Genomic DNA, 1,153,433 nt, shown 5'->3' with positions numbered 1-1,153,433 from the left:
TGGCACGAGTGGCAAGCAACTTTCTTGTACAGTGGTATGAGCAATGCCAGCATTCCTTGTTTCTATATTTCTTCTTTAATGTTTTCCCATGCATGGCAAGTTTTCCGTATGCTCTGCTGGGTGGATTCTTGTTGCCATATGGCAGCATGTAATATGAGAAAAAAATTTAAAATATGCTTCTAATTGTCTAAAGTGATTGCTTCTAAAAAATCATAATGTCATGCTGGATTACAGAACTATTCTTAGTAGGCATAATGTCTAATATAAGAAGTTGGCTGAGGCAGGAGCTGTTAAGGTTTAGATGTCTGAGGACAGTAAATTTCCTATTTTGCTTTAAAAACAAATAGATTAATTCAACACAAAACTGAAACAAAATTGGTCACAATTTGATGCACTTGGAGGGAATAATTTTACTCTTCTCATAGGGAAAAAGTAGAAAAAGGTAAAATGGCTCATTTTGCTAACATATCTTTTATAGAACCATAAAATTGTCTATTCTTAATACAATTCAGCAATCATTTATGAACATCTAAGTATTTAGAAGTATTAAAAGACTAATAATCTTAGGAAACTGTGTGCTTGACAGTGGTCAAGTGTCAGACAAATTATTTTTGTCTGAAGCATAACTAGTGGCTTTGTGTTCTCAGGAAGATCACTTATCCTCTCTGAGTTTCAATATCCTCACCTTTAAAATGGAGATGATAATGCCTTCTTTGCAGAGCTATTGAGAGCATTAGAAATAATGTAAGTAAATATTAAGTAGTTGGATGTCACATTTTAGTAAAAATGGAAGTCACCGCTCTACTGACTTTCAAAGCTATCACCAAGTCTAACAATTTCTTTCAGTGATTGATAGCTCCTACTATATTTTGATTTTATTATTTTATGTATTGAGAAAATACATTTAATGTGAATTTAGAACTTTCTTAGGTGCTGTTTTCATTAAGTTTTAGATCTATGTGATGTTTGTTTACTCACTAATGTTTAGAACAAAACTAAATAGTTTGGAACATGGATATTTTGCAATCATTCAAAATATATTTCTAATCATTACAAATAAAATAATTTTGAAGGATAAGAAACGATTATATACTAGTGAGCAAGCTTTATTTTATTAAAGGCAGAATAAATGAACATCCTACAGGGAGGTATTGACTTGCTTTTAAAAATGAGCGTGGAGATTCTGGAAACAAACCTTAACTCACTAAAATTAAAGATAGACATTCATTGTTGGTAGCACTGGTAGGGAGTTTTATTTATTTTTATTATGTTCTGAAGGCTTTATTTATTTATTTATTCATTTTTAATACTTTTGAAATACATGTTTGCATTACAGAGTTTTTTTCTCACTGAGACAATGCTGACAACAAGAAATCACAAAAATCTCAATATCCTCCCCAAATAAACATTTATTTTTATCATTCATGGGTTCCCAGGTCCACTGCTGCTTGGGTGTTGGCTGATCGTAGGCTGGTCTGCTGGACTTCTAGCTCTTAGTTGGATTCAAGTGTATTTCACATGCACCATTCATGTAGAATAAAAAGTGATACAAGGGCACACTTTTCTCATGGCAGAGGGTGAAAATTCCAAGAGGCCAAGCCAACTATACAATCACCTATACAGCTTTTCATAGCACAAGCTGTGCATTTCTCCAGTTACATTCCACTAACCAAAGCAGGTCAAACAGCTAAGACCAAACTAGTAGCTAGTAGCGTAGAAAGATCATTGGTCAGACTTAGAGTTGGAGGTAAGAAGTTAGAAAGCAAAGGCAGGGGATCAAGTTTAAATAAGATGGATCTTGGAAAGTTAAGAAATGTGGGCCCAAAGTGCACAGATACTATCCATTTAGGACTATAATGAAGGCTGTGGAAATCACAAATATCAGAAAAACTGTCCCTCTTCTTATAGGATCCATGATTCTGGCTCTCAAAGATGAATTGAATCAATACTTTTATGCTCTGTGAAAGTGTTTTAGTTTGCTAAGGCTGCCAGAATGCAATATACCAGAGATAGACTGGCTTTTATAAAGGGAATTTATTTAGTTGCAAATTTACAGTTCCTATCTTTCTTTCATCTGGGTTCGTCTGTCACTTGGGAAGGCACAGGTAGTGTCTGTTGGCCTGCCCTCTTGGCTTCAAGTTTCAAATGGCTTTCCCCAGGGTAATTCCTTTCTACATCACCAAACGTCTGGGTCTGTGCTACTGAGCTCTGAGCTGCTTGTGCTGTGCTGTGCTGAGGTCCTTCGCTCTCTTTTTTAACTCTCTTGGGAACTCTCCTCATTGTCTCACTCATTGAGGAAGGTACTCCCCTTAGCCAACTGCAGATGTAATCAGCCATAGAAGGATTTCACATGCTGATGGTTTAAGTCCACAGCAACAGAACAATAGGGCACCATTACCTGGCCAAGTTGACACCTGAATCCAACTATCACATCAAGCATAAGTTAGAATTGTGCTTAGGGGACTGTGGGAACACAGGAGAGGACATATAGCTAGGGAAAAATGGGTCCCAGTGACAAAGTGATAAGGCAGTAAACTATAATAACATTTCTATCACATGTCCACTTCTTCCCAACTTGGCAACTATACACATCACCTTAAACATTAACCATACTTTATCTCTAAATAGAAAACAACATCTTTTTCACCTAACAATGATCATCTGTCCTGCATGCAATGCACGAAGCACTAAATCTTTCCATATACAAATACATTCATTTCATCACAATGTCACAAAAGCCTTAAATCATTTCAGTAACAATACAAATACAAGACCAACTCAAAAATAGTGCACAGTGTCATCAAAATCAGTTACAGGCATGGTCTGTCTTAAAGCAAAATTCTCTTCTGGGTGTGGACCTAGAGCAAGTTGTCTGCTTCCAATACACAAAGAAGGAACAATCATAGGGTAAATTATTCCATTGCCGTAGAGAGAAATTGGAAGGAAAGCAGGAGTCACTGGATCTAAGTAATTCTGAAAACCTGCAGAGCAAACTCCATTAAATTACAAAGTCTGAGCATCCTTCATCCTTGGGGCTTTAGAAAGTGACTGTCTCACCCTGTTCAAGGGTCTATATAGTAGCCCTGTCTCCTCCAAACCCTGGGGTGAGGGTTGCAATATTGGGGAACATTGGGAAGAACACCTTTTTCTCAGCCCTGCCCTCCTGAAGCATCCAGGCAGCACTCAGATTCTCTGCTATCTCCAGGGCACATGGCTTAACCCCTTCAGAAAAATTGGGTGGCAGCCAGGCTCCCCCCAGTCTCCCGGGAATGTGCTCCACCCTCTCCAATGCTTGGGACACCATAACTTTTACTGAATATTGAGGTGGAATGCCTGCCCTCTGACTCCAGGACAAATACACTCCCTCCACATGCCCTGGTGGATCTGATCTCCTGGAGCGAGCATTCATGGCTTCAGACCTTAGCCTCGATGGTTCTGTCTCTGATGTCATTCTTCCTTCAATCTTTCCCGTTTAGTCCAGACTAACAGTGGTTCTGTTTATACAGGTCACATAAAAATTTTGTTGACTTGACATGCAGCATACAGGGATCAAAGCCATCAGGCAATATGACCTTCCACAAATCCTTTCTGGATAACTCCTTCTCTAATCCTCACTTGTCCTGTAATGACTGATTGGTTCCATGCTTCGTTAAATCCTCACATGGAGTCTGTTCTCTGGGGTCTCACTTTCTGGAAGCCCAGCATTTTCCATACCATCAGTTTCTGGTTTCTTTGTACCCAAAATTCAGTCCCCAGCCTATCCCTTTCTTGTAGCATTTTACTATAAGCTGCAAGGAGAAGCCAGGCTGCATCCACATTTGGACTGGAAATTTCCACAGTTGAATACCCCAAAACATCACATTTAAATTCTACCTTCAATCCAGCACCAAGACTCAATGTTGCCAAACTTTCTGCTACTTCAAACAAGGGTCACCCTCCTTCCAGTCTGCATTGGAAGTATCTTTAGAGTCCATATTTCTACTAATAGTCTCTTCAACGCCATCTAGGCTTTCCCTATCAAGCTCCTCACAATTCTTCCAGAATCCTCTCCTTATCCAATTAAAAAGACATTTCAATATGCTTGGTATTTGCAAATGCTGCAGCACCATATTCCTCTGGTACCACAATCTGTTTTAGTTTGTTAAGGCTGCCAGAATGCACTACATCAGAAATGGACGGTCTTTTTTTTTTTTTTTTTTTTTTGGCATGGGCAGGCACTGGGAATCAAACCGAGTGTCTGGCATGGCAAGTGAGAAATCTGCTACTGAGCCACTAGTGCACCTCCCTGGACTATTTTTTATAAAGGGGATTTTTATTTAGTTACACATTTACAGTTTATAGCTATCTTTTATCTGGGTTCCTCTGTCACTTGGAAAGGTACATGGCAACTTCTCTTGTCCTTCCCTCCTGATTTCAGGGTTCAAACAGCTTTCCCCAGGGTGATTCCTTTCTACATCTCCAAACATCTGAGTCTGAGCTGCTGAACTCTGAGCTGCTTGTGCTAAACTCCTTCTCTCTTCTGACCTCTCTTTTTTAAGCCTCACTCATTGTGGTAGGCACTCCCCTTAGCCGACTGCAGATGTAATCAGTCATAGGTGAATTTCACATGCTGATGGTTTAAGTTCACAGCTACAGAACAATGGGGCACCATCACCTGGCCAAGTTGACACCTGAACCTAACTATCACATCAAGCATAACTTAGAATTGTGCTTAGGGAACTGTGGGAACACAGGACAGGAAATATAGATAGGGGGAAATTAGGTCCCAGTGACAGAGTGATAAGGCAGTGAAGTATAATGACATTTCCAAATACTCAGTGAACCAAGAGATGATTTCTGCAGCATTTAAACGTTAGACAATAAAGGAACTTTTAACTATTAGAGAACTGTTACTTTTTATTTGATAGTATAAATAATTCTTAATTTTCTTATATTACTAATAACTAGATTTTACTGTTTAAAGACACATCAAATTATCAAACAAATTGATTCTCAACCTTTCTATTTATATAGCTTTGAGTGTTTTTTGTACACTTCTAGCACAAATTTATGTTTTTATGTCTCTTCAGAAAGCATAAAAAAAGGAATGAGATCATACTGAGCAGAAAAAAAATTAGCCACAAAACCAAAAATATAAAATGCAGAGAACTATTAATTTAATCATACTGGATTAAGAAAACAACAAATATATATGCTTTGTGTGAAGATACTTGGTTTAATAGCATGTATGCAAATTAGACAAACCAGAAAATACATGTATGTTGGAACTATTCCATCTGTCATCCACTTTTGTTGAGCAAGTAATAAGCTGTGTAAACAGAATGCTCTACTCTTGCATATCTGACCACTGGCCAAAACCTCTTTATTTTTCGTGCATTTAAAAAATCCAGCTTTCCTCTCCATTCCATAGCCACTATCTTTGTCCAGAGAGTAATTTCTGGCACAGTAATTTCTGTCTCCACCACTGAGTGACCTTTCAAAATGCAAATTTTATCATGTCTCCTGCCTGCTTAGCGTCTTTAATTATTTCTCATTGCAATTAGGATAAAGAACCTTTATATAGCCTCAAGAACCTGGCTGCCCTCGCCTTTTTCTCAGGAACTCAAGCTGCTCAGTCCTCAACACAAATCCCCCCTCTACCAGGAATTCTCTTATTCGTTCTCTTCCTTTCCTTTTCCTAGTTGCAAGCAGTAAAACCAAACGCTGACTCTTTTAAGGAGAAAGAATATTAAAAGGTATTAGGGGATTCACAGAATTATTGGGAGGGCTGGAGAACAATGCTTGGGAACATGTAGCCAGGAACGAAACCCCGAATCACTCAAGAACTTGTCCATTGCAGACAACATTGTCCCCAATGTTAACACAATTTCAAGCTCCATATGCTGATACTTGCACTGCTGACCCTGTTGCCCAAAGAATTCATTATTGCTGTAATAGCTGATCCCTCCAAAAAAATCCCTCTCAGTTCCTGTTCATCTTGTCATTAGTTCCCAATCCATTCTTTCATAAGTATGTCTTTATGGCAGAGATTATGTAAACACACACACACATTCTAACTGCAAAGGAATCTGGGAGACGAGTCCTTGGCATTTTTAACTTCTGTTGTCCCCTATCCCCACCCCAAGAAATGAATTAACTGTAAATTTCTCAAGTACAGAAAAGGGATTTAGATGCCATCTGGCCAAAAAACAATATTAGTTAATTCCTACTCATCTTTAAGCATTCAACTGAACTATAACTCAAGGGTGTCTTTAAGCCCACCCAACTCCAGTTCAGATCAGATCTTAGTAATGCACTTTCACAACACTCTTTACTTATCTTTCATAGCATGAACACTATGGTTATGAAATGTTAGTTCTGTATTTAGTTGTTTAATGCTTACTTCTCCCTGCTAACATGTAAGACATTGACCATGACCATATGTGCCAGTTTGAAAGGATTATGCACCCTGGAAAAGCCCTGTTTTAATCCTGATCCATCTGGTGGAGGCAGCCATTTCTTTTAATCCCTATTCAGCACTGTAGGTTGGAAGCTTGATTAGATTATCTCCATGGAGATGTGGCTCCACTATTTGTGGGTATTCACCTTGGATTAGAGGGAGATGTGACTCCATCCATTCCAGGTAGGTCTTGATTAGTTTACTGGAATCTTTTAAAAGAGGAAACATTTTGGAAGAAGTTCAGTGTCACAAGAACCACGAGAGCCCATACAGAGAGAGATCATTGGAGATGATGACGGAAAACACCCCTTGGGGAGCTTTATGAAACAAGAAGCCTGGAGAGAAAGCTAGCAGACATCTCCATGTTCGCCATGTGCCTTTCCAGTTGGGAAAGAAGCCCAGAACTTCATTGGCCTTTCTTGAGTGAAGGTAACCCCTTATTGGTGCCTTAATTTGGACATTTTCTTACAGACTTGCTTTAATTTGGACATTTTCATGATCTTAGAACTGTGAACTTGTAACTTATTAAATTCCCCTTTTAAAAAGCCATTCAAAAACAGAGAAGATTTAAAAAGTAAAAAGGGCGGGCACTGGTGGCGCAGTGGCAGAGTTCTCGCCTGCCAGGCTGGGGACCCAGTTTCGGTTCCCAGTACCTGCCCATGTAAAAATAAATAAATGAAAAAAAAAGCCGTTCCGTTTTTGGTATACCATATTCCTTCAACTAGCAAACTAGAATACCATATTAGTCAAATCATTTTTTCCTATAGATTAGGTATAATGGGTGCCTAATAAATATGATTTCAAAGACTAAATGATGCTTTGAATGTCACACCACTCTTCAGAGTGCTTTCCAGGCTATATTGTACGTATTTAAGGAATCCCCTCCTAGATGGCAATATACAACACACCTGTTTCCTTTGGTGAAGAACTAGAGATGAGAGGAAAATCTGTGCATGTAATAAACAAATATCCACCAGCAATTTAGATTAAGGAAATTCCAGTTGAGAATGTATATGAAAGAACTTAATATTTTAGTTAAGTTAAATTTAATAATTTAGTGTCTCACTTGTACCATTATCACTCTGCTGTTTTCAAGTTTGAACTTATTAGTATAACTTTCTCAACCCATAATTTTAAACTATGTTACCAAAGTCTCATAGTGATCCTTTTCCTGATTATCTCTTTGATTGGGTTTCTAAAGGGGCCTTTGCACTACTTTAGGGCCTCTAATTCTTATCTATAAGTGAGCTATTGATATGCTTCATAGAGAATTCATGGGAACTGTGTTTTAACATAGACTACAGTCATGTAAATCAGAGATCATATTCATCAGAGAGACAGTGTCATAATAGTGAGTTCATTTTTTGATCAAGAGCTATATAATACATAAAATAGGTAAACTCTAACTCATTAACAGCAGCTATAAACTTTTCAAGTAGAGAAGTTATGCTCTAAGCCCTATAAAATAAACTTAATTAAACAGGGACTCAGTATATAGTAAAAAGAGTAAAGGGGCTTATGATTAAAATTTGGTAGATCTAAAACCAATGTACTAGCCATTGAGTTGACAGTTTTACATGTATAAGTGGGTGAATGAATCAGTTTTTCTTGTTCATTCTATTTTCATTGCTGTTGCCTTTCCTTTATACCTCCACTCAACTTATGAGTTATTCTTGGAAAGGGCTCAATTATTCAATAAGTATTGATCCATTCTGTATGAGGTGCTGGAATATAGTGTTGAGCAAAACACACTCTTCATTGTCCCTCATAGGGCTTGCAATCTAAGAAAACTCAGGGATTTTATTAAATGAGTGGAAGATATTAAAGATACTTTCTGGTGTATAATTACTGTCTCCAATTGCATGATTATACAATTACTATCTGCTAAAGACAGATATGGAAGATGATGAGTTCATATAGCAGGGATTCACGATCTAGGCTGGGAGCATCAGGGAAGGCTGCCTTGGGCAATGTTAAAGCACAAAAAAGTGTATATGTATATGTATATGTATATGTATATGTATATGTATATGTATATGTATATGTATATGTATATGTATATGTATATGTATATGTATATGTATATGTATATGTATATGTATATGTATAAGGATGGGATGGGGGCTGTGAATGTGATAAGTTAGAGACATTGGCACTTGAAAATAGTGGCAGGTGCCTGTGAATTGAATGAATAGGGTGTATGTGTGTGTGTGCGCATATTTGTATACTTCCTTTCATGTCATTTCCAAAGCCATCTATCATCCTTCATGTTTCACCCCAGTAGCATAGTACTATGAGGCAGACATTTCCAAATATGTGGTAAAATTGGCACTGAATGGAAGAAAGGAATGGCATAGACCAAGGTGAATAAAAGAAAAAGTGAAATACAAAGTAGCTAATTGTAATGCAGGGCCTTACAGAGTCCCTGCATCTTCTATTTGCCTAGGCATTATTTCTTTTTCTCTTAGCAAGACTGTGTAGCTTTTGGGTGAACTAAATTCTCTTATCGATTAATCCCACATTTGCCTCTGATCCTTCTTTCCCACCATCCTCTCTTTCTGGAATATCCTCCTGTCCTGATTATTAAGCTTTTGCTTTCATATCAAATGACATCTAAAATCTTCCAAATTCAGGTCTTTTGACTTCAAAGCTCATGATTCCTCAACTATAACAAGAGGTTGAAACTCCTGATCACTGCCTTTTGTATTATATGCTCTAAACTGCTGTGCTGCTCCCTTACATAATTTATAGCCACTTACATTTTTATTTAAATTGTGTGATTTCCGCAATTGTCATTCATACTGTAAACTCTTAATGATAAGCTCCCATAATGATTTAATTTGCTTGTTGTGGGTTTGTTTGCCTCCCCAGGCTGCTGCCAATGTATCCAAGAGCATTAGCAATTTGCAGCAATTCCAAACCACCATCATTTACAAGACAAAAACCAAACTGCAGTATGATTTCATAGAAAGTAGAGCAATCAATAGACATAGTACTTCCGTTCATAATACAGTAGGTTATAAATTCATCATCATCTTAGTGCACAACTTTGTATTTGCTATTATTTTTTGTTCAAGATAAATGCACTATTTAAAGGTATGATGAAATAAGAACTGAGTGATGATGAATTTAGTCCTGGTCTTATAAAAGGCCAGCTTTGTGATTTTGAGCAAGACACTTGCCTCCTCGAAATATAGGTTTTCCCATATGAAAAACTGGGATGATCATACCTGTCCTCACAAGGTTATTAGGTGGATGTGAAAATCCTTCAGAAATGCAGAATGTAAAGTGTGGTGATGATATTGAACCCAATAAAATAACGGCAGACTTGCATAGTAGAGTATATTTAAAATGGTATCCATGTTGCATACATTTCGTACAATTGAGTGAAATCATCTTCACAAGAGGGAAAAAACTGAAGCTGGCTGTGTAGTTGGCAGATGTTGCTATGTGATACACGTTGTCCCATTGGGAAAGCCCCAGAAAATTGCATGTTCATTTTAGCTTTAGCTGTGTGAGAGAACCAGGAAAAAAGATTAGCCTTCTGCAAGAAGTATGCTGGACAATACATCTAACCCATTACTGCACTGAATCTATCAGACATAATTAACAAAATGTTTGGTTTGCTGTTGCTAAAATTTACATGATATTATAATAAAAATATGCGTTTAAGGAAATATGTTGTTTGTAGAAATTAGCATTGATTTCATCAAGTTGTATTCATGATTTCCCTATAGAAGTTTTGTTTACCAATGAAGAAATAAAAAAAAGAATAAAAAGATTTTGCCATCATTTGAAAAATGACAACAACTAATTATCAGAGCTGGGAAGGCTGGTTCTTGGCAGAATCTCAAAGAAACTTTTACAAGATTTATTTAATATATATGAATAAATTAATTAATCTTCTAACCATCCTACTGATTAACTCAAAGTAATAAAACATATGATCCCAATTTTCTGCAGTAGGGCACTAAAGGAGAAAGGTTACTACTTGCTGCAGGGCATTCTGAGTATCAAAGTCCCAGCAGGAGAGAAAAAAAGGACTTTAGCATTCTGACTCCTGAGAATAAAACAGTCACTTGGACTTATTTTTTCACTTAGGACTTCTAGTAGTCTAGCTTAAATTTATTTATCTGCATGTATTATTTGTAGTCTCTTCTGTTGACACCACTCACTTTCCTCTCAAATAATATTTAACCTAAGAAAGCCATTTCTCTATGGCGTCATGTACATAGGTTGTTTAATGAATATTATTTGATTGAGTTCCTAATGGTATAAAAGGAGTGAAGAGGCAATTACTTTAATGAAACCAAAATGAAGAAATTGTTAGATTTGCTATTTCTCTGTTCTTGGCCATTGGTAGACTGACTTTCTAAAGGGTACCTGAAGACCATTTCTGTTTTGTTTGGTTAATACTATTTATTAATGTTTAATATATGTTGCTTTTTCATCTGGTTTTAGGTGATGAGGTCTGTGTTTCAGTTCAGTAAGTAGGTGGAACTCGTGTTGCATCTGTCAGATTATCACTTGGTGTGTCTGGTCTTGGAGTTGGCTTTATTTCCAAAAGGCAGTTAGGAGTTGAACACGCAGCTGCTCTACGGGGATAACAGTAGAGGCTGCTGCATTCATTTTATTTCATCTCACTCGGCTTTCTCAGGGATATTATCGTTTTATATGCTGTTGTATGTGTCTATCCGAAAATGTGCCTCAATGAATTGTGTAAATGTATTTGTTATATTTTACATAACACTCGGTTCTTAATTGAATATATTTTATAGTGGTGCTCCTACTCCCAGCACTGGGAATTATTTTTTAATCATTCAAACATTTAATTTTATTAATTGAGCAATAATGCATCACACTGGGTAAATGTTTCCTTCTAGTTTAATTATCTGTAAACGTATGTTATGAGATGGAATGGCTTATTTTGTTAACAGTATTGACACACCAACTAGTCATAGCCAGATTTTTATTGTTACAAGCAAGACTGAAAAAAAAAACATGAAAATAAATGAAAGCTGAAAATAAAAGCTTACTTGTGGTTCAAATGAGGTGAGCAGAAAATTTTTTTATTATGTTTCAGTCCATTAGGTAAACAATCTCTCTATTCGTGTGTGGTGAACAGATTCACGCCATCAAAACAAGCTCTAGAGAGAAATAGATTGATTCATAAAGGAAGGATATGGGAGAATTTTCGAGACCACTCTAACCAGATCATTTAGTTCTTGATAGATGTCAGTTTCATATATAAGAAAGGGATTTAGAAAGACTAAGCAAGAGAAAGAAACCAACTGCTGTAAGACTGAAAATAAAAGTGAAAAAAGAAGACAGTGCAAATGAATATAGACTTGAAAGAGAAACTCAAATATGAATGGGGAATACCTTTGGGTATTTCAAGGTCTGTTTAGGGAGGAATATTGTCCATAGCTGTTTGTGAGCCCTGAATCACCTAAATACATAATGGTAATAAACTTCAGCAGCGATTTTGATCATGTGAAATAATTAAATTTAGCACCCTGCACCTGCACATCTCTTTGGAAAGAATCATTAAGAAGAACTTCATCCTTTGTCTTGGTCAAGTACTGACTATTTTAGTTCTGGAGTGAATTGCTACAATGGCGTGTCATGGGGACACCCTGAAACTTTCAGTAAGTGATCCCTCTGTAACTTTCACAGTATAGGGAATCCAGAAAGAGCAAATAATCTTTTGTCATTTACACAGCATAAAGAGTCCAAAAGAGCATGGGAAGAGGCCCAATCATGTCTGGTCTCCTGGGGTGGCCAAAACAACTCTGGGTCAGTGTTTATAGTTGGCAGCTCTGCATGCCCCACTGTGCATTGGAGGAGACAAATCTATACTGACTGAGTGTGGTTTCTATTTACTTTGGGGGAGGGAGCCCTGCCACGGAAAATTCCTGTTCTGATAAACATCTGGGGATGCTTGTTCCCAGTTTCAAGGTTTAAGGTATCTTCAATTCATCTCCCCCAGGTTGTGTAATGGCACACAATAGAAGAGAAGTGGGGATTGCAGAAGGCTAGAGGATGGCTGCTTAGTGTGTGTTCAAGACTTCCCCAGAGAAGGAGATGAGGACAGGTAAGGTGAAGGCTGCTTAACAGTCACCTGTTAAGTTAGTCACAATTCTCTAACTTTAGTTGCTTAGTTAATGGTGCTTTGTTAAGAAGTTCATGGTGTCATATTTGGCCCCTCAAGTGGACCAGATATACTTATATCATGTGTTCTTTTTAAACATTTTACAAAATTTTATTATGTTTATTATACAAGTTATGTGTATGTAGAAAAATTAGAATAAGGAGAAAAACAAAAAGAAAAATTAATAAACTCTCCATTCAGAGATATTCAATGTTAATAGTTTGCATTACATACTTCCAAATTTTTATCTTTCATATACCTGTACATATTCACACACATACATAAGAACATTAAACCGCATTAAACCTGCTTTCATAGCAATTATTTTCAGTCATTTTAAGCTTCTTCCAGTATCTGAGCATCTTTCTGGTTTGAATACTCATCTTGGGTAATTATTTTACCTTTCTTAAGATTGATTTACTCAACGTCATCCATTATTCATGCAAAACTTACAGAACACCTACTAAGTTCCAGACAATAAATAACAGATAAGTCCCTGCTCTCTTGTAGACAGACAATTAGCAAGTAAAAAATCCAACAGAAAAATAATTAATATTAACTCAGAGAATTGCTAGGAAGAAAATAAAAGGTAATCACGGCATGGAGAGTCACTAGTTGGAGAAAGGAATTGTAACAGCATCTCTCTAGGGCTGCTGTGGGAATTATGTTTGCAAAATGTTTAATGTGATAAATGGTATAGGGGTAGGACTCAGTCAATATAAAAATAACAATAACGAGATGATAGTAAGAGAAATACATAGTGGTTAGTGCCACCATACATTGGAATATTATTCAGTCGTTGTGCTCATTTCTTCAGCTTCCTGCCATTCCTGCCTGCAGTGGTCCATGTTCCAATTGGTGCTTTCCCTTTCCTGATAAGTTCTTACCTTAAGTCTCATCAGTTTGGGTACTTTTTGTTTCTATGTTTAAATTTCTGGAGGGAAATTATCATTTCCTTCTATAGGTTGAGAATATTATCTAGTGTACGAGATTGTTGTGAAGATTAAATAAGAGAATCTTTTTAAAAGCTTTTACCACAGTGCTTCGTCTACGCAAAAACCCAATAATTATTGACTATTACTATGTCTATTAAAGCCTAGGAATGGAGGGGGGGGGGAGCAAGTCTACATTCACCGCAAGATCTGTCACTTAGTGTGTTCACTGCAATTCCAATAGAATAAGGCTAAGAAATTGAAGCTTGGGGATTATGAAGCTATAAAAGTCTCCTCTAGTGTTTATTTAGCAATAAGCAGGGGTTTGGATGAGACAGGATTTTAAGTTGAGTTCTCTAAACATGGGGAACTGCTAACCACTGATGAGGCATCAGCAGGCACCGCTGTAGAAATTTCTGTGGTTTTAAGAGTGACAGGAGACATCACCACGATGCATCGGAGTAGAAAGGGAGAAAAATGTAGCCCCAGGCTTACTGGAACACGGTGCAAGAGGAATGATCCATGGAGTGTAGAAGAGCTATTCCGTGCGGAAATTCAGGGTCTGTTCGGGAGGCATGTTAGCGGTGGTGGTGGTGAGGTGAGGTTATTAGCATTCTTACAGGGTAGGTGTGGGTGTAGCCAAGGAGGCAGTCTGCGTATCTGTGGCTGTTATTGGGATCCTTGTTTTCTTTTTACTCCCAAACTAAGGTGATTAGAGTTATGATGATTATAGTTAAAATGGACTGTTGCCCCATCACAAGTCAGTTTGGAGGAAATGAGTTGAATTTCTTTCTTACTGTCAAATACACCACAATTTCTACAGGATGTTTGAGGTTCTTCTCATCCTTTGGTGTGCACTGCCTTCCTTGCAAGGGTCTCAGTTCCTCACATCTGCATACATGTTGGAAATTAGGAGTTGGATCTTTGGGCTTTGTTATAAGGTCTATACTGAGACTTAAATGTTGAATATTATACATATTTAACCCAGGAATTGGAGAATATTTTTACTTCTGGTGTTCAACAATGTCATGTTGAACATTGACATGTTGAACGAAGACCTACTAGCTTTTGTAGGTCTAAAGACTAGAAGACACTTAATATTTAGCATTCTACTTGTCAGTTGCTTTAAAGCATTATTAATGTTCACAGCTTCTTGGGGTAGGGCTCCTTTACCTCATATGATTTATTATGATTTTACAATCACTTCATGCAGAAAGGTGTAACTTGCCTTATTTTATGTAAGAAGTCCACAACCTACTTCATTTTTGCCCCAGTGGTTGGATGTTCTAAACCTGAACTTGAGGTTATCTTGCCTTCCTGTACTTTGGTCAATCTGAATGTTACTGCTGTCTGATTGATTGGTATCACTCACTACCAATTAGTTATCTAGCACTATGCATTACAGTTTTGCAATAGATTCCATACTATTTTCTGCTACCAGAGTCTTTGCTCTAGTTCAGCCCTTCATTATATATTGGTCTCCCTGCTTCCAGTGTCTCCCAACTTCAGTTTATAACACATAATTGTCAAATTGCATTACTAAGTCATAAATCTCAGCACACTAAAATTAATCAATATTTAATATTTAAGATTTCCTGCAGAATAGAGTCCAGTTACCTCAGAGTAGCATTTAAAACTCTTAACAAGGTGGACCCATTGAACTTTTTAGTGTTATTTTTCACACTGACCTCCAAAAGTTCTCTTTGTCTTTACAAAATTCAGTGAAAATACTTTGCTTCCTTGAGCCACAAAGTCTTTGATGCACATATTAATATCCTGTGCATCTTTCAAGACCTATTTCAAACTATCTGCCATGGAAGAATTGCTCTCTATTGCAGCTTTTTATCTTCTTTTATACAACAAGATGCCTTGTTTTAGATACTGAAATTTGAAGTTGCACAGGCTGGTTTTTCTATCTGTCTCACTGGAAACCAAATCCCTTGAGGACAGGGACAATATCATGCGTATCTGATTTACTGCTTACACAGGTTCTCAGTAAATGCTTCCTGAGTTAAATTAAGTGTATTGCTCTGAGTCACCTTTCTATTTTAAGTTTCCCAAAAGACATAGCACCATTTTTATTTTTATTTTTTTTTTGCATGGGCAGGCACCAGGAAATGAACCCGGGTCTCCGGCATGGCAGGCGAGAATTCTGCCACTGAGCCACTGTTACCCTGACCCGTAGTACCATTTTTAAGTCTATGAGTAATGCAGTCTGTAAAGCTATTCCTTGTCACTCTTGCTTCAGTTTCCACAGATGGAGCTTTACAAGGCAGGATGTGATTCTAAGAGCATGAACGGCTCACTCATCAATTAATTCAGAAATTTTATAATCCAAAATTTGAATTGGCATAGGTTTAATTATGGGACAAACATATACTGAGAGCCTACTATGTATCAGGCACTAGGACAGATGCCAGAGATTGGATAATGAATAATCAAATCCCTTTATTCAATGGCTCATAATCTACTGGAGGAGAGAATTGAGTTTACTCAAATAAAAATGTGTTGAGCACCTACTGTTAGGTAACAAGAAGATAAGAAGGTCTCTGCCCTCAATAAACCTATGACCTGGGAGGAGGGAGACTGATGCACAAAGAAATGTTTACAGTACATATAAAGAGTTACAGTGAAAGAATAGACACAACGAGTCTCTGAAATGCAGAAGATTACTTAACTCGCTTTGAAGTGTTAATGATAGCCTCTTGTATAGATGTGTAAGCTCATGAAAATTTAAATAGCATGATATAACTGCTTTTTAGGCTCAAGTGATGTACCACATGCTTTGCATAGAGTAAGGCAAGGCTTCATAGAAAGTGGAAGTTAAACTGGGACTTAAAAATGAGTGGTGTTTAACTAGAGCAAAGAAATGGCATTCAAGAAGAGGGAACAGAAAGTACAAATGCTTCCAGGTATGAAAGGACATGACTTATTTTAATAGTCTGTGATGTTAGGGTAGGGGAAATGGCAAGACATGGCGGCTGGGAGAATAGAACAGAGTGGATTGAGATTGAGAATGGCCTGCACAATTTAGACTTAATCTTTTGGGAAGCAGGTAGGCAGTGATGGATTTTTTCAAATTTAATTTTTAAGGTCAGATCATATATTTCTCATGAGCTAATCTCATTTTAATCCACATGGCTTTAAAAAATTCTGTTTATAGAAGCATGAATACTCAATGTCAAGAGTTTGGAAAACAAAGAGCATAAAAGAGAAAACAGAAAACGTTTATTAGCCTACCACTCAAACATTTACAGCTCATATTTTGAGATTTTCCTTCTAGTCTCTTTTCTATGTATGTGTGTTAATCTACTTGAGATCATATTGTATCTGAATCTTAATTTGTTTTTGGTAGTCATTCCTTATTTTTTTCACTTAATAAGTATTATTAAATGCCTACTTTATACCAGATACTATGCTAGGCTCTTAGCATATAGAGAAAAAAGAAAAAGATTCAGTCCCTATTCTGAAAAAGCCCACTGTGTAATGACATAATTCTCAACCATGGCTTCACACTAGACTAACCCAGTGAACTAAAAAACAAACACACTCAAAATTATGCCCAAGGCTCACCCCTAGAGATTCTGATTTAATTGGTCCAGAGTGGAATCTGGATATCAGCATTTTTAAAAAGTCCTTGGAATGATTCTACTGTACAGTCAGGGTTGAGAACAGCAGTTCCATTGGGTGAAAGAGATAAGTGAATAACCAAATACAAGAAGAGTTTTCTAAATTAGCCTGTTGAGCTCATTTTTAATAGTCAGCCTGGCTTTCCACATCAAAATGCTTCAAGATTCTACCACTTAGCTACTGAGCACACATTGAATCTCAGCCATAATAGATTCTGGACCAGCCCATTTTTAGAAACTGGGATTTTAATGAGCCCCTGGTTAGAGCATGTTGTTAACTCAGTATCTGCTCGTCATTGTTACTGGCACTATATCCTTCTAGCTGGCCTGGCTGTCAGTGACCAACCAAGCCCCACTCTCCCATGATGCAGTCCCTCACTGAATGCTCCTCACCACTGCTCTGCTTCTCTGCTAAGCACACCTGCAGCCATGCCACCTGCTAGCTGTTGCCCTCCAGATAGCTGCCTTGTCTCCAGTCTGATCAAGCTCGCCTTGCCTCTATCTACACCCAGGTCTGATGCAATCAACCATACATGCTGTTATAAAAATATCAAATATCATGAACAGAAGTGTCCTTTTGTGTACTAACAGATCTATGCTAAATATTTTTAATCTCATTCCTTTGGTAGGCTTTCCTAATTAATAGATTTCATGGTAAAGCTCCACATATCTTGTCTGTTCTCTGGTCCTCATTACCAGCACAATTAGACTTTGTAAAGGTGGCTGGGTGACATCTTGGACCTCAAAATGAGCCCAGTAATCCTACTGGCCAAGTGATTTAGGTTAACTGTTCACTGAAATTCAAATTATATGTGAGATATTTTGTTAGATGTATTTGTGATTTGCTATTACATGATAAGATTCATTTTCCATCTGAAGTTTTAATAGTGCTTTCCAAAGAAGTTGTTGGTCTGAAATAGCAATCCAAATTTCAAGTCTCAAATCTTGAAATTGATCAGATGCAACCCCCTCCCCTTCATTCATTAATCCCTGGGTAAAAATTCAGCAAGATAACTAAATACAGACAACTTTAGATTACAGGTAAGTTTTTTTTATGGGGATTTACTAAACATGTCTACCTTGTAAATTGCAGCCTATTCTGCTATGGGGAATATTTTATGACATCTATCATAGCTCCTACGATGTCATGTGACTCTGGCTTTCCATGAGATTGTCTAAATCCTGCCCACAGTCACCATGGCACTGTTATTTACACTCTACTCTCCGTGCCTACACAGTGCCTGACCTGTAGTAGGTGTTGAAGAAGTACATGCTGTAAGAATGAATGTATGTGTTGCATACAGAACAATTCCAAGTGTTTCTCTGGGGTTTGACCTTTTGTGTGGGGAAATTTTTCATTTGTGCATCCAAGAACTCTTTTTTAGGCTGAGAGAAGTGGTTCCCAAATGGGATAAGGTGCTGTATAGTGTATAGATTGTCTGCAGCATTGCTGAATGGGTTTCAGCCATAACAGGACCAGTGAAGTTGCATGCCTTCCTGACAACTGCTTGGTTTATAGCACAGACATGGAACACATAGTTGACACCCTACTTGAAACCATGCACTTGTAGGCTCATGTTTTTGATGGCTGCCTCATCGAGTCATTGCCATTGGCCATCTTTTGTTCCAGCCTCCACAAAGCATCCAGTCACTGTAGACCACCCAGAGAGGAGAGGAGGCTTCCACTGGAGATCCAGCGGGTCTTCCTGACATCACTATACTTGAGATTCTGGGTGGCCCAGGAACTGACATCTCCTCCTGGGCCACCCAGAATCTCATCGCATCATCATTTACAACTGACAAAAGATGGTAACAATCCAAGTGATGGAAACAACTGATGAATAGATAAACAAAACATGGAATATACATTGGATGGAATATTTTTCAGCTGTAAGAAAGAGTAAAGTACTGATTCAAGTGACAACATGCATGAAACTTGAGGACATTATGTTGAGTGAAATGAGTCAGATACAGAAAGACAAATATTGTATATGAACTAATTTTAACAAGTAAATTTTCTAGAGCATAGGTTACCAGGAGACAGAATGAGGGTAGAGAATGGGGAGCTGATGCTTAATTTCTACAGAATTTTTAATAAGGTTGATTGTAAATGGTTGGAAATAGATAGAGATGAGGGTAGCATATTATTGTGAGTGCAATTAACAGTGCTGAAATATGGGTGTGATTGTGGATGAAAGGGGAAGTTTAATGTCATTAGAAGGGCAGTTAGAGAATAAAACATGGGGCTGTATAACATAATGAGCCCTGTTCAACAAAAATGGATTAAACATCTACTAAATGCCAGGTATTATGCTTGATGCTGAAGATCTATTGGAGAACACTACACAAGGTTGCTGCTTTCAAAGATGTATTCATATGGTAGTAAACACAGGAACTTAAAAGGTAATGCATGGAGAAACCCCTAGTCACAGGACTGTTAAATAGCTATTTTTGAGAGTTGACCATAAGTACTAACATAAATATCATCATTAACACTAATTCTTTAGCAGTCTCTTAGCTGCTTCTTTTTTCTTTATTCACACCAAGATTCTCCTAGATTTCCTGTAGTAAACCCCTGAATCATAGCCTACCTGAATTCTTCAGGTTAATACCTGAGAACCTTTTTACAATTCTTTCCTGTCGCTGAATCTGGGATATTTCCTTCGAGCTGCTGAGAAGGCCATGGTTTAGGCATCTTCCCTTTTGTTCTTTGAATGGTATCTTATATATAGTGCTCTAATTTCACAAAAAAAGATAGCACTTTCTGCTTTATCAGACTTGTAATTGATCTCCTATGGATGTGACTGCTTCCAATACAAGCATGTTACTCCATTACTGTAATGTATACCAATAATAAAAGTGATAGCATTTCACTTTATCTCTAATATTCATGCTTAATCTCTAACTCACTGTGTGTATGTATGGCCTTAGGCCAGGCTATAGCAATGCTACTTCTGTTTTCAATTTTTCAAGGATTCTTCTGATTAGATTTGTGTTTTGTGGATTTGTGCCTAAATGCTTTGACTTGGCAAGTTGGTGAAATTTCGTTTTGTTTTTTTCCCCCCCAGATTCAAAGTATGTATGTTGGTGGTTTGGAGGTGTTATGTATCACAGAAAAGACCATGTTCTTTTAATCCATTCTTGTGGTGCAGCCTATTGTGGGTGGGAACTTTTGGTTAGCTTATTTCAACTGAGAGGTGACTCCCCATTCAAAGTGCGTCTTAGTCCTTTACTGCAGCCCTTTATGAAAGGATAAAAGGCAGAGACATTTTGGAGGGAACTTAGAGAGAGAAACACCCCAGGGATGCTAAGAAAGGACCCACAGGAGCTGATAAAGAAAGGCACTGAAACCAGAGGCTAAACCTGGGCTAGAAAAACCAGCAGGCTCTGACCATGTGCCTTTCCATGTGACAGAGGAATCCCAGATGCCCTCATTCTTTCTTCAGAGAATATATCATCCTGTTGATACCTTAATTGGGACTTTTCATGGCATCAGAAATGTAAATCTGTAAACTAATAAATTCCCATTTTTAAAGCCAATCCATTTCTGGTATATTCATTCTAGCAGCTTTAGCGAACTGAAACAGCATGTAAAATAAAAAAAATTATCAAAGTCAAACTATCTACCTCTACATAGAAAATTAAAATGTCAAATTAGAACCTAATTTTCCATAGTTAACTAAATGGAAAGAAACATACCTTGCCCATTCTTTTACTACTGAAATTAGCTATCCTCTATTTTCCACCAATGGGTTCTCATTTCCTGATATACTTTGATCTCTCACAAAACTGATCTGAAAATAACCCTTTAGGCTGTCTTGCACGTTCTGAAATGTCTAACTATCCAATAATGACCTTTCTAAGGTTTTGCTCTCTGTGGCCTTGACTGTGGACATACTTTGAAGACAAGGAAGAGGAGCTTTGGAAAACCTTGATCTTAGTTATATTCTCTATCTTGGGCATTCACTTATTCATCCCAGACTAAGAACCCACTCTGGGCCCTTTAACATTCTATGAGGTTTCTCTGTTTCAGTACATTTCATTGGTGTGTTATTCTTCTATTCTGCTATAAAAAAAATACCACAAATTTAGCCACTTGAACACCACAAATGTATTAGCTTACAGTTCTATGTAATCTTGTACAATGTGACTCTGGTCAACTGGGATAAAATGAACTTGTCACAGGGCTGCATTCCTTTCTGGAGGCTCTAGGGGAGAATCCATTTTCCTGCCATTTCCAGCTTCTAGAGGTGGCCCACAATTCTCCATCCAGCAATGTTCCATCTCTCCTTTCTTTTCTTCCTCTGAATGACTCTCCCCTTTGCCTCTTGCTTCTATTTTTAAAGACCCTTGTAATTATATTGGGCCCATGTGGACAATCCAGACTACTCTCCCTATTTTAAGGCCAGTTGAATAGCAGCCTTAATCCTATCTGCAAGTTTAATTCCTCTTTGCCATGTGTGCTTGTTTGAAACTGTTATGTACCCCAGAAAAACCATGCTCTTTTAATCCAGTCTTGTGGGAACAGAGTTATTGTGGGTGGGACCTTTTGATTAGATTGTTTCCATGGAGATGTGACCCCCACCCATTCAAGGTGTTTCTTAATTAGTGTACTTGGGTCCTTAAAAGAGCTCATGGAGAAAGAGAGCAAAAGAGGGAGAGAGAGAGAGAACGGGAAAGAAAGGGAGAGAATGAGAGAGCTCGGAGTCAAAACAGGCAGCAGAAGCCTAGATACAGACATTTGAGGATGTAGAAGAAAGATGTCCCAAGGGAAGCCAGAATGACCTGCAGGAGCTGAGAGAGCCATTTGAAACCACAGAAGTTGGGAGAGAAGGACAGCAAATGTCACCATGTGCCTTTCCATATGACAGAGAACCCCCCGGACACCATCAACCTTTCTTCAGAGTCAAGATATATTTTTCTGGATGCCTTAGTTTGGACATTTTTATGGCCTTTGAACTGTACACTTGTTGCTTAATAAATCCCCTTTATAAAAGCCAGACCATTTCTGGTATATTGCATTCCAGCAGCTTTAGCAAACAAAAATACCATGTGACATAAGATACACAAAGGTTCCAGGGATTAGGGCATAGACATCTTTGGGAGCTGTTCTACTTATCACAAAATGTTATTATAATCATATATATATATATATATATATACTTGTCTGTATCTTTAGAAAGAATGCCAAGTCTTAGGAAGCAGGGCCTGGGTTCTAGTCACCATCTCATCTTAGCTTCAGACACAGTACCCAGCATATAGCATCAGTGAATGGCTGCTGAGTAATACTAAGTGCTGTCTATTGAAGAAAAACAGAAGGTGCAAATATGTAAAGGGCAGCATAAAACCTGCCCATGGTGGTGGCAGATATGTGTAATCTTGTAAGGAGTATGACATTATTCTTGTTTTATTTTAATCTTTTTTTTTTAAAGTTTAGAGTTATAAAATAGATGAATATAAATTAAATGTTACAAAATCTGGGATGTATTTAGTAATACATCATTTTAGAAAGAAAATCAATACATGTTTAGCTTATTATAACTACTAAGTAGGTAATCCAACAAAAGCAATTTCCTAGCCTTTTAAGAAGAGAAAAAGTGATAAAGGAAATAGATTTTATATTTAAAAGTTACTTGTTGTGACCTTTAAGAGCCTTCTCCTTTGTCACTTTGTTGAAACTGTACAGTTTCCCCAGTCTTACCCCTGTAGATCTCAAGAAATGGGAAAAGATTTCTGCATGTCTGTAGGAGATTTCAAAATGTATCAGTTAGAGGATATTACAAAGGTGACTACAGCTCACAGTTTAATTAAATCTGGAATATGTCAAATGTACAACTGTATTTTATAAGGCTCAAAGAAATAAAGATGAAAAGGAAACGAACTCCAGGAATATTTAAAACATGAAAAATATTTTGGAGAAGATCAAAATGATTTATAAGACAGAGAAGGAGAGCTGCTGGAGTTGGTCTCAGGAACTTGGGAGTTTCTTCTCAGCATCTAGATCCTTTTAAATATGTTCTAGTTTGGGGGCAGGTTTGCTACATCATAGTTCTGAGTCAGATATGTTCCATCCACATATCTCCCAGGGAGATTTACACCCCTGGGAGTCATGTCCCACAAAGAGGGGAGGGCAGTGAGTTCACCTGCCAAGTTGACTTAGAGAGGTCACATCTGAGCAGCAAAAGAAGTTCTCTGGGAGTGAGTCTTAGGCCTAATTTTAAGTATGCTTAGCCTATCCTTTTCAGGAATAAGTTTCAAAGGGGCAAACCTCAAGATTGTGAACTCAGCCTATTGATTTGGTTGTCCCCATAGCTTGCAAGAGTATCAAAAATTCTCCAAATGGGGAAGTTGAATATTTCCTCCTTTCTCCCCAGTCTCCCAAGGGAACTTTGCAAATACTTTATCCACTGCCCAAATTACTGTACTGTATGTATTCATATACATATTTATATCTACACAATGTATACATAGATACATATAGTAACAGATCCATGTAAGAGTTGACAATTATACAGCATTTTGAGAAGACAGAATAATTGAGTCTGTTCACTTTCAAATAACATTTGAAAAATCCAATTCATAGTGCTCTACCACTCATTGTTTTGTATTTGATAATTTTTAGTTGCAAATTCTTAATGTTTGGTGCCACCTATTCAGTGATGTGCTTAATTTTTTTAGAACCAGCTCTCAAATAAATAAATAAATCCCTGATTGGTAAGCCTTGCCAATTTCTACACTCCCACTATGGGGAATTTCAAGCTGCCAGTATGAAGTCACAGAAGGCTAACCCCGTCATTTCAATGTGAGAAGAGAGACAAGCTAAATATATTGAGCCTATGCCATCATATTTCTCAGATGATCTCATTATTACTGCCAGGCACACAATTTCCTTCAATTTCTGGCAGTTGGGGCAAAAAGAAAAAGAAAGAAACATACTGAGCTATGTCTGATATTAAAGGCATAAAAATTCCTCTGCAGGGACATATTCTTTATTGGAAATAAATTCTATGCGAAATATATCATGGGCCATATAAGGGCCATCCCGCACAGCTGATAATGTCTTCCCTTTTGTTTGTACCAAAGGGATATATAAAAACACTGTTCAAATGGAAAGTTTTTATTTCACCTTTTATAAAGGTGAGGGCAGAGCATTAAATCAGAGAATAAAGAAAATAACCCAGTGAAGGCTTTTCTGTAGAATAATTCATGTGAACCACATTCTAATTTATTACAGAGGTAGAATTTAGACAATCAAGATCAATGGGTACTTATAATCTCATGAAACTGTCATTCTCATATATCAATATTTTGAAGTAGTCTTTAACAGTTGCCCTTGACAAATTTAGCCATCAGATGTGAAAGGGGCAAAGTTGTTATTCTTCAGTAATGCTCAAACCTGAGTCTATACCGCCACCTGAATGAAGGGCCAACTTACTTCATCAAGGACGTGGTCTATAAAGCCAGTATTTTCCTCTATAAAATGACTTTGCATATTCTTACTGAATCTTATAACATGGAAAAAAGAACTTGGACTGGAAAGTTTTTGAAGGGGTATATTATAGACTGGAAATATATCATATTTCCAGGAATTTAAGGGTGATCCCTATAGAACAACCTGATTTTCAAATGAATTGCCTCTGGATTTAAATTTGCCAGCTTCCTACCTGGTATAACGTAACTTTGAGGTGTCTAATGAATGAATTTTTACAGTTATTCATTTAATCCTATACTGGTTAAAATTTCTCTTTACATTTCTATTTTTTTTTGTCTGGAGGTATCTTATCAATAAGATAAATACAGATTCTTTATTAATTCAACTATTCATTCATCAAGTATTTATTGAATAGCCAATATGTAGTGCTAGGGAAACATAATGAACCAAACAGAACAGATACTATACTCATGGAGCTACAATCAAACAGGGAAAATACATGAACAGCAGTGATACTTCCATTTCCAGCAATATGGTAGGTCAGTTGCCTAGAGAAATCCTCTTCATCCAAAAGCTAAAATTTATGAATAAAATTTAAAAACATATATAAACCGGTAGATATACCATGAAGTTAAAGCTTAAGTTTCAGGGCCCCTTCCAAGGCCCTCGCAAATTTTTATCATAATTTTGTAATTTTTTTTCTTGAAGACTCTCTCCAAATTTTATGAGGTTCAAGTCCTGTAAAAGTGATCCTTCTCTGTGTAAATTGATCAATACATTGACAGTTGAGAGAAAGAATAATTAAGAGGAGATCTCAGATAAAATGATAAATTGTGAGACCAGAAAGGTAAAGCATCACTGAAATAGCCTGCAACCTGGCAGCATCTATCCATCTGTGGCAGCCTTGGTGGGGATAGAGACACATGCCAACGTGGCTGGGTTGGGGGAGGGTTAGACAGGAAAATCCCTTATGAAGCGAGGGTCCCCAACTGATATTGTCATTGGGTGAACCAGGAAAAGAAACCAAAACACCCAATAAAAGGTCACACTGAGGATAGTTGCCTATTTTACTTTTGCTCCTAACCACAGACCTGGTCTCAGAAGACTTTGGGGCCAGAATTCATTCTACTTGTTGTAGGCTTCAAAATCCCATGCTTAAAAATTATTTTTAAATGGTGCAATAAATTCTTCTTCATGATCAGTTCTTTTTTAGGCTCATCTCTCTTTCTTTTATCTATCATATGCAGCTAAAAGGATCTAACTGATACTTCCAACCTTTTTATCTGTAAATCTCTTAGCCAGGATCTTTTAAGTGCATTAGACTAATTTTAGATCTTAAAGGTTTCTGTAAATAACATCTTTGCCAGTTGACTCACTACTATGAAATACAGGTCACCATGTTTTCAGCCTCTAGTGTCAGTTTTTTCATGATTCCACCAGCCACCACAGTCTCACTGTTGCCTTTATAGCCTCTGCCCAGTCCCAAAGCTAATGTCATCTGTTTTAAGTTTTGAACCCCACATCCAATACCAAATTCCATATCATTAATCTATTGCTGCAAAACAAATAACTCCAAAATGCTATGGCTTAAAATCAGCACCAAAAAAAGAAAAATCAACACCAATTTACTATATTTCATTATTCTCCAGTTTGGCTGGGCAGCTGTGCAGGTCTCCTATGGGCTAACTCATATAGTTGTGTTAACCTGGAGAGCTGACTGGAATGCGGTCCTCACTCTTACATGCTAAAAGCAGCATGGGAAGCCCCCACACATATGCACTCATTACCCCTCTGCTTTTGCGGTATTTGCTGATATTCCCTTGACCAAAGCAAGCCATGTGGCCAAGTCCAGGGTCCTCATGGGAGGGGATCATGCAAAGTCATGAAGTTTGGAAAGTATGGCTCACTGGGGGTTGTTAGTATAACAATCTACCACAATGAGAAAAAAGCTGAACTGCTGTTTTTATGTAGATGCATAGTCAAATAGTTTCAAGCTCTTAAAATTATTCCTAAACAGAGGGTGTAAATTTAATCAAAATAAATAATTTGGAGAATAGCTGGAGCTATCATACAAGAAAAGTTGTAAATGCTTGGGTAGCAATGAATTTTCTCTGGAGAATTTCATCAATACCAAGTGACTGATAGTCAAAAAATGCAAAAATATTTTACAGTGGCTGACTCCACAAGTTAAAATTTTTGAATTTGAAAATAACATAATTTTATAATGGAACAAATAGATTATTTGGTAACTAGTGGTTATTTGAGATTAATTCCATTTAGTACATTGTAGAACTAGGATGTGAAGCTTTTGTTATTATTTCTCTTGCAGTAGTCATGCTGAAACAGAGTCTCCCCCAAAGGGAGTTCATTTGCCCAACAACAAATCCACAATATCTAATTGTAATATGTTCTGACTTCTAGGAGTGTTTTGGTGCCTTTAGCTGATTTTCATCGTCTCATTCTTCCTTTTTTTCTTGTTATTTACATAATGGAGCATGTATACATACAGGATATACAACATTGTTTATCAGAACAGTAGTTATCATATCGGCCAATTCTGTTGCTTCCTTGCCAAAGAAAAGTCATTAGTGGCTTCAAAATTTCTAGTATTTAGTAGTATGTAAATAAAGGAAAATAGTTCAAAAGATAAAATGCGGAAAGAGTGATCTCAAAGTCCTTTATCATTTTGAACTTTTTCCTACAAACTTCATCACTCAATTTTATCTATGAACGCAATTAGGATGAGTAATGCTGATGACTAATATATTATTAACAAAAGATAAAGGCTGAAATCCTTCATGTCAGCATAAAGATATTAATCTATAAGATGGACGATTATAAAATATAACATTTATTGAGTGTTCTAGGCACTATATTCAGTTATTTCAGTTATTTATATGCATAATTTTATTTGATTCTTAAAATCAGACCTAGGAGTTACCATTTACAGATCTTTTTTTCAAGAATGTGCAAGCAAACTCAGGTTTAAACAAAGGACTGAAAGACACACCTGCTAAGTAATAGTGTCCTAAATAAACCTGGTCTGTCTAAATTTAAGACAAGTGACAACTGCAAAATCAATAGTCTATAATTCTGGCTTCTTTTTAGAGGAAATTCCCTCAGACTTAGCATATTTAACATTATTAAATCGTGGTAGTAAGTTAGTGATTTCTTTCAAAAGGGAAAAAGTTATATGAACAAATATTTCCTAGGTAACCTGTGCCACTATCTCTACCATTCAGTACCTTTTTATCCTTTGAGCAAAGGTGCTAGAAGATATTAGTGAATAAAGTATAGTCTCTACTTCCCACAGTTCATTTTCTAGAGAAAATTACAGAGAAACATACAAGCAAATAACTAATAAATTTACAATTACAGAAATAAAATATATGTTCTAAAGCAAACACTTAGACTTGGGATCTGGTCTCATCAAACTAGGTGATTGATTTGCAGGTGGTCAAGGAACCAACACAGGAAGGTACTGATAGGGAATAAACCAGGAGTTGCCAGATAGGACTATGCAGCCACATCATTTGGCTAGCTTTCAAAAAATGACGATTCTGAGACTTTCTTGTGACCCATTATATAGTCTATACTGGTGAATGATCCATGTACACTCAAAAAGAATGTACATTCTGCATTTGTTGAGTGCACTGTTTATATATATATATATATATATATATATATATATATATATATAGAGAGAGAGAGAGAGAGAGAGAGAGAGAGAGAGAGAGAGACAGATAACACTATATATATATAAAATATATGTATTATATATATATATAAACGCACACACACACATATATATAATCTGCTAGGTTATTTAGTTTAGTGTATCATTCAAGTCCTGTATTTCCTTATTGATCTTATGACTAATATTGTATCCATTATTGAGAGTGGTGTGTTAAATTCTTTCTGTCAGCGCTCCAAACATCTGAGACTATGAGAGGATACTATGAATAACTTCACATCAGAGACTATACGAGGATACTATGAATAACTGCATGCCAATAAATTAGGTAACCTAGATGAAAGGGACAAATTCTTAGAAATACATTTCCTACATTGCATCAAGAAGAAATGGAAGATCTCAACAAACCAATTACCAATAAAGATATTGAATCAATAATCAAAAACCTCCCAACAAAGTAAAGACCAGGACCAGATGGACTGACAGGGGGATTCTACTAAACATTTCAAGAAGACTTAACTTCAACTCTGTTCAGGTTTTCCAAAAAAAGTTGAAGAGGAGGTGTATAGGTTTGTTAAGGCTGTTGGAATGCAATATACCAGAAATGGAATGGCTTTTGAAACAGGGAATTTAATAAGTTGCAAGGTACAATTCTAAGGCTGTGAAAATGTCCAAATTAAGGCACCAACAAGAAGTTACCTTCACTCAAAAAATGCTGATATCATCCAGAACACCTCTATCAGCTAAGAAGGCATGTGGCTGACCTCTGTTGGTCCTTGTTCCTGGTTCTGCTGCTTCCAGCTTCTGATGCCAGTGCTTTCCTCTCTAAGCATTTGTGAGCCTTTATTTAGCTCCTTGAGGATACAACTCTGGGTTCTGGCTTGTTTAAAATTTCATGTGACATCCAGGCTCTGCCCATGTCTAGGCATCTTCTATCTCTGTCAGCACTCCAAACATCTGTGTCTCTGCCAGCTCTGAATCAGCTGTTCTTCAAGCATCTGCATCTGAGATTTCTTCAAAATGTTTCCCCTTTTAAAAGACTCCAGTAAACTAATCCAGATCCACCTTGAATGGTTGATATTACATTTCCATCTAACCAAAAGGCCATGCCCACAATTGGGCATGCCACACCTTTGTGGAAACAATCTAATCTAAAGGTCATGCCCACAACTGGGAGTGTCACATCTCCATGCAGACAATCTAATCAAAAGGTTTTCCACCCTACAATATTGAATCAGGATTAAAGGACATGGCTTTTCTGGGGTAAACAACACTTTCAAACTAGCATAGAAGGATACACTCCTTAGCTCAAAAAAAAAAAAAAAAAAAGAAGAAGATTCTGGAGCTCCAGTCCATTAATCTAAAGCTGCTTGCTCCGGGAATCTGCATCTGCATTACACCAAGTCAGAAAAACAGTGTGATGGCACAGATACTCATAGATAATCTAAGGATAATGTAGGGACTCTTATGTTGCTACTTCTTGTCTTGCATACAGATTTAAAGCACAAAAAGATAAAGAAAATATTTCGAAGAATACATTAAAAATTCACCGAGGGCTAAATATACTTCCAAATAAAGATTTAAATTAGATATAAAATGAAATCGTGAAGATAATCACCTAGAGTATTTTACAGGCTGTAGCTAGATATTTGAGAGATACTGGCAAATGAAAAAATTCAAGAATGGGAATCTATGGAATCCTGAGCCCTAATAAAATATAAGGAATAGAAAAAAAACATGGGTCTAGAGTTTTAAATCTTATTCTCTTCAACACTTGCTTTAAGATTCTGATTTACACCAGGGCAGAAAATCTTCGTGGTTCCTAATATTAATCTTTAAACTTCAGGTGAATTACCTGTTGATTGTTAAATCACTATGTCAGAAATGATGCTACTCACTTTGAATTCACTGACTTTTCTTGGTAACAATTCTTTGGAGAATTTACCGTCACTATCCTCATTTTTCAGAGTAGCCAACTGAAACTTGGAGAGGTCAAATGATTTTCCCAAGGTCATTCAGCTTATAAATGGGAGTGCCATGATTTCCACTTGTCTGATTCTCTGTAAGGACAGGTTTGAAGGTTTGAAGGAATGGCCTTCTTTCATTGATTCTAAGATGTATGCTTTCCACATTTTAATATCTTAAAAATTGGATGATGTCTTAAAATTATAATTGATGGCACTTTTTTTTCTTAGCAGAACATGAGGTGATGTCACCTTTGCAATAGATGGCATCTTCAGTTCTATAAAATGTGGTAGCAAGTAGCCTCATGCAGATATTCTCAGGCTGACAGTGGGATCTGCATCCCTCCATGCTTAGTTTGCTGCTCTTTATTTTCTAGTTACAACCTATTCTCTTCAGTAGATTTAACTTACATTCAGGATATTTCCACAAAAATTTCAATACAAGCTTAATGTTCCCTATTGCAAATTTCTGCTTTGCTGTGAGGGATCCTTGGTTACCATCAGTCTTTCTATATTATTCAAACTGGTTCCACTAATTTAGAAGCCCTATTTTTTAGGAGCCTACTTGAACCTGCTCACATTCCAGATAAAGATACTGAAAGTTAGATATAGTAAAATATTTCCTTTAAGTCATGTAGCTAGTAAATAACTCTTAAACTTTAGTTGACTAACTCCTTGTTCAGAGTACTTTCTAATGCATAATTCCAACTTCTGTTTCAAGATATTCAAATTTACACGCAGATCACACTTTACACTTCTCATCTCCATTCTTTAAGAAAAGTCTTTAAAATTATCACTCTTTGTAGAGAGAGAGAGAGAGAAATGATTATCTTAACATTTGTATGGAAATGCAAAGGAACTAGAATAGGTAAAATAATTTTGAAAGAGAATAAAGTTGTAGTCATCACACTACCTTACTATATAGTTCCAGCAATTAAGACAGTGTAGTTTTGGTGGAAGGATGAAAACATCGAAAAGCCAGAGAGAGAACCACATATATAAGCCCAAACGATTTTTTTCTTGTTTTAAATTTTTTAACATTTTTAATCGTGAAATGTAACATATATACAAAAAAAAGCGATAAATTTCAAAATATATTATAACAACTAGTTATAGAACAGATTTCAGAGTTTGGTATAGGTTACAGTTCCACAATTTTAGGTTTTTCCTTCTAGCTGCTCCAAGACACTGCAGACTAAAAGGAATAATATAAAGATTCAGCAGTCATAACCCTTTGTTAAATCATATCTTCTATGCTAAAACTCCCAGGGACCATCTTAAAGAGGCAGCAGCCAGGGCTCTCCATCTGGAAGGATTGTACAGAAGCTACATTAAGGATAAACAATTCTCAAGGTCAAGAGGGAATCAAAGGTGTGCTCATTGTACTGTTTTTACAACTTCTGTGTAGGTTTGCAATTGTTCAAATTAAAAAGTTGACGATAGGGTTAAGATAGGGAGCAGTTAGAACTGGAAGACTTTGAAAATCTTTGTCCCAAATTAACGTTTAGGCAATGCATTTTTGGTAACACTATCTTAAACATTTTTTAAATTCTGGTGTCATTGCTGTCTTCTCTCTATAACCTATACTTTCTACTTCTTTGTTATAAAAAATACATTCCTTTCATTGTACCATATTTATGAATTAGCCAATGATCATAAAAATAGTATCCAGCTTATTTCTAGCCCCTTTCAATTGGTTGCTGTTCTATCCCACCCTTCCAGCAAATATTTACTGTGTGCCTACATGTGCCAGGCAGATACTGTGTTAGATTCTGGGAGATAAACTAGAAAGTATATTTACTGCCTGTTTGAATACAGAGGGAAATAAATAGTGGGGTACCTGATAATGCAGTCAAGGCACCCAGGTGTTTTGTTTCTACTAATATTTTTTTCATGCTCCAGTCTGTGCAATTTTTGTCTATCTCATGTATCATTGATATTCTCTCTCCTGACCTTTCTGATAAAACATCTCTCTGAATCTTGCCTGCCAAGATTGGTAGGGCAGCATGAGCGCTGGACGAGCTTGGAAGACAGAAACTGGTGGGAGACGATGGCTGGGCAGAGAGCCTTCCTTTTTGATCCAGGTGGAATGAGGATTGTGGAGAAAGGACACAGCAATGCAAATATTCCAAATATGCGACAATAATGCAGAGGAGCAGAAGATAGAAGAGAAAAGGCACAGGAACTCTGCTCGACATTTTCTTCCCGGTCCTGGGTATTGTCCACCCTCTAGTGTCATGTGAAACAGCGGCTCCATCATGTCATCAGCTGCCCGCATCTGCATCTTGTAGATGACCCCGAGAAATACCAGGATTTTCAGACCCTTTGGAAACAAGGCCAGCTCGTACTGAATAGAGAAATGTGGTTTAACAAGACTCAGGTTTGGTATGAGTCACAGTGAGATGAAAGGGAGTGGAGGCGCCTCGGACGCGGGGTCTCCGCGACTGCAGAGGCGGCCCCAACAGGGCCCTTCCGTGGCGGTGGTGCCGGCTCGCTTTCCGCCCTCCTGCTTCTCCTCCTCGGCCGCGCGCCCTGCTGGGTGTTGCTCTCCCACCGCTAGGGGAGGGAGAGCGCCGAGCTGCCCCGGTGACGTTGTGGAAGAAGGAAGGGCGCCGCCGCGGGCTGCACTAGGAGCTCCCGGCCCCTGCTTTCCCGGGTTCCTGCTGCGCTGTTCCAAGTTCCCAGGCAGCGCGATCCGGGCCGTAGCCGCCCCACTCGGCAGAGCCTCCCGGCTCTCCGCCGCAGCCCTGAGCCTCGTGGAGGTTCTTGCCTCTCTACGGGCGACTCCTTGCTTCTCCCCCGAACCTCGACCTCTGAGAGGCTGCAAGCGTACAGGAATCGTCTTGCGGAAATGGAAGCCGCGTTGGCTGTCATGGGGAGGACGAGGCGACGTCCCGTGCAGCTTTCAAGCCCGGGTGCGGGGGGCCGGCGGTGCCCCAGACGAATTTTGACGAAGGAGCAGAAGCAACTCAATGAAAGACGGACAGTGTTTTCAATAAATGCTGGGAAACAATTAGATACCATTAGGGAAAAGATTAACCTCAACAAAAATTAACTCAAAATATGTCACAAATATAAATGTAAAATGTAAAACTATAAAAGTTATAGAAGAGAACAAAGGGAAAAAAATCTTCATGACCTTGGGTTAGGTGCAGAGATCTTAGATATACCGAAAGCATGATCAATAAATGACAAAAACATCAATAATTGAAATTGATAAAAACGAAACCCTTGCTTCATGAAAAGACCTGTTAAGAAAATGAAAATAAATGATAGTCACCGGGGAAAAATATTTGCAAATTGCATATTTCACGAAGGGCTCATCCAAGATATGTAAAAGCATTCTCAAAAAAAAAAAAAAAAAAATCAGCAATCAGAAAATAAATGGTCCTATTTGAAAATAGGCAAAGACTTGAAAAGTCATGTCACCAGAGAACATACATCGATTGCAAATAAGCACATGAAGAGATGTTGAACATCGCTATCTACTAGAAAAAAATCAAATTAAAACACCTATTAGGGCAGTCTGTGATGAAGAAGGCAGAGAGAGAAGCCTCAGGACTTTGTTCTCCCACATAAGTTTTGAACAACCAGCAAAAATGGACAGAAGCATCTTTCTAAAAGCTCCAGAAAACAAAGTATTGCAGTAACAGGATGAGAATCAAATCAAGAATAAAAACAACGCAAAAGTGTTAAGATGTCATGGTGTCCTGGCTGGACCCTCCTCCATCTCCTCGCTGGCTTTCACAGAGCTAACGTGGAATCCCTGGCCCATGGTCTTGGGTCTGGAGGCAGCAAAGTAACCCTGTGCTCACACTGGGAGAATGTGTATCTGGCCCAATTTCTGGTGGTAGCCTTAAGAGATTGAATCTTGTCACAGGCTCACTATCCCAGAGCTTGCCACAGAGCTCCCTACAGAATCCTGTAGAACATCAGTCAAATCATGCTGCCTAGGGCAGGGGATTACAGCTGTAGGACATACAATGCAGTGTCCAGAACCTTAAGGAGACTGTTTTCTAGGGAAGAGGGGACATTTATAGCTGTGTAAATGGGAGAATTCCTAGGGCCACACTGCATGTCCAAGACTAAATAAGACAAGTCGTGCCCAGAAAAGCCCAGGGAGGCCCCTTATGCTTTGGAATGGAGCTATTCTTTCAATTCTTTGAGGAAGAAGTGCTATGAAGGAGAGCACTCACACAGGTCAATCTGCAGAGACTGGGAAAGGTGTTACCTTTTTGTCCTTTTTGGTTGTTGTTGTTGTTAACTCTTGTCAATCAAGAAAATCTCTGTCATCATACCAACTGATTACAAGCTTAACAATGTCTCAGAATCTATATTCCAGTGATAACACACTAAAATGTCAAAATAACCAGGTTCAACAAAAGATTACAAAACATACAAAGAAACAGGCAATAATGGCCCAGGAAAAGAAGAGAGCATTAGAAACCATCAATTAGGAGAATCAGACCTTGTATATCCCAGTTTTAGTTTCCTGGCCACTAAAGCAAATGCCATACGATGAGTTGTCTTCAACAATGGGAATTTATTGGCTCAGTTTGAAACTAAGAGAAGTCCAAAATTGATGTGTCAGTAATATAATGCTTTCTCCCCTAAGATTGTGAATTTTGGGGCTGACTGCTAGTGATATTTGGTCCATGGCTTTCCTGTCATATGGCAATGCGCATGGCAGCGTCTTCTGCTTTCTTTTCTGGGTTCTGTTGATATTCCACTTCTGGCTGCTCCTCCTTGCTTCTCTTTCTGTGTCTAATTTCCTTGGCTTCTAAGGACTTCAGCCATATATAACTAGGGCATCCCCCCCCCCACACGTACCTGACTCAATTTTGGCACACTTTAACAATATCTGCAAAGATCCTATGTATGCATGATACATACAACCTACATTCAAGTGTACAATCTAAGTTCACGCCTGCAAGGCCAGGGTTTGGGACCCGAACATGCCTTTTGTGAGGGACATGATTCAATCCTCAATACCAGACAAAGACTTTAAATAAGTGTTCTTAAATATGTTCAAAGAGCGAGAGGAAGACATGGACAAAGAACTAAGGAAATCAGAAAAATAATAGATGAATACAAAGAGAATAGAGAGATGGGAATTATCAAAAGGAACCAGCATTAAAGATCACAGTAATACAAATTTTAAAAATCCCTAGAGGAGTTCCACAGCAGACTAGAGCTGGCAAAAGAAAAAAGTTAATGAATAATGGGTGTAGTGTTTCTGTTTGCCGAGATGGGAAAATGTCAGTAATGGAAGTTGGTGAGATTACTGCAACAATTATAAATATGAATAATCCTGCTAAATGGTATGCTCGAAATTGTTTGATTTGGAAAAGTTTATGTTTTATAAATATTCCCACAATTAAAAACAAAGAAAAAGCAACTAACAAGTCAATGACAATTATATGGAATATGTGATCCTGTGCCGTCGGAGAGCTCCAGTCAGTCAGGCCGGCTGGCACACCGGGTGGGGTTGGGGAGCGAGCTCGCGGAAATTAACCTGGGTAAGCCGAAGCCGGCGTCTTTCCCCTGCTGGCGGTCGCGAAGAAGTCGTCACTCAGGCCAGATGCGGGTTTTAAGCCTTTATTGTTACACTCCGGGATGGGTCACCCGGGAACCCAAAGAGTGGGACCTTTGGGGTATGAAGACCCCGGGGCTCTATCAACGACCCGGGGCTGGGCGAGCAACAGGCTTAAGTATACTCGGAGGAGGGGTGGAACTAAGGGTCTACACGTCACACTGAGGCAGCCAATCATGCAAGGTAGTAGGCAGTTGCTAGGCAGAAGGGTATGTTTCGGGGATAGGGAAGTATAGAGAATAACAGGAAGGCCTGTTGTTTTGTGGTGGGCTATGGAAATGGGCGGTCTACGACAAGAGGGGGAAGGGGGGAACAGTGAGCTAGGTTACAGATATGGGGGGCAGAGAGTGAACCTAGAGAGGGAGAGAAACATTAAAAAATTTTAAGTTTGGCTAGGCTCCAGTCCCTGAGAAATACGCCACAATTCTTCTCCTTTTTCTTTTAAAAGAGCACACTTGTGTGACAAGTGGTGGGCATGAACCTTTGCTGGGAGGGGTAGGGATGAGATTCCCCTTGCACTTGAGGCTCAGAATTTCAGGGGAAGGGTGTGTGCTGAGCCGACCCTTATGCAAATCTCATGTGCCCCAGAAGAGCCAGAGGAGGCCTGTTAGAGTGGCCCTCTTCTGCGGCTACTTTGTGCCGCACCCAGCGGTACCCATCTGGTAGCCTTTCGGCGGCCCCAGATGCATGCTCTCTGGTGACGTGCAACCCCCGTAGGGGAATGGAGAGAGGCAGGGAGTGGCGCAGGCATAGGCAGGCAAGGTTAGAGCCGCAGCAGCGCAGTGCCGACTGCACAAGATGGCCAGTCTTGAGAGCGACACCAGTACCTCAGGGTGATCAATCCTGAGGGTGAGCAACACTAGCGAGCCATACCTGAGCCTGGCGACGATTTTCGGCGTCTGAGAAGGGGTTTTGGAGCTCTAGAGTTGCGAGAGCTAAGAGCTTTGTTTCTCGTTTATGGCGGGAGATTTTCGAGAAAAGACACTTGAGCAAGAAAAGGATAACAATGAAAATTAGTAGGAGGATGCCGTAGAAGATAAGATTGGAAGGCTGGAAAAGAGAAGAGAATTTATGGAGGAGGTCCGAAAGGAGAGAGCTAGAAAGTTTAGGTACAGATAGGTTTTCTATAGCTAGAATTTGAGTTTGAAGGCTGTGAGTATAGTTCCAGAATGAATCATTGTAAGCAGTAAACATCCAATCGCGCAGGGTGAGGCGAGGACGAGAGGTGTTGACAAGTACAGGGGTGACACAGAGATGAGAGAAAGGGTAGCGCCCATCACAGGTGGCGGTGGCTACTTCATACAGGGCTTCAATATCTAAGGCTAGCAAGTCAATTTGCTGTTGCAAGTTAAACAGGGCTTGGTGGGTTAGGGAATTGAGTCCTGCCTGTAAGGACAGGGCCGAGGCGGTGGAAGTGGTAAGGTTATTTATGACAGAAGCGGAGGTGGAGGTCTGGGTGAGCACTACGGCTGCCATGACAGAAGCTGCAACTGAGGCAATGATGGCTGCAGAGATGGCAGCGGTGATGCCGAAGTCTCGCTTCGCGCGTGAGCTGAACCGAGTGACGGAGCTGTCCATGGGTAGTGCAGGAGCGACCCACCTGGTCACGTTGAGCGGGATCCACAGGAGTCTAGGTTGAAGTACTATGAAAACTACTGAGAAAGAGGCATTAAGGTAGTTAAGTAGGTGACATGTGTCCGGGCGACTATAGTTTGAGCAGGAAAGGAAGTAGAATGGAGGGCTTAAAAAGACCATGGAGGTGAGATTTTCTGTGCCTAGAATATTAAATGCGTAAGAGCCTGTACCAATAACCTTTTTACCCTGAATTTGGGGCTGTCGAGTACTGTGGTAGGTGACCAGGCGCCATTGGGATTGGGTTGTTCCGAGGAGGGGACGTAGGTCTAGGCAACTGAGGTTTCCACAGAGAGAGAGATGTGTGAAGCCGCTGGTACCATAAAGAAAGGGGGGATTATGGGGAACGAAGAAGTCATATTTGGAAGAGTTGAAAGTTCGAGGGGGAGAATGACATGGAAGCCACGGGATTTTTGCGAAGGAGGTTGAGGGTGTAAAGCTGCTAGGCGAGCAGAGGGGAACTGGGGGCCGTACCGGTGGGTGTGGACGAGTTTGGTTATAGCCGGGTGCAGTTCCTCTAGCTGGCCAGGTTCCTGTGAAAAGGAGGGCTTCATTGGGGGCATTATTGGAGTTTTTATGGAGTACTCCGGCGCTTATGGCTCGGGAGTAGATAAGGTGGATACAATTGGGCCATTGAGGAGAACACAGGAGCCCGTTTTCTGCTTGTCCTGAAAGATTAGTGAACGTGAAGTTTAGTAGTTTACTGTTCGACGGAGGGACTTGGGGGATGGCTTGCATTGACTGATTCTGCAAGAAGGTAAGGTTAATTGCTAAGGCTTCGGGAGGGGGAGAGAAGTTAGGGAATAACGAGAGGTTGAGAGGCGCACTAGTGGGGAGAACATTGGGATCACACGGGTGATCCAGTAGACAATTATTGACAAATAGTTGCGGGAATGTGGAGGAGTCGGGGGTGATGAATAGCAGTCCCGGTGGGTATTGGACTGTGGCCCACACCTCGCTTTCAACAGGTTTTCCTAAGGCGGCTGTGAAGGAAAATAGAAGCATTAAAGGGAGGATTTGCTCGGTGAGAACTCCGGAGAGGCGTGCTGGGGAGAGCATTTTGGACTAGGGCAGAGAGCTGCTCGGGCTTAGCTGCAGAGCAATCGCGGAAAGCCTTTAGGCTTATTTCCCTTAACTTAAGAAAAAAGGCATATGGGGCCTATAGATAGACGGATGGGTCGAAGTAGGGACCTGTTCCTAGAAAACACTCGAGAGGGAGGCCCAGTCCTGGAGGACCCTGTTGCGCAGCTGCTTCCTGAGCGGCTTTCTCCGCTTCGGAATTAAAATGAGCTTTCCAGTCTACAAACTGCCCAGGGGTGAGAATGGCTCGGGCTAAAGAGGTCCAATCATGAGGGGTGTTAAGCTCTTGGGCTAGCCCTTCTAGGAGATGGGTAGCGTAGGGACCTGTAAGCCCATCCTCTTTGACTGCTTTGCGCAGTCGCTTTATATCCTCCTCGCTATGAGGAACCCAGGGGAATGGGCGTTGCTGAGATGGAGTGAGGTTAATGGGGAAGAGTGCTGCCTGCGTCGGCGGCAGTGGCCGGACCGAGGGCCAGAGCTGTCCAGGTCCCGGGGAGGGGTTATTGTTAGTGGGATTGTAGCAGGGCGGCCGGGGTGGGCAAGATGGCGGTTGCCCTTGGCACGGCCCTGCGTAAGATGGCGGTGGGGGAACATAAGATGGCGGCTGCGCTTCCGGGAAGAAGGGGTTGGTGCTGTTAAAGGGAGGAGGACAGGCAGCAGGAGGGGGGGGCGGAAGGCATGGGGGGGGTTCGGGGCGCCCCACTTCCTCTCTCTTAGGGAGGGCGGGGTAGAGACCGTGGCTCCCTTCCGGTCTGGGTAGTGGGGAAGAAGGCGGAAGGGTGGAGTTAGTTTTTCCGCCATCAGCCTCTCTGCCATAGTCTTGTAAGGGCGGGTGTCTCTCGAGTCGCTCCTCTAGCTGCTGGAGCAAGGACTCCGTGTCGGAGTCAGACTCGGATCCTGATGCGGAAGCCTCCGCGGCGGCCGCAGTTACGGGCTTGTGTCGCCCGTCCGTGGGTGGTAACGAGCCCTGAAGGCACGAACGGATGGTGATGAGCGTGGGGAGAAGCCCCGGAGGGAAGCGCTTGCCCTCATGCTCCATTTTGTCTGTAACCCTGGCGATAAGCTGGTCATAAGTGGCGGGAGTCCACAAGGGACTCGTCAGCAACTAGGGGTTAAAAGGCAGCAGAAGGTCCCAAAAAACTTGAAGCTGCCGGGCAGAAACTTTACATTTGTGGGTATCCAAGAGTGCAGCTAGGGCGCGCACCTGGGGGACCTGGCTTTTAGAGAGAGATTGACCCATAACAGAATTTAGAGGGGACTACTCACTGCTTGTGGAACCTAGGACTGCGTTTATTTAGCAGGAGAGTCTAGTAGGCTTACCTTGGTTCAGAAGAGAGGTCCTAGGATCTCCGGTGTGCGGTGGGCAAGGAAGGGTCCCTGTTCGGGCGCCACTTGCCATCGGAGAGCTCCAGTCGGTCAGGCCGGCTGGCACACCGGGTGGGGTTGGGGAGCGAGCTCGCGGAAATTAACCTGGGTAAGCCGAAGCCGGCGTCTTTCCCCTGCCGGCGGTCGCGAAGAAGTCGTCACTCAGGCCAGATGCGGGTTTTAAGCCTTTATTGTTACACTCCGGGATGGGTCACCCGGGAACCCAAAGAGTGGGACCTTTGGGGTATGAAGACCCCGGGGCTCTATCAACGACCCGGGGCTGGGCGAGCAACAGGCTTAAGTATACTCGGAGGAGGGGTGGAACTAAGGGTCTACACGTCACACTGAGGCAGCCAATCATGCAAGGTAGTAGGCAGTTGCTAGGCAGAAGGGTATGTTTCGGGGATAGGGAAGTATAGAGAATAACAGGAAGGCCTGTTGTTTTGTGGTGGGCTATGGAAATGGGCGGTCTACGACAAGAGGGGGAAGGGGGGAACAGTGAGCTAGGTTACAGATATGGGGGGCAGAGAGTGAACCTAGAGAGGGAGAGAAACATTAAAAAATTTTAAGTTTGGCTAGGCTCCAGTCCCTGAGAAATACGCCACAATCCTGGACGGGATTACAAGGGAGGAGAAAAGGATCAAAAGAACATTATTGGGTCATAGGAAAAATTGGAATATAGATCATAAGTTTACATCGATATTACATTTCTTGAACTTGGTAACTTCACATAAGGTGGTCACATAAGTGAAAGTACTTATTATAAGGAAGTGTTTATGGCAGTATTAAGTAGTTAAGAAGCATGATACATACAACCTACATTCAAGTGTTCAGAAAATAGATTGACAAATAGATAAATAGATTGATAGATAGAAAAATGGATAGATTGGTAGACAGATAGATAGAATGATATAACAAATGTGGCAAAATGTTAATATTGTTCAATCTGTATATCTGGTGTGTGTGTGGGGGGTAGTATGTTAGACTTCTCTGGGTTTTGTATTGTTTTTGTAGTTTCCCCATAAGTTGAAAATATTTAAAAATGAAAAGTAAAAAAAAACCTATTAGAATGGATAAAATAAAAAATGCTAATGATGCCAAATTCTGACATCAGGATAAGGATGAGGAGAAAATGGATTTCTCATACATTGCTTAAGGGAATGTGAAATGATGTGGTCATTATGGAAATCAGTCTTTAAAAGTTAAACATATTTACCACATCACCACAAAATCATACTCCTTAAACATTGTCTTTTTCACACTCCTAGACATTTATCCTAGAGAAATAAAAGTTTATATTCATTCAAAAACCTACACATAATGTTCATGGCAACTTTACTTGTAATAGCTAGAAACAAAACAGTACAAATATCTTTCAATGGTGAATGGTTAAACAAAATGTGGTCAATCTACACAATGGTATTCTACTCAACAATAAAAAGGAATGTACTATGGATACATGCCAACACCATGGGTGAGTCTTGTGGGAATTATGCTGAGTGAAAAAACTTATTTCAAAGGGGTATATACTATATGACTTTATTTATGTAGCATTCCCCAAATGACAAAGTTATAGAGATGAAGAAATTATCATGGTTTCCAATGGTTAGAAAAGTAGAGGTTGAGAGTATGACTTTAAAGGGATATCACAATGTATTTTCTTTGCAATGATGGTATAGTTCTATATTTGCTTATAAGGGTTGTTATGAACCTTTAAATTTGATACATGTCATAAAACTCTTCAAAAGACATACAAAGAAAACCAGTGCATGCAATATTGATGAAATCCAAGTGAAGTCTGTAGTTTCATTTAATTGTACTGTGCCAATGCTAATTTCCTAATTTTGTTAATGTGCTATAGTTATGTGAGGTTTCCCATTGGGGAAAGCTTGGTGAGAGGAACACAGAACTTCTCTGTACAATTTTGGCAAGTTCTTCTAAGCCTATAATCATTTCAATATAAAGAGTTTAATGAAAGTATCAACATTGGCTGCAGTTACATTGAAGAAAATAACAGCAACTGCAAATTTTGTTCCCCCGTTTTGGCATAATCTTTATAACTAAAAAATGTAGTTAGTAGAATATAAACTTTCAAGAAGGACTTTATTCTGATATATCTTAAAGGAGAAAAATTATCGTGAAAAATTTCACTAGATGTCATCAATATTAAATGCTTTTTCTTATCTTGATAAATTATCAAATGTATATAAAATTATACATGTATAAGTAAATTATAATTCATAGCAGCAACCAACTGTGACCCAGTAGAAGCTTCTAAAGTATAGCCCACAGCAAGGAGAAGGCTGTTTTCTTCCTTTCTCTTTCGGTAGGTTCACTGTGAGACTATAGCTTTGTACTCTAAAATAGAGATTATTTTTAAAAATTCATTAAACACTTATTGAAAGTATCCCATAATCATGTTGCATTATTTTCTCTCTTTGTATGGTGATTTATCACATTCTACCACAGATTGTTAATTATTGGTCAGAAACCAAAGTAATAAATGTTCAAAAACATGATGAACAATAAAATCTGTTCTGTTTCACAGGCTATTCATTTTTATTTCCATTAGATTCCCAGAACAAGCCAAATGAAGAAGTAATCATTCATCTTAGAATATATTATAACATCTAAGTACAGTACAGTTTTTCCAATAGAAAAATTAAGATTTTGTCCTATCATGGTGTGGAAGTTTTTGTACCCAAGAAAAACTTGTTCTTAAAGTTAGTCTCTTCCTATAGAGGTGAACACATTATAAGTAAAACTTTTTGATGAGTGTATTTGGTTAAGGCGTGACCCACCTTAATCAGGATGGGTTTTAGTCCTATTACTGGAGTCCTTTATAAGTGAAATGAAATTCAGACACAGAGAAAAAGCCACAGGAAGCAAGAAGCTGAAATTCAGCTGAACCCAGAACAGAATAGAGAGGCCAGGAGAAGCAGCTGTGTGCTTTGCCATGTGACAAAAGAGCCTAGGACCAAGAAGCACCACCAGCTAGCCCCAGAATGCAGGTCTTTGGGAAGAAAGCATTGCCTGATAACACCATGATTTGGCCTTCCTTATAGCCTCAAAACCTTGAGCTAATAAATTCCTATTGTTAACCCATTGCATGATATTAGACTGAGCAGCCAAAAGAAACTAAAACAAATGGCATATACATTAATTTTTATCCCTCTTACTTACTCTTCATTTAACTGGTCTTGTACTAAGGTTTCACTCAACAAGTGTATTAGTGAATAATTTTGCTGGGCAGGCTAGTAGGATCAGAAAGAAGTGGGTACATGGATGGGATAGAGCAAAAGTTCTGGTTTGATCTAAATCCTGAATCATAGGTAAGATAGAGAGGAAGTTAGCAAGCTACTCTTAAGGGACTGGACTTAGATGGAGTGACCATGGAAACTGTGAATCAGATATGTGACTACCTTCTCTTTTATGAGGAGTTGTGGCATCCCCACTACCCTCCATCTGTTTCAGTTTAATGTTTGGGACAAAAAATCGTATTAATGAGAATAAAATGAACAATAACTACCATGTTTAGTCATTGACATAATAACATCTAATTTCGATTGACCTTTTTTACAAGCTTACAAATGATAATTTATATTTATTTTCTTAGTTTTGTATATCTACATAGGCCATTAATCCTGTACATCATTGGTAGGTTAATTTTCTCAAAATTGCATTTTCATATCATATATCTATTTAATACTGCCAATATTAGTAGTTCCCAAACTACTTGGGCTTCAAAGCAAAATTCTCCCCAAATGGTTTCAAGTTTACAGTCTTAAAATTGTGGGTAAGAGTTTAGGTTCTGAAGTCAGGCCCAGATTTGAAATCTGATAAGACCACAGCCCCAGCCAACACTGGAGTCGCAGACCCTAAAGCAGAGAACCCAAATAGGGTGTTCTCTGATTTGTGACCCACAAATCCGTGAGAATGATAAAAGTTTTAATTTAAACAGCTTACTTTATGGTAATTGCTTAAATAATAGCTTTATTGAGTATAACTCATATACCATGTCATCATTTAAAAAGATTTTGCATCTTTTTAAATATCCCAAATTCAGTAGATTTTGGGATATTCAGATTGTACAACTATCACTAGTATCAAGTTTTAGAAATATTCTAAACACCCCCCAATAAAACACCCCCCAGAAAACCCTGTGACAATTAGCAGTGAATATTTGTCCTTCTTACTCCCCAGCAACCACTAATGTACTTTTTCTCTCTATGCATTTGTCTGTTGTGGACATATAATGCAATTGGAACATCATACAATATGTGACCTTTTCTGACTAGCTTTTTTCATGGTTCAGTTATTTTGTAACATAATCAGTACTTCATTTATTTTAATTGTGGAATAACACTCTATTGTATGGTTATGCAACTTTTTGTTTATCCATTTATCAGTTGATAAACATTAGGTTGTTTCCATTTTTTAATATTATGAGTAATTCTGCTATGAATGTGTATGAATGTTTTTATAAGGATATAAATTTTCATATTTCCTAGGTATATAACTCGGAGTTGAATTGCTGGGTCAAATGTAATTCTATGTTTAACATTTTGAGGAAATGCCAAACTGTTTTCTAAAGTGGCTGCACCATTTTACATTTCTATCAGCAATATAGCATGGTTCCAATTTTTCACATTCTCACCAGCTTGTTACTTTCTATTTATTTTATCCATCCTAGTGGAGGTGAAGTATGGGTTTATCATAGTTTATATGAAAATTCATATACTGATGGGACTTCACATTGATATAGCGTTTCTTTTGTTCTCTTGTTTATTCATAAGTACTACAAACTGTGCTTCAAGAATATTGTTGGGCATGCAGCTTCATATATTGGTGATTTATTTCTAGAGATGGGTTGTCAGGAATAAAATTACCAGGTAGAAGCATTTTCAGTTTTGATAGATTTCCTGATTATTAAAAAGAATGTTAAAAATTCTCAGTTCCACTGGCAAGACATAGAGAATCCTGCATCTCTTCTGCAAGAGATGCTACCACTCTTGCTAACTTTTTTTTTTCTTATCTAATGGCTATAGAGTGGTACCTCATTTTTATGTAAATATAAATTTCCTTTACTACTAGAGAAAGCCAAGAATTGTTTTTTCTAGTTACTGGCCACTGATTTTTCTCTTTTGTGAATTATCTAGTCTAGCAGTTCTCCTCTGGGGACACTTTTGCCCTTTCAGGTGATATTTGGCAATGTCTGGAGACAGTTTGATTGTTATGGCTGGAATGTGGATGCTACTGATTCTACTTGGTAGAGGTCACAAATACTGATAAACTATCACAAATACTGCTTAAAATTTACAAATTAGCCTCTAAGCCGCAAATGCCAATAGGGTCAAATTTTGAGAAACTCAAATCTTATATAATTTCTTGGATTTTTTCTCTTGGATTTTTTAGTACCAAGTTGAAAAGAGCTTATCAAGTGGTCATTCCTATCTCTTTTTTTCTTATCGTCCCTCTGTTTCCTGTCTTAGGTATGTGTCTTTCAGCCACTAGATTTTAAATACAATTTCTTAAATGTCTTTCTGTTATTTTATTCTTTTTATATTTAAGTCTTTACTCCATTTGGACATTCTTTTTTAATCTGTGGTATGGATTTTCAAGGGAAAAAGCCAATTGTGCCAGCACAACTTTTAAAATAGCCTATCTCCTTTCTCACAGAATTAAAACACAATATATATATCGATGTGTTTTGGGATACTTATTTTGTTTCACTGATTTATTTACATATTCCCAGACCAGCAACACGTAATTTTAATGAGGGTCATTTTAACATCTGTTGAGACATTATAATCATTTTAATAACTGACCATGCTAATCATATTTTACTCTTACTATTTTAATTAACTTCTTGCCAAAATCTTAGCATTTATTATTCCATATGATCTTTCAGTTGTTTTTGTTCAATTTATTTAAAAAAATTGTTCATGATTTAGAATTGCATTGAATTAGTATATTAATTTAGGGAAAATGATAGAACTCTTCTGAGAATATGAACTATTGTTTCATTAGTTGCAATCTTATTTTATGTTCTGCAATGAGATTGTACAATCTTTTGTCTTTATGTCTAATCCTTCTTTGCTTAACTTCTTTGGATGTCTTTGTTACTGTGTATACAATTATTGTTTTCATTTTACATTGCTTATTGCAAAAATACTTCAAAAACTTGAGTTCTATAAGTTTATCTGATCTTCAATCCCTTACTATTTCTATCATTTTTTTAAAATTTTGAATTTTTGGATCATTTATGTGGCATCTGTTGGGGTACAGTTATAAGACAGAAACCTTACCAGTTATTCTAATAAAGTTATTTTAATATGAGGGATTGTTAACTAAATATCTGAGAATGAAAAAGGCTAAAGGAAAACACTAGAGTATTACAAAAGTAGAAATTAAAGGAAGTGGCTACCACCGCTAGGGCTGGGGGAAGAACTTGAAAGTTTTAAAACAGAAGCTTGGAGAAGGAGCCCCACAGAGCGGGAATTCAGAGCACTGAGGAGTGGCCTCTACTGACTGTTGCTAATGCTTCAGGATCTTGTGTCTGAAAGGGCATGTTGAGGTTGCTTCTGAGAGTTTCAAAAAAGTGCAAAGTTGAATCAACTCTGCTACAGGAACAGACTACCACTGCATGGAATGGGGTAAAGCGGCATTGGTGGGTCATTATTCACACAAATAAAAAAACATTTGTGAAAGAAAGTGAATTTTCTTTCTCCTCCAGGCTCCTGGATTGTTTCTAGTGCCCCCTACTTGCAGAGCATAGCAGGAATCAGCGGGCAAAAGAGAAATGTTTGCAGAGTCCTGGCCCAGAAAACAAAAGCGGGTTCAAGGGACAGGTTTGAAGCAGAGAAAACATTGCTGAATAACCAGCAAGCATGTGAACAATATCATAGGATATATAATTCATCTCTTCCAGTAATTTATCCACATTCTTTGTTTTACTGAATGAGTAGGATCACCAAAACAATATCCAATAACAATGTTTATATAATGGACATTTTTTTTTTGCTCCTGAATGCAATGGAAATGTTTTTAACATTTCACTATTTAAAATAAGGCTTGATGTTAGTTTTTTTAAATGTTTTTATTATATTTAAACAACTTTTCCAATCATAGGATTTATTTTTGAATAATGATTGGTAATGTTATCAAATACCTTTCTTTTCTTTTTGTATGCTGTATGGCAGGTGTCACATTTCATTCTTTTTCCATGTGAGTATCCCATTATTGCAGCACCATTTGTTGAATTTTTGTTTGTTTGTTTTCTCGTTTGTTTTGTGAAGTGCATGGGCCGGGAATCGAACCTGGGTCTCCTGCATGGCTCAAATACCTTTTAAACATAAGTTGGTTCAAATGTGTGTTTACTCTTACTTTTTTGATGTAATAATAATTTTGTTAATAGAGTTCTTGAAATTGAATTATTCATGATTTCCTACTTTTCATATATTCTGGACTCTTGCTAACAGTTAGACAGGTTAATTAGTTTAACATAAATGATAGGTAATGATTAATACAAAAAATTTACAAAAATATGCTTTCCAAACTTTCCCTGATAACTGTTCAATTAAAGTTTTCTACTTCATCATAGGTATATATATTTTATATATATAAATTTTACGAGAAGATGACCCATTTGAATTGAAATATGCTACCATATATTTACATGTAACATTCTCTCTAATTCATTTTATTTATTATCTAGGAGGAGGTGTCTTTCTTTTTCCTAAACTTTACTGTTTTTGCTCTTCCTCATTTTTCTCAAAACAGATTTTTTATTTGTTTATCTAACTTATAGGCCTTCGGAAAAACAAAAGGGAAAAAATAATCAGTTTCAATTTACTCATCATTTCTGTACTTATAGCTTTCTACTTCATTAGTTTTGGCTTATATCCATCTGTTCTAGTTTTCTAGCTGCCGGAATGCAACACACCAGAGATGGATTGGTTTTTAATAAAAGGGGATTTATTTCTTTAGTTCTTCAGAGGAAAGGCAGCTAACTTTCAACTGAGGTTCTTTCTTATGTAGGAAGGCACAGGGTGGTCTCTGCTGGCCTTCTCTCCAGGCCTCTGGGTTCCAACAACTTTCCCCAGGGTGATTTCTTTCTGCATCTCCAAAGGCCTGGGCTAAGCTGTGAGTGCTGAGATGAGGAATGCCGAGGTGCTTGGGCTGTGCTACCTTGCGCTCTGTCATGTAAGCACCAGCCAATTAAGTCAAACATCATTCACTGCAGCAGGCATGCCTCCTAGCCAACTGCAGATGTAATCAGCAACAGATGAGGTTCACGTACCATTGGCTCATATCCACAGCAACAGAACTAGGTGCCTTCTAGAAACAAGGCTATTGGAACACAGCTCTGGCCAAGTTGACAACTGAACCTAACTACCACATGTCCACCCCTTGTCAATTTGGCAACTACACACATCACCTTAAATAATATTAAGGTGCAAAAAATTCTCTTCTGGCTGTGGACCTGTGAATCTCAAAACAAGCTTTCTGGTGCCAATATGCAAAAGAGGACAGTCAAAGGATCCATAGGGAGAAAATGGAAGGAAAACCTGCAGGGTAAACACCAATGGATTTTAAAATCTGAAAGTCATTTATCCTTCAGCTTTGGAAAGTGGCACTCTCACCCTTTCCAAGGGCCTATGCACCATCTTAATTATCTCTGCTTAATTTATTTTGTTTTACTTTTGATTTCTCAAAATGAGTATTGAGCTTCTTAACTTTAGACTTTCTTTTAATGACAATGCATTTGGCAGAAATTTTCTCCTTGGATATGGTTTTGGCTATGTCCCGTAGATTTTTGTAAGGAGTTCTCTGCATTTCATTGCTCTTTAAAGAGACTGAAATTTGAGTTTTTATTTGCTATTTGATCCAAACACTATCTAGAAGCATGTTCTTAATTTTAAAATTAAGTATTTATGATCATCTTTTTGTAATTTGCTTTTAATTTTAATGGATTATCATAAGAAAACATGATCTTGTTCTCTTTCTACATATGTGTATGAATTTATATAAATGGTAACATTATAAAGTGTAATACTAAAATATGAATATAATAAAATATTAAAATTCTATTCTGGTCAAGTGTATGAGCAAAATTTAAACTTTCTACATAAATATTTCCTTGAAGCATAAAACAGTATAGAAAGATACGCAAATAAAAATTGCACGACTTGATGGATTATCAGAGAATGAACACACCCATATCCTATCACTCAAGACAATAAATGAAAAATTATTATAATCCCAGGAACTCATCTATTTCCCTTTCCTATTAGGTAACTATCTCCCTATCCCAAAATGAAGACACTGTCTTAACTTCTCATGCCATAAATCACTTTTCCCTATTTTTGAAATGTATGTAAACTATAAACATATAGTATTGTATATCATAAAATAAAATACGTATCATCATATAATATTGTATGTATTATTCAATATGTATATGCAATTATATAATATTATAATTGTAATCATATTATAGAATATGTAGCCTATTGTTTTTTACTTATTTCAGAAATTGTTAATGAAATTCACCCATTAGTTTATCTTTATTGCCCTCTAGCATTCCACTAGATAAATTTACAAAAATGTATTTATATGTTCTCTGCTTGATGGGTATTGAACTGTTTCCAATTTTTGGCTCTTATAGATAAGGCTGTTATGAACACACTTACACATTGCACATATGTGCATATTTGTATGAATTTCTTTTTGGTACCTGCGTCATAGGCTATGTCTATATTCAACTTTAGCACTTAATGCTGGACAGTTTTCCAAAGTGGATGTATCAATTTCCCATTCTACCATTAGAGTATGACAGTTCTTATTGCTTTCCATCCTTGCCAATATTGATATTGTCAGTCTTTTCCATTTATCTGTGTTGGTGTTTGGTGTTTGTGCAATTATTTCTCATTTAGGTTTTAATTTACATTTTGCTGATGATTAATTTCATATATATATTTATTGCCTATTAGGTATTTTTTTCAAGTATGTTGCTCATTTTTCTATTTGTATTGTCTTATTTTTTATTCATTTGTAAAAGCCTTCTGTATGTTTGGGATGTGAGACATTTGTCATTTATATGTTACTCATATTGTTTCTGTTGTGGTTAATGTTTCTCCCCCTTTTAAAAACATTTCGCTATCCCTATTTTTCAAAACATCCTCTGATATTTTCTTCTAGAGGAATTATTTTTGAACTTCTACATGTACACTACACCTAGACAATTTTTTTGTACCTGATAGTTAAGGATGAATTAGGTTTTACTTTTTATATGGATAGTCAATTGAACTAGCACCATTCTACCTATTTGATTTCATATATATTTGAAAGTTTTCACAATCACACAGTCACATTGTAAACATTCATACAATCATCTTCTAGAAACAAGGTTATTGGAACATAGCTCTAAGATTTCAGGTATTTCCCTTTAGTCACTCGAATACACCATAAACTGAAAAGAAATATCTATATAATGCATAAGAATAACCTCCAGATTAACCTCTCAATTCTGCTTGATATCTTTCAGCCACTGAGACTTTATTTTATCTCATTTCTATCCTCCCCACTTTGGTCAAGAAGGTTTTCTTAGTCCCTTGATGCTGGGTCCCAGCTTATCCTGGGATTTCTGTCCCACATGGCCAGAGAGATCTATACCCCTGGGAGTCATGTCCCATGTTGGGGGCTAAGGCTGTGAGTTCACTTGCTGTGTTAGCTCAGAATGAGAGGCCACATCTGAGCAACAAAAGAGGTTCTCTGGGGGTGACTCTTGGTCCTATTTTTAACTAGGCTTAGACTATCCTTTGCAGGAATAACTTTCATAGGGGTGAACCCCAAGATCGAAGGCTCAGCCTATTGATTTGGTTGACCCAATGCTTGAGAGAGTATCAGAAATTCTCCAGAAGAGAAGGTTGAATCTTTCCCCCCATTTTTCTAAGGAAAATACTTCTTTATCCACTGTCCAAATCACTGTGGGATTCACTGGGGCATCACACAAACCTGGACAAACCAACAAAATCTCATGTCCTGTTAAAGATTCCATGTACTTATGGTGTTCAACTAAACTGACCACACAAGGTAAATTTGGGAATGTACTACCCAAAATATAAATTTTGCACCAAATAAACATCTCTCCCTTTAGTCTCACACAGAAGTTGAAGTTTTATGATATGGATGATATCATCCTTTATCCAGTCTTCTGATATACCTTAGACCTATCCAGATCACCTTTTTCTTTATATCTCTACTCAATGTCTATCAGTTTTTCAACTTTTAAAACAGTTCCTATTTGGGGTACTGCTGAATTTCATACCTTCAGAGCATTGACTCTCAGGTGTCACATAAATACCCGAAGTTTCTGGGAAAGACCAGGTTATATACAAACAGTTTATTATCTCAGAATTTAGAATTAATAATTACACCTCCTGAATATATGTGACTGCTGTAAGAGCTTACAATCTAGGACCCTTTACCATAAGCCCTAAACTGTTAACCCATGCTCTCAACTTTAGTTCACTGAATTTTTATATTGTAGTTGGTCCATATAATTGAGGCGTGATAATATTTGTCTTTTTGTTCCTGATATTTCATTCAACATACAACTCTTAATGTTCATTCATCTAGTTGCATGCCTCACAACTTCATTCCTTCTTGGGTGGATCAGTAATCCGTTGTATGTATACACCATAGTTCTCCCTTCCATTCCTCAGGTTGTACCCTTAGACCACCTCCATTCATTATGGATCATGATCACTGCCCCCAGAAACACCAGTGTGCAATTGTCCATTCATGTCCCCACACTCAGTTCCTCCAAATATATATTGAGTGACGGGATTTCAGGATTATATGGCAAACCCACCCCAGTATTCTGTGGAACCACCACACTGCCCTCCAAGGGACTGTACCTCTCATTTCCCTGACCACTGTGAATAGGTACATCTCTTTCTCCACATTTTCTCTAGCACTTTTTTCTCTGACCATTTTTAAATAGTTTTATTCATATATCATACAATCCAGCCTAAGTGTATAGACATACTTTTGCCACCATACTCTATTTGAAAACATTTACTTTTCTTCCACAAAGAATCCACACCCCTTTCCTAATGCCCTCAGCTGTTGACATTTAGTTTTGGCATAATGACTTTATTACATTCAGTGGAAGCATATTACAATGTTACTGTTGATTACAAATCCCAGCTTGCATCGATTGTACTTTTTCCCTCATACCATCTATTTTCAACACCCTGCAATACTGACATTCCTTTGTTATTCCTCCTGCACAAACACTTTTTAATTTGTACATTTAATCACCATCATTGTACACTTTAAGCATCCATAAATTATGCCATTTTAGTCTTTATCGTCTATCCTACCTTCTGATTTCATACATGTCCCCCAGCCCTTGTCCTTCAACCATATTCACATTCACTGTACTGACATTATTATACTACATTTAGGCAGTATTGTGCTATCCATATCTGAATTTTTGCAATCAGTCTTGTTGCATAATCTGTATTCCTTCAGCACCAATTGCCCAATCTCTACCCTATTTCTAACTCCTGATAATCTGTGTTCTTAATTTAAATTCTCCAAGTTCACTCATTAATGTTAGTTCATATCAGTGAGACCATACAGTATGTCTTTTTGTCTGTGCCTAATTTCACTCGCGTAATGTCCTCAAGGTCCATTCGTGTTGTTACATGCTTCATGACTTCATACTGTCTTACCACTGCATAATATTCCATAATATGTATATACTGCAGCTTGTTTAGTCACTCATCTGTTGATGACATTTGAGCTGTTTCCATCTTTTGGCAATTGTAAAAAATGCTGCTATAAATATTGGTGTGCAAATATCTATTTATGCCTTGTTCTCATGTCCTCTGAATAGATACCTAGCAATGGGATTGCTGGATCATATGACAATTCTATACATAGCTTCCTGAAGAACTGCCAAACTGCCTTCCACAGCAGTTGTACCATTTTACATTCCCACCAACAGTGGGTAAGTGTACCTCTTTCTCCACATCCTCTCCAGCACTTGTTATTTTCTGTTTTTTTTTTATAATGACCATTCTAGTGGGTATCAGATGATATCTCATTGTGGTTTTGATTTGCATTTCCTTAATAGTCTATGAAGTTGAGCATCTTTTCATATGCCTTTTAGCCATTTGTATTTCCTCTTCTGAGATGTATCAGTTCATGTCTTTTGCCTATTTTTAATTAGGTTGTTTGTATTTGTGTTGTTAAGTTGAAGAATCTTTTTCTATATTCTGTATACTAAATCCTTATCTGACTTGTGGTTTCCAAATATTGTCTCCTGTTGAGTAGGGTGCCTTTTTTACTTTCTTGAAAAAATTATTTGATGTACAAAAGTGTTTAACTTTGAGGACTTCCCATTTATCTATTTCTTTCTTCAATGCTCGTGCCTTGGGTATAAGATGTAGGAAACCACCTCCTATTGCAAGTATTATAAAATATTTTCCTACATTTTCTTCTAAAAGTTCTATGGTCTTAACTCTAATGTTTAGTTCTTTGATCCATTATGAGTTAATTTTTGTATAAGATGTAAAATATGGAGCTTCTTACATTCTTTTGCCTATGGATATCCAATTCTCTAAGCACCTCTTATTGAAGAGGCTGCTCTGTCCCAGGTGAGTTGGCTTGACCACCTTATCGTAAAAGATCAATTGTCCATAGATGAAAGAATCTATATCTGAACATTCTATTCAATTCTGTTGGTGAGTACATGTATCTTTATGCCAATACCAGCTGTTTTGACCACTGTAGCTATGCAATATGTTTTAAAGTCAGGTAGTGTGAGACCTCCCACCTCATTTTTCTTTCTCAAGGTATTTTAGCTATTCAAGGCACTCTGACATCTCAAATAAATTTGGTTATTGGTTTTTCTTTTTCTGCAAAGTAAGTTTTGGGGATTTTAATTGTTATTACATTGAATCTATAAATCAGTTTGGGTAGAATTAACCTCTTAACTATATTTAGTCTTCCAATCCATGAACATGGCATGCCCTTCCACTTATTTAGGTCTTCTATGATTTCCTTTGGTAATTTCTTGTAATTTTCTGTGTATAGGTCTTTGGTATCTGTGGTTAAATTTATTCCTACATATTTGATTCTTTTGGTTGCCATTACAAATGGATTTTTTTTTCTTGATTTCCTTCTCCAATTGCTCATTTCTAGTATATAGAAACACTACTGATTTTTGGATATTGATCTTGTATCCTGCCAGTGTGCTGTACTCTTGTAGTTTTGCTGTGGATTTTTTTTTTTTTTTTGCATTTTGGCATATAATATCATAACATCTGCAAACAATGAGAGTTTTACTTCTTCTTTTCCAATTTGGATACCTTTTATTTCTTTTTCCTGTCTAATTACGCTGGATAGAACTTCCAGCACAATGTTGGAATAACAATGGTGACAGTGAATATTCTTGTCTTGTTCCTGGTCTTAGGCGGAAAGCCTTCAGTCTTTCCCCAAAGAATGATGTTAGCTGTGAGTTTTTCATATATTCTCTTTATCATGCTGAGGATGTTTTCTTCTATTCCTATCTTTTAAAGTGTTTTCATCAAATAATGGATGTTGAATTCTGTCAAATGCATTTTCTGCATCAATCAAAATGATCATGTGGTTTTTCTACTTTGATTTGTTGGTATGGTGTGTTACATTAACTGATTTTCTCATGTTGAACCATCTTTGCATACCTGGAATAAATCCCACTTGGTCATGTATAATTCTTTTAATGTGTTGCTGATTCAATTTGCAAGTATTTTGTTGAAGATTTTTGAAACTATATTCATTAAAGGGATTGGTCTGTAATTTTTTTTTTCTCATAGTATCTGTCTGGCTTTGGTACAAGGGTGATGTTGGCTTCATAGAATGAGTTAGGGAGTTTTTCCTCCTCTTCAACTTTTTTGAAGAGTTTGAGCAGGATTGGTATTCTTTCTAGAATGCTTGGCAGAATTCACATGTGAAGCCATCTGGTCTTGGCCTTTCCTTTCTTGGGAGCATCTTGATGACTGATTCAATCTCTTTAAATGTAATTGGTTTGTTTAAGTCATCTATTTCTTCTTGAGTAAATATTAGTCGTTCATGACTTTCTAGGAAGTTGTCAATTTAATCTATACTGTTTAGTTTATCAGCATATAGTTGCTCATAGTATCCTCTCATAACTCCTGTATTTCTGCAGTGTCAGTTGTTATATCTCTTCTTCCATTTCTGATTTTATTCATTTACATCCTCCCTTTTTCTTTTTGTCAACCTAGCTAAGGGTCCATCAATTTTATTGATTTTCTCAAAAAACCAACTTCTGATTTTGTTGATTTTCTCAATTGTTTTTGTGCTCTAAATTTCATTTATTTATGTTCTAGTCTGTGTTAATTCTTTCCTTTTGTTTGCTTTGGCATTAGTTTGCTGTTCTTTCCTTGATTTTTGCTTTTTCTTATTTTTTAATATAGACATTTAAGGCACTAAAATTCCCTCAGCACTGCCTTTGCTGCATATGATACATTGTGTTTTCGTTTTTATTTGCTTCAAGATATTTACTTTTTCTCTTGTAATTTCTTCCTGAACCCATTGGTTGTTTAACAGTGTGTTGTTTAGTCTCCATATATTTGTGAATTTTCTGGCCCTCTGACTTTTATTGATTTCCAATTTCATTCCTTTATGATCCAAGAAAGTGTTTTCTATGATTTCAGTCTTTTTCAATTAATTGAGACTTGCTTTGTGACCTAGCATATGGTCTATCTTTGAGAATGATCTATGGACACTTGAGAAAAATGTGTATACTGCTGTTGCGGTGTATAGGGTTTTGTAAATGTCTGCTGAGTCTAGTTCATTTATTGTATTGTTAAAATTCTCTGTTCCTTTATTGACCCTTTATCTAGATATTGTATTTATCAATGAGGACAGGGAATTGAAGTCTCCAGCTATTATGGTAGAGATGCCTATTTCTCCCTTCAGTGTTTTCAGCATTTGCCTCATGTATTTTGGATACTCTGGATTGGTGCACAAATATTTATGACTATTATGTTTTCTTATTGAATTGCTCCTTTTATTAACATACAATGTCCTTCTTTGTTTCTTTTAATTGTTTTACATTTGAAGTCTAATTTGTCAGATATTAGTATAGCTGCTCCTGCTCTTTTCTGATTGTTGTTTGCATGAATTATCTTTTCCCAGCCTTTCACTTTCAGCCTATTTTTGTCCTTGGGTCCAAATGAGTCTCCTGTAGACAGCATACAGATGGGTCCTGTCTTTTAATCCTTTTTTTTTTTTTTTACCAGTTTATGTCTTTTGATTGGGAAGTTTAATCCATTAACAATTAGTGTTATTACTATAAAGGCAGTACTTTCTTCTACCATTTTACTTTTTGGATTTTATATGTCATATCTAGTTTTGTTTTGTTTTTTCTCCTTTTACCTTTACTGATAGTCTTCATATCTACACTCTTCTCCAAACCTCTCTCCCCTATGTTTTCCTATCTGCCTGTAATATTACTTTTTTTTTTTTTTTTTAAAGGAAAGACAGAGAGAAGGAAGGAAGGATAGAAGGAAGGAAGGGAGGAAGAAAGGGAAACATCTTTAAACATTTTCTTGTTTTATTGTATTTTGTTTTTTTGTTTTTGTTACATGGGCTGGGGCCGGGAATCGAACCGAGGTCCTCCGGCATAGCAGGCAAGCACTTTGCCCGCTGAGCCACTGCGGCCCGCCCCTGTAATATTACTTTTAATATTTCTTGCAGAGCCAGTCTCTTGGGCATAAATTCTCTCAGTGATTGTCTGAAAATGTGATGGATTGCTTTTCTCTTGCTGCTTTCAAAATTCTCTCTTTCTCTTTGACATCTGACAATCTGATTAGTAAGTGTCTTGGAGTATATCTATTTGGATCTATTCTGTTTGGGGTATTCTGCACTTTTTGGATGTAATTTTATGTCTTACATAAAAGATGGGAAATTTTCAGTGATTATTTCCTACATTAATTTTTCTCCTCTTTTTCCCTCCTCTTTTCCTTCTGTGACACCCACAGCATGTATATTCATGTGCTTCATGATGTCATTCAATTCTCTGAGACCCTGCTCATATTTTTCCATTCTTTTCCCTATTTTCTTTGGAGCATCAGATTTCAGATGTCTAGCCCTCTAGTTCACTAATTCTTTCATCTGTCTCTTCAAATCTATCATTGTAGCTCTCCATTGTTTTTTTCATTTCCTCTGCTGTGCCTTTCATTCCCATAAATTCTGTAATTTGTTTATTCAAACTTTCAATTTCTTATATTTGTTTGCCCAATGCTTTTTTTATATCCTCTCTCAATTCATTTGAATTTTGATGAGATTTTTCCATATCTGTTTGAACATCCTGTATTAGTTTTTCAACTCCTGTATCTCATTTTAATTGTTGGTTTGTTCCTTTGACTGGGCCATATTGATTTTCCTAGTATGATTTGTTATTTTTTGCTGGCATCTAGGTATTTGATTTCCTTAATTAGTTTATTCTGTAGGTTGTTTTCACTCTTTTACCTAGGAATTTCTTGCTGGATGGCTTTTTTCTCTATCTGTTCTTTTACATTCAGTTCAACTTATTCTAGACCTCTAGCATAGGTTCTGTTTAACTGATCAGAATTTTTCAGTTCTTGTTTTTTTGTTTCTTGCCCTGCCTTTATGGAATCTTTATACCTTTAATTCCTTTATTCCTCTAATGTTATAGACCCCAGTCATATTTTCCCAGACTGAACTGGCTTCCTCTCAAAAGGAAACAGTCATGGTATCAACTTTCCCTGAGTTGTGAGACCCAGCAGGTTGGCAGCCTTTCCTATGAATCCTCTAGACTCTATGTTTTTCCTACCCTGCCCAGTATGTGGTGCTTGTTTGCTCACAAGCGGGCTCTCCCTGCTGGGGGCATGGTGGAGACAAAGGTGAGGTTGGAGGTTGGGATTAATTGCATCAATTTTCCAGTGCCCCCAGCCTGAGTTCCTTGAGAGAGGGATTCCACTTGAGCTGGGTCCCACCTTTCTCTTGGAGTACAGCCTTTAGAAATTTTTTTTTTTTTTTTTTTTTTTTAAAGGAAAGACAGAGAGAAGGAAGGAAGGATAGAAGGAAGGAAGGAAGGAAGAAAGGGAAACATTTTTAAACATTTTCTTGTTTTTATTGTATTCTGTTTCTCCGTTTTTGTTACATGGGCTGGGGCCGGGAATCGAACCGAGGTCCTCCGGCATAGCAGGCAAGCACTTTGCCCGCTGAGCCACCGCGGCCCGCCCGGAGTACAGCCTTTAGAAATTTGACTGCTTTCCCTTGACTGGTTACTTTGTTTCAGACAAGCTTAATCTCCACCCTTTCCTGGGACAGTGCTTGAGACTGAGAAGGCTCTCAGTTGTATTTAGTGAGCTGTTATGTAGTAGGAACAAAAAGAAAAAAAACAGGACTCCAACTTCTCTGGTTTTGTCAATCAAGAGCTTAAAAAGTTGGTGCTGTGGCTTTATGTATCTCCAGGCTCTATGTGCTCCCTTATTTTTGGCTCCAGTCCTTTTCAAGTATTTTGTACTGTCTGATTCAAAAAGCCTCTGTTTTGTCTCCCCCCTCCATCAGCTCTGCCCCCTCTCTGCTGAGAAAAAAATGCCTAGTACCTTTTTCTCTTATTCAGGTTTATCTGAGCTGGGGACATATTTTCAGTAGTCAGAATTTGTTAATTAATTCTGCAATTGGAGCTTGACTGAGGTAAGCCTTTGCTGCTGGTAAAGTCTGTTTCCTTTTCCCTTAGGAAACCAGGCAGCTGTGCTGGTGGGGGAAGGGTGCCAGCCTCTGGGCTTGGGGGAGTTATTCTGTGTGGGATCTCAGCCATTCCATCTGGTTCAGACTGGTGTGGGCTGTGTCTGGTCACTGATATGAGCCCAACAGTTGTTTTGCATTGTTTCTGGCTACTTACTAGCTACTCTGGAGGACGAACTAAATTCCATACTTCACTAAGCCACCATCTTGCCCTAGAATCATCCCTATTTGATTTCTTGATGCAAAGTAGAATCGTTTGAATTTTTAGTTTATGATGTTTGATGATAGTACACAGAAATATAACTTTTTTTATTGCTCTTATATTCAGATATCTTGCTAAATTTAATTATACCTTTTAATATTTTCTTCTGTAGTTTCTTGTGGGATTTCTCAAAACACCATCCTGTTATGTACAAATAAGTTCACATTTCTTTTTTTCATTTTTTTTCATTCCTTATACCTTACACTGTCTTTTCTTAACTTATTAAGGTACTAGCCATGTCTGCTAGTACATTGCTGAATGGAAAATCTGATATGTTTTGTTGTCCCAAAAATTCCTTTGTGAGTGAGTTTGAATTGAAGTTTCAAAATATTCTTTTTGTGAGGGGGAGGGTGCTTTTATTCTCTAGCAATTTGATTTTATTAAGAATCGGTTTGTTCTGTTTCTCTGTGGACAAGGACAGTTCCAGTCTCTGAATCTCAGGTATAATCTCTGGAGCTCCTTAAATGCCACTGACACTTATTGTGAGGGGTATAGGGATTGCTGCTTGAATGGGATAATAGTTCACTAGCCAACAATTTGTTCTCTGTCTTTTCCCTGAACTTCTCAAAAATTTGTAGTCTCCCAGCTACAATAACAAAGAGAACTCAACTTGCCCCCATTGGCTTCTCTTCAGTTCTTTGGAGAAGCTAGTTTGTGCTTCATGGAACAAACATTACCATAATGTGGTGAAGCCCCTTCAAACCTGACTGTCTTTGGTTTCAAGAGTTGGTTTTAACTCTAGTTCAGTTCTCTACTGCTCTTACTTTGAGCCTTGTCCATACCATCTCTCTCCTTCAAGATACCATCAGGGCCTTACTTACCTCCTCCAAGTACCTGCTTGGCTAAGAGGGATTATGTAGCCGGTGGATGAGGCCTGTAAGAACTCAAGCGGTCATTTCCCTTATGTTTCCTTTGGAAAGAACAATAATTGTTCCAGTTTCTCTGTGTAAACAGATAGTGAATATTCCTTATTAAGTTGTCTACCTGCTTTTTCCTATTTTCAGATGTTCTAAAAGTAAGACAATTTTTTACATTGTACTAGCAGAGAAAAAGAAAGCCTTATTTTCAAGTAATGTCCTTTACAGAGCATTAGGTTCTACAATTCTTTGAAAGAGGATATTACAAACAACTCATTTGAATGCTGAATGGTGGGTATTAGTGGTTATTATAGTGAAGACAATGTGTAGTGACTTCCTTGAATTCTTTTGGAAGGCAATGTTGGTAGAATTCTTTTTAGGGATATACTTTCAATGAGATTTTAATGCTAGTTCTATTTTTGTCTGGAAAGAAATGAACCTTACAATACTAATTTTCTCATTTAATAGGTTTTTCTCCCTTAAATAAGCCCAGTTCTCTAAACTAAGATGAGTAGCAGCTTACTTTAGCCTGTGGAAAAGCGCACTTACATTACATATGGAAAGAAAAAGGAAGGTAAAATATGTTTTTAACCTGTTTAGGAACTTTAAAAATCTATTTCTGATATTTTTTGATAACTCATTTTGGAGGTTGCCTTTGCGAAATCAAGGCTTTTAAATTAGAAATGAGGCATTTTCTGGCAACTGCTTGTTGGTGGGAGAGAACATAGATTTAAATGCGTGTAGAAACAAAGGATATTTTTTCATTGACTTAATAAGTACTGTGTTGTACACCTACTCTATGCTAGTCATTGGTCTAATCACTAGAAAAACTGATAAACAATACAGATGAAGTTTTGACTTCAGGAAGTTTAAATTTATGTGTGGGGAAAGACAATAAATAGATAAACTAAAACATATGTAATATAATGTCACAATGAAAAGTATTATGAAGGTAAGTTAAGCAGGGAAAGGGAACACAGTAGAGTGCTATTTCTGATAGAGCACTGTCAACTTAGGCAAAGTTATACCTACAACAAATTTCAAATTCAAATGGATCATTTTCTAGCTTTACATAAATGAGGAAATTACCTAATTTAATTTGAAATTTGCTGTCATATATATCATTAATTGTGGATTCCATATTTGCAAATTTGCCTACTTGCTAAAATTTGTTTATTATCCCCAAAGCAATATTCCTGGCACTCTCATAGTCACACAGGCATGTGGAGAGTAGTGAAAATTTTAAGTCACCCAAGGTACATATTCTCAGCTGAGATTGAGCAAGGCAACCATTTCTTTCAGCTCTCACAGTATAAATTGTTCTTTTCGTGGTATACTTAGTGCCATGTGTTCACATATTTGAGTTTTTTTGCTTGTAACTATGTTATTTAAAATGACCCAAGCATGGTGCTAAGGTGTTCTTTAGTGTTCCTAAACACAGAAAGGCTGCAATGTGTCTTTGAGAGAAAATACATGTGTTAGACAAGCTTTATTCAGGCATGTTATAGGGTAGTTGGTTGTGAGTGAGTTCAAAGTTAACAAATCAACAATGTACATTAAATAAGGTGTCTTTAAACAGAAACACAATAAAACAAGGTTATATGTTGATCAGTTGATGAAAATATTGTGACCAGAGGTTCACAAGAGACCAGCCCTGTATTTCTCCTAGGAGCAATAGGACAGTATTTGCTAATTCAGTGTACAAGGCAACTTGACAGAAATAATTACTAATAATGAGAATCAAATGTTATTATGTGCAGTGTTCACTTATATTTCATTAACCTTTTCTTTAACTGGGATCATATGATCGTATATCTCCTTTTTTTAATGCTTTATTTGCCTATTTTTGCTCTTTCATTTCATTTTTTAACATTGGATTGATTCACCTATTTTATTGAACAAAACAAAAATAAGAAACCTTTAATTTTAATCTTTTTATCATTTCTATGTTTTGTTTTCCATCTCATTAATTTCAGCTTTTATCTTTATTATCCTTACTCTTTCTGTTACTCTCTTTTAATGTCATTCTAATTTTTCAAAATGAGGATTGAGTTTTTGTTCTAGATTTGATTCTTAATAATCAATGCATTGATGCCTATACATTTTTCTTTGAGTACTTAGATGCTGTAGTATATTGAATAGTAGCCCCCCAAAGCTATGTGCAGGTCCTAATCACTCGTATTTGTGAATGTGTTTTTTGTTGATGTAATTAAGTGAAGGCTCTTGAAATGAGATATACTGGATTAACTGGTAGGCCTAAATCTAATGACAAGTGTCCTTATAAAGAGAAGAGATGGGATGGGAGAAGGTGACGTGAAGACAGAAGGAGAGATTAGAGTGATGTTTCTACAAGCCAAAAAATGCCAATAAATGCCTGGAGCCATGAGAAGCAGGAGAGAGTCATGGGATAGACTCTCCCTCAGAACTTCCAGAAGAAACCAAACCTGTCAACAACTTTGATTTGGAGTTCTGACCTCCAGAACTGTGAGGGAATACATTTCTGTTGTTTTAAGATACCAAGTTTGTGGTACTTTCTTATGGTAACCCCGGGAAACTAATACAGATGGATATACTCTCCTAAGTCCATTTCAGAGGTGGCCCTAGAAGACAATGTGCAAGGAAAAAATCCACTGGATGCAAAGCAAAAGGGCAAGGAGAAAAATGATAAAAATATTTTTCTTAGAGAAATAGAACCCAGGGATGGTGGATGAGTTATGTAAGGAATTACTCCATGGCTAGATGTAGTGCCTGGATTGATGAGCAGGATTTGATTTCTGCTGTGGTCTAGTAGCTATTGGTAGTTTCCATGCTGCACTTTCCAAATGGGATTTTTCTTTATTGTTTTCTTATAATAACTCCACCACATTTTTTGTTTATAATTGTCTGAGTGAAAGAGGTAAGTAGATAATTTTAAAAATATTCATTGGATGAGGGAAAGTTTTCTCCAAGACATGAAGAGAACTGAGCATAAACCAGAGATCATGAACTTTGAGATGAATGCACTAAATGCATTGGACTCGGGACTTACCTTGCTTGGAATGAGACAAATCTCTCTAAGGATGAGAAGGATCATGTGGAAATTTAGGTTACCAATGGAATGGACTGTGGAAGAGACTATTAATTGGGCCCTAGTATTCTCTTTCTACCTAACTGCACAGCAGTAGAATTTTTACCTAGACAATTGTCTCTTTACCCATTTGAAATTATTTCTCAGCCTCTTTGTACAAACATATCCTGTGTCACAAGGCTGGTGGGTAGAATGTGAATGGAGAGACAGAGAAACAATTGAAGTCTTGCTTCTCACTAGATATAATCTCATTATTTTCATAGTTATCTTTTAAAGCACAAAGCTGACCCATCTTTCCTCTGCTTTTAGAAACTTTGATAACTCTCCATGTATGAAGACTTTTTAATCTTGTTGCAATTTACCTCACTGGCCTGATATTCTGATGTTCTCTCCTGTCATACCATGGGCTTATGGAGATATTCAGCCAGTAATTATTGAGTATATGCCATCTACTGCTATAAGGTAAGTTCCAAAATATGCCTGGTAACAAGAAAGAAGCAGGACATCCTCTCATGGAGCTCTGGACTTTGTAGGGAAGAAACACTGGACAGATATATCTTGAAAATATAAACACTATAAGGGTAGTAGAATGGTACCAGGAATTCAATAGTTACTCAGGAAATATTTGTTGAATGAGTTTAACGAGTCTTTTCAAAGGATGATAACAAGGCATAATGGAGTACTGAGTAGTAATAATTAGCTTAGTCTAAAGCTGTGCTGTTTAGTATAGTAGCTATCTATTTAAATTTTAATTAGTTAAAACTAAATAAAGTGAAAAAATTCAGTTCCTCAGTCATACTGGCCATATTTCAAGTGCTCAAGAGCTACATGTGGCTAGTAGCTACTATAATTGGGCAACACAGGCACAGAACGTTGTTGAAGAATGTTCCAATGGGCACAGAATCACGGCAGAGGATTGTGAATGACTTTCTGGAAAAAGTAGTAAGACCTAAAAATGGTGTCATTTCAAGAGTAGGATGGTTTAGTAGTAGTGGTTTACTCGGGTGGAGAAAGTATTATTTATGTTGTTTATAATTGTCAGGACATGGTTATAATAAAAAGCATATCAACTTGTAGTCAGTTTTGTTACTTTAAAATTCTCTTTAGACAGTGAAGCCCTTATTGCCTGTACCTGGAGTAGATTGTTCCCCATACCACATACTTTGGTAAACCCACCTAAAAGACATGTAGGATTAGCTAAATACAGGATGTGGTGGTAATGGATGGGTGGAGGAAAATTGTTCAAAGCAGAAGGGACGGTATGTGTGAAAATACTGAGGTAGAAGACAGCCTGGACTTTTCAAAGACTTGAAAAAAATCGAATATTGTTAAAATGTAGAGAACAAAGGGTTCATGTTTGAGGACGCTGAGAAGCTACACAGAAGAGGCAGATACTGTAGATCCTTGTAGTTCATTTTAAGAATTTTAATCTTTGAATGAAGCATAATGGGAAATCATTGAAGGCCTCTAAGGGGCGTGGCATTCCCATATGGGCACTTTAAAGAGATCCTTTGGTCTGCTGTATGGATAATTGATTGAAAGGCAGAGAGGATGTTAGAAAAATGTGATTAAATTGGATCATCTGTAAGCTTATTAAAATAATCTGGGTGAGAGGTAGTTTGGACCATGATGGCAGGGAAATAGAGGTGTGTTTTGTAATGCATGGCTTATCCAGTGAGGATAAAAAAGGGACAGCGATGACTCTCCATTTTTGGCTTTTAGTTAGGTGCTGTTTACTGAGTTCATGGTCGAGAAGATGATGAGCCTAATTTTGACCAGCTAACTTTGATTTGCCTCTAGGACATTTCCATTATTAGTGGCCGTTTGCCACTGTCTGTAGTTTCTTCTCTGTGAAAGAGTCTTCCCTCCCCAGGACTAATGTTTTCAATATAGCTTAGCAGAGAGCCCAAGGAAAATTAATTATTCACTTATATATGATTCAATAACAAGTCATATACAATTAATCATATTTAATAGACATGTTTGTCTTCCCCAGTCGATGCTAATCTTCCCAAGGGCAGTGACTGTATCTTACCTATTTCACCTCCAATATAGTATAATGTTTATCACACAGAGTAGAAGAAAGTTTTCAAGAATACCATTAAACATAAGCTTATATTTAGAATGCTGCCACACAAGAACTACTCCAAAAAGTTTCTTTATTTTGGGGAAGAAAGAATATCTACAGCAGTCAACCAAAGTTCTGCTAGCATTCAGAGCAGTTTGAGGCTAGGTTAAGAGAAGGCTATGGTGAAAACTTTTCAGTCCTTTAGGATCTCTCAAAGTTATAAATGTTAAATTATTTTTTTGAATGAAAAAATAAAAAAGAATTCATATATTCCTCTTTCCCTAGAACTAAACATTTCTCCAGAGCTGGAGGAAATTTTCTTATGTTAGGTAAAGTAATACTAGCCACTATACCAAAAATCCCTGACATCTCCTTGTCTTACACACTAAACACTTTTTTTTCTCATTCAGGTCCCAGGCCATCATTAGCATTTCTAGGTAGGTAACCATTCCTGTGGTCATTCAGAGCACATTTGCTTAAAACTTAAGGCTTCAGTTCCCTCTCTGTCCTCAGATTCCTCTCTAGTTAGCCTTTGGATTGGGAAAGAAAAAGGTGATTATGTCACCTTTTATATATTAAATCACCTAATATATAAGAGGTGAACTGTTTTATTTTCCTAAACCTGGGAGAGAAGTTTATCACTTCTGTCCACATTCTATTCAGTCGACCTCAGTCATATGGTTGCACTCATGCAGAGGAGTCCCGGACGTGTAGCATAGCTGAGTGTCTAGGAAGACGAGGATATGGTGAGCACACAGCAACTCTGCCACAGTTTCATTAACCTGTTCGTTCCATAAATAAATGACTGAGTGAATGAATGGCTCACACTTTTGAATTTAGTAGGAAAAAGAAAAGCCTAAGAACATTACACTTTCCTCTTATGAGAGTTAATGTCTTTGTATAGCGTTTTCTTTGATGGAGTTTTGGGATGTTTAGGTATTTGAGATATTTAAATTAGATAAAGAATGGAGAAAGTGCAATGGGAATTACTCATTGATAGCAGATATAAAGACTATAAACATTTTTGTGTTGTCCCTTTCATCTTGTCTATAATGTAATCCATGCAAATTAAAGTGCTAAGTACCCCTGCCCCATACACAAACGTGGATGTGGGTTCAATTACTTATTGTATAACGTTCCTTGTAGTCAAATAAAAGCTGAATTGTCATAAACTGAATGAATAAAGTGGCATATGACCCTTTTTGTGAATACATTTATGTCATTTAAATGCTCACAAATCATTTAAATTAATCTTCCAGTAGAAGGATATGTGATTTCCAAATTCATTCTCTGAATATAATGAATTTGTATTAATACATTAATGTTTTTATTTTTTAAAGTTTGCCATAAATTAATCTGTGGGGAGAGTTATATCAAATAAATTGTATGTGAAAATGGAGTTTCTTTTATACATCTCTAACAAATGCCATTGCCCACATAATAATTAACTTAAAAACTTTTTTCTCATTTGAAAGCAGGTTATTTCTAAATAACCAGGAAAACATTTCATTTTTTTTCTGGAAAGATTACACATATCTTCCCTTCCTGATAATGTGCTATTTCAGAAAATAAAATCATGTTTTTGACCTCCTCATCTATGCAAGTGTCACTTAGTCATTGAGTTGCAATATAAGTAGGATTTTTTCCACACCAGGTAATGAAACACCCCCACATATCCTTAAAATAAATTTGTCATTGTTATTCATGCTTCATTGATTTTGTACTGTTGCAATGCAAATTTGCCAAAGTCCAAGTATATAATTTGAGAATAGAAACGTTCATATTCTTAATAAAAATAAAAGATTCTGAGAACTAATGAGCACATAAGAAACCACTTCACTGAAAAGTTCATTTGTTTCATATGTCTATTGCACTTAAAAATCTGCTTTTTGTCAATTACCAATGAATAGCTTAAAATTATTTTTGAGTGCTTCTTTAGGAAATAGCATGTTATAAGGAAATACAATGTGGGATTATACTCATAAATTATCTTTGCATAACCTGAACAGTATTCCAGATTATTCTCTTATTTGAGGTAAACCTGCCACGTCTGTATGTAAAAAGCATTGGGCACCTCAGGGTGCTTATAAAAAAACTCAGTTCTTTAGGTCAGCAAGTCTTCATTATAAGAACACAGCATACTTTTAAAAATTAACAATGCAAATGGAAAACTACTTTAAAATGTAGTTAATCTGTTATACTTTATCCAACATGGTGACTTCCCTTAAAAATCCTTAGAAAATATGCCAGCTTATTGTTCAGATTTTGCAAAGGTAATTTTACTACCTAGATATTTCAGTGGTGCACTCTCACTTCGAATTCTGTGAGAATAAAGGTGATAGATGAAAAAAAAAGTAGTTGTCACCAATATAGTCAAAAGGCTTGAAAGAGCAAAATGGCCATGCTTACCCTTACACTATTTTTCCAGGCACCCCCACCCATTCTGAACTGATTATAATTTTCCAAATAATCATGGTTTGGTATATGCCTTTCCATCTAGATTTCCATCTATATTTTCCATTTATTAATGCAAGAGATTAGATTGGTGTTCAGGAAATAATCATTTATGCTCCTATATGGAAGGTGTCTACTTCCCTACTCCTGTGATCTCTGGTGTGGCCATGTGACTTGCTTTGGCCAATGGCATGTTAGCAAATAACTAGGCAATGAAAAAGTATCTTGAACTACATAGTAATGAAGATATAACATGTCAAAACTTATGGGATACAGTTAAGCATTGCTAGGAAGGAACTTTATAGACATATAAAGACAGATTTTTTTTATAGATGCAAAAAGAAGAAAGGTCGAGAACCAATGTAATTTACAAAGCTAGAGAAAGAGTCATTCAAATTTCCTATTCCAGAGTCCATGTTCTTCCTCAGTATATACAATTCCATCAAAGCCCACCCCAAATTATTTGTGGTTGCCCTATATGGGTAATACTCATGTGCTCACAATTCAGTCTTTCTTGTTCTCTTAACTCACACTATTTCTTTTTACTTTACTTATATAGGTAATTGTAGAGTATTTACTATTGCAATTGTCATGGTATTTTTCTATGGGTACTTGACGAAATGGGCCCTTGGATTGGTACCCCCCTTTTTTCATAACAGATTCAGTGAGGTATAATATACATACCATAAAAATTCACTCATTGTGTACAATTCATAATCATTGTGTACAATTCAATGATTTTAGGTATATTTACAGAGCTGTGCGACAATCACCACAATCTAATTTAGAACATATCTATTTTATGTTTGCGCCAATTTACATTTGCACGCCCCCCCCCATTCCTATCCGTAGGTCTAGTAAGCCACTATTTTGCCTCTACTGAACATTTCATATAAATGGATATCTGCAATATTCTTTTTTGTATCTGTCTTCTTTCTCTGAGCATAATGTTTTTGAAGTTCATGTGTGCTGGTTTTAATCTGTGGTGGACCCCAGAAAACCTATGTCCTTTAATTCTCATTCATTGTTGCTAGGTGGGAGCTTTTTTATTGTTCCTATGGAGATATGACCCACCCAATTGTGGGTGGAAACTTTTATAGATGGGTTCCATGGAGATATGTTTCCATCCATTCAAGGTGGGGTTGCTTACTGGAACTCTTAAGAGGCAACAATTTTGGAAAAAAACTTTAGAGCCATGAGAGCCCACACAGCTGAGATCTTTGGAGATGGAGAAGGAAAATGCCCCTGGGGGAGCCTCATGAACAAGAAGTCTGGAGAGAAAGCTAGCAGGTGTCACTATGTTCACCATGTGCCTCTCCAGTTGAGAGAGAAACCCTGAACGTCATTGTCTTCTTGAACCAAGGTATCTTTCCCTGGATACCTTAGACTGGACATTCCTAAAGCTTTGCTTTAATGTGGACATTTTCACAGTCTTAGAACCGCAAACCTGCAACTTAATAAATTCCCCTTTTTAAAAACCATTCTGTTTCTGGTATATCGCATTCTGGCAGCTTGCAAACTAGAATATCATCCATGCTATATCAGCAATCATCATTTCATTTCTTTTTACTACCAAAAAGATTGGTTTTGAAACCCTATATAGGGAACATTTAGACAAAGAAAGTGGAGGAATTAATTTCCTGAGATAATTTGTGGGACTTTGGGTATATGTAGTGCTGCTTTGTAGCTCACATGTAAAGTACATCAACAAGTTAAGGAGGGAGTCATTTCCCCTATTTCTGCATGGAACACAGTACCACATTGACCCTTTAAGAATTGACAGAATTCAAACCATTAGACAGTAAGTGTGGATGTTGATATTCTCATATTGAATATCAGACAATTTACTTGCAAATCATGGATTCCAACTCAAGCCATCTGGACACAGAGCCTGGAATTCTTACCTCTAGCAATACTGCCACTTATGGGAGATGAGGTACAGCCATAGCCCAGTGACAGGAGCATCTCCTCTGATTGATACCCTGGCCATTTTGGCCATGGGCAATCACCTTGACTTAGTCTTTTTCAGAATTCTCTAAAATAACAGGAACGTTTTGATGTAATGCAACCTAAAATGATTACAAAACCTTATATTTTAATAGAACACATTGAAATGGTAGCTTGAAATTATAAATATTATCCTTAGTACTTTCTTGTGCAAAGTATGCCTGAATGAGTTATTTGCTTCCAAAATTAATAATAATGCTTTATGGCTTAAAAAGATTTTAATGTACAACCAAATTTTATTCTCATTAAAGTCAGTGAAGAAATAAGGCAACTAGAATTGAATATTTTCTATGTGTCAGTCATTATTCTGAATGCTTTATACATATTACTCATATTTAATACTCATAGGAATTTTTGCAGCAGTATTATTATTTTCCTCATTTCATAAATGGGGAAAATGAGTCTCAAAAAGGGAAATGACTCACCTTAGGTCTCTTGACCAGTAGGTGGCCCATCTGGATTGAAATCCAGTGTTTTGGGGAGGCAGGGCAAAATAGTAGCATAAGGAGGTGTGAAATTTAGTTAACCCTCCAGGGCAGCTAGTAAATGGTCAGGAACTGTCTGGAACAACTGTTTGGAGGATTTGCATTACCAGATACACATCATACACCAGTCTGGAATGGATGGAATGGAAGGGCTGAGATCACAGTTCAGAACCCTAAGTAAGGTTTCCCAAACCAAACCATGGAGACTGGTGCCTCTTCTCCACTGCCATAGCAAGCTGATTTGGAGGCTCTCTCTGGTGGTAAACATAAGCCTTCTCTACTAGGGACAAGGGAAAGAGAGCTCAAGCAAGCTCCAATTGTGGATTCAATTAACAAATACAGACTGCTGAATACAAGCTCTGAGCACAGATAAATCCAAGAGCAAGCTCAAAAGTAACCTGGAGATCTCTATCGGCAGAACAGAGGCAGAGCTGACAGAATAAAAAGAGAGCAGATGCTTTTGAAGTTGGCCAAGCTCAGATTACTGGAAAAGGCCTGTGCCCCAAGAAAAGGGGCACATAGAGTTCATTACCAATTCCAGATCTTGTTTGGCAAACCCAGGGGGTATAGGGTCCAGCTCTGAAAAGGAATTTTTTCCTTTCCTTTTCTTTTTTAAAAAACTTTTTAGCATTCCATTAAAGAAAACCTCAGGCATTTTCAACTGTCAGCACTGCCTGAGGCCAGGGCAGAGTTAAGGGATGCCTGAGAGATAAAGTAGCTAATTAGATTAAGGAAATAATTCTCTAAAGGGCATATCTTTTCCAAGAAAAGGTAGGGGCTAGGGTCCAGTACAAGTGGCAGCTCTTATTCAGAGAATTTAGGCCCTAGTGGCTGGAAAACAGAAGCAGCTTAAGCCTGCCTTCTGCCTCAGCCTCTGTCTCAAACACATCCCTGGCAGGGACAGGATTTGCTGAGAATTAAAGGCAACATATTGCTTTATGCTAGTGGGAAGCTTCAGGCTGACAAGTGCCCCTTGCTGAGAGGATGGGAAAAGAACAGAGTCAAGAGGCTTCTCAGGAAGGACTGGCTACCTGCTGGGTCTCATCCTCAAGGAATCTTGATACTGATTACACCCTCCTCCTGAGTCATGGGCCTGTCTTGTCTGGGAAAATTTTATTGGGTCAATCATATCTGGGGAAATCCTCCTCAGAAGGATACCATATAGGTGGAGCAAGAACCAAAAAAAACAAGAGGTGTAAAATTAGACAAAGATATACTAGAGGTCTAGATAAGTTGACCTGAATATCGAAGAACAGATAGAGAAAAAAAAAGCAAATCAAGAAGAAAACCCTAGGTATAATAGAGAAAATGACATTCAGAATAAACCACTCAAGAAAATTAGATGGCTAGACATCAACAAAAAATCATAAGTCATGCAAGGAACCATGATACTATGCCCAGTCAAAAGACAAACTAACACTTCAAATGAGATAAAGGAGTTGAAACAACTAATCAAAGATATTCAAACAGATCTTCTAAATCAAATCAATAAATTGAAGGAAGACATGGCAGAAGAGATGAAGGATATAATGACCATAAATGGGAACTCAAAAATCTGAAAAAACAAATGACAGAATTTATGGGAATGAAAGGTACAATAAAGGAAACGAAAAACACAATGGAGTCTTAAACAATATATTTGAAGAGAGAAAAGAAAGTATTAGTGAACTAGAGGACAGAACATCTGAAATCCTACCCCCAAAAGAACAGATAAGGAAAAGAATAGGAAATATCAGCAGGGTGTCAGGGAATTGAATAACAACATGAAGTATGTGAATATATGTGTTATGGGTGTTGCAGAAGGAGAAGAAAAGGTAAAAGGGGCAGAAAGAATAATATAGGAAATAATCACTGAAAATTCCCCAACTCTTATGAAAGACATAAAATTACAGATCCAAGAAATGAAGGATACCCTAAACAGAATAGATCATATAGGCCAACTCCAAGACATTTACTAATCAGATTGTCAAATCAAATGTCAAAGACAAAGAGAATTCTGAAAGCAGCGAGAGAAAAGTGATACACCACATACAAGGGAAGCTTGAGAAGACTAAGTGTGGACTTCTTCAGAAGAAACTATGGAGGGAGAAGGCAGTGGTATGATATATTTAAGATACTAAAACAGGAAATACTGCCGACCAAGTATTCTATATCCAGCAAAACTGTCCTTCAAAAATGAGGAAAAGTTTAAAATATTTCCAGACAAACATACTGAGAGAGTTTTTGAACAACAGACCTGCTCTAGAGGAAACACTAAAGGGAACACTGCAGTCAGATAGGAAAAGAAAGTCGAGAGAGGCTTGGAAAAGAGTGTAGAAAAGGAGGAGGGGCCAAGATGGCAGCTTAGCAATGTGCGCGTTTTAGTTTGTCCTCCAGAACAACTACTAAATAACCAGAAACAGTACAGAACAGCTCCTGGAGCCATGATAGTGACTGGGCACACAGCACACCCCAGTCTGGACCAGTTGGACCGACTGCATCTCCAGAACTGTGAGTTCCCCAAGCTGCGGCAGTTGGCACCCGGCGCCCCTCCCCCATAGGCAGCTTCCCGGAGGGAAAGGAAAGGGACTCTAACAGTAGCAGGGACTGAGTCCAACCAAACACCAATTGTGGCATTAATAAACAAATTCTGACTACTAAAAATAGGCCCCCAGCTCACGTGAAACTGGTCAAGGCGGAGGTCGCTTATTGGGCTAACTGAAAAAGAGGAAAGGGAATGAAACAGAGGTTTTCGTGGCTGTTTCTATGGAGGCTTGGCTGCCTCTGGATTCAGTGGTGGAACTACTTGGGCTGCAACTGCCACAGGCATAGGCAGAAACAGACTGCTTTCAGAGCTATCTCCCACCTGTGCCTTCCCCAGGGGAGGGTGAAGCCCAACTCAGGTGGAATCCCTCTCTCAAGGAATTCAGACCCCAGGCCTTGGCAATTCAAAGCCATTAAAACCAGCCTACAACCTCTCCTCTGTCTCAACCATGCCCCAGCAGGGAGAGCCTTCCAAAGTTAAAGGAGCCACAACATCTTTTGCTGGTGGGACCTGCAGACAGACAAGCGCCACATACTGGGCAGGATAAGAAAAATAAAGCCCAGAGACTTCACAGGAAAGTCTTTCAACCTGCTGGGTATCACCCTCAGGGAAAACTGATGCAGGAGACTCCTTCCCCCTGATAGGAGGCCAGTTTAGTCTGGGAAAACCTGGTTGGAGCCTGTAATACCTATGTAGACCCTCCTAAAGGTGGGGAGGGAAAAGGCACCTTACAAGCAGGACAAGAAACAAGAAAGCAAGAACTGAAAAATTACCCTTTGTTAAACAAAACTTAAGCAAGAGGCCCAGAAAAAGCTGAACTGAAGATCAAAGAACAGATAGACAACAAACTCATCTAGCAAGAAAACCCTAGGTAAGATAAGTAAAAGCGATCTCCAGAATAAACTAATTAAGGTAATTAAATGTCTAGATGCCAACAAAAAATAACAAATAACACCAGGAAAATTGAAGATATGGCCCAGTCAAAGGAACAAACCAATAGTTCAGATGGGATACAAGAGCTGAAACAACTAATTCAGAATATACGAACAGAAATGGAAAACCTCATAAAAAACCAAATCAATGAATTAAGAGAGGACATGAAGAAGGCAAGGAATGAGCAAAAAGAAGAAATGGAAAGTCTGAAAAAACAAATCACAACTTATGGGAATGAAAATACAGTAGAAGAGATGAAAAAAACAATGGAAACTTACAATGGTAGGTTTCAAGAGACAGAGGTTAGGATTAGTGAACTGGAGGATGGAACATCTGAAATCCAGAAAGAAAAAGAAACTATAGGGAAAAGAATGGAAAAATATGAGCAGGGACTCAGGAAATTGAAGGATAATATGAAGCGCACAAATATACGTGTTGTGGGTGTCCCAGAAGGAGAAGAGAAGGGAAAAGGAGGAGAAAAACTAATGGAAGGAATTATCACTGAAAATTTCCCAACTCTTATGAAAGACCTAAAATTACAGATCCAAGAAGTGCAGTGCACCCCAAAGAGAATAGATCCAAATAGATGTTCTCCAAGACACTTATTACTCAGAATGTCAGAGGTCAAAGAGAAAGAGAGGATCTTGAAAGCAGCAAGAGAAAAGCAATCCATCAGATACAAGGGAAAGCTAATAAGACTATATGTAGATTTCTCAGCAGAAACCATGGAAGCGAGAAGACAGTGGGATGATATATTTAAATTACTAAAAGAGAAAAACTGCCAAATAAGAATTCTATACCAAGCAAAATTGTCCTTCAAAAATGAGGGAGAAATTAAAACATTTTCAGACAAAAAGTCACTGAGAGAATTTGTGACCAAGAGACCAGCTCTGCAAGAAATACTAAAGGAAGCACTAGAGACTGATATGAAAAGACAGAAGAGAGGGGTGTGGAAAAGAGTGTAGAAAGAAGGAAAATTAGATATGACATATAAAATACAAAAGGCAAAATGATAGAGGAAAGTACTACCCAAACAGTAATAACACTAAATGTTAATGGATTGAACTCCCCATTCAAAAGACATAGACTGGCAGAATGGATTAAAAAACAAGATCCTTCTATATGCTGTCTACAGGAAACACATCTTAGACCCGAAGATAAACATAGGTTGAAAGTGAAAGGTTAGGAAAAGATATTTCATGCAAATAACAACCAGAAAAGAGCAGGAGTAGCTATACTAATATTCAACAAATTAGACTTCAAATGTGAATCAGTTAAAAGAGACAAAGAAGGATACTATATACTAATAAAAGGAACAATTCAACAAGAAGACATAACAATCATAAATATTTATGCACTTAACCAGAATGCCCCAAAATATGTGAGGCAAATGCTGCAAACACTGAAAAGGGAAATAGACACATCTACCATAATAGTTGGAGACTTCAATTCCCCACTCTTATCAATGGACAGAACATCTAGAGAGAGGATCAATAAAGAAACAGAGAATTTGAATATTACAATAAATGAGCTAGATTTAACAGACATTTATAGGACATTACACCCCACAACAGCAGGATAAATCTTTTTCTCAAGTGCTCATGGACCATTCTCAAAGATAGACCATATGCTGGGTCACAAAGCAAGTCTCAACAAATTTAAAAAGATTGAAATCATACACAACACTTTCTCAGATCATAAAGGAATGAAGTTGGAAATCAATAATAGGCAGAGTGCCAGAAAATTCACAAATATGTGGAGGCTCAACAACACACTCTTAAACAACGAGTGGGTCAAGGAAGAAATTACAAGAGAAATCAGTAAATATCTCGAGGCGAATGAAAATGAAAACACAACATATCAAAACTTATGGGATGCAGCAAAGGCATTGCTAAGAGGGAAATTTATTGCCCTAAATGCCTATATCAAAAAAGAAGAAAGGGCAAAAAATTGGGAATTAACTGTCTGCTTGGAAGAACTGGAGAAAGAAGAGCAAACTAACCCCAAAGCAAGCAAAAGGAAAGAAATAACAAAGATTAGAGCAGAAATAAATGAAATTGAAAACATGAAAACAATAGAGAAAATCAATAAAACCAGAAGTTGGTTCTGTGAGAAAATCAGCAAGACTGATGAGCCCTTAGCAAGATTGACAAAAAGAAGAAGAGAGAGGATGCAAATAAATAAGATCAGAAATGGAAGAAGAGACGTAACCACTGATCTCACAGAAATAAAGGAGGTAATAACAAGATCCTACGAATAACTTTATGCTAATAAATACAACAATTTAGATGAAATGGACAAGTTCCTAGAAAGGCATGAAAACCAACTTTGACTCAAGAAGATAGATGACCTCAGCAAACAAATCACAAGTAAAGAAATTGAATCAGTTATTCCAAAGCTTCCCAAAAAGAAAAGTCCAGTACCAGATGGCTTCACATGTGAATTCTACCAAACATTCCAGAAAGAATTAGTACCAACCCTGCTTAAACTCTTCAAAAAATTGAAGCAGAGAGAAAGCTACCTAATTATTCTATGAAGCCAACATCACCCTCATACCAAAACCAGGCAAAGATATTACAAAAAAAGAAAACTACAGACCAATCTCTCTAATGAATATAAATGCAAAAATCCTCAACAAAATTCTAGCAAATCGAATCCAGCAACACATTAAAAGAATTATACAACATGACCAAGTCGGATTCATCCCAGGTATGCAAGGATGGTGCAACATAAGAAAATCAATTAATGTAATACACCATATCAACAAATCAAAGCAGAAAAATCACATGATCATCTCAATTGATGCAGAGAAGGCATTTGACAAAATTCAACATCCTTTCCTGTTGAAAACACTTCAAAGGATAGGAATACATGGGAACTTCCTTAAAATGATAAAGGGAATATATGAAACACCCACAGCTAATATCATCCTCAATGGGGAAAAACTGAAAACTTTCCCCCTAAGATCAGGAACAAGACAAGGATGTCCACTATCACCACTGTTATTCAACCTGTGTTGGAAGTTCTAGCCAGAGGAATTAGACAAGAAAAAGAAATACAAGGCATCACAATTGGAAAGGAAGAAGTAAAACTATCACTGTTTGCAGATGATATGATACTATACGTCAAAAACCCTGAAAAATCCACAGCAAAACTGCTAGAGCTAATAAACGAGTACAGCAAAGTGGCAGGTTACAAGATCAACATTCAAAAATCTGTAGTGTTTCTATACACTAGTAATGAACAAGCTGAGAGGGAAATCAAGAAACAAATTCCATTTACAATTGCAACTAAAAGAATAAAATACTTAGGAATAAATTTAACTAAAGAAACAAAAGACCTATACAAAGAAAACTACAAGAAACTGGTAAAAGAAATCACAGAAGACCTAAATAGATGGAAGGACATACCGTGTTCATGGATTGGAAGACTAAATATAGTTAAGATCTCAATTCTACCTAAATTGATTTACAGATTCAATGCAATACCAATCAAAATCCCAACAACTTACTTTTCAGAAATAGAAAAACCATTAAGCAAATTTATATGGAAGGGTAGGGTGCCCCGAATTGCTAAAAGTATCTTGAGGAAAAAAAATGAAGCTGGAGGTCTCACGCTGCCTGACATTAAGGCATATTATGAATCCACAGTGGTCAAAACAGCATGGTACTGGCATAACGATAGATATATCGACCAATGGAATAGAATAGAGTGCTCAGATATAGACCCTCTCATCTATGGACATTTGATCTTTGATAAGGCAGTAAAGCCAACTCATTTGGACAGAACAGTCTCTTCAATAAATGGTGCCTAGAGAACTGGATATCCATATGCAAAAGAATGAAAGAGGACCCGTATCTCACACCCTATACAAAAGTTAACTCAAAATGGATCAAAGATCTAAACATTAGGTCTAAGACCATAAAAAAGTTAGAGGAAAGTGTAGGGAGATATCTTATAAATCTTATAATTGGAGGCAGTTTTATGGACCTTACACCTAAAGCAAGAGCACTGAAGAAAGAAATAAATGGGAGTTTCTCAAAATTAAACACTTTTGTGCATCAAAGAACTTCATCAAGAAGTAAAAAGACAGCCTACACAATGGGAGACAATATTTGGAAATGACATATCAGATAAAGGTCTAGTATCCAGAATTTATAGAGATTGTTCAACTCAACAACAAAAAGACAGCCAATCCAATTACAAAATGGGAAAAATCTTGAACAGACACTTCTCAGAAGAGGAAATACAAATGGCCAAAAGGCACATGAAGAGATGCTCAGTGTCCCTGGCCATTAGAGAAATGCAAATCAAAACCACAATGACATATCATCTCACACCCACCAGAATGGCCATTATCAACAAAACAGAAAATGACAAGTGCTGGAGAAGATGTGGAGATAGAGGCACATTTATTCACTGTTGGTGGGAATGTCAAATGTTACAAACACTGTGGAAGGCAGTTTGGTGGTTCCTCAAAAAGCTGAATATAGAATTGCCATATGACCCAGCAATACCATTGCTAGGTATCTACTCAGAGGACTTAAGGGTAAAGACACAAACGGACATTTGCACACCAATGTTTATAGCAGCATTATTTACAATTGCAAGGAGATGGAAACAGCCAAAATGTCCATCAACAGACGAGTGGCTAAACAAACTGTGGTATATACACACGATGGAATATTATGCAGCTTTAAGACAGAATAAACTTATGAAGTATGTAACAACATGGATGAAACTTGAGAACATTATGCTGAGTGAGACTAGCCAAAAACTTAAGGACAAATATTGTATCGTCTCACTGATATGAACTGACATTTGTGAATAAACTCGGAATGTGTCATTGGTAACAGAGAACATCAGGAGATAGAAACAGGGTAAGATACTGGGTAATTGGAGCTGAAGGGATACAGACTGTGCAACAGGACTGGATACAAAAACTCAGAAATGGACAGCACAGTACTACCTAACTGTAATGTAATTATGTTAAAACACTGAATGAAGCTGCATGTGAGAATGATAGAGGGAGGAGGGCTGGGGACATAAATGAAATCAGAAAGAAACATAGATGTTAAGGATCAAGATGGTATAATCTAGGAATGCCTAGAGTGTATAATAATAGTGAAGTGTACAATGTACAAACTTTAAAAATGTTTTTGCATGAGGAAGAACAAGGGAATGTCATTATTGCAGGGTGCTGAAAATAGATGATAATTAATACTTTAAAATGTCACCTTATGTGTGAGACTAAAGCAAAAAATGTTTATTTGTTGCAAATTTATATTTTGACTAGAGCATTTCCTGATATAACTCATGTAGATAGTTTGATTGAATGTCATAAGTACTTGGAATTTCAGGTAGGACATGAGATTTTGTTGGTTTGTCCAGAGTGATGCCCCAATGAATCCCAGAATGATTTGATCAGTGACTGGAAAAGTATTTGCAAGACCCCTTTGGGGAATGGTGAGAGCAGGGAGAAATTCAACTTCCCGAAGTTGAATTCTTGATATTCTTACAAGCAGTGTGGACAACCAAAGCTATAGGCAGAGCCCCCAGTCTTGGGGTATGTTCATATGAAACTTAACCCCACAAAGGATAAGTCAAGTCTACTTAAAATTTAGGCCTAAGAGTCACCCCCAAGAGAGCCTCTTTTGTTGCTCAGATGTGGCCTCTCTCTCCAGCCAACACAACGAGAAGTCTCACCACCCTACCCCTCTCTATGTGGGACATGACTCCCAGGGGTGTGTACCTTCCTGGCAACATGGGACAGAGATCCTGGAATGAGCTGAGACTCAGCATCAAAGATCTGAGAAAAACCCTATAATGAGCTGAGAATTAACTTCAAGGAATTGAGAGAACCTTCTCTACCAAAGGGGGAAGAGTGTAATGAGACTAAGTGTCAATGGCTGAGAGATTCTAAACAGAGTCAAGAGGTTATCCTGGAGGTTATTATTATGCATTAAGTAGATATCACCTTGTTGTTCAAGATGTAGTGGGGAGACTGGAGGGAACTGTCTGAAAATGTAGAGCTGTGTTCCAGTAGCCATGTTTCTTGATGATGATTGAACAATGATATAGCTTTCACAATGAGACTCTGTGAATGTGAAAACCTTATGTCTGATGCTCCTTTTAGCTACTGTATCAACAGAAGAGTAGAACATATGTAATAAAAATAAATAATAGGGGGAACAAATGTTAAAATAAGTTCAGTTTGAAATGCTAGTGGTAAATGAAAGCCAGGGGTAAGGGGTATGGTATGTATAATCTTTTTTTTCTCTATTATCATTTTATTTCTTTTTCTGTTGTCTTTTTATTTCTTTTTATAATCAATGCAAATGTACTAAGAAATGATGAATATGCAACTATGTGATGATATTAAGAAATACTGATTGTATATGTAGAATGGAATGATATCTTAATGTCTTGTTTGTTAATTTTTTTAATTAATAAAAAAATATGTCATACTAAAAAAAAAGAGTGTAGAAATGAAGATTATCAGTACAGGAGATAGAAAGAAGGTACAGATTGGGGACTTAATGCTGAAGGAGAGCAGAATGTTCAACAGGATTGATTGTAAAATTACAAACTTAGATACACAATACTATCTGATGGTAGCGCCATATTGTAAGTATAATAAACAAAGCTAAGTGTGATTATGGTTGAAAGAGGAAGGCTAGGGGTATGTATGATGCCAGAAGATAAGATAAAATATAAAAACTGGGACCATATAACTTAGCAAAACTAGTGTGGACAGTAATGGTGATTAAATGTACAAATATAAGAACAGTTTTATACGAGGGAGAACAACTGAATGTAAAAACTGCAAGTGTTGAAAATGGGATGGCAAATGGAAAAAAATATGATCAATGCAAACTAGGGTCTATAGTTAACAGTAACATTGTAATATGCTTCTGTTAATTATAACAAAGGCAATATACCAAAATTTATCCAAAGCTAAATGTCAGTAAGAGGAAGACATAAGGGTAGGGTATGAGATTCTTTATGTTGGTGTGGGTGTTTCTTCTTTTAAATTTTTTATTCTTCATTTTCTTCCTCTTCTTTCTTTGCAGAAGAAATGAACATGCTCTCATATAGATTGTTGTTGTGAGTGCATGGCTATGTGACTATACCGGGAGTCACTGATTGTTCACTTAGGATTGATTGGATGGTGTGTGAATATAACTGTTTCACAATAAATAGAAAGATACAAATGCTGCAGAAAATTTGGAGAGAGAGAGGCACCTATTCACTGTTGGTGGGGAAATAGAACATGCAGGCCCCTGGAGAGTAGTGTGGTATTTCCATGGAAGCTAAACATACAGTTTCCATATGATCCTGCAACTTTATTATTAGGTCTATACTTGGAAGAACTGAAAGGAGGGACACATATAGACATTTGCACACTGGTTCTTATGGCAGCATTATTCACTGTGTTCCATGGATGTAGATGGCCTAAGGTGCATCAATGGATGAATGGAAGGGGGAACTGTGGTGTACACATACAATGGAATATTGAGTCACTGCAAGAAGGAATGAAGTTGTGAGGCACACAACCAGTGGAATGCAACTTCAGGACATTATATTGAGTGAAACAAGTCATTAATGAATGGACAAATATTGTAAGGACTCTCTAACATAAACTTACCCTAATGAGTATATGCTGAGAATTGAATTTGAGAACACAGGATAGAATGTGGGCAGAGATCAGGCAATCATGATTAAGGAGTACAGAGTGTTCAATAAGGCTTATTATAAAGATTCCTAGATTGTAAACTCTTGCAGAAGTCACATCTGTTCCTGAGTTTTAATTGTTATTTCTTAACTCTCATATGCTGAGCCCTTTGTGCATAATCTGGTGCTTCCTTGGAATGTTGGGTATCTGTGTGACATCTGAGACTCAGGGTTAGAATTCTGCAGTTCACTTCTGTTTTGAGTTTCTGACAGAAGTAGATGTTCCAGTTTGCTTGCTGCTGGAATGCAACCTACCATAAATGGATTGGCTTTTAATAAAAGGGGATTTATTTTGTTAGTTCTTCAGAGGAAAGGCTTTCAGTTGAGGTTCTTTCTTACGTGGGAAGGCACAGGATGGTCTCTGCTGGCCATCTCTCCAGGCCTCTGGGTTCCAACAACTTTCCCCAGGGTGATTTCTTTCTGCATCTCCAAAGGCCTGGGCTGAGCTGCGAGTGCTGAGATGAGGTATGCTGAGTTGCTTGGGTTGTGCTACATTGAGCTCTCTCATTTAAGTACCAGCCAATTAAGTCAAGCATCATTCATTGCATCAGGCATGCCTCCTAGCCAATTGCAGCTATAATGAGCAACAGATGAGGTTCACATACCATTGACTCATGTCCACAGCAATAGAACTAGGTGCCTTCACCTGGCCAAGTTGACAACTGAATCTAACTACCACAGTAGACAAAATTAATCATAGCATGTGATGTATAATAATAAAATAAGATTAAAAAACTGTCAATTTTCAGTTCTCTGCTATCTATTTTAGAATTTCAAAATATATTTTATGGTACAATGTCTATTTATATCAACTTTTTCTGCTTTTAAAATCATTATTAGTTAACCTGGAACTTATGTATTATCTATCTTGTGTGAGTTCAAATCTGGTTTCTCTTCATATAGTGTAAATTTTTTTGCCTTTCAAATCCAGGATCAGCTATGTGAATATGAGTATTTACTTACTATATAATATTTGTAATAATAATAATTGACTCATAAAATTGATGTAAAAAATAAATGAAATTATTCTTGTAAATAGCTAAAAGGAGCGCTTGGAGCTTTTGGTAAGCATTCAATAAATGTATACCATTGTAACCATTATTATATATTCATGTTCATATTTATATCTGTCAATTACATTTATTTAATGAAGTGATTCATATGCATATAACATAAATATTTCTTATATAAACATATATATAAATATTTCATATTTATGTAATGAAAACTGTATTTAGAACCATATTTTGTGTGTTTATTTGCAATGATTATGTGATTTTTTTTTTTTTTTTTTTTGCCTAGGCAGGCACCTGGAAACAAACCCAGGTCTCCGACATGGCAGGCGAAAATTCTGCCTCTGAGCCACCATCACATCAATCTATGTGAATTTTTAAAATGATGGCCACAAAAAATTCTATTGACATGTCTGCAGTGCAAGACTAGATAACTCGTATAGATTGTAGAGACCCACAATTTAAATTTTTTTTCCTTTTCTTCTTTTCCCGACTACTTTTTTTGAAGCCCCATTAGATTGCTCTGAGTGACAACACATTGGTGAAGAATTGCTATTCTACTTGCTGCTAATTTTTCCATATAAAATCCACATGTCCACATACTGCTATCTTCAAAGGTAATCTCAAAAAGTAACTGTTTGGTTGGGCCACAGTGGCTCAGCAGGCAGAGTTCTTGCCTGCCATGCTGGAGAGCCGGGTTCAATTCCCAGTATGTAACTATGCAATTAAAAAAAAAAAATAGCTGAGCATTCTGTCTAATGAGGAAGAAGAAAATAAAAAAGGAGTTTGTGAAGGAGATGAAAAGCAAGTTATCACCCAGTATATGGATTTCAGGTCAAATGAAGCGATTTGTTTCAGATGACTTAAAAAAAAAAGTCACCAACACTTTCTGCTTCACATCTGATGGGAATCCAAAGGATTGCTAGTATGGTCTGACTGAGCTGCTCAATATGGTTAAAATATCTTTGGACATGGAGGCTGCTAATCCAACAGTGAATTATTAAAAAAATCAATTTCCATTTTGAAAATTATTTTCATAAAATGTTTTTATTCTCTGGAGCTTTGTGTGGTTTTCCCCCTTGTAGGTTTTATGGTTCAAATCAGGAAAGAAGTGTCAAGTATTTTCTCCTATGGACATATAGGAATATTATGGATCTATTGTATGCTATAACTTAGAAGAAATATGTATGGCAATAATAGGAGCTGTAAGAACCAAAGTTTTAGTTTTTTAGAAAACTTACCATTTTTGGACAAAGTAAAAGACTGAGTAAAATCCGTATTTTTGTCTGTCTACCATGTTTGATAAATGACAATGTTTTAAGGTCAAATTACCTAAATTGTGTCTTGACTTTCCACCTCATTGTTCCATCACTTTCTCTGCCTTTTGTCCATTTATTCCCTAACCTATAAAAGAGGAAGAATATTTGTACTTATGTGTCAGGCTTGTTTGTGTTAATCTTTTAGATTATTCCAAGAAATGTGCCTAGCATTAAGTTTTAACACTGAGTGATGTTAAATATTTTTATTATCTTCTTAGCTACCTTTTCTTCACACAAAATCTGGTAACAGAGTTGGGTCTGTGACGGAGACCTGGCTAATCAGAGTATCCCATCCTTCCTGTTGTAGAAATAGGATCATTTGGATATGTGATCCAAGGTGGAACTCTCATAGTCCCCTCCATACTTATTTCTGGGCTTTATTTTTCATAAATTGGTATTCAAGCTACAATGATTTAAAAACACATTAGGTTACCAGTGTCCATTTTGCAAGTAGAGCCAAGACAGTTAGAAATAGGGATGGGAGAAAGAAGGAAGAGATAAAGGAAAGATGGAGAAAGAGATAGACAGAGAGGGACAGAGAGGAAAGAGAGAAAGAGAGAGAAAGAGATGAAAAAAATGTTAGGATAATAACTCTAATGTAGATTTAAGAGATTTGAATGTAGGCTGATGCCATGCAGATGCCACACTGGATAATGAGGTGACTGTTCCCATGTTTCTTATGAAGCAGTAGCATAATATTTATATTTAACCTTAGTATAAATTATTGATAGGTCAAAAATCACTCTAAAATTTTGTGCTTATATGCCACACAATTTTTCTTGCTTCTTCAATGTATCTTTAATATTATGAAGGAATACCTTATGTAATAAGCATTTAGTTAATGATTCACTTTTTTTCTTCATTTATTTAATTGTTTTAAATACCAAAAAACATAAAGCAAATGCAAACATTCCTATTTTGATCATTCCGTTCTACATATATAATCAGTAATTCACAATATCATCACATAGTTACATATTCATCATCATAATTATTTCTTGGAACATTTGTATCTTGTCAGAAAAAGATATAAAGTGAAAACAGAAAAAATATATATACATACCACACCCCTTACCTCTCCCTTTCATTGATCACTAGCATTTCCAACTAAATTTCCTTTAACATTTGTTCCCCCTATTATTAATTTTTATTCTAAATGTTCTACTCATCTGTTGACAACATAGAGCATCAGACACAAGGTTTTCACAATCACACAGTCACATTGTGAAAGCTATATCATTATTCAATCATCATCAAGAAACACGGCTACTGGAACACAGCTCCACATTTTCAGGCAGTTCCCTCCAGCCTCTACATTACATCTTTTTTTTTTTTTTCTTTCGTTGAACTTTAAGTTCTGAGCTGTTTATTTATTTATTTTTTTTTATTAATTAACAGAAAAAAAGAAAAAAAAAGAAATTAACCCAACATTTAGAAATCATACCATTCTACATATTAATCAGTAATTCTTAACATCATCACATAGATGCATGATCATCGTTTCTTAGTACATTTGCATTGGTTTAGAAGAACTCGCAACACAACAGAAAAAGATATAGAATGTTAATATAGAGAAAAATAAAATAAAAGTAATAACAGTAGTAAAAAAAAAAAGACAAACAAACAACCAGACAGACAAAAAAAACAAAAACAACAAACAAACAAACAAACAAACAACAACAACAACAAAAAACCTATAGCTCAGATGCAGCTTCATTCAGTGTTTTAACATGATTACTTTACAATTAGGTATTATTGTGCTGTCCATTTTTGAGTTTTTGTATCTAGTCCTGTTGCACAGTCTGTATCCCTTCAGCTCCAATTACCCATTATCTTACCCTGTTTCTAACTCCAGCTGGTCTCTGTTACCAATGACATATTCCAAGTTTATTCTCGAATGTCAGTTCACATCAGTGGGACCATACAGTATTTGTCCTTTAGTTTTTGGCTAGACTCACTCAGCATAATGTTCTCTAGGTCCATCCATGTTATTACATGCTTCATAAGTTTATTCTGTCTTAAAGCTGCATAATATTCCATCGTATGTATATACCACAGTTTGTTTAGCCACTCTTCTGTTGATGCACATTTTGGCTGTTTCCATCTCTTTGCAATTGTAAATAACGCTGCTATAAACATTGGTGTGCAAATGTCCGTTTGTGTCTTTGCCCTTAAGTCCTTTGAGTAGATACCTAGCAATGGTATTGCTGGGTCGTATGGCAATTCTATATTCAGCTTTTTGAGGAACCGCCAAACTGCCTTCCACAGTGGTTGCACCATTTGACGTTCACACCAACAGTGGATAAGTGTGCCTCTTTCTCCGCATCCTCTCCAGCACTTGTCATTTTCTGTTTTGTTGATAATGGCCATTCTGGTGGGTGTGAGATGATATCTCATTGTGGTTTTGATTTGCATTTCTCTAATGGCCAGGGACATTGAGCATCTATTCATGTGCCTTTTGGCCATTTGTATTTCCTCTTCTGATAGGTGTCTGTTCAAGTCTTTTTCCCATTTTGTAATTGGGTTGGCTGTCTTTTTGTTGTTGAGTTGAACAATCTCTTTATAAATTCTGGATACTAGACCTTTATCTGATATGTCATTTCCAAATATTGTCTCCCATTGTGTAGGCTGTCTTTCTACTTTCTTAATGAAGTTCTTTGATGCACAAAAGTGTTTAATTTTGAGGAGCTCCCATTTATTTATTTCCTTCTTCAGTGCTCTTGCTTTAGGTTTAAGGTCCATAAAACCGCCTCCAATTGTAAGTTTCATAAGAATCTCCCTACACTTTCCTCTAACTGTTTTATGGTCTTAGACCTAATGTTTAGATCTTTGATCAATTTTGAGTTAACTTTTGTATAGGGTGTGAGATATGGGTCTTCTTTCATTCTTTTGCATATGGATATCCAGTTCTCTAGGCACCATTTACTGAAGAGATGTTCTGCCCCAGGTGAGTTGGCTTGACTGCCTTATCAAAGATCAAATGTCCATAGATGAGAGGGTCTATATCTGAGCACTCTATTCGATTCCATTGGTCGATATATCTATCTTTATGCCAATACCATGCTGTTTTGACCACTGTGGCTTCATAATATGCCTTAAAGTCAGGCAGCGTGAGAACTCCAGCTTCGTATTTTTCCTCAAGAGGTTTTTAGCAATTCGGCACACCCTGCCCTTCCAGATAAATTTGCTTATTGGTTTTTCTATTTCTGAAAAATAAGTTGTTGGGATTTTGATTGGTATTGCATTGAATCTGTAAATCAATTTAGGTAGAATTGAGATCTTAACTATATTTAGTCTTCCAATCCATGAACATGGTATGCCCTTCCATCTATTTAGGTCTTCTGTGATTTCTTTTAACAGTTTTTTGTAGTTTTCTTTACATAAGTTTTTTTTGTCTCTTTAGTTAAATTTATTCCTAGGTATTTTATTCTTTTAGTTGCCATTGTAAATGGGATTCGTTTCTTGATTTCCCCCTCAGCTTGTTCATTACTAGTGTATAGAAATGCTACAGATTTTTGAATGTTGATCTTGTAACCTGCTACTTTGCTGTACTCATTTATTAGCTCTAGTAGTTTTCTTTGGATTTTTCTGGGTTTTCAACATATAGTATTATATCGTCTGCAAACAGTGATAGTTTTACTTCTTCCTTTCCAATTTTGATGCCTTGTATTTCTTTTCCTTGTCTAATTGCTCTGGCTAAAACCTCCAACACAATGTTGAATAACAGTGGTGATAGTGGACATCCTTGTCTTGTTCCTGATCTTAGGGGGAAAGTTTTCAATTTTTCCCCATTGACGATGATATTAGCTTTGGGTTTTTCATATATTCCCTCTATCATTTTAAGGAAGTTCCCTTGTATTCCTATCTTTTGAAGTGTTTTCAACAGGAAAGGATGTTGAATCTTGTCAAATGCCTTCTCTGCATCAATTGAGATGATCATGTGATTTTTCTGCTTTGATTTGTTGATATGGTGTATTACATTAATTTATTTTCTTATGTTGAATCATCCTTGCATACCTGGGAAGAATCCTACTTGGTCATGATGTATGATTCTTTTAATGTGTTGTTAGATACGATTTGCTAGAATTTTATTGAGGATTTTTGCATCCATATACATTAGAGAGATTGGTCTATAGTTTTCTTTTTTTGTAATATCTTTGCCTGGTTTTGGTATGAGGGTGATGTTGGCTTCATAGAATGAATTAGGTAGTTTTCCCTCCACTTCGATTTTTTTGAAGAGTTTGAGGAGAGTTGGTACTAATTCTTTCTGGAATGTTTGGTAGAATTCACATGTGAAGCCGTCTGGTCCTGGACTTTTCTTTTTAGGAAGCTTTTGAATGACTGATTCAATTTCTTTACTTGTGATTGGTTTGTTGAGGTCATCTATTTCTTCTTGAGTCAAATTTGGTTTTTCATGTCTTTCCAGGAACCCGTCCATTTCCTCTAAATTGTTGTATTTATTAACGTAAAGTTGTTCATAGTATCCTGTTCATACCTCCTTTATTTCTGTGAGGTCAGTAGTTATGTCTCCTCTTCCATTTCTGATCTTATTTATTTGCATCCTCTCTCTTCTTCTTTTTGTCAATCTTGCTAAGGGCCCATCAATCTTATTGATTTTCTCATAGAACCAACTTCTGGTCTTATTGATTTTCTCTATTGTTTCCATGTTTTCAATTTCATTTATTTCTGCTCTAATCTTTGTTATTTCTTTCCTTTTGCTTGCTTTGGGATTAGTTTGCTGTTCTTTCTCCAGTTCTTCCAAGTGAACAGTTAATTCCTGCATTTTTGCCTTTTCTTCTTTTCTGACATAGGCATTTAGGGCAATAGATTTCCCTCTTAGCACTGCCTTTGCTGCATCCCATAGGTTTTGATATGTTGTGTTTTCATTTTCATTCGCCTCAAGGTATTTACTAATTTCTCTTGCAATTTCTTCTTTGACCCAGTCGTTGTTTAGGAGTGTGTTGTTGAGCCTCCACGTATTTGTGAATTTTCTGGCACTCCACCTATTATTGATTTCCAACTTCATTCCTTTATGATCCGAGAAAGCGTTGTGTATGATTTCAATGTTTTTAAATTTGTTAAGACTTGCTTTGTGACCCAGCATATGCTCTATCTTTGAGAATGATCCATGAGCACTTGAGAAGAAGGTGTATCCTGCTGTTGTGGGATGTAATGTCCTATAAATGTCTGTTAAGTCTAGCTCATTTATAGTAATATTCAGATTCTCTATTTCTTCATTGATCCTCTGTCTAGATGTTCTGTCCCTTGATGAGAGTGGGGAATTGAAGTCTCCAACTATTATGGTATATGTGTCTGTTTCCCTTTTCAGTGTTTGCAGTGTATTCCTCATGTATTTTGGAGCATTCTGGTTCAGTGCGTAAATATTTATGATTGTTATGTCTTCTTGTTTAATTGTTCCTTTTATTAGTATATAGTGTCCTTCTTTGTCTCTTTTAACTGTTTTACATTTGAAGTCTAACTTGTTGGATATTAGTATAGCCACTCCTGCTCTTTTCTGGTTGTTATTTGCATGAAATATCTTTTCCCAACCTTTCACTTTCAACCTATGTTTATCTTTGGGTCTAAGTTGTGTTTCCTGTAGACAGCATATAGAAGGATCCTGTTTTTTAATCCATTCTTCCAGTCTATGTCTTTTGATTGGGGAATTCAGTCCATTAACATTTAGTGTTATTACTGTTTGGATAATATTTTCCTCTACCATTTTGCCTTTTGTATTATATATATCATATCTGATTTTCCTTCTTTCTACACTCTTCTCCATACCCCTCTCTTCTGTCTTTTCATATCTGACTCTAGTGCTCCCTTTAGTATTTCTTGCAGAGCTGGTCTCTTGGTCACAAATTCTCTCAGTGACTTTTTGTCTGAGAATGTTTTAATTTCTCCCTCATTTTTGAAGGACAATTTTGCTGGATATAGGAGTCTTGGTTGGCAGTTTTTCTCTTTTAGTAATTTAAATATATCATCCCACTGTCTTCTAGCCTCCATGGTTTCTGCTGAGAAATCTACACATAGTCTTATCGGGTTTCCCTTGTATGTGATGGATTGTTTTTCTCTTGCTGCTTTCAAGATCCTCTCTTTCTCTTTGACCTCTGACATTCTAACTAGTAAGTGTCTTGGAGAACGCCTATTTGGTTCTAATCTCTTTGGGGTGCACTGCACTTCTTGGATCTGTAATTTTAGGTCTTTCATAAGAGTTGGGAAATTTTCAGTGATAATTTCTTCCATTAGTTTTTCTCCTCCTTTTCCCTTCTCTTCTCCTTCTGGGACAACCACAACATGTATATTTGTGCCGTTCATATTGTCCTTGAGTTCCCTGATACCCTGTTCAAATTTTTCCATTGTTTTCCTGATAGTTTCTGTTTCTTTTTGGAATTCAGATGTTCCATCCTCCAAATCACTAATTCTATCTTCTGTCTCTTCAAATCTGTCAATGTAGGTATCCATTGTTTTTTCCATCTTTTCTCTTTTGTCCTTCACTTCCATAAGTTCTGTGATTTGTTTTTTCAGTTTTTCTATTTCTTCTTTTTGTTCAGCCCATGTATTCTTCATGTCCTCCCTCAATTTATCAATTTCGTTTTTGAAGAGGTTTTCCATTTCTTTTCATATATTCAGCATTAGTTGTCTCAGCTCCTGTATCTCATTTGAACTATTGGTTTATTCCTTTGACTGGGCCATATTTTCAATTTTTTGAGCGTGATCCATTATCTTCTGCTGGCGTCTGGGCATTTAGACAGATTTCCCTGGGTGTTGGATCCAACAGTTTGGAAAATTTTTCTGTGAAATCTCTGGGTTCTGTTTTTTCTTATCCTGCCCAGTAGGTGGTGCTCATGGCACACGTTTGTCTGTGGGTCCCACCAGTAAAAGGTGCTGTGAGTCCTTTATCTTTGGAAAACTCTCGCCGTCGGGGAGGTTTGCCAGCCGAAGTGGCTTGGAAGAGTGCCAGCCGGCCCGGAGTCCCAACGCGGGGAGGGTCGCCGGTCGCCGTAGCCCAGGAGAGCGCCCGTCCGAATTTCCTAGTCGGCCTGGGGCGCCAATTGTGGTGGGAGGGCGCCAGCTGCTGCGGCCCTGGAGAGTGCACTGTTCCCGGGGTGTCATGTGTTTGGAAGGGCCCGCCCCCCCGTCACCGTTCTCCTCGGCCTGGGGATTTCTGATCCAATTCTCTCAGTTGGTCCAGGGGGCCGCGCGTGGTGTGGGCACCAGCCGCCGCAGTTTGAGGGGACCTCCTGTCCAATTCTCCCAGCCAGCCCGGGAAGGGGGAAGGGGGGACTCCAGCCGCTTGCCACCCCACCTGGTGAAGCCCACGCCCCTCGGCGATCTCACCAGAGCGGGTTCTGTCAGCCAGTCAGCCATTCCAGGATGGGGTACGCTGTCTTTTTGATCTCTGTCGTGGCTTTGGGAGCTGTTCTGTATCGTTTCTACTCCCCTAGTAGCTGTTCTGGAGGAGGAACTAAGATATGCGCGTCTTACTAAGCCGCCATCTTCCCCGGAAGTTCATGATTCACTTTTTATAATTCAAATTTTGGAGTTTAATGTCATTAACTGAATTTCAGCAATTTATGCCTTCTTGTTTAGAAGAGAATCAATCATTACAGAAAAAAGAATTCACCATTTTTTTTTTTCTCTGTAAAAATCAGCTTAGTTCATTTCCAGGTGCCTGCCCATGCAATATATATATTTATCTATTTTACTATATATATATATCAGCTTAAAGTTTACAAGGATTAATGAATGCCAAGTTTGGAAACTCTTAGGCTTTCACTTATGATTTAAAATGCTTGGCATACTTATAGGCTCTCAAGCAACCAAATATAGTAAGACAATTATCTGATAACAGTTTTCAGAGAAGAAATCTTGGCATTTGCCAAGTTTCATGGGAAAAAAATCAAGATGATTACTGCCATGACAGCAAGTTCAGAACCATGACATTCAAAGTAACTGACAAATGTCAGATTTCTTTGTGTACTTCCAAGAAAATGTACTTAGTGGAAGAAGTAATGCAATGGATCAGAATGAGCATCTAGAATATTATTAGCAAATAATGTGATATGGGATCTCACTGAAGGCCTCGTCACTGTCACATTGTGCCATGAAATGCCTATATTTGCAATGGATTTGCTACATATTCAACATAACTTTACTAAGCCATTGTGAAAACTAATGATTTTACATAACAATGAAGCAAGAAAATTTACATTTGAGGCCTTAAATTTTAGGACTCTCACAATTTCTGGATTAATTCATCACATTTCTGTGGTGGATTGAATTATGGGCCCCAATTTAGACATGGCTTCGATCTTAATTTGCATTCCTGTGGTAGGGAACACAACATAAATAGGATGTCTTGAAGACGTTATTTTAGTTAAGGTGCTGCCCAGTTGATTGGGGTGAACTTTAATCTGGATTGCAGGAGTTCTTGATTAGCAGAAGAAATGCAGACATAGTCAGAGAAAGCCATGGGAAAGAGCAGGAAGCCAGAAGTCAGTAGGGAACCTGGAAGAGAAAGGGGAGGACACCATGTGACATGAGTTAGGGATATAAGCCAAGGAACCAAGGATTGCTGTGCTGCTCAGACAATAGGCTATTGACCCTGGGATGAAATGAGCCTTCTAGTTGATATGTTATTTGTGCTTCTGGTCTCTGAAACCTTGAGCCAATGAATTCCTGTTATTTTGGTCACCCATTATATGATATTTGTCATAGCAGTCTGACAATGCTGTTTCTCTTTTGTTTTCATTCATTAAGAAGATATAGTTTCATAAAGGTTATTTGCTGATTATATTTAGAAGAATCCAGACTTAAAGCATGTTCATAACTCTATTTCCAAATTTTAAATCTTATCTTTCAAATCCCAGGTTAAATCTTACCTTCTTCACAAATTTTTATCTTACTCACAGTAGCCATTCTTTTATTGAGATCCTGAATTGTTTCTACCAATCATTTAATACTTATCTTGGGCGTACCTGGAGGGTACAATAAAAATCTCATTCTTTTTCCATGTCATTATCCCCTTATTGCAGCATCATTTTGTTGAATTTTTATTTGTTTGCTTGTGTTTTTTTTTGTTTGTTTGTTTGCTTTGGGAAGTACATGGGCTGGGAATCGAACCCTTGTCTCCAGCATGGCAGGTAAAAATTCTACCAATGAACTACCCTTGCACACACTTACCCCCCATTTCTTTTTTATTCAAGGATGCAGACTGAAGAATCTTTGTTATTTGGAATATGCTGTTCTCATAGCAGAGTGGAAAGAGCAAGAGATCTAGTAAAAACAAGCAATGACTGTTAAAGTTTTTACTTGGACAGGATGAACATCCAATCTGTTCAATCCTGTCTGCTTAAAGCAAGTGACTTTTGACCAAACCTAATAGCAACAGGAAAGCTGTGTATACTCCTCCATTGGAGGCACTGTAGGTTTACTGCAGTGATGGAATACACAATTCCTTTACAGGAAAAGGGAGTGGGATACTTGGGAACAGTAATACAAGCTATTACTACTTCCTCCTTGCAAAGTTTAGAATTGACAAAGTAGCTGTACAATCACCTGGTTTTCCTCACTAATTATTCTCAAAATATATTAATGTCCATTTCTTCTTTGAGTCCCATACAACAAAATCCTCGGTAGTCAAATAAAATGTACACTTGATCGAGTGTGATAGCATCAAAAATCTTTTGTGAGAAGATCTTGGAAAGATATTCAGTTCCTCTTTTATGGATTTACGTAGGTCCCAAAAAAATCTTATCTCCTAAGAAAGATATTACTCTCATGAGGAATTAACCTTTTCTATGTGTGGATTGGCAATAAAACCTCTGACAAGTGACATAAAATCTGTACTTAAACCCCTTATATGTCCAAGCTGCTATTGGTCTAGCATGAAAAAATGTAATTCAGGGCACTTGATAAAGTGCTCCCAATATAGTTATAGCACTAAAATTTTAAATTTGGAATTTCACTGGAGACATGTAGTACCTATAAAATTCATCTGTTTGTAGTTTAAAGGCCCATAGTCTGCCCTTTTTTCTTAGTGGGAATGTACTTAACTATAATTAAATTTATTTCATTATTCTACAATGATGTGGTCATTTTTTAATTTTTTGAATGAGTTTTGGCAGTAATATTTTCTATAAAATTGTCTATTTTTCATTTAGGTTATCAACTGTACTGGAATTTAGCTCTTTATAGTAGTATTTTTATACTCTTTCTTTTTTCCTAATGTAATTGTATCCCTTTTTTATTCTTAATGCTTTTCATACGTTCTCATTCCCTTTTTCTCATAATGAGCACCACATATGTTTTTTCAGGGAACTAATTTTGGCCTTGGTGATCATCTCCTATATTTTTATTTCTATTTTCATAAATTTTGGCTTTTACTACACTATTTGTGTTTTTTCTGCTGTTCTTTTCATTGGAATGATAAATTTAATGAAATTCATTACCTTAATTTAAAAATTAGCATATTTTTCCAATACATGATTTAAATCTATACATTTTTGCTTATCTTAATATATTGTATTTTTATAATGTCACAGTTCTTAAGCTCTTTAAATTCTATTATAATTTCTTCATTGACTCATGGTTTTGAAAAGTGTGTTTTTAATATTCCAAATGAATCTTCTTGACATTAATTTCAACTTAATTGCACTATTGTCAGAAAAATGTATAATGAAGTTAGTGATTTTTGAAATTTATTGAGAGCAATTTTGTGGTTTGGTATGTGGTAGATTGTGTAAGTAAACTATACATACTTGAGAAGAATATGCACTTTATTTAGGGGGCACAGAGCTCTATATGAGTCCATAAAGAAAAGATTAACTGTGATTTTCAAATTTACCATACCCTTATTAACTTTTTTTTTAACCTGACTCATCAGCCTTTGAGACAGGCATGTTGAAATACTGCATTATAACTTTTTTTTTAACCTGACTCATCAGCCTTTGAGACAGGCATGTTGAAATACTGCATTATAACTGTCAATTAGCCATGTTCATCTTACAATTCTATACTTGCCTTATATATGGTGAAGCTATTTTATTATGGATTCTCAGTTTTATAATTGCTTTAACTTTCAGTTCAATTAAATTTTATCATGATAATGTAACCATCATCACAATATTGTGACAGAGATTGCTGTTCTCAATTTTAATCTCCCTTCTTTCTTTTAATAATAGTGCTTCTTGAGTTTTACATGACACATGCCTTCCCAGCTACAGACTTCATTCTGTGGCCTCTTTTACAACCAGTTTTAGTCATGTGACTAAGTTCTGACTCAAAGATGTGAGATAAAGTGAAAGAAAAACTTATGATCACATCTATAAGAAGGAAGTTGGTTGCCCTCTCCCACCTTTGACCCTTTTTAATGGCTGAGACATCGTGACCCAGGTTTAACTGGGTGTAAATAAGAGTAATGTTCCAGGTGGTGGAATGTCAACAAGGTTTGAGGGGTATGCCTCTTAATGACCTTGTGGTCCATTGCTGCTACCTGCTTGGAAATGCTTGATATCTTATCTCTGGATTGTTATGTGAGAGAGTAGCTGTAGTTGTGGTCTCACTTGTTATATACAACATAGGTCATACCCTAACCAAGCTCATTGACTTAACATCAATGTGGTCTGATCATAATAGAATTACCCCAGCTTTTGTTTTATTAGTAGTTATCTGGTATATCTTTTATAATGTCTTTTAATAAAACTTTGCATTTCATGATATTTCAAGTGTACCTCAGAAGTAGTATTAAGTAAGTTTCTTCACTCCATTAAGAAAATCTGGCAAGTTTAGTTCACTTAGTTCCACACCTCCCCCCCACAACACACACCCATTAGAGAAACCTACAACCTCCAGACCAGATAAGTCCTGAAACCTAGAGGGCCCAGCCTCTCCAGAACATCAGATAGTTCCATTTCCCTACCCCATATTAGTTACATACCCTTCTAACATGAAAAATTAGTATGGCCATAGCCCAAACACCCCTAAAGAGAGGGATAGAAAGATCAAAGGTGATGGTGGAGTTATACAGAGAAGATAGGATTTAACAAACTAATATGACTGCTGAACCATTAATATCTCTTTTAGTCTCCAGTATCTTAGAGAAGCTAAAAATAAAAGCCTAAAATTGTGGAATTGTAACCAGGTCAAACTCAGAAATATGTTCTACAACTAATTGTGGTGCTGTGCTTTGTGATTTATTGCTTTGTTGTACATATATTTTTTTTTCACAGAAAAGAAAGAAAAAAAGTTGATTGTGGTGGATATTTAAGCCTTCTAGCCTCCTATATTCTGGAACAACTAGAAAGAAAAATCTGAGAGGATCATATGGTAGCCCAGGACAAACTCAGGGATCTGTACTGTAACTACTTGTTGTAGAGTACTTTGAATACTATTGCTTTTTTACTTCTTTGCTTTGTATATATGTTATACTACGCAATAAAAAAGTTAAAAAAATAAGATATCTGACAAAATGATTTAAATAAAAATAGATTAATCAAATACATAAATATTTCACTGCTACTATTACATCAGCTAATATCTTAAATTCCTAGATTATACAAGAAAGTGGAGAAATATAACTCATAAATATTTCCCCCAGACATCCTTTTCATCTTCATATCTGAATGGCATGTAATTAAAAGAAGGAGGAAAAACAAGCACATGCAGTTTTGGGAACTTATTTTTCTCACTTCTCAAAATATTTTTTGAAGGACATCTCATAATATCAGAATAGCTCAATCACTTTAAACCGAAAACAGCAATTTCACATTGTACTATAAACATTCTCCAAGGGGAGGGGAAAAAACACAAAGAATTTTAAGGATTCTTAGAAAAATGCATGGAAAGATGGATTGATTGAAATGTTAAAGCACTAAGGTTTATACATCTGGGTGATCATTTCTCCAGATCACTCTAATATTTGCCTTGATTCATCACTATTCTCCCATTAGGACCTCATAATTCTCATCCTCATTTGCCTTTAATTCATTTTAGAGCACTAAAGTTGGATGCTGAAGCTGTGCATCACAAATATCAACCACAAAAGTAGAAGGCTATTTGCAGCACCTTGCACTACGTATATGAAAAAAATCACATGAACTAAGTAAAAAAAAAAAACCTTCTCTGCTACAAATAGGCAACTACAGTAACTTTCTTTGAAACATTTTACCTAGACGATTTTATTCTTAAGACTAAATGTTGGTCTTTGCTATTATTGCATGTGCCGGTTCCCCTAGAAAAGCCATGTTTTGATCAAAATCCCATTTCATAAAGGTAGAATAATCCCTATTCAATACTGTATGTTTGAAACTGTAATCAGATCATTTCCCTGGATGATGTGATTCAGTCAAGAGTGGTTGTTAACTGGATTAGGTGACAACATGTCTCCACACATTTGGGTGGGTCTTGATTGGTTTACTGGAGTCCTATAAAAGAGGAAACATTTTTGGAGAATGGGAGAATCAGAGAGAGCAGCACCATGAAGCAAAGAGTCCACCAGCCAGCGACCTTTGAAGATGAAGAAGGAAAATACCTCTTGGGGAGCTTCATGAAACCGGAAGCCAGGAGTAAAGCTAGCAGATGATGCCATGTTCACCATGTGCTCTTCCAGTCAAGAGAGAAGCCCTAACTGTGTTTGCCATGTGCCTTCTTATTTGAGAGAGAAATTCTGAACTTCATCGGCCTTCTTGAACCAAGGTATCTTTCCCTGGATGGATGCCTTAGATTGGACATTTCTATAGACTTGTTTTAATTGGGACATTTTCTTGGCTTTAGAACTGTAAACTAGCAACTCATTAAATTCCCCTTTTTAAAAACCACTCCATTTCTGGTATATTGCTTTCCGGCAGAAACCAGACTGCACTTTCAACATTTAATCTGAGATCTTTTCTGCTAACTATCCAAGTTCATGGCTTTTAAAATCTGCCTTCCAGCCAAAGCCACTAGTCAATTTTGCAAGATTATCTACAATTTTAAAACAAGGATTTCCTTCCTTCCAGTCTGCGATACCATGTGCCTCATTTTTATCTAAGGCCTTATCAGAAGTATTGTTAGAGTCCACATTTCTACCAATAGTCTCTTCAAAGCATTTTAGGCCTTCTCTATCAAGCTCTCTCACAACTCTTCCAGAATCTTCCCCTTATCCATTTAAAAGGCTGTTCCAACATGTTTGGTATTTGCAAACTGCAGCAGCACCCCACTCCTGGTACCAAATCTGTCCTAGTTTGCTAACTGCAGGAATGCAACACACCAGAGACAGATTGGCTTCCCTCTTTTGGTCAAGAAATCTTTCTCAATTCCATAAACCTGGGGGGCAGGCTTATCCTTAAGAGTCATGTCCATGTGGTCAGGGAGCTTTACACCCCTGGAAGTCATGTCTTATGTAATGGGAAGGGCGATGAGTTCACCTGCAGATTTGACTTAGAGAGAGAGGCCACATATGAGCAACAAAAGAGGCTCTCTAGGGGCAACTCAGGCATAATGAAAAATAGGCTTGACTTCTCTTCTGCAAGAGTAAGTTTCATAAGGGGAAGCTCCAAAACTGTGGACCTGGCCCTTCAAATTGGCAGTCCCCAATGTTTGTGAGAATATCAGATCTTCCCTAGGTGAGGAAGTTTAATATTTCCACTTTTCCCCAGTCCCTCAACAAGAATTCAAAGAACTTTTTAATCTTCTGCCCAGATTACTCTGGGATGTATCAAGGCATCACACTAACATGTAAAAACCAGCGAGAGCTCACTCTCTAAATTTCCATGTAATTATGGTGTTCAAATAAGCTGACCATACAAGTTAAATTAGATAGTGTGCTACAGAAAATATAAATTTTGTACCAAATAAACAATTCTTCCTTTGATCTCATACAGAAGTTGGAGTTTTAAAATGCAGGCTGTATCTTTTACCCTTCAGTATGATTTACCTTAGTCCTACACAGATCACTTTCATTCATATCTCTAATTGAAGTTGGGTCACTTTTTCAGTATTCTTAAGTTGCTCTGTGGGGTATTGCTGACTTTCATAGCTGTAGAACTCTAGCTCTGAATCTCAGGGGACACACAAATACCTGATGTCCCAGGGAAAGATCAGTTTATACACAAAGAACTCACCATCTCAGCATTTGGGAAGAACAGTTACAACTCCAGAATAGATGTGACTGCTGTAACAGGTTACAATCTAGGAACTTTTACAGTAGGCCTTCACCTGATAACCAATGCTCTCAAATTCAATTCTGAGTTTGCACATTATGGTTAGTCCATATTAGTGGGGCATTATAATATTTCTCTTTCAATTTCTGGCTTATTTCATTACACACACTGTCTTCAAGTTTCATTTACCTAGTTGCATGCATCACAACTTCATTCCTTCTTGCAGTTGTGTGACAGTCCATTGTATGTACATCCACAGTTCCCCCTTCCATTTCTCAGTTGAAGTACCCTTAAGCCACCTCTATCCATTGCAAATCACAAATACTGCCATCATAAACACGTGTGTAAGTGTGCATTTGCATCCACTCTCATTTCTCCAAATGTACACCTAGCTATGGGATTGCAGGATCATATGACAATCCCATCCTGGACTTCTGCAGAGCTGCCACACTGCCCTCCACACAGAGCTGCTCCTTCTCAGCTTCCCTACCAACAGTGACTAGGTACATCTCTCTCCACATTTTCTCCAGCATTTCTATCTCCCAGGCCTATTTTAATACAGTCTCATTCACACATCATACAATCCAACCTAAGTAAAAAAATCAATGGTTTGTGGTATAATCACATAGTCATGTCTTCATCACCACAATCTACATGAGGATATTTCCATTTCTTCCACAAGGAATCTCATACCCCTCACCCATATACTCTGTTTATTTACATTTAGCTTTGGCATATTGCCTTTATTGCATTCAGTGGAAGAACATTACAGTGGTACTGTTAACTATAGACCATGGTTTGTATTAATTTTATTTTCTTCCCTTCTTATACCATCCCATTTTCAATACCTTGCAATGTTGGCATTCATGTGTTCTCCTTCATGCAAAAACATTCTTATATTTTTACATTTAATCACCATTATTGTTCACTCTAAGTATCATTAAGTTATACTGTCCAGTCTTTATCTTCTATCTTTCCTTCTGGTGTCAAACATGCCCCCAGTCGTCCTTCCTCAACCATACTCACACTCAGCTTTGTTTAATATACTTACAATATTTTACTACCATGAGATAGTATTGTGCTATCCATATCTGGACTGTATAGTCAGTCCTGCTGAACATTCTGTACTCCTTCAGCATCAAATGTCTAATCTCTACCCTCTTTCTATCTACTGATAACTTTAACTCTCAAAATTCACTCATTAATGTTAGTTCATATAAGTGAAACAATATAGTATTTGTCCTTTTGTTTCTGGCTAATTTCACTCAGCATAATGTCTTCAAGCTTCATCCACATTGTTACATGCTTCATGACTTTATTCTGTCTCACAGCTTCATAATATTCCATCAACAACCAAAAAAGAGTAGGAGCAGCTATACTAATATCTGAGAAATTAGATTTCAAATGTAAAATAATTAAAAGGGACAGGGAAGGACTCTATGTATTAATAAAAGGAACAATTCAACAAGAAGATATAACAATAATGAATATTTATGCACTGAGCAAGAGTGCCCCAAAATACGTGAGTCAAACACTGATAATGCTGAAGGGAGAAGTAGACACCTCTACCATAATAGTTGGAGACTTCAATATACCACTTTCATCAATGAATAGAACATCAAGACAGAGGATCAATAAGGAAACCAATGTTTTGAATAATATGATAAATTAAACTTAGATATTCACAAAACATTATACCTCAAAACAGCAGGATACACATTTTTTCTCAAGTGCTCATGAATCATTCTCTAGGATAGACTACATGTTGGGTCATAAATCAAGTCTCAATTTAAAAAATTGAAATTATACACTTTCTGCATCATAATGGAATGAAGTTGGAAATCAAAAACAGGCAGGCAGAAGGTCAGAAAATTCACAATTATATGGAGGCTAAACTAAACACTCTTAAACACCAGTAGGTCAAGGAAGAAATTACAAGGGAAATTAGTAAATATGTCAAGGCAAATGGGCAATGAAAATGAAAACACAACATATCAAAATTTATGGGATGCAGCAAAGGCAGTGCCCAGAGGGAAATTTATTGCCTTAAATGCCTATATTAAAAAAGAAGAAAGAGCAAAATCAAGGAAGAACTAGTAAAACAACAGCAAACTAACCCCAAAGCAAATAAAAGGAAAGAAATAACAAAGATTAGAGAAGAAGTAAATGAAATTGAGAATATGAAAACGTTGGAGAAACTAAACTAAACCAGAAGTTGGTTCTTTGAGAAAAATCAATAAAATTAATTGACTCTTAGCTTGGGTGACAAAAAAAGAGAGAGGATTAAATAAAATCATAAATGGAAAAGGGAACATAACCAATGACCCCACAGAAATAAAGGTAATAATGTGAGGATAGTATGAGCAGCAATATACTAATAAACTAGACAATGTAGATGAAATAGACAACTTCCTAGAAAGTCATCCACAGCCAACATTGACTCAAGAAGAAATAGATGACTTCAACAAACTAATCACAATTAAAGAGATTGAATCAGTCATCAAGAAACTACCAAAAAAGAAAAGTTCAGGACCAAATGGCTTCACATGTGAATTCTACCAAGCATTCAAGACAGAATTAGCACCAATCCTGCTCAAACTCTTCAAAAAAATTGAAGAGGAAGGTAAGCAACCTAACTCATTCTACGAAGGCAACATCACCCTGATACCAAAGCCAGACAAAGATACTACAAGAAAAGAAAATTACAGACCAATCACTTTAATGAATAGAGATGCAATAATCTTCAATGAAATACTTGCAAATTGAATCCAACAGCACATTAAAAGAATTATAAGCCATGATCAAGTGGAATTTATTCCATGTATGTAAGGATGGTCCAACACATGAAATCAATTAATGTAATACACCATATCAATAAGTCAAAGTTGAAAAGACACATGATCATTTCAATTGATGCAGAAAGAGCTTTTGACAAAATTCAAAATCCTTTCTTGATGAAAACACTTAAAAAAAATAGGTATAGAAGGTAATTTCCTCAACATGATAAAGGAAACATTCAAAAAACCCATAGCTGACATTATCCTCAATAGGGAAAGACTAAGAGCTTTCTCTTTAAGATCAGAAACAAGACAAGGATGCCCACTGTCACCACTGCTATTGAACATTGTGCTGAAAGTTCTAGCCAGAACAATTAGACAAGGAAAGAAATAAAAGGCACACAAGTTGGAAAGGAAGGTGTAAAACTCTCACTGTTTGCAAATGATATGTTAAAAATCCTGAAGAATCTACAGAAGAGCTCCTAGAGCTAGTAAGTGAGTAAAGTGGCAGGGTACAAGATCAATACCAAAAACCAGCACAGTGATGAGCAATCTGAGAAGAAAATCAAGAAAAAAATTCTATTTACAATAGCAGCTAAAGTGATTAGACTTTAACTAGAGAGATGAATTAAGCTGATTTAGATAAGACTAAGGTCTAAGGTAAATCAAAATACAGGGTAGAGGGCAGGCCATGGTGGCTGAGCAGGCAAGAATGCTTGCCTGCCATGCCCAAGGACCCAGGTTCAATTCCCGGTGCCTGCCCATGTTAAAAAAAAAAAAAAAAAAAAAAAAAAAAAACAGGGTAGAGGGTGAAATGATCCATATTTTAGAACCTCAACTTCTTTTAATCATGCTAACAAATTTTGGGGGGATGAAAAAACTTCAACTTCTGTCTGAGACCAACAGAAGGGATGTTTTATTAGTGCAAAATTTACATTTTGAATAGCACTATCTAATTTAGTTTGCATGATCAGTTATTTGAACACAATAATTGCATGGAATCTATTTGAGATCCTGTTGGTTTGTACAGTCTAGTGTGATGCTGCGATGTATCCCAGAGTAATTTGGGTGGAGATAAAAAAGTATTTACAAAGTCCCCTTGAGGGACTGGGAAGAAAAGAGGAAGTATTTAACTACCCAATCTGGGGAATTTCTGATATTCTTGCAAGCAGTGGATACAAACAATTCAATAAGCTGAGCCCTCAATCTTTGGGTTCACCCCTATGAAACTTATTCCGACAAAGGAGAGGCTAAGCTTACTTATGGTTATGCCTAAGAGTCATCCCAAGAGAACCTCTTTTGTTGCTCAGATGTGGCCTTTCTCTCTAAACTGACTCAGCAGGTGAACTCACTACCCTCCTCCCCACATGGGTGTGAATCTCCCAGGGCTGTAAATCTCCCTTGCAATGTGGGACAAGACTCCCTGGATAAGCCAGGACCTGGCTTCATGGGATTGAGAAAGACTTCTTGACCAAAAGGGGGAAGAGAGAAATGAGAAAAAATAAAGTTTTTGGTGTATTGGAGTGGCCGGTGAGAAGTACTTGAAACTGTTGATCTGCATTACAGTAGCCTTGATTTTTGAAGAGGACTGTATAACTATATAGCATTAAAATGTGTCTGTGTGATTGTGAAAACTTAGTGGCTGTGCTCCTTTTACCCAGGGTATGGACAGATGAGTAAATAAGGATAAAAAATAGATATATAACAAGAGGGGACAAAGGGTAAAAAATTGGGTAGGTTGAAATACTAGTGGTTAATGAGAGGGGTAAGGGGTGTGGGGTATACGATTTTTTTTTCCTTTTTATTTCTATTTCTGGAGTGATGCAGATGTTCTAAAATACAGAACTATGTGATGATATTGTGAGCCATTGATTATGTACCACGTATGGACTGTATGTGTGTAAAGATTTCTTAATAAAAATATCTTTAAAAAAAGAACTTTGCACCATAGATCATTTCTCTGATGAAAGAAAAAGGTAGTAATAGTAGTACATGAAGTTATTCAAGTAGTGTCTTCAAGCTTGATTTGCATGTTTGCCTGGTGGGCATTTAGGTAAATCATCTGAGCTAAGTTTTTTTTAAAAAAATTCTTGAACTAAGAATGAAGATTTTCTTTCTGTTCGTCAAAAGCATGATTGTGCATGTCATAGTGATAAGTGTTATCTCTAAAATTTTCATTTTGTAGGGGTCAGTCAGAATTCTAAAACTTTTTTTAACCAATTTAACTACTGGTATTCTAAATCATGTCAGAAATGTTGAGGAACACAATTAGCACTGTCAACCAATAGTTTTAGGATTTACCAAAACAAGTAATGTCTGGTGAGGTATAGGGTTGCTCTCCTGTAAATAGGAACCAATCTGTCTTGATTCTCTTCTAATCTCCATCAAATGGGATAGGCAAACCCCTATTTAACCATAGGCTTGCTATTATGTCCATTGGATTAAGAGAATTAATAGCAAAAGAATTAGTGTGTGTGGGGGGAGGACAATGATTATTTCCTTCTCTTGATGTTTCCTTCTACTTGAAGGGAGGGGGTTCCCATAGGGTAACTTATATTCTCTCTTACTCCTTCTCATTCACTTATTCTCAAAAATGTGGAGATATTAATTGATTTGGGGGGTTGGAAAAAGAAAATGTTCATGTATAGTTCAGTTCCACCCACCTCTCTCTCTTTAATGCCATGATTCTCAAATTGTGAGTCCAAATCCCTGGGAGGGTGCTTTAAGCAATTTCTGAATCCCATCCCTAAAGATTTAATTCAGTAGATCTAGGGTTAGCCCATGAATTTTCAATTTTAGCAAATTCCCTAGTGATGCTGATGCTGTTCGTTCAGGAATCACACTTTGAGAACCATTGTTGTGGGATATCCCTGCACAAAGAGAGCATGCTTTCTGCTGTTTCTCTTGTTAACAGTTTTGCCTTTTCCCCTGTGTTGGAGGCCTACACAAAGGCTCCTTCTAAAAAGTTAGGTAAGTCTCTTTAATTCTGGTTAAATATAAGAAAGTCTACTTGCTCACAAATGTACATATTTTGTGTGATTTTTGTTTTTGATCTCTCTTATATCCTATTGTAGAACATCCTGTTTTCTCCATTCCAGAAAGAGTCAGAGAAACATGGTTGTATTATAAGGAGTCATTAGGATTAGATGGATACAATGCAGAATGCATTTGCCTTATTCTATTAAAGAAAAAAGAAAAAAAAAAAACCTGAGTTGTTTTTTGCATGTTCCTCCACTTTTTTTTTTTAAGATAAAATAAAATCTTCATTTTATTTATTTTATTTTTTTATTTATTTATTTTTTTAGTTTTTTATTAACGGAAAGAAAAAAAAAAGAAATTAACACAACATTTAGAAATCATACCATTCTACATATGCACTCAGTAATTCTTAACATCATCACATAGATGCATGATCATTGTTTCTTAGTACATTTGCATCGGTTTAGAGGAACTAGCAACACAACAGAAAAAGATATAAAATGTTAATATAAAGAAAAGAAATAAAAGTACTAGTAATAGTAAAAAACAACAACAACAAACAAACCAACAAGCAAACAAAAACAAAAAAAACCCTATAGCTCAGATGCAGCTTCATTCAGTATTTTAACATGATTACTTTACAATTAGGTATTATTGTGCTGTCCATTTTTGAGTTTTTGTATCGAGTCCTGTTGCACAGTCTGTATCCCTTCAGCTTCAATTACCCATTGTCTTACCCTGTTTCTAACTCCTGCTGAACTCTGTTACCAATGACATATTTCAAGTTTATTCTCGAATGTCCGTTCACAACAGTGGGACCATACAGTATTTGTCCTTTAGTTTTTGGCTGGATTCACTCAGCATAATATTCTCTAGGTCCATCCATGTTATTACATGGTTCATAAGTTTATCTTGTCTTAAAGCTGCATAATATTCCATCGTATGTATATACCACAGTTTGTTTAGCCACTCTTCTGTTGATGGAGATTTTGGCTGTTTCCATCTCTTTGCAATTGTAAATAACGCTGCTATAAACATTGGTGTGCAAATGTCCGTTTGTGTCTTTGCCCTTAAGTCCTTTGAGTAGATACCTAGCAATGGTATTGCTGGGTCGTATGGCAATTCTATATTCAGCTTTTTGAGGAACCGCCAAACTGCCTTCCACAGTGGTTGCACCCTTTGACATTCCCACCAACAGTAAATAAGTGTGCCTCTTTCTCCGCATCCTCTCCAGCACTTGTCATTTTCTGTTTTGTTGATAATGGCCATTCTGGTGGGTGTGAGATGATATCTCATTGTGGTTTTGATTTGCATTTCTCTAATGGCCAGGGACATTGAGCATCTCTTCATGTGCCTCTTGGCCATCCATATTTCTTCTTCTGGTAGGTGTCTGTTTAAGTCTTTTTCCCATTTTGTAATTGGGTTGGCTGTCTTTTTGTTGTTGAGTTGAATAATCTCTTTATAAATTCTAGATACTAGACCTTTATCTGATATGTCATTTCCAAATATTGTCTCCCATTGTGTAGGCTGTCTTTCTACTTTCTTGATGAAGTTCTCTGATGCACAAAAGTGTTTAATTTTGAGGAGCTCCCATTTATTTATTTCCTTCTTCAGTGTTCTTGCTTTAGGTTTAAGGTCCATAAAACCACCTCCAGTTGTTGATCCATAAGATATCTCCCAACATTTTCCTCTAACTGTTTTATGGTCTTAGACCTAATGTTTAGACCTTTGATCCATTTTGAGTTAACTTTTGTATAGGGTGTGAGAGATGGGTCTTCTTTCATTCTTTTGCATATGGATATCCAGTTCTCTAGGCACCATTTATTGAAGAGACTGTTCTGTCCCAGGTGAGTTGGCTTGACTGCCTTATCAAAGATCAAATGTCCATAGATGAGAGGGTCTATATCTGAGCACTCTATTCGATTCCATTGGTCGATATATCTATCTTTATGCCAATACCATGCTGTTTTGACCACTGTGGCTTCATAATATGCCTTAAAGTCAGGCAGCGCGAGACCTCCAGCTTCGTTTTTTTTCCTCAAGATGTTTTTAGCAATTCGGGGTACCCTGCCCTTCCAGATAAATTTGCTTATTGGTTTTTCTATTTCTGAAAAATAAGTTGTTGGGATTTTGATTGGTATTGCATTGAATCTGTAAATCAATTTAGGTAGGATTGACATCTTAACTATATTTAGTCTTCCAATCCATGAACACGGTATGCCCTTCCATCTATTTAGGTCTTCTGTGATTTCTTTTAGCAGTTTTTTGTAGTTTTCTTTATATAGGTTTTTTGTCTCTTTGGTTAAATTTATTCCTAGGTATTTTATTCTTTTAGTTGCGATTGTAAATGGGATTCGTTTCTTGATTTCTGCCTGAGCTTGTTCATTACTAGTGTATAGAAAAGCTACAGATTTTTGAATGTTGATCTTGTAGCCTGCTACTTTGCTGTACTCATTTATTAGTTCTAGTAATTTTGTTGTGGATTTTTCTGGGTTTTCTACATATAGTATCATATCGTCTGCAAACAGTGATAGTTTTACTTCTTCCTTTCCAATTTTGATGCCTTGTATTTCTTTTTCTTGCCTAATTGCTCTGGCTAGAACTTCCAACACAATGTTGAATAATAGTGGTGATAGTGGACATCCTTGTCTTGTTCCTGATCTTAGGGGGAAAGATTTCAATTTTTCCCCATTGAGGATGATATTAGCTGTGGGTTTTTCATATATTCCCTCTATCATTTTAAGGAAGTTCCCTTGTATTCCTATCTTTTGAAGTGTTTTCAACAGGAAAGGATGTTGAATCTTGTCAAATGCCTTCTCTGCATCAATTGAGATGATCGTGTGATTTTTCTGCTTTGATTTGTTGATATGGTGTATTACATTAATTGATTTTCTTATGTTGAACCATCCTTGCATACCTGGGATGAATCCTACTTGGTCATGGTGTATAATTCTTTTAATGTGTTGTTGGATACGATTTGCTAGAATTTTATTGAGGATTTTTGCATCTGTATTCATTAGAGAGATTGGTCTGTAGTTTTCTTTTTTTGTAATATCTTTGCCTGGTTTTGGTATGAGGGTGATGTTGGCTTCATAGAATGAATTAGGTAGTTTTCCCTCCACTTCGATTATGTTGAAGAGTTTGAGGAGAGTAGGTACTAATTCTTTCTGGAATGTTTGATAAAATTCACATGTGAAGCCGTCTGGTCTTGGACTTTTCTTTTTAGGGAGCTTTTGAATAACTAATTCAATCTCTTTACTTGTGATTGGTTTGTTGAGGTCGTCTATTTCTTCTTGAGTCAAAGTTGGTTGTTCATGTCTTTCCAGGAACCTGTCCATTTCTTCTAAATTGTTGTATTTATTAGCATAAAGTTGTTCATAGTATCCTGTTATTACCTCCTTTATTTCTGTGAGGTCAGTAGTTATGTCTCCTCTTCCATTTCTGATCTTATTTATTTGCATCCTCTCTCTTCTTCTTTTTGTCAATCTTGCTAAGGGCCCATCAATCTTGTTGATTTTCTCATAGAACCAACTTCTGGTCTTATTGATTTTCTCTATTGTTTTCATGTTTTCAATTTCATTTATTTCTGCTCTAATCTTTGTTATTTCTTTCCTTTTGCTTGCTTTGGGATTAGTTTGCTGTTCTTTCTCCAGTTCTTCCAAGTGGACAGTTAATTCCTGCATTTTTGCCTTTTCTTCTTTTCTGATAAAGGCATTTAGGGCAATAAATTTCCCTCTTAGCACTGCCTTTGCTGCATCCCATAAGTTTTGATATGTTGTGTCTTCATTTTCATTTGCCTCTAGGTATTTACTAATTTCTCTTGCAATTTCTTCTTTGACCCACTTGTTGTTTAAGAGTGTGTTGTTGAGCCTCCATGTATTTATGAATTTTCTGGCACTCCGCCTATTATTGATTTCCAACTTCATTCCTTTATGATCCGAGAAAGTGTTGTGTATGATTTCAATATTTTTAAATTTGTTAAGACTTGCTTTGTGACCCAGCATATGGTCTATCTTTGAGAATGATCCATGAGCACTTGAAAAAAAGGTGTATCCTGCTGTTGTGGGATGTAATGTCCTATAAATGTCTGTTAAGTCAAGTTCATTTATAGTAATATTCAGGTTCTTTATTTCTTTATTGATCCTCTGTGTAGATGTTCTGTCCATTGATGAGAGTGGGGAATTGAAGTCTCCAACTATTATGGTATATGTGTCTATTTCCCTTTTCAGTGTTTGCAGTGTATTCCTCACGTATTTTGGGGCATTCTGGTTCGGTGCGTAAATATTTATGATTGTTATGTCTTCTTGTTTAATTGTTCCTTTTACTAGTATATAGTGTCCTTCTTTGTCTCTTTTAACTGTTTTACATTTGAAGTCTAATTTGTTGGATATTAGTATAGCCACTCCTGCTCTTTTCTGGTTGTTGTTTGCATGAAATATCTTTTCCCAACCTTTCACTTTCAACCTATATTTATCTTTGGGTCTAAGATGTGTTTCCTGTAGACAGCATATAGAAGGATCCTGTTTTTTAATCCATTCTGCCAGTCTATGTCTTTTAATTGGGGAATTCAGTCCATTGACATTTAGAGTTATTACTGTTTGGATAATATTTTCCTCTACCATTTTGCCTTTTGTATTATATATATCATATCTGACTTTCCTTCTTTCTACACTTTTCTCCATGTCTCTCTCTTCTGTCTTTTTGTATCTGACTCTAGTGCTCCCTTTAGTATTTCTTGCAGAGCTGGTCTCTTGGTCACAAATTCTCTTAGTGACTTTTTGTCTGAGAATGTTTTAATTTCTCCCTCATTTTTGAAGGACAATTTTGCTGGATATAGGAGTCTTGGCTGGCAGTTTTTCTCTTTTAGTAACTTAAATATATCATCCCACTGTCTTCTAGCTTCCATGGTTTCTGCTGAGAAATCTACACATAGTCTTATTGGGTTTCCCTTGCATGCGACGGACTGTTCTTCTCTCGCTGCCCTCAAGATCCTCTCTTTCTCTTTGACCTCTGACATTCTAACTAGTAAGTGTCTTGGGGAACGCCTATTTGTGTCTAATCTCTTTGGGGTGCGCTGCACTTCTTGGATCTGTAATTTTAGGTCTTTCATAAGAGTTTGGAAATTTTCAGTGATAATTTCTTCCATTCGTTTTTCTCCTCCTTTTCCCTTCTCTTCTCCTTCTGGGATACCCACTACACGTATATTTGTATGGTTCACATTGTCCTTGAGTTCCCTGATACCTTGTTCAAATTTTTCCATTCTTTTCCGGATAGTTTCTGTTTCTTTTTGGAATTCAGATGTTTCATCCTCCAAATCACTAATTCTATCTTCTGTTTCTTTAAATCTGTCATTGTAGGTATCCATTGTTTTTTCCATCTTTTCTACTTTATCTTTCACTTCCATAAGTTCTGTGATTTGTTTTTTCAGTTTTTCTATTTCTTCTTTATGTTCAGCCCATGTCTTCTTCATGTCCTCCCTCAATTTATCGATTTCGTTTTTGAAGAGGTTTTCCATTTCTGTTCGTATATTCAGCATTAGTTGTTTCAGCTCCTGTATCTCATTTGAACTATTGGTTTCTTCGTTTGACTGGGCCATATGTTCAATTTTCTGAGCGTGATCCGTTATCTTCTGCTGGCGTCTGGGCATTTAGTCAGATTTCCCTGGGTGTTCGACCCCACAGGTTGAAAGATTTTTCTGTGCAATCTCTTGGTTCTGTTTTTCTTATCCTGCCCAGTAGGTGGCGCTTGTGGCACACGTTTATCTGTGGGTTCCACCAGTGAAAGTTGCTGTAGGTCCTTTAACTCTGGAAAATTCTCGCCGTAGGGGAGGTTCGGCAGCCGAAGCATCTTGGAAGAATGCCAGCCGGCCTGGGGTTCTGAATGTGGGGAGGGTCGCCGGCCGTCGCAGCACAGGAGAGCGTCTGGCCAAATTAGCTAGTCGGCCCGGGGCACCAAGCGTGGTGGGAGGGCGCCAGCTGTCACAGCCCGGGAGAGTGCACTGTTCCCAGCCGACGGGGGAGTCACGTGTTTGGAAGGGATCCCCCGGTCACTGTTCTCCGCAGTCTGGGGATTTCCGACCCAACTATCTCAGTTGTTCCGGGGGGCCTCGTGTGGTGGGGGCACCAGCTGCCACGGCCTAAGGGGACCGCCTGTCCAATTCTACCAGCTGGCCTGGGAAGGTGGAAGGGAGGGACTCTGGTTGCTTGCCGTCCCACCCAGGAAAGCCCGTGCCCCTTGGTGATCTCACCGGAGCTGGTTCTCCCAGATAGTCAGCCGTTCCAGGATGGGGTACGCTGTCCCTTTGATCTCCCTCGTGGCTCCGGGAGCTGCTCTGTATTATCTCCACTCCCCCAGTAGTTGTTCTGGAGGAGGAAAGGTGAGGGTGGCAGGGCTGTCGAGGCTGGTGGCGGAGGAGCACGGTGAAGGCGGGGGAAGAGGGCACCGTGGTGGTTGGAGAGCAGCTGGAGCAGGAGGGGGAGGAGGGGGGGAAGGAGGTCGTGCGGCTCGGCTGCTGCGGGGCGCGGGCGCCGCGCGGCGGGCCGGCGGAGAAAGAGAGGGGGGAAGGAGGTCGGGCGGCTCGGCTGCTGCGGGGCGCGGGCGCCACGCGGCGGGCCGGCGGAGAAAGAGGGGGGGAAGGAGGTCGGGCGGCTCGGCTGCTGCGGGGCGCGGGCGCCGCGCGGCGGGCCTGCGGAGAAAGAGAGGGGGGAAGGAGGTCGGGCGGCTCGGCTGCTGCGGGGCACGGGTGCCGCGCGGCGGGCTGGCGGAGAAAGAGAGGGGGGAAGGAGGTCGGGCGGCTCGGTTGCTGCGGGGCGCGGGCGCCGCACGGCGGGCCGGCGGAAAAAAAGAGTGTTCCTCCACTTTTCATCAGAAGATTGGATTAAGCCTTTACTTGCTACATTTCTGAAGCTGATATATCATAAAGGATATGAAGGTGTGGTTGGTGTTTGTGGGAAATGTCCTATATCTTTCTAATATCCCATCTGTGGAGAGGTGTAACTCTTCTTGTTCATCAACTGTATTTTACTTAGTGACAAAAGTTTGTAAGTTTGAATAATATTAGCCAGATAACAATGAGAGTTACCTTTTGATTTCTAATGTATTTTGAGCTGGCATATACTAGTGAAGTGAATATTGGCCATTACTGTAGTTTGATTTCTATGCTTTCATTAAGGATAAAGGAACTATTAGTACAGTACTCTCCCTCAACTCCACCCCTTTCAGGCTTTACTCTGATAAACTTTTTCTGTTCCAATGCTGAAGGTTAGATAATAATAATAAGCAAAGATTAAACTCCTCTTTATTCCCTATACTGTTATAAACTTTTCCATGAGTCTGCCTAAGAGAGTAGGTATATAGAGGTGAACATAGAGGTGAGATGATAATTCCCTAAAGACCAACATGACCTAACTCTGCAATGAGCTGGAAATGTTCCTCTGTGCTGTTTAATATTGTAGCCACTGGCTATATGTGGATTGATACCTGAAATGTGGGTAGTGCACCTGAGGAACTGAATTTTAAATTTTATTTAATTTTAATGAATTTAAATTAAAATTGAATAGTCACATAAGGCCAGTGGTTACTGTGAAGTTATAGACTTTGTAGAAAGGGTGCTGACCCTGGGGGTGACCAATCTGGGGAGAGAGGCCAGCAAATGTGCAGAGCAGGAGAGGGACAATAGAGCATCCTGAGTGGGGTGCCAATAATGGTAGCCAGAAGCAAATTCCAGGAATTGCCACAAGCATTCTCTCTTGGGGTCTCAAGGAATTATGAGAGAAAGCAAAGTTAATCCTGAAAGAGGGACTATGATCCTACTTTTGGGCAGTAGCATTACTGAGCTAACAAAATCTAAGTCTCGATGACAATGTTAAAGTGACTTCAAACTGGGGAGCATTTCTGAAAAGTTAAAAGGAGAAAATCTTTGATGTAAGATCATCATGATCTCAGAACCAGAGAAATAAATCCTGCTTTATAATGCTTACATTTGAAGGTGACAGACTAACAGATGGTGAGAATAGATGATAGGTTCCTGACACAAAGAACAGAACTGGCACAGAGGCAAAATGTGGGACTTTCTGGACATCTGCTTGAAGTCTCATTTGGCTAAAAGCAGAGCATCTGACAAGTTCTTAATTTGCCTTGCTGGTAACATCATCTCCCAAAAGGCACAGAGAATAGGGTAGAAAATGCTATTCTAATTCTTTCCCTCTCTTAAAAAAAGGCTGTTGGAATAGAAGAGATGGGAAGCAGTGAGGAAAAGAAACAATGCATTTTGGAAATCAGGGCAGCCATAAGAGGAATGTCGGGTCTGTGTAGACAGATTATCTAGACATTGTAAAGGCCAACTTGTTTTGTGTGGACTTTTTTCCAGATATCAAGTCTGCCACACTACTGAAAACAGAATTCCGGTGTCTTTTTTTCCAATGTAATTGTTTCCCTTTCTTAGAGAATGTCATGTTCATGTTCATGTGTCAACTTGGTCAAGTGGTGGTACCTGTTTGTCTGGTTGGGCAAGTGTTGGCCTGTCTGTTGCAGTGAGGACATTTCATAGAATTAAATCATGATCACATCAGCTGCATCCACAGCTGATTCCATTTGTAATTAGCCAAGGGGAGTGTCTTCTGCAATGAGTGATGCTTAATCTAATCACTGGAAGCCTTTTAAGGAGGATTAGGAAGAAACAGGCTCTCTTCCTGCTTCAGCTGGTGAGCCTCTCCTGTGGAGTTCGTCCAGACCCTCCATTGGAATTGTTGGCTTCACAGCCTGCCCTACAGATTTTGGACTCTGCATTCCCATGGTCATGTGAGACACGTTTATAAGTTTTATATTTGTGAGTATTCCCTGTTGATTCTGTTTCTCTAGAGAACCCTAATTAATACAACTTGGTACCAGGAGTGGTTCTTAAGAAACACAATCTTAAAAATGGGTTTTTCTGAGTGGTTTTCTACTCTGACTGGACTCAAAGGCACTAAGGACTCTGATTCCCATAATCAGAATGATACTCCCAATCCATGGAGTGAGTTGGTGAAAGAGATAGTCAAAATATCACCATTCGATTCTTCTAATGCTTCAAGCCAGGCTCTGGGGGATAATGTTTTTCACATCTTTATGGAGTTTTGTGGAAATAAGAGGTATAGAGATGTTGGCTGGTTGTTGTTAGACACACTGGCTACATTAAGGAGTGAAAGGGATGGGCTTAAGACTTAAAACGAGAAGCTTAAGCACTGTCTGGCAGACGTAGATGTTTCTATGAGTATCCTGAAGGAAAGGTTTATTTCTTGTAGACATAAACTTGAGATCTCTGAAAATCAGACTCAGAATCTTATTGTTAGAGTAGCAACTTTACAATATAAATGGAAATCCCAATGTTACATAGTGTCTGCCGTTAAAGTTAGGGCATTGATTGGAAAGGAGTGGGACCCTGGAAAACGGGATGGTGACATATGGATTGATAATGATGTTGGGGCCGAGGTTGAAACCCTAGGTCATGCTGAGTCTTCTCTAGATAACCCTGTAATAGTTTGCCCTGAGGAAATAACTGCCCCAACTCCAGCCTGCCTTGAGGAGTTGGTCACCCAACCTTCTCCTGAAGGGATTAGCCTTAGAGTGATTAATCCTTTTCACCAGATGGAACTGCAAATGAATGTCCTGAAGCAAATGGCTTGGAAGATATTTCAAATTCTTTTCATGACCCACCCCCATCACCCCTCATTTCTTCCAGACTTATAACTAAAGTTCCTACAGGCCCCTGAAGGTGAGGTACAAAATTTCACACATGTGGAGGTACATTATACTCCAAAAGAACTGTGTGAGTTCTCCAATTTATATAGACAGAAATCAGGGGAATATGTGTGGCAATGGATTTTAAGGGTGTGGGATAATGTGGAAGGAATATAAGGCTGGTTCAGGCTGAATTAATAGATATGGGCCCACTAAGCAGAGATTCTGCATTCATTGTTACAGCTGAGGGGTTAGAAAAGGTATTAACAGTTTGTTTGGATGGTTGGTTGAAACATGAATCAAAAGGTGGCCAACATTACCTGAGGTTGAAATGCCAGAACTGCCCTGGTGTAATGGAGATGAGGGGATCCAGAGGCTTAGAGAGATTGGAATTTTAGAGTGGATTTTTCAGGCAAAGCCTGCTCTTACACCCTAGGAATGTCCTGAGGATGCACCTTTTATCAGAACAGTGAGAAATAAATTTGTGAGACTAGCACCATCATCCCTGAAGAGCTCTGTAGTTGCACTTCTCTATAGGTCAGATATTACTGTAGGAACTGCCGTCACTGAGCTGGAATGCTTAAACACCATGGGAATGATGGGATCCCGAGTTGGCAGGAGCCAGGTAGTAGCACTTAATCTCCAAAGACAGGGTAGACCTGGCTATTATAATAGACAGCAAACTCAAAGCAGGAGTCAAAATTATATGACTCGCAGATATTTGTGGCATTGGCTAGTAAATCATGGGGTACCTAGAAATACAATAGTAGGGCAGTCTACTAAATTCTTGTTCGAGCTGTATAAATGAAAGAGTTCTAGTTCAAGTGAACAGAAGTCTAACCAGAATGACAAAAACACAGAGTCGTGGCCTCTTAATCAATTTCCAGACTTGAGACAGTTTTCAGACCCAGAGTCCCTTGAATGAAGAGGAGACCAGGTCCCTTTGGGGAAGAATCCTGTTACACTGCCACAAATTTATACTGTTAATCTTCCTCCAAGCCTTCCCCAAGGAGACCAATGGCCTTTTACTAGGGTAACTCTGCATGGGGGAAAAGATATTTCAGGGATTATTAGACACTTGTTCAGAAGTGACATTAATTCCATGGGACCCAAAACATCACTCTGGTCCACCAGTCAGAGTGGGGGCTTATGAGGCAGAGGTGATCAATGGAGTTTTAGCTCAGGTCCATCTCACAGTGGGTCCAGTGGGCCCCTGGACTCATTCTGTAGTTATTTACCCAGTTCCAGAATGTATAATTGGCATAGACATACTGAGCAACTGGCAGAATCCCCATATTGGCTGTCTAACTCGTGCAGTGAGGGCTATTATGGTGGAAAAAGCCAAGTGGAAGCCACTAGAACTGCCCCTACTGAGCAAAATCAGAAGCAATACTGGATTCCTGGAGGGACTGCAGAGATTATTGCCACTCTTAAGGACTTGAAGGATGCAGGGGTGGTGATTCCCACCACATCCCCATTCAACTCTCCTATTTGGCCTGTGCAGAAAACAGATGGGTCTTGGAGGATGACAGTGGACTATTGTAAATTCAACCAGGTGGTAATTCCAATTGCTGCTGCTGGTCCAGATGTGGTATCATTGCTTGAGCAAATCAATACATCCCCTGGTACCTGGTATGCAGCTATTGATATGGCAAATGCTTTTTTCTCAATAGCTGTTAGTAAGCAACACCAGAAACAATTTGCTTTCAGCTGGAAAGGTCAGCAATATACTTTCACTGTCCTACCTCAGGGATATACTAACTCTCTAGCCCTATGTCATAATCTTGTCCACAGGGACCTTGATCATTTCTCCCTCCCACAAGAAATCACACTGGTCCATTATATTGATGATATCATGTTGATTGGACCTAGTGAGCAAGAAGTAGCAACTACTATAGACTTACTGTTAAGTCACTTGCGTGTCAGAGGATGGGAGCCAAATCCAACAAAAATACAGGGCCTTCCACATCAGTGAAATTTCTAGTGGGGCATGTCGAGATATCCCTTCTTAGGTGAATAATAAGTTGCTGCAGCTTGCCCCTCCTACGACCAAAACAGAGGCACAATGCTTAGTTGGTCTCTTTGGATTTGGGTGATAACATATTCCTCATTTGGGTGTGCCACTGTGGCCCATTTATTGAATGACCAGAAAAGCTGCTAATTTTGAGTTGGGACCTTAACAGTGGAGGCTCTGTGACAGGTCCAGGCTGCTGTACAAGCTGCTCTGCCACTTGGAACATATGATCCAGCAGACCCAGTGGTGCTGGAAGTTTCAGTGGCAAATAGAGATACTGTTTGGAGCTTGTGGCAGGCCCCTATAGGAGAATCACAATGCAGACCCTTAGGATTTTGGAGCAAAGCCTTACCATCTGCTGCAGATAACTACTCTCCTTTTGAGAAACAGCTTTTGGCCTGTTACTGGGCCTTAGTAGAGACTGAACACTTAATCATAAGCCACCAAGTTACCATAAGACCTGAGTTGCTTATCATCAGCTGAGTGCTGTCTGACCCACCAAGCCATAAAGTTGGGCATGCACAGCAGCACTCTAGTGTAAAATGGAAATGGTTTATATGAGATAGGGCCAGAGCAGGTTCTAAGGGCACAAATAAGTTACATGAAGAAGTGGCACAAATACCCATGGTTTCCACTTCTGCTGCCACATTACCTTCTCTTTCCCAGACCAGAGCTATGGCCTCTTGGGGAGTTCCTTACATTGAATTGACTAAGGAAGAGAAATCTCAGGCCTGGTTCATAGATGGTTCAGCACAATATGCAGGTACCACCCGAAAGTGGACAGCTGCAGCACTACAACCCCTTTCTGGGGTGTCCTTGAAGGACAGTGGTGAGGGGAAATCCTCCCAGTGGGCAGAACTTTGAGAATGTACTTGGTTGTTCATTTTGCTTGGAAGGAGAACTGACAAGAGGTAAGTTTGTATACTGACTCATGGGCTGTTGCTAATGGTTTGGGCAGATATTCAGGTACTTGGAAAGATCATAATTGGGAAATTAGTGACAAAGAGGAATGGGGAAGAAGTATGTGGGTAGACCTTTCTGAGTGGGCTAAAAACATGAAGATATTTGCATCCCCTGTGAATGCACACCAGAGGGTGACTTCAGCAGAGGAAGGTTTTAATAATCAAGTGGATAAGATGACTCATTCTGTGGATACCAGTCAGTCTCTTTCCCCAGAAACTCCTGTCATTGCCCAATGGGCTCATGAAAAAAAGTGGTCATGGAGGTAGGGATGGAGGTTATGCATGACTCAGCAACATGGACTTCCACTCAGTAAGGCTGACATGGCTACAGCCACTGCTGAGTTCCCAAGCTGCCAGCATCAGACACCTACTCAGCCCCTGATATGGCACCATTCCCTGAGGTGACCAGCCAGCTACATTGTGGCAGGTTGATTACATTGGACCACTCCCTTAATGAAAGGGGCAGCAATTTGTTCTAATGGGAATAGATACATACTCTAGATATGGGTTTGCTTTCCCCGCATGCAATGCTTCTGCCAAAACTACCATCCGTGGGCTTACAGAATGCCTTATCCATCGTCATGGTATTCCACACAGCATTGCTTCTGATCAAGGAACGTACTTCACAGCAAATGAAGTGTGGAAATGGGCACATGCTCATGGAATTCTCTGGTCTTACCATGTTCCCCATCAACCAGAAGCATCTGGATTGATAGAACAGTGGAATGGCCTTTTGAAAACTCAATTACAGTGCCAATACCTTGAGGGGCTGGGGTAATGTTCTCCAGAAAGCTGTATATGCTCTGAATCAGCATCCACTGTATGGTGCTGTTTCTCCCATAGTCAGGATCCATGGATCCAGGAACCAAGGAGTGAAAATGGGAGTGGTTCCACTCACTATTACCCCTAGTAATCCACTAGGAAAATTTTTGCTTCCTGTCCCTGTGACCCTGAGCTCTGCTGGTCTACAGGTTTCAGTTCCAAAAGGGGGAGTGCTTCCACCAGGAGAAACAACAATTATTCCATTGAACTAGAATTTAAGACTACCATCTGGTCACTTTGGGCTACTCATGCCCCTGGATTAACAAGCCAAGAAGGGGATTACATTATTGTCTGGGGTGATTGACCCTGACTATCAGGGAGAAATAGGACTGCAACTACACAATGGAGGTAAATAAGAGTTTTCTTGGAATATAGGAGATCCCCTACGACGTCTTTTAGTACTACTATGCCCTGTGATTAAAATCAATGGAAAACTGCAACAACCCAATCCAGGCAGGACTATAAATGGCTCTGAAACTTCAGGAATGAAGGTTTGGGTCACCCCACCAAGCAAAGAACCATGGCCAGCTGAAGTGCTTGCTGAGAGTAAAGGGAACATGGAATGGGTAGTGAAAGAAGGTAGTGATAAATATAAACTACATCCACATGATCGATTACAGAAATGAGGACTGTCATGCTGTTTTGTTCCTGTTATACTATTTAAGATGTAAGACATCATGTTTAAGAATGAATATTACCCAAGGACTTGCACCCTATTCTGGAGAGATTTAATGTGTTTCCAGTTATATGCGGGACAGTTGAGTATTGCTAGGCGAAAGAAAAAATGTGTGTTTTAATGTTTTTTATTTAAAAATTAGATATGGTTTAAGGTGATATGTATAGCTGCCAAGTTGACAAGGGGTGGACTGTCATGGTCAGGTTCATGCGTCAACTTAGCCAAGTGTGGTACATGTTTGTCTGGTTGGGCAAGTGCTGGCCTGTCTGTTGCAGTGAGGACATTTCATAGAATTAAATCATGATCATGTCAGCTGCATCCACAGCTGATTATCAGCCAAGGGGAGTGTCTTCTGCAATGAATGATGCTTAATCTAATCACTAGAAGCCTTTTAAGGAGGACTCAGAAGAGGCAAGCTCTCTTCCTGCTTCAGCTGGTGAGCCTCTCCTGTGGAGTTCATCCAGACCCTCCATTGGAATCATCATCTTCACAGCCTGCCCTGCATATTTTGGACTCTGCATTCCCACAGTCACGTGAGAAACTTCCATAAATTTTATATTTGTGAGTATTCCCTGTTGGTTCTGTTTCTCTAGAGAACCCTAACTAATACAGAGAATTTTTATCTTCATGGGCTTTTCACAGTATTTGTTTTTCTACTACAATAGCACATTTTAATATCTACTTTAGAAGACGGAATGCTGACTTAGAAATGTTCTAGACCAAATGGGTGAGGATTATGGAACAGATTTCAGCTTAGTATTCAGCACAACTCTCAAATAGTTAAATAGGATTATTAGCTTTGAAGGGACTGCACAGGCAGTATCTAAGAAGAAGCTGGGAGACTACCTATTGAATTAGTAATGTGTCAAGAATCAGATTATTATTTGCGTTAGATTATTTTAATGTTTCTTTCATATGCTAATACTCCTAAAATTTAGATTCTATGTTCCAGATAATTTATAGTGGTAATCTTATTTAATTATTCATAAATAGAAAATTTTAAATGTTTAAAACCATTGCAGATAGTTTATCACATAATTTATTCATGCTTATAGAATTAAAAGTTTAAGTATATTTTAAAATTTCTGGGTCTTATGAACACATTTCCAATAGATAAGCAAGAGGAAAAGTGAGGTACACATTCACTCAGACTCTTTCCAAAGCATATACAAACATATACATTTTTCCTTTATACAAAAGTAAGTATATTCTACACATACCTATTTGTTACTTGCTTTTTCTTTATTATGCAAAATATTATGACAGTACAATCAAATCTACTTCATTCTTTTAAGTGACATCTACAATGTATATATTTCAACATATCTCTCAAATTTATAATTACCTCTCCTTTAATTTTATACCTATCTAAAAAGCAAGTCCTGCAGAAGCCATTTTGTATTATGTGAACCTGTCCCCAAGATCATAATGATTCAATGTGGTCCCTTTCCAGTAATTTGCAATGACAGGGAGGTTGGTAGGCTATTATCTACCTGCTATGTGGGTGAGAGAGAAAAAAGTAAGGCATATGGAAAAAGAACAATAATGACAAGGAAAATGTGTCTATAATTTTCTAGACGCTGATTCTATGGTTTTCTTGTAGTCCAACTATCTTGTTTACTAAAAAACAATGTCGCATCCTTTAACTAGACTCTTCTTTCCTGAGTAAGCCATCTTGGATTCTTACATTCACAACCAAAAGATTCCTAAGTCATATAGTTGAATAGCATTGAATTTGAGTCATGCATATAAACCAATTTTACCAACAATAGAGGTTTATATAATTTATTTTTCTTCTTTATTACAAACGAAGGTGTGATGACAATCCTTAAATATATTTTTTGCACTTGTAAAATTAATATAGTTTTAATTGAGCTTTATTCCTTAAGTAAAACAATGGTTGCATTCTTATGTACTAAATATAAAAAGGAAAACAACAGCTAGTTTAAAGAATAAAATTCCAGCCAACATTAAAGCCTATGTGTTTGTGATCTGAATTTATCTTCTATAGAACAACAACATAATATGAAACTATTTCAACATGGGAAACTTGATTCTATAAAAATAGGTGGCATTTTCATTTAAACTTCTCCCTGTAAATTTTATGTGCTGGCAGAAAAAGTAAATTATATGTGTTACTAGTTAAAAATACATAACATATAGATATGTGTTGATTTAAGAAAACGATGTGGAAATGAAATTTGTGTTATCCAAGCTGACTAGTAGCTCAATTCACAAGTACTTGGTTTATTTAACAAGTTTTATTTGATAACCAATGCTGACAGCAAATAAACAGACCTGTCCAGTGAACATGGAAGTCAGAAAGTATGAACATATTTTAAATTATAAGGCATAAAACCTAAAAGAGGAATGGAGAATCTATAATCATAAAGCTTACCTAAAAGACCATATAATTAAGCTAAAAGATCTGATCTAATCCTACAAATTGTTGTGATGGTGGTAGCCAGTGATTTCTCTATTTAAAAAAGTGGAGGCTCTGAAGTTAATAAAGAGTAAGACTGGCATTTGAATCCAAGTCTGACTCCAAAGATCACGCTTTATATAAGACATACTCTCTTTTATTGCACGGTTATATCATGAGAGCAGTACAGAATCATAAGACCAAGATGAGCTTGGAAAAATCATGTTCTTTCAACTTTCAGTTAATTTTGACAAGGATTCACAGAATAGTTTCAGAAGAAGATGAGGAACCTAAGCATCTTCAATGAATTAAACCAGTTTATTTTAAATAATGTTATTTCTGTTATTAAATTAGAAAGTCATGACAGTGACTTCAGTCCTCCATCTACTAGGATAAATTTTTATCCCTCCATGTAGTTGCTTTTCCTGACTCCTGATAAGTAAAACTTTCATTCATTACACCCTTCCTTGCTCTGCCAACACAGCTAAACTCAGCTCATGCTGGCAGATTGGTGTAAGCTCTCAATTGAAAGTCTAGACCCTGGGGTTATTCTGTGAGTCATGGCTCCACCATTTCATAGCTTTGTCCTCACTGTGTTTTAGTTTTCTCAGATAAAAACAGTGGAATAATAATAAATATCTCGAGCCACCTTATTTTAAGACACATAGTATGCACTCAAAAATGTTAACTTTAGCAATATTCTTGATTGATAGAAGGGCAATACACATATGCAGGGGTGATACACAAAATATTTATCATGTTTCGCTTTCATGTTAACTGATTAGGAAGACACTGGCCCTAATATTGTAGCAGGATCCTGGAGGTATTTCCTTTTTTATTGATGGATAGTGGGGAGGTCCAGGAGGTTCTGGGAAGCAGAAAAATTAGCCAGGGCAATGGAGAAGGGCTCAGACGGCTCAATGCTTGAAATATTAACTAATCAATGGAGGTGTATTCCAATATTTTAACAAATGGTACAGCCATGCTAGTATGTACTAGTTTGATTCAGCCCTGGAATAAAGCAAAGAAAATAAAAGATGGTGATGAGAGAAAACCAGGACTTAATTATAAAACTAACCAGGCTCAAAATTCCATACTGGAGCATTGGACTTATGATGTGAGTGTCACCTTTAAATTGCATTCTGCTGCATGAGTTGATGAAAAACATAGTAGTCACTATTCATCGAATACTTACGTTCCAGATACTGTGCTAAGTAATTTACATATAGTTAATTTATCTTTACAATAATATTTTTTGTAGACAGTATTAAATCTACAATTTACAGCTAAGAAAAATAAGGGACAGAGAGTGTCAGGATCTTTTAAGAAAAGTAGATATTTCAAATAGAGTACATTTAATATGGAGGATAGGATACTACTATGTTGGAAAGGCTAGAGAATGGAAAGGCTAGAGAACGAAAAGGTGATAAATTGGTTATCCAAAGATAAATATTAGCAATAGAAACTACCAGCTCAAATGCTGGGGAAACAAAAGAGAAGAGATGATGTAATCAAATCATAGCTTAGAGGAATATCCCTGAAGATTTGGGATTTGGACTTCTCTGGTGAACCTGTCTGCTCAGATGTTGCCTAGACCTCTGAGGAGGGGTTGCAGTCTGGTAGGTGCTCAGCCCCCATAGGAATCATAAACTGTGGGAAACTTGGGCAGCCCAAGGAGCGTGCAGCCCAATAAATGAGGGAGGGAGGTGTAGCTAAATGAGCTAAAGGAGTCATTTGCAGGCTTATAGTCCAACCTCTGAGTATATGTGGTAAGGATAATGCTGGAAGTGAAAAAGGAAGTTGTAGCCTACAGACATGAATTTGTTACTATTGGATCAATACTGACGGAAACTAAATAAAATGTGATGGAAGATTATTCTCCCTTCCATCCACTTCCCAACTTCCCTTTATTGCCTCCTGTGATGGTCACATTCATGTGGCAACTTGACCAGGTAATGGTGTCCAGTTGCCTGGTCAAGGAACCACCAGCCTAACCATTATTGCAAGGACATTTCATAGACTTAAACTATCAGTAAATTAATTGTGTATGTGACTGATTGCATCTATAATCAAACAAAGGATGGTGTCTTCAGCAATGAGAGACATTTACTTCAATCAGTTGATGGCTTTAAAAGAAAAAGTGATAATTTCAGCAGCCAGAAGAGAGAAATTTCATATCTATTTCAGCCAGCCTGGGGAATTCTTTGAAAACCCACATCTGAGTTGCCAGCTTGCAGCCTGACCTATGGAATTTGTACTCATGCATCCCCATAGTTGCAACAGACATGTTATAAAATCTTATAATATTTATATATATCTCCTGTTGAGTCTGTATCCTGAGTAATACAGCTTATTACTAGGAATGGTTCTTGGGAAACAGAATCTTGAAAATAGAATTTTGCAACTGGTTTTCTACTCTGATTAGATTCAAAGGCACTAATGGCTCTATTTCCAATAGTCAAGGTGGCATTGACTGTCCATGGCATGAGACGGCAAAAGAGATATGCAAAATATCACCATTGGATACTGCCACTCATAGGCTTATAAGAGGCAAGGCTCTGAATGAGATGATTTTTGACACCTTAACAGAGTTTTGTGGAAATAAAAAGTATAATGATCTTGTCTGGCTCTTCCTAGATATGCTGCATATAGTTATAAAAGAAAATAATGAGCTGAAGGCCTCAAATTTACAACTTTAATGCCATATGAAAGATGTAAAAGTGTCTATATATGTCCTAAAGGAAAATCTTATTTCTTGTGGCTGCAACCAGATATGAGATCTCTGAAAAGAGACCCAGAGTCTCATTGTGGGAGTTGAAGAGTTATAATGTAAACTAAATTCTCAACCTTGCAGGGTGTCTGCTGTTGAAGTGAGGGCATTGATCAGAAAGGAATGGGATTCTGAAAATTGTAATGGGGACATATATGTTAATAATGATGGCAGTGGGGACCTTGAAAACCTAGATTCTGCTGAGTCTTTGCTAGATAAACCTGTAATAATCTTCCCTGAGGGAAAAGCCAGCTAGCCTCCAGCCTGCTTTGAGGAAACAGCTTCCTGACCTCCAGTCTGTCCTGAGGAATTTATCATTCAAACTCCCCCTGAAGAAATTAATACAGTAGTGCCTGATAATCCTGTAACCTCCTCCTCCTGAGGAAAAAGCCCTTATTCCTCTATCTGGAGAGAGAAATCTTGTTTTACCACATGAAACTGCAAGGGAATGCCCTGAGGTAATTAGCTTGAAACACACTTCTAATCCACCCATAACTACACTAAACTCCTAACAGGCCCCAAAGGTGAGGTACAAAGTGTGACCCAGGAGAAGGTATGCTATAATCCAAAAGAACTGTATGAGTTTTGCAATTTCTACAGACAGAAATCAGGTAAATATGTGTGGGAACAGACATTACAGGTATGGGATAATGGTGGAAGGAATGAAAATTTGAATCAGGTTGAATTTATTGATATGGGTCCAATAAGCAAAGATTCTTGATTTATTGTTGTAGCTTGAGGAGTTAGAGAGGGCTTTTGGTTGGTTGATCAAAAGGCAGCTAACATTACCCAAGGTCAAAATGCCAGAATGGCCCTGTATAATGTAGATGAGGGGATCCAAAGGCTTAGAGAGATTGGAATGTTAAAGTGGATTTATCAAGGAAGACCTACTCACACACCCCAGGACTGTCCAGAGGACACACCTTTTACCAGGACTATGAGACTAGCTTCATCATCTCTGAAGAGCTCTGTAGTCGCTTTTCTCTGTAGGTAGGATCTTACTGTGGAACTGCTGTCACTGAACTGAATCCTTAAACACAATGGGATGATCAGATTCCAAGTTGTCAGAAGTCACAGGGCAGCACTAATTGCCAAAGGCAAGGTGAGAGTGGCTACCATAAAGGACAGAAGACCATAGCAGCAGTCCAAACAGTCTGACTTGTGGAGAACTATGGCATTGGATAATGGATCATAGAGAACCTAGAAGTAAAATAGATGTACAGTATACCGAATTCCTACTTAATTGTATAAGCAGAAGAGTTCTAGGTCAAGTGAACAAAAGTCTAACTTGAATTACAGAACCAGAGAGTCATAACCTCTTAATCAGATCCCAAAACCAGAGAGTCATAACCTCTTAATCAGATCCCAGATTTTTGACAGTTTACAGGTTCAAAGCCGTTTGAATGAAGGGAAGGCCAGGTTCCTTGGAAAAGGACCCTGTTACATTGTCAAAATTTGTACTGTCAACCTTCCTCCCAGCCTTCCCCAAAGAGACCTATGACCTTTTGCATTGTAGAAAAGGAAATTATCAGATATTTGGGGGAATTATTAGACTCTGGCTTAGACGTGACATTATATCCTAGGAGTACCAAAACATCACTCTGGTCCACTAGTTAGAGTATGGGCTTATTGAGGTCAGGTGATTAAGTTTTAGTTCAGGTTCATTTCACAGTGTGTCTAGTTGATCCCTTGTCCCATCCTATGATTGTTTCCCCAGTTCTGGAATGCATAATTGGAATAGACATACTAGACACTGGCAGAATCCCCACATTGGTTCCCTGAGTCATGGAGTGAGAGCTATCATAGTAGGAAAGGCCAAATGGAAGCCACTAGAACTGCCCCTACCTAGCAAAGTAGTAAATCAGAAGAAATACCAGATTCCTGGAGGAATTTCAGAGATTAGTAGCACCTTCAAGCATTTGAGGGAGGCAAGGGTGGTGATTCCCACCACATCCCTATTCAATTGTCCTATTTGGCCTGTGCAGAAAACTTATGGGTCTTGGAAGATGACAGTGGATTAGCATAAATTTAACCAGGGATGTCACCAATTGCAGCTGATTTTCCAGATGTGGTATCATGGTCTGAGCAAATTAAACATCCCCTGGTACCTGGTATGCTGCTATTGATCTGGCAAATGCTTTTTTCTCAATTGCTATTAATAAGGAATAGCAGAAACAGTTTGCCTTCAGCTGGCAAGGTCAGCAGTATACCTTCACTGTCCTTCCTCAGGGGTATATCAACCCTCCAGTTCTATGCCATAATCTTATCCACAGGGATCTTGATAATTTCTCCCTCCCACAAGACATCACACTAGTCCATTATATTGATGATATCAGTTTATTGGGCCTTCTAGTGAGCAAGAAGTAGCAATGACTCTGGACTTATTGGCAAGGCATTTGTATGTCAGAGAATAGGAGATAAATCCAAAAATACAGGGTCCTTCCACTACAGTGAAATTTCTAGCTGTCTAGTGGTATGGGGCATGTCAAGATATCCCTTATAAGATGAAGGGTAAACTTTTGCACCTGGCCCCTTATACAATAAAAGAAAAAAAGAGGCACATTGCCTAGTTAGCCTCTTTGGATTTTGGAGACAACATATTCCTCATTTGGGTGTGCTACTCTGGCCCATTGCTTGAGTGACCAGAAAAGCTCCTAGTTTTGTGTGAATGCTGTTACAAGAGGAGGCTTTATGACAGGTCCAGGCTGCTGTACAAGCTGTTCTACCTCTTGGGCCGTATGATCCAGCCCTTAGGTTTTGTAGTAAAGGGCTACCATGTTACCATGAAACCTGAGTTGCCTATTATGAGCTGGGTATTGTTTGACCCACCACACCATAAAGTTAGGGGTGCGGGTGGGCCATGCCAGAGGACCCGGGTTCAATTCCAGGTGCCTTCTCATGTTAAATGGACATGGTGTATATGAGATAGGGCTTGAGTGTGTCCTGAAGACACAAGTAAGCTATCTGAGGAAGTAGCCCAAATGCCCATGGCCCCCACTGTGTCACATTACCTTCTCTTTCCTAGCCCACAGTTATAACTTCTTCAGGGTTTCTTTGCAATCTTTGACTGAGTAAAAGAAACCTCAGGCCTGGTTTACAGATGGTTCTGCACGATATGCAGGTACCACCCAAAAGTGAAACACTGAAGCACTTTTGCCCCTTTCTAAGATGTCCCTAAAGGGCAGTGGTGAGAGGAAGTCCTCCTAATGGGCATAACTTTGAGCAGTGCACCAGGTTGTTCATTCATCTTGGATGGTGTGCTGGTTTGAAGCTTTTATGTACCCCAGAAAAGCCATGTTCTTCTAATCCATTCTTATGGGTGCAGAACTATTGTGGGTGGGATCTTTTGATTAGGTTGTTTCTGTGGATATGTGACTCACCCAATTCAAGGTGAGTCTGAATCCTTTTTACTGGAGTCCTTTGTGAGAGGATAAAAAGACAGTAAAAGCCAAGAGAGTAAGGTCATTTAGAAAGAAAGAAAAGAAATGCCCAGAGAAATTTTGGAGAGCGCTAATACAGAGCCAAGAGAGAGAAATGCCCTGGAGACACTGAGTGGGACAGCAGGACACAGAGAGCTCAGAGAGGTGTCTCTAGAGAAGCAAGCAAGGACCCACAGAAGCTCAGAGAGATAGCCACTGGAATAAGAAGCTGAAAGCAATGCAAACCATGTGTGAAGGACCAGTAGATGCCAGCCACATGCCTTCCCATGTGACAGAGGAACCCTGGATGCCTTGGCCTTTCTTCAGAGCCAAGGTATCTTTCTCTGGATGCCCTAATTCAGATTTTTCCATGGCTTTAGGATTGTAAACATGTAATTTAATAAATCCTCTTTGTAAAAGCCAATCCATTTCTGGTATATTGCATTCTGGCAGCTTTAGCAAACTGAAACAGGATGAGATTGGCCAGAGTGTTTGTATACTGATTCATGGGCTATTGCTAATGATTTGGATGGATAGTTAGGGACTTGGAACGAGCATTATTTATAACTGGTAACAAAGAGATATGGAGAAGAGGTATGCAGATAAACCTTTTTGAGTGGCAAAAAAATATGAAGATATTTGTGTCCTATATTAATGCTCATAAAGGCTAACTTCAATGTAGGAAGGTTTTAATAATCAAATGAGTAAGGTGACTCATTCTGTGGATACTAGTCAATCTCTTTTCCCAGCCATTTCTGTCATTGTCCAATGGGCTCATGAACAAAGTGGTCATGGTGGTAGGGATGGAGGTTATGCATAGGCTCAGCAAAATGGACTTACACTCACTAAGACTAATCTTGTTATGGCCACTGCTGAGTGCCCAATCTTCCAGCAGTAGAGATCCACATTTGGTCCCTGATATGATACTATTCCCTGAGATGATCAGCCTTACGCACCATGGCAGGTTGATTACATCGGATATTGGACCACTTCCGGCATGGAAGGGGCAGCTGGAATGAACACATACTCCAGACATAAGTGTGCCTTTCCTGCATGCCATGCTTCTGCCAAAACTACCATCCATGTATTTAGTGAATGCCTTATCCACCATCATTGTATTCCACACAGTGTTGCTTCTATCAAAGAACTCACTTTACAGAAAATTAAATGTGGGAATGGGCACATGCTCATAGAATTCTCTAGCCTTGCCATGTTCTCTATCATCCTGAAGCAACTGGATTGATAGAGTGGAATGGTCTTTTGAAGACTCAATTACAGTGCTAACTAGGTAGCAATATCTTGCACAGCTGGGGCAATGTTCTCTGGGAGACTAAATATATTCTGAATCAGCATCCACTCTGGTACTGTTTCTCCCATAACCAGGATTCACAGGTCTAGAAATCAAGGGATAGAAATTGGAGTGGCAGCACTCATTATTATCTCTAGTGATTCACTAGAAAAAATTTTGCTTCACCTTAAGCTATATGGTCTATAGGCCTTACTTCTAAAAGGAGTAGTGCTTCCACCCAGAGACACAACAATGATTCCATTGAACTGGAAGTTAAGACTGCCATGAGGCCACTGGGCTTCTCTTGACTCTGAATCAGCAGGAAAAGAAGGAGACTACTGTATTGTATGATTTATCCTGACTAGTACTGCTACTACATGTGAAGGTAAAAAAGAGTTTGCCTGGAATACAGGAGAGCCTCCAGAGCATCTCTTAGTACTACCATGCCTTGTGTTTAAAGTCAATGGAAAACTGCAACAACCCAATCCAGGCAGGACTACCAGTGGCTCAGAAACTTCAGGGATGAAAGTTTGGATCACTCCAACAGGCAAAGAACGATGGCCAGATGAGGGTAAAGGAAGATAGAATGGATAGTGGAAGAAGGTACTGATAAATATGAACTATAACCAAGTCACCAGTTACAGAAATGAGAACTGTAATGGACATTTTTTTTTCTATTTTGTTATGCATAGGTTTGTATTTGTACATAAAGCAAATATCTTTGGTTTCTTTTCTATCTTATCCCCTTATCATATGACATAATTTGAACTGTTCATGTCATAGTATTTAAGTTATAGGATAGCAAGTTTAAGAGTGAATATTACCCAAGGACTTTTACCCTATCCAGGAGGCATTTATTATGTTCCTGGTTGTATGCAAGATGAGTATTGTTAGGTGACAATTGTCCATTGTCTTTTATTTAGAGATGAAATATAGTTTAAGGTGATGTGTATAGCTGCCAAGTTGACAAGAAGTGGACTGTGATGGTATGGTTAGGTTCACATGGCAACTTGGTCAGATAATGGTGCCTAGTTGTCTGGTCAAGCAAGCATTGGCCTGTTACTGAGAGGAGATTTGATGGATTTGAATCATCAGTAAGTTGATTGCATCTATGACTGATTACATCTCCAATCAACTAAGGAGAGTATCTTCAGCAATGAGAGATGTTTAATGCAATCAGTTAAAGGTTTTAAAAGAAGTGATGACTCCAGCAGTCAGAAGAGAGAACTTTCATCTCTGCTCCAACCATCCAGCTCCTCCTGCAGAATTCATCAAAAACCCTCCAAGAGGAAGATACCTTCTCTGAGGAAAGGCTACTGGCATCCAGGGTTTCTCTATCACATGGGAAGGCACATGGTGATGTCTGTAGTCTTTCTTTCCAAGGTTTAGGTTTCAATGGCTTTCCCTCTTTGCTCCCATGGGTCCATGCTTTTTTCACCCAGGGTGTTTCTCTCTAAGCTATCTGGGATTTTACTGTCTTTTATTCTCTTCACAGAGGACTCCAGGAAAAGGATTAAAACCTACCTTTAATTGGGTGTGTCACATCTTTATGGAAACAATCAAAAGGTCTCACCTATAATAATTCTGCACCCACATGAATGCTCTAGAAGAACATGGAATTTTCTGGGGGTACATAACAGTTTCGAACCAGCACAAGTGGGTAATTGAAAACTTACCAAATGGTAATTCCAACAGCTACTACTGTGCCAAATGTGATATCTTTGCTAACACATATCAAGAAAGTTTCTAGTACTTGATTTGAAATTATTGGCTTTGCATATGTATTCTTTTCAAACCCTTTAATGTAAGGAGAATCAGAAGCAGTTCACTTCTACATGGGCTGAACAATGTGAGTTCATAATTTTGCCACAAGTGCTTGAAAGGACCTTGATCATCTGGAGACGGCACCATATATCGCATTGGTCTTTAGTCTACTATATTGATGACTAATTCAACCCAATAAGCAGAAAGTGTCAAGTTTTTTTGATCCCCTATGGGAAATATGTGTCTCACAGGATGAGAGATAAATCTTATGAAAATCCAGAGATCTGCCACATTGGTGTAGTTCTTAGGATTTCAGTGATTTTAGGAATGCAGGGAGATCCCCTTCAAAGCCAAGGGCAACTTTTTGCACCTTTCATCTTCTGTTACTAAAATAGGAGGATGTATAGACTTCTTTAGGTTTTGGATGAAACATACACAACACTTGGAAGTACTGACCCAACTCAGTTCCTGAGTGACCCAGAATGATTCATGTTTTGAATGGGGTATAGAGGTATAAAAGCCCTTGCAGTCAGTCCCAGCTGTGGCAAATGGCCCTGCCACTTAGGCCTATGACTTTGGAAGATTCAATGATCCTGGAGGATCTGTAGCAAACAAGAACCCTGGACCAAATCCCTGACAATACAATAGGAAGTTCAAAGCACAGATTCTTAGTAGCAAGATCAGGAATAGGGAATTATATACCATTCAAAACCAGTTCCTTGTATTCAGTTAAGCCCTTACAGAGATGTTGAGTATATGGTCATGGGACATTAAATGAATATACCACCAAGCTGCCCATAATAAGTTGTGTGCTGTCAGATACAAAAAGTATGAGGTCAGTGGGCATCAACAATGGAAATGGTACATTTAGGATTAGGTCTGGTCAGGTCAAAATGAGACAAACAAGTTACCTAAGCAAGTGGCTAAGATCAACATGTCACCTACATGTTACCTTGATAAACCTACCACTGTTACCTTGATAAACCTCCCACGGCTTGCACATATGGCCTTTAGGGAATCCTAGTCGGCCATCTGACAGAGAAAGAAAAGCCTCAATTTTCATTCATGGCTGATTAGATCTTCCACAATACAACCCCATTATCTTCCTTATTCACCCCATCTGCCAACACCCCCCGACACACACACACATATAAGCTCCTTGAAAGTAGGGAATTTGTTTTGTTCACTGCTTCTATCCCAAGTAGCTAGAATGTTGCTTTGCATATGTTCAGTGCTGAATAAATATTTGTTGAATGATTGAACGGCAACCACTATGCAGTTCCTCTAAATCCATATCTTCATTTCAGTCTGTTAACTGGAAAACAGTTCCCTGAAGGAAATGAAATGGAACCAAAGTGGTTTGGGACATGGCCAATGTTTCTCCAATTTGGAAATTTGTTCAGACTGAAAGAATTGGCTTAAATGTTAGCTTCACATTGACTATTTTTTTGGCTGCTCCATGCAAATTTGTTTTCTTGTCTGTGCTTCTATAACATCTTAAACATATTTCCAAAATAGCATTTTAAATAGTTTATGATAATGGATTGGTATGTATATATATACGTACACACTACCAATACTATCATAAATAGTCATAAGACATTAAAAACTGTCTCTGACACATAGTTGTACAGTTTAGTGGAAAGATCAGTTATACCTGCATTTGATGTCATACAGAACCATATGAACCGCTACCTTTCTGATCCCGTTTTGATGTCTCAAAACTCCTCAAATTCAAACTATTGAACATTGTACTCATTATCTAAGCCTGGTAACCTGGTCTTCTCCAGTGTTCATCTCTCAATTAATAGCACTACATTCAAATATGTGAGATATAAATCTAGGAATTACTTTGACGTCTTCCTCTCTTCCCTGTCCTCCATCTATTCATCAGCAAATCTTGCCCAAATATATCTTGGTTTCATCCTTTTCTCTTCATATCTATTATGACTACTCTAATCTGAGCATTAATCATCTGTCATCTGAGTTACTGCCAATAGGCTTCTAACCATCCTCCCTGAATCCACTCTTACCCACATACAATCTGTTTTATAATCTGAAAATGGAATAGTCTTTTAAAAACACAAATCTGATCATGCCACTCTCTTGCCAAAACTTCTGCAATGACCCCCTATTGTTCTTAGGATAAAGTCTCAAATCTAAAATATGGTTCACAAGTCCTTGTGTGCTCTGGCTACTGCCCAGCTGCCCAGTTCATTCTCCCTCTCACTCCTTGACTTCTAAATGCACTGGCCTTTCTATGCTCCTGTGAGTGCCTGGAACACTGCACATACGGATCCTTCTCTCTCTTCTTTCTTGAATAAAATCTTACTTATTATTTACCTTTTAACTCAAATATCATTCAGGATCTCAAACTCTGGGCGTTATCAGAAAATTCTAATGTTTTACGCCTTGCCACAGATCACAGTTTGTAATTCTACTTCTTTTGGATCATGGGTCTTCACCAAAGTACCCCAGGACATTTTTTTGTTTTGTAAGTCTCTTTCCAGTATGAAAAATTTGATTAAGAAATGTATTACAAAATTCTTGGGTCCATTTGAGAATTAGGATTTATCAATGAAGATTTTGAATGACTTCTGTTCAGCCAAAATGGTAGTATAAGACACTCCAGGGTCTTGTACCCCCACACAATCTTTGAATGACTAGCAAAAACTGTTTGAGTCATCTTCCTCAAAACTCAAAAAAACAATTAAAGGGGAAAGTACAAAATCAAGTAAAATTAGTCTGAAAATGATTGATGAAGCTCATAATTGCCCTTGCTGGCCCTTTCCTCATGCTCTCCCAGGGTCATGTGGAGCCAGTGCGCACACCCATTGCAGAGCCCTGGCCTTGTTTCATATGGAACAGGTACCCTATCCACATACCTGGAAGCCTGTATGTCAGTGCCAGTCTAACCTGTGGGAGCCTGAAAAATGGAACCAGGAAACTTGTATTGGCCTCAACCTCCCTGTATTTGGCCTGAAGACAGTAACACAGCTTGCAGACACATAAAGCAGTATAAGAAACAAAAATCAAAGCAGCCTGGGCAAAGGACTACCTGCATTAAGTTACACAATAGAACACTTCAGGAAGGTTGAAAGTCTACTTCAGAGGAAGTAGAGTGAGCATTCAAACTCCTGTTTGAACACTAAATAGGGGAATTCCTAAACCCATAAGGAAGTATATGCCCAAGAAAAGGAGCAGGTTCCATGTTTTTGCACAGGCTCAGATAAAATAAAGATTTTCCTGCACTTCTCATTCACCTTATCTGTATCTTTTATAGGATAGCTAAGCTCAGAAGGAAACCACCAGCAAAAGCAAAGCTAACTTGCAATCATGGAGAAAGATACCTTGGCTTTTGTTTGTTTTCATTAGTTCCTGGCACTCAAAGAAATCTCTGTCATATCACTAGTTGGATACAAACTTAAAGAACAAACATCTCAGGAACTAAATCCCAGAGTTGACACTTTAAAATGTTAAAATGTATAGAATGCAATAAAAGAATACAAGGCAAACAAAGAAACAGGAAATGGTGGCCCACCAAAAGGAATAAGATAAAAATCCAAAGACCATCAATGAAGAGGACCGGACTTTGGACATACCGGACAAAACTTTAAAAAATAATCCTCAATATGCTCAAGGAGACAAAGCAAAGCACAGAGAAAGAACTAACGGAAATGAAGAAAACAATGAATGAACAATGTAGGAATCTCTTTGATATTCTGAATAGGAAACAAGCAGAAATACTGAAGTTGAAGACAACAATAAATGAAATGAAAAAATCCCTAAAAGTTTTTAACAGCACATTGGAGCTGGGAGAAGAAAAAAACTAGTCATCTAAAAGACAAGACAATCAAAATGATTTGTGCTGAGAAGCAGGAAGAAGAATTTTAAAAAAGCAAACAGGGTCTAAGAGACTATGGGGCACCATCAAGCAAACTAGTATGCATGATGTGAGTCCCAGAAGGAGAATAAAGAGAAAGGGGCAGAAGAAATATCTAAATAAATAATTGTAGAAAGTTTCCTTAATGGAAAAACCTAATGGTAGACATGAAAATGCACATACAAGGAGCCAAATGACCTCAAACACGATAAATGCAAAGATAACCATGCCCAGACAAATAGTAATCAAATTGTCCAATGACAAGAACAAGGAGAGAGTTCTGAAAGTTGCAAGAGAAAAGCAACAAGCTGTGTCCAAGGGAATCTCAGTAAGATTAATTTCCAGTGTCCCTTCAGAAACCATGGAAGCAAGAAGGTAGTGAGATGAAATATTTAAAGTACTGAAAGAAAACAATTGTCATCCAAGCATTTTATATATGGTGGCACTTCTTTAAAAAATGAGGGAGAGGGCGGTGCAACTGTGGTTCAGCAGGCAGAATTCTCACCTGCCAAGCTGGAGACCCAGATTCGATTCCTGGTGCTTGCACATGCAAAAAAAAAAAAAAAAAAAAGAGGAAGAAATTAAGGCATTTGAAGATAAACAAAAACTAAGGGAGTTCATCAACATTAGACATGCCCTAAAAGGAACATTAATGAGAGTTTTTTAGACTAAAATGAAAGGTCACAAGACAGTGGATCCAAGATACACAAAGAAATAAAGACCAGTTGTAAAGTTAATCCAATGGGTAATTATAAATACCAGTACTATTGTATTGTAGTTTTTGGTATGTCTCCCTGCTTTTTATTTCTTATAGATTATAAAATGCTAAGACATAAAAATAATTGTAAATCTATGGTTTAGGACATATCATGTATAAAGATATAATTTGTGACAAGAACAGAGGGGTATAGGAAGTGTATGCATATGTTGGGATCAATTCAAAGATCATTGTTATAGATATAGAGTGTTAAATATTAGCCACAAGGTAACCACAAAGAAATTATATGAAAATATATTCAGAAAGAAATAAGAAGGGATTCAAAATGGTACAATGCAAAAATTTTCCAAAGGTGAAAGTAGGCATTAATGCAAGAACAGAGGATCAAAAAACATAAAATGTACAAAGACAAAATGCACAAAAGACAGAAGAAAGTCTTGCAATATCAGTAGTTACTTTAAGTGAAAATGTATTTAGCTCCCTGGTCAAAAGAAGAAAGTGGAAGAAAGGATAAAAAAGCATGAACTAACTATATGCTGTTTACAAGATGCTCAGTTTAAATTCAAAGACACAAGTATGTTTGATGAACGGATGGAAAAAATATACATCATGCAAATAAAAACAAAAAAAAGCTGAGGTAACTATGCTAAAAGTAAAAATTTTTATCAGGAACAGAATCATTATATACTGCTAAAGGGTTCAATTGAGCAAGAAGACATAACAAATATAAGTACATATGTACATGTCAGAGCCACAAAACATGAAGCAAATATTGACAGATTTGGAAGGAGAAATAAATGGTTCCACATTAATGAGGAGACTTTGGTGCTTTAAATAATAGAACATCTAGATAGAAGATCAATAAAGAAATAGAAGGCTTGAATGATACTCTAAACCAACTAAAACAAACAGACATATATAGAACGCTTCACTCAATGGCACCAGCATACTTATTCTTCTCTAGTGCATATAGATCATTCTCCAGGATATACAATATACTGTGTCATAAAACAAGTTTCAATAAATTAAAAACTACTGAAATTATACGATGAATCTCTGTTCACAATGAAATTAAACTAGAAATCCATAACAGTAGGAGAACTGGAAAATTGACAGATATATGGAAATTAAACAACATTCTCATAAACAATAAGTCAAAGAAGAAATCAAAAGGAAAATTAGGAAATATTTTGAGGCAAATGACAGGGAAGACACAACATTCCAAAGTTTATGGGCTACAGTGAAGGCAGTGCTGAGAGAGAAATTTATAGCTCTTAATGCTTACACAAATAAAGAAGAAAGATCTCAAACCAGAGAACCCATAACTGGAGGATCAAGGAAAAGAAGAGCAAATTAAAGCCAAACTGAGCAGAATGAAGGAAATAACAAAGATTAGAATGGAAATAAATGAAATAGAGAATAAAACAAAACACAATTTGATTCATCAAAAAAGATCAATAAAATGGACAAGCCTTTAGATAAACCAACAAGGAATAAAAACCAAGAGAAGAGAGCTTCACAGGTGAATTTTTCCAAAGTATTTCAAGAAGAATTAATACCAATATTGTCAAAAGTCTTCCCCCCAAAAACTGAACAGGAGGGATCACTATCTAACTCATTTTGTGAAGTCATCACCACCTTCATACCAAAGTCAGATAAAGACAGTATAAGAAAAGAAAATTACAGACCAATTTCTCATGAATATAGATGCAAAAGTTTTCAACAAAATACTGGCAAATCAGATCCAACAGCATATCAAAAAAATTATACACCATGAGAAAGTGGGATTTATCTCTGCTATGCAAGGTTGATTTAACATGAGAAAATCTGTTCATGTAAACATCACATCAACAAAATGAAGGAAAATAAACCCACAACATCATCTCAATTGATGCAGAAAATAAATTTGACAAAATCCAGCTCATGTTCTTGATAAAAACACTTAGAACACTAGGAATAGAAGGAAACATCCTCACCATATTAAAGGGCATATATGAAAAACCTATTGCTAAGATCAGACTCAATAATGATAGACTGAAAGCTTTACCTCTAAGAAAAAGACAAGCACGTCCACTGTCATCACTCTTATTCCTCATTGTACTGGAAGTTCCAACCAGAGCAAATAGACAAGAAAAAGCAATAAAATGTATCAAAATTGGGAAGAAATAAGCAAAACTTATGTGCAGACATGTGAAGATGATGTGATTCCATATATAGGAAATCCCCAAAATCCACAGCAAAATTACTAGAACTAGTATACAAATTCAGCAAGTGTCAGGGTTTAAGATCAACATGCTTAAATAAGTAATGCTCCTATAAATAATTAATGAACAACATGAAGAGGAAATCAAGGAAAAAATCCATTTAAAATAGCAACTAAGAGAATAACATATCTGGGAATAAATCTAACCAAGTATGTAAAAGATTTGTACACAGAAAACTATAAAACATTGCTCAAATAAATCAAATAAGACCTAAATAAATGAAAGGATATTGTGTGTTCATGGATTGGAAGACTAAATTACTGTTAAAATGTCAATTCTATGCAGAGCAATCTACAGATTCAAAACAATTCCAATCAAAATTCCAATGGCCTTTTTTGCAGAAATGGATAACTCAATCATGAAATGTATATGGAAGGGAACATGGTCCCAAGTAACCAAAACTATCTTGAAAAAGAATAAAGCAGTTGGACTCACACTTCCAAATCTTAATAGTTATTAAAGAGCTGCAATAGACAAAATAGCATGGCACTGGCATAAAGACAGCCATATTGAACAATGTAAATCGAATTGAGAGTTCAGAAATCAATCCTCATATTTGTGGTCAACTGCGTTTTTGACAAGTGGGTGAAGGGCACTCAGTGGGGGAAGAATAGTCTGTTCCATGCATGGTGCTGGGAAAACTGGATCTCTCTATGCAAAAGAATGAGGGTGTATCCCTAACTCACACTGTGTACAAAAATCTACTTAAAATGGATCAGAGGTCTAAATATCAGAATCAGAACTATAAAAATTTCTAGAAGAAAATGTAGGGAAGGATCTTTAGTATCTTGTGTTAGGCTATGATTTCTCAGACTTTACAGCCAAAGCACAAGCAATAAAAGAAAATATAAATAAATGGGACCTCATCAAAATTACAAACTTTTGGGATTAAAGGGACTTTTTCATGAAAGTAAAATGACCACCTACTCAATGAGAGGAAATATTTGGAAACCACATATCCAATAAGGGTCCTGAAGTCCTACAACTCAACTGTGAAAGAACAAACAACACAACTGAAAAATGGGGGAAACACTTGCATAGACATTTCTCCAAAGAGTACATGCAATAAACACATGAAAAGATTGTGAACATCATTGGCCATTAGGGAATGAAAGTGAAAACCACAATGGCATACCATTTCACATTCATCAGAATGGCTATTTTTTAAAAAATGGAAAAGTACAAATGTTGAAGTAGATATGTAAAATAGGAACACTCATTTATTGTTGTTGGGAATGTAAAATGGTGCAGTCACTGTGAAAGACAGTTTGGTAGTTCCTCAGGAAGTTAAATATAGAACTACCATCGGATCCAGAAATCCCACTTCTAGGCATATACCCAAAAGAATCTAAAGCAGGTACCTAAAAAGATATTTACATACTGATGTTCATAGTGGCATTATTCACAGTTGCCAAGATATGGAGTAACCCAAGTGCCCATCAACCTATGAATGGATAAAAAATAATGCGGTGTATGTATATACAATGGAATATTATTTAACCAGAAAAAAGACTGAAGATCTGATACATGGGAAAACATGGGTGAACCTTGAAGACATCATACTGAATGAAATAAGTCATATGCAAAAGGGAAAACATTATATGATCTCACTGTTATGAAATAATTAGAATAAGCAATTTCATAGAGTCAGGAACTAGATTATAGGTTGTCAGAGGTTGGGGTGGGTGTAGGGAATGGGGAGTTAATGCTTAAAAGTTGTACAAAGTTTCTGTTTGGGATGAGGGAAAAGTTTTGGTAATGGATGGCAGTGAGGGACCACAACATTATAGAATGTAATCCATAGCATTGAATTAAATATTTGAATATGATTAGTAGGGGACATTTTAGGCTGTCTACATTTTGTAATAATACAGAACATAGGATTGTGCAAATCAAATAGTGAATCCTAATTAAATCATGAATTATACTTAATAATATAACTATAATAATATTCTTTTATGACTTATAAGAAATGTACTACACTATGCAAGGTGTAAATAATACGGGAACTCTGATTTTTCTGCATACCTACAACTTCTCTAATAAAATAAATTTGAAAAACATATTTTGAATAATGGGTAGGGAAAAGCTTCTCATATATCATTGTCAAATCTCAGTGCAATAAGATTTCAATGTCTACTGCATACTTGTCTTTCACATATTACCAACAACAGAAGAGAGACCATGAATGGAATAAGAGGAGAGGTCCCATTTGAGCAAATAATGGCTGTCCCTTGTCCAACCTGGCTTTAGAGTGACCCAGGAGAGCACGGTATCACACATATATGGGATGCAAGAAAGGATTTATTGTGGCAGGCTCTTTGGTTTTATGGGCCAGCATTTTCAAAAGTCTTCCTGATGAAGGAATCCTCCATATTCAAAATGTTTTAAATCGTCTATTGCTCTATTCTGTGCACTTTTGGTTATCTGGTTGTGATCTTACTAATTGACTTTTTAGCATATTTGTGCTTGTTTGGGCCATTTTGATTCTGTGAAGACATTACAATTTATTGATGACTATGAACAATGGTCTCACTAATAGATCTTGCTTTTGAGTTCCATTGCTAGTAGCTGCAGTAATGTAGGTGGGGAGTCAAAACGGGGGGGGGGGAACCCTACTACTGTTGATGCCATTTTTCTGGAATAATTTCATAAATTCAATACAGTGCTTATTTTCATGTCTAGATATAGAGATTGTTAAAAAAATAAAGACATTTAACAAAAAATAAAACCAAAGTTCATACCAGAAAATTACTGTCTATTTAAAGCGGATTTGTTGATGACAAGGCAGTTCTAAATCACTCCTTTACATGGCAGAGATTTTTGGATCATATTATTTTCAGGAAAGTTTTACAATCATTTTGATCTAATCATCCCTGAAATGAGCACGATTCCAAACAAAATGCAGCTGAATGCTTTTATGCCTCTCATATTGGTGTGTGAGATAAGAATTAGGTGGCTCGTTACTTTCATGCCTCTTTAGTTACATCTGCATATATTTAACACTCCCCTGATGGTATCTCTGTCGCTTCCTCATGCTCCAGTTCTCTCTTGAAGCAGAGGAGATTTAAGAAGCTTTAGATTAGTAGCTTAGCATCTGGCTAATTTTGGTATTAGTCATGCTCTATTCTTTCCTCAGATCTAGTAACTGAGCTCTTCCCTGGAGTGTATCTCTATTACATAGTTCTCTGCCTCAGTTTTGCCCTAACCTCTTTCATATTGAATTTCACAATGAAATTTTATACTATAGAGTGTCTGGTCACATTGTATTCCCACCTCATGGTCCCTATCTCTTCTTCTACCAGGTTACTATAACAACAATTATTGCATTTATTGAGAGTTCATATGTCAGGTACTGCTCTAGCTACTTAACATTGTGTTATAAAAACCAGAATACTGGAAACCTCCCTGCACAGCCCCACAACAAGTAGCACCCACGGGGTGCCAAGAGGCAAGCCTAGCCATCCACCATGAAAAGTTGCACCCCAGGTTCTGGGATCAGTTGCCTTGCTGGGCACCAGGAATAGATGACCCATCAGGTGCAGTGAATGGTAGATCTGCCAGGCGCTGGGCACTGCAGTCAGTGGCTCAGCTGGGTGCTGCGCGTCAGGACTGGCCATAGCATCATGGCCACTCCCACCATGTACATCTTCCCAGGAGTTGCTGCAGTCAGAGAGAGGTGGGCTGGAGGGGAGGAGGTGCCTCAGGAATGCCACCTATTGGGAAGAAGTGGTATGTGCAGTTTTGCAAATCCCTGTCTGCCTTGTTTTTATCTAAAATATATTTTCTATATATTTATTAATATTGTTAATTTTTATGTTTTATTTATATATTTATATAGTTTTATTTTATTTTTAAAATTTCTCTCTCTCCAGTGGGCACTAGTTCATTCCCGATGTATCTTGGGGTGTCTCCCTCTGACTTTAATGCTAATGCTGAGGTGTGTTATATATATGTGTGTGTGTATGTGTGTGTGTGTGAGTGTGTGTGAGTATGTATGTAGGTAGGTAGGTATGTTTATTTTTATTTTGTTTTTATATTTTAGTCTTTACTTTCTGGGTACATGGGCTGGGAGTTGAGACTAGGTTTCCTGCATGACAGATGAATATTTTGACACTGAACTACCTATGTACACCTGCCTAGCTTCTAATAGACCCTCATCATATAGATCTCATGTAGGCAATACAGTATAGCTTCATTGGGTGGGGAATTACTGACAAACCAAATGCAAAAAGGAACCTTAAATCTAAAACCAAGTAAACACAAAACTGTAGATGAGAGAAGGAAACCAACTTGAAAAGTAACTTTATTATGTAATCAAATGTCCTGAACACACAGAAAATCACAAAGCACATGAAGATCCAGAAATAGCCCAGGCAAATGACCAAATCAAAACACTAGAGGGGACACAAAATAAAGAATAACTACTCAAGAATATTTATAAAGAAATAAAGGACATCAGGAAGACACTAGAAGACCATAAAAAAGAATATGAATGATTAAACAGGAAAAGAGTGCACAAAAGAACAAGTGGCAAGATAGATTGAAAAAATGAAACTTAATCTAGCGGAAGTGATGGTCAACAAAAGGCTCAGAAATATAAAAATCATTGGTGTCCCAGAAGAAGAAGAGAAAAATGAAGAGCTGGGAAGTTTAGTTGAAGCTATTATTGGGGAAAACTTTTCAATCCTTATAAAAGACATAAATATGCAAGTCAAAGAGGCTCACCAAACCCCGAATACAATAAATCCAAAGAGGCCTAATCTGAAACATATACTAACCAAACTACCAAATGTTGAAGAGAAGCAGAAAGTCCTGAAGGCAGTCTGAGAAAACAAAGCTACTGCATAGGAGGAAAAACACAAAAGACTGAGTTCAGACTACTCAAAGGCACCATGGAGGCAAAAAGGCAGAGAAAGGCTTACAGCCAGGAATTCTTTATCCACCATTGTCCTTCAAAATTGAAGGCAAGATCAAAGTTTTCAAAGACAAAGACTAGGGAGAACTAGTTATCAAGAGACCTGTCCTACAAGAACTACTAAAGGGAGTCCTGAAAGGATAAAAAGAAAGAAAGGAGAGGGAGGTCTGGAGGAAGACAGAATTGACGAGTACCAGAAAGGGTAATTTAAAGGATAAAAAGAAAGAGAGAGATATATAGATCTGAAAAATAAAAACTAAAGGATAAGATGGATTTAAGAACTGTTTTTATAGTAATAACTAAACACTGATGGAATAAATTCACCAGTTAAAAGATACAGACTGGCAGAATGGATTAAAAGATATGATCCATCTATATGCTATTTACAAGAGATGCATCTTAGAGCCAATGACACAAATAGATCAAGAGTGAAAGAATGTGCTGTGTGAGCTGTAATGAAAAGAAAGCAGGAGGAGCTATACTAATATCAGATAAAAATAGACTTTAAATGTAAAGACATCATAAGAGACTGATGTGGGATATTTTTAGTGAGAATTGTCTGCTTAGTGTATTGCTAAGAGACTGCCATGTTTCCCTTTGTTAGCTTGAGAAACTCCATAAAGCAACTTCAAACCCATAATAAATCACTGGGAAGAGATCACCTGGTGCCAGAAAGCCCTAGAAACTAAGATAAGGAAGACGTTAACCAGGAAGTGTGAATTCATTGGGTCTCACTGTAACTCCTCTGGGGAGCTGGACTCTCCCCCAGGGATCTGCTTGGTACCCTTCGAATGCACTGTTTGTTCACTTTTGGGGACAATTGGCCCCTTTCTCAAGAACTGAGGTAAAACACCCGGTATTTTAAAATCACGTGTGCTTGCACTGTGCACTATAAAAGGAGACCTTGGTTGCCAGCTAGTTTGACATCTCACCCAGGAAAGGATGCTCTGCTGGGACTGCGTAACCAAATGGAACTCTGACTGACTGTTAACCAAGAACCTCTTAGCCTGTGCACTCAGTTGTTGTGGTTTCCCCTGATCTGGTGAGCTTTTCTTTCTATCTATGTTTCTTTCTTTCTAATTCTACTTTCTCATTTATGCATACTTAAATATATCTAGTAATTCTAATCAAGTGGGTATGATTTTATATTTGTAATTACTTTCATTAATTATGTTTTCTTTCAATAAAGCCATTATTAGAATAAATAGTGGTGAATTACTTAATTGAGCCATGAGCTTGGGAATTTTGAGAGTCTAGCAAAACAGAGATAAAGAAGGACACCATATATTAATAAAAGGGACAATTCACCAAGAGGAAATAACAATCAAAATAGTTTATGCTCCCAATTAAGGAGCTCCAAAGTACATGAGACAAACATTGGTGAAACTGAAGGGAATGACAGACATTTCAACAATAGTAGGAGATTTCAATACACCAGTCTCCTCTATAGATAAAACAACCAGACAGAGGATCAGCAAGGAAACAGAGAACTTAATTTGATAAATGAATTAGACCTAACAGACATATATAGGTCATTACACCCCAAAACACTAGGATAAACATTCTTCTCTGATGTTCGTGGAACTTTCTCCAGGATAGATCATATGCTGAGTCATAAAATGGGTCTCTATAACTTTAAAAACATTGAAATCATTCAAAGCACTTTCTCTGATCACAATGGAATGAAGCTGGAAATCAACAATCACCAAAGAATGAGAACTTTCACAAATATATGGAGATTAAATAACACACTTTTAAACAACCAGTGGATCAATGAAGAAATTGCTAGAGAAATAGGTAGCTATCTGGAGATGAATGAAAATGAGGACACAACATATCAGAACTTATAGTAAGTAGCAAAAGCTGTGCTGAAAGGGAAATGATTGCCCTAAATGCCTATATTAAAAAAGAAGAAAGAGCAAAAGTTGAGAACTTTACTGTTCACCTGAAGAAATGTGAGAAAGAACAGCAAACTAACCCCAAAGTAAATAGAATCAAGAGAAATAACAAAGATTAAAGGAGAGTTAAATGAGTGGGAGAACAAAAGAACAATAGAAAGAATGAATAAAACCAAAAGTTGGTTCTTTGAGAAAATCAATAAAATTGATGGGGTGGGCCACAGTGGCTCAGCAGGTAGAGTTTCTTCCTGCCATGCCCAAGACCCAGGTTCTATTCCTCGTGCCTGCCCATGTGGGAAAAAAAAAAAACAAAAAACGATGAATCACTAGCAAAGCTGACACGAACAGACATTTGAATACTAATGTTCACAGCAATACTATTCACCATTACCAAAAGATGGAAACAATCCACATGCCCATCAAGGGATGAGTGGATAAACAAAATGTAGTATATACATACAATGGAATATTACGCAGCATTAAGACAAAATGATATCCTGAAGCACATGACAAGATGGATGAGCCTTGAGGATACAATGCTGAGTAAAATAAGCCAGACACAAAAACCTAGATACTATATGATTCTACTTTCATGACCAAGGTAAAGATAAAATCAGAAGATAATAATACAGAATATAGGGGACCTAGAGGTATATGGAACCTAGAGATGGGTGAGTGGTTAGCCAATGGGGTGAGTGGTTAGCTAAAGAGGTTGAACTCAAGTGTAAGAGAATAGATAGAAGTGAAGGTGGTTAACTAGTGGGTCTATAAGTAATGTCACCATATTGAAGGTGAACATGATTGAAAGGGGTTGCATAGACCCATGTGTCCCACTGATTAACACTATAAATATAAATAGATTCTTGCATGAAGTACTGCAAGGGTATGAATCATGTAAAGTGTGTATAAATTCAGGACATAGGGGGAAAACTGCTATTGCATGCTATAGACTATGCTTAACAAGAAAACATCAACAGTACCACAGCAATAGCAGGGGTAAATAATGGGGAGAGGAACTAGAGTTAAGGGGAGGCTTAGATTTTCTTTTGGGTGAAAGTGTATTTATAGGTTATCTTTCTCTTGGGAACAGTGAAATTATTTAAAATTAAGAGTGTTGATGGACTGTTAACTTTGAACATTATACATGATGCCCAATAAATGGAGGTGGCTGAAGCGTGCACTAACTGAGAAGTAGATTGGCAAATGATGGTGTACACATATGATTGAATATTGTGTTACTACAAAAAGGAATGAAGTTGTGAGGCATATAACATTTTGAATGAACCTGTGGGACATTAGGTAAGGCAAAATAAGCCAGAAGAAAAGTGCAATTATTTTATGGTCTTATTTAGAAAATACTTACAAGAAACAGGGGCCTAGATTGTAAGCTCTTACAGCAGTCACGTTTAGTCCTGAGTGATAATCATTATTTCTGGATTTTGAGAGGCTTTTCTATATATATATATAGAGTTATATATATATATATAACTTGGTATTTAGAGATAAGAATGAAGATGACTAGGTCAGGATTAAAGTAATTCAGAATAGAGGGGTAAGGAAGGCATTGTCTCTATTTTAGAACCTTGTCTACTCTTTGAGACCAAGGGAAGACACGTTTATTTTGTCCAGAACCTAAATTTTCTGTAACATATAATCTAACTCAACCTATCTAGATAAGTCATTTAAACAGTCCAAACACAGAGATCCCAGAATAAGAATGAGGGTCTTTAATCCTGTGAAGATAAATGTAATGCCTGAATACATCCCAGAGTATATTAAGCAGATAATCAAAAAGTATTGGAAAGTCCCTTGAGGGATAGGAGAAAAAATATGGAACTATTAAACTTTACCACTGGGGAACCTCCTGATAATGTGTCAAACATTAGGGACACCCAAATCTATAGGCCAAGCCCTTGATCTTGAGGCTTGCTCTTGTAAGGCATATGTATGTAGTGGAGAAGCTTAGCCTACCTAAAGCTATGCCAAAGAGTTACTTCTGGAGGTGCTCTTTTGGTGCTCAGATGTGGCCTCTCTCTAAGCCCAACTCTACAAGTGAAATCATTGCCTTCCCCACTACTGGGGACATAACAATTAGGGGTGAAAGTCTCCCTGCTGACATGGGAGATGACTCCCAGGAATGAGTCTGGCCCTGGCATGGTGGGATCAATGCCATCATGGCCAAAAAGGGAGAAAGAAATGGAACAAATAAGGTATCAGTAGCTGAGAGAGTTCAAATAGAGTCGAGAGGCTACTCTGGAGGTCACTCTTATGCAAGCTTCAATTAGTCATTGCTACCTACTATAACTTGCCAACCTCAACCAAAACTTTTCCTGCCCATCCTAAAGAACACCAACAGCATTATATAAGATTCTAAAAATATTCTATGCATTAGGGTAACTTTCCAGAAACCTAGAACCTCCAGGTGGGTCCCTGGACCTGATAAGTCCTGAAATGCAGAGGGGCCAGCTTCTCCAGAATATCAACTAATTCTATCCCCCATCTTATATTATTGGCGGCTCCTTCCAACATGAGAAAGTTACAATGGATATAGCCCAAATGCCCCTAAAAAGTGGGAGAAAGATCGAAGGTGATAATGGAATTATATAGAGAAGGTAGGGTTTAACAAATGAGTATGATTACTGAATCATTATATTGATATTTCTCTTAGTCTCCAGTACCTCAGAGCGGGTAAAAATAAAACCTAAAATTGTGGAATTGTAACCCATACCAAATTCTGAAATCTGTTCTACAACTAATTGTTGCGATGTGCTTTGGAATTCTTTGCTTTTTTTGTATATGTTATTTTTCACAAAAAAGAATAAAAAAGTAATACATGCTCACTATGAAAAATTTTAAAATACAAATACAAGGTAAATAAAAGAAAATACTTGGAATGTCCATCTCCTAAAAATAATCTAATATTTGTGTATATTGCATTCAATGTATAATAAGTTATACAATATTTCATTTAAAAAGATACTGAATATCTTTGAGACCCTTTTTAACTTTTAGGATTCCTGATTTCATTCATTGTTAAACTAACACTTAATAAAAGAAGGAGAAATAACAAAATTTTAAAAGCAGAAGTAAAGAAATTGGAGCACAATAAAATAGCAGAAAGAATCAACAAAATCAAAAGTTGGCTCCTTGAGAAAACTAATAAAATCTATGGACCCCTAGCTAGACTAACAAAAATAGAAAGGGCACAAGTAAACATCAGAAATGAGAGGGGTTTGTTACGATGGATCCTGAAGAAATTGAAAAGATCATGAGGGAATACTATGAACAACTGTATGCCAACAAACTAGACAACTTAGATGAAATGGACAAAATCCCAGAAACAAATAAACTATCTATACTGACTTATGAAGAAATGGATGAGCTTTACAAACCAATTACAAGAAAAGAGATTCAATCAATCATCAAAAATCTTCCTGTGAATAAATGCCCTGGACCAGGTAGTTTCACAGGGGAATTTTATTAAATATTCCAAAAAGAACTATCACCAATCCTGCTTAAACTCTTCCAAAAAATTGAGATAAAAGGAGTACTATCTAACTCATTTTATGAAGCTGATATCATTCTAATACCAAAACCAGATAAAGACACTACAAGAAAGGAAAACTACAGGCCAATCTCCCTAATGAACATAAATGCAAAAATTCTTAACAAAATACTAGCAAACTGAACCCAGCAATACAATGAAAGAATTATACATACAATCAAGTGGGGTTTATATCAGGAATGCAAGGGTGGTTTGACACAAGAAAATCAATCAATGTAATGAAGTACATTAACAAATTGAAAGGGAAAATCACAGGTTCATATCGATTGTTGCTGAAAAATCATTCAGCAAAATTCAGCATCCTTTTCTGATAAAAACACTTTAAAAGTAAAAATCAAAGTAAACTTCTTCAATATCATTAAGGGCACCATGTTGGTTTGAAATTATGATGTGCCCCAGAAAAGCCATTTTCTCTTAATCCTCATTCAGTATTGTTTAGGATGGAACCCTTTGATTAGAATGCTTCCATGGAGGTATAGTCCACTCGATTGTGGATGTAATCTTTTGATTATATGGAGATGTGACTTCACCCATTCAAGGTGGGTCTTGATTAGTTTGCTAGAGTCCTTTAAAAGGGGAAACATTTTGGAGAGAGTTTAAAAACAACAGAGTCAACAGAACCAACATGAGACCCAGAAGTTTGGAGATACAGGGCCCAGCAGACCTCACCATGCGCCTTCACATGAGATGCTAAGCAAGTCAAAACCCAGAGTTTTGACTTAGCAGAGCTAAGTGCAGGCTTACAGATGGTTAGAGAAGAAACCACTTGCATTAGAAGCTGGAAGCAATGGAACTGGAAACAAGGGCCAGCTGATGCCAGCCATTGCCTTTCCATATGTTCTAGTTTGTAAGCTGCCACAATGTGATATACAAGAAATGGAACAGCTTTCAAAGAGGGGAATTTATTAAGTTGCAAGTTTACAATTCTGAGGCTGTGCAAATGTTCAAATTAAGGCATCCAGGGAAAGATACTTTGGATTGGGTTTTCCCTCTCAGCTGGAAAGGCACATGACAACATCTGCTTTTTCTACAGGCTTCTTAAGCTGGGGACATTTTCTTTCTTCAGCGCCAATGGTCTCTTGCTGTATGGGCTCTGTTGGCTCTGGTGACTCTAAAGCTTTTTTCAAAATGGTTCCCTCTTTTAAAGGATTCCAGTAAACTAATCAAGACCCACTGGAATGGGTGAAGTCGCATCTCCCTCTAATCAAAAGGTCACACCCACAATTAGGTGTGCCACATCTCTGTGGAGATCATTTAATCAAAAGATTCCAACCTACAGTATTGAATCAGGATTAAAAGAAATGACTGCCCCACAAGATTGGAATCGGGATTAACATGGCTTCTGAGGTACATAATACTTTCAAACTGGCACACCATATGACAGACATAGGCCCTTCTTGAGTCAAGATATCTTACTGAGTGCCTTAGTTAGGACATTTTTCTGGCTTTCAATTTGTAAACTTATAACTTATTAAATTCCCTTTTTAAAAGCCATTCCATTTCTGGTAGATTGCATTCCAGTAGCTTTAGTAAATTAACACAGGCATATGTGTAAAACCCATAGCCAGGATCATATTTAATGTTAAGAAATTGAACAAATTCCCCTAAGACCAGGAATGAGACAAGAATGCCCATTGTCATCACTATTATACAACCTTGTACTGGAAGTCCTAGCTGGAGTGATTAGACATTAAAAAGAAATAAAAGGCATTCAAATAGGAAAGGAAAAAGTAAAAATTTTATTATTTACAGATGACATGATCCTATACTTTGAAAACCCTAAGAAATCTCCTTGAGCTAATAAACAAATTCAGCAAAGTGGCAGGATACAAGATTAATGTAAAAAAATCAGTAATGTTTTGATACACAAGTAATGACCTATCTGAGGAGAGAATTAAGGAAAAATTCCCATTCAAAATAGTGACCAAAACAATCAGATATCTAGGAATAATCCTATAAAGGAATGTCAAGAACTGGAATACAGAAAATTACAAAACATTGCTAAATGAAATAAAAAATGAGTTAAAGAGATGTTGACATTCCATGCCCATGGATAGCAAGATTGAATGTCTTTAAGATGTCAGTTCTACAGAAATAGACCTCAGAGTCAATGCACTGCCAATAAAAATCACAACAACCTACTCTGAAGACTTGGAAACGCTAGCTATCAAATTTATTTGGGAGGGGGTGGTGCAATGGTGGCTCAGAGTTAGAATTCTTGCCTGCCATGCCAGAGATCCGGATCCGATTCCGGATCTTCCGAGCCTGCCCATGCCAAAAAAAAAAAAAAAAAAAAATTTGGAAGGGAATGAGACCCCAAATAGCTGAAGATATCCTAAAAAGACGAGCAAAGTGGGAGGACTAACCACTTCCTAACTTTAAAGCTTACTATAAAGCCACATGGTCAAAACACCATGGAACTTGAATTTTACCAAAACACCATTGGTTGATACCAATGGACTTGAACTGAGAGTGCAGAGATAGACCACCAAATCTATGGTCAACTGATCTTAGATAAGGCCCCCCAATCCATTGAACTGGGACAGAATTGTCTTGTCAATAAATAGGTATATAAGAATTGGATATCAATAAGCCAAAAGAATGACAGAGGATCTCGACCTTACTCCGTATACAAAAATTGATTCAAAATGGATTAAAGACCTAAATATAAAATTTCTAGAAGAAAATATAGGGAAACATCTTCAAAATCTAGGAACAGCTTCTTAAACTTTACACCTAAAGCACAAGCAGCAAAAGAAAAATAAAAATAAATGGGAAATCCTTAAAACCAAAAGCTTCTGTACCTCAAATGACTTTGTCAAAACAGTGAAGAGGCAGCCAACTCAATAGGAGAAACCATCTGGAAACCACATATTGGATAAAGGCTTGGCATTCTGTGCACATAAAGAAATTCCTCAGCTCAACAGTAAAAGAACAGACCACCCAATTATAAAATGGGCAGAAGATATGAATAGACACTTTTCTGAAGAGTATATACAAATGGCTGAAAATCACATGAAGAGATGTTCCTTTTCATTAGCTACATGGGAAATGCAAATCAAGTTGGCAATGAGATATCACCTCACACCTATAAGAATGGCTTCTATTAATTTAAACAACCAGAAAATGACAAATGTTGGAGAGGATGTGGAGCAACTGGAACACCTGTTCACTGTTGGTGGGAACAAACAATGGTGCAGTTGTTGAGGAAAACAGTTTGCAATTCCTCAGAAAACTAAATATTGAGTTGCCCTATAACCCAGGAATAACAAAACTCACTATATACTCAGAATAGCTTAAAGCAGTGATATGAACAGGTATTTGCATACCGATGTTCATATCAATACTATTTACAATTGCCAAAAGATGGAAACAATCCACATACCCATCAACAGATGAGTAGATAAACAAAATGTGGTATAGACATATGATAGAATATTATGCAGCAGTAAGACAAAATGAGGTCCCAAAGCATATGACAGGATGGATAAACCTTGATGACATAATGCTGAGTGAAGTAAGTCAGATACAAAAGGACACATACTATATGATTTCACTATTACGACTTTGGTAAAGGTAATCTGAGAGGTTGCATTGTAGAATATAACAGACCCAGAGATACACAGAACCTAAGATGGGGGAAAGACTACCTAATGAACTTGAAGTTAAATGCAAGGGAACAGATAGAAATGATAGTAACTAATTAGTGGGTGTATAGTAAAGTTGCCATATTGAAGGCGAAGACGATTGAAAGCAATGTATAGTGTCATTTTTCCCACTGATTAAGTCTACAATTATAAATAAGTTCTCGCATGCACTATTTCAAAGGTTTGACATTGGGCAAAGTCAATAGTAATGGGTTATAGGGGGAAAACTAAAATTGCATGCTATGGACAGTAGATAACAGGAAGACATCAACACTACCACAGCACTAGCAGGGGCAACTGGTGGGGGAAGGGACAAGAGATAAGGGGTAGTTTTGATTTGTTATTCAGTGAAGCTGTGTCTGTTCATTCTTTGTCTCTATGGACCAATGAAAATTATCTAAAATTGAGAGTGCTATTGATTGTATTACCAAGTGAAGCTACTGGAAGAAATTGTTTATTTTGAGCATTGTCCAGTAGATGGAGGGAGATGAAGAACACAATGACTGAGAAGCAGAATGGTGAACTGTAATACCTTTATATGATGGAATATGGTGCAGATGTTGAGAGACATGCAACAAACTGAATAAACCTTGGGGACAATGTGTTGTGCAAAATAAACCAGAAACAGAAGAACAAATATGCTGAGGTCACTTTCAGAAAATACTTATGATAAAATTGGAGTCTGGATTGTAAACCCTTATAGTAGTCACACTTAGTCTGAAGTTGTAAGTGTATTTCTAGATTCTGAGACACTGAGCTATCTGTGTATCAGCTGGTATTTTCCTAGAACTTTGAGTTACTCTGTGACACCTATAACCCAGAAATGGAGTGTCGCAGTCCTGAAAGTTAGCATACCTATATATAAAATAACAGTTAAAGTAACCAAAAAAAGAGATCGAGACACAATTAGACATAAAAAATGAAGCCAATCTGGCTGGGAATAAGGTAAATCAAAATACAGGGTAGAAGATGATAGTGATGTACCCTAGACCTTTACCTATTATATGAGCCCAAAGGCAGAGAGTTTTATTATGGTTAGAACCTAAATTTCCTGTAATGCACAATCTAAATCAACCTGTTTGGATAACTCATTTAAACAACCCAACCCAAACTCCTGGAGTTCAGAACAGGAACAAGGCTTTGCAATTCTGTATAGCTTAGTGTAACAATCGTATACATTTCAGACTGTTACTAAAGTAATACTTTAATAATTAAAAAGTATTAGTAGAGTCTCTGAGGGTCCTAAGGACAAAAAATGCAACTATTAAATTTTTTCATTTGGGAAACCCCAGATACCCTCTCAACCACTGGAGACTCTCAAGAAAATAGGTCAAGCCCTTGATTTTGAGGCTTGCCCTTATGAAACTTATTTCTGTAGAGGAGAAGCTAAGCCTAACTATAATGATGCCTAAGAGTTGCTTCCAGGAAACCTCTGTTGTTGCTCTCTCTCTAAGTCCAACTCTGTAAGGAAAATCATTACCCTCTCTGCTATGTGAGACATGACATTCAGGGGTAAAACTCTCCCTGTCAACATGAAACATGACTCCCAGGTATGAGTCTGGCCTTGGCACTGTGGAATCTACAGCACCCTCTTGACCAAAAGAGGAAAAACAAGTGTAATAAAGTAAGATATCAATGGCTAGGAGAGATCAAATAGAGTCAAGATGCTATTCTGGAGGCTACTCTTATGCAAGCTTCAGTTAGATAGTGCTAATTGCCATGGTTTACTAAACCCCAAAAACATCACTCCAGTTAAATCTTAAGACACCTAGAGCTTGAACTGAAACTCTATAAATGTTTTGTGCACTAAGTTTGCTTTCCTGGAACCCATAACTTTCAGAGGGTTCCTAGGCCAGATAAATCTGGAAATTTCAGGGACCAGCTCAGGTTATCAACTGATTACATCCCCTTAACTTTAGTGTCAACCCCTTTTCTCAACATAAAAATGTCAGAAAGGGCATTGCCTAAAGATCTCTACAGATTGGGAGAAAGGGAAAGGGGAAGAAGGAACTATAACAGAAAATAGGATTTAACAAATGAGTATGATTGCTGAATCATTAAACAGATTCCTTTTCGCCCCCAGTACTTTGGAGCAGCTAGAAGGAAAAATTAGAAAACCCTGAAATCTGTTCTGTAACTACTCGTTGAAGTGTATATTGAAAATTATTGTTTTTTCTTTCTTTTCTTTGTATATATGTTATATTCTACAATAAAAAAGCTTTTAAAAAAACCAATGTAATTCTGGCCCCAGGCCTCAGAATCCTAACCTTGTGATCCAGTTCTAGATTCTGTGCTGTCAGCAGGTTGATAACCGATTTTGCAGAGGCAGTGTTGCTTAGTGGTTGTGGGTGTGGGCTCTAAAGCTGGACAGCATGAATTTTCATTCTAACCTCTGCTCTTTGCTGGCTGGCTGACTTTGGCTGAGTTACTAATAATACTGCCCTTCAATTTCCTCATCTGCGCAAATCAGGATAAGAATACTAGCTAGAGTTTTATGATGAGTTACCACAAATAAAGCACTAAGAGATGTGCTTGGTCCTTGGTCAGCACAGTAGACAGAGGTGATGCACCCTGCAATAATGCAAATTTGGATAGAATGTGAATTGGCCATCACCTGCTATCATCTGCAGTAGCCTTAGCCCAATCATTTCATGAACTTCATATCTTGCAACTTCACATTCTACAGGGTACATTTTTTTGATCTCACATATCATATTATGGTGAGGTTTCATTGTACTTGTCATGTTTTAACTCTTTTTACTAGATCATTTCTTTCTTCCACTGGGTCTCCTGCTCGTGTTTCTATATTTGCTTTTGAGGTCATCTGTTCCTACATCTTAATAAGTATCACCTCTGTGAGTTGCCACCTAAATACTATGCCAGCTTGATTGCTTCTGACCGCTGTCTGTAATAGGTTAGCTCTGCTCCACTGAATACGTTTAATTCCTGTCCTCATTTGCCCACCCCAGTGCCTACATTCCATATCAGGAAAACAGGTATGAGTCTTTAAGATTCACCATCTTGCAAAGAACTTTTAACTCAAATAACCAATCGCTGACCATGTTCATTTCAGTAATAAAATTAGTTTACTCCAGTTACTCAGCAATGTTATGTCTTCAAAGACTATACTTTCCTTCCCTCAATGTCCCAACTAATACTTAGCTGGCAATAAAACTCTTTATTGCCATGGAGAAGAAGTTGTGGGCATGGTAATAGTTAATGTGGATGGCTATAGTACATGAGTGCTCTGGAATCATATTTGGGTCTGAATTTCAGTTCTACCACTTACTAGTTGAATAGATGATTTTGGCCTCAGTTTCCTCATTTGTAAAATTTGTATATTTGGGTCTGTGGGGAGGATTCAGTAAAATAATTTACTGAAAAATTGCATGTGCCAAAAGTTCACTGCACATGTTCACCACAATCCTCTAGCTTAGGTGTTTTTATCTCCATTTTACAGAGATGGTGTTATTCAAACAGAGTAGGTCTTCCACTTTTTTTTTTACTCTCCTTGCTTTCTCTTTTAAAATATCCTCTATGATTTGAATGTTCCGATCTTATTTATGAGCAGTTCGGGGACAGGGAGAGTGTCTTATACTTTGTATCATACATAAAAACAAGTTTTTCTCCTGGTAATTACAATATTTGTTGAATAACAAATGAATACATATCCTGAAACTCATTTTATCATGAAGTTACGTCACATGGGAGTCTGTCATGACAATTAGAATTATATTTTTCACTTTTCTCATGCAGCTGTCAAATTTGGAATGGTATAGAAATCCACTGAGTAAGAAGGATAATATCGAAAGACCCTGACTGAAGAGACATTTGTTTGTTTGATTTTATTTATTTCTGAGATATTTGTTTTTGATAGGTTATACTTTGGGCTATCTTTTGTGTTATTTAAGCAAAAAGGATTATTCTTGGATTAGCCTGTAATTTATCCTATCTAATCCTATTTTTGAGAATGACTTAGTATAAATTTTTTTAAAACAGTCATTTCAAAATGCCACACATTATAAAAAGGCAATAATAGAATTGGCATCAGAAACATAGACTATTTAGGCTGTGAAAGAAACTTAGCAATCATCTCAAAAAGTGCCTCAATTTACAGGTGAGAGAGCTGAACTCTGGCTGAATGATGTGCCTGATCATGCATAGTATCAGAGCCGGAATTAAAAACTTGGTCCCATGTACTTAATGTCATACCGGTGAGATGTGGAGAAAAAAGTCCTTCAGAATTTTTGTGTATTTTATAGAAGTTCATTCTAGTGTCACAAAGATGCCGGGGTTTCTCCCTTTTAAGTTCACATATGATTACTGTCCACTTACTGTTTGGGTGCTGTGGTAGTTATACTCAGTTGTCAACTTGGCAGGTGAAGGTACCTAGTTCTGTTGCTGTGGACATGTGCCAGTGGCATGTGAACCTCATCTGTTGCTCATTACATCTGCAGTCAGCTAAAAGGTGTGCCTGCTGCAATGAATGATGGTTGATTTGATTGGCTGGTGCTTAAATGAGAGAGCTCAACGTAGCACAGCCCCAGCAGCTCAGCATACCTCATCTCAGCACTCGCAGCTCAGCCCAGACCTTTGGAGATGCAGAAAGGAATCACCCCGGGGAAAGTTGTTGGAATCCCAAGACCTGGAGAGAAGGCCAGCTGAAACCATCCTGTGCCTTCCCACATAAGAAAGAACTTCAGATGAAAGTTAGCTGCCTTTCCTCTGAAGAACTAACAAAATAAATCCCCTTTTATTAAAAGCCGATCCGTCCCTGGTGTGGTGCATTCCGGCAGCTAGCAAACTAGAACAGGTGCTTAAGTCACCATCACTCTTAGGTCAGCTCTACACTACAGCGGCTTCTTTGAAACACACCTGTTATGCCATCGGCAACCATTCACTTTGCTCTTGGCTGTCTTCACTGAATACATAAATCAGTATCATCTAAGCATATTTTCACCTTAGATTCATGTAGAATAAAACCTAATCCCAAGAAAATCTGCCATCACAGATGGAACATGTAACTCCTGTCTCTCCTCTTGAGATGATGGTGGTAATCTATCCAAGACTGAGTAGACGGGGTAACTGTAGGCTAGACCACATTCCCTGTTACTGCTCCTTTGCTTATTTCCTTCTTGGCCAACCCACATTCAGCTGAATCCTCCTTCTAAGATTATATCCCTTTAGCAAATTTGGAAACAAGGAGTTTTGCCTTACATCTGCTACTGAATTAGTTCTCTCCTGCAGCTGCTAAAATCACTGCCTAGCACTCCTCCCCTAAGTAACAGATTAGGCAGGTATTCTCCTAAGCAAAAATGCTTCCCTTTTTATAAGCATCTCATGTGCCAGTGGTAAAATAGTATTTTTTCAAGTTGATGCACTTAAAAAAAATCTTGCTTTTCCTTTCAAGTCTCACTATTTGACCTTGATGTTACCTGATCTGTTGCTTATTCCTATTAGACATTTCTAATACTTGCTCTATTATAATTTCATATTATTATAGTAGGTGGAATTTTTGTTTTTACAGTAGGTAGAATTTAATGTGCATTTTATTTCCTGCTAAAGGAAGACGCAGATGATTTCTTATATTGTCCTGGTCTCTTCATTTTTCTTACTAACATATGGCTTTTGCAAATAGCATCAGGATATAGCAATTATGGAAAAATTTTAAGAAGGAAACATTTTAAGAAAGAAACTTCTTTAAAAATTTAAGAAGGAAAGGGGTCCTTTGCTAATAATTAGTAAATGTTACAACTAATTTTACCTTTTAGCTTATGGAATTACACAACATCTCTTCATCTCCTGAAATGACAAGACCTTGAGAACTGATATAACTTCAAAGTTATTTGACATGCCTACAGGCATGTCAAATTCATATCCAGAAACTAAACCCATCATTTTCCATCACAAATTGTTCTGCCTCCTTCATCTCTATACATGTTCACCTGATCAGTCATGACAAACGGGGTCGTGCTTGACTTTGCACTCTCCTTCACTTCCTGTTCTAGTTTGCTGGCTGCCAGAATGCAATATACCAGAAACAGAATGGCTTTCAAAAAGGGGAAATTTAATAAGTTGCTAGTTTACAGTTCTAAGGCTGAGAAAATGTCCCAATTTAAACAAGTCTGTAGAAATGTCCAATCTAAGGCATCCATCCGGGGGAAGATACCTTGGTTCAAGAAGGCCGATGAAGTTCAGAGTTTCTCTCTCAAGTGAGAAGGCACATGGAAGACAGTCAGGGCTTCTCTCTCAGCTGGAAGGGCACATGGCAAACACGGTGTCATCTGCTAGCTTTCTTCCCTGGCTTCCGGTTTCATGAAGCCCCCCAGGAGGCATTTTCTTTTATCGCTAATGGTCACTGGCTTGTGGACTCCTGACTTCATAGTGCCACAGCATTCTCTGCTTTCTCTCAATCTCTTTCATTCTCCAAAATGTTTCCTCTTTTATAGGACTCCAGAAACTTATCAAGACCCACCCAAATGGGTGGAGACATGTCATCACCTAATCCAGTTTAACAACCACTCTTGATTGGGAGACATCTCCAGGGAGATGATCTAATTACAAATTCAAATATACAGTATTGAATAGGGATTATTCTGCTATTTTATGAAATGGGATTTTGATTAAAACATGGCTTTTCTAGGGTCCATACATCCTTTCAAACAAGCACACTTCCTAAATCCAAATCTTCACTAATGTCTGTATTCTAACTGTTAAATATCTCTGGAATCCTTTGTCAGTCTAACCTCACTGCCAGCACCTTGAAACAGCATTCTAACTAAGTTTCACTGCTTCTAATCTTGATTCCTTTCACTCCATTCTCCACATTGCAGAAGGAGTGATCTTTCTAACATGAAAATCTGAGTGGGTTCTTTCTTTGCTCAATTCAGTGACTCTTCATTTCTTTTATGACACAATCTAAATTTACTTGGCAAATTTGACTAGCCATCTGCCAATGCATCGATTTTCCCCCTTCCCATTACCAGCAGTCCCTGGTTTCTATTGGTTCCATATGGTTTCAGAGAAGCTGTCTCCATGTAGGTTCCAGGGACAGAGCATGAGACCTAGGTTAAGCCAGTCAGTTCCATTCCAACACCAGCTTTCATGTGAACTAAGTTGACTCACGCTAAGTGAATCTCAGGATTCTTCCTGTAAACTAGAACTCACCTTCCTTGTTTGTTCTATGCTGGGTACGAAATGGAAGAATGTAGCCCTGGGACAACCATTTTGAGACTGCCGATGTAGCTGTTGTGGTGCCAAGAATGAAATCAGCCCTAAGGATCTGAATCTAAGAAACAGAAAAAAAAAGAAATAGGTACTGGTCTAAATTGTGTAGCCAGCTCAAACCTTACCTACAAGATTTAGGGGAGTGTTGTTGTTGTTGCTTTCTGTAACTTGTTGCTGAGAGCATGTTCTGAAAACAATCTAACTGGTATCTTCTCCCCTCATTTTGATCTCTAAAACTGAATTAATAGATTCCATTATCATTTTTTTCTTTCATCCCTGGGCCTTTGCACATGCTCAGGGTCTAAGTAAAACATGCCTCTCTAACTATAACACTTTTCTTTCTGTCCAGCTCTCAAACACTTGGCTGATCTCCAAATGTCCTTTGGGTCTGAATTTCAGTTTCAGAAATTCTGCCTTCAGGATTATTCACTACAGCAATGTGCTCCTCTATCACAGCAGTTGTGATGTTGGAGGGTTGTGATTGACTGCTTATTTATCTGCACCTTCAGTAAACTTAAACTCTGTCATTATAGAAACCGTGTTTATTTTACTCATTACCACATCTCTTGCACCTAGTAGAGCAAACACATGGTGCATAATTATCATTCATTCTTCCACTCAGTAAATATTTACAGACCACGAAGTATGAACCTGGGCCTCTTCTAAGAGTTGGTTACAAAATGATGTATAAAACAAAGCCCTTCTCTTGTGGATTTGACAGTCTGCTAGATAGATGCTTACAATACACCAGTAAGCCAATAAATATATAATAGGTTAAGTAGAGATAACTGGTATAAAGATGGATAGGGCAGGGGGAAAGTGAGAGCATATGAATGAATCAACTTCTAGAACTTGTACGTTTGTTTTAGGCTTACAAATGTTACAAAATTTGAGAAACTTAATTGTTCGGGTCATCCAAATTGTTTCTTGCAATTGTTTTCTAAGGGTAATGCTCTAACTTTTGAAATCAATGTCCAGCAGTTGGAAGGGCATTATTTAGTGATCACATACCAACTCTCCTCTGAAAGCCCTCTCGACTCTACTATTTTAATTCAATAATGTCACTAATATTTCTAAAAATCTGTTAACCACTGTCATTGCCTTCTATTCATTGTGTTTTAATGGCTCATATTATTATTAAAGTATAGTCTACTGTAACTTAAAAGAATAAAGATTAGAGAAAAATTATGAATATTTTAACTTCTCAATCACATTTTTGAACAAGTTGTCAGTTCAAAATTGCTTTTAAATGATTTCTCAAAGTCACTTTTTCATTTTCTCCCCAGAATCATGAATTATAAATAATAGTATAAAAGTACCTAAGATAAGGCAGTAAAAAAAAAAGTTCATGGCATGTTTTAAGCAGTTTTATATTACTCTCATTTCAAGTTTTGAGTTCTGATATAATTTTTATTCAAACTATATATATATATATATATATATATATATATATATATATATAACCATACCATCAAGAGGTTTTGTTATTGTTATTGCCATAAACAGTAACTGACCTTTTAAAAAGCTACAAAAAAACTTTCAATTCTACTTTAAATTATAGTTATTTGGAGGTACAACTTTACAGTCTGACAGAGACATTTTGCTTCTTTTATGTGAGCTTCTTTTAAAATTAATGTCCATATTTCTGGATTTTTAGTTTTCTTTACAAGGTCCACTGACCTCTGCAATATTAACACAAAACATCTAACATGTCGTTGTATTTTCTTTTACCATTTTATGTAAAACACAGCATAATAAAAGTGGGTTTATTTAACCAATACATATGTAGAGTGCCTGTTATATGCCAAACACTGTGTGTTCACCATTCTCAATTATTTGAATAGAATATAAGTATTTTATTGTTAAAAAGAAAACGTAACAAATACAGTTCCACCAAATTATACTACTGAAACAGAAATTCCGTGGGTAGTTTTGGGAATCTGTTTGCACAACTGAGATGAATTCTGGAGCCCAGAGATCTTTGAAGGTCAGGAGGCAAAGGCTGTCCTTATAGAGGACAGAGGTGGTTAAACTGGTGAACCTCCATAAATAGCTCAATTTAAACTGACATGGGATAGTATGAAAAGTTTGCTTGGATATTTTCTTAATTTATAACTCATGAGAGGCATGATGCTAACCTGACATTTTTTGCTATTCTAGTCTTTTAACTTTGAAACAGTGAAGCTTTCCGATGTCTCTTTCTGTCCCTCGGTGTAATCTTATGTCAGAATAAATATCTTTTTTGTTCAGCCCATCTTGTCTTGGCCACTGGGGCATGTAGGACTCAGTTCCACAGGGTGAATAATGCCAATATTTCTTTGGTAGTCCATCTCCAGGATGGCATCCGATTGCCACCTCTTTGGTATTCACAATTTGCGTAGTCCCCTCACACATCATACCAGGGTTGTCTGTGTGACCAATATCAAATGGAAGAAGTGATGACATATCACTTCCAAGATTAGGTTGTAAACAATGGCAGTTTTTGTCTTGGGTTCTTTCTCCTTCTCCCTCTCCCCACCACCCCCTCTTTCATTCTCTCTCTTTTTTTCTCTCTCTATCTCTCCCTCTCTCTAGGGTCAGCTGTATGGGGAGACCAGACAGAAGAACTGAAACCATTGTCTAGCAGTCACATGAGTGAGTTTGAAAGTGGGTTTTCAGTCCCTTCAGATGACTATAGTGCTAGGTGACTTCACTGCAACCTCCTGAGACCCTGAACCAAAGCCACCAGCTAAGCCTCTCCTTTCCATGAATTCCTGACTCTCATAAACTGTGTGAGATAAAAGCTGCTTCAAGCTGCTATGTTTTTTTTGTTATTTTGTTACACATCAATGGATAACTAATAGATCTGTGTATTATTCAATTGTATCCTTTCATTTTTAAACTTGGCCAGGGTTTCAGCAAATTTGCAATAACTGAAAATAATACCTAGGGTAAACTCAGGAAAACTTACATAGACTTACTATTTTCCATCAAGTAGTACATGCTTGTCATCTTAGTTTTTCAGTCTTCCTTTCCCTTAACCCCTGAGTGTCTTTAAGGAAGGAAGGGAAGGAAAGAGGGAATGTAAGAGGGATAATATGGGGGCTTATTACTGAGTGCTTACTATGTACCAGGCTGGGTGCTGTATATAGATATGGTGACTAATTCAATCCTGTCACCAACCCTTGGCAAACCCCCTTCAAAAGATGAGGAACTTGGGTGGGCCACGGTGGCTCAGTGGCAGAGTTCTTGCCTGCCATGCTAGAGACCGGGGTTCGATTCCCAGTGCCTGTCCATGCAAAAGAAAAAAAAGAGGAACTTAATACCAAAAGAAGTTTAGTGACATCACACAACTAAAATATTTTACAGCCAGAATTCAAGGTTATATCTTCTTGATTCCAATGCCTGTGATTTTATATTACACAAAGCTGCTAAATAAAAAGCTCAAGGAAATTAACTCCTTATTTGGGGAATGTTATTTTTTATATATACAGGAATAGTGGGGACTCCACAATACAGGGAAAAAAAGGGTGTATGATAGATTTGTTGTGAAGTTAAAATTAGGTGGTACATGCAAACAAAACTATTACAACTATAAAGCTCCATGCACATGTAAGACGCTTTGGGGGAAGTCTGTGGATTTTCAATACATACCTACCCATAGATGAAGCTGCTGATCAGAAATAGATTTTACCTTTCTCTATATAAAATTAGTTTAATATTTTGCATGTTTCTACAAGACAGTGTGTATTTTTAATTTTTTCTACACATTTATCTAATAAATACTTATTTGATGCATCAAGAATCTATATATGAAAATTTTATTTGTATAAAAATATTTTAGGAGAAAGAATATCCTCTAGTAATAGTATCTCAGCACCTTATTTAAAATGCAATAATGTGGATGAAGCAGTTATTTTTAATTGCTGAAAAGTGTGTTACTGTAAATTTTCGTCACTTTATTTTTATGTTATATGCCAAGATTTTAGAATGTGCATATCATTTTGTGATCACTTAGTGTTAGTTGAGACATTGCCTAAATGCATTATTTTTTATAAGTCGTTTGCTTTAATTAATGTCAAAGTGGATTTGCAATTGTTTTTTCAACTGAATTTGTTGTTAGTGGCATGCTTACACTTTTGTCCTACTGCCTTATTAATGTCAGCTCTAAAAGCATTCATATTTCCCGACAAAGCTTAGTAATTTACTTTTAGAGTAAGTAAGACAAAGGAACAATTCTGTGTTAAATCTGGTTTCTTATAGGGAAATGGAGCATCAAGTAAAAAGGCTGAGAAGGAAGGTTTGGAAAGAAGCCCAATGTTTACTTGTGTAATTTTGATGAGTCAGATATGTTACAGAAATGTTTACAGCAAAAGACTAATTCTTTTTACAATCATCTTGAATTCCATAATATGGAGGGCCAGGAATGTATTTTATATTATTTTCTCTACATAATTAGATGAAACAAGATCCCCCATAGTTGGCTAGTCAAGGCTTCTAACATGGGATCAAAGGCAAAATTCATGCTTGTGGCCATTCAAAGAATGGGTAATTAAGATAAGAATTGCCTACATAGAGCTAGAATTGTGCTGAACCTATATTTATTAGATCCCCCCAAAATACATGATGGATAAATAAATAATCGTTAAATTAATAAATGAATTAAGGAAGCTGGAGAGGCAAACAGGGTGCCAGTCATGCAAGTTATGATAAGGCTTTTGAACTTTACTTAACATGATTGGTGAGCCATTGAAGAATTTTAAAGAGAAGGTAAACTGGTGAATTTTGGATTATAGCAAGATCATGAGATAGTAGATGGTTTAAGCTGCAGGCAATAAGGCCAGTCAGATGGCTGATTCAGACAAGAGATACTGGATTTTAAATAAGAACGGTTAGAATGGGATGAAGTTATGAATAGTTGGCATGTTATTTAGGAAAGTGTTTGGATGCAAATATTAGAAAACCGAACCTCCAGTAAATAAATGACTGGGATTTTATATACATATATATATATATAACAAGAATCTGGAAATATAGGGTGGCTGAAGTTGGCGGAAGAACTTAGTGAAATAAGGACCATTGTCTTAGTAATTTGTTGGAAATTGGTTGCTTATTACCTCTTGAAGAAAAAAAAAAGATGCAGGATAATGGCTGAAGGGAAAAGGACTGTTTAGCTACATATGTTCCTTTTCACCAGCAAAGGAAAAGTTTTCCCAGTGAACTCCTTCAACATACTTCCCCTTAAATCTCTGGCCAGAGTCAGATCACATAATCGCTCCAGTTTCAAGGATAGCTGGAAAATCAGGGGAAAGTATGGTCATGACTGAATTAGACTTATCATCACACAGAACTTCCTTGGATAAAATCAGGGAGAATGGAAATAAGGAAGAGGAGTAACGGTATCTTTCACAGTTGGCTATTTCAGCCCAAGGGGCACAATGTCATAACTTGTTCTGATTCTCTGTACGTCCATGTATATATGATGCTTCATTGGCTGACTCACATCAGTGATTATCTATGCTAACCTTAATTAGTGACTATATAATCTAAAGGGATGTCAAAATTAAATTTAAAAGTAAAGTATTTCAAGCAATTTGTTTTTTAACCTTCTATTTTTATTTAGTAGCATCTACAAATACAACTTGCACCAACCAAAGCACCTCTCCCTTTAGCTAGGCGGCAATAGAGCTTTTTTTTGTTCCATGATAATAAAATGTATGTGAGGAAATTGAAAAATGAATTTCAGAAATAAAATGTCAAGGGATACCATACCACTAAACTGCATTTAAATTTGTCATTATCAGGATACTTTATTATTATTATTTTAAACTTTATTTTTTTAATTAAGGCAGTTGATATTTTCTTGGACCAGTAGCTCCTCAAAAGGAGTGAAATTATATGATTAGGTAGCCTTGCACAATTTGCTTCAGTTCTTTAGCAAAACCTGTCAAAAGGACCTTAACTGCAGGCAGCCTTCATCAAGCTTGAAGAGCCGTGACATTTGGCATGCTAATCAGGGAGTTTCGTAAAATCAGTGAAAACAAAATATTTCCTATGTATTTTTAATTCAGGTAAGAAAACTGAATACCATGGGCCTTTAAATGTTATCAGTTTAGCACTTTAATAATTACAATCAAGCTCTGTCTATTGAAATTGAATGTTTTATGAAATTTCTCAGGGTACATAATAAAGACTATGACCCCTGCTACTGTGCAGTGAATGTTACTTCATTCATCTTTAAGGTGAATTTGAATTTCTTAAGCAGTTTTGGCATGGAGTAATTTTTTTGTTGGAAACTACAAAATATGCCCCTAAAATAATGTTGGGGGTTGAATCATATTGCCCACAAAAGGCATGTTGGGGTCTCAACTCCTGGTCCTGGGGGTGGGAATCTATTTGTAAACAGAATCTTTGAAAATGCTATCAGTTAAGGTATGCCCAAATTTTAATGAAAGCAGACCTTAATCCAATATGGCTGACATCCTTATAAATGAAAGAAACTGGGCACAGAAGAGAAACTATAAGAAGAGCAAGAAAAATGGAACCCGAAAGAGAATGGAAGGATATTGCCACGTGTAGAAAAAGCCAAAGAGCCCCAAGGATCATGAGCAGCCAGCACCGAACACCGTAGTCTTCTGGAAGAAAGCATTGCCTTGCTGATACCTCAGTTTGGGATTTCTGTGAACCTTAAAACTGAGAATAAATTCCTGCTATTTAAGCCAACCACTGCATGATATTTGTTTTAATAACAGGGACATTAAGGTGGCTTTTGGTACTGGAAAGTGGGATGCTGCCATGACAAATACCTAAAAATGTGGAAACAGCTTTGGGATTGGTTAATGTGTACAGGCTGGAAGAGATTTGAGGCACTGATAGAAAAAGTCTAGATTGCTTTGAGGAGACTGTTGGTAGAAATATGGATGCTAAAAGTACTTCTGATGAGGCCTTAGAAAGAAATAATGAATGTGCTTATTGGAAGCTGCAGGTAAGGTAAACCTTGTTGTAAAGTGGCAGAGAACCTGGCATGTTGGATAGAAGGCAGAACTTGAAGTGATTAACTTGGGTATTGAGCTGAGGAACTGCATACAAAACTGACAACGTTTTGCAGTAACTGCAAAACTGCCAGCTTGGGTTGAAAGCGAGAGAAGGGACACATTGAGGGAAGAATGAATCCAAGGACAGAACCATAAAAGCAAAGGTCTTGACCGTTGAAAAGATTCTTCAACCCAGGAAAGCAGGCCCACCCACATGGGTCTAGAAAGGTAAGGGCACCTCTGTGCTTGGAGGGTGCTGGTCATTTGCTCCTTTTGTTCAAGGAAAGTGCTGTCACCTCAATGCTCAGAGATGGTGAGGCACTTCTGTGCTTCAGCGTTCGTGGAGAGCCTGGCCACCACCCCAATGCTTGGAGAAGATGAGACTCACATTCCAGTGTTTGAGGAGTGCTTGGTCACTTCATAAGCACATGAAGAGATGGGGCTGCAGCTCCATCAAGCCCAGAGGGTACAAATTCAATTCATAGATGACTCTCAGACTTTGAAATCTAATTGAGTTTCATCTGCTGGGTTTCACATTTGTTTGGGATGATGGCCCGTGTTTTCCTTCCAAGTTCTCCCTTCTGAAATAGGAATGTCTATCCTGTGCCTATCCTACCATTATATATTGAAAGCAGGTAACTTGTTTTATAGGTTTTGCAGGTCCACAAATGGAGAGGAATTTTGCCACAAGATGGACCACACCATAACTGATTGATAAGACTTTTTATTTAATGTTGCTCTAAATTGGCTTAAGGCTTTTAGGATGTTATGATGGAGTAAATGTATATTGCATGCGGGAAGAACATATCTTTTGGGGGTTCAGAGAGTGGGTCATTGGGGACTGAATCATGCCCCCCTCCCCAAAAGGCATATTCAGGTCCCAACTCCTGGTCCTGTAGGAGAGAACCCATCTGTAAATATCTATTTGAATCAGATACAGCAGCAAAATTGTGGACCTCCTCTTTACTACATGTAAAATACTTAGCAGAGTTGTTGAAATATGGTCTCTTTCTTCTAGAGGTTTACAATGTACTAGAGACAACTGGTTATCCACAAATAAAAACAGCACAGCTAATATGTAATAAATGCTCCCTATTAAAGATGGGAACAAAGAGTAAGTGAAGCCTTCCCATCCTGTCTCTATTGTTATCTCAACATTTACCACCTTCTAAGCCTGGATCAAAAATCACTTTCTACATGAAGTCTTCTCTCATGACCATCATTCATAGTGATATCCATTCCACCGTTCCACAATATCAACTACCATTGAATGAATTTCCACTTTGTGCCAGATATTGTATTATGTGCCTCAAAATTTTTTATTCCTCAGATGTTTTATAGGAGGATATAATACTATCATTCCCATTTTATTAATGAGAGAGCAAAGGCTCAAAGAATTTCCTTTCCCCAAAGCCATGGAGTTAGAATTAAACCTAGATTTGTTTGACTTCAGGGTTCAAGCTTATTCCAACATCTTTTTTTCTCTCCACACAGATTAGCACTAATTTATATGTCATTATTTTAGTGTCTAGTTCATTGTATATTATGTATATTCATTTCCTCAGTGCCCATTTGACACCAAAATTCTGTCATGTTAGCTGCATGAGCTCAGCATCCTAAACAGCTCTTCAAATATTTAACAAATGTTGCAGCTCATTTCTCCTATAAAAGAAAAACTCACTTTTTAACCTTGATAATTTTGGAGTACATATCTTTTTATTTCATTGCTAAGTATTGCTATCACATAGTAAGTTTGGGAAGTGGTTCATAAATGACCTAGTTTAAAATGTAATGAGAAATATATTTTGAATGGATGTACATGGTGATCTTGGCCAAAATATTCATTTCTTCATGGTTTACTTAATCAGCATCTCTTTGTTAAATGCTTACTTTTATTGTCTCTATGTAGATTGGGGATACAGTGGTAAATAAGAACAAGGTTGAGAAGAGAACATGCTGGTAGGAAACCTGCCCTGCTTTTCAACATTCCTAGAGAATGTGACACCTATGCTGAGAACTGATGGATGAAGACAAATTAGTTAGAAAAAATATGGGAAGAGCTTGTAGATAATGGGGAAAAAATCTATGAAAGTTCAACAGTCCAAGAGATCATAAAGAACTGCTAAAGTAAACAATATATTTCAACAACTCTGCTTACAGTGGGACTCAGGAGTGCATAAGAGGGAATGGAAAGAAAAAAAGTCAAGTTATGTATAGTGGAATGGTTATGAAGTTTTTTGAAAAATTTGTACTCTAACTTGAAGTTAGTGGGGAGCTTTTGGAAAGTTTTACAGTGGGTGTGAGATACTCACATATGGTAGTAGAAAGATTATTTTACTCTGGCTGCATTTTGGAGGATGCCTTGGATTGATGAAAGTGATCATATTAGGAGTAGAAAGCCTGGTTAAGGGTCTTTCCCATAATGATGGCTAGAACTAAAACAATGGCAGTAAAAAAGGAGGAAAGTGGGCAGATGGAGAGATACTGGAGGTAGTCCAGCCATGACTTAATGATTAAACAGATACAAGGATCAGAAGCATAGCAGATTAAAACCATAGGCCAGTCATGTGTAACATGAAGCTGTAATTTTTTGACAAAAATATTAAAGCATTTTAAATACAAAGATGATTATAATTATAGGTGTTATTTCTTGATGTTACATAGTGGGAATTAAATATTGTATAAAACAATAATTAAAAATAATTTTAGGCCTCACTTCAAATGTTAATGTAGTCTTCAGATATAAGGAACATATAAAAGCTGTATGAGATTTTTGAAATGGCACAACTTGCTTCATTCCTGATTTGATTTACAAAGAATATTTACTCAGCCAAACAATATCAGGAGGACAGTGGTTCCCTGCTCTCCACAGTCAGTTTGGCTATTTCAAAATCAGTTAACTGCTTAATTTAACATTTACCTGACAGTGTAGAATGTGAGATAATATTCTTTAAAAAGGTTTCCATTGCTGTAATGTGTTCCAGCTGCATTTGTGCAGCCAGTCATCCCTTATTGTATTTATTATTCATTAAAGTCATAAGAAAATTAAAATTTTCTTTTTAACTCCTTCATTGTTATGTTATCCCCACAGGTAAAATATACAACATCAAAATTGAACATAATCAAAGGTTGATTTCACCATAACTCAGCACACATTCAGCAATAAATGGATATCTTTTGTCTTGTCATACAATAATGTTAGAAGAATAAAAGTAAATTGTTGGAAGAATAAAAGTAAATTACACAGACACATTGCCAATTAGGGAAAGGAGAAATGAGTGAACTAATTGCAGGGAGAGGATAAATGATTATTCTACAGATATTTCTAGACTTTGAAATGGTAGTACGTTCTTGTAGTACCAATATTATTCAGTTATTTAATTCAAGTTACTGTTATTTGAAGCAATGTTTATTCCAGGGTACAATAAACGGCAAAACAACAGAGACACAGTAATACTAATGAGAATTTTTACACCATTTTTGTGGTTTAATTTTTCATGTTTTATTTCTATTCTGCCTAACTTCAAGAGTATTTGGATGTTTCATTTTACAAGACATATTCATATTTTTTACCTTCTTTTATCCTCCCACAATTTTGTGAGAAAGCTATTTTTGTCTTCATTGTTTAAAGACAATATTTTACATAAATTTTACGTGAGAGAATTAGTGAGGCTAAGTGACTTTTCTGAGGATACCAAATTGGTAAATATAAGAGCTCTTGCTCATATTTAGATACTTCAACTCTAAATTCTATTCTTTTTTCTATAACATGACCATGCTAAAAAAAAATGTAATGAGTTGTAGTGCATCATTTTCAATTTCTACAACATTTTTTAAATGCCAATTACATGCTGAATGCAAATTTTGGGCAGCACTTAGCTGGTTGCTGAGGCTAAGAGCAGAATTTCATGGTCTCAGATATGGATAATTACAATTAATGAAATATTCTATATGACCTACATTTTGTTGAGTTAATATAACCCTCATAAAGACTTTTCTTGCTTTTTATTAAGGTTATAAAGACAAAATAAAATATTGTCCACTGTGAAAAGTGTGAAGAATCAAATTCTAATCTAGATTGCTTTCATGATGTATCTGTGGTGTGTAGAAGATGACACTCTAAACTGGTAACCAGTCTGCGAGCATAGGTTTTTTTTTTGTTTGTTTGTTTTCTGTGATATTAAAGGAGAGAGTCCAATAAAAAGTCATCTTGAGTACAGCTCTTTTGCTTTTGTCTAGTTTTGCACAGCTTAAGTCAACCAGTCAGAAAACATAGCATACCTCACTCCATGCATCACACAGAGTAGTGCAATATTACAAATAAAAGAGTTATCCCTCTTTAAATGAAGAGGAACCTATCTTTCTGAGTGGTTTGAGAGGTGAGCTGCAAATAGGTTGTGCAAATAAGGAGAAACCAATATATATTTCTAACCTGGCTTATATATCATTTAGGACCAGGCTATTTTTGAGCTAGGAATGGGACGACATTTTTATCCTCCAAAAGTGGTCTTAAAAGAAATAATTATTTGAAGACTTTTTTTGAGGCCAGTTACAATTCTAAGTCTTTTAAATTGTGAGGAAAAAATGTTCCTCACTATACAAGCTTGAGACTTGGGTAAATTTAGGTAATTTTCAATTACAGAAATTATTTATTAGCGATTTATTAGGAATGAAATGATTGCCAACTAAGCAAACAATACCTTCAGATTACTGCAAGCTGATTTTTAAACTAATAGGCCATAAGCAGAAATCCACAAAAGTAAATGATGACGTAAAATTGTAATGGTCTAAATTAAATGATCTTGGCAGGAATGTGAACATTTCAATATGCTTGAAATTTTTATTTATAGAACTTTTTTCATGCCAGAGGAGTAAAAAACTGTACTTCTTGATCTTTGGATTCTTGTTCTTAGTTCTCAGTTCTTGTTAGCTGTTGATAAGATTCTGATAAAGCCAATTTAAACTTTAAATCATACTGGGCAACTTACTCTCGTGCATGAGTTCTCTGGAGCATACACAAGTTTCAAGAAAATACCACATAAATTCCAAATTATTGACCTATGGCAGGGAGTGGAAATTTCATAACCTGAATGGATTCTGTGTACTTTATAAGGAAATTTTTAAGGAATTTGGTCCTGCTAAGCACCAGTGTACTTCCTCAACCATTGGATACCTGAAAATTTTATCAGGCTGATGGAAGATTTGGAAGCATCAGCTAGTGGGAGAGGAAAGATTGTACTTCTGGTGGTAGATGAGTAAACTGCCTGAATTTGGTCACTAAAAATTGTATGTTTGAGATAAAAGGGATAGATCAGTCTTTAACTCACTACTTTCATAAATAAAATCCACAAAACTTTTGAGCCACGGGTAGTACAATTTTGTTATGAGTATTGTACATGTGTACAGTTCTGTGAAAAGTTACAGAATTTATAACTCTGTAACCTCTGGCCATGTGGAAATATTTCTGGTAAATGGTCAAAGGCTTTTCTATACTGTTTAAAAAGTTGAAAAAGAGATCAGACTTTGACTAGAGATATGAATGAAGCTGATCTGGATGGCATTTAGGTAAATCAGAATACAGGGTAAAGAATGATATCATCCATATTTTAAAATTCCAACTTCTGTGTGAGAACAAAGGGAGAGATGTTTATTTGGTACAAAATTTACATTTTGGGTAATGTATTACCTAATTTAACTTGTATGGTCAGTTTAATTGAATACCATAAGCACATGGAATCTTGAAAAGGGTGTGGGATCTTGCTGGTTTGTCCAAGTTAGTGTGATGCCCTGATATATCCCAGAGTGATTTGGGCAGTGGATAAAGAAATATTTGCAAAATCCCCTTGTGGGGCTGGTAAAAAAGGAGGAAATATTCCACTTCCCCATTTGGGGAATTCCTGATATTTTCTCAAGCAGTGGGGACAACCAAATCAATAGGCTGAGTCCTCCATCTTGGTGTTCACCCTTATGAAACCCATTCCTGAAAGGAGAAGCTAAGACTTCTTATAATTATGCCTTAGAGTCACCCCCAGAGAACCTCTTTTTGTTGTTCAGATGTAGTTTCTTTCTCTAAGCCAGCTTGGCAGGTGAACTCACTGCCCTCCCTCCTACTTGGGACATGACTCCAAGGGGTATAAATCTCTCTGGCAATGTGGATCAGAACTCCCAAGATACACCAGGACCCAGCATCATGGGATTGAGAATGCCTTCTTGACCAAAACGGGGAAGAGAGAAATGAAGCACAATAAAGCTTTAGTGGCTGAGAGATTTCCGAGTCAAGAGATTATCCTGGAGATTATTCTTAAGCATTATAGAGATATTCCTCTTTATTATGGTGTACTGAAGTGGCTGGAGGGAAATACCTGAAACTGTTGAGCTGTGTTCCAGTAGCTTTGATTTTTGAAGATGATTGTATAATGCTATGGGTTTTACAATGTGACTGTGTGATTGTGAAAACCTTATGTCTGATGCTCTTTTTATCCAGAGTACGGAGAGATGAGTAAAACATTAAAGATAAAAATAAATAAATAATGGGGGGGATAAAGGGTAAAAAAAATTGGGTAAATTGAAATACCGGTGGTCAATAAGAGAGTAGGGTGAGGGGTATGGGATGTATAAGCATTTTCTTTTTTCATTTTTATTTCTTTTTCTGGAGTGAGACAAATATTTTTAAAATCATTGTGGTGATGAAAACATGACTATGTGATGATGATGTGAGCCACTGATTGTACACCATGTATGGACTGCATGTATGTAAAGTTTTCTCAATAAAAATATTTTTTTAAAGTCTTTTCTATTATACTTGCTTAGCCATTAGAAACTTAAGTAAGTGTGAGAAAGACTAAAGATTTATGTGAATTAACAACATTTTCAGCAGAAAGATGATTTAAACTTACACGAACGATATATTTAGGAAAAGTTTTGTGTTCCACTGTTCCTTGCCTTTTATAAAATCTTTGTTATTTTGACATTTGATATAAGGACAGGAAGTTAATACACTGAATTATTGATCCTGAAAATGGATTTCAACATATATTATTTTTATCCTTAAAGATAGGTAAAATGATATCATTTACATTGATTATTCTTTTGTTCTATGAAAAATAACATTATATTTCATCATAGACCAGTTGATATAAGTATAGATAAAAAGGTATAATAATATGAATATATGTTTTCCAAATGAGCAAAATTTATAAGATTGCCAATGTTGAAGCATACCTGAAATTGATTTAAAATAGTTTATGGGGAGAAATGCTCCACACTTTTATTATGAGCTGTGTTATTTTTATGGGTGAGCAACCCATCTCAGCTCATTTTTCTGCCATGTAACATGATGATGGCAGCAACTCATAAGCAAACCTGTCAGAGAGCAAGAAACATCAGAGTAACTTCCATTTTTGGGTGGGTCATAAAATGTTAATCATTAAAAAAAAAAAGTCCTCCAAAACAAGACTGCAATTGTAGTATGTTTAAAACATTTATTTTAAAACAAATCCATACATTTTATACAAAATGTGAGCATATTTATGATCTCATATGGAAATACTATCAAAATTCAAACTCTTTGAGTTTTGAGAACTTTCATCAATGCAAGTTCCTGGCTAAAGAAACCCCTTGGTTCTTGGTGGCCATTCCACTGCCTTCAGTGCCCTAAATGAGAGTAAAGTAGCTGTGAAGACTAAATACGATTTTTGAAAAATAGCCATAAATACTTATTATAGTCTTGCTTTCCTTTTATACAAAAGCACATATAACTTTTGGATAAAATATGATTATGAGGCTATGGTATTCAGTTTGGATCAATTCCTCACCCTTTTATTAAAACATTTCATTGTTCACAGGTAATACCTCATCTGAAATGCTCAAGTAAAAGAGCAAATTAGTGGTTTCCAATCTCTTTTGATGGCAATCCATATGATTAAATGCAAACACACACATTATAATGGTTTTCCAACTCATACAAAAATCCCAACAAATTTTGCCAAATATTGCTAAAACAAACATCATAAATAACTATTTAAAAATCACATCATGAATAACTACCTAAAATCTGCTAAGAGATTCCACATACTATAAAGCATTTTAAAGATAAGTTGAGTAATTACTTGCAGTTACTGAACTCATTTTATGGGTATTTTGCAGGGGATGGGGACTCAATGCTTCTGTGCAGTATTACAAATTACATTACTCTCTGGCACTGCAGGGGATTTGTAATATAATGTGAGGTAAACAATAGACTAAATAGTGTATTAAAGAAAAGAGTGATAATGAAGACAATATTTAGTAAAATAAAAATGTAAAAAGATAATTTAAAAATCCTAATTACCAAATGAAGGAAGATGGGGTTTGGAGGTGAGAGGATGGACGCAGAAGTTTTAGTCACTGTTGCCATGCACAGGTGAGCAAGGGTGAGCTAGTGAAGGAATAAGTAAAAGATTAAATGCCCACATTTCATCTATTATTGAAATCAATGATCTGGGGGATAATCTTTTCTCTTTGGGTCTCAAGATTATTGAAGTGGATACCTTCATAAGAAGCCTCCATCATTTAAGCTTCAAACAATGCAATATAATGGAAAAAAATTTAAATGAATGGCTTTCTGAGATCTCTTTGCTTCCTCAAAACAGTCCTGAAAATTTGAGACTATACTTGTGTTCTAGTTTGCTAGCTGCCGAAATGCAATATACCAGAAACAGAATGGCTTTTAAAAATGTGAATTTAGTAAGTTTCTAGTTTACAGTTCTAAGGTCGAGAAAATGTCCAAATTAAAGCAAGTCTATAATATACAATGTTCAAATTAAGTCACCAACAAGAGGTTACTTCACTCAAGAAAGGTCGATGAAGTTCAGAGATTCTTTCTCAAGTGGAAAACACATGCTGAACATGGTGATATCTACTAACTTTCTCTCTATGCCTCTAGCTTCATGAAGCTCCCCAGGGGTTTCTCCTCTTTAATCTTCAAAGGTTGCTGGCTGGTGGTCTCTGTTGTTCTCGTGTCTCTGCTGCTCTTATCATTCTCAAACTTTCTCCAAAATGCTTCCTCTTCTAAAGGATTCCAGTAGAGCCATCAAGACCCACCTGGAATGGGTGGAGTAACATATCCCTCTATTCCAAAGTTAATACCCCAGGGGGTACAAGGGTAGTTCAGTGGTAGAATTTTCTCCTGCCCCGGGTTCAATTCTTGGCCCATGAACTTCCCAAATAAACAAATGAGCAAACACAAAACCAAAAACAAATAAAAAGTCAACAAATGGTGCTGTAATAAGGGGATATTCATGTGGAAAAACAATGAAACATGACCCCCGCCATACAGCATACACAGAAAAAAAAAAAGCTAATACCCACAATTGGATGAGTCACATTTCCGTAGAGATAACCTAATGAAGTTTCCAACCTATAGTACTGAATAGGGATTAGAAGAAACTGCTGCTCCCACAAGATTGATTAGGATTAAAACACGCCTTTTCTAGGATACATAAATCCTTTCAAGCTGGCACAACTTGTAATTACATTTTTGAAGAAAATATATCATATAAATGTCCTGGTCATTCTCACATGCAACTTAAATTATTTTGCCATCATGATAAATATTTTTCCCTTGTGATTTTCTACCAAGTATTTCTGATTCCTCTACTTTAGATAACAGTGAAAAGTAAATTCAATGATTTCTCCAGTAGTAAGTGTGAAAATTTGCCCTGTAGTTCAACCATTTCATCAAATGCATACAGTAATCCACTAAGAAAAACAGCTCCTTTCTGAATGGAAGACACTTCATCCATGATATTCAAATTATGCAGATTGCATATTTCTTAGGCTAGTTGATCCATCAAGTATTTTCTTTGAAACCTAACTCCATCATGAAATCTACACCCTCCTCTATTTGTCTCATCTTCAGGCTTTTTAATATGTTCGACATAGTCTGTTGTAGCAACATGATGCTCAACATAATTTCACAAAAACTGCGCCTACTAATCCATTGCACAATGTATTCTCTAGTTTTTGCAAAAAAGATTATATTATACTCTTGTAACAAGGTAAGGCTCCCTAGAATCAACCACACTTCCATCATTTTCCTTTACATTTTCTTATACATATGTGTGACCAAATGTGTGTGCTTTCTTCTGCTAATATGGTTTATAACTTCCAACTTTTCTTGTAATGCATAAGCTTTTCTAGGGCTCTTAAATTCAATTACCTTCTTCAAAGCCTTTTATCCTTTTTGAAGACTTATTAAATTTAATAATGTATGGGTGATGATAGGTATAATACACAATACTTTTAAATGATAGAAACACAAAGCATAATCCTGCTGGAAGAAAAACTGAGATATGATGGCAAGTTCATTTTAGATTTTCTTTACCAGGCTCACAGGCAATTTAAATGTTTTTGTGGGCTCATATATATTGATTCATTATAATGTTTTTGATTTAGTAAAATAGTTTTGAATATGCGTGATTGTGCTCATTTGAGGCAGATATTCAGAGTGAGAGGTATTTCAGCTAGGGAGGATGTAGTTGACTGGATTATTGTTTCAACTCTTCAGTGATAAGATTATGTCCCTACACCATTTCCCATGTCACTTTTCAGTGCCCTCCCACTATGGGAATGTTGTATTTCCCCATCTTTTGGGTCTGGATTCAGCAGGTGACTTGCTTTCCAGATGTTAGCAGATGTAATGCAAATGGACACTTGAAATGTGTACTTAGAACTGTATTTAAAAGTTGTGGTTATAATAAGATAAAGTAGATTAAAAGACCGCCAATAGATCTTCACTTAAACTACCCATATCATTTTGTTGTTTCAGTTTTCCTGGATGTCTTCCATATATCTCAATGTTTTCTCATGTTCTGTCCTTACTTGTAACATACTCACTTTAGAGCACTTATTACTGTCAAGAGAACATACAAGGCATGGAAGGTCAAGTTCAAGTCCTGACTAATTTGACCAGTAAAGACAAGATGAGACACTTTTTGATTTACATAGTTGACTACTTACACAGATAATAATGAAAAAAAATATTATACCGAAGGTGCCAATTTCCCATAATCCTAATCTGATATGGTAAAATGATGACAGCAAAAGAAAAGGAGCTAGAAGACTGAAATATGAGCCATAGGGCACACCACTGCTTTACTTATTATCCTAAATGACCACATACATTGATACCTGTTTTTGTCTCTGATGTAATAATTATGTATAATTTCTCTATAATATCAGCATTATGCAAGACCATGGTGATTAAAAGACTATTTAAACCTCTTTTTGAAGAAAGAGTAAATTTCTGCTTGGAATCTGAGTTAATATAGACTTACATTGCACAATGTCATGAGATTTCTTGTGTAATACCAATAACTTTGATCCAGAAGCCACTGTTCATAGACTTTATTTTATTTTATTTTTTTCACAAAAATATGGAACGCTTCATGAATTTGCATGTCATCTTTGCGCAGGGGCCATGCTAACCTTCTCTGTATCATTCCAATTTTAGTATATGTGCTGCCAAAGCGAGCACTGTTCATAGACTTTAACATTTAATTATTTCTTGTCTCGAATCCTGTAGTTTACAAAACAGCCTGTAATCTGTAAAATGCTACTAAATTTCAAAATATAGTGATTTTATACATAACTAATTCCTGATCCTAGAATTTGTGGTTTGCAATAAGTAATCCAAATTTCATAAATGGTGCAAAAAAGTTTTGAATTAGGTTTGAATCTTAAAATTTTATAGTAATATTTATTGTCTTCCAATTATGCATTATATATTTTCACACAATAATCAATGTTATATTATTTTAGAATACTATTTAAAAATTAAGACACTTCAAATTCAAGCAGTTAGACTGTTCAATATGTTTAGTTAAATTAACTGTGAATGATTTCAGACCAACTCTTTCAGTGAGATTAGAAAAACTGGACAATAGCAAACAAATCCATTTTCTTAATGAGGAAAGACATACACAGATAAGTATATCTATTTACAGGCATTGGTGAGGAACTTTGACATTTGACAGTTCAAAAGTAAAGGCTGAGATGCTGAGTATTCAGCCACAACTAGACTAGAAAACTGATCTAGTCTTTTTACAGAGTCTGCCAAAAGGCCTTAATCTTGGGATACATGTGAATTAAAAATAGACTAGCCCTGCAAAGATTGAAGCCTAATTTCAAATCAACTCATTTTTTACTGGTTTAATATGATCCATCCTCTTTTCATATAGTTTTCCTGAAAACAGAGCTTGATACAATGGCCTGGATGCAGGTAGTTTATTTGGGATGTTACCTTGAAGCAAAAAAGAGAGAATGGGAGAGAAAGTCAAGGGTGGGGGGAGAAAAATCACAAAGATTTATGGATCTGATTACTACTGAGGGCAATTGGACCTCAAACCTAGAGGGAATCTTTTGAGCCACCACATAGGAAATACTTGAGAATAACCCCCGCTGAAGTACGCGAAAGCTGGGGCATTTATCTACCAACATCTACCCCTTATTGCTTGGATGCTGTCCCTTGTGATGGTCTGAAGTTGTATGGACCCCAGAACATACTTATGTTCTTAAAGTAAATCCATTTCTGTGGGCCCATTGTAAGTAGGATCTTTTGGTGAGTGGGATCTTATGCTAAGATGTGATCCTCTTCATTCAGGGTGGGTCTTCATGCTCTTACTGGAGTCCTTCATAGGAGAAGGAGACTCAGACAAAGAGTGAGAAAGCCACAAAAGTCAGAAACTGAAAGCAAAGAAATCCAGAAGAGAAAGGAGAGCTCAACAGTCACTGGCATGTGCCATGTGACAGGAGTCCAGGATCACCAGCAGCTGGTCTTTGGGGAAGTCACCTGATGATGCCTTGACTTGGACATTTTTCTTAGCCTTGAAACTGTAAGCTTGTAAACTACTAAATGCCGGTGGTAAAAGCCAGCACATCACTGCTATATTGCTTTCTGCAGCTTTAGCAAACTAGAACATGCCCAGAAGCAATAACTCTCCTGCACTTCTATAGTTTTGCATGGTTTTGCAGCAGGCTTCCGTGTACAGTTTTGTAGTAGGCTTCCATGGCACTAGAGAAAACTTTTGAGCAGAGAAACACCAAAATGCTGATATTCACACTGGAATCACACTAGTACCTGTCAGTTGTGCTGAAATTAGGAGAGCCAAGGGAACATGGCCTAAGATGTCTAAAATGGGCTTCACTAAATGCCTGCCGAAAGCAAAGGTAAAACCTCTCTGGAAGACGTTAATATCATCCAGTTTCGAGTCATTTCTACAATTTTTCAATTGTAGAAATACAAGCATTCAGTGAAAAAGAAAAAGAAACAAACAAGAAACTTGGTATGAAAGAAGACGAATAAAAATTAAGAGAAAAATAAGTAAAATCAGATCCACAGAACCAGATATTGAAGTTATCCAACATGTAGTTTAAAATAACTGTGATTAATATGTTCACAAATTTAGAGAACAATATCAAAATTTCATCTGATGAAGGAAAATAACCATGTGAAAATTTTAGAAGTAAATATAATAATTTAAATTAAGAAATCAAAGGATGTGTTTAGTAGAAGTTTAGACATAGCTGAAGGGTAAATTAAGGAACTGAAATTTAGAATAAAATACTCAGACTAAAGCACTAGTAGATAAAAAGATGAAAGTACAGAAGAGATGTTAGGATACATATATATGAAAAGCACCATTAAGAAACCAAAAGCACAATAAATTGCAAAATTTCTGAAAAACAATGCAAAGAAAGAAATTTTAAAAGCAGCCAAATAAAAGGATTTATTTTAAATGAGGAACATTTAGAATTCAGCTACGTAAAAATAACCAACAATACTGGACGTTAAATGACAATGTGATGATGTCCTCACTGAGCTTATGGAAAATAATGACCAACCTTGAATACTGTAAGCAGTAAGAATAGCTTTTACAAATACAGGTCAGATAAATATGTTTTCAAATAAATAAAGCCTGAGAGAATTAATCAGTGTTACAAGTAATACCTTGCAAGTTTAAAATATTTATAGAAATGAACTATATGATAGTAAAACCACAACAGGCAGGATGGGGAAATGGAATTAAAGGATTCTAAAGGTATCATTGCTCCCACAGCATTTCCACTATCGATTGGTTATAACTTAGGCCACATGATGGGACAGCTGGGTAATTATGCACACAGTTATGTGATAAAGAAAGAAAGACCCTTTTGCCATTGTAATCGTATTTTTTGTTCATTCTTTTTTTCTTTTTTTTTTGCATGGGCAGGCACTGGAACCGAACCCTGGTGTAATTGTATTTTATTTGAGTTTTTGAAGCCATCTACATACATTAACGGCTCTTATGTCCTCTATTAAACTAAAAAATATATATATTTTTATAAGTGTGGCGATAGGCCTTACTTTGTTTCCTTGAAAAGCTAGCTGAAGATGAAAGGATAAGAACTTTATTTTATTTTATTAAGTATGATATCACTATGCTAAAGAAAGATATTTGTTAAATAAATAATAGTATGAATTTGTATTTCAAATAGTATAGTTAGGTGTGAGTTACTCATGAAAAAACTTCCCAGAGGATGTAAAATATTATTACTGTTTAACCATTATGTTCTTCTAGAAATTAGCTTATTTCAAAGCAAATTTCATTTTCTTATACATTAATCCATAGAAAAATATGGATTAGAAAATTAAATTTACTATACAGATGATAGCTTTTTGTCAGCATTTATGTAATTATAAAGTGACTGAAATTCAGTCTCAGTTACTAAAATTATCAACATAGCAATTAATATCTCTTAGGTTCCTTTTTAAAGGACATAGGTAAAATTGAAAATATTCCCAATATTAGTGCTAACTCTGGCAATTTAAAATAACTATCCTTGAAGAAACTTTGCATGACAGAGTTAAAATTAGCTAATGGCTGACGCAAAGATGGTAAAAACAACAGATGGAAAAAAGTGTTTTCCTTTTAATATACATAGTCAACAGTTTCAACACTTTATAAAAAGAAGGCTATTTCACAACTTTCCTAGAAATTGCTATGGAAAAAAGATTCTGTTGTTTTTTTTCTTCTCTGAATAAAACTGTATTTTTTCATTTTGGGATCTCCTGCTACTTTAAACCCCAAATATAACCTTGCAATATGTCACCTGCATTTGTACCTAACATATTTGGACTCATTGATGTCAGAGATAAAAATGGTACTGGGCTGCCAATATAGCTTTCTGGTTAGGTAGGCTATATATTTTTAAATAATTTAGAACAGAGTATTCTGCTTTTGGCAAGATGTACTGGCGCTAATCTCACTCTGGCAGCTCATCAATAAACAGGGTGTTTTCCTTTTATTCCCCAGTCTGGAGTGCTGCTAATGCCAGAGTTAAAATGCTGCTTTAAGGCTCATGCATAATTTAGCACGTATCTTCTAATTTCTGAGGATTGTGGCTAATGTAGTAAAAGAAACATTTTCATTATCATAGAAAATACACACGATAAGCCCATATAAATCCTTCTATATGGGGAAAGGAAATATTTTTATTTTTATTTTTTGAATTGCTATTAGGAGCACATATTTAAAAAATTGTCACACAAAGAAAATATAATTAAAATTAACTCTATTTCCATTCTCTACCCCCAAAACCCCCTTCCTCAGAGGTAATAACCGTGAGCAGATTTTTTTTTAATCTTCAGCGAAAAGTTCTATTTGTATGTCAGCATTTACTGATGTTATATTCAAAGGAATACATTTTAAAAGCAAAATGTGGCTATACCTCGAAGGTTATTTTATGATGAATATGCTTATATAGTCATTAATTTAAGTGGTACCAGTGGACTTCTAGCCAATTGATATATTTATAATATTTTACTTTTATTAGGTAGTTTCACAGTGTAGCCACATTATTAAGAATAATTTAAAATTTCTTGCAGATTATTTTAGTACTTTAGCAGATTCCTATAGAGTAGACATTATTCAAGTAAGATATTATTAATGTGAATAATAGCAATTATGATTAAAGCTAATATAGAGTGTTTACAACTTGTACCAGATTCTCTTCTAAGTGATTTACACGTATTAACTCATTTAATTATTATTAAAAAAGCTTTCTGATTTTATCCAATATTATAGATGAAGAAACAGAATTGCAGAAAAGATAAGTAACCTGTGAAAATTCACACAGCATATGAATACAGAGGCTGGGTTTGAATCCAGGTAGTCTGACCCTAGAGCTCACATTAGTAATATTCTGTTATCTTGTCTATCAATACTTAATAAGAATTCCTTTATTATTAACCTGAAAATATTATCTTTAAATATACCATATGGCTTTCAAAGAAATTAATATCATGAGATAATACTCGCTTTAATTTTCCTTCTGTGTGTTCAAACATAAATGAAAGAGGTTTCTCTTTCTCCCATAACATCCTTGCAATGAATTACCTTCAACAATCTATATTTTTGTCATTCCTAACTCCCTCCAATAGAACTCTGAGCTCTGTTGACAGTCACTCGGAGAGGAGCTGGATTCATAATAAATAGTTGAGGTTATGGCATTGAGCTTCCTGCCTCATGGAGATCCATTCTGGAAACTGACTTACCATCTCTCTTGGCATCGTATGCCTTAGCTGTGTGACATTTGGATTGCTCTTAGGCTCTTCTTTCTGACGTCTATCTTCCTTGTTACTTCCATCAAAAAAAAATACAGAAAAGAAAAATTCTTCAGCTGGTGGTTGTTAGCGACTCTTCTTGGACCTTTTAAAGGCATCACCATGTTTTGTTTTGTTTTTGTTAAGTCTTCATAAATGTTGTGGAAGTGTTGACCCACATTATCTTCCTTTAAAGAAACATTCTCCTAAACATGTCTGAGTGCAGCTGCATATGACTGAAATACTTCCATATGCAATTTCCATTTGTCCTCGCACTACAGAAACTAAACAAGGTTGCTGAAAGAAAAAATGCTTAACATTTTGAAGACTTTCTGGAGGGTAAGATCTCAGCTTCTGTTTTCTGAAATTATGTCTCGTCCTTATCCACTGTAACTAGACATTTATATTTTAAGTCCTGTATCTCAAATTAAAAAACTGTCAAATGATGCCTAAGTAGGAATTTTAGGAGTCATCTAAGAGAAAAGAAAAAAAGTGTGGATGAGCAGGAGAAGAGGGCTATTCCTAAAATTATTTTCAGGATATTGTTGACCAGATGGCCAATTCAGTCCATCTCACTTGACTGAGAAGATTCTATATGTTGTATTTATATTAAGCTGTATATAAGGGGCAACTTTTGTCCTGTGAGAATGACAAATGAGGAGCTAGGTGCAAAATTCTAGGTTTTTCGGAGGTCTCAAGATCATGAGACTTGTATTATAGATTTGTTAAGAACTAGAAATGTTAATGTAGGCCTTTCATTTTCTTAATGAGTCATTTTTTAATATTTATGTGAAAAAAATTGTTATTTAACACACTTATTTTATCCTCATTTTGGTGTGGTCACAGATTCAAAAATATTGTGGTTATTAGGCAAATCATCAGAAAGCATATTACATCTAACCATGTACCAACCACCTTCATTGCTTTGGCTGGCAAATTATGAACATAAGTGATATTTATAACTTCCACATGCTACCATGCAAGTGTGGGATAAAGACAATCAGCTTTGAGTAAGCTCGATAAAGAACCTCCCTGCTGACCTGGTTTGGACATGTCCCATGAGGGAGAACTAAACTTTCATTGTTTTAATCTATTGAAATTTGGGGATTGTATGTTACCTCAGCATAACCTAGCTATATTTGCCTATCCAAACAAGCATACATTATTTCCCTCTTCAGAACATATCCCTATGAACATTGAATAGTTTAAAATCGTGTTAAAATTTCCATCAAGATATCATATTAGAGCACATTCCTTTTGTTAATCCAGTTGTCATATATTCTTATATCATCAAATTATATTCCCTATAATTCTTATACTTTCATCTACTCCTGGGAGAAATCATACCGAGGTCTCCATGTCACCACTCTTAAGTCAGGTCATGTTCATACATTCTTTGATTTTACTGTCTTAGTTGTAAGCTTTAATACAAACTTACCAATTAACATTAAGGGTGTGGTAGTTAGATTCTGGTGCACTTGGCCAAGTGCTTGTCTGGTCAGGCAAGTACTGGCTTGACTGTTGCTGCAAGGATATTTTGTGACTGGTTGCTAAACTAGAAGGTTAGTGTATTAAATCATCAGTCAATTGATTGCATCTGTGGCTGATTACCTCTGTGATCAACCAAGACACACCCCCCACCCAGGAGATGATCCAAGCAGCTGGAGCTTTTTAACATAGAAGAGAGACATTTTCTTTGCTTCACTGGCCACTGAAACTCTCCAGTGGAGTTCATCCAGACCTTTCATCAGAGCCACCAGCTTTCCAGCCTGCCCTACAGATTCTGGACTTTTTCATTCCATCAGTTGAGTGAGACACCTTCATAAATCTCATATGTTTGTTCTATTTCTCTGGAGAGCCCTGACTAATACAAAGGCTATTTCCAGATCATAAGTTTAAGACTCTGATTTGATAAGCATCTTACCTCCATTAGTGCACCAGTTAACTAGTCACATCATTGCTTGTAATGCAGGGAGATATCAGTCTTCTTAGAAGCTGGTTTGCTCTCACATTCTAGAAGAGAAATTTTCCTTCCCTCAACTTATAATATTGAGCATGACTTTCTGTTTCATTTCAGTTGGAAACACTGACTTAATAAATATAACATATTCTTTTGGAGGGTTAATACACAGGGTCATATAGAGCTTTATTTAACACTATTTAAAAATAAAGTCCAGAAATAACATCACTATTAAGTCATCCTTTCTTTCGACAAAAATTTAAATTAAGGTGAATATTAGGGAACACAAATTTTCCATCAACCATTTTCTTCACTAGAACTAAAATATTATAAATGAAATTCATTTCTCAAGTTTACCTCCTCTTTTGAAGTCACTCTCTTGTGACTCAATTGTTAGCATTTTAGATATACATATCATCTTTCCAACACCCTACTCTCTCTTGCCTTGACCTCCTTTCCTCCATTGGTCTTGTCCTTTGTTGTACCTTACCCTCATTTCCATGGGCATTCCCTAGAGTCACTGTCATTACCGTGATTGCAAACACTCCAAATTTCAGTTTCAAACTACCTCTTTTTTCAGTGAACCTCACGTATACAGACCTCCAGCCTCCTTCAATCCAATTAGAACGTTCACCCTAATCATAAAACCATAATTTTTTAAAAGTCCATTAATTTACTGTTTTTTATGTCCCTCTTAATGTATTTTCCTTCAACCCAGCTTAAAACATGGCCTCTGATTTTAATTCCCTTCTTTTTACTTTACATTCCCCTGTCTTTGGGTTATCTTGCTTTACATTACTCCCTCAGCAAAACACAAATCTTGTTTAATATAGCTGTTCTCAGATAACAGGCTTATGCCCGTGCAGTTTAAGGCTGGGAAAAAGCACAACTTTGTTAATTTGTCTTACTTCAGATTCAGAATTTTGAATAACAGATGGAACCATAATTCTGCCAGGCAGTCAAGCTCTATATTTCTGGTAGTTTCACTGTTTCCTCTCCTCTAGATGACTATGTCATTTCTTCTCTCCTGGAACTTTCAGTATCTCTCTATCCTCACCCTAGTTCCTACTTCATTGAGAAAATTGTAGCAATCATCAGTGAGCTTTCACAGAAAGCCACTACTAAATATAACCATCTAACAATATTAATATATTCATACTACATCCTACTTGTTACCCTATAATAATTCATAGTATTTTTTTAAATACTATTCTTTAAATAGAAATAGTAATTCTATTTAAAGACTCCCCATCTGCTTGTGCACTACATCCTATCTCCTGTCACCTACTTGATGCCATTTCTCCAGCAATTCTCCTGTCTCTCTCCAACATCATCCATGTTTTTCATTACTACTGAATATATATATACAGATATATTGTTATTTTTTTCCATTTGAAATGATAAATGGAACAAAACACTAGCTCCCATTCCATTTTTTCTTTCCTTGCAGCAAAACTGATCCAAATATTTTTCTATATGTCCAAAAGAATTAAAAGCAGGGACTCAAACATGTATTTGTCCAGTAATTCTCATAGTAGGATTATTTCCAAATTCCAAAAGATGGAAGCAGCCCATGTGCCCATCAACCAATGAACAGGTAAACAAAATGTCATTTACATACACAATGGACTATTATTGAACCGTGGAAAGGAATAAAGTCCTGATACATACAACAACATGGATGAAACTTGCAGACACTATGTTGAATGAAATAAGCCAGACACAAAAGAACAAATACTGTATGATCTCACTGAAATAATTAGACTATGCAAATTCATAGAGTAAAAATCTAAATTATAGATTACCAGGACACAGGTTGGAGCTAGGGAAGGGAAGTTAATGCTTAAAATGTACAGGGTTCCTATATGGAATGAAGGAAATGTTTTGTTAATGGATGGTGGTGATAGTAGCACTACATTGTGAGCATAATTAACAGCATTGAGATGTATATCTGAATATGATGGAATATGGCGGTTTGAAGATGTTATTGCCCTCAGAAAAGCCATGTCCTTTAATCCTCATTTAATATTGCTGGGTGGGATCTTTTTTATTGTTTCCATGGAGATACAACCCACATATCTGTTGGCGGTAACTTTTGATTAGACTGTGTTCTAGTTTGCTAACTGCTGGAATGCAATATACCAGAAGTGGAATGGCTTTTAAAAAGGGGGAATTTAATAAGTTGCAGGTTAATAGATTTTAGGCCGTGGAAATGTCCCAATTAAAGCAAGTCTATAGAAATGTTCAATCTAAGGCATCCAAGGAAAGATACCTTGATTCAGGAAGGCCGATGAAGTTCATCTGGAAAGGCATATGTAGAACATGGTGTCATCTGCCAGCTTCCTCTCCAGCTCCCTGGGAAGCATTTTCCATCTTCATCTCCAAAAGTCACTGGCTGGTAGACTCTCTGCTTTGTGGTTCTGCAGCATTCTCTATTGTGGCTTTCTCGTGGCTCTGTTGTTCTTCTCAGCTCTCTCCGAATCTCCTTTCTCCAACATGTTTCCTCTTTTATAGGATTCCAATAAACTAATCAAGACCCACATAGAACGGGTGGAGACATGTCTCTATCTAATCAAGTTTAATACCACATTGATTGAGTCACGTCTAAATGGAGATAACCCAATTAAGTTCCCAACCTTTGGTCCTGAATAGGGATTAAGAGAAACGGTTGCTCCCGCAAGATAGTTTAGGATTAAATCATGGCTTTTCTAGGGTACATAAATCCTTTCAAACCAGCACAGATGGTATATTAGTTAGGGTTCTCCAGGGAAACATAATCAACAGGAAATATTTATAAATATAAAATTTATACAAGTGTCTCACGTAATGTGGGAACATAGAGTCAAAAATCCATAGGGCAGGCTGTGAAGCTGACAATTCCAATGGAGGGTCGGGATGAACTCCACAGGAGAGGCTCACTGGCCAAAGCAGGAAGAGAGCCTGTCTCTTCTGAATCTTTCTTAAAAGGCTTCCAGTGATTAGATTAAGCATCACTCATTTAAGAAGACCCTCCCCTTGGTTGATTACAAATGGAAGCAGCTGTGGATGCAGCTGACATGATCATGATTTAATTCTATGAAATGTCCTCATAGCAACAGACAGGCCAGCACTTGCCCAACGAGACAAACAGGTACCACCACCTGGCCAAGTTGACTCATGAACCTGACCATGACAGATAGTTTCCATGGAAATGAGTCTCCACTCATTCAAGGTAGTGTTGCTTACTGGAGCCCTTTAAGAGGGAACCATTTTGGAAGAAGCTTCAGAGTCACAGAGCCTACACAGCCAGCTTCATTTGGAGATTCAGAAGAAAAATGCCCCTGGGAAATCTTTATGAAATGAAAATCCAAGAGAGAAAGCTAGCAGATGTCGCCGTGTGCCTTTACAGCTGAGAGAGAAATCCTGAACATCATCGGCCTTCTTGAGCCAAGCTATTTTCCCCTAGATGTGTTAGTTTGGAGATTTTTATAGCCTTGCATTTATTTGGACATTTTCATGGCCTTAGACTGTAAACTTACAACTTAATAAATTCCCTTTTTAAAAGCTGTTCTGTTTCTGATATATCACATTCTGGCAGCTTTTACAAACTAAAATATATGGGGAAATGTGGGATTGTATGTATGGTAACTGAATACATTTAAAAAAATCCATGTAGCTAGACTACATGGTGAACCCTAAGTCAAACCAGAAGCATTAGTTAATAATACAATTATAAAAATGTGCTTTCATCAATCGTAACCAATGTTCCATACCAATCCAAGGTGTTAATAATAGGGTGGTATATGGGAATTCTGTATTTTATGCATGGTTATTCTGTAAACCCACAGCCTCTCTGATAAAAAAAGATAAAAACACTTGCCTCTACTTCTGTCTCCAATTTTTTATTATTTTAACTTAAATCCACTCTAATTAGGCTATCCCGGGCACTTTGCTGGAACTGCTGGTCACTAGTTCACTAATAACCACATTGATAAATCCAATGGTCTATTCTCAGACCTCATTTTGCTTGACACAATTTTTCACTCTTGTTATACTTTCTTCTCTTGACTTCAGAGCACCACACTATACTGGTTTGCATCCTATTCCACTACTCTCTTTCTCATTCTCTGCCACTTCTTTAACTCCTAGTGTTATGGAGTTCACACCTAATCATCTCATCTATCTGTGTTAATTCTACTGGTGATCACAAGCAGACTTGTTGCTTTAAATATGAACTTAGACTAAGATTTAATCCTTCATTTTCCTTCTATTTTATTGTAAGCATTCTATTTTTATTTAGAAGTCATGCTAGGATTTTTCACAAGCATATTTAATTTCAAAAAAGTTTAGTTGAATCAATTAATAATGCATGGATTTTAGAATGTTTTAACTAATTACATCTTTCCAAAATTATATGCTCTTTTTTGTATTTAATTCCATTTTAACACTATAAATTAGAAATTATTAGAACTGATACTTTAACAGAAACTTTTTTATTATATTTAACACTATGCTTTCGGAAACTTACTAACAGATTATTTTCCTTCTTGTAGAAGTTCATCCTCTGGAGTAATTCAAGTGAAAGACCATTAGAGATAATTTCTCTCAGTTTTATTTGATTTTTATATATCTGAAAATATCTTTTTTCGTTATTTTTTAAAATGTGATTTAAAATGTGAGCATCAGAAGTGATATGCATTCATGCATATCTATTCAAATAATATTTATGTCCCACTAGATGCCTGGTACTCTATGAGACATTATGTGTGTAGAAGTGACCAAACATACATAGTTCCTGTTCTTAACAGGTTTAAAGAAGATTTAATATCACTATTTAAAATTAATTCCTTTAGAATATTCTCTGTCCCAGATTTAGCAGTGCATTGATATATTTCTAGTTTCTGATTATTTGTATTAAATTTTACATTGTTTTCCTTATTAAAAACTATTTTTATGCTTGATTTCAGATAAAAAATTAATTGCTATCTCATAAAATAATCTGTAAAATGTGTTTCCCTGGTGTAAACACACTCTTCAAGGAATATATTTGTCAAGATGCTGTGAATATATCTTATTCCAATTGTTATTTGGAATATGATGATGCATAATGTGTTCCAGATTCATCTGTATATTTTGCTCAGGAATTTTGTTAATTATAAAGGTGAAATTAATCTTAAAAAATAATATAAATGGTATAGTACTTATTCTATGGGGAGGAAATATCTCATATAAGTCATATGCCTGCTTATTCTACATATAATTCAAGGAAATCTTTGGTCTGTTTAAAATACTGTCATGCTAATTCACAGAGTAAAAATAGAAATGGTAAGAAAATAAAAGAATGAGCAATTCTTATTAGCATAATATTAATGTCATGTTATTTCAATGTTTATTCAGATTTTTGTCTGATTTTCTTTATGGATCACATTCTACATATCTTGGATGTACTTTCGACAGCATTTGCCTTACAAAATTGGCACCATGCTACCAGAAACACTTGCTTCTAATTAGTAGGAAGTACGTTTATTTATCTGGGAAATTCTCAAATATTACCAGCTTTTATTAAGTTATAATTTATAAAATTTAAAACTATTTCCTATGTACTTATGTACTGATAAATCTTTTTGGAGCACATTTTAAAAACTGATTTTAAGCCAATATATGAACAATAAAATAATTAGCCTGATCAAATCAAATTGTGATTTACTCCATTTAATTGGTTTAAACATTTATTGGTGTGCATTAGGAAAATGCTATATAATGCAGAATATGAAATGTATACATTACACAGAATATATCATACAGAATATCTATTCATAGTCAGAATATATACGTGATAGATCAATTTTCCAGCAAATCCTGATGACTCACATGATTATAAGCATTTTCAGAATTATCCATCAATCACCTATAGTTTTTTTTGTAATGCTGACTTACTCCCTAGAGACAGACTAACTAGGGAAGATGATGAACTCAGAAGACTCTTTAAAATGAAATAACAAAATAGCTGCTTATGCAAGTTTTGACTTCCAAACTAATCACCATGGGTGAGTAAATATTTATGTAAATGATGGGATCACATTTAAAACATTTTAGAGAACCTTTTTGAAAAATTTTTAAGAGCCAAGTTTATGAGTGATTAAAGAATTAACTTATTGTTACTCTTTATATATGATGGAAATGTAATTGAAATCATAACCTGAAATCATATTTTTAGAGTCAAAACAGTACTCTGACATATTATTCAGATGTTCTTGTGTTGCATACTGATTTGAACCAAGAACTCTTCAGACACCAAAATAGAAAGAAAAAAAAAAGCTGTTTCACTTCATATACCAAACTAAAAGTTTCCACAAAATTCTACTAATATGTGGTCCTACATTGCCTGAGAGGAAAAATGGTGAAAACTCATTAGGGAAGACTATCACATATGTAAAATATACATGGTGCCAAGTTCAGAATTACTCCTCACATGTACCATTAGTTCTTCTCAACCTACCATAGCTCTGAAATACATGAATTAGCTACAGGCATTATCTATTAACTTTTATTGTCTAGAAATCCAAATATTTTATTGGAGCCAGTCCACCAATACTGTAGTTATTTTTTTGGATAACTGGAAGATATTCATCCTGATTTTGATTAGAAAATCAATTAAAATAAGTTGCTGCCCTCTTTCTGTTGTAGTAAAAAGTCTATACTATAATATCCCATCCTATATTAAACAAGGTTCTCCAGAGAAGCAGTCAAGAGCAGAGGATGTGAGATGAAAGGTAGATAGATAGGTAGGTAGATAGATAGATAGACAGACAGACAGACAGACAGACAGACAGATAGATAGATAGATAGATAGATAGATAGATAGATAGATAGTTAAATTTGTTTTAAGGAATTAAAAAAAATTGGCCCACTCATTTTTGGGAGGTCAGCAAGTTCCAATTGCTTGGGGCAAGGAAATTCCACTTCTGTTAAGAGTGATTTAAAATGTTAAGTCTGAAGTTTTTCGGGGGAGACTGTAAGGCTGGATACTCAGAAAGAATTGGAAGGTATAGTCTTGAGGCAGAATTTCTTCCTCCCTCTGGAACTGTCAGTTTTTGCTGAGACCTTCAAATGATTGGATAAGTTCCTCCCACATTATGGAGGGTAATTTCCTTTGCTTAAAATCAACCAACTGAAGATGCTAATCCCATCTACAAAAAACTTCCATAGCAACAGCTACGGCAGTGTCTGACCAAACAACTGGACACCATAACCTAACAAAGTTGACATATAAAATTAACCATCACACTTTCTTTTTTCTCATATTTTTATTTTGTCTCCATGAGAGTAGTATTTGGAGAGTGCTGTTTTTTCTCTACTTGCTCCCCAGCTCCAGACTCAGAGTAAGAAAGAGATAACCTGGGAGAGCATAGAAAACACACGAATACCTTATAAAAATGAAAAGTCTGCCACAAGTGAGGATCCTAAGGGCTAAGAAACTTGGGGCATGTCAGGGAACTCTCTTTAAAGTAAAAGGTTAATTTATTTTCCTAACACAACTCATCCATGAAGAAAGACACACCATCAGTTGAACCTCTTTGGGTGTTGTTGATAACATACTCCATGTCTCAGTGTGCTTCTCTGATCCATTAACTGAGTAACCCAAAGCTTTGGGGGACCCAGTGGGAGACAGCTCTGCAGAAAGCGCAGGCTATAGTGCCTGCTGCCCTGCCCCTTGGGCTTTATGACTCAGCAGATGTAATAACAATTGAATTATCTGTGGCAGATATGCCTTCATCTATAAAATCTTTGTAAATTTCATTCATATAATTATGTAGTTACCTTAACCATCATAAGGGACTGAATACAAAAGCAAAAATGTTGGTTAAGTGTAGAATCAAAAGAATAAATTTAGAAATGAACTTGCTTTTTATAAAATGAGCCTGCCTGAGAAACAGATTCATGAAGACTGAGATTGATAACTTTCAACGAGTAAATACAGTCACTAAGCAAACGGCTGAATATTAATCAATTACGAGTAGAAACTGCCAGTCATTCACAAGTCTTTCAGCGGAACATGTTGAGAAGGGTTCTCAATCCTCATGCTGATAAACAGACTTTAAGTATTTAAGTATCAACCTGTTTGTCTGTTTTTACAGTATTCTAATACTACTGAATTCTTTTTTGTGGTAATCTTCATGTGTACTGGGAGACAGCAGCATATACTGATAACAGAGCCCAACTGTTTAGTTCTCTGGTATGAGTAGGTTTTCTCTGAACTTGTTTTCCCTTTTGTAAAAAGGAAATATAATGATAGTACATTAGAAGTTGGTGCGAGACTTAAATGAGATAGGACATGTAAAGTCCTAGACACAGGGAAAGTCTTCAATAAATATTAAGGATTAATATTTCAGTTTTACTTTGTTTTCGTTGGACTCCTGGCAAAAAGAAACCTACATCATGGCTGCCAACTCTCTGCGATCCCTGGACTGGCGGAAGGAATTGGAGTTCCTGAAGAGCATCTCAGCTTCTACACAAGCGGGCGGCCCGTGCCCCTCTTGGCCGACTTCGATGATGCCGGTTCCCAGGTGGAACAAAACCAGAACTATGACAAAGCTCACGGGGCGCTCTCCCGGCCTAAACGTGTCTGTCCAAGGTGAGGACAAAGAGCCCGCTGGGCCCGGAGAAGCAGCTGACTCCGCTGCAGGGCATTAAGGACACTGGGTGAAGGGTCATCCAGGCGCGCAGTTTGGCAAAAGAAGACTTGGAAAGCCATTTTCAACTTGGATACGCAGGTTCTGGAAAACCCCTAACAAATGGCACCTGAGGTGATGGAAACAGCCTGGAGGCCATCCTTTCAGAGGGGCCGAGAGCGGGCGGGGTTTCGGGGGGCGGGCAGGACCTAGCAGCCCAGAAGAGGCGCGCGAGGGGGCCGAGGGGCGAGCACAGGGCGCTCCGAGGGCCGGAACCGGTGTCAGGTGCGGAAGGGTGCAGGGGGAAGAGAGACCAGCGCCAGTGCAAGCTGCAAGGGTCTCCGGCGGGGAGTAGGCAGCCGGGGACTCCAGCGGCCTAAAGCTGGGGCGCGGGCCCTGCGGGGGCGGCGGAAGCTCCTGGGAGCGCGGGGCGAGCCCAGCACTGGCAGCGGGGGCTGCGCACTGGGCCCGGGCGAGGGCGAGCCAAGAGGTCCGCGAGAGCCCTCAGGTGACTGGGTGCGCCTGCGCCCCTCGCGTCCCCCCAGCACCCCCGTATCCCCGGGTCCCGCACGGCCCCAGCCACCCCTTGCTCCCGTCGGAAACCCCCTGTTGCGGAGGCCTGATCATCCAGAGGCTGTCTCTGCTCTGCCCTTCACGCCCATCGCGCCCCACCTCCTCCCTGCCCTCCCATCCCACCCAGTGATTAGGGCCCCTGAAAAGCCACAGAAGAAGAAAGGGGGGGGGGGGGCCGGGGGGAGAAAGACTAGATGTCGATTTCCTCAATGGTAAAATGCTAGATTTCTGCTATTTCAGGCCATATCTACATTAAGTAAAGATTTAAACCTTTAATAGAGAACAGTGAACAGGGAACTACTGTATAATCAATGTTTATGACTAAATTGTCAGGACAAGTTGTATATTAATGACCCACTGAGTAACCACTCCTTTTGATTTTTTACTGTAACTCAACCTGTCAACCTCATTAATCTTCCCCTTTTAAAGCATTTAATTATGTCACAGATATGGTTGTATTGCATACTAAATTTTATCTTAGCTCACAGTTACCTCATCTTTTTTCTTCTAAATTATATTTTTTATGTCTCTCTCACGTTAAGAATTTTGCAATTTAAACAAATGATATAGACAATTAGCAGTTTAATTTAGGTTGAAATAATATTTTCATCTGAGTTCGTTAATAAGACTTTTTTTTTCTTTTCTAAGATATTCTCTAACAATATTGTCTAAGTAAATATGGGTCCATTTCTTTTCTTCCAATAGAAGTAAAAATAAAACTTTTTTTGGCATTTGCAATTATAGTCTCACAGCAGAAAATAACTGGGCAATTATTTGGTCAGTTTAGAGATCACACGCAGAATTATAGTATTTGCTTCATTTCATTCCATATCTTGAATTGATAGAATAAGCTATTTGGAAAGATTTGAGTTTCAAAAATACACTGAATTTTTAAAATCAAAATCGATAGCTCTATAAACCTATGCATGAGAATGAAGTTTTGTGCTTTTCAATGATTACCTCCAAAGTTCTCAACATTTTTCTCTGTAGAGTACAAAGTACTTACTATGAAATAAACTTGTATCAGGCTTTCCATTGTTTTCTTCAAATGGTGGATTGACTTCTCATATTTGGATTTCACTGCCTGGCCTAAAATTGCTTCATTGATTATGATACTTTGCTTTTTTAGTGATTGTTTGCCAGAGAATGTTACTTCTAAGTTAAGTGCTAAATAGTTTTTTGTAGAATCAGTAGAAGTAATGAACCCAAGAATAAAATGTATGGTATAACATGAAATATTGGTTACCTTCAAAAAATAAAGAGCAGTTTGTAGCAATGTTTATTAAAACCTATGTAATAAAAATGGCCTAATATTCATAGGCATTTATAATTCAAATACTGCACAAAAAGTGTTACCCAATCTATGAAAGTTATTAATGTGCTTATTAATGACATAAGAAAACATCTGAAAATATGCTATTAGTGGGAAACCAGCTGTTGTGATTTGAATTGTGTACCCACAAATATATGTGCAAGTCCTACACCCAGGTGAATGTGCAGATGTAATTAGTTAAGATGAAGTCACATTGAAATAGGGTGGGCACTAATTCAGTATTACTGCTGCCCTTGTAAGAACAGGGACTTTCTGGCACAGAGACACACAGACGCACAGGAAAGACTGCCGGGTGGAGATAGAGGCAGAGCCTGTATTTAAGCCACCGCAAGCCAAGGAACACCTCGGACCTTCAGGAGCTGGAAGAGGCAAGAAAAGATCCTTCCCTACAGCTTTCAGAGGGAGCAGACCCCCACACCACTTGAATTTCAGACTTCTAGCCTCCAAAACAGTGAGAGAATGAATTTATTGTTTTAATCCACCCAACTGTGATGGCAGTCCTAGGAAACTAATATACCAGCTTTATCTGAGACAGCAATAGAAAAACTTTTGCCCTCTCCTCTCCAACTCTTCTGCTACTTCTTACATTTAGATCACAAATTTAAATGCCCAAGGGAATCATGCTATTATCTAATTGAGTAAAGATGGCAGGATATCAGGCAGTATGTGAGCTTATGAATACCAGGCATGGTATCTGTCTACTTTCCGTCTTGTTTCATTACTACTTATAACAAACAGGCTGAACATGTTATACCTTGTTTTAGACTAGATCTTGATTTGATTTGCACACCTTAGATTAGACCAAATTTTTATTATGTCTGCCCTGTAGCATGCACCATCCCTGCCTTCATTCTCCAGTAACTCCAGAACTTCCTACACTCCATTATATTGATCTTCTATATAACTAAACTGAGCGGGTCATCTTTCTATTTAAAACATTCTTTGTCTTCCCTTTGTTATTTGATGCCAACACTTCGCTTCCCAATACCAGCTTATACTTCTACACTCACTGCAGCATCCTGTACTCCGACTACGCTGAATATCTCACTGTGCCCTTTCAATCCTTCAATGCTTTCAAGAGAAATGTCCATCCTTTAATAACCTTCACCTCTAAGAACTTTCATCTTCCCTGACTCTTTGCTTTAACATCAGCTGCTTTTTCTTCAGGACTCTGGTTCTACTTATACCCATATGACTTCTCATATGATATTAGAATTTTCAGTAAATGTATGTATGTTTCTGCTGCTGGACTCTCAGGGCGAGGAAAAATTCCTATTTATCTCTACATACATCTATAATTTTTCGTGCAGTGAACATTGCTTTCAGTGAATGTGAAACAGGGATAAAACTACAAATGAAGTAGAAATTTTAAAAGGAAATATTTCCTGTCTTTTCATATTAGCTGAGATTAGTGTCTGTACAATTCATATATTTGCCATTGTTTCTCAGCCTTGAACTGAGTGGTTTCCATGTTTGTGCCTCTCTTATGATTTGCTGCTTCTCTATAGATTTCCTCTGCTTTTCATTCACGCATCAGAGTAACTGTCCTTGAAATTTAAATGTTTTTAAAGTAAGTGGAACTGTATAGCCATCTGCTTCGGAGATAACTGACTTTTCTGTGACATCCTGCACTTGGGTCTCAATCAGACCTCAAAAGACAGAATGGGAAAAGCACAATAAAATTCTTTTCGGTGTATATGTGTGTATGTGTTTTAAATAGTAAGGGCCTCAGCTAGCAATTTAAAGATTCAAGGTGCCATGTTCAAGAACATATGTTATTACTTATATCTCCATAAAAATGTCTCCATTTTTTTATTGGACATAGAATATTGTTAGGGCCTGTTTTTATGATGATTTGGCTTTGTTATTGCAATATTTTCTTAATAGACCTCTCTTAAAATTGATTCCAAGGAATGGAAAGAAGCAAAGTCATCACCTACACTTTTGAATAAGGATGATATGTAGCTAGGGTATAGCATGAAACTTCCTTTTGCATTTTATTTTTTTTAGAAATTTTGTATTTGTTTTTGATCTCTTTAAAAACGTTATCCATGTTTTTAGTAAATGACACTTTTTAGTGTGAAATGTTTACACCGAGACTAAATTATTTTAATATATCTCTCTCTGCCTCCTTTTCTTTGGTTCACTGCAAAAGCCTAAAACTGTTGTCTGTGGTTTCTATATTCACCAGAAAGAGTTTAGGTTATGAATTCAGGCTTTGGTATCAGATCCAGTTTGAAGAACATCTCTGCCAATTGTTATCTCTACCTTCATTAAGGTACTTAACCTTTTAAGCCTTAGAGAAAATGGTAATATTGCTAGAACGTGTGCCACACAGTTGTGACAATGAACTAAGATAATGCATGTAAAATAGGTGGCAAAGTATCTAGCACATAACAAACATTCAATAAATGTTAGTTGTTGAATATTTTCTCAGTGTCCATTTTGGTACAACACCTTTGCAATCTAACTTCCACTTACATAACTCCATCCCTAACAATTTTTGTCTGTGACTATACCCATTGATTAATTCATTCAATGAAGATCTACAGTTGTAGTGACTAGAGAAACAGCAATGTATAAACAGGCAAAAATCTCAGTCCTTAGGAAGCTTGCTTATGAGTTGGGGTAAGCAGATAATACACAAATAAGTAAGTTATGTTTTATTTTAGGTGATGATAATGCCATGGATAAAATAAAGCAAGAATGGTGTATAGATATTGGGAAGCAGTAGTTAAGTTTTAAATAAGGAAGTCAGGGAATGCTTACAAAGAAAATGATATTTGAGCAAAGGCTAAAAGAGATGAGAAAGTCCTTGGAATAGTATCTTAGGAAAGAACATTTCAGGTACAGGGCAAATGCCTACCATGTGCAGTGGTCAAACTAAGACTAGAGATCAGACCTTCTACAATGACCCAAGCATTATCATTCTTTTGGTTTTCCTTATGTCAGTGGGGGTTTTGATCCTTGAAAATTAAGCCCTCTTCAAATTAGGAATGTTGCATGTGTCTGTTTACACTAGCAATGGGATAGAGAGTCCCAAGAGGTACCCAAATGGATCATCTGAGTTATTCACATGTTCTTTCCTGTTTCTATTGCATAAAAGCAGCCCTGCTTCTTGCTGATCAAGATCTTCTGACCCTGGGTGTGACTCCTTCTCACTAGGTCCCTGGACACAGGAAATCTAAAATCCTGGTGGTAGCCGTAGTTTAGTTTATAGTTCACAATTCCCTTATGGTATCTCCTGCCAAGAGTGGGAAGTGGAGTCCACGATATTCACCTTTGGGAATCAGGCCCCCCAGCAATGAAGAGCCCATAGTGGTAGGGACCGGAAGCCCAAAATCCTTCACGAAGCATTTGGGAGTGATAATAAATGATTCCATCCCTTAGTGGAAGAACCTATGTATTCTTCCTATTGGGGGTACAGCACCATATAATGATCTTTGATTTAATGAATACACTGTTTTGAAGGATGAGGCATAGTCCTTACAGAGTGCTGCCTTTGTTTACACCTTTTGAAGGCTTTTACAGCATTGTATATATATGGCTGGCTATTTCTGGGTGATGTGATACAAGATTTGGCCAGTGGATTCCGTTGTCATGGGCTCACTCTCACACTTCCTTCCCTGTGATGTGTGTCCCCTAGTCAGATGCTATGGTGTGTGGCAACCCATGCCTACGGATAAGGCATTCCATAAACTCCTACAGAGGAGTGTTGACTGAGTGGGGAAAGAGAATTCCACCTCATAGTAAATAAAAAATAACTGGCTCTTCCAGGTTGGAAAGGAGCAGATGTAATACATTTGCCACCAACTAGCTGAATAGTGTTGGTATCTGCCACTGACAAGTTGGACTCTTAGAGGCAGCAGTAGGTAGATTTGTCTTGGGAAGTGAAGCCCACAATGTTAGTGTAGTGAGTACTCTTCATCCAGGCCACAGTAACCATTCAAATCTGCCTCAGGTTGCATGTCATAGGCATTATTTTCATCTTATGATGGACTACTTCTAGGCATGTTCACATTTATGACCTGGAAGACCTGAATGACTCTAACTCATAATGAGGGTTCTTGCCCCATATTCACCTGGAGTCCGATTGCTCAAACATTGTTTCTATCAGATCCCATAACATGCAAAGAGCTGTGTCTTGAAAGATATATAATTCTCTCCCATGGATACTTGGCCTTGTTCCAGAATCCCAGTGGTCTTCATTGTGACTCACCCCCCGAGAGCTTTCCATAGGCTCCAGCCACATTGCATCTTTTCCCACCACTGATACCTCTGAAATGATCAAGTCTGCCAGATTACACGATCCAAGCAGCAGGGTAACAGAACCAATTCCTGGACCTCTGACGCCACCCTTTCCTGCTCCAGACACTACTCAGGACTTGACTGTCTTATGTTTCAACCAGCATATGAGTCAGAGCAAATTCCTAGCTGTGGAATGTATTACCTCCAAATAACAAAGAGGTCTACCAGGTGTTTTGCTTCACTCTTTGTGGTAAAGAATGCAAAATACAGCAACTTTTCTTTAATGTGTAGGGCCACTCAACATGCTTCACTAGACCTCTAGAAACAACACTGAACAGTCTGGTCCCTGAATCTTCCTAGGGTTTGTTTCCCACACTCTGGAGTACATACATCATACCAAAGCCTCCAGCATACTAGCTGTCCAGTCAGCATGATGTACATAAATGTCTTGGATAAATGAAACGTTCTATGGAGTGGTCAGGCAGTATAGATTTTTTCAGACTATGTTATGACAGAGGATGGGAGAGTTAATACAGCACTGAGGTGAAAGTGTAAATGAAAATTGTTTTCCACTCCATGTGAAGGGCAACTATTTCGTATCCTCTTTTCCAATTGAAATGACAAACAGCCCATTCAGCAAATTAATGGCCACAAAAGCCATTTATCTGAGGCCTTAATAATCTACTTTAGGAACAAACTATGTCCAGAAAAGCACGGTTATCAGAGCTACTACTTTGTTAAGTCTGAGATAGTCTTACAGCCATTCTCCAGGATCCATCATCTTTCTTCAGGAACCAGACTGACAAATTAAATGGAGATTCGATATGGAATGCAATCCTTGAATCCTTCAGTCTTTTGTGTTGGCGCTAATATATGCCTTAATCCTTAGGATATGAAGTTGCCTTTTTATTTACTCTCTTGGCTAAGGAGTGGTGCATGGGAAGTTTCAGAGATTTCCATTTGGTCTTTACCACTTTAATAATTCTTCCTCTACAGCAAAAGGATCCCTTCTTCCTAGAATGCTAGTGGGAAAATGACCTCTGAGCTGAGAACCTTGGCCCAGTGAGTGCTGTGAGTTGGACTTTAGCCAGGACTCCATTTTCTACCTGTTCCCCATAGAAATTCACTCTAACAAAGGGACCATGGGAACACTTTGGATTTTGGATATTAAACTCAGCTCAGAACCTTTGTCTAACAGTCTTTGAAATGTTTGGCTATTCTCCTTAATTGATGTGCATTTACCTAAGTAAATGGTCATATGTAGGTTCCTTTGGGGAGTTGTCAGGTTATATACCTGCCATGGTGTTGCCAGGTCCCTCTTCCTAGGTATGCAAACACTTCTTCATTCAGTGGGTTATAAAACTTAAAGTGGAATCAGGTCTGGCAATTGAGCAAGGAATTGTAATTTTTTTTGGTGCAGCTTCCCTCAGTCTCCTACATTCTTATACTTTTATACCTTTGTTAGCTGTCTATCTTATTTGCCCCTAGGGACATCATGGTCTATTAATCATCTTTACAACTTCTTGCAGGTCAAGTCCACTTGGCTCTTCCTCTGTACATATCAGTAATAATTGGATAGTTGCTGCCTCCTGCCTTCTCACAATTAAGCACAGCTCCCTGGCCTCTACTATTTCAAGACTCCATCATCCTCATGAATATTAATAATGCAGCTCTCTAACCACCACTCTTATCATCTTCTTGGATTGCAGAGGGGGTCAATCAGAGGCTTTTTAATGATATTGGTGCCCCTCTCAACAGTGTGTTCCTGAAAGACTTGGTGAATGTTGTGCTCTCTGGGTCCTCTTGTGGATTAAAATTGTCTGATATATCACCTGTCCTTACATAGTATATCTATTTAAGCATGCACACTTGCTCAGCCTCTTATTTCCCTCTTCTACCATCTGTCAGGATAACTCAAGAACTTCTACTTTGCTGGGAGTGTCTACTAAATTTTTTCCTAGTTTTCTAAGAGCTACTCGAGCAACAACTTTGTTCCTTCTATTAGTGTCCTTCATAGGATGCTAAATCCCATGTCCTAAAAATGTTTCCCTCACAAGTTATTGCTTATTTAGTCTTACCTTCTGGTACTCTTGATAAAGCACTCTTAGAATCCAGTCCCAGGAGGACTTCCCTGGCTCCTGCTGATATATTCAGCTAATTCTAGGAATTTTCATTTTATATAGTCTCTTTCTTATCAGGGCCAGCACATTCCCAGCTAGGTTATGTTGGGATTTAATACTACTTATCAGCTTGAGAACCAGGAGAGAATGTGGGAGACACCAGATGTCTCATGGGGAAGAGGCTTCTGCAGCATCTTCCAGCAGTGAAAGTGTTAGCTCTTAAATTCATATATCCACTTGACCAGTATATGGTTTCCAATTATTTGGTCAAGCAAGCATTGGCCTGATTGTTACTTTGAGGATGTTTCATGGACTTAAATTGTCAGTAAAATGATTGCATCTATGGCTGGTTACATCTACAATCAGCTGAGGAGACTGCCTTCATCAGTGAGAGAAGTCTCATCCAATCAGTTGAAGGCTTTAAAAAGAGAAGTGATAATTTCAGCAGTCAAAAGAGAGTTTCCATTTCTACCTCAGCCAGCCAGCTTATTCTAGGGAACTCATCAAAAACCTTCAGCAGAATTCCTAGCTTGTGCCTGCCGTATGGAATTTGGACTTGCCAATCCCCACACTTACATAAGACAATTCTTGTAAAAATCTTATAATATTTACATTTATCTCCCATTGATTCTATTTCCCTAGAGAACCCTCACTAATATAGCAGGAAGGAATGGGCCACCTCTACGCTAGCCCAGAGAATCCAGGAGGGTTAGGGGTATGCGTACAGATGCTCCCGAACCACATTTCAGGATCTCACTATTTTTCAATCAAGACTTTGGTCTTTGTATAACAGGTGTGCCTTTATTAACATTCGAATGTCTCTGGAGCTCCGGAATTAGGTCTCAGATTGCTACTCAACTGTATGTCTGCCTTTCCACTGCAGGCCGATTAGGACGTCTATGACAGGGGTTCTCTGGTTCTCACACAGCTATCAACTGCTTCTTAAAAAGCTTCATAATCTTTCTGTAAGGGATTACTATAATTCAATAGTTACCAGCCACCTGTACCATCTTTATGGACTTCCCTCCTTATTTCTCAAATGCTGGCGTCGTCTCACCTGTCATAGCATTCCCTCCATTAGTACTCTTTTTTTGTTCATTTGTTTGTTTTTTGGTCTCTAAGTCAACAAAGGTGGAATCTTCAGCAGTTTATCTGCCACTTTGTCTATACATGCTCCAAATATCAATCAGAATGATGACCTCTCACTTATTGGGTGGTGGGTGAGCCAGTCACAAATATCCATCTTACTGCTTGTTTTCTTGGATCACCTCACTATTGGCACCATTTGTATTAGTCTATGTACACCAAGAAGCAGACATTAAAAAGAGTGTAAACGGGCAAATGCTTTATTTTATTTCTCCAGAAGTTACTAGAGAAACCTGGGGCATGCAAATCTTACCCATAGTAAAAGATGCATCCTAGGCTTTCTGCAGTCTGAGAATGGACAGCAAGATCATCAGAGTCTTAGAACCAAAGCTGGCTGTCAGAAGAGTCTCAGATCCCGCAGGATCAGCTTGTTTTAGATTCTCACTGTCTTCAGTGAATGGCTGGGAACAGTCATGAGAAGCATGGCTCTGTGAAAACGTGATGGTAGATTCAGAGTGCAGCAATTGAGGCTTTTGGCCAAAGAAGCTCCTGGTATCTGGAGGTCTACAAGGTTCATTGTTATTGTCATCACATTGAATAAAATATGAAACATTAGTTTGGGGGGAGGGCTCAGAAATTCAAATAGTGATAGTGCTAAAATGCTTCCTAATATAAATGAACAAAATATACAGCCTAGATACTAGAAAAATTACTATTCAAGCCTGAAGATAACTTGGCCTCAGTGTTGGAAAAACAACAAGATTTGGTGCTATACATGAGGGAATGATCAATGATTGTTACATAGAGAAATTGGAGTTCAGTGTTATCAAATCATTTGATTTTTTTTTTTTTAGGAATCCAGAAATCTAGTCATTTACGTGTCTTACCTTTTACATAATGACAACTAATTTTAAAAATCCATTTTGCTATCATAATAAAATGCATCAACAGGTAGGAACTGACCTACAGGTTTGGAGTTCATGCCTCTATTTAATTATCTTAGTAGAGGATCCATTTTTCTCACCTTACTCTTTACTTACTTACCACAAGGAGAACGCTATACTCCAGATGACTCTCTCTGTACTCCCAACTGCAAGATCAGATGACTCATCCCAGGCCCTTTATCATCTGTGTTCCCTAGTACTTGAATTCCTGGCAATGCCGCATAAAGACAAAGGCTTAAGATTGTCAGTCAAGGAAAATCCTGCTTCCCTGTATGTGAAATGTCATGGTTACTCCCTAAAATACCTCCATCGCTTCTCTACTAGGTATCATTGCTATACTTTTGGTTTTATTTTTTTTTTTCCTAGCCTTTGCTGATGTCTTTTCCATACACACTGCTACCACTGCATATCTGTTATCATTAAAAAACTGAAACCTATAGTGTCACCATTACTTCTTCTTTAGACAAAATTGCCAGCTCTCTTCTTATTATGCAGATTTGCAAACCAAAAAAAATTAAAATTCCTGGGATTTTTTCCTCTTGCTATAGAAACTTCAGTGTCAAACTTTTTTCTAAAACTAGGATGGGCTAAGATTTAAAGTTTGCTACACTAGAATATAATGGCTTTTTCCTGGTGAGAAGATATGTATGTAGTTTTCATCAGAATTCGATGGAAAAAATGAGTATAGAAATTTGGGTTCTTTGTTTTTACTGATCCAGAACCTCTTCCAGGAAGGAAATAGACCCATACTCTTAGGGCATTTTTTCTTTTCTGTGCTATTTCAGAGTGATGACTTTTTTATTCACCAATAATAGAAACATCCAGAAGTAAATATATTCTCCTGCTTTCCCCCTTCACCACCTTCCTACTTTAGAATTAGTCCCATTAATGAAATATATGATAATATCATTTGACGTTTCTTTGCCTAAATGTCCATCACCTAAGGAACAAATGAAGAGATTGAGGGTCCTTTGTGAACAGAACCCTTTGCAACTGCAGTCTGGACTTATTTATTCTCAATACTAAAAGCAGCTTGAAATAAGAAATATTTTTTATCGTATTGTGTAGATCTGGAGGATGTACTCATCCTTTTTCTTATAGAAGCAATCCTATGAAGCTTACACTTATCATGTGGATGCTGTTAAGAATGTCAGTCAGTGCATTAAAAATTCCACAGGATACATTTTGCTCTTGTCTCAGAACTAATTGCTTCTCTTGAGAAACCAGTTGTTTTTATTTTAAAACCACAAGAATTATGTAACTGAGTAAATGCCATTTTTCAGGAAAGCTTGGTATCAATTTGTGAACCCTCCACAAAGGTCAATGGCATGTTCATCCTGCTCCATTTTACTTCTGCATTCTTTTCTCTTTGCCTTGTTTTTGTAATCTTTTGAAAATTTAATCTTACCTTGCTGTATGGCATATGTCATGCATTGTATATCTTCTTAAAGGTCCCTTATGGGCCAATCATAAAATAGATATAGATTTATATATAGCTAAATCATAAAAAAAATAATGAAGTCAGCATTCCCTCAACTAGCAAGTTCTTAATTACATTGCATGGTCACATCTGAGGCTTCCAAACCATGTCAGATTTCATGGGGCCCTTTAGCCTGTCCAATTTAAAGACATATTACTAGAGGTGGGTGAGAATTTAGCAAGGTATCCTGAGTACATGGTGACAATTATTAAAAGAATATTGCAGAACCATGTATGGAGTAAAATTTTGCTGTGCCTACCAGCAGAAAATGTGTAAAGTGTGACTGTAGTTGCTGACATCTTCCAATCCCTGTGTCTTGCCGCCTTTAGATGGTTCTGTGAGCTGTGACTTTCTGAAAAGTAATTTGACCTCCTCCTAAACTTAGACATTCCAATGTAACAACGAAGATATAGAGTCAATTTGTTGTTCTTCCATCCAAATAAGGGTAAGAGAAAAGCGCTATGAGTAAGAACTTAAAAGAACAACAACAAAAAACCTGAGAAGTCTACCTTAGTTGATATTGTCTTTTTTTTTTTTTTTGTATATAATACAGGATTGCTGAATCAAATTCGGTGTGTTTATTTCTCTGTAAACTATGTGATTCCATTGCAATGTGTATACATCTATTTTTACTAGTCAGGTAGTTTAATTAAAAATGCTGTTCATCTTAGTTTTTTTTTTTATTAGAGAAGTTGTGGTTTTTACACAACAATCTTGTATAAGATTCAGAATTCCCATTTCCATCCTATTGTTAACACCTTATGTTGGTATGGTACATTTGTTACAACTGATGAAAGCACATTTTTATAACTGTACAATTAATTGTAGTCCGTGGTTTAACTTAGGGTTCACTGTTCGTATAGTGCATTTCCATGGATTTTTTTAAAAAATTTATTCTATCACTGTCTAATATCTCAATCTATCTAATATCTACTATCTTAAGTCACTGATATCTCAATGTGTAATATACAGTCTAATATCTCCCCTTTTAATCACACTCAGATATATATTCCAAATGCTATTAATTAAATTCACAAAGTTTGCTTCCATCACAATCCATTACCAAATGTTCATGTAATTTAAATGTAGGTAGGCTAAGGGTTTAAATTGTGATGGTAAAATCCATTATATATCTATTGTCTAGAACCTTTCAATAGCTTCCACTGAACTTGCCAGACTCTGTATCATGTCTTATAATTTTCTCCATGGTCTGATGCCTGCCTTCTCCTCTGACCTCATCTTTTACCCTTCTCCCCATCATTCTCTGGGTCTAGTAACCAGCCTTCTTTCTTTTCTTCTGATAACCACTATTGATATTCCTTCAGGCCTTTGCACTTATCTTCAAGTGATTGGTTCATTCTCTTGATTCACATTTTGATTTAAGTATACCTCTTCAGGGAGCGGTCTTCCTTGACCAACTCATCTATAATAAACTGCTTCTTTGTGTCCCTAACCTACACTCCCCATCACATCATTCTTTTGGTTATTTTATACAGCTGGCTGTCGTTACTATAACTAGTTTATTTGTTTGCTTATTTATGGTTTGGCTTCCTCTGATTAAATGTAAGCTCTTTAAGGGAAAAAACAAGTTTGTCTTGCTGATTTGATTGCCTTATCTCTTACTTTGAGCAAAGAACCTGGAACATAATAGGTTTTCAATGAACACTTTATTTTTAAAGAACAAAGTACAAACTGAGTGAATTGACTTGAGAAACAATGTTAAATATTAACCTCAGCACATAGTGCTTTACCAGATTGGTACCTACATATACTGGGATGTCTTCTTTCCCTACTCTCTAATAGCTGGCAGCAGGAGGGAAGGAAAGCTAAAGATTTCTTCACTCAGTGATGGTCTTTTCCCATGGAAAACTAGGATCTTTGAAATACTGCCATTTACTTTAGAAAGCTCAGATATATGGCATAAAAGGGTATTTTATAAAATTTACAAAATCCAAATGATAATCTTGAAATCACTGTGTACTTTCCACTTGAATCTGTTGATTGAAAACGATATATATTTGTACTTGCCTGCATTATTTTAGTCTCAAAACCCTGAAACCCAGAGTTACACAATATGATTGCATAAAACAGGCAATCATTAGAACACATTTGTGTTCCAAACACCATACAATTATGTCTATCTCCTTTTTACCACAGATTCAATGGTAAAAAGCATCTTATGATTTAACCTCATATTTTATTCCAGTTGTATGAGAGATAGTTTGTGACAATGAAGAGAAAATATGACATCATGTGAGCTCATATCATGTATCAGTCACTTTTCTAAATACTTTGCATGCATTATCTCATTAATAGTAAAACAAATTTCTGTGGAAGTGCTGTTATTTATTCCATTTTAAAAATTAGGGGACTGAGGCAAAGGACTCAAAGTTATTGCTTGTAGAACTGGGATTTAAATCCATGTAGTCTGATGTATGGCCTGTGTTTCAGAGGAAGTAGGAAAAGTGTGTTCTTCCCACTTGGCTGAGGAACGTGGGCAGGCGCTGCTCTACCTGACATTTGCCTGGATCATATTTCACGAAGATTGTGAAAATCTTTCTTTATAGAGGGTATCAGCTAAGCTCCTTCTTCCTACTCTGACTGTCTTTGGACAATTATTTTATTTTATTATGTTATGTTATGTTATGTTATGTTATGTTATGTTATGTTATGTTATGTTATGTTATGTTTTATGTTATTTTTTTTGTGTGGTCAGGCACCGGAAAATAAACCTAGGTCTCCAGCATGGCAGGCGAGAATTCTGCCACTGAGCCACCTTCACACTGCCCTTGGACAATCATTTTTAAACATTTCTATTTTGCTTGCTTTTTACCATTTCAAATATATTTTCACATTTTTACTCTATAATTTTTAAGGAGTAAAAGCATGTATTTATAAAAATAATGAAAATCTCCTATAATCGTTTTTGGGTGTTTTGGTATATCTTATATGTTGTTTCAGGCTTTCTTAGAAGTAAATGACAAAATGGGGAAAAATATGGCAGATTATTGAGGGGAATGCCTGATCTGAGACAGAGGGGAAACAGCCAGAGAAGGCATGGGGAATCTTCAGACCATGATGCAGTCCTGATTCCCTTTAAGTAGAGAGGCAAAGAAAGAGAAAGAGTCTTAAACTGCAGCATAGTTCTAAAAGTTTCAGCCAAGCAAAATGCAAGTTCTGGAGTCAACTCTGCCTGACAGAAGTCTGTGTCTTCCAGGACTGCATTAGCCTCTCCACCTTCTGTTGTTGGCTGGAAGTAGCCCCAGGAAAGTGTGGCCTTAACATGAAGGCAGTGATGGATTTAGAGACAAAGCAGCTGGGGCTGTCTCAGTCATGCTCTGTGCTGCAGGATATCTGAGTGGCTTGTATCCAAGACCACCAAGATTCACCTGCTGGGCAATGCAAATCTACTTCTCCTTGCATGTTCTAGGAGCAACAATTCCATGGTTATTGTGAGCTTCTCATCATGGGGAAAAATATAAAAGAAGGAGGAAAATCGGTTGAACACAGTAGTTCCTGTCTTTATAGTTGATTTAGAGGCTAGAATGGATCCTCCTCTCCCTCTTCTACCATGACTTCTAAATCCCTCTTACTCAAAGCTATCACTCCAGGTCTTCGTGGCTTGCTTGATAATGTAGCTCAAAACTTCATTTATGAAGGATCTGCTTCTTTGATAATTATAGCCTGGAATTGTTGCATATTTCTTAACAGGCACAAAGGGGCCAGTGTATACCAGAACCCCCGTCCCCATTGTGTAAAAGCAGCCCTACAACCTCTTGCTGATCAAGGACAATTACCCCTGAAGTCATAGCGGTGACTCCTTACATCCTGGTTACCTGACACAAAAAATTCAAAATTCCTAGCAGCAGCAGCAGTTTTATAATTCAGTGGAACCCTTGCTGTATCTCTTGGCAAAAATACATCCCCTTTTGTGGACCAGAACATATAACACTGTAGGTGCTAGAGTTGTGGAGATGAGAAACTTAAAAATTCCCCAGTGGGTCTTGGGGAGTGATAGTAAGAATGACAGAAAGATTGGTCACTCATGCTTCAACCCGTTGGTTCCCAGATTCATGTAATTTTCCTTTTGAGGACCCATGATCACATAGAGCTCTCAGACTTCACACATTCACTGCATTATGAAGGATGATACTCCAGCCTTTTTCTATGTTGCCTCCAAGCTGGAGCTTCAGCTTTTCCTTCAGAAAGCTGTTGTTCTATGAGGTTGACTGTTTCTGAATGATAAGGTCAGTGATTTGACCAGTAGATCCCAGGGACATGGACCAACTCCTTCATTTCTTTGCTGTGAAGTGGGTCTTCTAATCAGATACTCTGCAATAGGCATTCCATGCCTCTATATCAAGCATGCTGTAAGCCTCAGGGAAGTGGTGATGTCTCAGCAGGCAGGCAAGGCAAACCCATACCCTACATAGGTGTCTGTCTCTGTGAGGATAAACCTGTACCCCTTCCAGGAACAGAAGGACCCAGTGTATTTGATTTGTCACTAAGTGGCCAGGTGGTCTCTTGAGGAAAAGTGCCACAGTGGTGGCTCTGTTGCTGACAGCATGGAAATTCATAAATGCAGCGGTTAGTTGTGTGAGTTCAATTATGTACTCTGCAGCAGAAGACCTGAGTGAATGGTACAATTTTAAGGATGCCACAGCTTATTACTTTATTAAGTCATTAGGCAGGCGACTTTGAAAGAGTTGGAAAGGTTTTAAACATATGACTTTAAAGTTCTAATGAAACCCGTTCTTCACTGAAATTCTTATTGTGCACTTGAATATTTTAGTCACTAGTGATAGGAAGTGATGATTAATACACATCAAGGCTCTTAGAACTTCCAGTAAACTGTGAAAAATTCTATTAATATAGTATTCTGCAAGAGGTGTCCTTTGTCTTCGGTTTCAAAAGGCATTTTTGTCAAGATTGCCAAAACTAGAGGTACAAAAATGTCTTTAATGTTCTTTTGCAGGTAATTTATTAAACAGTATGAATAAATGTGAATCTTATTTTTTTTGGAGAACGCCTTTCTATCTGTGATTCAAAATCCAGAAGCCAAAAGAGAAAATATTGATAATTTTTATTATGTAAACATTTTTTAAATTACAAGTTTTTACACAGAAAGAAAAAAATAGGTATAATGTTAAAAGGAAAATGACCAATAAAGAAAAATATTTGCAACTCATGTAACAAAAAGCTAATTTCCCCATTCTATAAAGCGTTTCTAGAAATTTATAAGGAAAAGATGACCCAGTATAAAAATAAGCAAATGATAAACTTGAATATGTGGAAAATTGATATGGCTGCACTCTTTGTAATAGGAGAAGACTGGAAACAGCACATATGACTGTTAGCAGGGACTAGTTAAGTAAATTATGGTTTATCCCTACAATATTAGATGATGTAGCAATAACAGAGAAGGCGCTCTCTAGGGACTGTTACAGAAAACACTCTGGGAATGTTTTTTTTTTTTTTTTGCATGCTCTATAGTGGGGGTCACATTTCACTCTTTTTCCATGTGGCTATCCTGTTATTGCACCACCACTTGTTGAATTTTTTCTTTTGGGGGGAAGTGCATGGGCTGGGACTCGAACCCAGGTCTCCTGCATGGCAGGTGAGAATTCTACCACTGAACTACATTTGCACCCCCTTAGGAATGTATTTTTTAGTGAAAAAAGGAAAGTGCAGAAAAGTAGAATATGCTAATTTTTCTATAATATGGGGGAAATAATATTTATGTTCATTTTTGCTTATAGTCATGAAAAAATTGGAAGATACAGAAAATACTAATAACAATGGTTCTTATCTTTTTAAAATTTCAAAATAAATACATAAGAGATTGTTTTCTCCTTCTTTGGGGTTGATGTCTCTGAATTTGCACATAAATTCATAAATAATTTTACAGGTTTATTGTGTAACTACTATGTGTTTAATCTTCTAGGTTGTGAGGATAAGACAATGAAAAAAACAGGTATTGGGCCACCCTCAAGGAAACTGTAGACTAACAGATTCCTTGTCAGACATTTACTTAAAGTGTCAAAGTTACACATTTGTTTCATTCAGCTTTTGAAGTGTGTCTAGTGTATCTGCTTTAACTTCATTACCTCTGGACAATCAAGAAGCATAGCTTAATGAAATACTGGGGTGAATATCTTTCATTTTTTTTAATTGATACATGTTGTGAAGATTAATCTAATTAATAAGGTAGGCAAAAATGAGCATTGCCATGCTGCATTCACTAGCTAGTAGTACAAAAATAAAACCAGATAAAGGACACCCAGTTCATAAAACAAATCCAGTTTAAACCTAATTCATGACCTATAGAAATGGGTCTTAGGTAACTTTTTCTAATTGTTTTATATTATTATTATTCTATTAAGTTATATGTTACAGATTAGTTCACCTGTTCTCAGGTGGTTATATGTTATAGATTATTTCACCTGTTCCTGAGTAAAACATTTATAAAAAATAACTCAGTGATGAAATTCTTTTCTTCATCTCTTTCTGAATAAATTTTAATCTTTCAAGGCACCCTTATTAATTTTAAACTGACTAAAATCCTTTTATGGACAAACAGGTGTAGAGTGTGTGGTGTGCATATTTGTGTGTGCATTTGCATGTTTGTATGTGCACTGTTGGGCATATTCCTTATATTCTCCCTGTATCATTTCGTTCTTTGTTTTACAGTATGCACATTCTAGAGTTTATGCTAAACTATTGTCCTGCATTAAATTACTAATCCTCATGAAGTATCTTTTTTTCCCCAAATGGATTTAATATAGTTACACTAAAGTTTATTCCCAAGACTTTTAACAATATCCAATAAAACATGTCCAACTAAGAACATATCTTATTTTTCATATTATCGAACTCAAGGCCATTATTGCTGGGGCAACTTTATGGTGTTCTATAAAATTAAATACTTATAACTCTCTTGTTTCAGTTGCCTAGAAACACATTGTATTTGAAAATGTTTCCAAGAGTCACAGTCAATGGATAGGAATAGAATTCAGCCAAGTCAAATATTTTGCTCTATGAGTACAGTTTTCACTGAACTCTTTTTGCAAAACATACCCTGAGATGCAGTGGGAAATTTGGTTCTGAATTAAACAGAAAAAATCTACCTCATAATCAGTCATATTCGTGAAAATGCTAAAAATTACCACATCTTTTCTCACTTGCTTTGGTTGCTAGCCCACATAGTTAATAGTGTAATTTATGACAACTCTCTTAGTACTCTGGCATGACACTTAGTTAAGCATTCCTCCTTATAATTTGTCTTCTATGTTGAATGTGATTCCAATAGCAAAAGATTTATGAATAAAAATAATCTTTTCTGTATCATTTTGCTTTCAGAAGGAGGACTATCCAGTGTTACAGAAGGCATGAATAGGGCAAATTATGCTATTCCAAAGTGTGCTACTTTTATCTTTTAGGGTAATATACATGTGTTCTGTTCTTTCCTGCCTATTCATGCATTTGCCATGGGCATAAGCATTATTTTATTGTTAGTCATTAAGCACTTGTCACGAGATGTCAAGTAAAATCATTAAGCAAAATACAAGTGGTTTATATTTTGTTTAAAGTACTTCATTAACTAGTATTCAGATTGCTGGTGTAAAAAGCAATCTGCATGTGACTTCAGTGTAATTAGATAATTTTGAGTTCTAATTGTTTTATTTGATTTGGACAAGCAGTGATTCACATCTCAAAGATGCAAAGAGCACAAACCATTCTTGCAGCAGCATGATATTATCTGAGTTTTATATTTAAGATGATACGTGACAGCTTATATTTGGTCCATATAATTATCTAAAATATGCAGTTCGGCAAACTCTGGTGATGATATAACCCCAAACATTAGACTCATTTTTATTTTATCAGTCTCTGGCACTTTTGAGAGCAACTTTAAAGTAAGTTCAAACCTCCAATTCTATTGTGGAAACCTAAGCCCTTACTCCAAGAGTTATATGAGTTTACTGTGGCTTCTGTGATTTTGGTTCTTCTGTTTCTGGACTTATATATGCTGTATTTCACTCTGTGTAAGTCAAAAGGGGAACATCCCCTTTCACAAAATCTAGGGGGAAAATATTGTACAGGAAATCATTGAAGATTGGGAAATATAATAAGTTACCAGAGTTGGGAGGCAAGAGGCTTTATATGGAAGCAACAGAAATAACTAGAAAGAGAACATTTCCACTGGATGATTCTCATACATACTCGTTCCTTCAGATCATCTCTCTGGTTTTTCTGGCTCTCTGCTATTCTTTCCTTGTCTCTGCGTCCTTCCCTCTTTACAGCAAAGCAAATTCCTGTTTTTTTTTTTTTTTTTATCTCTTACAGAAAAGTTTAGCCAGAATTCTTCAGGTCTTGTTTTTTCCTAACACCCAAGTTTCACAGAACTCACTCTTCATGGAAAGTTGCTTAGAAGTATAAGAACCCAAAGACATTTCCTTTTCTAAGATAGGTTCATGTTTTTGCTCTTGTTCCATGTGCTTTTTGTGAATGAAATGTTCTTATGTGAATGAAACAGAAATGGTTCATGTACAAGAGCTAAAGGCTTAGCTTTCCCAATTTAGGACTGCAGGGGGCATTTTCATCTCTGGTTGACCTAGCCTTCACAAAGTCACGTCTGTATTCAGTTGCCCAGTTCACTCTGTGCTAGAGCTTCCTCTGTAAAAAGGAAAAACAGTATTTCATAGGAAAATAATTCAAGGGCCCCTTCCTGTGGTTTCAAAAGACAAGACTTAACATTTACATCTTTATGTGGAAGGTAGGTCTTCTTTTGTTTAGGAAGTGACAGGTAAATTCCCCGTCTTTGCAGTATTAATGAAAATCTGTATTTCTTAAGCAATGAATGACTGCATTTTTAGTGCTAATCTTAATAACAAAATTGCATTAACAGTGTAATAACTTTCCAAAATAGAATATGTGTTATCACCTCAGATGATATTTCTTTGACTTGTTTTGGTATTTTCCCAGATATAATATCTGCTAATGCCCTATTTCAGAAAAAGGTCACAGATCTAGACATGTGTTTGAAGTGCTTTAAAAGTTATAAGAATATAAGTTTTTTCATAAGTAACGAAAAAAATCTATATCTAGACAGGCTCATAAGGCCAAAGCGGAACTGAAAACTTGATATTAAAAATTAATCCAACTGTGGTACAGGTTTTGCTGCTTTACCCTCATTCCATCCACTTTCCTTGATTTCACACATACAATTCACTTTTGGAAGAAAATATTGAAAATGTTATGGACTGAGCATACAAAAATGTCAGACATATTGCCATGGACTTTATAAATGTTTACAATTTAGACTTGTCTCTGCAGTTAAGAATTGTTTCACACTGTTGCTTAGCAACAGTCTGGTCATTTAATTCAAAAGCTATTTCTAAACTACAAAGCCTTTTGTGGAAAAGAAATCTAGTGATCTTTTATTCTTTTCCTGGTAGGAAAAAAAAATGTAGAGAAGGTCTTTTGTTTTACATAAAGGGATATAATAAATTCTGGAAAATAACAATTTGACTAAATTATTTGTTGCAGTCTTTATTTTAAATCATTATTTGAGATGTTATGAACAGTGAAGTCAATTGGTCTTTACCATGTTTATTCAGATGCTGGTAAATGTGATGTCCAAGAGATTAAGTACATATGGAGACCATAATCTTTACAAGAAAAGCCAAATGAAAATATGGCTCTTTGTTTTCTTTTCTTTTTTGTTTTTTTGGGTTTTTTTTGGTGGTTTTTGTTGTTGTCTGAAGAAGAGAAGATCAAGTGGGGACTTAATATTTTAAACACATGAAAATGTATGATATGCATCGTACTTATGCATCTATTATGGCCTCCTAGTCTTAGAGTTTTGTACATCTTTTATTCCCCACATTAGTTTCTATACTCCTTAAAACCAGATACCCCGTCTTATTCATCTCTGAGTTCCCTAGAATCTTGTTCCCTAGAAGCTGAGGGTATAAGTGGTGGCCCCAGGTGCATTGCTGCAGCTAAGGAAAGAGATGTGCGCTTTCCATTGGGATTGTTGAGCTGATTGTCCTAGACTCTAGAGCTACTTATGGTCAATATTTCAGTGTAGGCAGCAGCTCTCTGAGAATGAAACTTATGAAGGAGAAAGAGCCAACCCAAACCTCACACAATAATTGTTGTAGGCAATATCCAACTATGGATGCTAAAATCATTATGTGAAAGTTTGAGGAAAAATAGGATATTAGCATAGTGTCACAGTGTCTCTCCCAAATTATTTAACAATTGAAAAGGGAAAATACTAACTTTACAATGGAGAAAACATAAACAAAATGATCAAGGTGAACAGCAGAAATAAGATATAATTATTTCACCAGAAATAAGATATATTTTCATTGTATTCCCCTGATACTACGCACTGAGAGACAAAAAAATCGTTACATCTATGGTATTCCTGCCCAAAGTGCGTAACCTTAATCTGCTTTTGAGGAAAAATCAAGCAAACCTAAATTGAGAGACATTCCAAAAAATAACTCACCAGTACGCATTAAAAGTGTCAGCATCATGAAAGACAAGGAAAAGCTGCAGAATGTTCATATATTAGAAGAGACTCAAAAGGCATTATATCTAAATGCAACTTGCGAGTCTTGATTGGATCTTGGAAAGAAAAAAAAAAGACTTGGAAAAAAATTCCTAGTGAAATTCAAATAAGTTCTGTAGTTAAATGAGTGCTGTTGTGCCGATGTTAATGTCCAGGGTTTGATGATTGTGTTATGGCTAACTTGTTCACATTAGGGGAATGAGTAAAAATCTATATGTGAACTCTTTGCAATATATCTGCTACTTTTTATAAGTGTAACATTGTTTCAAAATCCAAAGTTAAAGAAAAAACAATGAGAACCAGAAATTAAGAGAAGTAGATTTCTGTCAAATTTGTTGCTCTCTGCACAACTACCTTTAAACACAGACCTACTATGAACTTTTCAAATAATTTGTTAAACATTTTAGTCTATGTTTTTTACTAGCAAGCAAAAGTGATAGGGTATATATATATCTTTCAAAGTATACAAAGGCATATAACTTTCAAAGTAATTTTATAGTATGCTGTCTAGAAAGTGTCTCAAGACCAATTACTTTCCAGATAAGTTCTATATTCAAAGAAATCAATTTTTTCCATTTTTATAATTTTGGATGGAGGCCTTTCTATAATGTCTCCTATACTTTCCTCTCTTTGCTATAGATTGTACTGAAGATGATTGATCATTTTCAATGACTTTGAGTCATCATTCTGAGCGTAAATTGTCTCATATCATAGCATGTGATGGAATCATGATTGAATTGAGAAATATGTTTCTAAATTAATTGGCCTCTGATTGCTAAGAGTTTTCTTCCTTCTCGTTATTCTTTTAAGTTTTATGAATCCCCTTTAACTTGCATGGTTTCGCCTCTGTTTTTCTGTGATTAATTTCTTTGTTGCAACTCTTTCTCTCTAGAATTTGCTGTTATTATCTGCTGTGGAGAATACAATCCTATTGAAATTGCATTTAAAACACAAGTCAATCTCTGAGTGAGGATCTTCCATATGATCAAAATACACAGGCTTTGTGACATCTATTTTAACCAAGGAGCTCTAGGACATATTACTGAATATGATCCAAATTAGTGAATTTACTGATTATGTGAAATTGAGTAAAAGATTATTACTGTATGAGAAATTAAGGAATGTAACTTGTATTTTTATTAGTCTCTTATAGCATCTATTTTTTCTAAGTTATCAGTAATTCTATTCCCTAAGATACTTTTCCCAAAATGGCCTAAGAAAAATGAACACCATATGAAGATAAGAAGAACTAAGATTAACTTTCTTGGGTAGATTAAACATGCCTCTATATGCCAAAGCCTATAATTGTTCCTGCTTATGTAAGTATTCATGACATCTTCCAACTGACAGGTCTTTTGTCCTTGCTGATGTGAATGTACAATCTTATTTTTTGCCTGAATGTATCAATTCCCTGCAGCCACCTTAAAATACCTATCCCCTTTTATCTTGATCTCCTTCAAAATTTGTTGCTTGTGCATGTATTGGGTTTGTAATTAATCTGAGCAGATTGGACTTCTCTACACTGCCCATATCCATCTATTATTATCCATTCTTTTTTTTTTTTCCTTCAAGTCAGCCGCAACTATACTGTGCTGTCATTTCCTTGGCTTGAAATCAATTCTCTTTTCCTGCCAAGTACCACAGATTCTACAAAGTGTTTCTGTTGCAAGAGTAATTTTGTTACTTAATATAAATGAGCAGCACAGTTCCAGAGCCTTTACTATAAATAGCACAGAGTTTCTCAAAGGTCTTCCCACTGATTCCTCACCAGACTGATTTAATCTCTACTAATAGTTTCAATTCATAAATTGACATTTTAACAGTCCTTTCTTGATTTTCCCACCATAGTATGTTTTAATTTTTCTTACTATCATAGAATTGTCTCTTATTATTGTTTGTTTGTTTCAAAGCATTTATATGTACATGCATCTAATCTCTGAGAAAGGAAAAAATATTAGGAAGAATCAGGATTTTCCATAACTTCTTACTCCTGTCAACTATTTTCCTCTCAATCCTACAGACAGAATATAACTGTGCAGGAACTCCTGTGCATTTCTCCAGTTTTGATCATCAAATTGGCAAGCAAATTTATTGATCACTAACTATGCTGAGAGTATAATGTTCAGTTAAAGGGAAGTGATGTAATGATGCAATGGAGAAAGTCCAAGACAGAGAGCCAAAAGAAGTCACTTTTATTTCCAACTATGTCAATATGTTTCTGTGTGGTTATGTTTAAGCTCAATTCCATCCTCTGAAAATGGCTAGGTTTGACTATATGAACTTAAATCCTTTTTATCTCTAAAATTTTATGAGTCTGGACTACTGTATTCTTGTAGGAATTCAAGATCTAATTGAAATGGAGAATGAGCAATGAAGCATTGCCTGTGATTCCAACAAGAGTTTTAAAGCATAGGAGCCATGCTTTAAACTCTGTATTGCCCCAGCTCCAATACAGCCTGAAACAGGGTTCCAATTTTTTTCTCACTGAGACACAAATGACAAGTGACATTCACATTCCTATCACATGCTCACAGACGTATATGGGATTATGAGCTGTTCTCCATCTTTCTCATATTAAAATTGAATTATGCTATTGAATCTGCTTTTATTGATTTGTTTCTGTATCTATGATCCTCATCATCTATTATCTATCTTTTTATCTGTTTATTTAAACATGCTTATTGAGATCTAACTGACATGCAACAAACTGCACATATTTAAAATGTACAACTTAATAAGTATTGACATATATATACATCCGTGATTTTCTTTGTGCTCCTTGTAATCCCTCCTTTCTACTCCTCTATCACCTTCCCCTACATAATCACTGATCTGATTTCTGTCCTTAGAGATTACTTGGATTTTCTAGAATTATATACAAATTGAATCAGAAAACAAAAAGGCACTTATTTGAGGAGTGGGATGAGCGGTTTCTGGCTTTATGCACCCTGCATAATTATTTTGGTGTTCAAACATCTTGTTGTGATTACAAGTAGTTAATTCCTTTTTATTGCTGAGTAGTATGCCATTGTTTGGGTAAAAGAGAATTTGTCAGCCCGCTCCATTGTTGGTGAACATCTGGTTTATTTCAGTGTCTTTAGCTATTATAAAAGTAAGCTGCTGTGAACATTGATGTTCATTTCTTTTCATGGACATTTGCTTTGTCTCTTTTAGGATATTCCTAAGAATGGAATGGTTGGATCACACTGTAGGTATTTGTTTAAATTGTTAAGAGATTGCCAAAATGTTTTCCAAGGCGGTTGTATCATTTTACGTTTCCATTAATAGTACATAAAAGTTTCAGCTCCTCTACGTCCTCACCAATATTATGATTAGCCATTTTAATTTTAGCCATTCTAATAGGTGTATATCATTGTAGTTAATTTGAATTTATTTAATGAATGAGCATTTGTGTGTGTGTGTGTGTGTGTGTGTGTGTGCTTACTTGCTATCTGTGTATCTTCTTCAATAATGTGAGTTCAAATGTTTGTCCATTTAAAAAATTTTTTTATCTTAATGTTGAGTCTTGATATTTCTTTATATGTTATAAATAGAAGTACTTTATTATATACATCATTTTAAATATTTTCAGTATCTCCGTGGCTTGTATTTCTATTCACTTAACAGTTTCTTTTGAAGAGCAGAGATTTTAAACTTTGTGCTATAAATTATTTATTCATTTATTTATTTGTATGCTGTATGGCGGGGTCATGTTTCATTATTTTTCCATGTGAGTATCCTGTTATTGCAGCACCATTTGTTGAACTTTTCTTTGTTTTGCTTGCTTGTTTGTTTTTTGGGGAAATGCATGGAACAGGAATCGAACCCGGGTCTTCTGCATGGCAGGCGATAATTCTATCAATGAACTACCCTGGCACCCCCATGCTCTAATTTATTTTTAAAATAAAAAGTGGCTTGCAAATTCTGACACTTTTAAAACAGTATTTGTTACCCACCTCATTTGTTAGCCACTTTATGACAAATCATAATATACTGCAAATCATAATACTATGGAAGAGAACCTGATATAGTAGAGTCCTCACCAGTGAGGGTCATCATTGGACCAGGCATTTATAGTATTAAATTTTTGCTACCCAGTCTCTTCATTTAGAGGCAATTTAAAATAGCTTAGGGTAAAGGTTGGTAATAGATGTGATAGTTTGGATAAAACTGGTTTACACAAAAATCATGAGAATGAGTATATAAATACTTCTCTACCCTTATAACACCATGGATTCATTCAGTATTTTCACTATTGGGATGTTAAGATTACATCTTTTAAGTGGAACTGTGGATAACGTTGTTGGAAAAATACTAGAGTATTCCTAATGTGGCTGAACAATTACTTTTTAAATTATTTTTAATGCAATTTTATTCAGCTATATTCACACACCATAGTAACCATCTGAAATATGCAATCACTGGCTCACAGTATCATCACATAGTTGTGCATACAGCCCCATGATGAAATTTAGAATATTTTCATTACTCCAGAAAACAAATAAAAAGAAAAAAATAAATCCAACTCCCCCCAAATTATCACCCTTATTTTTGACACATGGTTATGGAGTGGTATATTTGTTAGTGTGGATGAAAGAGCATTAAAATACTATGTTAACTATAGTCCATAGTTTGCAATAGGTTCATTTTTTCCATATACCCCTCAATTAATAACTCCTTGTATAGTCTTGCACATTTGTTCTAGTTCATGAAATAACTTTTTAATATTTGTACAGTTAATCATAGGCATTCTCCAAAATTCAATGTGTTATAACATTCCTGTATTTAAATCTCCAGCTTTACTTCTGGTGACATATGTGACTCTAACTTCTGCTTTCCACCATATTCACATGACATTCAACACTGTTAATTATTCTCACAATAACGTGCTACCATAACCTGTATCCACTTCCAAATAGTTATGTTCAACATAGTTAAACTTTCTTCAGATATTAAGCAACAGCTCCCCAGTCTTTAGCTTCATTCTATATCCTGGTAACCTATATTCTGTATTTTATGCCTATGAGTTTACATATTATAATTAGTTCATATCATTGAGATCTTACAATATTTGTCCTTTTGTGTCTGACTTATTTCACTTACATAATGTCTTCAAGGTTCATACATGTTGTCACATGCTTAAGACTTCATTCTTTCTTACTGCTGAATAATATTCCATCAAATATATATGCCACATTTTGTTTATTCATCTTGGGCTGTTTCCATCTTTCGACAATTATGAATAATGCCACTGTGAAAATCGGTGTGCAAATGTCTGTTCATGTCACTGCTTTCAGATTTTCTGGGCGATCCTGAATAGTGGGATTGCCAGGTCATAAAGCAACTCTTTATTTAGCTTCTTGAAGAACTGCCAAACTGCCCTCCACAGCAGCTGTACCATTTTACATTCCTACCGCAGTGAATAAGTGTTCCAGTTTCTCCACATTCTCTCCAATGCTTGTAGGTGCCTTTTTGTTTAACAGTGGCCATTGTAGTAGTAGGTTTGAGATGATATCTCATTGTAGTTTTGATTTTCATTTCCCTAATAGCTAGTGAAACTGAGAATCTTTTCATGTGTTTTTTAGCCATCTGTATTTCCTCTCTGGAAAAAATGTCTATTCATGTGTTTTGCCCATTTTTTAATTGGGTTGTTTGCCTTTTATTGTTGAATTATAGGATTTTTTAATATATGCTGGATATCAAACCCTTAACAAATATGTGGTTTCCAAATGTTTTGTCCCATTGAGTTGGTTGTCTTCTCACCCTTTTGACAAAATCCTTTGAACCACTGAAGTGACGATTCAATTTTGAGGAGTTCCCATTTATCTATTTTTTCTTTCATTGCTTGGGCTTTGGGTGTAAAGTCTAAGAAACCACCACCTATCACTAGATCTTGAAAATGTTTCCTTACAGTTTCTACTAGAAGTTTTATGGTCCTGGTAAATATATTTAGGTCTTTGAGTTAATTTTTGTGTAAGGTGTGAGATGGGCATGGATTTCCTAGATATAGGATCCAGTCATCTGCAAATAGTGACAGTTTTATTTTTTCCTTTACAATTTGGATGCTTTTTATTACTTTTTCTTGCCTAATTGATCTAGCTAGAATTTCTATACAATGTTGAATAGCAGTGGTGACAGTGGGACTCCTTTTCTTGTTCCCAATCTTAGAAGGAAAACTTTCAGTCTCTCACAATTGAGTATGATATTAGCTGTGGGTTTTTCATATATGCTCTTTATCATGTTAAGGAAGTTTCCTTTGATTTCTGCCTTTTGAAATATTTTCATTATGAAAAGATGCTGAATTTTGTTAAATGCCTTTTCTGAGTCAATTGAGATTATCATTTGGTTTTTCCCATTTAATTTGTTAATGTGGTGTATTAGTACATTAACTGATTTTCTTGTGTTGAACCACCCTTGCATACCTGGAATAAAATCCGCCTTTTGGTTATGATATGTAATTATTTTAACATGCTGTTGACTTCTATTTGCAAGTTTGTTGAGGATTTTTACATCAATATTCACTAGAGAGATTGGTCCAAAGTTTTCTTTTCTTGTCTTCCCTTTATCCAGCTTTGTTATTGGGATGATATTGTCTTCGTACAGTGAGTTACATAGTGTTTCTTCTTCTTCAATTTTATTTTTCTTGGAATGCTTGGTAAAATTTCCTTCTTTTTTTAAAAATTTTTTATTAATTAAAAAAAATTACAGGAAAGAAACACAAACATTCCCAACACATACACTCAGCAATTCACAATATCATCACATAGTTGCATATTCATCATCATGATCATTTCCCAGAACATTTGTATCAATTCAGAAAAAGAAATAAAAAGACAACAGAAAAATAAAACAAAAACAGAAAAAAAAAATTTTACATACCATACCCCTTACCCCACCCTTTCATTGATCACTAGCATTTCAAACTAATTTTATTTTAACATTTGTTCCCCCTATTATTTATTTTTATTCCAAATGTTCTACTTATCTGTCAACAAAGTAGATAAAAGGAGCATCAGACACAAGGTTTTCACAATCACACAGTCACATTGTGAAAGCTATATCATTATACAATCATCATCAAGAAACATGGCTACTGTAACACAGCTCTACATTTTCAGGCAGTTCCCACCAGGCTCTCCATTACATCTTGGATAACAAGGTGATATCTACTTAATGCATAAGAATAACCTCCAGGATAACCTCTCGACTCTGTTTGGAATCTCTCAGCCATTGACACTTTGTCTCATTTCACTCTTCCCCCTTTTGGTTGAGAAGGTTTTCTCAATCCCTTGATGCTGGGTCCCTTGATGCTGGGTCTCAACTCATTCTAGAGTTTTTCTCAAAAAATTTCCTTCTTAAGCTGTCCTGTCTTGGGATTTTTTGTTGGTAGATTTTTGGTGAGTGAGTCAATCAATCTATTTATGATTGGTTATTTGAAATCTTCTGTTTCTTCTTGAGTCAGTGTAGGTTGTTTGAGTGTTTGTAGAAAGTTGCCCATTTCATCTAAGTTGTCTAGCTTGTTAGCAAATTGTTTTCAGAGAAACTACTTATGATCTTTATCTCTTCGGTGTCCATGGTAGTGACCCACCCTCTTGTTTCTGATTTTATTCAGTTGGAACTTCTCTCTTTTTGTCTTTGACAGTCTAGCAGAATGTATGTCGACTTTATTTATCTTCTCAAAGAACGAACTTTTGGCTTTATTCATTCTCTCAGTTGATTTTTTATTTTCCATTTTATTAATTTCTGCTCTAATCATTGTTTATCTGTTTCCTTCTGCTTGCTTTGGGACTAGTTTACTGTTCTTTCTCCAGTTGTTCAGTTAGATCATTGATTTTAGCCTTTTCTTCATTTTTTTTTTTCTTTTTGCTTTTGACATAAAGCAGGCTCTGGGATTTGAACCCGGATCTCCGGCACCCTTTCTTCCTTTTTAATGTGAGCATTTAGGGTATAAATTTTCTTCTCTGCACTGCCTTCACTGCATCCCATACGTTTTGATACATTTTTATCTCATTTTAATTTGTTTTGACATATTTACTGATTTCTCTTGCAATTTCTTCTTTAATCCACTGATTGTTTATGAGTGTGTTGTTTAACTTCCATATATTTGTGTATTTTCCAGTTCTCCATTTGTTATTGATTTCCAGCTTCATTTCATTATGATCAGAGAAAACACTTTGCATAATTTTAATCTTTTTATATTTATTAAGACTTGTTTTGTGCCCCAGAACATGGGCTATCTTACAGAATATTCCATGAGCACTTGAGAAGAATGTATATCTGCTGGTTTAGGGTGCAATGTTCTATATAAGACTAATTTATTTATCATATTATTTAGATTCTCTGTTTCCTTACTGATCCTCTGTTTAGATATTCTATCTATTAGAGAGAGTGATGTGTTGAAGTCTTCCCCTATTATGGTAAATTCATCTATTACATTCTTCAATTCTCCCTGTGTTTGCATCATTTTCTTTGGGGAAACTTCATTAGGAGCATAGATACTTTGATTGCTATTTTTTTCTTGGAGGTGCAACTTTTATCAATATATAGTGTCCTTCCTTATCTCTTTTAACATTTTTACAGTTAAAGTCTATTTCGTCAGATAGTAATATAGCTTTTCCAGCTTCTTTTTTTGTTACTAATTGCATGGAATATCTTTCTCCATTCTTTCACTTTCAACCTATTTGCATCTTTTGTAAGCAGCATATAGATGGATCATATTTTTAAATCCATTCTGACAATCTGCATCTTTTGATTGGAGAGCTTAATGCATTAACATTCAAACTTATTACTGTAAAGGCAGTTCTTGATTCAACCATCTTATTCTTTGTTTTTATTTGTTAGATCTATTTTTTTCCCTTTCTTTCCTTTGAAGTTAACTTTACTAATACTCTTCAATTATGTATACTTCCTCTAGACCTCTCCTGTCTTTTCTTTTCATCTGGCAGGACTTCCTTTGGTAGTTCTTGTATGGTCAGTCTCTTATTAATGAACACTCCTCAGCTTGTTTTTCTCTGGGTATTTTAAACTCACCCTCACTTTAAGAGCAGCTTTGCTGACTACAGAATTCTTTTCTAGCAGTTTTTCTCTTTCAGTATCTTAAATATATTATTACATTGCCTTCTCACCTCCATGTTGTATAATGAGAAGTTAGCACTACACAAGTTAGCACTTGCTCTTATTTGGCTTCCCTTGTATATGGTGAATCATTTTTCTCTCGCTGCCTTCAGAATTTCTTCTTTTTCACATTTGTCAGAACAATTACTATGTGTCTTGAAATGGGTCTATTTGAATTTATTCTGTTTGGAGTACATTGAGCTTCAGATTTGTATATTTATGTCTTATTTTCTAAGTGTTGGGAAATGTTCAACCATTATTTCTTTAAATATTCTTCCTGGTCCTTTTCCTTCTTTTCTCTTTCTGGACCACTGATAATGCAGGTATTTGTGCACTTTGGGTTGTCAGTCATTTCCCTGAGATCCTGCTCAAATGTTTCCCTTTTTTCCCTCCATTTCCTCTTTTGTCTGTTCAAATTTGGTTGTTCTGTCTTCTAACTCACTGATTCTTCTGCCTCTTTGAATCTGCTGTTGTGTTCTCCAGTATATTTTTAATTTCATCTTAAGTGTCTTTTACTTCCATAATGTCTGTTATTTTTCTATGTATTCTTTTAAATTCTTCTTTATGTTTACCTAGTATCTTAATATTCTTTATCTATTTATACACATTTTCCTTCATTTCTTTGAATTAATTCAGGGGATTTGTTTGCACATCTTTGTGTGCACAGATTATTTATCTCCTTCAATTTTTTGATCTGTTCTTTTGGCAAGGCCATTTCTTCTTAAGTTTTTTGTATGTCTTGTGATTTTTTTGCTGATATCTGGTCATTTGATTATCTTCATGAGTCTATTCTGAAGATCAATTTTTCCCTCTTGTTAAGGATTGAGTTATTGCCTAGGTTTCTATTATGGCACTTGTTTTTTTTTAATTAATTTATTTTTATTTATGGTACATAACCACATACAAACACAAACATTCTTATCATATGATCATCCCATTCTTGCTATATAATCAATAACACACTGTCATCACATAGTTGTATATTCATCATGATCATTTCTTAGAATATGTGCATCAACTCAGAAAAAGCAATAAAAAGAAAACAGAAAAAAATTCACACATACCATACCCCTTATCTCTCCCCTTCACCGATCACCAGTATTTCAATCTACTAAATTATTTTAACATTTGTTCCCCCTATTATTTGTTTATTTTTAAGCCATATGTTTTACTTGTTCATTGATAAGGTAGACAAAATGAGCATCAGACACAAGGCTCTCACAACCGCACAGTCACACTGCGACAGCCATATCACCATACAATTATCTTCAAGAAACATGGCCACCAGAGCACAGCTCCACATTTTCAGGCTGCTCCCTCCAGCCTCTCCATTACACCTTAGCTAAACAGGTGATATCTGGTTAATGCATAAGAATAACCTCTAGGATAACCTCTAGACTCTGTTTGGAATCCCTCAGCCACTGACACTTTATTTTATCTCATTTCGCTCTTCCCTCTTTTGGTCGAGAAAATTTCTCAATCCCTTGATGCTGAGTTCCAGCTCATTCTTGGATTTCTGTCCCATGTTGCCAGGAAGGTCCACACTCCTGGGAGTCATGTCCCATGTAGAGAGGGAGAGGGCAGTGAGTTTACCTGCTGTGTCGGCCAAGAGAGAGAGGCCGTATCTGAGCAACAGAAGAGGTTCTCTTGGGAATGACTCTTAGGCCTAATTTTAAGCAGGCTTAGCCTATCCTTTGCAGGATTAAGTTTCATATGAACAAATCCCAAGATTGGAGGCTCAGCCTATTGCTTTGGCTGTCCCCACTGCCTGTGAAAATATCAAGAATTCTTCACTTGGGGAAGTTGAATATTCCCCCTTTCTCACCATTACCCCTAGGGGACTCTGCAAATACTTCCCTATTCACTGTTCAAATCACTCTGAGATTTATCTGGGCATCATTCTGGACAAACTTACAAAATTTCATGTCCTATGCAAGGTTCCAAGTACTATGGTGTCTGATTAAGCTGTCCACAAAGTTATATTAGGAAATGCACTATTCAAAATATAAATTTTGTACCAAATAAACATTTTCTGCTTGTCTCGCACATACGTTAAAGTTTAAAAATATTTATTAACATCTATTTTCAACACCCTGCATTATTGACATTCATTTGTTCTTCCTCATGCAAAACATTTAAAATTTGCACATTTAGTCACTATCATTATACACTCTAGGTATTCTTAGATTATACCATCTCAGTCTTTACTATCGATCTTTCTTTCTGATTTCATTTGTGCCCTCAGGCCTCCTCCTTCTATGCTTCTCACATTCAGCTTCATTCAGTGTTCTAACATTATTGTATTACAGTTAGGTAGTATTGTGCTATCCATTTCTGAATTTCTATAATCAGTCCTGTTGTACAATCTGTATCCCTTCAGCTCCAATTACCCAATATCTACCCTATTTCTATCTCCTGATGGTCTCTGTTACCAACTGAAATTCTCTAAGTTCATTTGCTAATGTCAATTCATATCAGTGAGACCATACAGTTTCTGTCCTTTTGTTTCTGGCTAATCTCACTCAGCATAATGCCCTTAAGGTCCATCCATGTTGTTACATGCTTCATGACTTTATTCTGTCTTACAGCTGCATAATATTACATCGTATGTATACACCACAGCTTGCTTAGCCCCTCGTCTGTTGATGGACATTTTGGCTGTTTCCATCTCTTGACAATTGTAAATAATGCTGCTATAAACATTGGTGTGCAAATGTCCGTTTGTGTTCTTGCCCTCATGTCCTCTGAGTAGATACCTATCAATGATATTATATGGCACTCTTTGAAAGTTGGATTGTGTATACTTTTTTAGACAAAACAGGCCTGGGTACCCGTGCAGGAAGTGCACAACAGTTCTGATGGGCCTGAAATAGGGTCTAGAGAGGCTCTGAAAAGCCCTGTAGTTTTCCCCTGCACTTCTGGCCTGCACAGCAGATGGTGCTCATTGGTGATTTAATCATCCTCAGAAGCTGTACCTCCAGGAGATCTGCAGCATCTGAACAGGTGGGGCTGAAACTGCCAGGGTTCCTGCTCATTTGCTTCACTGCCCAAAATCTGGCTCAATGTGGGGCTCTGTCCACCACCTTACTTGCTATGGGGGATTCCCTCAGCAGCCCCAGTCTCTGTTCATCCCCCAGGAAAGACTGGGCTGCCTGCTGCTGTTAAGGTTGTGGGGTTGGCATTAGGACACACAGTGGGGATTACAGTCACTGTCCATTTTTTCTCAGACTATTCATCCCTCACTGACCTGGACCTTGAGATATCCTCCCCTGTCCCTTGGGTCCCCCAAACAGTTGATTTGGGCAGTTTCTACCTCTCTACTTGTAACTTTTGGGAAAGATTCTCTCTACTCCTCATTTTGGAATCTCCTCCTTGTTTCCCTTTTATATTCTACCCTCCTCAGTAGCCTCAGTTCTGCCATGGGTTCCTGCCAGCTTTGGGTCTCTGTGTATGGATATGGGTTGGAATTTGTCTCACTGCTGTGAGAGATTTTTTAGTCTGTGTCCCTGATGTAAGGTGGGAGGGATCCCAGCTGCTGCCTCTGGGCACTTCCTGAGCTGTGTGGGACTGAGTGAGGGAATGGGAGAGGATGGGCTGGTCCAGCTTGGAAGTTTCTGACCTGATATTTTCTCTTTCCTTGACTCAACATTTGTTGTATACTTCCCCAGTCTTTACCTTCCTCCAAAGTTCTGAACAAGTGAGAACTGTTTTTATTTACTGAATCTCTTGGAAGAGGTTTCCAATAGCTGTTTTACATCACCATGATGACGATGTCACCTGAACACTTACTTTGTATATAATACAGTTTTCTGTAGGAATTATTATGTTCCTTGCTTTTATCTCTATTACTCACAAAACAGGTTGATTTACCTCAAGTTACCATCCAATCCAGGACTGCTAAAGATAGAGTAGTGACAAGAGTCATGACAGATATACAGTGCATTCAAAGAAGTCTGATTCTTGATCACATTGCTAGGAAGCATGGATTTGGAAATCTGGGTTCAGTTTCTTTGTGGCTGATTTGTTGTTTTTGTATTTACTCCACCTTATCTTTGGTCTTAGAGCCTTCAGTATGATCCAAGAGAAGAGTAATTGGCATCTTCTTGCTTAAAATGTAAATATCTTGGAAAATAATATAATAATATAATATAATATATGTTTGTGTCACTAAATGCTTGGTAGTATCTGCTTAAAACCTGGCCATTAAGGTATGGAAGTTGGATATGGTGTGAGAGGGGAAGGAAAAGTAATTTTGGAGTACAATATTGGAAATAGGAGAAGGTAGCAGTCACAGTAGCTTTCTGTGTGTCAAGATGTTGGGGAAAACTAACAACAAAAACTAGAAGTGCAGCGATATCCATTATCTCATTCTTTGATATTAGAACTCTCAAGTTTTGGCTGGGCATATGGTCATCAAATAGATACAGGCTACATCTTAGATTTCACTGACTTTGGTATAACTGTATGACCCAAGTTCTGACTAATTGAGCGTAAGTGGAAATGAAGTGTCATTTGTGGTCATGCCCATAAAAAGAAATGCACTTCTGCGCCCCTTGCATTTTTTCTTCTTCAGTTGACAAGTTCTCAAATAACACCCTTGTACATAAAAATGGAACTCATGTGTTGAGGACTGCAGGATTGCTTTCCAATCCCAGACTCTAGAGTTAAGAATTTATGAGTGTCAATGGCTGAGAGATTCTAAACAGTGTCGAGAGGTTATCCTGGAGGTTATTCTTACGCATTAAATAGATATCACCTTGTTAGTCAAGATATAGGGAAGAGGATGGAGGGAACTGCCTGAAAATGTAGAGCTGTGTTACAGTAGCCATATTTCTTGAAGATGATTGTATAATGATATAGCATTCACAGTGTGACTGTGTGATTGTGAAAACCTTGTGTCTGATGCTCCTTTTATCTACCTTATCAACAGATGAGTAAAACATATGGAATAAAGATGAATAATAGGGGGAACAAATGTTAAAATAAATTTAGATTGAAATGCTGGTGATTGATGAAAAAGGGGAGGGATGGGGGTATGGTATGTATGAAATTTTTTCTGTTTTCTTTTTATTTCTTCTTCTGAATAGATGTAAATGTTCCAAGAAATGATCATGATGATGAATATGCAACTATGTGATGATGTTGTGAATTACTGATTATATATGTAGAATGGAATGATCAAAAGTTTAAGAATGTTTGCGTTTGTTTGGTGTTTTTTGGTATATTAAAAAATAAAAAATAATAATTTATGAGAGTTAGTAAACCTCTATTTTATTTAATTTTCTGTATTTTGAGATTTCTTTGTTATAGAAATTTATCTTGTGCGTTCAACTAATAGAACTATTTAAGGAAGAAAAGATATAAATTTCTGAGGAGGGATTGAAAGATACATGTATCATATTTCATTTTTTACAATGTTTGATAACATATGGACATGACTTTTATTATACAAAAATTGGACTGTTTTCTCAAACCAAGCCGCATACATTTTCACTTTAAATGAATGTTAAAAAATTCATCTTTCAAATGACTTTGTACATGTAACATGAGTAAAGTTGCGTCTACTTGGATCTGTCTCAGTGTCACCCTCAGCATGGTAACTCATCTGTATTAGCTAGGGTTCTCTAGAGAAACAGAATCAGAAGGAAATATCCATAGATATAAAATTTATAAAAGTGTCTCACATAACCATGGGAATGTAAAGTCCAAAATCCATAAGGCAGGCTGTGAAGCTGATGACTCTGATGAAGGATCTGGATGAACTTCACAGGAGAGGCTCACTGGCTGAAGCAGAAAGAGAAACTGTTTCTTCTGAATCTCCTTAAAAGACTTCCAGTGATTAGATTAAGCATCACTTATTGCAGAAGACACTCCCTTTGGCTGACAACAAATGCAATCAGCTGTGGATGCAGCCTACGTGATCATGATTTAATTCTATGAAGTGTCCTCATAGCAACAGACAGGCTAGCATCTGCCCAACCAGACAAATGGATTGCCAACACCTGGCCAAGTTGACACATGAACCTGACCATGACACCATCTAAAAGCCATTCATCAAATACAAAAGCCTTAGGAAAGTAAGTCTTCATTTACTTGTCTAGAAGAGAGGTCAAATGAGATACTACACTAAACAACAACAGAATTTCTAATTATTTTTTATAACGATGTCACTCAGTAAGAGCTATTCCACCAAATATCTCTTCTCTGACTACCTTCAAACAGCAAACCACTTATCTACCTTCCTTTTCACTATTTTCTGCAACTTTTTTATTATGAGTAAATCAGTGACCCTCAAAATCTATATTATTTTACTTCTCCGTTATAGCAATTTTTGTTTGTTTATTGTTTAGTTTGGGGGGTGTGCCAGTTTGAAAAGATTTATGCACCCTAGAAAAGCCATGTTTTAATCCAAATCCAGTCTTGTGGGGCAGCCATTTCTTTTAATCCGTATTTAGTACTATATGTTGGAAACTCAATTAGGTTATCTCCATGGAGATGTGACTCACCCATTCCAGGTGGGTCTTGATTAGTTTACTGGAATCCTTTGAAAGAGGAAACATTTATGAGAGAGACATGAGGACTATAGAGCCCACGCAGCCAGAGACCTTTGGAGACGCAAAAGAAATATGCCCCTCGGGATCTTCATGAAACAGGAAGCCCGGAGAGAAAACTAACAGACATTACCATGTTTGCCATATGCCTTTGCAGTTGAGAGAGAAACCCTGAGCTTCATCGGCCTTTCTTGAGTGAAGGTATCATCTCGTTGATGCCTTAATTTGTACATTTTTGTACAATTTTGTACAATTGTAATTTGTACAATTAAAGTGTAACTTTAATTGTAATATTTTCATGGCCTTAGAACTGTAAACTTGCAACTTAATAAATTCCCCTCTTTGAAAGCCATTTCAGTTCTGGTATACTGCATTCTGGCAGCTAACAGACTAGAACAGGGAGGTATGTTTTATTGTCTGTATTAGATTTTAAACTCTTTTTAGTTATGAGTTCGTGATGATCATTTTTTAAATACAGTGTCCTCATAACAATGACTCCTGTACAATAGTCAGTAAATAGATGTTTCTCAAATGAATCTTGAGTCAATTGATCAATGACATTGGCTCTCATATTCTCTGTTGAAATAGTCTTAAAATCTCCTAAGGAAAAAAAATCTCTTAAGGCTCCCAAAATAATATAAATCTATATGAGATGACACTTGTGCAAAGTGGCAGTCAGGATCAAATGAAGACACAAAACCTTGCTACAAAGCTAGTAAGGATTGAACATTAAATTTATAAAGCCTCTGTTTCAATGGATTTTTTAGAATAATAGACTATTTCTAGAGTAGTTTAGGTTTACAGAAAATTAAGAAGAATATACAGAGATTTTAAAATAGAGTTCAGAATAATTGAGGATATAATCGATGTTTAACTCTTCAACCATCTTTAACATTACTTAATGACTTTTTAATTGAGCTGTCAATAATTTTCCTCAGAAAAACAATTTAACAGCTTTATTTCCTTGAGAATGAATTCAACTATTAAAAAATTCTTATTTCTTAAATAATACATTGATATAAAATACATAATGAAACTAAATAAAGCTTTTTGTTTGTAAACTACAAGTTCTAGCAACCAGCGTGCAGAATGACTGAACCATTCATGGATGGCAGATGTCTGCATATGGCTTTTAAATAGATATTATAGGTTCCATCTGGTTTTCTATTTTAGAAGCTTTATTCTATTTTTCTTTGTTAAATAGTGTGACTCTTATTTGCTAACAATATTTTTTTAAATGTCTGACATTTCAAGTATTTTTTTAGGAAGGAATAATTTTATCAATCAATTTCTATATATTAAGTAATTCTTAAAAATTATTATTTTCTTTGTAGATTTCAGTTGCAACTCCTCTGCCTTATAATGTAATTCATTCCTCCTCTCCAACAATTCTATAATCAATAGCCATGAATGACCCTTATCAGATTTCTGAATATTGCTGGGAATGGAAGGTGGAAATTCCTTATACTTTTCCTGTTTTCTCAACTTCTAGAGTTCTGACTTCCTGGAAAGCATACTGATCTTGTGAAATTCTTCAGTTTCTCTAATGATGATCACTTACATTGAATATTTATGTGTTTAATGTCTGTTGCTGAAGATACATTGATTTCATGAAGTGGGTTGTATTTTGCTGCACTTTCCCTTCTGTATTGTAGCTATGCTGTCCTTTATTTCATTTCCATATCTGATCATTATCCTCTCTCTCTAAATTTTATTTTTCCATTACCAAGCACAGCAGAGTTCTCTAACCAAATGTTAAGAATTGGCATCAATCAACTGGTTGGGATTGTCAAAATTTATTTACAATAAAGTAAGTACTAAGATACATTCTTGCATAGTTTATAAATATTAATATCATAATTTCTAAACATAGATACAACTGTACGTTTTCTGTATTTTGACTGTGAAACTTCCAGAAATGTATGGTATTCAAAACTTAAAAGTATCAATCTATTGCCGCTAATATTTCCTAATTTTTAGTTTGTGTGATCTACTATCCTACTTACAGTGAAAGTTAAAAAGTTGGACATAAAACCTGCCCTTGGACTTCTCTATTTGTACACACATTGCAGTGTATAACATGGTAAGTATTGATGAAAGATGTGGATAATTTGTACAATATTTTCTGGCAAATTTAGAGAAGTAAAATCATATTGGTTAGAGAAATAAGGGAATGCTTAATTAAAGAGGCAGTTTGGGTTGGCATTTAATGTAGGGCTTATAAAGATAGCTATGATTTGATAAATAGAAAAAAGTTTAATAAAGAGTTTAGTGTTAAAAAGGTCAATGTTGGGCAGTGTGACAGTGGCTCAGTGGCAGAATTCTTGCCTGCCGTGTCAGAGACCCAGATTCAATTCCAAGCACTTGCCCATGCAAAAAAAAAAAGAAAAGAAAAAAAAGGTTAGTGTTTAAAAAAAGAATATGATGGCACATAGCATGTATACATAAAAGCACAAAGGGGTTATAACTGGCACAAGTTTGTGAAAGGAATAGGACATGATAGACTGAGTAGAAAGGTAGTCTTTCCCGGCATCATGTTTTTCAAGCACATGGCAATCCATGGGATTGACAAATCCATGCCAACATTTCAATGGAAATGTAAACACTATCAATCTTGTAATTGAGTAAAAGCTGATTTTACTCATTTAATCACCATTACTTACATTATAATAAATTGATATTGTTTAAAAGAAAAATAGCTACTAATTTAGCACTAGGACTACTTATTAACACATGTTTCAAAAAGTCTTTACTTTCACCTGTTTCCAGGGGTATATTCTTAAATTTTAATGTTCAGAGTAGGGCGTTATTTATTCTGATTTTTATCCTTAACCCAGAAATGCATATATATGTATAACTCAAGTTTCTGTTACTAGTTTTATGATCTTCATTTTGAACCATTATTTCACAGAATGCCCATTACCTTATCTGTAAAACTGAGATAGAATAATTTACCTCATGATTTGTGGTGAGGATTAAATTAGATAACATATATGAGTATGCTGCTTCTAATACTGCAAAGCATACACACATAATTTTAAAAATACTGTCCATTAAAAATAGCAAATGTTGCCCATGAATCTCTCTCTATAGCAGTTATCTATAGCAATATCTATATCTGTATCATCTACGTCAGTATTTATCTATACATATATCGATATTTATCAATCAACTATCTACATTTCCTGACGTACTTTCTCTCAGACCTCTTCTCCATAATAGGCCCATTTTGTCAGCATTAGAAATGTATTAACACAGTTTCTCCCTATCCCATCTTCTTTGATAATCTTACAAAAAGCTACCAGAAATTTCACCACTCAAATATTGTGCAGAATTTACTATTTCCAAGTGTATGGGATCATCTGCACTTGTAATAAAAGGTTAATCAGAAGTTCTTTGACTATGCTTAGCATTTGACCCTCCCCTATCTACAAAGGTTCCTGTATCCCAAGGATAGGGCTAGAAATAAATTAGTGTTTTCACTGAAGTGCATACGCTTTTTCTATTTGAGTATCCTAAGCTAATAACTAGGACAATTTGACTGCAAATGTCCATAGATGTGAGGCTGTCTGGCTTATGGTATGAAGACAGTTCCATCACTGCTATTGTACTTCCTCTCATTGGAATCCTACCTACCCTGGAACCTTTCTCCTCCACCCCTTAGTTTATTAATTACGGCCATGAAATTAAAGATAGAGATTATGAAATCTAGAAACAGAAAGAAAAAGAATAAAGAAAAAAATTAACAAAGCCTCAGAGAAAACCATTAAGCACATTAACATGTAAGTAATGGGAAAACTAGGAGGATAGCAAAAAGAAAAAGGGAGAAATAAATAATCAAGGGAATAAAGTGTTAACGCTTTCTTAATTTGATGAAAAATATGAATCCACAGAGCAAGAAAGCTCAAAAAAGTCTAGGTAGAATATTTGCAAAGAGATCCACACACAGATACATCATAGTTAAAATAATGAAAGCCAAATACATACAGAAAACCTTGAAAGGGGCTAGATAACAAGAAATTATAATAATTTCTTAAATGAACACACTAAGATCAACAGCTGGCTTCTTATCAGGAGCCATGGAGGCCAGAAGGCAGGAGGATGATACATTCAAAATTAAGCCAACTAAGATAAATTTGATTCTATCAATCAAAATTATCATCAAGTTAATGAAAGATAAATAAAGACATTCCCAGAAAAACAAATACTAAGAGAGTTTTTGCTAATACACCTGCTTTAAATGAAATATTAAAAGAATTTTGTCAGGCTGGAAGGAAGTAGACACCAGATGTAATTCAAAGCCACAAGGAAATAAAGAGCACTAGTAAAGGTAATTATGAGGTAAATGCAAAAGACAATATAAATACATATTTTTTTCTTATCTTGACTGATTTAAAAAGTCATTTCATTGGTGTGATATCATCAACATGGTGATATAAACAACTCTCCCCAGAGATTCGGCAATTAAAAAAAAGTACAATTCTCACCTATTTAGAACTTTGGAGGAAAGATCCTACAGATGGTGAATCAAAGCCAGAGAAAAAATTCAGGTAGAAAACTTCTGTCCCGGACCAGCTGGTTCTCTCATCTACCCCACACTTGGTCCCACACAGTTCAGGAAGCGCCCACAGGCAGCAGGTGGGGTCCTTCCTACCTCCCACTGGGGACACAGACTATAAAATCTCTCAGAATAGTGACACAGATCTCCACCTATATACAGACACAGACACCAAGCCAACAGGGACTCATGGCAGGACTTAAGCTACTGGGAAGGGTGGAATACAAAAGGGCACAAGGATGAGCTTCCAAAATGGAAGAGTAAGCACAAATGGTTCAAATCAACTGTTTGGGGACCCAGGGAACAGGGGAGGATATTTCAAGGCCAAGGTCAGTGAGGGATGAAAAGTCTGAGAAAACATGGACAGAGTCTGTAATCCCTGTTTGGGTCCTGGTACCTATCCTCTACCCTTAAGGAAAACAACCATGGGTGGATTACATCTTGCCTGAGGGATGGCTGTAGACTGGGGTGGCTGCTGCAAGTGCAGGGATGGATACAACTCCTCACCGAGTCAGATTTTAACCAGTAAAGTGAGGGCACAGGAAACCCACAGTTTCAGCCCTGCCGGGTCAGATGCTCCTGGGTCCCAGGAGATAAACAGTTTCTGAGATGATTCAATCACCAATGAGTACCATCTGCTGGGTAGAACGGGTAGTGCAGGAGAACACTGCAGGGCTTTTCAGACCAAACCCTATTCCAGGCCTCTCTGAGCTATTCTACACCCTCTACATGGGTACCCAGCCCTGTTTTGGGTGAGAAATATGATGACATAGTTGTGAAATAAAAATCTAAGCAACAACTAAATCCTAGACAAGAAGACAAACTGACTTTCAGAATTGACCCATCAAGATAATCAGATGGCCAGATATGAGCAAAAAGTTCACAAGGCATGCAAAAACTCAAGAAGAAATGGCCCAGTCAAAGGGGCAATAAAAAAGTCATAGTAGATACAGAACCAGGAACAACTAATTAAAGATGTGCAAACAAATCTTCTGAATCAATTTAAAGAAATGAAAGAAAATTTGTATAAAGAGATAAAAGACATTAGGAAGACACTAGAAGAGCATAAAGAAGAATGTACAGTAATACATAGAAAAATAACAGGCATTCTGGAAATAAAATACACCAGATGAAATTAAAAATATACCGGAGACACACAACAGCATATTTGAAGAGGCAGAAGAAAGAATCAGTGAGTTAAAAGACAGAACAACTGAAATTGTACTGGCAAAAGAAGAAATGGAGGAAAAAAATGGAAAAAATTGAGCAACATCTTGGAAATGATTGATAACACAAAGCACACAAATATATGCATCATGGGTTTCTCAGTAGGAGAAGAGAAGGGGAAAAGGCCAGGAAAAATATTCAAAGAAATAATAACTGAAAAATTTCTGACATGTACAAAAGACAAATATACTCAAATCCAAGAAGCCCAACATACTGCAAGCAGGATAAATAAAAATAGACCCACTCCAAGACACATAGCAACTAGACTGTCAAATCCTAAAGAGAAAGAAAAAATTCTGAAAGCAGCAAGAGAAAAGCAATTCATCACATACAAGGGAAGCCCAATAAGACTAAGTGCTGACTTCTCATCAGACACCTTGGAAGTGAGAAAGCTGCGGTACCACATATTTAAGAAGCTTAGGTTAAAAAAAAATTACCAGCCAAGAACTCTCTACCCAGCAAAGTTGTCCTTCAAAAATGAGGGAGAGTTTCAAATATTCACAGATAAACAGAAGCTGAGGGAGTTTTTTTAATAAGAGTCCAGCTCTATGAGAACTACTAAAGGGAGTCCTGCCAGATGAAAAGAAAAAATATGAGAGAAAGTTCTGGAGGAGAGTACAGAATTAAAGAATATTGGTAAGGGTAACTTAAAGGATGAAAAGAGAGAGAAAAAATATATAAATCTCACAAATAGAAATCAAAGGATAAGATGACTGAATCAAGAACTCCCTTTACAGTAATAACTTTGAATGTTAATGGACTAAACACTTCTATCAAAAGATACAGATTGAAAGAATGGATTAAAAATATAATCCATCTATATGCTGTTTACAAGAGACTCACCTTTGACCCAAAGGTACAAATAGGTTGAAAGTGAAAGAATGGAGGAAGATATTCCACACATGTAATAACCCAAAGAAAGCTGGGGTTGTGATATTAATATCAAACAAAATAGACCTTAAATGTAAAAATATTAGAAGAGATAAATAGAAGAGATAAAGAAAGACACTATATGTTAATGAAAGGGACAATTCACCAAGAAAAAATAACAATACAAATATCTATGCTCCTAATCAATAACCCCACAGTACATGAGGCAAATGCTGCCAAAACTGAAGAGAATGTTAGATGACTACTATAATACTGGGAGACTTGATCACAGCCCTTTCCAATACGTAGAACATCTAAACAGAGGAGCAATAAGGAAACAGAGAACCTAGGTACTATGATAAATTAACTAGACCTAACAGACGTATATAGAAGATTGCATCCTAAAACAGCAGCTTATACATTCTTCTCAAGTGCTCATGAAACATTCCTGAGGATAAGCCATTTCCTGGGATATATAACTGGTCTTAATAAATTTAAAAGGATTGAAATTATAGAAAGCACTTTCTCTGATCATAATGGATTGAAGCTGGAAATCAATAACAAATGGAGACCCAGAAGATACACAAATAAATGGAGGTTAAACAACACACTCTTAAACAATCAGTGGGCCAAAGAAGAAATTGTGGGATAAATTAGTAAATATCTTGAGACAAATTAAAATGAGAGCGCAATGTATCAAAACTTATGGGATGAAGCAAAGGCAGTGCTGAGAGGGAAATTTGCAGTGCTAAATGCCTACATTAAAAAGGAAGAGAGAGATAAAAGTCAACAACCTAACTGAACAACTAGAGAAAGAATAGCAAACTAATTCCAAAGCAAGCAGAAGTAAAGAAATAACTAAGATTAGAACAGAAATTAATGAAATGGAGTATTAGCAAAACAGTAGAGAGGACCAATAAAACCAAAAGTTACTTCTTTGAAAAGTTCAATAAAATCAACAGACCCTTAGCTAGGTTGACACGCAGAAAGAGAGAGAAAAGATTTAGTTAAAAAAAAAACCAGAAATAATAGTGGGGGGAAATTACCACAGACCCAAAAGAAAAAATATATAATACAAGTGGATACTATGAACAACTGTATGCCAACAATCTAGACAACTTAGATGATAAGCAACTTCCTACAAACACTCTAACAACCTACACTGACTTGAGAAGAAATAGAAGACATCAATAAATCAATCACAAGAGGTCAAATCAGTCATCAAAAACCTACCAGTGAAGAAAAGCCCAAGACAGGATGGCATCACAGGTGAGTTTACCAAGCATTTCAAGAAAAATTAATACCAGTCCTGCTCAAACTTTTCCAAAAAAGTGAAGAAGAATGAACACTACATAACTCATTCTATGAAGCCAACATTACCCTAATACCAAAGCTGGATAAAGATACTACAAGAAAAGAAAACTACAGACCAGTCTCTCTAATGAATATAGGTGCATAAATCCTCAACAAAATACTTGCAAATAGAATCCAGCAATAGATTGAAAGAATTATACACTATGACCAAGTAGGTTTTATTCCAGGTATGCAAAGGTGGTTCAACACAAGAAAATCAATTAATGAAATACAACACATTGATAAATTAAAAGGGAAAATCACATTATCATCTTTATGATGCAGAAAAGGCCCTCAAAAAACTCAGTATCCCTTAATGACAAAAACACTTCAAAAGGCAAGAATAGAAGGAACCATGTGGTGCAATGGTGGCTCAGTGGCAGAATTCTGGCTTGACACGTGGGAGACCTATAGGGAATCAGGCAGTGCAATGGTGGCTCAGTGGCAGAATTCCTGCCTGCCATGTGGGAGACCCAGGTTCAATTTCTGATGCCTGCCCATGTCAAAAAAAAAAAAAATTCACAGTCATTAGTGACTAAACCTTACCTATGGACGGTGTGATGGTAGGTCAATGGCAGAATTCTCACCTGCCATGCTGGAGGCCCAGGTTCAATTTCTGGTACCTGCCCATGTAAAATAAATAAATTAATTAAATAAAAATTTAAAAATCATAAAAAAATAAGAACAGAAGGAACCATCCTCAACATGATAAAGGGCATTATGGAAAACCCATAACTAACATCATACTTAATAATGAGAGATTGTAAGCTTTCCCTCTAAGATCAGGAAAAAGTTTAGGATGCCCATTGTCACAAACAATGCTATTCAACATTATGTTAGAAGTTGTAGCTAGGGCAATTTGGCAAGAAAAAGAAGCAAAAGGTATCAAATAGGAAAGGAAGAAGTAAAACTATCACTATTTGCAGATAGCATGGGCTATATTTAGAAAATCTAAAAAAAAATGGCAGCAGAGTTACTTGAGCTAGTAAATGAGTTCAGCAAAGTGGCAGGATTATAAGATCAACACACAGAAAGCAATTATATTTCTATACACAAGTAATGAGCTATCTGAGAAGGTAATCAAGGAAAATGATTCCATTTATAATAGCACTTAAAAGAATCAAATATCTAGGAAAAGTCTAATGAACGTTGTAAAGGAGTTGTACATCAAAAACTACAAAACATTGCTGAAAGAATTCAAAGACCTAAAAAAAAAAAATGGAAAGACATGTCCTGTTCATGGATTGGAAGCCTAAATATTAAGATGTCACTTCAAAAGATGTCAGGCAATAAAATATGAAACAAAATTCCAACAGACTACTTTGCAGAAATGGAACAGCTATTTATCAACTTTATTTATCATGGTAAGTGGCCTCGAGTAGCCAAAAACATCTCAAAAAAGAAGAATGAAGGTGAATATATCAGCTTTCTGCTTTAAAGCCCACTATAAAGTCACAGTGGTCAAAACAGCATGGTACTGTTTTACATAAAGATAAACATATTGATCAATGGAATCAAACTGAGAGCTCAGAAATAGACCCTAAGGTCTTTGGTCAATGGATTTTTGATAAGCCTCCCAAGTCCACGCAACTGGGACAAAGCAGTCACTTCAATAAATGGTGCTGGGAGAACTGGATATCCATAACCAATGAATGAAAGAGGACCTCTATGTCACACCTTATTCAAAAATTAACTCAAAATGGATCAAAGACCTAAATATAAAAACCAGTACCATAAAACTCCTAGAAAATAAAAACAAGGAAACATCTTAAATATCTAGTGATCAGCAGTAGTTTCAAAGTCTTTACATTCAAAGCCCAAAGAAAGAACAAATAGGTAAGTGGGCACCCCTCAAAATCAAATACTTCAGTCCTTCAAAAGACTTTGTTAAAAGGATGAAAAGGCAACCAACTCAAAGGAACAAAATATTTGGAAGCAATATATCTAATAAGAGTTTGATATCCAATATGTATAAAGAAATCCTACAACTCAACAATAAAAAGGCAAACAACCCAAATAAAAATGGAACAAATAGACATTTTTCCAAAGGAGAAATACACTTATCTAAAAAACACATGAAAAGATGCTCAGCTTCATTAGCTATTAGGGAAATGCAAATCAAAACCACGATGAGACATCATCTCAAACCTACTAGAATGGCCACTATTAAAAAGGCAACTACAAGTGTTGGAGAGGCTGTGGAGAAATTGGAACACTTATTCATTGCTGTTAGAAATGTAAAATGGTATGGCTACTATGGAGGTCAGTTTTGCAATTTCTCAGGAAACTAAGTATAGAATTGCCTTACCACCTGGCAATCTTTTTAGTCAGGATATCCCAGATGATCTGAATGTGGGGACACAAACAGACCATTTGCACACCAATGCTCATAGTGGCTTTATTCACAATTGTCAAAAGATGGGACCAGCCCAAGTGTCTATCAACAGATGAATGGATAAATAAAATGCAGCATATCCATGTGATGGAATATTATTCAGCAGTAAGAAGAAATGAGGTCCTGAAGCATGTGACAACATGTATGAATCTTGATGACATTATGTAAGTGAAATAAGTCAAGCACGAATGACAAATATTGTAAGATCTCAATGATATGAACTAATTATAATATGTAAACTCATGGACATAAAATATAGAATATAGGTTACAGGTTATAGAATGAGGCTAAAGTATGGGGAGCTGTTGCTTATACCTGAAGACGGTTGAACTTAAATATTTGGCAGTGCATACAGGTTATGGTAGCATGTCATTGTGAGAATAATTAATAGTGTTGAATGTCATGTGAATATGGTGGAAAGGGGAAGTTAGAGTCATGTACGTCAACAGAATTAAAGTTGGAGTTTAAAACATGGGAATGTGATCAAACATTGAATCGTGTGGTGGAAAATGTCTGTGATTATCTGTACAAATATTATAAAGTTCTTTTATGAACTAGAGAAAATGTACAATACTATTACAAGGAGTTAATAATTGTGGGATATATGGGAAAATGTGCCTATTGCAAACTTATGGGTTGTGGTCAACATAATATTTTAATACTTTTTCATCAACAGCAACAAATGTACCACACCAATACTATGTGTCAATAATAAGGGTGATAATTTGGGAGGAGTTGGGATTTCTTTTTATTTTAAATTCTTTTCTGGAGTAATGAAAATATTCTAAATTTGATCATGGGGCTGTGTGTACAACTATGTGATGATACTGTGAACCAGTGATTGTATACTTTGGATGATTACTATGGTGTGTGAATATATCAGAACAGAATTGCATTAAAAAGCCATTGCAGGGATACAAGGGTAGTTTAGTGGTAGAATTCTCACCTGTCATGCGGAAGACCCAGGTTCGATTCCTGATCCATGCACTTCCCTGCCTAAAAAAATAAGCAAAACAAGCAAACAAACAAAAATTCAACAAAAAGTGCTTCAATAACGGAATACTTGCATGGAAAAATAATGAAATGTGACCCTGCCATACAGCAAACAAAAAAAAAAGTCATTGCATGATATAGTAGGTCTATAATTCTGTTATTGGACATAGAATATGCAGAATTGCAATATAGTTCACAATAATAGATTGGGTGGATGGGAGCGAAAGTATATTGGAGTAAGTAACTGATACCAGATAATACCTCAAATACACTGGAAGAAATGAATGAAACCAGAAATTGTGAATATGGAAGTTAATATATACTTCCTATAAATATATAAACATATATACATAAACCCTATAAACATATACTTTCTCTTATTTATTCTCTGTTTATTTAAAAGGCATAAGATTATATAAGGTAATAATTATAATAATTAATTTTTTGTTTGTAGCATACATATACATGGTCTGAATAACAGCAATAACACACCTAGATGGGGAGGGAATGGGACTGTACTTTCACTAGAATTAGGACACTATAAATCTGAAGAAGACTCTACAACTTAGGATGTGTATTGCAAGTCCTAGAACAAAAAGTAATAAATAACTCAAAAATATGCTCAAATGTTTATTAGAGAAATATAAATGATACACTAAAAATATCCATTTAATATAAAAGAAGGCAGTAAGGAAACAAAAATGATGTGACACGCAAAGAAAACGAAAAGCAATATGGTACGTGTAAATCCAAGCATATCAATAATATTATCAAATGTGGCTGGACCATATAATCTAATCAAAAGGTAGAGATCATCAGACAGGCTAAAAAAATGATACAGCATATGTTGTCTACAAGAGTCACGCTTTATATGCAAAGACACAAATTGGCTGAAAGTATTAGAATGGAAGATTATATACCAAGTGAACAAGCCAGAGTGGCTATGGTAATATCAGACAAAATAGATTTTGAAACAAAAGAAATCCTGGAGACAAAAAGAGACATTTCATCGTAATGAAAGGATCAGGAAGATATAACAATAACTTTTATGCATTTGGCACGAATGTCCCAAAATACATGGAGCAAAAACTAACACAATTGAAAAGAGAAATATCCAATCCACCAATAATAGTTGGAGATCTCAACCTCAGCTTCAATAATGAATAAAGTAACTAGGGAGAAGTTAAGTGTGGACATCAAAGACATGAACAGCCCTTTAAACTAAGAAGGCCTAACAGAGATCTATGGAACAATCCACTCAACAGCAGGAGAAAACACATTCTTCTCAAGTACAAATGTAATACTTTTAAGAATAAATCATATGCTAGGGCATAAGTCAAAACTTAATAAATTTAAAAGGATTGTAATCATATAGAACATATTTTCTAAAATCAATAGGATTAAATCAGAAATCAAATAAGGAAATTTGAGAAATTAAAAAATCTGTGGAAATTAAACAGTTCACTCCTAAATAAGGAGAAATGGAAAGGAAATTATAATATGCTTTGAGTTGAATGAAAATGAAGCAGAACATGCAAAAGCTTATAGGATAGGGGGTGAAAACATAGTTCAGAGGTAGAATTCTTGCCTGCCATGTGGGAGACCTGGGTTCAATTCTCAGCCCATGCACTTCAACCCCACCAAAAAAAAATCTCCAACAAATGGTGCTGCAATAGTGGGATACTCACATGGAAAAAGAATGAAATATGAACCCTGCCACACAGTATACAAAAAAACAAACAAACTTACAAGATGCAACTATGGCAGTGCCCTGATGGAAAAGTATAGCTGAAAATGCCTATTCTATTAAAGAAAAAATCTTAAATTAATAACAATGACCTTCCACCTTAAAAGACTAGAAAAGAAATAACAAAAAGAAAAGCAATAGAAAAAAATCAATGGAACTAAAAATTGTTTCTTTGAAAAGATGAACAAAATTGACAATCTTTAACTAGACTTTACAAGAAAAAAGAGAGAAGACTCAAAATACTAACATCAAGAATGAAAGAGGAAACATCACTACCAATCTTACAGAAATTTAAAAAAAAAAGAATTATAAGAAAATATTTTGAGTGACTACACCAACCAAGCAGATATTTTAGATAAAATGGACTTACTCATCAAAATGCACAAAATGCCAAAACTGACTCAGCAGAAGAAAGAATTCTGAATAGGCCTATAACATACAAACAAATTGAATTATTAATTTAAATCTTCCCACAAAGAAATACCCAATTCCAAATAGTTTTGCTGGTGAGTTCTTTCAAACATTCAAAGAATAAATACAAATTCTTCACAAACTGTCTCAAAAAATGGAAGAGGGAGCCAACACAAATCATTTTTTTTGAAGCCAGTATTATTCTGATTTTAAAATCAGACAAAGACTTCACAAAAAAAGAGAAAAGTACAGACCAATATCCCTTATGAATATATTTGCCAAATTAATAAAAAATAATAATTCAAACAAATTCAGTGATAGAAAAGGGAATATATACCATAACAATTCACATTTGCACTGTACCAGCCATGCATCCCAGGACTACAAACTTGATTTAGCATCCTAGAATCACTGAAATGTAAAACATATTGATAGGATTAAAGACAAAACCATTCAGCACCTTTTCAGGGTAAAAATGCTCAAAACACTAGTATGATAAAAAAAAAAGCTCAAAATATAAAATGAAACTTCTTCAACTTGGAAAAGGACATCTACATAAATCTCACATGCAATCAACATCACACTTGTGATGAAAGTATGAATTATTTCACCCTAAGATGAGGAGCCAGACAAGTATGTCTGTCTTTATCACTTCTATTTAACATTGTACTGGAGGCTTTAGAGGCAGTAAGAAGGAATAATGAGCAGTATATCAATGAGGGAATAAAAAGGAATAAAAGGCATCTAGATTGGATTGGAAAGGAAGAAGAAAACCATCTCTATTTTCAGATGACATGATATTGGTATTGAAATCCTAAAGAATGCATTAAAAACACTATTAGAGGGCGGGCCACGGTGGCTCAGCAGGCAAGAATGCTTCCCTGCCATGCCAGAGGACCCAGGTTTGATTCCCGGTACCTGCTCATGTAAAAAAAAAAAAAAAAAGCACTATTAGAGCTAATAAACAAGTTCAGTAAGGTTGCAGGATATATGTTCAATTTATAAAAATCAATATTATTTCTGTATGCTAGCAATAAACTGTCAAAAATGAAATTATGTAAATAATTCCATTAATAATATCATAAAAAGAAAAATATTTTAAGCATAAATTTATCAAAAGATGTACAAGATTTGTACACTGAAACCTACAAAAAATTGTTGAAAGATACTTTCAAAGATTTTAATAAATAAATGGTAAAGCATCGCATATTTATTGACTGTAAGTGTTAATACTGTTGAAAAAGCAATACTCCCTGAATTGATATGTAGATTCAGTGTAATCCCAAACAAAATCGAAAGTGACTTTTTGAAGAAATTGATAAACTCATCTCAAAAATATAAAAAGAATGTTAAGGGTCCCAGAATATAAAAAATAAATATTAAAAAAGAACAGTTGGAGGACTCACACTTCCTAATTTCAACACTTACTACAAAACTACAGTAATCAAGACAGTGTGGTACTGGCCTACATACAAACTTATAGCTCAGTAGGATAGAACTGAGAGACCAGAAATAAATCTTTCCATTTATGGTCAATTGATTTTCAACAAGGATAACAAAAAAATTGAATGGTTAATGAATAGTCAAATAGTGCTGAAACAACTGTTTGTACACATGCAAAGAATGAAGTTAGATCCTGTTTTGGGTTGCTAAAGCTGCCAGAGTGCAGTAAACCAGAACTGGATTGGTTTTTACAAGGGGATTTATTAGGTTACAAATGTACAGTTCTAAGACCATGAAAATGTCCTAATTAAGGCATTAAACAAGATGACACCTGGACTCTGAAGAAAGGCTGCTGGCAGCTGGAAGCATCTCTGTCAGCTGGGAAAACAAGAATCTGGCACCTGCTGGTCCTTGCTCCCAGTTGGCTTCTTTCAGCTTTTGATTCCAGTGGTTTTCTCTGTGTCCTATGGGTCTTCTCTTAGCATCTCTGGGGCATTTCTCCCTCTAAGAGTCTGTGGGTCCTCTCTTAGTTTCTCTGGAGCAAACTCTAAGTTTCGTCTCTTAGCTTAACATTTCTCTGGGCATTTTCTATTTCAAGTATCTGTGCTTTCTCTGAAATATCTCCCTCTTAAAGGACTCCAGCAAGCAGATTAAGGTCCACCTTGAATGGGCGGGGTCACATCTCCATGGAAGCGAACTTATCAAAAGGTCCCATCCAACAATAGATCTGCCCCCAGAAGATTGGATTAAAATAACATATTGCCAGAAACAAAAGGACAAATACTGTATGGTCTCACTGATATGAACTAACATTAATGAATGAACTTGGATAATTTCAGTTAAGAACAGAGGTCATCAGGAGATAGAAATAGGGTAGATATTGGGTAATTGGAACTGAAGGGATACCGATTGTGCAATGGGACTGATTGTAAAAATTCAGAAATGGATAGCACAATACTACCTAACTGTAATACAATAATGTTAGAACACTGAATGAAGCTGAATGTGAGAATGATTGAGGGAGGAGGCCTGGGACACAAAGGAAATTAGAAAGAAAGATAAACAATAAAGACTGAGATGGTATAATCTAGGAATACCTACAGTGTATAATGATACTTTACAAATTTAAAAGTGTTTTGCATGAGGAAGAACAAAGGAATGTCAATAACGCAGGCTGTTGAAAATAGATGGTAATTGATATTTTAAAACTTTAACTTATGTGTGAGACTAAAACAAAAAATATTTATTTGGTACAAAATTTATATTTTGACTAGTGCATTTCCTCAAATAGCTTATGTGGACAACTTTTCGAACACCATTTAAGTACATGGAACCTTAAGTAGGGCATGAGATTTCGTAGGTTTGTCCAGAGTGATACCTCCATAAATCGCAGAAGGATTTGAACAGTGAATAAAAAAAGTATTTGCAAAGTCACCTTGGGGGAATGATGAGAAATGGGGAAAATTCAGCTTCCCCAAGTGAAGAATTCTTGATATTCTCACAAGCAGTGGGGACAACCAAAGCAATAGGCTGAGCCCCCAATTTTGCGGTTTGTTCACATGAAACTTAACCCTGCAAAGGATAGGTTAAGCCTACTTAAAATTAGGCCTAAAAGTCACCCCCAAGAGAACCTCTTTTGTTGCTTATATATGGCCTCTCTCTCTCAGCCAACACAACTAGCAAACTCACTGCCCTCCCTCCCCCTCTCTATGTGGGACATGACTCCCAGGGGTGTAAACCTTCCTGGAGAAATCCTAGAATGTGCTGGGACTCAGCACCAAGTGGATTGAGAAAATCTTCTCGACTGAAAGGGGGAAGAGAGAAATGAGACAAAATAAAGTGTCAATGGCTGAGAGATTCCAAACAGAGTTGAGAGGTTATCCTGGAGGTTATTCTTACGCATTAAATAGATATCACCTTTTTAGTCAGGGCGTAACAGAAAGGCTAGAGGAAACTGCCTAAAAATATACAGTTGTGTTCCACTAGCCACGTTTCTTGAAAATGATTATATAATGATATAGCTTTTGCAGTGTGACTGTGTGGCTGTGAAAACCTGTGTCTGATGCTTCTTTCATCTACCTTATGGACAGATGAGTAAAACCTATGGATTAAAAATAAATAAATAATAAGGGGAACAAATGTTAAAATAAATTTAGTTATTTGAAATGCTAGTGATCAATGAAATGGAGGGGTAAGGGGTATAAGTGTATGAATTTTTTTTCTGTTTTCTTTTTCTTTTTCTGAATTGATGCAAATGTTCTAAGAAATGATCATGACGATGAACATACAACTATGTGATGAAAAAAAGAATGCTCATATTGTATGTTGATTGTTTTATTAATAAAATTTTTTAATTAAAAAAATAACATATAAATGGGAGAAAATATTTGGAAAACATATATTTGATATGGATTTAATATCCAGAACATATAAAGAAATCCTACAACTTAACCACAGAAGGAAAAATAACCCAAATTAAGAAGTAGGCAAAAGACTTGAATACACATTCTGCCAAAGAAGATATGTGAATGGCCAAAAAGTATATGAAAAGAGGATTAACATCATTAGCCATTAGGAAAATGCAAAGCAAAACCAAAATGAGATGCCATTTCATACCCACAAGAATGTTACTATTTAAAACAAAATAGCAGGTTTTGTGGAAAAATAGGAATACTTGTTCATAGTTGATAGGAATTTTAAATGGTGCCGACACTGTGGAGAAATTTGGTGGCTCCTCAGAAAGTACAGAATTACTATATGACCTGGTAATCTGCTTGCAGATATATACCCCAAGGGATTGAAAGCAAATTGAAACAGTCTTGCAGTGCCGCTAGGAATGTAAAATGGTGCATTCACTGTGTAAACCAGTTTGGCAGTAAATCTGTTTTTAAACTAAACAAAAACTATTAGACAAAAATAAATGCTACCTAAAGACAGGGACTTTCAAAAGCTGAGTAAGACTGTACTGAGGAGCATGTGGCAGAAGTTGGTTTGTCCTAGGCCTGTAAGGGGACAAGCTTCAGAAACATCCAGCGCAGCTTCATATTAGAAATATGCTTAAGGTAATTCTCTAATTGAAACAAATGAGAAGACTAGCATAAACCTAATTTCTTAACCACAATTTTCAAAAATTCCTAAGCAGACCATTATTAAGTTGGTGAACTAAAAATGCATGTCCATAAGAAAGGGTGGAAACTATTTCACTAGACAGAGTCCACACTCTTAACAGTTCAGAGGAGCCGGAAACACATAGTCAAAAAACAAATGGAATTAGGAGGCATCAAATTAAATTTAGAAGACTGGATGGGGATGGCGTGAAAGAGCATGTGGTGACTGGGGCTGCTAGCAGTGCAATTTTCTAGACTTTGCTAGAAGGTAGCAAACCTCAAATGTCAGTATGGGAAGACAGTGTGATAGGCAGCTTCCACCCTCCCAAATGAAAAGTGTGTAATGAACTATATTAATCTCTTGATGAGAAGTTTCTCCCAGTTGTATTGCTCACAATTTTGTTTAAATTTACACAGTTATTAACTGCCTGGCATCTTAGGTTGGTTAAACCAAGGTTTTTCCCATCTCCTGTCCTTCTTTTAAATACCATGAGTCCCTACTATGGTCTATGGCAGGGATTTTTAACTTGGTTTGTGCATTAAAAAACCTGGGGAGCTTTTTAGGAATGCATCTGCACAAATTCCTCTTTCAGAGGTGCTGATTTAATTGTTCTTGGGTGAGATAGCCATACTTTTTTTTTCCCCCATGGGCAGGCACCGGGTATCCAACCCAGGTTCCTGGCATAGCAGGTGAGAACTCTGCCTACTCAGCCACCATCGCCTGCCCAAGATATACATACTTAAAAAAAAAAGTACAGCAGGCTATTACAATGTGCAGCCAGGATGGAGAACTGCTGGTTTATGGCAAAACCTAGTATGTTCTTGTAACATCATTTTACCAGAAAATGTCTGGGGTGGGAGGTCACCTTGTTTTCTAAATTTGAGAATCTTGTGTGTCCTGTTAATTCTTTGATTTTTTTTTATGAGGTCCGACTGTAATGGTACCATGAGATCTACAGTTTTTCCAACAAATGAAAACTGAGACAAAAGCTCCACCTCTCCCTATAAGATTCAAAGGAGTAAGAAATTGGGGAGAACTTTAAATTCATTAGGCTTTAAATTATTTAACTTGAATAAGATATTTTGACTAATTTTAAACTTCTTTGGACATTTATTCACATCTTGTGAAATTTATCATGGAAAGGAACTTATATTCCAATATGCAGCATCTCAGCTATTTTATCACTAGGATATCTTAATGTCATTTAATCTCATTGCAGAAACTCTGACAATACATGAAGAACATAACTGTACATATTTTGGATTGGATAGAAAAAGGTATAACGTTCGGTTGAGTGGCCCCTGGAATTAATTTCACCATGTTAAAATAATTTTTGGATGGATCAAATGGAGTTCAGGAAAAAGTCACTGGTATTTAGGGTTTTGACTTGTTGAGGATGAAAGCAGTACATTCCTGACAAAAAAATGCATATATACTAACCTAAGAAGGACAATCACAGCTCAGGTTAACCATAAGTCAATGATTAAGCCCAATAACTCAGAGAGCAAAAGGTTGGGGATGTTGGCAATGGCCACATGTTTCTTCACAAATCTTCCCCGGAAAGTAGGTTAAGTTTGGCTGCACATAGAGCCACCTGGGGCATTTAAAATAATGTCCTAATATCCAGGTTATGCATAAACTAATTAAGTAAGAACATCGGAGATGAAACCTGGCACCATGTTTTTTAAAGCTTCTCAGGTAACTCCAATTTGCAGCCAATGTTGGGAATCACTGCCTGGTATATAACTTTTCGTCTCTCTCCTTCCTCCATGGGGAAGGAGGAGTGACTTACTTCATTGTTTGATGAGTTTGCAAGAGCACATTGGAGGTGCGTAGATCATCCATTTCTTTCTTCTCTCAATTTGAAATTTACTTGACTGCAGAGAGACACATTATCTGTGCCTCTGTGCTGTGATTTTTATAGAAGCAGACCTTTGTGAGTAGGACCTGCAGTATTCCCACTGTGTTTGTGACTGAGTAGGTAAATCTGATAAATTCACAGTAAGTTATTAGCAGCTTGTTCTTCTCCAACTTAGCTTTCTTCACTAATTAAGGCTGACAGTTTGATTTCTGTCATAATTCCAAATTTATCTCTCAATTGATTCCAGGCTAAGGACCTAATTTATTAGTCCCATAAAATCTTAACAGATATTATATCTGTCAAAGACTGATTTGGTCCCAAGGAATAGAAACCCACTCAAAACAGCTTAGGAGTCAGAGGAAGCTCATGGAACCCAGGGGTAGCAAATACAGCTTTCTTTCTATGTACTGAAAGGATACCAAGCAATCTCTGCCTTGCTCTCTGCTCCTCTCTCTCAATCCTGTACCCTAGCTGTCTCTCCCTCTACCTCTTTCTCTGGGGCTGAATGCTGCACATCTTCATTTTCTTTTGCTGCAGATGAGTTTTTCTATGTGTCTCTTGGTGATTTGAGATACCTTTAGTGCTGGTTCTAATACCAACTGAACAATGCCTTATAATTCCAAGAGCTAATACTAAGAAACTATTTTCCTGAGCCCCCAAACATAAATTTCCAAGAGATATAATACAATAAGCTTATCATAGGATATATGCTCACTTGTGTCCCCATCAACTACACTTGCAAGAAGGTTACGTGGTGCACAGAGGACTGCCCACCCCCTCATCAGAGTCTGAGTCTGAAGGACGCTTCTCAGAGAAGTACTAGCTGGAAAGCCATCCCACACTCTTTCTACTGATTACCAGTTTTCTTCTGTTTTTATGTTTAAGCCAGATCCTAAGTAAACTTCAACAAGCCATCAAAACCTTTCATCCCATAATTGTAATGTTACCAAAGCTCTCATTGTGAGAATGAATGAGATAGTTATTTGCGACATGTCGGGCATTTTAGAAAAATTCTCATTCATGATATTTTAGGTAGTTCAATCACATATATTAAAATTCAAGTGAAATAAGAGTAGCTGTTTAAATTCAAAATTTGTTGCTATTTTTTAAATATAAGATGGTTTTTGAAGGTTATGCTACCCCGAGAAAGAATAATCGCAATCATCTTATTGCTGAAATGTTTCGTTTTCAGGCACTAATTATTGCCCTACAAGATTTATTTTTAAAAATCTTTAAAGTATGTTTTAACTGCACTCTTGAATATTTAATTTGTTTAAAAATAGCCCCAACCGAATTTTACCTCTCCCATGAACTTTATAAAAATTGATTTTTGCTTTTCAGGAAAAGTGCTGAAAATGTAGCTTGTTATGAAAAAACTGTTTCGTTTTGCTTTCTTTACCATGTTCTCTTCTTTAGTTGTTTAGATGTCTTTTATTTTCTTGTACTTTAATGTTGTAGGATTTAAAATTTCCTGGAGAGATGAAGGTCCATTCTTCATTTCCCCTTCTATTAAAAAATACTTAGTCATTGATTGAAGATAGCACATTGTTAAGTTAAAAGAGTGTTGCACAGACAGCAGTGCAATGGCAGCTCAATGGCAGAATTCTCGCTTGCCATAGCAGAGACCCGGGTTTGATTCCTGGAGCCTGCCCGTGACAAAAAAAAAAAAAAAAGCATTGAATGGAGATTGGCAAAACCTATACTTGATTCCATCTCTCTCACTAACGAGCCATGCATGGTCGGGCTGGTGACAATATTCCTGAACTTCAGTGTCCTCACAGGAGGGAATTAGAATATATGTTTTTTTAGTTTCTCCTTTACCTATGATATACTTTTCTATGAATGGCTCTGTGGCATGATTCTTCATTTAGGTCATTCCAAGAAATTTTTACTTTTCCAATATCACTTATGATTAAATATTTCATTGTCAGAGAATTAAATTTAAACTTTTTTTTTATGGTACATATCAGACTCACTAGCCAATGAGAATATTTTATACAGGAGCTTGACAGAGAATCCTAAAATGTGCTAGTAATTTTGATTCATTCACATAAATGAGTGCTTGTTCCAGATCTTAATGGTCACTGAATTGGCCTATGAAGTAGGGTGGCATGGTGCTAGAGGTAGCGAGTTTCATATGAATCCAGAAACAAAGTACAGGAGACTTAAAACTCGTGCAAAGAGTAGGGTGTTTTTTTTTTTACATGGGCGGGAATTGAGCCCAGGTCCTCTGGCATGGCAGACAAGCATTCTTGCCTGCTGAGCCACCATGGCCCACCCAAGAGTAGGGTGTTTTATGAGGAAAATGCAAATAAATCCCGTCAAATTTAGGGAAATTTCATGCTTGCTTTGAATTCATTTTTGATTTCCTTCAATGGTCTTGTTATGGGTAATGTTTGTTCTGAAACGTGGGAACAAGATAGAAGAGGGGCACACAAGACAGAAGCCTATGCTCAGAAATAGTACAATGTCATTCCTATTGCATTCTATTGGTCAAGCAAGCAAAGAGAAAATTGTCTCCACCTCTTGATGGGAGTAGCAGAATTGTGGTCATTTTTGAAATCTACTACAGCCCCAGTTTCTGGTAAAATTGGCAAATGTATATATTATAGAGCTTTCATGAACATTGAGTAAAATACAGTGTTTGTTTCAGTGCCTGGCATTTCAAAGGTGGCAGATTTGAGGGACAGGGAAATACCTATGAGGTTCTAAAGAAAATATTTTTCACTTAAACTCCCCATACAGTGTGCTTCCTGTGCTCCTTCAATGAGCTCTAAACCTATGCCACTGGTGACCTGGCCAGGGTGAAGGTTAAATTGCTTAAGCTTCCACAGAAGGAAACTGCAGTTGGAGGGACACCCCTAGGGAGAAGATGGTTGAGCCAGGAAATCCAATACAGGTGTTCTCTTGAGTCACAAGGTGTGTGCTGATGCTTTGATACAGTTAAGGGAGGTGCCCCAGGGATCTTACAGGTATCCCCTGTGCAGGAGTTAGCTGAGAAGCCTCCAAGTGAATCCACCACATATCTTGGACAGAAATAGAAAAGGAATCTTCCTTCCAACAATGGGCCCTTGGAGGCTTCACACCTGAGCACTTCCACTCCCCTACCACCATGAAACACAAAGATGACCAGAAAGCTCCAAACTCTGGAGGTTCTTAAGATACCCTTGACAGTCTTGGAAAGGAAGAAGTCAACAGTGGCCTTGATTGACCTCAGAGCTGGCATGGAGTTTTCTTCCAGCAGCAGCAGTACCTGATAGTCAACACCACTTTACAACAAAAAAAGGTAAAATTGTCAACGAATGTATAAAAGTTGAGATTTCAGACACAAGAGGTAGTTTAAGGGTGTCAGTGTACACTGTGTGAAAATGTGAGTTACGTGGTTTATCAGCTACATGTTTTGGTTAGAAAAACTTACCTGGGCAAGATATTATTTCAATTATGTGAATTGATTCATTCACATAAATGAGTGCTTGTTCCAGATCTTAATGGTCCCTGAATTGGCCTATGAAGTAGAGTGCCATGGTGCTAGAGGTAGGGAGTTTCATGTGAATCCAGAAACAAAGTATAGGAGACTTTGACTCCAGTCTTAAAATTGTATTTCTTCTTCATTTCTGCTACTACTGCCTTAATTGTAAACCTCATCACTGCTCACCAAGATTATTGAAATAGCTTCTTAATCCATCTTGAAAAATTAGCAGTTGAATATCTGTCTCTCTTGAGGGACTGTAAACTCCATGAGGGATGGTAAACTGACTTTCTTATTTATAGCTGCATTTTCATTTTCTAATTCAGTACATTGTTCATAGTAGATGTTCCACAAATAATTGCTGAATGTGTGAATAAAATATTAAACCATGCCTAACAATGAAGTTTTAGGGAGTGCAGACCTTGTTAGCTTCATTGTATCTCTCCAGTGGCTCTCCACATTCTTCAAGATAAAATTTGATCATTTTACATTGACCTACAAAGCTCTCCATAATCTGTCTCCTGCCTGTGTGACTTCATCTCTCCCTTTTCCTATACATGTAATCTATCTTCCAACAGTTTCCTGAATCTATCATGCCTTACTAAGAGGTATCCTCTTTCTTGAAGGAGCCTGATTTTTCTTCTTTACCTGGTCTAACTTCTATATGACTTTAAGATTTAGGCCAATAATTTTTTTTTCTTGGGCACTCTCCTTGACATTTCAGCATTAGACAGGTGACATTCCTCTGGTCTCAAGTAATTTATGCATAACTCTGTCATAGCTGTTCTTAGCTACAGAGCAGGTACTACAACTTTCATCACTATGTGACCAGTTAAGTGCCTGGCATATGGGAGATGCTACATAATTATTATGGGAATGAATGGAGGCAGGACAGCAGGTGCAGAGGAGGTTGGCTTTGAAATTCATTGCCAGGAGTTTGATGGAGTACCCCACTTAAGCCTGGGGACATTTATTTCTTCCATTATTAAAGTATCATTAGAGTATTCTTCCACTAAATGAGCTAAATTGCCTTTTTTTGTTCTTAAAATAATTTGCAGTAGTGAGGTTGGTGTAATTCTATTCCCAGATGAGCACAGTCCTACCCTTTTTTTTGCAGCGAAACTGGTTTGCTTTTGTTGATTGTGCAGGTGACTTGTGTTTTATTTCTGAATAGTTGGCAAAGACTCAGGCTGGTCCAAGTAAAGGTATGTTTGTACAATGCTAAACTATTCATTTGGTAGTGACTAAATTATTTTGGCATGTTGAGCACAGAACCTGTCAGCTGCTTCAATAATAAAAATGTTATTGTGGTAGCATAAGTGCCTTCAGGAAAGAACAGAAATCCAGCCACAATTTGACAAGACATGTGTAAGTGGATCCTGCTGCATTTGCTTTTCAATAGAAAGAGAAAAATGCTAGTTATACAAAGAATCTTGTGAATCCTGCATGTGCCATTGTGCATAAGTTAAATTAGCCCCAGGCAACATTTTCCCTAACCTTCTTTCATTTACTTTCTTTTTTAAAAGAGAATACAAATACATACAAAACAGTTAAAGGTCACCCAGTACTTTTCCTTATTTCCCAATGGTAGCCCAGTTCTCTAAATTCTTAACTATTTAGAGGAAGAGTGATAAAAAGGCACATAATTTAGTAAAGAAAAGCATAGCAGAAAATCACACATAATCCACATTATGTGAATACAACCAATATTTCCCATTTTTAAAAATTATCTAGAGCTAACTCTTCTGTAAATACATTAGATAATTTCAGAGGCATGGACATCTTTTGGGACAAGTTTTATTTATTTATTTATCTTTCCATTGTACTGCTGCCTATGTAAGAGAATATCTGTCATTATGTATTAATTAATTTCTCTCCCTGCTGACATATTAAATATGCTCAAACATACTTAAAATGCAGCTTAGGGTAAGTAGGAGTTTGCTTGGTGAAAGCCAACATATTCTTTATCCAGAAGAGAAAACTGAGATCCAGGGAAGGCAAGGAATTGATAAAGTCACACAGCTATGTTAGGCAAGATAAAATCAGAGGCTAGATTTTTAGTCTCTTATCTTTATATTCTTTCTAACATACTGCTGTAATTTTTATTCTATATATTCTTTTGGTGTTATCCTTCTAAATATTTATTTGTAAAAAGAGGTGTTTTAAAGATAGATACACATCTAAAAAGAACAGCATTCAGATTTTTTAGCTTAATTGGTTTTGAGAAGGACTTGTCTACAGATGCAAGACAATTATTATCCTGTCTTCATTATATTTGTCTACTGTATTTTATATAAACAAAACAGATAATCATATTTAACATATTGCTATGAAGGGTGCAAGTTTTATTTTGGGATATATATACCACAAACAAGATATATGTAAAAGGTAAAATACATTATATTTTATTTGTTTTGAATTTAATTTTTATTTGATACCCTAGGAATAGGTTATTAGTATTCTAAAATATTTTTCTAGACATGCATACAACATCTGATCATGTTGTCTTCTGTTTTTAATGTGATCTACGATCAGTATAACCAACCTAACCTTGAATTTCTGGCTAGGTAAATCTCTTAAAATCAAGATATAGTTTGTTTAAATAGTACTGAAAATTGAGATGGTTCCCTTTTCCTTTAAGTTAAATTCTTTTCTTACATGGTAGGAGTTCTAATGTATATGAATTTCACATAAATTGCTCTGTTTGGAAATATGTGAAAAGAACCGGTAATTTTATTTATAAAATTATGAACTAAATGCACAGGAATACAAGTTTTCTTGTATATGCAGAGATAAATATGGGATCTGTGTAAATATTTACATGTGCATTTCTTTTAAATCTCATTCATTTTCCTTCACGCTATACAGGTGTACCTATTTCCTTTAAGATCTTATTGCTGAAGAGCAGTTTATCATTTTTCAAAGCTTTTCACAGTTCTTACTTATTTAGCTTTTACAGCAACACTTAAAGAAGAGATGTTATAATTTTTATTGAGGAAGAAATATAAAGGCAGAAGTATATTTTGTTAAATGTGTTTTCCCAACTAGCTTTATTATCAAAAGCAGGTAGGCCTAGATCTCAGGTTTCTTGAGTTCTTGTTATAATACAGGTCATGCTCCAACTTTGTCTCTTTCTTTAATGAACTTAGAAGGCTGTATTTGAATGGACTTTGACAGCTACATTCTCCACAATAGCTTTCTTAATTAAAATAGAAATTTTAAAGCAGCATTTGCAGTTTGTTTTGGGATGTGTGCGGGCAGTGGGGCAGGGGGTGGAGGATAACGATAGTAAGGGGAGGGTGAAAATGCTTCTTAAGGAGGATAAAAATATTTTATAGGTTGATAGTAGACTGACCTTGGGAATAAAAAGACAGAAAGCATCAGGAAAGGAACTTTGACCAAAAAATAAGAGACAGCTCTGAGGAAGAGAGCAATCTGAATATATATGTATATATATTCGAAAGGATACTTGCCCTGAATTGGTCAAGTGATCAGTTTCGGTTACAAATGACAATTCTTGTTGCAAGTGACAGAATTTTGTTTACAAGTGACAGAAACCCATCTTAAATTGGCTTAAGCAGGAAGAATTCTTTTTATAGAAATTCCTAGAGGCAGAACTAGTTTCAGGCCAGGAGATCAGGGGCCTCTGGACTTCTGATACAGGTAATTCTCTCTCTCCAGTTTTCAGACAAGATTTTATTATGACTCCTGGCAACAGACTTCAGTACTCCCAATGTAGTAATTCTAGAGTAAAATAAGGTAGCTCTTTCCAGTCACTCCCAGCAATAGGACTAAGATTTAATTCCATTTCACTTCACATCCAATTTCTTTCCTGGAACTCATCATTTTAGCATAGAAAAAGAAATATGTTGATTAGAGGTAGAGGATATGGTTAGCTAGACCTTAAGTATGTTAGCAGTGGTTACACCAAGGAAAACTGATGTTCTGTTGCTAGAAGACAGATAAACAGATTCTGGGCAGATGACAAATAAGTGGAGTCATCCACAATCTCACTTGAAAAAGAAGTAGAACAGAATTGTCATATATTGCTTTGGGGCACTATAACAGTAGATGTTTCCCAATGAAGGAAGGTTTTAACCATGGTATTCTTAGGTCTGTTATTCTTTCATTTCAGTTATCTTCCTTGTTCTAGTTTCATGCTCAAACTGGTTTACCTCATAGAAGCAAAATGATTGCTGGAGTTCCATGTTAAATATTCAAGCCCCAGAAGGAGATAGAACATCTGTGTTCCAGAATTCCCAGCAAAATCTTAACCATTACAATCTCTGAGACATCTCTGAACAAATCCTCATGACCAGATGAATGCCATGTACTAACTGGTTGAAGCTTGGGTTACCTAATCCAGTCGTTATGACAGTAGGTTGGGATTAGCTTTATTGGTTTGAATCAAACAGGACCTTTCCTTGCATGTGGTGTTGAGTTATTACCCTTAACCCTCAATTTCTGAAAAGCCATTCATCAAATGGCTCCTTAGTAACCGGTTTACCCTTTGAGAAACTCTAAGAGAATTGTCAGGGATGTAGTATGAGAAGATATATTTTGACATTTTACTTGTGCCTTTAACAAAGGCAGTTTCCCTACAGAAACTCCCGTCTATTAATATAAAATATTCCTCACTGTAAAAACCCTCACATCTTTTTTAACATTCCCCATTATGCCAATGCCTAGAGGCCAAAATCCTACCACAATCTTGGGTGGAGTTGGCCCTGAATTTTTCCTGTCTGTCCTGTGAACCTGATTTATAGATGACCACATGAGTGAGATAGAATAAGACAGAAGTGGAAATCAAATGAGTGATATAGACAGATATTTATATATCTGATATATAAATATTTATATGTCTGATATATAAATATCTGAAAAAGATATTTCTTTTTCCTCAAATATTTGTTACTGCTTGGAACTCATACTTCAGCTTAAATATCACATAACTATATATCCCTTTCCCATAGATGAATTTTGCCCATGGGAGATTGGGACCTGACAAAACTGATAACACAAAAATCTCTTCCAGTGCCTGCAGTTTTCCTTCCTGATTCTATCTCCCATATCTATCCTCCCTCCTTCCTTGGAAATAAATGTTTTTGTCTGCTCCAGTTTGAGAATGAAAGCTGTCAGACAACAGGAATCTGTTGCTAGCTTTCACTGCATGTCAAATCTCTCCTATGTCAAACATTTTCTCAAATGACTATTGTGTTCCCTTTGCCTAGCACAGTACTAAGTGCTTGGTAGGATCTCAATATACTTTTGTAGAATATATGAATGAATGGATAAACTGATAAAGAGATAGAAAATTGTACAGGGCAGAATTGAGAGCATAAGTGGAAGTATAAGTTTTAGGCAAGAGATAATCCTTTTTCCATTGAAATCTCTGTTCTGTAGGGAAAGGAACCTTATGAATCCTTCCTTGTACACTACAAAAAATAAAAAGAACATCAAATGTCTATTATTTTAAATTCTCAGAAGAACAGTGTCCTGGGTGAATGGGGAATTTATAATAATTAGGAAGTTGTTTCAATGCTTAGTTCTAATTTCCATTTCCATGTGAATTAATTGAAGTCCTTTGATACGATTGGCTTATTTTGGAAAAGTCAGAATTATTAAAGTAAGTTATCATGGATTTAACAGCTTCAAATTTAAACTAAGCATGACTATTAAAGTAATTTATCTTAAGTCTGAAAACAAAGTGCTTTACTTACATTGCTATTATTAAAATGTAGTCTGTTTGATCAAAACTTTTACTTTTTTTTTTAATCTGAATGTGGTGGGTGCCCTGCACTTTTCTATAAAACAAGCAGAGAACAATTTGGATTCTCTAATTCTCAAAGAGAATTATTCCAAGCCAGGTGGAAGGAAACATCTAGAATAGGTTTTATTTGTATTGTTTATCTAATAGATTCCCCTGATTCCAAAAAAACATTGTGTGTGCTGTCTGATTTCTAAATTTGTAGTTTCTAAACTACCTAGAACTCTGTTTAATTTTTCCTTTTTGATGAATGAAAAACAAAACAAAATGAAAAAAGAAAAAACCACATCAAGGCTCTATGCCTGAAATCTCTTTTCAAATTACAAAGTGGGTTGGAGATAATATATAACAGAGGAAAGTAGCTACAAAGCAGTGTAGTTTTGTTACTTTAATTTCACTTGACTTCCATTCTTAGAGGTGGTCAAGACAAAGTTATTTTGAGTGGCCTAGTTTTCTTAAGGCACATATCAGGTAGAGTTTACCTTTACCTTTGCTAGAGAAGAAAGAGGAAGATAAGGAAAGCAGTTTGCAATTTTTAAATTTGTAACTGTATTCAATACAATTTTAAATGGGGCTCTCCCTGTTACCCAGAAATTAGACTAGTCGTCTGTGGTTGCAATCGGTACTGTCAGTATTTCTTATTCTCCTTCCTCCAGGCACAGGTTAGGATTGTACCTCCTGATCTCATTGGTGTTAGGCATGGCCATGTAACATCTTTTGGCAAATAAAGAATAAATGGATCTTTTCCAGAGTGGTAATTATTATTTCTGGATTCTGAGAGGTTGTTTCATATATGTATATGTGTAACCTGGGTGAAAGTGTCCCTGGCAATGTGGGAGATGACTCCCAGGGATGAGTCTGGCTCTGAAACCATGGGATAAACAATGCTATCCTGACCAAAAAGGAGGAAAGAAGTGTAATAAATAAGCTATCAGTGACTGAGAGAGTTCAAATAGAGTTGAGAGGTTACTCTGGAGGTTGCTCTTACACAAACTTGTTTGACATTGCTACCTCTACCTATCATAACTTGCCAACCCCCAGCCAAAACCATTCCAGCCAATCTTAAAGAACACCTAGAGCAATCTATAAGATTCTACAAAGATTTCATGTGCTAGGGTAAATTTCCAGAAGACTACAAACTCCAGATGGGTCTCAGGACCAGATAAGTCCTGAAACCTAGAAGGGCCATCCTTTCCAGAACATCAGCTAGTTCCATCTCCTTACCCCTTATTACTGACAGCCCTTCCAACATGAAAAAGGTAGAATGGCCATAGCCCAAATACCCCTAAAGACTGGGTTAGAAAGATCGAAGGTGATGGTGGAGTTATACAGTGAAGACAGGATTTAGCAAATGAGTACTATTGCTGAATCATTATATTGATATTTCTTTTTTTGGAAAAAACAGCTAAGTTTAGACCCTAAAAATTAGAGATAACATTGAGAAGGCTTTTGAACCAAAAAGACCAGTTAAAGCTGTTTTATGGCAGAGATCAAATTAATTACCAAACAATGATTGTCTTAGTGTTTTTTAGAGCTTCTGAATAAAGTGTTTTAGAATAAAGATCCGATTAAGAATGTATAAATTAAAACTTTGCAATTTCAAAAAAATATGGTTCAAGGAAAAGAGTCAAGGACTATCAATCTCCAGTGAAATCTAATAGACTCAAGATAAGTCAAGAGAGTTGTGATAAAAAGGCCTTGAAAAGATAGTTACAATTTTGTTTCATAAAATTGAAAAGAAGTTTCCAAAAATTTTTGAGAGTTTACTGACAAAATTTTGGGGGAGTTTACTTAGTATTTGAAATTTAAAATAGTACTTGGACTTTCAACTGTCTACAAACAAAAATGAACAGGAAATTTTCTTCAATGTCCTCTTCAGATGTGACCAAGGAGGATACTGAAATTGAAGAATTTCCCAGATGATAGATCTAAGAGCCATGAAAATCAATTGACAAAAAACTAATCTCTAGGGGAAGAATTTGGGCCATATGAAAGGGCATTATTCATCCCCAAGGTAAAATGTTTTCAACAAAATATCTGCCCACTGGGTTTTAAAAATTGCTGTGGACCTGAGTCTGCTTGTGAATCTTCCATTTTCCAGATAGGAGCACACATTTCAGTGTTCCTGTTCCAAAATCATATTTTGTATGTAAGTGAAATTGTAGATAGCTAAGAAGACAACATCATTTATCATAGAAATCAAGATGCTAATGAGAGTGAAAGAGATGCCCTCTTCATAATTATGCCACGATAGCAGGCATAAACAGGGATCGTTTAGGACAAACCAGGATATAGGGTCACCTTCCCCATAACTCATATTGTAAGCTCAAGTACCTCCAGATCAAGTGGAGTCATGACTTCATGACTGGACATAATAGAGACTCCCATGCACTCGTCAGATATGCTGGAATTTTAGCTTAATGTTGTAAATACATGAGATGTTGGGTTGCCCCACTTAAAGAAGCATGATCATATTATAGGTTAGGAGTGGAAGGCGGAACTGAATATTTGATGATCAGAAGATTGAGTTGTGGTAGTAATAAGTAGCACTGTTTATTATTTTCTATCTTTCTTTCTGGGAACACAGTGAGATTATACTTTCCAGTCTCTTAACAGTAGATATAGTTCTGTGATTAGCTTTGGTGATGAAATGCAAGCATTAACAATAAGTGCCACTTCCAGATTTCCAGTTAGTGTGACAACTGGTGACTTTCCAAGTGGCAGTGGATGCATCAGACTGAGTTCTTGAGGGCGCACATTATGGAGGTGAATTCTCTGCTAACTAATGATGAATATAAAGTATGAGTAACAACTAAACTTCTGTTATTATAAGCCACTGAAATGTTGGAATTATTTATCACAGCAACATAATTTAGCTGTTCTAAATAAAAGAGCCACTGAGAGGCCCTGCTACCCTTAAAGAAAACTACACATCATCTCACCATCATCCAGACTAAATAAGTAGGAGTCAAAGAAACATTTGGATTCATGAGTCAATGGTCTAGGGGCACATGATGTGATGTTTCCTTCCTTTCATCCTAGAGTGGGTAGAGGGTGTTTCCTTCTAAACCAAGTAATCGAATCGCAAAAGGAGAAAATCCAGATAATAGGCTATCAGCTTAAGTTTTAATTTTGCAGCATATTGCTAATTTGCCCCTTATTGTTTATATGAGCAGAAAGGAAAAAAAATATTGAGGAAAAATGGTAGGTGGAGAGAGGACACAGCAGAACAACAGTAAATCAGCAGTGTCGTAACAGTGATGCCTGTCCCCCCTAGATCAGCTGCAGCCCCTAGAATGCAGCCAAGTCTAAGTCTCTGTTGTACCTTAGCAAGAGTGCTGCCTTTCCAAAGGTGCAACCCAAGCAGTAGGGTATAAAAAGAAGCTGTGAATTTAAACATATGAATAAGGACTAAAGGGGTGGAGGAGGGTTGGCTGAGGTTGGATGCAGGTGGAATCCAGGGAACCATAGTACAAAAAATGTCTCCCAGGGCATCCAAGGAATACACATAGATGACCCATCCAGGTTAGCCAGAGAAGTAACCCAGGCTTGTAATCGTGTGTCCAGTTTAAAAAAATAAAAGGCTTTTCATTACTAGAATGCTCCCTCTTTTCAACATACAAGAGTAGAAACATGAGAAATAAAAAGGAGAAGGAAAGATCTTTCTCCCTTCTCCAAATTACTTGGGCCAAAGTTTGAATGATGCTGAGGAAAGGGCAATGTTCATTAAACTGTATATGTGTTTATAGACTGAAAATCTAATATACTGGACAGACTTTCTAAATATAAAAGGGTGATTTTACTGAGCTTACCTTAAGGATGTTTTTTCAAGAATTTTAACTAGGTTATGTTTGTACCCATTCTGGTTTGGACTGTTCAATTCATAAGTAATTCTACATTTAAGCAAGTTACATGCATGTTGTCACCCAGAGGTAATAACCAAATATTAAATAGTACTGCAGTTTAAGGAGGTAAAACAGATATGTTGGATTTTTGTATCTTGTAAGCCAAAGTAACAGATTCTGCTTAGAAATGTAATACACGTTCAGAATGTCTAAATGCCCTATGCCCTTATCCTTAAAACTTATGCATTATATTTTTTCCACATTTTCCACATTGCAGATAAACAATGTGCTCCTTACCACTTCCTCAGGCCTTGCAAACTACAGTGGCAATCACAATGTTTGTGTAGCTCTCCAACAAAGGGAAATGTGCTCAAAGAGCAATTCTTTGTAAATGCAGCATAAAGTAGGCATCAAATCTTATTTGAATGAGTAAATCTCAGACAGAAGCTTGCATCAGTAAGTAGTGAAATCTTGCATTTTGCTTCTCTAGAACAATCTGAATGGGAAACAAAATGTTCATAGTGGAAACGTGATTCCTTCTGTAGTGACATGAGAAAACAGTAGGCTTGATGACGGGCACTAACTTTATAAATGTAATTGGAAAAGTGAACACCTCCCCTTCAACCACTCTCAACCCACAAGCATGCACACACGCACATGCACTCATATAAGCACACACACAACTGAAAGACACTAGTGTAATGGAAAGAATCTGGGCTATGAGTTCAAGTTCAGATTTTGCTACGATGTCTCCCTTAAGAATGTTTTCCTAAGGGGAAAATGAAAGATTTAATCTGGGTCGTAAAGATGGCTTGGATAAATGAAGATCTGGAATCAGAATACAGAAGGGAGTATGTACCCAATTTTTGTTGAGTGCCTACTATATTTTAAGCATATCATGTATTATAATGTGTCTGATATAGAACTGACATACAAACAGATATAGGAAAATATACATATGAATATAGGCGTTGATATATAGATGTCGATACAGACATAAATAGAAATCTTTGCATCAACTCTCTTTTTTGTATGCTGTATGATGGGGTCACATTTCATTCTTTTTTCATGTGAGTATCCCACTATTGCAGCACCATTTGTTGAGTTTTTTTGTTTTTTTTTTTTGTTGGTTTCTTTGTTTGTTTGGGAAGTGCATGGGCCAGAAATCGAACCCAGGTCTCCCACATGGCAGGCAAGAATTCTACCACTGAACTTCCCTTGCACCCCCCTCAACTTTTAAATGTAATGATTAACTCAAATTTCATCAGATGAAGAAAGTAGATGAAGAAATTGAAGGTCATTACACTGAGTAACTTGTTGACAAAGCTCTTATAACCAGCAGGCAGAGAAATGGGTATATTAACACAATTCTAGCCCATAATCATGTGTTCTTTCCAATATAGTTTTGTAGTTTCTGGGTATTAAAATGCTCTTTGAAGAGAGTCATGAAATACAAGGTTAGATAGATTAAAGTCAGCTGTCCTACACTTAGATAATTCCTGCTCTCCAAAACTTACAAAGATTTCTTTATAGATCTTAGGGTAAGGTAAAGACCAGCAAGGTGGAAAAAAGGAAAAAGAGAAACATATTATGGAACACTACTGAATTTTTTATTTGTTTTTTTACTTTGCAAGTTCAGAAATCGTGTGATTACTAGTCTCATTTTTATTTTAGAACATTTGCTTCATAAAATTTTCATCCTTTAGGACTTCTTCATATCCTTCATAGATAATTTCTGGGTAAATATTGTACTCCATTTTCACATGTTGGTTTATGCTGGGGGTAGGGTGGTAGAGTTAGCTTTTATTGCATTATCAAAAATTGAATCTGGCAATTTTTTCATTTTAATAAAATGTATTAAGATTATAAGTATTTTCATTCTGTTCTGGGCATCAAATGAACTGTATAGCATTTAAAATACATTATTTTCATTATATATTGTTTAATATACCAGGTTTTACAGAAAGCATTAATAATAAGCAATTTCTGTTTACCTGTCAATCATTTACTGGACTATTACCAAGGCCAGTAAAGGATACCCATCATTATTTTTACAATACTTGAAAAAGAGGCATCTTTAAAAGCTGAGTGGATATATAGAGAGATTGAGAAAATAGTTATTGACTTTCTACATCAGGAGTGATTTATTTTATCAAACTTATATGCATGGTTTGCTTCTACATGGTTATTTAACACCATCTATCAACATTGCTATAAATAAAATTCTGTTGCAATCTCCTTTTCTTCTTAGGTTGGGTTTTTATAAGTCGGTTTCATTTTATTCAAGATGCTGTGTGATATATTAATTGTTTTTCACAGAAGATTTACATAGATAATTAATCATTGGATTTTTTTTCAAATCAGCCTAACAAATTATTTTCTACATGAGATTATTTCTTGGTTATGTAAATTGGTGGTTAAAAATGTATGTTTATTATTGGATTTTTCTAGAAGTTGGCTTTATGTCATATATATTAAAATTTTGAACAAGTCACAAAGTTTACTAACTTTTGGTATTTTTATTTAAAAATGTAAAACATTTCCTTCATATGGTATTTATAATATACAGACATGTAAAGAAGAAAATAAATCACATCTAATTCTCCCACATGCAGAAAACTGCTTTTATTTTTTTGATGCATTTTGAGAGATAGAGACAATAGATGCAAAAATTATTCGAGGAAGTTGACTTTTCTTGATGAAGAGGCATTCAGACACACTACTGGAGTGGAATTTGAAAAAAGTTTAGCCTTGTAGCAGGATACATAATCCAAATAGTACTGCTGCCCCCTTCAAGTTGCATCCCAGGAAGCAGTGGGCATAAATCCTTAATTAAAAATAACTAATCAGAACTCAGTTCTATCTATTGGTCCCAAGAAGAAACAGGTGTATGGGTATGCCACATGCAGGGCTGGGTGAATACCATCTAAATCCTATAATAGTCAAGTTCACAAAGTCCTTACTGCTTAGGTTTTTAGTCCTATTTATTGTTCCTAAAACAAAGAAAATACTTGGTGTTTGGATTTCCAAGGTTGGTAGATATGAATGGCATATCCACTAAATTTGGCTAATTATTTAATACAGTATATTTTTTGAAACTTGGGGGGCATTTCTGCTTCATTTTTGTGCTATATCAGCCTAATCTTACCTGATCAAAAAAAAAAAGTATACAAGATCCTCTAATTTTCCTACTCTATAATTTCTTCCTAGGAAATCTTTCCTATACCAATGATTTTAATCACCATCTTATTCATTAGTGATTTCAACTTTTTTCTCTAGCCAAGCTATCTCATCTGATTGTCTAATCTATATATCCAAAAATCTTATACCTAACTCATATCAGTCACATAAAATGAAAATATTCCCCAAATATTTGAGTAAAGAGAGTAAAGAGGAAATGGCAAAATCTAGAGAGAATATTGAAGTGTTTATTTAAATTTGATTTCTTAGACAATTCAAAATTATTGAGGGGAAGGATTGGTAAAATGAATTCTAGCTATCAAAACTCTGAGTAGGCTTTCACCTGGCCCCAAGCTTAGGCTAGCATAAAATATGCAATTTATTTTTTTTTGATAAGGAAACTATAAAATGGTTAGCTTTTAACTGAATTTTAAACATGGTTTTAATTAACTAGATTTAGCTAAATATAAACTTTTATTAAAGGCATTGACAAATGGCAGTGAATGTAGATGAGGTGTTAGGATAAAGTTCTATATATTTCTCTATATTTTATATGAGAAATATTTGAAAAGATTTAAAGCTTATTAGCTTGGACAAGAAATTAATAAAAGGAGACAATACTTGTCATAAATTATTCGGAATGTTTTAAATTAAAGAGAAATTAGTATGGGTTATCTGAAGGTGGATTTCAGGTCACCTTCAGAATATTTTAAATAACCCGTCATCCCAAATTGGAACCAGCTGACTTAAAAGTAAAGACTGGATATCTGAAGGTATGGTTGCTAAATTAGGTGGCTTTTCTTTCAACTTGAAGATACTCATTTTTTTAAAAATATTATGTAAGTGGCATTGTAATGGTATTATTAGTAAAATAAGCACTAAAATTTATCCACTATGGTAATCTTTTCTGTTGCAGATAATTCAAAAGGAAGCAAAGTTTACTATTAAGTAAATTAGAGCAGAGGCAAGTAAATTCCTCCCAAAATAAAGACACCAATTTGTGATACTAAGGATGGAGTTGGACATATGAGTCGGAATTTAGGGAGAGGTCTTCCCGATAAATATATATTTTGGAGTCGTCAGTGAATACGTGATCTTTAAAGACGTGGGCTGGGTGAAATCACCAAGGATTAATTGTAGAAAGAAAGTCTTGGACTGAGTCCTGATACAGTCCAACCTTTAGAACTCTGAACAGGAGAAAGGGAGCAAATATGACTGAAAAGGAACAATTAAGGCAAAAAGAAAGAAAGAATGGCATGGCCTGGAAGTCAAATGAAGAAAGCACTTCGAGAAGGGTATGCTCAATTATCCCAACAAGTGCTACTCCTAAGGAATTGACCATGGTTTTTTTTTTTTTTTTTTTTTTTAAAGGAAAGACAGAGAGAAGGAAGGAAGGAAGGAAGAAAGGGAAACATTTTTAAACATTTTCTTGTATTCTGTTTCTCCGTTTTTGTTACATGGGCTGGGGCCGGGAATTGAACCAAGGTCCTCCGGCATAGCAGGCAAGCACTTTGCCCGCTGAGCCACCGCGGCCCGCCCTTGACCATGGTTTTTGACAACACGAAGTCATTGCTGATCTTTACATGACTGTTTTTAGCAGAATGCTACAGATATATGCCCATTTATAAGAAGTCCAAGAAACAGTGGTGGCACCAGAATTAGAGACGAGTATAGCAAACCTTTGGAGTTTTTGTCTCCATAAGCAAATATAAAAATGGAGCAGAAAGGGAATGTGGGACAAAGGAAGTTTGTTTTTGTTTTTACAATGGAAAAAAACATGACACCATTATATGTTAAAAAGATTATCCAGGAGAAAAAGGATAGAAGTGGTGGAGGAGTAGGGGGATGTGCATTGTAGGAACAAAACTCTGGAGTATGCAAAAGCAAATGAGATGCAAGGCACAGTGGCAGATAAGTCTTAGAAACATATAAGCAGTTCATTCCTTGTACTGAGAGATAAGGCAGAGAATATGAATACAGGTGCAGTAAATTGATTGAAATACTGTGGTGAGAGAATGAACAGGTTCTAATAATATATTAGACATATTAAATTTCCTAGTAATTGAAAATTCAGAAAAAGACCAGTTTCTTAGTTTTTCTGTTTGTTTGTTTCTTGAGAGAAAAAAGAACAAAGAATAGAAAGGGTACCAACATTGATAGAATATTACCATATTCCAGATATTGTTAACAAATTTTACTTTCTTATTTTATCCTCATACAGCTTCTAAAGTAAAGACCATATTGTGATTGTGTTATACATAAGTAAATAGATAAGGAGAATGAACTGTTTTTCTAACGACGCACTGCTAGAAGTGACAAAGTCAGGATTTAGAACTAAGGTCTTACTTACTTTCAATTCCATGTTCTTTCTTTAACTCGCCATTGCCTAAATAATTGAAAACCACATGCAAGGAAACCCCATTCAAATTCATTTCAATGAAAAATTAATTCTAATATGTTTTTAAAATCTTTTATAGGGTGAGTTTTATGATAATGGTTTGAAACAATTATTATGTGCTCTATTTTTAGTTTTCAAGAATTTAAAAACATTAAAAAAAACACATTGGCATTCTGGCAGTACTTACAGACAGTCGCTAAGAGAGGCACTTAGATACTAATAAGGAGTTCTACAGTTGTGAATTTATCTTAATATAGGAAATGCATCATTTTGATGCCCATTAATTATTTGTAATTCCTGAAACTGACACCATTTGTTTATTGTCAAATATTCAACAATAACATCACAAAGTTTTAACTTTCAAGTAAAATATCTTGCATTTCAAAAGCGTGTAGTGACAAAAAGTGAACCTCTACATGGTCTTGAATATCAGGTAATTCTCTTTTTATTTATCTATTTATCTATCTAAAATAATTATTTTATTTATCAGAAAATCTGTTGTGTATTCTGTCATTTTTAGTACACATTATTTATCAATTGAGCTTAGTTTGACAAAACGTATTGGCTGTGAATGATTGATAGTTTTTCCTCTTTTCCCTTAAAGTTCATAACTTTAAAAAATTCTATACCCTTTCTTCTGTAATTTCAGCAGCGAAATATTTGATGCTATTCATATATATGGGAGATTTAGGGGATCTGGATTTTGTTGTCTCTATTTTAAAGTGTTTGGAGTTTTGTTTTTTCAGGCAGTTAAGGGGATCTTTTTTATCCCATGAGGCTTTTATTCTTTGTTTGGGCAGTTTCTTTCAGCTTTGTTTTAACTCTCCTGGTGAGGCCTTATTCTTTCTCTAGATAGGGCTCCTTCCCTGTGAGATGTGGTCCTTCTGGGGTGTCACCTGAATGATGGTGGTTCTAGGGAATTCCCTTCACTGACTGAAGCGGGAACACCGAGTGTGATCTCTGGTATCACAAAATCCATTGTTCAACACCCAGCCCCACCGCAATGGGCCTTGCAGTGTCTTGCCTTTTGCACCCGCAGCTTGGCCAGTGACCAAAGCCCCTCTTCCCCACCCACCCACAAACGCACACTTAACAGACTTCCAAATCAACAGCAGCAGTCTGGGAGTTCCCAGCCACTTCAGCAGCTCCAATTCCAATATTCGATCCTCAGTTTAAGGAGACCTTCACACTGCTTAGAATCCACCTCCCTGCACCAAGACATGTGTAGGACACCCCGCCTGTGTTTCCTTTCTCTTAGGGATCCCTCATGTTCAATGTCAGAAAACAGTTGTCGCGTTTATTTTGTCTAATTTTATAGTTGTTTATGGTGGAGGAAGCAGAAGTCTAGTAACAATTACTCCATCATAGCCATAAGTGAAATTTCTGCCAATTACTAATGAAAACAGAAGCAGGTTTTTTTTAATCCTAAGAACTCATTCCTTTCTTTAAGCATATGTATTGAAATAGTGATTTAAATTGTTGATATTATATATGTATTAGAGGAGAAAGTAAATAATATTTTTTGCAATTTATGTTATCTGGTGGTAACTGAGACTTCTAGCATAAAGATATATAGGAATAAAAGGGGAAGAAAATTAACTACAGTCTCTATAATTGTAAAATTGATTGGGATTAGCAGCATGACCTCATTATTTTTTTCCTTTTAAAAATGTATACATATCCCCTGGTTCTGTCCATTAAGAAGACCCTGAAATGATAACAATGCAGTAGAAGTGAACTGTCCTAGTTCTCAAGGATTGGTCTCTTAATAACATTTTCCATTAAAAGAATGGAAGCCTTCTTGAAGAAGTAAAGACTTCATTTCTGAGCCAGGAGATACAGGGGGTACAGGGCCAGTGCAGGAGGATCCTGGGACACATGCTGTGTTAGAAAGTAAAAAGCTATTAAAAACAAATGAGGAAATGCCATAACTTCAGAAGAGCTTCCAATGACCAAAGACAGGATAGTATGAATTTCAAAAAATGTAATGAATGTTATTACCCAAGCACACTGAGCATTAAAAGCCATGAATTCATCATATTTTTTGAACGAGAGCGTGGAGAAAAATAATATCATTGTACACTACTGGAAGTTGTTAGACGACCAATTACTCTAATACTTGAATATTTAAAGGGCAAGAATTAAACAATTATTGTTTCTAATATAAATTGTACTCATGGTAACAAAAAGACACTAGTTGATGGAGAAAATTTCTTTTATAGAGAAGAATTCCACTTAATGAAAGCAGATAGGATGACATAATTAAGAAATCACTACTTTGAAACCACTACAAAAGAAAAATAACCAATTTGGGGAGTGGCCAGCGGTGAATGCTAAAGCCATGAGACAGGAGTTGATGAGGAACTTTGCAGTGATGGGTTGGCCTGTCACCACTGAAACCCTGGATCAGTCATACCACCCTTGATAAGAAGCAACCAGACAACACATGACTTAATGTGATGTGGTACAAAGTGTGAAGCATCACCGATGAAGTGCTCTTACCAGAGAGAAAAAAACAAAAACGAAGCAAACTTGAATTGAATCAAGCCTTTCATACCTAAAGGAAATACAAACTATGTGAAATGCCGTAGGAAATAATCACATAATTCTATGCAACAATGAACCTGATTTCTTCAAAAAAGGCAATGACATGAATAATAAAGTAGGAAGAGGCAAATCTTATCTCTCTATATTTTAAAAAGCATGATTTAAGAAATATAACTATAAAACAAAGAATGGACTGTTCAGATTGAATTATAATTCAAACAAGAAAATGTAATCAGATATTTTGGGGACAATTAAGGAAATTTTAGCTGTTAAGAAATTTTATTAGTTTTGTTAATTTTTTGTAGTGTTAATGGTATTTTGATCTTGCAAGAAAATGTCTTTCTTTGCCCTCGATATATACTGATATATACTGGAGATTATCTTGAAAATACTTCAGCTCATTCCATAAAAAAAAGACAAGGAAAATAGAGTGAAATAAGAATAGTAAAATATTAATGACTTTTGGAACTGTGTGATGGGATTCATGGGAATTTCTTCTACTCTGTTTTCATGTATTTTTGGAAATGTTGATGCAAATTTGTAAAAAAAAGCAACAACAACAAAGTTACCTGTGAAGCTATATTTCACCAGCTCTGACAAGAAAGGAATAAAACAGGCCTTATTTAAAAGTGTAATATTTTTCTCAACTGTCCAAGACAGAAATTTGAGTCCATATATTTCATTCAGTTCCTATTTAGCATTGATAAAATGCACATTGTGACAGGCAGGTAAAAGGTGGTACACTCAAAGGGGTTAACTGATGAAAGTTCAATGACTATTTATAAAGGTGAGGGCAGGATGAGAGAAACCAACTATGGATGGTAAAGCCACAGGGACTCGTGGGAACCAATATCACCCCAGGCCTGAGGTGAGGGACAGGGAGTAGAATGGTATTACTGCTTTACTTTCACCATGTAAGAGCTGGAATCCAAGGATGGGTCACCAGAGAGAAGCTAGGGCTGTAGAGACAATGCACATGGAGGAAAAGCATCACCTTCTAATTCCCTACTGGTGTTTTCCATCAGCCTGGTCCAACTGGAAGCCAAAGGAAGATGCAGTTCTCAGAAGTTAGACTGCAGGAGCACAGAGCAGTTCTCAGAAGTTAGACTGCAGGAGCACAGAGCAGGACAGAGGCAGGCAGAGAACGGATGCCAGGGGTGGGGGAGGGGGGGTGGGGGGAGCAAAGAGAGGTATGCAATGGATAAAATTCTAAGTTTAGGCAATTTAAGATAAAATTTTATAAGTTTCAGAGTTGTCATGGGATGGGTAGAACTGTCAAGTTTCTATTTGCATAGCTCATAAATTGTCCATTGCCTTAAGTGGAATTACTAACTGGTTATAATTTAATAATACCAGATCATGGTTATATTTTAAAACACATTAAAATGTGTCTGTTTCCCCCACGTTTGGTTTATTATTTTTCAAACTTTTTGTATAGCATTTTTTGCCTCTGTTTTTAATGCTATAGGCACTGAACAGAAAAAGAACTTGAAGTTAAGGCGAGCTTTTTTAATTCAATTAATCATTTATAAAAGTCTACATTATCAAAATATTCAGAAAATAGCATCTATTTAAAAATATTTTCAAAATGCATCGTAGATACGAACATAAGGTAGGAATTTAAATAAAAGAGAAGCATTGGACTCTATATTTGGAAAAACCGCATTGTCAGCATTATCCTGTTTCTCTTCATTGCAACACATTATACGGTAGGAGACCAATGAATTTGGTCAAGAACATTTTGAACGTGCTTGTATCATTCAGTTTTGTATCTACACTGTTTAACTGTGCAAATGAAAGGTACATTGCAAGTCTGGATTGAAATTACTGTGTATCTGTCTCAAATATCTGTATGGTTTACACTATATCAATATTCCATTTATTGTATCTGAAATGACAACTCCATTAAAATTGTACTTGATGCAACTATGGTGCTTGGGGACAAGTAAAATATTACTATCAGAAAGTTGACTTTCTCTTTAATCTCTAGAGAATTTGATCCATTGTACAGTTGTACCTCAAAGAATTATGCTTCCATATAACTAAAACTCCCATATAGCTGGAATTGGGGATCCTATGCTAAGTTGAACAATTGGCCGATTTGTTGTCCTGGATAATGAGGGGCAGGGAACAGCTCAATTGCTGAGAAAGACAATAAATTTGTCTATTAACCAGAAAGGAACTATGTATACCAGGGCTTCTTTGTGGAAGGGGTGACATAACCATGCAGTAAACCCAGGAATAAGAAGCCATTACATGACAAAATATTCTTTCGGGCGATTCGGGGAAGACTATCCACCAGCAAATTATTTTCTTCCCTTTTCCCTGACTGATATGCAATTTACATTCCAAAAGGCTCTAGCTTCTGTTGGCTCAAAATGTTTTACCTGCTGCTTCTTGAGTTGAATTGTTGTTGTTGTTAATTGTCAAAAACACTGGGGAATTTGTTGGTAGAATATGTAAAGAGAATCAACCTGTGAATTCTTTTGTAAAAGGTAAGCAGAGAAAATAAGTGATATTTTTGAAGGAAAACAAGAGGACAATGGTTATCTTTTCCTTTAGATAAGACTAAAATGCTGGAATTAAAGACACAAAATACATGTGTTTTTACAAACAAAAGAGTAGCAATTTGGATGCAGAAAGAATATCTGCAAATGTCTAAGAAGAAAAAAGAAGAAAATCGGTCAAAAGATTATCATGAAAAGTTGTGGAAGAATGTAGAAAAGATCATTCCCTGAAAATACCAAGGAGGAGTCCAGGACAAATATGTTCAGTACACATCTTAATGAGGAAAGTGGAATGTCAAATTAGAAGCAGCCTATAAGTATAGCCTTATGTTATTTATAATTTTATAGCTCTGCATGCATCTCAATACTTAGAACAATGTTATAGTTCATTCCAATATATGCTCACAAATTAAAAAAATTTTTTTTCTTTTATCTTTACAGTCTAATTATCCTATAGCTGCTACTAAATTTGAAGCCATTTGAAGTGAAGTTGTTCAAAATTTAGTACTATATCACACTTCTCTTCTTCCTTCTATATACTTTCGCAATTCTATTGCATCTATACCTATAGTTTATTTGCTGCGTGAAGGAAGGTCTCTAGATGACACCCATATTTACATAGCTGACCCAGGCCTTTTTTCTATGTCCACAACCAAATTCAACAATTTACTCAGCATCTACTCTTGGGTGTCTGCAAAGCACCTCAACATATCTGAAACTGGATTGAGACCAAGTATGGGTTTTTGCAGGAGCTACACATCTCGTGAAGGTAGCACTCTGTGTGCTTCTCTTTTCCTCACCACCCTTCATATCCTGTGCTTTATCATGGTCTGTTTCTTTTACATCTTGGAAACCTTCACTTCTATGTACCTGTACCCCTGCCACTCTTGTCCAAGCTGCAGCTATTTGGCATTTGCATGGCTGCAAATCTTAGACCACCTGCATCTCTTCTCATTGCCTCTTCCTTAGCTGTCTCCACCAAACATTCTCGTCAGCTCTCCTCACTGCAGCTGCAGTGATCTTTCTGAAAAGTAGATCTGATGTGTCAACTTCATCTTTCAACTTTTCAGTGGCTTCCTTGTCTTTTAGAATAGAACAGAGCTTTACATGACTTAAAGGTTCTCTATAGCCACATTGGCTTTCTTTTCACCCCTCACTACTCTACTAACATACTAGCATGTTCCCCCTTAGACACTTGTGATTGTTTGCACTTCTGCTTGAAATATTGTTTTCTCCAGATAACCATATAGCTTCCTCCTCAGGTCTTTGCTCAAATGTCACACTTCAAAGGGAGTCCTCCCTGACCAACCTACTTAAAATGTTGGCGCCCTTGCCCCAAAATGCTGCACCCTCTATTTGTCCCCTCTGTTCTTTTGATGACTTAGTATTTCTCCACTGTCCAGATATTTCTGTTTTGTTTATTGTTAACACTCCAGAACCTAAAAGAGTTCCAGGCGCAGAGAAAGTATGCCTTATATTCTCTGTTTGCCTCTTCCAATTGACTCCATTTTCTTTCCTTACCTGTTCTGTGCCACATAAGGCTGGCCTCTACAGACTGTACATCTGGACTCTCTTACCCTCTGGATTTCCATTGAGCTTGCCAATCGGAAACTTTATCAGAGGATCAATAGGGAGAAGAAATTTAATTTGGATATGTGATTATTCCACTTGCAATGTCTTGATAGTGGCTTCGTTCCTCTATTTGAAGCCACAGCTGTCCCACAGCACCTTTCCAAAGGCTGTAGGATACCTGGGGTCTGATAAATGTTCCCTATCCTTGCCCCTCAACTGGCAGACAAGTCTTCTTTTGGAATTTCTAAGCTCTCATCCTCTTTCTTGGGTTCTTTGAAATTTCCTACACTCTTGTAATTTTTCCTTCATCAACATCTCCTCAGTTACTACTTGCCAGAACCCTGACTAATTTAAGTAATAAATTTACTAATAGTAAGATCTTACTATTGAATGCCTACCATCACCACCATCACCACCAAAATAGTGCTAAGAAAACTATCTTCTAGGCAAATCGTGTGTGTAAAACAAAGTATCTTTCTGAGCACATTTAAGTGCTCAATAAATAGATCTTTCCCCCCTTCTTCTTCTTCCTCTTCCTCTTGCTATTTTTAAAAAAAAGAACCTTTTTTTGACCAAGGTTCTTTCCCAATATTGGCATCTTAATAGAATTCCACGTAGCATTTTGTATATAGTACAGCATGTTAACATATACTATAGCATATATTATTATATTTTACTGAAACCATCTACCCTTTCCCAAGCTAAACTGTTTTATGAATAACTAGAAAGTTGTATAGTAATAGCATTGTTATGATGCAGGTCTTCATGATTAATTATTGTCATTTTATAAAAATACAAGTGCATTCTCAAAAACTGTTGTGGTAGCAGAAATGTATTTATTTTGTTTTATGTCAACAGGGTGACTCCTTTGTGTTACAGTAGTGTGGTTCAAATGCAGCTCAATTTATGATGCAAGCGAGAAGAAGATAAATCACAGAACAAGAATTCTAAAAATAGCTAGTGACTACCTGTCAGTAGACAGCTTCAGACTGTTCTAAGAAAGTGGCTCACTTCTGTTTAACTCAGATGACCACAAAATCCAAATGGCCAAATACAAAAGCTATAGGGTTAACGATGATCAATTTAAAGTTGAATTTAAATCTGTTATTCTTATTAATATTTGTGCTTTCTTGGTGAGAGGGTATGGTAATGCTACATGATGCTATTAATGATTTTGTTTTTAATTCTCTGCGGGTGAAGAAACCAGCATTACAGCCGTTGTTTGGGAGTCCTCTTAAGCTGACACCTGAGCGCAATGTAGTCTCTATGACAACCTCATGGGATCCCAGAAGATCCTTAATGAGCTGGGGGAGAATTATTGGGATGAGAATTACTCTGATGGCTACAGGGAGTCCTGCAAGCTCTCTGTTGCCATGAAAACAAAAATCATAAAACGGAAGACTGTAGCCATTGGCCAAGATATTACACCAAAAAAGAAAATTAAGAATTTTAATTTTATAACCATGTTATGCAATTTGTTCATACTATAATCGTAAACTAGATAATTAGTCTTTTATTTTTAGTAATCCAGTTTAAAATTTGCTTTAACAATTGTGCTAAATACATAATAACAAATAAACCTGATTTTTTTAAAAGTCAAATGTTCTTTGGAACATATGAAATGAATCCATGTGGAATCTGTTTCTCTCTCATTCACATCCATGATTACTTGCAAAAGAAAGAAATGTTTACGTATTCCCCTACTTTCCACAAGTTCCTAGCTCTTCTGTGTCAACTACCCACGACATTTGTCTTCCAGGTTTATATTTAAGCAATTTGTCAGACATCTCTTTACTCCTGGCACATAGTACCCAACCAGCTGTTTTTAATTTTTATCATTTACAAACCTGTCAGCATGATGGAAATACTTATCTCAAAAAAAATTCTTTAAAGGCTTGAGGTAAGAGGATGAATAATAAATTTCTTAGAAAATTTCAGGATTCTCTTTACATAGAAATTGTTGAAAATCATAATTTGTCCATCTAATCACCAGACTGCTTTGCATTTTCAACAAGAGCAGATGTCTTTGTTTTTCAATTCCCACCCTTTTTGGACCTTTGTACTCTTTGTCCTCATATCTTGGACTTCATAATGCTGTGGCACTCATTGTTTCCAATTCTACAACCCCTGAGTCCCATGGTTTCCTGACCTACTCCACACAACATCTCATTTCCACCCTGTATGCGGACTGTCTGAGAACATGGACAGACCCAGATACATATTGCAAAATCCTCGAGCCCGCTTAGTGTTCTCCTAGGGCTGTGCAGTGTACAACATGTGTGTGATTTGCAGTAGCCCAGAAGTAGGATCCTCCTGGGCATGGGCAATAGAAATAGCCTTAAAACCATGCAAAAGGTTTGCTAAGAACACCTTCGATATAAAATTAATTAATCTGAGTGCAACTACAGAGAGGGCCAAAGGAATACCCATAATATCACACCACAAAAGAACAGTTCTGGGAATGAAACATAATTAAGTTCCCCCAGTCCAATGACAAATGTCCAAAAGGGTAGTTTGCTCAGAGGTCACTTAGGATAAGGAAATGCCTTATTCTCCAAAGAATCCAGTTCTGAACATATCCCACTCTAGGGTAAAATAAAAACTACTATACTAATTGTTGTAAGTATTCATCCTTATTTGTATAACCTAACTACATTTTAAAAAATCTAAACTTAGGTCTTTAAAGCTCAATGAAAATCCATGAAATATCTTCAAATGAAGTTTTATATTTGCTGATATTTTAAAATAGCCCATGTAAAAATGTAGTCAGAATGATCTAATTTTAAAAACTCACTAGCACTTGATTCATCTGAGCATTTGCTTTGTCCTCATAGAATGAAGACTCCCTAGCTTGGCTAGCATCACCTGCCAAATTACAGGTCCATCAGCAAGGCAACTATTGGGCACATCTTTTCCACTATTCTATACCATCCTCATTCCTTTGTGCTATGAAGGGAATGGTGGATGGACTAGAAAGAGCAATGAGACATGAATAGATGATCTCTATGGTGTCTTCTAGATTGAAGAGGTCGGGGCCTGAGATTGCAAACTAAATTATTCATTTAATTCTAATTCTGCCTACGTAGTACTCTTTACACTTATTTTCAGTAATTAGAGTAAAATAGAGTTTGGGGATGATTGCTGCATCAGGCTTGTTGCAACATCTCATTCTAGAAATTTTTATTGGATTCATAGACTGCTGCATTTTCCTCTCCAGTGATGAGCCTTCCTGACACCTATTTTAGTTTTTATGTTTAGAACAAAATCAAAGTAACATGGGCACATAGTTTTAAAATATATACAGCATTGAAAATTTCACTCTTCGTGGCTAATTGCAGGGGCAAACTCTTTTAAACTCTTCTGAAATTTATCTCAATATTTCTGTGTAATAGATTTAGTGTTATTTTTCCTAACATGTACTTTTTGTCCTAAATCTATTGACTTCTTGTTGTGGCAGTTAAGGATTTAGCTTTTTTATGTTTTTGCTATTCCCCTTCACCCTTTCAATATGGAGATCATAATTTTTGGTTAAATCAGTAATCAGGAATCAGTGTTGAGATTATCATGGCTATGTAAAGGTCGTTTGTGGCTGAATATATTGTGATTTATATTTCTTTTCTTGACTATTTTTCATGAAATTAATAGTATCTTTTTTCCACTTTCATACAAAGTTTTCTGCTATCTCTCTTTTAGAAATCTATAATAAAAAACGTAATAGGAGCAAAGGAAAGGGAAACACTGAAGAAGCCACATCATAGAAAATTTTCAATTTTGGAAGCCCATAATTTTGTAAAAGAGATGTGCTATATTTATTAATGTCCCCACACTTTACCAGTTTTTCCCCCAATATGTACATTTTAGGGAAAGTTTGAGAAAAAAATTTTCTCCTCCCTACATTTGAAATAGCTATGGCTTTTGCAAAAACAGCCTTCTCTAAGTGAAATATGATTTTTTTTTAATCAGAGGATGCAAGGGGTCAAATAGAAAAAGAAAATGGTTGCTGTCTAATGACAGGAAAGAAGCAGGGGGAAGGAGATTAATAGCCCCTTTTTAAAATACTTATGCTGCTGCTCTCATTATTTTTCTTTTTTATTTCTATTTTAAACTTTCTTAGGCCTGTGCTTCCAGTGTAGGTAACACAGGCTGCATATTCTTCTTTAAATGTAAATTAATTAAATTTAATTAAACTTAAATTAAAAATTCAGTTCCTTGGTCTCACTAGCCACATTTCAAGGCTCAGTAGTCACATGTGGATAGTGGCTATTTGATTGTGCAGTGCTGACTTAAAACATTTGCATCATCAGAGGACATTCTATCAACAACACTGCCCTAGACAAATAGGATGGAATTATTAAGCATGATAAAATATATTATTCCTGTTTTATGAGAGCGCTGAAGCAAAAATCAGATTTACACAGGCTGTCTGAATCTCTTTGTGGGGAGTAATTTATTATTTTACTAAAAAAATTTTGATAGAGAAGTTGTAGGCTCACAACAAAATTGTGTAAAAAGGACAGAGTTCCCATATGCCACCCCCTTCACACACACAGTTTTCCTTATTAATATTAGCATTAGTGGGGCACTTTGTTACATTTGATGAACCAATATTACTATTTTATTAATTATAGTCCATAGTTCCATTAGGGTTCACTCTTTGTGTTGTATAGTTCTATGTTTTTTTGTGCATAGTTTTATTCTGATAACATATAAATCTAAAATTAACCATCTAAACCACTTTCAAGTACATAATTCAGTACTGTTCATTACTTTCACAGTGTTGTGCTACCATCAACACCATCCGTTACTAAAACTTCCGCCAGCCACAAACAAAAGCTCTGTGCCAATTAAGCATTGACTCCCCATTCCTCACTCTCATGCCTGTTCTTTGACAACCTATAATCTAATTTCTGATTCTCTGAATTTGCATAGTCTAACTATTTCACATAAGTGAGATCATGCAATGTTTGTCTTTTTGTGTCTAGCTTACTTCACTTGATATGATGCCTTTAAGGTTTATTCATATTGTAACATGTATCAGACCTCTGTTCCTTTATGCATGTAAATAATATTCCACTGTGTGTTCTACCACATTTGTTTATCCATTCACCTGGTGATAGACAGGTTTTAATAAACAATTGTAAAAGTTGCAAAGAAACAGGAAGTGATGGCCCAGGCAAAGGAGAAAATCAAAGCATTAGAAAACTATCAATGAGAAGGACTGACTTGAGATATGTAAGGCAAAAATTTTTAAAACGGTCTTAAATAGGATCAAAGAGCATGGACAAAGAACTAAAAAATCAGGGAAATGATAAGTGAATACAAAGAGAATATGAATAAAGAGATGAAAGGAAATAAACTAAGCTGAAGACCACAGTAATAGAAATTAAGTAATTAAAATTCTCTAGTGGTGTTCAACAGAGGATTGGAGCTGGAAAAAGAAAGAATTAACGAACTGGAAGACAAAGCAATTGAAATCATCTAGTGTGAGGAGAAGAAAGAGGAAAGATTAAAAAATAAAAAGTAACAGAGCCTGAAGAATCTGATGAGCACCATCAAACATACCAATATATACATCATAAGATTCCCAGAAAGGGAAGAAGGAAAGAAAGGAACAAGGAGAGTGTTCAGAGAAATAATAGTTGAAAACTTTCCAAATTTAATGGAAGACATTAATATAAAATCCAAGATACTCAACAAACTCCAAACAGGATAAACCCAAATAGATCCTCATTATCACATATTTTAATCAAACTCTAGGATGCCAAAGATAATGAAAGAATTCTGCAAACCACAGGAGAGAAGCAATGGATCCCATAAATGAGAGCCTCAATAAGATTAAGTGCCTATTTCTCATCGGGAACAATGGAGGCAAGAAGCCAGTGGGGAGACATATTTGAAGTGCCAAAACCAAGAAAACTGTCCATTAAAAATTCTCTATCTGGCAAAAATGTCTTTCAAAAATAATGGAGTGATTAAGGCATTCCAAGATAAACAAAAACTGAGGGAGTTCATCACCACTAGACTGGACCTTCCTAAGATACAAGAGAACTTGAAAGGAAAGGACAATAGCACAAAACCACGCAAAGAAATACAAATCGCCATTAATAATAATGGCATGGGTAAATAAAAATTCTCGTATTATTATAATTTTGGTTTGTAACTCTACTTTTTAATACCAACAGGGTCTAAAAGGCAAAATGCTTACAATATAATGTGAAATCAGAAATACTGTACTCACATTATAAAAACATGTTATTTGTGACAAGAACTGCTTAAAGGGTGGGGGTTTAGAAGGGTAGAAGAGCATAATTGTGCATACTATTGAAGTAAAATTGATATAAAGCAAATGAGATTGTTATAGATTCACGATGTCAAATTTAAACACAATTGAAAACTACAAAGACAGTTTCAGAGAATATGTAACAGTATAGAGACAGAAAGCAGAGTACAGTTTGTGAGGGGCTGGTGGCAGGGGGAATGAGAAGTTCATGCATAATAGGTATAGGGGTTCTCTTTGAGGAGATGGAAATGTTTACAATGGGAGGTGGTAAAGCTATTGCAACATTATGAAGTGGTTAATGCCACTAAATTGTATGCTTGGGAGTGTTTTTTCTGGGAAAATTTAAGTAGTATATATATATATATATTCACAATTAAAAAATGAAAAAGAAAGAGCAACTAAAATGCCAATGCCAATAAAATTCAGTACGTGATCCTGGATGGGAAAACAATGGAGGAGAAAAGGCTTGATAGGATATAATTGGTACATGTGAAAAAATTGGAATATAGACTGTAACCTTCATATCAATATTAAATTTTTGGAATGTGGTAGCTGTACATAAGGTGGTTATCCTTGTTCTTAGGGAATGTACGTGGCAGCCGTAGTTCATAGAGCATGATGTATGCAACCTACACTCAAGTGTTTAAAAACTGGTTGATAAATAGCTAAAAAGACAGACAGATGGATAGATAGATGATAGATATATTAACAGGTAGATAGTGGAGAGAGAGAATATGGCAAATGTAGCAAAATGTTGAAATTGGTGAGTTTGGATTATCTGGAAGAATAGATGTTGGCGTTCTCTGTATAAGTTTGCATTATTTTAGCAAGTCTCCTGAAAGTTTGAAAGTATTTCAAAATAAAGAGTTGAAAAAAATAACTAAGACTTCCTGGCTTTCATACCTCAATCTACTAACCAGTACTTGAAAGAATGTGACTTATTAGAGGAAGAACAATATGTTTTCTATTCTGGAGCATGGCACATGAGGGGACAGTGTTAGCATATCAGGGAGAGGTGAATGGCCAGGTACATATGACATTCATAAAATATGTTACGAACTTTAGTTTTATCCCAAGGACAATAGTACAACACTCAAGAGTTTCAAACAGGAATATAACTTAATTAGAACATATATTTTTGAAAGCATCTCTCAACTTTATGGAGTAGGGAGGCTAGAAAGAGGATAAGTTCAGAGTCAATCTTATCTGGGTTCATATTATTTTCCATCTGTTACAATCTGAATGATCTTGTACAAGTTCTCTAATTTCTCTGTATGTCAGCTTCTGACTTGCAAAATGGAACTAATACTACTTCATGCAGTTGTTAAGATTAGATAAATAGAGGGAGATATGTAAAGTGCATAGTTGTGTACATGGTACTTAATAGGAATTTTATGAGGTTAAACCATAACCCTTCTCTTATTCCCAAATGTTTATGTTGAAAATATCAAGAGACATGAAGCAGAATTTATGCAAGTTTATATTGTATTTGATTCCATAACTCAAGATGATTCATACATGTTTTAATTTCTGGGAAGCACAAGAAATTTGAGACTGGGAAACTAGCTTGCCAATTATGCATTGACAGCCCTGAGTACAACATCAGAATAGAAATGAATACCTAATAATCGAGTGGAAGGTATGTAGTACTCAATGCGAAGCATCTACCAACTCCTCTAAGACCCACCAGCACACCATAAAATGGGTTTTCTGTTAGGTATAGACATAGTAATGAAAGGAGAAAATAGTTTTCCTCATATCAAAAATGCGGCCACCATGATCCAGTCAGACAGGGTCCCCAGCCATGGGAGGGGCACCCAGGCTGACACCCATGGCGCTGTGTCCACTGGCATGCTGCCAATCTTCAAACGATGCATATAATTTACATTCTCTATAACTGAGTGAAGATGTTACGATCACACTTATTGAAGTCATTTGTATGATTTGAAAGTTTTACACCAGAGAATCGCATACTTGATTTTTGTTTGATTTTTTTTGTCATTCAGGTATCTGTTCCAACATCATACTTTCAAAGGGGTCCTCCGTGACCAGGCAGCAGTTTTCCAAAATGCTAAGACTCACTAAAAGGATCAAATTTAATCTTTGGCAATAAATATCGTCAGTTTTTTCAAAGTGACAGTCTCATTCAGTTCATTTTCAAATAAATGTGTGCCAAATATTCAAATCTGAACAAGCAGTTGTTTATTTAAGTAAAAAATATTCTTCATGAAAAAGGCAGCTAGTCCATCTCTCAGTTCAAACAATTGCACACTTATTTTTTCGCTTAGATAACCATGATATTTTGGGTTTGCAGTAAAAGTGCCTTTTGCATACTTCCCAATTCATCACACAAAATATTAAAAAGATACACACCCTAGGGTCAAGATTTAATGCAATTAATATTTTTTTCTAGTTCAGTAAAGACAGTCTTAAGTGAAATGAGCGTTTGTTTCTGCAAGTACATGGCAGTGAAGAATGCGATGATTAGTTTGGTGGCACTGCCTTGAACCAATAGTTTACCTAACATTACTTTTGAACTATCTCAAGTGCATGCAATACTTAATTAGGATATGGAATAATGTTAAAATCAATGGTAAAATCTGGGCTTTTGATATTCTCTGAAGGTAGAGCATAGCATGTAGAACTATGTATATCAAAGAGAGGAAACACAAATGCATACAACTGAGACTCAAAAATAAATATAATCACATAAACTATGGATAATGGATAATTTTAATTAATAAATAATTAAAATAATAATTATTTATAATAAATAATGGATAATTTTCTGGGAAAATATGAATTGCCAAAATGTCCACAAGAGATATGGAAAAGCTTAGGAAAATATTAACTATGTAACTTAATATAGTGTTCCTTAATTTCATCTGTACAAATAAAGAGGATGAGAATAAGCAAGAAAATGTGGGTCGAAAACAATAACAATGGTGCACTTCTATCAGATATTAAAATATACATGAATATATTGAGAGATGAATGGAATAAAATAGAAAGTACAGAAATGGACATATCACTTTCATCACCATCATCACCATCGTCGTCATCATCATCATCATCGTCTCATCATCACCATCATCATCATCGTATCCTCATCCTCATTGCATCCTCTTCATCACCATCTTCCTCATCATCATTGCATCGTCACCATCACCATGGCTAATGTTTCTTGAGTGCACCCTATTCCAGACACTGTCCTAAGCTCTTAATATGCCCTCATTTGAAATCTTCACAGCATTGCTCTGGGGTTTCTGTAGATAAGGAATCGAGTCAGAATTCAAGTGCTTGCCTCATATCATGCAACTTGGATATGGTTCAATCACTGTATAAGGGTTTTTTATTGATAAAGCATTTTAAAACAGTAGGAAATAAATGATGCACTGTCTAATGCTGATGAGAAAACTACCTGCTTAAAAATCAATTTAAATTCCAGTTTGATTTAAGAATTTAATTTAAAATGAAATAAAATTAGAAAAAAGCAAGTGGAATTGTGTTAACTGGCAAACAGCTTGCAAAAATTAACTTTTATTCTTACTTCATAATTTCCCAGGAAAACACTAGAGACAAAAGATTAACTACAAAAAAATCATGAAAACCATTAAAATGATTATAGAAAATACAGCCGAATATTTTTGTGTTCTTAGAATGAAGAAATTCTTTCTAGTCATTTCACAAAGATTGCAATTAAGCAGTAAATTTGATTACATAAGCACATAAGATGTGTATGGTAAAAAGGACCACATAAATACTAAAACATGAAGGAAGGCTAACCTGGAGATGATCTTTGCAACATATAAGATATGCGTAGGATGAAAAGTCTAAATATATAAGGCACTCCTACAAATCAGTAAAAAAATAAACAGCATAAAATGGTTCAAATCTAAGGGGACACAACCCAGAAAAGGAGAAAAACAATGGGCAATAGATATCAAGAAAATTTTGATATTACAAGTAATCAAAGATGTACCAATAAAACTGTGGTTTAATATTAGGTAGATAGTGGTTAAAAGAGCAATGTCAATGTGGGGAAATAAACCCTTCCAGTTCAGCTGTTGTTGGGGAATTTTTCTGGAGGGAAATTTGATAAGTATTAAAAACTCTTTAAAATGCCCATACAAAATTCCCAGAAATTCATTTTACCATATTTTACCTCAAATAAATAATAAAGAATACTGTATGTGCAAGCTTATGCAGTAAAGTACAGTTTATAGTAGTAAAAATTAGAAAAATTCTAAATGCATGTGATTTACTATCTTAATTTATACCTAGATATTCTATTCCTTTCAAAAAAGGACTCACAGTCATATTATTGACCCAAAACAGTGTCAATATATGTATATGTATCTCTACAGATAAACTTGGAAGGTTTTATACAGGGACAATGGTCATCATTGTTTTTTCTTTTTCTTATCAATTTATGTTAATATAGAAATGTTCTGAAATGAGATTTCATTCATTTTCATAACAGAAAAGTATTTGTTATTTAAAATCCTGAAAGGGAAAAGTTGATTTGTAACCATTATGCTTACTGTTAAGAAATGATGTCAGCAATGATTAAACTGGGGTGAACTCATTAGAATATTATATATAGTTTATTAAAATTTTCATTTCTAATTAAAGTGTAACCATCTAATTTTAGAAAGGTGAACATAACCCAAACAATTTAAACAGGGGCTCGGAAAATTGGTATTGCAGATAATGCTAAATGTGCCTTACTTAATCAGATTTTTTGTTTGTTTCTCAGCTACTGTTTAAACATTTCTTTTGGAAATGTCTCTTTTATTTGAATTTTTCCATTTAAATCCTTATGGAAAATCCAAACTTCCTATCTCCAGATAGCTATATATAATCTAATTTGGGGCTAGATCAGGTTGCTAACTTGAATGTTTTGCTTGGAACTTCCGTGAAATCCAAAGGCACATTGGATTAGTAATTAAAGCCTACCCGCCAAACAGAATATGTTTTGACACAATTTGTGCCACAGAGGTTGGAAACAGGATGCTGTCTTGCCAGATCTAGCCCAGAGACAGGTTTTCCTTGGCCCAAACGAAGCTTTAGAAAACACTGAATTACTCAACCACTTAAAAATGATTTCATACAAAAATCTGAAATGTGGGACCTCGGGTCCATTCCTGCTTCCCCACATGGTAAGAATCTTGTGGAGTTGAGTTGCCGCAGGCCTCCTGGATGGGACCGTCTCACCCATCTGTCACAGAAGATCTGTACTCATGACTATCATTTACCTGACTTTTGTATAAAATATGAACATATGATTACTTCTTTAGGCTAGGTCCGTATCTTACCTGACACAAATGATTCCCCAACATGCTTGCCGTGTTATCACAGGAACTCTCTAAAAATTTCCTAGGTAGAGAAAAAGTGTATATCATGGGAAAGATTAATTGGTTCATTCTCACATTAACAAATGTTAACAAATGTTCTAGGAGAGAGTCGAGTTTCCCAGTAATGACCCACAGGATAAGTGTTCGTAGGGATGGAATCAGAAGCAATGGGTACCAAACATTTAGGAAAATCTGGTGATCAGGCTATGGAGAGGAAAAGTTAAAATGGGTAGTCCATAGTGCAGCAGAACTAATTTACTTTTGAAGTTAGTATGTAAAAATTCCCAAATCTGCTGGAATACAACACAGATTCTAGAAGATTAAAAATCTACTACATCGATTTTTGTAGAATTGTGAAGTTGATGTAGACTTTTAAATATGTGCTTAGATATGTGACTTTTTAAAATGAGAGCAATGTGTAATGTTTTTAATTTTATGTGGTAGTTTGATATCAAAACTATTTCCTAATTCTCAGTCTTTTCCAGATTTTCATGAAAAATAATTTTGAAATCTGTTATTTTCTATTCTATACACATGAAATCAGTCTATTTTTGACATTGCTCCAAACAGAAACATGATTAAACTTGAAACTGAATTTTTCATGTCACTATTAATAAAATGTATATTAAATCCATATTAAAATCCCCCAACAGCCTTACTTTTTTTTCTTTTACTGTATTCAACTATTCCAATTTTGTCTCAACTAATTTTGGAGTTGAGACTTACCAGAGTCAGCAGTTGTCAGAATGGTTTGCTGACCTGAGGTATAAATTGGGTCAGAGAATGGAGTTCTAATTTAGAGAAATTTGACATTCAAAAACATTTGCTAAGATACTTATCGAAGCTGTAAAGAGGAATGACCTGGTTTCTGCTTATAAGCTGGCAATGTAGCCAGACAGAAAGTTTGCTAACTAGAACAACTTGATAACTCTACTAGTAATCTGAGGCAACTGGCAATGGAGCAAAAGGGAAGGAAAGATTAATATTGCCATGAAAATTGAAAAGGTTCAGAAAAGAAATAAAATGAACTGAACTTTGAAGAGGATTATAATTTTATCACAAGATGAAGGGATGTGTAAAAACATATGGCAGGTTCAGGGAGGCATGAGTAAGTTCACAAGTTTGGAAAATAACTTCAACAAGAGATAATACTGTTAAATGATATTGGGACCAGATGGTGAAGTGTTTTACATTGAGACATTGTTCAAGGAAAATTGAGAGCAGTTGGGAAATACGTACCAAAAGTCTAGGAAGTTACAAACACTTTTAACAATTTCATGTCTAGGAGTTTATTCTGAGAAAATAATGAGTATCAGACAATACGAGTTAGCAGCAAGGATGCACCTCACAGCATTATTTAGAATACAAAAAACTGCAACATCTGAAATGAGTATCTATAGAGGATTGAAATAGTGGGAAACAGCCCTTTAGAATTACCTACTTTTGATTTATAAGGATGAAATTTTACAGTTAAAGCAAAATGAATTAGACAAACACCAGCTCACAACATATAATGAAATTGTTCTTTCCTCTAATTTTCTCAAGACTTGTGCTATTTCTTACATCCCCTTCTGCAATCTTTCTATCCACTTTAATAATTTGAGAAGAAACTTGTATTTAGTCAAGGCAGGGAAATGTGGCTGGTTGGCAAAGTGAATCTTTCACATAGTTAGGTTTCCACATTTATATCCATTGTTTCACCTTCCTCTTTTGGTACCCCATATTCATATGCTTTCTTTATATTTATTAGAGCTGACATTGCCATTTATGCCTAAAAAACATTCTTAGCATGCACAGGATACACTGGGTAAGCCAGCCTCCTGTGAAAGGCAGGTCTTTTATTCACCTTCAACTTCACTAAAGACTTTTTAGCATTCGGCATTTGCCTGGCTGCCTGAATTCAAATTTTGACCACACTATTTTTTACATGGGTGACTTGGAAATGGACTTAGTCCTTCTGTTCTTCAGAACTCATCATTAAAAATGGGGAATAAAAACATTACTTCTGGGCAGTGCAATGGTGGCTCAGGGGCAGAATTCTCACTTGCCATTCTGGAGACCTAGGTTTGATTCCCGGAGCCTGCCCATGTAAATAAAAAAATGTTTTAAATTTAAAAAATACTTCTTCATAAGGCCATTGTGGGAACCCAACATAAAGCTCATAAAACAATTTTTGTTACATAATCAGCTAACACTTTCAGTCATCAACCAATGAAGAAACAAAGGTAGATTCTTAGTGGTAGTACTGAAAATATGATCCCTAGGTTTCTGTAAGTCACATACATTCAAGCTCAACACTTACATTACAAACTCAACACTTACATTACCAACTCACCATTTTTTAAAAATGCCAACATCAACTCTTCCCCTATACTGTTCACCTTTCCAGGGAATGCTGCCACTCCCCCCTTTTTCTTTTGCTTCATTTTGTCATAAAAACTTAAACTCATCTTTGGCTTTTGTATTTTTCTAATATTCTTGACATAATTAGCCACAAAACCTGATTGTTTTTATACTCAGATTTTCATGACATAACATTTAGATTATTTGATTGGCCTCCATAATGTTTTGCCTAGCTAATTTATATACTGCTGCTCAACACACCACTTTGAAATGTCATTTGAGCAGGTTATTTTCCTGCAGGAGAATATTCAATGTTTTCAGAGACTGATTTAAACTCGAACTTAGCACTCAAGAACCTTCATGATGTCACTACCATTTAATTTTCCAAATTCGTAAACCACTCCAATGGAGTTCATTTCCATTTGCAGTTGTTTTCAGAGGACACAGAAAGAGAAAAGAGCTGCGGGACTGGAAAGCATGACAGTGTCCTCAGTTTTGATACAGCATAGATTGTGCCTGAAAGTTCAAACTTCCAGGATTGAGAATTTTTTAAAAAATGAATTATTTGCCAACATGAAATGGAGACCAATAGAATATAAATAACTGCTAATTCTGTATAATTAAACTGGTGGCCAAATCAGTGCTATAGCTCAATTTTCCTATAAACTGGTCTTCTCTTTGTTTCCAGCATAAACCATAATCATTCCTCAGTTGGTATCCCATGCTGAGTACTGCATTATTATTATTGTCATTACTAACTATATTAACTTACAAAAAATTATAAAAATAATATGTGAATACCCATGTATCTATCACCCACAATAAAATATAAAACATTAAATTAAGTCTTTGAAGTTTCTTATGTATTTCTCTGCAATCTAATCCCTCTTCTTAAACTTCAGAGGAAACCAGACTTCTGCATGTCTTTATCCTTTTAAGTCATTGCCATCTTTAAACAATCTATAGTATTATCTGTATATTTAAAATTTAATATTTATGATTAATGTATCCTTTTGCAACTTGGCTTCTTATTCAATAGTATGTATACCTTTGTGATTCATCACATAGATTCATATAGTTTTAATTCATTTATTTCCCCTCTTGTATGGATTTTTTTTTTTTTTTTTTTTTTAAAAGGAAAGACAGAGAAAAGGAAGGAAGGATAGAAGGAAGGAAGGAAGGAAGAAAGGGAAACATCTTTAAACATTTTCTTGTTTTATTGTATTTTGTTTTTTTGTTTTTGTTACATGGGCTGGGGCCGGGAATCGAACCGAGGTCCTCCGGCATAGCAGGCAAGCACTTTGCCCGCTGAGCCACCGCGGCCCGCCCTTGTATGGATTTTTATGTATAACAGAATCCATTGTCTTTTTGATGGATATTTAATTTGTATCTCATTTTATTTCATTCATTCATTCTTTTAACAAATATTTATCAACCATTGACGATAAAAAGGGAAATAAATCTTCTGTGTTCCCGAAGCTTATGTTATAACACAAATTTTTCCCCTGGTAAAAATGAACAAAGGTTTCTCCAAGATATATTTCTAGTGGTGAAATTTCTGGGAAATTGGTTATTTACATCTTTAACTTCAATAGATATTGCCAATTTGTTCTCCACAGAGCTGTACTTGAATAATAGAATTTTTTTTTTGTCTATATCCTTACTAATATTTGGCATCATCAGGTTTTAAAAGTTTTACCAGTCAGCTGGATGTTAAATAATATCTCCCTGTGGTTATAATATGCAGTTGTCTAATTGCAATTGCCTAATTACTAGTGATGTTACACAACTTTTCTTATATTCATTAGCCATTTGTGTTTTCTGTGTTTTGCCCAGTTTTTCTGTTGGAATATTTAACGTTTTAGTTGATTGTTGACATTTTCATCGGTTGATTTTTTTTTCTTGCTCATTTTAATGCCTTTCAAAAAAGTTTTGTAAATTTCTCTACGAAAGTCTTATACTTCTTTTGATAAATTTAGTCTTACCCTATGTTATGGTTAAGTTCATGTGTCAGTTGTTTGGTTAAGCAAGCACGGGCTTAATAGTTGCTGTGAGAATATTTCCTGGATTTAAATCATCATCAAATTGATTGCATCCATGGTTGATTACATCTACAATAAAAAGAGATTGCCTTCAACAATGAGAAATGTTTCATCCGATCAGTTGAAGGCTTTAAAAGGAGAACTGATGATTTCAGCAGTCAGAAGAAAATCTTTTCATCTCTACGTAAGCTGGCCAGCTTCTCCTGGGGAATTTGTCGAAAATGTTCATTGGAGTTTCCTGCTTGCAGCCTGCCGTTTGGAATTTGGATTCCTGCATCTCTACAGTTGCATGGGACAATTTTACAAAATTTCACAATATTTACAGATATCTCCTGCTGGATCTGTTTCCCTAGAGAACCCTGACGAATACACCCTCTATATTAACTTTTATAGATGGCATTTTTTAAATTATGTCTTCTAAATGTGGTTATGAAGATGTATCCAAAAAAAAATTTTAAGTCTAAATCAGGTGTAGGCCAGATTTTCTATTAAGGTCCAGATAGTAAATATTTTATGCAATATGGACCAAGAAGCAAAAATCAAGCAAGCAACTATTCCCATGAAATACTATTAGTTTGTTTTTATATATTAAAAAAAATCTCATGGGTCATTGAAAAATAAGTCACAGAACAAACTTGGCCTGCAGGTTTTAGTTTGCTGACCCTTGATTAAAATCATAGCAGACTTTCCAAGATTTATAAAATGTAACAGTTTGTAGATTGGTGTGAGTTTCCAAGTGAAGCAATCATGTCATCTATGAATAAGGACAGTTTTACTTTTCTTTCCAATCATTGTAACTTTTTATTCTTATTTTTTGCAGTTGGTTAGGATTTCCAGGAAAACATGTTTTTTTTTTTTTTCCCTTTTACATGGGCAGGCACCAGGAATTGAATCCAGGTCCTCTGGCATCGCAGGCAAGCATTCCTGCCTGCTGAGCCACCATGGCCCGCACCTGGAAAACATTTAATAAAGGTGTTGATGATGGGCATCCTGCTCTTGCTTTTCATATAAAAAGGGAAATCTAAATCTTTTCCCATTGGCATGATGTTCACAATGGCTTCTACAGACGTCTTTATCATCTTAAGGGACTGTCTGCTATTCCTAGTTTTCTGAGTTATTTTTAACCATCAATGTACATTTAATCATATATTGAATACTTCTTTTATTTACTTATTAAGATTATTATTATTTATTCCTCTTCTAATAACTAAAGTAAAGCATATAAAGAGATTTTCTGATATTAAACTATTTTATATTACTGATATTAATCTATTGCTCCATTAGACATAACTATTATATTGATAATTTTTCAACTGTCCTCTAATGTAAGTTGGCTTGTAAATTTTCTTTCAGTTTTTGGTAATGTATCTTTTTGAAAATAATATCTTTTTATGGTTTGGCATCACTGGTATACCAGCTGCATAAGGTTTATTGGAGACTATAACCACTTTATTATTCTTTGAAAAGCTTGTTTGGAATTGAAATTTTCTGTTTCTCCTATTACAGAACTCACCGCTGAAAAATGTCTGAGAATACTAGGTTTAATTGTGTGTGTGTGTGTACATTTTTAGCTATCAGTTCAAATTCTTTATGTTAATCGATGTCCATAGAGATTTTTATTTCTTAAGAAATAAGGTTCAATATGGTATGTTCTAGGAAATTTTCTATTTTATCTAAATTTTCAAGTTTATTGGCATAAATTTGTGCTACGTTGAGTTTTAAAGTATTTTATTATGGAAATTTCCCAAACATATATCAAATAGAAAGAGCCGTACAATGGATTCTCACGTATCACACAACTTTAATTATATAAGCATTCTGCCAGTTCATTTTATCTATCTCTCTTCACACACTTTTATTGACATAAATATTTTAAAGCAAAGCCAAGAAATACTCACTACATCAAGTATTAATTAATAAATTAATAATTCATGTATGAATTAAATTAATATTTTCCTTCAATTTTTGGTAATGTATCTTTTTGAAAATAAGTTGACGCATGCCTATGCTTAGTCTCATTTGCTCTGTAGGTTTTCACTTAGAACTAATAAGTTTCAACACTCACCTGGCCTGGTTGGTGATTTTCCATTCATGGCTAAAAACTTTCCTGTAATTACAAGATAATATGGTAGCATGGGAAAAAATTCAACTTGGAATTAGAGAATCTGGGTTTTAGTCCCCACTTACTATTTATATAAGACTTGGGAAGTTATTCAGTTCTTCTGAATCTGTTTCTTTATTTGGAGAAACAAAGCAAAAACACTTGGCTCCCAGAGAGAAAAAAATTAAAAAATATATATATATATATACATATTTATATATATATTTATATGTATATAAAGTTATTTGTAAATTTTTAAATGCTATAGAGAATTCCATGAACAAAAAGATATGAAACACTGTAATTATTGCTAATTTATCTCCATTCTGAACATATAATTCAATGTGCTTAATTTACTGATGGCATACAAGTAGTTGCAGCTCATATATTAATCTATGTTTGTCTGACGATATTGAAAATGAGCTTAAATATTGAAGAAAATTTTTTTAGAAGAGGAGTATTTAATAATAGTCTTACTGTTGCTATTGGTGATATTTTCCATTATTCTTTTTATGATTTATATTTATTTAGAGGTGAGAATAAGAATTCTTTAACTTTTCTGGAATACTCCTCTGATAATTATAACAGAAATCCTAGGGGGTTGTGTATTTGTGCATGTTCCATCTACCGCTTGTTATTTATTTTGTAACACTTGCTTTAAAATTTTATATTGGCTCATAGTTTTAACAGCCAATTTTTAGTTGCTAAAATATAAATGAATAAGGATACATGAGTTAGGTTGTCTTTTTCCACATGCTTGTTTAACCGTAGAACTGGATAAATGCTGAAGTTAATCTCAGTAAAGAAGAGAAAAGGAATAGAGAATGATTGGTAATTAGCTATCCCAGTTGAGCCTAAACTAGGATATGAAATGGGATTGTATCAGAAACTTGTCCCTGCTTCCCACCTTCCTCCCAATTAGTTGGCATAGTGATATGAATAAATGCATCAGCACCTAAGGTCTGTTTCAAATACTTAGCTATTTAACACTTACACACACACACACACACACACATACACACAAACACAGAACTTGGTATTTACTGTTTGTCTTTGTAACAAGACACATGGTTTTTAATACAAAGAGATATGAGGAAATTATCTTAATAAAATATAAAGGATACGTATGTATTTTTCTTATACTCCTCTTCTGCCTTTTGGGTGATATTTGAATCTTAAATATCTTCTTCCCACAACTACTTTTAACGCCAATCCATTTTGGCAATGGCAATAGCCCAGATAAGATTTTTCATACTGGCTGACATCCGAACATTAGCTAACTTTACCACCCTTCATTATTACTAGTAATTGAGGAAACTATTTTAGCACATACTGGATTGACAATGAATAAGAGGCCAGTGGGCATATCGAGTGTTAGCTTCTCATTTCTGGAGACAATATAAAACTATTAAGTAACCAAATTTTAAAAATGCTTCCATTTCTACAGAAACTATACAACTGTAACATTTTTTTACAGGGAATATAAATGACTTCACCATAAAAATATTAAAAACTTCTGCATTTCTATCCCTGATTACACATGGAGGGTAGATGTTGAACCATAAACAATGACAAGAAGAAACTATTCAGGATAAGAGATCAGCAACCTGCTCAAGCCATCATAAAATAAAATCTAACTTTGCTAATGTACATAATATTATTAATGTATGATTCAGTTGATATACACCATTATAGCATACCAGCTAGGTGTTCTGATTATTCAGACACTGGTTCTGATTGGTTAGTTCTCATGAATACCAATTGCTAAAAATATCGAACATTATCATTGTTCAAAACTAATTTTCTTGTTTTTATGTGATTCTGAACTAGATACTATGTAAGAAGGAAAGGGAGGTAAATTTGTGAGAAGTGCCTAAAGGCAGTGAAAACTTAGATGTGGAGAACCCAAGACGGTTTATGATTGAATTTGCTTACATCTACGAGTTTTGAAATCTCTAGAAAGAATAGCATAATAAAAAAATCAAGGCAAATGCTTTCAAAGGGTTTTGAAAACATACAGTGCTCCGCAGGACTTAGAAGCCAAAATGTGAATTGTCAGTAGTCTTAATCAATTTGTGTGAGGAATAAACTGCAACTGTGACACGATCAGAGTTTTAGTGTTCAGGAGATCTCCACGTGAAAATATGGAAATGAGTAGAACTTGACAGGAGGTCTTTGAGGTCATATAAAGCACACACTGATGAATTCCAGAAATAATTGAGGAAGAACAGGAGAAGGCTAGACTAGGTACTGAGGTCTTGCTATCATTCTCATAATGTCAGAAGCTAGCAAAATAGGGGTAATAACAATAACCTAATTTGCATACTTTTCAGTTACATAAATAAGAAAGGGATGCTACCTAAAGGCAGATGAAATAAAGGAATAGTTTATGTGCTGCATCAGATTAAGTAATTGTCTCATATTCATTATGAATACTAAAGCAAAAACAACATAAACAGACAAGCAAAAACCATATGTATAAAGTCATCCCACGTTCAGTTTTTTAAAGGCAGGGGTGCTGAGTAGATATTTCTAAGTTAACCATAATTTTTTCTGTATAATTTGAAGATTTTATTTCACAGTCTTCTGGCTTCTATTTTTAATCTTGTTGAGAAAATGGTGATAATCTTATCTGTCTTTCCTTTGTAAGTTACGTTTCTTCCTTGAGAATTATAGCTGTTTTTTAATCAGTTGAAGGAAGCTCACAAACATTACCTCTTCAGACATTGCCTTTTGATTCATATGTATCTGATACATGTTTTGGATCTTTTATTTTAATTACTTCACAATTTTTAAAATTTTCTCCTTCCAAGACTCTCTACAGATACCTACTAGAGCTCTCACTTTGCCTTCTACATCTCTTAATGTTTTTAAAATACATCTTTTAATGTATCTTGCATTTTGGTCACTTCTTGGGATAATATATTTCAGTTTCTTATTCTTCTTTTTGCTCTTTCTAATGTATTATTTAATCCCCTTAATGACTTCTTTTCATTTCCAAATTTACATGGTTATTTCTAAAAGTTCATTTCTAATTGTTTTGCTATAGGATCATACATGTGATAGATTACATCTATTTAAATACTTTGTAGCTGACATAATAGCTGCAATTTCAATATCTGCATATTTAAATATCTAAAGTTTTTGTTCATTCTTCATGAACTCCGTTAGAGTGGCTTGACTTTTTTTGCATTTATTGATTTTCAGTTGACTTTATCTTATCAATTGAGAATCTAATACAACATAAATTGGAAAATCTTTATTTCAGAGAGGGTTTGCTTCTGCATTTGCTATATCCAAATTGAGATTTCAAATTCCTGAGTATCATTCATCAGTGGGGAAGTCATAGCCTTTGAGAATTAAATATGTATAAAACAAATTAACTATTGTATTAGTTTCTTAAGCTGATGGAATGAAATCTACCAGAAATGGAGTGGCTTTTAAAAGGGGAATTGAATAAGCTACAAGTTTACAGTTCTAAGCCCATAAAAATGTCCAAATTAAGGCATCCAGGGAAAGATACCTTAATTCAAGGAAGGTTGATGGGTCTAGAACACCTCTGTCAGCTAGGAAGGCACCTGGCTGGCATATGCTTATTCCTTGCTCCTGGCTCCATTGCTTCCAGCCTCTGTTCCTGTGGGGGTTCCTCACTCTGTATCTGTGAACCTTCACTTAACTCCTCTAGACAAAACCCTGGCTCTGGCCTACTCGGCATCTCATGGGAAGGTACACAGCAATGCCCATGGGGCCCTCCATCTCCAAATGTCTGGGTCTCAAGTCGGCTCTGTCAGTTCTGAAGCAACTGCCCTCCAAGCATCTGCATTTGCTCTGCTCTGAGCTCTCTCCAAATTGTTTCCTCTTTTAAAGTACTCTAGTAAACCAATAAAAACTCCACCCACCTGGAATGGGTGGATTCATATCTCCATCTAATTAAAAGATCACATCCACACTTGGGCATGCCACATCTCTGTGGAGATAATATAATAACATTTTTTTGCTCTGCAATATTGAATCAGAATTAAAAGAAATGGCTGCCCCACAAGATTGGATCAGAATTAAAATATGGCTTTTCTAGGGTATATAAAACTTCAAACCAGCACAGCTATCCATTTAGAAAAGGCCAGGAGGACACAGAAGAGTAAATGATTCTTCCCAGGGAGGGAAATGATTTAAAAAAACATTCTTAAAGAAGAATATACAAGTTGAGTCTTAAAGACAAAAAAAAATGTGTTTACCTGATGGACTTGTAAGACAAAGGGAGAGGCAAAAGAAATATGAGATAGCATCTGGTGCTCATTTAACAGTGAGTTCGGCAGATTCAGTAAATCAAGTGTATAAGAGAATTAAATTATAGGTAGTGGTGATAGGACTAAGTAAACCTTCATAAATTATGATGAAACAGTTAAGCTACTAAAAAAGAGAATTTTTCCAAATTCAGTTCATTTTTAGGGATATATATTTCTTAGATTATCAGATACAGCTGTAACATATGGCTTCCTATTATCATGATGAGATTAGATATTCATTTCAATAAACCCTTGAGTGTGTTTTAATTAAAATGCCTTCTGAGAAAAAATGGAATTTCACATTTTTAAATAGAATTTCAAGTTGCCATAGTAACTAATAGACCTGTCACTATTTATTCTAAATAACATAAAAAGTATCTTTACAGAGGTTAAATAATTTTCCAAATATTCTGACCATTAGTTACTGATATTAAATTGAATTGCGTTAACACTTATTTAAATGTTGCATGTGAGAGAAACTGCAAAAAATGTATATAGAGAAAGAGAGAAAATGGGAATATCATTTAAAAGCTTAATGGGTGAGATGGAGACCAATGTTTAATGCATATTCTATAAAAGAGGGGACCATTCTGCTTCACTGCTCAGATCATCTGTTAGTTCAAATCATTCAGTTAAAAATCTATTCTTTTGTTCCCGTGAAAGTCAATGTGCAAACCACTAAAGCATAAGGTTAGCTAAGGGAAGGAAGCAGTTCCACATCCTGAAACTATAAGGCCTTTGTGGCCAAATCTCTGCAGGAATACTTGTCTCTTTCTTGTAGACCTTAAGGCGGTGGTAGCAAGAGGCCAATTGTCAAATAGCTTAAATATCAAAAAAATGTTTTACACAATATAATAAATACGATATAGGATCTGAGTGACTTTACGATGTCTTTTGAAAACCATTCCTCTAGTAAAATTGAACAGTGCATAATCATGTTCTTATTTACCTTATAATGGTTGTTCTAGTTTGCCAGGCTGCTATGACAGAGTGTCACACAATGGTTGAATTAACGACATAAATTAACTGGCTATTTGGAAGTCTAGAGTCCAAAATGGGGGCATTGTGTCCCCAAAGTCCGTAGCTTTCTAGCACTAGCTTGCCACAATTCTTGGAGTTCCTTGACTTGCATCTCAGCCTCCTGTGACATGGCAATCTCTCCTTGTGTCAGCTCTTCCAGATTTTGGCTGTGTTGCCTTCCCTGCCTCACCGCATCCTAATTTCTTTTGCTTATGAAAGAATCCAGTAATACACATGAAGGCACAGGCTGATTCAATTGGGCCACACCTTAACCCAAAACAGTATTTTCAAAAGATCCTATTTACACATGAGTTCATTCCCACAGGAATGTGGGTTCAGAACATGCCTCTCTTTCAGGTACCTAATTCAACCTAGAGCAACAGAAGAAGCAAAGTCAAGAGCTTTTGGTCAAGAATTCAAGGTTGAAGGTTAATAATAACAATGCAAGATTTCTCAGACAAGTTTAAGACCTTGAAGAAAATTCTATAAATTACAAGTGTACATGTTACTTATGGACCCCCTAAAGCTCTCTCCACTGGAGCAAGCAGAAAGACACAACAAGAGAAGCACTGACAGAAGTAAAACAGACCTAGAATCAAATGTTTCTTCCCTTGATTGCTTTATGATTCTGGTCCCTTGTCTCCCTCTGAAACTCAGTTTTCTCACACAATGTGGAAAATAATGCCTACTGCAAATGAGGATTGAGTGAGGAAATGATTTTAAGGATTCTAGCATAGTAGCTAATAAGCCCTGGTATTCTTCTCTTGCCTAACTTTTTGAAGTTGTTTAGTAAAATGTAGTAAATTCTATCTTGACATCAAAATGTACAGTTTCTTTTTAAGATGAAAAAAATTAAATAAAGGAAGCATTTAAAATCCTGGGTTTTTTTTTTCTTTTTGAGGGGAGAAGATTATGCATTACAAAGAAAGTAATTGATTTCATCAACAAAAAAGGAAAAAAAAATACGTTGTGAGACCCTTGTCTTCATAGTGCAGGCATGGTTCATTGTGCATATGTAAGAGTTCTTATTCCTATTGTTTTGCTTTCATCCCATTTATACTTCCTAAAATAGTGAGAAAAAGTGTGATTTTCTTCCTTTGCAATGTTTATTTTAATGGTTAAAGAAATTTAAAAGTCTGGGTTAAAATTCTCCTTATTTCTTAAAATTCCTACTTCTTAATGCCTTTCAGGCTTACAGTTATTTATCTCTTCTACTATTCATAGTTTTTATGGTATGACAACACATAAAAATTCTTATTAAATATATCTCTGTAAAAATATTTTGCCATGATAATTTGTAATAGGAACTAACTTTTTAAATATAAATTTCCTGAATTAACTACTTTCCTGATTTGTTTTAGCAATATTTTCTGGGTAGTATGTGTTTCCTTAGAGTAGGAAGAGTTAGAAGGTATGAACATAAGACAAATGTAAATCAGGTCAAACAGAAGAAAGACTTCTATGTATTAATTGGAAAATTAAATTTATTTTATTAAATTAGGATTGGACAATTTATTAACATTTTTAAATTTAGTAAAATGAAATAAAGTTGCCTTTATTAGCCAAAAGTGGTCCAAGAAACAGGTCTTTGCTCCCTAATCAAAAATCAGTTGGCCATAAACATGAGGGATGATGTATGAGCTCTCAAGTTGATTCCATTGGTTTGTAGATCTAGCCTTGTGCCAGTGCCATCCTGTTTTGATAACTGCAGCTTTTGAATAAATTTTAAGACTAGGAAGTGTGAGTTTACCACATACTTCTCTTTTACAAGATGGCTTTGGCCATTTATTCTTCCATATAAATTTGATGATTGTGTTTTCCATTTCATTAAAGTAGGCTGTTGGAATTTCACACCAATTAGAATGGCTGCTAGTAAAAAAAAAGTAGGAAAGTAACAAGTTTTGGAGAAGATGTGGTGAAATAGAACACTCATTTATTGCTGTTTGCAATGTAAAATGGTGCAGCCCCTGTGGAAGACAGTTTAGCAGTTGTTCAGAAAGCTAAATATAGAACTACCATACGACCTGGCAATACCATTACTAGGTATATACCCAGAAGAATTGAAAGCCTGAACTTGAAAAGATATTTAGTATTTTCACACTGATGTTCATAGCACCATTAGTCACAGTTGCCAAAATATTGAAGTATCCCAAATGTCCACCAACCAATGAAAGGATAAACAAATTGTATACATATATAGAGTATATTGAAATATTATTAATATTATTATAATGGAATATTATTCAGCCATAAAAAGGAACAAAGTCCTGATACATGAAACAGCATGGATGAACCTCAAAGACACCATGTTGAAATAAGTCAGGCACAAGTGGAAAAATATTGTATGATCTCACTGATTTGAAATAGAATAAACAAACTCATCGAGTCAGAATCTGGAATATAGGTTACCAGGAGATGAGGAAGGGATAGAGAAAAGGAAGTTGAGACTTAAAATGTGCAGAATTCCTGTCTGGAATGGAAATGCTTTGGTAGTGAATGATGGCGATGGTATCATGGTAGTTTGAACATAATTAATAGCACTAAAATACATATCTGAATGTGTTTAGAAAGAGGAATGTTAGATTCTATATATGGTAACAGAATAAATTGTTTTTAAATCCATGGAACTACACTACGAAAACAGTGAGCCCTAAGTTAAACCATGACTATGGTTAATAGTACAATTATAAAAATGTGCTATCATCAATTGTAACAAATATTTCACACCAACATTCATAATAGAGTGTTATATGGGAATCCCATATTTTATGTATGTTTGCTCTATAAACCTGTAACTTTTCTAATAAATAAAGAACTTATGTCCAAAATATCAAATGATATCCTTTCCTATAGAATCAATTATCCAGTAAATTTAAGAGGGAGAGAGTTTGCCAAAGACAGGAGTATGCTATGCCCGTTAATGTTTTTGAGCATAATTTACAAATCTGGAGTATTCATCAACCCTACTGTTCGACTTCAAGTTGGCCTTGCACTTTACCAGCCATAATTACATGCATTTTCACTGGCTTTGCCTTCCTCTGAATTGGATTTATGCCTCAGTTAGACAGATTAAACATTTTTTCTTAATCTAGGAAAATTGTAAACCAGTAGCAAATTTTTATCAGAATTCTATGGTGCTTTCTCTGACTATGATTCTACTGAATTATTTTTACTGTGCTACCTAACATATACTTGACACTTTTATTAATTCATCCACAATTTCTTAGTTTGAGTGTGCCATTTCCTGTTGGACCCTGCTGATACAGAGTAAATAGGGATAGTGGCTACAAAAGGAGTATAGCTACTAGATTTGAAGCATTTTTATTCCACTAAAGAAGATGGACTTTACCCTGTAATCATGGGGGCCACTGAAGGTATTTAAAATAGGAAAGAATAGTTTTCAAATTGTCATGTTTATCCTATTAGTAATACCCAAGTAATGCAGCTATTTGATACATCTGTAGATACTGAAATTTCAGAATTGAGGTCATTAGGATCCAGTGGCTTAATAAAATAACAATTATCTTGCCTCTTCATTGGCTGCTGTTAAGCTATATTTAATCTAGATGGAGCAAGATGTAGAAAAGAAGGCTTATTAATATCAGTTTTTTCTCAAAAACACCTTCAAACCCCTATCCCAAAGAATCATGAACTTCCATCCCTAGTATTTGCCATTATTATCAATCTTTCCTTATCTTGTAATCTCAAAGTAAGTACTAGCTGCCATGTCTTAGCCATCTTACCTTGACCAAATTCATAATATTGCTCTTATTTTGAGAAGACATCTCAGGGTACTTTCTACCTCATAACTTGCTTCACAACTTTTCTTACTCCCTTTTGTCAAATTCAGAGGTATCCACAATTTATTCCTAGAACTGTTCCTGTTATCTGTTCCTTTCATAGCTTTTGGCAACTTTTCACAGAGCCTAAGTTGTTCAAACAATTCATTCAGAGTAATACCCAAAGAATATATGATGACCTACAAGTCCCTAAATGATCTATGTCCATAGGCACCACTATCTTTCTGATTTCATCTCCTGCTTATTACTACTTCAGCCACAATAGAATTTCTTGCATAATATTTTGCACTAGCTGTTCATCTACATGAAATATTCTTCCCCTAACATTCCTGTAGTTTATAAAGTTGGTTCCCTGACCAACTTCCTCATTTCCTTGCTCAAATAACTTTTCAATAAAATTTTAAAATGTAATCTGCTGTTTCTCATCAGTCTTCCCCATGCTCCTAATCCTGTTATAATTTTTCTTTTTCCCATAGCACTCATCAGCTTCTAACACATTATACAATTTACTTATTATATGTATTGTCTGTGTTCTCCAACTAAAATGTACACTTCATGAAAGGAGTGCTCTTTGTTTTCATTCATTGATGTATTCCAAGGATTTAAAAGAGTGGTTGGCATGATATTTGTTCAATAAATACTTGCTGAATGAATAAAGCATTTCAGAAATCAATTTGACATTGGCTTATGGCATCGAACATTTACATAATCACCAGCCTTTCATTTCAAGATACATATACCCAAAATAAATTTTATCGTCATGTATCAGGAGATGTATACAAAAATGTTCACAACATCACACTTCACAAGTGATGAATTGTTTATTAACAGGACACTTGATAAATAAATTATAGTATGTTCACATGATGGAATAATGTACAGTATTTAAAATAAATGAATTAAAGTTACTGGAAAGTATACGATGAATCTTCATGACAGTGTTATGTGAGAAATGTAAATCCAAGCAGACTGCATATGGGTAAATATAAACTACAGGTTGAATAATATAGAGTAGATATAAATTAGAGTTAACACTCTAGTTCTTGTAGGTGGTTGGCTTATGGGAACTTACGTTTTTATAAAGAAAGAAAGGAGAAAAGGAGGCCAAGAATACGGCAATGATAATAGAAAATTATAAACTAAGGATTATTATTTATCTAATTCTCTGAACTTGAGACTCTCAGATTTAAAAAAGGAATAATAATATTATATGTAATTTGGGAGGAAATTAGTTGTATTCTGAAAGTATCATTCTTGGCTGTGCTTTAACTGATCTTCCATCTTCTTCACATTGTAATTCCCAGGAATATTTAGAGAAACCATCTCCCCTTTCTCTGCTCTGTATGTCCTGGGTCTAAGAGCAGAGAACTCAATATCCTACTTGAGTCAGAGAATGTCTGTGGTATGGAATTAACATGTCTTCAAGTGTGACCCAGAATATCAAATTCAGAACACCACCCTATTCGTGTAGCTCCAAAAAAATAGAGATTTTTTTTTGCTAAGCAAGTAGATATCACAGCAGGAGAATCTGATGCCACAATTAACTATTTTTAAAGTAGTAAAATGCAAAATAGTTTAATTTCCATTAAAAAACACCTTCTTTGGTTTCAGAAATAATGTAGAAAAGTAGAAATAAGTGTAATCAACTATATGGAGGAATTTAAATTAAAATAGCTAGCAATAATGGTTGAGTAGCACTCAAAATCAACTTCTTTGAAATATGGTTAAATTTCATTTGGGATATTTAGGCCACTGAAAATTCTCATTTAGCTCTTCAAATGGAAATGTTCAGTTTCCTGTTTTTAAAATATTCACGGGTATTTTAAAATTCAGGAGTACCTAGGTTCCTGAATTTTGTTTTATATTTTAGACATAATCAAGAAAATGTGACAATGATCATGATTATGATGATTTACTGTTTTAGCTAAGACTTTCTGAAAATATGGATTTTTAAAAATAATATTATTATGAATGTGGATATACTAAAAATACAATTAAAAGTAAAATCAGGATCATATAATTGGCATAGTTTAGGAAAGAACTTCAATTTTTGGTGTTTATTAGTAATCATGTTTTCTTATTTGAGGAACCTCATGAAATACATGTTAAATATTCACAACAATGCCAGGGGCATAATCGGAATTTTGCTATTACAAAGATGCTTAACAAAACCTGAACAATATTATGCTGCATATTTAATATGCATAAAAACAACTTTAATTATTTCAGAATGAATGGGGGAATGAAAAATGAGTAAAGTCACAGTTTGTGGCCAAGAAATATTTATTCACTCCATAATTGAATAAAAAAGTTAGCCTTCATTTTTTGCTGACTACTTATCCTATAAAATGGCTAGATAAAATGAAAAATATGAATTTATTGTATCTGCTAATAATAATATCAATGCCATCACTAAAGACTTAGTAAAATCTCTTAATAAGGTTATTGTTTATAATTTTACTGACAATGCTATTTTATGCAAAAAAATCCATCTTAATTATAGAATACTCATTAAATGAAACTGCATTTATATTTAAGCAAAAACAGTGAACAGTTTTATGTTTTATACCCTAGATAATATCAAAACTAAAATAAATGTCCCTTGTTCTTTCTCAGAGATGTTAGCCAAATTGGCTTTGATCAGTATTATAATATAATTTATTTAAATTATAGAGGTAAATTCTGAAGCAAATCAGCAATGAAAACATCTTTCACATTAAAAAATGTTAACTTATGTTTAAATTAAATATAACAGTCTCAAGTTCTTATGTTACTAATTCTTATACTATTAGTGCAAAATTGTCTACTTCTTTTCCCAGTGTATAAATGCACTTGATGTTCATAAATGGCCCACTGACTCTCTCTTGTATTAGACATGATCCCATTTTAGATCATTTAAAAGCTTTGGTTGATTGGTAAAAGAGAGATGGGGCAAGATGGCAGCTTAGTGGGGTATGGAATTTAGTCCATCTTCCAGAGCAGCAAGGAAATAGCCAGGAACAGTACAGAAAAACTACTGGGGGAACATCAGTGACCGAACATATGGCATACACCAGTGTGGACTAGGTGGAATGGCTAAGATCCCACACAGAATTGTAAGTCCCCCAGGTCACAGAGGCTGATGCCCCTCCCCCATTGCATGTCGAGCTGGTTCCCTGAGAGGAAAGAAACAGACTTCACTAATAGCAAGGGCTTAATTCAAACAAGCTCCAGTTGTGGAATTAATTAACAAATTCTCACAACTGATAATAGGCCCCCAGCAGAGATAAACTTGGAATAAGCCTAAAAGAACTAGGAGTTTTTGCCCCAGCAGAGAGGGGGTGGGACTGACAGAAAAAAAAAGAAGGCTTTTTTGAGTTGGACAGCACAAAATTCTGGAAAAGTATTGGGTCCAAGAAAAGGGGGCACATAGAGCTGGAGATACATAAAGCCACATACCAACACAAGCTTTTGATTGACAAACCCAGGGATTGGTGTTCTGGCTCTAAAACAGCTTTTTTGCTTTTTTTTAAACCCTTAATCAGCTCATTAGATAAAATTGGAGGCACTCTCAGGCTCCTGCACTGCCCCAGGTGAGGACAGAATTAAGTTTGTCTGAGAGACAAAGTAACAATTCAGATGAAAGGAGTTATTTCCCCAAATGGTGTATCTTCCCCAAGAAAAGGGAGCAGGCCCAGCTCAAGTGGAATACCTCCATCAAGGAATTCAGGTCCCAGGACTGGAAAACTAAAGCAAATAAAGCCATCATACTCTCTCACCTCTGTCTCATCCACAGCCCTGGCAGAGAGGGCCTGCTGAAATTAACAGTACTGTATTACTTAAAGCTAGTGGGAGGCCATGGGCAGACAAGCGCCATATGCTAGACAGGATAGGAAAAGTACAGGGTCTGGAGGCTTCATAGGAGTTCTGACAACTTGCTGAGTCTCACCCTCAGGGAAAACACATGCTGGTTACTCTTTCCTCCCAAGACATGAGTCTGACTGGTCGGGGAAAATCTGACTGGGGTCTATAATATATGAGGAGACATTCCTCAAAAAACAACAGCTCCATATAGTCAGGGCAAGACACAGAAAAACAGGAACAGAAAAATTCTGATAAGCTAAACAGATCCTATACTAGAGGTTGACAATAAATCGAACTGAATGGCAAAGAGCAAATAGAGAACAAAACCATCCAGAAAGAAAACCCTAGGCAAAAGAATGAAAATAAACTCCAGAATAAACTAACTAAGGAAATCAAAGGCCTAGATGCCAGCAAAAAGTAATGAAAATCGAAGATATGGCCCAGTCAAAGGAATAAATCAACACTTCAAATGAGAGACAAAAGTTGAAACATTAATTCAGGATGTTTGAACAGACATGGAAAATGTCATCAAAAATAAAATTAGTGAGTTGAGGGAGGATATAAAGAAGACATTGGGCAAAAAAAATAGAAGAACTCAAAAGTTTTAAAAAACAAATCACTGAACTTATGGGAATGAAAGGCACTGTAGAAGAGATGAAAAAAACAGAAACCTACAATGAAAGATTTGAAGTGGCAGAAGAAAGGATTAGTGAACTAGAGGGCTGCACATCTGAAATATGACACAAAAGAAAATATAGGGGAAAAATGAAACTATATGAGCAGAATCTCAGAGAATTGTATGATAACATGAAGGGCAAAAATATACATGTTGTTGGTGTCCCAGAAGGAGAAGAGAAAGGAAAAGGAGGAGCAAGATTAATGGAGGAAATAATCACTGAAAATTTTCCATCTCTTATGAAAAACATAACATTACAGATCTAAGTGCAGCAAATAGAAGAGATTCTAATAGACATATTCCAAGACACTTGCTAATCAGATTGTCAAATGTCAAAGACAAAGAGAGCATTTTGAAAGCAGTAAGAGAAAAACAATCCATCACATACAGGATAAGTTCAATATAACTATGCATGAATTTCTCAGCAGAAACCATGGAGGCAAGAAGGCAGTGGTATGATATAATTAAGATCCTAAAAATGAAAAACTGTCAACTAGAAATTCTATACCCAGCAAAATTGTTCTTCAAAAATGAGGGAGAAGGGTGTACAGGTGGTTCAGTAAGAGAATACTTGCCTTCCATGCAGGAGACCATCTATATGTTGCCTACAGGTGACTCATTTTAGACCCAAGGACAAAAATAGGTTGAAAGTGTGAGATTGGGAAAATATATTTCATACAAACAACAGTGAGAAAAGAGCAGAAATAGCTGTGCTAATAACAGATAAATCAGACTTTAAATGTAAAACAATTAAAAGAGACAAAGGACACTGTATATTAATGAAGGGAACAATTCAGCAAGGAGAAATAATGATCATAAATATTTGTGCACTGAGCCAGAGTGCTCCAAAATACATGAGGCAAACATTGACAACACTGGAGGGAGAGTAGACACCTCTACCATAAGAGTTGGGGAATTCAATTCACCACTCTCATCAATGGACAGAACATCAAGACAGAGGATCAATAAAGAAACAGAGATTTTGAATAATATGATAAATGAGGTAGACTTAACCAACATTTACAGAACATTACACCCCACAACAGCAGGATACACATCTTTCTCAACTACTCATGGATCATTCTTAAGGACAGACCATATGCTGGGTCACAAAGCAAAGCTCATTAAATTTAAAAAGACTGAAATCATACAAAATACTTTCTCAATTCATAATGAACTTGGAAATCAATAACAAGCAGGGGGCAAGAAAATTTACAAATATATGTGGACTGAACAACACACTCTTAAACAACCAATGGATCAAGGGAGAAATCAGTAAATATCTTGAGGCAAAAGAAAATGAAAACACAACATATCAAAATCTATGGGATGCAGCAAAGTGGTGCTGAGAGGGAAATTTATAAAATAAATGCCTATATTAAGTCGAGTGAAGAGCAAAAATTGAGGAATTAACTGTTTACTTTGAAGAACTGGAGAAAGAGCAGCAAACTAACCCCAAAGGAAACAAAAGGAAAGAAATAATGAAGCTTAAAACGAAATAAATAAAATCCAGAACATGAAAACAATTGAGAAAATCAACAAAGCCGGAACTTGGTTCTTTGACAAAATCAATAAAATCGATGAACCCTTAACTAGGTTGGATCCAAAAGAGAGAGAGAGAGAGGGAGGATGTAAATAAGCAAAATCAGAAATGGAAAAGGAATCATAGCCACTGACCCCACAGAAGTAAAGGAGATAATGAGAGGATACTATGAGAAAGTATATGCTAATAAGCTAGACAACAAAGATGAAATGGATAACTCCCCAGAAAAACATGAACAACCACATTGACTTGAGAAGAAATAGTTGACCTCAACAAACAAGTAAAGAGATTGAATCACTCATCAAGAAGCTCCCCAAAATGAAAAGCCCAGGACTAGATGGCTTCACATGTAAAGCCAAGCATTCAAGAAAGAATTAGTAACAATCTGCTCAACCTCTTCAAAAAAAAATTGGAGAGGAGGGAAAGTTACCCAACTTATTCTATGAAGCCAACATCACCCTAATACCAAAGCCAAATGAAGATACTACAAGAAAAGAAAATTATAGACCAATTTCTTTAATGAATATAGATGCAAAAATCCTCAAAAAAAAACTTGCAAATCAAATCCAGGAGTACATGAAAAGAACTATGCACCATGACCAAGTGGGATTTATTCCAGGTATGCAAGGCAGGTTCAAAATAAGAAAATCAATTAATGTATTACACCATATCATCAAAACAAAGCAAAAAAATACACATGATCATATTGATTGATAGAGAAAAGGCATTTGACAAAATTTAACTTCCTTTCTTGGTGAAAACACTTCAAAGGATAGGAATAGAAGAGAACATCTTAAACATGATAAAGGGAGCATATGAAAAGCTCACAGCTAACATCCCCCTCAGTGGGAAAAGAATGAAAGTTTTCCCTCTAAGATCAGGAACAAGATAAGGATGCCCACTGACACCACTGTTATTCGACATTGTGCTGGAAGTTCTAGTCAGAATAACTAAACAAGAAAAAGAAATGAAAGAAATCCAAATTGGAAAGAAAGAAGTAAAATTCTGTTTCTACATGACATGATACTGTATGTCAAAAATCCCCCCAAAATCTACAGCTGACCTACTAGAGCTAATAAATGAGTACAACAAAGTGGCAGGGTACAAGATAAACACCCCCAAATCAATAGTGTTTCCAAACACTAGTGATGAGCAACCTGAGGAGGTATCAAGAAAAAAATCCAGTTACAATAGCAACCAAAAGAATCAAATAGTTAGGAATAAATTTAACTAAGGATACAAAAGCCCTATCCACAGAAAACTACAAGAAATTGCTAAAAGAAATCATGGAAGACCTAAATAAGTGGAAGGGCATATGGTGTTCATGGATTGAAAGACTAAATAAAGTTAAGATGTCAATTCTACCCAAATGGAGTTTTAGGTTCTATGCAATACCAATCAAAATCCCAAGAACTTACTTTGCAGAAATAGAAAAACCAATAACCAAATTTATTTGAAAGGGCAAGGTGCCCTGAATAACTGAAAATATCTTGAGAAGGAAAAATGAAGTAGGAGGTCTCACACGATCTGACTTTAAAGCATATTATGAAGATACAGTCAAAACAACATGAAACTAGCATAAAGACAGATATACTGACCAAGAGAATCAAAATGAGTGTTCAGAAATAGATCCTTTCATATATGGACAGTTGATCTTTGATAAGGAGATCAAGCCACACCACCTGGGAAAGAGCAGCCTCTTCAATGAATGGTGTTTGGAGAACTGGATGTCCATACACAGAAGAATGAAAGAGAACCCGTATCTCACACTCTATACAAAAATTAACTCAAAATGGATCAAAGACTTAGACATTAGAGTTAAGAACATAAAACTCTTAGAAGAAAATATAGGGAAATATCTTATAATAAGAGGCAGTTTCTTAGACCTTATACCCAAAGCATGAGCATTGAAAAAATAAATACATAAATGAGATATCCTCAAAATTAAACACTTTTGTGCATGAAAGAACAATATTTGGAAACCACATATTGGATAAGAGTTTAATATCCAGAATATATAAATAGATTCTTAAACTCAACAACAAAAATAAAACAATCCAGTTTAAAAATGGGCAGAAGGCATGAACAGACACTTCTCAGAAAATAAAATGGTTAAAAGGCTCATGAAATGATGCTCAACTTTACTGACTATCAGGGAAATGCCAATTCAAACCACAGTGAGATATCATTTGATGCCCACTTAGAATGGTTATCACCATAACACAACAAGTGCTTGAGAGGATGTAGAGAAAGAGGCACATTTTTCCACTGTTGGTGGGAATGTAAAATATTACAATGGCTCTGGAAGGCAGCTTGGCCATTCCTCAGCAAGCTAAGTATAGAATTTCCATATGATCCAGCAATCCTATTACTAGGTACATATTCAGAGGAACTGAAGGCAAGGACACAAATTCACATTTGCACACCAATGTTTATAGCGGCATTATTTATGATTGCCAATAGATGGAAACAGCCCAAATGTCCAGCAACAGAAGAGTGGCTAAACAAGATGTGGTATATACATATGATGGAATATTATGCAGCTGTAAGACAGAATGAAGTCATGAAGCATGTGACAATGTGGATGAACCTTTAGGACATGATGCTGAGTGAAATTAGCCAGAAACCTAAGGACACATACTGTATGATCTCACTAATATGAACTAAAATTAATGAGTGGACTTTGAGAGTTGAAGTTGAGCACACAGGTTATTGGGAGATAGAAATAGGGTAGAAATTGGGCATTTGATGCTGAAGGAATACAGATTGTACAACAGGACCAACTGTAAAAATCCATAAATGGATAGCACAATGCTAGCTGATTGTAGCACCAAAATGTAAGTACATTGGATGAAGTTGAATGTGGCTATGATTGAGGGAGAAGGAATGGGGGTATGTATGAAATCAGAAGGAAAGATAGAGGATAAAGACAGAGACAGTAAAACTGAGGAATTCCTAGAGAGGGTAATGATGGTGATTAAATGTACAAAATTAAAAAAAAAATTTTGCATGTCAACATTGCAAGGTGTTGAAAATGTTTTGTATACAGGAAAAAGTAAAATCACTGAAGGCTAGGGTTTATAGTCAACATTAACATTGTGATATGCTTCCACTGAAGGCATTATGCCAAAACTAAATGTCAATAGGCATTGGCATGGGAAAGGGGTGTTGGTTCTTTGTGTAAGAAAGGAAATGTCTTCATAGAGATTGTGGTGGCTAAGGGAAAGTCTATTTACTTAGATTGGATTGTATGATCTGCTAGAGGAAATGAAGAGAAAGAGATGTACCTATGTGTCTATGAACATATCCTCCTTTCTCCCCTGTGCACTATCAGTAGGGATATAGAGAGTTGCAGCCCTTTGGAGGGCAGTGTGGTGGTACCACAGGACGCTGGGGGTGAAGTTGCCATAAGATCCTGCAACTCCATTACTCAGTATATACCTGGAAGAACTGAGTGTGGGGACAGATATAGACATTTGCACACTGGTGTTTATGGCTGCAGTGTTTGCAATGCATAATGGATGGAGGTGGTCTAAGAGTATAATGACTGAGGAATGGAGGGGGGAACTGTGTGTATACATACAATGGACTCCGAGTGGCCACAAGAAGGAATGAATTTGTGAGGCACACGACTGGATGAATGAACCTTAAAGGCTGTATGTTGAATGAAATGTCAAAAACAAAAAGACAAATACTATTATGCCTCACTCATATAGACTAACTGTAATATAAAAACCCAGTGAACTGATGTCGAGAGCTTGGGTTATCAGTTTGGAGCCTGTTGTAAAGGGTCCTAGACTGTAAGCTCTTATAGCAATCCCATATATTCAGGAGTTGTATCTGATATTTCTAAATACTAAGATACTGAGCTGTTTGTATATAACGTGGTCATTCCCAGAAATTTCAGGTATTCATGTGACATCTGAGACTCAGAATTAGAGCTCTGAAGTGATGAAAGTCAGTATTACCCCATACAGGAACTGTTTAAAAAGTTGAAAAAGGAATCAGACTTTGACTGGAGATATGAATGAAGCTGATCTGGGTAGAACCGGAGTAGATCAGAATACAGGGTAAAGACAAATTGTCAAAATAAAGATTTTGAAAAGCATATATATACTGGAGAATCTAGGAAGCCACATACATTGTCAAGATGGTCACATGCTCAGAAAACATCTGTGAGCTAAGCTTTCACCTCTGTTTGAACTTTAGACTCTACATAATCAGAAAATGAAATCTAGGGCAGAGTTGTAAATGTCCCAGCTAAGTATTGTAGCTGTCCCAAATAGGGACAATCTTAAAGGGTTTTTGTTTTTTGTTTTTATTATTTTTAACTTTTTTTATTGTATAGTATAACATATATACAAAGCAAAGAAATAAAAAAACAACAGTTGTCAAAGCACTCTTCAAAAAGCGGTTACAGGATAGACCCCAGAATTTGTCATGGGCTACCATATGATCCTCTCATATTTTTCCTTCTAGCTGCTGCAGAATATAGGAGACTAGAGGGCTTAAATATTTTTTTATCACCACAATTGACTGTTTTTCCTTCTTTTTTTGTGAAAAATAACATATATACAAAAAAAGAAAAAAAAGAAAAAAAAAGATTTATTGTCGGTATTGTCTGTATTTTAAAACTTCAACATATGTGTCAGGCCAAAGAGAGAGATATTTGTTTGGTGCAAAATTTGTATTTTGGGTAGTGCATTACCTAATTTAACTAGTATGGTCAGTTTAGTTGAACACCATAAGTACATGGAATCTTGATAAGGCACAAGATCTTGTTGATTTTTCCATATTAGTGTGATGCCCCCCTATATCCTAGAGTACTTTGGGCAGTGAACAAAGAAGTATTTCCAAAGTCCCCTTGGAGGACTGGGGAGAAAGGAAGACGGTCAACTTTTCCATTTGGTGAATTCCTGATAGTCTCACAAGCAGTGAGGACAACCAAATCAATAGCCTGAACCTTTGATCTTGGGACTCACCCTAGGAAACATTCCTTCAAAGGAGAAGCTAAGCCTACTTATAATTATGCCTAAGAGTCACCCCCAGAGTACCTTTTGTTACTCATATATGGCCTCTCTCTCCAATCCAAATCAGAAGGTGAACTCACTGCCCTCCCCACTGCTGGAGACATGACTCCCAGGGGTGTAAATCTCTCTGGCTGTGTGGAACGGAACTCCTGGGATTTGCTGTAACTTGGCATCATAAGATTGAGAAAACCTTCTTGACCAAAGAGGGGAAGAGAGAAATGAGACAAAATAAATTTCCAGTGGCTGAGAGATTTCAAACCAAGTCAAAATGTTATTCTGGAGGTTATTCTTATGCATTATATAAATATCCCTTTTCAGTTTATGGTGTATTGGAGTGGCTGAGAAGAAGTACCTGAAACTGTACTTCCAGTAGCCTTGACTCTTGAAGATGATTTTATAATGGAATAACTTTCACACTGTGATTGTGTGAGTGTGAAAACCTTGCATCTGGTGCTCCTTTTATCCAGTGTATGGACAGATGAGTAAAAAAAAATATATGGATAAAAATAAACAAATAATAGGGGATAAGGGGTAAATTAAATTTGGTAGATTTAAACAATAGTTGTCTATGAGAGGGAGGGGTAAGGGGCATGGATGTAAGAGTTTTTTCTTTGTTCTTTTTATTTCTTTTTCTGGAGTGATTCAAATGTTCTAAAAATGCTCAAGGTGATGAATACACAATGAAGTGATGAAATTGTGAGCCACTGATTGTACTCCATGTATGGACAGTATGTGTGTGAAGATTGTCAACAAAAATATGTTTTTAAAAGCTACAGTCCACTTAAAAAGAGAAAGAAGCAAAAATCATACTGGGTTACCTGATTTGCATACTTCGAGATGTTACCAGCTGTTGCTGTTAATAATAAATGAAGTCCTTACTCCTAGCAATCTGGAAAATAAACTGAAATAATTATGTTTTCAGTTTTGATTTAACTGAAAACAGTTAATGAGAAGCAACAGCTACTCTCCCAGTTGAGGAGAACTGTAGATTACTGAAAACCAGGTCAAGTGGGTGTTTGTAACAAGGCCTAATTTATTGGTATACATATCCACCAAATGAAGATGACCACAGAGAGCATTAATGTAGAGGCCCAAGAATAAAACCCCCAAAACTCTATATTCACAGTAACCAAATATCATTTAAAGGCACTGTTTTGAGATTATTAATGATTTCTGATCCTATTTTATATTAAGAGCTAACATTTGATGAAGACTTACTTTGTAACTTGTTTTCCTTATGTATTACATTAAATATCTCACAATATACCTGAAGGAAAGTTGATGCTGTTATTATCACTATTTTAACCTTAAGAAAACTGAAATATCATCACTTGCCAAGGGTCACACAATCAGTAAGTAGCAATCTTTCTGTATCAAAGCCCTAGATTTTACCCCTGTGATACCACCTTGCATGAGCCTATTATAAAACTCTTTTTACACTGAGGAATTAAAATTTAGGTTGCATTTAGGTCTGAAAATATTTTCAAGAGGAGCAAAGCAATTCTATATCTGTATTTTGCATCACAGCCACAATTCAGTAGTATACATAATTAAGATCACAATACCTCAAAGACATCACTAAATTACATTGTAGGCAAGCTAAACATTCATTTTATTTGATCTTGATCTTATATGTTAGTATTTTCATGCAAAGACCATTCAGAGTTATAGCATATGGTGGAGGTTGTAGATGCCTAACTGTAGTGGGTGCCATTCACATTACAAACTATGTGATTGAGATAATACACTATTAAATAATAAGTATCCAACATTTGGATACATGCTCCATAAGTTTTTTTAATACAATTTTATTGAGATTTATTGACAAACCATATACTCATCCAACAGATACAATCAATAGCTCACAATATGATCATATAGTTGTGCATTCATCTATCAGAAATTTTCATTATTCAAAAAAATAAAAATAAAAAACAACACCCCAAATATGCCATACCCAATATCCTCCCCCATTATTTATTTATTTTTGTCTTTATTTTTTTACTCATCTGTCCATAGATTGGATAAAGGGAGTGTCAGTCATGTTTTCACAATCACATGGTCACACAATAAAAGCTTTATAGTTACACTATCATTATTAAAGATGAAGGCTACAGGATTACAGTCCAACAGTTTCAGCTATTTCCTTCTAGCTATTTTAATACACTAAAAACTAAAAATAGATATCTATACAATGCATAAAAATTGTGTAGATATTCATACAATGTATAGCTATTCACACAATGACCTCTCAATTCTTTTTGATATCTCTTAGCCACTGAAACTTTACTTTGTTTTGCTTCTGTTTCCACTTTTGGTCAAGAAGGTTTTCTCAATCCAATGATGACAGGGCCAGGCTCATCCCTGGGAATCATAATCTACATTGCCATGGAGATTTATACTACTAGAGTCATGTACCATCCCTGGGGAAGGGCAGTGAGCTCACTTGCAGAGTTGGTTTAGAGAGAGAGGCCACATCTGAGCAACAAAAGATATTCTCTGGGGGTGACTCTTAGGCATAATTATAAGTAGGCTTAATTCTCCTTTTCAGAAATAAATTTCATAAGAGCAAGCATGAATTGAGGGCTTGACTTATTAAATTGGGAGTCCCTAATGCTTGTGAGAATATCAAAAATTCTCCAGGTGAGAAGTTTAATAGTTCCACATTTTCCCCAATTTCTCAAGGAGACTTTGAAAATCTTTAAATTATTTTCTGCCAAAATTATCCTAAGATGTGACTGGGTATTACATTACCCTGTACAAAATAACAAGATCTCATTCCTTATTCAAGGTTTCATGTAATTATGTTGTTTGAATAAACTGATTGCACACATTTAATTAGATAGTGTACTACAGAAAATGTAAATTTTGAATTAAATAAATTTCTCTTCCTTTGATTTCACACAGAAGTTGAAGTTTTAAAACACAGTCAATATCATCCTTTCCCCTGTATTCTGATTTATCTTGGTCCTAACCAGGTCACCTTCATTCATATCTCTAACTGAGGTTTTTTCAGCTTATTAAATAGTTGCTGTATGGGGTAATGTTGACTTTCAGAGCTGCAAAACTCTGACTCCGAGTCTCAGGTGTCACACAGATACCCAAAGTTTCAGAGAAGGTAAGGTTATACACAAAGAGCTCAGCAATTTCAGAACTGTTACAACTCAGGAATAGATGTGTACCTATTCATTGTTGGTAAGGAAGTACAATGGTGCAGTTCATAATCTAGGAACCTTTACACTAAGCCTTATTGAACATTCAATACTCCTTAATCATCAATTTTCCAATCTCTTCCCAAGTTTTATCCCCTGATAACTTATGCTCTTGGATTCAATTCTCCGAGCTTCACATTATAGTTGGTACATATTAATGAGGACTTACAATATTATTCTTTTTGCTTCTGGCTTATTTCTCTTGGCATACTGTCCTTAGTTGCATAACTCACAACTCCATTCCTTCTTGCAACCACCCAATAGTCCATTGTATGTATACACCACAGTTTGCCCTTCCATTCATCAGTAGATGTACCCTTAGGCCACTGCCAACCATTGCAAATTGTGAAAATTGCCACCATAAACACCTATGTGCAAATAACCATATATGTCCCTGTTTTAGTTCTTTCAAGTATAGACCTAGTAATGATGTTTCAGGGTGATATGGCAGCTGTATACTTGGTCTGTTGTGGAAGCACCACAATGACCTCCAACGGGCTGCACCATTGTACTTCCCTACCAACAATGAGCAGGTGCATCTCTCTCTGCACACATTTTCTCCATCACTTGTATCTTTCTGTTTATTTTTTAAACAGTTTTATTCACATGCTATACAATCCATCCTAAATAAATAATCAATGGCCCCTGCTATAATCTCATAGCTATCCACTCACCACCACTGTGGAAATGGAGAACATTTCCATTTCTTCCACAAAGAGAGAGGAAGAGGAGAAAAAAAGAGGGAAAAAAAATTAAATAATCCCATACCCCCCCTTTATATACCCCTCTTATTGACAATTAGCTTTAATATATTGCCTTCATTTCAATTAATTGAAGAATATTATAGTGTTGCTGTTAACTATAGAGCTTAGTTTGCATTGTTTGTATTTTTTTCAGTGTACTATCCCATTCTCAGCACCTTGTAATGTTCGACCTATTTTTGTACTTAGGTCTAAAGTGCATCTCTTGTAGATAGCATATAGATCGGTTAACATTAACTTTTAATATTATTACTGTAAAGACAGTACTTTCTCCTACAATTTCCTCTTTTTGGTTTTATATGTCATATCTTATTTTTTCTCTCTCTTTTTACCCTTATTGATAATCCTCATTTCTACACTCTTCATACCTCTCACTCCTGTCTCTTTCTATCTGCCTGTACTGTTCCCTTTACTATTTCTTGTAGAGCAGGTCCCTTGTTCACAAACTCTTTCAGTGTCATGGACAGGCATTGAGAATCAAACCTGGGTCTCTGGCACAGCAGGCAAGAATTCTGCCACTGAGCCACTGGTGCACCACCTGGTTTTGTGAAAATATTTTAAACTCCCCCTCATTTTTTTTTTGGCCTGGGCAGGCTCCAGGAATAAAACCCAGGTCTCCAGCATGGCAGGCAAGAATTCTGCCACTGAGCCACCATTGCAACAGACTCCCACTCATTTTTGAAGGACAGTTTTGCCATATATAGAATTCTTGGTTGGCAGTTTTTCTCTTTCAGGTTCTTAAATATATCATACCACCACTTTCTTGCCACCATGGCTTCTTCTGAGAAACCTGTACATAGACTTATCAAACTTCCTAGTATATGATGGATTGCTTTTCTCTTGCTGCTTTCAGATTCTCTCTTTGTCTTTAACATTTTACAATCTGATTAGTAAGTATTTTGGAGTAGACTTATTTGGATTTTGTTTGTGGTATGCTGCATTTCTTCAATCTTTAATTTTATGTCATTCATAAGAGTTGGGGAATTTTCAGTTATTATTTCCTCCATTATTCTTTCTGCCCCTTTTTCATTCTCTTCCCCTTCTGCAACACCCAGAACATGAATATTCATGTACTTTATGTTGCTATAAATTCTGTGAGACCATGCTCATAATTTCCCATCCCTTTCCCTACTGTTCTTTTGTGAGTAGGATTTCAGATGTCTTGTCCCCTAGTTCACTAATCCTTTCTTCTGCCTCTTTAAATCTGCTGTTGTAAGTCTCCATTGTGCTTTTCCTCTTTTATGTTGTCCTCCACTCCCATAAATTTTGCCACGTGTTTTCTCAAGATTTTGAGTTCTTATTTTTATGGTCAGCCAATGTTTTCTTTATATCCTTCATCTCATTTGCCATATCTTCCCTCCATTCATTGATTTGATCTAGATTTGTTTGAGCATCTTTAACGAGGTATTTCAACTCCTCTATCTCATTTGAAATGTTAGTTTATTCCTTTAATGGGCCATATCTTCATGCTTCCTAGTAGGGCTCATGATTTTTGGCTGGTTTCTAGGCATCTGATTTCCTTAATTAGTTTATTCTAGAGTAATTTTCTCTCTTTTATCTAGGGTTTTCTTGTTGGTTGGCGTTCTTCTCTATCTGATCTGTGACATTCAGTTCAAATCATTCCATATCTCTTGCATAGCTTCTGTTTAGCTGATCAGAATTTTTCAGCTCTTGTTTTTAAGGTTCTTGCCATGACTATGTGGAACATCTTTTTGAGGAGGCTATCCCCAGATATGAACAGATTTTCTCAGACCAGACTCAGGATTCAGGAAGAGGGTATAATTAGTATCAGGTTTCTCTGAGGATGATACCAGCAGGTTGCCAGTCTTTCCTGTGAAGCCTCTTCACTCTGTGTTGGTCTTATACTGCCAGACAGGTGTTACTTATCATCCTATAGGTCTCCAGTGGTGTAAAGTTGTGCCTTTAATTTTTAGCAGACATTATCCTTTCCAGGGGCATGGCTGAGACAGAGGTTGAAGTGAAAGGTGGTCTTATGCTGTTCCTGTTTTACAGCCCGGGGTCTTAATTCTCTGAATTATTTTCTTGGGCCCTGCACCCCTTTTCTTGGGGATAAGATATGCCCCTTAGGCAACTATCTCCTTCACCTGAATAGTACTTTATCTCTTAGACATAACTTAACTCTGCCCTTGCCTGCATCAGTCTTGATAATTGAAAATGTATGATGTTTCCTTTAATGGCTGCTAAAAAGGTAAAACAAAAGCAGAGCTGGTCCCCAAGCCCCTTGGTTTGCCAATCAAGAGCTAGATTTGGTACCCAGTTCTGTGTCCCCCTTTTCTTAGGGCACAGCCCTTTTCCAGTATTATAAGTTCAGTCAGCTCCAAAAACCTCTGTTCTTTTTTTTTTTTTTTTCAACTCTGCTCCCTCTCTACCAGGAGAGACTTCAGGGTTCCTTTCCTGCTTTCTCAGAATCTATCTGTGCTCAGAGCTTGTATTTCAGCAGTCTGAATTTGTTAATTAAGTCCACAGTTGGAGCTTGCTTGACCTCTCCTTGCCTTGCTCCTAGTAGAGACTGCTTCTTTTTCCCACAGGGCAGTATCTTCAAAATAGCCTGCATGGCAGTAAGGGAGGACTGCCAGCTTCCATAGTTTGGGAGACATACAATTCTGCCCTGTTGATCTAGGCCCTTCCATCCATTCCAGACTCATGTACAATGTGTGTCTGGTCACAGAAATCCCCAAAACAGTTGTTCCAGACAGTTTCTGTCCATTTACTAGCTTCCCTAGAAGACCAACTAAATTCCACACCTACCTACACCACCATCTTGTCCCACCTACTCCATAAATTTTTAGAGTCTTGATTTCAAACAGTTATAACTTTAAAACATTCCTTTTCTGTGTATTTCACAAAGCAGAAAATAACTAAGAATGAGTAATTTCTCCTTTTTTAAATGGAGGGACAGTGAGTAAAATTAAATGCCGCATAATTCTACATGGTCAGAGCCTTAGCTATCTATGCTCAAAGATGGGCCAATAGCAGTATACCAATAGTGAGGTTTTTGGATTTTTCTGTAGAAGTTTGTAGGAGTAATCTTCTTGATTTGAGGTACAAGCTTTACTTACTAGAAAATTTTTAACCTTTCTGTACCTTTTCCTATCTGTAAAATGAGAGTTAGTAATAGGATCTATTCACAGAATCATTTTGAGGCTTTAGTGAGCTAATGTATGTAAATGCCTCTGCACAGTGATTCTCACAAATAATAGGTTTAATAAACACTAATTAGTTTTAAAACAAAATTGTAGGGTGGGCCACTGTGGCTCAGCAGGCAGAGTTCTCACTTGCCATGCCAGAAACCTGGGTTTGGTTCCCAGTGTCTTCCCATGCAAAAAAAAAAAAAAAAAAAAATTGCAAATATGACAGAAATAATTATTATATAAATAATGTTTACAAATTAATGAGGGGAAAATTTAAATAATTATGACCAAATGGAAATGGGCAAGCAAAAGAGGAAATATAATTAGTACCTAAAAGTATATTTTTAAAATTTCTATCTCAGTCATAACTAAACTAATGCAAAGTAAAGCAAAATAAAATAAAAGCATTTCCTATATGCCCATTAAGCACCACAAAGTAAATAATGTTAATATTGAAAAATGTGATATAAAGAGATTTTATTGTCCATAGATGATGGCATTTTAATTGAACAACTTTATTGGAAATATATTAGGCAACATATATCAGAAGGCTTCTTTTTGTTCATAAGCTTTAACACAGTATTACCAGCACTGTGGAGCTTATCTAATGAAATAATCCCAATATAAAAAACAATCCACAAATATCTTCTATTAAAAGAATCCTTACAAAAACAATGATTTATTTACTAAAGAACATGACATTGTATTAAAGAACACCATGAAGAGAGATTGTGGGAAGATGGCAGAGTAGAAGTATCCAGAACTCATTTCTTCCACAAGAATAACTGTCAAAAAGCTATAGCTTTAGCTTATAGCTAAAGGCTATAAAAACACTATTCAACATCCAGGGAAAAGCAAGAGGAAGAGGCTGATAAATTACACTAAAGAATAGTAAATTGCTCTCTCAGCATGGAGGTTACCAGTGACCATCCCCCTACCGTGCTAGGGAAGTGGAGTCCAGCCCTTAGTTAGCTTGCTGGTGACAAAAAGGCACATTAATATTCTCTTTGCCAAGATGGGTGTGGGGACAGCCAATCACTGATCACAGGTTTTGATTAGTACCTTTGGAGGTGGTGGAGACCTGGCTATGAAGTTGACCACTGTTTCAATCCACCCCAGACAAAAGCAGTGGTAACCATTTTATTTTATTTTTATTTTTATTTTTGGCCTGACCCAGCCAGGGCTGGGGCATGGGAGACTTAAGAATACCATCCTTCTTCAGGACCACAGGAGATAGTTGGAGGGCCATATTTGTTGGGAAGGTCAAGAGAGCTCAGCTTTGGAGAGCCATGGAAGGGGCTCTTGGCACCCTACATGATCCCCTTCCCAGGGAATTTTGGAGCCAGTCTTCACCCCTTCATCAGATCTGCCCCTGTTTCAGCTAGGTAAGGCTGACTTTGGAAAGTCCTCTGAAGCTTGCTCCTCCTTCCAGAATTTAACCTTCAGTCAAAAGCAGCTTGAGACAGTTAAAGGAGTGTAGGAAACTATAGAAGTGAACAATCTGGAGCAAGGGCTTGTTGGCTTCAACTGTCTGGGAGATGGACATTTGTCTCTTGTGAAACAGAGAGGACAAACAAATTCTTGTAATCAGGGGAACAACAATACTACTAACAAGTAAAATTATATGGCAAGAGAGAGGTCCAGAAAGATAGGGAAAATGCTACATGCTGCATTAACTTTGGGCAGACCTTCCTGATATGAAAGATGAAGCTCATAAAATCCGTCTTATCCCCAGCTGGTTACAAAATCAAGAAATAGACATTTCAGAAATTAAATCCAAGAGCTAACTTTTTCAAATATTAAAATGTATAGTGGGCAGGAAGACTACAAGACAAACAATGGAACAGGAACAATGGTCCATCTAATGGAAGAGGACAAAAATCAAGAAACACCAACAAGGAAGACCAAAATGAGGACATACTCAGAAAAGCATTTAAAAAATGGTATTTAAAATGCTCAAGGAAATTAAGGAAAATACAGAGAGAAAGAACTAAAGGATATTAGTAAAACAAGGAAAAATATATGAAACAAATACTGAAAGATCTGAAGGGAGAAATTGATGGTTCTACATTAAGAGTAGAAGACTTTAGTGTACCATTTTCAATAATGAACAGAACATCTGATTCAGAAAATCAATGAGAAATATATGACATGAATTATACGCTAAACTAATTAGACCTGACATGTACAGAACATATAGGACACTTCACTCAATGAAAACAGAATACACATTATTCTGAGTGCATGTGGATCATTCTCCAGGATAGAATATATGCTATGTCACAAAAAAGTCTCAATAAATTAAAAATTATTAAAATCCTACAAAGTATATTCTCCATCTCCAGTGGAATATAGCAAGAATTCAATAACATTGGGAGAAATGGAAATTAAAGGATATATTCTTAAACAACAATTGAGGTAAAAAAGGGAATCACAAGAGAAATTAGGAAATATTTTGATGCAAATGAAAATTAAAATATAACATCCCTAATATTATGGGAGGCAGTGAAGGCAGTGCTAGGAGGGAAAGTTATTGAAAAAGAAGAATGATTTCAAATCAGAGACCTAACCTCAAAAGTGGGAGAAGTAGAAAAGAAGAGCAAACCAAACAAACAGAAGGAATGAAATAAAAAGGATTAAAGTGGAAACAAGTCAAATAGAGAATAGAAAAACAATAGAGAGAATCAACAAAATGGACAATTTGGTTCTTTGAAAAGAACAATAAAATGTACAAACCTTTAGCTATACTGACTAAGAAAAAGAAAGAGGAAGCAACAAAAATTAGAAATGAAAAAGGGGGCATTATTTCTGACCTTTTGAAATAAAGTACCACAAGAGGATACTATAAGCAAGTGTAATCAATTATTTAATCTAGATAAATGGACACCTTCTTAGAAACCTCCAAACTACCTACATTGACTCAAGAAGAAAGAGAAGATCTCAATAAATCAAAACTATTTTGGTGGCTAAGATTGAATCAGTCATCAAAACCTTCCAATAAACAAAAGTTCAAAACTAGATGGTTTCACAGGGGAGTTCTACCAAAATTCAAAAAAAAAAACTTAACCCCAGTTCTGTCCAAACTGTTCTGAAAAAAAAAAATGGAAGTGGAAGAAACATTCCTTACTTCATTGTATGAGGCCAACACCACCCTCATACCAAAACCAGATAAAGATACCACAAGAAAAGAAAACTACAGACCAATATCTCCTATGAATATAGATGCAAAATCCTTAGCAAAATACTAGCAAACTGAACCCAACAGCATATTAAAAGGGTAGTACAACATGATCAAGTGGGATTTATTCCTGTTACACATGGTTGGTTCAACATAAGAAAATCAATAAATATAATACACACATTATTAAATTAAAGGGGAAAATCCACAAGATCATTCTAATTGATACAGAAAAAGCATTTGACAAAATTCAGCATGCTTTCATGATAAAACCACTTGAAAATATAGGAATTGAAGGAACCTTCTTCAACATGATAAAGGGCATATATGAAAAACCCACAAATAATAGCACACTTAATGGTGAAAGCTTTCCCTCCAAGATCAGGAAGAAGACAAGGATGCCCACTATCATCACTGTGGGCATTCAACAAGTATTGGAAGTTCTTGCCAAACAATTGGACAGGAAAAATAAATATAAGGCATCCAAATTGGAAAGGAAGAAGTAAAAGTTCCCCTACTTGCAGATGCCATGATCCCATATACAGAAGATTCTGAAATGTCCACCAAAAAGCTCCTAGAACTGATAATAAATTCAGCAGTGTCATGGGGTATAAGATCGACATCCAGAAATTAGTAGTTTATATAAAAAAACAATAAACAATCAGAAGATATCAAAAAAATATTCTATTCACAGTAACAACTAAAAGAGTCAGATTTGTAGGAACAAATCTAACCAAGAATGTGAAGGGCTTATATGCAGAAAACTACAAAAATATTGCTCAAATAAATCAGAAAATACCTAAATAAATGGAAGGACATTACATGTTCATGGATTGGAATACTAATTGTTAAGAGGTAGATACTACCCAAAGCAATTCATAGATTCAATGCAATCTCAGTCAAAATTCTAACAACAGTCTTTGCAGATATGGAAAAGCCAATCATCAAATTTCTGCTGGCTTCTTCTCCTGGCTTCCAGTTTCATGAAGCTCCCCAGGGGACATTTTCCTTCTTCATCTCCAAAGGTGGACTCTGCTTCTCGTGGCTATGTCATTCTGCTCTACTCTCTCTGAATCTCTTTCATTTTCCAAAATGTTTCTTCTTTTATAGGACTCCAGAAACTTCTCAAGACCCACCCAAATGGGTGGAGACATGTCATCATCTAATCCAGCTTAACGACCACTCTTGATTAAATCACATTTCCAGGGAGATGATCGGATTACAGTTTTATACATGTAGTAATGAATAGGGATTATTCTGCCATTATGAAATGGGATTTAGATTAAAACATGGCTTTTCTAGTAGACATACATCCTTTCAAACCAGCACAGACAGGCATAAAGGCAAATGGAATTAAATTGAGAGCTCAAAAATCAATCCTCACATTTATAGCTGGCTGATCTTTGATAAGCAGGTAAAGGTCACTCCATTAGGAAAAAAATATATTCTCTTCAAAACTGATACTGGCAAAACTGGATCTCCATTTGATAAAAATGAAACGACTCCATCAGTAATACTTCGTACAAAAATAAACTCAAAATGGATCAAAGACCTAGAAATAAGAGCCAGAAATATCAAACTCCTAGAGGAAAGCATCATCATGACAGTATTAGGCAATGGCTTCTGAGACTTTACACCCAAAACACAAAAATCAAAAGAAAAAAATAGATAAATATTATCTCATCAAAATTCAAAATTTTTGTGTCTCAAGGACTTTATCATGAAAGTAAAACAGCAACCTACACAATGGAAGAAAATATTTGGAGAACACATAATAGTAAAGTTTAATATCCAGACTCTAATAAAGAAATCCTTCAACTTAAAAATAACAAAAACAGTAACCCAATTTAAAAAAGGAGAAAAATCTTGACTAGGCATTTCTCCAGAGAAGATATATCAATAGTCAGAAAACACATGAAAAGATGCTCAATATCATTAGCCATCAGGGAAATGCAAATCAAAACTACAATGAGATACCACTCCACACCCATTAGAATGGCTACTATTAAGCAAAATGTAAAATAACAAGTGTTGGGGAGGATGAGGTGAAATAGGAACACTCACTCATTGCTGGTGGCAATACCATTACCAGGTACATACTCAAAAGAATTGAAAGCAAGGACTTGAACAGACATTCTGAGTTCATGATGTTCATGGCACACTGATGTTCATGACAACATTATTCACAAGTGGCAAAAGATGGATGCAACCCAAGTGTCCATCAACTGATATATGTATAAATAAAATGTGGTATATACATATCATGGAGTGTTATCCAGCCATAAAAAGGAATGAAATCCTGATATACGCTACAACATGGATGAACCTTCAAGATATCATATTGAGTGAAATAAGCCAGACACAAAAGGGCAAATATTGTATGATCTCACTGATATGAAATCATTCAAATAAGCAAACATATGGAGTCAGATTCTAGATTACAGTTTACAAAGGGATGGGGGAGGGATTGGGAGTGAGAAGTTGAGGCTTAAAATGTACAGGGTTCCTATTTGGAATGATGGAAATGCTTTGGTAGTGAATGGTGGTGATAGTATCACAACATTGTGAACATAGCAGTGCTTATATATATTTATCACATTCAGATATATATATGAGCAAAAGTTAGATTCTATACATAGTAAAATAAATTTTTAAAAAATCTGTGGACCTACACTATACAAACAGTCAAGTCTAATTTAATCCATGGGTTATCATTAAAAAGACAATTTTTTAAACATGCTATCATCAGTGGTAACAAATGTTCCACCCAAAAGTGAGGCGTTAATAGGGTGTCATATAGGAATCCTGTATTTTATGTATAATTGTTCTATAAACCTACAACTTCTCTAACAAAGAAAAAAATTATTATGAAGAATTGGCAGTAAAGTAAACACTTAGGGTTTTAAATTTTACAAAGGAGTATAAATGGTAAATATGTAAAAAAATAAAATATTCAAAAAGATCCTAAGTTAAAGTAAAACATCACATCACAGAAGATGTGTTATTGGCTACATTTTGAGTGATATTTTTCTTGTCTTTCTATATTTTGTAATGTGTCTACTTCATTTTTTTTATTTAAGAAAATAAACAATACACTTAGAACCACCAACAATGGATATCTTAGTTGACTTAACCATAAGCATATTTGAATAAAGTATCCGTACAATCATTGTAAAGCCTGTGTTTGTGCAGCAAGTTTCATAAACCTATTCAAAATTAAGGCATCAAAGAAAAAATCTACATATTCAGATTAAAAAGTTCTTAAATTCTAAGTATTAAACACTAACTTAAATACCATTTGATCAGCTGTCAAAACTGTGAATGTTCTCAAAACATCAAGTAGAAAGTTTATACAAATATCTGCATTGCTATAGTAATGACCTATGTTACAAATATTTTTGCAATTGACATATGGAAATCTTAACCATCTGAAATGAATATCTTAGTTAGCTTATCCATAGGCACATTAAAAAATACCTAAGTAATCATTGTAGCCTGTTTATGCAATATGTTTCATAAATCAATTTAAGATTAAAACGAGGAAGGAAAAATATCTATAAATAGAGATATCAGAGTTACTTGATATGAGAGTTGCTTAGTTTGCCTCTTCACCTTTTTAACAGTGTCCCTTGAGGCACAGAAGCTCTTGTTCTTAAGGAGTTACCATTTATCTATTTTTTTCTTTCACAGCTTGTGTTTTAGGTGAAAAATTTAAGATGATACCTCCTATTACTGCTAGGCCTTGAAGATGTTTCCCCACATTTTTTCAAGAAGTTTTATCACACTGGCTCTTACATTTAGGTCTTTGATCCATTTTGAATTAATTTTTGTACAGGGTGTGTGCCAATTTGAAAGGATTTATGTACCCTAGAAAAGCCATCAATCTTGCCGGAGCAACCACTTCTTTTAATCCCTATTCAATAATGTAGGTTGGAAACTTGGTTAGGTTATCTACATGGAGAAGTGATTCAATCAAGTGTGGATATTAAACTTGATTAGATGGAGATGTGTCTTCACCCATTCAAGGTGGGTCTTGATTACCTTACTAGAATTCTTTAAAAAAAAATCATTTTAAGAAAGCTTCAGAATGACATATCCACAAGAAGCAGAGAGTTCTCCAATCAGTGACCTTTGGAGATGAAGGAGGAGAACGCCCCTGGTGGACCTTCATGAAGCGAGATACCTGGAGACGAAATTAGCAGACATTGCCATGTTCACCACATGCCCCTCAAGTTGAGAGAGAGATCCTTAACCTCATCATCTTTCTTGAATCAAGTATCTTTCCCTGGGTACCTTAGATCAGACATTTTATAGACTTGTTTTAATTGGGACATTATCTTGGTCTTAGAACTGTAAACTTGCAATCTATTAAATTCCCCTTTTTAAAAGCCATTCCATTTCTGGTATATTGCATTCTGGCAGCTAGCAAACTAGAACAGGGTGTAAGGTAAGGGTCCTCTTTCATTCTTTCAGCTATTGAAATCCAGTTTTCCCATGCCTATTTATTGAAAAGACTATTCTGTCCCAATTCAGTGGATTTGGGGGCCTTGTTGAAGATCAAATGTCCATAAATTTGGTAGTCAATCTCTGCACTCTTGATTCTATTCCATTGGTCAATCCTTCTGTCTTTGTGCTAGTACCATGCTGTTTTGACCACTGTGGCTTTATAGTAAGCTTTAAAGTCAGGGAGTGATAGACCTTTCATTTTGCTCTTCTTTTTTAGGGTAACTTTGGCTATTTGAGGTCTCTTTCCCTTCCATATAAATTTGATAACCAGTTTTTCCAAGTCTTCAAAGTAGGTTGTTGGGATTTTTATTGATATTGCATTGAACTGTAGATCAGTTTTGGTAGGATTGACATTTTGACGATATTCAACCTTCCTATCCATGAGCATGAATATGTTTCCATCTATTTTGGTCAATTTTTATTTCTCTTAGCAATTTTTAGTAATTTTCTGTGTATGAGTCCTTGACATCCCTGGGTAGGCTTATTCCTAGATACCTAATTCTTCTGGTCACTATTCTGAATGGAATTTTTTCCTTAGTTGTCACCTCAAATAGGCTATTGCTTGTGTATAGAAACATTACTGATTTTTGTACATTAATCTTGTATCCTGTCACTTTGTTGAATTTGTTTATTAGCTCAAGTAGTTTTACTGCAGATTTCTCAGAATTTTCTAAGTATAGGATCATGACGTGCAAATAACAAAAATTATACTTCTTCCCTTCCTATTTGGATGCCTTTTATTTCTTTCTCCTGTCTAATTGCTCCAGCTAGTACTCCTAATACAATGCTGAATAATAGTCATGACAATGGACATCCTTTTCTTGTCCCTGATCTCAAGGAGAATGCTTTCAATTTCTCACCATTAAGTATGACTATGGGTTTTTCATATAAGCCCTTTACAATATTGAGAAAGTTTCCTTCAATGTTTAACTTTTAAAGAGTCTTTATCAGGAAAGAATATTGGATTTTGTTGAGTGCTTGTTTTTCAGTATCAATTGATAGGATTATGTGATTTTTCCCTTTTGATTTGTTAATGTGCTATAGTATGTTGATTGATTTTCTTGTGTTGAATCAGCCTTACATTCCTGATATGAATCCCACTTGATTATGATGAATAATAACTTTAATGCAGTGTTGGATACAATTTGCTAGTATTTTGCTAAGAATTTTCACATCTATATTCATTAGGGAGATTGACATGTAGTTTCTTTTCTTGTATCATCTTTATCCAATTTTAGTATTAGAGTGATGTTAGCTTCATAAAGTGAGTTAGCATTCTTTTTACTTCAATTTTTTTGAAGAGTTTGAGTAGGATTGGTGTCAATTATTTTTTAATAGTTTGATAAAATTCTCCTGTGAAGCTATCAGGTCCTCAGCTTTTTTTTTTTCTGGGAAAATTTTTGATGACTGATTGGATCTTTTTACTTGTAATTGGTTTGTTGAAATCTTCTACTTCTTCTCAAGTCAGTATAGGTAATCCATGTGTTTCTAGGAATTTATCCATTCCATCTAAGTTATCTAGTTTGTTGACATATAATTGTTCACAATATTCTCTTATGATTTTAAAAGTTTTTTCATGATCTGTGGTAACAATTCCCCTTTCATTTTTTATTTTATTTATTTGTGTCCACTCTCTTTTTTTCTTTGTTAGTTTAACTAGGGGACCATCAATTTTATTAATTTTCTCAAAAGAGCCAGCTTTTAGTTTTGTTGATTATTTCTATTGTTTTATTGTTCTCCAGTTTGTTTATTTCTGCTTTAGTCTTTATTATTTCACTTCTTTTATTTGCTTTGGGGTTAGTTTGCTGTTCTTTCTCTAAATTCTCCATGTGAGCAGTTAAATACTCAAGTTTTCTCCATTCTTGTTTTTTTGTTTTGTTTTGTTTTTACATGGGCAGACACTGGGAATTGAACCCAGGTCTCTGGCATGGCAGGGAATAACTTCTGTCACTGAGCCATCATGGCCCACCCCATTCTTGTTTTTTAATATAGACAATTTAGGGCAATAAATTTCCCTCTCAATTCTCCCTATGCTGCAACCCATAAGTTTTGATATGTTGCATTCTCATCATCATTTGTCTCAAGATATTTAATGATTTATCTAGCAATTTCTTCCTTGACCCACTGATTATTTAAGAGTGTGTTGTTTAATCGCATGTATTTGTGAAAACTCTGGTTCTTTGGTTACTATTCATTTCCAACTTTATTCCATTATGATCAGAGAAAGAAGTGCTTTGAATATTTCAATCCTGTTAAATTTATAGAGACTTAGTTTATATCCTGGTAGATGATTTATCCTGGAGACCATTCCATGTACTCTAGAGAAGAATGTGTATCCTGGTATTTTGGGATGTAATGATCGATATATGTCTATTAGAGCTAATTCATTTCTCTTAATGTTTAGGTTCTCTATTACCTTGTTCATTCTCTGTGTGGTTGTTCTATCTATAGCAGAGGGTGGCATATTAAAGTCTTCCACTATTACTGTTGATAGGTCTATAGCTCCCTTCAGTTTTTCCAATATATGCCTCTTGTATTTTGGAGCTCCTTGACTGGGAGCATACACATTTATGATTGTTATTTCTTCCTGGTGAATTCTCCCTTTTATTAATATGTAGTGTTCTTCTTTGTCTCTTATGATGTCTGTACATTTAAAGTCTATTTTGTCGGATTTTAGTATAGGTATTCCTGCTTTCTTTTGGTTACAGCTTTCATAGAAGATCTTTTTCCATCCTTTCACTTTCAATCTGTGTCCTTGAGTCTAAGATGTGTCTCCTGTAAACAGCATATAGACAGATTATATTTTTGATCCATTCTATGTCTGTATCTTTTAATTGGTGAATTTAGTCCATTAACATTCAAAGTAATTACTATAAAAGCAGTTCTTGATTCTACCATCTTGTCCTTTAGTTTTTATTTGTCAGATCTGTATATTATTTTCCTTCTCTCTCTCTTTTCTTTTAGATTACATTTGCTCATATTCTTCAGTTCTGTGCCCTCCTCCCTGTCCTGTCTTTTTTTATCAGCTGACAGAACACCCTTTAGTATTTCGTGTAGGGCTGGTCTCTTATTGACTTGTTCTCTCAATCTTTCTTTATCTTTGAAGATTTTAATCTCTCCCTTAATTTTGAAGGATAACTTGGCTGGATAAAGAATTCTTGGTTGAGAGCTTTTCCCATTCAGGATTTTTAAAATATCATACCACTGCCTTCTTGCTTCCATGATATCTGTTGAGTAGTCTGGAGTCAGTCTTATGTGTTCTCCCTCATATGTAGTAGATTGTTTATCTCATGCTGCTTTCAGGACTTTCTGCTTTTCTTCAACACCTGACAATCTGATAAGTATGTGTCATGTAGTGAACTTATTTGGATTTATTCTATTTTGGGTTTGCTGGGTCTCTCTGATGTGCATATTCATGTCTTTTATAAGGGTTGGGAAGTTTTCTCCAATTATATCTTCAACTAACTTTCCCAACCCTTTACTCTTCTTTTCTCCTTGGGGACCCAATAATTCTTATATTTTTATGCCTCTCATTGTCCATCATTTCCCTAAGGTCAATTTGCATTTTTCCATCTTTCTTGGTATTTATTCTTTTGTGCAATGTAATTCTATTGTTCTATCATTTAGATCTTCGAATCTGCTATCATGTGTGGTCAGTATATTTTTTATTTGGTCTACTGTATCTTTCATTTCCATGAGATCTGCCATTTTTGTTTTTAACCTCCCACATTCTTCTTTATGCTCTTCTAGTATCTTCCTGATATCCTTTATTTCTTTATAAATATCCTTGAGTAGTTGTTCCACATTCTGTTCCCTCTGGAATTTTGATTTGGTCATTCGGCTGGGCCATTCCTGCTTGGATCTTCATGTTTTCTGTGATTTTCTGTTGTGAGGGGGGCCATTTGATTATCTTGATATGGGGTTATTATGCAAGTTGATCACCTACACTCTTCTAAAATTTTGTATTTACTTAGTTTTTGCTGAATGTTTCCTTTTGCACTTTGTTGGTTATTCTCTGCCAAATCAAGGTCCAGATCTCATGTAGGGGATACAATTCAACTTAAGGGTCTATTATAAGGTAGGCTGGGGTGCACGGGTACACCAGCGACAGAATGGCTGACTACCATGCAGGAGACCCAAGGTGAATCCTATCCCCTTCTTCCCAGCAGGTGGTGATGGTGAGGCTCCTCCTCCCTCAAGCTCTCCCCTCCATGTCTGGTGTTTCCCAGAGCAGAAGTGAACTCATGCCACTCCGGTCCACCATCTTCCCAGAAGCCCCTACTTCATTATTTTGAAAATTTTAAAAATCTATATTACACAATAAAATGATATTAAATCACTTTATTATTAATCATACTGTCTGTATTAGGAGGTCTTATTAACTAGAAACATCTGTTGCTAACCATAGTAGAAATACATGCAGAATTACCTGTGAATTAATTTTTTAAGCCATGTAAAAACAACTACCAATTAAAGGCACACAGTTTTGGAGCCTAAATTTAGGGGTAACAACTTACAACTTGAGAGTATTAAGAAGAAATAAATTGTTCCCATCTAGACCAAAAGTAGAGGCAGTAGATAAGAATCACACACACACACACACACACACATAATTTCATATATAAATGATAAATAATGTAAAATAATATTTTACCTTTTGGAACTCTGTAAATACTAACAGTGATTCCATTTAGTTTCTAGCATAAATCAGGCATTATAACTGACAGAGGGATAAAAAGTTTAGGATACAGAGTGTCATATCAGTAAGTTTCAGGGATGTACAGAGGAAGATGTTCAATGAATTTTGGTGTTTAGATAACGCTGTGTGAAGTTGATATCTTATTTGAGTTTTGGAGGATGAGGAAATTTTGTCAAATGTTAAGAAGCAGAGAAACAACATGAGCAAAAGTATAGAGGAAAGAAATATCACTAAATTTAGAGGGAGAAGAGGCAGCTTGATATTACTAGAAAGTAAGTTACCAGGCAGCAGTAGCATGAGATAAAGGCAAAAAGACAGCAAGATCATGAGAAAGCATATATGCAATCCTGACAAAAATATATTCAATACTTCCTATATTGCTTTGAGTCACAGACTTCTGATCTCCTGATGAAAGTAACTGACTCTCTTCCCCTCAAAATTGTATCCATAATAAATGCATTCAGTTATTTTGCATACAATTGTGGAGTTCACTAAGCACCTGAAATTTATTCATGGGCTCCCTGAATTCTACCACATGTCAAAGCAAAACAAAATAAGACATCTAAAAGCAGGATTATTAAGTCAAAATTATGGCAGAGAAAAGAGAACTAACATTTCTTAACCAGATGCATTTCTATCCTTCAGTAGGTCTTGCCATCTCTATTTTAAAGCACATTTTCAATCAATCCCCTTCTCTCCACTTTCATTGCTCCTTTCCAGAAGAAAGCCACTCTGGCTACTTCAAAGGCCTCTTAGATGGTCTCACTACTTCCCTTCTGCCCACCTATAATCTGTCATTCACACTTCAGCCAGAGTATTGTATCTAAAAGATATATTAAATCATGTTAACTCCAACTAAATCCCCAAAGACATTTTATTGTATGTGGATTAAACCCAAGCTCAATTCCAGGACTCACAAAACCCTGATGATCTTGGCCAGAGATGACTCCTCTAGCTGCATCTGGCACCATATTTTTCTGCTATGCTTATGCTCTAGTTCACTGGAATTTTTCACTCCTCCATCTGCCCAATTGGTATCCACCTCAGGCCTTTGCATCTTCTTTTCCCTTTGTATCTAATACTTCCTCCAGTCTTCTCAAGATTGATACTATCTAATTATTAAAATCTCAGCTCAAATGTTTACTCTGGAGAGAGCTCTTCCTTGAGTAGCCAATCAAAGGTACCCTGATCACCATGTGTTCACCCTTTCAGTGTCCTATTTTATGGAAACTATATCTGATATGTTATGATTATATGTGGTTCCTTACATTGGTACTATTTTACTCCCACATTCCCTGATTAGAAATTGACTCTCTTCTGGCCAGTTCCAGCTCCTACACATCTGACACATAGTAGTTACTCAATAAATTTCAATTAAACCGATTTCCTTGAGTAAGTAAGACTATGTATTGTGCAGTATTTAGACATAAACCTAAAATATTAGCTTCTCTATGTGTCCTCTACAAATGGACTCAATGAATACACTTTATGTTGACATTTCTGAGATGGACAGTAAACCTTTTTAAATGGTTTAGTTTTATGCAATACTCTAATCTGTTTTGCAATTACATCTATTAAGGAAAGGATTTAAGTAATTTTAAAGTTTGCCATTACTGTATATCTAAAGAATATCAAATTCCCATATTTTTTTTAAATCTAGCTCCTCTGCCAAATAGTTTTCCTACTGACTTGGAAGTCTAAAACAAATACTGGTATAAATTGATGTTGACATGTAGGTACATTTAGTGAGTACAATATTAGAAATTAGTAAAATAAAAATTTTAAAACGTACCAATCTTTTAAGTGTCAGAAAAACCATGGTTACCCAGAGAGTAGCATATATTTTCTTAAATCCCTTATATGGGTGGGATTAAAATATGTTTTGAAGTTCCAGTTTATGTCTGTCTCCCATCTTAATTATCAACATTTTCACTTTCAATGTGTCCCACCATGGACAACAAATCATAGTATTATAGACATTAATGTTTGAAGCCTTAGTCATCAAAGGATGAGAGAGAATAATAATAGTATCTATTTCTATGAGTTGCTGTAAGGATTAGTTTAGTATATGAAAGACGTGAGACATATACACATGTGCAATAAATGTTAGCTATCATTATCTAGTTCAGATAGAAATGATAGGCTAACAAAAGCTTCCCATCTTGTTTCCAAGAGCAAGCTATTGGGCATTTGGTGGTTCCAGAAGCACTGTTGCATCATGGGTATATTTCTCTCTTTAGTTGTATTCAATTTTCACCTGATATTTTCATCTTCTCTGAATTTCATGTGTAAATGGAATAAAAATGACCAGCCAAACCATCTCTATCCATTAAAGTGATTGATTTCCTGGTAGGTATCTTCTTCTGGCATTTGACTTCATTAAGAACAAATTGTGCCAAACTGAAAAATATGACAGAAATAACATATAGACATTATTGGACTAGAGAAACAATTTTCATTTCATGTTGAGAGGGAATTGGATTTTAGAGTGGTGAGAACTGGAAGACTTTGCAATAATCTGATCAGAGTGACTGCTTTAAATAATGTAACTTTTCTACACCTTGAGTTTAATAAAAGTATTTTTTTAATCTTAGAAAAATCAGCGCCAATATAATAGACTTACTACTGAAATGACAGTATACAAAAAATATACCCAACAACACCAAAAGGTCATACTATTATTGTATTCATGAAAATTATCTTGAAATTTATAATAAAGATTTTGGTGTTTAATATATTAAGAAATATCTAAGAAATACAACTCCTTGGTTGTTATTTATGGGAAACACAATTTTATGTCTCTGCAACTCATGTATTGAGATTTCAATCACATTAAATTAGAAGTTGTTTATTTAAATTTCACAGGAATTGTTCCTAATAGTAGACATGTGTTTGATCAGGAAAACCTTATTCTTGAATATGTCTGCACTAAAGTTCATAATTTCTTTACCAGTGCTGATTTGCCAAGATCTTTATCATTTTTTCTAATGTATAATTTCAAGAGGATTTTGGAGAACATTGTCAACATATTTATGCCTTTCCCTTAAGCTACACTAATATTCAGTGATCCATGTCTTAAGTTTTCAGCTGGGCCTCCTAAGCAGATCATTTTGGGAAATCTACAGAACCATCATTATGGAGACCATATGTTAGTAAACTCCTCCCAAATTATGTCTTGGGAAAAAAGATTTTAAGTGCTTATTTTTAACCCATACTTCCTCAGATTATTAACTTCCATGAGTGTATCAGGGGAAAATGTTTAAATTTTATTTTCTAATTAAACAAAATGTCAAAATAGTGTCTTCCGGAGAAGATGGCAGCTTAGTAAGACGCACGGGTCTTAGTTCCTCCTCCAGAACAGCTACTAGGGGAGTAGAAACAATACAGAACAGCTCCCGGAGCCACGACAGAGATCAAGACGACAGCATACCCCATTCTGGAACGAATGACTGGCTGGGAGAACCCGCTCCGGTGAGATCGCTGAGGGGCAGGGGCTTCCCCAGGCCAGGGCGGCAAGCGGCCGGAGTCCCTCCCTTCCTCCTTCCTGGGCCAGCTGGGAGAATTGGACAGGCGGTCCCCTCAAGCTGCGGTGGCTGGCACCCCCCCCCATGTGCGGCCCCCGGGACCAACTGGGAGAATTGGATCGGAGATGCCCAGGCTGCGGAGAACGGTGACCGGGGACCCTTCCAAACATGTGCCTTCCTGGTCCGGCTCGGAACGGTGCACTCTCCCAGGCCATGGGGGCTGGTGCCCTTCTGCCATGCTTGGTGCCCTGGGCCAGCTAGGAGATTCGGACGGGCGCTCTCCCAGGGTGCGGCGGCCGGCGACTCTCCCCGGGTTCGGATCCCTGGGCACGCTGGCACTCTTCCAAGCCACTTCAGCTGGCGAACCTCCCCCACGGTGAGAGTTTTCCAAAGTTAAAGGACCCACAGCAACTTTTACTGGTGGGACCCGCAGACAAACGAGTGCCACGAGCGCCATCTACTGGGCAGGATAAGAAAAACAGAACCCAGAGATTTCACAGAAAAATCTTTCAACCTGTTGGGTCCAACACCCAGGGAAATCTTACTAAATGCCCAGACGCCAGCAGAAGATAGCGGATCACACTCAGAAAATTGAAAATATGGCCCAGTCAAAGGAACAAACCAATAGTTCAAATGAGATACAGGAGCTGAGACAACTAATGCTGAATATATGAACAGAAATGGAAAACCTCTTCAAAAATGAAATTGATAAATTGAGGGAGGACATGAAGAAGACATGGGATTAACAAAAAGAAGAAATAGAAAAACTGAAAAAACAAATCACAGAACTTATGGAAGTGAAGGACAAAGTAGAAAAGATGTAAAAAACAATGGATACCTACAATGATAGATTTAAAGACACAGAAGATAGAATTAGTGATTTGGAGGATGGAACACCTGAATTCCAAAAACAAACAGAAACTATAAGGAAAAGAATGGAAAAATTTGAACAGGGGATCAGGGAACTGAAGGACAATATGAAGCGCACAAATATACGTGTTGTGGGTGTCCCAGAAGGAGAAGAGAAGGGAAAAGGAGGAGAAAAACTAATGGAAGAAATTATCACTGAAAATTTCCCAACTCTTATGAAAGACCTAAAATTACAGATCCAAGAAGTGCAGCACACCCCAAAGAGAATAGAGCCAAATAGGCATTCTCCAAGACACTTACTAGTTAGAATGTCAGAGGGCAAAGAGAAAGAGAGGATTTTGAAAGCAGCAAGAGAAAAACAATCCATCACATACAAGGGAAACCCAATAAGACTATGTGTAGATTTCTCAGCAGAAATCATGGAAGCTAGAAGACAGTGGGATGATATATTTAAATTACTAAAAGAGAAAAACTGCCAAACAAGACCTCTATATCCAGCAAAATTGTCCTTCAAAAATGAGGGAGAACTTAAAACATTTTCAGACAAAAAGTCACTGAGAGAATTTGTGACCAAGAGACCAGCTCTGCAAGAAATACTAAAGGGAGCACTAGAGTCAGAACCGAAAAGACAGAAGAGAGAGGTATGGAGAAGAGTGTAGAAAGAAGGAAAGTCAGATATGATATATATAATACAAAAGGCAAAATGGTAGAGGAAAATATTATCCAAACAGTAATAACACTAAATGTCAATGGACTGAATTCCCCAATCAAAAGACATAGACTGGCAGAATGGATTAAAAAACAGGATCCTTCTATATGCTGTCTACAGGAAACACATCGTAGACCCAAAGATAAACATAGGTTGAAAGTGAAAGGTTGGGAAAAGATATTTCATGCAAATAACAACCAGAAAAGAGCAGGAGTAGCTATACTAATGTCCAACAAATTAAACTTCAAATGCAAAACAGTAAAAAGAGACAAAGAAGGACACTATCTACTAATAAAAGGAACAATTAAACAAGAAGACATAACAATCATAAATATTTATGCACCGAACCAGAATGCCCCTAAAAACGTGAGGAATACACTGCAAACACTGAAAAGGGAAATAGATACATACACCATAATAGTTGGAGACTTCAATTCACCACTCTCATCAATGGACAGAACATCTAGATAGAGGATCAATAAAGAAATAGAGAATCTGAATATTACTATAAATGAGCTAGACTTAACAGACATTTATAGGACATTACATCCCACAACAGCAGGATACACCTTTTTCTCAAGTGCTCATGGATCATTCTCAAAGATAGACAATATGCTGGGTCACAAAGCAAGTCTTAACAAATTTAAAAAGATTGAAATCATACACAACACTTTCTCGGATCATAAAGGAATGAAGTTGGAAATCAATAAGAGGCGGAATGCCAGAAAATTCACAAATACCTGGAGGCTCAACAACACACTCTTAAACAACGAGTGATTCAAGGAAGAAATTGCAAGAGAAATTAGTAAATACCTCGAGGCGAATGAAAATGAAAACACAACATATCAAAACTTATGGGACGCAGCAAAGGCAGTGCTAAGAGGGAAATTTATTGCCCTAAATGCCTATATCAGAAAAGAAGAAAAGGCAAAAATGCAGGAATTAACTGTCCACTTGGAAGAACTGGAGAAAGAAGAGCAAACTAGCCCCAAAGCAAGCAAAAGGAAAGAAATAACGAAGATTAGAGCAGAAATAAAATAAATTGAAAACATGAAAACAATAGAGAAAATCAACGAGACCAGAAGTTGGTTCTAAGAGAAAATCAATAAGATTGATGGGCCCTTAGCAAGACTGACAAAAAGGAGAAGAGAGAGGATGCAAATAAATAAGATCAGAAATGGATGAGGAGACATAACCACTGACCTCACAGAAATAAAGGAGGTAATAACAGGATACTTTGAACAACTTTACGCTAATAAATACAACAATTTAGATGAAATGGACGGGTTCCTGGAAAGACATGAACAACCAACTTTGACTCAAGAAGAAATAGATGACCTCAACAAACCAATCACAAATAAAGAAATTGAATCAGTCATTCAAAAGCTTCCTAAAAAGAAAAGTCCAGGACCAGATGGCTTCACATCTGAATTCTATCAAACATTCCAGAAAGAATTAGTACCAACTCTCCTCAAACTCTTCAAAAAAATCAAAGTGGAGGGAAAGCTACCTAATTCATTCTATGAAGCCAACATCACCCTCATACCAAAACCAGGCAAAGATACTACAAAAAAAGAAAACTACAGACCAATCTCTCTAATGAATATAGATGCAAAAATCCTCAACAAAATTCTAGTAAATCGAATCCAACAACACATTAAAAGAATTATACATCATGATCAAGTAGGGTTCATCCCAGGTATGCAAGGATGGTTCAACATAAGAAAATCAATTAATGTAATACACCATATCAACAAATCAAAGCAGAAAAATCACATGATCATCTCAATTGATGCAGAGAAGGCATTCGACAAGATTCAGCATCCTTTCCTGTTGAAAACACTTCAAAAGATAGGAATACAAGGGAACTTCCTTAAAATGATAGAGGGAATATATGAAAAACCCACAGCTAATATCATCCTCAATGGGGAAAAATTGAAAACTTTCCCCCTAAGATCAGGAACAAGACAAGGATGTCCATTATCACCACTATTATTCAACATTGTGTTGGAGGTTCTAGCCAGAGCAATTAAACAAGAAAAAAAAAAAATACAAGGCATCAAAATTGGAAAGGAAGAAGTAAAACTATCACTGTTTGCAGACGATATGATACTATACGTAGAAAACCCGGAAAAATCCACAACAAAACTACTAGAGCTAATAAATGAGTACAGCAAAGTAGCAGGTTACAAGATCAACATTCAAAAATCTGTAGCATTTCTATACACTAGTAATGAACAAGCTGAGGGGAAATCAAGAAACGAATCCCATTTACAATTGCAACTAAAAGAATAAAATACCTAGGAATAAATTTAACTAAAGAGACAAAAAACCTATATAAAGAAAACTACAAAAAACTGTTAAAAGAAATCACAGAAGACCTAAATAGATGGAAGGGCATACCGTGTTCATGGATTGGAAGACTAAATATAGTTAAGATGTCAATCCTACCTAAATTGATTTACAGATTCAATGCAATACCAATCAAAATCCCAACAACTTGTTTTTCAGAAATAGAAAAACCAATAAGCAAATTTATCTGGAAAGGCAGGGTGCCCCGAATTGCTAAAAACATCTTAAGGAAAAAAAACGAAGCTGGAGGTCTCGCGCTGCCAGACTTTAAGGCATATTATGAAGCCACAGTGGTCAAAACAGCATGGTATTGGCATAAAGATAGATATATCGACCAATGGAATCGAATAGAGTGCTCAGATATAGACCCTCTCATCTATGGACATTTGATCTTTGATAAGGCAGTCAAGCCAACTCACCTGGGACAGAACAGTCTCTTCAATAAATGGTGCCTAGCGAACTGGATATCCATATGCAAAAGAATGAAAGAAGACCCGTATCTCACACCCTATACAAAAGTTAACTTAAAATGGATCAAAGATCTAAACATTAGGTATAAGACCATAAAACAGTTAGAGGAAAATGTAGGGAGATCTCTTATGAATCTTAAAATTGGAGGCGGTTTTATGGACCTTAAACCTAAAGCAAGAGCACTGAAGAAGGAAATAAATAAATGGGAGCTCCTCAAAATTAAGCACTTTTGTGCATCAAAGAACTTCATCAAGAAAGTAGAAAGACAGCCTACACAATGGGAGATAATATTTGGAAACGACATATCAGATAAAGGTCTAGTATCCAGAATTTATAAAGAGATTGTTCAACTCAACAACAAAAAGACAGCCAACCCAATTACAAAATGGGAAAAAGACTTGAACAGACACCTACCAGAAGAGGAAATACAAATGGCCAAAAGGCACATGAAGAGATGCTCAATGTCCCTGGCTATTAGAGAAATGCAAATCAAAACCACAATGATATATCATCTCACACCCACCAGAATGGCCATTATCAACAAAACAGAAAATGACAAGTGCTGGAGAGGATGCGGAGAAAGAGGCACACTTATCCACTGTTGGTGGGAATGTCAAATGGTGCAACCACTGTGGAAGGCAATTTGGTGGTTTCTAAAAAAGCTGAATATAGAATCGCCATACGACCCAGCAATACCATTGCTAGGTATCTACTCAAAGGACTTAAGGGCAAAGACACAAACGGACATTTGCACACCAATGTTTATAGCAGCGTTATTTACAATTGCAAAGAGATGGAAACAGCCAAAATGTCCATCAACAGAGGAGTGGCTAAACAAACTGTGGTATATACATACGATGGAATATTATGCAGCTTTAAGACAGAATAAACTTATGAAGCATGTAATAACATGGATGGACCTAGAGAACATTATGCTGAGTGAGTCTAGCCAAAAACTAAAGGACAAATACTGTATGGTCCCACTGATGTGAACTGACATTCGAGAATAAACTTTGAATATGTCAATGGTAACAGAGTCCAGCAGGAGTTAGAAACAGGGTAAGATAATGGGTAATTGGAACTGAAGGGATACAGACTGTGCAACAGGACTAGATACAAAAACTCAAAAATGGACAGCACAATAATACCTAATTGTAAAGTAATCATGTTAATACACTGAATGAAGCTGCATCTGAGCTATAGGGTTTTTCTTTTTTTTTTTGTCTGTCTTGTTTGTTTGTTTGTCTTTCTTTTCTCTTTTTCCTTTTCTTTTTTTTTACTATCATTATTATTTTTATTTTTTCTCTATATTAACATTCTATATCTTTTTCTGTTGTTTTGCTGGTTCTTTTCCTAAATTGATGCAAATGTACTAAGAAATGATGATCATGCATTTATGTGATGATGTTAAGAATTACTGATTGCATATGTAGAATGGAATGATTTCTAAATGTTGGGTTAATTTCTTTTTTTCTTTAATTAATAAAAAAATGTCAAAATAGTAAATAGGGTACACTTAAATTTTTCATTACTGTGCAAAAATAATTCTTAAGTTGGATTGACAGTCAGTTGCACTGGCTTGGATGTATAATATTTAAAGTAAAATAAAAAATAAGGTAAAGATCATTTGCCATTTAACTACTTGTGAAATACTCTAAACTGGTGGAAAGATGTATAGTTTGTGGATGAAAGAAATCCTATGTAAGTGTAAAGAGCTGGAGAATGGTAGTTTTTGATGAAAGGGTACTACAGAAAAACAAGGAAGTGATGACAGTTATTCTGGAAGTGACTGAGAAATGGCAACAAAGCAAAAAGTGCTCCTAAGAAATAATATCATATGGTCTGCCAAACAGTAGATTTTACATGAGATTAGACTCACACATACAACAAAATTGGGAGTTTGTTTATTGCTGAATAAGTTAATGAACTTTTGGTTTGATTCCATTGAAAGGTAATCAGAAAAATGTAGTTTTATCTTTTTTAAAATTCACTTTTTTTTTTGACTCTCTTCAACACTGAAGAAGGCTAGAAAAGTATCATTGAATCCATATTCAGACCTTTTAGTGCAATGTCTGATGCCTACTGGCTGGTAAAGGGATGATTATTATGTTGGATCATTCATTTATTCATTTAGCAAATAATTACTATCATGGATATATTATTAAATAAGCAGATATTCACTGTGAAAAATTCTGAAGGTTCACTATTGGCAGGATTACATGTTTTCTTCAGACAATATGAAATATTTTACAGGTCAAATGTCATGTTAATCTTATGACCTTAAGAAGTTTGGGTTTATTCTGTAATTCCCTTAAAATGTGGCAGGTTAACATTTCCTTTAGCTATTTTATATAAAAACAGTTGATTGTTAAAGCGAACTAAGCAAACATCAAAAAAAAATTCACATCAAAAACATTAATGATAAACTGTTAACATTTATTAAGCTATCATATGAGAACTATATGCTAAAATATTGCTTGCAGACTTCCGGAGAAGATAGCGGCTTAGTAAGACGCGTGGGTCTTAGTTCCTCCTCCAGAAAAGCAACTAAAGAAACAGAAACAATACGAAACAGCTCCTGGAGTCACGACAGAGACCAAAAAGACAGCGTACCCCATTCTGGAACAGCTGAACGGGCAGGGAGAATCCGCTGCGGTGAGATACCCGAGGGCGCGCGTTTTCCCGGCCGGGGCGGCTGGCGACTGGGGTCCCCTCCACGCACGTGGCTCCCCGGTCTGACTGGGAACGTTGGATAGCGGGGCCCTCCCGTCACACTTGGCATCTCGGGCCAGCTGGGCAATTTGGACCGGCACTCCCCCAAGCCGCGGCGGCCGGTGACCCCCCCTCCACGCGCGGTTTCCCGGGCTGACTGCACGGCAGACAGACGAGCGCCACGAGCGCCACCTACTGGACAGGAAAAGAAAAACAGAGCCCAGAGATTTCACAGAAAAACCTTTCAACCAGCTGGGTCCCACACCCGGGGAAATCTGATCAAATGCCCAGACACCAGCAGAAAATAATGGATGACGCTCGGAAAATTGAAGATATGGCCCAGTCAAAGGAACAAACCAATAGTTCAAATGAGATACAGGAGCTGAGACAACTAATGCTGAATATACGAACAGAAATGGAAAACTTCTTCAAAAACCAAATCAATAAATTGAGGGAGGACATGAAGAAGACATGGGCTGAACAAAAAGAAGAAATAGAAAATCTGAAAAAACAAATCACAGAACTTATGGGAGTGAAGGACAAAGAAGAAAAAATGGAAAAAACAATGGATACCTACAATGGTAGATCTAAAGAGACAGAAGCTACAATTAGTGAACTGGAGGATGGAACATCTGAATTCCAAAATGAAACAGAAACTATAGGGAAAAGAATGGAAAAACTTGAGCAGGGGATCAGGGAACTGAATGACAATATGAAGCGCTCAAATATACGTGTTGTGGGTGTCCCAGAAGGAGAAGAGAAGGGAAAAGGAGGAGAAAAACTAATGGAAGAAATTATCACTGAAAATTTCCCAACTCTTATGAAAGACCTAAATTTACAGATCCAAGAAGTGCAGCGCACCCCAAAGAGAATAGACCCAAATAGGCGTTCTCCAAGACATTTACTAGTTAGAATGTCAGAGGTCAAAGAGAAAGAGAGGATCCTGAAAGCAGCAAGAGAAAAACAATCTGTCACATACAAGGGAAACCCAATAAGACTATGTGTAGATTTCTCAGCAGAAACCATGGAAGCTAGAAGACAGTGGGATGATATATTTAAATTACTAAAAGAGAAAAACTGCCAACCAAGACTCCTATATCCAGCAAAATTGTCCTTCAAAAATGAAGGAGAAATTAAAACATTTATAGACAAAAAGTCACTGAGAGAATTTGTGACCAAGAGACCAGCTCTGCAAGAAATACTAAAGGGAGCACTAGAGTCAGATACAAAAAGGCAGAAGAGAGAGGTATGGAGTAAAGTGTAGAAAGAAGGAAAATCAGATATGATATATATAATACAAAAGCCAAAATGGTAGAGGAAAATATTATCCAAACAGTAATAACACTAAAAGTTAACGGACTGAATTTCCCAATCAAAAGACATAGAATGGCAGAATGGATTACGACCCAGCAATACCACTGCTAGGTATCTACTCAAAGGACTTAAGGGCAAAGACACAGACGGACATTTGCACACCAATGTTTATAGCAGCATTATCTACAGTTGCAAAGAGATGGAAACAGCCAAAATGTCCATCAACAGACGAGTGGCTAAACAAACTGTGGCGTATACATACGATGGAATATTATGCAGCTTTAAGACAGACTAAACCTATGAAGCATGTAATAACATGGATGGACCTAGAGAACATTATGCTGAGTGAGTCTAGCCCAAAACTAAAGGACAAATACTGTATGGTCCCACTGATGTGAACCGACATTCGAGAATCAGCTTGGAATATATCATTGGTAACAGAGACCAGCAGGAGTTAGAAACAGGGTAAGATAATGGGTAATTGGAGCTGAAGGGATACAGACTGTGCAACAGGACTAGATACAAAAACTCAAAAGTGGACAGCACAATAATACCTAAGTGTAATGTAACTAGGTTGGAACACTGAATGAAGCTGCACCTGAAATATGGTTTTTTGTTTGTGTGTTTGTATCTTTTGTTTTTGTTTTTTTCTTTTTCCCTTTTATATATATATATATATATATATTTATTAGTATTATTATTTTAATTCTCTTCTCTGTATTAACATTCTATATCTTTTTCTGCTGTTTTGCTAGTTCTTCTCCTAAATCGATGCAAAGGTACTAAGAAATGATGATCATACATCTATGTGATAATACTAAGAATTACTGAGTGCATGTGTAGAATGGAATGATTTCTAAATGTTGTGTTAGTTTCTTTTCTTTTTTTTTGATTAATAAAAAAAATTTAAAAATAAATAAATAAATAATAGGGGGAACAAATGTTAAAATAGATTTAGTTTGAAATGTTAGTGATCAATGAAAGGGTCAGTAAGAGGTATGGCATGTAAAATTTTTTTTCTTTGTTTGTTATATTTTTCTGTTGTCTTTTTATTTCTTTTTCTGAATTCATGCTAATGTTCTAAGAAATGATCATGATGATGAATATGCAACTATGTGATGATATTGTGAATTGCTGAGTGTATGTGTTGGGAATGTTTGTGTTTCTTGTAATTTTTTTAATTAATAAAAAATTTTAAATGATAAACCAAAAAAAATAAAAAAAAATAAAATAAAATATTGCTTGCAAAAGCCCTGCCATGTAGGTTGAATCACTTAGGTTAGGCTAGATCTGGAACAAACATGTAGCAAAGGGTTCAAGCAAAATGACTCAAGCTGCAGTCCAAAAATGGCTCAAGCTGCAGTCCAGAAATGGCTCAAGCTGCAGTCCAAAATGGCTCAATCTGCATCTTTGACTTTGGGCAGCAGTCCTCCATGCAGTGTCATACACAGTGACCCAACCCCCTCCAGCTAGTGGGAGGAAAAAGAGAGCAGAGGAAGGAAAGCCCCTTTTCTTAAAAACCCTGGCTAAGAAGTAACAAACCTTTTCCTATATTAGGATTCCATTAGCAAGAACTGGTAACATGGCCACACCTGGCTGCAATGGAAGCTGAAAAATGGAGTTCATGATGGGTGTAATTTTCCCAGCAGAACCTGATTAACAGAGAAGGGAAAAGTAGATTTTGTTGAGCAACTCACCTAATCTGACTAATACATATTAATGTTATCCACATTTTGCTGAGGAGGAAGCTGAGTTAAAGATTTTTTAAGTAACTTGCTCAAGATCACACAGCAAATAAGTGGCATATTTGGGATTTTCATTGAGAATGTGCTGCATTCTGATTTCCCTTCTCTTAATGTTCAACTATTCTTTAATTAACTTACATTAAATTGTAAATTTCTTTTTAAATTTAAATTCCCTTAAAATTGTCCTATGTTAATATTTTGGATATCTCTAACTTGCTCTTAAATACTTTCCCTGATAGCAGAGACTGCCTTTTTCCATTTTTGTAGCACTCTATTATTTTTGTGGCTCTGAGAGCACTTAAAATCATATTTAATGTTCAATAAATTTTTCCTGAATGTCTGTTTGCGGGTTAATGTCCTGTGCTGTTTAGAAATATAAGGCATGATATTGTAGAAATTCATGCAAGAAAGGAGTGGAAGTAATGGCTGAGATCAATGTTTTGGCAAATTTTCAGAAACAAATTACAATGAAGCAATGTAAATTGTTAGCACAATTTTCAATTCTAACCCAGCAAATGACATCCTTTCATGGTATTTCTCACAGCACAGATACATTGCATAAAATATAATTGTGAGCACTTTTTTTGCCAGCATCATTTGAAAAGATCCTTTATATATAAGCTGTTAATACTGTATAAGTGGGGAGATGGTTGTTGCAGAATGCTTTTGCTAATTTTTGAAAGCATGAAGTTCTGAAGTAAGTGAATGACAGCTATATATTTATGTCAACTCTTTTCAGAGAAAACCATAGGAAATATTTTCCCAACCTAAAGGAATGACATTTACAGAAGGTATTTATAACAATGCACCATAGTTAAAAGTACACTGAGATATAGGTGTTATGTATGGTGTGTCAGACAGGGTTCTCCAGAGAAACAGAATGAACAGGAGATATCTGTAAGCATGAGATTTTATAAAAGTGTCTTATGCAACTATGAGGATACCCAAGTCCAAATTCCATAGGGCAGGCTGCTGGCTGGCCACTCTGATGAAGGTCGTTGATGAACTCTCCAGGAGGGATGGCTGGTTGAAGAAGAAATGAAAGTTCTGCCTTCCTCCTTAAAATGCTTCAACTGGTTGGATTAAATCTGGTTGATTGGATTTTGTCATCACAGAAGACACTCCTTAGTTTATCTATCGTAAATGTGATCAGCCACAGATGCAATCAACTGACTGATGATTTAATAATCCAGAATTCTAGTTTATTAACCAGCCATGAAATGTCCTTGCAGTAATGGTTACGCCAGTGTTTGCTTGGCCAGACAACTGGGCAGCATCACCTGGCCAAGTTGACTCATGAACCTGGCTAGGTCGACCCCTTGTCAAGTTGGCAGCTATTGAACGTGCTTAATTTCCAAATAGAACACAATAACAGACATATGTTTTGCCTAACAATACTCAATTGTCCTGTGTAAAGCTGGTAAGGCACTAAATCTCTCCAGAATAGGGTGTGAGTTCTTGGATAACATTCTTAAATTTGATATTCTATAACATGAACAATAAAACTTATGTCATATGATAAGAAGAAAATAAGATGCTTGCTTTATGTACAGAAAACAAACATACTCATAACAAAAAAAAAGAAGGAAATATTCATACCGTCACAGTTCTCATTTCCATAACTTGTCATATGGTCGTAGTTCATACTTATTACTATCTTCTTCCACTACCCATTCCATGTACCCTTTACCTTCAGTAAGCACTTCAATTGGTCATGATTCGTTGTCTGGTAAGATGATCCAAACCTTCATTCCTGATATTTCTGGGCCATCAATAGTCCTGTTTGGATTGGGTTATTGACATTTTCTATGACTTTACTCACAAGGTACGGTAGTACTAAGAGATGCCCTAGGGGAGCTTCCGTATTCCAGGAAAACTCCTCTTTATCTTCATTGTATAGCTGCAGTCCTATTTCCCCTTATTAGTTAGGATCAATCACCCCAGCCGGTTCAGTAATCTACTTCCTTGTCTGTTGTTTCAGAGATATGAGAAACTCAAAGAGGCTAGATGGCAGTCTTAACTTCCAATTCAGTGGAATCACCATTGTGTATCCTTGTAGGAGCACTCTTCCTTTTGGAACTAACACCTGTAGATCAACACAGCTTAAGGTTGCAAGGACAGGAAGCAAATTCTTTCTTGTTGACCACTAGAGGTAATAGTGGTGCTACTCCCATTTCCACCCCTTGATTCCTGGACCTACGAATCCTGGCTATTGGAGAAAGAGCTCCATAGAGTGGATGCTGATTCAGAGGTTCCTGGAGAACATTGCCCTGGCCCTGCAAGATATCGCCATCTAGTTAGCACCAGAATTGGGTATTCAAAAGGCCATTCCACCATGCTATCAACCCAGCTGTTTCTGGATGATGGGAGCATGGTAAGACCAGAGAATTCCGTGAGCATGTGTCCATTCCTTCATTTCCTTTGCTGTGAAGTGGATCCCTTAATCATAAACAATGCTGTGTGGAATATTATGATGGTAGATAAGACATTTCATAAGTCCGTAGATTGTAGTTTTGGCAGACGCATTGTGTTCAGTGAAGACAAACCCATATCCAGAGTGTTCTCGTTTGCTAGCTGCTGGAATTCAATATACCAGACACAGAACAGCTTTTAAAATTGGGGATTTAATAAGTTGCAAGTTTGCAATTCTAAGGCTGAGAAAGTGTCCCAATTAAAACAAGTCTATAGACATACCTAATCTAATGCATCCAGGAAAGACACCTTGGTTCAAGAAGGCGGATGAGGTTCAGGCTTTTTCTCTCAAATAAGAAGGCACATGGCAAACATAGTCAGTACTTCTCTCTCGACTGGAAGGGCATATGGTGGACATGGGGTCATCTACTAGCTTTCTCTCCTGGCTTCCTGTTTCATGAAGCTTCCCAGGAAGTGCTTTCCTTCTTCATCTCCAAAGGGCACTGGCTGGTGGACTCTCTGCTTCATGGTGCTGCAGCATTCTCTGCTCTCTCCAAATGTCTTGCATTCTCCAAAATGTTTCCTCTTTTATAGGATTCCAGTAAACTAATCAAGACCCACCCGAATGGGTGGAGACATGTCTCCACCTAATCCAGCATAACAACCACTTTGATTGAATCACATCTCCAGAGAGATGATCTAATTACAGATTCAAATATACAGTATGAATAGGGATTAGAAGAACAGTTGCCTTTACAAAATGGGATTAGGATTAAAACATGACTTTTCTAGAATACATATATCCTTTCAAACCAGCACACAGAGTATTTTCCTATTCCAGTTAGAGCAAATTGTTGCCCATTTCCATGATGGAAGCATTTCAATGTAATCAGCCTGCCACCAGGTAGCAAGCTGATCACCTCGGGAAATGGTCCCATAACAGGGACTGAGTGTAAGTCTCTACTGCTGGAAGACTGAGCACTCAGACCTGCCATAACTAGGTCAGCCTTGGTGAGTGGAAGTCCATGTTGCTGAGCCCATGCAAAACTTCCATCTTTTCCACCATGACCACTTTGTTCATGAGCCCATTGGGCAAGGATAGGAATGGCTTGGGCCAGAGGCTCAAAGGTATCCACAAAAGTGGGTCATCTAATCCATTTGATTATTATAAAACCTTCCTCTGCTGAAGTCACCCTCTGGTAAGAATTCACATAAGATACAAATAGCATCATGTTTTTTGCCCACTCAGAAAGATCTATCCACATACTTCTTCCCCAGGCATCTTTGTCACCCATTTTTCAATCGTTCTCCTTCCAAGTCCCTGACCATCCAGCTAAACCACTAGCAAAATCCATGGGTCAGTATACAAATGCCCCTCTGGCCAGCTCTCTTTCCAAGCAAAATGATCAACCAAGTGCACTGCTCCAAGCTCTGCCCACTGGGAGTATTTCTCTTCACTACTGTTCTTTAGAGACATCCCAGAAAGGGGCTGCAGTGCTACAGTTGTCAACTTTCTGGTGGTACCTACATATTGTACAGAACCATCTGTAAACCTGTGTTTTCTTTTCCTTAGTCAACTGATTGATTGGAAGGAACTCTCCAAGAGGCCATAACTCTGGGCTGGGGAAGAGAAGGTAATATGTCAGAAGTGGGTGTCATGGGCATTTGGGCTACTTCCTCATCTAATTTACTTGTGCCTTCAGGACTTATTCAAGCTCTATCCCATATATACCATATCCATTTTGTGATAGAGTGCTGCTTTGCAATTTTATGGCTTGTTAGTTCAGACAAAACCCAGATCATGATAGGCAACTCAGGTCTCATTGTAACTTGGTAGCCCATGGTTAAGCGTTTAGTCTCTACTAAGTCCCACTAATAAGCCAAATGCCATTTCTCAAAAGGAGAGTAGTTATCTGCAGAAGATAGTAAGGCTGAACTCCAAAATTCTACAGATCTGTGCTGTAATTCTTCTATAGGGACCTGGCAGAAACTCCAGACAGCATCTCTATTTGTAACATTGGATCTGTCGGATCATATGGCCCAAGTGGCACAGCAGCTTGCACAGCAGCTTGCACAGCAGCCTGAAAATATCACAGAGCCTCCTCTTGTTCTGATCCCCACTCAAAACAAGCAACTTTTCTGGTCACTGGGTAAATGGATCAGCATAGCACACCCAAGTGAGAAATATGTGGTCTCCAAAATCCAGAGGCCAACTAGGCATGCCTATATTTTGGTTATAGGAGGGAAACATGCCCCACACCACTGGACACCTAGAAATTTCACTGAGGTAGAAGGCCCTTGTATTTTTGTTGGATATATTCCTGTTCTCTGACACACAATGTTTTACCAATAAGTCTAGATTTTATAGTAGTGTCTAACACAACTGTGGGGATGCACGAATCCAAATTTCATAGGGCAAGCTTCTAGCTGGCAAGTCTGATGAAAGTTGTTGATGAACTCTCCTGGAGAGATGGACTAGATGAATGAGAAATGAAATTTCTCTCTTCTCCCTTAAAAAGTCTTCAACTGATTGGATTAAAGCCAGCTGATTGAATTCTCTCATTGTGGAAGAGAAAATTCCTTAGTTGACCATAGATGCAATAACCTGACTAATGAAATGTCTTTGCAGTCGTGGTTAGACCAGTGCTTGCTTGACCAGACAACTGGGCACCATCACGCGGCCAAGTTGACACATGAACCTAACCATAACTGAAAGAATCATTTCCCCACAAGAACATGCTCATGTCTGATTCTGTGGATATGAACTCCTTTGTAAACATGAGCTTTGAAGCTGTTATTAATTAATATAAGGCCAAACTAGATCTTGGTAAACCTTAATCAAATATGGTTGGGGTTCTTATAAACAGAGGAAATTTGGAGAGCATGCCAGTTTGAAAGGATGTATGTACCCTAGAAAAGCCATGTTTTAATCCTAATCCCATTTTGTAAAAGAAGCCATTTTTTCTAATCCCTATTCAGTACTGTATGTTTGAAACTTTAATTAGATTATCTCCTTGGAGATGTGACTCAGTCAAGAGTGGTTGTTAAACTGAATCAGGTGGAAATGTGTCTCCACCCATTCAGGTGGGTCTTAATTACTTTACTGGAATCCTTTAAAAGAGGAAACATTTTGGAGAAAGTGGCAGAGTCTTAGAGAGCAGAGAATTCCACAGTACCACAAACAATGAGTCCACCAGCCAGTGACATTTGGAGATGAAGGAAAATGCCTCCCAGGGAATAGAGAGGAAGCCAGCAGATGATGCCATGTTCGCCATGTGCCCTTCCAGCCGAGAGAGAAACCATGACCGCGTTTGCCTTGTTTCTTTTCAGATGAGAAATTGTGACCACGTTTACCATGTGCCTTTCCACTTAAGAGAGAAACCTGAACTTGAATCAAGGTATCTTTCTTAGATTGGACATATCTATAGACTTGCTTTAATTGGGACATTTCCATGGCCTAAAAACTGTTAACTTGCAATTTATTAAGTTCCCCTTTTTAAAAGCCATTCCACCTCTGGTATATTGCATTCTGGCAGCTAGCAAACTAGATCAGAGAGTTATTGGGATACAGACGGGGGGGAGACATGGTCATGTGACAGAGGTACAGATTGGCAGGAAGAGATGGTCATGTGATAGTAGCAGAGATTGAGTTTTGAATTGCCAGCAACCACCACCAGAATGCTATAGATTTCATAGAAAGCATGACCCTATCAACACCTTGATTTTAGGCTTCTAGCCTCCAAAACTGTGAAACAAATTTTTTATTGTTTAAACCAATCAGTCTGTTGTACTTTGTTTCAGTGGCCCCAACAAGGTAAGATATTGTTAAGTTACAGCTTACTGAATATTCTCCAAGAATGTATTATATGACATTTTCCTTCCATTTCTACAAGATAATTTGAGAGTAAATCCAGATAAGGAAATGTGTTGAACATGATCTTTTGTAATAGAGGGGTGAGATAATGGTGGAATCGCTAGGTCATGAGGTCATACTGATGTTAACCTTTGTAGGTACTCCCAAACAATATTCTAAAGAGTTTATATTGATTTAAATCCCCACTAGCAGCATATGAGAGTTCATGTTAAACACAATTATTTGTTTGTTTTTAAGTTTAGCCATTTCTTTAGTGATATATCATTGTAGCTTAGATTTGCATTTCCCTAATGACTAATTTGAAAATTTTTCTATGTGGTGAAATGTCTTTCTATTCTTTTGTGCATTTTTCTTTGAAATTATCTGCATTTAAAAATTATTTGGGGCGGACCACGGTGGCTCAGCGGCAAGAACGCTTGCCTGCCATGCCAGAGGACCTGGGTTCGATTGCCGGTGCCTGCCCATGTTAAAAAAAAAAAAATTATTTGTAGGATTATTTTTTATGGACATGTGTTCCCTTTTTATTATATTTTTAAATGTTCAAATAAGCAATACAAAGAAATTTTTATTCTTTAATATTCAGCAATATGTGTAATTTTTATTTTTTGGAAGGATTTTTTTCTGGAAATATTTTGTTGTTCTCGTTATTTTAAAGATCCATCACAGATAATATAACTATTTTGTAAGTTGATAGAATGTATATTTAATTATATGATACAATTTATGTTGGTGCCCCTTGCCCTCTCAAAGAATTCCCAGTTTGAACAACACAATAAACTGTCACACTAATGATAAAATATTCCAATTTATTTTATCAGTCTGGGAAAAAAACCCACTACACTAGTGAATATTTTTTAATTTCCAAATAGAAGGTCACAATTATTTACTAAAATACAATTCCATAAGCAATTTGATTTTAATATAATTCAAATTGAGTATAATTCAAATAGGACATGAAAGAGAAAATATAACGTTCCTTATCATCACTAATCTTCTTCAAATACAGTGACCAAAATCAATTTAATGATTAGTATGAGTGATTATAAGCTCACAAATAATGACAAAAATTTTTTTCTGTTTTCTTTTTTTGCATGGGCAGGCACTGGGAACTGATAAATAATTTTTAAAATTGAAATTGTTATCACTTAAAATCCATTTTATCTAATAAGCAAATGCCAATATTGGAAAATAAATGAAAATGTAATTCAATATTTTGAACACTAGAAATGTCTCCATTTAAAACTGAAGTTTAAATAATTTTGTGGCAACTATAATTTAATGTCAGATTATTGATTTTGTATAGATTTCAGGATGTTTTTCATAAAAGTATTATTAGATCAAAGAGTACAATATGAAAGTTTTGGCTAACTATTCTTCCAAAACCTTATCTATGGTTGAATTTTTGCATTTTTTAAAATCTTTTTGCTCTTAATAACTAAATAAAAATTATTTGAGAAAACTATTATATTGTTATGTAGATTGAGAGTATCAAGATCCTATGTTGTTTAGGAAAGTTAAATGCTTTGGATGTATATACTAAATAGGTTTTTTAAGTTTTGTTGTCTAAAAATGCTTCCAAAAATGGCAAAATGAAATCTTTAAAGAACTTTTCAAATTAGAAAGTTGATTGACTTGATTGGTTCTTGTTTGGGGGAAATGTTGAAATAGTCAAAGAAGAATGAATCCATCTCACTTGGGGAATATCAGTTTCCCACCCAAAATCCTGATAGTGATGCCCCAGATCCAGGCCTTGTCCAAGATGTCATAGTTTTTTATGCAGTTTTTTGATTTGCTGTTTTCAACTAAAGTGTTAGTAAGTTTTTAAACAATCTAGGTAGTATTGCCCTCTAGAAGTACATGACCTTTATCCCTGATTTAGACTGCTTATATGTGCATTAACTCTAAATTGTTTTTTTCCTTCTAAAAAAAATGAGCCATAAAGATATAAAAAATTCAAAAACTCATTCATTTATTTAACAAATATTAATTGAGCACTTACTATTGCCAGGCACTGCTGTGGCTCTAGAAATACAGTAATGGGATAGATAACAATTCTATTGGGAAGAGTTAAATGGGAGGATACTTATGATGACAAAAATGAAGTGGTACTGCAAAAGAGAGTAGATTAAGTAGTTAGGTTTAACATATAGTGACTTATATAGAAAATAACATTTAAGATTAGACCTCTCAGAACCATCCTAATCAAAGCAAAAGATATTTTCATTATGTTATTTCAATGAAAAGTGAAATGATATTGCATGATCATTCTTTGCAGACACTGAATGTCATCAGTGTAGGAACAAGATTTAGTTTTAGTTACAAAAATTAGAGTACTACAGATAAATTATCTGTCAATGTGCCCCTGCAAGTCCCCTTAGAAATCTGTGAAGTGGTTCTGTCTCTTTATAAAGGTATTTGATTAAATAGTATTGGGAATTACAGCATACTTTATTGTACTAGTAAAGAATTCTCAATGCATATTAGCCTATTAAAGTCTCCAAGATGTACTGCAGTAGAGAAACTGACTTAATTTTATTTAATCCAGTATTTCCCAAGTGTATGCAATCTTTGGACTTTTTTTTTTCATGCCACACATATTAAAACACATAGAAAACTTGTGGTTCTTTGAAACACAATTTGGAACATGGTGGCCTAAGTCACCAACTACTTTGAAAAGGGATTTGAAAAATTTTAATCGCAGTAGACTACTTAGCGAAAGGTATTCTTTAGACTGTATCTATAAAAATTTTTAAAAAGACTATTTAATCTTGAATGGATTTTAAAGGACTAGTGCTTAAGCCATTTATATTTACTGAACAGTGACATGAACAAATATCACTGAGCTGTTAATTAGTTTTATGTTTTTTTTTCTACTTTAAATAAGTCATCCGTAATTCTAACTACAACCTTATGAGGTAGGCATTATAGCCCCATTTTACAGATGAGATAACCAAGGCACAGAGAAAATATTTCACTTGCCCCAGCTCCCTCATTTTTCAGCTAGATAATCTTGCCATGTCAGAGCAACTCAAGATTCGAAGGGACTTCCTCAGCCTTCTGGTCAAGCCAGTGGTTCCTCATCATATTTCTTCCTGCAGTGCATTTGTTAAAAAATCATATAAACCACACAGGTCTAAATGACTGAGTGTAATTTGCAATTTAGGAAACCACCAGTAAGTCTATCCTTTTTTGCCTCCTCAAACAAAAAGTGAAAAACATGAAATGTGGGATTCTTATTAAGACTACTAATGTTGTACCTGCACCAATGTATTAGAGAAGATAAATATTTCAAAAATGTGGATATTTTGTTAACAGATTACTTTTGGCTGTTTTGTTACTGGAATCCTGTGAAAGCATGGTTAAGATTAGTCTAAGTGAGTGGGCCATGGTGGCTCAGCAGGCAGAGTGCTCACCTGCCAGCCAGAGGACCCGGGTTCCATTCCCGGTACTTGCCCATGTAAAAAAAAAAAAGAAAGGTTAGTCTAAGTCCTAGTGGGAATGAGCGATTTTTCTATTATAGATATGACTGTTATTTGGACGTGCAGCCTTTGGTTGATGTGCTGGTTGGAAAGGATATATGGACCCTAGAAAAGCCATGTTTTAATCAAAATCCCATTTCATAAAGACCAAATAATCCCTACTCAATACTGAATCTGTAATTAGATCATCTCCCTGGAGATGTAGCCCAATCAAGAGTGGTTGTTAAACTGGATTAGGGGAGATGTTGTCTCCACCCATTTGGGTGGGTCTTTATTAGTTTCTGAAGTCCTATGAAAGAGGGACCATTTTGGAGAATGAGAGAGATTCAGAGAGAGCAGAATGACATAGCCACGAGAAGCAGAGAGTCCATCAGCCAGTGACTTTTAGAAATGAAGAAGAAAAACACTTCCCAGGGAGCTTCATGAAGAGAAGCTGTGAGAGAAAGCTAGCAGATGATGCCATGTTCACCACATGCCTTTCCAGAGGAGAGAGAAACTCTGACCCTGTTTGCCATGTGCCTTCTCACTTGAGAGAGAAGTACTGAACTTTATTGGCCTTCTTAAACCAAGGTATCTTTCCCTGAATGCCTTAGATTGGACATTCCTATAGACTTACTTTAATTGGGACATTTTCTCAGCCTTAGAACTGTAAACTAGCAATTTATTAAATTCCCCTTTTTAAAAGCCCTTCTGTTCTGGTATATTGCATTCTGACAGCTAGCAAACTAGAACAGTTGGTTACTTCCATTGATGGGGAGCAACTCATTAAAATATTGCAGGACAATTCATTCTATAGCTGCCATTTTGGGAAAATACTTCCTTATCAGCCATGAAGTTCTGTTGACTCTACCTCACTGGCCTTTCCATTCATCTGTTTCTTTCACTCCATCCCCTCTAGTTAACATCTCAATTCAAGTTCTCAGTTTCTCATCTGGATTATTAGAGTAGCTGCCAGACTGAACTGCTATCAAGTCTTCCAAAGCTTCAAACCAGATTCCATTAAGTCACTCTTCTAATCATGTATTTTTATCAACACCAGATTCTTGCTAAACTTGATCAGGTTACTTCTCTGCTTAAAATTCTCAAGTGATCTCCCATTCTCAAGTGATTCTTCCCATAGAGGAAGAAGTTCTTATAAGACCCTTGACCATCTGGCCTTCACCTGTCCTTCCAGCTGAGAACCCTGGAGAGCCATAAATGAGCACTTATGAGACCATAAATTCCAATCATTTTAACCTGCTTATAAATTCCAAAAATGACATTCTGTTTCATGATCATCTTTTCTTAAACAGTTTTCTCATAATGTCCTACCTAGTAAATGTAAAGGGGAGGCCAGACAGAGAAAATGTACAGGCTCCTTGGATTAGAATCTACTTGCTCTGTGACTTAATCTTTAGGTAACTTAATTTCTCCATGCCTGTGTTTCAACAGTCTGTAAAGTGAGGTAAACAAAATCATCGATTGCAAAAGGTTATTAGATAAGTCTAAATTTTCATTCAAGAAAAATATTTAGAACAGTCAATGGCATTTAATAAGTGCTCTTTAAACCTTAGCAGTTCTTAATCAATATTGTTATTGACTAGCAATAATGTTAACCAACTTGTGAGAACTCAGTTCAAGGATTACTTTGTTTTAAAAAGTTCTTATCCGCTTGTGACTCATTTGTTGTAGGTTCATACTTCCCAGTATAGCGTCATTCACTGCTTGTGACTTGTGATAGCTTCTTTTCTTGGACTTCTGCTGTTTTTTTCAGTCTTTTTTTTGTTTTGTTTTGTTTTTTCTCTTCAATTCTTTAAGATCAGTGAGAGTGCAGGGAACTCCTGGAAACTCCCTGGTGTCTTAGCTGCTATTCACAAAAGTGAGGAGATCTGAAATATCTCAGAGCAGCTGAGTGCTCTCATTATTACAATGGCCCACTTAGCTTGAACTTCACCTTCTTCTAACCAGTATTAGTTCTTCCCTTTTCAGACTGAAGCTAATGCTCTGGCCCAAAAAGATAGGAAACAAAATAGGCACTAGGGTTCAGCTTTCTGCCAACACCAATGGCCTCAAGCAGATTTACCTCTTCTTTTTGTGCTGACATTGTCTGGTCTCCCTGAATTATTTCTCATCAATAGAATAGGAATCATGTCTTCTCTGCCTACCTGTTAGATTAATTGGGATAACGTATGTGAAAATGCTCCCCAAACACAAGGACGTGCTTGTCACCCCAAGGTAGGCAGGGAAGATATGCCACTCATTCACCGCTGTATATATAGTAGGAATGAGTGACCCCACAAGTGAGATCAGGGCCTTCCATTCAGCACTCAGGACTCCTGAGGCAGAAGGCCCAGTCTTCCTCAAAAACCAGCATGAAGACAGAACCCCTGTCCAAGGGACTTAGAACCATTTTTTTGGCACTAGACAGATGATGTTTCTAATTAGCAGACTCAAAAGGTGCCACATCTTTTGCAGTCTATATCGGGGAGCCCTAACCCTTCCTAAACAGTTCAAGGCTTCTGGCATAAGACCAGTCTTTTGCTAGCAGAATCAGAGGCTAACTTAGCTTGTGGAATGGTCCGCTAACTTCAGCAGTGATCTGTGTTTAAGTCTTATGTCTTGAATAATTTTATGACCATAGTAAGGAAAGGTGACCTGAGAAATGATTCTTTTATATTAAATATTTTATTAGTTAGCCTTAATATTTAAGTAGATAATTAGTTTAAAAAATGAATATGTTGTGATAGAGATTATCATGAATTTATTCATTCCTTTAGAAAATTTGGCTTAAAAGAATTTGTTTAGCACATGTTTATGAAGAGGTTTCCATTGTCATAATATCCTTACTGTGTTAAATACACTCTAATGGCAGAAGCCCAGCAGGATTGGACATAGTTAAAACTTGAATGAGTAGAGGGAGAGAATAGGTCAGACCAACACCCCATTTGAAAGCACTTTATTTGCTATTGATCAGAATATTCAAGACGTTTGGTATGTCATTCCAATCAGTTTGATCCACTCATCAATCAGCTTTCATTCTTTATTTGTGAAAATTATTCAGCTCATAGGAGTATGGACTTTGTTAGATGGGTGTCAGGTGAGACAGGCCAGGCTGAGGAATTTGAACTTGATCCAAAGAGCAAAGGAAAACTTTTAGATAAGACAACATGATCATATGTGCATTTAAATATGCTTTTTTTTTTTTTTTTTTGTACGGGCAGGCCTCAGGAATCAAACCTGGTCTCCAGTATGGCAGGTGAGAATTCTGCCACTGAGCCACCATTGCACTGCCTTAAATATGCTTTTTTGGGGAACAGATTGGATTGAGGGGAAATTAGGAGTCTGAAGGACTAGACTTTAAAAAATCACTGCTTACATTCATTTTACCTAATTTCTATATCTTGGCATGACCTTCAAACGGCTTAGTAATAGATGAGTATGAGAAATGTTAAGGATTATACTATATTACTATCATATTTTAAACCTTTGACTGAAAGAGGAAATGCAGTTTGAAGGAAAAAAGAGATAAATAAGACAAATATTAAGAAATTTTTTTTAAATGATAATACTTAATCTTGAATGATACCTTGGATGCATGTACTTTTATGTTAACTGACAAAAAAAGCTAAATTATACTGCAGTTGATTAATTATTTTTCCGAAACTCAGTCAGTTTATTTTTGGTATTCAAATTACACATATCATTTTTTGAAGTAACTTTCAAATTACGTTTGTTGCTTACTCTTCTACTCATCTTGCACATATAAGACCAAATACAACTAATCCCTAAAAAGAAATGAATAATTAATATCTTAAAATTGTATTTATGTATTTTTTCAAAAGTATTTTACAATGCAAAACATTTTGCCTTGATTATCTTAAAGAAAAAGAGATTATTCATTGAGCCATACAGCTGGTATAATATAGAAGATATATATTTTACATATATCTAAGAATTCAACACATTTTGTTTGATTATTGATATTAGTGGTGCTAATACTTTTTACACAACTACACCTAGAAGAATAAATATACATTTAATCAATTATTGAATCATTTTTTATTTCTTTCTTTTTATAGAATTATGGATTCTTTCCCTCTAATTTTTAAGAATAATTTTCATTGACATCTGAGCAATGAAAGAGGTTCTCTGGGAGTGATTCTTAGGCATAATTATAGTAGGCTTAGCCTATCATTTTCAGGAATAAGTTTCATAGGAGCAAATCCCAAGACTGATGGCTCAGCCTATTGATTTGTTTGTCCACACTGCTTGCGAGAATATCAGGAATTCTCCAAATGGGAAAGTTGAATATTTCCTTCATTCTCCCCAGTACCCCAAGAGAACTTTGCATAATACTTCTTTATTCACTGTTCAAATTACTCTGGGATATGTTGGATATCATACTATCCTGGACAAACCAACAAGATCTTACACCTTGTTCAAGATTCTCTGTACTTAAACTGAGAATGCAAGTTAAATTAGGTAATGCACCACCCAAAATATAAATTTTGCACCAAATAAACATCTCCCCCTTTGGGGTCACACAAAAGTTGAAGTTTTAAAATATGGATGATATCATCCTTTACCCAGTATTCTGATCTACCCTGGTCATATATAGATCAGCTTAATTCATATCTCTAGTCAGTCTGATTCCTTTTTCAACTTGTTAAGCAGTTGCTGTATGGGGTAGTGCTGAATTTGAGTAGCTTCAGAGCTCTATGAAAAGTCTCAGTTGTCACACAGATACCTGAAGTTTCTGGGAATGACCAAGTTATAAATAAGCAGCTCAATAACTCAGAATTTAGAAATAACAGTTATAACTCCTGAATATATGGGACTGCTGTAAGAGTTGGCAATCTAAGACTGTTTACAATAGACCCAAATCTGATAACTCATGTTCTTAACTTCAGTTCACTGAGTTTTTATATTATAGCTAGTCCATATGAGTGGAGCATGGTAATATGTCTTTTAGTTTTTGACATTTCATTCAACATACTGTTCTTAAGGTTCATTCACTTAGTTGCATGCTTCACAACTTCTTTCCTTCTTGCAGCTTTTCAGTAATCCATTGTATGTATGCACCATAGTTCCCTCTTCCAGTCTTCAGTAATTGTACCCTTAGGCCACCTCAATCCATTGTGAATCCTGAACACTACAGCCATAAACACCAGTGTGAAAATGTCTATTCCTGTCCCCAGACTCAGTTACTCCAAGTATATAGAAGCAACGGGGTTGCAGGATCATATGGCAACCTCATCCTTAGCCTCCTGTGGAATCACCACGTGACCTCCAAGAGGCTACACTTCTCTGTTCCCTAACAACTGTGAAAAGGTTCACCTCTTTCTCCACTTTTCCTCTACCACTTGTTTCTATTCATTTTTAAAGTTTTATTTGCACATCATACAATCCAATCTAAGCAAATAGACATGCTTTGCCACCATAATCTATATAAAGACATTTCCTTTTCTTCCACAAAGAACTCATACCCATCCCCCATGCCTCCCACCTGTTGATGCTCAGTTTTGGCATAATGCCTTTGTTACGTTCAGTGGAAGCATATTACAATATGACTGCTGACTATAGACTCCAGCTTTCATTGACTGTACTTTTTCTGGTATACCCAACATTGTAAACACCTTGCAATGTTGACATTCATTTGTTCTTCCTCTCAAAATCATTTTTTTATTTGCGTATTTAATCACCGTCATTGTCCACCTAGGCATTCCTGTTTTACTGTCTCCATCTTTATTCTCCATCTTTCCTTCTGGTTTCATATATGCCTCATCCTTTCCTCTTAAATCTACTCACATTTAGCTTCATTCAATGTACTTATATTATGGTGCTACAATCACACAGCATTGTGCTATCCATTTCTGAATTTCTACCATCCATCCTGTTGCACAATCTATATTCCTTCAGCACCAAATGTCCAATCTCTACGGTATTTCTATCTCCTGAAGACCTGTGTTCTTAACTTCAACTCTCAAAGTCCACTCATTAATTTTAGTTCATATTAGTGAGACCAAACATTATTTGTCCTTTTTTCTTGGGGGAAGATACACCATTTAGGGAATTAACTCCTGTCACCTGAATTGTAACTTTGTCTCTCAGACAAGCTGAATTCTGCCCTTGCCTGGTGCAGTGCTGGAGCCTGAGAATGCTTCCAGTTTTATCTAATGAGCTGTTGAAAGAGTAAAAAAATACCAATAAAGCCTTTTTAGCATCAAACCCCAAGTCCTTGGGTTTGTTAATCAAGAACTTCCGTTGGTACATGGTTCTATGTATCTACAAGCTCCACGTGCCTCCTTTTCTTGGGGTCCAGCCCTTTTCCAGTTGTGCTGTGTGGCTCCAAAAACCTCTGTTTGTTTTTATCCATAAACCCTGCCCTTCTCTGTTGGGATAAAAATTCCTAGATCCTTTAGCGCTCATTCCAGATTTATCTGTGTCAGGGACGTGTTTTCAGTAGTCAGAATTTGTTAATTAGTTCTGCAATTGGAGCTTCATTAAGTTAAGCCCTTGTTGTTAGTAAAGTTTGTTTCCTTTCCCCTCAGGGAACCAGCCTGCCATGCCCATGGGGGAGGGGTGCGGGCCTCCACAGCTTGTGAGACTTAGAGTTCTTTGTGGGATCTCAGCTGTTCTACCTGGTCCAGACTGGTGTACACCATGTGTCCAGTCACTGATGTTCTCCCAGCCATTGTTCTGTCCTGTTCCTGACTATTTACTAGTTCATCTGGAGGATGAACTAAATTCCACACCTCATTAAGCCGCCATCTTGTCCTGCCTCATTCCCTCTAATTTTGGCATTTAGTATATATAAAGTATGATTTAATCCATTCATTTATATAATTTAATTAGGTCTCTGTTAGTACTACCAAAAAAGTATGCAACAAAACAAGCTAGCATAAGCATTTTCAAGACATATCATTAATACAGGAGTAGGCAGACAAAAGGTAGGGCATCCTGAAAGGTAGAGAATACTGAAGAGGCACTGGTTACGTCTTTGAAAGCCACATCCAGTTAACAAATCTGTCCCTCATTATTTGAAGGAAAAAGGACATATGGATTCAAGAATACTAGTGTTATGAAATGAAATTATTAACCACTAGAAAAAAAAGAACACATTTAAAAAAAAACAAAAACTTCTGTCTCCAAAAGTGATTCATCAAGTCAGGTTATTAATTTTAAGAGATTCATGACCATGTCCACAAAACTTCACAAAGTATGAATATAAGAGAAGGGAGTCATCTTATATTAACATAAAAAAGTTAACCAGCCTGAGTATTTTTCAGATCTCCTTTTATTCAGTCATATACATGTGATATGTGATAAGGATGCATATTTGGCTGAGCACCTCTTCAACTGAGCTTACCTGAGGGTGAAATTAATGGCTTTGTCATTCATATTTTAAAGCATTTTGATCATACCTATTTTTGTGTGTGTGTTTCTCTTTAAACTGAAGTGCACTTATATACAATTAATTGCACTAATTTTAAGTGTATGGCTAGAGGAATTTTAACATATGAAATTTGTATGTGTTAATACACTCAGGTTATCCAGATAATGCTGATCAGGATGTCTAACTCCTGAAGTTTCACTCATACATTCCTCCATCCCTATCAGTGTGATCCTCTGAGGTAACCCAAATTCTGATATGTCACCATAGATTGGTTTTATCTGTCCTTGAGCCTATTATAAATGGAATCATACAATGTGTGTGATCACTTTCACTCAGTATTATATCTGTGAGATCCATCCATATCATGGTTATTACTGTTTTTTTCTATTGTGTGTTGCTTTCCTTAATGTATGTGTATACATTATGCATCATGTGTCCATTCTATTGTTGTTGGCTGTTTAAATTTTTTCAAGTATTTGGTTGTTATAAATAAAGCTGCTGTGAACAAATCGTTCGGTACAATATGTCCTGTTGGGGATATCTAAGACTGGAAGTTATGGGTCTAGGGTAACTGTTGGTTTAGTTTCTTAAATATTGCCCAAAAGTTTAGTGGTTGCACCAATTTATAATATTTGACTTTTAAGAGACAAAAGTATTTAGAATGTTTTAAAAACTCTTTTCGTATTTCTTTAACAGAAGCAGGAAAGAGATAGGGTATTAGCTGGAGGGGATTGTACAAATGAGGAAGGTTTTTTTATATGGTATTTATTGCATTTAGAGTTGATCACGTTTAAATGCAAACACTCAAAAGGGAAAATGTTAATTTATAGGAAAGAGCGATAGTAGCCAATAGTATATGTTTGAGGTTTCTGGGAAGGTAGGAGAGACTAGAAGCACAAATGAGTGAATTGTCCATGGTTATGATGAGGGACATCTTTTCTGAATAAGGAATGATAGAGGAGAAAATGAGTCTATGTAGATATATGTGGATATATGTAGGTTTGCAAACTTGATGGCAGGAAGCTGAATGACTTCCACTTCCTTGTCATCGGAGAAGTTGCAAGAGAGGAACTTTACTGAGAATGACGGAGCTAGAAGACAGGATGTAAAAAATGGAAAAGTTTTCAAATAACTATTAGTATTATAAAGCAATTTTATCAGAGAAACTTAATAGTATAGCTATTGGATGGGATTGAAGCTTAACATTAGTTTTGCTATTATAAATTTGTTTATTGTGGAAGCAAGAGTACAAGTTGTTCTATTGTAGCACCACCAAAAGCTATATTTTTAAAATTCTTATCCATCTGATGCACAAAAATATGATACCTCATAGACATTTCTTTCAATGCAAGTCTAGATACTCTGACTTCATATAAAAAGTTCATATGATGCAGAATATTATTGTGCTTAGGAATTTTAAGACACATCTTTTAATTTCCCTAGATTGTACAAACTACTGTCCTTGGTAAAAGAAAAAGAACTGGATACGATTAGCTGTGTGATATATCGTCAGATATTTAAATTCATTATAATGCCAGTTTAGTTTTCTTCTTACCAAGTCAAAGGGTTGGAACCAATATTTACATATAAAATACATATATCTATATATGTATTTTATTTTGGAGGATGCCCTATTATATAATCATTAGGTCAATTTCTGTGCTGTCCTGTGTTATTTATATTCTTTTTAATCATAAGGTTTAGAACTATTAATACCTTATGTTTGCATGAAACTTTAGAGTTTAACAAGTGTTTTCTCCTCTCTTGCCTGAGTTTATGAAACTCTTATGCTACATCTCTAGACTGCAAACTCAATTATTCTGATTTAATTCTAGTGCTGTTCCCACTGTGCAATGAGGAAAATAGGAATACATTTTTGGTCAGGCTGACTTAATTATACTGGGAAGCCTGACTTGTGTTTAATCTCTGTGTATGTTGCCAGCATGAAGAAACAGATACTGGATTTTCTCCTTTTATTTTTCACAGAAATTTTGTATAACTCAATATTAGTCAAATGGTTATTAAATCCAAAAGAAGTATTTTAAAAGAATCCTGTAATCATTTCTTCTTTTTGATTGTGGTGTTGGTTGTATATCTCTGTGAATATATTAAAAACTATTGACTTGCACAACTTTAAATGACTGAATTATAAGTTATAAGTAAAGAAAAAAAGTGATAAAATTGGGATTGATTATAATTTGTTTCTAAAGTATCTGTCTCCTCTTAAGAAATGCTACAGGGGTCTCACTACCTAATTCCAGATATAATTTAGTGGTTTTGAGCATCTTTTTCTCTTTTTCATCACTACCTGCTTTGCCTCACAGAATAGTCTATTTGATAACATAGTAACTTTATGATAGTCTCATCTGCTCTGAAGACTAAGAAATCCCACAGAACAACACACTGAACCATTACATTGATCGACATCATGTAAAGTGGAGATGATGAGCACAAAATGGCCTGAGGTAAAAAAATTTTATAGATTTCCAAATACTGACGATAGGCCTGGCCAGGATCTGGATAGAAAAGGACTGAGAGATTGTAGACAAGAAGTTGTGGATAGAATCACGTTGGATGGACATGTGCGAGAGGACACAAGTGTGAAGATTTTTTTATTTATACCAGAAAACATCCACCCTGGAAGAGGCACTGAACAACCATGGAGACGAAATGACTTAGCCAGCGTTCTTCAGTGAGCACCCTAGAACGTGAAATGAGCACAGTAAAAGAGTGACCAGGTGGTAGAGATGTAGGCTGTGTATTGGCCCTGTATCATGAACTCCTGTACCAAACCAAAATCTAACCACTGCTGCCTCTGAATATGCAACTTATCATCAAAGGAATAGAAGCGATAACTCTGATCAGCAGGATGATGTAAGATAATTTATGCAATGAGGGCAGGTAATGATACACGTGAAATCTGGTAATGCACTTGGGTGCTTTCTGGAACTCTCTGGATACATTGTAATTGTGGATGGACCTGGGTATGGCTATCCAATGTTCAGACTCTGCAGAGGGGTATTTTGGAAATGAGTTCTTTTTTAACATAATCTTGATTGACCAACTCAATGTTGTTAAATTACATAGTCTAAAAACAAACTAATGGTATTATTTTGGAAAATTGGAGTCTTCTGTATAGAAAACGTAAAAGTGTTCATGAAGGCAACTTTGAATTCAAGGAAATGGTTATCTTTGTAATACCTTTGTTAGAAATTATGACAATTTTACATTGTATCACCATTGTCAGGACAATGCCATCATTTTCCTCCCATCTTAATTTAGATTGAAGTTGATGCAAAAAGGTTTCATTTAGAAACAAGTCTCAAAGGTAAGGGGTAATCCATAAATTTTCACTTATAAAAAAAGCAACAGGCAAAATTAAGGAAATATGTCCCTTTAGTGGTTTACTATTAAATGTAATTGTACTGAATAGTGTCTGTTTACTCCTCTGCTTTTTTCCACTCTCATCCCTACAGGAGGCTGGCCTACATGGGCTTTATGAATGGGCCTCTCTTTCTACAGCTTACAGTTGAGATCAGCAAATAAGGAACTGTAGCAAAAGATCAGGAAAAACTGGGGAAAGTGAGGTTGGGCATTTATCATCTTGAAGCTTTCACTGACAAAGTACCTTGAACTTAATGTGTTTTCTCACAGAGGTCCCAGTTCTTCTCAAAGAAGCCTTTTATACGTGATTCTTTGCTTCCAAGTTTCTATGACCATCCCATCTTCTTGATTCTTTTGACAGAGGTATAGTACCACCCTCAATGATACCCCCAGGATATTATAGTATCCCTTGTGACTTTCCTACAACTTACCTGTAACTTTATAAATATTATTTTTATTGAATTCTCCTGGGACTGTAACTGAGAAAGTAAAAATCTAAACTTCTCCACGTTGTAACTCCCCTAAGGAGCTGTTTCAGACATTATTTTCCGAATTACCCCTTGACCAATGAAATGAGATACTATTGTGATATCTAAGATATTTTTCACAACCAGTAATCAATTTTCCTTCCATGGGGGTGTTCACCCTGTCAAGAAAGCAGGGCGTAAGTGGTAACAGAACTTGCCTAGTGAGATTCAAGTATTGCATGCTCATAAAATTGAGGAACTCAGTTTTTGGAAGAAATGAAACACGGTCACAGTTAATGTCACACAGTGTGTCATAGACCTTACAGCAGTGAATGATGCATGCTTAGAATGCATAGATCTGGGGAAAAAGGAGTGAAGGTGAAGGTGGTCACTCTCATTATTACACATAATAATATTTGAAGAATTTTCTTCTTTTCATTCCAATCTGGAGTTTGGTGGGTGAGAGGGTTGCGGTAGTCAAAGGAGGAATGTATCCTCTAAAAAATAAAATCGTGATTCCAGTTTTGTTAAGTATACTCCTTCTGACCATTTGGGCTTCTCTTGCCTCCAAATGAACATGAAAATATTTTACTGGGGTTATTAATCCCAAGAAGATATTGAACAATGGGCAAAAAAGAGGTCTATTTTTATTTTTGCAACCCGGGGGATTCACTGCAGCACCTCTTACATAGTTAGTACTTGTTAGTTTTGATCAGTGGAAAACTGTGCCAATGCAAAAACTCAGATTCCACTAGAAAGGAATTGGAAAGGAATCTGAAAAGTTTACTGCACTAAAGAACCCTGTCCAAAAAAGTTACTGTCAGAGGGTAAGGAGAATACAGAATGCAGCTACGATCACTAACCTAGGTCTCTTGAACAACAGAAGTGAGAACATAGCAACCAGATTCTATGTCATTTAACTCTCCTCTCCCGTCTTTTTCCCACTACCTTATGAGAGCACTGGTTGAGGTTAATGGTTTAGGTTTTAGACAGAAGTGTAATTGAATTTACGTACTGTGGGATTTTATCTGCCTCCTGTATTTGGAACACACCTGTCACTGAGGTTAGAGACAGAAAGATGAACTGTGCCAAATATCTTATATTTTTCCCTGTAGAGTCACTCTTCGCTTTGCTCTCCTTCCCAGGAAGTGGGCCTGAATGGTTACATCAACAGGCAATCTTGTCATCTGACTTCCCATTGGGTTTGGCCAAAGGGAATTCCCAGCAGATGAACAGAGGGAAAGATGACAGACGTATTGGGTGTTTACTGTACCAGCCTTTGCCCTATGGAGCTCCTCAAAGAAAGATTGTAGTACCCCTTATTTTTAAGCAAGTAGCACTCCACAGTTTATCCTAATTTGAATGTGCCATCTGTTTCCTGCTGGAGACCTCACTTATACATTGACTCTAATGAATTTTTCATTATAGGGGCCTATTTCCAAATATATATGTCTATGTTAAACATATGGCCTATAAATATAATTCAATATGAAACTAACTTGAGAAATATTTTCAGCCAAAGAAACTGGTTTGAATCTTGAAAGCTGTGAAATTAATTGTTAGCTTAGAAAATATAGAATACAACCTGACCTGATAAGGTCATTGATAATATATGGTAACTTCATTCCAACTATAACAAAGAAGTTTGTATAGTAATTTGTATACTGTTCCACCAACAGATAAGAAACTTACATAAACCCTTCTGTATATTTGTCTTTTTTCCACTGATCATCTGGAGGTAGAAATTGCATGTACATCTACTGTGTCTCTATTGTATATAGAAAAATGCTTTTATTTTAAAATTATTTTTTAAAACTAACATTTCTATTTATTAATGCCCCATAAAACAATAAAAGGAATCCTAATTCAAATATATTTTTAAAGATAATTAAAATAATGTTTCATTCTGATTAAACATATTATCTTCACTGTTTCATATCTGGGTTATAGAATAATGGAAGTCCTACTTTCTAGAATTACTTTCCATTATTCAGAAGAAGGCAAAGGTGAGCTGTGAGAGAGCCAACTGCTAGCATCTGTCACACTGACATTAGGCTATTCTTTAACATCAGTTCAAACTTACAGAAATTTAACAAACATCCTTACCTATCTGCCTTAAAAAATAATGCACTTATAATGGAAAGCTCTCTTTGTAGTAAATGTTTATGATTTGGGATCATTAGTACATTAATGATTGTACTGTTGTATATGCTTTGGAGCAGTTAGTATAATTTAATATGAATTGTAACCCATCATGATAAAATGTGTCCTTTATGGTTGAAAAATAATTCATGGTCAAAAAACAGTAAGCAGGCAATATTTTCAATTATAATGTAAAGCTAAGGTGTGCAATATTAACTTTTCACCATAATACAGAGGCAATTGGTTATTTTTTCAATTGAAATTCTACTTGAAACTCAATGAAAAATTCCCTTTATTAGGACATCCAAAAGTATACAAAAATACAAAGGATAAGATAAAGCTCATAAGTGAGAATTAACTTAAGGAGAATGTCATATTTAGCTCTATATGTCCTTTTGATAATGTTCTTTATCACTGTTACATTTTAGTATATTATATTTGGTCATGTTCCATAATTACTACAGGTGAGAAGTTTGAGGATGAGGGTCACATTGTGCTATCTTATTTTTGTAAAATAATGTAAAATACAATGGCAGACCCCTGGTAAATAATAAGAAAAGTAATTCACAGAAATAAAAGAACATCTGTAATTGATGCAATTTCATAGCAGTAAAAAACTGAATGAAACTAATTCTCACATGAGAAAGTAAATATCCTAAAATGAAACTCATGTGAGACAAATCATAGACAATTTTGAGGGCATTTTCTTAAATATATAGTTATCCATTGAACAAATATTTATTGCTTGATTACACTGTGCAAGGCATAGTTCTAGGTGATGAAAAAATCATAGTGACTGTAACAGATTGAATTATGTTCCCCAGTTTAGGCATGTTCTTAAACTACATCTGCTTTCCTGGTGTGAACCCATTTGAAATAGGATCTCTTAAAGTTGTTACTTTTAGTTAAGGTGTGGCCCGACTGAATCAGGCTGGGTCTTAAGCCGTCTTCCTAGAGGACATATATAGAGAAAGAAACCAGAAACTAGAGTCAGAGAAAGCCGTGGGGAAGAGCCAAAAGTTGGAAGTCAAGGGACCCTGGAAGAGAGAGGAGAGATTATCACCAGTGAAGTGAAACAAAGACACAAGCCAAGGAACACCGAGGATTGCTGGAAGCCTTTATCAGAATGTTACAAACTTGGGGAGAAAAGCATCGCCTTGATGACACCTCCATTTTGGACTTCTAGCCTCAAAACCATGAGCCAGTAAATTTCCATTGTTTAAGCCAACTCATGAGTGGTATTGGTCATAGCAGCTTGGAAAGTAAAACAGTGGGCGAGCCACGATGGCTCAGCAGGCAAGCATGCTTGCCTGCCATGCCAGAGGACCTGGGTTCGATTCCCGGTGCCTGCCCATGTACAAATAAAAACAATAAAAAATAAAAATAAATTTTAAAAAAATGTAAAACAGTGACCAAGGAAAATGTTAAGATATTTGTACCGTACATTGAAATACTTAAGCCTAGAGAGGATGGTCTTACTGTTTATTTGAAGGACCATTAGCTAGGGGCCATTAACTGCTACGATGAAGAATGCGCATCTGGTGTTGTTATTCCCCATTTATGTCAGAAGGTCTGAATTCTAGTGGTGTCAGCCCCAACCATTTCAGATATCTGTATGTTAATCAAATAATGCTTTCCGAATCCTCACACAGTATATTAGAAATGGGTTTATATTAGTGAAAGCAGTGGCTCTTGGCTTGATGTAAATGAATGCTACATTTGGGCTCTTGGTGAAGAACGTAATGATTTTAAAGAAATATCAATTGGCTAAATTTTTTAGAGATACTCCCTGCCATTACAATAGGGCATAAGAATCTGACAAGACTTGAATCTTGTACCCTACAGGCAGAATCAGGCAAGGCAATGACTGATTGCCCGAAGATGACCGTAAGGGTAAAAGAACATTGTTTAATCTGTTTTTCTTTTTTTTTTTTTTTTTTGCAAGGTATGATTGGAGCTCCTAAACGGACAGAACTGGGACATTCTGATTTATTGAATAGTTTGTGAATTGTTTTGCGTCTGCTTGCTAACAATCATCTACTTAATAATATCTGGCATGTAATAAAATTGGCCTGACATAGCTTTCATTCTCATCTAGCAGTGAGACTGTGGAAGAGAAAGGAGGCTGTGGCAGAGGGCTGCACCACCTGGAACTTCTTTAATGCTGCTATAACCTAAAAATGTGAAAATAAAAATAATTAAACCTTAGAAGTTGTGCATCCCCAAAATTGACTAAGGTCATATTATAACAACAAAGAAAAGTCCCTACTTATGGAATTTATATTCTGGAAATAGAAATAACTGAAATCCAAATAAATATACCAAGTATTATGTTATTTTATTAGGTTGTCAGGAAATGCCCCTGAATATGCTACAGTTGAGTTGATACCTCAGTGAAAAGAAGCAGAATTGAATTGTATTAATGCAAGGTTTTGTTTGCTATAGTCTGGATCTGGAATTCCTTCTTCCTAAAATGTATATAAACAAAAGCTGTGGAAACTAAAAGGTTTTTAACCATACAAAATGAGTGTTGGGTAGGAGGAAATTGTCCTAGGTTCTAAAATACTGTTTTATCACCAATTGTGTGATCTGAGGAGAGACAGGTGACCACTTTATCTTTTGTGATATATAAACTGAGATTGGAATGAAAGTCTTTAATGATCTTTCCACCTCTAAAATTTAAATTATTGTTATTTTTTAGATACTTCTCAGAATAGTTGATGTAGATTTTGATATAAACAGAAGTAGTTGCAAATATTTTATCAGTTTTATTGAGATAAACTTCACACAATTTGAGTTTTACTGAGAAACAATGCCATACAATTCACCCGTTCAAAGTGTAGAATTCAACAGATTTTGCTAAATTCAGAGTTGTGCAGTCAGTGCCTCAGTCATTTCAGAACATTTTCATCACTCCCCCCCCCCCCAAAAACTCATGCCCATTAATAGTTTTTCTCCTCTCTCCCATTTTCTTTCAACACTTCCCTCCCATCTCCACAGTGTTAGGCAACCAGCAATCTAAAATTCTGTCTCCATGGATTTCCCTATTCTGAATATTTCTTATAATTGGAATCATTCAAATCATACGAATGTGTTCTTCATGACTGTTCCTTTCATTTAGAACTATGCTTGTAAAGTTCATCCATTTTGCATAATGTATCCATCATTCTTTCTTTTTTATGGCTAAATAATATCCCATTATATAGATATATCACATTTGCTAATCAATCCACCAGTTGATAGAACTTACGTTTGTATTTCTTTTTGGCTCTTATGAACTTTTGGCTCTTTATGGCATTATAAATAATACTCCTATGAACTTCTGTGAAGATGCTTTTGTATAGGTATATTTCTCATGATTATACATACCTAGGAGTGAAAGTGCTGGTAATTCAATATTTAACCTTGTGAGGAACTGCCAGACTCTTTTCCAAAATAAGCTGTACCATTTCACCTTCCCACTGGCAGTGTGTGAGGGTTCCAACTTTTCCACAAGGTAAATGTTTACTTTTCAGGTTCAAAAGGTAATCTTAGGAATAGAAGAGCAATTCACAGCTCCCCAGACTGGTACTCACTTACGCTAAACCCCATTTTATTGTGATAGTTGGGAGATACAGGACCTGGCCTGCCCCTTTCATGCTGAGAATAAGTTACTGCAAGCAGCTACCAGCAATGACCTGGCCAGAAGTTAAAGGTCATCACATCTCCGGGGGGGGGGGGGGGGGGGGGGGGGGGGGGGGGGGAGGGGGAGGGGGAGAATTACACATGGTATTGCAAACAAAACATTAAAACGCCCTCTCCCTTGATCACTGTTGACGACAAACCTCCAAACCCCTGTGTCGTGAGACCCTCCCTGAAACTCTGTTATCACACCCCATGGAAGCTCTGTGCCCTAAACCTATATAAGCTGTCCCTTGCATTCCCTGCCCTTTTGTGGAGCACTGACTTCCGATTCCCTAATGGCCACCATCAGGAAGAATCTTCTCCTGCTCGCATGTCCCAATAAAATTCAGGTCTAACTCCATCCTGGTGTGTTCTTAGGTCTCCGGGCTGTGCAGACCTGTGCTCTTCAAGAGCTGTGTTGGAAAAATACTGAAAACTGATCTATATGTTTTATCACCCATTTTAGCTCTAAATATCATGGATTTATTTTGCCTCGCTATTATTACTGATAGTAAGCTGTTTTTTTCAGGTAATATATTTACATTTCAATGGAATTATTGGGGAGCTATGCCACCTTTTCTCATAGGAATATTGTAATAGTAGGAATATCATGTATCAAGTAGGTATATGGAGTGGATATTTGGGAGCAAATGTTAAGGCCCATCAAATTATACATTTTGTATGACAACGTATTTTTAAAATTCTGTGTTTGGGAAAGTGCATAGAGACTTTTGAGTTTTGTGTAAATGATCAGGGTTCCAACAGAATCTCCAATCCAGCAACTCACTCTACAGATAAGAGTGTTTATTGTTCATTTATCCTTACTTTCTTATTTAAAAAAATATCTCCAATAACCAGGGGTATGCTCTTGATCTTCCTGTATGGCTCCAGTGAAATTAAGTCATCAAATGGCTTGCAAACTCAGATTTTTGGTATAATATAGTTTAATTAGGCTAGAAATAACAATGCACATATATCAGAATTTGTTTTGTGAATATTGTTTGAAGTTAATGAGCTTTATAAAGTGCTGACCACAGAGTCCAGAACATAGTAAAGAGTCAAAATGGCTATTTTGTATTATTGTTTAATTATTATTGTTATTATTAATGAAGTTTTTAATGAGTAACAGTTAAATAGTGGTTAAGAGCTCAGGTTCTGAAATCAGACTCCCTAGGTTTCTGTCCAGATTTGGACAAATATTAATTGTGTGATGTGGGTAGATTATTTGTCATGTCTGTGTCTCAGTTGCTGCCTTTATAAAATGATGTTAATAATAGAACCAACTTTATAGGGATGATGTAACTATTGGGATGCTTACAGGGTAGTGCTTAGCACTCAGAGGCTTGATAAATATTGATTCTTCATATTATTTACTGAAGAATTGCTTTACATTCCCTAACTTAGATTTGAGAGTCTTCCCTTCTCAGTTTGTGAAGTCATGGTTGTTTATATGTGTGCAGAGGGAACCTGCATGAACTAATGTTGTATTTCTGTAAATGTCTCCCAATTAGCCAAACTCTTTTTGTCAGAAGATTGTCCAAACAGTGATGCCTTGTTTACATAGACCAGTGGAAGAAAATCACCATTAGGTAGCCCTTTTACTCAACCCAGTCAATGGTATTCTTGGTGATAAAGAGGTCTCTACGATTCTGAAAACTTCCCTAGGGGTGACATCCGCAGGTCTGCAACTGTGTGCAAGTGAGTTTTACATTTCAGAAAGCAGCCTCACTTGCTCTGACAACACCAAGGCAAACACTTGATTGGGCTTTCATAGTCAGGGCAAGTGCTTGGAAGCAGCAAAACTCCCTGAACAAGTAAGTCAGACTCAAGACCTGAAGAGACCAAACCAAAATGATGTCATCAATTGTATGCACAAATTGTCTTCAAGGATGTTCAGAGCAAGTCATATAACTTGACTTACATGAATATTATTTTGGTGACTTTTCTTAACCATATTTCAATATTCCACATCTGTAAGGCACTTTAAATGTATCATCTTATTTACTGTGCTGGTTTGAAACTGTTGTGTACCCCAGAAAAGCCATGTTCTCTAGCCCTAATTCAATATTGTAGGGTGGGATCTTTTGATGAAGTTGTTTTCATGGAATGTGACCTACCCAAATGTGGGTGGGACATTATGATTAGGTGGTTTCCATTGAGATGTGTCTCCACCCATTCAAGGAGTCCTTCAAGAAAGAACTATTTTGAAAAAAGCTTCAGAGCCAACATAATACCCAGACGTTTGGAGATGCAGAAAGAAAAAACTCCCTGGGAAGTTATTTGAAACAAGAAACCAAAGGACCAGCAGATGCCAGCCACACGCTTTACCAGATCAGCCTTTCTTGAGTCAAGGTATCTTTTTCTGGATTCCTTAGTTTGGACATTTTTATGGCCTTAGAACTGTAAACTTGTAATTTTATAAATTCCCTTTATAAAACCTGTTCCATTTCTGGTATATTGCTTTCCGGCAGCTTTGACAAAAAAAACCATTTACTTTTCACAAAAATGCCCTGAAATAGTTATTAATCCCATTTTTCATTTAAGGAAATGAAATCTAAGTTAAGTTAAATAACTTAAATACTCAGATAAAAAGAAGAGAATCAGAATTTAAATCTAGATCTAAATTAGTCTCCCATTAGCAAATGATATGTCGGTATGCATTTAATCATTGACCAGATGTGGAATATGTATGTTATTTCCAATATTTTGTTATTAAAAGAATGTGGTTAATAGGGAAATATTTAGGTAGTGTATATGTAGCTAGAATAAGAATAACAGACAAACAAAAGCCATAGGACCATATAACACAGTGAACTCTAATGTAAACTATGGACTATAGCTAATAGTACATCATAATAATATTCTCTCATTAATTCTAGCAAAGTTACCACACTGATACAAAATGGAGGCAGGCATATGGGAACTCTGCATTTTGTGCATCTTTCTGTGACTCCACAACTTCTCTAATGAAAGAAAAACGAAAGATATACCACAGTAAATATATCTGTATTTTAATCATCAGATTTTTTAATGTCTCTAGATAGATTAGTAAGAAAGAACTCACTAGGTCAAAGAGTATATAATATTTTAAAAAAATCAGTTTTGAAATATATAAGATGAAAGTGCTCCCTAGAAAGGCTGTTCTGGGACATAAACCTAGCAGGAATTACTTACTCCCCTAATACACTGCACTTTCACCCACACTATCATTCATTAATACTTCCAAATTTTATAAATAAAATGGAATATAATAATTTTTTTGATTTATATAATTAACATGATAATGGGGTTGGAAATTATCATATGTTTATTGTCCATTTGTATTTCTTCTATGAATTGCTGGCTCATATCTATTTTGTAAAAATGGTGATATTCATGGGATATTTAGAAATTGATGTTCAGGATCTCATCCTATATTAAAACATCATCTTTAATAGAATAAAAGCGAAGAGTTAGTAAGAGATACAGTGGAACCCAGATTTGAATCAAAGCTTTCAAGTTCCAAATGCCATATATCGTCATACTGGTGTGTTTATTTTCCTCCTTTTTTCTTTTCATCTTATTTCAGGTAGCATTTTTTCTTATATTTTAGCAACAGCACATATTAAAGGCAGTTGAACATTTCACGTTTCTTGTAGACATTTCAAAAGTAAACTCTCATTTTGCTATATCTTTAAGGCAATATCCCCAGTATGCACCACATGCTCTTTTCATTAGACCAAGGCCCCTTTCTCTGCCAACATTTCCTGCAGTTTGCTTATTCTTGAGTAATGAAGGTTCTGCATGAGTTCACTGTTCAGTATAGGTAAAATGTGTGTTTTTCCCTTGAAATCCTTCACTGTACACTTGGATGCTACCAGTTTACTCCTCTCAGATCTTCAGGTTGTGCAACGTCTTAGCCACCTTTCCAGTTTGGCAGCCTTTAGCCAGTGTGGTTCTGAGCTCACCCTTTTCATTCTGCCTATCCTTACAACTCTGAAAGGAGGAATTTTTCCCCCCTTGGACATTTAAAAATAAATGGTAGTTCGTTTGCCAGCCTCAGAATTAACACCCCAACCTATCCTGCCTTTCACATTCCTGGGTTGGCTTTCTTCCGATCTGGACATGTTTTCACCTGGCCAAGCTGCATTACTGAGAGCCTTTTCTCCAAGGCAAGTGCTAATAGTATAGAGGGGACTAGTAATGACCTGCAACTGGAAAAAAGCAATACAGTTTTGGAGCAGATCTTGTCTTTCAGAGGACACTGTACACAGTGTAACTGTACCTGAGTCTCATACTAGCTATTTTGTTATGTGATTGCTTGTTTCACTAGTCACAGCATGCAACAACTCAGCATTCGCTGAACTGGCACACCTGGTGTGTGTTTTGGAGGTGGGAGTCCTCCTAGATTGTGGCAAATCACAAATAAGTATTCTTCATTTTTAGATTCATGAAGAACTTGGATGCTCATGTGATTTCATGGGTAATTTGAAGAAAGAGAGCGGAGGCAGCTGAGTCAATCATCGAGAAGTGTTAGTCACCAACATAAGACAAAAGCCATCCACTTGTTTAAGAATTCCTGTATTACACAAACTACAAAGATTTACCCACTTACAAAATAATCATTTCAACCCATCTCCCTGAGAAGGCTTGGTCTTGTGGTATGTGAATTCAGTTGAGTTGATGTGAAAGCTATGCCTGTATTTTCCCCTCATGTTCTGTACTATCCATTTTCTGTTTTTAAACATGGGCAGGCACTGGGAATCGAACCTGGGTCCTCTGGCATGGCAGGCAAGCATTCTTGCCTGCTGAGCCACTGTGGCCCACCCTATACTATCCATTTTTAATCCTCTTTCTAGAACTCATTTCTTTGGGGCATTTGGGAGGCACATAATATGTGGTTGTGAGTTAATTTTCACCAATTTTTCTTTCTTACCATTTTACCGCATATTTTCTATCCACTCCTACTTAGTTGTTATGCTTTGCTCCATGAAAATCAGGATAAAAGCTACAATGGCTCTGGTAATTTTCTGAATCATTTTCCATTCTTTTTATTTTTTTATACTTAAGAAGCTCACATATTGAAGCCATTATTATTCCCTTGGATCAACAACTTCTTGTTCAGGAGCATTTTTACTTCATTTCCCCTTCTTCACTCAGATTTCAATTCCTCAAATCTGGAGGGTAAACTATTAGGTATAATTTCAATGGCTTGCCCATAACCATACATCTGATAAAGCAATATTGGAGCTGAAAGTGGATAATCTTATGGTTTAAGTTTAAAATTCTTTGTACCATACTCATTGCCACACTGGGAGGTTATGATGATATACAGTATAGATAATAATTACAAACTGATATGAAATATCTTTTTGATAAACTATGATATAGTGTGAATCCTTCCTAAAGCTAGTAAAATGTTATTTTCATTTTGTTCAATTGTATAATAACCGAGTAAAAAGAGTAAATGAGACAATAGCTATAAAGTGGTTAGCACAGGGCCTGGCACATAGTAGGTGCTCAACTAGACTTCACTTTCATTATTTATTAACTGGTTAAGAGATGTCAAGCATTATATAAGGAAGTTTAATGTGCTGAGCTGCTGTTAGTTTTACAGCCAAGAAAAGCTTAGGGGCAAATCATTTGATGATCTAAATTTCATTTTTAGGCTTTGACATTTTCCCTGGGATTATTACATCTACTCTCTTATAATTTCCAGTGAAATTTAATTGCAGTATGATATTAAGTAATTATTATTTACATGTCAGGGAGTGGTATGCTTTTCATCTTTTTAACCTTTTAGTTGTATACTGCAGTGAATTGGCCAGGGCCAGAATTTTATTTGTTGAAAAAGGAAAAAGAAAAAAACTGCTGCATATGTCTGCTCATGACCATTTACAATAGTTTCTATTGTAAAACAAAAGTTTTCAATTTTTTAAAAATTTAATTGAAATATTAAAAAAAAACTTTACATATTTTATATTCTAATATTTCTTACATAGATTGAAAATGAGCAATTCTAACTTAACAACATGACTTCACTTGATATTAAGGCTGTAGTTGGGTAGGGGGAGCATCCAAATCCTCCAGTGCTAAAAATGAAAGATAGTAATGATCCATCGCATAAATTCACTAAGGCATTTTTTATAAAGATGCTTAACAGTTTCTTCTGCATGAAATGCCACTGAGCTGTGTCACCATTAGCAGCTGATATCCAAAGTGGTGTCCTTCATACTATGTGCTCATGGAAGTCATATTTACGGGGATGATTGGGATTTCCAGACACACATCACTCTCTTTTCACAATCTTCAATGATGAGATATTTTAATATACTGCTTTCTGTTTATAGGATGACAGCAATAGCTGATCATCTCAATTGTCCAAAGTTGGTTTTCCGCTCCTTCCTGTGTTTTACCCAGTAATCAGTTTCCTCCTCTGGTTTGTGTGAATGACCTGGAAACAAGAAGAAATTGGACATATGTGTATCATTTGACATTAATTAGGGCTTTTTGCCTGCTAACGATCTTCTTCTGCTCCAATATAAAACAAACCCCATGTCAGAAGAGATACTACATCTGAGATGAAGTGAGAGGAATCAGAGCAGCATGGCATGTAGGATTTGACATATCCCTTGAGGGCAAGCTGAGCCCCAGTTTTATTTGTGAAAGAAAACTGAATCCATTAGGAACACACACTTTGCTTAATTGTTTGGTTGCCTGCACTTGGAAATGCAAATAGAGAGGCTTGAGTATGTTTGAAAAGTTGCAGGTCTCTCCCAGGTATTGGAGGTTGGCTATAGGAAAATCAATCTCTTCTCAGTATTCAATATTGTCATTATTTTGCCCCCATCTGTGACTCCTGTAAAGAGACCCTTTCTCAGTTATCTGTAGGTAAATCCTACTGAGGTGTGATGTGATAGTGATTTATGGGAAAGATTTTCAGGCTAGTTGTGTGTGTGTGTGTGTGTGTGTGCACGTGCACCAAGAAGTAAAGAAAGAACTTGAAGCCCCACTGTAAACATAGAGTGTTTGGTTAGGATTGCAATCAATTGCACGTTCCAGAAAACTGCCAATGCAGTTTGACAAAATAGTGTGATCTCCAGTATGGTGGCCACTAATCAAATATGGGTATTTAAATTTAAATTTTAAATATGAAATTAACTTAGAAATTCATTTCTCAATCTCTCTAGCTTCATTTCATGTGCTCAGTAGGCACAAGTGGCTAGTGGCTAACTGGAATGGATAGCAGAAAGTTCTGTTGGACAGCCCTGGAGAAGTAAGCAGTCACAATGACAGTGACACTCAGGTGCCTTCCTACTATGTTATTCATTGTATGTACTTATCCTCGTTACCTCATATATTTGTGCCTTAAGTCAGTGTTCTAGGCAGGAAAGAGAAAGAACAACACTCAAGAAATAAGTTGGTTCTGTCCATACTTTTATTTATTTATTTATTTTTTGGGGGGTGGTTTCTGTGAATTCACAACTGTTGGATTTCTTTTAACATGTGGAACACAAACAGGTCATATGCTCCCCTGGCTTGGAGATGGTCTGGAGAAGTGAATATTTGTAATTGGTACATGGCTACTCCAAACCAATTCAGAGTTCAGAGTTGTATTGTAAGACAGAAGGGATGAATTGATCGATACTGAGTAGGAAACTTTAGAGTGCAATTTTTTTTTTTTTTTAACATGGGCAAGCACCGGGAATCGAACCCGGGTCCTCGGGCTTGGCAGGCAAGCATTCTTACCTGCTGAGCCATCGTGGCCCACCCTAGAGTGCAAAACTTTTGTGATACCTTTTTAAAGCATCAATTTTAAAGAGTTTAAAATATTAATATTTTCAGTGCTGGGGAAGTCAGGGACCTGTACCCCCACTTTTTTTGTATGTGTGCAGATGTTTCTGTATATTTCCATTCCATAGTCTGGAGGAGGTGTGAGGTCAAATGAAAAGGCCTGACCATACCCAGCCTGGAAACCGGAAACAAGCAGTTCCATCTGTTTGTTATGGCAGGAACTCTCAGTGGCAGGGCCTCCTCTCTCTGGGTTGTAGGTCGTATAATGCCCCACCCTTGGGTAGCACAAATTTGTCTCTCCTTCCCCATGCAAAATGGGGCATGCATAGCTGCCATCCACTGCCATCCAGTTGGCCTTCCTGGAAGACCAGTCACAAAATGATCTGTTCCCCTGCTCTTTTGGACCAAATGAAGTGGTCATTTGATGAAAGTTTCTGCTGTCCCTGAGCCTGTATTCCCATGTCATACCATATAGCAACTCACTGTGCATTCCATTTGTAAATTTAAGTAATTTACACTGCATATTAAAAGGAATGTGAATATGGTATGCTGTACAGTAGAATAGTAAGATCACATGAGTTTTTTAAATAAAACAAAAGAAGTTTTGTCCTTTGGTAGGGCCGCTTTAAGATAATCCTCCACATACTTTCGGAAAACTTATGCTACTCTTTCAGCAGTTAGGGGGACTTGGGTTTAACAATTTGAAAAGAAATTATATGTTAGGTGTTTCCTATATTAACAGAATTTTCATTTTTAATAGGAGGCTCTGGAAGACAGATAAGTCTTCAAGAGGTCAAGAAATAGTGAGATATCCATGATGGTGAGATTTGGAAAGGTTTTTGGTTTTTAAGTTGTGTGAGAACTAAAGCAGTCTGAATTCTCTCAAATAAGCCTCAAAGGCAATTGCATATACTAGTGATAATAACACCTCATCCAGTGAGATTAACGCCTCATCAGTCTCAAGAGGTTCCATTAAGACTCCTTATAGAATCTTCTAAAATTAAAAAATTGGAATTTGAATCTCCGACGATGTATGGGGAAAGCATTTATCTAATTCCTCTGTCACAAAATGGTTATTTCAAGATGAGAATATCCACTTACAAGCAAGTGATTTTTGCTTAGAAAATGCCATGACACACATGTCTTTCCTAAAATAGCATTTGTGCTGTAAGAAATGATACCTTTTACCCTTCCTGCAAAGTATGTACTTTCGGAATGGCTTGTCTTTCCTTATTCCAATCAATTTAACTTTCGACACCACAACAATCAGCCTGAAGTATATAGCTCTAAGATTTTTTTCTTCCCTAGTCAAGTAATGGCTCCTCCATTAAAAGAAAAACAAACAAATAAACAAATCTGCAGGATCTCATCTCAATCTCCCTATTGATCTTAGCACATTCTACACCTTTGCTGAAACTCTCTACTTTGGAAAAACCCAACTACACATACTTCCTCAACAATGACCAAGGGTTTTCATTCAGTTTTACTAATGTTGTTCCCTTTTTGGCATAGACATAGGATTATGTGACCCCCGCAAGGATAGCCTTAAAATAGGAAAGCTCTGACTTTGTAGAATAAGAAAACTTTTCATACTCTTCATACATATATCAGCTTTTCATACTTTTCCTGACCTAATCCCAAGTTCCAACATTTTCAATAAAACAAAATGGGATTTTGATACATCTTCACTCCCCCATGCCCCCATTCTGAATGTCGCAGATTAGCCACAGATATTGATGTGGTCCCTTAAAAAGCTAAAAAATAACGTCTCTATAGATGCATGATTTTTCATCTTTCATTTAAGGATTTAAAAATATGTAATATTTAATGTCCCTCAAGATAGAATCATATACTATAGCTAGGACAAAATTGCACATTTCTGTGTCTGGAACTGTTCTAAGCAAAACAAAAAAAGGGAAAAATGGCTCTGCTTTGTGCCTCATAATTACTTACAATCCCAAATGGGTACCAGAATATAGACAATTGATACTGACATATTTTCCTGTAGTATAAATGGCATTTTGTAAATGAATTGATGCATCTTTATCTTGAACACAGGAAAATTAAAACAGCAAACTTCTTAGGCTTGCTTTTGTTGGAAGAACAAGACTGTAAAACAAGTCAAAATATTATTGGCGACATTTTTCAAGAAAACTTTATTCCCAACTATATTGTACATACATAAAATTGCACACATCCTAACTGTACTGCTTAATTGACTTTTAATAAGTAAACCCACCCATGTAACCACGACATATATCAAAAATATGAGGGTCAGCCCTTTAAGAATCCTTTCTCATGCCTTCTCCCAGTATTGTGCCCCACAGAGAACCACTATTTTCTCATATATCACCATAAATTTATTATGCTGCCTAGTTTTTACATTTTTAGGAGTGGAATCCTACAATGTGTGTTCTTTGTGCTTGAATTCTTTTGTTCACCACATTGCTTCTGAGATTCATCCTTGTGGTTGAGTGTAGCAATGGTTTGCTCTTTTTCCCTGCTATATAATATTCCATTATAAAATTTAGCACTATTTGCCTATATTACTGCTGATGGCTATTTGAGTTATCTCCAGTTTGGAGCTATTATGAATAATGTTGTCATAAATGCCTATTTTGTGCATGTATTACACATTCCTATTCACTTTTCTGTTGTGTATTAACCAAGAACAGAAATGAAGACATGCAGGGTATAATTGGGCAGCTTTGTTAGACTGCCAAACAGTCTTTCTTGATTTATACTCTTCTAGGAGTATATCCAAGTTGAGGTTGAGTCTTGTTTTCATCAATACTTAATATCGCCCGCTATTGTTTAAGGCATGCTTTTGGGTGTAGTGAGGTCCCTCATTAATTTTAAATTTGCTTTTTCTTGATAACTAATAATGTACAATAACTCTTCACATGTTTAAGGACCATTTAAATTTCCTCTTTTGAAAAGAGTTTGTTCCAGTCCATTTTATGTTTTTGAAAAAAAATGGGTCATTATCTTTTTCTTGCGGGTTTATAGAAATGCTTAAATATTCTAAATAAGAGTACTCTCTGAAATATAGTATTGCAAATAGCATCTTCCCAAAGCGTGGCTTTCACTTTTCTAATCGTGTCTCTTGGTAAATAAATTTTTTCTCAGAAATTTATGAAAATGGGGTTACATTGCTACTATACAACAGAACTTAGAAAGAATCCCTATATGACCCTTTTGGTCTAATTCTTCAGTACTCCCCAGTTTTTCTGAAGTCCTGTTTAACACATTTTAGTCCACAATTTCTAAAAAATATTTCCTATAAATCCTTTAATCTCCTATTCCCATGCTTAGGCGTCTTTTATTTTCAGTTAACCATTTCATTTGTGAATAAAGCACCATAATTTGTGATGGGAAATAATATTTGACATTTAAAGCCTGAAAAGCTTTATAAATAGCATGATAGTAATGAGAATATTTGCAAGATTCCAGAGGCTGAGGGATAACTGAATTCAGCTACAGAAGAAAAGAGAGAAATAAGGATATCCTGGAGGCAGATTCCCGAGGCTGGGGAGGGCTTGTTGAAAAGGAGAGAAAGAAGGAACAAAAGGTGCTTACATAACTTCTTTTATTCTTTTGCTGTATGAATGCCTTGAGTTCCCATTTTCAGTAAAACCTACATTGGAAGCCATTGCTTGCTAGAATTGTATTTGCTTTGGGGCTGGGAGGCTGTTCTGAGGATTTCAGGATGGGCACAAGCAAGTGAGATGATGATTATGAGGACTTCCTCACACCTGGGTTTCCCACAGTCCTAACTTGCATCTTCACCATGTATTTTATGATTTTTGCAATTGCATTTTCAGTTAAAGATAGAAAAAATCATGTATTACTCTCTGTGTATTATACTTTAGGAGAAAAATTAACCCAATTCCTTTAACTGTTTCTTCTCACTTTATCAGAATTTTGTCTAAATGTTCTATGTCCCTCAATTCAGAAGTGGAAACAGGAGGACAATAATATGTTTATTCGAACAAATAAAATTATGTCATATTTATAATCTTCTATATTTCTCTAAGTTGCAGACCTCTGAGAATTATGCTAGAATATATCCAATTTCAACTTGTCATTTGAAAAATTGTCTTTTTTTTCACTGTCATATTTGTATTTTAATTCAGATTCTTTATTGATAATATAGAATGGTCATTTACCATTTTGTATTCATAAAGTGGTTTTGACATATTTAGCCATGTTCTGAATTTTTCCTCTCAATCACCTAATTTTGGGAAATGTGGTTTTATTGTTTTCAGCAAAATGAATGCACGTAAGAATCAATGGCAATATTAATAATCATCTTTTTTCTTGACATTCTTTATGAAGAAAATCAGGAGTAGGTTATTACTAATACTGTTATTCACCTTTAAAAACCAGGTTTCGTTAAGGATACCACTAGTCTTTCCTCTTCTGCTTGATTCTTTAGTGTTTTCTTTGCTGTGATGGGAGACATTAATTAAATTATCTGAATTATCATCCCTGACAGACCACTCTGATCTTCCTTCCTACCAAAAAAAGGCCTTCACATAAAATTTCTATCCAAAGATTTTCAAGACTTCTACAATTTTGTATGCACATAAAATTCATGTTATATGAGCATTTACAAAAGCCCTCCCTATTGCTAAAATTGTGTGCGAGGACTGATCTAATGAAACAGAATGTCAAATTCCCCTGCAGGTAGAGAAAGGGTAAAACAATTTCCACAGAGAACTCAAGTGTTGAAATGAGTTCTCATGGAATACTGTGCTTATACTTTCAACAGAGATTTTCAAAGTCATGAACTTTAGCTGTTGTTAATTCAGACATTTTATAAAATGACAAATAACTCATTTGTGTGGAATCTTCTACCAAAAATTAATTTTTGACTTTGGCTGGCTGTCAAGAACTGATTAGGTAGCAGAGAAACTGAATACTAAAAAGGTCCTTTTTTAAAATTCATGTCTCCACCTTCAGAATGAAAAAGAAAAAACAAAATCTATCTTGTTGCCAGTGGGATGAAGGGACTTTTTCTTATTGGATTACAAATTATATCAGGTAAAACACTCAATAGACGTGGAAAATATTTAATGAATTCCACTTTGGTATAATGTGGACCTAAGACTTCAGGACAGTTCTAAATACCTTATACTTTCTATGTGTCTCAGAACAAATACCACCTAAAATTCCCTGTAGCTAATGGCACTTCCGGTTGGAAAAGTTACTCTGTATAAGTTTTAACACTCAATGAAGGCGGTGTAAAGATTTCTTTCATATTTTCATTAGCTTGGAGAGAATGTTAACAACCAGATGGCAGTTCTTTTTATGCATTTTTCCTCTGAATTACCTTACAATTTGCTATCTAAATAAGGTAGATGTATAACTTTTACGATTTCTGTATATTTTACTGAATCAGGGAAAATGTGCCAAATAAAAGTAGCGCAGTGTCTCCAATTCTGCTGAATGCTTCTCCTGCCATCTGTTTTCCTGGTTCTTCTCTTTGCTTCTACTATAGGGTTCTAAAAAATCAAGCAAATAGAGCAGCAGTAATCCCAGGAGTTTTCTTTTATGCAGCATGTATCCTCTTTTTGACAGTTCTATATTTTTAAGAGGTCAGATATCATCAAAAACTGTCTCAGGTGTCACACAGAGGGTGCAAGGGTAGTTTGGTGGTAGAATTCTCACCTGCCATGCAGGAGACCCGGGTCAATTCCTGGTCCATGCACTTCCCCCAAAACAAACAAACAAGCAAAACAAACAAACAAGCAAACAAAAAACATTCAAAAAATGGTGCTGCAATAACAGGAGACTCACATTGAAAGATAATGCCATATCGCATACAAAAAAATAATAATAATGCAAGTTACTAGGAGTCAAGATGTTGTGGTGTGAAGAAAGAGGGCTTTTGAATGTTAGCTTTGTCATTTACTCGGGAATAAGAATTAAACAAGTCATACATCTCCCTGTGACTCAGTTTTCCTTATAGGACATGGTATAATGATACCCAGCATGAGGTGCTATGTAATTAGAGATATCAGATATATAGCATTTTTAGAACATAACAGGCATTATTTAAATGAGAGCTTGAAACAAAAAAAAAACACAAAGTCTCTGCCTTTAATGAGCTTGAAATACAGCTGGAAACACATGGTACAAAGGCAAAAACTCAAAATTATAATACAGTATATTATTTTGAAAATTATTAATTGAGATAATCAATGCTAGAGCATTTTAGAAGCTCGAGTGAACGATTCCGTGATGCTCATACGCTAATGAGCTTCTCTGAGGAGCCAAATGCACCACTGTGAAATAATTGTTTTAGGCAAATCCTTTTGTCAGCAGTTGCCACAAGACACCAGAAGTGGCTACTGGAGGTTACAAAGCTATTACTAAAATTTACAGCTGAAACTGTACAGACAGATAATGCTATTTATATTGAAATTAAAAGCATTTAAGGACAGAGGGTACAAGCAGCACAAATAGGTAACTCATTTACCAAATGTTGAACAGAAATAATTATAATTTTCTTCCACAGATAGATTGGCAGTATCATTGATTTGAAATGAATTAAATTACATTGAGCTACTTTTTTAATCTAGAAAAAATCAACTGGGACTATGAATGAATCTCTCTCCAAATAATTTTCCTAGCATTTTCACACCCTGACACTAGTGTTGAATTTAATAAAACAGGGCCAAAGAAACTAGCAATTGAAGCCTGTAGCTTAGCTGCAGTGCTGAAGGGGTCGCACAGGGCTTTACCCAGATTATTTCACAAGGATGTATAATATACACAGAAAGCACATAAGGATTTACTCCCTTCCAAAATCCTAGCCCTCCTTTCACGCTTGGCATGCCACAGATATAGACACAGAAAAGTTGAGAATACTTATGCCCAACGGAATAATAGTAATAACTGTATTACTCTACCCTTGTTTAGTGCTGTATAGATACCAAAGTGAAATCACATATATTTCACTAATTTTTATTGTCCTTTGCTACTTCGTTTTTTAATTTATAAAATAAAATTTATTTCTCAAAAGTCGTATAACATCAACATTACTGGGTTTTTTTTATGTATTAAATTTAAAATAAAACCTAAAAATCCCTCCCTATTGACAAATCACTTCAGAGATAATAAATGAATGAAACCTAAGTAGTCTGGTCAGAATAATCACAGCTCTTTAAAAGAAAAAAATGAATATGTGAAGCATCTGGATTTTTATTTATAGAATTGAAGTATTTGAGATTGGGCCATGAAGTTTCTGGGAAATAGATAAAAAAAAAAAGTATTTTTTCCCTTACATCCTGACCCAACATCTTGAATTCGTCTGTTTAGTAGTAATATGACTATGTAAGTCTTTATAGAAAGAGATTGGAGTTTCCAGAACTATAAACTCAGACATTGAGTATAACAAGTACTGTCTGAATATTAAAAGTGATTTATATACCACGTTCTCAAGGGCAAATGCCCAAGCCTACAAACTGTATTATTTATCAATAACTCTTAAAAATGCAAACTATACAAGTCACAATCTACCCAACAATGGTCCTGAAAGGGAAATGGATACTTTTAAAAGGAGTGTGTCCTAAATGGATGACTCAGCTCCTCAGCTATAGGAAATCAGTGGTGAAGCATAAGTAAAAACCAATCCAAGCAGTAAAAGAGCTTGTTGTGGGGGGGGGGGGGGGGGGGGGGGGGGGGGGGGAGAAAGAAAGACATTTAAACTGGCCAGAAAGTTCAAATAAAACAAACTGGAGGTGAGCTTTTTTAAAGTGTTCTATAAAAGAGTGGATTCTGAAGCAGTGATTGCAATGATTCAGTCAATACCCCATTTTCTGAGTTTGAACATCCTATTCGAGCAGGGCACAAAAAATAGGTAGACTAATTATGCTATCTCCATCTTTTCCTCTATTCAAATATGTTGTGGGTATAAATATAATCTACAGTGCATATGAGCCTATGCCCAAGGACATTTAAAAAAGTATTTTTATTGAGAAATCATCACACACTTACAGTCCATTCAGAGTGTACAATCAACGGCTCACAATATTAACACATAGTTGTGTATTCATCACCATGGTCATTTTTAGAACATTTACATCACTCCAGAAAAAGAAATAAAAAGGAAAAAGAGAAAACTGATTCATCCCATACCCCTCACCCCTCCTTCTCATTGACCACTAGTATTTCAATCTAACTCCATTTTGTTTTACCCCTTGTCCCCCCACCATTGTTTATTTATTTATCCTTATTTTTTACTCATCTGCCAAGGACATTTTCATATTACAATGTAATAATAATGTTTAAATATTATTAAAATGAGAATTTTCTGTATCATATATTTTTCACGTATTAGGCAAGATTGTAGCAGAAGCTCGAAATTTTGAAGTGACGGCTTATCAAATTCATCCTGCTACGTTTAGTGCGGTAGTTAATGGTTAAATTTTATTTACAAATGAAAAATCTTAGACAAATATAAGACTAGATGTACTATCAAATCAGCAGGCATAATCCAAGACTCTCCTGAATAAACCCACAAATACAGTGTTTCTAGTTAGGAGTAAAATCAGGGAATATGGCTTAAGGAAGCCAAAGGAAGTGAGAGTTCTAAGTAACAGAGTTTGTCAACAGTGCCAGATATACTAAGAGCTCATGTTAGATGAAGCCTGTTAAGTGCCCCTTTGGCTTAGCTACACAGAGCTCAAAGGTGACCTTAATTAGACAATATTGGAGTGGGTTGTGAAGTGTGAAGGAGCTAATGAAATGGAGAGATTTCAGATAAATATTTCAAGAAGTTTGGCTGTAAATGGGAAGAGATATAAAGTAGTAATTGGCAGAATATATGCGTCCTAGGAGGGTTTTTAAAAGATGGATGAGACTTGAATAGGTTGTATATCTGTAATAATAAGGAAGCAAAAGAAAGGGACACATTGATAACGAAAGGAGAAATCAAGAGCAAAACATGGACAAGGGCTCCAGAGCACAAGTGTATAGTTGAAACTAATTTTCAGAAATTTTGGACACTATAAAAATTCACTTTTAATTGTGTGAAGCAAGCCTAAAATGAATTAAAACCAACAGAAATAACAAGAAAAAGTGAAATTACAAAGGGGGATAATATAATAAGTTATGAAGATTAGCCTTTAGTAGTTGGAAATGAATTTCATTATAAAATGCATTAAATAAATGAGAAAATATTAAGATGTGATCATGGCAGTAATAGGCTTTAAGTTGTACGAAATGTTAAAATAAGATCAGAATTTTCAAGTGGAAGATGAATGACCATCCTTAGAGATGCAAACTATTCATGAAAACTTTAACAAAGATATTTTTAACATCTTCAAATAAATATAATCCTTGCTCAATATAATAGGCTCTCATTATTGTTTTAAAACTCAATAAAATTAGGCTTCAAATATTTTTATGGGGACTAAAATTCGGCTTCAAATATTTTTATGGGGACTACAATTCTATATAATAATTTTTACAGTTTCTGAATAAGAACTTCTGCAAGTCTGCTAGGCTTGACTAACAATTATCTTTAGCCTTGTAAACTACTGAAACTGATATATATATAGATACAATTAAAAATGCTTTTATTTAATAAACTTAGTTTAATTCAGCCATTCTTCATTTTTCACCTAACAATGTAGCTTTTTAAAAGTGAAGTTTATTGCCTGCATTTGACTGTGTCACTCCATCCCTTCATTATTTATGCCACTAGTGGAAAGAAATCAATATCTGTTTATATGTTATAGCTGATAAAAAATGAGCTTTCTTCATTATTAAGTGTATGATGCAGTGATTCTAGTAAAAACCTAAAATAAGAGATTCTAAACTCTGTTATAAAACATGACTTTTTTATTGTTTAGCAATACAAACATCAGTCCATGTTTTTTTTTTTTATTTCATCACTGCATGTGACACTGAAGGAGATCAATTTCTCCGTATTCACGGAGAAAAATTTCATAAACCTAACGATCATCTCCCCATAGTGTTTTAGCAATATCATTGACTGTTACAAATACATATTTTTAATTTTACTACTTATTTCACCCAATGAGTCAAACACTTTAAATGACTCACTTCGCTCACCAACAGAGTAAGTAAAACTATTTTAACTGACCTATACTTGTAGTGATGGAAAACTTCCAATGTGGGGCAGAAACTAATATTTTTCTTATGCTATGAAAGGATGCAAGTGAGAGACATTGTATCTGCATGCATATTAACAATCAAAGATTTGGGAATTGAACATGCCTTTTGGTCAAACGCAATTTTTTTAAATGTGTGATTTCAGTTTAATTACTAAAATAACTCCAAGGAAAGGTAGAATGATGGAAACTAAGAGTATTTATTGTATTGAATGAGTTTTCATGCTGTGCAGCAGTGAGAGGGGAATCCTAGAGGGAGCCTGGCATACTCTCTGCACTAGGGGAGTTGGAGCTGAGTTTGGGGACAGGTCAGAGTTCTGGAAAGAGAGCGCCTACACAGAGGGATCTGCAGTGGATCTGTTTTGAGTCTTCAAGAAAATGTATGAATCAGTGTATGCCTATAGGAAAACTACACGACTCTGGGAAAGGAACCACCTTAAAAGATGGGGATGTCTTTTATAAGCATGACATGAAATACAGGCATCCAAAAGTAAAGGATTGATGATCTTGTTTACATTATAACTGAAAATACTCTGTGTCAAAAAGTCTAAAGCTAAATACCAAACAGATAAAGATGAATACCATACATAAAAGAATTGAGAGTGTCAGTTTTCCTTAAAATGCAAAAAGTTATTAAGTAATTAAGAAAAAGATTACTAAGACAATAGAAAATGAAAAGCTGCAGGGGTATATGTAATAATGATTACTGCAGTGCTGTTATCATTGAAAAAAATTTTCTATATTCCATCAAGGAAAAAAATGTGGAATATATTTTGGTAGAGTCATAAAATGGAATATTATTCAGCCAAAACAAACAAACAAGCAACAACAGGGAAAGCTTTATATCCAAAACAGAGGCAGTAGCAGGATAGGTCTTTTCAGAAATAAATAAAATGAATGATGGTAGTATCTGTGATCTGCTTGTAAAAATTATAATAAATCAGGGTGCATGAGTGGTGCAGTGGTAGAATGCTCACCTTCCATGTGGGAGACCTGGGTTCGATTCCCGGACCCTGCACCCCCCCCAAAAATTACAATAAATCAGTGCTACTTGTATATAACTTAAAAAGAAAGTAAAATTGAAATAAGTCTATGAGTGGGCATATCGATAATTAATAAATATAGTAAAGCAATGTTGCAAAGGCCAATAAATATATGAATAGATAGTTATGTTACTAAAAACACAAATTGTCAGATTGGTAAAAGTGTAAACTGTTGATCAACCTCAGTATTGCCATGATCAATATCAGTGTTATGAAAAACAGAAACACTCAAAGAGTTGGCATTAACATAATTTGATTTAACATTTTGGGAAGTCAATCAAATAATGAATACGGAAATTATTTTTAATTAGAAATTCCATCTATAGAAATTTATCATACAGACATAATTCTACAAGTATGCATGGAAGAGAGCACGGATAAAGATTGTCATTGCTTATAATAGTCAAAACAGAAAAGAACATAACAGACCTTCATAAGTGACTGCCTGTTCTAGTTTGCTAGCTGCCAGAATGCAACACACCAGAGATGGCTTGGTTTTTAATAAAAGGAGATTTATTTTGTTAGTTCTTCGGAGGAAAGGCAGTTAATTTTCCACTGAGGTTCTTTCTTATGTGGGAAGGCACAGGATGGTCTCTGCTGGCCTTCTCTCCAGGCCTCTGGGTTCCAACATCTTTCCCCAGGGTGATTTCTTTCTGCATCTCCAAAGGCGTGGGCTGAGCTGCTAGTGCTGAGATGAGGAATGCCGAGCTGCTTAGGCTGTGCTATGTTGAGCTCTCTCATTTAAGCACCAGCCAATTAAGTCAAACATCATTCATTGCAGCAGGCACGCCTCCTAGCCAACTGCGGATGTAATGAGCAACAGATGAGGTTCACGTACCATTGGCTCATGTCCACAGCAACAAAACTAGGTGCCTTCACCTGAATCTAACTACCACACTGCCTAAATAAATTAAGGTTTTGAAAAAATAAATATTCTGCAAGGTTTTGTACCATCTAGACTTGTCAAATCTCCACCAATAGACTACCTTGAAATCTGGCTTTCAATTAGGGTTCTCTGCCATCGCCACCCCCTCCTGGATCTCTAAGGTCATATGGACTAGTGGTTTCCTGTAAGTCTGTCCTGTCCACCTACACCTCTCTGTCTCTTTATGCCGTTAACAGGCCAGGCCTGGGGAAAGAGGAAGGAGCTCTCCCATTTTTTTCCTAGTCTCCCAAGTTCTGGCTGTACGATCTAGTACTAGACTTGGTAGTTTTTCATTCACATTAATCAAACCTTTATGAACAGTACCTTTTTAAATCTCTCCTAGAATTATCTGAGGTCAACACTTGAGACCCTGTTGGGTACATATTGTTTGGTGTAACAAAAGCACACTGCTGAATGCCAGGCTGGGTGTAGGAGGTAGTAAATCAGATAAATCTGTAGTAAAATGACAAATCCCAGAGTCTGAGCTTGAATTCCAGCTGTACCACTGAGAGGAGTGGCCTTGGGAAAATTACCCAATTTCTTTAAAACTCATTTTTTTTTCATTTCTAAGTAAAACAGATAATATATCTTCCATTAATCTATCCTGAGGATTATATGAGAAGATGAATGTAATGTACCAACCAGAGATCTAGGCCATTAGTATTGCAAGCAACATGTATTAAGTGCTAATCATGTATCAGATATTCTAAACACTCTATATGAACTAATTTTGTCTTTACAATAGTCTTCAATAGAGACTATTAGATAAGTGTGTATATGTGTGTGTGTAAATTGCTTGTAATAGTGTCCAGAACAGGACAAATGCTATATAAATGTTTGCATTATTATCATTATCAGCCTAATTTTAAAGGTGAGGGAACTGAGAGGTTAAATGTTGAGGGCTGGCATATCTAATCAGGAATTCAGCTTGGATTTAAACTCAGGCAGTGTGATTTTAGAACTTTTCATTTTAGTTTTATCACTTAAATACCTTTGAGTAAATATTACCTACTATTGTTATTGCTTGAATAATTCTACATGTTTAAATAAACATATATACTATATGAATATCTGTATATGTACAGATTATATCAAGGAAAACTATACATCAAACCATTATTTTTAAAAATGCAAATGTATGACTTCCAAAATAGTTCGTTTGTCTTTATATCTATGAGTGTCTATGTGCCTATTTCTGTATCTTCACAGCTATTTTATATATCTAATATATAGGTATATCTATAAATTTGCACATTAAAATTAGCACATTTATTTTAATTTGTAAACTAAAATTAGTATGTGTATTTAAAATTAATTTTAGTTACTTCTCAATAAAAAATATAACTCTTCCTTATGGCTAACGAGTAATAGTAAAAAGTTTGCAATTTACATCATCAAATAAAATCGCTAAATATGCTTTGTGTTTTGAAAACAAATGACTATGGTGTTTTAGAGGAAATAGTGTTTCCTTGTTTATAGGTATGGAAGAGGATATTTCTAACTGTGTGAGTAATGTTTTTGTTTTTGCTATTTCACCAAATTTAATGATGGTTTTTATCTGCAAGAAGCTGTTTTTCATATGTTGTGAAAGGGTATACTTGGTTCGTTTCCATTTTATTTAGGAAACTCCAGTATTGTTTAATATAAGTATTTGATCTTCTAAAACCCCGTCTCTTTTTTATATCCTCTCCCAAGAATAGAGACTGCATTCAAATACTGGAATATGCCTCAAATGAAGGACATAACACAGATTAATAGAATCTCTGACTAATGCAGAAAGAACTTCATCTAATGTAACCATGGTTTCATCATCGAACATTTCTATTGTTAGTTCCCTATTCTAGTGGAGAAAGGCAAAACAGCAGGACTTTTGGATATCAAGATAATTTGAATGTAAAATGACAGAATATAAACACAAAAGGAAGATAGCTGAGCTTTATGTGAGTATGGATTTAAATATATATTTTAATTTCCAACAAGTAATATGGATTCCTTTGCCAAAGCAAGATCTCTAATTTAAACTTCTACCCGTTTATTATGAAGAATGAAGTGCATGGTGAAACATTAAGGCAAACTGTCAGTACTGATGCTTCAATATTGTGATTACAGTTGCTTTCCAGGGGCAGAGATCATTTTGCTTGAATTCCTTTCCTGCAAATTTATTGTTCGTATAAGATGATCCCTAAAATGTGGTGTAAAATGGATAGCTACAATCGATAGATTTGTGATTTATGTAGCTGTTAGAGATACTTTCATAATCTGATTGCTTGGTACATAGAGATAAAGAAGGCAAACCCTTAAGGAAATCTATTAAAGATGCAAATTACAAAATAGGTTTTTAATGCACTCAATGGCCGGAAAATATCAAGACAAACACAGCTTTCATGTTTTTACCTTTCTTTTAATTGGAAGAAAGTAAATGTTCTTAAAAGGTGTAAAATAACAAGGAATGTTATCACCTTTGGTAAACAATATTATGTGGTATTGAAGTTGAATTGTGTCATTTATAGTGATGAATAGATCTGTGACATCATTAATTAAATTAATAGTTGTAATGTGATGTCTAAATTTTAAAGCTTCCAAAGCAAAACCTTCAAAGATAATACATTAATCTAACTTTTATCTGTCAACCAGACAGTGATGGGCACAGAAGACAAGAGGATATGCTCTTTTCAAAAATTTTGCCCTTAGCCTCATCAAATTCAGTTCAAATAAATGAAAAACTTCTCCTCATCCCACTCCTGCCCCCCACCAAATGTTATATCAGAATTCTCAGGGTTTTAACAGATTTTCAAACATGCATGCATCCTTTAAACCAAAATGATAATAATGATGATATAATGACCTACTGAGGGAAATAACTTCTTGAAGTAGATCTTAGAATTTTTTTTAAAGAAATCTTCCCTAACTATTCAGAGATGCAGGTTACAGAAGAAAATGTTTTTGTCCTTGCTTAGATGCTAAATCATTGTATGTAACTAAAAAGTAATTTAATACATATGGCCCTATTTCTTTATAGGTAAAGCTGTATTATTGGTATTAGTAGTAATTTAGCAAGGATTTTTTTTGTTTTTTTAATTGACAACAAGACTAGGGAGTACTGTCATAAGTGTTAGAGTTAGAAAATCACAGATGCATTTTTACCTGTACCTATCATAACTTCTATTTACTATTTTATCTGATGGTGGTTCAAAATTTCTGAAGATAAAGCAGTGTATATACACTAAAAAAAATATGGCTTTATATTCCACAAAAATAGACATGTACTATCTTGATAAATATATAGAACATTCTTGATTCTATAATAATACATTCATTAGCATATGACTTGTTTTATTTTGTGCAATTTTTTCATTTTAAGTTGAAGTTTTTAAAGAGTAACTTTGCTGTTTACCTTCAAAGGTCTAAACATGAAATTATAATGGGAGCATGCAGTTTAAAGCTGACATTTAATATGACTACATTTTAATGCATTTTGGTTCACAATAATTAAATTATGAAGTGTATGGCCAGAATGACTCCTGCTCTAAAAAATTTGCACTACGGTGATATTATTTAAGAATTGATTTATCTTAGAAAACTGACAGCATGATGGATATATCATCATTAACCTTGAAACCAAGATCTCTAATCACCCAAAAGTTAGCAAGGAACAAAGGTTACCATCTGAAGGTTATTTCTGATATGATCTAATTTCTAAAGGACAAACTAATTCATCTGACCCCATTCTCCAAGTGATCACAGAATAATAATTGTAAATTAGTCTAAACTAAATCACCTAGACCATCTGTACAGTTCCTTTGTCCTTTGATAGGTGAATGACAAAGTGGATATTGACTGCCTGCTAACATAGGTAGCCTATTAACCTAGTAGTGTTCCATTACTAGATCTAAATCTGGTTTATATCTAAACCAGTTGACCAACTTGGCTAATTCCTTCTAAAATGTGTTCTTCCCATGCTGAATGCAGCTTTACACTAAAAGTTTCTCAAGTAGAAGACATTAAGCGATCCTGGAGCCTTGAACACCTCTACAGGTGACAGAATGGCAATTAATTACGCCCTTTGAAGGACTTTTAGGTGGAGCTGCAGACTGCAATTTATATGCCAATGACATTATTTCAGTAAAAAACAAGAAATTAAATATGTATACATATTACTTGACATTTCAGTAAAAAACGAAATTAAATATGTATAGATATTACTCTCAAGTAATGTGAGTTTGTAAGACAGTATAGTAAAATTAAAATTTATACACCTATATCAGAATATTGTCATACTCCATCAAATAAATGACAACTTAAGTGATGTCGGAGGGAAAAAGTAAACAAATAAAACTGAGTTCTCGACGCACAGAAGAGGAGTCATGAAAAGTTATTCAAGTAAACAATTTATCTCTGCATATTTCACTTAAATATAGAAAAGTATTTCACTATTTTTTTTCTTTCCTTGAAGGTCTGGTTTATTAGTCACTCTGCTGCCTTATTACAATGCTATTTCAGCATAGACAACGTTTTATCTTTTAAAGTAAAAATAGTGCCTTAAAACAGTTGAAATGGATATTGCTTGCTTGTTTTGATTAAGTTGCTATCTGAATTTAACACTTATTATGGTCATTGCTCAAAGAAAGTTTGTTTATTCATTATTGTTCTGCTCTGTCTGCCACAATAGATAATATGTTGGATGAATTAATGATCTATTGCTTTAGATAAATACTATACGAAAAACCTGTAGAATAATGTTCTCTCAAATAATATTTTCTGAAATTAAGTTGATCACCTTTGGATATAAATAGTGTGCATTAGTCTTGACTACTGACATTTCTCTCCTGAAATTGAAACTCAACGCCTATGTATATTCAGAAAATTGGAAATAAAATATGGGTTTTAAACCAGGGGATCTTTTGTACACATCAAAATACACAGAGTCCTGAAATAGTGACGTTAATAATATTTTACTATGTGTATTTATCTTTTTAAAAAAGATTCCATACAGACTTTTGAGAGAATCAATATTATCCATAGATAATGATTTCAGCTAGTGTTAACTTCTCGTAAAATGTATTGCCATATGATTGAGGAATCTAACCTGAAGTACAAAAGGTTAATTCTAGTGTCTTTTCCCCAAAAAGAAACATTTAAACTTTTCTCATACTTTCATTATCTGCCCTAGCAAATAATATACTTATATTCTGATAAAGAGATAATGAAGATAACAGTATTAGAAAACATTTTAAAATGTTATTAATAAAATAAATGGTGTGTTCATGGCTTAAATGTTAACTTATGTCCTGTATAACATAGTTATGTCTTTTCAAGATGAAACTTCAGAATTGACAGAATAGAGCAAGGTATAACCATCTATCCAATTATCAGTATCATCCCTGAATTTCATCTGCTCATAAAAATTAGCTTCACTGTGACCTCTAATTTTCATCTATCTCAGCGGCGAATACTAGGTTCAGCCTCATTTCTCAGTTCTGGAATTACTGATGCTAATAATAGCTGGTATTTATTTAGCCCTGTGTATGAATTATTTCCATTAATCTTATGCTGTAGATATGATTTTATCCTTATTTCACACAAAATAAAATGGGAGTTAAGAGAAAGATTAAATAATTTGCCTAAGGCAGTTTGCGTGTGGCAGAGATAGGATTCGAAACCAGGCGATTTGCTTAGAAGATGCCTCAGCAGCCTGCTCACTCAGGACAGGTGTCTTGTCTTGCTCTTGCAAACTGTCAGGGACTAGAATTCTGCCTCTGTCTACATCTGAGTAAAAACTCAACCTGTTGCTGGACAGATGCCCCCTACCTGTCTATTCGAGCCTCACATTTTATGTGTTGATTTGATGATTTAGATGGCTGTGCTTGCTGAAATATTTATGTATAATCTATCCCAGGAACTCACTGATACATCTTCCTGCTTATTTCCTGCCTCAAGAACCTCTTTATATCCTAACTTCTTATACTTGCTGAACTGGGAGACTACTATAGTCAGTTATGAGACTTTTAATACAATGGCATAGGATAGTGAATCATAGCAGGATAAAGAGAAAGAGAAAAATGGAGAAATATTTGCAGTTAAAACTCAAGAAAACTTAGTATAACTTTAGATACAGAGTCAAAATTCATAGTTAATTAAATAGGGCTTCAAAATTCTGAGACTTTGTTACTGGGAGAATGGAGATTTGGAAAGAGAAAAAAAGGACACCTGAAAGGAATCAGGGATAAAAAGAACAGAAATGAATTTAGTTTTGTATACATTATGGTATGTGGCAAAGAAGAAACATAAAAAGAGAGATATCTTTGATATAATTATTTCATGGTTATGTATTTAGTTGACCTTTATGCATGTTTTTGTTTTTTTGTTTTTAACATTTTTCACTTCTCATACTGAGAGACATGTTGGAAGGAAGGTAATAGGTGTTCTGGAAGTTCATAGTAAATTTAATTATAATTATCAGACTAAAGCATAGATTGAAATCTAATTTTGCCAATTTCATAGTCATTTCATTTCAAATTGAATGTGCTCTAGTTAATTGTTAATAAATTAAAAAAATCTATAAACTAAGGCAGAATCTGCTCTGCAGATATATCCTCTCACTAACAAAAGACTTTCAATACTAAATTAAAAGGTACATTTAACTATTTTCTATTTGTGCCCTAATAACTTTGGAGTGAAGTTAAAAAATTAGTTCAGAAGTTTCAGATTAATGGTGCCTAAGTTTTGATGGCAGGTCATTTTTAAGGGGTTTTAATGAGGTTATCTTATTTTAGAATTCTGTTTTACTAGGAAACAGCAGTTTGAGGAGGAAATTATGAGATTTATTCCTGGTAATTTGCGTAGGAAAATTAATATAGTTAATACTTGTAACATTTAAAATATTTGAGGAATTAATGCATTTGTATTTTTAGAGTGCAAAGGATATTATTCTTTGCTTCCTTTTGTGACTCTTCTCTTTGTTTGATTTTTTTAAATTAGAACACTGACACCCAAGCGACCATAATTATTTTAAAAGAGATTTATATTCTTTGGTATGTCTAAAAATGGACTGCCTTCAGGTTCTGAAAAGATTTATAAATCACTAATGTAGTTCTGTGGGTTTTTATTTAAAAATATTTATTCCAGATTGTTTTCTTAGCAATGTTATTAAAATGTGGAAGCATTTTAATAGTCATAAAATGCCATATATAATAATCTAAAGATTCAGCAAGAACAAAAAAATTAGTCTGGTAATGAGGAAATGCATTTTGTATCTAAGCTTCTCATGACTTAATATGAACAGATACAGAGGTTATATCTGCTATTATGGGTGTCTTCATATATACATACAATGCCTTTAGTTAGGTGACTCCTCTTACTATTTAAGCCTTTCTTCACTTGCTCCATGCTCAAAATAGATTCTGCATATTTTCTCAAGCTATTTACTCATACTATTCTTTCCTAATGTAACTCATAAAGAGCAGTTAAAGCCAATTTATGACGCACCTTCTTTGAGAAGAATATTGGTTTGGTATTGCATAACGATTCACTGGAGTATACCTTCTCTTTTTCATGCTCAAGTCTATTGTGATTTTGTCTCATTTTCTCCTTGAGGTCCAAAGGAGAGCTGCCTGAATTTTCAGTTTTGCATGTTTCATCTTAATTAGTATAATGTCATCACTCAAAATTACTTGTTTGGGGGAAAAATCAAATATTAGATGCAGCCCTTCCTATACACTGGCTTATATAGGATGGAGAACAAGGAAACACTTGAAAATGGCATAAGTATGCAAAGAATACTCATGTGTGAACTTATTAGGCAAGGCATGGTTTTAAAGAGTATATTTATGTATTAGGTTGAAGGACCAGCAATTTCTTGGATCTGTGGTAGAGGGAGAGTCATGGCAAATCTGTGTGATGATTCTTCATGTTTCTGCTAGGATATGACACACTTAGCTCACATTCTATTCTACAGAAGGAGGTATGAAAAGCATGGCAACAGGTGGGGGGTTATAAGTGTCTTCAGGGAGGATAGTGAATATTAAGAAAGAGTACTACAATAATAAAATATACCACAGTGTGTCTTATAGTGAAGTAATAAGATGTGTTTTCCTCTCCAAAACAAAATCAGTGACAATAAGGTATTGTCATCATATATTAATTCAGGTCTGTTTATATTGTAAAGATTATACATATATTGTGTAGTACTAATGGGGACCTAATATTTTATAGAGAGCTCTGGTTATTAATTAAGCTGTATCTCTAGTTGCCTTAAAAATCTGGTATTAAAGATTCTTGTCTCAAAGAAATACAGCTGTGCATATAGGCAAATTGTACATCAAATTTCAGGGGGGTCTGGAACTTTCTAAAGGCCACCTGTGCCAGTTTGAATCAGTTGCAAACCCCAGAAAAGTCATGTTCTTTAATCCTCATTCAAATATTGCTGGGTTGGAGCTTTTTGATTGTTTCCGAGGAGATGTGACCCACCCAATTGTGGATGGTAACTTTTGATTAGATGGCTTCCATGGAGATGTACCTCCACCCATTCAAGATGGGGATCTTACTGGAGCCCTTTCAAAGCGAATCATTTTGGAAAAAGCTTGAGAGCCCACACAGCCAGAGACCTTTGGAGATGAACAGGGAAAATGCCCGTGGGGGAGCTTCATGAAACAAGAAGCCTAGAGAGAAAGCTTGCAGACCCCACCATGTTCACCATATGCCCTTCCAGTTGAGAGAGAAATCTTGACTTTCATTGGCCTTCTTGAACCAAGGTATATTTCCCTGGATGCCTTAGATTGGACATTTTTATAGCCTTGCTTTAATCTGGACATTTTCACAGCCTCAGAAGTGTAATAAATACCCCTTTGTAAAAGCTGTTCCATTTCTGGTGTATCACATTCTGGAAGCTTGCAAGCTAAGACACCACCTAAGGACCACTTAGAGCCCTACTGACTCCCAAGATAAGAACTTCTATTATCTCTTTAAGCCTACCTCCATCTCTTTCACATCATTAAGAGTTACATTCCTTGGTTAACCACGATTTGCACTTAAGCACCTCCTTAATACTCCTCAAGCCACTGTGGCTTCTATAATCATCACTTCACTAAAACACCCTTAGTTAAATATTTTAGTAATATTTTGATCCTAAGTCCAGAGGTTATTCTTTAATTCTTATATTACTTGATTTCTAAGGAATATTTAAATCTTGTCACCAGTCACTCCTTCTTGCAATACTTGCTGTCTTTCCTTAGTAGTCATGACATATACCTTCCTATGATTCCCCCATTGTGTCTGCCTGTTTCTTCTTAGAACCATTTCTTGAATGTTAAAAATATAAATTCCTTGAGGTTCTTGAGGTCTGTCTTCTTCTCTATACTTTCATTGCCAATGTTGTTCCCTTCCATAGTTTCTAATATGACTAATGATTTCCACCCATTTATCTTCAGCCCAGGTTTCTCATTTGATAGATTTATATTTTCAGCTTCTCTTGAATATCTCTAACTGGATGGCCCACAATCAGGTAACAAAATCCATTGTGATCAAAACTGAATTTGTTTTGTTTCAACCCAAATGTACTCCTCTGTTTCAAATACCAATAAAGGGTGGCTCAAACACTGTATTATCTACTGGTTTCTTAGTTGTCTTTCAGCTTTAGTGCCACCTCTTCAAAAATAATCTACTCTCCTTGATTTAAATCTTTACTCGGCTCTCTATTGCCGTTAGGATAAATTTTAAACTCTTTAACAAGATTTGAATGTCTTTTCATGATCTGGTCCCTGCTTAGATTTGCATTCCCTTCTTTTATTCTAAGCCTCTTTTACCAACCACACAATTGCCAAATTGGCACAATTTCCAGTTCCCTATGCAAGCTCCAATTTATCTGCCTGTGGTTCTTAGAGGTTCTTGTTGTTTCGCTCAAACGCCATTTATCTACAAATCAATTTGGTAATTTCTTCCCATACTCATGCATCAGTTTAGGTATAGCCTTCTTCAGAAAATCATCTTTGATCTCCCACTAACAGATTAGGTCTTCTTTTCTATGCTTTCCTATCACCTCTAGTATATGTCTTTTCATAATAAATGTTACCCCTGACTCCCTATCCAGCTGGTTTCTGGTTGATGTATGAAAATTGATAATTATAAATCAAAACCTTATTTATAAATGCATAATATCATAAAATAACCAATTCTATAATCCCCAAATTAAAGTTGATCAGGAAAGTAAATGAAAAGAAAATAAAACACAAATGTATGCTTTAACAAGTACTTATTAATTATAGCAGATGATTAATAAAACAAATTTAATTACATAAAATGTAGGCTTGCATAATTTCAAGATAATCATAGGACAATAATAAGCCTTTATAGTCAGCTTGCTGAGAGAAATGTGCTCTGTCTCTTATTCAAATTCATCCTGGGCCAGTTGTAGTTTAGCACCATTTCATGATGGTTAGCTGCTACAATTTACATTTCTATGAGATGATTTTAGGCTCTTCAGTTGGATGGGATTTCAGCGATTCCCAGGAACATCCCATTGGTTGACTCCTGGTTGGATGATACCTGTTTTGTTGGACCTATCCAGAGAGATGTTATGAGGAAAATATTTGGGGTCTAAGAATCCACACTTTGCCTCTCTATTTCCCAAGATAAAGTGTCATATGAAATATTACCTTTAAAAAAAAGGGTAGCTTTCAATTATGTTTCCAGAAAGGTATTCCAGAAAATACTGAATGGAAAGTCTCACAAAACAAATTAAAATGCTTGAATCTCACAGTTTATCAAGCTAATTTCAAACACACAGTGAGAAGCCAGGGAAAAGGCATGGAACAGGTTGACATGCTTAGGAGAGGGTCAGTGTAGAAAGACCATACTACGTGAATCTGGGGAATGTAATGTTTATGTTTTCTCTACCTCTGTCTCTCTTTCTCTCTCTCTCTCTCAGCCACGTTCAACGGTCCCCTCGGTCCCCTCTGATGGTGTGATTACAAGCGCCAGAGTTGAGGTTGGAGTTAGAGGTCTACAAGCAAAAGCTACCAAGGGCCAATAACACATTTGTTCTACCGGAGAGACACTGGGATGAATATGCTTGGCCAGTAGATGTAGCTAAGTAGCTTAATGATCAGCCATGGGTTTTATTTGTGTTACTTTGACAGAGAACACACAGGTGGTCAAATTATGACCTCATGAATACTAAGTTTTCATTTATATGTAGTGTTTCCAGAGTACTTAGGACCTATTATATATTTATTCTCAAGTATACTGAGTATTCTATGAATATTTAATATCTAGTGCCTCATGAATATTAGGCATCCCAGGTCTTTCCATCCTTTCTGTATATGTAAAACACACACACACTCTGCTTACTATTTAACTTATACTTAACACATCCCATCAGTTCTGCCCATGTCCAATAAACATTTTGCTCACCAGCTAACTTACCTATCTTTGAAATACTGTCCTATATTTTACAAAGTAAAAATGTATTGATCCGATACAGGTGAATATTTTCAATGGCAGATGCATTTCACAAGAGTATTTTCTAAAAATGACTGCAATAATATTCATCTTACCATGTGATTTGGACACCCCTCTCACTGAGAGGTGGGGTCTAGATTTCTTTCCCTTGAGACATGCTAGGCTTTTATGATTGATTTATTCAATAAAAGAGAAAGACAGAGTGACACTGAGGCTTTCAATATTAGATAATAAAATGTGAACTACCTTCTGACCTGTTCACTGGAATACTTGCTCTTGAAGCCTTTACCTGCCAGAATGGGCTGCCTTGAGGTTGCCATGCTGTGAGAAAGTCCAGGTTATCATGCTGTGAATAATATCCAGGTTATTCAGCAGCAGTCACATGGAGAATCCATAAAACCATTGTTTCAGTTTGCTAATGCTGCCGGAATGCAATCTACCAGAAATGGATTGGCAATTATAAAGGGGATTTATTAAGATATAGGTTGACATTTCTAAGGCCATAAAAATGTTCAAACTAAGACATCCAGATGAACATACCTTGACTCAAGAAAGGCCGATGTCTGTCACATGGGAAGGCACAAGGCTGGCATCCACATCTTCTTCTGGCTTCTGGTTTCAAATGGCTCTCTCAGCCCCTGTGGATTCTTCTGGTTTCTGGCTTTCTTAGTATCTCATGGGAAGGCACACGGTGACATCTGCTGAGCTCTGCATCTCCAGACATTTGTGTCTAGGCCTTTGCTGTCAGCACTCCAAGCATCTCCTTCAGTGCTCCCAGAATTTCCAAATGTCTATGTCTATGTGTTTCTGGTTCCTGTCTAGATTCTGTCAGCTCTCTCAGCTTATGGTGTCTCCTGAGGCTTCTGCATTTCCTAATCTGTGCCTGCATCTACATCTATTTAGGCAACTGCTTTCTCCAAAATCTCTCACCTTTCAAAGGATTCAGTAAACTAATCAAGACTCACCTTGAATGGGCAGTCACATCTCTATCTAATCAAAAAGTCACACCAAAAATTGGGCGTGCCACATCGCCATGGAGATAATCTAGCAAAAGGCCACACCCGCAATTGAGTTGGTCAATTTCCATGGGAACAATTTAATCAAAGGTTCCATCCTAAACAATAGGTCTGGCCCCAGAAGGTTGGATCAGGATTGAAAACAAGAAAATGGCTTTTCTGGGGTGCATAACAGTTTCAAACTAGCACAACTAAGTAAAAGAGAGAAGAGGTCTAGGCAAAAAATCACATGAGAAATTCCAAACTAAACCCAGAGGAGCCATTCTAAAATTCCTGACCCACTGACACCATGAAAGGTAATAAAATGAATTTTGTTGTTTCGCATTACTGAGTTTTGGTGTAATTTGTAGATACCAGAACATCTGCCATTTCTCCAGCTGGTCTTGACCTTTCTGTGCTATGTTTCATCCCTTCATATTCATGAGCAATGAATTTAAGTCCTCTCCCATTTTAGATTGGGAGCAGGGCAGAAAGCCAGAGTCAGTTGCTAAAGGCATTATATCTGTCACTTTGAAGGGATTTTTCTACATGGCTTCATTTGTCTAGGACTTCTTAAAATTACCTTTATTAATTTGGGATTGAAGATGTTGTCTTCTATTCATAGTATGCCTTTCTAATGAATGCATTTGTAGTCCTCATTACTCTCTTAATCTTTAAAATGTATTTTAAATGAGAGTTAACCATTTCAGATATTTTTGTTGTTTAATTTACTATCCATGACTGTTTTCACATGTCTTTGAATGATGACCAGCAAGGAAAAGGTTATTTTTTCCAATAATTTCTAACCCAAAGAAAGCAGCAGAGGAATCACTGACCTCAATTTTATCCAGTATGTTCACATTGCCAATTAATTCAGTTAAATGTTGCATTGATACCAGTAATGTCAATGATCAATGTAATTAGCTATCCATAAATAAGTTTAAGTCATTTTCTGGAAGCCATGTGAAAGAAGTGGTAAAGCAGGTATCACAAGTCAGGCAGGATCTTCTCAACTGCTTCAGAAATTTCAGCTGGGAAACACAGTAATTAATGCCTCTGAGTTTTATTTTTTTTCATCTATAAGATTGATAAAATGTTGGACTAGGTCTCTGTTCTAGTTTGCTAGCTGCCAGAATGCAATATACCAGAAACGGAATGGCTTTTAAAAAGGGGAATTTAATGAGTTGCTAGTTTGAAGTTCTAAGGCTGAAAAAATGTCCGAATTAAAACAAGTCTATAGAAATGTCCAATAAAGGCATCCAGGGAGAGATATCTTGGTGCAAGAAGGCCAGTGAAGTTCAGGGTTTCTCTCTCAAGTGGAAAAGCACATGGCGAACACAGTCAGAGTTTTTCTTTCATGTGGAATGGCACATGGTGAACACAGTCAGGGTTCCTCTCTCATCTGGAAGGGCACATGGTGAACATGGCGTCATCTGCTAGCTTTCTCTCCTGGCTTCCTGTTTCATGAAGCTCCCCGGGTGGCCTTTTCCTTCTTCATCTCCAAAGGTTGCTGACTCATGGACTTTCTGCTTTGTGGTGCTGCAGCATTCTCTGCTCTCTCCGAATCTCCAATCTCCAAAATGTTTCCTCTTTTATAGAACTTCAGAAACTAATCAAGACCCACCCGAATGGGTGGGGACATGTTTCACCTAATCCATTTTAACAACCACTCTCGATTACATCACATCTCCAGGGAGATGATCTAATTACAGTTTCAAACACACAATGCTGAATAGGGATTAGAAGAAACGGCTGCCTTTACGAAATGGAATTAGGATTAAAGCATGGTTTTCTAGGGGACACACATCCTTTCAAACCAGCACAGTCTCACAGCAGAAAATGCTAGTACTCTTTCCTGTAATTATAAAGTGTGAGTTTCACAATTGGAGCAGAGGAAAACATGAAAACCTTTTAAATGAGAAATATTAGAATAAACCTCTTTTCCAGTTAAGAAACAAATGTTGAATATATTTAAAATCTTTCTCTTCCCTCAGTTTAATATCAGATTTCACAGTGATCTAAAGAGAAACATGAAATTGACTTTTTTCCTAAGAAACTCTTTTTCCATTAGAAAGAAGAAACAGTTGTTTCAGAAGCCATCCCTAATTTATTTTTCAGTGCCCTAGTACTGCTCTTAGATTTGCTGACAGATAGCTCTGAATGATGCAAAATAAAATTCTCTGAAACTTGTCTTCTCTTATCATATTTTAACTTCAAAAACAGCTAACATTTTGAGCTCTTCTAGAAAACTAAAATATTCTTAGTTTTAGGTTGAAATTTTAGTGAATATTTGTCAAATTAATAGATATTACAGTAATGCCATACGAATACAGGATGAAGGCTGATTAATGTAGCCTTTTCACTACTATTTATCTTATGAAAAATGGTGCTTACACATTTGTGTGTAGGCACGAGTCAGCCATGATCTGCTTGGTATGGTTTTCACGTTTTGAGTTTTCCTTTCTTAGACAGGTAAAAAGAGTAATGCAAAGTATGATCATAACGAGAAACATGAAGCCTACATAATAAGCAGGGCTTACTATTTGTGATAGAATTGATATTAAAGTTATGAATATTGGTTCCAATTAATTTCTTTTAATCTACTTTTTAAATTTATGAACTACAGAAGGTTTAAACATAACATATTTTCTACATATTTTTTATTTCCATTGTTACCTACTCAAATAACGTATGGAAGAAAGTGGCTAAGTGTTCTTCAAAAATCTCTTTCCTCTTCTTCTGGCCTTAGGACTAGACTATTGTGGTGGATTGAATTATGTATCCCAATTTAGAAATGTTCTTGGTTTTCATCCACATTCGTGTGGCTGTGAACCCACTGCAATAGGATCTCTTGAAGACATTATTTAAGTGAAGGTGTCATCCAATTGAATGAGTTTGAGACCTAATCTGGATTAGTGGAGTTCTTTTTAAGTAGAAGAAATTCAGATATATAGAGAGAAAACATGGGGAGGAGCCAGAACCCCAAAGCCCACAGAAGCTGGAAGTCAGCAGAATTCGGAAAGGAAAGTGGGGGGTGGGGGGAGGTGAGCATCACCAGGTGATTTAAGAGCCAAGGAATCCAGGGATTGCATGCCAGCCAGAATTCTACACAGACAGAGCATGCCTTCTAGCCTCCGAAATGTGACCCAATAAGTTCCTTTTGTTTAAACTAAAACCAGTTTGTGGTATTTTTGAAAGCAGCCTATCAAACTAAAACAGCTACTCTCCCAGCCTCTCTTATAATTTGATATTAACACATTGGAAGTTCTTACCAGTGGAATGTGGGAAAGGGTGTTATTTTTAAACCAAAGATTTTAGGAAGTGGGTGTGATTCTCCCACCCTCTCTTTTCCCTCCCACTATCTGGGTGCAGAACCCAAGGGGATGGCGGGGCCCAGAAATGAAAGGAGCCTGAATTACCGTGGAATGAAAGTAGCCCACTGACCAGTATTCACCTTGGAATACTGAGAAAGCGAAAAATCAAGTTCTGTTGGGTTTGACTTTTTGGAAATTTTGGATCATTTGGTTGCCTACCCTAAATAATACAGTGTGACAATATTGAATGACTGCTTCTTGTTGCACAGAATAAAATAAAAATCCTTACTTCCACAAGATTATTGATAACTTGTGCAATGAATTTTTTTCTACCATCTATACATAAATCCATCTCAAATTTGAAATTCAACGGTTAGCATAAATATGGAAACTGTCATTTAGTTATTTTTAACAAAGTTAAACGTAAACTGTTTTGAATATAGGCAAATTGCTTTTTCCCAATGAGTAACAATATAGTTGAAATGAAGTTATATTAAGGTCAACATGTCTTCTAGGGCTAATATTACTTGCTTTCTTTTTTGCATTAAAATTATCTTTGTACTTAAATGACAAATAGTACCATTTCCTAAATCTTTGTTATTGTTATAGCTCATGTTTAATTATTCATTCCTTTTGGCAGTTTTGTTTTTATATGAGCAAACTTTGTTTTTGCGAACAAAACTACCTTGATTTGAATAAAGCAAGTATTATTATTATTATTATTCCGTGATATTTTCAGGTTAATGAGAGTAATTATATGATGACCTCCAACCACTTAAAGGAGTATTTAAAGAAAAGGCTGATACTTAAAATAAAATGTGTAAGAGAAGCATAAGGTGCGGTCCCTGTCATAGTTTCTGCCTCTATGAACTAATTCCTTTCACTGATATTAGGCTAAGACCAGTGAAAAACGTGGCTCCCACTTCTCCTGTCCAAACCTAGAGATTATGTAGGGGCTAAGATCTCACATCTTAATTATTGATCCTGATATATCAAAAACTAGTAGAAGCAGATAATAACCTTAATATGGAAATTGGTTTTATATTTGTATGAGACTTTCTGCCTTGAGTGCAAAATATTCATCAGCTCTTTCTCCTATTCTGTGTTTATTTTGTTCCCCAATGTCTTCAGAGTTACTTAAGTAGCAGTTCTCAAAGCGGGATTCTTGACTAGCTATATCAGCATCACCTGGGAACTTACTAGAAATGCAAATTTTGGACACCCCCCGCATACACACAGACCTAAGGGATCAGAAACTCTGGGAAAGGAGCCTAGTAATTTGTGTTTTACTTGTTCCCTGCTGATATTGCATGCACATTTGAGACCCGCTGAACTCCAGGAACTGCTGTAGGAGGTGATTTTTCTTTCCTTTTCTCCTGTAAATTGGATCACTTAATGTCTTCTGCAAAATTGCTTCTTAGAAAATGACTTTCTCAATTGTGTTAAGGAGATGTTGCTTACACTCCTCGCAGTGATGTTATGGGAGAAAATGGATAGTCTCTAAGCTGAGAGTGGTTGGGAAGACTATATCCTCTTGCCAAAATCTTCCTTATTTTATGACTATTTCCAGCCTTCCATATCAAATTCCTCCTTTGAAATCAGCAATGGAGTTGTATTGAAACTACCTTGTGCCAACTGCATGCCGTGATTATTTTTAAAATTAAGCTTTTATTTGATATGTAAATACACGTTAGGCACATCAAAAATCTTCTTGGAAATGGTAAGACAACATCTGAGCCTGCACTTGGCAAATATTGATTCCTAAGGAAACTGGAACCAAGGTTTAATATGGAAGAATAATCTGGTTGGAAGTAACATCACAGCTGTCTTTAAAAAAATGATGAAAGTCTCTTATTTATAAGGGGCATTTTATGTCTCCTGTAGAATTCCAGAGAGGGGAAATTATAAGAAGTGATTACAGTACTAACTCTTGTTAATTGAGTGGACTGCCTTAGGAATAATGAGTTTCCTGTGGCTAAGGATATTTAAGCCACATCAAATGGTGGTTAAACTGGGTGGTCTGGATCCTTGTTACTCAAATTGTGGACCTCCCTTGGAGCTGTTAGAAATGCAGAATCCCAACGTCTTAGTGGATCAAAATTCACAATTTAACAAGATCCAAGGGTGAGCCACATGCACATTACGCTTGAGAAGTACTGTTCCAATTGACATCTAATGGATCTTCATATTATTCTTATATTTACCTCAACTTTTATAGGATTATGTTGTGCTGCAGGATTTGAATGACATGTTGAAGAGAAGAGAGTAAACACATAAGCTTGACCTCACATGCCCACTAGGGGAAATTTGCTACCTCAGAAAAATATTATTTCTTGAATATTTTATTTTATTTTGAATGAGCTTGCATTTGAGTATTATTTCTTTAGACAGCCTTGAACTCTTTCCATTACCCCAAAGTAAAACAAACCTTTTGGGTTTCTAAAGATAATTGCACTACACTCAAGTTATGCCCAGTGTTGAACCTTTCTCCCAATTCCTTCATGCTTGCTCTTTTCATTTTCATTGAAACCAGGGTAGATGATTCCTTCATGAACCCACCTTACCGTAGGTACGGGTATTGTCTCCTCTTTCCTCTTCAGTTCTGGTGGGTTTGTATGAATGGACAGCGGCGGCAGAAAGAAATGGTAATAGGTAAAGGGATGTGTGGGTACAGGGGGAACAGGAATGCGATGAAGACAGCACACACTGCTCAAAGCCGTAATTTGCTCGGACAGCGACTAGTTATTCCAATCGTGCAACCCTCAGACAATCCAGTAGCGGAGAAGAGCTAGAGATCTAATGAGAAGTGACAGTGGTCGCCACACCCTAGACCATCTCAGGTCCCTACAGCATGACTACCAGAGAGAAGGAAGCTGCTTAAAGAAATGACAAGCACGGAAAGCCAGAGAGCCAGGAGATGCCCAAGTGCACTCCCTTACCCACCAACGCGGGCGTACGCTCGCTCTTCTGTAAGGACCTTTGTGTGGGAGAAGCCCACGCAGGATAGAACACACCCCCATCCCACTCCAGTCCGTCCCGCGCCCTCGCCCTAGCTGGAGGCACTGGGACCCGCGCGAGCCCTAGCAGCCTTGGAGCCGCGGCGCGGGAGTCGCGAGTACCCGCGAGCGCGTGTGCGTGAGGAGGAGAGCAAAGACGTGATTACTTCAGAATTTATTTAAGGGCCGGTGGAAACCACTGCAGCAGCTTCCAGGGGAAGCCCTTGTTCTAGAGGAAGAGGAGGTGGAGGCGGCCGGGGAGGAGGAGCGGGAGACGGAGGAGGAGGAGCACCGGCCGCGAGAGCGCGAGGGAAGTGAGGGAAGGTGCCGTAGCATCCTCGCCGGCTCCCAGCAGGTGGGTTCTCCCGGCCAGCTGAAGCCAGCCTCGAGGCTTAGCAAAGAGGCTGGAAGGAGAAACTGGGAGTGGCGGCGCGCCTGGTTGCCGTTCCCGAGAAGCGCCTCCTTTAAGTGAAACGAGACACCCTAGCACCGAAACGGGCAGGGGGCCAGAAGACGACCTGTCCTGCTTCTCGCGGCCTTGCGGACGCCTCTCCCTTTCGCTTTCCAGCTTCCAGTGTTAGCCATAAGCTCCGAGGGGCTCGGACTCGGGGGCCGGGTGGAGAACTTCCCTTCCAGACACTCCTCGCGCTTTCCCCCCAAAGCCCACGTGTCCCGGAACACTCCCGGGTGGCCCGCCCGAGGAGCGGGGAGCATCGGCGCTCGGTTAAGTTTCTGAAAGTCAAGCCTAGTCCCCAGGTTCCGGGCTCCCCACCGCCGGGCTCCAGCTGCACGCGCCGAGCTGCGGCTGCTCCGGCAAAGGGGCCGCTGCTGCTTTAAGAGCCGCCACCCCCCCCCCCCCCCCCGCAACCCCTTGACAATGGTCTGAGCCGAGCTCTGCTTCCCAGAGCAAAATTTGTAATATGCCATTTTTCCTATGGACGTTTCTCCTTTTGGCTGTTGACGAAGCTGCGGGAAGATGCCGAGTTGCTGCCACGCCACCGAGCCGGGGCACGTTCCGGGAGGGCGCCGGGGCGTGCGTGTCTCTCAGCCGCCTTTCTCCTCCCGTTGCTAGGGCAATGGTCCAGGAGGGCCGGGTGTGAGCCTCCGCTCTCGGCAAGCCGGAGACTGCGGTTCTCGTGGATCAATTGAAGAAGCTGGACCCGAGCAGACATTAGGTACAGAAACTGTTCCCGGTTTCCCTTCCGCTTTATTTTTTGTTACCAGCCCCCACCCCGACCCCACCCCGACCCCAGGGAAGATGAGATGCAAATTCCTCCTTGCCAGTTACAGTTAAGACACCTTTTGCTTTCTACCCTCATCATCTCCGGTCTCCTGCTTCTCCGTCTCCTCCCTACGCGACTCTCGCTTGTTGGACAGGATGAAGAATTTTAGTGTGGAGATCATGAAGTCAACTTCTTCAGGGTGGTGGTGGTGGGGGTGTGGCTGAGAAAGAGCTGTCCACCTGTGTGGGCTGAGCCGAGTCTTCGACCACGCGTGAAGGCACTGGGGTAAAGAAAGTGCACAAATGCTTCCATTAAAGGTGTTAACCATGTTTCCCGAGAACTGGGGATTTCGAAGAGTTAAATAGGGGGAGGAATATTCATGTAGCCTAACTCAGACAATGGCTAGGAATTCTCTGCCGAATTTACTCCTGGTGGGTTAACTGTGGTGGAGTTGGGTGGTTCTTAAGACTAAATCTTTGGCGAATGAACGGACCGTAGAGAAGAATTGCATCATTGCTGTAGTAGGGTTTACAAACTAGTGCTCTTTTTGGATAAAGTGATCCAAATGACAGGAAAATAGCCTTTTATAGCAATGTTATATCTCGGTGGTACTGCTTGTAGGGCACATATTGCTAAGGAACACACTGAATCTTGAAAACCCTTGGGTAATAACTCCATTGGGCATTCAAAACTTTTATTTTGAAATTTGAGGGATTTAGAAGACGTTCAAGGTTATGTTCTAAGATGAAGGGAGTCAGTTTTCCTGGTATGAAATTCTTCAAGCTAAATTGAAGCACAGGGCTAATTGAGCCAAACGGGTTTATTATTTTCCTTCTTTCACAGCAAAATAAACACTGTCTATAACTAGGTCTTAAAAGCTTCAGTAATTTAGCGAATAAGGCATCGATATCCAGATTAGGATAACGTAATTTATGTGTCATTGACTTTGGAGAAGGGGTGACGAAAGGGCAGATATCAAAGCAAACTGTTATTATTATTATTTTTTTAGGAAATACATGATGCAGTGCAGCTTTTTAATATTGAAAAAGATTATAAAAGTTAAAAGTAATATGTCTGGGTGAAACATGCATAGATGTTTAATGACTATATATAGCCTTCTGGGCCATACAAATTGCTTCAGATGTCATCCATTCAATTAGGGGGTGTTTAACTCTTATACTGCATAGAGATTTAAAATTGCTTTTAAAACCTACAATGTACATTTTTAATGTATTTTAAGAATTATCCACATATTTCACAATCACAGTAGCCAGAATCTTAGTTCTAATGCAAGAAACTGAACTAATTCATGAACTCGAACTTATCTTTGTAGACAGATATTTTTTTCTTCTAATTTTATAGAAGACTAGGTTTACTCCTTGAACGTTTGTAAAGAAAAGGCAGCAGATGCTCATTTTATTTCCTAAGTATCTTTGGCATGGTTTGATTTGATTTTCTTATTGGGTTTGGAGAGTTTAGAAGTAGACACTAAAATTAAATCATTAGTTGTGGAAGTAGAATGAGCCAAAGAGGTAAAATATTCTACAAAAAAGAATGTTGGTCATTTATAATAAAAAGAAGTACTTCCATTTGTAAGTCTTTTATATTTTTTCTGTGTATTTTCAGTCAGGTATCCCATTGGAGTCATATGATGTGCTTGTTAAGAAAAATATGTATTATTATCCCTACTTTACAGAAGAGAAAACTGAAGTTGTAAGATGTGAAGTGACTTCCTTAGTTTCACATGCCTCAGGAGGAACACAGCAAGGAATTGAACTCAGATCTTTTCAGGATAGTTTTATAGACTTTCCAAGTCCCTAGGGTGCTTCTCATCATGGCACCCTTGGGCTCTCTAAATTTAAGACCACCTTTTACACTAACTAAGAGCCTACAATTTGTGAATGTCTAATGCCCCATGAATATGACAAGTATTTGGTAAGACTAAGATAGCATTTTTGGGGGGAAAATTGTACCTGAGAAAATCAATGCAGTTATGTTTTCCCTTGGGATATAAAGTTTTTGTAAGTAATCGAGATGGGAGAGGGGCTAATAACTTTTTTTCAACGGCCATGATTTAAAATACAGATTGAGGAATGTTTAGGGTAATCTTAAATTTTAAACCTTGCCAGTGTTTTGGCACAGATTGTCACACTGCTACCATTTCCTCTCACAGTATTTTGTTTTAACCTTAAATGTGAAAACGAAACATATTGGCTCAGAATTCTAATTTATCAGAATGACACAGTTGTTCGATGTTTGGATTTCATGATGGCATGAGAATTAATCATTTTAAATATTCAAATGCATTGATACATTTTTTACATTCCAATTCCTTTTGGATTAATGTAAAGACATTTGTAGCCGTAAGAAACTTTGTTTTCCCTTGCTGTGATAGCTGTTGAATAACAAATCAAAAGAAGAAAAATTAAAAAAAAACATGTAATACAAAAGTAGCAACTGTTTGTGTGTGTGTGTTTAAATGCATTCTATGTGTCTACTCTTTTATTTATTTTAGGTAAATAAGAAGTTGAAAGAGCCAAGTCCCAGCTGTCAATGTAGCTCAGTGTTTTGAGCAATGACCAATAATTTAAAGCACTCTTTTGAATTATTCATCTTACCCCTTAATTTTTTTATCGATGATATCAGCCACAAAATAATTTCCCTTTATCTTTTTAAAAGTTTCTCTTAATTTTCAGTAGGTCCTGACCAAATCATTCTCAGATAATTGAATTTTGCTCCTCGATAAACCAATTTATATGAAGAATCACATAAAACCTAATTAACTATTGAGCTTTTAAATCTTGACATTTTATTTGAAAATATCACCAGAAATATTTCCCTAAGGACAGGGAAATGTAGGTAGAAAAATGAATTGACCTTGCATTATAAAGCCAAAGAATTCTCCAGTACTAAGAGCCAAACCAACCTTTCTCTGCACCAGCCTTCTGTAAAACCAAGCTCTCTAATTAATAGTTCCTGGCCTCAGTACAGCAATTGAAATTGTGTTCAGTTTGATTTTATTTTAGGATGAAGGAGAAAATTAAATAATACCTGTTTTTTTAAAATGCCAAATAATAGGTTAATGTTATATTTAATTTTCTGTGTTGTTTATTTTAATTAAAAAATGATTTTTAAAGTTTTAAACAGTTCATTCATTTTATGACTGGGAGCTTTTGATTAGTAGCAGAGATGTAAAGTTACTACATTAGCTAATGTAATTTTTGGCATCTATTTTGTGAATTATTTGAAAGAGTGTTAAATTATATTATTTGCATGGGAACCAGACAATGCAGTTAACATGAAACAAAGAAATAATAAGTATAATTAGTAGTATAATGACCTAAACAAATTTTTGTACCTTAGTCTCTTTCATAAAGCTTATGTCTAATTTAGTCAGGATCACTTGTCTACTCTGTGTAGATATGGTAGGAATTCAGGAAGAAAGACTATAAAAGGAATGAAATGGGAGTTCTAATGTCAAGAAACTTTAAACTAGTGTAAAAAAGATCAGTTGATATAAAAAGAAAGTAAAAGCTGATTATTATATAAAATTGAGTCACTGGATTTCCAAAATGAAAGAGTGAACATTAATTCAGCCATTGACTTAAGTCATTTAAACGTAATTTACTTCCTATTCGTTAGATGCCAGACACTGTGTTTTCTGTTAATAATATAATAATAAAAAAAAAAGTAAGATAGAAGTATTAGCTGTAAGGAATTTGTCTACTTGCACAGGGAAACAGATGATTAATAAATGTTATAATATGCTTATGTAAATTGAATTAGATGGGATAAATCATTAAAAACAATCTTTTAGAAGTAGGTAAAACCAACCTGTATTTTGTAGGTAGAAGATAGGTGGATTGTCATGAGGGAGAGAAAGCATGTAGGTTGTTAAATTGTGAATGAGTCGTATTTCATTGAATGGAAAGCATGGTTTGGAGATGAGGCAGGAGGTAGAAGAAAAAGAGACAGAGGTTGATGAGTTGTGATGAGTTTAGTGAGTTGAGGGCCAGGTGGCAATACTGGAAATCATTTCTTTACTGAGTCTTTATCTCTTACATTTTTTTAAGCAATGATGTGTGAAGTGATGCCCACGATTAATGAGGACACCCCGATGAGCCAAAGGGGGTCCCAGAGCAGTGGCTCAGACTCAGACTCCCATTTTGAGCAGCTGATGGTGAATATGCTAGATGAAAGGGACCGTCTTCTAGACACCCTTCGCGAGACCCAGGAAAGCCTCTCACTTGCCCAGCAAAGACTCCAGGATGTTATCTATGACAGAGATTCGCTCCAGAGACAGCTCAATTCAGCACTGCCACAGGTATGCTTCCTGGTTGCATCTTTCCTTCCGATAGCAGTTACAAATATGGTAAAATTTAATCTGACTTCAAGAAGCCTCGTTTTATTCCTATTCTTGTATTTGTTTTCCCCTGAACGTATAGGATATGCTTGTTTATTTTACTTTCATTTTTATTTTTCATTTTTAACCTGGCAGTTTTTTCCCACATTTTATTCTTTATTAGAAAAGTTGTGGGTTTATAGAACAATCATGCAAAAATACAGGCATCTCAGATACCATCCCACTAACAACATTGCGTTGGCGCAGAACATTTGTTACAACTGATGATAACACATTTTATAATTGTACTATTAGTTCAAGTCCATGGTTTAACTTAGGTTCACTGTTTGTGTAGCGTAGTTCCATAGATTAAAAAAATTTTTTCTTACCATATATTTAATTGCTAACAGTTCCTTTTTAAATCATAATCAGATATGTATTTCAGAGCTGTTAATTGTGCCCACAATATTGTGCTACCATCCGTTACCAAAACATTTCCATCATTACAAATAGGAACCCAGTACCTTTTAAGCCGTAACTTCTCATTCCTTATCCTCACCCAGTTCCCTTGTAATCTATATTCTAGATTCTGACTCTATGAATTTGCCTATTCTGTTGTTTCAAATCAGTGAGATCATGAGATATTTGTCCTTTTGGCTCTGGCTTATATCATTCAACATGATGTCTTCAAGGTTCATCCATGTTGTTACATGTATCGGGACTCCATTCCTTTAAATGGCTGGATTATATTCTGTTATATGTATATACCACATTTTATTTATCCATTCATTAGGTGATGTACACCTGGGTTGCCTCCATGTTTTGGAAACTGCATAATCCTGCTATGAACGTGGGTTTGCAAATATCTGTTTAAGTTCCTGTTTTCAATTCTTTTGGGTGTATATCTCATAGAATTGCTGGGTCTATGGTAGTTCTATATTTAGTTCTATATTGGCAGTCTGAGGAACTGCCAATCCTTAGTGACTACACAATTTAACACCAGCAATCAGTGTTCCTAATTTTCTGCAACCTCTCTAACACTCGCTGTTTTCCATTTTTCTAATATTAGCCATTCTAATGGGTGTGAAATGGTATCTCATTGTGGTTTTGCCCATGATGTTAAACATCTTTTCACTCTTTCTGGACGTTTTTTATATTTTCTTTGAAGAACTGTTCATTCAACTCTTTTGCCCATCTTTTAATTGGGATATTTGTCTTTATGTTTGCTAAGTTGAAGGATGTCTTTATATATTCTGGATATGAACCTCTATCAGATATGTGGTTCCCAAATATTTTCTCCTATTCTTAGGTGGTCATTCTACTTTCATAATAAAATCTTTTGAGCTACAGAAGTTTTTCATTTTTATAAGGTACCATTTATCTATTCTTTCTTTTGTTTCTTGTGCTTTGAGTGTAATGTCTAAGAAACCATTGCCTAACGCAAGGTCCTGAAGATGCTTCTTCTAGGAGTTTGATAGTTCTAGATCTTATATTAAAGTCTTTTAATGCATTTTGAGTTGATTTTTGTGTATGGTGTGAGGTAGGGGCCTCCTTCTCTTTTTTTATTGCAAATGGAAGTCCTGTTTTGCCAGGACCATTTGTTGAAAAGACTGTTTTTTCCCAACTGAGTGGCCTTTGTCACCTTCTCAAAAATCAGTTGGCCAAGTATTGGCAAAGTCCCTTGAGGGATAGGAGAAAGAATGTGGAACTATTAAACCTTACTGTCAGGGAATCCCCTGATACTGTGTCAAACTTTAGGGACACCCAAATCAATAGGCTGTGCCCTCAATCCTGAGGCTTACTCTTACGAATCTATGTAGGTAGCAGAGAAGCTACCTAGAGGCATGCCTAAGAGTTACTTCTGGAGGACCTCTTTTGTTGCTCAGATGTGGCCTCACTCTCTCTCAGCCCAACTCTGCAAATGAAATCATTGTCCTACCCCCTACATGGGACATGATATCCAGGGGTGAAAGTCTCCCAGGTGATGTGGGAGATGACTCCCAGGGATGAATCCAGCCCTGGCACCGTGGGATCAACAATTCTATCCTGACCAAAATGGGGAAAAGGGGTGTTATTAATAAAGTATCAGTGGCAGAGAGAGTTCAAATAGAATTGAGAGGTTACTCTGGAGGTTGCTCTTACATAAGCTTCAGTTAGACCTTGCTACCTATCATAACCTGCCAAACCCCAACCAGGACCTTTCCAGCCATTCATAGAGAACACCTAGGGCAATATATACGATTCCACAAGGGTTCCATACAGTAGAGTAACTTTCAGAAACCTACAACCTCCACATGGGTCCCTGGCCCAGATAAGTCCTGAAACCTAGAAGGCTTAGCCTCTCCAGAATAGTTCCATCTCCCTACCCCATATTAGTGAGAGACCCTTCCAATATGCAAAATTTAGAAATGACCATAGCCCAAACACCCCTCAAGAGAGGGACAGAAAGATCAAAGGTGATGGTGGAGTTATACTGTGAAGATAGGATTTAACAAATGAATATGAATGCTGAATCATTAAACTGATATCTCTTTTAGTCCCCAGTATCTTAGAGCAGCTAAATTTTACTTCTAAGGTTTTAGAAGTAAAAACCTAAAATTGTGGAATTGTAACCCATGTCAAACTCTGAAATATGTTCTACAACTAATTGTGCTGCCATGCCTTGAAATTTATTGCTTTTTTGTACATATGTTGTATTTCACAAAAAAAGAAGGAAAAAAAAGTTGCTTGTAATGATAAAAAAAAATTTAAGCCTTCTAGCCTCCTATATTCTTGAGCAGCTAGAAGGAAAAAAATCTGAGAGGATCATATGATAGTGCATGTCAAACTCTAGGATAATATCTGCCCTGGAACTACTTGTTGAAGATTGCTTTATAAACTATTGCTTTGTATATATGTTGTAGTAGACAATAAAAAAGTAAAAAATAAATAAATAAAAAATCAGTTGGCCATAAATGTATCTTTAAAAAAAAATTCCCTAACCATATTCTCCTCAGTGTTTCCTTTCCAAATTTTCCACTTCCTCAGTGATCAGTCTCACGCCTTCCTTGATTATCTCAAACAATATCCCTTTCTACTCTACAAATACGATAACGTCTGAATTTCACGCTTTCCTTTCCAGTGAAGCCTAACTTTTCCACCACACTGTTTTATCTGCTGCTCCCATCAAAGAGAAAGATGCTGTATCTTTTTTTAGTTTATGTTGTAGTCAGCCTATTTCTTTAATTTTTTCCCTTACCTCCAGTAATTCTTCCCCCTGACCAACAGCGATAGTCTGCACCTGCAGCCTTTATTTCTTATTGTGTCTTTTCTTTATTAACCTTTACAATTAGTCTTCTATCATTACCCTTCTCCTAAAGTTACACTCATTTAAATCACCAAATGTATATATAGTTTGCAAATCTAGGACCCTCTTTCCTTCTTTATACCCTTTGACTTTTCCATGTCAACCAATTCTGTCAATGATTTTATCTTGAAATTTCTGCGCCCTAAATTCTTCATAACCATTTCTTTTCTAGGCTTTTATGCGTGTTGCCCTTCCATGCTCGTTTTTTTCTCACGTGACCACACACACATCTACATCTGCTTTCATCTTTATGTCATCTGCATCCTCCAATCTTAAGCATTGCCCTTGCTGTTTAAGACAATGTCCTTGATCCCTCTTTCTCATCTCCTTTATTTTTTTTTTCTGCCTCCAGTATCTCCAATTTTTCTCTCACTGGTTCTTTTGTAATGCATGCAAATCTTTTCCTTAAAATTAAAATGACAAGAACTGCAATAATAGAAAAAATGTCCCTTAACCCTATCTCCCTTAGCTACAAGCATATACTTCATTGTCTTTACTTATTTCCCAACTCATCTGTTCTGTCTCAGTTTCTTTATCTTCCACCCATTCTTTGACCAAGTGCAGTCCGGTCAAAGGACAAGTGAGCTTGTTCTCTAACTCCCTGCTCAAAACGTTTGTTATAAGAAACAACTGATAAATGTGGTGGGCTTGTTTTATTACAATTCGCCACAAAATTTGACACTGTATTCACTCCCTTCTAAAAAAATCCCTACTCTCTTAACTTTCTTGACAGAACACTCTCTTTTTCTTAAATCTTAATCATTTTTATTATTTTCCTCGCGTTTTTTATTTTTCCTGTGGTCAATTCCTCATCTAGTCACTACTGCATTTTAAATAATAAAGATAAGACAGGTAATAGTACTATCTAACACTTCCGAACACAATCACTATGCCAGGGCAATTGTTAAATTCATACATATAGATATTAAAATAGGAGTCTTCTGTTTCTGTGTTTGAGGAGAGGCTACAGAAGTGAAGTGCAAGACTATCTGCAAGACATGATGAGATACAGTTCCACTAGTTCACCCAGCATTAGCCCATATTCCATTTTAAGACAATATATAGTTTGAGTGGGAAAGCCAGAAGGGAGAGAACTTTTGGAGAGCTGTTGGTTTGCTGTGCATAATCAGCTAGTCTATGTATGTGCAGTGGTGTGACTCAATACAGAAGGGCTTTAGAAAAACCACTCACTGTGTTTTTCGGACATGGAATCTGTCTGAAGGCTAAAGGCAGAAGCCGTGTCTGGAGATGGACCTGCCTTTATATCATTAAAAACAATTGCATGGCAGGCAAGATGCAAGTGCCCCAGTGTCGAGGCAGTTGTGATTTTTGAAAAACAGATGGGGTCCCGAAAGGGCAGCTTGCTCAGGATTATCTTCCCTGAGCCCATAGAGTGAGTAGATTATAGGAAGCCCAGGTTCTGAGGTAGTGAATCATGAATGACAAATTAAAGAATTTTTATTCCAGAGAAAAGACAGTGCAAATCAAATAAATAGGGGAAGAATGCACGAGGGGTCCTTTGAGAAATCCACCAATACCATGCACCCCAGGAGAGGAAGGATCAGCAATTATGTGTTTGCCATTGGGAAAGCCTTACCCACGGATGGCAACTGGATCAACCACATAACACTGTATTCTTCTCTTCCAGTTTCCCCTTCCCAGGCCCTGCCTGACTCTGGAAGAGTCAGAAACCATTTTGTGTGAGTGGGGGATGTCAGAGTGAAGAGAGACCATGTTTTTTATTTCAGTGCAGACTTCAAAGCCTGAAGCAACCCTCAGTTGAGTACAAAGTGGTTGGATGGACTCTCGGGGTTTTATATGTTACATGATCTTTTATTGAATTAGAACTATGAAATCATTAGTCTAGACTGAACTTTTTCATACCAAAATAAAAGGATGGATATATCTTCTAAACATGGTCAGAGAAGCAAAGATACCTGCCTGAAACTTTATCTGGGTTCATTTCTTTGCCTGAAGAAATCAGAGTAGAAGTAATATTAGTTTCTGAATATGGCATATTCTTTATACTGGCTTATTATATCATCTTAGTTAATTCTCAGAGCTTTCCTATGAGGTAGATATTATTATTCCCATTTTACAGATGATGAAACTGAGACTCAGAGCATTTAAGTAACTTGTTCAATACCACACAGTTGCTAAGTGTTATTCAACAGGATCCCATTCATGGTTTACTTTTATTTTATTCCCTGAGTTGTCTCATTCAATCTCATTATGATTATCTAGAGTAGAAGAAGTGTTAAACTTCCCTGGCAAATTTGTTTAAGAGACACTAGCCATCGACAGCCTTTCTCCAAACTGTTCCTAAATTCTAAGAAGGCATGCACAATTCTTATTAATGAAATGTGAGATGTTTATTAGAGTTAATATAATTATACTGAATCCAATTACTCAAGGATCCCAAATCCTGCTGGTATGACAATTGTGAAGTTGCCTTTGTATGTTCTGAGCATTCTTAATAGCTCATTATGTCTCTCTTTATAAGCAAGAGTGTACGGCTTGCATGAAGAGTGTTTAACTAGAAATTCAAACACCTGAATTTCATTCTCAACTTTTCTAAGCCCCATGACACTGGAAAACTTTTGAACTCCTTACACTTCTGTGTACTCACATATTGAAGTTCTAGTTCCCTCTATCTGTTGTATACTTGGGCTAATTTTAAATGATCATAAAGGGCATGGCATCTTAGTGTTATTAGTTTAATCATAATAATTTAATGTTCAATTACTATTTATTGACTTAATTAATATTTTAGTACCTACCCTGTGTAGGCCCTATGCTTATGGAATAGTGTTGCTGATATCTGTGCTTTATTATCCCTTTCAACCTTGGTCAACTATGATTCCAAGGAATACATTGTGGCAATAAAAATGCACTGCCTATAATTCATGAATATTACATTGATTTGTAAAAGCTTTGGAATTGACTGTTAGTTTTAGTTAACTCATTGTCTCTTATCTTCTACTGTGATGAATTCTCCTTGCTCCTAGAAAAAGCCTACTCCTTCCCTTGTGTTAGATCCCATACTCGCTTGCTATTACAGTTCAAAACATTTCTCTTATTTCTCTTACATCATCACTGTTTCCATCTGTAGTAGATTAAAATAAACAGCATTAAATGTACTATCAATCTCTCTCATTAAAAAAAAAAAAACTCTATCAATACCCACCCTACTTATCTACCACCTCATTTATGTCATTTCCTTTACAGCCAAAGTTTTCTGAAACGATGCCCGTATTTGTCCTCTCTAATTTCTTTTTGCCCTGACTGTTCCCCAGATCTTGAGAGGTTGTCACACAAATAACTATATGGCTTGTTCACTAAATTCCTTTAGGTCTTTACTTATAGAACCTTTTCAGTGAGCCCATGCTTAATTACCCTATTTAAAAGTATAAAAGCCCTTTCTCTAAAACTCTTGATCCCTGTTTGCTGATTTTTTTCCATAGCATATGTTATTATCTAGCAGAGAGTGTATTTTACTTCTTTGCCCTGTTATTATCTCTTTCTTCCTCTACTAGACAATGTCTTGTGACATCAGGGCTTTTATTCTACTCGATTCATTCTTGTATTTCTTGCCTAGAATGTGTTTGGCATATTGTTGGTGATAAAAAAATACTAAATAATTGAAAACAAAAATTATTTCTTCATTGACTACATTTGCTATGATATCTATGTGTGCTTATTTCAGAAGTCATATAATCATTAACAAATTAGATGGCATGTATTAAAGATATTGATTAACAGAAAATAATAAAATTTATAGACTCTTAAGTGTTTATAATGCTAATATCATAATATTTATGATACCGGTATTGATAGTGCACCTTAAACCCCCTTCTGGATGACATGGGTTTTAGATAAAGAGGTGGTAGCATTTTGGACTTGTTACAAATCAGAGAACTGAGGTTCAGAATGTAAATGACTTGCTTTGCAGTTGTTGAAAAGAGGTATCAACCCAAATTCTTCTGACTTCAAATACCATTTCTTTTCACCTTCTCCATGCTGTGTTACAGTGAGGAATTTATTTCCTAAACTAAGTACTCTGTAAAAGAAGTGTCATTGATAGTTATATGGTATTATAATACTATGACCAATTTTTGAACATTTTATGGAAGGACAAACATACAGGATGTTTTCGTTAGTTTTTCTCGGAGGAACATGGTTTGCTTTAATTATTTTATTTTATTATAGTTATTATTTTGCACACTCTTATTCTCACTCAGGAATGATATCAACAGAAAAACAACTATTAGTATTATCAAAATGGATCTATAACTTACATTTTTCCACTAAAATTTGTGGTACTTAATGCTAATAGGCATATGATTCAGTCGTTTATTTTATTATCTTTAAAGGGGAATCCTAAAGACATTGAAATTCACATAATTTACTTTTCCTGGGTATTTCTTTTCAGGGTCTTATATCTCAGGACTAGGCAGCAATGATTACGATACTCTAGTTTAGGAAAAGAGAATTTAGACCTATGGTGGTGGATTTTTTCTTCTAAAACAAGACTGTTGTGCCCTAGTTGATTAGATTACACGTCTTCAATGCAAATGATCTTTGCATTTTCATCAGTTTACAAAGTTGTAGCTCTTTACTGGCTTATGCTTCATGGCCTTTAGTAGTATTTAATAATATCAGTTCTCTGATTACTCAGTATCAGTAATATTTGTTTTCTGATTAATGGACAATCATAAGGACAGTAATTTAATTTAATTGAAGATTAGTAGGCCAAAGGTACCTAGAACTAGAAATTTAAATTACATTTTAATTGCAATCAGAGTTTTATTTGTGGTTGTAGTGACTTTTTTCTTTTAAATAAGGATCTATTAATTTTTCATAATTATGGCAGAATCCATTGTAAGATACTGAGTAGTTGGTAATTTCTTCCCTGGGTCTTGAATTAGGATGATTCTCCCTAATAATGAGATTTTTAAATCCATTTTTGCCTCCTGAGGAATGAAATCCTGACTAGAACTTGGAACAGGTTCTATGAAGACCAAGAAATGTATTTCATTGCTCTTGGCTCCTTCTTTGCCGCAAGAAGCCTCTGGTTGCTTTCAAAGGCAGGTATAAGGATCAATAGTTATGCCTAAAGTATTTGCTGGAAGATTTCTGCTTTGAAGAATTCCTCTCCCTTGTAAATCTATGTTACTTTTGAGGTCAATTAAAGGAAATTGTTCAGAAGTGGATGTGATTAGAATTAGACACCACATTGTTCTACAACAAACTAATTTTCCTATAATATTCTTATTTATTATTCTCTTGCATAAATTTATGCCTATTTTTAGGGTAATCTGCTTCAACTAAGATGTGTGATTTTTTTGGCTCAAAATGCTATATTCCTGTGAGAGATAATAAAATGGGTTTATGTGTACTAGTGACTTAAAATAGATCTTTAATTGAACAAGTTCTTAAAATTCAGGTTATTAATTGGAAACACTTGCATGATAAGGGACTTATCTAATGTATTTATTTATAAGTAAATGGAGAAAAGTCAGTTCTGAATAATTGCACGATTATGTTATCTTTGTTAATTTTGCATATGGAAACCATTATTTAACAACTATAACAAAAGATATTTTAAAAATTGTTATTAGCTTTTCTACCATCAGAATAGAGTCCTGTGAAATATTCAATCTGTGCCAATAATCAATGGCAAAGGTGTTTTTGCTTGAGTTAGAAGAAACTAATCTATTATATTTTTAGTAGAAAAGATTTGACTTCTGAAATCGCATTTTTTAGTTATCTTAAGATAAATTTAATTTTTTCCAAAATGTAACATTTTACATTTCCAAGTCAAAGTGCTATGATAGTTAATCAAGTTTAATGCTTCCCTCTATGATTGTGGATTTTCTGTTTCTCCCTGTAATTCTGTTAATTTTTCTACATAGGTTTTGGTGCTGCTTTTAGCTGCATTCAACTATAACATTGCCATATGTTCTTGGAAAGTTGAAACATTTGTCACCATGAATTGTGCACTTTTATCTCTAGAGAGACCTTCTTCCTTAAATTCTACTTTGTCTGATTTTAATAGAACTCTAGCAGATTTCTTTCTTGTCAGTGTTTGCACTCTGCACCTTTCTTCGTTTTTTTACTTTAAACCTTTCCTCATTCTTTTGCTTTTACTCATATTTTAAAGGTATTTCCCACCAATAGCAAATAGTCTCTGGGTTTTACTTTTTTATTCTTTTGCCAGAATTGTATTTTTAAAACACAGATCTTTTCCAAGTGCTTACAGATTGTTTTTTATAAATGCAATTTTATTGAGATATATTCACACACCGTAGTCTGGGTTTTATTTGTATGCTACCTGTTAAACTGTCTCTTTTAATTAAACATTTGGTCTCTTTTGTTAACTATAATATTTGTATAGTTGTGTTTAATCTGCTGTTTTATCAAGGTTTCTCTTTGTCCTATCTGTTCTGTGTTTCTCTTATGGACCTTTCATGCCTTCTTTTGAATTGTTTGATTTTTTTTTTATCACTCTATTTTCCCCTATATTATTCTGGTAGGTTTACATTCTTTTGCTATTCTTTAATGGTTACTTTAGAATCTGCTATGTTGCATCCTCAGCGTAACAAAGTCTAATGAATTTTCATCTCAGACAATTCAAGGTACTTAGAACACTGATGATTTCATTGACTTTTCCAGCTTCATATTTCCATATGTTTGATCTGAATAGACATTATATATACACATATTTACATATATATGTGAAATGGTACATATGTATAAACATACACATACACACACATAACACATATATGTATTTATACACACACACATATATGTCCAGCAAGTTAGAGTTCTTGTATTTTTATATGGGGGTGGTGGTGCACGGTCTGGGAATCGAACCTGGGTCTCCTGCACGTAAGGCGAGCATTTTACCACTGAACCATTCATGCACCCGGTATTCTTGTAGTTTTATACATGCAATATTCCTTAGGTTTAGTCTCACAGCTATGACTTTTGTTACTAATCATTCCTTCTGGATTGTGAACCTTCCATGAGGAATCATTTTCCGTCTTTCTGAAGAACAACCTTTAGTACTTCCTTCTAGCAGAGGAGTAATTTTCTCAGCTTAGGATATTCTGAAAATGACTTTATGTCTTCCTATTCCTGAAGGATGTTTTTACTGGATATAGCATTTTAGACCAGTGGCTATTTTCTTTTAGCACTCTTAGCATGTCATTCTGTTCCAACTTTTATTATGGTTGTTGAGAAGGTCACTCCTTTTTTATTTTCCTTTTTGTCTGTTCTAAAGAATTTTTAGAAGTTTTTACTATGAGTTGAATTGAATTAAATCCTTTTTTTTTTTTTTTTTTTGGCTTAGTGGTCAAAGGGATTTTTGACACTGTGACAATGTTTTTATTGGTTTGGGGACTTTTTAATGCGTTATTTCCTTAAATATTGTAACTACCACAGTCTTCTTTTCTCATACTGGGATTACACTTCCCCTATTTTAATTCTTCTCACCTTATGCTCTATGTCTCTTATCCTCTCTTCTGTACTTTCTATCCCCTTACTGCTCTAAGGTTCATTTGTAATATTTTCTTTGGATCTTTGTTTTAGGTCCAAAGAAATATACAATCTTAAACATTGTAAGCATTAAGCCTTTCAGAAAATTCCAATATCTGGATCTCCTATGGTCCATTTTTGTTGCCTGCTATTTGTATTACCATTCATTTTTATTGTATTGTCATCTCATGTACATGGTTATTTATTTATTTTTTTGATATTTTTATTATAAACAATGAAGAGTTATACAAACATTCTTGACATACAAACATTATTGACATAAAAATACATGGTTATTTTTTACTGTGTTCCAGTCACTTTATTTGCAAAATTGGTCATGGAAATGAATTAAATTGTTCATGGAAATTTTAGGCCTAGGATGATAGTATCTTCTTTCAGAATGAACATTTCTTTGCTCTGGCCAGGTGCCTGAGAAAATAACCATTCTCAATCACTTCAATCTAACTATCCCCTGGTAAGAGGTATCCACTCAAGGATTACTCCTTCTAGGGTACAACCCTTCAGTGTCAAAATCCAATTGAAGAGGATTCACCAGGCCACTATTTCTTATCAGGACCCTGACTCCCGTTCTTGTCCCTTTAGCTCCATGAGGCTGTCGTGTGTGCTAAACCAGCCTTTCCAAAAATAAGAGCAAGAGCAGACCTAAATGCTTAGGACTTACTTTTCCTCAAACCTCAAGCTCACAGTTCTACACTATCTTCCTTGCTGCCTTAGGTCTCGGCAAATTAAAAAAATATATATCCAGCTTTGGTTGTTCTTATGAAGAGAACTGGTCCAAATTAGCCAGCCGGCCATTACTGCAAGACATCCACAGCTTTAATGCATACAATAAATGTAATTAATTAAAAAAGAACAGTTTAACACAATTTTCTTAAACTAAGTATGCACATTTCTGTGAAAACATAAGCAATTTTCTTTCTACATACATTTTCTAGTGTACTCCTTCTCTTTTGGTATATTCCTGCTAGGACTCTGAACATCGGTATCTGCTCCAACAGTGTTGAAAAATAATCTCCTTTCCTCTAGCATTTCCTCCTTTGAATGTATCCTCCTCACAGCTGCAGAATGAGCTATTTAAAATGCAAATCTGACTGTGCTGTTCCCTTATTTAAAATGCTTCCATGTTCACAAAAACCACTGGAACTAATACATGAATTCAGCAAGTTCTTGCAATAAAAATCAATTGCATTTCTATATATTAAAAAAGAGTAATAAAATGAAATCAGGAAGATAATTTCATTTATATAGTATAAAAAATAATACAGTATTTCAGAATAAATTTAACAAATGTTGTACAAGCTTACCCAATAAAACATATAAAATGCTGCTAAAAGGAATGAAAGTATATCTAAACAAATGAAGGGTCTTTACATGTTAATTTATTGGGAGGCTCACTATTACTAAGATAACACATCTACTGAAATTTCTCCATAGATTTAACATAACTCCTATTAAAAGTTCAGCAGGCTTATGTTTTCAGAAATTGACAATATGATTCTAAACACATAAGAAAATGCAAAGGACCTAGAATTGCCAAAATATTTTTGAAAAAGAATAAAGTTGAAATACTTAGATTTCTTGATTTAAAAAAAGTTACTTTAAAATAAAAGATTGTATGGTTCTTGCTTAAAGAAAGGCATGCAGATTAAAGGAAAAGAACAGAATACAGAAATAGACACTTATCTTTATGGTCAGTTCCTTCTCAAAAAATATGCCAAGGCAGTTCAATGTGAAATTGATGATAATTGGACATTTACATGCAAAAAGGATTAATTTGGATTCTTACTATACGAAATATAAAAATGAACTCAGACTAACCAATAGACCTTAATGTAAAAAGCAAAACTGTACAAATTTTAGAAAAAAAAAAAAGAAGATCTTTTGACCTGGGATTAGGCAAAGATTTCTTAGATATGATGTTGAAAACACAAACCATAAAAACTGACAGACTGGGTTTCATCAAAATTAAAATCTTTGGGGGTCTGATGCCACAAGGATGGCATGTGAGACATTCTCAGGCTCCACCCCCCAGAAGATTTAAACAATCAACATTTGGCAAAACCATCTTTCTCAGTGCTACAGAAAAGTTAAAGATTGTAGTAACTGGGAAAGTGCTGAATCAGTGAAAAGGCAACTTAAAAATAGTAGGAAAGGGTGGTGTGATGGTGGCCCAGTGGCAGAATACTCTCCTGCCATGCCAGAGATACAGGTTCAATTCCTGGTGCCTGCCCATGTGAAAAAAAAAAAAGTAGGAAAATCTCTTGGCACAACTGTTGAACTCTCATGGCTCAGTGTATAGTCAGCCTTTGGACCCAGTGCTGGTCCCTCGTCCTGGTTCTGAAGTAGTGGAATAACCATTATGCACATACTAGGGGTGCTTATATGTTTGTGCCATACTGTTTGATGACAGCCTGAAGAACTGAACCAAGACATTCATTATAGGCTTACCATCTCAGAATTTGCTCTACATGTGGGCAACTAGAATATCTGGCAGTTAGAATGCTGTAGGACAACAGTAAGATTACAGCTATCTGGAGCAAAGGATTTTTAGTCCTGAGACATGCAATGTAGAACTGAGTACTATTTCCTAGAGAAAATGGGAAATTTGGATCTGTATAGATGCAGGAGATCTTAGGGCCACATATACATGCACAGGGTAATACGCAGGCTCAGAAAAGACCAGGGAGGACCTATACTTTTGCCTTAGGCTGTTCTTTAAACTCATTGTTAGGCCATCACACAGGCCAATCTGAAAATGAGAAAGGTGATTTGCTTGTTTTAAAATTTTTTTTTTTGCTAGTTCCAGTTATTCAAAGTAATCTCTGCCATAACAGTATCTGGATACAAGGTTAAGGAACCGATGCTTCAGTGAACAATTGCAGAGTAAAATATCAAAATGTCCACTGGGCAACAAAGATTACAATTGGAAGCTAGCAACAAGGAGGACTGGGCATAACAGAAAAAGACTTAAAAAGTTATCTTAAATGTGCTCAAAGAGCTAAAAGAAAACACAATCAAAGAACTAAAGGATATGAGGAAAATAATAGATGACCAAAAAGAGACTATTAATAAAGAGATAGAAATCATAAAAGGTCCCCAACAGAGATAAAAAGTACATACAGTCACAGAAATATTTTTTAATCCTTTAAAAGGTTCAACAAGAAATTGGAGCTTGCAGAAGAAAGAATCAGAGAACTTGAAGATAAGAAAATGGAATAATTCAGTCCAAGGAGTAGAGAGGAAAAGAATGAAGAAAAGTGAACAGAACCTGAGAGACCTAGGTACACTATCAAGCACATGATATTTGCAGATGGGAACTATGGAAGGAGAAGAAAGAAAGAATAGACTAGTGGATGTGGAACCCAAGCAGCAGGAGGAGTTTTGGCCCAAGGTAGCAGTTGTTATAGATGTGGCTTCTTTGAAACCACCGCTGAGGTTAACACACACTAGCTCTGTACTCCCTCTAACCCCGGGTCCTTCAAAAAAACTCTGAACCATTTTAAGAAAATCTATTTTTTCATAGTAAAATAAGAAAACAACAGTAAACTTCTTATTCAGCAATTACAAATGACCATTTTCAAAAATCAACAGAACTTGGCATCTTTTTCAGCAGGATATTCTTGTAAGCAGAGTTCTGCATCTGTTATCTATAAAACTGGAGTGAGAGGTGGAAAATAAAATTGTTTCTAATACTGAAAAAATTAGAAAAAGAGAGACAAATACAAAAGACAATACTGAAAGTTACAAGAAAAACAATATGTTATGTATGAGTGAGCCTCAGTAGGACTTTTCTATTGGAAACTATGAAGGTAAGGCAGTGGGATGACACATTCAAACTGCTGAAAGAAAAATTTTTCCCAAAATCTTATATCCAGCAATACTTGTCTTTCAAAAATGAAGAAGCAATTGAGGCTTTCTTAGAGAATCAAACTGAGGGAGTTCACCACTAGATTGACTCTATAAGAAATGCTCAAGGGAGTTCTGCAAGTTGAAAGGAAAGGACACTAGACAAAGGCTCGAAGCTACATGAGACACAAAGTTCTCTGGTAAAGGTAATGGCATGGGTAGATATAAATGCCAATACTGTTGTATTTTTGGTTTGTAGTTCCAATTTTTGCTTCTTAAAGGATCTAAAGTGTAAATATATGAAAAATAATGATAAATTTATGAGTATGGACATATATTGGGTGAGATGTAATTTGTGACAAAACAACATAAATCAGGGGGTCAGAAGGATATAGGAACATAGATTCTGTATGCTATTGAATTTAAGTTGGCATCAAACCAAATGAGGTTGCTATAGATTCAATATGTTAGATTTAAGCCCCATGATAACCACAAAGATAATAGTGGTGAGGAACTGTGAAGACTGAAAACTCCCTGCATAACCCAGATACATGCCAGGACACTCGCTTTCTCTACTGCTATTAAACATTGCTAGAAAATTCTAGCAAGAGCAATTAGACAAAAAAGAGAAATAAATTGGAAAGGAAGAAGTAAAATTGTCCCTTTTTTTCAGACAGCATGATCTTATGTATTAAAAAACCCAAAGAATCTATAAGAAAGCTTCTAAATCTAATGATTGAATTCAGCAGATTGTCAAGGTACAGGTCAACACGCAAAAATCAGTGTACTTATATATCAGCAATAAATAATCCAAAAAGGAAATGAGGAAAAAAATCCATCTAAAATAACAACTAAAAGAATAAAATATCTAGGAATAAATTTAACCAAAGATGTTAAGGAGTTAAACCTAGAAGACTACAAATTATTACTAAAAGAAAGCAAATCAAAATGAATGGAGAGATATTCCTGTTCATGGATTGGGAAACTTATATATCTTTAAGATGTCAATACTACCCCATATGATTTGCAGATTCAATGTGATAAAAATTCCAACAGCTTTCTTACCAGAAACGAAAAAGCTAATAATTAAATTTATATGGATGGGAGGGGGACCTGAATAGCCAAAACTGTCTTGAAAAAGAAGAACAAAGTTGGAGGACTCATAGTTTCTGATTTCAAAACTTATTACAAAGCTACTGTAATCAAAACTGTGTGGTACTGCACAAGGGAAGTCATATATTCCAATGGAACAAAATTGAGAATTCAGAAACAAACTCTTATTTATATGGGCAGTTGATTTTTGACAAGGGTGCCCAGTTCTCTCAATGGGGAAAGAATAGTCTCTTTAACAAATGGTGCTGGAAAAACTGGAGATCCACATACAAAAGAATGAAAGTGGACCCCTAGCTCACATTATATGCAAAAATAAACTCAAAATGGATAAAATAAGAGCTAAAATGATTAAGCTTTTACTAGAAAGCATAGGGAAATATGTTCAGGGCCTTATATTAGGCAATGGCTTCTTAAACTTTGCAGTACAATCATGAGCAATAGAAGAAAAATAGATAAATTAGGATTCATTAAAATTAAAAACTTTTATTCGTGAAAGGGTATCATCAGGAAAATGAAAAGACAACCTACAGAATGGGAGAAAATATCTGGAAATTATATATCTGATGAAGGTTTAATATTCAGAATATATAAAGAACTCCTACAACTCAACAGCTAAAAGACAATCAATTAAAAATGGGCATAAGACTTGAATTGATAAAAATAATTTTATCCATTAGACAAAGATGATATACAGATGGCCAATAAGTACATGAAAAGATGCTCAACATCATTAATTATCATAGAAATGCAAATCAAAACCACGAGATATACTTCACACCTCATAGAATGACTACAATTGAAAAATGGAAAATAACAAGTGCTAGTGAGGATGCAGAGAAATAGGAATCCTGTTACATTGTTGTTGGGTATGGAAAATGATGCAGCTGCTGTGGAAAATGCCAGTTTGGTGGGTTATCAAAAAGTTTAACATTGGACTGTCATATGACCTGGCAATACCACTAATAGGTACGTACTCCAAAGAATTGAAAGCAGGGACTTGGACAGATTTTTATATACCAATGTTCATAGCAGCATTATTCACATTTACCAAAAGATGTCAAGTACCTAAATGTCCATCAGCAGACAAATGGATAAACAGAATATCATATGTACCTACAATGGAATGTTATTAAACCATAAACGGAATGGATTTTTGATCATAATGCTACGACATGGATGAACCTTGAAGACGTCACTTTGGGTGAAATTAATGAGAAACAAAAAGGCAGGTATTTTGTGATTCTACTTATATTGAATACTAGGATATGCAAATTCATAGAGACAGAAAAGAGTGCAGTTTGCCATGGGTGGATTTGAGGGAGGAGGTAGACTGGGGAGTTAATGCTTAATAGGTGTAGGCTTTCTGTCTTGGGTGGTGGAAAAGTTTTGATAATAAATGGTGGTGAGGGTAGTATAACACTGTCAATGTGATTAATCCCACTGAATTTTATTCTTGATAGAGGATGTGAAGGGAAATTTTATGCCGTATGTATGTTTCCACAATTAAGAAAATGAGAGACTAAAGAGACAATGAAATTAAATTCCATAGATTATCCTGGACTGGATCTAATAATAGAGAGAAATGCCTAGCAGGAAATTATTGAGACAATAGAATAAAAAGGAGCATAAGCAGTATGCTTAAATCAATGTTGAAATTTCTTGAACTTGTTAACTGTAATTTATAAGGTTATATAAATAAATATTCTTAGGAAATACACATGGGAGTATTAAATATTCAAGGAACATGATGTATGCAGGCTACTTTAAATGCCTAGAAAATAGATAGATAGGCAAATAATAGGTAGGTAGATGATAGGTGGGTAGGTAGATAGGTAGAATGTCTGAACAAATGCTATATAAAATATTAAAAAGGTGTAAAGCTGGGTATTTGGACAAGGGAGTAGATTGGAGTTCTATGAATTGATTTTACATTATTTTTGCAACTGTCCTGTAAATTTGAAATTATTTCAAAATATGAAGTTGAAAAACTTAAAAAGTTTTCACTTAAGAAAACACCATTAAGAAAATGAAAAGATAAGTACAACTGGGAGAAAATATTTTCAAATCATAAATCTGGTAAAGGACTTAACATATAGACTATATAAAGAACTCTCACAACTAAATAATAAGACAAATAATCCAGTTTAAAAATGGGCACAAAACTTGATTAGACATATCACCAAAATGATAAATAGATGGCAATAAGCATATAAAAATAAGTTCGATGCCTTTAGTCATTAGGGAATTTCACATTAAAACCACGAGTTACCACTTGACTCCTTCTATAATATCTATAATCAAAAAATTAATTCCAAGAATTAGGGATGTGATGGAAAGCCTACAACTTTCATATGTTGCTGGTGGGCATGTAATATGATAAGCTACTGTCAAAAACAGTTTTGAAGTTTCTGTAAAAAGATCAACATAAATTCCACTTCTAGGAGTCTACCAAAGAGAAATGAAAACCTAGAAAGACTATTCATAGAATAGCAATAGGAGAATAACTTACAGTAGCTAAAAAGTGGAAAGTACCCAAATCTAGAAAACAAATAAACGTTGTATATCCATGCATTGCAATAATATTCAGAAATGGAAAATAACTGCTACAGTAGTAACTACTGATAGTGTAACATGAATGATCCTTAAAATCATTAAGTGGAAGAAGCCAGTCAAAAAAGACCAAATAAAAACAAATATATAGAGATTAAAAGTAGGTTAGTGGTTGCCTTGGGCCATGGATAGGAATGAAGAATAATTATAAATTAGCATGAGTCTTCTTTTTAAGGTGATGGAGATATTCTAATATTGAACTGTGGTAGTGATTGTAGAATTCAATAAATAAACTAAAAATTATTGCATTATATATTTAAAGTAGATTAATTGTATGGTATGTAAATTATGCCTCAATTACATATGGTATGTAAATTATGCCTCTGTTAAAACACACACACACACACACACACACACACACACACACACACACCCCTTTCCCTGGCTCCCCATTGCCTAGAGCAGAGTTTATAAATGTGACTGATAATAAGGAGCACTCGCAGTTTTTATTGACAGTGATATCTTTTCTGAAAATTGTGACTGAATATTTTTTAACAATCACCTCAGATTATTCATATAATCAGGTTTGGAAAATATTAATCTGGAAGATGAATTATTTAGCTTTGTTCTATATCTTGAAAGTCTGATCTGTAATCTGCCTCTTTCCAGCCTTGCATTCTTGCCCTCTGACTCAATTTATATTTCAACTCTAAACTTAGTCATGCTATCAGGCTCAGTGTCATTTCATTGATGTCTTTTTTTAAAAATTATGTAATGCAATTTTTGAGTATAGAGATTTTATCTTACATACCTATATTTCTCAAAGCTAGTAGCACTGCGCTGATCCTTGGTTTATGTATAGATAACAATTGTTAGAGGTTTGAAGAGGTGTTAAAGAGAAAATCAGACTGTGAACTTCAAGGTAAAAGGCGAGCACCCATCATTTTCAACAGTATTCTCAGATTCAGGTGCATTATGAACCCTGAAACAGAAACAGTGGTAGCCCAAGACTGTAGTCTTATTTAGGACCGTCCAGATTATTTTCTATGTGACAGACACTGCATTCCTTCCTTCAGTGATCTTACATACTTTCAGAAGAGACAAGACATCTAAAAATATGTCTAATAAAACATATGTAGGTCGGGCCATGGTGCCTGAACAGGCAGCATTCTCGCCTGCCATGCCAGAGACCCAGGTTCGATTCCGGGTGCCTGCCCATACCAAAAAAAAAAAAAAAAAAAAAAATACGTAATAGAGATACATCTAGTTTATGGGATTTTACATATGTAAACAAGTTTAATCTGAGCCACCACCCTATGGAATAGAGTGCTATTATTATCCCCTTTTTACAGGGAGGGAAGTTCACTCACATTCCCCAGGTAGACAGGCTGCAGGTAACAGAGCTCCAATTCCAGCCAAGATAATCTGGTTTCTGAACTCTCACATTTGACCACCGTTCTATACTGCCTAATCTTTGAACCAATAATTTAGAATGATAAACATGGTTTACCCACATAGAAGAAAAACACCCTACGCTTTGACCTTGGATGATTTATTTTCCATTATTATTTGCTTCTAAAGAATCTTCTGTAGACCATTAAAGAAAGGTTGGAGTTGGGGAAGCAACTATCATCCAATCTGCCACTCCCTGGACTTGCCTAGTGAGAGCCCAGAACCCAAAATGTTCCCTCACCTGTACACTGGGTCTCAAACCTTTTGCTTGATCTAGATTGTTCTTCCAAATCCCTGTTCTGGATGCCCAGTGAACTTCTATGTATCCCTTCGCTGGTATTGTGTCATATGGTACCTCACCAACCCCACTAGTGTAACTGTTCCCTGTGGGAAGGGAATGGGGTCCTCCTCACTGCAACCCCAGAGGCTGTATGTATGTTACCCATTGCCCTGAAGTGGCTGTCAAGAGGGACCCCTGGTCATGGGAGACTGACGTCCAGTACTGAAACTGACCTGGGTCTGTTTCTTCTCTATGTTAAATCATTGCTCTGACCAGTGCTTGTGTATTTTCTATCTTCCCTGGAAACTGTGATATTTTTGTACCATTGAGTGGGTAGAAGTGTTTGGGCTCTACCTAACACTTGGTAGTTCTTGGTGACCAGCATATCACACCTTTGCCATTCTCACATGGTGGGCTTTTGGTATTCCAAAACCTCAGCTTGACAATTGGTATTGGAGCCTTGCTGGATATGATTTATTACAATCGGTTTAAGTGATTTTATGTGAAATAAGAATCTCAAAACGCATAGTACATAATTTAGTATAGATTTTGTTCGAAAGTATTTTCAGTCTTAAAAAGCCTGGTAAATGACGTTTAATACTCTTTCAAATTTATTTATTTATAATTACCTGAAATTTCTTAAAGGAAAAAGTTAAAATTTTTTCAGGTAATGTGTAAACTAAATAAAGTCTTTTTTAAAAACTTGGAGACTGTTTTGAAAAACCCTTTTCAAGTCTACAGATTTTAGAGCTTGAATTACAAAGGTAAAGGCATTGCCTTTGAAATTTAATGTTTGAATTTCAAGTTTTATCAAGCTCCTGAACCTCGTTGTGCCTCAGGGTTTTCATTTTTGAAGAGTGAGTTCTGGCCACTTCCATAGCCAAGAAAAGTCACCAAAAAGGACTTAATCTTTAGATTCAAGTAATTTACTCTGAAAATAGAAAAATGGGAAAACCTGGTGGAAGATTATAGTCCCCGTTTCTATCTTCCTAGACACTCCAGAGACGACCACTGAGTTTAGGTACGAAAAGAAGAAAGTTAGGGAATCTCAGTTTCATTAAGTGAAGAATCAGAAATTTCTGGTTCGTTTGTTATGAAGTGAGTGATCTGTGCCTCCCTTTTTATACTTTTTGGACTCATTCCCCTAGAAATAACTATTTCCTTGCAGTAAGGTTAACTCTGGTTTAGTGGCAAAATCACTTTAATATTGTGACATTTACATAAATATTGTTTATAAATACCATATTACCTACCATATAGCAGATGTATCATAAAGGTTTATTGCTTTTCATTTAAGAATATAGAATAAGTTCTCATTCAATTGTTTGCTTTATGAAACCAGAAATAATGTCCCAAGTTGGATTTGAATAGTCCTTGCTGTTTGTTTAATTTAACCAATTATGGAGAATGCATATGTTCAAAATAGGGACATAATATATAAAACAGTTTCATCTATGCAAAGGACGTAAGTAACTTGGTATATTAGTTTTCCATTGTTGCTGCAACAAATTATCACAAATTTAGTGGTTATATTCTCTCTCCATCACCCTCCTTTCCTTCTTTTGTTCCTTCCTTCTTCCTACATCCTAGCCATCCACCCATCCAGCCATTTATCAATCCATCATCTGTCACATTGTTGGTTTTTGTTAAATAGATCAGAACTTTAAAAAATAAGTTTCTTCTCCTCCAGATAGTCAATTTAGGATTCTTTTTTCAGGTTGTCTTCAAAAGAAGCCATTCTATAAAAGTCAGGTTTAATGGAAAAGAAATTCACTTGTCTTCTTAATGAGTTCAGTCACATTTCCTGGCACTACAAAAAAATGGTAGTTATCTAATATTTTAAATGCTCTCTGTTTTATTTAAATTAGTCTGTAGGAAATGCAAAGAGAATCTAAATATATTGTTATAGAAAAATATAGTGCTATTAAAATGTAACTAATAGAAGTTGAGAGAAAGGAATGGAGGATGTTAGAATGAAGCATAGTTGAGCTAATTTTCCCATAGTTTAAATTTCTTTTTTTTGTGTGTGGGCAGGCACCAGGAATCGAACCTGAGTCTCTGGCATGGCAGGCGAGAAACCGGACCTGCCCCCATAGTTTAAATTTATGGTTGAAAATACCAAAAAAAAAAAAAAAAATTAAAAATGATTAAAAGTGTGATGCGGAACTGGCCATAGATGATTGGGAGAAGGAAAATTTTTACTTTTTATTTTGAATTTTTCATGCCATTGAAATTTCTTATATCATGTGCATATATTATATTTATGGCTGAAAGCCAAGATTATTTTAATAGCTCTCTAAGAAGAGATACTCTTAATCCATTCTTAGCCTCTTTGTTCTTGGACAGGAGAAACATGAATATATAAAATATAAACACAAAACAAGCAAAAATGAGGTGTGGAGAGCTATGTCAAACTTGAGCAGTACTTTATTTTCCCATAATCTGAGATAGTCTCTTTGTGCTGTTTCTGCTACTGTGCTGGATTTGGATAGTATCAATTCATAATTTATTATATGAATCAGCAGGTATTTATTGGGGTCCTAATATATCTCAAATTTTGTTTTTAAGTAAACTTTGCAATTGACAGTATGGTATTTTGTCCACTATCTCATAAACCTCACAACACTGTCAACAGGTATTATCCCAATTATAGGTTGAGAAACTGAGGTTTGGAGGTTTGGAGGAAAGTGGTTTATACAGAGTAACACAGCTAGTACTCACTGGCAGAACTGGAAGTTCAGGCAGTCAGCCAACCTGAATTGATTTTTCTCCAGATGTATTCTGCAATACCTCTTATGACAGAATCACCTGAAAGGCTCATTATAAAACAGCAGTAAAAATGATAACAACAAAACAGGTTCCTGGGCCCAACTACCCGAGGTCCAGCAAACAGAATATCTAGCAAAGAGGAGAATTTATTCTTTTACAAACCATGGCCTTTAGAACTTTAATGTGCATATGAATCATTTGGGGAACTTGTAAAAATGCAGATTCTGATTCAGTATGTCTGAGATGTGGCCTGAGAGTCTTCATTTTTAATGAGCTTCAGGTGCTTCTGATGGACTATCAATCACCAAAAGAAACATAGAAACTGGGAAATCCTTGAAATGCATTTGTAGGATTAAATTGCAACGAAATTATATTATTTTTCTTTCATTCTAAGATATTTTTTCTCTTAGAGGGAAAAACTCTCTTTTGTAAATTATTTCAAAACAGCTAAGTGCTAGAAAATAGAAGAGTTAAATATGTTCATGGAAAGTTACATAAAAGTGTTATTTCTGACACTGAGTAGCATCAATTCAGACGATATTCATGGATCTTTGACAAGCAAGGTTGTGTCAAGAAAAAAATCGCAATATTATTTTAATTTGTTATGATTTAGTCTGAAATGTATGGAAGAAACCCAGAATTCCTGGATCTAATGCTTTCCAGGCTTCATTAAATTGGGCTGTATCCTTTAGCTTTTGCTTGATTATGCTGGTGTAACAACCACAAAAAATAAATCTCTGATTTGCGACAAGAAACATTTCTTTCTCCCTTTTGCGCCATGTTGGTTTCCTTGACTGTGGCTCTGCTCCACAAGTCTTCCTCATTCTAGGATCCAGCTGAAAAAGTAGCTCCTATCTGAGACATACCATTCTTGAGGCAGTGGGGAAAAAGAGCAGTTGTCAAATCATTGGATGGTTCACAAATATTGTTTTGGTTCATGACAGTACTTCCACTTGCATCCCATTGGCTAAGCTAAGCTTAACTTCAGTGATGTGGAGAAGTTCACTCTGCCTGCAGGCAGACCCCACAGTGAATAGCAGGGAAATATTTGGGGGGGGGGAATAACAAAATATGGGCCATCTGTTCTGAATTTTATTTTTGTTTCGTAGTTATTGTTGCTGTCTCTGTTACCGGAATTGTTTGAAATCCTAGGGAAAGTAATGCCTGTTTTATATTAAACATTTCCAGAAGCAAAACCTGTGTAATTTGACTTTGAGTATTCCCAACACTTGTACAAGGGCTAGCATAATGTGTATTTTTGTCAAATTTTCAGTGAAGCAGGGTGAGCGAAAGCCAGCTTGAGTGAATACAAGAGAAAATGGATTGAGGGGAATTAGTGATTTCAAGTACAAACTGCTCTTTCAGGGAATCTTGCCTTAAATGGGAGGACATAAACAGGTAGTAGCTGATAGGTAAAGTGGAGTAAAGAGAAAGAATATTCTTCCCCCTTTCTTCCAGACCACGTAACAGGATATTTGAATCCTGATGGATGCTGATAGGAATAATCCATTGAAAAATCATAAATTTGTGATGTGAGAGAGTACGGTGATTTCCTCAAATAATGTTTTTGAGTCAGTTGAGAGGGAAGACATCTACTACAGGTGGGAATGGCTTTAGTAGGAGAATGCAGTTTTTCCTGTGATAGTAAAAGTATGTAATTAATGATGGCAGTGGTGCTGGCAGGTGTGCATACACAATGTGGGAGCCATAGAGGTTCTCTTCCGTTTGCTTCAGTTTTCCTAGTGAAATAAAGAGAGTGAATATGGGGGAAGAGTTGGAGGTTTGACAAAAGAAGATAAGATGTGAAAAAATTTTCTAAGAAAATCAAATACAAATTGAATTAGGATGTAGAGTATGATTGTCAGAGAGCATTAAAAGACCTCTTTGCTGCAGTGTCTATTATTTACCAATTATCATTTTTTCTTTTTAAATTTATACATTGGTGCTTTCTCCTCCCCCTCTTTTTCTTGATTAGAATGCTCAATGGGATATCTGTTGTGTTGGTTTTTCCCCCTACCTTGCTGACTATTATTTGATTTATTTACTCCATTATACTTATATATTCTAATTCATCAATATATTTGTTTGCTATTTTAAAATGCTTTGTTCTGTTTTCCTTAGTATGCTGGTTTGAAGCTCTTCTCTTATGTATCCCAGAAAAGGTCATGGTCTTTAAATCCATTCTTATGGGTGCAGACCTATTGTGTATAGACCGTTTATTAGTTTATTTCCATTGAGATAAGACTCAGCCCATTCAAGGTGGTTCTTAATCATTTACTGGACTCCTTTATGAGAGAATGAAAAACAGAAAAGCTGAGAGAGCTTGGAAAGAAACACCTGGAGAAGCAAGAAGGACCACAGGAGATGAGAGATAGAGCCACTGAAGCCAGACCCTGAAGGCAACAAAACCTGGGAGAGAAGGACGAGCAGACGCCAGCCATGTGCCTTCCCATGTGGCACAAGAACCCTGGAAGACAGCAGCCTTTCTTCCGGGAAGATATATTCCCCTTGATGCCTTAATTTGTATATCTGCATGACCCTAAAACTGTAAATTTGTAAACTATTAAGCCCCTGTTGTAAAAGCCAACCCATTTCTGCTGGAATACTGCATTCCGGCGGCCTTAGTAAATCAAAAAACTTGCTTTTCTAACTTCATGAGTTTGAATGTTTAATTTACTTATTTTCCATTTTTTGTTCTTCATTAATAGGGGTATTAAGTTTATAAATTTTTCTCAGCTAACTCTTTGGTTTCTCTCCAGGAGGCTTTCATTTCTGGTATTTTAAAATATTCTGCAGCTTTTAAAATTAAGTATTGATTAATATTTTGATTTCTGGGTGATAAGGATATTTATTTTAAAATTTATTAGTATTTCTGTCTTTAATGCATCATGATCATAAAATGTGATTATTACTAGCTCCAATTTTTAAATTATTGATTTTTATTGTATTCTATTGTGCTGAAGTTTGTGAATTTATTCTAACGTTTTTCAGGGTAAATATAATAATGTCATGTAGACATCATATTAACTATGTTTTTAAGTTCTTCTGAATTGTTATTTAATACTTTTCACTTGATCTGACATGAACTGAGAAAAAGCTGAATTAATCATATAGGTAATTTAGTAACATTTTGCCATTCGCATAATTATAGAGCTTTCGTGTTATCAACCAGGCATAGCACAGTCATTTTGAAATTTACAATAAGCGGCACAATTAACAATTACTATTAATGATGCCAAATAGGCCTTCTTAAAAAAGAATAATGTCTTATAAATCTCTAAGTGTTACTTTTAAGATGATTCAAATTTAGAGATAAGCAGTTGTAGCCAAGCAAAAGGATAATTGGGGGTATTCTCATGTGAATCACTGATATTTTCTCTGTTTTATTTCTCTTATATTTGAAGATTGCTCCATTTTTTAATAGCAAAATAATAATAGCTTGAAATTTCTGAAAATGTGTTTCAATCTCAGACGATGACTTTTAGATAAAGTTAACAAAATATTTATAATTTAACTCATTTATAATGTTAAAGGAGAAAGGTATTAATTTTTCTCTATAATTTGTGCTTTCAAATATAAAGCACCTTAAGTGGGACAGGAGGAGAGGATTCTTCCATTGAAATGTATAGAATTTTCTCATTGAGCTTGCCTTATTATGTATTTTATAGTTTGTGTTACAACAAATATTTTTGTAAGAACTTAATACACTCAACTGGAATTTTTAGTGTGTATGGAGAATTGTGTTCTATAATATGATGACAGTTTTTTTTTTAATGGGGAAAGAATAATTACTTTCTTGAACACTTGGGGAATTTGTTAGAATTGGAACAATGACAGAATAGGTAATTAATAAAAATTGTTTCATTGATTCCCCCAAATACCTTAATATAGACAATTTTTCATAGAGTGATATTCTTTGGCCATTGTTTTCATGAAACTTTAGAAATATTCATTAACTTTCTATTTATTGATATCATATTAACTTCCTATAATCCAAACTAATTATAGGTATATGTCATTTCAGTAAATCCTCACCATAAACTATGAGGCAGCTTATACAGTCTTAGTTGTGTATTTTCTATTGACTGAAAAACACTCCCTCTTCATGTTTAAGATCCAATTACAGGTAGAGAGAGTGCAGTGAACTAGACAGTATTTTAGGATGTTAATTATAGGATTAAAGGGGTCACATGCAGTTAGTGGACCAGTGAAATATTAAGTGGCAAAATAAAGGCACAGCCTGTTCGTGATGTTTACGTTCCTGAGCATGTTAACTATATGTTTCAACATGTACAAAGGTGCATCCAAACATTTGTTTGAGGTTATGCACACATACAGAAGGTGATATCCTCAGATTAGTCCCTGTCCTTTGTTGCACATTGCCAATTGATGTGAAATTCCTGTATTGTGGGAATCTGATAAATTGAAAAGGAAATTAGTATTTCTTATGATGAGCACAATGTTCCTGCCTAAACCCTCAGAAGAGAAAACTTGAAACAAAACATGTCTCTGGGTACAGCAAGGCAGCAGGAATGGTTGAGATAAGCATCAGTTGGGCAGGTTGTTTGGAACCGAGATCTTCTTTAGGAGGGTTGGAATGAGGTGATCTGGAACATCAATATTAAGTTCAAAATTACTTAATAAAAGACTTGTTTGTACAAATTGGTGCCTGCTTGAGGTGATATCCTGATTTGCATTTGGAAGGTAAGGAGAAGAAAATGCTGGAACTATTCCTCAAGGAATTTTGCTGTGGGAAACTGAAACTTAAATATAGGACATGGGGTCAGTACCCTTTCTCTCATGGGTGCTGTGACATTAGGCAAACATCTGTCAATTCATAAAGAACTAATTTTTAACTTTTAAAAGGACACCACACAGCATAACTATCTGCTTTTCTTGAAAAGTACATTAGAAATGTCAATCTCAGATATAGCCTATTTATATTTGAGACAAGGCATCAATGATATTGCACATTGAGAGAATTTTGATAAAAAAATGGATGGACAGCGAATCTTGTTTATAAATAAGTTTACTTCATATTTGCCTAAGCAGCCAAGGACATGTAAACATATAGCATTTATCTCCAACAGAAGTTTATGTTTGAAACTTCATAAAGATGATGCAATGTAAAAAGTAATTATAACCCACACAGGATTCTCGAGATGACTCACTGTTCCACAAATCCCAATTCCCACTGAAGCAAGTTAAACTTAACATGAAGTAGTCTTGAACCTTGCAATACTATCAGAAAATAGCATAAAATAACCAACATTAAGAGTTTGATATCATGTATATCAACCTGCATGTGATCATTTTTCTGTAAACAAGATTTGCTGTCCATCAAATCGTTTTTTATCAGAATTCTCTCAATGTGCATATCATTGATCCCTTGTCTCAAATCTAAATTGGCTATATCTGAGATTGACATGTCTAATATACTTTCGAAGAAAAACAGATAGTTGTGCTGAGTGGTTGACTGATGTTTGTCATGTTTATGGTGTTCGAATAAACAGATTGTACAAGTTAAATTAAATAGTGTGCTAAAAATATAAATTTTGCACCAAATAAAAATCTCTTCCTTTGATCTCATGCAGAAGTTGAAGTTTTAAATAGTCAATATCATCTTTTACCCTTTAGTCAGATTTACCATAGCCCTAACCAGATCAGCTTCATTCATATCTTTAATTGAAGTCTAACATTTTCTTTAGCTTTTTAAACAGTTGCTGCACAGGGTAATGCTGACTTTCATAGCTGCAGAAATCTAGCTCTGAGTTTCAGGTGTCACAGATACCTGAAGTTTCAGGGGATGACCAGGTTATACACAAAGAACTCAGCATTTCAGAATTTGGAAATAATCATTATAACTCAGGAATATATATATATATATATATATGACTGCTGTTAACAGCTTACAATCTAGGAACCTTTACAATAAGTCTTTTCCTGATAACCTATGCTCTCCAATTCAATTCCCAGAGTTTGTACATTATTCTTAGTCCATATTAATGAGACATGATATTTGTCTTTTCGTTTCTGGCTGATTTCAATCAATATACTGTCTTAAAGATTCATTCACCTCATTGCGTATCTTACAACTTCGTTCCTTCTTGAGCAGCTACTCAATATTCTGTTGTGTATATACAACACAGTCTACCCTTCTCTTGGTCAATAGATGTACCCTTAGGCCACCTCCATCCATTGCAAATCATGAATACTGCCACTATAAATACCAGTGCACAAATATTCATTTGTGTCCTTGCTTTAATTTCTTCCAAGTTTATACCTAATAGCAGGTGTTGCAGGATCATATGACAAACCTATACTGAGTCTCCTTTGGAACCCCCACACTGCCCTTCCGAGGGCCGGCACCATTCTACTTCTCTACCAATATTGAATAAGTACATCTCTCTCTTTCTCCACATTTTATCCAGCCTTTGTATCCCTGTTTATTTTTTTTAAGGTTTTCTTCACACATTGTATAATCCATCCTGAATAAATCAATGGCTCCTGGTATGATCACATAATTATTCATTCAGTACCACAATCTATATGAAGACATTTCCATTTCTTCCATAAAGAAAGAAGAGGAAAAAAAATGAAGACTAAAAAATAAACAAAATAAAATAAAATGAAAAGGAGAAACATGATCACCGCCATCAAGAGTCCCATAACTTTCCCTTACATCCTCCTCCTATTGACATTTGGCTTTGGTATATTGACTTTGTTATATTTTATGGAAGCATATTACACTGTTACTGATAACTATATAGACCCTAGTTTGCATTGATAGTATTTTTCCATATAACTTCCCATTTTCAACACCTTGCAGTGTTGACAGTGATATCTTCTCCCTCACGTAAAAACGTTCTTATATTTGTACATTTAAGTATCATCATTGTCTATTCTAGGTTTTGCTAAGTTATGCACTTTGAGTCTTTATCTTCTACCTTTCTTCCTTCTATCGTACACGCCCCTAGCCTTCCTCTTTCAAAAGTACTCACATTCAGCTTTGTTCAGTGTACTTACAATATTGTTTTACCATCAGAGGGTATTGTAGTATCCATTTCTGTATCTTTACAATCAATTTTGTTGAAAATTCTGCACTCCTTCTGCATCAAATGCTCAATCTCTACTCTCTTTCTGTCTCCTGATAACCTGTGTTCTCAATTTTAATTCTCAAAGTTCATTCATTAATATTAGTTCACATTAGTGAAACCAAAAAATATTTGCCCATTTGTTCCTGTCTAATTTCACTCTACAAAATGTCCTCAAGTTCGTTGACATTGTTGCAAGTGTCCTGACTTTATTCTTTACCCACACTAATAGTCTTCATTTCTAAACTCTTCTCCAAACCTCTAACTCCTGTCTTTTCCTATCTTCCTATAGTGCTCCTTTTAGTATTTCTTGTAGAGCGGGTCTCTTGTTCACAAACTTTCTCAGTGTCTGTTTTTCTGAAAATAATTTAAATTCTCCTTCATTTTTGAAGGACATCTTTGCTGTATATAGATTTTTTGGTTGGCAGGTTTTCTCTTTCAGAATCTTAAATATATGATACCATTGTCTTCTTGCCCCATGGTTTCTGCTTAGAAATCTGCATATAGTCTCATTGAGCTTCCCTTGTATGTGATGGATTGTTTTTTTCTTGCTGCTTTCAGAATTCTCTCTTTATCTTTGACATTTGACAATCTGATTAGAGAGTGTCTTGGAGTAGGTTTATACATATCTGTTTTGTTTGGAGTATGCTGTGCTTCTTGGATCTGCAACTTTGTGTCTTTCATAAGAGATGGGAAATTTTCAGTGATTATTTCTTCCATTATTCCTTCTGCCTCTCTTTTCTTCTTCTCTGGGACACCCATGTTCAGGTACTTCATGTTGCCATTCGGTTCCTTGGGATCCTAATCATATTTTTCCATTCTTTCCCTTATCTATGTAGGATTTCAGATGTCTTGTCTTTTAGTTCACTAAGCCTTTCTTCTGCCTCCTTAAATCTGCTGTTATAAGTCTCCATTGTGTTTTCAATTCCTCTGTTGTGCCTCTGAGTTCCATATATTCTGCTGTTTGTTTTTTCAAGCTTTCGAGTTCTTCTGTATGGTCACACAGTGTCTTCTTTATGTCCTTCATCTCTTTTGCCATAACTTCCCTCAATTCAGTTTGATTTTTGATTCAATTCGTCATATTTGTTTGAACATCTTTAATTAGTTTCAACACCTATATTTGAAGTGTTAGTTTGTTCCTTTGACTGGGCCATATCTTTATTTTTCCTAGTATGACTTGTAATTTTTGCTGGTGTCTAAGCATTTGATTTCCGTTTATTCTGGAGGTCATTTTCCCTCTTTTACCTAAGGTTTTCCTTGTTGGTTGGTTTTGTTCTCTACCTGTTCTTTGGCATTTGGTTCAACTTATTCAAGACCTCTAGCATAGCTTCTGTTTAACTGACCAGAATTTTTCAGCTCTTGTTTTTATCGTTTCTGTCCTGCCTATATGGAACCTTTTTAGAGGAGGATCTCCCCAGATATGATGAACTTTAATCAGATTTTCCGGACAGACAGACCCAGATCTCAGGGTGTAATCAGTATCAAATTTCCCTGGGGATGAGACCCAGCAGGTTTTCAGACTTTCCTGTGAAGCCTCTAGACTCTGTGCTTTTCCTATCCTGCCCAGTAGGTGGTGCTTATCAGCCTCCAGTTCCTCACTGGTGTAAAGTGGGGCAGTGCCTCCAATTCGTAGCAGAGCCTGTCCCTGCCAGGGGTGTGGTTGAAACAGAGGCTGAGGCAGAAAACAAGCTTCAGCTGTTAATGTTTTCCAACCCCCTGGGGTCTGAAAATTTGTGTGAGGGCTGCCACTTGAGCTGGGCCCACTCCCCCCTTTTCTTGGGATTCCTTTAGAGAAATAGCTCCTTCAATTTGACTAGTTACTTTGTCTCTCATATCTATCTTAACTTTGTTCTTGCCTGGGTCAGTGCTGACAATTGAAAATGCCTGAGGCTTTCTCTAGTGAGCTACTTAGAATAGTTGAAGGAAAAAAAAAAAAGAGAAATCCCTTCCCAGAGCCAGTACCCAGCCCCGAAAGTTCAACAGTCAAGAGCTGGAGGTGGTATCTGGCTCTAAGTGCCCCTTTTCTTGGGACACAGCCCTTTTTCAGTGTTCTAAGCTTGGGCAACTCCAAAAGCCTTTTTTTTTTTTTCCTGTAAGGCCCTCCACCCCTCTATCAGGAGAGATGTCAGGGTTGTTTTCCTGCTTCTTCTAGGTTTATCTGTGCTTAGAGCTTGTACTCAGCAGTCCGAATTTGTTAATTAAAGCCACAATTGAGCTTGGTCGAGCTTTCTTTCCTTGCTCCTAGTGGAGATTGCTTCTTTTCCCATGGGAAGTGTCTCCATAGCCTGCCATGCCAGTGGGGTAGGGGTGTCAACCTCCGCAGTTTGGGAGTTTTCCTTTCAGTTCTGCACTGTGATCCTGGCCCTTTCACCTGTTCCAGACTGGTATACAATGTGTGTCCAGTCACAGCTGTCCTCAGACAGTTGTTCTAGATGGTTCCTGGCATTTTTCAGTTGTGCTGGAAGGACTAACTAAATTCCACATCTCCCTACACTACCCTGAATGCTGTTTTAAATATAGATTTTAATTAAACTTAGATAAAGATATTCTATTAACAATTTTAATTCCTCCTAAGGCATTGGTTTGGTTTAAATTTCTCTCTGATGTCATTGCTAGTTCACGCTATTAAAGAAGTGTGGCACAGGAGATCGAAGATTTGGCTTCTATTTGAAGGGCATCTCCTCAGTCAGGAGTAGTCACCACACTGAGAAGTTTTTAATGGCAGCAAATCAGGGAGCAGTATTAGGATCAGAAATTTATAGGGGAGAATTAGCTGTAGAGCAATGTATAGGCTATTTAAGGCAAAGCCAGAAACTTAAATTCCCTTTCATGATATCAAACAAGGTATGGCTCTGCACTGAAGAATATATACATATTTTTAAAATAATAACTGTATTAGATGTAGTTTCTGTACATTAAATAAAAAAGAGAATTGACACCACTAACGCCTGTGGCACCATACCTTGCAATGTGCAACGTTTGCAGATTTCTCCCATTCAATATGCACTTCATGTTTTTTCTGATTGACTGCTGCTGTTTTTTCTCACTTTCTTAATTATTCAAAACATCCACAGTTCTTTCTGAGTACATTTGTCATCCTACATGGACAACCATTCCTGGCACAAGCCCTACTAGCAAGCATAAACTAACCAACGAAAAGAACAAATGAAAATGCAATAAAAGCCTCCCATTTGTGGCAATTCTAAGTCTTTCTTATTTTACCTTTGTTTTATCTAGTTTAGATTTCCTTGGCTTCAGTATTTTTACATCTAACCTGCAAAGCATTATGCTTAGATTAAAAATGTATTTCTCATTATTTTCCCTACCTAGAGTTTATGTTCATAAAAATTGAGAATGAATGTTGCTTTGTTTCGTTAATGTTACAATCTCACCCTACTGTTATGGGAAAAATGAATGCTGAGGAAAAGTACATAAACCTAGTAGCTTTTCTTCACCTAAAGCTTGAATATGAAATAATCTGAGAAAATGTAATTTTATTATCCCCTATTTTTTTTTAAAAAAAGTGATCTCTGTATAAAATTTAGTGTACAGGGCAGGCAGCGGTGGCTCAGTGATAGAATTCTTGCCTGCCATGCCGGAGACCCAGGTTTGATTCCCCAAGCCTGCCCATGTAAAAAAAAAACAGTGTCCAAGAAAAAATTTAAGAGCATGAAATCCAAAGAGAACATAGAGTAGATATGACCATTAATATAATTAAATCATTTTAAGATTAGTCGAGGGGAAGTAACAATCTTATCAAATGTATGGAAAAATATTCCCAGGACTACAGCCCTACGTAAAATTGTGTTATTTCTATCACCTGCTCTGTATATTAGGATATGATCTGCACTTATGTACTAGGATTCTTGTGCTATCTTGTGAGTTAAGTCTAAGGCGCATGTTCATTCTTTCAAAAACCTTGACCTCCTGCTGCCTGCCAGATTAATAGCAATAAAAATGACTCAGAGACATTCGTGAATAGACTTGTCACTTCATTAACATTCATTGATCACTTACAGATAATTCTATAATATCTCCTTTGACATCTGGAAAATGATAACTGTAAGCAAGTGCTCTTGGACCCGTTCCCTGCCAAGAATTAGGATATGTGCCCTCTTGCATAGCCTTTATTTTCATAAGAGAATGTCCACTGTTTCAGTCTCCTAGGTTGTCCAAACAAAGACCATTCATTAGCTAAGCTTAAACAATAGAAGTTTATTTGCTCGCGATTTTGATGCAAAAAGAAAGCCCAAATCTAGGGGTCATCAAAGTGATGCTTCTTCTTGAAGACTGGTATTCTGGGGCTGGCTGCTGGCAATCCTTGCTCCTTAGCCTGTCACATGGCATGGCACATGGGAGCATCTCCTGGTTTCTCCCTTCTCTTCTGGGTTTCATTGAATTTCAGCTTCTTGCTTCCTATGACTTTCTCTCTCTTTCAGTCTGAATTTCATCTTACATGTAAAGGACTCCAATAATAGGATTAAGAACCATCCCTGGTTGAGTTGGGTCACACTTTAACTGATTTACCTCATCAAAAGGTCCAGTGTGTTCACATCCACAGGAATAGATTAAATTTAAGAACATGTTTTTCTAGGGTACTTACAGCTTCAAACCACCATGTCAACCTTTTATATCCTTTGTTTGGTTGTTAAGTCCAAAGATACTTTGGTTGGTATCTAATTACAACATCCCCATGAACTCTACCATGAATATTTTAGAAAGGGATAGCTGCAAAATATAATATTGTCACAGGATATTGTTTGAAGGATATTCAGATCATCTGTTTCTTCAGATTCTATCTTCTAATTCTTATTCTCATATTCCCAACCTCCAAGTGTCAGTATGTATCAAGGTTGGTCTTGTATTTCCTTTTCCTTTATCTACGGTAAGGGTGCACTCATCCAGTCCATGACATTAAATGTATTCACACTGTGACAAGTCCCAGGTTTTATCTCCAGCCTGTAACTCTTCCTCAAAGAAGACTCACATCTGCAACTGGTTATCCAATTGCTCCATCTCAACATTTAATAGGAATCTCAAACTTAATATATCCATAACTTGAGCACCTGAGTTCCCCATCTCCCATAAAAAAAAATTGATTGCCTAATTGCCTGCCATATCTTAGTAATAGATTCATTCTTTCAAAAATACTCCTATGTTTAACTTTATTTCCCTTATATCCACATCAAACCATCATTTTATCTTTGTTCTGCCTTCACTGCATATAAGCATTTAATCTTTGTTCTGCCTTCACTGCATATAAGCATTTAATCTTTGTTCTGCCTTCACTGCATATAAGCATTTAATCTTTGTTCTGCCTTCACTTACATATATGCATACATATATAGTCCCATATCATGTAACCTTTCCTATCTCTCTAACCATACACTATTGTCCCCTTTGTTTACTTTTCTCCAATCACTCTGGTTCCCTGGATGTTCTTCAGAACTTCCTAAATGCTCTTCCACCCGAGATCTGCATGGCACCCTTCTTTACTTTATTTGGTTAATTACTCAAATGCTGTCTTACACTGAGGCCTACCCCACTACCCTCTATAAAATGACATCCTCCATCCTTGACTTTTTCATCCACAGCACTTATCACTAACTGTCACATTATTGATCGTGAGTCACCTTTCCCTGGATTATAGCTTCATAAGATAAGGAAGTTTTCTTTAATCGCCACTAATCCCAGTAGCTGGAACAGTGATGGACACACAGTAGGCATTTAATAAATATTAAATGAATGAATCAGGCTGAGCCAAGAGTTAAATTAGAAAGCAGGGAACTTCATGACAGTGACTTGGGAAATAGTCTATAGGATTACTATAGTAGTGCCTCATGTGCAATCTCATGAGACACCACTAACACTCTGGGACTTCTAGAACTTAGGAGAAATGATTTAAAATTGGGTTTCTATGGAGCTGTAGAAATGTATGTGTTGGGGAGGAGTCCTGAATCAGAGAAATACTATCTCTGTTACTTTCATTATGACTCTGTCATAACTTCAGGCTGAAGATTCTGGAGAAAAGTATTACAGGAAGCAGTAGAGGATACGTTTTTGAGAGTGGCGTGCAGCAGTCTGCCTGGCTTTGTGTCCCAGCTCCTCTGCTCTGGCTGTGTAGCCTTGGACAACTCTCTCAATTTCTCATATGCCATTTTCCTCTTCTATCAAACAGGAATGCAAATGGTACCAACCTCATGAGTTTGCTATGAAGATTAAATGAATTAATGCACTTAAAATTCTTAGCAGAATGAAAATAGGTTTGTTGTTATTATTTATGATATTTTAAAATTTGTACTAAAATGTGAAGTGGAATCATGGAAATAGTTTTAAAATTCTATTCAGGTGGACATTTAGCTTACTAATAAATTCTCTTATTGTTCCCAAAGAGCAAGAAAATGAAGAAAATTATCATGATATTTTGAACTTCTGGAGATAGGATCCAACTCTGATCTTGAGAATGATAAGCTTAAGATAAAAGAAAGCAAGTGCTGCTTTACTTACTCGATGGCCATCTACTCATGCCACCCCTTCTCTTGGAGCTATAACACACCCTTTTAATGGTTAATGTCAAAAAAAAAACAGATGGGCGGGCAATGGTGCTTCAGTGACAGAATTCTTGTCTGCTGTGCCAGAGACCTGGGTTCGATTCCTGGAGCCTGCCCATGCCAAAAAAAAAACATATATATATATATATATACATATGTATATATATATATATAATAATTAATATATAATATATATATTATAAAAAATAGAGAGGTTTTCAACAAAAAACGCTTTTGTGTTATTATTAGAGCCAGAATAAAGGGGCTGAGTTACCCAGTAAACCACTTGCTAAGCTATGATGAATCAAATTGTTTTTGCCTTCAAAGTATACATGAGAACGGGTTGTTCAGTAGTCTTAACTAAAAATATTATGTTGTACTGAAATGCAGCGTAAAAGGCACATATTCTCTACAACTGATACTTAGTACTAATCTCTTATTCGAAGTTTCTAAGTCTATCTAGGACTTTAGGTAGCCTCTGTTTTAAATATACAAACCAAAATTAAAGTCAGAACTGGGAAAATCAAATCACAGTTAAGCAGTTTCAATATTTTTGCCCTGTAGAGGGACACCATTATTTGTGGGGTTCTCTTTGATATTTTGCAGTAGACATGAAATACTTTGTATCACACTATTATAGTAACACATGGATATAGCCCTCAACACATTTAAATTTACAAAGTGAATTCTCTGTTTGATCTTATTTATGGATTTTGGTTGAATAGAAAGGATGAAAGTGACACTGACATTAGGTGGTACACAGATTTTACCTTTTTTTTTTTTACATTAATGTACTAGTTATCAAATTAATGCCTTCTTTGAAGATGGCTGTGAGTTGCATTATACTAATCATGGTAGTTTAACATAACTAATGTCTTTTTAAAATATATATATATTAAACAGTATAAAATTGTGAGAATGACTGATAAAATACCCGAAACCTCTTTATTGCAGAATAATGAACTACCATTATCCTTTAATATAATTAAACATTTTTAAAGAATTTGATTTTTTCATTGTATTTAAAATAGTGCATGAAATGGTCACTTGGGTACTTACAATAAATATCACCCATCCTGAAAGAGCAGCTTTCAGGCAGAGAAAGGACACGCTTGTGGGCCTTTTGATGGAGGTTCATGAGCACTAATAAGCAAGCCTCTAACTAGAAAATATAGTCTTAAGATCTTTATAGTAATTTATTTTTTCTCAAGTAAATGCTACAAACATGTTAATAGGTATCTGACCGTTCAGAAACAAGAAGAATTAACAATAACAATTCCAGAAATTCTGAAAATCTAAGGGTACCATGTTAGGCACTGGAACAAAATGACCTTTGACCTCAAGGAGTTCATGGATTTTGGGAGTTAATACAGCTAAGCCAACAATCACAATACAATGTGATGTTCAAATTATCAGCTGTTAGGAAGAGCACAGAGAAGTAGCTACTGAACCTGAAGGAAATGGTAGAACAAAACCAAGGCTCTGAGAGGATAACTTACCTGTATGCCTCTATTTTCTTTTAGTTACATGTCACAGAAGCCCAATTAAATCTGAAGGAAAAAGCATCCTCTATTGTTTCACATAACTGGGGAGTAGAAAAACTGGGCGGCCTAAGGAATGCCTGTATCCGGGGTTTCTGTTAACCTTCTTCTCTTAACTTGGCTCTCCTCAGCTTTTTTCATGTAAGCTTTCTCTCATGGTAGCAAAGAAAACCCCTGGGAGTTACAAACTTGCATGGTCTTTAAAATTACTGGTGTGAGAAAAAAAAAAAAGAGATCTTGTCTCACGTGCAGTATAGCAACTCCTCCAGTGGATATTGTTCCCACTTGGATCTTATTTCCTTTCCTGGACCAAAAAATTGTGAGGAAGAGAATGAAATATTCTTGATTGACAGTTCATCCCTCAAACTGCATGGAGTCAAAGAATGACCACTTTCAAAAAGTAAACTATAAAACTCAAAAAAAATAATAGGTGTCCTCTATAGTATTCAGTGCTGCACAGCAAACAAGTATAGAGGAAAGTTTCATAGTTAATGATGCATGAACATGCTCTTTCTATCACATGTTCAGTGACAGTTAAGTAAGTCTTGAACATTTAGAGTTAATACATTGATGCAAGGGATGAGAACCTTTCAAGAGAGGAAATATAAAGGAATGGGAACACAGAGAGCTCATTTCAGAGTGAATGCTGGGTTAATATGGGCAAGAAGCAAGAAATGAGGCTGAGGAGATTGCTTGGGACCTGATTGTGAAAGTGTTTGTATGCCACGGCCAACGCCTTCAAGTTTCAGCTTGAAATAAATGGGGCTTGAAGATTTCCCAGGGAAGATCTGCTTTGAATATATTTAGAGCTGCAGAAAATAGTCTAGACTGAAACAAAAGTAGCTGAAAGAGTTCTTAGAAACCTATTTCAACAGTTGAGAGAGAGAAATGTTAAGAGCTCTGTATATAAGAAGAAACAATCCTGATAATTGTATTAATGTTTTCCTAGGCCCTTTAATTTGTAACTATCTCATGCCATTAAAGTTTAATTTGTACTCCTATAAGTAGAGGACAGATACATGAAAAGAAATGCTGAATTGTGGGTACCATGAATATTATAAATTTATTAATTCTAATAATGATTCCTGTGTTTCCAGCCCAACACAACCCTGAGACCAAAGAACATGCCAGGCAGAAAGTTACCCATGAGTTTTAACCAGGGATTTGCGAGGTGGAGAAAATTCTTCTCAGTGGCAGCCAGTTGGGAAATGCAAGTCAGCACTTTTGCAAATAGAAGTCAGCGTCCCACACTGACCCACGGGTGTAACAAGGCTTTATAGTGGGCATAGACAAAGAAAGCTCAGAGCCAAGAAAGGGTCTGCACGTGTTGCTAACAAAGTTAACTATTTTTTAATAGTAACATTTTAAGGTTTCCTGAAACACACAGGATATAGAATCATTCAAAGAAGTTTTAGAAGGTCTATTTAAGTAGCTTGACAATTTTTTCTCCCTCCAGAGAGGCAATTTTCCTTCAGGCCTCTGCTTTGGTCAAGTTGGCTGCTCCATGCTTAAAGCTTTGTTTTAGTCTCTCTTCCCCTAAGGGAAGGGGTCCCAACCCTTGGGTTGCCACAATCCCCGCCCCCCACAGCAGTTTGTACTGACCATAGGACAGACATTGCATTCATAATCCACAACAACAATACAATAAGCAAAAAACCACAAGTAAACTAGTATAAAAAGAGAGTAGTCCTATTAGTAAATGGTACCATGGCCTGGTTAAAGAATTCTACCATTTGACAAAGGATTATCAGACAAATGTTCATTATTTTGTATATGACTTAACACTTAGACTCAACCTTGAATACTGATTACAGCACAGGTGACTTAAGGGTATATTAGAAAGTAAAGCCTTAGGTGGTGAAGAAAAATTCTTCCAAACTTGCTGGTGGCTGGTGTTTCTGCAAAGCAAGTAGCACATCCCACATTGTCGAGTTGGTTGGGACCAGAGTCCATCTTAGACTGATGGCACCCATTGTCAGGTGGCAGTTCAATGTAAGATCTATTGTCCACATAGGTTACATAAGCAACTTTTGGCATTTTGTGTATCTAATACTTAAATTTTGGGCAACCCCAATATCCCATGGACTTAGGTTTCCCAACCAGCATGGCTGCATTGGCCAGAACCAGGGCCGACTGACCTTGTTTTCTCCAATTTTTAGGGTTTGAGGCACAGGGAAAGGCGAGTTATTTTCATTACCTTATTGTGGTTCTGACATCACTGGTCCTCTTACCTGTATTTGCAACACTTGCATAGATTAAGCAGTTACTAGTTCATTGGGAGAAGGGGCTGAAACCCGGGCCCTAGAATTAGTGCTTGTTGAAGCTGGGCGATAGGCATGTGAAATTGTTGGGCCAGTCTCTGTGAAGTTTGGTGTCCTTGATGCCCCATTTTTTAATTTAATATTTGTTTATTGTGAAATATATATACAAAGAACTGAAAGAAAAAGCAATACTTTTCAAAGTACACTTCAACAAATAGTTACAGAACAGATTTCAGAGTTTGTTGTGGGTCACCACTCCACTATTTCAGATTTTTCCTTCAAGCTGCTCCAAAACACTGGAGGCTAGAAGAAATATCAATATAGTGATTCAGCAGTCATACTCTTTTGTTAAATCCTATTTTCTCCTTTGTAACTTCTTCTTCTTTTATTCTTCTCCCAGTCTATAGGGAACTTTAGGCAATACCCATTCTGACTTTTTCATGTTGAGAAGGGGTGTCGACACTAAAGAATAAAGAGGATGTAATTAGTTGGTAATCTTGGAGAGGCTGGTCCCTCAGGGTTTCAGAATTTATATGACATAGTAACTCTCTGGAAGTTATAGTTTCCAAGAAAGTAAACAGTGCATAAAACTTTTATAGAGTCTCAGTTTAAGTCCTTAGTGTTCTTAAGACTTAACAGGAGTCTTGTTAAGTGATATTGGTGGGGGTTTAGAAAACTATGGCAATTAGCTCTATCTAACTGAAGCTTGCATAAGAGTGGACTCCAGGATAGACTCTTACTCTATGTGATCTCTTTTAGCCACAGATGCTCTATTTTATTACACTTATTTTTCCCTTTTGGTCAGGAAGGTATTGTCTAGCCTCGTTGCCAGGACCAGGTTCATCCCCGAGAGTCATGCCCGATGTTGTCAGGGAGAATTTCACTCCTGGTTGTCATGTCCCATGTTGTGGGGAGGGTAGTGAGTGTCCTTGCAGAGTAGGGCCTAGAAAGAGAGAGAGAGAGACCACATCTGAGCAACAAAAGAAGTTTCCTGGAAGCAGTTATCTTAGGCCTCATTGTAGGTAGTCTTAGCTTTTCCACTACAGAAATAAGTTTCATAGGGGCAAGCTGTTAGGTCGGGGGAGTAAGGGAGGGCTCTGTGGTTGGAGTCATGACGTCACTCTGGAATGGGAGGTGAACCGTTACAATCAAGGTCTTTGCACAGCAAACCTCTATTCACGGACATCTAACCTCCCTGCCGAACCCGCTAGCATAATAATCCTTTGTTTAATGTGCCACCACTTTCATGCCATCACCTAACCCCTGCCCTTAAAAACTGCACTCGCCAAAGCCCGTGCACGGGCTTGGATTCCGTGGGTGAGCTCTGCCCAGGAGCACAGCCAAGAAAGCTCATTTACAACCCTTTCCTCTACTTTCCTTTCTCTCAGATACCTCATATCTTAAAACCTTTCACAAGCTTCAAAATCAAGGGCTTGGCTTATTTTCTTGGGAGTCCCCAGTGGTTGAGAGGATAACTGATGTTTCCCAGAAGGGAAAGTTTGCTATTGCATATATATATATATATATATATATATATATATATATATATATATATATATATATATATATAAAATATTTTTTAATTATCTGCCCATCATAGTCGGAGATGTAGCTGGGTATTACTTTAAACTATACAGAATTACAAAGGACTGGTTCCTGTTTTGAATTTCAAAAGTTTGAATTGTTTAAATGTGCTATCCAGACAGGTTGATTTAGATTATGTGTCACAGAAAATTTATGTTCTATACATAATAAACCTCTTTGCCTGTGGTCTCATACAGTGGGTGAAGGGTAGAGTACCTACACTGTCATCTTTTATCTTGTAAGTTGATTTGCCTTAGTAGCAGCCAGATTACCTTCATTTTTTATCTCTAATTTAGGCCTGATCTCTTTTTTGGTTACTTTTACTGTTATTGTATGTATGTATGTAGCTATGCTAAATTCTAGGGCTGCAGCACACCATTTCTGGGTCATAGATGTCACAGAGTTACTCAAAGTCCCAGAGAAATACCAGCTGATATGCATATAACTCAGTTTATCAGAATCTAGAAATATACTTACAACTTCAGACTAAGTGTGGCTGCTATTAGGGATTACAGTTTAGACTTCAATTTTCTTATAAATATTTTCTGAAGGTGACTTTGGTATATTTGTTCTTTTGTTTCTGGCTTATTTTGCACAACATATTGTCCCCGAGGTTTGCTCAGTTCTTTGCATGCCTCTCAACATCCTTCTTTTTTGTAGCTTCACCATATTCTGTCATATAAATGTATCTCAGTTCACCATTCTGCTTCTCAATCATTGTACCTTTCATCTCCCTCCATCTTTTGGTCATCAGGAATAAGGTCCAAAATAAAGAAACCATGTCTTGTATTATCCTCTCTTGGTTGTACAATCAGCAGCACTCTCAATTTTTTTTTTTTTTTTTTTAACATGGGCAGGCATCGGGAATCGAACCCGGGTCCTCTGGCATGGCAGGCGAGCATTCTTGCCTGCTGAGCCACCGTGGCCTGCCCAGCACTCTCACTTTTAAACAATTTTCATTGGTCCATAGAGAGTAAGAGCTGATAAACACAACTTCACCAAATATCAAATCAAAACTATTTCTTATCACTTGTCCCTCTCCTCCAATTGGTTGCCCTGTTAGTGCTGTGGTACTCTTGATGTCTTTATTTTAACTATGGTCATAGCATGCAATTTTAGTTTCCCTCTGTACCCCTCTACTATTGACTCTTTGTCCAGTATCAGACCTTTGAAATAGTATATGCAGGGACTTATTTAAAACTGTTGATTTAATCAGTGGGATACGTGACACTACACATCACGTATATTTTCACCTGCAATATGTCAATGGTACTTATAACCCCACAAATTAATTACCATTACTTTTATCTGCTCCCTTGCATTTAGTTCAACTTCAATGGGTAGTCTTCCCCTGTCCCTAGCTTCTGTGTAGTTCTAGGACTACTATATTCTACAATGTAACCTCTAGGATTACCTTTACCAGAGTCATAGCAGTGGAGTGGAGTCATAAAGCATCTGTCCTTTTGTGTCTTATTTCACTCCACGTTATGTCCTCATGGTTCATCCACATTGTCGTATGCTTTAGGACCTCATTTCATCTTACTGTTGCATAATATTCCATTGTATGTTGTATTAGTCAGGGTTCTCTAGAGAAACAGAATCAGCAGGATATATCTGTAGATATAAAATTCATGTTACTGTGAGCACGTAGAGTCCAAAGTCTGTATGGCAGGCTGTGAAGCTGACGACTTCGATGAAGGGTCCGGACGAACTCCAAAGGAGAGACTTGCCGGTCGAAGCAAAAGAGCCTCTCTTCGGAATCCTCCTTAAAAGGCTTCCAGTGATTAAGCACCACTCATTGTAGAAAACACTCCCCTTGGCAGATTGCAAATGGAATCAGCTGTGGATGTAGCCGATTGTGACCTTGATTTAATTCTATGAAATGTCCTCATAGCAATGACAAGCCAGCACTTGCCCAACCAGACAAACAGGTACCACCACCTGGCCAAGTTGACACATGAACCTGACCATGATATATGTATATACTACATTTTGTTTGTCCACTAGTCTGTTGACGTGCACTTGGATTGTTTCCGTCTCTTAACAGTTGTGAATAGTGCTGCTGTGAACATCAGTGTGCAAATGTCTGTTCGTGTCACTGCTTCAGCTCTTCTGGGTACATACCAAATATTACTATGGCCAGGTCGTAGGGCAACTCATTATTTCGTTTTCTGAGGAATCACCAAACTGTTTCCCACAGTGACTGCACTGTTATACATTCCTACCAACAGTGAAAAAATGTTCCAATTTCCCTACATCCTCTCCAACATTTGTAGTTTTTTGTTTGTTTAATAGCAGTCGTTTTTAATGGGTGTGAGGTGATATATCACTGCCATTTTGATGTACATTTCCCTTATAGCTAATGAAAATGGACATCTCTTTATGTGCTTCTTAGCTGTTTGGATTTGCTCTTTGGAAAAGTTTCTATTCATATCCTCTGCACATTTTATAATTGGGCTATATTTGTTCTTTTGTTATTGATGTGCATAATTTCTTAATGTGCCCAGGATATGAAGCCTTTATGCAAAATGTGATTTCCAAATATTTTCTCCCATAAGTTGGCTGGCTTTTCACCTACTTGACAAAGTCCTTTGAAGCACAGAAACCCTTATCTTAAGGAGTTCCCATTAATCTATTTTTTCTTTTGCTGCTTATACTTTAGGTGTAAAGTTTAAGAAACTACATCCTCTTACTAGATCTTGAAGATGTTTCCCTACCTTGTTTCCTGTAATTTTATGGTACTTGCTCTTACATTTAGGTATTTAATCCATTTTGAATTATTTTTTGTATAGGGTGTAAGGTAGGAGTTGTCTTTCATTCTTTTGGCTATTGGTATCTAATTCTCACATGCCCATTTACTGAAAAGACTGCTCTATCCCAGTTCAGTGGATTTGGGGGCCTTATTGAAGATCACTTGCCCATAGATTTGGTGGTCAGTCTACACACTCTCAGTGGAATTAGATTCCATTGGTAAATACTTTTATCTTTGTGCCAGTATCATGGTGCTTTGACCGCTGTGCCTTTTAGTAAGCTTTAAAGTCAGAAAGTGTTAGTCCTCCCACCTTGCTCTTCTTTTTCAGGCTATCTTTAGCTAGTCAGGGTCTCTTTCCCTTCCGAATAGAATTGATAGCTAGCTTTTCCATGTCTTCCATGAAGCCTCCCTGAATAGGAATGGCAGTTGTGGGAATTTTGATTGGTACCGCATTGAATCTGTAGATCAGTTTCATAGATTTGACAACTTAATGCCATTCGCCCATCTTATCCATGTGCATGAATTGTCTTTCCATCTGTTTAGGTCATTTTAAATTTCTTTTAGCAATGTTTTATAGTTTTCTGTGTACAAGTCCTTACCATCCCTGGTTAGGCTTATTCCTGGATACCTGATTATTTTGTTTGTTATTTTGAATGGAATTTTTCCTTGTCTCCTCAGATAGAAACGTTACTGATATTTGTACATTAAACTTGTATCCTGCCACTTTGCTGAATTTGTTTATTAGCTCAAAGAGCTTTGCCATACATTTCTCAGGATACTCTAAGTTTAGAAACATGTCATCTGAAAATAATGAAAATTTTATTTCTTCCTTTTCTATTTGGATGCCTTTTATTTCTTTTCCCTGTCTAATCACTCCAGCTGGGACTTCTAGTACAATGTTGAATAATCATGTGACAATGGTCAGCACTTTTCTCATTCCTAATCTTAGGGGAATGCTTTCAGTCTCTCACCATTATATGTGATGCTGGCTATGAGGTTTTTGTATATGTCCTTTATGATATTAAGAAAGTTTCCTTAGATTCCTATCTTTTTAAGTGTTTTGTTAGGAAAGGATGCTGAAATTTGTTGAATACTTTTTCAGCATTAATCAATATGATCACGTGATTTTTTCCTTTTGATTTGTTAATGTGCTGTATTATGTTGATTAATTTTCTTGTGTTCAAACATCCTTGCATTCCTGGTATAAACCCCGCTTTGTCATGATATACAATTCTTTACATGTGTCATTGGATTTGATTTACTAGTATTTTGCTGAAAATTTTTGCCTTATATTAGGGAGATTGGCCTATAGTTTCTCTTTCTTGTAGTGTCTTTATCAAGTTTTGGTACTAGGGTGATGTTAGCTTAATAAAATGAGTTAGGTAGCATTTCTTTTCCATCAAGTTTTTGGAAGAATTTGAGCAAGTTGGTGTTAGTGTTTTTTGGAATGTTTGATTAAATTCCCTTGTGAAGCCATCTGGTTCTGGGCTTTTCTTTGTGGGATGATTTTTGATCTGCTCTTCCCTGTACCACCACCTGATCCTGGTAGGAGTCACAGCGGATCAGACCCACCTGCTATTCCTGCCCAATCTGCTTGCCTCTCTCATCCCTATGAAATATAGTAAGAACTTCTCTGATAACTCACTGCCTGGGACTGCAGTCCCAGTCATTTTTACCCTGTCCCCTAACTTGTTCTATGGAGTAGGGCTGAATCCAGCTTCACAGAAATCCTTGCCCCATTTTTTTTCTGCGCAGCCATTCAGCAGCTTCAGGTGACGTTGGTTCCAGGCTGCGGGTCTTTGCCAGAGCATCTGCTTTGATGTTACCTGGGGAGGATGTGGTACTATGGTTAGAAACATGGAAAATAGTTACCTTACATTTGTGATAGGCAGTTCAAATATCTTCCCACATTTCCTTTCCGCTTAGGAAGCATCCAGTGACCACCCATTATTCCCACTTCCATGTTGCCATCCAAACTGTCAGGCCTTGGTATCCACCCCAGTTTATCAGTGTGGATGCTTTAGTTGTCTCCTCATTCATGAGTAATCAATATCTGTACAGGCCACAGCTTGGCCCATTGGCTGCTTTCCCACCAGTGTCAAGGTTGGGCTATATGGCAACTGCTGTTCAAATAACAGGCTGCCCATGTACTGATTCATCTGTATACCAAGCCAACTCATGTATACCCACATTCATCTATGGTGGGCACAGAGAATGCCACCTTGAGAGGGCCAGTAGGGAGGGGCAAATGCTTTTCTTCTACCTAGGAAACTAGTCCCAGAATTTCATGCATTTCTGCATTTAAGGGGCTATTGTTGAAAATACTGCATTGTAGCAGATAGGCTTTCCACTTGATTAAAGTGCTAAGCTGAGCACTCTGTGAATGGGGTTTAGTGGTGGCATCATGCAGCCACCCCTGAATGGGAATGGCAGTCTGTAGTGTCACAGGACATTTCTAAGTCAGTTCCTCAGCTGATAATAAGGCATCAAAGGCAACACACAGTTGTTTTCCTAACAGACTGTACCAAAGTTCTGCTCCTTTACAGAGTTGGGACCAAAAGCTAATAGAAACTCATCTTGCTTGTTGCATTTGCCACGAGCCCCACCCCAAGCCAATATTGGTACTAGCCATATTTAATTTGCACGGCATATCTGGGTCATCTTCCTGTTAAAGCTTGAGCTTCTTGGTAGCCCATTTGACTTTTTAAAATGCAGCTTATTGAGGAACATCCTATTCCCATGTTTTTCCTTTTAAAAGTACTGCAAGTAGATTTAGAAGAGCATCAGAATAAAATGATGTAACTGACAATTAAATTTGACTGTTTCTGTGACATATAACATCTTTAAAATAACTAAAACCATAAGTAGCAGCATTATGTTGTTTTCTAGCATTTTGCTAATCAGTAACCAACGTAAGTTTAGAAAATCCTTTTTCATCTCTATACCATTGTCTAAACATTTCTTATGCAACTTGTACCATATCAAATGAAGTTATCCATTTTTAGCATTTCTTTTTACAAGGTGAAATCAACACATCCTTTGCAACTGTTTGCAACAAAAAGAATATCCTTCAGGGTTTGGCCTTGAGAAATCAAAATGTCAAAATTGTCAGGTTTGAAACAAAACATTTGGTTCCTTATTCAATGAGTGTGAAGGAACAGACTCAGCTTTTTTAAAAGTAAGAGACTTGATATTCTTAAACAACCCAGGAAATGATAAAGTCAACATAAAGTACAAAAAATTAATTTTATGAAACAAAAAATTTCTGCCTTTTATACTGAATCAGAAAAAAACAACAACTTATAACCTCTTACTAAAAACAGACCAATGGAGTGGTGTGATGGTGGCTCAGTGGCAGAATTCTTGTCTGCCATGCCAGAGACCTGGGTACGATCCCTGGTGCCTGCCCATGCAAAACAAACAAACAAACAAAAAAAAAACCAAACCAATAATCCAAGAGAACTTTACTTGAATAGAGAGAAAACCAAACTTCCTCCCTGTATCAGTACATTGCTTAATTTCATAGCTCTTTCTTTCTTTTAGTTTTATAGATACACTCACCAAATCCCATCCAACCTTGACCAGAAGTAATACATTTCCTTTTTCATGAACAGTCTGAAACTCTCCATATCAATCTAGGTATTACTATACCATTTTCATCTTCCTTCATACTGCAGATTTTTTCTGTCTTTGAGATAGTCTACTGTAGCTGGTCATCCTGCCCACAATGGCCACCCAACTGTAGTAAGTCAAGCAAATGGGCAACCACTGTCCCCATCAAGGAAGCAGGCCACCCCAGGATTCCCCCTGCAGAGTCCGCTATCCCAGTATTTGAGGACTTACATACAGTAGAAATTATTACAGGCTTCCTGGAATTCCCCCAGTGGAGTCTGCTTTCCCAGTATTATGGGACTTAAATACAGGAGAAATCATTCCAGGCCATCCCAGGATTCTCCCCTGCGAGTTTCCCTTTCCAATACGCATGCCTTTTACAGCTGGCTTCTCTGAGGGCTCCTGGCTGGTTTGCCAGTTGTTTCAGCCCAACACACAGGACTAAAGAACATGCCAGGCAGAAAATTAACTGTTAGTTTTAATCAGAGACTTATGAACAGGAGAAGATTCTTCTCAATGGCAGCTGGTTGGGAAGTTTAAGTCAACACTCACTGTTCAGAGTGGGAGCACAGCTTCATAGCCGGCATAGACAAAGAAGGCACAGAGCCAAGACATTGCCTGCACGTGTTGCTAACAAAGTCAACTATTTTTTTTTTTATAGTAACATTTTAAGGTTTCCTGAAACATACAGGATATAGAATCATTCAAAGAAGTTTCAGAAGCTCTATCTAAGTAGCTTGACCATTCTTTCTCCCTCTGGAGAGGAGTTTTCCTTCTGGCTGTGCTTTGGTCATGCAGGCTGCTACATGCTAAAAGCTCTGTTTTTGTTCTCTCTTTTCCTAGGGGAGGGGGTCCTGACCCTTGGTTGCTACAACCTGACACATTGCGCTTACTAGGTATCAAACATTACTTTGATATATCTACTGTATATATATATACTAACTCAATAAATCCTGATATCAGCTCTTTGAGATATAGTATATATTATCTCCATTTTACAAATAGGGAAACTGAGGCCCAGGAAATTAAGTGATTTACATATGCTCAAACTTCTATAAATAGAAGGGCTGGAATCTCTAACATTGCTTTTAACCTATCTGCAATGCTGGGACCAGACCCTCACTAGTTTAGGATCATGAATGTAACAAATACTACTAATCCTCATTTATGAAAACAAAAAACAAATAAACTTGCATTTCTAGAGAGAAGAATCAATACATTGAAAATGTTGGAAACATCTCTGAAAGTTGATTTTCAGGCTTTAGAAATATTCTAAGGTAGATATAACAGGCTTTACATTTTCTAGTTATTTCTATATCCTCAGCATTTGAGGGAAGCATTATCTAAAAGAAATCTAATGTGAGTCTATATGTAATTTATATTCTCATTATATTCTATATGTATTTACATACTCTTTTAAGAAATATAAAGAAACAGGTGAAATCAATTTTAATAATATATTTTATCTAAACACATAGATCCAAAATATTATCATTTCAAAATTTAATCCAAATAAAATTGTTAGTAAAATATGCAAACTTATTATTTTTGTACTGTCTTCAGTTCTGGAGTGTATTTTACATGTAAGTTCATAATTTCATAGCTCAATTATCAGTAGAATACTTGATCTGTATTTAGATTTCATAAAACTTACAATTGAAAAAGTTAGATTCAATATAATCTGAAAAATTAGATTATATTGGGGGTAGGCCGCAGTGGCTCAGCAGGCAGAGTTCTCGCCTGCCATGCCAGAGACTCGGGTTGAATTCCTGGTGCCTGCCCATGCCAAAAAAAAAAAAAAAGAGGTTATATTGGGAACTCAATTGTTCCCAATGTACTTTAATATTTTCCAATAAATGAATCAAGTGTCAATTTTAGAAATAAATTTAAATTAAGAAAAGTAAAATTAAAAATTGAATTCCTAGCTCATATTAACTAACTTTCATATGCAAAGTAGCTGCATGTGGTTAGTAGTTACCTTATTGTATGTGGCACAGTATTAGGGTATAAAAAGCATGTATAAAAGCATATAGGTTTCTAGTAGAATAAATAAAGTTTCATATTAATAAATACGTATTTGATGTATTTCTACCATCTTTGAATCACTACATCATTAAAGCAGAAGGGATGTATTTGAAAATGGTGTCCTCTTATAGCGCTAAACCTGAAAAATATTTAAAATATTAAGAAGAAAATATATTCTCACTGTAAAAGCTTTAAAATGTATACCAGTATGTTTAGAAATTACTGCCAGATACAATTTACTTTGACCCATCCCCGGAGAGTGGTGGAATATTATGGAAATACATGGAGGAAAGCCTGGCCAATACCTCAAATGGTACAGTGGTTGAAAGCTGGACAAATGAATGAGCAATGAGGATATGGAGTCCCTTCACCTGCTCCCATTTCAACCAAATTCAAAGGCAATAGTGATAGCACTAGAAGATTCTTATATGGCCACTGTTTCTCTCCCACAAGTTTTCTTAATAGAACAAGTTGATCTAAAAAGAGAACAGAAGAAAACACAGGGAACAATCTCCCTGGAGCTATTTTTATTAGAGGCGGACCAAAAAGTTTTAAGGGATCTGCATGGACAAAAATATAAGCACCCTCACTATACTGCAACCTTTTTATTTGTTAACCAGAATTATGGCCTATTTAATCCATAGTCAAAATGGTGCTACCCTCACCTCAACAAAATAGAATGACTGCTATTGCAGCTGCTAGAGCAGTTTAAAAACAAAACAAAACAAAAAACAAACAAGAAGACGAAAACCTCAAAATCCCAAAGTAGATAAATACTATGAAAAACATAAATAAGAGATAAAGGTTTTCTGCTCAGCATACTCCCCAATCTCTGAGATACTAGATGGCAAATTGATAATATAGATTTACACCATTCATACTTTCAACTTAATTTGAAACACAAGAAGTCAAGCAAGTACCAGATGGAGAAAAGCTGAGGAAAACAAGTAGATCTGCAATATGTCTAGGCAAATAGAATCCTTTAACATACCTTTCTTGATTAAAAGTTGATAAAGGGGAAAATTAAACAAATCACCCCTGCCTAATTCTTTACCTAAAGATAAACCTCCAAGTTGGCACCTACGTAAAAACTGGTGACAAAAACATGAAGAGTAAATATCACGTATTAACAACAGATATATAAACTTTTGAAGGGATAGATTGAGTGCTTGGTTTGAATTCTTTGCCCCTCCCGTGTCCATGCCCTTCGCCATGTGACTTTGCAGTCCCTCCATTAGGCATCGCATCCCTCTGTCCTTTGACATTGCTGTCAGGCAAATCATTTGTTTTAGCCAGTGGAGGTGGATACAAGTGACAGTTTGGTGAGTTCTGAGCCTATTTAATTTCAAGAGAATTAAAAGAAAACATGAAATATAGGAAATAAGAGATCAAATATATGGAAAACCAAAAACACCAAGATGTAAAGGATGATGGCAGAGCTTAGGAAACAAGTTTAAAGAATCAAATAAAACCTGGAGGATTTTAAATTACAAGTTAACTAGTAGAGAGCATACTTAGCAGAAAACACAACAGATGTGTTAAATAATAGCCCTGAAAAAGTCGTCTAGAAACTCTAAGAAAAGAAAAAAAAAAGGGATTATATTGAGTAGAGAATGGATATGAGATAAGAACATCCATAGTAGAGATCATTATTATTCACTATTCACAGAGAAAGAACAAACTGAAATAATATTTTAAAGATTCAATCTTAGGTCTGGAAAGGTTCACCAGGTTAATGAAAATGAACAGCTCTAAGATATATTCATTCACAAATAATTGCTGAGTATCTTCTATTTAGGCTCTAGGATTTATATATATTCATATTTATCTTTGTATTAATATTAATATTTATATCTCACAAATTCAAGGGAGAGGAAACCATTTTCTTAAACAGTGAGAAAAAAATGTTCACTCCATTTTTTCCTGCCTATAGTTATGCCTTTTTAGATGCTTGAAAAGAGTGAGATTCAAAGTTTAGAGCCAGAAACTACATCCAGTTAATTTTCCATCTCTGTCAAGAGGTATCAAGAATACAATCTCAGGCAATGTCGATAACCTATAATGAACTGTGAGACAGTGAAAAAAAGTAAAAACAGCCAGGATAAGAATGAAGCCAGTCAGGTTGGGACTAAGGTAAATCAGAATACAGAGGTAAGGAAGACACTGTATTTTAGAACCTCACTACTCTGTGAGACTCAAGTAGGTGAGGTTCGTTTTGTCCAGAATCTAAATTTTCTGTAGCATATAATCTCGCTCAGCCTGTCTGGAAAGATCATTTAAACAACCCAAATACAGGGATCCCATAAGGAAACAAAGGCTTGAAATTCTGTATAGCTTAATGTAATGCCCAGCTACTTCCCAGACTATGTCGAGCCAGATAATTAAAAAGCATTGGTAAAGTTCCTTGAGAGACAGGAGAAAAAAATATGGAACCATTAAACTGATACTGTTTACCCTTGATACTGTTTCAGGATTCCTGAGCCCTTGATCTTGAGGCTTGCTCTTGTGAAGCTTATTTCTGTAGGAAAGTGTAGCCTGTCTATAGTTATGCCTAAGAGTTACCTCCAAAGGACCTCTTATGTTGCTCAGGTGTGGTCTGCCTCTAAGCCCAACTCTGCAAGTAAAATCATTACCCTCTCCCCTACCGGGACTAACATCCAGGGGTGAAAGTCTCCTTGGCAACTTGTGATGTCACTCCCAGGGATGAGCCTGGCCCTGGCACTGTGGGATTGCAAATACATTGCTGAACAAAAGGGGGAAAAGAGTTGTAATAAATAAGGTATCAGTAGCTGAAAGAGTCAAATAGGTTCGTGAGACTACTCTGGAGGCTACTCTTATGCAAGCTTTAACTAGACATTTCTACTAATCATGGTTTGCCAAACCCCAACCAAAACCATTCCTGCCAACTCTAGGTGTTCTTTAGAACACCTAGGGCTTTATCAGAGATTCTACGCACTATGTTTACTTTCTAGAAACCTCCAGGTGGGTTCCTATGCCAGATAAGTCCTGAAATCCAGAGGGCCCAGCCTCTCCAGAACATCAACTATTTCCATCCCCCATCCCATATTATTGACATTCCTTTCCAACATGAAAAAGTTAGAATGGGCATAGCCCAAATACTACTAAAGATTCAGAGAGAGGTCGAATGAGAAGGTGGATTTATGACAGAGAAGATAGGATTTAACAAATGAGTGTGACTGCTGAATCACTATATTGATATTTCTTTTAGTCTTCAGTGTCTTGGAGCAGCTAGAAGTAAAAATCTAAAATTGTGGAATTGAAACCCATACCAAACTCTATCTGTTCTACAATAAATTGTTTTGGTGTGCTTTGAGATTTATTGCTTTTTTGAATGTGTATTATTTTTCACAATAAAAAAAAAAATCTACCAGGACAGTTTTCTGAATTGGGAAGTTGTAGTTTGAAATAACCAGTGGTAAACACCAAATCCATTGTTTTTTCATGGGCAGGCATCAGGAATCAAACCCAGGTCTTTGGCATGGCAGGTAAGAACTCTGCCTGCTGAACCACCATGGCCCGCCCAACACCAAATCCATTTTTTAAAATAGAAATGTGTAAAATATTCATTGTGAATGTGGTAATGATTATTTTAAAAAGAAAATACATAGAATTTTCACCTGCCATGCCAAGAGACCAGAGTTCGATTCTTGGTCCTGCATTCCCCCAAACAAACAAATGAACAAAAATTCAACATATGATGCTGCAGTAATGGGATGCTTACATGGAAGAACAGTGAAATGTGACCCCACCATGTAGCATACAGAAAAAAAAAAGAAAAAAAGAAGATACATGTAATATGCAATTTATTTTCTCTCCATAAACATACCATCAAAGTGATGAGTGACACTGTGAGAACAACAGCTAACATTTATTGAATGCTTAATAATAAGTGGCTTTCTAAGAGGTTTGCATGCATTAATTCATTTCATGCTATAAAAAATTTAAATTACTGTTTCCATTTTATTGATGAAAAAAATTGAGAACCATAGATTAAGTAATTTGCTTAGAGTAACAAAAATAATGAATTGTACTGTTAGAAAGAAAAAAAGAAGATATAAATATAATAATACCATTTGCTCCTGGATTGTGGAGAAATACTTGCTAATATTTCATTTCTAAAGATATTTTGAGTTATATGTATTTATACAAGTTACTTAGTAGCATAAAATACGAAAAGGTAGAAATAAAAAATAAGCCATGAGGTAGTTCAGTGGTTAGAATGCCCGCCTTTCATGTGGGAGACCCGGGTTCGATTCCCAGACCATGCACCTCCCCCCCACAAAAAAAAGCTATGTATTTAACATTGCAGATCCTAAACAATCAAATGAAACACTGTCCATGTAACAAAAGGTAAAAAAAAAAAAGAGAAACAATAATAAATATGAAAAGAAGAATAAAATCAGATGCAAAAAGAAAGCTTGTATTATAAATGTATAAACATACCTCAAAGGAAAACTTGAGCTTTTCATTTTGAATTATTAATTATATCCCTTTCCAAAAGACATTTCTAAACCATGATTACTTATTTAAGATAATGCTAGTTAGTGCAATTAAGCAAAATATTTGAGAGAGGGAAAAGAAAGCAAAATTTCATGACTTGTAAATACTATTAATTAAAGTAGCCACCTGCAAAATAAAATATTTTATAAATAACTTTTACATAAAACATAATCAATTAAATGAAGTAAAAGATCATAAAATATATAAATTAAAATATAAAATACCTAAGAATAAATATATATGAGAATTAAAATATTGCGTATAAAGTGTTGGGGATTGAATCATATCCCCCAGGAAAGACGTGTTCAAGTCCTAATTCTCAGCCCTGTGGGGGTGAAGACAGTTGTGAGTACAGTTATCCCTTCCATATCATAACTTTCCCCATCACAGTTCACTAGGTCTGCATGAGGAATTAAATGAGAATTTTGGAGGAATTTTGTGGAAGCCACAGACAACTTGTGAAGACCAGCAGATGACTCAGAAAAAGTTTAGAAACTCAAATGCATAAAATATATGTATAATATTTTATAATATCGACATATTCTCTTTTAATACCAATATGGTACCATAACCACCTCATAAAAGAAAAAGAAAAAAATTAGACTTCTTCTGTGGTATGAAGGGAGGGCCAAAAATATTTACATGGATTTTCCAGATCCCAGGGGTGCCATGCTCCTAATCTCCACAGTGTGGAAGGCAGAACTGTAGTATAAGATCTTGTTAGTTAAGGTGAGGTCAGACAGAAAGAGGGTGGGCTTTAATCCAGTGTAGCTGCAATCCTTATGAGTAGAGGGAATGCAGATGGCTGAACAGAAGTAGAAGCTGTAGGGGAGAGAGACCACCTGCTGAAGGAAAGCCATCGCCAGGGCGCTGCAGACTTCGGAGAAAGCATGGCCTTACTGGCACCTTGATTTTAGTTTCCTAGCCTCTAAAGCTATGAGCCAATAAACGGCATGTTGTTTAGGCCAACCAAAGTATGGTATTTGCCGTAGCACACTTGGCAAACAAAGCCATAAAAAAATAATAAAACTCAAAAGAAATACATTGAACTGTACATGCATATACAGTAAGACTGACCGTGTTTATGGATAGGGTTTTGTAAAGATACACATATAAGAACAGGATATCTATTTATATAATGTGGTTCCCATTTAAGATCCTTTTTCCAACAGGATCATAGGAAATGACAGTATTGGGTGGTACTTGACAAAATAATACTCGTATCCATTCAGAAAAAAAATGTGGAGAAAATTCTGAGTTGTAAGTATAGATTTGCTGACATAAAAGGGTGATTACAACACAAAACTGATACTGGAATAAACTGACAAAACAATGGAAGAGAATAGAGAATCTGGAAATAAATTTATATGAGGATTTAGAAAATATGATAAAGCTGGCATTTCATTTTTGTGAGAAAAGGGGGAATGATAGATAGCGTTATGATCATCAACAACCATATGAGGGGAAAAATTGTTTTATTTTTACAGCTCCCATATAATGTAATTATATGTTTGTGTAAGATTTCAATTTTGAAAAGTAGAACCTTAAAAGTGCTTGAAAATTCAAGCAGATATGTGTGTTTATACTTAGAAAGCTATATTGACTATAAAAATATATGCCTATGAATGTAGATTTATACTTGTAAATGTATATGATATACATCATTTGCATGTGATTATAATTTTGCATGTTGATTAAATAAAATTATAAGCAAGTTGATTGAAGATTTAAATCTGAAATATTTTAAAGCTTATGAGGAAATATAAAATATATAAATAACATATATAAATACAATATATATCATGGTCGCGTGTGATATGTATTATAATTTATGTACAATGTGTGAATTAAACAGGACTTAATTTTATAGTTGCCCCCCACCAAACAATAATGAAAGCATTTTAAAAATCATCTTGCATTAAAAAATAAAAGTTCAGATAGAAACTTTGCTCTCCTTAAACAAGGCTGTTTTGTCTTCTTTAATAGTTTAAGTTAACAGGGAGTCTGGTTCATTGAATCATGGCTAATTGCAATGCTTTCAAAATTAGCAGAAATCTTCCATTAAGAGCCCAGTGATTGTGTTTATTCGCATTTGTGGCCTGATTTGCTATTAGGTAAAGAATGATCTTAGTGTAATCTCATGCATTTTAACAGCTGTGTTATCCCCAGTCATTGGAACAAGGCTATAAACCGAGTCTAGTAAGTCAAAGGAAATTCCTGAAACACAGTAGATGCTGACAATCCATTGTATTTTAATGCACATCACCAGAATTAGTACAACTAGTCAATTAGTCTAATGCTATTGCATGCCTCTGCTGTTTCCTTGGTACTTTTGTATTTCTCAAGATTAAAAACTAAAATTATTCACCATGAACAGAATTGCTATACATTTCCACCCGATATTGATTTTGTTATCTTTAGCCTTAATATAAAAAAGTGCTACTAGAAATCAATGCATTCACTGATCAGAAAACTATACATTGATTAGAAAACTATATATTTTATAGTTATTTTTCCTGGGTTTTGGAAACAACTAAATTAACACAATAAATAGCTTCATTTAAAAAATTAGTAGCTATTAAATTGTTCACCCAGAGCAGCAGAATACTGCAGAAGCTTTTCAGATTTGCTAAAATGATAAATTACGGCTTCCTTAGATGAAACTATATTTTAAATATAAAATGCTCAATGCTCCCCCATATGTGTAAGAGAATAGTTGTGTGCTATTTAATGCTAAATTTTTATGATTTTTCTTTAATTCACATACTTTTTCAAAGAGGATTTTATGGTTTTATTGTTGGATATTCTCTAACCTTCTGTGTTGGTATTATCACATTCCTGGGGAATTGTGTTAAGTTGCTTAATAAACCTTTTAGAGCAGCACTTTCAAAGGATATAAAACTTGATCTGAAAGAGTAGTTTTCAAATTTTCAAGGAGCCACACTTAAAAAAGAAAAAAGGAACAGGTGAAATCAAATATAATAATATATTTTATTTAAACAAATAAATGTGAAAGTCACCACATTTTAAATGTTCAATAGCTCTCCAAGGCTAATGGCTCCTGAATTGGACATGCAGCTTTAGAATATCCATTGGTCTATAACTTAAAATTATGCTCACACACTGTAGTTTCTGAAAAATTGAAGCTGTTTTTTAGTTAGCAGAAATGGTTAATATAGTGGTAAAAGTCCACCTGCTAAGACAGCTGTTCTTCATGACAAAATCAACCAACTGAATCACCTTGTTTGGTTTGGGTATTTGTGTTTTCATCTTTCAGTGGAATGGTTTGGCTCTGTGTGGTCAAGTCTTGTTCCAAGAAACCACTGTATTAAATCTCTGAGATGTTCCTCAGCCCAGACTTAGACCGTCTCTCATTGCACATTCTACAATATGACATTTTTTCTCAAGCCTATAACTTGGAACAGGCCATTCTTTCTATCTGGAAAGATATTTCTTTTTATGTGCAGCCAAACTCTATTTGTTTTGAAGGCCTGACTCAAAGGGCATATCCTCTGCAAATCCATTTTAGAATCCACCAAGCAAAATTAGTTGACTCAAAATGATAGTGCTCCCATTTCGTTGTGTTTATATCTTGTTACAGTGTATATTGATTGGAGGTTTATATGATTATCTTCCTTCCCTCTCCCTCCAGCTGGACTACACACACTCTATGAATATGTCCTAAATCTTCATCATGTTTTTCAACCTGAAACCAGTAGAGACCAATGGAAGATAGCTTCTTAATAAATATTTAAATTGCTCTCCGAAGTATTATGTACCTTGAATTTTTTAGATAATTTTAAGAAAAACTCAGCATTATAGTTATGTATAGCTAACTAAAGATTCCTAAGGGACCAAAAAAAAAAAACTTACTGAAGAACATAAACTTTGTATGTATGCACATAATTTCATTATACTGTTTTAGTGGGATGTGCTTGAATGATTGCGTCTGACTTCATTGATGCTCAGTTTTGGAGGGCCAGGGATGTTCTGAGCTGACTCTCACCACAGAAACCCAATTATTAGTATTACATTTCATTAAACTACAGCTGTTGTCCACATCATAATATCATTTTATATATCTTTTAAATATTATTTTGTATATTTACACCTTAGTTCCTCAGAAAATTTGCAACCTTTTTAAGAGCAATGATTATCTTTACTTTTACTCAGCCATCCCAATAACACCACCATGTGTCCGTGCATAAAATAGCCACTGGGTTCAATAAATACTTGTTAATCTACAATATTTCTGCATAATAATCATTTTTAAAATTGAACATTTATTTAATAGCAATGCTGTTAAACTTTTTTTAATCTGGTATAATTTATAATAAATCTGCTCAATTATCTGTGTAACTTTTGCTGTCCCTTTCACGCATTAATTCATTCATTTGGAATATTGAGTGCTACAAAAGTCCAAGGGCTGTACTAGATAGTGAGTATGTCTTAGTGAAAACAGAGACAAGAATCCTGCCCTTGTAGATGAGAAATACAAACAGCAAACAAGCAACAAATAGATAAAAGATTTTTTCTTAATTAAATGAAGGAAACTCGTGTTTGAGGAACAGAGAATAATAAGGAGAAATTACATGCATGAAGTGGAAGGAATGAGGAGGTGATGTTTAAACTGAGATTTGAAAGATAAAGAAAAAAATTATTACAGCAGGCCCAGCATTCCCACAGATCTATCCCTTGCTTCAAAAGTGTCTGGATGGACAGATCTAGGGACTACAAACTCCTTGCTCTGTCCCTTTCAGCCTGGGACTACCCTTCATCTTCCTCTTCTCAGCCATTCCCTCTTTCCAGGTCCAGCTAACACATTATTTTGTGTGTGTGGTAAGCTCCCCACTGTGGACCAACCATGAGTTCCCAGGTCTGTTGGTATTATACCATAGAATTATTCCATTAACTGCCTGGCCAACCTGCACATGCAGGCCTCATATGCCTACTTCTCTCTGGGTTTCTCTTTCAACTGCAACAGTGAAGACCCTAAGGGCATGGACCACTTCTGCTAGTTGGCAAAGGAGAAGAGCAAGAGCTCGCCAGCATGGTGGTAGCTTTTGAAAGGACTTGCAGAAGACATTTCAAAATGAGTGGGGTAAAACTGTGGATGCCAAGGAAGTTGCCATAGTATTGGAGAAGAACATGACCCAGGCTATTTTGGATCTGCATGTCCGGATTCTTCCTACAGAGACCTCATCTTGGTGTCTTCCTGGAAAGCCATTTTCTAGAGGAGGAGCGAAACTCATCAAGAAGGTGGGCCACCAGCTGACCAATCTCCACCGGTTGGCTGGCCCAGGCTGGGCTGGGTGAACATCTATTCGAAGGGTTCATCCTCAAGCATCCTTCCTATCCTTCCTTTGGAGAGTCACTCTGCATTCTCCTGGCATCCAACTTTCTGCCTGAGACCCTCCCTCTGGAGGGGTCTTTTTTTTCCTTATTAGAGAAGTGGATTTGCAGAACAATCATGCATGAAATGCAGAATTCCATATATTACCTTATTAACACATTGCACTGGGTGTGGAACATTTGCTACAATTGATGGAAGCACATTTCTGTAATTGTGTTATTGTATTCCGTGGTTTAAGTTAATGTTCACTATTTATGTAGTGCAGTTTCATGGGTTTTGTTTTTTAACTTTTATTTTACCATTTATACAACCTAACATTTCCTGTTTTAATCTTATTTATAAATGTATTTCAGTGCTGTTAATTTATTCACAAAGTTCTGCTACCATTACTACCGTCCAATAGCAAAACATTTCCATTATCCCGAATAGGAACCTTGTGTATCTTAAGCCTTAAATTCCCATTCCCTGTCCCCACCCTATATTCCAGATACTGACTCTGAGTTTCCTTATTCTGATTATTTCATATCAGTAGATAATGCAATATTTGTTCTTTTGTGTCTTGCTTATTTCCCTTAACATGATGTCTTCAAGATTCAACCATATTGTCATATGTATCAGGACTTCATACCTTTTTATGGCTGAATAATATTCTATTGCATATATATGCCACATTTTGTTTACCTGTTTGTTGGTTGATGGACACTTGGATTGCCTCCATGTATTGGCAACCGTGAGTAAAGCTGCTATGAATATCAGTGTTCAAATATCTGTTTGAGTCTCTAATTTCAGTTCTTTTGAGTATATACCTAGCAATGGGATTGCCAGGTCATGTGGTACTGGAATGGGACTGGCACAAGGACAGACATATAGACCATATTCACATATATAACTCACATATATAATTCAGTGTTGTTAATTACAATTGCGGTGTTGTGCTACCATCACCACTGTCCATTTCCAAAACTTCACCTTTTAACACTCTTACCCAGCAGCCATCCACTAGAAGCAAGTGATAGGAAATGACTGTTTATATGCCATGTTGTCTCTCTTTTCTTTCTCCATTTTCCATTCTACTATTCTTTCTCTCTTTATCTTTCTTTTTCTTTCCTCACTTACACAGATCTTATAAATCCAAGTTTTTCTTTTATTTTACTCTCTTCGTAGTCTTATAAATATACAGCTTATGATTATGAAATTAATTGAGATCAGAAAAAAGAGCTCATTTTAGAATTTATCAGAAGAACAGTTATGTGACTGATGAAATGAAGCATGAGTAATAAGCACCTATTTAGAGAACACGTTACTATTTTCACAACACTGAAGAAGAGAATGATAGACTATTAGACTGTGATTCATCTTTTTTATTGGGCACTGATGATGTTTCATAAACTACTTCACATGCTTCATGTGAACTTTGTCATTTAAATTTCACAATAATACATTTACTCAGCTATTATTTTTATCCTTGTTTTACGGATAAAGAAAGAGGTTAACTAATTTAAGACCGATCATGCATTTAGAAAGTCTTGGAGCCAAGATTTGAACCCAAGTGGTCTAACAACCCCGGGTTCAAAGACTGAAAATCTTTCTGCCTTTGGGATGAAAAAATGGTATGGATGGAAATACCAGCATTGTGTGGTTCTCTAGAGAACTTGCCTTCGTAGCTCACTTTAAATGTCCCTGTTTTTACCTAACACTATAACCCATAGTAGTAGCAGGAGCAGCAGTAGCAACATTTCATATTAGATGGCTTTTGCTGAATGGTGGCTAAGTGCTGGGCACAGTGCCAACCACTTTACTTGTGGCATTTCATTTACTCTTCCCAGTGTCCCTTGCAGTGGTCACCATCACACCCTTCATTTCACAGATGTGGGAAATGTGATTTAGAGGGGCTGAGTAATTTTGCCGCCTAGCCACTGAATGCAGGAGAAGGCAGCTTCTGTCCAGAGCCCAGACTGTCAATCTTAAGATTGTGGATACCTTTACTTGTGCAAAAATTCTTGTTAAGGTTGGCCACTCCCCCGCGTCCCCACCCCCCCGTTTTTCTCTGCTTTCCCTCTCGAATATTTCTATCCCTACTCAAGAGCAACTTGTAGGTGACATTTTATTGAATTTTGTAGTATATAAAATACAGCAGGTCAAAATATGAGCTTTTACAGTGAAATTCATTTCCACACATTTTTTTCTTTTGCTCAGTTTTTATATTCAACGTCTCTATTTTGATTTCAGTGTTTTATTTTCCCTCCATTGACTTTATCTGTAGTTGTCTTCTGGCTTATTTTGGTGATAATTTTTAGTTCTCACTTTACTTTTCAGATCATTCTAAATGCTATATATATACACTTGAGATATAAATTCAAATATAGTTTCCAGAACCATGTGCTTTGGAATTTGCTTTAGAAAAAAAAAAAACTGAGTGGAGAGGGTTTTCAGGTTCCATTTTTTTCTTTCAAATCTATCATTTAGTTTTCCTCATACTGTACAAATTTTATATTTGTCAGAAGACATTATCTTTAAAAAGCATGAGAAAAAGAATGACACCACTTATACAGCATATAGCTGAGAACAGAACTAAACAGATTGAAATTAATGGGACCTCTAAATTGTACATCTCATACCTACCCGTCCCCAGGTACAGAAGTTTATTTTGCAATATATTGCGGTCCTTGTGCCCTTTCTAATATAACTCTCAACAGAGGGTAGAGTCAGAAGCAGGTTAGGAATTGAATGATGAGTGAAGATATGGAGAGAGGGAAAAACACATACTATTTCTTTCCGAAGGTGGACTATAAAGGAAAGGAGAGACAGATAATTGCCTGAAGGATTATTCAGAGTTAAGAACTGTATATTCAGAGATAATTGATATTACCTACTATTATAATATAAAGGGGAAAATGATGATGAAATACACTAAAAGCAAACTTTTATGTTTCTAGGTCATAGTAGGATCCAATAATTTGTTTGCTTTTCTTTCATTTTAGTTGTACTTAACCAATCTACAGCTGATCCTAATAATCAATGAAGAGGCTAACTTGCTTTAGAGAATATATCGTTTACAATTTTTAAGTTTATGTGGTGTCAACAAGTATAAAAAATAATATTATTGCTATGAACAAGATAATTTTATGACAACTGATTTTTTCCATAAGATATTCCTGAAAAATGGAAAAATTCTTCATTCAAGAAGAAAATATCTCTGCAATAATTTGTGTTTCCACAATGTTGAAAATCATTAAAAAGTACAGTTAAATTCCATTTATTGACTTGTGTTTACTTTTTTAATGCATGCCATAGTAAAGTCTTTATTCAAATATGTCAAAAGTTTAAACTGCTTTGCAATATCAATTTTAAATGATCCCATTTTATCTTTTACTAATGTTTGAGGATAAGTATAAATAATTTGCCCATTAAAGAAAGGTTTATACTTTTTCTGCCCTGCTTTGAAGTTAACAGTTTGTGTTCTCTAATGTTTTATTTCAGAAGTCTTTCTGTGTTTTTTTGATAGATTTGTGCTTGGATTCTGCTTGTCTTGTGATACTGGAATATCTGATCCAACTGTCTTTCCTAGGAGCAATATGTCTGCTTTCAAAGCTACTCAAGGATAGCAAATATTTTAGCTCTACTAGTATTTATAATCGTCCCCTGTGCTCAGACACATTTTATTATGACACGTGGTAGTGTCATGAAACATGCAACAGGTAACTCACACTCAGCCTACTCAAAGCCACCATTTCAAAAAGAAAAAAAGCACAGTGAACATTTTCTTCTACTTATACAGCATATAGCTGAGAACAGAACTAAATAGATTGAAATTAATGGGACCTCTAAATTGTACATCTCATACCTACCTGTCCCCAGGTACAGGGTATTGTCCAAAATTACACAACCTAATTTGTAATGAACGATTTGCTGCAAATGATAAACACAATGATTATATCTTCAGGGTCTTAATTCTTCCTATTCCTTCCTCTGACTCTTTATCTACAACCTAATAATATCTTATATGTGAGTTCAGGTCTTGCCTATCCTATATAAATAAATCTCCTTTGTTAGAAATGAAGATTTTCAAACCCTGGCCTACTAAGTTAGAAATTCTTGGGTAAAGCATGGAATTTTCATTTTTGCTATCTCTGTTTTTCTCTCCTGGGTTAGCGTTACCACTAATGACATTATTATAAATATGTTTTATTATGTGGCTTCTTTGAAAATATCACTCAACAAATATATCTGAATAGTAATGGTTCTGTCACATTGGCTATGGTGTGACAAGGTTGAGGTTCCAAACACCATCTACATATTTGTAAAAATAAATGAACAAAGTCAGATATCCTTGATCAATCATTCTAGCTTGATTTGAATTGAACTATTGTATTATTGAGTCATTCAGTTCTATTTTTTGAGTGCTTGTTATGCGCCCCACCAGGCCAGGTGCCTGGAACTAGGATAGTGAACAAAACGAAGTCCTGGTCCTGAGGACACATGCCAAATAGTGAGGGACACAGACAATGGAAGAGCATTTTTGTTATTTTCGAAAAGTTATACAAGTGATTTTATTTTCATTTTACTAAAGGAACCCATGTTTATCTTGAAGTTTTGTCAAATTAATGTTATTGCTAAAAGTGTAAATTGTTCTATTCTGAATAATCTAAATCCATATGCACCATAATCACATAGAGATTTTTCAACTGATGGTGGTCTAAAAAGCTCTTCATAATTATAAAATGGCTTGTTTAATTTCCCTACTTTCCCCCTTCCATTTCCTTACCCAGGCCAATTATTAATAGAATAAATTAATTTATTTTGTGAATCAGTTTTTTAGATAATTTAGTATAATTTCTGTAATCTATCATACTGTATAATACTTAGCAAATTCAAATGGTCTTGTTGTCTTAGATATACTGAGAAATTGTCACTTAGCAGTATGAATCTATACTCTTTGATGAGACTTTCCAGTTGAAAAAAAGTGGCAATTACATTTTCTTTTTAATGTTTTATTCATTATATAATGAAAACATATTCCTTAAGTAAAATTTGGAAAATCAAGCAAAAATCTGCATTTGCTATGTAAGCCTGCCACTTCTCATTAGGTAATGTCTAAATATGATTCATTTCAAACAAAAAAGAGTCTAAACTCATAATAAACTCAATTTAAGATTAAAATCTTTTACTTTCACACACCAAAATAATTCCTGTTTCTCAAGAGAAAAAAAAAAATCAAGGTCAAAAGGTAGAACTCTATTTCCTTTTAAGTGCATGAGGTTTAAGGATAAAAGGATATCTTTTCATCTAATGGGCCGTAACATAGCAGGAAATCAAATAGGTCAGAACTAATTGGATTCCATTTTAATAGATTAAGTTTTTTACTGCTTATCTTCAAAAAAAAGTTCAAAATATCTTTCATTCCTTTATTGAGTGACGATTTCATTATATGACTTAAGAAACTGCTTGATCAAAAACAAATTTTGAAGAAATGAAAGTATTATATTAAAAAAGTTTTGCTGAGGCCATTCTATACAGGAAGATTTCAAGAGAACTTTAATTAGATCTCTTACATTAATTCTGTAAAAATATTATGAGATCTTTTAGCTTTGGTTTATATCTCTGCCTCTTGGGGAACAACTGGTTGCTACATGGGTAAGTAAGTCCAATATGCAAAGTTTAAATATGCAAATATGCAACATGTCAGTCTTTTCCTTTACAATTTGCTCATTCACAATGACAGTGCCCCCTGATGAAATTATGCTACCCCATGTTCATGACTGGTTTATGAAAGTAGAGAACCTGCAGGCTACAGACCTGATAGGGGAATTGAAGTGCTCAGGTGTTTCCTCCAGCCAGTGTGTAATTCAAAATTTAAAACAAAACAAATAAAAATAATATTGCAATGGTTGCTACTACTGCTACTGTGGCTGCTAACACTGCTACCAGCTGACCTTTATTTGAATTTGCTATGTGCAAGAATTTATTCCTCACAACAACCATCTGAGACAGAAGCTATTATTATATAAGTTGTATATGTAAGGGAATTAAAGCACAGAGAGATGTTCAGTACTGAGTCCAAGGTTACATATCTGTACAGCAGTAGAACCACATTCAATCCCAGGCATCCTGGCTCTAAAGCTTGTGCTATTAACTAAGCTATATAGTTCCATGTATTACTACTAACATTAAATTACATGGCACAAAATTACACTATGTTGAAATTAAATTAGTGTCTTTGTGTTTTTTCTAGTTACAAAATTCTGGATATAATTCTCCTCCCATTTTTGGGAACTCTGCTTGAACTGAGTACTTGGAACTGTGGAATAAGGTCAAGGAATCAAAAAAGGAAATTAGAGTTGGTGAATATTAAATGCAAGCCATCTAGGAGAAGCAGAAACATAATTGATATGTAGTTGTGATCATTTGATCAAAAATCTAAATTTGTTAAAGCAACCATGTTTTTGTTTTTCTGTCTGGTATGTGTGCAGAATGAAGTTGGGTCATTTGTACATAGTCATAATGTGTGCATGCACACACACCCACACACACCCACACACACCCACCCACCCACCCACCCACACACACACACACACACACAAGTACTTTGTAGTGCTTCTCCAGAGGGAGACTTTTTAAACTGCCTCATTTATTCCTAAAGCACTAGGTAGAAATGAATTGGATGGACATTTTCATTGTGATCAGAGATATTGACTAAGTAGTGTTTTTAACTTATACTATAAAATATCTCAGGTTAAAACAAAGTGTGAGTCGTCTGCTATGATGGTATATTCAGAATCTAAAACTTTGGTCCTTTTGAAACATACATTGTCAATTTGGCCAAGACCATCATGCGTAATTGAAAAGAGATTGCTTTTTTATAGGATTCCGTATATTGTAACTGATAGTTACATAGCTTTAGGATATGAAAACTCAGTCCAGTAGTAATCGCCACAAAATTAATATATTTTTTTAGAAATATAATGGTCCCTAAATGTTCAGATTGGCCAAGTCAGTGGAATTATGCATGGAAGAAGATATATTGTGATATATCTTTATTATATGAAATATACGATTTTTTATTATCATGCCAATAATTGTTTGCAGTAATGCAGCAAATCAATGGATTGATCATCTAGTAATTTTTACCCCATCATTGTTTTGTTTTTAGAAATATAGTGTGGTACAGTTGCACAAATACCAGAAAAAGGAAAAAAAGAAGCATTTCTTTTATTGATTTATTGTATAAAATGTTTCACCCTGTGAAATACTTTTATTTTATAATGGGAACTCATATGGTGAATATACAAGATTGAATAAAAGACTAGAAGTATGTGCATATTAAGTTTAGTTATTGTATTAGGTATCTATTCCTGTGTTAAGCATTATCCTGAGATCTATTGGCTTAAGATGATGATATTTACTATCTCTCAATACCTAGTATTGGGAGTTCGGCTTGTCCAGTTTAGTTGGATTCACAGACTCTAGGTCTCCACTGAGTCTGCAATGAAGATCCATCCAGGGTTGTAGTCATCTCAAGGTTCAGTGAGTGGCAGGAGTGGTTTCCGATTTCACTCATCTGGCTGTTGGCAAGTTCATTTCCTAGCTGGTTGTTGACATAAGATGTTAGTTCCTTGCCATAAGAACTTCCACATAGGGTTACGCACAACATGGCAGTTTCCTTCAGAGGGCTGAGACAGAAAGAGAGGTGGTGGGAAGGACAGGGAGAGAATGAGAGAGAGGGAGAGAGAAATGGAGCACACCGTGTTTTTGCAACCTAGACTCAGAAGTGACATCCCATCACTTTTGCCGGGTTTTCAGTCTTCAGCTCACACTCAAATGGAAGGGGCCACACCAGGGCCTGAATAACAGGAATCACTGGGAGCCATTTGTGGGTCTTCCTACCACTGTAACCAGAGACATTTGTCTTAGTTTGCCAGGCTGCTATGATAATACCCACACAGTTAGTTGGCTTATAAACAAGCATTTATTGGCTCACAGCTTCTGAAGCTACAAGTACAAAACGAAGATGTTGTCAAGGCCATTCTTTCTCTCCAAAGTCCCAGGCTTTCTGGTGCTGGCTTTCTTCAATTGCTTGGTTTGTCTCTGTCTCTTGCCACGTGACACTCTCTCTCTCCTTGGGTTTGCTTTTCTGGTTTCTGCTGCCTTTGACTTCTTGCTCCTTGCTATTCCCTGTGGCTTCCAGTAATTTAGATTAAGACAACCTGATTCAGTTTGCCAATACCTAAACTAATAATAACACCTTCAGATAGTTCAATTAATAAATATTTCAGACCAAGAGGAATACAGACTATTTTAAGAACATGTTTTTAAACATGTTTTAAAAATCTACCACACCATTCTAAGGGGTATTTTGATATAAATGAGATTTATGTTTTTCTTGTCTCTACCTTTTTGATAGTTTTCTATATTATGGAATGTTCTACTTAGGTATTACCCTTTTTCTGAAATTACTCATCATCTTCTTCCCACTGATGATTATAGTTTGCTGTGTCAACTTGGCCAGGTGAAGGTGCCTAGTTCTATTGCTAGAGACATGAGCTAATGTCATGTAAACCTCATCTGTTGCTGATTACATCTGCACTTGGCTAGGAGGTGTGTCTGCTACAGTGAATGATGCTTGATTTAATTGGCTGGTGCTTAAATGAGAGAGCTCAGTGTAGCACAGCCCAAACAGCTCATCATACCTCATCTTAGCCCTTGCAGCTCAGCCCAGGCCTTTGGAGATGCAAGAAGGAATCACCCCGGGAAAAGTTGTTGGAACCCAGAGGCTGGAGAGAAGGCCAGTAGAGATCTCCCTGTGCCTTCCCGCGTAAGAAAGAACCTCCATTGAAAGCTGCCTTTCCTATGAAGAACAACACGTTTTAATGAAATAAATCCCCTTTTATTAAAAGCCAATCCATCTCTGGTATGTTGTATTCTGGCAGCTAGCAAACTGGAACATTTGCTTTTAGCTAACTATCGTCCATTAAAAGCTAATTGTTTAATCTTATCCTATATGCATATCATTTGACCAGTGTGATGCAGACAGTAGAATAATCAGCAATTCAGTGTACTTTCTCCCAATGAGTTTGCAGTGGAGGAGCTGAAGTTTGGGTAGAATCTGTCAAATGATTCACTTGGTGTTAGTGACTGATTCCAATAATGAGTTTACTTTTTAATTGTACCTTGTGTTTCAAGCCTTAGAAAAAGCGAACAATGTATAATAGGAGAATGTCAGATACTTGGATGTTAAAGGGATATTTTTGTCAGAAGATGTAAGAAGGCCTTGCTTCCATCATATAGGCAAAAGCCCTAAAGACCGTTGCTTCCATCACTCAGGCACCCATCTACTCTGAGCATCTTTCTGTAGATGGTATTGTTTTAAATCAACATATTTATTGAGTGCTTATAGAGTAGAGAGAGGTATAGATAAAGTCTCCACTAAGGGACTAAGAATTAAAATGGAATGAAAACATGTTAACTGGTAATATAAGGCAATATATACATGAAAATAAATAAAACAGGTATAAAATGGAAGTTCAGAGGAGCGAAAGGTCACTCTTGGCTAGGCTGGATAAGGAAGTCTTGTGTTTTGAAATTGAAGTGTCTTTAATTTAAATCCAAAATTGTCTCTGATGATACATTGAAATGTGTGCTGGTGGAGGAAAAATTCTAGGTAAGTGGAATTGGATTGGGATGAGTTGAACAAAGCTAGCATTATGTGCAGAACATGCTTAGGGAAAGTGCATCCACTTGTAAGGCTAAAACAGTATTTGGCTGCAGAAATAAACATGGAATGGTAGTTTGGAATCCGAGTAGAATTTGAACGTAGATCAGGAAGTGGAGAAAAGTTCCTCTAGGTGATACAATGTCACAGAAAATTTTGAGAAAAATACCTCCTTCTACTTTCTCAGCTGGCAATTGCTTTTGGGTGAAAGTGTCCAGTGAGGGAGGGAGCTGATCTCTCCCTTGCTTTCTCCCTTGCTCTACCACTGCCTCTTGACTTCTCTGTGGTTGGCATTCAGAAGAAGAAGAAAGAAAGAGCATACTATCTTATATAGTTAAGACTCTAGTGAACTGAAAATTGTGTCCTCTTTGCTTGGTAAGTTTGAGTAGAAGCAAAATTAATAGAATTTTGGTGCATCTCACAGTTTTTTGTAGGGACTTCAAAGTGCAGTTTCTGTGATTCAGGCCAAGTTTTCTCTGATTTATATTTTTATTTTCCTGTTATGCTCTGGTATTCCATTCTTACATTTTTAATTTCCCCTTGTGGTAGTCTGGATAATGCCCCTCTCTTCCACAGATGTCCACATCCTAACCTCCAGAACCTGTGAATATGGCATCTGACATGGTAAAGGGGACTTTGCAGATATGATTAAGTTAAGGATCTTGAGATGGGGATATTATGCTGGATTACCTGAATGGGCCCAGCGTAATCTCAAGAGTCTTTATAAGAGGGAGGCAAGAGGATCAGAGTCAGAAAAAGATGTGACGATGGAACCAGAGGATACCAGAGTGATACACTTTGAAAAGGCTGGGTTGTAATGTGAGCCAAAATGCACCTGGCTTCTAGAAGCTGGAAAAGACAAGGAAATAGATTCTATCCTGAAACCTCCAGAAAGAACCTCAGCCCTGGAAATCTCCAGAAAGAACCAAACCCAACACTTTTATTTTGGACTTCTGACCGTTAGAATTGTGAGAGTAATTTTGTGCTGTTTTAAACCGCTAAGTTTGTGGTAACTTATTACAGCAGCAATAGGAAAGTAATATATTCCTTATCCCATGGGAATTCTACTGGCTGGGTTGCTCAACCTTTTCGCACTGTCATCTTTGATTGACTGCCTTTCAGGATAGCTACAGGCCAATCCCTCCTGGGCAGCCCAGATATGGTCTTTTGGAATATACACTTGTGTCTGTTTTGGGGTGGGGAAGGGAGAAGGAAGGACAGGTTCCTCTGCCCAGGTCCAGGGAATGCCAAACATTCTTAAAAGCAAAGGTACTGTAATAAACAGGAAGGATTTTGCTACCTAATATGCCCAGTGCCTTGTGACGGTGCTTTCCAATTCTGGTACAACCTGTTTTACAGTATTGTAGCATAGGCCTGGTATAGTTTCTTGCTTGAGGATGTGGTGAAGTCAAAACCGAGAAAGATACTAATTTTTTATTGGGTTACATATAGCTACTATTTTAAGCATTCAGGATTCGCAGTCCAGTTTTGGGGGTTTTGGGTACAAAGAAATGAAGACTTATCTATGATTAAAATGAGAGACTATGGGCAGTCTTCAGTTTGCATGGTACAATGTTACTGAAACTTGTACATAGAGGAACCGTAGGAACTCTGTCCTCACATTGCACAGTAGCTGAGTTACCACCAAGTCAAGCAAAGCAAAGACTAATCTGTATTTTCTGTCTGGCTGATTTCAAGCGAAGGAAATATCCAAACTTCTTTGCTGCTGCATTAACTTCAAGAGACTGACATTCTATGCAGTTTGAAATTCTTAACTGGTTGTGTGTCTCAGTTGTATGCTGCCAGTTGTATTTGGACTGAAAAATAATGACAAATAAGGTCTAGAACTATTAGGGAAAGGAGACACCTGAATATAAAACATTCTAAACTAATCACAGTAAATCAAAGCATATTATACACTTTGAAGCTGAGTCTGGGTTGGTTGTCTGGAAACCTTATTGAATCAACAAAATAAAACCAGACTAACATTCTATTATTGTTTCTAAATTCATTTAATGACAAAACATCAGGGCATTTTATTCTCTGATTTCAGTCCCTTCCATTGCCATTCATTTAACAGTGTTTTGAACATGTGATATTCATATTGCAAACACTGATGTTTGTCACAGTCTCAGCAATAGCAATTGAAATGGAGCTACCCAGAAGAAAAATAGAGAAATCATATGTCCTCTTGCTCTTCCTTGTTACCATTATGATCTTCATTCATCACTTCAATAGCTAAGAAATCGGAAATTAATTTGAAATTTACTTCTCCTAATTTAGAACATGATGAATTTCCCCTCAAATAAAATAGCAATGAAAAGGGAATTTGTCTGCATCTATTTTAGATTCAAATTAGACTCCTTTCTGAAAATTTTGTACATCTGATTTTAGATAGTGTTGTTAATTGCTATTTTTTCAAACTCCCATTTCTTCCCCCAATTTTATTCTATTCTGCCATGGCTGTTATTTCCAAAATTAAGTTATGAGTATGATGACAAATTAATACTTAGAAAACCCTGAGCCAAACTTTTCCAATTTGAATTTGAAAATATTTTTTCTGCTTTCTTGCCAGCTTCTGATACTTACCTTAAAAATGGTTTAATTGGTCTAACACCTAGGATATTTTAAGAGAAGGGTATAGATCTAGTTAGATTTTTTTAAGAAATATTTTCCTATGAACTACTGGCTCTGTTTTGCCTTTCAGTTCACAACCCATTCTTCCGAGCAGTGATTTGTAAATCAAAATGATAAATGGCTTTACGGACCATGGTCAGAGAAACTGCAGCTAATAATAGTTGAAAAAGACTATTTTACTCTTTCCTCTTAGAAAATCACCTCAGATAGGCTAATCTCTGTTTTTTAACCCAGTGAATATTTTAGGCTATTATTTACTGAGTTGAAAATACAATCTGATTTTTTTTAAAGCAATAGGGTGCTGCATTTTGCCCTAGTTATTTACTTGTATTTTGTGTCAGAAAGGGGAAGACCATGTATCATGTAAGGGTTTAATTATAAATCAAGATCACAGTAATTGAGCCTTTGACTTTTAATCAACAAAGGTTGATAGGTAAATCTCCCATAAATTATGTGTATCTAGGATTGTAACATTGATATCTTCTTTTTAATGTTGAATCTGTTCTCTCAGTTGCTATTGCACGTTTCTGGCTGGCTTCAAGCTGCCTATAATAATACATATGCATGTAATGTCAGTCAATTGTTAGCAATAATCAGTTAAGATTACTCAGTTATTAGTGTGAAAAGATTTATTTTAAAAAGATGTTGGTAAAGAACTTGTAATGATCCAACCATAGAAATGCATATAAGACTAACTGAGGAGGTAAAATATGAACCTGGGACCTCTTTCTTTTAAGGGAAAATATCCTCTAGAAAACTAACGTGGAGATGTATACCTAATATCAATCTATCTCCAGGCCTTATTCCACATTTTCTTTAATGCATATCCTCTCTTTATTTTACATATGTGCAACCTAATCTGTGCCTATGCATTGTTACATGGATGATATAACTAATATTAATTGATAACTTACTACAGGTCACCAGTATATCATATTCCATGCATTATCTTAACATTCAGTACTACGACATATGTTGACATATTTTTTTTATAAGGACCCTATAGTAATTTTCCCAGGGTAATCCAATTAGTAAGTAGGGAAGTCGGAATTGAACCTGTTTGCTTGATGACTAAGTTATCTTACGTTACATGATGTTGCATCCATGTTGGACTTTGCAGATAGAATTGGAGGGCTGCTGGCTACTCCTCAGACAGGATCTTTTTGGAAATTGCTGCTGTTGCATGACCAAAAATATCTAATTGCTGCTTGGCTGGTATAGAAATTCAATTTCAACAGTAAGCTTAAAGATGATCAGTTTCTTAATGAGTGGTTCGCATTAACCAAACCTATGCTAATCTATTCCTGTAAGATAATGCACATTACGAAGTGGATGTGCATTACTAATGTCAATCAGTCCATCCTCTCCCTGTGGGAGACGTTCCTGGGAACCTAAACTCAATATTAATTTATCAATTCCTATAACATTTATTGGCAAGGATGTTAAAAATGTTGGACATGCAGAAATGATAGGTACAGTTCTGAGTTGAATTAACCCTAATATTAATGGACAAGACATATGAGTAAAATGACTATTATAAAACAGTGTAGTAAGAGTCTTGATAGAGATAAGCACGAAAGTTGCTGTGGAAGCAAAAGTAGAATCATTCTTCTAGCTGAAGGGACTCAGGATAAGTCTTCTGAGAGGAGGTGATGCATGGGGTAAGTCTCAAAAGATGAGTAAGATTTAGCAGGGGGAAGAGGGAGGATGTCTTCTAGGCAGAAGGAACTGTGGTGCAGAAGCATAGAAACAAGGATACTTTTGGCATAAAATGTAAGTGCTGGTTTCATTATAATAAGAGTGCAAAGGGTTTTTTTTGGAAAATGGTGAAAGGTATAGTGAAGAAATCCTTTCAGAACTATCTGATGAATAAAGATGTTTGATATTTTTTTTTCCTAGGAAGAGTGGGGGCCTTATTTAATAACTGAAGTGCAGGAGAAGCATATACGTATTTGAATTTTAAAACAGGTTACCTTAATGTGCACCAGACTCATTTGGAAAGCTTGCTAAAGGGAGTTTCTGATTCAGTACAACTGGCGTGGGGCCCAAGACATTACATTCCTAATACTTGCCAGATGATGCTGATGCTACTGGTCCCCAGGCTGCACTCTGAGAACCAGATTCTGTGGGAGAGTAGAAGCAGGAAAAGGAACTCAAGGAAAAGACTATTTTGGAGAAAGCTGTAGGTGGGAGAAGTATTAAATGAAGTTTTGAACTAAGTTAATAAATACAGTGGTTATCGAAAGGGGAGTTTAGAGTGAGCAGATATTTAGAAAGAAAAATCGACTGGCTTGTTATATAGATACCGGGAGTGTGGGAAGACACTATTGACTTCCAGGAACCTAACTGAAGGACTAAATAGTTATTGGAAAAGTCACCTGAGATAAGGACTGGGGGAAGGTCGTTGGCTGCAGAGGAGGAGAGGAGATGATTTGGACGTACTGAGTTCAAGATAACAAGGAAGCATCAATGTGTAGGAGTTGGCAAAGAGTTGCTGACTGAGGCTAAAGCCAGGAGACAGCAAAAGTTCCTCTTATTACCTCAGCCATGTGGGAAGGAACAGAGAAGAAAAAGCAGCACGACAATTTGAGGAAGGAGAAAACTTCCAAGAACGCACTCTGTGAAAGATCTCTTTGGCATTTTTTTTTCCAGAAAACTCTATTCTGTGTATCACTGACTAATTGTGTCTTTCATGTATGTTAGAGTTCCTATTTAGGTTAACATTTGGGGAGAATACTTTTCAATTGGACAGATATGGTCAGATCTTTGAAATTTTATGCTTTTGCTAAATCTAGTAGCATTAAATCACAGCCATGGTTATTGTTTCTCCAATTAGAAAATATAAGTCCTACCTCAGAAAAATTCTGCTTGTAATATCACTCATTCCTTCTAAAAATATTGAATGTGTCTTTTTTCTCAAAAGTCACCATGTGGCATCTCAAGAACTCCCTTCCTTTTTTTTTTTCTTTTCCCATCTCAATATATGTAATAAGAGCTTAGTTTTTAAAAATCTTTGCCTATGGAGTCAGTTTGTCTGGGTTGAAGCACTTAGATGTGAGACATCTGTGAAGTCACTCAAACTGTCAAAGACTGAGTTTCATCACCTTCAGAGTGGGGGAAACAGTAATAGCCAAGCAAACTACAATGCTATTTAATGAGATAATAGAGCTCCAAGTACAGGATCTGGCACACTAAATTCTCAATAAACGTTAATCCTACTTACCAGTATGCATTAAAAACCAAAACACAGTTCTAGCAATATGAAATGCTCAACTTACTGCTACCATGTGAAATTTCCACCACAATCCTATCTGTTATAAAATTTTGAGGCCTCATTTTTCAGACTTCTTCATATTGTCCTGCAGATGGAAAGATTTTTGAAGTCAGAGGGTATATCATAGCTTTTGGGTTCCATATACTGGATTTAGTGCTATGTCTTGTTTCACAAGATATTGTCTCTCTCTGTATATATATATATATATAGAGAGAGAGAGAGGATAAAGAGACAGACAAAATTATCTTTATCATTTCACTAACTGCTAAGACTGAACCCTTTGAAAGTTGGCACCTTGTCTATTCATCATTATGTTCTCTGTGTATAGTGCCTCCTTCACATCAGATGCTGCATCATTCTTTTTTGAAGAAATTAATTGTATGGATTAAGGGAAATTCAGATTTGGGATGAATTATACTTAAAGTAAAAGCATAGATAATTTCCTTTAAAACATTTAAAGAATGACTAAATAGGCCTTCTTATGGCTTCCACAGGAAAGAAGACTTATAAAATTGTTTTCCGTGTGTTTCCTGCTTCTTCTGTGCCTCCCAGGAAATTTATCCTGTAAAGTTGCCAAGGAAACACTAACAGCTTAAGTCTGGTAGTGGAAGAAGATGCGTCATTAACAAACTCAGCCTCATTATTTGGATGCTTGCCTTAAGGAGCTGCTGTTCTGTGATGGACGATTGTTTCCATTAAGTATTATGTGAAAAACTGAATGATTTTGTTAAAAGAAATTCTGTCTTTTGACTGTTGCTCATTCTTCGAATTGTGAGCCTATACTGTATGAGATATTGCCTAAAAATAAACATTATTTACTTTTAATTTTAATGTATTATATGTTGTCTGTTAAATAATTTTGTATTTTTCCTTCTTATAAACTAGAAACCATGGGATATTATAGAAATTTACTACTTCAAGATGAGATAACACAGAGTTGAGAGATTATCCTTTAAAATAATGTCTCATTAGTGGCTGCGTGATTGAATAGAAAGTAAGTACACTGGACTTCAGGTTAGAGTACTTGGGATTTCAAGGTTTCTTTCCAGCATTGCATTCTTCAGCTGTGCAATACTGAGCAAGTCATTTATTAGTTTGTTCACTTAGAAAGTCTATAAAGATATATTATTCAAACACTTTTGCCTTGACTCCTACTTACAAAGCCATATGTTATTTAAAAGATGAGAAATGATTTATCTTATCATTGATACACTCTGAGCTTCAGTTTTTCATGTATAAGAATGCTGTCACATATGTCATTCATTCATTAATTGATTCATCCATTCAGCAAGTGTTTATTGAGCTCCCACTACGTGGCAAGCTATTTCAGAGGCTGATGGTATGCATTCATCTCTTGCTGGACTCAATGTTGAGAACATTGACTCTTTCTCTCATTCCTTGGGGATCACGGGTGGACAGCCAGCTTAGTCCCTGTGCTTCACCATTTCTCTGGTCCCCTTAAGCTATCCATACCCCTATAAATGTTCAATAAGCATTCTATGTTTGTATTTGGTTGGAATCCTGACTGTTTAAGAAGGTCTCTTTGAGGATCTAATATTTGAGTTGAGAAGTACTTAGGTAGGTGGGTATCTAGAGGATGAGTGTCCTAAACGTCAGGAAAAGCATGTTCAAAGGCCCTGAGTAGGAAATATATTTGACCTGTTTTTCATACAGCAATGGCACCAGTGTGGCTGGGCTGGCACAGAGGGAGAGATAGTGGATCAGAAAGATGTCCAAAAGCAAGATCATGCAGGGTATTGAAGGACACAGTAATAATTATGTATTTTAACTAAGGTTTGTTGGTAAACCACTCGGTGGTGTGGGATAAAAGGGGGAGATTGATCAGGGAAGTAACCTAATCTAACCTCTATTTTTAATAGATTGTTCTGGTTGCTGTATGGTGAAAATATGGAAGGTGGGGAGGATGTTCAAGAACATTTACAATCAAATAATATAGGTGATTTGAATGTTTACGGTGTGTATGGAATTGGAATGAATAACTTTAACAGGATGAAAAAGAAGGGCCTTTTACAAACTGAATAAACAATACAGATAAATTAGCTATGATTCTTTTGGTTTTTGAGGAACAGATGCAGGCAAGAGAACATCTAGCTTCAAGCATAATTCGAACAATAGGATCAAGGACTTAGACTCTCCCAGAAACTATGAATTGACTTAATTCTCAGACAGGCTCCTAAAAATTGTGGCAAATGTGGAAACTCCAAACTTATATTCTTCCAGTTTAGCAACCCTAATGGAAAGCTCTTTCCCAATCAGTTCAGCTGATGTCCGGGTATTGGTCACGCTTATCCGGGTTTGGGTTTCATAACAATGTTTGAACCACTTTTTACAAGTCTCTTTTAGAACTAGAAAAGGGAAGGTGAAGGAGTGGTTCCACAAAGGAATGTTCCAAAATGAAACACACACATACACATACATGCGTACTCACACGTACCCCCACAATATATCCATTATAGTGAAGATATTTTTCTTGGCAAGTATTTCATGTGGGTGCTTTACCATTTCTGAGTGTTATTAGATATGCATGAAAAAATTCACCCATTCAAAGCTGATTCAGGTCAACTTCTTTGAAGGAAACTTTCATCACACTATCTCTTCCCTCTCCTCCATCCTTCTTTTAATGTCTCCTTCACATATTCATTTCAGTGTCATATTGTGACATTAAGATATCCCACTTTTGAAATGCTGGGAAAATAATGATGTGATTAAGTCCCAAGTGAATTGGTAGCATAAGGCATCTTAATGATCCCAAGATTTTGGCTGTCTCTCATCAAAGATATTTAATTTAATGTTCAATCTTAACTCAGGATTCTTTCATCTTTGATGTCTTACCACAGCTGTAGTTTCCCAATTTCCCCATTCCTCACCTCAATCAGATGCAAACAGATAAGTGACCAAGGTCACAAGGATGAACCTTTCTAGTAAAAAGTTTAACTGTTCAGTGTAACCCAAAGAGCCTAACCAGCAGCAGCCTTTGAGCTGAATCCCAGCTCCAGACAAATGTTTCTTTAGGGGGAGAGGGAGATGATTTGAAAATTAAATCAATTATAAATGTTTAAGCCTAGGAGATTTTACTTAAAAATCTGTAAGTCTAGCTTCTTTTGAAAACTGTATATGATTGATAACTCTGGCACCAAAACTACAGGTACCAACAAATGGCTAAAGCTAATTGTAGATGTTCCTCTAAATAGGGTACATGCTTTCCAACTGACCGTGTCACCTACTTCACCATTTATGAGACCTTTGACAAACAGAAGTGTTAGGCATGATCTTGTATGGCCACTGATTAAGATTAGAAACTGATCTTTTTAAAGGAATAGCTAATCTATCGATACTTTCAATATTTTCATCTATTTATAGAAATGTAGTAGAAGATACATAATTAAACATTTTGGAAAATGGGATCACAGTTTTTAAAAATATAATTTTGAATTGCAGTTTTGTAACATTTTATTTTTCTGTTCTGCCCTCACCTTAGTTTCTTAGTTTCCTGAATGGCAAACATCTTCTTTGCCATTCAGGGCCATTTTATTTGCATATTCCAAGAATTATTAGTCTGTTGAGTTTTTTTTTTTCTTTTTATAGATTGTTCAGAGATGGGGAAAGTATCTAGATCTTTAGATACAGAAATTGCCACTTATATATCATTACAATGTGTAATATAGTCTAAAAAATATTTTAAAACTAGCTGATTACCTTAACTTTGGAGCTAAATAAAATATTACACTGTGGAACTGGGGAATTCTCCATGCTGTTGAGTAGCATTTTACAATGCACACCTCTCCCCTTTTCAGGATATCGAATCCCTAACAGGAGGGCTGACTGGTTCTAAGGGGGCTGATCCACCGGTAAGTTAGATTTTTCATTAAATTTAACTATTGATGAATGGAATTATGTATATAATAGATCATCAGAAATTTACTATTGGTCAAATATATTGCTATTTTGAAAAATAGTTGTTACAGTCACTAATAAAAAAGTGTGTAATTGTTATGAGGTGTGGTTTAGTGTTTTAAGAAGTTTTAATAACATGTAAAATTCGCTGCCGTGTGTTGGCACAAGAAACAGGAATAAAAGCTTCGTTAGAATATATCAATACTTTATGTCCTACTAATAGGCTACACCCAAAGTTAAAACCATTTGAAACATGCGAGTTTTATATATTCCTATTATGAATATATGATTTGGGTTGAAATATATTTTCTGGATACTCAGAAAAATTATTCCCATAATGTGACTTGTATTGTTTCTTGATATTGCTTTTTTCTTTCCTACTTAACTTAGGAAACTTCTAATAAATTAGAGAAAGTATTCCAAATTTTAAAGGATTGTCATTTTTTAAGCCAAAAGATGAGATCTAGTATGAGTATGTTTTGTTCTTTTCTGTGATGATGTATGATTTCTGGGAACATTGATTAAGACAACATTCCTTGTGTCTTCACACAGGAGGTATAAACATGATTTCAAGGTATATATCCAAGGTAATAAGACAAACTCAATAGCTTTCAACCAGTACTTAATGCGTAATCATATAGCATAATTTTTCACTGAGCACCATGAATTTAATGAAGAATACACAGAAATCACTGTTATCAATTTGTCATTATACTTTACTTAGACATCTGTAGGTACAAGGAAATCAAAAGTTTACATCATTCGAAAAGCTATGATCCTTTGTGTTAACACCTAAAACACAAGTGAATTATTAAAAAGTTAACTTTTGATTGTATCTCTTTCTTTCCTGTCTTACTCTCATGTGTCTCATAGTGTTGTCTACTCTTTGTGAAGTGTCTCCTAAACCAAGGCTAAACCATGTACTGTAGTCCTTATCCTTCTCTTTATTTATGGGAACAATATATTGGCTCCAAATAGCTACTTATATTTATTTGTCAAACCTCATATGTTGCAGCATGAGGCAAGATGAAATATAAGTCAACCCACCAAGTATATCGTGACAGGATTTATGGCCAATCCTATATTGTAGGTGACTGCTTGGGTGATGTAATTTCACCCTGCTCCTGTGCACAGTGCTTGTATATAGCATTCAGCTTTTATTAGAAGAGTAAATGCATTTCCTTCAAAATGCTCCCTCAACTATTTACTAATTCTTGGAAGATTTCTATAATCAGAGATTAGTTGGTTTGAAAGGATTTGTTTCTTTGTTCAAAAGAAAATGAAACATCCTCTGCACACATCTAATAAAATTCTTACCTATCATTTATGTCTTTATATATATTAGTTTATGATGTGTTTTCAGGAAAACATGTTTCCAAATATGGAATATTGAGTAGGCATGAGGCCTGTGTGTTGGAATAAACCCCTTGAAAGGAAAAAATGACACAGAAAAGAAAGATGGCCTCTAGAAGGCAAACCACATCTCCTTTATTCCCAAAACCTATGAATGAATAGCCAACAAGAATATAGCTGAAATATATATGCATGAATACACATACACAAACACACACACACACATATACATAGCATTCATTTTTATTTTAGACATAGTATTTATAATGTGAAGATAAAGGTTTTTTATTGACCATGCCCTACTATCAATATGGATATTTTATACTTTCTATATTTTTTGAGATTCAATGTTTGAGTTCACTTTATAATTTTATTGTAGAGTATAAGACATCAGTGGAAATGCCAGAATACATAAGAGTTTAAACAATCTGAAGGGTCATCAATACACCTTAATTTGGTTTCTCTTACTGTTAAAGAGCTGTCTGAAGCATGTACTGTGAATTATATAATAAATTCATCTTTCATAGTCCTCAATAAAGCTCATATAAAGCAATCTAAGTAGGAAGGGGAAATGGCAAAGGTATTGAAGTTTACTGCAATCTTTTAAGAATAAGGTTTTGATGAAGCCACTGCTTTCTTCCTCAAAGTAGGAAATTGAAAGTCAGATTAAGGTGTATTTAACCTAAATCCATTTGAAGTTTCATATTATTTTTTCCTTTAAAAAAAGTCTTTGTAATAGATCATCAAAATATTATTGCCCATTTCTAAAGTTATGTCTTTTGTAGAAATGCTTATAACGTACTACTAAAACCATCCTACAGTGAATTTACATTAAGAGAAACTCAAAGTTCTACAGTAATTCAGTTCATTGAATAGAATACATACAGTGTCAAATGAAGCATCTCTTACGGGGATGCATAGCTCTGGAGAGTAGTTTCTTTACTAGTATAATAGAACTCAAGAGACATCTTAAATGTAAATGGTATATTTGAAGAAACATGCAATTTTGCTTTGGGTACACATAGATATTATTTCTGAAACAGAATAAAAATGAAGTTTGTGTTATTTCATATAGTAAAGTTATGTATAATAAAGTATTATCAAATTTGGAAATATCATTATAAATAAATGCACATATCTGGTAAGAATAAATTTGACGAACTCCAGAAATAGAGGTGACAATATTTTAATAATGTTTTAAAGTAAGTTTTTTTTTGAAAATTCAAACAGACTCAATCTCTATGCCAATAATGAGAGAGAACTGCTCATTAACTATTTTCAGGGGCAATTCAAAAGTTTACAATGGCTCTCCTGAAAAGGACTTCAAAAAGTATGTTTTTTTAATTCAGAAATTAGAGATTAATTGCAGCAACAAATGTAATCTACAGATTGTTTTCTAAATAACTTAGTTATTGTAGAACAATGAACTTCTATCATTAAGAAACTATTAAATATTAACTTTAAGCTGTCTTTCGGTTGCTACATGGACATGGTGTGTCATAGATACCCTGGCTCAGGCACAGCAATGGCTTTTAGCAAATGGCAGCTTTATTACTTGCACAGGACAAATGGTCCAAAAGAGCAGGAAAAGAGAAACCCTGGTGGTGGATTTCTGGGAGAAGCCAACTGCTTGGTTCAGAGTTGCTGAATGGTAGCTCCTCAGGCCCCACCTTCCTTTGGAGAGGAGAGACTTAGGTACTGCTTGAGGGTGGGAGACTTAAGTTCCCACCCTGATGAGCAGCTGGGACAGCGTGCTTGTGTTTAAGGCACGGTCAGGTCTTTTCATTAGATCGAATGTCTACCCCAGGCTGGGGAATGAAACACCCTGAAACATCTGCACACAATAGAAAAGGAGACAGGGGACAGGTTTGGGCTGGGAGATGGCCACTGGTTGTGTCTCTGACTTCCCCAGAAGTTATATCAATAGATATTCAGTATATATTTCCCATTTGCAAAAAAATAGGCCGCAGATTAACCTCCAGTGTGAAACACAGCATATGTTTACGTATAAAAATTAAGGAAAAGAAACTAGAAAATTAAAGTCTGTTGGGTAAAATCTTGTTAGTAAGTTAAATAATGCTCTTTTATATAAACCACTTTGCGACAGGGCTTTAAATTTTAAATATTAACAGCCTTAAAATGTGATAAAAAGGGAGCTGTAAGGAATTGGGAGTGTCTCAAATGATCAAATAGTCAGCCAATCTTTGGGAAGGCCAGATTAAAGTATCAACAACTCAACCTCTGATGCACTAGAGAACTTTGGATGCTGAAGAACTGGAATCCAAAGCATGAACTCCATTCTACCAGTGAAAGGTAGAAAGCCAGTATCTGGAGAGCAGGGGACGTGTAAGTTAGTGAGAGATCACTGTTCTCTGATGAGATCAACAGCCAGTGGCATACATAAATTGGCCAACCTCTCTTGCTTGTTGCCATTATTAGTCCTAGAATCTAGGCGATGCCTAAATCAGCAGGTGAGATTTAGTAGCTCAACGTGGCCACAAAAGTTAATTTTAGTGATGTAGACCCAAGCAGACTAACACGCACGATGAGGGAAACTCCCCTTTGTGATCTGATTGAAGGAAATACTGTGATTATCAACTAGCTATCTACATTCTTATAATTCCTAACATTTTTAAGGGTCAGTGTGAACAAAATCTGATAAGGAGACTTATGGGACAAAATTCAGACTATATAAGACACATTCCTGAACAAATTTTATTGTAGCGTATATGAGTCAATTGTGGGAAAGTAACTTGACATTTCACAGAGTGCTCTCATCAAGGTTGAAATTAAGTCCACCTCATTGCCTCATCCACGAATTATAGCAAAAAGACAACTGGGACTATTTTGTCTTTTCCTTGTTTGTCTATCTTTTACCTTAGGGTATTATCTATAAATTTGCTTCCTATAAAGCTTAGTTCTTTTAGTTGTTCTAAGTTTCTTTATTCTAAATGTTAATGTCCATATTTCCAGTGTGGTAAGTTAGTGAGTACTCAACTAACCCACGTCTTCGAGTCTGATGCTTACTATCCTGAACACAGTCTATCTCCATGATGTTTTTTCCACAATGAGGAACCAGAATTGCACATTCTGCATTTTTGTACTTTTTGCTCTTCTTAGTATTCGTACATAGTGACTAAAATAATAATTGATATTATCTATACATGGCATCTAAATAGATTCAAATTATGAATCACATCCAATCATTTTAATTATAGTAATCATTTTTATAAAGTAAGCATATCTACAAGTCCTTGAATTATTTTAATTAATATTGCACACTTGCTCTTAAATGTATATAGTCATCCAAATGTTTGAGGAGTACACAAATATTCTATACATTTCTAATGTGATTCTGTATTTCAATTAATTTTCAATTCATTTTTCTTATTTTCATCTGTGTTCGTATTTGATAGTGGGTACCTTTAAGTCCTGTCTCTGAAATTCTGGAGTGTACAATTATTTTGTGCCTATAATCTGTGGTTTGAGTCAATAATTTCACCTAATTAGACCTAATTCATAAATCAAGGGAAATTGAGGACAGTTATCTAGATGCATTTCATTATTTGTTTTTGCTAGTAGAATTTCTGTGATTTTTCTACCCAGGATTTTCATAGTCCCTTCCATTTAACCGGGGAGGATGCAAAGGAGGCCACTGTTACTTGAGCCTTAACAGCTAAACATAAGAAGTCAGTACACTCAAAACTGATCAGGCTTTCCTTGGAATGGTAGAGAGGTGCAAATCATCAGACCCTTATGTATTGACCCTGAGACTGAGGTATGAGTGTACAAGAGCATAGTCATTTACATTATTTTATCTGATAGATAACATCATGACGATGTTCCTTTAATGAGGCTCCCCGCAAATGTTACTTTTTAATGCAGTTTTCTTCCCCTCCCTCTCCAAGTGTTCCTTCTTCTATACACTCATTTTATTATTGCTAATTTTTTACTGATGTATATTGGATATTCACATACCATATAATCATCCAAAGTGTACAATAAATGGTTCACAATATCGTTGTGTATAGCTCTGCATTTATTATCACAATTGACATTTTTTTCTTTTTTGTAAAAAAAAAATATATATATATATAAAAAAACACATTGCAACAATTAGTTGTAGAACAGATTTCAGAGTTTAATATGGGTTACACTTCCTCAATCTTAGGTTTTTGCTTCTAGCTGCACTAAGATATTGGAGACTAAAAGAAATTTCAATATAACGATTCAACACTCATATTCATTTGTTAAACCCTACCTTCTTTATATAAGTCCACCTTCACCTTTGATCTTTCTCACACTCTTTATGGGTATTTAAGCTATGCCCATTCTAACATTTTCAGGTTGGAAGGGGATGTCGATACTATGGGATAGGGAGATGGAACTAGTTGATGAGTTGGAGATGCCAGCCCCTCTGCATTTCAGAATTATTCTGGTCCAGGGACCCATCTGGAGGTTGTAGGTTTCTGGAAAGTTACCCTAGGGCGTGGAACCTTTGTAGAATCTTATGTAACACCCTAGGTGTTCTTTAGGATTGGCTAGAATGGTTTTGTTGGGGGTTGGCAATCTATTACAGGTAGCAGTGTCTAACTGAAACTTGCCTAAGAGTGACCTCTAGAGTAGCCTCTTGACTCTTATTTGACTCTTATTTGAACTCTATCAGCCCCTGAGACCTTATTCTGGGCTCCCTGTGTTTGTAATGTTTAAATGACCTATCCAGGCAGATTAAGTTAGATATGTGCTACAGAAAATTTAGGTTCTGGACAAAATAAAACTTTCTTTTTTTGGTCTCAACGAGTTCATGAAGTGCTAAAATACAGACAATGTCTTCCTTACCCCTGCATTCTGAATTACCTTAATCCCGACCTGACTGGCTTCATTCTTATCTCTAAATACCAGGTTATACCTACATAAAACAGCCTCTCAAAATCCAGAAGTAACAATTACCACACCAGACTAAATGTGACTGTTAAAAGAGCTTGCAATCTGGGCCCCAGTTTTCTTACATGTATTTTCTAAATGAGACCATATAATATTTGTTCTTTTGTTTCTAGCTTATTTTGCCTCACCAAACGTCCCACGGGTTCATTCTCAACGGTACATGCCTCATCACAATTTCCTTCTTTTTTGTGGCAGCACAGTAAGTGGTCATACGTATACACCATCAGTCACCAATCTACTTCTCAGTCAGTGATTAAAGTAATTATAGCAGAGTTAAAGCATCTAACTCTGCTTTAATCTTTATTATTTTTCTTATTCTGTTTGCTTTGGGATTAATTTGCTGTTCTTTCTCTAGTTCCTCCAAGTGAACAGTCAAGTTCTCAATTTTTGCTCTTTCTTCTTTTTTAATATAGGCTTTTAGGGCGATAAATTTCCCACTCAGCACAGCCTTTGCCACATCCCACACATTCTGATATGTTTTATTCTTGTTTTCATTTGTCTCCAGAGAGCTACTGGTTTCTCTAGCAATTTCTTCTTTGACCCACTGGTTGTTTAAGAGTGTGCTATTTAATCCCCATATATTTATGAAAGTTCTCAATCTTTGCTGGTTATTGATTTCCGTTTCATTCTATTGTGATCAGAGATAGTGCTTTGAATAATTTCAGTTGTTTTTAAATTGATAAAGACCTATTTTTGCCCCAGCATATGATCCATTTTGGAGAATGTTCCATGAGCACTAGAGAAGAATGTAAATCCTGGTGTTTTGGTGCGTAATGATATGTCTGCTAGACTAATTTATTTATCAAATTATTTAAGTTCTCTAATTATTATTAATTTTTATAGCCATCTTAAAATGGCTATAAAATAAAATTTTAGGTTAGTTGTCTATAAAATCATATTTCTTCCACAGGTATATGCCTTGCAAATGATAGTATAATCCAAAGTGGAACTGACCACATTTTGGCTAAACTTAGCACAATGTCACAACCAAAGCAGCTAGACATCCAGCTGTTTTGAAAAGTTATATAATATCTAAAAGTTTCAAGGGATGAATAATATTACGTGCACTAGTCTACAAATAATTTATTTTATTTATCTCCTTTTAGTCTTACTTCATCATCATAGCACCTGTTTCCCAAAATTTCTCTGGCTTCTCTTTTTCCCAAACTGCTCATATCTCCAGCCTGTCCTGATTCTTCAGTCTGCTTTCTCCCCACCTCCTGCCATTCATAACATGCACAATATTACATGCCTTTGTGATAGGGCTGGGTCCTTTCTGATGAAAATCAATCTAATCCTTCTCGGTTCCCTATTTCTACACTACATGGACTTATCTTGAATCTTTTACAATTTTACAACTCTCCATTTCCCAGATCAGTACAACAAAAATCCAGGTCCAGTGGAAAACTTCATATTTTCTCCTCAGAAAGCAGGAGACTATGAGAGCCTGTGACTACTGTGTATTAGAGGCTTTTAGTTTTGTTTTTATTTTTTTCTTCTTTTGCTTCCTCCTAGTTAATTCTCTATGTATCGCTACAAAGAAGGATTTATCATTCATTTGTGAAACCCAATACTCTGGTCATTTTCGCCTGAATCCAACTGAATCAATTTCTGGACTGTTAGATTTCTATTAGATGTCCCATCACTGTGAATACCTGGTTTACCTGGCTGCTTCTATCCTATCCCCTTTCTCTAGGAAATTTAAGTACTGGGTGTTTGAAAGTGGGAATAGGAATCAAACAGATCAGCATCAGAAATTAGTCCCTTCCAGCTCCAGGGTTTTCCTCTCCATCAGAAACCAAAAAATGAGATGTTCAGCAATCCTTTCTTTCTTAGTGCACTCAATCACTACGTGCCTTTCCTCACCTCCATCCAAGTGGCATGGGTCTCTACCCCCAAACTCCTCGGCAGCTGCAAATTTTCCCAAGTTTGTTCTGCCTGTTCAATACTTTTCCCAATATCCTGTCGTTTGAACCATGGCTGTCACAAGGGTGTCTGCTTATAGTGAGCTCTATGCTGTAGGAAGCAAATAAGGTTCGAGTCTGGTCCCAAGGGCCAGTGGTGAGGAATCTGCTTGTTACAGCATTGGGACTTTTTGCTTTACCGTAGGTAGGAGTTAAGCCTGCATTTCTTCCTGCTGCTTTAGTCTTCTTTGGCAACTTGGATTTGTGCTTTTATTTTTCCAGTCTTCTTCACTGGAAGCCAGCATATCCTGACTTTTTCTTCCTCTTCTATAGTTAGATTTGCCAACAGTAAGACTGCATGTGGAAACTTGGGTTTCTTTAGTGATTTGGGGCTACAGATCATTCCTGCTGTTTCTTAAACCCATCTTTTCTGTCAAACTGCTCTATTTGGCTTAAACAACGGTCTCTCTATTTCCAGATCATAGGGAATATTTTTAATTTCCCTGTTGCTGGATGGTATGAACTCAAAGAAATTCTAAACTTGTTGCATAATTTTAGGAGGGATATCAGATCATTTGATAAAAACAATAGAACTCTGTGACTTGAGTCCCCAAATAATTTTTAGTCAGTGGTACTTCCCTTCCTCTGAGTTTTATCGTTCCTCCAGGTTTTTCAGTGGTAATTTCTCACTATGAGCTTTTTTCCATTCTTGGTAAGGAGCATGTCACAAATTCCTCGAAATTCTGGTTACATTTAGCCTCCCTTCCAGAAGTTCTAAAGCTTCCTTCATTTGTTCAACTTTTGCTCCTTGGACATGTATGAATATGTTCTCTGCTCTCGAATTAGCCCAAATATTCTTGATACAAACTTGCTTTATTTCTAAAATACTTCAATTTCCTATTTAGGTAGTCATTAGGCTCAGTTAGAAATTAATTTTCAGATAGTAACTTCTTGTGACGTTTCCAGTGGATTCCATGAGGAAGCTTTAATCTTATGAACACACTTAATGCTGCATAATTCAAATATTCTGACTGAGGCATTCAGGACCAGAGAAGTGCCATCTGCCCGAGTTGCAATTCTGATCTGAGAATGGTCTTCCAGTTTTCAAGTGACTTTGCTGTTGCAGTCCAAAGATTTGTGTAGTTAATGTCAGACTGACTTCCACCCTGAAACACCTGTCTATCATTGGGGTGGTCCTGGAAAAAAACTTAAGATAAGTCCCAAGGTGGGGTTTTAATCCAGCTCTGCTTCTTGGTCTCTCTGTGCCATTTATAATTCAAAATATCTATAATCGCCCACTCCCCAAAAAACACAATAAAAAATAAGGCTCACATACTTGCTTTAATGTCTCTTGATAAAGTGCCAAAATGAAAATGGCATTGTGTTCTCAAACATTATTTCAATGACATCATTTTGAAATATTTCTTTTCAACTACTAACAAAACATTTCTCTTCTCTAACCCAAATAGTGACCCAAAATTCAATCTCTATGGGCTTTCTATATTTTTCCCCCTACTGAATCATTTTTTGCCTTCTTAATTAGGTTTAGTTTTTCTCTAGTAACCCCAACCCTGTCTTTCTGATATAAAGTCAAACAGATTGTTGTGCATCTCAAAAGAGTCAAATTGAGTAATTCAGTAAACCACAAATAATGTTTTCTCCTTATGAAGTAGACATATGCGAGTGTGAATAGGGGATGGAGAAGAAAGGAATCAACTATTTTTATTTTAATTAATTGTATTACTATTTTTAACTTGACAGAATAAGTACTCAAAATGCTAGTGGTATGATTACATAGCCAAATTAATGAAAGCTAATTCATAGTGCAGAAATTTTATTGAGAGAATGTGATGCTTAGCATATATGGTACTTCAAGGAGCTCAATGTTATATAATTTCCTACTCATTAACAAGTTACTGATTTAGAAGTGTTTGAACATCTGTATTTGAACAAAATCTTCTTAATCAGAGTGCATATTAGAATGTGATTTCCTATATTCAAAATTTTAAATTATGTTAAAATGGATATGAGTAAAGATACATTTATTAATACGCTAACATGAGAAAGTTGGGTTTGGAATAAATGTGGAAAACATTTTTGAGATCTCTCAGCATACTGTTTCACCTAAGACTATAGTAATGTAAAACACATTAGAAATAGAGTCTTCATTGTTATTCAGTGTTAATTTCTAACTCATCTATAAAAAGTATTTAGATAAAACATTTTGGGAGGAAAAGCGATATTTTAATGAAAGTAAAATAAAGTAGGGACCTGAATTATTGCAAAAATACATTATTTTTATAAATAATAGTAACAATATTATTGAAATTTTTATTAGCATACGCAATTTCCTGATCACAGAGTCAAGGTTCATGCATGAATTACTTTAGTTTGCCTGTCTGTGTTTAAAATGCCAATCATAATTTTGCCCAAACTAATAATATACTTTTAACCATAAACATTGAATGTATTTGTATTTAGTTCTTTGAGTTCTTCTTTCACTTCTCTCTTATTTCTTTCTCCTTGCTTTTATTATAAATATAATTATATATATGTGTATATATTTACACAACATACCTAACATATAAATATAGATTACATGTGTATATATACGCATATATATATATTCCTAGAGAAAATAGGTCAGATTTTTTAGTCTTGAATTCTTGTGTAATCAAGGGACTGGTTCTAATTAGGCTGTTTATAATAAATATAATAAAGTGGAACTGTTTTTACTGTTTATTAAAAAGATGCTTGTAATTAAGATGATTATCTGAGAAAAACACATGGACAAATCCAGCTTTATACTCATAACTATTCATCAAACTGTGCAAAATATAAAGTAAAATAAAGGTTCGTTGAGAAAGCACACTTGCCATGTCCTTTGGGCATTTAATACTATTCTATTCTAGGCATTTCAGAAAAGCGGAACAAATTGACTCAGTATTGATCTAGCAATTTCTTTTAACATGACTAATAAGCATATAAAAAGTATATAGATAATTATTTTGTTATATGGAATAATCGTGGTGAGTTTTTTTTTTTTTTGAGGGGAAGATTTATTTTGAAAGGTAAATGTAGAACCAGATCTTGAACGAGCTAACTTACATTAAATTAAAATCTTTGCTCTGTATGAAAGGAAATCAAGGGTCTTCATTTGGTCATAGGATTTGGCAACTAATAAAGCTGGCTGTTGCAATTTATTAACAATACTGCTGTTAATGAATTGAGTTACCAAGATTATTTAAAATATGAAATGAAAATTGGTTCTTGAACATCTGTTTCAAATAGACGTAAGGGTTATATTTACTAGGCAACCCCAGACACCGACCATTTAACTGTAGCTTAAAAACTAAACCTAAACAGCCTGTTCATCCCCAGTGAGAAAAGGTTACTGGCGGATGCTTGTATGGCCATTCCAGAAATGAGTCAGGATTCTGGATCTTCTAAGAAGGATGGCCTGATGGCAAATCTCCAGAGTAGCCTGAGGCAGCAGGACATGCACAGGTCCAATACTGCTGCTGGTATTTCTTCTGCGACCCCCAATGTGTTAATGCTCTATCCCCTTTGGCAAGAAGAGAAAGGAACTAATATTTTGAGGATTAGGCCCTTTCTTTGCCATTAGTATTCCCCAAAGCTTGCCTAGATAGAAAGGAACTAAGAACTTCTTGGTTTAGAATTCTCCTTTTTCTTTCTCACTGGGTCTCCAGAGGACAGAAATCACCCATATCACAGATATCTGCATCTCAGTTTGAGGAGCACTCATCTGAAAAGGAAAGAACTTGCTCTAGCTACCCCTATGTAATTAGATTTTTCAAATACATACACTCAGGAAAACATGGATCAGCAAAATGTAAGTGCTTGAAATTACATGCATATTCTTTTCTTTTCTTAACATTAATTATAACTACCGCAGGCACTTTTAAAAGAAAACTGATTATATATTCATAATAAATTAAAGTTGAGCTTCTTCAGAATTCTTACAATGAAAATCTATGTTGAATCATGCATACTGTATAATAAGAATATGTCCTGAGATTTTATGACAGGCATTAAATTTCCTTTCAAAGAGCTATGTGAAGCTAGTTAAGGGAATTTAGAAAATTATGAGAATTATAGCAAAATTTGAAGAGTTAAAATACTGGAAATTTAATATTTGACCAGAATATTAAAGAGCTTACCAAGGTCCTCTGAAAGTCATCAAATAATGTGCTGACTACATAAAAAATTCTCTAGACAGTCTCATATTTTATTTATAGATAAATAAAATTTGATTGGAGTATGGTGAAAAGTTTATGGAAAACTTTATTTTCTCTATTTACCCTTGACTTTATCTCAGATTATTTCAACATGAATAGTTATTTTTCTTCTGTTGTCAACTCTTTTTGCAAAAATTGCTTTAAAAGCGTTTCTGCTATGCCTACGGAGAACCACTCGTTTTCATTTAACGTAAGTCGTCATTCTCTAAAAGGCCGAGAATTTAAATAAAATTTGAGATTATGACAAACATCACTATTCTCACATTTACATAAAAGTATGTGATTGCGTTAAGTATAAGTGAAAAAATTCAAGGTAAAGAGTGTCAGAATCAATTTTAAAAACTATGCATTGTTTACAAAAGAAATATCTAAAATGTGAGAAGAAAAGTTACAACTAAAATGATAGTAAAGATATAACATGAAATACTAACTTAAAAAAAACCTGTGTAGGTACGTCAATTTTGGAAAACTTAGTATTTTAGGTAAAAGTACTAAATATAAAAGAAGAGGTATTCTATAGTAATTGTGGAAGGCAAAAAAATTTTAAATTTTAAATTTAAATTAAGTATATGTACCTAATAACATAGACTTAAAATATAGAAAAAAATTAACAGAAATGAAAGAATAGAAAGGCCCTCAATCATGGTGGGAAAATTTTTAACGTATTCTCTTAGTACCCGAAAGAATAAGAAGATAAAATCTATAAAGATAGTGAAAATTTGAGCAATGTAATAAACAAATTTGACTTCAGTGATAAATATATATATTATATGTATGTATATGTGTGTGTATGTGTGTGTGTGTGTGTTTACATATATATGTATGTATATTTAGAGAGAGGAAGGGAGAGAAAATCATGAGAGACAGAGACAAAAAGCCACAGAGAGAGATACAGACACAGAGAGTCCTGAACTTTATTTCCCCAAATAGGCCAAATCGAAATAGGCTATAATGGAAGATTCAACAGACTTCAAGAAATTGAAAATATTCTGAATATATTTTCTTACCACAGCTGAGTTCAGCTAGAATTAGTAATAAAAAATAAGCTCATAAAAAAGATAACTAGAAAGCACGCAAATGCTTATAAAATAAGATATATTTCTAATTAATTCATGGATCAGAGAAGAATTCAAAATGTAAATAAAAAATGATTTCTGAAATTTAATATTTTTGAAAGACTACCCTGAAAGTTGTGAGAGGCAAAGTTTTACCTAGACAGTGATTTTCAGCATTAAAAATATATTAGGAAAAATAAAAAAAGCAAAAAAACAGACAAAAAAAGAAGAGAAAAAATATATTAGGAAAAATAGAGGCTGAAATCAATGAGCTAATAAGCATTCATCTCAAGAATATAAGAAAAGAAGAGGCCTTAAACCTAAATTAATATAGAAAGAAGGACATAAGGAAAATACCAGAAATAAATAAAATAGAGTAGAAATATTTAATGCAGAGGATCAACAAACCAAAGTGGTTTTTTTGTAAAGATTAATCTCTGGTGGACTGGTCAAGTAAGCAATAGCATAACTGAACAAGAGTCCATCACCACAAAGCCTACAGACAATCAAAGATAAGAAGACATTTTGAACACAATTTATGCTGATGAATTTGAAATTGTGGCAGAAATGGAAAACTCCTAGAAAAACACACTTTTCCCAAGTTAACAAGAAATTTTAAAAATGCAAATACTAATTTACATGAAAAGAATTGATCCCAAGTTAACAAGAAATTTTAAAAATGCAAATACTAATTTACATGAAAAGAATTGAATCACCAATTAAAAATCTTCTCACAAAGAAAACTCTGGGATCAGATGGCTTCACCAGTGATTTCTACAGTAATTTAAGGAAGAAATTACACCACCTATTAATAGCTCTAAAACACAACTAAAAAGAAGAAACCCTTCCAAAGTAACTTTCTATTGCTGCATAACAAATGGCCACAATATTAGCAGCTTATAAAAACATGCACATTCATTGTCTCACAGATTCTGTGGGTCAGTATTCTGGCAGAATTTAGCTTAGTCTGCTCAAGGATTCATAGACTGAGCCAAGGCGTGAGCCAGGCTGCCTCCTCGTGTGGAATTCAGGATCCACTTCCAAGCTCACGTGGTTGTTGGCAGAGTTCAACTCCTTGCAGCTGTAGGACTTCAACTCTCGGATCGTAGAGGCTGTACTGTTTCCTGCCATGTGGCTTTTTCCACAAGCAGGTCACAGCATAGCAGCTTGCTTCTTCAAGGCCAGTGGGGATCTCTCTAGTGCATGTAGCCAGATGAAGCGATATGTGTAAATGCTCTAATATAATTGTGACTATGAATGTGAATGCGAATATAAATGCAAATATAGATATAAATAAATATTTATATGTATATATCATAACGATCATGGGGGTGACATCACATTTCCTGTGCCACATTCTATTTAGTTAGTTAGAAGCAAGTTACAGGTCCTGTTCTTGCTCAAGACGCAGGATTGAAATAGAGGGTGAATGGGAGAACCACCCTGGGGTCTGTCTGCATTATGAAGTGAGAAAAATCTTGAAGCAATGCCTGATATGAATATTATGAAGGAAAATAAAACCCGGTTTCCAATGAGCTAGGTTACAAAAATCCTACATAACATATTAGTCAGTAAATGAAGCAGTTTTTAAAAACATAACATCACCACTAATTTGGCTTTGTCCAGGAATGCAAGATTGTAATTCAGCACATTAATTAGTAGGGCAAAAAAGGAACATCTAAATAGATGCAGGCAAAATTTAAATGAAAAAAAAATCAGCATTTATTATGTGTAAAAACTCAGCATTCTAAGAATAAAACAGGACTCCTTATTTATTAATTACTCTGTCTTTATTTTATTCAAAAATTTTGAGCAACTAGTAATCACAAATTACTTAATTCTTTTCCCTGTTCAAGTACAGTCATGAAGATATCTTACTTTAAAATAGTGACAACTTTCCATATGTCCTCACTACAAGGAGAAAATTACATTTCTCAAAGCAAAAAAATAAGGCTAAGTTAATTTCTATTTAACATTATATATTTTTCCTCCCACCCTTCCTTATTTCTTTCTCTATTATAGTTAACCAAATTCAGTAGTTATCGTAACTCTTTCTGTACTTAACAGCTGGAGCTTGATCTTTCAAGGTGCATTTAATATAATTACTTACTCCATTTTAATGGCTAGAGCACATGGATATATTTGGCCGACCATACTTAATTAATGAAATTAAAATCTGTGAAGAAATATACCTTTAACCCTGGTTTACTTTGAAAAAAAAAGGAGAAAAAGATGGATTTTTATTTGTAATATATGTAATAAATGATACTTTCCTGATTATTAAAGGCATTAAAATTTTTGCAAACATGAAGATATTTATATTCATTATGGAAAAAATATGTTGCACGTATAGTACAGACAGAAAAACAGCACCAGAATGAAGAGTTAAAAAGTATAAATCTTTTTTCTTTTGTTACGACCTATGCAGAACTTTAATTCCACAAACTAATCACCAAAATGCATATATTATTAGTGATTATTAGATAGAAATTTATATTGATAAACTTTTAAATATTGACAAGTTCTTGGAGTTGTAATTACTCTTTGCTTATTTTATGTTTCTTAATATTGGAGCTTAATATCCTCAATCTCAAATTTTTTCCCGTGTAATAAAGTACCCTTTACCCCCTATTGTTTTAAAGAAAGTAATCAATATTAAGCTAAAAAATACAGGGCTATGTTCTATATAGAAGGGTTCCTCCCTTCCTTCTTTCCTTCCTGTCTTTTTTCCCCCTTTAAAATTCTTACTGATGGTTAGATTTTTTTTGAGGCACTATATTTTGTATTGGGTTCTGTGGCAGTATTGATTTGCTTATTTAAATCAAATGATTTTGGATGCTGTAAGAAACATGTAAAGAATATCATGTTCTAGCCCTTAAGAAGTTTAATTCTTAAATTGCCAAGACATTAACTTAAGCCTACATCTTTTAATGCTATTCAAACAAATTTAAATATTTATTTGCACACATAGGAATTCCATTTTCAAGAAATTATAGTAAGAAAGATTTACTGCACATACTCAAAAGGAAGTTTATTGATATTCTAGAGATGTGATAAGATTAAAATGTATTTCCAAAGTATTACTATAAAATTACAAGTTTTGCTAAAATGTATAAAGGTTTTATTCAGTTATCAATCCAGATCACATCAAACGAGGAATCCATAGCCACATACTTATCTGTCTTTTATTTCCTGTCAAGGATGATTTTTTCTTTTTATTTTAACATTTGTTCCCCTGTTATTTATTTTTATTCCATATGTTCTACTCATCTGTTGACAAAGTACATAAAAGGATCATCAGACACAAGGTTTTCACAATCACACAGTCACATTGTGAAAAGCTATATCATTAAACAATCTTTTTCAAGAAACATGACTACTGGAACACAGTTCTACATTTTCAGGCAGTTCCCTCCAGCCTCTCCATTACATCTTGAATAACAAGGTGATATCTACTTAATGCATAAGAATAACCTCCAGGATAACCTCTCAACTCTGTTTGGAATCTCTCAGCCATTGACACTTTGTCTCATTTCACTCTTCCCCCTTTTGGTCAAGAGGGTTTTCTCAATCCCTTGATGGTGAGTCTCAGCTCATTCAAGGATTTCTGCCCCACATTGCCAGGAAGGTCCACGCCCCTGGTAGTCATGTCCCATGTAGATAGGGGGAGGGTGGTGAGTTTGCTTGTTGTGTTGGTTGGAGAGAGAGGCCACATCTGAGCAACAAAAGAGGTTCTCTTGGGGGTGACTGTTAGGCCTAATTTTAAGTAGGCTTGACCTATCCTTTGTGGGGTTAAGTTTCATATGAACAAACCCCAAGACTGGGGGCTCAACCTATAGCTTTGGTTGTCCACACTGCTTGTGAGAATATCAAGAATTCAACTTGGGGAGGTTGAATTTTCCCCTGTTCTCACCATTCCATGAAGGGGACTTTGCAGATACTTTTTTATTCACTGATCAAATCATTCTGGGATTTATTGGGGCATCACTCTGGACAAACCAATAAAATCTCCTGTCCTACTCAAGGACGATTTTAATAGGAATTACTGAGAAAGATACTTACCTTCATTTTCCCTTCTTAATATGCCCATGGCTTTGCAATGCTAGTCTTTTTGGAAGACCGATTCTATCAGAAGACTTATTTTTCTGATCATATCAGAGGACCCTTTAATCCTTACAGTTTAATAGACTGGAGACTTATATATTTATTTTTTAATTTTTTTAGATCTTTAGATGTTTTTCTCAACAGCTTATATAATATAAAGTGCTATTGCCTGTATCTTCTTTTTGTCTTTCTATTATTTTCTCTTTGGTGACTCTTTAGATTTACATATATTTCTGTTTATTTCCTGTTCTAGTTTGCTAGCTGCTGGAATGCAATATACCAGAAACAAAACGGCCTTCAAAAAGAGGAATTCAGTTAAGTGCTAGTCTACAGTTCTGAGGCCAAGAAACAAGTCTATAGAAATGCCCAGTCACAGGCATCCAAGGAAAGATACCTTGGTTCAAGAAGGCTGATGAAGTTCAGGGCTTCTCTCTCAAGTGAGAAGGCACATGGCGAACAGGGTCACGGTTTCTCTCTTGGCTAGAAGGGCACATGGCAAGCACATCGTCATCTGCTAGCTTTTTCTCCTGGCTTCCTGTTTCATGAAGCTACCTGGGAGGCATTTTCCTTCTCCAGAGTACTGGCTGATAGACTCTGTGCTTCGCGGTGCTGCAGCATTCTCTGCTCTCTCTGAATCTCCAAAATGTTTCCTCCTTTATAGGATTCCAGTAAGCTAATCAAGACCCACCCAACTGGGTCGAGACATGCCTCCAGCCAATCTGGTTTAACAACTACTCTTGATTAAATCACATAAGAAACGGCTACCTTTACAAAATGGGATTAGGATTAAAACATGACTTTTCAAGGGTACATACATCCTTTCAAACCAGCGCATTTCCTTTGCTGCCTCCCTAGTTCTCTTCATTCTTCAAGTTATTTTGTTACTTTTCTCCATTCCTGAAGTACTCCAGTTGTTTCTTGCTAGCTCCCTATGAGCATATACCATAAAGTTAAATTGAGAAACATTTCCATGTTCAGCTAACTGATCACACATTTAACAGGAAGCTCACAAACAAATATTGCTATATTTATATATTTATATTCAGAATACGTTTATATACATATAATATATTACATATAGAATATACCACTGCAATTAAACATAGTTTGTTGGTGTTACAAAGGAAACAGCAAGGACCTTTGATTAGGCAGGCAAAGCCATAGAAGGTTTGTCTAAGGAAGTGACTTAAAAGATGTATCATCTGAAGAGTAGAAGAAATATGATTTGGGCAGATAACATGAGACGCAAAAGACCTAAGTGTGACTGAAGATTAGTGAGCAAAGGACAAAGTGATAATAGATGAGATTGGAATGCTCAAAGACAGATCATGTTGGGTTTTGAAGGAGTTAGGATTTTATTATGGGAAGCCATGGGAGAGTTTTACGAGGAAATTTATTTTCATATAAATGTGCGATTCATAAGCCAGGACTTTACATGTTGAAAGAAAAGTTAGCATGTTGAAAAAAAATTTCTCCATCAATACATTCAAAGTAAATCTCTAACATTACTATCTTTATTCTTCAGGCTGTTTTTATTATGTAAGATGGGGTAGAAATGGAATTTTGAAGCAAATTGTTAATGACATTTTTGTAAGGCCACAAATCTAGTTCACATTACTTTTGATAACTTCTATGAGCAATAAACCTCAATGGCATTCTGTTCTTGATTTCATAGCTGGTTTATATATTATACCTTACGAATGACTATATGTAAAAGCCAAGTCAAAAATAAAGAAGACTATGAATGCATAGCCAGTCCCGAGTTTAGTTCTTCCCCATGGCGGAACTGGTCTTTCTTAGTCATCTCGTTGTTAGAGTCATAGAAATGAAAGACTAAAAAGACCTTACAGAGTGGACTAGAAAGATCTTACAGAGTGTTTAATTTCTTTTACAAATAGGGGAATCAAGGTTCAGAAAGAGCAAAAACCTACTTGAGTTCAGTTTCTTAGAGGCAGACTATGTGTCTTTAAAACATCACACCATTTAAAATAATAAAATATTGACTCATCACCTTAGAAGTTAGAAGAAGAGTCGAGTAGACAGAAAAGGGAGAGAACAGTGACAAAAGAAGGAAAAGAAGGAAATGGCATTTCAAATTCAGGTCATGTAAGTACAACACTGATACATTGATCTTCCACTATTTATTCCGTTAAGTTTTTGAAATAAAAGTAACTTAAACTTTCCATGCAGGAAGAGTAAATCTTCTCTACATCTTTTTCCTTATCTTTCTGTCCATTTTTCTTTGTTGTTACCTATGTTATCACCCTCTTTGCTCTCCCAGATCCGTGGGTACCTTTAAACTTCAGGTATTTCTTTACCCCCCAACTATTTCTCCCTTTCCTTTAACTCCTTTCTCTCTGTTTTCAAATATACCCTGTGCTGAAAATAGCATAGTCACTTTTATGTGACTATGCTATTATTTCTCTCCTTATAACTATTCTATACAGGCAGATTTCTCAAGTTAGTAGTTTAAGTCTCCTGCTACAATCTCTCTGAGCTCCTCTTCTCGTCTCCATTTTCTGTGATCCCGACTAGATTATAATGCTTGAAAATTATATTTGTAGTTGTAATAATTGAACCCAGTGATCTGATTTCATTCTTCATTGCCCTTGCCCTCTGTGGCTTTTGATACAATCTTGTCCCTAACTCAAAAGACTCCTCTTCCTTTTCCTACTGTATCCAAGTATGTATGTCCTAAAATGCAGTCCTTAGCCACATGCTTCTTTCTGCACATACTTATATTTTAACAGTGATCATGCTTTACTTTAGCTTCCATTATGTGTAGCTAACTCAAAAATTTATGGCTCCGGACCTCTTTTGATCTTTAATTGACTTATAATTAAAGAAGAAAATTAATTCTTTATGGAATATTAGTTTTCTTATTTTGTGTCCCTGCTACCAACCTCAGCAATCATTCTAGATTACCAAATATAGTTTTACCTTTCTAAATTGTACACTTAGTTTCATTATTCTGCATAAATACTTTCACTATCTCCTATCTTCTTTAGGATATGAGTTCATTCTTAGGTAGATTTTCTTCTTACGAGTTGAGAGTTTCATTTTAGAGTCAGGGAACCAGAAAATTAAAAACAATAAAAATTATTTTCAAAAACCATTAGGAAGAAGCTGTGTTGGAGAGTGGTAATACACTATATCCAATTCATCCTATTTATTTATTTAAAACAAATTATTTAGGTTTTATTTATGTGCAGTAAAATTAACATTTTAGAACATACAGTTCAATTAGTTTTGACAAATATATACAGTCATAAAATTGCCATTATACTGAAGATGTAGAATATTTCCATCACCTTAAAATTGTACAGGGGCCCTTTGCAGTCAGATCCTTTTCTGACACTCATACCCTGGCAGCACAATCATTGATCTGCTTTCTGTCATGATAGTTTTGACTTTTCTGGAATTTCATATAAATGAAATCACACAGTAAGTAGTTTTATATAATTGGCTTCTTTCATTTAGCATGATGCTATGGTAATTATTCTATGGTTTTGCCTAAAAATAATGTATCCCTTTTTATTGCCAAGTAATATTCCGTTGTATAGAAATGCCATAATTTGTTTATTCAGTTGCCAATTGGTAGACATTAGGACTGTTTCTATTTTTCAGCTATTATGAACAAACCAGCTATAAACATTCAAATATGAATTCATTTCTCTTAAATTTTAGCTCTTCTAGTGGTATGTCATGGTATTCCATTGGAATTGTGTATTGGTTTGTTAAAGCTGCCAGAATGCAATAAACCAGAATTGGAATCGCTTTTAAAAAGGGAATTTATTAATTTGCAAATTTACGTTCTAAGGCTATAAAAACATTCAAACTAAGGCATCCAGAAACAGATACCTTGGCTTAAGAAAGTCTAATGGGTCCAGAACATTTCTGTCAGCTGGAAAGGCACACGGAAATGGCTGCTGGCTCTCTCTCCAGGCCCCTCATTTCAAAAGGCTTCCCCAGGGACGTTTTCTTTCTTCATCTCCAAAGGTCTCTGGCTGTGTGAGCTCTGAAGCTTTTTCCATCTTAAAGGAGTCCAGTAAGCAACCCCACCTTGAATTGGTGGAGACACATCTCCATGGAAACCACCTAATCAATAAGTCCCACTCACAACTGAGTGGGTCATATCTCCATTGAAACAACTTAATCAAAAAGATTCCAACCAGCAATATAGAAACAGGAGTAAAGAGCATGGCTTTTCTGGGGTATACAGCAGTTTCAAACCAGCACAGATTGTAATCTTCATTTCTTTATGACTAATGATTTTGAACATGATGTCATGTGCTTACTAGATTTCCATATGCCCACTGCATATTTCTTATCTTCTAATTGAGTTTTTAGAGTTCTTTGTATAGTCAGGATAAAGTTCATGATCAGATATGTGTTTTGCAAATATTTTATCCCACTCTGTTGCTTGTCTTTTCATTTACTCTGTTTTTCAAAAAGCAGACATTTTTAATTTTGATGAAGTCCAATGTATCATTTACTTTTCTTTTATGACTTGAGTTTTGGGGTTTTAAAAAATTTTTGCCTAACTAAAGAAGGCGGTATTTTGTCTTTGTCTTATATCAAGGGTTTAATAGTTTTAACTCTAATAGCTGTAACCTGTGTAAAGTTAATTTTTGTGTAGGATGTTTCAGTGTTCATTTTTTTTTATATGGATGTGCATTTGTTTCAGTTCCATTTCTTGAAAAGACTATCCTTTATCCATTAAACTACCTTGGTATCTTGCTAAAATCAACTGAGCACATAGATATTCATCTGTTTTGGACTATTTCTGCTGTTTTCCATTGATCTATAGTTCTTTCATTTAGTCAACACCATGAAGTTTTTATTACTGTACCTTTATACTAAGCTCTGAAAGATGTACAATTTTTGTTATTTTCACATTTTATTGGCATTCTAGGTTATTCATACATCTGTATAAATTTTTTTTAATCTGTATAAATTTAAGAATCAGCTTGTCGTTTTTACAAACAAAACAAAACAATAAAACCTGCTGGGATTTTGATTGGGATTGCATTGAATCTATAAATTACTATTAGTAGAATTGATGTCTTACTAGATTTGAATCCTCCAATCCACACACATGGTATATGTCTCCATTTCTTCTGGTCTTAAAAAAATTCTCTCAGCAATATTGGCCAAATTCAGTATAATGGTATTCCACATATTTTGTTAAATTTATTCCTGTGTTGTGCGATGGTGGCTCAGTGGCAGAATTCTTGCCTGCCATGCTTGAGTCCAGGTTCGATTCCCGGTGCCTGCTCATGCAAAAAAAAAAAAAAGAAAGAAATTTGTCCTAAATATTTTATGTTTGGAAAGATGGTATAAATGGTATTTTTTCTATATTTAATTCCAATTTTTGATAGTATAAACACAATTGATTTTTTATATTGACTCTGCATCCTGCAATTTTGCTGAAAATATTATTTTTATGTAGATAACTATTGTGCACAAATAAAGCAGTTTTACATTTGCCTAGAACCCCCATACATTGTTGAATAGAAATGATGAGGTTGAAGATCATTTTCTTGTTCCTGCTTTTAGGGGAATTGAAGCCATTTTATTGCCTTTAAGAATGATATTAGCAGTAGGAGAGTTTGTTTTGTTTTGCTATAATAGCTTCTTTTGTATCAAATCGAGGAAGTTCTTTCCTATTCCTAGTTTGCTGGGAGTTATTTTCATGAAGGGTTCTTGAATTTTTAAAAATTATTTTCAGGTCTGTTGATTGGGAAAATTATGTTTTTGTTTTGTTTTTTTGCCTAGTGAACAGCATTGATGATTTCAAATGTGAACTCTCCTTACATTCCTGGAATAAAACCTACTGGGTCATGAGTTATTTTACTTTTTATACCATCCTTGATAAAGATATTTTCTTTAGGCATAGAACTCTGGATGATTTTTTTTCTTTCAGTATTATAAGATGTTGCTTCATTGTCTTCTAACTTGCATGATTTCTGACAAGAAGTCTGCTTTAATTTTTATTTGTTCTTCTTTGTATATAATGTATTTTCCTCACTTGAGGGTGCTTTGACAATGGATTGAATCCATTGTCAAAGCACCATTTGTATATAATCCATTTGTATATAATGTATTTTCCTCACTTGAGAGTGCTTTGACAATGGATTGAATCCATTGTCAAAGCACCATTTGTATATAATCCATTTGTATATAATGTATTTTCCTCACTTGAGGGTGCTTTGACAATGGATTGAATCATGTATCTTATGAAAGGCAAGTTCAAGTCCCAACCCCTGGTCCTGTGAGTGTGAATCCATTTGTATGTAGGACTTTTGAATAATGTTATTAGTTAAGATATGCCTAAAGTGAATGAGGGTGGACCTTAATCCGATATGGATGAGGTCCTTATAAACAAAGGAAATAGTACACGCAAAAAAGAAGCCATGTGGGGCAGCCAGAGCTGAAAGTAAATAGAAACCAGAAGAGAAAGGAAAAGATGCCCCATGTACATTATAAGTGCTTGAAAAGTCAAGGACCAAGGACCACTAGCAACTAGCCCCTGAATGCCACATTTCTCCTCTCACCTTGCTAACATCTCTGTTTTTGATTTCTCCAAGCTTTAAATTCCATTGCTTAAGCCAATCTATTGTATGGTATTTGGTTAATCCAGTGTTTTGGTTTACTAAAGGTGCTGAGATGCAATATATAAGAAATGGATTGGCTTTTATAAAGGGGACTTATTAAGCTACAAGTTACAATTTAAAGCTGTGAAAAATGTCCAAATTAAGGCACTGACAAGAGGACAGCTTCTTGGAGGAAAGGCAGCCGGTATCTGGAACACCTCTGTCAGCCAGGAAGGTACACTGCTATCATCTGCTGGTCCTCGCTCCAAGTACATTGCTTTCAGCTTTAATTCCAGCGGCTTTCTCTCTAAGTGTCTGTGGTCCTCACTTAGTGTCTCTTGGTTTCATCATTCAGCACTCTCTGTCAGCTCTCAGAACTCTCTCATAACGGGCTCCAGAAAGGGATTAAGACCCCTCCTTGAATGGACAGGTCACATCTCCATGGAAACAACCTAATCAAAAGATCCCATCCACAATTGGGTGGGAGCTATCTACATGAAAACCACCTAATCAAAAGGTCTCAACACACATTTGGGTTGTTCAAATCTCCCCAGAAACAACTTAATCAAAATGGTCCACCCAATTATAGGTCTGCACCCACAAGATTGGATTAGAAGAACATAGCTTTTCTGGGGTACATAACAGTTCCAAACCAGCAAACTGGGAGAACTAATATAAATGTCTTCAAGGTTTTCTCTGTACCTTCGTTTTTAGTTGTTTTACTGTGCTTTGCCTATTTGTGTTTTTCCCTTTCTTGGAAGTCTCTACATTTCTTGAATATATAACTTGTTTCTTCCATTATTAAGGAAAATTTACATGTATATTAGACTGATATTGTCCAATAGATTTGGATGTTCTGTTGTTTTTCCACTTCATTCATTTTGCCATGTTTCAGTGTGCGTGACTTCTATTGATCTACCCTCACATTCATTGATTCTTTCCTCCATTGTGTCTAATCTGCTAATAAGCGTACCAAAATAATTTTTAGTTCTGATATTATATATTTCATTTCTAGCATTTCCATTTCATTCTTTTTTTTATACTTTCCATTTTACTCCTGGAATTTGCTCTGTTCATGAATATCTCTCCCCCCTCTTAATTTTTTACTAGATTTTAAAACATATCAAACAGTTGTTTTAAAGTTTTTACCTGAAACTTTTAACATTCTGCCTTCTCAGTGTTTAGCTCTGTGGATTTTTTTGTTGCTGTACACTTGAGCCTTTTTTCCTTTTCTTTTTGTATGTTGTGTAATTATTGGTTAAATACTAAATACTATGAAAAAAAGAAGATACTGAGATAAATATGGTCATGTATGGCCATTCCTTTTTATCTAATAAATTGTTAATTTGGAGGTTGAGTCCATTTAAATTTCAGTTTTAGTATCACCATAGACACTTTCAGTGCAGTACAAACTTAAAATCCCTCCATTTGTGAACTATACCTATATCATATTTAGTATGAGTACTAGAATATCAGAGGGTTTAAGTATTTGTATTTCACTATCAACTTTCAGAGGACTTTGTATACCAGCACTAAAAAGGAATTCTCTCTTTGTATTCTTGAAGCTCTCTAGCAGTAGGCTGCTGCTAGTTGTGACTTATTGCAAGACTCATGGAGGATCAGAGAGATCAGGAGTTTGGGATATTTGGTTCTCCTCCTCCAGGCTCAATATTAGACTGGTTCTGTGCACCAGGCCTTAGAGTCAGACCCTTCTCTGAGTTCCTGATCCTTTCCCAATGGGTATAGAGTACAGTCTAGTTTTCTAACCTTCCTCAAAGGCATCTAAACTCTGCTTTGAATTAGTGGAAGTTCGTGGATAATGTTGGTTTCTTGCCCTTTCCCCACAGTAGACACCATCTTTTTATCATTGCAGAGTCCTGGGAATAAGTGGGTTACCTACTCTTTCTCTAGTGGCAGATGACTTTCACTGACTGTAGGAGTTGGTTGGGCTTGACCTGAGATAAGGGATTTAGAGGGTATCCTGTCCCTTCCCCATTGGCAGCCAACCTTTGCCTGAGACTTCTAGAATGGTTTCTTGCCTTTTCCGTGTAGGCAGATGGTTCTTCTTATCAAAGCAGAGCCAGGTTCTGAGTGCTGGCAGAGCTCTTACATTTTCCCCCAGTGGCAACAGGTTTTTCTGTTTTAATGGCTATCCCTGAGCAGAACTGGTGGTCAAACAAAAGGCCCTCTTCCTTCGGGTATGAAGCTTCTAGGAATTCTGACCTTTCATGCTAGTCCATACGAGGTATTTAATAATTCATTAAAGTAAAAATTGATTTTGTATTGCCTGATTTTATGGCTGTTTTCACTTGGCGTCAGTGTTCTGCCAAAGTTTAAACAGTTTGTGTGTCCTAGCTTCCCTTACAGGGACTTGTCACTCTTGGGAATTTTATTCGTTTGGGTGCTTGAATCCTCAGCTCTCTGATATGTGAAAAAACTTGATATTTTAGATTACTTGGCTCCTTCTCATTGTTAATACGGGAGAAATGTTCCATTAAGTCTTTCTGCATCCTAAGTGGAAGTGTATCTCCTCGTGCAATTTATTTTTACCAATTTTGGGACATATTATTTTTCCTTTGGTTGATTACCAGATAAACTAGTATCTCTTGTGCTTAGGGTGAGGTAAACAAATTATGTAAAATTTTGAATGGGTCTCAGCAGGATGACATTTAGTACTCTCAGAGACTTGGGGGAACTATGAGCGCTGATGAAATAGCAGATTCAAATTTCAGACCTCACACAAAATTTAGGGAATATAATCATTGAAAGGAATAGTGGGCAAATAAATGTGGTGATTCAAATTTTTTCTTTCCTTTTGATCTGTCCTTCTTTCTCTCCTTTTGTACAGATATTTCTTCTTCTCTGCTTTCCTCCTCCCTCCCGTAGCTGAATTCAAGTAAATAAAATGTGCTTATTGTGCGACTTCTCTTTACTTGGTTTAATATTGAAGGTTTTCTATGTCGTGTTTTCATGCTCTATTTTTAGTTTCCCACTGTTTCCAGAAAAGAACTTCTGTTGCAGTCAAGCTTATCTTCTTATTACCTGCCCCCATGTTTTATTTATGATTAGAAAGCATTTTCCTATTCAGAATTTAACCCTGAATGTTTTACGCCCCCAAATTTTTATAACTGCAATAGCTACCAAACTTATCTGAACATTTAGTGTTTTCTTACAAAATCCCAGTTGAAATTCAATATATGAAATTTGATAACCAATGAAAAGAAATTCTAAGTAATAAATGCATTGCTCATTTGATCATTTACAGTATATTGAAGCCAGTTTCAAAGCTTTGATTACTATGGAAGTATAGGACATAAATGCTTACTGTTGGAATTTTAAATGAAGAGCACCACCTTGTGGGAACATATGCTTAACCATATTATATGAAATAAAAGACATAGGAATATTATTAAAGGAATAACAATTAGTTTTCAAAATACTTGTGATTTATTCCATTTTACACTTGTTAGTGTGGAAGAAAAACATCACACTTTTTCCCAAGGAAAACTAAAAGATAGAAAGATAAAATTTGAAACATTTTATTATTCAAACATATGTAAGTTTTTATATTTAAAAAATCAATAAAATTCCCTGAGATTTACAATTCTTAATAATTCATTTTATATAAATATCCTAATCCATTAAGGACTAACTTGCATAATAAAATAATAATTAAAGCTATAAAAATAAGCTAATCTCAAAAGTCCTCACTTTAAAAATAAGGAAACCAAAATTGAGGGAGTGTATTTAGTGTGTCCATGTACTTATATATAACCAATGTTATATATGGCGAGTTATATTTATGTAAGCATCATTCATATTTGCCTGATAGATTTTTGATCAATTGTCAGATGGCAAAATATAGCAGAGCTTCATCAATGTGTTTTGGAGAATAGATCATTTAATAAAAGTGAAATTTAATGTAACATAATAATGTGTAATGGATAACATATTGCTGTCTATTTTTAAATCTTTTTTTGTAGAATCTTTTTAAGGTGCATATCCTTATTAAACAGCAGATATTTTATGTATGTAGTGCTTGATGTTGAAATTTAATTTGAAGAAACTTGATGGGTTGCGATGTTGCTGGTTCTTTTAAAAGTCCACATTTGACATCATTTCCTAATCCTTTTCATGCTTGTTGTTTTCCGAGGGTGGATTCCAAATCATTTATATTATTCTCACATTGGAAGCCCAGAGCTTGAAAATATATATAAAAAGAATATAGGCTGGTAATGCACAGGTGGTTCAGTGGTAGAATGCTCACCTTCCACGCAGAGTCTCAGGTTCGATCCCACACCATGCATCATGCCCCCTCCCGCCCCCCCCCAAAAGAATATAGGTTTCATGAAATTGCAAAATCAAGCACAGTACTTATACTTTGGAATCCCAAAGCATTACTTTTAGATATCAAGACACTGTTCTGAGTCGAACTTGCAGAAAAATAAAATCCTTAGAGGATTCTGGTCTTTGATGTTGTTTTAAATTATTTATCGTTCTTAGTATGGAATTTTGTCAAACCAGTTTCTGCCCTCCTATTTTAAAGGGTTGAACTGTTAAATCTTCGGGCAATTATTTCTACTGAGATTGACCAATATGGTTTTGATTCTTCCAGTTTGAATCTGGATTCTGTTCTGTGTTCTTTATTTTCTCTTCTTTCAGTCATTCAACATTTGGTAAATGTACTTTCATGTCTTCATATATATTAACAGCAGCAAACTATAAAGGAACACTTAAAAAATTTAAACCTCCCTTCTAGTAACCTACATTCAGGGGACTCCAAATCCAAATATTCAGTCAGATAAGAAACCTTTTATCCATAACGTCATCCAGCTTACTTGTGCTTATCTGTTCTCCAAGTGTACTAACCCAGCTAATCATACGTACCAGGATTGTTGTGTTGCAACAATATTAATCTCTCTATTATTCTCAAATGTAATTCAAATAAATCTACATGTAGCTACTTTCATTGATAATTTATTGCATCTAATAAAAGTATAGCTGAGTCTGAAGAACTAAAAGTTGTAGATTTATTGAACTTTCATGATTTCCAGAAATGGTTGCACAGGATAATTCATATAAACTTTAGCATTATGAAAGAATTTTAGTGGTTGAATGGTCTTTTATATTTATCTTTTGGTTTTCAATTTTGTCCTCTGTGGCATATTTATTGGAAACCTATCCTTCAGATAGATGATATATGACAATACATTATTTTGAGTAAATTTCCGATCATGACACCTTTGCATTTTAACTTAATATAAATAGAGTGTTTGATAGTATATTGTATTTTTATAATGATGCTTTAATAATATGGATATGTATTTACAAGAATTAAATGATCCAATGTATATAAAGTCCTTAGTAAAGTAGCTGGCAAATTGTAGGAACCGAATATATATGTAGTTTGTATTGATATCATCGCACTTACATCCCCAGGAGAGTTTAATAGCAAATAGAAGGAGCCAGAGGGTTATGTGTAATGTGCAGATATGAAAACTGAGTCCTAGAAAGATGAAATAAACTATATAATATCATATACAGGGCAGACCACGGTGGTGCAGCCAGCAGAGTTCTCGCCTGCCTTGCTGGATCCCCGGGTTCGATTCCCAGTGCCACCCATGCAAAAAAAATAAATCATATACAGGTCTTTATAGAAATTGTAAAATAAATGAGTTGCTCTATTATTTTTCTACCTATTTGTTGTATGTACCTCTTGTACCTTTGATAATGTCATCAGTTTTTTGTTAACAGTCTTGCTACCACTGGATTCATGAGATAAAAAAATGTATTGATATCATCTCTAATATTTGAGATGGCAGGCCTAAAGTAACTGTAATAATCTCATACCAGAGGAATTAAAATATGTCAACGAATTTAAGCAATAAGAAATGATTACAGTAACATAATAATGAATGTCTGAAATAGTATATGCAAATATAAGAGAGAATAGTAAATAATTTTTACTAGAGCAGAGATTTCATAAGTAAATTAAGTTATATTTTGATCCATAACAGATAGTGGCTTCAAACAATACTGCTTTATTTAACCTACAATTCTGTGGGGTGGCAATTTGGGATTGTATTACATTCTGCTGACTTGGCTAGACTCAAATGAGCTTGTTTGGCTTGTTCCTGTGACCATAGTCAATTGTCATGTCAAGGGCATTGGCTGGTGTAAGATAATTCAGCTAGGATGGCTCATGCCCGGTGGTCCCTCATCCCCTAGAAGGTTGGCCTAAGTGTGTTCAATGGATGGTAATGGCAGAGGTCTCAAGAGTGAAAGAAATAGCATGAAAAAAAAAAAAGCTTATTGAGGCCCAGATTCAGAAAGTGTAAGAACCTCAAATCTGCCACATTCTGTGGGCCACAGTGAATCACAAGTCAGCCCTGATTCAAAGGTTAGAAACCTATATTCCACATTTTGATGGGTGGATCTGCAAAGAATGATAATTATTTTTTAGATCTATCACAACCAGAGTCATGGCCATGAAAATGACAGTTACAAAACTTTGAGATGATAATTAGTAGAATGTGGAAATAGAGGAATAAGTTGAGAAGGGAGAAATGTCAAGTTCAATTATTTCAATTAGTTGGTTCAGTTAATGAGAAGCAACATAATTTATGTGGTTAAAGTGATTAAGTGGGGTGAAAATAGAATAAGCTTCATTCTATTTTACCATCAATTCTCTTCTCCAATATGGCCTCAGGCAAGTCAGTTAATTTCTTTAATTCCCATGTTTCCTCATTTGCAGCAAACTTGAATTGATGACATCTACCTAACTGGATGATTGGGAGAATTAAATGAAACAATGCAAGTAAAGTACATCACTTTATGCATAATAGAGTAAGGCTCAAAAATGACATTATTTTATTACCGACATAATCATATTGTTGTTAGTAGTATAACGAATAGTATTCTGGTTACAACAAAAACAAATTTCAAAAGGAAAATCTCAGTTGAAATTAATTCTAATTTGGACAAGATTTGACAGCATTTGCCAATGGAAATGGCTGCTGGGGGACTGAAACTTAAAACTGCAACTTGAGATCAAAATCAGAGTAGAGATGTCCATATGAAGATGACAGTTGAAAACATAGGCATAAAAGAAATCTAAGAGCAAAAATAGTGTAGAAAAAAGAACAGATGGCCAATACTAAATATTTGGGAATTTAAAAAATTGGATTATGATAAGTTTGACAAGTTTGTTCAGATGTGTAGGGTATGATCATGTTTTCATTTTTACAGTTTGCTTTTCTGGCACTGAGTTCTTGCTCATTCTGTTTCCAATCAGTACCATCGTCACCACTATTGCAATCTTATTCCTCTGCAAAGACTTGCATCATACATCCCCTGCTTCCTGTGCTTGATGATCTCAACCCAAAGGACAGTGTAGGTCAATAATACCGTCTCAAGAAATATTTTAATAAAATAAAAATAAGATGCAAGATTCGTAAGGTAAATAAGATTTCACAATTTTGGTAGTCCAGATATTACATATATATATTGAACTTATAAATCTCTCTCTCTGTATTTATATATAATCATGGGCACTTTTGAGTATTTTCTACTATGGCTAAGCTTCCCTTGAATTCAAATACTTCAATAAAACAGAGTTCTTTCTGATGGGTGAGTGTAAACTTAGCACAATCAGGCATAAATAGTAATAATCAATTGCAATTGACTAGGAAGTTACAGCATTATCTGGTTCCTTCAAAAGCAATTTTATATTCATTTCATTGATGTGATGTGTCTTGCTTGTTCAAAGGTGATGCTTTCCCAGATGGTTCTTGAAAGGACATAGTGTGGTTCAGATTATCAATCAATATTATTGTTTTAATTGTTGTCTTTTTTATTAGAGAAATTTGTGGGTTTACAGAATTAAATATGCAAATGCAGGATTCCTACCTACTACCCCACCACCAAAACTCTGCATTGATGTGGAATATTTGTAACAATTGATGATAGCACATTTTTATAATTATACTATTAACTGAAGTCCATGGTTTGACTTAGGGTTCACTGTGTAGTGTGGTCCATCAATCAATCTCAATTTTTTGACCTCAGATTTAGAAATTAGTATTATAATTTTAGTGTGAATTCTTTCAGTGAAAAATAATACAATTTTCCAGTTCTATTCAGCAAACATTTGTATAACATTTATAACATCTATAACCTTTGTGTAAAACAATCCATATCATAGCATTCCTGGTTTAAATCCAAAAAAATTTCAGCATTGGTAAAACCTGTTGTGACTGCATAATATATTTTATTGCTGCCTTTAAAAAAAACTGAATTTATTGACTGAGTAGACTTTCTTTGTAGGTGTAGTTAAATGAAATGTGTGTGTTTGAGTCATGCTGGAGGTGGGAGGGGAAGTGGGTGGTTGTATTTTAGTTTTCCAAGCAGTGGGCGGTATTTTGATATATTGGGGATATTTTGAGCCTTGGGAGTGAATGTTCTATTGTAGTTTCTGTTTTCTTTTGTCATAGTTGTGCTGAGCATTGTTTTTCTTGTAGGTGGTATTTGGAAATTTGATCCGGGGGAACATGTTTTAAGAGGAAAAAAGTGGAGGAAAATTGATACTAGTCAAACATACTCCTACACTACTCATCTGGTAGTTGTTTTTGCTTTTGCAATCCTATTTTGTTTCTTCGTGAGACAGATCCTGAGTGATTAATAAGATTTTTTGGCTTTCATAGTTGAAATAGCTGGGCTTTGCCAATTCCCTTAGCAGTAAGTACTTCCCTTAAAGGGGGGAAGAGCAAAAATAACAGGAAACTAGAGAAGGAATTTGGGAAGGAAGTTGTACAATGTACTGAAATGGGAAAGAAAATTTAAGACAAAGAAAATTCTCTCCATTTTGCCTTATTCAAGTGAAGCTCTAAGAAATCTTTGTATAGAGACTACAAATATATGAAATTATTTTCATTCTGCATCGATCTGATGTGAATTAAATCGATTAAACCAACATTGCTGATGCTCCTCCAGGATCCATCTTCAGATCTCTACTGATGTTTTCCTTTTCCATAAAATCATCCCAAATGCATGGCTCCAAGTATAATTATAAAGTAACCCACCACTATAATAAATAAATAAATTTAAAACTCTCAATAAATAAATGCTTCTATTATTTATTTCTTAGCTTTTGCCTAAACTAAGGCAAACTTTACAACCTAGGTATAATGTAAGCACATTGAGTACACATCCAAGACTAAGCTCACCTTTTCTCCTGCATTCAGTATTTTAGTAAATGGTTCTAGTCAGGTGCTTGGATCCAAAATGTGGATGTCATTACTGAATATTCCTTTTCCCTGAGGAGCCCTCCATCACCCTTACCCATCAATTCCATCTCCAACTTCTTATTGCTTCAATCTTCGAAATGCAAAAGCAAACATTTCTCCTTATCTTCACTGCCACAATCCTCGTACCCCCAGTCACTGCTGCCTCCAATTGGATTCTTAAGACATGACGTTATCTCTGACATATATTCTTTAAATTCTAAATTAAGTGTGTGTTCGCATGTAAATTTGATCACAGCATAGCTTTGATGTAATACTCTAGGACATAAGTCAAAAACACAGGAGATGGTGATGGTAGTCAAAAAATGGGCTTCCCAAAGCTGGGCTTTAGGAGATAAGGTTGTCACTGATGATCAAGATATGGTCATAAGTATGGGTAGCAAAGATGTACTAATGGAAGTGAGGAGTCTGAGAGACTAGAAAAGCAGGGTTTTGTATGAATTTCTGGTATAGATTTTCAAGTCATTAAAAAGAGTGATAGGAATAGGGGTTGAAATAAGAAAACAACCCAGGATTTAATGGTGATGATAAATGTGGAAAAGTGACCAGGAGAGAAAAGAGAAAGGCCAGGAGAAGTAGATGGCAAAAAGAATAAAGAATAATAGATGATAAAATTGAATGCTATGGTTGTCAATGGAGGGGCATTTGAAGTAAGAACTAAGAAAAATAGTCTGGCAGTAGGGAGAAAGGACACAGCATTTTTTCTTCTATGCACTAACAGAAGATAGTACAGCTCTTAGAAAGAGAAAGAGAGTGTCTTTATATCTCTTTTAGAATGTACCTTTATATCTCTTAAAGATATATATTTCCTTTGTCTTTGTGTGTCATAGAAACTATAGTACTTGAAATCATCTGTGCGTCCTAGGGGACAGTAAGTCATGGTACACAGCACACATGGGGAACAGCGAAGATACACAGCTGCTGTTGTCTCTTTTTCTACATTAGTCCTTAAGCTCTGAGGCCATTGGAACTAACTCTGTCTTGATCTCCATCGTTATACGTATTTCTGGCATGTAATAAGCACTCAATATATATTGATGAGTAAATGCTATCATTATTGATTGATTCCTGGCCTTAGAGAGATCACAGTCTAATAGAGGTTATCAAGCATGTAAGCAAATGCTAATATTGCAATGTGGTAAGTTCTAAAAGACACATCAGTATAAAGTGATTCATGATGAGAAAAACTATGGGTGGAGATAGGAAAATAAATAAATGTTAACATTTTAGCTAGGGATGGAAGAATCAGTATTTGCTAGGTAGATAAAGGGAAGTAGTATTTAGGAAAGGAAGGCACATTCCAGGGAAAGGAAGTAACATGAGTAATGGCACAGAGGAAATAATTATGAGATATGGTCTGTTTTGGAGGGAGAGAATGTTTGAGAATATACCGGAAAGACTGGCTGATAATTCTGAAAGGACTATATTATATCATTCTAAGGATTTGGAACTCTATCTTGTGGGTGTCTTCTTTAGTTACTTTTTAATAGCAGTGAGTGATAATTTATTCAATCAGATTTATGTTTGGGGACTCTTCACTGGTGGCAGTATAGAAATGAATTTCTAGAATGAGAGAACAGAGACATGAGATATGGTCAAAAGCTATTACAGGGCGGGCCACAGTGGCTCAGCAGGCAAGAATGCTTGCCTGCCAGGCCAGAGGACCCGGGTTCGATTCCCGGTGCCTGCCCATGTGGGGGAAAAAAAAAAAGCTGTTATAGTAGACCAGATGAAATATAATTCTGTAATATATTTTCAGATTTAATAATAAGTGTGTCTTTGGACAAAAATAGGAATGTAGAGCAAAAGACAAAAATAGGTATCTGAGTGGTTGTTGGGTAAGAAAATGATTAGAAAATGTTTGGCACAAGTAAATACTAATAGAATACATCTTTGTATCTAAAATTCAAACATTTCATGTATGTGTGTTTCCAAATTGTATTCTTCTGAAATAACCACAATGGTATTTCCTATTCCATGTGTTTTTCTTAAAATGGTATTTCCCGTTCCATGTGTTTTTCTTAAAATGTGTCTTTGACCCTATTCTCAATGAAAGGTGAGCTCTGTTTTCCCTGTGCTTGAATTTGAGAAAGTCTGTGACTTTGGGAGAAATGATAATGTGTAACTTCTGACTTATAAACCTAGGTCATAAAAACGAATAGAGCTTGGACACCAGCTCTGGACACAGAGGTGCCATTTTGTGAGGATGCTAAGATTAACACATGCAAAGGGTCAGATGTGACACAATTGGAGTTCCAGGTGACAGTCAACATCAACCACCAGACATGGAGTGAAGACACCTCCAGGTGATTCTAACCTCCAAATGTCAAGTCATTCCAGTCTTCAAGTCTTTCTACAGGCATCATGGAGCAGAGATAAGCCATCCCCCACTGTGAGCTTCCAAAATTCCTGACCCAAAGGATCCATAATCATAATAAACAGTTGTTTTATGCACTATTTTTTAAAACTTTTTTATTAATTAAAAAAAATTGGCAAACAAAGCATTAAGATATTCCATTCTACATATACAATCAGTGGTTCTTAATATCATCACATAGTTGCATATTCCTCATTTCTTAGTACATTTGCATTGATTTAGAAAAAGAAATAAAAAGACAACAGAAAAAGAAATAAAATGATAATAGAGAAAAAAAAGACTATACATACCATACCCCTTACCCCTCGCTTTCATTTAGCACCAGCATTTCAAACTGAATTTATTTTAACATTTGTTCCCCCTATTATTTATTTTTATTCCATATGTTCTACTCTTCTGTTGATATAGTAGCTAAAAGGAGCATCAGACATAAGGTTTTCACATTCACAGAGTCTCATTGTGAAAGCTATATCATTGTTCAATCATCATCAAGAAACATGGCTACTGGAACACAGCACTACATTTTCAGGCAATTCCCTCCAGCCTCTCCACTACATCTTGAACAACAAGGTGATATCTACTTAATGCGTAAGAATAACCTCCAGGATAACCTCTCGGCTCTGTTTGGAATCTCTCAGCCATTGACACTTTGTTTCATTTTACTATTCCCCCTTTTATTCGAGAAAGTTCTCTCAGTCTCTTGATGTTAATTCCCAGCTCATTCTAGGGTTTTTCTCAGTCCTTTGATGCTGAGTCTCAGCTCATTCCAGGATCTTTGTCCCATGTTGCCAGGAAGGTCCACACCCCTGGGAGTCATGTCCCATGCAGAGAGGGGGAGGGTGGTGAGACTGCTCGTCATGTTGGCTAGAGAGAGAGGCCACATCTGAGCAACAAAAGAGGCTCTCTTGGGGGTGACTCTTAGGCCTAAATTTTAAGTAGACTTGACCTATCCTTTGTGGGGTTAAGTTTCATGTGAACAAACTGCAAGACTGGGGGCTCAGCCTATAGCTTTGGTTGTCCACACTGCTTGTGAGAATATCAAGAATTCAACTTGGGGAAGTTGAATTTCTCCCCACTCTCACCATTCCCCGAAGGGGGCTTGCAAATACTTTTCCAGTCACTGATCAAATCATTCTGGGATTCATCAGGGCATCACTCTGGACAAACCAACAAAATCTCATGTGCTACCTGAGATTCCAAGTACTTATGACATTCAATAAAACTATCTGCATGAGTTATATTTGGAAATGCTCTGGTCAAAATATAAATTTTGTAACAAATAAACTTTTTTATGCACTATTTTTATGCACCAATAGTAAATGAACAATAAGTGCATATGTGTATTCATTCCCTTTTTAGAAGAATTTACTTATTGATCAGTGAGAGTTCTTTATTATTTAATTTTGAAATCAAAGCAAGGAAGTTAAAAAATATGCTACCTATAATGCAAAGATTTTATATACAAAGTCAGCAAGATCAAGGAGAATTCTTACCCTAGAGAATATCCATCTTGAATGATGTTTAGGATGAACAGTACAGATTCTAGAAGAGTGTCCATTTCAAGAGATTTTCTGTTCAAAAGCCATTAGAATCCAGTCAGAAATTTTTATAGTTTCTCCATTGTCTGGCATCTGACTGAAAACACACAGCAATAAAATTCAAAACTTGTTTCACAATCTGAGGATGAAAGGCAAGATATATTAGAATAATGCTTATGTACCCATTAATGACAATGCAAATGTGTTAGAAATGAGAGGTAAGATGTATTGTTATTTAGTAAAGATAAAATTTAGAGCAAATTTTAAAGGGCGTATTAGTCTATTGAAAATGATGCCTTTTCTTTAAAATTATGATGAAAATTGTGATTGTGGGAAAATGGAATAAATACGTTCTCCCTTTTTCTCCCACTAATTACAACTAAAACCTTGACCATTTATTAAACAAGCATAAGAAGACTCTGAAAAGGGGAGAGAAGATGGCAAACTAGGAACATTGGAAACTGAAAAATGATGATGAGTCCACTGGGTTTCCCTTTCGTCTCTTATATCCCAGATTGGATACTGGAGAAGCCTGCACCCTAAAACACCAACAGGCACTGACAAAAAGCACCAAAGAAAGACTATTCTTTCTAGCCAAAAGATCAGGAAAGGGGCAACCTGGCAAGTCAGACACCATCTAGACTATAACTATTCTCTTCCAGCCAGACATCTTGGAAAGGATATTGAGGTGCCTGGGCTTGACTTTGCCAGGATGCAGTGCCCGTCACATCTGCCCTCCCCTGACCCATACACCACCGCCACCACTTCCACCCCAGTCGGAGTAGATGGTTAGGAATTCCATCCCTTAGTAATAAGATACCCTTACCTCTTCTTGTGGGGTGATGTCAGAGGAGACCTAGTGAAGAGTTAGGACTTTAGCTTGCTCAACAATAACAAATCCACCTCCTGGTGTTGGGCACATGGGGAGCAGTAACGAGGCGACCCCCTTCCTTTCAGCCACGGTAGTACCAGGAAGCCTAGTGGGGGCTGAACTCCCACTAGGGAGTAAGTAACAGGAGCTCTTCCCTTGCCCTCCTCAGGTGTGAAGTCCAATTACAGAATCTGGGCTTCCATCCCTACCTGGAAGTAAAGAGATGACAGCCCCTTTCATTTAATGGAGTGGTTTCAAAGGAGGCCTGCTAAAATGCAAGGTTTAAGTAAGATCCAGAGACTCAAATTACCCAGGTTTCAATATGCCCAGGTTTCAACAGGAAATTACTCATATACCAAGAGCCAGGATGATCCCAACCTGAGTGAGAATAGATAATCAACAGATGCCAACACTAAGATGGCACAGTTTTTGAAATTATCTGATAAGGCTTTTAAAAGCAGTCACTGTGAAAATGCTTAAGTGAACAATCATGCATATAATTGAAACAAATGAAAAAAAATAGGAAGTCTTAGTAAAGAAATAGTTTCAGTGAGATAATAAAGAAATATAAAGAAAATAAAATAGAAATTTTAGTACTAAAAAATACAGTAACCAAAAAAAGATCCCTCAATGGATGCTCTTGAGAGCAGCATGGAAAAGACATGAAGACAGAGGAGAGAATCTGTGAAATTGAGGATTAAACAATGAAATTATTCAATCTGAACAAAAGAGTGAAAATAGATTGGAAAAATATTTTTCCAAATTGTGTCTCTGAGCTATGTGGACTATAATAAAAATTTATCATTCATGTCACTGGAGTCTCAGAAGAAAAGGAGAAAATGTGTGTGGCTAAAAAGTATTCAAAAGTATAATGTCTGGAAAATTCCCAAATTTGGCAAAGCATAAGCCTGCAGATTCAAGAAGCAAATCCAAACAGGACAAACCCAAACAAATGCACACCAAATAACATTATAGTCAAAACTTTGAATCTAAAGACAAAGAAAACATCTTAGAGCAGCCAGAGAAATAGTATCTTACTTATAAGGGAAAAGAAAACTAACTCAACAGATTTCTTGTTAGAAGCCATAGAAGTCAGAAGAAAGTGGCACAATGTTTTTCTAAAGCCAAAAGAAACACACTGTCAACACAGGAAGCTGTGTCCAGCAAAAATATCCCTTAAGAATGAAGGAGATAATCGAGATCTTCTTAGATGTAGAAAATTAAGAGAATCTGGTACTAGCAGATCTACCTTAAAATAATAGCTAATTGAAGGTCTCTAAATATAAAGGAAATAATAAAAGAAGGAAACTGGGAGCATCAGGAAGGAAGAAATAAAACAAAAATATGGGTAAATACTCTACATTTTCCTTCTGGTCTTGAGTTTTTAAAATTATGCCTAATCGTTGAAACAAAATAATAACACTGTGTACGGTTCTCAAAACAAATTACGATAACTCAAGTAATGTCTCGGAAAGGTTTATTATAGTGTGTAGCTTGGCTACTTCATATCCCATTTTTCATCACAAGAGGGCAGTGCAAAAGCCTCTGGGAAAGAACTGGCTTTAACCATGGAGAGTTACCGTGTAAGACATGAAAACAGCTCAATTTCAGGAAGTTATTAACAGATTGCCCAGATCTGAGGAGCTGCAAATTTACAGTTGGATTGGGTCACTTCAGCAATTTACCTGAAGTCCAGAAATATGTCCGTTGCTCTAAGGAATACGAAATGAAGAGAAACATTTGTCTCATTCCACAAAATAAGCTTAAGAAGTCATCCTGGTTTCAGGAAAAATGAGATGACTCAGATGCAGCAGAACATTCAAAGAAAGAATGGAGAAACTCCTTACCTTATCCACAATTTCAAATCCTTAGCTGTGAAATCCATATTACAAGCTTCAAAAAGGTGCTAACTTGCAAACCAACAAATTATTCAGAGCAGCCCATGAGAATCAAATCTGCTATTGCAGCGGTTTCAGGCATTTCTGAAAAAGAAACTCCCAGCTTTTATTTAGATCCATATTTGGTGTGACGGGAGGCACAAAAACAGCTTTACTGGAAAAATAAATGTAACATTTTTACTTATATTCTAAGGCATTCTACATTGAACGTCAGCTTAACATGGACTTAAATATTATTTAGCCGTTTCACATGATCGAATAGATGTTTCGCCCCCAAGCCTTGCCAAATACTCTGGTGGAGGTTTTTCATCCTCTTATTTTTGGCATATATTTTTCTGAGCTCCTAATAAAAGTATAAGCATCCTCCCTGTTATCCCCTCACCAAAATAAACCAGAATTATCTTAGATATCATCCTAATGGTGAATTGTATTGGTTTTCCCATCTTAGTTTATTTTCTGTTTAGCCTCATTGTTCTGTCCTATTTAATTATACAATTTTCAACTACATCAAAGTAATTTTTAGTTTATTAATATTTCTTTCCTTTGCTTATAAAACTCCTCCTGTCTATAATGTTCTATTCCTATGTCTACAGCTCCTTTCTCTGCCGGGCAAGCTCTTTTTTGGCTTGCAGGAACTAATTTAAAAGTCATCTCCTTTGGGAAATCTCCCCAGATAGTTTTTGCTGTTCTGCGTGACCTAGCCACCATCCCATCACTCATCTTCTCTTGTCTGAATTCCCCGACACTCCTTGGAATATGTTGCACCACATTGTGAGGGAGTTGCCTGCATGCCTGCTTCTCGACAATATAGTCAGCGACTGAAAGATGGAAACAATGAGCAATTCATCACCAGCTCTCCAGTACCTAGTCCAGTTCCTAGCATATGGTTCCAGTACCTGGTTTAGTAAATAAAGAGAAAAAGAAAAGTAAATAAACCTTTTGATGTCAAATTGTCCTGAGCCTTCATAGCGGTTATTCTTTTTATCTTTTGGATAAGAAAAAGAAATCCCAGATATTATGCAAGTATGTGAGATTGGCAAATGTTTGCTCTTCCTACAGTTCCATTAAGGAGGAGGGGCACAGTTTAAAAAGAAAAACAACAACATAACACTCCCAGTTTGGGGAGTCAGACAGAAACTTGAGAGCAAATACTGCATTCATTACGTACTAGATGTGTGATTATGATCAAGCTTTTTTTTTTTTAACTCTGCAAGCTTCAAGTTTTGTTAACATGATAACTACCTCAAAAGGGTTGCCATGAATATTAAATGAGATGACCAGATAAATATAACACTTAGAGAGTGCTTCTCCCCGTCTAAGTAGTCATTAGGATTCCTAGTTAGCTAGAAACTAAGCTGTGTTTCCGTTTAGGTCTCCAGCGCCACAGAAAATCAGAGTGCAAGTAACTTTGGCAGAGGCTGCCAGCTGGCCAGGGTCCTTGCAACTAGGGCAAGGAAAGAAGAGTGCTCAGGACAAACATGGTCTTGAGGAACCCCTCCGCCTCCCCAGGATAAAGGGGCTATCCTCTCCCAGGAAAAATGTGACTCCTCCCCAATTCTAAGATTAGTGTTTCTCTTTGGCTTTGAGGTTAAAAGGTATTGCATTTGTCATTGACAAGTCTGAATGTTTCATTGTGTAGTCCTGGGGCAGCTGGGAATTTAAATGTATTATGTGATTCCTATCAAAAGGATAAGCAGCTAATTATAAGGCAAGGGAATTGGTAAGGCAAAGAGAAATAGCAAAGAAATTCAGTTCAAATGTAGTGTTTTCCCTGTCATCAAACTATTATATTTTTGTATTGCTTTGATTTCTTTACTAACCACTTTTGCATTTTTTGACAACTGTAATGTACACTTGGAAATAGGAGATACTATTTTGCATGTGCATGTGTGTGTGTTGATCGTTATTTGCCGATTCCATATTTGTTAATTCCTCTACTTGCTAAAATGTATTTTTAATCCGGGCGGGCCGCGGTGGCTCAGCGGGCAAGAGTGCTTGCCTGCCATGCCGGAGGACCTCGGTTCGATTCCCGGCCCCAGCCCATGTAAAAAACAAACAAACAAACAAAATATAATAAAATAAGAAAATGTTTAAAGATGTTTCCCTTTCTTCCTTCCTTCTATCCTTCCTTCCTTCTCTGTCTTTCTTTAAAAAAAAAAAAAAAAAAAAAAAAATGTATTTTTAATCCTAAGATCAATACTCGGAGCACTTTTGTGGTCATTTGTGGACATGCCAGAGTAGTGAAAAATCTGAGATACCTGACATGCGTGTTCTCATCTAATATCAAACAGTGCAATGCTCTGCCTTTTTGTTTCAGCTCTCATGCTGTGGACAAGTGTACTTTTTTGCAGGTTATTTAGTGCCAAGTGTTTTGCACTTTTGTATTCTTTTGTTTTGGTGATTTTACTATATAAAATGGTTCCCCAGAACAGCATTGTCTAGTATCCCCAAACACAAAAAGGCTATGATATGCCTTATGCAGAAGATATATCATTAAATAGGTTTCTTTCAAGTCTGACTTATAAGATTGTTGACCATAAATTCAATGTTGAAAATATATATAAAATATATATTTTATATATATTGTTAACTCATCGGCAATGGAAACGTCAAATAAAACAGAATTATGTATCTAATGGTTGATGAAAATGTTGTCACCAGGATAGTAGAAACACATTTCCCTTAAGATCATTTGGTCAGCAATCCTTTTAATTCATTTTTCTTGGCAACTTTATAAAGCACAGCTACCATGAACAATGGAGATCAACCCAGATGTGCACACACACATAGACATACATATATGCAGTGGGTTTCATTGTACAAACTTCAAATAAGAATGCTCTTTAAGAGAAATTGATTAAATTCATGTGGTAGGGCCATGTTTTGGTTTGCTAAAACTGCTGAAATGCAGTATACCAGAAGTGGAATGGCTTTTACAAATGGAATTTATTAGGTAACAAATTTACAGTTCTAATGCCATAACGAAAATAGCCCCTCCCAAGATTTCTCTGTGGCATCAGCAAGAGGATACCTTCAAGAGGATACCTGAAGAAAGGCCAATGGCATCCGGGGTTGCTCTGTCACATGGGAAGGTGTTGGCAATGTCTGCTGGCCCTTCTCTACTGGGTTGACTTCAAAATGCTCTCTCAGTTCCTGTATGTCCTGGCTTGTCCTGGGACATTTCCTTTCTCTGCCTGCAAATATCTCTGGGCTCTCTCTCATAAAGTGCTCCAGGAAAGGATTAAGACCCACCTTGAATTGGGTGGTTCAATTCATGAAAACAACCTAATCAAAGGGTTGCACCCAGTAAAAGATCTGCCCCCACAGGGATGGATTAGAAGTGCACGTTTTTTCTGGGGTACATAATAGTTTCACACCAGCACAGGTTAACAGTGTTAGCATTGCCAAATATTTATAGAATCACTTGATGTGATATTTGTGATTACTGTACATGAAGTCCAAAAAAACTTATGCAACTCCAGTTTTTGAAGTAGTTGATTTCTTTTCTTTTTATACTAAGAGTATTTTCTTACATATAAATTACTTGAATTAAAGAAATGCAAGCCAATTTCCCACTTCCATGTTTTCTATTAATGAATATGATCCAGGGTTATATTTTGATAATAAATCTATTTAAAACACCTGTTATTTATACAACTTAATGGTTTGTAGCAGCAGAAATATGGAATAAGTGAATATTGTTTATACTATCCAAGTTAAGTTGGTATCAAAACAACAAGATTGGTACAGATTTAGGATGTTAAATATAAGTCCCACAGGAGCTACAAAGAGAATATTGGAGAATATGCACACTCACAGAGACAGAAATTGGAGTAGCAGTTGCCAGTGGCAGGGAGCAGGGGGATGGGGGATAATATATAATGGGCGTATGGTTTCTTTTGGGGGAGATGGAATGATTTTGATGGAGGATGATGAGTACTGTAACCTTGTATATATCATTAGCCCCACTCAGTGATATGCTTGGGAGTGGTGGTGAGGTGGGAAAGTATATGTTGTAAATATATTCCCACAGTAAAAATTAAAACCAGAAAGAGCAACCTAAAGAGACAATGCCAGTTAGATGCAATGCATAATCCTGGGCAGAATGTAACATTGAAGATAGAAGACTCCAAAGGACATTATTGGGACATATGAAAAATAAGAATATAGACTGAAAGCTTTACAGCAATATTTAATTTTTTAAACAAGATAACTACACTTAAGGTGTTTAAATATGTTAATAACCTTGACCTTATAAAATGTACGTGGCAATATATGGTGTTCAAGGAGCATGATATATACAAATGTACAAAATGTCAGTGATCATTAAGTTTGGAGTGACTTGCCTTGTAAGTGGAACCACACACCCAAGGGTTCAGGGTTCAGAAAATGGAATTATAAATAGACAAATAGACAGATGGATGGATTATTGATAAAATGATTTGGCAAATATGTTAAAATGTTAAAATTGGTGAGTCTGGGTATTTGGGGACAGAGTATGCCAAGCCAGTGATGGGATAATGGAAGGGCCAACCAGGGCCACATAAGATCCTACTATAGTTAAGCAGTCTTTTCTTGATATCATACCTGCCCTGTTTTCTGAAGCTTTGAGAAAGATGCTTTTGCCAGTTCTTGCTGGTTGTTTAAAGCTTCTGTGGGGTAATAGAGCCCTGAAACTTCCTACCTCGCCATCTTTATCAGAGTGGAGTTCTGATAAGTAGAATCTACTGAATAGCTATGGTGTACTGAATATTGTGCCAAGTCTTAAGGCATTATGTCAGGCCACTAATTCACACTAATAGCTTATGAGGCAAGTCACTACAGACTTAAGATTATTGAAATTTTATACAAGAGGAGGGTGTTTTGGAGAAGTTAAGTGACTAGAACATGCCAGAGCCAGAACTGAGAAACAGTCTTTTGGGCATGAAGACCTTGTTTTTGAACACATTTCTACTCTACTAAAGCATTTAGGAGCTATTTTAAAGAGATATTGTGATGAGAGTGTTTTAAAAACACTATTCACTATCAACACTGAATAGCAGACATGTAGGTAATTGTGTTGGAACTTGGTTGACATTATATATTCCAAATCTAAAGTTCAACAGTTCATGAGTTAGACCTTTTGTATTTGTCACAAGAAAATGTGTTGGCAAAAAATAAAGGGTCTTTAATTTTGCCTGTGCCTTTGTATTTTTATAGAACACTTAATAATTTTACACATTTTATTGTTTCCCCTTTGTTTAACACATCATCAGATACTTTGGATATGTAAAGCAGAGGATTAACAAAAGAAACTTAATTCAGGATAATTTTCACAAGAATTTTTTCAACAAGAATTTTATTGAAAATATATCATCCAGAATTTATATACTGATTCTTAAACCAGCATTTCTTTTTACCAGATGACACTGATGTAAATTCACTTCCATAATCCAAGTTTTATCTTCACAGTGACTATAAATGCAGTTTTTAGTGTATGGGTGTTACTAGTTTCATTCAAATCAATGCCTAATCATAGAATCAGATTAAAAGAATTCTAAAGCCTCTCTATAGTAATATTTATATAAGAATGTAACACCAGATAGCAGAATAACTTTTTATGAAAACAGACAGCTATGTTATTGTATAAAAAGATTTATTTTTCTACTTCATGATATGTCTGAATTAAATATAGTTCAAGCCATAACTAATAGTTTGTTCTTATCTCTGTGAGTTAAACCAGAAGTCTTATTTTTTAGTTTTTATGATTTGCTTTCAGCTATTGAAGATAGTGACCCATGAAAGAATAGAGATAATGGATCATAAGTCATCAGGACTAGAGCTGTTTGATGATGATATAGTCTATAGGACTATAATGTTATTAAAGTATGATTATAGTATATATTGTGCTTTCCTGGGCTTCCCATCTCCTGAGCTCCCTTTATGCTTGGGAAGTTCTTCACCATATATTTCTCATGGAGAAGCAGAGTCTTTGGGACCTACAGAGTCACAAACTTGCTGACTTTTCCAGGCTTACTTGTGGTTGAAAAATAATTGCATGAACTGAATCTGGTCAATCTGATGATTGAAATTGAGAGCTAATAATCAAAGAAGGTATCTGCTTTGGGGGTTGTGTTAATTTCTTATTGCTGCTATAACAAATTATCACACACTTAGTGCCTTAAAATGGCATAACTTTTTTATCTTACTGCTTTGGACATCAGAATTCTGAAACAGGTCTTCCTTGGCTAGAATCAGAGTTGCAGCTGGGCTCCATTTATTCTGGAAAATCTAAGCGAGAGTGCGTTTCCTTTCCTGAGCTTTTAGAGGTGGACTGCACTTCTTGGCTTGTGGCCCCTCTTCCATCTCCAAGCCAGTTGTGCAGCATCTTCAAATCTCTCCCTGACTCTGACACTCCTGCCTTCGTATTATAATTTGTATCTTATGGTGCAATAATCTTCTCATTTCAAGATCCTTAACTTAGTCAGATTCCCAAAGTCCCTTTGGCCATATAAAGTAACATAAATACAGATATCATGGATTAGGACAGAGACATCTTTGGAGGGGCTATTGTACTGCCTACTTCAGGAATCCTTTCTGTTGGGTAAACAGCAAGAACATTCATTTCCCAAAGGCAGCTGTAACTAAGGTCCTAGTTCGTTGTGGCACAAGTCCAGTAGAAACTGGAAATTCAATGGCTTTCAATGTTATATGGCAATAAAATATTCTTATTTTATTGGTACTGAGGGAAAAGTTTAATGTTTGGTGTGGTACCTGTTACTGCGAAGCCTCAGGCCTTTGTATTTTTCCAACCAGGATTCTCATGTACTTTGGTGATTGTATGAGCTACTGAACATGCTTTCCATATATTCCTTTTCTGCTTAAATTAATCAGAACTCTGACTACGTAGGAAGGAAGACATACGAGCTTAGATGGATAGAGGATGAGATAGGATGGTATTTTGAGATGGCTGGTCCAGACTGTGCCGTTTGTATCTATTATGTCCCCCTAGAAAAGCCCTATTTTATTCCTGAGCCAGTCTTGTGGGGGCAGCTGTTTCTTTTAATCCTGATTCAGTATTCTAGGAGGAAACTTTTGATTACATTTTTCCACAAAGATGTGACACACCCAATTGTGGGTGGGACTTTTTGATTAGATGGAGATATGACTCCACCCATTCAGTGTGGGTCTTAATTCGTTTATGGGAGTCCTTTCAAAGGGGAGACATTTTGAAGAAAACTTTGATACAGACTGAAAAAAAGAGATTTTCCAGCTGGTAAAAAGACAAGTCATTGATTTACTGAATAAGTGTAGTGGTAATTAATCAGCTACTTTTTCATCCTAAAAACTTTTCATCTCAAAAAAAAAATTTTAAATGATTCCTAAATTTTAATGTGCTATCTAGATAAATCATACTATCAAAGACATTTAAATAGAATTTAAAATTTACTAGAGCGATTGGTGACATTATAAAATCAATACATCCATATATATGTATAATCTTAGGTCTGTTACATAAGCATTTGCAAAGCTTATGTGCTGTAATTTACGTCTACTTTATGTTGTGATGATGACTCAGAGCTTATTTCACCTTTTCTACCTGGCTTGTACCCCTCTGGAAGAGGTAGAAAGGTCAACTAATTTAGTTTACCCAGGGGGGTCTGTTCAGTATCTGTCTGTGGACCTCTTCCACCGGACCTTTGGCTCTGGGCCACTCCTTTCTATTCCAGCACTGAAGACGGTTCTGTGAAAACAATAGGAGACTATAAGTGTCATGTGTATGAAGTCTGCAAAGCTGATCTAGAAGCAGCAGCTTCAAACAAAGAGGACTTAATGCATATTTTGACTTGCACGCTGAAAATCAGTGGAGAAAATTTTGACATGCGGGATAAACTTTGAAAAATAGAGCACAATTAAGTCTGCTTAATTGTTTTATGTTATTTTATTGAGCTTCATAATATCAGAACGCCAATATAAGGCCATAAGAAACACCTACCTAAAGTGGTAGCTGAGAGGAAGTTTGATTCTGGGAGAAGGGCTAATATTTCCAATGTATGAGGCCCTTGATTTGTCCCCAGACATTTCATCTTCCCTTAAAGGTGCCCTTGATAGATTAGAGGCTTTAAAATCCAACAGTCGTGGGAGCAAATGAGTCACTTTTTAGCAGTGGAATCAATCCTAGGCTGGTTCTTTCAGGTTTCTGAGCTTCTGCACCTCATCCTTAAAGTGTCAGAGGGTTTAAAAATGGGAGAGGAAAGAGCACATAGTATCTGCTCAGTAAATTCTTCCTGTTATCCTATCCCCTTTTGTCCTAAATCCAGTCTATTAAACTTTAAGAGTGTGAATGAATATCACATTTTCAAAAGCATTGACTATGATGATCAAAATTGAGTTGATTGATGAAATTGAAACTCTCAGAGGCTAATTTAGCTAAATCCACAAGCTGTTGTCAGAGTAAGGAAGGACTGTAAAGTGGTTATTTGAATGAGACTGTGTGTTTCATTATTCTCTTTAACTTAGTAAAAGTAAGAAAGGAACTATTGATTGCTAGTAGATCCTTGCTGGTGGAAAGTAGGACACATGTAAAAAGCTTGCTAATCAAGATCACTCTGCTCAAATGTCTCATAAGTGATGAATTTGAGGCCTAGAAAGCTGAAATAGCTACCAAGGATCGATTAATTTTTAACATCTTAAGTTAATAATACCTGATTATGTTGGTATTATTTCATTTACCTTCTTTGACAATAAAGGTGCTCAGTTGATTAAGTATTTTAGGAGAACCAAAAAGAAATTGTTTAGTTTTAATATTTAATCCTAAAATATACCTTTCTCATAGCAATTATATTAATGATATCATTAGAATTTTATTTCATGACATTATACCATTTTATCTGTTTTATGGATAAATATGCCCAAGACTTAAAATTAATAAATAATCATAGTAACCTCCCATTAAGCTTCTCATGTATTGAATAATAAATTACAACCAATAATGGATTTTCAGGGATAAAGATTTTGCTTGCAATGTACACTAAAGAATATTCATAGAAATTTCATCTCTAAGTATTATAAAGTGAATTTTAATATATCATTCATTAATAATCCTCAGTGCATTTGGTGGATGGAAAAAGACAAGCCATACAATGAAACATTTTCATTTTGCTGTTAGTAGAATCATCTATGGCCACAAGAGGGCAATCTATGAAAATAATTGAAATTCCTAGGCCATCTTAAGCAGCTTTTAAAATATGTGAGTTTTAAGTACCTTTATCAAGAATTTAGCATTATTGTCAGACTATATAACAGTGGTGTGTTTCACTTAATTAGTATTTATTTTTTTCCAAAATGGAAAATCAACCAAGAAAAATTAAATTCTACATTTCCTCTAGTTTGTGATGTTGACAGTTATGCCATAGGTACTTCTCATGGGTGACACAGACACAAACAAGTTTTGTATCATGTTAGTAATGATGACTTGGAAAAAAGTTGTAATAGATTCTCAATACTGTCCTAGAAGAGTTAGAGTCTTTCAACAACCAAAATGACTCATTTTTTAAAGATTATTGTGGAATTTTGATGACCTTTGCCTAGTCATTAAAAGCATCATAGCTGCTTTCACACACATAAAATAATAGCTGCAGTAAAAGGGCCCATTATAAATGTAGATTTTTTTGAGAAGTAAAATTATACTGATTGCTAAATTTTTCTATATTGTCAAGACCAAAGACAGTGTAGCCCAGAACATGACAAAAGTTTACAGAGTCAAAGAGGAAAATGTGGGGGATCAAGATTGTTTAGGCATACTGAGGATTTAAAAATCCCTGGTGGCCATAACCTCTAACCCCAACAACCCCCAAATAATGCACGTAATCCAAAATGTAAGTGCATTTTTGTTCCTAGGGAAATTTTAATGCAGTAGTCCTCCAGTTTAATTCCTGCAAGCAGTGTCCTTTATGATAGCATCACCTTGATTCCTGCCAAGAACATGATGTTCAGGCCACAATTCCAGTTTTGTTTTCATTATTGTTTGCAGCACTTTGCCCGTTCTACCAGGCGGACTGCAGGGTTCTGCAAACAGCTCGAGAGGGAAATTCTATTTATATCCCAACATTGTGTTTATTTGATTAGAAGCCTAAATTTTCAAGATTGTGCCATTTTTAATTGAATAAGGATTTACTAACAATGTTGAATCAAATATTTTATAGAGTTATTTTTTGATTGGTGCATCAGACCATTAACATTGTCTTAAATTTAGGATTTTGTAAGTAGAAATAGGGCTAAATTAGTGGAAAATAACCCTTTGATATACAACAGAAATAGCTTGGAAATAGCTTCTTAGGGGTTGAACTCAGAAAATGAGTAACAAATATTAACTATATATTCTGCTCTGGAAACTGAACATTTCTGTTGTCTAAGTAAAGCCTTTTATTGCATTTTTAAATGTAATCTGACAGTGATTACTAATGAGACTTATTCCTAACTATTTCTGTGACTTAGGTACCACTTTTCTCTCTATTACAGACACCTAGGGCAGAGCACATAATATAACTAAGGGGAGTAGAAAGATAATGGAGGGAAAAAAATCAGGAAATAATGATGAAGTTAAGAAAACAGTTTAGCTTAGGAAAATGCTAGACAATAGTAGAAATAGCTTAAATGAAAGCAACAAATATTGTATTTCACTATGTATTATGCTAGTTATTCTCAAAATATGTAAATCCAATCTTCTCTGCAACCCTCTCAGGTATTTGTTATACTAGCTGATTTTATAGCCTTGGAGACCATGACTTCAAAACACTGTCTTTCCCAGAAACATATAGTAGCCATTATAAAAAGTAGCAGAACCCAGATTCAAATTAGGTTATCTGCTCCAAATTGTGTGATATTTAAAAATGAATGATTTATATAATTTATGTATATATATATATTTCCATTCTTGTGAAAAAAACTTTATGGAGATTATTAAACTACTAGAACACTGGAGATTTTTAAGTTTCCTGGATATTCATTATGTCTAAGAGAGAGAGATAATATAATAGGAGGAAAAAAGAATGTAAGAACAGAGAAGAGAGAAATAAGTTGCAGGGATTGGAGAAGGAGAAACCTAGATTCTGTATTTGAGAAGCTCCAGAGATCAGTAAGAAGGAGAAGAAGGAAATTTGAGAAGGTTTTTTTTGCTTTATGCATTGGACCTCCTTGATATTCCTGGAGACCCACCTCTAATGATGAGACCTTCCTATTATTAATTACTTTGGGTTACTGCTACATATTTTTTTTTTAGATGAGACTTCATGCAAAAGCTGACCATCTTACAATTTTAAGGTTTTATTAAATACCTACCAGATTCCAAGGCTATAAAGTAAAATAAAATGAAGGGCTCGGAGACAATCAGATTGGTATTTAGCTCATCCCATTCAATTTTTCTGGAATTGGAAGCCCCAGAATTCACTCAGAAACACCTGGCTTATATGGCTCTGTTCCGCCTTTATGTGAAAAGAGGATGCAGTGGCACCATCTACTCGGAAGACTGTTCTCTGGGATTGCATCTGAGTTTGAGCTTTTCTGCCACCACTAACTGAACATGAGACCGAGGGCCAGTTATTTCAGCTCATTGAACTTTGTTTTCTTCATCTTTGAAACGCTGAAATCAATATACCTCACAAATTGTTTGGCTTAGTTAACGGAATAAAGCCGAATGCAGTGCCTAGTACTGAGTAAGAACTGAATAAATGTTCTCTTATTTGTCTCATATACTCCATCATTTTCTTCAGATGTTCACTGGAAAGCTCAAAGGTAGCTGAGCATTTTATTTAGTGAGCCATGAAGGCCAAAGCTACTGTTGCTGGCTTCCTTTGCCACTTCCATGTATTCTACACTCTACCTGGCTTTACACATATACTGCCATTCACCTGTATTCTATTTTAATCCCTATTCTACAAATATGCTGTCACTTTCTGCATTCTACCCTAAACCCAGCTCTATACTAAACCCACTCTACATCACACATCTGTCACTAAATATAGCAAGACTTCCTCTTGGATGTTATAGTCGACTTTGGCCAAATTTCTATAGCCCTTTGGGCTTATTTTCCTTCCCTTTCTTCCTTCCTTCCTTCTATCCCTCCTTCCTTCCCTCCTTCCTTCCCTCCCTCTCTCCCTGTTTTCTTCTCTTCATCCCTCCCTTCCTCCTTTCTTCACTGAGAGATTTACAATGTTTGGCCTAGGAAGAGGATGTCATGGCACCACTGTATTGGATGTCATCATCCTTGAGTTTGGCACATAGCTTTTCCCTCTTTCCTATCACACTGAGGTTTTCTGCTTATTAGGTGTTACTAAGTGTTATTTCTTCTTATTAGGTTATCCAAAGGTATTTGAGTTTCAAAAACGATTCTGAGCACAGTATTCAAAGTGCAGTATAATTTTTCTGGCTTGGTTTTCATTTCTACATGTAAATATAGGCTTTGAATTCCTCAACTACAGATTCTTCCAGGGGCTAAAAATCTCTTTCACGTTGGATCTATAAAAGTCTATCTTGATATATCAGAATTATTGTGATCAATAAGATTGGGCATGATATGACCCTAGTTAAAGTGTGTGAGTATATGATTTTAGTGACAAGGTACTAATCTACTTTGAATCAAATTCTATACTGCAGGTTATACTTGCTCCTCATGAGCTGGAGTGATACAATTTTGATATCCCAGCTACCTGCTATTCCTTATACAGAGCACATTTATGGCTATATATAATCATATATTTTTTTTGAGAAACATAAAAAAAAACAGTGTAGTATTGTTTAATTTATTTTATCTTTAACAATTTAAACAGTGATGCTTTCCCATACTGTAATAATTTTTTTATTTAAACAACCACTTTCTGTGCTAAACCCTCCTATTGCTCAGGAAAACTTTTTTCAAAATAGTAGAGAGCATGGGGTAAATTTCACAATCTTTAAAGTAGTAAAACTGATTAATTCATGTGGATAACTTCATAGCATCATTATCACTAATGTTGTAAGTGAGTTAATGTCACTCTACATGAAATCTGCCAAATTATTCACATTTTCACAGACTTGAAATTATTCTGTAATGTTTTTTAAATGGCATGGTTAATTGCAGGATGACATAACCTCCTTTACTTTGACAAGTTGATATATTTAATATATGGCATCATGTTTTTTATTTAGATAGTCTGCACTTTAGAAGAAATTATTTCTACTGTCACAATTCTGAGAAAGAACATATCTGATAAAGGAATGTATCATTTTCTTATGTGGTTGCTGTTTATGGTAAAATTTTGGAGGGACCAATCTTTTAAACCTTTTATCATCATCATTATTAGATATTAGATATTATGTATATCCAATAATATCTGTGACCTGAGATTTTGGATAAGGTAGATTATGTAATTGGCCTAGTCTGGAACTTAAAAAGTTAATAATTAAGGAATGGGGTGTATAGGAATTGATAAGCATGCATCTACTGTGTATTTTTCTAGATTTGTAATTCAGCATAGGATTAATGTAAACCATGCACTTGGTTTGTATACATCAGAATATATGTGCTTATCAGCCACTCTAACAAGAGAATTTCGAGATTAAGTGCTTGTAGATATGAAGATCCACTTTCCAATTCACCTGTCCCTTCCATTGCACCTTTGACTTCCTATTCATCATTTGGCATGGAATCCTTAACCTTGGTAAGGGAATGATAGAGCCGCTGCAATGACCAATCAGGTACAAAAGAATATGGCATATGATCCATCTGCAAAGGATTGCTGGCATAATGATCTGATCCATAGAATAATGAGAATTATTTTTTGTTGTAGGTTGTAATTTTTTGAAACTATTTGTGTTGTGCCCAAATTGAAGCTGCCTTGTTTACATGAGATAAAAGTGTACTTAGTAAAATTTGCCTTTTTTAACCCCAGTGTCACAGTCAATTTCATCACATCTTAGGTGGAAAATGAGGTGGTTAACACTTCTCTATTCAAAATAGACACCAAACTCTTAAAACATGATACCTTTAGCTAACAAATACTAATTTCCACTTAAGAAATATCCTGGTGTCTTAATTTAGCTAACTTGAAATCTAATGACGTATCATTGTCTAAGTTCTATTAACTAATGTGCATCATTACATCACACTATGTATATCCTGATGTCTATGATTCTTCATAACAATGCAAAAATCATAGATTTTACAGTTAATCATTCAACAAAAGTTTTTAAGCTTCTTTTAGGCAGATAAGATAAAATAGTGAGTAAGGGTACTTGCTGTCATTAAGCTTACAGTCTCCATGTAAAGGTAAAAAATTATAGGTCAATATATATATATATATATATATTGCTCTTTCACATTTTGTGATTCAACTCTCAATAATATTAGTGCTAAAGATTAATAATCCATTACCCACTCTGTTTAAAAAATTGACCATGATTTGAGGGAGATGAAGATACAAATAATTCTAATGTAGCTATCCCAGTTATAAACCTTCTAAAGAATTAAAAGCAGAATAACCTGGTGGATATGAGAGGGAAAAATTGCCTCACTGTAGTAGACGGTTTCAATCTAGCAATTAATTACTATTGTATAGAAATTTATCTTATGTTGAATGATAAATACCCCCAACCCTCATTATTCACAGTTTCTGTATTTGTGAACTCACCTACATGCTACAATTTACTTGTAACCCCAGAACAATACACGGGAAGCTTGTGTGGTCAGTCAGGGACATGTGCAGAGCAGTGAGAAATTTGAGTCATGTCCTAGGTGAGGTTGATACTCTGCCTTCTTGTGTTAGCTCTCATATTGTAGATAAACATTTTCTTCACAATATACTTAGTGAAGTATACACTTAGTGCCACATTTTCCACTTTTTCTGTGCTTTCTATTGGCATTTTCACTGCTTAGAATGATCTTTAAGTGTAGTACTGAAGTGCTGTCTAGTGTTCCTAAGGCATAGGAAAGCTATCATCTCCCTCACTGAGAAAATATGTTAGATAAGGTTCATTCAGGTATGAGTTATAATGCTGTTGGCCATAAGTTCAATGATAATGAATAAACAATATGTAATAAATAAGATGTCTTTAAGCACAAACGTACATAAAACAAGATTATGTATTGATCAGTGGATGAAAATGTGACCAGAGGCTCACAAGGATGTGACATTTATTTTTCTTAGGAATGAGTAATTGTTCAGTGTTTGCTATTTCATTGTTCCTAGTGTCTTTGGAAAACATAAGTTTTGCAAATAACAAGAATTGACTATACAACATAGTAGTCATGCATGGATTGATTGTAGTTATAGTATCGGCTTATTTAGGATGCAAGATTTCCCTTTCTCCCCTCTTGCATGCACACATGCATACACAACACCCTTTTAAAAATTCCAACTTGAATATTCATTTATCTTTTGAGTCATCTGGGAACTAAATTTTAACTATTTCCAGGTTTCTTTTGCTTGAAATTTTTTTCTTAACTTCTTTGACCTCTTTTAAATCTGAGATGAAAAACAAATGTTGCCTGATCATGTTTGATGGCTTTTCTCCTTAGGGATATCCCTGTTGATTATTGGTTTATGTGAAATTAAATAAGTTCCTCAACTCTTATACTTTATGATCACCAAATATTGTTATATATCTATTTTTACCAAAAGCTGCAGTGTGTTATGTATAATTTGGGGGTATTTAATATTATTTTGTTAAAAAGTGATATATACATTTTAATGTCTTATACCTATGCAAGTCTATAATTTTATGGGGCAAATGAGCTTGCTTAAGGCGAACTTTTTATTGATCAATGCAGAGAATGGTGTCATTGCTTTGACTGTGTCTTCTAACTGGTGTTCATTCATTCCCCAAATATTTATTGTATTTTTGTTTTATATGAGGCCCTGTTCCAAGCCCTGAGATTACAACTATATAGCAGTAAAACAAAATTCCCTGACATTACAAAACTTACATTCTAGTAAGACAAAGTGAGTTTGTGTCATTCCACGTCAAGAGTTTTGTGTCCAATTTGTGTAAGAAAAGATCCAGGGATCTATCTAAATCATAAGTGCATTTATTCATATTTCTAGTGCCTGGTTTTAGGAACTGTACCTACACTTTTATAGGGTATGTCTGTGGTTTTACTACATATGCAATCTGAAAACAGGATGTGGTGGAAATCTTATCATGTAAATGTCAACTCTTTCTGTTACTTTGACATCTCTGGCAGATAATTTAACTGCTCACATTTGTAAACTGGTAATAAAACTTTCAGTCTTAGAAAAATTAATGTCCCAGTTCTATGTAGGAGATGGATGAGGTTAATGATATATCATTTTAGGTCATTAAAATTGCCCAAGATACTCATCATTATAATGAGCATTTATAAATACCAGTTTGTATTTCTCATTACACTTAAATTCCTTTTCATTTACTCTTCTAAATTAGTTCCATACATTTTTAGCTTCTGTTTACACTGTTCTGAATACCTCCTGAAAGTCTCACATCTCTAAATAAGCTGGAAAGTGTCTCTAGAGGAACCCTACAACGTTGCTTTCCTATTCGCACTTCCACTTATTGCTGCATGGAAGGCTGATCTCCCATTTGATTAAAATAGATTGATATTGGATGCAAGTGTAGATTCATTATCATGCCTGCTGTTTGTTGCCACTTCTCTTTTTCCCAAGGTAGTTGTGGAAGAGCAGTATTTACTACTTTGTTTTTCTTTCTCTTTTTAAAAGTTTTAAAAGCATCTTTGTTCCTCCTTACCTTAGAGCTAATATTTACCTATAAATACATGTGTTCTTATTCATACCAGTTTAATTTTATGTATCCATGTATTCTTATTCATATAAGTTTAATTTTATTAACACATGTGTTCTTGTTTATATCAATTTAATTTTGTTCTAGATTACAATATTTCTTCTTCTAAAAATTATAACTTTTAACATCATTGGTAGATGGCTGTGATTGTCCCAATATATTGAATTAGTGATTTTGGAGATTTTACAACTGAGATGTCATAACCTGGGGAAGAAAACAAAGTTTTGAATTGAAAGCCTGAGCACATTCTATTTTTTCAGGTCCAGTTTTCCTATCTCTGAGCAGATATTTACTGATTGCTTCAAATAACAGTTATTTACATCTCTGAACTGCTTTCTCTTTAAATTTATGCATTTTTTTGTAAAAGTCATGGTCACCAGAGTCTTAGGGCTGTGTTGAGATATCTTAAGGATAGCTCTAGGAGGGGTTCTGTGCAGAAGATATCTAATTCCCTTTCTTCTGCCTTCAACAAAGAAATTCACTTTTATATGTTTTATATATTGAATTTCCACATATAATTTCATTTATAATATGTTCTTCTGGTTAGGAAGTTTTTTTTTTACATTACTTAACATTGGAGTATGTCAAAATTTTCCTCTAAGAATCTTTACTGTACCCCTTAGCACTGATACCTAACTCCCAGATTGTTTGTGGTAGTGATGTTGAGCTGTGCTCTAAATTGCAAGCCACTGTTGCTTTAGTTATGTTTCCATCATGACCCACAAAATCTAAATAGGAAAATAATCATGTGGTTAATTTATTACATTATTATTCAACAGGGTGGATTTGGCTGATCTGGGTGACCAGAGAAATATCACCTCCTTTCTCAGTCCATCTGTCTTACTGTCCAAGTTATCTTGGTCAAAGAGGCTGCCCTTTCTATTAGACGTGGGTTCATGCTTTAGGAGCCCGAGGATGGGCTTCTTCTCTGGTGAAACACTCATCCTGAATTAATGCTTACTGGTCTCTACGTTTTAGTCTCTTGCACTGTTCCTTCCTTAATTCCTTGGATTATTTTATATTGAAGAGCTTTAGGGCTCAGTCGTTGGACATTTCCCCTTTCTCTCCACATATTCCCTAAATCTATACTCAAATGTATATCTCCATTCAGGATTCTCCCATAAAATCCAAAGTCATATGTCTATCTGCCTTCTTGACATCTCCATGTGGATGTCTAATAGACATCTCAAACTCAACATGTCAAATATTGAGCTTGAGATCTTCCCTCCAAACCCGATCTAACCATAGTCCATAGTATTCTCCATCACGGTTTATGACAACTCCATCCTTCTGTTTGCTCAGGTAAAGTTCTTGGCATTTTCCTTGATACCTATGTCCCTCACATCCAAATCTACCATCCCCCAATTTTTTTTTTTGAGTCCAGATATATTTGATCACTTATTCACAACTATCATCTTGGTGTAAGCCACCATTTGCTCTCTCTTCTGATCGTTTTCTAGTTCATCTCCTCTATTCCCTTCTAACCACTACACCATGCTCTATTCTCAACCCAGAAGCCAGAGTGATACTTTCAAAATGTTTATCAATCTTTCATCATGATACTCCTCCCTTCAAAGCCTACTCATGACCCTTCCACCCACTCCATCATTTTATTTATAGTAAAAACTATTATCTCATTAATGCCCTAAAGGGTCACCTTATCTTGGTTTCTTGTTGTCTCTCTGTTTCTATTTGTTAATGCAATATCCAGAAATGGATTGGATTTTATAAAGGAAATTTATTAAGATACAAGTTACAATTCTAAGGCCATGAAAAAGTTCAAATTAAGGCATCGCCAAGAGAATACCTTCACTCAAGAAAGACCCATGATGTCCGACATTTCTTTGTCACATGGAAAAGCACATGGTGACATCTGCTGGCCTTTTGCCCCCCGTTTTCACTGCTTTCAGCTCCTGGTTCCAGTGGCCTCCTCTCTGAACTTCAGTCTGTCTCCACGCATCTCCAAACATTTGTGTATGCTCTCTCAAAGAACTCCTACAAGCTGATTAAGACCCAGCCTGAATAGTTGGGATCACATCTCCATGGAAACAATGTAGTAAAGGGTCCCACCCACTGTGGGTCTGTACCCTCAAGATCGGATTAGAATAACGTGTCTTTTCTGGGGTATATTAACAGTTCCAAACCAGCACACTGTCTGAGTTAATCACCTACAACTCCTTTGCTAAAATACTCAGCTTGGATATACCACCATTTTTGTCTTCAGACGCATTCTAAGTCTGCTACTGCCTTAGCAACTTTGTTTTTCTTTTTCACTTTGCCCTGGATACCCTTTTCCTTTGATACCTTCGTGGCTCACTTCTTCACCTCAAGTATTTTTAAATATTGCTTTCTTATTGAGAGGTGCCCTGATTATTAATTTTTGAATGTTATTTCCCCTATTCCTTCTCTCTGATTTTCTTTTTTCCTCCTTACACTTAATACCTCCTAACATGCCTTATTAATTCACTATTTATTCCTTGGAAGGTAAGTTCTATAAAGATGTGATTTTTTCTGTTTTGCTCAAGGTTGAATCCTCAGCAATATAGGAGCTCAAAATTATTTAAGTAAATAAATACCTTCTGAGTTATCTTCATATCATCTTCTTTAATATCTAAAGCAAAGTATCTACTTTACCATGGGTGTCACAATGCTCTTAATGTTTCTAAAGATGGAAGAGGGGTGTTTGTATTCTCCTGGCATTTACCTGAAACATCCTCCAACAGATTTATGCTGCAGACTCAATTCTGATGACTTTAGTTAGTCTGAGCCCCACTCCTACCAGAATCAGTCTTCTCTGCCAGAGCCTTTTAACTCATGCATGGATGCATCCCATTGTCTTCCTTCCTGAAGGTATCATTAGTAAAAAGCTTCTGATGATAATTTTGGTATAACACAAGATGTTACATCACCAAACAGAAAACAGTTTAAAATCAATAGTAGACATCACAGCTCGTAAGGTTTATTGGCTTTTTCTGCCTCAAAATATGTCTTTCTGGGTGTCCCTCACATTAAGCTTTGGATAGTTGTTTATCTGGGTTTTGTTGTAGCTGTAATTAAACTATCAAAGTACAAATACTGATGATTAAACCTTACAGATTGTGAAAACTTTTCTGTTAGTTTTGATCTACTTTATCATCTCTCTGGATCTAGAGGACAAATTTGAATGATAGGAATCTTTTATTTGTTTTTACAGCTTTCATGAGAAAACTTTTCTCTTTTACGATGTAAATTATAGATTTATTCATGGGATATTTTGCTTTGTATAAGTTTCTGTTTTAACTGAACTTAGTCTTTCATCTTTTAATAAAATACTTCTTTTTCCATTTATGTAATCAATTTATCTTTACTGCTAAGCAGTTTTCTTTTTAAATGGTTAGCTTAATTTTGTTTGTAGCCATAAGGAAAATTATGTTTATTATTGTGAATATTAAACTTTGACAGCTGAATAGCTGAAACATGGATTTTACACTGTTTGCATTTTATCCTGCTGAGAGACATTCTAAAGTTATCAGGAAAACTTTGGAATCTAGCACTTGTATTGAAAAATAATGATGATGCTACTCAAATTTCTTATTCTGGAAAAATTATTTTTTGACATCCCCAAGAAGGAATTAACAGATTTATTTAATATCTTGCATTAAATTGGTATCAAGTGGGTATATTAACTAGTTACATTCCCTGTTAAATGGACACATTTTTGCAATCAGGCCTAGGTAGAACTTTAGAGGGTTAGAAAAAATAAATGATTATATGCGGGGGTTGGGAGAGGATGGCATTTTGCTGGCTTTTCTTAACACTGAAATTGGAAAGTTGTGTATCTAATGTGTGTTTAACCCTACTTTACGTATATATTTTCTGAACTAACTCCTTAGTGTCACTGTAATCAGGACCAGGTCTCCTAAGAATGGAAGAAATATTTGCCAACTTAGATAGTCCTAGCTCAGAACCAAATAGAGATGTTATGCCTCACTGAGAGTCTAAAGAAAAGAATACAGAAAGTACCATATAAAACCAAATAAAAAGTCAAGTTGGCTTTTTCTTTTCTTTTTTTTTTGGGTGCATGGTCCGGCAATCGAACCCAGGTCTCCCACATGAAAGGAGAGCATTCTACCACTGAACCACCCATGCACCTTATGGCTATTTTTGAATGATGAGTTAACTTAAAATGGGCAGTGGATTGATCTTCATAGTCTTTGTGTTTTAATTTTTACAATAAACAGTGTAGATCCAGGGTTTTCAATAAAAATTATTAAAAAAAAAACCAAAAAATGACTTCTGTCTTATGAATTGTACCCCAGTGCTTAGTACAAAGTCTGGAGCTTTATAGTCACTTCATAATAATTTTGAATTATCAATGGACAATCTCATTTTGGAGAAATTCAATGATTTTTTTTTCAGTTACTATATAAAAAAAAGGTGCCACGAGCATCAAAAGCAGAATTTTTCTATTTGGAAATTATTCCCAATTATTGGTCAATAATATTTTGGTGACTAAATTTTAATCTTCTTTTCTCAACCTTCTAAATTTAATAACCATTAGCTGATGTTAACTGTTACTTACATTTATTTACTTAATATTTATTAATGACTTCTCTTATGCCAAATGCTGTTCTAATCGCTGACAATTTTACGGCACTTAATAAATAAAAAAAATCTTTTCCCTTATGAATATATACAAATATATGCATGCACATTTCACACATATATGTGCATATGTATGCATATGCATATCATGAAAATGCAGTGAAGAAAATAAAGGTGGTTAAGATAATAGAGAGTTGTGGTGTAGGAATACGAGCAAACTATATTACATTTTCTTCACAAAAGATTTTCCGGTGATGTTGATGTTTGCACAGATATTTAAATAATGGATGGAGGGAGTCATATGAATATTGGGTGGATGAAAAATAGAATCAGGAAGAGGAAACAGCAATTGAAAATGTCTTTGAGAAGAAAGTGCTTAATAAGGAGACTTAAAATGGCAATTCACTAATCCCTTCCACTCTTGCTCTGGTTTCTTCCTCAATAGCTTTTTACTCTATCAGTTGACTTCATGTACCAGGAAAAGCAAGGGGAGCAGTGCAACCAGTGGACAGGATGTGGGGACAGAGGGTATGAAGTGAGGTTAAAGAGAGGGCCAGAGTGAAATACTGCAAGACTTTACAGGAATAACTGTGTTTTACCCTAAATTTCACAAGGGGCTATGATAGGGAGCTTCTTTCATAAGGTTGACAGTAGGAGAATGGAATGGTCTGATTTACATGCTCACAGATCTTGTAGGCTGCTGTGCATAGAACACACAGAAATGAGAGAAACGGAAGTTCTCCAGAAGCTCCCAGCTGAATCAGGAGACACACCCACATGCTAATCAACTTGCCTAGTTGTGATAGAGCTATGACTGAAGTGCTGACTAGGGGTGTGAAAATAAAAAGAGTCATAACTCCAGTCTCAGGAAGCTACATAGAAGAGGGAGTATTTGAGCTATACTTGAACATGAACAAAAAGAAAATTCCAAACAGCAGAAAATATTTGGAAAGTGAATAAATAAAAAGAAGTTTAGGAAACTGAAGTTTTAGATTCTGAGTGACTGAGAAGGTGACGATGACATTAAATGCCTTACACACATTATCTCACTTAATTTTTATAACACGTCAATGAGTTAAATCCTATCTTAATTTCCATTTCTCGTAGAAGAAAACTGAGGCTCAAACAAAGTGAATTGCCCACACTTTATTCATCTAGAGTGTAGAAGAGTGGGAATTTGATACTATGGCTCATGTTTTTTGCTTATTCTGGGTTGATGAATTAATAACACAACCAGGATCCAAATAAATATCCATTCCTTGCTCCTGATCACTTCAATCTAATTAATATGTATTGCACAAGACTAGAGCTGCCAGTGTGCGTGGTGCTGTCCAAGGTACTTGTCGTTGCGTTACTGATTATGTGGACTTCTGATATTAAAGCAAAGTGTTTTTAGTAAGAATTTCTGCATATATTATGAAATACTAATATTTCTGTTTCCTGCATTGATTTATATGTTGTGAATGTCAAGTGAAAGGGGAATAAATTGAAGAAATTAGTGTATTCCCATAATTTATCATGACATCATAAACTCTTAATTCTGTGTTTGCTTGGTCTCTGTTTTAGTTTGCTAAAGCTGCTGAAATGCAATATACTGGATATGGGCTGGCTTTTAACAGTGAAGATTTATTAGTTTACAATCTTACAGTTCTGAAGCTGTGAAAACATTCAAATCATGTATCAACAGGCAATCCAGTGGTCCTGGCCTCCTCTGTCACATTGCAAGGCACATGCTGGCATCTGCTGGCCCTCCTTTTCTGGGTTTCTAAGCTTTCAGTTTCTGCCTGTTCCATATGTGGTTTTCTTTCTGAGCCTCTGTATCTTTTTCTCTCTGTGCTTCTGTGTCTTTATCCCTGTCTTCTGTGTCTTTGTATATTTCAACCTCTTATACAGGGCTCCAAAAAGAGGACTAAAACCCACTCAGGGCCTGCCTCAACTGAAATATAGATTTATTCAGAGCAGAAATTTTTCCTTCAGTCACAACTGGCTATTACATTTACTAATTTCTAATTAGAAGTGGTTGAACCTTAACATCATGACGGTGCTTCTGTAGGTAGTTTTTATGCCATAGTGTGGACCCAGTATTTCTCAACTAACTCTTTGTTTATAAAGAGTGGAGTTCAGAAACTCCTACACATATTCTTGAACTAGGAGGCTACTGGTATCCAGAGTGGTTGATGGAGATAGCACATTCTGTCCTGAGGTTCTAATAGGATTTCTATAAAACCTGGCTAATGACATATATTTCGGAAAATGAAATACATGTAACAAAAATAATGAAATTATTGAATTATATAATTACAGAATGCGTTGACTCAATTAATATGTGTTGAAAAGGACTAAAAAAAGAAAAAATAAGAAAACTTCTTATCCTAAGTTTTATACAATTTAATACTTGTAATTTAAAAATAAAGATGTCAGTGGACTATCATTATGATAGTACATATGAACGCTTGTGAATAATTTGGTTCCTGTAAAAGGGAAAATAAAAAGGAATGTTATTTAGAAAGATAATACCATTTTGATGTTTTCTGATTTGAATACGGAACACAGTTTTATATATATAACTGGACTTTAAAAGTATTTTTTGAGCTTTCTATAAAACCATACTGATAACATGAATTTTAGAAAGTTTAGGAATAGTTATTCTCAGATGCACAGAATAACTTCTGGGAATCTTCTCTATAAGTCTGTCTGGCTTTAGGACTTTTTTTTCCCTATTTTTAAGAAAGTACAATTTAGTCATTCTTTTACTTTTTCATTTTCATTGTATATCTCTTGGTAAAAGCTATATCTTGAGAGATTTTTGTTGGTGGTCACTCTGTAGCAATTGAAATGGATGTATTCCTTATCCCGGAAACCAGTAGTTGCTATCATGGCACGTTAAATTTCATTTTACATGTAGTATGTGTGTGGCCTATGTATATCACAATCCTACATATAAATAACTAATAATCCAAAAACCCAATGGGAACGCATTTGATGGAAGAAAGAGCACTATGTGGCTGATCACTTGGCAGATGAAAAAATGTTTCAGTTTGTTAAACCTGCCAGAATGCAATATACCAGAAATGAATTGGCTTTTATAAAGGGAATTTATTAAGTTACATTTCTAAAGTAATAAAAATGTCCAAATTAAAGCATCAACAAGAGGATACCTCCACTCAAGAAAAGCCGCTTCCCATCCAGAGTTTCTCTTTCACATGGGAAAGTACGTGGCCACCTCTTCTAGTCCTTTGTTCCTGGTTTTCCTTGCTTTCAGTTCCTGGTTCCAGTGACCTCTTCTCTGAGCTTATGTCTGTCTCCAGCATCTCCAAATGTCAGTGTCTGCTTTTGCATCAGATCTCTTTTAAGGACTCCAATAAAGTAATTAAGATGCACCTTAAATGGGTGGTGACACATCTCCATCAAATTAAAAGGTCCCAGCCACACTTGGATGAGTCACATCACCATGAAAACAATCTAATCAAGAGGTCCCACCCAACAGTAGGTCAACCCCTACAAGATTGGATTAGGATTAAAAAAACTTGGCTTTTCTGGGGTACATAGCAGTTTCAAATCAGCACAGATGGGTTAACACTGGAGGGTCTCACATGAGCAATTAAATACTTTGGTTCCGAGGTCACGTCATTTCCACTCACAACTCTTTGAGGACCACGAGTTATGCAGTCTTGCCGAATACAGAGGAAATGCAGTCCTAACATGTATCTGGAACAGGAAAGAACCAAAATTTTTACAGTCATCACTGACTACCATGACTTGTAAGGCGATGTAGTCGATTTTTTAAATGTCACAATCCATTTGAATAACCTCCAGGTAGATTAAGAAATCATAAGAAAAAAAAGATTCGTTTGAAAAATCTTTCAATATAATTTGATTAAATAATTACGGAAAAAAGAAACATTTTTCAAGTTCACCTGCAAAAATAATTAAAGTTATAACTAAGGAGACTAACAGTTTTAGCAAATGGCAGATGATTGAAACCTGAGAACATCATTTCAAAAAATAATCTTTTGTATGCTCAAAAAACAAAAGGATTCCCGGCAATGCACTTTCCAAAAAAAAAAAAAAAAACACAAAGAAGAAACAAACAAAATTCAATTCAACAAATGGTGCTGCAATAATGGGATACTCATATGGAAAAAGAATGAAATGTGACCCCACCATACAGCATACCAAAAAAAAAAAAGGATGGTGGTATGTCAACAGGAACACAGGCACCAACCTAAAAGAATTTCCAGTGGAACTCTTGCACAACCAAATGTTATATAGTATTGGATTACAACCCAAAGCATAGCAAAGACAGATTTGAGTCTATACTAATATAAATAAATGATTGATAAAATAAATAAATAGATATTATTTATAGAAGAGTTCCAATTAATATGTGTAGATACTTCTCCCTCCGGGAAGTAGAGTTTTATTTCTGCAAGGGTGTACTAGACTTAGTGACTTTCTTCCAAACGGAAGAAAGGGAAAAATAGTAATTTCACAGTAGAGAAATTGGTAAATACTCCCTTAATCAAGTTATGATGTTTAACGTAACTGGCGATGTTATGTGGTTTTGTGAACCCCCTGAAATGATGTGATGTGAAGGGTGTGTCACCTCCGTGATATTATTCCTTCTCAAAACCCATAACCCCAGTCTTTTCATGAGAAAAAAATAACAGATAAATGTGATTGGTAAAAGCAGCAGATTGAGGGCTGTTCTACAGAATACTCTGCCAGTACATCTCAAAACCATCAAGGTCACAAAAAACAAGGAAAGACTGGGAATCTGTTACAGATCAGAAAAGAGTGGGGAGAAACAACAGCTGACTATTTGTAGTGCCCTGATTATAAACTGGAGCAGAAAGAGGTCTTTAATGGAAAAAATTAGTGAAATCCAAATGAAGTATAGAGTTTAGTTAATAGTAATGTACTAATGTCAGTTTCTTAGTTTGACAAACCTAAGATGTTCACAGTTGGCTAAACCGGGTGTAAGGTATGCAGGAACTAGGTACTACCCATGCAAGTATTAAAGAATTACTTTTCTGTAAACCTAAGATTATACCAAAATATAATTGCATTAAAAATGCATCTTTTGGTTTTCTGGCAGTTTGCTATTTATATAATTGCCCATGCATATAATTTAGCAGAAAGTAGAAATCCCGACTAAGGAATTAAGACACTTTTCAGCCTCCTCCTCAAAACCTAAATGCGAAGGTTAGTATTCTCATATACATTTGAAGATAATTAGAGAATCAAAAGTACAAACGAGTAATAATTTTAGCCTTAAGAGGCCATCACCATCATAGCCCTTTTGTATCCTCCAGGTTCCAAGCAGCCAGTCTGTGGTACTTGATTATGTCTAACTATTTCATCTTAAATGCATTCACGAAGACACCACTTTGACTCATTCTCAATTCGGTCCTTCCTAAAGTCTCCACCTCTGAACCATGTGTAAATGGAACATCTATTTTTACTTCTAAAAGGTGTCAAGTCATCTGAATATGATCTTTTATACGAGACTGAATAATTTGTGTTAAAAGATGTAGCCAAATGAACATATTTTGTAACACATCCTAGATGTTTGCAAGTACTATTTTTGGATTTTGAGGCAAAAATCTTTATGTGTATAAAATATATTGTATTAACTATTTTGTATATATGTTAAATGAAGTTGTGCTTATTCATATCAAATTTATGGTACTACTTCTTTAAGCATTGCTTTGCAAGCTCAATTTTTATTGAGTTGAAAAGGTAGAAATGAGAGAATAATGATTCCATTCCTATTCATAATGTCCTTGAGTTACAGAAGTGGAAAATATTTCGTGCGTTTTATATATTCCTCTGTGCAGCCTTGCCAAATTGTAGGCATTGCCCCTCGATTTCCTAACCAGCAATGCTGTGCTTTCATCTATAAATTATAAAGGAACTCTGTAGTTAAAATAAAAAGGCTCTGTAAAATAATTAAAATCTTATTGAAAAGACTGAGAGTAGCAAAGAGATTTAGATACAGAAATCAGAGTGACGGAACTGTAATTTGTTACTAAATACAGCTAAAAACAGAATGTGAAATATGCTTCAGGTTAGTCAGAAGAGGTCCTCTGAATTACACTGTGCATGCTTCCCTGAAATGAAACTGTATGTTATTGGTTAACCAGGATATTTAGCATAATCACTCTGCTAGACTGTGGTAGAGGGAGGTGATTATCACTGAGAACAGATGGGCAGGTCCACAGCACTGCCAGATACTGCACAAGCTCCATTTAGTGTTGGTTCTTGCTTTTTTCCTTCTCTGTGTGTGTGTTCTTTTTTAATATTGTACGTTCTAAAGAACTAGCTGCACAAAAGGTCGGTAGCAGATGACCTTTACTGCTTAGATTTCAAATATAGGCAAAAGATATTCAAAATGTTATCACTGTATATCTGAAAAGGATGGGGCAGATTTTGTTTTACCCTCTATCCTCCCTCAATGCATGCACGGATTTGTCTGTACGCTAAGCTCTCTGCTCTACATCTGTAGCTTCTTGTGGATTATATTGTGTCTGTGATCAGAAATGATTTTCTCGGATATGAACACCGTTTCTGGCTCCCCTAAAGTGCATCCTCCTAATGGGACTCGGTTTTACACTTTTCAAGTAAGTGTGCTTTAAATGGCTTCACTGCTTAGGGAGTTAATGTATAATCAAACTTTTAATAAAAAGAAATAAAAAGAAAGGAAAACCGCAAAGTGTGAAAGTATTACAGAGCATGTAAGTGGATAATATGCACGTCTGTATAATCTGTTTTAAAATATGGGAATAGGATGACATTAGGATTCTCGGTGAATTCAAGCAAAATACTACTGTGTACTCAGTTTTCCACAGGGATTTTGAATTTTGCTATGCTATCATCCTTAGTAGTTTATGAAATGGGTTGTGTCCCGTGATATTGTTATTTATTACTATAATATGGTGAATATTATAGTCACTTCCGTTATACATCACTTAGAGAGGAAAATTAAAAGATATCTTATGAAACTTTGTACACCATGCCCTCTGGGCTTAGAAAAATGTTTTGGATTTTATGTACACAGTTAACATAATCTCTGCTATTTAATTTTGTCATGTGTACAAACTCAACAGTCCGTAATAGAGGAAGCTGAAGTACTATGTTTAGTATGCTTTTCAATTTGAGGCAAAGTAGAAACTCATTAAGATAGAATATTTTCTGTGTTATCAAAAAGTTGAAATGATTTATAATATTAAAGGTATAAATATTATGAATATAATATAAATACAAATATAAGTGAGTTTCAAGGTTGTTATCTACTAAATTGCCTGTGAATAAACCAGTTATAAATACAGAAGATGGGTAAATCTAAACTGAATCAATTTTTACTTCATTTTTAATTACCAAAGTGCATCTTTGAATACTAAGGTTAAATTTGTAATTCAGTCATCTCATCACTACATGAAAAGGGAAAATGAATTTTTTTCTCGGGATATTTTACATTGTGGCAATATAAACAGCCTGACGCTTAATTATTTTAGCTATGTAGTAATAGTATTCTGTAAAAAAAAATATATAAAGACCCAGAGAATTAATATAGTATAAGTAGTCAGAATTTTTAAAAAGATGCTTTGCATAAAATGCACATCAGATTTATTAAAGTCTCTTAGCTTTGCAAACTATAAGCAGTAGATGGAATTATTCTCTCCCTTTCCCCTTTTTATACTTCTGTTTTTAATCCTGTTGCCCCTCCTGTTTTAAGCTGATGTCTAGTGATGGTGGAAGTCTGTACTGTAACAGAATATATTCTTTTCCCAGTAGTGATCTGTTTATTGTGGCAGTGCTTCAAAATTCCAGTGCCCTGGGGCTGTTGTACAGAATTATTACTTTTTTTTTCCCTTCTCTGAACACCGAGATACAAACGCTCTTTACAATATCCTGTAGCTGACTCGTTGAGGCAGCTTTTGACATTAGGTATTCAACTTCAGTCTTTTAAAGTTTAAGGGTCAGTAAATTCCATATGCCCTGTCATGACACAGGCCTTTTACAATTCCTTCTGTCAAGATGTTGCTGACATCTTTCTTGGCAGGTGATTTTCCTTGAAAACATGCTGGAATGATTTTTTAACCACTCATATTTTTGTTGCTGATATTATAACATTTTTTTTGTGTGCCGAAACTCAAGAGTTTCAGGTAAAATATAAACTTCGGCAGATATGAATTCTATTCTCCTACACTTTGTAATGTCCTAAGATGGTATGTGTTCCTGAGGTTTGTGATAACAGGCAGTGTGGATCTAAGTTTGAGGATTTATCTTCTTGTCGCCGTGGCTGCTTTGTTTTGGTAGAAGAGAGGGAAGAAAGATGGTTTTTAAAGCATGAAGATAAAGGTTTATTAAAGTTGATTCTGTTTTCAAAGGACAGAATTGTGTGTAATTATTTTTCTAATTTATAAACATTTCGCTTCTTCATGGCACTATATATCTTACTTGGTTGAAATACTGTAATAAGGAATTAGATGCTGTAAAAGTAACACACCATTTGTTAAAAATGTATCTTAAGAAAACGGTTAGTTAAGTTTTCAAAAATGTTCCTCATTATGGACTGTCGTAAATGAATGTCTGACATGAATCTGACCCAAAGACTTGAGATTTTAATACATATTTTCTTAAAATTATTCTAGTACAGGAGTTAGCATATGCAAAAACATTAAAATAGTTTAGCATGAATAATTTTGAGTTTCAGTTCTATCCTCTCATTACATGTTCAACCTATCCTTTTTTTTGCTGAAAGGTTTGTTCTCAAATTTTAAGGGTAATGTTTAGAATGTATTTGACCTGAGGCGCTCAAACCAGGTAAATGGATAACAAACGAAAAGCTAAAAGATAATCTCAGTATAAGATTTTCTTCATTACGTTTCAATTTAGCCATATACATTCTTGTTTACACATACACACACACGCACAAGTGCTTTTGTGTTGACTATCTGATCATTTAATTTAAAAATTAATTTCCTCATTTGTGAGTTCTTGCTTCTATATTACTCTGAACATACTTTTGTCTACATTTTTCTATTCAGAGGTGCCTGGAATCTGGAGATGCCAAAACCCAAAATGCACAGTGTATTTAGTGAATTATTTATCATCAAAAATCAAATTCTAGAGTGTGGTTGCCTAGAATGCACTTTGATTGGCAAAAGATTAAAATTATATGCTTCTTGAGGAAATGACTATGTAAAATATTCACATGATTAGGACCGTTAAATGTATGGGGCTCAGAATGGTTGAGTGGGAAACCAACTTTAAAACAAAATTAAATAGAAATATTAGAAAACAGTGAATTCTCCTTCAATTTGTCCATAGAATTTATTTCTGATCATTATTTCATATTTGCTCCCTAATAGCTCTACTAAACCTCCAGATTAGTAAATGATGACTTAATGTGTTATTTCAGAGGTACTTGTGACCAACAGGGCTCCCCTCCTTTCCTAGAGATTAAATGCCTTTGCTCAGTGGTTTTCAAACTGTCTTCAGAGTGCCAAGTTTCATGGGGGGTTGTCAGTAGTTGCAAGACATAGAAGGGGTGGGATGCTTTTTGACATTCATGTTTTCTTATTTCTCTTCTTTGTTTTATTCATTGGAGCTCCCTGAACTCTTCATGAACAGCCAACAGAACAAATGATGTGCTAATATCAAAACAAAGCAAAATCCAAAACAGAGTTTGCAAACTGCTTCCTTGAGCCAAGGGAATGCCTTTCTAACAAGAGCAGTTTTATCAGTTGAGCCCACAGAGGAATTATTTCTTTCCAGGATATATTTCTTTGTTATTTAATCCTAGCATTATAAACGTAATCTGCCTGGACTCCAAATAAAAGGGGCTGACTTGTGTTGCCTGTTGAAACTCTCTGAAAATGTGAAAAAGACACTTTACCATAAAGTATAATATCATAGTCTTCTCATTTCTGTGCTTAAAATACTTTATGGCACTCCTTCCTTTAAAGAATAAAGTCCCTCTCTCTAGCTTGGCATAAAAAGTTCTTCATGATCTAAGGAAAATGCAACATTCCACTTTTCCAGAAAGTAATGTTCCTGTGCCTTTCTGGGTTATTTTTGCATTGTCACTGAACTGGCCCATGGAAAACTGTTTATTCTTAAAGACTTATCTCAAGTGTTGCCTTCTCTGTGAAGACTTTGATTATTCTTGCAGGCTGTATTAAATGCTTTTCTTTGATCTCCTTTGTCTGCTCATATCAATATTAGTGCACTTATGCTTCTTTAAAACCCCAATAATGTCTTATTAATCTGTATCCCTAGAAAACAGGCACTGACAATACCTCTGCTGAATAAGCTGGGGCGGGGGAAACATATATTTAAAAAGTAAATTATTATAATATGAACATTTAATGCAATGGGCATCAAATCTTTCTTTAATTATGATGCAGTGGTGAGGCATGACTGTATACTAATAGAGAAAATATTTTGATATATAAAAGTAGACTTATCTAATTTATACTAGACCTATGTGTGACACTGTTGGGTTCTTCAAAATAAGTAACAATTATATGAATGATTAAGGAAACATTTAATTTTATTGGCTTTAGAAATACATTTCGACAGCTAGTCAAAACCTGTTTGAGATTTTTTATACCCCCTTACCCTTTGTTATCAGTTAAGATATTTCTTATTTTATCAAGGGAACTTTAAAATTTGATGAATATGCATTTTCCCAGTTGGTGCATGTGATTACCAACTGAATGTTGTAGAAGACTCAGAGATAGGCCAAATATTTCTCTTGCATGAAGAATTTCATTCGGAAGGTATAATTGATGATTAGGAAGGGGCACCATGTCTTTGTGACCAAAGGTTGACATAATTCTGGCTTTTCACTGAAGGACCAAAATTTCTATATTCTATCATTGCATTACTACCTAGGAGTCAACCTTTATTTCTCTCTTCTTTGGTATACATTATAACCTCACAATCATGATAATTTAAAAATATATGTAGAAATACCTACCAAATGCTTAGTATATTTTATTTGCTCAGAAAGAAAATATAAAGAAAGCAGGTAGCCCTATAGAGATAAGAATGAGACAAACCCCTTGGCTTCAGTAATGTAGCTAGAGGGCCTCAGGTAAATGAGAGAATTGGGCATCTTCTTTGTTGCCCAGTTGTATGCAGTCATGGTTATGAGTGGTAGAGATAGCTCAAGAGGCCTTTCAGGTGGGTGAACCAGCATGTCCACAGTTACCTCTGGCGTGTGGGAAAAGCAATGCTTAGCTTAACTGGAACATAAATTGGAGGCAAGAAATGGCTAAAAATAACATGAACAAACCCAGGATAAGATTTGAATAGCATCCTTGGGATCATAGACTAGAGATTTAAAGGTTTTCAGTGAGACTTGGTAAGATTAGACTTGCTATTTACTTAGACTATTGGGTGTTGTCTTGTCTGGATGATAGGACTGGAAGTGTAGAAAATAACTCAGTGGCTTTCAGAAACATCTAGATAAGATATTGTGATTTACTATACAGCAGTGTCTAATGCCTTGTGACCTACACGACTGGCTTCCCAAGTATATCTTCTTATTTCTCTAGTTAACAGATGAAGAAACTGATACTCATAGAAGGTAATGAAATAGTCATTAATAATTCAGAAAGTAATGGAGCTTCTAACTGAATTCAGGATTTTGGAACACAACTTATGCTCCTTTCACTATATTCTGCTGCTTAAACTGTTGTTGATTAAATGCAGCAAAAGTATTCCAAGGAACATGAGTTTGAATCCTGTTCATCTACTGGGGCAGAAACTAAAAGAAATTTGGCTCTATATGTCCAGAAGAAAATTGTACTATGGCATCATTGGATTTTAAACTTAACTAGATTCCCTTTAATCTTTACTGGCACAGTTTTCTCTTAGTTGGAAATAAGTTTTTATGCCAACCAAAATGCCAATAAACTTATAACTTGGAATTGCACTTAGAGATAAAAAGAGAAATTGAGGGGGAAATATCAGTCCTAAATGCACACTTTTGCTAATTTAAGAATGAACTGTGTGTCAGTGAGATCAACCAGAGAAATCATTTATAGCCCCTAAGTCTCCAGGTAGGAAATCGCAACTCTACTATCTGCAGGAATGTCTGATTAATAGAAGTCAGCTAAACTGTACATTCCATGAGAAAAGGCACTGGGTCCTTTGTCCCACTGTTAAATCACCAGCACCAAGCAGAATGACTGACACACAGACGTGATTAGTAAATTAGTGCTGAATTAATTTAGAAATTGAAAAGAAGAATGCCTTACTCAGTGTCATTTAGGTGTTTTGTTACCCTGGTTTAGAATGACCTCCTGATAGAAACACATAAATAGTTCTAAGATTCCAAGGCTGGGGTCCACAAATAGATTTCACTTGAACAATTAAAATAGCTCTCTCTTTCAGGTAGCATCAAAAAGGGACAAACTGGAGGTAGGGAAAAAACTAGGAAGCTTTTGAGATAAAGCATTTATTGCACCGAGCTCAGTACATTATAAATGTACCTGGTGGTCAGTAAAGCTCAATAAGCAGCAGCTACAGAGGTGTGGTCAGTCATCCACACTAGAGGTGGCACGGATGTAGGTTAAGAAGTCAAGAGGAAAGGGGAAACATAGTTAAGAGGTACAGTCAAAGGAATATATTAACTCATTGAACATAAGAGACAAGAGAGGAAAAAGCAAACTTACCTCCAAAGCTTCCGGTGAAAGAGAGAAGAGGAATAGGTTTGGAAAACAAAATACTTATTTTGGAGCAGGGTGAAAAGATATATATTTGGTTCCCAGAAGAGAGGTCTGCCTGAGTACAAGGTATAAATGTGGAAGACATCTGTTTAAAGGGTAGAGCAGCTATAGAAGCAGAGGCAATGACCTTGGCAGTGAATGAGGAGAGGTAAGAGGTTGGAAAAATTAAACTTGTGGATGCATTAGCTTGCCTAAATTTGTCATATTATGTGTGTGCGTGCTGGTTTTTGTAAACATGCATTAGAAGTTATTTTCTTTACCTCCCGTCCTTTAATATGATCTCTGAACCTGATTCAAGTCTGATGCTCCTGTCTCTTGAATGAGTGAGTTTGCTTTGTTTCATAAATACATTTTGGAATGAAACATTTTCTTTCAACCCCTCCTTGGATATCATGCCAACATTGAATTCGAATTAAATGCCCCTGCCCCTATACTTCTATGAGTTCATTAATGTGCCTCTATGTGGTGGAGCTATGTACCCAGAAAAAAAAAGTTCTTAAAATTAATCCATACCTCTGGGGTGGACTCGTTGTAAATAAGATCTTGTCAAGATACTATTTCAGTTAAGTCGTGGCTTAAAAAAATCAGACTGAATTTTAACGTAAATTACTGGAGTCCTTTATAAGCAGAGTGAAAGGCAGACAGAGAATAAGCAACTAGGGGAAGAACCAGAAACCAGAAGTAATTAGAATTAAGAAGGCAGGAGAGGCGACCATGTGTATTGCCAGGTGACAGAAAAGCCAAGGACTGAGGAGTGCCAGCAGCCAGTCACAAAATGCCGCAGTTTTCTGGGAGAGTGGATTGCCTTCCTGATTTCTGGAAAAGTGCATTACCTTGCTGATTGATTTTGAACTTCTCCTAGCCTCGAATCATGATCCAATGAGTTATCATTGTGTAAGCCAACTCATTGGATGGTATTTGCTTTAGCAGCCAGGAAACTAAAACAAATTTTGGTACCAGACAGTAGGGTGCTGCTATTTCAAATATCAAAAATGTGGAAATGGCTTTGGAATTGATTAGCTGGTAGAGGGTGGAAGAATTGTGAGGTGCTTGATAGAAAAGTCTAGATTATTTTGAGGAGACTGTTGATAGAAATAGGGACACTGAAGGTACTTCTGATGGAGCCTTAGAAAGAAATGAAGAATGTGTTTATTGAAAGTTGCACAAAAGGCAATCCTTGTTATAAAGTGTCAGAGAACTCAGCAAAATGGGGTTCTGATATTGTACGGAAGGGAGAACTTGGAAGTGATGATCCTGGATATTTACCTGAGGAAATTGCCAAGATAAGTATGGAAGGTACAGCCTGGTTTCTCCTTGCAGCTTACAGCAAAATGAGAGAGGATAGGAATAAGCTGAGACCTGAACACTTAAGCATGAAGAAACCAGAAATTGGTGTTTTGGAAATCCTGAGCCTATCCAGATAGTGTGCTCTGAGACTAGGGTCAGAAGCGGCTTTATTAGGGCCCTCCTTGAACTTTCAAGAAGTGAGCCTCCAGATAATAGGTCTCCATATGAGCCATTTCAGTAGAAATGAGAGGTGGAAATGAAGTTATGCAAGAAGGAGCTGCGGAAAATTCTATTGTCTCGTGGTTTGGAACTCTGTGAAGTGCACACAAAGTTGACAAGGTTTTTATGAAAATTTTATTAGCAGAACCACTGTCAGCCTGGGCTGAAAGGGTCAGGGACAGAATGACATGAATGGCAGAGCTGTGGAAGCTGAGGTCTGGACCAAAGACATCTCCTTAAGCTAAGAGAACGGTCCACCCATGTGTGTAGAAGGGCAGGGTTCACCCCTGTGTTTGGAGAGGCAGACTATTTGTCTAACACATGGAGGGGACACACCTTGTGCACCATTGTGCAGGGAAAGTGCTGCCACACTTATGCTCAGAGAGGGTGGAGCCTATGTCCCAGCATTCATGGAGAGAGAGCCACCATTCCGATTCTTGGAGTTGATGGAGCCTTCACCTCTGTGATCCAGGAGATCATGGCCAATGTGCAAGCACTGGGAAGTGGGTGGAGCTGCTACTCCATCAGGCTTGAAGGTCAACACATCAATCAACAGATGATTCTCCCTGAAATCTAATGGCATTTGCCCTGCTGGTTTTCAGACTTGTTTGGGACCTGTGACCCCTGTTTTCCTTCTAATTTCTCCCTTATGAAACAAGAATGTCTAACCTATGCCTGATCCACCATTGATATTGGAAGCAGATAACTTATTTTCTAGGTTTCACAGATCCACACAGAGGAATTGTGCCGCAGAATAGACCACACTTAAAATGAGTTTTGATAAGACTTTGTACTTAATTTTGTTACTGAAATGACTTAGGGTTTTTGAGTTGTGATGGAACAAATGTATTTTGTGTTTCGAGAGAACATACCTTTTTTTTGGGATTCAGAGGGCAGACTGTGGTGGTTTGGAACTATGTACCCAGAAAAACATATTTTTAAACTTAGTCCTGTGAGTGTGGACCCCATTGTAAATAAAATCTCTTCAAGATACTGCTTCAGTTTTTAAGGTGTGACCCAAATGAATCAGGTTGGGCTTTAAACCAGATTACTAGAGTCCTTTATAAGCAGAGTGAAAGTCAGACAGGGAAAATAGCCAAGGGGGAGAAATCAGATGTTAGAAGTCAATGGCGTTGAGAAGGCCAGGAAGGCTGCTATGTGCATTGCCACATGACAGAAAAGCCATTGACCAAGGTTGCCAGCAGCCAACCCCAGAATGCCATAGTCTTCTGTGAGAAAGCATTTCCTTGATGACACCTTGATTTGGGGCTTTTCCTAGACTTAAAATTATGTCAATAAATCCTTGCTGTTTAAAGCTAACCCATTGCATGGTATTTGCTTTAGCAGCCAGGAAACTAAAACCCTAGATTATATTGCTTATTATGTTGCTTTTAGTTTTTGCACTTATGTCTCTTTATGTTATACTGCAAACTCCTGTAGAGCATAAAATTTATTAGACTTAACCACTCATATGTGTTTACTGACACCTAGTCTGATGTCTGGCATGTGGAAGGTGTGAGTGATTCTGGAATGAATGAATGAATGAATGTGTAAATTGGAGACTGCTAAAATTAGTTCTTGTTTATTAATTAATTAAATCATTCAATGCACCTAATTTATCTGTTAGAAAGAAAGCCATACCTGAAAGAGAATAAACACTCACCCAATTGTGGAGGAGAAAAGAATTTATTAACACTCTTGCAGGAATGGCACACAGCCAAAAAATGGTGGCTGGCACGCCAAGCACATGAAAGCAGTGGTATTTATTCCCTAAACCCAGCACACAGGCCCCTCCCCTGTTTCTCCACTGACTGGATACTCCAGAGGTTACAGCCTATCTGGATAGTCTAGCTAATTAAAATTCCCCACCGAAGGTTCCCACTTTTGATTACGCTTTACATTTCAGTGACCCTGGCTGTTACTTATTTAAACTTGTTTCTACGCATCTGGCACCAATTCTAGGCTTGCGTCAGAGGCTCTCTCCTTCCCCTGCCTGCAAGACCAGTTTGAGCTGTCCCACAGCCCTTTCCTGCACCATATTGCATGAATGCTCAACTTAATTTTAGTCCTACCTTATCTCCGTTATGCCAGACCTTTACAATGTTGAGCAAATACCGTCTCTGCATTTAAGAATCTTAGAGTTATCGCGAAGAAAATTATCTCCAAATCAAAATAGTACATCATTCTGTTCTCTAGAGTAAGCAGAAAGAAAAAAAAACTGCTTGGACTTTAGAGGAATAAATGGAGACCATTATTGACATGAGTAATTTCAATAAAATAATTCTGTTTCCTAATCAACTTTGCTTCCAGTTCACAGTTAGATTTTCCACTGTTATCCTATTGGTAGTCTCTTTTATATTTTCAAAAATTTTACATTTAATAAATATTATTCTCAAGAAATAAAATTACATAACAATAATTCCTTTAGAATTAGATACATTATGGTTCAGAACCAGGTTCTAAAATTTACTAGAGTGCAAATAGCGTAATGTATTTAACAAATGACCTTTTTCCTTTTTTCTTGTTTCAAATTTAAAAAAATTAAGTGCTAATTGAGCATATGCATCACTTTAAGTTAAGGGAGCTTATTAAAGTACATTTAACTGTTCAGGTCTCATTATATATACACACACACACACACACACACACTAATTAAAAGAGTGTAGCAGCTCTCTTCATATGCTGGGTCTCTGTACATGTAAATCTTCAAAGGAGCTTCTATTACTAAGATCAACAATAATCCTGTCACTGGCAGCAGACCTCTCAGAACTGCTGAGCGCTTACGAAATAATTAGGCAATTAACAATGTTAAGAAGGGCATAACAATTTTAAAGAATATTGCAAATTAATATTATAAGTTATATCATAAAGCAGAAGTTGGCAAAGTTGAATGAAAACTGGGCAATATCACTAGAAGGAAATAAACATCACCTTGTTCTTGTAGTTTGAATATCTTAAGCTTAATTACATTGGCAAAAAAGGCCAAAGATTCACAAAGCACAATTTATATTTATTAGTACTTTTTGCTAACTAAAATCAACGGGTATGTGATTGTTCTGAACTTCAATGTCAGGTTACACTGTGATTAGCATATTGTTCCTTTTATCTTTTATGTTTTTGTCTTATTTAGCACATCATTAAATCTACTCATTTGTGAGATCTTTTGAAGTTATTATAGGTCTTTCAGAAGCCCAGGTGTATTTTGATTCATGTTACAAACAACAAAGCCAAAAAGGAAGCCTTCTTTGAAATATTAAAATTCATAAACCATCTCAAATAAAATATTATACATTCACTGTATTTGCTTAACCCTATCTTATTATTGTTTAAGTACATTATTTGTTTAACTACCTTTTTTGTCTGTATGTTATAGTATTTAATACATAAAGAATTGACTGTCTAAACAGTAATCTAATTAATTTAAATAATTGTATTCACATTTCTTTTATTCACGGAACATTCATAATAACTTGCTTTAGGTGTGGTCTGTAATACATAACAGGATAAAATAAATATTTATAATAGAGAATCATGCAAAACACTGACATTTTGGTTAAAAAAAGTAAATTCCAAATATGTCAACTGAGAAAGATTTCAAGAAGGACTATTACTTTAAAAAATTACTGAGGAGTCTCATAATGTCTCTGTCACACCTGTGTGGGACCACGCTAGAGGAAGCTCTGCCATTGCAAAGTTACACTAGGTTTTCAGTGTCCTGTAATCAGTCTTCCTTCAATTCCAAGACATTCTCTATCTTAAGCTGTGCTGTTTGCTGTGCCCAGGCTGGGCCATGCACACACAGACGTCCATCCATTACATTCCCATGGTGACGGTGAACTTGAAGGGGAAATCCTCCTCCTTCACCTAAGAGGCTTGCCTTAACAGGCTGGTTCCTGAGCTAGCGTGATATTCACTAAAGAACAATGTCTATTATTTTAATAGATTTTAAACATCCTATTTTTTACCCTACTTTTACAAAAAGACACCTTTTGGGGTTCTTACATAGCAAGCAGGAAAAAAAAACACATTTTCTTTAACTCTGAGTGTGTTTACTGATGGGGGCAGAGAAATTAGAAAAATCAAGAAGGGTATGGGGAAAGTATCAACTGAAAGGTTAGCCTTGAAAGTAGGAGGGATGCTTTATCTGAAGTCTGAGAAGAAAGGAAAAGAAAATATGAATGAAGTGATAAAAGAAACTTGATAGAGAAGAAGTTAATTGAGGTACTTAGGCTCACATCTAATGGAATTCTAACCACTCAACCAAAAGTGATTGGGATAAGAAAAATACATGTTTTAGAGTATGAGAAAGGTTGGAAATAATGATGATGGGGATGATATTATACCAAACAGTAATCAGAGTCCACCTGAGTTTGGATACATAGATTTGTCACAATCTTAATAGGTGGACTTCCAGGATTATCTCAGCAAACAGAAATTGAAATGGGGATATTTATTGGCAGATATGGGAAAATATTGAGGAGGAAAGTATTCAAAGGGCAAATGATATTAATATTGAACAAACTGCCTTTGGGTCAGTCTTTGGGTGATAAACATAGGAAGTACTCTTATTTAAATTAAATTTCATGTTTTGAAAAAAAAAAAGAGAAACTAATTGGGAAATTATGCTTTGTTTATTCCTGCTATATCACCATGTTGTAGGCATACATTTCAAGATTTATTTTATTTAACAATGATTCCAAGAACAGTCCTCCATGACTAGGTGGCCCTACCTAAATATATATGGAATGAATACTTAGGTGGTCTTTTCTAATACAATTTGAAGATTTTTAACACAGTAAACAAAATAAAGTTAATGTGTTCTACACTGTTAGATTATTCCCAAATTTGTTTTAATTTTCAAGCTATATTTAATTTAAAAGAGTAAATGGCAGTAAGAAATATATTTAGGGAAATATTAACAAATTAAACATTATAGATAATTGTTGGAGGGGGCTGGTATAGCTTATTACAAACTAAATGAAAGAGGAAAGTTTGTGATTTTGTGGAAAAGATCAACATAAAATTATAGATATAAAATGCCACAAACTAGGTTAGACCTAGAAAATTATCATTCCTTTTCACATTGCATGAATTTAATCTCATTTAATATATCTGGTTAGGGTATGCAATTTTAAAAGAGAGAAGGAGCCCTTAATATGGAATGATGCCACCATATTTTTAAATGAAAAAATAGATCTGGAAAAGCAAGATTAGAGAAAATGATGGATGTCATAGTCTGGGGAAAAGAATGTAAAAGAGAGGCCCAATCATTTTCTTCTGCTCAAAAGAAAATTTCTTTTGATTTGAACATACTCTATTTGTTTATAATGTGTGGTGAAAACCTACAAGAATACATTAGCATGGATGAAAACTGGGGATATAGAAAATGAGTCTATGACTATTGAAGTGATAAAACACTGCAGTGGGTAATCATCAAAGAAATCTCTATGGAATCTCTACAGTGGGTATTTTCACAGATACAAAATTAAAAGAACAGGAGAAGGGATTTGAGCCTTGTATCTGCAATTAGATAACCCTTTGAATATGCAAAAGATACTAAAGTTCACTGGGATTAAGTCTCTTCATTTTAAAGCAATGAGAACAGTAAAGATGTTTGTTGGGTTTTCTATGAGAAAATAGGTTAAAGAAATTTTTATCCATTAAAAAATACAATTCAGTAAAGTCTCTTTAATTGAAAGGAACAGAAACTGGTTTTGGGTATTATAAGCAAAAAAAAAAAATGCATTAGAATGGTATGGAAAACATTGAAGGAATACCTTAAGACTAAAGTTTTTATTGATTCATGCAGCCTACTATGTGCCCGGTTCTATACAATGAATAGCAAAGAGAAGAGAAAATGGAACTTGTAGTCTAATGAGAGGAAACAGATACTAAACATAATAAATCGGTTATTTATACAGTATGTTGGATGGTGACATGCTCAGGAGAAACACAGGGCAGATGAAGCGGATGGGGAGTGTTGGAGTGGGCAGTTTTAGGAATGTAGGGAGAAAAGGCTTTGCAGAGAGAGGCACGTGAGTACAGACCTGGAGGACAGAGCAGCTTCAGCAGTATCTGTGGTAGAATGAACTTTATAGTGCCATCCCCAGATGGGTCAACTTGACTTATGTCTTCCAACTCAAGATTTAAATTCAAGGGAGAGAAGTCTGTTTGGCCCAACTTGGACCTTGCTTAATCATGTATGTCCTTTTATCTGCTTGCCTTCTGCCTGGCTTCCCCAAGCTTTGTCCTGATGCTTTCCCAAATATATAATGAGGTGCCCCGCAGACTGGACTGTGTTTAATGGATTTTAGGCTTCCCGTAAAGTCAAAGAAAGTGTCCATTATGTCTCTGTATTCTTCGTTGCTTCTAGAGCTACCTACCTTGAAGTGCCATTTTTGCCCCATTTCCTACTTCTTGGCCTAAGTATCCCCCTTATTCTTTTAGAGTCAAGTGCAATATATGTCTTTGGTGAATGCTTCATAGTTTTCTAGTTTTGCTCCTCTGGTTGAGATCCCATAAAATGTTGTGTTTATCCTGAGTATAATAGTAAACAAAAATATAATTTAAGTATGCGCATTTGTTTCCTCATGATAATGTGAATTCCTTAAGGGCACAAAATACTTTCATTAAGTGAACCAACTGTGGGTGCTCAATAAATGTCTGAATGAAGGACACATGTGATTGACCCAAAAGTCACAAAGTGTATTTTGCACTAAGTTTTATGTCAGGTATGTATTGACTTACCTTGACATTATGTCTATAAAATATGAATTATCCAGCAGAAGATTGTTGATTAGGCTTGTTATCTTGCCTCTGTGTGTGTGTGTGTGTGTGTGTATGTGTATATACATGTGGTGATTGTTGTGTTGTTTTATTTATTTGGTGAGGGAAAATTGTAACTGAAGGAAATTAATTGTGTAAGGATTCTAAAAGAGAAACATATGAAAAACTCCTAAATTTGAAATAAGTATATTCACCCATATTTAATGCCAGATAAATGATGTCAGGATCTGTGTATTCTATGTGGACTCTATATAAAAACTTAGATGTTTCATTTCAATTCTGCCTACTGCTGTATATTACCATTCTGTTTAAGTCAGCTTCAATTTTCTTTCAATATTTAACATTTTTCCTCAAGTTATGTGTTGGATATTAAATTCTCATTAATAAAAAATTGTATTATATAGTGATTTGAAGTCAGACCCAAGTTTGAATCATTCTCTGCCATTATCTCTTTAAGTTTCACTTTTCTTTAAAATGGGATAGATAGTAATAATAATTTAGCATCAGATGAGATAATATATACATATAAAGTGCTCACCTTGGGGCTCAACAAACATAAATGCACAACAAATGTACCTGTAGCACTTTTTTGAAATCGATATTATTAGCAAATGTATTAATGAAATACTTTGTTAATTTTATAATTACCTTCTACTCCCAGCATACCATCTCTGTGGGAATTGAAATTGGGTTTTCAGAACTTATGTTATTGGCTACAGTTTATTTTATTTGACCTTTTTCCAAGACCAGAGTAAAAGATCCTTGAAATTGTTACAGGATTCTCACCTTTGAAATACACGATCATCGCCTGGGCACTGTTATAAAAATTCAGGTTCCAAGCCCCAATCCCAGAGATGATTCAGAAGTCTGGTAAAGGCAGATTAATCTACCTTTTTAAACATAACCCAACAGTGATGTCTATGGAGAGAGTTCATGAACTGTGAATGGGAAGGTAAGAGATGGAGTAATTTCAGCACTATAAAAAGAACTTTTGATTTAAAAGATATTAGGCAAATAGAAGGTTAAATATGCACAAGGGCTTCCTCCAGTTATAAACAATGATATTTTAGCAAGATGCATTTTTCATTTGTTGTAATGCAATTATTTAGTTCTTTCTTTCATGAATCAATGTTTAATTCTGATGGATGTCTGAATTGTGAAGATTCCTAACCACCTTTTTGCACTAAAATAAACTAATTAAATTGAGGACCATTCCTAAGTAATGATGACCTTTAGCTTATGACTCCTTTAGGGTATAGGTTTGTCACAGAATTTCCAAATTCAGACTTAATGTATTGCCCTGTCAAGAATGATATTCATCTGTTGTCAATTAGTGATTTATCTGGCACACAGAAACTGCAAAATAAAACTAAACCTTTAAATTATCCACTACAGTAAATGTGACAAGTACCTTTTTAAATTCTGGTTTCAAATTTAAGTTTGAATTTGATTAATATAATGAGTGTTAATGACAGGAAGGATGTTATGTGTTTGTTATTTCTAGAGGACACAATTCTCAAATATCAAGAGTAATCCCTCCCAGAGTGTTTGGTCACTCGTTATCTTTTATGCCTTTAGCTAGTCTCAACAATTAAGGCCTCCAATATGGTTATTTTGCTTTCATAAAGTATCTGTCTGCCTTTATCTCAAGATATATTTGCTAGTTAGTATTCTGGACAAGTTCATAAGGGAATTGTGACATCGAAACATTCATGAAGAGAACACTAGTTTTTGATTGATGGTAAATCCACTAATGACCTGCTTCAAAATTTACTTGAATTTAGCTTTAAAGAGAAGAAAATTGTCGATCTTATTCTATGATCATAAACATTGCTTTTAAATGTATTTTGCCTATTGTAGAAAAAATGCTTTAAGCTACCAGAATTATTGATCAATAGCTCTGTTTTCTGCTCTTGTAGAACCCAATTCTGAGGCTCTACAATCACCACAAACATTTAAACTATCTCTGGAGGACTGCTCAGAGCAACAGTATTTTCTGAGAGAGACCATGGTATGGTTGAAAGAGCATGAGATTTAGAATCGGATTCTCATATATCCTTCCGCTTACTAACTGTGTGACCTTGGGCAAGCTATTTAACTTTTCTGAGTTTACTTTTCTCATTATAAAAAGAAAATAGTAAAACCCATCTCACACGAGTGATAATCAGTGATCATTATTGTTTTCAACCACTGAATTTTGGTATAATTGTTTATGCAGCAATCTATAACTGATATAGCTGCAAAGGTTGAAAGGCAACTTTGTCATCTCTAAGCAAGTTCAAACCAACTATTCTGCCCATATGCATTTCAAAACCTCTAAGATAGCCTTCCTAGCCAAACCATCATGCTCTTGCTCCAACCCAATTTATCCTTGTCCCTCACTTTACCTTATTGCATTCCCATCATGTATACTACAATTTCAGAACATCAATATCTTTCACACTAAATCTATTTTATGAGCATTTCTTCCTGAAAGTCTTTTCTAAGAAGCTTCCACACAATACACCATGACTAGATTTTAAGTTGCTTATCAGCAGATACCTTTAACTTAATCTTTTAATAACTCATATGGTCTAATCTCATTTTATAATGGCTAAATGAATATGTGCATGCTATTTGACATTTTAAAGTGATTTCTTCTTGATAGGAAAAGCACGTGAGTGAAAGCTATTATCTATTTGCTGATGCTTATATGGAATGATAGCTTCTCATACAACGAATATAAAGTCCAAGAAGAAAATTGGAAGAAAAAACTAGAAAGAAGTAATCCCTCCCCTTATGCTTTTTTTCAAGTGGAATCTATCACTATAATTTGTACTTTCCTTCTAAGCAGAGGAATGTTAATTTTGGAAGACTGGCTAGCTAAAATAATTATTTTGTGAAAGGCAAGATATAACAAATTTTATCTCCCTTGGATAAAATACAATTTTGTGTGAAAAGAATTTGAATCCTTATAGAGTAAATCTTCAGATCAGCATAGCCTGGTTGTAATGGGTTTTAATATCCTGATTAACAAAATTCAGCATAGCATTAATTGTTGTATTTCTACTGCTAAGTTCATTTATATTTGAAGTATGATAATGTTTATATGAAATTCTAGAGTCTTCGGCATATTATAAAATTGTTCTTGTCGAATTTGGACTTTTACGAAAACAAATGACTGGTCTAAAAGTATTTCCAATTATTTTGGATAAGTTGCCAATTTCTCTTTCAAAAAATGGGAGGGAAAATTTTCAGAGAATATTTATCAGATGTAAGAATATTAGTTTAATGAACTTATTTTAAAACAAGGTTTTAGAGAAACATTTTTCTAAAGTACAAGATGTAAGTATCTAAAAGGTTTCCATATCTTTAATTTTGTTCAGTCACAAGTAGTTCAAGCAGGTATTTATACAATTTATATTTATAAACTAAAAACACAAATGTTCTATGACATTCACATAGGCTGGATAAGAGAAATTTATTTGCTTGTGTTTATGCAATACTATTAGAAATTTTCAAAAACTCAAATAAGAGTAAACCCGCTTATATTATAAAACAAGCAAACAAAACAAGCAAAAATCAAAACATTACTCATACACCAGGTATAAGGCTCAAGACTATTAGTAGTATAGAGGTAGTATGGGAGTTTACAAAGGCTGTTATATTAGGTAAGATTAGTTAAAATTAGGTTCAAATGCATATTTTAAAAAATCCTAACATGGCAAGGTCCTAAAACAAGAAAGAAGTTAATTTTTCTCCCACATGAGATTACTAAATACAGGCTGTTCAACTCCAGCTGCAAGGGAGGCTGGTATATATGTAGATTATGCCTCTGTTTGGAATGTTCTTTATTCTTCTCCTCCTCCTCCCATCTGGTTAACATCCACTCATCCTTTAAATCTCAGATCCAAAGTCATTTCCTCAGGGCAGCTATAGAAGGCACTGCCCCTTGCCTCCAAGTATCTATTATTTTCTTCTTCTTTATTAAATGTCCTGAAGTTTTTAATTAGGCACATTCCACATGACCTTACCAGCCTCCCTTATAGCAAAGTATAGCTATATAGCTAAGTTCTCACCCTTTAATTTAAGGAAACAGCTTGTGTGACAATTCTAGGAAGCTCTTTAAAAGTGAGAAAACACTGCCTTCCACTTTTCTCCTTCCTGCTGGCTGGAAGGCAAATCTGATTGCCAGAGGTCAGGCAGCCATCTTTGATGATGAGATGCTGTAAATAAAAGAAACAAGAGAGAAGGTGTATGGGTCTCTGTCAACCTGGAGCTGCTGGCCAAAGTCCTGGACTGCCTAAATCCAGTAGCCTTTTATTTGAGATAGCAGTGAACTTCTCTTTCATTTGTGCCACTGTTATTTTGTGATTTATTTTCTATGGAACAGAACCTAATCCAGGCTGATAATCATAGCCTTTGCCGACCCACTAGATAAAATGTCAAGTTCCTCTGTTTTACGGTAGCATCATATCTGTTTCTTTCATGTTGTTTATCCCAGTCAAAAATTGAACATTTTTTGTATGATTTTATCATTAATGCTTTTCCTTGTTAATGGAAAAACTCCAGAGAGTAGGATCTAAATACATTTTTGGTCACCTTTATATCCTTCATGCCTATCATGTGCCTAGTACAAACTTATTGTTCATAAATATATGTTCAATAAGGAACAAGGTTACTATTTATAAGCTAAGAATGATGAGCTTTAAGTTCTTTTGCTTAATGGTAGAGTGTCCTGCCAGCTTACAGAGCCAAAAGAGCTACTAGTTTATCTAACCTTCAAGTTTGTTTTAACACAATTCCATGAAAAGGAAGGAGAGGATAGCAAAACCCTTTCTGTTATGCTCACTTCACTTCAGGGAACACAAAAGGGTCACCACAACAGAAAAATTAGACTTAGCACATATAAAAGCAGGTGAACTGCAAAGGACTCAATGAAGTTAGGACTTTGTTTCTATTTAAATAGACATGTAACTCATCTATTTGAACAGACATTCAAGCTCTCTCATAAGAATGGAGTTTTTCTCCAAGAAAAACAAAAAGTCCGTAGGGATAGCTCAGTAACTACAGATAGAAACTCATTTGCACATGCTGTTCATGGGAAGTGGGAAGTCAAAGAGTATTTTGGGGATCATTTTACTAAAAAGGCACTTGGTATATTAGGCAGCTCATTATTGTTGTATTCATTTAGTCTTAATAGAAAGAAGCAACACTTTATCCCTGGGAAAGTAAACGCAATAGCATAGAAATGAGTATAGCCTACACTATTTCTGACCATTTTTATATTTAATGGGCTTTATGCAATCTTTTTTTTTATACAGGTAATTTCAAAACTCTAGTGGGCTTTCTGAAACATCAAGAAAAGAGTCAATAATGGTTCATGTAGTTTTAGTCTTATGTATTCTAAGTGTTTAAACACTGGTCATCCATTGCCATTAAATAGAATCTTATATTATCTAGAATTCCTCACTAATTCCCTGATTAAAATAAAATCATATCAGCAACCAATACATCAACAGATGGTAAGGCATGGCCTGCAACCTTCTGGCTGCACAGAAGTAGGCTATGAAAGAGGAAATATGAAAGCTATTTTTCCTTTGAGTCTACAGAAAATGAATATGCAGCTTGTGATAACTATTTTTATATTGTGATATTAGAAAATGTAACATTAAAATGTGCAATTGAATACCATCTGTCTAGTTGTAAGCCAAAATCAGGATTGCAGAGCTGTCATATTAAGTAAAGCTCTAATGAAAGGGTGAAAGTTGGAGGCACAATTCCTACTGAGAATATCTCCAGGCTCAAACAGTATACAGACTGATTTTTTTCCTTTTTTTCAGCCAAGATATTAGTGTGGTTTAAAGGTAGAAATAAAAATGCTAACCATTTGAGGATCTTAGGGCCAGTTGCCAGAGTGTCTTTAACAGCAAATAGGCATTTCAAAAATAATTTAAAGTACTTAAAGACCACAATTAATTGCTATACCACAGGGACATTTTAACTAACAGCTCTGAAACTCCTAGCATCAGTGATTGAAATCATGCTGCTCTTTTACCATATTTTGAAAGAAGTTTAAAAGTTCTCAGTTGGAAAGGTGGGGGAAGACTTGTGGTTGTGATTGTTAGACCAAACACAATATGAGAACCACCAAGCAAAAGCTCAGAAATCAGAATCAGTGGGTGGAAGATGGGGAATCGAGTTTACCATGAGATTGAGAACATAGAAATAGAGATGGTCTGTGGAAGTCAAGTGCTAACTCTGTTATATCCTCTTTGAGAATGCAATCTTGCTAATGCCAAATGTTCAAGAACTAGAAGAATAGTTGTCTGTAAACATTTTTAAATGGACATGCATAGATTGTTACTGTTTCAGAATGATGATATTAGCTCTAAGTTAAAAACAAAGAAACAAACAAACCTATGTGTAGCTATTAGTGAGGAACTGGATATTTTCTCACCACTGCAGTAAATGTAACTGGCAGTTGTGTGATCAACCCTTTAGAGAACCCATGGATTAGAAAAAGGGCCACCAAGAATGCTATTGTTTGTGAGGTCTCCCTTCTTCTCTTAGGGTCTGTCCCCTTCACTATAGATATTGGAAACTTATTCAATGGGAAGTACTTAGGTGCTGCTCCTACCCAACAATCTCAGTCTGCAAATTTGAAAATAGTCTTGAATTTCTGGCTTGATATTTGGAATATTGATTGTCTTCTTATACCAAGCAAGTTCTATTAGTTCCTATTACATATTTTATAAGTACTTTTAAATTTAGGTTTGGATTATTGTTCATTTTCCTTTATATATTTTCTTTACATTTGATAAACTAATAATTCATCCTTGTTGCTCAACAACAAAAAATGGCTTTTCTAGAAAAGGAACTTTATAAAGCAGTATCCTTTTTTTTTCTGCTTGGTTATAGTTTTAAAATTCTGAGAGCCTCATTTTATTTAGCTCTATTTTATACATATTAATATACTGTAAAAATTATATTTTTATGTACCATTCTATGAATTTTAACATACACATTCCTGTAACCAATGCCACAATCCAAATATAGAATAATCCCATCACCCCAAAATTCCATCTTGCATCCCCTATGTCATCTACCTCATGGAAATCTGAGCATTCCTCGTCACTATAGTTTTATTTTTATCTTTTTGGAGAATGTCATATAAATAGAATCATACAGAATTTAACCTTTTGAAGCTACCTACTTTCATTCAACTAACACCTTCTGACATTTATCCAAGTTGTTGCATGTATCAATAATTTGGATGCCTCAAATATTTCTTATACCAGAATCTACATGTGTTTATTCCCAATACTGGCAGTACTCTTTTTGGTACAAATGAATGTATCTTTTTTCCTACATAAATACATTATGGACCAAATTATAGTTTTGGTATAGAACTTTGAATGTTAAGCTACCATGTAACAAACAAATGATCTTCATTAACAATATAACCTTCATTAACAATAATGATGTGGAAAAAGACAAGGTTTTCTAAAAAAATATTTACTAAAGGCTTTATCAAAAAACATTTTTAATTAAATTTCAAAAAAATTGACAAATATTTTTTGCAAGACAACAGAAATATTGTTTATAATAAATATGACAAAAATAATATGATATTTTTATTGGTCTTCTCAGACATTTTCTACTGGAATATCAAAGTAGAGATATGCCCTTATATATTTGTTTGCTAAAGCTGCCAGAATGCAATATACAGAAGTGGAACAGCTTTTCAAAAGGAAATTTAATAAATTGCAAGTTACAATTCTGAGGCCGTGAAAAGGTCCAAATTAAGGTACCACCAAGAGGTTACCTTCATTTGAAGAAGGCTGAGGCCATCCAACACCTCTGTCATCTGGGAAGGCACATGGTTGGCATCTGCTTCTCCTTGCTCCTGGACTCTGCTGCTTTCAGCCTGTTTCCTGTGGGGATTTGTCATGTAGCTTCTCCAGGGCTGGGTTTTGTCTCTTGGCTTCCTTTGATTCTCTCCAGGTTCTGGCTTGCTTAGCATCTCTTGGGAAGGCACATGGCGGCATCTCCTGGACCCTGCATTTCCAAAGGTCAGGGTCTCGTGTTGGCTCTGTGGGCTCGGAAGCAACTGTTCTTCAAGTTTCTGCATCTGAGGTTTCTTAAAATTGTTTCCTCTTTTAAAGGACTCTAGTAAACAGTTCAAGTCCCCACCCTAATTTTTCGTCTAATTAAAAGGCCACACCCACAATTAGGCGTGCTGCATCTTTGTGGAGATAACCTCATCAAAAGTTTCTGCCCTACAATATTGAGTCAAGTTTAAAGGATGTGGCTTTTCTGGGGTATACAACAATTTTCAATCAGCGTACTTCAGGTGTGTGTTTGATGGGAGGAACTGGATTTTAACAAATATAGTTGCTATTAATGACCAATAAATTTTTTAATGTTCTAAACATCTGAAAATAACATTTCAGAGGAATGGTCAAAAATTTTTCAACATGTAAGGTGATGGATCTCAATCGGAGAGGATTTTGCCCTCCAGGGGACATTTGGCATAGTTTTTAGACATTTTTGTTTTGGGAATATAGGGTGCTTCTGGCATCTAGTGAGTAAGGTGGAATATCCATGAGGTACAGGACTTCTGTCACAACTCAGTAGTGCCAAGATCGAGAAACTCTGAATAAAGTATCATATCCCAGTATATGGTTCATATACAAAATTATGTTATTTATTATTATGCTAGTTCAGGTTACTGAACTTTTCTCTATTGCTGCTTCAATTTTTTACTATGAAAAATTTCAAACGTGATAAAATTGAAGGAATGGTACATGAACACTTTGACCCATAGTTTCATTTAAAAATTGTTGATATTTGGCACTGTTTGATTAAGCTATCTCTATTTTCTCTTTTTTCCCAACAATTTTAAAGTAAGTTATAATCATCATGACAATTCAGCATGAAGTCCTAAGAGTAGGAACTGTCTTCTATAACTGCAGTCATATCACATGTAAGATAATTAACACTAATTCCCTTGCATTATCTAATATACAGTCTATATTCAAATTTTCCTACCTGTTCTGAAACTACATTTTATAACTTTATTTTTCTTTTAAACAAGTATCCAATCAAGGTTCACACATTGCATTTCCTTTTGTCTCTTTAATCTGCTTTGTTCAATACAGTGCCCCAACTTTTTCAGCATCTATTCATGTTGCTTGGCTGAATCATGTATTTCTTAGAGGATTGCAAAACAATAAGCTTGTTATTCCATCATCCCTTCTATTCATTAGCTGGTTTACTACTGTAAAGTACAGCTTTCTTTCTTCAACTGTGTATAAGCTGCCACTCCTTCTAAACTAACAGTTACTCTGAATTATCAATAATCAGATTTAGTGATTTGATGTGATAGAAACTTCCAAAGTGGCAAAAATTTCTTCCTCTTTTTCTCTCTTTATCATATATATGGAATTATGTGGTTTTATCTATTCAAAGCATTGAAATCAAAAGAATAATCACTATTATATTGAATATTTAAATTATCACAGATTTGTCAGAGGGAGTCACTTCAGGCTGGTCCATGTGCCTCTATTAGTCATGAGTGCTTTTATATTTTCATGACCCAAAAAAATCCTATCTCTGCCTCACTTTTCCTTCCTTCTCCAGATCTGAACTCATCCAGTCCTTTTCAAAGGATCTCAATTCATTTTAGTGGAAAGGGGTGTTTAGAAACCAAGATGTGAACACCAAGGTGGCTTATTGCTATTGGAAAACTGCTGCTAATTTTCATTGCTCATTGGGCACTACTCATTTGTTTCAGTCATCTATTCACTTTGCTTTCAGGAAAGCAAAAATCCCAAGATCCATACAAGTGAAGGAAATAGCTACATTTATTCTTTTGTTCATTAAGCATGTGGGCATCTGCTATGTGGCATTGCTATCGAGCATACAGATGAAGTACCTACCCTAATGAAGCTTACACTCTACGGCAAGGAGATAGAAAATAATTAATAAACAAATAAATATATATCATATGATAAGTGATATGGAGGAAAACAAAGTGGGGCAAAGGAGTCAGAGTGAAGGGGAGAGGTTGCTATTATATAAAGAATGGATAAGGAAGGCTTGCTGAGAAGGTGGCTTTTGAGCAGAGATCTGAAGCAAATGAGGGCGTGAGTCAAGCAAACATGGGGAAGAAGAGTGGAAGAAGGGCAGGGGAGGAGAGGGAAAATTGCTCCAGACAGATGGAGCAGCAAATATAAGTCTCCTGAAGTGTGAAATTGCTTGGTGTGTTGTAAAAAGCAAAGGAGATCGGTGTGGCTGGAACCATGATGAGCAGGGGCAGTCAGACAGCCCTGCATACCTGGCATTTTCTGATACCCTAAAGCAGTTTCTATCTTTAGCTTCCCCAGATATCAAGACTATATAATCTAGTATTGGACCTACCACTCTGGCTTACTTAACAGAATAATAGTTCAGAATATGAAAGGAATGATGGAACACACTGGATTTTTCTCTTCTATTAACTTCTTAATACCTATGACATGACAATAAATACTATTTATTATTACCTTGGACAAAAATGCTCTAGGCCCAGTAAAAAAAATAAAAAAAAGAAATGGTGATAGTACTTGACAAATATTTTTGGAATGAATGAATGCATGCATGAGTAAATAGAAATATTTATTATAAGGTCATAATGCCTAGAAAACCAGGTTATTTTATTTTATAAACACCTATACACAGAATCCCATATGTTCTGTCCTAAGCAGTTTATGCCGTATATTAATTAGTTTGAATTTAATAATAATCCAGTGAGGTGAGTTATTATCCCTACTTCCAGATGAGCAAATTGCTCAAGGTCACGTAAGCAGTAAGTGGTGGAGCCAAGATTTCAACCCAAGCAGTCACCTTCTAAGTCCATGAACTAGTAAACTAGTTACATTACTATTTAGTAGCAAGGTGAAGTGAGAGAGGTGATTAGGTAGAGCTGGTAGCATATATGAATATGTTGGTTGTAATAGTCTGCCTTTATGTGTTTACCAAGTTACCTCCATACCCTCAATGCCCAGTTCCATTCTGAGAATGTAGTTCAGAAAGGTTAATAACGATAAATCTAAGGTGATATGGAAGAATGATTGACAAGTTTACATTTTTTTACCCAAGGAATTTTCAATTGTGGGATCATTTTCAACATAGACAGGCTCTCGTTGGTTCTGCAAATGCTGGTGTCACCGCTTGTTTGTGTAATCATAGTTTAGCAAAGAGGGAAAAAAACAATTTGAAAAGAATGTTCATTCGTTATGTTGAATATCAGTTATTTTACTATGGGGTGCAATTTAAACTTGGCCATGTAATTGTTAAAACACTTTGTGAATATAGTTTTTAAGGGAGTCAAAATCTTAGAAGAATATAAAGCATTTAGTGATACTTCAGTGAGTTTTAAATAGGTTCTCTAAGATGCGATAATATCACTTGCAGACATATGTAGAGCTATTTTTATAATCTAGGTTACTATTACTATATTTTAATCAAAATATAAAAATTTTTACGTAAAAAGTATATTAATAAACACAAAATAATTTTTTTAATTGAGTGAGACAAAACATTTCTCTGCCTTTCTAAAAAAGCCTCTATAATTCATGAATATTAAATAATGCATCAATTTTTAAAACAAAACAAGAGAGCATAAATATATATATATACAATAGATCCTTTGTAATGAGTCATGAAATACTGTACTTGTCAAAAATAGCTGTAGCTCTTATAGCCCATGGACCAATTCCCAGCACCCCACACAAACACATTTCACGATTTTGCCACATAGCAGTTGTTCTTTTTCTAAATTTGAGTTGGCAAGGAGTGAAGGAAGAAAACTTTAGTCTGGACTTTGCAAACAGATAAATGGGTCTTATGAGTTTTGCAAATTTCAATTTCAAAATTCTGTTCTCAAAATTTGGGGCCATATTTAATGTGACTGTGAAGCTAAATTTGCATCTCATCTCATTTTAACTTGGTTTAATCAAAGTAATTTTGTCCTTTGTTAGGTTATTCTTGTTTTCTGAGGAAGTATAAATAATATTACTCAAAACAAAATCATTTTATATTTGAAAAACAGGAAGTAACGAAGGTCATAGGTTAAAAGCAAAGGGAAGAGGAAAAAAAGAGTGAGCGTTTGCTTTGCTAGTTTTTGGAACAACTTGAGATAACTGGCCAACCTGGGTCTAAATTTGAAAACTTGGAGAAGGAGCTGATCGATAGATGTGGCTAATTCCCTCAGGGGCTAACCATAAAGTGAACTGTGGAGCCAGATACATGCAATACCCTCCTTGCATATTGCCAGCTCTGTAACCTTAAGTAGTTGCCTTAACCACTTCTAACCTATTAAACTATAAATAAATAGAAAGGTTGATATTGTCTATTTCCTAGCATTGTGGTACTTAATAGAATAGTATATGTAAAGCCCTGTGCATAATTCTTGTATTCATGAACTTCTAGTAAGTGGAAGGAATGTTCCAAACTTCAATATTCTAATGCTTATGTTTATTATTTGGTGTCAAATTAAAAAAATACAGGACATAACATGCCGTATAAAGTGTGATCCCATTTTTGTAAATATTTTTGAATGAGTTAGTTATAAAAATTCTGGAAATATAAACTCCAAGATGTTATAACTCATTTTTCTCCTAGCAATATGATTTTAAATGTCTTTATTATATTGTGGCATATTAGAGTTTGGGAGTTTTGTGGTTGCTAGAGCAGCAAGGTTTTAATGATTTTATTTTGTTTCTGTTTATTTGCTCATTCAAAGTGTTCTAGAAGAGATGTGCAATATTTTCATGTTAGAAATGATAAAAGTTACACAAAATTCTCATCTTAAAATATAATTTATAGTTTTCACTTGTATAGAGAGCTAATACTTAGGTACAAATTCTTTTCACATCAAGGGAAGTCTGATACTTGGTGTGCCAGTTTGAAAGTATAATGTACCCCAGAAAAGCCATGTTTTAATCCTGAATCAGTCTTGTGGGGACAGCTGTTTCTTTTAATCATGATTCAATATTGTAGGGCAGAAAGTTTTTATTAGATAATCTCCAGGGAGATGTGGCATGCCTGATTGTGGGTGTGACCTTTTTATTAGATGAGATGTGACTCCACCCCTTCAAGGTGAGTCTTGATTAGTTTACTAGAACCTTTAAAGGATGAAACATTTTGGAGAAAATTCAGAGCCGAAGTAGATGTTTGGGGATAGAAATAGCGAAACTCTCAAGAGAAGAAATCTCTGGCCCTGGCAGATGCTAAGCTAAGAGATGAAACCCAGTGTTTTGTCCTGGAGCAGCTAAGAATGCCCACAGATGCTTAGAGAGGAAACCCCTGGCATCAGAAGCTGGAGGCAATGGAACTGGTAACAGGTACTAGCAGATGCCAGCCACATGCCTTCCCAGATCACCCTTCCTTGAGCCAAGGAATCTTTTCTGGATGTCTTAGGACATATTCATGGCCTTAGAACTGTAAACTTGTAACTTATTAAATTCTGTTTTTAAAAGCCATTGCACTGCTGATATATTGCATTCCGGCTGCTTAACAAACTAATACACTTGGCATTTACCATCTCTTTTATTTTTTAAAGACAAAAAGTATACAGTAATTCTATTAGCTTTATCCCCTGTGCATTCCTTTGGACAGAATAAAATTATTGTAAGTTTGCTTATCATTTGTGTCCAACCTGAATAAATTTGAAAAATAGAAGCATAGAAAGAATACATGATTTATAAAAACTATGTTAACTTGTAGGCAAATTCTTAGCAATATCATTTAAAAAAGCACGATTCTAAAATGAATGCATACAGTGCATTAAATAATTTAAATATGGGTTTCTGTACTGTACTTCTGTTTGCACACCATTCTGAAGAAAAGTAGCAAACATGCCTAATTCAATTTAAATTGTGCTTTTCTATTTTGGCATATATGGATATTTTATTATTCCAAATAAACACCGATAAATCTATGATTTTATTTAACAGAAGGATCTGTTTTGCAAATATTAAACTGAGTCATTTTAAAACCATAGTTTCCTTTGTGGTGCATGACCTCTGGCTGCATTACATACTAAGTAATGATGAGGAGAATGGGGTAAGCTTAGCCCTCTCAGGCAAGACAAGAAATAGGAGGAAGAAGGACTCCTGGAGCTGGTTAAAGATGTTAGAGGAGAGAGAAGCATCAAAGCAGAGGGCGGGCATTACTACGATGGTCTCCTGTACAGTAAATTCATAGAGGACTCCCTCAATCAGGGTCAGAAGGGTTTGACTCCCTCTAGGATGGACAGTTCCCAGAAGCTCTGAGGTCAGATGTCCCAGGAAGGGCTTGGAAGAGGAATTGCTATGAGAAAGAGCTACCTGACCAAGCAGTGGAGGCAGAGGGTGGACTACTCAGCCTGGAAGACCTATGGAGTTGGGGCTGAGGTGAGGCTGAGTGGGCAGACAGTGGTGACCAGGCTCTGGCAGAGACCTCAAGTTACATGAACTGCAGAGCCATTTGTGAATGTAAGGTGGATCCATCACCAGACAAGCAAGGGACAGTTTCTTGGTGACAAAGGAGGCAGAGGTCAACACACTCAATGATCCCCTGACTCTTGTCCTTTTACATGAGTCTGTATAAGCTGAGCTTTCATCTTACAGAGTAGTCAGTTCAGGAGATATGGAAATCTTGGGGAATCAGAGCTTGGGACTGTTTAAATTATCGAATTGTATTAAGTTCTTAGCAACCAACCAGTGGTTGCAGCTTCTTGAGGAACATTAGATGAGCTATATAATAAACAAACAATTCATTCTCTGTGTATCCAACACACAGTGCTAGTCAAATTTGTGACACAGTTATAAACATTAGAAATCACATTATTGTGCTAATTCTGCTTTGACAATATGCAGCAGTTTTTTGAAACAAATGTTTATACCATTTCTTACATGACATGTGTATACAATTAAGTACTCTTTTATATATACCTGCATATTTATGAGCACATGCTTATAAATTATTGACTGGCATCATTTGCACTTTTCTTATGTAAATTCAATTAAACAAATTCTGCAACAACAGAAAAAGGGGAAACAAAAAAATTTAAAAATTGCAGAAGGCTCTATATGCCATTCTCTGTAATGAGTGATATGGAAGACCTGAACAATTTCTGAACTCCCTTCTGTGCTTCACATGGTGTAAGTGCTTCATGATGCTGACTATAATCCTATTTTTAAAGATCTGTTTAAGACACTAACAAATACCCAAGAAAGCCCTGATGGCAGGGCAGGCCATTCATCTATTGCTCAGCCAGAGCATGAGAGGTGTGTTCTAACTTGAAAAGAATACTGCTTAGAGCAAACTTAGTGGGACTTAGTATATCAGTCTTCGGTATGGTGACTCCCTGAGGGATTTCCAGGGTGATTTTGAATAAGTGGAGTTTTGCCTTTGAGCTGACTTGAAAACCTAACCCTAGCCCAAGAGAAGATATGATTTGATTTCCCTCTAATCATGGACAGGTCTGAGGGCATCAAATTTCAGTCTGCCTCTGCCAAATAACTTGTATAAAGAGAACTGAATAGGTGTATATTTGTCCTAAAATGAAGTGATCAGATGACAAATCATAGGAATATTATTGCATTATCCATGACAGTATTTGAGGTACAGCTTATAATTCTTTCATAAGATATGAAAGATGTTTCTAGGAATCTGATTTCCTTGTGCTTGTTTCTTAGGGCAACACAGTCTCAGTTATGTTAAGTAATATCCATCTGTGGATTCTTAGAAGTTTAATGTTGTGTGTAGGAATTAGTCTATCGCTTCATAATTAAAGAAAATGAGGGGGTGGGAAAATGCATGTGGTACTCAAAATACTTTTTTGAGTCTATCGTAAATAGTTTCAGAAAGGGGACTGTGCAGTTCATGGTATAAACTGTCGTGTTCAATTTGCATATGTGTAGAAAGATCATTTGGAAGAGCGCCTCCTGGAGTCTGATTCATGTATACCCCTAAGAAGCTGTGTGATCTGGAGCAAGTATATTCCAGATAATTATTTTTTTCTTTGTAAAATAATGAGTTGGCATCAAATGGTCTGTAAGTTCCCTTTGGCTTTAAAATTCTATAGTTCTGTGTCTCACATTTCAAATACACCACCTTTGAAGTGCCAACTGAATCATTTAATTTCATGAGTGTTCAACTAAAATGAATGCTTTCTACTTACAGTGTTAATTAGAATTAATAATACCATTCAAAACAAAACCGGATAAGTAGTGGAGTAATGCTTCAGAGGACATAGAAGAAGGAAGACCAATGGACAACCTTGGAAAGAAGTAGGTGGTGTAGTTCTTTGGAAATGACTATTTAAAAGCAAAATTAATGTGTTTATAGAAAAGAGGGCAGGGTGAAGAGGTTCACTCCTTGAAATAGTTAGATTCCAGTGTAAATGGGCCAGGTGATGATGCCTAGTTCTGTTGCCATGACTTAAATCATCAGCCTGTGAAATTTATCCATGCGTGATTACATCTGTGGTAGGTTAAGGGGAGTACCTCCCAGAATGAGTGATATTTAACTTAATTATCTAGATGCTTAAAAGGAGAGCTCAATAGAGCTCAGCAGAGATCAGGAACCCAGTACACCTCAACTCAGCACTAGAGCTGACTCAGACCTAGATCTTTGGAGATGCAGAGAGGGCACAGCCTGGGGAAAGATGTCTGAACCCAGAAGCTGGGAGAGGAGATGGAAGACGTCACGGTGGACCTTCTCATGTGACAAAGAACTTTAAATGTGTTACTAAATAAATTCCCTTTATAAAATCCAGTCCATCTCTGGTATATTGCATTCTGGCAGCCTTAGCAAGCTAAAACATTGCTGAATTAAAAAAAGTAAAAATGTAGGTCATGATTTTTCTGTACAGGCATTGTTCAGTTTCCACTGCCATTGGGACTGACTCACGAGAGCAGCTCTCCTTGTCTAATGCTCCAAAGGAATATTCCTATTACCATATTGGAAATCTCCAGGGAAAGTCATTACACAGGAAACCAGAATCCTATTAAAAAATGACTGAGCCCTTTCTTGCCTGCTATGTGGGAAACCCGGATTCGATTCCTAGCCCATGCACTTCTTAAACAAACAAAAAACAAAACAAACAAAAATTCAACAAATATTGCTGCAATAATGGAGTACTCACATGGAAAAGAATGAAATGTGACCCCTGCCATACAGCATGCACAACGCAAAAAATGACTAAGCACTATTGAAATATTCCTCAATGAACCTTAGTCTGCTATAAACTTTATTCCTAACAAGAACTTCAGTGTTTTTCCCCTAGTATTTTTCCCTTCATATATAATATAATAAAAACAAATTATCACTTCACAATAAAGAGGGACAAATAGTTTCTGAATTATTTTCATTTTATGTGCTGGCTTAATTACTTGTAGTTGAATTGAAATTTTACGACTATACAACATCTATGAATTAACCCTTAATTTAAATCAGCATAATTTATTTTTCTTAGTAACTTTCTGCTTTTAGGCTCATTGATTTGTATGCATTTCTTTCATGGGTTTTCATAATTTTCTCTTCATGTCCCCCAAGTTATATTTATTATTCTGCAACCATTGGGAGCAGACAATCTGCTATAAACGAGGTCTGAAAAATATGCTGGCTTATCCTTTTCCTCAGAGATAACAAGCTTTAGAGTAAAAGAAGTTCTGTCAATATTAAACTTATTAAATGATGTTTATCTTTGATGATATTTGTTTTCTTTCACTAGCAAAAAATGTGAACTCAGTATTTATTAAGGGTAAAAGAAAGTCTAGTCAGAATTTAGCTTTGTCATATTTTCATAAAAAGAACATTCTAAATAAGTAGGTAAAGATAATGAGTTAGTCGGTACAAACAACACAAACCAGCTCTTCACTGAAGCAGAGAAGACATTTATTGGAAGGACTGTTGGGAATATTTTAACGAGGACTAGAGAATAAGAACGAAGTAAGACGAGTGAGTGACTCATGGTCAAAAGCATTCCACAAGTCTCTGAAGATGTTTCCATAATTCTTGTTGGGAACATGCACTGGACATAGAAAAGTTATCACTGCACACTAGGTATTACTGCCTCCACCTTGGTATAAACAACTGACTCTGTCTATACTGCTTCCTGTCCCACGTCTTTAAGTCCCAGGTGGGAGCACTCACTTGGCTGACTTTACCAGTATTCTAGTTGTCAGGGACCAGGGTAAGGTTCTGGCAGTGAAGGCAGATTTTATTCCTTCCACCAAAATTCACCCATCCATGCCTCTGCCACTTCTTCCCTCAATTCAATTATTTAGTTCCAGTACTGGCCACCTTATATAAGCTGGATCAGGGAGATCTCTTTAGGAATTTTAGGAAAGACAGGAAGAGAGGGAGCTTTGCACTTGTACATATAAAGTGTGGGAGCAATATACAGCACTCTTTCTTTCCCAGGGGATCTAAAGAAGCAGAGAAAACTGAACTTCTGAGGGAGGGCTAAAAAAAGAAAAGAACCAAGATTAACAGATATATATATTTATACATGTAGATATAGATAGATAGATAGATAGATAGATAGATAGATAGATAGATAGATGAGGGGACTGAGCCTGTTGACCTTCAGGTACTCCTTTTGTTCATCTTAGATCCACTTCTATTCCTATCCCCGATTTTTAGGAATCACCTGTTACCTTATAATAATTTATCCTTCCTATTTACGTTAATTCAAGTTGTTTATCTGTTACTGTAGTTACCCTCAACACATTCTATATTTGAAGGTCCATTAAAGTGAGATCAAATATGGGTGAGATTTGATGTGTTCAAATATTTATATGGTATTTGACATTCGAAAACATTTAAAATTATAAAATAAGTTCTGTCATAAATATTGTCACAAACTAATGAAAAGTAGAGAAAACAAAGAAATTAAACACTTGATAATAGTTATTATTTTTTGCTTAAAGATGAAATTAGAACTTTGACTTTTTAAATTACAAGTAATAGATTATATCCATACGAGCAAATCACTTACTTCTGAAAGTACTAATAGTTTAATGTGTCTGTATCCACAGTATAAAGGATCAAAAATTCTTCTCCCAAAGTTCAAGTAGAGAATTTTCCTGTGCAGTCTATTAACTTTTTAAATTATCCTACACACTTAATCATTATCTGGATGTCAGGGGCATTCTCATTTCAGAGCTTTCTAGCATATTTGTCACAAGTTATACATATTTAAGAGTAAATCCTTATGACAAAGCTTTTACATTGAAAGCTTGTGAATAGTAAAATGTGTACATTCTTTCTATAGCATCTGGGTTCTAAATATTTAAACTAGTTTGTATTATACATCCTAGTTTTACAACACATGCCACAGTTTCCAAATTATAATTCTGAATTCTAATCACAGTTCCAGGATAAGCACAATAAATTATTCCTTTCCAGAGTTACTGCTTTTTAGTTTATGGTTGTGATTGGAAAAAAGAATAAATATCTTAATTTTAAAAATGTTAATTTTAACCCCATTTATCCATTTGTAATGTCTGAGAAAGCTTCACAAAGACTTCTACTTCTGCTAGACTGGTGACTTTATTGTTATCAACACAATAAGTGCATATTCCAATCTCCGTGGATTACTTTCTATATTCCAAAACCTCTAATGTCCTCCCATATCATCCCACATAGCTAAACTCTGAATCTCCTTCCTCTCGTATTCTTCATTAATTCTCTCTGATTACCACCCCCATACTGTTTTCTCCTTTCCGTGAACTCAGTGTGTCATCTTCAGATGCTTCCCTCAAAGAATGAATGAGAACATATAATTAGATGACATCTGTTAAACAATTGGTATATTTTAGTTGCTCAATAAATAGAATCCCTCCCTTTGAAGGAGACATACATCTTGACTTGACATTAACCAAATCATGCACCAAATGGTGATATATGATATATTTCATAATAATGTTTTTAAAATTAAGTAGAAAAGCTGTGAAAAGTGATGGAGTGTGCATCTATTTACTAATTCCACCAGAAAACTATGATGAAATTAAGAAAAAGTGATTCATAAAACAGTCTCAGTTCTCCAAAGAATATAAAAATTATTCATCAAGTGAAGACAAAACTTTGTCTTCAGAGGTTTAGGAGTCACTGGAGTATGTTCAGGAATGATACACACCCCGGCTTCCTTCAGTTCCGCAGTTCGTTATGACCTGTCTCTCCTATATGTATCCACATACCACAAGTAAACTTCCTATCAAAGTTTACTAAAGTATGAGTTCAATTGAATGTTTGTAAAGTCATCTGTTGTTTAAAGTTGTCATTTTCATTTTCTAATATTAAATGACTGGTTTCCTGTGGCAGTTCATACGTTATAGGACTTTTATTAATTTGTCAACTCTTGGAATACTCAGAATACACACTTCACAATGACCAGGTATCTTCTCAATTCCAAAATATTAACAGTAGTTGTGTTTGTTTGCAAGCTGCTGGAATGTGATATACCAGAAGTGGAACGGGTTTTATAAAGGGCAATTTAATAAGGTACAAGTTTACAGTTCTAAGGAAGTGAAAGTGTTCAAATTAAGGCACCAATAAGAAATTGCCTTCTCTTAAGAAAGGGCAATGGGTCAGGAACACTTCTGTCAGCTGGGAAATCATGTGTCTGGCATCTGCTGGCTGGTCCCTTGCTCCTGGGCTCCCTTGCTTTCAGCCTTTATTCCTGTGGGGGTTCCTCACTTTTCTTCTCCGGGGCTGACTTTCATCTTTTGGTTTCCCTTGGTTCTTTCCAGGTTCTGGCTTGCTTAACATATCATGGAGACGTCTGCTGGTCTCCAAGCATCTCCAAAGATCCGTATTCTGTGTTCTCTATGTGTCAGCATCTGTGTCAGCCCCACTGTGAGGTTCCAAACTATTGGTTCTGAGGCGTCTGTCATTTCTGACTCTTTCTAAAATATTTCCTCTTTTAAAGGATTCCGGTAAACTGATTAAGACCCACCTGGGATGGGTGGAGTCACATCTCTGTATAATATATTGGGTGTGTCACATCTTCGGTAGTGATAATCTAATTGAAAGTTTCCAACCTACAGTATTGAATTAGGATTAAAAGAAATGGTTGTCCCTACAAGATTGAATCAGGATTGAAACATGGCTTTTCGGGGATACATAAATATTAAATTGGCACAGTGACCATCTTCAAGTTGTAATAAGGGGGGCAATTTATTATTTTAGAGTTATCTTTTTCCTCCTTTCCCTGCTGTTATTTCTGTATGCAGTTTAGCCTGCCTAAAATTGATTTCATAGAAGCAGCCAGTATTATCTAGATAAAAAGCAGAGCTGCCCTTTCACACCCCTCAAATTAGAACTCTCCATTGGATCCTAATTTTACTAACAGGAGACTATCTTCTCTTTTTTACATGGTTTAAAAGGTTATAGGCTGACTTCTGGGGATGTTTTTTTGACCTTATTCGATGCTGCTTTCTGCCTGGTACTCTAGGTCTTTTTAGTTCATCTGAACATTAAACCCTGTTTTTGCTGAATCCATTCCACATTAACTAAGATAACTCTCTTTACACTTTCTCACTCTTTTCAGCTTCACCTCTTTGTTCATTAACCCCACAAGCATTTTTGTTGCATAGCTATTAATATGTGGTGAGATGAAGCAGAAATCTGCCTTACTGACTCCTGTCTAAGAATGAAGTAAATGTTTATCAAATTATCACACAAATAAATGCAAAAAAAACCAGTAAGAGCCATGGAGGAAAGGAATGAGGCTTAGGGAAAACTTCTGCGAGAAAGAAAGAACTAAAATAAAAGTAAGAATTAGTTCACAGGGAGGGCAAAAAGTGCTTAGGGGGTTGAATAAGGTTTTTTTTTTGACCAACCATAAGTTCAATCAAATGTTTTTTCTTGGTATTCCTCTATTACTCTGTAATAGTCTCTACTCTTATCTCATAATTTATTATTTCTTTTTGTTCCTCCTGATAGACAGTAAGTTTTTGAAGCATGAGCTATGTAATTTATTCCTACTTCTTCTCTCATAGTTGCTGACACATAGTAGGCAACCAAAATGTTTTGTGAATTATTAACTGTACCCTATTAAAATGTATGCCTCAGACTAGTGAGATTAAATTAGCTGCAATATCACAAGGGAAAAGTGATACATAGAAGACAGCATGCTCTGTTCACGCATTTTGCTCTCTTCCATCTCATCATATACAAAGTCCATGTCTGTCTCTTTATGTAAGCCATGATGGGAATATGTCTTATTTTAAATCAGTCATAGAAATAACTCTGGCATACTAGTACACTTGTAAGCTTATTAAGTGAGTTAAGTGAATCATTGCATTAAAAAATCTAAGATATATATATATATATATATATATATATATATATATATATATATATGCAATTAGTTTTTTAAGAACAAATCTTATAAACTTAAAATTTGTACAGAATGTCTTTTGCATCAGAGGTGGTTTGTGGATGTCTAGTCTTCCCTGACTAAAAGTCTGAATAGATTAAATGTATCAGCTGTTTCAGGCAGATTTATTTTGCTAAATTTTGCTTCTGTGTTCACCAAGAAATAATTTCCAACAAGATTCAATTATTAGAATAAAGCTGAGACTTAAATGTGGGTCTCTGTGATTCTAAATACGACCCCTTCATTATATCCTTATATCCATAGTTTCTCCTTGCAAATAAATCTGATATTACTTGATTTCCAAAACATAGCAAAGGCAAGTTGTTGGACACCTTTAAGATGAACTAAGTATATTTAGAACTATAAATTTAAAACCTGAAGAAATCTTCTGTGATAGAAACCTCAGTTCTCCGTCTGATGTAGCAGGCTCTTAATGGAGATATATTAAATAAATAAATTCACTTTTTATTTAAGAATGAAAGAAGACATAGCTAATAAATCTCCTATTTATCCTCAAAATATGTATGACTGTCTGTTAAACCTTACAAGGACAATACAGTGATGAGGTCATAGTCATGCTAATACTTATAACTGACATCATATGATTATATGCTGCTTTTCACATTTTCTTCTAAATTCAATGCTAAAAGTTCTCTCTCTCTCTCTCTCGTGTGTCTTTGTCTCTATTCCCCACCCCCCATAGTTTTGTTTATAAAAAAGAGATGACAATATATTTTATAACATTTTAAGCATCTTTACCACGTTACCTCTACTGCCTGTCCAGTTTCAACCTTTTTTTTTTAAACCATTCTTACATTCCAATCTATGATACCTATTTACTTGGGAACAAAGCTGTAGGTCAATAAATGTCAGACAAAGAGACAGCAGGAGAGAAGGCTCTCTCTCAGCTCTTAAGCATCTGTTAGGGCAAAGCATGATAACAGGGGTTGATTTTCAATGGAAGAGGCCACATGGACCAGCCCACAAATGAACTTTTTATTCAGGCCAAATGAAATTATTGAAATAGAATGTTCAGTAATTTGAGCAGATGTATATAAAAATTCCTGGGAAAAATGAGCCATGGGACTGTGACTGCACGAAAATTCAGCATCACAGAAAATCGCTGGGTAAAAGAAAAGATGATATGTAAAATAATTTATTAAATATTTTATCAGGTATTTGTTAAAATATAATGTATTGAGCATTTACAATGTGGCTATGTGCATGCCATTACACCTTCTCTACCATTTAAATAGTTTCTAAAATAATTCATGAAATTCCCTTCTATTTATCTGTTTTATTTCTTTTAAGATTTCAAGGGAGTTTATAACATTCCCACCTAAATATGAGGATGTTTTACTTTTGAGGTTTTGTGAATTATTTGATACAGTAGTAATTCAACTTATCTTCACATCTAGACATGGCATTTACATCTGGAGGATAAGAAATCATAATTTTCATGCTATAATATGAAAGCATTGACTTAGCTTTGGGATAAAAAGTACTTTCCTTCCAATTGAATAAAATATTGAAGGAGACACTAAACACAACTCCATGGAATTACAATCTCACACACTGTTTTCTTTCCCTCTAATTTCCTAGCCACATAAAGCGTGTACGCACACAGGCACACAGACACACACACACACACACACAGACACACACACACAGACACTGTGTGCTGCCACCATACCCACGTTCCTTTTCACAGCAATGAGGCTCTTTTACCTTCTTGTTTTTAAAATATTATATGATTCTCCATTGGTACTAGTTATGGTAACCTGAAGCTATTCTTGACTCTTAGAAAAATGAAAGATGACGTTTTCTGTTTATGTTTTAAAATTGTTTCAAAGGCTGTATGAAGAATGTCATTTTCAAAAGGTTGAAAGATTTCTTAATTTTCAGGACTATTAACTTGGAGATGAATTCAAGAAAACAGATTAATCTAGCCAAATAACCCTACATATATTGCGATTCAAGGAATTATGAAAACAAGTTTTATGCTTTTTCTAGTGCAGAAGGGACTGTATTTTGGCCTTTTAATGCCCAACACACTAAGCTACAAACAGTACTAACGCCATTGTGTGATATGGGGTGGAAACACATGTATATCTGTAACATGAATTATAGAGCCAGTCCAGAGTGGAAATTGTCAAGAAGTAATCCATGCTTCACTAGCTGCATCCATACTTGTTGTTGTAGGACCTAAAATACTTAGCCAAGGTCCACATTTTTAAGTACCTTAGAAATCTCTTGAGAATGTCTCAGGAGTCCTCCTAAACAAGCCCTATGAGATCCTGTTCTCTTCCTGTGGCTTCCTGGCTCCTGGCTTCTGGCTTCTTTGACTAGCTTGGCATCCTTGATGTGCTCTGCATACAGCTCCATCATCATGCTAGTATGAACTATGTTTCCACTACACCAGTATGTCAGAGTCATGCCATGTTTCTTGTATATGTGTGGAAATAGTCTCTCTGGATAGTGGATTGTGCAGTCACAGTGATTCATTTGTATTTTGATTAATGGATTTCCAAATTATTTTTAGTGCACTTAGATTAAAATATATTTATATGAAATATATTTGCATCGGATAAATAAATATAGATCATGGTAACTACGCAGCAGTCCTCAATTTGTCCTAACTTGAGAAGTATAGAGAGAAGTTGCAAAGCCATGAATATGACTCTGTATTTGAAATGTACCAAGTCTAAGAAACTATGATTTCAGTTTAGTCTAGAGAGGAATCAGGCATTATGCAACATTGCTATTTAAAGACATAAAAAGCCTTTACAGGAAAGCAGAGTGAATCATTTGTTTATCCTTTTAGGAATGAGCTGCAAACTAAGGATCTCAGAAAGTTATATTTGGAAAAACCTGGTCGAATCTCATCTTTTTGGAGTAACTTGAGTATAAATGGGATATCTTTAGAATAATAAAATAATGACTCAAAAATATTTTAAACAGTACTATTGCTACTCTAATGGCAGTTTACAGCCAAGTCCATCAAATTCCAGTTTTGCTTCTCTATGGCTCTGATGTAGAAGAGCTTGAGCTTACCAAAATACATACAAGTCTCTGTCAATGCAAGTGAATTGACTTTTTAAACTTTTTCTGAATACTAAAACTTAAAACAGTCTGTTATGACATTTGCAAAATTGCAGTGTGGATTATTATTAAGATGTTATTTATTTGCATGATATACTAGACAGCATGAATAAAACATGTGACATAATTTTATTGTAATGTTGGCATTTTCAAAACTAAATATATTAAGATATGTCAAATATCTATCAAAATAAATATAATTTCCTACTCTGAAAATACCATTTATTTTATTATTCAACAAAATAAATCAAACTTGTGATATTATATTTCTAAATATTAATGTGTTTATAAAATTGTATTATAAACACCTTAATATTACAAATTCTTCAACTCAAGGAGAGCTGTGTCAATGGCTGTCATGAAGTTTGACTGAGCTAACATTTTCCATTCCTAACTTTCAGGCTTTAAAGAATAACAGCAGAAATAGTTTATGACATCTTGTTGCTAGTTAGAAAGAGAAACAAATTTGTATTTTGTTTATATTATCTATGTAGAATTCTTAAAAACACACATGAACCATATTTGGGAGAAGATCACCAAAATTTTTCATTCCTGATGAAGTAAAAGAAAAATGTCATGTTGCATACCAACCATATTATATGTGCCCAATACATGAAATTTGAAGGAAATGTTTATGTGATTTTAAAATTGTGATCCAGTACCTTTGATTCCCGTGCATACAACTTGCAACTGGAATCCCATCATCTTTTCAAGGAATTTTTTTTAGTCCTTTTTCCTATGATAAATCTTCTGGCTCTTCAGAAGCAAAATATTCTACTCAAATCTCAATGTGAAGTTTAGTGCATTAATAGATTTTTTTGTATAAACTTTCATACAAATTAGGCAATGCCTTTCCTACAGACACATTTCCTGAGTATCAGGTGATTCTAGAGAAATAATTTATGGACCGAGAGTTTATAAGTACATTTAGCAGAAGCATTAATTCTTTCAGGTCATTAATTCTTTTCCGTAAATAACAGTTAGTGAGGTAAATGCTATTTAATTTGAGAAGGCTCAGTTATAATCTGAAAGTCTTTAACTCTGAGTAATCGCCCGGACTTAGTGTATTTTCATGAATTAATTTACATGAGAAAGGAACTTATTATACCTCTGCACCTATGCAAAGAACTAACTTCATGATGGCTGGTGAAAATTGTCTTGGTCATTACTGATTACATGAAACAAATGTAAGCTCCTTGGTCTTTATTAGGCAGCATTACACTAAATGCTCGATTGTTCGTGGAGAAAGCAATAGATAGCAAAGATATAAATATAGCTTTCCCACATAGCCTACATCATTAAAAATGATTTAAAACACTTTTCTGTTTAGATTGGAGGGAATCTCATTTTCTAAGTGGGAAATGACTTTTTCACTTACGTAAAACTGAGTAAAAATTTTAATGTGCAGTATTAATTTACCTGAACGGATATATTCTAATTCTGCTCCTCTTGCCAATCTACACACATGAAACTGTTGATACTCAAACTACCAAATATTAAATCACTGAAACATTCATAGTTTTTGTTCTACAGTAGTCCAGACAAAGATACTTCTTATCAATTTAAAAGTCATCATGATTCAAAATATAGATACTGTACGATTCTGTGTTTCTTGAAATTTAAATTGTCCTGTGTTTGGCAAGTAAAGTACCCTAATGACAATATTTCCTTCCTTTGGCATGTTGTTTCCATAGCATATATCTTAGAGGTCTGAGGTCTTCATAAAATTGGTCCGTGCTTTATTTTTCAAGTAGAGTAATGATTTTTCATTTATTCCCTTGAACTTTTAATTAAAGTTCACATTCTTGGCACTTGAATTTCTAGAAGAGTACTTTCAACTTAATTGCATTTTGGATTACTTGTCCTTGTAATTAGTTGTTGTGTCTAATGCACTTCATGAAAAAAATAATTGTAGAACATAATTTACACTTAGAATAGTTACAGTGTAATGCGAAGCACTTATTTCACCAGAAATTATTCTTTCTCAACCCCGTCCCCCCACTCCCCAACGTATAGTTCTATGCTTGTATATATAATACTATTCATTCTCCCGACTATACTTTTTGAGGTGCTCCTTAATCTTATTAAGTAATTCTATTGTTTAATTATTTCTATGGTTCAATTATAATTTTCATTATATAGCATTATTTAGGTTATTATAGCAAAGATAAAAGATATGTTTCAAGCCTTTAAAAGTAAATTATTTTACTGAAATAATTTCTTAGAATTTTTGTGTTTAGAATATTCATCCAGACCTAAGTAAAACCATGTTGAGGGCAGGCCATGGTGGCTCAGCAGCAGAGTTCCCGCCTGCCCTGCCAGAGACCTGGGTTCAATTCAATTCCCAGTGCCTGCCTGTGCAAAAAAAAAAACATGTTGAATAAGAGAGGAATTAGATTAATTGATCAGTTTATTGTTATCTGACAAAAAATAAGTTTACAGAGTATGATCTTGTTCTATTTGAAAGGTTTTAGGATAATAAAATTGAATTTGTAATTAAGGATGTGGCAAAAAGACGTATTTGCTTGAAAAAATGTTTACATATACAATAAAATAATTATAAAATAAGATTTCAAATATGCTCAGGGTAAATTACTTACTAGAAATAAAGAACCATAAAAGCATATCCCTACAAAAGATTACTTTCATATATCATAGTACCTACCTCTTCATTTCTTAGTACAGTAGTACAATGAAGTTCAATAAATGTAATAATGTAGTTCCTAGTAATAAGCTGTATCATCTGTATTTCTTTTTGGATATGGATAAATCTTGAATTCTATTTTTGATTCATCCCTTATTCAGTTATCCTTCAAATGATTATTGAACATTTGCTTTATGCTAAGCCCTGTTGCTTGGCCTTGATGGGCCGACATTGTCACCAAATTCTTTGAGTGCATATATCCAGTCTGAACATTTCCATTAATCTGTGTTGACCTTTGTCATGCTAATGAAATTGCCTTTATCATGCACTCTGTCCTTCTACTTGCTAGATCCATGAATATTTTTCCATCCTTTTTTTTTTTATCTCTGTGCATCATTTATTACTTTTGATAAATCCCTCCTTGAGTTCTCCCCTCACTGGCTTTCAAACAGTTAGATCACCTGGTCCTTCCAATTTATTTCTCAAACTTTCCTCTCCTTAGGCTTTAAATATTGATTTTCCCTAGGGTAAAATCCTTAGTCCTCTGGCTATCTATTGATATGTTTTTCCTTCACATTTTTATTCACATATTTGCCTTAACTTCATCTTAAACACTAATGACTTAGCAAAGGCACCCATAGTTCCCAATTTTATTCCCAGCTATTAGGTCTACCAGAGAACTAACCTAGATGCCCCCCTTGCCCATCAGTATCAGCACAATTACGTATGACCACTAAATACTCTAACAGTGCTGTGTGAAGCGACCTATGCCAGAAAATATGGTGTCAATTGAACCCAAATTCCCAACTGGAAACCTGTATTCAAATCCTCTAGTATTTACCTCCATTTCCTGCCTTACCTAAACCATTAAAATGTATTACTTTACCACTCCCCAACTTTTGTTTAATCACATCACTATGGATATACTCTGTCAAAAATATCTCTTTACAAAAATCCCATTACAATTTTTCCAAATAAATTACCCCCATGCCTTTCCAAATGCTCTTTCTTGGTCCTGGAGTTCAATTACCTTCCAAGTGTTGAGGCAATTTTTATCCATCCTTGAAGACTTAGCTCAGATCACATGTTCCCTTCTGTGTGACTCTTCCCCCAGAACTCCAGCTCTGTTAATACTTGGATTTTCCCTGCTCCTTAAACGCCTATGCAGTTGAATTATATCTCTCAGTGTATTGTCTTAGCCCTTTTCACTTGTCTATCTACCACACTCCACTGGGGATTTTGAAAGGGCAGAGATTTTGTCATTTACTCTGTACCTCCAGAATTTAGTGCTAATTGATACATTTACTTGAAATGAAAGATAAAATGAAATTTTAGGGTATATTATTTTCTGAAGAGGAAATTCACAGACTTCTTTCAGGAAGAAAAAAAATTTTGTTTTGTAATATACCTTACTGAGTATCTTAGTTTCCTAGGACTGTTTTAATAAACTACTACAAACTGGATAGCTTCGAACAATAGAAACTTATGGCTCACAATTCTAGAGGCTAAAAGTCCAAAATCAAGGTATCAATAGGGCCATGCTTCCTATGAAGTCTCTAGGAAAGAAGAGTTCCATGACTCTCCCTAGGCTTCTGGAGGCCTTGGAGTTCCCTGGCTTCTAGATGTCTTCTGCCTCCATGCTCAGATAGCTATCTTCTTTCTCGGTGACTGCTGAGTCTATCTCCAAATTTTCTCTTCTAATAAGGACACCATTATTGTTGGGTTAAAGACCTACCTAATAGCAGTGTCATCTTATTTTAACTAAACTAATTCCATCTGCAGTTATCTTGTTTCCAAAAATAAGGTTACATTCACAGGTACCAGGAGGCAGGACTTCAACGTGTCTTTTTGGGGATAACAATGAGCTTTTTTGATTATCAAGATAAACTCCTCTGGGGATGATTTGGAGAATGTGGGAGAGACAGAAATAGGTAAATTACTTTTCCTAATAAATTCATTGGGATCTGTAGCTGGGAAGAGCAAAGAATAGGGGCCCTAGCAGTAAAATGATCAGCCAGGCAGCAGTAAATTCTCTGGAGGAGAGGTGCCTAAAGAAAATTTTAGAATGATGACTTATACTCAGATTACTGTTACGCTGCTAAACACACAAATGCCTTATGTGAGTGATATTTTGAGATTATGCAGGGAAAAGAGCCCTATTAAAGATTTTAGTGAGAAATGAGACTAGAACCTTTTGTGAGGCTTTGTGAGAATGAAAACCCCCACAGACTGAAAAGTATTAAGGTGGGAGAATGCATTAGAATTCCCATAGGACGTGATGTGGAAATAGTAGTCAATGTAATTTAAATCTAAAAATCAAGGAGACTCCATTTAACATGTTAGTTGTATATTTATAGAAGCTGAAGGTTCTGTCAGTTTCTGTAGTGTCCCTAATCATCAGCATTAGATATCTTAAAAGAACATTTTCTTCTTAGATTAGACATTGATTTCCCACTAATCCATTCAATGACTCTGTTTCTAATTATGAATGGTGGTGACTGGTATCTTTCCAATATGGCATATAATTCTTGCTCACTATCCTAAAAGGCCGTAGCTAGAACTGTATATGTATGAAAGCAATAATAAAGGCATGTGCCAGTTCTCTTCCCAGAGAAGGATATATCTCTAAAGAGTACATTTGGGCTGGGACAGATGGGAAAGTATGATTCACTAGTTGTGTGGAGGCAAGCTATGATTCAAAGCTATGATTTTGCTATTTATTTCTCTTGCAGGAAACTAAGCTTCTTAAATTTTTGCTAATAAAAAGCTTACTAACTACAGCTTTGGGATAACAGATTTTTTTTTCAAATTTACTGTTATAACTCCATAATAAGAACTTTTAGTCTCTTCACCTAAAATCATAGCATCTATTCCATTTTGGCAAAATAATACCTTAAAAAAAGGCAAGATGACTTTCATTCAGGATTTTTTCAACATACTCATACTGTTGCATTTTCACGAATTGTTTCATTTTCTGGCATTACATAGAATTTGGGCAGTATGTTAAATTTTAAATGTTACATAGGCAATATCATTAAAACGAGGCTCTTAAAATCCGCCTATAGATGGAGTGATTGACTAATAGTAGTAGATCACAGTATATTCTCTAACTTTGGGGAAGTTTAAAAATCAGAATCTTTACATGAAAATCAGGATATTTAGACAAGAAATCATAATATTCAGTTTTGAAATGACAATTTAAAAGAGATAAAGCCATATTTGTGCAGTGATTCAATTTTTCCTAATATATCCCAATATTGTCACCAATCGCTCCTGTCTTAGGTAGCAGAGTAGTAGATAAAGTTCAGAGGTAATGAAAATAGCCTTGGAATGGAACAATTACAGATTCTAATTCCTTCTCTGCCATTTAGTGGATTCAGAGACTTAGGGAAAATTGTCTAACTTCTCCAGGCCTTTGGTTTGAAAGAAATGCGAATATATAATAGTCTCATACCATTGTTTGGAAAATTGAGTGAGATAGAATATACAAACCTCTTGGCATGAGATCTGGCACATGGTTTAATAAGTGTAAATTTAATTACTGCCCTCATAAGTTCTAGCAGTAGCTCCTGGCATCATTAATTAATGTTATTGTTTAAACTAAATCAAACATTTTAATTAGTCTTGTTTCACCTTTTTAAAGTAAGAATTGTTCTTTTCCAAAAGAACACATGAAAAATGAGAGTTCTAGTCCTTTTTTTTTTTTTTGTCTATTATATATTTTTTAGGTGCTGGTTATAGTTGCTTTAGTTAAAAATCAGATATTTCTATTTTTCTGATTAAAAAATTAGCCACATTGAATTTACAAAGACTGTCAAATCATCTTACATAATCATGGGGGAATTGAGATCAGATCCCCAATTCTGTTTGTTCATTCTATAGCTCTGTGTTGCCTCTGTCACAGCTCCATTTAAAAGTTAATAAAAAAGTTAATAGTAACTCTAAAGTGAAGACTGTAGAATTTCACTTTTAGACAGAGGTTTACAGGTTGACTTTTGATATCTTGTTTAATTCATCAATAGGGTTTTTTTTAATGTAACAAAACAGAAAAGCAAATAAAACTTACCCAATGTAACTTAGATATCGATTTTATTTAAAGTGAACAAAATTTCCATGAAAGATAAATTTAATTTGTGGCTGACAAATAATTTTTCCTGCCAACACCAAAATCTAGGTGCTGAAAAATATTATCCACCCCCCAGCATCTGCCACACTTCTCACTGCCAGACTCAGGGCATGATTCAAAACTGAGAAGCCATAACCTGCTAACTCATTTTGTACTGGAGAAGATAACAGTCAGACAATTAGATACTCTGTACCCCAATGGTCCTTAAACCTTGCAGACTAAACAACTTTTATTTATAATACACTCAGTGCTTTGTGAAAAATGCTCTTTTTACTTCAAAAAGGAAATTAATAGAAAATATAATGCATCCATATATAAGTATTTAAATATATATATATTTAAAGCAAAAGTATAAAAGAAAGGTAATTCATAATAAGTGATACATAGTTTAATATGGCCAGACAAATGAATTCCTTAGAATCTGGTACACATAAATAGGGTTGAGTTGTTATGAATGTGACAGATGAGATATGCTGGACTGGACACTCAAGCCACTGGTAATAGGATTTTCCAAAATCTTCTCAAATAAAAGAGTCTGTCAGATGTATATGGTAATTCTGTTCCTGGGAAATTCAAGTTTACATTAAAACAGTGTAAAAACATGTATTTATAATTACACAATTTGCATATAAAATGCAATTAGATGCTAGATTCAGATAAAAATAAACATATTTTCACCCACATAGATGTCCAAGGGGACATTTGAAAGTCAGGCTGGAAGTTTGTAGGACTGTCCCATTCATTGGAGCAGCTCCCCATCTTCCTAACGACAATAGCTACCCCCAATATTGCAAACCCTGCAAACATCCACCTCTCCCTCATATTTTCACAAGCCCTGGGAAAGGTGAAGGTATGCAATCACCCACATTGAGACCCATTGTCCTAGAGCATTCTAATTCTTTGAATCACCACCTTCAACTTGGGGAAGAAAATAGGCATTCTTGTAGGAAACCTGCACCTTATTTCTTAATACCCTGAGAAAGTCAAGTCAAGAATAAAGGTCTTTTTTTTTAATAAACTTTTATTTAGAATAGTTTTAGATTTGCATAAAAGTTGTGAATATAGTACAGAAAGTTCCCATATACCCCACACCCAGTTCCCCCATCATTAGCATCTTTCATTAGTGTGGTCCATTTGCCACAACTAATGCACCAATGGTGATAACGTTTTCACTAAATTCCACCCTGTATTCTTATTTCCTTAGCTTGTTCCCTAGTGTCCTTTTTGTGTTCCAGAATGTCACTGCATTTAGTCATCATGCCTGCAGAGGCTCCTCTGGGCTGTGAAAGTTTCACAGGCTTTCCTTGTGTTTGATGACACTAGCGCTTTTGAGGGATATTGGTCAGATATACTGTAGAATATCCCTCAACTGGAATTGGTCTGACACTTTTCTCATGATTAAACTGGAGTTATGAGTTTTGGGGAGGAAATCCACAGAGGTTAAGTGCCATTCTCATCACATCATATGAAGGTTGCATACTATCAACATTGCTTATGATTGTCTGTCTAAGGAAGTTTTGTCCTCTTCTGTAAAGTTACTCCCTTTCCCCATTCCCAAACTGTACTCTGGAAGGAAGTTACTATACACAGGTATTTGTGCTCTACTTCCTTGAGGTCAGAGTATCTACATAAACCATAAAGACACAATCTATATGATTGTTATAAAGAAAGGGAACAGTTTTTGAGCAATCGCGATTTTCTCATTAAGTCTGTTTTATGTTCCAAGAAAAGAAAATAAAGGCTTTTACAAAATGTCATAGTTACCGTAAAGATCACATTAAAAAGCCACCAAAATGGTTTACTTTGTTGCATGTTTCTTCTTGGAGTTTATTGTCCACCACAGAAGACAATTATTCTCTTAGGAACTTCTTATGAAAAAATTAGTTTTTACATAAAATTATCTCGCATTAGAATGGACAGCTGCTGAGGAGGGGTTCATGGATAGAAATTGTTAAGTCTGAATGTGGCATGGACAATTTCCTACAGCTGAATTCATTCAAATAGTAGTCATTAAAAAATGCCTGCCAAAGAACTGTTTGCACAAGAGACAATTTTTTAAAAAGCTGTAGAAACAACCTAACCAATTCTTTGTTCGAGAATGAATAAACAAATTGATTTATCTTATAATAGAAGTCTATTTACCAATTTAAACAAATGAACTGTAGCTACATGCATCAACATTGATGAATTTCAAAAATGAAACATTAAGTAACAAAACTATGCAAATTTTATAGCAGAATGACGCTATACACACACACACACACACACACATTTATAAATGAAAGACTGTTTATGGGAATAATACGTTCCAACTTCAGGATAGTGGATATTTGTGGGGAGAGAGCGAAAGGGACCAGATCAAGAGGAATAGACTTTAAATATGTCAGTAATGTGTTATTGTTTTTCTAAAGAGAGACCTGAAGATAATATCACAATATGAAAACATCTGTTAAATCCTAATGATAGGTTCAGGTTGTGTATCATATTATTTCTGTAATTTTTGATATGTTCTTTTCCTTCAAATGGACCACAATACCTTAAAATTCTAACCAATTATTTATTATAAGAGTACATGAATTTTTGTTTTGAATACTTGTTTTTTTCAACAGTAGTACAAACTAAGATGGACATTATGTGTAATCTGCCCATAAATTATTTCAAAGCGTTAGCTTAAGAGCTATATGCATTTAAAATTAAACTGTAATAAAATCTCCATGTCTTAAATTTCTACTTTTTATGTGAGATCCATTTCTTCCACCTATTTTTATAGCAACTTAGTCAATCTTTGCTCAGTTCTTGGTTTTGCAAAGCATTCCTAAAACTTTTTATTTTGAAATCTTTTCAAACTTACAGGACAGTTACAAAAATAATATAAACTCATACAGAGAACTCCAATATAGCTTTATGCCCCCAAAGACCTAGATCTACCACCGATTTTAACATTTTGCCACAATTGCTATATCATTCTTTCAATCCTTCAATCAATCCATCTCTCTATCCTCTCTTTCTGCCTATCTCTTTTTTTGCATGGGCAGGCACTGGGAATCGAACCTGGGTCTCCAGCAATGGCAGGTGAGAATTTGGCCACTGAGCCACTGTCGTACCTCCCACTTGCCTGTCTATTTATAATTCCATTTTCTGAACATTTGAGTGCAGTCTGTTCCTGCATCATGCTCCTTGAACACTTAATATTGCCATGTATATGTCCTAAGAACAAGAATATTCACATATGAATGCACCTTAAGTAGGATTAGCAAATTCAAGAAGTTTAACGTTGATATAAAGCTTATTACATCTGTGGTCCAATTGTTTCATATATCCCAATGATGTTGTTTTGAGCCTTTTCTCTACTCTTGTTAGAGACTGTCCATGATTGTGTATTGCCTTTAATTTTCATTGACTGTTTAGTTGCTCTTTCTTTTTTTTTGTCATGGGAACATATGTCTTAGAAACTTTCCCATCTCAACTACTCCCAAGCAGTATTCACTGGGATTAATCATAGTAACTATGTTTTGGCATCCTTATCACCTTCCATTGCTAAAACTTTCCTCTCTCCCAAACAGAAAGCTTACACCCTTTTCAATTACGCCCTGACCCCCCCTGACCCCATCCCCAGCAATCATCCTGGATTCCTTTCTTTATTTCACACAACACATTCTATCCAGAGATCCGATGCATCTCACCACTTATATTGCTACCCCCCTGGTCTAAGCAATCGCTTCTTACCTGGATGATGACAACAGTCTTCTATACATATGCCCTGCTTCCACCTTTGCCTCCCTATAGTCTCTTCTCAATACAGCGGCCAGGGTGATAGCATGAAAAACCCTGAATTATTGTTTGTCTGTGCTCAAAGCTCTCCAAACTCTCCCAATCTCAATCCAAATAAGAGCCAAAATTCTAAAAGTGGCCTAAAAGACCAAGCACTGCCCTCCTTGCTGTTCCTAGGGAAAAAAAGCAATATTTTATGCCTTAGGGCCTTTGCATTTTCTGTTGCCTGTAACAGAGAGCTTTTACTCTTGGTATCACATGCCCACCTCCTTCAAGTCTTTGTTCAAATGGCATCTTCTGAGACCTATTCAAACTTCCAGATTTAAAATTGTAACCCCTCTCCCTTCCCCTTCCCCTCGGTATCCCAATCTCCCTAGACGTCCCCTATTATTTTTCCCATAGCATTTATCATCTTCTCTCTTAATATACGAAATGCTTATTTATTGTTCATATTCTATAATTAATTCCCATCCAACCAGAATATAAGCCTTATAATATTTTGTAGGTGTATATACCCAAGTATCTAAAATAGTCCCTGGTACTCAATAAGTATGTGTTTAATGAAGGAATTAGAGAGCCATAACTTCCATTTCTTTGTTTTGCTTATCATTATGATAACATCAAAATTTACTGCATATTGTGAACAGGCAAGGATTGTACTATCTATTAAGCATAATTAATGCTTTCATAAATATTTACAACAAACTTTGGAGACAACTATTATTATGCCTATTATGAACAGGCTCACCCGATTGGGGCATGGTAACTTGACAAAGCTGTAGCTAATGGGATGACAACATTCAATTCAAGAAAATCTGATCCAAGAGTTTTACCTCTGACGACTATTGCTGTGATGCCTATACTGTTCTCTCTTTGGGAATTCTGCTTTAGCATCAATCTGGGCTTGGCAAATGGATCCACTCAGCATACTGGCCAAAATAAAACTTTTAGCCTCCAAGATTCTGGGGAAGGCACTGGTCTAGGCATATTCAATAAGGAAATTTCACACTGTGAGACTCCCTCACCTCCAACCTGCTCTCTTCTGGCTCTATGAACTCCCAGAGAGCTCAAGTCTTTTGATTTGAATATCTGCACTGGCCAGGCACTGTGCCAGACCATGCCAAAATATTGGTGAAACAAGGAACTCACTCACACTCTACTGGGAAAGAAGATCCTCAAGGTACTTTTTCATCCACACTTTAGTAGAAGTGGGTGGACAGTAGGTCATCTAGGTTTACCAGGAGATGTAGGGAGGCAGCTCAGAAAAGTGGGTTTGATGGGAATCCAAATACAGGACACTATTTCGGCAAAGTCACGGAGGTTAGAAAGAGCCAGTATATTTCTGGATGTCTTCTATTCTAGTTAGGCTGCACTATCCTATTATCTCACTCTCTCCTTCACTTCTTGTCAAGTCCTTTCTCTCTCTATTTTTTTCTTGTAAGATATAGAATCAGGGTGGTGGAGGAGGGAACCTAGATTGCCAGCAAGGAGAATTTGCTAAATAATGGGGAAAGTAAGTCAACTGTTTAAACCCTGGAGTATATAAACCACTTGATTGTTCCAACAAAGTTTTTTTTTTTTTAACTTATCACATCAAAGAATTATCCTCTATTGCCTGGTTCTCTGCAGTGATTTCAGATTTAAATTCTTGCATGTGTGTATAAACAGCACGTAAGGATTTAAATGTTTTTGCAGAAGACATATTTTTCATATTTTTGGAACTTTCTCTCCCTTGTCCTGCTTAGGTTTTAGGGCTACGTTGTGTTCCATGAATACCGTGTGCCTAATAAGTAAATAATTACTGGTGTAAAACCATAAACTTGTCAGGAACTGGTAGGGAAATGTTCATGGCTTTTAAAAAATTTTGAATTTCATGTGCGGCTTAAGTTATATATTTGAAATATAGCCTCTCTTTGTAGCTACGTTAACCTAAAAGAAAACACTCACCATCCTGTTCTCTTCTCTACCACCTCTCAGAAAGAATTTCCTAAAGGAGAAATGTTTTTTACTTTTTCCCAAAACTCAGCGCATACACACACATATAAACACTCATACACACACATACACACATACACACACACATATATATGTATTATCTGTAGTAGCCTATTTATTTTTCACATCTTTTTTGCTATTACTTAGGGAAATTGAATAGTTTGATTTTTTAAATATATAATTAAAATTTTAGGAAAAGGATGTATTTTTAAATTTTCTATAATGAAGGAATTCAGGGAAAGGACAAGACTTATCTTTAGTTGGTATCTGAAATAAGGAAGTTGGTACTTTTTAATATGGTACTTGAATAGTTTGGAGAATATAATCAAGAGCTTAATTTGTAAAACACAATAAGAAACAGATAAAAATTGGAGATAATATGTAATATATATGTAATATAATATGTAATATGTAATATAACACATTCATGAATATGTTAGGTAAAATTTGGAAATTATGCAGAACCAGTATGAATTACCATGTCGATAATTCAGAACAGATGATACATTTATCTTGTTTCATGTTAATCTTCAGCTAATCTCGATATGAAAGTAAATAATAGTCATCAGCTTTGATTAATAATGAATTTTAAGCATTTTGATAGTTAATTCTTCTGGTTTATTCTGTGCATGCTGAGATGCTGATGATATTTATAACACTATATTTTCACCAAAGATTTGGTGTGTAAAGTCAACTTGGAGAACAATTGTGGAAATCTGCCCATTTTGATGATATAGTTACCAGCACAGCTTGCTAATGCTTTTTGTCCTAGTTTTTACATTGTATTTGTTTCTGGTTTCTTTGGAACCTTAAAGAAAAGGTAGATTGGTACTCTGCTAAAACAGAAGCAGTGGCTCTTTAAGTTATGCTTCTTGTAACAGCGTAGAATTTTTAACAAATTCCTAAATATGAAAGAATATAGAAATCCTGTAAATTTCCCTATTTTCTATAGTAGATATCTTCTTGCTATTCAAACTTCATTTTTCCGTAATGAAAAAATGTGTTAGTTTCATAAAAGAGACCTCAGCCTCTGTTAAGTTTAAATGGTCTCATTTTTAGGTAATTATTCAGTGTCTTTTTTTGGGTGGGGGTGGGATGGGAGGGTATACCATCCTTAAAATATTTACTGAATAGAGAGTCTAAACTTTTGTATTCTGGGGGTATTAAGTTAGATGTTCTTCGTTTGAAGTGTCCTACCCTGACCTCATGGCATCTGCTGCAGCAATGAATGACCTTCCAGGAAGCTGGACATCATGACCCTGTGTCCACTGAAGTGTAGCTGATTCTATCTGGTATTTTGAGTATTGTGCTGCACCTATCACTGACTGCAGTCCTCGCCTTTGCCTCCAGTCAAGAATTCCCAAATTCTGGGGACTTCTTATCCTGTTTGTGGACTCTTAAAATTTACCAGCATTCTCAGAACTTCTGTACATGGTCTGGTGCACACAGCCCTGAGGATTTCAGCTGTATATTTCCCAGCCCTGGCTGGACTGAGCTGGACCAGCTGAGGCTGCTCTCAGGTCCACTCACCCAGACAATTTCTTCAACTATTTTGAAAGATAAATGCGACGTTAGAGTGCCAGGTAACTAGAATAGGACAATGACCTGAAGCAAGGAGATGTGAAATTAAGTACCATTATAATTGAAAAGAATCTTTGCCATAATATTAATAAATTCTAATTGGCTATGCAGATATCAGTATCGCACTATTTCTAAATCAGAGCAGATTTTGCACCCTATTTCATTTCCCAACTAGACATTTCAGACATTTTAGATTCATAAATAGAGAAATGTCTGTGGAATGTCCATAGCTGAGTGTTATCTACCAAAAATAATTTGCCGTAGACTTTAAAGTCTTTTCATTTGTGCATGTTTTTACAAACTGGGTCTAAAGAATAGGAAAACTGTACTGACTTGTCTTTATTTCACTATACTGTAGATTAGTGTCTGACCCTTGGCAAAAATTTGCATCAATGACTTGACTAAATATACACGATTTAAAAAATAAATATCTATAAATTTGATAGATGTTATAATCAAAAGTAATGGAGGAAATTAGTACCTTTATAGAGTATCCATTTATACTAAGATGCTGCAGCATTATTTGTAATAGTAGCATACTTGAATGATTGTAAGCGTGTTGAAAATTTCGACCAATGCCCTTTCATCATTGTTAAACATTGCACTTTATTAAATTCCATTCTTGGGCCAGGATATTGTTGATCCTGGATATGAAATAAATCTTGCTTTTCTTAGAAGTCTAAGTGTCCCTTTTTGGGATTTCACACCAATATTATGATACAAACTTGGAGTGCCAGCTAAATTTTGGCTTGAAACCAGATACATGAGAAACAGACTATTAATAGAAAATTCTTATGTGATAGTTGATTAGTAGAGACACTTTCTTGAATACGATAAAAGGGCTTTTGCTTCTCTCAGTGAAAAGCTACTTAAGACACTGAGAGAGTGAGAGTTGCTAATAACATTAAAAAAAATATTTCTAGGCACTTTCTTAAATAGAAGGTGGCTATGGAATGGAGAAAATAGTGAAATAATAGATATACTTTTGCTTTGAGAATAAAATGAGATTCAAATTAGATCTCATCACAGTATAAAATGTTCATTAATAATTAATACCTAAAATTTCAAAAATGGAGTAGAACGTGTCAAAAAAGAGGTATGTTCCTGATTATTGAAGGCATTCACAGAGAGGCTAAGTAGTTTTGTTTTAAAGAAGGAGTAAAAGAAATTCCTAAAGTGTGTAGTATTTTATATATTAGTAGTTTATCACATTTTCAATCCAGGACTTTGCAGAGAAACAGAACCCTTGTGAACTAATTAAAGAAAGGGGAGTATTACTTTTAAAGGTTTGTAGGGTCTCACAAAATCCACGAATGGGAGCAAAAGTACTTCTTGACCTCATGACAGCTGGCAAGACTTTGGGAACTGAGTTGCTCTAACAGTCTCTCAGGGAATACGTGTGATTTTCATCTCTCTTTCCTTTATTTGCCTGCCCTGTTTGCATCTTCTAGTCTTGCTTCTTTTCAGTGTACTCATTCTCCTATTAAAAAAATAAAATCTTCAAAACTCTGCATTAATCTTAGGAGAAAATCTTTCTTTCACATATCCTACAAGGTTCCTGAAAATGTTCACCCTGTCCTCCTTTCTCTCTCACATCCTTTCGTGCCAATACCTCAGTCATTCAGATAACTTGCTGGTTGCCACCTTCATCATTGGCTACTTTTTGCCATTAAATACCACTTCCTCATTGAAGCCGTCTTTGATCAAATAGTCCAATTCATGTTCCTCTCATCATAATACAAAACTTTCCTTTAATATTTACTGCTATTTAAAATTATTATGCACATTTATGTTTACTTTTTTTTTTTTTTTGGCCTTCATTCCCCCCTGTACATCTGTAAGGTCTACTTTATTTGCAGAATATGTTTGCTAGAGGTATTTTTTTATTTTAAAACTCAATATTCAGTGTATTCAAGTTATCTCTCCCAGAACTAATTTTCTCATAAGCTTAAATTTTAACTTAAAACTCATACTTTTTAACTTATAATTCCAGCAATTTTTAACATTCATCTTTTTTTGTTAAATGTATATGTCCCCATTTATGAATGTAATTAACATCATTTTATCTTCTGAGCTGCTTCTATACATTTAATATATTTGATTTCCTACCTTTTTTAAGGATATATTTTAGAATCCACAAAATTTTTGACCAACAGGCAATAACATGCAAAATTAATTAAATTAATCTTAAATTTCTATAGCCTAATCTACTCAAATCTAAACTCCCTTAATTATTTCAATACTGCATACAAACTTAGTAAGATTTTTTCTTAAATTCACAATCCTGGGTAGTTTGGTGGTTAGAATGTCCACCTTTCATGTGGGACACCCGGGTTCGATTCCCAGACCATGCAAGCCCCTCCACCCCAAAAATCACAATCCTAAATCGGTTACTCAATTGTATGTTTTAAATTAGAATTAAAAGTTGGCCTGTTATTCCAGTAGGACACAATTTCTATAATATTGCAAGTGCATAATATACCAAATTTTCAGAGATTCCTTCTTAAACAAATATATTAGTAGAATGTGGTACTTTCTGATCTTTTCTATTCTTAACTTTTCTTGTACTTTTTCATCTTTCTATTCTTTTCTCACTTTACTCGGGAATTACTTAGGATGTGCTTACTGCCAAAAACAACTGTGATCTTCTTGGCTAACTAAGCTGGTTCATCAACCAAAAATTGTGATTGAGCATGAGAAGAGGATATGTCCACATTTCCTCTTTTTTTGGACTTTTCTATCAATTCCAAATGCCGTACTAAGCCTCCTTTTAAAATCGTATGTCTAAAACTTTTAAAAGAAGCTTCTCTTCTAGCCCCCAGAGCCCACAAATTCTACACCCCTGGTTTATTTGCAGAAGCCTAAGCCCCTTACTTAGGCTGTTACATCAATTGATTGGATTTTCATTTCTTAGGCTCTTAATTATTTAAATTTGTTGACCTTTTAATGTGATAGAATTCTACCTTCTTTTTATTTTCTTCCTATCTTGAAGTGCCAAATCTTTTGAATTCACTTTTATCATGAATAGCTATCTCAGAGCCTTGCTTACCTGTGTAATGTTGGCAAACATTTTCTTTAAAGAGCCAGATAGTATTTTAGGCTTGTTGGGTCATAGAGTTTCTGTCACAGCTACTCACCTCTGCACTTGTGGCTGGAAAGCAGTCACGACAACACATAAACAAATGGGTGGTTATGTGTTCCAATAACATTGTATTTATGGACACTGAAATTTTAATTTCAAAACAAATTTGAATTTACAAGTCGTGAAATATCATTCTCCTTTTGATTCTTATCCAATCATTAAAAATGTAAAGACCATTCTTGGCGAGGAGAGCATACAAAAACAGGTAGCCAGTTTGAAACTGTAGTTGGCAAACGCTTGTTGGATGTGACAATTTCTAAGGACATTCAACTGAAACAGAATGGGAAACTGTCTTGCTTACCACTGTATTCTTAGTGTCTGGAACAATCTTGATGCATAGATGATCAACGTATTGGTCAGAGTTCTCTAGGTAAACAGAACCAATAGGAGACATCTGTAAATATGAGATTTTATGAAAGTGTTTCACACAGCTGTGGGGATGTACAAGTCCAAATTTCATTGGGCTAAGAGCTCTGATGAAGGTCTTAATGAATTCCTCTGGAATGGCTGGCTAGCTGAAGTGGAGAGAGAGAGATTGTCTCTTCTGACTTCTCCTTTAAAGCCTTCAGCTGATTAGATTAAGTGTTGCTAATTGCAGGAGACACTCCCCTTGGCTGACTGCAAATGTAATCAGCCATGGATGCAGTCAACGTGCTGATGATTTAATAAACCAGCCTTTTCGTTTATTAACTAACCAGGAAATATCCTTTCAGTAACAGTTGGGCCAGTGCTTATTTGACCAAACAACTGAGGACCATCACCTGGACAAGTTGATATAAGAACCCAAACCATAACAATCAATCAATATTTATTTTTATTGGGATGAATGTAAAACTTTATATTACCCCTGAAAAGTTATCCTTTCATGTACTTCTCTAGTTTGAACTTTTCTCCATCTCTTTTTCCTCCCATCTCCCAACCTTTTTGTTTCTTAATTAATTTCTCATGATTCCAGAAGTGTTCAATGGAAAATGAAACATTAATAATAGAACACTGAAAATAGTAGGAAAATATAACATCATTTTTTGAAATATACCCCCAAATTAGAATATTACATATTACTGATATTGAAAAATATTGCAATTGCCTCTCATTCTATGAGTATACAATATGGTCTTTTGTATTGCTTGTTTATGTAAAATTGTAGAGTGCTGAATGAGTATTTTATAGATAAAATAAATGTTCTGTTGTGTTCATGCTTCCCATCCTGTTGTGTGGGTGAACACTGCAGTCCCATGATTCTGAGAAAAATAAAACTTGGCTTTAGCACATTTCCTCTACTGCTGATTATAGCAATAATTATTCTGTTGTTGCCAAGGAAATGCTTTTAATGACACTTTTTGCAGATTGTCCTTGCTACTGAGGTTATTTTTTTCTGTTTATTTACTTATCTATAAATTGAGGAACTTAATTTCAAATGGTGGGCCAAGGTAATTCTAAAGCATTGCTGCTTAGAGTTGGACATGTTAATGCTCGGTCATTTAAACAGAAGGCAGACTCCCTCCCATTGTACGGACTTTTATTTCACTCATACCTAGAAGTTATTCTTGCTTGTTTCTACTTATAAATCAGCATCATTCAAAGTAAATTCCATCTCTAGCATTATGATAGATGAACACATATTTTCTTTAGTAGAAAGCTAATGCTTTATCTGCTTCTATTCCGGAAGTTGTTGTTTTGTCCCTGTTATGTAATTTTTGTTGAACCTCTGGCATCCTGTTATCCATATCACTATATGACTTCTTGATGCCTCTTTATCTACCTTCCTGCTTCAAGAATGTATCCAGACATCCTCTGTCTACTGATGATAGCTGTATTAATATTTGCTCACTTGACCAATGCTCTCTTATTTATTAAACAAAAAAAGTAAATACCTATTAAGGGCCAGACATATTCTAGGAACTGAAGTAAACAAAATGGATAAAATGCTCTCCTTTCATGGAGTTTGCATTAATTGAATAGGGATAACTAATGATGATGACAAACATATAAATAATACTGCATATCAGATGATCATTATGAACTAAAGAGCAAAAATAAAGCAGAAAACACTGGAGGTATGGGGAAAGGCTTATCTGAGAAGGTTCCATTATATTAAAACTCAAAGGACATAAGGAAGGGGCTATGCAGGTATCTGGGGTGGCCTGTGTTTATTTGGACCTTGTTGAGATGACTTTTAGTCAAGAGGCGCTGACTGTTTTCCTTTCCTGCAAGTTGCATAGTTGCAGTATATTTGCCATGCTCTCTTGCAGTTAGAAATAACCATGTGACTAGTTTATGACCAACAAAATGGTGGCACAAACAAAATATACTGTTTCATGGCCTGATCTATAAAAAACTCCCAAGTAATCCTCTGCCAGACGAATGTGAATGTGTCACCCAAAACAAACTAGAAGCAACATATTTAAGACAATAAAGCCTCCTTGAGCCTGGATCCTTGACTGTGCAGCAGAGTCTTCCCACTCACTCATTAGAAACCCACTGTTGAGATTGCAGGTTTTATCCTGAAGGAAGCTATTGTCATTTTTAACTAATACAGTCAAAACAAGCAGGTGGAGAAGGCATTCTGTGAAGACTCTAAGAGATAAGGAATTATTTATCATGGAAAAGGGCTTTTGGGGGAAAATTTGGGTGGGAGGAGCCCATTAGATTAAAATGGGTGAAATGAAGCAGAGAGCAGTGGAATTCCTGCTGTGACTTTTATAAAGATAAGTCTTGCTCCCATGTAGGGTGGATTGTATACTGAACCAGCAGAAACCTGAAAGCAGGAAGCTTGTGTGATTTCTTGTTTGAAAATATTTCTATTTTATTCATATAAAGATGCAGTGCTGACTGACTCAAGGTGTTTTTTCTTTTAATTTTTAAAGCACTCTGTATGAAAATGTGAAAAAATTACTTTTTTCAGAGAGCTCATCTTCAAACAGATATACTGCTCTATTTTAAGGTAACATATCCATTGAATGTATAAGACATAGTTATATCTAATTTTTCTTATTTGTATAGACTACACACTATATATTCAATGGGTACTTCTTAAAAAGATGTTACTTGTGCACATATAAGCATGTTTATTCATTTTTGAATTCTTTCAAACAATGGATTTAGTATTTTCAAAAGGCTATTATGGAACAAATATATGTAAAATGATGTTTTAAAATTATTTCCTTTATTTACCTTTACTTATATTCCCAGATAAATGTCCTTTCTGATTAAGTGTCATTTGAATAAGAAAAATTGTAAAATTTAATCCTTGCTGCTGTCTTTTATCCTCTTTTTTTTTTGCATGGGCAGGCACGGGGAATTGAACCCGGGTCTCTGGCATGGCAGGCGAGAGCTGCTGTCTTTTATATAACTACAACATAAACTTTATAATGCAAAATTTAAGTCTTTCTGACCTTCTATTTCAACAGGATACAATTTAGCTCTTTCATAATATGAGAAAATTGATTTTTGAATAAAAATATGCAATGATTTTAACAAAAGATTATTAACAGGTTATTAACATTTCAAATGTTATTTTGTTGAATTATTACTGCCCAAGATCATATTTCAATTATGAAAAGAGTAATAAATGCCTTGATAGTTAAGCATATTTAATACTAATATAAATACATGAATATAGTGTTCTTGCTACTGTATATGATTCATTACAAATCTCTGCCATCCACTGGATCTTTTCCAAAAAATAGTGATTAGTAAACCTCAGAACAAGCCTCCTCCATTCAATTACATGATTAATATGTCAATCACCGCTCACCACAGATCTATATTAGGCCGCATTTATGGTCAGCCATTCTGTTCTTAGCCCATTGGCTCGTAGCATGGAGCATGTCTTCCCGACCAGAGACTGATTATGCTGGGAGTTTTCAGGAAGGCTAATTACCATCTCCTGACCCCTTACCTCCCAGTTAGCTATTCCCATCCTTCAGATCTCAGTCACCCTTTCTGTCTTTCATTTATTAGTATGATAAACCTATCAAAGTTCCTGGCACATAGTGGGTGACCAATAAATATTTGTTGAAGGCAGGAAGGAAGGAAAAGAGAAAGGAAGGAGGCAGGCAGGCGGGCAGACAAGTAAGAACCTGTCTGTTATTTTCACACTGTGTGAAGTTACAAATATATAAACACAGAAGATTACACTTAAAACTAATCCATCAGAAAAAAACAAAAATAAAATAAAATAAATAATCCATCAGTAACATTTTTATCATAAACTGTAAATAGAATCTTGTGAGCTATGTGTCAATATTAATTAGTGCAGATTTTGCAGGCATGTTAGTTATACGAGGACTTGAAACATTTCCTTAAATATACCAATTCATGCCATTTAACATGTTGTAGATCCCTAGATGGTTTGTTAGAGTAATGAAAGCAGCATCACGGTAAACAATCAGTTACATGCACATAAGTCTATAGTTGTAGAACCCCTATTGCATGCTTATATAATGTCGGTGTCTCTCTAATTAGCTAATCGGTTTATATCATTTTCCTAATTTAATTTTCTTTTCCATTTCTGATTAATAGATTGTCATTGTTGATTTACCCAATGTAATTAATATTTTTAGAACTACACTATGACAGCTGAAAAGCATCATTAAAATCAATTTTAAATATTTTTGAGCCATTTAATTTCCTTACTTAAAGACAAAGTGGAGAGAGTAGAATCAGTTTGAAGGGAATTGGACAATCAAGGTAATTACCATTTAAAAAGTGGAGAATTTTGTAAGGGTAAGTAAAAAACAAAAAGTAAGGAAGAATTTCAAAAGCACCATGTGTAACAAAAGGATAAAATATCTTTGCATTTCCTATAGATCACTGCCATACAAAATTGATTTTTCCCATCTACCTTTAACAGGTAGACCAAATAGAGTTTCAAGGCTTTTCTTTGTTTTCGAATTTCTAATTCTGGATGACTCATTTGTTCAATAAAAAACTTGAGTATCTATAATGTGACAAGTCAGTGTTCTAGTTTGACTAATGAATTATTAAAACATAATACAATCATTCATTTACTCAATGAATATTTGAGTTCTACTACATGCCAGATGCTATTCTACATTCTAAGGCAACAGCAATGAAGAAAAGGAAATTTCTTCATGGAAATTATAGTACATAGGAAGAGGTAGGGATGTATGGATGTGTAGGTAGGGATGTATGGACATGTAGGTAGGGATGTATGGACATGTAGGTAGGGATGTATGGACGTGTAGGTAGGGATGTATGGACGTGTAGGTAGGGATGTATGGACGTGTAGGTAGGGATGTATGGACATGTAGGTAGGGATGTATGGACGTGTAGGTAGGGATGTATGGACATGTAGGTAGAGATGTATGGACATGTAAGTAGGGATGTATGGACGTATAGGTAGGGATGTATGGACATGAGAAAGGAGGTAGAGATGGTTTAAGCAATTGATGCAGATCCTTCAAGCTTGGATTCCTGAATTTTTCAATAATTTAGGGAGTAGATAGAAAGATAGAAGGTGTAGCTGGAGAAAGTGATATATGGAATTGAGATTCCGGGTAGGGGTATGGGAATTGATATTAATGCACAGATATGACCTTGAAAGTAGGTGGCTGAGATACGATGGAGGATCAAGTCATCATAAGAAACAAGGTCAAGGATCCTCTGTTTGAACAGTGGATCATCAACAGTTCTGACAGGCAAAGGGAAGGGGTGGGGAGCCAAGTGTTAAAATCTTTAAGGACTGAGGGGAAGTAATCTGGGCATTGTAAATTATTGCAACAAGGAAAGGTGGCAGGCAGTGTAGTCTTTGAGTAGAAGTTTCAAAACTGGAAGTTTTCAGGATGGAGGTAGGACAAAAGTCTGGAAATGGGAATGAAGGAAAAGAAAGGCTCCTAAAACTAGAAGCTGCACCAGGCACTTAACTACTGCCATAACAACCTAACGTTTCTAGGTTACCTACAGGATGTGGCAAATTGTTGCTCAACACCATTCCCCCCTCCTCTAGTGTGCCCTCATGTACAGCAGAAAGGTGGAAAGCTACAACATACATTTCCAAGCCCAAAGTGGTTTAGGTTCATTCAATCATATGCCATCTCAACCCTTTTTCCTTGACTTCTCCTTTTTTTGCCAGCAAGCACAGTAAAGAGTGTTAATTTCCTGTGGCAATGTGAGCAGAGGTCTCAGTATCTCATCCCCAGCTTAGTGGATTTTGAGGAGGGAACATGTGGCACAGATTTCACTGGTGTAGACTATAATAGACATGCTGTGATTTTGGAGCTAGCACCAGAACAGAGCTAGCTGTTTTCTTAGATCATGGCAATGGTGGTGGGAAATTGGAGCTGATGACTTCTAGGTCCCCTGGGTGCATGATTCTGTGGGGGTAGCTTTAGCATTAGTTACTAAATGTTTGACCTAAAGTCTTTTCCTTCAGCCATCCCAGTGATTCATTAAGCCATTTAATATGCTGTGACAAATCCCCCACTAGTTAGAATAGATTCTGACCCCTCTAGTAGAACCCTGAGCAAAATAGAACAGTCAGAAAAAACTACAGAGAATTCCACCTCCATTTGGTGGACATACAGGGAGGGATTCAGAAAAAAAGCGTTATGTAAACGATTGCATTTAGCTTGTCTTTTGATTACGAAGACTTCTCTATGGCTCTGTAGAATATAAGGTCAATTTGCTTCATGTGTTTCCCTCTGAGTTTAATAGAGTTTCATGACTGGCATTATCAATATCTTATATTAATCATCTAATTACCCATGGTACTTTCTTAAATTATATGACAAATGATCTGCATATTCCATGTGCACAGTTTTCCATAATTTATCTTATAAAACAGTTAACCCAGGAATGGACATACTTGTTTAGAACACAAACAACCGAACCAAAATATAAGTGTCTGGTAACTCAAAGATAAGTGCAAAATAGTATTGATAAATGGAGAAAGGAAGATTGTACATATTACTTACTCTCTTCAAGGCTTTTTAAGTCTAAATTAGTCTCAACAATATGTTATGAAATATCATCCTATTTTTTTTTACAAATAAGTAGAATGTGCCTCTGGATAGTCACATGACTTGGCCAAGTTAAAACAAGCATCTAGATAATATTTTATCTCTGAAATTCTAAAATGTGTTGCTCTGAAATAAATCTAGTATTCTATACTGTCTTCCTCAAAGAGAAGAGTTATATACAGCATCTATTCCTCAATTTGCACAACCATTATGAAAAAAAAAAAAGGATCTTAAGAACTACTTCAACCATGAGGAACAGAAAATTTGACATGCTGTGAGAAAGTATAAGTTCTTTCCTGGTACATGATGCTGGTATGGTAGGACTGTCAGTAAGATGATGGAGGCTTTGAAAAAGGAAAGAAGTAGTAAGATCCAAGAAATATATCTGGGGTAGAATTTATAAGTCTATTAGAATGTATATGTCTATTAGAAGAAGTAATGGAAAAAAAGGAGTTAAGAATGAGTCCCAGATTTCTGGTATGCAAAAAAGGAGGGAGAACTGTGAACCATGTTCTAAAACAGCAAACACAGAGAAAGTGAGTCTTGAAGACGTTGAGTTCAAGGTGGCTTTGAACCGTTCGGATGACATACACGTGATGAAATATGACAATCTGAACTAATGGGAAAAGCCAGTGATAGTCTTCAGTGGTGTGGCCTGAACCTCAGAGTAGACGCTGATAAACACAGTGGCTGAATCCAAACCCAGGGCTGAAATCAAAGAGACAGACGTTGAAGCTAAAATGATTAGAGCACAATATTTAAAAATTTTTGCTATTTATACTTTTATTAAATGAATATGTAAGCACAGTGTATTGATCAATAATTATAACATATATTTGGATTTGTGTATTGTTGCATCCACTGAAGTATGTTCATGTATGTGTTGGTTAAGCTCAGGATTTCTGAGACACAGGTTTTTGTCCTACAGGTAAGGTTCCTTTTATTTACCCTTGGCCAGCAATGCACTTCATTTAGCTAGTAGGAAAGAAAGAGTAGCTGTATTGTAGATTTTGTAACTCACTGTTGAGTTGCCATTATCTGTTATTTGTCAAGAACACAATATTTTTTATTGCAGTTAAAGTATAATTTTCATTGACATTTCATTTTTGATTATGTTAATTTATATATCTTCCATTCTCAATATAAAAATATTAAAAACAAACAGGTGTTATAAAGTTCGTGGAGATGTCAATAATAGGAACATGTTATACTTGTCAAATTCTTTTACTTTCACTTATACAGAAAGAAGGGAAGAATACTAAAGGAATGCAAATGTGGATGAGGAGAAAGTCACTAAGACTACACAAGCAATTCTTCTATATAACAAAAACATGTGACAGCTTAAGTGGTAAAATGTCATAGAATAACAAATGAGTTAATTTATTTCTACCCATCTGTTATCAAAGAAAGAGCAGTAGATTGAAGAAAGGAAAATAGAGTTATCCCATGCGAAATAGGTTAGTATATATTTTTAAGAAATAGAGCTCAAGTTTATCATTGTGTAAAAGTAATTGTTTTGACTTACCAATTGTATAAAAAATGTGTGTGGTTGTATCAGATTGTGTCATTTGAGAAAACCATGGTATTTACCTAGAGTTTTTGTTTTCTTTTTGCACTAATTCTAATTGCACAGTATTAGCAAAAGAGTTTGCTTATGTGTAGATAAATTATAAGAGAGCATGTTACCTCCAAAAAGAGCCTACCTTTGTATAGGTGAAAATGCTCAGTTTTAAAATTACTTGTAGAGGAGTTAAAATATACTAACTACAATTAATTCGTATCCTCAGATGATTCCAAGAGGGGAGGTAAAGGTACTTGTCAACCCAATATGTGAATTGCAACATCACAGAAACTAAAAGCCAATAAGTCTGCTTTGGAGTACAATCGAAGTAAACTATTTTAAATGATAACCGCAGTAGGTGTGTGCACCTGGGTAGGATGGGTCATAGGAGAGAAGAATTTTTCTGTGTAGTTCTCCAAATTGCAAACGACACTGTGGACTGTTTGGAAGGATTAATGGGAGATATTTTGGTAGAAATAGAAAAGGGCAGTGCCAGTTAATAAATGAAATTCTCACCCAGATTCTTCCAGGCATTCTGTAGCAGCAGACTTAAAAGATTTTTAGCCCATCCTAATAATGCCAGTTCAGTCTACTGGTATGCTGACTCAGGATGTCTTGAAGAAAAAATTATATGGATAAATGAAAAGATGAAAAGTAAATACTAGCAAATCACTTTTCTTTTTCAAAACAGTGCGGTTTGGTTTTAGCAAGGGGAAAAATCATTTAATTGGTAGGCTGTTAATTAATTTCTATTTAAATGTCCCAGTTATATTCATCGGGTAAATTAACAATGGCAAATATAGAACAAAACATTCTTAACAACAGCTGATGTTGAGAGATGTCACTTACCTATCTGTGCCTATTTATGTACATTTAGTAAATGTTATTGTTCTTTCTCAAATGACATAGGTTTTTTAAAATGCATATAATCATTTTTTAATAACAGTAAAATGTTGTATCAATGTTAATTTCTTAGTTGTAATAAATGTATCATGGCTATGTAAGTTATCAACATTAAGAGAAGCAGATTGAAAGGTATATAAGGCCTCTGTGTTATCTATACAGGTCTTATATAATTCTAAACTTATTTAAGAATAAAAGTAAAGAAATTATACATTTTTTAAAACTAAAATTATAAAAATAAATTTAATAAAATCTAAAATTATACATGCACACATACAGATCTATTTAATTCTAATGATTGTATAATATCCCATTATATGGATGTATTTTAATGTATGTATTCATATGTTAATTGATGAGTATTTCAGTTTCCAGTTTTCTACTGACATAAGCAATGACATACATTTACATACTTTCAAATAGTTGTAGAAGTGGTAGGATAAGTTCTTTGAAACAGAAGTAAGTGAGTAAATACATTTTAAATTTTGATAAATATTATCAAATTGCTTTCCAAGAAATATGTGGTTTATACTTCCCTAATTAAATATGTGCCCACTTATTCCCAAATCAGCTTATAAATGACATCTATGATATTTCTGATTTTATTATGACATCTATGACACTATGAGGAGATATTTACTTCCTTTTGCAAGTGAGCAAATTGCATCTCTGGACAATTTTACAGAACAAAATTGATTAATTTTTTTTTTTTTTTTTTATTTATTTTTTTTTTTAAAGAGAGAGGGAGGAAGGGAAGGAAAGAGAGAGAAGGAAGGAAGGATAGAAGGAAGGAAGGGAAACATCTTTAAACATTTTCTTGTTTTATTATATTTTGTTTGTTTGTTTGTTTTTTACATGGGCTAGGGCCGGGAATCGAACCGGGGTCCTCCGGCATGGCAGGCAAGCACTCTTGCCCGCTGAGCCACCGCGGCCCGCCCTGATTAATTTTTTATACAAAGTATTAATGTTTTTTAAAATATCTTTGTAAATTCTAATTGTTTTGAGTTTAATCGTACAAAGTCCTTGTTTTCATTGGTAGAAACTGACACTTTTGCCAATAACCATACAAAGGAGTTTATATATATCTAAAGTACTGATAACTGTACTTAAATATCCTAATAAAAAATGAACCAGGTGATGGAATTTTTGGTTCCTGAATTTTATTTTAATTCCAGATCTCCCCTTTGAAGACCTTAAGGAGGAAGGTGCATATACTATTTTGTATGATTTTCTATTTTATTAGCAAAAAAGAATCAAGGCTTTCCCATAGCTCTAGATTAGCATAGAAGGTTCAGAAGGAGCTCTAGTAGTATTTTGAATATGATAAATGTATTAAGCACAGGATTGCATCATATGCTAAATAAAGAAGAAAAGAAAAGCAGATCAAAGCTCATAATATAGTACAGTATGAGAAAGAGAGGTGTGTCTATGATATGCCAAAGAACAAAACTGGTTATTTTCTATTTGCAAGGAAACTTGGTAAGCTAGGACCATGTTAAATGGCCTTTTATGCTTACTTGGCCTCCATCATAAAACCTGCCTTACATAACTAAACTGTTCTCTGAAATTGTAAACCCTCTTTGGTTTCTAACTTAAGCACTGTTAATTTCTAACTAATTGAACGTGGTACATCAGTAAAATGATTTTACAAGCTCTCATCATGTATTCATATTAGTATATCTGATAACACTATGCTAGGCCATTTAGTCATTCAGTAATTATATATTGAGCCTTTGCTTTTGGCCGAGATCTGTGCTGGACACCCCAAAAGATGAATAAGACACAGAACTTGACCTCTAATAGATCTGAGACTAGCGGAGAGTCAATCAAGGAGAGCTTCACGGACAGCACCAGAGGCCACTGAGGCATGTGTGGAGGAGAGGAGCCCAAATCCAGCTGGAAGAGAGAGGACAGGTGATAAATTGTATTTAAAGCAGAGGGTACAGCATAACAAATCTAGAAGGAACAGGGTTCAGGGAAGAGAAATGATTTGGTTTGGTTGAGGGTACGTATGAGGAGTAGAATGAAATGAAACTAGAGAGGTAGAGATGAACCAGGTCATCACGTGTCTTCTATGTCAGTCTTAGGAGTTCAGATTTTGTTATGAGAACATTGATGAGCTCTTAAAGGATTTTAAGTAAGGGATGATAAAACAACATCTACTAAGGGCTAGACACATTATTATCTTATTAGCTGACATGATGACAGTGATGGACACTACAGAAAAAAAGAACTAAAATCAGGCAGGATAAAAAAAAGATCACAGAGGGCATCTTGATTGGCCCTGAAGGGTTCACTTTACTGTAGTAATTGTGGCTATTAAGTATTTAGTTCTATACGCTCCTGCTCCTGTGTTGAGTGCTTTTCATGCCTTGTGTCATTTAATCTGCACAAGAACCCTATGAGGTTATTACTTTTTTTAATGAAGAAATAGAAGCACACTATTGCCTAATTTTGCATAACTAAGAAGGAATTCAAATGACTTTTCCTTCGAATAAAGAACTTCTGTTCCCTTTGGCTGTAGATGTGCTTTTTCTATGCAGACAGAAAATCAGCTCAGGAATTGAAATATACTTCTTAAGGCTCAGTTCTTCAAGCTCGGGACTTGAAGAAGTTCTTAAAGGACTTCTTACCAAACACCCCATTATATATAGTTATTCATTCATTCATTTTTCTTGTATTTACTGAATATTGATTATGTTCCTGAAATTGAAATAGGTGCTGGAAGTAGGAAAGTGAACAACACAACCTTTCCCCTCATGGAACCTACAGTATAGAAAAGAGTTTGAGGCAGCTATTAGTGAATTATTATGTATTTGAAATCAAATGGTATATGTAATTGCATGCAGGCCTTTCAAAACCATGCTATTCAGGAATATTTTTTCTATGTTGTCCAAAATTGCATGATTATAAATTATTCTTTAAAACATTTTGACTATGATGTCTTCATATATAGATAACAATCACCCTTTCTGGTTATTTCCTTATGAAGTTTTCCTGGAGGATTTGTTACAGGTCAGGTCATATTCTTTTATTCTTATTTTTTAACCTTTGTTACTTGCTTAGCAAATAACTTTGCACAAAATTGTACGAGATAACATTCCCACAAGCAAAGTATCTGAAAGCAGGATTAAGAGTCTTTTAAAAATGCCTTTTCAGATGTAAATTTTATTTCTTGAGATATTGTTGGAAAATATTCAGAGATGGATCAAGGATGGCCAAAAGGCTGATCCAGCATTTTTCAGAATTTTCCTTGTATGCCAGGGAGTTTTTCAACTTTTACTGTTTTTCCTGAAAATTTTTCAGGTTTTTTATTGTTAACAATGACTTATAGAAGATCTATAATTTATTTTGCAATTAAAACTGTACAGAAGGAAGCTTTTCTTTTCCTAGTAAATTACTGTTGAGGGTGTGCAAAACTACACATCTATTTACCATTTAAAGGTTAAGGAAGAGATGATGACAGGAAACAAGGGAAAATAGACAGCTAATTAAAATTTTTAATAGGCACATCAGTTTCTCTAGCTGAATATGAGTTTAATGTTTTGTGTGGGTGTACTTATTTTAAGACTTGGCCTTCTTTTTATTCTTTTAGTCATGATTTTGTTCTCAATAGCAATTTCTTTGAAGATTTTTTTCATGATAACTATACTGAACTAGTACCATCATAACATTAATTTAAAATAGGAAGCAAAATACAGAGGCAGTTAGATGTGGAGACTCAAGACTTATAGGCTGTGTTTAAATCCCTGCTCTGCAACACATATTTGTGCCTTTGATTACTTATTCTTTCTGTACCTCAGTTTTGTTATTGCTAAAATTGATATTATCATAGAACTTATCTCATGGTGTTACCTTGAGAATTAAAGAGATAATAACTGTAAAGAGCTTTGAATAAGTGATTAGCAAACACCAGCTATCGGTATTATATATCTTTCGATTAATGTTTAATTCAGTAGGCAGTGATTTCATTGTTACGTGCTGTAAGTTAAGTTACACAATTATCATCTTCAAATGTAAAAACAAGTTTGAATTTATACTTAGTGACTGGAAAGCTAACTTATGGACAAGACCAGTAAGGCTCAATTTATCAGGAATTCAAGGTATATGTATAGTTTCTTTGGGATATGGGATCAGAATATCGGAGTATGTATACGCATCGGCCTTCTGTGTATATTTGTAAATGTTAAGGAAATATATAGAATAGCTGTTTGAATTTTTTTCAGTTTTGTGGAATCTAAAATACAACTGGTATTTGAAGTGTGTGTTAAGAGAAATTTGGGAATTTGCCACATGATGAAATCAAAATATAAGACATATATAATTGGAATGGTCAGGTTACACACTTGGTCTGTGGTATATGCACCTTTCTTTTCACCTCTTGTAGTCCCCAGTCTCCCTTAATAGAGTTCAGGTAGCATACATAAAGGTTCCAAACTTGTTATGATGTTCACCTACTATTTCTGATGAAGATGAGGTTGAGTTATCACGGAAATGATGTTTGACTCCTTTGTTACCAAGATAACAGAAGACCATGTTTCTTAAAGATGCCATTGATTTCCTTTCTTGTTCAAGCATCCGTCCGCATCCACAGAAGTCACAATTGATTGTAGGACTGAGACAGGCTGACCTACAGTTTTGAACTTTGGGCACAGAAAAACATAAAACTAAATCTCACAAAGGGGACTTTGTGCAGTTTCAAGTCTACAGGGGAAGACAGGAATCAAGAGCCAAAATTGAAATGAAGAGTCCTCAGAAGGGGTTAGTGGAAGGAGCAGTTCATTTCCTGGAAATTGTCCCTGAAGCAAGAAGACAGGTAAAGAGAGGGAGCTATCAAGGGCACCAAGCTCCTTGGGAGAGAAGACTTCATGTAAATCTCTGCAACTGAAAGCTTATTCACCTGGGGGCTTCTATGCCTGGTATCCAATTTCATATCCAATTTCCTGATGTGTGCTCTCAAACCAAAAGTGGGAAAAAAAAGAGGATGGAAGAGTTTCCTTTCAGTATTGTAATTCAAAAGTCTGCTTTCATGAAGAGTAAAGCTAGAGCAGAAAATCTTTTTGCCCTTATAGTTTTCTAATTCTTGAGTAATATCTTTGGAGAGAAACAACCCCGCTTTCCACCATCCACACATCCAGACACCTAACTGAGAATTAGTCGACAAAGATTCTGCTCTAGTTTGGACCCCAATGCAGTGGCCTTGTTTTTAATTTAAAAAGCCTTTAAAGGGTGGTGCAATGGTGGTTCAATGGCAGAATTCTCACCTACCATGCCAGAGACCCAGATTAGATTCCTGGAGCCTGCCACTTGCAAAAAAAAGAATTAAAAAAAAAAAACCTATAAAATTATGCCCTTATTTTTGTCATTCTTTATGTTTTAAAAAGTCTCCTGCCATACCACTTTCTCATTTGATTCTTGTAGATACTGTGTGAGAGATATAAGGTTTATATTATAAACTTTAGTTCATGAAGAGATGAAAAAGCAAAGATAAAACAGGTAATTGTTAATGTCATTCCACAAAGGTAAAAAAAATTATTAGAATCTAGATCTAAGAAGCTAAGGATTTAATTATGTTGGAAATTGGAGTAGCGACTCTGATATTATTTTTTACATCTCTAACACTAAAACAACTAACATATGGATTCAAATTTCAGAACCTCTTGTCGTGTGATTAGAGCCTCAGATTCAATACCAGATGTTCTCTGCTCTTCTACCAGACCTGCCTCACGGTGTGAGGCTCAGCCCGTCTCCCCACCTCCCTTTCCAACTATACATTGTTCTCTCTCTAAAAATGACTAAACTTTGGATTTTGAACAAAGGGGAAACATGAGCGCTTCTGATGTGAATAAAAGGACCCTTCTAACTACTGTGCTGAGAAAAGTCTGAAGGAAGGAAGGGAAAAGGCAGAGATGAGTTTGAAGTTATTGTAACAATCCAGAAAATATAAGGCTGTCCTGGCCTGAAGCTTATTGTTGGAGAAGAGGTGAAAAGTGGCTGTATTCTGGATATGTTTTCAAAGTAGAGCCAACAATTTCCTCATAGACCAGATGAAATCAGAGAGGAGCCAAGGTGAATTCAAAATTTTGGCCTTGATAACATCTATAGAAATTGGATACGAAAAGGTTATTTCAGAGGTACATGTAAAATTTAATTAAAAGTATTTAACAGACATTTAAATCAGAAATTCACCCTGGGTTTTTAGCTGTCTGTATTTTGTTCCAAGTTCATAAAATATAGAATGGGGGAAAAGAGCAATTTTTCTTGCTAAAGCCTGTAAGAAAATAATTAACACTGATAAATGTGCAATTTCAATTTAGATAAAAGAACTCAAACAAAAAAGACCTAAGGGGATATGTTTGAAAAGAAGACCAATATGATTCAATAATGTTGTGTTCTAAAAATGTGATGTTGTCTAAAGGTTATCCCTGGAAATGCAGTGCCTAGCCAAGTGTTTTGATCAACCAGGGGTTACTCATCTGAATCCCAGGGAAAATAAAATAATTGAGTAACTATATTTTCTGTTCTCCTTAGAATTTTCCAGGTACATAAAAGAGAAGATAATCCATTACATAAATGGATGCCTTGAGCCATTAGGGCTCATTCCCTTTCAGAACCATAATTGAGAAAGGCTGGTCTACATCAGGCCTGTTAACTTGTTTTCCTAAGTAAAGTTTTATTTGAACATAGCCTTGCCTGTTTATTTATGCATCATCTATGCTGGTTTTGCAAGACAACAGCAGAATAGAGTGTTTGAAAGAGAATATATGATCCACAAAGCCTGAAATACTTTCTTTCCAGTACTTTTCAAAAAAAATTGCTGTCCTCTGATCTGTAACAGTGAAAATAATGTATCTACTGTAGACGCTACTGATTATATAATATCTAGACTATTATGACACATTTTCCCCAAGAGACCTTGATGAATGTTAGTTTCTAGATAAAGATGAATGGAATTGTATAGGAATGGAAAAACCTAATATATGTGTTTAACTCAATTTTTCAAATATTAGTTGTATCCTTAGTGTACAGCCAATACTGTGTTTAGTTTGGGGTAAAGAAAGAAAAAGCACAGGCTATTTGCTCATTGAACTCATATTGAATAGAGGAAATACATGTAAATAACTATAATGCATTATAGTAATAGTAAGTTAGAGTTATATACAGAGTACTCTATGAATATAAATTAACTCTGCTCTTGGCAGATTGAGAAAATGCCATGCAGAGTAGGTCTTTGACCTAGGTATTAAAAGAACATGGAAATTTGGGAAGCAACACATAAAATGCATTCTAGAGGAGGGACACTTATGAGCAGAAACTAAAAGTTAAAAAAGTACATGGGGTCTTTGTGGAAAAATGTGTACAAGAAATATCTTCTGAGCCCAGTTTAACTGTGATTGTGACCTCAGACTCCATCAACTCAGTTCTTCCTACTTCCTTGGCAACATTCTCATTGTAGTAGCAGCTGCTGAGTGACTTAGTAGTATGGCACCCCATCCTTACTCTTTATCAGTGACCTAAGAGAATCAAGTCAACCCTGATCTGGGCTCTGTGCTTTAGTGAGCCCTGTTCTGGTCCTTATTTGGAATCACTCCTTCCCACCAGGCCAGATGTTCTTGGCACCAGGAGGATATCCCCAGTTAGACCCCTAGTCACACCATTGTGTGAACCATTTCCATGTACCAAGGACCAGAAACTCCCTCACAATGGCTTGAGCCTTCGCCTAAGACCTGAATGGCCTGGTGTGCAGACCTTACCTCTGCAGTCTAGAACCACAAAGCCTAGGGGAGCCAGCCTGTTGTGAAGGAGATTGGACATGTGGACCAGATGTCCACACTCATGTCCTACAGTCCCTCACTCTGTAGAACTTGTTAGAGTTCAGACCCACTTTTCCAAGGAATAAGAACTCAATGAAAACACGCACACACACACGCACACACACACAAATCCTGGTTGGGATATACTTGGTCAAAGAGCGGAATCCTAGATTCTGGCCTTTTGACTAATTTCCAATACTTCATCACAAAGATGGAACTTAACAGCTACTCTCCCCAGTTACTCTCAACAGATTCAAATGAACCTTGTATTCGGAGCATTCCAATTATTCGATTCTTTCTTTCTTTTCTTTACCATAGTCCACAAATTTATGAGAAAAGAGGATTTTGCATTTGATTAAGACTTTTAAATACTTATTAACCAACATTTATTTATGAAGACTTTATAAGTAATTTGTCGTGAAATTCCTCTTAAAAGTATCTCAGTACAAACTGTAATTTGCTTCCAACATATCACTAACTTTAAACTTCTTACTTTAAATATATTATTTTACCCAAATTGTTTCTTTTACATCTTTTTAATAAGCTATAACAATGCAGATTATTTTTATGAGTCTTGAGACCCTTGTTACTTAGTAATCTGCTCCAGTTTTCATACATTGTATATGCTCCAAAAAATAATATTACGTTTATACCTAGGCATTTGCATGATTATTTGGGCTTTGAGGTTGATTTTTAAATGCACGATTTATAAATAAGGAAGAATAAGCAGCCTTCTAACTTACCAGGGACCTAGAAAAAGTAATTACTGTAAAAAGACTATAAATCTCAGTATACATTTTACTTATCCAAAAACTATCCAAAACTACTTAAAAGATTAAAACTGTTTGCAGCTCTTTTTGCATTAATTTCTTCACTTAATAAAACATTAAAAACAACACAAACCAACAAAAAACAGTGAGAAGTCCTATATATCTGGTCCTGGGTAGTTGGAAATGAACTGGAAAATCTGACCAGAATCAGACTGTGGGAAACGTTGCTTGCTATGTTAGAGCATTTGTCTTCATCATGTTGCACGATAGGAATTTGTCCTATTTTATTGTTTTTTTCCAGGACAGTGTGGTGAGCAGATATGGGCTTCAGAGGTAATATTTGGAGCCATGAAGGGTTGTTTGGAGGATGAAAATTCTAGAAGGCAGGAAAGCAGGAGCGAGGATGTTTCCACAGTCCTCACAGGGCAACTGGTCTGGGCCAGAGGGAGGGAGAGGAAAGGACAATCACAGAGCAGTGTTGGTGATGGAAGCAGCATGCTTGGAGGATAGAAACCATACACAGCATTTTGAAATAATTGAAGAGCTCTTGTGTGGAAGAAAACCGAAATTGGTTTATTCTCTCTTTCTTTTGCTCTCTCTTCTAAAATTTTTTGAAGGCAGATGGTCTTGGTTGGGTGCTGTACATTCTTCAAGAGGAGACATTTAAAGTAGAGGGAGCAGAATGAAGAGAAGAGGGAAAGTACAGATTGTACTAGGTCGTAGATGGTGACTCACTTTTACTTGAAGTTCATTTAAGGGAATGATGGGAAATAAAATTGGGTTAACTTGAGTTCAAACTCTGTAGAAGTGAGGCTAACAAGGAAAGAAACTATCATAATACTGCTTTATTGGATTGAATAGAGCAGTGGTGTGTAATAATATTTGAGTAACTTATTTCTGATTTTCAGTTAATGTTTTCTTCACAACTATGCTATAAACGCCACAAAACTGGTTTCACTGGCACAGTGCCTGGCACATGGTAGGTATTTGCTGTATGTTTTTGAAAGAAAAAAAGAAAGAAAGGAAAGGAAAAAAGAAAGAGGAACGAAAGGAAGAGTATTCTTCTGAGAAGCCTATTTGGATGGTTTTCCCTTTACATATATTTTTAAAACTATTTGTACATTTGGTAATTTGGGAACTTTTCAGAAAAACAGACTGCCGGACTCTACCAGGACCAAGTAATTAGAATTTGGGGGGGATGGGGATATGGAGGGGTGGGGTAGTGTGCACATAAAAAAACAGATGCTGGTATTTTCAGAAGTTCCCAGGTGATTGTAATATGTAGCGTGTGTCTAAGATCACTTCTCTGTAGCATCATTGCTTTCTTTCCTAAGTGATTATCAACTGTATGTGCCCTTGATTTAGGAAAAGAACATACTGGTAAATAAAAAGTTAGTCCCATAATCTGTATATGACCAGCAACTGCTGGCAAATTTTCTTGCAGAATAATTGTAAGACAATTGAGTGCAATCACTCATTTGTGCTCTCATGGTCAAGACTGAAATTTTTGGCAGGGTGAGGCTTGCAGTGACAGCAGCATTGCCTTAATTTGCTAGGGCTGCCATAACGAAGTACCACAAAAAGGGTGACTTAAATAGCAGAAATTTGTCTCACTGTTCTTGAGGCTTGAAATCCAAAATCAAGGTATTAGCCGACCCATGCTTCTTTCAAAGCCCATAAGAAAGACTTTGTTCCATGCCTCTTGTAGCTCTTGGCAGCAGCTTATCGACAACCCACGGTGTTCCCCGCCTCTGTCGTATGTTCTCTGCTCTGTCTCTCTGTGTCCAGATTTCCTCCTCTTATAAGGACAGTCCTATTGGATTAAAGGCCCACCATTCTGCAGCGTGACCTCATTTCAACTAGTCTAATTCTATCTATAATGATCCTATCTCCAAATAAAGTCATATTCTCAGGGGTTGGAGATTAGAACTTCAGCGTGTTCTTTTGGGGAGCACAATTCAATTCCTAATTGGTGCGATCTTCTCAGTGAGGAAAAGCCATTTGATATATTTTCTTAAAATTATGTAAGGTCAGGGGCTTCTCTGAAAATCATGGTATACTACTGGAAAACAGAGATGTGCTACAAAAATGCACATTCATCGTTTTTCCGAGGGAAAATGGGCCCCATTATGTAACTTTCTCATGGTGCCAGGGCTCAGATCTCTTCCTCTTCAAAGCCACGTTAGTGTCCTTAGCACTTTGCATCCTGGGCTTTCAATTTCTTCTTCTTTGATCTTTCCTAGCAGAAAATGACAATAGCAGTATTAAGAACACTACTTCTTTCTCAGAGCCAACCTTAACCTTGAAAACACTGCCTTTAGCATGTCTTTTTTTTTCTTTTCTTTTTTCTCCTTTTTTTTTTTTTTTTTGGCATGGGCAGGTTTAGCATGTCTTTTTTTAAAAAAAAATCCACATAAAAGTTGAAAGATATATTTATATTAATGACAGACTACTAACAAGAAATGTAAAGATTTAGTAAAATGTGGCCACATAGCATTAGCTTTTATAAGTTGGTTAATATGGCTTAGTAATAATAATCATGCCTCAAACATTTGCAAAAGTGAATTAATGGTGTGTCCATTTATCCATTCAGTCATTTGACAAATAAAAAATTTGGGAACCTACTGGATACCAGGAACATTTCTAGGCTCTATAATACGACAGTTTGCAAAATAGAGAAAAGCGCCTGTGTCATGGCATTTACACCTTACACAGTATTCATAGGAAACATAATAAAATACATTATGTAGATATACAGTGTGTGAGATAATGAGTGTTCTAGTTAAAAAAGCAAATAAGGGAGCAGTGCACATTTAAATAAAGTGATCAGAGAATGCCATGATGAGAAAGGGGCATCAGAATAAAGATTTATGAGGCAGCAAAGGAGCAGCTGTCTGGGAAAAGGCAAAAAGAATAGTAAATGCAAAGGTAGAAGACTTCCAGGCATGTTTGAGGAAAGAAAACAATTCTGGTGCAAGAGAATGGATTAGTATAAAAATTGTAGTGGTGGAATCAGAAGGGATGGGGGGGTACAGATATTATAGGAAAGTATAGGCAGTAGCAGTGACTTTGGCTTTTACTGTCAGTGAGAGAAGAAGCCACTGAAGGGTTTCGAGCAGGGCTGTGTCCTGATCTGACATTAGCATGAACAGGATCTCCTGGATACTGTGTTGAAAATAGATTGAAGTAGGGCAACTACTATTATTGGCAGTGGTTTTGACCTATTCACCAAAACAGCTTTATCTGAGTTAATCTGATTATGAGCAGCAGAGTTCAGGAGCACAAGAATCAAATCCATTTGCAAACAGAAGCAGCAGTTCAAAAATCAGGGCCATTTTTTTAACAGGCAAAAATTCAGAAAAAAAAGCATGGTTCAAAGATATGGGTCACACAGCAGGTCAGATCTGAGCATAATTGGCCAAATGAATGAAGTACCACTTGACGCCCAAACTTTGTGTCTCTGGGAATAATGTTTGTTTGTTTTTTTCAACATACCACATTACCCCCAAAAAGAAAAAATGACTATATTAATTTAAATTATATATATTTTAATATTGCAGTTTAAGCCACTGAATATGAATTTATTAAACAGTCAAAAAAATGAGTCAAGTTTGATTTTGTGAAACAGAACTGACAATGTCAGTGCCCTCCATCTCCCTGCTCCAAAGAAGGAAACAAAACCAAAAGACCCCGTGCCTTGTTTATGCACTGATATGAGACATTAACTTAATCATTAACTATATCAGTGTATAAGGCAAAGTTAAAAATACCGTTGCACTAGTTTTCACAGTAAAACAGATTTAGTCAGATGGTCCCGTATTTAGACACAGTCGAAATAATTTACCAAGAGTGAAAATGCTATGATAAAAATTTATAACATGCACAAATTTCTCTTCTATTAGCTAAGTCAACTATATCACAGTGGCCTTTGACTATGTGAAAACCAGAATCCATTGTCTTAACCAATTTTTTATTCCACAGTTTATTATCAACTTCTGTTACGAAGGCCTGTAAGTTGTGAAACAAACTTAGAGTGGCAGAATGTCAAAGTAATTTTGCATTAACTTCTACCACTTTTTAAATTCATATTATAATTTTAATATAACTAGTCCAATTGGATTTTACCTTTTGTACAATCAAGTTGTGATATAGTGAACTCTTCTGAACCCATCCTGAATTGGCAAGCTTCAGAAATGCAAAATTAGGCATGTTACCAGGATACTAAATACACAATACTTGATGAGTAGAGTCATTTAAAGTCTAAAATTTGACTTAACACTAGGATGCTATTTTTAAGTCACTTTTCAATGTTCAATACAAAGCCTGAACAAATTTCAAAATGGGATGGTAAAAATTTCAGGTTAAAATTTCTAGTGGCCTAATTAAGAAAATTTTACCAACTCACTTGTAAAACTCAAGTAAAAATCCAGGAAATAGTTACTTTACTATGAACACTTAAATTGTCTATGAAATGTTAAGTATCTGATCTTTGAAATTTAATTTTATAACCTGAGTGTCAATTTTTAGATTGCTAAATATAAATCCTTTCATTTAGACTTTGGTTTTTTTTTTTTTTCTTTTTAAATCTGAGTGTTTCACTTTGGGGAAAAAAAAACATCCTGTTAAAATTTAAACAACCATTCCCAAACCAAAATCCCTTTATAAAACAGCGCATATATATATTTTTAAAAATTGGATCTCTATTCATCTCCTGTCATTTCTAGTTACTATTCCAGGTTTGAAAGGAACAGGAGCTTACTGTATATGAACAATTTGGTAAACTCAATATTACAAAGTCATATGATACCTGTTCTATGGTATATATATATATATATATATATATATATATATATATATATATATATATATATGCCATGCTGTAGCGCTTTTGTCCTTGAGCACCCATAGTGAAGGAAAACGAAATGTGAAACTTAGGAAGAAATATAATCAATCTTTCTATTTCTTATAAAAATCTTCTTGTTGAAAAAGCTAAAATATTCATTCAGTGTTTCTATATTTCTAACTTTGCATCCTGAAAAATAAAATCAAAGAGCTCATTCAAAATATTCTTTATTGATCCTCTGTCTAGATATTCTGTCCATTGATGAGAGTGGCGAATTGAATTCTCCAACTATTATGGTAGATGTGTCTATTTCCCTTTTCAGTGATTGCAGTGTATTCCTCATGTATTTTGGGGCATTCTGATTTGGTGCGTAAATATTTATGATTGTTATGCCTTCTTGTTTAATTGTTCTTTTTATTAGTAGATAGTGTCCTTCTTTGTCTCTTTTAACTGTTTTTACATTTGAAGTCTAATTTGTTGGATATTAGTATAGCCACTCCTGCTCTTTTCTGGTTGTTATTTGCATGAAATATCTTTTCCCAACCTTTCACTTTCAACCTATGTTTGTCTTTGGGTCTAAGATGTGTTTCCTGTAGACAGCATATAGAAGGATCCTATTTTTTAATCCATTCTGCCAGTCTATGTCTTTTGATTGGGGAATTCAGTCCATTAACATTTAGTGTTTTTACTGTTTGGGTAATACTTTCCTCTACCATTTTGCCTTCTGTATTATATATATCATATCTGATTTTCCTTCTTTCTACACTCTTCTCCATACCTCTCTCTACTGTCTTTTCATATCTGACTCTAGTGCTCCCTTTAGTATTTCTTGCAGAGCTGGTCTCTTGGTCACAAATTCTCTCAGTGACTTTTTGTCTGAGAATATTTTAATTTCTCCCTCATTTTTGAAGTACAATTTTTCTGGATATAGGAGTCTTGGTTGGCAGTTTTTCTCTTTTAGTAATTTAAATATATCATCCCACTGTCTTCTAGCTTCCATGGTTTCTGCTGAGAAATCTACACATAGTCTTATTGGGTTTCCCTTGTATGTGATGGATTGTTTTTCTCTTGCTGCTTTCAAGAGCCTCTCTTTCTCTTTGACCTCTGACATTCTAACTAGTAAGTGTCTTGGAGAACGCCTATTTGGATCTATTCTCTTTGGGGTGCGCTGCACTTCTTGGATCTGTAATTTTAGGTCTTTCATAAGAGTTGGGAAATTTTCAGTGATAATTTCTTCCATTAGTTTTTCTCCTCCTTTTCCCTTCTCTTCTCCTTCTGGGACACCCACAACACGTATATTTGTGCGCTTCATATTATCATTCAATTCCCTGAGACCCTGCTCAAATTTTTCCATTCTTTTCCCTATAGTTTCTGTTTCTTTTTGGATTTCAGATGTTCCATCCTCCAGTTCACTAATTCTAGCCTCTGTCTCTTGAAATCTACCATTGTAGGGTTCCATTGTTTTTTTCATCTGTTCTACTGTGTCTTTCATTCCCATAAGTTCTGTGATTTGTTTTTCAGACTTTCCATTTCTTCTTTTTGTTGATCCCATGCCTTCTTCATGTCCTCCCTCAATTTATTGATTTGGTTTTTGAAGAGGTTTTCCATTTCTGTTCATATATTCAGAATTAGTTGTCTCAGCTCCTATATCTCATTTGAGCTATTGGTTTGTTCCTTTGACTGGGCCATATCTTCAGTTTTCCTGATGTGATTTGTTATTTTTTGCTGGCGTCTGGGCATTTAATCAGATTTCCCTGAGTGTGGGACCCAGCAGGTTGAAAGACTTTCCTGTGAAGTCTCTGGGCTCTGTTTTTCTTATCCTGCCCAGTATGTGGTGCTTGTCTGTCTGCGGGTCCCACCAGCAAAAGATGTTGTGACTCCTTTAACTTTGGAAGACTCTCGCTGCTGGGTGTGTGGTGGAGACAGAGGAAAGGTTGTAGGTTGGTTTTAATGGCTTCAAATTGTGAAGTCCTGGGATCTGAATTCCTTGAGAGAGGGATTCCACCTGAGTTGCGTTTCACCCCCTGGCGGGGAAGGTTCAGGTGGTAGAGAGCCCTGAAAGCAGCCTGTTTCTGCGTCCAGGGCAGTTGCAACCTGTGTAATCCCAGTGCTGATCCCAGAGGCAATGAAGCCTCCATAGAAACAACCTCAGAAGGCTCTGTTTCGCCCCCATTCCTCTTTTTCAGTTAGCCCAATCGGCGACTTCCGCCTTGATCAGTTTTGCCTGAGCTGAGGGCCTATTTTTAGTAGTCAGAAGTTGTTCATTAATGCCACTATTGGTGTTAGGTTGGGCTCAGTCTCTACTACTGTTGGAGACTCTTTCCTTTCCCTCCGGAAAGTCGTCTGTGGGGGAGGGGCACCGGCCGCCGCAGCTTGGGGAACTGCCGATCCGAAGCTCCCAGCCGGCCCGGGAAGGAGGGAGGGAGGGGCTCCGGCTGCCAGCCGCTGCAGCCCAGGGAAGCGCGCGCCTCTCAGGGACCTCACCGCAGCGGAGTCTCTCAGCCGGTCCAGCGGTTCCAGAATGGGGTACACTGTGTGTCTGGTCTCTGCTGTGGCTCCGGGAGCTGTTCTGTACTGTTTCTAGTTCTTTATTAGTTGTTCTGGAGGAGGAACTAAGACCCGCATGCCTTACTAAGCTGCCATCTTCTCCGGAAGTCTCCAAAATATTCTTTTCCATGAAATCTTGACTTAATGTCTTCTGTTTTATCTTACAGTTCGTAACCATTATGAAAACGTGGAATAGAGACTAACTTTATTTTGTGTTGACAAAATAGCCTGAATGGATGTTTATAGAAACCTAATGTCATAAGAATTGGTTCATTAAATTTCAAGACCTTGCTTCAAAATCTTTTTCAAAAGGTTTGCCTAGTCCAGGATTTCTCAGCACTGGCACTGTTGATGTGCTGGGTTGGATAATCATTTGTTGTGGGGAATTGTCCTGCTCATAGTAGAATGTCCAGCAGCATCCCTTGGCTCAACCAGCTAGATGCCCGTCACACCAGACATGACATCAAAAATGTCCTCAGACGTCACCAAATGTTCCCTTGGTAATAAATTCACCCTCAGATGAGGACCAGTACTGTAGAGTGGAAAACATAGCATAATATACAGGTAACGGGGCACATGAGTAGAATATCATTAAATATTTATTATTTAATTTAATTTAACATTTCTATATTGATTTAACATTTTATAATGAATAATAACCACATGAACAGTGTGAACTAATTAAGAAATTACGAAGGGCTCTGATTAGAAATTATTTATAATTTAACTAGAAACACTCCAAACATTCTAAATATAGATCTGTGTAATGGATCTCCTGATTGGTATTAGTGTTTGTTTTAAAAACCAACTTTAGCGTGTGTTTTATCACTGTGGATTTCACAATAAAAGAATATCATCTTTTCAAATCATGAATCAGTTGCTAAAGAAAAATTCCTATAACGTGTACTTTAATATTAGAAATAATGACAGAGGAAAAAAACTAATATAAAAAATCCATAGTAATTGTCATAATATTCTTCTTTTTCTGTTAACTCCTTATTTTTCTTTTATTTTGTAAATTCCTTGGGTCAATTATTGTACTCAAAGCCTTACATACCCACATTATCACAGTGATCAGGGATTGAAGAGCAGTGGAGCTGGAAACACTGTAGAAATGAACCTCCCTCTTGAATCAAAATACTATTGTTTTGAAAATAACCTCCAGCTCATTGCGGCTACTTCACTGATATATTCAGCACAGTAGACTAACATTACTAGACATAAAAGATGCCCAGTGTGTAGTTTCTAACTTTGGAATGAGAAACAAGTGGGCAGCAGGCAGAGGGCCCGGAAGAGAGCAAAGCAAGTCCTATTAGCCATGGCTCAGTCCATCCGTGTGCCTGTTCAGAGGGAATGCTGATGGGGAAAGCATTGACTCCGAATGCAGGCGGCATCTTCCTGGCAGTGCCTAAATTATTTTTATAAAGCAAATAATTTACTATAGTTTTTAAGCATAGAAACTGAGCAATTTCTATTATGTGTCAATGGAAGCACGTTGTTAGATTGAAAAGATACTGGATACATTCAGTGCAGTGTTGTACAAGGAGAATATGCTGCTTTTTGGTCTGATCTTGAAGTTTAAGTCTGAAGTGGCTAGAAATTTAGATAAAATGCACAAAAAACTAAAATGAATAAAAACATGGAAATTGTTGAATTCAACAAAAATCTATGGCAGGCCTATTGTGTTTCAAGCAGTTTACTGTGTACAGGGGCTGGGAGGGGGGTGGTACAAGGGAGCATATGATTTGGAGGGGGTATATTTCACTTCTGAGGTCAGGCTTTTGGCCAGGGATACTGAAATCCCAGCTGTGGTACTTGTGAGCTTTGTGACCTTGAATAAGTAACTTAATCTTTCTATGCCTTGGTTTCCTCTTATGTAAAGGATGATTTAATATCTGTTTTGTATGTTTGATGAAGAAATAAAAGAAATAACTCTATAAAGTGCCTAGCATAGAATCAAGTACATAATGAGTCAGTTCATGGTCTCAGCTGTCCTATTGCTGCTTTTGCTTTCTGAATTTAAGAGTTTAAAGATTAGGTTAGGAAACTATAAGTTTCATAATGGTATAAGTGCTATAAGATATATAGAAATAGAAGCAGATATAGATTTAGATATATGGCACAATGTAATCATAAGGAAGAAAATAATAAAAGTGTCTGGGGGAATCAAGAAAGATGCGGGAACAAATAATTAGTTTTTTTTTTTTTTTTTGCATGGGCAGGTACGGGAATCAAACCTGGGTCTCTGGCATGGCAGGCGAGACGTCTGCCTGCTGAGCCACCATGGCCCACCCAAATAATTAGATTTTGAAGGTTGAGTATAAGTTTTCCAAGTGGAGGCCACTCGTTCATCCACTGTCAATCATTTAATTAATATACAGTTATTGTGTGCATGCTATATCCTGTAACTCTGCTAGGAACTGAAAATGCAATTTTTAATAAGAAGTAATCTTGGCTGGCATCTTCTACTGTGGTGGAAGAGAGCAACTTGCAAGAATTAGTAACAATATGTGACAATGCTCCTTAGAGCTGCTGTAAGTGATATCCTATGAGAACAGAGATAAGGGAAAGGTCGAGTCTGTTTGCAGTAATGACAGAAGGAAAATGAAAGAATTCTGTATCTAGTCTGGGTGCTTTACACATTCACTTAACCCTTGCAACAACCCTCTAAGGTAGGTATCTTTTTCCTTATTTAACAGGTGAGGAAACTGAGGTTCAGAGAAGTTGACTGTCTTGTCCAGGTCCATAATTAGCAAAGGGGAGAATTGAGATTTGAACCTAGGCTTGTTTCTGAGGCTTATGTTTTCCCTTCTTTACCATGCTTCAAGGATAGTGGCATTTAGGCTGGGCCACATTTGCTATGTATAGAATTAAAGGAAGCATATTATATTATCAAAAGGAAAAGAGTTTTCCTTTGTGAAATGTTCGCTATGTAACAGGGATTGTGCCTTATGCTTTGGGTTGAACTTTATGAAACTGACATCTTTCTATGCTCCAAACTATCAAATATTAGCAATTTCATATGTCTGCATATGGAGTGTAGTTTTAAAACCATTGAATATTGACTATTCATGTGGTCCATCCTAATTGATCAATGGATTCATCTTTCTAGCCATGTCATGAAGCTGGTATTACCCTCCTGTTTTAGCTGGGAAGTTGGACCTCAGAACTTTCCCAGCTTTATAAGAGACAAGAAATCCAAGTTCAACTGGCTTTAAAGTCCATGTTTTGATTACAGCACCATGTAATTTCATGTTAGGCTTCTAAGACACATAGCAATTTTGTTGATATTCTAGGTTTCTCAAAAATAAGCCACTCTTTGGGACATTAGTTTATATCTGATTAGTCTTTTTCAGAAAGTTTTATATCCAACCTGCTTTTTCCCTGGATATACTGATCGTACAATTAAACAACAGTTTGCAAATTCATTTTTTATTGTTTGTATTTCAACTTCAATAGCTTGTAGAATCATTTTTAGATAATAATTATGCCTCTATTATGAGCTATGAAAAGCTGTTCACTAGCTAAAAATAATTTTTAAAATTTTAAAGTGTTATTCAAAAGCAAAAATAAAGAATGTTTGACAGAGACTGTATGTGACCCACAAAACCTAAAATATTTACTATCTGACCCCTGTTGGAGAAGCATGCAGCTTTATCTGTGCCGTGGCCAGGGGAGCAGGAAGAAATGAACTGACATGAAACTTGTAGAAATGAAAAACCCCATTCTTGAAATAAAAATAAATGTAAAAGACTCATTAGCAAATTACATACAGCTGAAAAGACCATTTGAGGACTAAAAAAATGTAGCCAAGTCATTTATCCAGAACACAACAAAGAGCGAGAAGGAAGTGAAAGAGAGATGAGGAGACGCGAACTGTGGAATGAGATACGGACTCTGTTCTAATTGGAGCCCCAAAGTCAGAAAGGCAAACAGGAGGAGGGACAATATTGGAAGAGATAGTGGTTGCAGTTTTCCCAGAACTGATGAAAAGCATGGATCTGAAGGTCCAGAAATGTAACCAAAGTAGGATTTATATGTCACCAAGGTAGGATTTAAAAGACAAAACACACACACACACACACACACACACACACACACACACACACACACACACACACACACACACACACCATGAAACACCCAAACATCAAAAAATGAATAGAAGATCTGGAAACAGCCCTTCAAGGACCTGAGGGTTCCACAGCAGATCTCTAGTTGTAGAGGAGTCTTCCCTCCTGCCTTCTTTACTCAAATATCCAGTCACTTTGGGCGATTGGGCTTTGTAACCAGATTCCACACTGGCACCACAGCTTCAACAAGGCGAAATTCTGTTCCTCAAGAAAGAATAATGTTGACTGAAATTTTGAGCTATGTATCATTTACTGGGTCAAGGAAGTTATTTTCTAGTCCTAGTTTGCTTTTATTTTATTTTGCTTTTTGTTTTGCTGTTTTAAATCCTGAAAACATGCTGATTTAAAAACAACAGTTTTATTATGATATACATGCTATAAACCTTTCAATTCCTCTATCCTTTCTCAGCCCTAGATAATCACTAATCTAATTGTGTCTCTGTAGATTTATTTATATTTACATTTTATGTTAATGGAATCATGCAATATGTAGTACTTTGTGTCTGGTTTTTTTCACTTAAGATATTGGTTTTTAAAAAAGTATTATTTTTTTAGAGAGGTTGTAGGCTTACAGAGAAGTCATATAAAAAATAAAATGTTCCCATATCCCTCATATTTTTGACACTTTACATGAGTGTGGTACCACTGTTATGACTGATGAGAAAATATTAAAACATTACTTTTAAAATAGTCCATAGTTTTTACATTAGGTGTATTTTCCCATATAACACCTTATTATTAACACCTTGTAATAGTGTTATACATTTGTTATGATTCATGAAAGAACATTCTTGTATCTGTACTATTAACCATTCCATCATCTGCAACAGGGTTCACTGTGTTATACAGTCCCATGTTTTATCTTCTAACTTTTCTTCTAGTAACATGCACAACCCAAAACTTCACTTTTCAGTGACGTTCACAAGTGTAACTCAGTGCTATTAATTACACTCACAATAATGTGTGACCAACACCACTGTCCATTTCCAAATATTTACAATCAACTTAAATAAAAGTTCTGTACAAATTAAGCATCAGTTCCCCATTCTCTATCCCCATTCTTCCCCCTGGTAAACTATACTCTGGATTCTAACTCTGTGAGTTTGCTTATTATGTTTAGTTCATATCAGTGAGAGAATGCAATGTCCTTTTGTATCTGGCTTATTTCACTCAGCATAATTTCCTCAAGCTTCATCCATGTGGTTGCATGCATCAGGATTTCATTCCTTCCTACAGCTGAATAATATTCCATTGTACGTGTGTGACACATTTTCTTTATCCATACATCAGTCATTGGACACTTAGATTGCTTCCATCTTTTGGCAATTGTGAATAATGCTGCTGTGAACATCGGTGTACAAATGTCTATTCAAGTTCCTGCTTTCAGATTTTCTAGGTATATAGCTAGTAGTGGTATTGTAGGACCATATGGTAAATATATACTGAGCTTTCTAAGGAACTGCCAAACTGTCTTCCACAGCAGTTGCACCATTTTACATTCCCACCAGTACTGAGTGAGTGTTCTTATTTCTCAAAATCCTCTTCAACACTTGTAGTTTTCTGTTTTTAAATAGCGGCCATTCCAATAGGTGTGAAATGAAATATTATTTTGGTTGTTTTGCATTTCTCTAATAGCTAGTGATGTTGGGAATCTTTTCATGTGCTTTTAACACATGTGTATTTCTCCTCTGGAGAAATGCCTATTCAAACCTTTTGCCCATTTTTAAAATTGGGTTGTCTTTTTATTATTATTATGTCTTATTATTATTGTAGGATCCCTTTATAAATTCTGGACATTAAATCTTTATTGGTTATGTGATTTCCAAATATTTTCTCCCATTGAGTTGGCTGCCTTTTCAGTTTCTTGACAAAGTCCTTTGATGCACAAAAGTTCTTAATTTTGAAGAGGTCCTATTTATTTATTTTTTATTTTCATGCTTGTACTTTGAGTGTAAAGTCTAAGAAACTATTGCCTATTACAAGATCTTGAAGATGCTTCCTTACATTTTCTTCTAGGAGTTTTACAGTCCTGGCTCTTTGAACCATTTTGAGTTTTTTTTTTTTTTTTTTATAATGAATGAGACAGAGGTCCTCTTTCATTCTTTTGTATATGGATACCCAGTTCTCTCTGCATTATTTATTGAAGAAGCTATTCTTCCCCAGTTAAGTGGACTTGGCAGCCTTGTCAAAAGTCAGTTGGCCATAAAAGTGAGGGTCTATTTCTGAATTCTCAATTTGATTTCACTTATCTATATTTATGCCAGTGCCATGCTGATTTGATCAATGTAGCTTTATAGTATGCTTTAAAGTCAGGAAATATGAGTCCTACAACTTTTTCCTTTTTTTTTTTTTTCCAAGAAGTTTTTGCTATTTGGGGCCCGTTACTTTTCCAAATAAGTTTGGTAATTGACTTTTCCATTTCTGCAAAGTAGGCTGTTGAAATTTGATTGGGATTGCATTGAATCTATAAATCGATTTGGGTAGAATTGATATCTTAATTGTCATTAATCTTCTGATCCATGAACACAGAATGACCTTCCATTTATTGAGGTCTTCTTTGATATCTTTTAGCAATGTTTAATGTAGGCATTTAGAGTTATATATTTCCCTTTCAGCACTATCTTTGCTGTATCCCATACATTTTGGTATGCTGTGTTCTTGTTTTCATGCATCTTGAGATATTACTGATTTCTCTTGCAATTTCTTCTTGATCCACAGATTATTTAAGAGTGTGCTGTTTAACTTCCGTATCCTTGCAAACTTTCAAATTCCCCACGTTATTGATTTCCGGCTTAATTCCATTATGGTCAGAGAAAGTGCTTTGTATAATTTCAGTGTTTTTAAATGTATCGAGACTTGTTTTGTGACCCAACTTGTGGTCTATGCTGAAGAATGATGACGAGAACTTGAGTAGAATGTATATTCTACAACACTGGTGTACAATGTTCTGTATATATCTGTTAGGTCTCACTCACTTCTCGTATTATTCAATTTCTCTGTTTTGTTACTGATTCTCTGTCTAGGTGTTCTATTTATTGAGAGTGGTGTATTAAAGTCTCCAACTATTATTGTAGAGGTGTCTATTTCTCTCTTAAGTTTTGTCAGTGCTTGCCTCATGTATTTTGGAGCACCCATGGTTAGATGCATACATATTTATGATTGTTATTTCTTCATGATGGATTGCCACCTTTCTTCATGATGGATTGCCACCTTTCTTAATATATAGTTTCCTTTCTTGTCTCTTATAACAGTTTTACATATAAAGTCTTTTTTGTCCGATGTTAGTATAGCTTCCCCAGCTCTTCATTTGGTTATTATGACTTTGGGTCTAAAGTGGGTCTCTTGTAGATAGCATATAGTTGGATCATACCTTTTAATTCATTCTGCCAATCTGTGTCTTTTGATTGGGGAGTTTAATCCATTGATATTCCATGTTATTACTCTAAAGGCAGTAGTTCAACCATTTTAACCCTTGGTTTTTATATGCCATATCTTATTTTTGTCTCTCTTTCTGTCCTTTTCCACACTCTAGTACAAGCCTCCTTTGCCTGTCTTTTCCTTTTAGCCGGAAAAATTCTCTTTTATTTCTTGTAAGATAGGTTTCTTGTTGACAAATCTCTCAGTTTCTCTTTATCTGTGAATATTTTAAACTCACTCTCAATTTTTAAGGGCAATTTGTCCAATCACAAATTCTTGGCTGGCAATTTTTCTCTTTTAGTACCTTAAATATATCATGCCACTGCCTTCTTGCCTCCACGATTTCTGATGAGAAATCGTCACTTAATGTATGTGATGAATTGATAATTTTCTTGCTGCTTTCAGGATTCTTTCCCTTTGGCATTTAGCATTCTGATTAGTACGTGTCTTGGAGTAGGTCTAGTAGGATTTATTCTGTTTGGATTATGTTTTGCTTCTTGGATGTTCATATTATGTTTTTCATAAGAATTGGGAAATTTCCTGCCATTATTTCCTCAAATATTCTTTTTGCCCCTTTTCCTTTCTCTTTTTCTTGGATACCTATTATTCATGTTTGTAAGGTTCATGCTGTCATTCAGCTCCCTAAGACCTTGCTCAATTTTTTCTGTTCTTTTCTCTATCTGTTCTTTTGTCTATAAGATATGAAACTGTCCTGTCTTCTAGTTCTTTGATTCTTTGTTTTGCCGCTTCCAGTCTGCTGTTGTATGCATCTAGAATATTTTCTATCTCCATTATTGTGCCTTTCATGCCTATAAGTTTTGTTATGTTTCTTTTCATAATTTCAAATTCTTCTTTTTGTTTACCCAGTGTGCTGGTTTGAAAGAATGTATGTCCCCTAGATGTATGTTTTAATCTAAATACCATTTCATAAAGGCAGAGCCATCCCTATTCAGTACTGTATGTTTGACACTGTAATCAGATCATCTCCCTGGAGATATGATTTAATCAAGAGTGGCTGTTAAACTGGATTAGCTGGAGGCGTGTCTCCACCCATTTGGTGGGTCTTGATAAGTTTCTGGAGTCCTATAAAAGAGGAAACATTTTGGAGAATGAAGGAGATTCAGAGAGAGCAAAGCAAAACGACATAGCCATGAGAAGCAGAGTTCACCAGCCAGTGACCTTTGGAGATGAAGAAGGAAATGCCTCCCGGGAAGCCTCATGAAACAGTAAGGCAGGAAAAAAAGCTAGCAAATGACACCGTGTTTGCTATGTGCCCTTCCAGATGAGAGAGGAACCCTGAACTTCATCGGCCCTCTTGAACCAAGGTGTCTTTCCCTGGATGGATGCCTTTGATTGGACATTTCTTTAGACTTGTTGTAATTGGGACCTTTTCTCGGTCCTTAGAAGTGTAAACTATCAACTTATTAAATTCCCCTTTTAAAAAAGCCATTCTGTTTCTGGTATATTGCATTCTGGCAGCTAGCAAACTAGAACACCCAGTGTCATCTTAATTCCCGTTATCTCTTTATCCCTATTTTCCTTCATCTCCTTGACTTGATTCAGGAGATTTGTTTGAACATCTTTGATTAATTCCAAATTTTGTATCTTCTATGTTTTTTTTTTTGCATGGGCAGGCACCAGGAATTGAACCCGGGTCTCCAGCATGGCAGGCAAGAATTCTGACACTGAGCCACTGTTGCACCTCCCTGTTCTATGTCATTTTAATTTGTTCCTTTCACTGGGCCATATCTTCCTATTTCTCAGAATGACTTGTAATTTTTTGCTAACAATTATCTGATTATCTTGATGACTTTTCTCTGAAGGTCAGCTTCTTTCTCTTGCCCAGGGTTTTTTGTTGTTGTTGTTGTTGTTGATTGGCTTTGTGTGACAGCTTTTCTTTGATATATAGTTCAACTTATTCTAGACCTTTAGAATAGCCTGTGTTTAACTGATCCAATTTTTCAACTCTTTTTCATCTGATTCTTGCCCTGGATGTGTGGTACAATTTTTACGATTGCACTAATTGTGCATTTGCTTTCCCCTCAGAAGAAAGCTTCCTTCTCTCAGTCCCTACTCTAAGCATCTTGATCTGTTCTGTTTGTTTTTATTTTGTCTCTTCATTTTTTTGTTGTTGTTTCTATACTTTTTCATTGTGTTTTGCTGCTTTTTCCTGGTGGGCAAATTCTGAGAAAAAGGTCATTCAAGAGTACTTTCCTAAGACACTGTTTCCAAGGCAAAGCGGAACTAGAAACCTATGAAGGGGCCAGAGACCTGTTCCAAAGAATCTTGGGAAGTCAGGAAAGATGTCAAAAGCCTTTTTGAACATCCCTGAAGCTGCAGTTCACTCATCTGCCCAGCAGATGACGCCCTTCAGCACACTGTTCCCAACAGCCCTGCAGGCACTGGGTCTTTAAACCTCCCCTGTCTATGCTCTAGTCTGGGGTAGATTTAAAACAAAGGCTCTGGCCAACCCTGTCTGTGGTGAGGTGAAAGAGCAGCTCAGAACCAGGACCCAGTGATTCAAATGTGCTGATCAAAAGCCATGATCAGTGCTCAGTACCCCACCTTGTTCTTGGGGAAGAGGACTTCCATGTCTCTCTCCACCCGCCACAGCCAGCCAGGTACGGGACTCCAAGGTGGCCCACTCCGGCCACCCCACACGGAGCTACCCACAGTTCTTTACGGCAGTTTCTCAGCCTCTTCCTCCCGCTTTCCCCGGCTGCTGTACAGTGCTTCCCCGGCTTCCGGAGCCTGACGGCAGTGGTTTCAGACAGCTCCTGTCTGTCCTCAAGCTGTTTTGGAGGCAGAGTGAGTTCTGGAGCTCTCTACTCCATCACTTCTGGATGGTCCATAGGTTTTTCCTTTTTAGTACAGAGTTCGAAAGGCTTGGGCTTAAAGGAGTAGGTTTTTGTTTATCTCAGGAAGCAGGGGGTGTCTTTTAACTTCAGATTCATGGTGTTTGCTTGACCTATACTTTCAGGTGCGTGAGATAAGGAAATGCCATTGCCTTGGATATATTATCCCTATCTGACTGATTTGCATATGTTTTTTAATCCCACTGAACTCCATTCTCCTCAACTGTAAAAATAAGGGAAATGATACTTATTTCATGGGCTTAGATTTAAATGGGATCTGATGGAAAGTTTTCAAAACTGTACAAAGCTCTCCTAGTTGGTTATAAAAGTATTGGTTCTTCTCCTCTTCTCTTTTTTCCCATGTTCCTCAACAATATAATTATTAGCTGAATTTCTACCTCCTGAACAAGATTTACCTTAAGAAACAGTGCTGGGCTCCTTTGGGACATTGAAGTTAATGGTGCCTCTCTGCTCAGATGCTGGTTGAAAGAGAGAGGGAGAAAGAGAATGAAAGAGAGGGTAAGAGTTAATGGACTTTTTTTTTTTTTTGAGGTTATAAGAACTTCTTTTAGCTGGATCACAGTAATGATAATAATAATAAAATAACAGTCGGGGACTTCCTCTAGTTTGTACAGTTGCTGATAATAGAGGATAGAGCGCATCTGTGGAACGGTGCACCCTTTGAAGAGGCATTACAGAGACATGGAGCAGAAGCAGGATGTACACACCTGGCAAAGAGGATGCTCCATCAATTGACTGCAGGGGTAGCAGAGCCTGTAAGGATTAATGTGGCAGAAGTACTGACATTTTTTCAGCACCTACCTGCTAGCTTATAGCATTGGCTTATGGCCATCAGCAGAGACAGAGAGAGTATCATAAAAAAAAATGTTTTCTTCCTTTGCTTGATGCATAATGCTTTCATTTCCCTCATTTTCCCAAATGGAAACATGCATTTTTCAATCCATAAAATAGTACCCCCTGATAGGATGCAGTATGAAAGACATACCACTTCTGAGGTATTCTTCCAAAAATTCATAACCTCATAATAATCTTGAAAAATATATAAGGAAAATGCAAACTGATGGACAGTTTACAAAATATGTGACCAGTCTTCTTCATAAAAGTCAACATCATGAAAGACAAGGAAAGACCAAAACACTCTCACAAGTTAGAGGAGACTAAGAACATGTGATGATCAATGCAATATCATGTTCTGGATTGGAACCTGGGCCAGAATAAGGATGTTGGCGGGAAAACAGGGAAATCAAAATATAGTCTGTATTAAACAGTATCATACCAATGTTAATTTCTTAACTTTGGTACCTGTACCATGGTTATGTAAGATGTTGACAGTAGGAGAAACTAAGTGAAGGACATGTTGAACACTGTGCTATGTTTGCATCTCTTCTGTAAATCTAAAATTATTTTAAACTAAAAAGTTTAAAAAAAAATCTCGATGGCACATACCAAAGGTTACTCCCATGAGCCATTGTTGACTCTATTCAAACTTGTTAAAACAGAAGCCATTAGGGGGTTTTTTGTTTGTTTGTTTGTTTTTTTACCAGCATTTGAAGGGCTGGCATCCTCCTCTGCATCTGTCTCTTTCTCAAACTAATTTGTTTGAAGAGTTTGGGAAAGGGGAAAATCCAGAAAAAGAAAATTGAGCACTATCCATGGAAAGTGTGAGCAATAATTTAGAGCTTTAACTTTAGGTAGTGTTTCTGAGTATCATAAAAGGATCTATCTATGAGGTATGGGGACATATCTAGATATATGACTAACATAAGGGGAGATAGAAGACATTTTTTTATAGTTCATTGCAATCACGTTTTCTTAAGTAGTTAATACACCAAAATCATATAAAAAAACTAGTGTGCAAATAAAGAAAAAATAATACAAAGATTAATTTATAAATAATCTTGGGATGAAATTATTTAGATCACTAGTCTCAGCTGAGAATTCTTAAGTCACCTCATGTCTTTAATCCTTCGTTTTCAATATAGTCAAGTCAAAAATAATCAAGAAAGAACATGAAAATGTAGTCTATGTGCAATTGCTTCTGTTCTTGCTTTTATTCATCAGAAAGAACAATTTGTAAGAACAATTGTAATTCCATAGTCACAACTGTCATTAAATAAAGCATTTGGTTGACTCTAGGGAAGTGGGATTGCTGCCAAATAGCTCATATGCATGAGGAATTAGACATGGGTTAGGACATATATTTTGACCTTTATGATACAGGAATATTTATCATATTTTATTACTGAGTGTTGACTTTTTTCTTTTTAATCTGCAAACCCTTTTCCAGGTAGTTGGAATTCCACTAGGGCTAGAGCCATTTTAGAAGACTATCCAGGTAGATATTTTTGCTATGGGGCAAGTCGTAGCCACAAAAAAGCAAGCGATGGTATATGGTTTAAGAAACCTAGCCTCTCAGGTTTATTTTTATGACTCAAAGCTGACTCTTTTTCTATCTTAGTAAGCCATCCTTCTAGTCTTATTCATATGCATAACATTATCCAAATTCCATGATATATAAATAAATACTCAACTTACCCTTCTATGCTTCTGTTCCTGCCTGTTAAACTACCTCATACCATTCCAGAGCATTGATGGTAGAAACACTGAACTCTGAACATCTATGTTTAAGTGACAGAATGTGAAGAGTTTTTATGGTTGTCACTTTCTTCTCTTCACCTAGACTTACTGTTGTTTTGCCACATTTGCTTTATCTCTTTCTTTTTCAGACTAATTTTTTCTGAAACTTTTGAAAATAAGTTGCAGATAACAGGAGACATGTCTCTCATAATAATGAATACTTTCTCATATATAACTACAATACCAATATCACATTCAAGGAACTTCACATGATACAATGGTATTATCTAATATCCAGTCCATATTTAATCTTCTACAATTGTCTCTCAAGATTTTTATCTTTATAGCTTTTTTTCATTCCAGAATTCAATCAAGAATTCAATTGCATATGAATAATGTAAAACTTCCAGGAGCTTCCTTTTCTAAAATTAATTTGCCTATTGATGAATCAAATTGGTTTTCCTTTGTCTCATCCCATTTCACAATTGCCTCTCTGCCTCTATGTAAATGAAAGAAAGAGAGGGAGGGTGAGAGAGCACGTGGGAGGGAGGGAGAAAGGGAGGGAGGAAAGAAGATGCCTCATTCTCATCTATCCCAAATTTTTTCATGGTTCATCGCCTTAAGTTATAAAAACTCCTGCAGTGCCAAACAATAAGACAACTAAAGCATGGCATTGGCATATGTGAAATATCCCTCAATCAAGTTACAATTCTCCTCCCTGCCTTTTTCATTATGCTGTGCATCGCCAATAAAATTTACTTCCTATGTTTAATTATTAAACATCAAATGTTGCAATATGTATATTGTTTTTTATCAATTTTGACTAATAATTTATAATGAGAATTTCAAAGAGAAGAAAACTTTTACATTGGAAACTTATAGTATCCCACATTTTTAATTCAATTTATTTACATATATTTGTTGCCGAGAACTATGTTAGGTGATCAGTAGGTCACTTTAAATTTAAAAATACATTACATTAAGATAAAAGCTGTGGAGAGATATGGAATGGAAATACAATTTAGACAGAAGAAAAGTGTAAAAATTCTGTCTTAAAAAAGAATTTGTCTGGTGCCTGCCAGTGAAAAAGAAGAAACACAAAAAAAGAAAAAAAAAGAATTTGTCTTCATTTTTAAAGGACAATGGGAAATATAAAGTTGTGAAGTTGTTATGACCTGGTTTGTACATTAAATAGTTTAATTTTAATATGCCAAAATGTACAATGTATCAGAAATTTTATCCTTTGCATTCAGCTAAACACACAGTAATTTTTAAAGATTTTTATTATTATTTTTTTCACACAGCAAATTTTAGATGTCCGATTAAAGATGTATCAGAAGTTACATTCCATAAATTGTGTAGAGGATAATTGAAAATATATGTTTGAAGACTGGTGTCCTAAACAACATTTTCACACCTTCACAATTCCTTAAAATTTCCAATACCTCCTTTCCTGTTCTCATTTTCAGTTGTTGACTCTGCTCCTTACTCAAAAACAGAAGTTCCCAGCATCACATGACCCCACTAGCATGCTTCTGTGTTCTACCTTCTCACTTCCTGATGTGAAGGAACTGGGTCTGCTCCTAGCAAAGGCCGTCCCCTTTCCTTCTGCTCTGGATCCCTTCCATTCTCCTCTACTCAAAGACCAAGCTTCAATAATCCTCCCCTCTTTCTCCTTGATGAATTTCCCCCATCTAGTAGGTCTTCCCCATTGATGTCCAAAAATCTGTTATTTTTCTAATCTTAATATTAAAAAAAAAATCCTCCCTCAATCCCACTTCACCCTTGAGTGACACCCTACTGCAAAATATCTCTCATTCCCTTTACAACAAAATGACTCAGAAAAGATTGTAATTGATCATTGTCTTTAATTTCTCCTTTCTGATTCTCTCAGTCTTTTGCTCCTACCTCTCCAGTAAACTGATAATATCAAGAAAATCAGTGATCCCCAAGTTGCTAAATCCAGTGTTTCATTTTTGTTGTTGTTGGTGCTTTTGCAAGTGCGGGCACCTGGAAATGAACCCTGGTCTCTGGTATGGCAGGCGAGAATTCTGCTTCTGATCCACTGTCGGACCACCCTCCAGTGATTCATTTTTAACCCTCAGTGGTATTTGGCAGAGTCGGTTACTCCCTCCTTGCAGCGTATTCCTGGCTTCAAGTGACATAGTCTTCCAGTTTTTCTCCTACTTCTCTGGCCACTGGCCATTTCCCTTACTAGCTTCTCACTCTTCTCCACAACCTGTATACACTAAGCGCTCATTAGAACTCGGACTTGGACCTTGTTGCTTTTGTTTATTCTTTCTGTTTCATACCTTTGAGAATCCTGGCTGAATTAGAGATTAAAGAACCATTTTTTTAAGTGAAGACTCCCAAAATTAATGTCTCCAACTTGAATCCCTCCTCTCAGCTCAACACTTCAAAAGTATCTCTGTTTACTATACATCTCCACTTGGTCTTCTAATTTTCATCTCAATTTAGTGCATCCAAATCCAAACTCCAGGCTTCCTGCCCCTGCTCTGAATCTAGTCTTCTAATAATTTTCTCCATCTCTATTTTTTTCTTCTGGTTGCTTTGGCCACAAACCTTGGCATCATCTGCAGCCATCCTGTGGATAAAATTTTCATTTTATCCTCTAGACATAAGGGATTTATCAGAGTTTTGAGGTGGATGATTTTAGTGGGGGGAAGGGGCAAATAAAATGGTCAAACAGTTCTTCAGGATAAGTAATGTTCTAGCTGTTACATGAATTAAATAAAAGAGAGATGGAAGGTAGGGAGGCTAGTAGGTTGGCGATTACTGAAATTGAGTATGGATAATGTAGATAAAGTAATGCCGAATTCAGGGAAAATATCAGAAAGTCATTTTCCCAAAGCACAATGGGATAGAGGGAGACAGAGACTGGGAAGAGGGGATGTAGACGTTCTCACTCAGAAGATGACACCAAAACGGGGAGAGCATTCCAGGAAGAATGAAAGCAAATGCGAAGCCGTTCTGCAGGAAAGCGTTTGGTGTAATAAAGGAACAGGCAAAAGGCTGGATGGCAGGAACATTATGTTCAAGCGGGAGAATGGGAGGAGATGGGTCATAATTGAAAGCAGGGGCCTGATTATGCCTAATCGTTGACAAATTCTTGTATCATTTCAACCCATGGAAAGATACTTAGTAGAGGATTTATACTGTAAAGAAAGTGTAATAAACTGAGAACGTTAAACATGAGAAAAATCTGTGGAACATGAATATATGAATAAGTGTAATGAACAGCATTATAAAATAAGAATATAGAGAGAGACTACCAGGATTAAAGGGAAAATGGTGTGTTGAAAAGGTAGAGGGAGGCTCAGTAATAGGAAAATCTGACTGATGGAAGTTTTGGAAATCTGAAGTTAGTTTTGTTATTGCCTTTTCCCCTACACCCAAAACACAGACAAAGTAGGTGGGCAACGATGGTTCAGTGATAGAGATCTCACCTGCCATGCTGGGAGACCTGGGTTCGTTTCCTGGTGCCTGGCCATGCCCCCAAAACACACAGTCAAAGGTACTTAACAGCTTTTACTTATACCTAATGAGGGTGAACCTGACATTCAGAATGTCTGTAGAGTCTAAATATACAGACTTCACAAATATTTCATTGCATTTAGTTACTTTTACTTTTACATTTTCTCAAGTCTAAACAGCCAATTTAAAAGAAATAGAATGTTGCTCTTTTAGAATATTGAGTGATAGAGCCAGCCATGGAAGAGAATGATGCTAATAGCCTTGTTTTGGCAATTACGTGGGTTCATTGAGGCAGGTGTTTACATTTATGTTGAGTATCTAATGCTGCTTGCCTTTGCCATTTTCAGTGGGATGCATTTATAGAATTAAAAAACACCAAATTCAGAGTTTTCTAAAGGCTGGACTTAATAGCTCCTCAAATTCCATGGGTAGACCTATGTATGAGTTATTAGGCACAGTACATATGAGTTGTGAATTTCCATAGTACTTAAATGATGTGTTTAATTCTGCATGAATTTATGAAGCAGGTACTATGTACCCCAACTCTGCTGTGGAATTTATTCTTAATACTAAGATGACTATGTTAGTTTCTGCCCACAAGGATCTTATAATAGAGAAGCTATACACACATACAAAAGAAATAGTGTAATATTAAGTAAGAAGAAATGATATAAAAGATGTATACATAGACATTATGCTGCTACAAAAAAGGAACAAAGCTGTGAGACGTGCAACGATGTGAACGAATCTGTGGGATGTTTGTTGAGGCAAAGTTAGCCAGAAACAAAAGAGCAAATATTGTATGATCTCATTTAGAAAATACTTATAAGAAAACTGGGGCCTAGATTTTAAGCTCTTGTAGCAGTCACACTTCGTCTGGAATGGCAATTGTTATTTCTGGATTTTGAGGGGCTGTTTTATGTATGTATAACCTTGCATTTAGAGAGTAGAATGAAGCCGACCAGATTAGAATACAGGAGTAAGGAAGACATTGTCTGTATTTTAGAAATTCACCTACTTTTTGAGACAAAAGGAGGAAAGGTTTATTGTGTTCAGAACCTAAATTTTCTGTAGCACGTAATCTCACTCAACCTGTTTGGATAGATCTTTAAACAATCCAAACACAGGGACCCCAGAATAAGAATGAGAGCCTTTAATCCTGTAAAGCTTAATGTAATGCTTGGATAGACCCTAGAATATATTAAGCAGATAATCAAAAAGTATTGGCAAAGTCCCTTGAGGAATGCGAGAAAAAAATATGGAACTATTAAACTTTACCACTGGGGAAAACCCTGATACTGTGTTAAACATTAGGGACACCTAAATCAATAGGCCAAGCCCTTGATCCTGAGGCTTGCTTCTGTGAAACTTATGTATGTAGTCGAGAAGCTTAGCCTACCTATAGGTATGCCTAAGTGTGATTTCCAGAGAACCTCTTTTGGTGCTCAAATGTGGCCTCTCTCTCTCTAAGCCCAACTCTGCAAGTGAAACCATTGCCCACCCCACTACGTGGAACATGACATCCAGAGATGAGTGTTGCCCTCGCAGCGTAGGATCAACAATGCTAACCTGACCAAAAGGGGGAGAAGATGTGTAACTGATAAGCTATCAGTGACTGAGAGAGTTCAAATAGAGTCAGGAGGCTACTCTGGAGGTCACTCTTATACAAGTTTTAGTTAGACATTACTACCGATCACAACTTGCCAAATCCAAACCAAGACTATTCCTGCCAATGCTAAAGAATACCTAGAACATTATATAAGATTCTACAAAGTTTCCATGCATTAGGGTAACTTTCCAGAAACCTACAACCTCCAAGTGATAAATTCCTGAAATTCAGAAAGGCCAGCCATTCCAGAACATCAACTAGTTCCATTCCCCTATTCCATATTATTGACAGCCCTTTCCAACATGAAAAATTTAGACTTGGCACAGTCCAAATACCCCTAAAGAGTGGGAGAAAGATCAAAGGTGATGGCAAAATTATACAGAGGAGGTAGAGTTTAACAAATGAGTATAATTGTTGAATCATTATATTGATATTTCTTTTAGTTTCTAGTACCTTAGGGCAGCTAGAAGTAAAAACCTAAAATTGTGGAATCGTAACCCATACCAAACTCTGAAATCTGTTCTACAACTAATTGTTGTGATGTACCTTGAAATTTATTGATTTCTGTATATATGCTATTTTTCAAAAAAAAAGAAAAGAGAGAGAGGAGAAGAGTATAACAGAGAAAATAGGATTTAACAAATGAGTATGACTGCTGAATCATTACATTGATGTTTCTTTTGATCTCCAATGTCTTAGAGCAACCAGAAGAAAAATGAAAAGTCGTGGAACTGTAACCCATTCTAAACTTTATAATCTGTTCTATAGCAACTTGTTAAAATGTACTTGGAAATGTATTGCTCTTTTGTATATATGTTATATCTCACAATTAAAAAATGTAAAAAAAAAATTAAAAAGTGATGTATATATAAAGAATATTTGTTTCTAACAGGAGAATTTCTGAACAGTCATCTCTATAGTGATGAGATAGAAAATGGATATTGAAAGATGGATAGCATATTAATATTTAATTATGCAGTAAGATTAAGGAGGACATTCCAGGCAAGAAAAAAAAATGAGAGTAGCGAAAGGCGCAGGTTAGGTTTGGCAGATAGTCTGAAGACCTGGTGTGTAGAGGATTATAGTTGTGACTCTTCGCCTACCAACTGATAAAGTTCAATTTCCATTTGAATAAAATATTTTTGGATAAAAATATATCAGGTAACCGTTGTGGATATGATTATGTTCTGAGAAACTGTAGGAATCTATTAAAGGTGATCCATGGCCTCTTGACCTTTTTCTAGCTCCAGATTAAGGCAGAGAAACTGAATTGAATATTCTTCGCCACATTGGCAATAAGCCACTAAATATTTTCATCCAGACATTTATTGAAATCATCCTCTTTTCAGGTACTTTGTTTGGGGATGGATACAAAAATAAAAGACCAAAATTCTTGCCCTCCAGAGCCATGCAGTCTTGTGTGGGAGGTAGAAACAAGCATAAATAATTACCGTTCCAAAGAGAGATACTCGAGTCTATGAAAAATCTAAGCAGAGGCTTCCAAACCCTCCCTGCAGGTGACAGGTGTCTTAGAATGGGGGGTGTGCTGCCTACGTCTGAGAGAGTGAGATGCTGTCTGGGTAGACCAGGTGAGCAAGGGCAGCTGGAGCAGAGGAAACAGGTGGTGCAAACTCAGTAAGTTCTCAGTCACTTTGGTGTCGACCGTAAAACTCACCCACATGCTATCAAGAATCAGACTAAACAAGGATCTTCAACATAGAGCCCCAGGATAATTACGATTTTTAAAAATCACTTTGGCAGTGATATGGAAGGAAAACACACTGGATCAGAAAGGTCAGTAACTTAATATGAATTAAGATAGTAGAAGTAGAGAAAGAAGAGGAGGACAGGTCCAAGTGATATCAAGAAAACAGAGTGACAAGACCAGATACTCAACTGGATATGTGACAGAGAGACAGGGAGAAATCTGTGTGCTCTTTCCTGTCTCTTTTTCTCTGTGAGTTTGTGGGTGTGTTGGTGGTTAACAGGGAAACCCCCCGGGGGTATGATGCCGCAGGGAGGTATGGCATGCTAACTTTGAGAACCAATTCTAAAATGGCGAGATGCAGGTGAGGAGAATTATGAATAGTGGTTGAGAGAGGAAACAGAGGACAAATTTGACACTTAGAATTGGAGTGTATTTATGGTCATTGCCCACCGGATGTGATAAATTTTCACATTTGCTGTGATTCTAGTCTCCAAAAACAAATATTAAGGGAAGGAATAACTGGAGTAATAAAATGACCGGAAAAGACAATGAGAAATAGACCATTAAACCTCCTTAATTTATTTGTGAGGAAATATTGTATAAGAGAATTTTCCTTTCTTTTGTGTAAGTGTAGGAGCAATGGATAATGTTTTCACTAAGTATTCAACTATATTTCCTACTTTTAAAAATCAATTCTATAAATGTGTTAATGGATACAAATTTGAACAGGAATGGAAATGTTAAGAATAAATTCAGATTATGGGAATCATTACCGCACTCACGCATCCCAATTACTTGTGTGTACAGTATTTTTTACTTTGGCCTTACATGGCCTTAAAATAAATTGCTGTTTCTGTTTCCAGCTCCTTCAAACATCAGGCTGGCCATCAAACATCTGTCACTTTCATGACATTAGGCCCAAATACTATTTTTTTGTTGTTGTTTTTGCTATAACAGAAATCACTAGTGTTGACCGTGATAGAATTCTGGGGGAGGGGCTGAGAGCATGGCTGTGAGGTGAACAGCCCTGGGAGCTGTAATTAATGCTAATGTGGCAACATTGGTACTTATGAATTGGTAAGGCTTGGAGACAGGCAGCTTACTTCTGTAACAGGAGTTTCCTGTCCTGAAAAGCATAAACTTTGAATTTTTTTCCCATATGGCAATAATAATAATGATAGGGATAATATTTAAAATAACTAATACTTAGCAAGTCCTTTCATTCATCTAAGCACTTTCCATGGATAACTTGATAAGGTCTCATAGCAGCCCAGTGAGGCCGTGTGTTTAGTACTGTATTGTATCCCTATTTTACAAAACAAAGGAAAAAAGCGAGTTGCAAAAAGGTAAAATTTCCCAAGGTTACACACCAACCAAAGGATGGGACTGGCATTCAAACCCAAGAACTTGCCTCCAAAGCTCGTGATTTTAACTATCTTATTAATTTGCTTCCTAGGGATCAACTTTTTCCCTCTTGTAAATATGCCCCTGGGGTGGTCTAGGAGACCACCCCAATGGACCTCCTAGATTGACTCAGTAATGGCCAAATGAAGTTCAAGTTGCTCCAAGCTTAATACACTGTGTTGTGTGAATTTCCATGTTTCTGAGCTGCACGAGGGCAGGGATTGTGCCATTTTTGTAAAATATAAATATTCATTTAAAACAATAAAAAAATTAATTAATGCATACATTTTTAAAGAGAGTCTGATTCTAGGGTTTTACCTGGTTTATTATTTGACTATAAGAAAGAGTTCTCACATTTACTTATAAATAAAGATTGGTGTTTAGCTAAGGTTTGCCATATTTCTTTGTTATTTTCACTTGCATTCTCTCTTCACTTGCATTTCACAGCAAATTGAGACTGACAATTATGTACAATTATTTATATAAAACTCAAAAACATTCTTATTTTATAATTATTAATTTATAGGTAGAAAATATATAGGTATTATAAAAAATCCAATTAAGAGTGGATATGAGTATTACTCTTCTAAGCCAGAGATATATAGCTACTTTACTATTGTTCCTAGTTGGAGTTATTTGAATTAAAAATGGTATGCTTATTAATTTTTAGCTGTAATTGCTAGCTAATTCAAGAGCCAGCACTCAAGTGTGAAAATGTTTGTGTAAAATTTATCAAATAGGGCTTTTGCCTAGCTCTTACAAAGACTCTGCAGTTAAAAGATATTGGCATATATTTATAACAAAGAGAAGTTTTGTTCCTAAGGAATTTTGGGCCTAAAAATTACATTGTTAATTTCATTTCTGGAGAAAACATGGTTATTTATCTTTTTCCTGAGGTTATCTCCTAGAAGGTCTCTGCATTATATATTAGTTCTCTGCATTATATATTAACATAAACTAGTGAGAGTGGAAATACACCATAGTGCTTAAAGCTAGAATTTGGGGGGCCAGAAAAGGGGTCAGAAAACTGGGTTCACCTCTTGATTACCTATAGGATATTTGGAAAATTATTTAAACTCTATGTTGCCTCCATTTATACATATGTAAGGTGAGCTTATCAGGGTAACAATATCATATGGATATTTTGAATATTAAAGTGATGCAGATAAAGTGCTTAGGACAGTGCTTGAAATTTAGTGAACTTTATGTAAGTCTTAAATGTCATTGTTCTTGTTTTTATTATTGCTGGGAATATTATGAGTTGTATTGCGTTTAAAAGCTAATTCAGTTTCTAACCCTTTAAATACACGATCGTATTACAGAAAGTATGTGAAATGAGCTAAATAAAATCGTGAAGCCAAAATAGGAGATGACCTTTCAAAATGTCCTCTTATATATGCAAGGATTTATAAGTTTTTATTTAGTTCTAAATTTTATTTAGGTATATTTTTAATTAGTTACAGACAGGTACTTGGTTTGTTTTAGTTGAAATTATCATGTCATTTGATCTAAAAAATTACAGTATAGAGCTTCTATTATTATACCTTTAACATTTTGCTGTGCCTTAGGTCAAGGATGTCAGATTCTTTGCATTCTCAGGCTTTCAGGCTTTTAGGCTTTCAGGCTTTGACATTAATAATGACAAATGAAAAATTACTTTTTTATTGTTTCATGGTGCCTTCTGTTTTAAGTGACCTGTGTAATATTTTGTACCTTGTGAAATACATTTCTTGCATGCAATTTGAAATATGTTTTTAAGTGTCCTGTTTGCTTCTAGTTCATTTGTGTTCTAGCTCACAGTCATTTAGTTCTAGCCACGACATTCACAGAGCATAAAATTTTAAAATAAATATTTTGTAATGCCAAATAGGTTGATAAATCTCATGTGAGAGTGTATATCTAAATAATTTGGGGGCTGGTTCTCTCATATCTTAGCATTAGGAGAAAAAAATACTGGAAGGGATGTAGGTAAGTCCTATTTATAAGGAGATAAAGGACTACCAAATGCCTTTTTTGAATATGTAATATATGAAAGAGCTATGTAAAGTACATTAAGTACTAAAACAAAATAATATAAGACAAATGATAAACAAAAGAAATAAAAATACAGGCTATATGAAAATGGTATATATAAAGGAAATGAAAATACAGTGGGTTACCTTTTATAAATAAAATTATATATACTGCGTTGCCCAGATCACAAGTTGAGTTCACATTTATGGGACTCTCAATTTGGATTATTACCTGAAGACAACTGATGGCTTGTATTTCCTAAAATCATTTATTTGGATGCTTTCTATATAGCTCCAAACTAATATTTCTCTCTGGCTTCAACAATAATTGAGATAATCAATTTTAATGTAGTTAATTAACCTATAATCTACGCCTGTCAATATAAAATGAGTGTTTTCTTATGTCCTTAAATATCTTTGAAAATATATATTATGAATTTTTGTTACTATTTCATCATGTCACTGAATATTTCTGACTGCATTTTTAGGATATGTTGCTAAGAGAATTACTGATTTAAAGAAAGTAAGCATTTTTAAGCATTTTAGTGCATATAGCTAAATTTCACCTTCTAAAATTTGTATGTTTAATTTAACTCAGTAAAAGCATGGTATTGAAAGATAACTATACTTTATCCAGAAAAATCTTGATACTAAAAATAACTAATTCACAGTTGATTCAATTTTATCCATTGTTATCATGGATAAAATTAAAAAGTTATTGGCTCAATGTATTAATTACCTTCTGAAAACAAATCCTGTGGCCATAAACAGTGCATTTTGTCAGATGCCACAACTCCTACAATCCATTGCAACAAATTTTGCCCAAGCAGGAGAAAACCTAAACTCAAAAAAATCTGTGATCCATTGAAAAGGTGATATCTTTAATTTAAGGTTTTAATCATTGTCATTATTAAAATTTGTCTCCTTATAAATATTTTCATTTTAAATTACCAATGCAGTTTATATTTTAATGGAAGATAGTTTAAAGATGAAAAGGTAAAACTACGCCAAAATGGAAACAAAGTTTTAAAAGCTGAGACGATTAAACATGGTCAAATACTATTCTTGCTAGAATAAGGGTCTGGCCTGTTATGAAATGTGTATTCACAATTTTAATGATTATTGATTTCTAGGTACCATAACGTATAATGCTATCATCTCAATTTGTGAAGGTATATTTAAATTAGTGAATATGATTTTGAGTGGTATGAAGGCATGATGGCAAAAGAGTCTGGCAAATTTTTGAATAATACTGAATATGTCAGGAATTTTGAGAATCTCCTTGTTCCCACAGTCACCTCCAGTCCCGCCTCTTTTGTAGTGCTTGTTATAGCAGTTCACACTTATCACTAGGCTCTGTTAGAGAACTGTAACTACACATTTGTTTTATTTTCCCTGCTAGATTATCAGCATCACTATAGATGGAACTGCAGCTTTTTCCAAAGTACCGAACATAGTATATGGCTCAAAGCAAACATGGACTATTTTTTTTTTAATTTGTCCATTATACCTACCTCAAGCATAAAAATACTTGTGCCCTGGTGTTGTCTTAGGCCTTTTATTTGTTCTTATGTAGGGCATTAAAATGAAGCTATAAAATTATTAGAATATTGGGTGATTATAAGGAAATGCCCTGACCCAAATAATACCACTTTATTATTTTTTCAAGATCACCTGTGAATATAACACTATGAATGAAACAGTAGAACATTAAAAAAGTCATCCTATCCCCATAGATACACAAGTTTCTGCAAAGGGCAAAAACTATTTTTTTATGTTCACCAAACCAAACAGGGTTTGGGAGATTCTTGAAGTGATTATGTTTAAAATGCTTTAAATTTATAAGAGTAAAAGAATTGAATTAAACTTGAAATTTACATCCTATTGAATTGAAAACATTCAACTTCAGAAATGGTATAACTATCTTCTATGAAAATTATTGTTTCCATTTCAATTTCTAAATGCTTTATATAACGTTTTTCTCTTAGAGTTTTTTTTTTTAACAGCATTATGGAGATATAATTTGCATATTATAAATTTTAATCATTTAAAGTATACACTTCAGTAGTGTTTAGTATATGCACAGTGTTGTGCAACCATCATTATCTAATTCTAGAACATTTTCATCACCATCCCCTCAAAAAAAAAAAAAAAAGCCCTTACTAGTCTTTCCCAATCTCCCAATTCCCCCAGCCTTAGCAACCACCATTTCTGCTCTATGGAGTTGCTTATTTTGGAAATTTCAGATAAATGAAATCATATAATATGTAGTCTTTGGCGACTGGCTTCTTTCACTTAGCATAATTTTTTTTAAGGTTCATCTATGTTGTATCATGATTCAATAATCCATTTTTTTAATTGCCAAAAATGTTCCATCGTGTGTATATACCACATTTTATTTAACCATTCATCAGTTAATATATGAACTGTTTCCACATTTTGGCTAGTATGAATAATGCTGCTATGAACATTTGCATACAAAGTTTTTTGGTGAAAATTCGTTTTCATTTCTTTTTGGTATATACCTAGGAATGGAATTACTGGATCATATGGAAATTCTATTTTTAACATTTTGAGGAGCTGCCAAATTGTTTTTCAAAGTGTTTCCACCATTTTACAATCCTACTAGCAAAAAATAAGAGTTCTATATTACTTTTAAAGATGCATAGTTGAGTTGCAATAGTATTTTTCTATCTGCTTCTTCATAAATGAATTTTAATTTCTTCTCACAAAATAATATGTATCACAGTATGTATAGACAAACACAGTCTATACATCTATCTATACAATCCTCAGATTGTAAGAAGAGATGTAACCCATTTTAATCATCTTTGTACAATATTTTCCCACAATTTGGGGCACATTGAAAGTCATCTGAACATGCTGAATTAATAAATGATGATGTGAATTTATCATTTGGTCAAAATATGTTTCTCTGGCCTTCTCACAGTCATCCCCTGTCTGATCCTGGACAAGCCTTGTAGGTGAAAGGTTTTCAAGTACTTGAAAGAATGTCCCATGTCCCATCCTCTCTTTCTAATCCTGAAGTTTGTTTTTTTCTTCTTCAGAAAAAAACTTCTTAACAGGGAGCACTTTCTGAGTTGAAATGCCAGATTTAGTTTTATCAACTTTTTGAATAAACACGGTTCATGTGATAGAAACCTAGATTTTTTTGTACTTTATTTTTATGAACTCATTAATTATATAGATCATATTTAATCATGCATATTATATACTTGGTAGCTGACTGGAAAAACAAACAAAAAAACAATTTCCAGGGATAATTCTTTGATGCTTTGAATTGTGTTTAGTGTAGATTCATTATAGAAACTCTGAGTTTTATTGATATAATATTACATATATGTAATTTAATCATGTTCAACTTCTGCTTTCTGGCAATGTGGCAAATGTGAAAGGCTGAACGACTCCTCCTAAAATATTAAGGGAAATGTCCAAGGCTCCACACAAAGAGTCCATAAAAAACCAGGACACTATTCTGAAAGTTTCAGTACCCTGAAGGTATTTGCTGATTCCAGGAGCTAGGAATTTGGGGTTCAGTGCCTGTGAGGTATATTGGTAGCAAGGAAGAAGATCGAGTCTTGAGCCAAGGAAGAAATGGAGGTGGAACTAAAACCCAGCCATAAATACAGAACCACTGAAGATTTATGTCCTTAGAGACAAGGTAGCTAGAAGAAATCTACCATCAGCAAAGAAAGAAGTCAGGCAAACCATCAATAACACCCTAGGTTAGAGTGTTTAGAAAAGAAAATTGTTAACCACAGTCCTGTCCCTAGAAAGGTTCAGAGTTCAAACTTTTATTAACTACTTAAGGGGGTCTCTGAGTCATAGTACCTAACAGAAGGGGGAAAAATAACCCCTCTCTGAAGGAAACAACTTCTGCCAGACTTCATAGTATTCTTAAAAATTAAGATGATCAAATATGAGCTCACAGTCCAATATTTAAAATCACAGCTGCTTTTTGTTAGAATTAGAAGGAACAATAAATAGGCAAAGTGGATGTGTTAGTTAGATTGAGTTGTCAACTTGGCCAGGTGAGCATACCTAGTCTTGTTGCTGCGGACATAAGCCAACAGTACCTGAACCTCATCTGTTGCCAATTACATCTGCAGTTGGCTAGGAGGCATGTCTGCTGCAATGAGTGATGTTTGACTTAATTGGCTGGTGCTTAAATGAGAGATTGCAATGCAGCACAGCCTCAGTAGCTCGGCATTCCTCATCTCAGCACTCGCAGCTCAGCCCAGGCCTTTGGAGATGCAGAAAGAAGTCACCCCAGGGAAAGTTGTTGGAACCCAGGGGCCTGGAGAGAAGACCAGCAGAGACCATCCTGTGCCTTCCACGTAAGAAAGAACCTCAGTGGAAAGTTAGCTGCCTTTCCTCTGAAGAACCAACAAAATAAATCCCCTTTTATTAAAAGCCAATCCGTCTCTGGTGTGTTGCATTCCGGCAGCTAGCAAACTAGAACAGTGGATTTCAATCGATTTTGAATATTAGAATTATAATACACTTACTATAAGTTTGTTTCAAATGTTTAAATAATGTCACTTTTTAAAGCAGAAACATATGTCATGTTTTACAATATTGATTTATCTGGTTCCTCTATAGTTTTATCTGGGACATGATTTTAATTCCCTTTTGTTTCTTAAAAATGCTAATCTGCATTAAATGTTTTCTTTCTAAATGTGGAAGTTTGTTAACAGTGCCCTCAATTAAAAAATGTATCTCTTTTTTATGCCATATTTCTATGGCAGACATGGGGAGAGTTGATGGCAATACATGAGAGGCAACAAATCTTGGTTCTGGCCTTCACAGGGTTTACCATCTCAAGGCAGGTATTTTTATATTAAAATAGAATGTAGAGTTCCAGTTTTCTGTTTTAGTAGAATCTGAGGGCCACCTACCCCAGATTAGGGTAGGAGTCATTTAAAATGTAAGATGATCCGCTTAAAAGATCCCATTGCTTTCTTTTAAAAGACCATTTTATTTTTATGTTTCATGCATTATTGTATCTTAAATAAATCACATTTTCAACACTAATCAAGATTCTCCAACCAATTAGGATACATTGTTTTGTATCTAGCATAAATTTCACCAACTAAATGGTACAAAGTGTAATCTAGGCAAACCAATAAGGCATATTAGCAATGCTTTATCCCTTCTCTGAGATACCAAAAGCAGGAGTTTAGAAAAAGTAATTTGATTTTGCTTATTTGCAAATTGAGGCTAAAATGTTTTTAAGAACACATTTTTAAGTAAAAAACAAACAAATTATTGTATAATTCAGAATAATTGAGTTATAATGGAATGGGACTGGATGCTAGCATGTATTATAAATTTGGGTATGTTTAAAGGAAAATTTAAAAACTCAACATGAGGGAAGTGTTGCAAATGTTGTCTGTCCTTGGAGCTATAGACTCCTGTATGAAATTCTTACTCGTAGACTATGCGCTTCCTTTTGAAGAAGTATATCATTATACTTTTTAGCACTAGAAATAAAAGTGGTAGGAAGGAACATCTGAATATGTATGTTTGACTCATAGCTATTTTCCATTCTCCCAACCAATATTAGCTTAAGCAAATAAAAAGCAAAGAGTTCTGAAGACCTTCAGCCAAATAAAGTATCTATGCTGTGTTGCTTTCTCAGCATGATGTAGACTGCAGTCAATCATTCAAATGCGTTTTTTATGTGTAAATGAATGATAATTAAATAAATCATGGTTCTGCTATTGAAGAATTTTCTGCCACCAAAATTTCTAACTTAAACTATCAGTACTACTTGGTTTTCTGAACAAATTAAGAAAATGCTACAATTCTGCATAAAGATGGAAATAGGATTCATCTTGGGTTGTCACTTAGTCATTATTTCAAGTACAATGGAGAGGAATATTATTAGGATGTTTCAGCAAAAATGTGTCATGATTATTTTGTGTTGCCTCCCTTAGGCAAAAAGCAGTGAATGTGAGCACATATGTGGCTTATTTGATGCCACTGTGGTAAAAGTACAATATAAGAAAATAAAAATCAAACTATATTCGTAACTATTTTTTATCTATATGCAATTTTATGCATATATATGTTTATGAAGCATTTTAGTATCTGTAGGACTTCTTTCTTAAATGAATAAACCACTATAAGAAAGAGAAGCCAAGAGCTCTTCTTAACTTTAGCTCAACCTTTGCAGGATTCTTATGGGCAGTAGAACCTGAAAGTACTTTTCTGTATATTTTTGTCACTGAAGGTTTCTTTTAAAAGTACTTCCCCAGAAAGCAGTCTTCTGAGATTCTTTCCATTTGTACTGACCAGCAAGATACTCAGATGTCAGGGAGACTCTCCTGAGGCGAAAAAGGAAAATGATGTATTTCCTGTGTCGTTTGTTTTAATGTATTATGTTGCTGGTGGGTTGGAAGCATTAACATGGACATGAGGGTAGTGTGGGAAATATTCCAGGAGCAAAATAAGCAAATGCTGTTGCAGTTTAAAGAATTGGGTGTCTACGAGAAGACTGATCATTGAAGGGAAAAATTACACCAAAGTGATGCTACCTTAAATTTAGTAATGCCCAGAATCTGGTGCTTAGCCTGGAAAGTCCAGATATTTGGTCTTTTCAAAGTAATTGAGTGATTGCTAAAATCATAAGAAGGAAGATAGAGTTAAAAGTGTCACTCATCTGCTTAAATCACTTCCAATGCTCCCACTGCCCTTCGACCAAAGACCAAACTATTTAACAACTCCTCTCTACCCCATCAATGCTGAACTTTTTAAAAACAGCTTTACTGAGATACAAGTCACATAGCATACAATTCACCCATTTAAAGTGTGCAATTCAACAACTTTTAGTATATTCATGGAGTTGTTCATCCACCATGACAATCAATTTTAGAAAATTTGATTATTACACAAAGAAAGCTTACATACCCCTCAGCTGCCACCCCTGCCACTCTCTGCATCTTCCCACTGCAAATCTACTTTCTGTCTCTATGGATTTGCCTCGCCTAGACATGTCATATAAATGAAATAATATAATATGTGGTCCATTGTGACTGACTTCTTTCACTTAGCATAATCTTTTCAAGGTTCATCTGTGTTGTAATATGTGTCAGTACTTTTTGTCTTTGTATTGCTGAATTATATTCCATTGTTAGTATATACCACATTTTGTTTATACATCTATCAGTTGATGGAATATGGGTTTCCCCTTTGGGCCTGTAATGAATAGTGTTGCTATGAACATTCCTGTTCAAGTTTTTGTGTGAACAGGTTTTCATTTTTCTTGGTTGCAAAACTAGTAATGCAGTTGTTACAGCATATGGTAACTCTATGATTAATTATTTGATGAAATGCCAGGCAGTTTCCCAAAGTGGCTACACCATTTCACATTCCCATCAGCTGTATATGTGGGTTCCAGTGTCTCCATATCCTTGCCAAAACTTGGTATTATTTGTCTTTTTTATTATAGCCATCCCTGTGGGTGGGAAGTGGTATCTCACTGCAGTTGAGCTTCTTTTCATTTCATATCTCCTTTTGAAAACTATTCAGATTCTTTGCCCATTTTTAAATTGTCATTTATCTTTATATTATTTAGTTGTAAAAGTTCTTTTATCTTCTACATACAAGTCCCTTGTCATACATGGCAGCTGACTTGCAATAATTTTCTCCCATTCTATTGGTTCTCTTCCTTGATAACATACTTGAATACATAGGTTTTTAATTTTGATGGTGTGTAGTTATCTTTTTTTTCCCTTTTATAGCTTGTGCATAACAAACTGTTGTCTAATACAAGGTCATAAAGTTTTATTCCTATGTTTGTTTTTTTTCCTAAGAGCTTTACAATTTTATCACACACAGTTTTCTGGACTCTGGGAAGTTGCTTATGCCATTTCTTTGATTGGAAAGAATTTTCACGCAACACTACTCTTGCTAACTCTTGCTCATTTTTTCAAGTATTATTTTAGATCCTCTATCCATGCACATATCCCCTACAGGGGATCAGTTGAACTGCACATGTGCATGCCCAGAACCCTAGATTTAGCACCATCACAACATTTGTCACACTATATTGTAATTGCTCTTTAGTTATCCATAGTTACTGTTTTTTTTCACCATTATGCACATTGCAACATCTGGAAAAATTGAAAAAATCTACTACATGTGGAGCATTGAATAATATTTTGTAGAATCAATAAGGGAATGATCAGAATGTTGGGTTATTATTTGTAGTGAGAAATAGAGTGGTCAAGCATGCCCAGTATCTATGCTGGGCTGAACAGGGCAATTTCTTTCCCCACTCAGGAAACCACCCTAAAATTTGATTAATATCAAAATATATCTTTTTGGTCATAGACTCAGAACATGTGACATTATTTGAATATTTAATGGCATCATGTCATGTTAGCATTCACTCACAATTACAGAACACACATAAAAGTATCTTCCCCTCTTCCCAGGCAACTCTTTCTAATCCTTGAACTTGTGCTCCCTTGTAGGGAGACAGTACTTGGAAGAGTCCTTGCCAGCTCTTTCTTTTCTTTTGCTTGTTTTGTTGTTTGGTATCCAACCTTTCCCCCTCCTCATTGACAAATTCTGCTCTAATTATATATTAATGCACCATATTAGAACACAAAGTGTTACTCTCTGAGCCATGTACCACTTCTAACTGTAGCACATTGTAAAATTCTCCAAGGCAAGAAACTATGTTTTAATGTATTATATAGCTTCTATAGTACCCGCTACAGCTTTTTGTATCAGTGAATAGCAAACCATGGCAGAGCCCAAGTATGGTTAGATATGTATTATACTGTTGGTTTCTAGAGAGACTTGATTTTGTTTTGTTTTGTTATGTTTGGAGATTTAAATATTCAGCTCAAATGTTATTTTGTGTGCCTGAGGGTGTTTGCCACAGCAGGTATTACCTAACCAGATGCTAAAGACTTTTAAATTAATACACAGCATCTTGTCAAACATGCCTCCCGTTGAAAATTGGCTTTTCTGCCGACAGAGTTTTTGGTTGGCGATGATTCAGCCTTGCCGTGCTTTAGTGACAGGCAGTGCTTACCGGGCCAGGTGATTTTACTAATGTACTTAGAATTTGGAGTTTTAATAAAATTCCAAATGCTTCAAACATCAAATAAGAAAAAAAAAAAATCTTTGACCATTGGTAGAGATAAAAGATCCTTTCTTCCTCCAAAAAGATGAGTCAAGACAAGGTCTTCAGTTGGCCTACAGCACTAGAAAGCTTGGTCCTCCTGTTAGGAGTTCTCTCTGATTTTCTTCCTCTCTCTTCTCTTATCATACCTGGTACAATGAGACCAGTCCTAGGGACTTTCTATTTTGGCGAAGGTAAAGAGGGAGCTGGAGCAGAGCAAAGGGAAAGAGACCTTGGAGTTGTTAGCTTCAGTTTTAGTTTTAGGCCACTGGGTTTGTCTGTCTTTCCCCCCTGAGTGTGGATATCTGCAGGGATACGATAGAGGGCCCTGGAAGCTCCTCAAACCTAGAGGCAGAGCTCAAGTGGGTCATAATTCAGCAGGCTCCATCCTCCTCACCTCGGTCAAGGAATCTCTTAAAAGCTTTAAATGGAAACATTAGAGGTGTAAAAACTGTGCTCTTCGTCTAGATTCTGGCTAGACGTGTAAGCAGCTGGGCCTCTCTCAAACAACATCTCACAGCAACCCAAACAGGAGTTCACTGAACAAACCTCAAACACGTTTCATACTCACTTTTCATTTCCGACTCTGGGCAGCATCTTGAGAACTGTATGAATCAAGGGTCGTGGTAATAGATGTGATCAGGAAGATGTGGAGGGATTAAAAGAAGACGAGTCCAGAGATGTATTTTCTAGGGGGCTCTTAAGACAATTATATATGATGTCTGGAGAATTTCCTCATAGTTTCTACCTTTGTATACTATCTTTGAAGACATAAATAACCTACCTTTTTTTTTCATAAAAGACATAAGAATTTTATCTGATGTATTTTAGGTATTGATCTGAGTTTTTGATCTGTAAGTATTTACCAAGTACAAAGGAACAAAGGGGTACGCTAAGCCCTTTTCTGTTATAAAATGTGCTACTTGTACTATTATCACTTTGATGCGAATGACTTTTCCCAGGCTAGCCCGCTAATAATAAAAAGTCCCTCCCTTCATGTAGTTACTCTTGAGGGCAATCTTGCTGCCCCTAATTTTTAAATTAGTATCATTCTTAGGACTTCCAAAGAAAGAACAAGTAGCAATGATACTTGGGTAAATCGGCCTCAGTTATATGACCCTTGGGTTACATTTAATTTGCTGGTAATGAAAAAAGCTATGTGACCACTGTGTGCCCTGAAGAAACTGAAAAAATATATATTCTCATAACGTGGAAAAGTGCGTGCTGGGAGGACAACAAAATTGTATGTGGAATAGCCACAAATGGCTCAGAAATTACTGAATTTGTATCATTAATTGGACAATTGCTATAACCATGATTTATACTAGGCACATTTATACTAATAATCTCATTTTTTTACCCACACCAATCCAATAAGAAGATAACGTTACTTACATTTCCCAGACAGACAAACTGAAGCTTAAAACATTCACTGCTGTTGGCCATTCTGTACTTTTGGGACCATCTACAAACCTAGGCCTCTAGGTTTTCATGGACAAGTACCGCAGACTGGGTAGCTTAGAGTGACAGAATGTATTGTCTCATCTCTCTGGAGGCCAGAAACCCAAATCCAGACATCAGTAGGCCATGTTTCCTTAGCAGTGTGTCAGATTCTCACGGTGCCCTGCCAGCAATCCATCGGGTTCTTGGGCTTGTGGCATAGTTCAGTATCTGCCCCCATCCCACGGCTGTGTTATCTGTCTATCTGTGCCCAATTCTCCTCTCCTTGTAACACTGCATTCGTGCCCACCCTTACTCTGTTTGGTCTTATCTTAACTAATAGCTTCAAAGATCCGATTTCTAAATAAGATCACATTCATGAGACCTGGGCTTAGGACTTGAACATATCATTTTGGGAGCACAATTCAACCCATAACGTATGAAAATGTTTTAATTTCTTTTAGAATCAGAAAAAAAAATAAAATTATCCAACTTGGATTATATTCATCTTTACACCAAAATAGTCGTAAAATACAATTTTAAATGTATTTTTGTGATAAAAAGGTCCACAAGGCAAAAATGCCTCAAGCTCATGAAAGTTACATATAATGCAGTCATGGCGGAGCGACTGGTTGGGGAACTGAAAAACTCTGCCTTCCCTCTAGATATGGTCCATACTTGTCTGTTATGACAATGCCTCCCCTGCAGGATTCAGCGCCAAAGCTGAATCTTCTCTAAAAGACTGTCCTTAAAGTGCACCTGGTACTTGGTGCAGCTCTATACACATATTGAGAAACTGAAGTCCGGAGAGCAGAGAGGGGGTGAGACAGAGACAGGCACAGTTCAGAGTGAGTGCAGCGCACCAATCACGGGATGAATTTGACTCCAATGTGGCCACAGTCAGTTTGAGGCTGCCTTATAGAACCGATGCTGGGTTTCAGAAAAACATCCACACTTCTTAGTTGATGGCAATTACTTTGATTAGAGGATTTTGAAAATCCTCTAACGTTTGAAAAGAAACGTTAAAAATTTCCAAGTACCATATCTACATCAACCATAAAAGTGTTTGATTTGGAGAGAAATGCCTCTCCCATGTCAACTTGACGCAGTGACACAATCTCTTATATGGAAGTTTTTAGGGAGAAGATTCGCATACTCTCTATTTAGAACATAAACACATGCAAATTCAAGAGGGCACAAAATTTAATTTTCATGGAGCTTAATCTCATTTTCCTTTAAAATTGAGCAGTCTTACTCCACAATTTCTGTGAGAACTTGAAGAGTCCAGTTTTGCCTGTCATATTGTGTTAGCTATGCAGGCAATTCTACCTTCAAGTTGTCTGGCCCTGGGCTGACCATGAGACTTGGTTCTTTCACACAGTAATTTTGGATGACAGCTTCCCCCAGGCTCGCGCAAGTCTAGGAGGCAATTATAAAAGCAAAGGTTGTTCTCACCACATTTGATTACGTAAAAGAATAAATGTGAATGTATACATAAATTTCTATGGGACGAATGCCCCTTTGATTCCAAACGAAATAATTACTTCTAAAGAGTCTCATGAATTTAAAGGTTGGCTAATACAATGAGGTACATGTAAATTTAAGTAATATATTGTCTTTTTGTTGCTTAGTTTCTATCTCTCCAGTGTAATACTTCTGTTACTCATTTGTTCTAGAAACCATGCCCTGTGGTGCAGGGAAGGAGATATGAATCTTTGTACATATAATTGTATGTTCAGTCATACCCACAAATTAAAGATTTAAAATCCAGTGCTTTCCACTGAGTATTACAAATAGAATTTCTAGAAGAGTATTCAATTTTCAAGGAGGAGACACCCAAATATAGTAAATTGGGGCATAGCACAAGGAAATCATTATTCAAAAAGCATTTTGAAATAGTTAATTTTGCCTAATTTAAATGTTATGCTGTCAACTCAGCATGCTTCCATGCCATTTGCTTTCCTGAAAACTATTTTTCATTTGCACAGATGTTAGAAGGTTGAGGAATAAATGTAAAAGATGCTTTTCTGTGTGGTTGGTAAGGGCGGTTGGTGGTATTGAATGCAGCTGAATTCCAGTTCATTCTTTAGTTTTACCCTTCGCTCTCAGACTGGCTTATACTAAACATCTACACCAGCCATATGTATGGCTGCATAAATAAGATCATAAGTTTATTAGTTAAATGGCCCACAAGGGTAGAGAATACAGGTTTAATTGAAAGGTAAAGGGTGTTAACATTTTAATCACAATGAATGGATTGCCATAGATACTCTAAAGACTGCCTGGTGTCAGTAAATTGAAATTAAAAGGTTAAATTTCTCTCATGTCTTGTAACTTCTCCTGACCTGTTTTTCTAAAGTGAAGATTCACCTATTAAATCAAGGCCTTTCAAACATATCTAAATATTATGTTAAACACATTTTCAAATATGTTTAATAGTAAATGTCAGAAGATGAATTTAATTGAAAATGCACTCATTTCTTCTCCTGCCAAGGTTACTGATGTAGAATGGAAGTAGGCATAAGAACTGAAGGAATCTGTACTCTGTCCATGTAATTTTCACTTTGGGATAGTGCATGCAAGAACCAAAATAAAAGTGGCTTCTTTGCATGGAAATTAATTGAGAAGAATCTCTAGAACTAAGGGCTGTCTGTCAGTTGGACTATTAGCAGCTCAGGAACCTGAACTACTCAAACTCACTCCTAGCTCAGATGCCAACATGCAAGGGTGAGCCCACCGTTAAGATACAAAAACAGATTGCCTCTACTCTGGGATCGGACAGAGCTGGGGATGTTGGTGTCAGCACTGTCATTACTGTATACCAGCGTCCACCTTGATAAAGTTAGTTAATCTCTTTTATTCAGGCTTTCTCATATGTGTTCTGGGAATAATAAGACTGTCATGACAAATAAATGCTATAACAGTTGTGTAAATCCTAATAAAGTCACTAGATACAATAAGTGCTCAAGAAATTAAAGCTTAGGAAGAGCTGGGGGAGGGGTGTGAAAAGAAGGTAGAACTGTGAACTTAGTAGAATTTTGGATGCCATGTAATTTAAGATACTTGATACTGAATATTAGGAATGCACTGAAATTTGATGACTTACACTGGTGTGCAAGAAAGAGTGCTTCCAACTTATTTAGGATACTAACAGACAAAAAATATTTATTTATTTTTCTTTACTTTTTTTTAGGAAGCTAATTCTCTGCAGCATGAGTTGAAAATGCATTTAGGGTGATGATGGTTCATTTCAGGGCAAAAACAGTTTGTCCTTAATTTGGGGGTTGTAAGGCCAACTTAGGTTTGATGATTCACTAGAAGTTTTCACAGAACTAAGAAAAGCTTTTTACTCATGGTTAGTGTTTATTATTGTGAAGGGATACAGATTAAATTCAGCAAAAGGAAAAAGTCTAGGAGAGAACTGGATTTAGTAAGACTGAGTTCCTCATTGCCCTCTCCCAATGGAGTTGTACAGACTGCACTGAATTCTCCCAGCAAGTATGTGTGACATATGTATTCCAATCCAGAGAAGCTTACCTGAGCCTTGGTGAACAGGATTTTTACTGGGCATTATTATGTAGAGTTGAACACCTGAATGCAAAAGAATATCATGTGGGAAAGAAAAAAAAAAGGATATCATGTGAGTGGGGCCTTAACTTGTTTCTTTCACTGCTATTTCCCAAGCATCTAAATCAGTGTTCAGTACATAATGGGTGTTTATATGAATGTGTGTAGTGGACATGAGTACACGCTAAGACAGAGTAACGGACACTCCCTTTGATCTGATTCATTCCAGAGCTGGTGAGGGTATTTATTTGGCATTGTGTATTCAAGGTCCTAAGTACTCTTTAAAATTCCAGGAAATAAATAGATGCCCACAAAGTGGAGAAAGATATTTTGCTCCTTGGGAAAAGAAAGAAGTGGTAGACTATGGTTGGGAAACAAAATAAGTGGTTTAAATGTTGTGGTTAGTAAATGACCTACTTCTCTTATCTTAAGGACTCAAAGCAAAATCAGCTCTTTCTACAGCCCCTTTTGATTCAGACATGGTGAAGTATGAATGAAGTTTTCTTCCAACATCTATCCCTCACTGACAACAGCTTCTGACAATACTGTTTTATACGTTTGTGTTCTGCTTCTTAACTTTGTCACTCAAAATTATATTGTTTTAATTTTTTCCCATAATTTTCCATGTTGCTGTTTAAAGATCTTGCCTATTTATACTTCCCTTTGCACAGTATTCCATCATGTGTATTTACTATTTTGAACTCATACATTCTCCTATAGATGGAAATCTAGGTTATTCCCAATTCTGCCACGAAGTCATATTTGCTCAGAATCACATTCTTATGCCTGGAGTAAATTTCCAAGAGCAAAATAAATACCATATATTATTTCTCAAATCTATTTGGCTATGGAAATCTTTATTCTCTGAGAATCTTATGGAAATCCTGTTCCATGGAATATAGTTTGGGAGAAACGTTTAGGTAAATGTTGTTTTCGCTTTGAGAATAAATGAGATATTGCGATGTATCTAATGAACAAATGATATATCTGATTCACGAATTAGTGGAGGTTTTAGGTCCCAAATACTATGGAATAGAAAACACTGTGATTATTTACTGCTTACTCCTCATTCACTTTTCTTCAGGTACACAAGCTCTCATTCATTCCACCATCTCCTCACTCAACACAGCTATTTATAGCTCAACATTATGCTTTGGTGAGAATGTGCTTCAGTACCAGAGTTGTCCTTTTCCTAGGTTGGAGGTACACTGCAGATCTCTTTGTAGAAACTACCATGACCAGAGAAGATTTTCTGAATCCACGGGCTGCTGAAATTGGTGATTTCTAGGTAATCGCTGTGTTACTTTATATCGATGCAATAAAACAAGGCAAATGATAATCGTATTGCTGTGTGGAATATAGCATAACATAGTATTTCACATGCAAATAGAAACAAAGCTACAAAGTAAATAGGTTAGCAGAACTATCATATATTGAGCAAATTCTCATGAGCTTACCTCAGAAAAAGACAGAACTTTAATTAATATTGTCTTTTAAAATCATTTTGGTAGGAAAGCCAACCATTCATTTGTTCTTACCACAGAAATGTATGGAGTGTGTTTTATTTGCCAGCAACTATTCTAAGACCTGAAGACATAAAAACTGAATATGAGGTGCACGGGTGGTTCAGTGGTAGAATGTTTGCCTTCCATGTGGTAGACCCGGGTTCAATTCCCGGACCATACACTACCCCACCCACCCCCCTAAAAAAGACATAATAGTAAGCTTGCCTTGCCTTCAATATTCCTACTGTTTATTGAGGAGATAAAACACATAATTTAACTGTTATAAAAACAATAGGACAAGTGCATTGACAGATTTTGGCCAAGGTATTATAAAACATTGACAAAGCAAGCTTTAAATAATGAAGTAATTAGGCAGAGAGAATAAGAAAGAACATTCCAGGCAGAGGAGATAGGACGTGAAAAGAAATAGAAGATATGTGAGGGCATGGAAAGGTGGAAATGAAAATAGGAAAGAGAAAGAGAGATCTTCTCAGGAAGAAGCTTTATAGGGGCAGAGTCACCTGTAAAACAACACAGTGTCTTAAGGATGTAAACAAGTTTTAGCCTAATGTGGCAGTTTGGGGATTGGTTTTAAGGGCTTATTCATGATGAAAATACCAAAAGTGCCTTAAATGTAAATTCTGGAAGATCTATGAGGTAAAACATAACAACTGTGTCTAAGTCATCTTTATGTCCTCAGCACCTAGAACAGGGTATCCTATTTGGTAGATTCTCAATAAATGTCTCATGCATAAATGGAGAGGTAGAGAAATGATAAATTTGCATCAGTTAGTCCAGGTGGGAAACGTGATGAGGAATATTCCATTTTCAGGCAGAAGTAGGCGGTGCTACAGAAATTAAAGAGTATGGATTTTGGAGTCAGATAGGCTTGGTTACTTTGTAACCATGTAGCCATGACCAAATTATTTGTCCATGCTAAGTTTCAGTAACCTCATCTGCAAAATAGGGAGCAGCTGAAACAATTCACATAACATTCTCTGCTCAGGACATGGCGAGTGGCAACTGATCAAAATGGTAGTTAATATTGCTCAAAGAGAAATTAATTGTGTATGGTGCCATGGTTTGGATGGTTGGAAATTTGAATTTAAAATCTGTTTGAATTTGATGTGGTTGCAATTAGGAAGCTCTGCAAAGATTTGTTAATTATGTAAAGATAAAATTTTTATGAAGATAGGATAAAGGACAAATTAGAAGGGGAAAGCCTATGCTTGGGAAGAAGGAGGAGGAGGAGGAGGAGGAGGAGGAGGAGGAAGGAAGAGGAGGAAGAGGAGAAGAAGAAAACTTACCTATTGTAATCACCCAGATATGAGATAGATTGGATTCAAAACCCAGCACCACCATTGACTAAGCACATAATTTAGAGTAAATTAGTTAACTTCTCTAAGCCTTAGTATCTCCAGTGTATAATGGAAGTTTTAATAGCTCCTTAAAGGGTTGTCCTTAGGATGAAACAAAATGACCAATACAAAACTGATTGTCAGAGCCCTTGCCTTGTTGTAAGGGCTCAAACAATGTAAACTGTTATTTGCTGTTATTTTTAAAGTTGATATAAGACAGTTCAGGTTGACAGTGAGGATGGATAAGTAGATACAGAGGAGAGACATGACAAAAGAAATGTGTAAAAACATTTGGTTATTAAATCTGTACGGGGTATCTGCATGTTGAGCAGTCTCAAATGCACAGGAAGAGTTTGTCAAATAACGTGTTGCTCTGTGTGGAAAGAATGCACTGCCTGTGCCTCCTACTTTCCCAGGCCCCCACTGGATTAATTAAGGGGCATTGTATAAGAGATTTCTAAGTAGCGCTTATCTAATGCTTCGGAGAAGGAAAAAAGGGACTTCTAAATTCACCTCAGATCTGCAGTTTATAAACCTGATGAACAATTTGGGATAAAATGATACAGTGGAAAGAGCACTACACTTGGAGTCTGGAGAATTTTATTCAGAGTCTCACTCATATCCTGTGGGTTTTAAACTTTGAGAACTTAGACTCACATCTTGGTAACTCAATTTTCTCAGCTATAGGATAGGAATGAGTCACCCTCACTGGGTACTTAAAGAGCAAGATGAAATACTGAATGTGAAAATAGTACCTGAAATTTTAGTAATGGAATTAGCAAATGTAAGACTCATGAATATAAAAAGTCACTGGATAGCTTCTTTAGAATCAGTGCCATACCATAATAATAAACAGAAAATACAAAATCATCAGTCAACCATCCCATCCTGACAAATTTATGTTACAAATCCATGATCATTCCAGAGAATTTGTGGATTTATATTTCTTCTTATTTTCTAAGCATGAAAGCATACTCTTCCATTGTAGATAGTGTTGACAACAGAAATACGAAGAGGTAAACAAACAAAAATCACTCTTAATTTCACCACCTTGAGACTCCAACATTAAAATTCTGAAGTATTTTCTTTCTAGTCTTCTTTCTTTCTGTACATGGCTTGCCAGATCTGTAGAATTATAGCTCCTGATATGTTTTTAAAAATTGGAATGTTGTTGAATGTACAGACAATTCATATTTGAACATATAGACTTAGTATATATGAGTATAGGATATTTTAATTGATTTTATAGATTAACAATTTAGAATATAGGTTCTAAGTGCCACTTTCTTCTTGTATTTCTTTTCTCCCACAAATCTGGCAGTTTACATGAAGTTATTTTTATTTTTTTTCAGAAAAAAAGGGTTATTGTTTTCTATAATGTTTATTTCATTCTCCACTGAGTTAATATACATACAGTATCAACTGCATTTAAGAGTAACAATCAAGGGAGACAGTGTTTATCTGTAATGCCAGCTTAAATGCAGCAATGAACTTTTCATCTTAGTTCTAAGCCTAGCACCTACTTTGAGGTCTTTGAAGGACTCACTTGAGCTGAAACCACTGGGAGAAACTCAGCAAAATAAGTGGTTTGAAGCAAACAAAAATATTGTTTACATTTTACTAAATTTTTTTGTGGAGGTTAGGTTGATCAAACCTGTCTCTCCACCTCCCCATTTCCCTTACTTTTGTTTCTGTTTTTTTTTTTTTTTCATCATCTGATCTTCTCTAGTGCCTTCTCAGCTTGGAACTAAATTTCTTGAACTAAATACTTGATGAAGAGCGATGTCATTACCAAGGATCATCTGAAGTGTTATGCTGATATGACTCTGTCTACATCGCCAAATTATTTTAAGTCATCTGGTTTATAAACTAGAGTAGCAGAAGAGTTGAACTAGGTCTCTTGGTCTCATTAAGTAATCTTTTACATATGTAACACCCTCCACCTGTGTTGAAAGTATCTATTTCATATAATCTTTGATCCTGTTTTGGGGAAAGGGTCAGTGAGGATTCCTCCAGAGTCATTTACCACCTGAAGAGGAAGTTACTCCGTATCCCCATTTTGGAATCAATATGCCCATTTCCATTTATTGAAAGTAAATATTAATTGAGTACCAAAAAAAAAAAAATCTGGCACTAATATGTGTGAGACACAGACTATAGCAGTGAACAAGTAAAGTCCTTGTCTGCATGGAGCTTACATTTCACTGGGAAAGACTGAGGAATACACAGTTGATAAGAGAAACTTAGATAACAATAACTCTCTTAGATTATTCTTATTTTGTAAGATATAGAATCTCTTTCTTCAACTTAATAAGTAATGACTTCTTAATCTCAGCACCTTGGACGGTGCCTTTGTGGTTGTTTGGTTTTGAGATGGTTTACTATACTCTGAAAATGGCTGTTTGGAATCCAAGTATAAGATTTGGAACTGTTCAGACAATTAGCAAATTTAAATCATTCTTGCAATAAGTTATATTAATTTAAGTTCAGTGTGATATATGCTGATACATTTTGGAATATATTTTATACAATCATCTAAGAAGCATACTAAAATGAAAATGCATCTATTAAATATCATGGATTTGAATTTCAGAACTGAATTATGATAATTCAGTAGTAACATTCATTGACCACCAACTAGTTAATTTTTCCCTTCCTTTTATTCAGAAGTTTATATTTTGAACTTTTTTCTTCCTTCTGAAATACATTATCTATCTAGAATGTCGTCAAATATTTTTTTCTTCTCAGGAGTTTGCTGCGCTGACAAAAGAATTAAATGCTGCAGGGAACAACTACTAGAAAAGGAAGAAGAAATCTCTGAACTTAAAGCAGAGAGAAACAACACAAGAGTAAGTACAAATCTGGCTTTGCTTGGAACTCCATATGTAGTTTAATGCTTTATATCTAGGAAACATATAAAAACAAAACAAGGATTTTAAAACTTCAAGCAAACTATGCAATCATCAACTCAGTTGATTGCTTATGAAAAGGAAGACATAATATGAAACTCAAAGAGAGAAAACAGAAAACTAAATTATGGTCTCTGCTACTAAATCACTATTTGCCTTAAAAATGTTCTTATTCTTTCTGGCCTTTGCTTTATTGTACTTTTAAAAGAAGGGGCTGGATTTCAATATAGGTTTCAAACATTCATGCTTGAAATGGATGTTGAGGGCGTGTCTTGGAAACTGGAGACTGGCAAAGGAAATGAGTAAGAGTTTTAATAATGGGATGCTGTGGGAGAATGACCTGGTCTTGACCTCAGCCTGACCTAGGAAAATATTTCTTTATAAAAATAAGAAAAATATATTAGAAATGTATAAAACTACTGAACAGATCCGTCACTAACAATAAAAGCATGCTTTTATATTTAGAGGATCTCAAAATTACTTCAGTTCTAATACATAATTTCATGAAGCTGATGGAATTTACTCTATCTGTTCTTGGAAATTATGTTCTGTCAGTCCTGTGACATGTCATTGCAACATTAAAGTTCAGAATTTGATAAAAAAAATCCTGTATTTTCTAGTTTAGATAAAAAAGTCACTAAATTTCATAAAATATATAAATTACCATATTACCCATGAATCAGTGTAGTTTCTCTACTAAAACAAAATATCACTTATGTGTGGATAGAAGTTCAATTTAAATATGTAGTCATTTCTTTTAAGGTTATAGCTCTAACAGATTAATACTGAAGAAGTTAAGTATAAGAAATGGCCTATTCATTTTATACTTGGTCTTAAAGAGTAATAAAAAAATATTGCTACACAAATTGTTAAGTTTGTGCTCTAATGGAAGATACCATTGCATGCATAACAATTATCACTCACTTGTTCATCAGAGTCTTATTTTTTGGTGAAATAATCCATACTCTGTGTATGCAGTAAATTGATTTTCATTGTGACTTTGATGAGCCAATAGTGATTGCAAGGATTGCTTCAAGTAAGGCATAAGAAAGCCAGTTAAGACCTGTGACAAATGTTGAATGAATTTTATTGTTTCTGTCTTCCTCTCTATTTGAAAGAGCATGCATGTTTTTCCATGCAAATTTTAAGTTTATTTCTGGCCTGATATTTATACTTTCCAAATAGTCCTCTGTTTTCTCTTTTAAGGTATTAGGCTGTATTCACTGATCGGCTCACTTTACTTTACAGCTAAGTAAAGAATTAGAAGAAAAAAGCTGAGTGAGGGAAATACAAATTTCTTGATAGACTTCCAACAGATACTCACAGAGTGTGAGTATGACATGCAATGACATGTCACAGGACTGATAGAACATAATTCCAAGAGCAGATAGAGTAACCAGACACCCTTTTATTAGCTATGTACATATTATGTCCTTTACTCCTTTCTACAATGCTCTAACGAGATATTATAATTATCCCCATTTTATAGATGAGGAAACTAAGCTATTAGAAAAGGGTAGATAAATTGCCTGAAGTAGACGTTAGTAAATAGCAAAGTAGAGATTTGAACACTAAGGCAGTCAAACTCCAACCTTTGCCCCCTAGCCAGGAGGACATTGGCACAATTATTTGAATTTATCCATAAGAAACTCAGATTTACTAAGCTAATAGAAATTATTATCTAAGAGTCAGACCACGGCAGTATGGAGCATGTCATTCCTTCTTGATCATGACTAATTTCAGTTAATCCAACAGAAGACACAGAATTTTCATCATGGAAACAGAAGTAACCATGCTGTTGCACCTGGAAAGCAGACTTAGATAATAAAGGGAGCAATACCTGTATTGAAATACATATGAGGAGTCAAAGCTATACTCGCAATACTCAAACAAGACAAATACTATTAAGTTCCCTTAGGATAACAGAAATTGAAGACATTGCTTTAAGTACTATACTATTTTGGAACATGAATAAAGCTGGAAAACATTTTTCTACCTCCCATAAAGAAGTGATGTGGGATTTTTGTTATTTATATATTAGGAAAACAGCATTGTGAAACCTTCCTTGTGCAAGTATTTATTACGTACAACTTTTCAAGTTACATAACCACTCTACTCTCTCTCATCCCAACCCCAAAATATTCAGCCTGAAAATCAGACTTGTCTTGTCGTCTTCTCCTTGCCCCCAAATGATTTATTAAATGTTGTGAAATACAAGTTTTTATGGATTTCTATAATAGTTTCTCTCTCTACACATTCTTTTTACTCATTTTTTGAAGCACTTACATATTGGTCTTGGAGAGAAAGCAACAAGCTAGTATTTCTTTTTCACACCTAAGAAAATCGGATTACTATTAAATTGTTAGCAAATTTAAAGTAGACTAATTTAGTGTCCTGGTATCCAAGTACTGATAAACTTGTGGCTCTCGTTTTCCACACTGAGTGATTAACCTATGGTCCTGAACTAAGATAAAAAACGCACACAAAAAGACAGTCCAGGGCGGGCCGCGGTGGCTCAGCGGGCAAGAGTGCTTGCCTGCCATGCCGGAGGACCTCGGTTCGATTCCCGGCCCAGCCCATGTAAAAAAAAACAAACAAAAATAAATAAAAAACAAGAAAATGTTTAAAGATGTTCCCTTCCTTCCATCCTTCCTTCCTTCTCTCTGTCTTTCCTTCCCTTCCTCCCTCTCAAAAAAAAAAAAAAAAAAAAAAAAAAAAAGACAGTCCACAAAGAGAACTCGAAATGGAGAGATGACTTTAGTTAAAGTATCAGAAAGGGCTCTCTGCACAGTGAAATTTGCATGAATTGTATCTTCTCCCAAAGAGAAAAGAGAAGTTTCAGGGGAAGTTGAATGAATGAAGTTTGTACACTATATAGAGTAATAATAATGATATAATATAGTGAGAAACATTAAATGATAAATGTTTTCTTAAGCGTTTTACAAGGTTTAGCTTATTTTATCCTTCACAGCAATCCCATTATCACCATTTTACGATGGGAAAATTAAGGTATTAAGCAACCTGTGAGAGACCACAGGTATATAAGTGATACACCCACGAAGTTAACTCCTCAACCACAGGCTATAAATTTAAGAAATCATTTTCTTATGTCACCCACAAATCATGTGTGACAAGAGGGAGAAGAACAGAATTTGTTCAAATTTCTGTAATCCAGTCCTAATCCGTTCAGTCATTTATTTTGCATCGTTTGTATTCAATGTAATATACTAGCTATTTATTCTGATGTCAGAGCTGAAACTTGTGGTCATTTATCATTTTGTCACACAGAAACACCTGGTCTCCAGCCCTAAAATATAAGTGAATGAAAGAATTAAAGTAATCATTAAATTTGCTCGTACATTAAAGTGCCTCAAGGAATTAAATTGAAGATACTCAAATAAAATCATTCTAATGTTATTCATGATTATGCAAAAAATAGAAATTTCAAAAATTATGGAGGATATTTACAGAAACATTCAAGCAAGCTTTATTGTTTAATAAAGCACTTATAAAACTGCAGAAGAATCTACTATAAAATGTTATTCTTAAAACTCTCATGACCATACTTAGACAAGTAATATTTATATAACTTATCCTTGACATTATTTCAACATATTCAAATTGATCAGTAATACTTCCCATGTTTTGGCAGATTCATGTGAATGAATGAAAAGTTAAAGAAAAACTGGAAATGTTAACATAGCTAATACTTGGACTTAATAATGTCAATATTAGGGTACAGAGTAGTATTTTGTTAGAACTGTTTCAAGTATATTTATGGCTAGGATTGCAAAGGATGGTTTAGATTGTTCCAAGGTTTTATAATGTAATTATTATTTGACTGAAAAAAGTTATGGTTTTGAGAGTCATTATTAATGTCACTAATATGTAGTAAAACTGCAATTTCATTTCATTGGTTATAAGCTAAAAGTGAAAGGCTTAGTTGCATGTTAGACATTTTTTGCATATACTCACTTTTGTACTAGCTAAAGGAACTTTTATTAATAGATCTCCAGATAGAACCAGATGCCTGCCATTACTAAAAAATAATTTTCTCTTCTTCACAAAATTCTGTCTACACAAATTGATAATATCCCCCAAACACATGTCCTCATGAGTAGAGAGTGCAGTCCTATTCAGAAAAGGAAGACTCTAGCAGTTGAACACATGTGTAAGTGTGTGTGTGTACAGATTTATGAAAGTGCTGTGATGAGATATGGTAAATATAAGAGTGAATAATATAGGACAAATGCCCTCCCACAAGCTATCTCAGAGTGTCAATCAAGAATGTACGTGAGAATCACAGGAGACTTTTAATAATATTGGAGGATGAGGAATGGGTGAGTGAGCTGCATATGAAAGCTGCCAGTTTGAAGGTTACAATTTGCAGTTGTTAGTATTGTGTTATGTGAATGTATACAGGGAAGAATGTATTTTTATTTGAAAGCTATTTAAAATTGAAAATAATTGCACACAAGGGTATGTTAAATTCAGGTCTGGTAGAAAGATACATAGTTTAGAAACTCTCACAAAATCATAATAAAATAAAAGGTATGGATTACCCAGGCCACCTTTTTTTCAAGGCAGAACATCGTTCAAAAACTTTTGGATGCTGCTGTGATCATTTGCAGTGAATTCCTTTACAGGATTAATAGCCATTCACATAGTCTCTGCAATCCTCTGAGTACACCAACTTCTGCACGAGTTATTGAATATTAGACTGAAGTCATGGTTCCCAGTAAATTTATGCAACTAGTAAATTATTAGTGATCTCTTACCTAAATTTCTCCTCTTGTATTTTTATTTACTTTCATTTGTATGCTTAAAGACCACAGATACATGCCAGTGAGAACATTTTTGTCCATGTTCTCCAGGATAGATCATCTATATTTATCATTAATTCAGTTTAAGAGCTATTAAGCATGCATTATGTACAATATTCTTCTAGGTATTGGGGAATATTCAGGATAAGTTAAATTGTTCCAGCCCTTAAGAAATCTATGTAATATCAATAAAATATATTTCATTTCGGGCGGGCCACGGTAGCTCAGCAGGCAAGAATGTTTGCCTGCCATGCCAGAGGACCTGGGTTCAATTCCCGGTGCCTGCCCATGTAAAAAAAAAAAAAAAAAAAGAAAAGAAAAAAAATGTATTTCATTTCATTACTGTTTAGATGAGAATTCTTAATTGCAGAAAACAATTGGGGAAAAGAATACAGCCTAGTTGTTTTACTTACGCAAATATCAAGTGAGGCATAAAAGAAATCTCTAAGATGAGCTTCCAGGCAAATTCCCAGGAGCACATGAACAATTAGCCTTGTAAATTTTTCTTACACCCCTGATTCCAGAAATGTTAAACCTCTACCACGACCTCTGGCAGCAAAATGAATGCCCCATACCCAGCATGTTTCCTCAGCTGTCTTGCCACAGAGTCACTCTTGTGAGTGGGTCTCCTTGGCTGAATGTGGAGTCACCCGCCTGCCACCTAATGGTAAATCTGGCCCAGAAATATTTCCTAGATCCTATACTGCGAAGATGAGATTCAGGATGTGGTGAGTTATCTAGTATGGAGGGTATGTTCCAAAGACTTTGGGCATTCGCAAATGACAAGACTGCACTAAAGTCAAAATTTTGTTCCATACTAAAATATTTCCACCATATGCCTACAATAGTAATAAATAACCTGAAGAGCATTGATAAGAGTAAAATATAGCAAAATAATTAGGAAATGATGTGTTTTGTGTTTGTTACATTTATTTTCTTAATGTATTTTAAGTTTATATAATTTAAATTTTAATAATGACTAGGTTTCATCACCATTTCACAAAATTTCTAAAATATGAGCAATCAGCAATCAAAAGCCAGTATAGACAAACTCTAGCACACCATTTGCAGGTGGGAACTCAAACACCTGGGAGCTAAAATATCTGTTTCTAAGATGACTGCTTCATATAGTCTGACATCTGCACTGCAATGGCTGAAGGCTAGGCTCGACTGGGACTTTAGATCCGAACACTTACATATGGCTTCTCTCAGCAGTTATCTTAGAGTGTCAGACTTCTTATATGGAGGCTTCGAGATTCAAGAATAAATGTTCCAGTGAACCAGGTGGATGATGCATAGACTTAAAACCAAGACCCAGAAGTCACAAAGTGTCACTTCCACCATCCCGTGTTGTGTGAGATAGTCCTAAGCCCACCGACAGCCAGTCATGGTGTTAGCACAAGGTTTTCTTTCTTAAGAATACCCTGCTTCTCTTTCATTTAAAGTAATCTGTAACTGTAAAGTAACCCATGCATGGGATTTGGAGAAGGCCGAGATACTTCTATGTGATTCAGTCCTCCAGACATAGAGATACTAGTGATAATGTTGATGACAATGAATAAAATCTGGACCTTAGTGGCATGTTATGAACACTATGATCAGTTAGCCAGTAGAGAAGATCTCTGTGTGTCAAATAACTCTGCTTTTTGTGGTAACCATGCCTACTCATCACATCGTAGGTGGTTAATTACTATTACTAGCCTGTGCCACTGCAGAATCCTGTCACCTCCAAGGAAATCAAGGAACACATTTTAGTGCCATCACCTCCTGCCTTTAATCCCTGACCTATAAAGAACTATTGCTATGAGATATTTTAGGTTCTGGGTACTTCTGTTACCAATATCTTTTTCGATGATTGAGTGAAGATGGCGTCATCTCAGGGAAAAGAGTTAAGGGTTAAGATAAATTCTCCATTTATATTTCCCAGAATCTTCAGTTTCCTTCTTCTACCTTATACCCAAGGAATTTATGGCATCTCAACTTCATTTAATCTAAGCCACCATTAAGTTTATATTTCAGTTACCCGAGCAAACAATGGAAAACAATCCCAGCTACTTAACTTCAAGGTTAAATCCAGATACTCTGGTAAATATAGCTATATTGATTAATTTAACTGGATCTAAATTTTTTCTCCTCCCTTCTAGTTCCGTTACTATTAGAGTATATTTCTACATGTAACTCCCAGGTTTCTGAGATTATAGGGTAGCAAACTCATATATCTTTTTTTATTTGGAATCCTTCTTTTCTTAGGTCAGATTCTGTCATTTATCCTGTGAGATTCTTGTTAGAAGGCTGAATGCAAGGAAGAGTGTATGGGAGGAGGCATGAGGAACAGTGCTTCATCTTGTAAGAGAACCACCCACTTTACATGAAGCTTAAATGGTCAAGTCAAAGAGAACCAGCCCCATCAGGGAATCAGGGAGACTTAGTGGTATTCAGTGGTTCATGGTAAATGAGAATCATCTGAATATTTCCAAGAGTCCCTTTTTCAGTACTTGGCATGGCCATTTTGTCTCAGAGTAGTCCGAGATTTTCAAATAGAAGATCTGGTAAGATTATGAATTGGTCATGCATTTTAATTCAGTGATCTCTTAAGATCAGGCTCTGTTTCTTTCTATTATGTCAATCCTGGGACTTCAAAAAATAGGAGGCTTTTATGAGCAGCCATAGCAACTCCTGAGTTCTTTGACTATGCCTTGATCTAGAATTTAAAATCTTAAGGCTGTCATTTTCTTTATTTAAACTCATCAGTGCCATTTAGAGCATCCAGCTCACCTCATTCACCTTTATTCTGTATGCCCTTCAAAATGGTACATTTAGTTACCACAGGAACCCCATTCCAAGAAAGCTCAGGGTATCATTAAGTGACTGTTTAACCTCCATGTACCATGCACGATGGCTCTATTTTTCATATTAATCTAACTATTTCTGCTGTCAAATCTATCCAGGTCAGATATCCCAGATTTCCATTTATCTGAGGAGATTTCACCTACTAACATACCTGGCCGAGCCTCTGTTTTAATCCGGTTTCACTCATTCATTTAATCTAAGTATTATGAGAATCTACCATGTGCCATTCTTCTAGGCATTGAAGATAAAGCAATGAACAAAGTAGGAAGAAAACTCATTTTCCCCATGTACTTTTACATTCTCTCTTGGGAGACAGTAAACAAGATACTTAAGGAGAAATAAAGCTGGAAAGGGGATATGAAATGCAGATGACATTTGGTCAAAAACATGGAGAAGATGGTAGAGTGAGATGGTCATGCATATATCTGCAAGAAAATGTTTTAGGGAGAATACAACAAGTGTAAATGCCCTTATATTGGAGCATGTATATCTAATATGTTCAAAACACTTCAAGAAAATCAATGAAGCTAGACCGGAGTGAGAAGGAGGAAGAATAGCAGGTGATGAATTCAGAGAATTTAGATCCCTTTGGCACTTGTAAGGACTTTGGGTTTTACTTGAGCAAGATGAGAAAACATTGTGCAGGAGAGTTGAGTTATGAATAATCTAATTTATATTTTAATAGATTCACTATAGGTAGTGTTTTGAGAATAGCCTGAATAATGAAAGGATGAAAGCAAGGGTGTAAGTTAAGAAGCTATTATAATAATTCAGTGGAAATATGGTGGGTCTTGGGACCAGGAGGTAGCTTTGGATGTAATGGGAAGTAGTTAGGTTGTAGAAGTCGAAGGTACATGGAACGAACTGACAGTTTTGAATTTTAAGATTAGTAAGGAGAAACTGAGGACATGAATGTGATAAGAGGAAGTAATAAATCCCTGTGATCAGGATTGAAGCCAAAAAGATTTTTACAGTTTGAGCACTCAAAGCATTGAGCTAAAAATGTGATAATCTGTGAGTTAGATGTTAGAAATTGAAATTATGGATGGGCTGTGCTTACTGATAATGGCAGAGACTTTATGAAGTTATGAGGGTGAGTGAATGAATGAGCTGGGGGGGAAGTTGAGACCGTTGAAGTAGATGAGGTCTAGGAATTTAGAGGCCGCAATATTGAGGAAATCATCTAAATAAATTTTTAAAAAATATTTAGACTTCCTAAATTTATATTTAGAGAAAGTTGCTTTTCATTGTCATAGAAGGTTTGTTTCTTTATAAGTCTACCATCTAGTTGAGGCATACATGTGTATAAAAATGTTGGCTAGCTTATGCTTTTAAGAAATAAAGCTAATTAATCATGACTAAAGGTTTAGGTATGATATAGACTAGCAATGTACAGAGGAAAATTTACCTTATTTATTCATTTAAAAATCATTCAACAGGACAGGCCACGATAGCTCAGCAGGCAGAGTTCTTGCCTGCCATGCTGGAGACCTGGGTTCAATTCCTGGTGTCTGCCCATGCAAAAAAAAAAAGATCATTCAACAGATGTTTATTGCATACCTATTAGATGTCAGAAACTGGACCAACACCCAAATACAGAGAGCTTCGGGTAGATACAGTATCTACTCTCATGAAGCTTTATTCCAATTAAGCAATAAAATGACATTTAGAGGAATGATTTTTAAAAATTACACATCGTGATATGTTTTAAAGCAAAGAAGCAAAGGGACAGAAATAGAGAATTATGGAGGTGGGAAGTAGGAAGGAGAGAGCTACTTTACATAAAATAGTGGGCAAATGCCTTATTTAGACTGTGATATATAAACTGAGATCTAAAGGATGAGAAAGAGCTGGGCGAATGAGTAGCCAAAGGAGGAGAAATCCAGGCAGTGGGGACAGTATATACAAAGGCTTCCGTATTGAGGAAGTGAAAGTTACACCATGTGTTTAGAGCATCGTTTGCCAGGGAAAGACTGACACGCAATGGTACTGGAGAAATAAGCAGTGTTAAATGCATGCAGAGCCCTGCCACCCATGTGAAACAGCGTGGATATAACCAAAGCACACAGTTATCTGCAGAATTCAGGAAAGTAATGGAAAACCATGAATATAATCAGAGATTGAGAAAGAAAATTAAAACTCTTTGAAAATATTGTACCATTCTCCTACTTAAGAACTATAAATGTTATTTTTGTCCCTAAAATATGACTCCCACTTACTGCTCCATATAGGTCTTTGGAGCTCAGATATTTGTTTTGTTTTGTGCAAAAACAGGACAAAGTCCTCTGTCACTTTGAGTCATAATTAATGAAAGTAGATGTAGAGAAATAAACCTACCAAGCACAAAGAAATATGACACCGAATCTAACAATGACATTGGGAAAACGGAATTTTTCTGTACAGTGTAGGCTGTAGTCAAAATCTTGAAATAAATAAATAAAATTGTTTCCTTCTCTTCCTTTAGTATCTTATGTCTGCTTTTTCCTCATTTGTTTAGGTAACTCAGCCTTATTTTTTCCTTTGTTTTTGTAGATAGAAGTCTACTTGCACAGGAGATTTATTACTGTTAGCCTATGCTTTGAGGTATTCTGAAAATCTCTCCTACAAAACTTATCAGTTGTGTGTGATTCTTCTCTGAAAAAAAAAGTTAATTACTGGAAATAACTTATTCCAGCAGTTTTTTTTTCTTTCCATGGATTTTTGTTTTTAGCAACAGAACTCCCTTTTAAAATGAACATAAAGGTGAAACCCCAGTGCACAAAACATATAAAAACAGGACTTCCCTGGCAAAGTCAGTGTAGAGCCTGGAGCAGCCTTTGCACTGTTCACTGGGTGTTACCATCACCTCCATTACCACCTTGGAGGGTACTCTGGGGGTGTAGGACTCCAGAGTGGACAGTGAAATAATTGTTTCCCTAATACCTGGTCCCAGAATGACTACTGGAAATCCCTGTTACTATATTTCAGATGGTTGCATATATTTTTCTCTAATGCAATCTAAAGATTAATTGTAAATGAAATCATTAATAATTATCAGTGTAACTGAAAACAGCCTAATGACATGCTCACTTCCTTTCGATTCAGAATTTTTAAATGGCCAAATGTAAATGAAATAAACTTTGACTTGTTAGTACTGTTCTCCTAAAAAAGCCAGTATGCATCATGAAATGTTCTTTAATAATTACTGTATATGGAGTCCCGCCTATATGTCAACTGTTCTATCACTCCAGAATCCATATTGAAATTATTAAATTTGCTAGAGGAATGAATAATATTTATGGTAAATTTTTAACTTCAATGACTGATTATTTGATAGGGATGTCACTTATTTTTAATGATCTTCTGAACCCCGATTTACATGCTGACTCGTATTTCTTTACTGCTACTGTAGTATAATCTGAGGTTATCGTTAGGGAGCATACAATCCTGTAATCTTTTAAGGTACAAGACCTTCATAAGTACTAGCGACTTGTGTCCATAAGAGAATTAATTGCATTTTGTGTTATCCCCAATAGCTGTTACTGGAGCATTTGGAGTGCCTTGTGTCACGACACGAAAGGTCGCTAAGAATGACGGTGGTCAAACGGCAAGCCCAGTCCCCCTCAGGGGTGTCCAGCGAAGTTGAGGTTCTCAAAGCGCTGAAATCTTTGTTTGAGCACCACAAGGCCTTGGATGAAAAGGTAGAGTATGGAGAAAGGCTTTCAAGCATAATTACGCTTTTTTCCCCTTCTCAGTGCAGACTCCTTGGCTCCATTCATTGATTCATCTGATTTCTAAAGTCAGTCAGTTCAGAGAAACATGCTTAAGTTATATGAAAAATAATTTTTGAAAAAAATGCAACTGGATTACAATGTGCATATTGGTAATATTCATAACCACGTTCCTTTCTTATATACCACTGAATGTGTGGCTTATCTGAGTTATTTCTACTTTGGAGCCTAATGCCCCTGGTCTAGATGACCAGTTGAAATTTAGTATCAAGTCAGTCTGTCTCTCTTTCTCTCTCTCTCTGAAATACATGTCTATTGATGTCAAAGTGGGAGACTACTAATGGAAAATTAAACCTGCTCTGAAGTACAAATTTCATGTACTTTAACTTTGAGGGATTGATATTAGAAGCATCCAATTTTTTAGGGCTTGAATTTCGTAGTTTCAAATATACATTTCAAGTTTCTCTGTGTATAATACCATAAGGTATTAATAGAAAAACATGCTTTTAGTATTTTTTAAAAATAGCTATAAGCTCCTCTTAGCTGTTACTCAAATAAGTTCTATGAAGTATATAAGCCAATATGATGATAATAGCCTTTGGAGATTAGTGAGGTTTATGACATGACTTCAATTTTGTGAAATTTCAAAGAATTAAATTTTAAAGCATCAAGAAATCTTTAGTACTTTGTAGAGTGGGATTTGGGGCACTTCGTTGTAAAGTTACTGACAAGTTCAGAGCATTAAATTCCAAGCTATGGATTATTTCCCAGTTATTTCTATTTTTAATCATGTAGTCACTTTTGCACTACAGAATATTAATCCATAGGGTATTAAAACATCTTTTAGATGTTCTTAGAGCAGGGAATTATGTACAGTGTGTAGTATGCTCATAAGGATGGCAATTCTGTCTTGTAGAATATTAAGAAGAAAATTGTATCTTAATTTTTCAATTCATTCCATGAGAGATTAGTTTATGAGACATTTTGAACAACACATAAATTGAATATTATTTAGAGATCACTGATAAATGTAAAATAAAATAATACTAAATATAAAATAATCATTTAAAGTCTGGTTCCATGTTATATTCCCTCTCTTATTACAAAAGCACAGTATTAAACATTTGCAAAATATAATGTTTATATGTCTTCTCAGAAAGGGTAACATTTGTTCAGGGTATTAAAAAATAAGAAAGAATTTTGTCAGCAGAGAAAGAAAGATACTTTAATCCACAGGACGTATGTGTAAAATGATGCAGAACTAAAAGAACGTAGCCTGTTTCAAGAAAATTTAAACACATTTGAATGACTGGAAAGAAGGAACTTGAAAATATGTAGCTTAGGATATTCCCTACAAGCACTTCCACATCATTTACGTGAGGGATGGTTTTGTGAAAGATAGCTTCTTTACCAGAATAGAAAGCAATAGACAGTATCTAAGGCAAATCATCTTATGGGTGAAGGAAAAAATGGTTGTGACACAACTTAGAACTAGAAATGATTTATTATATACAACTCTATTGAGTTTAGCATAACTACATGAAGTATTTTCTAATATAGCCTTAGGAACTATAATGGTGTTTATTAGCTCACCAGAAGCGCCCTGGATACTAGTTAGTTCTGGGGTACCTGAACTGATTGTCAACTGAGTGAGGCTGAACATCCTATAGGAAAAATGTTCCAAGCTTGCCCTCTGGAGCCACACACACACAAGTAACGTGGCTTCTGTAAGCATCTGTTTCCTCTTCTTCTGAATGAGAAGAATAATTGTACCTCTCATGGAGTTGTCTATCCTGAGGAGAAACTATGATCTGACACAGAGGACTCTTGGTCAGTGCTTAGTAAATGGGGTGCTTATTGAAGAGTAGGAATATTATTATTATAAACAAGAGTAAATTTATGCATTTAATAAAATCGTCAAACTAAATAAAGCTGTTGATAACACTTTTGATCCTTTTTTAAAATAGCACTTCACTTAGTTACGAAAGCCAACTATATTGCCTAAATACCTTCCCAGACAACCTCCCTATCTAAGTAGAGGTCAAAGCTTCATGGGATGGAGTGGGATGGGGACACAGATATATAAACAAGTACAATATACTAATTTAAGTATCCTGGATATTATTTTAAAAATTTATAGGAAGTCAGAAGAAAACAATTCCTTGGGGACAAGTATCTACTAGTTTATTGGAGAGTGTTTAGAGCCTGAGAGCCAAATAACTTTAAAAAGATTGAACATCATTATTGTTGGACCTTATTTTCACATCACTGAGGTTTAGGGTAGCATTTTTAAAATGAGCTAAGAAAAACAGTCACTTTAGCATCATTCTTCAATATGTTGACCAGTTCCAAGACTAGAGGAAATGAAAAATATTCATGTGTTCTGGAATCATTTAAAAATTATTTCTATTTTTATTTATTTCTGACTAATTTTTAAAAAGCAGATATATTGGACAGATATTGGAAGTATAACCAAAACACATATTAAATATTTATGCATTCCATATATATTTCTGTGATCTAAGATCACATTTTCATAACTGGGTTGAATTTCTAATTCAAGGAGAATACCTCACTAATATTTTCTGTTATAGGAATGATGATTCCCAAAATGAAACCAATGCATACCTTAACTTCAATTTGGAACGTATGCTTTTTCCAACAAAGACTCTTTATCCTACAATACATTTGTCATTTTCGGGGGCTTATTTTATTTTTACACTTGGATTAAATTTCTGTGCTTTGAAACATCTTTTGTTAAAAAAATAAACTTCTCAATATTTTTTTCATGCCGTTATAAAGAAAACATGTAACATGACATTGGAAATTGAAAAATTCTCGAAGTTTATAAATAATACATTTGGGTTATAATGTTTCTGTATAAATAGAAAATAAATATATTTTAGTTTAAAAATTAGACAGCCAAAATCAATTAATTCAAAGTGGTTTTAATTGTATAAACATCAAAGAGAGTATAGAGCTAAGGCTGTCAACTGTATATTAAACTTAAACAAATTAAAGCTATCATTTTTAATGGCATATCAATCTTGCCCAGATAGCTTCACAAGAATATTATCCAACAAGAAAAATAAAGACTAATAGAACATTCTCCTGGTGCGGTTGTCAGAGCACAGAGTAAAAAGATGGTCAAAGACACTATTTCATCCTGTAAACGAAGTTTAAGCCATGCAGATGAGGTACAATAGAAGGATTATTTAGCCCTGGAAAGTTTGCTTCTTTGAACCCTTATTATTTTGTTGCTGCTGTTGTTATTTTTTAGTTTCCTTGACTATGGTTAGCAGAGATCAGTGCAGGAAGAAGCGAACATGTTGCATTCACCCGATTTAACAAAAAATAAAATATACAATGAATAATTCATCAATCCAATGTGAATAAAACATCACAATGTAGTGATATTTGCAGCATTGATTTTTACATTTATAACTGATTTAAAATATGTTCAGAAATGATCTTTATTTTCTTTTAAAAACATTTTTAAATTAATTATATTGTGGTAATATAATCTCAATTTGTAAAATGCTATGCTACATTTATTGAGGGGATTCCATTTTCACCTTGTTTGATGAGCTGGATAACTTACTCCTTGAAGGCTCAGTGCAAGGAGAATGCTGGTTCTTAACTTACAGTAGTAGAGAAGAGTTTAGAAGAGTTTGTAAGATTTTCAGTTTAAAGCAAAAGAAAAGAGGATATTTTCAACATATAAAGCCTAGTTTAGGCCTTCTTTTTATAACCTGAAGGACTCTTTTAGGAACATTTCAGTGTAGCAGTATGTCTTTTAAAATATCGACCTCTTCATAACAGTCCAAGTGTGATCTGATTAATATTGGGTATATTGAGACCATTAACTTATTTTTGGATTGCTGGTATTACTGTTCTCATCAACCAGAATTCCTAGATCTTTCTCACAACCCCCTCATTTTACAGTTGGTATTTAAGAAAGTGGGCATAAAGCTTCATAGCCATCCCTGTTAATTATCCAGAATGCCTATCAGGATCTTGTTGGCATCTGCCATTCCACATAACAGCCATCCTACTAATTTTCACAACATCAGAATATTTGCTTCTTTTGCATCTACCTCAGCCATTCATAGAAAAGTAATACTCAAGTGGAGTCACGAGAGATTTCCTTGCAATGGCTCCTATTCAGGCATAAGTCAGTATTACTTCAATGCATTTTTATAAACAATTGGAAATTCATATAACTATACTCTTAAATATAGCAGTTCACCTGGCATACCTAAATATGATGAAATATCCTATATGCTTATCCTTGATATCGAATACCCATTTCTGTATACATTACTAATTTTCAGAAACTTTGAGCATAATTAAATATAATTATTGTTAAAATTTCACTTGTATGTTCTCTGGTTATTCAAGATGTAATTTCAAGATGCACTCAGTATCCCAAATATACATGTCATTATTATACAGTCCTGTAAAAATGATTGAGAATTTTTAAAAATGCTAATTAATTCTAGATTAATGGGACAATACTGGTTTTGGGGTTTCTTTGCTAATGGGAAAGGAATATTATAACTGTAACTTTAAAGATTTGATGTTTCTGGGTTTTCATATATTTCATATATTTTTATTCACAGTTAAATCTGATAAAAAAGAAAAAACCATTAATTAAAATATGCTATCAATGAATGAACAAAATTAAAGTTTATAAAAATATAATCATATATAAAAATATATATTCATCAGACAAATGCTGTAACATTCCCATGGGAAATCTATTTTAATGGATAAATAATAAAAAAAACACCATGAATTGCATATTAATGTAGAAGTATAAAGCTTGTTGATTTTTTAAAGAAAATTAAACTGCTATAGCCCTGTTTAATTCAATAAAATTTCTTTCCCTGAATTTTTTACTTTTGATCAACTTAATAGTGAACACATCTGTAGATTTGAACACATTATCACAAAAAAACTTAATAGTTCTGAGAAAATACAAAATGAAGAAAAATCCTTTATTGAATTTCACTTGTTTCTGTCGTTATTTTTTTCATACTGCAATGTGCAGAGTACATTGTACAAAATAAAGTGGTATAATTTTGATATCTGCAAGCTACTCACAGGAATCCCAGAATAATTAAATGACAATATAAACCTCTAATTATTACAAAACATGTGGCCCATGGGTAACATTCTTCAGGTCCTAAGAATCCTGTGCTAAGAATGCTTAATCAGTGACTATTTTTCAGATGAATTCATAATATAATTCTGAACTTTGCCTCCACTTAGTATGAATCAGAATTCAGAACATGTGGGTCAATCTCCAACCCCATTGGAAGTTCCATCACTGAACCACCCAAAGAACCTGCTTAAAGGAAATCTCTTGATACAGTGATACTACAAGGTGAAAGTGTGTTCATAGTATTCCTGTCAGGTTGCTGTTATGAGCACATAGGGCTTTATATACTTGAGCAATTTGCCAAATATGACTATCTCTAATGATGTTAATTATGGGTTCAATACAGTTTAATATCTGTGGGATGTACATTACTGCACGTATTTCATTTTTTCTTCTAGGTAAGGGAGCGACTGAGGGTTTCTTTAGAAAGAGTCTCTGCACTGGAAGAAGAACTAGCTGCTGCTAATCAGGAGGTAACATACCACACTTTCTCCCGTTTTGAGGTGCAATATTGCTAACATTATATCCCTCGTGTTTTACGTACTTTTATTAAAACTGTCACAAAAAAATAAATTACATTCTGTAGAGGCTCCTGAATAAGGCCTACTGAAACTAGTTCTTAGAGTCATATGTCTTCTGATTTCCGGTTATTAGGATCTGTCACTGGTAGAAAACCAAAGGAAAATTATCAAGAGCTAGTGACGTGCGAGTTAGTGAGATGGGGATTTAGAAAGACTTCAGAAAGTCAGAATGCCAGTCCTATCAAGAAGTGAAACACAGCTCCAAAACTGAACCTGTCAAATATATGTTAAACTGCAGACATGTTACAAATAAAATGAAGTCTTTGGAGATTATATATATATATATATTATTTTTCTTAGAAGAAGTTATTATATATGTACAGGTACTTAACTTACGCCTTGACTGTCCTTTGTTTTACCTTCAGTGAGGTTGTTAAATCCATTTCTTTTGATATCATACGTGGCTTTAAGAAAGTGTTTTAATAATCTTTTTTTTTTTCCTAAGATTTAAAGGGTTGTTTCCTTTTGAAAGATTTTACTTGTTTGAGTTTGCAGATTGCACAAATAAACTTGGGTTATTCGGCAGGATTAATATATTTTTTTTTAATAAAACAGATTAATTCTTGCTAAAGCACTAAAATAGGTCCATCTCTCCTTCTGAAATTCAGAAGGCCATTTCCCCCCCCGGAATTTATTCCAGTAATGTAAATATTGGTATTACTAGTGGTAGACACACTAAAATATTTCATCAAAGTTTTCCTACTTTTAAATAGAGAAGTAGGAAGATAACGTCATTAGATGTAAGTCCTATAAAGGGATTCATAATGAAATAACATTTGCATGTATATTACCCATACATGCAAATACATATTTTCTAACCATGCTAAAAATCTTGTTCAGTATAAGCACTTGTGTTCTTTAAAATAAACTAGGCCAATTAAAAGAGTATATGTATGCTTTTGTTTATTCAGGCTTAACAATCTAAACTTTAGAAATAATGGACTTTTAACCCAGGAAAACTGAGTTCCATGTGAATGAAAGGCTAGCCACATTAAAAGCTACAAAAGATTAAAAAACATGGAGAAAGCTTTCTTTTTGATAGTTATATGACTGGATTCAGTTTAGCAAACTAGATGGTTCATTTGAAAAGAAATGGAAATAAGATTGATTCCTCTCAGTCATTGAAGAAAAAAAAAATACCTCGGAATAAAGGGTAATGGCGAGGAGAACTCAGTCCTTTCGTGAGAAGTAGTAGGTAAATTATCTACAAAGTAGTGTGAATTCATCCCTGGAGTGTTCAAGAAGAAAATAGTTAACCATTTATTCATTCATTTATTTATTTCAAGTTTTATGTGTCTTTAAATATACATTTACTTGTCGTGCATACTTCAAAATATTTTATTGGTAAGGGTAAACCAACAAAAGGTTTGTGACTACTGATGTAAAAGCTGTGATTAATATGGTAATAATAAATATCCCTTTGATATAAACAAAGTTGTGGTGAGACACTTGGCTAGGTGTTTAAGCTGTTAAATTAAAATGTCCCATAAATTCGAGTGAGGCTCTAAAAATTTGTTCCAAGAATGGCAACTAAATAGTTCAGTTACATATCAAATGGGAGGACAACGCATGAGAACAAATGTGGAGGAAATATTTTTAACTTTTTTTAATATATAGTTTTAGCCATCAAATATTATCATAATCCCTTGTAGGCAGAATATGGTACATTAGATAGCTGTATACAGATAAATATATTTTAAATCATTAACATATCTGTACAACTAAAGTAGCCTTCTGGGTGCTTTCTGTCTTGTTTTAAGTCATTTATTTAAGAGGAAAGTAATTATCTGTTCATTATTAACTTCAATGAATTTTCTTTTTTGTGGATTGTAATTATTTTCCAAGTAATTTCAATATTAGAGGAAATAACTGAAGAAAGTGTTTTAGAAACTGAGCAACTTTTTATGGAAGAAAATGAAAACTGTTTAAAAGCAAATCCATAGGAGCCAAACAAAAATATGCAACATGAAACCAGACACTAGAAAAAAAACCCTGCATACGGCTAAATGAGCGAGGGGTTAGAGAAAATTTTATTTCATTGAAAATTTCATAGGATGCTTCATATTGTAAATTAAAATTAAATGTATTTTTAAGTACCCTTTATAATTCACGTTTGCTTCCTGAGTTCATATTGCAAACTTCATGAGTGTGGATACGGTATTTGAATTTGAGATTCCTCAATTTCTGGTAGTAACAGTGACAGTTTAGATAGCAAGGAATTTATCTAAGCACTTTTCTAAATTATTTAAGTCCACAGATTGACAAAAGAGATGTCAGAGAAAAGGGGTCAGATTGTGAGTGATAACCTGGATGTATTCCTACATATACATGCATATGTATAGTCTGAATCAATGATGAATCGAGTTGAGAAAGTTTGTCAGCAGAGTGAATAAAGACACTTGTTACGACCTCTGAAAATGAGTCTCACTGTATGGAAGGTAGCAAAGAGCATAATAATGCCTGCCATCTGGAACAGCCGTCCTCACTTCCCAGCCTACTCCATGGTTTGCAGGTGTCGAGATGGCCAACAAAAGTATGACTCACACAGCACTGGATGAAAATGTTTACTCACACAGACAAAAAACAAAGCGAGATCAGCTTCACTAGTGGAAGTTGGTCGCTCGTGGCCAGCAGGCCTTGTTCCATGACCAACAGAGGGATACAGTCCGTGCACACCTCTCTTGTGTCACGATGGAGGGACCCTGCTTGCTCTGCCCTGGGACAGATAGAGCGGCAGGTTTGGCACAGCTGCCAGGAAACACTTACTCTTAGCCAATCTGCAGTGAATGTCTACCAGGCTGGGGCAAAGGGGAAGGATTGTGCCTACAGGCCCATTTGCTAGGGGATGTGTTTTATCTGTAGGTGCTTCTAAGCAGGGATTCAGCCTACGTTTATCATCCTGTCCTTGGAGCCAGACCAGAATATCCAGTCCTGAGAACAGAATTTATTTGTGGGTCACGGGGAAAAGTGGCAAGCCACACAGACTATCCCCTATAGAAGAGTTCATAGCACTCTCAGTTTCTCTCTCCTTATCCCATTCTCACTGATGGGTTTGAAGTTATCAGCTGTTAGCCTCTGTTCTTTATATAATCTGTCCCTTGGCAGTCTCAACCATTCCCAAGGCTTCAACCATTACTTCTGTGGAGAAGAAATAAAAATCTATAGATCTAGGACCATTGCTCTCTTGTTAGCTGCCACAAAGTTTCCAAACACCTCCTTGGCACTTTCTCAGGACTTTGCAAATGGTCCTATATGTTGTTCTCTTCCACAAGGGTTCAGCAGTGGGGTGGAGGAGGGGTTTGAAATCTCCCCCCAAGGTAAGCAAAGAAGACTTGCACCTGAGGAGCTATAACCACCTGAAGGGAATTCCTTTCCTAATTTGCACCAAGGCCTCATTACACCCTGGGTCTCCATTTAGGTGTCCCAATGTCCCCTTAAATTCTCTATGGCACATTCATTCAATATTATAAGTGGCCTTATTAAAATATTATAAGATAACTATATGTTCTGTTCTGGTGAGGCCTCAAAACATTCTACTAAGTAAAAACGAAATTGCATAGAATGATCCTGATTTTTAAAAAATGCAAATAATCAAAACATTATTTTAAGAATACAAATAATATTTTAGATATAATTACTAAACATTATTATAAGAACAGTGTTTATATTATTAAACATAGAATAAAATGCTTGCATCAGTTGTCTATAGTATTTGGAAATATGTGTACTGTATGTTTCCGTCATGTTTGAGCTTTTCATGACTTTTTATTATACTTTTAAATAAATAAAATAATACATGTATTTTAAAGTCAGATATCATTTTCCATTTTGACATTAATAATAGATCTTATTTATTGAACACAATAATAATAGCAGCTAATGTTTACTGAATGCTTCATGTCCGCTAAGCTTTGTGCTAAATAGATCCATATCAGCACAATTGCCCTGGGGGTTAGGCACTATTATTATTTTACAGAAAACCCAGATGTCCAGAGAGTTTGGACACTTGCCTAAGATATTTGAAAAAGGCATTTGGAGGGATGAGATTTAAACCTAGGTCATCTGGTCCTGAATTTGTACCTGTAGCTACTGGCTCTGCTGCCTCTACTCGCCAACATCCATGCTGCTGAAGGTTTTGCAAGCATCAGCCAATTTAATTCTCATCGTGTGATCAATGGTAACCTCATTTCATATATGAAGAAGCTGAGGCTAGGGAATTTAAATAACTTAAGCAATGGCAAATAGCTAAGTAGTAGGTCTGAGATGAAAACTTAGTGGATCTAAGTTCAGAGCCTTTTCTCTGAATGGAAAACTCTTCTCTCCTCCTTTGAAACGTAGTCATATTTGGAGTTGTCTTAACTCTCTGCATTCAGGCAGTTCTGAGACTCACATATAAATGTGCCTGCAATGCTCCCCACATGAAATGCTCTCGTTTCTTTCCATATACATTGAAATCGCCATAATTCAGACCTTCAGTAATTCTCCCCTGGGACGTTACAATAGTTTATGATCTATTCTTTTTGTCTTGTGTCCCTGTCTGCTCTATAATTTTATGAGGTTAAATCAACTAAGGAACATCCCAATCATATTCCTTTTTCTCGTAATATAGTCTAATATATACAATATCTATAATATATAATGTACTATTATCAAAATCTAATATATTAATATATAAATAATATAGTAATGTATATTTAACATAGGTCTATAATATGCCATCAGAACCTCAGCAAGGGCCCTAATCTGCAAATCCAGCTTTAACTCCCACTACCACTACTGAGAGACTAGAATGAGTCACTATTAACTGACTGAATCACTCTAATATCTTGTAATTTAGAGCATCCACTATCTTTTGAAAGCAGCCCGTATTTTTCCTGCCTCTAAATCTTACTTATGCTAATGTGTCTTCTGGAATACTTTCACAGCCCCAAATCATCCAGGGATAGAAAACTTCCCACTTAGATTCCCACATTCAAATCCTCTTTAATGAAATATTTTATGGCTCCCTACCAACAGTCATTGCACCTTAGTTTAAATTGCTAAAGCTCATTGCTTCAGCATTTAGTAAGACTGTGACCTTACTTCATAAAAATTGGATCAATTATATACTTACCTAATCATAGGTGGTTAAGTTCCTGAGAAAGACCGTGTCTTGCCCATTTGTGTTTATTTCACATGATACAGTGATGTGAACCACGTGATCAATATATACTTGTCAATTGGATTGTGCAGAGTTCCTTCTGAGCAGAGTTTTCATGTTGTTCTGTGGTTATTCCCTTAGGCATGCTCAATAAACAGCAATTTGTTGATTGTACATATTGAATAAACAATTTGTTCCTTAAATATATGATTATTTAGTACTTACCATGTGCTTGAAATTTTGTGAGACAGAAAGGAATAGAAAAAAGAAAATGGGATATTATGCAAATTTTTATGTATCTTGTCTCCCAGTAAGGAGATAGACATATAAAAATTTTTTTTCAAGACAGAGGTACAAATGCAAAAGAGTTTAGAGGATAAGGGTATTTATTCTAGACACAGTATCAGAGACGGAATTTCAGCATAGTGTTGATTATGTCAAATCTGTGGGAGCACTTTACAAGCTGACCAAATATGTAGTTAAGGAAACTTGGAACTATTCCAGGAATAGTTAATGATGTTGTGTGGCAAAAGGTCAGAAGTGGAAAGGTGTAGAAAAGGAGAATAGAGAGGCAGAAAGGAATCAGATTGTGGAGGGCTCCGAATGCCTGGCAAAAAATTTGAATTTTATACTTTATGAAATGAGAAACCACTGAAAGCTTTGTTTTGTTGTTATTTTGGGGTTAAATTTTTTGGTAAAGAGTGGGAGTGGTGCGGACTGGGGCTGGAAAGTTGGCATAACCTTGAATGGCTGACAGACAGTCATCTTGAATATGGTATTTCAAGCAGGAAACATTTATTGGGCACTTTTCTGATTGTCGAGTATTGCATTAAGTAGTAGGTATAAATATATTAATAAAATATTAATAAAGCATTAGTGCTGCTATTAAATCTAGTAGGGGAGATAGACATGTTCAAAAAGTAATTATAATGAGACTAATGCAAAAATGATGTAGGTTCAAGGTTTAGTAGTGTTACCAAAGGGACAGCAATTGTATAAGCATGAATGAGAAAGAGTAGATGGTGTTAGGAAAATCTTGCTAGAGGAAAATACATTTACCTAGGATTTGAAGGAGTCAACAAAGAACCAACTATATGGCCTTTGAGGAAGAGAAGAGAAACAAGCAGGGGCAAGGAGAGAGAGGAGGCTGCAGAAGTAGCCTCTGAATTAGGGGTGGCTAGTTCTCAATTATGAGCCTCAATTAGGGATGGCTATTCTCCTGCCATATGCAACGGTGCACCAGCAAAGATTTTTATGGAGGCAAGAGATATAATCAGATTTTCTATTTTGCAGAGCAACGGTACCTTCAAATGTTAAAAATACATATAATGGTCAAGCTACCATGTTTAAAGTTCAGATTTAAATGAATCATTATGGTTCCTTGAATAAAAAAGGAGCCAATATCCCCAAATACTGAAGTATGTAGAGTATAAACAGGTATTACCAGTCTCACATTTCTTCTTTCTTTAATACAGGCAAACACAGATAAAATTGAATGAGTCAAACAAAATATTGCAAAAATATAATGGAAATTTGCATAATTTTATAAGCTTCTTTGAATAGCCCCACATAGCAGATTGTATTATTAACATTGAATACATTTTCCAGTCCATTGTTGTAACAAAGTGAGTCTGCATTATTTGCACACAGAAATAAATATCTTTATGTCTTGCAGAGTATTAATTATTTAATTAAACCAGACAAAATGGATTATTCAGAAGCTACTGTAAGAAATCAACTGACAGACTAATTTGCAGTGAATACACAAGGCGTGCTTATTTTAAAAGCTTTTCCATGTGATTGCATTATACATAAAAAGAACTAGGACATTTAGTTGTTGGCCAGACTGTATTTTGATGTTGCTTTGACTCTTTATGTTTATTCTAACCACTGAATTTACCAACTTTCAATTAGAATTTTCCTGTGGAAATTAACATGTAATTTTGCCTCGTCTTAACCAGCTTTGACCTTGAAGTCCATTTTCCTATGAAAGATTTAAAGAACAACTTACATGGCCAAATCAAGCCGTTCGCATCTGAAGAATATTGGATCAGGATGGTGAAAGGACCCGAAATAGAAAATTCATATTCTGGGGGGTATATGGACCCATGGATCATGGCCATTGTTTCACAAACATTCTGACATTTAATCCTCACAAAAATGGTTCAAGAATCTCTACTCTAGTGAACACTTTGGAAGGGAGGAAAAGTAGAAGAGGTGACTAGATACAGGCAAAGGTGGAACTTACCTTAAAAAGCAAAGGAGAGAATGGGAAGAAGCAATGAGAAACATGAGGGGAGAGTGAGAGAGAAAAAGAAAGAGAGAGAATTTTAAGCATAGAGGTTGGAAGTGTTCAACAGTGTCAAATGTTTCATGAAGTCTTGCAGCATATGTCTAACAGGAGGTGATTATATTTATAATTAGAAGGTCATTGAGGATGTTTGCAATGCCTAATAAACAGCAATTTGTTGATTGTATACACTGAATAAACAATTTATTTTTAAAATATATAATTATTTAGCATCTACCACATGCTGAAAATTTTGTGAATCTCTGGAAGAAAGGAATGGAAAAAATAAAATGGGACATTATGCAATTTTTTATGTAATTTGCCCTTCATTGGAGGAGAAGACATTACCTTTTGCAAACATCATGTCATTAAACAAATACTGTTTTCTGGTAAGTTAAGCCATGTTGGCTTGCTTTAAATGCTAATAAAACAAAATTTACTTGTTGCCTAAGTTCAAAGTTTAAATAAACTAAAATGGAAGAAGAATAACCATGATGAAAATAATAAGTCAATTAGAAGTTAGAAAATGGGAGATGGTGATAATGCTCCTTAGGGAAGTTGAGATATGACAGGGAAAGGAGTTAGATAAAAGTTGGATGAGGAGGTAGTATTGAGAGAGAGCATTTGTAAAATGGGAGAGACTTGAAAATACTTAGAGTCAATTGTAAATTAAAACTGGAAGAAACAAAGGAGAGGGCATCATTGATCACACATGGAGAATGAGCCAAGCTTCCAAGACCATTCCTAAGTAGGAGAAGAATAACAGAATGTGTCATGATGAATAAAGATTTTGATTTAGCAAAGAGAGAAGACGTGGGAATTTTGTGAGAAAAAGGATTCTTTTCAAAGAAACAGGGAATGGGTTACCTAGTAAGGGAAATAGGAATGGAGTTATTTTTATGAGTATACAAAACTGAGGAAGAGTTAGATTTAGGACAACACAATGTGAAATGCCTCAGGGAGCTGCCAAGACTAAGAAAGGTAATTCTGGTGTGGGGTGTTAAACCCAGATGAGGTTGCAATTAAGTTCTCAGTAAATTCAATAAAACCGGTTTCCATAGCACTTACCAAACTGAAACATGGAACCTATCATGATACCATCATATCTAAACCTATGAAGTTATTTCATTCAACATAATTGAAAAGAACAGATAAATATGGAATTAACAGATACAAATACATTGTCTCTGATGACTTTGGCTACTTGGAATAAATCCAGGGGTAAAATGCTTCCAGAAAACTTGACAGTAAAAATCAGGAGGCTTCTGAAATCCATGAACAACTCAGTTATATTTAAGTACTTAAAACGAAATTTGAATAGGTACAGATGATCCAGAAAAGCATCAGGGAAGCAAGTAGAAGAGGGGTTAAGCAGTATTACTAAAGCAATTAACTTTGGGGAAGTGATAGTTATACTCATTTGAAGTTAAAGGATCATTTATTTGCAGAATGAATGAAATCAACAAGATCATTTTTCCTTCAATTTGAAACTGACAAATCGGTGAGTGGAATGTAATAAAAACAAAAACAAGACAAAACAAACCAAAAAAAAATCTGTAAAAAAGAGACCGTTGCAAAAGTTCTAGAACTAATTTTTATCAGAATCCTAAAATTAGTCATTATTTCTGTCAACAAACCCCTTTGCAAATTATTCTTTGGATATTTTCACCCTATCACTCTCCCAGTTGTATGAGTTGAAAGCAGATTTAATATTTCAGGTCTATCAGTGTCTTTCTAAAAATGATTATTGTTACAGTGGCTTTCCAATGTCTCCTATATTCATGCATATCATATATCCTAATTCAGTTGATTCACTTATTTTCCTGATCAGTCAATTTGTTAGTAAGTTCTCTAAGCAACTTTTAACTAACATTCCCATAGCAAGTAAGAAATAAGGTCTGTTTTATTAGCATTTAAGGCAAGCCAACATGGCTAAACATACAGATTATCAGCACTGTATGCTCATAGGAAATCTTCAAGATGGAAAGTTAAGATGATTTATTGTACAAGTTAAATCCCTAATCTGTGATATTTTCTGTAGTATTTGTTTAATGACAAGGTGTTTACATAAGGTAACGGCAGTTCTGAATTTATGTCCCTTAAAGACAAAATAAAACTCTCTGATGTAATGTTTTCAGCTTTTCTGCAAACATTCTGAGTTTCCAATAGACACACTTATTACAAACCTATTTTTCCTGTTCAAATTGTTTCTTTTTTCATTAGCAAATGTTATAGTTCTTAAGTGATTTTTTTCTCATGAAGGATTTGAATAATGGTTGAATGCCTTTTTTTGTTTGTTTTATATTGGTTAGCCCAAAGTTTCAGCATTGTCAAACCTATAGTTATTCACAAAGACCTATGATTTCGTATTATACCACTATATTATACTTTATGTTGATACTGTATTGTAATAATAAGTGTAGAAACTAAAAATTACCCAAATTATTACCATCAATAGAAACTGGCTGTTATTGCTGTTTGATAAGTGTACCATTTCAGCACAAAGACTCTTTCCCAAACAAAAGAAAATCAAGGTGTTTCACGACAATCTATGATAAAACCTAACAAAGAAAAGAGACCTAAAGAAATTGTTGTTTACTATTTCCATTATTTTTACTATTTCCACGACCTGTGTGAAATAATTGTTTAAAATATAAGTTAAAATAATCTCCTGTGGAGTATGAGATATTTGAAGTCTGTTTGCAAATCTATTCAGATTCTCTTTCCTGTTTTTTGTTGGAATCTATTCTTTAACAAAAGATATATTTGTTTTTCTATAGAAGACATAGTCGTTTTATCTTTGCACGTGGAGATTATGAATTTTTCCTTTTTCTCTATTAACATCCAGATCATTTTGGATATTATTACATTTTTAAGGATTTTTTCAGTGTTCATAGATTTATTTTATTGACAGAGATAAAACATGTCTTAAAGTAATAAAACATATATTAAATCAAGTAGTTAAATTAGCTGCCTTTAAACAGTGCCAAATGTTGGATTTGAAATTAAACATTTAACTCCATAGAGAAGATAGTTTCAAATATCCAGATAGTTATATTTATTTGGATAAGTCATATTGTTGGATTATAAACTTTTCATCTAAATGTTTTCCTTCATAATCTTTAATATAAGTGACAATGCCTAGTATCCTAAAATAAATTGCAGAGAGCATTGTGTTTGACCTTATATGTTAATTGCAGGCTACATGAGATCTTAAATAAGGAGGAATTCTATAGTACTTCCTTGCTTCCATTTTTTTCTTTTTTTAGCAGCAAAGAGCAATGAATCTCAAATGTTGAAAAATTTACAAGTTCTATAAAGGTGAACTTTTTCAACCGTAAAAGGAAATGGATGGACCAAATGGATGCATTAATTACTTTCATCTTTTTTATGTGTTAATTAATAATTTGACTGCTGTTTCTTTACTTTCTGAAGACTTGATAGCAGAAAATATCACAGATTAGGGATTTAATTTGTACAATAAATCATCTTAAATTTCCATCTTGAAGATTTCTTATGAGCATACAGTGCTGATAATCTTTCTGCTTATTATCTAATATGTTAATAAAGCCAATATATTACATTTTACTCAGAAAGCTGGGTGATAGGAAGACAGTAACCTAGAAGTGGAATCAGAATATATTTTGAAGAAGTTTTATAAAATCAGTAAAATAAAAACACACAAAAAAGGAAGGAGGCAGAGAGAGAGAGAGAGTATGTTATCTTTTAAGAAAAAATTACAAACAGTTAGATTATAGTGTCGTTAGAAAATATTTTGAGGGCACCTACTGTTTGTGGAGTAGTGGGCTAGATCAAGCACTACTTAAGTGTTGCTTGCTCACAATCTTCCAGGGAGCTTCCGTCATTCAACTACCTTCACCCTCAGGTTTCTGGATCTCATATCATGAGATGATTACTTTTATTAATTTATTGAAATCTAGCTATTGCCTCCTCACCCTAAAAGGCAGAAAATACCAGAACCACTTTAAAGATACAAGAAATGGTTACATATCTTTGCAGTAACTCATTCAAATCGCACAGCCAGTAAATGACTAAGTCCCAGCCTTTTCTTAGATCTATTCATTTCTTCTAATTCCTCTTTTTTAGTACCATGTTCAAAGCTTCGGCATTCCCCACTGATTCCCAGACGTAAGGGATTAGCTACTCAAGTAGCTGGATGGTGTTGTACCCTCAGTACCCTCGATACAGGATGTATTTCCTGTATCGAAGACAAGGGGGTGGGGGAGGAAAATAGGTTCTTATCTTAATTTTAGAAGGGGGCACCACTAAAATTCTGGCATCATTTTTTATACTTTCTAATACATAGGAGTCTATCATCTGAAAAGGAGAAATATAGAGGAAGTGTATTATAATGGAGTATTCTCAACTCTGGCTTTGCAGCAACAGCATCTATAAAGATTTTTAAAAACACATGTATCCAGAAATTCTGATTCATTATGTGAGCATGGGGCCAGGATATCTGCCTTTAAAAAGACAAGTAAAAGTTGCACAGTTGATTCTGATTTGAACTTATAGTTATGAACTGCTGTTATGGGGATAGAGTGGAGAAAATTCATAGGCTCTGAAGCCAACAAATGTAGGTTTGCTGCCCTGGCTTACCATTCATAAGCTACAGGACTTTAAATAAGTCATACAACATTATCATGTCTGGAATGTTCATCTGTGAAATATGGATGATACAAAACCTACAAAAGTTTCTTAAATGAGATAATGCAACTAAAATCCTAGTGGGGCGCATATAACTATTACTTGGGATATGATAAATATTGGGATGATAATCAAAATGATATTGATGATTCTTACTCTTTTGATGAGAAAAAATTGGAAGAAAATAGACTCTCTCTCATGAAGGGCTGACTAAAATACCATGCAATTTATAGACATTATTTCTGTTATTGTGTCAGCTTAGTCATTATGGTCATAAGTAATCGACATGTTCAGTAGCATTGTGTCTACTGTTAGTTAGACCTCAAGGGATATAGTTTGGAAAATATGACTTTAAGTTTCACCAGAAAATTTTCTTTTATGAATGAAATGAACATGCTCTGAACACTAATTCAGATATCAAATAAAAGATTCAGAGGATGATGCCTTAGGTTCAATGTGAGACCACCTTTGGATGTAGAGCTAAGTCCTAGCTAAGACCTTACCACAAGAGGATTGTGATGATCTAAATATGTTCAGGACAATTTGCATTCTGGTTCCAGTTCCTGGTTTTAGTCATTCAGATCTTAACTTGGTTTTCCTATGCACTCTGATTTACGTCTCATCCATGACTAAGCCTACATCCAACTCAGAGTCGTCTTGCCCTATAGGGATTTCCAGTATGACAGACACCATGCCTCAGCTGCCCATTAGGACCACCTAATAGCAAAGCCCCCAGTCCAACATGGTGTTCACACAAAGGTGCTCAACGGTGTTTGCATGCTTCTAGCCATGATGGCAGAAATCCTAATGGTGATGGGATTTATTGCTGAGGGCCCTGCACACTTGGAACTTAGGGAAGGTTCCTTCCATTTATAACAGAATTTCTTTTATCACAGGAAGAATGCAGAATCTTAGACATACTTCCTGAATCATCCAAAAATAACTATTTCTATCTGTACATAAACTCAATATAGTGCTGCCAAATCATACAGCTGGTTCTAATTCATGAAACAACTTGCATAGCTTGCATTTATCCCTTACTGATAGTCAGAATATTTGTTTTTATTGGCTCAACTGATGCAAAGAGGCATGAAATCCCACTACAGTTACTCTAGATAATCTCCACATCCAACATTTCAGTGCTCTCACTGCACTCAGGACAAGAAGCAATTAATATTTTTGAATACTATTGGTGAAAGAATTCACTACCCTTCTAAGCCACCACTTCACATCAACTCCAAACTGCCTTTTTTTTTTTGTAAGAATAAATTCTGTTCTCTTACTATTTTTGTGAGATAAATTTCCACAATTGCTCTTTTTCCTTACATGACGTGTTTTCAGGTTCTCTGATCGTTTTAGTTTCCTAGGCTACTTAAGCAGATACCATGAAATAGATTGGTTTTATTAGCTTACAAGCTTAGAGTTTTGAAGCCATGAAAATATCCAAATCAAGACATCATTATGATAATGCTTTATTCCTGAAGACCAGCTGCTGGGGATGCTGGACTCCTCCATCACACGGCAAAGCATGAGGCAGCATCTGCTGTTCTCTCCCTTCTCTTCTGGGTTTTTTTAATTTCAGCTTCTTCTGTGGCTTCTCTGTGTCTGTCTGTCTGTCTGTCTGTCTGTCTCTCTCTCTCTCTCTCTCTTTCTCTCTCTCTCTCTCTGTTTCTCTCTTTCTCTCTCTGTATTTATCCCATTTATAAAAGATTCCAGAATGAGGTGGATCACACCTTAACTGAAGTAGCCGCATCAAAAGATCTTACTTAAGATGGGCCCACACCCACAGGAATGGATTAACTTTAATAACATGCTTTACTGGGGTAGATTCAGTTTCAAACAACTGCACTGATGAAGCAGATTACTGTTTTTCAATTTAATTTCCACCAGATAAACCTGATATTCTAGGTGTGGTCTCTCTAATACATAAATGACTGAAACTAAAATATTTCTTGTCCTAATGTCAATTGCCTATCATTCCATCCTGGGCTTGAATAGGCTTTTTTGAGCATCGCTGTCATGTTGTCGGCTTTACTGACTAAAGAGTCAACTTAAATCCTTAGATATCTTCCATGCCTCCCCAGCAATAATTCCTGCTGTATCTGTATCTGAAATATCTGTGTCTTCTGATGATATCCAAACTCTTCTTTCTGGGCAAAGTAAGTACTCCTGGTGCTTTGTTTTGCCAGTTACTCTTCATAAGACTAGTCCTCCTACTTCTTGATACTCCAGAGAGGCAAAATGTGTATCAGGATTCATTGATCTTTCAAGCGACAGAAGCCCAGCTCTAAATTAAACAACACTAGATATACTTACATAGCCATAAGCACAACTTGGAGAGGCAGAGGTAAGATAGTCTTAGGAATGACTGGAACCGTAGTCTCAAATATAAGGATTCTCCCTCAAATGTTCCTGTCTGCTGCATCCTTTCAAAGTGACTTGTTCATAAGATATCACACCTTTATACGTGCAATTCCAAAACTCCTATCTTGGTATCTATAAACCAAAGGGTAAAGAGCCCCTCTCACTGATTGAAATTTGAAAATACTATACAAAAAATTAATGGCCCATTTCCTTCCTTGATACTATCTCTAAAGACAAAGAATAAGGTGGAATAATTGGCCTGGCTTCAGTCATTTGCCCACCAGGGATGTGGCCAGGTGAATCTGGCTTCTATGACTGACAGGTTTACACACAGTCCCAGAAGAAGGAATGTTTGAGCAGAAAATAATGAATGCTTCATACAAAAGGCAGTTTTCCACACAAAGTTATATCCGACTGCAGATGTAAGCAGCCATAGATGAGTTTCACATACAGATGATTTAAGACCACAGCAACAGAATAACTGGGCATCATCATTTGGCCAAGTTGACACATCACAATCACTATACCATTAGTACCTAGAGCTGTGTTCGCACATAGTATGCACAGATATTTGAATTAAGGAATGCGTAGAGTGACTAACTCTCCCCTAATATTATATATTCTTCCTTCTACTCTTATATAATGGCATTAAAAGGAGGACTTGATATTTTAGATAAATATAGGAATAAATCTAATAACATAAAATTTAGTTCACAGTTTTACAAATAATAGCACCAAACAAAATATATACTTGAATTATGATTGCCAAGAATTCTCCAATAAGGGAGTGCTATCTTAAGATGATATTTAAGTGACAAAAAGGAGCCAATCCTGTGAAGATATAGAAGAGCATTCCAAATAGAGGCAGCAAGTGCAAAGACCCTGAGGCTGAACAGACCATCCCAGGTTCTAGGATTTGGAATTCTCTTTCCAACATATAGTTCAGATTCCTATTACATACAAATGGATATATCAAATAGGTAGTTAGATATGAATTGAGTTTAGGAGAGAGATCAGAGCTAGATATGTATATTTGGGAGTAATTAGCAAATGCCTGAAATTTAAAGCCATGGATCAATATTAAATACTTAGAGAAGATGAGAGAAAATAAACGATAGGAGAAGGGAAGGGTAAGGAAAGGAAGAAAATGGGAGAAAGCCCCAGATCCAGTTCCAGAGCATCAGTGTTGTGAAGATGGATAGAGAATGAAGAGAATTACCCTGATTGTATGTTAGAAAGAATTGAGTCGCACATCTCATAACGGAAAGAGGAAAAATATATACTAAATATATGTGTATACATATATATTTCAGCATACATATAGATGCATATATTTTCTCAACGTATGTTATTGTTTCATTTGAGAAGGCATTTTATCTAGTTTGAAATGTTTGTTAGTTGAAAAAGTTTGTGTATATACATACACAGATATGTGTATATTTATATATGAGAAACCAAGAAATGTATTTACTTGTATATGTATTTATATATAATGATTACATCATATTCTATATATAGTTTATATACAATTGAAAATAAAAGACCTTTTCCATGTGGGTGCTGCCTCCTCCCTTTACCTCTTGTTTCCTATATTCCTTTCTGATTTAGACTATCTTGTGTTTCTGTAATTAAATTTTATTACCTGTGTAATAATTTAATTTATAAAATAAATTTTATTTCCAGATATAATATCTAGAAATTATATATCACAAAAACCAATTTAATATCGGTAGAATAGTTTTTCTTTAATATGATAAACTACCTTTAAACCAAAACCATCTTATATCCAAAATTATCATGAAGGCATTCTTTTAAGGTCTAGAAGAAATGAAAGGCATACTATTATAATACATTACTGAATATTAACGCTGGTGTTCTAGCCAATGCATTAAGACATGAATATATAAACTATAATTATACAGATGAAAAGAATTCATAAACATATATTAAGTTATAGATGGCAAAATTATATAGACCAAACAAAATCTAAAAGCAGCATATTTATTAGGGCTTAGTCTAGCGACTTTGCTGTAACGAAGAGACTGCAAAATATCATGACTTAAATTAGAAAGAACTTTTTCTCTCTTTAACAGCTCAAAGATAAGCAGATTTTCCAAGGTGGCATTGCCATCCTCAACCCTGGCTTATATCTCTGAGTTGAACTGTCTGCCACATTTGTCACCACTTGCAGCCCGCAGGCTATGGCAGGGGACCAGGAAACATAGACACGAAAGATAGACACGTCCTTTTTAAGGGCATGATGAAGAATTAGCACAAATAACTTTTGTGTATTGCTTCCCCCCACCACCACAGTGGACAAAACTTGACCCCATAATCACTCTAAGCTATCAAAAAGACCAGAAAAAGTAGTCTTAATTAGGATGGCCATATGCAGGAGTTCTAGTACTAATAAATCTGAGATGTTGAGGATGTTAATGTACAGCACGCAGCCTCCAGAACACATGGAATATAACGAATGTTTGGAATTTATTAGTGAATTTGATAAAGCTATATAAAAATATATACACAAATATCAGTAGCATTTTCACACCTGCAGTAAACAGATAAAATCATTAGAGAAAAGGAGATACCATTCAGATACCAGAAAAATCCAAATATAATTAAGATAAACACCAGATTATATACAGAAATTTTAAGCTAAAACAACAGAATTCCATTGTGAGATAGGAAAGACCAAAAGATCTAAATAAATGGAAACATAACTCATGTTTCTGAGTATGAAGCTAAATATTGCGAAAATGTCTATTTTAAGTTAATTTATAGATGAAATATAATCCAATCAGAGGCCCAATATAATGTTTTTGAAAATTAAATAAAATGAATCTAAAGTTTCTTTGTAAAATAATCATATAAAATATTAAAATGTTGCCATAATAAGAAATTGAATGAGGATGGTGTTTTCCTAGCCCTCACCATTGTTAACGTATATTTTAAACAACATTAATGTTTAACCTAATATTGCATATCTTCATCAACCCTATAAGACTAGAATACGTCACAAGAGTTGTTGGGATAGGAAGAAAAATATGAACTTCCCACTATTTGCAGATAGTTTAATCTACATAGAAAATCCAACAGAAGCAATATATAAACTATTGGAAGAAATATGAAAATCCAATCAGTTTCTTTCACTGGTCAGTATAGAAGTAGAAGTCTAAATAAGCTTATTACCATTTTATTTATGATGGTTCAGTGCTTAAGGTAACCTAGGCGTCTATTGCAGTGGAACTGAGATGTCGAGTGCTGTGTAGTTGTTAGAGGCAATTAGTTAGATTAATACAGAGTATAGATAGGTCTTCAGTACATTGTGTTAAGTTAAAAAAGTAAAAAAGCCTTGAGATTCATAGAACAAGCACAGTAAAGAGCATTTGTTTATATTTCAAAATATACATAAGAACAACTCCACATATTTTATGAGAATATATTTATATTTAAGGATATACCAAAAAAAGTTTCCATTGTCAGCAGGAGAAACAAGTGTGCGGGCAGAGGATGGAATGGGGAAAATATACAGGGAACGGGCTTCTATGGACTGATATTGACACATGATGTCCTGATTAGTAAGGTAATATTAAGCACTTGTGATGTTTTGAAGCTCTGTATATCCCAGAAAAGATCATGTTCTTAAAGCTCATTTTTTCCTGTGGGTATAGATCATTTGTGAGTGGTACCTTCTGATTCGGTTATTTCTGTTGAGGTGTGCCTCTGTTGAGTCTTAATCCTTGTACTAAAGTCCTTTATAAGGTGATAAATGCAGAGGAAGAGACAGAGAGAAAGATGCAGAAGTTGAGAGAGAAAGTCACAGAAGCTCAGAAGGGAAGCCACTGAAGCCTGAAGCTGGAAGCAACAAAACCCAGGAGAAAAAGAAGAGACCAGCAGATGCAGTGTGCCTTACCATGTGAAAAAGGGATTACCAGATCACCTATTGATACTTTGATTTGGACAGTTTCATGGCTTCAGAATTGTGTAAGCTTCTAGATTAATAAATCCCCATTGTAAAGGCCAAGCCATTTCTGGAATATTTTATTTTAGCAATGTTAGCAAACTCAAACAGCACCCAAAGCCAAAAAATGGAAGGAGGAAATAAAAATAATATAAAAATAATCATTAAAGTAGCATAACACTGATAAAAGTGAATATGTAGCTTAATGAAATGGAACGATGAGTAAGGAAAATATAAGTTCAAGAAAGCAAAGTAGTTTTGGAATAACTAAAACCATTTTATTTTGTAAACTAATCTATACTCACAATGCATCCATGTATTCTCTTTCCACTCGCCAACTCAAATATTATCAACAGAATTCCAGATGAAAACATGGGTTAACTATAGAAAGTAAAATTAGCTGTTGGATAAAATATTTATTCCTTCTGTAGAAGTAATACACTGAAATCTTTCAAATGGGGCAAGCTATACCAAAAGCAAGATTGAGATTCTTTTTAACTTAAAAATTTCATACAATGAAAAATAACAAAAACAAAAGAAATTAAAGACCATGAAAAATGACAGAATCAAAAATATATGTAAGAATCTTAATTCAAGACTTTATTTGCATTTATTGGAAAGAATATTCATTCAACAAACATATTAAAACAACAACAATAACTCTTATATGTACCTCAACATGTGAGGCCTTCTTCTAAGTATTTTATATTTTAATTCATTTTATCTTTACATACTAACCTTAAGAGGCTGTTACTATAAATATCCCCACTTTTCAGGTGAGGAAACTGAAGCACAGAGAAGTTAAATACTTTGTTCAAGGTCACACAGTAAGTAGTAGAACCTCCCTTGCATTCTACTACAGAATTCATGCATTTATATGGTACCATATCTGCACTACTGGGTGCCAAGCACTGTTTTGACCCCTAAGGACATACCAATAACCAAGGCAGAAGAAACTTGTGCCTTGAAAGAGTTTATACTATAAATATCTGTTTAAATATCATTTTAAATAGTGATAAATTATATGAAACAAATTACACATAGTTATGGATTGAGTATTGCAAATATAATTGGAGTTTATTTTAAAAGTTTTCTGTGTTTTCTTACTTCATTCTTTTGTGATATTAACCAAAGCCATCATGTCATCTAAAATATTGCTATTTGAGCATGAGTATATGAAAGAGCATATGAAAAGATACTCCCCCATCAAGTAATTCCATTTTTAGTGATATTTCATCCTGTTTTTTTACTGATTTAATTGAAATTCGGAACCATGTGTTAAAATGAATAAAGAACATAGGACTAAAAATAAGGAAATTGAGTCATATTTCTGACTTTAGTGAGGTCCATTTGAACAGTTTTTTTTTAAATAGAAATTGACCTTGACTCCTAGAAGAGGGGTCAGCAAACTTCTGTGAAGGGTTAGATACTAAATATTTCAGACCATGCGGACCTTTAGGAATCAGCTCTGCTGTAATGAGAAAACAGCCACAGACAAGATGTACAAAAAATGAGTTTGGCTGTGTTCTAATACAAGCCTATTTATGGGCACTAAAATTGAATTTCTTATAATTTATGCATATCACAAAATATCCTTCTTTAGGTGTTTTTGAATCATTAAAAAATGCAAAATCATTTTGGGTTTCCAGGCCTCACAAAAAGCAGGCAGCCTGCAGGCTGTAGATGAGTATCACATATCTCCTAGGAGGCCCTATCACCGTCCCTCAGCAACCATTGGTGGCACTTCTGCATCTACCCAGGAATTGAAGGAAGAAAAAAAATCTCCAGACTTGAAGATTTCATGCGTATTAATCTTCAACCTAAAGGGTGTATAATAGTCACCTGGCTGCATATTAAAATTCAGATACGTTAAAGTAGAATCTGCATTTTTAACAAGCAGCCTCAGTGATTCTGATAAAAGTAATTTGGGAAATGCCAAATGGAAGCTTTACCAAAATATAATATACAAACATAGAATATAAAATCATATGTCATGTTCTACAAAGGTTCCACTCACTAGGGTAAATTTCCAGAAACCTATAACCTCCAGAGGGGTCCCTGGACCGGATAAGTCCTGAAACCTAGAGGGCCCAGCCTCTCCAGAACATCATCTAGTTCCATCTCCCTACTCCATATTGTTAACAGCCCCTTCCAACATAGAAAAGTTAGAATACTGCTGAAGAGTAGAATAGAAAGATCAAAGGCGATAGTGGAGTTATACAGAAAAGGTAAGGTTTAACAAATGACTATGATTGCTGAATCACTATATCAATATTTCTTTTAGTCTCCAGTATCTTAGAGCAACTAGAAGTAAAAGCCTAAAATTGTGGAATTGTAACCCATACCAAACTCTGAAATCTGTTCTACAACTAATTAGTGTGCTGTGCTTTGAAATTTATTGCTTTTTAAATATATGCTGTTTTTCACACAAAAAAAGTCTATTGTGATGATAAAAAAAATACTTATTCCTTCTAGCGTCCTATATTTTGGAACAGCTAGAAGGAAAAATCTGAGAGGATTGTATGGTAGCCTATGACAAATTCTGGGATCTGTCCTATAAGTACTTGTAGAAGAGTGCTTTGAAAACTTGCTTTTTTCTTTCTTTACTTTGTATATATGTTATATTATACAATTAAAAAGTTAAAAAAATCATATGGCATATTGCCCATGAACTAGTGATTACCAAACTGTGAGATAAGTACCACAATAGAAATAAGAATGGAGGTTTGAAGGAGATTGAAAGGAGCAGAAAAATATGGACTAATCTATGATAAGTGGATGGTAAGAGTACTGAGAAGTTATTGTAGGAAATGCAGGTGAAGTGACATGTGTGAATGAAACTATCATTCCTCATAATACTTAATGGGGTGCTATAAATATACCCTGCCCTGGTGGGACAAAGAAGGCTGAGGGCTACAAAAGGAAAGTGGCAAACATACTCCAAAGAAGTGCTGTGCTTCTCACCCAGGTGGAATTCATTTTCTCCTCAAATCCTTCTGCCATTGGCTAGCCCTGCACCTATGGGTAATTTCCTTCTCCTCTTTGCTCTGATTGGTTCATCTGTAATAGTAGCACTTACCTCCTGGGTTGTTGGAGAGTTTCAGTGAGGCGATGCATGGAGAGAGCTTAAAATTGCAGTTAGCACAAAATGCTTTTCAGTAAATATTGTTATGGTCCTTGAGGGAAAGGTTCCTATTGACTCCTTTCAAAGATGATAAAACTGAGTCCAGAAAAAGGCGGCAAGTACTGCCCACGGCGGACCCGGCCAGGTGGCAACTTGTGGCGGAGCAGGAGGAGGTTTATCTCTCATCCTCTGTAAACTTCGTTCTTCACCCGTAAACATGAAGGTATAAGGACCGTGTAAGTTCTGGTCCCTTCTCTTACTGATATTATATATATATATAGAGAGAGATCACACGAAAATCAAATTGAAATGCATGCATGTAAATATAACACATGATTGTTACTATTAGAGCCCAAGCAAACGGATCATTTTTAAAGGAATTGTTCAGAATAATGGGTTTAGTGTGCTGCTTTTGTCATTTCTGAGGAAGGAGACGAATGGATAAATTCTTTTTATGGCCTTGGCTGACTTTTTCGTATGCAAGGACGACTAATGGATATGGTTTCTGCAGAGAACTGCCTTCTACACTTTTATGAGTACTTTTCAACCACGTTGAAAGGCTTTCCTTTGCCTTAAGACTCTTTTCTTTACCAAAGTAGAGCTAAAAGGAAAGTTCTTGGACACAGCCTATAATTTTGTCAATTTTGTCATTTCTGTCTTGATCGAAAAAAAAAAAAGAATCCCAGATGTGCGTTGACAGCGTTAGCCAGGCCTGCCTGGGAGGGCAAACCTCACAGCTAAAGGACATGGGGCTGGTGGCTGCGGGGTGCATTGTGGGAGCACGGGCTCAGGCACAATAGAAGCTGTCAGTAAATGACTGCTGTATTACTCACGCAGCACAGAGGGGACAAACGAGCAGAGGGAGAGGTCCTGTTGGGGCCGGTCTCCCAGGGAAGCCAACTGCTGGGGTCAGGGTCAGTACACGGCAGCTGCACAACCCCCCACGTGGTGTCAGAGAGGAGAGAGAAATCAGCTGCGTTGCCTGAGGATAGGGTTTATATAGCCAAGGGGGGTGGGGGAGGGGAGGCCATGAGAAGCAGCTGGGGCCGCTTGTTCTTGGATCTGAGATTTGGTCAGCCCACTCCATCAGACCTAACATCTCTCCTGGGCTGGAATGGAAACGGATTGAAATATCTGCACACAACAGAAAAGGAAGGGGGAGCAGGTGAGGGTGGGGAGACGGTCACGGGTATGTTGGTGACTTCCCGGGCAAAGGGGGTGCACAGAATTCACTAAGTCCATCTTCACAGAGATTCTTTAATATGACACTTAAAAGATTCAACTATTTGCTAATGGAAATCAATTGTTTGGATTATTAAAGCAGAATTTTCATTCTGTAATGTACAACATTTCCTGAAATCAGATGAACCACACTTGATTAAACAGAAAACTAAGATAGGACTAGTATTGTGAGGATTTATCTTTATTGTTGTTAATAATCAATATTTGCTCACAGCAAATAAAAGAAGCAATCTTTTAATCAAGAATTTCAATATATTTTATAAAATATGAACTTAGATTTTGGAAGACAGGGGGATCAATTACAGAACATATCTCCTATGCTTGAAACAGATCTGTGGACCTTTTGCCGTATTTATTTGAGTCTCTTCTCAGCATAACGCATCTCTTTTTTTTTCTTTTTTGGGGGGTCTAGATGCAAGAGGGATGGTTAGGGATAATTACAACAGTCTGTTCCCAAACCAAATTTGTATATTTTTACTCCTCTGACTTCAGAAAGTAAAAGGTCTAGTGAAAGTGATTGCATGGAGTGGATATGGCTGAAAGGGGAGCCTCAACTCTGTGCCAGGAAGCACTTTACAATAGTCAATAATTTTATTGAGTTCTATTTGCTTTTATATGGTCAGTCACCTAGTTTTATTTATTTTTTTGGCATGGGCAGGCCCTGGGAAATGAACCTGGTCTCTGGCATGGCAGGCGAGAACTCTGGCTACTGGGCCCCGGTGGCCCGCCCCTAGTTTTATTTTTTAAAATAGGGTTCTACTCACTTCTCTAGGGAAGCTAGAAATTATTAGCAATAGCATCTTCCTGGGTGATAGATATGGTAGCATATTATCTTCATGAACTTAAAGACTTTCTACTAAATTACCGCCATCATTTTCAGTGCTCAGTGTTGAATTATTGCAGTTTTGCCCTTGGTGTTGTACTTTGCGGTGTCATTTCTTTACCTTAATCAATGTTCTCCCCTTATTTACTTGTTTCCTTATTTATATTATATATTGAGGCTTCCAGTCTGCAGCGATTAATGTAGTTTATCCAGAATGTGTATTTCTACCACAGATACTTTGAGAAAACCGTTTAGGCTTTTGAACTCTGGATCAATTTCTTGTTCTTTACCACATCAATAGCTTTCTTGGTCACTTGTTTCACTATTCTTTTTTTTTTCCACATGGGCAGGCACCGGGAATCGAACCCGGGTCCTCTGGCATGGCAGGCAAGCATTCTTGCCTGCTGAGCCACCATGGCCCGCCCTATTCTTCCATTTTATGCTTCTTTTCTTAGCTGCTAAATCTACTACAATAACATCTTGTGCCTTCATGATGTCTACTAATATTTCTGCCCAATTTAATTTGTTTGTGTATTCTGTGGCCATGTGCATACCTCTAGCAAAAATGCCGGTATTTCATTTTATTATCATTTTTAAGGTTAGGTACCCATTTGAATGGCAGAACAAAATGAAAATTAAAATCTAACCTCGAAAAAATGCAATAACTGAAATACTGATTAGAAAAACAGTTTAGAGGTTATTTATGAAGAGTTGTACTTTTTAAATTAGAAATGAACAGCAATAAGTATATTAAAAATGGATATCATAAACCTCCCTCTTAAAAAAAAATCTCCCTAACCATACATTTCAAATTTTATCACTATTAGAACCAGTCGGTCTTAAGCTTAAAACTAAAATATAACATTTTAGCATTCCAATTCTTGTTTTAAGCATAGTCTTAATAGTTCTTCATATTATTTTTGAAAAGATTTTTTTTTTAATTTTAGACTCGACTTCAATTTGGATTCCATGGTCAGATAAGGTATCCATAGGTTTTAGGTATAAGCAAAATCTGTTCAGATGTAGAATTTGAAAATATCCAAAATTCATTACTGTTCATGTACTTTATTTTACGGTAGAAGGATACCAGACAATTACTGATGATGTACATTTATATTTTAGCCTGCAGGTAACTCATCTGTTGGGAATTGGGAGGTTAGAGGAGGCAAAATGAGGGAGGTAACAATAAAGGGTTATAAACTGAATTCATTCATTCCATAAATATTTGTTAGTTAATTGAGGCAATGGAGGAGTAAAAATTGTAAGCCACCACAAAGTGAACCTACTGTCTTTACCTCTAAGAAATTTAGTAGATTTATTTATTAAATCATTAATTGAATAACTAGTTTTTTTTTTTTTTTTGAATGGGGGCAAATTCCCACAGAACTTAGAGATCAGCTCTGATTCTCATCAGAATGCAACTTAATCATTGATTGGAATCCTTCATCTTCACAAGCTTTTAAAGTCTACCAGTGCTCACTGAAAAATATTTAAAATAAATATTATATGCAAGCTGTTAAAACTACACGGACTATATCAATCTGCTTTACACTGGTTTTAGTATGTTTCAGTGATGTTTATATATCTTATTTCCAAAAGCCAAAGCTGAAAAGTGAAATAGTTATTGACTTGAGGTCTTTAATTCTGTTAGAATAAGTATCTCAATCTTTACGATTTCTCAATACATAACAATGCAAATCCAAACTGTTGTGGCTGGAGAGTTGCTTAAGTATAAATTGTAAATCCCAATTAGTTGCTATTCTTTGTGTGCATGTGTGTGTATGTGTGTGTTTTTCATGTTCCAACACCAGTTAAATGTAAGCACGGAAATCAGCTAGAATTAGAATAAGCATCTGTATAAGACCAAATAATGTGTTGGTGTAGTGAGACTTAAGTCTCACTCTTGGAATTGCTAATTGAATTTGGGATAAAAATAGATGAAAAGAATCTTTGTTAATTAGGTGTGGGCACTGACTGGAAGTTGTTAAATACAGAAGGGCAAATATGAGTTTAAAAACATTAGAGTGAAGATAATTGAAGTATTAGCATGAGGAAAGTTATGTATGCATGATGTATTTTATAAAGTAGCTGGACAATTTTAAGGTAAGTTAAAATGCCTATGCCACATAATAGTTACAAATAATAAACATATAGTGTGTAAAGAGCATGATTTTTATTCCTAGGAATAAGTGAAGATATCCTCTAACTGTACCTAGATTGCTGTGCCAAGGCAGAGGAAGTCAATTCCTATGCCCTGATACCATAGAATTGTATTTCTAAATATTTGGATAGGATATAGCAATGAAGCATTTCGTCAATTTTCAAAGGTATTATAGCATAATGATTAAAAACCTGTTTTGAAGATGTCAGTCCTGGATTGGAAACTTGACTCTGCCGTATCTTTTTCTGCATTACTTCTGTGTTACCAGTGTGTTATTCCATGCTCAGAACTCTTTTTAACTTTAAATTATATTATAAGAGAGCTTGGAAAACTTTCAAGGACATATACTCTTCTATGTGGATAACTGATTGTCTTCCCCATGTATCAATCCCAGTACTTTTCCACCCAATTTTTCCAACTACTCAGAAATCTTTTCCATGCATTAATCTGCTACATTCAACATTCCATTGTATTTCTAAAGTGCTTTCTATTTGTCAGCCAATGTCCTAAGAACTGGGAATAAATACTGAATCAGATACATTTCCTAGTCTCAAGGCACTCACTGTCAAAATGGGAAGCCATAAAACTAACACCCGATTTAATAGAGCATGATAATTTCTATGACATGAGGTGGAAAGAATGCCAAGAGATTATATAACTTAAATCCTCAGGAAAGGGATGCTGACACAAGACAATCCCAAAGTGAGTAAAATATAAGGTATGGCTGAAAAGATGACTAAGAAGCCATCAAGAAGGAGGAAAGGTAACCTAGGTTAGTATAGAAACTCATAACCGAGCTGCTGTTTTGTGTGGGTTTGAATACAAAGCTCTTCAGTAAGCTAGAGCACAGAGTGTGAATTAGAAGATAAAGTTGAAGGATTGGGTAGAGGTCAGTTCATTATTGTCATTGTCATTACTTATAAATGTTTAATGTACATCACATTTGGCCAAGTACTTTACAACACAAACTAAAACTTAGGAATTATAATCCTCATTTTACAGCAGAGGTGCATGAACCTCAAGGTAAATAACTTATATAATAACAAATAGCAGGGTCATCCTTGGCCTTTCGAGAATTTTAAGAAAAACTATGCTTCCCAAATCATGTCTCAAATAAACAACTTGTGCCCAATTCATTGTCTCAGGGTCTGCTTTCGAAGAATCTCAAACTTGGAAAAGAAGAATAGGCTATTATAAGACACATGTTTGTTATAAGTAAATGTATATAATGGGTTAAGTAAATTTATATAATGTGCTTGGCACATCTTTTAAGAGTTCAAGAAATGATGGTTATTTTGTGTTGCTGTCTTTCTGCTACCTTCTTTTACACCTTCCTACCCAGAGTCAGCTAAACTATGAGGTTGGGGACATAGTCCTCCAGACTGCCGAGTCTGCCCAGACTTCTGACTCTTACTACAAATATTTAGGGTCCATCTACAAAGTTAGAAAGAAAAGTCCACAAAAGACCTCCTCACTTCTGGCACCAACTGCAAGTTTTGGAGTTTCCCAAAACCACTGTAAGGTTATGTGATTTGCTAGAAAGACACATAGAACTTACCTATTATATTCACATTTATGGTTTATTAAGGGAAATGATATAGAAATCTCCCAAAGGAAGAGACATAAAGGGTAGAATCTGGGAGAGTTTCAAATGTCAATTTTCTGTATTCCTCAGGGCACATTACCCTTCTGGCATCAATATGTGACAATATACACTGAGTATTGCCAGCCCAGGAAGTTCACCTGAGTTTCAACCCTGTTAGGGGGGTCTTCATTGTATAGACATCATTGATTGAATCCTTGACCGTGTGGTGGAACTTGGTCTCCAGCCACACCTCTTCCCTGATGTTGGACTAACAACACATGGCCTTAGTAGTGTACCATTAGTCACCATTTTAACATAAACTATGAGGTGTAGCCTCAGAGCCCCAAGATGAATAGAAAGTGTTCCCTATCACTGTGAATTCCAAGGACTTAAAAGTTACCTCCGAGGAATTGGGAACAAAACCAAGCCTTTCTTTGTCAAAGCTTGACTTTACATCTCCTTTACTAAAATGCAATCTCCATCCCAGCAGGGCCAGGTCAGCATTTTCCCCAGCTGTGTCTTATACAAAGAACAATAATCAATGGGTATCTGTTGGCTGTCTTGGTTTGCCAGAAATGCTGAAAAAAGTACCACACTCTGATTGACTTAAATGGCAGAAATTTATCATCGTAAGATTTTGTAGGATAGAAGTCCAAAATAAGGGTGTTGGGTGGGCCATGCTTCCTCTGAAGTCTGTAACCTTCTGGTGGTTGCTGGCCAGCAATCCCTAACCCAATCCCTAGCTCCATCATATGGCTATCTGTCTCCCTGTCTCTGTCCTCTTTTGTCCAAATTCCAACTGCCTCTGAGGACTCCAGTAATATTGGATTAAGGCCCACTGATTCAGTTTGGCTTTGCCTTAACTAAAACCATCTTCAAAGACCCTATTTACAAATGGATTCACGTTCGCAAGATTAGAGTTAAGATCGGAACCTCTTTGTGGAAGACACGATTCAATCCATAACATCGACCAACCAAATTAATATATATTACCAAATTCAGCAATACAAAAACATTAAGTGAATGCTTTATTTTCTCTTAACGCATTTCTCTCAAGGTTCACGTGTTTCTGTGCATTTTCTGGCATCTTATCTTTCCAAGGCATTAATTTTTCCCTGATGCTTTAACCCTCTTTTGAGGGCAATTTGAATAATTTGAAGAACTATGAAACATTTTCAAGAATCTCAAACCTTAGTTTTCAATGATAATATATTCTTTCTGTGCCCTCTACATGGAAAGTTCTTCCCCCAGGTATCCACATAACTTGTTCTCTCCGGATCTTCTCATCTGTACTCACAAATTACTGAATTTCTAATTAAAATTGTATCTCCCAGCACTCCCTAACCTCCTTCCCTGCTTTGTTTTTCCCTTTGTAATTATCACCCTCTAAAAATGTGTCCTACTTATTTTTGTTTATAGCTTCTCTCCTCCCACTAGGTTGTAAGCTCCACTAGGCAAGAATTTCTGCCTCTTCCTCCCTAGTATATTCCCAGTGCCTTGATCACTCTCAATACTCAAGGAATATTTGTGAAATGGTTGCATCTCCCCAGGCTAACAAGGCAAACCATTTTTTCAAAAGCAAGGAGTGATGAGAGGGTTTCTCACAAGACACAGTAGACCCTAGGGGTAGTCCATTAGTAAAATGGAATGAGGACTAGGGGACTTTCCAAACTGGAAGACTGTTCACTAGGGCCATCAGTAGTCCACCTGATGGAGTCAGAACTCTCTAGAGACTGATAGAATCAAAATAATCTGCGGAGATAAGAACAAGAATGAAACTTGGAGGCTCAGCTTAGAAAATAATGGTTTGGGGAGAGCCTCGAAGCAGTGAGCCAAGCTGTCAGAAACTTAATGAACATTCAAGAAACACAAATACAGGTCAAGGCAAAGCAATAAGTAGGAAAGCAAGAAGAACAAAAGCCCAAGTGCTTATCACTTTAACTTCACCAGTCCTGTGTTATTCTTCTACTTCTTTAAGATACTTTTTAAACAACTTATAGTGCTAGGAACACAATGTTAGTGTCTAACTCCAATGTTTGTGCTTGAGCTGTTCTACCCACCTGTAGTCTTCCTTCATTGTCTCCCTAGTAAATTCTTATTCATTCTCCAAAATCCTCTTGTATGCACTATATACGCTGTGATGTATTCCATGTTCCCTGCTGTATTTGCAAGTACATTTTAATTGCAAGTTAACCCAACTCAAATTAGTTTAAGTACAAAGTGTTGTGTTTTTTTAGCTCATGTTTAGAAAAGACTTAAGAAAGGTTATAATCAGGAGCAGAAGTAACTTATCAGGGCTATATCTCCTCTACCTGCTTTCTCCATTAGGTGGAACTAATGGCTAATATCATCCCAATCACATCCTACCAGAAGACCTCCCCCAGGAGAAAAAAGAGCAGCTCCCCCCACCACAGCTCTGTCAGAATAAAATCCCATGGAAAATTCTGTTTGCCCTGGCTAGGATCATGTGTGTACCCATTTTTCACCAGAATTGACAGTACCTTTAGGATTAGAATAGGGAAACAAAATCCCTCAATGAAAATGTAAGATGTTAACAAAAGGAAGATGAAAGGATGTTGGCAAGGTAAAAATGAATTTCACCAAACATTTTTTGGCAAATCATGTTAAGTTCATTAAAATGACTGTGGAAAGATACTCATGAGGAGAGCTCCATGGGCCATCCCTGGGTTGATAATATCCTGAAAATGTATGCAAAACTCTTTCTACATGTACATCTTTCTGAGGAGGGATCCTTATCTTGATGTATAAAGAATTAAGGGTAGAAGGATATCAGTACTTAGAAAGAGAATGCACCCTGTCCCCACTTCCCATTAACTTCCCAATTTAATGGAGCTCAAGTAAGTAAGTAAGTAAATAAATATATAAACAAAGCCATGCAAGCGAATGGTACTGAGAAGAAAGTATAGGGATATCGCGTTAACTTGCATTTAATTCCAATTTAGTTCCTCTCAATCTATATTCATCTCAGCTTAATAACTTATCAAATGTAGGCCACAACAGATAATCAAAAAGTATTGGCAAAGTCTCTTGGGGGATGGGAGAGAAAATATGGAACTTTTAAACTTTACCACCAGGGAAACCCCTGATACTCTCTTAAATATTAAGGACACCCAAATCAGTTGGCCAAGCCCTTGATCTTGAGGCTTGCTCTTGTGGAGCTTAGGTATATCATGAAGAAGCTTAGCCTTCCTATAGGTATGCCTAAGAGTTACTTCAGGAGGGCCTCTTTTGTTGCTCAGATTATGGCCACACTCTTTAAGTCCAACTCTGCAAATGAAATGATTATCCTTCCCTCTTCATAGGACATGACATCCAGGGGTGAAAGTCTCCCTTGCAGCATGGGAGAGGACTACCAGGGATGAACCCAGCCCTGGGACCATGGGGTCAACAACGCCATCCTACCAAAAGTGGGAAAGGAAGTGTAACATAAGGTATCAGTGGCTGAGAGAGTTTAAATAGGTTGAGTGCTACTCTGGAGGTCATTCTTTTTTTTTTGAAAGGGAGGAAGGGAAGGAAAGACAGAGAAGGAAGGATAGAAGGAAGGAAGGGAGGAAGAAAGGGAAACATCTTTAAACATTTTCTTGTTTTATTATATTTTGTTTGTTTGTTTGTTTTTTACATGGGCTGGGGCCGGGAATCGAACCGAGGTCCTCCGGCATAGCAGGCAAGCACTCTTGCCGGCTGAGCCACCGCGGCCCGCCCTGGAGGTCATTCTTATTCAAGCTTCAGTTGGACATTGCTACCTACCACGATTTGCCAAACCACAACCAAAACCATTCAAGCCAATCCTACAGAACACCTCTACAAAGGTTCCATGCACTAGGGTAACTTTCCAGAAACCTACAACTTCCAGATATGTCCTGAATGCAGACGGGCTAGCAGAACATCAACTAGTTCCATCCCCTATCTCATATTATCAACAGCCTCTTCCAACATGCAAAAGTTAGAATGGGCATAGTGCAGATACCCCTAAAGAGTAAAAGAAAGATCAAAGGTGATGCTGGAGTTGCACAGAGAAAGGGCTTAACAAATCAGTATGATTGCTGAAACACTGTATTGATATTTCTTTTAGTCTCCAGTATCTTAGAGTAGCTAGAAATAAAAACCTAAAATTGTGGAATTGTAACCCATACCAAACTCTGAAATCTGTGCTACAACTAATTGTTGTGATGTCCTCTGAAAGTTATTGCTTTTTTGCATCTATGTTATTTTTCACAAAAAAGAAAAAAAAAGTCGATTGTGGTAATTAAAAAGTATGTGTGTGTGTGTATGTATATATATATGTATATATTTATATATATACATATATATATACATATATATATTCCTTCTAGCCGCCAGTGTTCTGGAGCAGATAGAAGAAGAAATCTGAGGTGATGGAATGGTACCCCATGACAAACTCTGGGCTCTGTTCTGTAACTACTTGGTGAAGAGTGCTTTGAAAATTTTTGCTTTTTTTCTTTCTTTGCTTTGTATATATGTTAAATTATACAATTAAAAAAGTTAAAAAAAATACAAATGGGGAAGCGAAAGTCTCAGACCACTCAAGCCAGAATATGTCAGATTATTTGTTCATAGAAGGTTCCATTTTATAGCACTGCATCTCCTGGTTTTCTTTAGAATATTTGATGGATATTCATCTAATTTTTCAGAACATTCATCAATTCTTTTAGTACAACTTTTGATTACTATGGTAAATTCTTTCTAAATTAAGTACTTTTAAGTGAATAAGAACATAACCTGAAAGTGTGAGGTTTTGGTTGGACAGACCCAAAATTATATTAATGATGATAATCACAAAATCAAACTCATAAAAAGTTTATAAATAAAAAATATGGGTTATAAAGCCTGTTTTGCTGATAAAAATAGTTTAGCACAGTGCTTGGCTTCAGGGTGGGTTTTCAGGACTTTGTTGAAGTTTCATAGTTGTGCACCCACTGTGTTATCCTGTTTTGATTAGGTCACGTTGAGTAGTAGTGAAGAGTCCAGGTTTACTTCAGTATTCCTCTAGGCAGGTCACGTGGGCTCTCCTTTTGGCACCCTTCTTTCTCAAGGAGAGCCTGTAGAATGTTTTGAAGCCATCAGATATCTTTTATCCTCTTCTGCACAAGCGGGTTCTCTCAAATCATTTCCTATGTTCACTTTTCAAGCCGGTTGAGAGAATTTCCTAGAGAAGGTCTATGCTATGGTCAGCTCCAGGGATTTTGTAGATAAGAGAGGATCCTCATGGAACGCGTAAGAGAGAGGATCCAGCCTCCTAAGTTGCATTCCCAGGAGTAAACCTCTCAGGTTCCTTAGTGAACCTGATTCCTTAGTGAAAGGAAGAATCAAGCTTATTAACAGATACAATTGAACTAGATGCTGAAGCTTTGTTTTCATAATTGTACTGGTTAATTTGTTTTGGGGGAAAATAAAATAGAATAAAATCATACAGAATGATAGAGTACAGGGAGGTATTTCAAAAGCCTAATTTTGGGACTTGGTTTAATGAAAGTAGAGTTTGAATGTTACTGTTGGAAATTGTATCCTGTTTGAAGTAATCATGTAAATACTTTTGAAAAACTTGAAGTTTATAATTTTCTTAATGTAGGCTCACAATCAAAGTTGCATACAGTGTTTTTCATATGAATTTGGTTTTTTTTTAATAAGGAATTAATTCATCCTTTCAGTGATCCATTCAGTGGACTACTTTATTTAAGGCATTACAATAAGTACAATAAGTAGACCTCCTAGCATTAGTGTGGTATTTTGTTACAAATGATGAAAGCATATTTATTATAATTGTATTGTAACTATAGTCCATATTTAACATTAGGGTTCACTATTTGTGTTATACAATCCAAGTTTTTATATTTTAATTTTTATTCCAGTAACATATATACAACCTAAATTTTCCCCTTTTGCTCGCTTTAAAATATCTTAATTAGTGCTGTTAATTATATTCATAATGCTGTTCTACCTCTGACCACCATCAATTACCAAATTTTTCTATCACTCCACATAGAAACTTTGTAAAATTTAAGTAATAACTCCCCATTCCCTACCGCCACCCTGGCCCCTCATAAACTATATTCTAGTTTTTAAGTCTATGAATTTTTTATTGTAATTATTTCATATTAGGAGCTCATACAATATTTGTCCTTTTGTGTCTGGCTTACTTTGTGTCATGGTAGCTTTGAACATATCTCTCGAGTTATGAATATTTTCTTGGTGTAATGTTGGCATGCAATAGGCTCTAGTTGAATTTTTTTATTCATAAAAATATGTTATTATATGACAGTGATAACATAATATTTTTTCATGGGAAAATGAGATGTTAAGAATGTAATATAAAGCGATATTTCCAGAAACTATTTCATTCTTGTTGCTTTTTTGATATAATCCATTCCTATGTCAACTTCAGAGAAACATATCTCTGAAAGTTCTCAAACACACGTGAGCTGTGGCATTAATATAATATAAAATGTTTTTGAAATTATATATATACATGGCAAATATAGTTAAAATACCCATTTTAAAAAGGTTATTCTCTACTTTGTATATTACCAAGATCACTATCACTAACAGAGCCTACTTCTTAGTTGAATCTCTCGTGGTCTGTAAGATTGAGCTTAAAATTCACAGGGAATACAGGTCTTCTGAGATTTTTTTTCTTTGAAAATGAATTGAATTTGGGCCAACAGTGCTCAGATGATGGCTATTAAGATAATAACAATAAAACACATTTAATTCTAAGTGCTTATGATAGTGTAACAAATTATTTGTCAGCCTGTGTATGTGTTTTAAAATTGCAGGTGTGCCTTCTCTGTAGGGTAAACAATAAGTCAATCTTGGAAACCATAATTAGTCCTCAACCTTTAATCTTTTCATTTATGTTTCTTATGTATTTTAAAAATACAGGTCAATAAGAACTTGTATCACATTTCATACATTTTTAAACTTTTTTATTTCAAAATAATTTCAACCTTACAGGAAAATTTAAAAAATAACACATGCCCCATACAGAGAACTCTAACATACCCACACCACCCAAGATACCCTAAGCCTCCTGTTTTAAGATTGTGCCACCTTTGCTGTATCATTCTATCGATCATCTACCTATCATCTATATGTCATCTATCTACCTATCTCTTTATCTATGTGTCATTCTGCCTATTTTCTGAACATTTGAGGGCAGGTTGCACACATAATACTCCTGGAACACATAATACCTCCATGTACATTTTTTATGAACAACATAATCACCTTCAAGGCAATGATCAAGTTCAAGAAACTTAATGTTGATATAAGGCTTGCATCTATGTTAATTTTTCCTTATGTCCCAATAATGTCCTTTTGATCCCTTTTACCTCCAGTCATAAATCCCATGTCCAGTGTCATGGATTGCATTTAATTGCCATTGTCTCTTTAGTTTATATTACATTTTAGAAAAATTGTTGACACATATATATACATAGCTTAAATCTCTCCATCCTACCCTCTCCCAAGTATAACATTCAGTTTAATTAATCACACACACAATGTTGCAGGACCCTTATCACCATCCATTATTAGAACTTTCCTTTCACCCCAAACAGAAGCCCTATGCTCATTCTGCATTAACTGCCCATTTTCCCTCCCCCATCCCTGATAACCTGTAAACTACTCTCCATCTCTATGACTTGCATGTTCTCTGAAATTTTCTCAGTGGGTTACCATGGGGCTTAAATTTAACATCCTAAATCTATAACAATTCAATTTGCTTTGATAACCAACTTAACTTCAATAGTATATGCAAACTATGTTCTTATACCTCTCTGTCTCTCCAATCTTTATGTCACAGATTACATATTCATACATTATAAGACCAAAATAATTTATTTGTCATTACATTTTATGCATTTGCCATTTAGGTACTGTAAGAAATAAAAAGTAGAGCTACAAATCAAAACTACTGTAGTACTGATAGTTATGTTTACTTATGTCATTATCTTTACTGAGGATCTTTATTTCTTCATTTGGCTTTAGTCATTTGTCTGATATCTTTTCCTTTCAACACACAGAACTTCTTTTAGCATTTCTTATAGTGGTGATGAAGTGCCTCAGCTTTGGTTTAACTGGGGATATCTTAATTCCTTCCTGATTTTTGAAAGACAGATTTCCCAAATGTAGAATTCTTGGTTGGCATTTTTCTGCTGCCAGCACTTTAAATATGTTTCCTTCTGACATCTTGCCTCCATAGTTTCTGATGAAAAATCCACACAATCTTACTGAGATGCCCTGACACATGACACATTGCTTCTCTTCAAAGCTTTCAGAATCCCCTATACTTTTGGTATTTGTCAGTTTGATAATAACACGGTGTGGTGGTGTTCTACTTGGGTTTTCCTGTATGTGATTCATTGAACATCTTGGATGTGTATATTCATGTCTTCCAATAAATTTCTGCCATTGTCTTTAACATTCTCTCTGCCACTTTCACTCTTTTCTTTTCCTTTTGGGACAACTACAATGTGTTTATTAATATGCTTGATGGTTTCCCATGGGTTTGTCAGGTTCTGTTCACTTTTCTTCATTTCTTCCTCTTTCTGCTCTTTGGACTGATTTCAATTGTCTTATCTTCAAGTTCACTGATTCTTTCTTCTGTCAGCTCCAATATACTGTTGAACCCCTCTAGGGAACTTTTAATTTCTGTTATTGTGATTGTCAGCTCTGTTTCCTTTTCATAATTTCTATCATTCTATTGATATTCTCTTTGTGTTCATCTATTATTTTCCTGACATCTTTTAGTTATTTGTCCATATTTCCCTTTAGCTCTATGAGCATATTTACAATCATATTTTTAAAGTCTTAGTCTGGACTATCCCAAGTCCCATCCTCCAAACTGATGGTTTCTAATGCATGCACATCCCTCTTTGCATGGACCATTGTTTACTAGGTTTGTATGTTTGACAGTCTTTTGTTGAAACCTGGACATCTTTTAAATATTTTAACATGCTATTGCTAGAATTTAGACTCTGAGGCATCTTTTCCTTAAGCTTATATCCAGCTAATGTTATGACACAGCTTTACGTGAATGCTGTTCTAGTTTGCTAGCTGTCGGAATGCAATATACCAAAAACGGAATGGCTTTTAAAAAGGAGACTTTAATCAGATGCTAGTTTACAGTTCCAAGGCTGAGAAAATGTCCCAATTAAAACAAGTCTATGAAAATGTCCAATTTAAGGCATCCGGGGAAAGATACCTTGGTTCAAGAAGGCCGACGACGTTCAATGTTTCTCTCTCAGCTGGAAGGACCCATGTCGAACATGGCAGCATCTGCTGACTTTCTCGTGGCTCTACCAAAAGGGATTCTCTCCAAAGTGTTTCCTTTTTTAAAGGGTTCCAGTAAGCAACTCCACCTTTAGTGGGTGAAGACACACCTCCCTGGAAATCATCTAATCAAGTTACCACCCACAGTTGGGTGGGTCACGTCTTCATGGAAACAATCAATATGCTCTCACCCAGCAATATTGAATGAGGATTAAAGGGCATGGCTTTTCTGGGGTCCACCACAGATTCAGACTGGCACATTCTACCCTTTGGACCCTAAAAAGACATGCTCTTTCCAAACGCAAAATACATTCATTCCATAACAATATCAGAAAAACGTAAACCTTTCAGTAGCAATACATGTGAAGTACAAAATTAGAGGCGGTATAAAATCTCATCAAGTCAGTTACAGGCATAGGCTGTCCTAAGGCAAAATTTTCTCCATTTGCTCTGGACCTTTGAAAACTCATAACAAGTTATTTGCTGCCAACATACAAAGGAAGAACATTCCTAGGATACATATATACATTTCCATAGGGAGGAAGGAACACAGGGGTCACCAGACCCATACAGTTTCAAAAACCTTCAGGGCAAAGTCCATTAGGTTTCAAAGTCTGAGGATCATTTAGTTTCGTGGCTTTAGAAAACGACAGTCCCACCCTTTCCAAGGGCCTATGCTGAAGTCTGCCACTCTCCAAATGCAACCTTGGGGGATACTGGGGAGACCAGCTTTTTCTAGGCTCCACCCTCTCCAAGCATCAGGGCTGCACCCAGGCTCTCTGCCATCTTCGGGGCACACACTCAACCCCTCCATGTGGTGGCAGCCAGGCTCTCCCCAATCCCCAAGGAATGTGATTCACTCTCTCCAAGGCCTGAAGCAACATGACTCTTCCACTGCAACGAGGTGGAAGGCCTATCCTCTGCCTTTGGGGCAAACTCACCCTCTCCACGGGCTTGGGTGGGTCCACTATCCTGACCCAAGGTTTCTTGACTTCAGACTTCAGCCTCCATGGTTCTTCCTCTGAAGTTATTTTTCCTCCAAGTCCCTTTTCTGTCCCTCTCAGTCCCGACTGGCAGTGGTTCTCTTTATACAGATCCGGCAACACTCTCGTTGGCTTTCTGCATAGTAGCCTTGGATCATGCCCATCAGACATAAGGAGTTTCCACAAATCCTTCCTTGATAATTCCATGTCCATTCCTTACTTTCTCTGGAATGGCTGGCTGGTTTCACATTTAGTTAAATCCTCACATGAGGCACTATTCTCTGGGGTCTCCCTTCCTGGAAGCCCAGAATTTTCCAGGACATCAATGTCTGGTTTCTTTGTACTCAAGAGTTCAGTTTTCAGCTTATTTCTCTCCTGTTGCATTTCACTATAAGCTGTCAGGAGAAACCAGGCTGCACTTTCGACATTTAATTTGGAGATCTCTTCTGCTAAATATCCAAGTTCATGGCTTTTAAAATCTGCCTTCCAGCCAAAGCCACTAGTCAATTTTGCCAGATTATCTGCCATTTTAAAACAAGGATCACCCTCCTTCCAGTCTGTCATGACACATGTCTCATTTCTGTCTAAGACTTTATCAAAAGTGTCTTTAGAGTCCACATTTCTACCAACAGTTTCTTCAAAGCATTCTAGGCCTTCTCTATCAAGCTTCTCACAACTCCTCCATATTCTTCCCCTTATCCATTTAAAAAGCTGTTGCAACATGTTTGGTGTTTGCAAACTGCAGCAGTACCCCACTTTCCATTACCAAAATCTGTTCTAGTTTGCTAGCTGCTGGAATGCAATATACAAGAAACAGAATGGCTTTTAAAAAGGGGAATTTAATCAAATGCTAGTTTACAGTTCCAAGGCCGAGAAAATGTCCCAATTAAAACAAGTCTATGAAAATGTCCAATTTAGGGCATCTGGGGAATGATATCTTGGTTCAAGAAGGACGACGTTCAACCTTTCTCTCTCAACTGGAAGGGCCCATGGTGAACATGGCGGCATCTGCTGGCTTTCTTGTGGCTCTACCAAGGGGGACTCTCTCCAAAATGTTTCATCTTTTAAAGGATTCCAGAAAGCAACTCCACCTTCAGTGGGTGGAGACACACCTCCATGGAAATCATCTAATCAAGTTACCACCTACAATTGGGTGGGTCACATCTTCATGGAAGCAATCAATATGCTCCCACCCACCAATATTGAATGAAGATTAAAGGGCATGGCTTTTCCGGGGTGCACCACAGATTAAGACTGGCACAAATGCCATGAGGTAATTGGGAAAAAAAATTAAAGGAGAAGGAAAAAAAGAAAGCACCTTACTCTGTCTTTGCAGATTGACTTGCTTGGGATCTCTCCTTCAGTGCTTACAATAAATTTACAGAATAGTTCAAATCAAGGCATAGGAGCTTTCCTGGACCTTTTTGCATATTGTATATTGCATTTTGTCTTGGGCATGCATATTTAGTCCTAAGAATTCCCCCACTTATACTGGTAAGAATGGCCTCTCTTCCTTAGGAAACATTTTACACATGGTTCAGGCACAGTACTCTATGTCCTTTACAGCCAGCCATCCTTGTTCCAGGCAGCCACATAACTGACTGCTGTACCACAGCTTTTGTAGGAGAACTCTGTGAGCTGTCTTCTATATGCAAGATAAGTTCTGGAATGCTGAGTCCCCCGAGCCACTGCTGGACAGATTGGGTCAAACGTTTATACTTCTAGTATGTGCATAAGAGTTACTCTGCTCCACACTGAGATGGTGGGGCAACTTCTACGCTGTGCCAGCGAGGGGTGGAGGAGACACCAGCCAGGGCACGAGGACAACGTGTTGCTTTTAAGTAGCCTTTTTCTTGACTTGGCCCTTGCTCTGGTGCTGCAATTCTTTTACTGTTTTCTAGAGCTTTTAGAAAAGTAGTTCTGACGGTTCTTACTGGTTATTCAAAGCCTCTGTGGGTGGATGAAGCCCCGAAGTTCCTCACTCCACCATCTTCATTGAGGCAGAACCTTATAAATTAATTTTAAAAGTAATTTTTGACTTAGTAACACAAAGGTCATTACATTGATTTAGGTACATTTCCCAACTAGAAGAAGTTTAAGTGAATTTCACAGAGCCTTAGCCTGTTCTTAGGAGAGATTTTATGAGTTCCTGTAAAAAATATTCAAAATTATAAGTTAAGTTGTAAACATGTTTTTGAAATAATGTGAGTAAAAATTAATATTCACTTACTTATCATGTGTTATTATTATTAGTTCCTAATCATATATGAGTAAATTTATATGTTTTTGTAAATTTTATTTCATGCCCTACTTTGGGTTTTAAAAGCCTTGTGCTTTTATTTTGCAGATTGTTGCCTTGCGTGAACAAAATGTTCATATTCAAAGAAAAATGACATCAAGTGAGGGATCCACAGAGTCAGAACATCTCGAAGGGATGGAACCTGGCCAGAAAGTTCATGAAAAGGTATGATACGCAATATGTACTCTTACGTAGAAATGTTTTCTTGCTATATCATTTGACAGGAATATTCAATATTCAGCCTATTTAAAAAGCACTCCTTAATATTTGTTGATCTGTTGATAAACAGTTCATGATGATTTCCTTTTTCACTAATTATTCTTAATTTGATTCTCATAAAAATATAATTAAAGTTATAATTTGGTGTGTATCTCTATATCTAAATACCTATCATCTATATATGTTTCTATTTATCTATCATTTATCTATCTAAACTATTTTAAGAATAATAACAGTACTATCAGATTATAAATGGAATTATGTACATTTGGTGACTAATCTGCAGTTTAGATCACCTTTTTCAGGGGGTGATCTCTTATCTTGTCTTAGTATTTTCCATGTTGCACTTGGGAAGCCCCAGCAGTACTGCTGTTAATGAGAAACTACATAAAACTATGTCTGAAGCCATGGGACAGTTCCATTTTTTAGGCAAGTACTTCTTTTGAATAGGGCTTACATCCAGGCAAAGAAAACAATAGTCTTTTTGCCCTCAGCAGATTTTTGCCTACTGACTTTTTTTTTGTTTCCAGCACAAGAGGGGTAAGCTACTGGTAGGTCAGAAATCAGATGAAAATTGTGCAGGAAAGTGCCATGACTCTCAGCCTAATCTCCTGGTTATTTGCCTTTAAAAAATTGTATTGCTGGATGGTTGAAGCTCTTTAATTATCAAGTCCCCATTGATCAGGCAGCTAAATTGTTATAATTATGAATGTCAAGAGGTTCGAAAACATAGAGATTAAGAACCAAGTGACTGCACAACAAAATAAATAGCTCTAGACCATAACCAGAAAATAAATAAAGCACTTCCTCACTTATACAGGTGAAATAAATGAAGGGGCTTCTTCTGTTTCCTACTTCAAGCATAAAAGCAAAGGAAACCAAGAAAACCAGAATAATTTCCTGAGACTACAATTAATTCTGAAGGCTGAGAATCAGAAAATCTTCATTTAGGGCCTCATTATTTTAGTCTTTCTTAATGTAGTCTCTAGAAATATTGAGCTAAGTATTAAAATTAAATAGATGAACGGATTTCATAAGTTTTATCTCAAATTAGAATAAAAGTACTTTCCCTTCAGATAAATAAACTGATATTAATTCAGTAAATAAAGTACTAAGTTCTTTAAACAGCCATCCAGTGATACAATATGTAATTTTCTTTTACTGTGTCATCAGTAATATACTGCTATGTTTTCCTCAGAGAATTATTGACTCACACTGCTTTAGGTGTAAAAATGGCCTTTATGGTCAAAAGTCTACAAAATATTCCTTTCTATAATGCTATAGTTTTGTCTGTTTAATCTGGAATTCGAATCATAGCTGATACAGGAAAAGGACAATGTGAGAGAACATGCATTTCACAGGCATAAAGGACTTGAGATTTTGTCTATTCTTTATGAAATTATCGATCCTTAAAGCATTCTAGTGCTTCTCAGTGGGAAAAAAAATGAAATGTTATTTTTAAAATGTATTACCCCTAAATATTTGGCCATTGTAAAATGTAAGGCATTGATGATGATTTTCATAAACCAGTTAATAATCTGGATAAGGAATTATGTATAATCGCCATTTGCCTCTGCTGGACTTCACAGATAAAGGTGTCTGTATGGAGGGCTCTGAGCAGTTGGTGAGGCAGGACTCATCTTTAGCTTTCTTTGTACTCAAAGTCTTGGAGAAGGCATTTCAGCCTGTGTAGATGAGAAAGGCTGTGCTGTTGCTAACTCACTCTTTGTCATGGTTATAGATAAAGGTTTTTAAGCATTTTGGTTATTACTATTCATTTTTTTATTGCCAATTTCCCATAGCTGCAGGATGAGTGATTTCCAAATGCCTTAGAACAATGCTATGCTACTTTTAAAAACATCAAACCCGCATCCCCCAACATGGACCAAAAATATATGTAAAATATGTCACGTATGTATTTATTGTTAAATTCAACGATAAACTCTTCTAATTCATATCACTCTTAAGACAATTTAAGACTATGTTTCAAAAGTGTTATTTATATAACATTTCTTTATCTGATATTTCATGATAAAATGTGAAATAATATTGTATTTATTATTTTCATAGTCCTTATTTAAGTATCCCTAAATTCTACACATAGAAATTATAAAGCATCTTTCCTTTCAAAATTATTTCCTATGATATGACTATTTGAAGTATAATCATACCCATTGAATATCATGTTGTTGCAAGATTGCAATCTAAAGTCAAACACTTAATGTTTTATTGAGAACTTTCTAAAAGATATATCAAGCAAAAGAAAAGAGAATATTATTTGGTGGAGCAATATGTAATGAAGGTTAGCAGTGTAGGATGATTGAAGCATTAGTATATAAATTGCAAAGTGGTTGTTGGGGAATAAAACAGAAAGCTATTGTTAGATACTATGGACCTGTCAGAAAGTGATTTGTAAATCCTGCTCACAAAGATTACTCTTTATTTAGGGCAGTGGAGAAATTACATAGCCAGAGTGGGTTATTAGCTATCAGGAGATATTTTATGTCAGTGGCTTGAGAACTCTGACTATTGACAAAAATAGTCTCAAAAGAGCACACTCTAAAACAGGCCTTCTTACTCACAGAAAAGCCCTGTAATTATTACCAATATTTTTTAAATGAGAAGCAAAAAATAAAAATTAAAAAAGTAACCTTAGCATAAATAAGTTAAAATGTTTCTATGTGATCTGAAATTTAATCAATTGTTCTAGAAGAACATAAATAGTCACAGGGTAATGAATATTTTTAGAACACTAAAATTTACATTGGTAAAAGTCCAGAACTGGTCTCAATAATTTTCCTCCAGTTGTTTTCTAGAGGAGGATTAATATGTAAATTTTTTAACAAAAATGTATAAAATACAGACTACTTGTAAAAATATTGCTCTTGCAAAGGAGATATACTCATGGGTGACCTATTCTATTTTTCCAATTACTTCTCTCACTGCAGATGTTTGTTGAGTAATGTATTCAAATAAGTACGGTGTTAGGCAATTGGGGAGGTAGAGAAGATAGAACCTCTGTAATAAATGTGCTGAGTTTCTAGAGTGAGAATCAACCCTGCCCATATTAATATTGCAGACCATGGTAAAGCAAGTAGTACCAAAATGCTATTAAAATTTAAAGGAAAGAAAGATTAACCCTGATTGGGGCTATCAGAGAGGCAGAGTAGAATAGAGATGGAACACACACAATATTTAAGTCAATGGACCTGGATTCCAAGGCCTTCTCTGCTCATCACTTTACCCAGTACCTTCCCTGGTCCTCAGTTAACAGGTAAAACAGTCCTGCCTGACTTGTAAATCCTTACTTGTAAGGAACAGAAACACTGACTAACAGAAACAATCAATGGCATAATCTTGGCACATTGTATGCAAGCAATAAATGGTGTGGTAATAATATTTATGAATACTATATGCTTTCATATTCATTTATTCATTATTCAGGGAATATTTAGTGGCAGACCCATTGAAAGCACTAAGAGGTGGACCCTGTTCTAGGTGGTTGAGAAGCAATGATGAACAAGGTAGATAAATGGTGAAGACAATAAATAAATTAATATCAAAGGGAGAGCAATGTGACCAAGGGAGGACAGTAACTGGAAATGGCAGGGAAGGCCTTTTTTAGGAGGTGGGGAATAAACGGTAAAAGGAAAAAAGAAGAGAAAGTGGTCAACCATGTGAAAGACCTTAGAGTTTCTGAAACAAAGGAAACCCAAAGAAGCAAATACACTATGCTTCTCAGCCACCTAGAACAGGGTCCACCTCTTAGTGCTTTCAATGAGTCTGCCACTAAATATTCCCTGAATAATGAATAAATGAATATGAAAGCATATAGTATTCATATGCTTATGTCATATACAGACAGCGAGGAGCCTGGTTGTACTAATTCCAGGGAAGAGAGAACACCAGGGTAACTAACGCCTAGTGGGCAAAGCAGTGAGTCGGGGCCAGAGCATTTTAGCTGTTTGCCAGGATAAGGAGCTTGAATTTTATTCTCAGCACAGTGGGAAGCATAAGAGGGTGGTAAGCATGGAAGCATCTTGTTTAATTTTTAAAAAAATCTTTTGTACTGCATTTTTACATGCATTTCTCATTTTTTCACACAACAGACTTATGAAGGAGATGCTGTATTTTTTTCTTCATTGTACAGTTAATAAAATTGAGGCTTAGAAAAATTAAATGACTTATTTGTCCAGAGCAGAATCAAAATCACAATTTTCTCACATCTAGATGGTTGAGTTCTCACTTTATTTCATGACAGTCTGTTTTATCCAGATACTGTTTCCTTGTTTGTTTGTTTGCTTTTCTTTTTCTCATTCTAGCCCAGTTTACTTTTTTCATTTTTTATTCTTTCATTATTACACATATTTGTTCATTTTCAGATTTGATTATTTTATTCTATTCAAGAATGTGTCTTTTTTTGAAATTCTTTTATTTCTACCACATCTTCTCACAATTATTTTTCAAGCATTTTTTATTGTGAAATATAGCATATACACAAAAAGGCAATACATTTCAAAGTATATCGTAACACATAACTATAGAACAGATTTCAGAGTTTGGTATGGGTTACAGTTCCACAGTTTTAGGTATTTCCTTCTAGCTGCTCCAAGACAATGGAGACTAAAAAAGAAAAAATCAATATAATAAATCAGCAGTCATACTCATTTGTTAAATCTTATCTTCTCTGTTATAATTACTTCTTCTCCTTTGAACCTTTGGCAGTTATTTTACTCTGAACAGATTCTCCAAGGCAGTAGCATTCAAAAATGTTCAACTGTTATGACTACAGTTCTTAACCTTGAGCAACAGGGCCTCCACCCTGGGACCATGATTTAGTGGTCCTCACTGTACCCTCTGTGCCCTACTCCATGGGATGAGGAGTCCATGAGACCAAGGGAACATGCAGGCCTGAAACTCACAGCACCATTCATTCTTGAACATACTTGGTATCAGGAAACCCAGAATTCCTAAGCAGGCCCTAGCCTGCCTCCAGGACCCATATGGTTCTTTTCTTAGGACTAAGCTCCTGCAGCCTGGGAAGAGCTGATTTCTAGGGTTACACAAAGTTAGAAAGTGCTGGCTGGAGTGTCCACATCTGTACAGGCAAACAGATCAGCAGACTGGAAGGGCCAAGACTTGGAAAAGATGGGAAGGGGGCTACAGCTCAGATACCATATCTGGGTAACTAAATTCTGGTGTGGAACTTCAAGGAGTATGAGGATTCTTAGTTAAAACCAGGTCTCCTGGTCATTGAGAAGAGGTATTTTAAAGGAAGGTAATCAAATATATTTTTATTTAAGAGTTTGCTAGCTTGAAATATGTGTCAAACATTTAAACTTGTGGTATATGCCTTATAATCACTTGGTCTTTTTTAGCAGGCGCCACAAATGCTAAGGGCCCATGTGCCTGCTACCCACTATAAGAAATACAATCCAACTGCAGTCCTTCAAACATGAACATATAAGCACCTATTTATGTACACACTTGTGTGCATGTGTGTGTTAAACTGAAACAGAAGTTTCACTAAACAGTGATTGCACTCTGATATACTCAATTGCATTTTGACATTTTTAATTCCTTTGTTTCTTCATTAATGCTCGTTTTAACCCCCTCCCCCCCAAAAAAATCATTTTATGCTTCAATATTGGTTTACAATATGCAGTTTTGAAACATTTCTCCACTTCAATGTTGTTAACCAAGAAAGTAACATCCATATACTTAGTAACATCATCTAACTTAAATAATCAAATTCACCAACGTCATCAAGATTTCCGTTTTCTATATTCTTTCCTGCAGCATACAAGCCATTTTTAAACCAAAATCATCATTGCACCCCCACAAGCTTGTACTCACTGGAAATTGTAAATACCTCTGAAATACATTGGTTCCCTTCCCCTAGCCCCCAAGCAAAGATACTCCCCTCTGATCTTTAGCCCACTAGGACTGAAACATACGTAGTTACAGAACAAAACAGAAATAATATTTTCCATTAGATTGGGTTACTAGAAACATAGGCTATTAAAACATACTCTTAATCTTCAGGATTTTTTATTTAGTAGAACTTAATTGAATTTTTATTAACAGAGCAATGCTGTCAATTTGCCATGGCCAAAGGTAGTTTTGTTGGTAATCCCAATGAACTAAATGATGATTTCATTTAAACAAAACCTTAACTAAGAAAGCATTAGTGATTGAGGTATTACTTTAGCTCTTCATATTGCTAAGGGCAAAGTAGGTGAGTGATCTTTCATTGACAATACAACACAATCTCCTTGGCATGTCGCACAAGGTACTTCTCAAGCTAGTGGCTTCTCACCAGTTGTTTTGGGTTCTTTAGTTCTTACCATATAGCAATACAAAACTGTGTTTTAGATGGAACAATCAGTGACAAAAAATAGGCACTTAGAGAAAGTTATTATAGCTGTATGAGAAATATGATCTTCAAAGCAGACAAAAGGATTCCATTTTATTATGCCTGTATGCCACATTATGAGATATGCTATATCATGCTTGTATGCCATATTTTGAGATATATTAATATGACAATTGGGCATAGTCTTCCACAAACCCATTAGCTAGACATTTAAATGTTTGCCTTTAGAATATATCACATTTGTATTTTAAAATACTAAACATTTTTCACAAACGTCATTCTTTTAATGATCTCTGCTAAGTTCCCACTGAAAGTCATCCTCAATAGCATTGTCTTTGATATAGTAATCAATGTAGTCTGTTCATATATATATATATATATATATATATATATACTCAACACGTATCGACACTGCCAACAGTTTTTCATTGGAAAAGGCAGTCTTTGTCAATTATAGCTTTTGATTAAGTCCTGATTTTGTCTCTGTATCACAGATAGTTATCAATTGGATTTATCCATAACCAAATATCCTAACAGAATATTTTCTTTCATATATTGATCTTGCATTTTGTGCTCTAATTCCTAAGAGCAGTGTGTATAATGAAAAAGTGTATACTCCTGTTGCATTTGCAAGCAGTAAAACTGAAAAGGAGGATGGGGTTCAGAATTTGCAGGCTTGGGATTGGCATACTTTCCAGGAAAGAGAAGGTCTAAGTATATCCCTAAACATGTGGCTGGAATGGCCTAGAGGTTTATTTTTCACTAGGAAAAGGCTCAGAAGAGGCAAGGTTAGTGGTACCCGTATGCGCATGAAGTTACTTCATATCAATTTTATAGGAGCTGAGCTGGAAAGGAAGCACATGGCCTAGAATCCGGCATCTTATGTACGAAATGGCAAAAAAAATTTTAAGAAATTAAAGCCTTCTGATTTTATGTGGGAATTATTTGAGTATTGCTTCAAAACAAATCTTCCTAAATGCAATGATTGCGTTATTTGCTTTTACTATGGCATGCTAATAATAGATACAGTGTAATTTATATTAGATACAAATTGCTTTATATATTCTCTCTAATAATAGATTCAGTGTAATTTATATTAGGTCAGATCTGAGGGAAGCAGAGTAAATATATCTTTGCTAAGTAAAATGCTTTCAAATACTTTGAAAGACTAACAGATTTGTAAGACTTTGACAGGAATTTTGATAATTTATCCCTATCCTATTGGAAAATTTCAGGGTCTAATGCATGCAAAGGAACCTGCCCCTTATTGGTGATATAGAGAAGAATAAATTGTTTTCCTTTCTTCTGATTGACTTTTCTGATCTATTAAGTCAATCCCGGAGAATTTTTAAGTTTACCATTCACATGTTCCTCAACTGACCAATTTTTATTTTTCACTTTGGTAGGATTTATTATATCTCAGCATTTACCATGAAGCAAAGTCTGCTTCACAGAGCCCACTCCTCTGCCCACCAAAATTAGAATCCACAGAACGTAGGAAACGTTATGCCATACAAAAGTAAACTGGCGCCCTTACTGCATTAGTTCATAGAATTAAAAAGTTTTAGTATTGTTAGACTCCAAGAGAGGAACACAGTAGTCAATATTTCCAAAATGTGTATGATCACAGGTTTCCTTTCTCTCTAGATAGAAAACATCCCAGGATGAGTATTCTGCAGGATATTACTTAATGCAAGCTCTGGCCTTTTAAAGATGGAGAAGCTGTTCTTCAAATCTGTCTAGAAGCCACATTAACAAAAGGGCTGCAAGCCAATAGGGCAGGATAAATAAAGAGTATAAAGCCCTTACAGGTTTCCAGAATTGCTTTTATATAAGTTGCGTCAGTTGATACCTTAAACAACCCTGTGAGATTTGCAGAACAAGGAATACCGGCTCAAAGTCAAGTAGCTCATGATAAGGAAGAGCTGAGATAAAAGTATAACAAGTTTACAAAGATTAAAAAGTGAACTGTGGGTACAGAAAGGCAGCATATAAACTGCCTGATTTCATGGATTTCAAATAGAAGAGTTTCCACCTGAAATGAAACGACAAACCTGCCCATGTGTCTAAGGTTGAAAGAGCTTATTAGACAGAGCTTAAGATTTTTAAAAGATGCAAAAATAAACCTTAGACAAAGAAAATTTTGTTATACTTGTATTTGTCTTCAGCAGTCATCTAATCAAATATCTCTCCAGCTATTTTCATTGTTCTCTTTATCATCATTGATTTTCTCTGTTCTATTCCTATAAACATACAATGTTCTCTCAATTTAAATATATGTTCCCTTAATGTACCTTCATCATCACCTATGGCTCTATTTTCTAACCCCATGTCCAGCAGAGTTCATCAAAAGGGTTATCTTCTTATTCCCAATTGCTTTTTTCTGTTCTTTTTAAACCTATCCCAATCAGGTTTTTGCCCCAACACTCCATAGAAACCACTCATGTTACTGTCACCAACAAATTTTTATTGCTAAATACCATAGCCAATGTTCAGCCTTCAGTTTATTTGATTTCTCAGAAGTATTTCACATAGTTGAATATTGTTTCCTCTGTCCGGGACTTCTCGCTCAGCGTCAAGCCCCCGGCCGGCGAAGGGGACAGAGGAGAGAGAGACAGACGCAGACAAACCGACTTGAATGGCAGACACGAATCCGTAACACGCGGCGGTTGTGAGCACAGACCTTTACTGGAGCTAAGCTTGCATTCTTTGTAACAGGTTCCGCGCGGGCTAAAATACCCCACGGGGGAGCAACCTCTATGCGGCCGTCAGGTACGGCTCCCTGCGGGTCGTCTCGCTTTCCCCGTCCGGGTAACGCCTTTATATACAAAATCCAAACCCAATGGGCTAACGCCACGTATACAAGGGTGATTGGTAGACAGGGTTGGCGGGCGCGTACGTCATACGCGGAGGCAGGATGCGGGCGCCATCTTGGCTCACTCGATGGGCGGGGGGAACTCTAGAGCAGGCTGCGGCGTGTCCACTAGGCCCGACCCGGGAGGCGGCTCTCCACATCTCCCCCTTTTTTATTCATTTTGACCCAGTGTCTCCATTGATGAGTGAGCTCCCGTGGGCCACTCAGGCCCACTACATGTTTTGGTGCTTTGGGGAGTCTGGACTAGGCTTGCTAGGCACCAACCAGAATGCCTCCTCATATAGAGACCGGAGAGCCCGTGAACTGGAAACAACGTGACTCTCCCTGCAGTGCTTCGCCTCGCAACTGGGTTATGTAGGGGGGCAGGAGAGCGGCAACCAGAGCCGAGAGCGTCATTAGGTGTCTCTGTGCAATGGCCGGAGTCTAGTCTGGCCAGGACCGTGACTCCGCCGTAGAGATCATCCTTTAGACAAAAATTATGACTTCTGGTGCCGCCTTTTACACCCGGGACACGGCCATGGGCTTTGCAGCAGATCCTGTTTTCGAGCGCCCCGCCCTGAGTGGCCGGGACGGGTCATACAGTGAGGGGAAGGACTAGGTAGCGGGATGGTCGTTGCCAGGAGCATCAGGGGCGAGTGACATAGCCAACATGGTAGTGACACGTAATTGCTGCTGTGTCTGGAGCAAGCGTTCTAACAAACATTTAACAGTGACTAAACCCACTAATAGTCCCACTGCCACGAGGATCCAAGTAGTCAAATTGGGCCAAGAGAACCATGAGGTGACTCGGTTCCACAGACTTTGTACAGTCTCGCCCAGTTTGGAAAGGTCGAAATCAACGGGGGTCAACTTGATATCCCCAAGCACTCGAAGGTCTGAATCCACCTGTTGGGAGAGGTTAGTAAAGGTAGGGAGGTTTTAAAGCTGGTCCCCTTTCTATACGATAGAAGGGTGACTAGCGCTCCTGTTGTCATCTTGTCGTTCGTCGCCATCATCAGCAGAGTTGGAGACCGGATCTGGTGGCTCTGGTTGGAGGCTTATCAATTTTCTGGGCAACAGTTCCTTGGCGTCCTCGGGCGACGTCACGGTTCTCACCAGTCTTTCCGGTACCCACACAGGTTGACGTCCTGGTTCCTGGGGAAAAACACAAACAGAGCCTCTGGCCCAGCTGAGCACTGGGTCAGGGCCTTGCCATTGTCCTGACAGGACATCCTTCCAACGGACTAGACCTCTATGTGGAGGACTCGGAGTAGTGTGCTGAAGAGCAGGTGTCATTCCTAGTGAATTTTCATTTAAAAAATTATATGTAAATAAGGCTACAGACAGTTGAGCCTTCGGGGACAGGCCGTGGCCTATTCCCCCTTTCTGTTTTTTGAGCAAGTCTTTAAGAGACCTGTGTGCTCTTTCAATGATTCCTTGCCCTTGAGGGTTGTAGGGGATACCATGTTTTAATTGCACTTCCATATTTGCACAAAATCTTTGGAAGGCTTTGCTGGTGTAAGCGGGTCCGTTGTCTGTTTTTAATATTTTCGGCTTACCCCAAGCTGCCCAAGCGGCAAGGCAGTGTGCAATTACTTGGTGGACTCTTTCTCCTGATTCGGCAGAGGCAAATAAAACTTGAGAACAAGTATCCACTGACACATGCAGGTATTTAACTTTACCATACTCTGAGTGATGGGTGACATCCATTTGCCAAATGTCTCCCGGGATGAGACCTTTAGGGTTAACCCCAACTGAAGGGACTGCTCTTTGTTCTACACAATTTCCGCACGCTCGGACTATATCTCTAGCTGTCGCACGTGGTATATTAAACCGCCTAGCTAGGGTACCTGCATTGATGTGAAATCTGTCATGGAATTCTCGGGCTTGCTGATATGGTGTCAGCGCAGGGAAGATGTGTGGCTGTCGAGTGGCTACATCTACTATGTGATTTCCTTGTGCCATGGGGCCAGGCAGGCCTGTATGCGCTCTAATGTGAGTTATGTAGAAAGGATGTTGTCTGGCACATATTGTCTCTTGAAGTTTGATAAAGAATGGTCTTACTGAGGAGGAATATTTTATAATGCCCACCGTCTCTAAAATATTTACAGAATTTACGACATAAATCGAATCAGATATAATATTTAGGGGATCGGTAATTTCTTTCAGGACTGTAATAATGACCTGTAATTCTACCCATTGAGGTCTAGGGCTGTTAGTCATGCCCTGGGGCAGGACTGTCCACTCGAAGCGGTGACAGGGCTTCTCTTGGTTAAGAGAGGGCACAGTAAAAGCAAATTTTGGGGTATCTTCAGGGTGAAGTGGAATGGAAAAGAAGCAGTCCTTGAGATCCAAGATGACAATAGGCCAATGTTTTGGTAGAGCTGAGAGGAGGGGCAGCCCAATCTGAACAGGTCCTAAGGGCTCCATGCAGTTATTAATAGCCCTTAAGTCATGTAACAGTCTCCATTTACCTGATTTCTTTTTTATGACAAATACGGGGGTGTTCCAAGGTGATGTGGAAGGAATGATGTGGCCCTTTTTTAGTTGTGCTGACACAAGAGTGTGTAACGCTGAGAGTTTTTCCTTTGGTAAGGGCCACTGAGGCACCCAAACCGGGGTTTCGGTTTTCCACCTTAGTCTTATAGGTGTGGATGGGAATCTCCCCTCAGTGGCCCCTAGGAAAAACCCAGGCCTCGTTTATCAGAATTGGAGACAGCCTGTATAGGTGTTGTGCGCCCCTGCAATGAGGCTCCTAAGCCTTTGCCAGGGACATATCCCATTCCTTTTAACAGATGCTTAGAAGTTGGAGAACAGTTACTGGTCAAAGTAACGTCCATCTGGGCTAGAATGTCTCTTCCCCATAAGGACACGGGCAGGGCTAACACATAAGGCTGAAAGCTACCTTGATGTCCTTCTTCATCTGCCCAATGAAGGGCAGTTGCACTCAGCATGGGTGCTGAGACCTGGCCTATTCCTCTAATGGTGTCCTCCGCCTTGCACGTCGGCCAGGCGGAGGGCCATTCTTGTTGTCTTATAATCGACCGATCGGCCCCGGTATCTAGCAGGCCCAGGAAGGGTCTGCCTTGTACCTTAATAGTCAACATGGGTCGAGACTCCAGAGACATATGGAGGCCCTCAAAAACTTCTCCAGTAGACCCAAATCCCTTATCTCCTCTTTGTCTGGCTTTACTTGGAAAGAGCGGATGTAAGCTGGGCAAGAGCAGGAGCTGTGCCAGCTTATCACCCTCTGCAATGACCAGAGTACCTTGCTGAGATTGTACCATAATCTGGACATAACCTGTGAAATCTGAGTCTACAATACCTGGTATAACTGTTAATCCTTTCAAGGCTGTGGATGCTCTCCCTAATAGGAGCCCCACAGTACCTGTTGGTAAGGGCCCTTTAAAGGAGGTCCCCACCAATTGGACTCCCATGGAGGGGGTCAGTACAAGCCTGGAGGTGGCACAGAGGTCCAGTCCTGCTGATCCGGGGGATGCACGAACGTGGACGGGTGTTGTGTCGTCGTATGGCAAGCAAGGGGGCCCACCGGAAGGGCGGACCCCCTCTGCCCGTTTTTTGGAACCTGCTCAGGACGGCCAGAAATGCGCTTGCCCTGCGCATCGAAGGCTGATCTACAGTCTTCTGCGCGATGGGGTCCCTTGCGGCAACGGCCACATAGTCTGGTCATCGCATGCGGCCTATCATATTGTTGAGTGGTGGGTGGTTGGTCTTTATTGGGACAGTTTCTCTTAATGTGTCCCGACCGGCCACAGTGATAACATCCCTTAGGTCTTATTCCTAAGTCTTTGGTTTTCTTTGTATTTACTTGTAAGGAGCTGGCTAGCATGGCAGCTAGACCTGCAGCAGTTAACGGGCTGCCAGCGTCTCTACAGAGACGAACCCACTCCGTCATGCTCTTTCCCTTGTTTTGTACCAGGATAGCTTTACACTCTTTATTGCATTGTTCAAATATCATTTGTTTGACTACGGTCTCTGCTACTCCTGGGTCTGAGAAAATTCTCTCAGCCGCAGTTTGCATTCTGGCTACAAAATCCACGAATGGTTCAGTGGGGCCCTGGTGTATGCTACTGAGTGAAGCTTGAGCCTCTCCCTGGCCTGCCAACTTTTTCCAGGCGCCTATGAAACAGCGGAAAATCTGTCCATAGACTTCTTGAGGGAACCCTGTTTGATTCTGGGAATGGGCACCTTTCCCCAATAGCATATCTGCATTCCACCCGCCACGTCTCCCCGCTGCGTTTTTTGCGGCTTGTTCCTCAGCCAATTCCTCAAACCATGCTTTCCAATCTATGTATCGGCCTGGTGGCAAAGAAGCACGGGCCAACTGATATATATCTGCGGGTGTGTGATTCAGGGCGGAAAGGTTTTCAACCATATTCAATGTAAAAGGGGCATTGGGGCCATACTGATGGACGGCCTGCCTCAACTCCTTTAAGACTTTGTAATCATATGACTCATACTGATTATTACCTTGGGGATTGATAATAACCGGGTACATTTCTGAAGCTGGTTCTGGCTTAAGCGGTTGGTAACCGCCCAGCACACCGAAAGGTCTAAAGGTTGAAAAAGGAATCCAATTCCAGAAATGCCTCCCTCTATTGTTTGATGACGTGGGACCCTGAGGGCCTGCGTACGCAGGCGGGGGGCACAGCTGTAACTGCCCCTCCCTAGACCAGCCTGTAGGGGGTTCCGGGTCTCGCAAAGGAGGGCCACTGTAATTACCTGATTCGGCCACCAGAGGGAGCCCGTGGTGAGGGTTTTTGGCGAGATCACCAAAACCATTCACCGGAAGCCGCCGCGCCCCTGCAGCAGGCGCTGGCGGGGCGGAAGGCTGCGTGGGTGAGACAGGGGGCCTCCCCCAATCGATCAGCGGAGGCGCGTCTGCACCCTCGGTCTCATCACCATCTGACTCTGAGTCAGAGGTGTCTGAACTAGTGCTTGACTCTGGCGGCTTACAAGTGGGCGGCTCACTTTCACAGGAGCCGTCCGCTAAAAGGGTCTTTAAGGGAGCTAACAAAGGTGAACTTCCTGACTGCCCCATGCTTGCAGTCGGCACTGGACCTTAACCAATCGGGGAGCTCTCCCGACTCACTGGGGCTACCTGAACGCCCACAGCCCTTAACTCTCACGTAGCAGAAAGCACTTACCCTCTCACGTTGATCAGGCGCGGAGGTTCCGCCGTGAACCCGAGAAGCACGTCCTCACCAGCTCGGGGAGAGGCAGCAGAAGAAGGTTCCCCGTACGGGCCACCACTTGTCCGGGACTTCTCGCTCAGCGTCAAGCCCCCGGCCGGCGAAGGGGACAGAGGAGAGAGAGACAGACGCAGACAAACCGACTTGAATGGCAGACACGAATCCGTAACACGCGGCGGTTGTGAGCACAGACCTTTACTGGAGCTAAGCTTGCATTCTTTGTAACAGGTTCCGCGCGGGCTAAAATACCCCACGGGGGAGCAACCTCTATGCGGCCGTCAGGTACGGCTCCCTGCAGGTCATCTCGCTTTCCCCGTCCGGGTAACGCCTTTATATACAAAATCCAAACCCAATGGGCTAACGCCACGTATACAAGGGTGATTGGTAGACAGGGTTGGCGGGCGCGTACGTCATACGCGGAGGCAGGATGCGGGCGCCATCTTGGCTCACTCGATGGGCGGGGGGAACTCTAGAGCAGGCTGCGGCGTGTCCACTAGGCCCGACCCGGGAGGCGGCTCTCCACATTCCTCTTTAATGAATTTTACTTCACTTGCATTACTGGAATCCACACTCTGTTTTTCGCTTCCTTTGCTGGTGGCTCTTTCTCTGTTTGCTCTCTTGGATACTCCCCTTCCACCTGACTCCTAAGGTTGGAAGGCCCTGGGGCTCAGTCTCCCTTCTCTTCTCCATCTACAGTTTCTTTGTGGTCTCAATCAGTCCATAGCTTTCAGCGTCTATTCCTATGCGAATGACTTACACATTTTTCCCACTAGTTCAGACCCTATAACCAAAAATACATATCCAATTGCATATTGAGAATCTTGACTTGTACATCTAAATGACATTTCATACTTAAAATGTCAAACTTAACTTATTGTCTCCAGCCCTAAAATTTGCTCCATGTTCTATTGCATACAATGGCAACTTCAACTTTTCAGTTATTCAAGCTAGGAACTTGGGGTCATCCTAAAGTCCTCTCAATTTCTCAAACCCCACATCCAAGCTGCAAATGAACGATATTGGCTCTACCTTCAAAATATATCCAGAATCTGACCACTTCTTACCACCTGCACTGCTAACCACTATGTTCTGAGCCTTCACCATTTCTTACCTGGATTATTGTAATTACCTCCTAACAGGTGTCCCTGATTTTCCCATTGGATCCCTACAGTCTATTTTCAGCACAGCAGAAATTGGAACGATTCTTTAAAATATAAATCAAAACATATAAATCATCTGCTCAAAGCACTACAAATGCTTCCCATTTCTACAAGAGTCTACAGGATCTGGCCTTCTTTATCTGCTGACATTATTTCATACTCCATCCCAACCATACTGCCCTCCTGTAGACTTTTAGTTACTCTTCCCTCTTCCAGGGATCCTCTTCCAATTATTTGCATGGCTAACTCCCTCAGGTACTTCAAACTTTTGTTCGAATGTCATGTTTAAAATTCCAATCCATCTTCCTCTCCCCTCACAGACAGTTCCTCCATTCTTTTCTGCTCACTTTTTTCCTTCCTATAGTATGAAAACTTTTCTAACATACTGTATAATTTATTCATAATATTTGTAGTTTATTGCCTTCTCCCTAGCTAAAGAATAATCTCTCTGAAGGCTGTGATCTTTGTTTTATTCTTGATGGGTCTGATATGCCTAGAACAATTACTGGCAAAAATTAAACACGATAAATATGTGTTCGATAAAGGAATAAATGAATATCACCACTGTTTTAACTATCAGTATTTTATAAATAATAAAATATTTTTATTATTTTATTAATAGGGGAGCTTGCATAGGGCAAACCTAGAAGCAATCAAGGCAATGTTCTGTTTGGCTGATCTTAGGTTCCCATTTTACATAGTGAGTACTTACAAAGTGGGAAGCAGATATGTATTAATTAGTATGGAATGCTCCCCCTATAAACCTTGATTTGTAGAATTTAATTATACTATCAGCTTTCAAGTTTCATCTTAATACTCTATTGAGTTTTGATTAGAATTGCTAAAGTTAATAAGTTAATTTGGGAAGAATTGTCTCCTCTACAATATACTGTCATCCAATTCATAAACATAGCTTACGCCTCCATTTGTTCATTGTTTCATGTTTTTTAATAAGCTTGTCTAATTTTTTTCTGGGAAGGCCTTGCGGACTGTTAGATTTAGTTCTAGGCACTAAAAGTTTTTGTTGCTATTATTGTGATTAGCTCCTTTAAAAATTATATTTATTTACTCAATTATATTGAGTTTTTAAATATTGATGTGGCATCCAACAAACTTGCTAAAACCTATTAGTTCTAAGAGTTTGTTGGGCTCTTAGAACTTTTATGTAATGAAGCAAATAAGGACGGTTTTATTCTCTCTTCTCATTCCATTTCTCATCTCTTTTTTTCTTATATATTGCTGAGACTTCATGTACAATGTAGAATGATATGGGTCAGAGCATTATTCTGAACTTTAATGTTAATGCTTCTAAAGGTCTTGACTTTAATGACAGTGCTTTTCAAATTTTATCATTAATTGCGATGCTTGCCATAGGTACTGCAGACCCCTTTTATCAGATCTGGAATCTTATCAGTTTTCTCAGAGCTATTGTCAAGAATAAGCTGCCTCACCACTTAACATGGTAGATTTTATTTATACATATTCTATTCAGAAATATTTTTCTATTCCTGGAGACAATTTGATTTTTGTATGTTAACCATATGTATGCTTCTTTCACAAATTCTTAAACAATAGAAAAATTTAAAGCCCTTTTGTGTTTGATTCATATTTATTATTCCTATGTTTACTTCTAATTCATTACTTACATAGTCGTTTCAGCTGAGTAGATATATATATAACCTGATCTATATTTTAAGTATTTAAAGACAAGAGGGCCCATGTGACCTGAATAACAATAAATCTGGTAGCACTCTCTTGGGACAGACTAAGAGAAACTGAGATATTTTTAAGGTTTTATTTAGTTATATTTGGGCCACAAATGTGTGAATCAGCAGGACCAAACCAAAAGTGGTAAGGTGTTCTGCTGAGAAAATAAATAAATCTCTTTGCTGAGAAAATAATAAATCTATTTTATACTTATTTAATATACTTATTGATCCCATTAAACAAAAAAACTGGTCATTAAGGCTCATCAGGGGAGCTTACATAGGGCAAACCCAGAGGCAATCAAGGCAGTGTTCTGATTGGCTGATCTTAGGTTCCCATTTTATATAGTGGGTTCTTACAAAGTGGGAAGCAGATATGTATTAATTAGTATGGAATGCTTTCCCATTCTGGTAAAGTTTCTCTTCTGGACCAAAAGTGGTTTATCATGAGGGGATGCTTATCTGCAATTCTGTAGGGTGTGTTACATTGTTCTATTTTCTCAGAATGTCCCTGCAGGTTAATTGTTTTTGTCTTCTGGAAAATTCTTTCTCAGAAATGGATCCCTTTTCTTAATGCCCAATGCAGGTGGCCATTTTATTTAAGTAACAGGGCTATTGTTGCTCTTCCTGGGTTATCTAAAATTTAATCTGGCCTTTAAATATTTCATGAAGAGAGAATGGGAAAATGGGATAATATAAGGGAACTACCATATTTTTAAACTACTATTGCTTCTTTGGGGTCCTTAAAGTGTCACTTTTGAAAATAGATGATTCCTAAAAATGAACTACTATTCATACCTCAGTGCAGTAACTCACCAACATACATGTCATATGGAATCATCCCATACCTGCTACTGGACAGCATTTGAAGTTGCACCATCAGGGTTAAAATTCCTGCCAAGAGCAGAGTGGTTCTTTGGGGAGAACTTCACTTCCTCCAAGTTATACCACATAAAGATACTTCATACATAAACTTCAAAACTCATAAAAATGATTGGGCCAGAAGATTTTTCCAAACACAGTGATACCCTGAGCTGGAACTGCAGCTGTCCTTGGGTCCTTCCTCATGTAGCTTTCTTTGTGAGCTCTGGGATCCCTTTCTGTTCCAGGCAATATTCTTAGTCTGTTGGAGAATTAGGAGTAACATTGAACTTCACAATTGAAAGGGTGTCTCAATGTGAATATTCAACATTTTTCTTCCATGCTGTAATATGAGAAACACCTATTTTATATTCCAAGAGTCAATATTGATCATAGGAACATTGACTAGAGATTCCTCATATTTTATCTAGATTTAAGACCCTCAGAAAATGTAGTATATTTCTATCAAGCCACATATATTGAATATAATGAAATTAACTTAATTCCTAATTTAATTAATCTAATTTAAGCATTATGTGATCATCAAGAATCTAATAAAGCATATATTCCTCAGATGAAAATACTCTTATATTTGGTGGAAATTAAAAATGGAATATAATATACATGAAAATAATAAATCTATTGTATATTTATTTAATATACTTATTGATCTCATTAAACAAAAGACCTGGCCATTAAGAGCTTATCAGGGCAGGCCATGGTGACTCAGTGGCAGAGTTCTTGCCTGCCATGCCGGAGACCCAGGTTCGATTCCCAGTACCTGCCCATGCAAGTAAAAAAAAGCTTATCAAGTGGATATTTTTACTAAAAAGAAATATCAGGAATTTACTCTGTCATACTGACTTTGCAATATCAATGTTGAATAATAAAATTATTAATGGAGAATTGATCCTAAGAAATAGCGTGGTCTAGACATTTTCCAGGCAGGCCAGTATTGGGTATCCACACTACTACAGGGGTTTATTTCTCTCATCTTTTAGAATAAGGCATAAAATCAACTATTTCCCTTTTAAACATCAAATATTTTTAATAGATCAAAATTACATCATCATTATTTGATACTAAGATAAAGAATACTATGAGTATCTATTTTCTCATCATTTATCACATCCACTTCAGCAATCATTTTTATTATACTTCAAATTCTTTCCCTTTTTATGTTAGACAGTTTTTCCAGTTTGATGACCAAACTAGGCACAGTAATCTATAAAATACTTGGATAATATAGTTCCTTAGTTCTTAACTCGAGCTGAGCATTAAAATTGCCTAGGGACATTTATAAAAAAGTACATGCCTCAACCCCACCCTTGGATATGGCCAAGGGTAGGGTCCATTCAAAGAGATTTTTTTCATCTCCCCAAAGGATTCCAGTGTGTAAAAAGTTCATGCCAATTAATATGAAGAGCAAAGCCATGGCAATCTATGCTGGGCTTTCCTTTGAAGTCTCACCAGCTACCGTTTCCTGCAGTGCTTGTGCTCTGCTCTGCGCACAGAATAACTGGCAAGTCCCTCACAAGGACAACTTCCTGCCTTTGCTCATATTGTTTCCCCTTCCTGGAATAATTTTCCCCTGATTTTACTTGAAATTTAATTGTTCCCCTATCAAGACCCAACTCAAATATCACATATAGTATCTTCTCTCTGCTAAATATGAAAACAAAATATAACTTTAGGATGACACTAATCGCAGTGGGCAATAATTACTTATTTGTCTGTCAGTTCTCTGCTAGAATTTCCTTGATGTCAGGAATGTATCATCATATTAAAAGATAATAATAATAACTCTAAACCCAAAGTTTTTTGCTGATAGGGTATATCAGAGTCGTTCATAAATATCTGTCAAATGAATCAAAATATATATTTTAAATGTTAACATATGACCCTTTATGCCATTTGAAAATTAATAATTTTAAATTTACACTTTTACAACTTAGAAGAAAAAATACTGAACATATTCAGGACCTTGGTTTAGAAAATGATTTCTTACATATGACTCCAAAAGCACATGCCATAAAGTAAAAAAAAAAAAAAAAAAAAAGGGTAACTTAGGCATCATTAAAATTAAAAACTTTTGCACTTAAACAACCATCATCAAAAAATAAACCAACAATCCATAGAATGGGGAAAAGTGTTTGTAAATTATATGTATATCTGATAAAGGACTTATATCCAAAAATATGTATAAATAATTCTTACAACTCAATCTAACACATAGAAATGTAACTATTACAATTCAGTGTAAAAGGCAAATAATCCAATTAATACATAGGCAAAGAATTTGAATATACAGAGAAGATATACAAAAGGCTAATAAACACATGAAAAGACATTCAAGATCATTGGTCTTTAAGGAATGCAAATCAAAACCACAATAAGATACCACTTATAACCAATAAAATGGCTGAATAAAAAAGATAAATATTGAGGGTGTGTGGAATTGGAACCCTCATACATTACTGGTGGGAATGTAAAGTAGCTCCACCGCTTTGAGAAACACTTTTGAAAAACAGTTCTTCAAAATATTAAGCATAGAGTAGCCATATGCTCCATAAATTCCTCTCCTAGGAGTTTATCCAGAAAAATAAAAACACATGACCACTAAATGAAAGCACTGTACAAAAATATTCATGATAGCATTATCCATTTTAAACAAAATGTCTGTCAACTGATGAATGTATAAATAAAATATGGTATATCCATACAATGGAATATTATTCAGAGGTAAAAGGAATGAAGTACTGGTAACATGCTACAACATGGATGAATCTCAAAATCATTATACTCTGTGAAAAAAAGCCAGGCACAAAAGATCACCTATGTGCCATTCTATTTATATGAAAGTTCCAGAATAAGCAAAGTGTATAGAGTCAGAAAGCAAGTTTGTGATTGCTTAGGGCTGAAGGGAGAGTGCTGCCTGGGAGTGACTGCTATGGGGTATAAGTTTTCTATTCAAATGATGAAAATGTTCTCAAATTAGATTATGGTGATAGTTTTCCAACTCTACAAGCATACCAAATACCAATGAATTGTACACTTTAAATGGGGAGTTTTATGATATGTAAAGTATATCACAAAAAGCCTGTTTAAAATAAACATTGTATTTTTCTTTAATTCAGTCATTTGTCTTATTGGTTAAAATGCCACAGTTTATTTTAAATGTACATCAAATTAACAATGATTTGGAACAAAATTATTATATTCTTGTCATAAGATAGAAATCACACTTTAATTTGTCACTTTTACTCTGAAATTTTAAAAACATACATTAAGCTCACCATAAAATAGACAAGGTAATTTGGATAGATGAAACATTACACATTTTTTAAGCATAAAGGCTCATACGTACTTCAAACAGGATGAGTTCAAAAAATTTCTCATGAATAGACTCACATTCCAAAGCATATAAAGATTATGTCATGCACATCTGTTACTTAAAGGCATTAAAGAGGTTAGCATTTTAAAAGTGTCTTATTTTAGTTGCCTAATTACTGCTTGTATTTAGTTAAATTTCCCTTACTTTGAACCTATTTTTAAATATGCAATTTTAAACAAGATTTTAATGGACCTCAGGTGCACAGAATTGAAATAATCTGTTTAGGATTTGAAAATTAACATTATTCCTTTGCACAGAATAAATATTTGTTGAATACCAATATAAACATACATACATACACATAAATATATAGATATAGATGTTAGGTATGAACACAGATATTTATCTAACATATAGCATGTATAGTTTTACCCTGTTGGTTGATAAGTTCTCATCAGAGGTAATGTGCTAAAGCATAGAGAACTGAACTGGGAATTTGAGATTTTTCATCTTAATTTAGATCACCTCTGTGATCTGAGGCCAGCTGATTTCCTGAGTCTCAGTTTCAATCTTTGCCAAGTTCCTTAGGGCTCTAGAAATTCCAGAATTTTCAATTATATAAAACATTTTTTTCAAAATAAAAACTTGTTCTTAGTCATTTTTGCATAATTTGCATACAATAAATGCACTCATTTTAAGTGCACAATTCAGTACATTTGACAAATGGATATACCTGTGTGAATGCTACTGCAATTAAGACATAGAACATTCACAGCCGCACTGAAAGTGCCCTTCTGCTCCTTTGCAGTCAATCCCTCCCCCACTCCCTAGCCCTGGGCAACAGCCAATCTGTTTTCCTGCCACTACAGATTAGAGTTGTACACAGAATTTACTCGTCCGTGCCTGACTTCTTTCTTTCAAAATGTTCTTGAGATTCATCTGCTGTTGCAGATATCAGTAGTTTGAATGAAAGTAGTTCTTTTCATTGCTGACTAGTATTTCATTGTATGAATATGCCACAAGTTATGTTCACATACTCTAGAATGCAGAGGTTATCGCCTATGCTTTTTAAGAAGTGTTTTTAATACAAATATTTAATACAATTATAGTTAATTTTAGCTATGGTATGTATAATGTTATTCTCAGGAGTCCATATTGGTTACAGATTTATGTCTTAAAATACCAGTTGGATCAATAAGCATAATCCTTTCAAAATCCTCTGAAGATATGACTGCCCATTTGGTCATAGAATTGTTGTACTTGCAGTCACCGATACTCTAACTATCTAGTTAGAAGGGGTAGGTGATGTCACAGTTATAGAAGCTTGTAGGAATGGATGTGATAGCCTCCACTCCCCTCCCTGCCTGGTGTTTCCCTTTCCAAAACGACACCCCCTTCCCAGGTCATGCAATGCCACATACAGCATAAGACTGTATTATTGTGAAGCTAATGAGTTCTACCATTTCAAATAGTATTTATTGATGCAAAGCTCAAAAGTACTGTTAATGAACTTTATACAGTGCACAGCTGTGTGTATATTGAACTGAAAAATGATAGCTTATAATCATTAGACAGTAATTGAGAACTGAATTAGGGAAAAAAGTTAGAGGTTCTAAGCAGGCTTACTAACTAGATTCAGTTACTTATAAATAAATTTGTGATAACTGAGGTATTTTTTTGCAGGAGTTTTGTTCTAATTATAAATATCTTCAAATCTGCCATAATTAAAAAATATCTACTTACAAGTAGCTATAAGGAAGCTTAAGTTTTAAATAGAGTACCTACCCCCTTACACTGATAATTCCCTCTGATTAACTAAAAAAAGCAAGTCTATCTCCAACTTTCTTTTCCCTTTCAATTTTCATTTCCCCAGTTATTTTCCCATCTCTGTCTTGTTGTGTTAAATTATTAGAATTAGTGACATACATTCTTGCCATATATCTGTTTCCCCTTTCTCTCTGAGTTGTCTTTCTCATTGCTTTTATAATGCATTGTGTTCTTCTCCCTTTCTCGTACAGTCAGACCTGATCTAAGATGTATGTGTTTCCTAAAAAGTATGTACTATGCAAAAATCACACAATGAAAAGACAAAGGACTTACGAGAAAAGTGATATTTAGAGCACAATGTTCAAAAACCATCAGGAACACAAATAATAGAGAAAGAAGTTCAATTAAAATGGTAGCACAGTTTTACACGTTAATTGTTGAAGAGATACATAAATACTATAATAACTATGGCTCTTTACCTTGAAAAAGACCTGAAGTTTGCCTATGGAAGTGGTGTCATAAGGGTTATAGCCATGAGTAAAGGGTCGGGAGAAGGGATATCTGAAATCAGAAAGCTGTAACCAGATGTGAATGGTTTTGACTCATAACACACCTGGGGAACAGAAGTAGCTGTTAGATGTTTGAGAAATGTGCCTGTGCCCTTTGTGTATTAGTCCTTCACAGTCTGGTTCAGCTGGTTGCCGTTTTCTGTATCTACCTAGTGCTTCTCAGGGACAAAATCATACAAGAAAATACAAAATTCATATCATATTCATATTGTTCCTTAATACGCCAATGGCATTGAAACAAATTTATGTTTTCATAACCAGCCTTATAGCAAAACTGACTGTACTTGTTTTGCTTTTCCCCCATACTTTTCTGGTTTTATTTGATTGTGTTCTTTTTCTCCTAGCACTTATTTTTCCCAAATTGCTGCACTGCCTTCGGCTCAAAACTTCTCCAGTGTAGCTAGGCTGTGAGGCACAATGCTAAAGACAGAGGTCACACTGGTTTATGGGCAATGCTTGCTGAAAGAAGAAAACCCAATTTCAGAGTTTTTAACCCATTTAGCTTCCTCCCTGTGGGTGGTTATTGTGCACACATGGCTTTTATGTTGATGGCAATATAGAAATCAAAACTTTTTACTATACCTTTGTTCCAGCTAGGTCAGATGCAGAACACAAATAACCTTTTAATATATATATATATTAAATATAGTGAATGCTATATATATGTAGTAGAACATATACATATATATACATATATATATATAGAGAGAGAGAGAGAAGGAGAGAGAGAGAGAGAGAAAGCTCTTTTTCTGAATGTCACAGAAAATAAAACTTATGAATGGATGAAGGACCTTGAAGAAAAATAGATGACATTGCATAGTTTCTGTATCCTTACTTACTGTTTACTTTCTTCTATACTATGCTACAGAAGTTAATTTAATAATATATATATAATTGATAAAAATAATAGGTGAGTTATGGAATGTTTAGGATACACTAGTATTTTGTGCTAAGCCATATATATATATATATATTTATATAATAATTTATATTATGTATTTATATATATCTCTCCAGATATGTATACTATATAGAGAGATTACTGCTTCTGCTTCAAATGTATCTGTTTATCCATTAGGGAACAATTACTGATCTACCTTTATATTTTAATGTCACTTAAGAGTTAGCTCAGAAACTTAGTTTTCCTCCTAAACTAGTGTTTTTCAGAAGTTCTTATATCTCAGCATGAAATCTCTACCAGCTTCACTTTTTTAAGTGCCTGAATTTTAAGTTAAAGATGAAGAGAATCCTAAATTCCATCTCTTTTTCTTTTCCTGCAGCGTTTGTCCAATGGTTCTATAGACTCAACTGATGAAACTAGTCAAATAATCGAACTACAAGAATTGCTTGAAAAGCAAAACTATGAAATGGCACAAATGAAAGAGCGTTTAGCAGCCCTTTCTTCCCGAGTAGGGGAGGTGGAACAGGAAGCAGAGACAGCAAGAAAGGATCTCATTAAAACAGAAGAAATGAACACTAAATATCAAAGGGACATTAGGGAGGTAAGTAATTCATAACACTTTCAGTCTTTGCTTCCTGATTGCTGCCTCTGGGGTGCTATCTCCATAATTTCCTCTAATGGCATGTACTCTTTACATCTTCCCCGAAGACTATAATTTGGTATAAATTATATTAGTTATGAAACTTGTTCAGTGAGACAAAAATAGTTTACTTCTCTAACCCTTTAAATATGTATGGAAAGAAATCATTGGTGTCTGGTCTCAGATATAATAAAAACATTATGAGCTTTTTAATGAACTTTTTCATTTTTAGTTTTAACTTTTAATAGCCCAGGATGTGGATATGGAAGATGAATTGCTATACTCTTAGAATATGGTGATAGACAAAGAAATCTCTTGAAATTGTTCCTTCTCTTATTTTGTGTCTATGAATGTAAATGTGTTTGTGTGAATGTGGAGGAGCCTTTATTTTTCTATATATTCAGTTTTTGCTAGAATTAATGTGACATTGCTATGAAAAAAAGAGAAATTTGTTATTGCAAAAGATGGAGATGTTTTATTAGCAACCTTACTGAATCTTCTTACCTGCCAAGAAGCGAAGTTTGAAATCTTTTTGCTTTCTCACAGTGCTCAATTAAAAGGAAAACTACTGGGTGGGCCCGGTGGCTCAGCAAGCAGAGTTCTCACCTGCCATGCCAGAGATCAGGGTTTGATTCCTGGTGCCTGCCCAAGCAAAACAAAACAAAACAAAACAAAACAAAAAAGAAAGAAAGAAAAAGAAAAGGAAACTATTTATGTTTAGATAAATTTAATTTGGCGACTTTTCCCTCTTTACCTGTTCTTGTAAGTCAAGTAGTATTTTTAGATCCTGTCTATTTGTTATACCTTTTGCATTCGATCAACTGGTTGTTAATAGAGTTAGCTATACTCTGTGTATTCAATTATTCTCTTCCCATTTTCTCTTAACACATTTTATTATACTTTTGCCTCCACTGTACCATTAAAACTGTTATTGTCGAAGTGAATGACCGCACTGTGCTGAATCAATTCTCAGTCCTTTGAAGTACTTGACCCAATTATCACTCTTCTCTCTCTGCTAACAGCACGGTACACTTCCCTGATTGTCCTTTTTGCTTGCCACCTCCTCTCAGGCTCCTTTACCAATTCAGCTTCTTCCCATCCTTAGAATGTCTCATCTACCTTGAGAGACATCCTTGTTGTCTCCATCTACCTTCACTACCTTGATAAGCTTATGTAATTTCATGGCTCCAGAAGTTACCTGTTTGCTTATGATGCCCATTTCATAACTCCAGTTTGTCATTCTCTGCTAATTTCTAGATGCCTATACTAAGATCTGTAGTGGGTATCTTCAAAATTAGCATCAAGAAACCAATTTCCTGATATTTCCCTGCAAACCTGACTCTCTTGCAATCTTGACACATGCCAATTTTTGGAAACTCCTCTATTCTAGTTGCTCATCCAAAAAAACTTGGAGTTGTCCTTGGCACCTCTCTGTCACAAAGACACTGCTGATTTGATTCAGCAGTGAATCATATTCTCTTCTCCTTCTAAATATATCCATGGTCTGACTTCTTCTCCCAATCTTCATGGCTCTTCCTGGTCCATACCCACGACCTCTCATTAGATTAGTACAAAATTCTCCTGATGGGTCTTCCTACGTTGGCCTTTTTAAGTCAGTCTATTCTCAAAACTGTAGTCTGAGTAATCCGTCATGCTGTGAGTCAGCTCATGTCATTTTTATGCTTAAAACCCTTCAATGGCCATCTGTCCTACCCAGAGTAAAAGCAAAGTCCTTGCAGTGACCTACAAGCCATGCACAGTCTCCACTACCACACAATCTTTCTCTTGGAACTGATCTACTCTCTCATCCTAGCCCAGTCTATTCAAATAAACTGAACAAATTCCATTGCATTTTCTTTATCCTGTCTTTACTATTTACACACATAAACTGTCCGTCTTATTTCATTTATTTATCCCACAACACTACTGCCATCTGACACTATATTTATGTTTTACCAATTTAATTGTTTATTATATAACATACTCCCCAACCACAGGCATGCCTCAGAGTTTCAATTCCAGACCGCTGCAGTGAAGCAAATATTGCAATAAAATGAGGCATATGAAGTTTTCCATTTCCCAGTGCATATATAAGTTATGTTTATAGTATACTTTAGTTCATTAAGTGTACAATAGCATTATGTGTTACAAAACAGCGTACATAGCATAATTATTTTCATTGCTAAAAATTACCCGCTACCATCTGAGCCTTCAGGCAGTCGTGATCTTTTTGCTGGCATAGGAGCTCACCTCAGTGTCAATGACTGCTGACTGATAAGTATAGTGATCGTTAAAAGCTGGGGTGACTGAGGCAATTACTAAAATAAGCCAACAGTGAAATTTGACACATTGAATGATCATTCCTTTCCGGAAAGATTTCTCTGTAACATGCAATGCTGTTTGATGGCATTTGACCCACAGTAGAACCTCATTCAAAATGGGAGTCAACTCTTCAATCCCCTGCTGCTGCTTTATCAACTAAGTTTCTATAATATTCTAAATTCTTTGTTGTCATTTCAGCAATGTTCACAGCATCTTCACCAGTAGTTGCCATTTCAGGAAACCACTTTCTTGGTTCAAACATAAGAGGCAATTCCTCATCTGTTCACCTTTTATCATGAGATTGTAGCAATTGGTCTCATCTTCTGGCTCCACTTCTAATTCTAGCCCACTTGCCATTTCCACCACACCTGCAATTATTTCCTCCACTGAATTCTTGAACTCCTCAAAGTCACCCATGCAAGTTGAAATCAACTTCCAAATTCTTGCTAATGTTGATATTTTGACCTCTCATGAATCACTAATATTCTCAATGGCATCTAGAATGGTAAATCCTTTCAAGGAGGTTTTCAATTTACATTGCCCAGATCTATCAGTGGAATCATTATCTACAGCAGCTATAGTCTTAGAAAGACACTTCCTTTTCACTTGAACATGTACAGGCCATTGTAGGGTTATAAACGGGCCGAGTTTCAACATTGCCATTTCTCAGAGAATAGGAGACTCAGGGAGAGGAAGTGAGACAGAACAGCAGATTAACAGAGCTATCAGAACACACAACATTTATCAATTAAATTTGCCATCTTATATGGGTGTGATTTGTGACATCCCAAATCATTTTCAATAGGAACATCAAAGACCACTAATCACAGATCACCAAAACAGGTATAATTATAATGAAAAAATTTGAAACATTGAGATAATTAACAAAATGTGACACAGAAACATGAAGTGAGTGCATGCTGTTAGAAAATGGTGCTGACAGACCTGATCAACACAGCATTCCCACAAACCTTCAGTTTGTAAAAAGCAAACAAGCAAACAAAAACCATGCAATATCTGCAAAGTGCAATAAAGAAAGGTACAATAAAATGAGGTATGCCTGTATATATAAAGATCCAAAGGGCTGTAATATTTTTGTCTGTTCACTGCTCCCTCCATTCCAAGGATCTACAAAATCATTGATCATGTAACAGACACTTAAAAAAAAAAAACTTTTGGGTCACTGTTGAGGAATCATTAGAATTTCTGACTATTAGGCCACCAGGGTCATTTCTTGAGCTGCTTTATTCTGCATTCTTTCAATTCTTTTCGTCCCAACAATTTAACCATTTTCATCTCATTTTTAGCACTCACCAACTTATATAATCTTGTGCCCACTTAGAGGTAGGGCAGTATCACATGTGCTCCCTTTATTATTGCCCACTTAAAAGCAACCCTTTGATTCTGATAGTCTTTGGGTATAAATGTCAAGAAGCCCAGTCAGATGGAAAGTGTCATCCTCAGATACCAGGTGTTCTTTTATTAGGCATACATTGTATTGGGCAAGGTGTTCTCCTCATATGGAGCTCTTTAAAATTGTATATGCTCTTATCAGCTCTATAATTTCTATGTAGTTCTATTTTTTTGCATTTTTAAACTTTTTTTTTACTGTATAGTATAACATATATACAAGCAAAGAAATAAAAAAGCAATAGTTTTCAAAGCACTTTCAACAAGTGGCTACCGGACAGATCCCAGAGTTTGTCACGGACTACCATACGATCCTCTGGTATTTTTCCTTCTAACTGCTCCAGAATATAGGAGGCTAAAGGGACCATACCATTGTTATTATTATTATTTTTTTGCTTCTGGCTTATTTTGTCTCACCAATTGTCCCACATGTTTATTCACATCATTGCATGCCTCACGACTTTGTTCTTTTTTTGTAGCAGCACAACCTTTGTTTATAAGTATACACCATTGTTCACCAATCTAATTCTCCATCAGTGCATTAACTCTTGTCCCTCACCCCATTATTTACCTCTGTTGTTGCTGTGGTTGTGCTGATGATTTACTTTTTAATATAGCTCATAGCATGCAATAACAATATTCCCCCTGTACCCTGGACCTAACACTCTTTATACAAGTATCATATCTTTGAAGTAATTCTTATGAGGACTCATTCATATTTCTATTGCGAATCAGTGGGACACATAGGTCTATATAACCCCTTTCAATCTTGTTCATCTTCAATATGGTAGTATTACTTCTAGACCCACTAGAGAATCACCTTCGTTCCTATCTGTTCCCTTACATTGGAGTACAACCTCATTAGCTAACAGTTCACCCATCTCTAGCTTCTATGTATCTTTAAGTCCCCTATATTATGTATTATAAGCCTCTGATTATGCCTTTATGCTCATCATAAAAGTGGAATTATACAGTATCTATCCTTTTTTGTCTGGCTAATTTTGCTCAGCATTATTGTCCTCAAGTCTTGATCATCTTGTAATGTGCTTCAGGACATCATTTTGTCTTACTGCTGCATAATATTCCATCATATGTACATGCCACATTTTGTTGATCCACTCGTCTGTTGATGGGCATTTGGTTTGTTTCTATCTTTTGGCAATTGTGAATAATGCTGCTATGAATATCAGTGTGCAGATGTCTGTTTGTGTCATTGCTTTCAGGTCTTCTGGGTATATACCAAGTAGTGCTATTGCCAGGTCATAAGGCAACTTGATATTTAGTTTCCTAAGGAACCTCCAAACAGTCTTCTATAGTGACTGCACCATTGTACATTCCCACCAGCAGTGCATAAGTGTCCAAGTTTCTCCACATCCTCTCCAACATGTATAGTTTCCTGTTTGTTTAATAGCAGCCATTCTTATAGTTGTGAGGTGGTATCTCATTGTAATCTTGATCTGCATTTCCCTTATAGCCTGTGAAATTGAGCACCTCTTCATGTGCTTTTGAGCCATCTGAATTGGCTCTTCAGAAAACTATCTATTCATATCTTTAGCCCATTTTATAATTGGATTGTTTGTTATTTTGTTATTGAGTTGTATGATTTCTTTGTATATACAGGAAATCAAACCTTTCTCTGATATGTGAGTTCCAAATATTTTCTCCCATTGAGCTGGCTGCTTCTTTACCTTTTTGACCAAGTCTTTTGAGGTGCAGAAGCATTTGATCTTGTGGAGTTGCCATTTTATCTATTTTTTCTTTTGTTGCTTGTGCTTTGGGTGTTAAGTTTAGGAAGCTACCTCTTCAAGATGTTTCCCTACATTTTCTAGTAGAAGCTTTATGGTGCTAGTTCTTACATTTAGGTGTTTGAGCCACTTTGAGTTAGTTTTTGTGTAGGGTGTAAGATAGGGGTCTTCTTTCATTCCTTTGGCTATTGATATCCAGTTCTTCCATCCCTAATTATTTGAAAGAGTATTTTGTCCCAGTTCAGAGGATTTGGGGGCCTTGTCAAAAGTCAGTTGACCATAGATTTGGTAGTCTGTTTCTGCACTCTTGATTCAATTCCATTGGTCAGTACTTCGGTCTTTGTGCAGTACCATGTTGTTTTGACCACTGTGGCTTTATAATAGGTTTTTAAGTTAGGGAGTTTTAATCCTCCCACTCTGTTCTTCTTTTTTAGGATGCTTTTAGCTATTAGGGGTCTCTTTCCCTTCCAGATAAATTTGGTACTTAGCTTTTCCAAATCTTCAAAGTAGGTTGTTGGAAGTTTGATTGGTACTGTGTTGAATCTGTAGATCAATTTGGGGAGAATTGATATCTTAACTATATTTAGCCTTCCTATCCATGAGCAAGGAATGTCTCTCTACCTGTTTAGATCTCCTTTGATTTCTTTTAACAATGTTGTGTATTTTTCTGTGTACAAGTCCTTTACATCCCTAGTGAAGTTCATTCCTAAGTATTTGATTCTTTTACTTGCTATTTGGAATGGAACTTTTCCCTTACCTTACTCCTCAGCTAGGTCATTGCTTGTATATAGAAATGTTACTGATTATTGCACATTAATTTTATATCCTGCCACCTTGCTGAATTTGTTTATTAGCTCCAGTAACTTTGCTGTAGATTTCTCAAGATCTTCCAAGTATAGTATCGTATCATCCTCAAATAATGACAGTGTTACTTCTTCCTTTCCAATTTGGATGCCTTTTATTTCTTTGTCCTGCTGATTTTGCTAGCAAACAATGTTGAATGTTGAATAATAGTGGTGACAGTGGGTATCCTTATCTTGTACCTGATCTTAGGAGGAAAGCTTTCAGTTTCTCTCTATTGAGTACAATGCTAGCTATTAGTTTTTCATATATTCTCTTTATCATATTGAGGTAGTTACCTTTGAGTCCTATCTTTTATAATGTGCTGTTGAATTCAATTTGCTAATATAACATTGAGAATTTTTGCATCTATGTTCATTGGGGAGATTGGCCTGTAGTTTTCCTTTCTTATAGCATCTTTACCCGGTTTGGGTATTAGAAATGATATTAGCTTCATAAAATGAGTTAGGGAGAGTTCCTTTTTACTCAATTTTTAAAAATTTGTCAACAGAGTCTTTAATCTCTGCGATTTCCACTATTTTTCTATTTATTCTTTCAAATTCCTCCTTGTGCTCTTCTATTGTCTTCTTGATCTCCTTTATATCATTTGCTATCTTTTTTTTATATATATATTTTTATTAAGTACAGTTGTATGAACATCTTTGTTTAGTTGTTCCAACATCTGTGTCTCCTCTGGTGTTTTAGTTTGGTCATTAGGCAGGGCTATATCTGCCTGCATTGTGATATGCTTAATGATCTTCTGCTGTCTTCATGACATGTAAATATCTTGACTGATTTATTTTGGGAGTTGATTTCTTTCTTAGTACTCTAAGGCTTTGCTTTTGCTGGATGCTTGTGTAGCAGGGAGCAGGGCACAGTGTGGAGCACTTAGTAAGGTGCTTTGTTTCAAGGCAGGTATGGGCGCAGGTTGAGGATGTTATGCTGATGCTCGTGAAGGTGGGCGCCCAGTGGCCTGGGAGGAAGTAGCTGTGCGGGTGCACAGGTCTGGGGTGGGGGAGGGGAAACCCTGGTGTGTGCTGTTCTAAGGCACAGGGTCCGTTGTGCACATGCATAGAGCTGTGGCAGCAGGTCAACTTTACGCCTTCATGGATTGGTGGCACATGTGACCTGGCTGAGCAGTTCTCAGAGGTGGGAAGTGAGGCTGAGGGCTGTGCACATGTGTGGTTCTAGGACTGCTGTAAAGGGTGGTACCCAGAGCTGAGTGACGTGATTGGGGGCCCATGCGCATGCGTGGGCCTGGGAGTGATGTACACGAATGTGCTGAGCTCAGGGAGTAGGGGGTGCTGAGGCTATGCAACACTATGGTGGGGAGGGGTAGCCCAGGTATGGAGGTTAGTGCCCACAACCTTTCTGTGCTGGCAACAGCTTGCAGGGAACAGGGAGGGAGAGGTAGTGCTCAGGAGGTATGCAGGAGAGGTGGGTTGGGCTACAGTTGGGGTAGGGTGCTTGGCAGTTACGTGCACTGGGGGCTGGTGGGGTGGGGGGCGCCTGGAGTGCGGGAATGGGACCAGGTGATGGGGTTCAGGTGCATGGGGTTTGGGGTGAGTTGCCAGTCACAGGACATGCCAGGCTCTCAGTCCCTCAGCCTCTGCAACCAGGGCTGCCGCATGCAGTGCAGAAGGCTCTCCCAGGTCAGCTGCACTCCTGAATTGCCGCCCCAGTAGCCCTCCTGTCCCTCCTTTAATTGTTCCATGGAGCAGGGCTAATCTCGAGCTCCTATAGTCCAGGCATCTTCCCAGAAGTCTCCCCTATGTAGTTATATTTTAAGAGTTTCATGAGAAAGGGATTGTCCCTCATCATCTGCCGCTGAAGGGATTTTGCAATCCCAAATGCTTTCAGAGCTGCTAGCCAATATAAACATGTGAGATACTGGTGTAAAGCAGTAAGAAGTGGTCAGGCTAAAGAGACCTGTGCAAGGAGCGCTTACACAGTCTCTGCTTCTGAATGCATCATTGGCCTTACATTTGCTAAGGGCATTGTGCAGACCAAATAAAACATTTTTTAGAAGAGTCAGGTCTCGGGCCACAGTCTCTGGTTTGCTAGGGATTCCTTGAGGCCAACTATGTGTGAAAAACTATCACAGAAGCCCTTTAACAACTACTTTAACAACTGCCCTATACTTATTCTTATCGTTATTTTTTCCCAGGTGAGAAACTTGAGGCATAGGGAGGTGAGCCTCGCCCTTGGCTCACACAACACAATTTGTGCACTTCCACTCCCAGTACCAGCAAGAGTCAGGATCAGCTTGGCCTCAAAACTGTGCTTCTTCCACCCTGAGCTGTTTCCCAAACCAGCAAGATGCAATTATTTATGCACTGGTAACAACTATCATAAAAAATCCAGCTGCAATAGTTATAATTGTCCCTCAGTGGTCAATAGTTTGCTCATATGTTTCTATTCTACAAGTAGATGTGAAATTCATGTACTTAGAAGTGATACCAGGTAGAACAAAAGCCCGTGATTCATCCTTTTTTTTTCTGTATAGTAATATATTCTTGGGCTGTGGTCACACACAATGAACTGTATTGCAAGTTTCTTGGTACAGAAGTTAATTATTCTTGCTACTCCTGTAGCATTGCTAACATAGTACAGTTTTATATTGTGTAAGCAATGAATATTTACTGAATTAGTTAAAGAAAAAAACTGGGAGAAACTGACATATAACTAAAAATTCAAATGTGTATTGCTTTATATGTGAGGAGAGACTAACACACCTAAAATAAATTATATAATTTATGGTCCATCAATGGTTGCAGGCACATTTTGTGATAGTTCTTTTCCAAGACAGCAATCTATACGAAGTATGATTTTCTTTTATGTTTTGTCTTAGTTTATCATTAGATTAATTGTTAACTATCAGAGTAGAGAAATTAAATTAAAACTAAGCACAGCACACATTATTAGAAAACATAGACAGTCTTATAACTGAGGCTTAGCTCTCCAAATTTTTATCGAGAAGATTACTTATTAGGCCTGGATAATTATTTCTCAATGAAATAGATAGCTATGCAGCAAATTAAAATTGGCAATGAAGTATTTAAATTATGTTTTGTTTTGTGAATAAAACAAAACATAACTTTCCTAAATAAGAGATTTTCCTATTAAAATCTCTTCAGAAGCTCACTAGTGATTAAATGAATTTAAATGAATGAATGGATGGCATATTTGTATTCTCTATTATCTGAGACCTGGAGTTATATTCTTCACTTCACTAGATCTTAGTTACTATATGGCTATATTTATTGACTATAAAGAAATCCATATATGCATAAAGCTCAGGTAAAGAGATGATTGAATCTTTCCACCACCCCTTTGTTTTTTGTTTTTTGTTTTTTTGGGGGGCTACATGTATGTTCCGGGAATTGAACCCAGGTCTCCTGCATGGAAGGCGAGCATTCTACCACTGTACCACCCGTGAACCCCACCACCCCTTTCTTTTTAGCTAGCGGTTTTCAAAGACTAGCTAGAGCTTCTTATTTTAGAATTTCCAAATGATATGTAGGGAAAAGCTGTTTCTCTGACTTGTAAATTCAAAATTTATTTTTGGCAACACAGCCTGCAGTTAAAAATTAAATTTCTCACATGAATCACTGAATCAAAAATGCGATACAGAAGTCACATATAATGACGCCTGCATTTAATGTATGCCATAGAGTCAGAGCAGATAATTGTGTGCATAATAGTAATTAATAATAAAAAGGCAGCTATTATTTATTGAGAATGTATTCTATATAAGGCACCATGCAGCCTTTAAAGTATATCATGTAATTTTTGAACAATGATACTATGCAATAGGTATTAACATCCCAACAAGAAATAAAGAAGATGGGGAATAGAGAAGTTAAGTAATTTATCCAGGCTAAGGTATCAACAATGAGGATTTAGGCAGAACTATATACTATTTCAAAGCTCATGTTTAATACACATGGGTATGCTTTTTACTGAATTTACTGCTATTAGAATTTAGTAAGAAGGTTATATATGCAATTTAGATCTGGAATTTTCTCTTGAAGCCACAAAAAATGATTTAGTAATCCTATAATTATGTATAAACATGAAACCAAGAGTATATAATATAAAATAATAAGCACCATGAAGGGATTCTGTAATTAGTTTTTATGGCTGCATAAAAAATAAAATTACAACAGTTGTTGTAATTTTATCTTTGTCTCACAGTTCGAGAGACTAGAAGTCCATAATCAAGGTATTAGAAGGCCACACCCCTTTTAAAACCTTTTGGGGAGAATTTTTCCTTGCCTCTTCTAATTTCTGCAATTTTTTGGCAATCATTGTCATTCCTTGGCTTGTAGATGCATCACTCCAAACTTTGCCTCTGACTTCGTGTGGCCTTTCCCCCTGCATCTCCATGTGTCTTCTTATATGGACGATTTAACTTAACAAAGATCCTACATCCTAATAAATTTACATTCACGGGATTGGAGCAGGATGTCAGGACTTCAACATATCTTTTTGAGACATACAATTCAACCAACAACAGATTCTTTAACAGAAAAAACTTAACCTTCATTGACTAAAACATTATATGATAGAAAAAGTCAAAATACATAATGAAAGCTTTTAGATAGTGTTGTTAAGGATGACTAAAATCTAGGCTGTGTGTGTGTGTGTGTATATATATATATATATATAATATTGAAAAAACTTAGATTGGCTACTTGATGCCAAATTGATGTGTTAATTGAATTTAATACATTTGGACTTTAATGCTGACTTAATTAATCAGGTGGTTTGTAACTGGATCCTGATGGTCAACCAAGAAAGCAAGGAAAATACATTCCAGGGAGACATGAAATCCCAGAGGTAGGGAAATGTCAGATCATAAAGCAATTCGTTTGCCAGGTTTTCTAGCTCAGAAGCCAAGAAGCAATATGATCAGTTTAGCATTTAGAACTAACTCCTAGGTATCAGGATAGGGAATAAGTAAGCAGGAGAAAAGACCAACAGCAATATGATGGGTTAGGCTATTAAGGGAGTTTCAAGGATGGAGCTTAAATTTCTATGGAGAGTATTATCTTTCCTCTGTTCAGTAATACAAGAGGAAGACCTGATTTGTAGCTGGACGGAAAGAACAGAGGCAGCATGATGAGTTTTATGGTGGAATATTATTTTAAATTAGTTTTTGTATACATAATTTTAAATGTCAAATAATGTCAAGAAGGTATAAAGCTACACACACACTCACACATACACACACAACTCATTCACATTTCCCACCTTGAGATCCCATCCCACTTAATTTCAACACTTTTAGTTTATTCACTCCTTTAGGTATTTTCTCTCTTATTTAAACTTAAGCTATGGCTTCCTACTATATTAGATGAGAATTTTAGCCCTCTAGTTCTCTCCCTTCCTTTCCCATTCTCCCATCCTTCCACTATAGCGATCTCAAAATGTAGCCATAATCTCATTCAGTGTTCCCATTGTAATGACTATGCAAATATTTTCCACAACTGATAAAAAGAGTAGTTTACTATAATTATATTGCTTTTTGTTGTATACCTTTCTGTTTTTCTAGGATTTTATTAATTTATTTTATTAATGCCTATAGTAAATCTTCCCACACACTCCAACAATTTGGGAAAATCCTTTTCAATTCAATGTTCAGTGGCTGAAAGATTATTTATAATTTTATTTTTATTTCCTTTGAATTATCCTTCTTTCCCCTGTCTTTCTCCTCCAACCTATATGGATCTTTCTGTAACTCTATTTCACTGTTTACACTGTTGTCACCCTCCGTCCTAATGAAAATAGTGGAGATAAGAGTGATCAAGTTTCCTAAAGAAGAAGAGACCACATGACCCAGAGCACAAATCATGATTAATCTTTGAGACAGCAGAGAACTTGCTCTAAACTGAAAGCTAGAAGTGAAGGATTGTTATACATGTGAGTAGTTTTCTAGGTAGTTGTGAGGGAAGGTCAGGAAGTCAAAGTACTGCCAACGTAAGGGCATCTGTTTTTTTTTTTTCCTGGAAAACTGGAAAAAATGTTATCTGTTCTCTGTATATGGCAGGATTAAAGCACCTGTAAGAGAATAGTAAACAAGTAGAATATTCAGAGGAATCTGTATGAAAATCATCAGCACCCCCTCAATTCCAGGCTCCTTAAGCAAAGAAATTTCCCACATTCTCAGAAACCATACAGAGCTCCTGGGGTTCACTTTGCTGTGGATTTATCCAAACATTTTCTCAATAAAGTAGTTATCTTCCCCCCAATAAGTTCTCTTGAAACTGTTAGGAAGGTAAAATCGTCTTTACATTATTAGCGATTTTACTCCATTTGCACAGTTTATTTTTCTTTTTTGATATATATTAGGAATATGTATAACCAGAGAAATGTTTAAATTCCTAAATCTATTGGTCAATCCATTTGTGAATAAGAATCAAATTTACTATTTTTTGTTTTTTCTAGTTGTCATTGATTGATCTTCCATATATGTGAGAATGAGAATATTGATGGCATTTGTTATCTCTTAAAAGATGATTCCTTTGCAATTCAGAGTTACAGCAACCATTTAGCAAAGCTAGTGATTTGCAACTGTACCCATAATTGCACTTATCTCTACTGCATCATGTGCTAATTTGTCTGCCACATCTTTTCTTACACTGCCAATACTGCATTAGGAAGTATCAAAAAGTACTCCACTACATTCTCAAAGGGCAGGAAACTTTTGGTTTACCCAAGATATCAAAAGAATTCTGACAGATAATGTGGCAAATCTCATACAAAATTTTGCATTCATTACATAAAAAGACAGGAACAGATTTTTACTTCAAGAAAGCATTAACCTTCATATCTTACAATTTTATTTAACTACCTAGACTTTAGATTAAACTATATGAGAAATTGAGTTAAATTTTTTTGCTGTTGTCCTTTTAATTTTAGGCCATGGCACAGAAGGAAGATATGGAAGAACGAATCACCACCCTAGAGAAGCGTTACCTCAGTGCCCAGAGGGAATCTACCTCCATACATGACATGAACGATAAACTAGAAAATGAACTGGCAAATAAAGAGGCCATCCTACGGCAGGTTCTGTATCTCTGTCTTTGATCTGTTCCATATGTGTGTTCCCATCATTCTCACAAAACACTGAGTAAATAAAAAGTATTTGTTTTTTAAAGGGCTGAAGTGTAACTATGTCAATTACTTTAGAATGGAGCACACTAAATAGATGTGATTTTCAATAGGCTATTTATTTTCCAGGAAAATAAAGAAGAAACTATTTTTCTTAATAATAGTTTATTTCATTTGGTTTTAGATACTTACCAGGAATTGTATTAAGTGTTTTATGTATGTTACCTCATTAATTGTAAACACTATATGACGTAGGCACAGTTAATACACTGAGACATTGACTGTTCCCCAAGGTCACACAGATGGTAATTGAGAACATTAAAAAAAAAAAGCAAAACTCTTACTAGTGGCAGAAATAGAAAATAAATTAGTAATGTGCATGAACTTGAACAAATGGAATAATCTCAGTACTAAACGACTTCGGGTGTACCATGATAGTAAAATTTGGAAAAATATTATTAGCCCAGGCTGGGAGAGTAGATGAACCATAATGGTCTGCGGTTCAAGAACTCCAGACAGGGTTGGCAAACTTTCCTGTGAAGGGCTGCATAGTAAATATTTTAAGTTTTGTATATGTCATATGATATCTGATTCAAGTACTCAGCTCTGCTATTATGTGAAAGTAATCATAGTAGTGCATGTGTGTGACTGTGTTCCAATAAAACTTTATTTACAGAAACAGACAGCCAATCGGATTTGATCCATAAGTCATAGTTTGCCACTTCCTACTCTAGAGATGACTAGATTTAGGCTTTTCTTTCTTTTTTAGTGTTCTCAATTTTAGTAAGTAATATGGATAAATAATACGTGAAAACCTGAGGACAATCATTACTTTGCACATTTAGGTATGGTAGTTGCTGGTCTTAAATCAATGTCTGAACCCCAAAGCTCCTATTGCTCCTATTCAGCTCTGACCTATTAATTGCCTCTATTACCCTTTTTGTTTCAGATGGAAGAAAAAAATAGACAATTGCAAGAACGTCTTGAGTTGGCTGAGCAAAAGTTGCAGCAGACTATGCGAAAGGCTGAGACCTTACCTGAAGTAGAGGCTGAATTGGCTCAAAGAATTGCAGCCCTGACAAAGGTACTGAAATAAAACAAATGGTTAGCCTAGATACACTTGTAGAAATGACTGATAATCAAAGTGAAATCATGAAGATGTTCATTAAGCACTATGAAAATTTAGTTTATCTTTATTGCACTTATCTGCTATTTAAATGAACTTTTCTAAAACACATACCTCATTTATGCTGTCATGAATAATTGGCATAAAAATGTGATGGTCCCCTTGTCTATTTGAACATTAACAAAACTAGCAATATTTCATGTAGTTGTCATGGTTTTCTTTCCACAGTAATATTTGCACATGTTAAGAATAATCACAAAGGGTAAACACGCAATGATGATTTTTATATGTATGTACATGAGACATAATACTTTAATAGGCTTAATATAAATAGTCTGTTATTAGAAATATAGGTAATATTATAAACAGTTGATTCCTTTCTGCCTATAGTATGATAAAAGTTGTTAGAAGTTAAAGTCAGACTTGTAGCAGTTTAAAATTTAAAGCCTTTAGACTGAAGAGGAGCAATTTCTTCTGAACCAATTAAAATCAATAGTACTCTGAAGAATGTTCAAAATTATATACCATATCATGACCACTAGCTTCTCAACATTAAATCATTTTTTTTAGAATTTCACATTGTAATGTTAAAAAGAACATTTTTACCTTATTTTTGCAGTCAAATGGAAATGGCATTGCTTCAAATTATATGCGTGTCTCCAGAGCACAAGTCTAGATATTGTCACTAAAAGCATATTTGACTTTTAACATCATATCTGATTTTTAACATCAATTTAAAATGTACACACTTTTGAAGTTTACACAATCATTACTATTGGCTAAATTTTCCAGAGCACTACACTAAATATGTAATAAAGGTATGTGAACCTGAAGTTTAAATTTGGGTATCAAAGATAAACCAAAGTAATGAATCAGCAAAGGAAAAGTAGGTGCCACCCACATGCTTTCCTAAAATAATTAAAGAGAAACAGTAGAATAATTTGTCTGTTGTTTGAAGGGGGTAGTTAATTAGGTGGTATAATAAAAGCAAACATTTGACAAAGTAGAACAACATTAGGAAGTATTTGAATAGTTGGTTGCCTAAAGAATGTTGGAGCAGCTAATTGAATAAAATATGTGTCTGATGAGGGCAAGCTTATAATATGAATCCTTTCCTAGACATAGACGAGACTCTTGACAATTGCAGAAATGTTTGAGACTAGTCCACCAGATATCAGAGGGCATGTGTATGATTCAGAGTCAATCCATCATCATTGATATGGAAGGTTTCAAAGTGCTTAATAGTACTTTAGTAGCATGATCTTGATATATTAAAGGTGGCAATATTTTAATTAATTTATCCTAAAGACATTAATGATAGAAGTGTTTTATTTCATATCATAGTTTCCTTTCGTTTTGTATTTATTTTCATTCATTCTCATTTGAAGGTCCCTACAGGTCAATTAAAGATCATTGGTGAATCTTGAAAATTATGTATTAATCCCATGTTTATGGCTGCTTTGAAGAGTAAATGTTAACCATATTAATGATTTTAAAATATTTTATTTGTGATTCCTAATCTATTTTACATTGTGTGGCAACCACTAGAAAGGTGACATGTTGAGGCAGTTGAATTGTTGTTTTATTTCCATGGTCATAACTCATTGTTCTGCCTGGTTTATTTCACTGGCTTGATTCAATGAATATGTTGAAATGATTTATAGACACAGACTAAGCTACCTAACGTAGTTTCTTTTTTTTTTTTCTATCTGCTTATCTTCAATACTTTGTCCCCACAAACAAGCTTTGTGGTCAATCAATTGTATTGAGATAGATGATCCTACAATTTTTCCAATTCTTCAGCTCATTTTATTAATGGGTAGTATTGCAAAGTACTGGTGTAGTAGGTTATCTACAGAGTATTGGAGTGCTTAGTTGAATAAAGCATGAGTCTGAGCATAGTAAGATTGTAATTCATACTCTTCCATAGCCACAGGCTCTACCCATAAACCTCTCTGGTAATTTTAGAAGTGATTTATTTCTAAGGTGATGAAAAATTTATCATTTAATTTAAAAATACTCCTTAAATTACATGAAATATGTAAATATCTCAGTAATCTTTATTTTTCTTTCTGTAAACACTTCTTTTAAATTAGTATAATAAGGATAAATTATATTTTTCATCTAAGGAACACAGGGAATATACAAAATTATCTTTTAAATTTGCACTAATTTGGGGGAGTTAGATGAGTGGCTAAACAACGAATGTAACTTTTATAAACATTTTAGCAAAATATAAGAATCACCAATATTATCCTTTAAAAAACACCAGGAAGTCTGGACTTTTACCAAAGAAACACAATTTAAAGCCCATCAAATACTTACCCCAAATTAACTTATAATGGATAACAAGTAAATATTCTTTAAAATACAATATTTAATATATGGGACTTTAAATATACCTATAAAAGTATCTTAATTTAAAATATCAAAAAAATAACTAGAAATAGGAGTCTCTTCTTTTTTATCCAACTTATTTTTTTTTTAATTTTCTTGGGCTCTTATTTTTACACATTATATTTACTTAGGCAGCCAAAATAATTTCCTCATTTTGCCTTTACCTAATACATTGTCAAAATTCTTCTTCCTCTAAACCGCTTTGGTTCCCTCACTTTTCAGTAGAATTTAATCCTTCTTAAAACATTTTCACCCCATTTCTTTCTTCTTTTGAGTGCCTTTGCTTGTGACTGGCTATAATTTAGCAGCATTATTTCAGATATACAATTTTTAGTTTCTTATCATCATACTTAATTCATTATGGAAGCTCATAGATGCTGAGATTTTTTTTTCTGAACTCATTCCTTCTGCTTGTAATATTTTTATACTATTTGAAGATATCATTCTGCCTTTGTTTTTATAAGAAATGCATCTCATACTTTTTTAGGACCAATAAAAACGATAAGCAGTAACACAGTAATTTTAACATGACAATTCGTTTTCAGTGCCTGAAGTGAATGTTTGAAATAGTTAGCGAGTTTTCAGTAGTTAAGACGGGAACAGATGGATAATAGAAAGACATTTGCAAACAATTTTTGAAGAGACAGACTTGTAAACTTTTGTAACTTGCCTACCTTTACTCAGTTACCCAATTAACTTAATACCACTAATTGGCTGTTAAAATGAAATTTTGAGGGTTACAGATGCTTTTATGAATTTAGATACTATAATTTCAATAGCATTTTGATCCGTTTACTATATTTTTACTTAAAATCTAAGTTTTAAATGGTATTAAGAACCATTTTATCTCATTTAAGAACTATGATAGCTCACTGTGTTGCTACTACTTAGAAACTTGGGGAGGAAGTAAGGAGAGAAAGGGGCTCTTTGTTACTCCTTCATTATTTTTCCTCATTTATGAAATAAGTAAATCAGGAAGAAAGTCTTATGAAATGCAAATGCTGAGTTATAATTTTGTATAAACAAGCAGATTTGAAATTTTAAATGTGTTTATCATAGATTAAATTGGAATTTGTTGCCTAAAATAGTGCAGATGAACCAATATATAAATAGGTTACCATTTTTTCTCACATACTGCATGGCATATTTATATTTAGGCTTATATTTGCATAGAGTTTACTTAGGATGACTTTATAAAATGTGATAGAAAATGCTCTGCAATTAAAATGTATAGTCATGGCATGGAGTTCTTTTAATGCTGTTATAATTACTTAATTTGCAATAATGATTAAAATATTGATATAACTTTAGTTGTAATCTGTATATAACATATGATTATAATTCAGCTATCAGCAATGTCACGTGTGTTAAATACTTTACACTGTGGTAACCTGACAGTCAAATCCAAGACATGTCAATGAGCAAACAGCTTGCAGAGGCACTATGTGTCCTGTTCACTTTAGGGCACTATTTTGTTTCCATAGCAACAAATCAAAGTTGAAGCAGTTTTGGAGTGGTCCATAGGGTAATTTTGGAGAGATCACAAATAAATGTCCTCATCCTCAAAGCATTGCTGTCAACTTGATAATTTTAGGAATTTGAATTATTTTCATTTAAAATTTCAAATTAAACCTATGTCTGAGAATAAGCTGTTAGATTCTACACTGATGGTCATAATGTATATTCAGAGACCAGAAGTCATTTCATAAGTTTGCCACTATTGCTGAGGAAATTCAATCCTGCTTGCATTTGAGAATACCCTTAATAATTAACTCCAGGACTTAGCTTTATCGCTTATATCTGCAGAGTAGGGTTTATGCTAAATTTTGTTCCAAATTTATTACACCTGAGTCATTGCCTTAGTATGCTGCATACTACCCAACATTGAAACACATTGTTTCCATTATTTTTTAAGTAATATGATAAAAAAAGCAAACAAAAATAAAATTTCTAATAATCTATCAGAGACATATTCTAGTGTTTGGTTTCCCATAATTCCAATTATTACATTACTCTTTCAGAGTTGCTTTAATTCATTCTGTAGTAGCCTTTCTTCAGCCACTCATCACTAACCTTCATACCTTAGGTTGATAGCTTTTTATTTCAGCATATCATTGTTTTTCATTTATAACCATCAACTGCGTCATGTTCCACCAGATATCGGTGTAGTTCTTTCCACATAAAATCCTGTCGATTAAAGTATTAAATTTGCTGTCACAACTTTTCTTTTAAGCATTCTGTGCTATGTTCTGTTCAGTGTCAGTGTCTTTCGTTCTGATTTTTCAATTTTGTCCCTCTCCTTTTCCTTGACTTGTTAGTCTGATCCAACCTCTTCTACCTCATCTGATGATTATCAATATGTTATGGAAGCTAAACTACAAGAAATGATCTCCATACGTAGGAAGGTAGTCCTACTGGACTTTACTTTCTATTGCTAAATAGAATCCATCTAAGTTTTTCTTTTCATTTATGAGAATTATGTTACTTTTATTTATTGATAATCGACCATCTGTGCAGTTCAGTGCTTCAGGAGCTTAAGATTGGACAATGGCAGGTTTGTGTTCAAACCATGCACAGTCTGCATGTTACATTTGGCTGATTTCATTGCTCATAAATAACTCCAATGTTTTGCTGATGCTTGGATGTAACAGGCCTTTGTAGCTGACACATTTCAAGCAATGCTGTTCAGCTGCCTGTTTAAACAAAGTTTCTTTTTTGACAACTATGTCTGCAGTTGGTAGTAGCTTGCTTTACATTTTATTTAAATTTCTTTAGAGGAAAAGAGTTAGCCACATCTTACATTTCAGGTGCATTCTTCATATTTCTTACAGGCTGAAGAGCGACATGGAAACATTGAAGAACGTATGCGACATCTGGAAGGTCAACTTGAAGAAAAGAATCAAGAGCTTCAAAGAGTATGTATATTTAGACCTCACACATCTCCAGGTTATAGATTTATGTTCTGTGTGTAAGAAATGAATGTCTTTTTTGACTATGGGTTGTATATAAAATCTTGTGGTAGGCCCTATGCATTTCAAATTAAAAAAAAAGTTTTTACCAATTTGATCAACACTGAAGTAAAATTGAATCCGATTTAAAGATTAGCACAAATACAAAGACAAACCCAAATGCATTTTAAATGACTTTCATGTCAAATTTCTTTCTGTTTTTCCTTTTTTCTTGAACATAAGGCTAGGCAACGAGAGAAAATGAATGAGGAACACAACAAAAGATTATCTGATACTGTGGACAGACTTCTGACAGAATCCAATGAACGCCTGCAGCTACATTTAAAAGAAAGAATGGCAGCTCTAGAAGAGAAGGTAAAGTGGACAGCAGAGTAGGATAGCTTTAACAGTGAACAACGTTCTTTGAATCAATGTTTGTTCCATACACTGGTGTAATCATTATATTGGTCAGTGATTGGTATTTCTTAGTTTTTTTTTTAAAGGTATTTCCTTAATTAAAAAAAAAAAATGCCTTATGGATTCTTAGAAGTGAGTAAATCATTTCCGTAAAAAAATTTAAGAGAACCAACTTTTTAAGTCAATAAATATTACTGAATGATATACAAATCTTGTACTTTAGCATGCTCACGTAAGGCAAATTTATTAGAGTGTGCTGTGCATCTGTGGTTAAATTATATCATTTATCCTTTACTTGGTGCAAAAAAGGAAGAGTGGTAAGACAAAAATAAATACTTTGGAGTGAGGTGGAGGTTTGCCTTGAACTGTTCAGTAGTTTCAAGAGACTTATATCAGCTGCTGGTTTAAAATCCAAACTGTGAGTGATTATCAATCTTTGCTAGAGGGAGTTTGATATTTTCACCTGTATTATTCAAAACTGCTACTGTACAGACTGCAATTTAATTCACAATTATGTATATCTCTTAATAATTGGCAGCTACCAGACCAGCTGGTTGTGAGCTGGTTGCCAATTCAAGAGTTTAAAGAAAGGGAGGGGCTAGAAACAAAGGTAGATGGACAAATTACTTTGAAAGTTTAGATTGAATGCCAGTCACTATTCTGAGCAATTTCTCCTGCTACAGTTAGCAGACCAAAATGTTTCAGTAAAATGTGAAATTAGTTTGATTTCCTTACCCATTAAGAAGTCATGCCTTTTTCCCACATTCAACTCCAAATAATAGCTACTATGCCAATCATTATATTCTTAGTTTAATATTCCTATGTAAATTATAAAGAATGCAGTATTTTGCATTATGCTTTGTAATAGTATAAGAAAAATACAAGCTTTGAACAACGGTAATAATTATGTGGCAAGGATTCTTTTAACAATGATACAACTTATTTCCATGTCTTTATGTCTATTGTATCATTGGTTTCTGAAATAGCCTGAATGTTATTTAACTTCTATAATAATTGAACTATTATAAATTAATTTTATGTTTGAAATGGATGTCCAGAATTTTTTCTCTCCTTATAAAAAAAAGAAAGAAAAGAATTGATTGATTCTTTTTGATCAGTTGATTTATTCTCTCTTTAGATTATAAAAATGAGTTCATCTAAGCTCTAATTTTTTTGAGTTCTAATTGTTTCTAATTTGCAAAATAGTTTGAAATAAGGCAAGCAGAAGTACTTGAAAGGTACTGTTTATTTTATGTGTCCATTCAAGTGTTACAAAAATTAACTTTCCATTTAAATTATATATTTTTCAAAATGTTGATGTGCTATGTTTAAAGATTCCATTGGACCTTGGTTTCCATGGAAACAAAAAATGAATGTATTAAAGGAGAAATCAAAGAAGATTCTTGAGTAATTAGAACACTAATTAGTGTATTTATTTATTTTATGTTTAATTTATGAATCATTTTTCTGTGCTTTTTTCCATAGAATGTTTTAATTCAAGAATCAGAAGCTTTCAGAAAGAATCTTGAAGAATCTTTACATGATAAGGTATTACAGAAAGTTACATTTTTGGGGCCCATTTTTCTATTTAACACTGATGGATATTTTATTGTAAAATAAATTTGATTAAAAATAATTATCAAATATTATCATTCTAAAACAATTATAACTTTTATATTATATTTACAGAAAAGTGCACAATATCTGGAGAACTCAATGATTTTTCACAAACTAAATACACTAAAAATTAGCACTCAGAAAGCCACCTCATGCCAGTTTCCGATTACTGTCCATTCCCTCAAGGGTAATCACTACTTGACTTTTAACAGGAGTTGGTTTTGCCTTGTGCTTTACTTTATCTAAATGGAGTAAAAATTATGTACTCACATGGGTCTAGTGTGAGATATCATCTTAACAGAAATGTATTAAATGCTTACTATATATAAAAATTATGGTAAGTTACATATTTGAAACATGATTCTAATTCCAATGTGGCTGAAAAGTATGAGTAGAGACAACACACCCTTAACAAAAAGGAATGAGTTGTCAATATAGCTGGTGAGAAATGTCAAATGAGAGAAGTAGACAGTAAGAGCTTCAGATCCTTGCTGCTATGAAGACTTGAGAGAGGTGGTACTTGACCGAAGTTTTAAGATATAACTCTGCTGCAAGCTTTTTAAAGATTGCACATGTGGCATGACCCCAGGTGCTTCCTGGGGCTAGGGAAGGAATGAGTAGTGAGTGTGGTATTTTAAATAATAGGTATAACAATTTGGCAGAAATCAATTATTCCTGTTGTAGGATATGTGGCAAAAGAGGTAGATAAGGACAAGATTGTGAAATCTTAAAAACTATAATCGTTACTATGTTTTTAACTCTGATGTTAGCCTATAATATTTTCAAGTTAACAATTTTGTCTTATTTCATTTTGTCTAGTACAAACAAAGCTTAATAATGTAAAATATCTTCTAACTTAAGAAGCAATCTATGAATAGTTATTGAAGGTAATCTATATTATTTTGTTAAATAAAAGAAGGAAGGAATGGAGAAAGGGAAGGAGGGAAAGAAGAAGGGAGAGGGAATAAAGGAAGGAAAGAACTAAGGAAATAATGAAGGAAGGAAGAAAAGAAGGAAGGGGGAACTGAAAGGAAAGGAAAGGAGAGAACAATTATTCATATAACTACTGAATTCTACAAATAATGATGGTAATTAAAAAAAATCACACCTATTTGGTCCCTATAGTAAGGTGCCCACAATCTCCTAATAGATAAATTTGCTATCATAATATATTATGGCACCTATAAGAAGCATATTCTTCAGAGGTAGTTCAGAAAGGTTACACAGAGAAGATGACTTTTCAACAGGCTCTTGAAGAACAAGTATGATTCTAATAGAGAAGAAGGTAGGTCATTCTATGCCCAGGACAGAGTTCATGCCATAGCATAGAGAAGACAAAGGGAGTTAGTATGATGAATCACCAGAAGTTTGCTATAAGTGGTATGTTTAAAAACCAGGTTGTGACCAGATTGTGAAGTTTGGGCTTGATCTTGTTATGCAATATCATGTTATTCAAAGCTCTGTGTGCTCCTGGCAAGATGCCCAGAACCTTCTTCACACCACCTACCAAACCTTGCAGCTTCAACAGTTTGCCTAAGCAACCAACAGTACTAATCACTCCATGCTTTGCCTCCTCACTTCTGTCAATAGCTGGAAAAACAAATCCCAGCCGTAGCTCATTCCTGGACTCTCATCCCATATAGTTTAACATATTCCCTAATTTGACTACATCACCTAACCCTCCGTAACTCTTCATATTTTCACTCTACCATATTTAACTTGTAATCCATCATGAGTAAATTCCCTTGTATGCTCAACCATATCTTTTGGAGTTTCTCCTCAGCATCCCATTCTCAGAAAGTTCCTAGGGCTCTTCCTTTAATCTCTTCTCTATTCATGTTCATTCCTTGATGGTGTAATCCCATATCATGGATTTTAATACCATTTATAAATTGAGCACTGTCGAATTAGGTCACCTATCGGGCCTTCTCACCTGAAGGATATTCATATGTTCAAGTGCCAACTCAGTATCTCTACTTGAACATCTAGGCCTCTCAAAACTAACCACACATCACATCCACACAGGCCACCATCACCACCTAAGCTCTTTTTTTCAGCAGTCTTCTCAGTAAATCACAAATTCTTCCTTCCAGTTACTCAGGTTAAAAACCTTGGCATTATTCTGGATTCTTCTCTTTATCGCAAACCCCACATTCATTATAATAGTAAATACTATTAGTTCTATCTTCAAAATATAGCCAAAATCTAGCCCTTCTCTCCCTGATGTCAGCCTCGTTCTTAAGCCATCATTCTCTTGCCTGTACTTTTGGAAGACTCTCTAGTGATTTTTCTTTCTTTCCTTCCTCCCAGTCCCATTTAATTATCTGCTCTCCAACATTCAGAATGACTTGTCACTACTCTGCTTAAAACCTTCGCATCGTTTGCTTTGTTGCTCACAGTAAAAGTCAAAGTCTTTAAAATGGTTCACAAGAACTTTCAGGACTATTCCTCCCCTTACCTCTACACTGTTTTTAAACCTACCTCTACCTTTCTCTATACATTTCCAATCCAGCCATACTGGCCTCCTTTACCCACTGCCTCACCAAGTATTTCCCTTAACACTAAGGGGTATTTGCACTTGCTGTTCCTTCTATGTGCCATAACATTCCCCAAGATATGACTATTTCTCATATCTCCCTTTTATTTAGGTCCTTGTTCAAAACATGACTTTATAAAGGGCTATTCCAAGACCCCACTATTTGCTCCTTCCCCTCAATATACTGTTCTCCCTATTTGTTTATTTGACCTATCCATTAGATTGTAAATAATAGAAGGGCAGAGATTTTGTTACTTCACTACTATATCTGAGATGCCTTTACACAAGAGGTGCTCAATACATATGTATGGAAATGATAAACAAGTGAATGAGTACAGCAATAAATTATTGAATCTGTTTAAACAAAGGATTTATTTGAGCACACAGGTGTTTTAAAATGATAATACAGTATGGTAATGCCTCTTTGAAAATTGATTAAGTAATTTAGGAAAGAGATTAAAAGGGCTTAGGACAAAATGGTGTTATTAAGAATAAAAAAGGCGGATAAGAAAATTATTGCAACAACCACATTGACGAAAGTGTGTGGAGAATAAAAAGTATGAGTCTAGTAAAATTTCAAGCACTGGACACTGGGAGGAGGGAAAAAACCATAGTAAATCTTTAAAAGGACACATTTAGACATTTATATTATAAAAGTTATAATCATTGAAATAAAATTTAATGCTCACATGAGCATATAATTAAGGATTTTAAGACAAAGCTATTCCTCATAAATTTACAGACCAAATTGATAATGTTAATTTAAGAAAAATATTAGAGGAGCAAATAGTTGTACCAATACCAAGCCAATCATTTTAACTCATATTAGGTTATTAAACTTCCTTCTTAAAAGTGATGATTTTTTTTGATTCTTTTAATCCAGTCTTCCTTCTTCACCCAGATGTCCTTTAACTATCATAAAATAATAGGAATTTTCATTTACCAAATAAGTAGGAATTTTTCTTTGTTTTTGAAACTGGCTAGGATTTCTACTCTGCATTTTTAAGTGATATATGCAAATCTGTTCATGAACTTAGTATTCTCACAAATTTACAATGATTTATAAATAGATAATATCAGGGATTGTAGATAAATTGTTAAATTCATTTCTGCTGTTCACATTTTCATTTCAAGAGGAAAATTTAGGCATAATTTTCAGTCATGTCTAATAATCTTTAATAAATATATCTATTACTTTTCCCCTTTTTTGCAAAGTCATTAAGCTTGGTTTGGTATCGAGTGCTGGTATTATTGGCATATGCATATCAACTGAGTATCACTTTCATTTTTAGGAAAGATTGGCAGAAGAAATTGAAAAGCTGAGATCTGAACTTGACCAACTGAAAATGAGAACTGGCGCTTTAATTGAACCAACAATATCAAGGTAACATTAAATTAAAAGCTTTTCTGTGGTTCACTACAGATCAGTATAAATTTCCTTAAGGTTTCTTAGCATCTCAAATAAAAAACAAGTATTTTCTATTATTCAATAGGCATTACCCCATTTTATTACTTACGCTTACAGCTTCTATTTTCCAAAATAATCATCTAATATAGAAGTCCCTTCTGCAGATATGTAATAAAATTTAAATTATTGCTTTCTTTTTCTTTATTTAATTATATAGGTATATATAGAAAGAACTTTAAACTTAAAAAGAAAAATGAACTATATGTATTTCCAGGAAGAGGTATCAACCATTTCTTTACATGCAGAACTATGTTCAGCTGTTAACATGGCTGGATGAATGTCATTGATTATGTTCTCTTAGCATGTACCTAGTTTGTTAAAATAGTCACAATTAAGAAAGGAAGAATAAATCACACTAACAGCACTGGAATAAATTTAGCCATTCTCACCCACTTTGATTTAATTCCTCCTCTTAAAAGAAACAGTGGGATGATTGATTACTATACATACATGTACATATGATATATATATATCTGTCTATATATGTAATATATATAGACAGTAATCTTAGTAATTCACATATAATTTGTTTTGTGCCTAGGATCCTTTATTTAAAATTGATAAGGAATCCTAAAAAGATATACTCATTTAATCATTTATTTTAAACACAGAATAAAATCAACTGCTTGAAACTTTTGACCACCGTGGACTTCTACAAGTCCATTTTTCTCAGTCTTGTGCCTTAAGAGTGTTAGCTCCACAATGGCAGGGATTTTTCTATGTTTTCATGATACTGTAACCTCAACACCTAAAAAAGGTGCCTTCTTATAGTATGCTCTCAATAAATATTTGTTGAATGAATGGATACCTGGTAAAACCTTTTTCTGATGCTCAGGTAAAATATGCAATTAAAAAAATCCTAAAAGAGCTTATACTATTTTCAATATAAGTATTAATAAAAGTAATATTCAGTATTTTGAGCATTTCTATCTTAGTATAAGAAATAGAATTTTGCAGACATAAAAATGTCCAAAGAATTTTTAAATATGTAAGACATTTATTTTAGAAAACTATTTTTATTTTTCTTACTCCTTAAATTTAATTTATGAACTTGAACTGAAATTATTCATTTAGAGATATGTTCTCATTATAATGATGATGATGATAGTAATAAAGAAAGAACAGAAGGAAGAGAAGAAGAGCAGATAAAATATTAAAGGAAGGAATAGGATAAGCATTATCAAATTAAAAAAAATATATATATATATATACACTAATATGGCCAAATGGCTACTTCCTTGCATTTATGATATTAGATCGCAACAATACAGATTTGTAGAAGTGTTGTCGACATGTTCATTATTATAACAATGAGTCATTATTGTACCTGTAATGGGCGAACCAATAATGTTTCCCTACAATAAAGGGTCATTAGGAAACTTGGGAATTGCATGCAGACCAGCTGTTCCCTGATACAGCATATTTTAGTGGAGAGAGCACTACACCAAGGGTAAGAGGCCTGAATCCCTAGGTCTCAGACAGGCAGTGTAGCGTTTGCTTTTGAAAAACGCATTTTTTCTTGGGAAAATTCTAGTTTTATAGTTTTCATATATTTTTTACATGAATATATTTAAATAGTATTTTCATCCTGCCTATCTTAAAGGCTTGCTTTGAAGATCAAATGAGATTAGCAAGCAAAGAGGCTTTTAAACATTAAATCATGTTACAAGTATAAAACATTATAGGAATTATTAAGGTACCCAAAATGGTGAAATTTATAAGTTGACAAATAATTGAATATTTATTAAGCCATAATTAATCCATTGAATGTCCATGCTTCTGTGCTCACATAATTTAAAAAGAAACAATAAAGAAAACAAAAGTTTTATGAGGATTCCATTGACAAATTGGTTTTTTTGGGGGGGTCCGGGTCCATTGACTTGTTTATTATATAACATGTGGGGAGGTGGTAGGATCTGAGCCAAGGTTAGTAAATATCAGTAACTCATATTCTCTACTAGCATCTCATCTGAGAAGAAAGAAAGTGAGTTCCAGAGTAGCAGGAGAAGGTTGGATTTGGCTCAACTTTGAAAAAAGGGTAGGATCTGAATAAATGGAACAAACAATGGAAAACATTCCAAGAAGCAGAGGAACAGAAAATGGGTTTTACTTTAAAAAAAAAGTCATACTTAATTTATCCATGGAAATGCTTTAATGATATGAGAGTGAAAGGACTTTCAGGAGGTGACGTTACATGGTTCACCACCTAAAGGAACCCATAACTGTTCTGTAACTTATTTAGATCTTTAAAAACCTTCTTAAAATAGTGTACACTAAAAAATATTTAAAACTGAATTAGTATGGAAATATTGCTTCTATTTCCTCCTATTAGGAACTCAGAGAGCTGAATGAAAGGAGAGAGGTGAGCAGTAACTTCTTTGGATGGAGTATAAGCAATGTTTTGTTTTTCTAGAATTGGTGTTCACAGCTTTTTTCTTTCAAAATATACTAGGCACCTTCTATCTGCCAAAGAGTGTTGCATTGGGAGTGTAGTGGTGATGAAAAATACATGTTCCCTAATGGAAGATACAGGAATGCTAGTTTGAGGAGTGTTGCAATATGGTACTTCCAGAAGCCAGAGATGTGTATAGCAATGGGGATTTTAGCCTAGACCTTCAGACAACAGTCTGAAGCATATAAAGGTGTGGAAAGACTATTGCATGCCCAAAGAACATCGCACTCAAACCCTCAGAAGTGAAAGAAAATGTGAGTTATTGAATGAACTGAAAGAAAGTCTGGATAGTTGGAGGCGAGAGAGTAAGGCAGAGGCATGCCTAGAAGTAAAGTTGGAAAGTAAAAAGGACCCAGATTGTAGAAGGCCTTGTAAAGCAAGTTAAATCATTTGGTCTTTAGACTAAGTGACTAGTTACACATTGAAAAATTTTATGCAGGTGGTTAATGTGACCATATCTGTACTTTATTTCACTTTTTTATAAGTGATCTGGAGTTAGAGGATAAATCTACAAGGTATCCCTTCCAGGATGCTGAGTTATGATGTTGAAAGTTAATCTAATTCCCAGAGAGACATTAACCTAGGCAGCCATGGAGCAACAAGCACCCAGAAAATCCTGAGATAGTTTAGTACTGCATTACAGTCTATTTTGTTCATTCATTAATTTACCAGATGTTTATCAAGTACTTCCATGTGCCACACACACCTCCCTGGGGATGCAATGGTGAATGAAACCTGGTCTTTGTCTTCATGAAGCTTAGAGCCTTTTGTGAATTTGACCTGGTTGGTTAGGTTGTTTTGCTTGTTTGTGGGGGGTCACATTTCATTCTTTTTCCATGTGAATATCCTGTTATTGCAGCACCATTTGTTGAAATTTTTTGTTTGCTTGTTTTTTGGGAAGTGCATGGGGCCGGGAATCAAAACCAGGTCTCCTGCATGGCAGGCAAGAATTCTACCACTGAACTACCCTTGCACCCCCTGGTTGGTTAGTTTTTATGTATGACTTTTCCAAAACAAATCACTTTACTTGATTAAGCCTCAAATTACTTACTAAAAGAGCAATAAAGGTAATCTATTTGGGGCATGATTCCTTGCTCTAATATCCCATTTGGCAAAAGCAAAATCAGTGTCTTTCAACGGCTGCAAACCCGACCTCATCTAACCTTTTCTAATCGTGTCAGAGATTTGGAAACCTTGTCTTTGTTCACAAACAGAACTAAGAGAGAGAGTCTAGTGGATGAATAGGAGCCCTCCAAGTTCATCAGAAAACACAACTTTAAGCATATTTCCTGCTAATAGCAGATCTTTTATTGCATTTTATAGGACATAATGTTGTCGCTGTTATTATCATCATCATTAATATAGCAATAAATTGAATTTGCTGTAAATCCATATGTGTAAGTAATGTGCCTGGGGAAACCCTTCTGCACTTAGATTGCAGAATACTTTATTACCATTTTTGTTGAAAGCCAGGGTTATGATATTTTTCAACTGGATTTTTTCAACCATTTCACCTCCAAGCAGATTTCAGAATCAAATGTGACTATCAAAAGATTTTTATTCATCTTTTTGGAATACAGTCTTATCAAAAGTTAAAAATTTGTTCTGGTGGTTTATCCTATTTTATTAAAAAAGTAAGATTATTAACCTTGGTCTTTCTGATTATAAGCTTTTAGCTGGTTCCCTAAAAAGACATTGAAAAATAGAGAATAGGTACAAATTTATTTGTTCAAAAATATTAAAATTTTGAAAACATCTTGAACCCAAATGTTTATGCATGTTTCAGTGACATAAGTGAGAAATACCTATGCCTAATACAATAGTAAACAGCAAATATTGAGATATCCACTAAATAGCTCAAACTATTATAAATAAAATTGCCAGAATTTAAGCCAATCGTTCACGGTTATCAATCTTAACATGTTTCATTGTGCTGCCACATTTGAAAATGGTAATTTAATAAAGTTTTAAGTGTATTCTAAAAGGAGAAATTGTGCCTGATATTAGGCGATGAATCTGAGATGACTTAAGCATCTGGAGAGGCATCAAAGAGTTCATGGCAATTTATTAATTTTCTTTCTTGAAATTTAGCTCCTTAGGGTTTATGCTTTATTGCCTAATTAAGCATTGAACAGTGATTCACTGGTAAATATAATTTCTTAGATTGGCTATATTTCATATATTTTTTTCTATTTTCCAGAACTCATCTTGACACCTCAGCTGAGTTGCGGTATTCAGTGGGCTCACTAGTGGACAGCCAGTCTGACTACAGAACAACCAAAGTAGTAAGAAGACCAAGGAGAGGCCGCATGGGTGTGCGACGAGATGAGCCAAAGGTTAACCTTTTTTATTTCAACCCTTTGATAGTTTTTTTTTTAACATGGTAGGCACCAGGGATCGAACCTGGGTCTCCAGCATGGCAGGTGAGAACTCTGCACTGAGCCACCATTGCACTGCCCCTCTTTGATAATTTTAATAAATACACTATTCTTCTACAACAATAAGAAAATTCAAAGTGCTGGTATGTTCATGAGTTTCAAGCATGGCATATGATAAATTTTTAAAGCTATACTTAACATAAAGCACCTGCAATGTGCCAGAAATTGAATTAAGCATTTCCCATGCAGTTTTCCACTTATCACGTGAAGTAGTTTGTATTTCAATATTAGTTTTAGATGTAAAAATATTGATGCTTAAAAAGATTAAGTGGTCAATATTACATAGCTAGCAAGTTATGGAGTCAGAAACTGCGCCTGTATTTATATGGTTCTAAATTCCATTCTTTTCACTATTATACTCTATAACCAAACAAATGACTTTTGACTTCTTGGGCAACTTAAGCAATGACCTTTATACTGTTAAAAAAGAGCAGTTAGATATTTTAATCACAATTAGTATTTTAAAGACAATTTGGGGAATATGAACATAAATTATTGAAGGTGTTTATAGAGAACTCTGTAGATGAACTGCAGTATCAACCTTTAATCCAGTTGCTCAAAATTTGCAAGCTGTGCATATTGAGTGGATATGTAGTTACATTGTATAGAAAAATAGTATTGTGTGCCTTTGTGCCCTAAATATATTGTGTGCTACCCAACCACATTTATGTGTCCAAAATAACACTTTATTTACTCATCCTTATTTGTACACAGGTTTGATACCCTCTGTCTTTTAATTGGTACCAATATGTCATCTGTAAATTAATCCCTTGAGTGGGCATTCAATATCTGTTGAATGGATGAATAAATAAATGAACAAATGAAAAAGAAATGAAGTCCATCTCAGTTCTTTCTCATTATTTTACATTAAATGAATTAGTGTACTTCAATACCAAAAGAAAATAATAATAATACAAATGCCTATTTAGGTTGTCATTAAATCTTAAATTATTATAAATGGCAATATCATGAGCTCCTCCAAATAAGTCACTCTGCTTGATCATAAAAATTAAACCAATTTTCCTAGAGAAAACTCTAGGAACTTCCCTTGTTGTTGACTCCCTCATACCTTCAGGTGACAATGAAAAAACACTGACCCTCAAGACTCATTCACATAGAGGATTTACTATTTCAATAATAACAGCACTGCCATGTAAATTAGTATGCTTTGGGCTTAAAAAATATGTTGAATCTTTCAAGTGACAAGAACAACTTTACAATATTTTTAATAATATTTTGTTAGAATCTATGGAAATAAAAGTTGGGAACAGAATTCATGTGTAATTTGTCAAATGATCATATTTGTGGTTTCAGTCTATAATAAGGGAGCTGTAGGTAAGACTAATTAGTATAACAAAGGAGAATTCTTGAATGCAAGTGAAGAGAGATCATTATATTTGAAAATGAAGAAAAGTGTTAGAAATGTAGATGCCTTCGAGTAATTGTTGTCTTGAATTGAGGTTGCAACTGGAAATTGGAAGTTTATCGTGCTTATTTCCATTAAAATTTTGATATTTATACTGACAATTAATACTTACCATTATTTAAGATATCAAGGAACTATTTATTGAACGAATAAATTAAAGTGGTAATATTTGGTTCTGTTTTTGCGAGGTCAGTCATAAAAGCATGTGTAGTTTTTGTTGTTTTTCAGAACAGTGCTTTGAAAGTGAGCAATATGATAAACACTGACATTGTTCATTTACCCTTCAGGTGAAATCTCTTGGGGATCATGAGTGGAACAGAACCCAACAAATCGGAGTGCTAAGCAGCCACCCTTTTGAAAGTGACACTGAAATGTCTGATATTGATGATGATGACAGAGAAACAATTTTTAGCTCAATGGATCTTCTCTCTCCAAGTGGTCATTCTGATGCCCAGACTCTAGCCATGATGCTTCAGGAACAATTGGATGCAATCAACAAAGAGATCAGGTGAGTTCAATTAGCACTGATTGTTCCAGGAATAAAAAAACCGAGATACTCGAAATGTGGTCCTCATGTTAGCAGCATTCACATCCTGAGGAGCTTGTTAAAAATGAAGACTCTTGACCCTCACCCCACACACACTGAATCAGAATATGCATTTCACAAGATATCCAGCAGACCTGTAAATCTCCATAAAATGTGAGAATTAGGATGGCCTTTGTTAGGAGCATATATGGAACATATACCAAGTAATGACATTAGGGACAATATAAAAATTGTGGTAAAGTGATAATTCTTCTCCAATTAATTTTAAAAGACTTTTTCGATTATAATTTCCTATTTAAATAAAAAATATTTGTGATAAGAAGGTATATCTGCAAGGTACGTTTAACACTGCCATATAGGTACTAAACAGAATTCAAGTCAATATATTCAAGTATTTCAATATTAGAGTGAATCTTTTATCAAATTTCAGCCATTTTGTTCATACTAAGTGCCTTTGAAAAACATGTCAGAATTTTTTCGTTCAACGCCTATGGAGCATATACCAAAATTAGGATAGGGTGCTATGCTCTCTGCCAGGAACACTAAGATGAGAAAAAAGAGTCAGTACTTTTAAATAATGCCATATATACTGCTACCACTCTTCTTAATAACAAAAATTACATTTCCATAGGAATATATTGCATGGAAAATCATGATGTTCAATTACAATATTTCCAATTGGTTAATTGTATTCACCTAAAACTTTCTTTTTGAGTCTGCTTGCTTCCATGCTTCGTACTAAAATCTAATTCTAATCTAGATTTCTTCTGTTGATTAACTAACATTCATTATGCCAAGCAAGATAAAAGTTTTACACATTAGTATTCAAGTTCTTGGCAATTCAGATATATCAATAAATACCCCTTGCCATTTTTAGGAAGTAAGTGTGCAAATTTTCTAAGTAACCAAAGGAGAACCAAAGTGTATTTGCATTCTTTAAATATACAAGGCTGGATATTTATCCCAGGCATATTTTAATATTAGAACCTAACACACGTTTTTATTATAATATCATTCCAGAAGGAATACAATATGTTGGTGATGTAACTATTACCGGATTATTTCAGAACAGATAATGAAAAATATCTACTGTCATCACTGGACAGCATCCTTATAATAAGTTATTTCTAAAAGAGTAAATGATGTTTTAGAATTGAAATCGTACCAGTTATCACAAATATTGAAAAATGCTGTCAATGTGATTATTTTAAATCTAACATATATTTTCTTGAATCACAATAACAACCATAGTCTTTTTTTTACCAATAATTCAAGTAACCCATGGAGATCCCAACTATATCAGAAGAATTTGTTTCCTTTTGAACATCAGGAAACTGTTAACATTATTTTTAAACAGATAAGTATTTTTTGTCATTTGAACAATACCTTCATTTGTTCTTTCTTATCTGTTGATCTTCTAAAACTATGTATCTTTTTAAATGTTAGAACAAAGCAGGAATAAAATGGCACATGATTTAAGGTTATCTCTTGTTTAACACTTTATTGAAAACCATTTATAAACTGAGGTCCTCATTCCATTTCAATAAAACCAGTGAAACTATAAATTTTACTTTTTTTCCTACTCCCATTGAATAATTATATAATATTATCTTTAGAAGAGAACTAAGAACTATCCAAGTAGCCCAAAATGTGGCATCTATGGTTACAGAGAAGAGGTGACTCTGCCATGGTGTAAACTATTTCCCCCCCAAAAAACACAATTAGCACACTCTAAGATGTCATTAAATAATAGTATGAGTCCTTCTGAAAAAAAAAAAATTGTTTTTGCCTTATAGGAGAAAAGAAAAAGAAACCTGGTATTTAAATGTTAGCATTTATACAGTTTATCTTTGCTAATCTTTAGTTTCTTCATTTCAAGAATTTTTAAAAATTCCCCAATACTTCAAATAAGAAACAGTCATAAAAATTGACTTCTTCCTTAGAGAAATGAAAGAGGTACATATTAAAACTCTAAAGCATGAATGACAAAGTAGATTGTAATATTTATACCAATTCCAATCAATTATCAGACACTGAAGCACAGCATTTCAAAGGATTCTGAAGGCATTTCCTCACTCAGCTGAAAAGCACACTGACTGGTTAGCTGGGTTTCCTAGCTCCATTTTATACCCTCTTCCTCTTCTCAGAGAAGGCTACTGGAAGCTGCATTAATTGAACGGACCCAACCTATGGCCAATGTTTCTAATTAAGTCATCCTTTATTTGTGGCTTCTTTCTGTCTTCTTGTTATGGCAACACTAATGATGAGAACATAAAAGAGCCATCCTGTGTTCCTTATGGTCTTTCGAATGATTCACTTTTAGTTATATTACTCTGCTTATGTAATTTACATATCTGCAAGACGCACTTAATGAAAAATTTGGGTGCCTTTTATTTTGTATACTGAATTTCAGTCCAAACATCAAGTGTGATAACCCAGTTTCTATTTTATATGCCTATTCGGTCAAAGAAAGAGAAATTAATTTATTCAGAGTCCCATCTTCTTTCCTTTTACTTTTGCAGATTTTGATACATTCTAAGGCACAGCTTTTTCTGCAAGGCTGTATAAAGCTCTGTCTTCTCTGAAACCCTTCCTCCTTGCAGTCTTCTGAGAGTGCTGCCCAGGAGACAGGAGACAGGCCTCCCTACCCTAGGACCCAACAACATCTACAGTTATATATCTCTTCAGTTTCTCGACCAACCAAAGATTTGTTGTACTCTTTGATAGACGCCCCACTATATTCAATATTTTTTCTTCCTGCCTTAGCTAAGAACATGTTTTTAAAAATTATCCCACTGCATATCACTCAAAAAGTTAAATTTTTTGGTTCCTTGCTAACAACAACAAATATCTCTTCCGGAAAATATAGACATAAAGTAGGCCCACACTTATCAATGATCTTGAGGCAGAATTCTCCATGGCTCTCATCCCATCACTCTTCCAACACCTCCATAGTCTTTGACTGAGCCCTCTGGAAGTGTCACTTCCGTCGGCAAACTCTTTTGTTTTCCTCAGTCTTTTCTTTGAGTATTTCAGTCATTGCCTTGCACTAACCAGCACCTAGTTATTTTCTGAAATCATCACTTCCCCCACAGCCCCTTCAAGAAGTAAGGAAATTTATGTTCTTTTTAATTTTTTTTCTCATGGGCAGGCAGCGGGAATCGAACCTGGGTCTCCAGCATGGCAGGTGAGAATTCTGCCTGCTGAGCCACCATCGCACCGCCCAAAATTCATGTTCTTATACCGTGAATACCTTAGGTGAGGAGTGGGGTTAGGTCCTTCTTGTTCCCCATAGCTACTGTATTAGTTAGGGTTCTCTAGAGAAACAGAATCAATAGGCAACACTCGCAAATATAAAATTTATAAAAGTGTCTCACGTGACCGTGGGATCACCGAGTCCAAAATCCGCAGGGCAGGCTGTGAAGCCGATGACTCCAACAGAGGGTCTGGACGGACTCCACAGGAGAGGCTCACCAGCGGAAGCAGGAAGAGAGCCTGTCTCTTCTGAATCCTTCTTAAAAGGCTTCCCGTGATTAGATTGTCACTCATTGCAGAAGACACTCCCCTTTGGCTGATTACAAATGGAATCAGCTGTGGATGCAGCTGACGTGATCAGGGCTCATGATCTAGTTCTATGAAATATCCCACTGCAACAGACAGGCCAGTACTTACCCAACCAGACAAACAGGTACCACAACTTGGTCAAGTTGACACGTAACCTGACCATGACAGCTACCATCAGACCATGACCCACTTGACCTCATGTTAAAAACTCTCCTATTTTGAGACTTATGTCATTTCACCATACTAGAGGGAAAGTGGGGAGAATGAGGGTGAGGAGGGCCCAAGGCTTGCCTAGCCTTGTCTCCTGCGAGGTCGGGGAGGGATGCACATGTGGGTCACAAGCTCTTGCCTTTATTGTAACACAGAAGGGAGTTCCTGCATATACTGAGGATTCTGAGTTCAGGCTACACAGTGCAAAACGCAAAAGTGGCAAGGGCTGTTTGGAGAAGCTGAAGGCAGCTTCGTATCGTCTAAGACATATGAAAATACCATCCTTGCTAGTAAATTTGGAGTTTGGAAGGGCAAAGAGCTGTTCAGAGAAAAAGCAGCAGAGGCCATTTGGAGAAGATAAGGCTGGCTTTCATTAACCTTTGGAAGTTCAGGCTCTACTGGTTGTTCTTATGCTCAGGACCGGGCTAACTGGGGTGGTTGCTCAAAAAGAAGCTTACTGTTAACCCAGAAAAGATAATGAGGCAATAAATATAATTTCTTTTATCCTATTACACTCTTGTGCATTAAAAATATGCCATCAGCACCAAAAAAAGACAACTTTGATATAAGGCTCATGGTCCCCACCCTCCTCTTTCTAGTCCAACCATGCCCTTAACCTGATAAATCTGTAGAATGAATATTCTATAGCCTCTGATTCTTCAGTTTCTTGTCTTTCCTTCTCTCCAACCTTAAACCTGGGCTTTGCCTTACTAAAAGCTGCCCCATATTCAGAATCACAATTTCTAACATATTACTCTCTGAACATTGACATTTGCTATTTTTTCTTTCTGTAACACTCTGTCCATGCCATACTTCACCCTTTACTCTTTATTTTACTTACCATGAAGAGTTCCACTATCACCTCCACAAGAACGATTTCACAAACCTTAAGACCTTAAGTTATTGTCCTACATAATAAATGTACCTGACTGGGCTCACTGTAGGTCCTAGCACTTTGCTTGATGTGTAGAAGTTTCTCTGTAAATATTTTTATTACTAAAAACATTGTAGAATATGAATTTCAGCTAAATAGCACTTTCTGATGCTGTACAGCTCATGATTGAACTCAAAGAATGAATTAGAAATCAAGTATATGTCCTTGTGATATTTATTTTCACCAAAAATATCAACACACACCCTTAATAACAATCTATTTCTCTGTAGGGACTCTTAGCTCTATTCCATTAAGGTAGTAACTAGTGGTAACAGTCTTATTCTAGAAAAATTCAGTGGAGACCCAAAGAATGTTTCTAAATGACTGTCCTTTAATATGCTTCTCCCTTGACCCCTGTAATGAAGATCGGTTACTGATTGATGAGAAATTAAGAAATACATAAAATGAGAGTACATAACAATATATAAAAGAGATAGGCATCTTGATATAAGCTGTGGTGTTCAGCTAACACCTACTGGAATTTATCACTAGTTAAGGTTTCTCTTCTTACACAAAATTATTTATAATGCTTCTTTTATAACTTTTTCATAGCTCACTGATTATCTTCAAGGAAGAGATCAGATTACTTTAAACTCATTTGCTACTCCTGTGTTCCTTAATCTGTTCCTCTATATTTAGTTAATATTTTGCTTGCCTTTCATTTTTTAATGGGCAGCTTTTTTTTTTGTACGCTGTATGGCAAGGGTCACATTTTATTCCTTTTCCTTGTGAGTATCCCTTACTGTAGCACCATTTGCTGAATTTTTGTTTATTCGTTTTTTTGTTAGCTTGTTTGCTTGTTTGTTTGGGAAGTGCATGGACCACGAATCGAACCTGGGTCTCTCACGTGTAAGCCGAGTATTCTACCTCTGAACTACCTTTGCACCCCCTTTGACTTACATTTTTTAATATATGTTTTTTCTTTATTAGAGAATTTGTGGCTTTATAGAACAATAATGCATAAAATCCAGGATTCCCATACACCACCCTATTATTAAATGCTTGCATTGGTGTGGCACATTTGTTATAATTGATGATAGCACAATTTTATAACAGTATTATTAACTATAGTCCATGGTTTAACTTGGGATTCACTATTTGTATGGTGTAGTCACATGGATTTTTTAAAAAATATTTGTCTGTTACCATATATGCAGTCTGACATTCCCCCATTTAATTACAGTCGGATATATATTTCAGTATTGTTAATTACGTTCTCAGTGTTGAGCTATTGTTACTACTCTCCATCATTCTGGAAAGGAACCCTATATATTAAGCTTAAACTTCCCATTCCTTATCCCCACCCCATTCTCTGGTAAACTAGAATCTAAATGTTGGCCTTAAGAATGTGCTTATTCTAATTATTTCAAATCAGTGCGTTCATACAATATTTGTCCTTCTGTGTCTGGCTTATTTCATTCAACATGATGTCATCAAGGGTCATCTGTGTTGTCACACAGGTTTGCTCAACATAAGAAAATAAATTAATATCATACACCACATTAACACAATGAAGGGAAAAACAATGCATGATCATCTCAGCTGATGCAGAAGAGGCATTTGACAAAACTCAGTACACTTTTTGATAAAAATACTTAGAATACTAGAACTGGAAGAAAACTTTCTCAATAAAGCCCACATAACATCCTACTTAATGGAAAAAGATGGATGCCCACTATCACCGCTGCTGTTCCACATTGGGCTGAACGTTCTTGCCAGAGAACATAGGAGCAGCAAACGAGTTTAAAGTAATTTTAGGCAATAGAAAGAAATAAAAGGCATCCAAATTAGAATGGAATAAGTAAAATTCCCCTATTTTCAGATGGCACGATCCTAAATACAGTGTGACCTGAAAAATACACAGAAAACCTCCTAGAGCTAAAAAAAAAAAATTCAGCAAAGTGGCAGGGTAGAAGATGAACACCTGAAAACCTGTAGTGTTTCTATACACAAGCAATGAACAAGCAACTGAAGAAATCAAGAAAAAAATCCATACACAGTAGTAAATAAAGAAAACAAATGTCTAGGAATAAATCTAGCTAAGTATGCAAAGAACGGGTACACAGAAAACCACAAATCATTGTTAAAAGAAATCAAAGACTAAATAAATAGAAGGACATTCTGTGTTCATGGAACACATTTTAACTTTCAGTTAAAATATTAATAAGGTGTCCATCCTATTCAAAGCTAGCCTTACTTTTGTGTCTTCTTTTTCCTTTCAATCCTTCTGCATGATTCTTTTGGGTGTCCCTCCCTAACATACAGGAATATTTGTTTCTTTGCTTTCCTGATTTATAACAGGATCCCATCGATCAAGGGACTGTTATTTATTTTTCCAAATAAACTTAACATTTACAATTTGACTTCCTGTTTGATTAACCTTCAATGTATTTCTTACCCAACTTGTTCCTCAAGCCTTGGCTCTTCTCTAAAGTGAATAGAATATAGTTAACTAAAATATTTTTTGTCCAGAAGATTCCTGTTGCTTCTCACCAGATTTTCCTAAAGAAGTAAAAACATTTTGCCCCACATATTTTAAAAGTGCAGAATACTATTTTTTTTTTTTTTCAGGGAGATGCCCTCTTTCCTTCAGAATGTGTTTTAGGCATTAATGACAGTATACTGCGTTACTTGATTAAGCTTTTCTTTGGGATTCTAATTTTGAGGGGAATTTAAAATGTACTCATGAAAATAAACTTCAAGTAACAGAATTCAAGTTATTTATATGTAATGAAAAGACTGTAATTTAAGTATGATTCTTAATTTTTTAACCAAAATGAATTTGATTCTATTTTAAGTGCAGTTACATAAATAATTGTTTACTTTTGAAAGAACAGGCTTTACATTTTGTTTTATGAAATAAATATGTTAAATCACAAGATTATTTACTCCAATGTCCTATAAAGAGATTGTGAAGATACTCTGTCTAGCCAGTGAATTCATACCACTTACAAACTGGAGAGTTACAGAATGAAATTAGTGTAAATGTAAATGGTGAGTTAACTATCAAAAACCTGATGGGCATATAACATAGATGAATAAATGAAACAACTTGCCATAGCAAACTTAAGCCAAAGGATGATTCCCTTTTGCAAAAAATGTAGTGAATAAATGACATCCCCCACACTGCGCATGCTAAAATAACAAAACAAAAACCACTTTACAGTCACTATAGCCTTGAAACTAAGAGTTACATGCCACAGGAGCTCACAATAACACATATATAGTTAAGAACACATTATAGAGATTTATGACCTTCTTAGTAAACAAACTTTACTGGTATATAGTTACATTATAACAATTTATAAAAGTATATAGGTTATACTTAAATAGGGACCTTTGCACAGCTCAGCTAAAGCTCTTTATCCTTTGTACCTTTGTCAGAACAGATTTGTAAGTATTCTTAAAGCTTCTCCCCTATCTAGAGAAAAAAGGTAATGGTCAGTGCATTGCCTTCTCAAAAACATTTATTTCAACAGTTTGGTTTTTTTCAAATTTTTCTTTTATTGTGTACCATTGTATCTTAGAGACTATAATTTTAAATTTAGATTTTTTTCCTTCATTTTCCCGTTCAGTTATTTTTTATTTTTTTCAATTTATTTTATTTATTAAATGTACCAATAAATTACAGGACATTGGAGTAAATAATCTTGTGATTTAACATATTTATTTCATAAAACAAGCATTATTACCATATGATCATTCCATTCTACATGTATGAACAGTAATCCACAATATCATCACATAGTTGTATATTCATCATCATGATCATTTCTTAGAACATTTGCATCAATTCAGAAAATGAAATAAATAGAAAACAGAAAAAAAAATCACACATACCATACCCCTTACCTCTCCCTTTCATTGATCACTAGCATTTCAATCTGCTAAATTTATTTTAACATTTGTTCCCCCTATTATTTATTTATTTTTAATCCATGTGTTTCACCCATCTGTTCATAAGATAGATAAAAGAAGCATCAGACACAAGGTTTTCACAATCACAAAAGCTATATCTGAAAGTATTTTTTTTTCTGGTGCTTGTGTTCAAATGTAAAATTAGCAGTATTGCTAGAAATCAGGTGGCAGGCAAGCAAGTGTTAATAGGTAATAGTATAGAAAGAGGACTAAACTGGAAATAGGGAGGGATTCTATATCATGTAAGAAATAGGCTTTAAAAAATGTCAGCCAGGACCCCTCTGGAATCTATTGAAAGTCATATAGTCTAGAGAAGAAAAAAAAGAGAGAGAAGGAAATATTAGATTCAATACAAAATGCCCACAGAGTAGTTTAAAATTGATTTATTATGTGAATTCTAATTATTATTCTAGCAGAACATAATGTATCAAAATTAAAACTCTTTTAGGCTCATTCAGGAAGAAAAAGAATCTACAGAGTTACGTGCTGAAGAAATTGAGAACAGAGTGGCTAGCGTGAGCCTGGAAGGCCTGAATTTGGCCAGGGTCCACCCAGGGACCTCCATCACTGCCTCAGTTACAGCTTCGTCGCTGGCCAGTTCATCTCCCCCCAGTGGACACTCCACACCAAAGCTCACCCCACGCAGCCCAGCCAGGGAAATGGATCGGATGGGAGTCATGACACTGGTATGGTGATGTGTCCAGAGAACTCTGCTCCCTCTGAGACTCATAATTTATTGGCTAACACTCATGGGATATTTCTTCTAGTCTAAGGGCTCACTGTGTGTTCCATTGTTCCATTTATTTCTCACCACAACCTTATGGGGTAAGTACAATGATTGGTTCCAATAGGAGATGAGGAAACAGCAGTGCACACAGGTGATGTAACTTTCCCAAGGTCAGATAGCAAGCAGTTAGCAGAACGATGATGTAAATATCACATTAGAAATCCGAATGACTTAAAACCAGTAAGTACGTTTAAACTGATGGCATTTTGGTGAAGCAAATTGTTTATTATAATGCTTTAGTTACCAAGTGAAATAGTGCGTTGTAATTTTAGAATATACAAAATAAAACGAAACATATAAGACATAAAAAGTAGTAGCAGCAATTTCCCAATTTTGCTTTAGAATTGCATGTCCCTAATTCATACCTCCTAGAAATCTATGTTTCATTTATCTTTATATTTCAGATTAAAAGTCGGAAGTCTAAATTTGGGAGAACATAACTGAGAGAAAAGCAAAGTGCCCCTTGCTAAAAATACTGTAGGAAAAGCTCTGGAAATTACACCTGGAATTACTACTAAATGCCATGATGTTCAGTCAATTAATTCTCATGTTAACACTCACAACCCAAGGGCATTATCTCAATTTAAAACAGAGGCAACTGAGGCTTCAAGTATGAACAAATTGCCCAGGTTCATACAGGTGATAATTGGTGAAGCTGAATTTTTCTTCATTATCTGTTTTATTCAAAATCATCTACTATTCTGTCTTTTTCTCTGTAATTATCTGGAAATATATTAAAATGACAGCAATGATGAAGACTAAAATATTCTGAACTGTTTATGGAATAAAATTCTGTTTTCCTAATAGATATTAAAAACTACATAATTAAAATCATAAAATTTCAGTTAAAAATAAAAACGTGGGGTCAAGATTAATTAAAATGCAAATAGATCAAATAATACTTTATACACTATAAAATCTAGCATAAGTATAATAAATGAAGAGAAATAAATAAAGAATGGTCTGAAATATATATCATGTTTATGATCAGAAAGTGAAAAGCTATTTTAAAAGTACATGTTGGGTGGGCCAAAGTAGCTCAGCAGGCAGAGTTCTTGCCTGCCATGTTGGAGACCTGGGTTCGATTCTCAGTGCCTAAAAAAAAAAAAAAAAAGTACATGTTGCCTCCATGTTTATGCATAACATATGTGAATTAAAAAGTTTAACTCATTGTCTATATGACATCTTTAAATATTTTGAAATAATGTGCAATCTGGTCAAGAAATTATAGAATTATTTTCATTAGAATTAATTTCTGCACATGTAAATATGTGTAAATGTATTTGTTGTGTAAATGATGCTATCATTCCCAGGGAAAATGTCTAACAAAGCATTAAATTTTTTATTTTATCTGCAAAACATTTTGTTTTACCTTAAAAATAAATATGTATAGAGGTATAAATATGTTTTCTTTAGTTTTGAATTTGAAACACAACACCATTTACATGGTGGGGTAACAATTCGCATTTTAAACTCTTTACAATTATGGTATTACCATGCAATAAAACCTATATACACAAAAAACAATGGCCAAATAAAAAAATTATGTTAGGAGGAAACAATGGCCTTTTTAAGCCTTCAGATGCTCTAGTCTGTACTAAATTCCAGAATTGATAATGAAAATATGTGTTTAAATGGACAGTATGAATAATGGTTAATCAGAACAATGATCACCATACCATAATCGACTCCACCTGGATGCAATGTGAATTTTTAAACCAATCTATTAAAATATGTTAACCTAATATAAACCATTTTGTGAAATGCTTTTGTTAGAAATCCAGGAACTATCCATCTGATTTTATTGATTAAAAATATTATTGTCTCTGGCTTACTTTCTGTGTATATAATATATGCTATAAAATATTAATAACCTAACTATTTCCAAAATTATAGTAAGAATCTTGGGCTGCAAAGAGCAACTTATTAGCATTCAAGATAGGGGTACTTTGCCTGTTTCTGTACTACTATTATTTCCTCAAATTTTTATAATATACTATGTTGTCCTTTTAAGTGCTTTCATACACATTACCATCCTGATCCTTGATAGAGCTATTATTTGTATAATAATAAGAATATATTTATAATCATTTAGGTGTGACCTTTTGTGTGTGAAAAAAGGTCAATGCACTCCTGCATTTTTTTTTTGATAAACAATGGTAAATGAACATTATTACCCTATAATTAAAATATTGGAAAATATTTAGGACATTTCTTAGAAAAAACAAAAACCTCAAATGTTCAATATCTGAGTCAGAGAAAGAAGAAATGAAACCTAGGAAATCCATATCACCTAATAAAACGTTGCCACCAAATTCATTATTGGTATAGTGAATTGTAAGTAGATTTTCTTTTGGCGATGGAAAATATTCAAGGAAAATATTTTTGTGGATATAAGATTCATACTGGTACATTCTGAGGAAGATCAGAAATTCTAGAGACAGAAAAGACATTGAGTTGTATTGTGTGTTTTTATATTTTGCAAACACTGTTTTTTTCTAAGAATGCAGCATACTCATATTTGTTTTCATAGTACAATAAATCCATCAACATGAACAGATAACATGCTAGAAATATCTAAATAGAATATTGAGTAGGATAAAATCAATCCACTTCCCAGTAGCAACAAAAATATAAAGTGTAATGGAATAGTGTAACAAGATATTTTACTTAAGATAAATAAACAAAGATATTAAGTGAATAAGTTTCAGCTGAAATAAAAAAGAATTAACTATTTTAAAAGTCCTATAAACATTTTCACCTGCCATGCCAAGACCCAGGTTTGATTCCCCATGAATTAAAGCCCTCATGAATTAAAAAAAAAAAAAAAAAATCAACAAATGGTTCTTTGATAATGGAATATTCACTTGGAAAAAGAATGAAATTTGACCCCACCATACAGCATAAAAAAAAGAAAAAATCTTGTAAAAGAACATTGACGGAAGTACTCTACTCCCAGAAACAATTATCATGCTGATGCCGGAAATGCTGGCCTGGTTTGGGAAATGGGGGTGGTGGTCCCGGTGCCAGGATGTTTACGGTATGAGGGTGCAATGCCCAAAGGAGACCTAGGGCTCTGCATAGCTGTGTGAAAAGGAAGTATTTATAAACCCCATATGGGTGCACTGGAAACTTGTTCCCATGTATATTTTCTTGGGAAGATGCAATCACTGTGTTTATTTCTGGCTTGCTCACTCCTTCTGTGTTTTATGTTCTCCAGAGTCCCTGGCCCAAAGCCCATGCATGTGCCCGTGTCCCCACGATAGGGCATCCCCCCCCACGCATGCCATCTGGGCAGTTCTCCCTCTAAAGTAACTCCTAGGAGGAGGATTTCTTAAGGATTAAAAGAAATTCATTTAGACAAGAGGAGAATGACTGTCATGTTTTGGATTCTATTTAAATGTAAAATGTTCAAATGGCAATCATTAATCACTTCTTTTTTCTGTTGTTTTTATTACTGCCAATCACAGCCAAGTGATCTAAGGAAACATCGGAGAAAGGTACTGTAAATCATTTTTATATGGTTACTAGTTCATTTTTTCCCTAGGTAAACTTTAAAATAGTATTCCCTTTGGTTAAAGTTTTATTAGCATATAAAAGGAATATTTAAAAAGTATATAAATGTTCTGGATTGTTAAAATATTATCATAAGAGCAAATAATTTCATTCAAAAATGAAATTATTTATGCTTTGTAGGGTAATGATCAGATATATATTATCTATTTTACCATAGCTTTTTCCCATTGACACTACTGGTTATCTCTCAGCTGTCAAATTTACCACAGTTAATGACCATATTATTCATCTTTGAAGTCCTCCACTATCTTGAAAGGACTATGGCAGGAATCTAAAAAAAATAGTCTGCAAATAGTGTAAAAAGAGTTTAGTGGATGTAAAAAAGGAAGAGCTGGAAGGAAGCTCCTGTACAGAAGTACAGCCTCAGGGAGTAAAGAGGGTATGCAAGGTCATGGAAAGATCACAAGCTGAAAATTGTTAAGGAGCTGCATATATGATTTTATTTACATCTCAAAATAACTCATGAATATCAGAATTATCACTTCCCTTTTACTGAGGGGGAAATTTATTCGTAGAGCAGCTAACTAACCAGCCCATATCATTCAACTAATAAGACAAACCAGGATTCAAATCCATCTCTGACCCCAAAGTCAGCCTCCTTCACTTGGTTTTTATAGTGTTATTCAAAGAAAAGATTATACCTGAGGTTTTTAAGAGTTGAAATTCAGGAAGTTGGCATAGTTTGGCTGGCAGAGGGGAGAGATGTGAATATGCCACAGGTAGGTATTTTAGAAGAGGGTAGTTTGGGAACAAATATCTGGAAGCAGAAATGATCAAGCTTAGCAGAGAAAACAATCATGGATAGATCATGGGACTGTGTAAATATTATTGCATATTAGGAAAATTTAGAAACACACTTTAAGAGTCTAGATGAGATGCAGGTTTAAAAGCTGAATGCAGTTCTTGTGAAGTATTCTTTTGGTGGTGCTATGCTAGTTGAATTAGAGAAAATAAGCCAAGTAGGACACCTGCCTAGGCTGTTAATCTAGGATTGTGTAATAAGAGTATATACAAATAATTTCATTAAGTTCATCCAATGAATGAGTCTTTACCATAAACATATTTATGCTGTATAGCCTAATGCAGAAATTAACAGGACGTTTCCCCAGAATGCAGCTTTAAAATTTTTGCTTTTGCCACACTGAGAACTTTTTTCAGGAGAACATCCAGAACCGTACATCTTTTAGCTGTATTTTCCATACTCTTTCCCTCTACATATAGATATTTCTATACCCAGTAATACCATGGGAAAATGGAGGATCATTGTGAAAAATATTGCTCTACAATTAACTTGATGGATAGTTGAAAAGTTTCATTTTAATATCTCTCAATATCACCATCCCTGACAAAATTTATGGTCTCCTGAATTGGTCTGGATTCTGACCTGAATTATTCTTTTAAAAAACCCTCCCTGCCTCTCTTCATACCATCTTCTCATGATCTTTTCTATGTCATTGTCAATTTTCCTGTAACTATTAGTAAAATGAAACAACTTGCTAGATTATGTCCCTACCTTTCTTAATTCTCTCTTTAAAAATAAAGTTTTGTTTTCTTATAAATGGTGAAACATTAAAAAAAACCACTCTGGAATATACTTCATTAGCCTTGCTAATATTAAAGCGCTTTGCCTCACTTCAAAAGCCTTCAATTAAAAGCTGTTCATGTTATGAGAACCTGACTTCATGAAACCTGTGTGTGCATGTGTGTGGGTGAATTGCCTTAAATATCTTTTTGTAAAGAGTTTACTTTCTGATATGTTGCAATGAATTTCAGAAGAGCTTTTCTATTGTGCCTGGACATTGATGTATAGAGCTCTCTATGTTTAATATTTTTATGTAATGGTTCCATGTTTGTTTGGGTTTTTAATTTGAGGTGTCTTCACTTTTAAATAGCTGATTGCATTCACACTCTTTAATACTGGGAATTTATATATGTAAAACCTGTGTGTCTCAAAGGTTTTTGTTTGTTTTGTATTAGAATTGCTCAAATAGCCTCGCTTTATTGATTCTTCATTAGTTTCAACTGAAATTGTATAAAGATTGCATCTGAATGCATTGTTTTTGGCTTCTAGATTGCAGTGGTGGAAGAAGATGGTCGGGAAGATAAAGCAACAATTAAATGTGAAACTTCTCCTCCCCCTACCCCTAGAGCCATCAGAATGACTCACACCCTCCCTTCTTCCTACCACAACGATGCAAGAAGGTAATTCTCCTTGCACGCCACACAGTATATTTTGCTTTCTTTCCAAAATTCTCTCTCTTCTTTTCAGTGTTGGACACTGGTTTGCTTAAACTTATTTGGAAAATTTGATTGGAGCCACAAGTCTCCATCAGGGTGTTGACCTCTTCCCCTCCCCAATATCACTTGTAAGATAACCATATTTCTTTTTTGAGATCAAATGTTTAATTTTGAAATTAACTGCAGAGTTGTAGTGTTATTACTAGTCAATATTTATGAGAATAGCTCTTCTGCTTTAAGGATATTTGCTATTAAAACAAGGTCAGGCTAGAGGAAGTACTTATTAGGAATAGTAGCACCAACAAACCAAAGGGATTCTAGGACATGAGTACAAAGTGGCCTGTAGTGTAAGAGCAATTAGGGCTGAGAAGTCCATGATTGCATCTCATTTATTTCAGCAGACCAGTACCATGTGTCCAATCTTGTGGGTGCTGCTGCCGCCAGCAATAGTAGCTCCTCAGGCAGAAAGTTCTTAGAAAAACATATTTATTAGCCAAATATTAAAGGAAAAGGTAAGTGTACATGGGAAAATCTTCCATTTGTCATAGCAACTCTTCACACTTCACACTATCCTATCCATCTGCCTAGAAAATTGCAAGCAGATCTTATAATAATTAATGACATAAATAAATCCAAGCATACTGTTTGCATTTTAAATGCATATCCTCTTACTGACTTATCAATTGATGTATCTGTGAACAAATTATTCATGTAGACTAACATAATGTCTTAATGATTAATACTTTATATAAGAATGGATCTATCTTCTAAATAGTAAGTTTTACAATGAATAATTTTGAAAACAGCGGTTTTCATTTTTCTCTTTCTTTTATTTTTAATATCTAATGTGAAAAAGCATTATTCAAATTTCAAAATATATACTTATTTATGCTCCAAGTAAAGAGTGGATTAATTTTAACATAAAAATTGTTGCTTTGGAGTTTAGGAAACATGAATTCAGATGAATTAGGATGGATAAAATTTTAAAATTCATCATGATATTGTCAAGTTAACAGCTGAAAAAAAGTAGTCAGCAATATTTATTGAACCTCTTTGTTAATCCAGTGTTGGATATATTGACCAGGATTGAATCTAGATCAACTGCTTGGAGATTATTTAGGTTTATCAAATACTTAAAACAATACCTAAGAACAATATTTAAGAAAAAATGTGTAGTGATCACTAGGGTATATGTTTTGTTGCTTCTAGATCCTGCCCTGATAATTTAAAATTAAATGAATTAGAAAAAAAGAATTTATATGAATTAGGCTCCAAAATTTAAGAGAAAGATGAATAGAGAAAAACCCGGTAAAACAATAGGCTAAAATAACAGCTTGAACGTTTATTAGTTATACTTAGATTTCTTGCCGTAAGATAGTATGTTTAAGACTACAAGACCAGCTAAACTATAAACAAAAGAGGTAATGAATCCAGTGTTAAATAATAGAAGGCTATTTAACATGCAAGTTATTAAGCCAGCTTATGTGCATTGATTAGTTGTAAATTATACAAGGGATAAGAAGAAAAAAGCAAAATTAAATTTTTGTAGAGAGGAAGTTTGGAGGTTTTGAGTCCTAAGAGTGAGAGAACGACACATAAATCTGCTTAAGAAAAAATGTGGAAAGAAAAGGAGGAAACAACACTCAAAGTCTACTTTTCCTCCTTCTGTACATTTACAAAGGAATCGAGTATTGTGTGCCTTGTGTATGTTGTATCAAAGTGCCAGGTTTTCTGTATTTTGTGTTTTGCAGTAGTTTATCTGCTTCTCTTGAGCCAGAAAGCCTTGGGCTTGGCAGTGCCAACAGCAGCCAAGATTCTCTTCACAAAGCGCCCAAGAAGAAAGGGATCAAGTCTTCAATAGGACGCTTGTTTGGTAAAAAAGAAAAAGCTCGGCTTGGGCAGCTCCGTAAGTGTGACGTGTTGGACTTTCCACTATACTCATTTTAGTCACTTCTGAGTGTTTATATGCTTTTTTCTTTTGTCTTTTTCGTCTCTTTCCGCCTGAAAAAACGTTCTATTTTATTCAACTTTGTAAATACAATTCAGCTTAGATAATGCTTGTTTTCGTGGAAGAATATTGTAAAACTTCTGGTGTTTTATATTTCTCTAACAACAATAGCTACAATTTATTTAATGTTAATTCTGTGATAACTAGATGAAGCAAGTACCAATTACTGTTGCCCTTATTTTACTGATGACTGAATGATGCCTTGGTGATTCACCAAACAGAGATACTCATCCTAGTACAAATATTCCAAAAACAACTGAAAACCACTAAGTGCACTGCCACTTAGAACATAGATGTATATAAAATCTTAGCTTTGTGAAATTAAAATTTCTCTGTTTAAAAAAATTGTTTGAGAAGCCTACAAAAACACTAAAAGAATTTTTAAGTCAGAAGAAAGCTTTATGGTATGTAGGACACAAAATAACAGTGTTTCTTTCTTTGAAGGTATTACAGCCTCCCCTTTACATGCATGTAGAGCATGGAGGGGGGAGAGGATAGGGCACGAAAAAGGGTTTGTGTTAGAATTAGTTATTGACTGATAGATGAAAATATAGAACAGTATATTTGAAATGACCCGGTACATTTGTATACATGTATACATGTGTGGGTGTATTTATATGCATTCTATATCAAACTCACATTATGTATTTATATATATGCACCTGAATATGCATGTATGTACACACAAATGCATACACACATTTGTCTGATATGAAAGATATATGTGACATTTCCTGAAATGGTTTTAGTTTTTGGTCTTGTTTTATGTCCTCCTATATAGTTATTATTTCTTCTGAAATCTTTTTATAATGTTTGTTATTTTTTATTGTGTTTTGCTTTTTTCCCCCTTCTTCTTCAATTTAACTTAGAGCTAGAGTTTAGTTATGGGAAAAGGATTTAGCTCCTATCTCCATAGAAATTGTTTAATGAGTTAAACAAAATTTTTAGTGCCCTCTTTGGTTCTTCAAATAAAGGAATGATTGTTCACAAAGTGCTAACCTCTAGGATTTAGTTTCCTACCCTAAAAAGAAAAAGTCTGCATATGAAATACATTTTTGAAGATTTAAGACTGTGATATCAAAAACGCCTTTGCTGACGTCCACAGTGTGAAACCCACACAGTGTGTCAGACGCTACGGGAAACTGATGTGCAGCCTGCTGCGTGATTAAATGTTATCCAGCAGGGGAATTAAATCCTATCTGAAATTATATTTTTCAGAGAAGAACCCCTTAGGCTATAAAAATATGGTGTTGCATAGGAAAATAGGGAACCTGATTAGTTTGGGATGTAAAATATACTTGCTAAGATACCATTTTAACATTTATGTTTTATCTTTTTTTCACAATTGGTTAAAATCTTTATAGCATGAGATCATTCGTCATATTACTGTATAATTCACGACAGTGTGATTATTTTAACATACTTTTCTTGCTAACACTGTTGTCATTTTGTTTAGTCATATTTCAGCATATATGTTCGTCTGAGTTTCTAAAGTTTATATTGGATTTTAAAATACATTTAATTGCTGTGTTAATTTAGATTTTACTATTTAATTTTATATTTAACTTTGAAGAGAAATTACTGAATCATCAGGAATTTTGATGACACTATACTGTCAGAACCAGAGAATCCAAGATATGTTTTGAAGTCCATAAAAGTATAGAGCTTCTAGAAATCTTCCTTTTCCATCCATTCTCAGTGACTGGCTGTTTAAGGTCAGAGCAGATGAGAAGAAGATGAGAAGGAAATCAATCACAATTAGGGCCTTACGTTCTTACCTCAATGTCAGAAACTAGCAATAGTTACATGATAAGGCCTGGGAAGATTTCTGAGCCCTGAGAAATTTAGATTTACTCCCTGGAACAGCAGAGATAGAGTGTAAACAAAGCCAGAGTCGGCAGTGTGGTGAGGACGGTGATACTGATGATGAAAACAAGGTCAAAAACTGTAATTTTGGAGCTACATGAAAACTACGTTGGGGTGAATCATAGCTCCTGGAGAAATGAAGAGTAAAATATCTTTATTAGAAATAAGACTTGAGGAAATACAGGCACAAGTAGGTATGTGTACCAAGAAGTAATGATGTGTTGCACTATTGCTATTTTGGACAAGGGATATGCGTTCAGGTCTTTGACCTGGAAGGTGTGTTCAGATTGTGATGGGAAGACCTCCAAAACTTAATCCTGGTGATTCACACACATCAGTAAAACTAGGGTGCATCTCCAGCACTTTTTATTTTAATGCCTTGATCATGAAAATTCAAAGGCACCGAAGTACAGTGTCCTTTCTTCTACCAAAGAAAATAGAAGATAAGAAAAGATGGCTTGGAACATAATGTGATTGAGGGACAATAGTGTCAAAGAACCAAATTTTAATTCTTAGAAGTATGCCTTACTATATTGTAATTCTTCAAGGAATAGTTTGTCCACAAAATCAAAGAAATGTAAATTAATCTGAGATTAGCTATTCTAGATGCCTTTAAACAGAATATGGTTGTAGAAAGAAAAATGCCTAAGTAAAACTATGAAAATGTTTACTTGGTTTTATCAAGAATGATGAACAATAGGGAGGAATTACTAGTAATTCCCATAGGAAAATATTGGAGTAGAGATATAATTTTCATTATATAACAATTTGAAAAAGTAGGTCAGTGTAACTGCACAGTTAATGTGTTATTAACAAAGTCAATATAAGCATGACAGTCCCCAAATTCAAAGGAAGCAATGTGTTGAGAAGCTTTTGAATGAAGTTAACAGGAACCTGTTCAAATTATTTTATTCCAAAAATCTGTTAGAGCATGCTTTCCAAATGGTTGATGGATTATTCACCCAGACACAAAATTAGCACAAAGAATTGTATGTTAATGATGAGGAATTTCAAGTTTTCGCATATTTTTTGAAAAATTAATTCAGCTCTTATCAGAGTATTAGATGGTTCTTGCTATTAGTTTTATCACCCATGATGTAGAAGAAAAATTTACAAATTAAAATGTCTACTATGGGCATCAGGTTATGGCAGGGTATAGAATAAGTGGGAGTGATGCAAACTGTAGTGAATTGGTGAGTACTTGGTCTTCAATTTAAAGTACTTAAATTCTATCTTTAAGGTACTATTCAGGGGGGAAAAAAAAATATATATATATATATATATATATATATGAACCATATACACCCTGAAGGCCACAGTTGAATTTGGGGAGTATCCTAACAGGTGAAACATTCCTCCCAGTGGACTTGGTGATTTAGTTTCAGTTTCTCTCTCCTCTTTCTCTGTCTTTCTTTCATTTTCATCCACTTTGTCTCCATTAAAAGTCTCAGGGTGAAAAAATGTGTAAACATGTTTGGAAACCTCAATGAGATGCATGGAGAAAGTAGGACCAATAAGTACTTCCTGCAGCATAGATCCAATATCTGGTAGTATCCTGTTGAGACTTCGCAGCCCAAACACTACAATCTTTTCTTTTTCTTCTGACTCATGAATCCTGATGTGCCATGTCTGTGATACTTCCATTAAAGTTTAAATATGCTCACATCCGATCTAGATTTTAAAATGTCATCACTTGACCCTTTCATCTTCCCCAGCTACTGACATGTCTTTCCCCTACCCTTAACAACCAAGTTGAAGTGAACTGATCACAATTACTGTTTTCACTTCATCACCTGTCAGTCACTTTTCAACCTACCATAGCCTGACTTCCACACCCACTACAACTAAAATTTTAGATATTAAGTTAAAATCTTCACCAACATTTAAGATTGGTTAGAACTGTAAGGCTAGATAATGTTAAAACAAGTCAAGAGATGGTACCACACTTTCAGCTGAATTTCAGACAATGTGAACCTAATCAGGAAGAACCAGTATATCTGCAATGGGAGTTCTCTGCCTAACACAGATTTTAAAAGTTGGAAAGAGAACATAAGAAATGATAGACATAAAGGAATGGAATAGACAAGTAAGAAATGTTGGGAAGACCACTAGCCAAAAGAAACTGATATTTGCAAAATTGCCCAAATTTTGCAAATATCCAAAAAGAATTATAACAATTTCATTATTATTTTTCCTTAGTATTTTTTAAATGTAAAGACAATGAATAATAAGAAGGCTTGCTGAAATGTTAACAGAGCATACAAATAAGTGGAACTCTCATGTTTGCCTCTGTCTGCCCACTTGAAGATAGTTTGCCAAGAAAGAGGATTCACAAGAGGGTATTGATGTCCAAGAGACAAGAAGAGATTTTGAGAAAAAAGACTAGGTACTCCAAAATCACTTAGGTAATCCTATTTTGAGTGAATAGGCATATGCTGTGTGACGGTTAAGTGCAAAGTACTGACCATGGACTTTAGGAGAATTACCAAAGCGTGACTGTTTGCGCCAAGAAACTTTGAATTTAGTAAGATGGATAGTACATGAAGTTACACAAATATGCATTTCAAACAAAGCAAAACAAAAAGATCTTCAGTATGTTTCTGGCTCAGAAAATTATTACCTGCTGCATTGTCTGTCTTGCCAAGACAACTAGGAATAGTGGTTCTGCACTCCTAGATCCATGATGTTACATCAGTCCTGACTAGCTTCACTTACAATTTCATCTGAAGGTATTGACCTATTTTGAACAAAACAGAATGAAACACAATTAAGCTGTCTCAGAAAAATAGCTATGCCAGATTAAGCCCCTTTGTATCCTTGACAAGGTTACTGGGAACAGAAACACATCAGGTGAAGCAGTGAGTGAGCTGGGATTCATGATATCCCAGTGGATAAAAATGGCAAAACAGGGCCTGGGTTATAGAATAATTAGGGAGGATTTATAACTGTAATAATTTTCTCTGGAAAAATGCTTTTTTGGAGAGCATTTTTGGAGGTTGCTGAGTGGAATGATGCCACCTTGGGAGAAGGTTTCTGGTGGCATGATTAGGATTTGCTATTCCTTGGTCAACACAAGGATTTATGTAGTAGATTTATGGATTAATTACATGGGTAGAAATTATAAATGAAAAAAATTAAAGTTACCTTCAAAGGCTGTCTGAGATAAGGAGTGGCTCAATTACCCTATTGTAAAAGGCTTGCTAGTGGGGCAATTTTGTGTAAGAAAAATTTAGAATTTTCAGGTGACTCTCAGGTCAACATATCAACAACGAATTTGGGCCACATTAATAAACACATAGTGCCTGGATAAAAGGAGAAGACATCTCCATTGTACTCTGCTGTAGTAGGACAATAACTAAGGAACGACTTCCATTTCTGTTTATTGACCTTTGAAAGACATATTGTCAACTTGGAGAAAGGTTGGAGAGGGACATTAGGTTGATACAAAGGTTTGAAATCATGTGAGGAATAGATGTGTAGATGAGTGTTTATTTTACTTGCGGAGTTACCTGAATAGCTCCAAATTTGAGGCATTGTTATGTGGAAGAGCCATTGACCTTTTCATTGTTGAGTAAGGAACCAAAACTAGAACCAAAGGCTTAAAGTTGTAGAAAGATCAACTTCATTTTAATGTAAGAAAGAACACTGTATCAGAATTAGGGACAAAGTGGACTAATTTGCGAGGTCATCAGTTCTTTATCAATGGAGATCATCGAGCAGAAACTAGATAACAACTAGGAAGAACTATTGTGGATGGACCCACACATTAGAAAGGGTGTTGGACTGGATGGTCTTTAAGATCTACGTCAACCCTTGTAATTCTGACTTTATGAAGCTCTGGAACTTTGTTTCTTCTCCAGCAGCTTCTTTCTACCAGCCATGCACCATGAATTCTTTCCTACGCAGATATATTTTTATTTTAAAGAATCACAAACTTTATTTATTTAGAAAAGACGTAGGATCATGTAATGGCCCTCGCTCTATAATTTATAGAAACTGAGATGATTTTACAAGGCAAAGCAGCTGTTTAGCAGGAAAGTTGGTACTTGTTCCCAGCAATTCCTGGTCTAGTGCTCCAAACAATATGACTTTGGGACTCCATCAATCAAGAAATGCCTCATTGAGCTTCTAGTTCTATGGGACATTCTTGGGAACATAAAGACATTTTAAAAATTATTGATTTCAGAAAGTAAATAACTTCTTAAGGATATTAAACATAAATACATCAAATAGTGAACAGTAATTCAAGGAACTGTATAAAAGATGTCACAAGGAATGCAGTACAGATTTTATAACAGATATAATGTCAGTGAGGAATACAGTATAAATTTTATAATAAAAGATAACAGATATAATGTTATATCAGATTATAATTTTTTCTCTTCCTGGATTTGATTCCACTAGGAAGATCTAAGTGCAGTATCCTTCAGAGTTGAGAGGGTGTAAGGCTAGAGTTTCAATTATCTACAAGAAGAGTATTGAAGCAACCTGTGGCAGAAGAAAGCACACAAATGAGATGAGCTAAGGCCCAGGGTTAAGTTGTGAAATAGAGTCAGGAGTTAGAAATAGCAAGTATCATGCTACAGAGGCTACTTATCAGCTTACAAAGCATCAGGTCTCTCAGGTCTTCTGAGAGTTCTAATAAAAATGAATCTAAAAAAAAATGAAGAGAACACACTTGGCCAGCCTATAGGATGTCAGCAATCAATGGCCAAGATAAAGAAGAGGGCGCTGGCTAGCAGTGCAAAAGAGAAAACAGAAATCAAAGAGTAAGAGATTTTCAAGAATGAAGTGTTCAAATAGAACCAAATATAGCAAAACAATGAAAAAAATCCTAAGAATATATATATGTATTTTTTATTTGAGCAAACAAAATCTCTAATTACAGATATAAAAATGTATATGTTATTGAGTAAAAGAAATAAGGTATGCTTTAGCAGAGTTTCTTAAAAGGCATATAAATAATACATTTTAAAGAGCTTTTTTCCCGTTAAATTGCAGTTCCCTTTTCTTCTTGCTTATCTGCCAGATTATAATTGTCTGTGCTCACCTGCAGTATTAAGCATAATGAAGAAATCATTTCATAATGACAAAAACAGCATCAACATTGCAGCAGCATAATTTAGCAAGTATGTTTCTACATAAGATTTGGGTGATTGTGCTGGCCTTTACCCAAAACCTTAGAATTGTCCCTAAATACTATGAAAGTAATGATACAATATAAATTCCACAAAAGTATCAATTAGTAATAATTCATGCTTTACATGGTAAAGGGTTTTTCTTAGAAAATAGTTTTAGCTTCAGTTTATGAATATATTTATTGGGTATTCTTTATGTACCAGGCACTGTGCTAAGTGCAGCTTCCAGATAGCTAATAAACTGGCATATCTGGCACAATTAAATAACAATTTACAAAAATTAAAGTGTGATTAAATACGAAATAAATAATATGGATTTATGTTGGAGACAATCAATGAAAACGAGAGAGGACAATACTCAGCAGCTGATTGCAGTTCTAATCTTTCTAGAGTTAGAAGTCCACTTTTCGCACTGTTACAGGAACCTCTGTAGGACAAATGGAGGGGCAAAGACCTTGCAATTTAGAATTTGGTCAGAAATTCTTACTGATCTGTATCTCAAGGGCTAACATAACATAAGCACTTGTGAATGGAATCTAAGAGCTGGGTGTCATGGAGATGTTTGCTTTCACAATCCTATTGAGCAAGTATTTCTACCCAGTACTGAACATAAATCTGGGCATGCAGGGATCTTTCTTTGGGACCCAGACCCAGACCTTCAGGTGCCCCACATTTTGTGGCACCTTTCTCAAAATTTTCTAAAATCCCCTCGGGTGGCTGGGAGACGCTGGGACTGGTAGTGCCATTTGGTCAGGATGCCCCTGAACTTGTATGTCTCTAATGACTGGAAGCAGCTTCCTCAAAATTTTCTAAGTTTCCACTGGACCTCAGGACCAGTCAGGGCAGCATGGCCATCTGAGCAGGTCACCTAAAACTAAACTGAGCCCATGTGGGCCGTGGTCCTTTCTTCACCCTTTCAGAGTTCTCCCCCATCCTCCATCACATGTATGGGGTTTACCAGAAGGCTCAGTGACTCCAGCCTAAGGAGTCCCCAGGCCAGTGGTTTAACCTTGATTGCAGGACAGTGGCCTGGCAAGCAGATCATGACTGCTGCCCAGAATGGTATTTTAATTTTCCCCACAGGGTCACATGAGATTGGATCACTAAATTGATGTCCTCGTGACTTTGGGTTACCCAAATTGTTTATATAGAATATAGAATATTTGACTAACCTTCATACACTCTAGGGATGCTCCTCTCTCCAATACATCTGACTCCTCAAAAAGCTTGCAAAAATAAGCATGCCTGAGTGATAGAAAGCTCAGAGAACTTGAGAGCAAAGACACTGATTTGCGCATGTGCAACAATCTGAAAACCCCTGACAGAATAATAAGCAATATATTATATGCTACTCACCTGAATCATGAAACTCAAGCTGTCCGTGCCTGACCACATCAGTCCATGGGAGGGGTGGAATTAATGATGATGTCTCCACATAGCTTCCAAATGGATCTCTTGAAGTATGGGCCATCTTCTTGCCACTGTTTCTTAGAGGCCAGAGGGCAGTGTGTAGAGCAGTGAGGATGGAAGTGAGACTCATGCCATTCAGCGAAGGACAAGCTACCAGATTCTCCTGCTCATTGAAAGATGTTTAGAATCTTTGTCCCTTGCACAATGTATACCCATTACACTTGCCTTTTGAAGTCATTGTGCCATCCAAAAATGCCCCATATGCAAACACAAGTATTTACATTCCCCCTGGGTACTGAGACTGCCTCCAGTTCAAAAACACCAGTACACATTAGTGCTGTCCAATAGAAATATAATGCAAGCTACATACATGATTTTAAATTTTCTTCAAGCCATGTTAAGAAAAGTAAAAAGAAACAAGTAAGATTAATTTTGATACCATATTTTAATGAATCTAATATATCCAAAATAATATTTAAAAATATTATCAGCACAAAATTATCAATTGCATGTTTTATGGAGTCCTTTTTTTTTCAACTTAGTTCTCAAAGCCTGATGTGTATTTTGTACTCACTGCATGTAAGTTGGACTAGGCACATTTCAAGTGCTCAAGAGACAAACGTGACTATTGACTTAAATATTATATAGATGATGCTCAGTAAGGTTTTTGTTCTGCTAAAGAGCAACTATACTCTTGTCAAGTTCTGCAAATGTTAAGTAAAGAAATGTCTGTCGCAATAACAAGAAATTCTAGGCATCAATCACAAAAGTGAACAGACGTGAACTCCAAGAGCAGGATATAAAGGGCTTTTAGAAATCAGCCTCCCAACTTGCATTTGAACACGTACACTTGAGTTTCTATTCATTAGGCTACCATTTATCTCACATATGACATATTGCCATTTTTTAAACATGAAAAACAAATAAATCTCTCGCACTTTACACAGACATTTGCTCATAATCTCTATAATAAAGTAGACCTGTAGGTCTGCTGATTGCATATGCAAGTGTTTGTCAGTGTGTAAGTTACATTTACTAGATTGCCACTTATTTCAACTGAATGGGGTACCGATAGGCCTCTATCTTTTTATGCTTTCATTCTTTCAGAATATGTATACGTTTGCACCCATGCCATTTTATGTATGCTGGATTGGAAATATAAGGACAGTGCAAAATGCAAAAAAATAATGTGTTCCTAATAGTTGCTCAGATAAATTTTTAACAATTTACTTTTAGGATTGACATAATGTATGAAACCTTGTCTGAGTAGTTACTTCTTCACAGGAGGCTTTATGGAGACTGAAGCTGCAGCTCAGGAGTCCCTGGGGCTGGGCAAACTTGGAACTCAAGCTGAGAAGGATAGAAGACTGAAGAAAAAGTAGGTTTGGGGACTTTCTTCCCCTTTTTCTAATTGTTATTTATTCTTTATGACTTGTTTATGGGGAATTATAGAGAGGAGTTGGAAACAAAACAGGTAGACCGAGGCCAATATTTTCCTGGTATTAAATCTAAAAAAAAATCCAGTACCTATGTTTCCTGGTTGCAATGGGCTACAGTTTGAAATGAGTATAAAAATCTTTGGTCTGTTTCAAAATAAACACTTTCTTCTAAGCCACCAAAGCATTTATTTAAAAACTCAAATATATTGAAAATATTTAAATATAGCCTTACAAACAATGTAACATTCTTTTTTATGTTAAATTTGGTACTGGATTGGTATGTTAAAATGTAACAGTATATCATCCAACTTGTGTTTTGCTCATGGCAATTATGATATCTATTCTATAAAACAAAGTATCTAAGAGGGGGAGCATTTCTCTGACTGATTGAATGAAACCTATTTTAGATTCACAGCAGACAATTTTATATTGCATCTGTTAGGAAACTGATGGTGAATATTTTCATTCACATATAATATGAAACATTTAAATGACTTGCAAAACTGTCGAATGTTGAGTCTCAGTAACTGTCGGAAAGCAAGTAGGTCTATAAATAATGTATTTTTAAAATATATGGTAACATTTTCAGTCACAAAATAGCACCCCTAGAACATGTTCTTTAAAAGTGAAAATTTTCTTTATATTGAAATATATTAGCAGGTTCATCCTTTGCCTTGCTTTCAAATATTTTTTATTGCATTTATGTTTATGGTTTTCACTTTTACCTTCTTTCCTATGAAAGAATATCAATTTCCCTAATCATCATTTTTATAACAGACATGCTCACATGATTCAAATAGAGTATTTTTGCCTTCTCACTTTGCATGTGTTAATTAGTCATAGAGAAATATAAATTGCAGAATAGCTCATTATCCTTAGTTTTTATTAGTTTGCTACTTAATAAAATTAGAGATATATCTAAGTTCAGTAAAAAACACTGTTCAGAAAAATGAGTGATCTGGGGAACATTGTTTGCTATAGCGATCATTCAATAATATATTTATATACTATCATAATCTGGTTGAAACCTCTCAATTTTATTTAGTCCTTTTGAAAGAAATTGTATTCAATTTTGTTGTTGCATTTATGGGAAATATTCTTCTTAAAATTATTCTCCTTTAATAGATTCCCTAAAATTTTGTTGGTTCACCTCAAGTCTAAATGAATAAGAATAATCAAAACCTGCCTGGCAAATAGGCTTAGCTTATTTTCCTTAAAAATTCTGATTTTGAGCCCAATGAAATATTTACAAATAATGGCAATCTGACCGCTTTCACAATTGCATTTCAATATGATGGATTTATGATGGAGGGAGTCAAGCGTAAAATTTTCCCCCCAATATGACAATGTATCACATAACTCATTGGCTATATGGCTTAAGGAATCAAGCTAAATATCTTTTTAGTGTCTATTGAAGTTAAACATTCTAATCATGCAGTTATTTAAAATCATATATTCAGAGTTGAACTTTAGCTGTTATTAACTTTACACACTGTTTAATTGATTTGGTTTTTACATTATGGAATTTCTCAGATGCTTACTACTCTCACAGTCAGAAACTGACTTTAGTTCTGTTACTAGAATGAGTCTCTTACCACACTTAACTTTTCTTTTTTCTTTTTGTGATATACTTTGGTCATATATCATTTCAAACACACATCTTAATCTTAAACATTAGGAAGAATATTCTATAATATAAGGTTTAAAATTCCTTAGTACAATTATTTCCTATAAAATAATAGTATTTCGGTTGAAATGTGACCCACAAGCCAAGGCAGAGTTAATTAATGAAAGGCCCAAAGTGTTTCACTTATTTTTGGCTACCCCATAATGAAAACCTTATGTGAATAACATGCAGACAGTATTCGTAAGACCCATGAGTGTTAATACTCCCTCATGACCTACGTGACACAGAGCCTTGGTTTCTGGGTTATCAGAGGGTGAAATATCTTCATATAATAACTTTCATTTTATAAGGCAGACAAGATAAATTACGTGGAAATCCCATAGTTTCAACTTTATTTCTGTCAAGTTTTGTGTTATTGTTTATTATCATTAAATATTGGCAACTTCCTCTTAAATTTTTGGATTTAAAATTTCGATTAAACAATTTCAGTTTTCTATTTTTAATAGGCGCCACTTTTTTCTTTTCTTTTTTTCATGGGAAGATGCGGGAACCATCTGTGTTCATATTTCATATTTATTGGCCTTCTTTTCAAGATGGAAAAATTTTTCCAAGTGTGTTTTATGGAAAAAAACAAATGAAGCACCTCAAAATATGAACACTGTAGGCTGTTCATTTACATACATAGTTGTAATAACTTTAATTTCAGTATTTCTACATTCTATGCACTGACCCAGAAAAATGGTTTCCTAGTTATGTTCTCGATCCTAAAGCTCATAGCAAATTCATTAGTCCGTGTCAACGAGCAAAGCTGAAGAAAAATTGCACTTTTAACTTTGCTAGAATATCAGGTATTTGGAATTGACAATTTTGGAATTGACAAATTTAATTGGGAGAAATCTTTTCTAAAGAAGTTAATTATGGCACATTTTACAGATCATGTTCTCTGAGGTTAGAGGGACAGGAAGGTTGGGGACCCTACTTTCAGAGAGCAGTGTTTAAGATATCCCAAATTCTTGCAATGCTCAGAAATTTGTAATGTTTTATAATTCCAAATAAAGGTCTAATCTGAGGTCGCTTTATCTCCTAGCAATTAAGCACATGTAGCACAGCTAGAAATTATTCTGTAACTAGAAGGATGTCAACAAATACTAAATCTCCTCAAAGCACTCCCTGTCCAAGAAAAGCCTGTTTACATTTACCATCCTGAATTGGATATTATCATGCAGATGTTATTCTTCTATCAGAAAAGTATCTTTACCTAGGCTTGAAGTGACTCTATTATTGTTCTGCCTGTTTCACCGTTAGTACACCTCATCTTGTGCATTCCCTGGAATCTTTAATTCCATCAGTTTCTCAAGCAGGTCAACCTACGAGAACAGTTAACACCCACGGTATCCATGTCAACCTGAAATTCACCTAGTAATTGTTTGAATATTTCACATTTAGTTTCCTGATCTTCCCTTTAAAATCTGACCAGTTTCTCCGTAACCTCTCTGCATAACTCTCCTAATCTTTCAGAGGTGAGTCACTGTTTGTTCTCAGTATGTTCTCACCATATTAAAATTTTGATTCTTCATAGTTTTCTGGATGTGGGATCCTTCTGAGGATATCACTACTCTCTGAGAATTTGCCTACCATCCTCTGATTTCACTGGATTGCAGGCATCCTTCTAATGTAACAAAAATTATATTCAGTCTGGTAATTTCACCTCTTCTCCTTTAAACCTGTCTCCATTGGCCTTCAAGAACTTGCTTCCTTTTCTTAATTCTCCAGCTTGCCTTTTAAGATAAGACTTAAAACTACTCAGAATGGCCAATTGTAGCTAACCAAACAACTGTAAAAAGAACCGCATGTCATAATATAAGTTACTACTAGGTCAAAAGCCTACGTGGTCTTGCCCACAAAAAAATCTCAAATTCTAAATGTCCTTTTATTCCCTAAATTTCACTTAGAGTATAAATGTTGGTATTTTAGGATTATACCCCACCCCACCCCCAATTAGAAACACTCTTCCTTGCCCAAATTAGGAATCTATTTCATGATAAACTAAAGGAGTCAGACAGAGATCAAAATGTCAGCTATATTGCCAATAGAGAACATGGTCTAGGTATATGTCAAAAACTGGACCTCTTTAAACTGAACCCCGCAGTTAGATAAATACACTTGACACAGGAAGAGTTGGTGAGTCATAAGCTTCCAGGCTGCACAGGTATAAGCTTCACCTCAAAGAAATAGCATTTACAATGTTATGATTTTATAAATATGTTAATCTAGAATCAAGAACTACAAACTCACAAGGAAGAAAATGAAATTTTATGGCATTAAAGTCCCTGCCTAAGGAAGAGCTTTGAAATTATCAATTTTAAATATATTTTTATTCATTTCTCTTCAGAATTCTTCCCTTTTTATTTTTCCTGGAATGTATTTGCTGCCATTTTCCCTTTTCAGCTTCCTTAGAAATTTGATAAAAGGGTAAGTGGCAGTTTCATAAATCCTTAAAGATCTGAAAATGAATTTTAACCCTAAAATTAATTGATAAATGCCCATATATGTGTATAGATATAATATAGAAATCTACATTTAAAATAATATCCCTTCCGAACTTCAAAGATGCTATTCATCTTACTTCAGTTATGTCCAATGTTAACTATCATTCTCTTGTAGATAGCATGTGGGTTTTCTTTGTCTTTTTTTTTTTTTGAAAGTTTTAAGATTTTTCTCTTTATGATTGGAGTTAAAAATCTCACAAATCCTTATCTATTCAGTGTTCTTTATGTTTAATTTTTCAACTTTGCACTTCAATCTGAAAACTCATTAGACTGAACCATCTTATATGTATATCTTGAAAGGACTCACATTTCTAGGCTCAACTTTGATTTGAAGAAGTTTATTTTTATAGGGACTAATGGAATTAAAGGTGATAATGTGGGTTTCAGTAATGATACTCCTGCTAACTCTCAAGACAGCCCTTGATAGACAGTAAAAATATTAAAATTGGCAGAATATCCACTTAATGGGTTACTTATGTCCATCATAAAAATTATTTAATCTTTAGCCTATTATCTGATAGGTTTTGCCCTGCCTTTTTAACACTTTATAATTTTTTATTAAAACATATGTGCATGCTGAAATCTTTTGTGTCTTGAGACTTCCACTGAAGAATACCTTATAAATATGAATATATTAACTAATTTATCAGTTTCATCTTCAGCTGTAATATAGATGTTATTAGGATTTTCTATGTTCTACTAAATGAATATCACTGCTAGATGAGTATGGATTTCATATTTCAAATCACTTTTTCGACATCATTAAAATGAAATTAACATCCTGTCTCAGCTCTCAGCAACACTCTCTCCAGAGAAACAGTCTTATCCTTGGAGCATGGCAGGCACAGTTAATCACTACCAAGGAGTCTTTGTGTTAGAACTTCAAACACATAAAAGTGAAGCTCTGTAGATTTAGTTCACTTATTCCCAGACCAATCCTAGCGGTGTCCTTCAGTGCATAATCCTTAATGTGTTTTGAGATGCTGCACTTTTAATCTTTGACATTTGTAACTTTGGAGTGTGCATATCTCTAAGCAAAATAAATGCCACTGAAAATATGCATAATTAAAGGAATCACAGAAACTCTGCAGCATTTTTTCAAGTTAATAAATATTTAATTTGTGCCTATGTGCCAATTTAAACTTATAAGTGAGTCGTATTCCAGAAGTTAATTTGCAAGACATGTTAGAAGCTCTGAATGCATTACATTTTCCCATCTACATAATGCTATATACATGACAGGTAAATTTCTGTCCTCTCCTACCATAATCTATTTAATTCATCATGTACACTCTGTTTGTTAAAATTTTCTATTAGGCACCCTTTAGAAACTGACTCTGGATGATTTAAAAAGGACGATCCACTGGTAGGATATCTGAGCATTTCATAGATTCTAGAAACAATGAACCCAGGATACTTCTAAAATTTTAACAAGAGGCTATGAAATATCTCTGCAGAGTGTTGCCAAAAATTCTTATTTTCTCTTTCTCTATATTCCAAATTTTAAATTCCCAGAAGGAAACATCTGATTGGCCTATTGTGATATGGACATTTGTACTGATTGGCCTAGTGTGAGATGGATATTTATGCTTGGATTGATTATAGTCAAGGATTCATTTAATACAGATCCATCTTACTCAAAAAGGTTGAAAAAGTAGAATTTTTTAGAACCTAAACCTAATGTTATCAACATTTCTTTGGAAAAGTGTGTCACAGGTTCCTACTTGGAACTCAAGAAGCACGTCTTCTCTGTGTGTATGGGGATAGCGTTATTGCTGCTTTGCCATTTGATCATGCCTAATATCAACCAGGGACAACTTAATTCCCTGAACCTAAAAATAATAATATCCCAATGCTAAATACTAAAAAGCGTTGAAATATGTTAGGAAAATAAATCTAGGGAAAATGAAGGTCTCTCTCTCTCTCTGTATATATATAATCTGATATATAATCTGATCTATTTGGAGGAATGAAAGGAACAAGGAAAAGATAAAGCGATTGTTTTAAATTAGTAAGGCAATGTTAATAGATTATACAGTAAGTAGAATAGAAGCCCAATATTGTCTCCATATTTTCTGCCCATGAGAAGCATTTTACCCTGAAAAAGATAAAATAAGAACTAGTAAATGGAAATTAAAACTCAAAATAATTAGTTCTATATACTAAAAGAATGACCTATTCTAAATGTTTTATCATTTATCGTGACTGGGGTAAGTCTTGGATTAATGGAACATGCAAATGATAACTTTTCACTCATTCACTTAGTACACATCATGTCCCAAGAACTGTGTTAGTAACTACTAATATTTTAATTACACAGTTCCATTCTTCAAAGAGCTTGTAGAGAGACAGACATGAAAAGAAATAACTGCACTTAAGTGTTTCAGGGACCTTAAACTCTTCTCTAATTTACTGGTCTTTGAAGAAAATGAGAAAAGTGCCACAAGTCTAAAGCCACCTAATATTCTTATTTAAAAGATGTTCTCCAAGCTGCAAACTTGCTATCACCTTCAAAAACAAATGTAAAACAGATTTGTTAGATTATTTTTGAGCAATAGGACAAGGAATTGTTCATCATTAAGAGTCAATGCGGCGGGAGAGGGGGATCCCCTTAAATATTGCCTTAAATTTTTTAAAAGTTTTCATAGATGTAGATGGGGGAAAATGTTGTAGAAACATGGTATATTTCATATACTTTCAGAGTGATATCCCTATATATAAGATTGAAATGAGACTAACAAAACAGATTTATAACTGGTGGGACTGTTAATCAAAGGATAGAATTAAAAAAATTGATGATGACTGTGTTGAAACAGAAAGTGGCATACTCAGTACATTTGTGAGTGATTCAACTAACACCAGACTGTGAAAGCATGGAGCTAGAAGGCACCTCTTGCTAGTTCAATGCCTCTGTGCAATTTACCAGGGGCACCCAAGGCTGACAGTCCCAAGTTTTTATATAAAATGCATTTAAGCAAAATTTAAATAAATTTCTAGGATTCTAGACTACAGTCTTCATCCTTCATGTTGCCAGTTCAAAGCGTTGTAAATACTACGACCTTCTTTATCTGATCTAGAGCTAGAAACATAAGGACGGATAGACAGAGGATCATATAGGAGATCCTTCCAAAAAGAGGGCTTAGAGAAAATAATTTTAACTATAGCAGCAGTGAAAGTTGATCCTTAGTTAAAAAAAAATCCTTCAAGTGAAATTGAAAAATGACCTTGGTTGTGTGACTTTTACCTGTTTGAGGACATAAAGTATGAGAAGGAATTTATCTCAGTGGTTTTTATTGGTGTTCTTAAGCTACTTGCCTTGATTTTCTAAGTCACAGTGGTAACATATATTAAAAAAAAAAATAGAAGATGCTGAAAATAACTCAACTCCTTAGAAAAGCTTTCTGTAGAAAAGGCAAATCAACAGTGCCTGACAAAGAAATGAATGCTTTCTTTTCTAGAAAGAAAAGCAGTTGATAGGGCCAAAATTCTAAGCACTGACCAGACTGTAGCTGGATATTGTGTTAATTTGGGGAAATGTAATTAACATTGATGTATGTTCAGAGAAACATGATCAGAATAGTGAGCTGACTCAGAGGAATGTCTTCACGGACTGTTAGAAATAATTAGGAATGTGCAAAGTTTGGGGAACAAAGATCCAGCTGCTGCTAAGAGGAAGAATAATGGAAAGCTTTCTTTATGTTCTCACAATAAGACTTTGGGCCAAAAATCAGATATATTTCAGCTCAGTATAATGTAGAACTTTTGAACATCACGGCCCTTGGAAAAAGAATTGACCAATGGGGGCATTTTTCTGCCAAAACTATGCCTGATATGGATCTGCCATTATATGCACATAGCAGGATTATTATATGTGGAAGTCAAGGTTCAGCTGAAATATTGGACTGTGTACTCTAAATTGTCCCTGCCCTGAGTTTCTGTGATTCTCTATATAATACAGTAGAAATCTGGGCTCAGGAGTGCTTCTGCGTTTTGAACAAAGTACATATTGTGGGTATTCAAAACACATTTGAATAACTGAGCAAATGAATAGAGCTGGGTGGGGAAGAAAGGCTTGAGTAAATAAGAAAACCCAAGAAAAGGGGCAGTGACTTCTACCTAGATGACCAGACCAGAACCAGTATTTCTCCTCTCCACACCCCCATATCCTATCACCAAGTCCAGGCAATTACATCTCATTAAAATCTCTCAAACCTATTTATTTTCTTATTGCCTAGCTCGAGCCATTAGACAACAACAGTTCCCTTGCTTTGAGTCTTGTCTTTCTATAATCCATTCTTCTAAAGAGATCAATCTAAAACCCTTCCACCATTCTCTAGCATCCCTAGGATAAAGTCCAAATGCCTTTATATAGCTCATAAATCCTTACATTATCTACGTTATCTGGTTATTTATCTCCCCTCTTATCTCTCTCTCTCTCTCTCTCCCCCTACCTTATACTTTGTGATTTTAATATACTTCACACCTATGTATATATTTTAATCAATTTTCTTCCTTATCCTTTGCATTGTAATGATACTAATATATTTTATTTGTAATAAATATATAATAATCATATTGAGCAGTTGCAATGTTTGAAGCACTGTCCAACCCATTTTACATGTTTTTTTTTGTTTTTTTTTTTACTTTCACAAAGGCTTTGAGGTAGAAACTTGTTTTCTCCTTTCACATACAAGGAAACACCTTGCTAGGCACTGTGGTAAACACAAATGCAGATCTCCAAAGTTATTTAGGATTTCAGAGTACAAACACAGTTTAAAGAGTACATAGCCCATTCCCTCAGCTAGATCTCATTGTCTTCTAATTTTCAATGGTCTACACAGGAAGTGAAACAAGAATCCTTTTGCTCCCATACACTCTGATAACAATGAAATGTTTTTCTAAAAAATAGTTTTTCACCTTCCTATCCTTCAAAATGAGCAAAATTTATATTGAAACCAAGTACCTTTCTTAAAAGTGGGAGGGAAGTAGTTCCAATACACAAGATGTAGCGTGGCTACAAAGCTGCCTTTTTCTGATGTAATTAGTCACACAAAATACTCCAAAGTTTGATCTAAAAATAATAATGATCCCTAATAAACAAGTCACGTAAGAAATTTAAATGGAACATCATTCATTCCAGTAAAACATAAACATTATAGTAAAACTTGTCTGATAGCAACTAAAATTTGCTTTTTAAAAGAAAAAAAGAGAGAAGAATCATTAATTAAGGTACATTTAAATATAACACTGACAACTTAATCTAGAAAACAATTTCCAGATATGTTTCCTTATGTATAGGACCTTATATTAAGGTCTGGATAGTTTTCGTAGGGTTTTTTTCCTTTTAAAATATTCTTTCTTCCCTCAGTTATTAAAAAATAACAATTAGCCATTCATGAAGCAAGCTTCTCTTCCTCATTTCCATACTTATGAAAAAGGCAATAATTAGCTGCATCCCATTGTCAATATTTTATGAAAAAAGCTCCAAAAGACTTTCTGCTTAAAATATACCTGTGTATTTTATACACAGAATTAAACAAATGTACAATTAAACATCTTTATTTCAGACTTTGTATAATCAAGATTTAATTTGGGGCTGGACTCGGTTAGGTTTACAAGGTGAATGAATAACAGGATTCTTAGATTTTTTTTTCTCTATAAGGAGTTTAAAACACTTGCTATTTGAACTCAATATTAGACTCAAATAAAAGTTATTTCTGAGGCAGTGTGATGATGAAACATATTTAAAATCTTTTTGAATCATTTTCTTTCATTTATAAGGATCACATGTCATCTTGGGGTGTTTTTATATCCATATAGATAACCCATTCACAGCCTGACTTTATCGTTTCTTGAATAATCACTTCCAATGTCATTCTCTATTCCAAATACATACATCAACTATCCTCCCCCATTCCAGTCAAATTCCGGATCTTATTACCAGTAGGATCATTCTTGATTACCAAATCATTCCTTTTCTGAAATTACTAATTTAATGATCTCATCCCTTCCTAACCAGTCTTCTCTCCTGTCACTTGCTTTAACAACTTCTCCCACTATCATATTTTTTTTAACCTCCATCCTTTTCCCATGCTTTCACCCCTTTCTTGCCCCCTTCTTAATTAACTTAGATTCCATGTCTATGATTCCAATACATTCACAAATCCCTGTGTTTTTCTCACATTCACAAGGCATAAGCACAGCCATTAATAAATCTGCTTTCTCCATGTCTACATTTGGGCACCCTGTGCTGCTGAAGGAAATTGCAGTTAGGAAATTGGGACTAGCCAGAGTTGGGAATTCCATACTGTCCAGTAATTCTAACATTTTTTTCTCCCCTCCGTGTTCTTTCTACTCTCTGCAACTTTGTTAGACACCTCCATTGTCCTCAAACCTGTATGTTTTGCATATAAGCATGCATTTTATCTTAGAGAGAGAAAAATAAGCAAAAAAGGAAACATCTAAATTCAGATTATTTACTTCAAGCACATGCTCGCCAATACTTATCCCCATCCTGTCTTATTACAGAAGATGAGGTGAATCTCTTCTTACTTACAATTGCCACTTCTCAGATTCTCAGGAATTTTGTGCTGCTTTTCCCTTGCTCTTAAAACTTCATATTCTGCTCTCTTCTGTGTTTTTCCCATCAACATTAAACATTCTCAAGATTCATCCATTAAAGCATATTCTCTCATCACTCTGTTTTTCCACTCGGGTTGTTCAGTGTTTATTATACCCATTTTACCACCCATTTTACACCTGTCCACTCCATAACCTGGTGTTTGCCCATATCGTTCCTCTGATAAAGCTTCCACAATTTGACAATGACCTCTGCATTGCTAAATCCAGTGGACTTTTTCAAAATCAGTTCTAAGGAATTTTCAATGAGTTGAGCTCATTTCCCTTCTTCAAAATATCCCCGTGTTTGGCTTCCATACCACCATATGCTCTTGGATACTGTCCTACCTTTCAGTTTGCTTCTTCTCAGTCTCCATTCCAGCATGTCCCCTTGTCAGTGCTTTCAACTATTGGGTTCTTATGCACTCCTTTTGTGATCATCCTATATGCCCTAAATCATCCTCACATGGCTTCATCAATGGCTCATACATTATTGACCATCACCTAAATATTTCTATCCCAGACCTTGCCTCTGTGTTCCTCTCTGTGTACTAAGTACTACTGTGCATCTGTGTTTCCAGTATCTCATGAGTCAGATTCAACATGTCCAGAGCTAGATTTGTGCTATCCCTTTTCCTATTTGACACCATACCCCAAATATCACAGGATCCCCTTTCTCAATAATAACAACATCAGGTATCCAATACACTGGCCACTAACTGGAAAGCATCTTTTATACCTCCTTCTCTCGTGCCCAGCTTGGATCTTACACATTACCAAGTTCTCGTTGCTTTATTTTCTACATGTCTTTAGAAAAGGCACACTTCTCTCCTTCCTCACGACCAGCACCAGCTCAAAAGGACTATGCCGTATTAAGCAGATCTGCAATCTTATTGATAAATCCTATCACCAGATGGGACAAATAGAGGAAATGTGTGTTTCTACTAGTCTTTTAATTGAATGTACTATATAATAAGTAAAATTTTTGATACTCAAATAGTAAATAAGTCTTTGACTGTAAATTAAATAATTATATATTTGCCAAACAATGGAAAGTTTACTGTCCAGTAGAGGCTTTATCTCTTCAGCTCTTTTCTTTCAAAATAAATGTTGATTTTTTTTGGAATAATAGTCCAACATAAGCTCAAAGTTCTTTCCCTTGCAATTGTCTTCTGTATTTTCTTGACCAAATAGGATTGTGAGCAATTTCAGAGCAAATAAAGCATTAGAAACACAAAATTATTATTAGAAATACAAAAATAAATATTGAAGCAGTATAATCTATTGGAACACGATTCGAAGATCATTCAAAGGCTAAGGTAGATAACTTTAAATATTTCTAATTATGCCTAGAATGCATATAAACACGTGCATGCATAAATACACACACACAAATGCATATATATTTTCACTGTCCCCTTCCTTTCAATTAAAACTTAAATATTTGGTTTAATCTTGAAAATTCAAAGTGGTGAAAAAATTTCTTAGTTAATAGTTGATTTTAAAATATTTCTGAGTCATCAGCTTGGACTGTTAAGAAGTAAGAGGCAATTATTTTCGACACATTTGGTGACTGGTTTCTCATAGAAATTTTTACATCCAAAGTTGACTAGTTTGTAAACAAGGGAAGGGCCATTCATTAGCAGAGGATCTGACAGATTGATAAGCCACCTGAAAAGCTTATGGCCCTTATTTTGGAATCTGAAATATAATATTAACTAGTAATTACTGCTTGTTGCCTCTCTCCGTATATAGCATTATGTCATATAATATCCATTATCCAATAATTGGATTTGATTTTGTTCATTATATGGTAACTTAATATCTGCAATTTTCTATGTCAATTAAAACCTGTTTACCTATAAGTTACAGTGGTATTTAACTGAAGAACATTTATTGTTTAAAGAATCACTTTGCTTTTATCATAACTGTCATGTTCTAGAATGATGAGAAAGGAGAATAAGATAATATGTTGCTGTAAATCAATATTTATAGGAATTATTGTATCAATTTTATAAGAAAAATGAAACAGTTTGTTTAGAGAAATAAACCTCTGCAAATTAATATGACCTTTTTGGAATGTGGAATAGCATATTACAAAATCTCTCAGTAATTTATGACAACAGCTTTTTGTTCTTTGCAGAGCAGATATTTTTGAAAGCCTTGAGCTGAACTTCTTAGTATTATAGGTGAGATAGTGGCTCAGTATTAATTTTAAATTCATTGGTTATGGAGAAGATACCTCATAGAAAATATGAGAGATCAGACAATGTATACAAATTGACAACACAAAAATATTAGAACTTTCCATTAGCAATATTTTTATATTTGTGTTTCCTTCTTATTTTCATAATTACTTTTAAAATATATATTTTAAAATATCTTAATTGCTACAAGTTTTCTATTTTTAAAAAACAATAAATGAAGATGTGAGGGGTATTGATATTACACTGTGAGCAGATTTAATCACCTTCAAGGAGAGCAATTCCTAGATAGTTGGTAGTCAGAATAGTTTTTTATCCATGGCAATTACTGGTCCCCTATGCTTTTGGCAGTTTTCCTGAAAATCTCAAAACACTTGTCCTTTCTTTCTGAGCTCATCATATGGTTCACAGGTATGTCAAAAGAAAACCATTTAAGTCAACTAGAAGCTATTTCTCTTTGTTTTACTTTTATTTCCGTTGCATGTAGGATGTGAAGAAATATGCCTTCAATTTCTTAGGACATTGTGATGCCAATTTTATGGACATTTATGTTTTGTTTATATGAAAATTTAAAGAGATTGCCACAGCTGTTCTGGAAATAAGACCAAAGAATATGCACATTTGATAACAAATACCCAGTTTCTCTGAATGAATGCCTTTAGAGGAGGCACGTGCAGGGTGTTTCATTGCACATTGAGTTTTTCTTTATAATGATTATGCATTAAAAAACAAAATGCTCTAATTTGCTTAATTTCTGATATAGAAATTTCTGCTTCATGTTTTGTTATATTGAACATATCTTATGAGTTTTCGTAGTAGCAGTTTTATTTTTCAAATAATTATTCTATTATGCTTGTATAGAGAAATCCAAAACAAAACAATATTCCTGTTGCTTTTTGTTCAGTTATTTAAATTCCATTTTTTCTCAGTGCCTCTACTACATCCTGGGAGCAAGTGAGCTACTTGAAAGCAACATTTGAATCAATGTTGTCTTTCTGATGTTTTCTTTTAATATTGGCGAATCAATCTAGTTCCCTCAGAACAGAATTTTATTCACATCTGTTCAAATGAATGAGTGTTTCTGCTGCAAGTGACTCAATTGGCACAAACTCAACATTTATTTTGCCAATTCAAATAGATGGGGAGAAAGGAGAGAGGCAAGGCAAAGATTAAAATAGTTCTTTTACGCCTTCACAAGTTCTGGTTACTGCTGCACATGTATTTGCAAAAGTAATTACTATTATTATGGCAAATGTTAGAAAAATAAAATTATGTATCTGGAAGTTACTTTACAAATTATCTTCCTGCCCAAGTCTGTAGTGAGGCAATTAAAGATCAAAACCTGATAGGACTTTTGACCATACCTTCTAGGAGAACTAAAATCCAGCTATTCTGACACTCAGACCAGTGGTTTCTCCAATTTCTCTGAGTTGCTGCTGCCCCCAATATCTGCTGTACTTTTTTCTTGAGCTCTGAAAGTAGGTTTATAAGACTGTCTGAGAATCTGAGTGCCATCCAGTGAGTTATTGCTTTTGTTTGTAAAATAACATAGAAGTGGCTTGAAGTAAAGGTTATTCTTTACCAGGGTGCCTGACTTCCTCCCGAGGTGTACCAGAAGCTGGGAAAATGTGGTCATGCATGTTTCAGAATGATTTCTATTCAACAGACAGAGTTGCTGGTCAAGTCTCAGAACTGCTCTAGACTGACCATGCTATTGAACACAGTGTGTATGTCAGAGTGAAATAAAAATAAAAAGACAGACGTCTTTCTCATATCTGAGCTTTCTCACTTCTGAAATGATGCTCTTGTTTTATTCCATGACCTTATTTAGATTGAAATGTATCCATTAACATCTGTGTGCTTTTCTTTTCCATTCATCCTTCTCCATCTCATGAAAAGCACATCTGGGTAAGTTGAATCACAATGGCTGCTGAACATGTTTATTTTCAGCACCATGCTCTCTTTCTTTTATCTTTAGTATATTTCTTTTCAGTTGTAACACAAGCTGCACTGCCTCTGTCCTAAAATGAAAATTGTAAAATAAATTTATTCTCAGACAGTGAAAGAAATCATTGGTTCAGAGAAATGCTCACATTAAATTAATTTTGTTGGTCTTTCAGGCACTTCTATTTACTCATGTCAAAAGACAGTCTACACTTCGTTTGCCCTAGTTCTCAAGCTATTCTCTAGGAATTAAAATGGTGTTCGTGAGGCTCAAGCAATATTTTCTAGGCCACTTGGGTACTAGTGATTTTGCCGAACGACTGATTTTGGCTGTGTTTTCCCTAATGCCTTGAGATTCTCCACCTGCCATATATTCTAGAGACAAATACAATTGTCAACCACAAGAATTACACTTTGCCGTAAAATGTTAAATTCTGGATCTTCCCAGTAGATCTTTTATCCCTGTAGTTTCCACCAAGATCTTTGGATTTGCCTGCATGTATGTTCTTTCCATTGTTTCCTTCACTACTGGTTATTTTCTAAAGTTTTAAAAGTATGTATTACTCAGATTTCAGTTTCAAATTTCTAATCAATCTCTTTGAGCCAAAAATAGAATAAGTTATGAACTATTCCTAAAACAAATTGGGCTCCAGTGTAAAGCAAAATATATCTAACATTTACAAAATATTTACATTAGTATAAACTTTCTCATTGGTAATTTTGTAAGTTCATTAGAACACTTTGGATAGGGAACGTGATATTCTTTTTAAATTTAAAGTACCTTTTTTAAAAAAAATAAAATAAAATGACTCCTGTGAGATGCAATTATCCAGGATGTAGTGGAGAGTGTTACTAGTTGGCTGTATGGATATTTTAATTGCCAATGCAAAGCCATGTACTTTGCAATATTAGTTCATTCATTAGGATTTTTTATATTTCCTGTTACTTTTTCTGCTCTAATTTGAAGTTATAGTTGCTATTACTGAAGCTATTTAGCAATGCAGTATTCACTTCACTTAGAGTGATTTATGATATTGAGAAAAGTTCTAGTAGCATATTCTTAAAAAGGCAAGTGTGGCTAAGTATTATTTGACCATGTTGCCCAAACTCATGTTACAAGTTCTTACTTTTTTAAAAATAATAATAAATATCCTGGGCATTGGATTTCTAAACTATTATTTTTCATATCTTTTTGAAAATATTGTTGTCTTATGTTTTGTAATAATTTTTAAGTTTTGAAAGAAAAAGGGTCCCGAGGAATAAAAATGTAATTTTCCCATCCCTCAGCGAATGAAATATTGAAAATAAATGAATGATGCATAATCATTTGAACTAAAAGAAATTGATATAATTGCCTTCATTCTAAAGTTCAAATCCTTATTTGTCTTGCACATGGTCCTGGAACTGAAACTTTTTAGAACCTCATTTCTTTAATATAATCCCTAAAAGGAATGTAATAAGACATAGTTTCAGGGGTAAGATAATATAAAAATGTGTAGACTTGAGGTAGAAGTAGGAATCAGAAGATTTTGAGCATTTTAAGTAGAATCAGAAGAGTTTAAAGCCCCAATTTCCAGACTTTTATTTGATGGATAGCGTGTAATTTACATTTTTCTACATTTACTAATATTACAATCACCTTCTGCTCCCCACATGTGTAATCTCCAAGAACTAAGCTGAGTTAATAAAGGTTCAAAATGAGATGAAACACAAAATTAATCTTGTGTAAATGGTATCCCAGTAATCTGAAAAATGACCAATGTTCCAGTAAGTCCTTAGTTTATTATCAGGAAGTGACTGGGGAGAGTAGACCAAAATATCTTGAAAAAGTGAAATTTTTTAGTGGAAAGTAATACAAGCCCCTCTAGTTTTCGGTAACAGCATGAGTAATTGTGCTGCTCAATCAATTTGTGTATGTGTGTGTGTTACACCTTTTTAATGGTTTTGAAAGTAATGAAAGTCAAAACAAAATCAGAAAGGAAATTATAGAACTCCCAACTCACAGTTCACAAATAAATTCAATTTCTCTCCTAAAATTATATGCTATATTTCAGAGCAGCTTGAAGAAAAAAGATTTAAATATGAATAAACACTAATTTTAGTGTAATGCAATTATTTCAAATCCAAACAATCCAGTGTATGTTCTTCGAATCTAAATTTTTAAAATTACTTAAATATGCAGTGAGTTTTTCTACATACTGTATGTGAAAATATGCAGAAATAGAATACACAGGTACACATGCATATGCTGTAGACATCCAATATCACAGCATCTGTGCTTTCAGATTCAAGCCAACCTTGTTATAGAACTTGAAACTCTTAATTTTCCGAAGCTAGATATGTATATTTAGGAAATCAATTTTCTGAATGAACTGATTGTAATGTGTGACATATCTGTTTAGAATAATTATCTTAATTAAGGTATACATTTTAAGCCTGTAGATAAGTGTGTGTGTGTATATACATATATGTATATATATGTATATATATATATCCCTCTCCATATATATATTTGCATACAAATATACATATTTTGCCCACATTTGCTGGGAAGTTTTAAAATGCTTTCCTATGTATGCAATTTTAGTTTTCATAAAATTGGTGAACAAGTATGAAATTTTGAGTTATGGACTGTAGTCCATTGAAGACTGACACCTGAAGAGATCATAACTTATTTACTCTAAAATGTTGACTTTTAATGTAACAAGATACATCTTACAATGAATAATAATGTGAAGTCTATATGCATTTTCTGTTATTGTTTGAGGAAGATGTATCCTCTGTGCTACACTGTTAAGAAATTAATTCCATTGTCATGTTATTTGACTTATATTTCATTCTTGATTCTTATTGAATTGAACCATGTATTTATTCCTTTTGGTTATATTACTAACCTAATACTAGTCATATACCACAGCAAATAAGCATTAAAATAAATTTTTTAACTTTGTATTACAGCCAACAAAATCAATTGAATTGAAATAAATTTCAACAATCTCAGTCCTCTCATCCTGATTATAAAACAACCTAACTCCCCTTGTCTACCCAAGAATGCAGACCTGACATTAGAAAGGTGTAACAAGAAAAGAAAAACCACGGCTCCTTTGATCTCTTATAGTGTTGACAATTGAAGATTATCATATGTGAGAGTAGGCAGTAAGGTATATATATTATAAATATATGCTATATCTAGCTATGAAAGGATAACAAGAAGAGAAAAAAATCAGTAGACTAGGATTTCACTTATTATTATTATTTTTTTTGCTTTTATTTTTTTTGCATAGGCAGGCACCCGGAATCGAACCCGGGTCTTCAGCATGGCAGGTGAGAATTCTGCCACTGAGCCACCTTCGCACTGCCCTAAGATTTCATTTAACACATACAATTAGATATGTTCTATTATTTTAATTTTTCTGTTACGAAAACAGTTTTAGAAAGGTTAATTAGCTGAAGGATAGTATAGGAGTCAGAGCCAGCTCTGTGACCAGGTTGTTAGGGTTTAAATTCTAGTTTTGTCTCATTAGCTATATGATTCCAAGTATTTTCTGTTCTTCAAGGTTCTCATCTGTAAAAATGTATCACTTTGTATCTTATTGGATTGTTGTAAACTTGAGTTAATATATATATATATATATAAGATAGTTAGGATATTACTTCACACATAATAAGTGATAAATACTAGAAGCTATTATTATCTAGAATTCAAACCCTAATTTGTCCACAGCTAGAGCCTATGCTCTCTCAAGGCACTATGTTATATATCTCATAAGAATATGAAATGATTCAGATGAACAACAAAGCGTATTAGATAAATATCTATTTTAGCACTTAAATTATAATAAAATTTATTAAATGATAATTAAATAGAGTAGAGCTGTAGTTTTTAAATGGGAAGTATAAGTGCAATTTTTGAAGTATATACAAGGTATAGTATTTGTTTAGAAAGAAGAATAATTCTGCCTGAGAGATGTCAAAAATAGAACATGAGTTGCATCTGAGGGATGAGTATGATTTTTTTCCATGATGCAAAGAAAGACATTCCTAGCAGAAGAAAAAAGTCATAGAAAGCAAAAATAAAATGAAGTGTTTGGGAAAGGGCAAATATTTCAGCATGAATTGAGGGGGAGAAACTGAGGAGAGAGACAGGGGTGCGATCACTAAGGTCTTTTTAGTTATGCTAAGATGATTGATTTTTATTCTAAGGGCAATGGAAACGTTTTTAAGCAGGGGAGTGTTACCCCTACAATTGCATTTAAGAGGGTCTCTTTGGAAGTTGGGTAAAGCATGGGAAAGCAGAAGTACCAAATAAGAGACAAACATACTCTGAGATTTTATTGCCATGTTCCACAGAAGATGAGATTTTAAGCAAAGACCTTGGTAGTACTCATTCACCTTACAAAATATCTTTCCAAGTATGAGAAAAGGCAAATGTATCTCTTTCTACAGTCAACCTGACTAACTTTGAAGCAATATTCTTACTACTTTTTAGATGCAATAAGCAGTTGGATGTTAAGAAAAACAGAGTGTTTAAGAATTGCCCTGTGATCAAAGATACTAAGGGGTTGCAAACATTGATAGCTTTATGTACTACACTAAAGCAGTCATTGAAAATATGTACTTTTTATTAGAGGATGAAAGCAAAAAATGCATGGTGCAATGGAGGAGTAAGCTTTTTTCTCCATGGTTTTACCATCTTAAGTAGGAAATGAGGCTCATGTAACCAGTGAGGTCTACAAATGATGCCAGCACTATGAGCTTCCAGATGTTAATGGAGAAGAGGCACTGTAAGCTTGTATTAAAAAAACATTTTTTTATAAAAGAGAAGTCTGTATTTAAGTGAATAATACGATTTGGGTAGATGAAGAAGGGAAAGGACCTACTTTCTCTGAAAAAAACGGCACTTGCAAAAGTGGAATTAGAAATTTATAAAATATTTGGGAAAGTCCAATTTTAATTCTGGTTGATAGTAAGGTAAGATGATATCAAGATTAAACTTGGAAAAGCTTTGCAATCCAGGATAAGGATTTTACTTTAGGCATTTGAGGAGCCACTGAACGGTTTTTTGCAGAGGTAGTGATAATGATGGTTATAGCACATATGTATTGATGGTTTACTTCGTGAAAAGTGCTGTTGTAATCACATTTCATATATTTTATCATTTAACACTTATAAGGTAGGTTCTATTAGTGACCTCATTTTACATATGAGGGAACTGAGGCACAGCAGGATTATGTGACTTTGTCCAGTGCTGTACAGCTAACAAAGGGAAGCACCACAAAGTTAAGCGCAAGTAATTTGACTGTAGAGCCCACTCTCTTGCCTGCCTTTCTATGTAATATATGTGCTGGGCAGATTGTTTAGATGGGCATGTATTGGAAGGATAAAAACACTGGAAAGAGAGACCAATTAAAAGTTAAGGAAAAAAAAAAACAAGTGTGGTGGTAGTGAAAATGGAAAGTAAGGAAGATGAAAAAGAAAGTATGAAGGGAAAATTGACAGGTGTTGAATGGAAGATGACTAAAATAACCTGTCTGAGTGACAGAGAGAATGGCACTGTACAGTAGTAAAGATGCTCAGCTCACAAATTGGCTGTCTCAAAGAGCACCCGAAGCTAAGTGGTCTGAGAATAAAGTCTCCTTTCCCTGACAGCACTGATCCGTCTTCATTGGGAAGATGGACGGGGAGGAAACTTCACTGCCCCTGTGTGGTCTGTGATTTTTTTTTGTGTAACTAATGAAGTTCATTTCTCAGATTTGCTCATATGAATACTAACAAATTCTAGTTTTATCCTTCCAAAGTCACAGCTTTTTCCAAAAAAGAAATATCCAATAAATAACATGTTCTTACAGTTATGACATTGCTTATTTTTTTACATTTTCCTGGTATTCAAACTAAGGAAAGGATGATGGAAACAGACAAATACTTTTTCCAATAATTGTGATATAAGGATACCAGGTTATTACAGAAGAAGAAACCTTCTATTCTTTTAGGATGCAGTGTTTAGGCAACTCTGCTTTGCAAACTCCCCAGAGAAATTCAGGGAGAAAGAGCACTTCTAAATGCAAATAAATCTATTCCAGTTAAGTTTTTTTAATATAAGAACTTGCTCAGTTTGCTGTGTATTTTGTTGTTGTTTTTTGCCTTCCATTTATTAAAAAAATCACTAGGTAAAGTCTCCACTATGTACTTTGTGCAGTGGAAAATATATATATATATGAAAAGAGTGAGATGCAGCTCATGTCCTCGGGAGGTTACAGCGCAGGGGAGGTAGCCTTATGCACATACAACAAGCTGCTTACATAGAGTCTTGCACATAATATGAGTAGTGGCAACAGAGGGATAGCAAAGTTTTTGTTGGGGAGAATTGAGGAAAGGTTATCCCAGAAGGAGAGTCGGGCTTGATACAATGGAACAGAGGAAGTGAGGTGCAAGAATGGTCAGCATCCAGTTTGACAGTAGAGAAGAGATCTAATGGGTAAAACCAAAAATGTAATTCAAGGACAGATCAGTAATGACCTTGAAAGCCAGGTTGGTGAAGTACTATTGTAGATATTAGAGCTGGATGGTCACTCAATAAATCTTTAAAGAGATTAATCTAGTAGTATGTAAAATTAATTGCCTGGGGGGAAAAATTAAAGGACAAAAAATGGAGAAGGGAAATTTGTATTTATTAAATATCTATTGGCTGCTAGCTGCTTTTATATGAGTGCTTTCATTTTATTCTTATACCTTTGTGTGAGAAATACCTTTATAATCGTATTAAAATATGTGGACAATGAGCCATTAATTAAATAGTCAAAGGGCAAATAGCTGGTAAGAAGCAAATTTGGGGAGCATTCAGTCATTAAGTTAAAATTTACTGAATATATGCTGTGCCTTATCCCTACTCACCCCTCACCCTCCAGAGCTACAACCCAGGATCAAGCTGCCATCATCCTATACTTGGAAACTGCAACTAACTCCTGATTTATATCACTGACCAGCAATGCAGGCCTGTGTTGAGCGCATATTCTCAGCAGTCAGAGCAATCTTTTAATGCACATATCAGATTATGCCCCTATGTTTATAGCCCTCGATAGCTTATCATTGCATCTAGAATAAAATCCTTACCATGGCCTCCAATGTCCAACATGATTTTCCCTTCCTCTTGCCTCCCTCTATCCCTAAATCCCCCATACTTTCATCTTTTCTTGCCTTTTTTTTCTGTTGCTCAAACATCCAGCTCCCTCCTTTACTATGGGATTTATACTTTATTTCTTCTGCTTGAAACATTTTTCTACCATATCCTTACTGGCTGCCTCTTCTTAGCCTGCATGTGCCAGTTCAAATGTTGCCCCCTCACAAAGACCTTCCCAGAGCAGTACAGCTCACGTGTACCCCTAGTCCCTACCTTCCTGCCCCACTCTATTCACCTTCTCCAGAACACATATCAATCCCGGAAATTATTTTATTTTTGAATATACATATTTATTAATATGGAGTTTTAGTTTTAATGGTTTTTATTAAAGAAGTGGCAGGTTTACAGAAAAATCATGCGTAAAATACAGAGTTCCCATAAACCACCCTATTATTAACTCCTGGCATTACTGTGGTATATTTGCTACGCTTCACAAAAGAGTATTTTTTATAATTGTACTATTAACTTCAGTCCATCATTTATAATGGAGTTCACTGTGTTATACAGAGCTGTTTTTTGAATTTCTATTATATATATATATACACACACACAACCTAAATTTCCCCTTTTTGCCACATTCAAATATATAATTCAGTGCTGTTGTATGTGCATTTATTATATCTCTTCCTCACTGGAATGTAAGATCCTTGAGGTCAGGGTTTGGTTGATTTTATTCCTTGTTTGCCACATCGTCAGTATTGAACACAAAACTGTGCAGAGAGTCCATCTGTAAACTTCAAATTTCTGAATGTCTGACCAACTCTGTTAGGCACAAGGCACACAAATTTCCTGCTCTTGAGCCCTTAGAGAAAGAGAGAATACTTTGTAATCTAACAAATTCAATAAAGTGTTAAAGAAACTCTGGGGAAGACTATATTACTATGGGGCCTATAAAAGAAAGCAGGATATATTGCATCAAGGGTGAGGGAGGAAGGACTTCAGAGATGGAAGCATTTCGTTGAATCTTCAAAATTGAGGCAAAGCAGATGGAAGACAAGGCAACAAGGTATAAGACATCATTTAGTATGGCAGAAGCAGAGATTACAAGTGCAAGAGAAGGAACAAGTTGTCCCACCAATAGGTCACCACAGCAGTAGTTGAAGAAAGACACAAAACCCAGAAAGGAAAGGCCAGACATTTCCGTCAGGATTGAGTCATCTGTCACGCTCACACTTGCTTTCATGAGTCTGAGTTAGGAGTTAGAAACCCTAAGCCTGGCAAATGCTCTTGATTTATTTACACACTTTGGAAATTCTTCATCATTTATCTGGAGTCCTCTGGATCTAGTTATCGTTAGGGTGTCAAATCTTTCCTGGCCTCAGATCAGGCCGCAAGACTGACTTCCCTCTGCTCATCTGTGGAGGTCCGTGCAGATCACTCACAGATCTGAGTGTGCTCTGTGTGTTGGGCCCTCTGTTCACCGCTTTCCAGTCACAGTACCTCAATGACACCCATACCATTACTTTGGGGGCCACTAACATCATTCCTTATTGCAGATAAAGATGTGCTTTTTGAGAATACTCCATGATTCCAAAGCTATACAGATTTAAAATGACTTTTTCTTACAAGTTGCTTGTTTTTTTTCTGTGTGTGTTTTCACACTGTTTATGACTACCATGTGCCTGATATTTTCTCTAAGAAGAAGTGCTGCTGATGTCCTCTAAAATCTAGTCTGAATATTAAAACTAAAATTCATGCCTATAAATAATGATATGTAACTGAACCTTTGGGAAAGGATGATCAGTATTAGATTGTCAGAAAGAAAAAAATAGAGGGAGAAAAAGGGAAATAGAAAGAAAGAAAGGAAGGAAAAGGAAAGAGAGAAAGAAAGGAAGAAAGAAAGAGAAAGAGAGAGAGAGAGAGAGAGAGAGAGAGAGAGAGAGAGGCAGGCAAAATATTTCTTTATGTTGGACATAGCTTTTGACTTGGAGAATTGAGACAGTCTCCTTCTGAAAGAGCTGTCACTTGACTTTTAAAAAGTTGAATCTGAAGTACTTAGAGAAGGCATACCATACTGAATTCCTGTTTGTACATGGCCTGGTTGAATTGAAAACACGAGTATATCCCAAACATATTTTTCTGATAAATGAGTTGTTTTTTCAAAGCACCTATTTCTCGACTGAGACTCCAAAATATGTGATAAGAACAATCATGCCCCCATACAATTAATGTTTCCCTTACAAATCTGTTAGGAAATGACATGTATTTAACTCAGTGATTTCCCACTTTTATGGCCTTGTCCATTGTTGCTCTGTTTTTCTGATGCTTTTCTCCCAAGCCAACATATCTAGATCCACTTAAACAGTTTGAATGGTGCATATTTTGTTTCATCATTGAGATGAATTAAATCTAGTATTGTTATAAAAATATTAATGCATTTCTTTATGATTGGTAACTACTCTCAGATTTGAGGGAAACTAGGCTGAAATTACTGGCATGCATACACAGTCTTAGTGCAAAACCAGCCATCCACGTCCAGTCTGGTCTGGACTCTGTAGAGTGTCATGAGTGTCAGCTCAAAGGCTTCTGCTTGGGTTCAGCCCTACCAGGGGAGAACTAAGGGGCAGAACTCACTGGACTTTAGCTCACTTGTATCATTTTCTTTATATACTATTACTAGAAGTATTATGTTATTGGGATTTGCCACTTGAACAAAACAAAACAAAGAAAAATTTTCTCAGGGACCAGATTGCCCATTCATGGCCCAAACGATTGTATGATTAGCATTTATGTTCATAAGGAGAGTAGACCTATTTGAGCACATCTGAGTACCTGTTAACCAGATTCCTGCCAGGGATCCCAAAGCAGGTTGGACTCGTGGGATCAGTAGGATTGATGCTATTCCCAGAGGGTGAGAAATAAAAGGCTCAAGGGAAGAAGGATGCTGAGAAATCTTTTTTCTTTGAAGCATAAAAATTTGAACATGGTTGTATGACAAACAAGAAAAAGATACTGGGACTATAGTAACAATTATTATGGGACAAAGTTTACTGAAGCAAGAACCCCCTAAATATAAACCTTAGCTGACATGTTATTCAACATTCATAACTATTGACTGAGCAACTCTCCTGTCCTTGACCTTGTTCTAGATGCTTCAAATTCATCACTGAAAAATATATAAAAAGCCCTGTCCTTTTGAACTTATATTCTATCAGGCGATTACTGACCAAGGAATAAATGATGTGCTAAGTTAGACAATAAATACTATGGAGAAAAATAATGCAAAGAATAGGGATAAGGAATGCCTGGTGGAGGTCTGAGGAGGTGAGATGAGCTCCATAGAGAAGGCGGGCTTCTTGCAAATGGGGGAGTGAGTCATGTGGAGATATAGGGAAAGAGCATCTAGACAGAGGGAACAGCAGGTGCAAAGTTTCTGAGGAAGAAAGATGTTTGGGGTGTTTGCAAGAACAGAAAGGAAGCAGAGTTGCTGGCACAGAATGAGTCAAGGGATGACGTAGCTGTTGAGTCAGAGAGAAGCAGAGGCATAAAGTGGACCTTAATAGCTGCTTTGGCTTGTAGTCTCAATGTGGTGGGGATCCATTGGAGGATTATAAACGTAGAAGTGACTTAAGTATCAGGATCATTCTAGCTTGTGTGACACAGCTTTTTTTAGGAAACTAGTCAGAAATTTCACAAAGTATTCTAACTTTTTAAAAATGGATCCAGTGTCCCAATGTCAGTGATTCCTTTCCTAGGTGCTGAATAGTTTATATGCAGAAAGTACCAATGCTTTCCTTCCTATCCTATGAAATGAAATGGAGTTGATTTATGAGCATCTTCCTCTGCTAGAGCTTTAATTTTTGTTTAACCTCCTTGCTTCTTTCTGTACTACATATTTGTTGGTAGCATCTCCATGGCAAATGCAGGAAGCCCTCATAATCATGAAAGGAATTTCTGATTATATATTTTAACATATTAATATAGTCCACCATAATAGGCAATTAACTGGTTCACAGTATGGAAATAATCAAATATTTTATTTGGGAGTTCATGTATGATATTAATGAAATTTTCCTAAGTATATAAGATACAAATTCAAAATAAAGCAATAGATAGACTGCATTTTTATCATTTGTATATGAGAACAAGGAACACTGAGGAACAGAGAATATATTTTCCAATATAGTCCTGCCAGGTCTATAATAATTTGGATTTTTTGATAGTTTTGAAGAAGCTATCTCAGTTATAGACTATCTCAAATTGGTTTTAAAAATGGATGTCTGCTCTAAAGGCTCAATAGTAAGAACAATGAAATTAAAAAGGCATTTATCAAGGCTCTTTCATTTCTTAGTTATGAAAAACAATCACTTGTTGTCATTGAAGTGTTTTACTTTCATTAAAAACAGTAGTGATTACGAATAAAAATGTGTGTTGTTGAATTTCTCACGTCACACTGATTTCCAGTGATGGAAATCAATTTACCTTGCAATTCTTTGCAAATGAGAATCACATTTACAGTCCACACAAATGCCTAAATCTTTATATAGCCCTCTGAACTTGGAAAGTATGTTACTATAGTGCCAAAATGATCCAATTTTTCTTCTGTTTCTATATGCAGGCACCTTCTCTACCATGAGATAGTAAGGGGAGGGGAGCCACATTTTAATTCCATAATATCTGCTCAAATGTGCATTCATGGACCATTTTCTATATTACTTGCAGATAATATAACTTCTTAGTCCATTAGTACTTAATATTTGAATTTTAATGAATGGATTTTGAGGAAAATTACTTTTAGATGTCAATGTTTTGATTCTAATAAAATTGGTGGGTCTTTTACATGTATAATTCAAAAGAAGAAGGAATTTTGTTATTCTGTATTATCTCACAAAAAACATATAATAGATTATTGTGTGTGTGTTTTCTTAATATTACCATTAAAAATAATCATGGCCGTCTTTTTCCATATTACCTGACTAATAATTTTGCTATGCACTTCAGGCATGAACTTCTAGAAGAAGCTCGGAGAAAGGGATTACCTTTTGCCCAGTGGGATGGGCCCACTGTGGTTGCATGGTTAGAGGTAAGACAGAATTAAAACCAGAGGCTCTTAAATCAGTCATGACTAATTTGGTAGTTTTTTTTTTAAAAAAACAAACCAGTAAAGACCAGTAAAGAAAGCTTTCTGAAACCATAGCTTCCCAGTAGCCTGGAATGATTCCTAAAGGGAATGTTTGGTTTAGCTAGGGGCCATGTGCATCATTGTGTTTTCACTCTGACACCTTGTGATTGTGGCCAAAAGGATAAGCACCCAGTGGGATAACACATTCTAAATTTCCCCCACTCCACAGCTAGAGCAAGAGAAGAATATTGTTGAACCACATTTTTACTGCTGCAAGAAAACATCTGTCCCAGTCCAACAGTTTGAAGTTCTTCCTCATCAGCAGACCATAGAGAAGAGCCATCTACATAGCTGGCATTACTGTGTTATTGAAGATACCACTACTGCCTAATTGTATATTGCACCGCTCTGTTGCATGCTAAGACCTAGAGGCCAGCTCGGTTTAGAAACTTAGGATGAAGCAGAAGAAGATTTATGCCCCTGTTCTCTTCTGTGTCCAAACTGAATATTATAATGAAATAAGAACTACGTTCAACATTTACTGGAAAAAAATGTAAAGCCACAACCTGAGCAAGGCGCAGGGTAGCAGAAGCAGGTTTCAAGAGTGAGATAAATACATGTTTGACTACAAAGGACCTCTTTCTTCCACTTATGAGTAGTGTTTATTGTCCCTTTCATGCAGTTCACTAACATAGACTGCTACAATCTGCTGACTTCAGGTCAAAGAAGATAAGTTTTTCGTGCCTGACAAAAGTGATTAGAATCCATTGTCTGAGATTATAAAATTGCCCACCTTCATCATATCTAGATCTAACTAATTAATCAATGAAGAAAAAGCCCATTTTAGTTTTAAAAATGGTCTTATATAGATAGATGTAAAAACATATTTTGCATTTTCCTTGGACTGAGTGAAAGAAAATAGTGTCTTCTTTTGTTTAACCTCCTCATATCATTCAGGGAATTTTTAGCATATTAATGATCAGAGCTGGTTCTTCTAAGCATGGCTTTAAAAATTACTATATTTAAAAAATCAATTATAAGACAAAATGCTTAAGAAAGCACACCTCAGAAATGATAGCAGTTCTTTGTTCCATTTTCACACTGATAAAATTATCTGCAATTCAACAGAATTAACTGCTATTTTGGCAAGCAATGAAAAAAATCCCTTATGTAAAAAAAAGCAAACTTCTTGACATGAAGGTGCTACAAAATGACAAGCAGTAGGGCTTGTGCTAATTAAACCTATCTTGAGCACAGAGAAATTGCCAAAAATGTGCTTCCTAATGTAACTCAAATAATGAAATGGAATAAACAAGATGAATGAGCCTGGCAACCCAATGAATGAGCCTGGCAACCCAACGAATGAGAGCTTTTAACTTTCACTTTTTTTAGCACCTCCTTGAGTGCAGCCTGTTAAGAATGACATATTGACGTGTCTGATACTTCACACGCCGTTTGTCCGCATCAAAAACTCTCCAGAGGCTAACCAGGAACGACGTTGGTAACAAAGTAATGGCAAGCATTTAGGTAATGTTAAGCAGTGTGGAAATTCAAATATCTTAGAAAAAAGGGAAAGGAAACCATTAAATTGACTGAAGATAAATTTAGATGTTTTGTTATTTGGAACAATTTGAGATTATAAAGTAAGAAACCATGTCCTATCTTTCATCACCTAATCCTCCCTGTCAAGGTAAAGTCAATTCCTTGTGCTTAACTGTCTGGAAGATAGTAGAAACTGTTTGGTCAAGAACTAGACTTAGATCCCATTTCTCCTTTCTTTTACCTCATTTACAATCCAACCCACATGGACTCAAAGGCTTGGCATTTTGTTTGCCCATTCCCACCCCACTCCCTTGTAGAGACAAGTAGCCTCTTAAAACAACAAAATTTTTATACTCAAGAAATATCTGTGTGGTGACCTATTGCCCTGTAACAAATTATCCTACAACAAACATTTTTTTTTATCTCAAGACTTCTGTGAGTCAGGAATCTGGAGATGGTTTAGCTGTGTCTTCTGCCCAGGGTCTCTCACAAGGCTGTAATCAAGGTGTGGTCAAGGGCTGTAGTCATTGCAAGAGTACACTTAGTAGGATTCACTTCATTCACTCACCTGGTCCTAGTAAGAAGTTGGTTGTTGATAGCTTTTGGCCAGAAACATCAGTTCCTTGCATGTGAGCTTCTCCATAGCATAGCAGCTTGCTTCCCCCAGAGCAAGACTTGAGACAAGAAAGCCAGAGAGGGGAAGCAAGAATGAGACCAGTCTTGCATAACTTGATCTAGAGAGTGACATCCTATTACTTTTCCCATATTCTGTCCATTAGAAATGAGTCACTCAGTCCAACTGAAACTCAAGGAGAGAGAACTATATAAGGTCATGAATATCAGGAGGCCGAAATGATTGAGAGCCATCTTAGATGCTGCCTACGATAAGGTTTTAGGAATAATTAAGCGTAATCCCTTCATTTTCTGTAAGAGGAAAATAAAGCTGAAGCTTAGAGAGATCACGTTTCACAAGTGACAGGGAAGGAATAAAAGCCCAGGCCTTCTGTTTCCTCATCCAGAGCTCTAGGCTTTGTATTTTGCTGCCCTTATAGTTATTTTTATTTCTTTAATTCTCTCACTTTTTCTCCTCATACTCTCTCCCCTTTGCTCAACCTGCTCATACCAGCAAATAAAATAGTGATAAATGAATAAAATATACAGTAAACTTCAGTTATTTGGACACATGAACACCAAGAATTAAATTGTTTACTTTCAAGTACCTGTTTCCTAGCCATAGCTGTCAGAAAATGGGAAGAATATTCATGTGTTAAGTGTATTTATTTCAGGTGCAGCAACACAGCGCATGTGAACTGACATTCACCCAGAAGTGCCTCAGCCGTGTCAGGCAGAGTGCTGTGTCTGTAATACTGAAGATTCAGTTGCCTTTCCTGAACCTCATGGCCAAATTGAAAAGTCTGAACCCCTACTTTCTAATGGATCATTCATTTTGTTACCCTCTTTAGTTAAAGCAACTGTGTCAATCTTCTAATAATTGATTCATTTTGAGTGAAGCTCAAAGGCTTCCTCTACAGGTAGGCCGTGTGGTCATTGAGCAGACATGCACAAGGCAGAGTTCCATGGGTGGATTGTGTCATAGACATTCTAGGTCAATTCTGCTAGTCTGAGTCATTTAGGATTCTACAATAAATTAATTTCCTACTGTTAGGAGCATCAGTAATTGTTATAAAATGTATGGATGGAAAAATGGATGGATAGATGAGTCTAAGCTGTTCTTTAAGGACAAAAAGGACTTCTGCAGGCACACTTATGGGAGTTGTTACAAAGTCAGATGTAGTGAATCGACTGATGATACCCCTTCCTCTTACACTTTCTAAATCATTTGAAACATTATTGTAATCAAAATGTAAGTTCCACAAGGGCACAGATTTTTTTGTCTGGCTTGTCTCCAGTGGTATCCCTAGTACTAAAACCTGATACAGAGAAGCCATTCATAAAAGTTGCTGAAAGAAATGAAGAACATTTAAAATGTTAAATAAAAAAATTGAGCTATTGACATTTATGTAAGTTGGAAAATGACTGAATGATTCATTCATTTATTTATTTATCACAGGTAAAATAAAAATAGTTATTTTAGTCTTCATGTCAGGCGTTTTTTCAGATGCTCGTAACTTCAGGATCTACCATTAATACATCATTTCGTTCTCCAAAAAAAGAGTATTTTCATATATATCCTCTAATTAAGGTCACAGAACTATCACATAATGTAAGTAAATGGTGAGAAACGAGACTCAAGTACACCACATGCTTTGATCAGCATCACTTGGCTGATGACGGTAGAGCTGCCTCTTTCCGTGATGGGATTTCCCTGCACACGAGTCTTAAAGAAGCATTATACATTGGAAGTCACCTTCTTCTTATCCTTAAACACAAGGTGGTAGGGCAGGGGAATTTAATACCATGCAGTTATCACTTTTACTTTTGTCCTTAAAATAGTTTTAAAATGCAAACTCTGGAGTCAGAATATTTGGCATTCAAATCCTGGTTCTAAAACTTTCTAGCTGGTATTTCTGAACAAATTACTTAATGTCTCTTTGAATCTACTTTTTCTAGAGGAAGTAATTATAACATTTATCTTATGAAGTTGTAAACATTAAACAAGTTCGTAAATGTAAGATACTTGAAATAATTAGCTATTTTGTGTCATTTTTGCCCATTTATAATCTCTCTATATGACTTTCTCCTTGTTTTACAGCTCTGGTTGGGAATGCCTGCTTGGTACGTGGCAGCTTGCCGAGCCAATGTGAAAAGCGGTGCCATCATGTCTGCTTTATCAGACACTGAGATCCAGCGCGAAATTGGAATCAGCAATCCTCTGCATCGCCTAAAGCTCCGATTAGCAATCCAGGAGATGGTTTCCTTAACAAGTCCTTCAGCACCTCCAACATCCCGAACAGTGAGTCAGTTTCTGCTCCTCCCATCTCCCAGTGCTGGGCAAATAGCAGCAGCATCTCTAAATCCACAGAAGGAAATTATGGCAGCAAACATTCCAATGTCAGCATGAGTTATTCTGGAGAGATTTCGTTTGCTCTTCATTAACCTTGCTGCCATGTTTAATAGGTTTTCATTTAGTGAGCTATGCTGCATATCAGACTTGAAGGCTGCATTTATCTCCAGACTAGAATTTTGCTCTTTCTCCCAATCAGCAACTCTTTTTGCACCTCCCATCGCCTTCTTTATGCATGCAATTCAACATCTTCTCAGGATGTGATCTGAATGGTGATAGTTTCCTGAAGCTCAGTGTTTACCTCACTTCTTAGCCTATTTCTTAAGTAATATCTGTTACTAAGAAGTTACAAGATTTAATATTTTAAAAATAGTAAGTGGAATAACTTCCTTTGAAATTTGTTTACTTCCCATTTGTAAATCCCTAATCCTCTCATAATTTTGTCCCTATCCTAATATTGGGAAAGAACAAAATACAGGGTTGGGGGTGGGGGGGGCGGCACCAAAACACGCAGGATGATGAATTTGAACACCAAGTATAACTTTTCTTTAGTCCATTCCTTAACTATATTTCTTAAGTCCATCCCTTAATTAAAATCATTGGACATGATTTCCAATGTTAATTGGGTTTCCCAGGCCCTATGTTACATACAGTGCAATAAAATATGGGAGAATGAAATAAATCTAAATAGTGGGCAGGAAAGACACAAAAATGGTATTACTTCATTATAGTTTTCAGGCTCGACACTAACTCGAGTATAAGTTTTTGAGTGTGGTCTTAAACTGTTGTAGAGAATCTGCTTCATTACTATTATATTTACCCTTATTTTCCTTCTCTATATACTAGATTTTTCTGCCAGAAATCCAGCGTCAATTTTAAAAGACTTGTGTCTTTCCTGAATTTTGACTTCTTTCTAACAAATATGTACAGACAAAAGTTACAATTTAACCAAATCTTATATATAGCATTATTTAAAAATAGATACAAATGTTTTATACTATAGCTGGAATACTGTTCAAGCTAGAAGATAATTCAGAATATATTTAAAATAAAAACTGAGCAAGCCATTAGAATCAAACTGAATTCACTTCTGATCAAGAATTTCCTGAATAAATTCAGCTGAGAGAGAAGCATTACAGCTTCTTGTATCAACACTGTACCCCCAACTAAAGGCCAAATGCAAATAAACAAACAAGCAGACAAATAAAATGCCTAATCTTTAAGAAATGAGAGTATTAAAATTACCCACTTCAGTATGAAAAGTAGAATGCACCTTATTATTTTTATTTAGCAGCCTATTCAATTTCTTAATGGAAAATAGAACAAGCAAGCACTATTTTTACACAAATGTTTAAGCAAACAGAAGGAATTTGAATTGCCAAATATTAAAGATAAGAGTGCATTCACTTTATTTAAAGAACAGGAAGATGTGAAGAGAGCATATGAGATCCTTCATGATGTAGTCCCGGTTTCTCTCAAAAACTTTATTTCCCATTATTTCCTCAAGTTCAGATTTCAGCAATACAGAACCACTTTCAATTCCTTAAAATTGTGCACTTTCGGTTGATAGTAAGCCTTTTCATTGCTATTTTTTTTAGAGAAGTTGTAGTCCCGAAAAGTTGTATAAAATATACAACATTCTCATACACCCCCTATTGTTTGCATTGAGCATTGGTGTGGTACTTTTTTATAATTGATGAATAAATATTAAAATATTCCTGTTAGCTATACTCCACTTTCATTAGATGTATTTTTCCAATATATCACCCTATTATTAGCACCTTGTAGCAGTGACATACATTTGTTATCATTCATGAAAGAACATCTTTATCTATGCACTGTTAACCACAGCCATCGTCCACAGCAGTGTTCACTGCTGTGAACATTCATACACATAGTTCAGTGCTGTTAATTTACACTCACAATAATGTGCTCCCATCACCATTATCTACATATTTACAACCAACCTAATTAGAAATTCTGCACAAATTAATCATCAGCGCTCCATTCCCTACCCCCATTCTATCTCCTGGTAAGCTATATTTTAGATTCTAACTCTTTAAGCTCACTTATCCTAATTGTTTCACATCAGTGAGATCACACAATATTTGTCCTTTTGTGTCTAGTTTATTTCACTCAGCAGCACGATGTCATCAAGGCTCATCCATGTGTTCGCATATATCAGGACTTCATTCCTTTTTATGGCCGAATAATATTCCATTGTACGTATATACCACATCTTGTTTCTCTATTCATCAGATGGCGGACGGGTTGCTTCCATCTTTTGGCAATTGTGAATAACATCGCTATGAACATCGGTGTTCAAATGTCTTCTCAAGTCCCTGTTCTCAATTCTCTTGGATATATACCAAGTAGTAAGATTACTGGATCATGTCTTAGTTCTATACTTGGCTTTCTGAGAAATCTTCAAACTCTCTTCCATAGCAGCTACACTGTTTTACACTGTCACTGTCATTAATGAATGTATGTTCCTATATATCCACATCCCCTCCAACTTTTGTTATTTTCGGTTTATTTTTAATAAAAACAGTCTAGTAGGTATGAAATGGTATATCGTTATGGTTTTGATTTGCATTTGATTTGCTTTGATGGCTCATGATGCTGACCATCTTTTCATGTGTTTTCTGGCCATTTGTATAACTTCTTTAGAGCAATGCCTATTCAAGTATTTTGCTCATTTTTAAATTGGTTGTTTGTCTTTTTGCTGTTATGTTGAAGGATTTCTTTATATAGTTTGGATATTAAACCTTTATCAGATATGTGGTTTCCAAATATTTCTCCCATTGTATAGAATGTCATTTAACTTTCATGACAAATGTCCTTTGATGCACAAATTTTATTTTTAATGAGATACCATTTATCTATGTTTTCTTTTGTTGCTTATGCTTTGGGTGTAAAATCTAAGAAACCATTGCCTGACAATGTCCTAAAGATGCTTCCCTATGCTTTCTTTTAGTAGTTTTATAGTTCTGGCTTTTATATTTAGGTCTTTGATCCATTTTTGAGTTGATTTTTATATAGGTGTGAGGTAAGGGATCCTCATTCTATTTTCTTTTTTTGCAAATGGAGATACAGTTTTCCCAGAACTATTTGTTGAAGAGACTATTCTTTGCCATTTGAATGGCTTTTGCCCTTTGTTAAAAATCAGTTGGCCATAAATATAGGGGTTGGTTTCTGAGCTCTCAATTCTATTCCATTGGTCTATATCTCTGCCCCTGTGCATTATTTTTTTAACATGGGGAGGCACCGAGAATTGAACCTGGGTCTATGGCATGGCAGGCTAGAACTCTGCCACTGAGCCACATTTGCTCAGCCTATGCCATTTTGATTACTGTGATTTTGTCATAATTTTTCACATCAGGAAGTGTGAGACTTCCAGCTTCATTATTCTTTTTCAAGAAGGCTTTAGCTCTTCGGGGTCCGTTACCCTCCCATATAAATTTTATGGTCTGCTTTTCCGCTTCTGAAAAGAAGATTGTTGGAATTTTGATTGGGATTGCATTGAATCTGTAAATTGCTTTGAGCAAAATTGGTATCCTTGTTATTTAGTCTTCCAATCCATGAACACAGAATGTCCTTGCTTTTATTTAGGTCTTCGATTTCTGTTAGTAATGTTTTGTGGTTTTCTGAGTACATATCCTTTACATCCTTGGTTAGATTTATTCCTAGATATTTAATCATAGTTTTATTTTCTAGGAAAAAATCAGCTAAACTCTTAATTCAAAAAAGGGTAAGAGAATGATAGTTCCTTGCATATATATTATGCCTGACCCTGGGATTTGCATGACTCTGTTGTTTACTTGTAATTATGAATCTTTATCACTCAATTCCCTTTATATATATATGTATGGGCAGGCACCAGGAATGAAACTTGGGTCTCCAGCATGGCAGACGAGAACTCTGCCTGCTGGGCCACCGTGGCCTGCCTTCAACTCTCTTTTGATACTCAACAAAATCTGTGTGGAGTTTGCCTTCATATTATACTCATTAATTTGGTTTATATATAGTTATAAGTTTATATTCAATTGTATTATTTATAATGCATTGAAAGTCAAGCATGGTACAATAGATAAGGCCAATATAAATTGTGGTGGTGAAATATTTGGGTATCTACTTTCCTACCTCCAATTTTTAGAACTGAACTCCTTTCAAACAAATATCAGGCAATACACTGAAATTAATTCACTTTATATATTGAATTTGTGTGCTTGGATGACAACACATTGTTCATAAAGGTGTTCTAGTGAAGTGATGGAATCTGATGAGATGTGGTGGCAGTGGCCAGTTCCTTCATTGAAATACTGATCTGTATTCAACTGAGTGGACTTTGGTTTTAGACACTGTACATTATCTTCATAGAGAAAAGATGTTGTTTCATTTAGAAATCAAATGAGACTTTATAACACTACCTGCTAGAGAGAGAATGTTCTTTATACAATGTTCTGTACTAGTACAGGAAACTTCTTTACAAATTTGGAAACTTATGGGCTTTGTAATTTCTGACATGGTGTTTAATAAGCCTGAAAAATACCTTTTATTCAATCAAAAACAGCATTTCTCTTCCATTTCATTTTGCAGAATACAGGAAAACAATATATTTGTCAATCCGCAAATGAAAAAGTCATTTGGGAAGTTTATGTTTATCAGGGAGGCAATGATAGTGCATACAGCCTTGTATTGACAACAAATTTTCCTTTTTGAAAGATGTTAAAGAATAAAAACAATGTGAACAAAATTTTGTTAATAACACAGCACAGTACCTGTTCCATCATTTTCTAAAGAAAGTTAAACAAATTAAAATACATTATTCTACAGATAAGTTTAATTGGTTCTACATTGCTACAGATAATGGATCCCATAACCATGTCATCACCTTTTTCCTGATTAATAATCCTAGAAATATCGTTGTAAATCTACCCCACATGGGCTTCACAGCATGCCTGTCCTATTTAATTTTGTAAGTAGGAGAAAAAGGGAGCTATGAGCAACCCAGCAATGTTGGCCGCCTCCTGCATGCTGTAGAGGCAGGAGCTCCGTGGCGTTGATGCCATGCTGTTAACTTACAGTGGCGCTGCTTTTCTTCTTTACCACTGCTTCCCTCCCACGGACTCCACTGCTGCCCTCTGTGCCTCTCACTAGCCTTCAGGCAACGTCTGGGTGACCCACGAAGAAATGGAAAATCTCGCAGCTCCGGCCAAAACGGTTAGTCTCTATGGCTTTGTTGAACCTGAAGAAAACCTATCTTGTTGCTATTGGATGATAGAGCTGTTTTGTTTACTGTAGCTCCCAGTAGCATAGTGTGTTTATGTAGTTATATGCAGTAACTAACATTAGTCATTATAATTTTGTTTTACTGTACTGTTTTGACTTTTTAAAGGAAGCAGTGTTTGATTGTCATAAATAAAACGTATTTGTCTATTTTGCAGCATTGGCAATTTTTAGTAACTAGGATCACTTGGTATTGGGCATATTCACCGATAATACATGTTATTAAGCACAGTTAATCTTGTAAAAGAAGAGTCTATCTGAATAGTCACTTCTAATACAGTCTAAATTTTGTGCCTGACCATCTCAGATCCAAGGCTTGACCAAAAAAATGATAAATTTTACGTTAATTTGATATTCCCCAAAACAGGAATAAAGAACTTGATTGTAATTGTCAGTTTTTCAAACTAAAATGAGACATAGTCATTTTTACATAAAGCAACAAAGTTGGGCATTTCATGCACTTTATCTTTTGCAACATTTAAAAAATTCCTTTCAGTTTTATGTTATGCCAATTATAGGAGCTTATGATGGATAAAAATGCCAGTGTCATGCAATAATTTCATTTTTGATTTAGTTGCATTTTGTTTGGTTTTGTTTGTTCTTTTGTCTTTCTGTTGTTTTTGTTTTTGATGGCTGTCATTGAACTCTGTATGATTACCACAAAGTACTGTTAGAGGAATACTATTGATTTTTGCATATTATAGATTTATATGTTTTCTCATATTATATATATGAGAAAAAGAATCAGTAATTGTATTATACCCCATTACATTGGGAGAATTACATGATTTGAAGAACAAATAAGTGATTTGGAATGACCAGAGCAAATATTCACAAAATTGTGAAAATCCCATATGAATATGTACTTAAGATGAAATTAATTAAAAACTATATAGTTTGTCTTAAACCACTAAATTGATTACTATGGAACTGAATAGGAAACTGTATTTTTAATCTCCATGTGTCATAAAAACTAACATTTCTGTAACAATTTTGCTTCTGCTAGAGAAATTTTACTGTATTAATTCAATATTAATTTATCTTTACCTGCTTTATTAACGATACCCTGCTGCTAACACAGAAAGACTCTGAGGAAGGAAGCTGGGCCCAGGTAGGAAATTCATATGCTTTATAGAAATTCATGTCATTTAGTAGGCTACGAGGATAAACAGTAAGAAACGATCATGTATCCAGATATTATAAGGCTTCACTTAGCTCGAGATTAGGGCATGTATGTATGTATACTTAAATACATATTATATTTAATAGTTTACATGTCTTTTTAAATAACCATATTGTACAAAGAAGATGATTGTCATTTCATGCATGACCTCTTTTGAAAGGGTAATTTCTTTTCTACCTCAGAAGAATAATCTGGAAATTAAATGTCTCTGAAATCCACCTGAACATATTTAATCAGGAATCATCCAACTTAGATCTGAGAAAGGAAAAAGAGCCTCATTTGGAATCTCAGATGTTTTAAGTTATAAAGGAAAGTGTGCAAGGATTGTAGTTGGAGGGACCTCTTTCACTAATGCAGGGTGCAAGTCAGAAGTAATTCCCATGTGCTGAGATGATAATATGAGACAAGCATCTGTGCTTTGAACAGATATACCACTGTAAGGGAGTTGTGCTTTTTTTTCATCATTTCCACATGTTGGATAGCTGAAAGAATAAATATATGTTACCAAAAGTAAATTTAAATATGCAGCGTTACTCAGAACTTTGACAATAAGAAAAAAGTATATGGTTATACCATGACCTGTTTTTAGCCATTCAATAAATTAGTTACATTAGATTTTTATTTTGGTAAGATTTTCACTGCTCTTAAAAATTTGTGGCCAAAAAAGGCAGAAGAACCTAGAATTGCACTGTAGATACTATCAAATTAATGAAGCATACAGATCCTGATAAAAATTGGCTTAGAGGTAAAGACTGATTTTGGTTTTCATTTCAGCTGAAAGTGTTTTTGGTAAGAACAGTTTATTTCACTATTTTAAATAGATTATCTTAGTTTTGATCATGCCTTGCTTCTTTAAAGATAGAATCTCTATATATTGATTGATTTCTAGAAAACACATTGATTTTTTTTCCCTATGATCTTTAGGAATTGCTAGTTGCATATTTTACTAGGGAACAACAATATGCATATAAAGCCTCAGAATTCTGTGTTTCTAACCTTATTCCTTTCTCTCCTTATTTGCTAAGGTTTCTATTTCCCATCAAGGTTTACATTACATGTAGCAATGGAATGGTGGCATTGAAGAGAGGAAAGTGGTAGAGTCTTAGCAGACAGATTAAAATAAATTAAAACAAAACAAAATAAAATAAACCTGTCTGTATTCGGAGAGTTTTAAAGTTCAGAATTTGTCTGATAACATTAAGAAATTTTTTTTTTTTTAACATGGACAGACACCGGGAATCGAACCCGGGTCCTCGGGCATGGCAGGCGAGCACTCTTACCTGCTGAGCCACCATGGCCCGCCCACAAATTTTGTTTTTTTATTGACAAAATAAATATTTGGGCAAAATGTATTTCATTTTGAGAATGCAAGTGGGTAAGCGGAGTCTTTTCATAACCAACTACCTTGATAAATCTACCCAGAGTTCCATTTTGTACCAAAGTAAATGAAATATTTATTGGCTAAATATCATTTCTGTGTCATAGTAATTAAATATCAGCTATAATAATAGGTAATGTCCTCTAATTGCCATCTTATTTTATTGGTTAAGAAACTTGACTGCTATAAAACAATTCTAGTGTCCGGTTTTTCTACAGACCCTGGCTTATGGAGATATGAATCATGAATGGATTGGAAACGAATGGCTTCCCAGTCTGGGGTTACCTCAGTACAGAAGTTACTTTATGGAATGCTTGGTAGATGCAAGAATGTTGGATCATCTAACAAAAAAAGATCTCCGTGTCCATTTAAAAATGGTGGATAGTTTCCATCGGTAAGATTTTTTCTGAAGAATAATTAAAGCGAAACAAGAATAATATATTTTTACTAAAACAAAACAGAGGGAAAAAAATATTTAGGCAAAAGAAAAAATGTGCTATTTAAAACATAAGCGTACATTTATTTGGCAAAATATTTCAGGAAGCAAATTTCAGGGACTATCTAATGTAGAGCTACGTGCATATTATGTGTTCAAAGTTTATGAAACAACTATGCATGCACAAAATTCTTCTCAGGGAGTATAAATCTTTTCATTTTTTTGCCCAAACTTTGGGAAGATTCATGTTTGTGATTTTTATCTGTATATGTGTTTGTTACTTATTAAGTACTTAATAAGTATGAAAGTTACTTATTAAGAACAAAATTGTCACTCAACTATGCAAAAATATGTGATAATAAACTATATAATTTAGGGCTACACTAGAAAAAAATTTGAAAAGGAATTCTTCTCTGATATAATCTCTTTATTTTCATATAAACCTGTTACTGTTTCTGCTTATTTATATATCAGTCTCCAGGAAAAAAAAAAATTTGAATGGGTTGTTAAACACACTGTGAGGACACAGATGAATAAAAAAAACAAACTCTTTTCTCAAATTGTTTGCCACCAAGTGGGTACAAAAAGATCATGTTATTATACCATGTTATAAATGTTACGTTTAACCTGGTATCCTCATAAGCTACATGAAAAATGTTGGTTGGATTATGATAGTGTCATAAATAATTGATTATGATAACTAATTAATAACAACCCAGGGGATTTTAAACTTAGAGGATCTATTTGGCTCTACCCTGTCTAATATTTAATTAGTGACTGAAAGGAAATTGGTATGATAATCAGATATGTTGATGACATAGAATTAGAATACAGAGATAATAACTGCAGCTCTTCATTCCAATCTAGGGAGATATTAAAAATTTCAATACAGCTGTTGACACAGTTGGATTAGTGTAGTAGTTTTAAATATAATTTGGTTTAAACAAAAACTATCAAAATAACTGATGAGGAATCCATAACTTAAAAGCAGTTCATGTGATAAAAGAGATAAGATTTATAGTTGACATAAAAAGTGCAGTTTTGATTAATGACTCAACCAGACATACTTAGATTATGTGTGTTGTCAGAGGCAGTAGAAGTACTAACTTATGATCACAATGAGATTTTTTTTCCCCTTATGGGCATTAAATTGCAAGAGAGCTATTGATGAGTGGCAAAGGTCCGTTTTTTTTTTGCCACTTTTCAATGGCAAAAAGAGAAGAAGAAATCAAAGGTATTTAGCTTTGGAATAGCGGAAATTTTTAGACAAGTTTTAACATGTTTTAAGACCATTATATGTCATATGAGAATTATATTTTCTCTGTTAAACATGTGCTTTCCTAATTCAAATAGACATAGACACAAGGGTGAGTGATCACAGTTCAACAGGAAAAACAGCTTTGCACCAGTCTCAATTGCTCTATGATTGCACACTGTGAGGAGGGAGTTTCCCTGTCACTGAATATTTAAGCCTGGGACTCTCAAATTTTGTGTGGTTGCTTTAGACTTTTGAACATTAAAAGTTTTGATAGCGAACTTGCATCCAGCTTTCCAATTCTTTACTTGATTGCCTTTTAGCACTTCTTTATTATTTGAATAAAAACTATCATTACAACAATCAAATTTTCTTTAAAAAAATAAATCCCTCAAATGGCTGGGTTCTTGTTTTGCTCTGGGCAAAACACAGGCTTTGTCTTGGTGTTGCTTAGCTTTGATTTACAGCAGCAGTACCCGGCTGTATTCTGCATCCCTTTGACTCTACAGTCCAGTTTTCCATATGACTGAGTCATAAAAATATATCACTTCATTATAGAAATTTTTTATAATCAAATAATAAAAACTTGAATGAATTAACCAAGAATCATTGTTTCAACTTCAACTTGCTTAATATTTATGAGGATATTATCAATATTATCTAATCTAACATCCAACCCAATGATGGATGATGTATAGAAGGTAATATATCTTTCTCTCATGTCATATGTCTTTTCTCTGGAAATTTTAGCCTATGCTTTTGAGTCTCAGATGCTGTGTGTGTTATAATATTCATTAACTAATCTAACATCTCAATCATCTTTTCCCTTTTGTCCTCGATTCTAAAATAAATGAACTCAATAATGTCCTTATTAAAATAAAGGTTTGGAAATGCACCCAACACTTAGATGTATCCTTGTATTTCTAATTTTATGTCTAGTCCTACATATGAAATCAGTGATAATGTATTCTGTTCTTGAAATCTAGGGAATTTTTTTCCTGGCACCTTCCACATCTCTAATATAATATCACCAAGTTTCTTCATTTCTTTTCTCAACATCTCTAGTTTCACCTGCATTCTCTTTTAAAGTCTTTACTAGACTCTTATTTTGGCAAAATCTACACCTTCATTGGTTTCCCTGCCTCCTAAGACCAACTTTTCCCTATCTTCTACTTTGCTACCAGATTATTCTTTCTTAAATCAAAATATATTATTGCCATTTCTTTTTCCAATCAGAATTGCCCAATAATTCCCCATCACTTGGATGTATTCTAAGGCTTTCCATAATATAGCCCCTTTCTCATGTGTTATAGTAGTTCTGACTTATCAGCATGGATTTTCAACACGTTCACCACACATTCAAAATTTTACCTGCAGTCCTATGTTCATGATATCCTGTTTTCCTTAATAATCCTTTTCTCTGCTACCTGATGCTCTAAGGATCAGTCAATTCTAATTCTCTGCTCTTCCAGAATGCCCTTCTGCATAGACCCGAGTTATTCATTTCAACCTATTTCTGTATAATCTAGAGATGTTGATTATTACTTAACTGACTCATGCTTTTATGTGCTATTGTCTCCAAAATAGGGACTCTGTACGTTCTTCCAAAATGATTAAAATATTGAGAGTTTGAAAATAATTTAGAACAGCATGATGAACGGCAAAGATTTACAGACGAACCACATGTCCCATGTTATTTTCAAGACAATTTTCTTATTCAGAAAATATTTCTTCTGCTCTTTAGAATCAAAATGAAATGTGTGCTTAGAATAATTATAATTGTGTTGGCCTCTGATCCTAATCGATTTGTTACAAATGTAATTTATTTACCTGTTGTCCCAAGAAATAGTACATAGTGTTAACTATGCTTAGCCAAAGAACATTCCTAAACTACAAAGTAAATTCATTGTGTTTTCCTCTTAAAAAAACAGAACAAGTTTACAATATGGAATTATGTGCTTAAAGAGGTTGAATTATGACAGAAAAGAGCTAGAAAGAAGACGGGAAGCAAGTCAACATGAAATAAAGGGTAATATATCTTTCTCTCATGCCAAATGTCTTTTCTCTGGAAATGTTAGCCTTTACTTTTATGAATCTAAGATACTGTGTGTGTTACAATATTCATTAATTAATATATGACTTGGGCTAGAATAGCATCATCATTATTTCCTTATCATTAGTTTTTTTCATTAAAATACAGGGAAGGGAATCTTAACATCCTAAGGTAGATATTCCATTTGGTATACATTCCTAATTTTTTTTTATTGAGATTTATCCTCTGAACCTATTAGTTATACATTTTGTTTGCACTAGAGATGTCTCTGTGTAGATACTTTGCCAAAGTTTAAATGGAACATTTTCACTGGGACTCAGAGCAACAGATCTTTTTAATTGTTTTATGGAAGCCCAATCTTTGGTTTATATCATCTGAATTTTACTTCAATGCTCAGAAAAACTGAGTTTGTAATGTAGTTGTACAATTTAGAATGTATAGCCAGAAATCATATAAGGATTTCCCAACTCCATGAACTTGACTAATTCATTAATAACTTAGCTGGGAATGGAAGCACTGCTAATTGCTGTAACTGGATGTGTACAAAACTGATTTGAATGATGAGAATAGTCACACACCCATATTACAGGTTTATTATAAAATAACTATTTAATAATTTACCCTCTAAATGTTGAGAAGTACCTTAATATATGAGAGTAAAAGTAATTTATCAAAGAATATGTTAGATCTTTTATTTGATAGATACCTCTAACCATATTTTTATTACTATTGCTGTTGTTGAGTAAAAAATAAATTATTGAGTATCTTCAGACATTTTTGGTAAAAGTTATTAGTCTAATTATGTTTTTAAAAAAGCGAAACATAACTGTATTTTCATTGTATATATTGGATGAAAATATATAAGCAAGATGAAAAATAAACTGCTCATTTGCTGTATTTGTTTTTGATTACCTAGGAGTTGACATGCAGAATAATTTCATCAAAGTCACTACATTTTTGTGCATTAATAGTTCAAAGTTAGGCATGAGTCTCTTGTTTTTTTTTCCTACTTCACTTCCTTTTGGGCTTACTTGAGATATTGAAAAGATACTTTGATTATCAGTCTCCCCCAATATTAAGGTTTAACCTTGTTTTATCCTTTATTTGAACTTGTCCATGACTCCTGTAATTTTAATTGTGACAAACAACGTCAGTGATTACTGTTATATATGACAGTTCATGGCCAATAACATTAGTTTAGTAGGTTGGGCTTATATGCATATAAAACTGATTGGTTAGAAATATTTTTCTATATGTAGTTCATTGGAGAGTAGACAGACACATGGTGGCCTTCTTGTAGCACTTCATTTGATTCATTACTTAGGAACAAGAAAGTGTTTTTCCATTATCAAAATTGAGCTATTTAATTTCACTTTATTTGGGGGCCTCAGGAAATTGCAGGTTGCTTTCAGCACACTGGTGTTCAGTAGAATTGAAATTAAGAACTAATGGGCCAAGGATAGACCCCGGAAGCAGGCCTGTGCTTGACCTAACAAAAGGTGTTTTAGCACACAAAAAGCTTTTACCCGTGGGATACCATTCTCAATTTTTCTTTTTTGAAGTGACTTTTTTACCAATTAGATTTTATTATGCCTGGTCTTACCCCATGCTTCATAGACATTTAGATCAAAAAGAAAAGAATTACCCATTTGATCCTACACCAAATGCTGTATTAGTATTTGGCAATTGCTGGTTTGAGTGTGGCTTGAGAAAAATCTGCCATGATTTCACTTCAATTATACACAAATAGTTCCATATAATAAATAGATCCGTTTATGATTGAGATCACAAATAACTCCTGTTTCTTGTAACGTATCTGTTGACAAAGGAATAACTCTCAAGTGTGACCAAGTTTCGGTTACTATCTGAAGTGTTAATTAACCTTGGCCTTAACAAAGAGCTTTCTGACATGAGAACATGTGAGTATCAAGAATGTACTAACATTTAATTTGTTGCTAGGAAACAGTCAGCACTTCTATCTAGTCATTTATTGTTTAGGTCAAGAGGACCGCTACAAGGCTTTAAAGTCAGGGCATAAATTTTGTTTGAAAATGGATTTACAAAAAGAAAAAAAAATGGGTATATTTGTGCTGTTCTCATGAAGAAAAAATTGGAATAAGCGATTCCTTTACCTTGGCCACATAAATAGGCTGTTTTATATATTAGATCACTCAACAAACAGATCTGCCAATGGAATTTAAAGTGATATAAATTTATAGAAACATGATGATTAAATGACATGTCTTAGACTATCAGAATATGAACATGGCTCCAGAAAAGCTGGATAATTTTCGTTGCTGTTTGAGAAGAGTATTAGCCCATTTAAAAAATTGCAGTTAGTAAAAGTGGAGAATGGTTGTTGTCAGCTATACATGCGTGTTCAGCTTTTGAAGTGGAAGTGTGGGGGAAATCAATAATAAGGACTAATCAGTTGCTGCAACAGCATTTTATTAGTACAATAAAAAAGTGTTAAAATAACTTTCATCCCATTTTCTGAGGTCTCACACCTCTATGGAATGAACAAAAGAATATTCAGAAGAAAATGTACACTTAAGAGCTGAACCAGGGACCCCCTTGACCATATATAATATAAAATTTACCTTACATAGTAAAGATAGTTAAAGAAGCCCTTACTTTGCTGAATATTACAGGGAAAAGAAAGAGCCAAACTCTGAGGGGGATAAGGACCCTCTGACTACCTGCAAAGATTGATCTGCTGTTAATGGAGCAGGGAATAGTAAGAAGACTGTGGGAAATGGGCATTTTGAATGATTTCCTCACATGTTCCTCATTAATTAACCTCCCCCAAACTACTTAGTCCTTTCATCTTGAAATGAGATTTTTCAGGCCATAACAAAAAAGCTAAGAGGAGAGATGTGAGACAGATATACATATAGCTTCTAGATTCATCTGCCAGCACTGTGTCTTGGCAGAAACAAAAATACATGAAACTTTAATCTGGGAAAGTTCCACTGCTGAACCTAATGGACTAACTTGAATCAGACCACATCTGACCAAAACCAAATAGAAACTCTAGATAAATATCTGTTTGAAGGAAATAAAAGCAGCTAAGACAGCAAGGACTAGAGAGCCATGATCCTGGAAAGGAGAGAAATGCGTTGAGTCACTACTGCTTTTCCCTGTCTCAGAGAGCAGGGGGTGGAAAATAGGAATTTAGAGTTGCTAAAGCAGCCAGACCTTGAGGAACCAAATAACTGGGAAAAAGGAAAACAGAAGTAAGCCTGACATTTTAAACTTTCATCTTGGATATTTGTAGACTCTTAAGGAACATGTAATTATAAGCTAGAAATTGAAAAGAAAGCATAAGCCAAAAGGGTAAGAAAACTAAGCAGAGGTTTTGGCAATCTTAAATGATAAAAAGACAAAAATCAGAATTCAGAACCACCAAAGATGCTTTCATTTGGGATCTCTGATGCAGCACCTCAGGAATGAAGGCAGAATAAAAGAGTACAGGCTTTATAAAGATTAGACAACAGCCCAGGCTTATCTCAATTCCTGATTGGATTAACTTGGTCTGCCCTTCTTTTAGCTGTCTGACAAAATAAAAGTAAATCCTTTGAAGAAGAAGCTAACATCATCCAAGGCCTCCACAATTTTTCACCCATAAAGTCTGGAATTAATTAAAATTATAAGATGTTAGATGGGGAGACATAAGAGGGAAACCAAGAGGAGGAATCCAGGAAAAAGAAATAATCCACAGGTGATCGTGATGCAGCTTTCTTCAAACATGGACTTTAAGACAATTGTGATTATGCTATTCAGAAAATAAGTGACAAAATGGAAAATTAGAATGTGTAGCTGGAATCTGTTTATTAAGAAAATGAACAACTACTGATTTGGAGAAGTAGAAAGTATAAAAACTGAAAGTAAGACTCAATAGATAATTGTCAGTAGAAGAGAAGTTTGGTGAAATAAAAGATCACCTGAAAATATCTGGACTGAAAGATGGAATGAAATAAACAGATCAGTACAAATTTACTGAGCATAGTGAAGAGTTTAGTATATGTGTAACTGGAATCATAGAAAGAGAGGTAAGAGATAAGCAATATTTGAAAATATACTGGTGAAAAATCTTTAAAACAGATTTCTTGTTGAAGGAAAACAACAAGCCAGAGATTCAAGAAACTTTATGAACCACAAGCAAGATTAAAGAAGGAAATACATCTAAGTACACTGCTAGTAAAACTGCTAAATACCATAAACAAACAAACAAAAAAATTCTGTTAAAGTAAAAAAGGTACATTACCCTCAAAGCAGCAATAATAGTATATCTGATTTTTCTACCAAAACAATGCTAAAAGAAAATGAAAATATATCCTTCAAGTGTTGAATGAAACTAATGGTTTGCCTAGAAGTCTATAGTTCTGAATATATCCATCAATATTGGCAGCAAAATTAATATATTTTCAGCAAAACAAAATCTGAGATAATGCATCACCAGAAAATCCAAAAATAAAAGAAATATTGAAGCAAATTATTTAGGCAGAAAGAAAATGGTCATAAAGAGGAGAAGAAAAGCAGAAAGGATGAAAGAAAGGGAATTGAAGGAATTTGTGGGTAAATTTAATAATGATAATAAAAACAATAATATAAAGTATGCTGGGGTTTGAATTTTACATATAATTAAAATCCATAACAACTATAACACAAAAGAAAGGAATGGAGTAAATGAACTTAAACTATTTGAAAGTCTTTGCATTATCTAGGAAATGACGAAAAGTAACAATTTGTAGTATGCCATAGTAAGTCATGGATGCATGCAGTAAGCTTTAAGTGTAGCTACAAAAAGAATATAAAGTGTATAAAAAACAAGTTATCCTCAAAGTTAAACACTTTTATGCATCAAAGAACTTCATCAAGAAAGTAGAAAGACAGCCTACACAATGGGAGACAATATTTGGAAATGACATATCAGATAAAGGTCTAGTATCCAGAATTTATAAAGAGATTGTTCAACTCAACAACAAAAAGACAGCCAACCCAATTACAAAATGGGAAAAAGACTTGAACAGACACCTCTCAGAAGAGGAAACACAAATGGCCAAAAGGCACATGAAGAGATGCTCAATGTCCCTGGCCATTAGAGAAATGCAAATCAAAACCACAATGAGATATCATCTCACACCCACCAGAATGGCCATTATCAACAAAACAGAAAATGACAGGTGCTGGAGAGGATGCGGAGAAAGAGGCACACTTATCCACTGTTGGTGGGAATGTCAAATGGTGCAACCACTGTGGAAGGCAGTTTGGCGGTTCCTCAAAAAACTGAGTATAGAATTGCCATACGACTCAGCAATACCATTGCTGGGAATATACTCAAAGGACTTAAGGGCAAAGACGCAAACGGACATTTGCACACCAATGTTTATAGCAGCATTATTTACAATTGCAAAGAGATGGAAACAGCCAAAATATATATCAACAGACGAGTGGCTAAACAAACTGTGGTATATACATACGATGGAATATTATGCAGCTTTAAGACAGGATAAACTTATGAAGCATATAATAACATGGATGGACCTAGAGAACATTATGCTGAGTGAGACTAGCCAAAAACTAAAGGACAAATACTGTATGGTCCCACTGATGTGAACCGACATTAGAGAATAAACTTGGAATATGTCATTGGTAACAGAGACCATCAGGAGTTAGAAATAGGGTAAGATAATGGGTAATTGGAGCTGAAGGGATACAGACTGTGCAACAGGACTGGACACAAAAACTCAGAAATGGACAGCACAATACTACCTAACTGTAATGTAATTATGTTAAAACACTGAATGAAGCTGCATCTGAGCTATAGTTTTTTTGTTTATTTGTTTGTTTTTTCTGTTTTTTATATATATTTTTTGTATTTTGTATTTTTATTTCTTCTCTCTATTATCATTCTATTTCTTTTTCTGTTGTCTTGCTATTTCTTTTTCTAAATTGATGCAAATGTACTAAGAAATGATGATCATACATCTATGTGATGATATTAAGAATTACTGATTGCATATGTAGAATGGAATGATTTCTAAATGTTGTGTTAGTTAATTTTTTTTAATTAATAAGAAAAAAAAAAACAAGTTATTAGAGGGAGAGAATGAAACAATAATAACACAATTTATCCACAAGAAGACAAGAAGGGTGGAAAGATGGCAGAGTAGGGAACTCCAGGACACAGACCTTTCCCTCCCCTCAAAAAAGAACAACTTAAATAGGCAGAAACAGCCTGAGACAACTATTTTGAAGCTCTGGAGGACAGAAGAACTCTGTACAACATCCTGGGAAGAGCTGGAAGAAGAAGCTGATAAATTAGGGTAAAGAATAGTGAATTGCTTTCTCTGCAAGGTGCTACTGGTGCCCATCTCCCATGTTTGTGTTAGGTCACCATAGGGTCCAGTCCCTAGCTAAATTGCTAGTGAAAGAAAGGGACATAAAAGACCTTTCCCGGAAGAACAGAAGTGGGCATGGCTGATAACTGATTATAGCTTTTAGTTTGCAAATTCAGACTGTTGTGGACCTGGTTCTGAGAGCAGCTATTATTTCAGTCCACTCAAGAAAAACTGGAGCCATTGTTTCAACTCCTTGGAGACAGGGCCAGTGGTGGTGGAGGCATAAATACCATACATTTCCCCCAGGGTTGTGCAGACCAGTTAATTGAGAGGCTGCACTTTCTGGGCAAGCCAGGGAAGCTCAGCTTTGGGAAGCCATCAGACAAACTCTTGGAACCCTTCTTAATCCCCTCTCCAGGGCATGTGGAGGTAGTTGGCAACTCCTCTTAGTCTTTGACCCTGTTTTGGCTAGAAAAGACTGACTAGGGAAGATCCTCCTTGGTGTTCCCCTACTCCCAGAATTTGCCCTCCAGGCAAAAGCAGTTTAAGACAACAGAAGAAGTATATAAAACTTTAGAAGCAAACAGTCTGGTACAAAGGCCAGCCAGCTTCAATCACCTGAGAGAGGGAATTTTGACTCAGGAAATAGAAGGGAAAGCCAAACTCTTATAGACAGAGGGACTTCCAAACAATTAACAAGGAAAAGCCCAGGACATGGCAGAGGCCCAGAAAGACAGGGAAAGCCTGCATACAGCATTCTCCTTGGACAGACCTTCCTAGTAGGAGGGCTGCAACTCAATGAAATCTTTCTCTTATCACCAGCTGGTAATAAAACCAAAGGAAGAGACATCTCAGGGAGTAAATTCCAGAGTTAATATTTCAAAATACTAAAATGTACAGTGTACAACAAAACAGTATAAGACAAAGAGGAAAACACCAATGAAGAAAATGAAAATGTAAGCCTATCAAACAAAGTGATTAAAAAAATGATCCTAAAAATGTTCAAGGAGATGAAGGGAAATACAAAGAAAGAACTAAACGTTATCAGTAAAACAGCGAATGAACAATATGAGGAAAACAATAAATAAACAATATGACAGTCTTAGTAAAAAGATAGAAATTTTAAAAGGAAACCAAATAGAACTACTGGCATTTAAGACCACAGTAGCTGCAATGAAAAATGCCCAGTAGGGATTCAAGAGCAGATTGGATCTCACAGAAGAAAGAATCTGCGAACTTGAAGACAAAACACTTGAAATGAATCAAGCTAAGGAAGAGAAGGAAAAATAACTGTTAAAACTAAAAACAGTTGAAAAAACAATCTGGGAAAGCATTAAGCACACAAATATATCCATTATGAGAGTACCAAAAGGAGAAGAAAGAGAAAAAGGAGCAAAAGGAATGTTCAAGGAAATAACAGAGAGAATTTCCCAAACTTAGCAAAAATGAGATTATGCACATCCAAGAAGCCCAGAGAAATAAAAATAAATCCCATCATATATTGATCATAAAGAACAAAGATAGAGTTCTGAACGCTGCAAGAGAAGATCACCTTGCTATGTACAAGAGAGTCCCAACTAGATTCAGTGTCAATTTCTCATTAGAAATAATGAAGGCAATATGCCAGTGGGTTGAAATACTTAAGGTGCTGAAAGAAAACAACTGCCAGCCAAGAATTGTTTATCCAGCAAGATTTTCTTTCAAAAATGAGGGAGAGATTAAAACATTCCCAAAAAAGCAAAAGCTGAGGGAGTTCATTACCAGTAGCCCAGCCCTACATTCCATACAGTCTGAATGGAATTCTTTAGACTGAAAGGAAGGGACACTAGTCAGTGATTCAAAGCAGCATAAAAAAACAAAGGGCTACAGAAAGATAACCATTTGGGTAATTATAATAGCCAGTATTATTGTAGTGTATTGCACTTCTTACTTTCTGCAGGTGCTAAAATCAAATGTGTAGAAAGTGATGATAAATCTGTTTTTTGACATACAATATACAAAGATATAAATGATAACAAGTATAAAAAAGATGGTAGGGGGACAGAGGGGTGTAAGAAAAGTATATGTACATTCTGTTGAAGTTAAGTTTGCATCAAACCAAATATGATTGGTATATATATTTCACATGTTACATTAAACCCCATGTTAACCACAAGGAAGAGATGAAAAATATATGCATATAGAAGGCACTCAATGTAGTACTACACAAAAACTTAAATATAAAAGTAGGCATTAGAGGAAATCAAGGACAAAAGATATAAACTTATAAAGAGTAAATAGTAAAAGGGCATAAGAAAGTCCTGTATTATAAGTAGTGACTTTAAATGTAAATGGATTAAACTCTCCAGGCAAAAGGCAGAGATTAGCAGAACACATTAAAAGGCATGACCAATTATGTGCTGCTGTAAGAGACTCACCATAAACTCAAAGATACAAGTAGGTTGAGGGTGAAAGGATGGAAGAAATATGTATATACCATGCAATTAATAAACAAAAGAGAACTGGGATAGTCATGGTAATATCAGATAAAATAGAAAAGAAAAATTATTACAAAAGACAAAGATGGTCATAAAATACTGATAAAGTAGACCATTCAACAGGAAGATGTATCAATTATAAATACATATGCATCTAACAGCAGAGCCTAAAATTAATGAAACAAATGTTGACAGATTTGAAGGGAGAAATTGATGGTTCTACATTAATAGTGGGAGATTTTAACACACTGTTTTCAATAATGGATAGAACATCTAAAGGAAATACAAGCCTTTAATGATACTAATAAACTAGATCTAACACACATGTATAGAATACTTCACTCAACAAAAACAGAATACACATTCTTGAGTGCACATGGATTATTCTCCAGGATAGAACATATGTTGGGTCACAAAAGAAATTTCAACAAATTAAAAAATATAGATATCATACAATGTATATTCTGTGACCACAATGGAATGAAGCTAGAAATCAGTAACAGAGGGATAAAAGGTAAATTCACAAATATATGGAACATAAAAAACATTTTCTTTAAAAGGCAATGGGTTAAAGAGGAAATCAGGAGCAAAATGAGGAAATACCTTGAGGTGAATAAAAATGAAAATAAAATACCAAAAATTATAGGATGCAGTGAAGTCAGTACTGAAAGGTAAATTTATAGTTTTAAATGCTTATATTTAAAAAAGAAGAAAGGCTTCAAATCAGAGACCCAACCTCAAAACTGAAAGAACTAGAAAAAGTAGAGGAAACTAAATCCAAAGCAAGCAGAAAGAAGGGAATAGCAAAGATTAGAGTGGTGATAAATGAAAGAAAATAAAAAACAAAAGAAGAAAACTTACAACAAACTCAAAATTTGGTTCTTTGAAAGGATCAATACTTCTAGCTAGACTGAAGACAGAGAGAGAGAGAGAAAGAGAGAGAGGGAATATCAAACAACAAAAATCAGAAATGAAAAAGGAACGTTTTTACCAACCTCACTGAAATAAAGAACTGTAAGAAGAAAATATTAACTGTATGCCAATAAATTAGATAACCTAGATGAAATGAACAAATTTTTAGAAACACACAATCGACCTTGACTCAAGAAGAAATAAAAGAGCTCAGAAAAAGAAACAAAAACCAAAGCAATTACCAGTAAAGAGATTGAATCAGTAATCAAAAACTTCCCAACAAAGAAAGCCACCAAGTGGTTTACCAAACATTCCATGAAGACTTAACCCCAATTCTGTTTAGACTCTTCCAAAAATTAAAATGGAAAATTCCCAACCTCATTCTACAAGGCTAGCAAAACCTTCATACCAAAAGTCAGATAAAAAAATAATAATAACAAGAAAAAATATCTATAGACCACTATCTCTTATGAATAGAGATGCAAAATTCCTCAGTAAAATACTAGCAAACTGAATCCAGGAGCATTTGAAAGAATTATATATCATAAACCAGAGTTTATTTCTGGTGTGCAAGGTTGGTTCAACATAAGAAAACCAATTAATGTAAAACATCATATTAACACAATGAAGAAAAAAAACCATATCATCTCAATTATGCAGAAAAGGTATTTGAAAAAATCCAGCACCCCTTTATGATAAAATCACTTAGAGCACTAGGAACAGAAGGAAAATTTCTCAACATGATAATGGGCATCTAGAAGAAGCCCACAGCTAGCATCCTGCTTTTGCTGGTTTGAAAGGATGTATGGACCCTAGAAAAGCCATGTTTTGATCAAAATCCCATTTCGTAAAGGCAGAATAATCCCTATTCAATACTGCATGTTTGAATCTGTGATTAGATCATCTCCCTGGAGATGTAACCCAATCAAGAGTGGTTGTTAAACTGGATTAGGTGACAGCATATCTCCACCCATTTGAGTGGGTCTTGATAAGTTTCTGGAGTCCTATAAAAGAGGAAACATTTTGGAGAATGAAGGAGATTCAGAGAGAGCAGAGCAGAATTACATAGCCACGAGAAGCAGAGTCCACCAGCCAGCGACCTTTGGAAATGAAGAAGGAAAATGCCTCCCAGGGAGCTTCATGAAACAGGGAGCCAAGAGAAGAAGCTAGCAAATGATGCTGTGTTCTCCACGTGCCCTTCCAGATGAGAGAGAAACCGTGAACTTCATTGGCCTTCTTGAACCAAGGTATCTTTCCCTGGGTGCCTTAGATTGGACATTTCTATAGACTTGTTTTAATTGGGACAGTTTCTTGGCCTTAGAATTGTAAACTAGCAACTTATTAAATTCTTCTCTTTAAAAGTCATTCTGTTTCTGGTATATTGCATTCCAGCAGGTAGCAAACTAGAACACTACTGAATGGTGAAAGACTGAAAGCTTTCCCTCTAAGATCAGCTACAAGACAAAGATGCTCACTCATGAATGTTACTCAACATTGTACTGGAAGTTTGCCAGAGCAATGAAGAAAGAAAAAAGAAATAAAAGACATCCAAATTAGAATGAAAGAAGTAAAACTTTCCCTAAACAGAGAAAATCCTGAAAAATACACAACAAGCTCCTACATCTAATACATGACTTCAACAGAGTGGTGGGATACAAAATAAATACCCCCAAATCAGTAGTGTTTCTAAATACAAGCAATGAACAACTGGAAGAAGAAATCAAGAAAAAAATGTGATTCTAAAAGAATCAAGTTATCTAGGAATAAATCTAACCAAGGATGTAAAGGATTTGAACACAGAAAACCATGAAACATTGCTAAAAGAAATCAAAGAAGTCCTCAATAAATGGAAAACCATTCCGTGTTCATGGCTTGGAAGATGAAATATTGTTAATATGTTAATACTACCAAAAGTAAATTATAGATTCAATGCAATCTCAATAAAAATTCCAACAACCTTTTGTTCTGGTTTGAAAGCTCCCAAAATGCAAATACCAGAAAAGGAATGCCTTTTAAAAAGGGGAATTTATTAAGTTGCATGTTTACATATTCTAAGGCTGTGGAAATGTCCAGGTTAAAGGAAGGCTATAGAAATTCCAGTCTAAGCATCCAGAGAAAGATACCTTGGTTCAAGAAGTTCAATGACATTCACGGTTTCTCTTTCAATTGGAAAGGCACATGGCTAACATGGTGACATCTGCTAGCTATCTCTCCAGACTTCTTGTTTCATGAAATTCCCTTGGCAGCATTTTCCTTCTTCATCTCCAATGCTCTCTGGCTATATGAACACTAAAGCTTTTTCCAAAATGGTTCTCTCTTAAGGACTCCAGTAATCAACCCTACCTTGAATGGGTGGAGACACATCTTCATGGAAACAATCTAATAAAAAATTACAACCCACAATTGGGTGGGTCACATCTGCATGGAAACAATCAGAAAGCTCCCACCCAGCAATATGGAACAAGGATTAAAGAACTTGGCTTTTCTGGGATACACAACAGAGGCAAGTTCCACCCTTTAGACCCCCAAAAGATGTGTTGTTTCCAAATGCAAAAAACGTTCATTCCATAACAATATCAGAAAGCCTTAAACCATTTCAGTAACACTATAAATACAATGCAAAGTCAGAAACAGAAAAAAATCTCATCAAAGTCATCTACAGGCACAGTCTGTCCTAAGGCCAAATTCTCCTCTGGCACTAGACCTGTAAAACTCAGAACAAGTTATTTGCTGCCAACATACAAGGAGGGACAGCCATAGGATACATATTCCCATTTCCATAGGAATAAACTGGAAGAACACAGGGGTCACTGGACCCAATCAGTTTCAAAAACCTGGAGGGCAAATTCCATTATATTTCAAAGTCTAAGAGTCATTTATCTTAATGCCTTTAGAAAGAAACAGTCCCACTCTTTCCAAGGGCATATGCAGCATCCTACTTCTCTCTGAATTGAATCTTGGGGGACATTGGGAAGACCACCTTTTCCTCCGCTCCACTGTCCTCAAGCATCAGGGTTGCACCCAGGCTCTCTGCCATCTCCAGGGCACATCCTCAACCCCTCCATGTGGTGGCAGGCAGACTCTCCTCAATCCTCAAGGAATGTGTCCACCCTCTGTAAGGCCTGAGGTGGCACAACTCTTCTACTGCAAGGAGTTGGAAGGCCCACTCTCTGCCTTTAAGGTAAACTTACCCTCTCCAAGTACTAGGGTGGGTCTGCTCTACTGAGGTTTCTTGACTTCAGAACTTAACTTCCATAGTTCTGCCTCTGAAGTAATTTTTACTTCAGTTTGTTCCTTTTCTTTCCCTTTTAGTCCAAACTGGCAGTGGTTCCATTTAAACAGATCCCACAACACTCTCGTTGGCCTTGTATGTAGCAGGTAAGTATCATGTCCATCAGATAAAAGGGATATTCACAAATCCTTCCTGGATAATTCCATCTCCAATCCTGGCTTTTTCTGAAATGGCTGATAGTTTCCAAATTTGGCTAAATCTTCAAGTTGAGTCACTATTCTCTGGGGTCTCCCATCCTGAGAAGGAATTTAGTTTATTATTCCCTCTATGATATTTTCCAGAATATCAATTTCTGGTTTCTTTGTACTCAAGACTTCAGTTCTCAATTTATCTGTTTTCACTCACATTTTATTATAAGCTCCAAGGAGTAGCCAGACAGCATTTTCTACACTTAGGTTGGAAATTTCTTCTGCTAAATATCCAAGTTCATCACTCTGAAATTCTGTTTTCTATCTAGAAAGAATATCTTCCTTCCAGTTTGGAACAACACATTCCTTATTTCTGTGTAGAGCCTCTTCAGGGGTATCTTTAGAGTCCACATTTCTACAGTCTCTTCAAAGCATTCTAGACCTTCTCTCTCAAGCTTCTCACAAATCCACCAGAATTTTCCCCTTATCCATTTAAAAAGCTGTTCCAACATTTTGTTATCTGCAAACCACAGTAGCACCCAACATCTCTGGTACCAAAATCTGTTCTAGTTTGAAAACTGCCAGAATGCAATATCCCAGAAAAGGAATGGTTTTTAAAAAGGGAAGTTTATTAAGTTGCACATTTACATGTTCTAAGGGTGTGAAAATGTTCAAATTAAAGCAAAGCTATTGAAATGTCCAATCTAAGGCATCCAGGGAAAGATACCTTCGTTCAAGGAGGCTAATGACATTCAGGGTTTCTCTATCAAATAGAAAGCCAAAATGGAAAGCCACACAGCAAACATGGTAACATCTGCTATCTTTCTCACCAGGCTTCTTGTTCCATGAAGTTCCCCTGGGGACATTTTCCTCCTTTGTTTCCAAAAGTCTTGGCTATGTGTGCTCTAAAGCTTTTTCCAAAGTGGTTTCCTCTTAAAGAGCTCTAGTGAGTAACCCCACTTTGAATGGGTGGAAACACATCTTTGTGGAAACCATCTGATCAAAAGTTACCACCCACAATTGGGTGAGTCATGTCTCCATGGAAACAATTAAAAAAGCTCCCACCCAGCAATACTGAATGAGGATTAAAGAACTTGGCTTTCCAACAGATTCAAACCAGCACACCTTCTTTTCAGAAATAGAAAATTCAATCATCAAATTTATATTGAAGGCTAAGGAGCCCTGAATAGCTAAAGCCATCCTGAAAAAGAAGAATGAAGTTGGAAGGCTCACAGCCTAATCTTAAAACTTATTACAAAGCCATAGTAATAAAAACAGCATGGTACTGGTAAAAGGACAGAATTATATATAAATGGAATAGAATTGAGAGCCCAGAAATCAACCCTCACATTTATAGCCAATTGATTTTTGACAAGGAGCAAAGTCTACCCAATTGGGAAAGAATAGCCTATTCACCATATGGTGCTGATAAAAATGAACCTCCATTTGCAAAATAAAAATGAAAAAATAAAGGAGGATCCCTGCCTCACACAATTTACAAAAATCAACTCAAAATGGATCGAAGACCCTAAGTAAAAGAGCCAGAACTCCTAGTATAAAACATAGAGAAGCATCTTCAAGACCTTGTGTCAAGTAATGGTTTTATACTTTACACCCAAAGCACAAGCAACAAAAGAAAAATAGATAAATGAGACCTCATCAAAATTCAAAACTTTAGAGCATCAAAGGACTTTATCGTAAATGAAAAACTGCAACCTACACAATGGGAAAAATATTTAGAAACTGTATGTCCTGTAAAGATTTAATATCCAGAAACTATGAAGAAATCCTTCAACTTAACAAAAAGAGACAACCCAATTAAAAAATGGGCAAAATACTTGAATCAGCATTGCTCCAAAGATAAACAAATGGCCAAAAAGCATATGAAACAATGCTCAACATCATTAGCCATCAGGTAAATGAAATCAAAACCACAGTGAGATACCATTTCACATCCACTAGAATGGCTGCTATTAAAAACAGAAAGTAGGTATTGGAAAGGATGTAGAGATGTAGGTACACTTAGTCATAGCTGGTGTCAATGTGAAGTGGTGCAGCCATTGTGGAAGAGTTTGGCAGTTTCTCAGAAAGCTAAGTATAGAAGTACCATATGACCTGGCAATCCCACTACTAGGTATACCCAAAAGAACTGAAAGCAGGAACTTGAACAGATATTTGCGCACCAATGTTCATAGCGCCATTCTTCACAGTTGCCATAAGATGGAAGCAACAGAAGTTTCCATCAAAATGGGTAAATAAAATATGGTATATGCATACAATAGAATATTCTTCAGCCATAAAAACGAATGAAGTCCTGATACATGCGACAACATGGATGAGCCTTGAAGACATCAAGTTGCATGAAATGAAAGGACAGTAGTGTATGATCTCATGGATTTGAAACAATTAGAATCAGCAAACTTATAGCCTAAGAATCTAGAATAAAGGTTACCAGGGAATGGGGTGGGGATAGGAAATGGGAAGCTAAGCCTTAAAATGTACAGCCTCAGCTGGAAAGATTGAAGTGTTTGATAACGGATGGTTGTGAAGGTAGCATGACATTGTGGACACAATTAACAACACTGAAATATATATATCTGAATATGTTTAAAGGGGGACATATTAGATTGTGTATATTGTAACAGAATAAAATTTTTAAAAAATTTATGGAAGTACACTACAGAAATAGTGAACCCTAAATTTAACCAGGGTTTTAACTAATAGTAAAAATGTGCCATTCTCAATCATAACAAATGTTTCACACTAATACAAATTTTTGGTGTTCAGATGTTGTATGAGAATCCTATATTTTATGCATGATTGTTCTGTAAACTCACAACTTCTGGAATAAAGAACCAAAAGAAAAGTATGTTCAAAGCAACACCACCCTCAACCCAAAGTCAGATTTACCCAACTGTGTACCAATAGTAGAATGAATAAATTATGGCATAGTCATATAATAGAATGATTAAAAGCAATAAAAGTAAAAAAGTTATCGTTGCTTGCCATATCATGGAGCAATCTCACATTGAGTGAAAGATGTAAACTCGAGTCCATATTGTCTGATTTCATTTATAAAAAACTAAAAAGTCAGACAAGATGAATCTATAGTGACAATAGTCAGAATATAATCAATTGGGTTTGAAGGTGGTGACTGCTTTGGGAACTTGTATGGGGCTGGTATTGCTCTGTGGCTTTAATGTTTTAAAGATGATGCTATAAAAAAATTAAAGAAAACCCAAGATGATGCTATAAAAATTCAGTAGGAAAAAAATGCATTGGGACAAATTAGTAATTCTATATTAATCAATAAATTATTTAAAAGAAACACCCCGATTTTTATTGAAAATTGAAATAGGGAAAACAATAAATAGTTGAAGCTTAATACTGTGTCCCAAAGTATTCTCTACTCTTATTTTCTAAATAATGTGTAAATTAACAGGAACGCTTACTTTTATCTATAATAGTAAATTATGGTTCTCATTTGCTTTTCTACAGGATTAGAAAAAAAGTGTTAATCTTTTCTATATATCCTGAATTTCTGAAAACTCTTTCTCTTCATGAAGCATTTTACTGTCCTTAATATAACATTCTGTCAACTCATAATGGGAAGAAATGGAAAAAATAGATGATAAAATATATTTGATCATATTTTTATCCAAAAAAGGATACACAGCTTATTTCTGTTTTAAGGTTTTAGTATTATAAAATTAAGTTTACAATATTTTATATCTCAAAAAAATACTACAGGTGAACCTAAAATGAAAAACAACTTTTAACTTTTGGCTGAGTGCTTACTTTTTGCCTAAGTATGAGACTGGAAAATAATGAATTGAGAAACTATAAACCTGCTGAGTTCCCATAAAAGCTTACTGTTTTGTTCTCTTATATATCGTTTGAAGCAAAAAAGGACTCTCTCGTCTTTATTCAACATTTAAATAATGATTAATTAACACTTCTGGTAAAGAACCATCGTTTTGCTATGCTTACTCAAGTGCAGTATAAGACACAAATAAGAAATGTCCCCATCTGGTGGTAAAAACATTGAACTTCAGACAGACCACCAGGGCTCTAATATACAAGCATTTGAGACTTTCAGATGGAAATACTGTCATTTCAGTGGTAACAAATACTCTGAAAATGGCAGGTCTTCTTCTATACCAAAAAGTGGAAAAGGCTAATCATTAGGGTAGTGAATACACCCAACTTGAGTCCAGGTGCTTTAGGGGGTAGATAAAGAAACCTGTATAAATGTGACCTGATCAGACACCTGGGGTTCATTTCAGCCAGTGGTTTTGTCTGTTATACAAAAGACTGCAGCCTGAAAAAGTGCACCTCTCTTCCTAGATGTGTTGGTGTGGAGCAATGATCGAGTTATCCGCTGGATACAAGCAATTGGACTTCGAGAATATGCGAATAATATTCTTGAGAGTGGCGTACACGGCTCGCTCATAGCGCTGGATGAGAACTTTGACTACAGCAGCTTAGCGTTATTATTACAGATCCCAACCCAGAACACCCAGGCAAGCCTCTGGCGCTGTAGTTTTACTGTGACCTGGTTTACCTAATGGCAAACGAAACTTTTAGGAAGAAAAAAAGGTTGCCTCTGTATTCATGGTTCTTAATTGGAATTAGTGCAGCTTTTGAAATATATCATTGGGGTATTAATCTCAAACTACTGGATTTCTAACTGGAATAATGTCAGAAAATCAAGCAAGAAGGGCTGTAGAGGTTATGGAATCCTATTTCCCACCTGGATGCCAGATATCCTCAAACAATATCCCTGACAGATGGCCTTTAGTCTCTGCCTCTCTGAGATGCAGTTAATTCTCTCCACATGACTGAATTATAAAGACACTTAGCACTGGGCATGCCACTGATTCCCACATCTGGATAATTATTTACATTACCAGAGTTCCATAAAGAAAGAAATATAAAACTTCCAACCCACATCACAGACCTAAGGAATCAGTTATGAAGAGATAGGCTACAGGAGCCCTTATTATCTAAAGTTCCCCCAAGTGATGATTTTCCAGCCAGATTTGAGAACTTTGACCTGCATAGACTTGATAAACATGTAGCAGTGCAACTTCACCTTTTACTTTATGTTGACATGTTTTGAAGTTTATATAAAATATTTAACTAGATAAAACAACAAAATGAGGTCCCAGCCCCTAGACCACAGACATTTATGTGAGCTATCTCTCTAACCCCAGAGACAAAAGAAAATAGCCCTGCCTAGTAGATGTACCCCAAATTTTCATTGACTGGTAAAAAAGAATGAAAAGTGAAATCTTGAGTCCATAAATAAAGCAGGGTTTGTTATTCTCAGATGAAGATCATTTTTATGGTTTTTAAAAGAAAATATGACTAGGTGGTAGTAATTGTAATTTGATGTCAACAGGCAAGGCAGATTCTTGAAAGGGAATACAATAACCTCTTGGCCCTGGGAACTGAACGGCGACTGGATGAAGTAAGTCCTTACCTGTCATTCAAAAGGAATCTTAGAGAGTGTAAGAAACATGTAGGAGCATCCTTGCATCTGAGGAATAGTGCTTGGAAATCAAGCCAATGCTTGCTGTCTGGGTAGAATCTAGCAGGTGTTGACAGGACTGTTCTTAAATATTAAATCATAATTCTCAGTTGATTTTGGAAAGAATTTGTAAATATCATGATTTCATCTATAGTATTTGTAGAGACTATGAATTTGTAAATATTATCATTTCAGCAGTTGGAAACACCAAAGAGTAATTCAAAAAGAGGCTTTTTTTTTTCTCCATGAGCTGTGCATAATAATGTTCAGCAATATTTTTTTTTAATGTAAACAGTAATAATACAGATAATTTGGGCTAAATAAAGAATGCGACTATTCTTACATATCAGAATTCTCCACAGGAAATTTTAGGATACAAAAATGAAGAGAAAATTTGCTTTCAATAACTAGGAAACTTTTCATGATTTTAGATATCAATAGTGAGTTTTCCTTAAAAAGAGGAATAACATTCCAGCAGTTATAGTATTTTAAAACTAATTGTTTGCAAGAAACTCTGTATATAATATAGGTACATTTAAATAATCTGGAAATTCATAGTTCATTAGTCTCCTGAGATTATTTAAATCAAGGGGCACTAGCCAACCCTGCGGATTGATTTCCCTTTACAAGTCCTTCTGAGTTTTTTCCCAGGATTTTTCTGGAAAGAAAGAAGTAGGAAGGTAACTCTCAGTATGATGGTGAAAATAGAGAAATGCAAAATTCTGTATTGTAAAGTATTGGTTTTCTTGACTATAAACTATCTAAAATAATTTTGTGAAAGAACCCAGCAAATCCAAAAGGAGGGAAATAATTCCCAATTTAAATGTGCAGGGCAGAGATGTTGATGTTATACTTAATATTATAAAACACGAGCTATCCTTTGTGGGGATTTTAGAGAGATAAGCAATACTGTCCTGACCTCTGCTGACTTCCTATAAATTCATACTCCTGTCCCATAGCTAACAAGTAATATTTTAAAAAAACAGTTCATACTTAAGCTTTTGATCTCTTTTAAGTTTTGACCATCTTTTTAGTCCTTATTCTTAAATGCTCATTAAAAAACATAGTCTTTATGAACTCATACATACATTTAAATATAATTATCCTTCTTTAAAGTTGCCAAAGAATTTTAATAAAAGTTATTAAAGGCCTGCTGTATTGCTACATTCTGAACTGTGGGTTGACGTGAAGGGACTGTCCTGGCAGAGGCAGCAGCCTGTGGGGGTATAATGTGGCTTCCTGACAGAAATCAACAAGGGAAAGGTAAACAGATGGGACAATCTGCCTTTAAAATATGCTGCCCCTTTTTCTAATTTTAAAAGCACAGCACATGATTTTTTATCATTCAAACTCTCTGAGCTTTTTGGCACTATGTTTTTGTGGTAGTGGTTGATTTTTGAGCAAAAATTGTCAATACTTGCCTGGAGCTAGAGTAGGCTTGTTTCTGGGGCTTTGTTGACCACAGGCAAATTCCACTTACTGATATAATTTGACATGTGATAATGTACTTCTATGAACTTTTAACTTCCATTAAAAGGTTATCTTTTAAACCCAATTCATGGAAACCTTATCCACATGATATTGTTGCTGGTAGTCCCTATTTCTGCATTTCACATTGTCGAAAGAGCAGAAGGAATCATAATTCAAATTGTTTACTGGCTCCTTTTTGAGTCCTTAACTCCTATACTGTAGGAGGTGTATAGCCTACATAGTAACGTAGTATTTAGTAGAAATGAAGTGAATTCATGTTTATGCAACAACTCCCCCAAGAATCAAGAAGTCAGAGAAGTTTCCGTGGTAGTGAAATTTTGTGATTTTTTTTCTGCATTTACGAACGTTCAGGGGAGGTCCAGGGTAACGTAAAATCCAGTAGTTGAGGAGAGGAGAGGCAGACAGCTCGTAATCTGTAAAATGGTTACAAAACCCAAACGAAATTTGGATATTGATAATAAGGATTCTAATAGAAAAGTGGACATATGTAATTACAGATAAATGATTTCATTTTTCCTATATTGACTTTGAATGTCACTTAGTTAAATTAGCAGTCTATAAATTGGACCCCCTTTGTGTGCTGCTCATTTATAACAATGATAATCTCAGCTAAATATTGGCCTGGTATTCTTTATGCAGAAATAAAGTCAGCTGAACTAGTTTATAGCTCATTCTTGGCTATTTTTTCAGGAAATAGTCCTTCCCTAGATGAGAAGCCTAGAGGTAGAAAAGGATAGGATCAATAAAAGGGAATGATTAATATTTTTCTTAGAATGAGGGATAAAGGATAATATTAAGCACTAAATTACATGTTGCTGCTTATCTTTTTAGAGAAAATAGTTGCAACTATACCAGCACTTTGTGCTTTGTGTTCATATACAGAGGTGATTCATTCCATCATGAAAAAAACAGCAACCAGAGTTATATTATGCTTTAGTAGCATCTAAAAATAACTTATTGAAAGTATTATTGAAGTATTTATTGAAAGTATTGGGTCCAGGCTGCACAGGTTTTCAACAAAATACAAGTTAATTCTCCATCAGCAGAAATCTAACAAATACGTTTAGAGCCTCTTACACAGATTATAGGTTACAGTATCCTATATGAGCTAAACTACCTTTTAGATAGATTTCCCATCGCATAAATCTCTTGAATACATAAAAGCAGACTTGATGAAATGCTGTTATTCAAGGGTGTGAGTCAAATGGAGCTTATCCAGCAACATATCCAATTAACTATTACATCTTGCATCATAAAATCAATTGGCATAAAGTGTCACAAAATACACTCAGTATCCCTTTTGGAAAAACTTTGGGGTTTTATTTTAGGTTTTCAAAGATGTTTACTTTTATAGATGGCAGACTTTAGATTTGAATCATATGAATCATATGAACAGATTTATACAAACTTTTTTTTTACTTTGGGATCAAACTTTCTGAACAAAGCATAATAATCACATATATATATGTACTTGATAGATTATGAATAATCTATATTACATGTTTCTAAACACATAAAGTTTCAAGCACCTGGACTAGTTTATTTGTTTTCATTTCATCAAATTGTAACTCTTTACTGGCAGAGTGATGACAAGAACTTCAGGCGTGGGTCAACCTGGAGAAGGCAGTTTCCTCCTCGTGAAGTTCATGGAATCAGCATGATGCCTGGGTCTTCAGAAACCTTACCAGCTGGATTTAGATTAACCACAACATCTGGGCAGTCAAGGAAAATGACAACGGATGGTACAGTAGTTTCACACTTCTACATATAAAGTAAAAATCTTGTTTAGCAAAAGCTAGCATCATTCTCTGACCTTGCATAGCTTTCTGGAATTGATTCTTTCCTTGAGTTGGTTTGCTCTGCTTGAAATTTACTTTGCTTTCATCTAAACCCAGACTCCTTCACACACTGCTAGTGCATGAGTTCATGGCACTTTATTCACATTAAAATGATAGATTTAGCATTCCTAAAAAGAAGAATTTGGGCTAATGTCCACATCTGGGAAGAACAGTATACATCTGCATGCCTCATTATTTTTTACTCTTCTATTCCCACAGTAAATAATATGTGTAAGGTAGAGGTGTGATTTGGCCCAAAGACCCTTAATAAATGGAAGTTAATGCCACTGTCACCTTATATGTTTGAATTTTGCAAGTTTTATATTTCACCTTAGAAACTGAAACTCATAAGACATTTCACCTCTGACCAAGGCAGAAGGCCTTAAATAAACAAGCACAACCAGGAGAAGAAAATTGAACAAACACAACACCAAAAGTAATTTTCCAATTAGGATTTCCTTCTGTGGACATTAGACTTGCATTACATACTCCACAAAGGAAAACAGCCATTCTAGAAGAGAAGGTTGAAATACTAGTCATAAAATTATTTCTGTTCAGCAGGCATTAAAGAAAAATGAAGTCCCACTGTCTATATTAAAATTATTACTTGGATTGTTTTTTCCTTTTCCGGTTCACCACTATCATGGCCCTTAAAATTAATTCCAACATTAAACTCGATTTTTGATCTACATTTCATATAACTTGTTAATATTATAGAACATGTTAGAAAATTTCATGAGGAATTTAATATGATTAAAATTAGTGTAGAAATTCTTCAGTACTTGTGGAAATAAAAATCGATCGGACTGAGTTATTTATGAGCAATCTTTGCTTTCAAAAACAGCAGCCCCATGGGAAGCTACTCTTGTTAAAGATTTTATCTAAGGGGGAGTACACACAAATTAAAAGCTCAGTTAAATTATACTGCAATAAAGTTTCCTTAACAGAGTGGTCTAGAGACGAAGAATGCGAGTGGCTTATATCTGAGAAAAAGAAGGTGTTCTGGTATGTTCAGGAACCCTTTAAGGGGGGAAAAGAGATCTTTCTCATCGGATATTTTGTCCTCAGTCATCGTAGTCCCGCTAAAGCCCTTTTCTCCATTTGCAGTTGCTTCATCAAGATTGCAGAGGTTAGACAACTCCACTGTTCGCACATACTCATGTTGACAAGCCACTCAAAGGAGGCAGCACTGACCTGCTGTGAGTAGTTTCCCTTAACTGCCAAAAATCAAACCAACAAAAAAACCAGAACCAATATAAACTAGTAAATATACACTGTACTCTTTCGTATGGCCTGGCAGTACAGAAGTGCGATAACTCCTTTCTATTGCAAAGTAGAGGAAGAAATCTTTACATTGTAACTTGCAATCTAGAATTTCACATCACCATCTGTTTTCTATGGTTTAATCTTTGTTTTTTGGAAACCTGTCATTCTATTATTCCACATCAATGGGTTGTCAGCACGCTGGCTTATACTTTTAAGTAGCATTTTATACTGACTCACATAGCATTTGATTGATGAAAAGTTGGCACTTATGGGATCACATATTTTTAAGTGAATGTTTTTTATAGGGAGGAGCTGAAGTAGATAGAGATTTAAGCAGGTTCAAATAGAGTCAAATAGTGGCAAAAACAAGAAAATGATGTGTAGATGGTTTCATAGGAATTTTGAATTTTTAATGTGTTGGTTGTTATACATGCAAAATGCACTTGTTGAAAACAAACACGAATTTTAAATTTCTGGGGCTTTTACACAGAAACAAAACACAAAAGGAAATTTTAAGATTGGGATACACTAACAAAACTTGGTTTTTTGATGTTTTTTTCCCTAAACATTTGTGTTTAGGGAGATGTTAGTAGATGGAAGCTACTTAAAAATCCACATAAAAATGGGTTCTATTGTAAAACAGTTTTAGGTAAAACTATGGTTTCCTAGATTTATAAACGTGCAGATGCTCATAAAACGTTTTTAACAACAACAAAAAAATTGTGCTTTGCCAAAATATTCTACCAATTTCAACAAATTAATATTTTGAAAAATACTTTTAAAGCAATATTTAGAACGTAATATATGCACAGGGAGAGAGGAAGCAGCTGCAGGCAGAGGAACAGCTCACCTTGTGCTGTTTATTCATTGCCTTGAAATAAAAGCTCCATACAATTTATTATTCATCTCTTGGACCTAATATGGGAGCTGGTTATGCTGCCTTATTTGGGTCACTACTTGAAGGTGATGATTATTAAAGAAAAAAAAAAGCATATTCAGATAAGAGATTTAATTTCAGCATGCACAAGCCTAATATTAAAATTCTAATTACAGTATACAATTTGGCATCTAATTAGGTACTCTCTAAAGTACATAATGATTTGGATAAATACGAGTCTTTCCAAAATATTGTTTTAATAGCTTCTACAAATAACATGATAATTTCCCCAGGAACTGAGTACATCACCAATTTATAAATGACTACTTAATACATTCAATAGTGCTTGCTTTTTAGTTCTGGACTGATGAGTAGAATTACTCTATTTGCAATCTGTATTTTGTGCATGGCATTCTTTGTTCATATTTCCTGTTTTTCACTTTATGAGGGATAAAGTTACTTATTTAAATAAGTAAATCTGAAACAAACAATTTCACTTTTGGTGAAAAAAGAAAAAAACATTTTAAAAATAATTCAGAGCATATTATTTAATCAGTTTCTTTTGTGTCAGGAATGATAATTCTGGGTTTTTCTTAAGTATATCATGACTGGAAAGTATCAGTGATGTCACGCCACTGCCACTGAAACTTTAAAATATGTTAATAGCATTTCAACTCTGTCACAATTAAACAAAGGTATCTTTTAGACCATATTTGAATTAGAACAAAAGTCTATTCCCTGGAACAGGTCAATTCAACCCAATTTATTAACAGCAAATTTTAAATTTTTCAAAAGCATGCTGACATTTTGTGTGAGCACCTTTGTCCATGTTATTGTCATACTTTCCACAAAGGTGAGCAAATCTTTTTATTTATATTACGTTCTCCTGCACAAAATGGGAGAGAAGCAAATGTTAATTACAAGCAGTTATTGGAGAGATCCCAGATGATTTCCTTCTCATCTCTTAGCATTAAGACATGATAGGCAGGCTGCATGGAGGCGTATCATGGGATAGTGGAGTGGGGTTTTCTGTCTGGGACTTTTCAGTGAACTAATGTTATTCATTAAATATTTTAGATGTCGTCTTTTCAGTCTACTCTACCTAAAGTGCACTGCCATCAGAGAAGACAAGCAGTGAAAACCTTTGTGAAGACTAATCTCTAAGGAAATAATGACAAGTAATGGTTTATTAAGCCGAAAATGTGATTTGGGGGGATTCAGATATTATGTTTGATTAGTTTACTACAAATGTAATAATATGCTTAAGTCATTTGAAAAATAAGTGTCATCCACATCAAAATTCTGTAAAACAGATGCTTTTATGGATTGGAAGCCCCTTGTTTTTCATGTTTTATTGTAATATACTAGGCATTTATGTATTACTGTGTATTTCTTTTTAAATGTGTAAGTCTTATGTAAATGGATATAAATATGATTTTTTAAAAAATAAAATATATGGTTCATGGCGTCTCAAGTGCAAACATTTGACAATTCCAAGTACTGTTTGTATTTTACCATTCCACCATTTTTACAGTTTTTGAATTGTAAGAGTCAAAAAAAATATGTTTCCTGGAAGCATGTTTCATGCTTCGCTATGTTTCTCTTTCAAGTCTGTCAATACTTAAAGCTGAACACCTGCCTCTGATCATGTATAAAAGAATGACTTAACCTGGAGCTAGAACCTAAAATGGACCTTTATAGGCAATCAGGGATGTCCTATATCTCTAGAAAAGCACTGTGATGGCTTGATCTCCTTTTCAAAACAAAACAAAGCCAAACTGTTTACAAGAGTTAAAAGCAATTATTAAAAAAAAAAGAAAAAAGTTCATAATGGAAAACATTACCTTCTCTTGTTACCTGTGGACCAAGGAAAAAAAAAAAAAAAGCAAAAACTTCTTTATCTAAGAATCACACGTTCATTCTAATATTTTGAACCGCCAGCCAACACTGGACATTGAATGTCAACCATTGCAGAGTCTGAGGCTCATTTCCTACCAGAAGAAACAAAACTCAGAAACCCTCCTCTTTTATCAATGTAACAGGGCATTAGCCAGACTTACGTCTAATGTTATAAGCTTTTAGCCAAGATGGCCTTGTTGCGACTTCCCTGAAGTCAGATTTATCAGAGGAAATAAATCAAAGACAGAATGATTAACATATATAGTGTATAAAAGTATAGAAGAGTAACCTCTTCCCTGTGGCTTTATTTGGTGGTGTTACTGTTGTTTATTCTTTGTTTATATGGGAAATTTCAAAGTAAAACCTATTTAATAATACCATTTATTTAACTGCTGATTTTCTGCTGCTTGATCTTATTAAGCACAAGACCTGTCATTAGTTATTTCTTTTTGTATTTTAATTTGCTATGTTTGCACGTACATTACATTTGTTTTGATGTCTATTTTTGTTTGACAGATTCTGTCAGAAGTTTATGGTAACAGAAACCCTCTCCATTGCCAATAAAAAAAAAATTCCACTGCTCTGTTTAAGCTTCGTTTTATAGTTACATAAAGTTTAACAATTTGCTTACACTATAATGAAATTATTCTTTTAGTGACTCACTGTGGTGTTTGTGTTCTAAAGTGAATCTGCCACAAGAGGGAGCAGTAAACTTGCTTATGGGAGTAATTTAAAATTTTCTCAAAATGTTGCCTAAGCAGAAACAAAGGGAAAGCATTTGGGAATCTTGAATATAGAAATATATAGAGAAACTGATATTATGATAATAGAACTCTATTATCTCTAATAGTAACTAACATATAGAGCATGCAAAAGATCCTGCTACGCCCCTCAAAAAAACATAATATACCCTTTAATTTATCATTTCTGCCAGATTGTAAAATCCACTTAATGGGTTAACATTGGAGTCTCAATGCTCTTCCTTTTGACCTTCTATGAACATAATGAATTCTCACACATTTAATGGTCAGGCCATTCCAAATACACTTTTATACAAATAAATTGTCACTTTTAAATATAATGCAGGTCTCGTTTGTATATACTTAGAATTCTTCAAGAGGAAAATAACAATAAATTGAAAAATATTTTTCTGTAGATTTTAAAAGAACTTCATATTTTCATTATTTCCAATGTTTTAAATTAAAAAAATCAATGAAAATACAAAAAGAATATAATGCAGAATTTCTTTAGATAAATTAAGAAAGGTTGCATTTTTAGTAAGTATATATATATATACTTACTATATAAATTATAGATAAATTATAATTCAGAACTTTTTAAAGTACCATCTACTGAAAGGACCTTCTGGTAAATACTAAAATAGAAAAGTCCTTTTTTTCCTCTAAAATTTAAAGCAATCTGATTAGTTCATCTTGCTTGCCTCATTTTTTTCGCACATGAAAGTAACAATAATTATTTCTCTGACCCTGCAGAGGAGACAAATTTGCTCAAGATACAAGAAATAGCCCCTTCCCTATTCTCATGCACTGTTTTCCAGGCCCACTCAACTGGAAAATAACTCAAGTCTGCTTGCTGAAGTGTCCTTCAGATTTGATTACCAGGGAAAATGTGTTAAAGGAGAAAAGATATAACCTTTACACAATTTCTGGATCTGCCTGAGTTTATACCTGCAAATGAACAATGATAGACATTCAGCAAAACAATTTCCCATTTCAAATGAAATGAATCTTACATGAAAAAAGTAAGAGAATCCATTTTAAGTGCTAAGACATTAAAATGGATCATTTGTTAAGGCTCTATTGTGATAATGGACAAAACGTGCCCAATAGAGTACAGTTTAAGGAACTCAACAGCTTCAACTTAAAAGTGAGCCTTAATTTAGTTGGTCTAATTCAGGCTGCTAAAATAACTAAAGGGAACAACTCGATGAGTTTATATTTTTCAGGTGTCAAAGCCAAGAAGCCAATTTAAACAAATAGGAAACTACTGTGAGAAGTTATTTATTTTGTAGCTTAAAGTCCAAAAAAAAAAAAAAGCTAACATTTTGCGAATGTTTTTATAAACGTTGTAAGCTATTTTTATGGGGCAAACAAGTAAATAATTTATTATTTTTTATCACTCACATATATTTTATATAACCAGTCTGGTCATTAGGACAACTGCTCTTGAGGATGATGTTCTCAAAAGGTTCAGAAGTGCTTTGAGAACCATCAAAGATTATATTGGGATGGTGTATTTTCTTTTGTTTAGATATATTGCTTGATAAACTATATCATATAAGAACCCTTTGTAAGTAAAAATATTTTATTATATATATATATATGGAAATTACCATAAACATTAACAAAGACATTTTCAATTATTAAAAAAAAGCTTCATAGTTTTTATAGAAGTTTCAAATGGAAAGATGTTTTTGAACATCACAGTACTTTTTCATTGAGCTATTGAATTACGTTGAAATATTGAATTACTTAGAAATTCAAGTTTTCATAGAAAAATTGGAAAGTTTGGCTTATCTTAAAACAACACTCTAGCCATAAGGGCCCTATCTTCTTGGTCTCGGGTCATACTGTGCTCTGAGTGGGGCAGGGTGTCTGCAGTCTTTCACCCTTCCTTATTATCCTTCTGACACTGAGGGCTCAAGCTCCCTTCAAAAGTTAATTGAGTCACTAATATTACATTAATTGGTTGGTCTCTGAAGGCTGGCTAGTCTTTAGCATAATGTAAAATGTTTACATTTACAAAAGAAAACAAAAATTTACATCTCTTATGAGCTTTCCTTGGCACTCTACCCCCGTTTCTATAACATTCCCCTTTCTTCCTTGGAAGTTGGAATTAATTTAGAATCTGAGGCAAGATAAGGGACTCTCAGGGACCTCTGTCTCCACATGACAAAGTGGCAAATACCTGGTACGGGTCTTCCCTTGAGGAGGCAGCTACTGACCTGATGGCAGAACCAGATGTCTGTTCCCCTCTCAGGGGATGTGTGGACAGACAGCATCTCCTAACTACAAAATAACCTCATCTGTCTAGATGCTTACCTAAAATTGCCCAAGTCATCCACAATTTTTTATGTATGTACCTCAAGCATGTGGGAAAATATTCAGAATTTTAATGAGAAACTTTAGTTTGAATTATTTTCTAACTTCGAGTAAAGATTTAGATTTTGGGTCAAAGCCTCGGCTTCCCAATTACTGGAAGTGCCTCTGTATTGGAGTTACCTTCAATCAAAATGCCTGGGGTTGTTGTTTTTAAAATCATACACTAGATTAATTTTCCTTAAAGCAGCAGACATGTATGATATAACAATGAGTCAAGTTATAGTCAACTAATGACAACGCTAATGGGACTTATTCAAATAGAAGGCACAGTAGTCTTTCACTAGTCAAGTGTACTTGTTTTACACTGGGCTTTACAATTCACATTTCAGTTTTCAAATGCTTTCTAGTTAACTATTTATTTCTAGGAAATGTTGACTTAAAACAGAAGAGAAAAAGAAAGTCACGATGCCTGCTTCAGCACTTCTTCTATGTGCCCAAAGATGCTGGGGTCCTCAATTGTAGGAGTTATCTGGAAAGAAGATTAAGAGTCTGATGAACAGGCTTCCTTCAGCACCTTACACTCTCTAATAATTAAACCGTTACATACAATCATGAACTCCTAATCTTATAATACTTAAGTGGAAATGCTCAAAAATAAGGGATTTTTAACTTAATATTCCAAAATGTAATTAGCAAAACTATTGGTCCTACATGTTGATATTTCTAGAATTCCTCCTAGGGCATTTCTATGGACCTTTACAGAATGAATAATTCTGTTTGAGTAATTGTCATTTACCCATACAACTACTCTTCTCTATTGCATTACTTTCTATTAGATCTTGGTAAAATATGTGTATCTATGCATGTAAAATATGCTCACAAATTAAAAGTATACATATGCATGAACCATTATTAAATTCCTTAAATAAATTTCACTCAAAATAGGGGTACCAGTTAGGGTACACACACACATATATATATATATATATATATATATCAATTAAGAGTGTTGAACTATCTACTGTCAGCCTCAATTGTTTTGCTTTGTCATTCATATGAATGATTCTAATGAGGGAAATGTAGCTTTAATCCAAAAAGATTGCATCTCCATGAGTACCTTTGAATTAAACTGATATATTTACTAATAGGAAAATCATTTTCACGTAAGAGTTCTTGTAATCATAACATATGGCATTATTTAATGTATGATCCTTTCCAAATCCTTCATTCCTTCATGTGCTGCTCAGCTATTCCAGAGGGAATGGCTATGCCGCACTCCACTTAACATTTATATATAAGTGCTATGTGTTTTAGGGCTATGATTCATGTTTGAGAACCATTTAAAAGTGTTTTGTTCTAACCTAAAGTTGTTAACAATGAAATGTGGAAAGACATGTCAGAACCCAGCATTAAACATCCTTGATAATTTACCTTATATGGCTTCCCATTGACAAGGGCAGAGAGAGCCGACCGGGGAATTTTGCCCGATCGGGTTTTAGGTAACTGCTTGACAAACACCGCATTTCGAAAAGCAGCCACAGGGCCAATGCTCTGTCTAACATGTTTCACAATTTCTTCCAAAACTTGTTCCTCTGTTGTATTTATATCTAGGAGGAAAGTTTAGATGATAAGCACTGGCTCAACCTTAGTTAATCATTCAGAGCCCAAACAGTCAGCAGGGACATGGATCTCTCACCTTTCCGCAGTACACAGAGTGCTAACGGGACATGACCTTTCAAAGGATCCTCCTTGCCAACCACAGCACAGTCCGCCACAGTTCCATGGGAAAGGACCGACTGTAATAAGGAAAGATGTTTCTTTAGAATAATTGATGCATATCAATTATTTCTGTTGGGAAAAAAATTACATGTCAGAGAACCCAAAGACCCATAGCTACCTGCTTGAAAATTACTCCCAATTCCATCATTACCAGGGAGGTGAGTGGGTAGGATCCCTTGTGGTAGTCACTTAAAGCCAACAGTAATTGAGATAAATTGCTTGGTTTATACCTGGAAAGTAAGGGAATGATTTCTTCATCACAATTGTTAATTAATGAAGTTAGGGGAAATGTGCAGTGGATACCACAAGTAAACAGAGCACAATGCCCTGTCCCACCCCACCCACAACAAAAAATGCAGGCTATCTCAGGGTAATTTGCCTTTTGCTCTGGTTACCATCAGCACATCGACCAGGGGAAACCAAGGCAGCCCCATGGCTCAATAGCTCAATAGTGATTATTGCTATGGGTTCTGTTAGTGAACAATCACCAGAGCATTCCATTTCTTGAATGGCCAACAATCCAGGGCAGAAATTCCAGGACTTGAAAGAAGAGGCTGACCATGGAGAAAAGTCCCTGACATCAGTGAATCACTGCTCTTGAAGAAACATTTTCATACTGTTTACTTTGAACTCTAAATTCTTTAAAGGGCAAAGCAGCTATGCATCTGGAATCATATGAATTCAGAGTTGGATAACCACAAGAAACAGAGAAGCTTAGGGTTAAAAAAAATACATATTTCTGCCATAATGGGCCTTTTAAAATGTATGCTCATAAAGTCCTTTTCTGAGAGATTAATATATATTTCAATAACTCCAGACTTCTGATGGCTAGAGAAAACACTGAGCATACTTGTACCCAGCAACTCATCCAGCAATCCTGATTCTTTCTTCTGTTCATGCCCTCAGCAATGTTTTTTGAATGTCTCCTGTCTTCTAGTCACTGTGCTAGCCTCGATGGTGAATTAAAATAGGCACAGTCTTTCTCATGGGTGCTTACAACCTAGTAGAGGAGGCAGATATCATGAATACTTAATTATTATGAATAATCTAAATGCAAATGTAATAAGGGCTCTTCAGGAAAGAATTCAGATGACTTCTCTGAGATACAGCAACAGACTTGGTAGCAGAATATGGGCTTCAAAGAAACCTTCCCTGAGGAAATGATACTGGAGTTGAGGTAAAGAGTGAATAGGCACTGATTAGGCAAGCGGAGAGAAGGAGGGGTAAATGCCCTGTGAAGGACTGAGCTTGCACCATTCAAAACCTGAAAGAGGCCACTGCCTGGAAAGCAGAGAGTAAGGGCAAAAATATAATATAAGATGTACTGGAAGAGAAGCAGCTGCAGAAGTAGGGGATGCGATAAGGACTACAGATTGTTATCTTAACAGCTGTGGGAAAGCACTGAAGGATTTTCAGGCATTGGGGATGAGATGTAAGATTAGGCTGGATTTTGATGAACACAAACTCAGTATGGTATTATCCTGGAGAATAAATAGAGAGTTGTATTAGGTGGGTGCTACTGTTTATGCAGGGAAACCACAACAGAGGTTACTGTAGAAAATTGAGCATTACTCCTCAACCTTTTGTAAACGTCAGGTTCCAAGTACTGGGTTGACTTCAATGTAGCTTTTGGTGCCTACAGTGTGCTAAGGATAGTACATGTTTAATAAATGATTTGATACTGTATATTTTATTTACTTCATGCTGATGAGGTAAAGATGCCCATGCTCATTTTCCATTTTTGGACTCAACCAAAAAGCTTTTGCTACACACACAATATACAACATCGTAGTTGTACATTTCGATCTCATACTGTTTCGATCCCAAAATGCTCCCAACAGTTTTCCCATGTGTTGAGGTCTTGATCATTTTTAGGCCCACATTTGGAGAGCAGAGAGATCAATTTTATTGCCAGATGTTTGTTTTGGTAGAGAGGATAGTCAAGGTCACCAGCCACTGAGGAGAATACTCTGTCCCCAGTGATAGGATATCAATTTCACAAGCTAGGTCTTGTGATGCCAACTTGGTATTCTGTTAATGAGTAGAGAAAAACTCTATAACCAGACTAATATAGAGCTTTAAGTGTAGGGAAAAAATACACATTTATAAGGTGTTCATTGGTGTCATAAGCCTCTATACCCGAGTTTTTTAGATGCCAAAATACCTGTTCAAATCGGTGTAAAAAAACCAATCATATAGATATCTTATCACCTATCCAAGTGACACTGAATGTCAAAACTTCCAGTTTGCAACTTTTTTACTTTATTTTAATTTCACTACATTTTCATCCTCAGTATTAGCTTTTTCAGAAGTGTATGGGAAAACATAAAATGTTTTTCTGTATGGGTAGGGAGTATTTTGAAATCAGAAGTAACATATAGTAAAATTCCCTATAGTATCAAAGATTTTCATTTTCACCAAGTGTGGATAAATTCTTCTTAAAAGTCTGAAAGAAACATGATCATTCTTAATGAAACTCATTATTAAAGTGAATAAAAGTTTATTAATCTAGGGCAGGCAATGGTGGCTCAGTGGCAGAGTTCTCGCCTACCATGCCAGAGACCCAGGTTCAATTCCTGGTGCCTGCCCATGCAAAAAAATAAAAAAAGTTTATTAATCTATAATAATCTAAAGGAAGGGAGGCATTTTTCTATGTTGGCCTCACAAACAATATTTGCATGCCTAATGATTATTTCAACAACCAAATAGTTAAAAAAGAAATCTTCAAAATATGTCTTAACATTTGAGAAACAGAAGCCAACCCACGGGTGGAGGGGGGGTGGGGGGGTGGAGTAGGGCAGGAAAAATCACAAGTCACATTTACGTATTCTTCCATTACAAAAAATATATCCATGAAGCAGCTGTGGTTAACTGTCATTTGATTAGCTGAAAGAGTGAAACAAACTTGAAGTAATTATCTCACCACAAGTGAGTAAATAACAGTTATGACAATAGGGCTGGTAAATGCAAGTCATTCAGTGTTCCTGGAGTACTGGCATTTTTAGTATAAATTTAGTTTAAAATGATTCCGTGGCTTCAGAGGGCTAAACTACACAGGCTTCTCAATTATGTTTTACTTTTAAATTTATAAAAATTAGTTTAGATTAAGCACCCTCAGAAGATACAAAGATAATGTCTCTGCAGTGGATGAAAGAGGATATGCCTTTTTGCATTTTTATTTCCCCTGAAATTGAAGTGTCTAGAAAACGGAGAGATTCCACATCTTCACCAATAATTGTATCAATACTCCAGAAAATATGCAGCAATTCTGTTATGTAGTCATTCATTCAATCTTGGGTAGAATTGAACTGCATGTCAACTTTGTTGTGCTCACAGCCACTTTATGGAAATACATTCAAGCTCAAAGAAATCATTCCTCAAATAGAGAACAAAATAGCTAACTTGGAAAACAAACACTGGCACTTTGGTTAGAACAATCTTCAAAACAGTAAATGGTATGTGAATTCTGCCCTAGGCTTTAAATTCAGCTTTCTAATACCAGATTTCCAAGTTTCCAAGGCTGTCATAATATAGCAAACTGCAATTTAAGCACAAGTGAAAGTGAAATCAGGGAGTTCAACTTTGTTTCTCGGAGATATCTTCACGAGAAAACAACTGAACAGAAATAACCACCTTACAACTAAGAATTCAGGATTTAAGGGATTATTTTGATTACTGAACCATCATATAGTAGTCCTTTTTGCTTTCTATTTTATTGGAGTAGACAGAGGGAATTTCCTGAAATCTCTAAATTGTAAGCCAGCTGCCTTGATCTCTGACAATGATTGTGTAGCCTCCATCTGCTGCCCCTGTGATTGCAAAAGCCAGTGACTAACCGTCATTTGTACCCAGTTATCCAATTTTTCAACTTTAAGTCTTGTGATCACTAAAGACAGCCCCTAAGGTTTATTAATGAAAGGTCTTGGGTCAGCCCAGAGCTAACCCATCCCAAGTTCATAGTTTTCTTGTTGAGACTGGATCTAACCAAAGTGGGCCCCCGCCTGACGTGCAGTAGCTTAGACGCTAACCTATAAGTCACCTATACTCATTCTGCCATTTTCTTACATCCATTCTGTGACTACAATGTAATTGATCTGCACATGCTCAGTAATTAGAGAACCTCTAATTACATCATCTGGGGCCACTGTGCTCATTATCCTAAACCCTGCCCATGTTTCACTCTAATAAAACTATCAGAATTACTGCAGTTTGGGGAGCCAGGTTGTGGGCCAACACACCATCTGTTTTCCTGCTACGTGCCTAGTAATAAACTTTTTCTCTTTTTGAAATCCTGGTATCTCCGGAATTGGTTATTGAGCGCGTCAGGCAAAAGAATCCACCGTCTTTCTCTGGTAACATTATCTCCTAATAACTCCGGCAGAAATGTTCTGAGCTAACCAATTTCATATCCAATTTTCTTAAGAACTCCTTGAACTTCCACCAATTTCCCAAGTATCCAGATGGAAGTGAGGCTTTCAAAGATTAATCAACTGCTCAAATAGATTTAATTATTACGTAGTAGTTATAGAAGATGCTCACAGGTATTAGAATCTGCAAGAACAATAACGTCCTACTAAATTTATAAAAGCTAATTTAGGGCTCTATTTTCTTATGATGAGAAAGAACACAGTTTCCTGAAACATTTTTGAGGTAAGAATTTTAATAACATTTTTGCTTGATTTATCTTACATAAGGTACCACACTTGTCAATTTTTTACTTTGGGAAACTGGAAAAGCACTGGTATCATCATTAGAGCTAAAACAACCAGTCTATATTTTTTCTACAAATGAGACTTTCAATGAATTAAAAGCTTAAATTCCATTTCAAAAAGTCAGAATGGAACTCAGCATTCACCGCTGAGCACTATGGTAAAAAACAGCATATAAATATAAGGTAAGGTTTTTGACTACTTTAATAAGAGCTGGTTATGTCATCAGCCTAAGCATTTCAGACACATATTAAGTATCGATTTGCTAAGCAATCTTGCTAGAGATGAGAAAAAGCCAGTAAAGAATGTTGGTTCACAACCCTCTAAGGATTCTTAGAGAAGATAAGTCTGACAACAATTGAGATATCAATTTCCTTATTACATATAATATTCAATAAAGAGTTCATCATTGATGCTATATAAAGGGAGATATTTACTTAAAGAGAGGTGCTCCATTATGTGCTGTAAGTTCTCCAGAATCCAGTGATAAAATTTCTGTTAGTGTTCAATGATTTTCCATCTTTCCATTTTCACTGCCTATCTTGTGTTGTCACAGCTATCTCTATTGTCACATACATATAGTATGGAGAATGTCAGTAGGAATATATTAAAGCACAAGAATATTTGAATAGGTTGCCACTTCTCTTTTCATTCTAAAACAAAGGGCCAAGGATTTTGACTGATAATAAGAGCTGGGCATAAGTAATCCTGGAACTTTAATTAGCTGAGTCTGCAGGCAATGCAGGTAGACATCAGAGGTAATCTCTTAGAAGAAAGAAAATGAAAGTTCATGTAGCTTGAACTACTTTTTGCCAACACACCAAAATAAATGAAGCATAAATTTCCATTCCAGGTGTTCAGAAAATTCAAAGTAGTCAAAGCGAGATAATATTATAATAGCACACAAAGTTCACATGTTCCAAAATATCTTATTAAATTATTTCCTCTTACTCAATACCACACTGACTGTCACTGGAAACAAATCAACATGACAAAAATTGTTAAGCTGATACGTTTTGGCCAAACTAAGCACAGGATTTAGAGAAGGTGACTACCTTTTAATTAGGGGATTTATTCTGTACAGTCTGATCTCACTGAATTAATTGTGCTGCTTTAACATTTTTCATTCATTTAAATTGCAGTTTGCCTTGCTTGGCCTTAAAACCCCTCCGGGTTCTGGTTCCAGAAAAAATGGAGTATATGCCTTCTATCTTATCTCTCCCAGTAACTGCAGTTAAAAACCCTGGGCTAAAGTACATAAACAAACTATTAGAAGACCCGATCAGAAGTAATAAGAACTTGAGAGATAATGTGGTAACGAGTTCCCTGCTTTTTTGTTTGTTTATGGGTTTTTTGCTGTTGTTGCTTGTTCCCTTGTTGGTCTGTTTTGCCTCCTGTGTATTTTGGCCTGGGCGCTAAAGCAGTCCCAAATCTGGACCTTTCAATGAATGCAGACAGAAAACGCCCTGAGAAAACCCTGCTCCCTCTAGTTAGAGGATTGGGAAGGGCAGGTGAGGGGATGTTAACAGAACTCTTTTGATTTTATCCTCCCTACTGAAGGGGGACACCAGAAAAGAAGCAGTGCCCTTGGCCTCCCTATAGGGTGGCAGTGATCTTGTCAACTCTGCACTCCCTACAAGGTAAGGCGAGCAAGACTCAGCCCCACTTGCCCTCCCCACTCACCATGAAGGCAGCCCCTGAGGATGGAGCATTGCTGACTTGTCCTGCCCTACTCCAGGCACCTGTCAGCAAAAACACAGGGCCCTTTGCTCTCCCTAGGGTCACTGTGTTGATAGACTCTGCAGGGCTGAACCTGTCTAATAGTGTTGTGAAGTTCAAGTCCTGACTTTCTACCCAGAAGAGCAGTTAAGTGGGAGCCCTGGGAATCAGAGAGTGAGATTTCAGGAAGAGAAGGGAGCTAAGAAATGGATACTTTAAATGTGTGTGAAGTTCTGGGCTTATCCCCAGCTGTGCATGCATGAATTCAAATAGAATCAGCGCGGCAAAGATTCTGAACACTGGACTTGTTTCAGACTGGCCTCTGAAAGGGGCACAAGGAGGACAGACCAGAATGGTGCTGCAAAGGCTTTGAAAACTCGATACTGGAACCACAATTTGCAAAAAGTGGGCCAAGATAAGCAGTGTGATTTTAACTGGGTCAATAGATACTAAACTCAAGATGATCCACATGTTGGAATTATCAGACACAATTTTTAATGCAGCTGCTATAAGTGTGGGGAAATAAAACTCGCCTAGATTTCTTTTTGACTCCTGTCAAAAGTCTTTGTCTCCTGATACTTTGTAAATTCCAGTAGATGCAGATTTGTAGTCATTTGTCTAGTTAATTGCTCTGATCTCAAAGTATAATAGTTTTTCAATTTCCCTGGGAGGGCCAAATGGCTGCAGCTGGGGACTAGCTCCCTAAATTAAATACCCAAGGTGCTAGGGAGACTAGAGTACCATCTCCCAGGTATCTACATGTTAAAAAAGATAAAGTCCCAAAACAGATAAACATTTCCATGCTGTAAAAGTTGAGACAAACAGAGCTTTGGAGCTCCTGGCGATGTTTATTTACATACCAAAGGGTTGGAGTTAGATACCTTTTCAGAGAGAGTGAGATAGCTGCCTCGTTCTCCTTTTAAGCATGAAATCATTTTGCATTGTCCTTGACCTATGAAGTATTTGGCTCCTTTTGTAGGAAAAATTCCCATGGCTCGATTGGGCCACCCAGGTGAAAGGCCTGGGGTAAGAGGGGAGGGGAAGATGCACTTATTATTAAGAAGCCTGAGTCTGACCCAATATACCTGATGCACATTCTGAATAAAATTCATAAAGATTAGTTAAAAACCTAACATAGGGCGGGCCGCGGTGGCTCAGCGGGCAAAGTGCTTGCCTGCTATGCCGGAGGACCTCGGTTCGATTCCCGGCCCCAGCCCATGTAACAAAAACGGAAAAACAAAATACAATAAAGCAAGAAAATGTTTGGAGATGTTTCCCTTTCTTCCTTCCTTCCTTCCTTCTATCCTTCCTTCCTTCTCTCTCTCTGTCTTTCCTTTAAAAAAAAAAAAAAAAAAACCTAACATAACCATGGTCTAAGATGAATGGACAAACACTCTTGGAATGAAAGAAATACAGAGGTTCTAGCAGAGAAATGAGTCTGCAAAAAAAAAAAAAAAAAAGAACCAAATAACTTAAAATAAGGACAGAAATGGTAAACAGAGGAATAAAAAAAATAGAAGACACATTGAGAAAACTAATAATAAACTGGTAGGTATAAATATGTCTTTAATTAAATGCAAATGGCCTAAAACCACAAGTTAAAAGACAGAGTTTATCAGATTGGATTAAAAAACAGACCTAACTATATGTTGTCTATAAGAAACCCATGTAAACGATACTGATCTAAATATATTAAAAAGGAAGAAGGGAAGGAGGGTGCAAGTGTAGTTCAGTGGTAGAATTCTCGCCTGCCATGAGGGAGACCCAGGTTCGATTCCCAGTCCATGCACTTCCCCCAAAAAAATCAAACAAGCAAAACAAACAAAAACCAAGCAAACTAACAGAAATTCAACAAGTGGTGCTGCAATAATGGAATACACACATGGAAAAATAATGAAGTGTGTCCCCACCATACAGCATACAAAAAAAAAAAAAAAAAAAGGAAAAAGGGAAAAACAAGAGTGATTTAACTACTAATAAAAAAATCTAGAGTGGCTATATGAATAGCACATTAAGCAGGTTTCGGAACAAGGAAAATTACCATAAATAAAAAAAATCAATACATTTCAACGAAGATTTTATTCCAGGAGCACAAGAATAGTTGAACAGTTGAAAATTAATTAATGCAATTTACCACATTAACAGGCTTAAAAAAGAAAACCAACCACATGATCATATTAATAGAGGCTGAGCAAGTATTCAACAAAATTCAACATTTATTCATGATCAAAGAAAAACTCAGCAAAATAAGAATGAAGGGAACTTCCTTAATTTGATAAAAGGCATACTCCAAAAACACCTACAGTTAGCATTATTCTTAACGGTAAAAGACCGAATGCTTTTACCTTAAGATCAGGAACTAGGAAAGCATGTCTAATCTCATCACCCTTACTCAATATCATACTGGAAGTCCGAGCCAGTGCAAGCAGGCAATAAAAAGACATAAAAGGCATTCAGATTGGAAAGGAATAAAACTATCTCTATTCATAGACCACATGATTGTCTACATAGAAAATTCCAATTAAGAAAATCTACAATAAATAAATTTAGCAAGATCATAGGATATATATTAGTATACAAAATCAATCATAGTATTGCTAGACACTAACAATGAAAAATTGGTGGCCGAATTTAAAAAAAAATCAACACCATTTATAATAGCAACAAAAATTAGGTACTTATGTGTGACGATACCAAAATTTATTGAGAATTGGTATACTAAAAAGTACAAAAAATGCTGATGAAAGATACAAAAAAGACATAAATAAATGGAGAGACAAAGAACAGTAAAATCAAATATAAATTACAAAGCTATAAAACTCTTAGATGAAAGCAAAGGAAAAAATATTTGTGACCTTGGTTTGGGCTAAGAGTTCTTAAATATGACACAAACATCATGATCTGTAAAAGAAAATAAATTGGTGAAACAGATCATCAAAATGAAAATGACTTTGTCTCTGTGAAGAGCACTTTTAAGAGAATGAAAAGACAAGCTACAAACTGGTAGAAAATATTTGCACATCACATATCAGCCAGGACTTCTGTCCAGAATATATAAAGAACTCTCCAAACTCAACAATAAGAAAATAAACAACCCAATTTTAAAATAAATGGACAAAAAAATCTCAACAGACCTTTATGGAGGGCAAATAAGCATGTGAAAAGATGCTCAACATCGTTACTCATTATAGAAATATAACCTGAACCACAATGAGATGCCTTTACATTTGTCTTAGAATGGTTTACATAAAGGATACTGACAATGTTGAATGGCGGCGAGGATGGGAAGCAATAGAAACTCTGAACCACTGCCGATGGGATATGACCACTCTGGAAAAACTGCTTGGCAGTTTGTTATTAACCTAAACATATTCTTATCATATAACCCAGCAAACCCACTTCTAGATATTTATCCCGGAGAAATGAAAACTATTCTTTATTCAAAAAATACATATATACACACCTGAATATACATATATACTTTTATGAAAAAAAAATATATAGATGCATCATTCTTTTTTTTTTTTTTAACATGAGCAGGCACCAGGAATCAAACCCGGGTCCCCTGGCATCGCAGGCAAGCATTCTTGCCTGCTGAGCCACTGTGGCCCACCCAGATGCATCATTCTTAATTGCCAAAATCTGAAAACAATGCAAATGCCCTTCAATGGATGAATATCTGCACAATGGAAAGCTAATCAGTAACAGAAAAGAACAACTTATTATACACAGGACAACTTGGCTGATTCCTAAATGCATTTCCCTAAGCGGAAAAAAAAAAAAAAAAAAAAAAAAAAAACAGTCTCCAAAGGTAACATGCTGTATTATCCTATTTATATGACATTGCAGAGAAGGCCAAGCCAATAGAACAGAGAAAAACCAGTGGTTGCCCACATTTTAGAGTTGGGGAAGTGTCAGACAACAAAAGTGATGTTATTAGGGAATGCTTTGGCTGTGTTCAAATTGTTATGTATCTTGTCTATGGTGACAGTTACCACAATCGATGCAAGTATAAAATCTCAGTTGTATAATTTGTATAACAAAAAAGTGACTCATTTTAAATAGGAAAAAAAGTTTTGAAAACCCATTCTTTGGACTTTGTGCAACTTAATTTGAAAGAAAATTCTCAGTATTTAAAAGGACAACAAATTGTTTAAATCTCACACTTTTTAAAGATTGCATGTGAACCCAGTCATCAGAAGCAGCAGTATATAAGCTTATCCATAAGAAAAACAAATATATTTATGTACCTAAAACTCGTCACCACTAGGCAGGGAGGGGGAAAATGTTGAGAATATAAAAATCTGCATTAAGAGGAAATGAGACAAATTAAGGCTGTGGTAATTCTCGAAGCAGAATGATTTAACCTCAATATTGTTTTCAGTTCAACTCTGTTCCTAAACACACCTGGGATAGAAAACCAATATTCATCAATACCTCTTCAATGGCACCTGCAGAAATCCTGTGACCTGCAACATTTATTACATCATCAACTCGAGACATAACATACAAATATCCTTCTTCATCCATGTAACCGGCATCCATGGTGTCATAATATCCCTGAAAACAGAATAAATAATGCTTAATTAGTCTGTAGTGTTAGGTGATATAATCATTTTTAAACTTGGGAGAATATAAAATGGATAAAAATGGATTTACCATATGCATTTGACTTTCTTTCATGACCAGGCTATGGAATTAAATTTCTTTTGATTTTGAAAGATTACTAGAATCTCCTAGCTCCTCTAACAGCCAGGAATAAATTACAGTGTTCATACATATGTTCAAGTGATGTGTTTGAACTTAGAGTAGTAAAGTTTATGAACCCAATTTCTTTTTTTAATGGCGAAGTAATAGCTCAATATTTCCAACATACTTTGGTATTGGGAAGTAATTCTTTGATTTCTCTCTAATTGTATTAATTTTTAATAGCTTTAAGATTCCTTGTTTATAATTACAAAATATAACACAAAATTTTTAACATGGATTAGGAATTGGACTCAAGAATTGGTGAAATTTAATAGCAAGTGTGCAATTCAATGTTTAATCAACTCAAAGCAGTAAATCTTCAGTTATTCAGAAGCCAAAGTAGAGTAAAGAATCAAGAAGAATAAAAAGGGAAAAGGAAATAAATATTACTCCCCCTAATGCTTCTGCATTATCATGATACCTATGCTTGCGAACATGGGTTTTGTTACAAATCCAGGTGAGTCACTATCTGTGTCTCTTGACCTTTCTGGGGTTCAGTATACTTATCTGTGAAATGGGGTAAGGATCCCTTCCTTGAAAATCACAATGAAGCATAAATGAGATGGTGTCTATAAAGTAGAGAGGATGGGCCTGGGATATCATGGGCCTTCAGTAAGTGGCAATTCTTATTGTGATTACAATCAATATTATTACTATTAGAGAGGCACCCTAGAGTGGTTGAGAGCATGGTCTCTGGAGCTAGAGTATATGGATGGAAATCTCAGGTCCATCACTTCTAACTTATGGGACCCTGGGCTAGTTTCTCAATTCTTCTGTGCCTCACTATTCCCCTTTATAAAATGGGTATTACTAAAGTACCTATCTCAAAAGTTTTTTATTTGAGGATTAAGTGTATTTAAAGTATGGAAAGCACACAGCCATAGCACATACTAAGAGTGCTGCTATTAAACCCTCAGATGAGAGGTTTGAAGTCGGGTAAGAATGCAGAGCACAGAATCACTCTATACAGCTTAAGCATTGAGTGCCATTATGAGCATACACATGACCCAGGCATGGAGTGAAAGGAAGGTGAACAAAACATGAAACAGGAGACACTCTTTGTTATCTGAGGACTGGGGCTTTGACTTTGAAAACACTGTCTCTATTCTATAGCCACATGGGAATTAAAATAAAGACCACAGAAGATATTCAGAAAAAAAGACATCAAAAATAGGCAAAGCGATGGAAAAATGTAACTCCAGGGCCAGCCGCAGGAATTGTGTTCACATAGGCAGGAGCAGAGGCAGTTAAAAGGCATGAATGACAATGTACAGTGGTCATCAGTTGCTCTCAGTATGTACAAAAGAATCCAATGGAGGAAATGATATAGTGCATGGGTAAAACAGTTTAAATTAACCAAAAAAGGTTCTGGTGTCAAGGAAAAGCTAAGAAAAATGGGGAATTTCTACCTACAAAGACTGATAAATACAATTATAAAAATTGCTTATTGAGACAATTGCGGTTTGGACGTTCCCATCCCTGAGAGCTGGCAATGGTTCAGATAACCGTTAAAAGTTTTTTTGTGATCTATGGTTCTAGGAGCAAGTTGCTTAATTTAATAGGCAAGAACTGTAGAAAAGTACATAAGGCAGCAAAAATATATTGAAGTTCTTACAGGAAATTTCTCAAAGTATAAATGCTTGAATGCTTCCTGATTCTTCCAGAGTCCCGAAAAAGCCCCAGGTGGTAATGGCAACCTTACATAAAAAAAGAGCAGTTAGAATTATGATGAAAGTGGCCATAAAGACAGATTGATTAGAAACATTGTATTTCCAGTGTGATGGTTAATCACAATTCAAATCCAACATTGAAATGCAACCTTAAATCTGCTGGGCAGATCAAATCTAATTGAGATGGACGAATGCAATAATGGCATGGCAGAACAACTGAGGAATGACTAGTTTCTGTGCACAAAAGGCACACGCATTGGCATCCAAAGTTATTAGCAGCAATCCTTACAATAAGCATAACATCTGAAAAATAAAAAAGAACCAAATATCCACCCCTGAATTACTCTATAAGGCAAACTATCCTTCCACTATAGGAAAAATACTTTTTTTTCCCCTAAGTACCAAGCTACTAACTGTGATGCATGCCTATCTCTTTGGGTCATCGAGGTTGAAGAAAAGGTGACTCTCTTTCATATAGGTTAACAATTTTGCACAATTTAGTAGACTATTCCAATCAAACTTATCTTCAAAATCAATGTTCCTCCCTCCCCTGGGAAAGCCCTCTCACCATTCTCTCTTCTAATCTTTCTTTCCATGACCATCCTGACTAGGCGAGTTCTTGGTCCTATGAAAACATGGCGATATTTGAGTATATAAAATGCAAGGTAGCATATGAGTAGATCTTCTTTCTAACCAATTTCCTCTTATACTTTTTTCTTCCATTAGTGCACATGGCAAGGGTTTAATTGTTATCTCTAAATGAATGAATGAATGAATAAATATATCATATTGTTTCTCCATATAAGAACCTAGCTAATAAAATAATTAAAATTGTTTTCTGGTCACAGGAACTTTTTAGATGCTTCATAGTTTGGAAAGCTAGACACTGCAAAGCTTATGGCCTTACAAAAACCCACCCCATGATACTCAAAGAATTTTTAAAAAATCAGTGACACAGTGACTTTGCAGTGCTGATGCAGAGAAGACTGGAAATGAAGTTAGGATTTCTCAACTGTTGCTCAAAACTTTCAATATTTGCATTTATTTTCTGAAGTCAGGAACAGTGCAGATTTTTATACCATCTTTCATTCCTGCAAGACTGGTCTGCAAATATCTGTGTATGCCCATAGGCCCTGGGAATCAAGAATGACATATCAAGGGTTCTTCATATAAGGTGCATGAACAGGCTTCTGAGGAATCTCTGAAACTCTTAAAAGCATATTTAAAATTTAGTTTTATGTAGATATGTATTGCATGTTTTTTGAGGAGAGGGTTTTTGGCTTTCATACAGTATCAGTGGGTTAGGGGATACACACCATATTAAAACGTCAGTTCAATGGAAACAGAATTGCAATCTAAAACACACTTCAGTAGTGAAAATAGGTCACCCTAAGAATGCTTTAATGCACCTTTAATCTTTAATCATTATAAATACAAAATCTCAGCTTTCTCCTATTTCCTGGAATTAAACCACCCTTGGAGAGGGACATCATATTGCATAGCTAATCCCTTGTTCCTATAGAGTCTCCATTTTATATGATACATGGTTGACAGTAGGGGTTTGGGGAAACGGCAGTGAAGAGCATAAGAAAAAGGGGAGAAGTGTTACAGATTAAATCATGTACCCCACAAAGACATGTTCAAGTCCTAATCCCAATCCCATGGGTGTGAACTCATTAATAAATAGGATCTTCGAAGACCCCATTAAGTAGAGGTCAAACTGAATTGGGTGGGTCTTAATGCAATATGTCTGCAGTCTTACAAGCAGAAGAAAACTTGGAGGTGGAGGTGGATGGCCATGTAACAAAGGGAGAGACTGAGCTATGGATTCGGGGCAAGCCACCGGCAGAACGCCACAGGCTTTGGAGAAAGCACGATCCTGTCAAAACTCTGATTCTGGACTTGTAAAACTGTGCAACAATAATTGCATCCAAAGCTGTGATACAATGCCGTTCTATTGTTTCAGCCAACCAGCCTGAGGTATTTGTTATAACAGACCCGGAAAACTAAGAGAGGGAGGTCAAGGAGGAAAAATGAGGAGGATGGGGTCCCACAATGTTGAAAGGAGAGAAGCAGGTGCTTCCCATATTATCCTACAGGAACATCTAAAACACAACTCACTATATGCAATATGTGATAGAGACTTTATCTAGGAGGAAATGCCTTGAGAAAGGAGCAGGCTCAGAGAACTGGACATATAGGAGGTAATTTATGATCTGGTTCACGAAGCTGAGAAAGGACTAGTAAAGGAAAGCACTTAATGCTGAGTGAGTGACAAGTCTTACCCTCTTCCTCAAGTGTTTCTTCTATTTCTTCCTCATTATTTCATTCACTATTTGCTTTTCACCAATTAATTAGAAAATGCATAATGCATTCTTAAAGTATATAAAGCACAGCAACAAGGGCTTGTAAAAATGAAGCAAATAATGTATACATAGTACAAATAGTCTGCTGAATGTAACCTATTTGTGGGATCTGCAAGTGTGTATGTGTGTGTGTATGAACAGCGTGAGGGGAGTACATACATGGTGAATGGCGCATGGCGAAAATTTTAAATGACCCCAAAGACCATAAGTAGGCATTTGGTAATGGTGAGCTACCAAAGTATTTTTTTTTTTAAGAAGTAGAGGGTATAATAAGATCTTTGTTGTAAGGAGAACACTGAATCCAATGTGATGGATTGGATAACTGGAGGTCACAAAAATAGGATGAAAATTGAATGTGAGAGATGAAAAAGAGAGAAGAATCAAAGCAGAATATAAAGTTTCTGGCCTGATATAATGGTGACTGACAGAAAGAACACAAATGGAGTAAAAGTAATATTTTGGGGAGAGGTGGGATACTGAAATTTAGAAAAGTAGAGATGTGATGGACAGTAGACTTCGAATTTTAAGAGTTTTCAGGTTCATAAGGGGTACTACCTAATAAGACAACAGTAATACAGGTGTGACGTTAAAAGGGCAGATCAGCCTGGATGGGTATATAGAAATGCTAACCATGTGCAGCTCAACAAACCTCAAAATTTTAAGAATCAGTGACATGATCCAGGGAGATATCTGGAATAAGAGGGAGAAATCCAACCCAAACATCAGTTTAAAGAAGAAGGCAACCATTGAACAAAAATAAAAAAAGAAGAACTAGAAATGCTTGAGGGTGAAATGAAAGTCGTATCATTGCTACAAAGATATCACTGTTTATGTACCCTACGTGAGTTTTTATAATGACTGAGCATCCAGTTAGATTAAGTGAAGTATGGATTTTTTTAAAAAAAGGATTCAACAGAGGTCATGGAATTTAGTAATTAAGATGTTCTTGAGTATCCTCAGTAGAATGGAGAAAAGGCACTTGCCAGAATGATTAAGGAGTAAATAAGAAGTGAGCAAGTGGAGGCAGCAAGGTAAGACCATACTTTTAAAAAGTTTGTTGGAATCTGGAAGGAGAACTATAAGGCAGTGATTCATATGGAGAGGCAGGCTGACTTAGGATAGAAATAGTCAGTGGAGAAAGGGAGAAGTCATCAAAGTGAGAGGAGAAAATGCCTGAGGAATTATGCAGTTATTTTATTTATCTACCCATTCACCCACTCATCCAATCATGCATAATTCTTGCATTCATTTTCTTCATTGAATCAGTATGTGTTGGGTGTTTGGTATTCCTCAGTCACTTCGTTAGGCATTAGTGATAGAAAGGTGTAAACTATGATCTTGGATGCATGGAGATACTGTCATATTGTGAACTGCATGCAAGGAACTCAGTATTTTTAGAACATAGGTGGGGGGACAACTGTCACAGTGCTGTCTACTCCATTTAGCTAATAAAATAATGTAAAAATGTAGACAACTCAAATGTAGAATAAAAGTGGTCTAGTTCTTTATTAGCAAGGCAAGTTTTACAGCAGGTAGTTAAACTTTGTATTGCCAGGAATTATTGGAGGAGAAGTTTTTATCCCTACCCAAGGCATGCACCTGCTGGCAAGGGCATTCTTAGGGAAAACAGACACCTGTTAAGCAGCCAGCACCCAGACCTTGCCTACCCCCAACGGCTTCTCTGGAGAAGTCCCAAACTCAGGCATTGGCCTTCCATTACCCCACCTCCTTTTCCATTGTGTGACATTTCACAAACTGGGGAGGGAATGTTAAATCCAATAAAAAGGCCTGGCCAGAACCCAGAAACCAGGAATGAGTAGCCCCAGATGCTTAACAGAACAGGAATTCCCAGTGGCAAGGCCTCTTCCTTCTAAGGTGTATTTTAAATGAAACACACTCAAACAGCATAGCTTGGTCTCTCTTCTCCATCGTCAAGAGGGTTGGGCAGAGCTGCCACCTATGGACCCTCCCCAGAGCAGTCACCTCAGGAGACCAGCCTTGATGAACTTCTTCCCCTACCCTTTTGGACTCTTCATGCTATGAGTAACAAGGAGATTGGAACCATAGGTGAGATAGCTGGGAACGCTTACGAAAACTCAAAATCCAGCTCTGCTGCTTGTCAGAATTTCTCCCTCTCCCATTACTAAAATCCTTTCCTGAGTTTGTCTCACAGGCTGTCAAACTCAGCCGCCGTCAAACTCGGCCGCTGACAGAGCATGTGCAGAGGCACACTGAGCCTTTACCCCGTGAGTGACCCCTGAGATATTAGGAGCAAAAATCATTTTCCTTGGAATGAAGATTACAGGGATGAAAAACTGTCAGTAGCAAATAAAAGGCAAGGCACCCCTCAGAAAGAAAATGAGATGTGGCCCCCTGGCGTCTTTCTACCATATATGAAAAATTCTATAAACAGCCAATCAGAATATGCCATCCTGAATTCTCATCACTGTCCCCACCACCCTTTGTTTCCCCCTATAAATTGTCCTTAGTTCTTGGATCAAGGAGACAGATTTGAGCTTGCCTCCTGTCTCCTTCTCAGTTGACCTCACAGTAAAGCATTTTTCTCATATTCCTGGTGTTATGGTATTGACTTCTGTGTGCATTAGACAGTGAGCCTATTGCTCTGTAACAAGATTATTTGCTCTTTCTGGAATCTTTTTTTCTGCACAAGTAATAAAGGGATCATTTGCTGAAAGTTTCTACTGTGCCCTGACCCTGTGCCCCCACGATGCATCTTTATAGCAACTTGCTCCATAGGCCTGAGGATCTGTCCCAAGTGACTTTTGAGAAGTCCCCAGAAAACGAATCCACCATTCCCAATTTTAGCTCAGGATCAGGCTGGAGAGCAAGATAAAAGAATATGATTGTAAGCTGATAAGATAAAATAGGGAAATGCAATTTGTTCTTCACTAACCTGTCCAGGTATCTTTAAAGGCCTGATGATATTATTTGAATATTTAAAAGAGAATCTAAAGAAGGAGCCCTGGAAAAAGCCATACAATGGTCATAAAGAATTGCAAACCTAAAGAATTCCAGAATCAGAGGTATCTGTGAAGAAAAAAAAATTACAGAAGGAAAATACGTTAGAAGAGAGCAGAGTAAGGTTCAGAGCGAATTTAGATATATATGAGCTAAAGCAGAGGGTTTTTTGCCCTTCTTTTTTTTCAGTATTACAAACTAACTCTTATCTTTGCTGCTATCCTAATGATTATCCTACATTAAGAGACTTTCCTTTGGAACAGTGGATAAAATGGGGGTCTTCTGAAAACTTTTGTACAACGATGTAAAAAAATGCACTGGGCTGACAGAAGCTAGGAAGAGAAACAAAAATACTACAAAATGTGTTGTTTAACTCCTATATTCATATTTCAAATCTAATGCTACCACTCTGTGTTACCTTTCCAAACTCTTCCAAACAGAGTGAAATGAGAGGTTTTGTTACAACTCTCCCAATTACGAATCAGGAATTCCTCTAAGAGAATGTCCTTTCCAAAGTAACCATTCTTGAGGGGGTAAAAGAATTACAGAGGCAGCTGTGATTCTTAAGTGGGAAGAATCCTTCCTTACCTTGCCAGGGAAGGAAGACACTGTCCATCACCTTAGAACTAACACATTCTTGGCCAATCTGAAATATAAAGCTCCTATGTGCCTCACACCCCAGATGAAGGTGGTCTGTAAGCACTATTCTATCAGGAATTCTTATAGTTATATAAATAAACTGAAGCCTAAATCCTCTTCCCTAGGGGATTCTGGAATTAGATCCCAACTTTGCACTCCCAGGACTTCCTACAGGGTCCTTAGACTTTACTAGAGGTTTTTATATGAAACAATTGTTTTTTGCTTTTCTTTTAACCTCCCCAGAAGACAGATGAGGCCATAATTTCTGTTTCCCCAGGCAGACAAAAGATTGGTTAATAAATGTGAGTTCTAACTCTATCAGAACTAACGATGCTTAGTTTTCCTTGTCTAAATGGAGGATTGAATCTGTCCCACTGGCTGCCTCCCAGTGTTGTTGTGAGGCTGATAAAAGATCACACTAAAATCTGTATATGAGACTTGGAAAGGGGAGAGATTACAATTATGTGATATCCTTGGCTTCACTCAAAGGATAATCTGAAGGAAAGAAAGCTGCCTGCTCCAGGATGGCAGTATAGTGACTAAATCACTTCTGGAAAGTTGTAAAGATGTGAACAAACACCGTTACTCACCACTGCCTGTAGGGTACAAGTCAGTGGCACACGGCACTGGGAAGATGGCGTATGACTATCTGGTCCAATAACAACAACGGATTGGGTCAGATAAAAATGTAAGCCTGACAGAGGGGAGGAGCCAGAGACTGATAGCTTTAATAACAGTGAGAACTGTGATAGTGAGAAAAGCAATTGCACTTAAAATTTTTTCATGTCCCGCTCTGTGTTGCCTGAAAATTATTGGCTCATAGTTTTATTTCAGCACTTTGGACCTCTGGATGCAATTACAGGTCGTCCTTCTAAAATTCATAAGCATTACGTGTTCATAGCAATTCAGATACCATAAATTTTCCACTGAATTAACTGCCTGGAGTCCATTTCAAAATCAAAATCAAACTAAAAAAGGAATGAAAAGACACTCATGCATACATGAAGCTATCTATTCTGCTAGAATAGCAAATCCTATGAATACAAGTAATCTAATAAAACTGCAAGATTTATTTTTATTATGTGCTGAGCCCCATAGTAGTTTAGGAATCATTAAAATATCTACCTTCTAGTTAAAGGTTCCCTATGGGAGCAAGATAAGCCATAACGAAGGAAGGGAAAAAGCTTAAGCAGTTCAAGAGGATTTTTTTTTCTTAATTGACACACATCGCTATTCCTGATTTTTGGGGTTAGCCATCTTAACATGGTCCAATGAAGGATTCCATTTAGACCTTGTATATGATGGATACATGGTTATAGCTTCATGTTTTAAAGAAACTCTGCAGACTGCTCTCAATGTTATTTATACAATTGAAGACACTGTATTGTGAAATAAGAACCTGTAACAGTACTAAAAAATTCTTGTAAAATAGCCTTTATTTACTTCTTTCAATATAGGCTGAGCCTCGCATATTTCAAATAGTCCAGCAGATTTTTATTTCTATTTTTTAATAATGACCACAAGTAGAACTAGTGAGCATAAACAGCATTACAGAATATTGCTCTTCAAAGCATATTTCACTTAGTGACACAAAGTAGTACAGAAGGACATAGGCAGGAATAATTGAGAATAATGGACATTTATCTCCAGAGGTGGCTTTGGATGTCAGCTCAAATTTTAAGTCCTTCATGGACTCCCATCACCCTTATGTCCAGTGGCTTCACCTCACATACAAAGGTAATAAAATATGGCAATATGCAATATAAATTAAAACAGTTATTTCTGAAAGAAAAGGCTTATTTTGCTTTTGAAATGGTTTGTCAAGAAGTCACATGTTCCATTTACCATTGGTTATTAATTCTCAATAATCATTGTTCATGTTCGAGAATTATGGGAAGTAAGAAAATAACACCTAAAAAGTGTTTGCAAATAAAATAAAGAATCAGCACAGATTAAATTTGACAATGAAGTTGTTGGGATGTTAAATTTTATAGATATTTAGTGCATTTTGACTTAAATTTCTTATACTTGGGGGACAAGGCATTTTTAAAAATATAAATCTCAGCTATTTTGCAGACTGGGTTTATAGCATATAGACCCTATATACAGAGTGCCTAATTAAAGATATTTTACAGGACTCCAAATGGTTCTGGGGCTCCCTGTAGCTGGTCCATAGAAATGACCCTGTTTTAGATCACAGACCTAATGCAGAATGCAGTCTACAGGAAAAGAATGACTGTCTCTCAAATTACACAACATATTTTTTTCCAACCACAATAATTTTTATTGCCCAGGTTCACCACCTTTTCATCTTCCTTAATTCAATGAAATATCTATTTATTATGACCATTTAAAAGGCATTCATTGGGCATTTTTCTATTCCGGGCAAATGATGTCTCCCCTCAACACAAGGAGACACACAAGTTGTACTGCTAAGTATTAAATAAAAACTTCTTATGCAAACTGCAGCCCTTAGGATTAGTGAATAATTTTCAGACTGATGAATTAGAGTGGAATGACTACTGGAATTAGGGTTTTAAAAAGATATGATATAGCAAATCCTTTCTCTCACAAATAAAAATTGTTACTGAAAAGTTTCAAGAACTGCTCTATTAAGAAAAGCGAGATCTAGGAGGTAACTTTTGTTGTGATAACTTCTTGATATATATATATATAATTTTCTCAAACACCTAGTTCCACTATTAACCTAAGGGAGGAATAAAAATTCACTGCATGTTATAATATATTACATCCTCAAGTAATTTATAATGAAACCTCAGAACCCAAGATCTTTACAATAAATTTCCTGCTTAGGAATATAGAGGGAAGAAAATCATTCTGCACTGGTGACAATCTAAACCATAGAATCATGCTGTAAGGCAACAGTGTATTACTTTCGATAAGTACTTAGAATACGAAGAAAAAATTTATCTTGGATATTACTATATTTTATTATCTTTGAATGGTTGTGGGCAAAGTCATCAATAATTAGAGGGCAAGAACCCATGAGAGGTTTAAAACCTGGGCTGGCATCAAATGCCACCGCTGAGATCCTGCAAGAGTTGTTTTATGAAAGAGATGACTCATTTGTAATTGAGAGGTTAGATAGTTATATAAAGATGTATGATAGAGTGGTTTTATAAGCTCTCAAAAAACACATGCTCTCCTAAGCCAGCTAAACAGCCACCCACAATCTTCATGTTATTATTTTCTTTAGCAAGTTCTCCCGCCCCCACCCCACCCCACTTCCTACAAGAAGTCAAATTTCAACCACCTCCAGCTTAAACTGGATTCTGATGCAGAGAAACATGATTACAAATGATATATTCAACTTCAATTTTTCCATATTGTTAGATACAGTGTTTTAAAAGTGAACATTAAAAAAAGCAATATAGTATCTATCATGTTTATTGATAATGTAAAATCTGAGAATTGTATCATGTTTATCTTCTCTATTATCTTTTCATAAGGTCATAGTCTCTCTACTTGAAGAAATACTTTATTTTTTTAACTACTGCTTTTCATTTAATTTTCAGGGATTTAAAAATGTTTACTAAGCTGAGACAATCTTATAGCAATCTGAGAATGCCACTTAAGAAAGCTATTTTGGTTCCTGTGCTGCTTTGAATCTGTTGTGTACCCAGAAAACCCATGTCCTTTAACCCTCATTCAATATTACTGGGTGGTATCTTTTTGATTGTTTCCCTGGAGCTGTGTCTCCAACCATTCAAGGGGGGTTGGTTTGCTTACAGGAGTCCTTTGAGAGGGAACCATTTTGGAAAAAGGTTTAGAGCCACCAGAACGGATAGAGCCTGGGGGAAGCCATTGAAGAAGTCTTATGAGATGAGGAGAGAAAGCTAGCAGACATCCTCACATGCCTTTCCAGCTGAGAGAGAAACTCTAAACATCACTGGTCTTCTTGAACCAAGGTATCTTCCCCTGATACCTTAATTTGGACATTTTTATAGCTTTGCTTTGATTTGCACACTTTCACGGCCTTATAACTATAAACTTGCAACTTAACAAATGCTCCTTTTTAAAGCCATTCATTTCTAGTATATTGCATTCTGGCAGCTTATAGACTATAACAATTTCTAATATAAATAAATGGGAAACAAACCTTTTCTAAAACCTGTCACCTAATATACTTTATTTATAGAAGCTTATTTTTGAAAATTCTGTTACTTAAATTATATCAGTAAAGCGGTCAAGATCATGCTAATCAGAACCATAAAGCAACCTTACAAATTATTGAAATGTCATATACCGTGTATCTCCCAACTTATCTTACATTTCAACTTCCCTTAGCAAAAAAACAAACAAATAACGTTTTAACTTAAAGTATGTTTAAATATTTTGACTTCAAATTTTAGCATTTTTTCCTATTAAACTAACAATGACAAAAGTTGACAGCACATTTTGTGAAGATTATTTCTATAGTTATACCTAAGAGTTACTTCTAGAAAACATCTTTTGTTGCTCAGGTATAGCCTCTCTCTCTTAGAGCCAACCTTAAGGAAAGTCATTCCCCTTCCCCATATGTGTGACATGACATTCAGGGATGAAAGTCTCCCTGGCAACGTGAGACATGACTCCCAGGGATGAGCCTAGCCTTGGCACCATGGGATCGACAATGCCTTCCTGACCAAAAAGGGGGAAAGAAATGTAACAAAATATGGTATCAGTGGGTAGGAAAGTTCAAATAGAGTCAAAAGGCTATTATGGAAGCTATTCTTACACAAGCTTCAGCTAGATATTGCTAATTACCATCGTTTGTCAAAATCCAACCGAAACCTTTCCTGTTGACACTAAAGAACACCTAGGGCTCTATCTTAGATTCTACAAAAGTTTCATGCTCTAAGATTACTTTCCAGAAAACAGAGGGGTCAGCTTCTCCAAAACTATCAATTAGTTCCATCCCCCTATCTCATATTATCGACACCCCTTTTCAACATGAAGTTAGAATAGACATAGCCCAAATACCCCTAAATATTGAGAGAAAGATCAAAGGTGATGGTGGGTTATAACAGAGATGATAGGATTAAATAAATAAGCATGACTGCTGAACATTATATTAATATTTATTTTAGTCTCCAGTGTCTTGGAGCAGCTAGAAGGAAAAATCTAAAATTGTGGAACTGTAACCCAAATGAAATCTATTCTAGAACTACTTGTTACCATGTACTTGTAATTTATTGCTTATATATATATATATGTTATATTTCACAATAAAAAAATGTTTTTAAAAAGGTTGATAGCACAGAATTGTGATATTTTAAGTCATGGATTTTATGATCTGGTACCGTTTAACACAGTATTATACTTCTAGAAATCTACTCAGTGTCAAAGTAATTAGCGAAAAATGAGAAAAAAGCACAAAAATACATGCAATACAACATTATTTGTAATCATAAAAATTCTAAGAAGGTTAAGAGGGCTACAGTGGGAATAAAGAATTTTTAACAGGAACAATAAAAATTTAAAATGTTCATGAGTCAGGGTACAGAAAACCTATTGTTTCAGTGATGCAAAATGCTTGTCAAAAAACTGGGAAGTCATATATTACATAATTAACATTGTATCACTGAGTTGGGGGAATATAGAAATTTTAAATATTTATAATATTTTCCCTTTAAAAGTTACTTTTATCATCTCTACATTATATTTTAATCAGAAAAACTTCTTAGAAGATGCAAGATTCACCTTTTAAAAATTTCCAATTGTTCTATTATATGGGGCTTCCATGTTTAAATTACAATAGAGATCATACAATTCTCCAACAATAGACAAATTTATCCTGCAACATTCTAATATTGACAGTACAATCACTGTTGTTTTATTTTAAATATTACATACCAATGCTTGCCCCTTGAATAGTATTATAGCAAATTTTGCTTACTTTACCACAATATTTCCTAAACACCGAGCCTTCAGTTTTTGCATGTTATCATCCAAGATCATTACTGCAAAGTAAAATTTAAAAATATATAAATACATAAATTAAAGAAAATGATTAAAAATGTACAACTTTAAAAGTTTTCCACGTTTCATATATTCAACCTCATAACTGTAGTTTAAAAAAGCATCTTTTAATTCATGTGAGATCATGATCGTACAATCTAAATTATCTAAAATCTCTTACTAAAAATATTGTTTTTGCTTTTGTTTCCTAACCAGGTTATAAATTTTCCTTCCAAGGTTTCTTAAATAAGAGTTCATGTTTTAAATATGCTGGTAATTTAATAATCTGTGTTTATGTCCATTTATATATACTCTTGTGTTCTAGTAAAACATTTAAAACAATGTCCAGCTTTTCAAAAATTAAAGGAAAAAATTTTCTTAAAATATAACATCAACAAAAAATAATGAAATATGACCCCACCATACAGCACACAAAAAATATACATATATATATATCTATATATACAGCAACAATCCAAAAAATACATACAAAAGATATACATATATATAGCAACAACAATACTGCAAGCATTAAAATTAAAGCATTTAAAAACTAGGGGAACTCTTTATTCTGAGATTTATGTCTTAAAATATTCACTTATAGGCGTTAAAGGTGAATTTAATCTTCCCGGATAGCATCTGGATGCCTTCTGTTACATCCTGTTAAAATCCCGAAAGGTTTTAGAAGATCAAGGTTGATAGTCCTTAGTACAAACTGAGAATGAAGATAGTTATCATCTTCTAGATTTTAGTTGATCTTTTGCGTGGTTTCATTCTCATAAATAATTCTACTATTGGGCGGGCCGCGGTGGCTCAGCGGGCAAGAGTGCTTGCCTGCCATGCCGGAGGACCCCGGTTCGATTCCCGGCCCCAGCCCATGTAAAAAACAAACAAACAAACAAAATATAATAAAATAAGAAAATGTTTAAAGATGTTTCCCTTTCTTCCTCCCTTCCTTCCTTCTATCCTTCCTTCCTTCTCTGTCTAAAAAAAAAAAAATAATAAATAAATAAATAAATAATTCTACTGTAAGAAGATAACATGAAGTGAAGACAAGAATGCCCTCCTCCAGAAACAATTAATTGCTCCTTTCTTTGTGATTCTAGAGAACTTTGTTTTAAAACTCTGTTTTGACCCTGAATTATTAGAGGTGTAGAAGACACCTGCCCCTCTCTAGACTGAGTTCCTTAAGGACGGAGGTCAGGTCTATTTCCTCTTTGATTCCCCAGATTGCAGAACAGTGGCGAACTTACTGTGTGCGCCTGGGCACGTTCTCTATTACCCCTTCAGTTCCCCAATCTATAAAATGGGAATAATTCTTTTCCACAGTGTTAGTATAAGAATTACTTGAAAAAATGAAATGTATATGAAGAAATAAGTTGCAAAAGTACTGAATGAATGTGAAATTAAATGTTACATTATGTTGAATACAGGATTTCCTTTTCTTTCCCAAAAGATTATTTCTTTTTAAATATGTGATATTAAATTATGGTTTTAACTCTCTGAGTAGTTAATAAAACCCACAAAAATTATGAAGTCATTGCTTTCTTGGTAATAAGCAGTTTAATATTAAGATTTTCGTCTACACTGTCTGCACGTCACTTCTGAACTGACGTTCCGTGGGCTTACAAAGTATAACTCTTTCTTCCAACTCGATATAAAACGGATATAAAATACAAAATCCTGGAAGGAAAATCTGTTTATCAACTCCCCCAATTATCCATCTCTAAAAATGCCTGGGCACAAAAGCAATTTTTCCTGCTAAATAGAGCAGGAATGCAAGCACTGTTCAAAAGAGGGACTTCACTAAAGCTGGGTTGCCTTTCCATGGCTAGGGAAGTTACTGGCTTCACAGAAGATCTATTCCTGCTCTTGAAAAAACAAACTTACAATGTAACTACTAGGCTAAATCAAAACATCCTGGTTTCGTTAACTAGCCCCTGTCCTAGAAGGAAATACAGTATTTTTATGCTAGAAAAGCAAAAGACAAATCTTTTAATTTTGTAATTGGCATGCAAATAATAAATACATGTTAGGAGTCATATTCTGTCCTTCAAGGTTAGGACTTCAACATAAATCTATTAAGATAAACTGTGCATCCTAGGTGTAACATAATTTCTGGTGCCTCAGTTTCTTTGTCTGTAATTGGATATGTGAGTCTAAATCAAGTCAGCTCCTCTTGGCTTCTCTGAGTATCAATAATAATACTAGCTAAGTCTTATTCATTCATTTTCCTGGCAAGCGCTGCGTTAAGGCTTCCTTGTTTTATTTCACAAAAGTAACCCAATGAAGCATGTATAATTATTATTCCTATTTAGAAATAAGAAAACCAAATATTTGAAAAGTTAACTGGCTTAAGTTCATACAAATAGGGGATGGAGTCCTAGGGAAATTATATTAGCTACTATACTCACTACCATAAATTGATTAGGCTTTTTTTAAGCATGTGCAGGCGCCAGGAATTGAACCCAGATCTCCGGCATGGCAGGCGAGAACTCTGCCTGCTGAGCCACCACTGCACCGCCCATAAATTTAAAAACAAATGTTTGAAGGACATTATCTCTCTTTGACATGGACAGCCCCCCAACTTTTTTTTCTTCTTTGGAAACCTTACTCTTTATATTTATTTTTAGCTGGCAAGACTCAAAAGCCTTATCATTATGCTGAAATTAAAAGGTAGCATATGTAATGGGGCGGGGGGAGCACTACAACTTTTACGGTGAAAACAAGCAAACAAACGAAATAAAGCACAATGGTTTGCACTCTCCTCAGAATGTAACTACCTGTGTTATGTTAGGAAAGTTATTTAATCTCTTTGGACAGCAGTGAACTCACCTATAAAATAGTAACAATATCTCTGAATTAAATATACTTCAACATTAAGATATGATGTATGTAAGGTACTCAGTACCTAGTAGGTGTTCCATATGTATTAATTTCACACCCCACATTCTTAATATAACTCACAAATAATATCATGTTCTCTATTCTGGCAGCTGTTCGGAACACATCCTCAATAGTTCACAACCTTCTCTCTATCAAATTGGATAATAGCAAAAATTTAAGATATTCAATTTTACAACAAAGCATTCATCCAAATACTTCTTAAACACCTAGTATACTTCAAGCAATATAATAAATGCTAGATATGGTAAAAATGCCAAACTTATTGACATTGCATATTTCAAGCAATTAGGATAATTTCTTACCATTGTACCCTGGGACACTTTTTCCTGCTTGCCCGGGTGGAGGTGTTTTCGAATTACCTAATCCAAGGCATGAAGCTGTAATTGGGGATCCAGTCTCTGGAGAAAGAAACATTACTTAACATTTAATATTTCAATTTCAAATCATGCTGCTTCTTCAATGTGGTGGGGAACCAGTTTGTCACAGAATGCAGTAATTAGAAGTGATATAAATAGTGTCAAAAATGTTTTAAAATGGAAAGTCACCCAGTAATGTCTGCATTATCTACATTTTTAAAAACTTAAGCCTACATATTTAAAATACTTTATATACTAGGGCTTCTCCTGAAGAAATGTAAGGACGTGCTAGTGTTTTCACTCACAGATCAGTAGGCATAAAGAAAGAGGAATGAGGCAACTTTGAGAGTTTCACAACACATGTTGAAATCTAAAAGCTCTCTATAAATATCTTGACTCATCTAAAGTTATTTCATTTCCGATTGTCAATAAAATGCATGCAAAATATTTCTGTTATTTGTAGCTTATGCTCTGGAGTGACCCAAATATTTTTAAAACATCAATATTATACTCTAATTTTCTGGAACACTTCCCCAGAGAATTTACTTCTAAGTTATTCAGTCTGCTGCACCTGGACTCCTAGAAGCCCCAAAATATTAGAAGGAAGATGTTATGTTGTGTATTGCTGAGTATTTCCCCAAGACCATATACTGGCCTATAATTAATTAGCCTGCATTGATTACTGGAACTGTTCAATTAGTTTTCTATCTCAAGTTGTAATAAAATAATGGCAGCTATTATATGACATCAATAAATTCTAAAAGTGACTATCTTTTAGTGAGGAATATGTTTGTTACTATCGATAAACACAATTTGTAAGTGAACAGAATCTTTTAAACATGAAATTTCCCTATATGCGGGAGTGGAACAAGAGGGTCTTAAAAGTGAAAAGTTTTGCAACATCAGACTTAATATTATACAAACAGACATACACATACATACACCCAAGGGATTAATTCCCAAACCAATCAGATCCAAAGTATCAAAAGAATTAAAGACATCTATCATCTTAAGTACTCAGAAAGTGTTCCTTCCACCACGATGTCGACCATAACTTATCACACATTTATATCACTGTGAATGATGGGAAGGATTTACTACTGTTTTCTACCTTCCAGAGTAGTTCAGTTTATTATTCACATTTTATGCATGGTGGCTCAGCTGCCATCAATAACAGAGGATGGTCTCCTGAGAACTAAAATGTAGTTCCTACATCACACTCCGGTGCTTCCAATGCTAAGCAATGTGGTCATCGCTGAAGAGAACCAGCAAGTAACCAAAGTGGAGATTTCCAAACAGAAACTGAGAGTTACAAATATTTTCATATAATGATTAAAAAACGGGAAGGCATTCTGTGAAACAGCATTCCATAAGCCATGGGACATTTTGCATTCTCCCCCTCACTACCAGTGTGCATGCACACACACACACAGCTACCGCACAAAGCATGGGAGAAATCCCACGTGGTTTAAAGGGTTAGCAGCACCTTCCCTTTTCCCTGCCTTAAAAATTTCTGGGTACTCACCTCAGCTTTCCTACAAAACTAATGCAAAAGACAAGAGGAATGATGAAGTCAGGGTGCAAACTGGTAAAGTGGTGTGCCTGGAGGAAGGTTCACAGAAGGAATGAGGTGACAACAGGCACGGAATTAGTGGTACACATTAGGAAAGGAGAAAAATCCAATGGGATGTTACTGCCCTACCCACTCCCAGCCCGTTGGGAAACAGCTTCAAAAATAAATCTGTTATTTTGAAAGTATATTCTGTCAAGTATAGTTTATCAAAAGGGGTACCTCAATTACCTGAAGTTCAAACACTCTACATTTCTTAACATCATCAGGTCTCAGCAACTTGTCAACAGATGGCTCTAGTACCTACCAGTGCCCACCTGCCTCCTAAAAAATAACAACAATACTGTGCCCTATTTCATCCCATCTCAGTGTGGATTCTTGGGAGAAGAGGAGTGTCAGAAAAGAAAGTGAAAATAAGATCTACTTTAAATAAAGACCCAAGACAAGATTGATGAAGGACTGTTAATATTTACTGCCTAAGTAATATGATATTATGTATATTTCCTGAGATTCCCAAGCACCTTCCTAAGGTGACTACATATTTCTACTCTCTTAACCTTCAGTTGTTTTGTTATAGTTTATGATCATAATAAAATTATGACAAGCATATTCTTTATATGATTAATTTGACTCTGGGTTTTAAGGACACTGAAAAGGATTACCCTTTTGCAGTCCCTCCTTAAAGTAGATAATATAAGTGCAAACTTTGAACACTGGTGAGTAAAGTATCCTGCTGACCCTATTTTAATGCTCATAAAGGCAACAAGTAAAAGAACTGCTGCTAGTGACACACAGAGGCTACAACCAGACAAAATGGCAGATTCTAGGACTCGAAGCATAATCAGGAACCCAAGTTAGGAGAAAAGTGGTTAGAGAAAGACCATAATAGTTTGTTATGAAAACTTTGTTTTTTTCTCTAAGTATCTCCAGAGCACACTGGGACTGGCATCTATCCATCTTTCTCTCCCGCAAGACTGTGTAACACCCAGGCTCTTGAGCTGCCCATGTGCTGAATGGGCTGATGGTTAAGGGAATTCCCAGGTGAGCTGCAGTCCTGAATCGAAATCCTAGGGACCCTCAAAGACCCATTCCAAAGACAGTCTAAGAGCACCTGCTTCACACCACCCAAGCAATAATTAACTGGTTAGCAGTTATCGAGGGAGACAGGAAAGCCAGATGTCATTTTGTGACTGCAAAATAGCCACATTAATTAAACCCAGAATGTTCTCTTTGAAGAAGGGAACTGTACACTTTCTTTGGAGGAGCCTCACAAAGTTAACTAACCTTAGAAACTCCGAGTGTTAAGCAGTTCACCTGCATAATTCCTTCACATAAAGGGACAACCTGGAGGAAGGTGAGAGGGAACTGAAGAGTCTGAAGAACACGTTATTTGGCATGTTTCCATTCGCACTGCATTGGAACCCGACAGAGGCATTTCACTTTCTTTTTAGGACAAACTACACAGTATTTTTATTGCTTCCCTCCACTTCATTGCATGTTTTGGGTGTTGCCTAAAAGAATTTTCCTTAAACCTTTTGGATGGATGTTGAAGAAAGAAAAGGTGAAGAGAACTAATTACAATTTGTTTAAATAAGAATTATGCTATGCACTCTAAAGTGCTTTTTGTTTTAATTATTGCATTTAATCCAAACGCTCTCCATTATGGTGAAAAGGGGATATTCTTTTTACAGATGAAAAACACCAAGGCCTAGAAAAGTTAAAAAATTTGTTCTAGTTCACATAGTTCTCTTACAGAAGGAAGAGTGGACTAGATAATTTTACTGCTTCTGAGTTTTTTGTAAAGAAAGGAGGATGCGAGGGGAAGAATAGAAATTGCCCAGACTGTCAACATGGGTGAAGAAAGTATATTCTGAAGGGAATGAGTCGAGTTACCCACTCATGCATGCACATGAAGAAGTGGTCGTACAAATCACTTATCAGAAAGTATTTATTAAGCAGCTCTTAGGTACTAGGTCCTATTATTGCAATATTGCAACTGAGGATACAGCAATGAACAAAAGTGACCCAAATTCTACCTCTCGTGGGGCTGAAATTCTAGTCGGGGAGACAGACAGTCAAGTACAAAAGTATAACATCTGGCTTGTTAACAAGTTATAAGAGCTAAGGAAAATATAAAGCATAGACAGGGGTGAGACATGCTGAGATGGGTTGCAATTTTATATTGTGTGGCCAGGAGAGCCCTCTCTGAAAGGTAGAGGGAACCTCAAGTGCAAAGGTTCTGAGAGAGGCTTATTCCAAAGGATTTGAGGAATAAGACAGTTAGTGTGATTGGAGCAGAATGAATGAGGAAATATTAATAGGAAATCGGGTCAGAGAATTAATCAGGGGACAGATTGTGTAAAACTACTTAAAAGTCATCTAAAGACCATAAGCTTTTAGTCTGAGAAATGTTGCAAGCTAATGGGGCTTCTGAGTAAAGAAATAACAATAAAAATGCAAATATAATATACTTAAATCTTAGCACATCGTTCAGGTTCTATGTTCAGCTTTTTTTTCCTTCAGGCTTCAAGAGACACATGTGAGGAAGTACATGGAGAGACAGTAGGCACGTTATATAGTTGGAGTGATGGTAAGACGTCCTTTTGGCTTCCTGACCATCAGGAACCAATTCATGTAAGAATTCAGCAGACTGGGAGAAAAACTAAGACCCACTAGGTGGTGGGTGGAAGAGAGATGGCCCATACACCCTCCCCACGATCACCTTTGCTACAGGGTATGTTATCAGTACGTTTCTGAAAGGCAATTTGGCAATTCTTATTTTAAAATCCTTAAAAATGCACACACCTTTTAAACCAGTTATTCCACTTGTAGGTATTACACTAAGGAAATATTTGTAAACATCCATAAATATTTAACAAAAAGATCGTTCATAAATATTTAATGAAAACGTGGTGTTCCCCTGATCAGAAGTGAAAAGCCTGTCTATAAAGACAGATTACGCCATGTTAAGGAATGATACAAGGCCATCAGAACCATAGAATAATGTGTAATAGTAGAAAATAATGGTCACAAAATAGTTCAGAAAACGGGTTACAAAACAGAACGCACAATATGATTCTTTTTTAAATGGTAAATGATACATGCACTGAGTAACAATATAGATCTTGACAAGATATACATTAAAATTTATTTAAGAAGTTACTTCCGAATGGTAAAACACAGGCAAAGTTCTGATGAAGAGTCAAAGGACTACATCCACAAACAAACAATGACAACTAAAACTACATCCACAACTTTGAGTTTTACCCAGTATAGTGGATTAAAGATGACCGCAATTTCTTTTACACTCTTTTCAGCAACAGGTGGAATTTACCTCTCTCTCCTTGAATTCTGACAGCCTTCCCAATTCTTTCACTACTAGAAAACAGTGGAAGCGATGTTGGGTAGGTTCCAGGTTCAGGCCTTAAGAATCTTGGAACACTCTCTCAGGAAGCCCTAAGCCACCTTTAAAATGGCTCACTCCCCTGAATCTGCTAGAAAGGTCAAATGCAGGTATTCTAGACAATCCTAGCTGAGTTCAACCTTCCAGCTCTCCCTAGGCACAAGAGAAAAGTCATGTTGGTCCCTTCACGTCTGACTATTGTCAGTTGTCTCATCTCAGTCAACAGTCCAGGGAGCACAATAATCCCCAGCTGACCTCTACCCACATACCTGGTCCGCAAACTCATGAAATAATGTTGGTATAAGCCATTAGGTTTGAGAGAATTTTTTGTTTTGTTTTGTTTTGTTTTGTTTTCATTACAATAGATACCTGGGACACCTAGTATGTATTGTAATGAAAAACTTTATTAAAAATAATACAGGGCAGGCCATGGTGGCTCAGCAGGTAAGAGTGCTTGCCTGCCATGCTCGAGGACCTGGGTTTGATTCCCGGTGCCTGCCCATGTAAAAAAAAAAATACAAAACTGTTTTTAAAAAAGAATATGCAGTTTTCAAAAGAATTGTGCATGAAAATATTCTCCTAGCCTGCAAGTGAAATCACATTCTTCTTCCTTTGTGTCTGAGAATCATTTGAAATGACAGCACCAAATACAGTCCAGTTCCTGACATTTTGTGCTGTGGAAATGTTGGCTGACTAGCAAATACGCCCTTACATATAGTTTTAAGCTCTAGTTCCTGTTTATTAAGATCAGGGATCTTAAAAACTGAATAACAAAATCACAAAATGCAATCACAAATGAACCAGAGAACAGGAGAAATAGAGGATTCAGGAAAGAGAAAACCTGAGCGAAAAACATGCCAAATAGAAATAGCAGCATGTGCAAAGGTTCAGAAATTAGAACATCAAGGAACTGCAATTACTCAGCAGACAAAGCTTGGGAGTGGTGAGGGGACAAGGAGATGATTAAGAGACAGTGAGAGAAGTGACCAAAAGCAGATCATGAAGCGCATTCCATGCCACAAGAAGGAATTTATATTTTATTTCAGGAACACAGGGGGACACATGGAATATTAGCAGAGGTGATTTGTTCAGAATTTCATTTTTTTAAAATTTCTTCAGTTGCAAAATGGAGTGCTAAACTGAGAACCCTTGTCCAGAGCAATAAATCCACTAGATACTGGATTGATGCAGACAATTATAATATATGCCTGGGACACCTGCCACTAAAATAATACAATTTTTTTTAGAAAGACTATGCAGTTCTAAAACAGAATTGTGCATGTAATTCCATGAAAATATTCTCACATTTCACTTGTGGGCTAAGATGTGGAAGATGAGACCAAATTTGCATTGTACTCAGAATCAAAAGGTGATCGTTTGGATGTGAGGAAAGAGCAGATGGGTGAAGTCCAGGATCAGCTCCACGGTTCTGGCTTAGGAATTAAAGGTAACACAGGAAGAAGAGTGGGTGGGAAAGATGGAAAGTGGGGAGGGGGATACAGGGAAGAGCACGGTAATTGCACAAGTCCAGCTCTCTAAACGAGCGTTCCCGCAGCATCTGGCCATCTGCAGCTCTGCCCCCAATGTGGCTCTAGAAACACCACATCAAAGCAATATGGATTTGGAAGTCAATGGCCTGTGCTGAGAGCTGAAGTCCTGGAAATAAATCAATTCAGCAGCCTAGTAACTGCTGGATTGTATTAATCACAGCATCATGATGGGCAGAGACAATTTGTAAAGAAACCATTCTCCTTGCCACCTCTGAATCCATACAGGGAGCCATAAATAACCTGAACGGTGGTAAAAGAAAGGAAGCACAAACAGTGAGATGTACACCGGTGAAAGAAAATCAATTTCATCTTTGTGTTCCTGAGACGGTATGACTACAATTTAAAATACTTAATTCAAAGCAACCTAATGTTTTGTACTGAAAGCAGACCATTAATTGGAGCTGTTAGACACTGGTTTTATTCTACTCCCATACCAGCACTGTGTCTCAAACAGTGGACGCCACATATGGAAAAACCCATTAAAAACCCACAGTCAAATGAGATAAGAAATGCTGAATTAATGAAGGCATGAGATTAACCTATGATGAGAGGACTTGAAAGCACGGAACAACGAGAGTCCTGGTTCTAATCTTAATTAGTTAGTTGACTCTAGGAAATTCACCCATTTATGACCGCATTTTCTTACGTATAAATTGAGTTCTTATGTTTTCAATTATCTTGAGTCTGGATTATTCTGAGTCCAGGATTCTAAGAGATGACCTTTAAGTACATAATGGATTATTTATAGAAAAGAAAAGGGAAAAAACTATTTATTGTGTGCTTACTATAGGCCAAGAACCATGCTGGGCTGTTTGCACATATTTTACTATTTTCAAGCTTTCTATAAATTATTATATATGTATATTATAAATATTATTATCCCCCTTTTTATACATGAGGAAACACGAACAAAAGATCTTGCCCATAGCTACAGAGAATGGCTGAGACAAGATTTAAATACTGGCCTGTTGGATTCAGCTCAACATTTCACTACCCACATTGCTTTTAGAAGGAGAATAGTTACTCTGAGTTCTCCAAATTAGAACTGATATCAAAACAACAACTGGAAATTATTTGTGGAATCAAGGGGCCCACATGTGAGGGGTTTACATGAAACAGGAAGAATAAAATTTCCATACAGTAAGGGCTTGTCGAGGGAAGTTTTAGAAACTTTTTTTTCTCTTGCAATGATCTATAAGAAACATGATGTTTCTCAACTTTAGAGTGTAGACTAAATGTGATCTTTACCAAGGGCAGGAGAATTAGAATAGATAATATTTCAAAGTCCAAACCAACTTTATATTCCTAATTTATTTCTAAGCTTAAAACTCTAGTCAAGGCATTGTCATCACTAAAACAATGATCATGAATACAGACTAAAAAGTAATTACACATTTCATGACTACTTCATGTATAGTAATTATATTGAAAAAAAACCCTCTATGTTTTTTGACATCATACTGTTATAAAGATAAGAGAAAGTTTGATTTGATGACTGCTATTTGGCTTGAGGAATTCATTTTCAGGTGAATAAACAATTTGCAAACAGTTACTCACTTTTGAAAGAGAAACCCTCACCCAGCCTGTCTTATATTTGACAAAACATTGTTCCACCCACAAATCAAATTCATGAAGCTTACCTCTAAAATTCTGCTTCTCAAATTATCATTAAAAACTACCTCCTTTAAACTAATGAAGACAGCTCTTAAAGAGAAAAAAATACAGTTGCCAGGCAACAAAGATGACATCGGCTTTTTTCCTCTCTCACCAGATGTGAACTGTCACAGCATTGTTGGCTGCACATGGCTGAGATGATACTGTTTGTATATAACTGTTTTTTTCAATATATATAACTTCTCATGCTAAAACAGCTAAAATATATTTTCTCTGAATGAAAAAACAGATTAATTTAGCTTCGACCATTAAATCCAGAAAAACGAAAGTGCATAGGAAGTAATGATTCATTCATATTAATGAATGGTCCTTTCCATTCTACTGTTTGAAAGCAGCACTGAGTACGTACTGGAAATCCTACTTCATGGGATGATGGTAATACCAGCCTAGGCAACCCAATTCTTTGAGTTCATATTGTACACTGCAAGAATCTGGTTCAACCACTTTCTTTGGAAATACAGGTCTATATTTTAATGAAACCCTACCACCATACCCCACATGCGATGAACTCAGATATTGTCAAGTAAAGCACAGTAAGGAACGAGAAAAAGTTAAAAAGCAAAACGTAGGATTTGATCATGTATGGAAATATTTTACCTCAAGAGTTACAGCCAGAGAAACATTTGCTAGTAGTACCCAAACCATAGAAAAGTTTTTAAATAATTAAAGGTAAAGTCCTCAAGGTAAAATCACTTAGAAGATACTTTTCTCACTGCCATGCCATTCATAGAGATCCAATTAGGCATTAGTCCTAAAAAGGCATTTTGCAGTAAAATACACAAAGATTTTGCATTGGGCACAAGCTAAATATGTTTAAGTTGGAAGAACGTCACACATCTAGCACACAATTGTAAAATGTTAAAAAAAAAAAAAAAAGGCAGAAATAACAAGAATCATGAAGCTTCTACTCTTGAATTCCAGGGATGAAGTCTATTCCCTACTATAGATTAAACTTGGAACTACAGACTGACACACTAACTTCTTGCTGCGATAAGTATATCAACACTGACACATGAAACTAGAATGTCTGAGAATCAAAAGTAAGAAAGGAAGAAGATGATTTCTCAGGAAAAAAGTGGCTTGGATGTCATCTTCCCATAAAAGCATCAGATCATCACCAAGCATTTCACAAATACTGAGACAGTATTGTGGTTATTCCAGTACCATTTCCCATGTAGACTGCTGCTTAGAATAAAACTGTTCTGAAACTGTAATTGATTATTCTATTTTATAGTTTTGGTTCTCGTAAGCAAACTTTATTGCTGTCTTAAAAAAGAGTGGTCTAATAGATCTCCTGATATAACTAAGGATAAGGAATGAATTTGGTCAATCTAATGACCTCTTGCAGTTAAAACTCTTCTCCCAGGTGGCCATTCTTAGTATGCACATCCTACCAAACTGTGAAAAAAATAAGGATTATTTGTGTCCAGTGATCTTGAAGCATTTTAATTATATGGTATTAGGATGTGTGTACCCTTAGGATCAATTATTTTGATTTAAGAACTGGCATGACTGAAGTTTATTGGAGCATTGGGTTCCACTTTAATAAAATCCAAAATTATCAGTCTCCTCGTCAAAGGAGGAGGATTAGGCTTTATATAGTAAATAGTTACTTCAGAGCAAACAATTGCAATGAAAACTTCAGCAGTTCAGACAGGGAGAGAAATGCTGCAATTATTTCAAGATCTAAGAACTCAGCAAAGGCAGTGCAAAGCAAATAAAGAAAGTTCAATCCCTTCAATGGTCACCAAGGTCTCAGTCTATCAGGTGAGAACCATTTTGTCATCTGTGCTGGTTTGAAAGGATTATGTACCCTAGAAAAGCCATGTCTTAATCCTAATCCATTTTGTGGAGGCAGCAGTTTCTTTCCCTGTTCAGCTTTACAGGTTGGAAAGTTGATCAGATTATCTCCACAGAAATGTGACTTGCCCAATTGTGGGTGTTAACTTTTGATTAGATGGAGTTTTGACTCCACCCATTCTGGGTGGGTCTTGATTAGTTTACTGGAATCCTTTAAAAGAAGCAGCATTTTGGAAAAAGCAAGAGAGCCATGAGAGAGCATGAGATCCACGAGAGACAAGACAGCCCATGCAGCCCGAGAGCTTGGGAGATGAACAACCCTGGGGGAGCTTCATGAAACAAGAAGCCTGGAGAGAAAGGTAGCAGGTATCGCCATGCTCGCCATGTGCCTTTGTAGTTGAGAGAGAAACCCGGAACTTCATCAGCCTTTCTTGAGTGAAGGTAACCTCTTGTTGGTGCCTTAATTTGGACATTTTTATAGATTTGCCTTAATTGGGACATTTTCTCAGCCTTAGAACTGTAAAATTGCAACTTAATAAATTCTCCCTTTTAAAAGCTGTTTCATTTCGGTATATCACATTCCAGCAGCTAGCAAACTACACCATCACTGAAATCCCTCCTTCAGGTTTTTTTTCTGTTAAAAAAAAATTAATCCCCTCTTTAATGTGGTGAAAAAAAAAAAAGAAAAAAGAAAAAATCACGTAGTACAGCTCAAGTTTGTGGCCATTATTTCATCTCAGTTATTTCATTATTGTCTGGGCATAAGGACACTTGAAATACAATATAGATTCTATATCTTCTTATGGGAATCACACAGACAATGTCCGGCAAAAAGGTGGAAAGAATCATGAATTCAGCTGTTTAAATTCCTCACCAAATTGTCTCTTTTAAAAGTAATCATGGAACTGGAGTAATCTGTCTCACCCAGAAGAGAAAGCCACAGCTGTTCAGTAAAATGGAGGGCACTTGGGAAAATATAAGAAAGTAAGAGAACTGTGCATGAATGTCAATGGGAAAAACGGGTTATATGGGCAGAATTATTGGGCACTATTCTAATTTCACAGCCACTGTCTTTTATTAACTGACTGGCAGTGAGTGGAAGGACAAAATGCTTCCATCTACAATTAAATAATGTAAAAAATGCAATCAACAAACTCTTTTTGTTACAATAATTTCTAACCCAGTGCCATATCTTCCAGCAAATAGAAAGGGAAAGATAGAAGAAAAAAGGAAAAAAATGAAGGGTAGAGGAAAGGAGAGAAGGAAAAGGGAAGAATGGAAGGAGGGAAAAATCCATGAAAAGGAATAAGGCCTATCAAATTTGGGGTTTTAATAGTGAGTCTCTAAAATTAAGAATCTTTTTTGGTTCTAGGTCATTTACTCTTAAGGGGAAAAAATCCGTTAGAGTCCTCTTAAATCAGAGAAAAAAAAAAATTCCAGCAAAGTACAACATGCACTGCACTAATGATTCTTTTCTTTTAAAACTGTGCTTCCTCACTCATTTCTGGAAAATTTCCTCCTAATACTAAAGATGATGGATAATACAGTGTTTTATCTGGGGATTGCACAATTGAGGATAACAAAATTCTGTTCATTTCTTGTACATGAATAATCATATTTAATGAAACAGTTTTCTCTCAATTTTCCCTTTTTAAACTTATCTATCTCCATGTAAAGAGGAAAATGAAAAATTCACTCAATATTCTAGATGTTTTTAAGCATCTTATGGATAAGTTATATATGAAATAGATATGAAAATGCCGCATTGGTGTGAAGAACAACCTGACTTTTCTCCATATTTATGAATCAAATAGATACAATCCTCCTCTCTAAACTTAGACCAATTTAAACCAATTTCCTTAAAGGCTTACACTTTCACAATTCCAAACGAGGGATTAGTGCTTCACTGGTTCTGAACAGTGACAACTCTTTCTTAAAATTCCTGTGTGAAAGGGGTGCTGGTCTGTTGGCCTTTCCACAGATCAGTTCTCAATTTAGAGTCTTTGATATTATTTAATCAGATATCAAAGGGTGTTGATATTAATGGACCAAAAGAGGATGCCAGTAACTGGAAATTCATTGTCGCTATTACAGATTGCATATTAGCAACAAAAAAAGAACAGAGTAATGTAAATTAAATTGACTGCAGAGGGATTTCTTAAAGCTCAAGTCATTGGAAGTAATCAATTTTTATTCATATATTTAGTTACTTAATATATCCCTACTAAATCCAAATTATACAACACAGTTTCTAAGCAGCCCATTTGAACACATATATTAATGCATTAGACGGCAAGTTCATAAATTATACATTGATGGAAAGTTAATAAAAGTGTATAATTATACAAAACATCTATTTCTAGTTCAATAACAACAAAGAGGCACCTTATAGAAAACTTGAAATTTGAAATAGGTCAAATCTCAATCTTCCGTCAAGTATCATCAATTTTTACTGCCATACTTCTTGCACAAGTATTTGATATGTAAAACATTAAGAAATCATGGATATGCTAAGAATATCAGACTTTTCTTTATCTAAGAGTTCATAATAATCCCTGGAAGTACTTACCTTTCTTCCCCTGAGGATTTAACATTAATTTGATATCACCTTAAGTAAGGTGAATGGTCTCAAATACTAAAGTTCGCTATTGCTTTTTATTTAATGCAACATACGACTTTGAAAGTGCTGAATGGATTTCTTCCATGCAAATAATAAAGATTCTCACAAAATTCTGTGCTGTAGCTGGCATTTGCACCACCTAGGATGTCTCTGTATAAAGCACAAATCTATCTGTCTATCCTATCTATCTATCTATCTATCTATCTATCTATCTATCTATCTATTTTCGTACTTATCGTGATTATTATTATCTATTTATCTCTATATCCATTCATCCATCTATCTTTCTACCTACTTTCGTATCTCTCTGTATGTATACTTTAATTAGACAGAATAACCTAGTGTATTTTGCATTTGTTAGTGGGGATGGAAAGAATCCATCATGTTATTATCAGAAATCCACTGTTTCCACTATAATGAGCAGCCATTCAAATCTGATTAAAGTGACAGCACATTGACATGATGTGGCTATTAATTCCCTCTGAACAACAAATTAAAGAAAAATTGCAAATTCGCATGAAACTCAGTATCCACCAGAGACCTCATATGCTTGTTTCACAGGCTTCAGTGAGCTTTTTTGTAAGCCTGAATGCACTAACTACCTTCATGTGCACAGGCTATTATGTACAAAGATACCTATCAGAAAAAGTATTTTTGAGTATATTTGTACCCTTCAACAAGCTTTGGTACAGATACCTTTTTGTGGAAAAAAAAACTTTTTTTCACACATTTTGTAAGGTAACCTCTATGTAGGAAGCAATCTTTCCATTACCAGGTAAAGAAAACCATCTTGAAGGGTGACAAAGATATTTTCTTTTTCATGCCCAGGAAAATAAGTTAAAACTTTCCTGACTAACAGAGGATACATAGACTCTATAACCACTCTCCCTTGCAGAGGCAATGATTCTTTGTTGTTTTCATGTATTTCTACACATAGCATTGCTCTTCCCTCACATTCAGTCCTACATGTTTTTTTTTTTTTTTAATTTCTTAAATTGTTATAAGTATGAATTTAGATAGATAACTTTTTCCCTCTGCAAATCAATCTAGAGAGAATGGAACCCCTCTCTCTGATTTTCATCTAATTTAAGAAATATACCTTCAGTTTTGGTCATTCATTTATATTTCATATTACAAAGGAGATAGAAAACACTTTCCCAAAGAGAATATAAAGAATATGATTTCCAAGAATTAAAAAGTTCCAAAAGATCAAACACTGAATTTGGCGTTGCCACTTACTTCATTTTTGAGATTACAACCATTTAAAAAGTCAGACTTAATTTTTACAAGGAAACATTAATTTTTAAAATCTGAATTAGATACTCTATCATACCAGATGCTCAGAAGAAGAAATAAATGAAAAACCAAATATAAAGGTGTTAATCTACTCCAATGAACTAAGTGGAATTCAACTGAAGGATGTACATTATAGAGTCGACAAGGCTTCGTAGCTCTGAGCTACTTTGACTAGGTCAAAATGCAAAATTAAAAAAAAAAATCCTTAGACTCAATGCAAAGTAAAGCAGTTTAAATGCATACCCAGTCAACCTTCAATAGAAAAAGCAGAAAGGCTTTCGTTTTGCTTAAAACTTCCTATATCCTATTCACTTAATAAGAAACTTTGTTTTCAAAGCATTGATTTTCTATTTATTAAAAAAGGACATTTTGAAAAGATTGTCTCTTGAAAAATCATCTTCTCTAATAACTCAAAGTTGCAATGCTTTACCCATCCAGATCCACTCTCTGAGGTAAGTTTTGACAGATTAAATGGATCTACTGCGGCCAAGGAGGTGGCAGGCCAACCATCAGGTAAACACAGCTTGTATTGAGTTAGCACATACTGCGTGCCTAATTTAATGTTGAAGAACAAAAAAAAGGGGGGGAAGGTAAGGGGTTTTCATATAAAGAGAAAAAGAAGCTAAGATAGTAATTATACACTAAAACGTAATTAAATATTAATACAAATATATATGTGTGTTTGTATATGCATATCTATACACACATATACGTAGATTTGTGTATGTATACACACAAATGTAAAATAAAGACGAATAAATGTTGTCAGCATATATCTCTTCATATGTGCTATATATATTTTGAGAAAAATCATAGGTCATTGTAGAATTTTGGAGTCATTACATGATGGCCCATTATAGGATTTTGCAGAGATAGCTTCTTGGAAGTCAAATGATAAGAAATGAAACTTGCAGTATATAGTCTGCACAAAGGTGGAGAAATCAAACTCAGTGTGTGACAAATAGCCTGAAACCAGCGTTGGTACATATTACATATGGTACTAAATTAAATCCTCAATATATTCAATAAATATTTATCAAAAAATCTTCTGTGCCAGGAATTACACCAGGTGCTCCTGACAGGGTATTGAATAAAAGAGACAAAATCCCATGCCCCCTAGTGGGAAGGAGACATACATGGTAAGTATTTTGGAGAAAAATAAATTCCTCTGCCTTGAATGCTAGGCAGAGGAGATCTGAATTTATAGAACACAAGAAGGGAACCAAAGTAACAAAGGAAATCCTATGAGAGAAACAGTGCTTAAAAAATACTCTGGGAGCAGTATGCAGGGTAGATAGGAAGGCAGCGAGGACAGAGATGAGTGGTGAGGATAACTTAAATTAGGGCAGATGATAACGTGGCTGCCACAGCTCAAAAACAGTGGGAGTACTGAAGGTGGGATGAATCCAACAGACACTTCAAAGGAAAATCTGAGATTTAGTGACTTACTGAATAAAAGAAACAAAGAAGAGGAGACGTAGAAGAGATCTGAAGGGCTTTATATGTAGAAACCAAGAGAATGATGGCATTCCATGTCACTTGGGAAGATGCTATTAACCATAGGACACTGAAAGAATTGCTTACTTCTACCAAAACCACAATCAAGGAGTGTGACAGCATTGGCACTGCATTTCGTGCCTGATAATCATAGCTTTTTCAGGATTTCCTCCAATCCTTGTTAATATTTTTGATCATCTTTGAAATAGTTATGCACATGCTTGAAAAATGCTTACCAGTTTGCCACCAGTGGTCTAGGACAGGTACTCTGAAGACCTTTCTGGACCATTCCAGGGTCTCTACATCACATCGCTCTCCAGCCACAAATAATGTTTTGAACCTGAACATAAGAGAGATAGTGAATTCAAGTTATTTCTTGAAAATAAATTTAAATTATTTAATCTATGCTTTTTAAAATATTGTGGGATCTAACCACTTTAGCTATATCAGAGCGTAGCAACCATATTACCAGCATGTCATAGTGTAGATTCACCATCCTACATCATTTATTTTGACCCAAAGAGTAACCAAATGCATCAGAATGAGGTGCTTCAAAAGTAGGATTCACAGCTACAACTTCTCAGTTTTGAGGATAGCAGCTGAGTTAATCTTTGTAATCTATCTGTCACATTACTCTTAAAAATCAAAATGAAAATTCTTTCCCTTGGCATGACCCTGCTAATTTTAGCTCTGAGGTTGATTACCATATTCTACTTAAGGCTATACAAAAATATAGACTCATAAATATCAGCTAAAAAAAGAATGCCCAATAATACGACATACTTATTTCTTCTCCTGAGTTCCTCTTGCAAGGGTTACTATGATTTAAAGCACATATTTCTCGTATTCAAAGGCTATATATAAGAATGACAGCTGGTAAGAGACAATAAATGTGATATATGGCAGTTCAGGCCAAAAGGCTCTTCTCAAAAGGGATGCAAGGTTACTAAAAGATAGAAAAGGCTTAGCATCTTTGGCAGGGAGCAGCATGCCACCAGACGGAAGATGGAAAATAGGAGAATAGAATTAGTTGACAGTACCAGTGGTTCTTGGAGATGATAGCTTTTTCTCCCCTATTCTCAGTGCTCCTATGACCTGTTTGTGAAAAAAGGGGTGTGTGTATGCAAAGGCAACGCGTTACAAACAAACAAAATCCGGCCTAACCCATCCTGAACTCTGTGATCCAGCCATACAAAGTGTTTTGCCATTTCCTTAATTTACCATATCATAACATGAAGATTTATGGGCGTTCAAAGATTCTCATCTCTATGCGCCAATAGCATTCAGTTCCTGTCTCTGCTATAAACATGTATTTCATTCTAAAATTATTTGTTTCTTGTATATCCCCCATGATGGACCATGAGCTCATTAGGAGCATTCATCTTTATGACCTAGATATCAATCAAAATCCCTGGGATTTTTAGGTACTTAAAAGTTTCCAGATTCTCAGAAAGATAAAGTACGAAGGTGGGGGGTTGGGAGAATGTATGACAGTTTGGCTCATTCTTTGAAGTAAGAGATGTGGCATGTTATCATCTAAGAACTTGAATATTGGGAAAAGAACAGTTACTTGAGGCGATAGATGTAGAGCAGCTATTTTTGAAAATGTTAAATATGTGATGTAAAATGTAAACGATTGAAAGCAGTCACTCAGGCTTCATTGGATTTGGTAGCTGAAGAGGCTAAGCAGGGTTGGGCCAGGACGGTAGTATAGAGAAAGGATGATGTGCTGGTTTGAAAGGATGTATGTCCCCTAGAAAAGCCATGTTTTAATCAAAATCCCATTTCGTAATGGCAGAATAATCCCTATTCAATACTGTATGTTTGAATCTATAATTAGATAATCTCCCTGGAGATGTGATTTAATCAAGAGTGGTTGCTAAAATGGATTAGGTGGTGACATGTCTCCACCCATTTGGGTGGGTCTTGATAAATTTCTGGAGCTCTATAAAAGAAGAAACATTTTGGAGAATAAGGGATTCAGAGAGCAGAGCAGAATGATAGTAGCCACGAGAAGCAGAGTCCACTAGCCAGCAACCTTCGAAGACGAAGAAGGAAAATGTCTCCCAGGGAGCTTCATGCAACAGAAAGCCAGGAGAAAAAGCTAGCAGATGATGCCGTGTTCACCATGTGCCCTTCCAGATGAGAGAGAAACTCTGATGGTGTTTGCCACGTGCCTTTTCACTTGAGAGAGAAACCGTGAACTTCGTCAGCCTTCTTGAACCAAGGTATCTTTTCCTGGCTGCCTTAGATTAGACATTTTTATAGACTTATTTTTTGGGACATTTTCTCAGCCTTGGAACTATAAACTAGCATCTGATTAAATTCCCCTTTTTAAAAACCATTCTGTTTCTGGTATATTGCATTATGGCAGCTAGCAAACTAAAACAGATGACAAACCAATGCTGAAAGGACTCATTAGAGAATCCAGACTGGGCAAGAATGGAAGGGAAGCAAAGCAGGAATAATCAGAATGGAAGAAAAATATCAGGAAAAATAGCAGGGTATGAAAAAGATGGCATAAACTTCAAATAAGAAGGACAATTGAATAGATACAGTCATCAAGTTCTCATGTTACTTACCTGTGATACCCTCCCTAACATATATAATCATGACAAGAAAAAGAACAGTTCAGTTTCACTAGTGCTGTACAAATAAAAATGTTTTGCTTGTAAAACTTTCATGGGAAAAAAATGAGAGTTAATTCATTCTACAGAAAATGCTGATTGCAAAACTAGCTGTTGAAAACATACCTGTTGCTGAAGGAATACAGATTGTGCAACAAGCTGATTGTAAAAATTCAGATATGGATAGCAAAATACTACCTGATTGCAGTACAATGTTTTAAGTACACCGAATGAAGCTGAATGTGAGTATGGTTGAGGGAAAAGGGAGCGTATGAAATCTGAAGGTAGGATAGAGGACAAAGACGGAGATGGTAGAGTTCAGGAATGCCTAGAGTGTATAATGATGGCGGTTAAATGTACAAATTAAAAAAGATTTTTGATGAAGAACAACAAAATGTCAGTACTGCAGGGTGTTGAAAATAGATGGTATATGGGAAAAAGTACAATCAATGTAAGTTAGGGTCTATAGTCAACAGTAACACTATAATATGCTTCCACTCACTGTCACAAAGGCATTATGCCAAAACTAAATGTCAACAGGTGGGGTCATTGGGAAAGGGGCGTGGATTCTTTGTGGAAGACAAGGAAATGTCTTCAGACACAGGATGGTGGCAAAGGCATATACACTTAGGCTGGACTGTATGATGTGTGAATAAAACTATTTAAAAATGGTCAGAGAAACAAATGCTAGAGAAAATGCAGAGAAAAAGATATACCTATTCACTGTGGGCAGGGAAATGAGAGGTGCAGACCCTTGGAGAGCAGTGTGGTGGTTCCACACAAGGCTGGGGTGGGGATGCCATATAATCCTGAAACCCCGTTGCTCAGTAGATACCTGGAGGAACTGAGTGTGGGGACACGAATGGACATTTGTACACTGGTGTTTCTGGGGGCAGTGATCCTGATCCACAGTGAATGGGGGTGGCCTAAGAGTACAATGACTGAGGAAAGGAAGGAGAACTGTGGTGCATACATACAGCGCAATACTGAGCCACTGCAAGAAGGAATGAAGTTGCGAGGCATGCAACTAGCTGAATGAACTTTAAGAGCTGTATGCTGAATGAAATGTCAGGAACAAAAAGACAAATATTATCATGTCTCAATTATATGGACTAATCACAAATATAAAAATACAGTGAACTAAATTCGAGAGCATGGGTTATCAAGTTGGGGCCTATCGTAAAGGGTTCTAGATTGTAAATCCTTACAGCAGTCACATATTCAGGAGGTGTAATTGTTAATTCTAAATTCTGAAATACTGAGCTCTTTGTATATAACCAGGTCTTTCCCAGAAACTTAGGGTATTTAAGTGACACCTGAGACTGACAGTCAGAGCTCTGAAGCTATGAAAGTCAGCAGTACCCCATACAAGAACTGTTTCTTTTTAAAGTGGAGAAAAGATCAGACATCAAGTAGAGATATGGTGATGCTGATCTGGATTGGACTAAGACATATCAGAATACAGGGTAAAGGATAGTATCATCCATATCTTAAAACTTCAACTTCTGTGTGAGACTAAAGGGAGAGATGTTTATTTGGTGCAAAACTTATATTTTGGTTAGGCATTTCCTAACTTGTGTGGTCAGTTTAGGTGAACACCATAAGTACAGGGAATCTTGAACAAGGTATGAGATTTTGTTGGTTTGCCAGGTTAGTGTGATGCCCCGATAAATCCCAGAGTGATTTGGACAGTGAGTAAAGAAGTATTTTGCAAAGTCCCCTTAGGGGAATGGGGACAAAGGGGGAAAATTCAACTTCCGCATTTGGAGAATTTCTGATACTTTCACAAGCAGTGGGGACAACCAAATCAATAAGTCAAGTCCCCAATCTTGGGGTTCACCCCTATGAAACTTAATCCTGCAAAGGATAGACTAAGCCTACCTAAAATTAGCCCTAAGAGTCACCCCCAGAGAACCTCTTTTGTTGCTTAGATGTGGCCTCTCTCTCTAAGCCAATATGGCAAGTGAACCTACTGCCCTCCCCCACTACAAGGGACATGACTCCCAGGGTTTACACCTGGGACAGGGTTTATATTGGCAATGTGGGACAGATATCCCAGAATGAGCTGGGACCCAGCACCAAAGGATTGAGTAAACCTACTTGACCAAAAAGATGAAGAGAGAAATAAGAAAAATAAAGTATCAGTGGCTGAGAGATTTCAAACAAAGTAGAGAGGTTATCCTGGAGGTTATTCTTACACATTATACAGATATCCCTTTTCCGTTTATGGTGTATTTGAGGGGCTAAATGGAAGTACCTGAACTGTAGAGCTGAGTTCCAGTAGCCTTGTTTCTTGAAGATGATTGAATAATGATATAACATTTATAATGTCACTGTGTGATTGTGAAAACCTTAAGTCTGATGCTCCCTTTATCAAGGGTATGGACAGATGAGTAAAAAATAAACAAATAATAGGGGGAACAAAGGTTGGAATATATTAGGTAGATGGAAATACTAGTGGTCAATGAGAGGGAGGGGTAAGGGGTATGGTATGTATGAGTTTTTTCTTTTTTCTTTTTCTGGAGTGATGTGAATGTTCTAAAAAATGATCATGGTGATGAATATGCAACCATGTGATGATACTGTGAGCCATAGATTGTACACCAGGTATGGAATATTCGTGTTTTAAGAATGTTTGTGTTTGTATGTTGTTTATCAATAGAAATATTTTTAAAAGCATACCTATTAATTTCCGAGTATACATAAAGCACTCAGATGGTATCTCTATTTTAGAAGTGAAATCAACTAAAATTATTCATGGTAATTTTCATCTATAGAAGAGACCATCTATGCCTATGGGCTTCTAAAGAGATTTATTTCATTTGTATGAAACAGTTGATGTGCTGTTACCTTTTCACATGCTTTTGCAGAGAAAAGGATTATATCTGCTAATATAAAGATATTCAAGGAGTGAAATTATCTGATCACATTTTCTGAGTGTGATATAATTGGATCCACAAAGATTAGCTAGATCAATGTTGTGCAACTGAAATATAACATGAAGTACTTATGCAAGAAATAAATTGTTTTAAAATTTTCTAGTAGTCAAATTAAGAAACATAAGAAGAGGTTCAATTTCTATATAAATATAATTTGGTGCAAAACTTATGTATATATTTTTTGCATGGGCAGGCTCTGGGAACTGATCCTGGGTCTCCTACATGTCAGACAAGAATTCTACCACTAAGCTACCCTTGTGGCAGCATTCAATTAATTTTAGTAATATATCTTATTAAACAAAATGCATCTTGTTATTATTTACCACGTTCAACATAAAAATATCAGTGAGATATTTCTTTAAAATATTATCTCAACTTGGACTGGCCACATTCCAAGTGCTCAATAGCCACAGATTGGACCACAAACTGGACAGTGCAGAACTAGAAAATGATTTTCTGAAGCAGCAGCAGAATTCTTATGCTGGTTTTGATGACGAACACATTTTAATTTAATACTATAGGTACAATTCCTTTTCAAACCATTATGCCTATGGCTTCCTTTGACCTGGTCTGTGTCTACACATGCGGGTGTGCAAGTGCCACTAAATGCAGCTGAGACAATTTATTATTTAAAATTTTATAGACAGTCATGACAAGGGCTTTGCAAAATTTGGGGGTTGGTTTGGTTTGATAAGTAAGAATATTTCTGGGATTTCAGGTAATGGCATGCACTATAGAAAATAAAGTTTGAAAAGCTGCCTAGTGGTGTTTTCCCAGGTACATATCCAAAATTATCTGGGAGCCATTCCTTAACAAGATAAGTACCGTGATGATTAATTAAGCACCAAAGATAAAACTTAAGTTTTCTGGCAATGACAGAGAAGAATAACTTCAAATTTCAATCAGAATGGAATACATTACAAGTTTTTGTTTAGAAGCCATTTGAGCAATATAGGTTCAACATTATAGTGAGCACTCTCTCCCATATTTGCTGGGGTAATATTTAAAACTTTGTGAGAAGGAGAGAGAGAAAAGTTAAGAACGGGAGAGCAAAATGGGGATTAACAGGGGCTCTAGACTATGAAAAAATAAAGTCATTAGTTTTTTTGACAAATTACCTGAATATTTGCAATTTGAAATAAAATTGGGGTAATCAAATATGTAATCATTATAACTTGTTTGGTATTAAAATTTGGATTATCAAATATGACCCAATATGACAGAACTGTTGTAGCAAAATGAAACATTAAATTACTAAGATTATGTTCAATTATAATAAAGATTAGTGATATGATGTGAGCAATATTTTAAAGTTCATGATAAAAAGTGTTACAGCTATGGTAATGGTATAAAATCAGTCTGACAAGTCTATGACTTTAAACGCCATGTGAAAACAAGAAAAACTAAAAATATAAAAGGTCATAATTGTTGATAACTCTATGACTGAAAAAAATGAACTTTGCTTTTGGAACTTAAATTTCATGGTATCTTTTTCAAATAGAATCCTGAAAAACTTCTGTGTTGGAAGACATTATGCATTTAGATAATCTTTATTAAAGGTTATAAAATGATAGATAGGGATACTTCCAACATTATAGAGAAAAAATCATCAAAAGGAGGAGTTTCGTCAACATCAGCGTTCACGCTTGCATCATCCCATCAGGCCACAGATTTCTTCAAAGGACTCTATATAGTCCAATGATCATGTGTTTTGTTTTTTTTTCTATAGGAAATTGGAGATCTAGATTTTTCAAAAATATTTATTATTGAGGACACGATATAAAATATTATCAATTAAAATGTGAGAGGGAGGGGTAAGAGGTATGGAGTGTATGAGGGTTTTCTTTTATCTTTTTGTTTCTTTTTCTGGAGTGATGCAAATGTTCTAGAGATGATCATGGTGATGAATACACAACTATGTGATGATATTCTGAGGCACTGATGGCAGGATTTGGACTGACTGTATGTGTGTAAAGATATCTCAATTTAAATGTTTTAGAAAAGGTTAGTGCACAATACAAAGTCTTGTTTGGCTAAGGAACAAAAAATGTATTGCTATTACCAGTAATTTTGCAAGTTATAATGAGCTTAATTTTTTGGTTTCTTTTTTTTTCCCCAGTCAGATAAATTATCATTGCTCTAATTGATTGTAGCAATAATTCATGGATTAGCACTGAGATCTTGTTTGGTGGCAAATCCCAGCATTTTATATTTTAAAACTTTGTATTTACTATTATGCTATTTTTTCTTATATTCAGGTGTATTCGTTTTATTATGGTATCAGTCTCCATGCTGGCACTAATAAGCAAAATAGAGAAGTACAAATTTTATAATGGTAAAAGTGATACATGTTTTTTCTGCAAATCAGAAAATCCCTTCCAAAATTAAAATCACTTTACTTTTATATATAAAAGAAGAGAAAAAATTGTGAGATCATTGGTAATTTAGGAAAATGTCAAGGCAGTATATATGATTCCTTTCCCCGAAATATACTAGAAACTATTGATCTATTTTAGCATTAAAATTCCTCAGATAAATTGTGCAAAAGCTACTGTTAATTTTCAATTGCAGACTCCTATTTGTGCATTAATGAACTAAATATAGCTTAGACCATCAATATAATTTTTTATTTCACAGTTCTTTTCACACCCATAAATTTTTTTTAATTTTTACATGAAAATTCTTATTTTATGGTTTTGATCTTCCTAAACATAGTTATTTTCAAGTTCTATTTGCATCAAAAAATTAATCTCAAGTGGAATGAACCAATGCTCCAATTATTCATTTTGTTCACATTATATTTTTAAACGTATTTGGAATTGTATTTTTCAGGTCCTTTTTTAAAAGAGAGGCCCTCTACTGCTTTCACTCTTAGTCTCTCTCATGTGCTCACCTACTCCATCCAATAGGCTCATGGGTGATGCAGTACCGAGGTCCAAGGCCATAAGGGTGAAACGGAATTCTTAATACACAGGGGTACTCAGAATATCATAGATTCAGTCCTAGGACTAATGGATAGCTTGGTTCAGTTGCTGGGCTGTTTCCTGTCTCATTCAGGCTCCTAGATCAAAGTTGCTATAAATCACAGTCCCAGAAAACAATTGACTGTCATTATTATCAGCTTCCTTTCATGAGTGGGGTGCAGCACTATGTTTAAGCACCAAGGTAACTCTGACTCCATTATCAAAGGAAGGGAAGGCTGATAATAGATATTTGCTTTTAGATCTACCAAGACACTGGTTTTAGACAAGCTCGTACTTTGCTACTATATTCCATTTACATTCCACAGAAATGTTACCTTATATTTGAGCCTCTCTGTGATGTTCTGTATTTTCTCTCCTGTATTATCTCTTGTTGCTATGTAGTTGGGAAAAAAAAAAGATCTGAATCAAAGTACAAGTTGCTATGATATCTTGAATGGAAGTCAGCGTTTGAATTTTTTCTAAATTGATTAAAATCGAACTAAAAGTTCATGGGGTACTAAATCACCATGGCAAATGAAAAAAGAGCTCTGAAAGAGAAAGCCAAAGATAATAATAGTGCTAAAACAGTATATTTTAAGAATTGTTATAAATGTATTATGGACTGAATCATGTCCCCCAATAAAGATATGGTCATGTCCTAACCCCAGTCCTGTGGATGCGAAGCCATTTGTAATCAGGATCCTTGAAGATGTTCTTAGTTAAGGTAAAGTCAAACTGAATTAGGGTAGGTTTTAATCCAATATGACTAGGGTCCTTTTAAGAAGAGCAGATTTTGACATAAGAAGAGGAGACAGTATGATGCAGACAGAGGTTCGATAGGGATAGAGACAGCTAAGGAAAGAGAAAGAGATTGAGTTATGGATTACCAGCAGGATATCACTAGAACACTGCAGACTCTGAAGAAGACATGACACTTTGCCAACACACAGCTTGCCAAATGGTGGCAAAAATAAATTCTTGGTTTAAGCCAACCAGTGTACAATACTTTGTTACAGAGATCTTGCCAAACTAAGACAAAGTGATTTGCATGGATTTTGATCCTTTTATTCTTATTATATTTCTGTACCATTACTATCCTCATTTTCCATGAGAAAAACCTGAAAAAAGGAGAGGCTATGTAACTTTCCCAAGGTCACATAGCAAGTAAATAGTAGATACCAACCCAATAAGTCAAACGCCAAAGTGAGAACCAACTACCATGCTGTACTACATAGTCCTAGCGTTGTCCTGGAGTAGCTTTCTCATCCAGGACTCATTTCTCCTCTCTTTGACAAGTTTTCTCATTTGCGAAATGAAAGGATTACACAGATGACTTCCAAGTTACTTTCACAAATTCAAGTTGTGCTATTGTGAAACTGTTACATACCCCAGAAAAAACCATGCTCTTCTAATCCATTCTTCTGGGGGCAGATCTATTACTGGGTGGGATATTTAATTAGGTTGTTTCCATAGGGATGTGACCCATCCAACAGCGGGTGGGAACTCTTGATCAGGTTGTTTCCATGGAGATGTGACCCTGCCCATTCAAGGTGGGTCTTAATCTGTTTAAATAAGAATCTGTTTACAGATTAAGAGAGGGACATTTTGGAGAGACACAGACAGAAATGCCACTAGGAGACGCTAAGCTAAGAAATCAAATCCAGAATTTGCCCCAGAGAAGATAAGAAAGATCCCACAGATGCTTAGAAAGAAAAAGCCACTGGAATCAGAAGGCAAAAGCAACAAACTTGTAGCAAGGACCAGGAGATGACAGCCACGCACCTTCCCAGTTGACAAAGGTGTTCCAGATGCCAGCTGTCTTCCCTCTGAGAAAGTATCTGCTTTGGACATTTTCATGGCCTTACAATTATAAGTCATAACTTAATAAATCCCCTTTATAAAAGCCATTCCATTTCTGGTATATTGCATTCTGGCACCTTTAGCAAACTAATATACTAGTCATCTACGACACTACCTTTCAGTGAATTCATTGTTCTACTTAGATTCCTATTTCATAGTACCCTCTTCAATTTGTTTTGGAAACAAATTTTGGGCAACCCTCCAACTTCATGTTAAAACAACCTTTAATGGGATGTATATGTAATACAATTTTTAAAAGAAAACTTCATTATCTGGAATGTTCTTTAAGAGAAGAGAGAAGCAACCACTAAGAATAAGTCATAGATCTGGAACTGTAATATTTAATGGATTTCAACTCATTAGGCCAGTGTGAAATTTCTTGTGCATGAACATAAAACAAGGTAGTAGCTGTATGAGAAAACCTCTAGTTTTATACTCATGCTGGCCTTTATTCTGTTTCTAATCCAATGTATGACCTAGGTGAAGTCACTTAGCTTTGTCTTAGTTCATATGGTAAATTCTAGTAACATAGTTCAATGAAGGAATTATTTGAGTAGACTGAAGATATCGAACACCTTCAGTGAAGGTATTATTTGAAAAGAAAAAGCTCTTTTTATTCCTCGAATCACAGAATCCTTGTGCCAAGAGTTAATTTCCTAATTTACCTGTGGTATTTAGTTAAGAGTATAGTACCCAGTCAGTTTGCCCAAGTTAGTTCTTTCTAAAGGGTTCATAACTCTCAGTTCTTTACTCTTTCATAAAATGAGGATAATCACAATTTCTACCACACAGGGTTGTTGTGATGACTAAATGAGATAATAAACTTAAATTGCTTAGAATGGCATATTCTAAGTGATCAGTAAGTGTTTGCATTATTAATAGCAGTAATTTGAGCAAGTCCAGGGTGTTTGCAGAGTCTACATTCCTAAATGTCTATAAAAAAACAGATGGGCACCTCATCATGAACGACAGAGGTGCCCAGAAACAAAGGCACATGATCAGGGGAACCTCCTGCAATTTCTCCCATGATAAATCTCGTATTCCATGTCTACATGTATTAGTTTGAAAAGAATAATGATTTAGTTGGCATTCAGTATTGCTTAGTGCTTTATACATTAAACATACGAGAAATAGTTCCTGCCTTCCTTGCAGAGGATAACATCTAAAACACTTGTTCAAATGGGCAGGTAGAAAAAGACAAAGCAGCAAATGTAGGGCCTTAGCTTGCCAGTCACACAACTTCATGTCATCCTGAAATCAGGGTGCATTTGTCACTAAAGAGACACTGCAAGGAAACATCAGCACTGTAACTTCAAAATCCCTAGAATTGTTTTAAGGCAATTGCCTCCTAAGATGTTTTCACCAAAACTATTTTTCTAACTTTGGGCTGAAATGGAGGAAACTGAATGGCTATGAGGTAAATGAAGGCACAAATAGAGGATGAGTAGAAATGTTATAATAGAAAACTCATTTTATGAACATCTTTTTTTATTTTAATAAAAGATCATTCTTTAAATTATGGATAAAAATTGTATGCAAATCTAGATTTATTTTTTCTCAAAACTGAAAAAAGGAAAACACCACCACAGACCCTGCCCAAATTTAAAGTTCTTGCTTACATCTACAATTTAGTGTATAATATCCATTTTAACTCCTTTTTTGGGCTATAGCAACATAAAATTTAAAAATCTGTCACGTAAATTAATAGATGTAAACACTTAATTCAAACCCACTTTTTGACTTGCAGCAACTATAAAATCTCATATTTTGCTTCAGGATGACAGCGAACTATTTCAAAGCGCTTCAATGACAACTGATTCTTGGAAATTGCCTTGGAGTTACAAATTGCTATAATTATCTTTGAATATACATATCATTAAACTAAACTGGTGTCAATAAGTCCACACAAAAATATCTAAACTATTCAGAACCTATTATTATAAAACAAAGCAAAAAATAATTTCATCACTCTTTCAACACATGCAATTTGGGCCATAATTTTCACATTTTATCTGTAGACTTTAAATCAAATAATACTTTCCTTCCATTTAAATCATTCTCCTGTTTTTCAAAAAATAAGGCTATTCTTTTATATATATATATATATATGTATTTTAAGTAATAGTCAAGATTTTACTTTAAGGAAAATATAAGCAAGATAGTTTAGAAAGAAGAAATATTTTTGTAAGTTTTAAAGTGAAGAAACATGATATAGGATTTAAAACTCTCCACAGTACAGTCAAATTTCTAGCTGTTTCATTTTAGAAGAGTCAGTCTTATTAACGTTAGGAATCTTTTGGTTCTCCCCATAGCAGCATCCCAATACCAGAAAGAATATAATATTCAGTTATCATCCTGATTGCACTTTTTAATCTAATTTGCTCTGTGCATCCCGAGTTCACCTTGTCAGAGAGTACTGCTTCCCCAAGGCTGCCCCAGGGTCCTGTTGACGGATTGCTCTAATTGCAGTCGGTGCTGTAAACAAGGCAGCCACTCCATGCTCAGCGAGCACACGGAAATAAGCACCAGCATCTGGTGTTCCCACAGGCTTTCCCTGCAATAAGATTCATTTAAAATGTCACTGGGTAAAATGTCTCATATTTCATTGACAGTTCAATACATATACATTTAACACAGCGATATTATTAAAATGGAGCTCCCAACAAATCTTAGTCTTAAAATATTTCCATGTTCTATAATAAATAAAACAAACCAACACCCAGGTATCAGAGTGGCTGTTTGCTCCATTACAGCATCCTAAAAGCTTTTCAAATTGCAATTTGCCATTTATAAAATATTGAAAGATAAACAACCCAAGATATATATCACATTCAAATGAATAACATAGACTGTTTTATTTGGCAAGAAATCAACTATATTCTTTGCGTGGCAGACTAGATGAGAAATATGACTGCTTTGAATTTCTAATAATAATACATATTTTCATGTTCACTATTAAATGTGACAAGAGCAATTCTCAAAAATAGCTGAGAAAAGACACAAATTTGGAATCACAGTGATTCCTGAGCAATGACCTTTTCCACTGAAATGCCTTACTCCAAGAAAAAACAACTTCTTTGAATTACAAAAAAAAATCCAATAAGGTATTCCTGATGTATCTTTCCTATAGTCTCAAATGACACTGTACATGTTCAATGGAAAAATGCATAAAAATCCAACAATTTCAGCAGATACACAATTCAAAAGGATACAAATCATTTTTTTAATTAACATTTGCACAGAGTGGAAAAAAAAGAGCACAGCATTTAAAGAAATCAGTAATTCTGCAAAAATTCTAAGCAACCCATAAAATCTGTCTTGATCCAGCAATAATCCCCCTTCCTTCTCCAACCCATCGTTATCACTGTATCTTTTGCTGTATTTCTAAAGCAGGGTTCTAGAATGTTAATAAATAAATGGTTTTTGAAATATATATATACATATATCACAGTCAGAACTTTTGGTTGAAGTTGGGATAGAAAGAGGAAATCAAGTCTCTTATCTTGCACCATTTCTTGAAAGCTTAACAATGTTATAGTACATTAGGAGTTTCCAAGAGATGGGTAACTGTAAGTAACATTTCCTGAACTTCACTGATCACATCCTCCATCTCCATATCCCATGGACATTATACAGTACTCTGGAAAACACACTTAGAGAAAAACAGATATAAGGTAAAAAGGGGAAAGAAATTGCTGTTGGAAAACTGAGATGTCTCTCCAAACAAAGAATAATAACAGTAATGGGTGATATTTAAGAGGGAGTCCATAGCTGTCAATTAATTTAGATACTGTGGTGATTTGGAGCTATGTACCCCAGAAAAAAAAAAGTTCTTAAATTTAATCCATTTCTGTGGATGTGAACCCACTGTTGGTAGGACCCTTTGACGGGGTTATTTCAGTTAACCTCAGTTAGAATGGGGCTTAATCCTATTATTGGCATCCTTTATAAGGAGAATGAAATTTAGAGAGAAAAAGCCACAGAAGGAGTAGCCAGAAGCTGAAATCAATGTAACCTTGAAGAGAAGGGAGAGGCCAGGAGAAGCTCTACGTGCACTGCCATGTGACAGAGGAGCCAAGGTCCAAGGATCACAGCAGCCAGTCCAAAATATCAGTCTTTGGGGAAAAAAAGCATCACCTTGATGAGAACTTGATTTGGACTTCTCCTAGCCTCAAAACCATAAGCCAATAAATTCTCACAGTTGAAGCCAACCCATTGTATGGCATTTGTTTCAGCAGTCAAGGAAACTAAAACAGATTCAATATCCACTTTCAACTGGATCTTTGATGGGGCAATATTCATTTCAATTTTTTTTGTGGCTGCCCTTAATATTCTTTAATATCATTATGTTTCTGATTTTTTTAAATTTACCTCTCTATGTCTTTCTTATCTGCTATTGCTTTTTCCCTTGCTCTTTTAGTTTCAAAGAAAGTATTAATTGCAACTGGAAATTCACTTTCATTATCACAGCTATCCCAAAGCATTTGGGTTTGATTTATTTCACTACCATCTCACCCAGATGAATATATTCATCTAGAAAGAGCTGCCAAATATATTCTGGCAGAACATATACATAATTTGATTCTCAAATTTGGAAATCTTGAGCACATCAGTCTGAAATGAATCAACTCTGTATTTTTCCTAAACATCTGATTTTTACTTCTTTGGTATTGCCAAGGCATTAATCAGCCCATGGAGAACTTGATTGTGAATTGGGAAACTTGAATATCACCAACATAAAAATGATTTGTTAACAGACCTTAGGCAATTTACTTATCCTGTGCATGCTTCCATTCCCTGCCTGCTAAATAAGAATAAATCACTTTGCCAATATATCCTCAATAAGCCAAGAGTTTTGAGATAAAATTATAAAGATGTTTGACCTCTGCTGAAGAAAGGTATTTTACAGCCAATTGGAACTGAATTTCACTACTGTATCAATGTCATGGGGCAATGATAATATACTCACTAAAGGGTAACACTGTCAGAATGAAAATGCTATATCTTATATGATTACCTACATAGGGGACACAATTTGATGCATTTTCAAATACCTCAAATAAGATATGTCTAATGATAAAATAACTGTAGGCTAAGCATTGGAAATATTAGTTTAAAAAAACCATACAATACTTTTATAAATAATGCAGAATTATAGCTACCCTTGTAATTTTGAACCTCCCCCAAATTTCCTTGAACATTATTTGCCAAGCATAAAAATCATACCAAAATATCATTAAGAGTAGGATACTAAGGAAGAGATGCATGAAATCTAACAATATTCTTTGGTTAGTTAATTGAACTCAAAAAAGTTCATTAATTTTGCATGGTATTGTCGGTTCCTCAGAACATAATTTATGTTATGAATATTATGTTTTCCTATTTTTCTGAACTCTTTTAATACATATATGTTTTACTTTTTATTTTAAGAATTTACATTTGATCACAAGTCTTAGTTAAATATAAATTATGACATATGAAAACATATAAATCTTTCTACAAACAGCCTGCTGACTAATAAAAACTTTAAGTTCTGAAATGGAAGTGAACATTCAAGTAATTGAATGCAGCACAGAACAAGATCTTCCATCAGAGGCCATTGTTCATACACAACAAAATAATAAAAAAGAAAAGACGCTATCACTGCAGTCATTCATTTAATAAATATTTACTTAGCACTATTACGAGCTAGGCGTTATTCTAAATTTCAAAATATTTTTATGAATAAGCCAGGTCAGATCGAGTGCTAATGGAATTTATACTCTAACAAGTACAGACATGTGTAGGTATAACATGATATTTCTTAAAATTACCGAAATGCCGCAAGCTATTTGAGACTACTGGAGGAAAGGAATACAGTAATAAGCATTGGACTTGTATGGTCTCAGCACCTATTGCTGCAAGTAGCTGCAGAACATTGAAGCAAAGCCTGTAAGCCCCTTTCATTATGACCACTAAATAATAGTGATTCAATGCCTTATTGAGTTTATTGAACACTCTTGTCTTCTGTCTTCCCACACATGCATGGGCTTGTGCGTGCCACACACACACACACATATACACACGCATGTCATTGATCTATGCTGAGTTTCTTGGAGGAAATTACACTGCTTCCAGAATTTGTAAATTCAGCAAAGGGCACTAGTCCAAAGAATAGCCAATTTAAAAATAAATAAAGAGATTCTAAGGTTGCAGGGCCTTAAAACAAATAACGCACACACAAAAATATTATTGTGGTCAAAAGGTAAGCATAACTTTAAAAAATCGCAAAACTCAAATCAATGCCATTACTGTTTGCTTTTTTAACTTCCTTTTTCCAAAAAAAAAATCCCATTCTTGGTCACTGACCATAAAACAGAGGCAGAAAGAGACACCGAAAATAGCAAGTAGAGATTCTAAGCTTTCAGCTGTTGTAAATCATGAATTTTTAATATAAAAAACTTATAAAATATCAACTATTAATATCAGCTAGATTTATAATAAGGTTAGTGATGAGACGAAACACAGAAGCTAAGACAGTTATTGAAATCCCTTAAAATTAACTTCCACATATAATTTTCTATCATTTATCCAATGTTAACAGACCAGTAGATGACAAATCCTGGGTAGGAAACCCAGGTAACATCTCTATTTCTCACATATTTCCTACATAAGTTTCCAACACAGTAAGTAGTAAAACAGCAACTTAGCCAAGCAAAAATATATTTAAACACTAGAGTTAAATCTTTGAGCAGAAATTCAATTGTTTTGTTATTAATCCTACGATTTCAGCAAGGTTTAAGGTCAAGGCTACTAGTAGTGTTCTCAGACCTTGTCATAAGTTTTTGATTTAACTCAGTTTTTGCCTCTTTTTTTGAGGCAGGATTAGAAATACATGCTTTTGTTTGTCTGTTTTTTTTTTTTGCATGGGCAGGCACCGGGAATTGAACCCAGGTCTCTGGCATGGCAGGCGAGAACTCTGCCACTGAGCCACAAACACATCACCCTGGGGACCCCTTTTTAATGATACTTGTAGGAACATCACTCAGGCATGTTTCCACTGCAGCTATAAGGTGAAGACAGCAACACCTCTTATCAACTAGTCCTGAAATTCATTTCAGCAGACAGGTGCAGCAGGATTTTTGCATGTTTATTTTGGAAGAGTGATGAAATGGAAAACAGCCATTTGTTGAGTTCCAACTGTATGCTGCTGAAAGGAGGAGTGCTTAGGCCCAAAATCATTTAAGCCCAAGACTTTTAAAAATCTAAGCGATTCTTTAGGATGTACTATTTAGTGAAAAAAGAGTGAACTGTGAAATTTTGGGCATATCATTTGCATAAAATAGGGGAAAAGGGCGGGCCACGGTGGCTCAGCAGGTAAGAGTGCTTGCCTGCCATGCCCAAGGACCCGGGTTTGATTCCCGGTGCCTGCCCATGTAAAATAAAAAAAATAATAATAATAGGGGAAAAGACATTGCTTATACGTGCATTGTTACTCTCAGTGTAAGATTGATTGCTTCTAAATGACAGAAATTGGACATCCAGAAATAGGGGACAGTGAGACTTTTTACTTCTGATCCTTTGGTGCACTAGGAAATATGAACCGAATGTCTAGCCTCTTCCAAAAAAAGGGACTTTTTTCCTTCTCCGAAGGCTCTCTCTCTCTAATTCACATTATTTTGTCTTTATTTTGAAAGTATTACTGCTGTTTTAGACCCAGAAGGGATAATTGTCTTATGACCTTCAGACCTGGGTCTTTTGTCACTACAGCGGACCATTCCATTCCCACACCTTTTATTTATTTTTTTAATATATCATGTGATTCTATTTATACAAAGTATAAAACCAGGTAAAATTATATTATGCTTTTTAGAAGTTTGGATAGTGGATACCTTTGGTGAGTGCTAACTGGAAGAGAACTTGAGAGGTGCTACTGAGGGTACCGGCATTTAATGTCTTGATCTGCATCTACACTATATTTCAATAAAAATTTTCTTGCATGCTGTATGGCAGGGGTCACATTTCATTCTTTTACCATGTGAGTATTCCATTATTGCAGCACTATTTGTTGAATTTTTTGTTCATTTGGTTGGTTTTTGCTGGTTTGCTTGTTTTGGGAAGTGCATGGGATGGAAATCAAACTTGGGACTCCCACATGGCAGGCGAGAATTCTACCACTCACCTCCCCTCGCATCCCCTCAATGAAATATTTTTAAATTTCATGCTTAATATTTGACATTGCATTTGTAGTTGAGAGGATTTTAAAAACGAAAACTTGTTCTATCCATCTCTGAAGAGCAAACAAAATATACCATTTCATATCTTCAATTTAATTCAGGAGATGAAATTAGCAACATTCTTATTTTTCTTAATATTTGACAAGTGCCTATAGGTTCACGGGCCATGGCTTTACAGAAGAATTAGCATAAAACTGACTAACTAAACAGAATTTCGTTTCACTTATCAATCTATAATTCTCCCCAGGGCTACTATTTATTTTTTTAATGATTTGCTTTTATTAGAGAAGATGTAGGTCCACAGAAAAATCATGCAGAAAATGTAGAGTTTCCAAATAATCCACCCGCTGAATTATTAATACCATATATAAACGTGGTACATTTGCTACAGTTGAGGAAAGCATATTTTGTAATTGTAATATTGACTAAAGTCATGGTTTGCATCAGGGTTCACTGTTTGCATTGTAGAATCTTAAGTTTGTTTATTTTTTAAGTTTTATTCTAGCAGTATATAAAACCTGAAAACTTATTTATAAATATAATCTGATGGCCATGAATTTATATTAGACTGACTTCCTTGATTGCGTTCTAGAGATTGTCCATCATTCTACTGGCTTCATTTATAAGGATATGCTGTCATCATGCCTTCATCTTATCCATGCCATCATCTAATTCCCTCCAAGTTAGTAATTCTTAACTCTTAATGAACATTAGAATCTCTTGGGATGATTTTGAAAGGTATGAATGCCTGGTCTCTACTCTCAAATATTCTGATTCACTTTCCCCAGAGCTGGACCTGGGCATTGCTATATTTTTTAAGTGCCCAGGGAGGAGAATAAATGCTAAGTCCTTAGATTCTGGCACCAATTGAGGATAGGCTATTCCCCAATGCCCAAGGACTGGATGCCACAGTATATGAGCTTAGATGTTTCCTCTAGCCTTCTCCATCTATGATAAATAAATAAGCATGTCCCAAGTATTAAAAGAGTACACTAACAACTGAAATCTCATTATAGGAGTCCATATACTGAAAAAGTAATTGAGGAGAAGTACCTTTTTCTCTAAAGTTCTTTATATTTGTCTCTATAAGACTGATTCCAGATTGGGCAAATATATCATGATTTCTCAGACAAAACACCCTGAACACAACTGCCTTTCTCAAAAAATGGATTAGCCCCATCCAGAAGCCCCTCTTGTATTGCCCAGAGACCTTTAGAAACCCTCAGTCCTACATGAAGTTTCATCACTGTTCAAGAATAGATTAGTTTAAATTATGGGTTCCTGACCTGAACTTTATGGGAGTTCATCAATCCTCTGAAATTAGAAATGAAATGCATATAAAATTTTTGCCAACACATCTGTTTGTAAATTTTTTTTAAATCTAAGAAAGTGTTATTACCACATCATCAAATACTATCATTTTTTTAAATGCACACATATGTTTATTTTTCTAGGAAGAAGAGTGAACAGCTTTCATCGGACTCTAAAAATGAGTTCAATAACCACCCAAATAATCCTAGGTAATGAGGGCCTCTCAAAACTCAAATGTCTTCAAAGATTTTATGTTTAGCCCTGAAAACAGTTTGGATGAAGCTGCAGTGCCGATTGACAAGGGGGGCGTGGTGCATAACTTCTGTTTATTTTCTTCTCCACGGGCCAGAGAAGTTTCTGTAGTACTACAGCTTCAACTGGCTTCTTTCTAAGAGTTACCAAGGTTTTCAAAGAACCAAAAATATAGTGGCTGAAATAAAGTTATCAAACAGCCTGCTTTCTTCTTTTCCCTCCTATTACTTTGATCATGTGAAATTGCCATTTTTTGTAGGTCAAAACCAGTTGAATATCAGCAGTTTCACATGGTTCAAATTGCTCCTTCCTTAAACATGTTTCTCATTTTATTTTCTCATTCTGGTAGATCCCATAGAGTTGCAATTTCTCAGGTTTGAGTCCCCCCCTTTCTTCAATTAAGGATATGCTCTCTTTTTCAAACTTGAGAAGGTGGGACTTTCTCAAGGTTAATATTGCAAGTTTCCTTCATGCATATTTATATATATATTCCAGTTGTGCATGTTAGTGTGCGTGTCCATAACTCTATCTAGATCTATTCCCTTTAGGTTGGTTCTTCCTTTGTCTTCTCCCTGCTCTGACAGCGACCATTTTGGGTCTTGTGATGGGGTCACCCTCCAGTGAATAGGGCACCACTTCTTTCTGGGTCAAAAGAGAGTCCATCTGTCCCATAAAGAGTAACTTGATTCTGGAAATATTAATGCCAAATAACTGAAGCAAAGCATGTAACTGGTAATTCTTCAGACCAAATGCTGAAATAATTAGTGACTGTGACACGTTTCACATTCTCTCAGTCACATAGCCCATTCATCCTTTGTAGCTGGTAGCTCATGCTTCTAGCAAGTCTACTTTCACCTCTGTGCTCTTCCGTGCTGATGAGAAATCACTCTGCTATCCTAGACTAGACAGTCAAATTAAGGATTTCCATCCTATTCATAGTGATTAGTGAGACTGTACAGTAACCAGAGAAATTAAATGGCTTCCTGCTTAATCACACTACCAAATTTCTACCCAGGAAATGAAGTATGACTACTCCATATGTGTACTGCAATTCAACAAAATGTTGCATAAAACTTAGCTCCTCTTTATATCTAATATTTTACCAAAACAACCTTCAAACATGCTCATATTTCCCCATGTCAAAAAGCAAAACAAGCACAACAAACCTTCCTATAAAACTGCTCTCACAAAGCAAGCTGACATCCTAATGACCAAAGCCCTTTCACTTATTACCCTAGTAGACCTCTGTTTCAATTTGTTAATGCTGTCAGAAATGCAATATACCAGAAATGGGTTGGCTTTTATAGAGGGAATTTATTAAGTTCAATGTTTACAGTTCTAAGGCCACATAAATGTCCAAACTAAGGCATCCAGAAAAAGATACCTTGACTCTGGAGACAGGCTTATTTCTCATATGGGAAGGCATGTGGCTGGAATGTGCTAGCTTTTGTTCACAGTACCCTTGCTTCCAGCTTCTGATTCCAGAGGCTTTGTCTCTAAGTGTCTGTGGGCATTCACTTAGCTGCACTGGGACAAAACTTTGGGTTTCATCTCTTAGCTTAGCATCTCCCGGGACTGGAGATTTTTTCTCTTTAAGTTCTGGCAATTTCTGTGAGTCCTTGCTTGCCATTCAAGGCTCTTTCTGTCTCAATCTCCAAAAATCTGTACCTATGTTGCTTCTGGGCTTTCTCCAAAATGTTTCATTCTTTAAAGGATTCAATAAACTACTCAAGATGCACCGTGCATGGGCTGAGTCACATCTCCATCTAATCATACCCACAATTGAGTGGGTCAGTCTCCATGAAAACAATCGAGTCAAAGGTTCCACTATAAGCAATAAATCCAACCCCATAAGATTGGATCAGGATTTAAGGAAAATGGCTTTTCTGCAGCACATAACAGTTTCAAACTAACACAACCTCGCTCTGCAGTATTTGGCACCAGCAACCTCTCCATCTTCTGGAAAACCTCTCTTCCACTGGTCTTCAGAAAACTTTGCATCTCTGATTCTCCACCTGGTCTGTAATTTCTCATTCTCAATTTGTATCTTCTCTTCCTTAGCCTCCAGAATTTCCTAATTTACTGTTCTCAGTCTTCTCCATTCTGAGTATCTTCACCACCTTAGGGACTTGAATTATTAAGTACTCTATATTTCTGATTCTGATAGTGCTTCTAAGCTTAAAATCTGACTTTTGAATATCAGAGAAATACCTGAGCAGCACCCTCAGTCAGCATTACCAAAACCAGAATTATTGTTTTCTCTTCCACCATAATTGTTATTTCAGTCTATAACTACCATTGTACCTTCATTCTGGCCATACCTCACGGACTACAGGATAGCTTCCCAATTGTCTTTCTCTCTATTACAAAAGGACTAAACTGCCTTTGGAGCTAGAAAAATCACCTTCGTGCTACTGGAGAAATTATTTAGTATCTCATATTCTCAGATTCTATGGCTAAAAATAGGGACTCAAAATATCTACCTCTTGGGCTTATACTTAGAATTAAATAAGATCATGCATAGAAAGTGCTTGGGAGATTTCCTATTACACAACACTCAATCAAAAGTAGCTATTATTATGATTAATCCTGTCTTATCCATCAAGTTTTTCCCTTCTGTGTTAGTCTTGAACATCCCTGAAGAGGCCAGTGGGAAGACGTTTGAGCCAGGATGGAATCCCGACACTCCTTTTTACTAGCTATGTTGATGCATTATGTACTCTAGAAAAGCCGTGTTGTAATCTTGTTTCAATATTGTAGGTGGAAACTTTTTATAAGATTATCTCCACAGAGATGTGGCACACCCAACTGTGGGTGTGACCTTTTGATTAGAAGGGACTGACTCCACCCATTCCAGGTAGGTCTTTAGTAGTTTACTGGAATCCTTTAAAAGAGGAAATATTTTGGAGAGAGACTACAGAAATGACAGAGCCAACAGAGCGAGAGCTGACACAGATGCGTGGAGCCCAGCAGACGTCACCGTGAGATGTTAAGCAAAAGCCAGAACCTGGGGAGAGCCAAGGGAAGCAAGAGATGAAGTCCAGCCTGGGAGAAGCGAAGTGAGGAACCCCCATAGTAACAGAGGCTGAAAGCGTGGGGCCCAGGAACAAGGGGTCAGCAGATGGTAGCCGCTTGGCTACCCAGCTGACAGAGGTGTTCCTGACCCTTAACCTTCCTTGAATTAAGATATCTTTCTTTGGATGCCTTAGTTTGGGCATTTTTATAGGCTTAGAACTAAAGCCTTGTAACTTTGTAAAATCCCCCTTTTTAAAAGCAATTCCAGTTCTGGTATATCATATTCCAGCAGCTTGCAAATTAAAACACAAGTTATGTGACCTACTCATTTAATTTCTTTCATCTTCAATTAGTTCCATCATCAGAAAGTTGCATCAAAAGAGATGCAAAGAAAGTCCCCTTGGAGGAATAGTGAGAAAGGGGGAGAATTCAACTTCCCCAAGTGGAGAATTCTTGATATTCTAACAAGCAGTGGGGACAACCAAAGCAATAGGCTAAGCCCCCAATCTTGGAGTTTGTTCATATGAAACTTAATCCCGCAAAGGACAGGCTAAGCCTACTTAAAATTAGGCCTAAGAGTCACCCCTGAGAGAACCTCTTCTGTTGCTCTGATGTGGCCTCTCTTTCTCTCTCAGCCAACAGGAAAAGCAAACTCACTGCCCTCCCCCTCTCTACGTGGGACATGACTCCCAGGGGTGTGAAACTTCCTGGCAATGTGGGACAGAAATCCTGGAATGAGATGGAACTCAGCACCAAGGGATTGAGAAAACCTCTACCAAAAAGGGGAAGATCAAAACCAGACAGAATAAAGTGTCGATGGCTGAGAGATTCCAGAGTTGAGAGGTTATCCTGGAGGTTATTCTTACGCATTAAATTAATAGCACCTCTTTAGTTAAGGTGTAATGGAGAGGCTGGAGGGAACTGCCTGAAAATGTAGAGCTGTGCTCCAGTAGCCATATTTCTTGAAGATGATTGTATAATGATATAGTTTACACAATGTGACTGTGTGATTGTTAAAACCTTGTGTCTGATGCTCCTTTTATCTACCTTATCGACAGACAAGTAAAACATATGGATTAAAAATAAATAATAGGAGGAACAAATGTTAAAATAAATTTAGTAGTTGAAATGCTAGTGGTCAATGAAAGGGAGGGGTAATGGATATGGTATGTATGAATTTTTTTCTGTTTTCTTTTTATTTCTTTTTCTGAATTGATGCAAATGTTCTAAGAAATTATCATAATGATGAATATACAACTATGTGATGATATTGTGAGTTATGGATTATATAACAAGAACGGAATGATCATATGGTAAGAATATTTGTGTTTGTATGTAGTTATGTATCATAAATTTAAAAAAATACAAAAAAACTCCAAATACAAAAAAAAGACTCAAAAACACAAATAATAAAGAAGCCATTGTGAAAGAGGTGACTACATTAAAATCAAACTTGTTTGTACATCAAAATACACATAAACAACATAAAAAGACAAGAAAGAGACTTAGAGATGACATCTGCATTGTATGTAACTGATAAAGGATCAGTAATCAGAATGTAGAAAGAACTATCACAACCAACAAAAACCACCCTATAGTCAAAAAACAAAAACAAACATGCACAGGTAGTTCAACAAAGAGGAAACACAAATGGCCAATAAACATATGAAAAGATGTTCAATCTTATTAGTAATCAGGAAATTTTAAACCACTAAGATACAATTTCACATGATGAGACTGGCAAAAAAAAATTTTAAGTTAGACAATATTAAACATTACCAAAGTTATGGAGAAGGAGAAGCTGTCATACATACCTTCAATCGGTACAATTAATGTAGAAAAAATTCAGCAATATCAAATAAGGTTGCAATATGCATTCACTATGACCCTAGAGCAATTCCAGTTCTAGGTAAACATCCAAGAAAATCTTTCACACATGTACAAGGAAATGGGTACAAAAATGGACCTGTTCATGCATTTGTAAATTAGTCTGTACATGCATATATAGTAACAGGATGAAAGAATGCACTGTAATGATAAATACTTAATTCAAGATAATGGCTGCTTCTGGAAGGGAGGGAGGAGAGTGGGCTGGGGGGAAGAACAAGGGGCTTCAGCTATATCAACAGTTTTTAAATGAAAAAAATGCAAAAACAGATAAAGTGAGATAGTAATTGTATTCTTTGTACTTTTCTGAATATTTGAAACATTTTATAATAATAAAAAAAGAAGAAACAATTGATTGTGGAGCCATTCCATCCTGTGCCCCTCCCTACTCAATACTGGATACTATAAAGACCTCTTCGATAAAAAGCCATTTTTTTAATTATGTATTAACAAAAAAGAGGTGCAAAGATTAAATGTAGATATCTCTCATACGCCCACAGTAGACTCCCAGAAATTTTAGTACTTCTCTGCAATGTAATAGGTTTCTTAGTTATGCAGTGTTTTTATTAGCTTGATTTCTATAATTTCCTTTATATTAATTTTATTTATTCATCTACAGTGTCAGCTCCTTAAGTATAAGGACTGTGTCTAATACAGAATCTTTTTACCTATCAGCACCTAGCATGATATTGAACTCACAACAGGCACTAATAAATACTGTTGATGAAGGTTTAGCAATATCTATGCTTGCTATAGACATAGAGGAGAAACTCAGAAATAAATTTCTTAGAACAACTAACCATGTGAGAAATCCAAAAGATGCTGGCATCAGCCCTATAATATTTTCCACTTGAAAAGATTAAATTATATAGCTTGAATCAGAGTAATAACTGAGTCATCATTTTTCTCATTTCATACACAGAAAAATAGATTGCTGTTAGGCTAGATTTAAAAAAGGAAAAAAAAATGTTTTCCATTACATGGGGGGAAAAAAGAACTATGAGCTATGTCCCTCGAGTGTACTGACAGTATCATGAATACTAGACTTAAAAGGGAAAAACATAGCTTTCTCCCTGAAAGGTGTGCATCCACGTCCTTGAAAAAGAAATAATCAAATTAGAGAAAACAGGATAACATAGATGAAAATAAATAAATATACTAGCAAAAAGAAAATAATTGCATTGCTAAAAGAAAGCTCAGGAGAGGTTAAGGATTCTGAAAGTCTACATTTGGAAAAAACATCATAGAACAACTTCACAGAGTTATACTATGTATATAAACTATGTATGTCTGTGTATACACTGCCATATATATATGACAGTATATATATATACTGTCATATTTGTATACAGTTAAGTACATATAGTTTGAAGTTGTCAGATTACTTCCACATACATTACCTCAATTGAGAGCTCAGAGCTTATTTTCCATAAAAATCATTCCATAAAAAATAAAAATACATAAGGTTGTCTAAACTCTCCCTTTCTCTCGTGGATTCAATAAAAGATTGTCAAGCTCAATAGTTTGAATTTTAAAACTTAAGCCCAACACAAAATAGACTAGAAAGTTTATACATGTTTGTACGAAATGTGCAGTATAATTCACAGATAAAAGTCTTCAAAGTTACTTCTATTTCACTCACAGGCTCAACTCTGAAAGGACCAATCCTTGAGCACAGAGACCACTGGGTTATTTTTCATACCTGCTGCTCATTCTTCAAAATTCCTGGTATCAGGATCAACACATCATGTGCAGATTCTTTTGCCTTGTGTTTAGAAGAGAATTAATGGGCTCCAAAGGGAGCTGCCTCAACTGTTCTGATGATTGCTTCAGGTTTTTAAAGACAAACTAACTTGGAAAGAAGAAACATGGAGCCTCTAAAAATTCAAGCAATACAACCAACGGATGGAACAAATTGGAATGAATGCTTGATGTCTGTATTCCATAACTTCAATATAGGAAAGAATAAATTCATGTATTTGAATAATAACATTTGCTAATAACATCCAGCACTTATTTCAATATTGTTTCCTAGGCACTATTCGAAGGACTTTGCATGGATAAACAATTTATGCCAAAACGAAGGGTAGTATTATTATTATTACTGATATTTGTAGGTAAGAAAATTGAGACAAAGAGCAGGTAAGTAACTTACCTGAGACCAAACAGTGAATATATAGATAAATCAGAAATCATATCTGGGCAGTCTTAATTGCTATGTATCCTCCTAAACACTAGAGGTTTTCAGTAATTTAGTATGAAAGTTTGATTCAATAAACAAGTTCGCAAACAGTCAGCATCACTCACTATGAAAATAAATTGGAATAAATTTCACAGTTATAAAATTAAAACAGGCTACCATACATATTTAAATTTTAATGATTAACTTGGAGAAAAGTCTCAGAAGGGCACAGAGAGAGAGAATATCTGTTGACACTCCAGTTTTGATGCTGAATAAATGGATTCTCAAAGCAATTGAATTAATTTTCCCAAGGTCATAGAGGTAGATAAAAACAGCACTAGACATATAACACATATCTAAACATTTCCAGTCTCATGTCCATTTTCTTACATCACAGTTCTGAATCTTAAGTACTCTACTTTCTTTAACCAATTCATTGCCTGAGAAGACAGAGTAGAGTATATATTTTCAACATTAATTGTTGAATTATTAACAGAAGGCCATCAGCTTTAAACTAGTGAGCATACCACAGCATTTATTAAAATGGCTTATACTATGAAATATACAATTTTGGAAATAAAAACAAATGTCTTTTTATATTTATTCACTCCTTCAGGACTTTCAAAAAGACTGCTATTATGTAAAAATGACATTGCCATTGAAGCCCAATTGTATAAACCAGTTTATGACTTAATACCAAGACTGATTTGAGGTAGGCAGGAACATTCTATTCTAGACAAAAGTGTGACTTAGCCAAGGAGCAGTAAAGTGAGTTCTTGCTTAGTTATACTGCTGCCATTGTGAAGCCTGCGTTTAACTGTATGACAAAACTGTATATAAGACACACACAACTACACAATCAAAGATAAGGAGATAGGTGGTGTGCTGGTTTGAAAGGATGTATGAACCCTAGAAAAGCCATGTTTTAATCAAAATCCCATTTCATAAAGGTAGAATATTCCCTATTCAGTACTGTATGTTTGAAACTGTTATCAGATCATCTCCCTAGAGATGCAATTTAATCAAGAGTGGTTGTTAAACTGGATTAGGTGATGACATGTCTCCACCCATATGGGTGGGTCTTGAGAAGTTTCTGGAGTCCTATAAAAGAGGAAACATTTTTGAGAATGAAAGAAATTCAGAGAGAGCAAAGAATGCTGTAGCACCATGAAGCAGAGTCCATCAGCCAGCTACCTTTGGAGATGAAGAAGGAAAACACCTCCTGGGGAGCTTCATGAAACCAGAAGCCAGGACAGAAAGCTAGCAGATGATGCCATGTTTGCCATGTGCCCTTCCAGCTGAGAGAGAAGCCCTGACCGTGTTCACCATGTGCCTTCCCAGATGAGAGAAAAAAATTGACTGTGTTCACCATGTGCCCTTCCACTTGAGAAAGAAGCCCTGAACTTCATTGGCCTTCTTGAACCAAGGAATCTTTCCTGGATGCCTTAGATTGGACATTTCTATTGACTTGTTTTAACTGGGACGTTTTCTTGGCCTTAGAACTGTGAACTAACAACTTACTAAATCTGCCTTTTTAAAGCCAAACCATTTCAGGTATATAGCATTCCGGCAGCTAGCAAACTAGAACAGGTGGGGTCCAGGATGAATTGTCTTCCCTTGAGAAGAGTGTTGACTTTTGATTCTACAGATGAGAAGCTGAAGACAAATACTAAATAGAACAAAAAAGGCCAGAAAGCATTCCTGTGCATAAATACCACTCGCCAATACCCCCATGCACAAACACATGCACATAAGGTTACTAATTTGTCAGTACACTAAAATTCCTATATTAAAGAGTTGTTTGTGTTTCATCCTTCCATTTTGGTACACCCCTTCAAGCCATACTAAGAAAGAGGATGATATGACTCAGCCAGGGACACAAATTAAAATTTCAGAGAAGACTCAGAAATTGGAACTAATCAAAGATTTTAAAATAAATCTCCTCAATTAATTCAAGGAGATGAAAGAAAATATATATAAAGAGCTAAAGGATAATAAGAATACAATGAGTGAACAAAAGAAGAAATTGAAAGTATAAAAAGAACATAACAGATATTATGGAGATGAAAGGCACAATAATAGAGATTAAAAATACACTAGAGTGCCTGCCATGCCAGAGGACCTGGGTTTGAATCCCGGTGCCTGCCCATGTTAAAAACTAAAAAAATCTAAAAAAAATACACTAGAGGCATACGATAGCCTCTAGATTTGAACACGCAGAAGAAAGAATCCATGAACTAGAAAACAGGATGATCAAAATGATATAGTCAAAAGAACAGAGAAAGAAAATAATAGAAAAATTAATCATTTTCTCAAGAATTGAGTGACAGCATGAAAGGCACAAACATACCTGTCATTGGCATAGAAGGAGAAGGAGAAGAGGACAAAGGGCAGAAAGAATATTTGAGGAAATAATGGCTGAAAATTTTCCAAATCTTATGAAAGACATAAATACACATGTCCAAGAAAGTGCAACATATTCCAAACAGAATAAACAGAGCTACTCCAAAACATATTTTAATCAGAATGTCAAATGCTAAAGATAAAGAGTGAATTCTGACAGCAGCAAAAGAAAAGTGATTCATCACATACAAAAGATTCTCAATAAGAATTAGTGCCTATTTCTCATCAGAAGCTATAGAGGCAAGACAGCAGAAACAAGATATACTTAAGATACTGAAAGAGAAAAACTGCCAGCCCAAAATTCTTTATCTGCCAAAACCTTCCTTCAAAGATGAAAGAGAGTTTAAAATATTTTGCAAATAAGCAGAAACTGACAGAGTTTATGCCATAAAAGACATATCCTACAAGAATTACTAAAGGGATTTTTTCAGGTTAAAAGAAAAAGACGAGAGTGGCTTAGAGTAGTATGAAGAAATAAAGATCATCAGTAGGGATAGTAAAGTGTATAAATGCAAAATCCACTAGTACTATATTTTTAATATACAACTCTACTCTTGAAAGTCATTTAATAATAAAAATACAATAGAACAAGGAAAAAAGGTATATTTCCTGATAATGGATGTGCAAAATAAAGTGGAAAGGTGGAACAAAAACAACATAAGGAGGGATATATACAGAATGTATATGCTATTGAGGCTAAGTTATCTTTCCAAACAGGTAGGTTATAGATGTAGTTTGTGTTAAATAAATCCCAGGTTAACCAAAAGAAAGCATTTAAAAATATACAGAAACAGACACGATGAAGGGATTAGCCAGAACCATGACAAAATCTTAACTATACAGAAAAAGAGGTTGCAATAAAGAAAAAGAGAAACCAAAAAAAAAAAGATATGGTATATAAAGACCAAAGGAAAAAAATAGCTGAAGCAAGTACTCCCTTTACAGTATTAACATTGAATGTTAATAGATTGTACTTCCCAATGGAAAAATACAGATTGGCAGAATGGATAAAAAGATATGATCTAACTATATATTGTTTACAAGAGACTCACCTTAGGCCTAAAGACACAAATAATTTAAAAGCAAAAGAAACAATAATAATAAAAAAAAGAGCTGGGGTAGAGTGCTGGTTTGAAGCTGTTATGTACCCCAGCAAGTGCCATGTTCTTTTAACCCATCCTTGTGGATGCAAGCCTGTTGTGGGTGGGACCTTTGATTAGGTTGTTTCAATTGTGATATGACCCACCCAATTCAAAATGGGTCTTAATGCTTTTACTGGAGTCCTTTATGAGAGGATAAAGGGCAGAAAAGCCAAGAGAGCTGAAAAAGGAAAACCCTGGAGATGCTAAGAGAGGATCCACAGAAGCTTAGAGAGAAGGCAACTGGAACCCAGAGCTGAAAGCAATGGTACCCAGGAGTAAAGGACCAGCAGACGTCAACCATGTGCCTTACAGTGTGACAGAGGAACCCTGGAGGAAAGCAGCCTTTCTTCAGAGAAGGTATCTTCCTCTTGATGTCTTAGCTTTATTTTCCCGGCCTTAGAACTGCAAATTTGTAAGCTAATAAATCCCCCATTGTAAAATCCAACCCATTTCCAGTATATTGCATTCTGATAGCTTTCAAACTAAAACAGGTAGTGACACTACTATTAGACAAAATAGACTTTAATTCAAAAGCTATTATAAGCAACAAAGAATAAAAATTTTAACATATTAATGTTAAAAGAAAGAAGAAATAACAATCATAAATATGTTGCACCTAACCATGGTGCCCCAAAATAAAGGAGGCAAACATTAGCAAAACTGAAAGAAGAAATAGGCACCTCTACAATAATAGTTGGGGACTTCAGTATCCCCTTATCAATAGATAGAACATTCTGACATAAAATTAATGAGGAAATGGAGAACTTGAAATTGAATAATATGATAAATGATCTAGACCTAGCAGACATATACAGATCACTGCATACCAAGGCAGCAGGATATATATTCTTCTCAAGTTCACGAGGATCATTCTCCAGGATAGACTACATGTGGGGTTACAAAACAAGTCTCAGTAAATTCAGAAAGATTGAAATCTTACAAAGTATCTTCTGACCATAATTGAATGAAGCTGGATATCAATAACAGGCAGATAACTGAAAAATTTACAAATATACGGAAGTTAAACAATACTCTCTTAAAAAAACAGTGGGTCAAAGTGAAATTGCAAGGGAAATCAATAAATATCCTGCGATGAATGAAAATGAGAACACAGCATATGAAAATTTATGGGATACAGTGAAGGCAGTGCTGAGAAGGAAATTTATAGCCCAAAACACTTACATTTACAAATATGAAAGAGCCAAAATCAAAGACCTAACTGTTCACCTTGTAGAAACTAGAAAAAGAACAGCAAATTAATTCCAAAACAAACATATGGAAAAAAATAAAAAAGATTAGAGCAGAAATAAATGAAATTAAAAATAAAGAAACAAAACTAAAATTAACAAAGCCTGAAGTTTGTTCTTTGAAAAGAAATAAAACTGACAAAGCTTTGCCTAGACTGATAAAGAAAATAAGAGAGAGAGATGATGCAAACAAATAAATTCAGAAATGAGATGCAGAGCAGGGTATTATGACTGACCCCAGAGAAATAAAAGGGATCATAAGATGATAATATGAACAAATGTAAGCCAACAAATTAGACAACCTAGATGAAATGGACAAATTCCTAGAAACACACAAACAACCTACATTGGCTCTAGAAGAAATAGAAGACTTCAACAGACCAATTAAGAGTAAAGAGATTGAATCAGTCATCAGAAATTTCCCAATAGAGAAAAACCCACGACCAGATAGCTTCACATAAAAATAGGAATAGAAAGAAACTTCCTCAACATGATAAAGGGCATAGATGTAAAGCCACAAGTAACATCATACTTGATGGTGAAAGACCGAAAACTTTTCCTCTAAGATTCAGAACAAGAAAAGGATGTCCACTGACACTACTGTCATTCAATATTTTGCTGGAAGTTCTTGCCACAGAAGTTAGGCAAGAAAAAGAAATAAAAGGCACCCAGATTGGAAAGGAAGAAGTAAAACATTCATCCTTTATTGGTGACATGATCCCCTATATAGAAAGCCCAAAAAATCTCAGCAAAGCTACTATAGCTAATAAATGAATTCAGCAAAGTAGCAGGGAACATGATTAACAGGAAAAAAAAAATAGCGTTTCTATACATTTGTAATGAATGACCTAAGGAGGAAATCAAGAGAAAAATTCCATTTACAATAGCAACTAAGAGAATCAAATACCTAGGAATAAATTTAACCAAGGAGGTAAAGGACTTGTACGTAAAAACCACACAACTTTGCGAAAAGAAATCAAAGAAGACCTAAATAGACAGAAGGATATTCCGTGTTCATGGACCAGAAGACTAAATATTAAGATATCAATTCTACTCAAAATATTTATAGATTTAGTACAATCTCAATCAAAATTCCAGCAACGTTGCAGAAATGGAAGAGCCAATTATTAAATTTATTTGGAAGAGTAGGAAGCCCTGAAAAGCCAAAAACATCTCGAAAAAGAACAGTTTGGAGAACTCACAGTTCCTGACTTTAAAGAATATTACAAAGCTACAGTGGTCAAAACAGCACGGTATTGGCACAAGAGTAGATATATCGAACAATGGAATCAAATTGAGAATTCATAAATAGGCTCTCACATCTAAGGCCAAATGATTTTTGACAAGACTCCCAAGTCCAATCAATTGGGAAATAATAGCCCCTTCAACAAAAGGTGCTGGGAGAATTGGAGGACCCTTATCTCATATCTTATACAAAAATTAATTCAAAATGGATCAAAGGCCTAAATATAAGAGCCAAGACTATAAGACTCCCAAAAGAAAATACAGGGAAGCATCCTCAGGATCTTTTTTAATTTAAAATTTTTTTTTAGCTTAAGCAGTTTTCATATAGTGTTAAATTGCCTAGCTAATAGTTATATCTCCCTCTATTTACTTTGCTTTTCAGAAAATTAAGTGGGGGAGGTGGGTATATGTATGGTGAAGTGAGAAGGAGAGAGACCTTATAGCAAATATTTCTAAACTAGTTAAGGTATATCAATTCAATTCTGATTTTGGAATGAAATGCTAGGCACTTAACCTTTTTCTTTGGGGCCTCTTTTTTGGTAGTTTAATTGTATCCATTCATTCACCAATTCATTAATTTATCACACAGACATTTATCAAATATTTATGCTAATGCATCTTATGATTTTGTATTTATCTGATTACTCAGGTATTTGTTATAAATGCAAGTGTCCAGGCCCTACTCTAGTCCTATTGAAACAGAAACCCCAAGGAGTAGGTTCTACGAGTTCGACTTTTTTAAAGCCTGTTTTAGGTATGTCCTGGGAATGCAATGATGAACAGGGCAGCCCTTTCCCCTACCTGACCATGGGACACATGAACAGGTAAGTGCAACAGAGCTTTGCCCAAGCTGTCCTGGAAATATGTACAGGCATCCATGCAAAGGACAAGCTGCCTCTACCAGAGGGAGGCCAGTTATTCCGAGTTGCATAACTAGTTAGTGGAGTGCTTAGGGTCATCACTGGGAAATATTTATTGTGTGTATATGTTTCTGATGCTACCTCTAAGACAGCAGGCTTCACAGATGTGAAGGGCCACAATTTCTCCCATACTGTCCTCCTGCTCTAGAGGCCACAAATGGCCTAGGAGGAAGAGAAACATGATTTGCCAATTTGTCAACACTCTCCTTTCTGATGAGCCCCCTCATCTGTGTGATAAAGGGCCAAATCTGCAGTCAGAGAGCTTGAAAGCTCATTGTGCTAACAATCTGAAGACACTGAGAACAGACTTTATCCTGATACTAATTAGCTGGGAAATGTGCTCTGGGCAAACAAATGGGGCCCATCATTATTACGTCTATCTAAAAGAACAAATACTATATATTAGTACTGACCACATACCAGGCTCAATGCTGAGAAGTTTCCAGGCTATATATTACTTTATACAATTCTTAAAACAACTCCATAATGGTAGATATTATTATCTGATTATATAGGTGGGGAAAACAAAACTCAGAAAGACATTCTTAGGATCTTATGGTAGGTAATGGTATCTTAGACTTTACACCCAAATACAAGCAACAAAAGGAAAAAAGAAGATAAATAGTATCTCCTCGAAATTAGAAACTTTTGTGCATCAAAGAACTTTGTCACAAAAGTGAAAAGACAACCTACTCAATGGGAGAAAATATTTGCAAACCATGTAACCAATAAGGGTTTAATATTCAGAATATACAAAGAAATCCTATAACCCAACAATAAAAAGACAAACAAACCAATTAAAAAATGGGCAAAAGATTTGAATAGACAAATCAAATTTGTCTATTTGAATAGACAAATCTTTTTTGTATATCCAAAGAGGATATACAAATGGCTAAAATGCAGATGAAAAGATGCTCAACTATCACTAATTTTGAGGGAAATGCAAATCAAAACCACGATGATATATCATTTCCCACCCACTAGAATGGCTACCATTAAAAAAAAAAAAACAGAAAATTACAAGTATTGGAGAGGATGTGGATTAACAGGAACACCATTTCATTGCTAGGAGGAATGTAAAATGGTGCAGCTGCTATGGAAGACAGTTTGGTAGTTTCTCAGAAAGCTAAATTTAGAATTGCAATATCCTATCATTAAACATATATATCCAGAACAACTGAAAGCAGGAACTTGAACAGATATTTGCACACTGATGTCTGCAGCAGAATTATTCACATTTTCCCAAGGATGGAAGCAATCCAAGTGCCCATCAGCTGAAGAAGGGATAAACAAAACATGGTACATACATACAATGGCATATTGTTCTGCTGTAAAAAGGAATGAAATCCTGATGCATGTGACAACATGAACTTTGAGGACTTTATGCTGAATGAGATAATCAAGCATAAAAGGACAAATATTTTATGATCTCACTGATATCAATTAATTATAATTAAAAAACTCATGGTTAGAATACATAATATATATATTACCAGAGGGGAGATGGGGCATAGAAAATGGGGATTTGATGCTTACTTTGTACAGGATTTCTACTTAGGTTGATAGTGAAGATTGGAAATGGATGATGGTGACGGTAGCACATTATTGCATTGTGAGTGTAATAAACAGTGCTGATTAATGTATGTGAACATGGTTAACCAGGGGAAGTTTTGGTTTGTGTTTGTTGCTAGAATGAAAGTTGGAGGATAAAACATGGTACTGTATAACAGTGAATCCTGTTGTGGACAATGGACTAGGGTTAATAATACAAGCATAAGAATGTTCTTTTATGAATTTAGCAAATGTATGACTCTAGTCAAAAAGTGTTAATAATTAGGTATTATATGGGGAAAATATACCTCATGTAAACTCTGAAAAAATATCAATATTACTTCATTTATTGTAACAAATGAACCATCCTTAAGTAGGATACTGATTATAGGGGAAACTGAGTGAAAGGGGGTATATATGGGAACTGTCCATACTATTTGTTCAATTTTTCTTTAAATTTAAATATGTTCCGAAAAGTAAAGTCTATTAATTAAAAAAGAAAAAGAAAAACTGTAGGGAAATAGGAACAGGCTATGTCTGAGATGGTTGGAATGGTCAACACTTTCAAATGTTGAGAAGACAAGTATACTGACTGAAAATGTCTAAACAGGCATTGGGAAAAATGAAAGTCATTGGGGATATTAGCAAACGCTGCTGTTATGGAATGACGTGATAGAGGGCAATTGGAAAGGATTTCAGAGTAAATTACACGTGAGAAAACAGAGCTATTGTGGGCAAACAAGTCTCCAAAGATGAAGAGACAGTGTTACAGCTGGATGCGGATAAGGGATTCAATTGAGATTTTTGTTTTGTTTTGTTTCTAGCGGGAGAGATGTGAAAGTGTTGGAAAATGATGTAGTAATTATCAAGAAATTAAGCCAAAGCAGGCAATCAAAATTTCTGATGTGTATTCACCCTGTAATTGTAGAGCTACATGACTTCTTATGGCAGAAAAGGAAATCTTGTTTAAATAGCTATTGTATGCTTTCTGTAGAAACATAGAGTTTCAATAGGGTAACTCTTATATGTACAAAGTTAAATTGAATTTCCAACTTAGTTATAAATATTTATAAGTTTTTTTAGCTGATGTAGCCATATATTTGCATTAAATTCCAGGATAAAAAATTATCTTTACTTAGAAAAAAAGTTTCGTTACTCATTCATGAAATATGAGCCATTTGCATTCATAAAAAGAGATAGGTTTTTACGAACTGGTTGTTGTACGTTAGATACATTTGGCACATATGAACTGCAAATCTCCCAGCACTTCAGGAAATCAACTTTTTGTTAAGTCATAATTCTTTCTTAAGGAAAAGTATAGACCCAAACATGAGTTCACTGTATACTGACTTGTACTGCTTTGAAAACCTACAATTTATTAATAATAAAAATAAAATTGATCATACTAAGTGCATAAAATTTTATTTCACTTTAGAAAGTGTAATCCTATGAGAAGTGCACAAATGATCTGAAAAATTATTCTGTTCACTGTATAAAAATATGTTTTATTAAATTATGGAAAAAATAAGTTCCCATATAAAATAATACTAGTAATAATAAAACAAAATAATACTAAATATATATGCAGTAATTAGCCTAAAAAGAGGCAAAAATGAGACAATTATTTTTTGTTGGTTAATAATTTTCACTTGCTGGCCTAGTGACAAGTCAGGATGCTTTTTTTTCTTTTAGTTTTCTTTAACTTAGTCTGGCAAATTTTCCTCTGCATTTTACATGCTTTAATTGTCAATTAATCCTCTTAAAAATGTTTCATTCACTCAACAAATTTTACCTACCTCCTGGAAGGTACTGTGCAAGGAGAAGGGGATACAGAAATGACAATGGAAGTATTGAGTAAAGATCACTTCAGTTAGCCTGAGGAAAGCAAAGAAAATATCAGGGAGGATGTAATACCTTAGAAAAAGGATCACTCTGCTACATGATAAGAACAGAAATAGAATTTTGTAGTGGGATTAACATAATTACTGGCAGAGTTTTGTTCATGTATCTGCCAATATAACATGAGTCCTGTTATAATAAATAAATCAATTATTTTATTAAAAAATGTATTTGAAATAACTAAATTCACATGCAGCTGTAAAAAAAATAATAGAGTGATATCTCACACATCCTTTACCCAACTACCACCAATGGTAGCATCTTGCAAAACTATAATACAACATTGCAACCAGGATATTGATCTAGTCAAGACAAAGAGCATGGATAGATATAGTCAAAGTAAAGAACATTTCCAGGATGCCCTTTTATAGTAATGTGTTTCATTACTAGTATATAGAAGTACAATTAATACAGATGTTTATCTTGCATCTTGCAACCTTGTTAGACTGCTTAATACACATTGCTTGTATACATTTCTTGCATACAGTATGAGAGTTTTTTGTTTTTGTTTTTTGGCATGGGCAGGCACTGGGGATCGAACCCAGTCTCCATCATGGCAGGCAAGAACTCTGCCACTGAGCCACCATGGCCCACCCAGTCTGAGAGTTTTTAATAATGAATGGATGTTGAATTATACCAACTGCTTTCTTTGTATAATTGCTAGTGCTCATGTGATTCTTCTTTTTAACCTGTTAATATGGTGAATTACATTGATTTATTTTTGAATATTGAAGCAGCCTTGCATTACTGGAGTGAATCTCACTTGCTCATAGTGTGTAAATCTTTTTATATGCTGCTGAATTCTATTTGCTAATATTTTATTGTGGGTTTTCAATCTACATTCATGAGTGATAATGGTCCATGGTTTATTTTGCTTTGTTTTGTTTTTGTCTGCTTTTGGTATTAGTTCAATACTACTTTCATAAAAGGAGTTAAAAACTGTTCACCTCTTTTCTCTGTTATGGAAGAGATTGTGAAGAATTGGTGCTAATTCTTTAAACATTTGGTAGAATTTTTCAATGAAATTTTCTGAGCCTGGAAATTCTTTGGGGGAGGTTTTTTTTAATTATGAATTATATTTTCTTAATGGTAATGGGCTACATAAATGATTTATTTCATGTATGGTGAATTGTGGTAATTTGCGCTTTTTGAGAAATTGGTCCATTTAATCTAAGTTGTCAAACTTATGTGTATAGGGTTGTTAGTAGTATTCCTTTATTATCTCTGTGTCATCTGCAGAGTCGATAGTTATATCCTTTTCCATACCTGATAATGGTACTTACATGTCTTCTCTGTTTTTCTCATTCAGTCTTGTTAGGGCTTGTAAACTTCATTGATAGTTTCAAGGGACCAGGTCTGTGTTTCATTGATTTTTCTCTACCTATTTTCAATTTCACTGATTTCTAATCTTACCCTTATTGTTTCCTTCTTTTTTACTGGGTTATATTTTGCTTTTCTTTGTCTAGGTTCTTAAGGTTGGAACTGAGTCTTGATTTGAGATTTGTTCTCCTTTCTAATGTAGGATTTATTGCTAAAATTGGCCTCTAAGCACTGCATTAGGTGTGTCCAAATTTTGATATGCTGTATTTTCTATTTCATGCCATTCAATATATTTTTTTGTTTCCCTTGAGACTCTCTCTTTGACCCATGGATTATTTAGATGTGTACTGTTAATTTCTAATTATTTAGAAATTCCCATTATGTTTCTATTATTGATTTCTAGTTTAAATCCACTACAGTCAGAACACACGTTCAGTTTGTTTTTAATTCTTATAAATGTGTTGAGATGTTTTTTATGGCATGAAGTACAGTCTATCTTGGTATATGTTCCATAGACACTTGAAATGAATGCATTTTCTGCTGCTGTTGGGTAGAGTATTCTATAAATGGGGATTAGATCATGTTGGTTGATGATGTTGTTGAGTTTTTCAATATCTTTTCAGATTTTCTGTCTAGTTGTTCTATCCATTGCTGAGAGAGGGATGCTGAAGTCTCCAACTATAATTGTGGATTTTTCTATTTCTCCTTCTAGTGCTATCAATTTTTGTTTCACATATTTTGTAGTTTTGTTGTTTGGTGCATACACATTTAGGATTGCTACAATACTTGGCGGTATAATAATTCATCATTATGAAATCTCCCTTTTTGTCTTTGATAATCTTCTTTGCTCTGAAGTCTACTTATTTATTTATTTATTTACATTTTTTTTACATGGGCAGGCACCGGGAATCGAACCCAGGTCCTCTGGTGTGGCAGGCGAGCATTCTTGCCTGCTGAGCCACCATGGCCTGCCCTGAAGTCTACTTTATCTGATATTAGTATAGTCATTCCTGTTTTCTTTTTGCTAATGTTTGCTAATATCTTTTTCTATTATTTTACCTCCAACTTACCTACATCATTATATTTGAAGTAAATTTATTATACACCACATATACTTGGGTTATGCTTTTTAATTCACTCTTTTAATCCCTGATTTATAATTAGTACATGATTTGCATTTAATGCAATTATAAACATATTAGGGTTTAAGTCTATTTATTTTGTGTTTTCTGTTTGGGCTCAATGATATTTGGTTTCTCTGTTTTCTTTTTAAGGCATTTATGTTGACTACATGAACTTTTTAAAAATACTTTCTTGATTTGTCTATAAGGTTTTATTTTTAAGTTTATCTCTTTGCATAGCTTTTTTTAGTGATTGCTCTAAATATCCATACATATATAATGTGTTGCATTCTACTGGTCTCTTCATTCTACCAGTTTCCATGAAATGCAGAAACTGAACTTCCCTTTACATCACTTTACCCTCCCCCACTGATAATATAATTGCCTTAAATATTTCCTCTAAATAAATTTAGGACAAATTAGACAGTGCTATAATCTTTGTTTCAACCTTCAAATATTATTTAGAAAATTCAAGAGGAGAACAAACATTTAGTGTACTGCTCTAGCTTCTCGGTTGCTAAAACAAATACCAAACAACAGGTTGGCTTAAACAATGAGAATGTGTTAGCTCATGGCTTTGAGGCTAGAAGAAATCCCAAATTGAGGTGTCAGCAGAGCAATGCTTCCTTCCCATAATGCAGACACAGACCAAGAACATGGCCAAACTGGGTTACATAATTCAATCCATCATATATTTATCCATATTTTTGCTTACCATATTCCTCCTTCTTCCTGATGTTGCAAGATTCCTTATTTTTTTCATTTCTTTTCCATTTAGAGAACATCCTTGAGCCATTCTTTTAGGGGACACTGATAGCAACAAACATTCTAAGTTCTCTCTCATTCAAGAATGTCTTGATTTCTCCTTCATTCCTTGAAGGATATTTTGGCTGAATACAAGATTCTGTGTTGGCAGTTCTATTCTTTCAGCACTAAAAAAAAATTTCTTGTATTTTCATTCTAGCGCCCTTCATCCAGTTATTCCCTAATAAATTAATGATTTTTCCTCCCTCTTAAATTGAACACAAAATCCCAAATGGAGAATAAGATTATATCCCTTAAAGCAATCCTACAAACAGTTTATGCTTGAACTATGAACAATTATAACACACCGGCATTTAGCCACATAAACTGCAGCCAAACCAAGATTCCCCTATGTCATTTCCACAGTTAAGTTTTAATCTAAATATCAGACTAAAAAGATATCCCTATTTTTCCATCTTGTTACTTTTTCCTGAAAGTCTAAGATCATTTTGAATGCTCATTTAGCAATCTACTATATTCTCTGTCCCTCTGAGATTTTGATCTCCTATAAAACAGATACGTATGTGTGCTGGTTTGAATACATTATGTACCCCAGAAAAGTCATGTTGTTTTAATCCAATCTTGTGGGAACAGACCTATTGTTGGGTAGGACTTTTTGATTAGGTTTTTTCATGAAGATGTGTCCGCACCCTTCAAAGTAGGTCTAAATCTGCTTACTGGAGTTCTTTAAGCTTGGAGACAGAAAATGTTCCGGGAGATGTTAAGCTAAGATATGAAATTCAGAGTTTGCCCCGGAGAAGCTAAGAGAGGACCCTGGAGTCAGAAGTCAAAAGCAACGAGCCAGAAACAAGGACCAGAAGATGCCAGCCATGTGCCTTCCCAGCTGACAGAAGTGTTCCAGATGCCAGTGGCCTTTCTTCAGAGTCAAGGCAGGATATGGTCAATGCCTTAATTTGAATATTGTAATAACCTTAGAGCTATAAATTTATAACCTAATAAATCCTTTTGTAAAAGCCAATCCATTCTGGCATACTGCATTCTGGCAGCTTTAGTAAACCAAAACAGTATGTTTCTGAAGTCTTCATACATATCATTGATAAAATTAAATAGAATAGATCTATGAGCAGAATTTTCTATCACACACACAAAAACCTTATTCCTGGGTGACATTAATCCATGCATCAACATTTTTAAATCTATACACTTTCCCTTATAGGCAAAGTTAGCATCAGAAACCAAGGAAAATTGGTTCCTGAAACTGAGATACCATGCCTTTGGAAATCCATTAATCCAATAAGAAGCCAAAAGGGTGACTTGATGCTGCTCATTTTATGATAAATACTTTTTTCCCCTAAAACTCTAAAATCAGTTTCAATTTGACAATATTTTTCTAGAAATCTATTAGGGATAGACATCAAGCTTGCTAGTCCATTTTCTTCAAAATATGATTTTCACCAGCATTTACCCAGATACAGTCATTTTGTTCTCCAACACCTGGACCAAAAACCCATACTTGTTCTTTAACACAATTTAACAGTCGGCCATTATTTCTTACATATTCTTCTTTCTTGTTTGAAATCACAGTTTTAACTAAAAGGCGTTATAAAAATATCCCCTATCCTCACTATTTATCACTACAATACACTTAAGAAACAGAGCAGTTTCTCAAATACATCCAGTAAAATAAATGCTGTCTACATGTACTATTACTTTGTTACCTCATATAAAACTGTTGTGTTCCCATGTAGAAGTGGTCCATAACAAATGTAGGAATGTCCAACAACCCAGCCTAAATCAGAAGCTGCCCACCATACCTAAAAAATAAGAAGATAATAAAGTGCTTAATTCTTAATGAGAGATATGCCATGTAATGTGAACCTAGAATCATGATTACCTCTCCAGGTTTCAGTCCATATATAGAAGACATTGTCCAGTTCAGCATTACAGCATAACCTCCCGTGGGCCTAACCACACCCTGAAGGGGAAATAAAATTAAAATCAATAAAAGAGTGTGAAAAACAATTCTGTATCTTCATATTTTCCATAAAGCATTCCTGATTTAAACTGTTCTCTATTTCTTAAGCTACAAATTACTTTGACTTTCATATAGTTGTATTCAAACCATCATTATTTTTTTGGCTTACCCAATAATAAACACAGAAAAAGTTATCCAGTTTGTTGTCACTTGTAAAATTCATTCTCCCAGAACATTCTTGACTTTTTAAAGAACACTTAAAATTTCACATGATCATACACAATAACATTTTTTTATTGGTGAAATACACGATCAATATTATATTTTCAGACTTTTTCTAGAACAAAAATAGAAACTTTCAAATCAAGTGCACAGAAAGGTAAAATGTAACGGTGCACCTAAAATATCGACTGACATTTAGGCTGTGTATTCCTTAAGATTATTAAATAATAACAGGCATCTTAAAGGAAACCAAGTCATATTTTAACTGAAGCCCCATTACAATGATTATAATGGGAATCATGCTGGCAACAGTTTTAGAACTGAGAAATTTGTAAATAATGAATTCCTGGCACTCTGAGGAATCAAGCCCATGGATCAGATGTGAGGATGACATATTTGCTTTATATTGCATTTTAGGCAAAACTAGGGATGGTTACTCAGAATACAACTTTCATAAATCAATTTTAAGAGCTGTTCTCCACACTGTGCACATACCCAATGTTAATACAAAAATAATATTTGGAAGTTGAGCATTAGAGTCATCATAAATAAGAACTGATGGTAAATATAACAGCTAATTATATTTATTCTTTCTCTATAAACATTAATCGTTATTGGCTCAACAAAAGTCATGTGACTATTGAGAATTTTATCCAACTCACCTGTGTTTTGAAGCATCTTTTAGTAAAGCAATTGTGACTACAATTACTTGTTTATGCAAAAACAATTATTTCCCAGAAAAAAAGTAAACATGGCCCTAATTAATAAACATTCTGCTGGCTGTAATTTTTGGTCTAGTTCTTCAGCTTTAACACACACATATCAGGGGAATGAAAAAGAGGTTGACTTCCCTTTAACTACTAAAATTGCTGCTCTCCTCAGGTTTCACTAATAAAACATAGATACCAAGCTGTGAAACATATTTTATCCACCTGCAATAACACCTGGTCTCTTGGCAAAAACTACATGCAGCTTTGCTGGCATTTGATAGCTGCTTTCTAAGTTGTAGGACACGGTTAGCATGCAGCTGGCTCTCTTGATCACTTTGGGAATAATTGAAATTCTAAGACTCCTGATCGTAGGCGTCACACGTGCACTCTCCCATGTAAACTGAGCAGCTATCCTTCCAATACATTCTGTCATATCTTCCCAGTACACTGCTAATTAGTTTGTCTTACTGAGAAGGTCATTTCCTACAGTTCAATAAGTTCATGGATTTGATTAATCAACTTGCAAACACTCTTTCCTAAAAACTTGCATTTATTTTGCAGAGGAGAAAAAGTGTGGTATTTTTCCAAAGACAATATACTGTTCATATATACAGTTCATTTAGTCTGGTAAATAGTAATAACTAAGGGCAGTAATATGTTTCAGAATTTTTTCTAAAATTCTGAACTAGTTGTCTATACATTTGGAGCTCTTTTTTTTCAGTAAGTATAATATAAAATTACATCAGAAACGTTTTAGATTATATGGTTCAGAGGATATGATGCACTTGACTAGAAATGATGTTCAAAAGGAATAAAAGCTCAGGAGGACATAACTGAGTATATAATTCATTTGTAAAATCTGGAAGGTAAATTCAAAGAATAGGTCATCAAATTTCTACTTAACTCTCAAAATGGGTACTTCAAACAGTATTTATCAATTTTGGTCTGTCATTAAAATAGTGTATAATTAAACCCATGCGACTCAAAAAGGTGAAACTAAAATGAGACCGTGCATGACAAAGCATTTACAATTTTAAAGGCTAATTAAAATTTTAAGGCTTATTAACAATATTATTTCCTTAATTCTAGTAATTATTACATTTTAGTTTTCACTGGGTTATGACCCAAAAGGAAAGAACATCAAAATAATTAGAGTTTACAAAAGAATATCACTAAAAATAAATTGAAAGGGAGTTGAAGGAGAGAGAAAAGCCATAATCTTTCTCTGGCTTCATTGGTGTTTGGTGCCTACTTACTTTAATTTTTTTTAAAAGGTTAAGTATAAAAATTTTAACCAGGAATTACTTTACTATCTATTAAGTAGATCCTAAATCTGTAGTTTAGTCTTGCCTCAAAAATATTCAGACAATGTTTTCAAATTTCCAAGTATTTGATATTATATAGAAAATGAGTTGGATAGTCCAATATTGTCCATGTAGAATAAAGTAAAACTAAATACTGATTATTAGTCACCCAGGAATAGGACCACAGAGTCATCACAGATGGCTCTTTATGGTTTCCAGTTTAATAAGCTGCTTCTGAAGACAAGGAAAGCTACAAAATTCCATAAACGGGGCCATTAAAATAAAGCAGGAGACACATCTGTATCTGGTGTGTATACAATTTAGTTGCTACAACTTAAGATAGAAAAACACAATTGCGACAATGGGAAAACGGAGGTGAAAAGGAAGGAAGAGTGGATGGATGGTATCATTAGGAACTTGTGATTCTTCAACCTAAATGTGTCTTTTGAAATTGATATAATTTCATACCAGTGGAGTTGAGCCCTTCTAGCATCTCGTTATGGAGTAAAGCCTTATAAAGGACAAATGTACATATTTACCTAAATAAAATATATTTATTTGCATATACATATATATATATGTGTGTGTATAAATTGATAAATATATATGCAGACTATATATGTCATATATGTTATATATATTTATATATATATATATATGCTATATATATTTATACATGTACCTGTACACACACCAGACTGATGGTCTGAGATAGTCCAATGAATTGAGTAAAAGCAAAACAAGTAAATAAATATTGTGTCTGAGGAAAAGAAATCCATCACCAAATGATGGTCGGAGTCAGAGTAATAAAAGGCATGGTTCTGATTTCTTAAAAATTCCAACACATCAGCACATAAGAGTGGCTTTACAGAAGGTGTTCCCTCTTCCTAGAATCAGCTCCCATTCTTTTTCTGAACTTGATTATTTCTTACTCCTTTGCAAAGTAGTAATGGCACTGAGAAAGTGCCATCTCTCCTGGGAAGTCTCTGATGCCATAGTTTATGTTAAATGTCTCCAGCCCCACAGCCTGTGAGCCTCTGCAGAACTCTGACCTCAGGGACACGCTGTGCTGTGTCGCCCACCATTTCAATGCTGGGAGGAAGATGACTTGTGTTTTCAGCACAGTGTCTGGCAGGGCATAGGCATTTAGTACATTTAATGACGGCTTAAATGTATAAACAACTGAGTGAATAAACGCACGTGTAATCGACATATCTCTTTTTAAGAACATAAATTTGTAGGTCTTAGTGAATCATATTAGAAGAAACAGAGGGTTTCCACTTGTGATATTTCATCAGAGATGAAATCACACTTGCTATGGGATTTCACATGACTCTGAAACAGCCTCTACAGAGGATACTTTCACAGCTGTATAATTTTTTATTGATCTGAACAACTGTGAGATAAGGGGCAAAAGGTGAAGCATGTTCAGCATTTTAACTGCAAAAATTGTACCACAGATTTTTTAAAAGTTAAAATTAACTGCTTTTTGCATGTGACTTTCTCTCATTTTTTCCATAGGGCGGGGAACATGAATAAATCACCTAACAAGTAGGAATAAAAGGTATATAAGTTATATAAATGCACATGAGGACATAAGGGCTGATCTGCCATTGTCCTGTCATGCCTTCCTTTCAATCCATTTTCTTTTGGCTACTTTTCTTATGTTCTCTTTGAGCACTGTAGCCTTTTTTTTTTTTCTTGATTATCACTATATCTCCATGATATTAAACTGGGAAAAGAAAAATACAAGTATCATTAAATCTTCCACTCCCAAAAGGATACCCCATCCAGTTAGAGTATGCTTCTATCGTGCAGTGTTTGACTTATCATGAATGGCGGCACCCAAACCAAACAGTGTAGAAGCCAACAACAAAACATAAACGCATGCAAACCTTCTCAGCTGTGGTTAATGGGATATTTGCAGCAGCTAACAGATTAACCTGTCATACTGCAACCTGACAACTCCACAGTTGGCGGATGCAGAGATGTAAATATGACCTAAACAGATCTACAAATTCTAACCAGAGAACAAACTGCCTTATATGTGTCTTATATGTGCCTATGAGGGATGAGTACATTAAACACAATATTTTTATAAGCTCACTCCATTATTTTTCCTAAGGAAGAACAAATATAAAATAAAATATGTGATGACATGGAAATTGTACCTAAATGATTCGCATAATGTGTGCATAATCATCTTTCTGTTCTGGAGATATCAATACTAAAATTGCAAAAACTATTAATCTTGATTCTACTTTACTGTGGTAGACTGAATCACATCCCCCATAAGACATGTTCAAGTCCTAAACCCCAGTCTTGTGGCTATGGATTTACTTGCAAATAGGATCCTTGAAGATCCTATTAGGATGATACCAAATTGAATCAGGGTGTGCCTTAATCTAATATGACTGGGGTCCTTATAAGGAGAGGGAAATCTAAACAGAGATCCGAGCACAACTAAGCAGTAGCAGCAGAAGCCAGGGGAGGAGAGAAAAGGAGAAAGGTTCCCATGTGATGGCGGCAGAGATTAAGCCACCACCAGAGCATCATAGAATTCAGAGAAAGTATGGCCTCTTAATATCTTGATTTTAGACTTCTATCCTCCAGAACTGTGGGGCAATAGATTCCTGTTGTTGAAGTCAACCAGTCTGTGATATTTTGTTATGGCAGTCCTGGCAAACTAAGTCACCTACTGAAAAAGAAGTGAGAGTTTCATGAAGAAAGAAGAGTCGGAGGAGCTGACTAACTGGAAAAGTAAAAGATCATTCAACATATTTTAAGGACCTTCAAAGTGCCACAGAGGGCTCAGAGAAGAACAAAATATATTCTAGGTCTACTACAAAGATAATTAAATAAAAGTAATATGTACAAAGTAGAATAAGTGGTATAGGGTTTGTTGGCAATTTATAACTGCGATGCAAAGGATAAGGCTTCTCCAGTTCACGGCGAGGACAAGGACATATTTCTGAGGGATCTCTGAAAAAAGACTAGCTTATTGTTCCATTCTATGTGTTCTACTTTGCAAAGTCCACTCAGTCTTTTGAATTAAACATCAGCAATGACCCAAAGGGATCTATTGCCAATGTCAGGTGTACTTCTTGGGCCTAGATTCTCCCTTTGCTGCTGGGCATCTTCACGCTATTGTCTCAAAGACACATCTTAGCATGTTCAAAAGCTGCCAGTTTCTCCAGCCGCAAACCATACTCCTTCTGTTTCTATTTCAGTACATTCAGACTTAATTCTTTCTATATTGCCCTAAATTTTTTTTCCTCCAACATTAAGGTAGAGTTAGCTTTGGGTTGGCAACAAGCTTTTCTTCTGCCTCTTCCATATAGATCTCAATTCAAGCCACAGTGAATTTCAGAGCAATTAAAAGTCTTGAGATGGCATAAATCTTTTCAAATGATTTTCTCAGGCTTTTAGGAGCTAAATTGGGTTTTTATTGGGATTTTCTATTTGATCATGACTTCAGGGTCAGGAGTTTCCTCTCTTGCTGATACTTTTAGATTATAACTTTGCTGAATCCTCCTTCTAGATATCTTACAGTCAGATTCAGTGGTACTCCATGTGAAGACAGACTTGCCAAAAGTCGAGGGTGAGAATTTTAGCCAGCAGATCATTTGGACTGCTCTTACAAACAAATCTTAAAGCCTTCAAAATGGAGGAATATTTAGTTTTCAAATGCCTAGAAATATAAAGAAAATTATATCAAAGGCTTTAATTCCACAGTGATACAAATACCTTATGCCTGCGCATTTATTTATTTATGCATTCAGTAAAAATATAAAGAGCACCAACAATATACAAATGTTTTCCTCTTTATATGCAAGTGAGTTTCATATGGAGTGTCTTAATTTATTCTTAAAAAAATCTAACTGAGTAGAGCTTATTTTTAAAGATTATTAATAGGTTGCATTTTCAGAATTCTGATGCTACAGAGATGTAATATTAATAAAGAGTTCACTGTCCTCAGTGACACTCATAATTCTGAAAGTCCCTTCCTCCATCAAAATTCTAAGATTCAGTGAATACTGAATCTCAAATAAAGATGCATAAGGGAGACAATACTTTAAGACTTCATGAAGAAAAAGTATTACTCAGATGTACTAGGCAGAAGAGATATCTGTTTATCACAGTCATAAATATTGATGCTTTTTATTTTGTTTTGTGAAGACACCTTTCATGGTAAGCAGATTTAAAAATTCTTGAGTATCTTCTGTGCTGTAAATCAAATATTTCAGTATTATGGATAAATTCTCTGTTGCTCAAACTAACTAGGCCGATTCTCAAACTCACTGAATTCCTTTAAACAAAAACCGAGGTCTTCTGAATCAAAAAACAATTCCATACGATATGTAACTTATACTTCAATCAAGGCATTTAACTTTAAAAAACATTTTTATAAAATTTCCATTGTTAGTTGATATTCAACCAAATACTTGCTAATTTTAGTAACTTACTAAAGCAACTGTACATTACGAATATTTATGAAGGTTTTGGAAGGAATAGGAGCAAAGTGTTTGGCATTAAATTGAATGAATATGGGTGCATGGGTAGTTCAGTGCTTAGAATCTCTGCTTTTCACATAGGAGACCCGGGTTCGATTCCTGGAACATACACCCAAAAAAGCAAATTAAAAAATAAAAATAAAAAATAAATTGAATGAATATGTTTCTACACCTAGAGTTAAGCACAATAATTCTTTAAGATGTAAAGAATATCTAAATTTCCAGATGCAGTCTATAAACATTTTCAGTCAGTAACCAGACATTCTCAGTGCAAAATAATGTGTGCCCATAGGTAGTTTTCCCTAAAAGAGTAAATACCTTAGGCAGCCCCGTTGTTCCAGAGGTATAGAGGATATAGAGTGGATGTTCGGAAAGAACAGGGACACAGTCATGTGACTGTGCTTTCGCCATCTCTTCATCCCAATCAAGGTCACGACCTGGCACCAAAGGAACCACATCCTATATGGCAAAATACAGAAATATGCACTGAATAAAGATTAAATCAAGGGAACAATGGAGAGAAACTATGTTCATATGTCTGAACATCTGACTGAATATTTAGGCTTATATGGCAGTAAACATTAGGTTCATGACAAAAAATTCTCTGGATCATCAATTAAGATAAATATATACCCATCAGTTTGATATTGGTTTCAACTGAATTGACAAAAGATAAGAGCATGTTTTATTCAAATCTAGGAGTAGTTTTGAATGATTCAATCTGATCTAGTCATACGTTTTCAAAGGTTCTTGCTCCCATAAATGTATGTACAATAATAATTTTATAAATTAATTCTTTTCATAATCTATTTCTTTGACTTGGGAACTGCTACCTTCACAATGAAATGTAAACTAACCATTAAAATTTATCTTTATATAGAAGCGATATAGGCTTAATCCTGCAACCTCCTTTCCAAATGAGAGACTTCAGGAGTGGGGAAGTTATCTACTCTTGCTTTTTAAAGAACAAGAAGCATTTTTTTTTAATTAATGGGAATATGTGAATATATCTAAAATGCTTTCCAAGTTTTCCTCCATTTAAGCCATTAATGAATATGATAGAAGTGTGTGTGTGTGTGTGTGTGTGTGTTTCATCCTGAGAACCATGTTCTGTACCATAAACTTTGTGATAATAGAGCCATTAAGTTAAACAGACACAACTTAAAGGAAGCTAGACAGACATCTTCAAAGGAATCAACAATGAAATAAGCTGTATAGATGACGAGTAAGGAAGTGGTTTATGGAAAAGTTACTGTAACGGTGATTTAAGAAAAGTTTAGATTAGTAAAGTACGGCTATTTTCTAAAATGTTAACTAAGTAAGCTCTTGAGATCAAAAACTGATCTTGCACCTCAGGAAGTCTAACCTTGGTGAACTTGTTAACATAGGCAAAAGAGACAAGAGACACAGTCCTCTCTGAAAATTAGTAATTATTAATTAATTAAAATAAAAACAAAAGCAAAAACAAATCATTGTGTAGAAAGAGTTTATCTAACCATTCATTTCATCAAAATGATCCTAGAGCTAAGCCTAGAGATTTTCAAAGATTTGGAAATGCTAGCCCACTTCAGGTTTCCAGGCTTCTTAATATACTCATCAGGATTGTAGAAACTAGGTGACTATTTAAATGGGCACACTTACAAATTAATACTTCAATACGATGTCACCAATGCAATGTTTATATTAATAAACACATTTAGAGATTATTTGAGCCAGAGCCCCATCGTGAAAGGGACGCCTCACTTTAAGAGGCCCTAGCTGTGTCATTTACTTAATGGAGGTAGCTAACTATGACCTAATGGTATATTTCTATCTATTCCTAATGTGTCAGATAAAGACAACTAATTTCAAATTACTAACCTTTGATGTCACAACTTAGAGATTTCTAAAAATATCATCACACTGCATAATGAAAAAATGTCAAGAGAATGATCACAAAAGTAGTTACAGATCAAATGAAATGAGGACCTGAATGAAGTTATTCTTCAGACTGAGAAGCACAGGCATCCAGAGTGATTCAACAAAAGGAAGAACAAGGGGAAAAAAAAAAAACAACATTGGCTTTTACATATACAAATCACTTGCATAGACACGTCTTTCCTGTTTGATATAGTTTTTATAAAGACAATATTGGGAGAGCTGCAGGGACTGACTAATGTGACATTCTTTCGATTCTGCTATTGCCTGCCCGAGGCTGAGGAGTGACAGCCAGGTTTTTATCTCTCTTGGCAAAAATGTAATCCTGGTTAATGAGATGCACCACTGAGCTTTGTAATTTGTGTCTAACTAAACTCAAAGCAAAGCCAGCCCAGTGGGCTTAATTAATGCCTAAACAGCAGGTCTAGTATGAAGGAAAAAGCCACTCAAAGCCCTTATCTAATGAAGATATGTAAAATAAAGAGTAGGGTCTCAAGAAGGAGGGAGAGATGAGTAGATCTCCATTTGTTAAGAGGAAAGGGAAGAGCCCATCATTAGAAAAATCTGAATGGGAAACATTAATATCTACATCCAGTGTGTTTACAGATAAAAGAAAAAAACATATATTTTATTGGTTAAAAGTCATTGAACCAGAGCTATTAGTTGTGACCTTGAATGGTGACTTATGCACAAGTGGGTTTCTTCATCTGTAAAATGAGCCTAGTAACAATGCCTCTTCATTGGTTTGTGAAGTTTAAATGCAAAAACAAAACCTATTTGAAAGTACTTAGCATTGGTCCTAGCACATTATAAGTTCTTTATAAAAATTTCACATGAATACTATAGCATACACATATACATATATACATATGTATATACTCTCTTTTTGTGTGAGTTCCTACCATTCCTCTCATCTTCTACCCAAAGCCTTCTCTACTGCTGACTTTACAATCCCTGAATGTAAAAAATCTTTAAAAATTATACTTTCTCTTAAGATTAAGCAAGCTAGAAATCTCTGAGGGGGAAATTGAGACAGGTTTAGATTTAGGGCCATGGCTGTGAAGAGCAAAGGGCAAATCCCAAAAAGCAGTCAGGCTGCAAGGAGAAAGATACCTCTGAGATCAGCAGTAAACAGCACCTGGGCGCCAAACAACCCCACCTGAGTAAGTTATCAATTCTCAAGCTTCACAAGAAAAAGGGGGGGGGGGGGGGTGTAGTAAAATAGTTCATAAAACTTACAAAAAGAACAAAATTCTATAAAAGCACTTGGCCCCATAATATTGGGGTCTCTCGCCTCTTTCTTTGCGAGAGTGCCCACTGTTCTTCTCTGCATTTTAATACATTTTCTACCTGCTTAATATATATATGCTTGAGATTATCTGAAAGGAATATAAGAATCTTCTTCCAGACGCTAAGAACAATAAAATCATTGAATGCATCAGTTCATGGACCGACCACAGACCACTAAAACTTTATGCAGAAACTTATTATTTGAATGGGAACTACTAGGTGGTAATCAAAATGACAGTTTAGCGCTCTCTGTTCTCAATGTTATTTAAGCATCTCCTGCAGAAAACCTCTCAAGAGTCCCACAAAACTGTACATTATTCTTTATACGTTTATAATTTCTCTTCTGCAAAAAACTTTAATTCTAGAAGCCCAAGTTCCTCCCATTCATAAATAGCTGAAGACCTGCTTGGACATAGAATTAATGTGATCATCAGGTCAAATTCACTAAGAAAAGCATTGTAAAATGTATTCATTGATGTAACATGCTGCCTTTTGCTTTTTCTTCGTGGATTACAGAATAATTTATCCATTTAGAATGTTCATGTTTTATTTTCCTAAACATAGTTTTATTTATGGCCCAAATACCTCTTCTAATTTTCTTTTTTTTGCATGGGCCGGCACCAGGAATCAAACCCAGGTCTCTGGCATGGCAGGCGAGAACTCTGCCTGCTGAGCCACTGTGGCCCACCCTAATTTTTCAAAAAAGACATTTATATCAAAGTCATTACACCTCCCCAAAAGGCAGGATAGCAGAGGGATTAAGTAAGTAGTGATATGCAAACACTCAAATCATCACTCTGGGGCTTACTAGCTATGTGACCTGGGACGAGCTACTTAAATTATTATTCTCTATTTGGTTACTTCTTCTGTAAAATAGGGATAATAATATCATCTAGCTCATAAATTATTGGGAAGGCAAAAAAATTTATCCATTAGCAGAGTGCCTCAAAAAACGACATGGTAAGCAGTCAGCGTTTGCTGTTGTTTTTTATATTGTTAAAAATTAAACGAATAAATGATGTTGATTACAATAGCCGTATACATAGAACCCAATTCGTTAATATTGCATGTACTCGTTTCCCTCCTTTTGTGTTAAGCCAGTCAGTGAAAAAAGAACCAAACAAACAGTAAGTATTATTCACATCTTTTTTGGTTTGTTTTTGCTAAAAATAACATTCAGGAAATACAATAAATAGTTTATAAATCAAATGTCCATTTCAGATAGTCAAAATTAGAATCATCCATATAGCACATTATAATAAAAAAGAACAAAATTCATTGTTCAGATTACCATATTTGGACGATTATAAATGAGAACTTTGTCTGGTTTGTGTTGTCCTATTCTCAGTGCTTCTTCTAGAAGTGGTATGTATTCTACCTTCCTTCCAGGTTCGATGCCAAATGATGCTGTCACAACTACCTTGGGCTACAATGAAAAAAGAAATTAAGGAAGTTTAAGAATCAAGCTCCTAATGAAGGTAGTAACAGTATTTCAGTTGTGCACTGGCAGTTCAACATTTCTAAAGAAAGGTTTGAATGATTCTATTCTCCATTGAATAAAGGGCCTGAAAACCAATAAAACCCTTTTAAATGTTATAGGGCTAACCACTTCCATATAAATCTCACATACGTGTTCAAAATGACATACCCAATGATGCTTTGTGTTCTTAAAGAGGAGCTGTACAAATATAGCTTCTAAAGAATTCAATACAGGTGAGTTTGTGGTGAACCAGTGAAATGTAAGTCTCAGGGCCCCTCACTTGGACAATCCCCACATAAGAGCTGTTTGTTGCATGCACGGTTTATTATGTGGGGAGGTTGTTATTTGTCAGAATTTGTTAGGTGGGGAAGTCCAGCCTGGTTGGAATCAGGAAGAGTTTCTAAGCTTTTCTACATAAGCATCTCCTATAAAATGCCAGAAACTTCAAGAGAAAGGCACCTGAAGAGCCAATACATTTTTTTAATGATTTCTTTTCTTATTTAAATACATAATCATTTTTTACTAAATATTAAATTTGCAATTTTGCATTATTTTCTAAGAGGGGCCCCCAAATGAATTTAGTTTCAGGCTCCACAAGACTGGACCTGCCCTTGTCATTAAGATGTACATGGCACTCTAAGATATACTTGTCCAAACATAGTGTGAGCATGGCCTTACAGGAAAGCATACCAAGAGGAGACACTTAGCTTGGGTTAATCTTACCCTTTTCTCAGTATCTACTGGGCATGCCTCAGATATCTGACTGTATCCAAAGTATCTGTTCGTCTCCCCCACTGAACAGTAACCTCTCAAAGGCCAAGTTCAGATCCCATTTGTCTGTATTTCCCATGCCTGGTATATAATACTTGCCATACAATAAACTCTCAATAAATATTTGTGTAACTGAACTAAAATTCTAATTCATTTGCAGGAAAAATACATCTCTTTCCATTTAATTCATCCTTTCTTCACCAAAAAAATTCAAATCAAAGGATACAGAAAATAAATTTTCTAGGAGACAGATAATTAAGCCAACGTATTTTACCTATTCCTAAATTCTGATGTCTGGTTACAATAAATTTCATCTTGGGAAGGTTTATACTATGCCTACGATATTTTTAATATCACTTAATATTCTTGGAATGGAGACACCATGCTGTGACATAGCTTTCCCCAGGTTATAAGGAGTAGAATCAGAAAGAAGGCACAATATTGTTTGATTGCAGAACCTCTTCTCTTTTTACTATATTAAGCTGCCTTTACAAGGAAAAAAGAAAAGAAAGAAGGAGCACTCCTGTTTCCTTTTATTATATTTTTAAATATCAGGTATTTGAATCCAACTTTTCTTTTAGTATCTGTAATATTTTCAAATATATCTCTTGATAGCTTTCTCTAAGATTTTAGAATCCCGAATAAAAGAAAATAAGTTGCATATCAAATTAAGAACATATATAAAATATATCAGAACTGGAATAATTTAATAAAGTCAAAATTAGACTCTTCATTCTAAATTTCAATTTAAACCCACCTCCTAGAACAAGTTCTTTCCATCTTCTGTTAAAGATAAAACTTTAACATCTGTTAAAATGAACCTTTCTCTTCAGTCTCTTTATTTCAAAGTGGTGACATCAAAATCTCCCCCAATTTCAGCTATTAGTTCTATTCTATTAAAAGATAAGTGTATCTCTATCTCTGTCTTCTTGCTTTAAGTTTAACCTGTCTGAAGGCTTTGCCAATGAGGTTATGTATTTATTTTCTAAAGTCTTTTAAACAAGATTAATTTATTGATTTATTAATAATCAATAGATGAATAAAGAGGGATTCAAAGTTCTACTCTCAGACTTCTTCTCATCACTCCCCTTCTAACTGAGGAAAGCTCATCCACCCACTAGAGTTACAGCATTCACAGGGGAGACAGATACATCTCACTGCCCCACTGACCTGCAGGTTAGCACTCTTTATAGCTAGCAGTTAGTATACACATCAGCTTCCTAGTACTAATAACTAATTTTCTATCAGAGGAAGTAAGGTATACATAGCCTCTCTCTTTGCCTAGCATCCAGGAAATCCTCAATATAGATTAGTTTTTTGCTCTCTCTTTCTTAGAGTGTCTCATTCTTGCATTTGTCAAAGTCTAAAGTTCAGCTATCCCTTGCTTCTATAACCGCCTTCCTTCATTAACCTCCCACTGCCACGACTCTGCTTCATGTTGCTCATTGCTTTCACACACAGAGCATGCAACAAAAGTTCTGATTCCTGCCTCTAATGTCTCTTCTACTCATGTCATATGGCAAGATTTGCATCCTCTTAACTTAAAACAGCACACTCATCGACTCAAACATTTTCAATGGTCAAGGTCTACAGAATCGAGTTCAGACAAAACCTGCCATTGCAAGTTCAGCTCACCTTCTCTTCTTTGTCAGGCATACTGTTCTACTTTTCCTCCCAAATGAATTTATACGTCTTCCTGCCATGATCTGACCTGGTCCTTGGGTCATATCCCTCTTCTTGGATCTTAGATCCACATCCTCTTCAAATAGTTCTCCTCTTCAACTAGTCAAATCTTACCCAAGCTCTAACTCAAACTTTACCCCCTTCAGGAAGCCCTGAGGTCGGCTGTCCCAACTAATAGAAGTTGTTCATCCCTTAAATCGGGATTCTGCAAACTACAGGTTGCCAGCTAAACCCAGCCCCATAGCCTGTTTTGTAATTTTTTACTGGGACACAGCAATACCCATTCACCTATGTATTATATATGGCTGCCTTTGCACTACTACAGGGCAGAGCTGAGTATCTGCCACAGAGACCATTGGCCTGCAAAGCTTAAAATAATTATTATCTGGCCATTTACTGAAAAAAGTTTCTAAGTTCAACTTGAGTTTACAGTCATAAAATTTACAGAATACTGCATAGAATAATATAATAATAATAGCTGACACTTATGTGATGATTACTATGCGCCAGGCACTGCACTAAATTTTTTCAATTCAATATCTCATTGATATTTCACAACAGCCTTATGAAGTCTGTTAATACCTCATTTACATATGTGACTCTTCCCAGACACCACTCCCTCTTAACCACCATGTTATACTGCCACTCCTGCCAGTACATAGCTTATAAAACAGTTTATGTTTCCCATCCATTTGACCAGTCTCATTTATTATCTGGTGCCAGCGATAATGCCAGGTGCACAGTAGGAGCTTAACAAATATATGGCAAATGAATAAATTAGCTATTTTTCTTGTATATCTTAATGCCCAAACATACAGTAAGCCAACTTGAAAGGTGTTCACTCTCTCTTGTATTTTGTATTCCTCATGATAGCAAGTAAGATGCCTTTCACATAAGACTGACTCAAAAATGATTGTTTGGATAATAGATATATTCCAAGTGAAAAGTCAGTTTTAAGCATCCCATGTGAAAGCAGATCTAACAAGAACAGATGTCTCTCTGATGAATGACCCACAGATAAATATGGCTGGGCTATAGGTATAAGTACTTGATTTTCTCCAAACAAAACACTTACCTTTGCATGGTCAATGCGACTACTTAGTTCTTTGGATGCAAATCCCCCAAATATGAGGCTGTGGATGGCGCCTATCCTCGCGCACGCCAGCATGGTGTACATTGCCTGGGGGATCATGGGCATGTAGATCACCAAGGTGTCGCCCTTCTTGACGCCACAGTTGACCAAAACACCCGCCAACTTCGAGACCTGTAACAAAATCATTAGATCAGCAAGGTCTGCTTTCCGTGCGATCTCACCGAACTCCGAAGTTAAGGCAGTCAAAGAAAGTAAGGAACCGCCCTCTCACTGGTGAATGATAGGCGTCACAGTAATACATATTTGCTGCTGCTGATGGTTTAGGTGGTGACAAGAATAGATAACTGTAGTATGTGAATTGCTTGCAAATCAATTTACTATTATTATGCCATATGGACATTATAACTTAAATTTGATTCGGCATTCATTCTCCAGCATATTTTCTGAGCCACTGTTAGATGTCAGGCACTGTGTTTTAAGTTGGGAACACAACATTGACTAGGAAAGACACAGACTTACCCGGGTGGAACTTACATTCTAAACAGTAAATCAGTCAAGTGCATATAAAAGAAATTGCAAATATAGACGTATGCTGGATCAACTGTTGAAGGAACAAGTATTTATTAAGAAACAAAACATATCATTACAAGCTTACAAGGCAAATAGGGCAAGGTCTATTATTATTAATAATAATAATTATTATTATTATCTTACTATTATTTCCATTTTAAAAATAAGGCAACTGAGGCTCAGGGATAATAAATAGCTAACCCAAGTTTAGAGTTAGTAAATGAAAGACGCAGGAAGCCATCACAGGTTTTCTGAGTATATACTCTGCACTTCTGATTGCCTGAACTCAAAATTAGTTTTTATAGTTTTCTATGGTAATCATGTATACGAAATGACTGACCGGCATATTATTGGATCAAGCACACAAACTTCTTTTTCCTTTCAATATGTGTTTTTGCGATTTCTAATAATAAAAATAAAATAGATCATAAGCCCATATATGATATAATTTGTTGTAAGAAACCTTTCTTATGGGCAAATATAGTAGGCTGTGGGAAATACACCCAGACCCAAGTGAATAAGAAGTTCAGCATTCTTTCATTTAAAGAATACACAATAACACTGTTCTCTGATAAAAAAGTGAAAAAAAAAAACAAAACGAGGCAAAGATGATTCTACTATCACGTTCCTATATTAGAGCAGAGGGAACACTTACAATAAGCAATAAACATAATAAATAAGTAAATTATACATTGTGTTTAAAGTATCCAGCCCCATGGGAGTAGAGTAGAGCAGGGTTATGGCCAATGGGAGTACAGAGGAAGAGGTGGGTATAATTTTCAATGGGATGATCAGAGTAGACTTCATTAAGAAAGTGATACTTTAGAAAAGACACGTAAAAAAGTTGAGACTAAGAGGATATGTGCGGATATATTTTTTTAGGCAGAGGTAACACCTATGCAAAGATGTAAGGGGGATGGAGCAGACATGACTGAGGAATATCAAGGAGATGAGGAGAAGAAAAGGAGAAAGCATAAATGGGAAAATGGTTGCATGTCAGGCACAAGTGGTAAAAGGTGTGTAGGGCCTGGTGGGGAACCAGAAGGGCCTATCTCAGGATCCATTTTGGGTTTTTTAATTTATTTTGATTTATTTATTAATTTATTTATTTTTTTTATTTTTGGCATGGGCACACTCCAGGAATCGAACCTGTGTCTCCCACAGGGCAGGCAAGAGTTCTGCCACTGAGCCAATAGTGCACCGCCCAGGATTCATTTTGTTTTTATTGACTTCCAGATAGGAATAAAAGAGAAAGAAAACAGATATCACTTAATTCAATAATAATTCTTATCCTATTATAAACTTCTTATCCTAGCATAAATTTTTTTCTAGTTTAAATTTATAATAACTACAATTAGCCAAAGGAAAATATTTTAACATATGTCTCATATAATTTTCTATAATTTCCCAACCGAAGAAAGTTATATGACGTGCTGTTCACATAATCCATACTCTTTCTTGTACCTCCTTAAATTTCATTCTCTTTTGTCAACAGTATGAAAGTTTTATATCAGACATATGCCTCTAAAATAGATTTTCAGTCTGACATCAGGGGGAATACAATGCCAGGCAATCAGGTTCAGGCCATGCTTCTCTGCTAGCATGAGGAAACCAAGCTGTGAAGGAAGTTAAGGACACAAAATGAGTATATACCTTTATTTAGATACAACGTTCCTTGATTCTACTCACTAGAGATTATAGGAATTGATCATTATTTTGGCACTAAACTTAAAGCCATTTTAATATATAAGTGTCTTATCATGGATTTGATTTATATAGTATCTGCTATGTGTCCCATATTGAGGTCAGGTCTGCAGATGCAAAGATGAGGAAGACATGGTCCTTCAAGCAAAGAAATGTGGAACCCAAGAAAAATTCACATAGAGAAATGATGATACAATAAGAAAATGCATTGCCATAAAATCATCTTTGGTGCATATATAGATACGGTTTTTATATGACTTATTATACATACACACACCTGTATATATTACATAGACATAAGTAAAAAGCCTTACATTTCAGAATTATAAAATGAAAACATATTGGTATGAATAATAAAAAGAGAATTTAATATAAATTTCACGTATTCATTCTGGAAAATCTTCATTCAAAAGCAGTCTGGGGTTAGTATAATTTCATGAACAAATGGCTGTGACACAAATATAACGATTTGTCAAAATTGACCAAAGACCATATTTCTATAGAGCAAGTTATCATTTACTGCACAAAAAGTGAGTGTGTCCATCCAAAGGAAATCATGCTTGCATGAAAAAGACAGCTTTGGTGTCCAAGATGTATAAAAATATACCAATGACAGGCAACATCTGGGCAATGTCAAAGAAATTATATGAAAGAGAAGAGTGAGGGAAAGTGTACTGAAGTTGCAAAGATGCTACTAATCATGGAAATATAATAAACTTAAGAAGCAACTATAATATCTAAGGAAAGATTTACTAAAACTGGGGATAAATGACTGCTCTTGAGAATGTATTAAATTTCCCATAGAAAAAGATAATTACCTAGGTTTTTTTTTTACTAGAAGTAGAATTTTTTTTACTTCTAGTAAAATACTTGCATTTTACTAGAAGTAAATATTCTCTTTTATATAAATTAAATTAATAATGAAAGCATACACATACACACATAAACACATATATATAATTTTCATTACTTGTATACTGCCAGTGTGCCACCAAAAATATAATTTAGGTCCAATAAATAGTTTATTCTTTTGTTCAAATACCAGCTATGATCTGTGAAAAGAATCAGTTATGCTAAATATGTTTAAAAACAAATGACACTGAAAACCATCTTTTATGGAAGGAAATCTTTCAGGAACATAGATATTTTCATATAACAAAAAGTTTCTAGGAATGCAACTTTTTAAGACAATGATGATTTATTGCAGAAGGCCTCGAGGAATTTTTTATTTAAATATGATACTATCCTAAATCAATTTAATTGTGAGATAGGTCCCTCAATAGTAGGAAAGTAGAGGTGGTGGTATTAAAAGAAGAAAAAAATCTTTCCTCAAAGGTAAACTGTACCACTTACACTCAAGAGTAAAATGTATTATTTAAACACAGAGAAACATACATTTTATATCTAAGAATATTAAGTTTTGGAAGAAAAATTATAAACTGTTATCTTATGTTAAAGAGAATTATCTGACAGTGGGCAAGAAAAAAATGACTAACATGTTTCCTCTCAAATGATTTTCTGCTAATGGAGGGGTGCATTAGTTAGGGTTCTCTAGAGAAACAGAATCAACAGGGAACTCTTGCAAATATAAAATTCATAAAAGTGTCTCATGTGACCTCAGGAATGCAGAGTCCAAAATCCGCAGGGCAGGCTGTGAAGCCGACGATTCCGATGGAGGTTCTGGATGAACTCCACAGGAGAGACTCGCCAGCCAAAACAGAAAGAGCCTGTCTCTTCTGAATCCTCCTTAAAAGACTTCCAGGGATCAGATTAAGCATTACTCATTGCAGAAGACACCCCCCTTTGGCTGATTACAAATGGAATCAGCTGTGGATGCAGTTGACATGACCATGATTTAATTCTATGAAATGTCCTCATCGTAACAGACTGGCCAGCACTAGCCCAACCAAACATGTACCACCACTTGGCCAAGTTGACACGTGAACCTGACCATGACAGTACACCCCTTGTCAACTTGCCAGCTATACATACTACCTTAAACTATACCTAATTTCTGAATAAAAAAACAATAAAACACACATTTTTTCTTTCACCTAACAATACTCAACTGTCCTGCATATAACTGGAAACACATTAAATCTCTCCAGAATAGGGTGCAAATCCTTGGGTAATATTCATTCTTAAACTTCGTATCTTACACCTTAAATAGTATAACATGAACAAAACAGCATTACAGTCCTCATTTCTATAACTGATCACATGGTTGAAGTTCATTTTTATCACTACCTTCTTTCACTACCCATTCCATGTTCCCTTTACCCTCAGCAAGCACTTCAGCTGGCCATGGTTCTTTGCCTGGTGGGGTGACCGAAACCTTCATTCCTGAAGTTTCAGAGCCATTAGTAGTCCTGCCTGGATTGAGTTGCTGCAGTTTTCCATTGCTTTTAATCACAGAGCATGGTAGTACTAAAAGATGCCCTGGGGGATCTCCTTTATTCCAAGAAAACTCTTCTTTACCTCCATTATGTAGTTGCAGTCCTACTTCCTCTTGATAGTCAGGGTCAATCACCCCAGACAATAATGTAATCCCCTTCTTGGCTTGTTGATCCAGTGGCATAAGTAGCCAAAAGTGACCAGTGGAGTCTTAAATTCCAGTTCATTGGAATCATTGTTGTTTCTCCTGGTGGAACCACCTCCTGTTTTGAACTAAAACCTGTAGACCAGCAGAGCTCAGGGTCTCAGGGACAGGAAGCAAAAATTTTCCTAGTGGATCACTAGGTGTAATAGTGAGTGGTACCACTCCCATTTCCACCCCTTGGTTCCTGGACCCATGGATCCTGGCTATGGGAGAAACAGCACCATACAGCAGACACTGATTCAGAGTATATATAGCTTCCTGGAGAACATTACCCCAACCTTTCAAGGTATTGCCACCTAGTTGGCACCACAATTGAGTTTTCAAAAGGCCATTCCATTGTTCTATCAATCCAGCTGCTTCTGGATGACGGGGAATATGGTAAGACCAGAGAATTCCATGAACATGTGCCCATTCCCACATTTCATTTGCCGTGAAGTGTGTTCCTTGATCAGAAGCAATGCTATGTGGAATACCATGATGATGGAAAAGGCATTCTGTAAGCCCATGGATGGTAGTTTTGGGAGAAGCACTGAATGCAGGGAAAGCAACCCCATATCCAGAGTATGTGTCTATTCCAGTTAGAACAAATTGCTGCCCCTCCCATGAAGGAAGGAGTTCAATGTAATCAACCTGCTACCATGTAGCTGGCTGGTCACCTCAGGGAATGGTGCCATATTGAGGGCTGAGTGTTTGGTGTCTGCTGCTGGCAGATTGGACACCCAGCAGTGGGTGTAGCCAAGTCAGCCTTGGTGAGTGGAAGTCCATGTTGCTGAGTCCATGCATAACCTCCATCCCTACCTCCATGACCACTTTGTTCATGAGCCCATTGGGCAATGACAGGAGTTGCTGGGAAAAGAGGCTGACTGGTATCCACAGAATAAGGCATCTTATCCACTTGATTATTAAAATCTTCCTCTGCTAAAGTCGCCCTCTGGTGTGCATTCACATGGGACACAAATATCTTCATGTTTTTAGCCCACTCAGAAAGGTCTATCCACATACTTCTTCCCCCGACCTCTTTGTCAGCAATTTTCCAATTACTGTCTTTCCAAGTCCCTGAACATCCAACCAAACCATTAGCAACAGCCCATGTGTCTGTACGCAGACGCATCTCTGGCCAGTTTTCCTTCCAAGCAAAATGAACAACCAGGTGCACTGCTCGAAGTTCTGCCCACTGGGAGGATTTCCCCTCACCACTGTCCTTCAAGAACACCCCAGAAAGGGGTTGTAGTGCTACAGCTGTCCACTTTCGGGTGGCACCTGCATATCATGCTGAACCATCTGTAGACCAGGCCCGAGTTTTCTCTTACTCAGTCAATTCACTGAAAGGAACTCTCCAAGAGGCCATAGCTCTGGTCTGGGAAAGAGAAGGTAATGTGGCAGGAGTGGAGACCATGGGCATTTGGACCACTTCTTCATGTAACTTACTTGTGCCTTCAGGACCTGCTCTGGCCCTATCTCATATATACAATTTCCATTTTACAATAGAGTGCTGCTGCACATGCCCAAATTTATGGCTTGGTGGGTCAGACAACATCCAACTCATGAGAGGCAACTTGGTCTCATGGTAACTTGGTGGCCCACGGTTAAGCATTCTGTCTCTACTAAGGCCCAGTAGCAGGCCAGAAGCTGTTTCTCAAAAGGAGAGTAGTTATCTGCAGCAGATGGTAAGGCTTTGATCCAAAATCCTAAGGGTCTGCATCGTGAGTCTCCTACAGAGGCCTGCCAAAATCTATAGACAGCATCTCTATTTGCCACTGACACTTCCAGTACCATTGGATCTGCTGGATCATATGGCCCAAGTGGCAGAGCACCTTGTTACAGCAGCCTGGACCTGTTGCAGAGCCTCCTCTTGTTCAGGTCCCCACTCAAAATAAGCAGCTTTTCTGGTCACTTGATAAATGGGTCAGAGTAGCATACTAAATGAGGAATATGTTGTTGCCAAAATCTAGAGACCAACTAGGTGTGCCTCTCTTTTGGTCGTAGGAGTGGCCAAATGCAGCAACTTATCCTTCACCTTAGAAGGGATATCTTGACATGCCCCACACCACTGGACACCTAGAAATTTTGCTGAGGTGGAAGGCCCTTGTATTTTTGTTGCATTTATCTTCCATCCTCTGACATGCAAATGCCTTTCCAGTAAGTCTAGAGTAGTTGACTTTTTTCTAGAGTCTACTTTTGCTTACTAGGTGCAATCAACAGGATATCATCAATATAATGGGCCAGTGTGATGTCTTGTGGCAGGGAGAAATGATCAATGTCCCTGCGGACAAGATTATGACATAGGGCTGGAGAGTTTATATACCCTTGAGGTAGGACTGTGAAAGTATATTGCTGACCTTGCCAGCAGAAAGCAAACTGTTTCTGGTGGTCCTTACTAACAGCTATTGAGAAAAAAGCATTTGCCAGATCAATAGCTGCATACCAGGTACCAAGGGATGTACTGATTTGCTCAAGCAATGATACAACATCTAGAACAGCAGCTGCAATTGGAGTTACCACCTGTTGAGCTTACACTAATCCACTGTCATCCTCCAAGAACCATCTGTTTTCTACACAGGCCAAACAGGAGAGTTGAATGGGGATGTGGTGGGAATCAACACCCCTGCATTCTTCAACTCCTTAAGAGTGGCATTAATCTCTTCAATTCCTCCAGGAGTCTGGTATTGCTTCTGATTTACTATTTTGCTCAGTAGGGGCAATTCTAGTGGCTTCCACTTGGCCTTTCCCACCATAATAGCCCTCACTACATGAGTTAGAGAGCCAATGTGGGGATTCTGCCAGTTGCTCTGTATGTCTTTACCAATTATACATTCTGGAACTGAGGAAATAACTACAGAATGGGTCTGGGGGTCCAGGGGTCCTACTGTGAGACGGACCTGATCTAAAACTCCATTATCACCTGGCTTCCATAAGCCCCCACTCTGACTGGTGGACCAGAGTGACGTTTTGAGTCCGCTGGAATTAACGTCACTTCTGAACCAGTGTCTAATAATCCCTGAAATATCTGATCATTTCTTTTTCCCCAATGCACAGTTACCCTGGCAAAAGGCCATCAGTCTCCTTGGGGAAGGCTTAGAGGAAGATTAATAGTATAAATTTGTGGCAGTGTAACAGGATTCTCCCCCAAAGGGATCTGGCCTCCCCTTCATTCAAGGGACTCTGGGTCTGTAAACTGTTTCAAGTCTGGAAATTGATTAAGGGGCTGTGACTCTGTGTTTTTGCCATTCTGGTTAGACTTCTGTTCACTTTACCTAGAACTCTTTTGTTTATACAGCTCAAACAAGAATTTAGTAGACTGCCCTTCTATTTATTTCTAGGTACCCCATGACTTACTAGCCATTGTCACAGATCTCTGCCAGTCATATAATTCTGACATCTGCTTTGAGTTTGTTGTCTATTATGATAGCCACATCTACCCTGTCTTTGGCGATTAAGTGCTGCCACCTGGCTTCTGCCAATTCGGGATCCAGTCATCCCCATTGTGTTTAAGGATTCCAGCTCAGTGACAGCAGTTCCTACAGTAGTATCTGACCTACAGAGAAGTGCAACCACAGAACTCTTCAGGGTTGATGGTACTAGTCTCACAAATTTATTTCTCACTGTTCTGGTAAAAGGTGCATCTTCTGGACATTCCTGGGGTGTATGAGCAGGCTTTACCTGATATATCCACTCTAACATTCCAATCTCTCTAAGCATCTGGATCCCCTCAACTACATTATATCAAGGCAGTTCTGGCATTTCAACCTCAGGTAATGTTGGCCACTTTTTGATCCATGTTTCAACCAACCATCCAAGCAAACTGTTAATACCTTTTCTAACCCCTTGAGCTATAACATTGAATGCAGAATCTCTGTTTAGTGGGCCCATATCAATAAATTCAGTCTGATCCAGCCTTATATTCCTCCCACCATTCTCCTACACCCTTAAAATCCATTGCCACACATATTCCCCTAATTTCTGTCTATATAAATTGGAAAACTCACACAGTTCTTTTGGAGTATAATGTACCTCCTCATGTGTGATACTTTGTACCTCACCTTTGGGGGCCTGTTGGGACTTTAGTCTAGTTATAGGTCTAGAAGAAATGAGGGATGGTGGGGGTGGTCATTAAAAGAATTAGAAATATCTTCCAAGCCATTTGCTTCAGGGCATTCATTTGCAGTTTCATCTGGTGAAACAGGATTAATTACTTCACTCTAGGGCTAATCCCTTCAGGTGGAGGTTGGGTGGCCAACTCCTTAAGGCAGGCTGTAGGTGGGGTAGTTATGTCCTCAGGGCAAACTATTACAGAATCATCTAGAAAAAACTCAGCATGACCTAGGGTTTCAATCAACCTCACCCCCAACATCATTATTAATCCATATGTCACCATCCCATTTTTCAGGGTCCCACACTTTTCCAATCAATGCCCTCCCTTTAATGGCAGACACCATTCAACGTTGAGATTTCAGTTTACATTGTAAAGTTGCGACTCTAACAAAAAGATTCTGGGTCTGATTTTCAGAGATCTCAAGTCTACGGCTACAGGAAATAAGATTTTCCTTCAGGATACTCATAGATATGTCCACATCCGTGAGACGGCACTTAAGTGTCTCATTTGAAGCCTTAAGCCCATCCCTTTTCCTCCTTAATGTAGCCAGTGTATCTAACAACAACCAGCCAACATCTCTATACCTCTTATTACCACAAAACTTTTGTAAAGGTGTTAAAAACATTATCCCCCAGAGCATGGCTTCTTACAAGCCCCCACTTCCTGGTACCAAGATGTATTAGTTAAGGTTCTCTAGAGAAACAGAATCAAGAGGGAACTCTCACAAATATAAAATTTATTTAAGTGTCTCACATGACCGCAGGAACGCAGAGTCCAAAATCCGTAGGGTAAAGCTGATGTTTCCGATGGAGGGTATGGACGAACTCCACAGGAGATGCTCGCCAGCTGAAGCAAGAAGAGGCTGTCTCTTCTGAATCCTCCTTAAAAGGCTTCCAGTGATCAGATTAAGCATTACTGATTACAGAAGACACTCCCCTTTGACTGCTTACAAATGGAATCAGCTGTGGATGCAGCTGACATGACCATGATTTAATTCTATGAAATGTCTCATCACAACAGACAGGCCAGCACTTGCTCAACCAAACAGGTACTACCACATGGCCAAGTTGACACATGAACCTGACCATGACAAGGGGTAAATACTGTTACTCAGAAGAATCATTTTTCTCATTTCTATTTTCTTCAAAAGAGTTTCAATCAATATTTCATCATTCAAGACAATGTATTCAGAAGCAAAGTGAAATAGAGAACATTTTAAACCATTAGTATAGTCTCAAAATAATCACAATTTCAATAATCTGTATGCTTTGAAGACTAATATGATATTCAGACTAAATTTCACAGAAAATTATTTCAATCCTACATTTCTCTATTCATATGTGCTTATACCTTTGATAAGGAATACACCCTTCCATTCTTTAATATTCATATATTGTGATTTACAAGTAGATGATCAGAATAGATCACATCTTGAAATGATGAACATGATCATTTTAAATCCATGCTTCTATTTAACAGCCAGGCCATTGTTGCCAGATAAAATAACTCTACCTCAAGGAGTACTCCAAGGTCGAAAGAATAGAAAATGTAATTGATGCCTACCATTAACACATGGTGTGACTAAATGTAGTAAAAAGAAAGGAAAGAACACAGAGAAAGAATGATTAAGGGGCTGTCTCAATATTTTACTATTTTAACATTTCTCCACTCTAGGTGTTCATGATTGGCTAATGACTTTTCCCTGTTTTTACTCACTTGAACCTTTCATGTTCCTAAAAATATTTGCCATTTGGCTGAGAAAGTATAGCTCAGAATGTATAGAACAAGATATGAGGACAAATTTTTTTGAGAGATTGGCTGAAATGGTACAAAGAGACTCCATATCAGATCAAGAAGAGGGTTGTTAACCACTTTTGATTTATCCTAAGAACAATATGTAATAGGTGAAGTCTTAAGACTTCCTTAGCATTATGCTCTTTCCATATTGTTACAATGCAATGATTATTGCATGAACTAGAGATGTGACGACAGGGTAAAAAAGAAATAAATTGATTTGAGAAATATTTTGAGCAGAATGTAGAACAACTGAAGGTCAATGGATGCAGGTAAGTAGTGGGAGGAAAGGAAGTTTAAGAATGGTTCTAAGTTCTTGTATTTAGCAGCTGGTTGAAAAGTGATGCCATTCACAAAGCTGGAAAATGCGGGAGGATGCTAGTGGAACAATCAAGTATAGATATTTACTTAGCAGTCCCATAAATGATGTGAACATCAGGAAAAAGATGTGGCTAGTGATGCTCAGTGGGGGAGGAGGGTTGACCTGATTTGTAGCATTTGCCAATATCTGTGGTGAAAATACTTTTACTATGGCCAAGCAATGATTTAACAACCTGCTCACAAAATTCCTGAGTTCACTATCTGCTCTCTAGCTCTAGTACAACAGTGGAAATAACCACCAACATATGTGTGGCAACGAAGGCCTCTGAAGTAGATATAATCACCCAGGGAGCAGTGCAGTAAGTGAAAAGACAGAAGAGCTAGGCAGTGAAGAGTTGGGCAGAAAAAGCAGTAAAACCAAGTAGATTTGGATAAAGTAGCTAGCAGGGTAGAAGGAAAAGAAGGAGTCAGAGCAGAAAGGAGGAAGTCAAGCAAGACTGTTAAAGAGTTGGTCAAGAATGTCAGATGTGATCAAGAAGGCCAGTAAAACACTGATGCCCTAGTGGAATTAACAGTAAAAGCAAATGTCTGTGGTAAGGAAGCAGGAGAAGGCAATTATAGACAATTATTTAGTAAACTTTACCTATGAAGGAAACAAATAGGAAAGTAGTTAGTAGAAGAAATAACTAAGCAGAGTTTTAAGAGAATGAGCCATTAATGATACAGATATGAGAGAGGATAAGAAAGTAAGAGTACTGAAAGGAGTTAAAGGATGACTTCAAGGTATAAAAGCAAGATTATCCTCCACTGTTAAAGGAGGAAAAGATGAGGCAATGGGTGTAGATACAGGCAAATCTGAGGATACAGTGCTGGAAATTTTCATCATGGTTTCTGACTTTGAATCAATGTTGCCTGCTAAGCTTGAGGTATGGAGGTAGAAAAGATATTTAAAGTGCTTTTGTACCCTTTGGAGGGCCGAAGAAAATTTAGGGAAACTCTAAAGGGAAAAATTAAAGCGCAGTATTAAGGTTCCAATGGACACTGGATATCATGAATTTATAGCAAACTCCCTTGTATTAGAAATGTGATTATTCTCCAACTGGATTCAACAAATTGGATAAAAGGATGGATATAGTATAAATTGGATTGATCCAAGTATGGAGTTCTTCCAGGGAGGTAAGAAAGCAACAATGGGCAAGAGAGGTGAAGATAGTGGCAAGAGAGGAGTTATGTTATTCAACTACAGAATCTAACCTGGATAATAGAGAGGTGAAGACAGAAGGGACCCTTAGGTAGTACCTACATGCAGTTAGGACCATTTAAAATATTGCATTGAAATGTGCTTTGCATCTAAAATACAAACTGTGGTTTGGTTGTATCATATAAGAATGCCAGAACTTTGAAAAAGGCACCCTAAAAGTTATGAACCCTGATTTACATGTATTCTCCATATTTCCTTACCTTCCTTCCACCAAAAATCCAAACTCTAAGGTTCCCTCATGCATCTAATTCCAGCTGATCCTCACAACATCCTCCTTTTGCCCTTTAGAAATGACATCTTTGATGACCCCATTTCCTCTGCCATTCACTTCATAACTCAGCTATCATCTCACTTCGAGCAAACTTTCTCACAGACCTCATTAACCACTCCACTTCCCTTCTTCTTCTCTTTTTCAACTTCCATCTATTCATCTTAGAAAAAAATTTCACCTCCCCTTTTTCTCCATTTAATTTGTTATCTCAATTTGTTCTTATCACTAATAAGGAAAGATGAAATACTAATGCTAAACCTCCATAAAAGTGGAAAGAAGGAAGTATCAAGTAAAACCCACAGTAACATCAACCTCTATAATTCTTTAAAATGTTCAGTTATAGCTCTTAGAAGTCCTTTTTTTGGTCTCTTTATAACTCGACACTCTACTTGAACCTGTTCTTCTCTATACCAATGTTTATAATTTTTAATTTGTCAATTCCCTACCTTAATTATGAGTATTGCAAGAACATTTGTTTTTATTATTTTTAAATGCTAATACACTTTATTTCAGTCATATTATATGTTAAAACAGTTTGATGACTAGATTAAAACTATTGGAAGCAAGTGCCATCATAGATACATGGATAAATACAGCACAAATTCTAATTAAAAAGTTCTCACGCTAATTTTAAAAACAGAACTCTCTACAAAATTTACTTTCTGTATATTTCTTATAATGCTCATAAAGAAAATTTTCCACATTCTGTAGTTTATTTAACCTTTAAGAAATATATATAACAGAAAATTCAACTATTAGAGAGTCACTTTTCACAATTATGCACTCACATACCTTTATATAAGCATTCTCAAAAACCTAGCATAATGTGGCTAATATGCAAACTTTCCCTAATTTATAAATATAAACCTACAGAATCTACTACACTGTATTAGTAAAGGGCATTTCATTCCATGTAAATTTACATAGAAATCATCTATATCAGGTTACACTCCTTTAATGGACATAAAGATAGTGTAGTAATAACTGCCAGACTTATCTGTTCATATAATAACAAACATGCAAACTGTGAAAAAAAGATGATTTGAATACAATTCCTGCATGGCTGTTATACACACTGTATTGAACGGCTAATGGAGAATCAAAAAAAAAAAGTAACATTAAACTCATGTCGTCAATTATAGTCAGATTCCTTTTCTCCTGATAATTTGCTTAATTAGTAGTGTTGCTCAAATTCGGGTCTGTAGAGATATTCACATGGTCATGATTTATCTTCGAGAATTTTTAAACTTTGTATGTTTATAATTTTGATGACAATTACAGAAAATTTAATAGAGCATATTCTGGATTTTTTGAGCACTCATGCAATTTCACTGTATTTATTTGTCTTTGCTTTCACAATATCATGCATGTTTAGTAGAGGCCAGATGATGTCATGGTGCATTGTATAATGAGAGGTTTTATGGAAGTTGAGATACTGATATGCGATAGGAGAACCGGCAACACAAGAAAACATGTTGCCAACCTCAACAAAAGACTCAATGCCACAGGATTCAGACCCATACGGACTTTGTAACCAGCCGTTTAGTTTCAGCAAAACAACATCACACACTAGATTAAATTAATATCATCTATTTGAGTTTGATTTGCCTTTATATATGAATTGAGATATAAACAGGATAGTAATGGCTACTGTTAATTGCATGTTCAATAAAAACAATTTAAATCATCACCAAAAGTACTAAGAATGCTTTTTTTCACTATAAAGTGTTTTTATCCCATAATTTTGAGGGAAAAAAAATGATACTTAGTGATTCAACAGTTACCCTGCATTATTTAGATGACTTCCATACAGATTATTTAAGCTAAGCTCTAAACAACCATCCCCCCACCCCTACTCTGGCACTTTTACAAAGACGTAAAATACGACAACTACTCTGGGTAGGCCAACCACTCTTCCCAGAACTGGGCTACATTCCTGTTAACCTTTACAATTTTGTTGGTCATTACATCCTGAAAGTCGATCAATATACGTAAAGCGTTCCTAGAGATGTTGCTAAATATCCTAGGAATAGTAAAAGGATATGACATCTTTGCAATGGTTGGGTCTGTTCCAATAACGTCACCATCACTCAACCAAAGGAGCTATACACATTAAAAAAAAAGAAATACAACGACAATGCATACACTAGTAACTAATAAACAAACCAAATCTAGATTCTCACATATGCTAGGAATCTATCATAAATATTCATAAATATATCAGATTTCTACTAAAAACGATATATGATAAACATTATTAAGCTCTGCAATGGAAACAAAGTGATCGTAAATCAAATATGGCATAAGAAATGAATAATCAATTTTCCCAAGATCTCTAATCTTGACAAAAATTCTATTAAATGCAACCTTCCATTGATTTATTCAAATTTACTTTAAGTATTACATATTCCTACAATGTGTACAAATGCAGGCATAAAAATGTCAAATGAATTTAAATCATTTTAATGCCATGGCTCTCCCATATCTATCTATTTATCTATTTCAAAAAGTTTTAGGCGGGCCGCGGTGGCTCAGCGGGCAAAGTGCTTGCCTGCTATGCCGGAGGACCTCGGTTCGATTCCCGGCCCCAGCCCATGTAACAAAAAACGGAAAAACAAAATACAATAAAACAAGAAAATGTTTAAAGATGTTTCCCTTTCTTCCTTCCTTCCTTCCTTCTATCCTTCCTTCCTTCTCTCTGTCTTTCCTTTAAAAAAAAAAAAAAAAAAAGTTTTATAGGAAAAATACTTTATATTATATACCCAAAATACTGTGCGTTTACCCCTCACACCTTTATTTGCATTACTTAAGTCATACAATGCACTTCTATCTATGTTAATTAGCTTTACAGTTTGCTTGCTATAAAATTATATGCCAATGATTTTATAATTTTATACGTTTGTAACAAAAGGTTAGAAACTGAAAGTTCGTTGCTCTCACTCAGCCCTCCTTACACTGCTGTTACAGCATATGACAGGTGCGAGCACTAATCAACAGGTGAAAGAATAGTGAGCTCCCTTCACTTCCACTTTTAGGAATATATTTTTCTTCTATTCCATGCCTCCTTGACTTTAAGGGCTCCCTGCCTCTCTTCCTTACTCTTCAACTGTATTTCTACTCCACTTCTCGTTCAGTGCCTCTCATTGTCCTAGATTTTAAGACTACAAAAGTTAGTCTGTTTTTCCTTCAGGGCATATACCGTCATGATTAACTCTATCAAATCCCTACTTCTTGGATATACCTGCTTAACTGTTCATTTATTGGCTTTATTACTAATAATAATTAAAAGCTTTATTTATTGCAGGCCGTGTAATGGTGGCTCAGTGGCAGAATTCTCACCCGCCATGCTGGAGACCCGGGTTCGATTCCCAGAGCCTGCCCATGCAAAAAAAAAAAAAAAAAAGTTTATTTATTGCATTATCACACTGCATGACATTTGTCTGTGTTTTTCTTACCAGGCAAACTATGAACTCCTTAAGAAGCATTCAGTATACATCTGATGAATACCTCAGTGAAGATTTCTCCCTTCTGTATCTCTAGCACACCACCTATCAGATTTCATTTCTATCCCTAGAGACATTATTTATTGACATTAATAGATTACAATTATTTACATATAAGAGCTGGTAATTATTTTGCCTATGAAATAAAGTAGTTGTGGTAGAAACATCTAATGGTCCATTCAATTCCATCCACTATACATTTCCCAGTATTCCTTGCAGCTGATGACTCATTGAGATGTGCTAGATCATGGATAACATTTCTGGGTGTGAGCATTAAAACATGGCATGTCTTCTCTCCATATTCTCTTCCAAGCTTCCCAAGAGTTGGTAGACATATGCCTTTACTTCAGCTTCAACGACGAGATGAGAGTGCAATATGATTTAATGAATCTCATTCACGCAAATCTGAGCCTTACCATCTTGAGTTAATTATATAAAAAAAACACATCTTTAAAAATTTTAAATGGTTATATCATTAGGTATTGAATTTAATGTTTTAGCATCTTAGTTGTCATCCTAACTTTTGAGAGATTTATTGGAAAACATATCAATTGCTAGGCAAATTTTTCTTTTTTTTTTGTTCTTTTTCTGAGGGAGTTGCATGGTCTGGGAATCAAATAGAAACATTTTTAATGATAAAAAATCACCTACATGGTTTTTTTTTTTTTCCACGTAACTGAACACAGGAGAATTAAAGCACTTAGAACAAAGAGTCTTCTTTTCCTAGAATTCTACCTAAAAATTACACAGGAATCTTCTTTTGGAATGTTAGTATTAAACAAAAGTACCAAAAAAAGATGGGAAGCAAGAGATATATATGGTAAAAGAATAATTTTTTTAAAAAAAATCCATGGAACTATACTACATAAACAGTAAACCCTAAGTTAAACCATGTACTATAGTTGATAGTACAATTATAAAAATATGTTGTAACAAATGTTCCACACCAATAAAAAGTGTTAATAATAAGGTAGTTTTCTAGTTTACTAGCTGACGGAATGCAATATACCAGAAATGGAATGGCTTTTAAAAAGGAGAATTTAATGAGTTGCTAGTTTACAGTTCTAAGGCTGAGAAAATGTCCCAATTAAAACAAGTCTATGGAAATCTCCAATTTAAGGCATCCAGGGAAAGATACCTTGGTTCAAGAAGGCCGATGAAGTTCAGGGCTTCTCTTCTCTCAAGTGAGAAGGCACATGGCGAACACAGTCACAGTTTCTCTCTCGGCTGGAAAGGCACATGGCGAACACGGAGTCATCTGCTAGCTTTCTCTCCTGACTTCCAGTTTCATGAAGCTCCCTGGGAGGCATTTTCCTTCTTCATCTCCATAGGTCGCTGGCTGGTGGATTCTCTGCTTCGTGGTGCTGCAGCATTCTCTGCTCTCTCTGAATCTCTCATTCTCCAAAATATTTCCTCTTTTATAGGACTCCAATAAACCAATCAAGACCCACCCAAATGGGTGGAGACACATCGTCCCTTAATCCAGTTTAACAACCACTCTTGACTAAATCACATCATCCAGGGAGATGATCTCATTACAGTTTCAAATAGACAATATTGAATAGAGATTATTCTACCTTTATGAAATGGGATTTATATTAAAACATGGCTTTTCTTAGGGGCATACTTCCTTTCAAACCAGCACATTCCACCCTCTGGCCCCTAAAAAAGACATGTTTTTCCCATATATAAAATACATTAATTTCATAACAATATCAGAAATCCTTAAACCTTTCAGTAGCAATACAATGAAGTACAAAATTAGAGACAGTATAAAATCTCATCAAATCAGTAGAGACAGTACAAAATCTCATCAAATCAGTTACAGGCATGGTCTGTAACTAAGGCAAAATTTTCTCCATTTGCTCTGGACCTTCGAAAACTCATAACAAGTTATTTGCTGCCAACATATAAAGGAGGAACACTCATAGGATACATATACACATTTCCATAGGGAGGAAGGAACACAGGGGTCACTGGACCCAAACAGTTTCAAAAACCAGCAGGGCAAAGTCCATTAGATTTCAAAGTCTGAGAGTCATTTGTCCTCAGGGCTTTAGAAAGTGGCAGTCCCACCCTTTCCAGATGCCTACGCCTGCCTCTCTCTGAATGCAACCTTGGGGGATATTGGGGAGACCACCCTTCTCTAGGCTCCACCCTCTCCAAGCATCGGGGCTGCAGCCGGGCTCTCTGCCATCTCCGGGGCACACGCTCAACCCCTCCATGTGGTGGCAGCCAGGCTCTCCCCAAACCCCAAGGAATGTGCTTCACCTTCTCCAAGGCCTGAGGCAGCATGACTCTTCCACTGCAGTGAGGCGGAAGGCCCATCCTCTGCCTTTGGGGCAAACTCACCTTCTCCATGGGCTTGGGTGGGTCCACTCTCCTGGCCCGAGACTTCTTGACTTCAGACTCCTGCCTCCATGGTTTTGCCTCTGAAGTTACTTTTCCTCCAATGTGTCCCTTCTCTGAACCCCACAGTCCAGACTGGCAGCGGCTCTGTTTATACAGGTCCCACAGCACTCTTGTTGGCTTTCTATGCAGTAGCCTTGGATCATGCCCATAAGACATAAGGAGTTTCCATAAAACCTTTCTGGATAACTCCATGTCTGATCCTGACTTTCTCTGAAATGGCTGGCTGGTTCCACATTTGGCCAAGACTTCATGTGGGGCACTATCCTCTGGGGTCTCTCTTCCTGTAGGCCCAGAATTTTCCAGGACCTCAATTTCTGGTTTCGTTTTACTCAAGAGTTCAGTTTTCAGCTTACAGCTTTCCTGTCGCATTTCACTATAAGCTGCAAGGAGAAACCAGGCTGCACCTTCAACATTTAATTTGGAGATCTCTTCTGCTAAATATCCAAGTTCATGGCTTTTAAAATCTGCCTTCCAGCCAAAGCCACTAGTCAATTTTGCCAGATTATCTGCCATTTTAAAACAAAGATCACCTTCCTTCCAGTATGCAATAACATGTGCCTCATTTCTGTCTAAGGCCTCATCAGAGGTATCTTCAGAGTCTACATTTCTACCAGCAGTCTCTTCAAAGCATTCTAGACCTTCTCTATCAAGCTTCTCACAACTCTTCCAGAATCTCCCCTTTATCCATGTAAAAAGCCCTTCCAACATGTTTGGTATTGCAAACTGCAGCAGCAGAACCCCCAAAATCTGTTCTAGTTTGCTAGCTACCGGAATGTAATATACCAGAAACAGAATGGCTTTTAAAAAGGAGAATTTAATGAGTTGCTAGTTTACAGATCTAAGGCCGAGAAAATGTCCCAATTACAAGTCTATAGAAATGTCCAGTCACAGGCATCCAGGGAAAGATACCTTGATTCAAGAAGGCCGATGAAGTTCAGGGTTTCTCTCTTCAGTGAGAAGGCACATGGTGAACACAGTCAGGGTTCCTCTCTCATCTGAAAGGGCACATGGCGAACATGGCATCGTCATCTGCTCGTTTTCTCTCCTGGCTTCTGGTTTTATGAAGCTCCCCGGGAGGCGTTTTCCTTCTTTATCTCCAAAGGTTGCTGGCTTGTGGACTCTCTGCATCTAATGGCTACATCGTTCTGCTCTCTCTGAATCTCTCATTCTCCAAAATATTTCCTCTTTTATAGAACTTCAGAATCTAATCAAGACCCACCCAAATGGGTGGAGACATGTGATCCCTTAATCTAGTTTAACAACCATTCTTGACTAAATCACATCAACCAGGGAGATGATCCAATCACAGTTTCAAACATACAGTATTGAATAGAGATTATACTACCTTTATGAAATGGGATTTATATTAAAACATGGCTTTTCTTAGGGGGCATACTTCCTTTCAAACCAGCACAGTAGTATACGGGAATATTGTGTTTAATGCATGACTGTTTTTAAATCCACAACTTCTCTAATAAAGGAAGAAAAAAAAACACCAGAAAAAAAAAGATATTTTGAGGTAACTAGTATTCTACAGTAGAGTGAACCAGAATTTTTTCAAATAAGTATAACCAGAGATTCAAAATTAGACACGTCTGTATAATAGCTTTCAGAATTTCATGGTTTAAACTATATCCTTTTCCTCAACTGTCCACATTCAAGCTAATGCTTGTCTTCTTAAGGGGATTAAAACTAAGAAGTACCTGTTCATTTCTTGCCCAGATGATTTGGCATCTCCCTTGCCCTATAGTCTCTTCTTCAGAGAAGCCAAAGTGATTCTTTTAATACACTTATTGGATTACATCACAACCTCATTCAAAATCCTTCAGGAGTTTCCCATCACAATTATAATAAAACACAGTCTTTATTGTGCTTGCAAAGCACAACATGATCTGGCTCCTGGCTGTTTTCCCAACATCACCTTCTTCCTCTCCTCTTATCTCTGGCTTTTGGGTCTTCCAACAGTCCATGCACATTACTGCTTCAGGCTCTCTTTTTTGCTAATTTCTCTGTCTAAAATGATTTTCACCAAAATATTCACATGGTTGTCACCTACTCATTTGAGTTTCTGCTCAAATGTTATCTCCTTAGCAGCAAACGGTTTCCCTGGCAAACCGATCTAAAGTGGCAGTCCACCTCTCTAAACTTTTACCCTGTTTTATTTCTTCATTGCTCACCACCTTACATTAGATTATCTTTTTATTCATTATCTAATTAGAGTGTAAATTCCATGGGGCAAAGAATTTTTCACCCACTTCTGGTACCTATGGTGTCTACAGTAGTCCAAGTATATACTAGGTGCGTAACAATTCTGTTTTGATTCAATAAATAAATTTGAATCCATCATCATTTCAGGCCTGGAAAATAAATTCAAAGCATGTGGCTTGCTGATATGATTGATCTAACTTTCTTAAAGGTCAGAGTATAGCCATGATGAAGGCAGGACAGATCATCCTGTAAGAGCCTATTGATAAATGATAAAAATAAGTGTTAGGTACATGGTCTAGGTTTCCAAGATGGCAACATAAGGTGAAAGTTTTAAGCAGGGCTTTTAGGATGAGGTAGGAGACAAGACTTCATAGTCAGGCAATGCGCTAAAACCATGAAGATTCAAATTCTATTAAAAAACAAAAACTCCCAATGCCCCCTCCCCCAAGAAATCACAAAATGGAGGGATTAAGTGATATTTTTTGGAAATAAATATTTCTCTTTGACAAGGATTAGATTTTTCTTTACTGTTTAAAAATGAATTATTGAATGTTCTGTTCATGAACTCATTCAGTATATATGACTTTATGCTGTGAGTCACTATATGAGATACTGTACGGGTAAAATAATTAATAAAATTGTAGTAGGGGACACTCTGAGTGCCACCGTCTCCTGGGACCCATAAATACATCCTGTACTCAGGACCAGGTGTGGTGGGCTAAAACAACATTTCCCTAATAGATAAGGGGACTGCTGCTACATCCCTTCCCCTCCTGTCCTGAGCATACATAAGCATTCACTGGAGACAGTCTGATTCTGGTGAACATGTTTTATTACATCCAGCTCACATCCCAATGACATATCTGTCCCTGGTGGAGAAGAAGTGGGGTTCCTCCACTATGGCCCACAAATACAAGAGAGGGATGCTGCATGTAGAAAATCTCCCTATGTCAGCCACAGACTAAGACCCACTGGCTATGGGGAACCAACAGCCCCTGGTGAACTTGGCTCTGACTCTTCTCCATTCCAGTAAAACACGTTTCCATCAGAGCCTGTGAGAGTCACACTTCTGCTGGCAACCCCGACATCTGTATCAGAACGGGTGGACAACTCTCAGATGCTGCCTGCTGACCAATAAAAATATTGCTCCTATCCTCTAGGAGATTTTATTCTGGTCTTGGAAATCATATAGGTACAATAATAAAAAGTGTGAAAAGGAAAATTTCACTGGTGCATGGGGAAAAGAACAAATAAAGTACCCTGAACTTCAAAGCCTGGAGAAATAGCTTCTGGCACAGGAGAAGGGAAGAAGTGAGTTTATATTTCCAATAGTCATCTTAGTTTCAGGAACAATAGAATCCCTCAGTCTGTCTGAGAAAATGTGAGGGGGATGATTGTGTTGCTATTTTGGGGTGATATAAAAAGTAATCTTTAGACATTTCTAGTTTGGAATAAATGGCTCTAAACATGGTGGGGGAGGAAGAAGCCAGGGAATACTAAAATGCTGTTTTATCATGTAATTAATTCCTTCCTATGCGATATGAAATTGGTCTAATACTTATTATCTTTATGTTGAGCCCTCGCAGAAACTAATTTAGATATTATTTAATTACAAAGTTATCCAAAACAAAGTTCCAGGTAAAATTTTGATAAAAGTCTAAGTCAGTGGTTGATGAAAACTCATCTTCCATTTAAAGTGAAATAAAAGTCTTTCTCTTAAAATGCATTATACAAACTTACACAAAATGGCATTCAATAATAACGGGGCTTATGGGAAAACAGGGTTGAGCCAGACCAGTCAAAATCAATATAACTAGACTTTTACAGTAATGAAAACACTAACCCAGCATCACTTTCAGTAAATCTTTTACATTCTTAGACACTGGGGCTCATGCTTCCTGCTTCAAGGTATTCTATTCAAGGGTACTGGTATCCAAATTCTCTTCCAAATAGTGAGTATTAGAGGCTAAAATGTAGCCTTTTTCATTATTGATTTTTAACACAGGGGAATATGCCTTCCCAGCTTTAGATTCTTGAAACAATTTAACTCTCACCCACTTGTACTAAGGGATTTTCACCATTTTTTTCTTACATTATTCACCTATTGATGAATTCTTCTCTAAAATTGTGAGAAAGTACACCCCTGATATTTCAAAACAATCCAAAAATGGGTAAAAGGTTTGAAAGGGCATTTCCAGCAAGAGGATCAACAAATAGCCAATACACATAAAAAAGGGAGCTTGACTTCATTAGTCATAAGAAAAAAGCAAATTAAAACCACAATTCAGTACCACTACAGATTGACAGAAAAGGTCAAAATTAAAAAGACTGACAATATCAAGTGTTGACAAGATGTGAAGCAACTGGCATTCTCATAAATGCCAGGTGGGGATGTAAATTGGTACACCCACTGCAAAACTGTCTGGCACTATCTAATAAATGTATGCATATGTCATGAGTCAGCCATGTCACTCCTAGACACTTCAACAGAAATACATACACATCATCTGTAAAATTTGTGCACAAACATATTCATAGCAGCATTATTTTTAACTTGTTTATTGTGTAATATAACATATATACAAAGCAAAGAAAGAAAAAAGCAGTCGTTTTCAAAGCACTCTTCAACAAGTAGTTACAGGATAGATCCCAGAGTTTGTCATGGGCTACCATATGATCCTGTCAGATTTTTCCTTCTAGTTCAGACATTCCTCCAGAATATAGGAGGCTAGAAGGAATAAATATATTTTTATTATCACAATCAACTATTTTTTTTCTTTTTTGTGAAAAATAACATATATACCAAAAAAGCAATGAATTTCAGAGCACAGCACCACAATTAGTTGTAGAACTATTTCAGAGTTTGGCATGGATTACAATTCCACAATTTTAGGTTTTTATTTCTATTTGCTCTAAGATACTAGAGACTAAAAGAGATTTCAATTTAGTGATTCAGCATTCATATTCATTTGCTAAAGCCTATCTTCTCTGTATAACTTCACAATCAACTTTGATCTTTCTATCCCTCTCTTTAGGGGTGTTTGGGCTATGGCCATTCTAACGTTTTCATGTTGGAAAGGTCTGTCGATAATATGAGGTAGGGAGATGGAAATAGCTGACATTCTGGAGAGGCTGGGCCCTCTAGGTTTCAGGACTTATCTAGTTCAGGGACCCATCTGGAGGTTGTAGGTTTCTGAAAAGTTACTCTAGTGCATGGAGCCCTTATGGACTCTTATATATTGCCCTGGGTGTTCTTTAGGATAGGGCAGCATTATTTTTAAAGGTCCAAAACTAGAAACGACCCAAATTTATTATTCAAGTTATATAAAGTTCAAGAGCAGGTAAAGCTCATCAGTGGTGTTTTGAAGTCTGCAAAGTAATCACTGGGGGCTGGGTGAGAAATGGGTAAAGAGAGGCATAACGAGCGTTTCGCAGGGAGGAGGGTTGGAGATACTCTGTTTCTTGAACTGATTACATGAGAGTGCTGTGTTTCTGAAAATCCACAAAACTTTATATTTATTCTTTGTGTATATCTCTGAAAGTACATTGTATTTCAAAAAAAAAGTTCAAAAAATACACACTTAGGAAAAATGCTAATACCACTGTAATTTCTATCTCATGCAAGTATCATCCACCTATCTACCCAGCATGGATATGATAATTTTCCTTATAGAGATGCAGTTTGTAGTGGCGTTAACTTAATATAAATGAAGATTTTATTACTTACTTAGGAAATTTAAGGAAAGAAAACTGGATATATGCATTGATGTACCCTCAGCAAGACAACCAGTGGTAGGGCAGAATTTCTGCACGTTCTTTTGGTTTTTGTATTTTATAGTTTACTTAAGGAAATACTGATGTGACAGACAAAGGAATATCAGATTGTCTTATCCTGACATCTTTCTAAGAAGATTGAACTCATATTTAGAATGGAGCATCCTAAAGGGCAGGAGTCAGAAACAGGAATTCTCATAGGACCTGGTCTTAGATTTCAAAGTAATTTTTCCCTCTAAATTATTCAGCCTTCATAATCACAACCACTGCCATAATTATATTTTTTAATTACCTTTAGTAGAGATGATAGGCATTTTCAGTTTGAATTAAGTCAAGAAAATTGAGCATACACCGGGTTTTCATCAATTTTCTCTGTATATATATATTTTCATGAAAATTTACCATTGCCCTTCAGAAGCCACATTCTCATTTAGTAAATAAATAAATAAGAATTCATATTGTTTAATATCAAAAAAGCAAACTTACCACACACAGAGGTAAATTCAAAACGAAGTTAGGAATGGAGAAAAGAAATCCATTGCAGAAATAACTAAAATTGACATATACTCTATACAATGCGTCCATACACATATGAGCATACACTGTTACACGCACATTTTTTTCACAGATATTTGCCATTAACTTGAGAAGAGCTAAGAATAAACACTTACGTGTCTCCTGGAAGGCAGACTTCTGAGTTTAAGTGTGGGAATTTAAAGGATAAAATATTCATCTTGAACCACCAAGCTGAACAGAAATTAGTTAACATTCTTCATAGAGAGTAAGTTGGAATTTACTTGAAAAGAAGATCAAATTGTGCTCCCCTTTACAATGTAAAGATGGTAAGTTCCCACAATAAAGGAAACATTTAGACATTTCAAATGGTATTTTATTCATTCAATCATTCATTCCCTCATCCTTAAACAAATCCTTTTCATGTGCTAAGCACCGTTCAGTGAACTAAACAAAAATCCCTGCCCCCGTGGAATTTACATTCTAGAAGGAGAAACAACACTAAAGAAGATAGATAAATAAAATGTAGAGACTATTTCTGAGTAATAAATGCTAAACTAAAAATGAAAAAAAGGTATGCCTAAAGTAGTGTGGCCAGGAGCACTTATATTTAGTATGGCCAGGGAAGACTTCACTGAGAAAATAACGTTCAAGTTACTTGAAGCATAAGATGCCCGGAGGAGATAACATCACCAGAAGAGAGCAGACAAGTACAAAGGCTGATGGGGGGAGGTGCCAGCATGTTCAGTGGGGGAGGCAGTGATCCTGAGCCAGGGTGAGCCAGGAACAGAGGTCACAGGAGTGAAATCATGCAGAACCTCAGGTCACAAGAAAGACTGGCTGTTGCGCTTTAATTTCCACTGCCTTAGAATAAAGTACAAATCCATAGTTCGGCATTCATCGTCCTCCCAATTTGGCTCACTGGACTCCTATGTATTCACCATGTGTTGTATTTTATGCTGAAGTCATCATAAAGGCACCAGGTTCTCTCTTCCCCAGGACCTTTGGGCATGCTATTCCTTCTCTCTGCAGGGCCCTCCTTCCCACAATTTCCTATTTTGCTTTTGGTTATTTGGCTAGTTTTAAGCATTGGCTCCTCCAGCAAGCTTTCCAGGACCTTACTCAACCATGACTGAGTTGAGAGCGACCCTTGGGTTTCTGTACACCTCTAACCCCCATCATAACCTCATGCTATATTGAAATTGCACATCTGCCCTAGCTCTTTGATAATAGGGGTTGGGTCTATATATCTTGTATCCCTTGTTTCTTTGTGCTTGGTATGCAAAATGTATATTAGTTGAATGAATAATGGATCTTGAACTAAATTCAAATCCCTACAAAAACCTTATAAAGGAATGTTTAAAATATTCTTATCTACACAAAAGTTTACAGTTTTAGAAAATCTCTACTTCTGAGTCACTCTGTAAAATTTTCAGCACTTTCATGTCACTAAAACAATATAGACTAGAATTTGTTGGATCTACTAAATAGAAGATGCCAACTAACTTATTCAAGGTTTATCCTAGCCAGAAACTCCTAGTAGAAATGAAATGGGGGAGATATTAAGAACTAAAGGACAAAGGCACTTTTGGGTTTGTTCACAATGGCATTACACATGAAATCTTTCTTTGTCTGTCTTCTCTACTTCATAAAATAAAGCCCACAGGGAATCAGCGGCAGGCAATCAAAGTAGAGCACAATGTCTCTCTCTCATTCCTAACAGTTCTTCCTTTAGTACTTTAGAAAAGAAAAGCCTGGGGAATCAGAAGCTGTCAGCAGGTGAGAGAAACAGTCCTTTTAAGTACTTTGATGTCAAGCTAAACTGAAACCAATGAGCCAGTACAAACATCAAAAGGGTGTAAGTGTCTAGACTTAGTATTAGAAAATCAAGATGAATTTGCAGAAAAATACTCCAAGCAAAATGTGTGCGTATTTATCATATACACATATGCAAATAATTAACTTTAAAAGAAAAAAATGGAAAATGAGACTGGCAAAAACTATTTCTCAACTCTTTTTATGTTAGGTTTCCCTGAAGCTTTATCTTTGACACTGATGTTTGGTTTGATTTAATATGTTGATACAGATGATGATTTTATAAAATATAAATAAGGCTCCTAATCTATGTACCAAGTAAAATTCACTGTTATATTGTGCCTTAATATTCATAAAATTAGACTGTGGCAATATACCAAAATGATAGGAGCAAGTTTTTAATCATAGACTAAACCTCTTATAAAAGCTGCAAAGGTAAACTTAAATAAAGCATGGAGTGTAAAAGATTTTCAGGAAATTTACACTGTCTCATAATAAAACATGGACTCATATAATAACAAGCTCATTTGGAATGAGCGCCTTCCCTTCTCAGTTCCAATATGAGTTCTGTCTCTGTATACTTCATTCTAGAAATACACAGTTCCCATGTCCAGAACAGTAAAACATACCAAACAGGATACCTGGGACATTATTTTGTTGTGTTTCGTTCTGCCTTGGGCTGTGCAGTATCTGAACTCCCTTCCCCTTATGTAAGGGAATTCCCCTTGGATGAGTCCTTCAGGAAGGCAGTTTCCCAGTTCCTACCAGGAAATCAAAATCATTTTCTCTCCACTGACAGGCAGTCCAGGCATGCAACCTAGCCTTGGGCAACTAGATGATCTTACCCTGTTTTTCAATCTAGAAGAGTAATTCAAGGATTCAAGGGAAATTAAAGTATGTTCTAGGCCTTGGTAGTAATATTCAGTGGCAACAATTGGCCCAAGCCAGGTAGACCAACTGCAGGGTCTAGTTACGAGACAATTAACCAGAGTCTAGTTACGAGACAAATTTGTGGGTTCTCCATAACTCTATTCATGACTGCCTCTTCTCTCTTGGGGCATGTCACTTCTCTGAGGGTGGTTTTTCAGTTTTCCTTTTCAATAAATTCCTCTTGCCTTTAACCCAGATGCAGCTGTGTTGTTTCGCCACCACGCTGATACTAGCCTAAGCAAAACTGGCTTGAGTTTTCTCTCTTGACTGTTCACAACAACACAGGATTGGGAAGTGATAAAGATTTTGTCTGAGTTGGTTTTCTTGAAATATCTTAGAAGGGTAAAGAGGAATATTGCTAGTGCAAAAATAGGTAATTTGAGAAGGTCAGAGAGAGATGAGCTAACTTTCTAAAAATCGAATGGAAACCCTAAATGAGTTTGAAAAGCATTAGGAGAAAATGCAATTCAAAAAGACTTCATGGAAAAGCTTATGCTTCTAAACCCCTAGTCTGTAGGCCACTGATTTTCAACCAGGAACAATTTTGGCCCCCAGGGGACATTTAGCAGTGTCTGCAGACATGTTTAGTTGTCACATCTTGGGAAGAGGGTGTTACTGGCATCTTGTAGGTTGAGTCCAGAGATGCTGCTAAATATTCTGCAATGTAAATGACTGCCTCCCACAACAAAGAATTATCTGTCCCAATTTGACAATAGTACCAAGGTTGAGAAACCCTGCCCTAGACTATTTCACTTTTTTTTTTGTAATTTATTTAATCTACTCCTAATGATAAATATCTGCTTTTAAATAAATTCTAAATAAATGTGCCCATAGAACTAGAATTACTGTCCCACAGCTCATAATATGTAAATCCTTTTATAATTACTTCTGAAACCTCATTTTATGCTAAATTTAAGAGATTCTCGCAACTCATATGTCACCACTATGAATCACTTAAGAACTACACAGATGGAAAAGAACCGAAAAGAGCAAATGAGAGAAAGGAACAAGTAGCAAAGAGCTGTAAGGAACCAAGAGTGCCGAGGGAATGATGAGACATCCGGCGTGAGAAAGGACAGGGAGCACGGCCAAGAACATCAGGAATGAAGTTGGGAAAGGATACTTTGACCCGTCTCCAAAGTGTCTTGTTTATCAAGGAGTCTGGATTACTTTGTGTGTGCGCTGTATGGTGGGGATCACATTTCATTCTTTCTCCATGTGACTAAACTCTGTTGTTGCAGCACCATTTGCTGTTTTTTTTTTTTTGGGGGGGGGGGGAGGTGCAGTACACAGGCTAGGAATCAAACCTGGGTCCTGCATGGCAGGTGAGAATTCTACCACTGAACTACCCTTGCACCCCAGGAGTTTGGATTTTACTCTCTGAATAATAGTAATTTTTAAGGAAGAGATTTCTATTCTGTAATAATAAATTACAGAGATTTATTTCTGTAGAGAAATGTGTTGCTTCTTAGGAAGAAAACCCTGGTGTTACTTTGAGGGACATCTCAGATGAGTATGAGCCTGATTCCAGGGAAGGCAATTAGGAAATAGCTTCGGCAGTCCAGTAGTGGCTAGTTCAATAGCCGCCAGTCTAAGGAGACGGTGCTATGGATGGGGAGCAAAAGGCAGAGGATTTAAACCTACTCTGAGATATGAGCTAGCCTGTCCCTATAAAAGGGACCATTTAGTAACTTTCAGGGACTAAGACATTCTAAATGTTAACCCACCTTTATTCATTTCCAATGGGCATCAAAAGTAAAACACAGTAATGTATGTTAACAAATTTTTAAAAAGTAAAGGTTCTACCATGAAAATATGTTATTAAGTAATTTTAGATCACTTCCAGCATATGGAAAGTTTGTGACATTACCTGATCCAGGACTTCTTTATAGGTAATAGTGGCTTTAGTATTTGTAACAGGGCTGTCATAGATGATAGCAATCTTATCTCCTTTACCATTTTCAATATGACGATCAATGGCATTGTAACAAATGTTAAGCATTCCTTCCACAAACCTGAAAAATAAATGCAAAGTAAGAGTGAATGATTCTTTTCGAACAATACATTGTAGCTTAACTAGGTTGTTATGTTTCTAGTTTAGCAGAGCTGGTCTTAAAACAGTTATTGCTTGTGTACTATACCAAGTAATAATGGCTGTATACTAAATATTTAAGATGGTGCAGAGGTGAGCATTCTTATTTTAATAATCATGTACTTATTTTTATGGGTATTAGAAAATAATATCCCTAGCACTTTAAGCTTATAACTGGTAAATTTCATTGCTTAGGATGAAACAAGAGTACAGAACACAAAAAGTAATCTATTTTGCACAGATGGCATGAATTGTCTATAAGTGCAACATACAAGCATTAGGCTTATAAAGCAAATGGTAGTTGTATGACTGAAATTTAGAGACCTGCTGTAAAATCAAACACCTACTGGAAAATTCAGTTCTTCTGTGGAAGAGCTCTATATATTTTTGTTTCAATTAAATGTGATGCTTCAAATAGCATAAAGTATAAGATCTGGTCTGCATGTGTGAAATTTTTGTAATTTGAACAAAGAACAGATATGCATGTAAATTTTTAATTAATTAAAAAATTTTGCAATTCAGTACACCTCTTAATTTAACGATGACTTCCTTTGTAAACACAGATATCGTGCAGATGCATGGAGGTACTTTTTAAGGATACTTTTTATAGCTCATTTTTCCCAATGAAAAAGCTTACCATTTTTCTCTTTTTAAGGGGAAAGGGATTATAGTAAATATATAAGCATAATAATGGCCTATTTGTCCCAAAGTTAGACTCCCAAACCTTGTAACAATGCAAAATAGTAGGAAAAATGTAGAAGCAAGAAAAAAAACTCCAGCTGAATATTTCAAATACCTGAGTACCACCTTTAGTTCTTCATTTAAAGAGGCCTGTATGAGATGAAGCAGTGAATTAAAAACCATACACTCACACACACACACAGTGATAAACTGTGGCAGAACTAAGAAATGACAGATACAGAAGGGAGCAGAAGGAGGGATGGACAGATCATTAAATTAGGGTCAAAGACCTTATGCATCTCAAAAACAATTGACTGGACTAACTTACAGGACAGCAAAAGAAATGACTAATGTGATTCTGAACTCTCAGTTGTGACAGATTCAATATTTGTTCACAGATATTGTCTTTTCGCCTAACCCCCACTCCCGTCAAAAATATTTAGTCTCTTCCCCTCATTCCCACTTCCATGAGTGTTGGATAATTCCCGTAATTCTAGGTTCATTCACATAACTTGCTTGGCTGATGCAATGTAGGCAGACGTGATGCAAGCAGAGGCTTGAAAAGTACTTGCAAAACTGGGTTTGTTCTCCTGAACCTGTTTTCATTAGGAGAAGAGCCTCTTGGCTACAGTTGCTGCCATCTCAGCTTAGGATCTAGGATAAATGCATGCAGGCCAGAGCAGAGTCCCAAGGAAGCAGGGAGTCCATCCCAGCCAGATTCATATCTTAGAGCAAAGCTTCCAGCAAAGGCCATCCTAGATCAGCCAGTCCCAAGACAACCAGCAGATACATAAAAGTAACTGTTGATTATTTTGTGCTGTTGAGATTTTTTGTAGTTACTTTGTTCTATGACACTATTAATGGCCCCAATTAACTAATACAAATAGAAAAAGGTAAAGTTTGTCAAGAATCTGTGGCAGAAATAAAGCATTTTATAAATGTTTCCAACAAAAATAATTATTTGTGTTTTTCTGTTTTTATTTTAATTTCTGAAAAGAACACATTTTGTATACACGGAAAATCTGACTTGCTGGAATACTTCCTGATGATGTCACCTTTCTCTTTCCCTTTATCTACAGCTTCTCTTACTTTAACACTCTTTCTGCTTATTATTTAATTATGCTCATGACTGCCCCACCAAAAAAGCGCTCCCTCAATTCCAAAGATTCATGGAGGATTCACTCATCCTTTGCCCTAGGGTTTTCTTACCTCTTTGCCTGCTCCTTCTCAATATCTTTTCCGGAATCTTTCCTGCTTAATCTTCAATTGAGAGCTATCTCTAAAGTTTCATATTCATCCCTTACTTTATATACTCTACCTGGGTGATACCAAAACTCCTATAATTTCAATTATCATCTTTATCTCCAGCACTATTCTCATTTCTGTGCTTCATCACCTCATACTAACAGCCTGCTGGAACTTTCCACTTGGAAAAAATAACATGTCCAAAACCACAGCCATTTTTACCCGATCTCCAACCCAAAGCCCCACATCAACTGCAAACTTGTTCTACCTTTTATTTTCCAGATTTCAAGGAACCACTATGCACCCAGGGGTCTGTTAGTAACCCAAAAGTCAGATTTGACCCTTCCTCTTCTACATCCAATTAGTTGTGTGCAATAGAACTTTGCCTTTTTTATCTCTGTAATTGCTCAGTTATCAATCACCTGAGCTACAATGGCAGCCTCCTAGTTAATCTCCCTGTTCCAAAGTCTGGCCCTAAACTCTCAAGTCATCCTCCTATGCTGCTAGGATATCTGTTCTCAATGTAAATATTATCATGGCCAACAGCGCTTAAAATCAGTTAATACCCTTTCATAAAGTTTAAGATGGAAACTGTATACCATTCATCTACTTGGTTTCATTTCTCCTCATCAAACTATCCACATCTCCAGTTATATTGAACTACAAAATTTGCACTTCCTTGAAGTCAGTCAGTTGCTCCTCCTGTGGATGAATTGCTTTTGTTTTTATTTTTGTTTGTTTTGGGTTTTTTTCTTTTAATTTGTTTATTTTGTGTTGCTTTTTTTTTTTTAACCATCACACTCCCCTAATAGTTTCAAAGCCCTGTGTACATACTTCCACCATAATACTTGCCACAAACTGTGTGACAAGTGATCAATTTGCTTATATGTTTCTTTCATTAAACTGTAATCTGTCTGAAAAGAATCTATGTCATATTCTCTGTGTAGTCCTGGAATCCACTTCAGCACTTGTCATATATTAGGTACTCAATAAATGTTTAAAAAATAAATGAATGAAAATATTAGTAAACTTTCAAGAAGCTTTGGATTTAGAATCCAGTAGCCACATCAGATCTTATTATCCCCTTTTAAATTAAGGGAATGGAGATTAAAACAGAACAACACACAGGGCATTCGGCTAGGAAGTAGAGAACACCATACCTGAAAACTAAGTCTTAAGAGTTCTAGTCTAGGATTTCAGCCCACAAAATTGTATTCATTCACTCACTCATTTATAAATAACATTTATTGTTGCATCCTCCAGTCTAATGATTCTTTGAACCAATCCAGTGAGTTTTTCATTTTGGTTATTGTAATTTTCAGTTCTAAATTTTCTGTTGTGTTCTTCTTTGTATCTTCTCTTTAGGTAGTGAGGCTATCTATTTCCTTATTGAGACTTTCTTTTTTATTCATTTCAAGCATGTTTATAATTGCTCGTTGAATCATTTTTTATAATGGCAGTTTTAAAATCCTTGTCAGATCATTTCAACTTCTTTGTAATCTTAATTTGGCATCTGTTGATTGACTTTCTCCTTCAAGTTGAGATTTTGCTGGTTCTCGGTATAATGAATAATTTTCAGTTTTATCCTGTACATCTTAAATAGTCTATCATGGAACTCTGATCTTATTTAAAGACCCTTTTTTTTTTTTTGAATGCTGTATGGTGGAGTCACATTTCATTATTTTACCATGTGAGTATCCCATGGAATACCATTTGTTGAATTTTTGTTTGTTTTACTTGTTTGTTTGTTTTTTTGGGAAAGCTCATGGACTGGGAATCGAACCTGGGTCTCCTGCATGGCAGGAGAGAATTCTACCCCTGAACTACCCTTGCACGCCCCCTTCTAAAGATCTTATTTAACCTTCTTTTTTAAAGCAGGCCTCCTCAGACACTATGCCTATTGGGATAAAAGATATTTCATTACTTCTAGATGTAGGTGTAAGTCCCAGTTCCCCATCTGGTCTCCATTAACATCTCTGCAGGTGAGAAACGTCTCATTACTGCTGGATTGCAGGACAGGGGAAGAATTTCTGACTCCCCACTAGATTTCACTGACTCTATCTTGGCTGGGAGGGGATAGGGCATCTCATTACTGGACTCCTCTGTGGCCTCTACTTACATCACTGGGTAGGGTACCTCCTTTCCATTTGCACAGATGAAAGTTCAGGTTCTCTACATAACCTCTGTCAGCATATGGGAGTGGGGAAATGGTAGGGCACCTCTTTACAGCCAGACAAGGATGGGAGGGCACTCTCCATCCTGCCATCGCAGGTAAAGGTGAAAGTGGGATTGCAGTTTTATTTGTGGTGGTTGGCTGGAGTAGGGCTTTTATTATCTAAAAGTTTTCTGTCTTTCTAGGCATGCCAGTTTGGAACTGTTGTGAACCCCAGTACAGCCATGTTCTTTAATCCTAATTCAGTATTGTTGGGTGGGATCTTTTTGATTACATGGTTTCCATGGAGACGTGTCCCCACCCATTCAAGGTGGGTCACTTACTGGAGTCCTTTAAGAGAGAACCATTTTGGAAAAAGCTTCAGAGCTGATACAGACTGAGATGCTTGGAGATGCAGAAAGAAAACGCCCCTGGGGAAGCTATTTGAAATTAGAGGCCAAAGGACCAGTAGACACCTCCTTGGCTGATATGATGGGTGTTCTGGACCCTCTGGCCTTTCTTGATCAAGGTATCTTTTCTTGGATGCCTTAGCTTGGACATTTTATGGCCTTAGAACTCTAAATGTATAACTTAATAAATTCCCTTTATAAAAGCCAACCCATTTCTGGTATATTTTGCATTTCTAGCAGCATTAACAAACTAAAGCACTAGGTTTCACCTTGCCTGGTCTTTTGGCTGGAGAAAGAAAGTTTGGTTGAGGTTTTTTTGGCCTGCATCCATTGATGTTTCTAGGTTACTGGTTTCTACAATACCCAGGCTGGAATATATAAGTCAAAAAGAAATCCTAGAGAATTCACTGCCATGTCACTCTGAATCTCCATGTTCCTAGCTACATTTTCTCTGTAACTTTCAGAGACTTCTTACATAATATCCAAGAGTTATAGCTATTATTAGCAGGGTGAATTGGGAAAAGTATATTTACTCCATCTTGTGGTAACACTGAAGTCCCTAAATAATATTTATTGAAAACTTATTCTAGGCCAAGACCTTTATATACTTGCTCATTTAATCAAACATAACCCTACCCTGTGACATAAGTACTATTTTACAGTATAAGTAAACTGATAACAGTAATTTGACTAAGGCAGTCTGATTCCAGGGCCAAGCCCTTAACCAGCATATCAAAGCACCAAGGTTTTTTTCTTTTTCATTGCTTGTAACTATCAAATGATTTACACCTTAAGGCTTGGCTTATTTTTAATGGTACCATTAAAGAAATTTTAGGAATTTTAAGGGAACTCTCTGAGATAGGCAGGAGAGACACCCAAAAGAAGGAAAGTTCTGCAAGATGACAAATTGGTTTACAGATAATGAATATAAATATATATATATATATATAAGTTAGCTAAATGTAAATATTGGTTTACTGTGGACGACTAGATCAAGTAACTTGCAAGGTTCCACCAAGCTCAAATATTTTATTATTCTACTATGTCAAAATTCTTACTTCATTTTAAAGCAAATCATTTCAGTAAAATTCAGTTGAATGCTTTCTATGTGTTGTGTCTCCACTGTTCCCTCTAAATACATCAGTAGGTTTTAAATGGTATGTCTCCTCAGATTACAAAAAAAATAATGATCATTAGAGAAAACTCATAAAAATACATCTGGTGTATTTTTTCTATATATAAATATTACTTACTGTATAGAGTTTAAAATACTTTGTCTTTTATTTTTAAGACTGCATTATAAGTTTTTTTTTAAGGGCCTGAAAAATTCATGAAAAACGTCTTTTATGATAGCATGTTTGCTTTAGTTTCCTGGCTGTTAAGGCAAATACCATACAATGGGTTGGCTCGTGGGTTTGAGACAAAGGGAAGTCCAACATGGAGACATTAGTAAGGCGATGCTTTCTCCTTGGGCATTCTGGGGCTGGCTGCTGGTGATCCTGAGGTTCTTGGTTTTTCTGTCACATGGTAATCCACATAGAAATGTCTTCTTTCTATAATGGGTTCTGTTTACTTCAGATTCTTTTCCACTTGGTTGTCTCTTCATAAAGCCTCTAGTAATAGGATCAAGGTCTAACCTCATTGAATTGAACTGCAACTTAACCAAAAATAACATTTTCAGAAGGTGCAATTTACAGTGGGTTCAAAACCACAGGAACAGATTAAGATTAAGAACATGCTTTTTTCTGGGATACGTAACTCAACCAACCTCAATGTTCTATTCAATAGCTGTTCAATACTAAAATTAGTCCAGCATTGTTGCAAATTGTCTTTTACAACATTTCCACTATTTTAAATAATACTGCGATAACGTCCCTCACAGAGAAATACTGGTCACATTTTTTTCATTACATTTATAGCCTACAATTAGAGTACCAAAGAATATGAATAATTTGAAGCATAAACACATGCATACCCACAGAGATCACATAATCAAATTGCTCTCCAGAAATACCAAATATATTTATATTCCCAATGTCATTATATGAACATTCATTTTATCACATCCCCCAATTATCAGTCTCAATCTTCAATATGAGAGATGAAAAATTATTTTGATTTTGCTTTATTTCATTACTAATACATGTTACTAATTTTTAAAACTTTTCATATAGAGAGAGATTTTCTATGTGTTGTGTCTCTGCTATCCCTTCTAAATGTATCAGTAGGTTTGAAATGTATATTAAACCTTACCCTATATAGATATCAAACGTGTGCCTCATATTGTTACAAATAATTAACAGTTTGTTGACATTTTAATTCACAATGTTTTCTAATGTTAAAATACTTCACATTTATATGTATTTAATAATTTCATAATTTTCTTTTGTAATTTTTCCTTCTGTAATTCATACTATTCTCTTTTGCTTTCATTGTTTATGCTGCACCCTTATATGTGCCAATAATTTATTCATATATACCGAATATATAATATATTGTATATTTCATATATGTATTATATATCATATATTGTATAATACACGTATATCATATATATGCATACATACTATATATATAATTTGTGGCAATCCAACTATATTTGCTTATTTATCAATACTCAATTTTCCAAGCATCACTTTATGATTAACCCTTACTGTCCTCATTTGTTTATGATGCTACATTCTCCCCAGATGTATTAACATCTAACACATGCCAGATTCTTTGTCAGGACTATCTAGTTTCCAAAGCTAACTACTTGAAATGTTCTGTCAGTAGATTCTTGTGACTAGCTCTTTTTAAATTCCATCAGCTTTCAATTCTCTAAAAGAAATAAAGGGGGAAAAACTTTCAATATTCTTTATTATCCCATCTACCCCTGATTTTCTTCAGTAGAAACAGTAAGCAATCTGAATATACCCTATAGTCCACTGGAAGGCAGAAAAACATATAAAACTGAAACTACATTCATAGCTATAGTGGAACAACTGGAAACAGTGCTACCACCAGGTCAGAGAGTGAAGAGTTTCTAGAATATATAAAGAAAGCAGGAACAGAATGACTGAGAAGCCCAGAAGTCACAAGAAACATAATTGATGCAAATGTACAAATATGGAAAGATTTCCATGATATTTTATATGTTGTTAAGTAAAAAAAGGAAAGAAAGAAAGGAAAAAATAATGGTGCAGAAAAATATACAACCATTCCATGGAATACTCTATTATCATGAGTAACCCATATACCCTAAACAGGTAATAAAAAGGCTCATCAAAAAAATAAGCAAACAAACAAAAACCTTTCCCAATAAAATTCTCAAATAACACCAAGATCAGTGTGCAAGCAGGAATAAATAATGGATGATGGTTGTTTGAATGGATAATTAAGACATAAGCCACCTTCCCTGTTTCCCCCACCACCACCTACACACACATATAAACACATCATACACACTTGCACTAGCCTTGAGTGTAACTTTATGAAATGAAGAAAACTTCTATATGAAGGATTCCTCTAGAGATGTGGGACTTGGAGAAGAGGGACAGGACTCTGCATAACTTGTAATGAGGCCTAGAAGCCCTACATACAATCACTAGCTGGAAACCCTGTCTCCTCCCTCAAATAACCATAGGAAGGACGCTGGTAATCAAAACCTGCAGTCACTGACCAGTGAAGAAGGATCTTCACTTGGATTCTGAAATGTTCTGTATTTAGCTACTAGCATCATGAGTGTATGTGTGCATACATATGTATATGTGTGTTTAATATGCATATATGCACACACACACACACACATATATATGCATGTGTATATGTGTGAATTTTTTTAGGACACAATGTATTGCTTTTATTTTGGTATGCATTCACATTTTAGCATTTAGTGGTCCTGAACAGAAAAGTGGGAAAATGCAGCCATTTGTCAGAAAGTCAAGCCCACCAATTTCAAGGATTTGCTGTGTACACCAAGTTCTTTCTTAATCCCTGCTGAGGATCATAAGAGGCAGTAGCACCAAAACCAAACAATGCACTGAATTCAAGGTACTTTTTGTTCCAGTCTTCAGATTACAAACTAGACTCAAATGGATTGCAAGGATAACCAAATGAGAGCCCTGTTTAGAATTTCTTCAATTTTTAAAAGCAAATGCAATTACTAGGAAAAAAATCCATTCAGAGGAACTGCGTGTGCTTTCAAGTTGAAAGTTAAACTCAGAGAAAAACCACATGAAGATGATACTATGAACAACTATACGCCAACAAACTAGACAACTTAGATGAAATGGACAAATTCCTGGAGACACACAAACAAGCAACACTAACTTAGAAAGAAATAGGAGATCTCAACAAACTAATCAAAAGTAAAGAGATTCAATCAGTCATCAAAAATCTGCCTACAAAGAAAAGCCCAGGGCCAGGTGGCTTTACAGGGTAATTTTATCAAACATTCCATAAAGAACTAACACCAATCCTGCTCAAACTTTTCTAAAAAATTGAGGAAAAAGGAACTCTACCTAACTCATTTTATGAAGCTAATATCATTTTAATATGAAAACCAGGTAAAAATGCTATAAGAAAGGAAAACTACAGGCCAATGTCCTTAAAGAACATAGATACAAAAATTCTCAATAAAACATTAGCAAATTGAATCCAACATCACATTAACAGAATTGTATACCATGACCGAGTGGGGTTTATACCAGGAATGCAAGGATGGTTCAACACAAGAAAATCAATGTAAAGCAGCACATTAACAAATCAAAAGGGAAAAATCACATGATCATCTCAATTGATGCTGAAAAAGCATTCGACAAAATTCAGCATCCTTTTCTGATAAAAACTCTCCAAAAGATTGGAATCAAAGGTAATTACATCAGTATGATAAAGGGAATATATGAAAAACTGATAACCAGCATTTTACTCAGTGGGGAGAGACTGAAGGCTTTCCCCCAAGGATCAGGTACTAGACAAGGATGCCGACTGTCACCACTATTGTTCAGCATTGCTCTAGAAGTTCTAGCTAGAGCAATCAGGCAGGACAGAGATAAAAGGCATCCAAATTGGAAAGGAGGAAGTAAGGCTCTCATTGTTTGCAGATGATATGATACTATGCTTGGAAGATCCTGGGAGGTCTACAGCAAAGTTACTTGGCTAATAAATGGATTCAGTAAGGTGGCAGGATATAAAATTGATGTGCAAAAATCACTAACACTTCTATACACAGGAAATGGCCTAGCTGAGGAGTCAATTAAGGAAGGAATTTCATTCAAGGTAGCAACTAAAAGAATCAAGTACTTAGGAATGAACTTAACTAGGGATGTAAAGGACTTATACACAAAAAGCAACATAATATTGCTAAAAGAAATCAAAGGTGATCTAAATAGGTGGAAGGACATTCCCTGCTCATGGATAGGAAGGCTAGGGGTAGTTGGGATGTTGGTTCTCCCCAGGTTGATCTGCAGATTTAATGTAGTACCAATTAAGGTAGCCAACAACTTACTTTGAAGATTTGGAAAAGCAACTGCCAAGTTCATCTGGAAGGGAAAGAGACCCTGAATAGCAGCCATTCCCACAGGTGTGAGGTGGTATCTCATTGTATAGTCTTGATCTACATTTCTCTTATAGCCAATGAATTGGCTTTAAGAAGGATTATCACTCCAGGCTTTGAGACTGTGGTGGTCAAGGCACATGGTACTGGCACAGGGATGGAGGCATTGACCAATGGAATCAAATCGAGACTGTGGAGGTGGACCACCAAATCTATGGTCAACTGATTTTTGACAGGGCCCCCAAATCCTCTGAACTGGGATGGAATAGTCTTTTCAATGATTGGGTATGGAACAACTGGATACCAATAGTCAAAAGAATGGGGGAGGACCCTTGTCTTGTGCCCTATGCAAAACTTAACTCAAGGTGAATCAAACACCTAAATATAAGAACTAGCATTATAAAGATTTTGGAAGAGGATGTAGGGAAACATCTTCAAGACCTCGTGGGAGGGGGTGGCTTCCTGAACTTTACACCCAAAGCACAAACAACAAGGGGAAGAATGGATAAATTGGAACTCCTCAAAATCAAATGCTTCTGTTATTCTGGAAACTTTGTCAAGGGGATGGGGAGGCAGTCGACTCAATGGGAGAAAATATTTGGAAATCACATGTCAGACAAAGGCTTGATTTCCTGCATATGCAAGGAAATCATACAACTTAACAACAAAAGAACAGACAACTCAATTATAAAATGGGCTAAATATGTGAATAGGCATTTTTCTGAAAGGCAAATGCAGATAGCTCAAAAGCACATGAAGAGATGCTCGTTTTCATTGGCTATAAGAGAAATGTAGATCAAGACTATACAATGAGATACCACCTCACACCTGTGGGAATGGCTGCTATTGAATGGAGAGGAAGCTATAAGTGTTGGAGAGGATGTGGAGAAACTGGGACACTTGTGCACTGCTGGTGGGAATGTGTGATGGTGCAGCCACTTTGAAAGACTGTTTTGCGGTTCCTCATGAAACTAAATATCGAGTTGCCCTATGATCCGGCAATAGCACTACTTGGTGTGCACCCAGAAGAGCTGAAAGCAATGACACAGACAGACATTTGCATACCACTGTTCATGGCAGCATTATTCACAGTCACCAAAAGATGGAAACAAATCCATCAACAGATGAATGGATCAACAAAATGTGGTATACACGTACAATGAAATATTAGGCAGCAGGAAGACAAAATGATGTCCTGAAGCACATGACAAGATGGGTGAGCCTTGAGGACATAATGCTGAGTGAGGTTGGCTAGACACAAAAGGATAGATACTGTATGATTCCACTTTTATGACCAACTTAGAGGTATAATCAGAGGTTTATAATATAGAACATAGGGGGCTTAGAAATACATAGAAGCTAGAGATGGGTGAACCGTTAGCTAATGAGGGTGAACTCCAATGTAAGGGAATAGATAGGAGTGAAAGTGATTCTCTAGTGGGTCTGTAAGTAATATTACCATATTGAAGACAAATAAGATTGAAAGGGGTTGTATAGAACTATGTGACGCACTGATTAACACTAGAAATATGAATTAGTTCTCGCAAGAATTACTTCAAAGATATGATTCTTGTACAAAGAGTGTTTAAGTCCAGGGCACAGGGGGAAAACTGCCATTGCATGCTATGTGCTATGTTCAAAAGGAAACTATCAGCACTACTACAACAGTAGAGGTAAATAATGGGCGGAGAGACTAGAGTTAAGAGGACGTTTAGGTTTCCTATTTGGAAAGGGTGTGTTTATCAGTTTTCGCTCTCACGGAAACAATGAAATTATCTAAAATTGAGAATGTTGATGGACTGTGGACTTTGGGCCTTATACATGATGCCTGATGAATACAGGTGGTGGAAGGATGCACCGATGGAGACGCAGATTGGTGAACGATGGTGTATACTTATGAATGAAAGTTGTGCTGCTACAAAAAGGAACAAAGTCTTGAAGCATGCAAGAATATGAATGAACAGGGGCCAAGATGGTGGCTTAGTGAGGTATGAGGTTTAGTCTGTCCTCCAGAGCACCTAATAAATAGCCAGGAACAGTACAGAACAACTGCTGGGGCCACATTACTGACTGGACACACAGCATACACCAGTCTGGACTAGCTGGACCAGCTGCAAGCCCACCCAGAATCGTGAATTTCCCAAGCAGCGGCAGCCGGTGCCCCTCCCCCACAGGCTGCTTCCCAGAGGGGAAAGAAAAGGGACTTTACCAGCAGCAGGGGCTAAGTGCAACCAAGCTCCAATTGCAGAATTAATTAACAAATTCTAACAACTAAAAATAGGCCCCCAGCTCAGGTGAACCTTGAGTAAAGCAGAGGTTGCTGGGTTTTGCCCCGGTGCAGAGGGGGCAGGGCTGACAGAAAAAGGAAAAAACAAAAACAAAAACAGACGTTTTTTTGGATTTGAAAAGGCCTGGACCCTGAAGGAAAGAAGGGGGCACATAGGACCTGGAGATAAACAGAGCAACGTACCAACTTAAGCTCTTGATTGGCAAACCCAAGGAATGGGGGGTCCAGCTCTGAAAAGAATTTTCCTCTTTTGTTTTGGTGCCTGTGTTTCTATGGCTTGACTGCTCTTTAGATACAGCTGCAAGGCTTCTCAGGCTCCACTGCCCCAGGCATGGGCAGAATTAAGCTTGTTTGAGTGTTTGTCTGGAGCCTGTGCCTTCCCCAGGAGAGGGGTGGGGCCCAGCTCAGGTGGAATCCCTCCTTCAAGGAGTTCAGACCCCAGGGTCTGGAAAAGTGAAGCGATTAAAACCAGACTACAACCTCTCCTCTGTCTCCACCATGCCCCCAGCAGGAAGAGTTAGCTGAAGTAAAGTTAGTGCATCACCTTACGCTGGTGGGACTTACAGACAGACAAGCACCAAATACTGGACAGGATAGGAAAAATGGAGAGCCCCAAGGCTTCACAGGAAAGACTTTCAATCTGCTGGGTTTCACCCTCAGGGAAAAATGATGCAGGTGACTCTTTCCTCCTGACAGGAGGCCAGTTCGGTCTGGGAAAATCTGACTGGGGTCTATAATACCTAAGTAGACCCTCCTAAGGGGGGTAAAAAAGCCACCATACAGGCAGGGCAAGAAACAGGAAAAAAAGAACTGAAAAATTCTGATCTGTTAAACAAAACCTAAGCTAGAGGTCCAGAATAAGCTGAACTGAATGTCAAAGAACAGATAGACAAGAAATTCATCCAGCAAGAAAATCCTAGGTAAAAAAAAAAGTGAAAACAATCTCCAGAAAAAACTAATTAAAGTAATTAAATGCCTAGATGCCAACAAAAAGTAACAAATCATCCTAGGAAAATTGAAGATATGTCCCAGTCAAAGGAATAAACCAACAATTCAAATGAGATACAGGAGTTGAAACAATTAATTCAGAATGTTCAAACAGATATGCAAAACCTCATCAAAGATCAAATCAGTGAACTGAAGGAGGATATAAAGAAGGCAAGGAATGAACAAAAAGAAGAAATCTAAAGTCTGAAAAAACAAATCACAGAACTTACGGGAATGAAAGGCACAGTAAAAGAGGTGAAAAAAAATGGAAACCTACAATGTCAGATTTCAAGAGGCAAAATATAGGATTAGTGAACTGGAGGACGAGACTTTGGAAATCCGACAGACAAAAGAAAATATAAGGAAAAGAATGGAAAAATGTGAACAGAGACTCAGGGAACTGAATGACAACATGAAGCACATAAATATACGTGTTGTGGGTGTCCCAGAAGGTGAAGAGAAGGGAAAAGGAGGAGAAAAGCTAATGGAGGAAATTATCACTGAAAATTTCCCAACTCTTATGAAAGATTTAAAATTACAGATCCAAGAAGTGCGATGTACCCCAAACAGAATAGATCCAAATAGATGTACTCCAAGACACTTACTAATCAGAATGTCAGATGTCAAAGAGAAAGAGAGAATCTTGAAAGCAGCAAGAGAAAAGCAATCCATCACATACAAGGGAAGCCCAATAAGGTTATGCATAGATTTCTCAGCACAAACCATGGAGGCGAGAAGACAGTAGGATGATATATTTAAATTACTAAAAGAGAAAACTGCCAACCAAGAATTCTATATTCAGCAAAATTGTCCTTCAAAAATGAGGGTGAAATTAAAACATTTTCAGACAAAAAATCACTGAGAGAATTTGTGACCAAGAGACCGGCTCTGTAAGAAATACTAAAGGCAGCACTAGAGACAGATACAAAAAAGGCAGGAGAGAGAGGTGTGGAAAAGAGTGTAGAAATGAAGACTATCAGTAAAGGTAAAAGAAGGAAAATTAGTTATGACATATAAAATCTAAAAGGCAAAATAGTAGAAGAAAGTACTGCCCATACAGTAATAACACTAAATGTTAATGGATTAAACTCCCCAATCAAAAGACACAGACTGGCAGAAAGGATTAAAAAACAGGACTCATCTATATGCTGTCTAGAGAAAACACATCTTAGACCCAAGGATAAACATAGGTTGTAGGTGAAAGGTTGGGAAAAGATATTTCGTGCAAATAACAATCAGAAAAGAGCAGGAGTAGCTATACTAACATCCAACAAATTAGACTTCAAATGTAAAACAGTTAAAAGAGACAAGGAAGGATCTATGTATTAATAAAAGGAACAATTCAACAAGAAGACATAACAATCATAAATATTTATGCACTGAGGCAGAATGCTTCAAAATACATGAGGCAAACACTGAAAACACTGAAAAGAGAAATAGACACATCTACCATAATAGTTGGAGACTTCAATTCTCCACTCTCATCAATGGACACAACATCTAGACAGAGGATCAATAAAGAAACAGAGAATTTGAATAATGCAATAAATGAGCTAGACTTAACAGACATTTACAGAACATCACACCCCACAACAGCAGGATATACCTTTTTCTCAAGTACTCATGGATCATTCTCAAGGATAGACCATATGCTGGGTCACAAAGCAAGTCTTAATAAATTTAAAAAGATTGAAATCATATAAAACACTTTCTCAGATCATACAGAAATGAATTTGGAAATCATAATAGGCAGAGTGCCAGAAAATTCACAAATATATGGAGGCTCAATAACACACTCTTAAACAACCAGTGGATCAAGGAAAAAAAATACAGGTGAAATTAGTAAATACCTCGAGACAAATGAAAATGAAAACATGAGACATCAAAATTTATGGGATGCAGCAAAGGCAGTGCTAAGAGGGAAATTTATTGCCCTAAATGCCTACATCAAAAAAGAAGAAAGCTAAAATCAAGAAATTAAACATCCACTTGGAAGAACTAGAGGAAGAACAGCAAACTAACCCCAAAGCAAGCAAAAGGAAAGAAATAATGAAGATGAGAGATGAAATTGAGAACATGAAAACAATCGAGAAAATCAACAAAACCAGTAGTCGGTTCTATAATTACAAAGATATTACAAAAAAGAAAACTATAGCACAATCTCTATTTTGAATATAGATGCAAAAATCCTCAGCAAAATTCTTGCAAATCGAATCCAACAGCATATTAAAAGAATTATACACCATGACCAAGTAGGATTCATCCCAGGTGTGCAAGGATGTTTCAACATAAGAAAATCAATTAATGCAATACACCATATCAACAAATTAAAGCAGAAAAACCACATGATCATCTCGATTGATGCAGAAAAGGCATTTGACAAAATTCAACATCCTTTCCTGTTGAAAACACTTCAAAGGATAGGAATAAAAGGGAACTTCCTCAACATGATAAAGGAAATGTAAGAAAAACCCACAGCTAACATAATCCTCAATGGTGAAAACCTGAAAACTTTCCCCGTAAAATCATGAACAAGATAAGGATCTTGTATCACTATCACCATTGTCATTCAACATTGTGTTGGAAGTTCTAGCCACGGCAATTAGACAAGAAAAAGAAATACAAGTTATCAGAATTGGAAAGGAAGAAGTAAAACTCTCACTGTTTGCAGATGATATGATATACATGTTGAAAACCCCGAAAAATCCACAGCAAAACTACTAGAGCTAATAAATGAGTACAGCAAAGTGGCAGGTTACAAGATCAACACTCAAAAATCCATAGTGTTTCTATACACTAGTAATGAACAATCTGAGGGGGAACTCATGAAAAAAATCCCATTTACAATTGCAACCAAAAGAATAAAACACTTAGGAATAAATTTAACTAAAGAGACAAAAGACCTACACAGAGAAAACTGTAAGAAATTGTTAAAAGAAATCACAGGAGACCTAAAGAAATAGAAGGGCATACCATGTTCATGGATTGGAAGACTAAATATAATCCTTCTGGGATTTATCGAGGCATCACTCTGGACAAACCTACTAAATCTCATGCCTTACTCAAGGTTCCATGTACTTGTGGTGTTCAATTAAGCTGTCCACATAAGTCATATCAGGAAATGCACTAGTCAAAATATAAATTTCATACCAAATAAACATTTTTTGCTTTAGTCTCACACGTAAGTTAAAATTTAAAAACATTAATTACCATCTATTTTCAACACCCTGCATTATTGGCATTCCTTTGTCTTCGTCATACAAACATTTTAAAATTTGTACATTTAGTCACTATCATTATACCTGACTTTAAGGTGTATTATGAAGCTACAGTGGTCAAAACAGCATGATACTGGCATAAAGATAGACATACTGACCAATGGAATAGAATAGAGTGCTCAGATACAGACCCTCTCATCTATGGACAATTGATTTTTGATAAGGCAGTGAAGCCTTTTGTGCATCAAAGAACTTCGTCAAGAAAAGTAAAAAGATAGACTACACAATGGGAGACAATATTTGGAAATGATATATTAGATAAAGGTCTAGTATCCAGAATACATAAAGAGATTGTTCAACTCAACAACAAAAAGACAGACAACACAATTACAAAATGGGCAAACAACTTGAGCAGACACTTCTCAGAAGAGGAAATACAAATGGCCAAAAGGCACATTGTCTTTGACAATAATAATTGTAATAGCCATTCCAAGCATTGAGGTTATTTCTACTTTTGTATTATTTTAAACACAGCTGCAATCAACATCTTGATTCATTTAAAAAAAAAAAAAAAAAAAGGACGGGCCACCGTGGCTCAGCAGGCAGGAATGCTTGCCTGCGGTGCCAGAGGACCCGGGTTCGATTCCCAGTGCCTGCCCATGTTATAAAAAAACAAACAAACAAACAAAAAAACCTGTAGCTGCTTGTACCTCCTTTGTCCTGACTCACCACGGCATCCACAAAGCTTTGCGTCCTGTTGCACAGCTAAATAAAATGATTCAGGCCTGACCTCTGGTGTTGCATTCTGTTTCGGAAGCCTCTTGGCTGAAGGCTGTGCTCCAGCGCCAGGACTGCAACAGGGGAAGGGCCTGTGGTTTTTCTTTTTGATTAACTGTTGTTACACTGTCCTTCAGGAAGCTGAGGGAGTTTCATATTTTATTTAGACATCATTAGGTACAGAAGCTCTTGCATGGCAACTCTGATGTTATATGAATTCTGCCATTTTACTAGCACTTATATGGCTCTTGGGTCCACCACTCCATTAGAACTATTAACTCCATTCATATCAAGTGTTTATTATAAAACTTACAAAGAGGGGTACTTCTGGGAGTTTGGGTCTACATTCTATTTTAAGGCTATATATTCAGTTTCCATAAATTGTCCAAGCCCTTGGTGGCTGCTATCTTGCATTGCAGTTGCTCGAAGGCCTTATGTGTGTATTAATAAGAAAAGATAAGTGTGCTGGTTTGAAACTGCTATGTAGCCCCAGAAAAGCCCTCTTCTAATCCAATCTTGTGGGCGTGGACCTATTGTTGGGTGGGACCTTTAGATTAGGTTGTTTCCATGGAGATGTGACCCTACCCATTCAAGGTGGGTCTTAATCCGCTAACTGGAGTCCTTTAAAGGGCGACATTTTGAAGAAAGCACAGGTGCCTGGAGAGACGACACAGAGAGGAGAGAGATGAGACCAAAGAGAAAACAGCCTGGTAGAAGCCAGAAGGACTCACAGGAGCTGAGAGTGCCATTTTGAAACCAACTCAGGAAGAAGGGCCAGCAGATGTCGCCATATGCCTTTCAATGTGACAGAGAAACCCCCGCGGTGATCAGTCTTTCTTGAGTGAAGGTATCCTCTTATTGATCTCTTAATTTGGACATTTTCATAGTCTTAGAACTGTAAATTTGTAACCTAATAAATCTGCTTTGTAAAAGCCAACCCATTTCGGATATATGGCATTCAGGCAGCATTAGCAAACAAACAATAATACAAACTTGGGGTAAGGAAAGGGCATATATACAGGGGAAAAGATACATTTGCAACTTCAAAACTATTTGAAAATGATCATGATAATGAGTACATAACTATGTGATGATATTGTGAGCCACCGATTGTACACCATGTATAGAATGTATGTGTGTGAAGTATTCTCAAAAAAATACACATTTGAAGTGTTCCTACAAATCAATAAGAAAAAAAAAATTCAAAAGTCAATAGGCAGAGAATCTCAACAGGAAATCCACAGAGGAAAAAAAATGAAAATTACCAATAAGCATAGAAGAAAATGCTGTTTTACTAGTAATCAGGAAAATGAAAATTAAAACAATCATGATAAACCATCATATTGATAAAAAAATTTAATACACAGTGTTAGTGAGAATAAAGAGAATCAGGTCCTCTCCTATCATGTTGGTGAGAGAATAAATTGATTTAGCCATTTAGGAGAGTTTATAATTAGTATCCAATAAAATTTTAGATAAACACTATATAATGCCATGAAATATTTAAAAGGAATGCTACATATATATATATATATACACACACGTACACACATATATACACATATATATATGTAATAATAGGCAATAACGTCCAAAATGAAACTTGAGTAAGCTGAAGCAAGTTGCTTATTTATATGGTGTACAGAGGCACAAGAAAGAGTCTAGAAAGAAATGCAAGAAAACATAAATAGTGGTAAACTTTGGGCAAAAGAGAAATTGGAGGGGGCAGAAATGGAGAAGAGAGAGTCTATTTTTTTTATGCAAGAACTGCTATGGTATCTGATTTTTATGAGTATGTATTTATATATGTAATCTGTGATTTTAAATATTCTAAATAAAAATATAAAACTTACTAGTTTATATTACTTGGCTTTTGGTCTGCCTGAACCATCAACTCTCTAATCACTATCATCTCAATTAAAGAAAAACATTTTAATCAAATAAAAACAAATTTTTGAATTTATTTCAGGTAAAAAGAAGCAATCCTTCCACATCAACATCTAAACTCAGATTTAAGAATTTAAATTTGGTCCATAGGAATTTTGCCTATTCTCTTCATTTATTTTTCTTATTAGAATCAACCTCCATGGCTGACAAGTCAGTAGTAAATGGCTACAAAAAATCTTCAAATCAGGAAGAGAGAGCTGCTCCTCCTGTAGCTTTATTTGACTCCCCTACTTCCAGGCATTTGGAAGATTTCACTTTCCCTTTCCACCTGAAATGAGTCATGCCACGTGGCCATGCGGAAACAGAAGTCACACAGAAGTCTTCAGGGGCAGTGCGTGCCATGACAGTCCCTTCTCCCTGAAAGAGGATGGATGGCATGGAGCACGTCTTCCAGGGAAAGCAAGACAAGAGTGAGAAGCAACCTGCGCTGTTTTCAACTAGGGAGGAGTGGGGGTTGTTTACTCTTGTGACCTAAACCAGTCTAACCTGACTCATACAAAAGACTTAAGAGCCATCAATTTGGCAAATTCAAACAGATTTTTAAGTGGTCTTATTTTATCATTTAAGAGGCAGATGGATATATTTCAGCCCAAAAGAAATGGAAGGATTCTCGGCTAATGTAATTATAAAGTCATTGCAGTAACGCTAAGTATCGTTGAGAAGAAGTCAGAGATGTACCATCTCCCAGCTCCGAGCTCAGAGGCACGGCTGAGTGTCTTTTGAAGTGTTCCACAGAGGAATAAAAGCTCTTAAAATTCCTTTTACATATCTTATTACACATAAGTTTCTATTTTGCCTCACTTTTTACTCAGTGACCCCTGCTGGCCTACATCTTAACATAAAAGTTTAGACTTAGCTCTTTGAAGGGAATCTCACTTTAATTTGCTATCTTCTTCTGCTGCTCATCTGAACCTACCCAAGCTCTGCACGGTGTTCCCTGTCTGATCTTAGCCCACGCTGTATCTGCCTTTGGCTTTGTAGATCAAGCAGATGGGATATGAGTACGTGTTTGGCCCCCACACCAGGAGAAGGTAGTGACTATGGGTGGGCATCTGAGGATTTTAGGAGGGGTGGAGAGCCTGACAAGTGTTCTGGTTTTGGGGTATCGGCTTGCCCTAGATGTCTGGGTGACAGGAAGCTGGTAGTGAAAATTCACATGATCACCACCAATTTCCAATCTCCTCTTTGGTAAAGCTAAAATTGTGTTCTTAAACTTGTATTTAATACACCGATTTTTTTTTTCATGGCCAGGCACTGGGAATCGAACCCAGGTCTCCAGCATGGCAGGCGAGATTCTACCTGCTGAGCCACTGTGGCCCACCCTTAATAAGCCAATTTTAAAACATTACATAAAAGGGAAAATAAAATTCCCACACATACTTCTTTCCAAAGGGGGAATTGATACAATTTACTGTGAGAATTTGATAAACTAGCCACAGAAGTTGAATTGGGAAAGTCTAAAATGTTCCTTTCAATTCCACCTCTCTCTCCCATTTCAAGAATAAAACTTTAGGTACCTTCAACAGTGTGGCCTAGGAAACTCTTTCACAAACCACCATATGCTGATTTGCATGAAATGACTGTTGAAAAGCTTCCTCCAGCACAACCCCATTTAGTAGTCACACTGTTGCAACACTCACTGCGCTTTCAGCTCCTGACTTGTGCACTTTGTGTGAGCTCATTATTAAATAATTGCAAAGTCCAGGCTTATAATTTATTTCCTGATATGGGACTCCTTTATAGAGACACATTATAATTTTCTTCCTTGATGACCTCCTATTTTGATCTTAATGTCATAACAAATTTACAAAAAAAATGAATGAAAGAGCAAAAAAGGAAAGGAGGAAGGGAGGGAGGGAGGAAGAGAAGGAGAGAGGGAGGAAGAAAGAAACCCAAGGCCAATTTATTGAAAATAATTCAAAAATGAAGAATGTTTATATACTAAAATAGTGAGGAATATACAACTTTTATAAGAAAAACATTATATCCCAGAAGATTTCTGCAGATTGCAACCCCCAATATTAACTATCAATACTGATTTTTCTCTTCCAAAGTGTCTTTATTATTTAAAAAGTAGCGATAATTTGTTGTTGATTAGACCAGAGATTGTGAGGGAAGGGAGGGGAAAAATAACTGAGAATAATCTCTGGTCTCAGAAGGCAGGCTGGTTTGCAACAATTATAGTAGAAAGTAAACAGCGGCAAGTTTGCTGACAGATATAAACTATGATGAAATCACAGAGCACCAAGAGATTAATTCCAATTAAGGGACTGTGATAAAAAGCTGGTGGTTTTTGAAAAGAAGGTGATATAGTGTCAAGGTCTAGCTTTGAAATCAAAAAACCAGAGTTCAAACATATCATTTACTAGTTGCATGAATGTGAGCAAATTATTGAACATTTCTAGGCTTTTCTTCCCTCACCTATAAAAGTCAAGAAAATAAAATTAAAATAGAAACCAATAATATAGCACTTACCCTGCACCAAGGCAGTGCTATGAGCATTTAACACAAACTAATTCATTCAATCTTCATAAGAACATGGCAAGGGGTGGGGGTGTAAGTACCCTAATGTTCATTTCACAGAAAAAGTGACCTACACAAGATCAACAGGTGGTGAGTGACAAAAGGTGGGACTGGGTGGCAGGCAATTCACTCCAAGTCTCAGCCATTATTCTGCCTTGATGGGTTAATATAAGACTCACACAAATGTGCATTGTGCTAACCCATGAGCTCATTTATACACAATTTCCATTGACTTTTCTCAGTGAATTTATCAGATATGTTTTACAGACGAGGAAGCTGGGTTAGATAAGTTATGCTTTACTCTGGCTCAGCAGGCAAGAATTCTTGCCACTGATCCGCCGTTGCATCACCCAGAGTTAGATAAATTGTGAAAGCACAGTCAGGCAGCAATGGGGAAGATGGGCTGGGGAAGGACAAAGTGGAATGCGACCCTTCAGAGATTTCCTGTACTAAGGAAACATTGCAGTGGCAACAAGGATAGAAAAGAGAGACGGGATTTGAGAAATACTGAAGACTGACGAGTATATCAAAGAAATCGAGATTCTAGAGCAGGGGTCAGCAAACTACAACTCATAACCAAATTGGGCCTCCACCTGTTTTAGCAAATAAAATTTTATTGGAATATATCTACATTTATTTGTTTATATATTCCCTGTGGCATCTTTCATGGCAGAGTTAACTGGTTGGAACTGGTACTGTATAGCCCACAAAGCTGGAAATATTTACTATCTGACCCTTTATAAAAACAGTTTGCTAACCCCTGTTCTAGAGCAACCCTGTCCTATAGAAATTTTTGCCACGATGTAAATGCTCTATATCTCAGATGTTCAGTAAGTAGCCAATAGCTACACATGGCTAGCTAAATCTAAATTAAATTAAAAATTCAGTGCCTCATTCACACTAGCCGTATGCCAAATGCTCAATAGCCACATGTGGCTAATGTGACTCAGTTCATAAAGTTTAAATTTTATTTAATTTAAATTAATTAAAACAATTTAAATAGCTGCATGTCACTCGGAGTTGTTGGGGATTTTTAGTTGTAGAGAATTTTACGGAGCTAGAGGTGTTTCCCCAGGGTAAAAAGTAAAATGCTAGAGAGATCAAATAAGGCAAAGACTTACAAAACAATCAATTGAATTAAACACAAATAGGTATTGATGATCTTTGAAAAAGCAACCTGGGTAGAGCTACGGGAGCTGAAACCACCGTGCAGCAGATGGAGTACAAAGGAGGGGGTGGAATGGAGCACAAGCTGAGAAGTGAAAACACAAAAGGAAGGAGAATGTTCTGGCTTCTTTTTAGCTTGTGTAAATCTTTCACTTGTCTTTTATTAAAAGGGGAGGGAGGCAAGTGAATGGAGCTGAGGGGAGAGGGATTAAATTTTTTTATAAAAAGTTTGTTTCTGTTTTCTTTTAGTTTAATGGTGGAAGAAGCAGAGAATCAAGGGCATAAATAGGGCAATGTTTCTGGAAGTGCAGGTGGAACAGTGCTGCTGAAGAGACAGGTACTTAAGATGGAGCCTTGCAAGAGCTGAGGCTGAAAGACAAGTGCAAGCCTTGTATGAGAATCCCTGAATGCCTCGCTAAGGAATGGGAGGCCGTTAAAGAGGTTTGTTGTTGTTAGTTAATTAGTTTTTTTTTTTTAGAGTGGTTGCAGATGACAGGAACATCATGCAGAAAATACAGAATTTCTTTATAACCCCCACCCTCATACACAAAGTTTTCCCAATAACGTTTTAGATTCGTGTGGTACCTTTGCTAGAATTCATGAAACAAGGTTATTATAATCATGTGATTCACTTTATTGCCTTGTCTACATTGTGTTGTACATTTCTGTGGGTTTGCGCATATTGGTGTGTATGTGTGGTAACTTATATACTACCTATGATTTTTTTTAATCTTTGGTTTTGGATAGTAGTGTTCATTGCCAACACAAAGTTGTGACTCCATCCCCATCATCCATTGCCAAAACTTTTCTGTCACCTTAAAAGAAACTCCATGCCAATTAAACACTCACTCCCCATTCTTCTCCCCCAACTTGGCCTCTGGTAAGCTGTATTCTGCTGCTGACCTCATGAACATGCTTATGCTACTTACTTCGTGTCATGTAGTGTTTGTCTCTTTGTGTCTGGCTTATTTCACTGAAGACATGACGTCTTCAACGTTCACCCATGTTGGAGCATGCATCGGGGCTTCACCCCTTTTATGGCTAATAACATCCCATTGTGTGCATATACCACATTTTGTTCATTCGTCTGTTGATGGACACTTGGATTCCCTCCAACTTTTGTCAATTGTGAACAATGCCGCTACAGACGCTGCCATGCAAATGTCAATTCGAGTCCTTGCTTTCAATTCTTTAGGGCATATTCCTAGAAGTGGGATTGCTGTATCATATGTTGATTCTCTATTTTACTTCCTGAGAAATTGGCCAACTGTTTTCCACAGTAACTGCCATGTACATTCCCACCAATAACGTACAAGTGTTCCTATTTCTTAACCTCCTCTGCTGGACTGTGTTATTTTCTTTTTCTTTTTTATTTTATAGTGGCCATTCTAGTGGGTGTGATATGGTGTCTCATTGTGGTTTTGATTTGCATTTCTCTAATAACTTATTTCCATTTCTGCATGCTTTCTCTTGGTGGTTATCCTGGGGTTTGTATTAAACAACCTGTCTATAACCTACTAGTTTCAATATATACCAATTTAATATTAATAGAAGGCAGTCTCTGCTCATATCCCCCATTTCCCCTCTTTATATTGCTTTGGCACACATTACCTCTTCATATTTTTTCACATCCATTACAAGGAAATATGATTATTACTTAATCGATTGTATTCAAAATCTAACAGGAAATAAAGAATAGGGTTATATACTGAGGTATTTGCATTTACTATTGGGTTTTGCATTTGACCATGTAATTATCTTCACTGGAGATCTTCACTTCTTCAAACAGCTCCAAGTTATTATCTCCCATCCTTTTCTTTCAAACTTACGAACTTCCTCTGCATTTCTTGTAGAGCAGATCTTTTGGTAAGGGACTCTCTCAGTTTTGTTCATCCGTGAATGTTTAAACGCCCCCTCACTTTCAAACTTTTTTATTGTATAGTATAACATACATACAAAGCAAAGAAATAGAAAAGCAATAGTTTTCAAAGCACTGTTCAACAACTAGTTACAGGAAAGATCCCAGAGTTTGTCATGGACTACCATACGATCCTCTCAGATTTTTCCTTCCGGCTGCTCCAGAATATAGGAGTCTAGAAGGCTTAAATAATTTTTTATCATCACAATCGACTTTTTTTCCTGTGGTTTTTTTGTGATGAATACAAAATACATACAAAAGAGCAATAAATTTCAAAGCACAGCACCACAATTAGTTGTACAACATATTTCAAAGTTTGACATGGGTTACAATTCCACAATTCTAGGTTTTGCTTCTAGCTGCTCTAAGATTCTGGAGACTAAAAGAGATATCAATTTAAAGATTCAGCATTCATATTCATTTGTTAAATCTATCTTCACTGTATAACTCCACCATCACCTTTGATCTTTCCATCCCTCTCGTTAGGGGTGTTTGGGCTACGGTCATTCTAAATTTTTCATACTGGAAGGATCTGTCACTAATATGGGGTAAGAGGGTGGAACTTGTTGATGTTCTGGAGAGGCTGGGTCTCTAGGTTTCAAGACTTATCTGGCCCAGGGACCCTTCTGGACGTTGGAGATTTCTGGAAAGTTACTCTAGTACATGGAATCCTTGTGGAATGTTATATATTGCCCTAGGTGTTCTTTAGGATTGGCTGGAATGGCCATGGTTGGGGGTCAGCCGGTTATGTTAGGTAGCAAGGTCTAACTGAAGCTTGTGCACAAGCAACTTCCAGAGTAGCCTCTCGACTCTATTTGAACTCTGTCTGCCACTGATACTTTATTAGTTACATTTCTTTTCCCACTTTTTGTCAGAAACAAAATTGTGTGGCATGCAAGGATTTGAATGAAAATGTGGGACATTTGGTGAGGCAAAATAAACCAGAAACAAAAGAATAACAATGGTGTGGTCACCTTTAGAAAATGCTTATAAGAAAACAGCGACCTAGATTGTAAGCTTTTAGAGCAGACACATTATGTCCTGACTGATGACTATTATTTCTGAATTTCTAGAGGCTGTTTTACATATATCCTGATATTTAGAGATAAGAATGAAGCTGATCAAGTTGGGATTAAAGAAATTCAGAACACAGGGGTAAGAAAGAGTGTCCATATTTTAGATCCCATGGTGCCAGGTCTGGATTCATCCCTGGGAGTCCTTTCCCACATTGCCAGGGAGACTTTCATCCTGAAAGTCATGTCTTACGTAGGGGGGAGGGCAAAGATTTCACTTGCAGAGTTGGGCTTAGAGAGCAAAGCCGCATCTAAGCAACAAAAGAGGTCCTCCAGAAGTAACTCTTAGGCATGTGTATAGGTAGTCTAAGCTTCTCTGCTACCTACATAAGCCTCACAAGAGTAAGCCTCAGTATTGAGGTCATGGCCTATTGATTTGGGTGTCCCTAAAGTTTGACACAGTATCATGAGATTCCCTGATGGTGAGGTATTCTTTCTTCCATCCTTCAAGGGACTTTGCCTATATATATATATATATAGTTTTTTGTTTTTTTTTTTGCATGGGCAGGCACTACATATCAAACCCAGGTATCTGGTATAGCAGGTGAGAACTCTGCCTGCTGAGCCACCATGGCCTGCCCACCAATAGTTTTTGATTATCTGCTTAAAATACTCTAGGGCGTATCTAGGCATTACAGTAATCTATATAGGATTAAAGGACCTCTTTCTTCTTCTGGGTTCCCTGTGTTTAAGTTGTTCAAATAAGCTACACAGATAGGTTGAGTCAGATTATACACTACAGAAAATTTCAGTTTCAGATCAAATAAACTTTTCTTCCTTTGGTCTCAAAGAGTATGTGTGGTTCTAAAATATGGACACTCTTTCTTACCCCTGTGTTCTGAATTTCTTTAATCCCAACTTGATCAGCTTCATTCTTATCTCTAAATATCAGGATATATGTAAAACAGCCTCTAGAAATTCAGAAATAATAATCATCAGTCAGGACATAATGTGTCTGCTCTAAAAGCTTACAATCTAGGTCGCTGTTTTCTTATAAGCATTTTCTAAAGCGACCACACCATTGTTCTTCTTTTGTTTCTGTCCCACATGTTCATTCAAATCATTGCATGCCACACGATTTTGTTCCTTTTTTGTAGCAGCACAACATTCAATTCATAAGTATACATCATCATTTGTCAATCTCTCTCTCAGTCAGTGCATCCTTCCACCTCCTGCATTCATCAGGCATCATGTATAGGGCCCAAAGTCCACAAATTCTCAGTTTTAGATAATTTCATTGTTCCCATGAGAAAGAAAACCAGTAAACACACCCTCTCCAAATGGGATATCTGAACCTCCTCTTAACTCTTGTCCCTCCCTCCATTATTTAACTCTGCTGTTGCTGTGGTAGTGCTGATGGTTTCCTTTTGAACACAGCCCATAGCATGCAATAGCAGTTTTCCCCTGTACCCTGGACTTAAACATTTTTTGTACATGAATTATATCTTTGAAGTAGTTATTGCAAGAACTAATTCATATTTCTAGTGTTAATCAGTGGGACATGTAGATTTATACAACCCCTTTCAATCTTGTTCATCTTCAATACGGTAATATTACTTATGCCCCTCCCCCATTTTTGAAGGACAGTTTTGCTGGATAAATAATTTTGATTCAGTTTTTCTCTTGTCATACTACAGTTTTCTTACCTCCATGGTTTCTGATAAGAAATTGACACTTAGTCTTATAAGGATCCCTTGTATGTGATGAGTTACTTTCCTCTTGCTACTTTCAGAATTCTCTCTTTATCTTTGTTGGAGCATGTCTGTAAGGTATAGCTTGTTTGAAGCACATTATGCTTCTTGGACTATATTTATCACTTTCATAAGAACTGGGAAATTTTAAGTTATTATTTCCTCAAATTTTCTTTCTACTCCTTTTCCTTTCTTTTATCCTTCTTGGTACCCCCATAATGTGTCTGTTGATATGCTTCACGTGGTCCCACAAGTCCATCAGACTCTGTGGGAGAGCAGCCACATCATGCTGCATAGGTCAAAGGATTACTGGCTGTAGGACAGACGTCGCACTGCTTGGGACCATAAGGAAACTGTTTCCTAGGGGAGAGGGCACATTTGGAAGCCTGTAAATAGGGGAATTCCTAGAGCCACTCGCATGCCCAAAACAAGACTTATGCACAGAAAGGATCAGAGAGGCCCCTACACTTCGATCTAGAGCTATTCTATAAACTCATTGTATGGATAAGCCCTAAAGGAGAGCATTTGCACCAGTCAATCAGTAAAGAATGGGAAGGATGTGTACTTACTTCATCTTTTTTTTCTTGAAGCTTCTGCCTTCAAGGAAAGGTCTGTCATATAGAGGCTAAAGCAACAGCCATTTTAGAGTAAAAGCGCCAGGGACAATACATTAAAATATCAAAATGTCTAGGTTTCAACAAAAGGTTTCAAAACATACAAAGAAGTAGGAACGATGGCCCAGGCAAAAGGCGATATTAAAGCAACTGAAGCCATTAATGAGGAGAATCTGACCTGAGACATATCAGAAAATTACTTTTAAAAAATGGTCCTAAATATGCAGAAAGAGCTAAAAGAAAACCCGAACAAAAATATTAAAGGAAAAGGGTAGAGGAACACAAAGAGACTATCAATTGAGAGATATTTCTATTAATGAAATAACAGAAAGTAAAAATTTTCTAGAGGGCTCAACAAGACAGGAACTGGCAGAAAAATGAATCAGAGAACTTGAAGGTAAGATGGTTGAAATCATCCAGTCTGAGGACCAGAAAAAAGGAAGAAAGAAGAAAGGTGAACAGGGCCTGAGGAATCTATAGGACATTGTTTTAGTCTGCTAGGCTGCTGAAATGCAGATAACATGAAATGGGTTGGCTTTTACAATGGGAATTTATTACTTTACAAGCGTATAGATTCAAGGCTGAGAATGTTCAAATCAAGGCATCATCAGGTGATACTTTCTCCCCAAAGACCAGTTAACAGCAATCCTGGAATCCTCTGTCACACAACAAGGCACATGGTGGCATCTTCCAGTATCTCCCTTCTCTTTCAAGTTGTGTTACTTTTAGCTCTGGCTTCTGTGGCTTTCTCTTTCTGAATTATATTCTCTTATAAAGGACTCCAGTTAAGAGGATTAAGACTCATACTGGGTCATGCCTTACTTGAAGTAATCTAATAAAAAGGCCCTTAACTGTAGCAACCTAATCAAAAGGCTCTACTTGCAATAGGTTTACACCCACGGGAGTAGATTAATACACATTGTGGGATTGCCAGAAGGGAAGAGAGAATGCTCAAAGGAATAATGGCTGAAAACTTCCAAATTTAATGGAAGACATGAACATACAAATCCAAGATGTTAAATAAACACCAAACATGATAAACCCAAATAGACATATACTACAGCATGTTATAATCAAATGCTGAATGTCAAAGATAGAGAATTCCGAAAGCCACAAGAACGAAGCAACTGGCCATAAACAAGGGATTTCAATAAGATTGTGTCAATTTATCATCAGAAACCATGGCATAGGAAAGACACTGGCATGACACATTTAAAGTACTGAAAGCAGAAAGCTGCCAACCAAGAACTCTACAAATGGCAAACTTGCCTTTCAAAAATAAGGACGAGATTAAGAAATTCCCCTATAAACAAAAGCTGAGGGAGTTCATCACCAATAGACAAACCCTATATAAGAGCAGCTAAAGACAGTTCTGTAAGTTGAAAGAAAAGGACTATAGACAACAGATTGAACCCAGATGAAGACATAGATCTCTGATGAGAGTAACAACATGGGTAAATATAAATATAAGTATTAATTTATTTGGATTGTAACTCCACTTTTTACTTACTGCAGGACCTAAAAGGCAATCACATAAAATGTAATGATAAAATCAGTAGTTTAGGGAGGTACAACGGTGGCTCAGTGGCAAGAATTATTGCCTGCCGAGCTGGAGACCCGGGTTTGATTCCCGGAGACTGCCCATGCCAAAAAAAAAAAAAAAAAAAAAAAAAAATCAGTCGTTTACGACTCAATGTATGAACATTTAATTTGTGAAAGGTGGGGGTAGGGGAGAATAGGAAGATAGTTTGTGTATATGATTGAAGTGAAGTTGGTATGAAAGCAAATGATTGGTATAGATTTAGGTGGTTAAATGTAAGCACCAAGGTAGCTACAAAGAAAACATCAAAGAATACAGAAGCTCACTGTGAGAGAAATTAGAGTAGTTACCAGGGGCAGAGAGGCATGGGTAATGGGGAGATAATGCATAATGGGTGTATTTCTGCTTAGGGGAATGGGGAAGTTTTAGGAATGGAAGGTGCTGAGGGTATCACAATATTGTGAAAGTGATTATTATCTTTGAATGGCATGCTTGGATGTGACCAAGATGGGAAAGTGTACATTGTACATATGCTCCTACAATTAAAAAAAAAAAGTAAGAGCAACTAACGAGACAATGACAACTAAATACAATACATTATCCTGGATGGGATCTAGCACAGGAGGAGAAAAGACTCCAGGAGATATTATTGGAACACATGAAAAAAGTGGAATGTAAACTGTAAATTTTATACGAATGTTAAATTGCTTGGGCATGATAACTACACTTATGGTGGTTAAATAAGTATGCTTTCTTGTTCCTAGGAAATGTGTATGGCAGTATTAAGTGTTCAAGAAACACAATGTATACAACCTACACTTGAGTGTTCAGAAATGGATAGATGGATAGAGAGAGAGAGAGAGGGAGACTAATAGAACAAATGTGGCAAAATGTTAAAATTGATTGATCTGGGTATCTGGGGGTGTATGGGTATGTTGTAGTTTTCTGTATGGCATGTGCATTATTTATTAACTGTCTTATAAGTTTGAAAGTATTTCAAACAGTTGAAAAAAAAGAAAGATACAGATTTGAAGTAGGAGAAAGAAGAAACGTTTCTTCAAAAGAAGAAACGTTTCTTCAATCATCAACAATGTGCCAGGTTCTGCTTTGCAATTTATATAGATCAAATATTATCCCCATTTTGCAGATTAAAAAAAAGAGGCTCAGAAGGGTCAAATAACTTTCTAGAGTCATAAAACTAACATAAGACAGATTGGGTCCCATGCTTTCTGATTCCAGGGAACGTTCAATGAGTTTAGTTATAATTTTACATATACCTGTGTGCTTGTTTTTTAATTCCTGTACACTCCCCACCCTCCATAGACCCCTGCTTCTTTTGGGTGAAGCCCTGTGCTGGCTCATTTGTGGCACACAACAGAAGCTCAGTAATTATATTTAAATAAAGGCCCGTTAAGAGTGAACAAATGTGAATTGAAGGAGTACTCTTTACTCTTTTGACACATTAACACAAATAAGAAAAAAGTCTCATGAGGTAAATGGTCAACACTCAGAAAAAACAATGGCTAGTTCCAAAGACTACTATCACACACAAACAGAGAAGGCTTTAAGCCCTTTTGAGAGGGCTTCATGTTGCTTCATTCATACAGTGTCATCCAATCTAATTTACAGAAACTCGGGCCTTAGTCAGTATCAACTGACTGTTCCAGGAAACCCTCCAAATTGGGTAATTGCTTACTTGGAACAGCATAATAACCTTATGTTAATTTAACACTAGGGATACTGTATTTGTGAAAGTACTTGGAAAACACATCTCTCTATAGGAGAAGCAATTATTCTAACCCAGAAACCTAATGCAAAGAAAGAGACGTTCTTTGGGCCTATTGATCCTTTATTTATGCATACATATATGCAAGAGCCTGGTCCCAACGCACTAGCCATAGCCACAGTTTGCAACTCTCAGCTTGACATCTGCAACCCTGCCAGATCATCTTGGATTAAAACTGAGTGAGTTGCCAACGTTGAGAAATGCAGCCAATAGAAAAAAAAAAAGAATAAAAAGAAAGGCTTTCAAGAAATCAATGCCTGTTATCTGAACTGAGTTCACTATCCTGAAGAGAAAAGGCATGAATGAATGATCTTAAAGATCCTCAGGTTGTGAGTCATGCCTGACAGTAAAATTCAAAGCAAATGATGAGGACACCATTTTCTCCTGTTTTTATACCTTTTTTATTCTAGAGGGAAATTCAGAAGAAACAGAGAATTGAAGCAAAGGGAATACAATTTGGTTTAATATCAGAAAAAAAGGAAAAGATAAAACTATGATTAACTGAATTAATATTAAAGGCCGAAAGTAGAAGACAAAATCAAAACATATTTACATTTCAAAGCATATATTTTTAAAGCCTAATGTATTGCTAAATAAGCATTAATTTACAAGTTCATTTTAAAAGACAGCAAACATCAGTCAGTCTTCTTCAAGATTGCACTTAGGGACGCTCTTAGGAACAATGGCCTCCAATCAATCACCCAAACAACTCAGAGGAAAGTTTTGATGAAATCCTAAGGAGCCAAACTTCAAAAGAGAGCAGGTTTCTAGAAAACTAGACTTACAGCCCAGGATTTCCCCAATGGCCTGGAAACCTCTGAAATATCTACAGAGAACGAGTTGTGGGATAGCAGATGTGTACTGTCCTAGCATTCATTCAAGGGAGCATAAGATAACTCTCAGCATTTAATCCTGATGAAAATGATGAAGAAGAGGAAAGAAAGGGGTGGCGGGAGAGAAAGAAGAAATAGCAGAAGCACCACGCAGTGGAAGAGGAACCCACTTTTGATTACTTGATGCAAACTTAGCTGTGATTAAAAAGAAGCTGAGAAGGAAATATGTAAGAATTGAAACACATGTTCTCTAAATCTAAGGATTTTAGTGCCATTTTTCCTACTTTTATATTGTATCTTCACTTTAGCTATCCATTTCTTGCTGTTTAAGGCTATAACTCATATAGAATGACACACTACAATGTTCTGATAAAACTCTCCCCTTAGCTGAAGCTCCCACAAGGCAGAAACCACATTCATTAATGCATTCTGCCTAACATTTAGCTCAAGTCCACAGAGGGATGTTTAATACAAGCTTTTATTAAAGAGAAGGAATGCAATCAATCATTTTAGACTGTCTAAGAAGAACTTTTTCATCCAATTGAGTCTTAAAAATTATTCTGAAATTGTTTCTATAAAGAATATGTAATTAGGGAAGTTACACAGAGAGCATCAATTGTGCCTATAATGGTTTATTGCTTCAAATAAAAAGATCTGAAACAAATGTGACACAATGCTAAATTTTTACAACGCTTCAAGATCAGTGCCTGCTATTTACAACCTTTATTTATCCTTTAAATATTTCATAAGGAAAAAGACAGCAAGCCACCACTGAGTGTTTATTAATCTTTCTTGTAAAACAATTTAATGATATAAATAAAAATGTATATAATTGCCCTTTGACCCAGAAATATTCTTATAGGAATAACTGAAAGAAAAAAAGGAAGAAATAAAGAGAGAGAGAGAGGCAGAGGAGGAAGGAGGGAGGGAAAGAGGGAAAGAGAAGACAAGAGCGTAGGGAGGGAATAAAAGAGGTAAGAAGGGAGGGAGAGAATTCTTTGGAGCATTGTGTCTAAAGATGCATGTATTATTGACTGTTTATAATATCAAATAAAGAGAACAACCTAAATATCAATATGAAGGGATTGTAAAATAGTTTGCCATCAATACAATATGTTAAAATATTTCATACATTAAAATAATGGGAAAGAAGGGCAGTAGGCATATGGAAAAATCACAATTTATCACAAGTAGAAAGATGAACTATCAAATAATATGGACAGTATAATTCCATTTTTTCTGCCTTTACCTAGGACAGCAGTCTACAAATGGGCGATAGACCCATTTTTGAAATGTATAATAAATATAAATTAAAAAAATTAATGAATGCATACAAAAGCTGGTGAATCTGAATAAGTTCTGTAGTCTAATTTTATTGTGGCAATGCCCATTCTGCTTTCGACAATGTATTATATAATTATGTAAGATGTTACTATTGGGGAAGTTGGGTAAAGGGTACAAGTTACTATAGTATAATAGTACAAATACTATATTTTGTATATTTGTATATAAATATAAAACAATGTTAATTAATATTATATTTAGATATTGAAACCACAGTTGGATTTTCAACCTTTCTTGGCTTTTCCTAAATCTACCCAATTAAAATTTAAAGTAAAACTATACTTATAGCGGGAAAAAAACATAAACCTAAATTTCAGTCAGAATGAATTTGGAATAAAGAAAAGCTAACGGGAAGTAATTCAAACCTCAAATCCTGGCCTTCTGATATAAAGCACCTGTTCTTTTCATTAAACTACACTAACTCTCCATTCAAATTCCTTTACTTCTCACAAAAACAACTTCACACACACCCACACACACAACTGATAGACACATCAACTAAGATAAATCAAATTAAACTAACTGGACACGATTGGACATATCTTGAAATTTAAAGTAAATGGATACTTTTTTATTACGACTTTTCTTGCTTAATCTTAAACTAAAGAGAGGACAATTTTATAATTGCGTAGGTCATCCCTACTAACAATGTCAAAGGGAGTTCTTCAGACTGAAAAAGAAAGGACACTAGACAGTGGTTCAGAGCAGCAGAAAGAAATAAATACCTGCAGTAAAGGTAATCATGTGGGTAATTCTAAATGCCAGCAGTATTCTATTGTACCCTTTGAAATGTAACTTCTTACTTCCCACAGGTGCTAAAATGCAAATGCATAAACAATTAATGAAAAACCTATGGTTTGGGATATATAATATGCAAATATAATATTTGTAACATGTAAAAAATAGGTGGGAGGACAGAGGAGTATACAAATAGTGAATGTGAGTGCATTGAAAACACCTTGATATCAAATAAAATATGACTGTCACATAATTAGGATGTTAAATTTTAACCCCTTTCTAACCATGAGGAAAATATAAAGAAAAATATATCCAAATAGAAATGAGAAGGGAATCAATATGGTACAAAATTTTAAAAAAAGAAAGGAAAAGAAATATGAAATAGGGATTAACAGAAGAACTGAGGAACAAAAAAAGTATGACTTACAGATACTAAATAGAAAAATGGTAGAAGAAAATGCTGTATTAGCAGTAGTGACTTTAAATGTAAATGGATTAAACTCTCCAGTCAAAAGGTAGAGATTGGCAGACTGGATAAAAAAAAAAAAAAACAGAACCCAACTATATATTGTTTACAAAACGAAACAAATTCAAAGACACAAGTAGGTTGAAAGTGAAAAGATAGAAAAAAAAATCCCATGCAAGTAGTAACCAAAAGAGAGCTGTGGTAGCTATTCTAATATAGATAGACTTGAAGCCAAAACTGTTATGAAGGACAAAGATGGTCATTACATACTGAGAACAGTATGAATTCAACAAGAAGATATAACAATTATAAACACAAATGCATCTAACAGCAGAGCCAAATGGAGCAATCACTGACGGATTTGAAGGGAAAAACAGATGTTTTTACATTAATAGTAGGATACTTTTATATAGCATTTCCAATAACGGATAGAAATTCTAGAGAGAAGATCAACAAGAGAAGCTAAAACTTATGACAATACTCTAAACCAATTAGCTATAACAGACATACATGGAATATTTCACCCAACACCAACAGGATACACTTGGTTCTTGAGTGCACATGGATCATTCTCCAGGACAGACCAAACCTTAGGTCACAAAACAAGACTCAATATATTCAAAATAAATATAACGAAATCATATGATTATCTTCTCAGACCACAATGGAATGAAGCTAGAAATCAGTAACAGAGGGAGAAGTGGAAAACTAACAAATATGTGGAAATTAAACATTTTCTTAAATAACCAGTGGGTCAAAGGGAAAATCACAAGGGAAATTCGGAAATAACTTGAGGCAAATGAAAATTAAAATAAAACATACCAAAACTTATGGAATGGAATGGCCAATGGTGGCTGAGTAGCAGAGTTCTCATCTGCCATGCCAGAGACCCAGGTTTGATTCACAGAGCCTGCCAATGTCAAAACAAAACAAAACTTATGGAATGTAGCAAAAATAATGTTAAGGAGGAAATGTATATATGTAAATGTTTACATTAAAAAAGAAAGATTTGGTGTAAAGTCAGAGATCTAATCTCAAAACTGAAAGATCTAAAAAAGGAGCAAGCTAAACCCAAAGCAAGTAGAAGGAAGGAAAAACGAAGACTAGAGTGGAGCTAGATGGAGAAGAAGAAAAAAAAAGCAATAGAAAGAATAAACAAAACCAAAAGTTGTTTTTTGAAAAAAATCAATAAAAATGACAAATGTTTAGCTAGACCAACAAAGAATAAAAAAGGACACAAATAAATAAAATCAGAAATGAAAAGGGACACATTCCAACCAACCCCAAAGAAATAAAAAGGACTTTAAGAAAATATTGTGAATAACTGTACAAAAACAAATTAGATAACATAGATGAAATGAAAAAAATCTTAGAAACAATCTACCCACACTGACTCAAGAAGAAACAGAAGCTCTCAACAAACCAAAAACTAGTAAAAAGATTGAACCAGTATCAAAAACCACACACACAATAAAGAAAAGTGCAGGACCAAATGATTTCACAGAGAAATTTTAACAGACATTCCAAGAATTAATACTAATCTTGCTCAAACTCTTCTGAAAAATTAAAGGCAGAAACACTCCCTTACTCACTCTATAAGGCCAAAATTGACCTCATGACAAAGCCAGATAAATATCACATGAGAAAAGAAAAGTTTTTGCATACAGATATAAAAATCCTCAACAAAACACTCGCAAATATAATCCAGCAGAACATTAAAAGAATTGTACACTATGGTCAAGCAGAATATATCCCAGGTATGCAAGGATGCTTCAATATAAGAAAACCAATTAATGTAAAAGAACATAAAAAGAACAAAGTAAAACGAAAGCACAATCACCTCAAATGAAGTAGAAAAGGTAGCTGACAAAATCCAGCACCACTTCTTGATAAAAACTGTTAGAAAACCAGGAATAGAAAGAAACTCCCTCAACCTGATAGAAGGCGTATATGAAAATACCCACAGCTAACATTATACATATTGGTTAAAGACAGAAAGCTTTTCCTCTAAGATCATTAATAAGACAAGGATGCCCACTGCCACCACTGTCATTCGACATTGCACTGGATGTTCTAGCCAGATCAATTAAGCAAGAAAAAGATATAAAAGGCAATAAGATTGGAAAGGAAGAAGTAAAATTTAACCATTTGCAGATGGCATAATCTTATTTGTAGAAAATCTTAAAAAAACCACAACAAAGTTCCTAGAGACAATAAATTGATTCAGCAAAGTGGTACAGTACAAGATCATCACTCAAAAATCATTAGTGTTTCTTTACATTGGTAATGAACAATCAGAAGAAATCACAAAAAAATCAATTAATAATAGCAATTAAAATATCAATGTGTAAGATTAAATCTAAGCAAGTATGTAAACATTGCTGACAGAAATCAAACAAGACCAAAATATATGGAAGTATAGTCCCTGTTCACAGATTTGACTGGAAGACCAAATATCGTTAACATGTCAATTCTACCCAATATGAATTACAGAGTCAATACAATCCCAATCAAAATTCCAACATCCTCCTTTTCAGAGATGGAAAAGCCAATCATCAAATTTATATGGAAGTGTAAGGGATCCTGCATGGTCAAAGCCAACTTACTAAATTTGGAGGACTCACACTTCTTGATCTTAAAACTGATTTCAAAGCCACAGCAAGCAAGACAGCATGGTACTGGCAAAATGGCAAGACATGTAGACCAATGGAATCAAATTGGAAGTTCAGAAGTTAACTCTCACATTTATGGCTCACTGATTTTTGACATGGGGGCAGGGATCACTCAATTGGAAAAGAATAGAGTTTTCAACAAATGGTGCTGGGGAAACTTGACCTCCATTTGTGAAAAAATGAAGGTGAAGCCCTGTCCCACACCATACACAAATACCAACTCAAAATGGATCAAAGATCTAAATATAAGAGCCATAAATACCAAACTCCTAGAAGAAAATATAGGGAAGCATCTCCAGGACCTTGTGTTAGGCAACACTTTCTTAGAACTTTCACCTAAAGCATAAGCAACAGAAGAAAGTATAGACAAATAGTACCGTATCAAAATTAAAAATGTTGTGCAACTAAGAACTTTATCAGTAAAGTAAAATGAAAACCTACAAAATTGGAGAAAATATTTGGAAACCACATATCTGATAAGGGTTTAATGTTTATAATATATAAAGAAGTCCTTCAACTCAACAACAAAAAGATAAACAACCCAATTTAAAAATGGGCAAAGACTTGGATAGACATTTCTCAAAAAATGTATACAAATGGCCAAAAAGAATATGGAACGATACTTAACATCATTAGCCATTAGATAATGATGCAATCATCATTAGGGAATTGCAAATCAAAAACATACCAAGGGGCACCTGGTTCTGGCCCCGCATCCGGGATGCTGAGCCAAGGTCACACACTCCTGCTGCTCTGTCACTTTTTTCTTTTTTTATTAAGCTCAAACTTTCCAGTTTGGTTCTAACTTCTTGTGTCCTGGGTCTCCGTCTTAGCAGGAAAGGGTGCGCGGAAGGGGACCTGCGCACCTCCCGCCAAGCGTTTTGGGGGCCCTGCCTTCCGCGCTCTTCCCTCCAGCTTGTGCACGGGCGTGGGTGGGGGGAGGTGATGGGGGATCCCAGTGTGTGAAACGACAAAAAGTTAAAGGGATGGGGAGGATCTGCTAAGGAGATGGGTCTCCTGGATCTCTAAGAAGGTGCCTCCTCGCATCTGGGGCTGAGGACCTCGCTGAAGCCGTGCCAAGAAGTGTGACGATGAGGAGGCCACCGTCCTGGTGTGCGACAATGGCTCTGAGCCGGTGAAGGCCAGCTTCTCCGGGGATGACGCACCGGCACTGTCTTTCCCTCCATCATGGGTCACCTTCGCCATTAGGGCGTCATGGTGGGTGTGGGTCAGAAGGATTCCTACGTAGGTGATGAGGCCCAGGGCAAACGAGGTGTCCTGACTCTCAAATACCCCATTGAGCATGGCACCATCACCAACTGGGACGACAGGGAGAAGATCTGGCACCACACCTTCTACAATGAGCTCCGGGTGGCCCCCGAGGAACACCTCACTGAGGCCCCTTTGAACCCCAAGGCTGATTGTGAGAAGATGACCCAAATCATGTTTGAAACCTTCAACATCCCTGCCATGAATGTGGCTATCCAGGCTGCGCTGTCCCTGTACGCTTCTGGCCGTACCACAGGCATTGCTCTGGACTCGGGACGCGTCTCTCACAACGTGCCCATCTATGAGGGCTACGCCTTGCCCCGTGCTATCACACGCCTGGATCTAGCTGGGCGGGACCTCACTAACTATCTCATGGAAATCCTCACCGAGCGTGGCTATTCTTTCGTCACCACTGCTGAACGTGAAATTGTCCGTGACATTAAAGAGAAGCTGTGCTACGTCGCCCTGGATTTTGAGAATGAGATGGCCACAGCTGCCTCTTCCTCTTCTCTGGAGAAGAGCTATCTATGAACTGCCCGATGGCCAAGTCATCACCATTGGCAATGAGCGCTTCCGCTGCCCTGAGACACTCTTCCAGCCCTCCTTCACTGGTATGGAATCTGCTGGCATCCATGAAACTACTTAAAATAGCAGCATGAAGTATGACATCGACATCCCGCAAGGACCTGTATGCCAACAACGTCTTATCCGGAGGCACGACTATGTATTGCTGATTGCATGCAAAAGGAGATCACTGCCCTGGCTCCTAGCACCGTGAAGATTAAGATTATTGCTCCTCCTGAGCATAAATACTCTGTCGGGATTGGGGGCTCCATCGTGGTTTCCCTGTCCACCTTCCAGCAGATGTGGATTAGCAAGCAAGAGCATGATGAAGCCCATCCATCCTCCACTGCAAATGCTTCTAAGGAGCCTTCCCTCTTGTCTACCTTACATCCAGGATACATATTATGCTTTATGGGGTCTTCCGAACCACCCTCCTTCATCTCTCATCCATCATTGTACAGTTTGTTTACACACATGCAGTTTATTTGTGCTCTTAATATTTATTGCTTTATAAATAAATCAGACCAGGACTTGCAACCTAAAAAAAAAACATACCAAGGTACCATTTCATACCCATTAGAATGGCTTTTTTAAAAAAAACAGTAAATCACAACTGTTGGAGAGACTGTGGAGAAATAGGAACACACATTCATTGCCTTTGGAATGTAAAATGATATTGCTGCTGTGGAAAACAATTTGGCAGTCCCCCAGAAAGTTAAGTTGGGAATTACCAAATGACCCAAAAAGCAAACATCTAAGTATACCCCCCCAAAATTGAAAATAGTAACTCAAACAGATCATATTCAGACCAAGGTTCATGGCGTCATCATTTACAACTGCCACAATATGTGAGCTACCGTGTCCATCAACCAATGAAGTGCAAATCAGAATGTGTCATATCCACACAACGGAATATTATTCAGCTGTAAAAAGAAACGAAGTCATGATACCTGCAACAACCTGGAAGAACCTTGAAAACATCATGTTGAATGAAATTAACCAGTCACAAAAAGACAAATATAGTGTACTGTCACTGATGTGAAATGATTATAATAAACTCATAGAGTCAAAATCTAGAATATAGGTTAAGCAGGGGCCGGGTAAGGGTAAGGAAGAGGGAGTTAATGCATAAAATGCACAGAGTCTGTATTTGGGGCGATGGAAAAGTTTTGGTAAAGGAATGTGGGCATGGAAACACAATATTGTGCACATTAATTAATATCACTGAATTATATATTTGAATGTGGTTAAAAGGGGAAATTTTAGTTTCTATATGTGTTACTGGACTAATTTTTTTAAAAGTCCATAGACCTCCACAACACAGTGAACTCTAATTTAAACTTTAAACTTAGGAATACAATTGTTAAAATGTACTATTATCAATTGTAACAAATGTACCATACCAATACAGAGGGTTAATAATATGTAGTATATGGGAACCTTGTCTTTGATTCATGACTTTTCTGTGAACGCACACTTTCTCTAATAAGAAAAGTAAACTGAATTTATAAATAAGCTTTTCCATGTAAAAGGATTAAAAAAAGAAAGGTAAGCTAAAGTGAATTGAGAATATTATTATAGAAGCAATATAATGCAGTACTTAGTAGTAAAGATGCTAAATTCAGACTGCTTGGTTTCAATTTTATGTCTGCTCTCTCTCTCTATATATATATATATAAATATATATATATATATATATTTTTTTTTTTTTTTCGCATGGGCAGGAACGAGGAATTGAACCCAGGCCTCTGGCATGGCAGGTGAAAACTGTCTGCTGAGCCACAGTGGCCCGCCCATACATCTGCTATTTTACTAGCTTTTTTCTTTTACGTTTAGACAAGTTTCTTAAACTCTCTGTACCTAAGTTTCCATACCTGTTCAATGGAAATGAAAACTGATCCCACCTCTTGAGGTTGTTATAAGGTTTACATAAATTAAAGCGTGTGAAGCTATGTCAGTCATAGCATAGATACAAAAAGGCTTAGCATTTTTTTTTTTTGCTATATGCCTGATACTACTTATCTACATAAACACACTTACTTATTTTAACAATTCCATAAAGTTTAGATTTCTCCCTGAATCAATAAGCATAGACTGGATTACGTTGCAGTAAGAACCCCAAAATCTCAGTAACTGGCCAAAACAAATGCAGTGAATCTTACTGCAAATGATGGACTATAGCTACCAGTACAATTATAAAAATGTTCTTTCATGAATTGTAACAAATGTACCACACTAATGAAGGTTTTAAAAATAGGGTGGTATATGTGAAGTTTGTATTTCATGCTTGGCTTTTCTAAAAACCTACAATTTCTCTAATTAAAAAAAAACAGAGAGCTGCGATACTATATTCAACATAAACAATAGTACAGTGATTGTAAAGGAAAAAAAAAAGAATTTTACTTCAATCTGCCCTTCTATGTGACCACTTTGAATTTATATTTGTGTTTAAACTTAAAACAGTGAAACCAAATACAAATTGCAAGGCATACTATTATGTTTGTTCAGTGCAAAATGTAGTTTATATGTGTCCTACTTTACTGAATTTTAATATCTTTGAATTTGAAATATATTTTTATTAATTGCTAATTTTTTAAAACAAAAGGACAAATTAAGAAAAATGATTATTTTTAAAATGCTTATTTCTGACACATGCCCATCTGGGTGGAATGCCCAAAGCATTGGTCATTGATACATTTTTGCTCAATCACCCAGACTGCTTCTATCTTACATCTGCTTCCACAATGGCAGTAACAGTCAGAGAAAGATTTAAGAAGTAAAGCTCTAGCAATTAAATCCTTCCCCCTGAAGTGCCATGCCCTCTTACTTCACTCACCAAAGCTAATCACATAGCCATGCCTGTGCGGGGAAGTCCGAACCTCCTGTGGGCTCTGAAGGAGAAGAGAACCACTTATTGTTGGACACTAGGATTACCCATCAGTTCCCATTTTAGAATTCCCCTATTTTCAAATTATTTGGGACAAGCTACTATTAAAGAGTGGAGCTAAAGTTTTAATCCAGAAATAAGTTTGTTTTTTCCATTAACAATGATGCTCAACATCCTTCCCCCCCCCCCCACCCTACTCACTCACCAATGTAGGTGACCTGACAACTTCTCCCTTTAAGAATGGCTACCATCAGTCAGCACTGATTAAGGGGAGGAGTGGGGAAAGGGCACAGAAAGGGCATTTGTGGTTTGGAAAAGCTCCTAACTCCCAACTGAGAGTCAATGAAACTCTATGAAAATAAGAAAAAGAGTGTACAGAGATAGCAAAATCTGATTAGAGGAAAAATAGACTTTTCGAAGCTCCCCAGAGATTAAGGTTATTTAGCAATGGATCCATAATACTGATTTTATGTACCGTCAGCTACTAATTGTTTTTTTTTTTTTTTTTACCATTTTATCATACTAACTTTTTACAAATATCTATATTAATCAGGTCTACAGTAGATACTGAGCATCTTTTTTTTCTGAAACTTCCCAAATTTCTTTTTCAGCCATTTCACTAATATATCTAATTAGGAGAGAAATCTTAAAAGATTATACCTGAGAAGTTTGTTACTCTGTAATCAAAACCTGAGAAGAAAGTATTCCTACCTAGAATACTAGAATTTCTCCTACCTAGAGCAATTAATATCTTAAATTAGTAAAGTTCACTATTTACTTAAAAGTCATGTTAACTAAATTCTATACTTTCCTAATCTTGCCTTTGAAAGAGATTCTGCTTTTAGCCATTCTTATACTTTCAGCTGGTCCCTTGCAAACTCAAAATTGATTAACTTCAATTTTTCGAGATATTTTAAAGATAGTACCTCTCATTCTTTGCACTGTCCCTTACCACATTCGGCCACAATACTGGAAAAAGGAAATACAAGCAATACATTTAACATAACAAATTTTCCATCTATGCAGTTTTAGAATAAATAATTTGAGCTCCACATCCAGATGTACTTCCTAAAACTGTATTTTTGAGAGGTAATTACTTTCAAATGTATTATGGCAAAGATTCATTAGCCTCCCACACATTTCTCTCTTAAATGTCACGCCACAATGGAAGGCAATGAATGATCTCTTTCATAGAGTGCTACTTCCTCCTTCTAAGAGTGAAAATTTTTTTTAAAAAGCAGCAAATAACTTCAACCATGGGATTCTTTTTTCTCTCACTCAACTAACAGTATAGGGCACGATCAAAAGAAAAGGAAGCTTCCTTTCAGGAGGTGGTAAGAGTTTGGATTTTCCCCCACACGTGGTACTTGATCAGTCACAGCTGATTGAATTTCCATTGTTCATTGATTGAGCCATTTGCCAGGCAATCCATCCTTGCTTATGTAATTGCAGCATTCCTGTAGTTCATTCTGATCATCCTGAAGATTCAACAGCATGACAGGCCGAGAAAATTAGATGCGGCACAGCACCAAGCTGCTGACCTTCAGAATATAAAATAAAGCCTAGCTTCTAAAATTGGCCCATCTTGATGAAGTTATTTTGATGGGCTGAATTTTGAGCAGGTGATTTTTCACGGTGACCATATACCTTCTTAAATTTTTTTCTTTTAATTTACAAAACTTGATCATTGTAAATTTAAAATATATTGGTATTATATACAATGTTATGAATAAATTCATTTCATTTAGTGTTTTTCAAAATGGAACAAATTTTTCAACATTAGGTAAAATTCTCACCTTCAACCCAGAGTTAAATATAACTGAGAAATATGTTGGAAATGACATAGAATCTTAATTTAAAAAGAAAAAAAAACCCAGATTGAATTTCCTAAACAGTTCAGAGCATTTGTTTGCCAAAGAGACAAAGTTCAGTATGAGAAATTAAATTGGTTTCTGATTACAAAAATCCACATTGTGTTTTTCTTATGAAACAATCTCAAACTCACAGAAAAGTTCAAAGTAAAAGAAAGAACTCCTTTTGCCTGAATCAGTGTTGACATGATGCCCCTCCACCCCAATATACATTAGTATGTACTTTTTATAAACAAGGACATTTTTCTGGGGAACCATAATACAAGCATCATTAGGAAATGAACATCTAACTCAGCAACTAATCCTCAGACCCCAGTCAAGATTTACTAATTGTCCCCCAAAATATCAATTACAGCAACAACAACAAAAATCCAACACAGAACCACCTGTTGACTTCAGTTCACATGTCTCTTTAATCTCCTTCAATGTGAAACAATTCATTGGTCCAGAATGTACTTTAAATGATTCAAAATTTGGCAACTGGGTTTGGGAACAGTTGCCTGAGCCACTGAACTTAATATTGTTGATCCAATTCCGAACCATACTAACTAGCTGTGTGGTCTTGAGCTTTAGAAGTCATTTCATACGCAGAACAGGCATGACGATACTAAATGAGAAATACATGGGAAGATCTCTCATGCAGCTCGGAGGAGGCATTTAAAAAATATTAATTTCCTCATCCCTTTTCAACTGTCTCCAGAACTTCCCTGTCAAACTCACAATCGAGTGTTTAGATAGCTCACTAAATAAAAGCATTCCGATACTTATCAGGAGCACATAGATCTGCTGAGTAGCTCTTTATTCCATCTTTTAGACTTTCCCATGCTTTTTCTACCATAAACTTTTAGAACCTAAAGAAAAAAAGATAAGAAATTACACAAAGTCCAACTTGCAAAAACAGGGAATTTTGTTGATCAGCAATAGGTCTTGAAGAAAAGCAAGATTCTCCTCATTCCTTTTTCACTTTTGCCTGTAAACATAGATTCTTCCTAAAAGGAAGTCAGGAAGAAGGGATGGTGAAGAAGTTATCTTTCACATGACTCAAGTATCTCAAAATTCTCCTCCTCTGATTGTCAACGATCTCCGTGAAATGTTTTTGTCTGCCACCAGTTCACTCTGTAATGCCCTATTCCAGCTTTGGTCTTCATTTGTCCATTGTCATCACCTCAAATGTAACTTGCTGGTTTGAAACGATTACATACCCCAGAAAAGCCACGCTTTAATACTGATCCAATCTCGTGGGGCCAGACCTTTTGGAAACCTTTTGGCTTGTGGGTGTGGCCTTTTGATTAGATAGCACTGTGACTCCACCCATTCAAGTGGGCCTTGATTAGTTAATGGAGTCTTTTAGAAGAGGAAACATTTTGGAGAATGCTCAGCGCCAACAGGAGACCCGAATGCTTGGAAATGTAGAAAATGAACGCCCCAGCCATGTGCTTCTCAGATGACAAAGGTGCTGGGCCCATCTGCCTTTCTTGAGTCGGGGTATCTTTCTCTGCATGGCTTAGTTTGGACATTTTTACGGCCTCAGAACTGTAAACTCGCAATGTAATAAATTCCCTCTATAAAAGCCCACCCATTTCTGGGCACTGCATTCCAGTAGTCTTAGTAAACCAATACAGTAACCAAGTATCTGAGTCAGAGACGACTTCTTTAAATCGTCAATAGCCTCAGAACATCTCTTGAGCCTTTGACCACTGTGACCTTTCCTGTTTTCCCCTCTTTTCAACCTTATATTCCATGACACTAAAATATCTTGCTCTTCCTTCTACTTCTTTGAACAAGTCTCACTCATTCTCAACAGGTTTTTTCTTTTTTCCCTTTTCCTTCTACTTCTCTCAAAAGTTCAGTCTTTGGGATTTTGATCTTCCCTTTCAACATACTCTGTTGTTCTCTTCTCCACATTTGCAAGGCTTTAACTATCTCCTTTTTGCAAATCATGTTTAAATATATACTTCTCCAACAGGCAAGCCCAGTTTTCAATCCACTATCTTCAATTGTCTAATCAATTCCTCCATTTAGTCATTTCACTCAAATTCTTGCAATTACCCTAACTTCTTTCCTTATATGCACTCCATTGCCAGGTAGTCACATGTTTAATTTAGTATGATTCCTGAAGTTCTTCCCTCTCTATTCCTTTTGCTCCTACTCTGATTCATTAGACTCTTATTATTTCATGTTAGCATTAATCTGCTCTCACCAATTTCTATTCATTCACCAGTCTCTGAAGACATCTTGGAATCTGAAGTCAAATTTATCTTCTTGGAATACTACTTTCTTCTCAAGTCTTGGGGGTGGAGGGGGGTCAGATAAAAACAGTTCTGTGGATCATCACTGCCTTGGTAGGCATTATAAACACAAATGTCCATAAGGGTCAAAGTTAGTGACTGGGATAGAAAGAATATAATGTAATAGGGACTAGTGAAGATAGTGGCTAACTAGCAAGTTCATGCACCTTTTAATGAGTGTAGTAGCTATTTAGTTCCAACCAAGTAGTGCCATGTAGGAATGAAGGCCAATTGCTTACAGATATTCTTCTTTTTCTTTTTTTCAAGGAAAATCCAAAATCTGAATTGCCATAGAAAATTTATATTTTACATGAAATCTCTCAAGATTTAAATATGAACAACTAATTAAAAAACAAAACAAAACACAGCATCTGAATCAAACAAATTCTATATACAAGCTTACAGCCAAATTGTGACCTGCCACCTAAGATATCAATGCAAATGTCTTAGCTTGCTAGTTTAAACCTAAAACTGTCCTGAAACTACCTTGCAAAATTGGAATACCAAACTCATAATGACTACTACAAACCAAATGGTGTACTATACCCTCTTCCCAACACATACAGCTCTGTCTTACTTCTATGGCTTTGTCATGTTGTTCTTCATACAGAAGTTTCTTTCCTCCTCTCTAAATCAATACTTTAAAATCCAGTACAAATGCACCTATTTTCCCCAAAACAGCCTGAACCACCCTAGCTCATAGGAATCTCTCTTCCATATTCCAAAGACACGTATCAGGCACTGTGGTAGACATTTTACAAGCTTTATTTCCCTTTAAATCCTAAGGGATACAGACTATCATTATTCTTTTGTACTGATGAGGACATTAAGCTTCTCCAAGGTATACAATAGAGTTGTAATTGACCTTAAGTCTTTCTTTTGCAAGTACAGAAAGAAAGGATATATTCATAATGACCCAATTATGTGTCAGGCATTACATGCCAAGATAAATATAAATCTCTAGCATAACCCATGAGACCATTCACAATCTGGCTCGCTCCTCTCATCTCTTGATAACTTTCCTGTCATTTCTTAAGCTTCAGCCAAACTAATTTTCTTTCAGTTTCTAGGACTTACCTCGCTGTGTCATACCTGTGGTAGGCTGAGCTATGCATGTACCTTAACAAACACACTCTTAATGTTACTCTGCATCCCTGTGAGTGTGAACTCATTCTAAATAGGCCTTCTTGAAGGTGTTATTTTAGTTAAGGTGTGGCCTAGCTGAATGAGATTGGGTCTTATTCCTGATTACTGGAGGCTTTATAAGGAGAAGGTCCCAAGGGGAAGCCCAAAGTCAGCAGAAACCCAGCAGAGAAAGAAGAGAACATCACTATGTGACAAGAGGCAGAGACGCAAGCAAAGGAACCCCAAGGATTGTGGCAAGCCAGCACCAGAATGCTGCTGACCCTAAAAGGAACAAGTTTTCTAGCTTCAAAAACAGGGAGACAATAAATTCCTGTTGTTTAAGCCAATCCACCGTGTGGCATTTGTCATTAAAGTCTGCCATATAAGACAATACCTCATACAGAGCTTTTGCATTCACTGTTCCCTTTGCCTGAAATGATTCTACCCACTTCTCACATATTAATTCCTGTTCATTTTAATTTCACCTTAAATACAATTTCCTCAGGAGCTCTTCCATCATCCTTTTAGAGTTGACTATATGAAATCCCCCATTAACCACTGTATTTCAACACATCTGTTGCAGCATTAAATAAATAGATATTTGTATAATAATTTATTTAATGCTCATCTCCGTTACTATTGCATGAGGAGTTCCTTCACTATTTATTTCATCCTTTTATCTCTAGTATGTAGTACTGTGCTGTACACATAGTGAATGAAGGATTGGCATTATTTAACTCTCATAAGCCATTTTAAAGCTTAAAGAGATTATATAACCTTAACCTCATAGCTAGTAAGTAATTCAGCTACAACATAACTGAGATCTTGCATTTTGAAAAACCCACACTATTTTACTATAGAAATGCCAGCCAAATTTAAATAATTTTCTAATAACCTGCAGACAGTTGGAGTCTTTTTCCTTTTGAATTTATAATCACTGTTAATACATCTTAAATTCTAAATCGAATGATATGGAGATTCTTATCATTGTATGTTATTTAAATAAATATTAACAAAATGAGATTGTAGTACATCCATAGAATGGGATGAATTGATAACCTAGAGAGTCAACCATAATTCATAATGCAAAAGTCAATTGCCTAATATATCAGAGAGCAGCAGCTGGATTTCCCTTTCAAGGTAAGCAGCAGGGTAACATCCATCAGGAGAATAAAACAAAACATCTATTTTGGTCATTTCAGGATTAGAGAAATTACTAGGATTTCTAATAGTTGCAAATTTGATTGTAGCTCTCCACTGAAGTCTCTTCAATAGAGACCTTATTGCCCAAAACTGTTGTTAACAAGGTGAAGTAATTCCAAAATGTGAGTTTTATGGGTTTCTACAGCACCTACTGTGTCAGTTTATTAAGGATTGGCAGAGCAGGGTTGGGGAGAGATGCGGAGATGGAAGAACCATATATCCACTCTCAGATTTCATTCAATAATTGATTTCAATTTGAATTCATTTCAGTTTTGGAAAATTATTTGCAGATACTACTCATTAGTTAATTTTACACAAAATTAATCCTTAATAGGTTTGAATCATGCTGCTGAAAAAATATATGAATTCTAGGATTTATCTCTTATTTACTTTGATTATCTGGGCTGCTAAAAAGTGTGGCCACCTGTTTTTAAGAATGCAAAGATAAAGAATGATAATCGAATGTAGATGATCTACAATGTACTAAATTTTTGGAAATACAAAAATTCTTTTGCAAAAATTCTCATTAAAGAGAATTTACCAAGCCATGTTACAAAGTACAGGCAAGCAACTAGAGTTTAGGAAGGAAATTAAAGTTATTAGAAAGAAAATCCCCAGGTCCTGACTATCTATTTAATGAACATTGTAACCCTTACATTTTCTGTACTTCCTTGGGCCTTATTTGACAACCACTAAGTCTCTAGCATGGCTCCAGTCTGTACTCTTCCTTCCATTGCCATTGCCACTGCCACAGGTCTGGCCTTTATTAGCTTTCACTTGGGACATTCCAAGTGAAATAGATCTCTCTGCACACCAGTTTCATGGGAGGGATAGGTCACAAACAAATTATTCCAGCACAATTTTACACGTCAAATTTGTGGACATGGAACTTTGAGAACAAAGAGAGGAAGCCATAAACTCTTAGGAGAAGCAATAATCTCTGTGTTTTGACCTGAGGAACATCATAAGGGTTTCCTTCTCCCAAAATAATTGTGATGTGAGTGTACAAAGGTGGCTATTCTTTTTCTAACATTAATAGCGGCTACTGTATTCAAGATATAGTCTTCACCTTTCCTCAGTTAATCTTTATGCTACCTCCTTATTTACATTTGAGGAAACTGGAGTCCAGAGAGATTACATAACTCACTCATGATCACAGAGCCTGTAAACTGTGAAGGCCAGAGCTCAGTGCCAGTAATCTGGGCAAACCCAAGATCTTGATCGTCATAAGTCCCGGAAGGAAAGAGCCATGTTTTACTCACTGTCTATACCTAGTACCTGGTTCACTACCTGACACACAAAAAGGATCAGTAAACACAACTCAATAAATGAAAAAAACTGGAGGGGCAAAGGTGCTCAGCTCTTAAGGGGAAAACCATATAGTCCCCAAACAGGGCATGGTGGAGACACAGAGCAGGCTATGGCTGGCTTGTCCTTCTCCATTCCACATCTTGGCTCTCACCAGGAAGAAAATCCATCAAATGCAAAATAGACCATGTCACCACCCCTCCACACAGCTGAGCAGTGTTTCTCAAACTTTTACAGGAATCATTTCTCGGAAACACTAGCAGATGAGAACACACACACCCTGAGGCCAAAGAGAAGCCACAACTATGAGTTTCTGATAAACTGAGCCTCACCCTCAAAATTCAATTAAGTTTGGCATTTATTCTACAGTGTGTCTATTTATCTTTTTTAATATAAAAATATTGTTTTAACCATATAATTGCAATTCCATGTAGAAAATTTTTATTTCTACTATAATTTCAAATACTGCCTGGCCAAATGTACATTCTTTCTGTGTGTACATACTGCAGCTTCATATACACGGGCGTGGGACAGCGATCCCTCTTCCTAACTTTCCAGCTCCATTACCCACCTCTCCAGCCACCTAATTATTGTAACCACAGACACATGTCAAGCTCTTTCCCACCTGCTGGACTCTGACATTAGACTTGGATATCTTGAGAACACATACCCATCCTTCCAAACCTTGCCTAAGTGTGATTTTATTGGTCTTCCCTAAATTCTCTTTCTTCCTGGAGTTCATCCTTTTCCCCACAGTGTGAGGATAGCTGGTAATGCTTTTGTACTTTATTACACTCCTTTCATTTATTTATGTGACTGTACTCTCCCTGGGGGCAGGTCCTTGGTTTTAGTCCACTTGATATCCTAAGTGCCAAGCAAAGGCTCGCCACACAGGTAAATCTCTAGTTTATAGGAAACTAGGATCCAACAAATAACAGGATGATGCTCTAAAAGAAAGCAAGGAAGCTATGAAAGTGAAATTTAAAACTAATTGAAAGATAAGCACACATCTCCAATCTCGATTTTCTTTCGTGCTAGGACTTCAAATTTCAGGTTCTGTGCACAGGGAGCCGCGGGACCCTAGAAATTAAGAGAGATCAGATTTGCGGACGGAGTCACTCACCAGCTGGTGGAAGGCGGGTGTCTGTTCTCTAAAGTTTTGGTCCAGGGCTTGTACCAGCTGATCTGTTCCGCGGCTTTGCCCCAGAACCTCTCGGGATCGGCCACCGAGGCCGCGAAGTGGGTCTTGTACTCGCCGCCGCCGCTCGAGGCCAGCGCCCGGCAGCCCGGGCCTCCGAAAGCGCCCCGCGGGCCCGGGGCCAAGTAAGCCCTGCGGGCTGGGCTGACTCCCCGGGCAGGAGAGGCCCCGGGCAGGGGGGCCCCAAGTCCTCCAGTGCTGGTGACCTTGCGGCACTGCAGCCAGGACGGCTTCATCGCCGCTGCAGGAGGTCTCGGAGAGCACTTCGCCGGAGAGGACCGGGCGCCCGCGACTCGGTGGGTCCCCAGGGGAGCCTCCTGGAGGCGGAGGCAAACTCCGGGGTGAGTCCAGCGCCCAGGAGTTTGAAAGTCACGATAGAGTCGCGGGGAAAAACCGACCTGGAGCCACCGGGGAAGCAACAGGCGCCGGGTGGGTTGTGGCTCTCCAAGAAATCCACCCTTCCCCGCGGCTCTCGCAGGAAAAGTCCTCAAACTTCAGAACTGCCGCCCTCCTCCAACACTCACGTGCCTGGGAAAAGGCCCACGGCCCCAAGTCGCTCTAACTTTTCAAACGAGCCGTTTGCACTTAGCCTGCCCGGGTTACTCTTTGGAGAGGAACTGGCGTCGCTTCAGGCCTTCAGTGAGAACCAGTGACTCTGGGCATTGCAGCAAGGCCCGGAATTGGTATTTTTATATTTTACTCTTTTTTTTTTAAACTTAGCTCAATTCCTGGTGATTAAAAACACAGGTGGCTTTGGGGCAAGGATTGCTCCAGGATTTCCTGACAGCTGAGAGGGGAGGAGGAGTGAAAGGAGGTTGGGCCAGCGCAATTGGGAGGTGCTTCCTGGGGTGAGGGGCAGGCGGCCGGGAAGGTACACCCCCAGGGATGGGGGGTCACCGCGCGCTGGGCTCCCCTGAGAGTACCGAGGCAGAGAGCCGAAAAGACTAGCTGTACTTCCTCCTTTCAAATTTGTCTGTTTTTGTTGTTGTTGTTTTGTGGCCCTTTTTTTTTCCTATGTGAGATGGAGTGTCGAAGGAAGAGCTAAGTAAAGATGAAATGAATTAAAAGAGAAAAAAAAGAGGACGCTGACTAAATTAAAAGAGAAAGGGGATATAAATTAACCTCTGAGCCTAGCATGTTTCAAGTTCCTTCACTGTTTTCAGCACTTCAGTGAAATTCAGACGTCAAATTTGCCTTAATATTATGCCAAACACATTCCATCTTGGTGTAACACTATGTGTGATTTTTTTCTTTTCTTTCTTTTTTCTTTTTGGCATGGGCAGGCTCCGGGAAATGAGAATGTGTGGTTTTAAATGTAAAGATGTGTATCCCCAAGTCCGATGTGAAGGATAGCCGGATGGTCCTGACCCTAGGGACGATGGTAAATAAATTCCTCTGCAAGAAAAGAATAACATGAAGATAAATGCTCAACAGAACACAGATAAATCTAATGCAAAAGAAAGAAAATTTCTTCAAATAACCACCTCAGCTAATCCCTTTCAACTGAGATACAAGGGAGAGGAGCTTTCCCTGACACCTGAAGCCTGTTTTACTCCTCCCAAAGGCCTCAAATCAAATGATTTCCAATGATGAAGATACTGCCTCTGTTGAGTTGAAAGAAAAATTACAAAGCCATTTACTCTTCTGGCTCGCCCCCTCCGTCAACCTAGTTGCTTTATGCTGCTCTCTGTTATACAAGCTCCCCTGACACTCAGTGATCCCATACTATATTACTATGATGTCCTCTTTAGTCATTCATTTAATAAATATGTGAGCACCTACACTGTGAAAGATAAGGTTTCCTTTGGGGAGATACGAAGGAAGGAAAGAGTTAGCCCCTACTAAGTGTACACATTATACTGGGCACTGTCAACTATGTTAGTTCCTGTGAATCTCATGCAAGTATTAAGAAGTGGATAACATAATCCTCATGTTTCCAGATGGAGCTTAGGGGTCATTTAACTTGCTCATAGCCACACATCTATCAAGCAAAAGAGTCAGGACTCAAACCTTGTCCGTGTTTAGTGCTGCACAGCTATTGTGTCTTGAATTACAGGGATGCCATGGTATGGATGACCTCCACGTCAAGGCCGAGAGCCTGGTGACCGTCCCCTCCAGCCCCTGCACTCACCCTAGCATACTTTACAAATATTACCATTTTGTAGAATAAAATTGATGATAAGATTATTATCAATTTTATTCAAGTCATTTTGCATAACTTGAATAAGTTTGGGAATCTGAGTCCAAGTCCGTGATTTCCATACCAGATCAATTTTAAAAATCGATTATAGGCCTCCAATAAATATGGCAAATTGAATACTCACATCCATCTCCTCTCTGTTGAGAAAATTCCCTAAAACAGAGTTAAAGGAGAAAGAGTGTGGTGGTAAAACCTTCAAGGACAAAGAAATCAGAAGAGAAGAAGTCAAGTGAGAGAATAGATAAGATGGTTCTGTGGTGTATAACTTAGAAGAAAGCTGAATTTAACTGCTTTTGGAGAGTGTCTTGGGCTTTGGAGGCCCTTGGCTCTTCTGAAGGTTATTAATGAAGATTATGGTTTAAAAGCAAAAGGACTATTTGAAAGATTACATGAGATGAAGTAAGATCCCCACATTGCTAGATAAAGCCACTTCTTCTGGCCACATTTTCTTGGCTTCACTGGGTAACTGTATACAATAGATTATTAATGGCAATTCCATTTCAGGTCAAGGGAATATTATGGGAAATATCATAGTGCGATAAGTCAAGAAGTTTGGGTTGGATGAAGTGGAGTGTACAAGAAGTGTAGCAGTGGACAGCAAGACTAGAAAATTTTATTAGAGCCAGGTAAGGAGGTATAAAATAGTGTTAAATGCAGAACAGGGACTTCAAATAAACTATTGATTGCCCTTTAAATTAAGGCACCAAAGGCCTGATGATGTATCACCAAGCAAATGAAAAGCTTAAAATCCTTAGCCATTAACTCTCAGTTTGAATCTTAACACTATCCCTTATTAGATGTGAAAACTTGGAAAGTTTACTCAACCTCCCTACATTTCAATTTCATTGTCTATAGTCTGAGGCTGATAACCTTTCCTTCCCAGGATTACTGCAAGCTATGAATACATGTAAATTGCTTAGCATCAGGGTAGTATTAAACTAAGCAATTTAGGTCACAGGCAGAGCTGTGAACAACCAATTGAAAAAAAAAATCAGGCCAAGAAAATTTTAAACTTCATTAACATACCTAAAATTTTACAATCAGAAAATTATCGCGGTAAGAAATTATTTTAATTTCAGTGTGCATGTAAATTTTGTACTGTTTCAAGCACTAAAATTATAAATTTAATTAATTTGGGAGAGAAGGTAGCAACAATATTTCCGATTTTTATGTTCTCTAGAAGTCTTCAACCAGAGCTTTTAGTACACAATATTTATTTCATAATATGCCAATAAATGGAATATATTAATATGCTTTACAAGGTGACATTTCTGCATTTTGCATACCTTTGCTTATATTTGCATAAGGTATTCCAAGAGGACCTCTCTAGTAATTGGGAAAAGCATAATAATGGAGAAGGAGTATAGAGAGGCAAGGATAGCAAATGAAAAGGTGTGACCGTCAGCTCATTAAGGGGAAGAAACTAAAGTCAGAATACTTGATGCCTAAAAAAAAGAATGCTGAAAAACACAGGGAGAGTAGAATGGAATTAGAAGTAAAAGAATAAAGTAAAATTTAAAAATTTAGAAGATGAACAGGAATTCTACACTTAAGTTTTCCCGCTTTCCATTTTTTGCATAGAATTGGCCCTCCCTGATACAGGCTAACTTTTTTAGCAAAGAGAGTAAATAAATGAAGGAGTACATGGTTTAAAACTACTGTAGATTACTCTGGTCACTAGTATGCTGGACACAGAACTCATGTTTTCCTGTAATCTTTTTCAAATGTTTACCTTTGAGCAAGTATGAAGAGCTTAAATTTCTTTTTGCTAATGACCCCCATACTTCTAACTTCTTAGATATTACAGAAACTTGACAGGTGCATGCGGAAAATGTATGCACAAAGCGCCACTCCATTGCTGCAGGTGTATGCTGCTCTGCAATTTGAGCCTGCAGACACAATGCAAATGTATTCATATTTAGCAAAGGGCTTCTGGAAACTGTGCCAAAATCAAGGCTTAAAAATATTTTTCAAACTCCTCAAATGCTATAGTACATAGTAAATTGTAATCTCTTATTTTGAATCTTTATTCTTTTTTGACCACATCATAATCAGAGTAACATCAAACAGAGAAAGGCAGATGAAATAATTATTTTTAAACAATATCCCAATGTATGGGAAGATATTCTGCAATTCCAATTCAATCTAATGAAAAATAAAATAAGAAAAGGGGTTCACCACCAGCCTTATATTTATTTCTGATTAAAAAACAACTAAAATTCACTTCTTGTTAAGAAAACATGTAGTCCTATTTGAGAAGGAAGCAACCTAGGCAAATATTCCCAGTCAATTCTTTTTCAAGTTCTTTTTTTTTTTCCTGCATAGCAATGTAACATTGAGAAAAATATCTCATGATATTGTGATTTGGAATGATCATTTTTGCCTTGGTGTGCACATAGAGTTTTCCATTCCTTTCCTTTCCTCACATGAGTGCTTCCTAATCTAACTCTTCTAAAGCCTAATAAACCACATGACACTTGTTCACTTGTTTTCCTCCTGACTTTAATTAAAATTACTAACATTTTAATCAGACTACCAAAACCCTACAGAGATGATTCCAATTCTTCTAGATAGATTATGTCTAAGGAATTATTCTGTTTCTGTTTCATATACCTTAGCCAAAACCACCGTCTGATACTCAAGTATTTGCAATCATACTTTATATATAAGAAATTACCTCATTATCAGGGTAACAAATGATGAAAAGGCAAATAAATATCCCTTGTAACAACAATTTTTCATGAAGTGTAGATGGCTGCTTCACATTACATTAGATTGCCAACTTTTATGTCAGTGGAGGCGTGAGTGGGAGAAAGGACTGTGAAATCAAACTAGAAATTGAAACTTCAGGCCAACTTACCAAAGCAGGACCTCCTTTTGTGTAACATGGAAGTGGGCAATAATTTTAGCATTTTGACAAGAACACAAGGCATTCAGCTGAAGTATTATTTCCAAATTAAGGAAATTTCGGAGCAAAGAAATGTCTTACTTTGGGCAGATCATGAAACCAGGTGTCTTATGCATTTATGAGAAGCAACATGGATAAGCAAACTAATAGGCATGGAATGCATGTTAGGTGTTGGGACGATTTTAAAACAACCAGGACAGTGTGTGCAGTTGCTTTCTGGGCCTATTTCATCACCTCCAAGCCTTCCCTACAATACAGCTTTGGCAACCAGAGAAAGGCCAGCGAGTTATTTAGGTCCCTTTGTACAACTGTGATTCTGAATGATAGAATGGTTGGATAACTCTTGTGGTGTCTTTATGTTTTGCCTGTTGATACCATTTCCTATCTGTTTTTAGAGTTGAACAGCCAAATAGAGTTTAACAGCTCTCTCAGGATATTTATTTTAATAAGAGATTTATGTACAATTCTTCAAGATCTCAAGAATATATTCAGAAATTCCAGTAAAGATATTTTGTATATTAAAAAGATATCAGTTGTTATTTGCTAACCTTTGCAACTAGTTTCTATATTCAGATATTTCTATACCTTGGTAATGGATATAAAGTTTATTTCTTTATATCTATACATTTATAACTCTATATGAATATAGAATTTATTTCTCTAGGAAATTATACTGCTTGTTCGCATTAAAACCGGAGGTAGCCTAGTATAAAGCAGGTCTCATCACATTTAAAATAGCAACAAAAATTGTTTTTTTTTTACTTTGTTCTTTCGTCTTTTTTTTTCTTTTGCATTGTTTTACAACTACGAATTTGAGATAGTATTACTGAGCTCCTTCAGACTTTCCAAATGCTGGAGTCCCTTCCTTCTACCACTGCTCCTAAATTTCTAAGAATTGTCACAACACCAAGAGACAGTTAAAAAGTTTAGGTTTTTTTGATGGGTGATTGCCATAAGTTACACATGCAAAACTAACTGTAAATGTGTGCACATATGGGTGTATTGGAAATGACTACTTTCTGCTTTTTTCTTCAACACCTCTAAAATCGATTTTCTCATCACTTTTCCAGTGAGCCAGTGTAATAGCCTGCTAACCCAACACCCTGATTGTAGGCTCACCACCTTCGTATCTTCCTGTTAATATGGAACTATTTACTGAGTGCCTCCTGCTGTGCTGAAAATAATTCCAGGCACACAAAGAAAGACAAAAAACAAAATAAAACAAACAAACAAAAAGACTAAGAATCCATCTCTGATTTCAAGTAGCTCACAGACGAGTCAGGAGGAAAACAAGTGAACAAGTGTCATGTGGTTTATTAGGCTTTAGAAGAGTTAGATTAGGAAGCACTCATGGGAGACCAAGGAAAGGAATGGAATACTCTATGTGCACACCAAGGCAAAAATGATCATTCCAAATCACAAATCGATTCTGTAACTCTCTTGTTAAATCTGCCAGTGGTTCCCCACTGCCTGGTGAAAAGGCCAAAGCCTTCTGCATCATCCTCTGGTTTTCACCTGGCATCCAATACTCACCTTGGGGGCATTGGGAAATGAATAAAGGGTTCTTATCTATGGCTAACTAAAAAAATTATCCCAAAATCTAGCAGCTTAACACAGCCAATGATACTATCTCATATTACCTTCATTGTATCTGTAACTGTTCTGGCTCTAATGAGGTTATGGTCCCGTTTTCACCAAGAGCTACAGTTGTCTGAATGGGCTGCAGAATCTGCTTCCATGTCCACTCATGGCTGGTAGAAGCAGACTTCAGTTCACTGGGGCTTTTCAGAGAGCAAGGCAGCTGTTTTTCCCCAGAACAACACTTGTGGAGAGAGAGGGAGAGCGAAAGAGAAAGAGAGTATAACAGAGAGAGAAAGGCCCAGGAAGAAGCCACAGCCATTTATAACCTAATCTCAGAAGGGCTATCTCATCACTTCTACCTGTATTGTTGGTCATGGAGAGACACCCTGGTACAGAGATTTAAGCAGGTGTGAATAGCAAGAGTTTGAGATGATCAGGATCCATCATAGAAGTTGGGTATCAAAAGTAAGGACACTTACTTTATCATGGGCAGGGGCCAAGATATCAAAGTCTTGTATAAGAAAGTATTGCTGTCACTCACCAAAATGTCAATAGTGATGTTAAATTGCTCTATTTGATGTCCTTTTCTAGATTTTCTGTATGCTGTCTTTTCCTACATGTATGCATCTGCACGCTAGCTATGCCTACTTTCTTGCAATTTATGAAGAATTTGTGAAGTTCTACTCCTGATCGCCACAAATTTTCGTTCTGGCTGCAGTGGTTTTTTTTCATCTTGGCCCTTTCAAACTCCGCATGTAGGATTTAGTTCAAATATCTTCTTCTCCTGGATGCATTCTCCAATTTCATTAAGCATGATTAGCCTTGCTGTTCTCTGCCCTATACGTATCTTTGTTATAGTACTTATGCTGCTGCAATTACAGCCTTACCAAGCCTTTCCCCCCAGGAGATTCTGAGCCCCTACATGACTGTCTTGTATAATTTTAGTTTAATCTCAATGTTCCCATAATTTACACAATACCTGCACATTGCTGAATTAATGACTGATTTAGTGATGTGTTGTCTGGGTATGCATGTATACAAGGATGATGCCTCTTAAGTATGAATCGTATAGTAAAAGCTTGAGAACAACTGATCTGATCTGTTCCAACTCAGACAGTGTTTTTTGCTCTATTTGTTTCTTAGTACAATCCAAATTTGCCTTCATATCCAACAATAATTATGTTAAATAAATATTATCAGATGTGCCTAAAGAATAATCAAAAGCTATACTTTAATAGAATGTGTCTATAAATTTTAGGGGTAATACCTGACTAACATACTTATTTTTCAGGATATTTTCATGTTAAAGAATTGAAGTTTCATTATGGAACAAGAAAGAATAATCCTGTATCAGCACATTTAATGATGTTTAACTTTTGAATTTAAAGAGGTTGATACAAATTCTAAATGTACTATGCTATAGCCAACAGTACTTAGTAAACTGAAACTGCAATAGCAGAACAAAAAGTTACCAACTGCTTTAGTTTCATAGGCAGCTCAAGAAAATACTATGAAATGTGTCTAGTTAAACAATAGGAATTTAAATTTGCTCACAGTTTGAAGCTGAGAAATAGTCCAAGCCAAGACACCATCAAGGTGATGCTTTCTTCCAAAAGACTGTGGCATTCTGGTGCTGGCTGCTGGGAATCTTTTGTCCTTAGCTTGTCACATAGTAAGACATATGACGGCCTCTCCGATTTGTTCTGTTTCCATTGAATTTCAGCTTTTTTCTCCCTATGGCTTTTCTCTCTGCTTATAAAAGACTCTTTTAATTGGATTAAGAATCATCCTGACTGAGGTGGGCCACAGCTTCTTAATTGAAGTAATCTCATCAAAAGGTCCTACTTACAATGGATTCTTACCTACAGGAATGAATTATTTAAGACCATGTTTTTCTGGGGTACATAAACCTCAAACCACCGCACAAACCTGAAAGATTTAATACACAAATCATATAAACTAAGTTATGACCACAGCAATCAGATGCTATGAAATCTGTAGCTTACTATTCTAAAAGACCTAAATTAATTAACATAGGGACTGGCTTATTAGCTCTGCTAGTTAGCAATAATTTAGTAGTTTCACTTCTAGTGTTGGATGCTAGATTTGCTTGTTTCCAAAAATTTCTACTTATGAAAGATTCAGCCTATCAGTCATGAACATGCCCTGATTTCCACAAAACCTTCCAGATGTTGAGTGCCTTCCTGGACCTTCGTGTGCTCCCAGATTCTTTGGAGATTCTGCTTGCAGTTATACTCAAATGACTAACTCAATATATGCTCATTCATTCAGGCAGCCTTTTAGCAATGAGCTTTTAAATATCAGCTTTATATCAGGCATATGTGGGTGCAGAAGTCGAGGAAACAGACCTTTTTTTTTTTTTTAATCTAATCTCATGAGTTTACAGAAGTGGACAGAAGTAGAAAATATAAAACTAGCATACTTTGACACAATAAGCAGATATTATTTTAGATAAGGATGTGGGCTATGGTGAAAACAAAACAAAATGAAGGCTGATGAGTAACAAGGTGGTCAGTGCAACCTCCCCAAGGAGATGATATTGAAACTAAGACTTACATTTTAGGAAGGAATGAGTCATGTGAATATCTGAGTATCTCTATGGAAGGACTTCAGACAGAGAGACAGAGGACCCACAAGTACAAAATCTCTGTGGTCACAACAAGCTTTCAATATATGGGAGCTACAAAGTAAATAGGTGTTGTTGGAATATAAAACATTGAGAGGTGCAGTTTGAAAGATAAGAAGGGGCTAGATTATTGTGTTGGTCTGAATTTGTGGACCCCAGAAAAGCCATGTCCTTTAATCTTCATTCAGTATTGCTGGGTGGGAGTTTTTTAATTATACATGGAGATGTGACCCACCCAATTATAGCAGTTGGTAATTTTTGATTAGATGATTTCCCTGGAGGTATGTCTCCACTCACTTAAGGTGGGGTTGCTTACTGAGCCCTATAAGAGGGAACCATTTGGGAAAGAGCTACAGAGCCTGCACAACCAGAGACCTTGGGAGATGAAGAAGGAAAACATTCCAGGAGAGCTTCATGAAATAAGAAGCCTGGAGGGAAAGCTAGCAGACGTTGCCATGTACACCATATGCCTTTCAGTTGAGTGAGAAACCCTGAACCTCATTGGCCTTTCTTGAGTTGGTGCCTTAATTTGGACATTTTTATAGACTTGCTTTAATTGGGACATTTTTTCAGTCTTAGAACTATAAACTTGCAACTTATTAAATTTCCCTTTTTAAAAGCCATTTGTGTTTCTGGTATATTGCATTCTGGCAGCTAGCAAACTAGAAAACTTATGAAGGACCTTAAATCTATGGAAAGAGATTTATATTTTACCAAAAGCAGTTAAAAGTGATTGGATGGATTTCACAACAGAAATTGTGTCATTTGGTTTATTCTTGTAATGTTTTGGAACTTTGGTCCTCTTTATTCTGATCCTTACCACACACAGTAGGTCCTGATTCTAACATATGTGGCAAAAAAAAGCCTCCATAGTATCCAGAATTAGAGATGATTTGAGTTTGCTAATAGTGTACCACCCTTTTTATCTATGTTTTAACTTTACAGAGTTTCAATAGTCGGCCCCACCTTGACTCATATGCAAGATGCCATTTCTCCTAGACTCTATATGCTAGTTTTACCTGTAGGCTAAACAGGGACTTATTTCTTCAGTTATTCTCAACCTTTGTTAATCCCCTTGTCAAGTCCTTATTAGAGAGATACAAGAAAACTGTCCCATTCCTCAAAACAAAACAAAGCTTCGGTATCTCAAACACCATTCTGGGCTTCTTAAAACTCAAGAACAGTTAGGTGTGTTGGACCCAATACAAACCAATACAATTATTTTTCTTTTGAAAAAAATGATTGTAGTAAAATATACACAACTTTAAATTTACTATTTTAACCATTTTTAAGTGAACAATCAGTTACACTGAGCGCATTCACAATGTTGTGTAACCGTTACCACTATTTCCAGAACTTTTCATCATCACAAACGTCAACTCTGTACCCTTTAAGCAGTAGCACTTCATTCTCCCTTCTCCTCAGCCCCTTAAAACCTGTATTCTTCTTCCTGTGTCTATGAATTGACCTCATGTAAGTGAAACCTCACAATATTTGTCTTTTTTCACTACTGTTCTATTTCACTTAGCTACTCTATTTTTTTTATTTTTTGGAGAAGTTGTAGGTTTATAGAAAAGTCATGCATAAAATACAGAGTTCCCTTATACCACTATTATTAGCACCTTGCTTTAGCATGGTACGTATGTTACAATTGATGAAAGAACATTTTTATAATCATGCTATTAACTATAGTTTGTGATTTACCTTAGGGGTCACTGCTTGTATTTTACAGTCCTATGGAATTTTCTTTAATTTTTATTCTAGTGACATACATACAACCTAACATTTCCTTTTTAAACTACATTAAAAGGTAAAATTCAGTGCTATTGATTATGTCTACAATATTGTGCTACCTTTACCAATATCTATCACCAAAATCTTTCCATCATCGTAAATGGAAACTGTACAATTTAAGCACTAACTCCCCATTTCCTATCCTCACCCTAACCCCTGATAACTTATATGCTAGGTTCTGACTGTATGAATATGCTCATTGTAATTATTTCATATCGGTGAGATTGTACAGAATTTTGTCCTTTTGTGTCTGGATTATTTCACTCACCATGCTGTCTTTGAAGTTCATCCATATTGTTGCATGTATCAGAACTTCATTCCTTTTTACAAGTGAATAATAACCCATTGTGTGTTTACACCACATATTTTAATACATTCATTGATTGATGGACATTTGAGGTGCTTCCTTCTTTTGTAAATTATGAATAATGCCACTATGAACATCTATGTGCAAATATCTGCTTTTAATTCTCTGACGTATATACTTAGAAGTAGGATTGGTGAATCACATGGTAATTCTGCACTTAACTTTCTGAAGAACTGCCAAACTGTCTTCCACAGTAGCTATGCCATTTTACATTTCTACTAGTAATGAGGAACTGTTTTTATTTCTCTACATCCTTTCCCAAACTTTTAATTTTTCATTTTTTAATTGTTGCCTTTTTAGTGGTTGTTTCAGCATCTTTTGTACTTTTGATTTGCATTTCCCTAATGGCTAATGATATTGAGCATCTTTTCATGTGCTCTTTAGCTGTATGTATATATTCTTTGGAGAAATGCCTATCTAAGTCTTTGGTCATTTTTACATTGTATTGTTTGTCTTTTGGCTGTTGAATTGTAGCATTTCTTTATGTATTCTTGATATTTAACCCTTATTAGATACATGGTTTCCAAAATTTTCTTCTGTTGTGTAAGTTATCACTTTACTATCATGATAAAGTCCTTTGATGCACACTAGTTTTTAATTTTGATGAAGTCCCATTTATCTATATATTTTTTTCTTGCTTGTGCTTTTGGTGAAAAATCTAAGAAACTACTTCCTAACACAAGATGAATTCACAGTGCATGGTCTTCCCTGTCTTTCCTGAACCTGTGTTTTGTCCTGGACTTGTGCTTGCTAGTATCCTTAGGATGTATCTAATTTACAGGAATTTGAATGACCCTTCTACTGCCTAGAAAAACAGCCTTTCTCCCTCTTTCTGGGACTCTACCTAAGGAATTAAAGCAGGTAAACTTTTGCCCAAGGTTGCCCAATTCAATTGTTTCTTCCATGTTTACAGTGTTCTAAGCAACTTTTGTCTGAAAGGCAAATTCTAGACAATTGCCAAATTCTAGACGCTAGAGAGGGGCATAACCAGAGAGGAGTTTCTGTGGTCAGTCAGAAGGAGTTTCCGAGCCAGAAGGAGGCTAGAGATGCACAAAATGATTAGTGGCCTGCTCCACCATGGGGAGGATGCCAGGGCATCTCCTATAGCCCTTTGAAACTATTTTCTTAATTTGGCATTTGGCCATTAAATGCAAACCTTTAACTGTTTCCTTTACTTTTGAGGAAGGGAATGTCTTTAAGACTATTCTGCTGCTTTTGCCCAGGCTGCATGGGGAACAAAGCAGGGCCCCTCGTGATCTTAAGTACTGATCAAAAACAGGGAGCAGTGCTCAGACTGCACACTCCTGGATCTTGGGAAACGAAGTCCTTACATCCCACCCTGGCACCAGCAAGCTGTACTAGAAGCCAGGGTTGAGGATCTCACTGCTGCTTGCCAAGCCGCTGAGGAATGGGTGCCAGTTGCTTCTACATGCAGAGTAAAAATCGTTGCTATGTAATTCACTAGCTTCTTCTTCCTGCTTTTCCCTGGATGCTGCACAGTGTTCTAGACTCTGGGTTTCAAAATAGTTGTTTCAGACTGTTGCCTGTTTAACAGTTTTTCTTGTGGAGAGACAGATTCCTGGAACTTCCAATTCCACCATCTTCCTGCAATCTCCCCACCCCACACAATTTTAACACAGCTAACTATTGCCAAATATCACTTACTCATTCACTGTTATCACTGATATTGGTTTTACAAAGTAGGGTATACACAAGAGTATTCAAGGCCCACCGGCATCCAGCCTGCCTAAGAAAGGGCTTAACTTATTACGCTTAGGTTAATGGTCAGTTGCTTTAAAGGTATCCCTTAGACTGTACAACGGGACTGGATATAAAAACTCAGAAATGGACAGCACAATACTACCCAATTGTAATGCAATTATGTTAAAACACTGAATGAAGCTGCATGTGAGGTATAGGGTTTTTTTTTTTCTTTCTATTAATGTTTTAATTCTTATTCTGTTGTCTTTTTATTTCTTTTTCTAAATCGATGCAAATGTACTAAGAAATGATGAATATGCAACTATGTGATGTTATTAAGAATTACTGATTGTACATGTAAAAAAAAAAAAAAAAAAAAAAGGTATCCCTTACTCCCTGATCCCTAAAATACTCCTTGTTGTCATTAAGACCATATATTTTTCAGGTAAGTTCTTTGTAATGGGAAAACTTTAAAAGTCAAAAAAAAAAAGAAAAAAAAGAGCCACCTTCTAATGACAACTATAGAAGAGGCAGAAGGTCTGCTAAATGATGCCTATTTTATGATTTGTCTTCCTGGGATGAGATGATCTAGGGATCGAACAAAACCTTTACTTGTCTTTGGGCAACGCTGTTTCAAATGACATATGGATTACAATAAAAAATTAACTGAAAAATGCACCCTTGAAAAGCAACAGCTTTCCTTAAACATAAAAATTTATTCTTTTCAGAATTATATAAACAGCAATAGAAAAGTAACGGAGTTGAACCTCTACATTTTTCTAGAAATGTACTTTTCTAGAGAAAAAAAGACTTTGCAGTAAAAATAAAATTAGATCTATCCCAGAGATTTGGTTATGATGTATAAACTGAAAGGTAATCAAATTTTATTTGTAACTTTCATGCCTTGCTTATCGACTTGTTTCTCCGCAAATATTATCAGAAAATAACATTTGAGTGACTTGTTGCAACACACATTTTAATTTATCAAAAATGAAGAATTATGCAAACGTTTAACTGAACAGCTACAATTGTACTTTTGGTAATTTGATCAAGATTTTGTTCAAGATGTGGGTCGAGGAGACTTGGGATTTGTAATAAATACTCTTCTGCTACCTCTCAAATTACACAGAATCGGCTTAGGTTTCAAAAATAATCAGGAAGCTTGAAAAAGAAAGGGTATAATCTACTTCAAATTTCTCTTTGTAGATATAGCACAGGTCAAAAAGACAAACAAAAACATGAAAAAAACAAACCTAAGATTCCGTTGTTATGCAATCTAAAAGATTTACTAAGAGGGAAAAAGCATGACTATTTTCACTCTACTTTAAACGTATATACAGCCTCCTTTTCCATTAACAAAAATGAACCAAGTGACCTTTTAACAGCACTTTGCAGGCAAATTAAAAGAATTTGAGGTGCACACTGTGAAACTACGACCAGTCAAAAGACAAGTGGAGACATTGCAATAAATATGCATTCTTAGTATTTGTCCAGGAGAGCCATATGGGGAGTCATATTGACTTGATATGATTACTTTTTATCTATGTAGTAAAAATGTCGTGGCCTAACCCGGAATTTAATCACAGGTAAAGCATATACCTTTCTGGTGTTGACATGATTTTTTCACTATGTGGATACTTAGAGTTGGAAATTCAGCAGGGATTGATCTGCAAATATCAATAGTCTTGCTCTGGAACAAACTAGGCAAATGCGCCTCATCAAAAATGTCCAGTTTCTTTCAGAGAAAGGCAACTATTAGGATTGAAAGTAAAAAAAATAATAATAATAAATCCCAAATGTCTCTAATGTAGTATTAGTTAAAATTAATTAGAAGTGACAAGCTCCAAGCTTCTGTAACTAAAATTTTGAGAGAATAAGAGACTTAAAATTCTTGGTGTGAATGTTTTGAAAATACTAAGGAGTGGGCTATCTGTCAACATCTTATTAGATAATAGGATAGAAGGCTGAAGAATATTTACATGTCAGATATCTTTAAAGATACCAAATTATAACATTAACAGAGTTTGCATGAAGGTCCTTTTCTGCTAGTGTTTGTCATCAAAAGTTTATATCTTATCATCCATAAAATGTAGGTCTCCTATGAGAGTCTAATTTTATTACAATGGTTTATTATTATTTTATAATTAACCTTGAGATTTTGATGTTTGTTTACTTGGGAGGTGTGATGGTTATGTTCTAGTGTCATCTTAGCCAAGGGATGAGGCCCAATTGTCTGGTCAGGCAAATACTGACCTGATCATTGCTGGAAGGATATTCTGTGGCTGGTTGATAAACTAGAAGGTTGGTATATCAAATCATCAGTCAGTTTCTATTCTCACTAGACTCAGAGGCATTAATGACTCTGTCTGCTTTCTGGTTGCAAAGAATCCAGCAGAAGGCTCCACTATCTTAGAAGATGATGTAGCTACGTGAAAGTAGATTGGGTTGCTGAATAACTGTCTTTATAGATGCAATGTGAGTGAGAAAAAAAATTTTCTATTGTGTGAACCCATTGAGATATAGGGGTAGTTTGTTACAGCAGATAGTCTAACCTGATTAATACAGAGGGTATAAGGCCAGCTCCAAACTTATTGTCTTGACTTCCTCCATTAGCTACCACAGACCATACTCAGCATTGCTGTGCATTTATTTATCATTGATTGTGTACCATTGGTCTAAGTAAAGGTCGGCCTGATCTGGCTGTTCCCAGGAAGTCTAATTACCAATTAGATTTTTTTAATCTAATTTAAAAAAACTGATTTTTAAAAAAAAATATAGAACACTTACTTTAGTACCAAAATATTCTCACTTTGTTCCATTCTCACTAAAAGACTGTTGTTAATACATAGTAATACTTTATTCTCCCACATACTCCATATTTTCTGCTAAGATATTTTTACTGAACAATTTCCTATCAGTAGAAAAGGAGTGATTTGGGCTTCTAGGAAGTCTGACTTAAATGAAAATCTATGTTGGTAGTTAAACCTCATTTTATCAAATCATATCATGAAGCACTTATTCCAGTTAGGGTTTTTCCTCACCTTATTTCATCTGATAAAATGAACGTATTTTCTGCTTTCTATTAAAATCAAACAGAATAAAATGCAAGCTGCCAGATTGATACACTTTTACCAGTAAGGAATTTTTCATTCTTTAAATTCATAAGAAAAATTTGATATTGACATGAAATTAATAGTTATTTTTGAGCACTGAACATTATTTTCATTTAATTTTAATTTTTTATTATTTTTCATTTTTATGTAATTATACTAAGAAGTCAAACGTTAGAATTAACAAAGAGCTTCTTTTATAGTTGTGTTTTTCTGAGATAGTGTTTTGGCTTTCTGATTTTATAAGTGAATGAAATGTTATTTTAATTAATTCAACCTAAGTGAACATTACTATTTTATAATACATTACATTATATTTCTCATTTTGCAGCTGAGGAAACTGAGACTCCGAGAGGGAAAGTAATTTGGGTGAGGACACGCAGCTAGTAAGTGGGAGATTTGACTCTGGTTTGAATGGTCTAAGCTCTTAATGACTAAGTCTGTTAGCCAGAATTTCTGACCTGAGAAGTTGCAGACTGTTGAAAATGTATCTGTAGATCACTAAAGGTCAATAGATAATCTGTCTGTCCATGCATACACACACACACACACACACACACACACACACATCCACGCAACCATCCACCCTCCCACCCACACACCCACCCATCCATCCATCCATCCATCCATCCATCCATCTATCTGTCTGTCTGTGTGTCTGTCTGTCTGTCTGTCTATCTATCTATCCTTTCATCCATACATCTAGTTATTGAAGAGTTTGAACTTGGCAGGGTGTGAATGGACAGTTTTAGTTTTTTCCAATCTCTGACTTTATGTGGTGTTTGGATCTGTCTTCAGATTCAGATATTCAAACCCCTATCATCCCAAGACTTTTGAAGAGATAAAAGGGTAAAGATAGCATGCTGATTTGAATCCATTGTGTACCCCAGAAAAGCCATGTCCTTTAATCGTTATTCAATATTACTGGGTGGAATCTTTTTTATTGTTTCCATGGAGATATGACCCACCCAGTTGCGGGTGGTAACTTTTGATTCTATAGTTTCCATGGAGATGCATCTCCACCCATTCAAGGTGGCTGCTGGAGCCCTTTAAGAGGGAACCATTTTGGAAAAAGCTTTATAGCCCATACAGCCAAAGACCTTTGGAAATGAAGAAGGAAAACACTCTGGAGGGAGCTTTATGAAACAAGAAGCCTAGAGAGAAAGCTAGTAGACTTCGCCATGTGCCCTTCCAGCTGAGAAAGAAGCCCTTAACTTCATCGGCCTTTCTTGAGAGAAGGTAAACTCTAATTGATGCCTTAAATTGGACATTTTCATTTAGAACTGTGAATGTGACTATAAATTCCCCTTTTAAAAGCCTTTCTGCTTCTGGCATATAGCATTCCATCAGCTGGCAAACTAAAACAGATTGTTTTAAGGGAATCAATTTCCATATATTCAATTTCATATGTGTTCTTTCCTAAGACTGATCTACCTGAGAGTGAATCTGTGGGAGAGACACCAACCAAGTTCCTCTTTTCCGCCTCACCTCTTCCTATCTCTCCTAGGAAGGAAAAAATGGCACATGACACAAAAACTTCTCTGGGCATGGAACAAAGTTAGTTCAAAAATTTGGCCTTGAAAAATAAATCACTTTTAGTGGGTTATCAAGGAACCAGGAACTGCCTTCTGTTTCTCCCTATCTTTTAGAAATTTCTATTAATGGTGAAAAACTGGTTTCAAAACAGATTTTTGGGAACTTGGAGATGTTCTGCAATCAGATATGTCGTTGAGCTGCTGTAGGCATTAATAATTTTTGTTTAGAGATCTTCTATTTCTTAACTGTTAAAAACAATGCATTATTTTGAGGAAGTTCCACAAAAGCAAAGTGAAGGGTATACAAGTAAGAAATATTGAATGCTAGAAAAAGTGTTTTGTTTTTTTCATGTGTTTAAATGCAATCGGTTCTTTCAGCTCTTCTCAATCCACCTGTAGCGAATGGCATTAGCCAACAAGAAAAGCTTTGAAGAGCGAAGCAATACAGGTCAGTGAAGTCGCGTTGGGAATTGAATCATGTACCCCTCAAAAGATATGTCCTTAATCTTAGTCTCTGTTCCTGTAGGTGTGAACTCATTTATAAGTAGGACCTTTGGAACATGTTATCATTAGTTAAGATGTGGCCAGATGGAATCAGGGTGGGTGTTAATCCATATTCCTGAACGTCATTTAAAGAGGGGAAATTCTGATGCAGTCAACCAGAAAAAAACAAGGAAGGGAAGCAAGGACATTGCCTTGTGATAGAAAATGGCAATCAGCAGGACTCAACTGCTCCAGGAGAACGCATGGCCTTGCTGACGTCTTGGTTTTGAACTTCTAGTCTTCACAACAGTGAGACTATTCTTCTTTTAAGCCTGTGGAATTTGTCATAGCCAACCAGGAAAACTAAGTGGGTTCTTTTAATATGATTGGAATTTTTTTTGAGTCCAGCAAAATTTTCAAGATCGATTGGATAAAACCCACAGATTAAATTTTTATGATTCTTCCAGATTTAGTATGTATAATTGAACAAGGTAGTTAAAATCTGTTTTATCAAATATTACTCATTATAATTAGTTAACTTATCAAATATTACTCATTATAATTAATCATCTTCTTATTTCATCTTATAAAATAACTATATTTTTTATTATTTACTAACAAAAACTGAAATTGGATGCTAGTTGCTAAATTGGTTAGTTTTGGGCAATAGAAAAGTTTCCCTTTCTTTAAATATACAAGAAAAATGTGTTCCTAAACTAATAAAATTAATAAAGTTCTTTTTATTTAATTTAATTATTCCCAAAGGCCAAATATTAGAGTTTGATGCACATATGTACACAGATTTAACAAAGAAATATTGCTAGGTCAACAAATTATTTATGATTTGAGATATGTTACACTGCACCACTCAAACTAAGTAATGAGAAATGACACATTGATTTATAAATCATAGAATTGTATGAATTAATTTTATCTCATTAAAAAGAATCTATTTAACATGTTCTATATTTTCTCAGTTTTTGAATACTTTTATAATACTTTTCAAAATGTATGTTACCATTTTTGTTTGAAGAAAATAGGAAGTAAGACATTTCCTGTCAGAAAGTAATTTTTATAATGGTGCTTTTGCTTGACAATGAGGACTAGCTTTATCAATTAAGTTACATGGTAAATATTAGCTATAAATTAAATTTAGTTAAATCTACTGAATCAAAGTATTGATAAAATATATTTAAAGCACATAAGATACAATCGTATCATCAAAAATATTGGATTAGGAAATAGGTTTAAAAATGAACAATATTTTCATTTTCCAGACTACTCTGAGTACATCAAGATGAAGTTGTTTTTGCTTTTTTTTCATGGGCATGCACCAGGAATCGAACCCAGGTCTCCAGCATGGCAAGTGAGAACTCAGCCAGTGAGCCACCAAGGCCCGCCCCAAATGAAGTTTTAATTTAGTAGGTAAGAGCACAAACCAGAACCAGACTACCTAGGTGGAGGTCTTAGTTTACCCACTTTTAGTCAAGAGATATTGGGCAAATGACTTAACCTCTGCATTCTTGGAGTTTCTTCATTTTTAAAATGGAATGTCAATGGGACCTAGCCATAGAGATGTGGTGATCATTAAATGGTGATTATCTAGGTTGAAATATATGAAATTGCTAATCAACTATTTTATATTAAAAAACAGCAATTTCATGTGGAACCTAAAATATAAAGTTCTTAGGACAGTAGCAGGCATATGGTGAGGACTAGCTGTGTTAAGTCTTGGCTAATCAGTTAAATTGGATTCCATTAGTGAAAGAGTAATAGTTACAGATAATAGCTGTTGAAAAAGTCTTGGTAAAACCATGTCAGAACACTTCCCAGAAGTGTAGAAAATAAATAAAATTTGGCAATTAGGTAAGGCATCATTTTGCAAGTCAGTGGTTTTCAACTTCTTTGCTTGTGACAAAATTTCCTAACTGAACTGCCAGATAATAAGTTATTGACAATCATTTTTGATGATAGATTATTATGTTGTTCTTTATCAAATCAAAGGAATTCAAATGAATGCATGATAATTAGATTAAAAAAATACTGTTGTTCCCATCAACTTATCTAGGAAACATATTTTCTTAGTCTGTACAACTACAAAAATGAAAAACAGAAATAGAATTGATGCTGAGCTGGTTTCATTCTAACATAATGTAATATTCATCTCTGCATATATGAATTGATTTTAAAAATTGATGTTTAATAAATTACTTGCGAATTTTAAGCAAATTTTACTTTTGTTGTTATTTTTGATAAAATTTATATATTTTATGTAATTTGATCAATTGTATATGATATTAAACTAACTCAATCCAGAAAAAGATAACACTTAAGCCAATGAAAATAGGAAATCTTTAATACATAAGAATTCAATGTACATTAATAATTTCTCTAATTCTCTTGCCTCTAAACAAACAGATACAGAGAACAATTCAGCAAGTTTGCAGCCTAAGAAAATGTGGAAAAATAAACCAGTGTTGACTTCTAATTTTTGGGACCTTCACTTCTTGAGCCATTCTCCCTCTAATTCATTAAGTGTCACTTTCCCACCCTAAGGCAAAGGGAAAATCCACAGTACTCTTTCGTATGTTAACAATTTTCAACTTGAATAACTCTATGCTTTTCCTGTGCTCTGGAGCTCTCCTTAAATGGATTTAGGAATGAATAAAGAATAAATATTGATTGGAAGTGGCAGAGCTATTTGTCTCCTAATAAACCATCAGAGAGATTATAACCTCTAATTTGGGGTACAGTTTAAAATATATGAAATTGATACCCCTTTTTTCCCCTCAGTTTTGGGTTTTCAGTTGATTGAATATAAGACTATTAATAAGCAAATCACCATTCAGCACATGCAAAGAATGAAGAAGAGATTTTAAAAATTATAGCGAAGTTATTGTAAAACCCACAGAATACATACTCAGATGCAGGGGACCATAGATCCTTATTTAACTTTCCATAAACATTAAGATTTCCAGGTTTTAGATAGTTATCATCTAAATCCAGGACAGTAGTGGGGCAGCTTGTGAACAGGAGAGTCCATTCAGTACCACAGGTTCAGTCTACAACACTATTCATAAACAAATTTCACTGAGCTCCATGTAAAAGTCACAAAAGTTAGGTCCATTTCTAAATGTTTTCACTTTTATTTCACAATTTCAATAATTATCATGAAATGAAATTAAGACTATTACAATAGCATTGTATTTTAAGGTTAGGAATGCCTTTAATATTTTAGTCTTAATTAATTTTAAAATTTTATTAATGAGTAAGTATGTCAAAACTAGTGGAAAAGACAAAGCACAAACAGAAAAGTATAGTAATTTTCCCAATGAAATGGTATTTTATAAGGTCTTCAATAATCTGGATGAAAAGGTTATTGTCCAGGTATCCAGATACTTTCTAAAAATGAATATCTAACATTACCTTTTGTTTTTGTTTTTGTTCACCATTGTCTAAGTTATCACTGACCTAATCAAGTCAACCCAATGGGATTCTAAGAACAATAACTCCAAGTACAAATGAATTTTAAAGACACATCTCAGAACCCTATATTGCTGATACAACAGGGATATTCAACAACCCTAGAAATGGCAATGAGAACAATATCACAGAGGACAGAGTTGGAAATTTATAAAGAAACCTGGAGAGTTCGCAACAGAATGCTCACAAATCTTGCAATTTGCAACATATACCACATTATCCTCTGAGGAAACTATTCTTAGAATCAATTCAGCTATTCCAGGTAGAATAGCAGATTCTAAAGTTTATGTGTGGCTTTTTCTCTATATCCAACAAAGACCAAAGATAATAACCATTCAAGGCCCTGTAGGCACTTGTTAGCTCAATATTATTGTGCAATGCATCATTTTCCACATTTCATTTTCTCAATGCAAATAGCATCAGATACATTCAGAGGTTGGCCTTTTGGCAACTTCAACATCTGTAATAAATCAGAGAACCTGATAGCAAGTGAGAAAAGTTCTGATTCACTGAAATACTTGATGTTTCAAGGTTTCTGCATCTTGTCTATTGGTTAGACCCTTCAATCGATGTTCAATATAATGAACACATATTTCCAATAAACTTCATTATCTTATTTCTCAAAGAGTATGGAATTAAAGAAAAATAAAGCTTCATTTGAGAAGTCAGTCACTCACAGCACAAACATTTATTTTTAGAATCTCCACGTTCCTACCATTGTACTGACAAACCAAAATCTTATATAATTGCATAATAATGAGAGAAGATAGAATGCAACCATAATAAAGTGAAATATAAAGTTGATGGTCATGAAAGCGACTCGTAGTTTTTTGTTTTTTGTTTTCGACTCCTAGTTTTTAACAGAAGACAAACTGTAACTGATATTTTCTACCTATGGAAGCAGTAGGAAAGGGTGTAGTATTATTTTAGCAGTAATGTTATTTAAAATACGTATTTAAAAAATGGTATTTAGGTACAAATCTTTGGTACTCGAAGATTTTTTGTCTGTGAAATTTATTTATTGAAAGCAATATACTTTTCAAAAACAACAGGCATATGAGCTAGCAGTATCTCAGTCTTTAGAAACTTTTAGGATTTATTCACATTAAAAAGAGTCATCTGTAGAGGCCAGTACAGTGATTTTGTAAACTCAAGATTAATTGTGATTACATTAGGATCTAGAAAATGGATATTAAGTGATAAGTTATGGCTAGACTCCCTGGAGAAACCACAGTGTTTATTTTCAGCTGACTATTTCTATTAGATACAGAAACAGCAATGAGAAGCTTTGGAGAGTTAATAGTTTCAGTCCTCCTTAGAGGACCAAGCCAGTAGATTGAAATGAAATGTTATGTTGGATTACAAAATAGAATATTCTAAATGAAGTGCACAAATTAATATGAGTAGTTTAGAAAACAACCAAACTTTGTGAATGTTGACCAGTCATATAGAATAGGGTAGGTTCATAAGTTAAGGGCTTCATGAAATGTTGCTGTGGGCAGCAAAGCTTCCAAATCAAAATGGAAAACATAACCCTCAGGTTTATAACTGAATGCATTTCCAGTCTGAATTACATATGCATTATCACACTTTGTTATGTAAAATGAACAGGTTCCAAAAACAAACACAATTTGTCCAACTTCCAGACAAGTTATTGACAAGACAGTGAAATTCAATTTGGCTAAAATCCAAAATTGGCAGTGTCCTGTCCTATTTCCTACTTGTATTTTCATCCCTGTAATATATGTGCATTTTTAATGTATCAACATAACATCAATACTTACTGTTACCCACAACCATTATGTGTGAGTATTCATATAGTTTGAAATATAAAACTGAAAATTTTCTTTAAGCGAATGTTGCATATTTTACTTGCCACCAAATGATTTCTGGATTTTCTCCAGAGCTGGCAGGTTGAATCAATAGTGCTACATAGTTAATGTTCTGTCTCTATGAAAGTACTCTGTCAACTATTGCTTAGCACTTCATTATATGTAATTAGACTTATAAGTGCAAATTTAATTAAAATAAAAATTCTACCAGATGACTGATTTATCAATTTGTAAAGCAATTGAATAAAGTGAAAACCTGCCATCTGTTTTATATGCTGAGAATCCACATGTTTGCAACATGGCCCTTTAAAGCCTTTTGATAATTATTCTAATTTCCAGAGGAAAAATATTAATGATAATTTTAGGGTACTTCTCAAAATTTGTTGGACTCTCAGCAACTTTTTGGATATATGACATGATATATATCAGTTTTTGTTTCCATTCCTTACTTCTACAATAAAAATTGCAAAAGTGTTTGAAATATGAAAATAGCTTTTAACCTACTTTTCTGAATGCTGAAAATAAATTTTTAAAAATTCTGTTGCTCTGGAAAAAGTCACTTAAATCTCCAAAGAATGGATCTTTAGAAATATTACAATTAGGAAAAAATACAGATTTTTTCTAGTAAGACTGCATAAAATCACCAGATGACATCTCCTAGTCCCTATAGAATATTTCTGTTCTCTTCATAGACAAAACATTTTTAAAAAAAAGCAAAAAAAATTGCTGTACCCAAAAATGGGTGTTTCCAAGCACGAACTTTGCTTATTTTTGTATTGTACTTTTTTCAGTTAAGTTAGTCTCTTTCTCCCATTTTTACTGATATAAAAAATAAGTATTTTACTGTGATGTATGACTGTGAGGTTTATGGCTAAGGAAATGCCTAAGAGCAACCACTTAAATTAAAATCACTCTCCTAGGACATAAAGTCTGGGGTGTTTGTCAAGTGTCTGGCTGATACTCATAATATGATAATGGTGCTTCTGAATCACAGCTGAGCTTAGCAATCAAGGAGCACAGCCCAAAAGGCAAAATTAAATGAGCAATGTCTAAACTGAGCTCACTGATCATTCCTGTTTTCCTAGGAGAACCTCAAGCTATGGTTAAACCGTTTTCCTGTAGTCTCTGCTGTGAAATAGCAAACTGGTTTTACTCTATTACATTGAGGCTTTGTTTACTGATATAAACAGAGAATCAACAGGACATAAGAGGGAATTCTGGAAAAGAATACCATCTAAAATCGCATTTCCCAAACTCTATTCAGAGAAAAAATATTGTCGTGATCAAGTATGTTGTAGAAATAATTGGTTAAATATTTTTGTTTATTTGCTTGCTTGAGATGTTTTCCTGTTCTAACATGCTCAATGAATGTCTCAGAAGAAAATATGATGGGAAAGTGGTATGCACAGTTATTTCACCTTAGAGTAGTTATTCTGTGAATTTCCTAAAAGATTTGTATTCAAATGAGCACACTTCAGGAAAGGTTGACTTGGTGAATGTAAAATATTAATCACCTACTTTTTTTAAATGCAATTTTATTGAGATGTATTTATATACCATATAATTATCCAAATGTGCAATTAATGGTTCACAGTATCATCACGTAGTTGTCCATTCATCACTACAATAAATGTTTGAACATTTTTATTACTCCAAACAAAAATAAAACTAAGAATAAAATATGAAAATGGATACATGTGACTATATAATATTTGTCCTTTTGCTTATGGCTAATTTTACTTTCTGCTCATATTTTTCCATTCTTTTCCCTATCTGTCCTTTTGTGGTATAGGATTTTAGATGTCCAGTCCTCTTGTTCACTAATCCTTTCTTCTGCATCTTCATATCTATTGTTTAGGTCCCTATTGTATTCTTCATCTCTTCTGTTGTGTCTTTTACTCAAAAACTCAAGAAAACAAATGACAGAACTGAGTTTTTGAGTTCTTCTTAATGGCTGCACAATGTCTTCTTTATGTCCTTCATCTTTTTTGCCATATCTACCCTCTACTCATTGATATGATTTTTTATTTAATTTAGCATATTTGTCTGAACATCTTTATAGGTTGTTTAAACTCCTGTAACTTATTTGAAATATTAGTTTGTTCCTTTGACTACACCATTTCTTTGTTTTCCCTAATATGACTTGTAAATTTTTCTGGTGCCTAGGCATCTAATTTCTTTGATTAGTTCATTCTTGAGGTCATTTTCACTCTTTTACCTTGGGTTTTCATGTTGGTTGGCTTTGTTCTCCAGCTGTTCTTTGGTATTCAGTTCATCTTTTTATGAACCTCTAGCATAGCATCTGTTTGGCTGATCAGAATTTTTCTCCTCCTGTTTTTCTGGTTCATGCCCTGCTTATAATTAACCTTTTTTTTTTTTTCTGATGAGGGTCTCCCCAGGTATGATCAACCCCATTCAGATTTTCCCAGATCAGACAGGCCTAAGTCTCAGAAGGAGGGTATAATCAATATCAAGTTTCCCTGAAATGAGTCCCAGCAGGTTCTCAGAATTTCCTGTGAAGCCTTTAAATTCTGTGCTTTTCTTATCTTGCCCAGCTAGTGGTGCCTGTTCATCCATAGCTCCCACTAGCATAAAGTGGTGCAATGTCTTTAATTTTCAGCAAAATCTGCAAGGGATGTGGTCAGACTGAGACTAAGATAGAAGATAAGCTTAAGCTCTTTCTCTTTTCCAGATCTTGGGGACTGAATTCTCTGGAAAAGGGCTCTTCTTGAGCTGGGCCCATGCCCCACCTTTTCTTGGGGAAGGTACCCCCTTTGGGGAATTATCTCCCTCATTTGACTAGTTACATTTTCTCTCAGACCTATCCTTTCTCAGCTTTTGCCTGGATCAGTGTTGGCAATTGAAAATGCCAGAGGCTTTCTCTAATGAGCTTCTTAGAATAGTTTTAAAAATTCCTTTTTCAGACTCAGTCATCAGTCCTCAAGTTTTACCAGTTAAGAGCCAGAGTTGGTATCTGCCTCTATGTGCCTTTTTTTCTCGGGGCACAGCCCTTTTCCAGTATTCTGAACTGAGTCAAATCCAAAAACCTCCTTTTTTTTAATTTTTTAATTTTTTTTTTTATTAGCTCTGCTTCCCCTCTGCCAAGGAGACCTCAGAATGCCTTTCCTGCTTTTTCTGGATTTATCTGTGCTTAGACTTTGTATTCAGCAGTCCAAATTTGTTAATTAAAAACCCAGTTGGAGCTTGATTGAATAACTTCCTTTCCTCCTAGAAGAAACTGCTTCTTTTTCCCTTGGGGAAGTGTCTCTATCACAACCTGTCATGCTAGTGGAGAAGAGGTGCCAGCCTCTACAGTTTGGGGAATTTACTGACAGTTATGAGTTGTAATCTCAGCCCTTCCACCTGTTCCAGACTGGTGCATGATGTGTATTTGGTCACAGATGTCCCCTAAACAGTTATTCCAGACACTTCCTGGCTATTTACTAGTTGTTCTAGAGGACTAACTAAATTTCATACCTCCCTACATTGCCATCTTGCCTTGCCAGAATCACATATCTTAAAAAATCAACTATAAAAATTTCAACAAAACCATTAATAATGTAAATTTTAGTTTTACATGTGATAGTAATAAATGAGTAGAATTGCATTTTTTCTATTCCATTTTAAATATGACATATCATGATGTATCTTCTTAAACAGAAATGTCTACATTTAAAAATGCCTGATAACATGAAAAAGTTAGAATGGGCATAGCCTAAATACCCCTAAATATTGGAAGAAAGATCAAAGGAGAAGGTGGAGTTATAATAGAGAAGATAGGAATTTAACAAATGAATATGACTGCTGGGTCATTATATTAATATTTCTTTCAGTTTCCAGTAACTTGGAGCAGCTAAAGGAAAAACCTAAAATTGTGGAACTGTAACCCATATCAAAGTCTGAAACCTGTTCTATAACTAATTATTGCAGTGTACTTTGAAATTTATTGCTTCTTTCATATATGCCATTTTTCACAATTAAAAAGAAATACCCGAGGAAGTGACTGGATTTTTCTCATTTTATATGAGACATGTTGATGCTACATCATGGTAAATTTTTCAAATAGATTAAACAAAATTTTTTGCTGAATCATAGAGAATGTTCAAGTAGGAAGTTGTTTCTGGGACCATCTAATAAATTTTGCCTCTTATTTTGAGGAATTCCAATTCAAAGAGGAAAAGTAACATGTTCAAGGTTAAGTAATGGAAAAAAATGCAAAAAAACAGTCAACAATAATAAGAAACATGCAAAATAACTGTGGCATAAAGGAGAGAGAAGTTGGTTTCCTCTCAAATTCACAGAGCCCAAAGATTGCCAGGTTGGCTCCTCAGGCTTATTGCTGTGTTGTAAGAGGCTTCCATTCCCAAGGCCATCTCATAGCCATTGATGGCTGCTAGAGTTCTGGAATTTTAGATGCTCTTTCCAGTTAGCAAGGAGGGATGAAAATAGCTGTCTTTAAGTGTATTTAATATCCATTAGCTAAAATTTAAACATACCTAAAAGCAAGGAAGTCATATACATACATAAATCTCATGTTCTATATTAATTAGGTAGAAACTGAGAATAGTGATCAGGAGATCATTAGCAGCCTGAGCCACTCAGGGTTCTTTAGCAATCTTGCCCTTTTTATTTTTTTACCATGTTTCTGCCTATTATATGAATATACTTAGGATCTCCATTGTTTAATGAAGATGTTGCTATTTTCTGCCTCAAAATGATGATTCATTTCTCTGAATTTTGATATACTCAATCTAAACTACAAATTTTGGGTTGTATTATATTTAGGCATTCTCCTTGTATGAGTCTCTCATGCAAATTTCATGAGAAAAAGGAGTATAAGTTTACTACTTGATTGTGGCTGACCCAACTTTTTGTTTTACTGGATCTTCTGGTCTTTGAGTCCTTATCCTAGTTTACTGGGATTGAACTTGTTCACCACTGAAGTTAATAAAATTTACCTCCATTCTTGGATTCGGTGACACTACTTGTCAACTCTTCTCATGAGTGCCAACTAACACAGTGTTAGGACATTGTATATCTGCAATCCACAGGAGAAAAGATCTGGAAATTTGACCCCCTCAGTGCAGACATATATGGTTTGGTCAGCACAACATAATTTCCTTGTCAACATTTTAAAAATCAGGAGATACCTCATGGCAAAAAAGAAAATTGAAATTCCAGCTTTTCTTGACAAATTCTACATCTGGCAATGATGGACCAATATTCTCGCATGTAATTTGCAGACTTGAACAGAGTAGCTGTCATCCCCCATGGAAGAGACAATTCTATGTGTTCACTAAATCTCATTTCCTTTTCTCTTTGAGCACAAAACTAGATTATATTTCACAAAAAATTATGTGTGATCCTTTGATTGAGCTCAGCCAATGAAATATAGTGAAAAGTGATATACATTACTTCGAATAATGAATACCTAAGAAGTACTTAAGAAATGGATACTAAAGCGCTTATTGTCTTACCCTGTCTGCCAGATGCTGTCCAAACAGCTGGAAGCCTTCAAGGCCATTAAGAGATGGGGGCTCCCGCATGGAAGGAGCCTGGATCCCTGAGCATGGAGAAGAGTGATATGTCAATGTTATGCTAACCCTCATTGTAACATAAGCAATAAGAAAATTTTATTGTGTTAAAACATTGTGGATTTGGGGTTCTTACAGCAGTTAACCGACATTAATTAATACCCCCTTTGTAAACAATAATAGGCAATCTAGTTCAACACAATTTCCATGACCCTTGATTTATCTCGTTGATTCCTGTAGGCAGTTAACTTTTGATCTCTGCTTAAATTATGCCTTGTGAGTAGTCATAGAGTATTTTGCGCAACAAGCATAACTAACAGTTTAGCTAACTGAAGCACTGAAAAAAAAGAGTATATGTGGAGTATGAGATCAACACACAAAAATCAGTTGTGTTTTTATACACTAGTAATGAACAATCTGAAAAGGAAGTAAACGAATTCTATTTACAACAGCATCTCAAAAAATAAAATGTCTAGGAATACATTTAACACAGCATGTGTAAGATATATGCTGAAAACTGTAAAACATTAATGAAATATATTAAAGAAGATCTATGTAAATGGAAAAACATCCATATTCATGGATTGGAAGATTTAACATTGTTAAGGTGTCCATACTACCCAAAGTGATCTAAAGATTAAAAGTGATCCCAGTCAAAATTCCAGTGGACTTTTTGTTTGAAGAAATGGAAAAGTTAATCCTCAATTTTGTACAGAATTCCAAGGAGCCCCAAATAACCAAAACTACCTTTAAAAAAATATTCAGAGAACTCACACTTTCTGACTTCAAAACTTACTAAAAAACTACAATAATCAAAACACTGTGGTACTAACATAAGGATAGATATGTGGAAGAATGGAATATAATTGAGTGTCCAGACATAAACCCTCATATCTTGGACCAATTAATTTTTGATAAAGGTGCCATATCGACTCACATGACACTGGGAACTGGATATCTACATGGAAAAGAATGAAATTCACAACATACAAAAATCCATTCAAAATGGTTCAGGGGTTAAACTACAAAATTATTTGGAAATCACACAGGGAAAATTTTTAGACTCTGTATTTAGCATTGTCTTCTTAGATATGACACCAAAAACTTGAGCAATAAAACAAAAAAGGTCAAGCTGGAGTTCACCAAAATTAAATACTTTTGTGCATCAAAGGATATTATCAAGAAAACGAAGAGATAACCTATACAATGGGAAATCATATGTCTGATAACAGTTTAATATACAGAATATATAAATAACTCCTGTGTCTCAACAACAAAAAAGAGAAATAACTCAATCTAAAAATGGCCAAAAGACTTGAATTGACATTTCTCCAATAAAGATATACAAATGGCAAAAAAAAAAAACACATGGAAAGTAGCTCAAAATTATTAGCTATTAGGGGAATGAAAATCCAAACCAAAGGAGATACTAATTCACCCCCAAGAGAGATATTATTTAAGATTATTATTTAAAAACAGAATATAACAAGTGTTGGTGAGGATGTAGTGAAATTGGAACCCTCATGTTTTGCTGGTGGGAATGTAAAATGGTGCAGCAACTACAGAAAACAGTTCAGTTCTTCCTCAAAAAGTTAAACATAGAACTGCTATATAACTCAGCAATTCCACATCCAAGTATATACCAAAAAAATTGAAAGCAGAAACTCCAACAGATACTTGTACACTGTTGCTCAAAACAACATTATCCATAACAGTCCAAAGGTGGAAACGACCTAAGTGTTCATCAATAGATGAATGGATAAAAAATGTTGTATTCTCATGCAATGGATACCACTCAGCTATGAAAAGGAATGATGATCTGATACATTTTACCACATGGATGAATGTTCACAACATTTGCTAAGTAAAGTAAGCCAGACACAAAAGAAATAATATCGTATGATTTCTCTTATATGAAATATTTAGAATTAACAAATTCATAGAGCCAAAAACCAGACTAGCCATTACCAAGGACTCGGGAGAGAGAGAATGAGAAGCCAATACTTAATGGGTACAGAGTCTCTCTTTGGAGTGCTGAAGAAGTTTAGATAATGGATGTTGGAGATGGTAGCATCCGTATTAGTTTTCTATTGTTTTGTTTGTTTTGAAGTTTAATGCTTGCTAGGATACTGGTATATCCCATTACTAATTGCCCTTGGTTAATTTTCCCTGGCAGACAGTATGTCCTTAAAATATGTAGATACATGTCTTCTTTTGTTTCAGGAAAGTTTTCTTGAATTATACTTGAAAATATTTGTAGTGTCCACTATTTTGGTTTTCTTTTTCAGAGACTCTAATCCTGAATTTTCTATGTCAACTTTAACTTCCACATCTATTATTTTCTTCCTAATCTTTTCTGGCTATCTGTTTTTATTCTATGATATTTTTATTTGTCCATTCTAGTCTTCATTCAGAGCTTTCTACCTATTTATTCTTTCCCTCTTTTCAGTTTTTCTTCACTCTTATGGTTTTTTTTTTCTTTTCTTCTAGTATTATTTGAGTTATCTCATTTGTATTCTGTTTGTTGTTTTTTGTTATCTTTCTTAGTTTTCTTATTTCTGCTTTTTGGAAATTATTTGCAGAGGTCACTGATTTGTCATTTTTAAACACTTCTGGTGAAATTTTAGGTCACAATTTTTGTCTGCACTGTTGTTGCCTTTTTCTGGTGACTGCTTTTCATTTGCTAAAAATTTTAGGCTTTTAGCTTTCCCATGCAACTGACTTCATCTCTGCTGCTACAGAGACAAACTGATTCTTGAAATTATGATTTTTTTTTGTATAAGTTGCAAGGATATATGTCAACTTCTTAGAATTAAACTAGAATTTCTGTTTAGTTTGTAAGCTTCTGTAATGCAATATCCCACAAATGGAATGGCCTTTAAAAAGATAACTTAATTATGTTTACAGTTCTAGGGCCATGAAAATGTCCAAATAAAGGCATCAAGGAAAAGATACCTTAACTACAAAGAAAGAACAGATGAAGTTCAGGATTTCTCTCTCATGTGGGAGGACACATTGTGACATTTGTTAGCCTCCTCTCCTCATTTCATAAAGCTTCCTGGGGGGCGTTTTCTTTCTCCATCTCCAATAGTCACTGGTTGCGTGGGCTCTGATAGCTCTGTTGGCTCTATGGTTTTTTCCAAAATGGTTCCCTCTTAAAGGGCTTCACCTTGAATGGGTGGAGAAACATCTCCTTGGAAACCATCTAATCTAAAGTTCCCACCCATAATTGGGTTGGTCATATTTGCATGGCAGCAATCAGAAAGGCCCCACCCAGCAATATTAAAGGACATGGCTTTTCTGGGGTACATAATAGCTTCAAACCAGAACACAAGGCTATATCCCAACTTCTTAGAATTAAACTAGCATTGTGGAGCATTCACTGACACCTATGGTAGCAAAGAAGGGACAGGTTTTTGTAACATAGGGAAAAAACTCACCTACAGAAATTCATTTATCTATTTATTATTTATTTATTTATTTATTTATTTATTTATTTATTTTCCTCTCAGAAAGAATAGTAACACTACTAATGCTGAAATCACAGGATTTATCTAAACCATTTCATACTATTTCTTATCCACCTCATTAAATGTAGTTTTTATCTGAGTTCACTTACTTTGGGAAAATTTGCATTAAGCAGTGAATCATGGGGTGGGCGGTGGGGGGAGTGGGGATAGTATTCTTTTATCATAGAATTACCAAAATGGAATTTGCAGGTTTTGGTAGATTGCATTATTAGCCTCAATTCTTCATTTGTATCCATACTCTTGCCATTGGTTCCACTGACCTGGGGATTGGTTATGTGCCTTGATTTGACCAATGATATATGTGCAGAAATAGATTTGACTAGTATTTAACCAATAATACATGGGCAGTTCCAGGCCTACAGCTTAAGAGTCATTGGACTTCCACCTTCATTCTTAAACCTCTTCCATTGCATTATCCTAGCCAGCTTGTTTGTCCATGAAGCAAAAGCAGCCTCATGAGACCTACAGATCTGAAGTTAACAGAATTGCACAAATGAGTTCAGTATAGATTTGAACTGCAGCCAACTTGCAGAGGGGTAGTAGTAGTAAATGAGGGCTGCTTTAAGCCACTGAGTTTTATGTTTTTCAGCCATAGCTAACTGGTGCACATATTACTTAAATATCCAGTTTTATTTTAATTCATTTCTTTAAGAGATGGGGAAAATGATGATTGATGTAGTTATATTTCTATTAAAAGACTATCACTTGAGAAAGACTTATCCAAACTGATGTTAATTCATTTTAAATATTGTAGCAGTTCATTGTATATTATAAATTATTTATCCAATATCCTATTTCATGAAAATTTTTCCCTGTTAGAATTTTAATTGTGTTTATTGTTTTTTACTATTATTAAAAAATATCACTGAGAAGATGGAGGCTGCATTGGCAATTCGATTTTTCAGTCTTTCCAAATACCCACTGAGAAGGAGTACATCAAGGAGAAGGTAGAAGGAAACAATGGTTCTGAGATGAGATTTTCAAAAGGCAACATGTGTTCACTGGAAAGTACTGTGAGACAAAGAAAACCAAAACTGAAATTAGGAAGGGTTTGGGGAAAACAAAGGCTTGCAATAAAAAAGTCTAAAGGAGCTGGACCCACTAGTACCTAATAAGTCTTGAAATTGACCTACCAAGGCCAATTAGCCAGGGGTCTCTAGAGAAACAGAACCAACAGGAGAGATCTGTAAATAAGAGATTTATAAAGGTGTCTCACCAACCGTGGGAATGGAAGAGTGCAAAATCCACAGGGCAGGCTGTGAAGTTGGCAGGTCTGATGAAGAGTCTTGACAAACTCCACAGGAGAGGCTCGCTGGCTGAAGAAGTAGTGAGAAGTCTCTCTCCTTTCCTGAAAATCATCAACTGATTGGATTACAGATGCAATCAGCCTTTAAGTTTATCAACCAGCTACGAAATATCCTTGAAGCAACAAGGCCAGTGCTTATCTGACCAGACAATTGGGCATCATAACTTGGCCAATTTGACACCAGAACTTAACCATCACAGCCAACTTCCAGTTACTTCCAGGGAGTAACTGCTGGCATGGAACCCAAATTGAGCATGACATAGATAATACAGAGGATGAAAAAGGAATATTCAGTAAATTGAGGGAAAGATAAGAACCAGGAATCTCAGAAAGCAAGCTACTACCAACAAATAACAGAAGAGGGAGCTCTGTGAAGTTAGAAAAGCCATCTGATTAAAATCTCCTTTTAAAATTTTAGGAAATTTTATACAAAAATAAGTAAGAGAAAAATATTAGAATTTAGTCCCATAAGTAAAAAGAGACTAGGAAACAAAATATCATCTATGCAAAGAAGGCTTCACAGGAAAGACATGCTCAAAATATATATCAAAACCATAAACTAAGCCAAAAGATACATTTAGAAAACGGCACAAGACATAATACATTAAAATATAATATAAATCAAAATTGGAAAAACTCACAAGTGACAACTCTAAAAAGAATCGGATTTTGACTTTTTACAATGCTCTGATGAACAATTTGTAAATGTAACTTGTAACCTTTGTGCTAGAGTTTCACTGGGGTATAGACTAAAATGCAACGGCTTCATCAAAGTGTACACACATCTTAAAATTCTCTAAATATTGCCAAATTGTTATTTGAAATGATTGTGTTAGTTGACAGTCACACTAATATTTTAGAAGAATCAACAGTATATTTACCCATCTTTTTGTATTGTTTCAGATTGTTTCCATTTTTCAATCTGTTGGGCGTAAAATGGTATCTAAATATTATTTAAATTTTTATCTCCAGCATTAGTAATGAGATTTATTTAGCATTTTAAATATGCTTTTCATCAAAGTTTCTCTCCATTATCTGTTCACATCCTTTATTTTCTCCTGGGTTTGTTTAGTATTGCCTGTTGATTTATAATAATTCTTTTATGCATTCTGGAAAACAATACTCTGTTTGGAATGTTCATTTCAAAAATCTTTTCAAATCTAAGACATGTTTTTTGAATAGTGTTTCTTCTAATATTAATAGAGTATATTTTAACAGGTTTCCCTATATGTTTTGTGTTTTATGTGTATGCTTGCCTCCTCAGCCTTTCCTGCTCCAATAAGAAAAATGAATGTCCTGTACACCCTTAACATTTTATAAAGCTTTGCTTTTATATTGTATCTTTAATCCATGTGCAATAGATTTTACGTACAACGTGAGTTATGATTTAAATTTCCTTTGTCTATATCAGTAACCACATTGAAACCACCACCACCAGCAAAGTATGACCTCTACTTCCCTGAGTGTCATTAAATTATTAATTTATATCAATCTGATATGTGTTAATTATTATTTCAATGGTCATTTTACAAAGGTTATTTTCTTTTCATCTGTTTTTTGAGATATATTACACAATTATTGTTCAAAGTGCATGATTCACTTGATGACTTTTATAGCATTTCTGAAGCCTAGCTTATTCCTCTCAGAGTGATTTACAAGTTTTCTCATAGAATACATTAAATAATGATTCCTTTCCCATTGTTAACTTATATGCAACATCCTATTTTTAAATTGATCAAAGAGGATTTCACAAGTGTTTATTATGAATTTTCTCTTCTACATGCTTTAAATATTCATAGTACTAATCATATCTTACATCTGTATGAGTACTTGGCAATTTTCAGGAGTTATAACATGCATTTTGACAAGCATTTAATAATAGCATTTCCCATAACTTCCTATAATAAAAGTAGTACAATGTTCTCTTTTGTGACTATGAGTCACTTTCAGGTTCTTAATTACCCTTTATTTTATGTCTCATCAAAAATGCTTACATATTTGTATCAAGATTCTGTTTACCCCTTAGATTATTCATGCCTGAGTGGAGTGTCAGCTGCAGAACTAGAAGGTTTAATGAGTTTCATGGGGATACCTCATTCCAGGAACACAAACAGGAAAAAGAATAAAATGCAAGCGCCTGCATAATAATATAGAACCTTGTTAGAACAAATCTTGGAACACCAGATGATAGATAGTCCCTATGCAATATAAATCTCCCTTAAAGGAGCCTTTACTTCCAATTTGGTTTTCTTTGTATAAGTTCATCTCCTACAGACACTGCACTAATGCTAAACATATAAACCACAAATGCCCAAAGGAGAGGTTACCATTACTCTCCCCTGAATACTGCATTACTCTGCACCTGCTCGAGTTTATTTTAGCCTATTTCTTTGTTCTGCTGCCCTTTTATTTTTTAAGAACAATTGTTGTTTGTAATATAAATAGGACCCCATAAAATAAACATTTAACTTAATTAGCAATCTACAAAACATTCTTTTTCTTTGAAAGGGAGCCTTAATTTGCTTTGGTGAGGATAATACATTATAAGCACCTTTTTCTATGTTTAAAATATGCTATATAATTCTAGTCTATTGGGATAGCAAGCAAAGCTCATTTAAAAGAGTGAAATTTAGGGTTGATCTATGAAGCACATGAAAAATGGAGAATTTAGGTAATGATTCATGTTTTCCAGATTAAAAATTTCAATATGTGCTGGCACAAGAACAGACTTATAGACCAGTGGAATTAAATTGAGAGCTCAGAAATCAACGCTCACATTTATGACAAACTGATTTTTGACAAGGAGGCAAAACCCATTCAATTGGGAGACAACAGGCTCTCAAATTTGATGCTGGGAAAACTGGATCTCCATTTGCAAAAGAATAAAAGTAGATCCCTACTTCATACCATATAAAAAATTAACTAGGGTGGGCCACAGTGTCTCAGCAGGTAAGAGTGCTTGCCTGCCATGCCTGAGAACTCGGGTTCGATTCCCGATGCCTGCTCATGTAAAAAAAAAAAAAAGATTAACTAAAAATGGATCAAAGTCTAAAACATAAGAGCCAGAAGTATAAAACTAGAAAAAAATATAGGGAAGCATCTTCAAGATCTTGTGTTAGGCAATGGTTTCTTAGACTTTACACCCAAAGCACAAGCAATGAAAGAAAAAATAGATAAATGGGACCTCATTAAAATTAAAACTTTTGTGCATCAAAGGATGTCATAGTTTACTAAAATGCAATATACCAGAAATGGGTTGGCTTTTACAGTGGGGATTTATTAACGTACAAGCTTACATCTGTTAGGTGGTGAAATGTTCAAATCAAGGCATCAACACGGTGATAACTGGACTCTGAAGACAGGCTACTGGGATCTTCAGCTCCTCTGTCACATGGAAAGATATGTCGCATGTCCACCAGTTTTCCCTTTTCTCCCAAGTTTTCTTGCTTCCAACTTCTGGCTTTAGTGGCTTCCTCTTCAAGCTTCTGCATGTTTCTTTCTTTTACCTTCTCTATCTCTTAGCTTCTGTGTGTCCTTCTCTCTAAGCTTCTCTGACTTTTTTTCTCTGAGCTTTGCTGTGGCTTTTTTCTGTATTTTCTCTGTCTTTTATCTTCTTAAGAAGGACTCCAGTTACAGAATAAGACCCCAACTTGGGGTCTCAAATGAAGTAACCTAATCCAAGGTTCCCACCCACAGTGAGTCTATACCCACAGGAATAGATTAGCTAACGTTGTCTAAACATGATCTTTTCTGGGGTACCTGTAGCTTCAAATCATCACAAAGGAGTTTATCATGAAAGCAAAACAATGGGAGAAAATATTTGAAAGCCACATATCCGAAAAGGTTTTAATATCCAGAATATATAAAGAAACACTTCAACTCAGGAAAATAAAAAACTCCCAATTAAAAAATAAGACTTGTATAGACATTTCTCAAAAGAATATATACAAATGGTAAAATGATCACAAAAAGAAGCTCAACCTCATTAGCCTTTAGGAAAATGCAAATCAAAATCAAAATGAGACATTATTTTATATCCAATAGAAAGACTCCTATTAAAAAAATGGAAAGTTAACATGTTGGAGAGGATGTGAAGAAATAGGAACACTCATTCATTGCTGGTGGAAAGTAAAATGGTACAGCAGATGTGAAGACCATTTAACAGTTTCTCAGAATTCAGTATAAAATTTACCTTATATCCTGAAAATCCCACTTCTAGGTATATACCCATAAGAATTGAAAGCAGGGACTTGAGCAGATATTTGCACCTCATGATCATAGTGACATTTTTTTGCAATTGCTCAATGATTGTGACAACCAAAATTCCATCAACCAATGAATGGATAAACAAAACATGGTATATGCACAAATATTCAGCCATTAAAAGGAATGAAATCTTATACATATAACTACATAGATGAATGCTGAAGACATCATGTTGAGTGAAAAAATCCAGATACTAAATGGCTAATATTAGTATCACTGATACTAATATTAGTATAGTCTCACTGATATGAAGTCATTAGAATAAACAAACCGATAGAATCATCTAAATTATAGGTTACCAGGTGATGCGGTGGGTTTAAGGAATAAAGAGTTAAGGCTTCAAATGTACAGTGTCTCTGTGGATAAAGTTGCTACAACACTGTGTTGGGAACATAGGTTTAGGGAACAACAGAAACTTTCAGTAAACAATCTGCTCTTTATAGCACAAAGAGTCCAAGAGAGAAAGGAAAGTAGTCCCATCACCGCAAGTCTCCCAGGGTGGCCAAAACTGCTCAATAGATGGCAACTCCACACGCCTCACTTCTTGTTGGGAAAGAGGGACAGATCTATAATGTTTGAGTGTGTTTTTTTAATCCACCTTAGCGGGCAGTGGGGTGCCTCTCAATTCCTATCTTGATTAGCATTTCGGGCTGCTTGTTCCAGTTTCTGGGAACTGAATAGCTCCCCCCTGTTGTGGAATGGCAGATGGGGGTAGCAGAAAGACTTAGATGGCCATGTAGCGTGTGCTAGTGGTCCCCCGAGAAGGAAGTGGGGTAAGTGAGGTCTGGGGGATGACTGATTAACAGGCATATGTGATTTTCCTAATAATCTCTATTTGGGAAGATGGAAAAGTTTGGGTAATAGTTGATGGTGATGGTGGTGCAATACTGTGGACATAATTAGAAGAGCTGAATTATATATTTGAATGTGGTTAAAAAGGGAAATTTTAAGTTGTTTATATGTTACTAGGAAAAAATAAAAATAAAAATCCATAGACTGGCGTAATACAAAGAGTGAACTCTAAGTTAAACCCTGGACTCTAGTGAAAAAAAAATGTGCTTTCATCAGTTTTAACAAATGCGCCACACCAATGCATGGTGTCAGTAATATGGTGGTATATGGAAACCTTGTATCTGATGCATAGTTTTTCTGTAAGCCTTAACTTCTCTAATAAAAAAATACTCAATATACATATAAATAAAAAAGAGACTTTAGATCGGACAACTTAGATACATTACCTTGTGTGGTTTCTGTATTTGTGTGTGCAATAAAATCCATGGAATGACAATCTTGGCATTCTAATACTTATGAAAAATCTGGTCTCAAATTTTGCAGTAAAATTTAAACAAAAGATTTGCAAAGGCCCCTAGATTTCTAAAACCAGGTTAAGTTTATGAAATAATATTTCCAACAGTATTTAGATGGATTTCATTAGCTTTTTTGAAACATAAGGTGAAATGTTTGTGTGAAATGTTTGATTCTGTTTTAAACCCTGCTTTGAACTCGATTCAGCACTCTCAGGTGCATGTCCCCTAAATCTCCCTACTTCTTCAGATTTCAAAGAGATTGATTCTCAGTCATTAAAACGGAAAGGTGCTGATTTCTCCACACATGAAAAGATACCCTGATGTGGTGCTTGAGTGACAATGAGGAGAAAATGACCAAGTGGGTCAAATGAGAAGGAACATTAGAAGAATGACTAAGTTATATAAGGCACTTTACATATATTATTTACATTATTATTATAATTGGTATTATCTCTTGTAATCTGTTTATTAGCAACCAGAGCAATGACATTCCTCTTCATTTCTGGAAAATGACCTTAGTGAAGTTAGCTGCTTGCTCAATTTGCAGGGTTAATAAGTGCCAGACTTAGGATTTTTATAGGTTTTAGATACTATTTATTGAGGGCTTCTTTTCTTTTCTTTTACCACATTTACCTCTTTAACAAGCCAGTGAGGAAAGTACTATTAACCAATTTGCATAGATGAAGATACTGAGGTTCAGAGAGTGCTAAATATAACAGGGACCTCAGGAAACAGAATTTAATCAAAGGTCTCCCATCCCTTAAACACGCTCTTTTCCACTACCACGTAACTGTTCAATGTGTCAAAGTTATTGGACACTTAAAAGTCTAACAATGATTCCAAGTTAGAAAAGTGAAGCAATAATTCGTATTTTTAAAATTTATTTTTTATACAGAATAACCCACATATTCAGATTCTGATGCATCCAAATAATTATCTCAATAATATCATTCACTTTGACCAAATAAATTAACTTAAAAAAAAAAAAAACCCTAACCATCAAAAATTTTTCAACTGGATGAAGAAATGATGAGGCACATCTTTAAAATTCCTCTACTATGCTGATAGTAAATGCTACAAAGTTTCCAGTCTTCATCTAGAAAGGTCATCTGGCCTGCAGTTTGAATATCATGACTCTAAATTTCAGATTACCAGAATTCAAACCCTAGCTCTAGAACTGATTTTCTTGAGCAATGACATAACTTTTCTGAATCTCACTTCCCCATCTGTATAATGGGAACAATGGGATGCCTACAAATCATTTAGGATGCTTGTGATTATAAGCTTCACAGACCTCTACTCAACACAACTTTAAATAAGAAAAATGAATTGGTTGGTGTAAATAAAAGGTGCAGAGCTTTCAGGAATGTTTTGATTACAGCTCTGGCTCTATTATGCTAAAGTTTTTGTGCCAACACTGCCTTACTTTAGGGTAGCCAAATGGAGGAAGTACTTGTGACCCTCTTATCTCTCATCTCCTACTATTCTTTCCAGAGTAAGAAAAACCTGCTTTTCCCATAACTGTCAAATACAAGCCCAAGATTTCATTCAGACCTAACCGTATACAGGCCCATGTTCACCTTTCAAACCCTTTCTATGGCAATAAGGAAAGGAAGAAGTCGTCTCCTCAGTGGTTAAGCCAATCTGTGGCCTGGACACAGGCTCTGTCTTAAGCAAGCCACATAGAGGATTCACAGAGGGAGAAAGGACAAGAATGGTGGCGGAGAATCCAAACACAATGTCACCTGCAGCCAGCCTTATAAGGTGGTTGTGGAATCGGAAGAAATAATCTGTGCCTTGCACCTAGCAGAGTATCTGCCATATAATAAAGGAGGCAAAAATGTTGTATATTTTCTTCTCCTATTACTGTTATTTTATTTGATAGTTTTATTAGCAAACATTCTAAATTATAGAAGGCAAGATTATACACAGTACCTTAGAGAAATAATTGTTTCTAGAATCTTAGTTCTAAATAATGGAGTTAGACTGTTGTTATTTTGTGTGCCGAATCTGACTTCTTCAGAGAGTCAAACTGCCTATCCTGGTTCAAGCGATTCTTTGCTTGCATCTTTCCTCATTTCTTCCCCATGAGATATATTTATAAATTAATCATTCAGCAACAGTTGATTTGGTAACATCAACTACAGTAGAGTCATGTCATTAACTACTCCAATGGTTCTCAAGTTGCATGTGTTCGTGACTCACTTTCAAATGCACTGATTTGAAATGATTGAATGCCGAAAGGTTTGAAAGCAAGATGGTGATTTTTAAACAGCACATTTCAGAAAATTGAAGGGGGGAAAAAGCCTCTCTTCATAGTTACCCAACTACTCACCTCAGAACTGAGCCCCCGAGTTATTTTAGTTTGGGCTCTGAATGCACACTCATGAACTTTCAAGACAAAGTTTTCACATGTTCTGATAAGCATGTCATTTCTCTTTTCTTTACCTTCCTTTCCCCTCCCTTCTTTTTACATGAGAGCTTTTATATCACTTCACCCAACCTAGCTTTCCATAATAATAATAATAATAGCTAATATTTACTGAATGTTTATTACTTACCAGAGACTGTTTAATGTGCATTACCTCTTTCTCTCTTTCTCTCTCTCTTCTTCTCTCTCTCTCTTTCCCTCTAACACACACACGCACACACACATGCACACATGTTCACACACATACACATATTCCTGCTAGGTGATGCATACAGAGCTCTTCAACTAAAATGGCTCTCCATGCACAGAGCCCCAAAGCTCCTGAGTTCATAGTTTCAGATTCATTTATATGCAAAGAATGCCTACCTTTCTCTGAATAATAATTTTTAGTTCTATGGAAGTGAGAAGCTGATTAGCCCAACTAAGGTCCATGAATGATTCATTCAATTGTATGCAGGAGGAAGAATCTTATAGTAAAAATAGTTAAAATATATCATAGACTGATCACTTTAAGCTATGGGTATTAAAGTCCCTAACAAAAGGATACAACATTGCATCAGAGCTTAGTGGGATTGTAAAGAAATAGGGCATACAGAGAAGGTCAGCAGAGGTTGGACAAAGTACAAAGAAAGCCAATTTAAAGAGACATTTCCCTATTTTTACGCCTAATGGCATGAACAAGTACTTTGGTGAAGACCCTGGAAAATTAATGAATTACTTTTATTTTATTTTATTTTATTTTATTTTATTTAGCTGCATAGCAAAGTTAGTATTCTCTATAGTGCTAGTCGAATCATTCTCATTCAATATCCCATAATCTGAATCAAGAAGATTTTCCTAATATTATAAATGGAGGATAGAGACCTCCATCAGCAGTTGTAAAGATTCTTATACCCAGATAGGGCAGGTCACACAGATTGCAACCCTTACAGAATGAATCCTGCGGTAATAAAACTTGCCGTGGTCTGGAAGTATTCTGCTAGTATATTCATTCTTTTAGAAAATGCTATTTCCACAAACAAATTGAAAAGAACAAAAAAATAACAGGAGCTAAGAACTCACGTTCAGAAATGGAATCATCAATCCCCAGGAAATAACATCTATAGATGTTTCTTCACACTCTTGTGAGGACAATAACACACTACAACTGAGTTTTCTGGTAAGAAGCTGTCTGTAAGTGCCTTTTCTTCTCGGCAGGTTAAGCTTCTTTCCACTGGACTAAACACCCATACCAGCATTTTCTTTGCTGACGTGAAGAACCGTCACTTTCCTTACTGTAAGTTAACGTACACTGAGACTGCTAACGTGCAGAGTAAAAGAGAGAATAGGACCCCACATTAACAACTTAAATTTAATCTCAAATCAAATATCTAAATTGTACCTTTTAAAGAGAAACGTTATGTACCTTTTAAAGAGAAAAGTTAGAGGAAGATAGAGTATGGCTTTACTTTTAAATTTTTACTTTTAAATTTTATTTTAAAATTTTACTCACATATAGTAAGGTAAATAAATCCTTACATATACTACTGAAGGAATTTTCACAGATGGGTACACCCTGTAGCCCACATGCCTTTCCAGCACCCAATGAAACTCCTTCCTTCATACTCCCCTAGAGATGGTCAGTAGTGTGACTTCTATTAAAAAGAGAGTTTAACCGTTCTTGAACTTCATAAAAATGGATCACAAAATATGTACATTATTGTGTCTTCTTTCACTCAATATTATATCTGTGAAACTTTTCCATGGAGCTCTTATTTTCATTTATGTATAGTATTCAATTGTGTGAATATGCCATTCTCTATGAGTTCTGCCAATGTTAGATATCTGTGTTGTCTCGAGTTTTTGTTGTTACAGATAAATCTGTTGTGACCTTTATGTACATGTCTTTTGATGTACTAAGCTCTCCTTTCTGTTAATTATATGCTAAAGTATGTTAAAGAGCTCTTATAAATCATATATATATATATATATGTATGTATGTATATACACATCAGGATAGAATTGTGATTCCAGTATGGATATGTTAGCTAAAGTAGATACTGTCAAATAGTTTTTCACCAACAACATATGAGACTTCTGGTTGCTCTACATCCTCAGCAATACTTGGGGTTAACAGTTTTGTAATTTTAAGAAATCTGCTCTTTCTGCAATAGTATCTCATTACAGGTTTAATTTGTATTTCCCTGATGAATAACAATCCCGGACATGTTCTCTGTTTTTGACAATCCTAAATTTCCTCTTTTTTGTAATGCCTTTTGGAAGCTTTTGCCCATTAATAAAATTGAGAAATGTTTTCTTTTGTTAATTTTTAGGTTATATACAGTCAGGTGACACATCCTCTGATGGATGGATGTGAGGCAGTATCTTGTCTTGAGTCAATGACTTGTTTTTTCATTCTCATCCTGTGTCCCTGTAAAATGGATAGTCTTAATTTCATTAAAATATTTATTAATCCTTTCTTTTATGGTTTTTTCAACAGTTTAAGAGATCTTTGCATACCTCAAGCAAATTAAGACCTTCTCCTATTTATATTCCATTATCTTTATTATTTTACTTTTTATATTCAGACCTATGATCCATTTCAAATTAATTTTACGCATCAAGGTAGATATTATTACTTATGTCAAACTGGCCCAACACAATTTATTGAAAAGTCCATCAATCATCCTGACACAACAAATTTCAGTGGTGTTCTTGTCATAAAACCATGAACATATAAGTATGTGCCCAGCTCTGGATTCTTTATACTGTACCATTCATCTATATGTCTATTCTTGCACTGATACCGTACATGCACAATTATTGTAACTTTAAAAGAAGTCTTGATATCTAGTTGGGTAAGTAATACAAGTTTATTCTTTTTGAAGATTTCTTTGATGCATTAAAATCCTTTGCATTTCCTTACAACTTTAGAATATGTTTGTTAATCTTCATTAAAATAAAAGCTGCTGGAATTTGGATTGGGATTGTGTTAATCAATCTGAATGGGATTTAGAAATCTTACAATAGTGTTTTAGTTTTCTGTTGCTGCAACCAGGAGGTGGGGGTAGGGTTAAAACAACACTCATCTATTGTATTTGTTCCCATACAGCAAAGTCTGAACTTAGCTGGGTTGCATTCTCTCCCCAAGACTAAAAAGGCTGCAAAGTGATGCCTCGTGCTAGGTCTCATCTAAGGCTTGGCATCCTCACGTGAGTGTTGTCAGAATTCTTTCTTTGAGTTACATAAAACTCATGTTTCTTTTTCGAACTAGAGGGGACTCTCAGACATCTTCCTTTCCTAATATCTACTCCTTCTGTCAAAGGGATCACCTGACTGTGGGTCACCAATCACAATCATCTTTTGGCTTAATTTATCAGGGGACATTAATTATATCTGAACAATCCCATCGCCTTTCTCATATAATATAACATAATAATATAAGTGATAGTCCATCACTTTTGCCACGTTGATTTGGTTAGAAGCAGGTTAGAGGTCCTTCACACAGTCAAGAAGAGGCGATGATGCAAAGGTATGGGTCATTACAGCTCAGAATTCTGACTACTAACAGTGGTAAGTCTTAGAATCCAAGAATATGGTATGCTCTCTATTTACTTATTTTTTTTTTTAATGTTACTCTTGGCCATATCTGTAGTTCACATTATAGAAGTTTAGCACCTCTATTGTCAGATTTATTCCTAGATGTTTGATTCTACATTTTTTTAGTATTGCTTTCTAATTTCTTTTCCCAATACACATGAATGCAATTACTTTTCTGTATTAATTCTGAATCGAGCAACATTGATAAGCATACTTGGTAGTTCTAATCTGTAAGTATTACACAAATCACGTCATTTGTTTCACTTATATTTTTTCCTATCTTTATATAATTTTTTCATACCATTGTACAGGATAAGACCAACACTACAATTCTAATAAAAGTGGTGGTAGTGGCCATTCTTGCCTTATTTCCAAACTAGGAGGAAAGTGTTGAATATTTTATCACTAAAATTGACTTAACTGCTTTTTTCTTTTTCTGTAGAAATCTTTTACCCAATTGAACAAGCTTCTTTCTGTTGAAATTTGTGAAAAGTTTGTATGATTACTGAATGTTGAGTCTTGTCAAATGATTTTTCTGTTTCTATTGAGATGATTGTATGATTTTCTTCTTTATCCCCTTAATGTGGTTAATTATATTGATCAATTTTCTAATATTAAGCCAACCTGGCATTCCTGAAATAAATCCGTCTTCATCATGATAAGAAATCATGCATTTTATATGTTATTTTATTTGATTTGCTAATATTTATTTAGGAACTTTACTTTTATGTGATGGGAAATATTGGCCTATAAATTTTCTTTATTGTGTTGTCCTTGTCAGGTTTTACTATCAAATTTATTCTAGCCTCATAAAATGTGTAGGGAAGTATTCCCTTCTTTTTCATATTCTCCGGAAGTTGGTTTTCATTAATTCTTCCTTATATGTTTAGAATAACTCACCGGTGAAGGCTAATATTTTATTTTTTTGTGTGATTTTGAATTACAGATCCATTTTCTTAGTAGATATATGACTATTCAGACACTCTAATTTTTCTTTGTAGCCTTTGATAAATTATCATTGTAAGAAATTTCTCCTGTCGTTTTATTATCTTCCTTCTGTGTTAGTTGTACACCAATCTTCCTAGGCTTTCAGAATGCCACTGCCTCACCTTCCCAACTACAAATGAAAAAGCAGGTTACTCATTGACATTTACATCTTTTGAAGCTTTCAGTTAAGTTTACTAACTATAAATGACTGATATATTTCACAAATTTTCAGATCTTTTTTATACTCAATCAACAATAACCAACAGTCAAATAATATTTTATTTTTATTTTGTGGTTTTTTTCCATATAATTTTTTTTCTAAAAATGTTTTGTTTCTATAAATTTTGGTTATAGCGAGGGGTAACGGGTGTGGTAGGTATAATCTTTTATTTTTTCTTCCCTGTGTTCGCTTTATTTCTTTTTCTATTGTCTTTTTGTTTCTTTTTCTGAATTAATGTAAATGTCCTAAGAAATGATGAATATGCAACTAAGTGATGATATTGTGAATTACTGATTATGTATGTTGTTTTATTTTGTTTCTTAATTTTTTAATTAATAAATAAATTTTAAAAAATTCAACCACTAAAATGAATAAAGGATAAGAATGAAATGAATAATGAATGATTTCTTCACATTAGAAATCCAAATGTTGTCACAAAAACTGTAAAAAAATTTTTTGTTGCTATAAATTAGTGAAGTCTCAGTAACTGAAGTAAGACAGCAAGGAAAAATGCTTCAAAGGGCTTAAAGATGCTTTTTTTTTTTTTTTTGCAATTTATCACATCCCCTAAAATACACTAAAAAATTAAACATTCTCTCAATCAGTGTGCCATATGGAGGGTATGCTTCAAACATAAAACAAAACCAGTTGTTCCACGTCCTCATAAAAGTAAAACACCCTGTGTGTAAAACTCAACTAACAATGTGGATTCTTAGTAGCTTGCCTTAAAATATGTTTTTTTGTTATTTCATCCTTTAGATGGTGATTTAGTTTGTTAATGCTGCCAGAATGCAATATTCTAGAAATGGTTTGCCTTTTATAAAGGGAATTTATTAAGTTACAAGTTTACAATTCTAAAGCCATAAAAATGTCCAAACTAAGGCATCCAGAGAATTGCACATTGACTCAAGAGAGGCTGTTGGGTCTAGAACACCTCCGTCACCTGGGGAGACATGTGGCTGGCATCTTCTAGCCCTGGGGTTCCTGGTTTCAAACAGCTTCCCTGGGGGCATTTTCTTTCTGTGTCTCCAAACATCTCCGACAGTGTCAGCTCTGCAACTTTTTCCAAAATGTTTCCCTCCTATAGGACTCCAATAAGTGGACTAAGGCCAGACATATCTCCATGGAAACCACTTAATCAAAAGGTCCCACCCCCAATTGGGTGGGTCACATCTCCATGGAAACAACTTAATCAAGAAGATCCCACGCAAATAATATTGAATCAGGATTAAAGAACACAGCTTTTCTGGGGTACACAACAGTTTCAAACTGTCACAGATGGAACTATTTTTTAAATAATTTTGAAGACATGTTAATATATGGATACTAAGATGTTAGAAAATGTACTTGAACTGGGGAGAAAGTAGAACTTGCTACAATATTGCTGAACAATGTTTAAATAAAAGTCATATATATATATAATTTTTTAAAGTATATTTAAATGTTACAAAGCTACGGGGAATATTTCATGAATTGGTGCAACAGCAATACTAGATGAGACATCAAGCCATCTAGTAACACTGTGGCTGGGGCAAGTCATTTATAAATGCTGGGCCTGTTTCTTCATCTGCAAAATGAGAACCATGAAATTACACCAAATAATCTCCAAGATTCATTCATCTTTAGGATGGAGTTCATGAAAATTATATCAATTGTATAAGGGCTAAAAATGAAAATGAACTAAAGTTCAAACAATAAATGTAAACTTTAAGATATTACTGACATAATAGAAAATATTATTGAAGAAGAAAAGAATTAACAAAAAATTGTTTTATAAATGGAACCACTAATATAATATGGCATTTCAATATTATGTGATCATTCTGAACAAGAAGGTATCCAGATATCTATTTATTTGGAAGGACTAAGAGGCTATGTGTAAATATATAACATTTACTGATAAGAGGTAAACAAAAATATTGAAATTTTAATATTAATCATAAAATAACAATCCTTTAGAGGGTACTTATAAAGGAAATGCCCCATTCAGACTTCCTGCAGAAGGAAGCATCACTGACTGGTATCCCCAGCTATTGTCCCTGTTACTTTGCCACTGCATTCATACTAAGGACACACTACCTATAGGCTGCTCTTAGCTAGCTACTAGAACAGTGGGGATATTAAGACAAGTTCATGTCAATGAGACAATGAACTCTTCTGATAGGTGGCTTAGGCTTGAAGTCTCTCCATCACACTGGTCAAAGCATTCTTGGAACTGTACTGTAGTTTGCGTCTTTCTATCCATCACCCTTCCTTCCTTCTATTCTTTCATACATGTCAGACCCACATTGTTGCTAAATGCTCTCTCCATGTCTTAGTTTGCCAAGCCGCAATGACAAATACCACACAATGGCTTAAGCAACAGGAATTTATTGTCTCATGGTTTTGGAGGCTAGACATTCAAAATCAAGGCATTGGCAATCCCTTTCTTTCTCTCTGAAGTTGTAGCATTCTGGTGCTGACTTGCCACAAACCTTGGGGTTCTTTGGCTTGCAACTCTACCTCCTCTCATATGGCAATCTCTCTTCTTGTGCCTCCTTTTCAAGTTTCTTCTGACTTCTGGCTTCTCTTTATAAGACCTCCAGTTATATAGAGTAAAACTACCACTGACCTTTAAAAGATCCTATTTACACATGGCCTCAACTCACAGGAAGATTTACTAAGATTAATAGCATGCCTTTTGTTCAGATAAATAATTCAATCTACCTCACCCTCCCTTCTCCTACTCTCTCTTCCAATGTGTTGCACATCTTAATCCCATCTTGGTTTCTATTTCTCAGGGACCTCAACAATGTTGAGGTATTTTCATACATCAGCTCATTTAAACCACACAAGAGCCTTATGGCACAAATTAGGAGATTAAGGAACAGAGAGATTAAATCACCAGTTGAAGGTGATATTATTAGTAAGTGCAGAGCTGATGCTCAACCACAGATTTGATTGACATAGGTCTGTGCCCTTACCCATTACATTATGCTGTCTTTGGTGAGTCTTACTTTTTAAATTTGGAGTTAAAATATTCTGAGCTGGTTATTTTCATTACTAATAAATATGATGGCTTCTTAAGATATAGTACATTTCTTTGGCCTACCTATATGTTACTTTCTTAAATGGTGCATGGTTGAATAGGTCAACAACATACAAATTAAAGGGAGTAGTTTGCAATTATATGGTTTCAACACAGAATTATAAACTATTCCACTATAAAATCATTGTTCTCACTGCCTTTTGTAGTCCCTGACAGATATTTAAATAAGCTTTTTTGCCCTAGGTGTTTTTAAATTAGCTTCAAATATTCTTACTTTGCACAATTTTTCTTCTTTCATTTCACTGTTGGAAGTCTCAAAGTCTGCTGAGTCAGAAACAAGGGCAATGAAGATTTCAGTATATTCTTTGAGGTGACAGATTACCTTTCGGTAACAATTTTTTTTTTTTCAGTTCACTAGAAAGCTTGCTTAGTTATTACTGAGTGCATCTTCAAGTAACAAAAATTTGATGGCATCTGCAACCTAAGAACTATTCAAAATAAAAGCTTTATTTTATGAATGAGGTAATCAAACTAATAAGGCTCCATTAACATAATAGGTCCTTTACCTGTCTTTTTAATATTCTATTTTTCCTAACTTTTCTGAGTAATTAGTTTTTTGCTGTACCATCAGGTATCAATTCATTGTGTTCTTCCTATAAACTCACTCAGATTTCTCTTTCTGATCTTCTCTTTAATCCCATTCACTATTCTTTTTCTTCTATGTGTTGATATGAACAAGTAGTGACAAATGGAATTTTAGTCTCTGGAAAGTGTATGTGTGCCTGTGTACATGTGGTAGGATGAGATAGACAGAGAATATTTGGGAAGTTTAGCCTTTCTATATACACTAGGTTTTAGATATCCTTTATCCATTACCAACATTTATAATTGTACTCCACCCATTTCAGGTGGGTCTTGATTAGTTTACTAGTGTCTTTAAAAGGGGATACATTATGGAGAAACCTCAGAAATGACAGAAGCCTCAGAGCCCACAGGGAGAGCAGATGTAGATGCACTTGAAGAGCAATTTCTTCAAGAACAGATACACAGATGTTCAGAGATGCTTGGAGCCCAGGAGACATCATCATAAGATGCTAAGCAAGCCAGAACCTGGAAAGAGCCAAGGGAAGCCAAGAGATGAGAGCCAGCCTTGGAGAAGTAAAGTGAGAAACCCCTACAGGAAAAGAAGCTGAAAGCAATGGAGCCCAGGATCGAGGGACCAGCAGATGCCAGCCACATGAGTACTCAGCTGACAGAGCTGTTCCTGACCCATCAGCCTTCCTTGAATTAAGGTATCTTTTCCTGGATGCCTTAGTTTGGACATTATTATAAGTTTAGAACTGTAAACTTGTAATTTATTAAATTTTCCCCTTTGAAAAGTCGTTCCAATTCTGGTATATTGCATTCTCGCAGCTTTAAAACTAACACAGCATCTAATACTGACTGCAAATATATGATCAACTTTCCTGGTAGGTAAGTAAGACTACTGCTCAGTAGTATAATGAAAGATAACTGCTTAAAAATACTAAAATATTGAGGTTTCACTACAGTTTGACCTCATTTTACATGAACTCAACACAAGCTAATTCAGGTTTATGTGATGGACAATCAAAAAAATAAAGGCAGAGAGAGAGAATTAAAGTTTTAAAAAATTATTTCTGAAATGAATTTTGCTTACTTATTATTATACTGTTCATTTTTTATATATACAAAAGTGTGTGATAGTTATGTTCATATAAGAAGTACTTTAAAATAATGGGGTTTGTTATTACATGTGATTTTCAGCCCATGCAAAGGGTCTTGAATATATTGATCGCATAAAAAAAGGTTCTAATATACTTAGATATTCACTCCTTTGTGTCCTTAGTATTAAAATCCAAGTACCTGTCAGTGGTTAGAATCACACCTTAAACTGCTGACCACTGACCTATAGGAATCAATTGACCTAGCTGAGAACTATTCCGAATGCAAATGAGGAAAACAAACAAACAAACAAAAGCAAAAATTAGAACAGTGAAGATGCCAGAACAATGGAAGGAGGGGCCCAAAATGGAGATGATGTGTTTGGAGTGCAGAAAGATGTCTTCCTGTAGATTCTTCACAGATTTGCAGAGTTGTTTCTGGGCAAATAAATTTATTTTTTAAGTGAGATCAACTGAAAAACAGTTACTTTTTATAAAAATTAGATTATTTGTTGTCCTTTATTAAGAATTATTCAAAAGCAGCGAAAAATTGTATCTCTTTTCATCTGTATTTGGAAGTGTTTTCAGTTAAAAAGATAATTTCTAACACGGGCCAACAAATTTTCCAAACATAGTAAATGTCTATAGGCTGAGGTTAAACTATGAGAAGTGGAAGAAATAGACAAGACACAGCTTGTCTCCTGGCAAGCCATTTGTGTTTTCTCTTAAGCCATTTTTCTGGTAGTTTCAGAAGTCTTTGTGAATTGCATGATAGCGTCATAGAACTTTTGACCTGATAAAGATGATCTAATCTAAGTCCCTCATTTCCCCAATGGCTACAGAGTTCTCCTGAATCTCAGCTCAGAGGCCTTTATCTACTTAGGTTGTTTTGATGTAACCAATAAGAAACAGATTCATTTTCATTTACCATTGTTTCAGGAATAATATGTCTTATAACTGATATCTGTAAGAGAATGACGATCTGATTTTTTAGCATATTGGGGTAACTTTTGAGTCATTACTTTAAATAAAGCATATAGTTGTGGTAGTAAGGTATGTCATGTCTTTTTTACTAAAAGCAAATAGATATTTTGCTTATTTTTATGTCACCTGAAGATACTGAAATAACGTTATTAATATTAAAGTTACAAATACATATGATATCTAATCAAATTTTTCCATTGGTTAAGTGGATTTATTATAATACACGCACGTTATTGGAAATTTCCCTTTTTTAAAAAAAGCATAAATCTAAACCTTCAAGTGAGAAATACCAAAATTCTATCTTTAATTAGAGTTCAAATTATTTGCATATTAGATTTCACTACTTAAATATTGACTTTAATGAAATCCTTCTTTTGAATTTACAGTGTTTTTAGTGCATGTACAGCTTTAAGTACTGATTGTCCTGATATGCGTCTATTCATTAGATGAATTATTTTAAACAAATTCCTAGGAAAGTTTATTATTGCATTTCACCAAAGGAATGTCTAAGTATATTAAGAACATAAAGTTTAAATTTTCTGACCTAACATAAGAGCTAAAAGACAGAACCAAAAGTCATCTTAATCACTTGGAATTTTGCAAGTTATGCTGAGTAAAAATTACTAGGAGGAAATATTATCAAATAGAACACAGACTTAGATGGCTCAAATTGCTATTAGATGTGCAAAATCTTCCTAATTATATTATATTATAAGTCTGTTTACTTCAATGTTTACAACTATTTTCTCTTTTTTTCCAACTTTAGAATATTGAATACTATAGAGAAAATAAAGTAAATAAATGAAGTAGAATATCTACTTTAAAAAAAATGTGTGAGGGTTCATATTAGTGAACTCATATTGTGTCTATCCTTTTGTGTCTGGCTTATTTCACTCAGCATATATACTCAAGGTTCAGCCATGTTGTTATATGCTTCAGGACCTCCCTTTTTTTTTACTGCTGCATAATATGAACCTCCTGGAAAAGGTAAACCTAGAGTCTTAAAATGTAGAATATAGGGGACCTAGAGAGAAAGAAGCTAGGGAAGAGGGAACAGTTACTTAATATGCACAGATTAGTAAATGAGATTGAATTTAAAGTATTGGAATGGATAAAGCTGATGGGAGTCCATTAGTGGGTTTATAAGTAATAGAGTCATATTGAAGATGAATGTGATTGAAAAAAGGTTGAGACCCATGTATCTCACCGATACGGTACTACAAATACAAATAAGTTGTTGCATGAACTATTGCAAAGGAATGACACTTGTACAAAGAGTTAATAATAGAGGGATATATGGGAAAAACTACTTATTGCATGCTATGGTCTATATTTAACAGGAATACAGCACTAGTACCACAGCAATACTAGGGATAAATAATTGGGGGTGGGTCAAGAGTTAAGGGGAGTTTTGGATTTTCTCTTTGGTGTAGGTATGCCTGTCTGTGAAGCATTGACTGTTTATTTTGAATAGACCACGTTATATGAATATATCTCAACAAAATCGGTAGTTTCAAAAAACATAAGCAGAAAAATTCATGTTTGAGAGAAAATGTAGAGTGAGAGAGAGAGAGAGAGAGAGAGGTATAGGTTGTCAATGTTGGTAGGGTAACAGAATGGGCCAGCCCCTCTAAAGGATAATGTAGTGGCTCCACAGTAGGCTGAATATAGGGTTGCCATAGGATTAGGCAATCCCTGTTACTGGGAATATACTTGAGAGAACTGAAAGCAGGGACTCAAATAGACATTTGCACATTGGTATTTATGGCAACACTAATTATGATACCTAATGGATGGAGGTGGCCAAAGCATACATTGTCTGAGAATCATGAAGGCAAACTGTGATGTATCCATATGATAGAATATTGTGTGGCTACCAAAAGGAACGAAGTCTAGAGGCATGCAATGAGGTGAATGAACCACAAGAATATTATGTTGAGTGAAATAAGCCAGAAATGAAAGGACAAATATTACATGGTTTCTTTTAGAAAATAATTATAAGAAAATTGGGGCCTAGATTGTAAGGTCTTGCAGCGGTCACATTTATTCCTGAGCTTTATGTGTTATTTTGAATTCTGAAATGCTATGCTGTATATGTACCATCCCTGTCCTAAAACTACTTGTTAAAATGCATTTTGAGAGCAGTGGAACAGTGGCTTAGTGGCAAAATTCTCGGCTGCCATGCTCGACACCCAGGTTCAATTCCTGGAACTTGCCCGTGCAAAAAATAAAAAAAGTACTTTGAAATTTATCATTTTTTTGTGCATATTTCACAATTTAAAAAAAAAAGGGAAAAGAAAGTTAAACATTCACCTAACTAGTGATTCAGGCATTGCACTGTGTTATTAACACAATAAGATAATTTTAACAAAAGTTCACAACAGCTTTATTTGCAATAGATAAAAACTGGAGATAAGTCAAATGTCCAAAACAAGTGACTGGATAAACAAATAGTACTTTAACAATACAACAGAATCTACTCACAATCAAAATAAATGAATATTGATAAAAGATATAGGTGTCATGTATAAACCTCAAAGGAATTATGCAGCATGAAGGAAACCAGGAAAAAAAGAGTTAAACCCTTTTTATATCCCTTTCAATCTAGAATTGCAGTGGTTCCATTTATACATCGTTCCCAATACTCTTGTTGGTTTTCCATGCAGTATACAGGGATCACATCCCACCAGACAAATCCTTTCTAGTTAACTCCATTTCCAATCCTGGTTTGCTCTGAAATGGCTGACTGGTTCCATATTTGTTTAAATCCTCACATAGGACACTATTCTCTGGGACCTCATCTTCTGAAAACCCAGAATTTTTCAGACCATTAATTTCGGTTTCCTTGTACCCAAGAGTGCAATTCTCAGTTATCCCTTTCCAGTCACATTTTACAATAAACTGCAAGGAGAAACCAAGCTTCATTTTCCACATTTAGTTTCGAATTTCCTCAGCTAGAGATCCACACATTTTGCCTCATCTTCCATCCAATACCATGTCTCAGTTTTGCCAAATTATCTGCCACTTTAAAACAAGGGTAGCCTGTCTCCCAGTTTGCAACAACACATTCATCATTTCTGTCTAAGGCCTTATTGTAAGAACCTTTAGTGTTCATATTTCTACCAATAGCCTCTTCAAAGCATTTTAGGCTTTTCCTTTTATGCTCCTCACAATTCTTCCAAAATCTCCCCCCTTATCAACTTAAAAAGTCATTCCAGAATTTTTTTGTATTTGCAAATTGCAACACCCCACTTCTCTGGTAATGAAATCAGTTTCAGTTTGCTAAAGCTGCCAGAATGCAATATACCAGAAATCAGTTGGCTTTTACAAGGGAATTTATTAAATTATAAAAGTTCTAAGTCCATGAAAATGTCCAAATTAGGGCTTCAACAAGAGGTACCTTCACTCAAGAAAAGTCAATTATGTCTAGGGTCTGTCTGTCACATGGAAAGGCACATGGTGATGTCTGTTACTTTTGCTCCCAGCTTCTGGTTTCAAAAGGCTCTCTCAACTTCTGGCATCTCCAAACATCTATCACTTGGTTTCATCTCTCTGCTCCCTATGTCTGTTCTAAGTTCTCTCTATCTTTTCTGCCTTTTATTATCTTCATACATGGCTTCAGTAAAAAAGCACCATCTTGAATGAGTGGAGTCAATTTCCATGGAAACAACCTAATCAAAGCTCCCACCCCTAATACGTCTGCACCCACAAGATTGGAATACAAGAGCATAGCTTTTGTGAGGTACATAGCAGTTTCAAACCAGCACATTTCCAGCACATTTCCCTTATGGTACTCATGGAACATACTTATTTTTTCATCTAGTCTGTAAACTCCTAAGGATAAAGATTGTCATATTTTCTGTCTTTTTTTAAATGAGGAAGAATACAACATCCATTTGCTTATTTATTCCTTTAAAGAAACTTGTTGTATTCTTCCTCATTAAAAAAAAAAAAACAGAAAATATGACAATCTTTATCCTTAGGAGTTTAAGCAAATGGATGTTGCTATGGAGAGCGGCTAAATCATGTTATTACATTAGCAAATGAAATTAATCCATTTCAATCTTTTTTCACTTGTAATATTTTCTAGGCAGGGATTCTTATATAAAGCAGATAGAAATGAGAAGAGTAAATAAAATTTCTTCACTATATGATAAGCATTTTTTAATCCAGAAGTATATTCATTCATTTATTCATTCAAAAGTACATATTCTGCACATATTATGTTTTAGACACCACACTAACATTAGAGAGACAAAAATAACACTTTTAATAGTAAACTGATACTTAATTTGTTAATTAGTAATGAAAATATTGAGTTCTTACATGCCAGGTTTCATTTTAAATGCTTTAAATCTTTTAACTCACTTTATCCTCACAAAAAGCCCTTGAAATATTATCCATAGTTTACAATGGTGAAATAAACATAGAGAAGTTAAGTAGCTTGCTCAAGGGTACAGAGCTTATAAATGATGAAGATGAACTTAACACAATGTGGTCTGGTTCCAAAGTGCATTCCCTTAAGTATTACCTTGTATTGCTTCTCACGAGAAATAAGATCTGGCTGAAGCATGCACTAGACTCTGAGACCATAAATCATTTTTATTGTTTTCATCACTGCATCATGAGCACCCAGACTGATGCATGGCACATTGTATGGACAGAGTAGCTTTTGTGAACAAAGGAATGAATGCTCAAGAAGAATTTCCCTAGAGATGTAATATAGGGAGATAAGACCTGCACTAGAGGCATGAAAAAAGTATTGTGGGCATTCTCAGGGCACAGGACCTGGCTTTACTTGATAGAATTAGAAAAGGTTTCATGAAGGTGTAATGCTATCAGAGTTTAAAATATATTAGCCACAAGTGTATTCGTGATATAGAAAACAACATTTGTAAAAGCTCTGACTCTTTAATTGAGTTAGGGTCTATTGCTAGATGTTAGCAGAATACAGCAGAGATGAGAAAGCTAGAAAGTTCCTGTGATGAAATTATGAAGCATGATGTACGTTAATCTCAGGAAGATTGCATTTAATTCTATGGATCATGGAAAGTCAGCAGGATTTCTTTCTTTCCTTCTTTCTTTTTGTTTTCCACTCTCAAAGAGTTTTAATTCATTAATTTATTTTCCATGTAGCTACCCCCAACTATATCAGCAGGATTTTGGAAAATGTCAGTAAGTTGAAGTTACTAAAACAATAATTTTCAATCATTAAAAGTGTAGCAAAGTATAAACTAGCTTCCACAGGGCCAAGAAGAATAGCCAGTATTTTAATGTCTGCTGGAACAAAAATAAACATTTTCAGAAGATAACAGAATGCACACTTTCTACAGCTTTGCACTCACAGTGTCTAACATGCAATAAAATTTACTGTTTAAAAGTAGTAAAATGTGAGTCATTGTCAAGGAATTTTTTTGAAAGTATTTAATTGAAAAAACCCTGGCATACCTGAAATATTGGAAAATACATTCAATGGGCTTAATAGCAGGTTAGAGACAACAGAAGAAAGTGTAAGCGAACTTGACCAAAGGACCGAAGATCCCTTGAAAGCATTCAGTCTGAAGACAGAGAAAAAGAGTAAAGAGAACAGTGCATCAGGGAATTGTGATACATACTAAGTGGTCTGACATATATGAGATTGGATTCTAGAAAGCAAGTGTATTAGCTAGGGTTCTCTAGAGAAACAGAATCAGCAGGAGATATCCGTAGAGATAAAATTTATAAAAATGTCTCCCGTAACTGTGGGAATGGAGAGTCCAAGGTCGCAGGACAAGCTGCAAGCTGGTAACTCCAGTGAAGTTCCTCAACAAACTCTCAGGAGAGGCTGGCTGGACAACTGTGGGAATGGAAGAGACCAAAACCTGTAGGGCAGGCTGCAAAGCTGGGGACCCCGATGAAGGGGTGAACTGTGTTCCGGATGAACACAGCAGAGGCTCGCTGGCTGAAGCAGGAAGAGAGATGGTCTCTTCTGAATCCTCCTTAAAAGGCTCCCAGCGATTAGATTAAGTGTCATTCATTGCAGAAGACACGCGCCTTGGCTGATTACAAACGCAATCAGCTGTGGATGCAGCCAATGTGCTCATAATTGAAGTCCATAACATGCGCTCATAGCAACAGACAGGCCAGCACTTGCCCAACCAGATGACCAGGCACCACATCCTGGCCAAGTTGACACATGAACCTGACCGTGACAGCAAGGAAAGGGAGAATAGGGCAGAGAGAGATAAACATCTTTCTACAAATGTAGAAAATTTTCATGAATTTTGTGAAAAACAGGAAGTTCAGCTAACTCCATGCAGGATAAATACAAAGAAAGAAAAACTAGCGACACCGTTATCAAAGAGCTCCTGTGCATCAAAGATAGAGACTCTGAATTAACAGGAGGAAAAATGAAAAAAACATATTACTTTCAGGGGAATAGCAATATGAATGATGTGGACTGACTTCTCATTAGCAAACCAAAACGAAAAAACAGAAGAAAATGGAATGATGTGTTTAATGTTCTAAACACGTCGTTTTCTGTCTACCAAAATGTGTTCTATGGCTACCAAAAATATTTTTTAATATGATGGTAAAATTAAGAAATTTTATAGATGTAACAAAACTGAGATCATTTATTCCAGAGATCTGCACTATGACACTTATAAAATGTGATCGGACAAAGACTGTTTCTTTTCTTTTTCTTTTCGTTTTGTCTTGTTTGGGAGGTGCATGGTCGGGGAATAGAACCCGGGTCTCCCGCATGGCAGATGAGAATTCTAACACTAAGCTTCCCTTGCGCTGCCCTGCTCCTTCGCTTTTATATATTCCTTCCATTGCATGTGACAACATCTGACACATGGTAGATAATAAATAATTTCCGAAAGCATGTGTTTAATTAATTTCCATGTAACAGTATTTTTTGACTAATTATTTAAGCTATAATTCCTTGTTCTCGAGCTTCACTTTTGCAATTTTATTTTTCCACTCCAATGATGTTTTACCTGACATTTGAAAGGTTTAGTTTAATATTACCTGTATTCTGCAAAAATTTTTTCTAAAATTGGTCAGTGTTAGATCCCTGATAGAGGGAATGTGTGGTATCCAAACAGAAATTCTGAAAAACCAACAATTTTCCTTGAAAGATTTACAGCTTAATTTTATTACTGCCTAAAGCACCCCAGTAATTGCCTTTTGTTTAGAGATATTACACATTATCATGGTATGACATATTTTAATGTATCTATCTTATTTTCTAGACACAGTACAATTTAAAAATCATTAACTTACATTTCACTAAGATGAGCTTTTAAACTACAGCCTGCGAAAAAGAATTATGGGAAATATCCTGCTACTATGTTTTCTTTGCCAGAGCAATGATTCATTGTTAACCCTAAACCTTCTACTCTGTATATTAATCATCTTAATCTCCTAAACTAGAATAAAAATTGTTTATGAACAGAATAGAATTTTGTTTTCCTCAGAATCCCTCGGTACAGTGTTTTCTACGTAACAGAAACAGCATACAGTATACAATTTTCTAAGTTCAGTTTGTCCAAAGTTGATGTTAAAGGAATGGAATTGTTTGTCATACAATCCAATTTTTATAAGTTGCTAATCTCAAGAGTCAAACAATATAAGAGTGTTATCTATACTTACTCTCTAAATTCTTAATTCCTTTTCTTTCTTCCTCTGCTTCTAGCATTCCTCTGAAACTCCATCATCACGGTAGCAATGAGTTCCATCTCACTGAATGCAATGGCTTTCTTTCTCTCACACACTCAGTGCTGATATTGAAACCTTTCCCTGTAGTTTCCTCTGATACCCTATTTGTCTCATTCTCCTCAGCATTCACCAACTTCTAGGTATTTAATTTTATTACATGCTTTATTTGGTCATTTATTGAAAGAGCTATATCTTTTCCATAATACATTGGTAATATGATATCAATATATTTCTTAACAGTAATCTATCCTTGAATTCCTGTGAACAAATGTATGTGATTGTAGAGGGTTGTGAGTTTATGGTGATATTTAATCAGGTTGCATAAATTCTTTTTTTCTCCATATTGAAAAACAGGTTGTGAGAGAAAGAGATCATTGCTATGTTTTGACTTCAAAAGTGAAACTTTGAAAATGATAGGAAAACCTTTCCTTTGCTCTGGCCTGTGGTAGTTTATGTAGAATCAGTTATATCTGTAATGAAACTATTAGGGCTAAATTCTTTAATGGATTTATTTATGTTTTTAAATAAATTTTATAATAAATTTCTATTTTCTTAATCGTTTTTAGTTCATTCAGAATTTATTTTTCTCTGGAGTCAATACGGGTAATTTTTCAGAAAGTTTTCTATTTCAGTGATATTTTTAAACTTATTAGCATGCCCATGAGAAATTGTTCTCAAAACTAATTTGTATTTTTTCTTTGTATCCACTGTTTTATGTCTAAAATTTATTGTCATAATTACATTCATCAAAGTATACATTCTATTTTGCCATGTCTTTTCCCCATTCCCACCCTTCAAGGAAATAAAATCGAGAAACCACAATTTTTGGATTTCCTTATGAGTTAGGTATCTCACCTCAAATTTTTAAAATTATCCATTTTTGACTTTGATCCTGTTAATTTCCACTCTATTCATTCTATAAATTGTTTTTCTTAATTCTATCTTCTTGATTTGAACAATTTATTAACTTATTTCTTAAATAATGGCCTCTGAAGCATAGTACTTTACCTCTGAATATGTATTTGGCTGTATCTCACAAGTTCTCATTCTTCTTTTCTTTTTGTCTAAGAAATGTATTAATGTTGATTTTATTTCCTATTTGAAAGGTTACTTTGAAAAGACTAAAAAGAAATTAAATTCCTACTCAGAGTAGGACTCTCAGCTTCTGAGAGTGATTTATTTGTTAGTAATTTCTATATTTTCCTGTCAATTCTCCCCTGAAAGACACTGCACCCAGCAGCTTCTCCTGCAAGTTCTACGTGTCTTGTGTGTTTTTTCACTTGAACATATAGTTTCGAGAATTTTTGTATATACTATATATTTTTTTTAGTTTGTGACTTCCTCTTTTCCCCAACTCTGTGATACTTTGGATGGCATCTAGGAGGAGCAACAGAAAGATGAAGAACTAAACCAATGCTGCATTTTTTTTGGACATTGACTTTATGAAATATTTATAATGAGATAAATTTGATTTGGCATAAAGGATTTTTTCTTTCTGTTAAACTCTTTCTTCTTAATATACAAATATACCTTTTATAGCAGCTCCTCACTACTAAATTAAATGTTAAATTAAACTTTTTTCATTAATATAACTTTAAATTAATTTCTGTTCAGGCATTCAGCGTCTATTTATAGGATGTGTAATTAAAATTTTTAAAAACAAAGTTGAGTTTATGCCTAGGGAATTGTACCAACAGTGGTAGCTGATTTACAAGGCATTTTTGTAGGATAATGATAAAAAATAAAAAGAATCCTGGGAAGAACTCAGAGTGGCCATCTATTGGAATATTTTTAACATTTATGCAACTAAATAGAACACTAGAACAGTCTCATTTTTTTTTTTACAAATGACCGACTAATTATTAATGATGTACTAAACTCTTTGTGACTTCTTTTATGTATTTGATCTAATTATTTTGCGTGTATGATTTAAT

General features: G+C 35.8%; 2 protein-coding genes, 1 long non-coding RNA gene, 1 other non-coding gene and 2 pseudogenes across 4 annotated transcripts; 3 read left to right on the top strand and 3 right to left on the bottom strand.

Moving 5' to 3' along the window:
- Nucleotides 1-176,726: 176,726 nt before the first annotated feature.
- Nucleotides 176,727-176,833, bottom strand: LOC143642934 (U6 spliceosomal RNA). The gene has a single exon (XR_013155993.1). It is a non-coding gene; the product is annotated as a U6 spliceosomal RNA (small nuclear RNA).
- A 229,787-nt stretch (nucleotides 176,834-406,620) lies between these two features.
- Nucleotides 406,621-903,991, top strand: PPFIA2 (PPFI scaffold protein A2). The gene is given in 33 exon segments (XM_077111527.1): nucleotides 406,621-406,806; nucleotides 418,096-418,346; nucleotides 498,013-498,066; nucleotides 691,917-691,944; nucleotides 691,947-692,017; nucleotides 703,266-703,430; nucleotides 709,023-709,097; nucleotides 749,209-749,325; nucleotides 774,500-774,721; nucleotides 788,002-788,148; nucleotides 789,143-789,277; nucleotides 794,548-794,631; nucleotides 794,908-795,039; nucleotides 796,567-796,629; nucleotides 800,527-800,618; nucleotides 805,355-805,490; nucleotides 807,306-807,526; nucleotides 816,640-816,877; nucleotides 820,449-820,478; nucleotides 822,626-822,756; nucleotides 824,544-824,698; nucleotides 834,499-834,592; nucleotides 861,714-861,795; nucleotides 866,090-866,290; nucleotides 871,502-871,564; nucleotides 872,712-872,741; nucleotides 874,392-874,585; nucleotides 877,814-877,911; nucleotides 895,436-895,611; nucleotides 896,493-896,561; nucleotides 899,695-899,854; nucleotides 901,058-901,149; nucleotides 903,171-903,991. Coding segments are annotated over 32 exon segments (3,780 nt in total). The 5' UTR covers nucleotides 406,621-406,799; the 3' UTR covers nucleotides 901,117-901,149; nucleotides 903,171-903,991.
- On the bottom strand, nucleotides 649,848-650,301 carry LOC143690341 (transmembrane protein 18 pseudogene; annotated as a pseudogene).
- Nucleotides 903,992-907,389: 3,398 nt separating the features above from the next.
- ACSS3 (acyl-CoA synthetase short chain family member 3) lies at nucleotides 907,390-1,092,084 on the bottom strand. The gene is made up of 16 exons (XM_077111526.1): nucleotides 1,091,226-1,092,084; nucleotides 1,039,761-1,039,905; nucleotides 1,010,105-1,010,293; nucleotides 1,006,387-1,006,521; nucleotides 1,002,207-1,002,347; nucleotides 995,058-995,138; nucleotides 994,882-994,977; nucleotides 965,090-965,241; nucleotides 952,535-952,638; nucleotides 936,835-936,930; nucleotides 933,564-933,627; nucleotides 921,626-921,707; nucleotides 919,699-919,821; nucleotides 908,751-908,850; nucleotides 908,486-908,661; nucleotides 907,390-907,583 (listed from the first exon to the last, which is right to left on the bottom strand). The coding sequence occupies exons 1-16, from the start codon at nucleotides 1,091,534-1,091,536 to the stop codon at nucleotides 907,515-907,517; spliced, it is 2,064 nt and encodes a 687-aa protein (XP_076967641.1). The 5' UTR covers nucleotides 1,091,537-1,092,084; the 3' UTR covers nucleotides 907,390-907,514.
- On the top strand, nucleotides 1,078,788-1,079,884 carry LOC143690240 (actin, alpha cardiac muscle 1-like; annotated as a pseudogene).
- Nucleotides 1,092,085-1,108,629: 16,545 nt separating the features above from the next.
- LOC143690239 (uncharacterized) lies at nucleotides 1,108,630-1,112,279 on the top strand. The gene is made up of 4 exons (XR_013179054.1): nucleotides 1,108,630-1,108,847; nucleotides 1,109,522-1,109,591; nucleotides 1,110,904-1,110,992; nucleotides 1,112,045-1,112,279. It is a non-coding gene; the product is annotated as an uncharacterized LOC143690239 (long non-coding RNA).
- The last annotated feature ends 41,154 nt before the right edge of the window (nucleotides 1,112,280-1,153,433 follow it).

Source organism: Tamandua tetradactyla, chromosome 7 (genome assembly GCF_023851605.1).
Source record: "Tamandua tetradactyla isolate mTamTet1 chromosome 7, mTamTet1.pri, whole genome shotgun sequence".
Lineage (NCBI taxonomy): Eukaryota > Metazoa > Chordata > Mammalia > Pilosa > Myrmecophagidae > Tamandua > Tamandua tetradactyla.
Note: the sequence above shows the minus strand (reverse complement) of the source record. Positions and strands in the feature narration are given on the sequence as shown.

Coding starts and splice junctions, on each gene's coding strand:
- ACSS3 (XM_077111526.1), bottom strand. CDS start 1,091,536: ATGAAGCCGTCCTGGCTGCAGTGCCGCAAGGTCACCAGCACTGGAGGA. Junction 1,006,522..1,010,104: donor GTCGCATTGACCATGCAAAG/GTAAGTGTTTTG, acceptor TTTTCATTGTAG/CCCAAGGTAGTTGTGACAGC. Junction 908,662..908,750: donor ACTCTGTGTACTGCGGAAAG/GTGAGAGATCCA, acceptor CTTTCCTCCTAG/ATATAAATACAACAGAGGAA.